This window comes from Stenella coeruleoalba (genome assembly GCF_951394435.1).
Source record: "Stenella coeruleoalba genome assembly, chromosome: 3".
In the NCBI taxonomy this organism is placed as follows: domain Eukaryota; kingdom Metazoa; phylum Chordata; class Mammalia; order Artiodactyla; family Delphinidae; genus Stenella; species Stenella coeruleoalba.
In genome coordinates, this window is record NC_137148.1 from 53,351,876 (window position 1) to 54,413,721 (window position 1,061,846).

General features: G+C 40.4%; 1 protein-coding gene across 26 annotated transcripts; it reads left to right on the forward strand.

Annotated features, from left to right (window-relative positions):
* Window positions 1-1,529: 1,529 nt before the first annotated feature.
* PIK3R1 (phosphoinositide-3-kinase regulatory subunit 1) lies at window positions 1,530-961,282 on the forward strand. Of its 26 annotated transcripts, none has more exons than XM_079916421.1 (30): window positions 438,925-439,087; window positions 454,393-454,510; window positions 463,177-463,301; window positions 469,375-469,513; window positions 519,295-519,405; window positions 535,906-536,120; window positions 537,873-538,121; window positions 541,630-541,896; window positions 549,981-550,045; window positions 554,364-554,456; window positions 555,328-555,478; window positions 630,068-630,197; window positions 793,089-793,189; window positions 870,325-870,398; window positions 872,826-872,954; window positions 885,617-886,336; window positions 932,494-932,586; window positions 933,024-933,098; window positions 939,174-939,305; window positions 940,086-940,287; window positions 940,495-940,574; window positions 952,035-952,137; window positions 952,693-952,791; window positions 952,910-953,090; window positions 953,341-953,466; window positions 954,188-954,330; window positions 954,538-954,714; window positions 954,813-954,881; window positions 955,576-955,746; window positions 956,853-961,282. In XM_079916421.1, the coding sequence occupies exons 16-30, from the start codon at window positions 886,003-886,005 to the stop codon at window positions 957,040-957,042; spliced, it is 2,175 nt and encodes a 724-aa protein (XP_079772547.1). In that variant the 5' UTR covers window positions 438,925-439,087; window positions 454,393-454,510; window positions 463,177-463,301; window positions 469,375-469,513; window positions 519,295-519,405; window positions 535,906-536,120; window positions 537,873-538,121; window positions 541,630-541,896; window positions 549,981-550,045; window positions 554,364-554,456; window positions 555,328-555,478; window positions 630,068-630,197; window positions 793,089-793,189; window positions 870,325-870,398; window positions 872,826-872,954; window positions 885,617-886,002; the 3' UTR covers window positions 957,043-961,282. The 26 variants fall into 26 exon arrangements, with proteins under 26 accessions (XP_079772550.1, XP_079772526.1, XP_079772530.1 ...); XM_079916422.1 differs by having other exon boundaries at window positions 870,330-870,398; XM_079916424.1 differs by lacking the exons at window positions 438,925-439,087; window positions 454,393-454,510; window positions 463,177-463,301; window positions 870,325-870,398; window positions 872,826-872,954 and adding exons at window positions 1,530-1,632; window positions 2,751-2,835; window positions 64,423-64,502; window positions 354,628-354,709.
* The last annotated feature ends 100,564 nt before the right edge of the window (window positions 961,283-1,061,846 follow it).

Below are 1,061,846 nucleotides of genomic sequence, written 5' to 3' on the forward strand. Positions count from 1 at the left end.
GCAGGGGAGCAAAGGTGGAAATAAGAACCCTGGAGAAGTTATTTCAGTAATTGAGGTGAGAGATGGTATAGATTGGACCAGGGTGATAGCAGCAGAGGTGTTGAGAACCGGGCGGAATTGAGATATATTTTGAAAATAGGGCCAATAGGATTCCTTGATCGACTGGACGTGGGGTGGGGGCGAGAGAGGGAGAGAGAGAGAGAGAGATGCCAAGAATGACGCCCAGGTTTTTGTCTGGAAACAACTGGAAGCTAGACTAAATTCATAGTTTTGTCTGAAACTCCTGCCCCAAACATCTTAATTCCATAAAGTCACTGGAACGGCTCTGCAGTCCTGAACTTTGCAGACAGCTGCTCAGAGTTGTCATCCGTCCTCCCCTGGAGAGTGTCTGATCCCTCCCCTAAACGTGCGCCCCGCTCTTCTCTCACACCCGTGCGCAGGGACTCTGTCACTTTGCCTTCAGCACAGTGCTCAGCCTGCAGCCCACATTCCATCCGTGACACAATCCCACTGCATCCCTGGATGTTCCTCTCGAGGTTGGTCTGAGCCTTGACACACTGCTTGGGGTACCCTTCTGACCCTAGCCTTTTGTTCACACCCAGGGCTCTAGGAGGTTGACCTGGTTATTTTTCTTGCTCACAGTAGTTTCTCCTTATTCGTTCTGGTCCAGAACACTTGAGGTCATTCAGTAGTCCCTGGATCTCTGTTGGCCGGGGTGGCCTGACCAAGTACCACTTTAAGTAACAGTGCCCTGTTTACTCAACTTCTTCCTGAATTTTTAATATTCTTGTTGACAGGGGCTTTGGGCTAGTCTCTATGACAGGTTCAGTGGAAAGGCCATTCCGTTAAGAAGCTGCAGCTGTTATGAAAGAAGGCTCACTCTCCCTGTGTGTGTGCAGTTATGCCGGTAGGGGTATCGGGTGCCACAGGGCTTTGGGAAATGTCTGCAAAGTCAGTGGCAAAACAGTTGTCTACAGCTGGCCTGTTTTGACCCCGTCTCTCACCCTACATAAGCCTCCAGCAAGTAACATGAAAGGGTCAAGCATCTCATGTTTCTTCCCCTAATGAGAATCAGGGTGCCACTGTGATGGCATTTCTCCCCACTTTCAGTTGCTGGGGGACCCCGTTTGTGCGTGCACATTGTGTCCTCCAGCCCATAAACCCGCGTGTACTTGGAAAGAAAAGTCTCTAGGGGGGATGGAATTTAAAAGGATTTTCGGGCTTCCCTGGTGGCGCAGTGGTTGAGAGTCCGCCTGCCGATGTAGTGTATACGGGTTTGTGCCCCGGTCCGGGAAGATCCCACGTGCCGCGGAGCGGCTGGGCCCGTGAGCCATGGCCGCTGAGCCTGCGCGGCCGGAGCCTGTGCTCCGCAACGGGAGAGGCCACGGCGGTGAGAGGCTGGCGTACCGCAAAAAAAAAAAAGGACTTTCAACTCGTTGTTCAGGAGCAGTGGTCACCAGCTTCTCACTAAATGCAAGCTCTCCCAAATTCTACAGACACCCCCAAAAACCTCAAGAGCCAAACGCTCCGGCCCTGCCCTTCCCCCACCCCAGGGGGAGTGGTGCCCGGTCTGCCGCGGTGCATGCTGGGTAGGCTGGCTGTAAGCAGCAGCGGAAGTGAGAGGCTCCTCAGGTGTGTGAACCGAACAACGGGAAGTCCTGCAGGCCTCCGCGCGGCGGGGGGAGGACTGAAAATGGCGAAAATGGCGAAAATGGCAGGGATGGGAGGGTGGGGAGAAGTTTTTCAGAGCTTTAAACTGAAAACTGCTTTCGAGGGGAGCAAAGACTTCTCTGGTGGTCTCCCAAGGGTGCTCCAACCCGCAGCTGTGCCCTGGTCTGGTTAACTTCTTAATTTACACCTCCTGGGAGCTCTCCTCTAATCAGACGGCTTGGTAGGAGAGGTTTGGGACAGGAGCCGAAGGCCGGAGACTCTCCATGTTACCGTGACGGGGTGCGGGGCTGAGCCAGCTTGGGCAAAACCGGGGGTGCTGATTTCACACAACGCATAGTATACGGGTGAATTTATCTTTCGTTGCCATGTAATCAAATTAAAGGGCAAGAAGCGGCTTTTTCTCAGTTTTCTGAAAGGGGTTGCAGCAAAACCCATTATGAGGCCTTTATCCTTGCATGGATTGTTTAGCTTGGTGGGAGCAGAGGAAGGGAGGTGTGTGTTGGTTGAGAGGATGAACTCCGGTGGCAGTGTGAGAGGTGACAGCCAGGTCTGCAGGAGCCTGTCTCTGGAATGTGAGTGGAAAGAAGCACCTCTGAGCTCTCGTGCAAGAGAACTGCAGTGTTTTTTTGTGTGCTCCTAGGGTCTCATAGGTATGAACTTTAGAATCTTGGAATGTCCTCTGCTAGGTTTCATGTGAAGGGTCATTGAGCATTGACTGTGGGCCAGGTATTCTTCCAAGGGCTTTCTGTGTATTAACTTAGATTTACAAGTTACTGAATATTTACAATTGCTGAATATTGTTAAGAACAAAAACCAAGTAGCACACTAGTGTGCGTTGTGTTCTTTTGTTCCTATACAAAAGTGATTATATGTTATATATATTTGCAGGTGAGGGAAAACTTCTGGAAGGGTAGCCAAAGAAATGGTTTAGCGGTTGTCCTTAGGAGACTGAGAGACTCCTCAACTGGGGAACTATGGTGTGGGAGGGAGATTTTTTCATATAGTACACTTTTGTTCTGTTTGAATTCTTTTAGCCATGTGGGATGTTTCAATAAAAAATGTTACATTTATTTTTTTAGGAGAATGAAATGAAAACCCTGTAGTCCAAGGCAACTTTGTGGATCAGGCGCTGTGGGCTGAATCCTGGAGAAGGACAAGTCCAAGGTAATACAGTGGATAGAGAACCAGGGGACAGGATGGAGGGGGGATCTTTGAGGAGATCTAGTTTGCCACAGAGGAGCTTGCTATCTTGGTGACTAAATACCAGCTCTAATCTCAAACTGGAAGGAAAATTGGAAATAGCAGTTAAAGTTCACTTGACAGGAACCAATGTCAAGCTAAAGTAAGAAATATGAGATTGCACCTGTAACTGGCCCACTATGCCACTATATATCATTCTAATCCCAAACTTGCCTCAGCCAGAAAGACAGGTGGTCCTCAACTCTCTCATACTGGTAGGCTCCACCCCAGCCTGTGAAAACCTATACTGTGATTATTATTACTGTTGCAGGCAGTCAGGAAACTGGCCCAGTCATCTGGTCCTCAAATATGGAGATGGAAGTCACTGCTAGCATTGTGAATGGTCCAAGACAAATGGGGTCCCAAACTTGCCACTCCAAGGAACGCATCATCTTACAGAGATAACACACGAATCATGAGCCCTTAATGGAGGCTTCACTGTGTTAAGTCCACCAGAGGAATAGATCCAGAGTTATGGGGTTTCAGAGAATAGGATTACATTAGTCAGGAGGCAGTCCAAACATTTATAAAAAGGACTTTGCTTGCCACTTAGGATTTTGGTAGAAGGAAGGGACGATATTTCATGCAGGAGAGTGGCTTAAGTAAAGAAGGTGAGGTGTGTTTGCAGAACAGGTGAGTGAGTTTGGTTGAAATGCACGGGGTTTGAAAGAAATGCAGGAGGAGCAGTCTGAAAATATCAGGTAGGGTGATGAGTTCCATTCTGGGTAAGCAACAGGGACCAGTTTAATTGTTCTGAGCACAGGAGTGCCAGGACTTGAGTCCTTCAGGAAGATGAATTTTGCAGCAGGGTGGAGGTGAAGAGATGAAGGACCTGGGCCGGGGAGGTGGATTTATAGGCTCTGGGATTAGTCCTCCAGCTGAGAGCTAATGAGAGTCAAGGAGGAAGAAAGAAAAGGTGGAGACAGTCATGACAGATTTTGCAAAGGGCGCAGAAGAGAAGTGATGACTGATTGGGTGTCAGGAGTGACGGAGCAGTTGGTGGAGTTTTGAGGCTGGCTGGCTAAAAGGAAAGGGATAGAATAAGTGGATTTGGTGGCAGCAGTGCTAAGGAAGAGAATTAGGGGGTATTTTGGGGGTTCTTGTACCCTATACACAGAAGTTTGAGACTGGAGCTTGGGGGAGAAGCTGGAGTTTTTCGGGGAGAGCGAGCTCTGTAGTGGGAATAGTTGAATCCCAGATATTAGATGATTTTGCAATTAGGGGTTTTGAAAGAGAAAAAAGAAAATTATCAAGCAAGACAAGCTAAGGAAAGAGGTGACGACAGAACAATAAGGAAGGAATGGAGTCACAGAATCTTGGCTACGGCAGTTTAACACAGGAGTTGGTGATAAAACGCCCCCCCCCCACCACACACGGAAAGGTGAGAAAAATGAGGTGAGAAAGGCTATTGGTTATGGCAGCTAAGTGGTCACTGATGACTTTTGAAACTGTTTTTAGATTTAAAGCATAGTTTGCAAATTTCAGGGCTGTAGGCTGAATCCAACCATAAGAAGGTAATTCATTTCATCCTCAGTGTTTAAAAAAATCAGATTAATAACTAATATTTAGAAATTGTTAGATTTCACATAAAAATCCCAAATTTCAAACCACCCCTAGCCCTCATTCCTCTTGGGTTGGATGTTGGCTGGAGGCCCTGTGTCGGCGGTGTAGTGGAGGGAGTGTGAGAGGTTGGGGGGGATTGACCCCTCCAGGTTGCCACAGCTGCCCCCAGCCTCCTTGTTGCAGTTCTGATGTCAGTGTGTTTGCACTTGGTTAAGGCATGTGGAACTGGTGAGGAAATAGAGGTCACTTACTCTTTCAAGTAGAATACTCCTTTGAAAGTTTGGAGATGACGTGCAGAAGAGAACGGATGGTTAGTCAGGGCAGCAGGGAGGAGAAGAATGAGTGTGTTAGGGTAACGGAGCCTCGTGCTCCCTTTGGTGTTACCCAAGAGGAAGGATTGAAGTAAAGAGGAGGAGACTAAAGAGGTGGGGGAGGAAGGGATTGATAAAACCAAAATTATGTGTGGGAACTGAGTAAGAAGCAAGATTGGAAAGAACAGGAACCTCTCTGCCTTTGAAATAGAAGCCACAGACAGAAATAACAAGGGGGATAACTTTGCGGGGGAGAAGAGGGATTGCAGGAGAAGAGCCGGGATTCATGTTATGTGTGGGTGGGCTAATAAAATGGGGCTGAGGTCAGGGCCAGACCAGCATGTTATGGGGCGGTGGGGTAATTCTCGGGGCAGGGCAATAGTTTGGCAGTCTTGAAGTGGTATTCCTTAAATATTTATCTAGTAGTCATTTTCTTATAACTAAGAGAAGCTGATTTTCTCTTTAAAAAGTGCATGCCTATGTTTATATTTAGAAATTGGGGTTTATTACAGACCCAGATGTAGCATAACATTTACACTTAGTTGAAATTGTCTCACACATCACATTTTCTGTAGTGATGAGTACTCCTATTTACTAAGTATAGGGGAAGTGTACTATTCATGTATTGAATACATGAATTGTTGAATAGTAGTAAAGTGTAGTTCAATATGTATTTAAAAGTTTCTTTTTCTGACTTACATGATAGCAAAACAGATCTCATTTTTCTTTAGTTCTCTCTCTCTCTGTCTTTTTTTTTTGAGTTTCTTTTTTTATTTCTGAACCAGACAACTTCATGGAAGTCTTAGGTCAGTGCTTCAAACTGAGATACTAATGTGAACCACTTGTTACTGATACATACTACAGTCTGCATCCTGCAGTTTCAGCATGTCATTGGTCCCTTGGTGCCGGCCTCAGCTGTTCTATCAGCTGATCTCAAGATCTGTGACTCTGTGGGCAAACCATCTAACTTGCTAAAGCACACCGTAGAGAAAAGGCTGTGCCTTGCAGGATGCTTTAATATATATGTTGGTGGGAGCCAGGAGTGGGCTTATGTCTGGCCAGTTATGTGAAAAGTTTCATGTGGACAGCTGAGTTCACTGGCAACAAGTTGCCGACATTCCTGTGTTGGCTCAGTGCACCTTCCTGATAAATTGGTATCTGTAATGGGTGCTTGGATGGCCCAATCCTTCTTGTGGATGTGGGTAGGATTTAGGCTGCAATATGGAATCAGTTTGCTGCTGGTATTATAGTGGATGTGAAAGTAGGTCTATTCAAGGCAAACAAAAGGACCACCAAGACTTAGGGAGGGACTTGCAGATTTGTGGCGGAGAGATAAAGGGAGAGACCAGAATGCTTTTCTCAGGAGGCCAGCAGGGTGTTGCAGTGATGGTTCTTGCAGGCTTATGTCAGGCAAGTGGGGTCAGAATCGAGGGTGGACTGATGGTGGCTTGGAGGGAGTGGGGAAGGAGAGGAAGTGAAGGAAACTGTGATTGGATTTCAGAATTTTAGTCATTTTAGTGACATATTCCTTTCAATGAAATATCTTTAAAGTTGCTTTTAAAAATACAGCCCTATAAAATTATGATTAAAAATGCATTTCTGCGATGTGTGAATTGCTTGGAGGACTGACTGCCACTATAAGCTTCACGTGACTAAGAACACTCCAAATTGTCTTTGGTCTGATATGAACATCCGAATTGCAGTGCATTTGTGGCAACCTTCAAAATAATAGATTTCTCATGTGACTGAACATGATACCTCACCTTAATTTTCATTTTAGTTTTTCTATCAGTCATAACTGAGTTACACTAGTCACTCATACATGCTGAGGACTGGCAACCTACGTGGATATAATAGTTAGGTGTCATTAAAATGATCTGGTTAGCATTCATGGAGGGATAAACACTAGCGTCATTATGATTGTGACTGTCCCTCAACCTCCCTGAGTCTTACTTCCCTTATTTTAAACTGTGGCGGGGTGAGAGTGGGGGTGAGGCGGGTGATCTCTTTTAAATGTCAGAGAACGTGACAATAAGCCAGGATGGTAGTTAGGACTGAGTTTCAATGTGCTGAAAGATAAACTGATGCATATTAAAATGTTTAAGCATTTCCCCGAGCAAATATGGATTCTAATCAGGCAGAGACAAACCAGAGGTAGTTAGGGGCTAGAGGCAGGACTCTCATAGAGAAGACTTAGAAGCAAAGCAAGGAGATTATATGATTGGCTGTAGCTTAAGCCGATGCCGCATTCAGGAAAGCCTAGTCGGCTGTCTGTGATTGGTTCTACTTAGGTTTCGATTTCTTAACCCTGAGGCATTTACAGGCTTAGATTTTGGTTGGCTTACGTAGGTGCCAAGCATTAGAGCTGCATTAGAGCATTTGAGTCACCTTGGTCTAATGCCCTCCTTGTTTAATTAATTTAACGCATGTGATGAGAATAAGAAGGCAGCAGCACAGACTTCTTGGGTTGGAGTTTGTACTTGTTTAGTTTTGTTAGGAGAGCTAGGCCATTTGTAGCATTGCCTCAAAGACTCTTCTGAATTCCAGGAAGACAGTTATTGTCAGTTACATGTTTAAAGCTCCTTGTAACTAAAATATACGTTTTTAGGCTACACAGTAGAGCTGTTTAGAGAACACAGGGAGACCTTGTATAATCAGTGCATACAATATATTTATTCTTATTTTATAGGATTTAGGATATGGTGTTACTACTTTAAATGATTCTGGAGCTTATGGTTTTTGCTTCTTTGTTTTCCTATGTGTTTTGGGATGCTTCTGCTGCTGTTCAGGATCTAGCATCCAGGACCCACAAGCAGGATGTGTCTTTCCTAAAATGATCCCACTCTTTGGCCCCTGCAGGAACTGAAATTTTGCAGGAAATTCTTAAGGAATGTTGTGGGTCCCCGTTGTTGTGATTTTACCTATTTCCCTTGTCTTTTTGGAGTGGTCAGCCTCTAAGCACTGTCCTTCTACTGTTGATCACTATTGTACTGTGAGCCATCGTTGGGGAACTCTGGGAGAAAGAAAACCTCCCTGACTCCACCTCCTCCTTCCAAGGGCCAGAATCCCACTTCCCAAATCAGCATGTTAATCTTCTCCACAGAAGGGGTATCATCCAGTGATATTGCATCAGGTACATACTGAATTTCTTGATCTGACGTCTGCAATTCTAGTTCGTTAGCCAGGCTTTCTTCCTTTCTGGTTCTACCTGGGCAACTCTGCACTGGAACATGGCTGCATTTACTGAAGGTGATAAGGTATAGCTGGTGAACTCTGGTTTCTTGATATTTAGCTACCAGGTCTTCTAAAACCTCATTCCTTATAGGCACATCAAAATATATTTTTTTCATACTATTATTATTCCTCTATTTTTTTTCTTGGTTGATCTTGCTAGTGCTACAAAAAGATTTTTTGTTTGTTGTCTGTTGTTCGTTTTCTAGCTCATCAGTATCTGCTCTTATTTTAGCTGGATAGTTGACTAGTTTTAGTTTGTTATGTTACGGATCTGCTTAGCACTGGCATTAGGCGATGACAATAGCAGATGATAACTAGGAGGTAATAATGAGTTACTAATTAGATGTCTCTGTGGACTAATTAGTAATGAGTTACTAATTAGATGTCTCTGTGGCATTGTGTCGTGCGTTCTATGTAGATCACCTCTAATCTTCCATGCCAGGTAGGGAATATCTTACGTGTTTTGCCACGATGAGGTGGAGGTTCAGAAAGGTCACATGCCTTGCCCAGGGTCACCCAGCTACCAGTGGCTGACCAGGAATTTGGAACCCGCTGATTGCCAAGCCTGTGAGCATTCCACTAGATCACGCTGTCACTCCACAGGGACTCCAGAGTTTCTATTTCCGTTGATGGATTTGATTTCTCTTGTCTCCAGCTTTTTTCTGTTCTTCCTTTCTCACTCATGTGCTCCTCATGCACGATCTCCTCTCCGTTCCTTTGGCAGAATGTATACCTTCTAATTGAGCCTCCATTAAACACACAACTCCGCCTATTGCTAAGTAAACCTTACCTGACTTTGATTAAACTGTCCACTTGCAGGGGTCCTGGTTATCACACATTTCCAGATAAGGCTTGAAAGCGTGATTTCATTATTGAAGATAATACAGTTAATTAATAAATGCTTATTAACGTATAAAAAGAGAGAGTTAAGTTATCATGGACTTTAATGATTTATACCTAATTCCCAAAGGTATACAAGGCAGCTTAAAACAGCATATTTAATACTGTGCTAGATACTTTATGTACATTAATCCTTTTCTCCCATAAAAAATCTTATGAGATAAGGATTATTCTTTTCCAAGTCCGTATAATGAGAAAGGAGCAGGTTAAATTCATGCTTTTCTCCAGTGCCTAAGCTCTTTCTACCACACTTATCTGTCTCTTTACTAAGTTGTTTGTAATATTAATTACCAGATATCTCAGTTATATTAGTGTTTGGAGATCAGCATTAAAATTTTCTCTACATTTTCTTGGTAGAAATGAGAAACATACACACACGCACACACACACACACACACACCACACACATGCATGTATATAGATAGATAATAGATAGCAATAGGGAGAGAAAGAGAAGAGAAAAGCCTGTGTTAATAAAATGTGTATATTTTTGCACATTTAAACATGAATTTGAAATGGTAAATTTGATGAGGATTTTTTCAGTAAATTTAAAAGACTGTAATTAAATGAAAAATATTTGAAGTCACTATAATTCAATTCCGTAGTGTTTTAAAATGTCTTAAAAGTAGATTATTTAAAGTACTGAATCATATCCCACCCCACCTCTGCCCCCTTCATGGACAGGTCTTAAATGACAATCTGAAGATGATCTCAGCCATTTGTAGAAAAACTTATTGATCAAAAGGCTCCATATATGTGTATACACTATAATAATTTAAAAAATATCTTTATTGGAGTATAACTGCTTTACAATGTTGTGTTAGTTTCTGCTGTACAACAAAGTGAGTCAGTGATATGTATACATATATCCCCATATCCCCTGCCTCTTGCATCTCTCTCCCACCCTCCCTATCCCACCCCTCTAGGTGGTCACAAAGCACCGAGCTGATCTCCCTGTGCTATGCGGCTGCTTCCCACTAGCTATCTATTTTACATTTGGTAGCTTATATATGTCAATACTACTCTCTCACTTTGTCCCAGCTTCCCCTTCCCCACCTGTGTCCTCACATCCTTTGTCTACATCTGCGTCTTTATTGCTGCCCTTTTCCTAGGTTCATCAGCGCCATTTTTTTAGATTCCATATATGAACGTTAGCATATGGTATTTGTTTTTCTCTTTCTGACTTACTTCACTCTGTATGACAGACTCTAGGTCCATACACTTCATTACAAATAACTCAGTTTTGTTCCTTTTAATGGCTGAGTAATATCCCATTGTATATATGTGCCACATCTTCTTTAACCATTCATCTGTCGATGGACACTTAGGTTGTTTCCATGTCCTGACTGTTGTTAATAGTGCTGCAATGAACATTGTGGTACATGACTCTTTTTGAATTACGGTTTTCTCAGGGTATATGCCCAGTAGTGGGATTGCTGGGTCATGTGGTAGCTTGATTTTTAGTTTTTTAAGGAACCTCCATACTGTTCTCCATGGTGGCTGTATCAATTTACATTCCCACCAACAGTGCAAGAGGGTTCCCTTTTCTCCACATCCTCTCCAGCATTTATTGTTTGTAGATTTTTTTATGATGGCCATTCTGACCGGTGTGAGGTGATATCTCATTTGTGGTTTCGATTTGCATTTCTCTAATGATTAGTGATGTTGAGCATCTTTTCATGTGCCTCTTGGCCATCTGTATGTCTTCTTTGGAGAAATGTCTGTTTAGGTCCATTTTTGGATTGGGTTGTTTGTTTTTTTGATATTGAGCTGCGTGAGCTGCTTGTATATTTTGGAGATTAATCCGTTGTCAGTTGCTTCATTTGCAAATATTTTCTCCCATTCTGAGGGTTGTCTTTTCGTCTTGTTTATGGTTTCCTTTGCTGTGCCAAAGCTTTTAAGTTTCATTAGGTCCCATTTGTTTATTTTTGTTTTTATTTCCATTTCTCTAGGAGGTGGGTCAAAAGTGATCTTGCTGTGATTTATGTTATAGAGTGTTCTGCCTATGTTTTCCTCTAAGAGTTTGATAGTGTCTGGCCTTACATTTAGGTCTTTAATCCATTTTGAATTTATTTTTGTGTATGGTCTTAGGAATTGTTCTGATTTCATTCTTTTACATGTAGCTGTCCAGTTTTCCCAGCACAACTTATTAAAGAGGCTGTCTTTTCTCCATTTTATATTCTTTTTTTAAATTAAATTTAATTTTTTATACAGCAGGTTCTTATTAGTCATCCTTTTTATACACATCACTGTATACATGTCAATCCCAATCTCCCAATTCATCACACCACCACAACCCGCCCTGCCACTTTCCCCCGTTGGTGTCCATACGTTTGTTATCTACATCTGTGTCTCTATTTCAGCCCTGCAAATCGGTTCATCTGTACCATTTTTCTAGGTTCCACATATATGTGTTTATATATGATATTTGTTTTTCTCTTTCTGACTTACTTCACTCTGTATGACAATCTCTAGATCCATCCACGTCTCTACAAATGACCGAATTTCGTTCCTTTTTATGGCTAAGTAATATTCTATTGTATGTATGTACCACATCTTCTTTATCCATTCGTCTGTCGATGGGCATATAGGTTGCTTCCATGTCCTGGCTATTTAAATAGTGCTGCAATGAACATTGGGGTGCATGTGTCTTTTTGAATTATGGTTTTCTCTGGGTATATGCCCAGTAGTGGGATTGCTGGGTCATATGGTAGTTCTATTTTTAGTTCTTTAAGGAACCTCCATACTGTTCTCCATGGTGGCTGTATCAATTTACATTCCCACCAACAGTGCAAGAGGGTTCCTTTTTCTCCACACCCTCTCCAGCATTTGTTGTTTGTAGATTTTCTGATGATGCTTATTCTAACTGGTGTGAGGTGATACCTCATTGTGGTTTTGATTTGCATTGCTTTAATAATTAGTGATGCTGAGCAGCTTTTCATTAATTTCTCTTCCAGATTTTTTGTCATTAGTGTATAGGAATGCAAGAGATTTCTGTGCATTACTTTTGTATCCTGCTACTTTACCAAATTCATTGGTTAGCTCTAGTAGTTTTCTGGTAGCGTCTTTAGGATTCTCTTTGTATAGTATCATGTCATCTGCAAACAGTGACAGTTTTACTTCTTCTTTTCTGATTTGGATTCCTTTTATTTCTTTTTCTTCTGTGATTGCTGTGACTAAAACTTCCAAAACTATGTTGAATAATAGTGGTGAGAGTGGGCAACCTTATCTTATCTATCTTATCTGATATGAGTACTGCTACTCCAGCTTTCTTTTGATTTCCATTGTCATGGAATATCATTTTCTATCCCCTTACTTTCAGTCTATATGTGTCCCTAGGTCTGAAGTGGGTCTCTTGTAGACAGCTTATATACGGGTCTTGTTTTTGTATGCATTCAGCAGTCTGTGTCTTTTGGTCGGGGCATTTAATCCATTTACATTTAAGGTAATTATCAATATGTATGTTCCTATTACCATTTTCTTAATTGTTTTGGGTTTGTTTTTGTAGGTGTTTTCCTTCTCTTGTGTTTACTGCCTAGAGAAGTTCCTTTAGCATTTGTTGTAAAGCTGGTATGGTGGTGCTGAATTCTGGTAGCTTTCACTTATCTGTAAAGCTTTTGGTTTCTCCATCTAATCTGAATGAGACCCTTGCTGGGTACAGTAATCTTGGTTGTAGGTTTTTCCTTTTCATCACTCTTAAGTATATCTTACCACTCCCTTCTGGCCTGTAGAGTTTCTGGTGAAAGATCAGCTTTTAACCTTATGGGGATTCCCTTATATGTTATTTGCTGCTTTTCCGTTGCTGCCTTTAATATGTTTTCTTTGTATTTAATTTTTGATAGTTTGGTTAATATGTGTCTTGGCATGTTTCTCCTTGGATTTATCCTGAATGGGACTCTCTGCGCTTCCTGGACTTGACTGACTATTTCCTTTCCCATATTAGGGAAGTTTTCAACTATAATCTCTTCAAATATTTTCTCAGTCCCTTTCTTTTTCTCTTCTTCTTCTGGGACCCCTATAATTTGAATGTTGGTGTGTTTACTGTTGTCCCAGAGGTCTCTGAGACTGTCCTCTCTTCTTTTCATTCTTTTTTCTTTATTCTGCTCTGCAGTAGTTATTTCCACTATTTTATATTCCAGGTCACTTATACGTTCTTCTGCCTCAGTTATTCTGCTATTGATTCCTTCTAGAGAATTTTTAATTTCATTTATTGTGTTGTTCATCACTGTTTGTTTGCTCTTTAGTTCTTCTAGGTCCTTGTTAAACGTTTCTTGTATTTTCTCCATTCTATTTCCAAGATTTGGGGTCATCTTTACTATCATTACTCTGAATTCTTTTTCAGGTAGACGGCCTATTTCCTGTTCATTTGTTTGGTCTGGTGGGTTTTTGCCTTGCTCCTTCATCTGCTGTGTGTTTTTCTGTCTTCTCATTTTGCTTATCTTACTGTGTCTGGAGTCTTCTTTTCGCAGGCTGCAGGTTCATAGTTCCCATTATTTTTGGTGTCTGCCTCCAGTGGGTGAGGTTGGTTCAGTGGGTTGCGTCGGCTTCCTGGTGGAGGGGACTGGTGCCTGTGTTATGGTGGATGAGGTTGGATGTTATCTTTCTCGTGGGAAGGACCATGTCCAGTGGTGTGTTTTGGGGTGTCTGTGGACTTGTTATGATTTTAGGCAGCCTCTCTGGTAATGGGTGGGGTTGTGTTCCTGTCTTGCTAGTTGTTTAGCATGGGATGTCCAGCACTGGAGCTTTCTGGTCATTGAGTGGAGCTAGGTCTTAGCGTTGAGTTGGAGATCTCTGGGAAAGCTCTGGCCGATTGATATTACGTGGGTCCGGGAGGTCTCTGGTGGTCCAATGTCCTGAACTTGGCTCTCCCACCTCTGAGACTCAGACCTGACATCCAGCCAGAGCACCAAGACCCTGTCACCCACACGGCTGCTAGTGTTGGAGCGTCTCCTGCAGAGGGAGGGGATGGCTGTGGCTCACCACAGGGACAAGAGCACCTGCAACAGAAGTTCCGGTTAGTACTCCTTGTTGTGACTCCTGGAGTCCATCATTAACCCCACCAAAGGGCCTGCAGGCTCCAGCTGGGTCATCTCAGGCCAAACAACCAACAGGGAGGGAACTCCCATATCCATTTTTAATGTTTTCATCTTTATCTCCATCTCTGGATTATAAGCTCCTTGTGAGTGGAGACCTCTTTTCTAGTTCTCTCCTATCTTTTCAGGGAACTGATCATGGTCAGGCCCTTTATATGCTTACTAAATAGTGGCGGACAATCAAAAGTGCTTTGAGGCCCTAAGAGGAGATGCCCATGAGTAAAGAGGGGAAAAAATGAAGACGACATAGATGCCTGGCAGGAGAGGCTGATTGTGCAAGATGGAAACTGGCCCTGAAGCCTCACTGTCTGCTCATAGGGCTTCTTATTCAGGCTTCAGTGTTAGACCTGCGCGGTCTCCTAGGAGTTTCGACTCGCCCAGGAAACAACAAGAGTCGGAAGTCGATGCAAAACGCAAGAGGTTTATTGAAGGCCGGTGCACCGGGGTTCCTTGGTCCTCACGCAGGAGGTCGAAGAAGGAACCCTTTTGGGCGCGAATATGTCAGTTTTATAGGTTCCCACTTCCCCGTATGTAAATTATAGATTTGGTTGTGTTCTCCTGCTGATTGGTCCCGGCTTAGGCTCGGACCAGAGAGGGAACTTGTCCCCAGCTGCCTGATTGGTCTTTGACAGACACCTTTTTTACATTTTGTTATCTCCCTCCTTCTCCCCAGCTGCCTGATTGGTCTTTGACTGACACCTTTTTTACATTTTGTTATCTCCCTCCTTCTCGGAAGGGGGCCGGACATCCTGGAAATTCACCCATTGTCTAAGAAGCCCCTATTGTCTGGAGAGTTCTTAATCATTAGCTGGAACAGTGTCCCTCGAGTCCCACATCAGTAACCTAAGATGTGGAGATTGCAGGATTTAATGTTGTTACCCTCCCCTCCACCATGAATAGGGACACTTGCTGGGGTCACAGGGCATCAGTGATCTGCTGTGACTCCAGGTTGGGGTGGCTATTCAGGCAGATATTCTTTTTTGAACAACCAGACAGGCTGTCTCCTGAGATCTGACCAAGACTGGAACTTGGAGGAGATTCAGCTGGCTTTGGTTCAAACCAGACAGACTAAAACAATGTCAACAGTCAGGGGAAGGATTCTAGACCCTGCAAGAGATGCTTCTTCACCTTCAGCCTGAAGACTGTAGACTCTTAGCATGAGCCTTCTAGCAGTCTAAGTGTCCTTCTGCACTGCCACCCTGTGCAGAACCATGGATGAAGGTCTTCAGTGGGAAAAGATAACGGTTGAAAAATTTTCAGTAATAACACTAAGTGATATTGCAGCCATGTCAACATATCATGGGTAGAAACAACAGAAGCTTATTCACAAAATAGAAGATTCTTAGTTGTAGAAAATTAGCCTAAACTTCTTGGAGAACTCTTAATGCTGCTGTTTACTGAGTGTTGACCATGACCAGAACATTAGACCCATATAATTGTCTGGACTCAGTTGGGTGAAAAAGATACTGTCTCTAAGAGGGAAGTAAAATGGAGTGGAGAATTGGCAAGGATGTTTTCCATGTTAACACATATATGTGGAATCTAGAAAAATTGTACAGATGAACCTATTTGCAGGGCAGGAATAGAGACACAGAAGTAGAGAATGGACATGTGGACATGGGGGAGCGGAGGAAGGGGAGGGTGGGACGAACTGGGAGATTAGGATTGACATATATACACTACCGTGTGTAAAACAGACAGCTAGTGGGAACCTTCTGTATAGCACAGGGAGCTCAGCTCAGTGCTCTGTGATGACCTAGATGGGTGGGATGGGGCTGGTGGGAGGGAGGTCCAAAAGGGAGGGGACATATGTATATATATAGCTGAGTCACTTCGTTGTACAGCAGAAACTAGCACAGCATTGTAAAACAATTACACTCTAATTAAAAAAAAATACTTTGGAAGCAGGTGGTCTGCTAAGGCTAGTGGCACCTCACCATGACCCTTTGGACCTGGTGTCCAGTCCCTTGTGCATTATGCAGTCCTCTTTTGGGTCAGGGCATTAGAGTTAGTTTGAAGCATAGCAGCCAGCCAATTCCATGGCTTCTTTATCTCTCTCTGTCTCTGTATCCCTCTATTTCTGTCCCTGTCTTACACACACACACACAGACAGACACACACACACACACACACACACACACACACACACACACACACACACTGACATTTGTATGAGGGGGCACAAGATGGAACATAGAATGTGGTTTAACTTTCAGAAGTTTAAATGAGAGGCTCTTTGTTAGTGAAAAGCAAACAAAACAAACTGGCCACGAGGTCAGCATGCTCTGGAATGTAGAATTGTTTGTCGCCAGTCAAACAGCCGCCTGATGTTGGGTTTACATAATGTTTCAGCAAACCGAAACAATGAGGACGTTTACCATTAACTCAAGGCCTGAGCCATAAAATCAGAATGGGGGAAGATGAGGGTCACTAATTCTGATCCTCAAGGCCCTCAACAAACAGCTCTGCCCAGGGCAAAATAGCTCCTTAGACCAAGTCGTCCAAATTTATTAAACACCTAGTATTTTGCCAAAGACTCTTTGGATAGGAAGATGAAAGACCCTTGCCCCTTCATAGGGCATGCCTCCCAGGACCATGCTGATGTCTAGCTGGTAGACAGAGAAACAAATAATGGTGAGGTGGCACTGTTAAAGTGAGTTTCATTTTAGACAAAATTCCCTGTGTAAGAATAACAGAAGGGAGAGGCCAAGTTCACCTACTAGTCAGAAAAGGTGCCCAGAGAGATAGCATTTGAGTTGAAACTGGCAGGAAGAGTAGAAGTTTCCCAGGACCACAAACTGGAGGTGATGGGGTAGGAGCCGAGGTGCATGCTGGAGAGAAGGTTAAATAAGTGCAAGGCGTGAGGAGCCTGGATTATTCCAGAAACTTCTAAAAATAATTCAGTGTTGTCAAGTGTGAAGTGAGGAGTGGCAGGAGAGGGAGTGGGGAAGGTGGCTGTCTGGTCAAGAAGGGTCTTATGCGTATGTGAGAGTAGGTGCTGATGTTTTTCCTACGTGGGGGAGGATGCCAGTGACATTTTGAGCTGCGGTAGTGGCTTGGCCACAGTTGCTTCTTAGAAAGGTCAGTGCGTTGGCTTTGAGGAGGACAGGTGGGAGGGGGTGACTGGAGGGATGATGTGGTCCTGAGGGAAGGGAAGGGCAACTTTGTAGTGGACACACTGAGGAGTTGTCAGGCCCAGGTGAATTGTCAGAGACCTGCACAGGCAACTGTGGGATTCATGAGGGGGACAGTGGGACAGCAGGAGTGAGCTGTATGGTCAGCTCTAGCTCCAAGCAAATGCCAAGGCTTGGGAATGGCCCTGGGCAGGTCCAGGGTCTCATCTGGCTTCTGAGAGCCATTCTTAATGCTGAGCAGTAGCGTCACTGCTGGCCTAGGGCATGTGTCAACTCTGAGGGGCACATCTGATGTCCTGCTGCTCTGCCAGTGTCTGGAGCATAGCAGAGGATCTTGATAAATATATGTTGATTGAACAGGGCCTGGTACTAATATAGGAGCTGGGGATACAGCCATGAGCACTATCACACGAAAACCCTGTTCTGGAGGAGCGTATATTCCAGGTGGTGAGAGAAGCAGTCAGCAAAAGAAACAAAATGCATAAAAAGCTAGATGGTGAAATATGCTGTGAGGACACAATAAGGTGGGGAGCGTGGTTTGCAATTTTAAATAGGATGAGTGAAGACCTGGAGGCGGTGGGGGGGGGTGGGATGGGGACACCCATTTGGCTATGGGGGAGAAGAGCCTTCCAAGGAAGGAAAAGAGAGCCAACGTGTTGAGCTGGGTGTGTTGTTAGCTTGTTGGGGAGCAGCAAGGAAGCCAGTGTGGCTGCAGTGAGGTCTGTGAGGTGGAGAAGTGGAGTGAGGGCAGGGGTGTGTCGGGCTGGGGAGCCATTGTCCTCTACTCTGAGTGAGATGCAAAGTCCAGTTTATTCTCCCTGCTACCCTGAGCTGTGCCCCGTTCTCCTCTCCTGCTTCTTCCGATCACGATTACAACCTACCAGTGCACATTTTATAGACAACTGGCCCAGACACATGCAGGAGTCAGTGCCATTGAAGTAAGAGGTAGGAGGACTGCTCTATTTTAAAGGGCCTGAAGAGCTATAGTAATCAAACACCATGTTTTAATTCTTAGGATAAGGAGGGTGATTGGAATGTGGGCTCATATTAGATGATATTAGTTCCCCTTAATTTGCTTAGGTGTGGTTATTCTACTAAGGTTACAAAGGAGAATGTCTTCATTCTGAGAAGACGAATGCTGAACTATTTAGGGGTGCAGTGTCCTGATACCAGCAGCTTACTTTCACATGGTTCAGCATACACACACATAGGCAGGATCAAATGGATACATACATACATACATGCATAATGCCAAATTATGAACAGCTGTTCCGTCTTGGTGGTGGGTGTGTAGATACTGGCTATACTAGCCTATCAACTTTCATCTTAGAAAATTTTCATGTTAAAATGTTGGGAAAAATTCCCTCGTTACGGTCCATTTCTTTTGGCTCTGCCTTTGGTTGCTGTTATTTATGCTCATGAGATTCTGCCTGGCGCCCTAGGCAGTTTATTTACTTTGGGTCAGAAATGTTTGTCTCTGGAGACTTAAAAGAGACACAGAGCATAGGGATTCAGGTGGGATGTCAGATGGGTGGCATCTGAACCCCGTTGGGCTGGCAGGCCCCAGTAGAACAGGACCATGAGTCAAAGCATGGTAGATAGATGCCTTATGATTTTAAGAGACACTTGTAGGACAAGAGGAAGGCAAAGAAGAAATGGAGAGGTTAATTAACCTTGGAGAGGTTAATTCCTCGCTGGAGTGTGTGCTTTTTCCCTGATGTCGAGAACCTAAATTATTCCACTATTTACCTGCTGTGTGACTTGACAAAAGGCTAATGTGATTTAGAAACTCAGTGGTCATCCAGAAAGTCTATTTTTTAGACTTTTAGGTTACCAGGCTCTGTCAGGGGACTGGGTTTTGGTGTATTAAATCTCAAATTTAATCCAGGGGCCAATATGTCTGTGAATATTAGAAAGTTCAACTCCCCTTTTCACGGATCACATCAATTCCATATGGTATTTTCCACGTGGAAGCAAGAAATAGCATATCCAGAAAGCTGGGCTTAGCACCTTTGGATCTCCTGATGAAATTTCAGCATACAGATAGGATGTGAGCATTTATATACAAACAACCTCTGCCAGGCACCCAAGACAAAAAATAAATAACCCTTTATTATTATTAAAAATAACTTAGAGCTCAGAGAAAAGATGAATGTAGGTGGTAATATATAAAGGACTTCCTAAAGAAAAAGTTGTTCACAGTCTTTTATTTGGTTTAAAAAAAAGTCTTTTGTTTTGCTGCAGGAATAACAATAAGAGATAAAAATCATTTGAAACTAAGGGAGGAAGTAGAAAAATGGTCACTATTTGTAGCTTGGTCTATTCTCAGTATAGTAATAATAATAATAGCAACTATAGCAACAGTTGATGATTTTTGAGCGCTTACTATGTGCCAGGCATAGTGAGCACTTTTAAAATTCAACTAATTTAATTCTTGTGACAAACCTATGTGGCAGCTACTATTATTATCTTTACTTTAGGGAGCTGAGGCCCAGAGAAATTAAATAACTTGTATGAAGTCAAATGACCAGCAATTAACATAGATGGTATTCAAGCTGTCTCTTGAGGCGAGCTAAATAAAACTCTATCCTATTTTCTAGAGGCATATTTTTATTTTCTCCTTTCTCTATGGTAAGCCTTGTTCTGGTCTCTCTGGAGGATATATTGAAAATGATGGCCCACTACATTCCTAGCAAGCCAGGTCTTTACAGGAGTGGTCCCCAATTTGTGACTGTAGACCTTGGGGTACCAGTGATTTCCTGTTGTCACTAACAATAGCTTGCTATGGGCCATGCCTTCTGCTATATACTTCACATGTTTTATTTCAGTATTTTTAAAAAATTTGACTCATAGTTAAAAACAATAGTGTTGTAAAGCAGGACTAAGTTATACGTATATATATTCAGAAAAAAAGTTTCACGAAACAACACTTATATTTACTATTTGTGATACACTTTGTTACTTTCCATTTTATTCTGTTTCCTTTAAAGAATGCTGGTTGTCTCATGTCTCATTTTATATCCTGCTAAATGGCTTATAACCCATTGTTTAGTAAAACACTAGCTCGGCTGGAGCTGGTGGGAAGGCATGGGTTGGTCTCAGAATTTGTTCCACGTCTTGTGGAGAGTGCTGTCAAAGGAAGTGAAGGAGAAGATAGGCACAGACCAGTTGGGGAACAAATACTACTATATCCCAGAGTACAAGAACTGGAGAGATTGGTTCAGGATGGCGGAGTAGAAGGATGTGTGCTCACTCCTTGCAAGAGCACCGGAATCACAACTAACTGCTGAACAGTCATCAACAGAAAGATATTGGAACTCACCAAAAAAGATAACCCACATCCTAAGACAAAGGAGAAGCCACAATGAGACAGTAGGAGGGGCGCAATCACAAAAAAATCAAATCCCATAACTGCCTGGTGGGTGACTCACAAACTGGAGAACACTTATACCACAGAAGTCCACCCACTGGAGTGAAGGTTCTGAGCCCCTCGTCAGGCTTCCCAACCTGGGGGTCTGGCAACGGGAGGAGGAATTCCTAGAGAGTCAGGCTTTGAAGGCTAGCCGGATTTGATTGCAGGACTTCGACAGGACTGGGGGAAACAGAGACTCCACTCTTGGAGGGCACACACAAAGTAGGGTGTGCATCAGGACCCAGGGGAAGGAGCAGTGACCCCATAGGAGACTGAACAAGACCTACCTGCTAGCGTTAGAGGGTCTCCTGCAGAGGTGGAGGGTAGCTGTGGCTCACCGTGAGGACAAGGACACTGGCAGCAGAAGTTCTGGGAAGTACTCCTTGGCATGAGCCCTCTCAGAGTCTGCCATTAGCCCCACTGAAGAGCCAGGTAGGCTCCAGTGTTGGGTTGCCTAAGGCCAAACAACCAACAGGGAGGGAACCCAGCCTCACCCATCAGCAGACAAGCGGATTAAAGTTTTACTGAGCTCTGCCCACCAGAGCAACACCCAGGTCTACCCACCACCAGTCCCTCCCATTAGGAAAATTGCCGAAGCCTCTTAGGTAGCCTCATCCACCAGAGGGCAGACAGCAGAAACAAGAAGAACTACAATCCTGCAGCCTGTGGAACAAAAACCACATTCACAGGAAGATAGACAAGATAAAAGGCAGAGGGCTATGTAACAGATGAAGGAACAAGATAAAACCCCAGAAAAACAACTAAACGAAGTGGAGATAGGCAACCTTTCAGAAAAGGAATTCAGAATAATGATAGTGAAGATAATCTAGGACCTCAGAAAAAGAATGGAAGCAAAGATCGAGAAGATCCAAGAAATGTTTAACAAAGACCTAGAAGAATTAAAGAACAAACAAACAGAGATGAACAATACAATAACTGAAATGAAAAATACACTAGAAGGAATCAATAGCAGAATAACTGAGGCAGAAGAACGGATAAGTGACCTGGAAGACAGAATGGTGGAATTCACTGTCACAGAACAGAATAAAGAAAAAAGAATGAAAAGAAATGAAGACAGCCCAAGAGACCTCTGGGACAACATTAAACATAGCAACATCCACTTTATAGGGTTGCCAGAAGGAGAAGAGAGAGAGAAAGGACCCAAGAAAATACTTGAAGAGATTATAGTCAAAAACTTCCCTAACATGGGAAAGGAAATAGCCACCTAAGTCCAGGAAGTGCAGAGAGTCCCAGGCACGATAAGCGCAAGGAGAAACACACCGAGACACAAAGTAATCAAACTGACAAAAATTAAAGCCAAAGAAAAATTATTGAAATCAACAAGGGAAAAACAACAAATAACATACAAGGGAACTCCCATAAGGTTAACATACAAGCCAGAAGGGAGTGGCATGATATATTTAAAGTTGTGAAAGGGAAGAACCTACAACCAAGATTACTCTACCCAGCAAGGATCTTGTTCAGATTCAATGGGGAAATCAAAAGCTTTATAGACAAGCAAAAGCTAAGAGAATGCAGCACCACCAAACCAGCTCTACAACAAATGCTAAAGGAACTTCTCTAAGTGGGAAACACAAGAGAAGAAAAGGACCTACAAAAACAAACCCAAAACAATTAAGAAAATGGTAATAGGAACATACATATCAATAATTACCTTAAATGTGAATGGATTAAATGCTCCAACCAAAAGACACAGGCTGGCTGAATGGATACAGAAATAAGACCCATATATATGCTGTTTACAAGAGACCCACTTCAGATCTAGGGACACATACAGACTGAAAGTGAGGGGATGGAAAAAGATATTCCATGCAAATGGAAATCAAAAGAAAGCTGGAGTAGCAATACTTATATCAGATAAAATAGACTTTAAAATAAAGAATGTTAAAAGAGACAAGGAAGGACACTACATAATGATCAAGGGATCAATCCAAGAAGAAGATGTAACAATTATATATGCACCCAACATAGGAGCACCTCAATACATAAGGCAACTGCTAACAGCTGTAAAAGAGGAAATCAACAGTAACACAATAATAGTGGGGGATTTTTAACACCTCACTTACACCAATGGACAGATCATCCAAACAGAAAATTAATAAGGAAACACAAGCTTTAAATGACACAATAGAGCAGATAGATTTAATTGATATTTATAGGACATTCCATCCAAAAAGAGCAGATTACACTTTCTTCTCAAGTGCACACGGAACATTTTCCAGGATCACATCTTGGGTCACAAAGCAAGCCTCAGTAAATTTAAGAAAATTGAAATCATATCAAGCATCTTTTCGGACCTCAACACTATGAGATTAGAAATCAGTTACAGGGAAAAAACGTAAAAAACACAAACACATGGAGGCTAAACAATACGTTACTAAATAACCACGAGACCACTGAAGAAATCAAAGGGAAATCAAAAAACACCTAGAGACAAATGACAATGAAAACACGACTATCCAGAATATATGGGATGCAGCAAAAGCAGTTCTAAGAAGGAAGGTTATAGCAATACAATCCTACCTCAAGAAACAAGAAAAATCTCAAATAAACAATCTAACCTTACACCTAAAGGAAGTAGAGAAAGTAGAACAAACAAAACCCAAAGTTAGTAGAAGGAAAGGAATCATAAAGGTCAGAGCAGAAATAAATGAAATAGAAACAAAGAAAACAATAGCAAAGGTCAATAAAACTAAAAGCTGGTTCTTTGAGAAGATAAACAAAATTGATAAACCATTAGCCAGACTCATCAAGAAAAAGAGGGAGAGGACTCAAATCAATAAAATTAGAAATGAAAAAGGAGAAGTTACAACAGACACCGCAGAAATACACAACATCCTTTGAGACTACTACAGGCAACTCTATGCCAATAAAATGGTCAACCTGGAAGAAATGCACAAATTCTTAGAAAGGTATAACCTTTCAAGACTGAACCAAGAAGAAATAGAAAATATGAACAGACCAACCACAAATAATGAAATTGAAACTGTGGTTAAAAATCTTCCAACAAACAAAAGTCTAGGACCAGATGGTTTCACAGGTAAATTCTATCAAACATTTAGGGAAGAGCTAACCCCCATCCTTCTCGAACACTTCCAAAAAATTGCAGAGGAAGGAACACTCCCAAACTCATTCTATGAGGCCACCATCACTGTGATATCAAAACCAGACAAAGATAGTACAAAAAGGAAAATTACAGACTGTTATCACTGATGAATATAGATGCAAAAATCCTCAACAAAATACTAGCAAACAGAATCCAACATATTAAAAGGATCATACACCATGATCAAGTGGGATGTTTCCCAGGGATGCAAGGATTCTTCAATATATGCAAATCAATCAATGTGATACACCATATTAACAAATTGAAGAATAAAAAGCATATGATCATCTCAATAGATGCAGAAAAAGCTTTTGACAAAATTCAACACCAATTTATGATAAAAACTCTCCAGAAAGTGGGCATAGAGGGAACCTACCTCAACATAATAAAGGCCATATACGACAAACCCACAGCAAACATCATCTTTAATGGTGAAAAACCGAAAGCATTTCCTCTAAGATCAGGAAAAAGACAAGGATGTCCACTCTCGCCACTATGATGCAACATAGTTTTGGAAGTCCTAGCCACAGCAATCAGAAGAAAAAGAAATAAAAGGAATACAAATTGGAAAAGAAGTAAAACTGTCACTGTTTGCAGATGACATGATACTATACATAGAGAATCCTGAAGGTGCCACCAGAAAGGTACTAGAGCTAATCAATGAATTTGGTAAAGTAGCAGGATACAAAATTAATGCACAGAAATCTCTCACATTACTATATGCTAATGATGAAAAATCTGAAAGAGAAATTAAGGACACACTCCCATTTACCATTGCAGCAAAAAGAATAAAATACCTAGGAATAAACCTACGTAGGGAGACAAAAGACCTGTATGCAGAAAACTATAAGACACAGATGAAAGAAATTAAAAATGATACAAACGGATGGAGAGATATACCATGTTCTTGGATTGGAAGAATCCACATTGTGAAAATGAGTATAATACCCAAAGCAATCTACAGATTCAATGCAATCCCTACCAAATTACCAATGGCATTTTTTACAGAACGAGAACAAAAAATTTTAAAATTTGTTTGGAGACACCAAAGACCCCGAATAGCCAAAGCGGTCTTGAGGGAAAAAAACGGCGCTGGAGGAATCAGACTCCCTGACTTCAGACTGTATTACAAAGCTACAGTAATCAAGATAATATGGTACTGGCACAAAAACAGAAATATAAATCAATGGAACAGGATAGAAAGCCCAGAGATAAACCCACGCACCTATGGTCAACTAATCTATGACAAAGGAGGCAGGGATATACAATGGAGAAAAGACAGTCTCTTCAATATGTGGTGCTGGGGAAACTGGACAGCTACATGTAAAGGAATAAAATTAGAACACTCCCTAACACCATACACAAAAATAAACTCAAAATGGATTAGAGACCTAAATGTAAGACCGGACACTATAAAACTCTTAGAGGAAAACATAGGAAGAACACTCTGACATAAATCACAGCAAGATCTTTTTTGATCCACCTCCTAGGATAATGGAAATAAAAACAAAACTAAACAAATGGGACCTAATGAAACTTAAAAGCTTTTTCACAGCAAAGGAAGCCATAAACAAGATGAAAAGATAACCCTCAGAATGGGAGAAGATATTTGCAAACGAATCAACGGACAAAGGATTAATCTCCAAAATATATAAACAGCTCATGCTGCTCAATATTAAAAGAGCAAAAAACCCAATCAAAGAATGGGCAGAAGACCTAAGTAGACATTTCTCCAAAGAAGACATACAGATGGCCAAGAAGCACATGAAAAGCTGCTCAGCATCACTAACTATTAGAGAAATGCATATCAAAACTACAGTGAGGTATCACCTCACACCATTTAGAATGGGCATCATCTGAAAATTTACAAAGAACAAATGCTGGAGCAGGTGTGGAGAAAAGGGAACCCTCTTGCACTGTTGGTGGGAATATAAATTGATACAGCCACTATTGATACAACAGTATGGAGGTTCCTTAAAAAACTAAAAATAGAATTACCATATGACCCCACTATCTCACTACTGGTATATACCCAGAGAAAACCATAATTCAGAAAGACACATGCACCCCAATGTTCATTGCAGCACTATTGACAATAGCCAGGTCATGGAATCAACCTAAATGCCCATCGACAGACGAATGGATAAAGAAGATGTGATACATATATACAATTGAATATTACTCAGCCATAAAAAGGAAAGAAATTGGGTCATTTGTAGAGACATGGATGGATCTAGAGACTGTCATACAGAGTAAGTCAGAAAGATACAAACAAATATTGTATATTAACGCATATATGTGGAACCTAGAATAATGGTACAGATGACGCAGTTTGCAAGGGAGAACTAGAGACACAGATGTAGATAACAAACATATGGACACCAAGGGCAAAAGTGACAGGTGGTGGTGGTGGTGGTGTGATGAATTGGGAGATTGGGATTGACATATATACAGTAATATGTATAAGATGGATAATTAATATGAATCTGCTGTGTAAAAAAATAAAATTCAAAAATAAAAAACACAAGCTCATTTCAGTTTTCACAGTAATTTTATGAGTAATATAATTTTTTAAAAAAATATTTATTTGGCTGCTCCAGGTCTTAGTTGTGGCACACGGGATCTTTAGTTGCAGCAGGTGCGATCTTTAGTTATGGCATGTGGGATCTATATCCATGACTAGGGATTGAAACCACGCCCCTGCATTGGGAGTGCAGAATCTTAGCCACCGGACCACCAGGAAAGTCCTGAAATCAACATAATTTTAATACCCATTTTACAGATGAGAAAATTGAGTTCATTTGTTCAAGATCAAGGTCACACAAACCAAGGTCTATGGCTTGCACTTGGGATTATATTCCGTTTTTATTTATATTTTGTTTAACATCTTTATTGGAGTAAAATTGCTTTACAATGGTGTGTTTCTGCTGTATAACAAAGTGAGTCAGCTATATATATACATATATCCCCATATCCCCTCCCTGTTGTGTCTCCCTCCCACCCTCCCTATCCCACCCCTGTAGGTGGTCACAAAGCAGTGAGCTGATCTCCCTGTGCTATGTGGCTGCTTCCCACTAGCTATCTTATTTTACATTTGGTAGTGTATACATGTCCATGCCACTCTCTCACTTTGTCCCAGCTTACCTTCCTTCCCCCTCCCCATGTCCTCAAGTCCATTTTCTATGTCTGCATCTTTATTCCTGTCCTGCCTCTAGGTTCTTCAGAACCTTTTTTTTTTTTTAGATTTCATATATATGTGTTAGCATACAGTATTTGTTTTTCTCTTTCTGACTTACTTCACTCTGTATGACAGTCTCTAGGTCCATCCACCTCACTACAAATAACTCAATTTTATTTCTCTTTATGGCTGAGTAATATTTCATTGTATGTATGTGCCACATCTTCTTTATCCAGTTATCTGTTGATGGACACTTATGTTGCTTCTTGGCTATTGGAAATAGTGTTGCAGTGAACATTGTGGTACATGACTGTTTTTGAATTGTTTCTCAGGGTATATGCCCAGTAGTGGGATTGCTGGGTCATATGGTATTTCTATTTTTGTTTTTTTAAGGAACCTCCATACTGTTCTCCATAGTGGCTGTATCAATTTACATTCCCACCAACAGTGAAATAGTGTTCCCTTTTCTCCATACACTCTCCAGCATTTATAGTTTGTATATGTTTTGATGATGGCCATTCTGACTGGTGTGAGGTGATACCTCATTGTAGTTATGATTTGCATTTCTCTAATGATTTGTGATGTTGAGCATCCTTTCATGTGTTTGTTGGCAGTCTGTATATCTTCTTTGGAGAAATGTCTATTTTGGTCTTCTGCCCATTTTTTCGATTGGGTTGTTTGTTTTTTGATTTAGAGCTGCATGAGCTACTTGTGTATTTTGGAGATTAATCCTTTGTCCGTTGCTTCATTTGCAAATATTGTCTCCCATTCTGAGGGTTGTCTTTTTGTCTTGTTTATGGTTTCCTTTGCTGTGCCAAAGCTTTTAAGTTTTAGTAGGTCCCATTTGTTTATTTTTGTTTTTACTTCCATTTCTGTAGGAGTTGGGTCAAAAAAGATCTTGCTGTGGTATATGTCATAGAGTGTTCTGCCGATGTTTTCCTCTAAGACTTTTATAGTGTCTGCCCTTACATTTAGGTCTTTAATCCATTTTGAGCTTATTTTTGTGTATGGTGTTAGGGAGTGTTCTAATTTCATTCTTTTACATGTAGCTGTCCAGTTTTCCCTGCACCACTTATTAAAGAGGCTGTCTTTTCTCCGTTGTATATTCTTCCCTCCTTTATCAAAGATAAGGTGACCATATGTGCATGGATTTATCTCTGGGCTTTCTATTTTGTTCCATTGATCTCTATTTCTGTTTTTGTGCCGGTACCATAGTGTCTTGATTACTGTAGCTTTGTAATACAGTCTGAAGTCAGGGAGCCTGATTCCTCCAGCTCCGTTCTTTCTCAAGATTGTTTTGGCTATTTGGGGTCTTTTGTGTTTCCATACAAATTTTGAAATTTTTTATTCTAGTTCTGTGAAAAATGCCATTGGTAGTTTGATAGGGATTGCACTGAATCTGTAGATTGCTTTGGGTAGTAGAGTCATTTTCACAATGTTGATTCTTCCAATCCAAGAACATGGTATATACCTCTCCATCTGTTTGTATCATCTTTAATTTCTTTCCTCAGTGTCATAGTTTTCTTCATACAGGTCTTTTGTCTCCCTACATAGGTTTATTCCTATGTGTTTTATTCTGTTTGTTGCAATGGTAAATGGGATTGTTTCCTTAATTTCTCTTTCAGGTTTTCATCATTAGTGTATAGGATTGTAAGAGATTTCTGTGCATTAATTTTTTATCCTGCTACTTCACCAGATTCCTTGGTTAGCTCTAGTAGTATTCTGGTAGCATCTTTAGGATTCTCTATGTATAGTATCATGTCATCTACAAACAGTGACAGTTTTACTTCTCTTCTAATTTGGATTCCTTTTATTTGTTTTTCTTCTCTGATTGCTATGGCTAGAACTTCCAAAACTATGTTGAATAATAGTGGTGAGAGTGGGCAACCTTGTCTTGCTCCTGATCTTAGTGGAAATGCTTTCAGTTTTTCACCATTGAGGATGATGTTGCCTGTGGGTTTGTCATATATGGCCTTTATTATGTTGAAGTAAGATCCCTCTGTGCCTACTTTCTGGAGAGTTTTTATCATTGATGCATGTTGAATTTTGTTAAAAGCTTTTTCTGCATCTATTGAGATGATCATATGCTTTTTATTCTTCAATTTGTTAATATGGTGTATCACATCGATTGATTTGCATATATTGAAGAATCTTTGCATGTCTGGGATAAACCCCACTTGATGATGGTGTATGATCCTTTTAATGTGCTGTTGGATTCTGTTTGCTAGTATTTTGTTGAGGATTTTTGCATCTGTGTTCATCAGTGATATTGGCCTGTAGTTTTCTTTCTTTGTGACATCTTTGTCTGGTTTCAGTATGATGGTGATGGTGGCCTGGTAGAATGAGTTTGGGAGTATTCCTCCCTCTGCTATATTTTGGAAGAGTTTGAGAAGGATAGGTGTTAGCTCTTCTCAAATGTTTGATCAAATTCGACTGTGAAGACATCTGGCCCTGGGCTTTTGTTTGTGGAAGATTTTTAATCACAGTCTCAGTTTTAGTGCTTGTGATTGGTCTGTTTATATTTTCTATTTCTTCCTGGTTCAGTCTCGGAAGGTTGTGCTTTCCTAAGAATTTGTCCATTTCTTCCAGGTTGTCCATTTTATTGTCATACAGTTGCTTGTAGTAATCTCTCATGATCCTTTGTATTTCTGCAGTGTCAGTTGTCACTTCCCCTTTTTCATTTCTAATTTTGTTGTTTTGAGTCTTCTCCCTTTTTCTCTTGACGAGTTTGGCTAATGGTTTATCAATTCTGTTTATCATCTCAGAAAACCAGCTTTTAGTTTTATTGATCTTTGCTATTGTTTTCTTTCTTTCTTTTTCATTTATTTCTGATTTGATCTGTATGATTTCTTTCCTTCTGCTAACTTTGGGGATTTTTTGTTTTCTTTCTCTAATTGCCTTAGGTGTAAGGTTAGCTTGTTTATTTGAGATGTTTCTTGTTTCTTGAAGTAGGATTGTATTACTATAAACTTTCCTCTTAGTACTGGTTTGCTGCATCCCAGAGGTTTTGAGTTGTCGTGTTTTCATTGTCGTTTGTTTCTAGTTATTTTTTGATTTCATCTTTGATTTCTTCACTGATACTGTGGTTATTTAGTAATGTATTGTTTAGCCTCCATGTGTTTGTAGGTTTTACAGTTTTTTTTCCTGTAATTGATATCTAGTCTTATAGCATTGTGGTTGGAAATGATACTTGATTTGATTTCAGTTTTCTTAAATTTACCAAGGCTTGATTTGTGACCCAAGATATGGTCTATCCTGGAGAATGTTCCATGAGCACTTGAGAAGAAAGTGTATTCTGTTGTTTTTGGATGCAATGTCCTGTAAATATCAATAAGTCCATCTTATTTAATGTGTCATTTAAAGCCTGTGTCTCCTTGTTTATTTTCATTTTGGATGATCTGTCCATTGGTGAAAATGGGGTGTTAAAGTCCCCTACTACTATTGTGTTACTGTCGGTTTCCCCTTTTATGGCTGTTAGCCTTTGCCTTATGTATTGAGGTGCTCCTGTGTCAGGTGCATAAATATTTGCAATTGTTAACGTCTTCTTCTTGGATTGATCCCTTGATCACTATGTAGTGTCCTTCTTTGACTCTTGTAATAGTCTTTATTTTAAGGTCTATTTTGTCTGATATGAGAATTGGCTACTCCAGGTTTCTTTTGATTTCCATTTGCATGGAATATTTTTTTCCATCCCCTCACTTTCAGTCTGTATATGTCCCTAGATCTGAAGTGGGTCTCTTGTAGACAGCATATATACAAGTCTTTTTTTGGTATCCATTCAGCCAGTCCTTGTCTTTTGGTTGGAGCATTTAATCCATTTACCTAAGGTAATTATCGATATGTATGTTCCTATTACCATTTTCTTGTTTTGGGTTTGGTTTTGTAGGTCTTTTCCTTCTCTTGTGTTTGCTGCCTAGAGAAGTTCCTTCAGTATCTGTTGTAGAGCTGGTTTGGTGGTGCTAACTTCTCTTAGCTTTTGCTTGTCTGTAACAGCTTTAATTTCTCTGTCGAGTCTGAATGAGATTCTTGCTGGGTAGAGTAATCTTGGTTGTAGGTTTTTCCCTTTCATCACTTTAAATATGTCCCCCACTCCCTTCTGGCTTGCAGAGTTTCAGCTGAAAGATCAGCTGTTAACCTTATGGGGATTCCCTTGTATGTTATTTGTTGCTTTTCCCTTGCTGCTTTTTTTTTTTTTTTTTTGCGGTACGCGGGCCTCTCACTGTTGTGGCCTCTCCCGTTGCGGAGCACAGGCTCCGGACGCGCAGGCTCAGCGGCCATGGTTCACGGGCCCAGCCGCTCCACGGCATGTGGAATCTTCCCGGACTGGGGCACGAACCTGTGTACCCTGCATCGGCAGGCGGACTCTCAACCACTGCACCACCAGGGAAGCCCCCCTTGCTGCTTTTTATATTTTTCTTTTTATTTAATTTTTGTTAGTTTGATTAATATGTGTCTTAGTGTGTTTCTCTTTAGATGTATCGTGTATGAGACTCTCTGTGCTTCCTGGACTTGATTGACTATTTCCTTTTTCATATTAGGGAAGTTTTCAACTGTAATCTCTTCAAATATTTTCTCAGTCCCTTTCTTTTTCTCTTCTTCTTCTGGGACCTCTATAGTTCGAATGTTGGTGTGTTTAATGTTGTCCCAGAGGTCTCTGCGACTGTCTTCAATTCTTTTCATTCTTTTTTCTTTATTCTGCTCTGCAGCAGTTATTTCCACGATTTTATCTTCCAGGTCACTTATCCGTTTTCTGTCTCAGTTATTCTGTTATTGATTCCTTCTAGAGAATTTTCAATTTCATTTATTGTGTTGTTCATTACTGATCATTGTTTGTTTGCTCTTTAGTTCTCGTCCTTGTTAAACATTTCTTATATTTTCTCCATTCTATTTCCAAGATTTTGGATCATCTTTGCTATCATTACTCTGAATTCTTTTTCAGGTAGACTGCCTATTTCCTCTTCATTTGTTTGGTCTGAGGGTTTTTACCTTGCTTCTTCATCTGCTGTGTATTTCTCTGTCTTCTCATTTTGCTTAACTTACTGTGTTGGAGTCTCCTTTTCACAGGCTGCAGGTTCATAGTTCCCATTGTTTTTGGTGACTTCCCCCAGTGGGTAAGGTTGGTTCAGTGGGTTGTGTAGGTTTCCTGGTGGAGGGGACTGGTGCCTGTGTTCTGGTGAATGAGGCTGGATCTTGTCTTTCTGGTGGGCAGGACCATGTCCGGTGGTGTGTTTTGGGGTGTCTGTAGCCTTATTATGATTTTAGGCAGCCTCTCTGCTGCTGGGTGGGGTTGTGTTCCTGTCCTGCTAGTTTTTTGGCATAGGGTGTCCAGCACTGTAGCTTCCTGGGCGTTGAGTGGAGCTGGGTCTTAGCGTTGAGGTGGAGATCTCTGGGAGAGCTCTCACTGATTGATAGTAGAAGGGGCTTGGAGGTCTCTGGTGGGCTAATGTCCTGAACTTGGCTCTCCCACCTCAGAGGCTCAGGCCTGACACATGGCTGGAGCACAAAGACCCTGTCAGCCACATGGCTCAGAAGAAAAGGGAGAAAAGAAAATAAATGAAAGAAAGAAAAAAAATAATAGAGTTATTAAAATAAAAAAATTATTAAAATTTAAAAATTAAAAAGTAATTTAAAAAAGCAACGAAACCAATAAACATATCCACCTATCATAAGAAGCACTAAAAACTGTACTAAAAAAACATGGACAGACAGTACCCTAGGACAAATGGTAAAAGCAAACCTTTAAAGACAAATTCACACAAAGAAGCATACACATACACAGTCACAAAAAGGAAGAAGGAAAAAAATATATATAAAAGGAAGACAGCAACCAAATCAATAAACAAATCTACCAGTGGTAATAAGCTCTAAATACTAATCTAAGATAAATATAAAACTGGAAACAAATTAGATGCAGAAAGCAAACCCCAGCTCTACAGTTGCTCCCAAAGTCCATCACCTCAGTTTTGGAATGATTTGTTGTCTGTTCAGGTATTCCACAGATTCAGGGTCCATCATGTTGTTTGTGGAGATTTAATCTGCTGCTCCTGAGGCTGTTGGGAGAAATTTCCCTTTCTCTTCTTTGTTCACACAGCACCTGGGGTTCAGCTTTGGGTTTGGCCCTGCCTCTGCATGTCAGTCGCCCTCTGGCATCTGTTCTTTGCCCAGACAGGAGAGCGTTAAAGGAATGGCTCATTTGGGGGCTCTGGCTCAATCAGGCCAGGGAGAGGGAGGGTACAGAATGCGGGGCGAGGCTGAGGCGGCAGAGGTCGTCGTGACTTTGGAACAGTCTGAGGTGCATCGTGTGTTTTCCTGGGGAAGTTGTCCCTTGATCACGGGACGCTTGCAGTGGTGGGCTGCACAGGCTTCTGGGAGTCGAGGTGTGGATAGTGACCTGTGCTTGCACATAAGATTGTTGGTGGCTGTAGCAGCAGCCTTAGCATTTCATGCCCATCTCTGGTGTCTGTGCTGATAACCATGGCTCACACCCATCTCTGGAGCTCATTTAGGCGGTGCCCTGAATCCCCTCTCCTCACGCACCCCGAAACAATGGTCTCTTGACTCTTAAGCAGTTCCATACTTTTTCCCGGACTCCCTCCCAGCCAGCTATAGTGCTCTAGCCCCCTTCAGGCTGTGTTCACGCAGTCAACGCCAGTCCTCTCCCTGGCGTCTAACCGCCGTAGCCCGAGCCTCGGCTCCCAGCCCCACCCGCCCTGGTGGGTGAGCAGACAAGCCTCTCAGGCTGGTGAGTGTTGGTTGGCACCAATCTTCTGTGCGGGAATCTCTCCTTTTTGCCCTCTGCACCCCTGTTACTGTGATCTCTTCCATGGCTCCAAAGCTTCCCCCCCACCCAACCCCTGTCTCTGCTAGTGAAGGGGCTTCCTAGTGTGTGGAAACTTTTCCTCCTTTATGGCTCCCTCCCAGAGGTGCAGGTCCCGTCCCTATTCTTTTGTCTCTGTTTTTTCTTTTGCCCTACCCTGGTATGTAGGGAATTTCTTGCCTTTTGGGAAGTGTGAGGTCTTTTGCCAGCGTTCAGTAGGTGTTCTGTAGGAGTTGTTCCACATGTAGATGTACTTCTGACGTATTTGTGGGGAGGAAGGTGATCTCCACGTCTTACTCCTCCACCATCATGAAAGTCCCCTTCCTATATTCCGTTTTTAAACAGATACCATTTCTGTTAAAAGCAGCTTTTCAAATTCTTATATGCTTAGTGCATTGTTTGTGGCCTGAATAAATACAAGGTCTTACACGTATGGCTGTATGGGCACTGTTCTAGGTCTAATCCATGTGGATGGGATTGTGATTTATGAAATTCAAATATTTCTAAGTAACTCTAAATTCATGGTAGCTTTTAGTTATTATTTATGTTTTTAATCAATTGATTTGAAAATTACCCCTTCCATTTTATGGAGATCTGAGGAATTCCTTGAAATTGGAGTTGCTTTTTCCCAGGAAGTGGATTGAAACTTGGAGGCCACACCTTCAGAAGTGTGGCTAGCAGGCTTAACCAGGGATTCGTGAATTAAATCTTTAGTTTCACTGACCTCTAATTGAACTTTAGCATATGTTTCAATTATTAGTAGGCAATAAACCATAGCAGTATTAGCAGCATATGCATTTGTCACCAATAGAAATTACTGATATTTTCATATCATCTCACAGTGTTGCAGATATTTCAAAATATCATTCATGCTCATAATGTCATTGAAATTATGCTAGTTATCAGAGTCACCATTAGATCTTGATGTGTAGTGTACTGATAAAGGAGCACATGCATTAGTATATCACAAAATTTGTTCTGTAATAGTTTGGTAATTATATTTCAATATAATTTTATTTTATACATTTAAATTCATTATTATTTAGAAAATAGAAATAGGAAAGGGGTCTCCAGGTCTCACCAGACTGCCAAAGTGGACGATGACTCCAAAATAGATGGCAGCCTTGGCTCCGTGACCGGGAGGGGCTTGAACACAAGCTGAGGGGCTCTGGATTGCCTCTCTAGAAATGGGTCATATGTCTAGCCACCCAGAATCAACATCAATTATTGTGGATGGTCTAGCAAAGGGAGAAATTGGGTACTCTCTCATTCTAGGTAATGTGGAAACAGGCATAGCAAGTTTGTTGCTCCTTTAAGTCTTTCTTTTGTCACTGTGTCTGTCCTTCCATGTTTAGTGTCACATCTTTGCCTTCTTCCTCCATTGACGTGACCCTGCCTCTGGTATGTGGCACAAAAATTCATGTAAGGAGCCTTAGAATTACTGTTTTGGCAAATTTAAGTTGAGAATAGCAACTTTGTTTATTGGATGCCCGTTGTTCATTATCTCAATAAAAAACCTAAATGACTGATTTTCTTCTCAATGTGGTGGGAATAATCTACACTTCTGGACTGAGTCCTGGCAATAGTCTTTCTGAATTATCACATTGCTTCACAGAGGTAAAGGGCTAGGGAAGTGACCAGTGGTTTCAGTTATTTGTAAGCCTGCATTGTAAAGTGCTGTGAACACTAAATAATAAATAACAGACCTGCGATCTCATAAAAGTCTCTGATGAAACCTTGCAATGGTTTTCATTTAGTCTTGTGTTAAATTTAGTTATAATGTTCTGTATATTTACAGAAAAATAGGTTATTGTGTATTCTGTGAATTGAAATGTTTGACAGACTTGAATTATTTTAATCTTGGGATCATTAGATATACACACTTTAATTTACTTCTGAAATTCCTTTGAGATGATATAAATTCCCTTCCATGATGTTATCGGAGTTGTTGTTCTTCAAAGTAAATTGAATAACTTCCTTCTTTATTTTATTTATTTATTGAAAAAATTTATTTATTTATTTAGTTTTGGCTGCGTTTGGTCTTCGTTGCTGTGTGCGGGCTTTCTCATTGCGAGCAGGGCTACTCTTCGTTCCAGTGTGCAGGCTTCTCATTGTGGTGGCTTCTCTTGTTGCAGAGCACGGGCTCTAGGAGCGCGGGCCTCAGTATTTGTGGCACGCAGGCTCAGTAGTTGTGGCTTGCAGGCTCTAGAGCGCAGGCTCAGTAGTTGTGGCGCACTAGCTTAGTTGCTCCACGGCATGTGGGATCTTCCCGCACCAGGGCTCGAACCTGTGTACCCTGCATTGGCAGGCAGATTCTTAACCACTGTGCCACCAGGGAAGCCCTTTATTTTTTTTAACAGTCTTTCCATGTTCCTTTATTGTCAATAGAAGGAGCTCAAGGTACTTAGGATGGGATCCAGTGTTTCATGGTTTGGACTCTGCTCCCTCTTTGTGGTTGACCATTTCCCCACACATTATCTCTATTTTAACCTTTCTGAAATCCTTGTATTTTCCTGCACACATTCTGACTTGTCCAACTTCCATGACTTTCATAGGTGATTTATTCTTCTATCCTGCTTTACTTCCTGGAAAACTGCTATTGGTCCTTTGAAACGTCTCAGGCATCACCCTCTTTCTGAAGACTTCTTTTACATTGACCTCCATTCATTGCTATCCTTCCAACAGAGTAGGATAATCTGTCTGTGTTCACATATTAACTGATAGTGTTGATCAGAATGCATTAACATGGTTTATTTACAGAATTGTGTCCTTTTTAAAAGTGGAGTTCTCCTTGAACACAAGGACAAGAGTCTTCATCTCTTTCTTCCATGGTTCTAGCATGAGGCAGATGCTCATCTGATGTTGGGTGAAGGAGTGCTGTCATCATGCTAATAACCTAATTGATGGTGTGTTGGGAGAATGGGGTAGTAAAACTTAAGCATTACACACTGTCTGGGACACTTCTTGTGCCCTTCCTTATATCCTCTTTGCCTGCCTTTTGACTCCAGCCATTGCTATGACAACTCTATGCAGTTGTGACCCATCAGGTCCTTGCCTCAATCGTACCACATAACTCTCGCTTTCTGACCTGGGGCTTCCCTGAGGCTATTGCTTGCAGAGACCAGGTTAGCCATTCTGCCCGAAGCACACACTGGAAGTGGGAGTGAACTAAAACCCCTTGGGGCAATGATGGGAGTTGGGGGATAAATATTCCCCCCCACCCCATAATATTCAGGAAGACATCAGGGCCTCATTCTACAAGGCAATTCAAAGCATCTCAGAGGTGTGGAGCTGCAATTGCCCATCCTAGTTACTAGTTCAATGGAGTGTCCTTGGCTCAGCTTCCCCTCCTTCCCTCTTTAAATCTGCCCAGTCCTCTACTCCTGTTCCTTAGAATCACTTCCCAAAATAAATGGTCTTGTCTCAGGCTCTGCTTTTGGGGAGAACCTAGACTAAGACAGAAGCCCTCATTATTTTTTTTATTTTTTATTTTTTTGTGGTACGCAGGCCTCTCACTGTTGTGGCCTCTCCCATTGCGGAGCACAGGCTCCGGACGCGCAGGCTCAGCGGCCATGGCTCATGGGCCCAGCCCCTCCATCGGCAGGCGGACTCTCAGCCCCGGCGCCACCAGGGAAGCCCAGAAGCCCTCATTTAAAACCAGCTTCACTATGCTGTATTTTTCTCGGATTGAGAGATGTTTGGAAACTGTTTGCAAGTCTCAAAAGTAACCACTAAACAAAGATGGTACAGAATACAAGTAAATAGGATAACATCCACTATATAAATGTACTACAGAATATGAAATGTTTTGTGAATTAGGCATTTTTATTCCCTCAGTCAGGAGACAGACTCAGACAATTGCTCAGTTTTGTAAGAATAGTTCTCCATAATTCTACAGCTGTGTCTTAGGTGAAACTGAATAGTGATGTTTTGATCATAGCTTTACAGATGGCGAGGCCCTAGACACAGCAGCTTTCACTGAGCAAGTGTTGAGGCCCTAGAAGACACATGTCTTTCCCATAGAGGGTCAGTGCAAGGGTCTTGGGTGTGAAACCCTATATGTATACCAGTGGGCTGGATGGCTTGCTCTGATTATGTGTGTGTGTGTGTGTGCATGTGTGCATGTATGTATATTTGTATGTTTCTTTTTAAAACACAATGTATGGAATCCAATCTGTTGATTTTAAATATCATAATCCTTGGATTACAAATAGAAAAATGACATTTTTTGAAAATGGAAAGTATTGGGCAGTAAAATTGGCATTTGAAACCTGTGCATTACCAAATACTTAAATCACAGATTTTTTTTTATCTTTTGCAGCTAGAAGAAACATTCACGGTCACTCAGAGCTGGAGACCCAGATGGTTAGTAACAGAACCAGGGCTAGAACCCAAGCCTTGGGAGCCCCCTTCTCATGGCCCTTCTGTTATACCACACTGCCTTCTCTTGATGATCCTTCTTTTAAATCAGAGGTTGACAATTTTTTTCTGTAAAGGGCCAGATAGTAAATAATTTAGGCTTTGCAGGCCAATGGTTGCTGTCACAGCTGCTCCACTCTGCCACTTTTAGGTGAAAGCAGCCATAGAGGATAGTTCCATAAATGAGCATGGCTGGGTTCCAGTGAAGCGTTATTTACAGACACCAGTGGTAGGCGTGATTTATCCCCTGTTTTACACCATTGGAGTCATGGCAATTTCTGCTTGATGGTCACCAAAAGGCTACTGAGTCCTAGAGAGTTAAAGCCGCCACCCAGTCTGCTGGTGAGCCAGGCTGTTGCATCACAACCCACACATGATTGGGCTTCCTTCCAGGTCTGTGTATAATCGGACTCTGAGCCAGCAGCCAAGAGAGAGCCTGGCACCCACAGCACTCCAGTTTCCAGAAGGAATCACAAATTCCCTTCCTGTGCTGATACAGAAACAATTGTACCACAGGAGAATTACTGGAAAGTAATGCAGGGTCATCAGGAAGGAAAAGGAATTCACTCCTTGGTCACAGTCTTCAGTCTGGCTGGGAGTCACTCAGACCTGGAAAGGTCAGCGAGGATGCATGTCTGGTTTTGGCAGGCCTGCAGGACTGTATACTCACAGGATGATACACTGGGCTTTGGTGATTTCTGTGGCCTCAGAGCTTCCTTTGGCTGCTCCAGTCATCCTTTTCTCCTCACAGCCAGGTATATCATTCCCCCCACTGTTTCATCCCTCACCCATTTATCATCTGCCTATGCTAAGCTTTTGTTCCTGTTAATCAAAATCTTCTATAGGCAAATACTGTCTTCTCTCAATTTCATCTTCCACAAAACTTGACAACTTGACTTTTGAGTCCCAGGTCTGAGGCCCTCTAAGACAAATACACAGAAAATAAGAAGGTCAGTGCAAAAAGCTTGGGTTCAATCCTATGCTTATGCCAATGAACTGGATGACTATTTCAGTATGTGTGTATTAATATGTGTGCACGTGTGTGTGTGTGTTCATGTGTGTGCCTTTGTGTACATATCTGTGTGTATCTGAGTTTGACCTTTAAATCAGGAGGTCACCTTCCCTTTGGGCCTCTCTGCACAGGGAAGGTCTTTTAGTAGCCTGGATGCTCTTGCTCTTAGACTCATGAGTAGTTGTTCTCCAGTCACCATTCTCAAGTCTTCACTCCTTCCCTCTCATTTTTCACCATGCAGATCCACGTAATGGTCTTTTTCAAAGTTGAAAGAGTCGAGGACTTTTAAAGGCTGGATGATGTTTCCAATGGATTTAATGATCTAATCCTCAAAAGAGTACATGCATTACCTGTTTTGATGACCAACTGGTCAGACCTGCTACTGGGCATAAGCTCCTAATGAATGTCTAAATCCTTGGAGCTGAAGCGATTTAGGAAAAAATGTACATTATTATTAGTTCCCCAAGTAGCACTCTGGCCCCTGGGGAAAGGGATGCTGGTAGTTAATGTGAGAGGAAGCAGAAATGAGGAGGAATGAAGAAAGGAAGGAATATTTGATTATTTCTTCATAAAGAACCAATTCCTTGAGCACCTGGCTATGGTTCCTGCTGCTGTGAGAAGAATATAAATGGCTTTGATATTCCATTGTTTGTTTCTGGGAAACATTTGCTTACTGTTCTGAACTGCCTGGCTCTCAGACTGGCAACAGGGAAGAAAATGTGGTGGAGATGAAAGGAAAACTCCAGCCCAAGTGCTTTCAGTCAGATTAGCTTTTCCTTTAAAACCCGCTTGCAAATTCTTCTTAATAAATCTCTGGTTGATTTTTAGTTACACTTCTTTCCCCTGAAGAGAGGCATATTCTTAAGTGTACGGGTTCTACTGTTCTGCTCACACCATTCCTTTTTTGTTAGTTTCTTTAATGACCTACTTTGTTTTGATGAAATCTTTATCATCCTCAGTAACACTAACGCTGAGGAATGAAATGAGTACAAATGAAAAAACAGCTCACAAAACAGAAGCGACAAAAGGTGGGGGAAGAGAAGTGATGGTGGGTGGATGAATTTGAAATGGCTCATCACCACAAGGTGGCGCTGTTAAAACACCTCATTTTAAAGTCCTAAAAAGGTTGCAAATAAAGAAGGAAAACACAAAATTAAAGAGCCTTTCACATAGAAAATACTTTGTATCAAAGGAGTGGTGTGTGTGTGTGTGTGTGTGTGTGTGTGTGTGTGTGTGTATTAAAGATAAAATCATTTTAGGAAGAGTAAATGTTATAGGAAGCAGTGATAGAATTGTGTTTGTTTTTGAGGGAGGTGTTTTATAGTTGATACTCCTATAGTTCAAATATTAAATATTTTTATTGGATATTAAGTATATTTAATCCCAGCCAGATATTTCTGGGAATCTTCTGAAGTGTGACATTGTAGACACCAGAATGATGGGTTATGCTTACCATTCCTTAATCCATTTTCATTCTACACGGAGAACTTGCACACTAAGGGCATTTATTTGAAAACAATTAGTGCCCCATTAGGGGAAACACGAAGCCTGCAGGGTCTCAAATGTTCTTGACTGCTTTGGGAACTTGGTGTGTGGAAAATTGGTAAATTAATACTCGGAAAATAATTCCTTACTTTAAAACATGTTGTCTGTTATGCAACTCCCTTGGTACTGGTACCATTGTCATTAAAAATGCACGTTTTCATGTTTGTGCATTCTGTGTGTGCATAGGGCATCCATTTACTGATGGACAGAGAGATGAAAAGCTGATATTTTGCAAGTTTGTACCCTGAAGGTGGGGTATTGATATAACGGTGCAGATAATCTTACTCCTGAAGAAAGGCAGGAGTGGCACATTATCTAATGTAAGTGAGTAGAAGCGCCCAGAAGTTTACATTGATGCTCCTTTATTTCATCACCATAGCAACTCTCTGACAGATGATGTTAATATCTTCATTTTCAAGGAGAGGCTCTAAGAAGTTAAGTAACCTGTCAACTGTCACAAAGCCACTGTGTGGCAGACTCAGGAGGTAAGCCCAGAAATTATTCATGGGAGAACAGTGCAAGCATGTGAAAGGGAAAAAGGTCTAGGTTGTCTTGCAATTTGTATTTGGATAAAACCTGGGAAAATGACATGGGTCTCTTTGAAAGAAAGAGACCTGCTCTGTACTAATGCCTGTTTCCTCTACAACCAGGTGAGGCATGTATATATCGTAATACACACACACACAGGCACACACATTTTTTTTTTTGCTTCTTTTATATAAATTTTCATCAACTTCTATCTCAGCGTAACTATAACATTTTCTACCATCCACAAAGCAGGAGGCCTGGAAAAACTGCTGGATTTTTGCCATAGCTGGGGAAAACAGTGCAAGTTGATCATGAAAATTGTAGCTGTGATATCTCCCAGATAATTCGTACTACAGAGGCATTGACCCAGATGGAAGTTCAGTTCATCGTATAGAAATCAACTGGTTCCTGCTTCGGGAAAAATATGTTAATGAGAATATATAACTCCAAGGACAGGGTGATATATAGTAGATACTCAATGTGCTGTTAGAATCTTAAGCCTATAGAAATATTTAAAAAATGCTTTTTATTGTTTTGAAGTATCTGAAAGAACTATATATCTCTTACTAGACTTTATGATTGAACTGTATTTAGGGTAGTAGTGTTTAGCCTGTCTTTTTCAGAGGTGCCTCTGTGTCCATCTGGGAAGTTGTGTGTAGGGAAATATTGTGTGTGAGGGTGGTGACGGTGTGTGTGGAGGGAGTGTAATGGGACAGGTGGGCTTTGGTCATCCACTCCAGCTTATTCTGGAGCAGCTGGGCTATTTCTGACACATATAGTGCTTTTGTACTTGTGGAATATTCGATTTTGTTGTTAAATCCCATAATACATCAAGGATCTAAGAGATTTATTTAGGACAGTTCATCACTCAGTCATACTTAAAATATTCAGATATTTTGATGTTTTTAAAAAAATGAGAGAATATCCGCTTTGTCCTATGGCTATCAAAATTGAATGTGACATAATATTTGAGAAGAAAAAATCATTATAGATTTTAAAAAGATGCACCACAAAGGAATTGAATTCCTAATTGTACATAAAAAAAGGAAAGAATCTCACTCTATGATGACAAATCTTGAACCAGCTGGAGGCTGATTAATATAGAAGTAAGAGCAACTAAGAAACATTTTGAGGGAAGCAGAAGACCTGGGGTTTATGTTGAAGTTTTTGGTGTGTCCTCTGGTGGTTCTGAAACATTGACAGGAGTGCCATTTATTTCTTTGTTTCTTTGCTCGGTTGTTCACTTCTACATATTATGAAGGGACCTCAAATGCCCACTGTATAGAAGTGAATCAGGAGACTTGGATCCACTGACAGCTGTAAGACTTCTTTGTTTCTGAGAAAGGTGTGCTGTTTACATTCTAGCCTATTAGTTGTGTTTTTAGGATAACATCTTTGGTAAAAGTGCCACCTGCTTGTTGTTGCAATTGCACTGTTGCCATTTGCCTGTTTTGCTAATGATTTGCTGCAGTTGAAACATGGTTTGACTTGGTCTGGTTCCCAGGTCCTGAGATCACAAGAAACACAGACAGGTACCTGCTTGATTCTCCAAGGCTGCAGACATTCCTCAGCATGCATCGTGCAGTACATGCTGAACTTCCTGTGCCGTCGCATATCCAGCCATCAGGCCCTCACCGGAGGGCTTGGGGGATACTTGGGAGAACATTGTTTATATGGGCTCAAGGTCAAGCAATCTGTTTTAGACCTTCGGAAACTTAGCTTAAGGAATATTAAAAGGTCTCATAAAGGAGGTTTGGAGTGTTGGCTAGCAGTTGGTTTGTTAATGAGACTTAAGAATCATATCTTGTCATGCTAGTTAATCAGTTAATAAATTATTTTCAATATGATATTTCCTTTTTTCTTAAAAAAAAGTTTGTCCCTGACAGTAAAGGGTTGCCAAGAATGTAGTCTTTGGTGATTTCCTGTGGAATATGCCTTTGCTTTTCTTTTTTTTATTATGCCCCACCCCTCCTCAGTATGGAGAAACAACAAAGGAGAAAGGGAAATTTAGGGTAAATAAGGAAACTCAGGGTCAGGAATCAAACTGAGATTTTTGGGTTCCAAGTTCAGTACACTGTTTTGACATTATTCCTAGTCAACCAAGTATTTAATAGCTCATCAACAAGAACTTGAGACTCTGGCCTCATTTTTGGATTCACATACACCAGAAACTAACTGTTAGGGAGCAATGCCCAAGGGCACAGTTATCACTAGTTGATTTATACACAACCTCATTCCATGAAAGGAATGAAGTGGTCTGCAGCAATGACACATACAATAAATGATGGTAAAAAGTAAATTGGAGGAGCTGGAAGATCCAGATCGGGACAAGAGGCTGATGTGAACTTAACCAAAGGACTTCAAGTGTGTTATGTGAGGGCTCATCAGCTGTGACAGTCCAGCCTCCTCTGTGGCAGCAAGCCAAGCTGAATCCAAGTGCAAAAGGACCACAGACACAAAGTAAGGAACTAAGAAGCCTTCCCTCATGAAAATATCCTCCCTGAGCGCTTAGAATATTAGTCACCACTCAGTTCACTGCACACTAGAAAGTGAACCAGTTTAATAGAGTTAATTTACCTGTATATGAAATCACCATTTATTGTTACAGAATCAGGCACGAAGCAGGCAGTCTTGTTGGTGAAAGCAGGTCAGGTTGGGAGGTTAGTGCCCTGAGGCTGAGGCCCAAGTGGGCAATGCAAGGACCTTGTACCTGGGGAGGGAGACAGCAGTGTGCAGGTGGGGAGCTCTGATGACAAATGTGATCTACATCACAGTTTGTTTTTTTTTTCCTAGCGTTGGTCCTAGTGTAATAAATTATAAAATAAAAGGAGGCAAAGGATTTCTAATTGCTTGGTAGAGAAATATGTACAGTTCTAAGAAAAGAAAGAAACCTGGCAAGGGATGCCCTCTTTTCACAGAATACTTTGTTGAGCATTAGTTAGAACAGGATCATTCTAATAAAGCCACATCAAGACACAGGGAAGCAAAGAATTTAGGTTAGCATGATTTCATGTCATAGTCTTTTGCAAACTTTCATGGGTCATATTGTGAGGTAAGGAATAGATATCTGCGGATGATCTTAGGTACCCTCTCTGTGTTGCCTTGACAGTGATACAGCTGGCCCTGGGGGTTTCCCCCTGACAGGGAGAGGTGGTGTGTCCAAGCTCAGCTTCTCACATGAAGGGTGGCTTTTCTCCCTAGCAGGATGGCCTGCAATCCCTCATGGGCCTCAAGATCTCTGGTTGCTGTGTGCGTGGCTTTCCTGGACGATTCTGATAAACAGCTGGCATCTAAAGCCAGCCCATTTAGCAGCAGGAGTCTATCTGCCCTTCCGATAACAAAGCCACCTTCTCCTGTATGTCCTTAACAAAGGCATAGAGAAAGGGGCTCGGGTTCCTCTACTGGGACATAAGCCACACTGCTTGTCCGGAAGGGTGCCCTGGCCCCCCTCTCTATGGATACAGTGGGTGGCCTCACCTCCTCTACTGTTGCCGAGCCTAGCTGTGCAGATCTCCACTTTCCTCAGCAAAACCCTTTCCTTAACCCATATTCTGTGACATTGCATTTCCCTCTAAGGTCCTTGCAGATAGGTTGCCATCCATGAGATCCAAATTTAGAACAATTGTTATGAAGGCCTCAGGAGTGATAGTCTCTTATAGCCCCGGTTTAAATGGTAGCTCAGAGATCCTTCCGATAACATAAAGCAAAATGGCATTTTCTTCATGATTGGATATCCTCTTGTGTTTAGGGTGAGTTCTCAACCTGCAGCTAATTGACTCGTTTTAGGCACCGTTATAGCCTTACATAGTAAAATGCTCCCTCTGCTTAAATTCTAATCTCATTCCTGTTAATCATGTTGCTCTCTCTAGGTGAGTACTAAGCAAGCCATAAAATGAAGTGTTTATAATCAGATTTCATACTAACTCCTGAACGATTGATGCAGAATGCTGTGGATAGTCTCGTCAACGCAGTCACCGTCACAAATGATTATTTATTCAGCTCAGACTGGGCTCTCTGCTCTGCTGGCTGCGTGCTGGGTGAATCCTAGCGTTGGTAACAAATATGGGTTCTAATGTCATGGAAACAGCAAAGCCTTATACAAGTGGAAAGTCATCGCTCAGTTGTTATTCTTTTTATTGTTGTTATTGTTGTTGGAACATTAATTAATTCAGTTCTGTCCTCTGAATTGAACTTTAACCAGGATTAGTTTTTATGACAGCAGAGGACACTGCTCATGAATGAGGGAAAATAAGGACTGAATTGGTTTTTCACAAGTCTTCCTTTTAAGCTTTGTGCCTGAATATAGCAGAACCTATTGTCTTTGTTTTCTTTCTTTTTATATTAACATAGTTTATTGTGTAGATTCAAATAGGTCATGAGTCCATAATGTCCCCTAAACAGAACATCTGCTTAAAATCAATCACTGTTCAGCTCACTTATGGATATTGAGTACTGTCTATCTACCATTTTCAGTATTAACAAAGGATTTTTTTGAGCTCTAGACAAAAATCTAAATCATTAAGTAAGATAGAGCACTGAGTACTAGTTAAGTTAAGAGCTATACAAAGACAAATAGTTATAATAAAAGATTGAGGATTATACATTACAGGAAGGTTTGCTCTTTTTAATTTTTTTAAACCCCTAGCTGTGTAGAATTTAATTGATCATTGATCACAATCTTGGGTTTAAGACCTGTGTGGTTCAATATTTTTAATAGGATAATGAATGCCTAGGAACCCACTGCCCATTTTCAGAACAAGAACATCACTGAAAATAACATCTACTCATACTGTTACTCTTTATGGTAAATTAACCTGTATTGCCCGTTATTGGTTTCATGTCATAGAAGATTAAGGTAATACAACCAATACTGGATACTTTTGGTTGATCAAAAATTATCGTGCTACTTTGGGGGTACTCTATTTGCAGTTGCAACCTCAACTTCATACTTAATGAGAGAATTGTACTCCTAGGAGGCGTGAACATCTTGTGTTCCTAGGCATCCTAACTGTTTAGTTGCAATCTTTAGTTGATTAAGTTTTTCATCCATTCATTTATTCAGAGAACATTACCCAAGAGCTGGGAACTAAGCTTGGCTCTAGGGTTTCACATGCCAAGTCAGGGAGACAGACTTGTAGAGAGATCACTGTAACAGGAAGTGATGCTTCTGAGAAAAGCTCTGTTTGGTCAGGAGGGCGAGGGCTGTGCTTTGTGTTCTCGGAGAGTTGGGGAAGGCCAGAGCAGCTCATTTTTCATATGGGGATTTCTGGATGAAGAAGAGGTGGAGGTTTACGGCAACAGTGAATGAAGTTACTCTAATGGAGAACAGGGAGGGAGACTTGAGACAAAATTTCAGGCACCTCTTGTTCCTCTGAAAGCCCACAGGCCTTGTCAAGTTGTTTACACCTGCTAGTAGCCAGATAAAGAAAAAGTATAAAAGTGTGCTGAGACCCCACCCCTTGGCTAGGGTTTATTCTGTGCAGATACAATTGGAGTTAAATTTTGTGGGCAAACGGGAAGATATACTTCTCCTGTCTCAGAATGTGCAATGGGCAGATATAATGAGCAGCGAGCACATAATTGTGAGAAGGCTTTGTGGTTCCAACATCTTTACTAACTCCACAAATAGAAAGTGTATTGTAATATCAGTAATATTACAGTGCTATCCCAGAAGTAATTGCCCTTCTGTCTTTTATGCACCACTCAATTGTGTCTTTTCAATGGAAATACATGCATTTGGAACCCCCCCAGAATACAGTGCCCCCTGAGGTTTCTCCTTCATCTGTTTGCTAGAGATAATGGGGGGAGAGACCAGTGAACAAAGATTAGAAAAGCATCGTTTGGGTGTGCAGTCTACATAATGATGTCTTAGCAACAATTCGTTGTTTCTTACAGTAATCAAGTCAAAGGCTTATCATAATATGATTCTGCAGTCGGAGCAGACAGCAGATTTCTGTGGACCTGAGTCTCTCAATTAGATTTCTATGGCTTCGCCACAGGAAGCCATCAGAGGTTAAAGACTTAATTTTTCTCAGTGGTGTGTCCTGAAGAAAAATGATCGGTATGCAGTTTTCCTAACTGCCTCTCTGTCTTGTAACATTTTATTTTCTCTGCTTTCTCCTGCCATTGTCATTATGGTTCTTCATTATTACAGTAATGATGAGTAGGGTGATGTTGTCTCTGTTCTCACTTTCTAGAATTATCCTCTGGTTAGGAGAGTCTGCCCTGGGTTCTGGAGATCCATAGCTCATCTGGACTGGCCCAAAATCCGTGAACAGCCCTCTCTGGTGGGTACCCAGGTTGGGTTCACAAATTACACTTCCTCTTCCCCCTCAGAAACTTTAGTTTTAAAACCATCCCCATCTCATGGTAAAGAAAGCTATTCAGAAGTTTCATTTAAATTTTCTCTTAGCAGATGGGCTGCTTTCATGGAGTGTACTGAAAATTATTTTCAGATTTCAAAGAGACCACCCAGTACTTAGTGGGCAAAGGTAAGACATAGCAAGGCAGTGAGCGATAAGGAACAGGGCACAGTCAGATTGACACTGAAGAATCTGAAGGGTTCTTTTCATGCTGAAGCATTATATTCTCAGGAGTATTAGAATGATGTTGTCTTATTTTACTTCTTTTGACTCCATGGTGGCCCTCAGAAGGTGGAGATTTTGACATTCTTACTTTGCCAATACTTATCTTCAGGATCTGTGCCCTGGGAAGAGATCACGATTTATAATGATGCCTGTAGAAGGTGACAGGGAGGCCTGGAAATCCAAGAACTAGGGTTCAATTGCTGAATCCTCCTTTGATTTTTAAGGTGAATGGGATTGGCTTTGTTATTCATTTCACTTCTGTCAGTTTTTCACTTAATAAAAGTGTGGCAACTCATGTTTACCTCTTCCACCTTCTGGGACAAGGGGGGAAAAGGTGAAGAGAGTCCCTGTTCATCACCCCACTAAAGGTGGGGTGGTTATCCCTACCCTTCCCACTGAGGACACACATTCACAGAACAAAAACACTGAAAATCTCCTTTGAGTTAGGATTGACTTACATAAAGGCTTTAACAAGCTTTATTGAGTTCCTTACAAATTCTCATTGTTTCCTCATTACAACCCTACAATGTAGATACTGTTATTATCATTATCATTCCATTTTACAGACAAGAACACTGAAGCACAGAAAGGTAAAGTAGCTTGCCTGAGGTCTCACAGCTAGTAAGATGTGGAATAGGGATTCAAACCCAGTAGTATGCTCCGAAGTCCATGTTCTGAGTCCCTGAGCTTCGCTTGTACTCTTGTCTGGTGCTGGCTGGCTCTTCTCTTGGGAAAACATATGCTGCATGTTTGTTTAAAAACAAAAAAGAAAACAAAATAAAAACTACAAAACAACAGGCTCATACAAATCTCTTTGTAATAGCAGATAACCTGTAATTTTGTGTCTACTACTTTCCAGGTAGTATTTCAAGTAGAGTGAACCCTGATCCTAAGTAGGGCTGCTCACGATTCGGAGGGTGCCACAAACTGGGATTGTTTTCCTTTCTGGTGACCCTTCCTGAGATTTAGGAAACTTGTATCCAAGTGCTTAAACCCCCAAAATATAAATAAAAGAGAAACAAAATGAAGTGGCTTCTCAGTTGTAAACTCCAAAGGAAAGTATAGAAAAATCAGTGGTGGTGTTTTGATAGTCAAGGTTAAAGAATTCATTTCCTTTTTCAGAATGAACCACTTTTACTGTGTCAGACTTTATAGGCTTGTATAATTTATGTACTCCCTTGATGTTGGGAGGCTCTTGGAAACTCAGTGAACTTGCTCTAGGAACCCGTAATCATCGATTTATTTGAATTTTGGATCCTCCATTGGGGATTATGTTTAATGCCTCCTTTTATAATTCCAATGGGCTATGTGACATCTGAGTAGTGAGTATTTTCCCCTAATGCGTCATTAAGATTAGAGTCCCAAATCATGTTGATTTGTAGCAAAATGAAGTTTTTTGTTGACTTGTTCAACTGTGCTTGTCTGTGACTCCATGTTCCAATTTAGGGCAGGGAATAATTTGCTGAACTCTGTATTCCTTCTGAATTTCAGAAAACTGATTGAAACAAAGACCCATGCCAGATGGTAGCACTTTCTTTCTTTCTTTGTTTTGTGTGTTTGTTTGTTTTACCGAATTTGAAAGTTTTGTTTAACATTGAGGCTCTCTGAGCACTAAATTCCATAGCTCCCCAGTTGTAACATAGGTAAAGGTACTAGTCGGTGAGTGAAAAAAGCTCAGGAGTAGGCAAAGAGCTAACATATCTTGAGTTTTGTGTACCAGAAATTATGCTAGTGCTTTATGCATGTTTTCTCATTTAATTCTCAAACCAGTCCTACGAGGTAGTAACTAATCACCCCATTTTTATGACTAAAGAAAGCAATATTCTAAGACTTTGAGTATTTTCCCCAAGGGCTCAAATTAAATAAGGACTGAGACTGAGAATCAAACATACGTCTGCCTGGTTCTAAAATGCCTGCTGTTTGCACCAAACTGTTCACCACGACTCACAAAGCCTGAGTTTGTTCATTTATTCATTCATTTCACAGATTTTTATTGAGCACCTGCTCTGTGTCAGGTACTCATCTAGTCCTTAGAGATTCAGTAATGTTCAAGACAGAAATTATGACTCTTCTGAAACTTTGCCTTCAAGGTGGGGATGTGGGGAGACAAATTGAGGGGCGAAGATACACACTACACAGATAAGTTAACATTTCATGATAATGTTTTTAGAAAAATAAAACAGGAGGGTGTGATAGGAGAGTGACGGAGTCTACTTTAAACTGAAAGGACAGGGAGGACCTTGTTGAGCACGTGATTTGTCAGAGTTAATGTTATTTCTTTATTTTTTACTGTTGATATTTTATCAGTAATGAAAACTACTCTTTCAAAATAGAAAAGATTGATTCTACAATTCAATGAGAATTGAAAAAATAAGCATCAGCTCCTCTTCTTGGAGGGTCAAAACCAATAAATTTTATTTCTTATTTTTCACCTGTCCCTGTCATCGTCTCTGTATTTTGCAATGCAGGTTGCCACCAGCCAGGGCAAGGCAGTCACCACTCCTTGCCAAGATTATAAAACCACCTGGACATGACTATTTCTGGGTATAATCCCTGAGAATTCCACGTACTCTACGGTTTCACCTGGTTAGCTGTGAAACTAGTTGATTTTGGAGGAGAAAAACAGACTAAGAATAGCACATGAAAACACCACTGAGTAGTCTTTATGCTTCCCTAAGTGATGGACAAGCAAGATAGAGCATATTCAAGCAGTAAGGAGAGCCTTGAAAAGTTTGGTTTGGTGCGAAGAGTTTGTGGTACAAACACAGTGCATGTAATTCCTTCTAAAATTTGTCAGGAAGAGGGTGAGGGTGCCAGTCTGTGGGTTCTTTATCACGAACGGTGTCTTTGTTCAGACCCCTGGTAACGTCATGCATGTTTCAAGAAACAATATTTTCGAAAGTGGTGCCTCTTTGGCTTTTGTTCGGTTACACATACAGTTATCTGGGGCTTACGATGAGGAGGGAGGATTAATTATGCCTCAGCTGAGTGTCTGTTGTTGAACTCCTGATTCCTCACTCTCCTTTTTCCCTCTGGCTCAGTTTCTTCTTCTTTCTCCTTAGCTGTGAAACACATTCATCAACTGCTGTCAGTTTTTCATCCAGGAATGGGTAGATCTCCCAGTTTTGAGTGCTTTGTCCACACTTGTTATATATTTTTGATACATTTAAACATATTCGTCCATCTGAAGATTGCAGAAAGTAGGATGGTGATGAGTTACAGCCCCTCTTTGCCTAGTTAAGGAATATCACCAGCATTTTTATTTATTTATTTAACATCTTTATTGGAGTATAATTGCTTTACAATGGTGTGTTAGTTTCTGCTTTATAGCAAAGTGAATCAGCTATACATGTACATATATCCTCATATCTCCTTCCTCTTGTGTCTCCCTCCCACCCTCCCTATTCCACCCCTCTAGGTGGTAACCAGCATTTTTAAAGGGACTTTCCATCTAGTCCTTTAAGCTGGAAGTTAAGAAAGTGAATAAATCCCTGGAACTGGCCGGTGCAATTTTTTTTCCCGTTAGGCATTCATTTAAGTCACAAAAGAAGAGCTGGATCCGATAAGATATATGCAGGCTGACAAGTGGCTTATTTAACTTAATATGGAAAAATATAAAATAATGGGAACTAGGTCAAAAATGGCAAAAAGGATTAGGGCTTAAATAGAGACAGGCTTGCAGACAGTGAAGGGAAGAGGATCTGGCAGTAATAGTGTCTATAAAGGCCGACCCATCAGCTTCATGTCTGGCAGCAATTAGGAGGCCAGAGGAAGACTGTGATGAATCGACTGAGGACAGGAGTGGAAAAGAGAGCGGGTTGATAGGCTCTGTGGAGCTGGGCGGCTTTACAGAGGAAGAGGAGGGCTTGCAGGAGAGAGTCCCCCAAGGTAGAAAGAGACAGCAGGGGAGCCTCCTCTCTGGCTCTTTGTGGGGGGCCAGGTGATTGACACAATGAGAGGAGACAGAGGAGTAGATGGAGGGAGTGGTGAAAGGTGCATGAGGTTTCCTCACGATGACCTGTTGGGATTCAGGCACCACCGTCCGTGACTTTTTCGGTTTCTCCAGTTTGCCCACTATGGGCCTTGTGGCCCACCTCTCACTGCTAATTTCTATCCATCTCCTTGAAACTAGACTCCAAGAAGGATTGAACTATTTAGTAGGGTCTCTCTTAGTTGGGACAGCTCCATCTCCCTTAGCATCTTGCTACTGAGTCTTTCTCCCCCTTGTCCTCCTGCCTCCCAGGGAGGCCAGGCACACACAGACATGACAACCTTCTGGACTTCAGCACTGGGTTCTCTGAGACTTGCCAGTCTGTTCCATTATTTAACCAGAACACATACCGGCTGGGTTTAGGAGTGCAGCTGGATGCCTTTCAAGGCTCATCTGAGCCTTAGCTGCAGTGTATTTTTTTTTGTGTTTGCCTACATCAGGGATGCCAGTTCATGCTGGGAAGCTGAGCAGGGATCCTTTTTCTTGCATTTGCTCTGCGGAACACCATGTGCGAGGCGGTGTCCAGTCATCACTCCAAGACCATTAGGATTACTACAGACAACAGGGGAATGAACTGTGCAAAGAGAACCATAGGCTCAAATAGACATGCTGAGCTCTGGAATTGGAATTCAAATGTGCCTCTCATGCTTGAGACAAACACAATATCCTAGGAAGATGGGAAAAGCACAGTCTGCATGGTGCCTCTGTTGAGTCAGTCCTCAGCAGGGGTGGGGTGAGGACCTGAGGCCTCTAGGGACGTAAGAGCTATCAAACAGTTGAGCTTAGCAAGGTCCATACTCAGGGAGGGAAATTAACTCTCACGGGTCACCTGAGATGCCTATAGTGTCCTCTACCAGGAATAACTCAGGCCTTGGCCTACACATGTCTTATTTTTAGGACAATCAGGTTTACATGGTCAGTGTCTCCTAATGGGCCTGCATGACCGTTTGATGCCCAGTTATTAGGACAATGGATATTGTGATTTGGAGATTTCTTCATATTTGTCTTTCAGGATATTTCCTAGCTACCAAGATATATTTATGCAAGCTCAGTCATCCCTTTGAAAACTAAAGTGAATTCACTCAATCAGAAATAAGCTTTGCTTGGAGCACGAGGTATAACCACGCACAAAACAGATCTAAATTCTTGCCCTCAAGGCTCATACAGTCTTGTGGGTAGTCAGGGAAAACACAAAATAAGGTATTCCTTATAGGGTATGATAGATAGTGATAAGTGCTATGAAAAAGGGAAGACAAGAGGAGCATAGGGAGTGAAGGGGCATAAGGCTGAATTAGATTTTCTTGAAATAGCCAGACATCTGGCAATACACAAACATAATTTTGGATATCTGGGTGATTATTTTCAGTTATCTCTTAGATATGCAGTTTGTATAAATAATATTCTTAAATTTATATAGTGCAGTATAATTTTCAAAGTATTTTCCTATCCACAGACTGTACCTCTGCCAATTTCACGTAGATAAGCAAATTTGCTCCGATTAGGCACATATTTGAAATATATTAAATTTGGACTTCACAATACATTTAGGTAACTTACTGGGAAAATGCCCTTTTCCATCTTATGGATGTCTTATAGTGAACTGCATCAATTGTTCCTTCAAGAAACGGAAGAGTGAGACATCTCCCCAGTGGCCTGGTGGACTCTTGAGAATCCCTGGAATGAGGATGAGTCATTGAACACATGAGCATGTTAGTGATCTGTCACACTGCCTCGGATATGTGTGAGGATAGTCCCATTCCTCTGTCATGTATGTAGGCCATGTAAGTGACTGAGGGCCCTTGCAAACCATTCCTGTCACGTATGTAGTGACACTCCACGATCACTGTCACGCCTAGGCCCTAGCACCCCACCTCCTACTTGGCTGTACATTTCTCCTTGGAGGGTCCTACTTTCGTATCAATGTCTTTTGGTCTAAATGAAGCTCGTCCTCCTCTGCCTGCCCCTTCTAATCTGGCCTCTCCTCTTGAGTCTTAAATCTTTGTGGATTTCTTAGATCACCTTCCCATCCTCCAACACTTTTAGAAATCTGCCTTTTCTTCTTGTCCTTTCTTCCAGTCGCCTCTGGGACAGTTCAGGACTTGTAAACCGAACAAATGTCTGAATGATGGCCGTACTCTTCTCTCTGATCACTTCCATTTCCATTTCCATTTCCACGTTCTCCTCCTTTTCGGCCTCTCATCCTCGGTGAGCACAAACCTCGGGCTCTAACAAGACCAATCTGAAAATTCCTTGCAGGTCCCATTCTCCGTGCACTTTGCTTATTGCCCCTCCCACCAGTCTCCAGTGAGAGAAACCAGTCCCCCTTCTCTTGCCCTCTCTGAATCTGACTCATCCATCAGGCTTTTGCTCAAGTGCAGCCTCCTCGGAGATAGGCTTGCCAGATAAAATGCAGGGTGCCCAGTTCAATATGCTCTTCGGATAAACGAATACTTGTTTACTATAAGTATTTCTCACATATTGCATGGGACACACTTATAATAAAAAAATCATTGCTTAGCTAAAATTCAAATTTTACTGGGCATCCTGTATTTTAATTTGCTAATTTTGGCAAATCTACTCCAAGAAGTCTTCTCTGGCTACTCTGACTTCAGTGCTTCCCAGAGCTCTGTGTCTGTGGAAGGGCTTATAGCACTCACTCACAACCTTGAATCTTTTTACAAGAGGGTAGGATGTAAGTAGTAAATCAAAAACCAGCACTGTTTGTTCTTTAATTCAGTGATTACTGAAAACCTACACATGTGCTAGGAGGTACGGCAGGCAGTGTGGATACAAAGATAAAAATGATGCCTGTTCTCAAAGGGGCCTGGCTACAGCAGCAGCCCTGCCATCACACGATTACAAGGCAGCATTTGGTGGCCGCTGTGCTTGCTAAGGGCTGACTGTCTGGTGGAGCTGGGTCTGGAAGGATGACTTGGTTGCGGGGGAGGCAGAAAGAAGGTCTTTCTGGGCAGAGAGAGAAAGATGTGCAGAGGCCCGGGTGAGGGAGAGATTCGGGCGTGGCCAGGAAGCTGGAAGAAGTTCATCGTTCACGGGGAGTGTGTTGTATAAGATGACACACTGTGTGTCTGGAGGCCTGGTCGTTAACATTTACCAGCGCACCACTGAAGATGAGGTTCGGAAAGTGGACAAAAGCCAGATGGTGAAGATTCTGTGTGTCATGCTTAGGAGGTTGAGCTTATCCTGAAAGCTGTGGAGAACCATTGAACCATTTAGAGCAATGACACACTCAGATTTACTTTTCAGGAAGATAACTCAGAGAATGGACTCAAGAGAGTCCATCAGGGAGACTGATTCAGAGGCTGCTGCAGCGATTCAGGCTAGAGATGCTGAGGGTGACAGACATTCAATAGATGCGAAGGCATAAGATCAACGGGACCTGTGGCCAAATTGGACATAAGTTGAGGGGGAGAAATGAATATTTCTCCTTGGGCAACCACAGAATGGCAGAGACACCCATTAAGGTAGAGGGGGCAGGAAGTTAAACAGGTTTTGGGGATGGGGATTATGAGGAGATCCATCTGAGCATGTTTTATCTCACACTTGACGTTTATTCCATTTGGCTGTATTTTGTTACTCATCTTTTCATGTGCTCTGTTCTCTCCCCAAGTGGACTCTGATCCTTCTGAGGTCCTGGGCCATATTAACCGGCCTGGGTGAGCCCCAGTGCCTTTAACTCAAGACACTCCCTGTGAGTTCACCTCCTGCACAGGCCACACGGAGCCCGAAGCCTAGCCTGCCAGCAGCTGCAGCCAATATGTCTACACGGTTGAGCATGGCAGGAACTTTGAGCCAGGACACAAGTTCACTCAAGATACGCTTCCCCTCAGAGGGAAGCTAAACACCCGAGCTGACCTTGCCCCCTTCTGGGAGGGACCCCATCTCACAGTGGCAGCAGAGGCTGCGGGTCAGTGGGGTGATGACCGGGCCCTCAGAGACCTTGCTCTCTCTCTTTGCAGAACCCCATAAATCCTTCCAAAGGGAGTAATTCCCTCAGGATCAAGAGGGCCCTCCGCATTCCTGAAATCAATGAAGGCAAAATGTACAGGGATTTCTGAGAAAAGTAACTGTGGTGTGAGCATGATCCCTGGGTGTTACTATGCAGCAGAGGAGGCCTTTTTTTTTTTCCCCTCCACTGAATGGTGTTCTTTGCTCTCAAGTTAACTCATGCACTGGATTTGGTCCAAGTACATTTTGTTTCTTGATTTCCAGCCAGCCTTCTCTCAGTTGTGGTGAATTCTCTGCTTCGCTCCTGTCCTTCCCCCATCCCGTTCTCTCTCTCTGTCAGCCTTTCAACTTTTCTACGTGACTGAACCGATACAGAGGCAAACCCACGGTTAGGTAGGGCTTCCCCTGGAGTGAGGCCGGAGGGAGTCTTTGAATGGCAGCCCCTCACTCAGCCACAGCCTGCGCAGCAAGGAAGGTCTGCGAGCGGCTGAAGCAGAAAATGTTTGAACTCTGCCCCCTGCCAAATGATTTCCAGATGTGTAAACTCCAGCCTCCCTCTGTTCTCTGAGTGTAGCCCTGCCAACATACATCTGCAGATTTCTAGTGCACAGGAAACATGAAAGAGTATCTTTTACAACATCTGCTCTCTTTCCCTAGTTCTCCCCCTCTGTCCTCTCAGACTGCCCAATATTTCATCTCCTCCCCTTAAACACATTCATTAAGGAATCATTGCATAGCTCACCTTGACTCACAGATGCCGGCTCATCAGTCCTCACCCACCCTCCCTGCCCCCACCAAGCCTTTTCTTGGCTCTCTGGACAGTTGACCATAGCACCACTAGACTCATTAAAGGAGCATATTGGACTTGCTGAGGGAGAAAAGAACCGAGTTTTCTCCATTGGGCTGGTGCCAGTCCACAAGCTGCAAGGGGAGAGTTTGGCCATAAGGAGGACAGGGCAGACCCTGAAGAGTTTGCCCGCCGCACATCCTTGGGAAGAGGTGAGGTCTTTCAGGGCAAACCATTTTCCACGGACGTTCAGTTTCCTGGAATAAACAAGGCAGGCTTCTGTAAAATTGGAAGTATTTATATGCAGAATGAGTTCCTTGCGTTTCATCTCCTGGGGGATGGTACCCATCAAACTAAGAGGAGAGAAGAAGACCTGTTCTTAACATAACTCAGAGGGGGAGAAAAGAATCAGAGATCCCTTCAGCAAAATAGAACAGAAGATTGCTACTGAGGCATCCACTCGCTAGGAAAACAGTTTGATCACTGTGGAAATGAACACTTGACCTTCATTCTTCCCTTCATCCATGTGGACCCTAAACTCTCTTCAGCTCCATCCCAGGGGACGTGGAATGGAGCCAAATGACAAAATCTAGGAGAGGGAAAGAGGGTGCCCTATGGAAGGGAGCAGAGAGTTGAAGGGGCCTAAGGGCTCAGGGCCCTGAGAGAGGAAAGCTTTTAGGTGAGGGGTCCCTGCCAACCCAGGACCTGTGTTGAAGGCCTGCAGGCTTACCTGGGAGGCAGTATAGCTTTCCGGGGCTCAGGAGAGCTGCTTCTGAGTAACCCCCTAGGGCGAGCCTCATAGGTAGCTAATAGGGGACTTTCTGGACCCTGGGTAAGACTGTCCTGCCTGATCTGAAGGGTGCAGTGGAGGAGAGTGGGCGGCATTTACGTTCTGCTTTTATTATTTTTATTTTTTAAAAACTTTAACCATATTTAACTGTACAGTTCGGTGGCACTAAGTACATTCACATTGTTGTGCAACTCTCACCATCATCCATCTCCTGAATTTTCTGTTTGTAGGACATCTGTTAAGTTAACATTTTGCTTTAATAGTCCCAAGCACCTCAGTCTCTGTTGTCAGATGAAGCCCTAAGATTTGTCTGGGTTTTTGCCACCATAGCCTCCCTATTTGAAACAAACACGTCAGCCTCATACTTCAAGTAGGGCTTGTTTCAGAAAAACAAAGGGAGGAGATAAAGCTGGTTCAGGAATTCCCCTCCTTCCACCTGTGTCTTTCCGTTCAGCTCCCCAGAGATGCCAGAACACTCCTGCAGCTCTAGTAGCTCCTTCCTAAAGAAGAGCAGGATCTGTAGGCTCTGCTCTTTACCCAGGGTGGCTGAGGGTAAATAAGCCTTTCTCTTCTGCATGAGGACTTGACCTTTGGGTAACTGTAAAGCTCTGTTATTCTCGCAACCTCTTAAGGGTAAAATGCAAACTGTATTTCCAAGCAACATTGCTGGCAATAAAATAACCCCTGTCTGGTCAGTTGTATTCAGGCTGGGAGGAGCTATCAAGGACCATACATTCCTGCTAAGGACACCATTCTTTTTTTTTTTTCCGGTACGCGGGCCTCTCACTGCTGCAACCTCTCCTGTTGTGGAGCACAGGCTCCGGATGCGCAGGCTCAGCGGCTGTGGCTCACGGGCCTAGCCACTCTGCGGCATGTGGGATCTTCCCGGACCGGGGCACGAACCCGTGTCCCCTGCATCGGCAGGCGGACTCTCAACCACTGCGCCACCAGGGAAGCCCAGGACACCATTCTTTAGGCCTCCCTGGGTGTGGTGACTTTTATAACGGGCTGTCCCCTGGGAGGCATGAAAGCCTGTCTAGGAAGTTGTTATAGGAGTTACTGGCTCCTTTGGGGAGTGAGGATATTAAGCCAGGTTAGCTCTCACACCTGCCCAGTGTGGCTCTAATCCCTTGTATCTGAGCAGAAGCTAGTGCTGAATGGCTGTGCAGGTTGATATACAGACTTTCCCTGATGCAGATCCCTGGTGCTGACCTGCTGGTGACCTGTGGTCCTGCCCTACATTGTTCTGAGTAGATCAGTTGTGGCCTATGATTATCGTGTGAGTGTCTAGTTGGGGCTAAGAAGATCCTCTGATGGGTGATATAGAAGGTATAGCTGACTTCCTTTAATGTGTTACTTCCCTCAGGGGTAATTACCTTTTACAAAAGTAGACTGGTGGGTGGAGGGCATACTTAGGGTGCCCAGTGTGCCTTACATTACACCCATAGGGCACATTCTGGCTTCAGGGCTTTTAAACCCCCCTCAAACGATGCCCGAGAAGAATATGGGTGGTATCTAATTTTGCTTTGCATATACCTATCACCCAAGGCTGTTAGAACTATAAAAATCACACTGGGGGGGGCTTCCCTGGTGGCACAGTGGTTGAGAGTCCGCCTGCCGATGCAGGGGACATGGGTTCGTGCCCCGGTCTGGGAAGATCCCACATGCCGTGGAGCGGCTAGGCCCATGAGCCATGGCCGCTGAGACTGCGCGTCCGGATCCTGTGCTCTGCAATGGGAGAGGCTGCAGCGGTGAGAGGCCCGCGTACCGAAAAAAAAAAAAAAAAAAAAATCACACTGGCCTTCTACATGACAGTTCTTACTATAAAGGCTCTAACTTCAAAATTCAGGGAACTAATGTGAACACGGGTTTCCATTTTCTAAGTTTACCTATCCCAATTATAAACTCAATTACCGGAGAAATAACTAGTGGTTTCACTATGACATGGAGCAGGGTGAGAATTTCATTTATTACCTGTCCTCTGTACTTTCTCCTCTAACCAGAAAAATAGTAGCAAATGGCATTTATGATTTCTTGGTAGCAGTGTAAGGTCGAAACAACTCTGTATTTCCCTTTCTCCAGTACACAGTTATTCTGGTAAATGTCCCTAGGTCACTTTGGGGAAAGATTGAGGGAATGCTTATTGTTTATACTTGTAATGGACTTGCAGGGCTCTTCTTCGAGAAGACCCAGTCTCCCCTTCAATCAGTGGGCTCTGAGTCTATGAACAAACTTACCTGGGAACCCAGGTGGAGGGCCATGATTTTTCCATTGTAGCATCCAACTTAAGCTTTCTGCTCTGTAGCTCTCAAGTTTTTTTTTTCCTTCTTTTAAATAAAATTCAAGAAACACTGTACTTCTGTCCATCTATGTTACCCCTCAGAATACTATGATCTGTATCAGACATCAGCACAGGCTCGAAGCAAAGCACTGTCAGGTTGCACCTGTGTAAAGCTAATCAAGACTTGGGGCTTTGTTGCACTGGTAGCTCGAGTAACACGTGAGAGTTGAGAGGATTTGAAATAGAACACAGATGTGTTCTGATGTGTCTAGGCCGAGGGTCAGTCTTTGCTGGCCCCAGGTGAGTCCTATCTCCTGGCATTGTGTAAGCCACTCCCCTTGCATAACTTACCTCTAACCAAAGAAGACAGCAATATTGAACGGCCATCACTTCTGTGACTAGGTTACCAGAAATGTGACTTCTGCCTTGCTAGAAAATTCTCTCTTTTGGCTTTAATGAAGCAAGTTGCTATGTTGGAGAGGCCCACATGGCAAGGAACTAAGGGTGACCTCCTGTCCACAGCCACCAAATAACCGAAGCCTGCATTCCAACAGCCCAACGGAACTGAGTGCTGCCAACAATCATGTAAGTAAGCTTGGACACATCCTCCCATGGTTGAGCCTTCAGATGAGGCCCTAGCCCTCTTTGACGCTTGAACGCAGCCCTGTCAGAGGCTGTGAACACAAGTTCAGCTGAGCCTTGCCTGGATTCCTGACTCACAGAAGTTGTGAGATAAATAAAGTGTATTGTTTTAAGCTGCTAAATTTTAGTGCATTTTGTTACTAGGATGACAGTCAGTTCCGGTTTGCCTGGGACTGTTCTAGTTTTAGCATTTTAAATTCTGTTTTTTTAAACTTTTTTTTTTTTTCCTGGTATGCGGGCCTCTCACTGCTGTGGCCTCTCCCATTGCGGAGCACAGGCTCCGGACGAGCAGGCTCAGCGGCCATGGCCCACGGGCGCAGCCGCTCCGCGGCACGTGGGATCCTCCCAGACCGGGGCACGAACCCCCGTCCCCCCGCTTCGGCAGATGGACTCCCAACCACTGCGCCACCAGGGAAGCCCTAAACTTTTTCAGAATTGAAATATAATTCACATATAACGTTATATTAGTTTCAGGTGTACAACATATTGATTTGGTATTTGTATACATTGCCAAATAATAACCACAATAAGTCTAGTTAATATCCATCACCACACATAGTTACAATTTTTGTTCTTGTAACGAGAAGTATTCTCTTGGCAACTTTCAAATATGCAATACAGTATGTTGACTATAGTTACCATGCTGAACATTACATCCCCATCACAATTTTTTTTTTTTTTTGCGGTACGTGGACCTCTCAGTGCTGCGGCCTCTCCCGTTGCGGAGGACAGGCTCCGGATGCGCAGGCTCAGTGGCCGTGGCTCACGGGCCTAGCTGCTCCAAGGCATGTGGGTTCCTCCCTGACCGGGGCACAAACCCGTGTCCCCTGCATTGGCAGGCAGACTCTCAACCACTGCGCCACCAGGGAAGCCCCATCACATATTTTTATAACTGGAAGTTTGTATATTTTAGCCCCCTTCACCCATTTCTCCCCTCCCCCCAGTCTTCCACCTCTGGCAACCACCAAACGGTTTTCTGTAACTATGAGCTTGGTTTTTGTTTGTTTTTTAGATTCTATGTGTAAGTGAGATCATATAGTATTTGTCTTTCTCTGTCTGACTTATTTCAGATAGAAATAGTATAATGCCCTTGAGGTCCATCCATATTGTTGCAAATATCAAAAATTTATTCTTTTTTATGGCTGAATAATATTCCTGTGTGTGTGTGTGTGTGTGTGTGTGTGTGTGTGTGTGTGTGTATCACATTTTCTTTACCCATTCATCCACTGATGGACACTTAGGTTGTTTCCGGTATCTTGGCTATTTTAAATAATGCTGCAGTGAACATGGGGGTGCGTATATCTTTTCAAGTTAGTGCTTTTGGTTTCTTAGGATAAATACCCAGAAGTGGAATTGCTAGGTTAATTTTTTGAGGAATCTCCATACTGTTCTCCATAGTGACTGTACCAATTTATAATCCCACGAACAGTACAAAAGGTTTCCCTTTTTTCTACATCCTCCCTTTTTTCTACTTGTTATTTCTTGTCCTTTTGATAATAGCCATTTTAACAGGTGTGCGGTGATAGATATCTCATTGTGGTTTTGATTTGCATTTCCCTGATGATTAGTGATGCTGAGCATCTTTTCATGTACCTCTTGGACATCTGTATGTCTTCTTCAGAAGAGTATCTATTTGGATCTTCTGCCTATTTTAAAAATTGGATTGCTTGCTTTTTTTTTGCTGTTGTGTTGTATGAATTCCTTATATGTTCTGAATTTTAACTCCTTATCAGATATATAATTTGCAAATATTTTCTCCTATTCAGTATATTGTCTTTTCATTTTGTTGATTTCCTTTGCTGTGCAGAAGCTTTTTAGTTTGGTGTACTTCCACTTGTTTGTTTTTGCTTTTGGTGTCAGAAAAAAAAAAATCATTTCCAAGACCTCTGTCAAGCTTACTGAATATATTTTCTAAATTTTAGGACAATTTGTTATTAGAATGACCAACAGTCTGTGTTTGCCTGGGGCTGTTCTAGTTTGAGCACTGAAAGTTATGAGTTTCAGTAAAATCCACAATCCTAGACAAACCGAGACAATTGGTAAGTGTATTTGTGATGCAGCAATAGATAATTAATACACTTATGCATATGCTATTTCTCATGGATGCAGGTGTATTTTCAAGATATATTCCTAGAAGTGGATTTTTTCAGGTCTAAATGGTAAATTCATCTAGAATTCCAAATTCCCCTTTGTAGGGATTGTAACATTTCATACTCCCATCTGCAATATGAGAGTGCCTCTTCCTCCATGGTCTCTTAACAGTTTGTTCTAATTATCTTTTTTTGATAATTAAGTTAATTTAATATTTGATTACATGTGTAAGTGTAAGCTGACTCAAATTAGAATAAAGTTATACATTTAAACATTAATTAAAAGTTGTAGAATTAAAATGCATGATTTATACTTTGTTTATTGCCATAAACTCGTTTCACTGAATTCACAAAGGGGAACAAATGAATATAGTCAATCAATCATTGGTTACTCGACCCGTGTGTGTGTGTGTGTGTGTTGTGTGTGTGTGTGTGTGTGTCTGTTTGTCTGTTTGTATGTGTCTGTATGTGTCTTCTCAACCTCCCTCCCCCATAACTTGCTTTCATGTAAATTGTTGACTAAACTTTCAATTTCACTTTCAGTCTCTTGCTCCATCATGGTAGAATTAGCCAAAATGGCATGTTTAACTTCAGTATTGGAACGTGTGCTGTGGTAGACGGAAGAAAAGATGGTGGTTTGAGTGGACCCCTGTGTGATTGCTAGCAGATTTGGCAGATTCAGATGTCTATAATAATGTTCCCCAGCAGAAAATAAAGTGTAGGTGAAGTGACTCCCCATTCCTCTCAATTCTGTTACCCAGTGGCATAAGCTGAACAGACACATTTATGGTTACAGTTGTTTGGGAAGTGTCCTTAGGGTGGCTCCCTGGAGAGTGCTTCCTGGAGTGTCACCCTGTGTGTGTACAGTGGCTTCCTTTCAACAGGAAGTGCACCCAACAAGAACGTCTCAGTTTTGATTTCCCCTGAACTGGTTTAAACCTCCCTTTTAGGAAACATGGGGGTGAAGGAAACGCAAACGAGGGTAAAATTAGATTAGGAGCCCAGTGTAGACGAACTGTTTTGCCTTATGTCCTGTACCTGGCAGGACTTGTGATCTTGTTTATTATGCGTTCTGTTTATATTCCTTGCTTTCCCCAAACTGCTCCCCCAGGACAGCCTGTGAGGTGGTGTGAATGGAGGATTTGTAAGGTGGTGTGAATGGGGCTCTTGTAAACAGAAGTGAGGCTGAGAAGGTTCAGGCCCACAGGCAGTCAGTCCCACCGGCTGCTGGTCCTCTTATATTTTATAACCTCAGGAGGTTCTTTTATTCTTATTCTCATTTTTATCATTTATTCTAGGTATTCTTTTATAAATCTGCTTTTAAGCACTTCACTCAGCAGTTGTCCCTATTCATTCCCCTCATCTGAGAGTTCACTTTTTTTTTTTAAGATTTTAGAATTTGCATCTTTATACCTGTTTTGTAGATTTAATTGTGTTTTTAGTGATCAGGAGAAAATTGTCTGAATTCTTTAGAATCCAAATAAGTTAGCCAGCCCCTACAAAATGCAAAATTACATACTTTAGTAAGGAAGTGTTTTGATGCTCTTTGGGTACACTGGATACTAATATAAGAAGATGGGGGGAATTGGTAATTTGGCTGCTAAGGTATCTTTTTCCTGATTTGGAATAAGTAACAGGGCTGGGTACTCTTTTCATGCAGTTTTGAGGACATAGAGTGATGTGACTTATAACTAACTTGTACATTTCTATTCATTTTCAGTTTAACTGAAAAAGAAAAAAATCAAAGATTAGCATTAAAATAATAGGAATCTTCTATGAGATCAGCACATTTGTTCTCAAGAAAACTAAAGCAGAGGAGAAATCCAGATATTCACAACTTTTCATTTTTAACTTTCTAGTTTTTCAGTATTATTTAATGAAGTTAATTAGATCCTGAAATCAGTTAGGAATTGCTTTTGACTTCTATTAATAGAGACTCAAAATAACAATGGCTTTAACCAAATAAAGCCCTCTTGTGTTTCCTTTCATGTGAAACAGAAGCAAGCGGCTCAGAACTAGTACAGCAGCTCCATGGTCCTCAGGAACCCAGGCTCCTTCTGTCTTTCTTGCTACTCTATTCTTAGTGCATGCCTTCTCTGTTCAAGGTTACCTCACTGTCAAGAGATGGCTGCTGGAGCTCTACCCATCACTTTTGCCTTGTAGACAGCAGGAAGAAGGAAAGGAGGTGAGTAAAGTCAGTTGCATCCCATTTGAATCAACTTTTGGAGACCTTTCTCTGCAGCTTTCTCCAGTAACTTCTACTTAAATCTCATTGGCCGCCTGTATCTAAAAGGGATGTTTGGAAATGTAGCTTGTCTGCTGAGCGCATTGCAGAGTCTAACTGTGTAGGTGCCTGTTACTAAGGAAGAAGGGAGAGTGGCCACTGGGCCGGTAAGGAGCAGCCTCTACTGCAGTGGCTGTGGTTCTGCTGCTTCCTCTGGGCAGGCCCACCACCAGGTGTGATGTTGAGAGGTGGGGAAACAATCCAAGCAACATGATACCTTGGTCAGTACAATCCAAGAAAAATTCACACAGGGCCTACTTCCTGTGGTCGAATTAGGCATGTATACTCATGTCCTTATATTGCCATATCATTATAATGTACAAACATTATACCTATATATATATGTATACATATATACAAACATATACATATAATGTACAAACATTCATTTCCTATAGCTGCTGTAACAAATTTACCAGTAAACTTGGTGACTTGAAGCAACAGAAATTTATTCTCTTGTAATTCTGGAGGCCAGAGCCGAAGATCAGTTTCACTGAGTGAAATCAAGGTGACAGGGCTGTGCTCCTTCTAGGGGCTCTAGGGGAGAACCCCTTCCTTGCCTCTTCCAGCTTCTGGTGGTTGCCAGCAGTTTTGGGCTTGTGGCTGCATCACTCCAACCTCTGCTTCTATCTTCACATGGCCTTCTCCTCTGTGTGTCTCACAGTTCCCTCCTTATAAAGGTACATGGGATTGTGTTTAAGGCAGACCCAAATAATCCTCCTCTCAAGATCCTTAACTTAATGACCCCTTCTGCCATGTAAGGTAATATTCATACTTTTGCCATATAAGGTAACATTCATAGGTTCCGAGGATTAGGATGTGCACTTATCTTTTGGGGCCTCCATTCAGCCCACTATATATCCTAAATTGCCTTCTCTGGCATCTATATAAGTATTTTTCTTGTTGATAACCCAGTTAAGCACAGTTGGTTTTCTTCCAAATATATGAAAATTTATTATATAAATATGATTAAAATCATACAAATCATACATACCTTCCTTGTATCTTATAGACATCAACTAGTATTAAGCTGACTTGTCATCTCATATGACTTTGTATTTTGGGTTTCTTTTTTTTTTTTTTTTTTTTTTTGCTGTACGCGGACCTCTCACTGTTTTGGCCTCTCCCATTGCGGAGCACAGGCTCCAGACACACAGGCTCAGCGGCCATGGCTCACGGGCCCAGCCGCTCCGTGGCATGTGGGATCTTCCCGGACCGGGGCACGAACCTGTGTCCCCTGCATCAGCAGGCAGACTCTCAACCACTGCACCACCAGGGAAGCCCTTGGGTTTCTTTATATTTGTTTGTTTTTTTGGTGCAAGTCTATTTTCTTTCTCACTGTAAGCTTTCTTTCTCACTTTCTCACTTTCTCACTGTAAGGTTTATTGAGGTATCATCTACATACAATAAAATTCACCCATTTTAAGTGTATAGTTCTATAAGTTTTGAAAAACATGTACAGTCATGTAACTGCACCAAACTAAAGTTATAGAATATTTCCACCACCCCCAGAAAAAGTTCCCTCATGCCCCTTTATAATTAATTCTGTCCCTCCACCATACTCCCTGGAAACCACTGATCAGATTTCGCTCCTACAGATCTTTTTCTTCTCAACAGTGTCATAAAAGTGGAATCATACAGTATTTATCCTTTTGTATCTCACTTCTTTCACTTAAAATACTATTTTTGAGATTCATCCATGTTGTTGCATGTATCAGTAGTTTGTTCCTTTTCACTGCTGAGTAGTATTCCAATGTATAGATGTACTGCAATTTATCTATCTCCTACTTGGGTTGTTTCCAGTTTTTGACAATTATGACTGAAGATGCTATAAACATTTTTTACAGTTTTTTACGTGAACATAAATTTTAATTTCCTTGGATAGATACCTAGGAATGGGTATTGCTGGGTTGTGTGGGAAATGTATGTTTAACTTTCTAAGAAATTGCTGAAGAGTTTTCCTAAGTGGGTATACCACTTTTTATGCCTCCTGGCGGTGTGTGAGAGTTCCAGGTGCTCTGCATTCTCACCAACCCTAGGTAATGCCAGTTTCTTTTGTTTGTTTACATTCTAATTGGTGTATTGTGGTATCTCAGTGTGATTTTAATGTACATTTCCCTAATGACTAATGGTTTTGAGAGTCTTTTTAGGTGCCTATTTGCCATCCATATTTCTTTGAGGAAGTGTTTCTTCAAATCTTTTGCCCATTTTTAATTAAGGTTGTTTGTTTTCTCATTATTAACGTTTGAGAGTTTTTTATGTATTCTGGGTACCAGTCCATTATCAGATATGCATTTTGTGCATATTTTCTCACAGTATGCAGCTTTTCTTTTCATTTTTACAACTGTCTTTTATGCTGCAGAAACTTTTAATTTTGATATATTCGAGCTTATTATGTTCATTGCAGAGCTACGTGGGAATGCACAGCTAACCACATCAGCTAAGCCTTCAGTTCTATTCTTGTCTTTGCCAATTACACAGGTAATAAAGAGCAGTTCCTTGAATCAATCAGTTCATTAATCAATGAGTGTTTATGAGTCTCAGCTCTGCCATTTACTGTTTATATGACCTTTGGCATTTTTCCCCTTTGTCTATAAAAGCAGAATGGGGAATTTAATAGTACTTTCCTTTTTAAAAAATTTTTTTATTATAGTTGATTTACAACGTTGCATTAGTTTCTGCTGTACAGCAAAATGTATTAGTTATACATATACATATATCCACTCTTTTTAGATTCTTTTCCCATATAGGTCATTACAGAGTATTGAGAAGAGTTCCCTGTGCTTATATAGTAGGTCCTTATAATAGTACTTTCAATAAAATGGGTACAGTCATAATTGCTTCTTTGTTTCATGTCAAGGTATTTTTGATGATTAAATGAAATAAAAAAGGTAAAAGTATTTTATAAACCATAAAGTAGAGTCCAAGCATATTGAGCCCTGCTGCATGACCAGTAATCTTCTAGGCCCTTGGGAGAGGAGGGATGTAAGGAATGTATAGAATATAATTCTTATAACTGAAGAACTTTAAAAATTGGTGCTATTCTACATGTGGTGTCATTACAGCAACCATGTGTCTAGGATTTCCTGGAACTATCCTCTCTCCCCCTGCAAATTCTGTGTCGGACATTGTGTCTCAATTTTTGGTTCAGAAATATATTAATCACAGACATAAAGCCTGTTTTACAGGAAAGTTCACAGACCTCATTGAGGCTAACAGTATTCTTTAATAATTTTAATTGTTTTAGTTTTGAAAGAGGCAAAAGGCTAGTTGTGTGAATGTATTACTTCTTTTGCTTTTGGTAGGCCTGAAACATGGGGTGTGTGTGTGTGTGTGTGTGTGTGTGTGTGTGTGTGTTTAAATATATGTTTACCAATGCATTTTTAATTGGTAAAAAGATTCTCTCTCCTTTTAGAAATAGTATTCACATGATCAGTTTTATTTTTTCCTCATTCGATATAAAGTTGATTTTGAATCAACTAAACACAAAGGAATGCCTTGTCTGAATTGTTTTCTTTCTTTTTTCTTTTTAAAGTTTTTTTCACTTTCCAAAAACTTGATCCAGCCAAGTGAGAATCTTCAGTCTTAGCCAAAAGTTTGTTCCCGAATTGATATTATCCTATAGTCTAATTCCAACAGAAATAGTTCTTGCTGAAGATAAAGAACCTTTATCTTCAGCAAGAACTATTATCTTCTTTTTCTTTAGAAAAGAAAGCATCTTCATAAGGAAAACATGGAAATATTGCTTCTGCAATATTACTGAGTTGGGCAGCAAGTGCAGCCCATCGAGGTCCACACGAGCAGGGATACTGAGGGAGGAACAGACGCTCTTCTCAATGATGCCCGCTTCAGCTGAGGGCCTCGGCTGGCTCTGATGCAAAACCACAGGGTAAATTGATTTTGATAGGAACCGTGTGTACCATGTCTTCTCATACATAAGATTTTACATTAGTGCATCATTAAAAACATACTGCTTGTGTGTCAACTTCTTCTTGGTCATTTGTGAGGTAAACAACAAGCAGAAACCTCCTTAGTTGTGTTTCCAAGGGCCTGTTGATCTGTCTGTGCCTGACATAAACATAAAATCAAACACAGGAGTTTCTAGCCTCAAGGACTCCCACCTGGATTTTGAGGTCCCCTGGGTGAAGAGTCTGGAAATTGGATGGGGAAGCTGAAAGAAATCGGGCTCTTTCCCGTCCCTGCCCACCCTCCCCTTCCTTTATCCTCTTCCAGCACTGAGGGGCCCTCTGCACCCTTCCCTAGGGAACCTGAGCATCCCAGAATGGGCCAGTGTTGAAGGCCACAAAGCCCCCTTTCCCGCCATGCAAACCTGTACTCTCTTCTGACTCTGCCCTAAGGCCAGGTGGGAGTGGTGGCTAAATACAGGAAAAAAGTTTTCTTACTTGATGATTTACTGAGTAGAAAAGGAGTATGCAAACTAACAAAAAATGTGCTGATTGGGCCGAATCATTCCTGCTCTGGTGCTGGAAGTGGGGAGAACAGAGAAAAGCTTGTGTTGAATGTAGATCTGGTGGTGTGACTGCTCAGTCATTGCCAGGTTCTAGCATTCTCCCACCCGGATATACCTTTGGGTGAACATATTATCAATGGAAGAAAAGAACCCAAAATTCCCTTGCCCACCTCACAGAGGCTCTTGGCTGCAGAGATTCTCAGCCTGGGTATGGGAGGAGAGTAGCAGAACCTTCTGGAGGCTTTGTGAATGACACACTGGAGTATCTGCTGTAGTCCCCTACTAACCCCCTTATCGCAAATCGTGGCCCAACTGAGCCATGGTTTAGATATAAAACTGTCACATCCCTTAGGTGGGGGTGGAAGAGAATCGAGAACAACTTTGCTGGTGGACTTTATAACATCATGGGCCTGTGTCATGTCCTGATTTGCAAGGCTAGACTAACTTGTCCTCTGTATGAGTCAGGTTCGACCAGAGAAGCAGAACCAGTAGATATTACAAGGAATTGGCTTACATGATTGTAGAAGCTGGAATCCATGGGCAGACAGATCTAAGAGGGAAGATCAAGAGCAATCTGAACCCCATAGGCATAGGCTGAAGCTGTTGCAGGCAGGCAGGAATGGAAGTGCCTGTGAGGGGAGAGCGGAGCCGAACACCAAGATGCTATTGGTGTGTGGTGCAGGGAATGCCCACGCCCTCTTTAAAGGGCATCCACTGGTTAAGTTAGGCCTACCAACATAATTTTATTTTAAGTCGATTGATTAAGGACTTTAATTTGATCTGCAAAATCCCTTTATAGCAGTGCCTAGATTAGTGTTCGATTGAATAACTGGGAGAAGGTACGCGTTTGCTGCAAGATGGCTGCTGCCCTCCCTTCTGTCCTTATAGTTTACCCTAGCCAATTTGCCGTATCAAAACCCATCACACCCTTCCCTCCCTCCCTGCCTCCTTCCCTCTGTCTCTTGCTTCCTTCCTAAAGAGTTCCAGAACTCTTTTTCTTTAGGATTTGGAATTCAAGCAGATTTCCAAGGTGCAGATTGGATTTTTAGAATGCTTTTTGTTGGAAAAATTCATGCTATAAGTTCGAACTATGTCAGCATGTGTCCTCTGTGTCAGAATCCTTCTTTGGCCTTTTCCCTCCATCTCAAGATGCCTGTTCATCCTCAGACTCAAGGCACTGGCTGCCCTATATGCTACCACATCCCCAAATTATTCCAGGCTGGTCTGTCAAGTCCAGGAGCATGGTAGGCAAAGAACTGTGTAACTGGAGAACCAACCACCAAGTGCTCAGGAGAATGACTTTAATATGGAAATCTCTCCCCTCGCCAAATCTGTGCACATGAAGCAGCCACAACAAATGGGGCTGTAAACAGTGCCAACTGTGCTGACTCCACAGCACACACAGATGCAGCCGCTTTTTAGATTCATTTTCACAAAGGGATGAATCAAACTTGTTGTTGGCGAACAGTCCTACATTGTCTTCCCTTTCTCTCCCACAAGTAGGGCAACATTCTCCGAGCTCTGGGAAGCACTGCATGCTTGGGTGCAAAGCTCTGTGGGACACTCAATGGATAAATGCCAACTACCCCAAGATCCAGAATTGCTTGACACTCAGTCTGAGCATTGTAAGAACAGGACAGCATTAAAACCTTCAATCCAAGTGATTTTCATCTTGAGAACATCCTTTTATCAACAAGGCAAGTCCAGAGTTCTGCCCCTGGGTATGAGTTTGGAATGTCTGACAGGTTACACAGCCCAGTGCCACAAACTGGGGGCCCATTTGCCTCTTTTTCCCTCCTCAGTGTTTAGCTGATGTAATTACACATTTGTGTGATTACAGTCTATTATTTACCATAAGATAACAGGGGGCCCCAAGCAACTCGAGTGCAGGAGCTGAAAATGCATAGATCATTTACTTTAATGGCTGCACAGCCAGAGGGGTCAGAATCCCATGATAGGGTTGCTTATCTCAGGCCTCAGCATCCAAGAGCAACTTGGCCTCCAGGTTCTCCTCCATGGTGAAGGAATCTTTAATGGGGAAAACAACTCCCTTTCCTCCTGGTCCAATGCAGAAGCACACAGAATGTTCCCTGTTCTTTACTCTTTCCCTCTGTGATCTTAGAGAGAGATGGGCAACTTTTCTGTAAGGGGCCAGATAGTAAACATCTTAGACTCTGTGGGCCGTAAGGTCTCTGTTGCAACTACTCAACTCTGCTGTTGTAGTTAAAACTCAGCCACAGACAACATGTAAAGGAACAAGTGGGGCCATGTTCCAGTAAAACTTTATTTATGGACACAGAAACATTTTGATTTTCGTGTAATTTTTACGTGTGGTAAAATATTCTTCTTTTGATTTAAATATGTAAAAACCATTCTTAGCTTATAGGCCATACTAAAACAGGCAGCAGGCTGGATTTGGCCCAGGGCTGTAGCTGTTGAATCTTGTCTTAGAGCATCTCCAGATGCTACTTGGAATTTGGAAAAAGAGGCAGCTTTGGTGCTCCTTCCAGCCTTAAGGTCTGGCATTTGGTCAGGAGCCCTAGACCTGGCCTGCAGTACCTCAGCCTTGGTTTTCTCATCCGCTTTCTGGCACTGCCCTTAATCCCCTAGCAGCCTGATGTAGGAATGAATGAATGATAGAAAAGCCCTCAGTGCAACCTGAATTCAAGTTCAAACATCCTTTTTATTTTGACTTCCATTTTTCTCATGTTCATTGTGGTTTTTAAACATTTTCTTCCTTCTTAGCCACCTGTGCTGAGAATCTTTTGGTTTTGAGGATGGTAGTAGTTTCGATGAGATAAGCTTGTCACTTAGATTTTGAAGTGTGAAAAGTCACTGAATGTCAACATGCTGATGGGGCCATTGGAGGCTCTGCTGGTACTATTTCATCCAGGCTGAGTGCCCAGTGGAGCCCACTTAAAAGCTTTGTCTTGTCCATTTCTCTGAGTAGGAGAAAACCTTTCCTCAGATGTCTTTTCATTTTTACTGTGATATATTGCTTTTGTTAAGCTTTAAATGAAAGAAATACTTTTGAACATCTCTGTGTCAGGCTTGACTCCATCTTGAAAATATAATGAGCTCTTTGGATAACATTCCTTGTAAGAATTTAACCACAACTCGTACTTTTTGTTTTCTTTAGGTCTGAACAAACTTTACCGTACTTTTAATTTTACTACCTCTTCTCAGAGGATTTCAGACCCCCGACCTCAAATAAAAGGCCAATATATAGGGATAACAAAAGTGACAGTGGGTCACAAAGGGTCCCCTTTTCCCTTTGTCTGCATTGATTCTGTTCTTATAAAAGAGCTGGGAGATGAGCTTGCAACACTTTGTCATCCTTTTGGCAAAGAATAGGACTGCACCAGCACTGGCCCCTCCCTGATTTTCCTTGGCAAAGGAAGACAGAAGGCAATACTTTTATCCTTTTTAATGCACTAAGGTTTGGAAAGGATTTTGGAGTACAGTTTATAGTAAATTAGATTGAAAATCACAGTGTCATTCTTCATTCAAATGGCACATGGCCTCTAAAATGCTCAAAAGCTTTGCCAGCCACATACAAAACTTCAGCAAGCAACCAAGTCCTTATCCCTCAGCCTGTCAAGTTCAGACACGAAGCAGAGCCCAAGGTGGAGCAGAGCTGCCCGGCGGCCAGGGAGCAGTCAGCGGCCCCAAAGAGATTCCTGCCCTGAGCTATCCTTACTGTTAATGGTTGTAAAGATTGTTCTCAACACAAGGGAAGCAGCTTTTCTGTGCTCCACTCATAGGTGGAGCCCTCCCTGAGGGCTGGGAAACACTGTGCTGGAGGGCAACACAATTTTCCTGGGCCCGGAGGGAGGGAGTATTGATGGGGTTTGGGCTTTCATAGCAGTAAGTAAGAATTTGCTCTTCTTCAATTTCATTTTCACCTGCAAATGTGGCAGGATGCCTCCGGCAACATGGACTGCCGCAGAGGGACCTGGTGGCACAGGAACTGCAGCCCTAGGCCTGCACCCCTGGTCTTTCTCACCACCTGCTGTCCCTACCTGTGAGAGGCAGTCGTTATGTTTTGGCCTCTGCCCTATCTCTCCCCAACACATGCACACACACACAATTTCATAATTTCCCACACAAGACCAAGGGCAAGGCATGGGACTCATTCACAAGCTACACAAAAGCATGACCACATCTAGATGTGCAGGTGACAGGAAAGGTGACCTTCAATACTCAGAAGATTGACTACACCGTCAGATCCTTCAGCTCCAGGTTCCTGGTCCTCTTATCTGCTGGCCATAGGAATAATAATAAAGGTGGTTTGCATTTCTGTTCCCTGTCCCACCTCCCATCAAGAAACAGAATGATTGGTTCCATAGAAGATATGAAAAGCATTCACTTATTGTATCAGATATAGGTTGAATGGTAACTGTATGCCAGGCACTGAGCTAGAGATAAATGAGAGAGTGATGAGAAGAAAAACACTATGCTCCTAACTAGGTATGTCACTAACTAGCTGTGTGACCTTCGGCAAGTCACTAAACTTCTCTGGGACTGGACTGCATCTCTATTACTTGCTCTCTCTGATAGTCTAAGAAGTCAACAGAAATGGGGGAGGGGGAGGGATGGCTAGGTTAGGTGTCAGTGGCAGAAAGGACTTCGGAAAGGATGTTCTGTTTGGTGACAGTACTGTCCACAGGGAAGAATAAGAAAACTCCACCTGGATACGAGGTGGAAGCAGCCCATTGTCAGGGGAGTTCACTAGACGTCAAAGTCCCCTTCAAAAAGGGATCATTGCTCCCTTCCAAATAAGGAGCTCTCCTGCCACATGGGTCGTTTGTAGAAGGGGGAGGAGGAAGAAGTTCTGTTTGGCTGGTTGCCTTGGTCTTGTGTCCCTTCACTGAATAGACTGAGGGGTCTAAGTCCCTGTCAGTAAGTGGATGCCCCTTGAGTTTTGGGGATTTACATTGTGAGAGGAGTTGTGGAGGAAAAGCGAAGGTCTTTAAGTCACTAAAAGCTGCCTTGTGTCATACTCTTTGATGTCTTGGTGTGTCTCTGTTTCCTCATTTTTACAAAGGGGGCTGATAGAATTCTTCGTGTTTGGGTAATGAGTTATACTTTTCAATATAATACTTTTCAAATAAGCATATGCATGCTTATTTCATTCCGCCAGGGAGGTAGAGAGAAAGGAAGGCAGGTATTAATTTGCACAAATCCTTCGGTAATGGACTGTCCTGTGAATAGTCCATTTATGAGAAGCTTTTGGCCTAGGGCCCTAGTCTATCTAAGGTGTCTTTTGAATTGATGTTTTAGGAGACCTTCAACCTTGAGGTCCTTCAAACTTACAACAGTTATGAAGGTGGTCATTATAAATGTCATTAGTCATACTCAATGCAAGTTTTCAATTCTACACAAAAACATGAGCTGCACCTACCTCTGAGGAGCGTGTCATTCTGTTTCTCATTACTGGCACAACAAGCTCTTGGAAGCATTAAATATTACTGGGAGGTTTTAGATACATTGAGCTAGTACTTCCCAGGTGGTTGGCTTTGTAGGTAAAGCACCTAGTGAATAAGTGTTTGATTCTTCCATCAAGTTGTCTCTAACCCTTCAGGATGAACATAAGAATGAAACAGCAGATTTTTTGTTCTCCATCTCAATAGAATTTTGAAGGATTCTTGCTGTATTGTGCATCAAAAGCCTTCATTAGCAATGCAAGCACTTCAGAAGGCAGAGAGTGACTCATACACGGTCCAGAAATAGTACTGAGGAAAATTGCATTTATGTAATTCTTTCTCAGAATGTCACGCTGTGAATACTTATCATCTCAGCAGAAACACATGGGGACGATGGCATCTTCCAGGGCCTGCAGGGATGCTCTCTTTCCCAGAGCCATGTCACGCCTCCCAGGCCTCGCCCAAGAGCCACTGGCAACTTGAGGGCAGCTGCTGAGGCACAACAGAGGAGTGAAAACGTGAAGGGAAGCCCAGGAAGTGACTTCTCTCTTCAATTTCAATAGCAGAGCATTCAGCACGTATGCTCCAAAGAGGTGACACTTTGATTTATTTTTGTTAGTTTTATTTTGCTTCCAAATATAGACTCTTAATATTAAAAAAATAATTGTAGTGAAATATACATAACATAAAGTTTATCCTTTTAATCATTTTTAAGTGTATAATTCAAAGACATTAAGTACATTTACAATGTTCTGCAACCATCACCACCATCCATCTCCAGAACTTTTTCATCTTTCCAAACTGAAACTTCGTACCCATTATATTGTACAATAACTCCCCCTTCCCCATCCTCCCAGCCCCTGACGACCACCATTCTACTTTTTATCTCTATGACTTTTTATACTCTAGGTAACTCACATAAGTGGAAGCATACAATATTTGTCCTTTTCCGACTGGCTTATTTCACTTAGCATAATGTCTTCAGGGGTCGTCCATATCCATCCACATCCGTAGCATGTGTCAGGATCTCGTTCATTTTTATAACTAAATAATACTCCATTGTAGGTATATATCACATTTTGTTTATCCATTCATCTGTTGACAAACTGGGACTGCCTCTAGCTTTCGGCTCTTGTGAATAATGCTGCTATGAACATGGGTGTTCTAGTCCCTGCTTTCAGTTCTTTTGGGTATATATCCAGAAGTGGAATTGCCAGAAATGGACTCTTAAAAATGGAAAGGAAAGATCCTGAGGGGAGTAGGTCATACAATTTATACTATCAACACACTGGAAGAGAAGGGGCATAGATGATCCAGGACTTTGAGTCTAGTGGGATTGATGGATACAGTCACCCAGGCAGGCTGGAGAAACCGAGAGGGGTGGGCTTGGTCTTAAAGAAGGTTGAGCTATTGGCAAATTGAGGATTAGATCTTGAGATTCTCCCTGGTGAGGTTGCAGCCAGCTTAGAGGGAGCTCTGTAAAGCGAAGTCAGGGCCAGCACCTCTAGGAGCCATTCCAGTATACACCATTGGGAGTGCATGCAGGGGAACCAGGCCAGCTCTTCTCCGCTCGTGAGGCCCTGCCATGGGGCAGCTCTGCCCCATGCCCAGTGATGGTTCAGCACCAAGATGTCTGCCGGCTCTTCTATGTGAGAAATGGGATGAAGCCAGTGTTCTGGGCTTCAGGCTGCTCTGGGGTAGTAAGGATAGGTGCATTTCCTGCAGCTTCCTGCATTCAGATGACCCTTGGAAGCCAAATCAGACTTCGGGGTTTAACACATGGTTCTTAAGGAGCCCCCCAAAGGTGGCTTTGCTGTGTGTACCCTCTGGGCTGTGAAAAGCCTTTGGGGGGAGAGGACAGATGAAATAAACACATAGCTTGGAAGTCACAGCAAAGGCTTAGGATGGTCACCTTTGATGGCCTGGAATGATCTGACCTGGCATCAGGGCCTCCCCTCCTTGGGACGGGCCCAGCCAGTGCCCCAAGGACCTGCATTTTTGTTCCATGTTGCCTCTCCCATTAAGCAATGACTATATCACCCTCAGATAATGACCAATCTTGGAAAGATTAGCATTCTACATACTTGGTTAAAAATTTTTTTATGCAACCGGTGTTCTACTTTTTCCTAGAATCTTTGCCTCTCTAAGGACTAGTCCTTGCTCTTGCAGAGTGAAGGAAGAAAGGGATCCAAAAAATATTGGTCCAGAGTAATTTTCAATTAGCACCCCTAGCCAAGTGATAAGATATATTATTACGTGCTCTGAAGTTCTATGAGAGCCCACCCAAATCCCTGCTTCATTGTGTAAAGAGGCCCTTCACTATAAAATAGCTTACACTTCGGGCCTGGATTTCAAGAAGATTTATTAGTCGGGGCAAGCGGGGAGTTTGGCCCCATGACAACTTGGAACATTTGCCATTGATTTGGAAAGAACGACAGCCCATGTTCTGAATAGAGAGAGGGAAAAGGGGACAGAGTTCTCAGCTGAACACTTATGAGAATAAGATGAAACTGCTTCAAAAAGATGTCCAGCCAGTAGGGCATGTGGTGGATGGTTTGAGTATGGAAGGTCACACCCAAGAGGGGCCGGACAGGGATAAATGGGACACTCACTTTAAGAGTATCTAGGTAGCTCTAATCAGAACGTTCTTTTCCCAGAATCAAAAAAATTTAAAAAAATCAATCTGCATATAAAACAAGGATGCTCTTGTTTAATTGTCTATACCTTTTACATTTCCCGTGGCCCCTTTAGAGTTGAGTGGCAGCAGAAGACACTGATTTTTATGTATCTTGGAACTGAGATATAAATAAACAAAAAGGATAAAAAATTCTTAAAATGATTTACAAAGCAGTGGAAAAAATTTTGCTTTAAGAGTCGAGGGAAATGGAACTAGCTTTGGCTCGGCTGCAACTTCGGCTCTTCAAAACTAGAGATGTTATTTTACCCATTGGGCCCCCTGCTTTCTCATTTTATAATGGGGTAGGAAAGGCGAGAAGTGGCTGGGTTAGATGTTTTTTACTCATGATCCGGAGGGCCTTAGAGATCTTGTGAACCCTCCAAAATAGTTGGCAGTGTGTTATATCTTTGTGCAAATGGGCATTTTTCTGGGGAAGGCTCATTACTTTGGTCATATTCCCTAAAGTGGTCCATGGCTTCCCAAATGTTAAGACCTCCTGAACTGGATCCTTAAATATCCTAACAGTCTTTGAATATGCTGTTGCACATCTGTGATTCTAAGGTTGTTCTGGTGTATTCTGTGACGGGGCTGTGATTCCCTAAATCTATTATGTTTTCATTGTAATGTGAGAACAGTTGAAGGTACATGCTCCGGTCCACTCTTGTGTCCAGGTGTTGGTTGGGCTTTGTGGAGAAAAATAATTCAGAAGTAAGAAATATGAGTCTTTAGGTTCTCTAACCATCCCAGTTCCTGAGCGTGCCTATTCATCCCACCCCTGAGGGTCTTGGCCAGCCCCATTGCGAAGCCCAAGCAGGTTTCTACTCTACATCTTTGCAGCTGGGTCCCTTTCACCCTGGCCCCAGCCGTCCACCCAGATATACCCATTTGACATTCCATCCCTGTCTTCAAACAATTGATTCTAATTGAAAAGCTTGATGGGAAGTGATCTTTGGCAGGTGAATCTTTTCATACCCTCAGGATACCCTCTCCCTCTGGTGAAGGAACATCTGCTGCTGAATTATTAACCTCTGCACACGCAAAAGGAGGTAGAGATGGACAATGTGTTCTTTTTGAAGGGGAAGAGTTCCTGGGGTAGAATTTCATACTGGGTGAACTTGCTGGGAACACCCACAGAAGTGGCACATCAGACCATTCTGCCCACAAGCATTTTATAAAACAAAATGAAATCAAATGATCCTCTGTTTGACATACACAAAATTCACTGTTTCAAAACACTTTCAACGTGATTTTTGTTCCTTTAGATTTCCTGTTCCAAGGATTTTGCCTCCCCCAGCAGGGGATTACGGAATATTCTGAGAACTGTGTCTCCCGTCCTGAGTGTGACCTTCTCAGTGTGATGCCTGACAAAGGGACGGTCACAGACAGAGCGTTGGCTTCTTAATAGGAGTAGGGGGCATGGGGGTGTTGGGGTGAGGAGTTTATCAGACATCATTAGCAGCTTTATTTTCCTTCAATTGTGGGAAAACTCTTCCCTTGAAATGGCACCTGAGATTGTCCAATTCTAAGGCACAGGCTGAAGTAAGCTGACAAAGAAGTTGCTAGGGCACTGCTGTTAAAGGTTAGCTTGTATCTGTTCTGGACAAGTTGGGAAAGCATGAGTGAGACCTTCTTATGTCTCATATGAGCGCTCTGATTTTGTTTCCAGAGGATAAAAAGTTCAATCTAAGCCATTTAGTATTCTGAAAATCATGGAATTTCTTTTCTTTCTTTCTTCCTTTTTTAAACAAAAGCTCTTCTTCATTTAAGACGTATTAAATACGCAGTTTTTTAAAGGAACATTATTTTCTGGATATAAATTTATGGATTCAGTTTTACACTTGTTATCCTTAGTGTTTCAGGTGCATATCAGCACGAATGCACGTGACTCCACAGCTCAGCTCACTATGTGGGATGCATTTCAATGATTTTTGAAAGCTGGAACAGTTCATCATTCCCCCTTTCGCTAAGTGATTCTCTTTTACCAGCTTTGGTATTTTCCCTAGACCATTTTAAGAAAGAAATTGTATAGAAACTTTTCTGTTCACATCACATGTCATCAAAGCCCTGTTGTGGGATGGGATGAGGTTTAACTCTTCAACAGGAGCCCTTTGATAGCACAAAATTTGATGTTCAGCAATTACTGCTTTTTGAGAACTCCAAGTACACCCAGCATTGCAGTTTTTGAAACAATCGTCTCTTTTCTCTGGTTTCTCATCTTACTTGGCTCCCATAGAGACATGAGACAGGCCCTCTGTTTCTGTTTAAGTAGAACAACTGACATTTATGGCCCAGCTGGAAGGAGAGAGGTGGGTTGACTGATTCAGGCTCTCATTTTTTTTTTTTTCCAACTAAAAATGTGATATGGGTTTGTTATATGTTTATTTAATCTTAATTCAGGCTCCTCTATAAAAATCCTGGTGGGAGAAAGAAAGCAAAACTTCAACATGTGTTGAACTTGGAATGAGAAACTTTAATCCTTGGAAAAACAGTATTGTGTCAATTGCAGATTACAACTAATCACAGTATATTCAGACAGTGGCAGGAACATTTTATTTCCCATTTTAATATTCAGTTCACACAATCATGCATTAAAATGACCTTTTAAATGCATATTTTCCCTAAATTTTCTTCAGGCCTATATTTATTTTATTTGACTGAAACCCTAGTGGCCTATATGAAGTGAACCAGATGTTTTCCATTTACAGAAGGTGCACCTGATAGAGCCTTAGCAGGTTTGCTGGCTGCCAGCTGTTAGCTTGTATTCTCAGCATCAGTATATATTTTAACTGCAGAGAACAAATAAAAGGCTCCATTTATTGGGCACTTATGTGCTGGGCCCTGTGCTCCATGCTGCAGGTTCAATCAGTTGATTTATTACTTAGATGATCTTATGAGGTGGGTCTTCTTAGTAGCCCACTACTTTATTGAAGAGAAAATCGAAGGTCAGAGAAGATAAATAACTTTTCCAAGGTCACAGAGATAGAAGTTAGAAAGCAAAACTGGGGTGTCTGATTACAAAGCATTATTGCGTTATATCCCTTTGACCCAAACGTCTGTTGGGCCCCTCCTGCCACTTCAGATATGAATAAACAAGAAACTCACCACCATCCAAAAATGTGAGGAAAGTCCAACAGCATCTTGTGAGTTCTTGGGGACGATGTATCCTTTTTTGGGAGGGGCAGTTCAGCGTCTTGATTAGGAGCATGGGCTGTGGAGGACATAACATTTGTGCCTCACCTTCCTGAGCCGAACATAGATATAAGAACGGTTCCCGCTTCGCAGGGTGGTTGTGATGATTCGACTAGTTCACCTGTGCCAGACACAGTAAGCCTTGGGGCCTAATGATTACCGTGGATGTTACTTCTGGACTTGGGCTCCTACTTATGCCAAATAAATTCAGTCCATGGAGGGTCTCATCCTTGGCTGCCTGGGTTCTACTCCCATGTCAGCCCCAATGTAGAATGTAGTCCATCTGATGTACATAAAACTACCCCTGTTTCTCTGGGCCCCTGTGTATATGTTTAGTAAGTTTTACCAAGGGCTCTGAGGGATTCAGAGGGGAATTTGTGTCTTCACTTCTCAGAAAAACATATATTCTCAGTTCAACATTGGATGCGCTTTTTCTTAAAAGTCCACATTGTTCATGTCATAGCTGTTATAGCCTTGTCTCCTGCTAATTCCTGTTCTCACAGCCTTGTGCTCTACCTTATTAAGATGTTTTCATTACGAAACAGTTTCCTAAAGAGAATTCTGGAGCTGGCTGTTAAGGTAATTTCTTTTTTCACTCTGACACTGATTTTAAGGAAGAGAAGCCTTTTTTGTTGTTGGTGGTGGTGGTCTTTTTTTCTCCTTCCCTCCCTGCCTGCCTTCCTTCCTCCACGCCTGCCTTACTTCCCTGTTCCTAAACATAAGAAAAGGACTGAATTCACTGGTTAGGTATTTTCTAACATCAAGAACAATGTGTGTCTTGAACGTTATTTTGTCCCTTTCCAACGCTATTGAATTTTCAGAGAATCCTTCCTTTTTCTCCCTCTGAGCAGTAGTTCGTTGGTCACGCTCACTTCCTAGCTCTCTCACAGACCGAGTGAAGAGCCCCCGGGGAGCTGTTGTCTGAGAGCACATTGTCTCCTCTGCTGCTCCCAGGGTGCCATCTCCCGTCCTGGCTCTGTGGGCTGACCCAGTAGAAGTATGGTTAAGTATGGTTAATATAAAGTGTACATGTGTGAGTGTGCATACATACACACATAAATATGAAATCATTTTTCTAATTATATAATTAATACATATATAATAATTTTGGTTAGGGAATTTGGAAAATATGGAGCAAACCCAAAGAAGACAAATAAAATTATCCATCATTTCACCTTCCAGAGAAATCGCTGCAAAACATTGCTATGTTTCTTTCCAGTTGTCTTTGTATGACTACACACATGCTGCATGTATAACATATATTTTAGATTAGAAATGACCACATGTCTGCTCATTATTGATAACTCTATTTAGGCTAAATTAGAATAAGTATGTTTTTTGTCTGACACAGGGAACTTACTCCCTGGCCTTCTCTGATCTTCACAGTGTTCTCAGAGCTTGCGCTCCTTTCCAGTGAGCTAACCATTCAGTTTAATCTGTACAGCTCAGTCACATACATCTCAACATTTGCATTTCTCCTCACCCTTTTGCAGAATGCTTTCTTGACCCTTTTGTTAAATCTAAGTAGCTTCAATTCTCTGTGCCTCGGCTGGCCCCACCTGGAGCATCACAGACAGAAGTACCCGTTTGCAAAAGATTTTAGACATGGCTGAGCTGCAGGAGACATCTGTTCCTTCACAGGTGTCTATGAAATAGATCTTTTCAGCATTCAAGAGCAAAGCAGTGTAATATTAGGCTTGGAGGTATAAGCCTAGATTCAGGTCCATTTCTCTAGACATAGTTTTATCATCTGCAAAATGGGGTATTAAAAATGAGCACTTGACCCAGGATTATTCTAAGGATTCAATGAGATAACTCAGGAAATGCACTCAGCCCAATTACTCATGATATGGGGAGTACTCAATTTATGGGTATAATGGTTCACCAACTGCAAGACTATAGAACAAAGTAATATGTAGAATCCAAGTGACATTTTCCCAAGGTGAACCATACAAGGTGAAACTTTCCTGCAAAGAGTAACTGATATGGAAGGTGTGTTGAAATGGAAGTAATGGAGCAATACAGTAGTAGCAATAGCTACTTGAGTACTTCCTACATTCCAAGCACTTCACAGGTTTCATTTAATTTTCACTATAGTCCTAGGAAGTGGATACCACTACGTTGTCCATTACAATATTTGAAATCCCAAAGCAAGCCAGCTTAAACGATGAGAAAATTCATTCTCTCTCATGACAGGAAGTCCAGAATTAGAGCCGTCTGCAGAGTTGGTTGATTCAGTGATCGAAAATGTCAAGTGCAAGCTTATTCTTTCTCTCTCATCTGCCATCCCTACATTGGCCTCATTCTCAAGCTAGAAGCAAGATGGTGGCAGTAGTTTCAGACATCCCAGCCAAACACAGCAAAGTCCAGAGTGAGATAATCTCTTCACTTGGCTGTCTCTTAAAAGTGAGAACAATTTCCCCAAATGTCTGCTGCAGATTTCCTATTACACTTTAGTGTTCAGAATTTTGCCTGTTTCTGAATCAGTCATTGGAAAAGCGAATATAATTATTCTTGGATCAATCAAGTCCACTCCTGGAGTTAAGGGTGGGATTAGCTGCCCTAAAGCTCATGCCTGCAAGAGAAGAGGTGGACACCTGGCAAAATTGGGGTCTTGTTAAGAAGGAAGAATGGATATAGGGTTGGTACCCAATAGCATCCAATTAAAAGATCATCCCTATTTTTCAGATGAGGAAACTGGCAACCATAATGCTTAAGTAAAGTGTGTGATGTCCTGTGGCTAGCAAGGGGCAGAGATAAAATGATAATCCGTGTTCATTTGACTCCAGTGATCACACATCTCTAAAGCAGGTAAATATATAGCTGTCCTGCATCTCTTGCAAGTACTCAGACCATGAGGGTGCATTTGAAGTAAGATTCTTTTAGGAGATTGTAAGAGCTCGTGGAGCAACTGAAGCCTCATACTTAGCAATGGTGGAATGCTGAGAATGCTCTGTGGAGCCAGCGTGATCTGGCACAGAGCCAGAAGTGGGGTGGCGCCTCTCGAGAAACAGTAGAGGTGAAAAGGCTAATCCTTCAGCAGTGACAGGTCGTACAAAGAACGTGAGTAGTCTTGTGCCAGAGTCCACGCTGTCAAAAGGGTAGCGAGACAGAAAGTGGTATCCCCATCATACATCCGTGATGTTTCCAGTGCCAGCTCCCAGGCTCTGTATTCTTCACAGATGTTTACTTAGCTGTTCATCGTGAGATCAGAGGCAAACACCCTCCTAATCGATGTATGTGGTGAGAAAGAGAATCTTGGGGAGTCGAAATTTCACCGGAGGTCCCAAAGTTAAAACCTGAGTTCTTCCACGACCAGGGGCTCCAACCACATTCCTATCTCTCTGACTGCTCAGTCAGCTGCTCTTCCCTCTGTGTGCCCATGGACTCCGTCCTTGACCTTCCCCTCAATTTACATGCTCTCCTTGACTCTGTCTTTAAAGATAGTCTGAATGTCACTGATGTTTAGGTCTGTGTTTTGTCTTTTGCCTGAACTCCAGGACTTGATCTCAACTACCTATGGACACCTTCATTTAATCACCTAGAGGCTTCTCAAACTCAGTATGTCCCAATACCTTTGTATGTGCCCCATGCCCACCAAAGCCAAAATAAGGACATTTGTTTCTATTCTACAGTCTTTTGAATCGGACACCACCACCCAGCCAATAGTGCAAGATGGAGTCCCTGGGATTATTTTGACTTTTGACTCCTAACATCTCAGGATAACACGTCCTGCTATTTCTACTTCTCCTGTCCAGCTGTCTCCAGCTCTCCATCCTTAATGACTCTGTCCTGGTTCAGGCTTTCATCCTTTCATGCTTTGGCTGTTTCAGTAGTCTGCCTTTTCTTCCTCTGTCTCTCTCCTGCCTCAGACCCATCCTCCACACTGCCACTGGAGGTATCTTTCTGAAACACAGACACACGTCACACCACTTCACTGAGTAATCTCTTGATGAGTTTAGTACGGCATAAAATCCATTCTCTTCAGAATATCATATAAGGCTCTTCATAGTCTTGAACCAATTTGTCCCTAGAGGACTTTCTACCCCGTAAAGAACTAACGTATATCTTTCGAAACTCAGCACACATATTCCTCCTGAGTTCCCCAGAGAGAATCAATAATTTCGTCTTCTGTGCCCCTTTAGCCCTTTGTGCATGCCTTGACACAGTGCTGTAGCATTACATTGCAGTACAGCTTTTCTTTTTAGGCTGTGTGCCCCCAAACTGTGAGGATCATGGTTTTCTTTACATTTGCAGCTCTCATTTAGCTAGTAGGGCCTGCAAGGTAAGTTTTGTTGAAAATGAAATAACATCTTTCAGCTATATGTCTACATATGGTGAACATTTGTGGTTAAATACTAAACTAACCAATGCCTATGTTTCAGTTAACTTTTTTTTAAAACCTTCATACCATTTCCATAGGCAACACATACCCCTTGTCCTGACTCTTACTTTGGGTAGTGACCCTCACTCTTAAGCAACGGGGTAGATGATGGTGCCCCTTTGTCCTCTCTGTTCCTCAAAAACCACTGCTCTATCCCATTACAGGTATGTTCGACATCATGAAAGCTACAAGTTTCAAGTTTATACTTTGTGCCAGGCCTTGTTCCTCATTGCTGTACATGTATTAAGTAATTTCTTTGAATTATTTCAACAACTCAATGATCTTGGTACTGTTGTTTCCCCAATTTACAGACAAGAATGCTGAAGCACAGAGAGGTTAAGTAACTTGCCCAAGGTCACACCATTTAATCAGTGATCAAGCAGGAAGAGAACCCAGGCTGTCTTGTTCCGGAGCCAATGGTCTGGAGCACTAATGGGCTCTGGAACCACTAACAATGACCCGTTTCCATCTTACAGTCACAGTTAATCATTTGTTTTACCAAAGATATAACACTTCGATTAAAATCATGAATGGTCAGGAGCAAATATGAATATGTTTGGTTATCCTGCTTCTGGTGTCTCTAAGTTGGGACTCATTTCTAATCAACATATTCTTCTCCTGGTCCTTGGAATCAAGATGTTCATCTAATACTCGCCTAAGTTAACAGATGCTTATTCCTCACAAAAATGGGTAATAAGAGATCTGAGTTATTAATTTGCTAAAATGTTTCCCCCATTGTGCACTTTAGATCCTGTCCTCTTTTACCCTTGTGATATCACACCCATCTTTGTCCTACCAACCCTGATAAACAATAGAGAATCTTGGTACACACTGGAAATTGGTTGACTTGGACCTTGAAGAGGAAAGTGAAGAGCCCCCTCCCCACCTCCAAATCATCAACCATTGAAGGAGGAGGGCTCTAAGTATTCTGCTAAAATTTGAACCTGTGGTTCGAGGGAGTCTGAGCATTTCAAAGCCTCAGGCTGAAAATTACCAAACTTTCTGTTCTGTGTGTGTGTATGCAGGTGAGGGTGGGGGCAGGTAGTTAGTGTAAAGGAAAAGAATAAAATCCACTTTCAACTTCAGGCTTAGCCATCAAAGTGCTTATACTTTGGAGAGAAGAATAAGGATCCTGTCACTCGAAGTAAAGCATAAGCTGCCCTAGGGGTCTTTCTTACCCTTCCACTTTCTCTCTGTTCCCTTTCTCTCCTCTCTCTCCTCCCTCCCTCCCTCCCTCCTTCCCTCTGTTTATATGTAATTGGCCCACTGTTCTTTCCTAGTCAGTACTATTGAAGAATCAGTTTGCTGTTCCTTTGCATTTGTTCTGGATGATTGTGTGCTTTTGTGCAGTTTCTCCTCACCTAGAAGACCTGCCCTTCATCTTGTCCTCCTTGTTTTTCTCTCCACACTGCCCATTTAGGCTGCAGTGTTCCATCCGAAATGTGTGCTGAGCACTGGCTTGGGGACAGGCTTTCGCTGTGGATGAGGAAGTCCTGTTTTCCCAGGTCATCCCGCCAAGGTTCTTTCTCTATACAGGGGTGACCATGCCCTTTCCTGTTTTGTGGGTTTGCATTTTTGCCTGTAATTAAGTATCCCTGCTTAAAATCAGTGACACCAGGTGAGGGCTGCTTCTGAGAAGCAGAAGGCACTGGGAGGAAAGAAATCATGAATGTGTAGGGCTGGACCAACCCTGGGCCTTGTTCAGATTACATGAGATGAACCCCATGGAGCACTTAGAAGAGACTTCAGCGTATTTAGGTGCTAACCAATGATCTTTCCCTTCTTTTAATTGCTCCCTAATGTTTTTCTTCCCAAACATTTAAGACCTGCTCAGGCTTCCCTGGTGAAAGGGGTGCTTTGGGGTGCTGCAGGGAAAGAGACAGATTACAAAATGTGTTGACTCATACTCATTAGAATCCACTTTTAATATTGTAATGTTGTTTGCTGGATTTTAGGCTGGCAAGCTATCATTTTACTAGGCATCTTTATTGATGTTGGTATATTTAAGCTCATTCTGTCTGTGCAAGGCGGAGAGGGACGGGGGCAAACAGAAACCACACGTGCACAAATCTCTGATGGTTTACTGTTCTGTGGAGCATGACAAGGAAGGGACACTACATTTTTGAATTCCCAGCACAGTGGACATGTGTTCCTCATGTGCTGAGTTGTACCAACCTTCCCTATCTGGTCCAGGCCTGTTACGAAATTCTGAGTGTTAGGGGGCCTTTCCAGTGCTGCCCTGAGGAGAGAGAAAGCCTGCTGCAGGCTAACTCCCTAACATTGGAAAATGGAACCTCGCTGGCTTACTGAAGCAGGGAATGATTCATTTCCTGTCATTAACAGAGTGAGAAAGACGTAGTTCACAGAGTTCTTTAAGCTGGAGAAGCACATTATCCTAAATACTCAATTTCCTGGTGGATGGCATCAGCTCTCCTAATTTCCTTTCTGCAGCAGCATTGCTTTTGGATATTTCCAGATTCTGGAGGCTGTTGGAACACGTGCTAAGTGGTCCAGGTGCTCGATATGCTGTATGGAGAAAGAGAGGAGATTACGCTAACTCAGCCCTGGGTTTAAAATAGTGACGTCTGCTTTCTCTTAAATGATGTATTGATGTTTAATCCTCAATTTGCTATAAAACCTTTCTAAATATTTAGGTATTGGATCTCAGGTTAAAACTTTCATGTTCAGGCTCATGTGGGCAAATCAGTAAAAACAAAACAAGCAACCCAAAAAACAAAACCCAACCTCCAACTTCAATTCTCAGTGGGTATTATTTGTAGATGATCCCTTCTTGGGAGACAAATCTTTCATCTAGCAAAACAAATTTGCATCAAATAGTCTATTTAGTTCACTTACTGATATTGTAGGTTTATATAATCATAGGTTTGAATTTATAGAATACTCCTTTTCAAGGACCTCAAAGAATTTAATCCTCTTTCCTATTTATTTGCAGAATGCCCTCAGGAGAAACAAGATGGTAACTAAATTTCCCTTCTAACAGGTGGCGAAGGGCCTAGCTTTCCTTGCAGTTAGATTGGCTATGCGATTGGGTTTTGGCCAATGGAATATCATGGAAGTGATGTAATCCATGTCAAAGCTTGGGTCCTGACAGGTATACTGCCAGCCTGTATGTGACTGTGAGAACTAGATTTTGTTGTATTAAGTAATTGAGATTTGGAGGTTGTTTCTCAGAGCAGCTTCTATTAACTACTCTGATTAATACAGACCGTAAGCAAAAAGAGGGTAAGGACCAGTCTAATTTTTGCTCAGGATTATATCCAGGGGTGGTACTCAAAACGTTAATAGATGCCATGACCCTGGGACCAACCAATCTATAAGGACACTGACTGTAGTGCTGAGTAGGGTCCTGGAGGCCCTCTGCACTTCCAGGTGTTCACCCTTTAGCTGAGGGATTTGGGAGAACTCCAGGGTTTCCAGATGGGGACATTGGCTGGGGCAGTACAGAAGAACTTCAATAGTTTAACTGCCCACACAGTTGTAGTGGTGCAAGCCAATTCTATCACTAATGCTTAGAACAATCATGGCACAGTAGTTGTCCAATAAATACTTTTTTTGAGTTGTAACCAGATAATTTGCATATAACATAGTTAGGGTCCTGATTGAGCATCGAGGATGCAAATTGCAGACATCTGTTTCAAGTTCTTCCTGGTGTAAATAGTCCATAGAATCTAGAGACATCCATGTGGGCTCCATTTGATCTACTTCTTTGCCCTGAAAAATGGTTGAGGACCTCTTATTCAAATTGTGTCCTTGACCTTGGTTGAGTTTCAAAATCCTTTGGTGTTTAATGAAATTTACGAGTTTCCTTCCTAAAGGAGTGCACATACAAACATAAATGCAAGGATGTGGATACTGTTTTAGGGGGTTCATGTGTCCTTTGAGGTCCACTGCCAGGAATGAAGAGTAAAACATGAAGGAAAGCAATTCCTGGAAGTGGCTAGGTGGGGGCCAAGACCTATTTGCCTTTGAGCAAAGAATACATGTAACTCTTACAAACAGGACTTGGGAGGTTCCTAAAGCATCTGTAACTTTCATGATTTTTAAAAAAATTTTATTTTATTTATTTACTTTTGGCTGTGTTGGGTCTTCATTGCTGCACGCAGGCTTTCTCTGGTTGCAGCGAGTGGGGGCTACTCTTCGTTGTGGTGCGCGGGCTTCTCATTGCAGTGGCTTCTCTTGTGGAGTATGGGCTCTAGGTGTGTGGGCTTCAGTAGTTGTGGCACATGGGCTCAGTAGTTGTGGCCCACAGGCTTAGTTGCTCTGTGGCATGTGGGCTTTTCCCGGATCAGGGCTTGAACTTGTGTCCCCTGTGTCGGCAGATGGATTCTTAACCACTGCACCACCAGGGAAGCCCCTCATGATGTTTTATTTTTCTCAGTTCCTGTCCTCTTGCCTGTAGTGGTTAGCAGCATAAACTCTTAAAAAACAAAAAAGGGGTTTGTGGCTTTATATGGAAATGGATATTAGCATTTGTGTCATCATTTGTAAATTGAGTTTGACTTATACACTAGGGCAGTGTATAAAAACCTGCATGTCGTGTCCATGCACTTCCTCCTCTGTCTCAGATCCTTCTTAAGAAACAGGAGGTTCTTCACGCTGCCAGAGCCTGTATATTTTAACACCCACCATAGGGGGACCCGCTTTCCTGTTCCCCAACTGGATGTAAAAGCTGTTGGATGGTGAATCCTGCAGATTTAAAGAGAGGAATTTCTGGTGAGTGGGAGGTTGAATGATTCACTTCCTGATGTTAGTACAGTGAGAAAAATCTCATTCATAAATGTTCTCTCACTTGTAGCAACTTTAGCTTTCATAAGTTTTTATCGCTGCGTCATTCCGGATCCTGATGAGCCTTTGGCATGGTCTGGAGGGATGTGAGGACACTTGTTATTCCACACTGCAGGGGCTGCTCCAGGGACCAGAGATAGACAGTCATCCCGAAGCACAGGTCAAGGTGATGCTATATGAAATGAAGTGGCAGGTTTTTTTTAAAGGTACTGTGGACTCAAAAATAACTCCCGCCAAAGTTAAAAAAAATGTTGTGGCTGCCTGGCCCTGCTGCTGTCAAATGAGCCTTCATATTCTCATGTCTGAAAGCTGAGTATTTTAGGGAAAGGGATTTAGAGAGCCTCTGAAATTTGTAGTTGAACCTGACGTCCTGAGAGATGAAGGAACTTGCTGAAGGTCAGTGGCTGTACAGGGGCTGACAGTGCTTCTGCTTGGCGGGAGCAGGTCCTGTGGAGAGGTCTAATGAGAATAAAGCCAAAAACTGGCCAAAGGAAAGGATGGCAGTGAGTTTGGAGTAGCTCAGCAAGAATTTGTGCTCAGGTATGTGGGCCATAAAATAGTACTCAAAATCTGAGTCTGAGAGTGAAGGAACCAGCACCAGGATTTGTCCAGGAGATAAACCAGGAGTGGAACAGACCAGGCACATTTGGTGGGCGTGTTGAAACGGATCACCTACTTAGTAATTTTGCCTTGGACTTTCCATGTGTGGGCTCCTCAAATACTTGGTGGTCCTCACCCTTGTCTCCAGAGGAGCCCCATACCGACATGGGGGGCTGGCAAGGCTAAGCCAAGGGCAGGAGGCAATCAGGGAATGAGGACACAGTGCCAGGAATGAGAGAGGCAAAGTAGAGGTCAGGCAGGGGTGAGGTTATAAACAAAACTGGGAGCAGAGAGAAAGTCAGAGGTCACAGAATCAGGATCAGTCAGGAGTGGAGGAGCTTGTGGGATTTGGAGATCCTTAAGTGTAACTCACTAAAGCCCGGACGGGAGGGCAGACCACCGATCTCCAGAGAGAGAAGCAACATGTGCTGGGCCTGTGAAGCGAGCTCCACCCCTAGGCTCATTGCAGGCCTACAGCAGCCTCATTGCAATGGAACTGTCTCAGAGGGATCGGGTTACTAACACCAGATCACACATCTTCACTCTGCCAGTGTTGGAGCGAGGACTTGGTCTTGGATCCATTTAGTGGCCATCTGGGAATTGAGGTGGAGCTGGCCTCGGAGAGGAAACTTTGGTTTTCATCCTGGTCTAACCGGAACCGTTGGCTGGTCTTTCCTTCAGTTACATCCATTATATAGATGTAAATGGAGACCCTGCAGGTCCCAGAGGAGTCCAAGACTGTGAAAGCTGTGGCTGTGTCTGCCTCCTTTTCACATAGCCTGGCAGATGACCAGGCTGTGAGTGGAAGTGAGGCCTGTGCTGGGCACGAGGCTGGGCTGCCTACTCCGTCACCAAGATCTGTACGTTTCTGCAGGGTGGATGGGTTCTTTTGTTCCTCAGCAGGAAAGAAGGAGAGAGCAGAAAATTGGTAGGTCACAGGTGATGAGAGCATCCTTTTCTGGGGAACCTTTTGTGTTTTTCTGTGTATCACTTAGAAAGACTCCTGATAAGAGAATGAGTTCCAGAGTCAGAGTGTCCAAGATTTATCCTGGCTCTATCACTAAGTGGACACAAGGCCTTGAGCGAGTTATTTACTTTCCTTGAGACTCTAAAATGAACTAATGAGTTGCCCCCTCATGCATTTGATTTTAGGATTGAATGAGATGATATAGGAAGAGGAATAGGTTAGTGCCTGACATAGAGTAAGCCCTCAAAAATGTTAGCCGTGACCACAATGGTGATAATGTCCTCATAGTCATTACCAGTAACCCATTGCTGCCCACTTTCACATTTCTCAGCCTAACCTGGGAAGGTGACGCTGAATAGGGGTATTTTGGGGGCGGTTGACCTTATAAAGAGAGAGTGTTGGTTGGCTGTCTGCAGGAGGAAGGGTGTACCACCCCTGAAAAATTACTTCTCAGCTGGTGAAACCAATGCTCTTGGATGACTCAGTGGAGGAGGTGAGCTGCACAGTAGATGATGAGGGAGAATTTCCTCCCCAGCTGTGGAACTGGTGAAAGTTCAGACCAAGTACCAATGGTGAAGGTGATGATGAAGAGGCGAGGTGGAGGGAGGGAAAAGGAGAGGGGTGGTGGGAGAGATAACCACTGGCTACGAACCGAACCAGAACCTCAACTCAAACAGGAGACAGCTCATGAATCAGCATTAAAAGTCCCTCGTAAAGGCCATATGTGCGGCCCCATGAAAAAGTTTATCCCCCAGATGTGACATTTTAATATGTTTAAAACAAGCCTTGACAAAGTTGAGCCAGATGGGGCTGGGGGGTGGGGGGTGGGTGTCTGTGAACTCCTGAAGATTCATTGTGAGGTGAAGAATATGTATAGGAATTCTCTCAAAAGCCTCAGCAGACCAGTAATTGCAGATTTCATGTAGTTCTAATGAGAAAGCATTTTAGTTTGGCAAACACATCGGTGCTGTGTGTCCCCAAAGCCCAGTGGTATTTGTCTGCTTGGCTTTTGAACTCTGAGAAGTGGCACAGCAATCTCCAGTAATCACAGGAGATTTCAGATCGCCATTGGATTTATATCAGAAACATCTTAGCACAGGGCTTAAGGAAACCTCACACTCTAATTATGTGCTGAAAAAGGTCATTGGATGGAATTTCCTTAAGAAGGATTCCAGTGTTTCATACAGAGAGGTCGGCAGGCTGAGGCCATTTTGACATCCTGCTGTAAAGCCAGCTTTTTGCACAATTTCCATGGAAAAGTGGTGAAGAATTCTGTAGCCATTAAGTCTATGTGATTTTGGAATGCTTCTCCTTTTGGCACGGGGGCTTTGGTAAAGAGGATTCTAAAAGAGTGATGTATGTGGAAAAAGCAGGCAGATTTTGAAGATTTAAAAATAACAAACGCATTCTTGGGGTTCATGTGACTAGAGCTCTATTGTGTGGTTTCTTTGAAGTGCGGAGTCCTTTGACTGAATTTTCAGACTCATCTCTCACTGTGGCCTTTGGGAACAGAGCACTAAACCCCTGCCATGGTTTATGCTGGGGCAAAAGAGAACAGAAGATAATTCTGTTCCTCCGTGTTCACACTGTGTTTCGATTAGATAGGGTGAGCTCTCACTTGAGAGCGTGTGGGGGGGTGTGTATGTTGGTGGTGGTTTTCTGTGTCTTACGCCAGGTGCAGCAATAGTACAAGAGTCACCAGGATGCACGAGCTCACTAAGGCCCGGCGAGGCAGCAGATGAAAACTTTGGGTGGGCTGCAGATGCCTGAGGTCCAGGCAGGCAGTAAATCTGTATACACCTAGTTCGAAGGCAAGATCTAGTTGGTCTGAGCATGTGGATGGGTCTTATTTTGGTATTCACTGTCCTAGGGGATATGTAGGGCTGAGTTTACCTGTTTAGACGGCCTTAGAGAACAGCTCTACAAGGTTTGAAATGAGCAGATTCTGTGTCAGAGCCAAGACTCTTTCTGGAGCCAGTTCACCATTGAAGCTGTCTTCTGAAATAACATTAAAACTTCCGACTAACTAGGTATTAAGATATACTTTAGGGTTCCTATTCCTGATAGGATAGGACCTCTTAGATCCAGCGTCCAAAGCCCAGATTGCCCAGGGAGCTGACCGTCATCTTTCTTTCTTTTTTTTTTTTTAATAATAAATTTATTTATTTTATTTATTTTTGGCTGCGTTGGGTCTTCGTTGCTGCGCGTGGGCTTTCTCTAGTTGGGGCGAACAGGGGCTACTCTTCATTGCGGTGCGGTGACTTCTCTTGTGGAGCATGTGCTCTAGGTGCATGGGCTTCAATAGTTGTGGCATGTGGGCTTCAGTAGTTATGGCTCGTGGGCCCTAGAGCACAGGCTCAGTAGTTGTGGCGCACGGGCTTAGTTGTTCTGCGGCATGTGGGATCTTCCTGGGCCAAGGATTGAACCCGTGTCCCCTGCATTGGCAGGCGAATTCTTTAACCACTGTGCCACCAGGGAAGCCCAACTGTCAGCTTTCAGCATGCCATTCTTCCTCCTCAGCCAACCTTCCTCTCCCCTCTCTCCTACTGTTGATGGTAAGAATCAGTGATTACTTGTTGGGTATTTCTGTCTTCATCACATTCTCTGGTTACTTTATTCCTGGTAGTGCCTCAGCTTTTCTAGGATGGAAAATGAAAGACCTGTTGTTTGGTCCTGTGGAGGATTTTTCTTTTGCTGGTGCAGCCTGTAGAGTTTAGAGGAACAAGGTGTAGAGTCATAAAAGTACAATTTGCCAAATATATCTAGCTCTTCTCTCTCCTGGGTACATGTGTAGGCTGCATATCCTAGCCGCCTGTTGGTTGGGAGGGACCATTTGAGTAGACCTGGCAAATGAGTTGTGAGCAGAGTGACAGTCATCACCTCTGAGTTGGAATATCTCTTTGCCTATGCAACACCCTCCAGAACTCTCCCTTCCCTCTGGGGAATGCTCAGGATGTTGACTTGACTATGATGAAGAGACCCTTTCTGCTGACCCATGATAACAACTTGTGTTGCTTTTAAGTCACTAAGATTTTGGAGTTACTTGTTATGGCAACATCACCTGGCCTATCCTGATCGATTTTTAAGCAGGTCCGATGAGAATTCAGGGTCTTCTTTCCCTGTTGTGGAGTAGTCTGCTGTGATTTAGAGGTTCTAGAAAGGCTATTCTACCTTAGAATATCACCACCTCCTCATACCCCCTACCCTGACCCTGAGCTTGCAACACCTGAAGCCATGTGACTTAGGGCAAATCACTCTGTCTTTCTGAGCCCTTGTTCTCTAGCTTTAAAGTAAGGGGTTGGATGAGATGACCTCCAGGGCCACAGTTGGCTCTCTGCTGTGTATCTCAGTGGTAAATTGGTCTCCTCGGCCCCTATTCCGGTTAGGCTAACAGCCTGAGATGAGCTTGGAGTCCATGGATCTTTTTCTTAGGCCACAAATGCTTCTTCCCATTCTATCTCCAAGATCTTTGCATGTTCTATTCCTTCTGCCTTTGTCACTCAGCCACAAGGAGCTCAGTTGTCATCTCCCCAGAGAGGACTCCCTTGAAACCCAGAGTAACACAAGTCACTGTCATGTCACCCAATTTCATTTTCACCAAGATGCTAACAGTGCTTGCAATGGTCACATCTATTTATTATTAATATTCAAACAAATTATTGTTTATTCTCTGTTTCCCTTTCTAGAAAGGAAACTGCTCTGAGGCAAGGACCTTGTCTTTTTCGTTCATTCCTGTATCCCCCTGAGCCTAAAACAACCTCGTACACGAGGTCCTAAGTTACTACTGGTTGAATCATGACCTCCTATGCTAGGGACTGTGGAAGCAAAAGGGAATAGAGGACCAAGCCATATGTGAGCAGCCCCTGGTTTCACAGTAAGCAAGCTGCCCCCATGTACCTGCCCTTCTGGGCAGGGTTTGCAGGCAAGAGCTGGTTTGTTGGGAGCCTAATCAAAACAGAGGCATTTCCCCTACGACTGGAGAGTGAAACTCATGGAATGCATTACTGTCAAGGTAAAGTCTGGGGATTTGCCCGCAACAAATGCAGTCTGTCTGCCTCTGAGGAACAGGGCAGCAAATAGGAGACAGGAAGAGCTGGCCTAGGACCGAAGGAGCACTGGCAGCCTTCGTATTGATAGTTCTCTGTCTCTGGCTGCAAATGAATCCAGGAGTGAGTGCTGCTTTATTTATTTGCTTGGAATGATTACAACACTTTGAAGGAAAGGCTTTTTAAAGAGATGTCTCCATTCTTGAGACTCCCACTATATACACTTGGTAGTGAATTTCCAAGGGGTGCATGAACATTGGTTTTATAAAACCTTGGTTTTCTTTTTCATGATCCATCATCCCTTAAAAAATAAATATCTATTCAGCTTATACGAGGTACCTAGAATAGTCAAATTCATAGAGTCAGAAAGTACATTGGTAGATGCCAGGGGCCAGAGGTTGGGGGGATGGGGAGGGGGAATGGGGAGTTAATGTTTAAAGGGGACAGAGTTTCAGTTTAGGAAGGTGAAAAATTCAGGAGATGGACAATGGTGAGACTTGCACAACAATGTGAATGTACTTAGTGCCACTGAACTTTACAGTTAAACATGGTTAAAATAGTATGTTTTATTTTATGTGACTTTTACCACAATAAAAAAAATAAATAGATATACCTATTCAGTAATAGCCAGAAAGTGAAATAAAGCCCTGACAACAGAATCTCATGTGGTTTTATATGGGAGAAGAGACTAGCTCTTTAAGGAGCATCTGAATTGCCTTGCAATGAGGTGGAAAGAGCTTATTTATTTATTTATTTATTAGCTTTTGGCTGCATTGGTCTTCGTTGCTGCGTGCAGGCTTTCTCTAGTTATGGTGCATGGGCTTCTCGTTGTGGTGGCTTCTCTTGTTGCAGAGCACAGGCTCTAGGGCACACGGGCTTCAGTAGTTGTGGCACGTGGGCTCAGAAGTTGTGGTGTGCAGGCTCAGTAGTTGTGGTGCACGGGCTTAGTTGCTCCACGACATTTGGGATCTTCATGGATCAGGGCTCGAACCCATGTCCCCTACATTGGCAGGCGGGTTCTTAACCACTGCGCCGCTAGGGAAGTCTGAAAGGGCTAATTTAGAAGTAGACAAGTCTGCTTCTTCTGTCACTTCCAAGTGATACAAAATATAAAAGTCAGAACGTTGAAAAACTGGTATTTGGAGTCCCAGAGTTTTTCAGAAAATGCTTATTCATTGCCAAACATCTGGTCCATTGGGTACCAGCAATGTGGTTCTACAACCTACATGGATGTTGGGCAAAAAGCTGGTTAAGCAACTTGGCGCAGCGGTGGAGGGTCAGGGGAGAATCAATTAAATTGACCCAGTGTGTTGATACTGTCTTTAAACCTCTGGAGAGTCAATGAATCTGAATGTCTAACTCAGAAGTTAGGATTAATTTACCTTTTTAGAAAAAATTTGACTTTTATGCATTATGCACTTTTCATTTTCTTCTTGCAGAAAATGGAAGGAATGATTCCCTCTTTCATACCCAAACGAACTGTATCTGTACAAGAGGTCTTCCCATCACCCCAGGGATTTGGCCTGCAGATGATACAGCTGGGGAGCAAGCTGGGGCTGTTCTTGGCTTGGGGCAGAGAGCTGGGCTCAGCAGACTCTCAGCACAAAGCCAGTTTATTCAGGTCCCGCTATTGGCAAAGCAGCAAATTGCTCTTTTGTGGGCATTGGGATAATCACAATTGGTTGTCTGTTCCTTGATGGACACAATAAAGAGGCAGAGTGGCCTCTTTCCCCTAGCCCAGGACAAGAATTCAGGAGCTTTGCCTCTTGCCTCCAGCTCTCCCACTAATGGGGCCTGGTCCTCCTGGCCCTCCAAGTGAGTCAGCCAAATCCTCTGTGACTCAGCTCCTTTCCTCGTAAATTGGGGGTGGTCAGGTTAATTCGAGAGCTGTGAGGCATGTTGGAAAGGCCTTTGAAAATCTCAGCTCCTGTAGAATGATTGGCTATATCTATGGTTTGGGAACTGGCACAGACACTGGGGGAACGTCCCTTTCTTGGGTGGAGGTCTTTGGCTTTCTGTGTAGAAGGGAGGGCTGGCCTGGCATAGAATTCCCCTGATGCCATCTCCTAACTCTCAGGATCTGGGCCCCATGATTAGGACTCTACCCCTGGCAGTCAAAGCCCATAAGCCCGTCTTTGCCCCAATTCTCTAGAAACTCCTCCTGTTTCACATAAAAATTCACTTCTAAGTGTCAAAGAATTTGAACAGATGGTTTACATAGAAGAAAATAGAGTAAGTGAAACATCACGTAGAATAAAATACATAGCTTTGAAAATAACTGAGAAAATGAAAATGACAACAACTTGAGTTAGAAGAAATAACTGTAACTGATCCAGCCTAGTGGGCTAAGGGCACACAGGCACATTAATTGTTTGTTAGTGGCTCTCTATTGTTCTAGCCTTTCTGAGCAGTGACCTGGCATGGTATAATAAAAGTTACACACTTACTTTGAAGACTATACCCCCAAGGGAAAGAAAGAATGATTTATTAAAAAGTGTCCACAGCAGTGAAATGTACCAATTAATATATACGAAAGAGAACAGTCACTCAAATGATGATCAGTAGAGTAATGTTTAAGTAAACTCTGGTTCCTCAGCACCATGAAATGTTATATACATATTGGTGAGGATCAGAATAGGGGATAGGAGTGAGGGGTCTCCTTGGCCACTATTCTAACACGTCATTGTCACTGGGAAGAGGTTATCACCTTTATAAGGTATATTGGAACAGGAAGAAGAATAAAAATTACTGTCATATATACAGTTGTTGAAATGTTAACATTTAGGTTTATGCAGGGATATGTTATGTGTGACATAATATTTATTGAAAAATATTCTGTGAATAATGATTTTGTGTAAAAAAGCATTTATATGTCTATATGACTCTCCAAAATGCACTCGGAGTGATGGACGAAGATGTGGATTTTTTTCAGTATTTGTTTATTGTAAACCGTGAAGTTTTATAATAAAATTGATGATAACAAAGGAAACAAAACAAGTCCCAACCATTTTCCAGTGTGTCTCTTAGGGATGGAGATAGGGAGTTTTGCTTCTCTTTTCCCTTAGCACCTGACACAACGCCTGGCGTGTAGTAAGGGCTCTCTGTACACTGGCTACAAGTTGTTGAATGAATTCCAATTGCACTAGGACCAGACCTTCTACCACTTAATCTATGCAAGTATATTGACTAGCTAATATCAAACCATTCTCCTCTCTGCCTTGCCCCTTAACGGTTTTATCCAGGTGAGATTCACATGTATCCAGAGGGTTATTAAGAAAGAAATTCAATGCCAGGAATTAAAAACAACATGTCAGGAAGGGAAGAAGGGACTAACTGGTTTTGTGAGAAAGTCCTTTATTTGCCATTCAAACTATACAGTGAATGAAGGTAGCTGAATAAACATCTGCCTGTAGGCCTTGTCCTAGCTAAACAATAATGAGGGGAGAATGGATTCTTCTTGTCATGGTCAGCCTTGTGATGTCCTTTTGCGACCCACAGGGGAATAGAGAGCCACACAAGCGGTCTCACTGAAACAGCCTTCTGAATGATCATGATGTTCTCATAACCTCTTATAGTAAGCTGAAATTTTCTCTGAAAAAAAAAAATCCATTCTTTTAAAGCAAGAAATAAGGTGGCTTTCAAGACGAGAAGAGGGAGATATTTTCTCGTCTACTCTCAAAGGAGGCACCAACGTCATGGGGTTGGGGATGGAGGAGAATGGGTTCCTGGACACAGTATAGTTAAGGATTGAAGCCCCTTCTGTCCTAGCTACCCTGGCCCTGGGGTGGAGGTGTGATGTTTTCTTGGAGATAAAGTGAGAGAGAGAGAGTGTGTGTGTGTATGTGTGTGTAGTAAAAGTACACTGCTTCTAACTACAGCAGCATTAGGAGCCCAGGCTACAATGATGTCGAGTAAATAGAGCTGCACATAACATATATGGACACAGATTTTCTCCGTTTGCTGGGAACCTGAGATGTTTCAGTTTAATCAGCAGAGGTAGAGTCTTATCCCAGATTTACTAGAAAATAGCTTGAGGGAAAAGCTTATATGCTTCGCTGTGCTTTATGGAGAGGGTATCATTCCAGGGAAGCAAAAGGCAGGGGGTGGGGTGGAGGGGAAAGATGCGAGGCAGGGAGAGAGGGAGAGGAAATACAAGGGGGTGTGTTACAGAGCAGACCGCAGCTTCCTGCTCAGTCATGTGGGATGCCTTCAAAGAGGCCTTCTGAAGAGGCATCTCAGAACCCTCCCCCCAACCCCGCACTTCTGGGTTGAGCAGCTGGTCATTCTGGGAAACAGCCGGAACAGTCAGTTCCGCAGTGATTCCCTGCTGAACCAGCATTCTTGGGGTCTCGGACTTATCACAGGAAGGGAAGACGTAAGTGAGCTAGAAGTCATTTAATTAGAACATTCAAAGATAAGTGATCTAATTTTTATATCCCAACTTAGTGAAAAGGGATCTGTGCAAGGTCTATAATCATCCACACCACTTGATCAAATTCTTAGTTATGAATGAATTCCTTTGTCAAGGTAAAAAGAGAGAATGCTGAAGGTAGAAGAATAAAGGAAAGGAGACTTATTATTTAACACTTCCTTGATAGTATTTTGCTTAAGTCAGTACAAATGGATGTTTTAAGTTGGGAGGGCTCAGCATGTGTACTGAAACACATTCATTCCAATTATTCAGCTTTTAGCAGCACGTGAAATACACCTGTGTCAAGAGCACTGGGATCCATACCCTTCCATCTTAATGTCTTAGTTCATATGTGCCCCGCTATTCTGGGGAGTAAATAATAAATGGCTGTGGAAAAGCTGAATGATAAAATACCATACGATATGAATGGCAACTGTATTCTTTCAGTCAATCACCAATAAATATTTACTGAGTACTAAATTGAGTTTTAAATGCTCTTTGGTTTAGGCCCAAACTAGGGGTTTTGTCTTGATGTTATGTATTTTTAAACTTTGAGGTTAGATTCAATCAATGAACTTTCCATTTTGAGTGTTTGGCGTTTCTCCCAGAAGCACCATCTGTTTAAGATAGCAAGATTAAATTCTAATACATCAAACGCTTTCCATCTTGAGGACTTGGTTTGCCTTCTGGGTTTATGATGCCACCAGAACATCTCATTCATAATCTGTTTAACTGGCCTCATCATCTTGGTGAATTTAGAGCTGTGGCTACTTGAGAAAATAATAACATTAGGCCACAAAATGAATAATTGCTTTGACATGCGTATCGATTAGGACCTAATCAATGAAGGATAAAAAAATTATGTTTTTGTGTATGTAGAAGGAGTTTCACATTATTTGGAGTTGAAATAATAGTCCCCAGGTTTGGTTTGATTTCCTGTTTTTCTATGCCTGGACAAGATTACCATCTATTTTTCGTTGGTATCCAATGACATTTTTCACATCCTTCTTCATCTTAAAGCTATTCTTTTACATCATTCACTTTTTCACCTAGGTTATAAGCTCCTGGTGCTCACTGGATATATCTGAATTTCTATCACATAACTTATAGGGTATTTACTTATTTATTTTTTAACATCTCTATTGGAGTATAAGTGCTTTACACTGGTGTGTTAGTTTCTGCTTTATAACAAAGTGAATCAGCTATATATATACAGATATCCCCATATCTCCTCCCTCTTGCGTCTCCCTCCCAACCTCCATATCCCACCCCTCTAGGTGGTCACAAAACACCTAGCTGATCTCCCTGTGCTATGTGGCTGCTTCCCACTAGCTATCTATTTTACATTTGGTAGTGTATATATGTCCATGTCACTCTCTCACTTTGTCCCAGCTTACGCTTCCCCCTCCCCGTATCCTCAAGTCCATGCTGTAGTAGGTCTGTGTCTTTATTCCCGTCTTACCCCAAGGTTCTTCATAACATTTTCTTTTTTTCCTTAGATTCCATATATATGTATTAACATATGGTATTTGTTTTTCTCTTTCTGACTTACTTCACTGTGTATGACAGACTCTAGGTCTATCCACCTCACTACAAATAACTCAATTTCATTTCTTTTTATGGCTGAGTAATATTCCACTGTATATATGTGCCACATCTTCTTTATCCATTCATCTGTTGATGGACACGTAGGTTGCTTCCATGTCCTGGCTATTATAAATAGAGCTGCAATGAACATTTTGGTACATGACTCTTTTTGAATTATGGTTTTCTCAGGGTATATGCCCAGTAGTGGAATTGTGGGTCGTATGGTAGTTCTATTTTTAGTTTTTTAAGGAACCTCCATACTGTTCTCCATAGTGGCAGTATCAGTTTACATTCCCACCAACAGTGCAAGAGGGTTCCCTTTTCTCCACACCCTCTCCAGCATTTATTGTTTCCAGATTTTTTGATGATGGCCATTCTGATTGGTGTGAGGTGATACCTCATTGTAGTTTTGATTTGCATTTCTCTAATGATTAGTGATGTTGAGCATCCTTTCATGTGTTTGTTGGCAATCTGTATATATATATATTTTTTCGTTTGTTTTGTTTTGTTTTTGTTTTTTTTGCGGTACACGGACCTCTCACTGTTGTGGCTTCTCCCGTTGTGGAGCACAGGCTCTGGACGTGCAGGCTCAGTGGCCATAGCTCACAGGCCTAGCCACTCCGCGGCATGTGGGATCTTCCCGGACCGAGGCACGAACCCGTGTCCCCTGCATTGGCAGGCAGACTCTCAACCACTGCACCACCAGGGAAGCACAATCTGTATATATTCTGTGGAGAAATGTCTATTTAGGTCTTCTGCCCATTTTTGGATTTTTTTATTTTTTTTGATATTTAGCTGTATGAGCTGCTTGTAAATTTTGGAGATTAATCCTTTGTCAGTTGCTTCATTTACTAGTATTTTCTTCCATTCTGAGGGTTGTCTTTTCATCTTGTTTATGGTTTCCTTTGCTGTGCAAAAGCTTTTAAGTTTCATTAGGTCCCATTTGTTTATTTTGTTTTTATTTCCATTTCTCTAGGAGGTGGGTCAAAAAGGATCTTGCTGTGATTTATGTCATAGAGTGTTCTGCCTGTGTTTTCCTCTAAGAGTTTTATACTGTTCTGGCTTTACATTTAGGTTTTTAGTCCATTTTGAGCTTATTTTTGTGTATGGTATTAGGGAGTGTTCTAATTTCATTCTTTTACATGTACCTGTCCAGTTTTCCCAACACCACTTATTGAAGTGGCTGTCTTTTCTCCATTGTATATTCTTGCCTCCTTTGGCAAAAATAAAGTGACCATATGTGCGTGGGTTTATCTCTGGGCTTTCTATCCTGTCCCATTGATCTATATTTCTGTTTTTGTGCCAGTACCATATTGTCTGGATTACTGTAGCTTTGTAGTATAGTCTGAAGTCAGGGAGCCTGATTCCTCCAGCTCTGTTTTTCTTTCTCAAGATTGCTTTGGCTATTTGGGGTCTTTTGTGTCTCCAAACAAATTTTAAGATTCTTTGTTCTAATTCTGTGAAAAATGCCATTGGTAGTTTGATAGGGATTGCATTGAATCTGTAGATTGCTTTGGGTAGTAGAGTCATTTTCACAATGTTGATTCTTCCAATCCAAGAACATGGTATATCTCTCCATCTGTTTGTATCATCTTTCATTTCTTTCATCAGTGTCTTATAGTTTTCTGCATACACATCGTTTGTCTCCCTATGTAGGTTTATTCCTAGGTGTTTTATTCTTTTTGTTGCAGTGGTAAATGAGAGTGTGTCCTTAATTTCTCTTTCAGATTTTTCATCATTAGTGTATAGGAATGCAAGAGATTTCTGTGCCTTAATTTTGTATCCTGCTACTTTACCAAATTCATTGATTAGCTCTAGTAGTTTTCTGGTAGCATCTTTAGGATTCTCTATGTATAGTGTCATGTCATCTGCAAACAGTGACAGCTTTAATTCTTCTTTTCCGATTTGGATTCCTTTTATTTCTTTTTCTTCTCTGATTGCTGTGGCTAAAACTTCCAAAACTATGTTGTATAATAGTGGTGGGAGTGGACAGCCTTGTCTTGCTCCTGATCTTAAAGGGAATGGTTTCAGTTTTTGACCATTGAGAATGATGTTGGTTGTGGATTTGTCATATATGGCTTTTATTATGTTGAGGTTAGTTCCCTCTATGCCTACTTTCTGCAGGGTTTTTTATCATAAATGGGTGTTGAATTTTGTCAAAAGCTTTCTCTGCATCTATTGAGATGATCATGTGGTTTTTCTCCTTCAGTTTGTTGATATGGTTTATCACATTGATTGATTTGCATATATTGAAGAATCCTTGCATTCCTGGGATAAACCCCACTTGATGATGGTGTATGATCCTTTTAATGTGCTGTTGGATTCTGTTTGCTAGTATTTTGTTGAGGATTTTTGCATCTATGTTCATAAGTAATATTGGCCTGTAGTTTTCTTTTCTTGTGACATCTTTGTCTGATTTCGATATCAGGGTGATGATGGCCTCATAGAATTAGTTTGGGAGTTTTCCTCCCTCTGCTATATTTTGGAGAAGTTTGAGAAGGATAGGTGGTAGCTCTTCTCTAAATGTTTGGTAGAAATCACCTGTGAAGCCATCTTGTCCTGGGCTTTTGTTTGTTGGAAGATTTTTAATCACAGTCTCAATTTTAGTGCTTGTGATTGGTCTGTTTATATTTTCTATTTCTTTCTGGTTCAGTTTCAGAAAGTTGTACTTTTCTAAGAATTTGTCCATTTCTTCCAGGTTGTCCATTGTATTGGCATACAGTTGCTTGTAGTAATCTCTCATGATCCTTTGTATTTCTGCAGTGTCAGTTGTTACTTCTCCTTTTTCATTTCTATTTCTATTGATTTGAGTCTTCTCCCTTTTTTTCTTGTTGAGTCTGGCTAATGATTTATCAATTTTGTTTATCTTCTCAAACAACCAACTTTTAGTTTTATTGATTTTTGCTATTGTTTCCTTCTTTTGTTTTTCATTTATTTGCTGTGATCTTTATGATTTCTTTCCTTCTGCTAACTTTGGGGTTTTTTGTTCTTTCTCTAATTGCTTTATGTGTAAGGGTAGTTGTTTATTTGAGATTTTTTTCTTTCTTCAGGTTAGATTGTATTGCTATTCAGTCCCTAGTCGGGGAGCTACGGTCCCACATGCCTCATGGCCAAAAAACCAAAACATAAAACAGAAGCAATATTGTAACAAATTCCAAAGACCCTAAAGAATGGTCCACATCAAAAAATCTTAAAAAAAAAAAAAGACAAGAAGTAACAGGAGTTGGTGAGAATGTGGAGAGAGGTGAAAGATTGTGTGCAGTTAGGGGGAAGGTAAGTTGGTGCAGCTTCTATGGAAAACAGTATTGAGGTTCCTCAAAAATTAAAAATAGAAATGCTGTGTGATTTAGCACTTTCACTTTTGGGTATTTATCTGAAGGAAATGAAAACACTAACTTGAAAACATTTGTGTGAGCCAATGTTCATTGCAGAATTATTTACAATAGCCAAACAACGTAAGTCTTCATTGATGGATGAATGGATAAAGAAAATGTGATATGTACATATATCCAGCCACAAAAAAAGAAGAAAATCTTGCCATTTGCAGCACCATGAATGGACCTTGAGGGCATTAGGCTAAGTGAAGTAAATCAGACAAAAAAAAAATACCATACGATTTCATTTATATGTGGAATCTTAAATACAAAAAACAAGTTCAGAGATGCAGAGAACAGTTTTGTGGTTGCCAGAGGTGGGTTGGTGTGTGCAAAATGGGTGAAGGTAGTCAAAAGTTACAGACTTCCAGTTCTAAAGTGAGTGTCATGAGGATGTAATGTACAGCATGGTGACTACAGTTAATACTGGATTATATATTTGAATGTTGATAAGAAAATACATCTTAAAAGTCCTCATAAGAAAAAAATTGTAACTATATGTGGTGATGGATATACTACTAGACTTACTATCAAGATCATATCCCAATATGTACAAATATATAAGCATTATGTTGTACACCTGAAACTAACATAACGTTATGTGATTTATATGTCAATTAAAAATTATATAAAAAAAAAGAACTGCTTTTGCTGCACCCCATAGGTTTTGTGCCGTAGTATTTTCATTGTCATTAGTTTCTAGGTATTTTTTGATTTTCTCTTTGATTTCTTCAGTGATCTCTTGGTTATTTAGTAGTGTATTGTTTAGCCTCCACGTGTTTGTATTTTTTACAGATTTTTTCCTGTAATTGCTCTCTAGTCTCATAGCATTGTGGTCGGAAAAGATACTTGATACAATTTCAGTTTTCTTAAATTACCAAGGCTTGATTTGTGACCCAGATATGATCTATCCTGGGTAATGTTCCATGAGCACTTGAGACGAAAGTGTACTCTGTCGTTTTTGGATGGAATGTCCTATAAATATCAATTAAATCCGTCTTATTTAATGTATCATTTAAAGCTTGTGTCTCCTTATTTATTTTCATTTTGGATGATCTGTCCATTGGTGAAAGTGGGGTGTTAAAGTCCCCTACTATGAATGTGTTACTGTTGCTTTCCCCTTTTATGGCTCTTACCATTTGCATTATGTATTGAGGTGCTCCTATGTTGTTTTCATAAATATTTACAACTGTTCTGTCTTCTTCTTGGATTGATCCCTTGATCATTATGTAGTGTCCTTCTTTGTCTCTTGTAATAGTCTTTATTTTAAAGTCTATTTTATCTGATATGAGAATTGCTACTCCAGCTTTCTTTTGATGTCCATTTACATGGAATATTTTTTTCCATCCCCTCACTTTCAGTCTGTATGTGTCCCTAGGTCTGAAGTGGGTCTCTTGTAGACAGCATATATATGCATCTTGTTTTTGTATCCATTCAGCCAGTCTATGTCTTTTGGTGGGAGCATTTAATCCATTTACATTTAAGGTAATTATCGATATGTATGTTCCTGTTACCATTTTCTTAATTGTTTTGGGTTTGTTATTGTAGGTCTTTTCCTTCTCTTGTGTTTCCTGCCTAGAGAAGTTCCTTTAGCATTTGTTGTAAAGCTGGTTTGGTGGTACTGAATTCTCTTAGCTTTTGCTTGTCTGTAAAGGTTTTAATTTCTCCATGAAATCTGAATGAGATCCTTGCTGGGTAGAATAATCTTGGTTGTAGATTTTTCCCTTTCATCACTTTAAATATGTACTGCCACTCCCTTCTGGCTTGCAGAGATTCTGCTAAGGATCAGCTGTTAACCTTATGGGGGTTCCCTTGTGTGTTATTTGTTGTTTTTCCCTTGCTGCTTTTGATATTTTTTCTTTGTGTTTAATTTTTGATAGTTTATTATGTGCCTTGCCATTGTTTCTCCTTGGATTTATGCTATATGGGACTCTCTGTGCTTCCTGGACCTGATTGACTATTTCCTTTTCCATATTAGGGAAGTTTTCAACTATAATGTCTTCAAATATTTTCTTAGTCCCTTTCTTTTTCTCTTCTTCTTCTGGGACCCCTATAATTCGAATGTTGGTGCGTTTAATGTTGTCCCAGAGGTCTCTGAGACTGTCCTCAGTTCTTTTCATTCTTTTTTCTTTATTCTGCTCTGCAGTACTTATTTCTACTATTTTATCTTCCAGGTCACTTATATATGTTCTTCTGCCTCAGTTATTCTGCTACTGATTCCTTCTAGAGAATTTTTAATTTCATTTATTGTGTTGTTCATCATTGTTTGTTTGCTCTTTAGTTCTAGGTCCTTGTAAAACATTTCTTGTATTTTCTCCATTCTCTTTCCAAGATTTTGGATCAGCTTTACTATCATTACTCTGAATTCTTTTTCAGGTAGACTGCCTATTTCCTCTTCATTTGTTTGGTCTGTTGGGTTTTTGCCTTGCTCCTTCATCTGCTGTGTGTTTCTCTGTCTTCTCATTTTGCGTAACTTACTGTTTTGGGGATCTCCTTTTTGCAGGCTGCAGGTTAATTTTTCCCATTGTTTGTGGTGTCTATCCCCAGTGGCTAAGGTTGGTTCAGTGGGTTGTGTAGACTTCCTGGTGGAGGGGACTAGTCCCTGTGTTCTGGTGGATGAGGTTGGATCTTGTCTTTCTGGTGGGCAGGTCCACGTCTGGTGGTGTGTTTTGGGGTGTCTGTGGACTTGTTATGATTTTAGGCAGCCTCTCTGCTAATGGGTGGGGTTGTGTTCCTGTCTTGCTAGTTGTTTGGCATAGGGTGTCCAGCACTGTAGCTTGCTGGTCGTTGAGTGGAGCTGGGTCTTAGTATTGAGATGAGATCTCTGGGAGAGCTTTTGCCGTTTGATATTACGTGGAGCCAGGAGGTCTCTGGTGGACCCATGTGCTGAACTTGGCTCTCCCACTTCAGAGGGACCGGCCTGACAGCCAGGTGGAGCACCTAGACCCTGTCAGTGACACGGCTCAGAGTAAAAGGGAGAAAGAAAGAAGGAAAGAAAGACAAAAATAAAATAAAATGAAATAGTTATTAAAATAAAAAATTTTAAACTAATTAAAAAAAAGAAAGAAGAAAGAAAGAACAACCAAACCAAAAAACGAATCCACCAATGATAACAAGTGCTAAAAACTATACTAAAAAAAAAACAAAACCCAAAAAATGGACAGACAGAACCCTAGGACAAATGGTAAAAGCAAAGCTATATAGACAAAATCACACAAGGAAGCATACACACACACACTCACAAAAAGAGAAAAAGGAAAAAAAAAATCTATATATAAAAAAAGAAAGGAAGAGAGCAACCACATCAGTAAACAAATGTACCATTGATAATAAACTCTAAATCCTAAAGTAAGATTAACATAAAACCAGAAACCAGTCAGTTGCAAAGAGCAAACCCCAAGTCTACAGTTGCTCCCAAAGTCCACTGCCTCAGTTTTGGGATGATTCATTGTCTATTCAGGTATTCCACAGATACATCAAGTTGATTGTGGAGATTTAATCCACTGCTCCTGAGGCTGCTGGGAGAGATTTCCCTTTCTCTTCTTTGTTCACACAGCTCTTGGGGTTCAGCTTTGGATTTGGCCCCGCCTCTGCGTGTAGGTCGCCTGAGGGCGTCTGTTCTTCGCTCAGACAGGACGGGGTTAAAGGAGAAGCTGATTAGGGGACTCTTGCTCACGCAGGCCATGGGGAGGGAGGGGTACGGAATGCAGGGTGAGCCTGCGGCGGCAGAGGCCAGTGTGATGTTGCAACAGCCTGAGGCGCGCCTTGCGCTCTCCCAGGGAGGTTGTCCCTGGATCACGGGACCCTGGCAGTGGCGGGCTGCACAGGCTCCCAGGAGGGGAGGTGGGGATAGTGACCTGCGCTTGCACACAGGCTTCTTGGTGGCTGCAGCAGCAGCCTTAGTATTTCATGCCCGTCTCTGGGGTCCACACTGATAGCTGCGGCTCGTGCCCGTCTCTGGAGCTCGTTTAGGCGGTGCTCTGAATCCCCTCTCCTCGCGCACCCTGAAACAATGGTCTCTTGCCTCTTAGGCAGGTCCAGACTTTTTCCCAGGCTCTCTCCCGGCCAGCTGTGGCGCACTAGCCCCCTTCAGGCTGTGTTCACGCAGCCAAGCCCAGCCCTCTCCCTGGGATCCAACCTCCGAATCCGGAGCCTCAGCTCCTAGCCCCCACCTGTCCTGGCGGGTGAGCAGACAAGCCTCTCGGGCTGGTGAGGGCTGGTCAGCACTGATCCTCTGCTTGGGAATCTCTCCGCTTTGCCCTCTGCACCCCTGTTGCTGTGCTCACCTCTGTGGCTCCGATGCTTCCCCACCCACCCACCCCACAGGTCTGCACCAGTGAAGGGGCTTCCTAGTGTGTGGAAACTTTTCCTCCTTCACGGCTCCCTCCCACTGGTGCAGGTCCCGTCCCTATCCTTTTGTCCCTGTTTTTTCTTTTGCCCTACCCAGGTGCATGGGGAGTTTCTTGCCTTTTGGGAGGTCTGAGGTCTTCTGCCACTGTTCAGTAGGTGTTCTGTAGGTGTTGTTCCACATGCAGATGTATTTCTGATGTATTTGTGGAGAGGAAGGTGATCTCCATATCTTACCCCTCTGCAGTCTTGAAGGTCTCTGGTCCCTCATCAGGTTTTAATTTAATAATTCATGTGTCTTGATATATGGACCAAGATTTCTCATAAATTATCCTAAAATTAGCTAAAGTTGTTTCAATTTCTGCAGAACTCTGCAGCTTTTTAGAAGTATTGTGACACCTTGCCTTGAATCACATCTCAATAAAGATTCTTATAAATTATTTCCAAGCAGGCGAACTTTTTTGACTGTCATGCGCTAGGAACCATCTGGGAGTAAGTAGCATCAACTTATGACTTCTCAGTGACACTGAAAATATATTCCGAGGATACCTGATTACAGTGCACATTGATTATGTCTGCTAATGTCCTAGATCTTTGAGGAAATAATAAACACCTGCATACCTGCTTCCTTGGAGCAGACTCCTTTATTTGCTTGGCAAACATTGGTTTATGGGCTACCCTGAAAAGAAGGCTGAGCCCAGAAAACGGACAGAGAGGATGCAGAAGTGCTCCTGGATAGAAAACCAGGGTATCCAAATTCCCATGGAGCCAAATTTTAGATTGAGAAGTACTACTGTTCATTTGATCCTGCATATTCTGCACTGGAGTTTCTCTTGGCGGATCACAGTAAAGGTCCTAGGAACTGTTAATGCCCATGATCTTCCAATATCATGCCAAGAAACAAGGCTTAGAAGACAGACAGTGCTCTGGGATTCAGACTGAAGGCTTTTGGAGCAGTTTTTACGTATTCTTAGCAGTCATCTTTGTTTGGTTCTATTTTTCCTGGTTACTTTGAGTCATGAGCCCCCCAGGTGCTCAGCTGAGCCTTGAAGGTGGTGTGTGTTTGAACCAAGGTCAGACTGGACACCGATGGTCACCTCTCAGCCCACTGAAGTCTTGAACGTACAGGGGTGGGAGGCTGCATTATCCCCAACATACCCAACCTTTAGGCGGTGGGGTGGAGGGATACATGTGAACACAAGGTACTGCTTTTCTTCTTTTGAATTTGGAACCCCTCAAACCTTTGTGAAGGGCATCCCAGTGCGTCCAAGCTGCTGAATACCACTTCCCTGGACTCTCTCCGGGGTTTGAGAAGGGTGTCACAGGGAAACTGTGGACGTCCAGCACGGCGGAATGGAGGAGAGGAAAATGCGCCCTCTAGCCCTGCCAGTGGGTGTCAGTGAGCCCTCAGAACAGCAGTCTCTGCAGGGGTCTTATTTAGGACCCTCCTTTAGGGAAACCTGCCTATGCAGGTAGCCTCTCTACTCCTCCCCTCCCCAGCAAGAATATGCATGAATTTGGCTATAATTAGGTCACAGAGCAGATGCTATAAATCATGTCATTACCAGGGGAAATGATATGTGGTACCACGTAACCACAGGTACAGGCTTTTACCCCCATTTGGAGCTTCCTGCTTACATTTACCAAGAGATTGTATAAAGCTAATATAAAGCTGAAATACTTGCCTTCTTTTTTAAACAGGGCTCTCTCAGGAACAGACGTTATCTTGCATGGGACGACTGGCTTTTTGTGCAAATGATGATTAAACAACAGCAACTAGAAAATAGCCTTGGTACTCAATGCCTGTTGCCATTTCTCATTACTGTCAGAATGTCTCCGGTTGCCCAGGGGTGTATTTTTTTCCTTGTTGTTATTGGTTTAATTATGGTGATGCCATCCTATGGGAGAGAACTAATTAACCTTCTGTCAAGAAATCATCTGCTATATTGCATGTGACATTAATGGCTCTGTGTGTTGCAGGGCAAGTTCTTAAAGGTACTTTGCTGTTTTGTTATTGTTGTCGACACCTTGAGAGGAAACGGTTTTCTATCAAATATGGATGTATGCAACCCTCTGAGGCAGATACTGATATTGTATTGCTGTTAATAATTATTATAAATAAAATGATGGTAAACAGAGGGTTAGTGAACTACAAAAAATTTCTCACAGGACTGTTTACTACCTGGAGTAAGTGGAAAGGAGAGGTTGAAGTGGGGTGGGGGGAGAAGGTGCAGCGAGCTGACATATGCTGGCTGCCACCACACACAAGGCACTTCATAGCGCCACAACCCTGCAAAGTGTGATTTATTCTCCTCATTGTACAGATGAGAAAATTTGAGGTCCTAAAAGGCTGTAAAAGAAGCACACAGAGCCAGTGGTCACACTGAGACTGGCATGATATCAAAGCCTGGACTTTTCCCACAAAAACAAGTAACAATCACGTAGCACTTGAGACCTTCCTCGGCCCTCTTCTGTCCATGATGTCACTCACTGTCCACAGCTGTCCAATTTACGGCTTACTTGTAGCAAATATTTAGGTCTTTACGTAACGAACTATTTAAATTTTATTCCCAATTCCATTTTTTTTTTTTTTTTTTTTTTTTTTTTTTTGCGGGCCTCTCACTGTTGTGGCCTCTCCCGTTGCGGAGCACAGGCTCCGGACGCGCAGGCTCAGCGGCCATGGCTCACGGGCCCAGCTGCTCTGCGGCATGTGGGATCTTCCCGGACCGGGGCAGGAACCCGCGTCCCCTGCATCGGCAGGCGGACTCTCAACCACTGCGCCACCAGGGAAGCCCCCCAGTTCCATTTTATATCCCGTCTTGTTTTTACTTGTCTTAGTCCCATTTTGGGGGCCATCTTATATTTTTATATCAATATATTCATGGAGACTGTCTTAACTCTTTTCTGAAAGAGCATAAGGTATAAGTAAGTAAAAATGATTTTCACAATAATCCTGTAAGGTAAATGTAGTCATTCTCTTTATTTTATATTAGAGAAGTCACTTGCTTAGGTCACACACCTATGAAGAAGAAGAATTGAACCCTGAACTTGGTTCTTTTGATCTCATGCTTGTTTCACTTATACCACATGGCTTATTTTAAAAAGTACTAATAATGGCGAAAAAAGCACTAGAATCAAGGACATGTTCAATACTTAGCTTTTGCTGAGGAGTAGTAGAACAATATCCTCTTTGAGGAAAGAGAAAATTATTAAGAAGGAACATTTTCGCCTACATAGTAAGCTGAAAGCTAAGCTGGGCATAACATTATTAGAATATTTCTGTAGACTCAAATACATGAATTTTTGTAACCTACTTTTATTGTTTGGGCCTATTATTTCACACCAGTATAGGAATAGTTTACATACCTGAGTTGGTGACTGAAATCTTATTTCTTTACTGGACCCTTGAGTGAGAGCGACTTCACCCTCATTGGTACAGTTACTGAAAGTACCCGGGATCTTCTGAAAACGAGGCGCTGTATACATTTTTAAGGCACAGTGTCTTCTCTGTTGAGCTTAAAAAATGATAACAACCTTACATCTATTGTAAAACAAGATAGTATACAAATAAGTGTTACTTCTGAGCAAACAACACTAGAATCCACATTTATATATAAATACCTTTTTTTTTTTTTTCAATATTTGAGACTTCTGGAAGAACTCTGAAGGTTTAGCCAACCCCCGCCTTCTCCCAATGTGCAAATGAGGAAACTAAAGCAGAGGGAAGGAAAGTGATTTGCTTAGAGTTATCCAATAGGTGATAGTCTCTAAGTGCTGAAAAACCTGGGTGTGAGGACCAAGATAAGACCAATGTCTTATCTTGCAGACATTTTTCAACAAATTTCTGTACCACAAATCCATATGGAGTTTGTCACTTCACTTTGGAAAAGTCAAGTAGAGTTGACTGCTGCTTAATTTAAGGTCGCATTTTCCCAGGATGGTGATGCAAAGCAGTGTGCCCAGCTAGTCCTTGGATTGCTTTTCCTGTCCTAGCTGTATCATGGAAAACATCACTCATCCCACCTAAGAAGCTAGAAAGTTCCTTATAGGAAGAACTATCTTCTGAGCCTTGGAGGCAACCCCTAATAACAATGTATTTCCCTTTCTAAGAGGAAGTAATACTGCAATGACTTGGTCAGATTTCAGGACACACTGATGGAGCCACATTTTCTAGTGGGAGAAGCCCCACACATGGGCATGGCTGTGTGCTGCTTCCTCCATCTGAATAATGTTTCGAACAAGAAATCGGCCCTGGATTTGTTTTCTCTTCCACTTCCGTCACCATGCTCTCAGCTAGGTAGGATCTCTCTCTTCTTCGCAAAGAAACATTTAAGTATTGGGGCGTTCTCCTTACATTGAACTTGGTGACTTGGAAAAGAAAGACCATCCTGAAGTCTTAAAAAGCCTTCATCAAGGACTCTTGTCAAATTTACCAGGGAACTCTGCTTTGGGTAATGTGTACCTGGCAAGTGGTAAGGTGGGGTTTTATTTCCCAGTTCCCTTTGTCCTGTGTATACACATCCCACAGGAAACCACAAAGCTGGAGGTGAGGGACGGGGGCGGTGGTAAGGAGGATGGGGGGCAGTGCTTACTAAAGCCAAGGCGGAATTCGGGCCTTCCTGTATTATTCTGTGTTGCCATGTCACTCTCTTACCTCAATTTCTAACATGTCTCTCTTTGGATGCAAATGAGAAAGCAGTTCTCCTTGGGAGCTGTATTGGGGAAGGCCACTGTATGAATGGAGGTAATTCTGAGGTGTGGAAAAAGGAAGTGAGAGACCAAATAGGTCCCAGCCCCACTGTGAGAACCTAGGATAGAGACGATTTGAAACCTGCCCTGTTTCTGGATTTTCTAGTAATTGATCTAAAATTTTTCCTCTGCTCTTCAAGCCTTTTTGAGTTGGAATTTCTGTTGATTGCAACGGAAGTGATTGTAAACCTGCAAGGATGATTTCCAAGACAGGAAAATTCGGATGAGCAGAGGAAAGGAAGAAGGGAAAACAAGCAATCAGAGCATGGCCAGACGAAGAGAACCTTGCTTTACTTCAGAATTTGCCTACAGCAGATATTGATCCCAACTCTATCTCTTCTGTCTTCCAAAGTATTTCTAGGGTCAGTGTGGGCGTATGACAACATCTTTCACTTTGTTAGGAAACAATGCTAGCTTCACATCCATTTTCTAGCACTTCCAGGAGTGTGGCCTTACCTAGGACTTAAGCCCTCACACACCTGATTACCTTGTGTGTAAAAGAAGTATAATACCTGCTTCACAGAGATGGGGGAGGAATGAATGAAATAGCACATGTAATTCATAGCACACAGTCTGTGCTCAATACACACAAATCTCTTTCTCTTGCTGTGGTGATCTGACAAAGGAAGGCTTAACAATTAAGTCATAGATGGATGTTGAAACATCTATTCAAAAGTAACTAAATCTATGTAAATGCAAATGATGTTTCTAATGTAAATGATGTTGCTACTAAATTTTGTAAGGCCTAGAGTTTTGTATAATTAATTAATCACTTTGAAAACAACTTCTCAACAATAAGAATCCCAATGAGAGAGCGAAATGTGTCTTTTGAAAGAGGTACTGATGAATTTCCTGACATCCTCTTTTTAATTGGAACAGTTATGGTAGTTACATGATTTTGCTCCCCTAAAACCTGGTGGGGCTGATTGAAGGATAACTAAATTAATTAGGAAAGAAATTATTATTTTTGATGAGAAAATACAGAAAATACTTGAAGTTCTGTTTTTTCCACTATAAAATCCTACACATTTATGTATATGAAACAACAGGTTTTCTTCTGGACGTTTGAGTGAATGGGACCTGGCAAGATCTAGGTCCTGTGCTGTTTGCCCATGGAAAACCAAATGCTTTTCTTAAGCATTTTCTTGATACTTGATCTATCAAGTTTAATGCAAATTCCCAATGTCCCCTCCATAACCGGTAGGTGCAAGTGACGGCATATGTTTACAGTTCATTTCCGTTTGAGTTAAATCTGTGGACCGCCTATTGTGTGCTTGATAGAGGGAGGTTTTACAGCTTGAAGTTCTATCCCAGAGCATTATTGTCTCTGTGGTTGGTTTTAGGATTCCTCCTTAAGTTTATTACCAGAGTTTTATATATGTCATTCATTTCCTATTTTATGCTGTTCCAAATTGTAAACATGCCACAAGTAATTTCCCCTTTTCTTCTTCTTCCAAACCTTATTTATTTTCTTTGGAATGCTTACAGACACATCTTGATGTTCCGAGGAGCTGTCACTTACGTGCTCCTCTGGGATCAGACTGACTTTGACCGTGAGAATTGGCATCTTTGAGATCTCATGAGAAAGGGCTCCACATCAACATTCCAGACCTGGGAAATGCCATCCCATTGCCCCCATCGAGTGAATGTGGGCCACAATGAGACAGAATGTTGGATCTTCTGTGATTCTTTTTTCTTTTTTCTTTTTCTTTTTTTGCTGTACGCGGGCCTCTCACTGTTGTGGCCTCTCCCGTTGTGGAGCACAGGCTCCAGACGCGCAGGCTCAGCGGCCATGGCTCACGGGCCCAGCCGCCCCGCGGCATGTGGGATCTTCCCGGACTGGGGCAGGAACCCGTATCCCCTGCATCAGCAGGCGGACTCTCAACCAGTGCGCCACCAGGGAAGCCCTGATGTTTTTCTCATTGGTTAGACTGGGGTTATGGGATTTTGGAAAGAAAACCACAGAGAACATGCATTATTAACATGCATGTTATTGGGGGTACACGTTATTAACATGACCTTTCACTGATGAGGTTAACCCTGATCGTTTGGCTAAGGTAGCATTAGCCAGGTTGCTCCACTGTAAAGTTTTTATTTTTCCTTTTCTATACCCTAAACTCTATTCTTCAGATGCAAATCACTAAGTCCAGCCCATGCTCAAGGCAGGAGGGGTTGAAGCTCCAGTTTCTGGAGGGAGGATATCTACTTATAGTTGTTGGAATTCTTCTGTAATAAAGATCTGTCCCCTCTCTCCTGAATGATTTTTTGAGATGTCAGTATCATGGAAATCTTCGGAAGCAGTAAAATATCTAGTGCTGTTTGTTTGGGAGAAGTATAAATTTTGATTTTCCCACCTGTTTCCTTGGGCACCTCTGGAGACGTGAGAGATTTTCTGAGGCAGTTACTTCTGCATCACACAGACAATAGGACCACATGCTTTAGATCCTCTCTGGCATTTTCCCAAGCAGGTTTTCCCCATATCCACCCCACCCCCGCCCCCAGAACCTGCACTACTCCTTTAAGATCATGCCCCTGGTACCCAGGACCCTGGACTTTTCTGCTCAAATGGCCCTCCATAGTTCTCTTCTCCAGGTCTGTCTCCAGAAGGCATCCTGGGCCACTGATATGGAAACTTCTAGGTCTGAAGGATGGTCAAATGACTGCTGTGGATGGAGTCTGGATATGTAACCTGGGTGTCTACATATGTGTGGATAGAGATGCAGGATAGAGCTGGGTTTGGGAAGACAAGGGGGCAGTCCTCAAGTCAGAGGCTGGGGTTGGTTCTCCCCTAGATGCCATCCTCTGATGTCATGTTCTGGTACAAATTCTGAGTATTCTGCTTTGGAATCTGGCCATCCAGGTTGTTGAAAAGGAGTATCTGTTAAGTAGGAGACTAGAACATATTTAATAGTTTACCTCTGTGAGTGATAATTCAGATATATGGCATGTGGGCCTCCATTTATACTCTTGCCCTAGGCTCTGAAAATATTTGAAGCAGACCTGTTTATGCACGAAGTTGCATATGAGAAAATTTCGGGGCTCTTGGCCATAATCTGCTCCCCAACTCCAGCACTCTGGAATACCATGACCTCCAGACGACGTCTAGCCCTATGCCTCTGGGGACTTCCCTTGGGACACAGTTTTTTAAAAATTTATTTATTTTATTATTTATTTATTTTTATTTATTTTATTTTTGGCTGTGTTGGGTCTTCATTGCTGCGTGCGGGCTTCCTCTAGTTGCAGCGAGTGGGGACTACTCCTCATTGTGGTGCACAGGCTTCTATTGCGGTGGCTTCTCTTGTTGCGGAGCACAGGCTCTAGGTGTGTGGGCTTCAGTAGTTGTGGTGCGTGGGCTCAGTAGTTGTGGCTTGCAGTCTCTAGAGTGCAGGCTCGGTAGTTGTGATGCACAGCACAGCATGTGGGATCTTCCCAGACCAGGGCTTGAACCCGTGACCCCTGCATTGGCAGGTGGATTCTTAACCACTGCACCACCAGGGAAGTCCTGGGACACACAGTTTAAATTCCTTGGGAGGCATGAGTGGAGGGGCTTCTCTGCTGTCATCATAGAGGGCTTGTCTTTACTTTCATCTACCTAGAATCCCCTTTATCAACCAAAATCTCACTCTCACTCTTCTTCACCTATCCAACACTCTATTATCTGAAATTCTACTCTTTCCATGAAGTTTTCCTTGATTCCACAAATCCCTTCTTCAGAAATATGATATTGTTACTCCTTTGTAGCTGTGGGTTTCCACAGGTCACTGCCCTTTTCCTCTGGGTACTTTGAATGCAGTTGTAACATGAGGCCACCAGGTATAAATAGTGGCTCCTGGACTAGGGGTCTGCATGCCCCCAACTCTAGGATCAACCCAGCGCACAGTCAACAGAACTCAGCATGGTTTTACACTCAATGTGCTAAGTACATTCTATTTTAAAGTCTATTTAAATAAGATATATATTAGAGAAGGGCTGAGAGAAATGCTTACGAATAAGTACAAATAGATGGTTATTCACTAATCATTATTGATTCTTTAATCAAATCATGATTTTCTCCTAGGTTTATTAGAATATTTTCTGTAATTCATCTGCAATCACTTATCTGATTCAAAAGCCCTTTGAGGGAAAGATGAGAAGCTCTAGGATTTCCAGTAACCCTAGGAGGTGCCAGACCCTGTAGTTAGAGTCTAATCAAAGAGACTTATTGGCTCTCAATGGTCACTTTTCTTTTCCAACCATGCGTGGCACCTCAGCTCTCCTCTTTCTTATAATCTCTGTTTTTTTTTTTTTAAGTACCTATAAAAGGACTGCCTTTTCATTGTTGGGGTGAAGCCAAAATCCACAGAAGACAGGTTAACCAGAGAATGATGTCTAGTTTGGAAGGAACTTGTCCTCCTTTTTGGCCCCTCCTAACACTGTAAATTATTAAAGGTATATTATTCTTACTGAATTTTTTTTTACAGTTGTGCTTCTCTAAAGACCATATAGTCCTCTTCTGTGTTTACTAATCATTGCTTTGGAAAATAATAGAACATACCTAAAAGAGCATAAAAGGCATCAAGGTTTTAAAACAGAGACATGAAATGATTTCATCATAAACTTCTATAGCATATATTTTCAATTTTATATAGTTTAACACTTAGCTATATTCTGTCTTACACTATTCTTTGTTTCATTCATTCATTCAACAAAACTATATTAAGCATCTACTATGTTAGGCTGTGTTCTAGGTGCTAAGGGTAAAGCAGTGAACACACAGACAAAAATTATTGCTCTCACAAAGCTTCCATTTTGGGGAACTCAGACTATAAAAAGAAATAAGTGAAATACACGCTCTGTTAGATAGTGAAAAGTGTTACAGAGAAAAATAAAACGGGACACAGGGTTACAGAGTGTTGGAGCAGGGGATGGGGGTTTGTGGTTTAAATAGGATGATCAAAAAGCCCTTACAGCAAAGGTGATATTTGAGCAAAGATTGCTAGAGGTGAGGGAACAAGGCACTTGGATCTGAGAGAAGAGGCATAGGAAACAGCAAGTTCAAAGTCCCTGAGGGAGCAGACCTGGTGTGTTTGAGAAGCAGGGAGGAAGCTAGTGGTTACAGCATTGAGTGAGAGGGAGTCAGGGAAGAGGAGGCTGGGGTGCCAGGGGGGCCAGTTCATGTGGGGCCTGCTTTGGCTTTCTCTCTAGTGAGATGGGAGCTACCAGAAGGGTTTGAGAAGAAGAACGATAAGATCTGACTTATGCTTTCGAAGGGTCACTATGGTGCTTATGCAGAAGGGTCCAGGTAGAGCAGGAAGAGAAGCCAACAGCCAGTCAGGTCAGGAAGATGCTGCAGTAATCAGGTGAGGGGCGATGGGGACTCGGGACAGTGAGTTCATGATGCAGATGGTGAGAAGAGGGCGGATTCTAGAGAGAGATAATCATATCTGTGTGTATATGTATACTTCTTAATAACCAGTGTATTGAGATATACCATGCAGTTCACCCATTTAAAGTGTACAACTCAGTGGCTTTTAGTACAGTCACAGATTTATGCAACCATCACCACAATCCATTTTCGAACATTTTCATCATTCCCACAAGAAATCCTGCACCCCTTAGCCATCATTCCTCAATCTCCCCTCAGCCCTAAGCAACCCCAATCATGTTCTGTCTCTATAGATTTGCCTGTTCTGCACATTTCATATAAATGGAATCAAACAATATGTAGTCCTTTGTTATGGCTTCTTTCACTTAACAAAATGTTTTCAATCTGGATATATTTTAAAGGTAGCATTGAGAGAATTTGCTGACTAATTGTATATTTGGTGTGAGAAAGAGGGAATAAAGAATGATGCCAATGTTTTTATTTGAGCAACTGAGATGGGGAAAACTGTAAGAGGTACAGGTTTGGGGGATTATTAACAGTTTATTTTTAGACATGCTAATTTGAGATGTCTATTGGATATTTAAGGCGAGAAGGTGAATTGGCATTTGATACATGATTTAGGAGTCCAGGGGAGGAGGTCTGGCTAGAGATAAAAATTGGGGAGCCATCAGCATATATATGTAAATTTTATCTTAATGAGATTGTTAGCTCCTGGAGGTCAGAGACCATTTTATATACTGATGCCCTCCAAGTTTCAGGGATCTTCCTTACAGACATCTCATGTTCATAGTAGTGAACTGTTGTACAGAAGCTGGCCCAGTCTCTGCTTCTACCAACCCTGAGGCTCAGCCCAGGTGTCAGATTCCACAGGAGGGACTTTTTTGACTTGCCCAAGGCAACTCTTTTAAGCTATCCTGTCTACTTCCACAATATCAGGGGTGCTCAATCTGGAACTGTCCTCCTTGATCTGTTCTTTGCCCCTTGCTTTGCCCTACTCATAACTCTCCCAACGACTGGCTCTTTTTCTACTTTGTCTTACTCTTAGTATTTGATGGACAGTATCATCTTCTCAACTGCATTAAGCCTTGGGTTGTCAGATCAGCCATTCCAGTTCTCCACCTCACTACCTTGCTATAGAACAACCTGAAATGCTTCTCGCTAGTCAACCAGCCCGCGGCCATCTTACCTGTTGCTCCTTTCCTCCTAGGCAGTTTCTCAATCTCAGTACTCTCAACATTTGGGGCCGCATTTTGAGTTTCTGTCGTGAGGGGCTGCCTTGTGCATTGTAGGATGTTAAACACCATCCCTGGTCCTTACCCACTGGATGCCAGTAGTACTTCTCCCCCAGGTATGAAAACCAAAAATGTCTCCAGACATTGCCCGATGTCCCCCCATGGGGAAAATCACCCCCAAATCCCCCATTTTATAAAACACTGCCCTAAGGGAAAATGTGGTAATTCTGACTGTGGCCCCTTCCAGTTCTAAAATTCAGTGATTCAATTATTCAGTTATATCTACTTTACACAGTCATTCGTATACTGAGCCTTTTAAATTCCTTCTAGTATGCTAGGCTCGCTAAACTTGTGATCACTTTCATTTTTCTTTCTCTCTTTTATTTTTTCCTTTCTTTTTTCTCTCTTTTCTGAGTTCACCTGTGAGCCACAGAATGGTGATACATGTGGAAAATAAATGTAAAAATGAAGGCACACCTACATGTTTTGTAATAAAAAGGAGAATCAGAAGTTTTAATAAACTATTATGAAGAATTAATGCTATCCATCTTTAAAGGTCTTAGAAATATACAGAAGTCAGAATCTGTAATATTATCTGTTCCTACCTCCTAATTGTCTTCTGATGCAAACTATTCCTTAAGCACCAAACATCAAGTTGAATAAAAACCCATTTGGACTTAATTTAACATTGTTGCTGTTGATTAGTAGTATTGTAAGAGTAAGGCTTCCCACCCTTGAAGTCCAGCCTGGCAACAGTGGGAACTGAAGGAATTGTTTGGGAATAATACACTCGAAGTTCCAATAAATGACTTTGAAATGAACTCTCGGGAAGCAGCCTCTAAGCTGGTGACAGCATCTGCTTTTTATGACTGACAGCACAGAGTCAGTGAACAGAGGCAGGTGGTGAGTTTTGTCGAAGTGCAGGTGTTCCAAGGTGGCTTTAAAACAGTTTCTTTTCTGGCTCATGAGATGGAGAATTGAGAACAACAGTGTTAAGAATGGTTCCTGGCACCACCCAGCCGCATCCATTACATTTTTCAGTAAGTACTGCTTTGCTAGGTATTGTGAGGAGTTAAAAAAGCAATCATGGTCCTTAAGTAATATTCTATCTATTGCAAGCAAGAAAATAGGAAAATGTACAGAAAATGCAAATATATATAACTGCACCTATGTTGCCATCACCCTGAGAGCTAAATCATTGTTGCTGGTGGGAACAGAATGAATAAGGAGACCCAAGTGGGGCCAGTCAATAACCACCCAGAATAAATTGCTAATCAGAAGCGAAGCTAGCACAGGCTGATAAATAACAAGATTACTTGATCTGAAGAAAGAACCTGCTTCCCCTCATGTCAGTAATTATATCAATACAGAGAAAGAGACAACTTGGCTTTTGCTGGGTTACAGCCAGATGATGTTGTAAATCAATTACACGTTCGCAGGCACCCTCTCCTACAGTCACCTGACAGGGTACAAGCAGCAACTGACCCCCATTTGCAATGCCCGAGCAGCTTACTGACTGCCTTTGTACGTAGCATACGTCGGCGCAGGAAGCTTGGGCTCAAGTCTATGTAGAGCGGTGCTTTCAGACTTACCATGCCCACTGATTACCTGGGGATCTTCTTCTTTTTTTTTTTTTCCTCAGCAATGCATATATTTAATTATTTTAGTTTGAGGCTATCAGTTACATAATAAATTAATCATTTTTAAATCCTGCTGAGCGTTTCTTTTTTTTTTTTTTACATCTTTATTGGAGTATAATTGCTTTACAATGGTGTGTTAGTTTCTGCTTTATAACAGAGTGAATCAGTTATACATATACATATGTTCCCATATCTCTTCCCTCTTGTGTCTCCCTCCCTCCCACCCTCCCTATCCCACCGCTCCAAGTGGTCACAAAGCACTGAGCTGATCTCCCTCTGCTATGCAGCTGCTTCCCACTAGCTATCACCTCACGTTTGGTAGTGTATACATGTCCATGTCTCTCTCTTGCTTTGTCACAGCTTACCCTTCCCCCTCCACATATCCTCAAGTCCATTCTCTAGTAAGTCTGTGTCTTTATTTCTGTCTTACCCCTAGGTTCTTCATGACATTTTTTTTTTCTTAAATTCCATATATATGTGTTAGCATACGGTATTTGTCTTTCTCTTTCTCACTTACTTCACTCTGTATGACAGACTCTAGGTCCATCCACCTCATTACAAATAGCTCAATTTTGTTTCTTTTTATGGCTGAGTAATATTCCATTGTATATATGTGCCACATCTTCTTTATCCATTCATCCGATGATGGACACTTAGGTTGTTTCCATCTCCTGGCTATTGTAAATAGAGCTGCAATGAACATTTTGGTACATGACTCTTTTTCAATTATGGTTTTCTCAGGGTATATGCCCAGTAGTGGGATTGCTGGGTCATATGGTAGTTCTATTTATAGTTTTTTAAGGAACCTCCATATTGTTCTCCACAATGGCTGTATCAATTTACATTCCCACCAACAGTGCAAGAGGGTTCCCTTTTCTCCACACCGTCTCCAGCATTTATTGTTTGTAGGTTTTTTGATGATGGCCATTCTGACTGGCGTGAGATGATATCTCATTGTAGTTTTGATTTGCATTTCTCTAATGATTGGTGATGTTGAGCATTCTTTCATGTGTTTGTTGGCAGTCTGTATATCTTCTTTGGAGAAATGTCTATTTAGCTCTTCTGCCCATTTTTGGTTTGGGTTGTTTGCTTTTTTGTTATTGAGCTGCATGAGCTGCTTGTATATTTTGGAGATTAATCCTTTGTCAGTTGCTTCATTTGCAAATATTCTCTCCCATTCTGAGGGTTGCCTTTGGTCTTATTTATGGTTTCCTTTGCTGTGCAAAAGCTTTGAAGTTTCATTAGGTCCCATTTGTTTATTTTTGTTTTTATTTCCATTTCTCTAGGAGGTGGGTCAAAAAGGATCTTGCTGTGATTTATGTCATAGAGTGTTCTGCCTAAGTTTTCCTCTAAGAGTTTGATAGTTTCTGGCCTTATATTTAGGTCTTTAATCCATTTTGAGCTTATTTTTGTGTATGGTGTTAGGGAGTGATCTAATCCCATACTTTTACATGTACCTGTCCAGTTTTCCCAGCACCACTTATTGAAGAGGCTGTCCTTTCTCCACTGTACATTCCTGCCTCCTTTATCAAAGATAGGGTGACCATATGTGCGTGGATTTACCTCTGGGCTTTCTATCCTGTTCCATTGATCTATCTTTCTGTTTTTGTGCCAGTACCATACTGTCTTGATTACTGTAGCTTTGTCGTATAGTCTGAACTCAGGGAGCCTGATTCATCCAGCTCCGTTTTTCATTCTCAAGATTGCTTTGGCTATTCGGGGTCTTTTGTGTTTCCATACAAGTTGTGAAATTTTTTGTTCTAGTTCCAAGAAAATGCCAGTGGGAGTTTGATAGGGATTGCATTGAATCTGTAGATTGCTTTGGGTAGTAGAGTCATTTTCACAATGTTGATTCTTCCAATCCAAGAACATGGTATATCTCTCCATCTATTTGTATCATCTTTCATTTCTTTCATCAGTGTCTTATAATTTTCTACATACAGGTCTTTTGTCTCCTTAGCTAGGTTTATTCCTAGATATTTTATTCTTTTTGTTGCAGTGGTAAATGGGAGTGTTTCTTGATTTCACTTTCAGAGTTTTCATCATTAGTGTATAGGAATGAAAGAGATTTCTGTGCATTAATTTTGTATCCTGCTACTTTACCAAATTCATTGATTAGCTCTAGCAGTTTTCTGGTAGCATCTCAGGATTCTCTATGTATAGTATCATGTCCTCTGCAAACAGTGACAGCTTTGGTTCTTCTTTTCTGATTTGGATTCCTTTTATTTCCTTTTCTTCTCTGATTGCTGTGGCTAAAACTTCCAAAACTATGTTGAATAAGAGTGGTGAGAGTGGGCAACCTTGTCTTGTTCCTGATCTTAGTGGAAATGCTTTCAGTTTTTCACCATTGAGGACGATGTTGGCTGTGGGTTTGTCATATATGCCCTTTATTATGTTGAGGTAAGTTCCCTGTATGCCTACTTTCTGCAAGGTTTTTATCATAAATGGGTGTTGAATTTTGTCAAAAGCTTTCTCTGCATCTATTGAGATGATCATATGGTTTTTCTCCTTCAGTTTGTTAATATGGTGTATCACATTGATTGATTTGCCTGTATGGAAGAATCCTTGCATTCCTGGAATAAACCCCACTTGATCATGGTGTATGATCCGTTTAATGTGCTGTTGGATTCTGTTTGCTAGTATTTTGTTGAGGATTTTTGCATCTATGTTCATCAGTGATACTGGCCTGTAGTTTTCTTTCTTTGTGACATCCTTGTCTGGTTTTGGTATCAGGGTGATGGTGGCCTCGTAGAATGAGTTTGGGAGTGTTCCTCCCTTTGCTATATTTTGGAAGAGTTTGAGAAGGATAGGTGTTAGCTCTTCTCTAAATGTTTGATAGAATTCGCCTGTGAAGCCATCGGGTCCTGGACTTTTGTTTGTTGGAAGATTTTTAATCACAGTTTCAATTTCAGTGCTTGTGATTGGTCTGTTCATATTTTCTGTTTCTTCCTGATTCAGTCTTGGCAGGTTGTGCATTTCTAAGAATTTGTCCATTTCTTCCAGGGTGTCCATTTTATTGGCATAGAGTTGCTTGTAGTAATCTCTCATGATCTTCTGTATTTCTGCAGTGTCAGTTCTTACTTCTCCTTTTTCATTTCTAATTCTATTGATTTGAGTCTTCTCCCTTTTTTTCTTGATGAGTCAGGCTAATGGTTTATCAATTTTTTTTATCTTCTCAAAGAACCAGCTTTTAGTTTTATTGATCTTTGCTGTCATTTCCTTCATTTCTTTTTCATTTATTTCTGATCTGATTTTTATGATTTCTTTCCTTCTGCTAACTTTGGGGTATTGTTGTTCTCCTTTCTCTAATTGCTTTACGTGCAAGGTTAGGTTGTTTATTCGAGATGTTTCCTGTTCTTAAGGTAGGATTGTATTGCTATAAACTTTCCTCTTAGAACTGCTTTTGCTGCTTCCCATAGATTTTGGGTCGTCGTGTCTCCATTGTCATTTGTTTCTAGGTATTTTTTGATTTCCTCTTTGATTTCTTCAGTGATCACTTCGTTATTAAGTAGTGTATTGTTTAGCCTCCATGTGTTTGTATTTTTTACAGATCTTTTCCTGTAATTGATATCTAGTCTCATATCGTTGTGGTTGGAAAAGATACTTGATATAATTTCAATTTTCTTAAATTTACCAAGGCTTGATTTGTGACCCAAGATATGATCTATCCTGGAGAATGTTCCATGAGCACTTGAGAACAATGTGTATTCTGTTGTTTTTGGATGGAATGTCCTCTAAATATCAATTAAGTCCATCTTGTTTAATGTATCATTTAAAGCTTGAGTTTCCTTATTTATTTTCATTTTGGATGATCTATCCATTGGTGAAAGTGGGGTGTTAAAGTCCCCTACTATGAATGTGTTACTGTCGATTTCCCCTTTTATGGCTGTTAGTATTTGCCTTATGTATTGAGGTGCTCCTATGTTGGGTGCATAAATATTTACAATTGTTATATCTTCTTCTTGGGTCAATCCCTTGATCATTATGTAGTGTCCTTCTTTGTCTCTTCTAATAGTCTTTATTTTGAAGTCTGTTTTGTCTGATAATGATAATTGCTACTCCAGCTTTCTTTTGGTTTCCATTTGCATGAAATATCTTTTTCCATCCCCTTACTCTCAGTCTGTATGTGTCTCTAGGTCTGAAGTGGGTCTCTTGTAGACAGCATATATATGGGTCTTGTTTTAGTATCCATTCAGCCAATCTGTGTCTTTTGGTGGGAGCATTTAGTCCATTTACATTTAAGGTAATTATCGATATGTATGTTCCTATTCCCATTTTCTTAATTGTTTTGGGTTCGTTATTGTAGGTCTTTTCCTTCTCTTGTGTTTCTTGCCTAGAGAAGTTCCTTTAGCATTTGTTGTAAAGCTGGTTTGGTGGTGCTGAACTCTCTCAGCTTTTGCTTGTCTGTAAAGGTTTTAATTTCTCCATGAAATCTGAATGAGATCCTTGCTGGGTAGAGTAATCTTGGTTGTAGGTTTTTCTCCTTCATCACTTTAAATATGTCCTACCAGTCCCTTCTGGCTTGCAGAGATTCTGCTGAAAGATCAGCTGTTAACCTTATGGGGATTCCCTTGTGTGTTATTTGTTGTTTTTCCCTTGCTGCTTTTAATATGTTTTCTTTGTATTTAATTTTTGACAGTTTGATTAATGTGTGTCTTGGCGTGTTTCTCCTTGGATTTATCCTGTATGGGACTCTCTGTGCTTCCTGGACTTAACTATTTCCTTTCCCATATTAGGGAAGTTTTCAACTATAATCTCTTCAAATATTTTCTCAGTCCCTTTCTTTTTCTCTTCTTCTTCTGGGACCCCTATAATTTGAATGTTGGTGTGTTTACTGTTGTCCCAGAGGTCTCTGAGACTGTCCTCTCTTCTTTTCATTCTTTTTTCTTTATTCTGCTCTGCAGTAGTTATTTCCACTATTTTATATTCCAGGTCACTTATACGTTCTTCTGCCTCAGTTATTCTGCTATTGATTCCTTCTAGAGAATTTTTAATTTCATTTATTGTGTTGTTCATCGTTGTTTGTTTCATGTTTAGTTCTTCTAGGCCCTTGTTAAACGTTTCTTGCATTTTGTCTATTCTGTTTCCAAGAGTTTGGATCATCTTTACTATCATTATTCTGAATTCTTTTTCAGGTAGACTCCCTATTTCCTCTTCGTTTGTTAGGTCTGGTGGGTTTTTATCTTGCTCCTTCATCTGCTGTGTGTTTTTCTGTCTTCTCATTTTGCATATCTTACTGTGTTTGGGGTCTCCTTTTTGCAGGCTGCAGGTTCTTAGTTCCTGTTGTTTTTGGTGTCTGTCCCCAGTGGCTAAGGTTGGTTCAGTGGGTTGTGTAGGCTTCCTGGTGGAGGGTACTAGTGCCTGTGTTCTGGTGGATGAGGCTGGATCTTGTCTTTCTGGTGGGCAGGTCCACATCTGGTGGTGTGTTTTGGGGTGTCTATGTACTTGTTATGATTTTAGGCAACCTCTCTGCTAATGGGTGGGGTTGTGTTCCTGTCTTGCTAGTTGTTTGGCATAGGGTGTCCAGCACTGTAGCTTGCTGGTTGTTGAGTGAAGCTGGGTGCTGGTGTTGAGATGGAGATCTCTGGGAGATTTTTGCCATTTGATATTATGTGGAGTTGGGAGGTCTCTTGTGGACCAGTGTCCTGAAGTTGGCTCTCCCACCTCAGAGGCACAGTCCTGACTCCTGGCTGCAGCACCAATAGCTTTTCATCCACATGGCTCAGAATGAAAGGGAGAAAAAGTAGAAAGAAAGAATTAGTAGAAGAAAGAAAGAGAGAGACAGAGAAAGAGAGAGGGAGAGAGAAAAGAAAGAAAGAAAGAAAAAGAAAGAAAGAAAGGAGGGAGGGAGGGAGGAAGGAAGGAAGGAGGGAAGGAAGGAAAAAAGAAAGAAAAAGATAAAGTAAAATAAAATAAAGTTATTAAAATAAAAATAATTATTAAGAAAAAAATTAACAAAAAACAAAACGGACAGATAGAACCCTAGGACAAATGGTAGAAGCAAAGCTATACAGACAAAATCTCACAAGAAGCATACACATACACACTCACAAAAAGAGGAAGAGGGGAAAAAATCATAAATCTTGCTCTGAAAGTCCACCTCCTTAATTTGGGATGATTTGTTGTCTATTCATGTATTCCAAAGATGCAGAGTACATCAAGTTGATTGTGGAGCTTTAATCTGCTGCTTCTGAGGCTGCTGGGAGAGGTTTCCCTTTCTCTTCTTTGTTCTCACAGCTCCCAGGGGCTTAGCTTTGGATTTGGCCCCGCCTCTGCATGTAGGTCACAGGAGGGCGTCTGTTCTTCACTCAGATAGGACGGGGTTAAAGGAGCCGCTGATTCAGGGGCTCTGGCTCACTCAGGCCGGGGGTGAGGGAGAGGCATGGAGTGTGGGGCGGGCCTGCGGCGGCAGAGGCCTGCGTAACGTTGCACCAGCCTGAGGCTCGCCGTGCGTTCTCCCGGGGAAGTTGTCCCTGGATCCCAGGACCCTGGCAGTGGCGGGCTGCACAGGCTCCCCGGAAGCGGGGTGTGGATAGTGACCTGTGCTCGCGCACGTGCTTCTTGGTGGCGGCAGCAGCAGCCTTAGCGTCTCATGCCCGTCTCTGGGGTCTGCGCTTTTAGCCACGGCTCGCGCCCGTCTCTGGAACTCCTTTAAGCAGCGCTCTTAATCCTCTCTCCTCGCGCACCAGGAAACAAAGAGGGAAGAAATCGTGTCTTGCCTCTTTGGCAGGTCCAGACTTTTCCCGGACTCCCTCCCGGCTAACTGTGGTGCACTAGCCCCTTCAGGCTGTGTTCACGCCGCCAACCCCAGTCCTCTCCCTGCCTCCGCCCGAAACCCAAGCCTCAACTCCAGCCCCTGCCCGCCCCGGTGGGTGAGCAGACAAGCCTCTCGGACTGGTGAGTGCCGGTCAGCCCTGATCCTCTGTGATGGAATCTCCCCGCTTTGCCCTCCGCACCCCTGTGGCTGTGCTCTCCTTCGCGGCTCCAAAGCATCCCCCTCCGCCACCAGCAGTCTCCGCCCGTGAAGGGGCTTCCTAGTGTGTGGAAACCTTTCCTCCTTCACAGCTCCCTCCCATTGGTGCGGGTCCCGTCCCTATTCTTTTGTCTCTGTTGTTTCTTTTTTCTTTTGCCCTACCCAGGTACATAGGGAGTTTCTTGCCTTTTGGGAGGTCTGAGTTCTTCTGCCAGCATTCAGTAGGTGTTCTGTAGGAGTTGTTCCATGTGTAGATGTATTTCTGGTGTATCTGTGGGGAGGAAGGGGATCTCCGCATCTTACTCTTCCGCCATCTTCCCGGAAGCCTCCCTGCTGAGCGTTTCTTATCGAAATCATTGTGGTGTCCCATGTCTGGGGCACATTCTAACATATGGGCAGACAACTCAGGATATGTGAGGCCTTTTAATAACCCTAGTCTGCATCCCCAGAGTTAGCACCCTGAAGCTGTAGTTCTGATTCATCCTGGGGATCTTCTTAAAATACAGATTCTGATTCAGTAGGTTTGGGGAGGGGCTTAGGATTCTGTTTCTAATAAGCTCCCAGCTGATGCTGATACTGCTGATCTGTGGAACATTCTTTGATTAGAAGACTGCTGGGGAGAGAGAAGTGAAATTGAAAGAAGTGGGAATAGAAGTAAGAAATGTGTGGATTTAATCTTTGTCTCCAGTCCCTCTTGTCTTGGATTCTTCTCTTTTCTCCCTTCAGGGCTCTTTACCTCTTCCTTCCCTCCCCTCATCTGCCTGTATACACACTAGGGCAAGAGATCCTGATTCAGTTGCCTTGGATTGGAGCCTGGGTACTGGTATTTTTAACCAGAGGGTTGGCTCCCCAGATGACTATAACATGCAGATGGATTTGAAAGACGCTGATTTATCGTCTTTTAAAAACTACTTATTGAAATTGTCTTAATTCAACACATGGAATTACTGTATGCAATTAAATTAATCAATGATTTTTGTTGATGATAAACTGCATCTATTATGTAACAGAGTTTGTCTTTGCCTAAATTTGGATGAGAAGCAGAGCAGCATTGCTTGTTACCTGGACTCCTGGGGCCTCACAACAGCCTCCTAAGAGGACTCCCTCCCCAGTCCATCCTCACGCTGCAGCTGCTTCCCTAGGTTCTAGACAGCCTGTTGGAATCACTGGGAGCTTGTTCTGGTTGCAGAATTCTAGGCCCTTGTTCCAGACCTACGGAACCAGAACCTGCATTTTAACAGGATCCCTACTTGCACACTTGAGCACAGCCCTCTCTTAGTACCGCCTTTGTCTGCTCCTCTCTGTGAGCCGCGAGGCTTCAGCTCAGGGCTCCCATGTGTCACTGGGGAGAATGGAGGCGTCTGCTTTCCTTTCTCTGGCTCTTCCCCTCTGTGCCCATTGTGTATTTTTCAGTCTTTCAGATGGTGGTGCAGCTTCTCGTGGGGTGGAAATCTTAAGAAGTCAAGTTCTGGTTAAATGAGTTTCCTTTTGGGTCTTCGCTGATTCCCAAATGCCAGGCTCGCTTTGGTGGGGATGGGGGGGGGATGGGGCGGGTAGCACTGAAACTACCCTCAGGTGGGTAGGTTCTCCGTGTCTGACTGATTCTGGTTCCCGTGGAGCAGCTTGCATTCTAGTCACAGGGCTTCTGCTCAGAGATGGCCTCATAATTACAACACTTTGGATCTCTGTTGCTCCTTTCTAGAATATCATCTTAGCCCAGATTTCATAAATGTCCCCACTGATGAATGGAAGTATCTGTACTCGGAAATGAACACGCCAAAGTCAGCTCAGACTATTTTTCTCCCTGCAGCTTCCTGTCATTTGTGGTGTTCTCTTCATAAACCACAGGGCTCGGCAGTAACTCGTGGCTGTTTACAGAGCTCCAGCAGTAATTAAGTCAAATTGGATCTGCTCTCTTAGTATGGTGAGGAAATATACTGACATCCATTATGTACAGGCTGGATGCAGGGAACAAAAACAATTCTTGTCAGTTATGTACATGTTCAAGCTCAGGAGCATGTGAAGGAAGAAAAATTTCTGTGGAATGAAAACAGAAGGCTATGTCAGAAGCAGAACTGCTGATGGAACTCCGAGGCGTTGGGTTCAGAAGAGAGGAGAGGAGAGGCCAGATCTCTGTGGTCAGGCTGAGAGGAGCATGCAGAAGTGGAAGGGAGCACACTCCCCGGAGTGTCCTGGCTGGACTGGAGAGTGAGTCCACCCTGGGTGGATGTCCCAGAGATAGCCCGCTCTAAAAGGCAATATTGCCCTGCCTTCCACCCTGGTCCTGCTCTATCACATAACTCGGGTTTGTTTTTTCATGAAATTGATCCATTCTGAAAGAACCCTATTTATTTATTTGGTTGCTTCCTATTTGTCTTCTCCACTAGGATTTTCGCCACGTGAGAACAGGGATCTTAGTTGTCATGCTCATTGCTAAACCCTTAGTGCTTGGCACTGTGAGGAGAAACTATTACGAGCTATATGTTTCCTGTGGCTGCTCTAAGTTACCACAGCCTGGGTGGTTTCAAATAGCAGAAACATACTCTCTCCCAGTTCAGGAGGCCAGAAGCTGGAAATCAAGGTGTTAGCAGTGTTGGTTCCTTCTGGAGGCTCTAAGTAAGGCACAGCTTGTTCCCTGCCTGTCTTCTGGCCTCTGGTGGTTGCTGGCAGTCCTTGGAGTTAGCTCCTTGGCTCGTAGCTGCATCACTCCAAAGCCTACCTCCATCATCACGTGGCCTCCCTCCCCAGCTGGATCTCTCTGGGTCCTCTCCCCTTCTTATAAGGGCATCGGTCATTGGCTTTAGGGTCTCTCATACTCCAATATGACTGCATCCTCACTAATTACATTCGCAAAGACCCTCTTTCCAAATACATTCTGAGGTTCTGTGTAGACATGAATTTTTGAGGGACACTATTCAGCCCTCTACAGGTGCTCAACAAACATTGGTGAATAAATGAGTCATTGGAGGTTTCCTTTGACCTTCAGGTTTCAGCCCCAGTGGAAAGAGAGGAGAAAAAGAAAGGGAGGGGATACCTTTGATTCTAAATAATCTAGAGGACAGCTCAACCTTATGTGCTGAGTACAAAAGCCCATTGTTCTCAGGAACACTCCAGTAGAAAGACAATGGAGAGGAAACACCGTTTTTTTTTACTATAGAAGGTTGGTGGATATCTCGGCAGGGGCTCTTGTGACATTAGCGGGGCTCTGAGACTAAGCTCTACACGTGTAATTGGGGGTTCTGACACTGGACCCAGTGCTGCGCTTCCCAGGAGGCTGAATGGCCTTGGGGCACCAGCAGGGAAATATTCCAAAGAAAATGAGAGCATCTCGAGGAAGTATTTGAATTTAAAAAAATGTTTTGAAAAAGTACCAGAATCATCATGATGAGAAAAATGAGAATGTGGTGGGATTTCGTTATACTTAGATGATGGTGTAGGTTTCAATTTGTATTTCATACTGGCGGGGGGCACTAGAATGTTCTCAGTGCTCTCCAATGGTTTCATCCAACCCTTCTGGAACCCCAATATTTCTGAAACCTCAATCAGAATAAAGTGAGGGGCAGGAGTGATAGCTGCTCTTTCTAAGCTGTTGGCAGTTCCCGTTGAGTTAGAGGCGTAAGTAGATTCCTCACGTCCGTAACTTGGTTCATGCAAGCTAAAGCCCAAATCAGGTTCAGGACACTGAGGAATCAAGAGGCCCTGCCTGATGATACGGAAGCCACCTTTCTTGAGCCAGAATCGCATCTCTGAGGGATGCTGACCTTTCTAGGTCAACCAGTGACCAAGGGCAAAGAGGAAGATATGTTCCAGTGGAGATGCCAGTGGTGCTGAACTACTTGAAGTCTAGTCAGAGTAGAGTATAATCTCCTTCCCTTCTCCCATAACACCTTGGCAGGCTTGGGAGCACTGAGGCGCAAGCTGGCCACCACGTAAGCAGTGCCCTGGTCTGTGGATCCTTGTGTGGGTGATGTCCACTAGCCTGTTTAAGATTTTCTTTCTGCGTGGTTATTCCCTTGAGTATCCCCAAGCCTGTCTATTGTTAGATATTATATCCTGGTCTCAGCCATTCCTGAGGGCATTAACACTCAGCTCAGAGAGTAGTTGTTCAGAGAAAAAGACAACAGCCCGGACAGCTGGTTGTGAGCTGGTGAGTAATGATCCATGCAAGTGATAAGTTGAGTCACTGAGAGTCAGGAGGCAGATTGAGGTGGTGGGTGACGAAAAGGACGAACTTGTGTGATGTGCAGGTATCTCCAGAAAGGTTCAGAAATAGTTGAGGAAGGAAAATTTCCCCCAAACTGGGCTTCTTGAAGTTCTGCAGAATGGGTTCTCAGGCTACTGGGTGTTAAACGCAAGACTGACTCGTGACAGTTAAAGAGATGGGAAACCTGGATTGCACATCCTAATTCATATTTGTCCAGGGTTGCTGGCTTTTGACTTTTGATATAGCCTGATTCAAACTGTCTGCTGTTGTTGCATTTCTTCTCACTTATTGTTGTTTAGTGACCGTGGCAAGTTTGCTTCTCCAGTTGATCTGCGTGTTGCTTATAAAGTGCCACATCACAACCACTGCCCTGGCGAAGTGTGGTTGAGCTGCTGAGGCCTGGCAGCCACTCTGAGCAACGCTGTGTGTGGGGCCCATGTGGGATGGGGGCTTGGCCGAGTCCCGAAAGGCAGGCAGTGAGGTTCACTCACAAAACTGCCGGCTGCGACAAGGCTTGCATGGGAGAATAATTAGCATGTGATTTTTAAAGTGTCCCTTAATTCAGAGTAGCTGTGTTTGCTTTTGTGTCAGTAACTGACAGTGTCCTATTGGGTGGACTCTGGAAATAAGTGTTTCAAAGCATGTGTCCTCTTAGAAGATGACTGGACATTTGCACACATTTGCATTGCATGATTAGCATACTTGTGAGTTAAGTAAAAACCTGGTGACTGACCTGTACCCCCTACCCCTTCACGTGAGAAGGTTTGCTCTGTTACAGGGTGGGAGACCCAGAGTGTCTTGAGGTCTCTGCCCGTGCAAAGGCCCCTGTGGACACCTAGTTAATCTCGAGAACCCCCTGTGCTTCGGAGTGGATGACATCTTCTGCTCCTCAGCAGAGGGTTGAGTTTGAACTTCAGATGGGCCCTGCTAACAGCTGGGGACTCCTCTCCCCCTCTGTTTTCCTGCCACCCGCAGTCTCCGAGAGGCAGGATGAAAGAGAATGTCGTTGCTTTTCCTTTCTTCTCTGGCTTTGATTTTCTCTTCCTCCTTTATGTTTTGGAAAATGGTAAAACAAGCAAACAAATAAAATACAGCTCAGCCCCCTCTGAGCCTTGCTCTCCTTCCTGGTCTTCCCTCCCTCAGCACCTATCCCCACAGTCCTACACCATTTTCCTGCTGACTTTCTTCTCCGTTTTTCCTTCTCTTTTCTCTCTTTGTATTAGTTAGAATTTGGGTTTGGCTGCTTCAGAGCAGAACAAATAACAGTGGCTCAAACTAGTAAGAGTTTGTCTCTCCCATGGCGGTATGTGCTGGTCAGTGATCAGAGGGACCCAGGCTCCTTCTAGCTTGTCCTGCCACCTTGTAGGCGTGGTGCCCTGGTCGGTGTCGACCCTCCGTTACCCTGACATCTGCATTCACTCCCAAATGGAGGGAGAAGGAAGATGTGGCAGTACAGCACCACTTGGTAGGTCCTGGAACTTGTCCTCAGCACTTTCACTCACATCCTTTTGGCTACCTCTTTTGGCATCATAGCTGCAAGACACACTGGGGGAGGAAGTCTCTAGATGGTAGCCAGGTGTTCAGTTAAAACTAAAGGGTTCTATTATCAAATGGAGAAAGTGGAGAATGATGCGAGGGGACCAATATCACTCATGCTGTTAAATTACATGTTGAAAAATGATTGAGGATTATGGTAAAGCAGACTAGACTGTAAGTTGCTCATGGGAAAGAAGAAGGAAAAAGTGTTAAACTGTACCAGTAAGTCCAAATATGTTAGTCACCCAATCATACCCTATAAATATACAGACTCCAGAACTGCCCCTCAGCAGGTCTTCCAGGGAGCAAAAGGAGTTAAACTTCATGGTCATTGATGCTAAACCGACATGCGTTCCAACCCAGCTCTCCGGCTCACTTGCTGTTAGACTTTGGCAAGTGAGTTAACTTCCCTGAACTTGGATTTCCACATCTATTAAGTGGGGATAATAATACCGTCTTTATTGTGATGGTTAGAGATAGTAAATGAGAATTGATTCTTATGATGGTTGGTACAAGTTGAGCTCTCAAGAAACGCTGGCTGGTGTAGTTTCCCACAGGGTGAAAGCTGTTTTGGGAGCTGTATTGGATGTCCCTAAATTAGAAATCCACAAACAGAAATGGCAATTGCTATAATGCCCGTGATAGAATGGGGGTGGGGATGGGAACTCTGTGATGAGGAACTGCAGGGAGCCTAAAGGAAGGACTCTTTTGGGTGTGTTAGGTTGGATGTTTCTAGAAGGAGACCTTGAAGAAAAGGAAATGGGAGGTGGTCCAGGAAACACTGGTAGGAAAGTGGAGAAGTGAGAGAAGGGAAGGAAACCGACCTCATTGAACAGGTTACTGCTGTGTGCAACCGGGACTCAATCTGCTGGGGAGTTCTGGAGACAGTGTAGAAATGTCTCAGGTTATCCCACCCGAGGAGCCAGTGATCCGCCAGCTTCCACCAGTTATTGGTAGAGGTTGGCTCCAGGAGATATTAACTCCCTGGTACTCTGCCCACTGCCCCTTCCAGCTCAGTGGGCCAAAGAAAACCACCAGCAAAGAGCCATAGGTGCATGCAGGTGGAAGCCATTGGGTTGGCTAGTGCTGAGGGGATAGAGGTGAGGCACTCACGGGATGGCTTCTGCTACACTGGGTGGCCTCACCCAGGGCACAGGCCTTCCCCCTGTGCTCTGGGGGTGAAGCCTGTAAAGGGGGCAGAGGATGCCCACTCTCATTTTATAGCTGTGCTTCCACTCTGTGCATTTGAGGGTAATTCAGTCATTTGCCATGTTTAATAACAGCAAGATCCCTTTGGTAACTGCTGTGAATCAATGCCCAAGGATTTTATCTTTCCGAAAATGAAGGTTGATGTGGTGAGTGGCCTCGTACTTCACGGGTCAGTATAATCTGGCAGAAGGTGCTTCCAGATGGTGACATAGGAGGATCCTTTAGTCACCTTCTCCCGTGGACACCTCGGATCTACAGCTACATATGGAACCATTTCCTCTGAAAAAGATCTGAAAACTAGCTGAGCAACCCCTTCACATCCACCGGGAAGAAAAAGGAAGGAGAGGCTGAGACACAATCTTTCCATATACCCCACACCTGGCATGGCAACACACTGGCAGGGAACTCACAACCTGGAACTCCTCCCTAAGGAGTTAAGGGCTCGTACCCCACATCAGGTGCCCCAGCTTTTAAGACCTCACCTGGGAGAAAGCCCCCAAAACACCTGGCTTTGAAAACCAACGGGGCTTGTGTCCTCCGGACCCAAAGTGTTGTAATGAACTGGGGAAGGGCTGGTGCTCAGACTCACCGGCCAAGGGCATGTTCAGAAGCAGCTGTTTGAAAATCACCGGGACTTTCTGTCAAAGAGCTTCACCTGCTGATCCTAAAGCCTCATGTGGACGCCATTTTCATGCTCGCTAAAGCGGTAGGTTCCATTTTTTTTTTTTTTTTTTTTTTTTTTGCGGTACGCGGGCCTCTCACTGCCGCGGCCTCTCCCGTTGCGGAGCACAGGCTCCGGACGCGCAGGCCCAGCGGCCATGGCTCACGGGCCCAGCTGCTCCGCGGCGGCATGTGGGATCCTCCAGGACCGGGGCACGAACCCGTGCCCCCTGCAACGGCAGGCGGACTCTCAACCACTGCGCCACCAGGGAAGCCCGGTAGGCTCCATTTTTTAAAAAAATTCTAGACTTTTTTTTTTTTTAAAGACACTTGGTGGGCACCATCTTCACATTCTCTCACTACCACGCTCCACAAAGCCGCAGCTCCCACGGGGGAGCATTCGCGCCTGGTTTCTGCAGCTGCTGCCCAGGGGATGCCCCTTGATGATCTGACTCTGGAGGCAGGGGACTTACGTTCCTGGGTTCCCCGGGATGGTAACATACCACCCCCAGGGCACTGCACAGATGGCAGACTGAGTCGCCCACAGTCTTTCCAAGAAAGAGGTCTATTGCTTGTTCTGGAGCTTCGGCTGGAAGGCAGGCTTCTGGGCTGGCACACCCCTAGGGGCCCACAGAGGGGCTCTCGGAAGTGGAGGCAGGGGGATGCCATCTTTGCGCCCTCCCTCTGCCTGGCTCCAGCTCACTGGTATCACCCAGAAAGGAGCTCATACACTTGTCTGGAGCCCTGAGTTTTGTGCCTTTCACCCTGGGGACACCTCCAGATCACCTGGCCAGAGGGACTTACGCATGCATTCCCACAGGATGGTATATATTCGCACATTTTAAACCCAGCTTCCTGAGGGTCTGGCTTCCAATCAGCCTGAATCTAGGTGCTGTCTGAGATCCCCCTCCCTGCCTTGGGCCAGCAACAGGTCTTGGCACACCGTCAACCACTGGGAGAGATTAAAAATGAAATAGGCTGCTTGGACACTCACAAAGGTTTGAGAGACAACCAACAGCTAGGGCAGGACTGAACGATAAGTTTCACTTCCTATACAAGCTCTCCTTCAAGACTGGGAGAGTGGATTGTTTCATCTAATATATAGAAACCAACACAGAGAGTGAAGCAAAATGAGGAAACAGGAATATGTTCCAAACAAAAGAACAAGATACAACCTCAGAAAGAAACAAGGAAACAGGGATCATTTGGCAGTTTATCTTGTCATCCAAAGGTAAGATTCTTGCTCTGCTTAATCATAATTATGGTCATAATGGATTGAGTGCTTTCAAAGTACTCAATCTGTTCTAGGCACATTGCTATGTAATCTCTTTAATCCTCACGACTTCCCTGAGATATATGCATTATTCCCATTTAGCAGCTGAAGAGGTTGAGGCGTAAAGGTTGGGACAGATTATCAGATGGTTACTTCTTTGCTTTTATAAGGTGATGAATGCTTATGCCGTGAATATACTCTGCAGTCTTCCCTTGAGTTTGTGTGATTTCGCCTTAAACTGCTCAGAAGAAGGCTGTCAGATACACCCACATGGAGACCTCCATCTTCTGCTTGTCCTTTAATCTTGCATCGTTGTCCCACTCTCTTCCTTCTCTCTCTCTCTCTTTTTTTTGCCTCTCAAATCTTTTGAGCCTGGCAGAAGAAAGAAACTTGCTGGAGGTTAGCTTGTCAAAGTTCTAGCTTATGTAGTGAGAATGAGAGCAGAAAGAAGCAAGGTATATCAGAAGGGAGGCCTCAGTCAAACATCGCTCATCTTAGTGTGTGATGAGCAGTCTCTACAGTTTGTACGGGGAGTGCTCTGTGTAGAAGGCCAGCCTTTCAATTTACTTTAAAAAATAAATTTAGTACTTCTGAAAGGGCTTCCTATTGAGTAAAATCAGAGTGCAGATTGCTAATGGCTTTCTGGTCAGTCTGCCTTAACCCTGTTGGAGCAGACTCACCTAGGGATGTGGCTAAGTAGATGTGATGTGTTTTACATTCTTGGCCCTTTTTCTAGGCTTCCATTATGAGTGCCAGTGGGAAGAGCAAATCGTGTTACGAGGACGTATTTCCAATCTGTTAGCTCAACATTTAACTCCTTTTATATAGCCTGGTAAATAGCCCTCAGATGGTAATGAATTCTAATTGTAGCCAAGGAGGAGAAAAAAATAATGCAAAGCTCCACTCCCTGCAATCCCTTGGAACGATCTGGTCCTTCAGAAGAGTCTGCCATTGGAATCGTAATTTCTAAATGAAAGGTCTGATTGAATTTGTGCTGGGCAGTTTGGGTGAGTGGATGTGTTCGTGAAAATCCTCGGATGTTCTGGAGGACGCTTGTTAGCAGCTGGTTACTCCCTGTGGTTTCTCTCTTATAATTGTGCACAGCAGGCTGGCATGAAGAGTGTAACCTTTCTTTGAGGTGTGAAAAATGCATTAACTCGTGCTATCATTTTGAAGTCATGACCAAAGCTGGAGTGAGCAATATGGAATAAATATACACAGGCGAGCCTGCACTGTTAAGAGCTTTTGTAACACTTTCTCTCCTCTCCGTTCCTGAGAGCACCCTTGCAATTGCTAAAAAAAAAAAAAAAAAAAAAAGCACCTTTTTAGGCTGTAAAGAATAAAATCTATATGGCCCTTTTATATAGGTACATATATACATTAAAATTTTTTGTTGGTGATATCAGTCAGAATAAAGCAGCAACTTTTTTCCCAGAATTACACTTATTTATTCATTAAACATTAATTGAGCAGTGACTCTGTGCTGGGCCCTGGCTAAACACAAGGGCATAAAGACAAGACATAAACTCTGCCCTCAAGAAACTCACAACATCACTCATAAAATAAATTAATGTTCCCATGTTCATTGCGTGACTTCTTGGGTGTAAATAAAGAATGATTAGACAACTTATAATTCATACAACTTATTCAGATATAAATAATGATAATCCTTCAAAACCACTAATTGTACATAAGATCTTTTATTAACATGTGCTTGCTTTGCATGGTGAAGATATTAAAGAGATAATATGTTTTTATCATACATATCAATATTCAAACTCTAAATTACCCTGCTATAGGCCTGCAGCATGGAATTTGATTACATTTTTATTGCACTGAGGGAAATTTCAAAAGCCTGAGATACTGGTGAGTGTTACTGCTAGCAACCCTACAGACTTATCTGCATTGCCTTTACTCTTTCCTTCTCACTTTTTCTTTTTGTAGCAGTGAGAGCGGTATCTCTCTTCCTGTCCAAGGTTAATTCCTAAACCTTTTCTCCAAGTCCCATCCCTTCCTAGCCCTCTGAGATGACTATCTCAAGTCCCCGCCCCCCTTAATAATGAGGTGAGTCCTATCAAGATGTCGAAGTATTCTAAACTCAACATATTAAACAAATCCCCTTCCTGAACTCTATGCCCCCTCCTGTAATTGCCCTATCTTTTCCTTTCTCTTTATAACCAATCTTCCAGAGTGAGTTATCTATACAGATTTTCTCCTGTTTATCTCCCATTTCAAAACAACCATCCACAAATGCAGCCCCATCACTCCCCTGAAAAGCCTTCCATCAACTCACTAATGACCTCCTTGTTGCAAAGCTAATGAATATTTTTCATTTTGATTTTACTTTATTTCTCTGCACCATTGATACTGTTGATCACTCTCATCTTTTTAAATTAACTGAAAAAATATAAAATATAATACACACTCAAGGTAAAATATTCCCTCAATACTGGAGGTACTAAATGTTAATTTACAGTCGCCTTTTCTTTTCTATGACTCTCCAGCCTTACTTTCTTAAGGACCTTTTTTGACAGTCTCTTGTATGTCCTTCCAGAAATATTTAATTCAGATTCAATATGAAAAAAATACAAGGAGGTCATGCCACACATATTGTTCTTCAACGTGCTCTTTTCATGTAATGTGTTTTGAACATCTTCACTTAGCAGCGCATTGTTCTTCTGAGAAGATCCTGCTTGCCAGGCCACAACAGTGCTCCTCCTTCCCTCTGTAGGCATCTTCTAGTCTCCTCTACAAGGACCAGTTCCTGTGTCCTGTTCAAGAGTCTCAGAGTCTTAGCTCCCACCCTCTCCGTGGCAGATACCATCTATTTCCATTCACTATTATATGCTCTTGACTCTAAGTTTTACCTCCTGTCCAGATCACTTTTCTAACCTCCATACTTAATTGCCTACTGCATACTTGAATACACTGCAAAAATGTGGAATGTATCAGGAACCCAGCTTATGCTTCTTCTCTGTTCCCATTCCCCAAACCTGCTTCTCTCTAGTTTCTGGTCATAGTGAATGCTGTTCCCACCCAACAAATTGCCGGTGTCAGACACCTGGAGTCGTTCTTCATTTCTGTATCCTCTACCTTCACATATAACCATCAAGTCTTATTGATTCTAACTCCTAAATATTTTTTTAACACAATCACTTATTTACATCCCATTGCTAGTCTTCTTGTATAAACCACCATAATTTCTCATCTGAATTATTACAATAAGCTTCTTAATAAATAACCTTTCCTGTAGTTTTCTCCCACTGTAATCTATTCTCTCCACCAAACAGTGATATTTCTAAGACACAAAACATGACAAAGTCTAAATTTCTTCATGTAGCTAGTAAGAGACTATCCCCATCACACTCATTACAGTTCTAATAACACTGCTTTATAAGTGCTTGTTTCCTTGTTTTCATCTCCCTCTATACTGTAGACTTGCTGAAACAACAGTCATGGTCTTCTTATTTGCAGCTCTGTCTGTCCCTGCTGCCTAGCCAGAGGGACAATACCATGAAATGATGCCTTAACTTCATGACAATTGACAGTCCTTTCCTGATTTTCTTTCTGTTGATTGGGATGAAGATGTCCCTGTGCTGTGTCCTTCCTTTCTCCCAACCTCTGCTTATCTCCAAATTGTTTACCTTTTTATTTCTCAAGTAGGAACTGTACTCCTAGAGTCTTCGTAGAATTAGAAAATGTCTAATAACTTTTTCCAGCATTTGCCCTAGTTTTATGCATATGTCGTCTGTGATGGTGTCCTCCCAGGGCTCAGAGAGCCCAAGGCTGTGTCTGCTCTTGGCATTGGGAACCTCTACATTGCAACTTATGATAGTCATGAGGCTGCAGCTAACAGATGATGATGTTATTGGCCTGAATTCTGGAATTCTTAAGAGTTGATTACATGACAAAAGATAAACTGGGAGGGTTAGAAGAATATAAAATGCCAAAGAAAATTAAAAATGCCCAGGACTTTACTATAGGAGTAAAAACTAATTACTGGAAGGAGAAAATGTATGTGGCTAGAAGGGTGATGAGTCTCTTGAGCGCTCCTTACAAGACACCTATGTATTCTGGATTTAATCACTAGGGCTAGCCTGGGGCCAGATCAGGGCAGCTTCTAGAACTCCTTGAGGCCTTGACTTAACAGTGGAGACGTGTGATGGAGCCACAAAACATTTGGAATGTGAATTTATAAGGTTTCTGATTGGATTTGGGGAATGGGAGTGAGAGAGATTGGAAATAGGTTTCTGCCTTGGATAACTAGATGGATGGTGGTCCCACAAAAAGTCTAGAAAACGGAATGAGAAATAGGTTTGAAGGTAGAAGATGAATATTGTGATTTTAGACATTTTTAGTTTGAGTTCCCTGTGAGATATCCAGGTAGAGGTATAAGGCTATGAAGCTTGTGAGAGGTATTATGCTAGAGATATAGATTTGGAGAATTCCTCAGCATATAAATAGTAACTGAAATCAGTGCAACAAAAAGAATTAGCTCTTAATTTTCTCTGCACTTACAGTTCAGGCAAGGTTCCCCCATTCAAGTCTTCTACCCTTTACTATCAATACAAATTTCCACAACAGGTCTTCCCCTTTTTTGGGTCCAGCACCATTTCCTGAAACCCCAGCAACCCGAGAGAAACCCAGGTGACTCTGTCTGGGAGGGGGAACCTGAGAGTAAGAATGTGAAGCATGGGAAAAGTGGAGGCGTCTCCACATTTCAGAGGTAGGTGGAGACAGAGGACCTCACTGGGGACTCACTTGCCTGTCAGAAAAGCGGGAGGGACTGCAGGAGAACACTAGTCACAGAAATTAAGTCAGGAGAGGTTCAAGAAAGAGAGGAGTTGAGAAACAACTTGTCTGAATTTTCTTTAGTGCTGGTAGAATCCAGGTTGCCTTGGATACATTCTCCCAGAAGATAGTGACTGTAATTGCCTTATTTCTTGTTGCTTGCTATGATATTTTTTCATTTTTAACAAAGTTTCTAGAAGGATCCAGAATGAAGTAAGATGAAAGGTTTCCCTTGGGGAAGTCTAATATATGGGAGAAATAACTACTTTGAGAAACTGCATTTAAAGTGATTCACATACCAAGTCCTACCTGTGGTGGGGAGGCTCAGCCAGCCCTTACTCAGACCCTCAGCCCTGAGGAGGCCATCCCATGGCTTTCTACCTTGAGCAAGGCTGTTTATATAAACTCGACTCAGTATTTGAGAACTATTTCCTTGGATATCACTGAGCCTCCCTATTGACCACAAAGGTGGGTATGTGCTACTTCAGGATGACTTTTTAAAAATTTGTTTATTAAATATAATTTAGTTTTGCTTTAAAATTTTTAAAATAGATTTTATTTTTTCAAGCAGTTTTGGGTTCTCAACAAAATTAAGAGGAAGCTACAGAGGTCCCCCATATTCCCCATACATGCATAGTCTCGCCCATCATCAACCTCCCCCACCAGAGTGGTACATTTGTTACAGTTGATGAACACCGGCACATCATTTATCACCCAAATTCACGGTTTACATTAGTGTTCACTCTTGGTGTTATACATCTTATAGGTTTGGATAAATGTGTAATGATATTAGCATGTGTCCATAGCAAGATGCCTTTTGACCCATATGTTTTGAGTAGGTTACAAAAATAAGCACTAAATTTTTAGTTCAGAAAGACTCAATGTGGGAAATAGACATCCCTAACCTCTCTCTTGAAGACGGGCTTCAGTTAAGTCGAAGGCCATGGTCAGAGTAGATCAGTGATATCTGTTTTGCACATCACTGTAATTTTTTAAAAAGCCATTTCACATTTTGTTCACAGTTGCTTTGATGAGGCTGTGTCCTGATATTCTGTACAAATAAACTGAACAAAGTCAGAGTGCCCATCTTTGGCAAAACGATCCCAAGTACATCTTGTATTGCTGTAGAGATTGGAGAGGGACTCTGAGGTAGGTATGGGATAGACAGACAGCAGCAGCAGTTTTTTCAATATGGAATGATTGTTCCAGCTACATGTGTCATGTTTGTTTTAAGGCCAGTGGAAAGGGAGTTACTGAGTATCAGGCATTGTGTTGGTTGCTTCCCACGCATATATTATTGTATAGGTACTACTATCCCCATTTTACCCAGGAGGGAACTAATAATGTTCAGAGAGATGAACTTGTCCAAGGGTACATCATGTAGGTTGTAAACATTCATGGTTCCTGAAATCCCCAGTGCAGGAAGATTTCTTAAGAAAAAGATGAGGTGTACACTTGATTTGGGGAACACAATGGCCTTATCATAGCGTTATTTTTGTTTCAGTGCCAATAACCACAATATTTTTCCAGCAAGATACTGATGTTTTGTCTTTTTCCCCCACTTGCTCAAATGAGTCAGAGACTTTTAAAAGCTTGAAAAGGTAATTGAATAAACTGTCCTTGTAAAAGCGCTCTGGGCTTAAGGAGGTTTGACTGTTCCAGCTTATGTTAAAGATGGAAAATTATATTTTTAAGATAATTACATGTTCCTTTTGATAAAGCAAAAACGTTCACAAACACAGATGTAGTTTCAGACTGGTCTTGCTGATCCTATTGCCAGCTGTGATTAGCTTGTGATAACGACTCTTCTCCTCCCTAGGGAGAAGCCAGCCCAATCAATGGTAGGGGGTGAAGAAAGAGCAGACTGGCTTAGTAGGGTCACCCTTCACGTGTAGCTCACACTGCCTTCAGAGTCCAGTGTCTTAAGTTAGGAGGCCATGGATGAAGACTATGTTACACCAGCTAAAGTTGTATAGCTACTTGCAATGTATTCTTTCAACTCTCTGAGTGCTTCCATAACTTGTGTAGCACTAATATTCATTGATGGCCCCTTCCCTGTGTCCTTTGCCTCTTCCAGACCTCTACAGCTTCCACGGCCAGGTCCTACTTTTCTCTTAAGTGCGTTCACTATATTATCCCAACTCATCAAATAGCACCTGGAAGGTGATGACTTCCAAAGTTAAATCCTCAGCCCAACCTCTTCCCCAAACTCCAGATTTATGGCTAATGATCTCCTTGACACTTACTCTTGATGTCTAATAGACTTCCTAAACTCAGCCTTCTATCTTCCATCAGCCCAGCTTTTCTGTATCTTAGTGAAAATCCATCTTCCCAGTTGATCAGGCTAAAGAACTTTTGAGTCTTCCTTGACTCCTCTCTCTCACTCTCTACATCTAAACCATCAACAACAAATGCCCTTGGCTCTATCTCCAAAATATATCTGGAAGCCAGCCACTTCTTACCTCATGTATCTCTGTTCCCCTGGTTCAAGCCACTGTCTTCTCTTACCACCCTTTTCCCCACCATTTATTCCTAACACAGCAGTCAGAGGAATCCTTCTAAATGAGATTTAAGGACATTATGTTCTTCTGCTCAAACCCCTCCAGTGGTTTCCTTATCCCTTTCAACACACGTCAAAATGCTTATGGTGGTCTGTAATGCTCCCTGCAAGTTGCTTCCCACCACCCCCCATACCCTCTTGTTACTCTCCCTCCGGCTCACTTCCTCCAGCCACACTGATTTATTTCCCTGCTAGTCACTGAACATGCCAGGCACAACTCTCACTAAGAAAATTAAATATGGATTTCTGAGCCCCGCCCCCAGAATTTGTGATTCATCAGGGCTGGGATGTGATTGGTTAATTTGCATTTTTAAGAGGTTCCAGGTGACCTCCTTGCTGGTGTTGCAGGACTGGCACCTGGAGAACCACTGGTGGTGTGCTGATAAATCAGATCTCTGGGTCGGTGGGTGGAAGGCCTGATTAAAGTGTCTGCTGATCTTTCTGATGTGACTACTCCCACCATGGCCAATTTCAAGCTCTTGGCATGATATCAACTGGCTCACCAAACTCCTAAAAATTTAACAATCAGCTCTCACGAGCACACCATGGGAATGGAACTGCTGGTCTAGAACAGCTCTCCAGGGCCTGCTTGGGGAAGAGGATTAAGGAAGGGAGTGATCACTTATTTTATAATTACTGTGTGCCAGTCACTGTTTTGATCCTTGGCATAAAATGTTTCATTTGGTCCTCATAACAAATCTACGAGATTATATCTTGCTATTTTTTTGAAGGTAAGGAAATTGAGAAGTGAGTGTTTCCTTTTCTGAGTCACAGAACTGAGATTTGAATGCAGGATTGAGTGAACACAAGTTCCTCTCTCTCAAGAAATAAAAAAAAAATAGTACCTGAATCTCTGTGGATGGCATTGTATCACTGGAGTCATCATTGTAGGGCTAGGAAATGAAAAGGTGATAAGCTGAAAGTAACCTACAGCATAGGTATAGATGTAAGCTGACCTTAGAGGTGACTGAATTCTGTTCAACTGGGTGTTTGGAAAAGAAACCTGATGAGTAAATCTATATACAAAGTAGGCTAACCATGTGGGAGCTGCAGCCTTCAGAGCTGATCACAGCCCATAGGCCAAGTGCAGCTGGAGAACATGTTTATTCCCTTGGTTACTGCCTGATAATCCAGGAACTAGTAAGTGCAGATCAAAAGAGACTGCATAGCTCATATGTTGAGAATTCTGGTGCCAGGTGCTGAAATAACCTTCCTTTGAGGGCAAGTAAATTCTCTCAATTGATGGAACAGAAGTTGCTCCAGGCAAAGGCCCCACTTGCTCCCCTGCTTAATTGCCTCACTAACCCCCATTCTGGATTGAGCTTCAATCACTTTACTTTCTAAGCTTGGAACCCCTGGGACAGGCTTCCACTGGCATGCTTTGCAGGCAATGGGGGCGATTATCCAGGCATCAAAATTGCTTTTCTCAGGTCTTTTCTAGCCAAGCTCAGTCTCTGTTCTTCCAAATTGCCTGGAACACTGCCCTCTGCCTCACCATCCCGTGTTGGTGGAGACCTGGTCTCAGGCTGGGCGGTCCGGCTCTCTGGCCCAAATGAAAAGACTTCAAGCCTAAGTGTTACAGACCCCAAAGTGTTATGCTGACCCCAAAGTCTAAGGCAATGCAAAGTGAAGTCCAGTGCGATGCAAATCAAGTTGCTGATCTCTGAGCTGCTTTGATCTTCACGCTATTTATTAAGCTATTGGATGAAGAGCTTTTGAGCTTCTGTTGTCCCCAAGACATTTCAATGTGGCAGAGAAAAAGTAACCCTAAAGGAGATCAGGGAAGGTTCCATCTCTCTTAATACAGATGGACAAGCAAGGGATATTCCATTTTTAAAAAACCATTACCCTTCATTCATTCAAATGTGATTAGAGCAAGCACAGTGGAAAATTAGAAGAGAGAGACTAGAGAACACTTCTTAGAAAGTTTTAGGAGGGATTTTTGTAGATGTAGCTATGAGAACATGGTAGGTAGGAGGAAGGGAGAGACCTAAGGCAGTTATGTGCCCAGAATATGTGAATGTCAGAATGTTTTTTTTACCTACCCTAAAGGACAAGAATCAAGTTAAAGCCATCAAAAAGTAGTTTTCCTAACTTGTTCTGCCCTATCTCAGGGCTTTCTTATAGCCCTCAAGATGGACTGAGAAATCTGTTGCCATTTCCCTTTCTCCTAGTGAGCCCTCCTCTACCTCCAAGCCGAGGAACAGAAAGCAACATAATGCTTTTGTCCATTAAAAATCTACTCAGAGTGAAGTCTGTCTTCTTAGAATTCATATCACTGTTTCTCACCTGCAGAAGGTCTCCTAGAGGACCTAAAAACAGATAAAGAACCAAAATGTCACCTTTACTATGATAAAACTTTAGTTTGGACAGTGGTTGTATGACTCTAGGCAAGACAGCCTACTGATACTGAGCCCCAACCAAGCAGACTCACCCACCTAAGCCCCAGCATGGAGGAACAGTGGTGACTTGGCCCCCAACTTGGAAGATTTGGGGAGAAGCAGGCTCAGTTTATTTTTCCCTTTACCACTTCACTTTCCTGGGGTAGAATGAAAAAAGTTGGGGACATAGACTAGGATTGTTATTCTGGTGGAGCCCCTTCCATGTGAGACATTAGAAGTTAGGAAGAAACGGTTATTCCTAATGTTATGCACTGATCAGAGAAAGACAAGGTGGCCAGGGCTCTGGTTGTGGGGAATGTCCTCAGTAGAGACAAGGTGAACTTCTTCCCCAGAGCAGAACCATTAGAAAACATTTCCAGTGGGGCATTTCTTTTTTTCCCCTTCCATGAGGTGTTGAGATGGAAGAAACCTACCTCACAGAAACTTTAGTCCCTGGCAGGCCGACCCTGAGTGGGTTCCATTGACAGTCGTTTCTGGCAGTCATGAATAAGAAGAGGTAAAAGAGAAAAGCCCTGGCTGAGGGAGAGACAGGATTCTGGGGCCTCTGAGGCTTTGGGAATAAAGCGGATTTAACTTGACTCCATCTCTCCAGGACCTTATTAAAAGAAGAAAGGATAATGGGGATTTTGTGTGGCAAGAGCAGAATAAGACTGAGTTTGTGCTCTCTTATGTATTCAAAAAAGGAAGAAGGAAAGAAGGACCAAATATGGAGTTGGACTTCATTTCCAAGCATGAACCTTCATCACTTTCATCAGTAGCCATCTGGCACGGAGTGTTCTGTGGCATTTCTCTAAAATGACTGGCAACCTCCAACAGTTTCCTTGACACTGCCACTGAGAAGGCTTCGTTCTTAGCAATGTGCTAGAAATAGTCAGAGCTCAACACAGGCAGGTAATGGTACTTATATAATCGGCACCTTATTCAATCCCAGTACAATGAAGCCCTCAGCCCTGTGTGATGCTTCCAGATGCATATTCAGAACTTCTTTGTTTGGCTGCCGACTCGTGAGGCTTCGTGAAAGAGATGCCAGTGATGGGGAAAAATAACCACACACACACACACAAATCCTCCCCTCCTTTGGGTTTCACATTACTGTATTCACATATCCTTATAGCACTTAGTCTAATTATCTGTTTATGTATCTGTCTCTTCCAGTAGATCTTAGCAGTTAGAGGAGAGAAAAGATATCCATTTCATCTGTTTATCCTCATCACTTAGCACAGATGCTCAAGGAAGATTTGGATGGACAAATGCTTTAGCTTTATGCTTTGTACCCTTAGTACCCTTAGTACAGGTAAACCAATCAGTCATTTTCAGAATATAAGTATAACGCCTAACTCTTACAAGAATAGATGGTTTTGAAGAGGATTTTTTCCCCTAAGAAGTATGGACCTTTCTCAAGGTGCTATGGGAGGAACCAAGCCAACACCCAAAGCAGGTCTGACCAGTAACCCCCAGGACACTTTCCACAAGCACAGATGTGTTTGTTCTCGTGCTGTAGCCAGCACTTGGACCTGGCAATTTGATGTGACTTAATCCAAGAACTTATTCAGGCTTTCAAGAGAGCAAACTGAATCTCTTAGCATTTTGGAAGAAAGAAAATGTACACATGAACAAAATCACACGCACACAAAAATTTGAGAGGCCCAGAAAAGTTTGTGATGATTCTGTGGTAAGTTTGCTCTATGCTGGAGAGAAGAGGAAACACACAGAACCAAGATTTGGACAGAGCTGAATTCTTTCAGGAAAGAACCTCATAGAGTGGCAAGCTCCTGTAACATTCTATGAAAAAAAAATTCCAGTTGAGTGAATAACCTTTATTGATTCAATTTGCATATCCAAATAGAGCTCTATATACTTGTTTTATGTCACACCTGGTTTCTAAACCTGTAGATCCATGTATATATCTGTGGCGACACATGCATACAGTTTACTCACTAATACCTGATGATGTCTGATGCCATGCTAAACAAAATAAATGCACCTCTCAACCCTAGGTAATGGCTAAATTATGTGTATCAGTGTTTGATACAGCAAAATTCCTGGGCAAATGAAGAACGTGGACCATATCTTGGAGCTTGTCCTTCTGGTTTTTGACTTGTAATATAATTGACTTGTAAGAGTTTTTAGACTGTTAATGCCCTGGTGTGGAGTAACTTCTTTTGTAGGCAATGCTTCCTAAAACTGTGTAGGCTTTGAAAAGAGTTGTTTATGTTGGCATTTGGATATCCTCCTCCTTCTATCCTTGCAAAAGTTTCATTATTAGAATGTACATGTAAATACCAGGAAAATTTGGAATATCTGCACAGAGCATGCATTTTCCACTTTATTGCCCCCCAACACACCAAGGACATTTATTTTGCTAGATATCACCTTTAAAAAACAGTGTTTCTGTTTAGGCCATATAGGTTCGTTTTAGAAGCAAAAGAAAATTCCTCAGTATTCCCTTGGAGGTCCTTGGAACCCAGTTTGATTGGCATTGACTTGAGAAAGTAGAGTTTTAATTTATGAATATATCTTTTGAAAGGAAATATCAATGACCTATGCTTCCTCTGATAATCAATTAAGGAAACATATATCAATCATCTGGTAGAATTTTAAAATCATAGTTATGAAGGAAGTTGAGACAAAGGGTGTACCTATAAATGAGTTCTGTAGAACTCTAACCTCCAGAAGTCTAGGTGTTTCGAATCTCAATTAAGCAAATGATGGAAGAGAACTAATGGTTTCTCACCTTAAAGACTTAAAGATTAAAGAGAAGCAAGTAAGCTTTTGAATTGAATAGAGATAGTTATTTTAAACCTTGCTTTAGAAATATTTTATGATGTGTTATACAGGCATTTCTCTTAAAGCCTGAGTTTCTATAATGCCAGTTATTAAACTGAAATCAAATATAATGTCAAATAATTACAGAACACAAAGTGAATGATGTGAACCGTTATTTGGAATGTGTTTGGAATTTGTAATTAGCACCCCAAAAGTAAATCAAAGCTCTACAGAATAAGTTGAAGGGCTTTGTTTGAATAGCTGGCCTTTGGCCTTTCTACTTCTTATTGGTGTTTGTGATGGAATTGTCAGCAATATTGTTTAGGGCAAAGATGACAGAGGAGATGAGGAGTCCTCTGAGCGTGAGGACTGAAGGGCTAATAAGAAAGGATTTGCCTTTGTTCAACCAACTTATTTTTAGCTTACAATAAAAAAATACCTACACAATAAAACTGCTTTCATTATTAGAACCCTAAAAGAAAAAAAACCACTTTAATTTGTGAATGTAAATTTCTCTTGTTTTTGATAGATTTTCCTACATTGAAACAGGTATTATTTTAAACATTTTATGATAGCCTGATGTTTTTAAAATTAGAAGTACCATGTTACTAATGAAAAAAGGTTGATTTTAATGTTATTATATTTTTTAAGATTAAGAGCTTTCTATTCCCTTGTAAATACTGTTTGAATGGGAAAAAAGGTTAATAGCTCAGTTGAATATTAACTACAGTTGAATTCCTGCTGTTTGTATTATGATGTTATGACAGGATAGCCATCCACATGGTGATAGCAAACTCTGAATTTAAAACACCCCATACCTACAAGGAAAAGTTAGTATTTAAGACTTTATACATCCTGAGCCTCATCTCTGAAATTTTATTTTAATTTTTTTGTGGTACGCGGGCCTCTCACTGCTCTGGCCTCTCCCGTTGCGGAGCACAGGCCCCGGACGCGCAGACTCAGTGGCCATAGCTCACGGGCCCAGCCGCCCCGCGGCATGTGGGATCTTCCCGGACCGGGGCACAAACCCGCGTCCCCTGCATCGGCAGGCGGACTCTCAACCACTGCGCCACCAGGGAAGCCCTGAATTTTTATTTTTTATATCCCTACATTCTGCTATAACAGGCTACCCCTTGATACTTAAATATAGGCACTTTTATTTTTTTTTTTTATTTTTTATTTTTTTTGCGGTACGCGGGCCTCTCACTGTTGTGGCCTCTCCCGTTGCGCAGCACAGGCTCCGGACGCGCAGGCTCAGCGGCCATGGCGCACGGGCCCAGCCGCTCCGCGGCACGTGGGATCATCCCAGACCGGGGCACGAACCTGTGTCCCCTGCATCGGCAGGCGGACTCTCAACCACTGCGCCACCAGGGAAGCCCTAGGCACTTTTATTTTACCATGCTATTTTTGTGTGTGTGTGGTGATGCGTTTATTTAGACTACCCTTTCTTATCATTTCAGTGTGGCAAAATTTTGCTCACTTAGGCCAGTTTGAGTGTCATGTTCTCCAAATCAGTCATTCTTGTGTTTCTTTCTTCATGCCATGGTGACTATGGCACGACAATTATTGGGCGTCTGTTGTGAGATAATTCTATAGCAGAGTGAGGTTGTGGATTATGGAGTCAGAAATATGCAGTAATGGACTTATAGCTCAGTCTCTTAGAAACTGGCTATGAGATTAGACAAGTTATTTAACCACTCAGACTCAGTTTTCTCAAAGTGGGATTAACTACACTTCAGCAAGTTTGTGAGGTCTAAAAAAATATATACAGCATGGTTCCTATCATATAGTAGACCCTTAGTAAATGGTTATGACTATTTTTGCTGTATGTATGTTTGTTTCTCATTGTATTTTGACCTACTTGAGGTTAGAGACTGTCTTACCTACATTAACATGCCCAGCACATCAAAACCCTAGATCAGGGTAGTAGCTTAACAAAGGTTAAGTGATTGAATGAATAAATGGTGAAATATCAGAGAAAGTAAAACTGCCTCCTGAATCCTGAGCTTACAGCCTACACATTTAAAGTAATGAGAAAACCTCACACCCGTTTCTAAACCCTGTCTTTTTTTTAATAATCAGGTTATGCAATTGGTTAGAGCCTGATACTAAAGAAGTTGAGGCCTTTGATTCCTAAATGGAGAAGTTCCCAAAGTCACTGACAGTATTCTTAGACACAAAGAATTATTTAGAAATCTTTGCTGTCACTCTCCTGGTGAGAGAGAGCAGGTGAGGGAAGGAGGAGGAGTATGATCAGCCCCAAAACCATTACAGTCAATAGGTATGCTTGCCTGTTAAAGGTGGGACTTCTATGTTAGAAGTTATGTCCTAGAGATGGCACTAAAGCTGGAAAATGGATGAATCTTATAATCAGAGGGTTATAGGATTATAACCCATGACTCCCAAATCTCAACCCCTTGTACTGGATTCCCTGTGATGTTTAATTTTGTATTAACTTGGCTGGACCTCAGTGCCCAGATATTTGGCCAAACATTATTCTGGATGTTTCTCTGAGAATGTTTATGGATGAAATTTGGCATTTAAATTGGTGGACTTTGAGTCAACCAGATTGCCCTCCCTAATGTGGATGGGCCTCATCAGATCAGCTGAAGGGTTGAATAGAACAAAAGGATGACCTTTCCTGAGCAAGAGTGAGTTCTCTAGCAGGCTGCCTTTAGCCTTCATCTGTAACATCAGCTCTTCCTGGTTCTAGAGCAGACTATTGTGGACTTGAACTGCAACTCTTTCTTGAGTCTCCGTCCTACTAGAATCCCCCAACAGATTTTGGAAACGACAAGCTTCCACAACCTCTTGAGGCAATTCCTTAAATTAAATCTCTTTATATATATAAATAGGCAAGACTACACACACACACACACACACACACACACACACACACACACACACACATATGAAATATGAATGGTCTGTTTCTCTGGAGAACCCTGATGGATATACTGACCTGTAAGACCTGTAATTTTATGAATTATTAGTATATTACTTTTCTCTTGTGGCATCATTAAGCAAACTCAGACCAACTTTTACCCAATGATTTTCAGAACATTTCCCAAAGAGTGCTAACCTGTTAAACTAGGTACCTGTCCAATGAACCATTTATATCAGAGTCACTTGGGAAGCTTGCTTTCCAGGCTCCACCTCAGACATATTGAATCAGAATCTCTGTGGGTGAGACTTGGTGATCTGTATTTTTAACTAGTTCTTCTGATTCTCTTGCACATAAAAGTTTGAGAACCACTGATTTCTATGGTATTCATTTTTGATTTTGCCTGGACAGTGAAATTGCTGAAGAGGAGACTATTATAACTGAGACCAAAACTAGCAACTGAAGAAGGATTCACCAGTGGGGAAAATGATAGATGATAAATGCTATATGGATTATACATTTTCTTTTAAATATGAATTATGGATGGGTTATATATTTCTTTTAAATAGGATCTAGTTATTGTCATTGGATGGAATTATATGATAGATTCAAGTTTAAAACATCACAGAAAAAGCCCCATAGTGTAATTATTTTATTTAAAGGGAAATGAGGAAAATACTAAGGAGATGTACGTAGATGCAAAAGAGGATGGAAGGTGACACTGAGGCCCATGAAGAAGAAACGTGGTTATATAGAGCAGGCGGAGACCGACTGGGGCTTGGTTTAGAAACGCTCCCACAGGAATTGATAGAGCACATGCAGTGTCCAGCTTCTGGCTGTAGCCAGTCCCTAATTCCCCAAAGGAAGGTTGGGGAAAGTTGGAGAAGGATGGACCCTGTCTCTATCGTGTAGATGCCAATCTCGTAATGCATAACATATGGAATATGTTTTTTGTCAACATTATGCCAAAAAGATTTTGACCCACCTGGTTGTAGAGATGAGTGGGCTTGGGAAACAATTAGCATATGGAATAGATTATGAAGAGGGTCACCTTAGCATCTGGCTTACTGAAACTCCACATTTCCTATAACTCTAGGTCATAAGAAGAGCAATTCCCATAACAGATTAAGGCCAATAACATTTGAAGAATGATTTATTTTCACCCGGGGTGACCCTTATATTTATTAACATGGTATTGATTTCCTGGTTGCTTTTTCTGAGTCAACATGGCAAATGATCTTTAACCCCTTAAAAAGTTATGAGGACTAAATAGTCAGACAAGTGAATGTTGATGAAAGAACTTAATTCCTTATATTCATTTTGACTTCTTTGTGTGCTATTCATATGGGTTGATGGATTTTTCAGAGACTCTGAAATGCACTGGTTAAGTTCAAAGTGCTGACAAGTAGTAAAGTTTAGCCCAATAAGCTCAGAAGTCCCATTTTCTCCTCCTTTTATATCCAGGAATTTTTAGAAATAAAAGACACCATGCAAAATCCTTGCAAGTTTAGACTACATAAGATATTTTTAAATCAAAGGGTTTAGACTGACATTTTTTTACTCTTCATAGAAATATAGTCAAATTATCTAGCTCTTTTTGGCAGAAAAATCACTTAGTTTAGAGACCTATAAATTCTAAATTTAATTTTAAAACCTTTGGGAGCAGAATTAACCATGAAAAAAGAATCAAAAGTCCTACAATTGCTGTTGAACAAACAAATGCACACTACTGTCTCCCCCAAACAAAAACAAAAACTGGTGTAAAACTTGAAAGCATTTAAAATTTTATCTGGTTCATGGGACAGGGTGTAAAATAAAAAGCAAATAATACGTCAATAAAATTGTTCTAGTACAGAGGTTGACAAACTATGGCCTGTAGGCCAAATCAGTTCACCACCTGTTTTAATATAGCATGTGAACTAAGATTTTTACATTCTTAAAGGGTTGTAAAAATATAACAAAGAAGAATATGCAACATAAGCCAAATGTGGCCCACAAAGCCTGAAAAATTTACTATCTTTCTCTTTTTAGTAAGAGTTTGCTGACTCCAATATAGTCTAAGTAAGAAAGGATTTAGAGCTATTCCATCACCTCTGTGATCCCTGGCAAATGGCATGTCTTCTCTGAGCCTGCTCCCTTGTCTGTGTCTTTGGGATGATTAAACCTGACAGCCTCACAAATAAAAGAGAATGGGGGGAAAGTTTGAAAACCATCGCCTGCAACTAGACACTAGTAAACAGAATTATCCAAAACTTGTGGCCTCTTTCCATTGAAAAATGAGTGCTTTTAAATTGGGAGAGGGAAAATGATGGACTTATTTTGTGGTGACTTTGTTTGGGGGACAATACATTTCATCAAATTATTTGCTTTGAGCACATGTTGCACATTGCTCCCAAATCAGACCTTGGTACTTTGGACCAAGTCTGAGCTCTAGCATATCTTTGTTGAGTACATGAAATCTTCCTTCCCAGATTGTGCCAGTTATTATGAACAAAAAGATGACTGTGTTTCTGAGTGTAGGAAGGGGAAACTATTTAAAATATTTGAAATCAGACTCCTTTTAAGCTCCCACATTTTGAAAGTTTCAAGGTGACACAGGGTCCTGAGTGTTGTAAAATTATTAAGGCTGAGACACATGTGAAACGACAGTGTCTGGGACAGGGGAACAGGGGAAATTTAAATTAACTTCCTTCTGAGAACTGAGAAAGATGAGGGGAGACCCAAACCCTACCAGATAGTGCAGAGGTTATCAATTGGCAAGGGGAGTGCGGGGTGAGAGCAGACTGGGGCAAGTACATTATCAAGTCATAATAATGAAAATGATCATGTATGCAACCACAGTCCAGATCTTGGCTAACCACTTTATGTACATTATCTCATTGAATCTTCACAACTGCATTGTGAGGTAGATGGAATGATCTCCATTTTATGGGTGAAGAAACTGAGTAAGCTCACAGAGAAGTTAAGTAACTTGTATAAGGTCAGCCTGGATGAGAGTAACCAGGAACTTCTCAGGAAGAGAAGAAGCAGGGACAAAATAGGCAGGAAAACAGATAACTGGCTGAAGCCCTGAAACCTCAGTCTTGATAATACATCTGGATTTTTACTGCTGTGGTTACATCTGTCACCCTGGTGATACCCTAATCCTAAGTGGTTTAAATGACGGGCCCTGCTGGTGGTGATTACAGACCTGATGGAGTAGTGAATTTGAGGAATGAGGAGGAGACAGGGTTGGGTTTTTATTTTGCTTTTTTTTTGTTTTTAACAATCCACTCACGTGCGAATTAGTGAAATGAAAATAAAAACCACGTGGTGTTTTCTTTTCATTAAAGTAAGGTCTTTACTAAGCATTAGCCTAGTGTACTTGAAAGTAACAAAACCTCAAATATTTTACAATTGAGATTGTTGTGAATTTCTGCCAATATATTTCTCTACAGAAAATAGTAATTCAACTGTTGATGGACACTTAGGTTGCTTCCATGTCCTGGCTATTGTAAATAGAGCTGCAATGAACATTTTGGTACATGACTCTTTTTGAATTTTGGTTTTCTCAGGGTATATGCCCAGTAGTGGGATTGCTGGGTCATATGGTAGTTCTATTTGTAGTTTTTTAAGGCACCTCCATACCGTTCTCCATAGTGGCTGTATCAATTTACATTCCCACCAACAGTGCAAGAGGGTTCCCTTTTCTCCACACCCGCTCCACCATTTACTGTTTCTAGATTTTTTGATGATGGCCATTCTGACCGGTGTGAGATGATATCTCATTGTAGTTTTGATTTGCATTTCTCTAATGATTAATGATGTTGAGCATCCTTTCATGTGTTTGTTGGCAATCTGTATATCTTCTTTGGAGAAATGTCTGTTTAGGTCTTCTGCCCATTTTTGGACTGGGTTGTTTGTTTTTTTGTTATTGAGCTGCATGAGCTGCTTATAAATTTTGGAGATTAATCCTTTGTCAGTTGCTTCATTTGCAAATATTTTCTCCCATTCTGAGGGTCGTCTTTTGGTCTTGTTTATGGTTTCCTTTGCTGTGCAAAAGCTTTGAAGTTTCATTAGGTCCCATTTGTTTATTTTTGTTTTTATTTCCATTTCTCTAGGAGGTGTGTCAAAAAGGACCTTGCTGTGATATATGTCATAGAGTGTTCTGCCTATGTTTTCCTCTAAGAGTTTGATAGTGTCTGGCCTTACATTTAGTTCTTTAATCCTTTTTGAGTTTATTTTTGTGTATGGTGTTAGGGAGTGTTCTTATTTCATACTTTTACATGTAGCTGTCCAGTTTTCCCACAACCACTTATTGAAGAGGCTATCTTTTCTCCACTGTATATTCTTGCCTCCTTTATCAAAGATAAGGTGACCATATGTGTGTGGGTTTACCTCTGGGCTTTCTATCCTGTTCCATTGATCTGTCTTTCTGTTTTTGTGCCAGTACCATACTGTCTTGATTACTGTAGCTTTGTCGTATAGTCTGAAGTCAGGGAGCCTGATTCCTCCAGCTCCATTTTTCTTTCTCACGATTGCTTTGGCTATTTGGGGTCTTTTGTGTTTCCATACAAATTGTGAAATTTTTTGTTCTAGTTCTGTGAAAAATACTAAGTGTCCACAAACAGATGAATGGATAAAGAAGATGTGGCACATGTATACAATGGAATATTACTCAGCCATAAAAAGAAACGAAATTGAGTTATTTGTAGTGAGGTGGATGGACCTAGAGTCTGTCATACAGAGTGAAGTAAGTCAGAAAGAGAAAAACAAATACTGTATGCTAACACATATATATGGAATCTAAGAATAAAAAATGGTCATGAAGAACCTAGGGGCAAGACAGGAATAAAGACACAGACCTACTAGAGAATGGACTTGAGGATATGGGGAGGGGGAGGGGTAAGCTGTGACAAAGTGAGAGAGTGGCACGGACATATATATACACTACCAAATGTAAAATAGATAGCTAGTGGGAAGCAGCCGCATAGCACAGGGAGATCAGCTCAGTGCTTTGTGACCGCCTAGAGTGGTTGGATAGGGAGGGTGGGAGGGAAGGAGATGCAAGAGGGAAGAGATATGGGAACATATGTGTATGTATAACTGATTCACTTTGTTATAAAGCAGAAACTAACACACCATTGTAAAGCAATTATACTCCAATAAAGATGTTTAAAAAAAATAGTAATTCAGGCAATTCAAGGAAGGGCTTACTGTGTATGGATTTAGGGATTAGAGGGACATCCCCATCCCAGTTCATTAATATCTTATCTTCATATCATAGTATTTCATAGTGTTGGTCATGGAAGAAATTTCAGGGAACATTTAGCCCAACCTCCCTTACTATTCATAAAAGGAAACTAAGGTGCAGAGAGGCCATGTGATTTGCTCAAGGTTGCCCAGTACCTCGGGCAGTGTAGATACAGTGGTGGCCATGAACTGTGCCCCACTCAGATGTATTCCCCGCTGCCTCACAATGCCCTACCTGTCTGCAAGAGAGCCAGATCTGAGCCCCTGATATAGCATATTCCTTGAGGAGTCCAACTGCCCACTTGGTGCTATAGTGGCTACACTGGGCCTGTCCCAGAAGGTCGAGTGGTTCATCCTCACAGAGATAGATACCTCCTCTGGATATGTGCTTGCCTTTTCTGTCTGCAGAATCTCAGCACTACCACTATCCAGGGACTCACAGAATGCCTGATCCACAGACATGCATCCAACCAGGGATCCGGCTTTGCAGCACAGGAGTGGGACATGACCATGGATCCACCGATCTTACCACATACTGCACTGCCCACCGTCCAGAAGGAACTGACCTCGGAAAGCCCTGGAATGACCATCTGAAGGCAAGCCTGAAACACTAGCTTAGAGGCAAGTTTATGAAAGAATGGAGTGCCATCCTTCAAGATGCAGTATATGCATTACATCAGAGACGTCTCTATGACACAGTGTTCCCAATAGGAAAAATCTACAAGTCTGGGAAATAAGAGATGGAATCAGGAGTGGCTCCATTTACCTTCACTCCCAGTGACCTACTCGAGATTTTCCTCTCCCTGAAATTCTGTGCTCACAGGGTTGAAGAGGACACAGTTAGGTCCTATTGAAGTCCAAGTTACCCCTACTGCCAAAGCACTTTGGACAACTCATGTCCAGAGCCCAGCAGGCAAGAAGAAAAGTTACCATCCTGTCAGGGGTAACTCATCCCGACTAGCAGGGGCAATAGGGCTGCGTTTGCACAATGGGGTGTGGAGGAATGTGTGTGGAAACTTTCTGATCCACTTTGCCATCTGCCGGCACTCCCTACCCCTATGGAGCTGAGAATGAATATGTGTAGCAACCTCAGGTGCAGAAAGGTGTGATTTCCCAAAAGGAATGGAAGTGTGGGTCCTACTACCAGATAAGCCACCAAGATCTGCTGAGGTGATAGCAGGGCGTGAGGGAATTTGGAATGGACAGTGGAGTAGGGAAAGGATAAGAAGCAGTGGTCCTAAGACCCACTAACCACCTTCAGTAAGAGAGGCCAACCAGGAGCCATGGAGGAACTGCTCCGAACTCTGCTTACAGAAAAAACGTGCGCAGCACAAGTAGTGTGTGGTGGCCATGAAGTGCACGCTCAGATCTTCTCCTGCAGGAGCATAATTGGCCTATGGCCCTAGCTACTGTCCTGGATCCACCACCATTTCCCACTGGAGCCTCACTTCCCACAGGCTTCTCTTGGCCAATGACTGGGCACAGAGGGGGACTAAAGCAGGTCCTTCCTTGTCTCTGATGGACGACTTCGGCTTGAGGACATCCCACTGGGCTGGCCAAGACTTTGGTGGAACTGCACTGCAGTTTGGGACTCTTCCTGCCCAACCTCCTTCCTTGCCCCTCTACTTCACAGAACTCAGACCTGCATCACAGTCTCCAGGTTCTCCCTGCCCTTCTCTGGCTCCCTTCCCTGTTCCCTTCCCAGGCATTTCCTCCAGTAAATCCCTACCCATCTAATCATGTCTTGGTTTCTGCTTCTCAGAAGCCCTGACCTAACACAGTGGTGATCCTTACCTTCTCTCCGAGTTCCTGGTCACTTACGCTGGGTGAGGGCTACCTTCTGGCCTTCATCTTCCTCCTTCCCTCCCAACAACTTTTGTCAGTTCTCCCAACCTTAAGTTTCTTCCCCAGGGAGTGGACACATCACAAAGGCCCTTTTGTTTCTCCTTATTTTCTACCACCACCTGCTCCATTTGCTCAGATTTTTATGTCCCAAACCTTGAGTTTAAGTCTATAAATGCTCCTCAGAAGACTACATGCTACCTCGTCTCCTTACGTGAAGTGTCCACTGTAGAACTCTGCTTCTCAGTGACTCCACGTCACTCAGGGACATCCTCACAAGTGTAGCGGTCACTCTTGTCTTGCAGATGCGTGCAAACCCAGACTTGCCGTGGTCTCGTAGCATCGTCATAAGTTTAGGACTCTTTCCAGGTATTCAGTCAATCCCTACAACAGTTCAACGAGGTATGGAGCCTTAGTATCCTCTTTTTACAGATGAGGAAATAAGGTGCAGGTCATTTAAATAACCTGGTCATGAACCTGCAGCCAGAAGCAAGATTTGAACAAAGCCAATATGAGACAGAGAGCAGGGAAATAATAATTAGAGGAGGAGATTGGGTCAGAGGAAGGCCTGCTTTGATTTTTGTTTTTTATTTAATCAAACAGACTTGAGTTCCTCCCTTCCCATTTTTGGACTTTTTTTTTTTAAATCAGCAAAAAGCATGTGTTGGACCCAGTGATTTCCTGTTTATTTCTTGCTTATTATTTTCTTGATTGTTTGTGTGATGATAGCAAAAGACCTACTGAGTTGCAGAATTCTCTTGACTCTTAGTTTTTCTCATCTTGTCTACTCTCGGACCTTTTTGGGTTGGCACCTAGAGCACCACAGCTCCTGGACATTCTCAGTTTGCAGATGTACCAGCCCCAACCTATAACCCCTGATACTGCAAAAATCTGATTGTTTTCTCTTTCTTGCTCTTGTTTTTAAACAAAAATAAGGAATATATAGACTCTTGTAAGACCATACATGATACAAAGCTGGGACAGACGTGATTTTCTCATCTGAGTTTCTGAACACCATGTATGAGTCCTTTGGCAGTGGCACGTGTGTGCAGGGTGGAGATGGTGGTGGAACGTTCTCAGTAAATTCCCTTTATGTCACCAGCTTGGGGCCCTCCTGACACCCAGCACGTTGGAGCAGAGTTAGATAAAGCCTTGAGGATTTGTGCAGGTGGGGTAGAACAAAAGGACAGAAACAGATGATCAGCTTTTAATGTCTAGGCGGCTAAATCAGGATTAACCTTTTTTGGCTTTTGTGTTGATGCGATTTAGTGAGCCCTGCACTCGCCCAGCTTAGAAGCAGTCTTTTTGCTAAATAAGATTTGTACTGTTTCATAAATATTAGCCTAGATGTATACCACCAGTTAAAAAGTAACAATGCCCCTGAATTGAAATCTGTATGTTAATTTCAAATTCTGTTTGAATTAATTGGATTGATATTAGGAGGGTAATAAGCTTTGTCAATTTATGATTCAAGCCATACATTAATGGGAAAGGTAAAGCACCACAGGCATTTTCTCCAACTCTGTTTTTCAATATAAGTATGGATGATGTCATCTTTCTTTCAACAAGATCATTTAGACCTTGATGGCCCTTGTTTGTTCATTGTCTAACATGCAGCAAGAGCTTTAAAATATATGTCAAGGATAAGTAGCTACAGTGCTTCTGAATAGCCAAGGATGAAGATCACTTTGAGGGACTTATTATTTGTCAAGTTTTACTATACACCAGGCACTCTATTTTCTTTGTAAACCTATTTAATTCTTAAAACAGCCTATGTTAAAATGAGGATCCTGCCACTCAGTGATATTAAGTAATTTGCCTGCAGCAGGTGGCAGAGCCAGCTTTTAGACTTACATATTGTAACTCCAAATCCAGTGCTTTATTCCCCCCATATGTTAATGTATTTATCTATTGATAAGTGTAAAAGACCATGGGCTCTGGCAGCGGAAAAACCAGCAATCGAAAGGCATCTCTGTGGCTACTATAGTTGTGTGACCCTTGGAAGCTATTTAATCTCTCTAAGTCTCTATTTCCTTATCTGTAACATGGTGATAATTTTCAACATACTGAGTTGTTTTAGTGATTCCGTGAGGTAAAACATTCAGCATGTTGCCTGGTACATAGCTGGCTCTTGTTCAGTAGTACTGATTTCTAGCTGTGTGTGTGTGTTTCCTGTTTGAAGTCAGGCCTTTGGATGTTCTTGGGAGCGTAACTCATGGGGAATAATTTTTTTAAATACTACCCTTTTTGAAATATGTTTCAAACCTCCTTATGTTTTACTGCATCTTCTCCTGTAATAGAGTTCTATTATACACAAGGAAGGTTTCACAAGAGAAATAAAGCTGATTCTTGTTTCTTGATTCTTGATATCCAGGCTGCTTGGACCCTGATGAGTATCCACTAACTGCAGGGCTTTGGGACTTGGTTAATGGTCTTGTATTATATTACCATTTGAGCTTACCTAATCATTGTTCATTAACTTAAGGATTTTTTTTGTTCCACTTTTTTTTGCAGACACGACCAGAAGGCTTGGGTCAAAGGTGAAAACTCTGTAGTATTAGGATTTGGATATTTGGAGAACTAAGCTATGGAATGAGATCTCAAGTGTAACTTAAAAAGACTGACTCCCCTGCTGATGATAGACTCTTGCCCTATGCCAGGGGTTGTGTCATCAGAGAGAGCTGCTCCATCAGGAAGGGCTTTTGACCCTTCATTGACCCACCCCTTGGTGGGGCCCTAGATGGACCCTTCAAACTTCCATCTGTAGAAAAAGGTACAACCAATTTTCAGGCCACGGACAAACGCTATATGAGCTAATTTGGGTGTCTAGTGTAACAACTGTATGTTAGTGGCTCTAGAGTTAGACTTGTCCCACACTAAGGAAGAAATCTATCAGTAGAGTTGGTGAGTTCATAATTTGATTCATACCCTGCCTTTCATTAATGTTAACATTATTCTTCATTTTTCTTCAGCTTTATCTTATTTTGATGATTTCAGCTACCGGTTGTCCTAGGATAATCTATAACTTTATTTCATGCACAATATCTGGCAATAGTGATTCCTTTTTACTTATATAGTCTACCTGATAAATGCCTAAGTAATCTGTGCTGTTTTCATAGAAAAAACTTGTGAATATATAACAGAGCCATTTTCTGGCTTTGTAACATTGCCATTTGACTTTAGGGGCAAATTTTTTTTGTGCTTACCAATGTCTTTTGTCCTCTGAATCAAGCCATATAATTTTCACCACTGTCACTGCTGCCCAACTGTAAATGGAGAAAGAAAATACCACACTGTGCTGACTTGATAACATAAACATTTTTTTCTGTCGACATGATGTGCATGCCATCATATGAAGTATATCGTATACAAAGACTTAGGCCTTCATAACCTGAGGATTTATTCTGTTTGTTCACTTTATTCATCTTTGTTTTACTGCTTGGAGATTGGCAATTGTGCATAGATTACTGTGAAAATGCCCATTAGCACCTAGGGAATCTGAGAGATGGCTTCGGCAGATGTAGTCAGCTGTTGTTGATTTGGGTTAACAGCCTCTTTGTGTTAATGTCTACATTCTGGAGCTAATTGGAAATAAGATTGTTCCATCACTCAGAACTTAACTCTTGGGACTTCTTGGTGGTCCAGTGGTTAAGACTCCACTCTTCCAATGCAGGGGGCACGGGTTTGATCCCTTGTCAGGTAACTAAGATCCTGCGTGCTGTGCGATGCAGCCCAAAAATTTAAAAAAACCTTATCTCTTATGTGCACATGTATTTTTTGTTTGAGTATATATGAACGTAGACTAAGATGTAGGATACACAATCAACATTTAACATTGATTATCACAGGTAGCTAGGATGGGAGTATTTATTAACTTTTTACACATACAATTTTATGTTTAACTTGTTACATCAGGTACATAATAGTTTTAAAAATTCAATCAGATGAAACAAAAGACAAAATATAGTGTTATAAAGAAAAAGTTATAAACCAAATCAGTGCTTAAGATTTAATGTGCTTATAATTCACCTGTGGATCTTGTTAAACCGCACGTTTTGATTCACTAGGTCTGGAGTGGAGCTTCTGTTGCTGCAGTTTTTAGAAGGTCCAAGGTGATGTCAGTGCCATGGACCAATCCACGGAACACACTTTCAATAGCAAGGATTTAAGCCTGGAAATAGATAACAGGACTTGGTCCTCATCATGAAAAACAAGAAGGAAATAGTGTTGTTTTTTAGTTCTGTATCAGTTCTTCCTATTAAAAAAAGAGAGAGAGAAGATTTTAGTAATTTCTCAATTCTAGATTAAATTTAACACACTTTTTCAAACCAGACTAGAGAAATGCCTTAACAGGTAGTTGATTTCTGCAGCACGGTGCTAGCTCAGAGTAAATACCCCACATAAACAATTACAGTTGACCTTTGAGCGACGTGGGTTTGAACTGCGTGGGTCCACTTATACAGTTTTTTTTCAGTAGTAAATACTACAGTACTGCATGATCCACATGGTTAGAACCATGGATATGGAAGAATTGCGTATTCGGAGGGCTGACTGTGAGTTATCTGTAGATTTTCAAATGTGCAAAGGGTCAGCATCCCTAACTCCCACGTTGTTCAAGGGTCAACTGTATATGTAAGTCAATCAAGGACGCATTTGCTCTAAAATTTACAAGAATTAAATGCAGCCAATGTTCTCAAAGAATGTATGCTCTTGTTGTAGAAATAAGACTTAAAAATCATTGGTGCCTGTTAGAAAGTAGTGTTGTTTGTAGGAATGTGGGAGATAGGCTGCTTGAAGGTAAATATAGGGTAAGTACTGGAGCATTGCAAAGAGGGCTGGGATCACAGGATGGGAAGCCAAACTTGGGCTAAACTTACATACCCAGAAGGGGTGGAAGGTGCGAAAGAGCCTAGATTGCCTCTTAGCTGAAGTCGTTATTTCTAGAAGGTGACTCTTGGGTGCTTGAAAGAAGCTTAGAGTTTTTCCTAGCTTCAGGTTTCATGCAGCCGAAGTGGGATTAGCTACTGATTAGCTAGGAATTGCTGACTGGGATCAGCTCTGTTCAGCAAAATCTCATTCTCCTCATCACATCCTCCTATTCAATTACTCTGACTAAAATAAGTATTTGGGTTGTGTCTGCCAGATGGTCAGCTTTCTTTTCTCTAGAAGAGCTGTTCATTAAAGTAGATTAGGGAGAAAAATACTTGGTAGGAAATGTATAAATAAATGAATTATTTATTATATCTTTTTACTATTATATGAAGATTCCATAAGGGAAATAGAAAAGGACAGAAACACTGCTTAACTCAAATTCCTGCTGTTCGCAAAGCAGATTAGGCAGACAGTGGGCCAGACAGCCTGCATCTTAAGATGCTGCACTGCCAGCATGGTTTACTCATGTTACGACTTATTTGGAGGATGGACTTGTCCAATTGTCCCTTGTCTAATTGAAATAGGTAGCTTTTTATAAATATTATCATTCTCATGTGATTTTACAACATGTATTTTGTTTGCACATGACATTATTTCATTTAGAAACCCATTTTTTTCCCCCAGTAGAAGACAAAATGTAATTTGTATAAAATCCAATAAGAAGAAAGAACTTCTGTGATGGAAATTGGGTTTAAAGTTTTTCAGAGTTGTGTTCATGGTATTAGGTTGAGACTACTCGCTTTACCATATGCAATTAAAACATAGCTGGTTGTCTGATATGGAAGAAATGGATTTTTCTCACTTCCAGTTGAACTGGTGACAGTTCCATTCAATGATCCAGTCAGGTCTGTGACCAGCGACAGTGAGTATGAAAAGTGTCAATATATGAGCATTTGAAATTAATGTTCACCTTACAAAATCAGTGCATTCAGAAGTATTTGAATTTTCTTTGAGTAAGTAATTTTGATCAACAGTATTTACTGATTATATTATTCAGACTTAGCCTTTTAAGTTATATACAGGTGCAGGTTTTGGAACATAAAGGAATGAGATTAGGGATGGAGGCACAGAGCCAGGGGGAGACAGAATTGTCCAGACTAAGGGCTCAGTTCTGAGGATAGAATTTATTTCTAGATTCAGATCCCAGTTCTACCACTTACCATCTCTGTGATTTGGAGGATGGCTGTTTAACTGAATTTCCTCATCTTTAAAATGATAATCTAAGTAACATCTAACAGTTTTAGAGCAATTACTAGGTGTGAGATATGGCTGTAAGTCCCTTTCACAGATTGCTTCATTTAATTATTACCAATAGGAGCAACTTCATAGGAATAGATTGTTGGGAAGGGGGGGAAATGCTAGTAGCTGCCAATTATGGGTGTGATTTTTGTAGTTCCTAGCACTGTCATCACCACTATCTCAGCTGAGGTCTACATCTAAAGGTGGGTGACTCTCTGCTTCTTACTGAGCAGAGCCTGTCACTGGCTGTGTTTATTAAAGTTGGCAATTTATAAAGCACTGATTGAGAGGTTTTATGTCTACATTGGGTATATTTGGAAGATGTAAGTTATGCCTTTTATTCTTCTGCAGGGAACTTAGAATCAGATGCCTCCTGAGCTTATTTCTATAATCACTTTGTCCAAAACCCTCCCCAAAATACCTACAGTTTTATTATACATTTTGAATCTTGACATAATTGTATACGTGTTTGGCAATTTTTTATTTAGCAAGAAAGCATGGATCTTCAAACTAACAAGCAGTTAGTTGGTAAGAAAAAAGAAGACCGTGGTTTCTTTCAGCTCATAGAATATTCATTTATGGCCATCAACTAAATATACACATCTAGTTATCTAAAATAATACATTCATTTAACAAATATCTACTAGTGCCTCTATATGACAGACACGGTTGTAGGTTTTGGGGGTGTAGCAGTAAACAACATGGACAAAATACCTGTACTCACAGAAAGAACTCACATTCTAGTTGAGGCACTAGGCACACCCACACAGAAGCTAGTAAATACATACATATGTGTGTTGTGTAGATAGGTAGATAGATAGAGGGAGAGAGAGAAAGAAGGGGAGAAGGGGAGAGCACAGCTAGAGTAGAGCAATCAGGACTGAAATTTTAAATGGGGTCCCAGAGAGGGCTACTTTGAGGGATGACATTTGCACACTGATAAGCTCACCACATGAGTTGTTAAGAGATACAGCTTTTGCTCTGTGTTAAGATAAACGACACCCACAGTATATTTTGGGTGCTCTGAAATACTCACCGTCAGCTCTGTTTCCCCTATATTTATACCATGTGAATGTGAGTTAGCTGGGATGAATGACCAACAAGGGGGAGATGACAGAATACCTCCTGAGGTTACATATCTATAACTCCCAGCAGTGGCAGGCAGCCGGAACTGGACAGCGCTAGAGAGTGGGATTGAGTGTGTCACGGCTCAGCCAGCAAATGCTGAAAATTTCAACCACCTAGAAAGAATTCTTTTTCTTTTTTTTTAATCTGCATTTCTTCCTTCCAAACAGTTTGAGTTTCCTTTCTCCCAGCTCGCTGGACTTGCCTGCCCCAGAAGGCCCTGGCACATCTGTTTGGATGGGGCACTTGAACATTTTGCATTTAGATAGATGATGGGAGAGAAATAGCCTATAAACTCTTATCTGGCATTGTGAGCATATATCCTACCTCCTTGAAGAAGTAATCCAAGGTTGCCAGCTGTAGTTAAGTTTACTCATTCTACTTTTTTTATATCTCATTTTAGTAAACATTCTACCTTTGTTTTGCTGCATCACATTTTTTTTATTTTTGAAATCAGAAGAAGAAATGCTAACAACTGGTGAATTTTCTGTCTTCACTTTGCAAAAGGAAAACAATATATTTATTCAATTTTAGTTCTTTTAATTATAGATAGTCTTGAGGATAAAGTAAACCTAGTTTAGGTTAGGGAAAGTGGTGGGAGGAGGGCTGCGGCTTTTACCCTTACTGCTTCTCCCACTGTGAGCTACATGGGAAATTACCCCATGAATGATTCTCAGTCTTTCCTGTGGCTGACCTAACAGTCTCAAGGGGTTAAAGTACTTTACACACACACACACACACACACACACACACACACACACACACACACACACACACCCCACACACACATCCAGGCCATACTGCTTAGTAAGCCTTTTAAAATACGGAATTAATTTTAGAATCTCTTAAATGTTTTCTTAAATGGGAAAACTAATATTTCTAGAAAGAGAAAATGGTCAGCATAGAGAGTGTCATATTCAGATTCAACAAATTGTATTCTGGATAATAGAAAGCAAAAGACAGTGAGAACTCTTTAAAAAAGATCCCTGTTTTCCCCACTTATTTCAAAACTTTAAGTTTTTATAAAAATTAATTTTTTATTTACTGACATTACTTTCAAATTTTATTTTGCAATTAAATAAAATTTGTCTCAGTTATTTTCATTTTTTCTACTTTATTTTTAAAGTTCTAGTAGAATCTGCTTGTAGCTGCTTTGTAATATAGTGTTATAAGATTTAAATTTTTTTTTACATCTTTATTTGAGTATAATTGCTTTACAATGGTGTCTTAGTTTCTGCTTTATAACAAAGTGAATCAGTTATACATATGTTCCCATATCTCCTCCCTCTTGGTTCTCCCTCCCTCCCACCCTCCCTATCCCACCCCTCCAGGTGGTCACAAAGCACCGAGCTGATCTCCCTGTGCTATGTGGCTGCTTCCCACTAGCTATCTATTTTACGTTTGGTAGTGTATATATGTCCATGCCACTCTCTCACTTTGTTGCAGCTTACCCTCCCCTCTCCCCATATTCTCAAGTCCATTCTCTAGTAAGTCTGTGTCTTTATTCCTGTCTTATCCCTAGGTACTTCATGACATTTTTTTCCTTAAATTCCACATATATGTGTTAACATAAGGTATTTGTTTTTCTCTTTCTGACTTACTTCACTCTGTATGACAGACTCTAGGTCCATCCACCTCATTACAAATAGCTCAATTTCGTTTCTTTTTATGGCTGAGTAATATTCCATTGTATACATGTGCCACATCTTCTTTATCCATTCATCCGATGATGGACACTTAGGTTGTTTCCATCTCCTGGCTATTGTAAATAGAGCTGCAATGAACATTTTGGTACATGACTCTTTTGAATTATGGTTTTCTCAGGGTATATGCCCAGTAGAGGGATTGCTGGGTCATATGGTAGTTCTATTTGTAGTTTTTTAAGGAACCTCCATACTGTTCTCCATAGTGGCTGTACCAGTTCACATTCCCACCAGCAGTGCAAGAGTGTTCCCTTTTCTCCATAGTCTCTCCAGCATTTATTGTTTCTAGATTTTCTGATGATGGCCATTCTGACTGGTGTGAGATGATATCTCATTGTAGTTTTGATTTGCATTTCTCTAATGATTAATGATGTTGAGCATTCTTTCATGTGTTTGTTGGCAGTCTGTATATCTTCTTTGAAGAAATGTCTATTTAGTTCTTCTGCCCATTTTGTGATTGGGTTGCTTGTTTTTTTGTTATTGAGCTGCATGAGCTGCTTGTAAATTTTAGATATTAATCCTTTGTCAGTTGCTTCATTTGCAAATATTCTCTCCCATTCTGAGGGTTGTCTTTTGGTCTTGTTTATGGTTTCCTTTGCTGTACAAAAGCTTTGAAGTTTCATTAGGTCCCATTTGTTTATTTTTGTTTTTATTTCCATTTCTCTAGGAGGTGGGTCAAAAAGGATCTTGCTGTGATTTATGTCATAGAGTGTTCTGCCTATGTTTTCCTCTAAGAGTTTGATAGTTTCTGGCCTTACATTTAGCTCTTTAATCCATTTTAAGCTTATTTTTGTGTATGGTGTCAGGGAGTATTCTAATCTCATACTTTTACATGTACCTGTCCAGTTTTCCCAGCACCACTTATTGAAGAGGCTGTCCTTTCTCCACTGTACATTCCTGCCTCCTTTATCAAAGATAAGGTGACCATATGTGCCTGGGTTTATCTCTGGGCTTTCTATCCTGTTCCATTGATCTATCTTTCTGTTTTTGTGCCAGTACCATACTGTCTTGATTACTGTAGCTTTGTAGTATAGTCTGAAGTCAGGGAACATGATTCCTCCAGCTCCATTTTTCGTTCTCAAGATTGCTTTGGCTATTCAGGGTCTTTTGTGTTTCCATACAAATTGTGAAAGTTTTTGTTCTAGTTCTGTGAAAAAGGCCAATGGTAGTTTGATAGGGATTGCATTGAATCTGTAGATTGCTTTGGGTAGTAGAGTCATTTTCACAATCTAAGAACATGGTATATCTCTCCATCTATTTGTATCATCTTTCATTTCTTTCATCAGTGTCTTATAATTTTCTTCATACAGGTCTTCTGTCTCCTTACGTAGGTTTATTCCTAGATATTTTATTCTTTTTGTTGCAATGGTAATGGGAGTGTTTTCTTAATTTCACTTTCAGATTTTTCATCACTAGTGTATAAGGATGTCAGAGATTTCTGTACATTAATTTTGTATCCTGCTACTTTACCAAATTCATTGATTAGCTCTAGTAGTTTTCTGGTAACATCTTTAGGATTCTCTATGTATAGTATCATGTCATCTGCAAACAGTGACAGCTTTACTTCTTCTTTTCCAATTTGGATTCCTTTTATTTCCTTTTCTTCTCTGATTGCTGTGGCTAAAACTTCCAAAACTATGTTGAATAAGAGTGATGAGAGTGGGCAACCTTGTCTGTTCCTGATCTTAGTGGAAATGCTTTCAGTTATTCACCATTGAGTATGATGTTGGCTGTGGGTTTGTCATATATGGCCTTTATTATGTTGAGGAAAGTTCCCTCTATGCCTACTTTCCGTAGGGTTTTTATCATAAATGAGTGTTGAATTTTGTCGAAAGCTTTCTCTGCATCTATTGAGATGATCATATGGTTTTTCTCCTTCAGTTTGTTAATATGGTGTATCATGTTGATTGATTTGCGTATATTGAAGAATCCTTGCATTCCTGGGATAAACCCCACTTGATCATGGTGTATGATCCGTTTAATGTGCTGTTGGATTCTGTTTGCTAGTATTTTGTTGAGGATTTTTGCATCTATGTTCATCAGTGATACTGGCCTGTAGTTTTCTTTCTTTGTGACATCCTTGTCTGGTTTTGGTATCAAGGTGATGGTGGCCTTGTAGAATGAGTTTGGGAGTGTTCCTCCCTCTGCTATATTTTGGAAGAGTTTGAGAAGGATAGGTGTTAGCTCTTCTCTAAATGTTTGATAGAATTCGCCTGTGAAGCCACCTGGTCCTGGGCTTTTGTTTGTTGGAAGATTTTTAATCACAGTTTCAATTTCAGTGCTTGTGATTGGTCTGTTCATATTTTCTGTTTCTTCCTGATTCAGTCTTGGCAGGTTGTGCATTTCTAAGAATTTGTCCATTTCTTCCAGGTTGTCCATTTTATTGGCATAGAGTTGCTTGTAGTAATCTCTCATGATCTTTTGTATTTCTGCAGTGTCAGTTGTTACTTCTCCTTTTTCATTTCTAATTCTATTAATGTGAGTCTTCTCCCTTTTTTACTTGATGAGTCTAGCTAATGGTTTATCATTTTTGTTTATCTTCTCAAAGAACCAACTTTTAATTTTATTTATCTTTGCTATCATTTCCTTCATTTCTTTTTCATTTATTTCAGATTGATCTTTATGATTTCATTCCCTCTGCTAACTTTGGTGATTTTTGTTCTTCTTTCTCTAATTGCTTTTGGTGCAAGGTTAGGTTATTTATTCGAGATGTTTCCTGTTTCTTAAGGTAGGATTGTATTGCTATAAACTTCCCTTTTAGTACTGCTTTTGCTGCATCCCATAGATTTTGGGTCGTCAGTCTTCATTTGTTTCTAGGTATTTTTAAATTTCCTCTTTGATTTCTTCAGTGATCACTTCGTTATTAAGTAGTGTATTGTTTAGCCTCCGTGTGTTTGTATTTTTTACAGATCTTTTCCTGTAATTGATATCTAGTCTCATAGTGTTGTGGTCGGAAAAGATACTTGATACAATTTCAATTTTCTTAAATTTACCAAGGCTTGATTTGTGACCCAAGATATGATCTATCCTGGAGAATGTTCCATGAGCACTTGAGAGCAATGTGTATTCTGTTGTTTTTGGATGGAATGTCCTAAATATCAATTAAGTCCCTCTAGTTTAATGTATCATTTAAAGCTTGTGTTTCCTTATTTGTTTTCATTTTGGATGATCTGTCCATTGTTGAAAGTGAGGTGTTAAAGTCCCCTACTATGAATGTGTTACTGTCGATTTCCCCTTTTATGGCTGTTAGTATTTGCCTTATGTATTGAGGTGCTCCTATGTTGGGTGCATAAATATTTACAATTGTTATATCTTCTTCCTGGATCGATCCCTTGATCATTATGTTGTGTCCCTCTTTGTCTCTTCTAATAATCTTTATTTTAAAGTCTATTTTGTCTGATATGAGAATTGCTACTCCAGCTTTCTTTTGCTTTCCATTTGTATGGAATATCTTTTTCCATCCCCTTACTTTCAGTCTCTATGTGTCTCTAGGTCAGAAGTGGGTCCCTTGTAGACAACATATATATGGGTCTTGTTTTAGTATCCATTAAGCCAGTCTGTGTCTTTTGGTGGGAGCATTTAATCCTTTTACATTTAAGGTAATTATCGATATATATGTTCCTTTTCCCATTTTCTTAATTGTTTTGGGTTTGTTATTGTAGGTCTTTTCCTTCTCTTGTGTTTCTTGCCTAGAGAAGTTCCTTTAGCAGTTGTTGTAAAGCTGGTTTGGTGGTGCTGAACTCTCAGCTTTTGCTTGTCTATAAAGGTTTTAATTTCTCCATGAAATCTGAATGAGATCCTTGCTGGGTAGAGTAATCTTGGTTGTAGGTTTTTCTCCTTCATCACTTTAAATATGTCCTACCAGTCCCTTCTGGCTTGCAGAGTGTCTGCTGAAAGATCAGCTGTTAACCTTATGGGGATTTCCTTGTGTGTTATTTGTTGTTTTTCCCTTGCTGCTTTTAATATGTTTTCTTTGTATTTAATTTTTGACAGTTTGATTAATATGTGTCTTGGCGTGTTTCTCCTTGGATTTATCCTGTATGGGGCTCTCTGTTTTTCCTGGACTTGATTAACTATTTCCTTTCTCATATTAGGGAAGTTTTCAACTATAAGCTCTTCAAATATCTTCTCAGTCCCTTTCTTTTTCTCTTCTCTTGGAGCCCCTATAATTCAAATGTTGGTGCATTTAATGTTGTCCCAGAGGTCTCTGTGACTGTCCTCAGTTCTTTTCATTCTTTTTTTCTTTATTCTGCTCTGTGGTAGTTATTTCCACTATTTTATCTTGCAGGTCACTTATCCGTTCTTCTGCCTCAGTTATTCTGCTATTGATTCCTTCTAGAGTATTTTTAATTTCATTTATTGTGTTGTTCATCATTGCTTGTTTCATCTCTAGTTGTTCTAGGTCCTTGTTAAATGTTTCTTGCATTTTGTCTCTTCTATTTTCAAGATTTTGGATCATCTTTACTATCATTGTTCTGAATTCTTTTTCAGGTAGACTGCCTATTTCCTCTTCATTTGTTAGGTCCGGTGGGTTTTTATCTTGCTCCTTCATCTGCTGTGTGTTTTTCTTTCTTCTCATTTTGTGTATCTTACTGTGTTTGTGGTCTCCTTTTTGCAGGCTGCAGGTTCGTAGTTCCCATTGTTTTTGATGTCTGTCCCCAGTGGCTAAGGTTGGTTCAGTGGGTTGTGTAGGCTTCCTGGTGGAGGGGACTAGTGCCTGTGTTCTGGTGGATGAGGCTGGATCTTGTCTTTCTGGTGGGTAGGTCCACATCTGGTGGTGTGTTTTGGGGTGTCTGTGGACTTGTTATGATTTTAGGCAGCCTGTCTGGTAATGGGTGGGGTTGTGTTCCTGTCTTGCTAGTTGTTCGGCATAGGGTGTCCAGCACTGTAGCTTGCTGGTCGTTGAGTGAAGCTGGGTGCTGGTGTTGAGATGGAGATCTCTGGGAGATTTTTGCCGTTTGATATTATGTGGAGTTGGGAGGCCTCTTGTGGACCAGTGTCCTGAAGTTGGCTCTCCTACCTCAGAGGCACAGCACTGACTCCAGGCTGCAGCACCAACAGCCTTTCATCCACACAGCTCAGAATAAAAGGGAGAAAAAGTAGAAAGATAGAAAAAAGAAAGATGGTAAAATAAAATAAAATAAAGTAAGATAAAATAAAATAAAGTCATTAAAATGAAAAGTAATTATTAAGAAAAAAAATTTTTTAATATTAAAAAAATAAAAAAGAAAAAACGGACGGTTAGAACTCTAGGACAAATGGTGAAAGGAAAGCTATACAGACAAAATCTCACACAGAAGCATACACATATACACTGACAAAAAGAGGAAAAGGGGAATAAATAATAAATCTTGCTCTCAAAGTGCACCTCTTCAATTTGGGATGATTCGTTGTCTTTTCATGTGTTCCACCGATGCGGGGTACATCAAGTTGATTGTGGAGATTTAATCCAGTGCTCCTGAGGCTGCTGGGAGAGATTTCCCTTTCTCTTCTTTGTTCGCACAGTTCTCGGGGTTCAGCTTTGGATTTGGCCCTGCCTCCGTGTGTAGGTCGCTGGAGGGTGTCTTCTTCACTCCGACAGGACGGGGTTAAAGGAGCAGCTGACTCGGGGGTCTGGCTCACTCAGGCCGGGGGGAGGGAGGGGTGTGGGTGCGGGGCGAGCCTGCGGCGGCAGAGGCCAGCATGACGTTGCACCAGCCTGAGGCACGCCGTGCGTTCTCCCGGGGAATTTGTCCCTGGATCCCGGGACCCTGGCAGTGGCGGGCTGCACAGGCTCCCCGGAAGGGGGGTGTGGATAGTGACCTGTGCTCGCACACAGGCTTCTTGGTGGCGGCAGCAGTAGCCTTAGCATCTCGTGCCCGTCTGTGGGGTCCGCGCTGTTAGCCGTGGCTTGCACCCATCTCTGGAGCTCCTTTAGGCAGCACTCTTAATCCCCTCTTCTCGCGCACCAGGAAACAAAGAGGGAAGAAAAAGTCTCTTGCCTCTTGGGCTGGTCCAGATTTTTCCCCAGTCTCCCTCCTGGCTAACCGTGGTGCACTAACCTCTTCAGGCTGTGTTCATGCCGCCAACCCCAGTCCTCTCCCGGTGCTCCGACCGAAGCCCGAGGCTCAGCTCCCAGCCCCGCCCGCCCCGGTGGGTGAGCAGACAAGCCTCGCGGGCTGGTGAGTGCCGGTCGGCACCGATCCTCTGTGCGGGAATCTCTCCGCTTTGCCCTCCGCACCCCTGTTGCTGTGCTCTCCTCCGCGGCCCCGAAGCTCCCCGCTACGCCACCCACAGTCTCCGCCCGTGAAGGGGCTTCTAGTGTGTGGAAACCTTTCCTCCTTCACAGCTCCCTCCCACTGGTGCAGGCCCCGTCCCTATCCTTTTGTCTCTGTTTATTCTTTTTTCTTTTGCCCTACCCAGGTACGTGGGGGGTTTCTTGCCTTTTGGGAGGTCTGAGGTCTTCTGCCAGCGTTCAGTAGGTGTTCTGTAGGAGCTGTTCCATGTGTAGATGTATTTCTGGTGTATCTGTGGGGAGGAAGGTGATCTCCGCGTCTTACTCTTCTGCCATCTTCCCAGGAGTCTCGAGATTTAAATATTTTAATCTGTATTGAAAAGAGTAAGTGAAACTATACTCCTTTGACAAGGGGTACATATGTCCAACTGACTTCCGCTTGCTGCCCATTAAATTAGGGTTTCCTCAGGAGCATCAGGGGGACACCTTTGCTCTCCTTCCTCTTTATTCCTGCCCTCACACTGCTCAACTATTTCTGATGCGACCATCTCGTTTACGTAGATGACTTACAAATCTGCTTCTGTGAGTGTGACTTCTCTCCTGAGGTCGAGTCCCATTTCTCTCTCTTCCTGATAGTGTGGTGGTCCTACCGTTACTTCAGTCAGTACCTCTAAAACTGAGCTCTGCTTAAGAGAAAGCTCTACTTTCTCTTAAGTCCCACTCTAGGTTTCCATATTTCTTTCAATGCACCCCTATTCTCACTGCAGCTGAAAACTTCAGTGTGCCTTTATGTCTTCCTTTCCCTCCCATCCCTAACATATGTAGCAGTCACCTGGGACTATCCCATTGGCTCTTTCACTCTACATCCTTCCCCGCTTCTCATTTGTTATTTCCCACCACCAGTACCCCAGAACTTAACCCTACTCCCCTCATGCCTGGATTGTAGCAAAGATTGCTTGACTTATCTTCCCTTTTGCCACCACTCACTTATCTATTCTCTTTTCACATCTGGTTAATATGTACATTAAAGATGGGACTATACCTTAGAACTGTTGTATTCCCAGAAGAGAAATTTCCACAATGCAACATTCAAATTCTGTTTTTTTTCCAAAATGACAAAAGGTCATTTCTCATATTTGTCATATGTGACTGGTTAGAAATATGAAATTCAACATTGTGTAGATTTCATTAAAAAATGTTATGCAGATATGTTCATCTTCTGTGATTATTAGTTGACTAAGAGGGACTCTAAGTTTTTTCTCAACTTCTAAATTTCAACTCTAAATTTCCCTGATAATGGTAGTATAAGTAGGTTCTACATGTACTTCACAATGTGAAAAAATGTATCCTTTGGGCTGCTAATACAAATTTTTATTTGAAAAGGATTCATTTAAATCTAGTAAGAGAATCTTTTATCTTCCTAGTTGCTTAAAGATTTTTAATTTACAGTTGTACATTCAGCTGTAAAGAGAATAGACTTATGAAATATCTATTTTAAGCAAATATTTAAACTCAAGAAGAAATAGTTCAGTCTGCCAAATGGTCTTTTAAAGAAACCAGAGCAGGAATGCCTGAAGTTGACCAATCGTGGTTCTTAGTCATGGTAGAATTCAAATCATTTACTCTGAGGAAAGAATCACAATTTATTTAACTTTTCTCTTTTCAATGTGAAGAATTTGGGAATATAGCACATGTCTCTTTTAAAATGTTTGCCTAGAAATTTGACACTTATGCTTTGAAATGAAAACAGTACATTTTTCTATGCCACAGTTATAGATGGACTTAGTTTCAAACATCATTTTATTTAATAGCAAATAATGAGAATAATAACAAAACATCAAAACCCATCATCACCACCCCCAAACTAGCAAACAAGAAACCCTGTATCTTTCTTACACTAATTTAGATCCAGTGTTTTCTAGCACTGCTGCACTTGACAGGGAAGTCAATGCCATCTTATTTTTTAGCTGACTTCTTTCCTCCATCGAACTCTTACATGCACATATCTCCCATTGTGAAAGGAGCCCTGAGAAGGCTACAGGACATGTTTTCAAAAATCATTCATTATTTACTTTTGCACTCTGTGGAAATTTTTAGTTGCTTCTTCTCTGCAGAATTTGTGAAATTTTCAGCTTGCTTCAAGAAGGTGAATTCCTATGTCTTCATAATGCATATCATACTTGGGCCTTTGAATCATGTAACTGAGTAAATCCTTAAGCAATCCAGACCAACGTAGTGGCATGAATTTACATTCAAAATCAGAGGAATCATGTGGTAGAATCATTTTCTGCCTGAGCCACTGATGCCTGGATTTTACTTTAGTCCCTCCCCAGAAATAATTTTCATTAACATTACCAATGACTTCCCAAATTGCTAAATCCAGTGGACTCATATTTTACTCATCTTATATGACCTCTTAGTGGTTAACTGCTCCCTCTCTTTGAAAAATTTTCTCTCTTGGTTTTCATGACACCTGATGTTCTTTTGAATTTTTCCTTCTCCTCTGGTGGCTCTTTCTCAGGTTCCTTTGAAGATGTCTCTTTCCCTTACCAGCCAGTAATTGTCCTGGGCTCTTTCCTGGTCTTACTCTACCCTCTTCTTCTAGGCATCTTCATCTGTGGGTTTAAATTCCAGCTATATACAGACAAAGCCAAAATTTCAATCTCAAACTCACATGAAGACCAGAATCACATATTCGAAAGGATATTCTACAATTCACTCTGATGTACCATTGAGGTCTCAAACAGTCTTTTTCCCAAACGTGCTCTTCCTCAGTTTTTCTCCTCTCAGTGTTTGGTGCTTCTATCAACCCACTAGTATGAGCTAGAAACTAGAAGTCATCTTTGACTTCTGCGTCTGTTTCACTACTCGCACATCTTTATGACTCCTTCTTCCAGCGTGTTTTGAATCTCTAACTCTCCATCTTTGCCTTCCCTATCCTGTATCAACTCAAAGTCACATTTCTCCTGCAAGTACTTTCACAGCTTCCTGCGTTGAGCTTCCTATTTTTCTTCATCTTCCTAATAGCTCTTCAACTTTCATACTTTTGTCCTCTTACAATTCTTTTTCTGTACTGCATTCAGATTGATGTTTTACACTTTAAATTGCATTTTACTCCCTTATTTGAAGCTTGCAATGACTTTTTGTTAAACTTAGAATAAAACACCAACTCTTCAACATGACTGGTGCACAGGGAAGTGTGTGATCTGACCCCTGCCCACTTCTCTGGCCTCATGTTGTGCTGCTTCTTTGTTCAGAATAAGTTCTTTTTCTTTTGTTGTTAAAGTTTCCCCCCAGCTTACTTGAGATATAATTGACATATAATGTGTACATTTAAGGTGTACAGTGTGATGATTTGGTAATTATATATATTGTGAAATGTTTACCACAATAAGGTTAGTTAACACATCCTTCACATCACGTAATTATTATTATTTTTTTTGGTGGTTGTTATAGTTAGAACACTTAAGATCTTCCCTCACAACAGCTTTGAAGTATACGATACAGTATTGTTAACTATAGTCACCATGCTATACATTAAATAAATCCCTGGGATTTATTCATCTTATAACTGAAAGTCTGTACCCTATGACTAACATCTCCCCATATACCCCGCCCCCCGCCCCAGGGTAACTCTCAACCTACTTTCTGTTTCCATGAGTTTAATGATTTAAGATTCCACATTTAAATGAGATCGTGCAGTATTTGTTTTCCTCTGTTTGACTTACTTTACTTAGCATAATGCCTTCAAGGTCCATTCATGTTGATACAAATGGTAGGATTTCCTTTTTTTATGGCTGAATAATATGTATTGTATATATACAAACATAAAAGTGAGATATATATCTTTCACATTTTCTTTATCCATTCTTCTGTCTATGGATACTTAAGTTTGCCTTGGCTGTTGTAAATAATGCTGCAATGAACACTGGAGAGCAGATATCTTTTTGAGATAATGATTTAATTTCCATTGGTTATATACCCAGAAATGGGTTTGCTGTTTTATGATAGTCCTATTTTTAACTGAGAAACCTACATACTGTTTTCCATAGTGGCTGTACAAATTTACATTCCCACCAGCAGTGCATTAGGTTTCTCTTTTCTCCACATGCTCACCAGCATTTGTGAATATTTAAAAGATAATTTTATTTAATGGCAAATAATGACAATAGTCATTTGTCTTGTATTTTTGAGGATGGCCATTCTTACAGCTGTGAGGTGATACATCATTGTGGTTTTGTGCATTTCTCTAATCATTAGTGATGTTGAGTACCTTTCCATGTACTTGTTGACCATCTCTATGTCTTCTCTGGAAAAATGTCCTTTGTCCATTTTTAATCAGATTATTTTTTTTTCCTATTGAGTTGTATGAGTTCTTTATATATTTTGGATATTAACACCTTATCAGCTGTATGGTTTTCAGATATTTACTACCATTTCCTAAGTTGCTTTTTCATTTTGTTGATTGTTTCTTTTGCTGAGCAGAGCATATTGATTTTTGTTGATTTTTGGTTTTGCTGCTTGTGCTTTTGGTATCATAACCAAAAAATCATTGTCAATACCAACGTCTAGGAGCTTTCCCTGTATGTTTTCTTCTAGGAGCTTTATGGTTTCAGGTCTTATGTGTAGGTCCATAATCCGTTTTGAGATTATTTTTGTGAATGATGTAAGATAGTGGTTCAATTTCATTCTTTTGCATGTTGAATATCCATTTTCTCATCACCATTTATTGAAGAGACTATCTTTTCCCCATTGAGTATTCTTGGCTCCCTTGTCAAATATTAGTTGATCATATATGCATGGGTTTATTTCTGGGCTCTCAGTTCTGTTCCATTGATCTATGTGTCTGTTTTTATGCCAGTGCCATACTATATCTTCATAATACAGTTTGAGACCAGGAAATGTGATGCCTCCAGTTTTGTTCTTCTTTTTCAAGATTGCTTTGACTATTTGGGGTCTTTTGTGGTCCATACAAATTTTACGATTGTTTTTTGTATTTCTGCAAAAAATGTCAATGGAATTTTAATAGAGACTGCATTGATGGCTTTGGGTAATGTGGCAATTTTAACAATACTAACTCCTGTCCGTTAACACTGAATAACTTTCCATTTATTTGTGTCTTCTTTAGTTTCTTTCATCAATATCTTATAGATTTGTTGTATATATCATTCCTTTTCTTGGTTAAATTTATTCCTAATTATTTTATTGTTTTTGATGCTGTTGTAAATAGTATTGGTTTTTAAATTTCTTTTTCAGATAGTTCATTGTTAGTGTATAGAAACAACTGATTTTTGTATGTTAATTTTGTATCCTGAAACGTCACTGAATTTATTATTTCTAACATTTTGGGGGGATCTTTATAATTTTCTATATGCAACATCATCAGCAAACAGACACAATTTTACATCTTCCTTTCCAATTTGGAAGCCTTTTATTCTGTTTTTGATTGCTCTGGCTAGGACTTCCAGTACTATATTGAAAAGGAGTGTTGAGATTGGGCTGTCTTCTCCTGTTCCTGATCTTAGAGGGAAAGCAGGTGCCTGAGTAGTGGCAGGGGCCAGCTGCAGATATACATATGGTGGCGAGGGCCAGGGCCAGCAGCAAGGGCTGGGGCCAACTCCAGGTGGACTTGCAGCTGCAGGAGCCCTAGTTGTCAGTGTGCACTTCTGTGGCTGTAGGTCTCACCACTGTTGTTTGCACAACAATGAAGGCTGGTGAGGAGAGTTAGGCCAGCCAGGTGCAGGTGCACAGCTGGAGGAGCTAGCTGCAGTTAAGCTCAGCAGGTCAGGCCAGTGACAGGAGTCAAGGCCAGATCCAGGGCCCATAAACAGCTGAAAAGGCTCTGGCTGTCAGCATTCACCTATGTGGTTCCGGGATCTCGACTGGATTCCCACAGTGAATATCACAGGAAAATCCCTTCCTAGTTCTTGAAACAGGCTTTCCCCATCTCATTGACCTTGAATTCCATTTCCTGGAGCACCATCCCCCAACTTTGCCTGGCAATACCTACTAATTCTTTAGTAATCAGCCTAAAAGTCACCACTTCAAAAATTTTCTTTAACCAGGTCTCCCTGTTACAGTCTCTCGTTAATCCCTTTATTTTTCACTCGTAGGACTTATCCTACATTTATTTGAGAGGTTATCTCTCTCATACCACACTTCTTAGGAAACTTGAAGCCCTGACATTTTTTCTTTCACTCACTCTAGTTTTTGTTTTCTCTTTTCCTAATGTCCACATAAACACAATGGTGCTCTGTTTGTGCCCATCTCTTCCAAGCTCCCTGGTTAGTGAAATCATGTTGGTAGCTTGAAATCAGCTGTGATGAGAGAGTATGTACACCATGGAAATGAGTACATGTTACAAATCAGGCGGCCCTCTCCCCAGCTAGTTGTTAAACGTTTATCACCAACCTACTGCATGCATGTATACATACATGTAATTTTTACTGACCACTTGTGTTAGTCACCTTCCTCTTTTAAGATTTTTCTCACTTAATATAATAATTACTTTGTAGATAGTATTTTATCCTCATTTTAGTGATTTTCCAAATAACTTTGGAATTGCCAGATTCTCATCACATGCAGTGTATATGCAGCACGTTTGGCACTTAATAAATATTAAATATTTTTATACAGTTGAAAGAATAACTTGGTAAAGATAGGCCTGCAGAAGAAACATTGCTTATCATTTGCACAATCTCTGCTCTCTCCATTAATGAAAAACATTGGTGAGGCATCCCAGGTTATGTTCCTGGGAAACAAATGATATGATTTCCCCACTTAGCTACCTTTGACTAATTATGCTAATTATAAAACAAGCTGTAGGGAGCCAGCAAGCATGACGACTTGAATTTTACTCTAAGAATTAGGTTTGAGTTGCTAAACAGAGGCACAGGATGGACTATTAAAACCATTTCTGTAACTGTAATAGGTATCTATGCAAAGAGAAGAGAAAAATTATTTGGATGGTTATAGGGCTGGATCCTAAGTTTTAGAGAAATTCCTTTTAACAAAAGATTTTAGAAATAAGACCAGTGTAAACTCGAGTATTTATACTTGAATATTTTAAGTGGTGTACCGATACTTTGAAAAATATTGTCCTCACTGATTGGTGGATTGTATGATGTTCTGAATCTTGCTCCATTCCCCACCATGCCATCTTTCCCTTTCTCCAATGCAGCCGGCATGTGAAGTTTTTTTTTTTTTTTTTTTGGTGGCAAATGAATCAAACAAAATGAAAATATTGTTTATCTAAACTGGTATCACTGTATCACTGTTTTTTAGAAAACTGCTGGTGTGTTGGTGTAATTTTTTAGCATGTGCTGACACACAAAAAACCAGGTAAAGAAGTTTTTGGACACTAGTGACTGTGAAATGGGGTGGCATTTTGGGCTGGGGTCAATGTTTTCTAGTTGTAATGCTTTTAATTGTGGAGGTACTCCCTGCCATGATGACTACTGAATACTTTTACTTTTCAAGGGCACTCTTTATGATTGGAAATCATGATCTCCTAAAGCAATCATTGCAGCCTTCTGTTAGTGTGGTTTTCTACTGCTTTTCATTATAAAGCTAAACAGTATTAGCTGCATTACTTGTTAAATAATCTTTCATGGACTATTCTAGATACCTAACTACTATTTTTCACATTTCTTTTAAGGGGAAAAAGTTGACTCGACTTTCAAGTTCAAGTTTACAAATGAAATTTTTGAATGCAAATATTTTAAAAACTGTGGATTACTAAAAAAGTAGAGTGCTTTATGCTGAGCACCTATTATTGGCAAGGTTTATCAGGAGGAAATAAAATAGCTATCCTGGGCAAGGGGCGGTGAGGCAATACATTTTGTAATGAAACATGTAATTTAGTGAAACCATTTATAAGATATAGCAATGTATGTTTGAGTGCTCAGTGGGGCGTATGAAGTGTACATGTTATTGAAAGTCAGAACCCATAAAATTGTTCAGCTGAAAGAATATACTGCAGTCTGTTCCTACTTGCCTTTACTTAAACCAGGAGTCCCCAATCCCTGGGCCAGGGACTGGTACCGGTCCGTGACCTGTTAGGAGCCGGGCCGCACAGCCCGAGGTAAGTGGTAGGTGAGCGAGTGAAGCTTCATCTGTATTTATAGCTGCTCCCTATCGCTCACATTACCGCCTGAGCTCCGCTTCCTGTCAGCATTATGGCGAGTTGTATAATTATTTCATTATCTATTACAATGTAATAATAATAGAAAGAAATGCACAATAAATGTAATGCATTTGACTCATCCGGTAACCAACCCCCCACCCCACTCCTGGTCCGTGGAAAAATTGTCTTGCATGAAACCAGTCCCTGGTGCCAAAAAGGTTGGGGACCGCTGACTTAAACCACTTGTCTTATACTCTCACGTATCAGAGAGGAGCTATACATAGGAAATGTTTAAAAACTATTTTCCCATACTAAAATGATGAAAAGTCTTCCTGTGGAAGTGAAAGCATGAGCTACATATCTTAATTGTTTGTGCTGTTATAATTTCATGTTTTAATGTATGTAACAATTATTTGTTGATTAGTGGTGGTTGGGAAGCATATACCTTATGAATCTTTTTCTAACAGTAGTCTTCAGAAGTCATTTGGCTCTGCATTGATGACTGCATTAAATATGTGTCATGTAGTTATTAAGCACAAAGTGTCAGACTTACTCCAGACAGTTTTCCTCAGAAGAACTGCATTCTTGATTTTTTTCTTCTTTCCTTCTTCAACAAAATATATAACTTACTTTTGTTTTTTTAATAGTAGAGCCATCGAACAATAAGGCATTTATTGCTTTGGATATTGGCAGGGCTAGTTGTAGAAAACTCAAAACGGGTGGCATGTGTTCCCTCACTAGTTCCTCTCTGGAATCTTCTTCATGTGCTCCTATATCTTTCGTGTTAGTATTTTCCCCTGTGGATACCCAGATCAAGCTCAGTTCCTTTACTTTGCCTATTACTCATCCCCTTGGTAGTAGCCAACATTCATTCTCCTTGCCATCCTCTGTCCTAAATGAGTCCTGATTTAGTTTAGACATTCACCCTCTTCTCTATAGTCATACGCTGACCCATCCCCAGTCCCAGAGAGTGGATTCTCATTGGTCTAATCCAATGGTGGCAGTTCTAGTCTGCTTGCCAGTGATTGATTCAGATATTGGCTTGTGATATGTTTTAGGGCAATACCATATGAATAATAGTATTCTATGGACTTCCAGGAAAAGCTTCCTTGTTCATAATAAAGATATAAGAAAACTATGGCTTTCTTTCTGTCTGAGAATATTGTCAGACTTGGATATGATACCTGGAATATCTACCTTTTGACCCCCAGGTCAAAGAGTCAGGGTTTGAGCATGGAGTCAATACATGGAAGAGAGCAGAGCCTAGAGAGTTATAGGAAGACAAAGGTAGAGCAGGGTCAGAAACACTTTTTTATGTAAAGGGCCAGATGATAAATATTTTAGGATTTATGGCCATATGATCTTTGCCACAAGTACTCACCTCTACTGTTGCAGAACAGAAACAGCTATTGACAATACATACGTGAATGCCCAAAGCTATATTCCAATACGACTTTATTTAAAAGCAACAACAAAAAAAATGCCACAGAGCAGATTTGGCCTTTGGGCTGTAGTTGCCAAGCCCTGACGGAGAATCTAGCTTGGTGTGTATCATGATATGTTTCTACTCATAACACCGCTGATACCAAATGTGTGGGGGGTCTTTCCTGAAACCAAGGAATTCTCCAAAGCCCCAGATGCCAGCTGGGAGTCTTACAATTCAGCGCAATTCTGACACAAACTACTGGGATTTAGCACAGACGCCCCCCACAGGTTAAAGGCTCAGTACCACAGGACTGCCTCTACTTTAGGTGGCGAGGGCAAGCCTTTGACCAAATGGCTATAAATCGGGGTTCCCACAACCCTCTCCTCAGGTTCAATAATCTGCTAAAATGGCTAACAGAACTCTGGAAAGTGATTTACTTACTTTTATGGGTTGGTTATAAAGGGTACAATTCAGGAACAGACAAGTAGAAGAGAAACATAGGTCAAGGTATGGGAGGAGAGGTTCACAGAGCTTCCTTCCGCTTCTGGGCATACCACCCTTCCAGCCCGTTGCTGTATTCACCAACTCAGAAGTTCATCAAATCTCATCATTCAAGAGTTCTTATAGAGCTTGGTGTCCAGCCCCACATCCTGTTCTGGAGGTTGGTGACTAGGGCTGAAACTTCCAACCCTCTAGCCACTTGGTCTTTCTGGTGACCAGCCCCATCATGAGCTTATCTAGGGGCCCCACTATCAGTCACCTCATTAACTCAAGTGTGATAGGGGCTTCTTATGAACAGCAACCGATACTCCTATCAATCAGGAAATTCTCAGAGTTTTAGGGGCTCTGTGTCAGGAACTAGGGACAAAGACCACATATATTTCTTATTATATCACAATATGTGTCTAGATCTCCCCTATGTTTGTACTTCTTTATATGTGAGACCATAAATTTTCCAATTGATTAAGGCAGTTGTATCTGTGATTTTTTGTTACTTGTGGCCAAAAGCAGCCTCAGAATCTTGACCTTGGATTATAGGATAAGGCCCATCTCTGCTCCTAAGTAGTATCTGTACTGCAGAAGAAGCCTTCTGGAAACAGTATCATTGTCTTTGTTGTTTAATCTATTCTTGTTTCTAATGACTCAAATCTTAGGCTTGATCAGAGGTAAACAGAACTCTAAGTTGGTAGGAGGTTAGTTATTCTAGGGCAAATGAGGCCTTATGGAGAATCGTATATGTTATTATGTTAAAAGTTACCTGCCTTGCTCATGGAACCAGGTAGAGTGTGTTTTGCTGGATGTACACTTTGAATGGTATTGTGATGACTGCTGACCATTCTGAATGTGGCTGCTCCTATTACCTTTTCTCAGGAAAGATTTAAATATGACATCTTTACCATTCCCCGTCATATGACTTGTGAGCTTCACAGGGCATTTGAAAAAGTTTATGTAAATGCTATTCAGAAATGGTGAAAAAATGTTTCTATGAGAGAGGAGACCATTGGTAATCTGAGAGAAACATGACTAAGATGCTCTTGTTTCTAGCCTTGGTGTATATCTTCATAATGTAACTATGAGGTTTGTAATTAAGTTCTTCTGGCCACTTTGGAGTACACCAGGAATGTTCTATTTACTTTTTATGGGTTATTATCATTTATTTCCTCAAGGGGCTGTGTCTTTAGAGTATTTCCATTCTTTTGGATTACATGTTGAAATATATATACATGTAAATATACAAATAATATTTTATAAACATATATAAAATAGTAGTTATTCAGCAATTACATTTCTCCTCCTTCATATTGTATTTTTAACTAAACTGTGTGCAGAATCTCTTTGAGGATTATTGTGTAGGAGAACCAAGTACTTTTAGTTCTTTTGAAGTAGATAAAAGGCTAGAAGTAAGGAAAGACGACACATAAGAAAGAAAACTTGATGCTAGAGACAATGAAAGAAAAGCTATTGAAACTTTCAAAATTCAAAAAAGCCTGCTTGAATGGAAGGTCTGATGGACATATTAAGTTAAGAGCTTGACCAACAAATCTTTAAGAGACTTGAGGTTAACTCACTTATTCCTTCTGCACTCAGGGCTGGACCCGGGGCTTTAATTGTCCTTGTTCTGCTCTTTTCATCTACCTTTGTTACCAAGATAATCAGTTAAGTTGTTTTCCTCAGATACAGTGTATCTCAGATGATTAAAAACAAAGTAAATGCTATTGGTATCTGCTTGTGTTAGCAAGTAACATATCCTTTTCTGAGGATGATGATTTTACCATGCCATGTCTTCTGTCTGTGACCTGAACACTGTGACGGTCAACAGTTACTGTAAGACCAGCCACAGCAAACACAGGAGGAATTCCTTGAGAACCACTAGCTTATCTTCTGATGGAAGGAGGTCCTAGTGGGAGTCCTGTCTGTATCCATGCAGTGAAATTTGGATTTCTTTTTCTATTTTATTTATCTGAAGCTTTCTTCTTGTCAACTCTGCTTATATCCACTGTAGAAACACTTAGATTTCTAAGTTGACCTGATAGAGAGTATAATTTGCAGTCCAGGGTGTGAATCAAGAATACAAACACAAAAACAAAACTTCAAGTGTTATCCAATACCTGACTCCATATTTAAATCTACACAGGAGCCTGATGAGTTGAGAGTTTAATGAGTTCGAATTTGGCCTGCATATGGAAGGTAGAAAAAAAAAAAGAGGACCAAGTTAAATGTCAGAGAGCAAGAGACAGCCTTCTCTGCTTACAATCTTTTTTCTCTTTCAAAGTAAAATTACTGGCTAAATGTTCCCTTGCTTGTAAGGATATTCAAGAAAGGATGCTTCTGCTGTAGCTCCTTATGTTGTGTTCCAATTGTTTTTATTTGTTTGTTTGTTTTTTGCGGTACGTGGGCCTCTCACTGGTGTGGCCTCTCCCGTCGTGGAGCACAGCCTCCGGACGCACAGGCTCAGCAGCCATGGCTCACGGGCCCAGTCGCTCCGCGGCATGTGGGATCTTCCCGGACCGGGGCACGAACCCGCGTCCCCTGCATCGGCAGGCGGACTCTCAACCACTGTGCCACCAGGGAAGCCCCCAATTGTTTTTGTTTGTTTCTTTGTTGGCTTAAATAACAGAAATTTGTTGTCTCACAGTCCTGGAGACTGGGAGTCTGAGATCAAGGTGTCAGCAGTGTTGGTTTCGTCTGAGGGCTGTGAGAGGGATCTGTTCCAGGGCTCTCTCCTAGCTTCTGGTAGTAGGCTGGCAATCCTTGGTGTTCCCTGATCTCTGCCTTCATCTTCATATCTCATTCTTCTTGTGCGTGTGGCTCTGTGTCCAAATTTACTCTTAAAATAAATACTTTTTTTTACAATTTTTAAAGGTAATACTCCATTTACGGTTATTACAAAATATTGGCTATATTCCACATGTCATACAATACATCCTTGTAGCCTCTCTTATGCCTAGCAGTTTATACCTTCTACTCCCTCATACTTATTTGCTCCCACTCCCGCCATTGGTAACCACGAGGTTGTTCTCTATATCTGTAAGTCTACCTCTTTTTTTTGTTATATTCACTAGTTGTATTATTTATTTATTTATTTTTACATCTTTATTGGACTATAATTGCTTTACAATGGTGTGTTAGTTTCTGCTTTATAACAAAGTGAATCAGTTATACATATACATATATTACCATATCTCTTCCCTCTTGCATCTCCCTCCCTCCCACCCTCCCTATCCCATCCCTCTAGGTGGTCACGAAGCACCGAGCTGATCTCCCTGTGCTATGTGGCTGCTTCCCACTAGCTATCTATTTTACGTTTGGTAGTGTATATATGTCCATGCCACTCTCTCGCTTTGTCACAGCTTACCCTTCCCCCTCCCCATATCCTCAAGTCCATTCTCTAGTAGGTCTGTGTCTTTATTCCTGTCTTACCCCTAGGTTCTTCATGACATTTTTTTCCTTAAATTCCATATATATGTGTTAGCATATGGTATTTGTCTTTCTCTTTCTGACTTACTTCACTCTGTATGACAGATTCTAGGTCTATCCACCTCGTTACAAATAGCTCAATTTCATTTCTTTTTATGGTTGAGTAATATTCCATTGTATATATGTGCCACATCTTTATCCATTCATCCGTTGATGGACACTTAGGTTGCTTCCATTTCCGGGCTATTGTAAATAGAGCTGCAATGAACATTTTGGTACATGACTCTTTTTGAATTATGGTTTTCTCAGGGTATATGCCCAGTAGTGGGATTGCTGGGTCATATGGTAGTTCTATTTGTAGTTTTTTAAGGAACCTCCATACTGTTCTCCATAGTGGCTGTACCAGTTCACATTCCCACCAGCAGTGCAAGAATGTTCCCTTTTCTCCACACCCTCTCCAGCATTTATTGTTTCTAGATTTTTTGATGATGACCATTCTGACCAGTATGAGATGATATCCCATTGTAGTTTTGATTTACATTTCTCTAATGATTAATGATGTTGAGCATTCTTTCATGTGTTTGTTGGCAGTCTGTATATCTTCTTTGGAGAAATATCTATTTAGATCTTCTGCCCATTTTTGGATTGGGTTGTTTGTTTTTTTGTTATTGAGCTGCATGAGCTGCTTTTAAATTTTGGAGGTTAATCCTCTGTCAGTTGCTTCATTTGCAAATATTTTCTCCCATTCTGAGGGTTGTCTTTTGGTCTTGTTTATGGTTTCCTTTGCTGTGCAAAAGCTTTGAAGTTTCATTAGGTCCCATTTGTTTATTTTTGTTTTTATTTCCATTTCTCTAGGAGGTGGGTCAAAAAGAATCTTGCTGTGATTTATGTCATAGAGTGTTCTGCCTATGTTTTCCTCTAAGAGTTTGATAGTTTCTGGCCTTACATTTAGGTCTTTAATCCATTTTGAGCTTGTTTTTGTGTATGGTGTTAGGGAGTGATCTAATCCCATACTTTTACATGTACCTGTCCAGTTTTCCCAGCACCACTTATTGAAGGCTGTCTTTTCTCCACTGTACATTCCTGCCTCCGTTATCAAAGATAAGGTGACCATATGTGCCTGGGTTTATCTCTGGGCTTTCTATCCTGTTCCATTGATCTATCTTTCTGTTTTTGAGCCAGTACCATCCTGTCTTGATTACTGTAGCTTTGTACTATTGTCTGAAGTAAGGGAGCCTGATTCCTCCAGCTCCGTTTTTCTTTCTCAAGATTGCTTTGGCTATTCAGGGTCTTTTGTGTTTCCATACAAATTGTGAAATTTTTCGTTCTAGTTCTGTGAAAAATGCCAGTGGTAGTTTGATAGGGATTGCATTGAATCTGTAGATTGCTTTGGGTAGTAGAGTCATTTTCACAATGTTGATTCTTCCAATCCAAGAACATGGTATATCTCTCCATCTATTTGTATCATCTTTCATTTCTTTCATCAGTGTCTTATAATTTTCTTCATACAGGTCTTTTGTCTCCTTAGGAAGGTTTATTCCAAGATATTTTATTCTTTTTGTTGCAGTGGTAAATGGGAGTGTTTTCTTGATTTCACTTTCAGATTTTTCATCATTAGTGTATAGGAATGTAGAGATTTCTGTGCCTTAATTTTGTATCCTGCTACTTTACCAAATCCATTGATTAGCTCTAGTAGTTTTCTGGTAGCATCTTTAGGATTCTCTATGTATAGTATCATGTCATCTGCAAACAGTGACAGCTTTACTTCTTCTTTTCTGGTTTGGATTCCTTTTATTTTTTTTTCTTCTCTGATTGCTGTGGCTAAAACTTCCAAAACTATGTTGAATAAGAGTGGTGAGAGTGGGCAACCTTGTCTTGCTCCTGATCTTAGTGGAAATGCTTTCAGTTTTTCACCATTGAGGATGATGTTGGCTGTGGGTTTGTCATATATGACCTTTATTATGTTGAGGAAAGTTCCCTCTATGCCTACTTTCTGCAGGGTTTTTATCATAAATGGGTGTTGAATTTTGTCGAAAGCTTTCTCTGCATCTATTGAGATGACCATATGGTTTTTCTCCTTCAATTTGTTAATATGGTGTATCACGTTGATTGATTTGCGTATGTTGAAGAATCCTTGCATTCCTGGAATAAACCCCACTTGATCATGGTGTATGATCCTTTTAATGTGCTGTTGGATTCTGTTTGCTAGTATTTTGTTGAGGATTTTTGCATCTATGTTCATCAGTGATATTGGCCTGTAGTTTTCTTTCTTTTTGACATCCTTGTCTGGTTTTGGTATCAGGGTGATGGTGGCCTCGTAGAATGAGTTTGGGAGTGTTCCTCCCTCTGCTATATTTTGGAAGATTTTGAGAAGGATAGGTGTTAGCTCTTCTCTAAATGTTTGATAGAATTCACCTGTGAAGCCATCTGGTCCTGGGCTTTTGTGTGTTGGAAGATTTTTAATCACAGTTTCAATTTCAGTGCTTGTGATTGGTCTGTTCATATTTTCTATTTCTTCCTGATTCAGTCTTGGCAGGTTGTGCATTTCTAAGAATTTGTCCATTTCTTCCAGGGTGTCCATTTTATTGGCATAGAGTTGCTTGTAGTAATCTCTCATGATCTTTTGTATTTCTTCACTGTCAGTTGTTACTTCTCCTTTTTCATTTCTAATTCTATTGATGTGAGTCTTCTCTCTTTTTTTCTTGATGAGTCAGGCTAATGGTTTATCAATTTTGTTTACCTTCTCAAAGAACCAGCTTTTAGTTTTATTGATCTTTGCTATCGTTTCCTTCATTTCTTTCTCATTTATTTCTGATCTGATTTATATGATTTCTTTCCTTCTGCTAACTTAGGGGTTTTTTTTGTTCCTCTTTCTCTTATTGCTTTAGGTGCAAGGTTAGGTTGTTTATTCGAGATGTTTCCTGTTTTTTAAGGTACGATTGTATTGCTATAAACTTCCCTCTTAGAGCTGTTTTTGCTGCATCCCATAGGTTTTGGGTCGTTGTGTCTCCATTGTCATTTGTTTCTAGGTATTTTTTAATTTCCTCTTTGATTTCTTCAGTGATCACTTCGTTACTAAGTAGTGTATTGTTTAGCCTCCATGTGTTTGTATTTTTTACAGATCTTTTCCTGTAATTGATATCTAGTCTCATAGCATTGTGGCCAGAAAAGATACGTGATACAATTTCAATTTTCTTAAGTTTACCAAGGCTTGATTTGTGACCCAAGATATGATCTATCCTGGAGAATGTTCCATGAACACTTGAGAACAATGTGTATTCTGTTGTTTTTGGATGGAATGTCCTATAAATATCAATTAAGTCCATCTTGTTTAATGTATCATTTAAAGCTTGAGTTTCCTTATTTATTTTCATTTTGGATGATCTGTCCATTGTTGAAAGTGAGGTGTTAAAGTCCACTACTATGAATGTGTTACTGTCGATTTCCCCTTTTATGGCTGTTAGTATTCGCCTTATGTATTGAGGTGCTCCTATGTTGGGTGCATAAATATTCACAATTGTTATATCTTCTTCTTGGATCGATCCCTTGATCACTATGTAGTGTTCTTCTTTGTCTCTTCTAATAGTCTTTATTTTAAAGTCTATTTTGTCTGATATGAGAATTGCTACTCCAGCTTTCTTTTGGTTTCCATTTGCATGAAATATCTTCTTCCATCCCCTTACTCTCAGTCTGTATGTGTTTCTAGGTCTGAAGTGGGTCTCTTGTAGACAGCATATATATGGGTCTTGTTTTTGTATCCATTCAGCTGATCTGTGTCTTTTGGTGGGAGCATTTAGTCCATTTACATTTAAGGTAATTATCGATATGTATGTTCCTATTCCCATTTTCCTAATTGTTTTGGGTTCGTTATTGTAGGTCTTTTCCTTCTCTTGTGTTTCTTGCCTAGAGAAGTTCCTTTAGCAGTTGTTGTAAAGCTGGTTTGGTGGTGCTGAACTCTCTCAGCTTTTGCTTGCTGTAAATGTTTTAATTTCTCCATCAAATCTGAATGAGATCCTTGCTGGGTAGAGTAATCTTGGTTGTAGGTTTTTCTCCTTCATCACTTTAAATATGTCCTACCAGTCCCTTCTGGCTTGCAGAGGTTCTTCTGAAAGTTCAGCTGTTAACCTTATGGGGATTTCCTTGTGTGTTATTTGTTGTTTTTCCCTTGCTGCTTTTAATATGCTTTCTTTGTATTTAATATTTGACAGTTTGATTAATGTGTCTTGGCGTGTTTCTCCTTGGATTTATCCTGTATGGGACTCTCTGTGCTTCCTGGACTTGATTAACTATTTCCTTTCCCATATTAGGGAAGTTTTCAACTATAATCTCTTCAAATATTTTCTCAGTCCCTTTCTTTTTCTCTTCTTCTTCTGGAACCCCTGTAATTCGAATGTTGGTGCATTTAATGTTGTCCCAGAGGTCTCTGAGACTGTCCTCAGTTCTTTTCATTCTTTTTTCTTTATTCTGCTCTGTGGTAGTTATTTCCACTATTTTATCTTGCAGGTCACTTATCCGTTCTTCTGCCTCAGTTATTCTGCTATTGATCCCTTCTAGAGTATTTTTAATTTCATTTATTGTGTTGTTCATCTTTGCTTGTTTCATCTCTGGTTGTTCTAGGTCCTTGTTAAATGTTTCTTGCATTTTGTCTCTTCTATTTTCAAGATTTTGGATCATCTTTACTATCATTGTTCTGAATTCTTTTTCAGGTAGACTGCCTATTTCCTCTTCATTTGTTAGGTCCGGTGGGTTTTTATCTTGCTCCTTCATCTGCTGTGTGTTTTTCTTTATTCTCGTTTTGCGTATCTTACTGTGTTTGTGGTCTCCTTTTTGCAGGCTGCAGGTTCGTAGTTCCTGTTGTTTTTGGTGTCTGTCCCCAGTGGCTAAGGTTGGTTCAGTGGTTTGTGTAGGCTTCCTGGTGGAGGGGACTAGTGCCTGTGTTCTGGTGGATGAGGCTGGATCTTGTCTTTCTGGTGGGCAGGTCCACGTCTGTTGGTGTGTTTTGGGGTGTCTGTGGACTTATTATGATTTTAGGCAGCCTCTGTGCTAATTGGTGGGGTTATGTTCGTGTCTTGCTACTTGCTTGTCATAGTATGTCCAGCACTATAGCTTGCTGATAGTTGAGTGAAGCTGGGTGCTGGTGCTGAGATGGAGATCTCTGGGAGATTTTTGCCGTTTGATATTATGTGGTGCTGGGAGGTGTCTTGTGAACCCGTGTGCTGAAGTTGGGTCTCCCACCTCAGAGGCACAGCAGTCACTCCTGACTGCAGCAACAAGAGCCTTTCATCCACATGGCTCAGAATAAAAGGGAGAAAAAGAAGAAGGAAGGAAAGAAGAAAGAAAGAGAGAAAGAGAGAGAGAGAGAGAGGAAGAATGGAAGAAAGAAAGAGACAGAAAGAAAAGAAAGTAGATAAAATAAAGTAAGATAAAATAAAATAAAGTTATTAAAATAAAAAACAATTATGAAGAAAAAAAATTTTTTTAAAGAAAAAGAAACAGACAGAATCCTAGGACAAATGGTGGAAGCAAAGCTATACAGACAAAATCTCACAGAGAAGCATACACATACACACTCACAAAAAGAGGAAAAGGGGAAAAAACAATAAATCTTGTTCTCAAAGTCCACCTCCTCAATTTGGGATGATTCATTGTCTATTCATGTATTCCACAGATGCAGGCAGGGTACATCACGTTGATTGTGGAGCTTTAATATGCTGCTTCTGAGGCTGCTGGGAGAGATTTCCCTCTGTCTTCTTTGTCCGCACAGCTCCTGGGGCTCAGCTTTGGATTTGGCCCCGCCTCTGCCCGTGCGTTCTCCTGGGGAAGTTGTCCCTGGATCCCGGGACCTGGGCAGTGGCGGGCTGCACAGGCTCCCCGGAAGGGGGGTGTGGATAGTGACCTGTGCTTGCACACAGGCTTCTTGGTGGCGGCAGCAGCAGCCTTAGCGTCTCATGCCCGTCTTTGGGGTCTGCGCTTTTAGCCGCGGCTCGCACCCAGCTGTGGAGCTCCTTTAAGCAGCGCTCTTAATACCCTCTCCTCGAACACCGGGAAACAAAGAGGGAAGAAAAAGTCTCTTGCCTCTTCGGCAGGTCCAGACTTTTCCCCGGACTCCCTCCCGGCTAGCCATGGCACACTAACTCCCTGCAGGCTCTGTTAACGCTGCCTACCCCCGTCCTCTCCCGGAGCTCCGACCGAAGCCCGAGGCTCAGCTCCCATCCCCGCTCACCCCGGCAGGTGAGCAGACAAGCCTCTCAGGCTGGTGAGTGCTGGTCGGCACCGATCCTCTCGCGGGAATCTCTCCGCTTTGCCCTCCGCACCCCTGTTGTTGTGCTCTCCTCCGTGAATCCAAAACTTCCCCCTCCGCCACCTGCAGTCTCTGCCCATGAAGGGGCTTCCTAGTGTGTGGAAACCTTTCCTCCTTCACGGCTCCCTCCCACTGGTGCAGGTCCCGTCCCTATTCTTTTGTCTCTCTTTATTCTTTTGCCCTACCCAGGTACGTGAGGGGTTTCTTGTCTTTTGGGAGGTCTGAGGTCTTCTGCCAGCATTCAGTAGGTGTTCTGTAGTTGTTCCACGTGTAGATGTATTTCTGGTGTATCCGTGGGGAAGAAGGTGGTCTCCGCATCTTGCTCTTCTGCCATCTTCCCCTCGTCCCCCACTAGCTGTATTTTTTAGATTCTACATATAAGTGATATCATACAGTATTTGTCTTTCTCTGACTTATTTCACTTAGCATAATGCCCTCTAAGTCCATCTATATTGTGGCAAATGGCAAAATTTTGTTCGTTTTTATGACTGAGTAGTATTCCTTTTTGTGTGTGTGTGTGTGTGTGTGTGTGTGTGTGTGTGTGTGTGTGTGTGTGTGCGTGTGTGCGTGCCACATCTTTATCCATTCATCTGTTGGTGGACACTTAGGTTGCTTCCATATCTTGGCAGTTGTAAATAGTGCTGCTATGGACATTTCATTTTTGATGTGTAAAGGGCTGAGTGGTTTGTATTAATTGAACTGAGCAAAGAATAAAGAGGCTTTGGCTCTTTGAAAGTTTTTCTTGGAAATCAAAATATGAACTTTTGTCATTAGAGGTGGTGGGTATGTGAACAGTGTTGTCTTTCCTAAGCACATACAACAGCTGAGGTTGGGATGGGAAGGGGAAAGACGTGGTGGTAGTCCAAGGCTTGTATTTTATGTGAAGGGAGATAATCTCTATCTGCTTGGTCAATAAAGAGCACCTTTCAGTTCAACCCATTTTAGTTTTTTCCTGGTAATCACGGAGGAGTTTAGAGTGGAAATTTGTTTTTCTTTATCTTAAGGAGAATGAAGCGTAATATTTTTTTCCATATTTGTTGAAATCTTATTTCAGTACCTGAGATGGGAATTAGAAATATACTTGCCAGGATAAGGAAGCTTGTCTTCTAAGACTCTCGTCTTTCTTTCATTCCTGCATATCCCAGTTCTCTACTGTCTCTTACCAAGCATAGAAAAATATAGGTACAATGTGTACCCTGAGAAGAGTTAGGGATGTATTTTGTATGGCAATTGAAAACCTGAAGAAACAGTTTTTGATTTGACCTAAGATTGAGTTGAAATCGTAAGCAAACATCTTAGTTCCTGGAGAGAAATGCAGCTCTCATTGCTGAAGATGCTGTTTATTTTCATCTGACCTGATTAATAAATTCACACTAGAGTATAAGATAATACAAAGAGGACTGAGACTCTCAGAGAACAAAGCCTGTTGTTCTTCCCTTAATATTGGTATTCCCCAAGGCTCCACTTTGTCACTTCTTTCTTAACCTAAGGACTCTCCTTGGGCATTCTCACCCACTCCCATGGCTTCAATTTTCTACTCTATATGCTTATGATTCCCAAATCTATATCTCTAACCAAGACCTCTTTCCTGAAACCAAGTACTACTATATATGCAACTGTTTCTTCGGTTTGTAATTCGATCCCCCATAGGACATGTTTAGGACTCAAATCATTACCTTTTCCTTTAAACCAGATGCTCCTTCTGTCTTCCTTAATGCTGTTGATAGTTACACCATACACCAAGTTACTCAATTGTCCATTCAACCTCAGAAGGATACCTCATATTCATTTATTCTCTTCCCTCCCAAAGTCACCTCTCTAGCTCTGATCTTAGTCATTTCTCCAGTTGTCTTTATCATTATCTCCTAGTTAAATCCTTGCCTCTGTATCTCATTATTATGAATGTCATTATTTTTTAATCAGATTTACTGAGATATTATTGACAGACAATATATGCACATATTTAAAATACACAGGGCTTCCCTGGTGGTGCAGTGGTTGAGAGTCCACCAGCTGATGCAGGGGACATGGGTTCGTGCCCCGGTCAGGGAAGATCCCACATGCCGCGGAGCGGCTGGGCCCGTGAGCCATGGCCACTGAGCCTGCGCGTCCAGAGCCTGTGCTCCGCAACAGGAGAAGCCACAGTAGTGAGAGGCCTGCGTACCACAAAAAAAAAAAAAAAAAAAGTACAATTTGAGGACTCTTGAAACCACCACTGCTTAAAGATAATGAACATACATTCATCCTCAAAACATTCCATGTGTTTCCCTGTAATCTACCCATCCTTCCCCTCCCCACGTAAATATATTTCCAGTCAGTCATTGATCTCCTTTCTGTTATTATAGATGTTTACATTTCCTAGAGTTTGATATAAGTGGAATGTCCTCTCTTTTTCTAACTTCTTTCACTCTGCATAATTATTTCTTCCTTTTTAATTAGGATTCCTTTTGTTCCTTCTTTTCCCCCACCACAGATTTTTTTTTGAATTTTATTTATTTTTTTATACAGCAGGTTCTTATTAGTCATCCATTTTATACACATCAGTGTATACATGTCAATCCCAATCTCTCATCCCACCACCCCCCTACCACTTCCCCCCTTGGTGTCCATACGTTTGATCTCTGCATATGTGTCTCTATTTCTGCCCTGCAAACCGGTTCACCTGTACCATTTTTCTAGGTTCCACATATATGCGTTAATATACGATATTTTTTTTCTCTTTCTGACTTACTTCACTCTGTATGACAGTCTCTAGATTCATTCACGTCTCAACAAATGACCCAATTTCGTTCCTTTTTATGGCTGAGTAATATTCCATTGTATATATGTGCCACATCTTCTTTATCGATTCTTCTGTTGATGGACATTTAGGTTGCTTCCATGACCTGGCTATTGTAAATAGTGCTGCAATGAACATTGGGGTGCATGTGTCTTTTTGGATTATAGTTTTCTCTGGGTATATGCCCAGTAGTGGGCCTTTTGTTTCTTTATCTTGCTTTATTGCCTTTGCTAGAAGTTCCAGCACAGTGTTGAATACAAGGGGTGAGAAAGGACATCTTTGCCTTGTTCTTGATGCCAGTCTTTGATTATTAAATTCAATGTTAGCACACCATTGTAAAGCAATTATACTCCAATAAAGATGTTAAAAAAAATACAATGTTAGCTGTAGGTTTTGCATAGCTGTCTTTATTCAGGTCAAAGAATTCTCTATTTCTAATTTGCTATTGTTTTCATACATTTTATTTCTGTGTATGTTATAAAGCCTATAATACATTGTCATTGCTTTTGCCTTAGTCAATTTTCTTTTAAACACGGTGGTTTTTTTGTAAATTTATTTATTTTATTTTTGGCTGCATTGGGTCTCTGTTGGTGCATGCAGGCTTTCTCTGGTTGTGGCTAGCTGGGACTACTCTTCATTGCAGTGTGCTGGCTTCTCTCTGTGGTGGCTTCTCTTGTTGTGGAGCATGGGCTCTAGGCTCGTGGGCTTCCATAGTTGCAGCATGCAGGCTCAGTAGTTGTGGCTCATGGGCTCTAGAGTGTAGGCTCAGTAGTTGTGGTGCATGGGCTTAGTTGCTCCGTGGCATGTGGAATCTTCCCAGACCAGGGCTCGAACCCTTGTCCCCTGCATTGGCAGGAGAATTCTTACCCACTGCACCACCAGGGAAGTCCCTAAATACATTTTAAAAATTGAAAAAAATTATTTCTAGTGCTCTTCATTCTTTTGGTAGATCCAGATTTACATCTGGTATTACTTTTCTTCTGCCCAAAGGACCTCCTTTTAATTTTTTTTTTTTTTGTAGTACAGGTCTGTGAATCCTTCAGCTTTTCTATGTTATGAATAAGTCTGTATTTAATCTGGTTTTGAAAAGAAATTTTATCGGGGTATAAAATTCTAAGCTGACAGTTTGTCTTTTCTGTTATTCAACATAGTTTTGGACGTTTTAGCCACAGCAATCAGAGAAGAAAAAGAAATAAAAGGAATCCAAATTGGAAAAGAAGTAAAGCTGTCACTGTTTGCAGATGACACGATACTATACATAGAGAATCCTAAAGATGCTACCAGAAAACTATGAGAGCTAATCAATGAATTTGGTAAAGTAGCAGGATAGAAAATTAATGCACAGAAATCTCTTGCATTCCTATACACTAATGATGAAAAATCTGAAAGTGAAATTAACAAAACACTTCCATTTACCATTGCAACAAAAAGAATAAAATATCTAGGAATAAACCTACCCAAGGAGACAAAAGACTTGTATGCAGAAAATTATAAGACACTGATGAAAGAAATGAAAGATGATACAAATAGATGGAGAGATATACCATGTTCTTGGATTGGAAGAATCAACATTGTGAAAATGACTCTACTACCCAAAGCAACCTACAGATTCAATGCAATCCCTATCAAACTACCACTGGCATTTTTCACAGAACTAGAACGAAACATTTCACAATTTGTATGGAAACACAAAAGATCCCAAATAGCCAAAGCAATCTTGAGAATGAAAAATGGAGCTGGAGGAATCAGGCTCCCTGACTTCAGACTATACTACAAAGCTACAGTAATCTAGACAGTATGGTACTGGCACAAAAACAGAAAGATAGCTCAATGGAACAGGATAGAAAGCCCAGAGATAAACCCACACACATATGGGCACCTTATCTTTGATAAAGGAGGCAAGAATATACAGTGGTGAAAAGACAGCCTCTTCAATAAGTGGTTGTGGGAAAACTGGACAGGTACATGTGAAAGTATGAAATTAGAACACTCTCTTTTAGTGTTTTAAAGTTGTTTCTCAATGACTTCTGCCTTACATTACCTCCAATAAAAACCCTGCTGTTGTTGTTATCTTTATTTCTCTGTATGTAATGTCTCCCCTCAACCCCAACTTCATTTGTGATTTTCTGTTTATCACTGTTGTTTAACCAACCGGACTGTGGTGAACCTTGGTGTTATTACATGCATGTTTCTTATGCTTGGGGTTCATTTATCTCCTTGAATCTGTGAGTTTATAGTTTATATCCATTTTGGGGAATTTGGTCCATTATTTCTTCAAAAATTTTTTTCTGTACAACTTCTTTTTCTTTCCTTCAGGGACTCAATGCACGCATATTAGGAAGCTTGGAGTTCTCCACAGCTCACTAATACTCACTTAAGTTTGGGCATGGGGGTGCTTTTCTTCTCTCTGTTATTTTGGATAGTTTCTATTACTATGTTTCAGGTTCTTTGATACTTTTTCTGTAGTATCTAATCTTCTGTTAATCCTATCCAGTTTATTTTTCATCTTAATCTTGTTTTGTCTCTAGAGTTCAATTTCGATGTTTTAAAAATATCTTTTAAATCTCTACTTAACATGCTCAAACATTACTTTGACATTTGTACATTTGGAATATAATTATAAATTTTAATGTACTTGTGTGCCAATTCTTTAATCTTTGTCACTTCTCACTTTGTTTCTGTTGATTGTTTTTTGTACTCATTATGGACTATATTTTCCCCCTCCGATGCTGAAGCCAAAAACCTCTCTCCACACAGGAATCTGGGAAATCATAGGGCTCAGTTAATTTCTCCCCCTTCTCAAGAGTCAGTGTTTGGCACTACTTGTTGCCAATGTCTGAAAACCTTGTTTCATATATCTTGTCTAGTTTTTTCAGTTGTTTCAGGCAGAAGGTTAAATCTGGTTCCTGTTATTCCATCTGGGCCCAAAGCCAGAGTTTCTTTACAATTAATTTTGTAAACTATTGCATGAATTATTGTTCTGAATCTCTGGTCTAATTTTTGTCATTCTCCTGCTTAAAAACCTTTGGTGATAACTTTTTACCTTCAAGTCAAAGTTCTAACCTTTAGTAGAGCATCTAAGGCCCTTCACGTTATAACTCTTTCCGCAATCATTTTTTGCTGTTAATTCTTCCTTTCCCCACCCCACCTTCTACACATATAGACACCCTATAATTAACCACACTCAATTAGCCACAATTTCTGAATACACCATCCTAGTGTTTTGATCATGTTTTTGTGCATAATTCTTTCCCTTCTCAGGCTGATGAGATCTTACCTACTCTGCAAGTCCATACATCCTGGTTCATATATGATCTCTTCTGTAAAGCCGTCTGTGTTGTTCTCTCCACTATCCCTGGCAAGATTAATAGCCTGGTGTTTCCTCACCAGAACCTTTCTGTTCCTTGTAGGACTCTTACCATAGTATTCAGTAGAATAATATTCACCCTCATTAGACTGAGAACCTTCCAGAGCAGCACTTGGCAAATTTATTCTCTAAAGGGCCAGGTACTGAATAATTTAGAATTCAAGGGTCTTACAAGTCTTTGTTGCATATTATTATTTGTTTTTCTTTTTAACCCTTTGAAAATATAAAATTGATTCTTGGGTTGCAGGCCAAGCAAAAACATGCTGCTGCAGGCTGCAGGCTGCTGACGTCAGCCTTAGAGGAGGGAGGTTGTATTTCATTCTGTCAATCAGTAGAGTGCCTGACCCTGAGAAGGAGCTCAGTCAAAATATGCAGCTCTTTAATAATGAACATAAAATATCCTATAATATTTTAATGCTTTGTACATGACAGTAACTCTCCTAAGAATTTAACGTAGGTTCTATCATTTGGTTTGCACAAAACCAGATCATATTGTTAGATCATGCAGCTGCATGTCTTTAAGAAGTTAGAAAAGAAGTAGGACTGGGACAGAGGCAATTGTATATGTTCTTCCTCTGTTGGATTAGGCTCCAAAAGAAGACAGAGTGTCCCTGAGATTGACGTATTCAACATCCCTCTCTCTGATGGAAAACAAATGTAGGTTGACACATATTTACAGAAACTTGGCCTAAGGTTTGCATGAGTTTCAAGGATAAGTAACCACATTGGCTAACTTTTACGTTTATCATACAGTTTGGAGAAAATAACAAAATTGGGTTTCTAAGAAGATGGGTATTACTTTTTAAAACATGAAAAGTCTTAGATGCGTTGCCTTCATCATATGTGTTTCCTTAAAATCTAGAGAACTCCTGTTCCTCTTTAAATATAATAATGTCCTTCAAACAAAACACTTTATCTAAATTAGTTTTCTTCAAAGCATATCTAGTTGAGTTAGAAGCTAAAGAAACGTATTATTTTAAGCCACACACAAGTGTTTTATTTATTTTTTAAATTTCTTGACCAGGAAAAGATAATTGTCTTTGTGTTTTACAAAGAAAACACATTACCTCATGGCTGACAGTTTGTGACAGAGTGAACCAGTGTGAACTGGTATTTAGAATTTTGATGATGCCTTTCGGAAATCCAGCAGACTAGAGAAGGTATCATAGTGAAATTGGAGATCCATCAGTCAATCAAACCATCATCATGAAATACCCTCAAAGCAGCTGCCATTTACAATTGAGTGATAATGATCTTTATAGGAAAAATTACAGTGGCATGAAAAGCACCTGCTGTCAAAATTAGCTTTTCAAAAAGCAGAAGCTGTTTCACTGCCAGTAACTTTAAGCAATAATTACTATTAGGCCAATTTAAAGCAAATTCGTATATGGTTTGGTATTAAATATACAACATATTTACATCAAGAGCAGTGTGGTAAAGACCGTTAATTTTCCTCACTGGAAATTAAATATGTTTTGTCAAATGGTAACTATGCTCTTTCCTGCACTGAATTCTGCCAGCTAGGAGACCGTCACAAGAGGTCTGCAGGGGAATAGAAGCACTGAACGTGAAGTGGGCTGCCTCCAAAGCAAGGGCCCATTCTTTGGAATTATGTGACTGGCAGTTGTTTTGGCTTCTAAATATGAATCTCTTTGACTTTTAATCACTGGCATTTCTCCTTCCTTCCAGGATTTTATGTCACTTATGTCATTGTCTTCCTAAGCATTGTTATTGACACCCAAACAAAAAGCAATAAAATAAGCAGAAAAGAAAATGGTGTGGTAGCCGCATAAATACAGACTGCGGATAGGTTGTTATGGGGTGTCACTGCCTGTTCTAGCAAATATTAGGATTACCGCTGAGAATTAGGGAAAATTGGAGTTGTAAATATTGTTCTACATTCCTTTAAAATAGACTCCAGTCCTGCGTCCTTCTCTGAGGATACATCATTCCTAATCACTGGTTCAACTTGAGTCAGGTCTTGTGGCCGAAAGCTGAGAGGACTAGGGCTGAGTCAGCTTGACTGGTCAGGGAAACTGGGGAGGAGACCGTTATTGAGTCCACACCCTTGACTCACCTGGCACAAAGCCACACACCTTCCCGTGGCAAAATTAGTTGTCACACAATGGGGCTGGGGTTGGGAACTCTTTTCCCTTACTAAATTCAAAAATGAATTTCACACATATTTCAGCTGGGGAGCCAAGAGTGCATGCAGTGACAGGCAGGGCTGAGAGGTCCACAGCCTGTTTCAGTTAGTGAGGTCATGGGATTACCATTTGATGGTAGAGTTGATCATTCAGTAATGTACGTATTTTTGAAGAGTTGAGCAAATGCTATAGGTAAGTTGGGAATGTTTATTTTACTTATTACATATTTTATTTATCTACTTCTTTTTTATATGTACAAGCAGTGGCTCCCTGAAAGAATCAGAATCTAGGTAATGATTTGTGCATTTCCGCTTTTTAGAATGAGTTACATTCAATGACGAATCAGACTCTCTCCGTGTCCTTGATCGTAGGTTAAGTCCCTGTAGAAATGAGGTTGCCTTTTTGGGATCACTATGAAATATCAAACTCACTGGAAAGGGCTTTCCTAGGTGGCTTCACACATTGATCTGTTCTCCCTAATTGCATTGACATCTTCCTTTTTTCTTTCCTGGAGCCACTTTTTCTTTAGATTTCATAGCATGTGGTCTCCAGGCTTTTTCCCTTTGTCTATGGGCAATGTTGGTTTCTAACCCATTCTCGTGTTCAGTTCCTCTTCTTTTCCATTTAAATGTTCCATCAGGACCTGACCTATCACACTCCCCACTTGGGGAATGTCATGGCACCGACTTTCACCTCTGTGAGTCAGTGTCAGTGACCTCAACTCTCCCTCAAATTCCTTGCCTCTGTTTGTTTGTTATTACAAACAATACCTTACTTCATGGCTTCCATTTGAAAGTAACAAGCCCTAAACTCATACTCTTTCTTCCAGAACTGCCCTGCCTCTTTCTTCCTCCATCTTTTGACAGTTGCTTCTCCATCTTTCTGGCAACCAGGCTTGGAATCTCTCCATCAGCTCTGAGTTTTTCTTCTTCCTTGCCTCTCATCATCAATCAATGACCATGTTATTTCATTCTTATTCTTCAGGGAAGCAGTATACCAGATTGGTTATGAAACAGGGTTCTGGAACCAGAGGCTGAATCCCTTAATAAGTGACCATAGGCAAATTTGAACCTTTCTGTGCTTCAGTTTCTGCATCTATAAAAGTGAAAGAATAGAACTTACCTCATAGCCCTGCTATAGGATTAAATGAGTTATTTACTTATTCTCAGAACAGTGCAGGGTACACAGTAAATACCCAATAGATATGAGCTATTATAATTGTTACTAGTTTTTGCATGTGTCTCACCCTCTCCCTCTCCTCTTCCTGTAACAATGCTAATCCAGGCACTTTTGGTTCTTGGTTGGGCACTGAAGTAGTTCTTAATTGACCTCCTCCCCAGGATCTTCTCAGTCCAATTCACCTTACATTCTGCTTCTATTCACCAGATTAATCTGAGAGATGGCAAATATTTTTATTCTCCTGCTCAAAAAGATTTAATTTAGAAAATAAAGTCTTTAACTCCTTTGCTTGGCATTGCAGATTCCCTACTATTTTCCACTGTTAGTTACCACTACTCTCTTGTAGGGGCCTTTCAGCCCAGCCATGATGAAAGTTTTACTTTTCTCTGTTTATGTTTTGCACTTGCCCACCACCTTGCCTTTGCTCATGGTGGACCATCTGCTGGATCACCTTCCTCTTCACACTCTTCCGTATGTGGCCAAGTCTTCCTTATCTTTGAAGGCCTGCTTACAAGACTCTATCCATAAGACTTCTTTTACCACGTCCATGGTCCCACAGGAGGTAATATGCCCCCCTTTTACCTTCCATAGAAACTTATCTGTGTAACTCTGATAATTCTTTTTAACTTTCTGCTATATATTTTAGTTACTTACCTTTATTATTCATAAGTTCAGAGCAAATTTATACTTGAAACAACTTTAAATTCCTCTCACATCTACACAGTGCTTTGCTTATAGCCACTGGTTAGTACCCAGTCCCTGGGCCTGTGGGCTAGTAGATGCTCAATATATTTTAAAAATATCTTATGTGACTTGAAAAAGGAAAGAAAGAAAAGATTTATTTTTTTATTCCCAGTCAACATTATTTATTATTCATGGTAAAGGCTCTCTGACTCTTTCTAGCAAGAGTTGCATTTGAACTTATAGAAACCACAGCATGTGGGAGTCAACATTAAGCTTAGAGGGAGGGGTCCAACCCCCTATGGGAAAACTAAGGCCCAGAGGAAGACAGTGACTAATCCAAGATGCAGACCAAGTTGTAAGTAGCTAAGTATCTCTGTAGCTGAGACTGCTGTTAATTTCTGTACTCTTGGACTAGCATGTTTTCTTTTTGATCATTCTAAAATAATCTCTTTGTGGTCTAGGAGTAGTAATCAGAGAGTTCAAATAAAGTTTCTTTCAGACTCTAAAATAATTTCCAAATGGAAAAATTATTCATCATTTATGAAGAGGTTATAATTAGCATAACGGCACATCTTGAAGAATGAGACAATTCAGACTGCTGAATATTTGTGATACTTAAATATAAGAAGCATTGGAAACACTAGAAGGAATGGAATAGGAAGACATTAGTGTACATAGGTTCTTCCTGCTGACAATAGCTGGCTCATAAACTTTTTTGTAGGACTGGTCATTTGCACATTGCCTTTCCTTCCCTCTATTACAAAGTGATTGTTTTTTTCCCTCTTTCTTCAAATTTCACTCAGAGGATGATTTTCCTCATCTGTGAAATGTAGATTATAATGTTAACCTCATTGGATCCAGGAAAATTTACAGAATGTGTGTGAAGCACCTGATGCAAACCAAGTACTTAGTTACTATGAGTCCCCATCTCTTCTTTGTCCCCTATCCTAGAGATAGCAGATACATAGAATATATGTTGCCATTCCCTATTTTATGCCCAAATTAGACATGTCAAAATCTTCCTAATACGTTCTGGCTGAGCTCAAGGAGAGCCTTAGAATCCCTTTCAGCCCTCACTCCAGGCTGCTATTATCAATCAGATAGAATTCACACATGAGATAAGAGTTATTTGTCATCTTGTGGTGGATAAATGAGAGATGATTTTTTTTTCCATTTCTGTATATGGTTCAGCTACATCTGTCTGCTTAGTTCCCACTCCGTCTCAGTCTAGCACTTTGCCTTCTGACTTTGTTTTAGAACAGGCTCTATGCACGTTCTCCCTTGATTTCTGTTTCTTTTCCAGTATTCTAAAATGGTTCCAAGAAGCCAAAGGTATGGTTTACTAGGGCTTGGATATACAAAGTTATACTATCCTGAGTTGATTGTAATACTTTGTTACTTTGGTTATTATTATATTTTATCAAAAGAAAAATGTATTTCCCATTTATTTTAGCAAAAAATATGAAAGATTTTAGTCTAGAACATATTTTTTGAAAGTTTGAAGACCAGACTGAAAAAAAATCAGAATTGAATGTAATATTAGGCAGACACCTCTCTATAAATCAGAGAAACCCTAGTTTGAACATATTCTGTTTCTGGATTTTGGAAAATCGTTGAGTAATTTCTAGTCCTTAACTGTGTGATCTGTAAAACCAGAATAAACCTCTCTGCTTATTATGAGGACTTAAGATAATTAATGGAGAGTGCTCACTGCTCACTGAACAGAGACTGTCACTGAATAGGGATTCAATCAGAGAAATTATTAATTTATCCAAATGTATTTTCAGTGTAAAAAACAAGGAAAGTAATTCTGTAAATTTTCCACTGGGAAAATAGCATCTCATTTCCTTCTTCTGAAAGAATGCATGACCTTTGACAAAGATCTCAAACTTAAGCAAAAAATTGCTTAATGTGCTAGTTTGCCAGACTTAGTGAGAGATGTAATAAAAGTTCTTTTACATTTGGATTATCTTTTCTTTCTTTTTAATAAAATAATTACCTTCAAATATTCTAGAGAAACCTAAGATAATTTTTTGAAAAATAAGCTTAATCCAAGGAAACTATAATGGAACTGATTGTAAAAATTTAAGCTCAGCATTAGAGGTATACTTTAAATATAAATATATACTAAACTGTTAAAATAATGTATCTTGATGGTGTTGGGTATAGCATTAGAGACAGCAGTAGAGACTTTTCTATATGTATTTTTATATTACTTGAACCGCTGCAACAAGCATGTACTATTATTTTTGATAGTGAATTTTTAAAAGGAAATTACATTTTTAGTAAATTACTTTCAGTTTTGACCCTTGGTAAAATTACTGTGCAGTTAAAGTTTGTCGTCTGTAACTTCTGCCTCCTTATTCTGTAAGATTTGATTCCATTTCTTTCTCTCCTATTGCAGCACCCATGTTATTTTTCTATCAAAATTTACTGCCCAGAAGAGTATGAGAAATGCATATACTCTTAAATATAAATAATTTCTAAGAGCATACATTTTTGCCCTTGAATATATATTTGTTATTCAACAAAGATCAAAGTCATAAGGTCAGACATAAAGATCCCCTTGCTTGAATTTCTAATTTTCATCAGCAAGAGGAGGGTTTTTAAGTGAGGGAGACTTTCTGGCTCCATAAAGTCATATCATTAGATGTTGGAAGTGGTCTATTCTGCCTTGTACATAAATATGGACCTGGTTACTGGACCATATGGTAGCATTATTGACTGATTATTGCTGATGGTTCTGCACCAGTATGTGTAGACCACATAAAGACCTTTAGTGTTTTGTGGTTGTTGATGTTTGTTTGTTTTTCAGTGAAATGAGGAGCCATGTCAGAGTTCTGAGCAAATTACTGACAAGGTGTATCTTCGTTGTAAAATGATTGCTCTGGCTATTGGGTTGAAACTAGACTATAGGAAAGTGAGGATTGGAAACAGAAAGATCACTTAGGAGACTATTGCAGTAATATAGTTGAGAAATGGTGGTAGCTTGGGTAGGATAGGAACAGTGGTGGTAGTAAGAATTGTTCAGATTCTTCGTATATTTGAAGGTAGAGCAAACAGGATTTCCTGGTGGATTGGATATAAGATAAAAGAGTCAGTGATGATTCCATGGTTTTTGGCTCAGTCAATTAGAAGGATGACGTTGCCATGACCTGTGATGATAATTGGTATTTCATACCAATTCTCCACAACAAGGTACAGTTGAAAATTTATCTAGAAGGGGATAAGGCAGGTACTGATCCTAGTCTTGATTGTCTTTCCTCTTTCATCTCCTGGTTCTGAGCAGTCCTCAAGCTTCTTCTAAAGCAGTTTGTATCTGCTTTAGATCAAATGAATAAGCTTCTCATATCATGATTATTAGACTTACTGAAGAGAATTTTTTTATCACTTTTTAATTGCTGAAAGTTCAGATTTTACGTTCAGAATCTTCATAATCTGTCTTAATAAAGCTATGACGATTTATGTTTTGATTAGTATTCATGCATCCATATAGTACAGAATTTAAGGAAATGCAGCTGTCTAATATCTGCACTGCCAACAAATGTCTGCTGCAGAACTCTGGAAATTTTAGAGGCCTGCCTCTTCTTATCATCGCAGTGCATCAATGTTGCTCTATTAAATGCTTCCCTGCATCAGCAGTTTTTTTTTTTTTCCAATTTAAGTATCTCCTGCTCACTTATGCATGGATGACATCAGACCAATCAAGCCACTGTGAGAAATCTGCCAGTTATACATCGTCATTCACTTAGATTACCCATCCCAAGAATATTACCTATTTCACATCCGTTTAATCAAGAAGAAACAATAGAGAAGATGTTTGTTCATTTCTCTTTTAAAAATGCTTTCTATCTGGCCACGACTATAGGACACAGTTTTTATTTTTGTAGGAACATTTTTATACTTTCTTCTTAATACCCCAATGGCATGAGAACATTCTATGGTCATATTTTCTGAGCACAGTTAAAGAAATCAATGGAAACCAAGCTGTAAAATGTTCGGAACAACTGGTAAGTAGAATCAAGGGACTAAACAGAAGAGGGCTGAGAATGCTTTATACTGCAAAGCTTTTAAAAAAGGATATGGATAGAATATATTTTCACAGACCATGATAAAGCTGATCCCTTTAACAGACTATTTATTTTAGTCCCTGCATGATCTTTCCTTCCTTTTCTTCTTTGACTGATTGGTATTCCCAATAATCACAATGAGGTAAATAACCTTTGATACAGAAAGCAAAAATATAGGATAAAAACATCCATATTGTTAAAAATGTCAACTTTCCTCAAATTGGTGTGTAGATTCAATGCAATCCCAATAAAAATCCCAGCAGGTTTTTGTTGTTGTTGTTGTTGAAATTGACAAGCTAATTCTAATGTTTATAGGGGAAGTAGAGTATCTAGAATAGAACAAAGAACAAAGTTGAAGAACTTACATTACCGGATTTCAAAATGGACCATAAAGCTACAGTAAATAAGACAGTGTGGGCTGAAGTAGGGTTAGGCAAATGGACGAATGGTACAAAACAGAGTCCAGAGATAGACTCAGAGGTATACAATTGATTTTTGACAAATGTTCCAAAGCAATTCAGTGAAGAAAGGAAAGGTCTCAACAAATGGTGCTAGAACAATTAGATACCTCTATGGAAAAAAATAGAGAAACCAAACTCCTATCTCACATCATAAACAGAAGATATCAATAAAAAATAAATAGGCTGGCAGAACATAGGCACAACATAAATATGACAAGTTCTTGTATTAAGAATCTATAAAGGATTCCTATGACTTAATAAAAAAGACAAATATCCCAATTGAAAATTGGGCAAAAGACTTGAACAGACACTTCACAAAGGAAAATTTATTAATAGCCTACATAAATATGAAAAAGTGATCAATGCAATTAGAGGAATGCAGAGTAAAATCACAATGAGATACCACTACATACCTACTAAATTGGCTAAAATGAAAAAGACTGATTACAACAACTTTTACTGAGGTTGTGGAACAACAGTTCATTACTGGTGGGAGGGTGAAATATTACAAACTCCAAAGAAAAAAGGTTTTGCAGGTTAACAAAAATTGTTTTTTTACAAAGTTAAACATATACCTGATCTATGATCCTTTTTAGTATTTATCCAAGAAGAATGAAAGCAACTGTTCCCAAAAAGATTTCTTAAGGTATGTATATGGCAGATTTATTATTAACAACCTATTAATGAAAATAACCCAAATGTCCATCAATAGGATAATGGACAAATAATTGTGGTATGTTCATGTGATGTAATACTACTCAGCAGTGAAAAGGAACAAAGTACCGATACACCCAATAACATGTATGAATCTCAAAAACGTGCTGCGTGAAAGGAGCCAGACACAAAAAAGTTCATATTGGATAACATAACATTTTTATGAAATTTTAGTGCAGGCAAAACTATTCTATGGAGATAGAAATCAGTGCTGTTGTTGCCTCTATTGGGGATAGACAGGAATTGACTGGGAAAGGCATTAGGAAAAGTTCTTAGGTGATGAAAATGTTCTATATCTTGACAGGGGTAATGATCATACCAAATTATACATTTGTCAAAATTTATCAAGCTGTACAATTAAAATAAAAAATAAATTAATATGAGAAAGTAATGGGCACAAAGGAAGAGTTTACTCTCTCCCCAGAGAGTATAGCAGAAGGAAAGGGCACTTCCTATATTTTGAGGGATGAAAAGAGAGGGGAGGGGAAATTCTCTGCAGTTCCAAGCAGAAATTCACTGTTTCAGCATGAAAGATGAAAGATCTATGAGATTTCTTGGCCCTTGGTCACTCTAAGTTGGAGGGTGTGGTGACTCTGAATTGAGGTGTTTTGGATCAGTTATGAGGTGACTCAGAGTTCATTTCCTTTCTGATTTATAGCTCATTTTTGAAAGTGTTGTCCAGAATTATTTTGGAAGTAGAATGGTAGATTGAGCTCTGGGCCTGAAATCGAGCATCATCTCTGCTATCCTCAGTTAATGTATTTGTGTCAAATTCTTAACCCCTGTAGACTTCAGCTGTGGAATGATATAAATTCCATCAGATGATACTTGTCAGGAACGTTGGGAAGTAGGAATGAAAAACTGGTGAGGAAAATACTAGTCTTTATTTCATGGCTGTGAAAGTGTTCTCTCTCTCTCTCAGTGAAGCTGGGCTGTTAAAGTAACTGATTCATATTGTTTGCCCTCATGTAAATATCTGTTTTGTTGGCAATTCCTGGTGCATTTGCTCAAGTAACTATGTAACTGTTAAAGCACTCAATATACTCTGACTTTTGCTCCACATTTATTCTTAGGACTTAGTTTATCTTCCCTTCTGGAGAAGACATGCTTTTAATAAACAGCACTTTCATAAAACTTGAAGCTCAGATTGAAGATGGGACTTCTAGTAGGGTTTTATTTAGAGAGAAACACTTAAAGTCCATAGTCAATGTGTTTTCTAAGAATTTTAAATACTTCCAGGACTCTCTTGGGATAAAAATTAATATTTAAATATTAACTTAATATTTAATTAAACCAAGCTCTAAATATAAAAGTTTCTTCACTGCTCTCTCTTAAGCCTCTGGGCTTTTCCCCATCAACTGTTGTCTTGGCCTGGGATGCCCATGGCCACATTTTGTGAATAATGGCTGTGTTATTCTTTTAAGACCCACCTCCGTTAAAGCCCTGGTTAAGCTTTGAGTGTTGATCGCTCCCTCGTCTGCACTTTGATAACTGGACTGTGGGCACTTTGAGGGCAGGGGCTGTACTTTATTTGTCTTTAATTCCAAGTGTAGTGTCTAGTACACCATGCTAAGTGTGTGCTGAGTACACGAGCAAGTAAAATAATAAATCAGTAAATGAAATAAGCTTGTAACTTCTTAAAATTCATTTAGCTTTCAGAAAAAGATAAGAATTGTTTTGTTTTGTTTTTTAAGAAAATACACCATGAGCATTTTATAAAGGAACCTCCATTTTACACAGAGCCATAGTATATTTAGAACTATCCATTAATGAGTTTTTTATATCTGTAGTGAGTGAATTACCAAGGATGGATATGAGTACTTTTGCTTATGTGGCATAAAAGGAGTCACCTTCTTTTTTCACTTGCTGTCTTGCATCTGTGTCCCAGCTGAGTTGTCTCAGCTGCCTAACATAAGGTCATTTTCACCAGCAAGCTGAGGGATTTGGTATAAACACATAATATGCTTATCTGGCTTTTGTGAAGATTATCATGTCTAATTGAGGAACATTACCTAGTATTTAGTCAGGCTACATTCATGGTCAGCTCAATAGCCAACATATGTTTGACTGCCCTAATTTTATTTCTCAGCAGAAATGGGGTTCTTGGGAGATAAAACAGCAATACTGTCTGTTACTCATAAATGGATCTTTTGTACCATAGGTGGACATTTTCAATCCCATGACCACATTTTAGGGCTTCCTGACTGGGAAATGGAAAGCACAAGGATATATCTTATGGAGGGTGGGGAGGAGGAGGCAAGACTGCCTGGATATTGCCAAGTTATAAGACCCAGCACATTACTTTGGTGATTCTCAGTGTTATTGCAATTACATACACATATATATATTATATATATATTATATATACATATATATTATATATGCAATTACATATGTATATATTATTATTATATATATGTTATTGCAATTACATATACATATATATTATATATATATATACACACATGTATATAAAATGTGTGCTTTCCTTGTGCGACTCCGAGCTACATAGTTGTTGGGTCACTGTATCTTGTCACTCTGTATCCCCCCACACCCTTACACCTTGTGGGCAAGTGATAAGTAGTTGTTGAATGAATGAATTGGAATATGCAATACGGATCAAATACTACTTAAAAGGTAATCCCTCTATCCTGATATTAAAAAAGCTAAACATGTAGTATTTTATCTGGACAGTTCTTACATCACTTATTTTCCACTTATATTGTAGTTATTTAAATGCATATTTAGTCATACTACTAGATTGTCAATTTCTTGTCCAGAGGAACTATTTCCTACAGTGCCTACACATGGCCAGCAGTCAATTAGGTGACTTGTCGAATTACTGAGTTACAAGGAGCCCTGTAAAACTTAAAGTGATATTAACATTCAATGACTATTTTATTGGGACAGCAAGGAATTTTACCTCTATTTGTATCAGATCAATCAAGCTTTTAGTCAATGACCAGTGCTTTTTTCCCTGGGCATGTGACTGGTAGAGGCTCTGGAGGATTCCTTGTTTAAGTAGGAGACACTGTGGGCAAATGCATCCCTCTGTGAGTTCCTAATTCCATTATGCAGAACTTCTTTAATTACATTGCCCTTTTATTAGACAAATGTGCTGATTCTCACGGAGTGCTTACAGGCAAAAGATCCTTTTAATTATATATCATTTTAGCTTGCGACTGATCAGCAAAATTCTCGTTATTAGAGAATCAAATTAAGTGTGTAGCCCTTGTGCTATGAACTTTGAATCCTTGGCAGCTGGCCTATAATGATGGAGGTAAAAAGGTTCACTGTTTGCTACCAGCTTGGGCAAGACTTTGGCAGAGAGGTCTCTGACTCCTTAGATAACTTCATTCAGCATGAGATTATGAATGTCTCAACCCAAGGAAAATGCAGTGTCCCTTGCCTTCCTCCATAGTCTTTTCTAAGCTAAACTCTGAAAACACTTTATATTTGCAAGTAGGAACCAGTGCTATCAGATAGACTGAGAGGGTAACACATAGGTTTTGAATCCTTTTTATTGTGGGAATGGGAATGGGAAAAATAGCAAAACAGACCTGGGGACAGAGATTAGCAGGATGTTCTGTAGGTAGACCCAGAGAACACAAGAGAAAAGTAGCAAGTGGAGAAACAGGGAAGAACCTGAACCCTGGTATGCCCCAATGGCCAAAGGCATGGAGAGTTTCAAGAAGGGGAAGTTAATGTTACCGAACCAAGCTCGGGTTGTTTGCCCATGCACAGTAAAGCCAATCTACTGACACCTCGTTGCAGTGAAGGAAAGTGCAGCGTTTATTGTAAGGCACCCTGTAAGGAGTTCCGGACACCTAGTGCTCAAAAAGCCCAAACTCCCAGAAAGCATTTTTAAAGGCCAGGTGAGGGAGGGGAGTCTCAGGGTATGTTATCAGCTAATGCACAGTTCTTTGATTGGTTGATGGTGAGGTAACAGGGCAATGTCACAGGGGTTAACATTATCAATCCTCAGGCTCCAGAAGGACTGAGGGCTATGTGCATATGATCATCAAGTAGTTAACCTCTTCCATCGGTGGGGGTTTTGGCAACTGTAAAACAACTCAGGGAATGTGCATCAGACACTATTATATAGGTACTTCATAGAGGAGCTAAAGCAGAGGATATGGGGGAAGGGTGTGCCCCACAGGGAAGACCCCATAGGGCCCTGCTTGGTTTCATTAACAGAGTAAAGGGCCACCTAGAGAATGCAGAAAACAAGGAATGAATAAAGAAGGAATTTGACTTGTCACGAAGGGGCTGTTGGAGACTCTAAAGTGTGCCACTTCAGTAGAATGGTAAGGAGGGAAGCTGATTGCAAAGAGGTAACAAGATACAAGTGGTGAAAAAATGGAAGCAATGACTATAACCTGCTTATTCGAGAAATGTGGCCATGTTCTCTGGACATCATTTTCCATGTCTGTTACCTTTACTTTTCCATTCTATTGGCTCATTTTGAGTTATAAAATCTTTTCATTTGAGTCAGGAAGGGAGAAGAATTTCCTGTAGCTGGGGAATTTGGGCAAGGTCACCTCTTTGGCCATCTTCACATTCAACTTCTTTCTCTAGTTTAATAACATTGGATAACGATGAGTCGTTCTGTTTTGACGTTAGAACTACTTTCATGGTTTCCACATGCAATAAAATGAGATCTGAGTTCCTAAAAGGGCAAATTTGTTGAAATATCAAAGTGACAGTGGGGAGGGGTGGAGAGGAGGAAGCTAGTGGAAGACAGTTAAGAAGACTAATATTTGGGGGATGCGGTGTTGGAGCCTGAGGCCAAAGCATTTATTTCAGAGGCAGAGATTCAAGGGTTCAGTGTTTGGTGTTGGCCTTGGGTTAGATGGATGGGCTCGTTTGTGGATGCTCTCACAATGAAAGTCATGAGAGAAGATTATTGTGTTAGTGGTTTTGCTCCTTCTGAGTTCCTGTGGCTGTGTGTGACTCTCATTTAGCCTGGGATGGGCCCAGGGGCATTTTTTGTATTTAGAAACTAATGTTATTTTGTTGAGGAAGGTTGGCCTGTTTACCATTTGCTTCTTACACTTCTTCAAGGGATGGAATATTGGAAGCTCACTGGTGATCATTCTGTTATTTGCCTATGACCTTCACCAAACTATCCAACATCTCTAAATTTTAGTTTTTTGGGTCTTTAAAATGACTTTAATAACACCTGCCTAACTTCTAGGGTGGTTGAAGGGTCAGATGAAATATGATAAAAAGTACTTTAAAACCAGAGTGATTATAAATAAAATGCAGTATTATCAAACAAGGAAAGAAGTGACAGACAGTGAAGAATTGAGGCAGGGATAAACATGCCCCTTCTCTTTCCCATTACATTCATCCCTATGGGGGTAGCTGTGGACCAACTGCCTTTGTAGGCCCTCACAATTCAGCTGAACTGACTTCACACTGAGCCAGGAAGTGAAGGGCAGTCTCCAAAGCAGGAAATCAAAGCTCTGGAATCCTGTTGAAGCTTTACTTTATACAAAATACCTTTCATTGGGCCTAGGACATATTAAGCACTCAATAAATGCTATATATATCATTCCCTCTTCCTGGCTCCTCTCCTTCCAGCCATATACTGACCTTATTAATGCTACTCAGTGATACATCCAGGTTTGTGAGGCCAAAAACTTGCACAACATTGGACCACCTCTTTGTGTAGAAAAATGAAACAACATCTTCTTTTACAGATTTTATTAAAACATATGGTCAGTTGGTCAGATTACTAGGACAACTCAAGGTCTTAGAAGGGATCTACACAAGGGAAGCTTCTTGAAGCTTAAATGTTAGTAGGTCCATATAGAATCTGCCTCAGATGGTGATGAAATGCCCACTACTATGTTCAGCAACTCCTGTGTATGTGTGTGTGTGCACACATGCTCATACACCTGGGTGTGAATTGACACATAGTCTATTCACACATATGCAAACGCACAACCTCCTAAAAAAACCGCGTGGTGCATATATTTTTTGACATTAAAAACAAAGTGAGTTAAAAATGATTTTGGTTTGAGAGTTATATGACATGTATTGAAAACACTTGAGAACTTTGAACTTCCAAAATATCATGGGTGAGAATCTCTGTCACTGTACTTGAAGTCACTGTACTTGAAACTACCTGTGAAGCCCAACTGACAAAATGTGTCATTTAGGTTACAGGGGATTTTGCTATTTTTCCTGTCTATAGGGATAGAGCAGAAAATAACTTGAGTCCTTTGGTCCAGCCCCCTGCGTGCAGTAGACCACCTAGAAATCCTCGCTGACAGACAAGAAGCTGTCCCAGGGAGGAGCCCTTCTCACCTTGCTTTGAAAACTACCACCCCACTAGGACTTTTCATTTCTGACTAACCCACAATATCCAGGGTGTAATGACAAGGTTACTTGAGGAGCAATTCAGGATGCATCTGTTTTTTTAGGGCTAAGAAGATGTCATGTAAGTGTTTGCTCATGTTGTTACTGAATCCAAGCTTGTATTGCTTGCCTCATGACAGCCCAGTAAGTGGAGAGATGAGGTGGTGGAACATGGTGTAGTGACTTGATTCAGAAAGCCAGCAGACCAGGAAGACGGTGGACTAGTGTCCCAAAAAACCATCTTACCTGCGTTAGAATTCAGACTTCTTTTGTACTAAAAGGGAAGGGAGAGTAGTTGGTTGTTACAAACTTCTTGGTGCCAGCCAGACCCCAGGGGGTATGTGATAATCCTTGTCAGGCTGGTCATCAAGTTCCTGTAAACCTCCAACAAGACAAAATTTTCTGTTCTGCAACTTTTTATCTTTATATGAATGAAAAGTATTATACTTTTAAAGGTCAAACCTGGGAGCCAGAGCCTTAAGAAAGGGCTTTTATGTATATTTCAGGCTATAGACAACATTATTTTACCGATTGAGGAGACAAGGCACAGGTAAAGGAGCACAAATGTAGATCCAATATGGAGTCAGGTTTGTTCTTCTCTGGTACAGTTTCACTGACTGTTAAGAAAAACTCCTCCTCTGAATCTCTCTAGTATGCTTTCTCATTTTGTTTGTTTTGTTTTTAGTAAAACTGACAGAACCTTCCAGCCTATGTCACAGACCATTGCCAGTTTCTAGTTAGTGGAATCATTGTGTATCATCCACCACACACAGCCTTTGTGATGAAGATCCATAACAGAAAGCCCTACATGATCCTCAGTCCTCCTGGCTCTCTGACCTCATCCCCTGACACTCATTACCTCACTGGCTCTGCTCCAGGCACCCTGGTGTCTTCACAGTTTCTGCATCACATTCCTGCATCAGAGCCTTTGCACCTGCTATGACCTCTGCCAGAACGACTGTTCCATCGAATATCTGCATTACCAGCTGGGGGCAATTGCTAATCTCCTTATATAAAAATGGAACTATCTATAGCACTTACCACCAGGCAACTGTCTGTCTGTTTGTCTATCTGTCTATTTACTTGAACTCTGCCCCCGCATCACACACACACACACCATTGTCTGGTACAAGAGGGCGTGGATATTACCTGTTTTGTGCACTGCTGTGTCCCCAGTTCCTGGAAGAGTACCTGACACAGAGGTACTCTCAATAAATGTTTTGAAATGAATGAATGAAACTGTACAATAATCTGGGAAGGTAAATATTTTATTTTATGGATGAAGTCAACAGTGCTCAGAAAGATAAAGTAATTTGTGAACACTCACACAGCTGCTAAGAGGTGGAAACAAATACAGACCCCAGGAAGCTTTTCTAGTCAGGATAGAAAAGAGCCAGGACAGTATTTACAAAAAGCCCTTGTGGATAAATAATATATTAGTATATTATCCTTCCTAACATTAGGAATTTAATTTAAAAGAGGATTAATTTGTAAAGAGTTTATCTAGGAATAGGCAGTGTCTTAACCTGAGGGAATGTGTTTTTAATGGAATCTCAGGCACATTGGCAGGTTCCTCTGGTGGTGTCTTGGGCCCAGGGACCAGCTATGCTGCTAGTCCAATGATTAGGCCGTGTGCTGGCATCTGCCTGGAAACTCTGAAAGAATAGACTCTTGGCCAAGCTCGCTTTAATAGAAAATATGCTTCTGTGGCATTCTGGCCCTGGCTCAATGAGCCTTCTCTTTCTTTCATTCAACCTTGGAAAGAAGATTTGGTGTGAAAATTTAGTAGATACCCTCTTTGCTCGGTCTGATCTGCTACTTAAGCCATTTCCACATAGGAAAATGGGGGTATGGTGGGTTGTTTAATGTTTCTATCGGAAATGTAAGAATTGAAGGCTAGAGTCAATAAAGGCATAATTCCTTAGAAATAAGAAAACACTACAGATCCAAAGTAGAACAAGAGGCAAGCAAAGCTAAAGGGACATTTTGACTTTTTAATGTTTGTTTACTTGTATATAAGAAAATGTGTGTATATTCTTTCCCACATAGGTTTACTTATTTTCAAAAACCACTATATTCCTACTCTTTTTTTGGCTGATTTTTTATGCTCTTTTCCCATTTTATGTGGGTGGAAATACATCAGTACAGTCTGGTGCTTCACAAGCACCCAAGTCATGAAGTCTGTACCCTGACATATTTGGCCGTGATTGATCCCTCAACTAGATTCTGTTCTCTTTGTTCATTTTCAAAGAAGCCTTCCAGTGATATGTGACAGTACAGTTGCAGTTATTTCCTGACTGGAAGTATGTATCTATTTACATGTGCGTCCACACACAGGGTTGTATTGCAAAGACAGAACATCGATACTTAACTGTGTATGTGCTCTATCAGTATAATACTGGCATAGGTGCTTGTATGAGGGATAGGAAATGGTTAAAGATAGGCTAGAGGGAAGAGGTTTACTTGTTCTTCAAGCATCAGACTGCGCCATGAATGAACCTGTAAGGGTTCAGAAAAGGTGAGAGACCTGGCCCAAACCTAAATTAGGAATTCTGCGGAAGTTACTGGACACTTGTCCAGTTTAGAATAATTTATACTTTTCATACTAGTTCAGGATGGTGGGGTTACTCTTTGAAGCTGTGGAGTAGCCTGCTGCCAGGTGGAATGAGGGAGCCGAATGAGCTTACCTTTGCTTCTCATGGTATCTTGGGTAGCTCATTTACAAATAAAGGCAATCATATTAGAAATATATAGACTAAAAACATGGGCAATTATTTTATATAAATGATCTAATTATAAAAGTTCTTATAAATCTGTTAAAGTCACACTAGAAAACATAACTGAGGAACTGTTGTTTTAATAGTTGTAAATTACTAATCCCCTGTTTTTTGGTATCTTTTCTTGCATAGAGAAATATTTTAAATATAGAACTCTAAACTCAATAGTTATGTCCACAAACACCCATTGGAAAAGTAAACAAATTGTGTACTCCACCGTAGGAAAGATATCAAGGACAATAGTGCAAATCCTAACTGAATAAATTCTACTATGGCCAATCAGTTCTTTCCTTAATTCAAAACCTGTTTTATGGAAGAAGGTAAAAACATCGTTGTAAAAACTGAGGGATATGAAACCTCAGAAGCTTCTCTCAAATATATCTATAAATATGCCGTTGTTTCAACCATGGGCTCTCTCAGGTTTTTGTTCCAACTGCAGGAGAATGAGTAAGAGAAGTAAGTTATCACAGTTCTCCACCATTTGAGGGGTGCTGGGCAGAGGTCAAGTCATAAATCAAAAGGAAAATAACATGGAGAGCTAAGCTGAACATCCGGGGAAGAAAATTTATCACCAGATTCACCATGTGTTTTGGACAGTCATGTTATTATGAGTCTAGGTTACAGAAAAGCTGGTAGAAAAGAAGGGAATAGCAGTTTCTCTCTGTCAATCGCTTTTTTTTCTTTTCTATTTCTTAGTTTTTCTCTCTTTTTTCCCATTATTCTTTCTTCCATCTCCCACTTTGGATTTCACCAGCTTGGTCCCAGAGTCCTTGGAGGCTTTCTCTTTGAGACTTACTACTCACTGGTGGTCAGAGCCTCACCTTTAACTGTCTGCCCCTCCTTGGATCATCCTCTCAGAATCTCCTTTAGCAGAACATGAGAATGATACAGTCCTAAATGAAGAGTTTAGACCTGGGTGGACCTTGAGCAGGACACAATGAAGAGCTCATGAGGTCAGCCTCTCTTGCTAATTCCTCTTCTCTCCTCTGTTTACATGATGTATTCTGAGGCTCCAAAGCCTCAGAATTCCCTGGAATTTATGCAGAGCAGAGTAGGTGCTCCTGCAGGGAAAATGGAGGGGACAGGAAACTATACTGAACAATGATAGGAAAGATCATGTTCCAGTGGTGTGATATAGGTGAATTAAATAGTATTTAATAATTTAAACTAATATTAATTTTAATTGTTAAATTTAGTGAAAATAAATTTTATTTTTCTATTTTCCAGTTTTCCTCAGAGCATGCATTTTTAAAACAGAAAAAAATGTTTATGTTATACTAAGTGAAAATGAAAATTCAGTATTATGTATACAAGCTAGCTACAAATATATAAAAATCATGGCAGAGAAATAAAACTGGAAGGAAATATACCAACCAATTAAGAGTGATTGCATTTGGATGGTGGGTCTAAGGCTAATTTTGATATTGTTGTTGTTTCTAGGCTGGTGTCGTCTAATTTTGCTCAAATGCATGTGTTTCACTTTTAGAATAGAATATATACAACATACTTCACTAAAATGGTGTTCCTTCTTTTCCTTTTTATTAAGGACTTGGGTTGCAAAAAAAAATTAATATAAATCAAAAAGGGAGTTTATAAGCAACATTCCTTGCTTTTTAGTTACTTTAATTTGAAAAAAATATATATATTTAATTAAAATGCTAGATATAAAATGTAATTTCACCACTCTTTCTTTTGTATAAACCAGCACCATGGAGCACAGGATTAGACTAGAGTCAGGCAACTGAAAGCTCAGTTCCACACTTGCCCCCAGCCATCTAGGTGACCTTGAGTGACACAGGTTCCTCCCTCTGCTTCAGTTTGCCCACCCATGATACTGAAAAGTTTGGGCCAGCCGATGCAGTCTGGCCCTTTATGCCTCTAAAATACTCTTGCAGTATCTTTTCTGGCTGTGTACCTTCCCTGGTGTCTCTCTGCTTCTCTCCTCTGTAAAAGGATGTAGTGGCAATGGTTTTAGACACTGTATCCTCAGGGAGTTTAGCAGCACATGTGAAAAAAAAGTTTTAACATAAGCAACATTACACGTGAGAGTGAGATTTTGTGACATTTGTGACTCTGTAGTGTAACTGTATTTTTTTTCCCTGCATATAACACCACTCTACTTCTATTTGTCCAACTCTGAGAACCAAAGATATTTTAAAGTTCAGCAATGTGTTTTAAAATAAATCCGTTTTTAGTCCACCTACAAAATGATTGGCCATGAATGGAAACAGTGGTACTGCTGCTTCCAGGGTAACATTGGCTGGGATTACACAGGAAGAGTCTTGGTGCCGGAGGATGTGTTCTTAACTCATAATCCAAGCAAATAGTGACTTTTCCTAACGTGGTTGAAAGAACATCCTGGTACAACCTTGATGAAATCCTTTTAGACTTTTGAGGCTTACTCTCTTTGTTTTATTTGTTCAGTCAGTTTCATCACTGCTGATATAGATGGATTTTCACCTATTAAAAGTACAGAAGTTATTACAAACCATGAAGCAAAAGGATGAATGGAATTCAGAATGACTTGGTTTGTGTATCTGTAAGAAAGATAGTTCCCTGCAGTTTTTACTCCAGTCCAGGGAGTAGATAGCAGGACAAATAATAATGTTAATGATGATGATAATAGTGGCTGATACTTAGTGAGCACTTCCTATATTCTAGACATTTTTCTAAAAATTTTAAAGGTTTTAACTTATTTAATCCCCATAACAACCTTATGAGCCAAGGTGCCATTGTTGTCTCCATTTGAGGAGGAAACAGAGGATGAGTAACTTGCCCAAGGTCACGTGCCTGCTAAGTGGCAGAGTTAGAATTTGAACTCAGAAAAGTCTGACTCTAAAGCCCTGGTTCATAACCAGCTGACTATTGCCTCTCTGCTCGTCAATGTTCAGCCATCTGTGCAGGATCTAGACATGAGTCAAGAGACAGCCAGGCCTTCTGGATAATGTATGTTCCTCACTTTCTGTTCCCCGTACCAGAGGTCTCAGCCTGCTATCTCCATGCTTTCCTGCCACATAGACTCATCTTCTTCCTAATCAAATATTTGCTGGGACTGTGGGTAGAGATTTAGAAACAAGTCTAACTTTAGGCAGGTGTAATGGCTCCGAACTTTGGAGATGACCAGTAGAGCAACAATTTGTAAAAGAATGCCCATGTAGGAGCAGGGAAACCTTGGTTTGATTTGCAGTTCAGCTACAGATACCAGGCCACAAGGGAGGAGATTCTGATCCAGTGGGTCAGGTATGGAGCCTTGTAACTATATATTTAAAAATTTTCCCCAAGGAATTCTGACACTCTTCCCAGGTTTGATAATCCCTAAACTAGAGCATGGGGAAAGTAAAATATTCTAGGGAAAAAGGACAGTGAATCATCACCGAATGTTTATGTTCATTAGATAAGGCGATGGGGTTCTTTAACAGCTTAATCCTGGAGGGCAAAAGGGAAGAATCAGGATCTAGGGCAGGTTTACTCTTAAACCCCTATGCTTTAAGCAAAGTATATTGAATAGCTCCCCAGTGTTGCATGATTGGAGCCTTCTCAACACCTTCCATGTGTTAGTCATGCTGTTGTAGCATGATGAGCCCAGAGGGGAGGCAGCTAGCTAGGCCTGGGGAGTGAAGGAAGATTTCTCAGACCAGGTGACCTTTAGACAGAAGGCATTACATGTAAGGTCCTTATTTGGACCCAAATCTAAGTGGTGCATTATAGAGCCTGAACATAAAGAGGTTTATTTTGGAAGACATTACAACCATTCAGTGAACAGCTCATCAGCCCCCGTCTGACCAGGATTCCATGCCATGGACAGTGACAGCAACAGACTCCCTCACCTCACTCCACCTCATCCTGACCTGCCTCCTTACTTCTGCTTCTGTCTGTCTAGATCCAGTCCCTTCAAGTGAAAGTCAATAACTAGAAACTAAAACAGAAATTTTATCAGACACATTGGTGTATTTTTATTCATCTTCACTGCATGTTGAGTCTGCCCATTCTGGATTGTGTTTACATTTTTAAGTTATTAATTTAATTATCAAATATTTGAAACATACAGACAATTCAGGAAATGAATTGACACCCGTATTTCCATCTTCCATCTTTAATAAATGTTAATATTTTACCCTATTAGCTCCAGATCGTTCTCATTTGTGAAGAAATAAAATGTTACAGGGACTGTCAGTGCCTACCCCCATCTTGCCCCTGGCATCTTGATGTTTGCTAAGGAAAATATTTCAGTAATATTGATATTTGCCATGTCAAAAGTAGTGTTACATAAGAACTGCATGGGACCTCAGGGATCCTATACTCCAAATTCCTTTGAAGCTGAGTCCTAAAGGTTCTAGAAAGCAGGCAGGGTTCTGGGAACACGACAGAGTTAGTCACCCAAAAATATTTTTTTTTTTTTTATTATTGATTGAAGTATTTGCATGAGTGTGAGAAAGATAGTAACATTCCCATTTTGATTTTTAGATCCTATTTACCCATCTTTATCCCCACTGCAGCTGGGCTAATTCAAGCCCTCATTAGCTCTGGGTGATAGCAGTAGCCACTCTATAGGCCTCCCCTTCTCACAACGTAGCTATTACCATGCACAACGCACGTTTCGATGGCAGGATGTCATCACGTCTCTTCTGATGTGTGTCCGTTTCCATGTGAGTTTTGGTAAGAAGATACAAGAGAGGAGGAGATTCTGGTGTCTGATATAATAATAATCGTGATAATCATCCCAAACATTTATTGAAGTTTCACTCTCTGCCAAGAATTGTTCTATGAACTTTATATGAATTAATTTATTAAAGTCTCGTAGCTTCTCTATGACATAGATATTATAATTATCCCTACTTTAAGGATGAAGAAGCTTAGGCACTAAGACTAAGTGACTTGCTTAAGTTTTCCCAACTAGTATGTGGCAGAGGTAAGGTTTGGACCTGGGCCACCTGGCTCCAAAGCCCATGTTATTTACCACTATGCCACCCTGCCTTTCACTGTAGCTCTTGATGACAGTGAATGAAAGAGCAAGCCCATTTGGGGGCTTCTAGTTTTGCTAGTCCTTAATACATAGTGTAGTCTGTCAGATTCTTCAAAAGTCTGTATTTTGCATCTTTTGAATGGGTTCTGTTTGGCAATTATTTTGAAATTGAAGAATCCGGAATACTAACATATTTCTCCATAGGAACACTTTTATAAGGAGTAGTTAAATTTCCAGACAAATCTGTAATCTAGTTAAGCCATGAAATAGCTAAATATGCTCATTTGCAATAAAATAAGATAAAAAGAGCAATGCTGTTACAATATTAGTAAAAAGAGAAGGTCAAAGTTGTTATATTTTACTCTTAGATAGTTGTGCTTAAGGGGAAGGAGGATGAGGAAGTAGATAGAAACTTTGGGGATGATTTTAGATTTGTGAGTACTTTTAAGGGTTTTGGAGATAAATATTTATTATATCTAATTTCATTTAATATCTGAAGGCTTTCTTTTTATTTGATATAGTTGTCTAGTAGTTGTGTTTTTATACTCCTCAAACTCCAGAACAACAAGAACTTGTTGTTTGCATATATAACCAAGAGAAGATGAGAGATTTTGCTGAAGTAATTAGGCAAGAGTTAGAAAAGAGGAGGGAAAAGAGTTGTAGAGAATATACATACTAGTTTTGTAAATAGAGATCATTTGAGCTGCAGTTAGTTTAAAGAATAGACGTACAGTAGGCAGTGTATGTACATGCCTTCCAAGTGGGAAAATGATTGTGAGGAAAAGATTTTGAGTGATGTATTTCCTTCTGTCAGTCAACAGTAGCATCATTGACTCAAACCAACATAATAGATGGAAGGAGGAGGAAACTGCAACCAGCTAGGAGCTCATGTTACCAAAGAACATTTGTAATTTAACACATACTTTGTATTTCTCTGATGTAAAGTGTATTCTTTTAGGTTAAAAATGGATTAGGCATGCTTTCAAGAAAATGACTTTAGACATCTTGTGTTCTTAGAACACAAAAGTGAATGTACTGTGTATATATGTATATATATTCTCTAGTTTTCATGGCACTGTTAATGTACCTCTGCAGGGCCTCTTCTTTTATGTCTACTTATTCCCTCTTATGAGGGATGTAAGAAGCCTTGCAAGAATGGTTTCAAATAATCTGCTTATTGTGGCTGAGATAAGCTTGCCTAGTTATTCAGGCTCAGCCCTCTTCCTATGCCACCTTTCCTATATTTTGTTTCTTTGTTTCATGACATAGTCACTGAGGTGGACATACATTTTTTAGCTACCATAACAGAAAGCTTGTTTCCTTATTATCCATGGAGCTGGAGGTTAAGCTCAACCTTGGCTGCAGTGAGAAGGAAGTCCTGGACTTAACATTGCTAAGGGACTTAGAAACATTGCTGTTTTCAAAACATGTCACCAGGTCATTAATTAAACGCTAAAGTGAGTAACTTGAATGGACTCAGCTCAAGAGAACCCTTCCCCCGCACTGCTCCCATTTTGGCCCATGTAAAATACACACAATTTAAATCTTATTGAATGCTTCTGAGGGCTCCAATCTCAATAGTTAGAATCACAGTTAGTAATATAATTTTTTCCAGTTTGTGAAAGGAAGAATAACGGACCCGAAAAAACTGGATTATTTTCACTTTCATTGCCTAGCTAATGATATTGGTTGGAATAACTGATTTAAGATACCTACTGATTTGAAATGTTTTGGGTATAAAGCATTAAAAGCCCTGATTACATGATTCCCTTTGAAGTTAGTCCCGGAAACACTTTGTTCTTAGATGATATTGGAAGGAGGTCCAAAATGGACATTTGTTCCCCAGAGGGTATAAAATCTGACAGAGGGTCTAAAATTCTTGGAGAACGGATAAATACCATGGCATCTTATTTATTTTTCTGCAGCTCTTATTTATAGAACTGCAGCTCTGAAATATTCCAATGAAATTGTTTAATTGCACCAACCAACTCAAAACAGTGTAAGCAAAGCTTTTTCTCCTGATTTCTGAGTTTATAGCTCCCAAGTGGACTGAAACTAGGGATTTCTTTCTGCTGAGTAGCAATTTTAGAGAGGGTACTTTTGAAATTTTGTCAAAGTAAAATTTCAGAGAAGCTCCTTTAGATCTTTTTCCTGGAATAGGGTGATCAGAAGGGAAAAACATGGCTGGTTGCACAATCCCTTTGCCAGATAAATATCAAAACACCCTAATTCCACATTGATGTTCCTGAAAGTTTTTATATGAGGACCTTGAAAAACACTTTATATGCATACATTTCCTACCACCTTTTTCAGTTGGAGGCAGGGTGGAACATGACCACATTTTTAGTGGCTATAGGTGGAGAAGTGCAATTTTTAGTCACACAGAAGAAAGCTTATTTTAAAAAAGTCTCTTCATGAATATTCTCCGATACCTCTACCTCCAGCGTCCTTATCCCCATAGTGAGCCACAGCTGCTCCCTGCCTCCCCCGAGACCCTGCAAGACTAGCAGGTAGGTCTAGTCCAGGCTTCTATGAAGTCACTACTTTTTCCCTGGGTCCTGGTGCCCACGAGACCTTGTGTGCACTCTCCAAGAGGAGAGTTTCTGTTTTCCCCAGTCCTACGGAGTTGCTGAGATCAAGCCCCGTGGGGCTTCAAAGCCAAATGCTCTCTGTGACATGGTGCTAGTTCCTGGACTTCTCTGAGGCTCTTTCCCCCCCTCTTCTAGACAGTGTAATAATACCCATCTCACAGTTATTTTGTAGATTGGATAAGACCCCAGAGCGCCTAGCATATTAGTCCTTGACAGATAGAAGTAGGAATAACTCATACACACAGGACTTACTATATATCAGGCATGGTTCTAAACACCTTAAAGATGTTAACCCACTGCATTCTCACAATATCTCAATGGGTCAGTAATATGTTATTCCCATTTTACAGATGAGAAAACAGAGGCACAGGAGATCAAGTAACTTGCTCAGCATCAGACATCTACTCCGTGTTGGAACCAAGTTTTAAATTTAGGGCAGACTGATACCAAATTCTATGTGCTTAGCTATCACACCAGCCTGTCTCTCAACAGGAAGGGTCTTTTCTATTAAGGAATATAAGGCTTTAATTTGGATTTATGGAACATATATTCCTTTCTAACATGCAGGATACCTTGATTTCTGCAGAAACTTCTTGCAGAAACTTGTTTTTCCTAAAATAATGGCTTATTAATAACATAATTTTTGTGAAGTAATAAGATGCAGTAGGTTCACAGATTTTCAAATACTTACATACACAAACTGAGAGAAGCAAAATGTATTTGATCAGATTAATTTCCCATGCTGTGCTTGAATTAGCATACTCTTAATTATCCATTTTATTGGAAGTTTCTTAAGTACTATATAATTTAATGATTTGAAATAAAATTAGTAAATGCTTCTGTACATTTGCAGAAGTAAATTGGTGTTAGAAGACCTTATTAATTGTGTGATTTTAGGCAGATCACATAAATTCTTTGAGTCCTGCTGGTGTTTGAACCTGAAAAGTAGGAAATATAATCCCTCTTGTGTCTACAGTGAGAATCAGATGAGAACATTGATGAAAATGGTTTTTGGCAAACCTGCAAATGCTATATAAATGCAAAGGTCATCATTAGTGTCAAGAGAGTTTCAGGATTTCATGTGATTGCTCATTAACGTGCCAAGAGAGCTGGGATATGAAATCCACATTTCTCAATCCCAGACCTTGGCCAATCATTTGAGATATCACCCCATTGGAAATACATGGAGCTTAGACCACATTGCTTAACTGATTCCTATGGGAGGTGTTGGCTCATTGAGAGACATGGTTTCTATGAAGCCGATAAGAGCTGGCCTAGTTGACTTCCGTAGCCCCAACTTTAAGAATTTAGAATTCGAAAATTAAAACAGGGCAAGTTCTTCTGGAGCTTAACTGAGCCTACAAATTAAAACTTCAAGATGATTTAGTACTAGCATTTTATAGTAGAGCATTTGCCAAGAAAACCAGACACAATCACCCCCAGTGTTTTGAGCAGACTCCAGTTTTTCACAGGAAATGGAGAACTCTTTTTCATTTTAGCCATAGGAATTGGTATTGTTTATTTCCTCATCCATATGTTTTGTGTCTGGAAATGTCCCAAGATCCTCAAGCTCAGCGGGTCAACCTGACCCCTTCCCATTATACTCTTGAAGTTCATTCTCATCTGCCCCTTCTCTTTACAGTTCCTCCAGGCTCCCGACCATCTCTTTCTCTTATTCAGTATTCTTCCTCACATTCTCCCTGTCCCCATATCCCAAGTCCTCCCTCCTCTTCCTCATTTGCTGAGTTTTAATTATGCACATCCAAAAGCATTGAGAATGAAGGTCAGCAACTCTAATTCTACCTTCTTTTCTTCCAGCACCAAGCAAGCTTTATCTGGGGAAGATAGAGGTTGGGGGACATGGGGAGGGAGGGATGAACCTAATATCAGAGTTCTACCATTTTGATAGAATAAACAATTTCTCTTTTAAATAAGGGCAGGCTGTCTGCTCTTGACCTCTTTGGAAGAACTCCTTCTCATCATGCCTTGCCTTGCACTTTTCTCTCAGAGCAATTCTGGCTTCCCCTTCCCCCATAGGTTTCTGGCTGTCCTCTGGCCGTCCTTCAGCTTTCTCTGTTCCCTTCTCTTTGAGGTGTCTGTGCTGACTTCTCGGCTCTCCTTGTGCCTTTCCAAATTCTTCACACTTCTGCTGCCAGTTTGGGAATGATTCATGATTTCTGCGTCCAAAATATTAGTTCTAGAAGAAGATCTTCCTGGTTTCCCGGTCTCATTTGGCTGAGGTATTCACTATCCCAAGCCAGAGAATGGGCAGGAGAAAATTTGAGATTCTTGCAGGCCCTTGCCCTGGTTCCCTCGTGGGCTGTCATGTTAACTGAGGTTTCCAAGCCTGCAATGAAAGACATGATCTCAAATATACACGCTCCCTTTTGGTTATTCTGTTCCTTTCACATTCACGGTAAAGTAAACACGCTATTATTTATTTCACAGTGCTCTTGCTTTCTGCTGAAAATTGCATTAATGATGTTTGAGGAATTGAAATTCTTCATTTGGCCTCATCAAATCATTTTGTGTCATTGGTTTCCTTTACTTTTCTTTGGATAATATCATCTTAGTTTTTGGTGTAGTTAGAAAAGTTGTTTGCTCTGCTCAGATTAAAGGCTTTCTTCCCCTTAATTATGTTATTCCTAATTATGTCCTCTTCCCCCTTACCAAGACCATCTAGAATAATATCTCCCGCTCGAGTGTTTATAACCTTCAACATCTTGCACATCATAAATGGAAAATGGCCAAGTATTTGAACTTTGTAAGCACAAACCATTAATGGAGAGTCAATACGGCATATGGCTGTGATGAATGAAACTGTGTTTTTGACATGACTGTTCTGGTAAATTTAAGTGATTCTTGACCCACCAGTGCTACAGTCTGAACTATCAAAAATCCCCTAAATGTTTGATATGGTCCCATGTTGTTTTCTATCACATGCTCTGTAGAACTTCTGTAGTATTCATGACAGTAATGAGGTATTCAAATTTTTATTCAAATTCATGAATTTCTTCTCTGCTCACTTTTCAACAAGTGGAAGATACGTTTTTTACTCATGATATGTAAGTTAAACGGTAGGATTTGAAATTTCTCATTTAAGCAAAGACTTTGGCAAATATGTTTCACAGAACATCATAATTCATTCAGATGTAATAGGAAGAACTGGAGAAGATGTGACAGGTAGAGAGTAGTAAAACCCCGTATTTACATAACATGTAAATACATTTGTCTGAGTACCTTGGGATGGCCTTACCATTAGTTCTACCTGTAAGCATTCCAAATTTACTAGGCTTTAGAAACATTTCTTAGCCTTAGGGCTTTGTGTGGAAAATAATAATAAAGTAATAATGCTTTATAAATAATGCTTACTGCATGCCTGGTACCATATTAAACACCTACATGTGTTACCTCACTTTATTCTGCGGACAACTTAGTGCAATAGATATTACTATTATCATCCTCATTTACATATTTGGGGCTCTGGTTAGGGAAATAAGGTAACTTGCTTAAGTTATGCTCTAGATAAAGCCAGAATTTGAGTACATTTCTTTCAGACTATAGATCCTGCCCTCAAGCATATTGCTCACCTGGAGGAAAACTCACCTTTGAATAAGCTGAGAGCTTCCCACAGTGGGTGCGGTCTTAACCTGTGGGACATAGATTTCTCTTCCTTGCTTCCTTTCCTGGGAAAGCCATTAACTAAGCCCGGCTCTTTCCGGAAGGATGAAATGTTCTTTGTAAACCTGTCTTAAATACATTTCTTTTTCTTGAACAAGCTGGAGTTTACCACTCTCTTTTATTATAGATTCTTAAATGATTAAACTGTTTTTACTTTATATCCCAGTGAGACCCAATCAAATTCCCCCCCCTCACTAAGGTGAAAGTAGAAGACAGGGAGAAATCTCCAGTTTGGGATAGCAGTTAGTGTGAGATAGCTGAGAGTACCAAATGTGATGATATAAATGTAGAGTGGTGAAACAGCAGTGCTGTTTCAACATTCTGTTTATTTCAACACTTGGGGCTTAAGGAAAGCCAAGATTTTGGTTGATCACTCTGCTTATGTTGTCAGTGGGGTAGCTGCAGTCTATAATGTAATAACTCTAAAAAGCCAGATTTTTGTGCTATAAAATTTTGAAAATCATGTTTAATTCTCATACGGAGTTTTATGGGACTACTAGGATAGAGTCTGGTGGCCCTGGAGGAGAACAATGGGATCTTTAAGTGGGAAAGAAGGTGAGAGAATTATTGAGGCCACATCGACTAATGATTTCAGATTGATTCAGTTCAGGGCAAGTTATCCATTCGATTGATTATAGCAAAAACGTTCCACATTAGGAGAGTTTTTCTGATTAATTGCCTAATGTCATTTCATTCTATCCTTAGTAAATACCTACTGAGATTATTTACACACTAACAAAGAAAAGAGTTTTTCTTTGCAAAAATTCTGGTAATTTACACATATTCTGAACAGGCTCAGTAAATGACTTGTAAAACCATGGGAGAATAAGCCAGTGCTTTGTCACATTATCTATCATATGTAAAAAACATTGTATTACTTTGCATTCTTTTAATGTACCATGCCATCCTTTTCCCATGTAGAAACATTTGAAATCTATTTTGTTTCTCTGAATACTCCTAGAATAGAGGGCATTAACGTACCCACAAACCATAAGCACAAAGGGTTGAAAATTTCTTGCTGGTAAACGTCATGGCAAAAGGTTTGGGTGCTTAAAACTAACCACATGTTGATTAGACCATTTTTGGAAATGTGTAAATAAGGTGGAAGGATGTTCAGTGGGCGCCTCTGTATCACTAATCTATCCTACATGTGCTGTACAATTAGAAGTTTCTGTATTGATCCCCTTTGGAAATTTCATTAATAAATTTAGAAGGTTTAAGATTTTGAAGTCAAAAGTACCTGGTTTAAATTGTACCTTTGTCGTAAGTCATACGTCTTTAAGCAAATTGCTTAACTTACTTTTTCACTCATCTGTTTTCAGTTTTTCTTATCTGTGTAATGGACTGAATAGCAGAATTTCCCTCACAGGCTAGCTGTGGAGGTTACAAGCTAATGCACACAAGTTGCATATGTAGGAACCGGTACTTTTAAAAAAAAGATAGTGCAACTTCCGTGGCAGTCCAGTGGTTCAGACTCTGCGCTTCCAATGCCAGGGGCGCAGATCGGGGAACTAGGATCCCACGTGCTGCACGGTGCGGCCAAGAAAATATAAAAAATAAATAAATAAAATAAAATAAAGATAGCACATCTTCTTTTATCAGCATTGATACATTCTGTTGGAAGTTTAATTTTTATTATATAAATATTGGCCTAAGGTATGTTATACTTTCAGCTGTGTACAGAGAATTAGACCATTCTTTATGAAGGGAAGCAACACCAAACTGATAGAATCTGAACTGTGTAGGGTATGGTATAATGTCTCATCCAAAAGGTTATGATGGGATGCCAAAGTGAACTGATGTCCAAGGGGGAGGAGGGCTGGGAGTAGATAAAAAGAACCTGTGAGTAGGGCCAGCCTCTTCGGAATCTCTCCAGGCTGGCTCCTGTGTGCTTTGCTTTGCTGTGGTACTTCTTCTCAATGCCCTTCTCTCTGCTTCAGCTCCAGACTTTAGCTGGGGTTTTATTTCACTCTTGGAGGCCTAGCACTGGACTCACTCTCTGGGACTGAATGCCCTTCAGTTTTAAAAACTTGCAGCTGGAGTAAGAGGTTTTCTCCCCCCTGGACCACTGTAACCTTGAGGTACCTGCCTTGCCAGGTGACGGGAGATCACAATTATGGTCAGAAACAGCTAAAGCATTCAGAGTCTCTGGAACCATCTCCTCTTAAAGGATGCATTGCTTAATAATGATCTGGAAAAAGAATCTATCAGAGTAGGAAGCTTAAATAACTCAGCCCCTACATGTTATTTTTAGATACTTAACATAAATGTTCAGATTCAGGGTGGGCCCTTCTTTCGTTGGAAAAACCCTGCCATGTGGGTGGTCTTGGGGGTTCCACTCTAGGCTGGGAAATTGTCAGTCCATATTTCCATCAGAAATTTCCTTCTGTTTCCTTACTCTCATCTGCTTGGAACTGTGCCCTGCATTTTTCTCTCTGACATTTCAGTGAGAAGACAGGCCTGAGACCAAAGGGCCATCTGAGATGTGGACATGGGTTTACTAACGTTTACTGTCTAAAAAAAAAAAAAGGATAAATCTCCTTTTAAGAACTTTTTAAAAGCTTATCTACCAAAATGGCCATGATTATCATTCTCTGACAGCTCACATGGAACCGTGATCCAACACAAATGATTTCAATTCATATTTGGTCCACAGGGTACATGTGATATTTTTCATTGTGCATTTCAAATGCATGGGACTTGTTTTCACATTGAATAAGTGTAATCAAATGAAACAAATTTCAGTGGTACAGCGAAGGTAACAGGACTGCTGTCTAAATTCCATCACTCTCCCCCATTTCCATCCTCCTGGGCGTTTTCACCATGAGCATAATGGGCTAACCAGTTGTTTGACTGACTGGCTGGAAAGTTCCTACCCATCATGACTGATAGCTCTATAATCCTTTGTCAAAAGTCAGCAGAGCCCGGTGGCCACTCCAAATATCTCTGGAACTGAACAAACTCATATACAAAGCTGTTTTCTTGTAGAAAATGACTAGAGTAATATAACAAAATTAAGGATTTTCCTTAAAGAATGAGGGTAATTTTGAACTTAACTCCATATTTTATTTATTTTTAAATTTTTTATCCTTATATAAGTTTTATAGGTTCCTTTCCATTTACAGCTATTACAAAATATTGGTTCTATTCCTTGTGTTGTACAATACATCCTTGAGCTATCTTACACCCAGTCGTTTGGACCTTCTACTCCCCACTCCTATAGTGCCCCCCCACTGGTAACGACTAATTTTTTCTCTATATCTGTGAGTCAGCTTCTTTTATGTTATATTCACTAGTTTATTGTATTTTTTAGATTCCACGTATAAGCAATAACATACAGTATTTATCTTTCTCTGTCTGACTTATTTCACTTAGCATAATGCCCTCCAAGTCCATCCATGTTGCTGTAAATGGCAAAATTTCGTTTTTTTCTATGGCTAAGTAGTATTCCATTGTGTGTGTGTGTGTGTGTGTGTGTGTGTGTGTGTGTGTGTGTGTGTGTATATACACACACATACACACATACGTACCACATCTTCATGTCTCAGTATATACTTATTGTAATGGCAGAATTGTTAGTAGTGCTTTTTATGACTCTCAAAAGTGCCTGGGTTTGGACAGTAATTTTTCAGTCACTCTAATAGTGAGGCTCATGGGAATTAGGAGCCTGAGCTCTGCCTATGAAGTCTTAATATCAATATTAGAGTATATATACAAGATGTAAACCTGGGAACAAATGTGACTTGCAGAATCAATAATGTTCTTAAAAGTTCTGTGGTAATAAGTGTTCTCTCTCAGGTGTCTAATAGCTGAGTATTTAATTATGTCCTATGTGCAAAGCTTGAATTAATCACAGACTAAAATGCCTAGTATTTATACCCCTTCTCATTTTTAACAGAGTAGAGATGTCTTATAAAAATAGGCCTCACAAGAAAAAAATTAAGTGAGGAAAAGTAATAAGGTTAGTAAAAGTAGGATGAAACCTGGGATATAGTTATTACTCCAAATGTATGGGAGTGAGTTGCTCAAGTGGAGGCAGAGACGATTAGGAGGTTAAGAAATTTGGAGGCTAAGGAACTGAAGCAACTCGCTCCCATGGCCACATTTCAGAAGAATATATCTTTTGAATTCATAGCTGCCATATCATGCTTTGGAAAAAACCTCCTACTTATCCATCAATCTTATCTCTTTGCCTCCCCAAACCTTCCCTTTAAGCTCACTGAGACCTTCAGTGCTTTGACTTCTCTGTTGTATCCAGGTCTATTAGCATTTTAGGGGCTGTTTCCTCCTCTATTTAAATATCTCCCCATCTTACCAATACCTCACTCTCTAATTCTCCTACCAACACTCTCCCTTTTTCTCCCTGCTACACTCTCCTCACAGTCTCCAGCTCTGGATCCATGTGAGCATCTGCATTTTACTCCTATACTTAGACTTCTTGGCACTGCTAGAGAAAGTCTCATCCCATTTAAGTGTTCACATTGATGCTGTTAGCACTGCACAGTCTCCAGTCTGGTTGGGGTGATCCTTCCGTCTGTAACCAGCCAGCTCTTTCTTAGGTTGCTTCTGGTGACTGTTCTAGATTTTTCTCCTGCCATTCACTTGCGAGCAACTTGAATTCAGTATCTGGTCCTGACTGGCACATTAGTATGGAGTAAATGTTCATTGAATGAATGAAACCTTCATACTAGCCTAGCCTCCTTTTCCTCATCTCACCTCCTTCCTACTCACTGGCAACTGATAACCTTGCCTTTTTTTTCATGGGAGAAAATAGAAGCCATCCTAAGGATATATGTCTCAACCTTCTGTAACTCTCCTCTCCTTCATCACTAACTCAGTGAAAGAGGTATTCATTCCTTTGTTCAGGACCTACCTCTTCAACTGTGTTCTCAACCCCTTTGCTGACTATCCTCCCCAGCTCCCCCCAATGCACACTCATTCTGTGAACTCTATAAGTGGTCCCTTCTCTCTTTTAGATCTTCAGTTATTTCATTTCTAATGGTCTTCACTCTCAGTATATAAGTTTCTCCATGGCTTTCATAGTTTCAACCTAAACTGCCTCTTTTTGTTATCTTTTGAAATTACTCTTGCCAATATACCAAAGTTGTTGAATTTAATGGGAACTCTTCCATAGTGTTGCCTCCATCTTCTCTGTTGATTATTCCCTCCTTCTCAATGGTATCCTGCCTTGGGTTGTATGATACTTTGATCCTGTGTCTTGCTGCTTCTTCTCAGATGCCTTTATGGATACCTCCCCCCATTTATCCACTCTTCTAATGAATGTGTTTTGCAGAGTTAAATTGTCTTTCCTCTGCTTCCTCACACTATACCCTGTCCTTTGGTGATCTCAGCTTCACTCATAGCTTTGATCATGGACATTGTGATGATTCCAAGGCTGCATCTCTAATTAAGACTTCTTCATTGGAGTCCCTGATTGCTACAAATTATTCATTTTTGCACGATCCATGGATACCTCCCAATCAAACATGTCTTAAGCTAACTCATCACCCTCTAAATCCTTCTCGTATTTATTATTTGTGTTTGATGCCACTGTCCATCTTCTCATTAAGCCTGGGAACACCCAAGTCCCTCTTTTCTCTCTGCTCACTGCATCTAGTCCATCTCCAAGTTCTGTTGACTCTGCTTCCTCATTATCTGACAATTTCATGCTCTTTCTTCCATTTCTTTTGTCATTGTCTTAGTTCAGGCTCTCATCACTTCCCTGCAACAAGTTCTTAACTGGTCTCACTGGCACTTAAATTCATCCATCATATAATTGGCAGAATGATTTTTCTAAAAGGAATATCTGAACACATTATTCCCTTGCTTAAAATCCTTTCATGTCTCCTATAACTTTCAGGATCAAATTCATAATTCTTAATAGGGCACACAATGCCCATGTTGATGTGAACACTACCCATTTTGTAGCATCATCACTCAACCATAGCAATATTATGCACTGGCTGTTTCCCTCAGGGTGTCCCATGCTCTTTACTTTATGATCTGGTATAAACTGCTCCTCTGCCCAACCTACACTGTGACTCAGATCACTCTTTCCAGGCAGCTTTTCCTAAGCTTTGCCTAACATGTCAGGCCCCATAGCACCTTAAGCACATATCTTTAGATTCTGCTTATTTCTCTGTCCACTACGAAACTGTGGCGCCTCAAGTAGGAATTACTTCTCTCTTATTTGTTATCGCTCTGCCATCCCTACCTCCTGTCCCCACTTATCAGAGTTTTCACAAATAACATTTTCTACTCAGTAAATCAATTCCAGAGACCAGCCTAAATTGTATCCCAAAAAGGAAAAATAAACCCACCCCACAATTTTAAGACAATAGTGTGTCACTGCTACTATTCATAAGTGTATATAGGAAGCCCCAGAGTGTGAAAGGGCCACATCTGTGTAGCTTTTGCCACCAACGCACTATTAGAATACCTGTATGATTTATGACCCTTTGATGTATCTATTCACAACAGCAGATAGATTGAAGTTTGAGAATACTAAAAGTATGTAAATTAAAATTTTAGTTATACATTATATATAGAAATATAAAATGTATCAGTACATATAGAGAGATATAATATCGTACTTAACCACAAGTTTTTATTATTTTGGAAATTTTTCCCTATGGAAACTTAGCTTGACTTTCTGCACAATTACTGTACAAACTCTAGCAGTATCACAATTTACCATATCATTAAATTCTGTTCCATTTCTCACTTCCTAAATGCATTTTGGCTGGTGTCAGATGATACTTCCATTTCCCCAGCACTTCAGTATTTACAGGGCCTACCTATCATGGGAGGATGTGACCCAGGCAGATTGAAAGTTTGTTTCTAGTGTCTGCAACAGGGCACCTCCACCATGTTTAACTTTGGACTTATGAACTTCCTATCTGAGACTCTGAGGCACCTGATTTGCATCAACTATATACAATCTCAAGCTCTTTGGAAGTCCAGAAGCGTGTAATCTTGAGGGAAGGAAATTTAGCAATATGCTAATTTTTCATTGTGCATTGTACTTACAGTGCTTACTTTGCTCCAGCTTTCTCTTCCTTTTCTTCTCTGCTTGGAATTGTGTTTCCTGTTTATATGAGCTGGGGTGATCCAGAGGCCTCCACAGGCAATAAATCCTGCAGGGCAAAGGCAGACTGAGATAGGAAAACATTTTTTCCCCAGCTCAATGGACAAGGCAGTTCTGGAGCCTGCAGTATGGTTTTTATGTTTCTTTCAATTCCCTGTGTGGATTGTTCACAAGGAAGGACCGAGAGCAGCAGACCATTTCTCTTTATTCCAATTCTCACTCAGAACAAGCTCTAGGAAACAGATTGGAGACTGTGGACGGGAATAGAATCACACATGATCTGATGAGTACAGTTTAATTATGAACAGAACCAGGGAGAAAGTTATTTCTGAAATCCCTCCTTGCTCCCTGTACTTGAATTCTCTAAGATAAAATACAAGAAAATGTTTATTTTTGATCTACAAAATGAGCTACATGTGGAGAAGTGATGTTCTCTGCTTTTTGGATTATTTGCTTAATTTATTAGAGTGGTCCAAATAACAGAATATTATAGTATTGGGCTTTCTAGTCAAAACTCCCATTTTATAGATGAAGACACTGAGGCCAAGAGAAATAGATCTTCTTTTCTTAATATACAGGCTTTCTTCTTTCCCACTGATGCCTTATTCTTTTTAACACTCATTCACATCCCTTGCCTACTCCCTGTCCCCCAAACACTTCCATGTTACCAGCTCTGGTTTTGTTCAGGGTTCACTGGCAGTAGTAGGCTGAGTGTAAAGCTGGGGTTCCTGGAGTATTCTTAAGTAGTGATTAAGCAATTAAAACTCAAATCGGTTTCTCTGCAGTTATTTCAGAAGAGGGGGAACAGAGCAGGCATGTGTTCCTCAAGTTCCCGCGAGCATAGGAGGACAAATTTACAAGAAATTATGTCTCAAATCCCTGAGACCATCCATGGTGCTCAGTGAAGGCTGTCCAAGATCCAAATTCTGGGGAAAAATCCAGGAACTTCCAAGAAGAATTAGATTGTTTTTAGCAAGTAAAGAGGTGAGAGGAGATAGGAAGATGGTAGAGAAGAAAGAGCAAGTGTGTATAGAGAAGGGTTAAAAGAGAGGCAACTCCTCAAGTGACCAAATGGCTGAGGTCGGGGCAATAAATCTCTCGACAGTTTTTCAGAGTCTGAGAAATCTGTGTTTAGAAGTCAGCTAACACACCTGCTTGAATTTCACTTTTGGGTTGCTTATGTTCTGTAGAATTTAGCTTGAATTTTAACGGGTGATGAGTGATTAGTGAAGCTGACCCTGATCCCTATTGAATTTTTCAAATAAAATGAATTGTATTTTGCACAGATAATGTGTGTGTGGGTAAAGCGTCAGCCATCAGTATATTTGAAGAGGAATAAACAATGGGATGAGCTCTCAAACTTTCCATTAACTTTTTATTTTAAACTAGTTATAGATGCATAAGAAGTTGCAAAAAATAATGCAGAGAGGTCTCATGTGCTCTTCACTCAGCTACCCTCCACCTGCCACCTGCCTTACAGTAACATCTTACATAACTCTAGTCCATTATCAAAATCAGGACATTGATATTGGCATAATACAGTTAAGTAGACCTCAAATCTTATTCAAAATTTCACCAGTATTTAACAAGTACGCATTTTGTATGTGTGTACTTCTAAGAAATTTTATCCTATGTATAGATTCGTGTAACCACTACCACAACCAAGATACAGAACTGTTCTATCACTACAGTGGAACTCCTTCATACTGCTCCTCTGTAGTTACTTTCCATTAACTTTATATATGACTGAATGTGTCATGCAGCCCTTTTTCTTAATTGTTCTTCATTAGATGGGAAACATTTTTCTTCCGGGGAAAATTATAAGAATTCTTTTGTCTTTAATGAATGTTGTAAAAAACTGAGATGAAATGTTCTATAAAATTATATGACATAGGTGATATACATATATATATGTGTGTATATATAAAATATGGTTCAAATCCCTAATATAGTTCTTGAACAATGTCAAAGAAACTCTTTGACATGTATAAAGCCCCACTGTTTACAGATGTGAATGATATGTTTGTAATGGAATGAAAAGATACCTTGTCAAATTTAGTGGAAGCTGCTCTCTCTGGCCTTACTGAATGAGGATTTTGACCAAATCATGCAATCTTTTTCCTGTCTATAGAATTGGAATTGATGTTCTAACACTCTACCCTTCTTACTGTGTATTGATATCTTGGATAGACTGAAAAGTGTCTTAAAGGTGCATTCTTCTTTCAAGACAGAAGAAAAAGACATTTTTGGAAGTTTTTTACCTGAAGCTTAAAAGTTAAAAAGCAGATGGTCTTTAGAGCAGGGATTTAATAAAAACCTTTGTGTTGAGTTGCCATTAGAAATGCTTCTATAAACTCCCAAGATGTAAGAACAAATCACTGTATCCTAATAATTAAGTATATTAGCTTCCAGTTGGTGGGGTTTGGGTCTATCTGAGACCACACATTCTTGTTATGCTTCTTGTAGTCTGCACCTGGGGAAAGCCATTACAGGGATAGACTAGGAAGACACCCAAGCCTTGTTTCTTCAGGATTAGAGTTTGGTAGATGGGACCCTACTTGCCATCGTGGATGCCTCCCTACACTGTGCCACACTGCACTGCAGAGGGATGCTTGCCCTGGCTCTACCTAATATATTCAGAGGGAAAGTGTTGTATAACGCAGAGCTGGCCCCACTAAGGACCTCTCCCTCAGAGTTATTAGTTAAGAAAAGTGACAAAGCTTGAATCTCTTCTTTGAAGTCCCTGCATCCTGGAGGTCATCAATTGCTGATCTTAGAGCTGTGGCTCTCAAACTTTATCATGGATAACTGTGGCAAAGGTGTATATTAAAAATGTCTCAAACTAAATATTTCTATTTATTGAGGCCTGGGATGGTATCTACTTCATTCTCACTGAGCCCTCTAAGTTTTCTGTTGCAGATGGTCTTGCCCATAGGCCACATTTGGAGAAACGTGCCCCAAGATTGCATAGTCTGCCATCTTCATTTTGATGGTAATGGACACTGAACCCAGACCAGCGATTAAATGCCATCTAAAAATCACACGGTGTCTGGAAGTTGTCTCCTGACTTTCAAATTAACACTTAGTATTGAAATGACAACCAAGAACCTCACTTTTTTAAAAAGGAAAATAAATGCATGATTATGGGCATAGGAAAGTTTTCTCTTAAACCAAAAAAAAAAGGTGTGGGTGGAAATTGTGAAACCTTGCACTGGCATGTCCAAACATCAAACAGAAAAAGCAACCCATGTGGAAAGAATGCACAAGAACATGGCGCGGGGAGTCACATGATTCCAACAAGGACAAGGTCTCAGAATACAAATGATGAACTGTGTTTACACAGTTTCCCAGGAGCTCAAAGCACTTGGTAGACTATTTTTTTTCTTTATTGTGAATAATTCTTATGCTGAATTCATTATTATTGATTCTATCTTGCCGCCATGGAGACTACAACACAAAGAGAAGTGGCTGATTTGTGGTGATGAAAGAGGATAGTGCACACAGCTAAGCAGCTGAGTAACTGCCCCAACCTCTCTTTAAATGGATGCCAACCCATAAGTAGATGAGCCCAGTGCTGCTTCATGGTTCCACTTGGCATCAGAGAAAACATTTCCAGTATGATCTGAGAATACACCTTGCCAATATAGGCTAAAGATTATTTAGACGTTTTAAGATTAATCTAGATTGTTTTCAGGCATTGTTTTAAGGACAGATGTGAAACTGAATACTCAAGCAGATTGGCTATACCTTAGAATAGTAGTGCTCAGGGCTGGGAATAATGAAAATGTATGGAGAAGAAGAAGCAGGTTACTTCACATACTAGCTCTGCCGAAAATTGTTGGTGTGTGATATACAGGATGGTATATACAGTAACTACCTATAGGACCACGAAAAAAATAATCTTGGAACCCTTGGTCTCATTATATAAATTGTTTCCTCATTTTGTGAATTAAATTGAACCCTACAAAGGAAAGCCTTACTTTCCTGTTTTGGTTTTTGGTAGCTGGGGACAAAGAACATTACTATATATTAGGGCTAAAACCGTGATTATGTTGGAGTACCTGAAAATAACATTTTTACTAAGTTATATGTTTTGCCAATGTGGGTTACAAGTTTCTTGGATTTTCTTATTTTTCTATAACTAATCTTATAAGAATTTCCCACTACTGTGCATTTATTTATTCATCCACTATTTCTTGAGCACCTATTATATGCCACCACTGCATAGGAGGTCTATGGAAACAACGATGATATTGCTCAAAATAAAAACTAAAAGTAGTATGTAACATGTTAACTTTTCTTTGATATCCAATTAATAACTGCTTTACCTTATAACTATTAGGCAAATAGTCTCATTCGATGTATTGGCTTAACCGCTATGAAGAAATAAAGCCAAATAGTAGTTATTTGGTGAACTAAAAATGTGAAAAACATTTGTCCAAAATTTTTCTGGGTCCAAAGAATGAATCTTTCTTAAAATTTTGCAATAAATATCTTTCTTTAGCTGTGTGTTTTTATAATCCTGATCTTTAATATTAGACTCAATTATCTCACTAAGTACAGTTTCTCTACATAATTTTATTGCTATCTTATAAGCCATAAGATTTTATTTTGTTAGAGGAAAGGATAAAAGTGAGAATGATTGATGACTCCAATTTATCTTAAGCATTGAAATAATTTAATGCCATATTTACTTCTGTCTTCAGCCTTAATTTTTTGTTCTAGCATCCAAGGGGGAAATTTGTGCAACAATAATTCCATATTATATTATAACTTTTTAATGTAAATAGAATATTTTCTTTGTCAGAACAACTTTCTGTCCTTTCTTCATTCCACCAAGTAGTTTGGCAATTTAGCTAATTATTCAATTTAGAAATGGAGAAACTCAGGCATAGAGAGGTATAAAATGATATTCTCAAGCTAGGATATTCAATTCGTAACCCAGATGTGACCAGAATAGGTAGTGATTTTTTTCACCAAGTCACATAACCATCTGATATGTGAAATAAAGAGTATTCACAATGCTGAAATGTTCTCTCAATTATATAATGATGCATGAAATGTGTAGGGTCTTTGCAAATCATACCACATGGAGATTCTACTTTCAATAGATCATGAATATTTGTATAATATCTGTAATTAGTCATAAAATATTACTTGTTGTGATTACATTGGAAAGAATGAAGCACATTTTTTAGTGCTATCCTGAAAGTCTATTTGCGGATTTATTGCCTGGAACGTATTTACTTCTTCATTGCACATCTGCTAAGCCTGTTGGTGTCTTATTATTAAAATAGCAGATCTAAGTATAAAGTGGTATCATTGAACATCACCCTTGGGCTGGTCAGGAAAGTATAATTGGGTAAAGGTTATGTTGGAAACATGTGACACTCACTGCCTTTGAAGGTTGGATTCTCCTCGATTCCATAGCAGAGTTATTCTGATAACAGCTGTTGAGTATTTGGGGAGGAACACTACCGGACCTCCATCCCACATACACGGATTAATAATGATATTGATAACTATTTGTACTGTTGGTTTCAAAGGACTTTAACAGATATCTCATAAACTGGGTGGATATGTAATTCTTTTCTTTATTGGAGGCAGCTGGAAGACTTGAGAAGTTTTCTTCAGAAGCCTGTTTTCACTTTTATTCTCAATCCTATTACTCTTTCAGGGTTCAGTTCAAGCCTAACCATCTCTAAACAAATACCCCTGTTTTTTCCAGTCCATTCATTTCTCTCATTTTTGGTCTTCTAAAGCATTTGTAGTCAGTATCTCATTACTTTTACACTTACATTTATATTGCCAATATATATAATGCTTATAAAGTCATGATTCACATGGCCAGTTCCAGAGGGATATCACAGGCAAATGTGTAGTCCATAAAAGTCCTTTACTTGAAAGGGGCATATACTCATCAGCTCCTTCAAATTCTTTGTTTTCTTGCATCTACTGCCCTCACACACCACAGTTACTCCAATCTCTTTTCTCAATAACCCTCCATTACACATCCACACAGAGAAATATTCATCTAGGATAAGTGTGCTTCCAGTCATGGCACAGCAGCTAGCAATGAACTTTCCCTTCCACTGTAAACAACTAGGAACTTGGAAGAAATACACAGCAACAGGTTTCAGGCATCAGAATATAGACAGACAAGATTGTGTCCCATGAGAGAAGAGAAGCAAACAAGGTGAGCCCTAGACTGACCCAAATTTCTGCCTGTAGATGTTCAATGGACCCTGGCCCAGAGAGAGGAAACTTAAGGAAAGTATTGGTGGCTTCACCAAATTGAGGTGACAGATACCAGAGTTCATGGAAACAGAAGCAGCTAGAAGTGGTGGGGCAAAGTACCAGAAGAGGGGAAGCTTCTCAGAGAAAGAGCTTCAGGGCTTTTCATGGGTGGGTGGCGTTTGAGTTTTTGAAATAAAACCAAACTGTGTATACAGGGTGAAACTCTAGGAGGACAAAGAATGACCAAGGAGCTGTAAGCCAGACAAGGTCATATTGGGAAGAGCGACATTCTAGTTTTAATCAGCCAGAATGAAGAGACTCAGTGGACACCTAAGGCATTCAATAGAGACTCCTGAAAGGTCAAACTTCATAAATATGGCCAAATTAAACCTGGCCTAACAAAGCCTAGAAACAAACCTTAAAAGTATCAAATTGATCCTTTCAATTTAACTGCCTAACAAATTAAAGGCAACATTTTTTAAAGGAAGACAATGCAATTTAGATAAACAACAACATAGCATTCATAATGCAGCATTAATCAAAAAGTGCCAGAGATCAAAAGAAGCAAAAACATGTAACCAATAACCAAGAGAAAATTCAGGCATGATAAATAGACCCAGCAATGAGAGAGGTGATGGCATTAGAAGACAAAGACTTTAAAAGAAACTTTAAATAGTCCACAGTTTAAAATAAAACATAAACATAATGCAGAGAGGAATGGAAGATATATAAAGAACCGTGTGGAACTTTTGAATGAAGCACTTGCACCCAGAATATAGAAATAACTCATAATTCCCTAATAGTTAAGCGAACCAATTAAAAATGAGCAAAAATTTGAACAGACATTTCACAAAGGAAGATCTGCAAATGGCCAGTTAGACATGACAAGATACTATGGTTAGTCATCGGAAAAATGTAAATTAAAACCACAGTGAGATACCACTCTATATCATCAGAATGGCTAAAATAAACAAGCTGACAGTAACAAGTGTGTCTGAGAATGTGGAATAACTGGAGTTCTTATTCATCGCTGCTCGTTCTATAAAATGGAATAGCCACTTTGGAAAATAGTCTGGCAGTTTCTGAAAAGATTAAAATACACTTACCAGATGACTGAGAGAAGTAGATCTTAAACTTTTAAAAAAAGGTATTGAATATTAAGAAGAAAATATTCCTTCAGCCTTTGCTACTGTGTGTCCCTTGCTTAAAGGAGCCCCTATTCTCCCATTTCTTCCTGAATCTAAGTTGCAAAAGTCTGTTAAAATATAAAGTAAGGCATATTTAAAATTTTAAGAGTTTATTTGAGCGAAAATTGATTCAAATTGAACAGCGCCAAACTGAATGTGGTTAGAAGTACTTGTGGGGACAGGAGCTGGAGAAATACTTTATTTTATTTTATTTTTTCCCCCCGGTACGCGGGCCTCTCACTGTTGTGGCCTCTCCCGCTGCGGAGCACAGGCTCCAGACGCGCAGGCTCAGCGGCCATGGATCACGGGCCCAGCCGCTCCGCGGCATGTGGGATCTTCCCGGACCAGGGCACAAACCCGTGTCCCCTGCATCGGCAGGCGGACTCTCAACCACTGCGCCACCAGGGAAGCCCGGGAAAGACTTTTATAGAGAAAAGGTGGAAGAAAAATAAGGAAATTATTGATTGGCTATAACTTAAAGCCTAGTTGGCTCTTTGTGATTGGTTGTCCTTAGGTTTCAGTCTCTTAATCTTGAGACATTTACTGGCTTAGATTTTGATTTGCTTATGCAGGCAGCCATGGCAGTAGAGCCCCCTCAGTCTAATGGCCTCCTTGTTTAATTAAATAAGTCCAAGCACTTCCATGGTTAAGCAGAAGCTTCGTACATGCAAGGAGTGGGCAAGACACAGGGTAGACCAAGCTGGCATTATCTCTACCTGTAAGAGGTAAGAAGAAGGCCAGGAGAACTCATTTACCATCATTATTGTTGTGTCATAGTTGTATTATTCTTACTGATTATTCAGTTTATGAGTTAGACTCAGATTCTCTTTCAAGAGTAATCCAGTCTTATTAAGAAGGAAAAATCATATGGGAAGTGGCATCCTAACAGAAGTATAGGGTGCTACGTGAATTCATGTGTATTACTGACAGAAGTGTTGACACTTCACTGTGCTCGATGTCGGTCTAATTTCCTTAAAATTTTAGTAAGAGGCCAAGTATAACCTCTTGAATGTCTGCTATATTAATGGAAGCACTAACCCAATGTTAAGAACATGGAACTCTATCAACTTAGATGATTACTTGATCAGTTAGTTAGTATTAGGCTTTGCAGAATCCCCTAAATGGAAAACCCAGGAATCTGTGACATTAAAAAGACACAGGTTTTCTTTTCTCTCTTCTATAAGAGGTAGGAGGTCTGGGGCTGGCAGATCAGGGCCACAGTTATCAGGAACCCAGGTTGCTCTTCTTTCTGCTTCATCATCCTTTGTGCTTCATATTCATCTTTAAAATGGTCCAAAATGACTGCTAGAGTGCTGCTGTCCATCATGTTTGTGTTCCAGTCAGAAAGAAATGGTTCGTAGAGGTGGAGAGGGCTACATATGCACACCCCCTGGGGCATCAGCTCCCTTTAAAGAGCTTTCCCAGAAACCCCACCCAATTACTTCCACTTACGCTTCACTATTCATGACCAGTTATAGAAAGACTAGGAAATATAAACTTTCAGCTGGGCATATCACCTCCTTGAATAAGATCAGATTCTGTAGGTAAGGAAGAAGGGGAAAATGCAAACCAGCCGTCCTTGCCATGATCTATTTTTCAGTAATCTCAAGCTTGTGAAGGCTAATGTGGCTACTGCCAACTAGGTGGTTATATTTTTCTGTTTTTCTAATTCCAGTGGGGGAAATTGTTGATTCATCCTCATGGTTCTTGGGGTTGTGCGTGTACTTTTCTTTCGTAATGTTGAGGTATTTTTCTTGGCACGTAGCTTTCATGAAGAGCAAAGAAACATATGAAGACAGAGAAGCCTTCCTAATAAAGAGATGGCATGTGGGATATTATGGGTGATGCAAAGGTAAACTGATGACAAATTAGCCTTCCAGATCTTTATGCCAAATGGTCAGTGTTGAAGGAGAAACTTAGGGGTGCTTTGAAGTACCCAGGTGTCAGGTGAGCTAAACTTTTTTCTTTCAGAAAGTCAGAATGGGCTAATTCTCCTACAAAACAAAAATAGACAAATGCACTTTATTTTAATTTATAAGTACTAGTTTCACTGGTGCCCAATGGCTAGAGATAATAATTAATATTAGCGGCCCAAGTTCCCAGCAAAACCGAGAAAATTGAATTATTACTTTATTGGTCTCTCAAATAAGATGATAGGATATTTTTCTAAATCCTTTTGATCTGCAGCAGGAGGAATGTTGTTCCATTTGCAAGCACTGTCATTATCAACAATAATGGAAAAGACAGCAAATGGCACCCAGACCTAGGGCATCTCATCATGATACAATTTTCACTGCCTCAGCTGTGTGGCAGGTGCTATGCTGAATGAAGTTTAAGCATAGCTTCTGCCCCATGGCCCAGATCAATTTTGCAGCCATTATTCTGTTTCATTTAGTTTCAGGACTAAATGGTCCACTGTGTAGTTAGGTTCTTGCCGGTGCATTTGTCTGTAGCAGCAGCATCCACTTTAGTGATGAGTCAGAAGTATAAAATTGAACAGAAAGAGGAAAAATAAATGAATCACAAGGCCTGTTAGAGGCCCTTGAAAGTCCAGCCCCAAGTGCTAGTAAATGCTAAAGGGGAACATGTTTACTGTGGTAGAGATAGACTAAATGGATTAAATTGGTAGATAATTGGGAAAGGTATGTGGGAAAATTGAATGAGTATAATGGGTAAACAGCATAGAACAAATGGACAAGTTTCTGATGTCAAAATTGGGTACAGCCCAGGCCAGTGCTTATGTCACTCAGATGAGAAGACGGCAGTTTGCTCTGGCCAGAATGTTTCCGCATGCCACACACATCTGGTTTGAAGCATCTTTGACTTAGTCATGTCTTCTGGAAACAATACTTTAATTAGGCAGAGAAACGGGGTACAGTGCAAGATAATGGGTCTGTGAGAGGGCTTAGTGACCACAGACCCATCTATTCATCCCAGAAGAAAGGTGCAGGGTACACACCCTTAGTGCTGTGGCATGCTACCTGTGATTAGCATCTTCATTGGCATAACTGGATAGAATTGTTTTACTCCTTTTTTTCCCCCACAGTGCTTTGTTCTTGCATTCATTCCTTCATTAATTAATTCACTCAACAATTATTTAATAATTACTTTCTACACACAAAATGCTGGAAAATAAATCATATTTTAAAAAAGTCATAGTCACTGTCCAAAGGGTCAAGACAATTATATTTGGGAAGATAAAATATAAAGAATATTCATTATGTAGGACCTTCTAGGAAATGTGAATGATAAATAGTATTTAGGTCATTGGGAGCACTAGCTATTTGAGTCTTTTTTCCTAGAAGGTTTAAAAATATCCTTTGAGGAATGAAACTAAGTGTAGGACTTTCAGAGTTGCAACTATCAGCCTTACTTCTTTGTGGTTCATAAATACCAATTAAATATTTTTCAATCATGTGCTGAAAAGGTAATGATGACTTCATAGCCTATTCTTTATGGTCTAGAACTAGTGGACTTTGCTCATTTTGCAAAAGATTGTTTATTTTTAGTGGGTCTTACTTTCAGTTAGATGAATATTCTGATTAACTGAGCATTTTGATATATGAATTTGAATTTAATACAGTACGCTTAGCAGTAACACTATCCCCGAAATGATTTAATCTGATTTGTATCTGTAGATAGTTTAGGAATTTCCAAACTAAAACACAGAAACAAAAGCTGCTAGGATCAACCCAGAAATTATTATGCAGGACTACATATGTGGAAGCTCTGAGAAGTGGTGCTGAGCCTATACTAAGCCTAGGATACATCCCTAGGAGTTATTTAAAAATTAATCTCTATGTATAACTGATTCACTTTGTTATAAAGCAGAAACTATTGTAAAGCAATTATACTCCAATAAAGATGTAAAAAAAATTAATCTCTGATATTAGCTATTCACTTGTCTCTTTTTTTTATAGCAGTAGAATGCAGAATATATACAAAAGGAAAGAAAAGAACATAAGATGCAAAAACTAGAAGAACTCAGTTAGGATTGTGTGTATATAAGGTTTTATGAAGACGTGAGAACTAGGGAAGGTCCTGTTTCTTCCTTCTGTCTTAACTTACGCCATTAAGTTGGCCTAATAGCATGGAAAACCTGAACAAACTTTTTGGCCAATCCAATACCTTACAACCATGGACACCCTCCCCTAACTCTTGCCTTAAGCAATGTTATCATGGTCTATGCAATGGCATCTTCTCTCTTCTTCCAGTCTTGATAATGGCAATAGTAGCAGTCCTCTCTTCTGTTATCACTGGTGTAGCCAGTGTGACTGCTGGTGCAGGGGCTGCCCAAGAAGAGAATGAAGTAATACCAGAAAATATCTTGCACAGTAGCTGTAGCTAGAGTGACTGCTAACTGCCAGGGGCATGGTGCTGGAGAACTCCCCCCATTCTCTGAGGGTGTATAGTGGAACTGACTCCCTCCTGAGTTACAGATTAAAACTTAGATTTTGGATAATAGGGCACATTGTTAAATCCAGGCATTGCTGAAACATTTTCTGAGTTCGCAATGTCAAAAGCAGGGCTTTTCAATTTTATTTTTCAACTTATCGTACAGTAAAATTGACCTTTTTAGTGTACATTGTTGTGAATTTTAACACATGTATATATTTGCACTGTCACCACTACACGGAGGATACAGAATAGTTCCATCAACCGCCCCAGAATGCCCCCAATCCTATTTCTTTGTCATCACACCTACCTCCACCCATGATCTCTGGCAGCCACTAATTTCCATCAGTATAGTTTTGTTATTTTAGAATGTTATATAAATAAAATCAAACAGTATATAATCTTTTGAAACTGATTTCTTCACTCAGAATAATGTGTTGGAGATTCATCCATTTTATTGCATGTATCAGTAGTTCATTCCTTTTAATTGTGAGTAGTATTCTCTTGTACAGATGTACTACATTTTGTATCCATTCTCTTATACAAGGACATTTGAGTTATTTAGTTTGGGCTTTTACATATAAGGCTGCTATGAACAATCATGTGCAGGTTTTTGTGTGAACGTAGTTTTTATTTTTCTAGGTAAACATCCAGGAGTGGGAATGCTATGTAATACACTAAGTGTATGTTTTCAGTGACAAACTCTTTTTTAGAGTGGGTATACCAATATATATGAGCAATGTATGAGAGTTCCAGTTGTCCTGAATCCTTGCTAGCACTTGGTATTATCAGTACCTTTTATTTTAGCCATTCTAATAAATATGTAGTGTGTAGACACCTTGTAATTTTAATTTGCATCTCCTTATGTCCAATGATGTTGCATCCTTTTCTGTGTGCTTAATTGCCATCTTTATGTCTTCTTTGGTCATTTGCCATTTTTAAATTGGGTTGTTTGCTTTCTTAATGTTGGATTTTGAAAATTCTTTATATTCTGCATAAAAGTCCTTTGTCAATTACGTAATTTGCAAATATTTTATCCCAGTCTGTAGCTTGTCTCTTCATTCTCTCAACAGTATCTTTGGCAGAGTAACAGTTTTTAAATGTGATGAAGACCAATTTATCAACTTCCATTTTTATGGATTGTGCTTTGGGTGTCACTTTTAAGAAATCTTTGCCTGATCACAGGTCAGGAAGATTTTTTTCCTATTTTTTGTCTATGAGTGTTATGGTTTCACATTTAGATTTATGTGCATTTTGAGTTTGTCTATAATGTATAAAGTTTAGGTCTAGGTCCAATTTTTGCATACAGATAACCAGTTGTTCTAACATTTGTTGAAAAAATGATTATTTCTCCATTGAATTGTTTTATACCTTTGTCAAAATCAAATGGCCCTATTTATGTGGATCTAATCCTAGACTCTCTATTATTCTATTCTATTGATATGTGTCTATTCCTTCACCAAAACTACATTCCCTTGATTATTGTTGCTTTAAAATAAGCCTTACTATTGAATAGTGCAATTTCTACATCTTTGTTCTTATTTTTAAAAATTGGTTTAATTATTCTTGTTTCTTAGCTTTTCCATACACATTTTAGAATCAGCTTGTCTATATCTACATAAAATCCTGCTGAGATTTTGGTAGGAATTGCATTAAATCTATAGATCATTCTGGAAACAATTAATGTTTTACTGTGTTAAGATTTCTAGTCCTTAAACATGGTATGCCTTTCCATTTACTTAGGTCTTCTTTGATGATTTCTTTCCTCAACATTTTGTGGTTTTAAATATAGACCCTGTGCATGTTTTTAAGATTTATTCTTGTGTTTCATATTTGTTTTTATTGCAAATGATAATGTATATAAATTTTGGTTTCCAATTTTTTACCACTTCTATATGGAAATGCAGTTGATTTTTGTGTGTTGACCTCACATTCAGCAACCTTGTAAACTTACTTTTAGTCTACATGAGAGATTTTTAAAGGGATTTCATGAATCAGCCTAGAAAGATGTTCCCAGAAAAGAAGCAAAAAGGGAATTTGTTCAGAAGAGTTCAAGCCCTCAGTGAAGAAATCTCACTGAGTGTTCTTTAGAAACCAAAGATTGGAAATCTGATAGGAGGGTTTTCTAAGCAGTGAATGCTTTTTCCCCAATTTTCATGTCTTTCCTTCCTTTTTTTCCCTATTAAATGGCATTTAGTTATCAAAATAGCCATTTTTACATGCATTGGACTTGTGTAAAATTGTTTTTCCTTTTCCTTTGTCCAAAGTATGGGCTTGAACTTGATTCTTAGAGTAAATTTGCCATTCCATTAATAAAGGGAGTTTAGCTCAAGAAGAGTCCAGGTGGTCCCACCTTACCCTCCAGATCTCCATAGCTTCTTTTCCCAGGTCTTTATAATATGTTAACTGTTCTATTCTCTCTTTTTTTCCATAAAAGGATTTAATTTAATAATATTATACCTATTTTAGTATCTTATAGTACAGCATTAATTTGTATGAGAAAATAATTTATAAGGAACCAAAAAATGATCTTAGGGGGGCAAAAAGCAGATAATTGAGGCAGGTTGGATCACTCAGGTGACTGAGACTCTTTATATGTAGCATGTAAGTATATGTTTTTCATTTGGGAGACACAAAGGTTTGATAAAGATGGGTTGAATAGATAAATCTGGATGTAGTGATATTTCAGAATGGAGGAATTTATGTCTTTGAAAATTTTCCTCAGAAGAGGTGGATATAGATCTTTCCCTTCCACACATGCTCACACTATTAAAATCTTGGGGCAATTTTATAAGTGAAATAAATGCTTTTCTGAGAGATGTCATAATTGTTAAGAAGAGTTGAAAATCCAGTTGTCATGTGTAGCTCCTAAGCTAAAGATGTATCCTAGCCCCTCCCCCTTTCCAAAATATTCATTAGTTAATTCACTTGTTGAAGAGGTGTTTCCATAGGACACTGAGTACATTCTATACTTCTAACAAGAAATAATGAGTTATTTTCACCTCATGTAGCATAAAGAGTAAACAATAAAGAAGAAGCGTATACTGCTTACAAGGGGGAAAATGGGTCCACAACAGGCAGTCACTGAGAACTAAATTAAACAAACTGAGAACTGATACTGACACTACTGCATTTAAAAAGTCAGGATTCAGGAAGATAGAAAGAAGGCTTGGTAGGGTTGAAACTGATGCATATGAGATTCCTGGATACATTTGTATTGCATGGTGAGTGATGAATCCCCATTCTTGGGATGTGCTGTCATGGAAACTAATGCTATATTTAGTTTTTCATTTCAGGTCATCTGTCTCTGTGTGTGTGTGTGTGTGTGTGTGTGTGTGAGTGTTTGCGTGATTTTTACTTTTAATTCAAGCCATAACAATTTGAAAAATATTAAATCCAAGGGTTGGAAAGACATTGTCATTCCATTTAGTTTCTTACCCCAACTCCCAGTACGTCAGTACACCTGATTTTTACACTGAAATTGCCCTCCTGCCTTCCTCCCCTTCTCCTTCCCTCCCCTCTCCTTTTCCTTTTCCTTTCCTTTCCTTTCCTTTTAACAATCTCCAGAAGAAACTTTCATTTCTGAGTGATGCATTCTAGTCTTTGAAGATCTACTTAGTGAAAGAAGAAAAGAGATGTTCATTCTGCCCAAACAATAGCATTATGAAAAGTATGCCAGAGGTGTTTTCACTAGCAGCAAAGTAAATTAACCCCCAGTTATCTATTGTGGCCTTTTATTGGACTCAGCCAACCATATCTCACATTAAGTTATTATGAAATTTTATAAAAGGTAAGTGACTACAAGAAAAAAAAAAGCCCTGCAGAACATTACTAGATATAATTAATGGATTAAAAGAAAATAAATGTGCTGCAGTTGGGATGAAATTAGCATTTTAATTTTAACAAATTTTGTAGAAACAGTCGATTCTGGAAATTATAGAATTTAAATTTTTTTTCTGGAATACAAAAGATCTTACCTTGTTTTACATAAATGTATTTTTTCCTATATAATAACACATTTTATGTATTCTGTGCCCTTTACAGTTATACCCTTGTCTTTGTGTGTCTCATCTGTGAGTGGATGTTTTCCATCACCACCATATGTCTAAAATTAGAAAAACAAACCAGGCTCCAACTCCACCCTCACTCAATAAGAATATCTTCCTATTGAAGAGTTTTGATTCTTAATGAATATTTGAAAATGTCAGACTTGATGGAGCAAAACTGATTTAACTATTTCGAGTGTCAATACTCAATGAGGAGTGGTAATTAAATATAGAACAAACATAATTACAAATCACTAGCAATATCTTCATATTTATTGCTTTATTTTGCTAGATAATTTTGATATCTAACACCAAAGTAGCCTGGATAAGTTTAACTAAACTTCATTCATTAATACAACAAATATACTTAGAACCAACTGTGTAGTTGACACTAGTTTGTGCTCTTCATTGGTCAAAGATGAACAAAGCATATTTCTCTCTTCAAGGAGCATATAATCATGTAGGAGTGATGGAACAAGAAACCAAGTGTGTATTGTACATGTCAAAATACTAGTTCACAGTTATTGAACTCCTACTACTTGTTCAGTGTTATATTGTGTTGGCCAAAAGATTTGTTCGGGTTTTTCCATAACATATTATGGAAAAACCCGAACAAATCTTTTGGCCAACCCAATAATATGTTTCAGCTGTTTTAAGTCATTTAACATCATAAGGAATTTACATGGTAGATATTATTACTATGTACATTTTTGTTTGATGAAGAATCTGAGGCTTAAGATGCTAAAATCTTGCCATTAGTCAGTAAACTAGAAGAGCAGAAATTTAGCCCCATGCCATCTGACTTCTGTGTTCGTGAATGACTCCTTAAGCATAAACCTTGGAACCATCAAACCTGCTATGGTCTAAAAGTACAACACATAAATGCTTAATGAAACACCACAAAGTGGATGTAATAATGTCTGATAGGACATGGTGTAGGAGTTCAAAAGTTGTCATTAACAGTCTCCTTTTGTAAATAGTGTTGCTAAAACATTGGGGTGCATGTATCATTTTGAATTAGAGTTTTCTCTGGATGGGTATATGCTCAGGAGTGGGATTGCAGGATCATATGGTAACTCTATTTTTTAGTTTTTCTTAAGGAACTTCCATACTGTTCTCCATATGTCTACACCAATTTACATTCCTACCAACAGTTTAGGAGGGTTCCTTCTTTTTCACACCCTCTCTAGCATTTATTATTAGTAGACTTTTTATTGATGGGCAGCATAGCAGCACTATTTACCCTAGCCAAGACATGGAAGGAACCTAAATGTTCATCAGCTGATGAACGGATAAAGAATATTACTCAGCCATAAAAAGAATGAAATAAGGCCATTTGCAGCAACATGGATGGACTTAGAGATATCATATTAAGTGAAGTAAGTCAGATAGAGAAGGATGAATATCATATGATATCACTTATATGTAGAATCTAAAAAAAATGATACAAATGAACTTATTTACAAAACAGAAATAGACTCACGGATATAGAAAACAAACTTATGGTTACCAAAGGGGATAGTGAGGGGGGGATAAATTAGGAGTTTGGTATTAACATATACAAGCTGCTATATACAAAATAGAGAACCAACAAGAACCTACTGTGTAGCACAGGGAACTATATTCAATATATTGTAATGACCTATAATGGAAAAGAATCTGAAAAACAATATAGATATATATTATACATATACATATGTATAACTGAATCACTTTGCTGCACACCTGAAACTAACACAACATTGTAAATTACCTATACTTCAATTTTAAAAAATGGTTAAAACAAAAACTAGAATCGCCTAGAATCTGTGGATTTTTGTAATTCTTTTTTCATTGATTCTACCTCATGAAAGCCTTGTCCTTAGAAAGAAGTCTGTAATTTCTTTCTGTATACTACTTCAGCTGCCATGTTTAGTGAGATGTTTATTGTCATTCTCTTTCATTTTAGTTTCCTCTTTAACCGAAGAGTTATTTAGGAGTGTATTTTGGGTTTTCAAATATGCTTATAAATTATCTTTTAATTATTGATTTTCATTTAAATTGCATTGTGAAGTGTAGTCTTTATTATATAAATTATTTGACATTTTGGAGACTTGCTTTGTGGCCTAGTATGTGATCATTTTTTATAAAGTTTACACATGAACTGGAAAAAAATATTGTGTTTATTGTGTGTATTGTTCTAAAGATAAATACGTATATGTCTTCTTATTTTTATGTAGTTCAAGGTTTTGGATTTTTTTTTTCTGATAGAGGACTGTTAAAATATCCTATTCTGATATTGTAGATTGAGTAATTCCTCCTTATCATTCTATCAGTTTTTATTCAATTTATATTGAGATTCTGTTACTTGTAGCAAATACATTCATATTTGTTAGAACTCTTTGGTAGAATATCAGTTTTGCCTTAAATTCTACTTTATCTCCTATTATTTTTCCATAGCAGCTGTTTGCCCAATGGAACTTTTCTATACCTTTTCTTTCAGCATTTCTGAATGCCTTTTGTAAGCAGAATTCAGAGGCATTTTAATCTGCCTGTATCTTTCTTGGGGGTTTTTCTTCATATATTTCTCCTATTGTTGCTATATGTTAGCAGAAAGTTTGCATCAGGGGGCTGACTTTCTGCCCATCTTGGCTGGAAGTCCTCTCGTGGGCTTTAGATAGGAGCTGGAAGTAAAGGTCAGAGTGATGGTATTTCATTTTACTGTTCCCTGTGAGCCTAGGCCACTGTACAGTCTCGTGATATGGTTAAACAGAGTTTACCCTACATCTTCATGGCACTGGGTTAGTAGAGGGCTCTATAGGTAGAGCCAGGACTTTCCTGAAGATTCTTGGAGATTGATTTGTAAAGTGTGGCTGACAGAATGTAGCCAGTAAATTTTCTTCTTGAATAAAAATGGGGAAAACAAGTGACCTCAAGAAAAGGAAAAACTCTAGCTAACCGTGTCACAAAAAGTTTTTTTTTTTTTTTTCAAAAATCAAGGCTAATACAAACTGGAAACAAACACAGATTAGCTTATTTGAAGTAAGCAAATGTATCAATAGAGAAAACAAATTTATTATGACCAGGAGTAACTTACCTCAGAAGACAATGTGATATCATTTTAGGGACCTATGCCTTTTGAACTTTTCTCAGGAAGTATAGAAAGTAAATGGTTGTGGTCTTTCTAAAAGTCTGCTTCATGGTTTGGCATCTTGGGAATTTACCCTAATGCCTGCTTGATAGAAGCTGTTCAACCTTGATAGTCACTGCTCCTCAACCTGGTTCGCAGTGATTATGCTTTTAACATTTAAGAACATCTACCTTCTAATTATACCCTTTTGGCGTGATTGATGCAGGAGTTGCAGAAGTAAATCAAATCAGCATGATTACTCAATCTCAGTGTGTGCTTCACTGAAACTATCTTGTGAAGAATGCAGTGTTCTAACATGCAACAGGGTATGTGAAATTGGGGCAACTACTAACGAGCTGAAAAGCTTATTTACTAAATAAGAGTCTCATTTTAAACATGGAAACAGATCTGGGAGGGATTTAGTTTTCCAATATTAGTATCTTGTGTACATACTTTCATGAGAGTATTTCTGGGTCCAATTAGTACATGCAGGGTAAGATAGGCGCTCTGTTTGTGCTTGTTTTAAAGACCAGTGTAAATGCTGGTAAACAAAATAGCAGAAAAGACAAGGCACAGCTCTGTAATGATTCTCAATTGTCCAGGCCGGTTGATGTTTGTTTCTCATTCTAATATGTTTTTCATCAAAATCTTCAGGGAAATAGTATAGTTTACCCACACCAGTGTCTTCCTAGATATGTGCTTTTGTCCTCTACTGGTGAGGGAAGCCTTCTCACTTCAGTTTACACCAGTGAGTCTCAACATGAGTTAAATTTACTAACATAACAAATTAAGTAAATTAAAATGTAGGAAGTTTTGATAATTCTCAATTAACTTTTTCCTTGTTTGAATGTTCAAATTTATTCTTACTTTTGGGGGTTTAAAATATCATTTTGAAAAATAGTAAAATGGGGATAATAGTTGGAAAATTTTTAATGTGCTTACCTAGAAAAAGAAATCAATAATTTATGTAGCTTCCCTGATTATTTTTTCTAATTTTTACAGTATTGTGAAATTTAAAACCCTGGGAATCATTGACTCAAGTTATTCTTTGGTAGTAAACTTAGTTCCTTCAGAGAATAAGCGGATTAAGAGGTGTGTTTGAGACTAGAAAGAGAGTATTCCTAACATTCTTATGGAATGCATAGAGGGATCTAATTAAATAAAATATACTTGATTTGAATATACTGAAAGTGTTTTTTTGCCATTCCCTGATATACCTTCCAGTTGTGCTCAAAACCTAATAGAAGTGGATAAATGGGCCTGAGAGGAATTTAGGCCAAAGCAAGGCACCTGAGTCTTGAGCAAAAATCAGTACTATGCAATTTCCAAGGCAGTGTAAATGGAAAACCTGTGAAATGACTGTGTCCTTGACCATTTCTTCTGTGTATTTTTACCATGAGAAGGCGCAGAGATCGAAGGCGGAAGAAATGCTGTATTGCATGTTACCTCACGGACTGTTTTCTTGACTCTAAGGTCTTCGTGATCCCTCTGGGAACTGACATTTATTTGTCACTGTGATTTGAGAGAGGAAGGACTGTTGTAAAATGCTTCTAAAAAGACTTTTCTCTAGGAACAGCAGATCTACCTAGCATTGTGTTTGTGCTATTTCCTCTTTAACAGCATCTTTCCGAAATCTGCACAGCTGTTAGGCAAGAGCTGTAACTTATATTTTAATCCTGCTATCCCAGGAGAAAAGCTTTTTTCTACGTGTTTATTATTGTACTAAGTACAAGCTAAGCAGAAGAGATTATTGACGAGTAGGGAGGGGAGTGCTGACACACTGTAATTTTTTCCTGCAGATGATAATAAAAACATTGGTTGAACAGTTAGCATGTAAAAGAACTTTAGTGAATCATATACATAAATTTAAGGAACAGGCTCTAGAATGTTAGAATGTGCTTAAAGCATGTTTATACACTAAACTGAGCCTATAGTGCTTTATTCTCTTAATATTTACAGGACACCTTTGCTAGGTACTCTACTAACTTCTAGGGATATAATAGTGAATTAAATACAGTCTCTGACCCCAAAGGAGACTCGCCAAAGCTCCAAACCTTTGAGAAATAGCCACTGTTTAAACTCAGAACATAGATATGTTTAAACACAGGCAGTTGATATCTCATTGATAAGAGACATGAAAGGACCATTCAATATGGTCTCATTTACTTTCTGCCTGCCCACCTACGTGATAGCTATTTTTGACAGCTTAACAAAGCCAGTTTATGATTCTTGTATTTCATCTTAAAGCTACCCAAACTTGAACTCCTTGAACAAGGTTTCTTGCAGAGACACACATAGAAGAACCTCAGCACTATGAACTTCCTCACACTCATGTACTTTGCCTGGTTGACACCCCACGCTAAGCCAGGAAGAGTCATGGTGCCAGGGAAGAGGCTCAGCATCCCCGGCAACCTGTTGTTAAATCCATGGGCCAGCCCACGTGGCAGGGAGTGTTTGTTCGGCTTTGAATCCACCCAGCACAGAGCACGGGGTCAGGGGTACACAAGACAGGCCACACTAGCCATAGTAGCTTCCTGGATGCCTGTGGCCCAGCCCCAAAAGCCTTTTCCCCAGTTAACTTTTGTAAACTTTCATTTTGGGCTTTTAGACCAAATTAGATGTTCTGAATTTATATCTCTTCATTAATGCTAGGTAATGAGGAAGAGACCAGATATGGTCAACAGTCCCCAGAGCTACAGTCCTTTTGATTTGTGCAAATAGATGATTAAGCCTGTAGAATAGCCCACTAACACTCAGTCAGCTTCCTCAGTTGAAAGTACACTTAAAATGACCAATGTAGTAGGTGATTAACAGGTGCCTGCCTCACAGAATTTTGCACCTTTATTTTAAAAGCCTTGTTTTTGTGAAAAAGAGAGAGGGCCTCCTTTATAAATACAAATGATGGTTTGCTTTAATTTCACAAGATATTGAAAGGTAGCATTAGCTATTGTTATCAAATATCTATGCATATACAAATGCACATACAAGTCTACTCTGTATATTTGTGAGCAAATCAGAGATATATATCTTATGAACTTGGATATTCAGTGCACATACAGTAAGTCCCCTACATACGAATGAGTTCCATTCCAAGGGCGCGTTTGTAAGTCCAATTTGTTCGTAAGTCCAACAAAGTTAGCCTAGGTACCCAACTATCACAATCGGCTATATAGTACTGTACTGTAATAGGTTTATAATACTTTTCACACAAATAATACATAAAAAAAAAGAAAGAAAACATTTTTAATCTTACAGTGCAGTACCTTGAAAAGTACAGTAGTATAGTACAACAGCTGGTGAACAGGGGCTGGCAGCAAGTGAACAGGCAAGAAGAGTTACTGACTAGAGGAGGGAGAGGAGGTGGGAGATAGTAGAGCTGAAGGATCGTCAGCAATAGGAGGCAAGCTGCAATTTCACTCATGCCTGACGTTGATAGCACAGTTTCTGGTTCCTTGCTGGATTCAATTCTATCTACCCTCTTGAAAACAATGATCCAGTGATATCTGGGTAGGAGTTCTTTTTTTCTCGTCATACATGACACAGTAGCACTAGATTGCATTCTGAACGGCTGTTGCAACCTTCATGTACTGTTCTTCGTTCAGGTCCTGTGCCTCAGAAAACTAACAGTGCCTCCTCAAATAAAGAAATCCCCTTGCCATTTACTGTGTTGTGAACCTCTTCAGTTCGGTTACTTCTTCTTCCTCTTGTCTCTTTTCGTCCTTTCTCTGGGCCTCCAATTCCATCAGGCCTTCATTAGTAAGCTCCTCATGTTTCACAGCAAGGAGTTCAGTTAAGTTGTCCTCTTGCATATCTAGCTCCAGCTTCTCGCTGAGGGTCACTAAATTGCTGAAGACTTCTTTCGACTCCTCATTCACCTTCTCAAATCCACAAAAATTGTGAACAAACTGCGGGCAAAGGTTCTTGCAAACCCCATTCATGGTGACAGCTGTAACCTCATGCCAAGCAAAGTCTGTGTTTTTTATGGACTTGTAGATGTTATAGCCCTTCCAAAATTGTCACAAGGTTATTCCTGATTTGTTACATGCCTTTACTGCTTGACAAAAAGTGTGACATAAATAATATTTCTTGAAAGTTGCTATAATTCCCTGGTCCATAGGTTGGATGAGCGATGTAGTATTTGATGGCAGATACACTACTTTGACATTGGGATGAAAGTTGTGCATGAATGGGGGGGTGGCCTGGAGCACTGTCAAACAGCAAAAGAATGTTGAATGGGACGGCCTTCTACAAGAAATATTTCTCTACCTCCGGGATAAAGTGGTGGAAAAACCAGTCCTGTAGAGAGATGTTCAAGATGGCAGAGGAGTAAGACGTGGAGATCACCTTCCTCCCGACAAATACATCAGAAATACATCTACAAGTGGAACAACTCCTACAGAACACCTACTGAACACTGGCAGAAGACCTCAGACTTCCCAAAAGGCAAGAAACTCCCCACGTACCTAGGTAGGGCAAAAGAAAAAAGAAAAAACACGGACAAAAGAATAGGGACGGGACCTGCACCAGTGGGAGGGAGCTGTGAAGGAGGAAAAGTTTCCACACACTAGGAAGTCCCTTCAGGGACTTGTTTTGTGGTTTGGTTGCTCTCTTCTTTCTTTCTTTTCTTTATTACTTTTTATTTTTTTTAAGATTTATTTTAATAACTTAATATTGTTTTACTTTATTTTTTTCTTTCTTTCTTTTTTTCTCCCTTTTCGTCTGAGCCATGTGTCTGACAGGATCTTGGTGATCTGGCCAGGTGTCAGGCCTGTGCCTCTGAGGTGAGAAAGCCAAGTTCAGGACATTGGTCCACCAGAGACCTCCTGGCTCCATGTAATATTAAATGGCAAAAGCTCTCCACCTCAATGCTAAGACCCAACTCCACTCAACAACCAGCAAGCTACAGTACTGGACACCCTATGCCAAACAACTAGCAAGACAGGAACACAGCCCCACCCATTAGCACAGAGGCTGTGCAAAATCATAGTAAGATCACTGATACCCCAAAACACACCACCAGATGCAGCCCTGCCCACCAGAAAGACAAGATCCAGCCTCATGCACCAGAACACAGGCACTAATCCCCTCCACCAGGAAGCATGTACAACCCACTGAACAAACCTTAGCCACTGGGGGCAGACACCAAAAACAACAGGAACTATGAACCTGCAGCCTGTGAAAAGGAGACCCCAAACTCAGTAAGTTAAGCAAAATGAGAAGACAGAGAAACACACAGCAGATGAAGGAGCAAGGTGAAAACCCACCAGACCAAACAAATGAAGAGGAAATAGGCAGTCTATCTGAAAAACAATTCAGAGTAATGATAGCAAAGATGATCCAAAATCTTGGAAATAGAATGGAGAAAATACAAGAAACATTTAACAAGGACCTAGAAGAACCAAAGAGTGAAAAAACAATGATGAACAACACAATAAATGAAATTAAAAGTTCTCTAGAAGGAATCAATAGCAGAATAACTGAGGCAAAAGAACAGATAAGTGACCTGGAAGATAAAATAGTGGAAATAACTACCACAGAGCAGAATAAAGAAAATGAATGAAAACAATGAGGACAGTCTCAGAGACCTCTGGGACAACATTAAACACACCAACATTCGAATTATAGGGGTCCCAGAAGAAGAGAAAAAGAAACAGACTGAGAAAATATTTGAAGAGATTATAGTTGAAAACTTGGCTAATATGGGAAAGGAAATAGTGAATCAAGTCCAGGAAGCTCAGAGAGTCCCATACAGCATAAATCCAAGGAGAAAACCACAAAGACACATATTAATCAAACTATCAAAAATTAAATGCAAAGAAAAAATATTAAAAGCAGCAAGGGAAAAACAACAAATAACATACAAGGGAATCCCCATAAGGTTAACAGCTGATCTTTCAGCAGAAACTCTGCAAGCCAGAATGGAGTGGCACAACATATTTAAAGAGATGAAAAGGAAAACCCTACAACCAAGATTACGATACCCAGCAAGGATCTCATTCAGATTTGACGGAGAAATTAAAACATTTACAGACAAGCAAAAGCTAAGAGAATTCGGCACCACCAAACCAGCTTTACAACAAATGCTAAAGGAACTTCTCTAGGCAAGTAACACAAGAGAAGGAAAAGACCTACAATAACAAACCCAAAACAATTAAGAAAATGGTAATAGGAACATACATATCAATAACTACCTTCAATGTAAATGGATTAAATGCTCCCACCAAAACACATAGACTGGCTGAATGGATACAAAAACAAAACCCATATATATGCTGTCTACAAGAGACCCACTTCAGACCTAGGGACACATACAGACTGAAAGTGAGAGGATGGAAAAAGATATTACATGCCAATGGAAATCAAAAGACACCTGGAGTAGCAATACTCATATCAGACAAAATAGACTTTAAAATAAAGACTATTACAAGAGACAAAGAAGGACACTACATAATGATCAAGGGATCAATCCAAGAAGAAGATATAACAATTGTAAATATTTATGCAAACAACATAGGAGCACCTCAATACATAAAGCAAATGCTAACAGCTGTAAAAGGGGAAATCGACAGTAATGCAATCACAGTAGGGTACTTTAACACCCCACTTTGACTGATGGACAGATCATCCAAAATGAAAATAAATAAGGAAACACAAGCTTTAAATGAAACATTAAACAAGATGGAATTAATTGATATTTATAAGATATTCCTTCCAAAAACAACAGAATACACTTTCTTCTCAAGTGCTCATGGAACATACTCCAGGATACATCATATCTTGGGTCACAAATCAAGCCTGGGTAAATTTAAGAAAATTGAAATCGTATAAAGTATCTTTTCTGACCACAATGCTATGAGACTAGATATCAGTTACAGGAAAAAATATGTTAAGAATACAAACACTGGAGGCTAAACAATACACTACTAAATATCCAAGAGATCAGTGAAGAAATCAAAGAGGAAATCAAAAAAAAACCTAGAAACAAATGACAATGAAAACACGATGACCCGAAACCTATGGGATGCAGCAAAAGCAGTTCTAAGAGGGAAGTTTATAGCAATACAGTCCCACCTCAAGAAACAAGAAACATCTAAAATAAACAATCTAACCGTACAACTTAAGCAATGAGAGAAAAATGAACAAAAAACCCCCAAAGTTAGCAGAAGGAAATAATAAAGATCAGATCACAAATAAATGAAAAACAAATGAAGGAAACAATAGCAAAGATAATAAAACTAAAAGCTGGTTCTTTGAGAAGATAAATAAAATTGATAAACCATTAGCCAGACTCATCAAGAGAAAAAGGGAGAAGACTCAAATCAATTAAATTAGAAATGAAAAAGTAGAAGGAACTACTGACACTGCAGGAAAGCTAAGGATCATGAGAGATTACTACAAGCAACTATATGCCAATAAAATGGTTAACCTGGAAGAAATGAACAAATTCTTAGAAAAGTACAACGTTCCATCACTGAACCAGGACAAAATAGGAAATATAAACAGACCAATCAGAAGCCCTGAAATTGAGACTGTGATGAAAAATCTTCCAACAAACAAAAGCCCAGCACCAGATGGCTTCACAGTTGAATTCTATCAAACATTTAGTGAAGAGCTAACACCTATCCTTCTCAAAATCTTCTAAAATGTAGCAGAGGGAGCAATACTCCCAAACTCATTCTACAAGGCCACCATCAACCTGATATCAAAACCAGACCAAGATGTCAAAAAGAAAGAAAACTACAGGCCAATATCACCGATGAACATAGATGCAAAAATCCTCAACAAAATACTAGCAAAGAGAATCCAACAGCACATTACAAGGATCATACACCATGATCAAGTGGGGTTTATCCCAAAGATGCAAGGATTCTTCAATATACACAAATCAATCAATGTGATGCACTATATTAACAAATTGAAGGAGAAAAACCATATGATCATCTCAATAGATGCAGAAAAAGCTTTCGACAAAATTCAACACCCATTTATGATAAGAACCCTAGAGAAAGTAGGCATAGAGGGAACTTACCTCAACATAATAAAGGTCATATATGACAATTCCACAGGCAACATTGTTCTCAATGGTGAAAAACTGAAACCATTTCCTCTAAGATCAGGAACAAGAGAAGGTTGTCCATTCTCACCATTATTATTCAACATAGTTTTGGAAGTTTTAGCCACAGCAATCAGGAGAAAAAGAAATAAAAGGAATCCAAATTGGAAAAAGAAAAGTAAAGCTGTCATTGTTTTCAGATGACATGATAACTATACATAGAGAATTCTAAAGATGCTACCAGAAAACTACTAGAGTTAATCAATGAATTTGGTAAAGTAGCAGGATACAAAATTAATGCACAGAAATATCCTGAATTCCTATACACTAATTATGAGAAATCTGAAAGAGAAATTAAGGAAACACTCCCATTTAGCACTGCAACAAAAAGAATAAGATATCCAGGAATAAACCTACCTAAGAAGACAAAAGACCTGTATGCAGAAAAGTATACGACACTGATGAAAGAAACTAAAGATGATACAAACAAATGGAGAGATATACCATGTTCTTCGATTGGAAGACTCTATGTTGTGAAAATGACTATACTGCCCAAAGCAATCTACAGATTCAATGCAATCCCTATCAAACTACCAATGACATTTTTCACAGAACTAGAACAAAAAAATCTCACAATTTGTATGGAAATACAAAACACCTGAAAAGCCAAAGCAGTTTTGAGAAAGAATAATAGAGCTGGAGGAAACAGGTTCCTTGACTTCAGACTATACTACAAAGCTACAGTAATCAAGACAGTATGATACTGGCACAAAAACAGAAATATGCATCAATGGAACAGGATAGAAAGCCCAGAGATAAACCCATGCACATATGGTCACCTTATTTTTGATAAAGGAGGGAAGAATATACGATGGAGAAAAGACAGCCTTTTCAATAACTGGTATTGGGAAAACTGGAGAGCTACATGTAAAAGAATGAAATTAGAGCACTCCCTAACACCATACACAAAAATAAACTCAAAGTTGATTAAAGACCTAAATGTAAGGCCAGACACTATCAAACTCTTAGAGGAAAACACAGGCAGAACACTTTATGACATAAATCACAGCAAGATCCTTTTTGACCCACCTCCTAGAGAAATGGAAATAAAAACAAAAATAAACAAATGGGACCTAATGAAACTTAAAAGCTTTTGCACAGCAAAGGAAGCCATAGACAAGGCAAAAAGACAACCTTCAGAATGGGAGACAGTATTTGCAAATGAAGCAACTGACAGAGGATTAATCTCCAAAATTTATAAGCAGCTCATGCAGCTCAATATCAAAAAAACAGACAACCCAATCCAAAAATGGGCAGAAGACCTAAATAGACATTTTTCCAAAGAAGATATACAGATTGCCATCAAACACATGAAAGGATGCTCAACATCACTAATCATTTGAGAAATGCAAATCAAAACTACAGTGAGGTATCACTGCACACCAGTCAGAATGGCCATCATCAAAAATTCTACAAACTATAAATGATAGAGAGTGTATGGAGAAAAGGGAACACTCTTGCACTGTTGGTGGGAATGTAAATTGATACAGCTACTATGGAGAACAGTATGGAGGTTCCTTAAAGAAACAAAAATAGAAATACCATATGACCCAGCAATCCCACTACTGGGCATATACCCTGAGAAAATCATAATTCAAAAAGAGACATGTACCACAGTGTTCATTGCAGCTCTATTCACAATAGCCAGGACATGGAAGCAACCTAAATGTCCATCGACAGAAGAATGGATAAAGAAGACATGGCACATATATACAGTGGAATGTTACTCAGCCATAAAAAGAAACGAAATTGAGTTATTTGTAGTGAGTTGGATGGACCTAGGATGTGTCACACAGCATGAAGTAAGTCAGAAAGAGAAAAACTAATACCTTATGTTAACACATATATATGGAATCAAAAAAAAAAAAAACTTTCTGATGAACCCAGGGGCAGGACAGGAATAAAGATGCAGATGTAGAGAATGGACTTGAGGACACGGGGATGGGGAAGGGTAAACTGGGATGAAGTGAGAGAGTGGCATGGACATATCTACACTACCAGATGTAAAATAGATAGCTTTGGGGAAGTAGCCACATAGCACAGGGAGATCAGTTCGGTGCTTTGTGACCACCTAGAGGGATGGGATAGGGAGGCAGGGAGGGAAGGAGATGCAAGTGGAAGGAGATATGGTGATATATGTATATGTACAGCTGACTCAGTTTGTTATAAGGCAGAAACTAACACACCATTTAAAAGCAGTTATACTCTAATAAAGATGTTAAAATGGCCTGTGTAACCCAGGCTTTGGGGTTACTCTTCCACACAACCAGAAGAGAGCCCTTGACTATGTTTTTAAGGGCTCTTGAGTTCTTTGAATGATAAACTAAGAGAGGCTTCAGCTTCATAATGCCGGAAACATTGCCACCAGACAACAGAATTAGCCTATCCTTTGCTGCTTTATAGCCTGGCATCAAATATTTCTCCTTACTAATGTAACTTTGGTCTGGCATCCTCTTCCAGTACAGTCCTGTCTCATCCACATTAAAAACCTGCCCAGGTAAATACATGCTTTCATCAATAATTTCTTTTTCTTTTTTTTCCTCTTTCTTTTACCTTTTCCCTTCTATTTTTTTTTAAACATCTTTATTGGGGTATAATTGCTTTACAATGGTGTGTTAGTTTCTGCTTTATAACAAAGTGAATCAGTTATACATATACATATGTTCCCATATCTCTTCCCTCTTGCGTCTCCCTCCCCATCAATAATTTCTTGAAGCGTTTCAGGAAATCTCCGGGTTGCTACCGTATCTGCAGTTGCTGCCTCGCCACTTACTTTTACATTGTGAAGGTTGGCTCAGCCTTGAACGCATAAAATCAGCCATGGCTGGCACTAAAAGACACACCTTCTGATTCTTCACTGTGTTTCTTTTTCAAGTCTTCATAAAGGCTTTTTAGCTTTCTCTTGAATCAGCATTAAGCTGAGCAGGACTTGATGCTGATGCTGATCCTTCATTCACACACTGAGAAGTTTCTCCATCTCCATCACTTTTCCACGCTTCTTCAATATTATTGTCGGCATCATTGCCACAGCAGACTTCACGTGTTCCATGAACTTGTCCTTGTTCTTTAGAATAATGCCAGTGATTGAACGATTCATGTTATAAGAACGAGCGACGTCTTGCATCTTTTCACCTCACTCCACTCTTTCAATTATTTTTACTTTTGCTTCCATCGTTATCACTTGGCGCTTCTTAGCAGTACCAGCTATATCTCTGCTGCTTTTACGCTTGCTTCCGGACATCCTGGGCTTGAAATAAAGATACTGTACTACTGTACTCTATACAGTACTGTACAGTAAAGTACACAAAAGCACAACCACTTGTAGAGGATGCATGCATATGACAATGTACACCAGACACGTGAACTAACTTACGTGATTGGACATGTGAACACAACGTTCCCATCTTTGAAAGTCCTCAACCTGAAAGTTTGTATGTAGGGCACTTACTGTGTATCTTATGAACTTGGATATTCAGTGCTTCCAAGTTTATGGTGACTGATGAAAATAAAAGTCATCTCTAAGTGAAAGACTTCATAATTGATGGTTTTGGACTTCAGAGATAAGAATTGACCTTCTGATCTTTTGGGTTTGAGGATGGACAGGGAAATCAGGCTCTGCTTTTGTCCGTCATATGATAAGCCCTTTATTTATAGCCTAGCCCAGAGCACTGAGGACCCAGTGCTTTCCCATATGTGCAGTGATGTGCTCCTCGCAGGTGAAAACCAAGACCTTGGCTTCATTTTGAGCACTTGTTTTAATGTTTCAGATTTTCCACTTTATAGTAATTATAAACTATTTGGGGCTTTATTTTTAGACCAAGAAAAATTTTAATGATTGGTCTGAGAGCTTCAAGTCTGATAACAATGATCAAAACCCATGTGTCAATACCTGTTAGAAAACTCAACAAAATGCTTTGATTATGGGGATGACTTAATAGGCAATCAGTTAAAGTGTTTTAATGGAAGTGGTATGGTTAGGGCTCTTCTTCAAGGCGACTGGGCTGGATAGAAAGCAAGCTCGTCCATCAACAGAAACTTGGGCAAAGACGTTCTTCCCACAGTTTCCTTACATACTGCAATAAAGGAAGTATGAAATCCTGAGCAAGCAAATTAATTTTACAAAGCACTTAAAAGCTGAATTTAAAATGCCAGTGGAGACCATTGGAAAAATATGTTGAGTGCTTTTAGTGAAAATTCTACTTACTGCTCAGTTGTAACCAACAGATGTAGTGGTATAACTGCCAGGGAGTCAGATTGTTAAGTGGAGGACAGCTAACAGAGTGTAACATGATGAATCCATGGCAAACATGATTCCCACGTCTTGATTCCAGATCGGGACTATCCATTGGGATGTAAAGTACATTATCCAGATCCATTCCCTTAGAAATTGTTCCAAAGATTTGTCCAGAGACATCAGAAGACATCTCACAAAACTGCAAGTTGTTTTTGTAAATACTTGACTTACGAATAAAATGACCACATAAATTATTATTCAGAATTTTATTTGGGGAGAATGTGAAATCAGGTAGAATGTTGAGACTCTACTGGGCACAATGAGAATTGTGGTCACTGTACTTAAGAAGAACTCGCCCAATGACGGAGAGAGTGACCGATGGTTCCTTTACCATCTCTCAGTGTGAACAGAACAAATTGCTTATTGATACTGTTTTCATTTCTCATTCCATTTGTACATGCTCCTGTCTAGCCAGCAACAAGCTACCCTAGGCAAACCTTTCTGAAAGACAGACATAACTGAACTCAGGGTTTTTCATTCGTTAATTTTGGAGTTATTTGTTAAAATTTTTTGAAGAAATTTTTACCTCCACGAGTATCTAGGACAGTGGTTTTCAACCTGCATCTTGTAACACATCGGAGTGTAATCAGAGGTGTATCATAAATGATAGGTAAGGCACCAAAATTTGTAACATACTATTTATGTATAAATTCAGGTGAATTTAGCATTATCACTATAATGATATAACCCTCAGATATTCCAAAATGCTTTCTGGAGAAACAGAATGAGGGAGAGCTTGAGAGCCAGCCTATCTTATTTTTTACGTTTGGTTGAGTTGAACAGTGCCTCCTGTGCCATTGTGTCTCTTACCTGTGTTTAATGAGGGAAAAAAGTTGAGAATCTGTCTTACGCTTATCTATTGCTACATAACATTCCAATCCATAGATAAAGGCTTAAAACAAAACAATATTTTTTTTTTTTTGCTCATGAGTTTGCAACTTGGGCAGGCCTCAGTGGGAATAGCTTTCTTTTCCTCCACTCACAATCAGCTGGGTTGGTGCTAAGGCTAGAGGTTGGAATTATCTGCAGACTTGCTCACTCTCATGTCCAGAGAAGAAATGTGAATTGTTGTGGACAGTGGACTGTGGCTACATTGTATTTTGCAAAAGTGGTTATAGCTTTATTTCTGGTCCCACATGCTTTCCCAGGACCTTGGCACTTGCTCATCAAGAAGTGGGGTTTATATTCTTTCCCCTCGATCCTGGGAAGGATAGGGAATGCTCTGACTATTCGAGTATGGCAGAAGTCTTGCCAGCCTTGACTTTAGAGACTGGGATGGAAGAGGTAATATGGCTTTCCACCTGGCTCTCTCTCAGAATGCTTACCCTTAGAAGCCCAGTCCACATAAAGAAGACATGGGTAAGTGTTTGGTTGACAATCCCAGCAAAATCCTCAACTAGCAACTAGGATCACTCATCAGACATGTGAGTAAATGAGACTTCACTCACTCCAGCCCGCAGGTTTCAAGCCGTGCCAGCTGATGCCATGCAGAACAGAGACAAGCTATCCCCACAAGGTCTGGTAAAAATTGCAGATTTATAAGAAGAATAGATAACTTCAACAGATAACTGAAACATTATGCTTTAAAGATTAGAGAGAGGAAGTATTAAAATTTTTCTGAAGATCCCAGAGATTACTATGGAACAAAAATGGCTTTATTAATCGTCCCTGCTGAAATATTTTTCCTGTCTAGTTAGAAATGGGCATGAGGCTCTTGTCAAATTTCACTCCCTTCTACCAAAGTGTATACTGTGATTTTCTTTTCTAGAAAACATCCTTGCTGTAGAATGCAGACTCAACTGAGCTAAATTGGTAATTTGCAGATTTCTTTTATCTTTGGCAATGTGTACCCCCAAATTCTTTACCTCTATCCTCTTATTTCTGAGATGCTAAATGAGGTAATATGAAACTCTAATTTTTGAGCTGTATGGTAATGATAGCATAACATTCTTATTACATTAGCATTGGTGGATGCCAAAATTTTAGGGCTTTGGTGTTAGCATGAGTCCAACTTAATGAACACACATAGGGTACATAGAAAAATTACATGACAATGTGTAATGGAAGATAAACAAGACCAAGATTCTTTTAGTAGGATTTTGTCTTCCCCATGTTCCATGTTAAACAGAAACACATTGATGTATGGTTTTTCTTCTGAAATGTCACTATATTGTTTATTCATGACAAGAATTCTGATAAATGTGGAATATTTACCTTTCAGACATAAGAAATGATAAAAATGCTGTAAAATTTCCACAAATACATCATGGAAGAAAAAATTTCCTATAGATTTTAGCTATTGTGTTATTCTGTTCTCTTAAGTAGATCTTTAAGGATCTGTATCAAAGACCACCTGAAACAGTCATTCTTAAACTTTATATTCATTGGAATCATCTAGAGCGTTTGTTAAATAACTGATGGCAGTGCTCCAACCCCAGAGTTTCATATTTAGTAGTAGAGGGCAGCCCAAGAATTTACATTTCTAACAGTGCTGCTGCTCCAGGGACCACATTTTGAAAACTACTGATCTAGAGAAAGAAGTTAAAGGGCTATTGTGTGTGTAGAGCTTTCTCTAACCACTATTCTCTGAAATACTACTGTAAATTTGAGACAGCTTTCAAGTCATCACATGACAAAGTTGTTTTCATTTATCCATGGGTTAGATAAGCCATTTCTCTTAGGCACATTTCGTCACATATTGGGGTAATGTTAGAGAAGAAATAAATTGGTTCTTTCAGTCTGAATGTCATCAAGTTCCAAATGAGTTCTAAAATTGAGGATGTGTCATGAGAAAGTTATTGCAAACTTTTCTCACCAATGCACAACCAGAGAATTTGATTAGTTTTGCCAGTTTCATTATAAAATAGCCAGTGTTCTGTCTCAAATATTTCAGTAATAAATGATGCAGTAGAAAAATTCAGTTATTCCTGGGAGCTCAAACACCAAACTAGTTCTGGTCTAGATGCCTTGGACATATGAGTTTCAAGAGAATTTTATATTCTCACTCCTAAATACTATCACTCTTAAATATTTTAAAAATCTTTAGCATTTTAATAAGCTAAAATGGCATCTCATTATGTTTTGTGATGATTTCCTTTTTTTAATAAACAATTTTCATAGGTTGAGTGACTATTTGTATTTTTTAATTTTCTGAATTGTCTAGATATAGTTGATGTCTATTTTTTCTATTATTATGTTCATCTTTGTATTTATTTGTAGTAAATCATTATATATTAAAGATACGTTGCAGTTTTTAAAACTAGTGTATCATTTGCCATTTCAATTATTCAGAAAATTTTTTTATATAGAAGTTTAAGTTTTTATGAAATCAAATACAAATTTGTTTTTTAATTTATGGTCTCTGAAAACAGCCAGAAGATATTTGTTACTGTTTCTCACCAGTGAATAATACCTACTATCAATAATAAAAAATAATATTTTTTATTATTAATAGTCTTAATGAAACCATTTTGTTCCTTTTGTTCATGTATTTGCATAATCATCATCTGGGTCAAGACATATATCAGCCTCTCCCAGAATCATCTCTGTGCTACCACTCAGGCATCTCCTCACTCCCAAAGATAGCCAGACTCTGATTTTCTATAACAATAAACTACTTTTCTTGATTAAAAAATTTTATTGAGGTATAATTGACATATTCATTAGTTTCAGGTGTATAAAACAATGATTTGATACTTGTATGTATTGCAAAATGATCACAATAAGTCTAGTTAACATCTGTCACCATACATAGTCACAAAAATTTTTTTTCCTTGTGATGAGGACATTTACGATATACTGTCTTAGCAACTTTCAAACATGCAATACAGTATTACTAACTATAGTCACGCTGCTGTACCTTACCTTTTCATGACTTATTTATTTTATAAATGGAAGTTTAACTGATTGATTTTTGAATGTTAACTACCTTTGCATCCCTGGAGTCAACCCTTCTTGGTCATTATGTATTATCCTTTTTATATATGGTTAGATTCAGTTAGCTAAAATTTTCTTAAGAACTTTTCCATCTATGCTCATTAGGAATATTGGTCCATAGTTTTGTTTTCTTTGTTTTAAAATTTAATTTAATTTTTTTATATGAGGTTCTTATTAGTTATCCATTTTATACATATTAGTGTATATATGTCAATCCCAATCTCCCAATTCATCACACCACCACCAGCTGTCCGCTGCCACTTCCCCCCTTGGTGTCCATACATTTGTTCTCTACATCTGTGTCTCAATTTCTGCCCTGCAAACCAGTTCATCTGTACCATTTTTCTAGGTTCCACATATATACGTTATTATACGATATTTGTTTTTGTTTTTCTCTTTCTGACTTACTTTACTCTGTAGACAGTCTCTAGATCATCCACATCCCTACAAATGACCCTGCTTCGTTCCTTTATATGGCTGGGTAATATTTCATTGTATATATGTACCACATCTTCTTTATCCATTCGTCTATTAATGGGCATTTAGGTTGCTTCCATTACCCGGCTATTGTAAATAGTGCTGCAGTGAACATTGGGGTGCATGTGTCTTTTTGAATTATGCATTTCTCTGGGTATGTGCCCAGTAGTGGGATTGCTGGGTCATGTGATAATTCTATTTTTAGTTTTTTAAGGAACCTCCATACTGTTTTCCATAGTGGCTGTATCAGTTTATGTTCCCACCAACAGTGCAAGAGGGTTCCGTTTTCTCCACACCCTCACCAGCATTTGTTGCTTGTAGATTTTCTGATGATGCCCATTCTAACTGGTGAGAGGTGATACCTCATTGTACTTTTTTTTTTTTGCGGTATGCGGGCCTCTCACTGTTGTGGTCTCTCCCGTTGTGGAGCACAGGCTCCGGATGCACAGGCTCAGCGGCCATGGCTCACGGGCCTAGCCGCTCCGCGGCATGTGGGATCCTCCCGGACCGGGACACAAACCCATGTCCCCTGCATCGGCAGGCAGACACTCAACTACTGTGCCACCATGGAAGCCTCTCTCATTGTAGTTTTGATTTGCATTTCGCTAGTAATTAGTGATGTTGAGCAGCTTTTCGTGTGCTTCTTGGCCATCGGTATGTCTTCTTTGGAGAAATGTCTATTTAGGTCTTCTGACCATTTATTGATTGGGTTGTTTGTTTTTTTAATACTGAGCTTCATGAGCTGTTAATATGAGTTAATATAGATATATGTGATTTATATTTTACATATTATATTTATAATATATAAATACTATATATTTTGGAGATTAATCCTTTGTCAGGTGATTCTTTGGCAAATGTTTTCACCCATTCTGAGGGTTGTCTTTTCGTCTTGTTTGGAGTTTCCTTTGCTGTGCAAAAGCTTTTAAGTTTCATTAGGTCCCATTTGTTTATTTTTGTTTTTATTTCCATTACTCTAGGAGGTGGATCAAAAAAGATCTTGCTGTGATTTATGTCAAAGAGTGTTCTTCCTATGTTTTCCTCTAAGAGTTTGATAGTGCTCAGTCTTACATTTAGTTCTCTAGTCCATTTTTAGTTTATTGTTATGTATGGTGTTAGGGAGTGTTCTAATTTCATTCTTCTATATGTAGCTGTCCAGTTTTCCCAGCTCCACTTATTGAAGAGACTGTCTTTTCTCCATTGTATATCTTTGCCTCCTTTGTTATAGATTAGTTGACCGTAGGTGCGTGGGTTTATCTCTGGGCTTTCATCCTGTTCCATTGATCTATATTTCTGTTTCTGTGCCAGTACCATATTGTCTTGATTACTGTAGCTTTGTAGTATAGTTTGAAGTCAGGGAGTCTGATTCCTCCAGCTCCGTTTTCTCCCTCAAGACTGCTTTGGCTATTCGGGGTCTTTTGTGTCTTCATACAAGTTTTAAGATTTTTTGTACTAGTTCTGTAGAAAATGCCATTGGTAATTTGATAGGGATTGCATTGAATCTGTAGATTGCTTTGGGTAGTAGAGTCATTTTCACAATATTGATTCTTCCAATCGAAGAACATGGTATATCTCTCCATCTGTTGGTATCAGCTTTAATTTCTTTCACCAGTGTCTTATAATTTTCTGCATACAGGTCTTTTGTCTCCCTAGGTAGGTTTCTTCCTAGGTATTTTATTCTTTTTGTTGCAGTGGTAAATGGGAGTGTTTCCTTAATTTCTCTTTCATATTTTTCATCATTAGTATATGGGAATGCAAGAGATTTCTGTGCATGAATTTTATATCCTGCAACTTTACCAAATTCACTGATTAGCTTTAGTAGTTTTCTGGTGGCATGTTTAGGATTCTCTATGTACAGTATCATGTCATCTGCAAACAGTGACAGTTTTACTTCTTTTCCAATTTGTATTCCTTTTATTTCTTTTTCTTCTCTGATTGCCATGGCTAGGACTTCCAAAACTGTTGAATAATAGTGGTGAGAGTGGACATCCTTGTCTTTTTCCTGATCTTAGAGGAAATGCTTTCAGTTTTTCACCATTGAAAATGATGTTTGCTGTGGGTTTGTCATATATGGCCTTTATTATGTTGAGGTAGGTTCCCTCTATGCCCACTTTGTGGAGAGTTTTTATCATAAATGGGTGTTGAATTTTGTCAAAAGCTTTTTCTGCATCTATTGAGATGATCATATGGTTTTTCTTCTTCAATTTGTTAATATGGTGTATCACATTGATTGATTTGCGTATAGTGATGAATCCTTGCATCCCTGGGATAAATCCCACTTGATCATGGTGTATCATCCTTTTAATGTGTTGTCAGATTCTGTTTGCTAGGATTTTGTTGAGGATTTTTGCATCTATATTCATCAGTGATATTGGTCTGTAATTTTCTTTTTTTGTAGTGTCTTTGTCTGGTTTTGGTATCAGGGTGATGGTGGCCTCATAGAATGAGTTTGGGAGTGTTCCCTCCTCTGCAACTTTTTGGAAGAGTTGGAGAGGGATGGGTGTTAGAGCTTCTCTAAATGTTTGATATAATTCACCTGTGAAGTCATCTGGTCCTGGACTTTTGTTTGTTTGAAGATTTTTAATCAGTTTCAATTTCATTACTTGTGTTTGGTCTGTTCATATTTTCTCTTTCTTCCTGGTTCAGTCTTGGAAGGTTATACCTTTTTAAGAATTTGTCCGTGTCTTCCAGGTTGTCCATTTTATTGGCATAGAGTTGCTTGTAGTAGTTTCTTAGGATGCTTTGTATTTCTGCAGTGTCTGTTGTAACGTCTCCTTTTTCATTTCTACTTTTATTGATTTGAGTCTTCTCCCTCTTTTTCTTGATTAGTCTGGCTAATGGTTTTTCAATTTTATCTTCTCAAAGAACCAGCTTTTAGTTTTATTGATCTTTGCTATTGTTTACTTTGTTTCTATTTCATTTATTTCTGGTCTGATCTTTATGATTTCTTTCCTTCTACTAACTTTGGGTTTTGTTATTTCTTCTTTCTCCAGTTCCTTTAGGTGTAACGTTAGATTGTTTATTTGAGATGTCTCATGTTTCTTGAGGTATGCTTGAATTGCTATAAACTTCCCTCTTAGAACTGTTTTTGCTGCCTTCATAGGTTTTTGATTGTCGTGTTTTCATTGTCATTTGTCTCTAGGTATTTTTTGATTTCTTCTTTGATTTCTTCACTGATCTCTTGGTTATTTAGTAACGTATTGTTTAGCCTCCATGTGTTTGTGTTTTTTTATGTTTTTTTCCCTGTAATTGATTTCTAATCTCATCTTTGCTGTGGTCAGCAAAGATGCTTGATATGATTTCAATTTTCTTAGATTTACTGAGGCTTGATTTGTGACCCAAGATGTGATCTATACTGGAGAATCTTCAGTGCGCACTTGAGAAGAAAGTGTAATCTGCTGTTTTTGGATGAAATGTCCTATAAATATCAGTTATATCTATCTGGCCTATTGTGTCATTTAAAGCTTGTGTTGCCTTATTAATTTTCTGTTTGGATGATCTGTTCTTCGGTGTAAGTGAGGGGTTAAAGTCCCCCACTATTATTGTGTCGATTTCCACTTTTATAGCTGTTAGCATTTGCCTTATGTATTGAGATGCTCCTATGTTGGGTGAATATATATTTATAATTGTTAAATCTTCTTCTTGGATTGATCCCTTGATCATTATGTAGTGTCCTTTCTTGTCACTTGTAACATTCTTTATTTTAAAGTGTATCGTATATGAGAATTGCTACTCCAGCTTTCTTTTGATTTCCATTGGCATGGAATATCTTTTTCCATCCCTTCACTTTCAGTCTGTATGTGTCCCCAGGTCTGAAGTGGGTCTCTTGTAGACAGCATATATATGGGTCTTGTTTTAGTATCCATTCAGCGAGCCTGTTTTCTTTGGTTGGAGCATTTAATTCATTCACATTGAAGGAAATTATTGATATGTATGATCCTATGACCATTTTCTTAATTGTTTTGGGTTTGTTTTTGTAGGTCCTTTTCTTCTCTTGTGTTTCCCACTTAGAGAAGTTCCTTTAGCATTTGTTGTAAAGCTGGTTTGGTGGTGCTGAATTCTCTTAGCTTTTGCTTTTCTGTAAAACTTTTAATTTCTCTATTGAATCTGAATGAGATCCTTGCTGGGTAGAGTAATCTTGGTTGTACATTCTTCCCTTTCATCACTTTAAATATGTTATGCAACTCCCTTCTGGCTTGTAGAGTTTCTGCTGAGAAATCAGCTGTTAACCTTATGGGAGTTCCCTTCTATGTTATTTGTCATTTTTCCCTTGCTGCTTTCAATAATTTTTCTTTGTCTTTAATTTTTGCCAATTTGATTACTGTGTGTCTCGGCATGTTTCTCCTTGGTTTATCCTGTATGGGAGGGACATTCTGCACTTCCTGGACTTGGGTGGCTAATTCCTTTCCCATGTTAAGGAAGTTTTTGACTCTAATCTCCTCAAATATTTTCTCTGGTCCTTTCTCTCTCTCATCTGCTTTTGGGACCCCTGTAATGCGAATGTTGTTGTATTTAATATTGTCCCAGAGGTCTCTTAGGCTGTCTTCATTTCTTTTCATTCTTTTTTCTTTATACTGTTCCCCAGCAGTGAGTTCCACCATTCTGTCTTCCAGGTCCCTTATCTGTTCTTCTGCCTCAGTTATTCTGCTATTGATTCCTTCTAGTGTATTTTTCATTTCACTTATTGTATTGTTCATCTCTGTTTGTTTGTTCTTTAATTCTTCTAGGTCTTTGTTAAACATTTCTTGCATCTTCTCAATCTTTGCCTCCATTCTTTTTCCAAGGTCCTGGGTCATCTTCACTATCATTATTCTGAATTCTTTTCTTGGAAGGTTGCCTATCTCCACTTCATTTAGTTGTTTTTGTGGGCTTTTATCTTTTTCCTTTATCTGGTACATAGCCCTCTGCCTTTTCATCTTGTCTATCTTTCTGTGAATGTGGTTTTTGTTCCACAGGCTGCAGGATTGTAGTTCTTCTTGTTTCTGCTGTCTTCACTCTGGTGGATGAGGCTATCTAAGAGGCTTGTGCACGTTTCCTGATGGAAGGGACTGGTGGTGGGTAGAGCTGCCTGTTGCTATGGTTGGCAGAGCTCAGTCAAACTTTAATAATCTTGTCTGCTGATGGGTGGGGCTGGGTTCTCTCCCTGTTGGTTTTTTGGCCTGTGGCAACCCAGCACTGGAGCCTACCCGGGCTCTTTGGTGGGGCTAATGGCAGACTCTGGGAAGGCTCACGCCAAGGGGTACTTCCCAGAACTTTTGCAGCCATTGTCCTTGTCCTCACGGTGAGACACAGCCACCCCCCACCTCTGCAGGAGACCCTCCAACAGTGGCAGGTAGGTCTGGGTCCTGATGCACACACTACTTTGTGTGTGCCCTCCAAGAGTGGAGTCTCTGTTTCCCCCCAGTCGAAGTCCTGCAATCAAATCCTGCTAGCCTTCAAAGTCTGATTCTCTAGGAATTTCTCCTCCCGTTGCTGGACCCTCAGGTTGGGAAGCCTGACTTGGGGCTCAGAACCTTCACTCCAGTGGATGAACTTCTGTGGTATAAGTGTTCTTCAGTTTGTGAGTCACCCACCCAGCAGTTATGGGATTTGACTTTATTGTGATTGTGCCCCTCCTACCATCTCATTGTGGCTTCTCCTTTGTCTTTGTATGTGGGATATCCTTTTTGGTGGGTTCCAGCGTCTTCCTGTTGATGATTGTTCAGCAGTTAGTTGTGATTCCAAGGCTCTCGCAAGAGGTAGTGAGCACACGTCCTTCTACTCCGCCATCTTGAACTGATCTCTAGTTTTGTTTTCTTGTAATGTCTATCATGTTTTGATATCAGGCAATTCTGGCTTCATAGAATGTTTGGAATTATTTACTTCTCTTCACTTTTCTGGAAGAGTTGATGGAAATTGATGTTATTTATTCCTCAAGTGTTTGGTAGAATTCACTAATGAATCCATATAAGCCAGGAATTTTCTTTGTGGGAAAGTTGCTATGAAGTTTCTTTAGCTGATATGTAGCTATTGATATTCTTGATTTCTTTTTGAGTGTGCCTTGATATTTAGCATCTTTCAGGGAATTTGATCATTTCATATAGTTGTCAAATTTATTGGCATAAAGTATTTTTTATAATTGTCCCTTATTATTCTTTTAATATCTGCAGAATTTGTAATGATGTCACTTTCTCATTCCTGATATTAGCAGTTTGTATCTTTTCTCTTATTTTTTTTCTTGCTTAGTAGTCTAGAAGGTTAGCAATTTTATTGATTTTTCTTAAAGAATCAGCTTTTGAGTTCATCGATATGGTATTTTTCTTCCATTTCATTGATTTCTGCTCTGATCTATATTATGTCATTTTCTCTACTTTATTTGTGTTTAATATACTCCCTTATTTTCCATTCAAAATACTTTCTAGCTTCCCTTTTAATTTTTCATTTGACCCATGGGTTATTTAGAAATGTGTTATTTAGTTGGTACATATTTGGGTATTCTGGATAGCTTTCTGTTATTGATCTCTAATTCACTTCCTTTGTGGTCAAAGTACATATTATGTACATCTTGAATCCTTTTCAATTTATTTAGAGTTGTTTTGTGGCACAAAATAATGTATATAATGTTAAATGTGTTGTGTACACTTGAAAAGACTATATTTGCTCATGTTGAATGGAGTGTTCTATAAGTATTCATCAGGTTGATAGTGTTGCATCTTTTATAGTCTTACTGATTTTCTGTCTACTTGTGTTATTTACTGAGAAGGAGGCTATTGAAATATCTAATTTCATTTGTGGATTTTTCTGTTTATCTTAGCAATCTATCAGGTTTTGCTTTGTGTATTTTGAAACTATATTAACAAGAAAGGTAAAGTATCAGAAAGGATACATATGTGGGTGAACATAAAAGTCAGTTAAAAAAAGATATACAACAAAATAACAATGCTTTGTGATATTTATAACATGTAGAAGTAATATATATGACAACAATACCAAAAGGCAGAGCGGGTGGTAAAAACATTTGTGATACCATAAAATATCCAAGGTAAATTATAATCAGTTAGGTGTGCATATTCTAACCTCCAGTGTAATCATTAAAAATAATACAAAAGATATAGCTAAAAAGCTAATTGAAGAAATATAATGAATAATAGAAATATGTGCTTAATTTGAAGAAAGTAAGGAAGAGAAGAATAAAAGATCAAAGAACAGATTAGATAATTTGAAAACAGATAGAAAAATTGTAGAGCTAATCCCAACTTTATCAAAAATTACATTTGCTGTAAGTGGTCTAAACATTCCAATTAAACGAGATTATTAGAATACATTAAAACACACCTGTGTTCACACATGCATGACGCAAATATACTGATAACAAGAGACACACTTCAAATATAAAGACATAGGTTGTTTGAAAGCAAAAGAATGGGAAATGATATGTCATGCAAACTCTACAACCTCAGAGATTTTTTGACTACTTCCTTTTCAAAAGTGGGATTTTCTTGTAGGAAGAGAGGGAGAGGAGAGAACAAAAAATAGAGAAGATGGAAGAGAGAGAGAGAGAGGGTTTGCAAATTTAGAGGAGAAAATAATGGAGACAGGAGAAGGGAAAGGAAAAGGAGGTAGAAAAGAATAGTGAAGGACAGTGGAATATTACTCAGCCATAAAAAGAAACAAAATCGAGTTATTTGTAGTGAGGTGGATTTACCTAGAGTCTGTCATACAGAGTGAAGTAAGTCAGAAAGAGAAAAACAAATACCATATGCTAGCACACTGTATACATGGAATCTAAAAAAAAAAAATAAAGATTCTGAAGAACCTAGGGGCAGGACAGGAATAAAGATGCAGACGTAGAGAATGGACTTGACACGGGGAGGGGGAAGCATGAGCTGGGATGAAGTGAGAGAGTGGCATGGACATATATATACACTACCAAACGTAAAATACCTAGTGGGAGGCAGCCGCATAGCACAGGGAGATCAGCTCAGTGCTTTGTGACCACCTAGAGGGGTGGGATAGGGAGGGTAGGAGGGAGACGCAAGAGGGAGGAGATATGGGGATATATGTATGTATAGCTGATTCACTTTATTATAAAGCAGAAACTAACACACCATTGTAAAGCAATTATACTCCAATAAAGATGTTTAAAAAAAAAAAGGATAGTGAAGGATATAATCAGATGGAGAAAGTGAATGCTATAAATTTCACAAGTAATTTCTCTTTGGGCCTCAAGTGTCTGGAAGCCCCAGATCCCAATTCCTGACAGTTCTTCTAGTATCAAACACTCCCTAACTGTACCTTTACATTTTTCTATGTATTACATTTTCAAATGCCCAACTTTTTTTTTTCTTTTAAATCAGCAAGAGGGTCTCTCCTTGGTCAGGAAATGTAGTAAAATGCTTTCAAATGTGCAAGTGCCACTAATTACTTCAATTACCTGCCTTCTCCTTAGCTACTCCTTGCTAAGTACTGCATTCCAGACCACATGGCCAACACCCTATCTGTTGAGGGGGTGATTTAATAGGTGACTTCTCCACTACAAGGATTTTGAAACGAACTTCATGAGAAGGTTTTATATTTGAAATGAGTATGAGACTTCTATCACTGGCAGCACAAGGCCACAAAAACATGTGACAAGATTGGGAGCAGTTTATGCAAAAACAAGGCAGTCTCAATTTAAGGCCTTAGATGAGATTTTTTTTAAAAAATGATAAACATTTCTATGGAAAATGAGAAATTGTTTCACATTGTTGTTCCTGGATTGGCCTCAAAATAAAGAAGCATTTTGTAGAAATGCTTACAATGGAATTAGCTGCCTGAATTTTGCTTATAGAATGTTTGGCAGTAGTTAGTGGACTTAAAAGAAATTAGCATTTTTTATGATGATTGAACCATAATGTAGCTCATTATTTCCCCCCGCCCAACAAATACGTAAATATTGCCCATCGGTGTTGGAGTTGGGAATAGCATATAAATATAGCACACACCCCTGTATTTTCCCCCCATGCATGGCCAACATTGATAACTAAGGAGGCCCTCTTTCCCTAGCTCCTTCGAATCCTTCTTCATATATCACCAGGGCTGCACCACCAATCATGTAGGCTTGGTATGTGATTTCTTAGCTTTTGTGTGTCTGTGTGCCACCATCTCCTTCAGCAGTCTGGCAATGCCTGTGGACTCTCTCTCTCAGAATAATGCTAATTGGTTTTACTTTTCAGAAAAAAATTAAATGCATAAAGTAAAATGCTTAGGATTATTGTGACATGCAATTACCAAAATTTTAAAAAATCTGTAATACGGTGATAGATTTGCCCTTTTATAAATAAACTAAAAACAATAGCTACCAATGAGTTTTTATAAAAATTACCTGATTTGAACACAGCAATGAGCATAAATAATTCCTCTGTATGTACAGTTTTTACATGACATAAAAAGTCTGTAATTTATACTGTTAAAGTCACTGATACCACTACAATTTTTTTTTCTCCATCCAAGTTAAGAATCCTAGGAGGGTAATGTGACTGAAGGGTCATGAACTTTGGAAACTAGTGATTTTTTTTTTTTTTTTTTTGCTGTACATGGGCCTCTCACTGTTGTGGCCTCTCCTGTTGCGGAGCACAGGCTCCAGATGCGCAGGCTCAGCGGCCATGACTCACGGGCCCAGCCACTCCGCGGCATGTGGGATCTTCCCGGACCGGGGCACGAACCTGTGTCCCCTGCATCAGCAGGCGGACTCTCAACCACTGCACCACCAGGGAAGCCCCATGGAAACTACTGATTTTTAGCAAAAAAAAAAAAGCAATTAATATCCGAGGTAGAAGCAAAGAGAATTAAGTGATTGTTTATGGCATAAGAATTTCCCATAATAAAAAATAGGTGAAAAAATAATTGAAGCTCAATATTAAATATCAGTAGTAATGATTAGTAAGATCAGTATAAAGTATAAATAGATACATTTGAGGCCTCTATTCTTTCTCTCTGCTACTTCTATGAAAGGAGGCAGGCCTTTCTGTTCCAAAGTTGTGGTCTTAATAGCAGCCAAAATCTCAATATGGAACACACTTTGGGATTTGTGGGTATACGGAATATGACAATAAAAATGCCATATACCCTAAATGTTGGACAGATAGTTCTATATTAAAAACAAATAAAAAACTATTTCCCTTCCTGGCCCTGGAAGATGGTTTCTATATTTAAATTTCTGTGTAGACCAACAAGGAGTGGCATGCAACAACCATTGTTTCATGAAGTCCTTTCTGTCTGCTGGGCATAAACAATCACATCTCAGGAGGATGGACCGGTGGCCCTTGGGTTTGTATCTCATTTGACCCTTTTAAGAAAAACCAAGGGGATAAAAGCCTCCAACTAAAATGCAGAGCCTCGGTCAGACCTGCTCTGACATCAGATTCCTTCTCTCGTAAATTGTTATTAAGGCAACACCTTCTGATTGCGAAATTGTTCTTTACCATATACCATTCAGATGAAAATTAACCAGTGGGGATAGATGGAGCTGTGAAGTATATTGAGAACATCTGACTATTAAGAAAGCTGTGCAAAGCAAGGATAATATCCCTTTAAGCAAGGAAAAAAAACCTTTCAGAAGGAAGAAATTCAGAAGAGGATATAATTCAGTAACCAAACAAGTCTTGTCAAGTTTTAAAAAGTACAGTTTTGCAAATGAATGGTTAGAAATTCAGTGGGGCATGTTCATCAGCAAAATGCTATAACGTGCTATAACGTTTGATACAGTATCCGCTGTTGAAGCCAGGCAGGGGCCTATCATGACTGGTCTAGAAGGGCAGACTTTAACTATATTAGTTCTCTTAGAACAAAAATAATTTGTTTTCCACTTTTGCTTTTCTTTCCCCATTGAAACTGAAAAGATAGTAGATGGAAGATGAGTGGATTAAATTAATTTTCTTTATCTGGGAGAAAAGTTATTAGATGTTGTATAGTTAGAGCCATAATAAAAAGCATATATGATATGGGGGATTTTGTATGGTTATTGGTATACCTTATAGTCTTCCAAGAGACAGCTGACTCTTGAAATGCAAAATATTGAGCATGTACTGTTATAAACCATTTGGGAAATTATGCTGGAAGTATTTTTTGAATTGAGTCGAGTGACACTTATGTTGTTGATTCATATGCAAAGAAGGCTTGCCAAGTCGACCACAGTTTACCACACCACAGAAGTTTTCACGAGCCTGTTCCCTCTGCCAGCACAGTGTATCCCCAAGGAGGCCCATGTGCAGACCACAGAGGCTCCCTCAGCTCACAGATCCCAGGCTTCCCACAGACAACAGAATGCTGGAGGGAGTGGGCGCGATTCTGTGCAAGGCAGCACTAGCCGCTGACCCCGTGCATACTGACATGGACAGCTTGCTCTGGTCCACACACCCGGCAAAGCAGGAGGAGGAAGGGCCATCACTAGGACATGGGTTCTCCAACACAGCGGCAGCTCTCTCCACCTAAAGCACTTTCCCTCAAGCCAGCACCCGGACAGTGTTCCGGACACTCACTGCCAGTCTCCTGGTGGGGGGGGGGGGGGCATTCTCCTGACTGTCTCATTTTCTATAGAGCATCTGAAACCTTCTCTGTAACAGGAAAAGGAGAAACAGGGTTTTTGCTAGTCTGGGCTCCACTTTGCCTCCAGTGACACCCAGCACATAGATCTGGAAGTCCTACTGCAGAAGCCGTTCCCAGCTGGCATTGTTTTGGTCTCGCTGTCTGCAGTGGCAGGCCAGCTCTTAATCATTCACACCTGGGTTCAACACCTCGGCCTAGAGCCTGCCCAGCTGACAAGGTAACCTAGGAGGGGAATTCATTGTCATGTGTGGGACCTATAAGCAGAGAGGACAGGCCAAGCGTGTGAGCACAGTCTTTAATGAGTCATCCTTCTCTATTGTGCTGCTTGGACCTTGCCTCGCTAAGCGCCACTTAGAGCTTTTGCTGGGGAGCCCGGTTGCCTTCAGTTGATCCACTTGATGTGCTTAAGAATCGCTTATCCAAGCAACATGGCCGCTCTTCACTGAGGTCACAGAACCTCTTACATTTCAGTAACCCTTCCACCACTGAAACACGAGCCCTTCCGCAGGGCAAGTGTCCTTAGAGCGGAGAGCCTCACCACTCTGCGGGCTCTGCTGAGTCCATGGAGGGGACGAATAGGGTCCAGGCAGCATTGTCCCTATCCTTGGCACAGGCCTTGGGGTAATGTGATAACCCAGCAGGCCAGCCTGGGGAGGAGGCCCCCGCATACATTACTCAGAAATCAACTTCTGACCTCCTGGCTCCCAGCCCCCATCCCCCAAATGATTTTGTTTAAAACACTAGCAGCTGTGCCATAAATTACTCTTTAGTTAAGGGTTTTGGCTCCTGTGTGAGTTACTGTGGTTTAAGAAGAAAAAGGAAAAAAAAAATCAGAATATCTTCTTTAGCCAAGATTCAATGCCTAACCAAGGAGAAGTGGAAAGAGGTTGGAAACAGCAAATAGAGGGGTGGGGAGAAGAGGTTTATGCTCGTGCTCTTTCATGCTGCGCAGCTCATTACTTGTTGATGATAAAATTGTTTAGAAGTAATTTTTTCTGTACCTGAATTTCTCTGGGAGTGGGTTAAGAAGAATATACATTCTGATGGTAGTTAGCATTGTCTTCTTTGGGTTCTTCTTCAAACCCCTGAAGGTGGTTCTTAGTAAGCCCTGGAGCTGCTTCTCTGAAAATCCAGAAACAGGCCAGGGAGCCGAGCTGCCCAGGCAGAGGTTGAACCTGCACTGCCACGTGGTTTTGCAGTGAAAATTAACTACTTTCGTTTGTGATTTAGCTGGCATTTCCCTGTGCCCTCACTGGCTGTTTAGCAGGAAAACAAAAATTAACTGAGGGCCTAAAGCGGTTTAAAGTTTTACTTTTGTCCCAATCATTTACTTACTCTTTTCAGGTAGAACAAAGACTTTTAAACAAAAATGCTCAGTCTTTGGAAAGTCTCTTCCTCCCCAGGTTTCTCTCCTTTCAATGGCGTCTGGCTTTGTGGGTCATTGGGAGGAAATGGCCCTGGCCTCTGGCTCACCTGTGCAGTGGCTTGAGGCAGCCAGCTCCTTGGCACTGTCCTTTGGCCCCCTGGGTACTCTTTCCTTACTGGCTTCATATCTGTAGCTGGAAAGTGCATGGCTTCTTTTGGCTTAGAATGTCCCCACGGAGCCTGGGCCACCTTCTTCTTGCTGATTTGGCCTTCCCATAGCTCTCACGGGCTGTGAAACATCACCCTCCTGCCCTACCCTCCTTTGCCTTTGCAAGGTCACCTAGCCATGTCCCGTAAGGTCCCTGGCAGCCCACTCTCCCAGCTAAGTGTGTGGGCCACCTGGGGGCTGAGATCAGCCCAGGAGTAGAGCCCAGGGCTTCTCTGTTATATTACCTCGATGCCCTGTCCTTTTGGGGTCCAGCTCAGGTGGCTGTCTGGCAGCGTAAGAGGAGCAACCTGACTTCTGTGTTACCTCGCGTGCCTCCCACCCTTGGGAACAAAGCCTAGGGGGCCAGTCAGGAAACACGTGTTCCATTGCTACTTTCTCCCACCTAGGTTTCCCTTTGTCTTCCTCAGGAAGGAGATGAAGGAATAGGATTTTCCTTTACCCACTTCTTCCTCTTGACTCTAGCTAAGCCTTAAACAAGGGTACTGGGGATATCATCTCTATACTACAGAAGGCCAGCACCTGGGCCCTCCGGGATTGCTCTCGATACACTAAAGAAGGAGACAAAGGAATTTAGCAAAGCTTCTTTTTCCACAAAACCTGGTTTTAAGCCTAAAATCTCCCTAAGAAGTGAAATTTCACCCTCTCCTGCTATGGGGTAATATTTCTCATAGCTTGACCTCCAGGATGAAAAACTGCAGTGGAACATGCATTAAAGGAAAAGGTAAAAATCATCAGTTTAATATTTGCTGATTTTCATTTTCAGTATTTAAACCTCATGTGGCCAGGATTGCCACAATGCACACCTCTGGGGGATGAGATTGCTGCTCTCTGGAACATCTGGTTTAGAGCCATTGAAAAGAGAGGATTCCTGGAGGTAGAAAATCTTTCTAGAATGAGGTGTCAATCAAATTCTTAGCCATGGTCTTCTAATATTGTTTGCTCCTGCAATGGGGGAGTAATCAGGAAAAGGAGAGTTTCATTTAGGTTAAATGACAAGAAGCTCCAGGTGAAATATATTTTGACTATCCTGTTGTTTGACCTTCTTCACCAAGAATGTTTCTACATGGCACCAGTAACCACAGATGTTTAGTGTTTCAACTGTGCCTTTAAGGATAAACTTCTGATGCTTCTGTGTTTCTGTCCTCTGCTTGAGTAAACAGTCTTTCTGCACTCCAGGTTTCCTTTGGTAGTTTTCCATGAAAGTTTAAAATAAATATAAAAATAAATGGCTTGCTTAATTGTACGCTTTGAAAGGGTAACGTATGTTCAAGCTCCATTTATGAAATGAACTACCTCTTCCCACTTATTGAAATATCACCTTAGTTATATATTAAACTCCAGTTGATACTAGGATTTATTTCTCTTCACTGTTTTTTATTCCACTAACTTATCTGTCTATTCCAAGACCGTAGTCTTTTATTAGCAGTACCTTTCTAGAATATTTTTGTGTCTGATAAGGCAAGTCCTCCCTTCAATAGTTTCAATGACCAGGGAGAAATGTAGGGGAGAATACCTACTAGGTTGTCCATTTTAGTTCATGAGAAGCAAGATGAAGAGGCGCTGGAGAGGTAGTAAAGGATAAAGATGGAAAGGGCAGAGAGAAGGCAATGGGGGGGAAAAATGGGGACTGCGGGATAAGAGCTGTCCATGAAAAAAATTATATGTAAGATAAAATGCCACCCAACTCCTTTTCTTCCTCCTACTCCATAGAAGATGATGGTGTGAATATTAGCAGTGAAATACATTACCACCATCATGATCATGTCCAAAAGAGCATCATTGTGTTACTACCACCTGCTGTGGTTGGTAAGGCCCATGAGAAAGTGGCTGAGATCTCTGGCCTACTAGCTATAAAGTGAGTTTGAGCTCTGAATTCAGAGATGAATGTAATTGGTACAAAATGGCCCTCTAAAAGGAGAATCTTCTTTTCCCAGGAAATGGACCATACTAAATTATTAACTGTGGAGCTGGACACTGTTCTGGAAGGTTGAAAATCCTGATGGACCCAACTCATTGTTGCACATTTGTATTGCACTCTAAGTGCACAAAGAGAACACTGTTTCAGGGGAAAGATTGGAGTTTTCCCTTGAGTGAAAGGATCCTTTCTGCCTCAGGAGTTTTTATTTACACCAGCTCTCCCAAGGGTCTCTCCATCTGTCCTTCTTTCTCATGGCCTCAGTTAACGTTCTATGTTAAGACTACAGATTTACATAATTGGCTATTCTTGATTGGAATGGATGTATTTTAACCCACTTTGGGAAGCATATAGTAGAAGACCCACACTGTAGATTTTTGGTAGCTTCATTATTTATTTTTTTCTTTCATATCCTCTCTTTTTTTAAAAAAATTCTGATGTTTCTTCAGTCTTTATGATTTTTTTCCTTGTTTACTTAACTTGATTATATTCTCTATGAAACATTGTAGACACACCCTTTATCCTATATAATTAGAATCCTTCATTTAGTGTATAGATTTTGCGTTAAAGGAATTGCATGGGAAAATTTAATGAAGTCATTTTAGTGAAGCAATTAGCAGTCGTTTTGTATGTGAACCTTAATTTGAAGCTGGGAGATATTTGTAGAAATAAAATGATGTAGGAAAGTCCAAATGCTCATTTTGTTTTTTTCTTTTTTGCATCACCTGTTAATATAGAGTATTTACATTGCTCCTACTAGGGTATTTTATGTATAGTTTTCCTCGAACAAAAGTGGATATCATAGACTATATCTCTTTATATTGATTTTTTGAATGTTTCAATTAGAGTCATCAGATTTGCATGAACCAGAGTTCTGGATTGTTAATGCAAAAAAATGTTGAGAATGATGTATGGGACAAAGGTTTCAAATTGTATACCTTTAGTTTCTAAGTAGAGTTGCCACCACTCTCTGAAACTACATCAGAAGATATATTTCAAGCCCTCTTGTTCAGCTCTTCTGAGTTTTTACATAAAGGCTTCTTAACTGGCTATCAGTGAGTAACACCTAGGTCTCTTCCTAAGGTCTTCTCCTAGGTTTTTTACTGTAAGATGCGGGAGAAACAAAAGAAGCATATACTCCACAATGTAATTGTCTTATAGACACAGGCTTTGATTCCACATCTGTAGATTTGATACTAAGGAAAAAGATTCTCCTCCCCTTCCTTTCTCCATTTTTCTAAAGCTGGTTTCAATTCAAGATAAAAAGAAAGTTCTAAAATTTAAGATTATTTTATTATCAAAGGGACACAATAAAACTGCATTTTCATCAAAATTATAGGCTTATATTTTCTTTTTAAATTAAGCTTAAAAAGCCAACCCCCAAATTTTAGCACAGAAGCTCACAAAGGTTAGGGGCATTGTTTATATAGCCAGGAGGGTTAATAAGTGTTGTGTCGATCTGACCTTGTTCATATGTTTTTTTATTTCAAAATTAAATTTTTATTTATTTTTTAACATCTTTATTGGAGTATAATTGCTTTACAATGTTGTGTTAGTTTCTGCTGTATAACAAAGTGAATCAGCTATATGTATACATATATCCGCTTATCACCTCCCTCTTGCATCTCCCTCCCACCATCCCTATCCCATCCCTCTAGGTGGTCACAAATCACTGAGCTGATCTCCCTGTGCCATGCAGCTACATCCCACTAGCTATCTATTTTACATTTGGTAGTGTATATATGTCAATGCTACTCTCTCACTTCGTCCCAGCTTACCCTTCCCCCTCCCCGTGTCCTCAAGTCCATTCTCTATGTCTGAGTCCTTATTCCTGTCCTGCCCCTAGGTTCATGAGAACCTTTTTTTTCTTTAGATTCCATATATATGTGTTAGCATACAGCATTTGTTTTTCTCTTTCTGACTTACTTCACTCTGTATGACAGACTCTAGGTCCATCCACCTCTCTACAAATAACTCAATTTCATTTCTTTTTATGGCTGAGTAATATTCCATTGTATATATGTGCCACATCTTCTTTATCCATTCATCCGATGATGGATACTTAGGTTGTTTCCATGTCCTGGCTGTTGTAAATAGTGCTGCAATGAACATTGTGGTACATGGCTTTTTTTGAATTATGGTTTTCTCATGACCTTGTTCATATTTTAATGCAAAGAGAATATTATTTTAAATGAAAGGAAAAACATGTTTCTAAACACCTTAAAAATAAAAAAGCAAAAGCAAAACTAACCTTTTGAATTCAGTTGAAAAATTTTTGAGATGAGTAAGACATAGAAAAAGGACTACATGATAGAAATATATTTATTAATTTATTATCTACTATGTTTTCTCCAAATATTTCCCATTTTTCTATCCTACCTTTCAATTTGATAGCTGGCCAGGGCTCACTGTTTCCTAGATGCTTTTTAGATTGAAAATTCCAAAGCACCAAGATTTACGGGAAACAGGTGGTGTGGATTTGAAGAGAGTGGTGCTTTTCTTGGAAAACAGAAAATATTCCCTTGGTCTGAGGAGGAGAGAGACTCTGTGTCCAGAACAGAGGGCTCTGGACCCTGATTCCTGGACAGTCCTATGAATGTAATGAGAGCAGACCTAGGAGACACCAGAGGAGAGTTTGAAATCCATTACGGGTACATTCTAGTAAGATCCTAGATTGCCTCTTCTGCACTGAAGCACCAGAATTGTCCCCATGTCCTTCCCCGAGTAGAGATTCTTTGGAATTAGTGGAGAAGACCCAGTCCTAAAAAAACCAAGGAGACGGCAGAGAGGGCTGCCTAAAGTACTGTAGGGATCAACCTGCCTGCCCAACAGGATAATGAATAGTTCAATACATACCCTTGTAGACAAAAAGCTCCAAGAGTAAGAAGAATGTTGCATACTCCACCATGCCTTCATACTTGGTCAGCCCTCTAAAACTTAGTGTTAAAAATGAGAGGGGAAGAGGGCACAGCATACTGACAGAAATTAGCTTGTGTCATCTGACATAATGGGAACAAAATAGAAATTCAGTTGAGTTATAGACAATAAAGTTACAATTTCCCACTTGCCTCAGCATGTGGATTGAAATTTATACTCACTATATTTGAAAAAAAAATAGTGGAGGGCAGGGGAGATGAGGATGAGTACTACAGTATCAGGGGACTTGTACCATGTTATTACCTTTAGCTGAAGTCAGAGAAGGAGGGTTCCTCTTTCTCTAGAAAGAACCTAATTTTCTCTGCTAACTGTTTTAAAGCATAGTCAGTATCAGTAAACTGGCAAGAGTTAAAAAGAGCTCCTAAAGGATTTCTGTCTCGAAGTTCTGCTGTGAGATACCCTGCTGCAGAAAGCCTGCCTTCAATGAGGTGTCAGAATTTTTTCTTTTCTTTCACTTTCTCTGCTCTATTTGCTTATGCCTTAAGCCTGTCTTCTGTTTTATTGCTCAGAAACTAGTAATACTTTGCTAGAATTAGATATTTTATGTATCTTTGCCATGATATAGGCTGTGCAATACCTTAAAATTTCTACTTTACTTCAATTCCTTCTCTAATTTTGTTTCTTTTTATCCATTGTTTTATTCTCATTACATTAAAGCCCTATTGTCATGTAATTTTCCTTTTTTTTCTCTTTTAAATTTATTTATTTATTTTTATTATTATATATATACTTTTAGATCTTTTGGGAGCATTTACATCAAGTACTATTCTAAGAACTTGACATATATTACCTCATTCACTCTTCATGAGAAACTTATGAGGCAGTTATTATTATTATGCCCACCTTATAGATGATGAAAAGGTGGAACAAAGAGATCAAATAATTGGCCAGAGGTCACCCAACTGGCAAATGGCAGAGTCAGAATGTGCTCTTTTATTTTTTTAAATGTTTATTTATTTATTTTCTTATTAGTCATCCATTTTACACACATCAGTGTATACATGTCAACCCCAATTTCCCAATTCATTACACAACCCCCCCACCCCCCCGCCGCTTTCCCCCTTTGGTGTCCATACGTTTGTGCTCTGCATCTGTGTCTCAATTTCTGCTCTGCAAACCGGTTCATCTGCACCATTTTCTAGGTTCCACATATATGTGTTAATATACGATATTTGTTTTTCTCTTTCTGACTTAATTCACGCTGTATGACAGTTTCTAGATGCATCCACGTCTCTACAAATGACCCAATTTCGTTCCTTTTTATGGCTGAGTAATATTCCATTGTATATGTGTACCACATCTTCTTTATCCATTCATCTGTCGATGGGCATTTAGGTTGCTTCCATGACCTGACTATTGTAAATAGTGCAGCAATGAACATTGGGGTGCATATTTCTTTTTCTTTTCTTTCTTGTGGTACGCAGGCCTCACACTGTTGTGGCCTCTCCCGTTGCGGAGCACAGGCTCTGGACGCACAGGCTCAGCGGCCATGGCTCATGGGCCCAGCCGCTCCACGGCATATGGGATCTTCCCATACCGGGGCACGAACCTCTGTCCTCTGCATGGGGAGGCAGACTCTCAACCACTGCGCCACCAGGGAAGACCCCTATTTCTTTTTGAATTATGGTTTTCTCTGCATATATGCCCAGTAGTGGCATTGCTGGGTCATATGGTAATTTTACTTTTATTTCTTTAAGGAAACTCCATAGTGGCTCTATCAATTTACATTCCCACCAACAGTGCAAGAGGGTTCCCTTTTCTCCACACCCTCTCCAGCATTTGTTGTTCGTAGATTTTGTGGTGATGCCCATTCTAACTGGTGTAAGGTGATACCTCATTGTAGTTTTGATTTGCATTTCCCTAATAATTGGTGATGTTGAGCAGCTTTTCATATGCCTCTTGGCCATCTATATGTCTTCTTCGGAGAAATGTCTATATAGGTCTTCTGCCCATTTACTAATTGGGTTGTATTTTTTTTTTATAATATTAAGCTGCATGAGCTGTTTTTATATTTTGGAGATTAATCCTTTGTTCATTGATTCAACTGCAAATATTACGCCCATTCTGAGGGTTGTCTTTTTGTCTTGTTTATGGTTTCCTTTGCTGTGCAAAAGCTTTGAAGTTTCATTAGGTCCCATTTGCTTAGTTGTGTTTTTATTTCCATTTCTATAGGAGGTGGGTCAAAAAGGATCTTGCTGTGATTTATGTCATAGAGTGTTCTGCCTATGTTTTCCTCTAAGAGTTTGATAATGTCTGGCCTAACATTTAGGTCTTTAATCCATTTTGAGTTTATTTTTGTGTATGGTGTTAGGGAGTGTTCTAATTTCATTCTTTTACAGGTAGCTGTCCAGTTTTCCCAGCAGCACTTATTGAACAGACTGTCTTTTCTCCATTGTATACCCTTGCCTCCTTTGTTATAGATTAGTTGACGATAGGTGTATGGGGTTATCTCTGAGCTTTCTATCCTGATCCATTGATCTATATTTCTGTTTTTGTGCCAGTACCATATTGTCTGGATTACTGTAGCTTTGTAGTATAGTCTGAAGTCAGGGTGTCAGATTCCTGCAGCTCTGTTTTTTTTCCCACAAGAATGGTTTGGCTATTCGGGGTCTTTTGTATCTCTGTACAGATTTTAAGATTTTCTGTTCTAGTTCTGTAAAAAAATGCCATTGGTAATTTGGTAGGGATTGCATTGAATCTGTAGATTGCTTTGGGTAGTAGAGTCATTTTCAAAATATTGATTCTTCTAATCCAAGAACATGGTATATCTCTCCATCTGTTGGTATCATCCTTAATTTCTTTCACCAGTGTCTTATAGTTTTCTGCATACAGGTCTTTTGTCTCCACAGGTAGGTTTCTTCCTAGGTATTTTATTCTTTTTGTTGCAGTGGTAAATGGGAGTGTTTCCTTAATTTCTCTTTCAGATTATTCATCATTAGTGTATAGGAATGCAGGAGATTGCTGTGCATGAATTTTGTATCCTGCAACTTTACCAAATTCATCATTAGCTCTTGTACTTTTCTGGCGGCATCTTTAGGAGTCTGTGTGTATAGTATCATGTCATCTGCAAACAGTGACAATTTTACTTCTTCTTTTCCAATTTGTATTCCTTTTATTTCTTTTTCTTCTCTGAGTGCCGTGGCTAGGACTTCCAAAACTATGTTAAATAATAGTGGTAAGAGTGGACATCCTTGTCTTTTTCCTGATCTTAGAGGAAAAGCTTTCAGTTTTCCACCATTGAGAATGATGTTTGCTGTGGGTTTGTCATATATGGCCTTTATTATGCTTAAGTAGGTTCCCTCTATGCCCACTTTGTGGAGAATTTTTATCATAAATGGGTGTTGAATTTTGTCAGAAGCGTTTTCTGCATCTATTGAGATCGTATGGTTTTTCTTCTTCAACTTGTTAATATGGTGTATCACATTGATTGATTTGCCTATATTGATGAATCCTTGCATCTCTGGGATAAATCCCACTTGATCATGGTGTATGATGCTTTTAATGTGTTGTTGGATTCTGTTTGCTAGTACTTTGTTGAGGATTTTTGCATCTATATTCATCAGTGATATTGGTCTGTAATTTTCTTTTTTTATAGTATCTTTGTCTGGTTTTGGTATCAGGGTGATGGTGACCTCATAGAATGAGTTTAGGAGTTTTCCTTCCTTGGCAATATTTTGGAGGACTTTGAGAAGGATGGGTGCTCACTCTTCTCTAAATGTTTGATACAATTCACCTGTGAAGCCATCTGGTCCTGGACTTTTGTTTGTTGGAAGAGTTTTAATCACAGTTTCAATTTCGTTACTTGAGATTGGTCTGTTCGTATTTTCTATTTCTTCCTGCTTCAGTCTTGGAAGGTTATACCTTTGGAAGAATTTGTCCATTTCTTCCAGGTTGTCCATTTTATTGGCATAGAGTTGCTTGTAGTAGTCTCTTATGACGCTTTGTATTTCTGCAGTGTCTGTTATAACGTCTCCTTTTTCATTTCTAATTTTATTGATTTGAGTCCCCTCCCTCTTCTTCTTGATGAGTCTGGCTAATGATTTATCAATTTTGTTTATCTTCTCAAAGAACAGGTTTTAGATTTATTGATCTTTGCTATTGTTTTCTTTGTTTCTATTTCATTTATTTCTGCTCTGATCTTTATGATTTCTTTCCTTCTACTAACTTCGGGTTTTGTTTGTTCTTCTTTGTCTAGTTCCTTTAGGTGTAACGTTAGATTGTTTATTTGAGATTTTTCTTGTTTCTTGAGGTAGGCTTATACAGCTATAAACTTCCCTCTTAGAACTGCTTTTGCTGCATTCCGTGGGTTTTGGATCATCGTGTTTTCATTGTCATTTGTCTCTAGGTATTTTTTGACTTCCTCTTTGATTTCTTCAGTGATCTCTTAGTTATTTAGTAACATATTGTTCAGCCTCCATGTGTTTGTGTTTTTTACATTTTTTTTCTGTGTAATTGATTTCTACTCTCATAGCATTGTGGTCAGAAAAGATGCTTGATACGATTTCAATTTTCTTAGATTTACTGAGGCTTGATTTGTGACCCAGGATGTGATCTCTCCTGGAGAATGTTCCATGTACACTTGAGAAGAAAGTGTAATCTGCTGTTTTCGGATGGAATGTCCTATAAGTATCAATTAAATCTTTCTGGTCTATTATGTCATTTAAAACTTCTGTTCCTTATTAATTTTCTGTTTGGATGATCTGCTCATTGCTGTAAGTGAGGTGTTAAAGTCCCCCACTATTATTGTGTTGCTCTCGATTTCCTCTTTTAGAGCTGTTAGCCATTGCCTTATGTATTGAGCTGCCCCTATGTTGGGTGCATATATATTTATAATTGTTATTTCTTCTTCTTGGATTGATCCCTTGATCATTATATAGTGTCCTTCCTTGTCTCTTGTAACATTCTTTATTTTAAAGTCTATTTTATCTGATATGAGTATTGCTGCTCCAGCTTTCTTTTGATTTCCATTTGCATGGAATATCTTTTTCCATCCCCTCACTTTCAGTCTGAATGTGTCCCTAGGTCTGAAGTGGGTCTCTTGTAGACAACATATATATGGGTCTTGTTTTTGTATCCATTCAGCCAGCCTGTGTTTTTTGGTTGGAGCATTTAATCCATTCACGTTTAAGGTAATTATCAATATGTATGTTCCTGTTACCATTTTCTTAATTGTTTTGGGTTTGTTTTTGTAGGTCCTTTTCTTCTCTTGTGTTTCCCACTTAGAGAAGTTTCTTTAGCATTTGTTGTAGAGCTGGTTTGGTGGTGCTGAATTCTCTTAGCTTTTGCTTGTTTATTTAGCTTTTGATTTCTCCATCGAATGTGAATGAGGTCCTTGCTGGGTAGAGTAATCTCGGTTCTTCCCTTTCGTCACTTTAAATATGTTATGCCACTCCCTTCTGGCTTGTAGAGTTTCTGCTGAGAAATCAGCTCTTACCCTTATGGGAGTTCCCTTATATGTTGTTTTTCGTTTTTCCCTTGTTGCTTATAGTAATTTTTCTTTATCGTTAATTTTTGTCAATTTGATTACTATGTGTCTTGGCATGTTTCTCCTTGGGTTTAATCTGCCTGGGACTCTCTGCGCTTCCTGGACTTGGGTGGCCATTTCCTTTCCCATGTTAGGGAAGTTTTTGACTATAATCTCTTCAGATATTTTCTCGGGTCCTTTTTCTCTCTCTTCTCCTTCTGGGACCGCTCTAATGCAAATGTTGTTGCGTTTAATGTTGTCCCAGAGGTCTCTTAGGCTGTCTTCGTTTCTTTTCATTCTTTTTTCTTTATTCTGTTCCACAGCAGTGAATTCCACCATTCTGTCCTCCAGGTTTCTTATCCGTTCTTCTGCCTCATTTATTCTGCTATTGATTCCTTGTAGTCCATTTTTCATTTCAGTTATTGTATTGTTCATCTCTCTGTTTGTTCTTTAATTCTTGTAGATCTTTATTAAACATTTCTTGCATCTTCTCGATCTTTGTCTCCATTCTTTTTCCGAGGTCCTGGATCATCTTCACTGTCATTATTCTGAATTCTTTTTCTGGAAGGTTGCCTATCTCCACTTCATTTAATTGTTTCTCTGGGGTTTTATCTTGTTCCTTCATCTGGTTCATAGCCCTCTGCCTTTTCATCTTGTCTATCTTTCTGTGAATGTGGTTTTTGTTCCACATGCTGCAAGATTGTAATTCTTCTTGCTTCTGCTCTAAATTTATTTTTAATTTACTTGCTTTTATTAACTTCTCTTGTAATGCTTTTCTCCTCTCCGTTTTTGTGTTTTTGAATATATTGTGTTTTTATCCTATATCTTGAATACTGTTTTTGCTACCTTATATTATTTTTCTCTCTCAGATGTTTTATCCTGCTAGTTATTTGTAAGTTTTCTTCATCTTAAGATTTAATTCTCTTAGTCCTCTACCTTTTCTTTATATGTTGCTTTATCTTTACTGCCTTTGTCTTAAAGGAAATATTATGACTTCGTTTCTAAATTGCAAAGAGAAAACAGGGTTCTAAACATGGAGAAAACCTACATACAAAATAGAGAATACTGGAATGTTAAAGTTGAAAGGAGTTAATATTAATGTAATATTTTTTCAAGTTAAAATTATCGTAGCCATGGCTTGTGATTTCGGATTTTTCAAGTGACAGGTTGTCTGTCTGTGCTTGAATGGAGCAACCCTCCAACTGATTTTTGAGGAAAATCTGGGACCTGTTCATGGGTTGACCTTTGACTCACTTTCATTCTGCAACAGGGAGCACTATGTACTCCTTGGGCTTTCCAATTCTCAGAAAAGAGTAGCAGTGCTAGTATGAGTCTGAAAGAATTTAGATCTTTTTTATAGCCTCTTTGAAAAGCAATTTGAAAATTTATGCCAGAATTTGAAGTATGCACAGAACAATTCAACATTTAGGAATGAAAAAATATATTTTATGAAAATTCTCATAGAAGTATTCAAGGATGTCATTAAAACACTGTAAGTCATAGCCTTAATTGAAAACAATCTAAATGCTCACTTAGTGTGTTTCATTTTATTTAAGTACATACTTTGTGTACGTTAAAAAGGATAAATTGGTCCTCTGATTCCAGCAACATGAGAGACTGAGCTTCTGAGAGCCCCGCTCATTACAAATAGAAAACAATTTAGGATAAAATGTATATTTTAAAACAACTTCAATATATATCTGGGAAAAAATCTGGAGGAGTCAAAAACAAAGAAATAAAATAAAAAAGCCAAAGTGGTAAGTATGTGAGGTGATGACATGGTGACCTTGGGAGGATTTCAGTCCAAGACACAGGACTAAATAGTTGGAAATAATAATTTAAAAACACATTTAGAAACAAGAGTTGTAACCTGGTTCTATAAGGGTCACCTGATAGAAGTTTCTTTTTTTTAAAGAGGCAAAAGAAAGTGATACAGATTTAGCAATAATTTCTGGGGAAATAGGAGTATAAAAGCTCACAATTGCAAATATTGTTTGTCATGATAAATAAGCCATTAAAAGGTAGCTTTATAAAGTTAGATAACGATTTGGGGGAAATGGTAGAAGTGGTATACTTTTTGAATCTTCCTGAATCTCTTTTTCCTTTTTTTTTGGCTTCATTGGGTCTTTGTTGCGGCATATGGGCTTTCTCTAGTTGCAGCAAGCAGGAGCCACTCTTTGTTGTGGTGTGCGAGCTTCTCATGGTGGTGGACTCTCTTGTTGTGGAGCACTGGCTCTTGGCGTGCGGGCTCAGTAGTTGTGGTGCATGGCCTCAGTAGTTGCAGCGCATGGGCACTTGGGTGTGTGGGCCTCAGTAGTTGTGGCTTGGGGTCTCTAGAGCACAGGCTCAGTACTTGTGGCACACAGGCTTAATTGCTCCATGGTATGTGGGATCTTCCTGGACCAGGGATCAAACTCGTGTCCTCTGCATTGGCAGGCAGATTCTTAACCACTGGGCCACCAGGGAAATCCCCCAAATCTTTTTACAAATGCAGACAAGTAACTAGAATGTCACTTTGGAAAACAAGGGACACTATATGTAATACAACTAGGAGACAAGGTAGTCTTTTTTCTTTTTTTTTTCCAGAGGCAGTATTCTTTTTTTAACAACTTTATTGGAGTATAATCGCTTTACAAAGGTGGGTTAGTTTCTGCCTCATAACAAAGTGAATCAGCTATACATATACATATATCACCATATCTCCTCCCTCTTGCGTCTCCCTCCCGTCATCCCTATCCCACCCCTCTAGATGGTCACAGAGCACCGAGCTGATCTCCCTGTGCTATGTGGCTGCTTCCCACAAGCCATCTATTTGACATTTGTTAGAATAAATAAGCCCATGCCACTCTCTCAGTTCGTTCCAGCTTACCCGTCCCCCTCCCTGTGTCCTCAAGTCCATTCTCTGCATCTGCGTCTTTATTCCTGTGCTGGCCCTACGTTCTTCAGAACCTTTTTTTTTTTTTTAGATTCCATATATATGTGTTAGCATATGGTATTTATTTTTCTTTTTCTGACTTACTTCACTCTGTGTAACAGTCTCTAGGTCCATCCACCTCACTACAAATAACTCAATTTCATTTCTTTTTATGGCTGAGTAATATTCCATTGTATATATGTGCCACATCTTCTTTATCCATTCTCCTGTCGATGGACACTTAGGTCGCTTCCATGTCCTGGCTATTGTAAATAGAGCTGCAGTGAACATTGTGGTACGTGTCTCTTTTTGAATTATGGTTTCCTCAAGGTATATGTCCAGTAGTGGGATTGCTGGGTCATGTGATAGTTCTACTGTTAGTTTTTTAAGGAACCTCCATAATGTTCTCCATAGTAGCTGTATCAATTTACATTCCCACCAACAGTGCAATAGGGTTCCCTTGTCTCCACACCCTCTCCAGCATTTATAATTTGTAGATTTTTTGATGATGGCCATTCTAACTGGTGTGAGATGATACCTCACTGTAGTTTTGATTTGCATTTCTCTAATGATTACTGATGTTGAGCATCCTTTCATGTGTTTGTTGGCATTGTATATATCTTCTTTGGAGAAATGTCTATTTGGTCTTCTGCCCATTTTTGGATTGGCTTTTTTATTTTTTTGATATTGAGCTGCATGGTCTGCTTGTAAATTTGGGAGATAATCCTGTGTCAGTTGCTTCATTTGCAAATATTGTCTCTCATTCTGAGGGTTGTCTTTTTGTCTTGTTTATGGTTTCCTTTGCTGTGCAAAAGCTTTTAAGTTTCATTAGGTCCCATTTGCTTAGTTGTGTTTTTATTTCCATTTCTCTAGGAGGTGGGTCAAAAAGGATCTTGCTGTGATTTATGTCATAGAGTGTTCTGCCTATTTTTTCCTCTAAGAGTTTGATAGTGTCTGGCCTTACATTTAGGTCTTTAATCCATTTTGAGTTTATTTTTGTGTATGGTGTTAGGGAGTGTTCTAATTTCATTCTTTTACAGGTAGCTGTCCAGTTTTCCCAGCACCACTTATTGAAGGACTGTCTTTTCTCAATTGTATAATCTTGTGTTTTTTGAGAAATAAGGTGATCATATGTACGTGGGTTTATCTCTGGGCTTTCTATCCTGTTCCATTGATCTGTATTTCTATTTTGAGACAAGGTACTCTTAAACCACAGATGAGAAGAGGTAAGGACAAAATATGACATTGTGTTGTATGTGACTAGGCAAGCATTAAGAATCCAAACACAGGAGTATTTCAAAATAATAAAACAGGTTCTTACTGGTAATTATCATAGGCCAATTTTAGAACAGTGGCTGAAATGGGAAAACCTTTTTATACACACCAATCTGAGGATGAGTGCAAGGGATATAGTAAGGTCTGAAAAGGCCAGAGCAGCACTATTGACTTTAAAAGCTAAACACAAATCTTTGAGAAACTGACAGAAAGATAATCTAAATTAGTCAGAACAGTGATAGTAGGATCAGAAAGAAAAGGTTTTTATAAAAGTGGAGGAGAAGAGACTTCCCTGGTGGCACAGTGGTTAAGAATCTGCCTACCAATGCAGGGGACACGGGTTTGAGCCCTGTTCCAGGAAGATTCCACATGCCATAGAGCAACTAAGCCCATGAGCCACAACTACTGAGCCTTCACTCTAGATCCCATGAGCCACAACTACTGAGCCCACATGCCACAGCTACTGAAGCCCATGTGCTTAGTGCCCATGCTCTGCAGCAAGAGAAGCCACCACAATGGCAAACCTGAACACCACAATGAAGATTAGCCCTCACTCACCACAAGTAGAGAAAGCCCATGCACAGAAACGAAGACCCAACACAGCCAAAAATAAATAAATTTTTTAAAATGTTAAAATTTTTTTTTAAAAAGTGGAGGAGGGGAACAGAGTCAAGAGATTGTCAGAAAGTAAGGGGCTTTACCTTTTAATAGTTCATTAAAACTACAAGGCAGAGTTTTAGGTAAGTGATGCTAGAAAAGCTATAATGGTCCATCCAACCCTCCTATAAGTTAAGGAAAAATGAATTTGATTCAGTGTAAATTAGTGATAAAAAAAAAATCATAAGGAGTATAACAATGTCCCTACAGAAAACTGAAGCTAGAAAGACATGCCCACAAAATGAATTCAAAATATAACATGAGGGCTTCCCTGGTGGCCCAGTGGTTGAGAGTCCACCTGCCAATGCAGGGGACATGGTTTCGTGCCCCTGTTCAGGAAGATCCCACATGCCACGGAGCAGCTGGGCCCGTGAGCCATGGCCACTGAGCCTGCACATCCGGAGCCTGTGCTCCACAATGGGAGAGGCCACAACAATGAGAGGCCCATGTACCACAAAAAAAAAAAAATGATAATCTAGCATTTCAAAACAAGCTAGAAATTACTGTATTAAAGAGCAGCATCAATATAATAAAGTGAATGAAAAATGAAATAATAGAAGTCAGGAAAGAATCTGTAATCAAAGAAAATGAAAAAAAATTGTTTCAGAATTGAAGACTAAACTTGAGCAAACAGGAGAATAAGTGTATAAAACCGTTAATACCTGAAGGTAAAGAGTAAGCAAAAAGAAAAAGAAACACAGGAAGAGAAAAGAATTCAAGAAAAAGTGAAAGATGAGGATAGGCAAAGAAGGTCCAGCATGTCATGTATATAGTTAGGAATCCCTGAATAAGAAAACCAAAACAATGGAAAAGAGCAAATATTAAAAGCTATAACTCAAGAAAATGTTTCTGAAATTAAAAGTAAGATAATACAGGGCTTCCCTGGTGACGCAGTGGTTGGGAGTCCGCCTGCCGATGCCGGGGACACGGGTCCGTGCCCTGGTCCAGGAGGATCCCACTTGCTGCGGAGCGGCTGGGCCCGTGAGCTATGGCCGTTGGGCCTGCGTGTCCAGAGCCTGTCCTCCACGGCAGGAGAGGCCACAAGAGTGAGAGGCCCGCGTACCGCAAAAAAAAAACAAAACAAAACAAAAATAAAAATAAGATGATACAATACATTGAAAGAGCTTACCATATATCTGTTGAAATTTGGCATAGGATTATGTCATTTAAAATATGCATAGAGCAGCAAGTCATATTATAGTAAAATTACTGGGCTATAAAGAAAAAGAAAATAAAAACTAAGAAAAAAGACCAGTACATTTATCAGGAAAAGAAATTCTGATGTTATCAAACTGCTTGATAGTAATACTTTATGCCAGAAAACAATGGAGAAGCATGTTGAAGATACTCAATAAAATAAAGTGTGAGCCAATCATTTTCTTGCAGCCAAAATGTCTCTCTGATATAAAAGTTGCACGCAAACTGCTATGAATATGCAATATTTCAGGGAATATATTTTTTCCTGAGGTATTTACTAGAGAATGCACTTCAGGCAACAATAAAGAATGAAAGAAAATTGACAAAAGTGCTGGTGATTAATACTAAATATATATTTACGTGTAGAACTAATACCAAATGGTAGTTATATAAGAGAAAGTATAGTGTGCAGTTGCTACATAGTCTGAAAATTATGATATACCATTACGATCAAAATATAAGGAAAATAAGAAAAATATATGAAAAGTATAAAAAGCTTACTAATTACTTTATGGTTATTATTAGGACTCAATTAATATTGTTTCAAACCAGATGCTGGGGGAAATGCAAGGAAAAGAAAAGAGGTTATTATCTTGTAATATTGCTCATAGTGGGGACCAAATACAAAATAACCAAAAAGTGGAGGTTGTTAAGTATATCATATAACATAAAACAATATGGCAGTGATTGGGTAAAGATGGCAGAGTAGATGGATGTGTGTTCATTCCCTCTTGCAAGAGCTCTGGAATCACAGCTAACCACTGAACAATCATCGACAGGAAGACACTGGAACTCACCAAAAAAGATACCACACATCCAAAGACGAAGGAGAAGCCGGAATGAGATGGTAGGAGGGACGCAATCACAATAAAATCAAATCCCATAACCACTGGGTGGGTGACTCACAAACTGGAGAATAGTTATACCACAGAAGTCCACCCACTGGAATGAAGGTTCTGAGCCCCACGTCAGCCTTCCCAACCAGGGGGTCCGGCAATGGGAAGATGAATTCCCAGAGAATCAGCCTTTGAAGTATAGCGGGATTTGATTGCAGGACTTTGACAGGACTGGGGAAAACAGAGACTCCACTCTTGGAGTCTCCACTCACGAAGTAGTGTGTGCATCGGGACCCAGGGGAAGGAGCAGTGACCCCATAGGAGACTGAACTAGACCTAACTGCCAGTGCTGGAGGGTCTTCTGCAGAGCCGGGGGGTGGCTGTGGCTCACCATGAGGACATGGACGCTGGCAGCAGAAATTCTGGGAAGTACTCCTTGGCGTGAGCCCTCCCAGAGTCTGCCATTAGCCCCATCAAAGAGCCAGGTAGGCTCCAGTGTTGGGTTGCATCAGGCCCAGCAACCAACAGGGAGGGAACCCAGCCCCACCCATCAGCAGACAAGTGGAATAAAGTATGACTGAGCTCTGCCCACCAGAGCAACAGGCAGCTCTACCCACCACCAGTCCCTCCCATCAGGAAACTTGCACAAGCCTCTTAGATAGCCTCATCCACCAGAGGGCAGACAGCAGAAGCAAGAAGAACTACAATCCTGCAGCCTATGGAACAAAAACCACAGTCACATAAAGATAGACAAGATGAAAAGGCAGAGGGCTATGTACCAGATGAAGGAACAAGATGAAACCCCAGAAAACAACTAAATGAAGTGGAGATAGGCAACCTTCCACAAAAAAGAATTCAAAATAATGATAGTGAAGAAGATCCAGGACCTTGGAAAAAGAATGGAAGCAAAGATCGAGAAGGTGCAAAAAATATTTAACAAAGGCCTAGAAGAATTACAAATTACAATTTGTAGTTATTGTTTGTAATTATTGTTTATTGTTTACAAACAAATAAACAAATTGTTTGTAAAAGAATTACAAACAAACAGAGATGAACAGTAAAATAACTGAAATGAAAAATATACTAGAAGGAATCAATAGCAGAATAACTGAGGCAGAAGAATGGATAAGTGACCTGGAAGACAGAATGGTGGAATTCACTACTGCGGAACAGTGTAAAGAAAAAATAATGAAAAGAAATGAAAACAGCCTAAGAGATCTCTGGGACAACATTAAATGCACCAATATTCACATTAAAAGGGTCCCAGAAGGAGAAGAGAGAGAGAAAGGACCCGAGAAAATATTTGAAGTGATTATAGTCAAATCTTCCCTAACATGGGAAAGGAAATAGCTACCCAAGTCTAGGAAGCACAGAGAGTCCCATACAGGATAAACCCAAGGAGAAATATGGTGAGGCACATAGTAATCAAACTGGCAAAAATTAAAGGCAAAGAAAAATTATCTAATGCAGCAAGGGAAAAATGACAAATAATATACAAGGGAACTCCCATAAGATTAACAGCTGATTTCTCAGCAGAAACTGCACAATCCAGAAGGGAGTGGCATGACATATTTAAAGTGATGAAAGGGAAGAACCTACAACCAAGATTACCCGGCAAGGACCTCATTCACATTCGATGGAGAAATCAAAAGCTTTACAAACAAGCAAAAGCTAAGAAAATTCAGCACCATCAAACCAGCCCTACAACAAATGCTAAAGCATCTTCTCTAAGTGGTAAACACAAGAGAAGAAAAGGACCTACAAAAACAAACCCAAAACAATTAAGAAAATGGTAATATGAACATCCATATTTATAATTACCTTAAATGTGAATGGAATAAATCCTCCAACCAAAAACAGAGGCTCACTGAATGGATACAAAACAAGACCCATATATATGCTGTTCACAAGAGACCCACTTCAGACCTAGGGACACATTCAGACTGAAAGTGAGGGGATGGAAAAAGATATTCCATGCAAATGGAAATCAAAGGAAAGCTGGAGCAGCAATACTCATATCAGATAAAATAGACTTTAAAATAAAGAATGTTACAAGAGACAAGGAATGATCAAGGGATCAATTGAAGAAGAAGATATAACAATTATAAATATACATGCACCCAACATAGGAACAACTCAATACATAGGCAAATGCTAACAGCTTTAAAAAAGAAAAGTGACAGTAACACAATAATAGTGGGGGACTTTAATACCTCACTTATACGAATGGACAGATCATCAAAACAGAAAATTAATAAGGAAACAAAAGCTTTAAGTGATACAATAGACCAGATAGATTTAATTGATACTCGTAGGACATTCCATCTGAAAACCGCAGATTACACTTTCTTCACAAGTGCACACAGAACATTTTTCAGGACAGATCACATCGTGGTTCACAAATCAAGCCTCTTAAATTTAAGAAAATTGAAGTCATATCAAGCATCTTTTCCAAGCACAATGCTATGAGATTAGAAGTAAATTACAGGGCAAAAAACTTAAAAAAAACAAACACATGGAGGCTAAACAACACGTTGCTAAATAGCCAAGAGATCACTGAAGAAATCAAAAAGGAAATCAAAAAATACTTAGAGACAAATGACAATGAAAACATCCAAAACCTATGGGATACAGCAAAAGCAGTTCTAAGAGGGAAGTTTATAGCAATACATCCTACATCAAGAAACTAGAAAAATCTCAAATAAACAATCTAACCATACACCTAAAGGAACTAGACAAAGAAGAACAAACAAAACCCTAATTTAGTAGAAGGAAAGCAGTCATAAAAAGCAGAGCAGAAATAAATGAAATAGAAACAAAGAAAACAATAGCAGAGATCAAAAAAACTAAAAGCGGGTTCTTTGAGAAGATAAACAAAATTGATAAACCTTTAGCCAGACTCATCAAGAAAAATAAGGAGAGGACTCAAAACAATAAAATTAGAAATGAAAAAGGAGAAGTTACAATGGACACCGCAGAAATACAAAACATCATGAGAGACTACTGCAAGCAACCCTATGCCAATAAAATAGACAACCTGGAAGAAATGGACAAATTCTTAGAAAGGTATAACCTTGTAAGACTGAACCAGGAAGAAATAGAAAATATGAACAGACCAATCACAAGTAATGAAATTGAAACTGTGATTGAAACTCTTCCAACAAACAAAAGTCCAGGACCAGATGGCTTCACAGGTGAATTGTATCAAACATTTAGAGAAGAGCTAACACCTATCCTTCTAAAACTCTTCCAAAAAAACTGCAGAGGAAGGAACACTCCCAAACTCATTCTATGAGTCCACCATCATCCAGATACCAAAACCAGACAAAGATACTACAAAAAAAGAAAATTGCAGACCAATATCACTGATGATTATAGAAGCAAAAATTTTCAGCAAAATACTAGCAAACAGAATCCAACAACACATTAAAGTGATCATAAACCATGATCAATTGGAGTTTATCTCAGGGAAGCAAAGATTCATCAATATATGCAAATCAATCAGTGTGGTACACCATATTAAGAAATGGAAGAATAAAAACCATATGATCACCTCAATAGATGCAGAAAAAGCTTTTGACAAAACTCAACACCCATTTATGATAAAAACTCTCCACAAAGTGGGCATAGAGGGAAACTTAACATGTTAAAGGCCATATATGACAACCCCACAGCAAACATCATTCTCAATGGTGAAAAACTGAAAGCATTTCCTCTATGATCAGGAAAAAGACAAGGATGTCCACTCTCGCCATTATTATTCAACATAGTTTTAGAAGTTATAGCTGCAGCAATCAGAGAAGAAAAAGAAAGAAAAGTAATACAAATTGGAAAAGAAGAAGTAAAACTGTCACTGTTTGCAGAAGACATGAAACTATACATAGAGAATCCTAAAGATGCCACCAGAAAACTACTAGAACTAATAAATGAATATGGTACAGTTGCAGGATACAAAATTAATGCACAGAAATCTCTTGCATTCCTATACATTAACAACAAAAGATCAGAAAGCAAAAATAAGGAAAAATCCCATTCACCATTGCAAGAAAAATAATAAAATACCTAGGAATAGACCTACCTAAGGAGGTAAAATACCTGTGCTCAGAAAATTATAAGACACTGATGAAAGAAATCAAAGATGACACAAAAGATAGAGAGATGTACCATCTTCTTGGAGTGGAAGAATCAATGTTGTGAAAATGACTATACTACCCAAATCAATCTATAGATTCAATGCAATCCCTATCAAATTACCAATGGAATTTTTTACAGAACTAGAACTAAAAATCTTAAAATTTGTATGGAGACACAAAAGACCCCGAATAGCCAAAGTGGTCTTGAGGGAAAAAAACGGAGCTGGAGGAATTAGACTCCCTGACTTCAGACTATACTACAAAGCTACAGTAATCCAGACAATATGGTACTGGCACAGAAACAGAAATATAGATCAATGGAACAGGATAGAAAGCCCAGAGATAAACCCACGCACCTATGGTCAACTAATCTATGACAAAGGAGGCAAGGATATATAATGGAGAAAAGACAATCTCTTCAATAAGTGGTGCTGGGAAAACCGGACAGCTACATGTAAAAGAATGAAATTAGAACACTCCCTAACATCATACACAAGAAAACTCAAAATGGATTAAAGACCTAAATGTAAGACTGAACACTATAAAACTCTTAGAGGAAAAACATAGGAAGAACACTCTTTGTCATAAATCACAGCAGGATCTTTTTGACCCCCCCTCCTAGAGAAATGGAAATAAAAACAAAAATAAACAAATGGGACTTAATGAAACTTAAAAGCTGTTGCACAGGACTTCCCTGGTGTTGCTGTGGTTAAGAATCCGCCTGCTGATGCAAGGGACACGGGTTCGAGCCCTGGTCTGGGAAGATCCCACATGCTGCAGAGCAACTAAGCCCGTGTGCCTAGAGCCCGTGCTCCACAACAAGAGAAGCCACCGCAGTGAGAAGCCCGCGCACTGCAATGAAGAGTAGCCCCCGCTCGCTGCAACTAGAGAAAGCCTGCGTGCAGCAATGAAGACCCAATGCAGCCCAAACTAAATAAAATTTTAAAAAGCTTTTGCACAGCAAAGGAAACCATAAACAAGATGAAACGACAACCCTCAGAATGGGAGAAAATATTTGCAAATGAATCAATGGACAAAGAATCTCCAAAATATAAAAACAGCTCATGCCGCTCAATATTAAAAAAACAAACAACCCAATCAATCAATGGGCAGAAGACCTAAACAGACATTTCTCCGGTGAAGACATACAAATGGCCAAGAAGCACATGAAAAGCTGCTCAACATCACTAATTATTAGAGAAATGCAAATCAAAACTAGAATGAGGTATCACCTCACACCAGTTAGAATGGGCATCATCAGAAAATCTACAAACAACAAATGCTAGAGAGCGTGTAGAGAAAAGGGAACCCTCTTGCATTGTTGGTGGGAATGTAAATTGATACAGCCACTATGGAGAACAGTATGGAGGTTCTTTAAAAAATGAAACATAGAATTACCATATGACCCAGTAATCCCACTACTGGGTATATACCCAGAGAAAACCATAATTCAAAAAGACACATGCACCCCAATGTTCATTGCAGCAGTATTTACAATAGCCAGATCTTGGAAGCAACCTAAATGCCCATCGACAAATGAATGGATAAAGAAGGTGTGGTATATATATACAATGGAATATTATTCAGCCATAAAAAGGAATGAAACTGGGTTATTTGTAGAGATGCAATGGACTTAAAGACTGTCATACGGAGTGAAGTAAGTCAGAAAGAGAAAAACAAATATTGTATTTTAACACATATATGTGGAATCTAGAAAAATGGTACAGATGAACTGGTTTGCACGGCAGAAATAGAGACACAGGTGTAGAGAACAAACGTATGGACACCATGGGGGGAAAGTGGCAGGGGTGGTGTGTGGTGGTGGGATGAATTGGGAGATTGGGGTTGACCTAGTTACACTAATATATGTATAAAATAGATAACTAATAAGAACATGCTGTATTAAAAAACAACAACAACAAGATGGCAGAATTGAAACCAAAATATTGATCATATCAAAAAATATAAAAAGAGTTAATAGACATAATTTTTTTTTCTGATTGACAAATAACATCTAACGCTGTGTTATGTATGAGACACACCCAAAGCACAGAGATTCAGAATGGTTGAAAATAAAATAATTGTCAAAGATATATCAAGCACATACAAATAAAGCAATGGTCAAAATAATGATGTCTGACAAGGTAGAATTTAAACCAAAAATAATAAAAAAGAGATAAAGATACTTTATAAAGCTAAAGGGTAAAATTCACAATGTAAATATTAAAGTTACCTACATTTATATACTCACAGAAACATCTTTCATTCTACAGGAGATTGAATGGAAATAGTCCATTTAATAATATTTTTAAAATTTAACACTTCTAAAATGCAGAACAGATAAATTAGACTGGAAATTAATGATGATATAGGACAAAGCCAGCAAATATATTCTGGAAAGGGCCAGCTAGTAAATATCTTAGATTTTAGGGCCATAGTGTCCCGTTGCAAGTACTCAACTCTGACATTGTAGTGCCAAAGCAACCAAAGATAATACGTGAATAAATAGGTGTGGCTCTTTTCCAAGAAAACTTTATTTACAAAAGCAGCCTGGGCCAGACTGTAGTTTTTGCTAACTAGCCTCTGATATAGAAAACTAAAAAATATTATCAAATATATGTATATGCATATATCTTTCTATGTAATTAAATAGATTATATATAGCTATCTAATTACATATATATGTTTCTAGTGTGTGAGGAACATGCACAAAAATTGAGCCTCATGTAGACCATAGAAAAATTCATAAATTCCAAATATTAGATAAATTACAGGATCATTTTCTTACCATAATGCAATAAAACCAGGAATTAATGACCTAAAAAACTCACAAAATATTGTAATACATGGAAACTTATGCCATTAAATCCTACATCTGTAAGACTAAAAAAAATGGAAAATAAAGAATTAAAGAACTGAATTCAAAATGTTAAAAATTAAAGCAGAAAATAAACCAAAATAAGCAAAGAAAGGAATTAATAAAAAGCATATATTAACAAGTTAGCAAACAGACATACTATAAAACCAAAAGCTGTATTAAAAAAAAAAAAAGAAAGCCACTGATCTGATCAAGAAAGAAGGGGAGAAAGCATATTATACACAATTAGAAAAAATAAAAAATAAATAACCATGAAAAGAGGAAAATTTTAAATAATTTTAATACTCTTTGGAAACACTTTGGAACTCTATGGAAATACTTTGAAAGCCTAAACTAAGTAGATAATTTATTTTAATGAAAATTACCAAAATTGACCCTAGGAAAGATAGTCTACACAGACAAATTACCTTAAAAAAATAGGAAAAGTAGCTAAAGACACCTCCATGAAAGAGCACTGTCTCCCAGTAGCTTCATGGGAGAATTCAACTATGCCTTTAATGATGACATGATTATAACGCTACTTAAATTATTCCAGGAATATAAAAAAGAAGAAAAAAATTCAAGTTTATTTTTATGAAGTAGGTATTATATCCCCAAAGCTAACACAAGATTGCATCAGAAAAGAAACAATAGACTAATCTTGCTTATGAATACTGATATAAACATCTCAAATAAATTTAAATATTAGTGTGTTCAATAATAAACAGAGTCTATTGGTACATTTCTTTTTTTTAAGTATGAACAAGTGGGGTTCATTCTAGTAATGCAAGACTCTTTAATATTAGAAAAAACATTAAAAATCTATCACACCAATAGAACTACATTACAAAATCATATGATCATTTCCACAGATGCAGAAAAGGCCTACAGAAAAATACAGCAACTACATGTTCAAAGCACTCAGTAGAGTGTAATTGATGGATGCATCCTTAATAAGGATAAAATATATCTAAAGATAACCCTACCTTATAATGCAGGAATTTTCCTTTCAAGGAACTCTGGCACATAGACACCCAAAAGTCTATGATAGTGTTGTAGCAAAAAGCTGGAAATAAGCTAAATAAGCCTCAAAGTACTACAATATTCATTCAACACATTACTGCTCAGTAGTTAATATGAATTAACTAGCACTAAATAGATTGGCTGTGCTGCTATCTGCTAGTTTCTATCAATATGACTTTGCAAATCTACTTAATTTCCCTGGACTTTTGGTGTTCCTATCAGTAAAATGGAGATAATATCTACATTGCAGTCAGAATGAGAGTTAATATATGTGTAAAGCTCTTTGCACAGTGTGAAACATGGCAGGCACTCAGATGATGATTATCTCATAAGTGCACTAACGCTGCCAAGTTTACTTAACTAGGTTATAGCAACTGAAATAAATAGAGCTTTAATAATAAGACAGAAGTTACCAGATCCTTTTCATTATGTTGCCTTAGCTGAGGTTCACATCTCTTATTGCTTGAATTACCACAATAACCTCCTATCTGATCTTCCTGACTCCAGTCTGTTTCTTCTTATCAAGGCTTTTTCAAACCATGGCTCACATCCCATTAGAGGGTTATGAAATCAGTTGAATAGGCCGAGACCAGAATTTTAAACAATGAAACAGAATACAGAATATCAGTGCATCACATGCTGTGCAACTCTATTTTGCTTTATGAAACTATTCTTTAGTTCTATTTCTCTGTTTGAGTGTATTAGGTTGCTATGTAAGAGCATTTCCTCTGGGTGACAAAGTTTGATGTATCTCTATATATGGTCCATCCTCTCTAAGTCAGCTGGAGTGATCTGCAGTGCATATCTGGTTATGTCACTTCCCAACTTATTCTTTAAATCTCTCAGTAGCTTTCATGGAAAAAATTAAGTTCCTTACACACAAGGCCTTTGGAGATCTTAAACTATTTTCTAGCCTTGACTCTTGTCTGTGGCCTCCAGATTACCCCATTGGCACCATGGTGATCTATTTGAAGCTCACTGAACAAGTTATACTGTTGGCCTTCACACCTTTGCACATGTGGTTCCCCCACTCTGGTTACCCCTCTCTTTCTGTGACTAATATCTCCTGATTATGCTTTAAAATTTAGCTTATGCCACTTCTTTTAGGATGCTTTCCCCCCTCAGGGCTCCACAAGTGCCCCTATGGTTATAATACTTGTACCAAGTAGGACAATTTTAATTTATTAGCCTGTCTTATCTACTAGAACATAAGTTTCTTGAAAACAGGGACTGTGTTTCATTTAACTAAGAATCCTCAACAAACAGCAGAGAACCTGGCATCTCCCAGGACCTCAGTATGTGTTTGTTGATTGATGATTGAGTGCTTGAGCCTACTTGGGTGGCAAATGAGAGATCCTGGTACACATGATGAAAATCTTAGGAATATATATATGTTTTTAATGTCCAAAATTTAGTCTTTAATTGATATTCAGTTTATTCTTTTTCTGGTAAGGCAAAAAAAAAAAAAACCAAAAAACCCTTTGGAGTTACTGATAGAACTTTTGCAGGTATAAATGTGGTTACCCTTTGATATAGTCTTTTGTCTATTAGTTTTAACTAGAATACTATAGTTATGAGACCAATGCTTTAGCCTCTCTCTCTCTTTCTCTCTCTCTCTATATATATCAGCCAGTTTGCTGATGTCTGAAAGCAGCTAGTTAAATAAAGGTCATCTGCAGAGATGCTTTTGTGCCAGCTGTCCCCAGTAAACACATCCCTTGCACTATAGCGTGCTAAGTTTTTGAGCCAAAAGATATGTCAGACCATTAGTTATCAAAGAAGACATGACATGTGGGTAGCGAAAATTCCTTTGGCTAGATTGCATGTGGATCTGATATAAATAAAATATATCGTTACTCTTCAAAGATGGATTTTCTGGGTTTTAGGCCATTTTTATTTCACATTTTCCCTCTCATTTCCTGTCTTTTGATCATTTCTTTATGGCTAACAGCTTTGTAAGAGCACAAATACAGGGAGAATAGAGGGAAATCAAAAATGTGATGTTAAGTTCCTAATATTCATAAAAATGAGAGTTAAGTACTGTTCACCACTCACTATCTGTCAGACACTATAATCAGTGCTGTTACGTGCACTGTGTATTAGCCTACACCAACCCTATAAATCTTAGTTTGGGAAATTAAACTTTGGCAAGATAAAGTAAGCTGTCACAGTTACATAATTAGAGCTGGTTTCTCATTCTTTATATTTAAAAGTGGCAAAAATATGATTGGAGAGAAGATAGAAGTGAGGGGATAAATTGGGAATTTGAGTTTATAGTTGATTTCTTCAAAGAAACTTTTTCCTGTCCATGGATTACAGAGAATATTCTGGACAATGGATGTCCTACTGTACTTCACAGAGTTTTTACTTGTCTGGTGCATTTTGCTGTACCATTGAGAAATTAATAAAAATCAAGAAACAAATTTTATTCATTCATTCATTTTTTTATCCATATTTTAGAGTCTGGAGACAAGAAAAATAGGAAACACTAGAATCCGTGAATTAAGGATTTAGACATGTATATAAAACTTATAGCATTGTAATCATACATATAATTGATACGAACAATAAGAGAAAAATAGAATAACCTCTTAAGCCCTTAACTCTTCTGGGAGAAATTGGGGAAGGCCTTTTGAAGAGGTGACACTTGAACTGAGAATTGGAGGATGAGTAAGAGATTCCAGTCGATTCCTTACAAGCATGTTAAAAAATGTACAGAGCCTATGACAACAGTGGCCCAAAAAACTGCTGTAGAGAAGAAACATCCAGAAAGCTGATAAAAACAATAGTCTAGCTTCCAGGACATTTCCCGTTCCCCGGGCTTTCAAGTCTACTGAGACAACAAGCTCGAAATAAACCTGCTTCATGAATATATGATGGGAGTTTGATGGTGGGGAAGGAAGGAAGTATTGGGAATGCAGAAGTTTGACAGCTTCTGAAGTGCTGGTGCCTCACCATTTTCATTTTTTCAGATTCTGTTTCTTTCTATGTTGAATGAGGCACTGTCATAACAGTGCCATTAGCCTGAACACTACAGTTCATTCCCAGGTAATGTGATAAGGATTGGTCCTTCTGTCCTTCACCCCTCCTTAACTGCTTCTGAGTTCTTGACAATGGCATTCATCAGAAGACCAAAGAAATATTATCAACTACCCTTGAAATTCTTGGAAGTACTAATTTTAGGGAGAGCCCTGAAGCCTCTTTCAGCTCTTGCTTTTGCACATGTGAAATAATGGAAAAGAGCAAAATCAAGAATGGAACACATTTTGCTTTTCCAGATCCACTTGGTACAAGTGCAAAAGAAGCCACAGATGGAAGCACACAGATGGATGCCCACTGATCATACAGCTGTTTCTTTGTTGGTACAGAAAACCAATTGTGGGTGGGAGCAATGGAGGAAGAGACAATATTAGAATGCAGTGGCATTTTAATTATACCTACCATAATTCTAATGTTCTGTTCTGTGGTGAATTGTTTGGGGAGTTGTCTTGAAATTAGAATCCAGTCCTGCAAACTTGAATCAATTAAAGCAGTACTGTTTGGAAATACACAGAGAAGTGAGTTTGCAAAAGATTTTCCCGTAATCTTGCTTTGTGATGTTTAGACTTCCTCTGCTGACTCTTGGGTTGGAGAGAAGAGGAAAGGGAGAAGGCCAAGATTTAAAGTGCCCCATTTCTCTTCCCAAGGGACGTCCATCGGAGAACATCTTTAACTCCTTGAACTGTTTAAACTCTAAATACCCTTACCAGAGGCCAGGGCTGCTGGGGGTGAATCCAACTTGCCTGAAAGAGGTAACATGACTCTAAGCTAGTGCTGCCATCCCTATTTTCCAGGAATGGAAACTTGAGAGCCAACTAAGTAAGCTACTTACTAAGAGTCAGACTGAATTTCATTTCATAAGATATTAGGAGCATGCTATGTTCCAGGCACAGGGGTGAGTGAGAGGAGAGACATACTGTTCTTGCCTTCCTGGAGCTTGTGGTCTAGTGAGGAAAACATACTTTGGACTAATGAATTAATTATGTGATTATAAATGGAATAAATCCAAAGTAAAGGGTTATATGAGAGTATCTAAGAGTGGAGCTAGAAATAGACTTGGGGGGGGCAGCAAAGGCTCTCCTGGGCAACGCAAGGCTTGCTTACTGAACAGAGTTATGCATGTTAAGCAAGAGAGCAGAAGAGCTCCAAATAGAGGGAACAGCGTGTCTGAAGGCTCTGTGGCTGAAATGGGATTGGCTTGTTTGAGGAACTGAGAGAAGACCAATGTGACTGGAGGACAGAGGCTGACAGGAGGCCAGGGAAGTAGGCAGGGACTGGACTAAGAGAGCCTTGTAAGCCACACTAATGATTTGACACTGTATTCTATGGACAATGGGAAGCCAAAGATTTTAAGGAGGGGAGTGACACTCCAATGTGAGCATTTTTAAAAGGTCCATTTGGCAATCATGCATAGGTTGATTTGGAAGGTGGCAAGCATGAAAGCAGATTTAGTCGAGAGGTGCTGGTGGCAGTGATGATAGAAGGAATCTCACAGGTCCAAGAAAGATTTCAGAATCATGTCAGCAAGGTTTGGTGAATGATTAGGTATGAATTATGAAAGAAGAAGAGGGTATTAAGTTTTCTCAGAGAACAAATGTGTATTTGATTGAGTCATTTGCTGACATTAAGACCCAAGAGAAGGACCAGGCTTGGTGAGTGGGTACAGTGCAGGAAAATTATAAGTTTAAGGTCAGACTGTTGAATCTGGTGTGTCTCTGAGAAACACCCAGGAGAGGTGACAAAATAAGAGTAGAGGTGCTGAAGTGAGACGAAACTGAATTTGTAATACCTATTCTGCCACTTACGATCTTGGACAAGTTTTGAAATAATCTTATATATCAATTTCCCCATCTGTAAAATGGAGACAACTATAACAGTACCTCCACTGAGTTATTGTGAAGATTAAATGAGAACACACGTCAAACTAATGGTAGATACTTGAGGGTGGGCGGGAGATGACGTGTTGTAGAAAGGGGAACAGTAGGTCGGCTGATTTGACTCATCTTTTTTTATCATTTTAGTTTTTATAAGAATGTATATCTTATTAATGTATGTATACTTAGAAACGAAGAAAAGAATAAAATGTGATAATATATAAGAAACTAAATTAAAAACGTGCGCTACGGCACTTGGCAGAGCACTTGGCGAACAGTCAATAAATGTTAGCTTTCTGCAGACGTCGGGACCTGGAGCTCAGAGGGAGATGTCTGCTGGTATAGAGGTGTACCTTTTGTAGTCCTTGACATTCTGGCAGTAACAAAAGCCATGAGAGTTGATGAAATCATCTGGAGAGAGAATGCTGGGTAAAAGAGAACCAAGGGTTAAACTTTGAGGAAGTCCACTGTTAAAGATCAAGTAGAGGAGAGTGAAGCAAAGGAGCCTTAGGGGCAGCAGCCAGCAAAACAGGAGGAAAATTCTGCCCACGTGGGCAAGGTGAGCTTACCTTTGAAAGAAGACGTAAATCATACGGCATGTTGTTACAAGCTATAATGAGTGGAAAACTACAAAGTGTGCCTTGGATAAATTAAACTGGAGACTTGAGCAGACTTTTTGGATAATCAGGCAACAAGCTTTGTTGAGAAACTATCTGGTTCTTTATTTTAAATCGAATCTTGGCTTCTGTCCTGGAAACTGGGCCAACCAGTTGGTCATCTGGAAGTTGAATCTGTATTTCTTAGAGACTCTCCATCTATAGGGAGGTGCTACTTAAAACTGAGTCAATTTATACAAAATGAAAAAATATCACTGATGTCAGAGAGGAAAGCAAAAAGGTACAAAGAAAGGAAGTTTCATTCTGTTCCCTCATAGTTCTGGCCAATGTATAACCTTTAATTTTTTTCAACAAAAATTATTTTGTTTCCTTGACTTATAACTTAATAGACAGCCATCCCTTTTCCTGATTTTCCTTTTTGTAACATTTCCTCCTTATATTTAGGAAAAAATGATGATTGTCTGACCTTACAAAAAAGAGCTGAGTCTTCATTATACTATTTATACACACACACACACACACACACACACACACACACACTATTGTTTTATATATATACCACTTCATTTCAGATAAGTGGAAAATTTCCAAAGTGAGAGATAGGTTTACTTCTATGACCTGTTTTTCAATTGTATAGCATTTTACTTTAAGACACTAAAAATGCTAGTTTCATTGGGAAGTAATTAACCCTAATCACACCATAGAGAGAATGGGAACTGGAAGAAATAAATGGGTCACAATAAATTCGTGGTTTTAGGTAGCATTCTGAAGGCAAGAGTCCTAGCTCCAACTTCTGCTTGGATTCTGAGCCAAGGTAGTTGAGGGACTAAGAGGAGGATGCTTTAAATAGCCCCTCCCATTTTGCATCAGTTCTGCTTGTTCAGAATGCAGCAGAGCACTGAGGTTAACATCCTGTGTTCAGCACCTTTAACTTCCTTCTAGTGCAGTTTTGAATCCCAAGCAAGTCATTGCCTTCTATGAACATCACTCTCCTAATCTGTGAATTGGAGATAACGGTGCTGCTATCCTCATAAGGTTGTTAGGAAGGCTGGATAAGTTAACACAGGCAAAGCTCATGGCATACAGGAAACTCTCACATGTGGCATGACCAACATTCTTAAACATGAGAATTCCCTCAGTAGAATTATTAATCTGTTTATTTTCATCTGTCCCAAGTTCATTTATTAAATGTCTTCCTGCTCTCCTTAATCGCCTTCTCCCAAACTTCAAGATTGTCTTTATAAAGGTTACAGATATGGCCCCCAATCAGCAAACTCAGTTATACAAAATAAATGTTTTATTTTCCTCAAACTCAACCTGATTTTTATTTTGAGACTCTATTCTGCTAGGAAAGGTAAAAACACTCTCCATCAACTTGAGATCTCTCTCCCCGCTTTTCCCTCTCCTTCTCCTGGGATTATGTGTAAGTATGTGAAACATACATAATGCCCAAGCTTGGGAAGGAGGGGCATTTATCCTTACATGTGCAAGGAGTGGTCGCAGTGTTCATGCTCTGGCCTGGTCCTGATCATCCATCATCGCTAGTCTCACTGGGAGGGTGTGATTCTTATGTGCACGGTTCCATCTCGTCTGATGTCTCCTCTAGTTGCATGTGTGCTAGACCATAGGACTCCTTCCCTAAGTTAAGGAAGCTATGCCTTCTTCCCAGATTCTCCTAATTATTTGGTCTGTATCCTGAGCCACTAAGTTCTTCTATGATATTCAGTTTTTAAAATTGTATAAAAACCAAAGACTTGCACATTATTTCTACTCTCCCACCTGACACATCCCTCATTTGTAGCAATGAATGCAAAGCTAATTACCTACTTGATGAGGGAAAAAGGAAGGGACTACCAGAGAGGGAAGGACCAAAGGTCAGTATCACAAATCTATTGCCTGCGCCTCAAGTTTACAGACGTATTATGGAAGGTAATGCTTTCTACCATAGAGCACACTGAGGTGATATGTAGGAAATGAAATGTCATGCAGAGTTTATGACACATACCCAGCTCAGCAAAAAGACATTTTAAAAGTTCAGGTTTGGGCTTCCCTGGTGGCGCAGTGGTTGAGGGTCCTCCTGCCGATGCAGGGGAGGCGGGTTCGTGCCCTGGGGCTGGGAAGATCCCACGTGCCGCAGAGCGGCTGGGCCCGTGAGCCATGGCCGCTGAGCCTGCGCGTCCGGAGCCTGTGCTCCGCAGCGGGAGAGGCCACAACAGTGAGAGGCTCGCATACCGCAAAAAAAAAAAAAAAAAAGTTCGGGTTTTGTTTTTCTTAGAATGGACCATGACTGTATATACCGACTTAATGAATTTTAAAATCTTCCATAAGTAATACAAGAGGGCTTATTACACAACCCGTGAGGGGAACCTAAGTCAAAATCATCACACCTATTTCAAAGAGGCACACAAGGCCTGAAACATTAAACAAGCTTGGAAAAGTAAACTCATTTTCTCTGGTGTTTGAGCTTTGACTGAAGGTCCAACTCTGTGCTTTTTGGCATTGTAAGAATTTCTCTTGACTTCTTCTGGACCCGATGAATTCTGCAGAATTTAGCAAGAGTGAAAAAAAATGTTTGCCTTTACCCCTCTGGTCCACTCATAAATGTGGCTTTCTTGTTCCCCTTGGTTCCATCCTGTGTTAACAGTAATTGGAGGGAAAATAATTCAAAGTTTGGTTTTCAGAGGGGACAAAGGGATTGGGAAGCCTTATTTACCTACTAGACAGAAGCAGACCTTGGTGGCCATCTGGTGCGCCATGTTTTTGGGTAATTAACATGCATCCACACTTCTATTTTGTTTCCTTTTTGAAGTGGATCTGAAAATGTGTGCTAACAGACTGTAACACAAAGGAGCCAATGCTAAAAAATGATTATACTCATCCGCCTTCAAAAACAATGCAGAAAAACCACCCAAACTTTGTTTTGCCACCAAAGGCAGAAGCTGCCCTGAGGGCTGCCAAAGACTCTGGGTCCTGTACAGAATTGCTTGTTCGATTTAGTCACCACATTTGGTGAGCAATGTTGGAGGCCTGATATTCCCCCTTCCCTTTCATCAGCATTGTCATGCAGAGCCTTCAGGGGAACATTTACATGAGCGAATGTTCAACAGCCGCAGTGGTACAGCCCCATTCATGGACTGGATTTTGAATCTGGGATTAGTTCTCACTGGTTAACAGCTTGAGTTTGTTTTTCCAAATGACTTTATTATAACTATAAATTCAAGTGAGTCAACCTACTGGATGGTGGCTTAGTGTGTCTGTGTGCTGGCAATATATATTTGATTAAATCTACAGGGAGAAGAAATGATTCTGCCTGGCATAAAGCCTTGTGGGAGAATTCAACAAATAGGTCACACATATGCAAGTCTAAACAATTTCTTTTTGGAAGATTTTACTTTATAATGTCAATGCAATTGCTTCATCCACAAAATATCTGGATGTATTTTAAGTCAACCTGAATAAGTAGATGAGAAAACTCAGGCTGTCATGGTGAACATAACTGAAAACATATATAGATAAAAATGTGCAGCTGAAAAATGTAGCTCAAGGGTAAGGGTGAGAATTAAATGAAATTTCATTGTAGAACATTAATCTCACAGTGTGAACCTTTAAAACTAAATTGGTTTTAACACAAATTGATATTTAATATTTAGTTTTTAAAAATGTGAAAGGGTTAGCTTGTTTTGGGTGAACACAAATTGCTTACTGACTTAAGAGCAATTCTAAATTTATATTTCATGTAGAGTTATATGCACTAGAAAAGAAATATTCTAAATGCATTATATTGCCCTTTTACACTTGAGAAAATTGAGGTTTAGAAACAAATTACTTGACCAAGTTTACTTGTATAGGTATATCTTAAACTTAAATGGACCCTAGATTCATTTAGTCCCTCCCTCTCTTCCTTTCTCCTTGAATTATTTGATGTCTACTATGATTCTTCTGTTAAGATAGGCATTTGGGTACAATGATGCATAAGACAACAAGACCAGAATAATCACCCTAAAAGTGATTATGTTTCACATAGAAGAGAAAAAACACTATGAGTCATAGAGGTGTGGGTATGGGGAGCTTTGAGAGTAGAGTGCCCGAGGTGTGTGTGTGTGTGCGAGTGCATGTGTGGTGTGCTGGGGGACAGGAGTGTGAGGCGTTTCAAAGATCCACAGGAATAGAAAAAAGTTTAAGTATTTTATGCAAGCAAAATAAGATATAACTGTTGCATTGTTTTTCTGCATGGGCTCCCTTTTACCAATTCCTTTGGCACCAGGGAAAAAGCCGCAACTGGGGCTAATTCTCAGTTCAAGATATCTGCAAGTAGAACTAAGGGTAGCCATGGGTAAGTAGGTCATGAGCATTCAAATCCGCAGCTCCTAGGATCATAAACCTTAAAGCTTAAGGGTTTCCTATGCAAAGAAGTGAACAAGGAAGTTGAGACAGGCAAATGAGTGGGGCCCAAAATAGACTATTCATATTCAAGACAGAGTGGGATCCATGGAGCCAGAATTGGGTTATTGGAAGGAATAATTGACAAATGAGTAGTCTTTTGAATAACTGGCAAACAAATAGTCACTTACAGTGTTTTCTGTCTTCTGTGTGAAACATAATCATTTTTAGGGTGATTATTGGTGGGGTTTGAATTGGACCTTGTCAATTGAGATGATTTTTCAGTGCTCATCCTAACCTGATGATTGTCTAGGCAAGCACACAGAGGTGAATGACTATTCATTTGTCAAATTCTAACCTTAGAGGCTGCCTGTCAACATCATCCCACAGGCAGGGGTGTGTGGCACATATTAAAGCTACCAAAACAGTGGACCAGAAGGACAAGCACATTTCCAGGGATAGTGCAGAGGCAAGGAAACAGACAAGGAACCAGAAACATGCTTGTTAGGAGGAAGCTCTGCATAAGGTGCGTCTAACTAAGATGTAACCGTTGTCAAAGGCAGCATGAGGAGGAAGAGGAATGTGGTCCCATCCCTCAGAAAAAAAAAAACAAAAGTTGGGCTTCCCTGATGGTGCAGTGGTTGAGAGTCCGCCTGCCGGTGCGGGGGACACGGGTTCGTGCCCCGGTCCGGGAAGATCCCACATGCCGCGGAGTGGCTGGGCCCGTGAGCTGTGGCCGCTGAACCTGTGCGTCCCGAGCCTGTGCTCCACGACGGGAGAGGGCACAGCGGTGAGAGGCCCGCGTATCGCCAAAAAAAAAGCATCAATGAGTCTTGATTACCTCTGCAATGGGACTTCTCTGCTGTTTCTCTAGGGTAAAGGGTATCTCAGGAAGAAAAAATATGCTGATGGAATTGTACAGGTAGTGACAACTGGATACAATGGGAGTGCCAGGGCCAGGAGGCCAGCAGGAGCAAATCCAGAGGTCTTCAACACCCTTCCACAGGAGCCACTCCACTCCATCCCACCCTCTTGTTTCTTCTTCCCCAAATTCTCTGTTCTCCTTTCCTTCCTTCTTTTTTTCTCTAAATTTTATAAAGGGAAAGTATGGGTGGGGTGGGGTGGAAAGGAGCCCTTTTAAAAACTCTCTGGGAAGGAACCATTTTCTAGGCATAATTTCCTAGACTGGTATTAAAAATATATATATTTTCTAAGCCTCATATACGGTGATGAAGCAAAACAGCTTTCTTGTTTTCTGTGCCTGCATGTTACAGTGTCCTTAGGAAAGAAAAGAGTAGAGACTGAAGTAATCAAAGCTTCTCTGCTCCTCTATGTCACTTGAGTCCCCTGGGATAGAATTCAAAGTACAGAGATTTATTGGGGGTAATGCTCATGAAAGATAAAAGAAAGAAGGAGAAATATTAAGCAAGGAAAACCTTTAGATCATGGTGTAGGTCTGCTACCTATAAAAGGAGAAGGGAAGAGAAGGAGAGTTAGATAGGAGGAACTTCAGACTGCACTGCAGCTCTACGGAGTCTTGGCCAGTCCAGTGGGGACTGTGGCACGAAAAGTACCATGGAGCCATCCCACATTGTCGGAAATGGTGCCCTGGTACCTCTGCTGTGCTGAGACATTAGCTAGAGACTGCCCAGGAAGAGCATGTCTTTGGCTCCAATGTTACTGATCACAACTGACTGGCAAGTTCTTTCTTGAAGGCAGATATGGACAGTGCATTTCCTTGGCTGCCACACAAGGCTGGAAATAGGGTGCGGTTGGTTGGCCCTGTGGCCATATCCTCGTGACAGCCTGAATCTTGTATTGTTATGCATAAAATGCCACTGAAGAAAACGTTTAGCCTTTCCAGTTACTATGAAAGTCCCATAGAAAGCTCTCCTATTTTATATACTATCAGAAAAAAGAATTTTAGAATCTTCTCCATAAGAGAATTAATACATTTTACTTACACATTTAACACTCACAGTACAAGGAACTTCTTGTGATAATGTTTTAAATCTCTCATCCTGCTCTGTTCAACCCACTTCATCTTGGCTTGACTTAGTGGAGAAGAAACAGCTTATTTTCACCTACCCTGTAACAGATAATTCCCCTTGCTTGCTTTTCTCATTTAAGTTAAAGTGGCCCAACTGATTTTAACGTTGTACAGTGACCTTATTTTTTTAGAATATATATACATAGATATGCATTATAACATACATTTATTAGTACATATACGATATATAGTATAGATTTGTATTTATTAATATAACACACACACACACACATCCCCATAGAATTGTAGCCTGTGCTTTGGTTTATTGCTAATGCTTTGCTAATAGAAGTAGTTGCCGTAAGAAAAATTCTGAAAGACATAAGAAACTATAGATGAGTGATTCTTTTTTTTATAAGCAGATATTAATTTTAAATTAATTAATTAATTAATTATTTATTTTTGGCTCTGTTGGGTCTTCGTTTCTGTGCAAGGGCTTTCTCCAGTTGCGGCAAGCGGGGGCCACTCTTCATCGCGGTGCGCGGGCCTCTCACTATCACGGCCTCTCTTGTGGCGGAGCACAGGCTCCAGACGCGCAGGCTTAGTAGTTGTGGCTCACGGGCCTAGTTGCTCCACGGCATGTGGGATCTTCCCAGACCAGGGCTCGAACCCGTGTCCCCTGCATCAGCAGGCACATTCTCAACCACTGCACCACCAGGGAAGTCCCTAGATGAGTGATTCTTAATGTAACTTCATTGAAAAACTAAGTCGTGAAAATAAATACACTACTAAAAATCAAATCTGGGTTTTAAGCCAGTGCGGCCATTAACTAGCTGGATGCCCTTGGGCATGTCATAAAGCCTTCTCTGTAAAATGAGGAGCTTAAGTTAGATGACATCCAAGGTTTTTTCCTGCCCCAAGAGTCTTTAATAGTGGTTTCCAAACTGTTCATGCCCTGGAGATCTAGGATTTCATGAAGGAGTTACCGGGTTGAGGGAAGGGATGTCCAAGGGAGAGATTTGAGTGAACCATGATCCAGTCCTCCCATTCCCCACTTCAAATAGAACAGCCAGGTTTGATTTGTTTTCCATGTTGAGTTTCAGTGTAAGATTATCATTTTATAAAACTTTAGTTTGGGCTTCCCTAGTGGTGCAGTGGTTGAGAGTCCGCCTACCGATGCAGGGGACGCGGGTTCGTGCCCCGGTCCGGGAAGATCCCACATGCTGCGGAGCGGCTGGGCCCGTGAGCCATGGCCGCTGAGCCTGCGTGTCCGGAGCCTGTGCTCCGAAACGGGAGAGGCCACAACAGTGAGAGGCCCGCATACCGAAAAAAAAACAAACAAAAAAAACCTTTAGTTTTTGCAAACATCTATCTCTGATAAAAGGCAGGATTAGCTAATCAAGGAAAAGCAATGTGTTTATTTATTGGCTTAAACAGCTTTATTATAAAATATGATATGCAGAAGATTGTGTAAGTTTATAGGTACTTTATAAAACATTTTTTAACATTTGTCTATAAAACAAATAGCCATATAACTCCATCAAGTCAATTGCTGAAACCACAAAATTTCCCTTACATCCTTTACCACTCTGACTTCACTATGTCCTCATAAGGTGCCTTATGGCATCTTAAGGTAACTATGACCCTGGCCTCTGTAGTACTTTTTGTTTCTCTGCATTTTTTTTTTACCACCTGTGTATACATCCTTAAAAATTAGGTTAGTGCTGCCTGTTCTTGAACTATAAGTGAATAGAATAATACCATTATTACTATTTTATGACTTAAGTTTTCCTGCACATACATTGTAAATTTTGTGTACACATCTGTAGTGTATTCAAATCTGTTTTGATGTAGTATCCCATTGTGAGAACATAAACGTTTTATGTATCTACTCTGCTAATGGTGTCAGAAAGTTGGTAATTATAAGCAATATTATTATAAGCATATTTTTATTGAGGTATAGTTGCCATATATCATTAATTAGTTTCAGGTGTACAACATAATGATTCAATATTTGTATACATTTTGAAGTGATCATGGCAATTAAGTCCAGTTAATGTCCACAACCTTATACAGTTAGAAAATTTTTTTTCTTGTGATGGGAACTTTTAAGGTGTATAGTATTTGTCTTTCTCTGTCTGCCATTTTACTTAACATAATGCCCTCAAAGTCTATCCATGTTGTCCCAAATTGTGATTTCATTCTTTTAGTGTCTGAATAATATTCTATTGTATATATACCACATTTTCTTTATCCATTTATCCACTTAGGTTATTTCCATATCTTTGATCTTGTAATTAATGCTGCAGTGAACATGATGGGGGGGGCATATATCTTTTCAAATTGTTGTTTTTGTTTTCTTCAGATAAAATGAATACCCAGAAGTAGAAGTGCTGGAGCATATGGTAGCTGCATTTTTAATTTCTTAAGGAAACTCCATACTGTTTTCCATAGTGGCTGCTCCAGTTTACATTCTCACCTACAGTGCACTAGGGTTCCCTTTTCTTCACATCCTCACCAACACTTGTTATTTATTGTCTTTTTGATCATAGCTATTCTAACAGTTGTGAGGTGATAGCTTATTTTAGTTTTGATTTGCATTTCCCTGATGATTAGTGATGTTGAGCATCTTTTCATGTACTTGTTGGCCATTTGTATGTCTTCTTTGGAAAACTGTCTATTCTGATCTTCTGCCCATATTTTTAATCAGGTTGGGTTTTTTTGCTATTAAATTATATGATTTCTTTGTATTTTGAATATTAACCCCTTATCATATATATGATTTACAAATATTTTTCTTTCATTCTGTAGGTTGCCTTTTCATTTTGTGAATGGTTACCTTTGCTCTGCAGAATCTTTTTAGTTTTATGTAGTTTCACTTGTTTATTTTTGCTTTTGTTGCTTTTGTATCAAATTAAAAAATTATCACCAAGACCTATGTCAAGTAGTTTACCACCTATGTTTTCTTCTAGGAGTTTTATGGTTTTAGGTCTTATGTTCAAGTCCTTCCTCCATTTTGAGTTAACTTTTGTGTATGGTGTAAGATAGTAGTCCAGTTTCATTCTTTTGCATGTGGCTGTCAGTTTTTTCCAACACCATTTATTGAAGAGACTGTTTTTTCCGCATTGTATATTCTTAGTTTCTTTGTCAAATTAACTGACCATATATGGGTGTGTTTATTTTTGAGCTCTCTATTCTGTTTCATTGATTTATGTGTCTGTTTTTATGCCAATACCTTTCTGTTTTGATTACTATAGCTTTGTAATATAGTTCAAAATTAGGCAGCATGATGCCTCCAGCTTCTCTTTCTCAAGATTGCTTTGGCTAGTGTGGTCTTTTGGGGTTCCATACAAACTTTATTTCTGTGAAAAATATTATTGGAATTTTGATAGGGATTGCATTGAATCTGTAGATTGCTTTGGGTAGTATGGAAATTTTTAACAATATTAACTCTTTCAATCCGTGAACATGGAATATCTTTCCATTTATTTGTGTCTTCTTCAATTTCTTTCATTAATGTTTTAGAGTTTTCAGTGTACTCTATGGGCATTTTATAATGTGAATCCTGGTATACATAAGAAAATATATCTTTAAAATATATATGTATGAGTGAAATTGCTAAATCATAGTGTTTACATACATTCAGTTTCACCAGATAATGACAGTTTTCTAATGTTGCTGTAACAATTTACACTCCTACCAGTAGAATAATTCCTGATGCTTATATCATTGCCCATGTTAAGCACTGTCAGACTTTTACTTTTTCCCAATTTAATGGATGAGTAGGAATATCTTATCATGACTTAAATTTTTATTTTCCTAATGTTTGGCACCTTTTCATTGGGTTACTGGCTATTTGGACTTCTTCTTTAGTGAAGTGCCTTTTTAAGTCATTTAACCATTTTTCTATTGAGTTGTCTACACTTTTCTCATTGAATTATAGGTGTTCCTTATATATTCTGAAAAAAATAGCTATGTTTTAGTTAATATATGTTTCAGAGTTCTTCAACTCCATGATTCTTCTTCTCACTTTTTTTGTGATGTATTTCAATGAACAGAAGTTTTAATTTTAACTTGGCCAAATTGATCAATCTTCCACTCTACTAAAATTTGTGTCTACTTTAAAATTTTTTCCATAGATCCCAAGAAACTAAAGATAAAAGAATAATTCCTCGGGGCTTCCCTGGTGGCACAGTGGTTGAGAGTCCGCCTGCTGATGCAGGGGACACGGGTTCGTGACCGGGTTCGTGACCCGGTCCGGGAAGATCCCACATGCTGCGGAGCGGCTAGGCCTGTGAGCCATGGCCACTGAGCCTGCGCATCCGGAGCCTGTGCTCTGCAATGGGAGAGGCCACAACAGTGAGAGGCCTGCGTACTGCAAAAATAATAATAATAATAATAATTCCTCAAACTGATACAAGACACCTATAAAAACCCATAGCTAACATCATACTTAGTGTTTAAAGACTGAATGCTTTCTCCTTAAGACCAGGAATAAGACAAGGATGTCTCTTCTTGCCATTTCTATTCAACATTGGAGGTTCTAACTAGGGAAATTAGGGAAGAAAAAGAAGTGAAAACATCTAGATTGTAAAGAAAGAAGTAAAATTGTCTCTATTCACAAAGGATCTTATATATAGAAAATCCTAAAGAATACTCTGAAAACTAAAAGAACTAATAAATGAGTTCAGCAAGATTGCAGGATATGATCAATATATTAAAACAATTTTTTTCTAACACTACCAATGAAAAATCTGAACATGAAGTTAATAAAACAATTTTATGAGCAATACTACCAAAATATAAAAATAAAGTTCTTAAGAATAGATTTAACAAAAGAAGGACAAGATGCACACCTACAAAACTTTATTAAAAGAAATTAAAAAGACATAAATAAATGGAAAGATATTCCATGTTCATGGATTGAAAGACTTAATACTGTTAAGATGGCATTACTTTCTAAAGTAATGATTACTGATCTACACATTCAATGTAATCCCTATCAAAATTTAAGTTGCATTTGTTGCAGTAATTGACAAACTTATCCTAAAATTCATATGGAATTACAAGAAACCAAAAATTGCCAAACAATCTTGAAAAAGAAGAACACAGTTGGAGATATCAGTCTTCTCAATGTCAATACTTACTATAAAGCTATAATAATTGAGACAGGGTAGTATTGTCATAAGAATAGATATATAGATCACTGTAATAGAATTGAGTGCAGAAATAGATCCTTACATTTATGGTCAATTGAGTTTCAGCAAGGGTGTCAAGACCAGTTATTGGGGAAAGAACAGTCTTTTCAACAAACGGTGCCAGGAAACTGGATATCCACATTCAAAAGAATGAATTTGAGTCTCTATCTCACACCACACACAAAAATGAACTAAAAATAGATCACAGTTCAAAGTGAAAGAGCTAAAACTATAAAACTCTCAGAAGAAAGCCTTAGAGTACATCTTTATGACCTTTGGTTAGGCAATGGTTTCTTAGATACAACACCAGGAGCACAAATGACAAAAGAAAAAACGTATAAATTAAACTTCATCCAAATTAAAAACTTTCATGCTTCAAAGGAAGCCATCGTGAAAGTGGAAGACAAGCCACAGAATGGGAGCAAATATTTAAAAATCATACATTTGATAAAAAACTTATATCCAGGATGCATAAAGGACTCTTACAAGTCAATAATAAAGACAAGCCAATTAAAAATATGCACAAGGAATTTGAATAAGACATTTGTCCAAAGAAGATATAAAAATAGCCAATAAGCACATGAAAATATATTCAGCATCATTAGTCATTAGAAAAATGCAAATCAAAACCATAATGGGAAAGCACTCCACAATCACTAAGATGGCTAAAATAAAAAGATAGACAGTATCAAGTGTTGACAGATTTGTGGAGAAAATGAAACCCTCATATATTGTTGGTGGGGATGTAAAATGGTGTAGCCACCATGGAAAACAGTTGGGCAGTTCTTCCAAATTTTAAACATAGTAATATCATATAACACAACAATTATACTCCTAGGTAATGAACACACAAGAGAAATGAAAATATGTCCACAAAAAAATTTGCACATGAATGTTCATTGAAGTATTATTCATTATAGCCAAAAAATGGAAACAACCCAAATCTCCATGACCTGATGAATGAATAAACAAAATGTAGTATATCCAAACAATGGAATATTATTCATTCATAACAAGGCATTAATTACTGATACATGCTGACTGCAATGTGGATGAACCTTAAAAACATTAAGCTAAGTGAAAGAAGACAGTCACAAAAGACCAAATATTGTATAATTCCTTTTAAATGAGATGTTCAGAATAGTCAAATTCACAGAGACAGAAAGTAGACTATTGGCTACCAGGGGCTGGGAGGAAGAGTAATGGGTAAAGGGTGAAGGGGATTTTAGGGGTTAGGAGTTGAAAATATTCTAAAATTGGTTAGTGGTGGTGGTTGCACAACTCTGTGGATATACTAAAAGTCACTGACTTGTACACTTTAAAGGAATGATTTTTATGGTATGTTATTTATAACTTAATAAAGTTGTTGTGTAAAAAGAGAATCTTTTTAAACCTCAGGGTTGAAAGACAATTATCATATAGTTTCTTCTAATAGTTTTATATATTTGACTTTCATATTTAGCTTTTTTATCCAGCTGAAATTGATCTTTGTATATGGTATGAGGTAGGTGTTCATTTAAATACCTTTTCAAACAGATATTTGTCCTGGAACTATTTATTATGAAGTTCATCTTTTCCCACTGATCCTTGGTGCCAGTTCTCTCATAAATCTAGCATATATTTATTTCATGGGTCTTTTTCTGAGCTCTCTATTTTGTTCCATCATCTATTTGCCTATTACTCTGCCAATTATTGTTACAGCTTTATATTTTTCGACATCCCTTAAAACATGTTCCTCCACATTGTTCTTTTTTCTTAAAGGGTATCACTGTTATTCTTAGCGTTTTCATATTATATGCATTTCTAAATAAATTTAAGAAGTTGTCAAGTTAAAAAGCAAGCACATACACACACACACACACACACACGTAAGTGCACTAGGATTTTTACTACAATTGCAATGCGTTTATAAGTCAATTTGGGGAGAATTGACATCTTTTCAAAATCTTCCAAATTATTTACATGATAGGTCTCTTGTTTATTTAGGTCTTAATATTTCCAAAAAAAGTTTTATAATTTCTCATCTAGAGGTCTTACACACCTTTGATAAGATTTACTCCTTGTTTCCCAATTGACATTGTTGATGCTGTGGGTAAATTAATTCTTTTAAAAAATTTTGTTTTCTAATTGTTGCTGGTATATAAAAAAACAGTTGACTTTTGTATATTGAGTTTTATATCCAGTGACCTTGCTAAATTAGCCTATTATTTGAAGATTTACATAGGATGATTTTGGATTTTCTATATGCTTGATCCTATCAATGGCAAATAGTGACAGTTTTTCTTCCTTCAAATTCTTATGTTCTCTTAAAATGTCTTGATTCACTAGGTAGGATCAATGTTGCATAGAAATGAAGACAGCAGGATACCTTGTCATATTCCTAGTACTAAAAGAAAAACTTCCAATTTTTCACTATTAAATAGGACATTGTGTCATATCTAGGTCTTTACTGTAAACCTGAGGAAATAGGTTCTTGTGATCCATCTCCATGGAGAGAAGTTCTCTTACAAGTATCCCTACTCTGGACAGAGCTTGGACTTCTGAACTCTATCTCTCTGGCCCAGCTGGAAGCAGAGTTCAAAGGCTTGATTTCCAGACAAAAGTAGCATTTGAAACTTCAGCATTCTCCTTATCCTTTGATTATAGACTTTCAACCAAAAATTGGCCAAGAAGTTCCCCTGTATCTTTTTAGATTTGTATTGAGAGTCAGAGTAAAGTCAGAATAACACATAGAGATGATGATAAAATTTAAGATTATTCTAATCTTAATCTGTGGGTTTCTGATATTCTCTAATAATGATAAATGAAAGGCACTCTGGGCTTCTATTGGGTTGGCCAAAAAGTTCGTTAACATCGTACAGAAAAACCCAACTGAACTTTTTGGCCAATCCAATACTTTCTTTTTCTTCCTGTGAATGATATGCTCCATATTCCATTTTCTGGCCAACTATCAGCTAAAACATTGAATCTCTTCTTTCCAGGATATAAGTTCCTTTCAACTGGGATGAAACACAGGCAGTAAAAGAACCATCCCACCACCTACAATTCCCTATGGGAACTCATTAAACTTTTCTAGGATAACTCTACACGTTATAAAAGGATAGGAGGTCTAGGTACACACCTAGGTTTTTTTGTTTTTTTTTTTAAATTAAAGTTGCCGATAATGACAGCAGTCAGACCCTTCCAGAAAAAAGTGCTTAGGGCTGCTATGTAAGACAACACCGAGCTGGATAAATCTTTGGCCTATCTGAGGATGGTATTTCTTATTAGAATCTAGCCAGGTAATTACTTCCAGTGCTGTCGTATTTTTCTTCAAATAAAGACATCTCTTTCTGAGCACTGCTTGGCCTCCTGGCTGCATGGTTTGGCTTCTTAGTGTTAGCTGTCTATGTGTACTTTGCCTTTTCACAAAGGGCTCCTGTGTGTTTCTTCCCTCTACTTGATAGAGGATTTCCTCATGTCTATACAGAAGCAGCTGTGATGTTTGTAGTGCATGGTTTAACATTAAAAAAGAAGAAAGTAAGCTAGTTTAATGAGAAGAGACACTAATAGCTTTATAGTAGCTTGTTGTGATGCCAGGAGGCACCTCCAAATAACAATGATGATGACTGATGATATGGCAATGTCTTCCGGGGCCCATCTATCACATGCAAACTCAGTTCAGTGCTGCTTCACTAGTGCTAGATGTGGCCTCTGAGACAGGCATTTGGCTGTGCTCCAATGCCATTTTCTGGCTTCTGTCCTGGTGTTTTTATATATGATCTGCAGGTGTTACTGATATAATTTGTCCAGGAGTTATATATGATGTCATGCTTACTAACCTAATTTTCCTGTGGACAGTATAATATAAGAGAAAACCCTAAAAATGAAATGACTGATGATTACATAACTAAATAACATCCTAGAAATAGCTTTGTGCGCCTGTGTTTGAGATGAGAGCATATGGTTATCTCTGATTTAGGTTTGCTTCTGAGAGTTAATTTAATTTGGAATGAGAGATCCAGACTAACATTTAGAATCAAACATATGATTATAATTTTAGAATTAAAAAGAGACATGATTCAATCGCTTTTGTGGATTTTGGAGATAAGGTGTTTCAAAGGAGGTAGAGGAAGATCTTGACCTGAGATGTTTTGATACAAGCAGATGTGATGGATTAAAATTAAGGATGGGTTTTATTCACACTGAATGAGAGTGCATATTCCATGGCTGCTGTGTTGATTTGTGCAGTTTGTTCTAAGCACTTTGAAAATCTACTCTTTCGGCCTTTCTCTCCTAAAACCAATCTAGGTGGATGGAATATACCAAGCTACATATCAGTAAAGAAGAATGACTCTTGGAATATAATAAGACTATAAAATAGCTTCATTTGGGAATTTCACTATATCTAGGTTTATAATAAGAAAAATTCCAAAGCAAAATAACAAATGACCTCAGTGTAAATTTTAAGCCTACATCTTCTATGATTTGCATATAACGAAACAAGCTGGACGAGAAAAGGGTCTTTGGGCTCCTTGGAGTTAATAAAATTTGTGTCCTGCTTACATAACCTTGCTCTTTTCAATGAGCTATGAGGAGTCTGGTGAAAAATTCAGGAAAACTAAATTAAATGAAATGTTCTAGAAAATGAGCCAGGACATTAGACTGGATGCGGATGCTTTCTGTTCCTAAAATATCTCATCTTTATTTTTATTCCTCTCATTCTTCAACTAGTTTGTAGACAAAAAATATTTTCTTGTACAAATGGTTTTTCTCACTCAAAAAAATTGGATATTCCCAGTTGTGCAATAATAATTAAATCAATAATATATAATATGTATTGAGCATCTTCTATATACTAGATATTATTATTAAATGTTTCAAATACATGGTTATGAATCCTCACAACAAATATTAGGTTAGCTAGTATTTTCTCTATTTTATAGACTTGAGAAACAGAGGCTCAGAGAGGTTAAATATTTTGTTCAGGTTAATACAGCTGGTAAGTGGTAAAGTGGGGATTTGATTAGAGATCTGATTGATTCTCACTCTACAATGCTATACTGCCTCTCCTAATAATATATAATACTGTTTATCTGTTTACAGTAAACAAGTACATCACACGATCTTGGTTAATTCAATAATTACCTTGCAGAGGCTATTTCTGCTTTAAAGTTGAGGAATTAAGAAACAAAAATCCAGAGAACTGAGTGATGTGCCCGAGTTTACTCAGTTAGAAAGAGGTACAGTTTGGACTGAACTTAAGTCCTCTGCATTCTTATCCATGTCACTTTCACCATACAACCTCAGCTTGGCCACAAGTTTGCAAATCGGCAGGAAATATTGGATATGAATGCAATTTCCAAGTAGTAAATGTTGCTGTTCCATCAAAAATATTAAAAGGAGGAACCACTTAGCAAATAAGTACTACTGACCTGTTTCTTCACTTTGCAGTCAGTGGAATTTAAGTTTAGTTCAGTCTTTGGTTCTAGTCAAAGAAGCACAGCAAGTGTATGTTTAAGAAGACTTCCTTTTTTTTTTTTAACATCTTTATTGGAGTATAATTGCTTTACAGTGGTGTGTTAGTTTCTGCTTTATAACAAAGTGAATCAGTTATACATATACATATGTCCCCATATCTCTTCCCTCTTGCATCTCCCTCCCTCCCACCCTCCCTATCCCACCCCTCTAGCTTCCTTCAAAAGCTACGTTCCTGTAGCAAGGAAGCAAACAAAGAACAGAGAGGAGCCCATGGCTCTAAAAAAATTTTTGCAATCCTGGGATGCAGCGTATAAAACCTGAAATAAATACACCTGAGTTTGGAAAATCAACTCCTGAGAGTAGGTGGCACAACTACACAGGACTGTAACTCAGCGATTGATGTTTTCTGGTTGAAGGACAGTGGTGTGTGTGGTGAGTGCTGTTCTAGAGGATTAGCTTGGACGATCAGGAAAGCCATAGATGTCTTATTGAGAATGAATGTTGGTTGTATGACCAGGTTCCTCTTAATGCAACTGTTGGTAATTGTGTGTGTATAGGGAGAAGTTTGGGTAGAGGGAAAGAAAAAGGAAACAGAGTAGAACTATGAAGTGAGAGAGAGAGAGAAGAGAAGACTTCTTAAAGAAGACAATGTGCATTATTTGCCCTTGATTTTACCTCCCATTCTTTCCTCAACTTGCTGAAAATGGAAGGCTGCTGTTGCTGATGAGCTGTCAAAGTCAGTTATCACTTTGCTAGAGCTCTTTGTAGCTTTTTGAATCTGTTGACCATCTTTCATCTTTTGATCAAATACCTTTCCCTTGGTTTCTTCATATCCTATTTCTTCATTTGTAATCTCCTTTTCAGGCTATTTTCATCTATGTATTCCTTAAATGTTCTAGTTCTCCCCAAATAAATCAGTAATGTAACAAATCCTGTATACTTTATGACATAAGTTCAAATATCATTTGTAATAATAAATGTTAATGGACATACTCTGCTATTAAAAGACACAGTCTCTCAAGATAAAATATAATAAAAACATTAAAAATAAAAAGGACAGAGTTGTATTAGGCAAATGCTAACAAATCAGAATTAGGAATTGCCATGCTAGCATAAAAATAAAATTTAAGTAGAAATTACTACAAAAAACTAAGAGCATTATATTTTTGTATTGATTGAGGATAAAATTTATGATGAAAATATAGCACTTACCACTATCAAATACATTTTTGTGTATTTGCTTGCTTGTTTTACTGACAGACCGCTTTACTGGAATGTAAGCTTCACAAGAACAGGAAAATTGCTAGAGATTAAAGAGAAGTTGCCAAACACAATGGAACACAACTGTAGTGAAAGATGTTTTAACTAGTCTTTGATTACATCGCCAAAAATCAAACAAAATGAAAAGAGATAGAGGGACTGAATAATTAACAAAGTTGGTATATCAGATGTATCTTGAATGATGTCTCTCGCAGCAGAGAATTAACTAATTTATTTAACAAACACGTATTAAGCACCTGCTAGTACATATGTTTCCTAATATCATATAATTTGTGGTTTGTCTAATACAGTGCCTATAAAAACACTTACCTTTCTCATCACTGCCTCATACCCCACATACTTTTGAGGAGGAGATTGTCTTAGAGAAAATGTCTCCTGCATCCAATCATAATCATTCGCTGCCAGAAGTGAGTTCTGACCATAATATTCACTGATGACTTGCTTTTTATGTGAAAAATGGTAAAATGAATAAGCTTTAAAGTTTAGTGTCTACATGCAGAAAACATGGAAAACAAACTAGTCTGAGACTCTACAGAATCTTAGAAACGAGGGAGAGAAATGGAATGTTTTAAAATCAGACATTTAAAGGTTGTGGAAAAATGAGAAACCAGCATGAAAATTATAAACCATTCACGAGGGAATAGTTTCAGTAATCACCTCAGCACTAGGCCGATTTCATAACAACCCATTTTTAATAGAAATTTTAAGATTAGACATAATTCTCACTTATATATTCAAAAGTATGCCCAGAAGGAAACCTTTGGCATGCTTGACTTGCAATTTTTTTAAGATGACTAAAATAGTTTCTAAAATAATTTGATTCAATTTCACAATAAAAAGAAGAGATAAGACAAACATAAAGTAACAGTAAACATTTGGTATAGACCACTGTGATTCAAGGTAAACAACATTATGATAATAACTAAAGAATTTTAAATCACAGAATACCATATTTGTTGGCAATGTTAAGTACCAACACATTTGTTGGATGATAAATACAATAAGCATAGGTCACAAGAGGATTTCTGAAATTATGCAGATTCGTGACTCCAAAAAAATAACTTTACATGGAAGAAAACATAATTTTATAAGGACTTTTAAAAAATTCCCCCCCAAATTCAGGTATAATTCTATTATATTTCTCATCTAATAAAAAGCGAGTTCATAATTTTATGATTTGATACCCTGATCCCCAAACTGAGATGAAATTCAGTCCTTTTTTCAGTTATGCTGCAAAACTCTATGTATTGCTGTGCTTGGGCTAAGTTTAAGTACCATATGAATTATTGATGATTGCTTTACTGCATTGTATATCTAAGGGTTTTAAAAAATATGCCCCCCTTTGGTCAAAATTGTTATAGAAAAATTTTAAATTATTGGCTAGCCAAAAGAGTAAAATAAATTTTTTTCATTAATTAAAAAAAAAAAGCATATACCAGGGAAACTGACCTAGTCTGAAGGAGATCAGAATTTTTTTCTGAGGAAATAACTTGTAATCATGAGATCTGAAGGATGTCAGAGTTCAAGTGAATAGTGACAGAAGACTCTTTTGGGTATGGAAATAGTGTGTGCAAAGGACAGAAGTTTGCAGCTGATGTATTTCTAGAAGTAGCCATTTTCATCCCTATTGTTAAATTGCAATGACTTTTATGTGTTAGATATGTTTTACCTTTTTGATTTTTAGCCAAAACCTTGGGACTTAATTATTAGCTTTTTAGTGACCTGCCGTTTATTTGAAGATGTTGACATTTGCACAACAGTATTATAAAAAAGGTGATTGCGCATTTAACAACCCAGTATTACCTCTTTTGTCCTTGAAAAACCCAGCCAAAGGCGTCATCTCACTTTTCACTGTTCAAATCATGTGATCTTTTATCACTTAGCAGAGAAGCAGAGAAGATGTAAGATGTGATTCTTTGTGCCAGCAGTGTTCTATTTTACTCTCGTCTTTTCTAAATAGTATATTAGATAACTTAAACCTCTTTATCCCTCTTTTTTTCCCTTACAGGTAAACATAATTCACTTGTTACTCTCCAAATTTTATTCTTAGATAGATTTAAAACTCAATTTGTATTTTGAGCTTATGAACAAATGCTGTTAATTGATAGAAAAGACAAATTGGTTCCCTAGAAGAGTCTTGTAATTTAACAATAATCTAGCCCTAGGTAGCCCAGAAGATTTAAATCCATTTTTTCATTGCTCTAAATTTACTTCCAGGAAGGAACTTAGCCCTCAGTATAAAAATGACTCAATGACATATCAGTATAACAAAATATAAAATACCTCCCCCCATTGTCAGGGAAATTTGTTGAACCTTGTGATCATAGGTATTTTTTGTTTTTCAGCTTTGATAATAGTGAAGATGCATTCTTCTCCATAAGGATATTGTATAGAAAAGGGAAGAATAAAAATATTGTGCTCAGTTAGAACTCTGAGTGTTCTGAAATACTGTAATCAAAGTGTATATGGTCACAATAGCATAGAGTAATCATTAAGTAAAAACAGGCCTTTGTGGGTGGTCACTCCGGATGATTCATTCAGGCCTGGGATGGGAGGGAATGAGCATAATCAGTATTTACTGAGCTTTCTTCATCTCCAGTTATCACTATGCCAGATTACCTGAAATGACTTCTAACACTACCCTGAACTCACCTCTCCACATAACACAGGCATATTCAGAACTTCAATTTTCTTAACTTTATAAGTCCAAACAGAGAGGAATAACACATGATAATTGAAATCAGTTCAGGATTAAGGAACATAACATTATATGTTGTTTGCTATTGATCTACTCATGCCTATGACCATGTTTGAAATCATCAATTTATGATCTAGTGGACAGATTGACCATCCCCCAAATACCAAAACACCCACTGCAGGTACATAAATAGATAGATAGATAAGTAGATAAATACATACCTACAGTAGTCCCCCCCTTATGCAGGGTTTTACTTTCCATGAAAGTTCAAAAATATTAAACAGAAAATTCCAGAAATAAACAATTCTTAAGTTTTAAATTGTGTGATATTCTGAGTAGTGTGATGAAATCTTATGCTGTCCCCCTCTGTCCCACCCGGGATGTGAATCATTCCTTCGTCCAGCGTATCCCACCTATTAGTCACTTGGTAGCCAACTCAGTTATCAGATCCCCTGTCAAGGTATCACAGTGGTAGTGTTCAAGTAACCCTTATTTTACTTGATAATGGCCCCAGTGAAAGAGTAGAGATGCTGGCAATTTGGATATGCCAAAGAGAAGCTGTAAAGTGCTTCCTCTCAGTGAAAAGGTGAAAGTTCTCAATTTAATAAGGAAAGAAAAAAATCAGATACTGAGGTTGCTAAGATCTACAGTAAGAACAAGTCTTCTCTCTGTGAAATTTGTGAAGAAAGCAAAAGAAATTTGAGCTAGTTTTGCTGTAGAGCCTCAAACTGCAAAAGTTGCCACCGTAGTGTGTGATAAGTGGTTAGCTGAGATGGAAAATGGATTACATTTGTACAAGATATTTTGAGAGAGAGACCACATTCACATAATTTTTATTACAGAGTATTGCTGTAATTGTTCTATTTTATTATTAGTTATTGTTAATCTCTTGATATGTCTAATTTATAAATTAAAATTTGTCATAGCTATGTATGTATAGGAAAAAACATAGTGTATATAAGGTTGGGTACCATCTGTGGTTTTAGGCATGCACTGGGGGTTTGAATGTATCCCAGTGGATAAGGGATAACTACTGTATGTATATGTCCACTACTTCTAGTAACTCTCAAGACAAAAGGATAAGAAAATCAGCCTTTTGCAGTAAAACTTTACATTTCCAAAGACTGCATTTCCTAGACCTAGGACTGACTTTGTCTGCAAGAGTTCAAGGCTCAGAAATATATTCAATTCTGTAACAGGAACTGTGTATTCCTTAGGTTACACATTGCATAGGAAAAGTTTTTTCAAAGCCTATATATACTCATCAACCTTCTTTCATTTGGAAAATACTGGTAGAGGAAATGTGTTTTGAATTTTTTTTTTTTTTTGGATGTTCCCAGGAGGCAAAGACCCTTCGACATCTCATTTCCAATTCCTTGGAAAGAGAAATTGGAGTCAGTCTTTTCCAGGAACCAGGGATCTCTATTTTTAGCCTCTGCTGATTAAGACCACATTATCTAAATAGGAAGAATGTGAACTGAGTGTACCTTTTACTCCCGAACAGTGATTGTGGGGTTTCTATGATACCGATGGGGAATGTTTTTGAATAGACGTGTGGACAGTAAATCACCTTTATTTGCGTTCACTGAAGAACATTGTTGGGTCAAGCTGGGTCAACTTTTCTTTGATTTGTGCTTTTATTTTTTGCTTTTCAAGGGAAATTCAGTTAAAATAAAGTCTTGTGTCATAAAAATTTCATTTTACTCACATGGATCTTTGATATTTATTCAAGTAGTAATAGTGGGGTAGAGAAGAAAGTTAGTTAAGGCTAAAAAGAGAAAAACAGGAAATTAAAACCTAAGTTAGTAAAGCAGAAATCAGCATCCTGATGGAAGCAGATCAGATGCAGGGAGTGAAAAATAGTGAATATGGCAGGAGTATGTAGAAGAGTGAGCTGAAAGGAGAGTTATGGTTAGATTCAAATCAAGAGTTTTGTAGAGATGGGAACTGGAAGGGCATGGCAGCAGAGGGAGATCTTCTTATAGGGAAGGGATCAAAAGCCTAAATGTACCAGAAATGAAAAGCAGAGAAGTTACCATTAGGAAAATACTGATGTGCCAGAATTTGATAAAGAGACTTGGAAGAATAAAAATTATCTGGTTGCAGATTCAGAACTAGGTTTGGCAATGTATGCCCAGGACAGTAGGAGAAAAATGAAGGAGAAACAGCTATTGTGTAGATTTCAATGACAAGATAGAATGATAGAGAATGCGAAGACCCCAGGTCTTTCAGAGAAAAGGCAAAGCAGATTGCCACTCTCCCTGTGTTGAGGCAGGTGGTATTTATGGAGGAAGAACCACCTTAGGAGAGGATAGCTGAGTCAGCAGGAGGAAGGCAGATAATAGCCAAAGCACGTGGAGGGAACAGTACCTGATTTTCTACCACATCTGTTGGCTACCTTACATCTTATTTCTTCCTTTTCTCCTGAGAATCCAAATGCTCTCTCCCCTCTCTGCAGGTTCTTTAAACAATGGCAACTTTAAAAGACTCCAGATGGCTTTGAAAAAACTTGAAAGTCATCCAGCGTGCACTGCAGGCCTTTGTAGACACTCCATGTGGAGCCAGTCTGAAAACCTTATAGTTTTTCTGTTTGGATTATGTCTTGGGAATGAGCTGCAATTGCAAGCACGCACACACAAAAATTAAAAGTAAGCCAACCCCAGCCTATGTGTGCTCAGAAGCAAAAAGCAACATGAGTTTTTGCAGCCACATTGGCCTTGTTGTGCATCACTCTGTACCCTGCTTGGCCTCGCTGTGGGCAGAAGGCAGAGGATATAGTGATCGTGGAATAACTCATTCCCTGCTTCTCAGATATCAGTTTATAACCCACTCCTTCAATGGATTTATTGTGCTTGCATAGGAAGTTTAACCCAGTGTGGTTTCATTGGGAATGTGTTAGAAAGGTTCATAGACTCAACCAATTTTGCCAAGCTTTCATCTAGAACTATTTAAAATACCATTATTGATTATCTATAGAAAGCCAATTTCTGAAGCGAGTTTTGTTGAAATGACTTTAATAAAAACTAACAAGTGTAAGAAGCTACTTTCAGAGGATGGGAAGATTGCATAAAACTGAATTTTAAATTCTTTTTCTTGAGGAACAAACTGAAGAATAGGGTAAAGATTGTTGGGATTCACTGGCTTCTTGGAAGGAAATAACCCAAAGGTTTAATGTAATACTAAAATGCAAGAACTTTGAAGGATAAGATAAATTCACATGTGGACTCACATTCTAGAAAAAGCAAAGGGTGTGTGAGAGAGTGAGAGAGAAAGAAAGAGAGAAAGAGGGAGAGATAAAGAGGGCGGGGGAGAGAGAGAGAGGGAACAGAGGAGGAATAAAATGTTTGTTCTCTTGATATGCTGACTGATTTATAACAAGATGATTTGTGCTAAAAATATATTTTTCAGGCCATCCAGCCCCACTATCAGCAGCCAGGTTGGCAGGGAGGAACATGTCGGGTGGATAGAAAGGTCCAGGTGTTGCACGAGTGTTACTTTTGATCATGTTTAAGCTTATGGGGAGATATTTTATTTTTAACACCATTGCAACACCAGTACGTCTTGTGTCTCATCTATAAATATGAGACAGGAGGGCTGGATGGATACTTAGAGTGACTGGCTCAGTTGACACAATTGACCCAGTTGAAATATCCTTGCTTTGAGGTAAATTTTCAACTCCTTCCAGGATACTAATGACAGATGTCAGGATTTTTATAACAATTCTAATCATTTAGTCAAATGAAAAATTGCAGTAACATCTTCCAGTCACCATGGAGGCTCTTTGCACTCCAATTACAAGTGTCATCAGAAATCCTTGAAACAATTGTCAGGTCGCTGGGGAGATACAATGTGACATGATGGCTGCTTGTTTTTTTCCAAACGCACAAGCAAAAAGATTTTCAAAGGATTAAGGGCAGATTCAAAGAGGACTGAAATCACATATTGGTTATCGACAGGATACTATTATCATCAGGAAGGTATTTAGACACAGGCAGGAATTTCCATATGTAATACAGAGATAAAAATCACCAGTAACTATGGTTTTTTGAGCAACCCACTGTCTAGTGGTACATGAATCTAATAGCAAGAGGGAAATCAAGAAGTTTGCCATCGACTTTTGTGAAGCAAGGATAATGTTTTTCTAACTCCAGTCACTTGTTTTCCAACTATACAACTTCTGCAACATCTAAATTACTTGCACTGTTATTTATTAAGTATTTTCTTTAAATTGACTCACTTTTGCTTACATGAGTGAAAGAACTGGCCTTCAGGTAGGAGTTAGTTGGTGAAAAAGGGATTTCAATTTACCTATAAATATTGTTATCTGTAAGGATTAGTTGAATTATGTTTATTATGATATGTGATTCAATGTGAAAAATGTGTACTTGTTGCCTGAAAAAACAAAAACGTTGGCACGGAGTTCGTGGCAATTTTTTTTAAGGGGTGGGAATAAGGATCTGATGTTTTTATCCTGTCAAAGCCTGTGGAAGACACTTAACAGCACATCTTGTAACAAGCATCACTGACTTGTCATGGGTCACAGTAATCGATATTCTGGATCTGTACAAAGTGATGAAATGGACACACCCCCAGCAATGAAGCTCTGCTTACCTGTGTGCCTAAGTAGAACACAAGCCTTTTTTGGAAAGCTGAATCAAGGCAACAGGGTGGGCAGAAGACATTCCCTGGAGCAGGATTCATGAGGTGCATTACACAGGATGTAACTCTGTGGGTTAATAATAGGTAGAGAACAAATGTATGGACACCAAGGGGGGAAAGCGGTGGGGGTGGAGGCAGCGGGGGAGTGTGATGAGTTCGGAGATTGGGATTGACATGTATACAGTAATATGTATAAAATGGATAACTAATAAGAACCTGCTGTATAACAAAATAAACAAAATTAAATTTTAAAAAAAAGGTATATAAAAAGAAAAAATAAAGGAGAGAGGGAACAGTGGTCAAACTATTTGGAGATAGCCTAGATTCAACAAAGTCAGGCAGCCTATTGTAAAGTACTGATAGGCTAATATGCTAGTTTTTCCCTAGTGTATTTCATGACAGACTCTCCATCCGGCCTGCTCCCCACCCCAGGATCTGATGGGACTAATGATCAGGCACGCTTAATTTGCAAGCCTTGATGTACATCCCTGTGGGCTGCCGGGGAACTCTCCCAGATGGCTTTCCTGGGATGAAACACAGATCGTTGGCTCTTTCTGAGCAAAGGCATGGAGTTAAAGAGAAAAGTCAAAGGCTATGGATCTGCTCATGGGGAGACTCCGCCAGCCATGTCTCTGGGCAAGGGTAGGCATTTTGTACAAGAAGTGCCGTCTATATTGTTGCCCGCTAAAATGACTGATTTAGTAAAAAGAATAGTGAACTATATTCTGAGTCCCACCTCTCCATGACCTTCAACAGATACTGTTACTTTTCTGGGCCTCAGTTTCCTTCTTGTAAATGGAGGGGGTTAATTAATCAGTCTTTGAAGTCCCTTCCCACTCCAACACTCAACAATTAAATGGCCTTTGGATGTCTGTTCCAGTCCTATTGTTGTTTTAGTCTAAAGGACAAAAAGATAAGACCCAGATGAGGGAAGAATAGCTCATGATTTGAAGCTTGGAAGTTACCTGCTAAATAATGATTTTCGTACCTAGGAGGTAAAGCCTTTCAAAAGCCATCTTCCCTAATGAGTCTGTAAATAGACATCTGCAGACAACATGCAAACACCTCTGAGGTTTGTGCCCAGCATGTGAGAGTAGAGCCCCATGGTACTTGTTTATGATGCTTTAATTCTTTTCTTTTTTTTTAACATCTTTATTGGAGTATAATTGGTTTACAATGGTGTGTTAGTTTCTGCTTTATAACAAAGTGAATCAGTTATACATATACACATGTTCCCATGTCTCTTCCCTCCTGCGTCTCCCTCCCTCCCACCCACCCTATCCCACCCTTCTAGGCAGTCACAAACCACCTAGCTGATCTCCCTGTGCTACGCGGCTGCTTCCCACTAGGTATCGACTTTACGCTTGGTAGTGTATATCTGTCCATGCCACTCTCTCACCTCGTCACAGCCAACCCCTCCCCCTCCCCATATCCTGAAGTGCATGCTCTAATAGATCTGTGTCTTTATTCCCATCTTACCCCTAGGTTCTTCATGACGTTTTTTTTTTTCTTAGATTCCATATATATGTGTTAGCATACAGTACTTGTCTTTCTCTTTCTGACTTACTTCGTTCTGTATGACAGACTCTAGGTCCATCCACCTCACCACAAATAACTCAATTTCGTTTCTTTTCATGGCTGAGTAATATTCCACTGTATATATGTGCCACATCTTCTTTATCCATTCATCTGTTGATGGACACTTAGGTTGCTTCCATGCCCTGGCTACTGTAAATAGAGCTGCAATGAACATTTTGGTACATGACTCTTTTTGAATTATGGTTTTCTCAGGGTATATGCCCAGTAGTGGGATTGCTGGGTCGTATGGTAGTTCTATTTGTAGTTTTTTAAGGAACGTCCATAGTGTTCTCCATAGTGGCTGTATCAATTTACATTCCCACCAACAGTGCAAGAGGGTTCCCTTTTCTCCACACCCTCTCCAGCATTTATTGTTTCTAGATTTTTTGATGATGGCCTTTCTGACCGGTCTGAGATGATATCTCATTGTACTTTTGATTTGCCTTTCTCTAAAGATTAATGATGTTGAGCATTCTTTCATATGTTTGTTGGCAATCTGTATATCTTCTTTGGAGAAATGTCTGTCTAGGTCTTCTGCCAATTTTTGGGTTGGGTTGTTTGTTTTTTTGATATTGAGCTGCATGAGCTGCTTGTAAATTTTGGAGATTAATCCTTTGTCAGTCGCTTCATTTGCAAATATTTTCTCGCATTCTGAGAGTTGTCTTTTCGTCTTGTTTATGGTTTCCTTTGCTGTGCAAAAGCTTTGAAGTTTCATTAGGTCCCATTTGTTTATTTTTGTTTTTATTCCCATTTCTCTAGGAGGTGGGTCAAAAAGGATCTTGCAGTGATTTATGTCATAGAGTGTTCTGCCTATGTTTTCCTCTAAGAGTTTGATAGTGTCTGGCCTTACATTTAGGTCTTTAATCCATTTTGAGTTTATTTTTGTGTATGGTGTTAGGGAGTGTTCTAATTTCATACATTTACATGTCCTGTCCAGTTTTCCCAGCACCACTTATTGAAGAGGCTGTCTTTTCTCCACTGTATATTCTTGCCTCCTTTATCAAAGATAAGGTGACCATATGTGCGTGGGTTTATCTCTGGGCTTTCTATCCTGTTCCATTGATCTATATTTCTGTTTTTGTGCCAGTACCATACTGTCTTGATTACTGTAGCTTTGTAGTATAGTCTGAAGTCAGGGAGCCTGATTCCTCCAGCTCCATTTTTAGTTCTCAAGATTGCTTTGGCTATTCGGGGTCTTTTGTGTTTCCATACAAATTGTGAAATTTTTTGTTCTAGTTCTGTGAAAAATGCCAGTGGTAGTTTGATAGGGATTGCATTGAATGTGTAGATTGCTTTGGGTAGTAGTATAGTCATTTTCACAATGTTAATTCTTCCAATCCAAGAACATGGTATATCTCTCCATCTATTTGTATCATCATTAATTTCTTTCATCAGTGTCTTATAATTTTCTGCATACAGGTCTTTTGTCTCCTTAGGTAGGTTTATTCCTACATATTTTATTCTTTTTGTTGCAATGGTAAACGGGAATGTTTTCTTAATTTCACTTTCAGATTTTTCATCACTAGTGTATAAGGATGTCAGAGATTTCTGTACATTAATTTTGTATCCTGCTACTTTACCAAATTCATTGATTAGCTCTAGTAGTTTTCTGGTAGCATCTTTAGGATTCTCTATGTATAGTATCATGTCATCTGCAAACAGTGACAGCTTTACTTCTTCTTTTCCAATTTGGATTCCTTTTATTTCCTTTTCTTCTCTGATTGCTGTGGCTAAAACTTCCAAAACAGTGTTGAATAATAGTGGTGAGAGTGGGCAACCTTGTCTTGTCCCTGATCTTAGTGGGAATGGTTTCAGTTTTTCACCACTGAGGACGATGTTGGCTGTGGGTTTGTCATATATGGCCTTTATTATGTTGAGGAAAGTTCCCTCTATGCCTACTTTCTGCAAGGTTTTTATCATAAATGGGTGTTGAAATTTGTTGAAACCTTTCTCTGCATCTATTGAGATGATCATATGGTTTTTCTCCTTCAATTTGTTAATATGGTGTATCACGTTGACTGATTTGCGTATATTGAAGAATCCTTGCATTCCTGGAATAAACCCCATTTGATCATGGTGTATGATCCTTTTAATGTGCTGTTGGATTCTGTTTGCTAGTATTTTGTTGAGGATTTTTGCATCTATGTTCATCACTGATACTGGCCTGTAGTTTTCTTTCTTTGTGACATCCTTGTCTGGTTTTGGTATCAGGGTGATGGTGGCCTCATAGAATGAGTTTGGGAGTGTTCCTCCTTCTGCTATATTTTGGAAGATTTTGAGAAGGATAGGCGTTAGCTCTTCTCTAAATGTTTGACAGAATTCGCCTGTGAAGCCATCTGCTCCTGGGCTTTTGTTTGTTGGAAGATTTTTAATCACAGTTTCAATTTCAGTGCTTGTGTGATTGGTCTATTCATATTTTCTGTTTCCTCCTGGTTCAGTCTCGGCAGGTTGTGCATTTCTAAGAATTTTTCCATTTCTTCCACGTTGTCCATACTATTGGCATAGAGTTGCTTGTAGTAATCTCTCATGAGTCTTTGTATTTCCGCAGTGTCAGTTGTTAATTCTCCTTTTTCATTTCTAATTCTATTGATTTGAGTCTTCTCCCTTTTTTTCTTGATGAGTCTGGATAATGGTTTATCAATTTTGTTTATCTTCTCAAAGAACCAGATTTTAATTTTATTGATCTTTGCTATCATTTCCTTTATTTCTTTTTCATTTATTTCTGATCTGATCTTTATGATTTCTTTCCTTCTGCTAACTTTGGGGGTTTTTTTGTTCTTCTTTCTCTAATTGCTTTAGGTGCAAGGTTAGATTGGTTATTTGAGATGTTTCCTGTTTATTAAGGTAGGATTGTATTGCTATAAACTTCCCTCTTAGAACTGCTTTTGCTTGCATCCCATAGGTTTTGGGTCATCGTGTCTCCATTGTCATTTGTTTCTAGGTATTTTTTGATTTCCTCTTTGATTTCTTCAGTGATCACTTCGTTATTAGGAAGTGTGTTGTTTAGCCTCCATTTGTTTGTATTTTTTACAGATCTTTTCCTGTAATTGATATCTAGTCTCATAGCATTGTGGTCAGAAAAGATACTTGATACAATTTCAGTTTTCTTAAATTTACCAAGGCTTGATTTGTGACCCAAGATATGATCTGTCCTGGAGAATGTTGCATGAGCAGTTGAGGAAAATGTGTGTTCTGTTGTTTTTGGATGGAATGTCCTCTAAATATCAATTAAGTCCATCTTGTTTAATGTATCATTTAAAGCTTGTGTTTCCTTATTTATTTTCATTTTGGTTGATCTGTCCATTCGTGAAGGTGAGGTGTAAAGTCCCCTACTATGATTGTGTTATTGTCGATTTCCCCTTTATGGCTGTTAGTATTTGCCTTATGTATTGAGGTGCTCCTATGTTGGGTGCATAAATATTTACAATTGTTATATCTTCTTCTTGGATCGATCCCTTGACCATTATGTAGTGTCCTTCTTTGTCTCTTCTAATAGTCTTTGTTTTTAAGTCTATTTTTCTGATATGAGAATTGCTACTCCAGCTTTCTTCTGATTTCCATTTGCATGAAATATCTTTTTCCATCCCCTTACTTTCAGTCTGAATGTGTCTCTAGGTCTGAAGTGGGTCTCTTGTAGACAGCATATACACGGGTCTTGTTTTTGTATGCATTAAGCCAGTCTATGTCTTTTGGTGGGAGCATTTAATCCATTTACATTTAAGGTAATTATCGATATGTATATTCCTATTCCCATTTTCTTAATTGTTTTGGATTTGTTATTATAGGTCTTTTCCTTCTCTTGTGTTACTTGCCTAGAGAAGTTCCTTTAGCATTTGTTTTAAAGCTGGTTTGGTGGTGCTGAACTCTCTCAGCTTTTGCTTGTCTGTAAAGGTTTTAATTTCTCCATCAAATCTGAATGAGATCCTTGCTGTGTAGAGTAATTTTGGTTGTAGGTTTTTCTCCTTTATCACTTTAAATATGTCCTGCCAGTCCCTTCTGGCTTGCAGAGTTTCTGCTGAAAGATCAGCTGTTAACCTTATGGGGTTTCCCTTGTGTCTTATTTGTTGTTTTTCCCTTGCTGCTTTTAATATGTTTTCTTTTTATTTAATTTTTGACAGTTTGATTAATATGTGTCTTGGCGTGTTTCTCCTTGGATTTATCCTGTATGGGACTCTCTGTGCTTCCTGGACTTGATTAACTATTTCCTTTCCCATATTAGGGAAGTTTTCAACTACAATCTCTTCAAATATTTTCTCAGTCCCTTTCTTTTTCTCTTCTTCTTCTGGGACCCCTATAATTCGAATGTTGGTGCATTTAATGTTGTCCCAGAGGTCTCTGAGACTGTCCTCAGTTCTTTTCTTTCTTTTTTCTTTATTCTGCTCTGCAGTAGTTATTTCCACTATTTTATCTTGCAGGTCACTTATCCGTTCTTCTGCCTCAGTTATTCTGCTATTGATCCCTTCTGTAGTACTTTTAATTTCATTCATTGTGTTGTTCATCATTGCTTGTTTCCTCTTTAGTTCTTCTAGGTCCTTGTTAAATGTTTCTTGCATTTTTTCTATTCTATTGCCAAGATTTTGGATCATCTTTACTATCATTATTCTGAATTCTTTTTCAGGTAGACTGCCTATTTCCTCTTCATTTGTTAGGTCTGGTGGGTTTTTATCTTGCTTCTTCATCTGCTGAGTGTTATTCTGTCTTTTCATTTTGCTTATCTTACTGTGTTTGGGGTCTCCTTTTCACAGGCTGCAGGTTCGTAGTTCCCATTGTTTTTGGTGTCTGACCCCAGTGGCTAAGGTTGGTTCAGTGGTTTGTGTAGTTCTTCTGGTGGAGGGGACTAGTGCCTGTGTTCTGTTGGATGAGGCTGGATCTTGTCTTTCTGGTGGGCAGGTCCACGTCTGGTGGTGTGTTTTGGGCTGTCTGTGGCCTTATTATGATTTTAGGCAGCCTCTCTGCTAATGGTGGGGCTGTGTTGCTGTCTTGCTAGTTGTTCGGCATAGGGTGTCCAGCACTGTAACTTGCTGGTTGTTGAGTGGAGCTTGGTCTTGTTGTTGAGATGGAGATCTCTGGGAGATTTTCACCATTTGATATTACATGGATCTGGTAGGTATCTTGTGGACCAGTTTCCTGAAGTTGGCTCTCCCACCTCAGAGGCACAGCACTGACTCCTGGCTGGAGCAGCAGTAGCGTTTCATCCACATGGCTCAGAATAAAAGGGAGAAAAAGTAGAAAGAAAGAAAGATATCCTCTTTAAAATCCTTACTTTAAAATATCCTTACTTTAAAATAAAGTAAGATAAAATAAAATAAAGATATTAAAATAAAAAATAATTATTAAGAAAAAAAGTTTAGAAAGTAAAAAAGGATGGACGGAACCCTTGGACAAATGGTAAAAGCGAAGCTATACAGACAAAATCACACACAGAAGCATACACATACACACTCATAAAAAAGAGAAAAAGGGAAAAATATATATATATCATTGTTCCCAAAGTGCACCTCCTCAATTTGGGATGATACATTGGCTATTCAGGTATTCCACAGATGCAGGGTACATCAAGTTGATTGTGGAAATTTAATGCACTGCTCCTGAGGCTGCTGGGAGAGATTTCCCTTTCTCTTCTTTGTTCGCACAGCTCCCGGGATTCAGCTTTGGATTTGGCCCCGCCTCTGCGTGTATATCGCCTGAGGGCGTCTGTTCTTCGCTCAGACAGGGCGGGGTTAAAGGAGCAGCTGATTCGGGGGCTCTGGCTCACTCAGGCCGGGGGTATGGAGGGGTACAGTTGTGGAGCGACCCTGTGGCTGCAGAGGCCGGCATGACATTGCACCAGCCTGAGGCGTGCTGTGCGTTCTCTCGGGGGAGTTGTCCCTGGTTCACGGGACCCTGTCGGTGGCAGGCTGCACAGGCTCCCCGGAAGGCGGGTGTGGATAGTGACCTGTGCTCGCACACAGGCTTCTTGGTGGCAGCAGCAGCCTTAGCGTCTCATGCCCGTCTCTGGGGTCCGCGCTTTTAGCCGCGGCTCGCGCCCGTCTCTGGAGCTCCTTTAAGCAACGCTCTTAATCCCGTCTCCTCGCGCACCAGGAAACAAAGAGGGAAGAAAAAGTCTCTTGCCTCTTCGGCAGGTCCAGACTTTTTCCCGGCCTCCCTCTCAGTGAACTGTGGCATACTAGCCCCCTTCAGGCTGTGTTCACGCCCCCAACCTCGGTCCTCTCCCAGGGCCGCCAACCCCAGTCCTCTCCCTGGGATCCAACCGAAGCCCGAGCCTCAGCTCCCAGCCTCCGCCCGCCCTTGCGGGCGAGCAGAGAAGCCTCTCCGACTGGTGAGTGCTGGTCGGCACCGATCCTCTGTGCGGGAATCTCTGTGCTTTGCCCTCGGCACCCCGTGGCTGTGCTCTCCTCCGCGGCTCTGAAGCTTCCCCCCCTCCACCACCCGCAGTCTCCGCCCATGAAGGGGCTTCTAGTGTGTGGAAACCTTTCCTCCTTCACAGCTCCCTCCCTCTGGTGCAGGCCCCATCCCTATTCTTTTGTCTCTGTTTATTCTTTTTTCTTTTGCCCTATCCAGGTACGTGGGGTGTTTCTTGCCTTTTGGGAGGTCTGAGGTCTTCTGCCAGCTTTCAGTGGGTGTTCTATAGGAGCGGGTCCACGTGTAGATGTATTACTGGTGTATCTATGGGGAGGAAGGTGATCTCTGTATCCCGCTCTTCTGCCATCTTCTCCTGTTAGCTATGATGCTTTAATTCTTGCAGTAATTTTTTGGTTCTTTAGCAAGGACAAAAAATAAGTTTTAATTTTTATCATTTTAGTGTTCCTTGAAATGGTATCTTTGATCTATAGCCAACAGGATTCTTGAATTTTAAATGGAAGCTCCTAGTGACTCAGACTTTAATTGGACACACCTCTTGGCTGAGACAACTAATAATTAGTCCATTTCACATGAGGGAACTATACACCCTCAAGACCTCAAAAAAATATTAAAGCAGAGATGGAGAAGATGTAACTTATTATAATAACTCTCCTAAAGTTACACAAATACAAGGATAGCAATGCTGTTCTCACTATTATCTCCTTCTGGCTCTTTATCCTGAGCCTCCCTATGATTCAAACTAAAGAAGTTTCAAGGAAGTGAGGGTGTCATAAAGGGATGACTGCTTCGTGCAAGATGGGACAGTAACTCAACTAGAGGCAAAATCAGGCTTGGTTTTCTGACTCAAACTAGAATTGACATTTAGAGCTCTAGGTGCTAGTGCTAAATTTAGCACTAGTTAACAAGAGGATATTACTTGCCTGTGCTTCAGCTTTCTGGTGTAAAATAAAGGTGCTAGAATAGAAAATCTGGGACATCCCTTCCTGTTAAAAAAAAAGCAAAAAACAAAAAACATTTATTTTCATGTCCAGGGAGTGGGATTAAGATGGGAAGGAAAGGGCTTCCCTGGTGGCACAGTGGTTGGGAGTCCACTTGCTGATGCAGGGGGCACGGCTTCATGCCCCGGTCCGGGAGGATCCCACATGCCATGGAGCGGCTGGGCCCGTGAGCCATGGCCGCTGGGCCTGCGCATCCGGAGCCTGTTCTCCGCAATGGGAGAGACCACAACAGTGAGAGGCCCGCGTACCGCAAAAAAAAAAAAAAAAAAAAAAAAAGATGGGAAGGAAAGAGTCAATTAAATATCCATGTGGAGGCAGGGATGAAAGGAAAATGGCCTAGCCTGGGCTTAGCTCTTTAATGGTTATTTCTGAGCATGAAGGCAGGGCAAGGCCCTAGGAGGGGCTTTAGAGATGATAGTAACATTCCTTTGGTTAAAGCAGGTAAATGGGCCTTATTTCTATTATTATTTACACCTTACCTATGTTTTCCATGTCCTTGTTATATAGTCACTACTTACTACACATTAAATCCAAATTAAAAATAAATAATACAGACTCTTTAAAAAGAACAAAAGTGAAGAATGCTTTACCTTTATGACTGAACGGAAAACTTTTTACTTTTCTCTATGGCATATCCTACCATTATGACTTATCCTGATCACTCATGAGGTGGCTGCTGCTTACCTGTCAGGCTTCATCTCCCACCTGTCTCCCCTTAACCATTCTCTCAGCAATATTCGATTCTCTAGAGGTTCTCACATATGTTATACTTTCTAATGCATCTGTGTCTTTCTGTGCATGGTCATTCTGTCTGGAACGCCTTCCCCAAGTCTGTTCCAAGAATTCCTACCTGTTCTTTTAAGTTGATCTCAAATACTTCTGTGAAGCTTTTTCCCATCTTCCCCTGGCAGACTTGGGTGCTCCTTTGGCCCTACGTAAATGTGCATTGTGTATCTCTGCATTGAAGCTGTTGTGTATTATACTGATTTGCATACCTGGTTCCTGATGGATTGTAAACTCCTTGAGGGCAGAGATTGAATTTCCATGTGTTCACAATCAGCCTGGCTTTCTGTCTGTCCATATTCATCTGCCTGTTCTATTTATCTGTCCTCTCCTTCTCCATGCATACCTCAGGTGATTTCAAAATATGGTAACTGATATGTAGTAGTAAATACATATAGAATAAATCTTCTTGGTGCGAAGGAAAGAGATGCCCTGGAGGAGCTGAGCAGTGGATAGGGTGCTATATAAGCAAAGGTGAAAGTACTTTTTTTTTTTTTTTTAAATGTGACCTGGGCTGGATATTCTGAATGCTGAGGCTGGTGGAGGGTGTGGGTAGCCAGCTTGGTCACCATTATTATTTGGGGATAACTGAGGAGCATTCAGAAAGTATCTAGAAATTATGACTTGGGTACTTGAGCTCTAGCTATCACCCTCTTTTGATGGAGAAAATCCTATTTGTTGTTACTTCTCGTTATATTGAATCAAGTATAAAATTATTCACAAAACACATTTAAGTCTAGATTTATCAAGACTGTAGTTAACATTTAAAGCAATTTTACCTTTCAAGTTTCAGGAAAAATATCTCATACATACATACACACAAAAAACAAAATACACCTTTTTCTCTTTCTTTTCTCCCTCCCTCCCTCCCTCCCTCCAACCATCCCTTCCTTCCTTTCTTTCTTTCTTTTTCTTTTTCCAGAGGGACTCTATTTTCTTCCCAAGCCCTCTCCCACCTTCATCTTCCATTGCTTCTTTCTATGTCAAGTCCCTTGAATCTAAAACCGGGTTATTCCTGGTAACATTCTTTCATTCATATTGTGCTAAACTCCTAGAATTCCCTAACATCTCCTTACACAAATCCTATTTATCCTTCAAGGGTTAGTGCAGGTTCACTTCTCCTATCAAGTTCCCCCTGGTCACTGTGGTCCTTATTGAGTTTCTACCAGTGTTACTGGCATCTAGCCTCTACATGCTGACTTAGCTCTTTCTTCCCTTTCATCCTGTGCCATTTACTCCTGGTTCATTTTTTATGGGTGGTAACTTGTCAGCTGGAGAGCAAGTACCCTGAGGCCCAGCTCTTACATACACAGTTTCTGTATCCTTGTAGCCCAGTATAGTGTTAAGCACATACTCTTGACTTAATAAAATAGTTAATTGATGATTTGGTTAATGATAGGGAAATCACCCACTAAGATTCATTGCCAGCATGATAATTAAGTTCTGGTTCAAAGTCTGACTTCACAAAGTACATTTTGTGTCCCATTCTTTGAAACAGGCACAGAGAAGAAAACATGAAAATGACTCAACTTCTGAAATTTTCAGCTTGAGAAGTGTTCATTTTTAGAAGGAGGAAGAAGGTAAGAGGTGAACTCTAAGGGAATCCAGGCTTGCACTTTGAGGTCCAAGATTAAAATAGTTTCAACACTGTGCATTCTAAGAACTAGCCAGAGGTCAGAAGTTTCCTTGGCATTTGAGCCAAGCTGATCATAATTTTGCGTTTCTTCACGTAGAGTCACTACTCAGATTTATATAGTGTTCTTTTCTTTCCAATTTAGAAAAATATAATTTAATTTCTTATTAATTATAATCATTTAAAATATTAATATCACCTCAATATTATTCATTCTGCAATTTTTAAGATGTTTTGCTTATAAATCTCCATGCATGTCTTAAATCATTTCATAGGGTTAGATTCTAGAAGTGGGATTTCTGGGTCAGAGCACACAGACCGCTTAAAGTTCATGTTTTGAAAAACAGAAAGAAAATCATGATTTGGCATATGATATGGCGAGGATGAGGAATATTATGGCTTTATTTTTATAGATTTTTACCCCCAAATCCTTTCTCCTTGTTTTTTTTAACTTAATCTCCCAATTGCATCATTTTCCCTTAAGTGTAGTATGTGGACACAGCCTTGTCAAGATACTACTTTGTATAGGATGCTGTGTAACGCATTTTGACCACTCTGGGTAATATGCAGGGCAGTTCAACCCAAACCTCCTCTACATTTCCTAGAATGGTTCTTCAATCCAGAATTTTATGAAGATGGAAGTAGGATTAGTTGATGATAAATAAACCCACAATCTAATGAAAACTCTAGACCTGACTATAAATTTAAGCACAACTATTCAGGATAATTTGCAATTTACAAATATATATATATACACACACACACATACATACACACATACATACATATACACACGGACACACACACACAGAGCAAGGACTGCTATGAATATACATTCCATCCTCACTAAAGAATTGCTGAAAAACCCCAGTCTGGTGCGTCTTAAAATAAGTGATCTCAATTATATTCCCAGTCTGAGTGCCCTGAGGACCTCAAGGGAGAAAATTGTGTGAGGTTCACACAGGACCTATACAGCTCTCAAAGTTTACTTTAAGCAGGTTTAGGCACCATCAGTTCCATTGCTGGGGAGATTTTGCTGCTCTCAGTGAGCTCCTGAACTGCCTGTCTCTGTTTTTCAGTGAGGAGTGACTTGTCTCTGCTGGGGCACCCTACACTTCTCTGGCTCTGTACTCTGAGTACACTGTGTTCTCTGGCTGGGTTCTCCTGGGTTCTGCCTTCATGCATTCTGGATTAAATTTTGCTCTGGTTAATCAAGAACATAATTTTCCATTGTGGGTATAAGCTGAAAATGGATTTGTGCCATGATGTATAAACTTGGATACCATAACGTTACCCCTTCTTTGTGCTCCCATAGAACCGGGTGTCGTATCTTTTTAGTATCTGTCTCACCCACAAACTAAAGTGCAAAGGGCTTCTTTTTTGTTTTTACTTTGTTTTAAATCTATCTAGCACTTTGCTCAGAGGATACAAAATTTTGTTAAATTATTTGTTGTTAAGCTACTGTCAAACAGTTGAAATATTTACTTAGCTATTTCTGCTCAGCATTTTGCTGTTTAATTGCTTATCTCCCTCTTGTGGATTATAGTTATTCAAAAAATATTAAGTATTGACTCAGTGCCAGTAATAAATTTTAGTCTGCTTGTGTCTTAGCCCGTGGAATGCTGTTACTAATCTACATGTAGAAACTGTGTTTTCAAAACTCTAATTCAGGAACATGGTGTGACTGTAAGTTTTTTTCAATTAGCAAATTTATTTCTATATATAGATTTACAGGGATATCAAGATTAATTCAAATTTTGATTTTCATTTAATGAATTTTCACAACTAAATAAATACATGTAAAGCCACTGGGACTATATCCATAAGGATGGATGCAATTATTCAGTGATAAAAAACAAAAATCAAAAAAAAATTGAGTGGCTTAAAACAGCAGTGTTTATTTCTTATTCATGCTACATGTCCATTTGGGTTGCTAGGGCTCTGTTTCATATTGTTTTTCACTTAGTTCTGCAGACTGATGGAGTCTACCATCTGAACATTGCTAATCCATACAAGGAGGCAATGGTGAAGCACGTGAGTTCTTAAAACTTCAATGAAACAGAACATATTACTTTAGCTTATATTTTATTGTTCACAGCAAGTCACATGGTTTTCTAAACTTCAAAGAGTAGTGTAGAGTAGCACAGTTCATGTGCCCAGAAAGAGAAGTATTTGGTCTACAGAACTAACGATTCTCCCAGGCCGTAGTCTGTGATCAAAAATTCAGCTCACTTTCCTTCCCTCTGCCAAGTGACTTAATGGTACCATTTCCAGGGGAAAGAAAGACCAACCATGGAAGTACTCATAACTTTACAAAACGGTGTGGATGAACCAAGTGCAGAGTGGCCAGGGGAGACTGAAATTCAGTTTGAGAGAGTCTGATGGTTCAGTGGACAAGAGACTGAATTCCAAAGAGGCAGCCTGGTCTTAAATCACTGGGCTGGTTCTTTGGGTTTAGATAGGCCAGAGGTTTAATACAGGAATTCAGACAGAATAAGCATTGATCCCTCACAAACATAATAATGAATTAGAGCAGAATAAGTGTCATGAACCTATAAGTATCACCAAATAAAACTTTGGATCTCAGAGCATGCTCATTTGTTCTTTTATCTCTTCAGCTAAGGAGGATAAAAGAGGGCTCATGTACATTGTTTGGAGGCAAGAACATAAAACAGAGACTCACAGTGTGTTTGCTTTGCCTTAATAAAGTCTAGGAATTTTTACGGAGGCTCTTTTATGTAAAACAATTATTCTTAGACTTTTTGGGTCACATACTCCATTCAGAATCGGATAATAGAATTCAATAGAGGAAGGCTTGCCTTTTCAATAAATGAATCTTGATCTGAACCTCATACTTTGTACAAAAATTAACTCAAAATGGTTCATATGGTTAAAAGGAAAATAAAACTATAAAGCTTGTAGAAAAAAATGGGAGAAAAGTCTTTGGGATCTGGGGTTGCATGAAGAGTTCATAAACTTGACACCAAAAGCATGATCTATAAAAGGAAAAATGGATAAATTGGAGCTCATCAAAATTTTAAAAAATTTACTCTGCAGAAGATTCTGTTAAGAGAATGAGAAGATAAGTGACAAACAAGGAAACAATATTTGCAGATCACATCTCTGACAAAGGACCAGTGTCTAGAATATGTAAAGAACTCTCAATGCTTAACAGTGAAAAACAAACAAAAAAATCTAATTAGAAAATGGGCTTACACATAAAGAGATATTTTATGAAGAGGATATACAGATGAAAAATAAGTGCATGAAAATAGGTTTAACATAATTACTTATTTAAGAAATGCAAATTAAAACAGCAATGAGATATCACCACATCTGTCAGAATGGCTATAATAAAAAGTAAAGACAACACCAAATGCTGGAAGGGGTTCAGAGAATCTGATCACTCACTCATACATTGCTGGTGGGAGTGGTACAGCGGCTTTGGAAAACTGGCAGTTTCTTATAAAACTGGCCACATTTATTAGTTTGTTTGGGCTGCCATAACAAAATACCACAGACTAAGTGGCTTAGAAATAAACAGAAATTTATTTTCTAGTAGTTCTGGAGATTCGAAATCCAAGATCAAGGTGTTAGCAGCCCTTCTTTTGAGGCCTGTCTCCTTGGCTTGCAGATGGCCACCTTCTTGATGTGTCCTCAGATGATCGCTCTTCAGTCTCTGTGTTGTCTGTATACTAATCTCCTCTTATAAGGACATCAGTCATAATGGATTAAGGCCCATCCGTGTGACCTCATTTTACCTTAATTACCTCCTTAAATTCCCTGTTTCCAAATACAGTCACATTCTGAGGTACTGGGGGTTAGGGCTTCAACATATGAATTTTGGAAAGACACAAATCAGTCCATAGTACCATGCAACTACTATATAACCTTGCAATTGTACTCAACCATTTATCCCAGAAAAAGTAAGATCTGTGTTTTTAAAAATCTGTACATGAATGTTCATAGTAGGTATATTCCTGATAGCTAAAATCTAGAAACAGTCCAGATGTCCTTCAGTAGGTAAATGGTTAAACAAACTAGTACTTCCTATACCATGGAATATGACTCAGCAATAAAAAGGAATGAATCATTGACATACATACAATGTGGAAGAATCTCCAGGGAATTATGTTGAGAGAAAAAAAATCCAATACCAATTATACCATATGATTTTATGTATATAATATTCTTTAAAAGATAAAATCATAGAATGGAGACTAGTGATTTCCAGGGATTAGGAATTGGGGTGAGGGTGGGGAGAGGGAGGTGTTTGTGGCTATAAAAGGGCAACACGAGTGATTCTTGTGGTGTTGGAAGCGTGTATCTTGACTGTACCAATATCAAACAGTTTTTGCTGAGTGTTTATTTTGTTTTGCTCTTTTTTTCTTAATGAGTCTTGCTAGGTGTTTATTAATGTTTTTGATCTTTCAAAGAACCAATTTTTAGTTTTGCTGATTTTTCTCTTTTTTTTTTTTTTGGCCTATTTTCTTTTTCACTGATTTCTGCTTTCATTTTGATTATTCTGTTGAAAGTCTGTCTCTGAGGGAAAACTCTGTGATGGATTTTTGCATGCAGGGTATTTATTAGAGATTAGCTCCCATGGAAGGGAGGAGAGTGAAACCTCATTGGTCAGAGGGAGAAATCTAACCGTGATGGCGTCTGGAAAATGTCAGACAACCCTATGGAGATCTTGAGGCATATTTAGGCTTTCAGCGGTGTCCTGCCTTGGTCAGAAATGTCTGAATGTTATATACTTCCACTGCAATCAGTCACTGGATCTGGCTGCCCAAGAAGGGCATGCCCTTGGGTGAGGAGGTTCTCTGCAACTGAGGCAAATCCTGAAGGAGTTGACAGCCAGAGTCTATCTGCTGATAGCTGGGTCAATCTGTCTTCATTAATATTGATGGAGGATCTGAGTGGCATGCCTCTGGGTTCACCACAATTTCTTTCCTTCTTTATTTGATAATACTTTTTTCTTTTATTACAGTTGAGGTGATCACTTAGATCATTATTTTTAAGACTTTGTTCTTTTCTTTTTTTTTAATTGGCTTGCAGATGGCCAAGCCAATTTTATTGGAGTATAGTTGCTTTACAATGTTGTGTTAGTTTCTTCTGTACAGCAAAGTGAATCAGTTATACGTATATATATATCCATGCTTCTTTAGATTTCCTTCCCATTTAGGTCACCGCAGATCACTGAGGAGGGTTCCCTGTGCTAAACAGTAGATTCTCATTCATTATCTAGTTTATATATAGTAGTGTATATGTGTCAATCCCAATCTCTCGATTCGTCCCACCCCTCTTTCCCCCCCTTGGTAACCATAAGTTTGTTCTCTACATCTGTGACTCTATTTCTGCTTTGCCAATAGGTCATCTGTACCATTTTTCTAGATTCCACATATAAGCAATATTATATGATATTTGTTTTTCTCTTTCTGACTTACTGTATGACAATCTCTAGGTCCATCCACATCTCTGCAAATAAGCCTTTATTCTTTTCTAATATGAGCATTTAAAGCCAGTACATTTTTCCTTTAAGTACTGCTTTAGCATCATCTCACAATATTTGATATGTTGTATTTTCATCATTTTTAAAAAATTTAAGTCAGGTTTATTGAGATATAATTTACGTACAGTAGAATTCACCCTTTTAATGTATAGTCTTATGTATTATCATTATTTTTACTTCCTAGTATTTTCTAATTCTCATTGTGATTTCTTCTGTGACTCATGGGCTTTTTAAAATTATGTTGTTAATCTCCAAATGTTGAGGACTTTCTAGTTAACTTTTTGTTACTCAGTTCCAGTTAATTTTCATTGTGGTTAGGAAACATTCTGAATGAGTCAATCATTTGAAATGTACAAGAATTATCTAAAGGACACATATACAGTTTACACTGTTATTATTTTATGTATATTTGAAAGGTATGTGTATTCTCCATTTGCTAGCTGTTGTGTTATATGAATATTAATTATGTCAAGTTGGTTAATAGATTTTCAAATTATTATATATTGCTATTTTAAATAGCTTTCTTTATCTCTGATTGAGGGAGGTGTGTGAAAATCTCCAATTGTGATTGTGGATTAGTCTATTTTTCCTTTTAGATCTGTCAGTTTTGCATCATATGTTAAGCTATGGTATTTGCTGCATATACATTTAGGCTTGTCACATCTTCCTGAGATCCTGTTATCATTGTAAAATATCCCTCTTTAGTATTCATGCCTTTGTGCTGTAACTTTTTCCATCCTTTTACTTTCCTTCTATCTGTATCCTTGTATGAGAATGTGTCCTTTTTATGGCACATACCAAATCACGGATTTAAAAAATATGTATCCATTCCTATAACCTCCATCTCTTAATTAGAGTATTTAAGCTTGTTTGTTTGATATTTAATGTAATTACTGGGTATGTTTGGATTTAAGGCTACTGTTTTCTATTTTCCTCATCTTGTTTGATTGCATTGTTACTTCTTTCATGCCTTCTTTTGGATTATTCAAGTGTGTTTATTATTCTATTTTATATGTTTTGTTGGCTTTTTAACACAGCTTTGTATTTCATTTTAGTGTTTATGCTATATATATAAGTATGTGTCCTTAATTTAATAAAATCTTGAATTAAGATTTTACCACTTCACAAATAATGTGAGAAGCTTTCAGCCCCACCTGCTCTTTTTGCTATTGTTCTCATATAGTTTAATTTTATATATACTATAAATTCCACAAATCATTATTATTTTTGCTTTAAACACTCTTTTTTACAAAGTAAAACTTTTTATTTCATACTTACCTTTGCATTTACTCTTTCTAGTTCTGTTTGTCTCTTTCTGCAACTCCATGCTTCCATCTGGGATAATTTCCTTTTACCCTGAAGACATTCATTTAGTATTTCTTGTAGTATGGTTCTGTTGGCAACAATTATTCTCATTTTTTCTTATCTGAAAATGTCTTTCTTTAGCCATTAGTTAAAGAATATTTTTGCTAGATATATACTTCCTGTATGACGGGGTTTTTTCCCCTTTTAACACCCTAAAACTGCCGTTCCATTGCCTTCTGTCTCCCATTGTTTATGTTAAAACAGCGGCTCTAATCTTTCTTGTTGTCCTCCTGAAGATAATATTTCTTCATTTTTGGCTATCTGGTGGGGATGGTCATTGTGGTGATGGAGGGAAGAAGAAAAATTTATCAGTCAACATTTATTTCCTCTTGGGGGGCAAAAAAGCCACTGATTAGGTTCAGCAGTCTCAATTGTCTCAAGAGGGAAACCCCTGGGAAGGAAGGAAGAGCTGTGGATATGGGCGGGGGTAAGGCTGTGGTGGGAATTCTATGAGCAGCAAGAGAAACCTGAAGCAACAGCTGCACTGAGCCCTTTGGTCTGCAGAGATGGTGAAAACTCATATGACCTTAGGAGTAATATGAGCTTTTTCTAGGGCTTCCAGGAGGGAAGCGGATAACTATATGGATCTGCGTAAGAGTATAACTAATCTCGAACAATATATTAGGGAGATATTCCCTTTTTTCTGTGATATGAGTTTCAAATGTGTCCCTTAGTTTTACATGGTCTTACCCAGACAACAGCTGGGCACATACCTTAGGAGGGATCCACTGAAGGGCAACTAAACATAAACTGTGTGTAAAAAGAGTTGAAACTGAGTATGGAAAAAAGACTAATATTCAAATAGTTGTCACATGGGGTGAGGAATTATACTTATTCTATATAGAACCATAGATCAGAGCCAGGACATATGGATAGAACCTCTAATGAGAAAGGTTTTCATTTAAGAGAAGGAAGATATTTCCATGTTTCAAGATAATGAGTTCCCAGTAATGGAAGTAAATAAGCACAGGCTGGATGACCATCTATTTGGGATTTTGTTGGGGGGATGGTACCAGTATTTGATAGTCTCTATTGCCTTTTCCTGTTGTCAAGTTCTATGTTGGGCAGCTGTTGGGATTAGTCATGAAAGGCTACCTTTGAGGTAATATGGATACAAAAAAGATAACAGTAGGTATAGAAAGAGAAAAAAAATATTCCTTTAGGCAGTACACTAATGAAAGAAGAGAGGTCCAGTCACTTGAATTCCACCTATGTTGAATTGATCAAGATTGTATTCCTAGAAATAGGAAACACTTTAATTGAGTCATAAAATGTTAAGAGCTGACAATATCCCCAACTGTCATCTAATCCAGCTCTGTCATTTTACAGATGTGGAAACTGAAGCCCAGAGGAGTTGACTTGCCTAAGGCAGTGATTCTCACTGTGTAGTTAGAAGAATACTTGTCTCAATTCCTGGGGAACTTGCTTAATATGCAAATCTCTGGTCCCCAATCTAGAGCTACTAACAAAAAAAACCTTTAGAAATGGAGTCCCATAAGCTGCATTTTATCACCTATTACAAGTAATTCTGTGCATACTGAAAAAACATTGTTCTACATCAGAGTGTTGATTACTTACAGAGCTCTGAAGAAGACCCCGGACTCTAAACTTCTAATCCATTGTTCCTATTATTCTAAATTGCCTATCCTTGAAATAAATCTGTTACCATCCTCTACAAACTATTAATAACTTCTAATCTTAGAAACAGCCCTAGAAATTAAATTGTTACTAGTATAAAATTGTTACTATTTATAAAATGCAAAAGAATGGTTTGGAAAATATGAACAAAGTTAATAAAATCAGGATGAACCCCAGGATCAGAGCCCATGAACATTGTCTTGATGACAGACTTAGAGAATCTTGGAACAATCCTTTCCATCCTTGACCGTGGAACATAGGGAGCATGTCTCTTTGATCTGGTCTAGTCAAAGGCTGAAACCTCAGTCCAAAGTGGAAAAAGACATGCTTTGCATACATGTTCATGTTAGACATATTAGCATACTTCTCATCATTTTAGAGTGTACCTGATGCAACTGGACTAAAGGACTTTGGTTAGTATTTTGTTAATTAAGCCCAAATCTTTTTATATGTGCACAATTAAAAGTGTTCTTTACTAATTTTTAACAGCTTATATGGTCTGTGGAGATCATATCATGGAAACTGAAGGGAAAAATGAAGAAAAATTAGATTTTACACATATTATTGTACATTAGGAAGAAATAGGGGATTAAAACACAGAACTGAAAGTGGTGAAAGGTAAGTTGTACCTGAACGTGGGCTTTGAAACATCAATTTGGTTCAAATATATAGAGCTTGATTTAGCAGTTATGGTTCTGCCTAGGAAGGAAGGTTACTTGAATGTTTACTACTAAGATCAAGTCTGTTGATAACATACTTGCCAGAAATCAAGAAACCCTTTTTTTTAATAACTACATAAAGTTCAGAAAATCAAGTTTCACCTTTGTTACTCATGACTAACAGTCTAGTCACACTAGACTGTAATTAATTGCTGCTATCTCTTGCTTCTCTGAAGGTGTTGTACATGAAACACTTTACAATCTTAGGCCTCTGCTCTAAATGGGGTTCGAAGAGCTTCCTGTTGTGCCAGGTTTCAACTCCTTGAAAGCTGCTTTTGGATTCAGAAATCCAGCAGGAATTAGAAGCCATTTTAAATGTAATCTGTTGACAAGAATGCTTTAGCAATATGCTTCTAGTGGAGTATAGTTGTATATTCATTGGCGGGTGAGGGATTTGAAGGTTGGAGAGCTAAAGCTACTGAATTTTTATAACTGGAAGATGAAAAAGATCTAAAGTAGGGTGATAATGTCCACAAAAAGATTTGATCATAATTTATGAATGCTTTTAAATAAAGGATAGAAAAGGAATAATTGAAAGTGAATTTAAAATTTCAAATTTGGTGACTGGTACAATAGTAGTACCATCAATAGGTGTAGCAAAATAATGAAGGGGACCTGGATTGGAGCTAAGGATGAGTGGATTCTAGATATGTTGGCTAGACTAATGATTGTCTAGAATGCAATTGGAGATAAGACACTGAAAATTTATGAGAGATTAGGGGCTGGAGATATAGCTCTGGAAATTACCTGCATTTGTATAATGATTAAAACCATGAGGGATCAGTTTTTTACAGGAAAGGAGAAAGAGCTAGAATACCAGGAATGCAATGTTGGGTCATAGCCATAGCCAGAGAACAGGAGAATGTTATGTTCTTGACAACAGTGGAAAGCAGTTAAAGACATGGGGAGGATTCAGAATAACATATGTCATGAAAGTCAATGTTGAAAAGTTTTGGGTGAAAAGTTGCATATTGTAGGAGTCAAGGAGAATGAACATGGAGGAAAAAAATCAAATATGGCAAGTAAATATTGGGAGGTTTTATGAGGAATTAGAATAAGGGGAAGAAATAGAATATCACAGGGTGAGGAACAAGTTGATGGTGGTGGGGGGGAGATATAGAACAACAAGCACTGACCACTAATTTCAGGTGCCAAAGAGAAAATGATTAATTCTACCCAATGAGGAGTCAACTGAATTAAGAAGAGAGGAAACAGTAATAAAAACAATGGAAAGACAGTTGTTGGAAATACTAGAAGACACAAGTTCCTGGAGGAAATGAAAGAAAAGAGAGACACAGAGCCCAAATGGACACCTTTGCCTTAGTTTTTTAAAACAAAAGGAGGTATTTTCCCTCTAAGACTAGCGGCAAAGCTATGTACTAGAACATCATGACAGAGACTGAGAGGAGGCTGCATGAGGGAACTTATGCTAAATGACCTTTATCTTCCTAGTGGAGAAGAAAGCCCCAAGACCATAGTCTTCATTTGGCTGCACGTAATAGGAACTTGATGACCTGTGGCTTAAAACATAAATATGTTTCTTAATTAGTTAATATATAACCCAGAGTGAAGGGGTTTCAAGATTGATTTGGCAACTCAAAAATGGATCAGACCAAGCCCTATCTTTCTACTCTGCCATCCTCGGAGTGATTTTCTGTTTTTTTAGTTTTTTTTTCTGGTCCCCAAGCTATTGCCTCGTGGTGTCAGGTTGGCAGTTTTTGTTGTAGACATCACATCCTCATGCTTTCTTAAGACAGAAAGGAAGGCTCAAGACAAAAGGCTTTTAGTTTGTGAGACTTCTTCTTTCTAAGGGTGTTGCTCCACTATCTTCTGGTCTGCACTGTTTCTGATTAGAAGTCTGCTTTTATTCTTATTTTTGTTCTTCCATAGTGTTTCTTATTTTCCTTTGGTTGCTTTTAAGAATTTTTTCCTTTTCATTAGTTTTTCAGCAATTGATTATGATATGCCTAGGTGTGCTTTTCTTAATGTTTCTTCTGCTTGGAATTTGTTGCTTTTCTTGGATCTGTGGTGTACAGATTATAGTACATTTGGAAAATTAGCAACCATTATATTTTCAAATACTTTTTCTGCCCCTCCACCCTTCTCCTCTCTTTCTGGGGAGGTCACTTGATGTCACCCCACAGCTCATTGATGTTTGTTAACTTTTTTCCTCTCTGTATTATATTTTGGTAGTTTCTATTGTTCTGTCTTCACATTTAGTGATATTTCTTCTGGAAAATCTAATCTCTTGTTAATCCCAGTCAGTGAATTTTTATCTCAGATAGTGTATCTTCCACCTCTAGAAGTTTGATTTGGGTCTTTTTTATTTCTAACATTTCTCTTTTCATCATGCTCACACTTTCTTCTGCCTTCACTGACATGTGAAATATATTTATAATAGCTGTAATTTTACATTGTGAGGTACTATATTTTATCTTTCTCTCTTTTTAAAATTTTTGTGTTTTGTTAAATATTTAGGCACCGTGTTCTGAGATGAAATTAAGTTACTTGGAATCAGTTTGATTCTTGGTTTCGAGCTTTGTTAGGGTGGGTCCAGAACAGACTTTACTCTAAGACTGATTATCCTTCACTTCTGAGGTAATACCTATGTTAGGACACTGCTCAATGTCCTGTGTGTTAGAAGGTCCTTAGTCTCTGAGTGTTGGAAAAATAAACTGGTCTCAGCTTTGTGTCAGCTTTGGGGATTATTTCATCTACTTCTTTCTGGTGACTTCCCCTTAGTTTCCTCACATGCACGCACAAGTCAGTATTCAGGCACAGACTTGAACTTTACCCTCTGTAGGTCTCTGAGGCTCTTTTTTCCTCTGTGCACCTCTTTCCTCTCTGGTACTTTGCCTTGCATATTCTAGACACCTACTGAATTCCAAACTCTGTTTCCTCAACACAGGAAAACCTGGCTCTGATTGGGTTCTTCCTCCATGTTTTGCAGTCTGGAAATTTTCTTAAAATTGTGATGTGGGGTACTCCTAGAGCACACTTTCTTTGTTTCCTTCCTCCTAGGCATCATAGTCCTGTGAGGCCTGTTGTCCGATGTTGGAAAGCTTGTTCAGTGTTCTAGTTATTTAAGGCAGAAAGGTAAGCCTGTTAGTTCACATGACTGTAAAGAGAAGTACTCCCATACCTATGTTTTGCATGGAATGCAGTAAACCCCTCCCAGGGGTGATGACCCCCCCAAATCTCATGCAGTTACTGCATCTAGCTTGAAGTTCACTCTCTCTAGGTGGTAGACCATTCTCTCTATCATATCTTGATACAATTTCTCATGGTCTAACAACTAATAAGCTAAAAGAGAAAGTTTTACTCCCTTCTTATCTTCTGAGAATAGAGGCATAGCATCTATGCCTCTTGAGAAAACTAAAGAAGGTTTAGACCAGCTGCTATGGGGAGTGTTCTAGGAAATTAATAAGAAGTTAATAATGACCCACTTGTTATTATATAGCTGTCTTAGTCAACTTTAGAAAATCCTTTGATTAACATACTCTTAGCTGAGGGAAAAGAATTTATTTAGCCAGAGCACATTTTGTGTTATCATAGGGGTCTCTCCAAATTATGTTTTATATTTACGTATGCTTCAACAGAAAAACAGAACTTTAATTTTCAAGTTAGCCTTTCAATAGAATTAAATGTTGGCTTGGTTCTGAAAGACCATTATTTAATTCAAGCTGTCCCACCATGTATTGATTTACTGCAAAGCCCCTGCAAGTGTCCAAAGGCACACCATCTTTCCTTTTTAAAGGATGTAAATTAGAAATGGCATACAGTGGGTTCATAATAAATGCTGCGGACTGATAGCCTTAATCACCTTGATTCTATAAAACTCTGAAATAACCCAAAGTTTGATCCAAAGTACAAGTACATTGAAATGGCTGGCTGAAGAGTGAAGCAAGTCTTAGGTACACAGTTACTGTGGATGAGTCACATGGATGGAATTATAGAGAAATGCATATGTTTTTCCTGTCCATTTTACACCTGATCTGGAAAGCATAATGATGCCTTTTATTGCTCCATGGTTTTCAAGCCAGCATATTTTCAAATCACTCACACTTGCTCTTAAAGTAAATCGTTTTGAATTTTCAAGAGAAAAAAATATCTTCAGTCTAAACAGGCTTAGCTTAGTGAGGCTTAGTGAGTTAGGAGACTATTTCTACAGAATATGCTGTCCATACTAATCTAGAAAAGTTGGAGAACCTTAAGAGAGCTTAAGAAAATCTGAAACCTTGTGAAACTGGATTGGAAGTAAAATTCGTTGAATCAGAACCTTAGATCCACGTTTCTGTAATACAGTCATTGCTCACATTTATTTACCTACTATTAAAATTGCATGAACATCGTTTGATTGCAGCTGTTTAGATTTTGATAAATGACAAACAGCATTTTCTCCTTCCAAATAGTGCAAGACATCAAATTTATACTGTAGAGGAAAAAATATGAGATTGAGAGAGACTAACAGGAAGTAGGTTCATTCAGTTTGGAATTCTGTTTATAAACAGACCAAATCAGATGGACCCTAAGCCAGAGGGTGGTCATGTCTTGATCCCATAAACACACACATTCTAATCACCTTTAGACAACATCTTTTTGGCCTTTGTTTGGCTTTATACATAGTAAAGTGCATCAGCTATTTATATTCTTGCCAGTTGGAGATGATGGGCCAGGTTTGTGGGGCTTTTTATTTTTAACAAAAATGTTGAAGTCAACTTATCTCACCCTGATTCTGCTGTCAAAAAGCTATAACTACTGCAATGGCTAAGTGTATGAAGAAGCAACTGCCTTGGATTGTCAGTGAACCAGTGACTTTGTTGCCTAAAAATATAAAAAAGGAAGGAAAGTATTTTAATTCCTTCATTAAAAGCCATTTGTGAAAACATGAATGTTTTAATATGTGAAGGTAGAATAATACAGTATCCCAAAGGTGCTGACTTTTCATTTTCAAGCTATTTGATTTTTGTTAAGAGAAAAGGATACAATTATCTTCTTTTTTTTTTCATGTATTACTGGAGATGATGGATACCTGTTTTTTAGTCATCTCAGGATTGTCACTACTTCTAGAAAGGCCTCTTCTTCATACTCCAATTAGTGGTTCAGAAGGAGCTTCCATATTTTGACATGAATCCATATTTTGACATGAATCCATATTTTGACATGAATCCACCCCTCTGCTCTCAGAGCCTTGAGGCTTGTGAGGTTAAATTACCTGCCTTAGTGCATCTATCTGAAACTGGTAAACCAGAAACATCATCAGGATTTCTCCAACTTGAGAGTGAGCATGGGTCAGCTCCTGTCAGGGCATGGAGATTATAAACCATACAATTTGGGTGCAGTTGATGGCCATATCTCCTGCCCTTTGCTGAAAAATGGGCTCTGGTAAGAGATTGGAGCCAACATGTGATGACAGGCTGAGCCAGTACTTTGCATTGGGAGCACTATGTTTTGAATGGTGCATGGGCAAATCACATGATATCCAAATTTGGGGGCTAATATCTTACAGTTATGGAGTGTCAGATCCCATACATGTATTTTAAAATAACTTTCACTTACTACTGTTGTAAAACTATTGTGAGTCATATATAGAGTCATAAATATAGAAAACCTATAAAGGGTATGGTTCTTCTAGTAAGTACTTATTGACTAATTATTAGTATTTAGGCTTTGTAGGAACATCAAACAGCACATAGAACAGTGTCAAGGAACCAATAATTTAGTAGGGGAGATAAGTAAAAAAAAAAATTCACCCTAATCAAATATATGTATGTGGTAACTGCTAATCTCTGATGGATCAAAGGATATATTATAAAGACCAAAGCATTGGGACCTCTAAACCTTCAGTCATGATAGCATTATGAGTTTATAATATAAAACTATCTCTTCTATTTCATGAACATACACAGTGGTAATTGGAGGTAGTCCAGTAGACCCAGTAACTGCAATGAGGCAGAGGCAATTGGGAGATGATACGTCCAATCTTTACCTAGGTCTGTCTTATAGTAAGCCCACTGAATCCGTACATCCACCTGGTGGTTCTCCCATTTCCCAAATTCACAGTCAGGATGAACATTTTTAGCCTTCACCTTTATTGTTCAACCTATGGAAAGACCTTAGTCTTTGAGTACGCCTATATCTATGAAAGAAGTTGAATCAATAATTAATAACTTTCCAATACAGAAAGTAGCCAGATCAGATGGGTTCACTAGAATCAAAAATTTTAAGGAAGAAATTATGCCAGTTCTCTACAATATCTCCCAGAAAATAGAAGCAAAGAGAATAGTTCCTAACTCATTCTATGAGACCAGCATTAATCTGATATCAAACAGATATCATGAACATAAATGCCAAAATTCTCAATAAAATATTAGCAAAACAAAACAATGTATAAAAATAATTAAGCACCATGACCAAGTGGAATTTATTCCAGATATGCAAGGCTGTTAAACGTCCAAAAAGCATTTAATGTAATCTATCACATTAATAGGCTAAAGAAAAAAATTATATGATCATGTCAGTAGATGCAGAAAAACCATTTGACAAAATCCAACACCCATTCTTGGTAAACCAACAAACAAACACCTCTCAGCAAATTAGGAATAGAGGGTATTCCTAATAGAGGAAGCAAATTAGGCTTCCCACAGCTCTAAGTCCTAGGACCAGTACATTCAGAACTGGGACTTTGGTAAGATTCTTCATCTCTATGAGCTTGTTTCTTCATCTGCAAATCATGAGAGAAAGAGAAAGAGACAGGAGGAAGAAGAGTGATTAATGGTTATTTGGTACCCACTATATACTAGGGAGAAAGATAAACATTTTTTAATAATACCGTAATTTCTAAATAAATAAATAAAGGCAAAAAAGGCAGAACTTTAATGAAATGTATAAGTCTCAAAAATGCTAGAATAGTTAACAAATGTACTGTATCTGAGCTTTTGAAAGCATCATACAAAAACAGCTGTTTCAAAGGAGCCTTCTTGTGTGTGGAGATGGTGACAAGTGTGGTTCCCAGAGAAAAAAGTGTGGCTCCCTTTTCCTGATGGATAGATGACCGATGCTAGGTTGTACAGGGGCTGTGAATAGTTAAGTAGCCTGATATCTGCCTATTTTCTGTTTTGACCGAGAAAGGCGAATAAAACTTGTCAGTAAAGTTCGTGCCAGGTAGTTCTGATAGCAACTTAACACCAAATATCTAGTCAATTAATTAGAGCTGAGCTCAATTAGCAGCGGCCCAAGGGAGTCTGCAGTCGCAGCTGGCTTTTTGGGTTTGGACGCTGGCTAAAGCAGCCTGGGTCAGCTCCTCAAGTTCACACTCTGTAGGAAAGGACCCCGTAGTCCGGGCACTACGTGAAAGCAAGGTAATGTTTACTCCTTTGAGCAGAATTGGAGAGTGTCGGGGCGGTGCGGGGGGGGGGGGGGGGGGGAGGGGTGCGGGGGCGAAGGCCAGCATTTGTTTTTGGGTTTTTTTTTGCGGTACGCGGGCCTCTCACCGCTGCGGCCTCTCCCGTTGCGGAGCACAGGCTCCGGATGCGCAGGCCCAGCGGCCATGGCTCACCGGCCCAGCCGCTCCGCGGCATGCAGGATCCTCCTGGACCAGGGCACGAACCCGTGTCCCCTGCATCGGCAGGCGGACTCTCAACCACTCCACCACCAGGGAAGCCCAGGCCAGCATTTGATTAAGCAGCAACCAGTTGACTTTTGGTCTGAAAATTCTTTTGCCCTCTTCCCCCTTTGTTGAAATAACAAGGCGTTTTGCAGACCCATCTCAGTTCCCTCTTCCTGAAATTGAGGCCATTGCTCTGGCCGCCTTAACACGTTTTATCTGCAGCACAACTTTTCACTTCCTGAATATAGTGTCTTGTACCTATTGTATCTGACTCTGTTTGTCCCAGGCTAATCTTGGCTAGTAGGTGAAATGTATTGATATATTCCTGAGGGCAGGAGGATGACGTCATGTACTTGCTCTTTATCCCTCTCAGCACCTGGGACATTGGGGTTTCAAACTAACTTCCGATAAATTGATCAGATTTACTTGAATTCTTGAAATAAATAATCTAGTCTCATCCCTCAGATATGTGGGCCCAAGTTATGGCCTTTTTGGCATTTTTGTTGAGACAAAACCTCTTACAGAAAGAGAGGAGATCTTTGGCTAGTCACAATCTCTCTGAGCCTCAGCTCCCACTATCAAATGGGCTATAAATACACTTCTTTTCTGGACTGGTGTGAAAAAATATCAATAATGTAGCACAGCACTACATAGTAGATGCTTATGAAGGGTAGTGATGATTACCATTTCCTCTTCTAGAGACAGTTATTCACAAACAGCTATAACAAAAAGGGCATGGAGGCAGTAAGTGGAGAAGTGAGATTCCTCTTTGGTGAAAATGGAGCTGTGAAGACTTTGCAGGATGACTGTGGGGCATAAATTGGATGAGGCACCCTGCAGAAGCCCTATCAAAACAGTACTAGGCAAGAGGAGGCATGGATGCCTAGTCGGGGGTGGTGTCCATAGTGCAGTATTTGAGGAACATCAGTTGAGTGAGATACGGAAAGGAGAAAGATTCTCCTATTTGTGCACCTAAACCTCTCAATTTGTTTGGCATTTCTATGTAAGGAAATGAAGTGTTTCTTCTAAATAAATTACACCACTGCAGAAGCTACCGATTCAAGATTTCTGCTTGTGGAGTTACTTTAAAAGTACAATCAGTTTTCAGACTTCTCTTTGCCTCGTGTGTTACTTATTTGTTAGTTTCAAGTTGGTATGGCTCCACGAAGCAAAAACAGGTGCCTTTGAGAAGTGGTGAGAATTCAGCATTAAGGGCACGTGGAGATCTATTCTGTGTCTGAAAACAGGCTAGGTATCTAAAACCTTCCTCTGTGTTGGGGCCACTTAAGTGCTGGAATCATAAAACACAGGATGAGGGAGAAAATCCTGTGATTGTTTTTAACATCCTCAAAGAGGATTTCAGAGTACCATAAGCTGCTAATGAGTATCAGGAGGCAGGTGCAAGACACAATTACTTTTCCGTTTCCATCCCTTTTATCACTTGAGAGCACTTACAGATTATTCACTGATTTCTGTGGCAGAGGCTTTTTGTGAGAAAGAAATATTCTATCAGAAAACAGCTATTACACATTGTTCAAGATGTCTTTAATTGGAAAATAAGAAAGACAATGAAAAAAATGACAATTTCTTAAATTTAAAGAATTTCATGTAGTTCTCATCAGAAGTTTCAAATGATTACTTGACGTCATTTTACTAAGACACAGGGTTACTAGGATTCATGATTCAGATGCCATCTAGTCTTTTTCCAAGAAATCCATTGCTTTGCTCCTCCAAATCCATCACAGTAATCTTGGACATTAGTTGGCATTGCTTCACTTTTGTCTGCTCCCTATTCATTGCTCCTTCCACAGTCTTCCTGGATTGCAGCTCCCTGGTACAGTAAGTTTAGGCCTTTACGGCCAACAGTAGACTAGGTTGGAAGCACAGTCTGAGATGACCTTAGAACTTTAGAGACAGAATCTTCTTATTTCGTGTTGTTGCAGTAGAGGCCACTTTTATGAAGGTGAAGATGGCTGTTTGTCATGGGATCTCCTAACCCTGGATCCAACCACCTTCCCCTCTATCATCAATAATTACTTTAGCTTTTACATCTTGAAGAGCTGAAAAGGTCCCAGAATTGTGGCCAAGGCCAAAAGTGGATACCCAAATTATCAAGACTCCAGTTTGCAAAGTCAAGAGAGCTGCCAGTATGTAGAGCTGTCCTCTCAGCATAAAAGGGGGCCCCAGAATCAGCTCCATTGATCCAATCACCCATCCTTCTTCCCACCTGATCATTATAGCAAGAGTACTGGTGGAGAGAGCCTGGTCACTTGTAGGAAGCATAGTGTTCTTGGAGAGAAGCTCTCGTTTATTTTTGCATTGTAGGAGCAAGGTGGGGCTTCGGCTCCCCTGAAACCAACTCAGGAAAGGCTCCAGAGACTCACCAGTCAAACTGGAGGTGCTGCCATTTCATTACCCTGATAGGTAACTGTGTAACCAGCAGAAGTAGAGGAAGAACTGGAGAGTGACTATGGGGCCATGAGAAGAGGTAAAGGCCATGCAGCCTGAACTCCTACCGCTTAGCGTGGCAAGAACGTGTGAATAGTTTTCAGATCAAGTGGACCACCAAACGACAGTTTAGCAGCAGGTGTCCTACCAAGGAGAGCAGCCTAAGTGGCAGGAAGAGATCGCCTGTGGGTGGTGGACCAACAAGGTGAGAGCTGAAGGAGGGGTTGAGGAGAAAGGTTAAGTCACAACTGAATCTTCTCATCAGAAACCATGCACCGAGGAGACCCTAGCTGTTTCCCCTGAGGAACACGTAGGTTTGGCTTAGCAGACAGGCAGAAAGTGAACCACTGCCATGTGAGCACACTGGTGCTGGTGAGAGACACCGCAGCAGTCAACCTAGGAGGAGACTTCAGCCTTACTATAGCAGTCCCCCAGGGAAAATCGCCTCCCCCATTTCTTCTCCTGGCTCCTACACCTAAGGGAAAGAGCTGGAAAGAGCAAGAGGAAGTGTGGGAACAGCATACCTGCTCCCCTTCCCCCAGACAGTCCTGGCCAGTGCAGCAGAGAGGGAGAATGCACCTGCATTGAGTTTGACACTTTAGTTTTAAAATGCAGAGGACTCAATATTAAATACTGAAAGCCATTCATTCATTCCACAAATCTTTATTGATTACCTACTATATGCCAGTATTGCTCTAGCTGTATAAAATTATTAATGAACAAAGTAAAAGATTCAAAGGAGACTGACACGAGGTTAATACTGAAAATGATACGAAAATTATAAAACCTGGGAAAGATATCCTTAAAGGAACCACCACCAATGGGGAAAAAGATTCAACAAAGCCAATCTTGTGGGCAGTTGTTCTGGGAAAAAAAGTTGTCTCATGTTTATATCCCAAGGAGTTGGCTGTTCAAAAAACAGTTTGCCTACTTTTATCAGCACACACAGTTCAGTTGACACCTGCATTTAATGGGCGCAGGTGATTCCCATAAGGAAGGAGGTTCAGATAGGAAGAATTGCAGCAGCAATGGTAAAATAGAGAATGTGGCAATCAGGGAAGCAAGAAGGCAGTGGGATCACCTCACAGTGTTTTTGTTTAGGCTAATCTTGCTGTCGTTGCTAGGAAACTAATTAGTTCTTAGGGCTTGAAAAAGAGAATCCCCACCATTCATCCTCCATTCCACAGCAATGTAATGAACACCCCCTGCATGCAAGATGCTACTTGTGATGGAGGCAAACATGGAGGAGGTGTGGAAGTTGCCCTGGGAGAGTCTAGTGGGGAAAGAAAATCTGCACATAAGTTGCAATTGTATTATCTTGTATTTTCATGGGTGCTTTATAATATACAAGGCGTTTTCACAGATGTTTGATTTCAGAACATTACTCTCAGGTAGGCCATTCTTTTTTAGATGAGAAAATTCAAATTCAGCAAGGTTAAGTAAATTGACCAAGACTCATAGCTAGCAAGTAGAATCTTGAACCACATCTTCTAAATTCCAAGTGTTATTTCCAGGACATCTCACTGCATCCTAGTATTCATGAAAGCAGTATGTGATAGGTAGTGAATATACAATATTGTGTTAAAGAGTAGGGGTTGGCAAACATTTTTAGAAAGGTCCAGGTAGTATTTTAGGCTTTGCAGGCTGTAGGATCTCTGTTGCAGCTACTCTACTCTGTCACTGTAGTGTTGAAGAAGCTGTAGACAGCACATCAACAAATGGGTGTGACTGTGTGCCAGTAATATCTTATATATGTGCTGATAGTACTTTATATACAAAAACATGCAGCAGTCCAAATTTGTCCCATAGTTTGTCTGTCTTTGCTATTGGGGGACAGGCTCATTCCTTCTTGGCAGTGGTGTACTAGTAAATATTTAACAACTGGGTATCTGCAGGTGGGACGGGGGGAACCTGATTTGTAATGGTTGCCCATTTCTGTGGTGTAAATACTACCTCCATCTTTGATTTCAAACTACAGGCATGAAGTCACTAAATGAGGAGTTGGGAAGACGAATGTATAGACCAGCCCCAGTGTATTACTGCTTGAGAGTATCACTGAAGACTTCTGGGCTCAGTGTAGGAAATCAGTAGTTGAAGATAGAGTATATGGATGGAGGAGAAAGAGCAAGAGGCACATCATAAGAGTGGGCAAGTGCCAAGCATGTTCTGGGATTGATGGCCAGCTCAGTTAGGCTTGAGCATGGGGTGTAAGTAGGGGGTAAAGGCAGGTGGGTGAGCTGTCACATCAGGTCTAGAGTACAGACAGCCTTACTGCCAGCTAAGGAGCTTGGGATTTGTTAAGTAGGCCCCTGTGGCCTCTGAAGCTTTTTAACCTGAGGACCGTTCTGGGGCTGTATTTTAAGATGTCTCTAGCAGCCATCTGAAATTGGCTCAAGAGAAATTGAAAGAAGGGAGACCTGTTGAAAGGAAGAGCCATCTTTGAAATACAAAACAGACCAATGAGAGGTGATAAATCATTCCATTTTGGTCGACAAAGTAGGAGAAAGTAGAATAATTTCCCACCCAGAGCCGTGCAGATCTTGCATATTCTTTGTCCTACTTTCTTTCCTTTCTTCCAACCCTTTTTTATTCCTATTCATCATAGATTGGCTATAGTCCAGTGGGTCTCAAATTTGCGAGTTCATCAGAATCAACTGGAAGCCGTGTTAAAGGTGGGCCTTGTGACTTGAATCCGCATTTCTGGGTTCCAAGTGTTATTATATCCATGACATGTCACTGCATCCTAATATTCATAAAAAGCAGTTCTTGATAAATAGTGAATTTTAAGTAGAAAAATCAATGAGCTCTAGATCAGGGGCCCCAGAGGTTCTGCTTTAATAGATCTGGGCAGAGGGCTGAAAATGTGTATTATTATTTTTTTAATCTAACATCTTTATTGGAGTATAATTGCTTTACAATGTTGTGTTAGTTTCTGCTGTATAACAAAGTGAATCAGCTATACGTATACATATATCCCCATATGCCCTCCCTCTTGTGTCTCCCTCCCATCCTCCCTATCCCACCCCTCTAGGTGGTCACAAAGTACTGAGCTGATCTCCCTGTGCTATGCAGCTGCTTCCCACTAGCTAGCTATTTTACATTTGGTAGTGTATATATGTCCATGCCACTCTCTCACTTTGTCCCAGCTTACCCTTCCCCCTCCCCTTGTCCTCAAGTCCATTCTCTACGTCTGTGTCTTTATTCCTGTCCTGCTCCTAGGTTCATCAGAGGCATTTTTTTTTTTTAGATTCCATATATATGTGTTAGCATATTGTATTAGTTTTTCTCTTTCTGACTTACTTCACTCTGTATGACAGACTCTAGATCCATCCACCTCACTACAAATAACTCAATTTCGTTTCTTTTTATGGCTGAGTAATATTCCATCGTATATATGTGCCACATCTTCTTTATCCATTCATCTTTCAATGGACACCTAGGTTGCTTCCATGTCCTGGCTATTGTAAATAGAGCTGCAATAAACATTGTGGTACGTGACTCTTTTTGAATTATGGCTTTCTCAGGGTATACGCCCAGTAGTGAGATTGCTGGATCATATGGTAGCCCTATTGTTAGTTTTTTAAGGAACTTCCATACTGTTCTCCATAGTGGCTATATCAATTTACATTCCCACCAACAGTGCAAGAGGGTTCCCTTTTCTCCACACCCTCTCCAGCATTTATTGTTTGTAGATTTTTTGACAATGGCCACTCTGACCAGTGTGAGGTGATACCTCATTGTAGTTTTGATTTGCATTTCTCTAATGATTAGTGATGTTGAGCATCCTTTCATGTGTGTGTTGGCGATCTGTATATCTTCTTTGGAGAAATGTCTGTGTAGGTCTTCTGCCCATTTTTGGTTTGGGTTGTTTGTTTCTTTGATATTGAGCTGCATGAGCTGCTTGTATATTTTGGAGATTAATCCTCTGTCAGTTGCTTTGTTTGCAAATATTTTCTCCCATTCTGAGGGTTGTCTGTTGGTCTTGTTTATGGTTTCCTTTGCTGTGCCAAAGCTTTGAAGTTTCATTAGGTCCCATTTGTTTATTTTTGTTTTTATTTCCATTTCTCTAGGAGGTGGGTCAAAAAGGATCTTGCTGTGATTTATGTCAAAGAGTGTATTTCTAACAGGGTCCCAGGTGACGCTGAAACTGCTGGCTCTGCAACCACATTTTGAGAACCACCGTTCTGGCAAATATTGTGACTCTTCAATGTGGATATTTCTGATTCACCTCAAGCCCAAGTATGCAGTACTGAACTCATTACTCAGTCCCTACACCTGCCACACTCCCTATATTTCCCCATTTTAGGAACTGGTAGCATGTTTCACCTAGTTTTTCTAGTAAGAAGCCTCAAAGTCTTCCTTTTCACTTCTTTCACTCCTCCTGCCCTCACTAGTTAAATCCTCAAGCCCTGTTGCTTCTGCTTACTAAGTCTGTCTTCAGTCTACCTACCATTCTTCACTCCCACTGCTGCCCCTTTGGTTTAGGCACCCTCATCAAATGTTTCATAGGGACCTTCTGTGTGGAGTCCTACATTCCCACTTGTCCATCTTGAACATTCTTCACACTGTGTGCAAGGTGATCTTATAAAATACAAATCCAATCCTGTCATTCCTCAGCTTAAAGCATTTTTTTTCACTTGCTCTTGGGGTAAAGTTTCAAATCTGTAACATGGTCCACAAGGTTCCGGGTGGCATGAACCATCTGTTTCTCTACACTCACGTCAGAACACACCCCTCACTGTCTATGCTCCCATCACTCTGATATCCTGTCAGCTTTTTGAGCCCATCGTTCTATCTCTGGAAGCCAGACCTTTGGCATACAGCCTAGAACACTCCTTTTCTTCATACTTTGCTTGTTCAACCCCTAGTCATCTTTCAAATCTCAGCTAAGGTGTCCCTTCCTCAAGGAGGCATTAACTTTGCCACTAGATTAGATTAAATGGTCTCACTAAACTTGCCCATGGCAGCTATGCTTCTCTTCTTAATACCTTCTTCAGAATGAAATTACTTCAGTGTATGGATTCCCATCCAGAGGCTAAGATCTCTGAGGAGAGAACTTATGTCTGGTAAACCATCCTATCCCTAATTCTTAGCACTATGTCCAGGGCATAAGAGGGACACAGTATTGTTGAATTTCAGTCCTTTCTTCATTACTTCCTCCCTCTTCTTTATTTCCTCTCCTGAACACTACAGAAAACATGAGTAGTTTCTTACCCAATATTTATTTCCCAGTCTTCTTCTTTGCTAACAGAGCCCTGATTTTGTGAAAGTTTATGTATATAATGTGTCAAGAAATGGTGGAACCCTTTTGAGGAGATTCAATGAGGAGACAGTTACCTTATTTCCAGTGCAGATACAGAATTAAAAGCAAACAAAGCAAACTAAAACAAAAAAGTTAAAAGCAAGGAAACTCTTGATTCTGCAGTATGAAAGAAACTCATGCATTCATCCATCCACCCATCCAATAGGTACTACTATGTGTGAAACAGTGTACTAGGCACTGGGGACCAATGGTGAACAAAGCAGATATGATTTCTTCCCACATGAACAAGTAGGAGTTGCCCAGGTGTGTGTGTGTGTGTGTGTAAGTGGACAGTGGTGTTCCAGACAGAGGAAGTATCGTGTAAAAACCTGGAATTAAGAGTCTACATGACTTGGTGGAACTGAAAACAGCTTGGTCAGAGCAGAGAATGAGGTGGGAAACAGTGAGATACGTGGCTTACAATATACATAGAGGCAGATCATGAAGGGCCTTCTTAGGATAAATCCTTTAATGTGGCTAAGAACAATGGGCAATTTTGGAAGGAGTTGAACCAAGGCAGGGCTCCACCTGGATGTGTGTGGCGATTAAACTGGAGCGGGGAGAGAGGAAGCAGTGAAAGTAGAGGATGCTGTGGACAGTCACTAATCCTGTCATTCCTGATTTTTTTCCCATCATGGAACATGTGAAAAAAAGTTGATGTTTTTCTCTATCAATATTTCTATATTGGTTAAATTGAAAGGAATTTAAATCCTCTGATTTAGGTTTTCAGCTCTTGGAGGGGACAGGCCTGGGGACCAGTTCTCCCAGGCAAGTGGACTACTCCAAGGGCTGCAGAGAATCACTAATCTAGGCATTTCAGCACACCTGCAAGCCTTTTTCTGCACATCAGAGCTTCTGAAAGCTCTGATTCAGTCCTATCTCTGGTGCTTACATTCTCTCTTGTAAGAAATCAAGGTGAAATGCAAATGACCTCAGTGATAAGGAAGACCTTTGGCTAAACTGCCAGAGCCGTTCCTACTGCCCACCTCTCTCTGCCTGGTCTTCTCCTGTGGCTTCCAGAGACCTTTCTCTACCTCCTTTCAACTCCACACAGCCAGCCCTCTACGCACATTCATTCCCTCAGGGCTCTACTCCAAGAAGAGGACAGTGAGTACAGCATCCATAAAGCCAGTTAGTTCTGTCACACTTATGTTTAGGTCAACACAGTCTCACCCCACCAGAATAACAACACAAGGGTGTCAAGAAGGTCATTAATGTGAATGATACTAGTGGGATTTTCTGACCGGGAGCACACTGAAACAATTGAGGTGGAAAAGTAGAGAGGAATTGGGAGGAAGTAGCAAGGACACCCATAGAGCCCCTGACCTAAGCTTTCTGCTGGCTCAATAATTTGCCAGGTGGATGGAGATGGTGCTTAATTTGCATAAAAAAGCAGCTAGGCCTTGCTGGAGACTGCACTTTCTCCAGGCTGGACCTCCATATTAAACAACACTTTGTAGTTAGAAAGTTTGTTTCATCAAAAGGCTTCATGGAGAGCTTTAACAAGCATTTAGTAATTAAATTTCACAACATCCCTAGGTAGCACGGAGTGTATGACAGTGGATGTCTCGGGAAAGTTAGCCTCTTCGTTTCTGTGTTTCACGAAGCATCTGACATAAAGTGAAAGTTCAGTAAATGTCTCAGTGAAAGTAAGTAACTCCTCCTAAAAGGTTAAGGATATCCATAGGGTGAGCAGACTGATGCTTCACTGAACTCTGTAGACCAGTGGATCTCTGGTTTTGTGACATCCAATGTATCTCTTTCAAATTTTTTATATGTTGGGGCCCTAATACCTGGACATTCTCATTGGTGGGTTAAAACCAGGCCTGTGGATCTTTAAATAAGTGTTTCTGAGCGAGTCTTAATAGAGACTATATTAACTTGCTAGGTCTGCCATAACAAAATACTACAGACTGGGTGGCTTAAACTATAGAAATTTATTTTCCCACAGTTCTGGAGGCTAGAAATTTGAGATCAAGGTGTGGACAGGGTTGGTTCCTTTTGAGGCCTCTCTCCTTGGCTTGCAGATGGCCACCTTCTCCCTGTATCTTTAAATGGTCTTCTCTCTGTACTTGTGTGTTTCCAAATTCTTCTGAGGATGCCGGTCTTATTGGTATACAGTCTAACCTAATAACCTCATTTTACTTAATCACTTCTGTAAAACCCTATTTCCACATATTGTCACATTCTGATGTACTGAGGGATAGGACTTAAACATGAATTTTGGGGGGGGGTGGGGGAGGGCACAATTCAGTTCATAGCATGGACCAATTGTTTTGGTCCTCTGCTATAGACCAACTCACCAAATGTGAATGTTAAAATAGAATAGGCTTTGAGACTGAAGTTGTTGCCCTTTGTTTTATGGTTAAAAGAAGTCTAAAGACCAATAACTTCTTGAAGCAGAGTGATGCTTAGCACTACACCTTCCCTTCACAATCCAGGAGGGCAGGAACATTCCAGTTTTTATTCGTTATTTATCCACAGAGCTGAATACAGTCCCAGGGCTTAGTCAATATAGGTCAAATGAGTGAACAAATGAATGAATCCAGTGTTGTTTCCCCTGTAGCACTCTTCCCCATATCGTCAGAAGATGATGATGGCCATCTGTTGCTCTTTTCAAGTTGTGAAAAGGATAATGAAATGAGGATCCTGGAAATATAAATTCTTTTCCTAAGCTTGATGAAAGGCAAGAGCCATTTTTTTCTCTGGAATTCTATTTCATTTTCTTGGAGCTCTTTTTCTTCATACGAGTTGACAGGAAAACTCCCCTTGACCAGAATCATGAGGAAAGGAAAGCTTTCGTTCTTCTTCTCAACTTTCTCAATACATGTCCCCCATCTTGTGCCACTGGCTTGATGAGCACTGTGTAACCGTGTGTCTAACTAAACAGCAGCAAGTATGGCTTTGTCCAGGGCCAGGGAAAGGTTCCTAGTCTTATTTTATGTAATACTCAGGTGGGGGAACTACTTGTATTGTAGCTTTGCTACTGGAGATGCCTGATATGTGAAGAAATGAGTGCCTAGTTGTCACTGCCACCAATCACTTTGTGGCAGCATAGACCAGAGCTTAGGAGAGATTCGAGGGAGCTACCTCCTTGCCACAGAGTGGTTTGTATCCCTAAGCTTACACCTACAAATGGTAAGCTTATCCTTTCCAGTTTGATTCAGAAGCGAGGGGTTCTAAAATCTCTAGTTTATTTAATCTACCCATCTCTATCCCTCAGAACTTCCTTGAGAACACGGAGACTAGCCATACTTCCCCACTCGGCCTCGTGAACACACTTCCTCTCCCACGGCACATGGCAGGTGGCCTTGGGGTTTTGAAGAGGCTGTGAGGACCCACCGTGCAGCAGGGTGTGGCCTCCTCCACCCCTTCACAAGCCGTTTTGAAAGTCAGAGGCTGCAATAATTTGCTGTAAACATCCCACAAGGCTTTTGAACCTAAGAAATAGGTTACATAATTTTACAAAGGCGGAGATGTGTCAGCTATAAACCTCAGCTACTGCAGAATCTGTAACAGTGACAAGGACTTTGCAAGATTCATGGCTGCCTTTCGGGAGAGGTAGTGAATGGTTCTAACCAGGCCATGTGACCTTGCTGCTTTCAGAGAGCACTGAAGAGGGAGGGAAATCTTTCTAACGGGATTTAGCCCCTTCTCCATTGTTTATAAGCCCCACCTCAGGTTTAGACCAGGGTCCTGCACACACATTCCTCTTTCTCCCAGAAGGTCTCACCTCTTGGAGGTTCGAGGTCCTCTAATACGGGAGCAACCTTCTCGCCTTGGTGCCTCCCAGCAGTCTCTCTAACCCAGTGGCTCTCAACCAAGGGTGATTTTGCCCCTGCCTCCCCCAGGAGACATTTGGAAGTATCTGGCGACCTTCTGACTCTCACACCTGGAGGCTTGCTGTTGGCATCCAATGGGTCGAGGTCAGGGATGCTGCTAAACACCACACACAGAGTAGCCCCTGACAACAAAGAGTTATCTAGCCCAACGTGTTAACAGTGCTGAGGCTGAGAAACGATGCTGTAAGCAATGACCGCACCTCATCTTGTCCACAGCTCATGGTCTGGAATTCCATTGTGCTGTCCTCCACTTCTGCTGTTTCAGAAGAGGTGGTTCCCTCCACCCCCTACCCTTCCTTCTTCTTCCAAGTCTTTACTCCATCATCCATCCCCCTCCTTCTCTTTCATCCATCATTATTCCTCTTGTAATTCCTCTTTCCCCCTTGGTCTATAAATATAGACCAGATCTTTCTAACTTAGTAGGCATCCCCCAAATAGATATTAAATGATTGGTGACTCAAAAACTCTTCTCTCAACCATTTGAAATACACCCTTTCTTTTTTACTGCAACGTTTCTCATATACGAGTAAAAATGTCTTCTTCCCTCTGTCCTTCCCCACCCCCATTTTTCTAATTCTGGCTTCTTCTAATCTAACCCTTACAAGCCTTAGCTTAGAATTCAGGCTTCACTGGACATTCAGCATCATCGTTGACCACGCACTTTTTCATAAAGCTGTCTTCTTCCTTGCCTGCTATGTGTGCATTCACCTACCTCCGAAGCTGCTGTGTTATCTCAGTTTAATAATCATTAACTGATGAAGCACTGCTAAAATTCAGAAGTTTTTTTTTTAGCTGAATTTTTTTGCCACATGGTGTCGATAACACAGTTTCTAGCATCTGATGTGTGAATAGTGAATTGGCAGCAGGTTTTGGGTAGCGTTAGAAATCTCTTTCAATCACATTTTTATAAATCCCAAACTTCTGTCCCTGCCTTTGATCTTCACTTTCTACTACAAAATGGAGAGGTGAAAGTTTACTGTGGTTACCCCTGTGTCTTTGAGAGTCACACTCCTTCTTCCCATATGATTGGCACATGTTACACTGCCCCTCAGAGATTTCATTCATTAGCATGGCTTCAGTTGTTACTTTTATAGGGATGAACCCCTTATCTACATACCCAACTACATTTTCTCTTAGAATCATGGAATGCTCCCATTATTTTTTCTCTGAACTTATTGAAGTTATTTTCCTAATTAAACATGTGTGTGTGATCTTTGGATTTGGCGGGCCTTTGCAGTGAGAGGCCAGAATGATCTGCCCATTTGATGAGTTCCTGCTGAGGTATGACTGGTCCTGTCCGGCTCTTTGGAATATTCTTCCAACAATCAAGGTCCTGTTCACTTGCCGCCATCTTGAATTTCCTGCCCACAGTGACATCTTCCATCCCTCCCTGTGCCTCTGCCACTCAGCAGGTTCTCTCAGAACCTCTGCATTTCCTCATGAACCACCCCCGCCCCCGCCCCGCCACAAGGACTTCTCGGCTCCTTGACATCCTGTGCAAAGTGTGGTGAACTGAAATGCTCTTGCAACATCTTTGCTCCTTGCTGCCTTCTCCCACACAGCCATTTCTGTGTTACATTTATGTTAGTGTCAAATTGTAAGCTGGGGTTCCTCCAGGGGGATACAGGTTACTCTTCACTGTGACTAACAAGGCAGGCCAGTACCTCCCAATGTCACTCATCTAATGTTTCTAAAGTGTCTTTCTTCCTGTCTTCCTGTCACCTCTCTCCTCCCCCACCAAGGTTGGAGCACAGACTGAAAATGGGGATAATAAAATCCAGGCATGGGGTTTCATTCCTGATTTCACTCTGTCCTTTTCCCTACTGTCCCTCAGATCAGAAGAAGTGAGCTTCAAGGATTTTCTTTTTGTGTGTCTACGCCCAGCCTGGGACAGAGTAAGTACAATAACCTCCACACTCACCTTGGAGGTTGGGTTGGTCCAGGTTATCCTAGTCCTTGGTGATTGAATCCTCTCCTCTCTGAAGGCTTGTAATACTGTAGTGAGTCAGTAGTACTCAATGATGATACGTATTTTTCATTGTTCATTATACTATTATGTCCATGTCCTGCCTCCACAACTTGGTTACAAAACGTTCAAGGGCTGTTGACCCTGTATGTGGTATAATAGAAAGGTATTTGGTCTTTGTCCTCAGTTCCTGGTTCAGAACTCCTAAAACTTTTGGAATTTCTAAGTGATAAGGGTGATGGGAATGTGTTTTGTCCTAAGGAGGTGACTCTTGGCGGACCCCTAGTTTCAGTATGGGAGTTGGTTGCCAGAAATCCCAAGCCTTTAATTTTCAGTTGAAGTTTGGAAGATTTAGCCTCAGTCCCCAATCTACAGGAAGGAGAAAGGAGTTGGAGATTGAGTTAATCGCCAATGGCCGATAATTTAATCAGTTGTGTCTATGTAAGGGAACCTCCTTAAAAACCCCCCTAAATGATAAGAATCAGGGAGCTTCCAGCTGGTGAACACATTCATGTGCTGGAGGGTAGCACACCTGAAGAGAGCATGGAAGCCCCCCTCCCACATACACACCCAACACCTTGCCTATAAATCTCTTCCATTTTGTCGTTCCTGAGTTGTACCCTTTGTAATAAGCCGGTCAGTGTAAGTTGTGTGTTCCTGAGTTCTGTGAGCCATTCTAGCAATTATCAAACCTGAGGAGAGGGGGTCGTGGGAAATCCCAATGCAGAGTCATTCAGTCAGAAGAATGGAAGTCCTGGGACTTGAGACAGGCATCTGAAATGTGGGGGAGGGGTCTTGTGGGACTGAGCCCTTAACCTGTGGGACTGTGCTATTAACCTGTGGGACTGTGCTAATTCTGGGCAGTTAGTGTCAGCACTGAATTGAATTGCTGGACACCCAGTTAGTGTCTGGAATCAGAATTGGTTGCTATGAGGGAAACACACACACACACACACACACACACACACACACACACACACACACACACACACACACACACACACACACACACACACACACACACACACACACCCTTGTGTGGTGTCAGAAGTGTTATGAGTAAAAACAGCTCACTGTCGTATATGTCTTTGCATTCCCAAGCCCTGCATTTCTGTGGTTTTGATAGACGCTCTACTAGTGTCAGAGAAAATGCTTTGAAACAACTGGGGGCAAGTTAGGGGGCGATTTTGTGGACATTTCGAGTTGAAACTCAAGAAAAGAATCAGGGGCAACTAGTCAAACTTTCTTCTCACATGGGGTTCTTTCATCCTCTGTTAATGAAGGCTGTTGTTCAGGTGCTTAGCTATCTCAATTCCTCAATAAATGGAGGTCATGGAGCCTCAGATCATCATAGTATTCTCAGGTTCATTTGGCTTATGTTGTAACCATAAGTGAAATGTTGGCCTTCCATTTTGGGAGTCCAGTAACATGTGAATGTGAAGTAGAAGTGGTGAAAATGGGGAGGTAGGAGGTACCCTAATAAACTGTAAGTAATGATCCCAAACCATAATTTTGAGTGAAACTCTATCTGATACAGTAAATTACAATAAAGCATGTTGTTTGAAGACTGTTATTGCCTTATACCAATTTTATTTGCCTAGCTTACGATAAAACTCTTTTTAAAAGCTATTGGTTGATGCATTCAGGAAAATTTCCCCACGCAGTGCACTGCAGTGAAGATAAATACCCAACATCTGATGTGTGTCTAATGAACTAGCAGTAAGTTGGATGTCACTTGGAATTTCTTCCCATGGGAACCACATGGGCCACAGATAGATTACCTCGGACATCCATCTAACATTCAGATATTTTCCCTTGATTATCCAAAGAGTAAAATGTGGAGATAAACAGTCCTGTCTGTTTACTGAGATAGAAAACTAATATTCTCTTTCCTTTTCCTTGCTTCTGCCATCCAGCTATATGTTCCAGTGAGGTAGGTCTCCCCAGCTAACTCACCAGTAATTCCATGTATGGAAGGAAGATAGATAAAGGTAACTGGATTTGGCACAACTAATTGCACTTCACTTGCTCCTCTGAGTTCCTCTCTATCTGTTAGATCCAAGTGGAATATAAAATCTTCGAATTCATTAGAAACTCCACATGGTGGCCATCTGTTGCAGATAGAGCAGTTGGCTCGCTCAACATCATTCCAACCCCCTTGTAGCATGCTTTGCATCAGTGGTGCTGTGGTCTCCAGGACAGGCAGCTTCAGCATCACCTAAGAACATGTTGGAGATTCAAATTCTCAGGCCCTGCTCCAGACCTACTGAATCAAAAATTCTGGAAGTGGGCCTTAGCAATCTGTGTTTTAGCAAACCCTCCAGGTGACTCCGAGGCACACTAAAATTTGAGAAGCACTGCAGTGCATCTCTACTACTCAAAGTCTCCTCTGCCTCAGCTTTAGCATCACCTGAGAGCTTATTAGAAATGTAAAATCTTGGGCCCCAACTCAGACCAACTGAATCAGATTCTGCATTTTCACAAAATACCCAGCTTATTCATGTGTACAGTGAAGTTTGAGAAGCCATGCTTTGTGTCTCTGCTAGCTACACATTGCAATCACCTGTGATGCTTTTTATTAAATAACACATGAAGCCCCAGAGATTTAAATTGACTTGTTATGAGGTGTAGCCTGGGTATTTGGATTCTCAAAGCTTCCCAGGTAGTTCTATAAGCAGCAGAGTTTGAGAACCACCACCTTATGTCATGATAGTAACTGGGGAAACTAAATAATTTATTTTCAGCTGACCTATGTCTTCAAATGACCTGACTTCCTCCAAGTAAATGTATCTGAGCACTATTTGGGAGGCATACATATGGAGGCATACGTTGGTACACAGTCGTGGTTTTCCTGTAGAAGCAGTTCAGGGGCCCCAGTGTTTATCTCTAGTTTCCCGCACGTCAAAAGGTAAGGTAACCATTTTGCTGAGCCGGACCTCAGCAGAGGTGCAGTGGAACAAGAGCCTGCAGTTGGAACAGAAACTCCCTGATTTCCTGGGTACCTGATGATGATGGAGAACAGTGTCCCTGGTGAGCAGGTTCTGCAGTGTTGTTCTATAAGTCACTCATGCAGAAATCAGCCTAGAGCCCTTTGATCCATTTTGTAAGCATTTAATTCCTTTTAAATCCTCTTCCACTTAAAACACCTAAAGTGGTTTTGTTATCTGAATTCTGACTGATCCATTTGTGTGAGATATAAATTCATGTCCATGTCAATCATTGATTGACTGAATCAATGTGGCTGAATTGAGCCATGTTATGTTAATATGAGTGCCTTTCTTTCCATTTAAAAATTGGATTTTTGTCACCAGAAACAAAAATTAGTCATAGGAAAACAACTATGCAATACAAACTTACAATGCTAGGTAAGAATGACTCTTTTCCTAAATGTTATCCCCACCATTCCCTCCAGGATGCTTCCCTCCCAGGCTTGAGTGTCCAAGTCATATTTGTGGTGTTTATAAAATCTTCTGTACTGCCACTTGCCCCATCCAAGTTTTCACTCCTGGCTAAGAAATATAAAATGAATTTTTTGGACTTATTTCGGGAGTTCGAATCAAGCATGAGTTTTATCCTATAAATTCATATATCTGCTTTATATCTACCCAAAAGAACCAAATTTAGTTAAGAAACATAATTTTATTTTCAGATGATGTTTGTGATGACTATAGTTTTTTACATTAGGCAGCTCTGATTTTTCAAGAATTTTCTACACAAAAAGGGTGAAAGTGGCTTTTGGTGTCCGAAATGTTTGGTCCATTCAGGGGACAAATAGGAAGATGGAAAGCAGAAAAGGGGTGGGTGAAGGGGAGACTGAGGAAGAGGAAATTCCCAGCACAACAAAAGTAGCCACAGATACCCTGCACATGTGAGTTAAAAGTTGCCTATAGGCCCCCACCCTGCATTTTAAATACAATTTTTAATCTTCCATGTGTTTTTGGATGTCCTGTTGCACATTGGTGGTTGGAAGTTATTAAAGCATTCCCGAAAAGCTGTTTATATGGAATCTCCTGCATAGGGATGAGTGGACATTCTGTATAGACTTTTCACACAGTGACCATTATTCTCAAGAAGTAGAGTGGCCAGACTCAGTGGTCCATCCTTATTAAGACTATCCCAAGTGCTTTTTGTAGGTTATCTCATTGCCTTTCCCAAACTGAGCTCCGGTAAAGGAAGCAATGTAGGTAGTTGAAGATAATTTCTTGGGCTCTCCCAAGTAAGAAGGCTCCCTTTCCCATTGCCTTTGGTCTTTCTCTGAAAATTGCCTTAAAGAGTATTCCCCCATCGTACAACAGCTTCACTCCCAATGGTGCTGGGATATGTGCAGTTAGACTTGCGCTCTCAGGGAAGGTAAAAAGAGAAACCTGGCAGCCTAAATTGGACTTTCTGAAGTCAGGCTTTCTGGATATATCAATATAAGCATTAAAGATTTTCTTCATCTGCAGTGAGTGGAAGCTAAATCCCACATGGAGGTTGACATGTACTTAGAGACCCAAGATTTACTTACACTCTCCTATTATGTGGGTGTTTATCATATTTAATTTGTTGTAGGTTTTATGCATTTTTCTTTCATTGGTTGTGGAGGTTTGTGGCTTGCCTTTTAACTTTGCAAAACTTTGGTGCAAAGGAAATCTGAGAACACCAAAACATTTTCCAAATAATTTCAAAATAAACTGGATCCCCAACTAATTTGATTTGTAGGAAATAAAGAACAAAGGCTTGTTAACAGAGAGCTTTAAAATATAACTATTCACATGTGCAAACATGTTTAAGTGTGGGTTCTCAGCAAAGGCATATCATGCAATACTTTCATGCTCTAACTCTTGCCCATTAAAAAAAAAACTCCTATGCCATATGCAGGTGTGATAACACAGCCAACTGCCAATTCTGACTAGCTCAAAGATCCTTTTAAAAATGTCCAGATGGATATGAATGTCAGATTTGGCAGTTAAATTATAGAGCCCAATATATCCCTTTTAAGTACTAAGGCATTGATGCAGAATATTGATGTCCCCCCCACCCAAATGGATTTCAAAAGAACAGCTTGGTTTTTAAGCTGGGAATTATATTTCCCTATTTCTTTTGAATCTCAGGACAAACTTTGTTCTGACTTTTATCACTTTTCTTGAGTGCAAATATCTTATGAACAATGTTAAAAACATTTTTTTTTGGTGGATATGCAAAAAAATGAGTCAGAAATTGGCTTTTCAGGGGACGAGGTGCCTTTAAATGAGTGCACAGGGAAGGGGAAATAAAGCAATGGCATCATAGCTTCCCTGGGTAGTTCCCCAGAGCCTGCTATCTGCCCTCCAGAGACCTGGTTTACAGAAGGAGGACATTAAAAGAGAACAGAGAGACAGGAAGGCATTGCCTTGGTTCTTGATGTTATGAATCCTAAAGGTACACATCTGCAGCCCTCAGGAGAACAAGGCTCAGCAGTAACTGGCTATCAGCACTGCTGTGGGAAACACCATAAATGCCATTGTTACTGTTTCCCTTGCTCAGATTTCAAGACCTCAGTGGTAGTCAGGAAACTCCAGATGATTGGTCCTCTTTTCAAATAATCTGTGTGGCTGATAGAATATGGGGTTGTCCCATCTAATGTGCTTCTTGCAGATAGGAGCATGTGCTACACGTCCCTGGACCATTACCTAGGGTGGGCCTCTCCACAAGATTGCTGAAGTGGGATGCTGCCCCATGATAGACTCAGCAGAGCATATGTAGGTGCTTCAAGCATGAGGAGGGGGCAAAAGAAAGGAAATGGTCTTTTATACAGTGCCTGCTTCAGTCCCTATGGAAAGCAACCATGCTGTAGTATTTGTAGTGATGACTTGGGGGTGAGCTGTCAAGTGGTCCAAGACTCCCACTCTCTGCCACAGGACAGCCAAACCTCACTCTTGCACCTTTCACATTTGGAAATAAGGTCAGGATGAACATTTTAAATGAAATGTAACAGAAAAAGTGGAAAGAAAATCTGGAAGTCTTGGGGCTTCATATAACTAACTGTTTAAATACTTTGAAGTGTAAACAGTGACAGTGAAGAGAGGAAGCAGGTGATAGGCAATGGGATTGAAGCAGGGACCTCACATTTTCTGCCCTCAGCTGGATTCCCTGCAGGCACATGCTCCCTGAACAACCTACTCCATCTGCTTCCTCCTTACATAGGTACAGCTTAAGGATTCATCCAGATTACATACTTCAGTTCCTTTGAGCATCACGGAAATGAATAGACATGACTAAAAGACATCCCAAGCCTATCCTGCCTCAGATTGAACTCCTAAAGTCTGTATCCTGTCTCATTGATGGCAAGTCCAGCCTTCCCATTACTCAGGCCAAAGACCTCCATGTCATCATGATTCTTCACTTGCTCTTACATTCTACATCCAGTTCTTCCCAAAATTCCTCAGAAGTGTTACCCTCAAAATACTTTTCATGACTTCACTGTTACTACCCTGGATCTGAGCTAATGTTACCCACCCCACGCCCCACTCCTTATCACTGCAGTAGCCACAGTATTGACACCCATGTAACTCTAGAGTTTATTCTCAGCCAGAGGAGCTTTTCACACATAAATTGGATCAAGTTGCTTCTCTATGCCAAACCCTCCAATGGCTCCCCATTTCACGTAGAGTCGAAGCCCAGGTCGTCATCAGGGTCCGTAGAGCTCTAATGACCTGGCCCCTAACCTCTTCCCTTACAAGTCTCCCCTCCACTGGACTCCTTGTTCCTTAAACCCTCTGGGCATGCTGCTGCCTTAGTGCCTTGCGCTGCTGTTGCCTCTACCTGGAATGCTCTTCCCATGGAGCTGACTGCCTTTCTCACTTCACCATTTCTTAAATGTTACCTTCTCAATGAAGCCTGCCCTGACCATCCCATTTATTATAACTGAGCCACCATGATGCTCTTAATTCCCCTTGACACCTTACTTGCTCCATTTCTTTCCTTCTGAATACTTACTACTTTTTATCATGCTGTAGCATTTATTCAATTATTATGCTCCCTCTTCATCACCCCTAATAGACTGTAAGCACCAGGAAAGCAGAGATTTTCCTCTTTTGTTCTCTAATGTAACCTAAGTGCCTGGAACAGTGTTAGCACATGGTAGGTGCTCAGTAGGTATTCAGTGAATGAGGTCACCTCAGCTATAATGTTAGCAGATTTTACTTTCATAATCCAGACACATTTATAAGGCATTTGCACATTTGTGTGACACCACTTAAGCCACACAAAAACCCTATGTGGCAGGCATTATTATCACCCCAATTTAAGGAATGAGAAACAAAGGCAAGAGAGGTAAAAAGCCTAAGTTAACACGACCAGGAAGTGGTAGAGCCCGAATTGAAACCCATGTCTTTCCCACTGCAGAGCTCAAGTCCCTCACCCATTCTACCTCTCAGATCTCACTTATGTGAATCTTCTAAGTATTCATGACCCCTTCTGTCGTCATTCTCAGTCTCCTTCCCTTCCCCCTCTGACTCTGGGGATTTCAGTGTCCTTTCCACTGCTCAGGTGTGCCTCTCTGTATTTGTTCTGTGTTTTTTTGTTTTTTCTTTTTTATGAGTCTTATGAACTTAGAGTCCAAATCTTCTGATTCCTGGTTGAGTGCTCTTTTTGTGGCACCAGGTTTACTTGCCTACATGAACACGAATTGATGATGTTTGAGGTCACATGTCATAATGCAAAGAGATGCATACAGCAAAATCCCTGCAAAGAGCAGGAGATTTTGCCTGTGTTTTGATTGATGATTCAGTTCCAAGAAGAATTATTTTAACTTAAACTTAACGTGTTTTTCATAGGATACTATCATATAAAACACTGGGAAAAAAATCAATAATCAAGCTCTGCTGGGTAAGAAATAAGTTCATGCTGGATCTGGGGTGTGGATATATTTACTTCGTTTTGGGTTACTTTATCCATGTGTGCTTTTATTTCTCAGTAATGTCCAAAAGTTAGGTCAGGTCCCAGCAACCTAGAGATTGCAACTAAGGATTTGAGACATATTTTTAATCTCACTGGCTGGTAAATAAATTATTACTGTGAGTGTCAAAATGGAGTCTCCATCATTATGATGCAAGATTGTGTTGGAAAGACACATCCATGATCACTAGAGGGATCAGGTTGTGGGCATCTTTCTATAGCTCGTCTGCACTGGTGCCCAGCTATGGACATTACAAATACTGTTTACCTACATCACATTCCTCCAAGTGCTGGAACAATGCTTGAACTTTCCACAGAATTGATCTAAATCCTGCCCCTACCTTCTAGTTTTTCCCTTGCCCTAGTCCTTTTTTCCTCCTTTATTAAAACTTTTTACTTCAATGATATTGTCCTGCTTCTTGCATTTTTCTTCTTTCTACTTTAAAATCTACTTTTAAAATGATCCATAGGAATAAGATCAGGAAGACATCAAAGGTTCTGCTCTCACCATTCTATTAAACATTGTATCGGAGCTTCTAGACAGTACAATAAGAAGAAAAATAAATGAATGAATGAATAAAGAAAGCATCTAGATTGGAAAGGAATAAGTAAAACCTTTATTACAGAAACATGATCAACTATGTAGAAAATCTGACAGAATCCACAAAAAAACCCACAAGAACTAACAAGTAAGTTTAGAAAGTTTGCAGGATACAAGATCAATAAAAACATTCTATTGTATTTCTCTATACTAGCAAGGGACAACCAGAAGTAGAAATAAAAAGATCTCATATAGCATCAAAAAATTAAATATTTAGGGACAAATCTGATGAAAGATGAGAAAGATCTATATACTGAAAATTATAATACTGTGCTGGGAGAAATTAAAGAACACCTAGGTAAATGAAGAGATATATTCATGAGTAAGCTACTTAGTATTGTTATCAGTTCTTTCCAGATTGATCTATAGATTTAACAATCTCAGTCAAAACCTAAGCAGTTAGCAAGGTAATTCTAAAATTACATGCAAATGCAAAGGATATAATATAGACAAAACAACTTTCACAGAAAGAACAAAGTTGGAGAACTAACACAATCTAATTTCAAGATTCATTATAAAGCTACAGTAATCAAGGCTCTGTGCTGTTGATATAAAGATTGACAAATAGATCAATGGGCCAGAACAGAGAGGATGGGAGTATACCCATATATATATGGACAACTGACTTTTGATAAGATGTAACAGCAAGTCAGTGTAAAAAGAACAGCCTTTTAAACAATTGGATATTTATATGGAAACAAAAAAAATTAAATCCACAACTCACACTGTATACAATCATGAAAATAGATCATAGACCTAACTATAAATCTTCTAAAAGAAAACATAAGTAAAAACCTTTGTGACTTCGGGTTAGCCAAAGATTTGTTAGCTTTGAAACCAAAATGCAATCCACAAAAGAATAACTTGATAAGTTGGATTTCATTAAAATGAACACAAACAACGCAGCTAAACAATGGGCGAAAGACATGAACAGACACTTGACCAAAGAAGATTTACAGAGGGCAAATAAGCACATGAAAATATATCCAGTATCATTTGTCATTAGGAAATGTAATTTAAAAATACAAAGAAGGACTTCCCTGGTGGCTCAGTGGTTGAGAGTCCGCCTGCCGATGCAGGGGACACGGGTTCATGCCCCGGTCCGGGAAGATCCCACATGCCGCGGAGCGGCTGGGCCCGTGAGCCATGGCCACTGAGCCTGTGCGTCCGGAGCCTGTACTCTGCAATGGGAGAGGGCACAACAGTGAGAGGCCCGCGTACCGCAAAAAAAAAAAAACCAAAGAAATACCACTACACATCTATTAGGATGACTAAAATTAAAAAGACTAACCATACCAAATGTTGGTGAGGGTGGGGAGCCACTGGAATCCCCATACTGGTGGGAATGTAAAGTGGCACAACTACTTTGGAAAACTTTAATGGTTTCTTTAAAACTTAAACAAACATGCACCATGTGATCCAGCTACTTGATTCGTAGTTGTTTACCAAGAGAAATAAAAGCACATGTCCTACAAAGATTTGAGCATGAATGGTCATAACCCCAAACTGGATATGACTGAAATGTCCATTAATAGGTGAAAGGATAAACACACCTTCGTATATCCATACAATGAAACATGACTCAGCCAAAAAGAGGCATAAAGCTACATTATGAGCTATAATATAGGTGAATCTCAAAATAGTTGTGCTGAGGGAAAGAAAGCAGACAAAAACTGTGTTCCATTTATATAAATTTCAAGGAAACACAAACTAATTTATATGACAGATCAATGGTTGCCTGGGGGTAGAAGGGGTAGTATCAGGAGGAGGGAATTATAGAAGGGCATGAAGAAACTTTTGACAGTGATGGATATATTCATTACTTGATTACAGTGATGGTTTCAAGGATGTATACATATGTCAGGACTTCTCAAAAGGTATGCTTTAAATATGTAAAGTTTATTGTATGTCAGTTATACTTCAATGAAACTTTTTAAAAATAAATGACATTAAGGGGAAATTTCTTTCCATTTTCAGTGTCTTGCTAACTCTTCTTAATGTATTATTAGAGTGGCAACTGAGGCTCTTACTTTCCTTTTATGTTAGTAGCTTCCTCTGTGAGCTCTTTTTTGTTTTTTCTTTTTAATTTCTAAAATTTATTTATTTATTTATGGCTGCGTTGGGTCTTCATTGCTGTGCGCAGGCATGTCATTGAGGTGGCTTCTCTTGTTGCAGAGCACGGGCTCTAGGTGTGTGGGCTTCACTGGTTGTGGCATGCGGGCTCTAGAGCGCAGGCTCAGTAGTTGTGGTGCACGAGCTTAGTTGCTCCGCAGCATGTGGGATCTTCCCAGACCAGGGCTTGAATCCATGTCCCCTTCATTGGCAGGCGGATTCTTAACCACTGCACCACCAGGGAAGTCCCCCTCTGTGAACTCTTATTTAAGATTTCACAGACTTCAAATTATTTCACCGTTCTTAATTTCCACCACATTGGTTTCATCTCCCTCCTTTCTCTTTCCATGGTAGGGATATCACTTTAAAATGCTCTCTATATTCATTCTTCTTCTGCTGACTCCTTCCAGAAAAAATTGAATCTCCATGCCTTTTTGTAAACATTAGAGCAGTTGTCTTTCCACAGAGTCAGACATGTTTCTTGGGGATTCACAGGAAGAAACAATGAACCAGATCCTCCTTGCCACTGAGCATACCAAGGACAAATCCTCTAGGTTTTCCTTACTTTTCCTCCATAAAACTGCTGGGCTCTGTCTAGGAAAGAATGGGGTCTTGGGAAGATGCTGCCTTTGCTGTCCCTGGTGTGGCTTGAGCCAGCCTGCCACCCTGTTCTGGTCTCCATCTTTAACACCTCATACCTTCACGTCACCAATGGATGAGGTGGTGTGGGCAGTGAGAGCATTTCTTCCAGAGCAGTTTCTTCCAGTAGGCACCTATAAAACATCCCTTCGAAGCCCCCTGTCTCAGCTAATCCAGTGGTTAAGGAGTTAAGCAAAAGAGAATTTGAAAGAGAAACTGACATTTAAAACAAAAGTCATGCTAAAAATGAAGAATAGGTTAGGCTTTTATTTTAAGCACATGTTTTCTTTCCCCTCTCTCTAGGATGGGAGGAAGCTAGCAAGTTCAGAGAGGTGGTACCATATCACACATCAAATATTTTAGAATGTTTCAATGTGAAAGTTATACAGTGAAACCTAATGGCAATTTTGCATGTGAAGTTTCACAAGTTTTTTTTTTAATGATCTGTCTCATAATTTTTACTGTACAGTTGAACTATAAGTTTAAGGAAAAAGGTAACTTACAGTAGAATGTTCTTTAGTTTAAGGAATCCAATAGTTATGTCTCATAATGTGTCTTAAAAATAATAGCATAGCTTTTCATGTTTCATCTTTCTCACCTTGTAATGTGTTACACATATGATATACTTTGTTGGAGGTTGGGGTCTTACTCTTTGAGTTTTGATTTGGAGAAATGAAAAGAACATGGGCTAAAAGTAAGGTAGATACGTATTTGTATCTTGGTCCTGGCAGTAATTAGCTGAGTGACACTGAGATATTATTGAACTTCCTTGAGCCTCATTTTCCTCATAGGTATCATGTAGATCAGGGGTTGGCAAACATTTTCTGTTAAGGACCAAATAATAAATATTTTAGGCTTTGCAGGAAAAACGATCTCTGTTGTAAATACTCAATTCTGCAATTATAGTAGGAAAACAGTCATAGACAAAAAACAAATGGGAGTAGCTGTGTTCCAATACAATTTCATTTACAAAAACAAGCCATAGGCTCGATTTGGCCTATGCACTATAGTTAGCTGACCCCTGATATGGATAACAATACTTTCCTCCCAGTGTTGTAGGAAAGATGGGACGTGAGGGGATGGTCATGTCCCAGGTCTCAGGTGAGTCCCTGGTACAGGCTTCCAAGGGAGGGTCCTTGCCTTTGTGCAGGAAAGAATTCAAGAGTGAGCTATAGTAAAGTGAAAGCAAGTTTATTTAGAGAGATATACACTTTGTAGACAGAGCGTGGGCTGTCTCAGAAGGCGAGAGGCCCCGGAGTGCAGGGGTGGTTAGTTTTTATGGGCTGGGTAATTTCATAGGCTAATGAGTGGGAGGAATATTCTGTCTTAGAGAAGGGGCAGGGATTTCCAGGAATTGGGCCACCGCCCACTTTTTGGCCTTTTGTGGTCAGCGTTGGAACTGTCATGGCGCCTGTGGATGTGTCACTTTAGCTGATGTATTACAATGAGCGTATAATGAGGCTCAACTGGAAGTCGAATCTTCCTCCATCTTGGGCCTAGTAGGTTCTAATCAGTTTTTGTTGTACAGTAAGCCCCCTACATACGCACGAGTTCTGAGAGCACATTCCTAAGTCCAATTGGTTTGTAAGTCCAACAAAGTTAGCCTAGGTACCCAACTAACACAATCGGCTATACAGTACTGTACTGTAATAGGTTTATAGTACTTTACACACAAATAATGCATAAAAAACAAACACAAAAAATTATAAAAAACATTTAAATCTTACAGTACAGTACCTTGAAAAGTATAGTAGTACCAACTACATCACCGTTGCTTTTAAGCTTGCTTCCAGACATCCTGGGCTTGAAATAAAGATACCGTACTACCGTACTCTATACAGTATTGTACAGTAAAGTACACAATAGCAAAACCACTTGTAGGGGATGCAGGCATGTGACAATGTATGCCAGACACGTGACCTAACTTATATGATTGGACATGAGAACACATGTTCGCATCTTTGAAAGTTTGCAACTTGAAGGTTCGTATGTAGGGGACTTACTGTATCATGTTCTTCTTAATGGTAGTGTCATTCTTTTAATGGTTGTGCCCTGTCCCCTTCCTTCCAGTCTCACCAGTGAGGTGAGACTACATACTGTACGTCAAGTGATGAGAACAGTGCCTGGCCTAAAGTCAGCTCTATGACTTGGTAAGTTCCCCTATTCAGTGCCTCTGGGATCCCCTTCGCTGCCACTTGCAAACCAAGTTAGAATGTGCTTAGGTAAGGGGGTGTGTTTTTCACCAGGGCATCAGACTATTTTGGAGAATTTCTCTTTGCATTCTTTTTATTACTTGCGAAAGTACTTCTAAGGCTCTGAGTATGAATGCCAATTGTTATTTATTTCCATCCTGGTGTCAGGGCAAGGAGAGAGAAAAGCATTCTCAAAGGAAGTGACCCCTTGGACCAAGGCAGCCTCTTTATTAAATCTTCCTGTAGAACCTTTGAGAAAAAGCAGAGCTGATTAGGCAGTGTCTTTTCCCCCTTCTGGATAAGTTTTCTAAATTTGTGATAAAGAAGATGAGGGAACATGTAAGATTTTAGTTTGAGAAAAGTGTGGCATGGTCAAACTATTTCTGTTTAGGCCTCGTCTCAACATGGCAAAATGAAGGAGATTTATAGAAAAGTATCTGTTGCTATTGAATTGATATTAGGAAATAGAAGCTACCCTCTTTGGTTTAGAGAATAACCTTAAAAATAACATGTATTGGGAGTCTTTATTTTTTAGAAAGTAATATATTTCTATTCAAGAAACTTTGGAAAATGTAGGAAAGTATATAGACAAAAAAAAAACTTAGAAAAACAGAAAACCCAACTAACCTTTAATCTTCCCTTCTAATGTTGACATTAGGTCTTTTACTCCTTCTCATCTTTTACATCGTTTTAGTTTGCAAGATTGTAATCATACCCTATATTCATAGGGTTACATTTGTAAGCTGCTCTTTTCAGAATAATAGCATGAAGCAAACACATTCCCATGTCTTTGTTTACTTTTTTTAAACGTCTTTATTGGAGTATAATTGCTTTACAGTGTTGTGTTAGTTTCTGCTGTATAACAAAGTGAATCAGCTAGATGTATATATATATATCTCCATAATCCTCTCCCTCTTGTGTCTCCTTCCCACCCTCCCTATCCCACCCCTCTAAGTGAACACAAAGCACTGAGCTGATCTCCCTGTGCTATGGAGCTTCTTCCCACTAGCTATCTAGTTTACACTTGGTAAGGTGTATATGTCCATGCCACTCTCTCACTTTGTCCCAGCTTACACTTCCCCCTCCCCATGTCCTCAAGTCCATTCTCTATGTCTGCATGTTTATTCCTGTCTTGCCCCTAGGTTCATCAGAACCATTTTTTCTTTTTTTTTCTTAGATTCCATATATATGTGTTAGCATACGGTATTTGTTTTTTTCTTTCTGATTTCCTTCACTCTGTATGACAGACTCTAGGTCCATCCACCTCACAACAAATAACTCAATTTCATTTCTTTTCATGGCTGAGTAATATTCCATTGTATATATCTGTTCCACATCTTCTTTATCCATTCTTCTGTCGATGGACATCTAGGTTGCTTCCATGTCCTGGCTGTTGTAAATAGTGCTGAAATGAACATTGTGGTACATCACTCTTTTTGAATTATGGTTTTCTCAGGGTATATGCCCAGTAGTGGGATTGCTGGATCATATGGTAATTCTATTTTTAGTTTTTCAAGGAACCTCCATACTGTTCTCCATAGTGGCTGTATCAATTTACATTCGCACCAACAGTGACAGAGTGTTCCCTTTTCTCCATACCCTCTCCAGCATTTATTGTTTGTAGATATTTTGATGATGGACATTCTGACTTGTGTGAGGTGATACCTCATTGTAGTTTTGATTTGCATTTCTCTAATGATTAGTGATGTTGAGCATCCTTTCATGTGTTTGTTGGCAATCTGTATATCTTCTTTGGGGAAATGTCTGTTTAGGTCTTCTGCCCATTTTTGGGTTGGGTTGTTTGTTTTTTTGATATTGAGCTGCATGAGCTGCTTGTAAATTTTGGAGATTAATCCTTTGTCAGTCGCTTCATTTGCAAATATTTTCTCCCATTCTGAGGGTTGTCTTTTGGTCTTGTTTATGGTTTCCTTTGCTGTGCCAAAGCTTTGAAGTTTCATTAGGTCCCATTTGTTTATTTTTGTTTTTATTTCCATTTCTCTAGGAGGTGGGTCAAAAAGGATCTTGCAGTGATTTATGTCATAGAGTGTTCTGCCTATGTTTTCCTCTAAGAGTTTGATAGTGTCTGGCCTTACATTTAGGTCTTTAATCCATTTTGAGTTTATTTTTGTGTATGGTGTTAGGGAGTGTTCTAATTTCATACATTTACATGTCCTGTCCAGTTTTCCCAGCACCACTTATTGAAGAGGCTGTCTTTTCTCCACTGTATATTCTTGCCTCCTTTAACAAAGATAAGGTGACCATATGTGCGTGGGTTTATCTCTGGGCTTTCTATCCTGTTCCATTGATCTATCTTTCAGTTTTTGTGCCAGTACCATACTGTCTTGATTACTGTAGCTTTGTAGTATAGTCCAAAGTCCAGGAGCCTGATTCCTCCAGCTCCATTTTTCTTTCTCAAGATTGCTTTGGCTATTCGGGATCTTTTGTGTTTCCAAACAAATTGTGAAATTTTTTGTTCTAGTTCTGTGAAAAATGCCTTTGGTAGTTTGATTGGGATTGCATTGAATCTGTAGATTGCTTTGGGTAGTATAGGCATTTTCACAATGTTGATTCTTCCAATCCAAGAACATGGTATATCTCTCCACCTGTTTGGATCATCTTTAATTTCTTTCATCAGTGTCTTCTGCATATAGGTCTTTTGTCTCCTTAGGTAGGTTTATTCCTAGGTATTTTATTCTTTTTGTCGCAATAGTAAATGGGGGTGTTTCCTTAATTTCTCTTTCAGATTTTTCATCATTAGTGTTTAGGAATGCAAGAGATTTCTGAGCATTAATTTTGTATCCTGCTACTTTACCAAATTCATTGATTAGCTCTTGTAGTTTTCTGGTAGCATCTTCAAGATTCTCTACATATAGTTTCCTGTCATCTGTAAACAGTAACAGCTTTACTTCTTTTCCGATTTGGATTCCTTTTATTTCTTTTTCTACTCTGATTGCTGTGGCTAAAACTTCCAAAACTATGTTGAATAATAGTGGTGAGAGTGGACAACCTTGTCTTGTTCCTGATCCTAGAGGAAATGGTTTCAGTTTTTCACCATTGAGAATGATGTTGGCTGTGGGTTTCTCATATATGGCCCTTATTATGTTGAGGTAAGTTCTCTTTGTGCCTACTTTCTGGAAGGTTTTTTATCATACATGGGGGTTGAATCTTGTCAAAAGCTTTTTCTGCATCTATTGTGATGATCATATGGTTTTTATTCTTCAATTTGTTAATATGGTTTATCACATTGATTGGTTTGCATATATTGAAGAATCCTTGCATTCCTGGGATAAACCCCACTTGATCATGGTGTATGATCCTTTTAATGTGTTGTTGGATTCTGTTTGCTAGTATTTTGTTGAGGATTTTTACATCTATGTTCATCGATGATATTGGCCTGTAGTTTTCTTTCTTTGTGACATCTTTGTCTGGTTTCATTATCAGGGTGATGGTAACCTCATAGAATGAGTTTCGGAGTGTTCCCTCTGCTGTATTTTGGAAGAGTTTGAGAAGGATAGGTGTTAGCTCTTCTCTAAATGTTTGATAGAATTCACCTGTGAAGCCATCTGGTCCTGGGCTTTTGTTTGTTGGAAGATTTTTTTATCACAGTCTCAATTTCAGGGCTTGTGATTGGTCTGTTTATATTTACTGTTTCTTCCTGGTTCAGTCTCGGAAGGTTGTGTTTTTCTAAGAATTTGTCCATTTCTTCCAGGTTGTCAATTTTATTGGCATAGAGTTGCTTGTAGTAATCTCTCATGGTCCTCTGTATTTCTGCAGTGTCAGTTGTTACTTCTCCTTTTTCATTTCTAATTCTATTGATATGAGTCTTCTCCCTTTTTTTCTTGATGAGTCTGGCTAATGGTTTATCAATTTTGTTTATCTTCTCAAAGAACCAGCTTTTAGTTTTATTGATCTTTGCTATTGTTTCCTTCATTTCTTTTTCATTTGTTTTTGATCTGATCTTATGATTTCTTTCTTTCTGCTAACTTTGGGGGTGTTTTGTTCTTCTTTCTCTAATTGCTTTAAGTGCAAGTTTAGGTTGTTTATTTGAGATGTTTCTTGTTTCTTGAGGTAGGGTTTTATTGTTATAAATTTCCCTCTTAGAACTGCTTTTGCTGCATCCCATAGGTTTTGTGTCATTGTGTTTTCATTGTCATTTATTTCTAGGTATTTTTTGATTTCATCTTTGATTTCTTCAGTGATTTCTTGGTTATTTAGTGGTGTATTGTTTAGCCTCCATGTGTTTGTATTTTTTACAGATTTTTTCCTGTAATTGATATCTAGTCTCATAGCATTGTGGTGAGAAAAGATACTTGATACAATTTCAATTTTCTTAAATTTACCAAGGCTTGGTTTGTGACCCAAGATATAATCTATCCTGGAGAATGTTCCATGAGCACTTGAGAAGAAAGCATATTCTATTGTTTATGAATGGAATGTCCTCTAAATATCAATTAAGTCCATCTTGTTTAATGTATCATCTAAAGTTTGTGTTTCCTTATTTATTTTCATTTTGGATGGTTTGTCCATTGGTGAAAATGGGGTGTTAAAGTCCCCTATGATTGTGTTACTGTTGATTTCCCCTTTTATGGCTGTTAGCATTTGCCTTATATATTGAGGTGCTCCTATGTTGGGTGCATAGATATTTACAATTGTTATATTTTCTTCTTGGATTGTTCCCTTGATCATTATGTAGTGTCCTTCTTTGTCTCTTGTAATAGTCTTTATTTTAAAGCCTATTTTGTTTGATATGAGAATTGCTACTCCAGCTTTCTTCTGATTTCCATTTGCATGGCATATCTTTTTCCATCCCCTCACTTTCAGTCTGTATGTGTCCCTAGATCTGAAGTGGGTCTCTTGTAGACAGTGTATATACGGGTCTTGTTTTTGTATCCATTCAGCCAGTCTCTGTCTTTTGGTTGGAGCTCTTAATCCATTTACATTTAAGGTAATTATCAATATGTATGTTCCTATTACTATTTTCTTAATTATTTTAGGTTTGTTATTGTATGTCTTCTCCTTCTCTTGTGTTTCCTGCCTAGAGAAGTTCCTTTAACATTTGTTGTAAAGCTGGTCTTGTGGTGCTGAATTCTCTTAGCTTTTGCTTGTCTGTAAAGATTTTAACTTCTCCATCAAATCTAAATGAATCCTTGCTGGGTAGAGTAATCTTGGTTGTAGGTTTTTCCCTTTCATCACTTTAAGTATGTCCTGCCACACCCTTCTGACTTGCAGAGTTTCTGCCGAAAGATCAGAGGTTTACCTTATGGGGATTCCCTTGTACGTTATTTGTTGGTTTTCCCTTGCTACTTTTAATATTTCTTCTTTGTATTTAATTTTTGATACTTTGATTAATATGTGTCTTGGCATGCTTCTCCTTGGATTTATCCTGTATGAGACTCTGCACTTCCTGGACTTAATTGACTATATCCTTTCCCATGTTAGGGAAATTTTCAACTATAATCTCTTCACATATTTTATCAGATCCTTTCTTTTTGTCTTCTTCTGGAACCCCTATGATTCAAATGTTGGTGAGTTTAATGTTGTCCCAGAGGTCTCTGAGACTGTCCTCCATTCTTTTAGTTCTTTTTTCTTTATTCTGTTCTATGGTAGTTATCTCCTCTATTTTATCTTCCAGGTCACTTATCCTTTCTTCAGCCTCAGTTATTTGGTTGTTGATTTCTTCTAGAGAATTTTTAAGTTCATTTATTGTGCTGTTCATCATTATTTGCTTGCTCTTTATTTCTTCTAGGTCCTTGTTAAATATTTCTTGTATTTTCTCCTTTCTGTTTCCAAGATTTGGGGTCATCTTTACTATCATTACTCTGAATTCTTTTTCAGGTAGACTGCCTATTTCCACTTCATTTTTTTTGGTCTGGTAGGTTTTTACCTTGCTCCTTCATCTGCTGCATATTTCTCTGTCTTCCCATTTTGCTTAATTACTGTGTTTGGGGTCTCCTTTTCACAGGCTGCAGGTTTGTAGTTCCCATTGTGTTTGGAGTCTACCCCCAGTGGCTAAGGTTGGTTCAGTGGCTTGTCTAGGTTTCCTGGTGGAGGGGACTGGTGCCTGTGTTCTGGTGGGTGAGGCTTGATCTTTTTCTGGTGGGCAGGGCTACATTGGTGATGTGTTTTGGGGTGTCTGTGACCTTATTATGATTTTAGACAGCCTCTCTGCTAATGGGTGGGGTTGTGTTCCTGTCTTACTAGTTATTTGGCATGGAGCATCCAGCACTGGAGCTTGCTGGCCACTGGCTGGAGCTGGGTCTTAGGGTTGAGATGGCACTTTCTGGGAGAGCTCTCACCAATTGATATTACATGGGGCTGGGAGGTTTCTGGTGGTCCAATGTCCTGAACTCAGCTCTCCCACCTCAGAGGCTCAGGCCTGACACCAGGCTGGAGCACCAATACCCTGTCAGCCACCCAGCTCAGAATAAAAGGGAGGAAAAAAGAAAGAAAAAAATTAAAAATTAAATAAATAAAATAAAATAATTTTTTTAAGTTATTAAAATAAAAAATTAAAAAGTAATAAAAAAAAGAAGAGAGCAACAAAACCAATAAAGAAATTCACCAATGATAACAAGTGCTAAAAACTATACTAAGATAAACATAAAAATCAGAAACAAGTCAGTTGCAGACAGCAAACCCCAAGTCTACAGTTGCTCCCAAAGTCCACCGCCTCCATTTTGGGTTGATGCATCGTCTGTTCAGGTATTCCACAGATGCAGGGTACATCAAATTGATTGTGGAGATTTAATCCGCTGCTCCTGAGGCTGCTGGGAGAGATTTCCCTTTCTCTTCTTTGTTCACACAGCTCTTGGGATTCAGCTTTGGATTTGGCCTTGCCTCTGTATGTACATTGCCCTCAGGCTTCTGTTCCTGCCCAGACAAGATGAGGTTAAAGCAGTGGCTGATTAGGGGTCTCTGGCTCACTCAGGCCAGGAGGAGGGAGGTTTACAGTAGTTATACTTGGAATGCAGGATGAGCCTGCAGTGGCAGAGGCTGGTGTGACATTGCACCAGCCTGAGGTGTGCCGTGTGTTCTCCCGAGGAAGTTGTTCCTGGATCATGGGACCCTGGCAGTGGCGGGCTGCACAGGCTCCTGGGAGGGGAGGTGTGGATAGTGACCTGTGCTTGCACACACGCTTCTTGGTGGCTGCAGCTGCAGCCTTAGCATTTCATGCCTGTCTCTGGGGTCTGTGCTGATAGCCGCGGCTTGCGCCCTTCTCTGGAGCTCTTTCAGGTGGTGTTCTGCATCCCCTCTCCTCGTGTACCCTGAAACAATCATCTCCTGCCTCCTAGGCAGTTCCAGAGCTTTTCTTGGACTCCCTCCTGGCCAGCTGTGGTGCACTAGCCCCCTTCAGGCTTTGTTCACGCAGCCAACCCCAGTTCTCTCCCTGGGATCTGACCGAATCCCCAGCCTCAACTCCCTGCCCCGCCCACCCCAGCGGGTGAGCAGACTGGTGCTGCTCAGGCTGGTGAGTGCTGGTCGTCACCGATCCTCTGTGCAAGAATCTGTCCACTTTGCCCTCTGCACCCCTGTTTCTGTGCTCTCCTCCGTGGCTCCGAAGCCTTCCCCGCTCCGCCACTCGCAGTCTCCGCCCGTGAAGGGGCTTCCTAGTGTGTGGAAACCTTTCCTCCTTCACAGCTCCCTCCCACTGGTGCAGGTCCCGTCCCTATCCTTTTGTCTGTTTATTCTTTTTTCTTTTGCCCTACCCAGGTATGTGGGGAGTTTCTTGGCTTTTGGGAAGTCTGAGGTCTTCTGGCAGCATTCAATAGGTGTTCTGTAGGAGTTGTTCCACATGTAGATGTATTTTTGATGTATCTGTGGGGAGGAAAGTGATCTACGCGTCTTACTCCTCCACCATCTTGAAGGTCCCCCCCCAAAATAAATGTTTCAATTCTGCTTACAGAGGTATAATTTAGCAAATTACTGTAAGTCATAATTAGTTTGAGAGAAAGGTTTCCTTATACCTGGTCACACAGAAATCCAGAGATAAGTGAGGACAGGTAGAACTTGAAGTATTTTCAGGATAAACTTGAGCTCCAGAGATGCTCTCATTGTCAGGCGGGCTTCAGCCGGGAAATGCTAACAAAACAAAACCTGCTGCCTTAGAGCAAGACCCCAGGCCCCGGCCCACCCCCATGTCTTTAAGAACCTTTAGCAACATCATTTTTAATGGCTGCTGAGGATTCCAGACATTGAGATAACACATTTGGTTGGAGACTGATCTTTCAAGAACACCTTTAGGAATTTTCGCTTCCCCTTAATACCTTTGTCAGAATTGGAAAAAGAAGAAAGGAGAGAGATTAAAATTCAAATCAGTTTCTCTCCTTTTTGAAGTGGTGAAAGGTTTGGTGCGGGAGAATCATAAGACAACAGGATTGTCCTTTCCAGCTGGGTCAGAGCTGAAGTGAGGCAATTGAGCATAAGTCTGATGTGACAACAGACTATCAGGATCCCCACATCAGCGGCCAACCTGTTCTGGCTGGGGCCTTGCCTCAGCCACGAGGCTGCATAGTGACAATTCAGGAGCTGACAGCATCTGCTCGTACTGCAGATTCACCACATGCTTGCCCCATCTTGATTAATTGGCTTGTTTCATTTTAGACATTCTCCTGTCACAGAACATTCCATGATTGTACAAGTGATAATGAGTTACCCTAGGGATAACCTCTTCAGAACCAATGAATCTGTAACTCTTTGAATACTGAATACATCAGCCCTTCTCTAAAGTTACACAGCAAGGCATTAATACCATCTAATATTATAACATTTGTGCCAGGGTGGGTCTGAAACATTATATGTTAGCAATTAACCCTTTTGTTTGTGGCATTAATGAATGAGATTAGAATTGGATTTAAGGATTTGTTAAATGGCAAAGTCCAGTGACCTTAATTACTCTAATCTTATCTGACCTAAATGAATGAAATGCATTTCCACGTAAAATGGTAGGCATTGTTACCTTATAATGTGTAAGCTGCTGGTCTGATCTCTAATGTTAAAAACAAAAACGGAATGAGAGATAATGCAACATAGACTAATTTATGCATAAATCTCCAAAAACAATTAAAGGTATCTCAAGCCTGGACCACATAACATCTCCTAACAATCCTTTCCTACTTTTTACATAAAAATTGCTTTCTTGCCCTGATATAAAAGTTTTACCTACCCATTGTGAAAACAACAGATAATTAAAAAATACTTACAAAGAGAAAATAAAAACCACCTATGATTTGACCACACAGATATAACCATGTTATATCTGTTCGTTGTTGTTGTTGTTTTCCATAGAGATATTTTAATTTACAAATTGACTATACATATATATCTCTCTATGTATACATACACATATAAGCCAACATATACATACATATGGGCATGCATAAGATATTACTATAGTGTTATTTTGGCTTATATTCTTCCAGGGGATTTTCTTCTATGCATAAATACATAGAAATATATATTTACTTTCCTAATATTTGGGAATGGCATCATGTTATACATATTACTTAATAGTATTCTCTTTTTTCATGATAAACAGTATGCCCTGGGTTGGTATTGTCTCTCTTCCTCCCTTCAGGCCACAGGGACTTAATTGCTTTTTTTTTCCTTTTCAGAGCAGCCATCACCTCACCAATTTCTTGAGGTGTCTCCCTAATACATACTGCAGAAGACAATACAACATCCCCAGATTCTGCTTTCCTCAGTGTCCATGAAGCCCACCTCACAGACCATTGTTAAAGATTTCACTGGTAATTGAGTAGGAAAACAGATAATACAAAAATAGCCATTGTGGCACGTTCTGTAAGATTTGACAGACCTTCCTGGTTCCCTGGCCAGAGTGCCTGGGTGGCCTGAAAGGGTATTGTTTGTCATCTTTTAACCCTGGTAGAAAGTTTATCAAACTCCCCCTCACTTAGGCCTTTTCCTACCTTCAGCCTCTGAAATCCAGTGATTCTCAAGCTATCTGGAGGGGAGATGAAGTTGCTTTTTTAAGTATTCTTTTTCTGTGGTAAAATACACATAACATAAAGTTTACCATTTTGCCATTTGTAAGCATGCAGTTCAGCGGCATTAAGTACATTCATGTTGCTGTGCAACCACCAGTGCCCATCTCTAAAACTTTTCATTTTCCCAAACTGAAACTCTATACCCATTGAATAATAACTCCCCATTCCGATCTCTCCCCAGCCCCTGGCAACCACTCTTCTACTTTTTGACTCTATCAATTTGACTATTCCAGGTACCTCATGTAAGTGAAATCATACAGTATTTGTCCTTTGCTGTCTGGCTTATTTCACTTACAATGTCTTCAAGGTTCGTTCGTGTTGTAGAATATGGCATGATTTCCTTCATTTTTAGGGCTGAATAGTATTCTGTTGTATGGATATATCACATTTAAAAAATCTATTCATCCTATAAATACTTGAGTTGCTTTCACCTTTTGGCTATTGTGAATAAGACGGCTATGAATATGGTGTACATGTATCTGTTTGTGTCTCTGCTTTCAGTTCTTTTGAGTGTATATCCTGAAGTGAAATTGATAGATCATAGGGTAACTCTATTCTTAATCTTCTGAGGAACTGCCATATTGTTTGCTACAGAGGCTGCACCATTTTATATTTCCATTAGTGATGGACAAGCGTTTCAATTTCTCCCTCACCAAGACTTGTTATTTTCTGGAGCTTCTTGTTGTTGTTTAGAATAGCCATTCTAATGGATATAATGTGGTATCTTACTGTGGTTTTGATTTGCATTTCCCTAATGATTAGTGATTTTGAGTATCTTTTCATGTGCTTATTGGCCATTTATAAATCTTATTTGGTGAAATGTCTTTTCAAATTGTATGTTCATTTTTTAATTGAGTTGTTTGTTTTGTTTGTTCTTTTTTGCTTTATTTTATTTTTTTTTAAATTTTTATTTATTTATTTATTTTTGACTGTGTTGGGTCTTCATTGCTGCACACGGGCTTTCTCTAGTTGCCTTGAGCGGGGCTACTCTTACTCACGGTGTGCAGGCTTCTCATTGCAATGGCTTCTCTTGTTGCACAGCACAGGCTCTAGGCACGCAGGCTTCAGTAGCTGTGGCATGCGGGCTCAGTAGTTGTGGCTCGTGGGCTCCAGAGCGCAGGCTCAGTAGCTGTGGCACATGGGCCTAGCTGCTCCATGGCATGTGAGACCTTCCCAGACCAGGGCTCAAGCTGTGTCCCTTGCCCCGGCAGGCAGAGTCTCAACCACTGTGCCACCAGGGAAGTCCCTTTTTTGCTTTATTTTGTTGTTTAACTTCTCTTCCATTATAGATTGATACTTTTATAAAATACAGTAAAATTACCACCAGTGAATTACTGGATATCAAGATGAAGGATGTTAAGATGAAGTCCTAGTACATCTGTTTCTAGCCATAATGAAGTAAAAGGGATTGATTCACTCTTCTACCTTAAACAGTTAGGAAACCAGAATAATATATGAAACAATGGTTTTCAGATATTGAACAAAAGTCACATTAGGAGTGTGATCCCTTCAGAGGAAAGAAACAAACAAGGTGAGACCTGTCACCTCAGCTTATTGCTTAGAGGCAGCCTACAAGCACACTTGAGAGGATCAAACTGAGCCCTGGTAACGTAACTGCATGCCAGAACGAAGACCACAGCTACATAAAGGAATACAGCAAAATTCAGTACCCAGTAGTGAAAATTTACACAGTCCCCAATCCAATTAAAAAAAAAATTACCTGGTATGCAAAAAAGCAGGAAATATGATCCTTATGAACGGAAAAAACTCAACTGTTAGAAGATGAATTATATAAAAATGAAACCAAAAAATGACATAAAAATATAAGACCCATTTTTTAAAAATTATTAAATTTAATGGACATAAAGGAAATTATTCTGTCAAATTGCTATAAAAGTTTCTACATGCTTGCTCCCATGTTTTATACTTATTGTTCCATGAAATGGCCAGTAACAATCCACAGACCATCAGCTGGTCTGTAGACCACACTTGATGTAGCCCTGATTAGACCAGTATTTTTTTTAACCTCAAGCCGACTGACTTAAATATGATTACAGAAAAAAAAACAAAAGCAAAAACACATTTGAATGTATGGCCGGCCGTACAAGAGAAGAGCCTGTGTCCCAAAGTGAATTACATGTCTCTAGGGATTCCAATCTGAGCGGCTCCCACCTCAGGGTGTTCCCAGCACTATGCCAGACCCTGAGGGAAAACCTGAGGTGAAGACCCAAGTCCTCAGAGTGAAGCATGGCAGGGAAATTTATGAGAGGCTTAATTAGCACAGTCATTTTATATAAGTAGAGACACAAGGTTTTAAGTAAAACCCTTCTGAGCCTAATTATTTCCTCTGTTATCAGGGACTTCAGAGGAAACTGCACTAAATCATTCTGGAAATAGGTCCTCAGTTCACAGATGCTGAGAACTAATTACTTAACGCATTGAATTGAGTGCATGTTGTAACTGCAAAATATGAAGACTGGATTAGAAGAGCCACCACGAGCTCTTTACCAGCTACCTCTTGGAGGCAAATGTCCATGGACACATTGTTCCAGAGGAGAATGGAACATTGTCTTCCGGAAAGCTGCTAATTAAGAGCTTCTAATTAACAGCAGCTTTCCCTTACAGTCCTGAGGATGGTTGCTCAGCCTATCCAGGTTCAAAACTGTTTTGTGTGGGGAAGCTGGGAGAAAGGAAAAAAAAAAAAAAGACAAAATAAGTATGTATAAATTGGGGATATGCAAATGTCATTGTTGACATTCTACTTGTTACTTTCATTTTGGAATTCATTGTAACCCATCTATCAATGTCTTTTTCTATTCCTGTTGTTTCTCATCTATGAAAAGAATATAATGATAACAGTATCTTCCTCATAAGGTTTAAATGATTTAATATATGTAAACATATTGGCACATACTAAGTACCCAGTAAATATTAACTGTCTATACCTGTATCTATACATCTATAGATATTTACTTATTTTTTCATTCATTCAAATCCACTGAAGAAATACATGGTATCTGAGGGATCAACCTAAAAATTATACAATTGAGCTTTTTAAATTAAAAGCTCTGGTATAATTGTACAGAATGTAGCACTGTCAGTTTCAATTTAGACCTTATCATTATTGTCTGTGGCAAAAGCACATCACCCCAAGGGCAAGGAGTTGAGTCCTGAGGTGTGGGCAGTAGAATCAATCTGCAAGGGCAGGTTGTCTGACATCAACTTCATCATCTACAAAGGTTCAACATCCCCTTTGGTTTCCTCGCAGAATCATTAGTGCACATTTCTTATGACTGTGTCATTTTGGTCTATTGGCAAAAAAAAAAAACAATTATGTGACAGAGCACTGAGTGACACCTGCCTTGGCTGGGTATTGCCACTCGCACCCGGAGTGCTCAGAAGAGTGATAGAGGTGATGTGTTAACTATGCTCAGTCAAAAGTAAAAGATGGAGAATAGTGTTTTCATTTTTCAGTTTCAAATCTACATCCCTTTATCCTGCTGTACAAAATAGGATCTCATGGTGATCACAGTAAGATCTTGGAGGACACTGTGCCAAGACATGTGAAGAGGTGCCCCTGACCTGGGCATTCTGAAATTCTTGATGAGCACCTTGCCTGGTTACAGACAGCTGTAGCAGCTTCCTGCTCCTGTTTCCAGGGAGGAAACGGTGCTCTGTGTGTTCCTGAGTTTCTTTACAGATTTCAGGGGTGCTCCCTATATGAATGTGGAAACTTCTCATAAGATGACCAGTGGCCACTAGGAATGAATGCTCTAATTACTTTTGGTGACAGTAAATAAAATTATTTTGATATGGATCAGAGGTCTTGTCTATAGAGAAAGGGCTCTTTCAGTTATCCTTATGCTTGGCTAAATTGGTTTTCTGAAATGAGAATGTAATATTCCTGAGAGAATGAGTATTCATATTGAACTATTTTCATTTAAAAATAATCATTTGGGGGGTAGAGGTGAGCTCTCATACTAAACTAGAAGTAGCAAAAATTAGATAATAAGGAATTTATTTTGTTGTTTTTCTGCTTCCCAGTTTTCCTCCTTGACGTTCTACAGATTTCTGTTATTGGTCAATTTTTGTTGCTGTTGTTTCTGTGTCCTTTCTTGACACCCTCAGTCAGTCTCTTGGTTTCAAATATCATCATTGCTCTGGGAAAAACAACTGAATCTCTCTTTATAGTTACGGGACTTCTTATTATATGAGGTAATAAATCTCTATCATCCAAACCATCTTGGTTTGGTATTCTCTTACTTGCATCTGGAAGTATCTTGACTCTTTTTCCTCTAAACAGTAATAGGAGAGTGAATCATTCTAAAGCCAAGTCAAGATCATGTGGCTCCCATGTTCAGAAATCTTCAGTAGTTCCCCACTCCCTACCAAAGAAACCCTCCAAATTTATTATCTAGCATTTAAGACTTTCCTACAATCTGTGCCAACTAACCTTTCCAAGCTTATTTATTATATGCTTTCTTTACCTGGTCCTTCCAGTGGTTAAAACACTCTAAGAGCTGCAGTGGGGAGACAGAAGAGGGGAGGCTGCCACCCAGCTAAACAGTTGGCTGGGACCTGGACCCAAGCCCACTCCCCATTCCCTGCCACCACCCTGCCTCCAGGGACTAAATGTGGAACTAGCTGGTGTCAGCCCAGTTTTCACCTAGAAAGTCACTTCAGTTTAGGTGGCAGAGATCATCTTTGCAAAGTTCTTTTGTGTCCCAATGTAGATTAAAGAGCAAATTGAACTCCCGAAAGGTGGGGGTTGCCTTTGAGAACATGGCTCCTAGGCCCCAGAGCTCCAGGATCAGCACGGCAGCATGGTGGCCCTTGTGTATTGTGTGCCCTCAACATGCAAGGTTCTCCTCTGGCAGCAGGAAGCACACTCCGAGAATGCTGAAGCTGCAAAACCCACTTCCAGAGCACAGAAAAACAAAGAGGAGCAAGGTATACCAGCAGCCAACATGCAGGAACGCACCCAGCAAGCAGCAAGCCACTGTCACTGACTCAGCAATTGCTTCTGCTGTGGTCCAAGAAGAACTCAGAGAGCCTGTCCCTGTCTGTGACTGCAGGCTCAGTCATTCAACCAGTGCAGTCCAGTAACCCTAAAGGCAGGAACTCCACCACGAAAGAGTCAAAGTCCAACAAACAATGATGAACAACACAATAAATGAAATTAAAAATTCTCTAGAAGGAACCAATAGCAGAATAACTGAGGCAGAAGAACGGATAAGTGACCTGGAAGATAAAATAGTGGAAATAACTACCACTGAGAAGAGTAAAGAATAAAGAATGAAAACAATGGAGGACACTCTCAGAGACCTCTGGGACAACATTAAATGCACCAGCATTCAAATTATAGGGGTCCCAGAAGAAGAAGAGAAAAAGAAAGGGACTGAGAAAATATTTGAAGAGATTATAGTTGAAAACTTCCCTAATATGGGAAAGGAAATAGTTAAGTCCAGGAAGCACAGAGTCCCATACAGGATAAATCCAAGGAGAAACATGCCAAGACACATATTAATCAAACTATCAAAAATTAAATACAAAGAAAAAATATTAAAAGCAGCAAGGGAAAAACAACAAATAACATACAAGGGAATACCCATAAACTTAACAGCTGATCTTTCAGCAGAAACTCTACAAGCCAGAAGGGAGCGGCAGTACATATTTAAAGTGATGAAAGAGAAAAACCTGCAAGCAAGATTACACTACCCAGCAAGGATCTCATTCAGATTCGATGGAGAAATTAAAATCTTTACAGACAAGCAAAAGCTAAGAGAATTCAGCACCACCAAACCAGCTTTACAGCAAATGCTAAAGAAAATTCTCTAGGCAGGAAACAAAAGAGAAGGAAAAGACCTACAATAAGAAACCCAAAACAATTAAGAAAATAGTAATAGGAACATACATATTGATAATTACCTTAAATGTAAATGGATTAAGAGCTCCAACCAAAAGACAGAGACTGGCTGAATGGATACAAAAATAAGACCTGTATCTATGCTGTCTACAAGAGACCTACTTCAGACCTAGGGACACATACAGACTGAAAGTGAGGGGATGGAAAAAGATATTCCATGCAAATAGAAATCAAAAGAAAGCTGGAGTAGCAATTCTCATATCAGACAAAATAGACTTTAAAATAAAGACTATTAGAAGAGACAAAGAAGGACACTACATAATGATCAAGGGATCGATCCAAGCAGAAGATATTACATCTGTAAATATTTATGCACCCAACATAGGAGCACCTCAATACATAAGGGAAATGCTAACAACCATAAAAGGGGAAATCAACAGTAACACAATCATTGGGGACTTTAACAGCCCATTTTCACCAATGGACAAACCATCCAAAATGAAAATAAATAAGGAAACACAAACTTTAAATAATACATTAAACAAGACGGACTTAATTGATATTTAGAGGACATTCCATCCAAAAACAACAGAATACACATTCTTCTCAAGTGCTCATGGAACATTCTCCAGGATAGATCATATCTTGGGTCACAAATCAAGCCTTGGTAAATTTAAGAAAATTGAAATCGTATCGAGTATCTTTTCATTGCAGCTCTTTTTACAATAGCCAGGACATGGAACCAACCTATGCGTCCATCAACAGATGAATGGATAAAGAAGATGTGGCACATATATACAATGGAATATTCTCAGCCATAAGAAGAAACAAAATTGAGTTACTTGTAGTGAGGTGGATGGACCTAGAGTCTGTCATACAGAGTGAAGTAAATCAGAAAGAGAAAAACAAATACCATATGTTAACACATATATATGGAATCTAAAAAAACAAACAAAAAAATGGTTCTGAAGAACCTAGGGGCAGGACAGGAATAAAGACACAGACGTAGAGAATGGACTTGAGGGCACAGGGAGGGGGGGAAGGGTAAGCTGGGACAAAGTGAGAGAGTGGCATGGACATATCTACACTACCAAATGTAAAATAGATAGCTAGTGGGAAGCAGCTGCATAGCACAGGGAGATCAGCTCTGTGCTTTTGTCCATCTAGAGGGGTGGGCCAGTGAGGGTAGGAGGGAGACGTTAGAGGGACAAGATATGGGGATATATGTATACGTGTAGCTGATTCACTTTGTTATAGAGCAGAAACTAGCACACCATTGTGAAGCAATTGTACTCCGATAAAGATGTTAAAAAAAAAAAGAGTCAAAGTCCAAGTCAAAGCAGGAGATGATGGCCTTCCCTTACAGTGATGACCCCAGCTGGGAATCCCCACCTGCCTTTCAAATTCTCCAGGCAGAGAAAACAAGGGGACTGGCCAGTCAATCCTAGTCCCCCCTCTTAATGACTCCAAGAGTGGGAGCCATACACTGTAAGCACTCCTTTGGCCTGGTGGGAGCCTGGACCTGAAGAATGGGGCTGCAGATGGTGCCAAGGGAGCAAGGTATTCCCCATCCCCCGCCGCCTCACCGCTTTGGTCAGAGCTCCTGTGACTGAAGAATGGAATTCTGCTGACCACTAAAGTCCCAGGATTCCCAGTGCACAACGCACTGATGACCCCATCATATTACATGACCCACAGCTCTTCCAGACCTTTCCACAGCCAGACTATTATCCAAAGCCCACACCTGCTCTGAAGACATTAGACCAAATAGTGTGTATGTTTTCAAGCTGCAGATTCTGCACTAAGGGTCAAGTTGAAACTGCTGCCCCTTTTCACATCCATGACATCCCTAGCAGCAAGACAGAGAGAAGCATACCTCTGTGAACAGGCAGATATGTGCCTTTGGAATGACCTGAAACCTCTCCCAGCTCCAGCCAACCAGGGTTGGAATTCTTCCCCGAATACCACACCGCAGCCAACTCTGTGTGTTCTGGCACCAGCACCCACACCTGCTGCTCCCATATGTCCCCTGAGATAAGCCTGGGGTAGAAAACAAACTGATTCCTTCTGCAGGCAGCCCTGCCAGCTCTACTCCACTGCTCCGACACGGTAGTGCTCCAGGCCTGATGCCCCCAAACCAAGCAGTTACCTCTGTCTCCTACAGGGCCAATGGCTCTGGCAGATCCCAGTGTACTCCTTCCCCAACTCCCTCCACTAGTGTCCAGTGGAGATCCCCCCACCCTGGGAGAAACCCCAGATAGACTACGTCATGAGCAGCTTCAGCATCGGGAGCACTCCTTACACACTCTCAAATCTAGCGCATGCTTTCCCCTGATGAGAAGACATTCGTAGCAGCACAAGGGTTGCAGAATGCTGGAGTGTTAAATGAACCTCCAAAGAAACCAGAAGGGTTGATACAGGCCAGAGTGGCTTAGTAACAAAGCTTAGGTAAGGGACCTGGGTCCCAGACAGCTGTGGAGGCTCCACTTGTCCTTCCAGGATACAGAGATATGCCCTTTTGTCCAGATGAAGTGATTCCACCTTCCATGAACTCCCTGTCTGGGCCCCTAAGACCCAACCACCCAGATCATATGACTCCTGAGCAGTTAGTTTGGCTGAAATTATAGCAGGAGTTTTTAATAAACAGAAGAAGAGGTATCAGGGAAAAGTGGCTGTACCCTAGCACTCCCTCCAGGTTACAAAGGTTTATCTGCACGGACCTTAGAATTTCTCTAAGGGCCTCTCCCTAGATACCAGATGACCCCTAGTGAAGGCTGGGCACCTGGGCACGCAGAACCATCTTCTGATAGTATGACTGCACCATGTTCTCTGCTCTTAGGCACACGGCCCTCGACTGCAACATACCAGGGATCAGATATGCCTTCCTGGATTTGCAGGAATGATAATCTGAAATGGAAGGGCAAATGTCACCAACCCTGCATCCAGACCACGTCTTTCTGGAGTCAGTTGGCCAGACAACATGTCAAAAATTCCAAATAATTGAAACTTCTTTCCTGGCCAGGGGGTCTTTTTGATTGATGGGATTGCTTCCAAAACCCCCAAAGATTCTCTGCAGAGATGCTTCAACAGCAGCTTGCAGAGAAATTTCAAGGTGGTCTCCCTGGGATAAGCATAACAGGAATAAGGTCCAACATGGAGATGACTAGCATGATCCCAGGCTCTCAGTGAACATTCCCATTTTCCTGCAGTCCTGCCAGGATAACTTTCCAAAAACGATTCCCCACCAATGAGCCCTGGTTGGGAATTTGAGTTTGGGATGGTCCTTAATGTCATGAAAGGAAATGTCAACTTAAATATCAACAAGGGATCCAACTTTCAGATGACACCTCAAAAGATGAGAGGCTCAGTGTGCCCTGGGGAGATGATGACTTGCACTCAGGTGGCTCCGAGATGCTGCCTGCTGAGCAGAAGCTGGCTCCCCTGCCATCTGGTGAGCGTCCTCAGCAGGAGTATGTCCTGGGCTTTAGGCCATACTTTCAGTGTCTCAAGGTCCAGGAAGCAACGGTGGTTTGCAGAATCTCAGAGAAACAATCGGACTCACCAGAAGGACTAATGGCCAGCTCTGTCATAGCCACCAATACATCTCAACCCTCTAGAAACCCCATTAGCCTCAACACAGCTCCTCCAGTTTGAAATGGCCTGGGGCAAAAGCCCTGTGCATTCTCCTGGTCTGAACCCTCTGCAACTTCCCACCGTGTACTGTCCAGTCATCAATGCTGGGCTCACCCTGAGGAAACCTCAAGTGCCTCCAGATTCCATTGTACATGGTAGGCCTGATGGCAGGCCCAGACGCTGCTGCCTTCATTAAACAGCCTTCTTAGTGTTTGCTGCTGCTCTGTGGGTGATCTGCTTCTGTGAATAGCCAGATGTCTTCTCTCTAGTACAACTCGCCCCCAGAGCCTATCCTTCCCCAAGCCTGCTCTCCATTGTGGTGTCTTAAATGTTCAAGTTTGCAATGTCCAGTTCTACCTGATTATTCCATTATGCCATCAAGATGGCAATCGACTCAGATGACAAGCTCCCCTCCAGCTCCTTCACTCAACTTCTCATAGATGAATAACCTGCCAGAAATGGGCATTAATACATAAAAATCCTCGAATTTCACGTTCTGATGCCAACACTCAACCCCATGGGAATGACCCAACCACTCCTCACTATAACCACATGCCCTCTTTGGTTACCATGGGAACCAACATGCTTCCTCATGGTGTTTCAGTGGGGTCTGATTTGATGTCACACAATCCTATGATGGGTCTTGGGTCCCAGGAGCCTGAGATGGCATCTCAAGGACAGATGGGTTTTCGCAGGAGTTCCCTCCAAGATGAGTCTCTTCCGCAGCAGGTATCATTTTCTTGCCATGGCACCAATGGAGGCAGAGCAACTTCTTGGAGACGTGGATGTCCCAGGAGAAGGCACATTTGGCCATTCTAACACCCAATTTAGAATTCAGCACTTTAAAATCCTGGGGGCCCAAGGGGTCCTGACTCCATCACTGTGCTGGGGAATAGCCTGTCTTCAGTCTTTTCGGACCCAGATCTTCAGGAAGTCATACCTGAGTTGGACCTGTCCTCTACACTCCACCTGAGAAGCCCAGCCAGACACTGAAATGGTTCCATGAGGGGAAGTCCCAGGCCATAAACAGCCCTGGGGTCCTAGACCTGGGTTTTTGCACAGGGGATGATGGGCAAACCAGCCCCCTGAATGTACTAGCTTTGCCTGGCTTGGGAGGTCCCGGGTTTGTGGAAACTCTGGGCATCCTTCCGGGTACAGGTGTAACCATGCTGAGCCTCAACCCAATACGATCACTGGCCTCTCTCAGGCAAGAGCAAATTATTAATGAAACACACACACACAGACACACAATTAATTTTTAAAAAACTAACTGTTACTAAGTTCAGTGTAGGGTAGGAATGGTAAGAAAATCTATTTTTTGTTTAATATTGAAACTTAGGACATTGCTTTTCAGTTTAAGTGCACCTCATCACTGTCTCTCTCGATATACACATCCACTTCTTTCACCCTTCACCATCTCCTTCATTAAGTGTGCTTCTTTCCCTCATGCCCACCCCCAGCCTGCTCACGCCCTGCCTTCCCCCCTTCTTTTCCCTTGGGTGCTGCATACTCAGCATTATTTGGGGGAGATAGATCTAGTAAAGCCTCAGCATCCCTGCTGAGCATCCTCCTGGTTTTGGGAGGGAGAGTGAGGTCTGTCCCTGGAATGCTCTGTGGCTTTTTCCTCCCGGGTGACTTTTTCTTTGCCAATATGCCCTCTTTTGCCTCCACTCTTGTTTTCTGGTCTCCTTTTCTGCGGAATTTCCAGGTGAATTTTATTAATGTGGGATGGAACAGATGCTAATGGTTATCCAGGATTTTGTTTTTGTTTTTTGAAATTTTGTGGTTACTTCCCTTTCTTCCTGCTCCCACACACAAAGTGTTCTACGGAACTTCCATTAAATTCGGTACAAAACCACTTGCTGGGGCTGTGATGTCAGAAAAATTAAATATATTGCTTCATGTAAAATTAAAAGGAATATTTCAAGGCTCAGTCCAAAAATGACTTCCATGAGACTCTTCCTGATCTCCAGGGGAGACCAAATGTCATTTTCCTTGGAACTTGCTACTAACATCTAACAGCTTCTTCCGTCCTTTTCTTGTAACATACTTTTTTATGTTTTATCTTTCCTATAAATTGAAACTATGTGAGAGTTGGTTCTGACCCTGATTCAACTTTGGATGCTGCACAGTGTTTTGCATGTAGCTGTTCACTGAATGTTAGGCAGATGCATAATTTTTTTCTCTAACCACTGCAAATTATCCCTAACATGGGGAATGATGGAGGGAACAATTAAAACAAGCCTCACAAGTTGAAACATGACACTCAGTTTATGAAATGAGGAGAAAAAAAGAGGAGTCGGAGGAGGATATAACCTGAGCTATAAATAGCTTTAAAGAAACTAAGCAACATGTGACAGGGATTTGTATGGGCTTCCAAGGTGCTGCGGGTAAAATGCTGGAGTTTATAAGAAGGAAGGGGAAGTTTATAAAGTTTACTTCTTAGCAGTGCAGTCAGGCAGTATCAGGGCTTACTATGTGTCTTTGTGCAGGCTGCTATAACAAAAGGCTGTAATAGACTGGGGGGCTTAAACAACAGACATTTATTCCTCACAGTTATGGAGGCTGAAGTCCAACAGACATTTATTCCTCACAGTTATGGAGGCTGCAGGGCTCCAGCAGATTTGTTGTCTGGTTGGAGCCCGCTTCCTGGTTCATAGATGGCTGTCTTTTTGCTGTGTCCTCACATGGTAGAAGGGACAACAGAGCTCTCTGTGTCTCTTTCATAAAGGCACTAGTCCCACTCATGAGGGCTCTACCCTCATGAAATCACCTTGCGAAGGCTCCACCTCCTAATACCATCACATTGGGGGTTAGGTTTTCTAACATGTGAGTTCTGGGGGGACAAACATTCAGTCTCTAACATTATGGTTCTGCATAGGCTCAGAAAGCACCCCGCACATCCTATCAAGTGAAAAGTGATGCTGATGACAGCCCTACACTGCCAGTGGTGTCTCTTGAAGCCTTGGAAACTGGGGATTTTAATAAAAATCTTCCTCACAGTGTCCCTCAGGAAAACTTGGAGGTTAAAATTTTATCAGATCCAGTGCTATTATAAAATGACTCTTTTTTAGCCTCCCCAAATTAGTTTAATATTCAAAGCAGCTTATTTCAACCATTCCCTGCTTAGTTAAATGAAGGCTTGGAAATACAGAGTGCACATGGAGAAGAGAGAAAGGTCTCTGTCTACTTCAGAAAATATTCGGAGTACATGCCTGCATCTTAACATTTTGCAGCCATCCTCTTTTTGTGAATTGCTATTTTGACACTTTATTTTTACTTACATTCAAGAATGACTCTTGGGAAGACTTCATTTTAAAAGTATTTTCTATTTACCTTGCTTAGGTATCATGATGAAAGTACTCTGGAAGTAGTCATATACAGATGGGGGCAATAAATGTGTGCTTTTAAGAAATGTCACGTCCAAGATTCTTAGCTTCTAAATGCAATGACAGTGAGGAACCCTCATGGCCTTGCTGCCACAGGCTCCAAACACCAGCTCCAGCCCGTCCACCAGGAATTATGTCACTGTCCTGAGGCTAATGGTCTCTGTTTACTCACAGGTGTGCTCACTTTAAATAAATCCCACTTACAAAAATTTAGACTTGCCAAATAGAAAAGCTGGCAAAGTGACTGCTAAAGAAAAGGATCCTTTACCGTGTCAACACTTTAAATAAGAAGCTGTTTTAGTAGATTTTAAAGTTTGAAAACATTTATTTCCCAGGAACTCTGGATTTGCTGGAAATGCTGCACACCTGTGTTCTCTTCATTATTCTAGCACAGGCTTTGACACTTTCTGAAGCCAGCCAGAAGTAGGATAAACAGCTAATTGTCTGTGTCATGTGCCGTGTGGCTTGTGAATCCAGAATAAGAGGCCAAAGAAGAAAATGATTGTTCCAGCACTGATTTGCTGTGAATCAGTTTCCATCCTCAGAAAATTCATTTTATTTTACTCACAGGGAAATCATATTAAACTGCCTACTCCATGTCAAGTTGTTTGGATTTCTGTGAAGAAAGAAAATAAGGGATTGGCAGAACAGCGTGTTATATGGGGAAAATCAGATCACCAGAGAATATTGGAGCTTTAATGGTCCTTAGCACCCTCTTAATCAGGCAAAATCCTTCATACTGTAGGTGCAAAAAGTAGAATGGGCATCTTTGTTTTGCCTTCCAAGCATTTCTGTTTCTCTTCCCAAGCTAACCTTAAAAGATGGATCCACTTCCAATGAACAGTTCCGAAGGAGTGGCATTGTTGGCTTCAGAGATGGAGACCTTCTGAAGTGGCTCCTCTGAAGGTTCTTGGCTTAGGTCACAATTTTTTATGTGTAGTGGGTACCGGGGAAAGGCAGCTTTTCATGTGAATTTATTATTGGCATCAAACAAGGCAGGATTTTGTTTTGGTTTGTTTTGGCCCATGGTAGGGTAGAACAGAGAATGGAATTACATAATCAGGCATTCCCAGGCAAACAAATTTAAATGTTGCTTTGAGTTTGAATTAGTCTGCTTAATGTCTAAATCTCACAGTTCTTCCTTCTATCTGTAGTGCAACCTAAAACATAAAAGATAAAGCATTCTCTGGGTTGAGATCTAACCCTGTATTCTGTCTTACACTCTGATCTACAAGGATGTAGAATTTGCTGCAATGGCATGTTATAGAGACATGTTCTGTCTTGAAAATAAGTAAGATATTTCTGTTAAAAATAGATATGGAGATTAGTGGTGGATAAATCTCATTAAGTTTGGAATCTGGGTTGACTTTATATAAGGGTTCCAGGAATTCTGGGGCTTAGTGACAGATTACACAAGTATTTGGAGATTAAAGAGCTCATCAAATCCAGGAAAAAAATGCATGTCCTTTAAGGATGTCCCCCCAAATATATGTGTTTGTGTGTATACACACACACACACACACACACGCACACACACTTAGGGAAGAATTAATAACCAAAGCTTCAAGTTTTCAGAGGCTTATGTCTTTTCTACTTCTGTGGGAGAAGAGAACTCTATTCTAAACCATGCCCACCAGAGCAAGCAAACCAAATAGGACACACAGTGTTTTCTCAATGGCCATATTAAGAACTGAGCTCCCTTGTAGGTATAAAAAGAGACAGCCTGGCTTGAGTTCAAATCCTGTCTCTCTCAACTTAGTTGCTATGTGGCCTATTCAAATTATTCTACCTCACAGAGCCTCTATTCCTTCAACCTGAAAGCAGAGGGGGTAACAGTGTGAGGATAAATTTCCTATCACAAAATAAAAATTTAAAGCCATGTTTGATTAAAAAATAATATTCAAGAAAACCTGAAAATAGAAATCTACGTTTACATTGACTGTATGAAATGTTTTTACAATTCCTGTCTCCTCTGTACCTCTAAGGGACTACTGCTTCAGTATCCATTTATTCTTTCCTGGTTCAGTAGTTGCTTATGAGCCTAACACAGGGAGAGGCAGTGGCCCTTCAAAGAGAGAGTCCTAGACTTGTAGAGAAAAGAACTGGGCTTGAGATCTGACTTATCCATTATCTCCGACCTTGGAAAAATCATTACATTTCTCTGACTTATGGTTTTTCATCTGTAAGATGGTGTTTTAGACCAAATGTTGGTGTCCTCCCCAAATTCATATGTTGAAGCTCTAACCCCAATATGATGATATTTGGAGGTGGGGATTTGGTAGGTAAGTTTAGATGAGGTGATAAGGGTGGAGCCCTCATGAATGGGATTAGTGCCCTTATAAGAAGAAGAGACAAGGGCACTCTCTCTCTCTCTCTTTCTCTCTCTCTCTCTCTCCCTCCCTCTCTCCCTCCCTCCCCCCACCCCACCATGTAAGAACTCAGTGAGAAGGTGGCTGTCTGCAAGCCAGGAAAAGGGGTCTAAGCAGAAACCAAATCAGCTGCCATCTTATTCTTGGACTTCCCAGCCTCCAGAACTGTGAGATATAAATGTATATTTTTTAAGCCACCTAGTCTGTGGTATTTTGTTAAAGCAGGCCAAGCTGACTAAAACAGATGGGGATAAAAATACCAACCTATATTATAGAGTCCTTAGATCACAAATGAGACATATATAAAATCTCTGCAAATTTTCGATCACTAAACAAATTATGAGTACTGTGTTAGGAACTAGAGAGATGTAAAAATGAGCCAGGTACTGACCTTGACCTCAAAAAGTTCAGTTTCCTAGGTGAGGTAAGACTCATGTATTACCAACTATGATACAAAAGAGAAAGGGCCATATTCATTCATTCTTCAGTCATTCATTCATTTGTTTAACAGACATATATTCAGCATCTGCTATGTGCCAAGTGCTAGATTTGGGGCAGCAATAAACAAACAAAAAATTCCCTGTTCTTACAGAGCTTTTATGTGAGTCATGGAAGCAGTCAATAAACAAATACATAAATATTAAATAATATATTCAGTGGTAGGAAGTGCTTTGAAGAAAAATAAAGTAAGGCAATGGAAAAATTGTGGTGAGGGAGACTTGGCTATTTTGTACAATGTGATGAGAAAAGACCTAGTCAAGTCATGTGACTGGAGGGTCAGTCTCATTTGAACAGACACTTCCATGAAGTGAGGAGATGAGCTTAACAGGTTTCTTGGAGGATAATGTTGAAGGCAGGGAAAACAGCAAGCGCAGATGTCCAGAGGCAGGAATGTTAGTCATAAAAAATATTCTAACAGGCTCTGGGAATTCAGAGTTGATGAGATTATTTCTAGCTAAGAGAGTCGATAATGATATAAGACCCTCAAGATCAGTTCAGGGAAAATAGAGGTCCTGCTAAAGAAGAAGCTTGTATAAAAGCACCACATATTTACATAGTCTTTTATATTTTTCACCCATCTTTTGCTTAGATCATAACTCATAAATTTCTATCCACGGGTACATATTTATAATCATTATCCAACCCACAAAGATAGTCGTAAATGATCACATTTCAGTTTCCTATAAACATAATAAGTGGACATCGTTATTAGTCACCCCTTTCCCATTTCAGATTATTATTATCATCACTTCAGATATAGGATAGTTTAGAACCCATACTTTGGAGTTAGGCAGATAGAAATTCACATCCCAGTTCAATTGGTTCTAGATTTCTGACCTTAAGGATATTGCTTAGGCTTTTGAAACCATAGTTTCTTTATTTGTAAAATGGAAATGATGATATCCTGAGGAGTTTGTTGTGAGAATGAGAATGTTGTGGGATTTTACATACACATACACACACACAGTATTTAACACAATACCTGACATAAAGTAAATAATTCACAAATAATTGTTTAAAAATAAAATAGTGGGAGATGCCCTCTTTTTACCTATTGTCCTTCATGGAGGTGGTATTGAAAAATTGCTCACTGATGCTATTCTTTCCCACCTTTTCTTTATTGAAATATTCACAAACATCAAACTATAAAGCAAGAAACTTAGAATCTAAAAGTCATACGATACAAATGATTCCAAGATGAATGCAAGAGAAAGTATGAATGGAAGTAACAAGAACAAGTATTTACAAGTTTTTACTGCATAAGAAGGCTTTGAAAGACATTAATCTATTTACTCTCTGATAATAAACCTGTAGTCTGAATATTATTTATCTTCCCCATTTTACAGATAAAAATATATGACTCAGATAGGTTGAGTGATTTTGGCTAAAATCATACAGCTTGTGAGTGGTGAGACCGGAACTTATATTTAGGTCTTCTGATTCCAAGTCCCTGGGGGTAGTTATTGGGGCAACTGGTGCCCAAGAAATTCTCGCAAGACTGGAAAAACTTCCAAGTGATTAACTGAGTTGGTTGCATTATGGGCCTCCCTCCTACTTGTGAATTTTGATTTTTCACTGAGGATTATTAAAGAAAGTTACCTAAGCTTCTTCACAAAGCTCCAGAAATTTCTGGTTACAGACAGCTAATGAAGTATGTGTTTCTTTCTGAATGGATTTCAGAGAATCTAGATTTTAAATAGCCTTGCTTGAAAGCAAGGTCCCTGTGTTGTTTAGGCTCGTTTGATCACTTGTCTGAGCTCTGCAAGGACAGGGACTATGTCTTACCCATCTTTGCATCCCAAGGCCCAGCAAAGAGCCTGGCACCCAGGAAGCTCCCAGGCAGGGCTTGAGGGCCAGGCTGACAGGCCCTGTGATGGTTGATATCAGTTAGCATCTCCAGTTTAGCTCTGATTTTGGCTGCAGTGAATACTCTAGACATCAGCTGTCATGAGAAAACATATCACATGGTAATTTTTCAGCTTTTAGTTCTGAATCCAAGCCCCTGGCCTGGATGATGAGACAATAGAGCCCTCCAGCCTCTATACTTCCCACCATTTCTCCTCTCTTTCTGGTTCCTTTTCAGAAAGAGCTTCTCTTATAGGAGCCTGAGCCTGAGCCAGAGCTGCAGACCTTGTTTGCCTCAATAGAGAAAATAATTTTAAAACAAGGACGTTAAATCTGCCTTCAGCTTTGGGTCTTGAATATCAGTGTTGACTTAAGCCTTCCCCATGGAGAAGAGTGGCATTGGTCAGCAGAACTGGTGAGCAGGTGGCATTAGCACCAGCATGGAAGGGAGCTGCAGCGAGTTGAAATCTCTGCACTGTCATGTAACAAGGGCTGAATGTATTGACCAGCTTAGGTATTGATCACTTTACACACATTATTTAGTCCTCGATGGAGGATTCCTATTAGTATTCTCATTTTCCAGAGGAGAAAGTTGGAGAATAGAGGTGAAGTGACTTGCCCCAGGTCACAGAGAGTAAGTGGCAGGTCTGGAATAAAACAAAGCAATTGGACTTCACAGCCTGTGCTCTTAACTACGTGACCTTGGGCAAGGGAATGACCCTCTCAGTGCCTCCATTTCCTCATTGGTAAAATGAATAGAGGAACAACTACTTCCTTAGGTGGTTAGGAAAAGTCATTGAGATCATACATGCAAAGCCCTTGACACTTAGTAGGCACTTAAAATATGTCAGTTCCCTCTCTTCCCTCAAATAACCTGAGATTGAAGAGTGTCACCTCTTGAGCGATCCTTTAGAAACTTAAAGCTAAAATTAATCCAGGCCATGCCAGAGCCAATGACAATAAAGCTTTGTCCAGACTTATTATTTTGTTTCAATAGGAGACCTGCCTCCACTTTCCTGGGCAGGTCCACAGAGCCAGCCCAGACTGAAAACGCACGTGGCCATTGCAAACGCATTGTTGAAACATGACGGACACTTCAGGAACCAGGAGATTCTTTCTGGAAATGCCTTGCTTCTTAGCCAAAACAGAGATGGTTAAACAGTACAGCAGTGCAGCTGTGGCCTTCAGGGCGCACAGTGGGGCTTCACGCTCCTGGGGCAAATGGAAACCCAGGGACACACTTGCCAGCTGGCACTGTCCCTCGAGGGACAAGATATGCGTGGCCTCGCCTTCCAAGTTGAGAGCAATTGCTGGCAGGACACCATGAGCATGTCAAGTTAAGGGAATATTTTTTTTTAAAGGCCCATCACTGTTTTTCTTTCTTTAAATGGTAGCCACCAAAAAGTTATGCAAACACTTCAGCTGTGGAATATTTAATCTGACATTTGGCATAGCTCCCTTGTTGATCCAAGACATGAAGTATGCAGTATATGACTTGCAGTTGTTTCAGTGTTCACTTAAAAAAAAGATAAACCAGACACAACAATTTAATTTTCTATCCCCTCAACTTTAACTGGGTCACTACCAGGATCCATCCTTGATTCCCAAGTAATAGGATGACAATTATGAACCACAGTCCATAAGATGAATAGCTCATTTAATCAAGTTGGTGGATTTAGTCTTTTTCTTTTTTGGCCCTGCTGAAAGCTTTAGGAGTCCCTGTGCTTATGGTTTTTTCTAGGGTTTGGCAGTTCTTTTATTTGGGTCTGGTGTTTCGGGGTTTCACGTGCTCTTGTAGAAACATTGCCAGAACTGTCCTCCCATCATCCTTGTCATTGGGTTTTAAGTGAGAAAAGAAGCACCTTGCTGCAGTCTTCTGCCCATTCACATGGGACATGTGTCCTGGCTGCATGTGGTCATCCATTAGTGGATGTTACTCACCCTGTTCCTTCTTCTTTAACTATCTCACTGACAGTTGTGTTCTCCTAAAAGAGGAATTTCCTCTGGTTCTCTTTGAATATCAGTCACATGGTTTTAGATCCCTGACAGGTAAGAAGAACATTGCCACTCCTCAGAAAACACATGGATACTAAAAATCCTAGTTAGTGAGCAGTTCACATTTCGTACCATGTGGAGGGAAGGATGCAGGACTGGCCAACATTCCAAAGGAAAGGAGAACCTTTCCAAATGTTCCTCCGCTGATGAGTTAGAAAAGTTGCTTAATGTAAACAAGCATAATTCCTCAAGTTCCATCCTTCCTGCAGGTGGGCCAATAGGCTAAAAAGCACTAGAAAACGTAGTAAAGTGCAGTCTATTTCTTCATTCTCCTCCACTTCCATGCTCACTGTTATAACAACGCTGATTTAAACATCAGGTCACTGTCACTGGGCTCCAGGCAATGGCATAATTCTGCTTCAGAGAAATACTGAAACAGTGTTCATCCTATACAAAGCGATGGGTGGAGAAGGGAGAGAATCAGATGGCAATGCTTAAAAAGGAAACTGGAGACTGATGAATCTGGACGCTTCCTTAGTTCTGGTTCGAGTTTCTGGGTCCCATTCCCAATAAAAAATATATCTTTGTTTCTAATGGACAATTCAAAGGACACAAACCTGAGTGTTAAAAGCTGTGTCTCAGTTTTATGGTTTGAGGGATTCAGTTAGGTGAGAAAGAATCTTCTCTACCTCAAAAAACTTTAGCCAACACATGAAATGTGCTTGAGAGCAGAGAAATGCTAAGAAAAAATGGACCTTTTTAGCAGGTAGATGTTCCGATTATTGATTTGTTTAAAAAATACCTACATATCAATGCTTTTAATGGCAGTTTTTCAAAAATAGTGGGATAATAGGCAATTTTAACTTTCTCTTTAGACTTCTCTCTCTCTCCCTCCCTCCCTCCCTCCCTCCCTCTCTTAGTTTTTGACATTGAATATTTGTTTGTTATATAAATGGAAAATGGCAATTAAGAATGCACTCTTTCTCTAAGGATCTCGTAGTGTACTTTTGCTGGGAGTATGCTAGTGAGTCCTGAAATTAGGTCATTCTGTATGTTCTCACTGTAATGAGATGCTCCAGGTCAGGAAACCTCTGTAGAAAGTTTCTAGCGGCGCTTCTACCAGAGGGCAAGATTCTAAAGCTCTTTGCTCACTTTTTTCAAGCTTTATCCGCATGAGAAGGAATTAATATCATGTTCTTACAATGGATCAATTATAACTGAAACTAAAGTAGAGATAAATTAAATTCCATAAGCCAAGAATATTTCATAGAAATTTCTTCTCAAAGTTTTTCTCCAAGTATTTTCAGTTGTGAAGTTTCTTCAAGGAAGATGGCAGGGCATTTCTCAGTAAATAATTGGCAAGCAGTGTAGGGCACTGCAAGTTCCCTCAGGTTTCTGAAAATGGAACTTACTGTGGATATTGAGTAACTCTTTAGGGTTTAGGATGGCAGAGCAGTGACATCTTACATGCTGACCCTCACTGACAGGGGCAGTTTCTGGAATGCTCTGTTGAGAGGGGGAGTGGGAGGAACAGGCTCAGTGCCAATGCTCAGACATGATGAGTGATATCTGCCATGTGTCTGAGGCAGCAGTACTGCCGTCACAATTGATTTTAAATTGTCAAGCCTATTCTCGTATTTAACTAAATGAGTTTCTAGTGATTTGCATAGTGATCAAAGTGTTTTCCCACAATATTTAGTTGGGCAATATCTAAGCATATCCTAGCGGCTACTGAAACTATTTCTATCTCCCTGCCTGCTTGACTGCTCAGGAGCTTCAGCAGACCCCTCATTTGTAATTGCACACCTGAGGCTCTTTGTGTTTCAGAGTCTGAGAATAGGAAGGAAGCTTGGGGACCCCTAATGTTACCCCCTTATTTGACAGATTGAAGAGCAGATGCTTGGAGAAGTAAAGTGACTCACCCAAGGTCACACAACTGGCTTAGGGCAAGGGCAGTACTAGACCCATATCACCTGATTCCTAATCCAGTCTTGACTTACTACACCATAGATTCTTTTATAAGACCATATTCACAAACTTTTATAAGAGATTTAGTAATTCAAAGAGATGATACCCTTGCAGAAGGACATACTGTAGAGCAGCCCCACTGCTTCTGTATTCTTTTCTTTTCTTTATGATGCTGAGCACTGAGAGCCCTCAATTCATATCTGATCTTAAAAGAAAGTGGAAGGGGTGGAAACGAGAGGTTTATAGATCACAAATGCTATTTTTAATAACTTACTTCACCTGTGCATTTCCCCTAGCCCCATACCACTCTACCATGCAAAGGAATTTTTAAAACAAAGTGATTGTATGAAAGCACTGTTAAAGTAGCTCTCATCATCTTTTGCGATTGGATTTCAGAAGCTTTCTTATTCATATATAGATTACAGTGTATTCGATTTATGCAGTGGAAACCTTCAAGAAATGAACTAAAACTGAATTCTTATGGAAAAAACACTTTACTTCCTGCCATATTGCTGCAACAGAAATTTTATTGGCAAAGTAAGTCGCAATATTATTCCCAGCAGAAGAATTCTGCATATGTGAAAAAGAGTATAATTGCCTCATTAAAAATCAAAGAGGGAAAGAAAAAAGTGAGCAAATTGGGAAGTATGTTGCCATAACCACAGTTAAGCTCCATATGTATTAAACCTAATTTATGAAAAGCCACACTTATTAAACAGATAAAGAAAGTGGTGAATTGTCCCAAGATATTATACCCTATAAGGCTTAGGTCCATACAGGATTCATTAAGAAAAACAGAAAAGATATACAACATCTAATACTGAAAATACAAGGGTTTAGTAGAAGATGGAAGTGAAAGCAATTTTAACAGGCCTTCCCTTCTAATCATCAAAACTGACTCAAAGACTACGAAGAGGGAAATATAAAAAAATTATACCAGCATTTAATCTTTGTAATAGCATCAATCTGGTACTCTAAAATTTCTGACATTTCTAAGAGAAAAAAATGACCTTTGAAACATAGCAGAAAATGATTCAGTGAGCTACCACACAACTGAGAGAATGATGGGGGAGTATGAATTGCAACAAATAAGAATAGATCTTTCTGGAACATTCTTCTAAATATCCCTTAGTTTGAAAGGACAAAGACTGAAAGAGTTGGGAGAAACCACTGAAGTTGGAAACCATCTGTGTGCTGTGTTTAGAAGTCATAGATCCCTTGAGGAAAGCAAGGGATCTTTTCCCTGGGGCTTCTTTGACTCAGAAGTTTATTAGCAGTGGTAATCTGGAGAAGTAGTGTCTAGAATATGGATCATTGAAGAGATGGAACTCACCTCACTTGGAGCTATTTCTGCTGTACATATAAAGTGGATGATAGTATGTGAAGGGAGGAAACTGGTGATGAAGAAAAAAACATATGCCCTTTCACCAAACAAAAAGGACATAGTAGTGGGAATTTCTTGATGTTGAATTTGAACCAGTATGGCTAGTAACTAGAGCCTACTGAATAAACCAGAATATTCTCCCAAGTCAGTGGAACTGGAACTTGATGAACTAGTTTCAAACATATGTAGGAAAAGCTTGTAATTAAACATTTTTTTAATTGTAAGCATTCATAATCCCAACTATCTGCTCAACAGAAGACTTCTGAATGACTTAAATGGCTGAACAGATGACATTAGTTTGTCCAGTCAGGCATTCAGCCTAGATTCAAAGGAGAGACAGGAAATTCACCCAAGTACAATGAGAGGAAATACAAGACTCCATCTATACTATTTATTGTTTGTTTATTTAAAAATGACTGTTATAGATAGCCTTGTCTCTTTAACTCAAGCAAAGGGATAAACGAGACTTCTGAAAAACATCTGTAATAAAAAAGGAAAATAAATACTACATTCCGAGAAAGAACATCGTTTTAGAAAATATTTATTCTGGGAAACTGAAAAAAAAGTAGGTAATAAATATTTTCATTTTAAAGGAAATATAAAAAAAGAGAAAAACATGAACTAAGAAAAAAAGAGAAGAGATGAAATAAGAGACTGGAAATTAAAAAGTACCAGCTTTGTTATAAAAACAAATAAGTTATTTCAAATTTTTAATGGTAGTGTAAGTCAAAGAGACAGAGATCTAGATATAGAGAAGAGAATCAAAAATGCAGAAAGATAAATCCGTAGCCTGAAAGATGAATAAGAGGAAATTCTAAAGCATGCAGAGGGGAAGGGCAGAAAGCTGGAAATAATAAAAGAGAAAGTAATAGACATAAAATGCAAAAACAGAGATCCTGCATATGAATAATGAGTGTGAATGAAGTACTTAAAAATAAGTTAAAAATACAAAAGAAAAAACTGTAATTGAATTAAACTGTGCAGAGTAAAAATAATTACTAGGTGAAATTATTGGAATGCTGTCAACAATTTCTTATGACATTTTGAAATTCAAAGGCAAATAGTTCTAAAAGGATTGAGACAGAAGTCACAGATCACCTAAAATGGGAGAAAAAGTCATGCAGGCTTCAGACTTCTGTACATGTTCATGCAAAGGCAGCAGAAGTAGCCCAAGACTGGAAACTATTCAAATGCCTATTAACGGGAGAATGTATAAATAAGTTTTATATTCACACAACAAAATAGTATATAGCAGTAAGACTAAACTACTTACTATATGCAAAAATATAATCTCACAAAAATAATATTGAATGAAAGAAGCTAAAAATGAAAGAGTAAATGCTACAAAAACTCATTTACATAAAAGTACAAAATAAGGTAAAACAAATCTATACTGCTAAAAGTCAAGTAATGGTTATGCAGAAGGGGTTGGGGGAGGCTGTGATTCCAGGATGAGCGGATTAGTGAGGACTTCTGTGAGTACTGATAATATTCTGTTTCTTGATCTGCATGCATTTTATACAGTGTGTTTAATTGTCCATTTTAGGAAAATTAATCCAATTGTACACATGTTATATGTATACTCATAAGAAGTTTTTTAAATGTTGAAGTAAAATTAGAGCAGTTATTAGAGATGAAGAGGATTCAGTGTATAGATGCCATGGATAGATGCCTTGTATAGGAGGGGCCTAGGAATACTGAATAACATTGGACTTTGCTAGAAAAATGTTTAGATAAATACTTACAATAAAAATTTAATGGTCATAACTAAATACATAATACACTCTGCAGCTTCCAAGTCAGTGGAAGAAAAAACATAGAGAATAAAGTAAATTTCATCAAGTTAATAGAAGGTAGGACAGATGTAAAAAAATGAAAGAAAATGCATAGTAAACAGAAACTTATTTTTAAAAAGGTGATAGAAGTTACTCTAAATATGTCAGTCTCCATAACAAAATATAAATGAATTTAACTCACTTTCTAAAAGACAGATAATATAAAATAAGATTAAAATATCCATGCTCAGATCTTAGTTTCAAAATACCATTTCCAATAAAAGTAACCAAGGCTACTTGGAGAAGTGGTTGATTTCAGAATTAGGAAAGGATAATTAAATATCTGTAAGTTTGTGATGGTATAAATAAATAATTGAATGAATAAGGATGAAGAAAGGACTACTCTTCCTTGCCAAAGAAGTCCAATTAATAAATATAGAAGAAATGAGGAAAACAGAAAATCACCATAGAATACCATAGTAATTGTTACAGGTACGATCCACCAATGATTGCTAAAATTAGTGAGTAAAAGTTTAAGAGTAACAGGACATTGTATAACCTCAAAGTATCACCTCCCTCAAGATACAGTGGAGAAACCTGGCAAATAATACCTTAACCAAATGAGAACAGTTAACATCATCAATAGTAAGACTTACTGACATCATTTAAATCCTGATAGGATACCCTGTGAAGGGCAAATCTCTCGGGTGTTCTTCCCAATATGTTGGGTTGCCCAAAAAGGTCATTCGGGTTTTTCCATAACATCTTATGATAAACCCAAATGACCTTTTTGGCCAACCCAATACATAACCTTAATCCATTCTGAGAAAATGTCAGAGAAAGCCAAACTGAAGGCTATTCTATAAGATACCTGTCCAGTACTCTGCAAAAGTGTCAAGTTCATACAAGACAAGGAGAAACCAAGGAACTATCACAAACTGGAAGAAACATGACAATTAAGTACAATGAACAGGATCCTGAATTGGATCCTGGAACAGGATTAGTGAAAAAACTGGTGAACTCTGAATGAAGTCTATAGTTTAGTTAATAGTATTACAGCAATGTTAATTTCCTGGTTTTTGTAATGTTACTGTGGTTACATAGGATGTTAACACTAGAGAAAGATGGGAATTCTGTACTATTTTTGCAACTATTCTATAAGTCTAAAATTATTTCAAAATAAAAAGATTTTTTAAAAATCAGACTATTAAGTTGTGGAGACCTCAGTAGCCTTTGAATTTCTCTATTGTAATTAGTTAATCAGATTTTATTCATGTGTTTGCATCTATATTTATAAAATATTCTTCTAGAAAATATGAATTATCAAAATTGACTCAAGAATAAGTAGACAATCTCAGTTTGAAATTATAGCAAAAATAGTTTTCTCACAAAAAACACCCACCTACCCAGACAAATTTTCAGGCAACTTTTACAAAACGTAAAGAAATAGATAATCCAAATACTATAAAAGTTGTTAAGAGCATTAAAAAAAAAGGAAAACTGCCCAAATAATTTTGTAAGGGTAGTATAATCTTGCTTTCAAAATCAGATGAGACAAATTTAAGAAAAAAATACCTAGTCCCATTACTCTTATGAAGGTAGATAAAAAATACTAAAAACACTAGTCAATTGAATCCAGCGTGTGCATGTGAGTGTGTGAATGTGTGTGTTCGCGTGCATATGTATCATGCCTAGCTGGTATTTATCCCTGGGATACAATAGGAAATCTATCAGTATCAATGTATTCTAAGATGCTAAGTGAGAAAGCAAAAAAAAGAATAAAGAAAAGCTATTCAGAGAAGAAATACGGGTGACAAGTAAATCCATCTGATAAATTAATCTCACTGATAATCAGACGGAAACAAATTTAAAATACTGTATTTTTTTTGCCAATTAAATTGGGAAAAATAGGAAAAATTGTACCAAGCAATGATGTTGCACCCATGAGATGAGGGTGTAGATTATCACAATATTCTCAAGGGGGATTTAGCAAAACAGATTACAATTTTAAATAATTGTGGTCTTCATCTCAGAAAGTCCATTTCTAAGAGTATGTTTTAAGTAAATAATTGGACAAGGGTACAAATACCATCTGTAAAAATATTTATTTTTCAAATGGTCTTTTTAGGTGAGGAAATATTGGCTTTTATTTCCTGTCCCTCCCAACTCTGGATGTGATACCTGAGTTAGGTCATTAAATTGGACTTAAGGTGAGGATCTGACACAGCTCCATGAATCAGGAGACAACTCATAATGACAAAATCTTCTATTTTTGTGCATTTGGGTTAACATCAGTTATTTGCTTCCAAAATACTAATTGTTGACTATTAATTTTCAACAGATGGGAAACACTTAGGAGTAACCTGAGCTACTGGCTCTCAAATTAGCGTGTGCATCAGAATCACCTGGAGGGCTTGTTGAACCACAGATTGCTGGGACCCACCCCCAGAGTTTCTGATTTAGTAGACCTGAGAATTTGCAGTTCTGACAAACTTCCAGGTGTTGCTGATGTTGATAGACCAAGGACCACATTCTGTGAACCACTGCTGTAAGAGAAGCCTGCTGACTCTTTCTGTTTATTCATGGAGTAACTGACTAGAGACAAAATAGAAAGAGACTCGAGGGCATAAGCCATTCTTACCTCCTCCTCTCTTCTGACATTCTATCTTTATTTTACTTTGAGGGACCTTTACAGCATCAGTTCAACATACGTGCTCTGAAACCTCACTGTAACACCCTCCTCTTCCTGTATAAAAATAAAGATTAAAAAACAAAACAAACAAAACAACTTGGGCATGAGGCAAGTTCTTCCTGCAGCTCAGCTAATAGGATCTAATTACCAAAGTACCAGGATCTTTCTAAAATCCCCAAGAGCACGCTTAATGGTCTCTACTCTATTGACACTGGAGTCAATCTAAGCAAGGCTGTGTCTCTTCACAATCTTGGGCTACACTTTTCCAGCAGTCTCTCTACTCATGGCCTTCTTATCAAAAGGAAAAGAGAAATAATGATAAAAGGTAAAAATATAATTTGTCTATTTTAATTCTAACATAACCACCTTGAGAAAAGATGCAGAAAGAAGCATTTGGCGCTTTGGCCGAAGTATCATGATCTGATCACCTGCATCAGTGGGGAAGATTGGGAATCAGGTCTGTCCAGTTGATCCTTTGCCAGAGAACACATCAGCACTTTGAGCTGATGACTGCATTTCATGGTCTAACTTCACATTTTATTAAACTATAAAATGTAATTCAATATGACTGAGGTAATGAGGCTTAATGTGTTGGCTTGGTCCACGTTAAAAGACGCAAATCGCTGGCAACCACAATTCCATGTTTAACCCACCATCCCAGCCAGCGCTACCTGCCTTTGAAACCTTTTTGTTCTCTTTTAAATTTTGAGGTAGTAATTTTGTTTCTTTAGTCACATCATAAATTTCCAACTCTATATTTGCTAGAACAATTTATAATTAGAAAAAGAGCCAACTATTCTCCCATAGTCAGTCCTTTTTTCTCTTTTATCTTTGTCAAATATCTTGGTAGTTAAGAACAGAGTCTCAGGCACGCTGTCACCAGAGTTTAAATTCTGGCCTTGCCATTTGTAGTTGTGTGACCTTGGGCAAGTCAGTTATCTTTTGTGTGAGCCTCATTTTCCTCAACTGTTCTCATTGGATTAAATGAATTAAAATATGTAGAATACTTAGAACAACACTTGGAATTTAGTATGTGCTTAATAAATGTTAACTCTTATTAAATATTAATTTCTTAGATGTTTTGGTAGCAGTCTCTGGGACAATCCTGTTTAGGGGACCAGGCCCCTAAACAAATGCAACCTCATTTTTAAATAAGTGGAAACCTGTAGGCTTTAAATAAGCTGACTGACAAAAGTAAAGTATAATATAGGAGCTTAAATTTAGCTTCCAACATTGTTTTTTGTTAGAATGTAAAAATGGAAAATCTTTTCGCATTAGTTTTTAATTATTCATGGGTGACATGCTCAACAGATGAGCCTGTAGATAGCTGACCTGAATGGTTTCCCTGTGGTTGGGCTTGCTGAGACCTGCCTGCCCAAGGAATTGCTGCTCCTTCCTGGACTGGACACGATGGACACAATGGAGCCTTATTTCCTTGGGGCCCTGTAGGCTGTCAAAAGAGCTCCACCCACCGCTTCTGCAGGATCAGCAGCCTCAGGAGGCTCTGTGGGTGAAGACTCAGCCATGCACAAAAAAGAACTCTGGGAAAACTGTTTCATTAAACTGATATATCATTATGAATTCATTCAGATAAATATTAACTATTTAGTTGCCAGCCACTGTGTTAGATTTTTAAATTCAGTGACAGTAAGATGGATAGTTTTTCAATGATACATGAAAGAAAGTCCCTAATTAAAAAGTTTATTTATTCTCTAGCTTTATTGAGTTTATAATTGATATATAACACTGTGTAAGTTTAAGGTGTACACAGGTTGATTTGATACAGTTATATATTGCAAAATGATTACCACCATCACATCACAAAATTATCATTTCTTTTTTCTGATGGGAACATTTAAGATCTATTCTCTTAGCAACTTTCAAGTATGTAATATGGTATTATTAACTATAATCATCATGCCGTACATTACATCCCCAGAACATATTCTAAAAAGAATTTTTAATTTAGAAAAAGAGGTAAGAGCTTTTCATTCTTTATTTTCATACAAAGATCTTTTCTTTCAGCAAATTCATGGCCTGCTAATATACAAAATTTTATATTATGTCATATATTGTTACATTATATATAAAACTTCTACTGTTATAAAATATCTTCATTCCTTTGCTCAGGAAAAAGTATCTCATTTGTGATTTACTTTGCATTCCTTGGTTACTAGTGAGAGTTAATATTTTATTGTCCCTTTGTAATTCTTCTTTTTTGAATTTATTGGGTTTTTTGCCCTTTAATTTTTATTGCCATCTCTCTTTTTTTTTTTTTCTTTTGGCTCCGTTGGGTCTTTGTTGCTGCATGCGGGTTTTCTCTAGTTACGGCGAGCGGGGGCTACTCTTCATTGTGGTGCACGGGCTTCTCTCTGCAGTGGCTTCTCTTACTGTGGAGCACAGGCTCTAGATGCGCAGGCTTCAGTAGTTGTGGCACGCAGGCTCAGTAGTTGTGGCTCGTGGGCTTAGTTCCATGGCATGTAGGCTCTTCCTGGACCAGGGATCAAACCCGTGTCCCTGCATTGCCAGGCAGATTCTTAACCACTTTGCCACCAGGGAAGCCCGACATCTCATTTTTTAAGTAAAAAAATAACTTCATTGTATGTTACATGTTATAAATATGCCCTTTTTGTTTTCTTTTTGTCTTTCATTTATCCTAACGTCATTTCGCATGTACAGGCATACCTTGTTTTATTGGACTTTGTTTTCTCATGCTTCACAGATACTGCATTTTTTACAAATTGAAGGTTTGTGGCAACCCTGCATTGTCAGATGATGGTTAGCATTTGTTATAGCATGAAAGTCTTTTGTTTTTTTTTTTTTTTGCGGTACGCGGGCCTCTCACTGCTGTGTCCTCCTCCGTTGTGGAGCACAGGCTCTGGATGTGCAGGCTCAGCGGCCATGGCTCACGGATCCAGCCGCTCTGCGGCATGTGGGATCTTCCCGGACTGGGGCACCAACCCATGTCCCCTGCATCGGCAGGCGGACTCTCAACCACTGCACCACCAGGGAAGCCCCCAACGAAAGTATTTTTTAATTAAGGTATGTACAATTTAAAGACAGAATGCTATTGCACAGAATGGACTACAGCATACTGTAAACATAAATTATATATACACTATGAAACCAAAAAATTCCTGTGACTTTTTCCTGATATCTGCTTTACTGCAGTGGTTTGGAACTGAGTTTGCAGTATCTCTGAGGTATGCCTTTATGTACAAACATAATTTTTATGTTGGCCAATCTATTATTTTTCCTTCTTTGGCTTTGCCTTGAATGTGAGGCTTTTAAAAACTTCCCTCTTCCAGTATATACTAGTATATAATAAACAAGTGTTTGTGTTTTTTTTTTTTCTTACTGTAAGGGTTTTTTTTGACGTGTGCTTTTAATCTATCGTTAATATATTTTGAGGTATGGTATGATGAAGAGAAAATTATTATTTTTTTAATTAGCCAGTCAGCCTGATAGTATTTATTGAATAATATAACATTATAAGTTAATATTTTCAAAGATAATTTTGATGAGTTTAATTTTTGTTTCTTTGTTTAATTGTAGTCGATTTACAATGTTGTGTTAGTTTCAGGCATACAGCAAAGTGATTCAGTTATACATATTTATGTATATCTTTCAGATTCTTTTCCCTTATAGGTTATTACAAAATATTGATTATAGTTCCCTGTGCCATATAGTAGGTTCTCGTTGGTTATCTACGTTATATATAGTAATGTGTTTATGTTAATCCCAAACAACTCCTAATTTTTCCCTTCCACCCACCTCCTTTCCCCGTTGGTAACCGTAAGTTTTCTATGTCTGTGGGTCTGTTTTTTTCTGGTATATAAATTCATTTGTATTAATTTTTTTTAATGTTCCACATATAAGCAGTATCATATGATATTTGCCTTTCTCTGTCTAGTTTAATTCACTTAGTATGATAATCTCTAGGTCCATCCATGTTGCTGTAAATGGCATTATTTCATTCTTTTTTATGACTAATACTCCATTGTATAAATACACCACATCTTCTTTAACCATTCATCTGTTGATGGACATCTAGGTTGTCTCCATGTCTTGGCTATTGTAAATAGTCCTGCAGTGAACATTGGAGTGCATGTATCTTTTCAAATTGTAGCTTTCTCCAGATATATGCCTAGCAGTAGGATTGCAGGATCATATGGTAACTCTATTTTTAGTTTTTTTAAGGAACCTCCATACTGTTCTCTATAGTGGCTGTACCAGTTTACATTCCCACCAACAGTGTAAGAGGGTCGCTTTTTCTCCACACCCTCTCCAGCATTGCCTGTAGATTTTTTCAATGATGGCCGTTCTGACTGGTGTGAGGTGATACCTCATTGTAGTTTTGATTTGCATTGCTCTAATAATTAGCGATGTTGAGCATCTTTTTATGTGCCTTTTGACCATTTGTATGTCTTCTTTGGAGAAATGTCTATTTAGATCTTCTGCCCGTTTTTGGATTGGGTTGTTTGTTTTTTTGATATTGAGCTGTATTGGCTGTTTATATATTTGGAGATTAATCCCCTGTTGGTTGCATCATTTGCAAATATTTTCTCCCATTCTGTATGTTGTCTTTATGTTGATTTATGGTTTCCTTTGCTGTGCAAAAGCTTTTAAGTTTAATTAAGTCCCATTTGTTTATTTTTGTTTTTATTTCCATTACTCAAAAAGTATTGCTGCGATTTATGTCAAAGAATGTTCTGCCTTTGTTTTCCTCTAGTTTTATGATATCTGGTCTTACATTTAGGTCTTTAATACATTTTGAGTTTATTTTTGTGTATCGTGTTAGGGAATGTTCAAATTTCACTCTTTTACATGTAGCTGTCCAGTTTTCCCAGCACCACTTATTGAAGAGACTGTTTTTCCTCCATTGTATATTCTTGCCTGCTTTGTCATAGATTAATTGACCATAGTTGTGTGGGTTTATTTCTGGGCTTTCTATCCTGTTCCATTGATCTTTATTTCTGTTTTTGTGTCAGTACCGTACTCTTTTGATGACCATAGCTTTGTAATATAGTCTGAGGTCAGGGAGCCTGATTCCTCCAGCTCCGTTTTTCTTTCTCAAGATTGCTTTGGCTATTCAGGGTCTTTTGTGTTTCCATACAAATTGAAAAAAAAATTGTTCTAATACTGTGAAAAATGCCAGTGGTAGTTTGATAGGGATTGCATTGAATCTATAAATTGCCTTGGGTAGTATAGTCATTTTGTCAATACTGATTCTTCCAATATAAGAACATGGTATATCTCTCCATCTGTTTGTATCATCTTTGATTTCTTTCATCAGTGTCTTTCTTATAGTTTTTAGAGTACAGTTCTTTGGCCTCCTTAGGTACATTTATTCCTAGATATTTTATTCTTTTTGATGTGACGGTAAGTGGGATTGTTTCCTTAATTCTCTTCCTGATCTGTCATTGTTAGTGTGTAGAAATGTGACTGATTTCTGTGTATTAATTTTGTATCCTGAAACTTTACCAAGTTCATTAATGATCTCCAGTAGTTTCCTGGTAGCATCTTTAGGATTTTCTATGTATAGTATCATGTTATCTGCAAAAAGTGATAGTTTTACTTCTTCTTTTCCAATTTGGATCCCTTTAACTTTTATTTTTTCTTCTCTGATTGCTGTGGCTAGGACTTCCAAAACTATGTTGTATAGAAGTGGTAAAAGTGGACATCCTTGTCCTGTTCCTGACCTTAGAGGAAATGCTTTCAGCTTTTTTCACCATTGAGTATGTTAGCTGTAGGTTTGTCATATGTGGCCTTTATTATGTTGAGGTACGTCCCCTCTATGCCCACTTTCTAGAGAGTTCTTCCCATATATGGATGTTGAATTTTATCAAAAGCTTTTCCTGCATCTGTTGAGATGATCATATGGTTTTTATTCTCCAGTTTGTTAATGTGGTGTATCACACTGATTGATTTGTGGATATTTGAAAATTCCTTGCATCCCTGGGATAAATCCCACTTGATCATGGTGTATAATCCTTTCAATGTATTGTTGGATTTGGTTTGCTAATATTTTGTTGAGGACTTTTGCATCTATGTTCATCAGCAATATTGGCCTGTAATTTTCCTTTTTTGTGGTATCTTTGTCCAGTTTTGGTATCAGGGTGATGATGGTTTCATAGAATGAATTTGGAAGTGTTCCTTCCTCTGCAATTTTTTGTAATAGTTTTAGAAAGATAGGTGTTAAATCTTCTCTAAATGTTTGGTAGAATTCACCTATGAAGCCATCTGGTCCTGGACTTTTGTTTGTTGGGTGTTTTTAAATCACACATTCAATTTCAGTACTTGTAATTAGTCTGTTCATATTTCTAAAGGCAAGAAATCATCCACACACAAATATGACCTCTAAACCAATAATCATAAGAGGAGGAGAGTAAGGATATTTGAAATGTATTTGAAATTAAGTGATCATCAACTTAAAACAATTACCTGTCTATATAAACTGCCATATCAAAATGTCATGGTAACTGCAAACCAAATATCTATATAAATATTCACAAAAAAAGAAAAGAGAATCTAAACATAACACTAAAGATAGTCATCAAATTACTTGAGACGAGAACAAAAGAAAAAAAAAGGGAAAAAAAGACCTATAAAAACAAATCCAAAACAATTAACAAAATGGCAATAAGAACATATATATATCGATAATTACCCTAAATGTAAACAGATTAAATGCTGCAACCAAAATACAGAGACTGACTGAATGGATACCAAAACAAGACCTGTATATATGCTGTTTACAAGAGACCCACTTCCGATCTAGAGACACATACAGACTGAAAGTAAAGGGCTGCAACAAGGTATTCAATGCACATGGAAATCAAAAGAAAGCTGGAATAGCAATACTCATATCAGACAAAATAGACTTTAAAATAAAGACTATTATAAGAGACAAAGAAGGACACTATATAATGATCAAGGGATCAATCCAAGAATAAGATAGAACAATTGTAAATATATATGCACCCAACATAGGAGCACCTCAATACATAAGGCAAATGTTAACAGACATAAAGGAGAAATTGACAGTAACACAGTAATAGTGGGGGACTTTAACACTCCACTTACATCAACGGACGGATCATCCAGACAGAAAGTCATAGATCATAAGGAATCATAGAATCATATGGAAATGCAGGCCTTAAATGACACATTAGATCAGATGGACTTAATTGCTATTTATAGAGCATTCCATCTGAAAGCAGCAGAATACACATTCTTTTCAAGTGCACATGAAACATCTATCTATCCAGGATAGATCTCATGCTGTGCCACAAAGCAAGACTTGGTAAATTTAAAAAAATTGAAATTGGGGCTTCCCTGGGGGTCCAGTGGTTAAGACTTTGCCTTCCAATGCAGGTGGTGTGGGTTCAGTCCCTGTAGGGGAGCTAAGATCCCACATGCCTTGCGGCCAAAAAACCAAAACGTAAAACAGAAGCAATATTGTAACAAATTCAATAAAGACTTTAAAAAAAATTAAAATTTTTAAAAAAAGAAAAGAAAATTGAAATCATATCAAGCATCTTTTCCAACCACAACACTATGAGATTAGAAATCAACCCAAGAAAACAGCTGCAAAAAATACAAACAATATGGCTAAACAGTATGCTATTAAACAACCAATGGATCACTGAAGAAATCAAAGAGGAAATCAGAAAATACCTAGAGACAAATTAACAGGAAAACACAACAATCCAAAACCTATGGGACACAGCAAAAGCAGTTCTAAGAGGGAAGTTTATAGCGATACAAGCTTACCTCAGGAAACAAGGAAAATCTCAAATAAACAACATAATATTACACCTAAATCAACTAGAGAAAAAAGAACAAAGCCCACAGTTAGTAGAAGGAAAGAAATCATAAAGATCAGAGCAGAAATAAATAAAATAAAGACTAAGGAAACAATTGAAAAGATCAATGAAACTAAAAGCTTGTTCTTTGAAAAGATAAACAAAATTGATAAGCCTTTAGCCAAACTCATCAAGAATGAAAGGGAGAGGGTTCAAATCAACATAATTAGAAATGAAAAAGTTACACCCAACACCACAGAAATACAAAGGACCATAATAAGAGACTACTACAGGAAACTATATGCCAATAAAATGGACAACCTAGAAGAAATGGACAAATTCTTAGAAAGGTACAATCTCCCAAGATTGAACCAGGAAGAACTAGAACTAGAACTAGAACTAGAACTAGACAAGCTTAAATTTTTAAATAACACTTTTCTTATTTTAAAAGTAACATATGGCCATGTTAGAAAGACTTTGAAAAAACAAAAAAAGTAGAAAATTATAATTATTATAAATTACATAAGCTATAAGTAATTATTTCACTTTTTAAATAGGAATAATCTGGTAGTTATATTTGAATTACATAGAAAGAAAAGAAATTGAGTTGAAATTTTAAAAGCTGCTAAACTTCAGCCAAAAGTTCTCTGAAGCTAGAGCAAAACTAGAGCTGTTGGTTCCTAAAAATTCATTATAAATTAAAAAGAGGTTATGAAATCTTTAAGATATTGGGGTTATTTTTTTAAGCTACATGTTTCTTACATGGGAATAAGTTTAAATTTTCCAGAAGATAAAATTTAGTCAGTTGTTTCTAAAAAATATTCACAAGTAAAAATCCGAAAATATCCTTTATGTAAGCCCTTTTATTTTTATAAAAGAAAAACAAATTTTAAGATGCAAACATATTTTTGAATGATTTTCCATAAATGATTAAAAGGGAAAGAATGTTCTGTGAACAAATATGCTGTCAAAGTGACAACTCACTTTCAGGAAAAATACAAATTCATCACAACAAAATAATTCTAGCTGTTTTGCTATTGGCCCAAGTACATTACCTATGAATTCTGAGTGACATTGGTCATCTCCTCACTCCTGAATTACTCAGCCTGCGGGGTTGTAGCTTAGTGTTTCAGACAGTACTTTTCCTTGGACATCATTTGCTAAATCTCATGCTGTGTTTGGGTGATGATTTTTGTGTATGTATTTCTTCTAATTGCCTTTCTTTGTTCTTATTTATCAGAAGACATGTATGTCTTTACTTTATCAATACTCTATTGTACTTCTAAATTGTATAAGTGTGTAATGACACTTGTTTTCTTATTGAAGATATTCTTCCTGTAGCCTTGTTTGCTCTAATATGTATCAACTTCTGTGAGTCAGCTGCCTAGCTGTCATAGTAGGATTTCTTGCATTCACTTCTTCATTGCACTGTGTGCTATATCTTATGTTCTGAATGTCTGTCTTTCTTCTATCATGTTTTACAACAGTTTCATTGATATATAATTCACATATCATACAATTCACCCATTCAATGATGTTTATTATGGTCACATATATGGTCACATATTATGGTCATATGGTCACATGATACAACCATCACCACAATCAATTTTAGAAGATTTTCATCACCACAAAAGAAACTTCATACCCATTAGTAGTCATTCCCCATTTCTTCCCACCCACCCCCCACCCCAGCCCTAGGTAACCACTAATCTATATTTTGTCTCTATATATTTGCTTATTTTGCATATTTGATTTGAATAGAATCATACACTTTGTGACTTTTTGCATCTGGTATCTTTCACTTGACAATGTTTTCAAGGTTCATCCATGTTGTAGCATGTATCAATACTTCACAATTTTTTATTGCCAAATAATATCCTATTATATAGATATACCACATTTTATTTATCCGTTCATCGGTTGATAGAAATTTGAGTTGTTTCCACTTTTTTGCCTATTATGGATAATGTTACTATGAATATTCATGTACAAGCTTTTGTATGAACATATATTTTCATTTTTCTTGGGTATATACCTAGGAGTAGGATTGGTGGAGCATATGGTAAGTCTGGGTATATCTATGTTTAATCTTTAAGGAACTGTCACTGTTTTGCAAAGTGGCTATATTATGTAAAAATCCCACCAGCAGTGTATAAGATTTCCAGTTTCTCCACATCCTCATCAAAACCTATGATCTATCTTTTTTATTATAGCCATCCCAGTAGGTATACAGTGGTATTACATTGTTATTTTGATTTGCATTTTCCTGATGGCTAATCTTTTATTACTGTTTAATTTTGCTAAAGTGTATCCAGAAGTAATTTTTTTTAGAAAAATACTTTTATGGGCCGAAATGCCCTTTTATGGGGTGGGGTCATATTTTGCAGTTTATTCTAATCTAATTCATGTATTTAAGCCACTTGAGACGTCTTCTTAATTACTTAACACCCTCCCTATGGAATGAATATTTTCAAATTCACTTTTATTTGCTCTTTTTGTTTTTCTGTAGACTTGTAGTCACATAGGAAATGTTTCATGTGTTCACAGGAAAAGCATAGAGTGCATAAAAGTGGCATTAGAACATTATAAATTTCTTTTTTAAATTCCTATTTGTGTTTTTGGGGCAAGATGAAGACACACTTACTAAAAGGTGACTGGCAATTGAAAAACAAATGTGTGGGTCCTGGAGTATTCTAGAAGCTCAAGAAAAGAGACTCCCCCCCCCCAAAAAAAAAGCCTAGTGTTTGCCTCTTACATAACAATTTCTATTTCTAGAAGCTATATAAAAAAGGTAGAACTTCATAATTGAACAGTAATTTAAATACATTATTGACCAAGATTTCTCCTATTTGTAGTGGTTGAGGCATGGGCATTTCTAAAGTGGTCAGTTTATCGGGGCTGCTGCCTATGGTCAAAGTCTGAGTGTACGTGTCTAGGTATCACGTATGATCCTGGGTTGCACAAAGACACGTACATGCTAGAGCAGGAAAAATTAAAAAAGCTTCTGATCTAGGCTGCCCCCCCCCCTTATTTATAGATGCAGAAATCAAGGTCTAGAAAGATTCAAGTCTTAAAGCTTGTTTGTAGAAAGAGGAGGCTTGAGTGCAGGTCCTTTGACTCTTCAACCACTGCTCTTTGAACTAGCCAGTGTTTAAGGTAGTGAAACACTTCCCATTTAATATACCTACACACAAACATCCACTCAGCTTCACAAAAATCTCCCTGAAATGCTGAGGCCCATTCATTGACTCCAAGTTGAAACATCCTCTTCATCAGAACAATGTAAGATTTAAGTGTCACTTGATGTTGCTTTGTTATTCATTTTTTGCTTCTAGTTATTCATATTTAAAAACCTATCTCAACCGAGAATTTGTTGGGTTTTTGTTCCTCTGTATGATGCAAACATTTAGTTTTATCCATTGCATTCTCCTGGGGACAACTACCATTACCTGTTATTTCCCAGTTAATACATCTTTGTTGAGAACTTATTCTCTGCCTAGAACCCTGGCAAGCACTCTCCTGGGTGGATGCTCTCTGGGGAGTGTTGACAGGCAAAATAAAGGTCTTCACCCTTTGTGCCCATCACCACGTTTTGCCCTCTGTCTTCTTTATCTTTCAATATTATTCCTCGCGACCCCTGAACCACCAGTGAAACCATTCACTACTGCCCAAGTATCCATGTCTATTTTTCCCTCAGCCATTTCCCTTTCCACACAAAGTGGATGACCAGATGCATTGCCCCAAACTCTGCCCACTAGCAGGATTTTTCCTCACTGTCCTTTCCCTGGATCATCCCTGAGTAACACTGTACTACAATAACAGTCCATTTTCATGTGTGCCCACATTTGAACTGACTCATCTCTGAATAATCTCAGTCTTTTTCTTCCTCCTTCAGCTGGTCTGAAGGACTCCCATGTGGTCATAGATGTGAGCTGAGAGAGAGAAGCCAGTTAAATAGTGGTTGATGACATGGCAATCTTGACCAGTTGATTGTACAGCTTACTTGTGTCTGTGGCCTTGCTCATCTCTGATCCTAGATGTACCATTTCCATCTTACGATTGCTTTTGAGACTGCATGATCTATGGCTTGGTAAACAAAACCTATCTATAATGGACAGCTGTGGCTTCATAGTCACTTCATGGTCTGGTTAGAAGCTCAGTCTTTACCAGGGCCCGGTAGCATAGCAGGAGCTGTATTTTGAATGGTGTATGTGGTTCTAGACTTTAGATGGCAGGGCCTTGCTCCAGAACCGTAATGGTCTACATTGTGATTTCCCTGTAAGGGCTGGCGATGAGCTCCACAGAATATTTCTTTTTGATACCAGTGCCTCTAGTACCATAGCATCTGCTGGATTTTGTGGTCCAGGGTACAGGGATGATTATCCCATGGACTGCATTTGCTACTTTATTTTCCACTTAATGCTCTCAGTCTTAGTGTTACTTAGTAAATGGATTGGAGCAGTATTCCCAGGTGTGAAACATGCTGCCTCTAGAACCTGTGTTTCCTTCATAGTGACAGAAGAAGCAAGATGCAACAATCTGTCCCTTGGAGGAATGTCTAAGCATGCCCTGGACCTCCGGACACTTAAAAACCTCACTGATGTAGAGGAAATTCAAATCTTTATAGAGTTTACCTCGCACCCTCAGGAACAAAGGTATTTTGCAATAGCCTTCAAGTCCAATTAACATGCCATGTATTCTGTGAACCAACGTGATATTCTGTGGAATATCCAGATGGTTCTGGTCCCTTCATACCACACTATGACAGAGGGTTAGAGAATTGATGGAGCCCTGAGGCAAGATCTTAAATATTGTCGTTCCTGCATGAATGGGAATTGCTTCTGATCCTCCTTCTTTGATAAGATTGGAAAAGAAGTCATCTGCCCAATTATGTTCCTGAGGATATGTCGATCTGTTTGAGTAGAAATACCACAACTGACATAGCATCTACAGTTAGGGCTAATGCTTGGCTGAGTTAGTGGAAGTCCAGTATCATCAGTGGGGATCCATCTGCTTTTTGTAGGGGCCAGACTGGTAAATTCAATGGAGAAGCGAAGGTGACCATCCTCTAGGTCTTTAAGGGTAACACTAACCTCTGACAATCTACTCAGGATGCAAAACTCTTTTTGATTCACTCTCTTGGATAGAGGAAGGGGCAGTTTCATAAACTTCTACTTTGCCTTACCCACTATAATAGCTATTTCACCACAGGGGCCAATGTAGGGTTTCTGCCAACTTCTAAGCATGACCATCCATGCTGAAGGGTCCACCAACTGGACCCTCTGAGCCAAACATGGGACATGATCCCATTTATTACCTGGCAGTCAGATGCCAGCTCTCTAACAGGGACTATGATGATGCTTTAAGTCCTAGGCTAGCAACAGTAACACAGAACATTTCCCAAGGAGTTCTTAGAATGTCTGGTTATCCCCTTTCCTCAGTGTGTTGTTATCCAAGGTAGATGTTGTTCCATTCCAATTGGGAGACTCATTCCTGTACACTCTTGCTATTGATACTGCAGGGTCCTTTCTGATCAGAACATGGCTTCCCTTTCTGTCAGTGAGTTCAAATCTGAGATATAGGCCCAAGTTTAGAAATTGATGTTGGTGAAGCAGACTGATTGGGATTGAGTATTCAACCTTCTCTGAGCTCTACTATCCTGATAATTAAGTTCTGAGCCTGGTTCTCGGATTTTTCTGTCCTCAGTTATTAGAAATGAATCTCTTTCTATGCTGCCAGTAAGACCCTCTGACTTTCACATTTTGTCTTATGTTGGGGATTAATCTTCCTCAGCAATTTGCTGTCTTTATCCTAATACATAGCACAAGAGCAGCCATCCAATTTCATAATCTCCATGATTTCTACTTCCCCCATACTCCTCAAACTCTCCTCAGATCTTGCACCAACCAGTGCACTCTTTTTAGCTGGTATCTCATTCCAGTTTGCCACTTGGTAATAGCATTAATAACTGCACCAGTACTACCCACACACACTGGGGGCTCTGAGTCCTCAGCCTGTCACTAGTGATGGGGTTCTCATTGGCAGCTGGCTGGCAAATAATCTAGCTCAAAAATTCCAGTTTAGAGGCTGCTTCCTAGGACCACGTTTGGTATCAACTCTCTTTTGTCAATTCCCCAGAAAATAGACTCTGAGATAAAGATTTGTATGCAAGAAGTTTGCAGGGGAAATGAGAGAAGTAAGACTGTGAGAAGGAGAAATTGAACTCCAATGTAGTTGCAATAGAGGCCTTAGCAGGTCTCTCTGGGATCTATGGCACTGTGATGATATGTCAGGGACTTCCCAAATTCAGGCTAGGAGGTCGCCAGAACCAGTCACTGGATTCTGGCCGCCTCCAGGGAAGGTATGTTAACTTGGGTGAGTCAGGTCCCTTTGTCCACAAGCAAATACTGTATGGAGCTGAGACAGCTGCGAGCCATCAGCAGCCAACATTTCTGGCAACTGAGGGGATGAGTGCCTTGGTCCTGAAGAGGGCATCTGAATGGTACAGGACAGTATACACTACATTGTGATCCAACTATAAAGATCCCAATGAATGCTACTGCAATTTTAGTCTTCTGTTGCATTTTAAGATTGCAAAATTTATTTTAAAAATCAGCGAAAGACAGGGCTTCCCTGGTGGCGCAGTGGTTGAGAGTCCGCCTGCCGATGCAGGGGACACAGGTTTGTGCCCCGGTCCAGGAGGATCCCGCGTGCCGCAGAGTGGCTGGGCCCGTGAGCCATGGCCGCTGAGCCTGCGTGTCCAGAGCCTGTGCTCCACAACGGGAGAGGCCACAGCAGTGAGAGACCTGCATACCGCAAAAAAAAAAAAAAAAAAAAAAAAATCAGTGAAAGACAAAGAACCAGAAATCTAATGGAACAAGAAAATATCCTGCTGGGGCAATATAAGCAAAATCTTTGTTTAGGGATAAGTCACATTTCTTCTGTTTTATCTAAGAATTATCCCAGCTTTTGAAAAGGGAAGCATGTGTTTGAAATATTAAATAAACTATCTGCAGGCTGTGAGGGTAAAGGCTACTAGAAAGTGCTAGAGATTTTTGGGGGGTTAATTGTGCACTCCTCTAGTTATTCTTCAACAGAAGTTCCAGTTGTACTTGTCAAAGGTATAAAGTTTCTTTGAATGATGAAATCTTCTTTTCCCTTCGCTTCTGCTTTCCCCTTCAGTTCTCCCTGCTCCATCAGCATTTATCTCTGTGTGAGTCTATTAAGATGCTTTCTAGGGTGGACACAGAAAAATTAAGAGCCTATCAAGAAACTATAAGGAATAAATAATAAACTTTAAATTTATTTATTTAAATAAATAAATAAACTTTATTTATTTATTTACTTATTTAAACTTACTTTATTTATTTTTTAAAATTTTTGGCTGCATTGGGTCTTGGTTGCTGTGCGTGGGCTTTCTCTAGTTGCAGCGAGCGGGGGCTACTCTTTGTTGTGGTGCACAGCCTTCTCATTGCGGTGGCTTCTCTTGTTGTGGAGCACAGGCTCTAGGCATGCAGGCTTCAGTAGTTGTGGCGTGGGCTTTAAGTAGTTCCTTAAACAGATGATTAAGGAAGTTGAGAAATTAGATTTTACTAACATTTTCACACTCTGCGAAAGTCCAGGGAACATGATATGCCAACCATAGGAGAAAGCCCTATCGAACACTCAGCAACTCACCTCTGGGTCTATCAACCAAAATGTTGGTTAGATGCTTCTTTTGCCAAATTCTTGAAGATTTGAGAGAAAAATCTGAATTGTATCTCCATGACTTTACGGTGGGAGAAAACCCTCTGAGACATTATATGAATGTAGAAACAAAGTCCTACAGATACATGTACATTATGCTAATAAGAAAATACCTAGATGTAGAACTGAGGAGGGTCATTTCTTTTACACACACACACACAAACATACATACACATATTCTCCAGAATCAATTGAAAAGTTGACAGATCAACCACTGACAGCCAAAAACCTCTAAAATATGTTTTAAATCCTAAGAATAATTACTATTCTTAGCATAATGTAATGTCCTCAGCCTCTGACAGCATAGATCTCATTGTTAAGTACCTTGGCCTTTATTATGTGAAGAATACTCAAGGAAGCAAGAACCCAAGGATAGTAAATCAGGGGTTGTAAACTGCCATTCCATCAATGAAGTCTGATCCACTGATTTTTCTTTTGGTTTCTAGTATCTATTAATATTCTGAAAAATCAGAAACCTCAGCAACACTGAGCTTGCCTATATGAACCATGGCTTCCCCATTTCTTTCCAGCTCTCTCCCATGTGCCCTTTTCACTCTATTGAGAGACTTGAATGCAACCCTAAGAAAAAATATCAAAACAGCTAACAAGGCAATTAGTAAACACAGGTTGCAAGAAGTTAAGGATGAATTATGTTGTTGCTTACCGAAGCCTAAGGATGTGACCAAGAGAAATAACTAAATAAAAACCTTGTTGTACAAGGCCTCTTATGTAAAGTCACTAATTTGATCATTATCCATTACATGTGTTTGATAAATTAGACAATATGTTCACCTAAAGAAAGACAATGCCCTCTAGACACCCATGTTGTAGATGTTGTCATATAATGACATAAACACGCTTTAAAACAAGAAAAAAACAAAATTAGTATTTTGTTCTAAGTAAATAAAATAAAATAGAACATTCATGAACAATTACAAACAAGTTCTTTCAAGTTACGAGATTATTAGCTGGGGCGTATGAACCATCAATTCTAAGGGAGCAGTCACTTGGTAATTGTATTTAGAACACTCTTATTAACTTAGACCAATTCCAGGAATGAGTAGTAGGAACAAGCACAATTAGCATAAAACTAGAGAGCTGTACTTAGGAGGAGGAACTCAGAAAACGCAGCTCTGTAGGATGGTGGAGACTTCAGGGAATCCATGGGGTTAGAACATGCAAAGTAGTTGCTTTTGAAGGCCTTAGAACAGTTAAGCCACTGGTATCATGTGTTACAGGGGTAGCATCAGGTTCCTGGCAAGCTGGCCTGGAATGAAGGAAGCAATTACATCATGACATTTGCCACACCATATGGCAGGTGGAGATATCTCAGGATGCCATCCAACGGCTCCTCCGCACAGGAACTCTTCTAGTGAGCGTCACTTGATACACGAAGCTTGTGAAGGAGTTCAAATTCTCGTAGATGATTATATTATCCAGATAAAAAGGCAAGACTACAACCTGAGAACTTTGCAAGAGCCAAGCCAAGAAAGAAATGCTATGTATAGTGAGAATGAACTAGAAGTTAGAGGCCCAACCAAAGCCATAGAAACTATGGGCAATGGATCAATATTTACTGATCTCAGATTGAAGTAGCTAAGGATGGGGGACGAGGTCAGATTGGTGCTTAATATTACTTCTGTCTCTATCATTATTTTCATCACACTAAGCATAATTATTCTTTATCATGAACTTATTATATGCCAGGCGCTGTGCTTTCTGCTTTTCCTATTTTAGGATGTTTAATGAACATTTGCTGAATGAAAGGGCGAGTTAATTCTTCCAGCCATCCTGCAGGGATTACAGATGGGAAGTTAAGCATCTTGCTCAAGGTGCCACTGCAAATAGGCCAAAAAAAAAAAAAAAAAGCTAAAAATCAAATCCAGATATGCCTCATTACAAAATCCATGAATTCTATACTCATGGTTTGTGCTAGAAGCTGAAGAAAGATTGAAGTTATAAGTCAGCAGCAGCCACTCAAAGAGTAGTATTAATGTGCAATAAGAGAGAGAAAGAGAGTAGCTGAGCAGGCTCAACAAGGAGAGTCTAAACAAGGGCTAGAGACCTAGAAGTGTAGGAGAGGGGGAGGTGCAGCCAGGCAGAGGCTTAGTAAGATGGCTGTGCTGGACCTGGCATAGGTGCTCGCCCTCTGACTTTGGACATGAAGAATCTGCCTGTCAGTAGTCATGGTCTCTCATGGGTTCTGGCTTCACATCTCTAGCTACTGCTCTCTATAGGATGTTCTATTCTGTGGCTGAGAAGGTTGGGGGAATGAATGGGAGGTTTGTGAAGTACAGCTGTGGTCCTAGGTGCAGGTCATCCTTGACTCTGAATGTCCAGGTTGCTGAGGTTCTCAAAGTCTGGGGTTTACATAAGGTTTTCTCTCACTTTATGCATAGAATGAGCTCACAGGAAGGGGTGGTCCAAGCTGCCAGCACTTTTAATCTCTGCTTCTATCCCTATGGACTTTCATCTGTAGCCAATTGTGGGAATTATGAGCTGGGGAGGTGGGGACTCATTTGGCATTATGTCTGGAATTCATCACCACTCTCTACCCCTTGCTTTAAGAATTTTCAAACAGCTCTTCCAAGAATAACCCAGCAAATATGTTTATTTTCCAGGAATGGGGACCCTATCTGTCCCAGCCAGACAGCATTTTGTCTCACCCCATGCCAGTAGACATCACTGCAGAGTCATATATATTATTATGTCAAGCAGCTAAGCCATTAGGTACAAGATTGGGTACAAGAGTTGATCTGCTACCAACACTATTTTCCTAATGTCATCTAGTGTAGGACAAAAGCAAGAAGAATTTGAAGCTAAGCCAGTGGACTTTGTTTGACAAATCCAGCTGATTCTCAATTATCCTGACTAATGAGGCACAGAAATTGCCTGAGAACAATGATGGGTAAGTCTCAAGCTGTATTCAGCAAAGCACATCACCTATAGGAGGGTTACGACAAAGCCACAAAAAGGGTATGTGCCCCTGGATATAAGTGGGACAACTAGACTGGGTTTTGAACTTATATTTCCAAGTCATACTAATGCACTAAATTGCAGGAAAACAGATGGACTTAACTTCAGAAAACCAAGGAAAGCTTCCAGAGAGCCTAATTGAACAGATTGCTATAGCCATATAAATAGGTCAAGTAGGAACTCATGCATGTTCCAGGGAAAACTCTGAGATTGTGTGTGCGTGTGTGTGTGTATGTGTGTGTATAGTCAGCTAAGCAGAAACTGATAGAAACCATTTTTTCTGGAGGATGTATTGCTGTGCCATGGATGTGACTGTGTATCAAGATCCTTCTGATACTTGCAGTAACTGACTCTTTGGGAAAAGATCTAAGTTAGCCTCAACAATCCCGAATTCCATACAAGTATTGCTAGGGTTATAGAGAAGCTCTGTGTTTTGACTCTAGAATGCCAGCAAAGGAAAAGGCAACATGTTAAAACAATTCTCTACTAAATTCCAAGCATGGGAGCATTTCACCTACTTCATCATAGAAATCTGTTGCAATTATTACTAACAAAACCAAGTGTCTTCTATTAGTTAAGTCGTTCCAAAGGAGCACACATTTTTTCAAATTACCATGGCTTCCTCCCCTCTTGTAGCCTACTGTAATTTTTTCCACAAGGGTTATTAAGTAATTTTGTTTGTTTAAAGCGGCCCAGAAAGTGTCCCTTCCAAATATTGTTCTTTTAAATTTTTATTCAGAGTAGAGTATGTTGAATGATGCCTCATTGTTAGATCAACCTTCTTAATCCCATTAAATAATGCAATCATAGCGGGGTGGGTGGGGTGGCAGGAGAATGCAGGGGGGCAGATATATGAAAAAGGTGTCCACATCCTCATAGTGGAAGTCGATCATTATGGCCTCTCCCAAAGAGGGAATCACAGGCTGATTTTTGCCTTGGCATTGCCTGAAAGTAACCCTTGATGGACATCTGGGCCCTGTCGCCTCTCACAAAGTCTTTGTCTCTGGACTTTAGACCCACCTCACTCATGTCACTATCCATGCCTTTGCCTCTACTTCAGCTTCCAGGGAAGCTCAGGCTGGTCCTTTTAGAAGCTATAGAATGAACTCCTTTACTGGGCAGGGCCTGCTGGCCCAAAGCCCCAACCAAGTAGCTCATTGTATGGTTCCTCCCCTCCTGCCAAGCCTTCCATTTTCCTTATTTTACCTTCTTCTAAACTTGGTCTTGCAATACGAATGTGGGAGTGCTGGAAATCCAGTCAAAGGAGCCTTCAAAAAGGTTATGTGCAGTTGAGTAGTGTAATTTGTCTAGTCTCTGCTTATCATTTACTGTGGCTTTCTAGGGGTCAAAGTAGTCAAGCATTTGGGGACTTGGCTGTCGAGGACAATAATTATAGAAGGTATGACCTTGGAATTTGGGAGGTGGGGTGGGAAGAAAGATGTGTCTTTATTCTTAATGATGAGTAATTATTATTTAGTGCACAATGAACAACTGGCCTAGTTTAGCCTTTTCTCTGGGTTCTCAAACTATAAGTTATTTTTAAGTTATAGGTTATAGCCCATTATTATCTCATGAAATAAACTTATTGAATCATGACCAGAGTTTTTAAATAATAGAATGTATCAGTAGTAAGGGTGTGTTCTTTTACATACATATGTAGGAAATGAGTGTGTACTGGATCAAAATGTAAAATACATTTCCTACCATAGATTGAGTTAAAAAAAAATAAAAGCCAAGGTTCTACATCAATACTCACATATTCAGAGATCTGCAAGGACCAGGCAGATAACACACATTTTTGCTTAGGCCAATACCAGTTAGAATAAGGCTGTGAGCACAGTAGATTACTGGAGAGCTCATGCCCCATCTAAAGTTATGAATGATTCAGTATTTTAAAATGCAAAATCCACTATGCAGATCTAATTCAGTTGGGAAGAAGCCAATAAGCATGTTGTCCAATTATAAGATGCAGTTGACCTCCGGAATAGGAAAAAGGTAAAAGTAAAAATGGAAAATGTAAATTTGTGGCTGCTGAGAATAGTCAGAACATGACTCCTGATAGGTCTTAGGGTATTTCAGAAACAAGGAAAGATGAGGGAAAAGCATGATCTCTGTGTGATCATTTTTCCTTGGCCTTAGAAGAAGAGTATGATGGTAGAAATAAATTTGAGTCTTAATTCCAATACTTCTTCATTTTCTATGTGATTTTGGACAAGTTACTTAAATGATCTGGCACTCAGTTTCTTCATTTGTAATATGGGAATATTAATACCTATTTTATAGTGAAGATTACAGATAATGTATTTTAAATATGCAGCATTAGCGCGAACGATAGTGTTAAGTGGGCACTTTAATTATCATTCTGTTATCTCCTGAAGAGTAACATAATTTCAGCTAATTTTAGTGATTAACTAAATAAATTCAGAAAGGGAATTACAAAAGATTTTATTTTCACTCTGGTTTTTGACAAATCCTTTGAATATTTTAATCAATCACATAGTGGGAAGATATGTACTGGTTTGGGAGGACTATTTGACAATATCTATTAAAAATATTTCTAAAAATCTCATATAAAGCCTCAAAAAATTTAAAAGGATTGAAATTATACAAAGTATTCTCCCCAGCCACAATAGAATGAAAGTAGAAATCAAAACACAGAAAGGAATGTGAGAAATTCATGACCATGTGGAAATTAAACAACATATTCCTAAATAACAAATTAATCAATGAAGAAATCAGAAAAAGTAATAGAAAATAGACTGAAAAGAATGAAAATGAAGACACAAAACAAAAATTTATAAAATGCTGTTAAAAAAATACTTAAGAGGGGAATTTATAGCTGTAAATACCTATATTAAAAAATAAGAAATATCTCAAATCAATAACCTAAACACCTACCATAAGACAATGGAAAAAGAAGAACAAACTAAACCTAAAACAAGTGGAATGAAGGAAATAATAAAGAGTAGAGTGGAAATTATGAAATAGAGAATTACAAACAATAGAGAAAATCAACAAAATAAAAGTTTGATTCTTTGTAAAGATCAACAAAATTGACAAACCTATACCTAGACTGACCAAAAAAACAGCAGAGAGAAAACTCAAATTACTAAAGTCAGAAATAAATGAGATGATATTATTACCAACTTTACAGAAATAAAAAGGGTCCTAAAAGAATACTATGAAAATACCATAAATACTATACTATAAATTGGAAAACTTAAATGTAATGGATGAATTCCCAGAAAAACACAACCAGCTAAATAATCAAGAAGAAATAGACAATCTAAATAGATCATAACAAAAGAGATTGAATGAGTAATCAAAAAACTCCTCACAAGGAAAAACCCAGGCCAAAACAGCTTTACTGATGAATTCTACCAAATATTTAAAGAATTATTAGTAATTATTCACAGATTCTTCCAAAAAATGGAAGAGGAGGGAACACTTTCCAAATCATTCTCTGAATCCAGTATTACTCTGATGTCAAAACCAAAGACATCACCAAAAAAAACCCAACAAAAACCCAGGATTCTACAGCCCAGTATCTCTCATAAATATAAACACAAAATTCCCCACACACACAAAAAATAGTAGCAAACTGAATCTACCAACATATTAAAAGGATATACACCATGGCCAAGTGGGATTTATCTCAGGAATAGAAGGTCAGTTTAACACCTGAAATCAATTAATGTAATATACTATATCAATAGAATAAAGGACAAAAACAACGTGGTCTTCTCGATAGATGCAGAAGAGGCATTTGACAAAAATCCAACACCGCTTCATGTAAAAATATTCAAAAAACTAGGAATAGAAGGTCACTTCCTCATCCTGATAAATGCTATTTACAAAAATCCCTACAACTAACATTATACTTATTTATAGTTGACATGATCTTGTAGCTAGAAAATATAAAAGAATCCCCCAAAATACTTAGAGGTAATAAACAAGTTCAGCAATTTTTCAGGATACAAGATCAATATACAAAATCAATTGTTTTTCTATATACTTACAATCCAAAAATAAAATTAAGAAAACAACTTCATTTACAATAACATCAAAAAAGAATAATACTTATGAATAACTATAACAAAAGAAGTACAAGACTTGTACATTGAAAACATATTGTTGGAATAGAATTTAAAGGATGTAAGTAAATGAAAAGACATCCTATGTCCATGGATTAGAAGGCAGTATTATTAAGATAGCAATACTCTCCCCATTGATCTACATACTCAGTACAATCTCTGTCAAAATCCCAGCTGGCTTCTTTGCAGAAAATGACAAGCTGATCCTAAAATTTGTATGAATATACAAGGGACCCAAAATCCCAAACTGTATTGGAAAGGAACTAAGTTGAAGGATTTACACTTCCTGACTGCAAGACTTACTGCTAAGCAAATGTAAGCAATACCATGTCATAGTGATTAAGGATAGATCAGTGGACTAGAATATAGAATCCAGAAACAAATCCCCACATTTACAGTAAATTGATTTTTGAAGAGGGTGCCAAAACAATTGAATGGAGAATGAAGAGTCTTTTCAGCAAATGGTGCTAGGACAACTGGAAATTCATATGCAAAAGAATGAAGTTGGACCTCTACCTTACCCTATATACAAAAATTAACTCAAAATGGATCAGAAATCTAAATGTAAGTCAAAATTATAAAATGTTAGAGGAAAACATGGAGGTAAATTTTCATGACCTTGGCTTTGGCAATGGCTTCTTATATATAATATTAAAAGCAAAAGTGAAAGAGAAAATAGTTAAACTAGATTTCATCAAAATTAAAAACTTTTTTGCTTCAAGGTCACCACAGAGAAAGTAGAAAGACTGAATGGGAGAAGATATTTTAAATCATGTATCTAACAAGGAATTTATATCTAAAATATATAAAGAACTCTCACAAATCAATAATATAATGATTAAAAATAGGCAAAGGATCTGAATAGAAATTTACCCAAAGAATATATACAAATGTCTAACAAACACAGGAAAGGGTGCTTAACATCATTTTCTTTAGGGAAATGCAAATCATATTATGAGATGCCACTTGACACCCACTAGGATGACTCTAATCAAAAAGATAATAAAAAGTGTTGGTAAGGAGGTAGAAAGAATGGATACCTCAGACACTGCTGGTAGGATTTTTTTTTTTTTTTTTTTTTTTTTGCAGTATGCAGGCCTCTCACTGCTGTGCCCTCTCCCGCGCGGAGGACAGGCTCTGGACGTGCAGGCTCAGCGGCCATGGCCCACGGGCCCAGCCGCTCTGCGGCATGTGGGATCCTCCCGGGCCGGGGCACGAACCCATGTCCCCTGCATCGGCAGGCAGACTCTCAACCACTGCACCACCAGGGAAGCCCTGCTGGTAGGATTTTAAAATGGCACAGCCACTTTGGAAAACAGTCTGATAGTTTCTTAAAAGGTTAACCATGAAGTTACTATATGAACATATATCAAACTATTAACAGTAGTTTCTTCTGGGATGAGGAGGTCAGTAGGTGGATGGGTACTAGAACAGAGGAAGTGGGATGAGGGAACTGTCACATTTCACTGTATAAAGGTCTGTTTTGTTTCTATCTTTTCAATAATTTAGTATTTATGTATTCCCAGTATAAGACAAAAACAAATAGAAAGCTACATAAGATGGATGTAACACATGGACCAAGTCCCAAGGCACTTCATCAAATTGATGTAATAATCTTACTGATCAGAATACACTGTACTATGAATGCAGAATTCACATGCTGTTGGCTACCTTTGTTAGAGCAGAGTTACATTCTATGTGACATTTACTTTGGTAGGAAAAGGGATATGGCATGCTTTGACAAATGTTCTGTCTGGTGCATGTTCAGGCTTTTGTATTTGCTATTCTCTCTGCCTGGAATGCTCTTCCTACAAATATCCACATGTGGTCCTCCCACTTCTTCAGATCTTTGCTCAGATATTTTCTTCTCAGCCAAGTCTTGCCTGCCTTCCCTACTTTGAACTTGAGTATTCAACTCAATCCCCGTTAGTCCCCATTGCCCTTCCTTGCTTTATTTTCCTCCATAGCCTTTTCAGCCATCGGATACCCTACAGTTTCACTTACTTGTCTAATGTCCACTTCCTCCATCTCACTGAAGGTAGGAACATCTATCAGATATTTCATGGCTGTAACCCTGGATCTAGAATGATATCTGGCACATAGCATGTGCTCAATAAATTTTTGTTGAACCAATGAAAGAATGATTTAATAATTGCACTTAAATAAAGGAAACTATGCTTGTGGGAGCTACTGGCACAGCTGGGATGGAAAAGCATTGTCTCTCTGAACTCTCATCACCGAATCTTGCCCATTGAGTGAAATAATTTAAAAACTGGATATAGATGGCAGCAAGGTTTCCAAATTTTCTTCCATTGGTCAAAACCCCCAGTTGCTCTCATTCACCCACGATTCATCACTGACACTCACAAAGAGGGGAAAAATGAGAGCAGAAATGTCATTTCCCTTTCTCCCTACTTTTAGTCAAGCTGAAATAATCTGAAACTTATTGGGAACATGAGACTTCAGGCATTTCAAAGCTTAACTTCCAGATCATTAGAGCATTGTATCACCCATCTGAATTTGGACTTGAGATTAACATTATTTCTATACTAAGCTGATTTTTCCATCCATCCATTAACGTTTCCTTCTTAGTGAGCCTTTATTTAAATCCACATTTCTTTTTCCTTCACTATTCCCTGAGTATGTCTGAACATGAAAATACTTCCTTTAATTGACAAGTCCAACAAACCAAGATAAAGTATAGCAATGAGTGGGTTCTTAGATCCTTCTCTGTATGTGAGTATACTAAGCTTGAAGGCACAAAGCGTTAAACCGTTTTTGAGAGCACGTTGTATTTTTTATTTTAGTTCTTTTTCCGCAGGAGGACTCTCTGAATGTATAATGCAGGGCCAGTTTTGGAAGACCAAACATAGAGAAGAAAGAGGAGATTAAAGAGGATTAGCAGCAAAGACACCTAAAAGAAGAGCACCCGTGGGTGGAATGGGAGGTGTTCATTGATTAAGAGTTGGAAAAACTAATTTCTTTCCTATAGTTCCAAGGGATTTCATAGCAACAGAGGAGAACAGAGTCCTAGTCCTTTAAAACCATGAGGCACCACTTTGTCTGACATATTTCTTCGATATCTTCCAAGGTACATGGAATATAGGTATTCCAAAATGGGTGAAAGAGAAATCTTCCTTGTCATTGTTTAAAACCCCTCCAAGGAGACTCTGAATTCTGTTAGAAAGACAAACCATTCTTCTTCCTGTAGGAGCCTAAGCTCTTCAGATCTCATCTACATCTCTCTTGTTTCCATTTAAATTTAGTGCCTCCTCTGTAGTGCTTAGAGTAAAGAGAGAGGCTCCCCCTCCCTGGGAAAACTGAAGTTTCCCACTGGCCCCCAGCTCCACATGGGATGGGGCATGGCTTCACGCCACATGATTTACCCTGAGGTGCAAAAAACAGTGTTCTGTAAACAGTTCTAACAACTATTATAAAGTACTAAGGCTGCTCTCCCAATCAGGTCCCTGATAAGTTGAGCATTCCTTGCCCTATCATAACAGAGCACATGTTGCCTGCAGGTCTAGCTGTGAAAATGACAGAGCAATGCTCCCAAACAGGTTGGGTGGTGAACATGGGCCCCATGACTCACCCTTACCATAGTTCTAACAGACAGGCTTTGGAAAGCAGGCTGGTTAGGGTCTGCTAGGTGGATTCCATGTGCTGCTCCGTCCTGTCTGAATTGCTCAGAAGGAGTCTCGAGCCCTGTGTGTCTAGGCGGGATGGGAGTGGGGCAGATCAAGAGTGTGGCATCAGAATAGAAGCAGTGATTTCCCAAGTCCTTGGTCAGCTGTGCAAAGCCTAATGTCTCGTTTAGTGCAAGTTTCATGAAGTCAAACCACCAGATCAGGCTTGGGGAGGTTACCTGTTGTTCGGGCTGTTTTTTACCCTTTGGGTTTTGTATAAATTTGAAAACAACAAATAAGACGTGAGCATTTTTCTTGCATACGCTCTGTCATCCTAGTCTCGATTTCAGTAGATTCTACTGTGTCAGCTGAATGGAAGAAATATGCGGCTCATGTCCATGTTTCCATAAGCACATAATATTACTTATACTACAAAGTAGTAATTATTCCGATAAAACGATGAAATATTAATAAAGGTGGAATTATGAGTTTGACATTACCAATGGCAATATAAAGATTATCGATTTTTTTTTTCTATTACTGAAATGGTTTGAATTGTATTCCTTGTCCAAGGCCTCGGGAATTATTAAAATTCCTTGACTACACAAGCGTCTCATGAGATGTGTTAATGAGATTGTTTTCTGATATGCAAAAGTGTTCTGACACAGTTTTTAAATGCATGCTGCACATCCCCAACCAATTATCATACAAAATGCAACTATTTCTCTTTGTCAGTCACTAGCGCCTGAATAGACAGCATTAGACCCAGCTGCATAATTCTGGTTTATTTTTCATGTCTGATACTATAGTAATGTTGTGAGGCATTTACTTAGCAACAGGGGTAAATGTTTGTTTTAAATGTGATTTCCTTTCTTCAGCCTCTTTGGAAATATGCCTAAATTAAGAAACGTGCCTTCAGTTTCTTCAGAAGAGCAAGCACGTGTTTGCACACACACCTCGGCTTGGCTTGTTTTTTCTTCCTCCCTGTGGTGATCGTGATGAGGTGAGTGTTTGTGCTAGCAAAATTCTGGAGTGCGGACAAACTGTGCTGCACTTTTATTAATGCAAGATGGAAAATGTGACCAAAATATTGTAGAAAATCTAATTTATGTCTGCTCAAGCTTTGTATTAGTTTGCTGGGGTTGCCGTAACAAAGTACCTCAAACTGGGTGCCTTCAACAACAGAAGCTTATTGTCTCACAGTTCTGGAGGCTGGAAGTCTGAGATCAAGGTGTTGGCAAGGTTGGCTCCTTCTGAGGGCTCTGAAGGAGAATCTTTTCCATTCTTCTCTCCTGGCTTCAGGTGGTTTGCTGGCAATCTTTGGTGTTCCTTGGCTTGAAGATCTCCACCTTCATCTTCACATGACACCCTCTCTGTGTGTGTGTCCAAATTTCTCCTTTAAGGTACCAGTCATATTGGATTAGGAGCCCACCCTACTCCAGTATGACCTCATCTTAACTAATTACAACTGCAACAAACCTGTTTTCCCATTCTGAGATCCTGAGGGTTAGGATTTCAACATATGAATTTGTAGGGGATACAATTCAACCCATAACAAGCTTCAAATAAATAATAGACTATGTAATTCAATGAACAGATATTAAATTGTAAGTTGATTCTTCAAGATTAGTGTGACATTTGCTTTTCAACTTCTAGTAACTCCCTCAGGACTCTTGTGTCTCCCTTTACCAAGCAGCAGAAAGAAGAGTTATAATTTGCAGCAAAGCCCTTACTGTCCACCGAAGTTCGGTCCAGCCTTTCCCATTACAAGATATTAAAAAGACCTTATTACCAAGTGCTCCTCATTTCAGTCACTGTTGCCCTCAGTGTTTCTATTAATTTTGATAAACATATGAGAGTACATGCTTTGTAAAGGGAAGGGGCAGCCTTCACTGGGAGTCAAGCTTAATCACGGCATAGGTATTAAACTGAGCCCAGAGACCTTTTAAGGTTTGCAAATTCTTACGGCGTAATAAGTTAGGAACTTACAACTCAGCATCGTAAGCTATCTTCCAGACCCTAAAGAATACTGCAAAAGGATACTAAGTTGGAATAGTTATAGGAAATGTCACATTGAGAGACATGGCTGATCAGGACCTCATTCATTGTTGCAAGATGCACAGACTACCAAAATCAGGGATTAGGACTAGAGCCACACAAGAGTTGGTGGGAAGGGGACATGTATTAGTAGGTGTGAGAGAGAGGTTCAGTCTAGCAGGCAGAATAATGTAGAGTCTGAGAGGCCTGATAACAGATAGCAGGTGGCATGCCAGGCTGGCGCAGCCCTGGAGAGGCCCACCTTGGAGTCACAGAGATGGGTGGTAAATCTTGGCCTTGGGAAATTCGGGAGCAGATGGTGATCAGAAACACAGGCAAGCAGTTGAAATTTGAGAGGTCAGACCCAAGCCACAATGCTTCTGGTAGGAATCTTCTGTCAGATATGGTGGAGACCCTCCTCAACACTGGAATTTGTCACTCCTCAGTTTTTGGAGGCGTTGCTCTTTCTCTGTTGGCGTCCTGTCACTCTAATGCTCTCATTCTCCCCGGTTCTCCTGCTTGTTATTCATTCACTAAAACCCTTCTGCTGTGTGTTTCAGGGAGGGAAAGGTGATCGTCACGGGGGCAGATGCAGTAAAGCAGTGGGGAGAGATGTCCGAGTGGGCTGAGGAGGGGGTGGGAGGTAAGAACTAGAGAGTCTTTCTGTGACAGGAAGCGGTTGAACGAGTGGTCTCTGAAAGAGACCGGGCAGTCCTCAGGGTCCTGACTCTTCACCGCCCACACTCACTTTGAAGTCATTTCACTTATATCCTTCCCTTTCAATGCCATCCACACTGATTACTCCTCAACTTGTACCTTCAAACCTGACTTCTCTCCTAAGCCTCAGACTCATGCTTCCGACTGCTTACTTGAGCTCTGCATTTGTATGTCTCCAACAGAATCCATCCCCTGCAAAGTTGCCAGAGGGATCTTCTAAAACTGTAAAGTAGATCATGCCATTTTCTTACTTAAAGGCTTCCAATGGCTTTCTAAAATACTTAGAATAAAATCCAAATTCCTGGGCTTCCCTGGTGGCGCAGTGGCTGAGAATCTGCCTGCCGATGCAGGGGACATGGGTTCGAGCCCTGGTCTGGGAAGATCCCACATGCCGGGGAGCAACTAGGCCCATGAGTCACAACTACTGAACCTGAGCGTCTGGAGCCTGTGCTCCGCAACAAGAGAGGCCGCGATAGTGAGAGGCCCGCGCAACGCGATGAAGGGTGGCCCCCACTTGCTGCAACTGGAGAAAGCCCTCGCACAGAAACGAAGACCCAACACAGCCAGAAATAAATAAATTAATTAATTAATTAAAAAAATCCAAATTCCTTTTTATGGCCCTCAAGGTTCTACATAATTTTCCTCCCTAATCTCACTTCCTATCATTTTCCCGTTCTTTCACTGTGCTCCAGCCACACTACCAAATGTATGTCTGTTGGTTGAGCAAGCTCTCTGATTGTGAACTTGTAGTTCATTTTACCTGGGTGATCATCCTCCAGATCTTCACTTGATTTCCTCCTTCTCCTCACGCAGGTCCAAGTGGATAGGTCACTGCTTCCTCAGTGGCCTTTTCCGGACACACAATTCAAAGTAGCAAAGTCCGCCCAGCCACCCAGACACTCTTTCGCGTTATACTGGTTTACTTGTTTCACAGTATGTATTCTTGCTGATTTGTTTACATCTATATTGCCTGTTTTTACTCCCAACCTCCCATCACCAAATAGACCATAACTCAAGAGAATAGAGACCATGGTGGTTTGTGTTCGTTTTTGCTTGTTTGTTTGGCTCAGCATGGCATTTCCAGTACTCAGGATAGCACCAGGTATGTAAATGTTCCATAGCATTTATTGAATAAGTGACTGGAAATATGCCCAGAATCCAGCCATTTCCTACCACCTCAACTGCTTCTGCTCTGGTATAAGCCACTGTGTTCTCTTGCCTCAGTTACTGAAATAGCCTCCTAATTGATTTCCCTACTTCTGCTTTTGCCTCCCTCAGTCTATTCCCAACACAGCAGTCAGAGTGAACTCATTAAAAAGGAGATAAACACTTCTCTGCTCAAAATTCTCCAATAACGTCTCATCTCAGAGTAAAATCTAAAGTCCTCCCTTTATCCAGATCTTTTGCTACCTCTGATTTTATCACTCTTACTCTCTCCCTTCCTCACTGTACTTCATCTATAGTGACCTCCTTGATATCCCCTGAGGACACCAAGCATGTTTCTGCTTCAGAAAGTTTGTACTTGCTGTTCCCTCTGAGTGTATTTTTCTTCCCCAGACATCCAAATGGCTTGCTCTTCTCTTGGACTTCCTTCAAGTCTTAACTAAAATATCACGTTATCATCAAGACCCTAACAGTCTACCATAATATAAATATTATATATTATATATATAATTTGTATATATTATATATTTATATGTTATAATATAATTATAATAATATAGTCAACACCAGGCCTATCTTGAAAAAAAAAAGTATCAGTAGAGAGTCAAACATTTAGCTCAATTTGATCTGTATCAGAAATCCTGGTATCATTTACTTAGCCTTACAAATTATACTATTTCAGTTCACAAGTAATGAATTTCAGCTATTCAAGATATTGACTGTATTTTGAGATATTCCTCTTGAGAAAAACCCTTGAAATCATTGAAATGGTGTTTATTGACATCATTAGTGTCATGGAGAAATGATTGTTTTCACTTTCCTCATTTCAAAAACTCTTATGACAAATTTCCCCTTGGCTTCCTCATACTTTAATGGAAAAAAGCAAGGTTTTGATACAAGATGCCTATGTATTTGCTCATGAACCGAAAAGATATATGCTTATTGGCTAGAACATAGTAGTATTCAGTTTTCCTCATTTATTTCAATATTAGATCAAGATCAGGAAATATTCTGCCAACTGTTCTCTTTGCAAACAGTAGGGTTCTAATGCTCAAGTACTTTAGTCTCCTTTAATGTTCACAGCAGCATATATAAATGGTGTCCTTTAGTACTGATCCCATACACCTATCTCATGAATTGTATTTAACTCTTTTTTTTGTATTTAACTCTTTGCTAACTATTTTAAAATGTTCTTTCTATACCATGACGTTTCAATATTAACATAATAAAAATATGTTGATCATTTCTTCTTCATATATGCTCCACTTATGCTGAGAAATTATTCAAATTCTATACATCAGTGGTTTTAGCCAAATATGAAGCAAAATATATGCTATCAACTATATAAGCTCTTAAACGTTTTATGCTGTTATATTATTAGTATTTTATTATCAATGCTGTAGCTTCTGAAACTGTCAAATTGTCTCTACATTCCCTGGAATCACCAGAGGTTTATGGATCACACTTGAAGAAACACTGTTACCTCGATGGGGAGCCAATAAAATTGTATTAAAGATTATTTTTTTAAATATATTTAAAGGAAATATGAGTAGGGCAAATGAGGAAAGAAAGAGTAATGGTGGGAGGAGGGAAATAGAGAGCATGTTCTTTTATACACTCATTCTCCCAGTCAAATTTGCCAAGGCAGGAAGTGACATCAACAGCAACCAGAGTCCTATGACCAGGGGACCCTACTCCTCCCACCCTCTCCTCCAGAGGGAACATAAGAAATGGAGAACCAAGTCCACTCAGGTCTATGACCCCAATCTTTCCTTGTTTGAGATTCCTCTCAGAACACGGTACATTCCTCTTCTTTTCTATTGTTGGTAGTTCTCCCATATTGAAATTCTTGGGCAGTGATTTGCACATTTGGGAGGGCTAGAGATTGTCTCCCCCAAATTCATATGTTGAAATCCAATCCCCAATGTGATGGTGTTTGGAAATGGGGCCTTTTGGGTGATTAGGTCATGAGGGTAGAGTCCTCACGAATGGTATTAGTTACCTTATAAAAGAGACCCTAGAGAGCTCCCTGCCCCCTTCTACCATGTGAGGACACAGCAAGAAGATAGCCATCTATGAACCAGGAAGTGATTTCTCACCAGGCACCAAAACTGCTGGAGCCTTGATCTTAGACTTCCAGCCACCAGAACTGTGAGAAATAAATTTCTGTTGTTTATAAGCCATGCAATCTATGATATTTTTCTATGGCAGCCTGGACTAAGGGAGGGAGCAATTGGAGCAGAATGGATACTACCTTTTTGTGCTGCACTAGCTTTTGGCTGTGTGTCTACCCATGGCTGGCCATCCTCACCCCATATCCTAGTGCAGAGTATAACACTCGCCACGTTAATTCAGCTTGACAAGATACTTGACTTTCAACATGCTTTCACATTCATTATTTCATCTGGGTGTGGCTAAACTGCCCTGACCAAGCCAAGGAAACTTCCCCTCTGAGCTGGAAAGAGGTTTATTGAAGGTACAGTTCAGTCACAATACCTCCTCCCCTTGAAGAGAAACATTTACAGAGTTGATGAGGTCTCTGCAAGAGCAGGAAGGATACAAGAGCTTTCTACCATCCTATCCTGTCTATGAAATTTAGTTTTTGCTGAAAGAAAAGACATGGGAGTTTTTAAGAAATGGATCAGGATAAAAATGAAGTTTAGGTCATTAAGAAAGGAAGAAACAGTCCTCTCAAAACATGGGTGCAGCTCAGAAATATTTGACTCATCAGAGTGATAAGACTTGCTGACATGGGCTGCGTGCTCCTCAACTTCACAGAGACTTTCAAGTGCCATACGCCACTGAAAACACAAATTCCGGTTCAGGCATGTAGCCTAAGAGATTCTTGTGTAACCTGTGCTGCAAGGAGCTAAAATCTTTAATCATGTTGATGGAATATGTAAGATTTCACTGAACTGAGACATTTGAAGTAACACTTAAGGACATCTGCGTTTATGCCCCAGACACCCAGGTTCTAGAAGTGGGTTAGGTTTCCTCTTTCTTTATAGGTATCATAGTATCATGGTATAGGTATCATGGGCAAAAGCTGCCTCCTTCCTCCCTCCCTTCCTCCCTTCCTCCCTTTCTTCTTTTCTTCCTTACATCTTTTCCTCCTTTCCTGCCATCCTCACACTCTCTCTCCTCTCTTCTTTCCACAGCTATTTACCACCTATCATGTGGCAAGCTTGATGCTCTACTTCAGAGGTTCTAAGATAATTTGTACATCACTTTGCCTGCCTTAAAGATGCTCATAAACCAACAAAGAGAGGCATCTGATCCATGTGTTATCAACTCAAGGTGAGTCTTCTCTTGCCAATATATTCCTTTTTGTTTCATTAATACAATTCTGCTTCTTTAAAGGAGATTTAAACAGCTGTGAAACCCCATCTTGTTTCACATTCTCAGGGTAAAAAGCACGAATTCAAATTAATGTATGATACAGTTAGTGAACATAAAATATACTTAATTAATGTATTCCACATGTTAATTTGAGCCCTCATTTGGGATGTAGTTTCTTTATATGCATGAAAACTTGAGTTTTCAATGAAACATGAGAGTTTGTGCAGTGATTCAAGCTACTAACAGGGTTATTGAATATAGGAAAATACTTCCTACAAAATAGACTCTAGGGAAACATCAAGCCCTGACTCTGTGATCATTACAACACAGCAGAATAATAAGTAACTAAATGTATGTTACTTTTCCTTGAGTGTCATTTAGGTGGGCAAAATATAAAGTAACTTCAGATCTGGCATATAATTTTCATCAAACTTCAAAATTTGAGACATTTAAAGAAGCAAATTCAGGGCTTCTTTTTCCCTAAATAATGTGAATTTGTTTACCTGAACCCCTTCCCGCAAGTACACAAAGTATAACATTATTCAAAATGTGTAGTTGAGATAACAGGAAAAGTAAGAACAATTCTCAGGTGGCAGGTAATCTGAAAAGCAGAGCACAATCCCATGAGGCACAGCTGAGGTTTCCCTTGGCCGTTAACCCCAGGTGGAAGTGAGTGTGGGGGAAATAGGATGTTAGGACTTTGCTGGTTCAAGCGCCCTAAGAGCTTTTATTTTAAGATCCTCAGGGTTGCAGAATAAATCCTTAAGCCCATGAAGAGAGAACTAGAAACTTTAAAGGGCTGTTCCTGAGTAAAATACAGGACTGAAAATGCTGTGCGCAGTGACACAGGAAGACAACAGGAAAGTTTATCTGTCTCTGCCTGAGTTCCTGGGCAATTTGTATTTTGGGTCTGCTGCAGGCATAGATGTGGGGTTTGAGTTTACACTACCCTCAAGGTCCTCAAGGTTTAGGAATCCTCACAATGAGAAATGAACGCCCATGTGCCCCTGTACCAATGATAATTCTGGGGCACTTGCCAGACACAGAGACCCCACCACTCCAAAGCATACATGCGCCATGACTCCCACCGATGAAGTGCTTCTCAAGTTCAACTTTCACAAGTAAACAATCCAAGATGGGTAAGAAACTAAAGATGGAACAGGGAGCAGCATTAGAAGATCAATATTTTCACGTTACAGCATATTCTAATGGAGAATATAAAATTATTGAGTTCAAATAATTAAAGGTAATGAAAAGAATCAAAACTGTAAGAAATACACAAGAAACAAATATCAAGAAGATTAAAATAAATTAAATGGAACTTTTAAAATTAAGCAATAACCAACTGGCTTATGGAGCATATTAGAAACAGCTGAAGCAAAAATATTGAACTAGAAGATAGATCTAAGGACATTAAGTAAAGCTCAATTGAGGAAGATAAATTAAAAATATGAAAGTGAGATTCAGTGACATGAAGAGAGAATGAGAAGGTCTAATATATGTCTACTAAAAGTTCAAGAGGGAAAAGAAAAAGAATAATGAAGAGTCAAATAGTAACAAGAGGATGGCTGAGAATTTTATAAAATTGATGAAAAGCGTGAATATTTAGGTCCCAGAATAAAAAGTTTTAAGTAAGATAAATAAAGGAAAAACTACTGACAATAGACCCCCTTGTGGTAACAATAGAGCCAGAGTACAATTGGCTAATATCTTCATATTGCTGAAAAAAATAGCTGTCAACCTAGAATTATAAATCAGACAAACTATCAATCAAGAGTGAAAGCATAATAAAGGCAATTTTAAACAAAATGACATAGAGACTTTACCACCCACATACCCTTGCTAAAGCAATTACTAAAGTATTTACCTCAGATAAAAGAAAATTGGACCCAGAAGGAAGAGAGGTTTCCAAAAGCAATAGTGGGCAAAATAATTGGCAAACATAGGGTAAACCTAAACACATGTTAACAATATAAAAATGAAAATAATTATGAACAATGTGAGATTCATAAAAACAAAGTCAAAATAAAAATCTGAGAAAATGACATGTAAGAGAAGGGGGGCCATCAGAGTTAAAGTTTCTAAAGTCTTTATAATATTTGGAAATGTGGTAAAATTCTTGATCCACTTTGAACTTTGTTCAGAAGGCATGCATTTTTAAAATCAAACCATAAACCACAACATCATAAAGATTAAGTGTATAATTTCCTAACCGATGAAAGGAAAGAATGAATTAAGGAATATATCAGTCTAATACTTGTTTTGAAAAGGGGGAAAAAATATGTGATATAGAAAGCATAAAATAAAGTGATAGAAATGAAAACTGTCAGGGATAGAATAACTTTAAATGAATTAACCTCATCAATTAAAAGACAAGGATTACCAGATTGGATTAAGGAAATAGAATCCAGCTACTTGATATTTATAAAAGTTGTACTTTGTCTTATTCTTGTTGTATTAGTCTGTTCTGGCTGCCATAACAAAATAGCAGACTGGGTGGCTTAAACAACAGAAATACCTTTTCTCACAGTTCTGGAGGCTGAAACTCCAAGGTTAAAAAGCTGTCAGGTTTTGTTTCTTTTAAGACCTTTCTTCCTGGGTTGTAGATGGCTGCCTTCTTGCTATATCTTCACATGGACTTTTATTGGTGCATGCATGGAGAGGGAGAGAGAGAGAAGGCTCTGGTGTCTCTTCTCAAAAGGACACTAATCCTGTTGGATCAGGGTTCTACCCTCATGACCTCATTTAAACTTAATTACTTCCTTAGAGGCCTTATCTCCAAATACAGACACACTGGGGTTAGGGCTTCAATATATGACTTTTGTGGGGACAAAAACATTCAGTCCATAACATTGGTCTTCCATAAGTAGAACACAAGGCGAAGAGTCCGATACTAATTGGAATGTGGTAGGGGACGAACAGAGCAGGAGGGTGAGAGGAAAAAAAGGAAGTAAAGCATTGATGAAAAAGAACACAGGTGGAGGACCCACAATACCTGATTTCGAGATTTACTATAAAGCTACAGTAATCAAGGTAATGTGGTCTTGATAAAAGAATAGACAAACAGGCTAATGAACCAAAATAGAGAGCCCAGAAAGAGATCCACACAAATATATCCAATGGATCTTTGACCAAGGAGAAAAGGCAATTCAGTGGAGAAAGCATAGTCTTCTCAACAAATGGTGCTGTGTGTCAACAACTGGATATTGACATGCACGGTAAAAACCTGGGTAAGACCTTACACCTTCCTCAAAAGATAACTCAAGATGGGTCATAGAGATAAATGTAAAATGCAAAGCTATAAAGCTTCTAGAAGAAAACATGGAAGAAAAGTCTGTGAACTTTGTTTTAGAGATGAACTTTTAATTACAACACTAAAACCATGACTGATAAAAGAAAAAAAATTGATAAGCAGAATTTTATTATGATTAAAACACTTCTGCTGTAAGACATGGTTAAGAGAATGAAAAGACAAACCACGACAGATAGATAGGTAGGTAGGTAGGTAGGTAGATAGATAGATAGATAGATAGATAGATAGATAGATAGATAGACTTATTATAAGGAATTGGCTCATGGGGCTATGAAGACTGAGATGTCCCAGGATCTTCAGCTGGAGACCAGGAGAGCCAATGGTATAGCTCCAGTCTGAGTCTGAAGGGCAGACTCTGCTTAAATTGCTGAAGAAAAAAGGTGAGGTAGCACAAATTATAATGCTGAGAATAAAAGAAGGGACTGGAATTTAGATATAATAGATGTAAAAATTCATAAGTAGACACCTTTGATTCTGGCAGTAATGGAGTAATGAGGATCACAATCATCTTCCCACTGTAAATACATATAAAACAAAATATATGAAGAAGCTGTTCCCAGACATTGGATAACAAGCAGCACTGGGCTCTGATCCTCTAGTGAAGGGATGCTGTGAGGCCCAAATTCACCCAGCTCTCTGCCTGAGGGCACTTTCCAGACTAGGACACTTTCCATTCAAACAGGAAGTAGAAACCTGTTAGACAGCAATGATAGGCTTGGATGGAGAATGCAATATGGAGTTTGGGGCTGCTGAGAGAGCTGGAACTTATGGGAGTAGGGTACCAGGAGGATAGAGTTGTGCAGAGGAAGAACCCCCAAAATCTCTATAAGGGTCCTCTGGACTCTTAAGCCGAACAGTAAGCTGTGAATGCACAAAGCAAGACTCAAGGATGCCTGCAGAGAACAGTTTCTAGGAGACAGTGAAGAGATCAGGGATTCCAAGAGTGACACATTAAAACATTAGTGTTCTGACAAGCCAGAGTGGAGAGACCTCATGAACAACCCAGGCATTCAACTGAAGCTTCAAAAATACTTTGCCTTTAGCAGAGCTGCTCTGGCCCCACAGTAAGGGCTATCTAGACTCTTCCTAAAATGTCTAAAATCAAGCTTCAGTAGGATCAAGCTGATCCACCATAAAATTCTACACTCCTTAAAGAAAGACAATATAAGCCAAACTCTCACAATGGAGCCTCCATAAAGTTGACCATATGATAAAAATTTGTTAGACATATATATCAAGAAGCTAGAAAATGTGACCCAAACTTGGATAGAAAACAGTCAATAAAAGCAGCCATAGATGAGGCAGTTGTTGCAATTAGCACACAAAGGCATTAAAACAATGATTAGAAGTATGTTCAAGAACTTAAAGGAAAAGCTGGCCATAATGAGAGGGTGGGCAGGCAGGCTCAGCAGAAAAGCAAAGACTACAGAAAAGAGCCACACAGAAATTCTAAAACTAAAATAATAGTCTCTAAAGTGTTAAAAAATTCTTAGCTGGGCTTAAAAGTAGCTTGAGAACTACGGAAGAAAATATTAGTGAATCTGAAAATAGGTCAATAGAAACGATTCAAATTTAGACATACAGAGGGAAAAAAGTGAAAATAATAAACAAGGCCTTAGTGACCTATGGGACAAGAAGAAAATATATGTATCATTAGATACACAGAAAAAAAAAGGAGAGAGTGGGGTGGAAAAAAAATTTTTGAAGAAATAATAACGGGCGTTTCTCTGGTGGCACAGTGGTCAAGAATCCGCCTGCCAATGCAGGGCACAGAGGTGTGAGCCCTGGTCCGGGAAGATCCCACATGCTGCAGAGCAACTAAGCCTGTGTGCCACAACTACTGAGCCTGCGCTCTAGAGCCCATGAGCCACAACTGCTGAAGCCCCTGCACCTAGAGCCCGTGTTCCGCAATAAGAGAAGCCACCGCAATGAGAAGCCAGCACACCACAACAAAGAGTAGCCCCTGCTCACTGCAACTAGAGAAAGCTTGCACAGAACAACGAAGACCCAACACAGCCAAAAATAAATAAATAAATCTCTTTTTAAAAAAAGAAATAATAAAGAAAAAATTTCCAAATTCAATGAAAATTTTAAACTCACATTTCTGAAAGTCTTTAAAATTTCTAGCAGAATAAACACAAAGAAAACCACACCTAGGCACATCATAATCAAGTGGCTGAAAAGCAAAGATTAATAGAATATCTTAAAAGCAGGCAGAGGGAAAATGAAGAGAAAAATAATCTTAAAAAAAAAACCTGCTACCATCTCAAGAGAAATAATGTAGAGAAGATAAAAGAACAACATTTAAAAGTGCTGAAAGGAAAAACAAAAACATAAAACAAAATACCTATCAACCTAGAATTCTATATCCAGTGAAAATATCCTTTAAGAAAAAGGCAAATAAAGACATTTTAGTATAAAAAAGAGCGAAAGAATGTGTCAGTGGCACAGCTTCAGCTTCACTACATGAAACATTAAAGGAATTCCATAAAGCTGGTGAGAAATGATACCAGATGGACACTGAGACCTTCATTCAGGGATGAACACAGTGCGTATTCTAAAAAGACACACATACATATTTGAGATAGGCCTGTAACAGAGATGACATTTCAGTTAGCTGGGGAAAGGATGGAACTTCTGCTACTACTGTGATGTTCTATATATAATACTAAGTTACATACGTGCCTCATGTTATACATAAACAACTCCAGATGGATTGAAGACTCAAATTTGAAAAACAAAACTTTTAAATTATTAGAATAAAAACTAATGTCATTGGAATAAGTAGTTGTTTCTTAATTAAGATAGAAAAAAACACAAACAAAAATTTAAGAATGACAAATTTGAACTACATTGTCATTAATAATAAATAAAAACTTTTAATAATAATAAAAGCTTCATTGTGACAAAAAGATGTGTCACATATTGGGAGAAGATACTGGCAACTCATTTATCAGGCAAAGAATAAAGTTTCAGAATACATTTTATTTCATTTTTTTGGAAAACAAATATAATGTTTATTTTTATTTGCTTTTTACATATCTTTATTTTTAACATCTTTATTGGAGTATAATTGCTTTACAATGTTGTGTTAGTTTCTGCTGTACAACAAAGTGAATCAAATATATGTATACATATATCCCCATATCCCCTCCCACTTGCATCTCCCTCCCACCCTCCCTATCCCACCCCTCTAGGTGGTCACAGAGCACCGAGCTGATCTCTCTGTACTATGCAGCTGCTTCCCACTAGCTACCTATTTTACATTTGGTAGTGTATATATGTCAATGCCACTCTCTCACTTCTTCCCACAGAATACATTTTAAAATCTTCTAAAAATCAGTAAGAAAAATGCGATGAACCCAATAGAAAAAAATGGTCCATTTTTAGCATGCAATTCACAAAGAGAAAAAAATAATGGCCAGTGAACATAAGGAAAATGTGATCAACCTCAGTAGTCAGGAGCAGATAAAGTAAAACAACATTGAGATAGCATTTTAAACTCCCCAAAACATAACATAATAACTAGCCTGATAATACCAAGTACTGGCAAGAATGTGGGGAAACAGGAGGTCTTCCACGTTGCTCTTGGGAGTTTCATTATGATACCCTTCTGGAGAGCAATCTGACAATATGTGTTCAGGTTGAAGATATGTATGCCCTAGGACCCTGTCTTTTCCTTTCTAGATGTCACCTAAAGGGGAGCTCTCAAGCATGAGAACAAAGAGACATGTACGGTGATGTTCGTTGCAGCAATGTTTGTAATAGCAAATGTATAGGGGAATGAATAATAAATTGGCTTATCTATACACTAAAGTTATATATAGGTGTCTAAATGAATAAATTTGATCTATGCATTTCAACATGGATAAATCTCAAAAACAATATGGAGTGATAAGTCCAAATAGCAAAAGATAGTGATATTCCATACGAAACTTAAAACCCAAAGGATTAGACTAGATTCTTTATGTTTACTATATGTATAGAAAAAGTACAAATCCATGCATTAAGAATGGTGTACCAAATTCAGTATGGTGTTTCCTCTAAGGATGGGGGAAACACAGGTGGGGGTAGAGCTCTGGCTATATCCAAAATATTTACTATAAACATTTATTACAAATATAGAAAATAAAATTTTTAAAATGATAGAATCCTTTTAATCTTGGGCCTGTAGGTGTTTGTATATTATTTTCTATATAATTTCTTTGTTTTATTTCAAACATGCTTCCTTTTAAATTTTTTTAAGTATATCGCACATTGAAATTATACAAATTTTAATTTTATAGCTTGATGAATTATTATAAAGGGAACACACCTGTGCATCTGAGGAACACCCTGCTCAGGTTCTTTGCAGAATTCATAGAAGCCCTTAGGAGCAAAGTGAACCCAAATGCCTGACCTCTCAGCTTTGTTCTTCTCTTAGAATATAGCCCCAATATTTTCCACTGTCTGTTTCCTTTTTTTTTAATTTTTTTAAAAAAATTTATTTTATTTCTTTCTTTTAGACTGCGTTGGTCTTTGTTGCTGCATGGGCTTTCTCTAGTTGCGGTGAGCAGGGGCTATTCTATTCTTCGTTGCGGTGCACGAGCTTCTCATTGTGGTGGCTTCTCTTGTTGCGGAGCACGTGCTCTAGGTGCGCGCGGGCTTCAGTAGTTGTGGCACATGGGCTCAATAGTTATGGCTCATGGGTTTAGTTGCTCTGCGGCATGTGGGATCTTCCCAGACCAGGGCTCAAACCTGTGTCCCCTGCATTGGCAGGCGGATTCTTAACCACTGCGCCACCAGGGAAGACCCTCCACTGGCTGTTTTCTCTGAGATGTCTCCAAATATTTAAAAAATCTTGTCCAGATTTTCCAGTTGTTCTTTCAGATTACCAAGCTCACCCCTCAGCCCAACCAAGGCCATCCCCCACTCACCAATAAAACAAAACTTTTATTCACACACACGGACACACACACAACAAATCCAATAACTAAAGACACTAAAGGGCATTTTAGAGTCGAAATTTAGTGGGACTTGAGTACTATGATAAATATTATCACAAGCAAAAATAAATTAAAATTTTAGCATAACGTCAGAGGTATCCATCAGGGAGGAACTGGAAAGCATGAGCAAATAATATCATTAGTGTAAGGTGCTTGCTGTTTGTGATTGACAAATAAATAGATGGGAAGCACGCTGAATTCTTACCAAAGCACATAAAATGTGTCTGGAAGTAAGTGTCTCTAAAATAATAAGAATCCTGAAAGCCAGGTGAAATGCCAAAGGACCATTAGCAAATTGAGCATGAAAAATAAGAGACTCACTCAGTTTTACCAGGGACACATAATGTCCAGTTCAAAGACTACATTTCCAGTCACCCTTTCAGCCAAGATGTGGTCACATGACAACATGACAAAGCTCCAGCCAAATGAATGTGAATCAAAGTGATTATGCAAAGATTCTGAAACCTGCCCTTTAAGGAAAAGGCCCCTTCTCAGGTGAAGGCAGGAGGTGGAGTAGCTGATTTAGAGTCAAATGGAAGATGAGGGTTGAGGTTGGCAGAGCAAACAATTAGGAGTCAGAGTCCCTGACACCATCACCATTATATTCAGACTGTTAGCGAAAGAGAAATTCACTTCTTTCTGTTTAAGCCATTGTTATTTTGGGATCTTTGTTACAGAAGACAGGCTTGTAAGCTTGGATAGTAATACACTATTCAAATTGTCCACACTTATCTAATACGACACCAGATAAGCTGGTGAAAGAAATATGTGAAGGTGACTGTCAAACAAAAATAGAGATAAGGAACAGGACACAATTACCAAATATATTTTAGGTCAACACCCATTAGACCGACTCCTTAGTTTTCTCTCATTTTACACTGATGTTCTGAGGATCTTGTCCCTGTGGCCTGTCCCTGTTTAGTGCTTATTTTCATTGCCAATATAATTATTTCCATTTTTAACATTTGAATGATAAGGACATTGGAAATCTACTTTTAAGTGTTTTCCTTTTTTCTAGTCAATCTTAGATTTTTTTTTTTTTTTTTTTTTTTTGCCCAGGTATGATACAATGAAGAAACTAGAATCTATTTTTCCCAAGATACTGGATATTATGACTTGGCTTTGGTTGGTTTGGCAATATTTTTTCCCCAGATACATCCTTTTTACCAGAAAAAGCACTACAGTAACTTTTTTCCCTGTGAATGAAAACAAGGAATCCTTTCTACAGCATTTTTTCTGTAATTTTCTGTGAGATTCTAAGTCTGAAGAGGGGCTTCTTTAACTACAGTTTGCAAAATTCATGGTCTGTTATTGGCTCCTGTTTCTCATTTTTCACTTTATCCAGATTAATCAAAAGATAATGATTTTTTTTTTGCTAGCAGTCCTGGATTATTTTTGTCAGTTGACTGAGGAGTTGAGGATATGGAAAACACTATGCAATTAAGATCTGGCTAGAGTCCCCTGTAGGCAAAAGAATCAAAAGATCAGTCCCAAAGTGAAGAGCACATATTGTCATGGAAGATGCTTTCTATCTAGTCTAATGCACTCATCTAGAGTTCAGGCACCTAGAAATTGTCCAAATCTCAGGAGACTCAAAACCCTTGTAAAATTCATTTGGGTTGAGGTGACCCATTTACCACGTGCATGAAGTTTTTCATGCTAGAACATACCTACGAAATGATTTTTTCCTATAAATTATTATCAAACCAAGAACTAGATTACTTTTGTAAGCAAGTCAAAAGAAACCATCAATAAATTGAGAAAATTCTCATGCTTAAAAGCCACTGCCCCCATACCCTGAGAAAACCATAATTCAAAAAGAGTCATGTACCACAATGTTCATTGCAGCTCTATTTACAATAGCCAGGACATGGAAGCAACCTAAGTGTCCATCAACAGATGAGTGGATAAAGAAGATGTGGCACATATATACAATGGAATATTACTCAGCCATAAAGAGAAACGAAATTGAGTTATTTGTAGCGAGGTGGATGGACCTAGAGACTGTCATACAGAGTGAAGTAAGTCAGAAAGAGGAAAACAAATACCATATGCTAACACATCTATATGGAATCTAAAAAAAAAAAATCTGAAGAACCTAGGGGCGGGACAGGAATAAAGACGCAGACATAGAGAATGGACTTGAGGACACAGGGAAGGGGAAGAGTAAGCTGGGACGAAGTGAGAGAGTGGCACTGACATATATACACTACCAAATGTAAAATAGCTAGCTAGTGGGAAGCAGCCACATAGCACAGGGAGATCAGCTCAGTGTTTTGTGTCCACCTAGAGGGGTGGGATAGGGAGGGTGGCAGGGAGACGCAAGAGGGAGGGGATATGGGGATATATGTATATGTATAGCTGATTCACTTTGTTATACAGCAGAAACTAACACACCATTGTAAAGCAATTATACTCCAAGAAAGATGTTAAAAAAAAAAAAGCCAGTGCCCTGTAAATGTCTGTGATTCTTTTTTAATCTTTGTTGAAGTACATGTATAAACATCCTCAATTAGAATAGTGCTCCACAACTCTTATAATTATAGAGAAACCACTAACAACATACATGTGTTTGCTTTACCAGGGAAGAGCATTAGAGCTCAAGAATAGAAAATACTGAGATGAGGGATTTGTGGTAAAAGGAGACTGGGCTTGGGCTACTTATTATACAAACCCTTATCATTTCCTTCCCAACCAGCCCTGCTAGATCTTGGGGCAAAGAATCAAAGCCTTGTTCTCTCATTGGTCCAGGCTTCACTTTTAATGATGTCCTCTTTCATTTTTCTTTCTTTATCTTTTGCTTCTTTTCATTAAGAGATTCTTTAGTTTACTAGAGTTTAGTATGAAATCCCATCAATACTATTGCTTCTTTTTTTTTTGATGTTAATGATTGATGTGTAAGAAAAATCACCTCCTCGCATTTGAGTTGTGCAGCCAGTACCTTCTGGCCATTTGTTTTCATTGCTGAAACGGAGACAAATGCTGTGGCAAAAATTTTCCCTTCCCTTCAGTTGCTGGCCAAAACTTGCTAAGGCAGCTCTGAACTGAGACAAAGTTTTGAAAAGGAAAAGAACATTCAAGAGCCCAAGCATCCTAGAATTGTATTTTCTTTTAGTCATAGGCCACATTTCAGAATAAATAGAAACACCCCCTTAAGGTTTAATTAATCCTTTTCATGGACTTTAATTCTCATTTATATTCTGATGGAGGATGGGAGAGCACATGTGTTTACAGTCATACACATTTTCTTTTATTGTCCACAGAGCATTATAACCACGACACAAGACTAGGGAGGCCTTCCTGTGAATTAGGAAGGACACATTTTCCACAGCCATCCATGTGAAGAATCTCAGAGTCTGAAATAACCCTCCTGTCTTTAAAATCAATCAAGTAATCAGTAGGAATTTACTACGTGCCTTGAGCCACGCTCATCTCTGTAGGGGAAAACACACAATCCTTTGTTCATGAAGGAAGTGAGGAGGAAATATGACACATATTAAAAATAAAAGAAGAATGACAAGTCAAAGAGTCAAAGAGCTGTGTACCCAGAGAGCACTGTTTTGACCCAACTTAGTTTTCTTGAATTAGACTCTGGAATGTTGCCATCGGTCTGCTTTAAGGATTTCTAAGAAACAACTTGAATGAAATTCACTACAGTATTTATTGTAAATTTGTTGAAAACGTCATTTGCCTTCACTAAATAAATTAGCTAAAAGTTGTTGAAATAACAAACAAGGAGGTAGTGTGATATACAGATAAAAGTGCCAAAGGGGTTAGAGAAAAACAGGGATACACGGGGGAGGCTTCTTAGAAGAGGGAGACCTGAGCTGTGCCTTGAAACCCTGGATGAGTTATGGATAGAAAAAGGGCACTAGAGGAGTCAAGGCCGGAAATATGGTCATTCATGCATTGATTCCATGAGATTTATTAGCACGTGCCATAGTATATACCAAGGACTGAAGCTGTCACAACAAAAACGGGCAAAGTGTCTGCCCTCAGGGAGCTTATGTTCTAGTGAAGAAATACAAGATAAGAGTGAGAAGTATTTAACTTTGGCCTTTTCTTTCTTTCCTGGATTTCCTGATCATAAAGTCAGATAGAGCCAGAGATGTTCATATCGCCTAAAGAAAGACTTAGGACTGTTATGGCAGGAGGAGAAGAAAATAAACAGTAAATATTTGCTGGGTTTTTTTTTTTATTTCTTCCAAGCCAGGAAAATCAGAGGACAGACTGGAGGAGAGTGGAGTATAAAAGTCTGTGACATGTACACACACACATGCGCACGCAGAGGAAAGAAAATAGGGTATAGATGAGGTATATCTGTGCTGAAAAGAGAAAGAGAAGTGTGAGGTGGTACCTTGGAGGAGGTCAGTCAGGGAAGTGGGGAAAGTCAAGGAGAAAGGAAGCTGTTAACAAAAAGAGAATGCCAGTAACTGCCTGGGGTCAGAAACAGGGGCCACCGTGGAAGCTGCAGACCTCTGGCCTTTGGACTGGGAGCGCCTGCTGGCCCCGCAGAGGAGGTGATGAAAGGGCACTCCCTAGGCAGCTTCTCGCCTGCATCCTGCTGTGATCATACAACTGAAAGCTGTTTGCCTCTCACTTGAGAACTAGCTGAGACTCTGTGAACTACTCGGGACACTTTTTAACTCCCTGCCACACTCAAAAGAAGGTGTGAGTTCTGGATCCCTGGAGGAGGGGAGGTGATACAGAAGGGAAGATCCCATCACTAGTCTCTGTTGGGTTGGCTAACGGGTAGAAAAGCCCATCCGTCTTACCTATGCCTGCACATTTACACAGGTACGTGCACACACATGTGTGCAAGTACATACGGCTACAGAAAGGGCTGTTCAACTCAAATACAATTTAACTGTGAGAAATTTTTTGACTCCGCAAAACCTGGAAGTGCATATGGATGAAAAACATAGCTATCTCAATGTTTCCCAAACTTACCTAATCATAAGAATCACGTGCTAAAAATGCCACTTCCCAGGCACCTAGCCTGCAGGGTTAGTGGCTTTGCCCTGGACCTGGGAACCTGTGTTTTTGTCCAGAGTCCTCTGTGAGTCTTCACCAAGTGTAGCCAAAAAGTTGTACATTCTCCCCCATCTAGTGCCCAGCAAGGACCTCACCCATTGGTCTTGGTGCTCCCTCCTGCTGAGCCTGCATTCTCTGCAGCAGTGCTCCAGGCAGTCCCTACCAATCTCTCAGAGTCGCCATACGAGAGAGGACAAAACCAATCTATCGTCCCAGTGTAATTTATGGGTGACAGACTCATGATGTGAAATTCACATTTTTGAGCTGTTATGCTCAAAAGGCAGTGCGTGTGTTGTCTCCTAAGCCATGCCTTGTGCTGTGGTAAAAGGCACCTTCTTTTGCTGATCGTGACTCTAGTTGTCAAGATCTCGTGGCCATCAGGAACCTACTCTCAGGCATTGACCCTGTGCATCCCTTGATAAAAATGTTGGAACTAAAAGTCTAAGGTATGATGTGTTTGAGGCCACAGAGAAGGCTTCGCAGCATGCTCGCCTACAAGGAAACAGGGAATGTGACTGCTATGTGCACAGCTGACTCCTTTGTGGACACACGCTGTTTGAAAAGGGGCATATTAGCTAGCTAGCCAGTCTTCTAGCTAAAGTGGATAATTAGCTAGTACCCTTCTAGTTTTAACCTGCCACAGTTTCTACTTCTTTCTCCAGTGAGAGTTTTCACAAAAGTGGGTACTGCTTTCCTGGCCAGTCTAACAAACTGGTCATGGCTCAGCTTTGAAGTCAAACTTCCGTTTCAATCTAACTCAGTCGCTTTGCATCTGTGTGACCTTGGGCAAATTTCTTACCCTCTTCTCCTATTTTCCTTTCTGCAAAGTAGAGGTAAAGGGAGTACCTAACTCATGGTTCGTTGGTCAGGGCTTAACCAAATAATGAATAGAGCACCTAGCCTGGTGCCTGGCAGTCATGTTGTCTCACCATGGGAAATCCCTATCATTCATTATCCCTGGTCAGAAAATCATCCTTGCTGTCAAAACCTGACCATTGATTGTTTATGTGTGTGTAACTTCTTATTCAGGCTGTTTTTGGTTATGTTGTGTTGCCTATATAAAGTTTAGACTGTAGAATATTTCCTAGTTCATTCAATCTGAACACCCTCCTATTATCTCCTTTCCACTGACTCACTATTTCAAACCTTTTCACAGGGTTTATCCTGAATTTGGGAATTGCTTTAGGACATCTAGAAGTGTGCAAATTGTTTTTACCTAGCAAAACCACTAAAACACTAGTAACTACAATGTGGGTTTTCTTCATAGAGCCAAGAAACCAAATTGCTACATATTCAGTCGTTTCCTTGGAAAAGCATTTGTGGAGCCCAAGACTAAATCAGGTCCCTCTAAAAAAATGCTCTCATGACTTTTTTTCAAAGTACTGCACAGGTTGTAATGTTCCACTCATTTGTGTGGTTTTTGGCTTGAGTCATCCATTATTTTTCAATCCCACTTTAAACTTAGCTGGAATGGGCAACGGATCCACTTGCTACCAACTTGTCCCCAGCATCGAGTATAGTACCCAGCACAGAGCAAGTGCTCAGTGAATGTTTGCTAAGTGCCGCAACGCTGCTGGTGTTGACCATATCCCCTAGGATCTTTTTAGTGTTGGTGTGTGTCCCTCCCCTGACTTCTGTGTGCCTTCGCTTCTAGTGGCCTGCACCTTGACTTGCTTTGAGGGACTCCCCTCAGACATCTAGAGCCTCATTATCAGGATGTTCCAAGAGCTGGAAGGGCCTGGGGTTTTATATCTCCCAGACCCTTCCTTAGCCAGTGGCATAGCCCCTGACCTCAAAGGAGACAAACTTTGAGGTGTAAATCATACTCCCAAGTCTCTCTATGGGATGAACTTGAAGCCCCACAAGACTTTGCCTGATATCACCCACGGCTGGACTCCTTCTCCTTCCCCCCTCTGCTGCCTGCATTCCCTTGCACGTTTCTCTGCATATCTTCACTAAATCAGTTGCACACAAATCCTTGACAAAGGTCTGCTTCTGGGGAACCCAACCTAAGACATCATGTAAACTGTTTTTAGAAACAAACTGTCCCTGAAAATAGAGAATCTTTGTTCACTTACTATGTCCTTCCAAGGCTTATAAAGATTAAGTTTATGGGGTTCAGTTAGATACTACATAGGAGCCAGAGATTTATCAACAGAATAGAGATACATGCATAGCTCATCTGTGGGTAACAAATGACCGTGTGCAACAAGGGTAGAAGAAAATGGTAAGATGATAGGAGCTTTTTGAGGTAGAAAAGTGACTCTCTATCAAGAGCATCTTCGATTTGCTGATACACAGCACACTTGGGAACACTGCTTTCTTGGCAAATGGGGGTTAAAAAATTTTGACCTGTAGCCAGGTAATGAAAAGAAATGTATATTTTTCTTAGGTGTGTCTAAGCCATTTTTAAACACCATTTGAAAAGCTGAGCTCTATAAACATGAGAGAAATTGAGTTATTTGTAGTGAGGTGGATGGACCTAGAGTCTGTCATACAGAGTGAAGCAAGTCAGAAAGAGAAAAAATACCATATGCTAACACATATATATGGAATCTAAAAAAAAAAAAAAAAGGTTCTGATGAACCTAGGGGCAGGACAGGAATAAAGACACAGACATAGAGAATGGACTTGAGGATATGGGGAGGGGGAAGAGTAAGCTGGGACAAAGTGAGAGAGTGGCATGGACATATATACACTACCAAATGTAAAATAGATAGCTAGTGGGAAGCAGCCACATAGCACAGGGAGATCAGCTTGGTGCTTTGTGACCACCTAGAGGGGTGGGATAGGGAGGGTGGCAGGGAGACGCAAGAGGGAGGGGATATGGGGATATATGTATATGTATAGCTGATTCACTTTTTTATACAGCGGAAACTAACACACCACTGTAAAGCAATTATACTCCAATAAAGATGCTAAAAAACACAAAACAAACAAACAAAACAAAAAAAATAAAAACAATCTGAAAGGCTAAAAAAAAAAAAAAAGAGAGAGAGAAAGTGGCCAAAGAAATTTCAGTTTTATAACTGCGAAGGCTGCATGCAAAGGAGAATGGGGATATTTGCAAGCTGTCAGAAAAGACCCAGGATGTGCATGAATGTGATTATAAGTATGAATGTTTGCAGGGGATTATGTCCATGTTAAAGTAGTTTATTTTTGACAGCAAAAGGAAAATGTAGAATTTCTTCAATGTGAAGACATTTCAAATAACACCATGTAAGATTTCAGAGGGATAAGGCATGGAGTAAATCAGAATAGTGCTTATTCTCATTACCAGGACAAGAATAAGCAATAAGATCCTTATATATGTGTTTATATATGGATAGGTGTATATATATATATATATACTCATTTAAATGAAAATTCCAAATGTAGCCCACTCCCTCAGACATAGCTAAAATTACTCACTTTTATCTCTTGCACTAGAAAACAAATTTTCTTGGCTTAAAACACTTCTGGATATATCTTAAATAATTTGACACCACTACAAATTTTGGTCAACGTACAAAATATTCAGTGGGAATATAACTTTCTAGATGACCAATTATCCTTCGATCACATGTCAAGATTGGTTTTATTATAGCCCAGCTGTGGAACTAAGAAAGCTTGACTATAAAGATGACTTCCTGTGACTTTGAGGATTTGTATTTTTGCTGAGATTCTTTCCATATAGGTGTCATTGTAATTGAATAGACTAAACAGCAAATAAGCTTTTATTTAGTTATGTAATTTTGTTTTTCAATGCTATAAAATAGATAATTTTGAAACACTGGGGAGGGGTAGGGTAGAGGAGGGGAAAAAGCAAACATCCAGAAAACTTTTGGCTAAAGAACTCTTTTGGAGCTACCAAGAAACTAGAGAATTATACTCTGGGCTCACACCTTGAATTCTGTGCTTCAGAGGCCAGGAGTGCACTATTGGCTCCTTATTCCTTTTGGAGTGAAAGTCCTTTTCCAACCATATCTGATCTCTCTTACTCCATTGCAAGCACAGCTTCTCTACAATAGCCAATCAAATAATAACAGAAATTGATCAGACTCCATTATCCTTTTAATAAGATCCCCTGCCTCATTTTCTTTAGTCTTGTGTGCCTGTGTGAATAAGGGAATTAAAAACAATTCAGAGTAAAAGTAAATGTTTCTGCTTTATTGAGCAGATAAAGAAACTGAGGTCCAGAGAAATGAAGTTGTTTGAATGAGTTCACACAGCTTTTTAGTGGAAGAATCAGGGTTACAACTCTGGACTCCTGATTCCCAGGCCAGCTCTTTCTACAACCAACATTCCTCTTTCAGGGCTTTGATGCAGTGTTCTTTCCTAGCAGTATATCGCCATTTGTTTATCAATTACCTGTTGATAAACATTTGCTTTGTTTCCAGTTTGGAGCTATGAACATTTCTGTATGTCTTTGTATGACATATGTTTACATTTATCTTATAACTGCCGAGGAGCGGAATGATATATGTTTAATCTTTAAGAAATTGCCGAACTATGGTTGCACCATTTTACATTCCCAACGGCATGTATGTGAGTTCCCAGTTTCTTGAAATTCTCACCAACATGTGGTATGGTCAGATATTTTAATTTTAGCCATTCTAATATGTATGTAGTAGTATTTCATTGTAGTTTTGACTTGCATTGTTCTTATGACTAATGATGCTGAATATGTTTTCATGTGCTTATTTCCCATCTGTATATCTTCTTTGGTTAGTATCTGATTAAATTTGTTGCCAGTTTTTTAAAAAACTGGATTATCTGTTTTCTTATTATTGAGTTTTTAGAGTTCCTTATATAATCTAGATGCAAATCCTTTATCAAGTACATGATTTGCCATACTTTCTTTCAATCTTTCTTTTATTTTTATTTTCTTAAGAGTTTCTATCAAAAAGCTCAAATTTTTAAATTTCCTGAAGTCTAATTTATCAATTTTTAATATTATGATCACATTTTTGGTGTTATAGTTTAAAAAATCTTTGACCAAACCAAGGTCACAAAAATTTTCTATGTTTTTTTCTAAATGATGTCTTTTTTGTTATTTACTTTTACATTTAGTCTATGACTCATTTTTAGTCAATTTTTGTATGTGATACAAGGTATGATTCAAAATTTATTCACTGCATATGGATATGCAATTTTTCTAGCACCACTTATTTAAAGATATCCTTTCTCCATTGAATTATCTTTGTACTTTTGTTGAAAATTAGTGGTCAATATATATGTGGGTTTATTTCTGGATTCTATTCTGTTCCGTTGATATAATTATCGATCTTTTTTTTTTTTTTTTTTGCGGTACGCGGGCCTCTCACTGTTGTGGCCTCTCCCGTTGCAGACCACAGGCTCTGGACGCGCAGGCTCAGCGGCCATGGCTCACAGGCCCAGCCGCTCCGTGGCATGTGGGATCTTCCCGGACTGGGGCACGAACCCGTGTCCCCTGCATCGGCAGGCGGACTCTCAACCACTGCGCCACCAGTGTAGCCCTAATTATCGATCTTTGTCAGTGCCATCCTGTCTTGATTAATGAAGTTTTATAATAAATATTAAAATCAGGTAGTGTTATTCTCCAGCTTTGTTATTCTTATTCACAGTTGTTTTGGCTATTATAGATCCTTTACATTTTCATATGAATTTTAGAATCAGCTTGCCAATTTCTATTCAAAAAGCCTGAAAATATTGAATAGTTGGATCTTTCTTTTACGTCCCATCTAACAATTGTTGCCTTATAATTAGGGTGTTTATAGCATTCCCATTCAATGTGGTTAGGTATAATTCCATCATTGTGTTGTTTGTTTTATATTTATTCCATTCATTCTTTGTCCTCCTTTTCCTCTTTTTCCCCCTTTTTTGGATCAACTGAATTTTTTTTAATGATTCCATTTTATCTTGTTTGTTGGCTTATTAGCTCTCTTTGTTTCGTTCTTTTAGTGTTGCTTTAGGGTTTATAGTGTACATTGTTAACTTATCACAGTCTATCTTTAAGTGACATGTCACTTCATGTTTATTTTGAGAAATTTACAATAGTATACTTCAAATTCCTCCTACCTAACCTTGGTACTATTGGTGCATTTCAATATCCTTTATCTGTTATAAACCCTATACTACATTATTATTTTTGTTCAAATAGCCAATTTTCTATTGAAGTTATTTAAATCACAAGAAAACAATCTTGTATACTTACATTGTTTTCATTCCAGTGCTCTTCATTTATATGTGTAGATCCAGAATTCTAGGTGATGTCATTTTCCTTTTGCCTGGAGAAGTTCCTTCATGCTTCTTGTGGTGTGTTTCTGCTAGTGATAAAGTTTTCCAGGTCTTGTATGGTGGAAAAAGTCTTTTTTGCCTTTGTGTTTGAAAGGTATTTTCCTGGGGCATAGAATTTTAGGTTGACATTTTTTCTTCCGGATATTGGCCACTATCTTTTCTCATTGTTTCATATGTATATATATATAAATCTGCTGTTCCTTGGCTTTATTCCTCTGTATATAGCACATCTATTTTCTCTGGTTGCTTTTAAGATTTTCTCTTTATCACTATTTTTGAGCAATTTTATTATACTGTGCTTTAATGTAGTGTGTGTGTGTGTGTGTGTGTGTGTGTGTGTGTGCTGGGTTTTGCGTAGTTTCTTGGATCTGTGGGTTTACAGTTTTCATCAACTTTGGAAAAAATATTTTACCATTATTTCTTCAAATATTTTTTCTATCATCCCCTCTCTTTCAGGGACTCCAGTTACACATATATTAAGCCACTTGAAGTTGTGCCACAGCTCACTGGTATTCTTTTCACTTTTTTCAATTATTTTATCTCTGTGTGTTTAATTTTGAACAGTTTCCATTACTCTATAATCAGGTTCACTAGCTTTTCTTCTGCCATATCTAATCTGAAACTTATCCCATGTAGTTACGTTTTCATTTCAGACATTCTAGTTTTCATCTTTAAAACTTTGATCCACGCCTTTTTTATATTTCCATGTCTCAACTTTCTGAATATATGGAATATAGTTATAGCAACTGTTTGATTGTCCTTGGCTGCTAATTCTAACATCTGTGTCAGTTATGGGTTGGTTTTGATTGAGTTTTTTTCTCATTATGAGTCATATTTTTTCCTTCTTTTTCCATACCTGGTCATTTTTTTATTGGATGTTAGGGATTGTGAATTTTACCTTTCTAGGTGTTGGATATTTTTGTATTTCTATAAATATTCTTGTGTTGTATTCTGAGACATAGTTATTTGGAAACATTTTCATATCTTTCTATAAGACTTGTTATGTAGTACCAGAGCCATGTTTAGTTTAGAGCTAATTATTCTCTACTACTGAGGCCAAGGCTATTCTTAGTACTCTCCCAAGTCCATGTGACTTACAAAGTTTTCCACTCTAACTGTTGGGAATAGGTACTTCCTGACTCTGTGTGAGCAATGGGTACTGGTCCCTCTAATCCTGTTGGTGATTCTCTTCTCAGTCTCAATTACTTTCATCACATGTATGTGGTGATCAATACTCTGCTGAACTGAAGGATCGACTCTGTGCAGTTCTCTGGAGTTCTTTCTTTGTGACTCTTTCTTCTCTGAACTCTGCCTTATGAATTACAGCTGCCCTGATGTCCCTAGGTACCCAGCTCTGTCTCTTTAACTCTGATTCTGCTGGACTACACCTGGTTTTCCCTCTCTGCTCCATGACCAAGAAACTTTCTCAAGGTTGTAAGCTTGGGCAGCCAGAGTTCTCACCTCATTCATTTCTCATATCTCAGGGTCTATGTTCTTCATTGCCTAATATCCAGTGTCTTGGAAACCAATGCTTCATATATTGTGTCTACTTTATTATTATGTGTGAGGCAAAAGGGAAAATCCAGTTCCCAAAACTCCATATTGGCCAGAAGTGGAAGTCCTAGCGTGGTTTTTAATCCAGGTTTGTCTCCATTTTCCAGATATGAAAATTAAGGTTTAGAGAGGATAGATAACTTAATCAACATCACACCTCTGTCAAGGACTATAACTAGGATTGGAATCAGGTTATCTGAATTCAGAGCCTTTGTGTTTCTTCACTACTTTACATTACCCTAATTCCTGAATATTTAAAATCTAGGCATGATGAAGCAATTACAGTGGATACTTAACTGCAACATATTTTTAATCAGAGGACCTCATTCTCTAACCATGCCAGCTAACAGAGTATTTACTGTAGGTCTTTGGATGACTTTCAATACGAGTCCCCCTGCAGGAGTTCGTGACTTTAATTTTCATATGTATTACTCTACAAGCATGAAACCCTTTCCTAACTGACCTTTTAAAAATAAATAATCCACTATGCCTATATAAAAAGCATCGTCCCATCAAATCACTTCACACTTCTCTTTGCCTTCCCAGTGTATAACGAGTGAATGTGACCAGAGGAAATTGACCATCTGCAACATAACACAGAGCTTCTTTTTCTACAGTGACTGGGAGACCACAGCTCTTTCTCTAGATTTCAGATAAAGCGATGCTTCTATGCAGACATTCAGAATTATATGCAAAAGCATATTTGTGGCAAAATAGTCTTGGTCCCTTAGCCTCTGCCAGCAAAGGCCAAAGTAAAATTTCACTAAACAGTCTCACTTCTTCTTTCTAACCCTAGCTTTTATTGTTTTACTGAAATCTATGAAAGTTTATATTTTTCCTAAAAACCCTCGCATTGTATTTAACTCATGTTTATTCAAAAGTTTGAACACGTTTAGGAGTCCTTTTAATAGATATTTTGTATAAATTCTCTGTTAATCACATGGCTGGATTAAAATGAAGTAGCGACTAAACCAGTGGTCTTTCTCCTTTTGATTATTTACTTGGTAGCCTTTAATATCTGTGAGAAATGAGCAAGATTTAGGGAACCTAGGAGGGTAGAAGCTATACATAACTAATAGAGTTGTGAACTGTCAACATATTCATGAGGTTACCACAGATGTGACCTCTTTAGAAAGGCAGCATTAAAGGCATTCCTTTTTCATATGAAAAAAATTTAATATGCCTTGCACAGTACATGAGGAGGAACTGAAACCAGTTTGGGAAATGACTGAATTAGGCTCCTTCCTTGCTGTGTGACTTCTCAAATGCTGTAATTTATATCTGCAAGGGGTTTGGAGGCTTGCCACTTGGGGAATCTGCCTGTAAAGCTGTTTCATCTCATTGACAAGCTGAGAGATTTCTTCTTGGTTTGGCTTAATTGTGTGTTCTTTTATTTTGTACATTGTCATCATTTTGGAAGACACTGAGCTGCTCTTGGATGCATTGATCAGAAGGATTCACTTTAGTAATTTCCTAAAAGAGAAATACACGAACCTGCTAGACTTTCAAGTGCAGAGAAGATAAGTAACTCAATTTGGAACTCACTGGAGTAAAACCCAATGGCTCCATCAACACTAGGAATCATTTTTCAGAGCAGTGGCATGCTGCATAAGATGTGAGATAGTTCTGTGTGCTGAATTAATTCCAGGGACTTGAATACATAGGTCAGTGAACACATAGAAATATTTTTGGTTCTAAAAATAATCATGGCATCTTTCATTTACACGTGGTATTATAAATTTGAAAACGTCTAAGTTCACATTCCTAAAGGAGTTTACAATCCAGCTGGGGAAACAAAACAAAAATATAAAGAAAAATTAAATGCTGAACTGTATGGTACTGATTATATAGGCATACAAAATTAGGAGGAAAATCTGTATTATCTAGAGTAATTGAGGGAAGCTTTATGAAGGAGATGAAAATTGCTGGGTAGACGGGGTGAAGAGAGACATTCTTATAAATGATGAAAAACAGCATGGGCAAAGGCAAGGGGTTGGAAATAAGAGCAGCATACATGAAAGGAGGTGAGCTGTTAAAGAATCCTGAAGGGGAGGGCTGGGAAATAAAGTACTATCAGATGACGAGTGGCCTGGAAAGACAAACAGAAGAATTTGTAACTAATGCCAAAAATAACATTAAGCCACTGTAGATTTTTGAGCAAACGACAGCTTTAAGTACAGTTTTATGATTAGCCTGGCAGTGATGCGCAAGGTGGATGACAGAGAATATGAAGTGAGGGGGACCAGCTCGAGCCTAGTGGAGTCATTCAAGTTAGGAGGACTATGTCAGGGATTTGAGGAAAAAATAAAAGAGACAGAAAGGATCCATTAATATTCTGAAGGAAGAAATAGGAGGCTTGAATGCCCCACCTTTCACTGTTCTCCGTATCCCCAATGGCAGATTTCAGAAATGTGGACAAGTAGCGGAGGATGGAAGTGTGTATCTGCCCAGTTCTCTCTTATCATCTTATGTAGATGTTCAGCTACTCAACCTCTTTGGGTGCAATCTCTATAAGTAACTGAACTTTCCACAAGAAGGGATAGAGTGTGGCACGGTGTTTAATTGCATGAGGATCAGAACATTGGTACTTTTTTTCCCCTTCTGAAAATAGAATGAAAATTTTTAAAGTTAAAATTGAGAAACTAGAAACAATGATGACAAAATGAAGGAAAAGAGTTTTCCAGGAAGGAAAGGAAAGTAGTGGGAGTCAGAAAGGAAATATAATTGAAAAGAGAAAAGAATAGAGAGAGGACAAAAGCAGACTGCCAGCTCCTGAGGGTTTGAATTGCCTGGGCTAAGATTCAGTTCCTAAGTCTGGTCTTCCTGAAGAATGGTAGAATTCTAGAGTTTAGAAACCTTCCCCCTCCTTTTGATTCTTGAGAAAACTGATGTCCAAAGAAGTAAAGTGGCTTGCTCAAAATTAGATACTTAATGAGAACTGCAGACAGGGCAAGAACATAGGTTTGTTAACTCCTGCTTCAGGTCTCTATTCCAGCCCCACAGTTCCTTTCCTAGAAAGGAGTTAGAGATTTATTCCACACGGTGTTAAGGCCTGCCTACTTTAGACAACTACTTTTTGGTCACTCATTTAGGCTGTCTTGGTCCAGTTTTCTTCCAGATGTGAAAGATGCAGTAGTATAAACTATAAAAGAAAAGGTACCATAATCAGAGAAACAAATTTAAAGGAAGAAAGAGAAGAATGAGAAATAAGAAACTAAAAGAAAAAGCATTGCCAAAATAATCTTGAAAAAGAACGAAGTTGGAACTCTCAGACTTCCTGGCTTCAAAACTTATTACAAAGCTACAGTAATCAATATACTGTGATACAGGCATAAAGACAGACATTTAGACTAATGGAATAGAATAGAGGGCCCAGAAACAAATCCTCACATATGTGGCCAAGTGATCTTTAACAAGGGTGTGAGGACCATTCAGTGGAGGAAAGGACAGTCTCTTCAACAAATGGTGTTGGGAAAACTGGATATCCACATGCAAAATAATGAAGTGATATACCTTTATCTTACACCATATACAAAAATTAACTCAAAATTTAAAAAAAAAATTAACTCAAAATTAATCAAAAACCTAAACTATAAAACTCTTACAATAAAACATAGGGGAAAATCTTCATGACATTGGATTTGGCAAGGATTTCTTGGATATGACACAAAAAGCACAAGCAACAAAAGTAAAAAGACAAATTGGACTACATCAAAATTAAAAACTTCTATGCATCAAAGGACACGGTCAACAGAGCAAAAAGGCAACCTAGGAAATGGGAAAATATTTGCAAATCATTTAACTAATAAGGTGTTAATATCCAGAATATATAAAAACCTCCTACAATTCAACAATGATAATAAAACAATCTGATTAGAAAATGAGCAAAGGACCCGAATAGACGTTTCTGCAAAGAAGATATACAAATGGTCAATAAGCACATGAAAAGATGTTCATGACTAATCATTAGGGAAATGTAAATCAAAACCGCCATGAGATACTACCTCATACTCATTAGGATGGCTATTACATAAAGTAAACAAACAAACCAGAAAGTCACAAGTGTTGGTGAGAATGAGGAGATATTGGAACCCTTGTGCATTGCTAGTGGAATTGTAAACTGGTATAGCTGCTTTGGAAAACAGTATGGTGGTTCCTTAAAAAATTAAAAATGAATTATCATATGACTCAGCAATTCCAATTCTGGGTGTATATCCAAAGGGATTGAAAGCCAGACCTCAGAGAGATACCCGTATACCTGTGTTCATAGCAGCACTATTCACAATAGCCGAGAGGTAGAAGCCCTCCAAGTGCCTATGGACAGATAAATGGATAAATGAAATGTGGTATATATTTACAGTGGAATATGATTCATCATTAAAAGTAAGGAAATTTTGGCACATGCTCCAACATGGATGAATCTTGAGGACATTATGCTGTGATATAGGCCAGTTACAAAATGACAAATACTGTATAATTCCACTTGTACAAAGTCTTAGAGTAGTCAGATTCATAGAAAGAGAACATAGACTGGTGAGTGCCAGAAGCTGGAGGGAAGGGAAAATGAGATGTTGTTATTTAATGGGTATGGCACTTCAGTTTTACACGATGAAAAAATTCTGGAAATTGGTTGCACAACGATGTGAATATACTTACCACTACTGAACTGTACATTTAGAAATGGTTAAGATGGTAAACTGTGATGAGTTCTCCACACAATTAAAAATAAAATTAGGCCTTCCCTGGTGGCGCAGTGGTTGAGAGTCCGCCTGCCGATGCAGGGGACATGGGTTCGTGCCCTGGTCCGGGAAGATCCCACATGCCGTGGAGCGGCTGGGCCCGTGAGCCATGGCCGCTGAGCCTGCGCGTCCGGAGCCTGTGCTCCGCAACGGAAGAGGCCACAACAGTGAGAGGCCCACGTACCGCAAAAAAAAAGAAAAAAAAAGAAAAAAAATTAAATTAAATTAAAACAAAAGCATTCAATGCCATCATATATTCATATCTTTTATATCCTCTTCCCAGAAATGTTTATGTAATTAATGTACCTGAGAAAATTTAAATGAACACATTTGTTGATATATATTTGACCTATTCATGAATAGACAAAGATATGACTCTTTTGCATACAGATATAAATAGCTACCTCATTTTTATATTAATTTATTTTTCTAATTAGATTTTTAATTAAAACATTTATATTGGTTTTAAAGTAAAAACCTTAAATACATATATAGAAATAATGTGACTTCAATAATTATAAATAACATATATTATTTACATATCATAAATATTAAAAAAGCATATGTTTGAAAAACATATTCAAGATGGTGTAAAGAATACACATATTTTACAAAGTTGTGAACTGAAAAATAGAATTAAGATTATTTATAATCAGGAAAAATTTATTAGCAAGTTGAAATAATTTTCTACGTAAATAAAAAATCACTGTTATTGAAAAGGATTCTTTGGACTGAATAATCCATATTCATAGTCTACATTGATCAAATCCACTGGACAATTGTATAATTTATTCTTCACCTTAATTCTATAGCCAGAGACTGAATTTAAACCTCTCACATTAAGGAAATCAACTGGAGAATTCCATCTTTTGTTTACTATCCCCCTTGTTGCAGTGAGCAACTATCTGACCACAGTTAAATTACTGATCTCTCCATTTCTTTATATCCCTTCCTGGTGAACAAGAATTCTATCATGTACCAAGGGTGAAGACACTTTTCTTAAGATGTTGAGACATAATTCTTTTTTTTTTTTTTCTTTTTTTTGGAGTACGCGGGCCTCTCACTGTTGTGGCCTCACCCATTGCGGAGCACAGGTTCTGAACGCACAGGCTCAGCAGCCATGGCTCACGGGCCCAGCCGCTCAACGGCATGTGGGATCTTCCTGGACCGGGGCACGAACCCGTGTCCCCTGCATCGACAGGCGGACTCAACCACTGCGCCACCAGGGAAGCCTGAGATATAATTCTTAATTGGTGGAATCTGCTATCTTTGTGTGCATGAGACAAAAGATGTCCTACAACATTTCCCTTATACGCTACCCCCACCTCATCAGCAACATCCCTTCAAAGCAGGATATAAAGGAGAAAAGAAAAAATTAACATTCAGGTGTAATTATTTTCCAACTGCCTCTTGGAAAGAGTATGGGAGGCATTGCCTAACATGGTGCTAGCCTGTTGCCTCCATGTAAAAAGTGAACCTGGATTCATTTGCTCAAAATATGGAAGGTACTTGGCCAGGGCCAAGGTATTACAAAAGAAATAGGGTTTCTATTTTCTAGGAACTTGCAGTCTAGAGATGAGGAAAGCACAAAAAGTTGCATATATATATTATATATATATATATATATATATAGTGATATATATACATATTCTTTATATAAAGTCTTTTTGTATATTTATATTAATTAGGAGATAGATAGACATATTATAAAACATTAATTGGTATATATACATACATACATACACACACATAAACGCAGACACGCACCCTTTTTTCCAAGATATAATATTTTCAATCTTAACAAGTTAATATTTCATTTAAAATTCAGAGGCTGTTCTTTTTTAAATATAAGATTATTCTAACTTCACCTGAAAGTGAAACAAAACATTCAAGATTAACTAAAAAACTTTTTGAAAAGCATTAAAATTTAAGTGGAGACATATTCTATTAGCTGTTTCAGAACCACGCTTGTCGTAAATTGAAGATGGTGGAAGAGTAAGACACGGAGATCACCTTCCTCCCCACAAATACATCTATATGTGGAACAACTCCTACAGAACACCTACTGAACACTGGCAGAAGACCTCAGACCTCCCAAATGCAAGAAACTCCCCATGTACCTGGGTAGGGCAAAAGAAAAAAGAAAAAACAGAGACAAAAGAATAGGGATGAAACCTGCACCGGTGGGAGGGAGCTGTGAAGGAGGAAAGGTTTCCACACACCAGGAAGCGCCTTTGTGGGCGGAGACTGCGGGTGGCAGAGGGGGGAAAGCTTCGGAGCCGCGGAGGAGAGCACAGCCACAGGGGTGCGGAGGGCAAAAGGGAAAGATTCCCGCAGAGAGGATTGGTGCTGACCAGCATTCACTAACCCTAGAGGCTCGTCTGCTCACCCTCTGGGGCGGGCGGGGGCTGGGAGCTGAGACTCGGGCTTCAGAGGTCGGATTCCAGGGAGAGGGCTGGGGTTGGCGGCGTGAACACAGCCTGAAGAGAGCTAGTGCGCCACAGCTAGCCGGGAGGGAGTACGGGAAAAAGTCTGGAGCTGCCGAAGAGGCAAGAGACTTTTTCTTCCCTCTTTGTTTCCTGGTGCGCGAGGAGGAGGGTTTAAGAGCGCTGCTTAAAGGAGCTCCAGAGATGCGCGCGAGCCGCGGCTATCAGCACAGACCCCAGAGACAGGCATGAGATGCTAAGGCTGCTGCTGCTGCCACCAAGAAGCCTGTGTGTGAGCACAGGTCACTATCCACACCACCCCTCCCGGGAGCTTCTTCAGCCAAGGTCCCGTGATCCAGGGACTACTTCCCCAGGAGAACGCATGACGTGCCTCAGGCTGGTGCAACGTCATGCCAGCCTCTGCCGCTGCAGACTCGTCCCGCATGCGTACCCCTCCCTCCCCACCCCGGCCTGAGTGAGCCAGACCCCCGAATCAGCTGCTCCATTAACCCCATCCTGTCTGAGCGAAGAACAGACGCCCTCAGGTGACCTACAGGCAGAGGCGGGGCCAAATCCAAAGCTGAACCTCAGGAGCTGTGCGAACAAACAACGGAAAGGGAAATCTCTCCCAGCAGCCTCAGGAGCAGCGGATTAAATCTCCACAGTCAACTTGATGTATCCTACGTCTGTGGAATACCTGAATAGACAACGAATCATCCCAAATTGAGGAGGTGGACTTTAGGAGCAATGATATATATATATTTCTTCCCTTTTTCTCTTTTTGTGAGTGTGTATTTGTATGCTTCTGTGTGTGATTTTGTCTGTATAGCTTTGCTTTTACCATATGTCCTAGGGTACTGTCTGTCCGTTTTTTTTTTGTTTTGTTTTGTTTTGTTTTGTTTTAAGTATAGTTTTTAGCACTTGTTATCATTGGTGGATTTGTTTTTTGGTTTAGTTGCTCTCTTCTTTCTTTTTTTAAAAAATTACATAAAAAATTTTTTTTAATAATTATTTTTTATTTTAATAACTTTTTAATTTAATTTTATTTTATTTTATCTTCTTCTTTCTTTCTTTTCTCCCTTTTATTGTGAGCTGTGTGGATGACAGGCTCTTGGTGCTCCAGACAGGCGTCAGGGCTCTGCCTCTAAGGTGGGAGAGCCAAGTTCAGGACGTTGGTCCACAAGAGACCTCCCAGCTCCATGTAATATCAAACAGCAAAAATCTCCCAGAGGTCTCCATCTCAACGCCAAGACCCAGCTCCACTCAACGACCAGCAAGCTACAGTGCTGGACACACTATGCTAAACAACTAGCAAGACAGGAACACAACCCCACCCATTAGTAGAGAGGCGGCTAAAAATCATAATAAGGCCACAGACACCCCAAAACACACCACCATACATGGACCTGCCCACAAGAAAGACAAGATCCAGCCTCATCCACCGGAACACAGGCACCAGTCCCTCCACCAGAAAGCCTACACAACCCACTGAACCAACCTTAACCACTGTGGGCAGACACCAAAAACAATGGGAAATACGAACATGCAGCCTGTGAAAAGGAGACACCAAACACAGTGAGTTAAGCAAAATGAGAAGACAGAGAAGCACACAGCAGATGAAGGAGCAAGGTAAAGACCCACCAGACCTATCAAATGAAGAGGAAATAGGGAGTCGACCTGAAAAAAAAATCAGAATAATGATAGTAAAGATTATCCAAATTCATGGAAATAGAATGGAGAAAATACAAGAAACGTTTAACAAGGACCTAGAAGAACTAAAGAGGAAACAAGCAATGATGAACAACACAATGAATGAAATTAAAAGTACTATAGAAGGGATCAATAGCAGAATAACTGAGGCAGAAGAACGGATAAGTGACCTGGAAGATAAAATAGTGGAAATAACTACTGCAGAGCAGAATAAAGAAAAAAGAAAGAAAAGAACTGAGGACAGTCTCAGAGGCCTCTGGGACAACATTAAATGCACCAACATTCGAATTATAGGGGTCCCAGAAGAAGAAGAGAAAAAGAAAGGGACTGAGAAAATATTTGAAGAGATTGTAGTTGAAAACTTCCCTAATATGGGAAAGGAAATAGTTAATCAAGTCCAGGAAGCACAGAGAGTCCCATACAGGATAAATCCAAGGAGAAACACACCAAGACACATATTAATCAAACTGTCAAAAATTAAATAAAAAGAAAACATATTAAAAGCAGCAAGGGAAAAACAACAAATAAGACACAAGGGAAACCCCATAAGGTTAACAGCTGATCTTTCAGCAGAAACTCTGCAAGCCAGAAGGGACTGGCAGGACATATTTAAAGTGATGAAGGAGAAAAACCTACAACCAAGATTACACAGCAAGGATCTCATTCAGATTTGATGGAGAAATTAAAACCTTTACAGACAAGCAAAAGCTAAGAGAATTCAGCACCACCAAACCAGCTTTACAACAAATGCTAAAAGAACTTCTCTAGGCAGGAAACACAAGAGAAGGAAAAGACCTACAATAACAAACCCAAAACAATTAAGAAAATGGGAATAGGGACATACATATCGATAATCACCTTAAAGGTAAATGGATTAAATGCTCCAAGGAAAAGACATAGACTGGCTGAATGGATACAAAAATAAGACCCGTATATACGCTGTCTATAAGGGACCCACTTCAGACCTAGGGACACATACAGACTGAAAGTGAGGGGATGGAAAAAGATATTCCATGCAAATAGAAATCAAAAGAAAGCTGGAGTAGCAATTCTCATATCAGACAAAATAGGCTTTAAAACAAAGACTATTAGAAGAGACAAAGAAGGACACTACATAATGATCAAGGAATCTATCCAAGAAGAAGATAGAACAATTGTAAATATTTATGCACCCAACACAGGAGCACCTCAATACATAAGGCAAATGCTAACAGCCATAAAAGGGGAAGTCGACAGTAACAATCATAGTAGGGGACATTAACACCCCACTTTCACCAATGGACATATCATACAAAACGAAAATAAATAAACACAATAAACACAAGCTTTAAATGATGCATTAAACAAGATGTACTTAATTGATATTTATAGGACATTCCATCCAAAAACAACAGAATACACTTTCATTTCTTTTTTCACACACACACACACACACACACACACACACACTGTATTTTATTTTTACAAGAGACAAATAAACTGACACCAAGCATTGTAAATGGATGACCACAACAAAAGCAGCAATGATTGCAATTACCAAACACGAAACACACTCATACTATGTCATAATATTGACATTCAGTCCAGTAATCCTCCACTGTAATAGCTCCTTTATTTGCAGTGAAAATTGATTTGTATATTTTTTGCCCCGAGTCCTTGTGGGATTTTTTAAATTCAAACCGAAAGTCACAACAATTATAATCATCCTCATCAGTTCACTCAGTCCCATGTAATTAATTTTTTTCATCTTGATCTTTTGTTAGCACTTTTATGAATTCATCAGTTTTCCGTTAGAGTTCTGAAAATGCTATTCATTCAGTTCAGCAGTATAGTCAGTTACCAGAAACCTGTATTTGTCAGAGTCTTTTCCATGAAGTCTTTGAAGATGAAACACTTTTATAGGAACATTTTTGCGAAAGCATCAAAGTATACCCAGAACTGTGTGTAAATGACAAAAGACTTAAAAATGACCACGGTTAAAGATTTGATGAAAGTTCATAATAATGCAGTTGACAAGGAACTTTATTTCTGAGCTATACATTTTAAAGTAATAATTAGAATTATGACTTATAACATTATACCAGAACATATAACATTTTTAGAAATTTCATGTAATGTCTGAAACATTTATATTAACATATTTCCATACAAATAACCCAAAGAAAGTTTAGTATTAGTTGTTTCTTTGTTTGTTGGTTGTTTCTTTATACTGCAGGTTCTTATTAGTCATCAATTCATACACATCAGTGTATACATGGCAATCCCAATCGCCCAATTCAGCACACCACCATCCCCACCCAACTGCGTTTTCCCCCCCTTGGTGTCCACACATTTGTTCTCTACATCTGTGTCTCAACTTCTGCCCTGCAAACCGGTTCATCTGTATCATTTTTCTAGGTTCCACATACATGCGTTAATATACGACATTTATTTTTCTCTTTCTGACTTACTTCACTCTGTATGACAGTCTTTAGATCCATCCACGTCTCAAAAAATGACTCAATTTTGTTCCTTTTTATGGCTGAGTAATAATTCCATTGTATATATGTATCACAACTTCTTTATCCATTTGTCTGTCGATGGGCATTTAGGTTGCTTCCATGACCTGGCTATTGTAAATAGTGCTACAATGAACATTGGGAGCATACGTCTTTATGAATTATGGTTTTCTCTGGGTATATGCCCAGTAGTGGGATTGCTGGATCATATGGTAATTCTATTTTTAGTTTTTTAAGGAACCTCCATACTGTTCTCCATAGTGACGCTATCAATTTACATTCCCACCAACAGTGCAAGAGGGTTCCCTTTTATCCACACCCTCACCACCATGTGTTGTTTGTAGATTCCCTGATTATGCCCATTTTAACTGGTGTGAGGTAATACCTCATTGTAGTTCTGATTTGCATTTCTCTAATAATTAGTGATGTTGAGCAGCTTTTCATGTGCTTCCTGGCCATCTGTATGTCTTCTTTGGAGAAATGTCTATTTAGGTCTTCTGCCCATTTTTGGAATGGGTTGTCTGTTTCTTTAATATTGAGCTTCATGAGCTTTTTATATATTTTGGAGATTAATCCTTTGTCCGTTGATTTGTTTGCAAATGTTTTCTCCCATTCTGAGGGTTGTCTTTTCATCTTGTTGTTGGTTTCCTTTGCTGTGCAAAAGCTTTGAAGTTTCATTGGGTCTTATTTGTTTATTTTTGTTTTTATTTCCATTACTCTAGGAGGTGGGTCAAAAAAGATCGTGCTGTGATTTATGTCAAAGACTGTTCTTCCTATGTTTTCCTCTAAGAGTTTTATAGTGTCCAGTCTTACATTTAGGTCTCTAATCCATTTTGAGTTTATTTTTGTGTATGGTGTTAGGGACTGTTCTAATTTCATTCTTTTACATGTAGCTGTCCAGTTTTCCCAGCACCACTTATTGAAGAGACTGTCTTTTCTCCATTGTATATCCTTGCCTCCTTTGTCATAGATTAGTTGACCATAGGTGTGTGGGTTTATCTCTGGGCTTTCTATCTTGTTCCATTGATCAATGTTTTTGTTTTTGTGCCAGTGCCATATTGTCTTGATTACTGTAGCTTTGTACTATAGTCTGAAGTCAGGGAGTCTGATTCCTCCAGCTCCATTTTTTTCCTTCAAGACTGCTTTGTCTATTCAGGGTCTTTTGTGTCTCCATACAAATTCTAAGATGATTTGTTCTAGTTCCATAAAAAACGCCATTGGTAATTTGATAGGGATTGCATTAAGTCTGTTGATTGCTTTGGGTATTATAGTCATTTTCACAATATTGATTCTTCCAATCCAAGAACATGGTATATCTCTCCATCTGTTGGTATCATCTTTAATTTCTTTCATCAGTGTCTTTTAGTTTTCTGCATACAGGTCTTTTGTCTCCCTAGGTAGGTTTATTCCTAGGTATTTTATCTTTTTATTGCAATGGTAAATGGGAGTGTTTCCATAATTTCGCTTTCAGATTTTTGATCATTAGTGTATAAGAATGCAAGAGATTTCTGTGCATTAATTTTGTATCCTGCAACTTTACCAAATTCACTGATTAGCTCTAGTTGTTTTCTGGTGGCATTTTTAGGATTCTCTATGTATAGTATCATGTCATCAACAAACAGTGACAGTTTTACTTCTTCTTTTCCGCTTTGTATTCCTTTTATTTCTTTTTCTTCTCTGATTGCCATGGCTAGGACTTCCAAAACTATGTTGAAAAAGGGTGGTGAGAGTGGACATCCTTGTCTCGTTCCTGATCTTAGAGGAAATGCTCTCAGTTTTTCACCATTCACAATGATGTTTCCTGTGGGTTTCTTGTATATGGCCTTTATTATTGTGAGGTACGTTCCCTGTATGCCCACTTTCTGGATAGTTTTTATCATAAATGGGTGTTGAATTTTGTCAAAAGCTTTTTCTGCATCTATTGAGATGATCATATGCTTTTTATTCTTCAATTTGCTAATATGGTGTATCACATTGATTTATTTGTGTATATTGAAGAATCCTTGCATCCCTGGGAAACATCCCACTTGATCATGGTGTACGATCCTTTTAATATGTTGTTGGATTATGTTTGTTAGTATTTTGTTGAGGATTTTTGCATCTATATTCATCAGTGATATCACTCTGTAATTTTCTTTTTTGTACTATCTTTGTCTGGTTTTGATATCAGGGTGATGGTGGCCTCATAAAATGAGTTTGGGAGTGTTCCTTCCTCTGCAATAGTTTGGAAGAGTTTGAGAAGGATGGGTGTTAGCTCTTCTCTAAATGTTTGATAGAATTCACCTGTGAAGCCATCTGGTCCTGGACTTTCGTTTGTTGGAAGATTTTTAATCACAGTTTCGATTTCATTATTTGTGATTGTTCTGTTCATATTTTCTCTTTCTTCCTGGTTCAGTCTTGGAAGATTATACCTTTCTAAGAATGTGTCCATGTCTTCCAAGTTGTCCATTTTATTGGCATAGAGTTGCTTGTAGTAGTCTCTTAGGATGCTTTGTATTTCTGCGGTGTCTGTTGTAACTTCTCCTTTTTCATTTGTAATTTTATTCATTTGAGTCCTCTCCCTCTTTTTCTTGATGAGTCTGGCTAATGGTTTATCAATTTTGTTTATCTTCTCAAAGAACCAGCTTTTAGTTTTATTGATCTTTGCTATTGTTTACTTTGTTTCTATTTCATTTATTTCTGCTCTAGTCTTTATGATTTCTTTCCTTCTGATAACTTTGGGTTTTGTTTGTTCTCCTTTATTTAGTTCCTTCAGGTGTAAGGTTAGATTGTTTACTTGAGATTTTTCTTGTTTCTTGAGTTAGGCTTGTATAGCTATAAACTTCCCTCTTAGAACTGCTTTTGCTGCATCCCATAGGTTTTTGATCGTCGTGTTTTCATTGTCATTTGTCTCTAGGCATTTCTTGATTTCCTCTTTGATTTCTTCAGTGATCTCTTGCTTATTTAGTAATGTATTGTTTAGCCTCCATGTGTTTGTGTTTTTACGTTTTTTGCCCTGTAATTCATTTCTAACCTCATAGCATTGTAGTCAGAAAAGATGCTTGATATGATTTCAATTTTCTTAAATTTACTGAGGCTTGATTTGTGCCCCAGGATGTGATATGTCCTGGAGAATGTTCCGTGTATACTTGAAAAGAAAGTGTAATCTGCTGTTTTTGGATGGAATGTCCTATAAATATCAATTAAATCTATCTGGTCTATTGTGTCATTTAAAGCTTCTGTTTCCTTATTTATTTTCATTTTGGATGATCTGTCCATTGCTGTAAGTGAGGTGTTAAAGCCCCCCACTATTTTTGTGTTATTGTCAATTTCCTTTTTTTTTTTTTTTTTTTGTGGTACGCGGGCCTCTCACTGTTGTGGCCTCTCCCGTCACAGAGCACGGGCTCCAGACACGCAGGCTTAGCAGCCATGGCTCACGGGCCCAGCCGCTACGCGGCATGTGGGATCTTCCCGGACCGGGGCACGAACCCGCGTCCCCTGCATCGGCAGGCGGACTCTCAACCACTGCGCCACCAGGGAAGCCCCGAGTTCCTCTTTTATAGCTGTTAGCAGTTGCCTTATGTATTGAGGTTCTCGTATGTTGGGTGCATATATATTTATAGTTGTTATTTCTTCTTCTTGGATTGATCCCTTGATCATTATGTAGTGTCCTTCCTTGTCTCTTGTAACATTCTTTGTTTTAAAGTCTACTTTATCTGATACGAGTATTGCTACTCCAGCTTTCTTTTGATTTCCATTTGCGTGGAATATCTTTTTCCATCCCCTCACTTTCAGAATATATGTTTCCCTAGGTCTGAAGTGGGTCTCTTGTAGACAGCATATATATGGGTCTTGTTTTTGTATCCATTCAGCAAGCCTGTGTCTTTTGGTTAGAGCAGTTAATCCATTCACGTTTAAGGTAATTATCGATATGCATGTTCCTGTGACCATTTTCTTAATTGTTTTGTTTTTGTTTTTGTAGGTCCTTTTCTTCTCCTGTGTTTCCCACTTAGAGAAGTTCCTTGAGCATTTGTTGTAGAGCTGGTTTGGTGGTGCTGAATTCTCTTAGCTTTTGCTTGTCTGTAAAGTTTTTGATTTCTCCATCTAATCTGAATGAGATCATGTCAGGTAGAGTAATCTTGGTTGTAGGTTCTTCCCTTTCATCACTTTAACTGTATCATGCCACCCCCTTCTGGTTTGTAGAGTTTCTGCTGAGAAATCAGCTGTTAACTTTATGGGAGTCCACTTGTATGTTATTTTTCGTTTTTCTCTTGTTGATTTCAATAATTTTTCTTTGTCTTTAATTTTTGCCAATTTGATTACTATGTGTCTCAGTGTGTTTCTCCTTGGGTTTATCCTGTATGGGACTCGCTGTGCTTCCTGGACTTGGGTGGCTATTTCCTTTCCCATGTTAGGGAATTTTTCCACTATAATCTCTTCAAATATTTTCTCACGTCCTTTCTCTCTCTCTTCTCCTTCTGGGTCCCCTATAATGTGAATGTTGTTGCATTTAATGTTGTTCCAGAGGTCTCTTAAGATGTCTTCATTTCTTTTCATTCTTTTTTCTTTATTCTCTTTCGCAGCAGTGGATTCCTCCATTTTGTCTTCCAGGTCACTTATCCACTCTTCTGTCTCAGTTATTCTGCTATTGATTCCTTCTCATATAGTTTTCGTATCAGTTATTGTATTGTTCATCTCTGTTTGTTTGATCTTTAATTCTTCTAGGTCTTTGTTAAACATTTCTTGCATCTTCTTGATCTTTGCCTCCATTCTTTTTCTGGGGTCCTGGATCATCTTCACTATCATTATTCTGAATTGTTTTTCTGGAAGACTGCCTATCTCCACTTCATTTAGTTGTTTTTCTGGGGTTTTATCTTTTTCCTTCATCTGGTACATAGCCCTCTGCCTTTTCATCTTGTCTATCTTTCTGTGACTGTGGTTTTTGTTCCAGTCTGCAGGATTGTAGTTCTTCTTGTTTCTGCTGTCTGCCCTCTGGTGGATGAGGCTATCTAAGAGTCTTGATGGGAGGGACTGGTGTTGTGTAGAGTTGACTGTTTCTCTAGTGGGCAGAGCTCAGTAAAACTTTAATCCACTTGACTGTTGATGGTGGGGCTGGGTTCCCTCCCTGTTTGTTGTTTGGCCTGAGACCACCCAACTCTGGAATCTACCTGGGCTCTATGATGGGCTAATGACAGACTCTGGGAGGGCTCACGCCAAGGAGTACTTCCCAGAACTTTTGCTGCCAGTGTGCTTGTCCCCACAGTTAGCCACAGACCCCCCCACCCCACCTCTCCAGGAGACCCTCCAACACCAGCAGGTAGGTCTGGTTCAGTCTCCCCTGGGGTCACTGCTCCTTCCCCTGGGTCCTGATGTGCACACTATTTTGTGTGTGCCCTCCAAGAGTGGAGTCTCTGTTTCCCTCAGTCCTGTCCAAGTCCTGCAATCAATTCCAACTAGGCTTCAAAGTCTGATTCTCTAGGAGTTCCTCTTCCCATTGCCATACCCCCAGGTTGGGAAGCCAGATGTGGGGCTCAGAACCTTCATTCCAGTGGGTGGACTTCTGTGGTATAAGTGTTCTCCAGTCTGTGAGTCACCCACACACCAGTTATGGGATTTGATTTTACTGTGATTGCGCCCATCCTACCGTCTCATTGTGGCTTCTCCTTTGTCTTTGGATGTGGAGTATCTTTTTTGGTGAGTTCCAGTGTCCTGTCAGTGATTGTCCAGCAGCTAGTAGTGATTCTGGTATTCTCGCAAGAGGGAGTGAGAGCACATCATTCTACTCGGCCATCTTCAGAATAAACTTTCTTCTCAAGTGCTCATGGAACTTTCTCCAGGATAGATCATATCTTGTGTCACAAATCATGCCTTGGTAAATTTAAGAAAATTGAAATCGTATCAACTGTCTTTTCTGACCACAATGTTATGCGACTAGATACCAATTACAGGAAAAAATCTGTGATAAATACAAACACATGGAGGCTAAACAATACACTACTTAATAACCAAGAGATTGTTGAAGAAAACAAAGAGGAAGTAAAAAAATACCTAGAAACAAATGACAATGAAAACACCATGACCCAAAACCTATGCAGTGCAGCAAAAGCAGTTCCAAGAGGGTAGTTTACAGCAATACAAAGCTACTTTAAGAAAGAAGAAACATCTCAAATAAAAAATTTAAACTTACACCTAAAGCAATGAGCAAAAGAATAAAAAAACACCGTTAGCAGAAGGAAAAAAGTCATAAAGATCAGATCAGAAGTAAATGAAAAAGAAATGAAAGAAACGATAGCAAATATCAGTAAAACTAAAAGCTGGTACTTTGAGAAGGTAAAGAAAATTGATAAACCATTAGCCAGACTCATCAAGAAGAAAAGGGAGAAGACTTAAATCAATAGAAGTAGAAATGAAAAAGGAGAAGTAACAACTGACACTGCAGAAATACAAAGGATCATGAGAGATTACCACAAGCAACTATATGCCAATAAAAAGGACAACCTGGAAGAAATGGACAAATTCTTAGAAAGGCACAACCTTCTGAGACTGAACCAGGAAGAAATAGAAAATATGAACAGACCAAACACAAGCACTGAAATTGAGACTGTGATTAAAAATCTTCCAACAAACAAAAGTCCAGGACCAGATGGCTTCACAGGCGAATTCTATCAAACATTTAGAGAAGAGCTAACACCTATCCTTCTCAAACTCTTCCAAAATATAGCAGAGGGAGGAACACTCCCAAACTCATTCTATGTGGCCACCATCACCCTGATACCAAAACTAGACAAAGATGTCACAAAGAAAGAAAACTACAGGCCAATATCCCTGATGAACATAGATGCAAAACTCCTTAACAAAATACTAGCAAACAGAATCCAACAGCACATTAAAAGGATCATACACCATGATCAAGTGGGATTTATTCCAGGAATGCAAGGATTCTTCAATATACGCAAATCAATCAATGTGATACACCATATTAACAAATTGAAGGAGAAAAACCACATGATCATCTCAATAGATGCATAAAAAGCTTTTGACAAAATTCAACACCCATTTATGGTAAAAATCCTCCAGAGAGTAGGCATAGAGGGAGCTTATCTCAACATAATAAAGGACATATATGACAAACCCACAGCCAACTTCATCCTCAATGGTGAAAAACTGAAACCATTTCCACTAAGATCAGGAAAAGAAAAGGTTGCCCACTCTCACCACTCTTATTCAACATAGTTTGGAAGTTTTAGCCACAGCAATCAGAGAAGAAAAGGAATCCATATCGGAAAAGAAGTAAAGCTGTCACTGTTTGCAGATGACATGATACTATACATAGAGAATCCTAAAGATGCTACCAGAAAACTACTAGAGCTAATCAATTAATTTGGTAAAGTAGCAGGATACAAAGTTAATGCACAGAAATCTCTTGCATTCCTATACATTAATGATGAAGAATCTGAAAGTGAAATTAAGAAAACACTCCCATTTACCATTGCAACAAAAAGAATAAAATATCTAGGAATAAACCTACCTAAGGAGACAAAAGACCTGTATGCAGAAAATTATAAGACACTGATGAAAGAAATTAAAGATGATACAAATAGATGGAGAGATATACCATGTTCTTGGATTGGAAAAATGAACGTTGTGAAAATGACTATCCTACCCAAAGCAATCTACAGATTGAATACAACCCCTATCATACTACCACTGGCATTTTTCACAGAACTAGAACAAAAAATTTCACAATTTGTATGGAAACACAAAAGACCCCAAATAGCCAAAGTAATGTTTAGAAAGAAAAATGGAGCTGGAGGAATCAAGCTCCCTGAATTCAGACTATACTACAAAGCTTCAGTAATCAAGACAGTATGGTACTGGCACAAAAACAGAAATATTTATCAATGGAACAGGATAGAAAACCCAGAGATAAACCCACGCTCATATGGTCACCTTATCTTTTATAAAGGAGGCAAGAATATACAGTGCAGAAAAGACAGCCTCTTCAATAAGTGGTGCAGGAAAAACTGGACAGCTATATATAAAAGAATGAAATTAGAACACTTCCTAACTCCATACAGAAAAATAAACTCAAAGTGGATTAAATACCTAAATGTAAGGCCAGGCACTATCAAACTCTTAGAGGAAAACCTAGGCAGAACACTCTGTGACATAAATCACAGCAAGATCCTTTTTGACCCATCTCCTAGCGAAATGGAAATAAAAACAAAAATAAACAAATGGGATCTAATGAAACTTAAAAGCTTTTGCACACAAAGGAAACCATAAACAAGATGAAAAGACAACCCTCAGAATGGTAGAAAATATTTGCAAATGAAGCAACTGACAAACGATTAATCTCCAAAATTTATAAGCTGCTCGTGCAGCTCAATGTCAAAAAAACAAAGAACCCAGTCCAAAAATGGGCAGAAGACCTAAATAGACATTTCTCCAAAGAAGATATACAGATTGCCAAGGAACACATGAAAGAATGCTCAACATCATTAATTAGAGAAATGCAAATCAAAAGTACAATAAGATACCATCTTACACCAGTCAGAATGACCCTCATCAAAAAATCTAGAAACAGGGGCTTCCCTGGTGGCGCAGTGGTTGAGAGTCCGCCTGCCAATGCAGGGGACACAGGTTCGTGCCCCTGTCCGGGAGGATCCCACATGCCGCAGAGCGGCTGGGCCCGTGAGCCATGGCCTCTGAGCCTGCACGTCCGGAGCCTGTGCTCCACAACGGGAGAGGCCACAACAGTGAGAGGCCCGCGTACCGCAAAAAAATAAATAAATAAATAAATAAAATCTAGAAACAGTAAATACTGGAGAGGGTGTGGAGAAAAGGGAACCCTCTTGCACTCTTGGTGGGAATGTAAATTGATATAGCCACTATGGAGAACAGTATGGAGGTTCCTTAAAAAACTAAAAATAGAACTACCATACAACCCAGCAATCCCACTACTGGGCATATACCCTGAGAAAACCATAATTCAAGAAGAGTCATGTACCAAAATGTTCATTGCAGCTGTATTTACAATAGCCAGGACATGGAAGTAACCTAAGTGTCCATCGATAGATGAATGGATAAAGAAGATGTGGCACATATATACAATGGAATATTACTCAGCCATAAAAAGAAACGAAATTGAGTTATTTGTAGTGAGGTGGATGGACCTAGAGTCTGTCATACAGGGTGAAGTAAGAGAGAGAAAAACAAATACCGTATGCTAACACATATATATGGAATCTGAAAAAAAAAAAATGGTCATGAAGAACCTAGGGGGAAGACTGGAATAAAGACGCAGACCTACTAGAGAATGGACTTGAGGACACAGGGAGGGGCAAGGGTAAGCTGGGAGAAAGTGAGAGAGTGGCATGGACATATATACACTACCAAATGTAAAATAGATAACTAGCGGGAAGCAGCCACAGAGCACAGGTAGATCAGCTCGGTGCTTTGTGACCGCCTAGAGGGGTGGGATAGGGAGGGTGGGAGGGAGGGAGACGCAACAGGGAAGAGATATGTGGATATATGTATATGTATAACTGATTCAGTTTGTTGTAAAGCAGAAACTAACAAACAAACAAAAAAAAAAGAAAGGTAAATCAATCCAAATAATGGTCACTGCCAAATATACCCTCTAGTCTTATCAGTCCCAAAGCAAAAACAAATATCCTGCTTTTTAGAATACAAGAAATCCTCAAAAGTTCATTTGTAAATAACTTTGAAATCCTGTATACATCTTCCCTCTGAAAACTATTATAAATGGTGATTCAAGTAAAAAAATAAACATCCCAATTATCACGCACAGTAGCTGACCTCCTAGTTTTAGCTTGAATAACAGTCCAGGTGCACTGAGGGAAAGAAGTAAGGAAAGAAATTCTTCCCCCTCTTCCTGGGTGAATGAATCTTCCCAAATAACGTTCTGAATGAGATCGTAATTTTCAGTTACGAATGTAATACGAAGCACTTCTTGTAAAAACTTTTCCTCAAAGACAGAAAAGATTATATTTTCTTTTTATGCAAATAACAAGGTTTTACTTCTTTAAAGTTAATAAAATTTAAGTAAATAAATGTATTTTTTAAAATTTTATCTCTTAGTGAAAGGAAAATGGCGAGTGGGAGGATTATAACCTTGTAGAACTAGATGAAGTCAAGTGACAAAAAAGGAACTGCAGCCTAAGAGGCCAGCACTGGCAGAAACAAGAAGGAGCATGCCACATCTTAAGCAAGTGTCTAACAAATGGACATCTTCAACAGCATAAGAGAAAGTAAAAGGTCTGGACACACACATGAACCTGTCGACAGTGAAAGGTAATGAGACAAGTAGGAATATCCTGATCAAGAAACTGGAACCCACGCATTTCTGTGCTTTAAAAGATAACCACAGGAAGGGATGAGAAGATGAGAAAGGAGTCAGCACAGAACAGGCCCCTTCAGATTCTCTCTTCCCAATTTCAGCTACCTTGAGCAAAATGGAAGGAAACAGATCCATCCTCTCCCTAAAGTTGTATAAAAATTTCAGTAACTAGGCTTATATTTCAAATATCAGAAAAGCCTAGTAAGATCCTAATATAGTAAATCATTAGCATTCACAAATTTATTATCATTAATTTCCATAACTCAAGAAACCCTAAAAGCCTTACTGAGGTGAGACTATGTATGGGAGTATAAAGATAGTGTGTAAACCTAGCTATCACAGCATCTATAGTTCAGTGTAGGGTTATTATTTTCTACTTGCCAATTTGGTAGTGATTAAAAACAAAAAATAACCTGTTTTTTGTAATAAGATAGAAACGTCAGAAGCTAGAGTAGACTTTGCAAACCTGCATATAAAATCCCTATTTTTTCCTTTTCTTGAGAAGGAGAAAAATACAAATGCAAACTTTCTTTATAGTGGGAATACAATAAATGTTTGCTGAAAGAAAAAAAAAAAGCAACCACGCTTGTATCTTATTTTTTGAGAAGTTTTCCAAATTCATGTCAGACACCAAACCACAGATCCAGGAAGCTCATAGAAACTCAAATAGGATACAAGCAAAAAAAAAAAAAGGACATCTAGTCATCTCATATTCAAACTGCAAGAAACTAAAGATAGAAGAAAATATTGAAAGATGGAAGAAACTATTGAAAGAAGCCAGAGAAGGAAAAAACATGTTACCTGTAGAAGAGTGAAGATAAGAATTACATCTGCTTCTACCCAGAAACCCTGTAAGCATAGGAGAGTAGTGTAAAATACTTAAAGTGTTGAGAAAAAAAAAACCTACCAACGTAGAATTCTATATCCTGAGAAATTGTCCTTCCAAAGTGAAGGAGAAATAAAGACTTTCTCAGAAAAGTTAAAATTGAGCCATATTATAGGAGCAGCCCACTTAACTCCCCACAGCAGGGACCACAGCTCCCTGTGACAGCTTCTCTTCTGCTTATATGTCCACTAACCATGTAATAAAGCAAGTCCTCCTAGAAAACCCTCCCTGGAAGGAGGGGCAACCCACTGATAACCATTTGACTAAAGGGCTCTAAAGAGGGAAATAAAATGATAAATTAAAGCAATATTCAACAGATTATGGCGCCAAGTTTGGTGGACTGTTCAGAGTTGTGTCGTGGGAAGTACACACACACACAATCTCTTTGACATAGTAACTTATGTCACATCGTGGTGGAAAGTTCCCTTGTATAGAACCAGGAAGTTGTATTGGGGATGAGATACGACTGTCCTAAGCAGTGCCAGGCTTTCTTGCTATTCCCTGTTAGCCATTCTGTCCCTTTGCCTTAATCTTTACTGACTCCCCAACCCCCTACTTCTTTAAGCGTGCAGTGGACAACACTGTCTGTTCTTCCAACTTTCAGCCAAAATTTTAGATCAGCCGTGTACAACGTAGTGCAAATAATCAGACAAGGTATTCATTTATTCACAGCAAAAACTGACTGAGTGCCCCTCCAATGCTTGTACTGAAGGTGGAACAGCATGTTTTGTTTCCAGTTTGCAGATGGAAAACTTGGGGTAGAGGCAGAAGTCTTTCCGTGGGCCCCTGAAGTCACAGCTTGGCCTGGTCATGACAATCAGTGCTTTGGTGTCTGTAAGGCAATGAATGTCCTCTCTCTATCTGGAACAAATTTCCCAAAGTTCCAGGTTTCTGAAAAGGACCAGGCTGTAGCCCTCCAGTGCTGTTTGTTCTTTTTAGGATTGAATCACCTGTACAGTGTCCACGACAAACGGGTCCAAGCTCCAAATTCAGGTATAGACTCGGGGAATGACAGCATCCTGGAGCACCTTATTTCTGTGTATAAAGAATTGCAGGCTGAAAGCAGTCTCAAGACTGCCTCCCTAACAGCTTCCCTAAGGGAAACAACTTAATCCCACAGTGCCCCTCACAGCTGTGTTTTCAGTTGTGAAAGCTGGGCTCTGGCCTCAGGTAGAAGTGTGTCAGAATTTATTTGTTGTCAGTGGTGGTATCTTATTTGCCTTGCTTTGCTAATCTAGTGTCTTCTTTAAATGTAAAAAAACCAATAAGGAAAGGATGGGATACATAAAAGTGAAGATGGCGATGATGCTATTAATAATGATGACAATGATGGGGAAGAGGAGATAGCTAACCCCATCTAGCACTCACAATGTATCAGGCAGTGTTCTCTGTGCTTTACATGTTATGACTCAGAATAGTTCTCTAGCAAATGTATGAATTTGGTAATATTATCATCTTTAATTTACAAATGAGGAAGCTGAGTTAATGAGAGATATGTTCATAGTACATAATTCACAGTACATACATAGCTAGCAGGTTATATACTTAAAAATTAGTTTCTCACCCATATCATATACCAAAATAAATTCTAAGAGATTTAAACAGTTAAATGCACTAAGTGAAATGAAAAAAGCACCTAGAGGAGAATTTTTTTTTAAATATTCATGGCATGTCTGATTATGTGATGTTTTCTAGGCATAAATATAGTAGAAGAAATCACAAACATATCTAAATAGCTATTTTAAACTTCTAATTGTATAAAAACATATATTCAATTAAGAAGCAAAAATCTGAGAAAAAGAAGCCAGAAATATCCCTAATGGTTAATGCCCACAATATGTAAAGTATTTGTAAATCAATAAGAAAAAGAGTAATAACCTGAAAGATAAATGGTCAAAGAATAGGAATAGACAATTCAACAAAGGAGAAAACAAACATTACTAGTGCTATATAAAAAAAATAATAACAGCTATTATTTACTTATTACTCTGGGCTAGAAACTGTGCTAAATACTTTATCTTATTAAATCTTCAAAAAAAACTGTGTATGATATGCATGCCCAAGATCACATAGCTAGTACACAGACTGGGAACCCAAGCCTGACCACAACTCCAAACTCAGTATTTAAACATAAAGCCACACTCCAGTGATGTGCTGGTGCCAGCTCATTCCCGTTTGCTAGAGTCCACTGCATATACCTCTTCCCAACTACATGTTCAGTCATGTCGTGTTGGTAGCTTGAAATAAGCTATGAGGGGAGTATTTACACCACAGAAATCAGCATGTGCTCCAAATAACCCCCCCGCAAAGCTAATTATTAAATAGTTCTCAACCCACCATTTACTATCTCCCTAAAACAACTGGAATCGGATTTCAGAACCTGAACAAAGGAACTTTATCAAAGCACAAGTAATACTGCTGAACTGTTTTCCTAAATGTCAACTTCATTGCTCAAAGAAATGTGAACTAAAATGAGAGCTAGCTACCATGTTTGCCTACAAATTAGCAAATATTAGAAGAAAGCAATGGTAAACTAAATTGAGATACCAAAGCATGTAAGTTAGTTCAACCTTTCTAGAAAAGTATTTGGTACTATGTATCAAGATTTTTTGAGAATTTCATATATTTCAATCTCATAATTCCACTACTGAAAACCTAAGGGAAATAATCAGTGATGTGTACAATGATCTGTGCATTAGGATGTTCATTTCAACATTGCTTAGAGTAAAAACTTGGAATCTACCTAAATAGCCAATGGTAGGACAACAGTTAAATAGTGTATGTGACAATCACATGATGAAATGTAACAGAACTATGAAAAATTATTTTCAATTTCAAAAAACATTGTAAAACTATGTACACAATTATCCATACATTATTCAAAAATATATATATTTCTATACATATATAATAGATACGTTATTCAGATACATACTCAGGTCTTATTTATATACCTCAGTAAAGTTTGCATTTTTCTTCATATAAGTCCTGCATATATTTGATTAATTTTGGTGTGTGTATAATGCAGGTATATATAATACATATATTATATCTATAATGCATTTATATCTACTGAGATTATATTTTTAAAACTAAACAAATGGAAATATATGTCATGCTTACAGAATTGGACTGAATATTATAAAAATGCCAATTACTTGTGTTAATTTATGTTTCATGAAATATAAACATAAAAAAAAATCAAATACAATTCCAGCAGAATTTTTCTTCTTTGAGCTTGGCTAAATGATTCTGCAGTTCATCTGTAAAATTATGTGGGATTCTGAATGATTTTCTCATTTAGGAGTTTAATTTTCCAGATTTTATATGAGAGCATACGTCACTTCTATATCTGAAAAATACTTGATAATGATATAAATGCTTAATACATATTTAAGTACATAATAAGAATTTTAGAATATGTGTAGTCTTTTACATATGTGGATCTTACATGTGGTATCAGGCAAGTGCCACAGATCTCAAAGGGAGAGATTTTTCTGTCAGAGGACCTGGGGATTCAGGAAAGTTGCTATTACCCATATGTAAGGTGACCATTTGAGCAACACATTATAATCTGCAGTATAATCTGTTTACTTGAAATCAAGATGGCGACTCTTCTGCTCTCTGGGAGTCCTTTTGTATCACTCATTATTAGGAGCTAATTGAAAACAGCCCAAATTCATCGAGGCTTGTTAGCTCCCACTCTTCTAGAAACTATTGTCTTGGGTGTCTAGCTTTGCAATCTCTTAGGGAAAGTGCTGCTTTTAGTTTTAGGAGGGTTAAAAATGAAATGCCTGATAATAATTCATCAGAGTGTTTCTAAATCATGAGTGGTGACAGTGGCCTTAGGATTCCTGTCTAGATTAGTTTATTTTCCCCAGAATAAACATTGAAACCAAATGTAAGTTTTGCAATAGAGGCAACCTTGTGTACAGGAAATAGCATGGAATTCAAAATCCAAAGACCTGATTTGAGTCACAGCCCGCACTCTGCCTAATGGAGTGGTGGAGAACAAGCCAGTTAATGGTACATTCTCCTCGCATCATTCACTCATTCATTCAGTCTACCAGTATTTGTTGCCCCCCCTACTACGTATCAAGCGCTATCTTGGCACTAGAAATCAGTAAAGAAGAGAGCAAAAGCCCATGCCTCTATAGATCCTACATTTTAGTTGCATAGACAACAATATCAAAATGACGAAATAAAGGTTCATATAATTTTTAGTTAAAAGTGCCTGCAGAGAAATAGACAGGGTTAGGGTGGTAGAATGTGTAGAGATAGAGGGGAATGAATTGGAGGAGGAGGTTGATAAGATGGTCAGGGAAAGCCTTTCTAAGGTTGTGATGTTCAAGCAGAAACTGAACCCAAGGGAGTTAGCCCCAGGAGGAAAGGATGTGAAGTACGATTGCAAAGGCCCAGGGCTGAGGTGAGAACATCAAGGTCAGTGGTGCTAGAGTGGGTGAGCAAAGTGGGAAGCTGGCAGGAGATGAGGTCCAAGCAGTAACATCGACCTTACCACCGGAGACATCACAGAGATGAACAGTGTGTAGGACAGCCACAGGGTACCCGACGACTCACTCTACAAATGTTAGGAGATAGCAAATATTAGGAAATGGAGCTCTGGTGTCCTTGTCATGGTCCATATCCATGTGTCCTGACCACGCAGTAAGAGTTCTGTGTTTGGACAGAAGAGAATTTGGCCACTGACCTTTTCCTTGGGAGGACTTGACAGCACCAGTCCATCTGGGGCTCAGAAGAGGCCACATTGTGTTTCATACAAGGTATTCACTTCCTGTGCAGAACCCACCTGGGTTAGCAGCTGGTCAGGACCAACAGTTGGTCCCTTCATGCAGTAGGCATTTGACACGTGAGTGTGCACTTCTGCTATTCATGCTTGGGATGTCATGTACAAGAACAACTATCTGATAACACAAGAAACTGGGAGGGAAATTTTCATAATGCGTGGCATAGTATAAGGAAAGTTTTATTTCTAAATGTATGTAATGGTGCATGGGCAATACATCATTTTATCTTTACCATGCCCTTTCCATCTGGGCTCAACTGCAGGTCTTGCATACAACGTCGTCTCTCATCTGCTTAACATTTGGAGAGGTACGATCACTAGAGAATGATGTGGGAAACCAGGCTTAGTCATAATATCCCTTTCCCACAGTCGAAAAGGGAGCAAGACTGCTCGGTTTAGCCTTTGACAACATAATGCAGGGTTGTCAGACTGGCCGCTCTTCCCAGATCATCACCTCCCTCCTGCTACTCTGCTATTAGTGTTGACCTCGTTGCTCTTTCTGCTGTCATTGCTCCTCTGCCTACCTCTTCCTGCTGTTCCCAGCTCACACTATACTTTCCTGGGGCCAATTCTCTGCCCAGAAGTGTGGGAAAAGGAGGGAGAGGCGGCTGTGCTCATTTTCCAGGGCTACAGTTGTCTCAGTGTCTTGGTGTGGAAATACCTGCCTAGGTGCCGGCCTCCAGGCACCACGGTCCAAGAACACACCCTTTCATAAGCTTTGGGCTCACAGAGTGTATGTGAAACCTACGCAAGTTCAAATGGGCTTGAAAGCTTTTCAAATATGCTTTCCTGTTGTTAATCTGCACATTCATCTGCACATCTGGCTTGGAAAATCTCAAGCCACAAGATCAGCTCTTCTTAGGGTGACTGGTTTGCCGCTGTAATAAAGCCAAATGCAAACGTGGGAGAAGAGGCAGTGAGAGGCAACTCTCCTTTCCACTGGCTGCCCTCTGCACAGGAGTTCTTCATTATGGGGATCTGTTGAGTTTCCATCACTTAGATAACATATAAAGTGGTATCTCAGTAAAGTGGGAGTTGAAATGTTAGTCACCATCCCTCGACACTCCAAGCACACTCTGCCTAATACATTTAACTGAACATAAAAGAAAGCCAACCTCTCCATTAGTCACTCATCTAGGCAAAGCCTTGGTGCTGAGCCAGAAATTAAGAGTGCCAATTCAATCTTGCAGGTCCCAGTGATCTTCCCAGATTGGAAATGGATAGCTGTCGCACTGTGGACCACTAGGTATTGGTTGCCAATTGGGAAAGTCCTCAGAAAACTTTCTTGAAAAAGTGATTGGGTAAGTCATTTGGATATTGCTTTCAGCTCTGTTCTTCATACTGAGAGTTGATGTGTTCGTTTCCCAAGGGCTGGCTCTTAAATCCACTAGATCTTGTTTTAATCACAAACATAATCAGATTTGTGTGTACTTTGGAAAATTACACTCCCTGAATCCATAATTGTTTTATACAGGTGAAATCTGATTAAACAATTTGTAAAGGTAGAATTTAAGGTCCAGAGATGGGCAATATTCTAACAAGACCACATGCATCCTGGAGGACAGGTTCCAGATTTCAGGCTACCGATGAGGGCAGCCCCATGTGTTCACTGATTATATAAGTCCTTCCCTCTAGGATTATTTTTATGTCAACAGCTTGTGGTTACCTTCTTCTCTCACTCTCATTCTGCCACTATGTTATTACTTTCCTGCAATTTCAGTCCCTTGGTCAATGGTGAGACCACCAAGAGTACAAGCTCTGACTTCACAGGTGTAGAGTTTTCCACCTCAACCCCTTTAGACAATTCCCGCTGTTCAAGTCATTCCAACAATCAGTTGCGAAAAGTCAGCTGACATTAACAGCGGGACTGTAAAGATAACTAAGTTTTTGTCCCACTTTAGTAGGTCTTAGGGTCTGGAAGAAGAGACAGACACTTAGCAGATAATTTTAATGATTTCAATATAACATGTTAAATACTGAAGTAGAAATCTGCCTCCTGTGCCATGAGCATACAGAGAAGAGTACCCACAGCTCAGCTTGGGGTTCAGGGAAGACTTCCTGTGACAAATTATAACTGAATTGGGCCTGGAAGGATAAGCAACAGTAAAATAAGTGGAAAAGGTGTTCCAGATGGAGGGATAAGTATAAGCAAAGGCAGAAAGTCATAAAATAGCATAGGATCCACAGGGAATCATAAACAGTTGATATGATTTAAGCATTAATTATGAGTCAAGAAATAACAAATGATGAAGTTGTAGAGGTTGGTGAGTAGGTGCCAGGCACCAAGGGCCTGTGGGACAGGCAAAAGAACCTGAATTCTGTAGATGATGTGTAGTCTTCGAATGTATTTAAATGGGGAATGATGTTGTCAGATTTAAATTTTAGATAGATAATTTTTTAAAGGTTTTGAAGTGTGGATGTAAGGGGATAATACTGAACACTGGGAGATAACTTATGAGGCTTTGGGTCCACTAGAGAGTTGATGAGTGGGTATAGAGAGAGAGGATAAAGTTGAGAGATTCTGGACATGGTGATTGGTTGATTAGGTGTTGGGGAGGTAAGGAAGAAGAAGAAGTTGGGACAAACTCAGGTTTCTACATTGTGATGGTGTGGATAATGGAACTACCGATTGGATTAAGCTCTATAGATGTTTGGAGGTGCAATTACCATCTAAGAAGCAGTGGTGCAGAGAGAATCCAAGGTGCCAGAATCATGGATACTGTATCCAGTAGTGATTTGCAGGACTAGTATTAGAGATTTCAAGGGTAGGATTTTTAAGGTGCAGAAGCAGCTCAGCCTGGAGCTGGGATAAACCTTCTGGAGAGGAAAATGTAAAAATGTCCAAAGAAAATTCCTCTGATTTGGAAATGTCATGAATTTTCTTCCCTTGACGCCTACTCTCCCACCACCAGCCCTTGACATTTTGTAGTTACTGTATCATTAGAAATGTGTTTCCTGTAAGTCCAAAGTTCCGTTGACAATGCCACGAAAATTTATTCTTAAAGCACCCCTTTCCTATTCCCAATTTTTGTCCATATAGTGTCACGGAAAACTGGTCAGAATGAAATTTCCTTTCCACCTTCCACCTTGTTGTAACTTTCACTTCTTTAAACCTCTCTGTGATTCTATCAGTGACCATATATGTATACATAAAAGTGTACTTCATTTTATTGCACTTCACTTTATGTGCTTCAAAGATATTACATTTTTTTTTACAAACTGAATGTTTGTGGCAACCCTATATTGAGCAAGTCTATTGCCACAATTTTTCCAACAGCATTTGCTCACTTCATGTCTCTGTGTCACATTTTGGTAATTCTTGCAATATTTCAATTTTTTTCATTATTATTATATTTGTTATGGTGATCTGTGATCAGTGATCTTTGATGTTACTATTGCAAAAGGATTAAAACTCGCTGAAGGCTCAGATGATGGTTAGCAGTTTTTCGCATTAACATATTTTCTTTTTTCGCTGAGTTGGGTCTTCGTTGCTGCATGCGGGCTTTCTCTAGTTGTGGTGAGCGGGGGCTACTCTTCGTTGCGGGGAGTGGGCTTCTCATTGCAGTGGCTTCTCTTGTTGAGGAGCACGGGCTCTAGGTGCTTGGGCTTAAGTAGTTGTGGCGTGCAGGCTCAGTAGTTATGGCGCACTGGCTTAGTTGCTACGTGGCATCTTCCTGGACCAGGGTTCAACCCATGTCCCCTGCATTGGCAGGCAGATTCTTAACCACTGCGCCACCAGGGAAGTCCCCTAAAGTTTTTGGGTTTTTTTTTTGCGGTCCGCGGACCTCTCACTGTTGTGGCCTCTCCCATTGCGGAGCACAGGCTCCGGACGCGCAGGCTCAGCGGCCATGGCTTACGGGCCCAGCCGCTCCGCGGCATGTGGGATCTTCCTGGACCGGGGCACAAACCCGTGTCCCCTGCATCGGCAGGCGGACTCTCAACCACTGTGCCACCAGGGAAGCCCCCTAAAGTATTTTTAAATTAAGGTATGTACATTGTTTTTTTAGACATAATGCTACTGCACACTTAATAGACTGGAGTATAGTGTAAATATAACTTTTATATGCACTGGGAAACCAAAAAATTGCGTGAATAAAGCAATATTTACTTTATTGGGGTGTTCTGGAACTGAACCCACACTATCTCCAAGGTATGCCTGTATATATACATACATATACTTGTATAAGCATATATATATGTATGTATATACATACAAATATATGTTTGTATATATATATTTCACTCAAGAGTTAGACACTTACAAATTTTTGTGACTGTAATAAGAAGCAGTTGCATTTGCTTGTTCATGGAGAAGAAAGCTCATTGCCTGTAGCCTTTTGTCTCTTTTGGTTCTCTTCCTTCCTGACCTCAATTTCCCTTTGAAGATTTAAGTAATTCTATTTGAACACGAAAAGCATGTTTGACAAATAAATATTAAAGCTTACTGCCGGAGATATGATAAGGCAGGTGGATGAACTACAATAGTTATACTTAAGTCAAAACTGCCCTTTGGACCAGCACTAACAAATGAAAATAAAATGTGAGCCATATTCGTAATCTTAAATTTTCTAGTAATTACATTAAACAAGTAAAAAGAAAGAGGTAAAACAACTTTAATAATATCCTTTATTCAACCCAATATCTTCAGCATATTATCATTTTCACATTTAATCAATACAAAAATACATTAATGACTTTTTTCATAGGAAGTGTTCAGAATCTGGTGTGTATTTTTCACTTAGAGCACATCTCATTTCAGATACCAAGTTTTCACCTGAAACCCATGACGTGTACTTAGATTTCATAAACTTAATTTTTAAAAAGTATATACATGTATCCAAGTTGTACCAATCATACTTAAAATTTCCTTAGTTGCACTCTCTGCACGTGAAGTGCTCATGGCCACCTGTGGCTTTTGTGTTGGACAGAGCAGCTGTAGACCTTTACCCTTCCTCTCATCCAAATCTCCGAATGCTGTCAATGAACTTGAGGCAACTGAACATTTCTGAAAGATATTTCTGAAAGTTTTCCAAATCACCCAAGCCTTTGAGCTCTCATCTGTAAGTTCTAGTTGATGGAGTTTTCAAACTAGCTCAGTCAGGCTTCCGAAGGGCTTTAGAGGAGAGTAAAGGTCTTAAGATGGAGAAATAACAGAAAGCAAAAGCATTTGATCAAGAAGATATCTGGTACGTGTCCTGTAAAATAAATTTGTGTCCATTTTTAAACACTGATTATAACATTTTTTATAATATGAAAGTAGTCTTGAGAGTAAGTTTAAAACTTTAGGGTAGGTTTTGTTGTTGTTGTTGTGAGGTTTGCTGGCTGGCTGTTTGGTTGTTTTACCTTCTAATATATGATCTTAAAAAGTTCACAAATTTCCATTTGTACTATGAAAAACACTCCAATGTGAACCTAGTGACCCTCAGAAGTTAAAAATATTTATTAGTATGGTGAATCTAGCCTAAGGTTAAAGCTGATCCCCTCTGTACTAACACACACGCACACACACACACACACACAGAGGCACATACACACATACATGCACACACACATATACTAAAGGACATGTGTGGCTTTAGAGCAAAAAACTTCCCTAAGAAAGGCCAGCAGACATGTTTGGACCATATTGTATGCTACATCAGAGCTTAGCGGTCAGAGAGATTGTTTCTTTCCATCATATATGTTTAATTTTTGGCAGGGGTGGAGGAGTGAGAGGCAGAGAAGCAAGGAGTCATTCATTCCTTCTTCTCTCCCAGTGAACTCAAGTGAGATGAACCTGGCAAGAGTTGAGCCTGAACACCCCCTTCACTGCGAGCCAATGTACGGGGTCTGGAATGGGTGAGAAGGAAGAGGAGATGAGCAGGCAATTCCAGGATCCTACAGGCACCTCCTGTCCTACCCCTCTTCCTCCTCCATCTTCTGTGCTCAGAGTTCACTATTAGTGATTATTTAACAGACCTCTTGTCTTAAGAGTCTTAGGACACATTCCAAGAAACCCTGAGCTCTCATCTCTTTCACTTTTTGAAATGTGTCAGGCTAGCTCTCAGAGTCTGATGTCTGCTGTCCTATCTGCCCCTCCTCTAACTCATCACTTTCTAATTTCTTATTTTTCAAGTTTGAGCTCACGTTGTGTTTAACATTAGCATTTAGTGAAAGACAAACATTTCAGCTTCTTGACTCTGGTTTTCCTGGGTTTGAACACCAGTCAGTTAAACATAGTAATCATTTATGGAACACCTGCTCTGCACTAGGGGCCTTGCTAAGTACTTTGGTGTCAAACGTACTGTATAACTATATAGTATACACTCAGGCGGGGGCAGGGATAAACTAGAAAATGCTGGACTTTCTTCCATGCACAAACAGGGGTGATATGAATACTTAAATGGCCAGGTGTTTCCCAAAAGACAAATCAGTAACAGAGTATACGTAACTTATTCTTTGCTCTCAAAAGTTGTAGTAGTGGTCTGATTATTTGCATTCTGATCTTACTGATTGCACACCAACTGGATATTTTATGAGAACAAAGCGAAGAAAGAATGGAAATCACACACACACAAAATCTTGCTAGCTCTGCTTTGGATCTCTGCTTCATCTTACAGTGACAACTTGGGTCAAGGCTTCATTCATAGACATCTTACTAAATGAATCCACTAATTTATTTTTATCCCAATAGAAACATGGGCCCTGAGGTTTCATATATCTTACTCATAGAGAATATTTTTCCATGAACTACCCAGAAACAACCTAAATAGGGGAAATGGAACCCAATGAAAAGGCAACATGAGCACAGTTTCAAATCAGATCAGAGACTGTTTGGGGTGGGTAGGTTAGGAGGTGGGGAGGCTGGAGCCGAAGGAAGAAAAGGAGGGAAGAAGAAAGAGGAAGGCCCTCCTGACCAGAGAAAACAGCTCCAGGGAAGAAACAGCCTCTAGGAGGGCCACACAGCCATGTAACCAGCTTTTGCTCTTGTGATCTCTATCACTAATTTATAAATTCTCCTCTCCAAAACAGGGACACCCACTTCTGGTGTGAGACTTGTTTGAAGGTTATTTCTACCTTCTTATTTTTACCCTCTGTGAGAAGGTTATTTTACCTTGAGTGACTTACACAACAGCCGTCAGGGCTTTGAAAGGGGCAGAGACCTCTGTGACAATTTAAGTGGCCATCTCTGGACATCAAATCCACAGACCTTTCCTGACAAGAAAATATTACTGGTAGCTAACAAGGCCATCAGAGTAGGAGTAGAATAAAAGTAAGAAAGAATTGGAGACAGTTTTGGGGGGTGAGTGGGACTGACTTGTAAGATTTAAAGATATGAAGAGGGAGAGAATCTTTTGTGAGAGAGAATAGATATGGACTAGATTTCATCAGGACATGATTTGCTACTGAGAGAAACAAACAGCCAGTAAGGAATAAATGATTTACTAGAGAACCATGATGCTGTGAATCAGCCCTGAAAGGCAGGATCGATTGCAAAATAGGAAGCCTAGGTCCTAACGTGGCTCCTTTCCCAGCTGTGTGATTCTGGGAAAATCCCTCAGCCCTCTGAGCTTCAGTATCTTCATCCATAAAATAACAACCTGAGCTGAGATAATCTTTTACATTCCTTCACCCCTAGAATTTTTCTCTTCTTCTTACCTTTCATATTCTTAAAACCTTGAGAGGATGAGTTGGGAAATTATTCACTAAAATCTAAAATAAAAGGCTTGGATTTTCACCAGTGATCATTTATATTGGTAGGGGAGGGCAAAAGGGAGGTGAGTCTATAGTGAATTAGTTTTGCTGATATAATAAACAATGGGGGAAAATAACCCTACCTATCATGGTCTTTAAAAAAAATAATAACAATATTGCCCTAAAGTTCTATTCCATGTTATTTACAAAACAATTACAAATCCATTGCTTTGTTTGTTATTTATAATAGGAGAAATAAGCAGGAACTTACCAGTCTATTGCCTCGTTGGATATTTACAGCCATTAGGAGAAATAGGCAGGAAAATTACTATTTTTACCAGTGACATTAAATTCAGAAAGTTTAAATGATTTTTTTCAGAGCTAGTTAACGGGGGCTGCAAATGATGGGGCTGGAACTAGATTTCAGGTCTCCAGAACCCTGAGTTTGGACACTTGCCTGTGCTTTTGACATGGTCTTCCCAGAAGTGTCCAGAAACATGGGGAAGCTGCCTGAGTTGTCACATCCCCAAATGGTATCAGAAGGAGGATGCAGCTTCTCAGATTGGACTATACTTTCCTTTGGTCAACTCACAATTGTCTTTTAGTCAGGAGCCTCCAACATAGGGTGCAAACACCCTGGGAGGGCACAAACGACACATTAGGGGGAAAATATTAAGAAAAATTCTATTTATTTTGCATCACTCCTTTCCTTTGTTTCTGAGTGTTTTATGACATGTAATATATTAGCACAAAGTATCAACGTAAGTATTATAGTTCATGAATATAATTTATAAATGGGGCCATATTTTTTACTGATTAAATCCTTGATCAAAAATATTTGGAGAGTATGCTTTAGAGAACATTTGGAGGACAAAGCCAAGAGACTAAAACAATTCATAAAGCTATTTTTATTAATCCCTCTTTTTCTATCCCTTATGAGGACTGGGGGAAAGTGAGAAGGGCTGTGGAAAGGAGCAGGTTCAATCAGAATCTTGAAGAAAATCCAGAAAAGTAGACTAACAAATGGAATTGCTCTGGCCTAACTGGGGCAGCTGGTCACATGCTTCCCACCGCACAGAGGCCCCTTTGTTTCTCTCTCACACACTGCAGCTCTTTGTCAATCATAATCAACAATTCCATTCAGCTGTTCTTGCCGCCACTTTTCTGCTGTCTTTCAAGTCTATTAGGCAATAAATGTAAGGCAGAACTTCACAAGCCTTTCAAAGATAAGGTTAAAAGGAAGAAAAATATGTCCTGATCGATGAACCCATAGGTCCTTTCTAATGGAAAAAAAAAAGTCTAAGCTACCCAGAGAAAATAACTGGAGAATTTTTATATTATTCATACCTTATAAAGTAATTGCCAACTGATTTTTAGTGTTCTCCCCAAATCCTTATACTATACGTGGAAAGTGTATAAAATAGGGAAGGAATATGCTGAGAAGGAGGAAAATTATTGCCTTTCACCCTTGGGCTCCAGGAAGGTTGTGAACCCAGGATTATTGGATTATTAACACAGAAACTATAAAGGAAGGACATGTGATATTAAATAAATAAATGAATACTCATTATAAGGGCAAGTAGGAGGTCATCTCTTAGGGTCAATATTTGGGACTATTTCAAAGAAGGAGAGATCTGCAGAAGGGGTGAAATATTTCTTTTATATATAAAAATAATAGAGCACAAAAGGAGTCCACCTAAGATTATGGTTACAGTATGCATGTGCCTTTAAACTGCTTTCCTTACTTACAATTGTTGGTTATCATTAAAGGCACTGGATCATTGTTACGGTATTTTATAACCAGCAGAGACCATAGACATCGTCTCATGGGAGCCTAAGGAATCTGGAGGCCTTTGAGGATGAGCTCTCTGTATTTAGAGGGTATGACACTGACCCTGAGGGGTGGGAGGACAGCACGGTCTTTGGTTTCTTGTCCTCCTTCTGTCACTAAATTTCTTGGGCAGACTTCTTAATTTCATTTTATAGAGAAAATTTATTATGGAGAAAATTCATTTCTCATCTGTAGCATTTATTTATCTGGCAAACATTATTGTATTCCCTATGTGCCAGCACTACTTTAAGTGCTGGAGATACTTAGATTAATGAAACACTACCCCTTAAAAGGTGCACAGCCTGATTAAAGAGATAAGACACATACAGTTAAATTATCAGTATAAAGCAACCTATGAACGAAGACACAAATAAGTGGTCATTTCAATAAGTACTATTAAACTCTTCAGAGGCAAAGAGGAAGTTCTTTTGTCCTGCAAATAAAGTCATCATAGCTGCTCTCTGCTATCCTCTTCCATTTCCCTTTGTTCTGGCTGCCATCTTTGGCTCCATGGACTGGATCCCACTGGCATGGAAATGAGAACAGTGGAATAAAGGGCACAGCTTAAAAGCACAGAGCTGTGATGTCTGTGCCTCTTTTCCCCACCTTAGAGCATTTTTCAGGGTGTTTGTTAGTACGCCCTTTAGAATCACAGACCAGGGGTGGGTTGGGGGTGGGGACTGAGATGCAGAGAACAATGGTGAACACAAAACGTGGTAAGATGTGTTGGCAAATTGAACCAAATACTCACTGTCATGAATGATTACTATTTTTGTGTGTGCTGTTTAAATAAAAATAAGGTGGGAATAAAAATAGCTGAGGGAAAACTACTGCCATTTTCTTCCTTAATGAATCGGTTCTCTCATCCAGTGTGGTTTAGAATCAACTATTTAGGATGATTCTCTTCCATATTCTTCCAAGAGAGAGATTTGAGAAAGCTAATTTTAACAATCGCATGGTGACCATATATTCTAACTAAAATACCACAATACGTGGCCTAATAAAAACCACTTGGTTTCTGTTCTTTGACTCTGTCTATAGGCACTCTTTCAAAAGTATAGAGGTTTATACTGAAAATAACCGAAAAGACCAAAACTTTCTGAACTTTACACTATCTGAAAATCTGAGACACATGGGGCTTATTCCTACCACTCCTTGGGTTTTCATTTAATGTAGCCTAAATCAAGTAGAATTCTGAGAATTTGAAAAGCTATGTGAACCAGTCAATTGATTATTATTATGTTGTTGTTTGGCTCTGATTGTATACATTTATAAAATTTTCATTATTACCCATCCCACTTTTTCTCTTTGCTGAATTAGATTACATCTCTATTCTTTTTAATGTTTATCTTCAAATTTTTAGCACACAAACAACTGTAAAATGTTGTCAAAGCCTAAATTTATTATACATCTTTACCTTTCTCCCAAATCAAGCAAGAAATTTATCTCCTAAACAACTTCTATTTACTACCTTTTATTTTCCTTGTTTTTATTATTATTAGTTAGGAAAATCTTTTCAACAGTCAACAGTTAAATATACTTATTCTTCCATGTAGCTCTGTAACAAATTGCTCCAAAACTTAGTGGCATTAAAAAAAAAAAGAAAATCATTACTATGGTCATGAATTTGAGCAGGGCAAATTAAGGATGGCTTGTCATTTTTTCACACCATGTAAGGCCTTTATTGGAATCTGGCTGTTGGCTGGGGGCCTCAGTCTCTCTGCTTGTGTTCCCTTCCAGGTGGTCTCTTTGTGTAGGCTAGTTTGGGCTTCCTCAGAGTATGATGGCTGGGTTCCCAGGGGAAGTGTCCCAAGAAAGAAATGGCCAAGTAGAAGCCATATCACCTACCCTTGAAAGTCACACAGTGGCTCCCTCACTGTATCCTACTCATTATAAGGCAGCCACAAACCTACCTCAGGTTCAAGGGCAGGGAAAATAGACTCAATCTCTTGATGGTGGTGTGGCAGGGTTCTATAATAGGAAGGACTGAAAATGTTGCTGTGACCATTCTTGGAAAATGCAACCTGTCACATTAACATATTTTACCAATTTCCACAGTCACCCCCATTCTTTTTATCTCATGTCTTTCCTCTGGGTTTACTTTTCTTTGTGAAGTACATCAACTAGTGGTTTATTAGCAATAGTTATGAATATTTTAGATCTTATACCTTACTCTTTAATAATAGATTAGCTGATTGTGGAATTTATATTGGCAGTTATTTTTTATCAGCACTTTGAAAATATTATCCCATTGCTTTTTCTTTTTCTTTTTCATACATTTATTATGGTAAAATAGCCTTAATAAAATTTACTATCTTAATCATTTTTAAGTGTACAGTTTAGGGAATTAAGTGCATTAATATTATTATATAACCATAACCACCATCCACCTCTATAACTCTTCTCATGTTATAAATCTGAAACACTGTACCCGTTAAATAAAAACTTCCCATTTCTCTTCCCCTTCCCCTAGCCCTGGGCAACCACCGTTCTACTTTCTGTCTCTATGATTTTGACTCCTCTAAGTACCTCATATAAGTGGAATCATACAGTATTTTTCTTTTTTGTAACTGGCTTATTTCACTCAGTATAATGTTCTCAAGATCCATCCATTTCGTTACATAATATTGAACAGTGTTCCCATTTTTAATCAACTATATTCCAATATAAAATAAAAAGTTAAAAACAATAAAAACAAACAAAAAGATTGATCCATTTTGTAGCATGTTTCAAAATTTCCTTCCTTTTTAAACGAAATTGGGTCATTTGCAGAGACGTGGATGGACCTAGAGACTGTCACAGAAAGTGAAATAAGTGAGAAAGAGAAAAACAAATATCTAATATTAACACATATATGTGGAATCTAGAAAAATGGCATAGCTGATCTTATTTGCAAAGCCGAAATAGAGACACAGACATAGACAACAAACGCATGGATACCAAGAGGGAAAGGGGAGGGGGTGGGATGAATTGGGAGATTGGGATTGACATATATACACTATTAGTACTATGTATAAAATAGATAACTAATGAGAACATACTGTATAGTACAGGGAACTCTACTCAGTGCTCTGTGGTGACCTAAATGGGAAGGAAATCCAAAAAAGAGGGGATATAGGTATATGTATAGCTGATTCACTTTGCTGTACAGCAGAAACTAACACAACATTGTAAAGCAAATATACTCCAATAAAAATTAATTTAAAAAAATTAATTAAAAAAAATTTCTTCCTTTTTAAGACTTAATAATACTCCACTGTGTGTATACACCACATTTTATTTATCCATCAATGGACACGTGGGTTGCTTCCATGTTTTAGATATTGTAAATAATGCTGCTATGAACATGCAAGTACAGCTATCTCTTTGAGGCCTTGCTTTCAATTCCTTGAATATATACTCAGAAGTGGAATTGCTAGATCATATAGTAATTCTATTTTTAGTTTTTCAGGAACTGCCATAATGCTTTTTTCTGTCCATTTTATGTTCCCACCAAGAGCAGGAAGGCTTCCCCTGGAAGTTGCAAGCCTTCAACAGGCTCCAGAGCTCCAAAATAGTTGAATAGACAGATTCTGCCAGTGTAAATGTTGTCTAGGTGGGGAGACAGATTTATGCTGTGTGCAATCTTCCCAGAAATCTCCTATCCCATTGCTTTTTGACATCGATTGCTGTTGATATAAGCCCACTTTCCTTCTAATTGTCATCTATCTTCTATATCTATTAGCTTATACTTTGTTTTATCTTTATATTTGATATATAAAATATCAATTCAATTTCTAGGTCTAGACTGATTGATTTATTTTGCTCATTACTATATGTGCACTTTAAATCTGAAAAATCAAGTATTTTATTAATCCTAGACAATATTTTTTGCCATTCTTCCTTTGAATATTGCCTCTCTCTCATTCCCTCTATTCTCTTTTCCTGGGGCTCCTGTTGAATACATTATATCCTCCATGTCTCTCAACTGCTCCTTTATATTTTCAAATCACTTTTCTCTCTGTACTGTGTCCTGGATCAGTTCCTTAAAACTGTCTTTTAATTTACCAATTCTCTGTTTAACTGTTTTTGTTTAGTATTTTAGGGAGAAAGTGTTCTTCCTTTCTTATCACTTTGAGCATCCTTAATACACTACTTTTAAACTAATGTTCGGATTGTTGTATTGTTCTTGTCTTTAGGTAAACTCCCCTACTGATTGCTGATTTTGTTGGCATTTGCATCCCTCTTATGTGTGGGATTTCTAGTTGAAGGTTAATCTTGGGTAGCAGTATCGTTTTTCTTCTTCTTCTCTTCCAACCTCCAGTCTTACATCAGGCAATTTTAGTTCCCATTATCCCACAAGCATCAACATCCTTAGTATCCTCTGCTAGTTTCCAGACCTAGAGCCTGAAGGTTCTCCAGCCTAATGTCTCTCAACTTCAGTCCACCTTTTCACTCTATAATTTATATTCCTCTTCTGGTCCATGAAAATTTCTACTTTTTTTATCATATCTATTTTACAATTTTTTCTCTTTTTAAAATCTATTACTGTTATATGTCTGGAGCATTTGGAGTGTCTAAAAATTATGAATTTATAATGCTATCCTGACTAGAAATATAAACTTATCTTTAATTCTTTGTCTTAATTCATTAAGTAACACCAAAAATAACACAAGTAAATATTAAAGCAGAGAGAAAAGATAAAGGTCATGCAAGCATCATAAAGTCTAACATCAAAGTAATTTTTATTCTATCTCTACTCTCTCATAATAACTGAAGTAGAAAAGAACTGCATAGCATTCTTTATATTAATTATAGAATTATGTAATTTGTGTGTCATACTAAATGCCCAGGAGAACCCAGTGACGTAATGAGAGTCCATGTCTAACTGGTTCTTCCTCAGGGAAACATTCACTTTGGTACTAAGTACTTTCTTATATTGCAAATGCTTTTAATCCTTATACTGTGTTTAGGGATTTTCTATTTATAAGCTCTTCCTGTTACAAATTATATAAAGAAAGTAGGGAAAATGGCAAAGATTGAGTAAATTCTTTATGTACTGATAGACTTAGTTTTCTTAATGTGAGGTACTGAATATTCAGATTTCTTCTCTATTTTTTCTAAACTCAGTGGAAAACTAGTACTATATATATTTTGCTTAATATGAAAATGAGGTTCTGTTTTTTCTATATTTTAAGCAATTTATGAATGGGATTTAAAAAAATCAAAGAGTAAAAAAGCTTATAGACTGAAAAGTAGGCCTCATTCCCATCCTAGATAGCTAGTCCTCTCTTTGGAGGCCACCTTTCTTCCCCCACATAAATAAGTATATGGCATCCATATTTCTATACCTTGCTTTTCCACTTAATATATTTTGAGATTTGTTTTTAATATCAACATATGTAGGTTAACCTTCTTTTTAGTAGATACAGAGTATTCTGTTTTAAGGGTGTGCTGTAATTTACCTTGTCTGTCCCTTATGTATAGGAATTAGGTTATTTCTAGACTTTTGCTACTACAAACCATTATGCAATGAATATCCTTGTGGGTACAATTTTGCTCACAAATGCAAATTTATTGAGAAATGCTGAGCCAAACTGCCTTCTATTGTGGTTATATTGAAATAAATCTTTAAAAACAAGTGCACCATTCTCTTAAACTGAAAACACTTAAAATTAAGCAATGTTGCTTAAATCTACAAACAATCTATACCCATTTTCTTCAAATTTGTAGCCAACCATATTTTTGCATGTGGACAATTTATAATTGATACTTAAACATTCTTACAAACTATTTTATTTTAAAAAACAAAATATTGTCCAAACATAGACATTTTGATCACACATTTTAAGGAAATGGTCAGAAATTAATCCTAATCAGTTACGATTAATCCTCAGAATATATTTGCCCCCCATAATTTTGTGCTTAGCCAATCCCTGGCCTCATCCATTTTTATGTTTATATATTTTAGAACTTCCACTATTATTCTGCAGACTAGGAGAGTTACTTGACAAATGTTTTCCCATTTTGAGAAGGCTCAGAATGGCTATATTGCCAGCAACCCTCTTTGTGAGGGTGAGGTGGAGGGATTCCCTCCCCATACAACCGCTGTCATCTTGGCCTCAGCTGTTTTCATGGAGGATGAGCACCAACCTCACGCCTGGGTGAGGTGAGCCAGTGGCCTGTGAAGCCTTCTGAATCAGCACCTCCGCCAACAGTGGTGTCCTAATCAGGTCCTCACTCAGGAGTGGCTAGATCTCTCGAAACAAAGTGGGTGGATAAGCCTCTAGGCACTGGAGGCGAGAGCAACAGACACCTTCTCCTAAGGGAGAGTCCAGGTCATGGGGCTGCTAGGGCTGTGACATCTTCTGGGCGGTTCTTAGGCTGTGTCCTATTCTCCCTTGATGCCCTTAATAAGTAAAGTAACTTAAGCACAACTTATGTTCCTTGCAACCTGAAAGGAACTGACTCAACAGCCTTAGCAAATAGTAAAAGAGGAACACATTTAGTCAGTCAACAAATGGCACTTGGGTGCGAGGGATGTGCAAAGTATTAGGGACACATCAGTGACCAAATAGTCATGGAACTTACAGTCTCTTGAAAAAGGGCAGAAAAAAGTGATTAAGAAAGATAATAGATAATGCTAAGGGCTAGTTAGGTGGAGAAGCATTTGCAATCTGGGATATGCTTCACAGGGATAATCCTTAAGACCTCTTGGTGAATACTGTATGCTAACACATATATAGAGAAAGTAAAAAAAAACAGTACTGATGAACCTAGTGGCAGGACAGGAATAAAGACGCAGACGTAGAGAACAGACTTGAGGACACCGTGGGGGAAAGGTAAGCTGGGATGAAGTGAGAGAGTTGCATGGACATACATAGACTACCAAATGTAAAGTGCATGGCTAGTGGGAAGCTGCAGCATAGCACAGGGAGATTAACTCGATGCTTTGTGATGAGCTAGAGGGGTGGGATAGCGAGGGTGGGAGGGAGGCTCAAGAGGGAGGGGATATGGGGATATATGTATACATACAGCTGATTCACTGTGTTGTACAGCAGAAACTAACACAATATTGTTATACTCCAATAAAGATGTGGAAAAAAAAAAAAGACCTCTTAATGAATTAACTGAGAGTGGATGAGCATGAATGAAAAGAACAAGGGAAAATACACATTAAACTCTAAATTTTCCTGGGTACTTAAACCTAAGAACATCCCTTTTTCTTTTCATTGAATCACTAAGTCCTGTTGAGAAACAGGTAGCAAAAACATTGAGCCCACTGTTTAGCAGTACTCTCCTAGTCTTGGCTTTCTAAATCACCAAGGAAAGATTTGATTATGTTGAGTGTGTTTTAGTTTAGGAAACACTTTATCATATGCCAGGTATCTGGAAATTTCTATTGCATGTACCTTGTATCCCATTGAATCTAATATGGTAGAAATGAGAGTGATGAAGGCAGAGAGTTGGTTCCTGAAGGTCTAGGAGAAATCTAGGGCATTTCCATCACTCAGATGATACCAGTTCCTGTAACGGCCTCTACTTCCCCACATTGTACTGTACTGGCTTCATTGTGCGTGGCTTCTTCTCCCACGTCCTGTGAGAACTACATGAAGACAAGGCCCAAGTACCCTGTTCACCACTTTTGTGGTTTTGGTGCTTTTGAATGGGTGAGTGAAAGAATGAATGAATGACTGAGTCAATCAATCCTGAGGATCTGGCCCTTGGTTGACTCTTCCCTTGAAACACACAGTTTCTCTAACTTCAGCCTGTCTTCTAGGTTAGTCTCAGATTGGCTTTTGGCCCCAAATAATTTTTCAGGTTGTTGGTTCTACATCTGGGTTTCTGCATATTTCATCCCTAATCAGAGCGTCCTCTTTATTTCATTACTCTACTTTTTTTCTGCCTACATTGGGCATCCATATAAGATGAACATCCACATAGGATGTTTGTGAAAATCCTATTAAGATAGAAGAAGGTTTGCTTTCAGAAAGTTTTCAGAGTGGACACTCTAGGTTCTATCATCATTAATGTTTTGGGATGGGGGACTGTACCACACCACTTGTGATGCTGTACAAGACTTTACAGTGTCTCAGCTTCAGAGTGGATCTAAAACTATTACATTCTATCTATTTGGAGACCTAGATATCATATTTTACAATGCTTCCTGCAGAGCAATTCAGAGAAGAGTACAATGTATCACTTAAGTACAAAATATTGACTATTTCTATAACGAAAAAGTACAGAGAGTTCCATTTATGTTTATCCTTTCATTGCAAATTGCTGCAACCTGGTCAAAAAATTTTCTCTGTGGCAGCAGGATATCTGCCAGTAAATGAGTCTGTTGAAAGGGCCACACCAAATCCAGCATCATGGGCCAACCCTGACCACAGCTGAGTGGTGTGAAGAGGGCTGACAGCCGCGTGGTCACCACCCAGGCCAGAGAGGAAAGCAGCGTGAGGTGTTAACGGAAAAATCCAACTTCCCCCTCTTCCAAAGATGATGAGTAAAACCAAAATGGAGCACTCCCTGGTGAGTTTTAAAAGCAGCTTTCATTTTTTCAGAATGAAAGCATTTACTAAGCTTTTGCATCTTTATGTCTTTTTCCATATTTCTTTCTGTAGGATAAATGTCTTTTGAAAAGCTCATGCTTGCTTAGTAATAATTATGTGTTTCTGTTGTTTTATGTGAGAGGTTTAGTTAATTATTATAATAGTTTCCTAGGGCTGCCATAGCAATGTACCATGCACTGAGTGGCTTAAATAACAGAAATTTGTTCTGGAGGCTAGAAGTCCAAGAACAAGGTATCGGCAGGGTTGATTCCTTCTAAGGGCTGCGAGAGAGAATCTCTTCCATGCTCCTGCTCGGCTTCTGGGATTTGCTGACGACCTCTGGCATTGATTGGCTTATAGAAGCATCACCCTGAACTTCAGCTTCACATGGCATTTCCCCCTATGGGCTCGTCTCTGTGTCCAAATCTCCCCTATTGATAAGACACCACTTACATTGGATTAGTGCCCACCCTAATGATCTCATCGGAACTAATTACATCTGCAGTGATCCTATTTCCAAATAAGGTCACATTTAGAGGTACTGGGTGTTACCCAGTAACATAATTCTTATGTTACTGGTCAACATAAGAATTGGGGGGAGATACAATTCAAACCATAACAGTCACCAAATTCTGCACAGCAGCATTCTGAAGGGCAGGGTCTGTGTCTTATGAACCCTGGGGTCAGGCATAAGGACTTAAACTTAGTAAGCATTCAGTTAATCGTGAATGCCTTAGAATTGTGGTGCAGAATCACTTCAACAGATCCCTATGACCTAGAGCCAATAAATAGTGTGAGGAGCAGTATTATGAGGAGTGTCCTTGATAACAAAGTTTCCTTTTTTTTTTTTTTTTTTCCTTGCGGTACGCGGGCCTCTCACTGTTGTGGCCTCTCCCACTATGGAGCGCAGGCTCCGGACGCGCAGGCTCAGCGGCCATGGCTCACGAGCCCAGCCGCTCCGCGGCATGTGGGGTCTTCCCAGACCGGGTCACGAACCCGTGTTCCCTGCATCGGCAGACGGACTCTCAACCACTGCGCCACCAGGGAAGCCCCAAAGTTTCCTTTTTGAAGCTAAGGCCTTGTATTTGCACAACTCTCATTTCACTAAAGTCTTCAGATTCCAAATAAGTCTTTAGTATCTAATGGAAATAAAGTGGGACCAACTAACTCCAAGGGGAAATGTAGAAAAAGTTGGTCACGGTCAGCTGGGGAAATCTTTTAGAGATTATGGGGACCTAATCTATCTCTACTCCCTAGCAGCTTGAACTTGATGCAAAACAGACACAAGAAGTTGATAGTCAGATGAAATTAAAAAGAAAATTAAGACAAAAAAGAAAAGCTAAACAGTCAGCTTTGTTAATGGGCAAACACGCAATGACCAATAGGGATGTCTAAGAAGAATCGAGTGGAAACTATAGGTTGGGTTAAAGTCTCTTAATCTCCCTTCCCACGTGGGGGAGAGGTTGGCGCTGCTGAGCAGACTCTGTCAAGATGCGGGGCGCAGACTCCCTTCTGCCACGTCGGCCACAGCAAGAAGAGCGTGAGAGCTTGGCTGCTGGACCACACTGTGACTTTCACGAGCCTTAGGTATATTATGTAAGCGCCTTCCTCCAAAAGAAACAACAATAAAAAATTATATTTTTTGACAGTGTTGGTATAAAGATTAATATATTTATAGTATCTATTAAAACATTGCTTGTGATGTGTTCATTTTTTCTTTTGATTTTAACAGCAGTTAAAACATTTTTGTGGGTCCCTGCAAGTATTTTGAGCCAGAGGACCATGGCAACTGTACCTAATGAATAAGTCAGCCCTGCCTGGCCAGATCGGCTCTGCCTCTGAGAGGCAGGCCTTGGACCTGAACTCGGGTGTATGACTTTCACAATGGCAGGAAAGAGAAGAATGTCTATGGTCTCTCTTACCGTCTTCCAGGAGGCAGGCAGTGAAGGCACTGGGGTAGCCAAAGCAACCCGTCCAACTGGTGAGTGAGGCCCAGTGCAAGCTCTGCAGTCTACCCAGTTCCACCAGAGCAGGACAGAGGCTCTGTTCCCCTCCACCTCTGTCGGCTTCAGCCTTCCCCCTCCTTCCTTCCTCCTGTGCTGCTCTCTGTGTTCCTCCTCTCCCCACATACAAGTCAAGCAGGGAAGCAGCAAAAGCAGCCCAACCTGCACTGATAAGGAGGGTTTCCTTAGCAGGGGAGATGGGAATGGAAGGATTTAGAGGAAGATTCTCCTGGGGTCCTTCCAAAGCAAGTCCTGGCTGGAGGATAGAAAGTGAAAGGGAAGGGGAATCAGATCTGCGAAAGCAGTTGAATCTGTTCTAAACATTTTACTAAGCGTTTTACATTCTTCATCATGTCTAATTCTAGAAACAACAGTGCCTGGAGGCATCACCACTGTCACTCCTACAGAGGAAGGAAAGGGGTTGTTAAGTGGCAGAGTCTAGATTTGAGGTGAGGCTTTTCTAGCTCTCATGCCTATATGTAGGATTTTCCTCTGTCCAGATTTAGTTGCCAGTTCAGTTCAGGAAAATTTATAATGGAGGTAGAGTGCAAGGAGGAGAAGTTAAAAAAAAATTCCCATGCATAAGAGATTTGTCTTTGCAGATTGACTCTTTTTTTTTTTTGGTTTGATCATCTTTAATATTTATTTATTTATTTGGTTGAGCCAGGTCTTAGTTGTGGCAGGCGGGCTCCTCAGCTGAGGCAGGTGGGCTCCTCAGTTGTGGCACATGGGCTCCTTAGTTGTGGCATGCGAACTCTTAGTTGCTGCACGCATGTGGGAGCTAGTTCCCTGACCAGGGATCGAACCCACCAGGGAAGTCCCGCAGGGAACTGCGCCACCAGGGGAGTCCCACAGATGGACTCTTAGAAGGTTTAACTGTCGTTCCGTATCTCTCTGAAGGCTCATTTTACCCACAAGCCACTACCAGCATCTTTATGACATGCCACTGATAGCTAGTAGAAATTCAGAATCACCTGTCAGTCTGGTGATTATCATAACTTTTGCTGCACTAAATAGTGGATTAAGGAAAAGCCCTGGTTTTCAACCACTGGACCACAATCCTCTTTAAATTATATGTTTTTTATTTAAACACCTTTGCTTCAAAAATCTGCTCTGATACTTAACATAGCTTTATAGTAACAAACATTTCAACATATTGTCTGGCTCTGCGAATTCAATTAGGGACTTCTGAGTACATCAATGCCTTTCTTAAACAACAACAACAACAAAAACACCTGACAGGCCCTCTGTTCTCCAAGATTCTATTTGTCTGTTTTTAAGACCCCAGAAAACCAAGTGCTAGACAGGCTCCCCTGAATACCATGATTAATTGGTTACTAAGCACAGAGTTAGTGCATGTAATTTGGTCAGTTTTTTACTATTTGGTTTTCTTTGTAAGTGGCTTTACTCCTTTTAAAGAATTTCTTCCAAGCTCTTTTTCTTCCTTTTAAAAACATAAGTTCAATGACTCGTCCTTGTGTAAGGTGGGAGTTGCAGATGCCCTCTTTTGATTATAAAACACAATATACTTATTCTATTTTAGGGACCAAAGCACTCATAAGAGCTTTGTAAGTTTTTTTTTTATTTTTCTTAAAAATAGGACACTTCATGATGTGTAGGTACTTGCAAACATAAATCTCAATAGGAAAGAATTTTAAAATTAACCTATGAAATAGTCCCAGGATATGAAAAATAGCATACAATAGAGAGAGGACTGTCCCAACATTATACGAGTGTGCTCTCTTTATTCTGACCTTCGGGAACCATGGGGTGAGCTGCTGCTTCTCAGCAGGAACTCCCTGCCCAGGTCAGGCAGAGCTCGTTAGCCATTCCACAAGCCAGAGTGGATTCCCTGCCTCCCGAGATGTTCTGCCTCCCTCTTTCCCCAACATCCCTGGGATGCTTTTAGCTTATCAGCCCAATTCAGTTATACAGATATTTCTGCAAGTATGGTTAATAGATGCTTGATATCACTTTGGCTTAAAAGATTTTCTTTAGCATGAGTAATTGGTAGATCTAGCCTCTAAAATAGGTTATATATAATAAAATAAATTTATATGTTTGATTTTAATCCCATTTCTGGGAACTCCTAAAACTCTTGAAATTTCCTAAGTATAAGCAATGGGAGCATCGTTTGTTATACTATTTGGTATTTTGTCTTCAGTTCCTGAAATTACTTCAGAGCATAAAGGTGAGAGGAGTATCTTGTTATACCTAACAAGCCCCTTTCAACCACACCTGAGTTTATGTTGACTCAGTGACTTTTGGAGATCCTCTAGGCCTGAGGACTAGTTCCTGGGGGGGAAACAACCAGGAGTAGAGAGTTACAACTTAGCCCCACCCGGCGACCTTTAGGGAGGGGAGGGGAGTTGGAGGTTCAATCAATCAAACAATGGCCAATGATTTAATCAATTATGCCTATGTAATGAAGCCTCCCTAAAACCCCAGAAAGATGGGGTTTGGAGAGCTTCCAGGTTGGTGACTACATGGCAGTGCTGGGAGAGCAAAGTGCTCACAGAGGGCATGGAAGCTCTGTGTCTTTTCCAACACACCTTGCTCTATACATCTCTCCATCTGGCTGCTCCTGAGTTATAATCTTTTATAATAATGAACATATGATATGAATACGACTAGATACTCATCTGAATCTACAAATATTCTCAATTACTGCTTAAATCTAACTTTGGTTTTCATTTATTGACAAGCCCTAACTTGTCTGAGCAATCTTGGGACTGCAGGCCAGGTTGGACCAAAGCTGACTGACCAAGCCTCCACGGCCAGATATTCCCTTAAAACTGAAGTCATAGTTTTAAGGTTTTGAAAACATTATCAGTAGATCGAATATTGGCTAGTAATATTCACCGTATTCAAAGTCATTAGCTCAGTGTATCATTGTTTGACTTTTTGACAGTCTTGACTTCTCCCACTCACCCCATACAATACATGGTAGAACCTCTCTCAGTTAAAATGAATTAAAGTTGTGTCTTGAGAATTTCATAAATTCACGTTAATAATCCATTTAATTTCTCTAAATCTCAGAGTGTAAGTCAATGTCGAATTTGTATTTTTCCATGGTGACACCAGTGTCTGAAAACTTACATTAGCTCAAAGGATGAGTCATCAGCCCTTCCAAGTGGTTGCTTAGAGGTACCTGATAAGCAGAAAGTCAGGGAAGCTACTGGATTTGTACCCCTGCTCACTTGATTGAGTAACTTGCTTCCTCTCCGTGCCACCCTCCTCAGCTCAACCTCTGTCAGTCAGGCCTCCTAGCTCACATGAAAAGAAGGATGTGTTTTTCAAGGTTTTGAGTCTGGGAAATCATTTGGTCCCATTGTCCTAGTGGGTCACCTTCTTTAAACAATCCCTTCAAGCTCCCCATTTTGTTTGTTTGTTTGTTTGTTTGTTCCTCTTGTTTTTTGGAAGGAGTGCCTAATCAGCTAATCATTATTGTAGATTTCCTGAAAGTGTTTTATGTTTTGAATGTAGGTGAACAGTTACGGAGAAACTGTGATTTGAAGATCAGGCAAACCTGAAAGACCTGAGAGAAACCACCTGTGCTCCCTGAATTCCAATTTGAAAATGTTGACAAGAAAAGAGAATCATTTTCCTCCAGCAAAGGAAGGATTGAATTTTCCCAAAGACAACAAGTTTTATAAAAAGCAAACCTTGTGAAAAATGATGGGAGATGTAGGCACTTTTAAGATGTCTCTTGATTTCCATTTAGGCCTAATCTTTTTGTTTCATTTAGCCCAGGTATGTGGGTTTGAATTATCTTGGTGACTAAATTTATAGCTATTTAAACACTTTAAAATGATTATCTTCAGAGATTATTTACTCTAACTTAGCCCATTTGTATATTGTAACTCGTTATTTCGTTGTGTTCTTTAGTTTTGTTTTGTTTTTTGGACTAGGGATTTTTTTTTTTTTTAATCAAAGAAACAATAAAAGGCTTGGGCCTCTTTAGAAAAGAACAGCATAAGTGAGGGCTCCCTTCGTTAGGTTGTATGTGATGGTGTGAGTTTAAATGTTAGATTTTCTATCAACATCCAGGTTTGAGAACATGTTTCCTCTCTGGGCATCATGGTAGGATGGACCCCCATCTGTGATCTCCTCTACCCAGAGAGAATTGAAGTGTAGCTAAAGAGAATCAAACTAATGAAAAACAGGAGTTTGGTTGCTGGACTATGTAGAAAAAGGTGGAGTCTTAAAAAAAATAATTCTCCCGCCAAGACAGTATTGAGGGAAACTCGTTATTTTCCGTCTGCCTATTTCTTATTCTCAGTGTGAAGTGAAAGCAAAGTTTTAAAACTTTTCTCCACTGCAAAGAAAATAGATTTCAGAAAATCCCTATCTCGAAAATAAAGGAATTAAGAATTATCTGGCTGTGAGGATCTGGCCCCAGCAAATCCCTATCTCGAAAATAAAGGAATTAAGAATTATCTGGCTGTGAGGATCTGGCCCCAGCTTGACTTCAAGCAACAGCTTCATTGCTTTGCATCAAGATGTGCATGAGAATTAGGCTGCTCTGATCAGCCAACACGCTGAGTGACTTGACATTTTAATAAATAAATAAGTATTCAAACCGTCATAAAGTATCCTTTGAAATTATAAACATGGGAAACTTTATGAGATGCAAGTGGGTGTTAAATGGTCCAGCAAAGCAAGGGCTGAGCAGTTGGTGGGCTTTGAAATTGGAAGATTTGAAACTGGGAGATTTAATATTGGGAAAATTGGGGGAAGTTTTTGGGAAAATTAAATCTACCAAAAGACCATCTTTATTTATATCAAAGGCTTCTGTTTCTTAAAATTTCTAAATTTAGCCCCCTAGTTTGGAAATACAAAGAGATTTGAATTTATTTTTTTCAATTGACTCATGATTAACATACAATACTATATTTGTTTCAAGTATAAAATATAGTGATTCACTATTTTACACATTATGAGATAATTTCCTTTGTCCCCCTGCCTGCACCCCCCTGGCATCCACCCGTTTGTTCTCTGTATCTATGAGTCTATTTCTGTTGTGTTTTGTTTGTTTGCTTGTTCTGTGAATTTCATGTTTATACAACCAGCATGCGTAGGCTACCCTTTAATATTATGGTAACTTAAAAAACTCATTTAAGCGAAAACAACTATTTAGAAAGTTTAACTTTTACTTTAAAAAGATACGTAGGACTTCCCTGGTGGTACAGTGGTTGAGAATCCGCCTGCCAACGCAGGGAACACGGGTTCGATCCCTGGTCCAGGAAGATCCCTCATGCCACGGAGCAACTAAGCCCGTCAGCCACAACTACTGCGCCTAGAGCCTGTGTTCCGCAACAAGAGAACCCACCGCAATGAGAAGCCTGTGCACTGTAACGAAGGGTAGCCCCCAATTGCCGCAACTAGAGAAACCTCGCTTGCAGCAACAAAGACCCAACGCAGCCAAAAAAAAAAAAAAGATATGTAAAAGTTATTCTGTGTATGTTAATGTGTGATACCCAGGAAATTACTAATTGGTAGTTAGTTCAATTTAACTAATTAGATGTTTACTCAGTGGCTATATGTGCCTAGTCCAGGTTATGCGCTATTAGAAAAATTAACATTATGTGTGTTGTCCTATCTATGCTTCCTGGGAAGCAAGATATTGGAAATAATTTGGTGTGGAAACACTTTTCTCAAAGCACTGGATAGACAGCATGTATTAAAGTCCCATATTGATTTTGATCAAGTACTAATGTGTGGCAGAGACTAAGCAGTAGGGATAGTTGGGACCTGAGAAGTTTGTGTTATAAGAAAAGATAAAGGTCGACAGTAAAGATGACTTAAGAATATTTGGTAGAATAATTGTTAGAATTTTGGTTGGTAAAGATAGTTAAGGAAGAGTTAGCCAGGGCTTTCCTGGTGGCGCAGTGGTTGAGAGTCTGCCTGCTGATACAGGGGACACGGGATTGTGCCGCGGAGCGGCTAGGCCCGTAAGCCATGGCCGCTGAGCCTGCGCGTCCGGAGTCTGTGCTCCACAACGGGAGAGGTCACAACAGTAAGAGGCCCGAGTACTGCAAAAAAAAAAAAAAAGAGTTAGCCAGATCATGGCAGAGAAGAAGCACCAGTGAATTCATGAGTTATTTCCCTGATTATCATTTTTCAAAGCATACCTGTATCATGCATCTGCTACTAGTCAGGTTAATGGATCAGTTAATATGTCTTAATGACTTGTAAATAGTAGACTATTCCCGTCTCAATATGTATATTATCCTAGTGGTTGGCTTGCTTAATAAGCAGCTGCTTTTTCTCACCAAGGGCTGTTAGCATGTGTAGCTGGTATTTCTGTACAGTAGCTCTCTCTGTACTTTTGACAGGCTACATAATTTGTAGGGTCCAGTGCAAAATGAAAACGGGGTCCTTCTGTTCAAAAATGAAGAATTTCAAGATGGTTACAACAGAGCACGAAACCTAAGTATGGGGCCCTTCTAAGTAAGTGGTCCTGTACAACCATACAAGACACACACTCATGAAGCTAGTCCTGCTGATGGGGAAAGCCAAATCAGTGTAAATGAACTATGATTAAGGCAAAACCTCTACATCAAGGCACAGTCAACTAGTGTGCTGATCATAGATGAGCAACCAGTTAACGGTCATATATATATACACATATATACATACATGTATATATGTGTAAATACATATTTATAACATAAGTTAACATATTTTAACAAATATACATATATAAATATATATATATGATTAAAATATGTAAAATATAATTCTGAAAAACTCTGATGTGATAGCCTTGGGTGAATAAACTAGAAGAAGGTCACTTGTCACCATCCATAAATCATGTTATGCATCGTGTGAGATATCATTCAACAAATATTCTCTGAGTCTCTGTTCTGTGCCAGATACTTTTTTGCGGTGTGAGGATGTAACAGAGAACAGAATAAACAGAGTCCCTGCTCTCAGAGAGCTTTCATACTATTGAATTTTGGAAATTTTGACTGATTTGCTCAGTCTTTACTTTGTAGTTTTGCTTTCATGTTGAAACCCCTGGCTTTCCTGCCTCTATTCAGACCGGAAGCAAACGTATCAAAACTTGGTTATTCTTGTCACTGTTTAGAACTGAGTAGAACCAGGACTCTCTGGAAAAGAATGTGCTGAAAGTTTGTCTTTGAGTGGTTTCCAAGCTGATGACACTCCTAGGAGCACTTCCCCTGAGGCCAAAAGTCTCATTTACTATCAGCGATTCACAGGGAAAGAAGACAGCCCACTTATCTTTGGTGAGAGGACAGCTCTGATGATACTGAGTGACACAGGATTGCCCTTAGAGTCCACAGCATCTATCTTACAAAAATCAACAACCCTTGCTTTTCCCCTTTCCAAAGAATTTACTGGTCTGGTTTGGCCTCTATGTGCCACATTCCATTCCAGAAGCCCAGCTCAAATGTTCTCAAGGTCTGACCAGAGATTTCTCCTCCTCTCCCCGGGCTGGTACAACTTGACCGCTGCTTGACATCAAGGTCAACTGGAGACTGGGAACAGTTATGTAACTGCATTATAAATTGAATTAGAGCTGTACATGAGCCCAGACCAAGTAACCAGGGCAGCTCCAGGCAAGAGCAGCAACGTGTCCCCAGGAGACAGCATTGGAGGAATCACTTTATGAGGAAAGGAAATAATGTATCACAGGCAAAAAATAATCTCTCCCCAGTCCCTCCCAAGTCTGGGCAGGCTGCTGCTGCCCTGTCGAGTGAGGAACAAGAAAGAGGCACTGAGTGCAGAGAGAGCTGGTAGCAGTGTGGCAGTGGGTATTGAAGAAGCACCATGCATAATACACACACACAGAATGAGAGAAAGAAATCAGTTTTAATATCAGAACAGACGCCACCCATACAGGAGAACTAAGAAGGCTTACTCATGGGGAGGGGAAAAGCTTCTGGGTGTCATCTGTGCTCTGGAGGATGGGCAGGAGAGCTTACTGCAGGACAGTCCCCCTGCTACCAGGGACCAGTTGTTCTAGAGAGAATATGTGCACACAGGTCTTAAAGGCTGGGGCTGAAAACTCTTTTGATGCTTCTGATGACCCAGGACCTTCTCCCCCAAAGTAAGATGTCGTGCTAGAGAGAGGGGAAAATAGTAGCTGGGCTTTTTTTTTTTTTTTTTTCCACAGGCGAATGAATACAGAGGTAACTTTTGAAATGATAAAAGGTGCTGGGACCGTATTATGACCTTGGTCTATGCTACTAGCATGACCATCTTCAGAAACAAATGAGGAGAGGCAGAATACTGTAAAGCTGAAAGCTTGAACTGTGTAGTCCACTGATGGGACCTAACCCATACTCTCATCTCTTACTAAGTGCTTGACATGTGGCCAGGTTCTTAAATCCCTTCTAATCTCCAGTTTAGGTAATTATCGTACCTACCTCAAAGGGCTTTTGTGAGATTCAATGGAGTCAAATGCAATAGTGTTTGAAAATTACTCACATGGAGACTTGAAAATACTAACAAAAATAGCTAATAATTATTGAATGTTTTAAATGGCTTCTATGTATTAATCCATTTAATTCTCACAGTAATCCTGTGAAAGACACAGAGAGGTTTAGTAAATTACTCAAGTTTGCACATCTAGTAAGTGTCAGAGCCAGAAGTTGAACCCAGGCAGTAGCTTTCCCATTCATCTTCTAACCTAGGATGTGTTAACGAAGGGATTGGGGCTCATGAAGTTATATATGTATAAGAAGTAGTAGGTTTTTATACAGCGCCTCAGAGGTGTTTATTGCCCATGTATATTTTCCACTAGAATCAGTGTTCTGTAGACGTCCCCTCTGAATGTGTGCCGAGGTGGCCGTGTTTTCACATGTAAGTGTGAGCAGAGGATGTTGCTCTTTTGCTGTATCCCTGGAATAGGGCAAAATGACCATCAACGTATAGTAATTTAGGAGGCCATATGGCACAGTTGTTAAGTGCATGAACTCTGCTGTCAGATTGCCCAGGTTTTCTTCCCAATACCAGCAATTATTAGCTCTGTGCCTTGGACAAGTCACTACACGTACCCAGCCTCAATTTTCCTTACTACAGAAAGGGATAGCGTACTAGTACTTACCTCCTGGGCTTGTAGTTAAGATTAGATCCGTTCGTACATGTAAAAGGACTTAGCACAGTACTTGGCAAATCTTAACTGTTCCATCAGTGTTGACTGTTATTGTTGATTTTTCTGCCATTCACCCTGCCAGGCCCAGGGATACAGCAGTGACAGGTCAGGCCGCTGCTCTGATGGTTTTTCCGTGAAACCAAAAACCAAGTAAATAAACAACAAAAACGTAGATTGTGAAAAGTGTTATTGAGGGCAATATACTACAGACTAGCTGAGAAAATGGCTCTCTGAGGTGGTGACAGTTAAGCTGAGGCTTGAGGAATCAGTGGTGAGCAGGGGACAGAGTACCCAGAAGAGGAAAAGTAAGTGCAAAGTCCCTGAAGCAAGAAGGAACTCACCACATGCAAGAAACAAAACGAAAGCTGTGGTGGTTTGAGAACAGTAACAGGGGCATTGGCCAGGCTGGAGCCAGGGCTCACCTAGTTCTGGTGAGTAGAGGAAGGCAACGTCCCATCTCCCTCAATTCTGTTTTCATCCATTGATTGACATTGGGCCTGAGGAACATCCTGGAACTGAAACCTGTTTGCCTATTGGGATTCAGTCACCAAATGTGTCAGCTTATTGAAGCGACCCCAACGAAGGAAGAAAATCTTTAAAAAGTGGACCCAAACCAGTAGCGAGCCAGAGCACTGTAGGAGACTCACGGTTCCAGGTTAAATATGATAAAGGACCCCATAAGCCATCTTGACCCAGGTACCCTTGTGTTGTGTTTGCTCCCCTGGAAGAAAGGTGTGAGTGTCCACTGAAAGAAATGCAGCATTAAGTACAACTGTGGCTATTGGGACTCAGATATCCTTACTGGGAACCCCTCCCTAGCACCATGCTAGGCTTAAAACTGAAGTGCTCCCTTGTCACTTTGTGAGCCCTAAGGCACAACCATCATCCAGTTTCTCCACCATGGGCACCATGAATGGGAACCATGGATTTACAGCTCTGTGAAAGGGGCCGTCACAGTGTGAATACAGTTTTAAGAACAAGTTTTAACTTCAGAGACTCCAAAGCACTGGTTTGGCTAGCCAGCATTGGCAAGAGATAGCAGAGTCTGATTCGGGGGCACGTGCTCATCCCCATGAATTCCTGGAAATATTTAGACTGGCCTTCTCACACTTCAGCAGGTGGGAGTTTAGAACCACCATACACATTGGTATAGTAACATTAAAAAAGTGGTCACATTTCAGACAATTTTAAATACATCTGTATATTCATATTTGAACTGAGAATCGTTAGATAGGTGAACCCTATCAGGCCATCTCATTTCCCTTTGAAAACAAGTGATTTTCTAATCTCACCTTCAATTGGTTTCCTTATTGGACTTCCTAGAAAGCGATAACGAGAGAAGAAAAGCTGATGTTTAGAAAGTAGACCAGAAGCATGAGAGCCAAGGTCTCAGTCTCTCATCTGAGTTAGATGGAGATGGCCAGAGGGGGTACCACTTTGCTTCTGGTAGATGCCATCCCAACACTCCTCTCAACTCCTACACTTGGTTTGTGGCACCACATCTAAGATGAGTTTAACATACCTGACATGGTGTGGAGACACGTTTTATTGCTCTTTCTTCAAAAATTGCTTCTCTGGCATCATTTACCAGGTACTCCTGGTCCCTAGACTTCAATGGCTGTGCTTTCCCCCAGAGACCAGTACCTGATGATGAGATTACATTATTTGATTTTTGAGAGTTGAGACTGCTTAAACGATCTTGATCAAGTAATGTTTGCTTGATACACTTTACCCTGTACTTACAAGCCCCTTTCATTTCTTTTTTGACCTTCTCGAATACCATATGAGAAGGGAAGACAAGCAAGTATTATCCTTATCCAATGGATGAATAAAATTTACCTTCAAAAAGTTAAGGGACATGCTCAAAATCTTGCTACTAGGAAAAGGCAGAACCAGAACTTGGCTCTAGATTTTCTGTTCAAACTTCTCTATTTTTTGCATAGAGTTAAGACACTTTTCATCTACCCAATGCAAACGACCACCATCATTCCCCTAGGAACTGCCCGAGTTTCTCATGGCAAATGCCACTTAAAGATACTTACATTTTATTCTCAACCTCTCATCTTCCTCCTCCTTTCCAAAATGGAAAGGAGGTCACCTTGCTGACCACTAGACATGACATAATGCAGAAAGCTCAGAGCTGGAGATTTGGAAATTAGGAGATTCACCCTTTTCTACAGGGCCTTCACAAATGCCACAAATAAAGTACAGGACGTCTTATTTTTCTGAGAGGAACTTACAGTCTAATCTTCTCATTGTTTGGGGGCCTAATGAAGCAAACTCCCTCTGCAGTTGTCTGAAATGCTGGCCCGTGACGGGCTCTGCAGGGGTAAACAGCGTCCAGCAAGCCACACCACTCTCAGAGTATGTTTTCTCATCTGTGAATCATCAGGTCCTAAACTGAACTGAAGCAATGCATGTGAATCAGTTCTTACATTACTGCTCCCCTTTGCCCCAGGTTTGGTCTTTTTCCCAGTCTGTAGTCCCTTCCTGGCTCCAGACAGACAACTCCAGGAAACTCCAGGTACCCCCTCCCCCATCAATGCCCTGTCTAGGCCCTACAGATTTCAACCCTGAAACAAAGTAGGAAAAGCCATGGAGACATGTTAAATGTGGCACTGCCACCTGTGGCGTTTTCTTTTTTTTAAATTTTCAACGGGGCTTGAATATACAGTTAGAGCTTAATTGGACAATAACTTTTCTCTCTCTGTAGGATCCTGCCAGTGCTTTGAGCAACAAGAAGGCAGTTCATTGCCAAGTTTGTGTGGTGATTTAGGGGTAAGTGGGAGAAGGGGAAGAAAGGCCAAGTATCATAAGGTGTGATTTAATTTTTAAAATGCTTAGGCTGCTTTTTATAAGAATATCCATTTAACTGGATTTCTTTCTTGCTGACAAAAGAGGCAATTGCTGTATATAAAATAAATCTGATTAAAACTCCTTCTCTTTTCCTGTCAAGGTGAAGGATACAGACCCCAGGAACAACACACATTTGGGTTCCTAGTGTGTGCAAATGATTGTTTATGGGACATTGGACCCAATGTCAAGACCCACAGAAAGCTCTTGTGCTGCCCTGTAAAAGTAGAGAGAACAGGGCTTCCCTGGTGGCGCAGTGGTTGAGAGTCCGCCTGCCGATGCAGGGGACACGGGTTCGTGCCCCGGTCCGGGAAGATCTCACATGCCGCGGAGCAGCTGGGCCCGTGAGCCATGGCCGCCGAGCCTGCGCGTCCGGAGCCTGTGCTCCACAACGGGAGAGGCCACAACAGTTAGAGGCCTGTGTACCGCCAAAAAAAAAAAAAAAAGTACAGAGAACAGAAAGCTTTTCCTGAGGCATAAAAAGTTTATTTTCTTTCTTATTCTCTTTCACAGTGGTAGCTATTACTTTGTAATTTTCTTGGCATTTTGTTGGCAGCCAAAAATGACGGAAATAATATCCCTCGCTTACACTGTTTAGTTCCGATTCATTTTGTTTAGCTCAAGTTGCCTCGTACGGTAAAGGCAGCAGCTGCTAGACCTTGTGCAGAGTTCTAAACCAGAGCAAGTTCTCTGAGCAAGTCCTTAAACAGAAAGGCAGAGCAAGTTCAAACCCTTCCCTTTCCTTTATCCTTAGCAGGGTTTTTAGAAGGCAGAAAATGAATACAGCTTTAGTGATTATCATTGACGTCTTTTCTCCTCAGTGTCCAACTGAGTAAACAACCTCCGTAAAGCCAGTGAAGCACCGTTTCGTACAGTCGTATCTGCGCGATGCTATTTGGACAGCGGGTCATCATGAGTCACGGACACAGGTCAGGGTATGGGGCCTGAGATAACGAAGTGTCTGAGGATGGATGCAGTCTCCCAGATCTGGGGCAGGTGTGAGGAGTCGCCAGGAGCCAGGGACCATTAAGTCGATGGCTTAATCAAAACATGGAGTCAGAAACCCAGGCAGGGACACAGAGGTCTGGGCATGTGCCCAGTCATCAAGAGAAGTGGTGGCCTTTAAACCAGGAGGCACAAGTGCCAACAGACAAGACTGCTGAATCTGGGGACCCGGGGTAGCCAACAGATAGAAGCCAGCAAATGCAACATGAGAGAGGCTTAGCTTCTATGTGAGAAGCCACTTCTCTGCAGCCAGAGGACGTTCATATGCTGCTTCTGTTAAACAGAGAAGCATTAGCCTCGTGCAGCTTGCCTAGAGCCTTCAGGTGCAGACAAGCAAATGGGATCACTGATGTGGGTTATAGTATTGGGTGGAGAAATGCCTTCCTGAAAATGTAAAGCACCAATTCGTGCTCTCTTTGTTTAATGAACTTAGTAACTAAATTATGGAGAAATCTAAATACTAAAATATCCTGGCTTGCTTTGAATGCGGCCCTTTTTTCAGGTGAGAAAAGCTGAGACCAGATAAATGCACTGACTTACCCAAGGAGGCTGAGTCAGGAACAGAATATACGGCTTGGAATCCACTGATTACTCCATTATTTGGCACTACTTAAGGCTTGAGTCGCTAGGTTAATTCTGTGAACCCAGAATCCTTTAGGATCTGTGTCTAAAGAAGGGTTCTCCTCTGGTCGGAAGGTTTTCAGTTTATCTCTGAAGGGTTTATTTTTCACTTGGTGGGAAGCCAGGGTGGGAGATCCCCATCACCAACGCCCTCATTCCCATGGATCCAAGCACACTTTAGGGCGTTCCTAGGCCTATAGCAGGAAGGCTGGCATAGAGATCCTACGAGTTGTGCTCAAGACAGTTTGAGCTCCAGATGTCATGGGTGCTCCACTATTAGAGAAAGTGGTAGAAAGTGTCCCAGGCACAGCATGTGCCATCCGGACTACTGATAGGAATAACAGATAAACTTTCGTAGTTGTGAAAGTGATTATGATCTTTCAAGATAGTCAGTTATGTGCAGCTAAAGAGATCTAGAGGTAGTTGTGGGTGATATTGAGTGATGAAATAATATGAATGTAGTAGTTTTATGATATGAGAGTAGTAGTTTTTTTTCTTTTTTTTTGCGGTACGCGGGCCTCTCACTGTTGTGGCCTCTCCCGTTGTGGAGCACAGGCTCCGGACGCGCAGGCTCAGCGGCCATGGCTCACGGGCCCAGCCGCTCCGCGGCACGTGGGATCTTCCCAGACCAGGGCACGAACCCATGTCCCCTGCATCGGCAGGCGGACTCTCAACCACTGCACCACCAGGGAAGCCCAGAGTAGTAGTTTTGATTAGAAGAAGGAGGAGACATGCAGTGTCTAATTTATACATAATGGGTTAAAGAAGCTAAAATTTATTTTTGGCCTAGGAATGGATGACTCTGTGAGGGCAGAGACGGGGTGTGTCTTTTTCCTCACTTCATGCTCAGTGTCTTGCTCTGTACCTGGCCCTGCAGGGATGTGCTGTTATTAACATTATAGGATTGAATGCACTGATGGCCTTGACCCATGACCGTGCTGGGGAGGATGTGCGATTGAATTTTGTCCCACTGGGTGACAAAGTCTGGAGCACAGCCTTGAGATAAGCTGTGGTTTGGCACTCGTCCATTCCAACCTCATTTATTTTTTTGAGGCAGGCAGTTTTTGCCTCATTGATTTTCACTGCTCATCAAGTTCCATTAGCCTACTCATTAGTGACGGCTTCATTCCCTCCCCACATATTCAGTCTCCTGAGTGACACTTCTTTGTGTCATTAGCACTGACCACGATTGCTGGGTATCAGTGGAACGTGGCATTACCAGCAGGGCCTGCTGGCTGCAAGTAACACCCTCCTCTGTCACATTGATACCCACAGGAAACAGCAGTTTCGATGACAAAGGACTAAGAGCGTGGGCTTGTGACACTGACACTTAGAGTTCTAGTCTCTCTCTCTCTCACACACACACACACACACACTCTTTTTCCCTGGAATGGTACTTCTGCATTACCTCAGGTACTTCCAACTCACTTGCCTAAATATGAACACATTATCATAACCCCAAACCTTTTCTTGCTCCTGAATCCATTTTTCCACTAGAACCACTCTTGACCCATCAGCCAAACTAGAGGCACAGACTCATCTTTGACTCTTTGCTTTGCTCTTCCCCACATCTGATCAGGCACCAAGGTCTACCCCCCGTTCCAGAGAAGCAGCTCTTGGACCCTCCGCTTCTCTCCTTTGCCGTTGTTGTAGTATAACCTCTGTTGTCTTTCACCTGGACTTCACCCCAACTGCTTTTCTGGCCTCCAGATATTTTCGTCCTTCCAACCCCTCTTCTCCAGGGAACAGGGAGGGTGCAGAGTATCTGTGGGAAGGTTAAGGGAAGACAGACTCCTGGCATGGAAGAGAGAATGCTAAGAGCAAACATTTTTTGAGAACATTTATTGAGCACTTCCTATGTGCCAGGCACTGATTTATTAATATTTACATGACCTTACTTAATCCTCACAAAAACGTAAACGTAGGTAGTATAATTATCTTTATTTTACAGGTAGGAGAAATTGTATGTGATGTATAGATCCCATCACTAGGAAGTGGCAGAACTGGGGCTGGAAACCAGATTCACCTGACTCCAAAGTCCACACCATTTCCATGACAGCCTCCTACCTTTCTAGTTGCTCTAGACTAGCGGTTCAGAATCACCTCGAGGGCTTGTTGAAACACAGATTGCTGAGCCCCACCTCCAGAGTTTCGGAATTCCTAAATCTGCGGTGAGGTTGCAAATTTGAGAATTTGCATTTCTAACAGGATCCCAGGTGATGTTGATGCTGCTAATGCGGACCACGCTGGGAGTCGTCGCTCCAGGCGGCGTTCTTTGGAGCCCTTTCTCCATGGCCACAGCACACGCGGTTCAAAACTCAGATGTCAGACTGGTTTCATATCCTGGAAGTGTGCCTGTGTCTGTGGGCCGCCAGATTTAGCCTCCCCAAGCCTCCATCACCTCTTCTATAAAATGGGGATTTTTGAGGACTGCAAATCATGTATATAAAGCTCGGAGCTCTACACCTGGTCCAGAGAAAAACTCAGTAAATGCTAGCTGTTCATAAGTATTGTAAGTGAGCCCTTTTAGTCTGTTTCTGCCTTTTTGCTGTTTCTCTCTCACTGTCTTAGACACTTTGCACTTGATGTTCCTTAGATTTGAAATGCTGTTTTCCAGGTTTTTGCATGGCTCACGCCTCACCGTTCGGGTTTCATCTGAAATGGACCACCTCAGAGGCTTGGAGCCTAGATGAGGGAGCCTCCAAGCACAGTGAGCATTGTTTGTTTGGCAGTAGATTTTTAAGTAGTGATCTAATTTCTAGCATGATTACAGAACTGTTCAGGCTATTTTTTCGACAGTTTTAAGTTTTGGCTTTTAAGATAGTGATCCACCTTTCCTAAGTTTTCAAATTTATTGGCATAAACAAATTCATTATACGATGTTAATATATATATATATATATATATTTTTTTTTTTTTTTTTTTTTTTTTTTGCCGTACGCGGGCCTCTCACTGTTGTGGCCTCTCCCGTTGTGGAGCACAGGCTCCGGATGCGCAGGCTCAGCGTCCATGGCTCACGGGCCCAGCCGCTCCACGGCATGTGGGATCTTCCCAGACCGGAGCACGAACCTGTGTCCCCTGCATTGGCAGGCGGACTCTCAACCACTGCGCCACCAGGGAAGCCCACGATGTTAATATATTTTTAATCTCCACCCCTCAGTGTTGTACCCCTTTCACGTCTAAAATTTTTTGCACCCACCTTCTCTGCATTTTTGTTGATCATTCTTGCTGAGTTTTGTCTATTTAATTAGTCCTTTAAAAAAAGAAACTTTTTGGTATTATCTTTGTTTTCCATTTATTTCTATGTTTTTTTTTTCACCTTCATTGGATGCTTAGATCTTTATCAGTGCCTTTCCATTTCTTCTGTAAACATTTAAAGCTGTAAATGTCTCTTGAATTTCACATATCTCACTCTCATGGTGGTTGGCTTCCAACGCGTCTTTCAATATCTTTGAGCTCCTTGAGCAACTTAAATTTGTTGGAATTCACAAGGACCTCAGTTCACACTGAGCAGAGGGTTTTCTTTGGCTTTGGCCAGGTGCCCCGGGCAATCACCATCCTGTGTTAATTTCTCCATTTAGGGGTTTTCCAGATCACGCAGGTGGTACAAATTTAAACCTCAAACCCACGCAAGGGCAGGGCTATGTTGATAAATTCTCGCGAGAGACCATTATTTGCTTCCTCCCGGATTGAAAACCAAGGCAAGAGTTCTCTCCTCATCCCCTTCGGAAGGTAGGTGGAATGTTTTTCATCCCACCCTTTCACTGAGTGTCAGAGGCCTTGAATTTGCTGACTTTTCAGTTCTCATGCTCCGCTGTCTCCTCTAACCCCGAAGCCGTGAAAACGCCATATTGGTAGATGGCTTCGGAGATTCAGTGCGAAGTGTTATTTTAAATAATCGCTTACTTTTATATTTGGTCTCTAGGGAGTTTCCTTACTTTCTTGCTAGTTTGGCTATATGTTACAGACGAAAAAAAATTATATTCTTTCCAAACTGTGTTATGTATTGGGTTATTAAAAAAAAAAAAGGCTTTTCAGAGTAGTCAACCATATTACCAGAAAGTGAAGTAACCCTAGTCAGTCTTCAGCATATGATTGTCTTTTATCTTCTCTATAGTACTCATCAGTACCTGAATTTATTTTATTTATCTATGTGTTTATTTTCTGTTCCTCATCTCCTAGTTAAATGGGAGTAATTTGATGCCTGGGAGTCGGCTTTGTCCACTGGTGTGTGGTCAGTGTGAACAGTTGCTGGAGGTGTCAGGGTGGCCAACTGGTCTAAGGGGCCAGACACAAGCTCTGCTTCTTTGTATAGAGCAGTCACTGGCATTGAGTGAGACAATCAAAATTTGTTGATTGACCTACAAATAAATTATGTATTAAAGAATGTATAAATATAAGTATTCACACAGTAGACTGTATCCTATGCAAACTTTTGAAATAATTATATTCAGTCATTAATATGAAAAATAATATCATGAGATATTAAGGTAGAAAAGTAGATTTTAAAATAGCATGTGTAATATGACCCCCATTGTAAAATATATGTGGGCTTGAGTGTGTTCATTATATGCGTGTTCGTTTAAAACTATCTGGAAGGATATACGATAAAAGTTAACTGTTTATTGCTAGTTAGTAGGATTTTACAAAATTTTTCTTTTATCCTAATGTTTTATACTGAGCACAAATTTTTATAATCAGACGAGTGGAAAGAAACATCTTTTAAAATTCTAGGGTATTTGTTTCCTAAGGTTCAAGGTGCATATTACAGGTAAAGCTTCATTTTGTCTTTCTTCCTAAGGACTCAGCTTTATATTTGTTTCTACTTTTCTTGAAAGCAAAAATAGGCCATTTTCAGGCTCAGTATGTTTTCTTTAACAACATTAGTATCTCTTTTTCTACACACAAAGTTTGAGTAAGGTTATGCTGGAAGTCAGCTCAAGTCTGTTCTAGATTTGATACTTTATCAACTTAGTCTTGTTCCTTGTTTTGTGGGAAGAAAGGACACCATATGTACCACTCTGACCTGGTGCGAGGAAAAGGACATCATAGGGCCTTTTTCTCCTCCACCACGGCAGTTTTTGTCAGCATACATCTTGACTCTATTATATTCTGAAGCTGGGTATCGCCTATCTTTGTTTGAAGAATAGCCAGAAATACTATAATTAATCCCTTTCCATTTCGGCTGCTTACAATTTACATGAATGATAAAGTTGGGAGCTGGGGACACTGTGTAAGAGTCAGCTTCTGCCCTTCAAGCCCATAGACATGTTCAAAAAATACAGTAACAACATGGTGTCATAAGTGTTATGTGTGAAAGACTTTCAGAATTCAGAGAAGGTGCTTGATGGAAAAATGACGATGAGGCAATAATCTCCCTACTGTTTATTTTTCAGCCTTTTCCACCACTCTTAGCATTTTTGCTCTAGCCACATTCTATTTCTTATATTTTTCCACAAACATCAGGCCATGTATTATGTTCTTATTTATACTTGTACTCTCTACCAGGAATCTCCTTTTCCATTTTCCAGGCAAATTCCTACTTAACCTTTAGAGTTTGGATCAGGCATCAGCTCCTTCAGGAAACTCTTCCTAACAGCCCCTCCCCAGGCAGGCAGGTTCTATGCATTCACTCAACAAGCATTTATTGAGCACCTACGATGCACTAGTCTCTGTGCCAGATCTAGAAAGGCAGTGATGAAAAGAAAAGTTGCATCCTGTGCTGGGAGTTCTTACATCCTAACGAGGGAGACAGGCGATGAACAAAAACAAACAAGCCAACAAGTAAAAGAGAGACAGTCTGTTATCATTGGGATGAAGAAAATAGGCCTGGGGTTCTGAGAGAACTGCTGACTTGGAGATAGAGGAGGGTGTGGTCATGCACAGATCAGGAAAGAGTGTTCTTTGGGGGAGGGAGCAACGTGCACAAAGCCCTCTGCTTGCTCTTGCAGTTCCCAGTATTACTCTGTAGTTTTGCCTTTATCTGTTGTAACTCTCGGCTTATGGGTCTCTCCTGCGAAGCTGGACCTTGCCTTTCCTGGGGAGAATGCGTCGTTCATCTTGGAGTCTCCGCTGCTGGGAGCCTCTCACATTATCATGTTCAGTACATGCTTGAATGGCCAGGTGGATAAATGGATGGGTGAAGGGAGAGGTAAAGAAGGAGGGCAGAGCCATTTGAGTGGCTTCACAGATGAAGTGACACTTAAATTGTTTCTGGAGAGAGGAAAAGGATTTTTTTCTTTCAGAATGGGTAGGCAAGGCACCCCAGGCAGAGGCAAAAGAATTTACAAAGGTAGAGAATTTCAATACATATTGAGTTCAGGGAACAACACATCCTTGCCTAGTGAAGAGGAAGTGGTGGAGGAGGGAAAGTTAGAGATAGACAAGAAGGCTGGCCCCATCAGGAATGACCTTGTGTCATTTTATGGGAGGTAATGCTGGACTGCCCAGGTACTGAAAAACTATTACATATGTTACTCTGATGATTGTGTAAGTTAAGGTAACCTTACCTGCTAAATGCCCAACATCTTAGTAGCTTTTGAGATTTGAAGTGTTTTCCTCTGGCTGATAAATGAAGGTATTTAGCAGATAGTCTCTCAAGATGTGAGGCAGGGACCCAGCCGCCTTCCACCTTGCAGCTCCTTCAGTTCCGCAGTTCAGAGTCCTTTGCTTCCATCCAGCCAACTGGGAAAGGGAGAGAGGGGAAGAGAGGAGGTGTGATTGGGCCTGTCCCAAACTGAACAGATCTGTGTCAATTCTGCCCGCATTCTATAGGCAAGAATTCGTTCCCAAGGTCACACTTAGCTGCAAGGAAACCTGGAGTATATAGTCTAGCTATGTGCCCAGGAGAAAGAGGATGTGGGTTTGATGAATACTTTGCCAGTCCTTACCACATTTGTCAAATGCAAGACGTGGTTATCCTGGACCCTCATGTAAGAAGTAAAGTCAGTCTCTGAGCATGTGGGCAGCTCTCTAGCAGTGATTCCAAGTGACTAATTCCTCGACTTTCTCCTCCTCAGACTACTGCCTAAGGATAGTTAGGCCACTTTCAAGAAATCAACCCCTGTTTAACATATATTTCCTTGAAGAGAATTCAAATACTTAATATGATATTGTGACTCCTACATTGTGTTTTTTTTTTTTTTTTTAATGACCACACTATGGTTCCATTAATACCAACGAGGAGCTGGAAGAATGAACTCTGAAGTATTGGCAGTCACTATAGCAATGCCAATAATCCTGAAGTGTAGGAGCTTCTTTCTAACATGTTTTCCCACATCAACAGAAATAAATATATAAATAAGTTTTTCATCAAATAATTCTGGGAGACATATTTATTCTGGGTTATTAATTTTTAATTATTTTTAATTTAAACTCTTTAAGAAGTGTAACTTCTATTTCTAATCAGAGGGTCAACAGAAGAGAGAACAAGTGAAAAACAGAATACTAGATGGTGGTAATGTTCCCTGGACTCACGGTTTCTCTGTTGGAAACCAGATTTTTGCTACATGGTAATTTTGATCATCTGATGCTAAGGTGCATACCCATTTGTGTAGTGGAAATTCCTAGCAAGGTAGAGAATACTTCCATTGTGCCACGTTCACCCAACACCTCCGCACCCACACTGCCCCCCACCGCTACCATTCCTTCTGCTATAATCTCATCTTCTAGCTTCACCAGCAAATGAAAGCAATTAAGTACATGAGGGGAAAGAATAAATAAGAAAATCAATTTTGTTGTTAGCTTGTGGCTGTTGTGTCTCAAGTATACCTTCAACCCTCTTGTGAATATTCATCTCTGACTGTGAACGGTTTCTGGGCAGAAGTGTTCTTCTTACCTGTGCTCTGGGTGCTGAGTGTGGTTCTTGGCTGGAGCCCAGTGAGAGAAGGCGGCAGGAAAATGGCAAGCAGAAAAGGAAATATTGAAAGGCAAAAGGATGTCCAGTATGCTTAAATTGGCATTGAAATCTAGACCTTAGAAAGGTACATCGCTAAGAAAATTAACGAGTTCTCCAAGTTAGGATATTTTGTCTTTGAAATGGGAACTCCTTCTCCAGCATTATATATATAGTTTATATAATAATGTTATCATTCTGGAACTCTGAAAGAAGACTGGCTTTGATCAGGAGTGTTTGGGAGTGGACTCCGTAAGACCAGTTTATACATATTGAACTTGAAATGTCTCTAGGAATTCAAGAGAGTATTTCACGTAGGCAGATGGATATATGAGCTGAGGTATCTAGCTTGGAGATACAAATTGGTGCTTTGTTTGCAAACGGGGATAACTGAAGTTATTAGCTTAGATGATATCTGAGAAGAAGAAAGCATTGAAGAATAGAAGGGAGCCGAGTACACAACCTAAAGAAATTCCAACATTTCATGGCAGGTTAGCAGAGAATAAGCCTGCAAAGGCGACAGAGAAGAAGCATCCCATTAGTAAGAGAAAAGCCATGAGAATATTAGATCCCACAAGTCAAAGTAAGAAAATGTATAAAGGAGCATGTTGTCAAAAGTTCAGAAGCTGCTGAAAGGTCAGATAAGATAAGAAATAAAAAATATTCCTTGGCTCTAGAAACAAGTAGTCACTGGTAACCAGAGCAAAAGATGGAAAATACATACATATATAGGGCCAGAATTCATACTGGAGCAGATTAGAGAGTAAATGGGAGGTGAGAAAATGGAGCTAATGAAACTAGATGCCTTTTTCCAGTACTTTGGCTGTGAAAGGGGATGAGAAAGATAGGGAAGAGATGACCAGAGATGAGGAATCCAGTAAGAGAGCTTGTTTGGTTTGGTTTGAAGGTGAGAGACTCTAGCTGGTGTCTGCAGACTTTTTCAGTATTTGGAGAGGAAATTACTGGGGCTACTTTCAGTAGAATGCTAGGCTGCACTTTTTTACAATTTACAGTTCTGCAGTGGCAGAATATGGAGGTTTTTACCCAGCAGAGATGCACCTAATTTCTATCTGGAGCGAATGGCCTATCAGTTTGAAGCAGGTTTAAGGACCTTTTGGACGCCAATCAGTATTGCATCCAACCCAGAAAACCTATCCTAATATTTCTTTGTTAAACTGACAGTAAGGTAATATTTCAAGTGCTTTTTGGACTGGTTTTAACATCTTACTGGCTCCTCTTTAATTGATGAGTTAAATAGCATGCTTGTCTTGTGTGTGTTTTCCATGTGCCTGAGAATCGTGATTTTTACCTTTTTGAAGATTACACTTTAACAGTTGTCAAGCCAATTGAAAGAGGAAATTGAGAGAGCACATCAAGCACCTTGGAAGGAATATATTCGGAATAATATAGGCAGCAGAGCCATAAAGGAGAGAGGAGTATGCACCAGCAGGGCTGAGACAATCTTAGGAGATATATGAACTTCTCAAACACAGAACCATACTATTTGGGCTTTTAAGTTTGAAGCGTACCAAATTTGCATTATGAATTCATTTAAGGGAGGCTGGTCGATACTTATAGTAACTGAATAAAGTAGAAAATATAGAGACTTTCACCCAGAAAGAAAAGCTGAGTAAAGTAAGGGGACTTCAGGTACATTTGTGGATGGGAATCCAAGTGCAGTTGATTCACTGAACTAATAGTGTCTTTAAATTCCCAAATCAATAGCTCATTTCTAGGCAGAGCTCAGCAGCTTCATGGGAGCATGTCGCTAATTTGGGAGCCTCACCACGTGCTCATGGCTGCTCACCCAGCGCTAATGTAGGCCGTGTCCCACGCAGCCCAGGAATGAAGTGGCCATTGTGGAGACAGGTCAGCTGTGGTTAAAGGCGGCAACACACCATACCCGAAGCTCCCAAAATAAACTTGCTTACATAATAGGCCAAACTCCCCATCACTCCCTCAGGTTCTCTTGGCAGAACAAGCTGATTCCCACCAAGAGGAAATCTTCCATTATCCAAGATAACTCCTACATTAACTCTCTTTATGAACTTCCCTCGGAAAGGTCTTTTTTGACCCGTTTGGCTACACAGAATTGGTAGTTGTGGGAATCAAACTGCTCAGCAAAAACTAAAGGAGATGCGATAGTAATTCGCTGGCTTACCTGTTTTCCCACCAAGGGTCTGCTTACCTGGTGAACAAGTCCTCCTAAGAAGTCATTGTAACATTGTTTATTTGGACAGTTTTATTCAGAGTTGCCCACCTCTTGTTGTCACCTTAATACTGTAAATTCATTTCAGGCAGGGATCTGTTCACAGATTTTGCCTATTGAAGTGTTCTTTCAAACAGAAAGCAAAAGTAGGGTTTTTTTTGTTGTTTTTTTGTGTTTTTTTTTTGAAACAAGAATAAGAGTGATGATAAAAACAAGAAGGCTCAGAAGCACTTGGGGAGTGTTTCATGCAGCCCAGTCCTGATATAGCCCAGGGCAGGAAGCCTGCTTGTAGTCATGGCTGGTGACATGACACAGTTGTGGGAGCAGCAACGTATACAGTTGATGGATTCTGGCTCTGCTAATGTTGGAAGACAGGCTCTTCCTGACTCTTAATATCTACGCATTGCAAAAGACTGTTTAGCCTAGAAATGTGGTTACAGTGTCTAACTCGTTTAAAAGCAAAAGTATACTTTCCTCATTGGCTTTTCTCTTTCTCTGTGTTACATGTGCTGCTGTATGGTACTAAGGAGAAAACCCCTGGTGAACACATTTGCTGCAGCCAAAGCCACTTACCCATCACCAGGCACCTAAGAGTGGTGGGAGGGATGAAGAAATGCATTAGCGGGGATGGCTCTTTCTCCAAGGGTGTGCGAAACCACAGGCAAGAAATTGGGAGCCCAAACTTTGTACTGACTGCAGAGGAAATGGCACGTCATCAGCCCATCATCTTTTGCCAGGAGGAGCTCCAGTCACCTTCTATTCCTAGGACAGAGCAGGAGGGGCAGGGAACCTAGGGAGGGGAGGTGTGAGGAGATTGCTGGGGGACCCATTTCCACAGGTGCCAGAGCCCCCTTGGTTATCATGACGGTAACCACCATTCGTGAACCTGTGATGTGCACCCATCTGTGAGCTACGTGCTTTCTGTGCCCGATCTAATTTAATCCTTATGACACCCCTTATGAAGTAGGTCTAATTAACTTTTAAAAAATCATTTATTGGTTTATTTTTCTCTACAAAACACATTAGTCATTCATTTAAATATCTGACTTCATTAGAAATCATGTTAACACTTTTTCTCCCTCTTGCCACAAAAATACACTAATACCCTGGCTTTAAAAACAAACAGCTATGAAGGAGTATTCCAGTTTCCTTTCACTCGGCAAATGTGTACCTCAGTGACAGCAGTTTGTAAATCAGTAAGACAGGAGGCTGAAGACTGAGGTTCAAATGATCTTCCACTTAAAAGTGGTAAAAAGCTATGGAACCTTCTCTATTCCTCTCCTCTCTATAGCACACGTACAGCTTTTTATAGATTAGGAAACTGAGGCTTAGAGAAGTTAAGTAGCGTGCCTTAAATCACACAGCTGGAAGTTGTTGGAGTACAAATTCAAATCCCAGGCCTGTCTGACTCCGTAACCTCACCCTTCATCATTGCGTCATGTTAATCCCATGGAAAATTAGCAGTTATTTAGCCTCCTCTAATCCAGCCTTTTATTGAATGTACAAATCCCCTTGATAACACACCCAGTACAGGGTCATCTGTGACCGCAGCCTCCAGTAAGGGAGCGACACCGGGTAGCCCGGTGTTTCTCCAGCTGGACACCTGCACCTCCAAAGCGTGTATATTCTGAACAGCCATTTGTACCCAGGAGATAATCAACCATGGTCTAAACATGCCCTCTCTTCTGGACGGTTGATTGTACTTAAAGGCTTGATAGAGAAATTATATTTTTAAAGTAACTCTAGTAGGGGATTAATTGCAACATTGTCATTCTTTTTTAAGATAAAACATGAGACCTTAAAAATTAGCACCAGAAGCTGCAAATTCCATCCTCGCCCTCCACTGCCACCACTGCCAGGGTTCAAATTCTCTCTGTCCTTAGAAGGATTTCAAAGCAAAAGTGTGAGAAGAACTGGGTTAGTGGACTATTCATATTCTTTGGAACCTGAGTCCAAGGCTCATATCCCATCGCTACTGCTAATGTTATCAGCCTAGTCTCGGACAACTTACTTAGCCTCTCTGAACCTCCATTTTTCTTATCTGTAAAATGGGAATGACAATGCCAACCTCTCAGAGCAGTTAGGAGTTTTAAATAAAGTGACAAGTGCGAAGTGTCCAGCACATTCTGTCATAAGTAGTCAATAGAGTTTCCTTCCCACTGTTCCTAAAACCCACCCCCTTAAGGGGAATCAACTCTCCTGACATCACAGAGAGGCCCCCCCTTGGCTCTGGTGCTTCTTGAACCTGTACTTACCCCACCCTTCACAAGACTCAGTTCATGAACCTTGCTGGAGAACAGCTAAGATGACTTCAAGATGTTCCCTCTGCTCACCTCTGTCCTCACCTGGGATTTCTCACTGGAGGGCTGGCATTTCTCCCACATGTGAGACCTGCATACAAGGGGCATGTCTGCCTGCCTGTTCCCCTCTCACTGTCAGCAGGAATCCCAAATCAAAAGGCATCTTAGGTACCTGAGTAGGAGCTCAAGGAGACCTAAAGCTGCTAAGGGGTGGGTTTTTTTTCTATAAGGACTACCTTATCATCTTAGCAGTAATTTGTCATTGTGGACAGGTTGGGAGAAAGAAGTAGCACCTGGATCCTAGAAACATTACTGTTATTTGGGGCTATCGCACATCGTTCACTTTGCTTTGTAGAGGCCTCCAGATCCTGACTCAGGGTAGGGGGATCCATTGGTCACTGTCAGGGTTGTGGAAAGGGGGTTTGCAAACAAGGGCCCACACCTCATCCACAGGTGCCTCTAATGGAAATTGCATCCAGATGCTGTGAGCTCTCCTTACACTGACAGAAGTGGCAAAGGAAACAAAGGGTCCAGGTGGACCCCAGGCTGTGCCTCTGTCTCACAGCTGATATCTCATCTTTCTGAATCCCAGGGGATAGCTGGTTGGAGTGGGGTTACAGGGTTGGTGAGTTAAAAAAAACAAAACTGATTTTACTATGATAATTGATGTTAAAGGAAGGAGGTGAAGGGCAGGTGCCCCTTGGGAGTCATTTGACAGCATTGTTACATGTGATACTCAGAGAAAGCATTTCCGTTTCGCCCAAGAAATGGCCAGCTACCCAGGTGGTGCCTGGGTAAGGTTTCTCCTCCAGCACCTTTTTGACCTGATGAGGAAGCCAGTGACAATGTAGGTCTCTTGTTTCATCCAACAACCACCTAGCTCACACCCGATCTGACTGCCTCGCCTTTATCCTTTTCCCTAGAGCACAGGTCAGCACCCTTTGGACTCAGCTTCCCAGACTAGAAGGAAGGGACCCAGCCAGGCTGCCATGTGGCCATCTTGGCCTACTACAGGCTCGGATGACAGGAGCTTTTCCTCTGTCTCTTGGAAGGTGAGGCCAGAGAGAGAGAACTATGTGTGCCTGGGGAGGATCTGAGGAAAAGCTTAGCCTCAGTCAGTTAAGTCAGCTGTGCCCCTCTGCCTCTCTCAGATGAAGCAGAAGCGAAGCAGAAAGCCACTGTGCAAACCCAGGAGTTGAGGAGGTAATAAAACTCTTCTCTGTCTATGACAAGGCAGATGATTGCTTTAGCGGGTTGCTGGTTGGAAAACTGTATCCATGGTGAAAATCGAATGTCCTTGATGTAAACAGCTGGAGTTGACAGGCCTTTCAGAATTCTCTTAGCACATGGGTTTTTGCTTCCCCGAGTATTCTAAACCCAGTAGGATGAAGAGTTAAAAAGTTGTCCACAAGTTCATGAACCTTGGGAAATGGAGGAAAGGCTCTGCTGGGGGCCAAGGCTGCTATGGTGGGGTGTGTGCTCCCAGAGTGCCCTTCCCTGTTTAATGAGCTAAAGCTTCAGGACAACCCTGTGCTAAGGGTTAATGCCACAGTGGTCATTCTCTTCATTTTATCCATAAAGTGTCAAGGGAGGAAGTGGTATGCTAGGGTTCCTGAAGACTCTGCTTGGACTTGGGACTTGAACTCAGTCCTCCAAGCAAGAGGGCAGGCTTATCCTTCTCAGCTTCTACCCCTAAGCCGGTCACTGGCCCCCTGAAATGGGCTCCTCTTTCGACTCTATCTGCCCACATTAACCATATCTTATTTACACATCTGTTTATTACATCCTATTTTAGAAGCAATGTGAGGCTAAAGGAGAATTTAAGAGAAAATATTCATATGGTAAATCAGTATGTCCTCACCAGATGGAAGGAAAATAAAGAAATATTCAGAAGTTATTTTTTATATATATATATAATTGAAAGAATGTCCCTGTGTGGCTTGAATGGCAAGAAAAGGAAAATATTCCTCTTTCAATGGGTACTTCCTCTACTTTAAGCTGGCAAGAAATGCTTCAATAACAGGTTGTCCCAGAATGTTACTTCAAAGACCTGGAGTTGGCACACTAGATACTCTTGCCACAAACTGTATCCAAAAATGACTTAACTTCCCCAGTCAGTGATGTGTACAAATGGCACACACACCACTAACCACACATGCACGCAATGTATGAATTCCCTTTCCAGCCAGAGAATCTTTTTTTTCAGAGCTACAAAGAAATGAATCAAGTTTGTAAAAGGATATGTGTGGAAAATGCCAAAGGAAAAATGAAAATCAGATGCTTCTAAAGGCAGGGCCTGAAGTGCTTTGCTGAGATGTTCTGCGTCCTTCCATGCTCTCTCGTAGGAAGTGACCAAGGAAACAGCCATCGAATCCAGTAGACTCAGGGGGTATAGGGTGTGGCAGGAGGAGAGCCATGGGTAGTTCTTTAGAATGGTTATGAAATAGCTAGATCTTCTGAAGGAAAGGTATTTCAGGCAGGTTCTTACGGGCATAACATCTGTGCAACACAAAATATTTTTTCTGTATCATTGCTGCTCTGCTTTCAGCTGGTGGGATTCTTAAAAAAGAAAGAAGCCATTCCCAGCACGGTAAATCCCCTATTAGCATGAAGGGACCTAGGAATCAGAAAATATATATATTTTTTCAGGCTACTGCGTTCATAGACTCACAAAAAGAATTACTGGGGGACATAGAGGGCTTGGAAGGTAATATTTTGCATCACAGTTTTTATTTTGATAAATCCCTGATGTGAATTCCTCTGTTCTGAGCCAGCTTCTCATCAACAGAATTAACACAGTCTCTGCTGTTCCTGTCACAGCACAATATTGATCACAATGCAGGGGAAACTCAGCTGCCTTCTCTGGAAATTGCTACACGTGGGACAACATAGATTTACTAACAAGATAATTGCCAGCCTTAGGAATATTCTGTGGATGGTGACCTGGAATGTTGTATGTGTACCACTGCTTACGCGTCCTCATATTGAATGATATTTAGAAAGTCTATTAACCAGTGGAATGTCAAAACCCTGGACTAAGCATTCATCAGAAGCATAATTTATGAATGCCCTGTACATTATAGAGTCTTTACACTTTTCTTTAAATCTTCATTTGAATGCTAAATATTTAACTGGGAGCATGTATATACCATGTGGGCTATTGGCATTTTTTATTTGAATGGGGAATCATGATTACTCAAGGCAAAGACAGAGATTTGAGTAGTGCCATGGAATAGGAAGTGTGGTAAGAAGCTAGAGAAACATGTTAGCCATATAGGCACACAACACTCCCCATTTTTTTTATAAGGAATGCCTTGATACACATGGCAATAATCTCTGCTTGACTGAGATTAATTAAAGCAGACAGCATGACTTAGATACATGGGAACACAGAATTGGAAAGAACTGACAGCACACAAAAGACTCCATCTCTCCTTTCCTGGTGTCCCCAGAGTCACAGTACTACCAAATATTGACAAGTCTAGTTCTGATCAATTAAATACTGTTGTAGTGTGATTTCTGAGAGAAATATTGGGTTTGCAATACATCATCTCTTTAAGTTTCCTCAAACTGCTTTTGGAACTGCCTCTACCCACCATTATTCTTATGAATATTGAGGGAGTCGTAAAAGAACTACTATCCTTCCTGCTATTCAAACAATCCATTTTTCATTCTATCTGGCATTAGAGATCAGAATGTAGCACATTCTGAAGTCTGAAAATAGAAACAGTATTAGTAGACAGCTGAGAAGAAACATGAACCATCAACATTGGGCCAAATACTAAAATTTGATTTAAAAACAGAAGTATTAACAGTCAAAATTTTTGAGTATTGTCTATTTGCCATTGAGCTTGAGCTTAAAGAAATCACAAGAGGTCCCTTGTGATCTTCCAAGAGTTGCTTTAGAATGAGGGGAGAACTTGTCTCACGTACAGATGCATTTCTTAAAAGAGTCTTTGTGCTCCTATGTCTGTCCTTTTCTGAAATCTTTCCTGAGTTTACTTTGGCATGATCCCTTTGACTATCTGGAGAATTCTGACTATTTGAGTGGATGTTGGAAGGCAAGATGTCAAACATACATTTTTCTGTAGAATTTGGGTACACATACATACAAAATGTATACAATACGTACAAATGAGCAGAACTAAAAGTGCTTTACAGTATCATGTGATGTAAGGTATTATAATCACCACACGTCTTCATTTGCAAGATGCCATCAAATGTAGGACATATCACCAATTAAATAACTTTTCAGGGAAAAACTTAATTCTACATTAAATGCACACATCACTAAGGTGCATTCCACTGTAAAAAAAAATGTGAAAATATGAAACATACATATGTTATAATAAGAAATTACCATTATATCTCCCATACTAAAACATATATTCTTTTCAAGATACTCAAATTTGAGAGCAGACAATATATAATCTATAGCAGGCAATCTATAATCTTCTCTGTAACTAACATTATTGCATTTCTGAAAAAAACTTGGAAATAATAGGAATGAAATATGAGGTGATGTCTCTTATATGTAGAGCTCCTCAGAAGTGGTGCATTCCCTGCCTCTAAAATTAGGAAATCAAAATTTGGTTCATTGCCTTTCAGCATGTGGTTGGAGAGAAATTATAATTTCTTCCAACTCCAAACTTCTATTACTAAAATTATGAACAAAGTAAAAATGCTCCAGTTGACATAACTGATCAATAATAGTAACAATAAAGCTCTCACTGGTACCCTGACTCTTGTCCCAAGAAATGAAGAAATACACTAGACAATGATCAAATGGAGTGAGCATGGGAGAGAGTAGTTGACAGTAGTTGATAATAGTTGAGAGTAGTTGATATTTAACTAAAAATAATAGGTCCTCTTGACCTATTATTTTTAGTTAAATCATTACATATAACCATCAGGCTTTTTTGCTTAGTAACCCTTTAAGAAATTTAAGGGTTTGCCTAGAGTGGACAGAAGTCATCACTGGCCACCAGTGATCAGTTCTATGATAAGTTCATTTTAACCTTGAAAATATCAGAGTTTTATTAATGTAAATTGCCTGTAGTCTTGGTAAAATCACCTGCAAGCTTGACGAAGAGAATAATAATGAAGAAGAAGAAGCAATAAAAAGCCAACAAGTTGTGTAATGTTTGTCAACTGAAAAAAAATGCACAACCTGAAATTTGAGAATTCATGTTTTATTTGGCGGACTTTCGAGGACTTCAAGCCCAGTACGCAGCCTCTCAGAGTGCTCAGAGGGACTGCTCCGAAGAGGGAAGGGAGGAGCCAGGATATATAGGAGTTTTTGTAACAAAACAGGTAGTCAGAAGATTACTGTTAATTAAAGAAAACCAGATGTCTCAAGATAATGAATTTAGAGCTTTTCTGTGTATGGGAAGATGCAAGAGTCTAGACTCATTGAAATCATTCCTTTGATATGCACCTTAGCTACCTAGGGCCAGAATCCTCTTCTTTCCCATCCTGAGTCCCCTCAGGGTGCACCGTTGTGGGTGAATGCTTGGCAGTAGACAGCCCTTTTGTTTCCATCCTGAGTTCCCTCAGGGCTCACCACTGGGGCAGCTGTAGTGGCTGATGACTTGATGGCCTCAGCATCTGCATCCTCTGTTTGCTGATAGGGCATGCAACATTTTTCATCCACATGTTAGAGTAATCTGGAAGTGAACTTGGGGAAGAATCCAGCTACCCCTCACCTGAAAGCCTTAGGCTTGGTGATGAGGTGAGCAGGCTTGCTGCAAGCCTGGGATAGGGATTGTACACGTGCTCCCCTTCTCCCTCTGGGGGCCCAGTGCAGCTGAAATGACAAGTTCTTCACCGTCTATTGAGATGTTAACTCTGACCTCAGAATTACAAACCTGGGACCTTGGCTTATATTGGCCATGTTTCCCGGAAGAAAATGGAAGAGTCATTTACGTCTGGTTTGGAGCTTAATAGCATGCTGAAAACATTCAGATCATGTTCGCTATTGAGGAAGATTGTGGCAGAGACAGGGAGAGAAATGAAAAGAGAATGAAAGAAGACAGCTTTGCACCATCCTGATGCATATCTGGTCTGTAACTCTACGCCAGGGGCCCTCACACCAGGGTGCTGAAAGGATGTTCTAATTACCTGATGCAGAAGACCCTGCCGTTGTCCTCCGCCTCTGTATCTGAAAGTCCCAGGTGTGAGCCAGAGAACTGTCTTGGGAGCAAGAGTGGCTTGTGCATTAGCGGAAGGCGCTATGGAAATGAAGGTAACCCGGGCCTGTCAACTCAAGTTACAGGGAGCAGAAACAAAAGTCAAATCCCATGTCATTGTTTTCCTTGCCACTGCTGAATACAGCTGAACATATAGAAAGCTTGAATTCTTACTAGCCAAAAAAGAAAAAGAAGGAAAAATAGGATCCCATCAGAATAAACTCGATCTTCTCTTGGTAGAATATGGCATTTTTGTTTTGTTTGTAGGTTTTGAGCAAAATCTACTAAAGAGAGACCTTGGGCATCTTTGCTAAAAGTCCGACTAGCCAGAGAAATCTTGTTCAAGATAGATTGGTAGCTTTTGGCTTTAAATGTCTGGAAAAGTCCACGTTTTACTAAAACTTCAGAGCAAAAGAATGATTTAATGATACTGACAAGAACATGGAAGTTTGTCTTATACTGATGCCCTTTGGATGATTTTCTTAACCTTCTCGGGTCTGTATGTGTTATTTTTTTCCTGGCAAATGGTTTGCAGTAGCTCATAGAGGAGAAAGCAGAGGGTGAGGGGTTAGAAGTTCTGGGGTCTTTCCCCATTTCTTTCTTTTTTTTTTTTTTTTTCAGCTTTTTTTTTTTGTTTTGTTTTGTTTTTTGTTTTTTTGCGGTACGCGGGCCTCTCACCGTTGTGGCCTCTCCCGCTGCGGAGCACAGGCTCCGGACGCGCAGGCCCAGCGGCCATGCTCACCGGCCCAGCCGCTCCACGGCACGTGGGATCCTCCCGGACTGGGGCACGAACCCGCGTCCCCTGTGTCGGCAGGCGGACTCTCAACCACTGCGCCACCAGGGAAGCCCTTTCCCCATTTCTTGTCAGGACCTTTAGGCAAATCGGTGAGTGACATTTTCTGAGCCTCCATTTCATCATAAGTCAAACGAAAGATCTGAATGTGCAACATGAAGCTTCTTTGCTGTTGTAAAGAACTGATTCTTTGATTTATTAACCCTCACCTTCATTGCCTACGTACTGACATCTTTTACCCTCTTTTGTAGAGACTGTTCTGTTGTTTTCCTCCTCCAGAAATATGACGCAAATTCTCCTGCCTGTCTTCTCAAGGACTATTTCTCTATACTTTAGTAACTTCCACTGTTCTGATGACTGAAAAAATGCACAACCTCAAAGTTGAGAATTATGTTTTATTTGGCAGACAAAACTGAGGATTAAGCCCAGAATGCATCCTCTCAGATAGCTCTGAGGGATTGTTCTGAAGAGGGAAGGGAGGAGCCACAATACATGGGAGTTTTGTAAGAAAAACCAGGTAGTCAGGACATCAAAGGATTACTGTTAATTAAAGAAAACCAGACATCTCAAGTTAATGAATTTAGCACTTTTCTTTGTATGGCAAGATGCAAGAGTCTGGGTTCACTGAAAACATTCCTTTGATATACACCTCTGCTATCTGGGGCCAGTACCCTGAGTCCCCTCGGGGGGCAGTGCCTGCAGTTGGGGGGTGCCTGCAGTGGCTGATGGCTTGATGGGGGGCATCCTGCCTCCATCCCCAGTTCCCTCAGGGCTCACCTCCGGCAGCTGTAATGTGATGGTTTGATGGCTACAACATCCTTTGTTTATTGATATGGCAGGCAACATTTTTCATTCACAGTTCTCTGTACTTTTCCAGAGTTACAGCTCAGGGGTACAGAGCAACACTGAAGAGAGGGCTCTGATAAAAGCCTGACTAGTGCTGAGGTAGGAGGAGCACCCAGGGCATCCATCATCATGTTTGACAAATCTAAATATCTGACTCCCTGTGCATCTCTCTGGGGAGGGGAGGGAGCCCTGGGCTGTGAGAACAAACCTGACCCCAGCCTAACTTGGCCACCAGCCACTGCGGTCAGTGCCCTTACCCCAGAGACATGCCCTGTTTTCAGTTCAGCACCTTCTTCAACTAAAGAAAAGGATTGGGTCAACTGCCTGATCTCTTTTAGCTCCAGGAGAAATCTTCTGAGACCACCACATCTTTTAGGGCCGTGCTTGCTCCAAGCAACTCTGACTACATTTCATATTTGTGCAGTTTGTTTTAATTTTTTCCTTTAATACAGAACAAAGAAACCTCTCCTTTTGAAGTCCATCCTAGGGGTGTCCTGCTCCATTTAAAATGGTTCACTTTGTGTTTAAATCTCATTCTCCAGAGGAGAGCTACTACCATTCATTGGTTGTCAGGCTCCCCTCCCATTAGCAGATCATTAATAAACAAGTTAATGAGTAATACTGTACCAACACTATACTTTGTGGAATTCAGTATGAACAGCCAGGCTCATATTGACTCATTGGTAAGTGCAGATTTGATTCAGTTTGAGTAAAACAGATTTCTGAGGGAAAAAAGAATTAGTATTTTTAGGTGTTGAGAATTGGCCAGACTGAATCAGTGAAAAATCTGAATGAAAAAAGTTTTTTCAATATCAATTTTCATTTCCTAGAAATAGTTACTATTATTATTATTATTACCATCTGCTCTGTCAGACATCATTATAAGTGTTATTTATCTATAATACCTCATTTTATTTAACAATGGCTAAGTTAGGGCAGGTGGCTAAATTGCCAAGTAGAAGGATTCCCTGTAACTATATTCTAATAAATAGATGAATACGGAGCCTCCTGAAATACTTGGTCTTTGGCAGGGGTTAGAAAGCCTCCAGAATGTGGGCCCTTCACATACCTGAGTGAAAAGAGCTGAGTGTGAGACGATAGGGAATGACAGGGACTGTGGAGAACTGGAGAGTACATTCTCTAGCTGATTGTTGCCAGGCAACAGGACATGGATGTCTTTCCTGATCTTGTGATATTTTTTTCAATAAAATCCAGAAATCTCCACATGTATGTGGCACACCCTCTTGTTTTTAGAGCACTGGACAGGTCAAACAAGAAGCAGCTGAGAGACGGATTTGCCTTCCTGGTCTCCAGTTCATGACCTTTGCTCTCTACTGTTTATTCATACACATCACACACTACTGTTTTGTCACAGGTAATCACCTAGGATGTATACAGGGAGTCCCCAGCTTTAGAATGCCTGACATATGGATATCCCTTCTTTACAAGTGACCACTATGAATCCCCACTAGGGACTCATTTTCCTTCTATGTGACTCTTCCAGTGCCTCCAGAACCTTCTCTTATCAAGCAGTTCAGCTATTCCATCCTCCTTGAGATGGTTTTCCCTCTGGTATATTTTCCCCTTATTGATCCATGGCTAGTAATGGCATGGAGTCAACAGACGATCCTTGAAGCTTCAGATCCATCATCCCTGGATGTCTTCCTGCAGCTAAAGGCCTTAGCCATCACTGCCATTTGTCGAGGACCTGCTAAGTAACATGATCTTCCCCTTCTTCACCATTCTCCAAGACTTTGCTTTCCACCCTTACTTGCAGAAGACTTGAACTCCCTCCAAATCTTGCAAGACCTCTACCTCAGTCCATTTTCCTGCTACCTAAGATCCTCACTCAAGAACCATGAACTCCCATTTCCCCCTATTTGGGAGTCTCAATTTCGTTTTCTCCCCCACTGTTTGAGACAGACAAGTCAAAGTGTGTTACAGCCAGTGAAAGGGTAGTAGGGTAGGGATGGGATCTTCGTGTAACTAAAGTCCAAAGAAATATTGTCCCATAGCAACAATATTGAACTTAGAAGATTGGTTCTGAAGTACCATTGTGTACATACTGCCCTGAAGCTGGGTGAAAGATGACTAGATTTGTCCACCCAAGTGTCCATCAAAGGGCAGAGGCTGTGTAATCCCCTCATTTTCCCAAATCCTTCTCTCTCTGAAATGTTTTGAAGATGTATGACTTACCTTAAAAACTTATGAACATTTTGCATTTTACTCCTTGCTACATTTATTTAAATTTGAAAATCTCTTAGATGATGTATATGCATTAAAAATAGCCACTTCCAAAATATGAACCACATTTATTCTGGGTTTCCATAAATCCTATATGCTATTGCATATACTTGGCAATACATGAACCCCAGATTGAGAACCACAGAGCAATATTATGATTTAAACTAGACTTTACAGATAGACCTAAAAATCTATTAATTTTCATGTGTGATACTATTTCCATGGAGGGATTTTATTACAAATGGCCTACCTTCAATATTCATTCTTTCAGTGTACAATTTGTTGAAAAGGCAAAGGAAGTCAATCTTTATTGAGGGCCAAGAATGTGCTATGTACTTTAAATACTTTATCTCTTTCAAACTTCAAAGTAACATTCTAAGACATATATATACATACATATATATATATACACACACATATATATATATACATACATATATATATATCTCCATCATTTTACCAATGAGAACACTGAATGGAAAATGGCCAAATTGGTAATGGGGACAGTGGTCGCAAAGGCAGCAGAAAGGAGCAGTTGAAACAGATCCTAAGAAAAGATGTGAAAAGTGGCCATTGGAATTAATGTTTTCTGTAATGAAAGCAGGTATAATACAAGTCAATGGTCATGGTTCATTTTATGTGTCAACTTGACTGGGTCACAAGATGCCCAGGTATCTTGTTAGGCATTGTTTCTGGGTGTGCCTGTGAGGGTGTTTCTGGAAGAAATTGGCATTTGAACAGTAGACTGAGTAGAGTGCATTGCCCTACCCAGTGTATCTGGGCATCACTCAATACAATGGGGCCTGAAAAAAAACAAAACTGTAGAAAGGGAAGGTTCACCCCTTACTGTCTGCTTGGTTGAGCTGGGACTTTGGTCTTCTGCCCTTGGAGTGAGATTTATACCATCAACTCCCCTGTTCTCAGGCCTTCAAACTGAGACTAGAATTACACTACCCACTTTCCTGGGTTTCCAGCTTGTAGATGGCAGATCGTGGTCAGCCTCTATAATGATGTGAGCCAATTTCTCCTCATAATGCATATGTGTTTTATGCATTTTATATGCATGTATATATATATATATACACCCTCTTGGTCTGTTTCTTTGGAGAACCCTGACTAATACAATAGTAAAAATGTGTTCACAACAAAAACTAAGATTCAATAAAATGGAAGCAGAGAGTTCTGAAAAATCGGAGCTTAGAAAATAGAAACAGACATGTTTTTGGAATAAGTAAAGGACATATACATGGGAAGTGAAGTGAGAGAGAATGGACCCTTTTTCCAGCTTTTTATTACATCTGTAATCAAAAATAATGAAAAAAATCCTGAAGCATTTTTCTTTTATGATTCTTCATTCTTGACGTGTCCTAGGAAATCAAAATCATTTTAATTTCATTTTCAAAAAACTTTATCCAACAAGAAAAAGGAAACTTGGTTTATAAAAAGATCAAACTATTACTAAAAGGTATGAGTTGGTTTCCAATTGCATTTATTCCAATTGCATTTATTCCAATTGCATTTATTCCAATTGTCTTTCAGTATACCCACAAACACTTTGATTTATATCAGCCATTCTGCTCTATTTTTTAATATTTTCATATGTTTTTGTTCCTCTGTTCCTCCTTTTCTGCCCTCTTTTGTGTTAAATATTTTTTAGAGTACCATTTAAATTCCTGTGTTACAGTAAACTATAACAGTCTTGCTCCAGTATAGCACAGTTCTACCTCCCACTATGTATTATTATTATCATATGTATTACATCCATATATATAATAAACTCAAAAATACAGTGACATAATTACTTCTCTGTACAATTTTACATTCTTAAAAGAAAAATGTATCTGTAGTCTTTTACAGTTTACCACATAACTTACCATCCCCAGTGCTCTCCACTTTCTCCCTGTGAATTCAAGTTAGTCTCTCATATCATTTTCTTTCAGCTTGAAGAAATTTCTCTGGTATTTCTTGTAAAGCAAATTTGCTAGCAGTACATTACCTCAGTATTTGTTTATTTGAGAAATGTCTTTTTTTTTTTGGCCCTCATTTTTGGAGGATAGTTTTGTTGGATATAGAATTCATGGTTGACAGTTCTTTCCTTTCACCATTTTGAATATATCATTCCATAGACTTCTGGTGTAATGAGACAAAAGATATTAATCATACTGTTGTTTCTCTGTATGTTGTGTTGTTTTTCTCTTGTCATTTAAAATTTTCTCTTTGTCTTTCAGCATTTTGACTATGATATATCTAGGTGTTAATCTCTTCATGTTTATCCTACCTGGAGTTCATTGAACCTGGGTCAGTAGATTCGCACTTTTCATGAAATATTTTATCTAACTTTTTTTTCTTCTGCTGGGATTCCTTTTACACATATGTCAGTATGTTTCATGTCTCACAAGTCTCTGATGCTCTCTTCATTATTCCTCAATCTTTTTTCCCTTTTCTTCAGATTAAATAATTTCTGTTGCTCTATCTTGAAGTTCACAGATTCATTCTTCTACCATCTTAAATCTTCTATTGATCTCCCCTATACATTTTAATTTATTATACTTTTCAACTCTAGAATCTTCATTTTTTACAGTTTCTATATCTCTGTTAAGTTTCCTCATTTGATTTTTAATATCTTTATTTTAGAACAGTTTTAGATTTAACAAAGTTTCAAGAATCATAGAGTTCACATACACCTCACACCCAGTTTCCTCTATTGTTAATGTATTTGTCACAACTAATAAACCAATATTGGTACATAATTATTAACTAAAGTCCACACTTTATTCAGATTTCCTTCATTTTTTACCTGATGTCCTTTCTCTGTTCCAGGGTCTCATCCAGGATATCACATTATATTAAGTTCTTATGTCACCTTAGACTCTTCTAGACTATGACAAATTCTCAGCCTTTTTGTGTCTTTGATGACTTTGACTTTTTTTTTTTTTGTGGCACGCGGGACTCTCACTGTTGTGGCCTCTCCCGTTGCGGAGCACAGGCTCCGGACATGCAGGCTCAGCGGCCGTGGCTCACGGGCCCAGCCGCTCCGCCGCATGTGGGATCTTCCCGGACCGGGGCACGAACCCGTGTCCCCTTCATCGGCAGGCGGACTTTCAACCACTGCGCCATCAGGGAAGCCCTGACTCTGACATTTTTGAGAGTACTGCTTAGTAGTTTGTAAAGTGTCCTTCAATTCTAATTTGTTTGATGTTTTTCTCATGGTTAGACTGAAATTATGCATTTTTGGAGGAGGTTCATAAATTAGTTTTATCCTCATCACATCATGGGTACATAGAATAAACATGAGATGTCACTGATGATATTATCCTTGATCACCTCACTTTGGAAGTACGTGCAGTTTCTCTACTGGAAAGTTACTCTTTTCAAACTTTTCATACTGTACTTCTTAGAAGCCAGTAACTATGCACAATCCACACTTAAAGTGGATGAAATTAAATTCCACCTCTTTGAGATAGGAATATCTTCATAAATTATTGGAAATTCTTCTACATGGGAGATTTGTCTGTTTTTCCCATTTATTTAATAATTTGTACCCATATAGATATAATACATGAGATAATGTATTATCAGTAATACATTATTAAAATATATAAATACTTATATATTTGTAAAATATATTCATAAATGTATATTTGTATATTAAAAATACAGTTTATACTTAATGATATATTTATTAAATTTAATAAGCTATATTTAATATGTAATAATGTATAATAATAAAATACTATTTAATAAATGTATATTAAATATACAAATATAATTATCAAATAAAATGCATTTACCTGTATCTTTCTGGTTTTTCAATATGGCTGTCATTTGAAACATTATTTATGTAGGTTATTATTATTCAATCAGATAAAGAAAAATTTTGTCAAATGACCTTTTAAAAACAAACAAATAAGATTTCCTGTTTAGATTGATTATTTAGTTTTTGCTGTGAATTATCCATGTAATCCATGAAGATTTACTCCTATATTTTTACTCCTTTGTTTCTTCTAAGGAGGGATCCAGCTGTATTCTTTTGCATGCGAATATCTAGTTGTCACAGAATCATTTGTTGTGAAGACTATTCTTTCCTCCTTGAATTGTCTTAACCTCTCAAACAGATGAAATCCTCACATTTATTGATAAAAATCACTGATCTTGCTTTGTTGACATCTTTGCTCTTTAAAGGTGATGTGCAGGCCAAGTGGACCTGAGATCTGTTTCCATGGAGAAGCTGACACGGTCTTCTCCCTTAACAGGCATCTTCCTGTGTGTTTGGTCCAAAAGCCTGAGCCCTGCTGAATGGCAGCCATTGCTTCTATTCCATACTATCCTCCCTACTTCTACATTAGTACTGGACAATTCTAAGCAATACACCACCAATTAACATTACCCTGGGAGCAACTCTCACTTCACTTTTCAGTACAGCACATTTTGGGTGATGAGACCCTTGCAAAAGTGAGAGATTGCTATTAAGTGAGAGATTGCTATTAGACAGTGTGCATGGTCAAGAACCAAAGTGTGTGAAACCAACATTGTGCTATAGAAGGTCAGAAGGAAGCTGAAAGCAGCTCACCCCTGACAACACCCAGGGCACAAACCTCTTCCTTGTTTTACACAGATGCAACCACCAGAAGACTAAGGTGCACTGACCATAATTTCTTTACATTTATTTGTTTTCATAGAAAGGACATATTAATCACAATGATCCTCCCTCTGTCCCCTGCAAAGAGTGACAGTTACGCTGAAAAACCAATGTTCGCAGTGCCAAACCACCCTCCTATTACTGCAACCCTAAGATGCTTACTGATTCCAGGTCAAAAGTGTTTACTGGTGGCCCTGTTTGCACCATTTCTTTTACTAATCACCCCCCATCCCTAGTTTTTTGCATTATTACAAGTGATTCCATCTTCCAGTTGAGAGGTTGCACAGGAAAGGGAACAAACAGATGATTCCTGTGAGAGACCAGGGCTTTTTGTCATTCATTATCTGAATCTCCATTCAAAAAGTAGTGATTCAATACAAGCTATTGGTTAATGCTGTAGTGGCAACAGGGTATAGAGCCCCTCTCTCAGGGGCCATACCATCTGGTTGATAAGATGAAACATTCACATCCCAAACAGTTCAAATTTACCACAAAGTAGCATGTGGGCAAGGGCCAAAATGAACTAGAAAAGAAAGATTCAATGAGAACTATTTGGCACAAAGCCTAGAATATGACTGAGGTTAGTAAATGTTTCCATTATTAATGTTGATGAGAACAAGAAGGACAACAGTGTATCAAGTACGAGTCTGAGGGAAAGTGGTGTCTGAGACCACTCTGTTCTAAACTGGAAGAAGAAATTCTTTAGCTTCCTGGAAGAGCATTTGAGAGGGTTATTTCCCTCTTGAGGGCACTTAATTGATTCTGTAAAACTATAAAAGAGACAGAGCTGCAAAGTTTGATCTTGATTCCTAGAGTATCTAAAGGTTATTTTACATTTCACAAAGCAGCTGAGAGAGATTTGAAAAGCCCCAACGTTGAAGTTACCTGTTCTGGATTTGAATCCTTTTTCTTCCACAGAGTATCTTTTTTTTTTTTTTTAATTGAAGTATAGTTGATTTACAATGTTGTGTGAATTTCTGCTGTATAGCAAAGTGTTTTTTTAAATTCTTTTCCATTATGGTTTATCACAGGATATTGAATATAGTTCCCTGTGCTATACAGTAGGACCTTATTGTTTATCCATTCTATATATAATGGTTTGCATCTGCTAACCAAACTCCCAATCCATCCCTTCCCCAACCCCTTTGGCAACCACAAGTTTGTTCTCTATGTCATTGAGTCTGTTTCTGTTTCATAGATAGGTTCATTTGTGTCATATTTTAGATTCCACATATAAGTGACATCATACGGTATTTGTCTTTCTCTTTCTGACTTACTTCACTTAGTATGCCAATCTCTAAGTCCATCCATCTTGCTGCACATGGCATTATTTCATTCTTTTTGATGGCTGAGTACTATTCCATTTTATATATGTACCACATCTTCTTTATCCATTCATCTGTCAGTGGACATTTAGATTGTTTCCGTGTCTTGACTATTGTGAATAGTGCTGCTATGGACATAGGAGTGCATGTATCTTTTTGAATTATAGTTTTCTCCAGATATATGCCCAGAAGTAGGATTACTGGATCATATAGCAACTCTATTTTTAGTTCTTTGAGGAACCTCCATACTGTTTTTCATAGTGGCTGCACCAATTTACATTCCCACCAACAGTGTAGCAGGGTTCCCTTTTCTCCGCACCCTCTCCAGCATTTATTATTTGTAGACTTTTTAATGATGGCTATTCTGACTGGTGTGAGGTGATACCTCATTGTAGTTTTGATTTGCATTTCTCTAATAATTAGCAATGTTGAGCATCTTTTCATGTGCCTGGTGGCCATCTGTATGTCTTCTTTGGAGAAATGTCTATTTAGGTCTTCTGCCCATTTTTCAATTGGGTTGTTTGTTTCCACAAAATATCTATGTGCTCACCTTTTTAATCTCAGGGTTTTAGCTCTTTCATCTGTAAAATGGGAATAAAAATTCTTATCTCCCAGAATTGCTGTGAGATTTATTAACATAAGAGAATTATACTCATATTAACATAAGAGAAAGTGATTTACATCTATTAGATACTAAATTATCAATGAATGTGGAGTTAATAGGTTTTTTTTCCTTAGCCTGTGCTTCCTTTCATTGACTGCAGAGACTGTTAATCTACACTTAGACCAAGCAAATTAATAGTATCATTACCTTCTGCTTCAAATGATTTAAATTTGAACCTTGAATCTTAAGAAAAGTCAGCTGCATTGTAGACCTGTCTGAAGCTATGAATACAGTTAGATAATCATAAACAAAAGAATGTTCCCCATTTGTAACAGAGCCAGCAAAGTGCTTCATAGAAAAAAATTCCATGGTCTAATGACCTTTTCCCGAAAAGCTGTATTGGGGTCACTCCATAATAAAAATTCAATGGCCCACACTGCAGTGGACAATTGACACATTTGAACACATCCCATGTTTGGGGGGATTTCTTTGCTTTTGAGTACTTGTATTTATATGCCTAGAAGCAGTCATATGCCCTTGGACTCACCAGTAAGGCATGTTGAAATTTCTATCTGGAAGCCAGTAACAATGAAAAAGCAAGAGGCACAGAAAGCCACTTGGCAACTGTACTGGATCCAGTTTGTATCCTCTCCCCAGATTCACTCATCCATGCTGTAATATAAAGAAAACTCTATTTAGTCTTTGTCCCCAGTAGACTCATACCTACTCCAGGGGTTCAGATTCTTTTGGCATAGAGCTTCAAAAAACCTTCCTGAGTGATAGGAGGGTCTTTTTTTATTCATAGTAAGCCCCTTTAGACCACATTTGAGTTTACGCTAACAAAGCCCCTAGCTTTCTTCAGGATGGGGGCTAATTGCCAGAAAAACTAACAACATGATAAGGAGGTTGGAACTTCAGCCCTACCTCCTGATCCCCAGAGAGGGAAGTGTGGCTGGAGATTGAGTTCAAGCACATGGCCAATGGTTCAATCAATCACGCCTATAATGAAAGCTAGATTAAAAACCCTGAACAGTGAGGCTCAAAGAGCTTCTTGGATAGTGAATATATTAACATTCCAGGAGGGTGGCACACCCTATGCTGTGGGGACAAAACTCCCCTCCCCCCACCCCCCTGCCCTGATCTTGGACTGTGTCTCTAACATTTGGCTGATCCTGAGTTGTATCCTTTATAATAAACCTGTGATTGTAAAGTATACCACTTTCAGTGAGTTCTGTGAGCCTTTCTAGAGAACTATCAAACCTGACAGCAGATCATGGAAACACCCAATTTATAGCCAGCTTGTCAGAAGTATGGGTGGACCCCAGGACTTTCAGCTGTCTGAGGTGAGGACGGTCTTATAGGACTGAGTCCTTAACCTGTGAGATCTGTTACTAAATTCTGGTAGTTAGTGTTAGAATCAACATTTTGCCTTTAGCGTGTAGGATTTGTGCTAACTCTAGCTCACTGACATCAGACCTGAGTTGAATTGTAGCATGCCCAGGTAGAGTTGGAGAACTGCTGTTGGAAAGCTCATGCCTACTGCAGGTTCAGATTCTTGCTTATTTCGTGCTTGGAGAAACCCCAGTGATGGCTCACATTGTTCCTGCTTCATCTACTAGTACTCCATTTTCTCTGCCTTCCCCAGTGGTGCATGCTGGGCTCCAGCATGGCCTCCATTGCCCCCACCCTGGTGAGGGCTGCAGCAGCTCCAGGACTCAGGTCCAAACCTACCAGACTCATGAAAACTCTGGCTGCTCTAGCAGTTTCATGGAGGGTCCAGATAATACAACCCCAGTGTCTTGTGGGATGTCTTTCACCAGAAAAGGAATAAGCAGGTATATCACCCATATTCCCTGCCACCAAGGAATTTTGCAAGATACAGTGTTTGCTTATAACCTCTCTAGAGACATCCCACATATTTAAATAAACACTGAGTTTTTGTGTGAAGTTTTAGCCAGTTCAATAATGCACTGCTTTCCTGTTTTTATTCTCTAGTCTTGCTTTCCAGGATTGCACCCACCCTTAAAGCGTTAGAATGTAAGCTTTTCCTTAGACTTTATTTTCTAGGGAACCTGAAATAAGACAGAAGGGTAGCTAGTAAAATCCTGTATTAAAGGGATCTGTAGCTGATGGCCTGCTTGTAGCATCGCATGTCCAGGGTCTGCAATGTGAACTGCAATACCTGTGCCAACTTCGGAGGCAGGATGGGCTCTGATGGAATCATCTAGAAGTATATTTAGGCATTGTCCCTGGTTGTATAACACACAGACATGTTTTTATGCCCCTCCTGTAAATGCATTTACAGCTAAAAATCCTGTCTTATAGAAAAATAATTTAAAATTATAAGCATTATTAGCTAGCAAAACTTTCCTATTTTGGAGGTGATAGAATGTCTTTATTATGTAATAATAATGATGGTTGAAGGCCAGTGTATTTGTTTTTTAAAATATCTTTATTTGGCAAAGTAAAAATTACCCTGCTTTTCTAAAATAAAACCCCAAAGAAGCATTTATCAAATTCAAAAACTCTTGGAACCACTAGATTTCCCCATTAGAGGACAGGGTCCTAGCTATCCATTCTGTGGCTTTTCTTTGACCCAGATATAAGACCCACTGAGGCTGCCCTTTTCCACAACTATGAAAAGGAGTAATTAATTGGGGGTTTAGGGACTGTTGGTGAACCAGGGGAGGTGAATAGTTTCCTCTTGTTAGGTATTCATCAGGGATACAACAGGGAAATTACTCACTAGATTGAGACTATGAAAAAAAATTATAGAAGACATCTTTCTCACACAGCCACTATCTCTCTTCCTACATTTCCCATGTAGAAGTCAGTTACACTGTAAAATATCAGATAATTAGGTCACCTGTGTCTAGTGTTAGTAGGGCAGTGCATTTACTGAGTCCATTTCTTCCAGAGCTCTTCTGCTAAATGAGACTATAATTGTTTTCTTAAAAAAACAAACAAACCAAAAAAACACTTATGGGGAAACCAGAGGAGGCAGATTTCTGGTTATAGTGAAGTGAAAATGTAGGCTAATATTCTCCCCCACAAAAAGCATAAAACTGAACAAAATTGTCAAAAATGCAACCATTTCAGTGTTCTGGAAATTGACCAAAGCAAAGGCAAATGACAAATTGAAAAGTGTTTCTTTAGGAAAAACTGCTAGAACTTTAAGTGAGAACAGTGGGACTGTTCAACTGTCATGCCTGAAGCTGCACCCATCTACTCCCTGGCTCCAGCTCGCTTACTCGGTGCTAGAGTATGATCAGGGTGGGGCTAGCCATAAAAACCAGCAGCCTTGGTTGGTTGACATGATTTGGAGCAGATAAAGTCCATACCTAGCAATGTTGTCAGTGAAAGTAATAAACTTGGTAGACAGCAAAAGAGCTCTGCTTGCCTGAGGTTGCAATTTGAGTGAGAATGGTAGATCATCTGTAAGTTTAACAAAGAGATTTTAGTGAAAACCATAGAACAGTTGTATATGCTCTTCATACATCCTATCTTTATACATTTCTAACCACTGCCATGTGCAGGGGAGACCTGAGAGGTCCTGGCAGAGGGTAGGAGCTGAGGCAGACTTCACAAAGCCTGAACTTTGAATGCACTTCTCAACCCATAGACAGATCCACAAGGAGAGGGTAGATGCGTTAGGATGCACCATTTAAGCACAGCATCTGCTCCATCACTGGCTGACCAATCAGCAACAGAGACACTATGCAGACTCAGGAACAATTCTAACAAACCAAGTGAAAAAGTAAAAATAAGAATAAAAAATTTAAGTAGAAACATCAGTGACTGCACACTGTTGGAGAGACTAATTCCACAAACTGAATTAAGGTGAGTTAAAAAAAAAAAATCCCCACAAATCTGAATCCAGATTTGCTACAGTATTTTACCTAAAATATTCACTTTCAACAACAAAAAAATGAGACATTCAAAAGAAACAGGAAAGTGTAAGCGTTACTCAGAAAAAAAGCAGCTAAATGTTGACATCAGCAAAGATGTTAAACAACTATCTATATATAACAACTATTACGAATACATTCAAAGAGTTAAAGGAAAATATAATGACAATGTGAAAACAAATAAAAATACCCAGCGCTCAGATCTTGGTTTCTAATGGCATTCTTCAATAAAAGGATGCAGGAATCATTGAAGAAATGGTTGAGACTGGAAATATACAAGATGAGTCTGGAGTAACTTCTGGTGTAAGAAAATAAAGTACTCAAAAAACAAAAATAATCTTAGGGATTCTAAGCCCTCATACTCAGCCCACATTAAGCCTCCAAAAATTCATTAGAAGTTCAGCTGTTTTTCTTCTTATCCATAACTATGACTCTTTTCTCTTTCTCTCTGTTCTACCAAAGGTGAAAATAGCCATGGTTCCCATCTCTCTTAGGAGGAATTTGTCCACTTTTGGCCTTTAGTTTATCAAATTGCTTTGCATTCTCAGCTTTCTGACAGACTTAAAATGATAGTGATTTTGTAAATTATCTGGCTTTTTAGTGGGAGTAACATTTTCTTGTGACTTTTCACATCCTAAATAGAGATGAACTTTTTCTAAATATTTGAAATAGTTCTCAAACTCTTATCAAAGTGATCTCCTAAAGTTCTGTCATACAGGTTTTTCTGCTGGAATCTTCTCTCCACTCATTTGCTTGGAAATTTCCACTTATTCTTCAAAACTTCAGTTACCTTTTACTTCTAAAATGTATAATTCAGGGTTTCTCAGCTTCTATTGACATCTAGGGCCAGAAAATTATTTGTTGTGGAGTCTGTCCTGTGCATTGTAGGATGTTTAGCAGTATCCCTGGTCTCTACGTACTAGATGTTAGTTACACACCACACCCCTCTGATTGTGACAACCAAACTGTCACCAGACATCCCCGAATGTAGAGAACCACAGGTATACCTTCTTCTGGGATCAGTGCAAGGGGCAGCTCTTACTTGCTTTTGTTCTCATGTTATCTTGGATCTATTTATCATTCTGGCACTTATATTTTCTTCTATTTGCCTGTTCCCTCTCCTCTCTCTCTTCCTCCCCAACACACACACATTTATCTCAGGTGAAAAGTAATTTTTATTTAGAAACCTCTGATGCATTGAAGAAGGTAAGTGTTAAGAGGTAGAGAGGTGGGGAGAGAGTTGATGGGTGTGATGATGTAAATAATTTGGAGAAGCTTAGAAAAGCTAAAGGTCTGTGTATAAGAAAAGGGAAAGATCCAGGGGAAGAGATGTGTACGGATGTGTATTTGTGCATATGTGTATGTTGGCATGGAAATACGAAGGGGAGGGGATAGCCATCCATCCTGGAGAGGGGCTTTGGGTTGGAGGCAGAGAACTTAGAGAAAGTAATGGAAAAAAGGGTTGTGAGGAAAATAACGTTTGGCAATTAAAGTTGTGATTTGAAGAAGTTAAAGAGGTCTAGTCAGGATTCTTTTTGAGTTTTGCCATGTAGTATAAAATTGACATTCTCATTCTACCTAAAAAATCTTCATCATTGCAGAGTTGGATTTGCTTTTTAAGGTTGCAAAGGAAGTTCCAGGTCCTGCTTTGAGGTAGACAAGATGTTGATAACAGTCCCTGGGGTAGGGGGTGTATAGTTCTTATTTGTTTTTTGTGTTGTCTTCATGCTGTTCTTATTTGCTTTTTATGTTGTCTTCATGCTCTGTTTGCCACTTGAAGGCTTGGTGTATCCCTAGTATAGAGCAGAGTTTACGGCACATAGTAGACTCTCAATACCTGTTGTATAGGCCCATGGATGAGAATTACCTTCTCTCTGAAAAGTGATAAAATGAGCAGTGAATATTATTCTCCCAACTTCTGGGGAGAAGTAATAGCTTGACCATGCAACCTGGGAAAAGGACCTTCTGTGTATTTCTCATCCTCAGATGCCAGGTGAGAACTGGAACTCTTGGGATATAAAATAGGAGTGGGAGGAAGAGAAAGAGGGGGAGGAATAACATTTATTGAGAATTTACAAACACTTCATCAATTTAAGATTGAAAGATGCACCAAAAAAGTCAATTATAATTTTAATGTCAATCATCATTTCTAAGACAGATGCAAATTGCACAGATATTTAAATATGAAATAAAAGTTACTATTAGAATTGGAAGTATAGTTAATGTCATGCACTCTTGAGTCATTTGAATAGTTAACTCAATTTTACCACTACCCTATGAGGACTCTTATTATTAGATGGAAAAATGATCTCTAAGTTTGGGGCCTTGATTTATCCCAGGCTATGAAGTCCTTGGAAAGCCAAATCCCCCGTATATGATGAAAGATCCTTTGGTAATTCTGGTGGAAAACTGTTCCTGAAAGATATAAGGACAGAAGCTGATCAAAAGTATCTAAGAAAGGATGAGTGGTGGTGAACCTAAAGACCATGTTCCAGAAATCTAAATGGGGAAGAATAAATAAGTGGATATCTCATTCAAAAGTATTCCATGATGTTAACATAACCCACAGATTGTGGGGCATGAAACAGTTAAAACATTTTTAAGTGATGAAAAGGGCTTCTGTACCAGGACAGCAGTTTGAAAGGGTGTCATAGCATTTGAATACCAAGCAAGACCACTTTCCTTTTGCTCTACAGCTGTGGACAGAGAGGGACATGGGGAGGGTACTGGGGGAGGGGGGTCTAGAGAAAGAGTTTGTTGTTCCTGAGAGGACAGATATCTCAGCGTGCTAAAAGTCTTTCCTTCTCTCCCAACCTCCATCCCAACTCCACAAAAGCTTGGGAACATCACGCTGAGAGGAGAATCAACAAAGACAAAGAAAACTAAGGAGATGCAAGAGGGAAAGCAGACAGGGGAGATGGGGCCATCTGACGGAGAAAATTAAACCAGGGTGGTTAGAAGTGTGGCTTCTGGAACATGAGCGCTTGCCTCTGAGACCTGGCTCCCTCTGTTCAGCAGCTGTGACGGGTGCAGCCGCTTAGCTTCTCCAAACCTCAGTTTTCTCGTCTGCGAAACACAGATGATAATAGTATCTACCTCATTGGGATGGTTGTAAGATTGTTAACCTAGTGACTGGCACAAAGTTAAGTACAAGATAAGCATTAGCTGTGGTTATTCTTAAAAAAATTAGCATGCCTCTCAGATAGATATATAGATATGGATAGAGATATTAGTACATACAGTAACCCTGTGTGCATGGCTGAGCAATGTCTGTACAATCAAAGAAGGAAGGAAAGTAACCAGGCGCAGATGACATGACTGGCAAGTTTGTTGACATGTGACCAAAAAGCCAAGGCAAAGTCCCCTAGAACAAAGTTCTCACCCTCTTTCACAGGACACGGTGGCATGTCATGATAGCGAGGGGCAGAATTACAACTGGCTTCCCCAGCAATTTCTTGTAAACTGTAGCAAGTGACTCTTACTGATAGGAGTGCATTGCAAATAGACATTATCCTTCAGTGGTGTACCCACAAACATCACTGTTTTAGAGCAGTGGCTTTCGACTTGGGCTGCACAACAGAATCATCTGGGGAGCTTTGAAAAATGTTCGGATTTCTAGACCCCCCTCCAGACCAATTGAATTGGCATCTCTGGGAGATTCAGTCATCTGTATTCTAATGGGCAGCCAGCACTGAGAACCATTGCCTTAGAGCAGTGGATCTCAAGCTGGAGTGTGTATCATAACCACGTGGAGAGCCCACCCCCAGAGTTTCTGATTCATTAGATCTAGGGTGGGAGCCAAGTATCAATGTCCTTCAGCCAAAGACCACCAGGAACACACCTGTAGTTAAATAAGTTGGACTTATTACTTGCTGCAGGGAGGGGAAACACACACCTTGGGGAACCATGGATGTGTTAGGAAGATCCTATTATAAAATATGGGCTTTAGCTGTGTGATCTGAGGGATACAGGTGGGAGTTTGCTCTAGATTGGATGCTGTCAGAAAACAGGGATGATTCTATGAGTGGATATCTCAATAAGTTTTATCTTTAGGGAGGGGAGACTCACAAGAGGATAAGCTATAATTGGTAGAGAAATAGCGGCCACTCATTTTGGCCGAGAGAGGGGATGTTTGGTAACTTGTGGGCTGCACAATGACCTTGGTTTTGTCTGTATTTAGATAAAATTATGAAGTGGCCTTGTTTTGTCTTATTTTATCCTGGTCTCAGAGTAACCTTGCATGGGGTTAGTGTTTTGTGAGATTGTGTTTCTGTTCAGTAGGGGAATAACATGGCCCACGGTGAGTGCGAGGCCAGCTTTCAAGTGTCAGGTACCACCCCCTCCTCTTTTTCTCCTTTCTCACAAGTTCCAGGTGATGTGATACTACGGGTCCAGAGACCACCAGCCTTTGAGAACCACTGTCTGAGAGGGTAAAAAACCTGAGACCTGTGTTTGGAACAGGCACATAATAAAAATACATGAACACAGCCTTAAAAAGCCAGGGCACACCGTGAGCCATGGCCGCTGAGCCTGGGCATCTGGAGCCTGTGCTCCGCAACGGGAGAGGCCACAACAGTGAGAGGCCCGCGTACCGCAAAAATAAATAAATAAAAATAAAAATGCTATTCGATATGTACTTAGTAGCAAATCAAAAAAATCAAATGATTCCAGTGTCAAGGATGCCCCCTTTAAAAAAAAAAAAAAAAAGCCAGGGCACAGAGTTTCAGGGGAACAACAAAACAAAATAAGAATAACATAGCCTGGCAAATAACGTAGCTTGGGGAAACTGAGTCCGGCACAGATGAATGCAATACACCACCTTCAAAGAAGGTGAGGCTAGCGTGTCTGGTTGTGCTCTTCCTCTCCAGCTCCCAGCTGCCGTCTTGACCAACTTCCAGCTCAGGGCCTTTGTGCCTGTTTCCTTTGCCTGGTAGTTGGCCCATTTTTTACCTCATTCTCGCTCATTCTTCATGTATCCTTTTCAAATGTTCCTTCTTCAGAGAGGCCTGCCCAGACCCACCCCTCACACTAAATTAGGTTCCCTCTTCATTACCCTAATTTCTTTTCCTTCAATGCACCAATCATGATTTAAAATCAGATATTTACTTTTATGATGGTTGATTTAACGTCTGTCTCCCCCACTAAACTGTGAGCTCCCTGTGGGTTGAGACCATGCTTCATTTGCTGACCACTGTCTCTTTCCCTTCCGCCACTTTTCTGAAAGACCCCCTTCTTTCCATGGCATGCACTGAATCACAGATGGGGCCTTATTTCCCTCTATCCAGCCCAATCCATACTGCGCCTTTAAAAAATTATTTATTGCTTTGGCTTGTCAATGACACTCTTCTCTGTTTTTCATTGCTTATATAGAGCCTATCAAACACTTTATATTTTTCTCTGATTACTTCCATGAAAAATGTAAAGTGCTTGCGGAAATCTACATGAGCAAAGAAACGTTGAGTTTCACATCTAACAAATCACGATTTGTTGTCAAGCTCACCCTGTCTTGATTCAATCTCATGGTGGCTCTTTTAGATGCAATTTTATGAGAGCTAGTAGGGACTATCTTTAAAATAAAAATTTTCCTTCAGGCATTTCATTTGTTTGAAACATTGCTTGGGTTTGTCGTTTCAATTAAGTGTTCTGACACACTTCCCTTAACCCTTCTTCTGGGGCTGGGCTTGCTGAAGCAGCCTTCTTGGCTACGGATCTGGGATGAGAGAAGAGATGTTGCCAAGAATGAGATCCAACGGAGCCTCAAGAGTTTTCAATTTCAAGCCAAACTGGGTCCTGTTCAGATCTGGTTTAGCTGGCTCCTGGATTCTGAATGCAAATGCTTCAAAATGCTCATAAAATGGTAACAGAAGACTCTGTGGACATCAAATAGCACTCACAGAACATCACTTTAATGAGTTAAGCGAAATGAAACAGGAACATATGGATTCCATTGTCCTAAAAATACACAGGGGGTTAAAATAAAGGCAAATAAATAAGTTCCTTGGTGACATGTGTTTTGGGGTTTGCTGAACCAAACACACTGGAAAGTTCTCCAAGACGTTTATCAAGTCTGAAATGCAGCTGGCTTCACCCACTCTCTCATGTGTGGTCAATGACTTGGTATGCCTACTCTTCCCTTGCACTCTCAGAGCCGTTTGCTCTTTGCCTAAGATGGGGCCAAGCTCACTGTCATTAGTATATACAGATGTGGACAAAGCGCCATCTTCCCGGAGCCTCAGGGAACACGTGTTCCCCAAGCAGAGAGAAGAAATGCTTTCTTTTCTCTCTGCGCCAGCCCATCCTCCCTTTACTTGGCTTACATTCTCTTCCAAAGCCTTGCCTCTTCCCTGTACAGGACCAGAGGGGTGATCCATGGACATCCTAGGTGGAGCTGGCCTCCAATACAGGCCTGCGAGCCTCAAAAACGTGAACTGGGTTGATTGTGCTGATTCCTACAAGCCCCTGAGCATTCTTTAACTGTAGACCCTTGCAGGGGTCTTCTGTTGCCGTAACAGCCTCCCCTTGTCTGTTCTTGCCTCGCAAGTACCCATCCTTGCAAATGTGAGAAGGGCTTCCTTCCACAATTAACCCATTAGCTCAGAGGCTTCTTGAGTGGGAGAAGTAGGTAAACTATCATTTTGCCTCCAACTGTGCTCTTCTTTTAGCCTCTTTCTATGAGCATGGGCTTTATTTTCCTGTGGTATGTAAGTAATATACTTTACCACAGCAATAAAAAATGCTTCTGCTGCCTTTGTCTCAGACACCCATCCGTCAGAGAGAGCCTTTTGGCCATGTTCTGTAGGCCGTCAAAATCACTGGCCCCAAAAAGCTTCAGAAAAATCATTGCCACCTCCTTTGAAAAGGTAAAATGGACATTTGGGGCTCCCTAAAGGCTTCTTGTTTCCTTATGACTCTTTACTGCCTCATGACTCCAGCAAGTAACTATCCCAGGCTGGAGCCAAGAATCAGGAGCTTCTGTGCACAATGGGATCCCCAGAAAAGGCTTTGAGCAGAGGGTCCCCTGCTTGGTTTTCTTCCAGGTGAACAACCCAGAACACACAGGGGGCCATCCCTTCCCTGAACAAAGTGAGTACGGAGAGGCAGTCAGTACACACTGGAGTGTCACGTACAATTTGTTTGGCTTGTGGGGATGTGTCACTCACCTGATGGGAAAGAAGTGGCTTAGATTCCTATGCTGAGTTTTGGTTTGGTTTTTCCTGCTCTTTTCTCCTTCTGCTCAACTATGTCTTGTTTCCTAATGCTTTGTGGCTTGTTTTTAAAATATATATCAGGGTTTTTCTTGGGTCAAGAGAGTGAGGGCATGGGGAAAAGGGTGTCAGAATGTTGGATAAGGAATAAAATGTTAGTTCAGATGGACAAGAGCCCAATTATCACTAAGGGGAAAGTCAAGAATGACTTTTTGGTCCTGGAGTCCTGAGCAGCTAGTAGAATGGTAGTCATGTCCATTCTTGTCAAAAACAGCTAAAAAAGTGATCAAGAATATATTAAAAGGAGAATAAGTTTCCATCACTGTGTTCCCTGGAGCCTCTTTGTTCCAGCTTCAGTCCTTGTTCAGCAAATAAAAGAGGGATTTGAATGCTGAGGGTTAAAGGGAAGCCTGTTCTTCTCTATTTAATATATGGAAGAAAGAGCTGAGAACATTTTTCCTTGACATAACATGATCCCTGTCAGGCTCCTAGTCAATAAGGCAGGGTGAGATCTCCTGGTGTGCAGGCCCATCACACACAAAAATGTGTCTAGAGACTCCTACCTCTATCTCCATGCACTGTCAAGCTTTCCAAGATCTCTCAAGATTTTCAGAGGAACGTCTGCATAACCTACACTTCCTCACTGTTTTCTGTCATTTGCTGTTGTGTAGGACTGCAGCAACTCCCTTCCCCCTCACCCTCATTTTCCAGTTGTACATTATGCTCACAGCCAATGCCAAACTCAATTTCTGTAAAAAAAAAAAAAAAAAATGAAAAATGAGATTCAATTTAACCAAGCAAGTGGTTGAATTTAAGACTACAAAAACAGACAACCTTGTGCATCTCCTGTATACAATCTGAGAAAGCCTTAAAATGTTCTTTTTATTCTTATTCAAAGAATGACTAGACAAGATTCATCAGGGACCATTTTGGGGAACGTTCTTTCCTGGATGGCAGAGGGAAGGGGAGGATGACCTCATACATTTCTTCCATCACTAATTTTTACGACTCTTTATGAGAACATTGGCTTTGTAGGCTTTTGCCCAGGGTAAGCTGGCATTCTTTGTGGGGAAGCCATTTACATAGCCACATAGCCGTGTGCGATACTTGATTCAGCCAGATTGCATACATGGTGAGTGAAAAAGCAGACTCATTTTCTCAGTAAACACATCTGCCTTCACAATTGCTTTCCTTTGCCTGAGCTCTGGCGACATTTTGAGAAATGACTCTGCAGTCAGCGAAAATAGGGGTGAAAGGATAGTCTTCATCCGTTTGTTTTTTACCACCTCTTCCCCTTCCCTAAATAAGATGAACTAACCAGGGTTTACCTGCTGAAACGTATGAAAACATTGAGTCTGTCTCTGACATCCTGCTACGACATTGATTATCTTGCTCTGTGTTTTTGGTTCATAACATGAGCATGAATGTGGCAAGAACATAAGCTCCCAACTCAAATGATGATGTTCTGAAACTGTTTGCCTTGATGCACCTGCCGCAAAAATCTTATCAAGCCCTTTCTGGAATTTTCTTTACATAGTTTCTCCATAGATGGACATCATTTTTTCCTGTTTAGCCTACTTTATCTGTCCTAAGTCCTCTTATCTATCTCATTTCTTTGCAGTACATGCCTAGGTTTTGTCTGACCAACCTAACTCACTCTGGCCCTGTTTTCTGGGAGCTGCTACTTCTTCTCCAACACCACATTCACATTCTTACAAGGGGCGCAGCTGAATCATGACCTCACTGCAACCTCACCCCATCCCCAACACCAACCCTCAGGCACTGTCGATTGGGCAAGAGTGGGTACCTGGTTCAACCTGAACCAATTAGAAACTCTCCTTTGAGAATTTAGATTCAAACCTGTCAGGCTGGTCTCCTAGACAAAGGAGATATAGCATTGTAAACTTTTGGCTATTGAGTTTTATAGGAAGGAATAGAATTCTCTACCACATTGGGAAAGAGAGAAAGCTGGCCTGCAGGTACAAAACAAGCAGATAGATTGGGAGAAACATAAATGAGATAAAAGTTGGAGAGAGGATGCCCCTGGGATTCCCAAGGTCTCCCTTTTAAAGCCTGGCTATATGCTTACCTTTGGGTCCAATGAGTTAGTCTTGTATAATAATAATAATAATGTTTCCTTGTATGATTAAATTTGCTAGAATTGGCACCTGTTCTTTACAACCCAAAGAATGGGTAACTAATCTATCTTCCAGATATCCTCTTATAGCATATGTGAAGCTACTTGACATAATTTGACATTGATCTGCCTACAATGACCACCTGGTCTTCTCTGACTAGATAGAGATCATTATCCTTCATGATGCAGTGCTCATATAATGAACCCAGTAGCTCCTTGAATGTGGTCAAGGTTTCTCATCACTGAGACCTGGCACAATAGGAGTGCGACGCGAAAGCACCGTAAAATGTTGATCGGGTCGAATTATTCTTTGGTTGACTCTGCTACTTAATTTTCAACACTGCTGATCCATCATTTTGTGATCCATTCTCTTGTGTCTCTTCTTCCTGTTCAAGACCAACCACGTCCTCAAAGTTAAGAAAAATCTGTATAAAGAAACCTGTGGCTTTCCTTACCTGTCATACTTTCTTCTGTCCTCTTTTTTAAACATCAGTTCAGGTCAATCCAAGGCCTTTCCTAGACTGCCTGTTTACACCAGTCATTCATTTCTGGTCCTCTGAGCAATCCTCTGCTAATCCTTTCACTACATTGAGGTGCTCCTGTCCTTGCAGTTTCCTCAGTCTCTACAGCTCCGGGGGAAAGAACACATAAACTACTTGTAGACAGCCTAAACACACATGGGGGTGCAGGACACAGATAAATGTCCCTGCACACAAAGCAAGTTATTTTCAGCCCTGAGACTCAGTGAGAGTTCATTGAAAGTAGCTTTCATTGAGTGTGAGTCACAGGTCGTCAGTCTTTGTGATATAACCTGTGAGTTAATGAATTCTTACAAGTCTTGATGAAAACCCTTCTTTGTCCGTGTGGTTATTAATGGGTTTGTAAAATTGCATGATAAGGTGAAATGAAGCCTTAAAACCTCACTTCTCCTTGCTAGTGCAAAAACAAAACGAACAAACAAATAATAAAAACCCTGTCCCATAGCATTGTCTCATGGCTGGACCTGTCGTTTTGAGATCTGTACACTTTAGGTTAGCAAGAAACGGGCTTTTAAGGAGCCACCTTCTTCATCAGAGGACCGACCACTTGGCATAAAAATTGAAAGCCTCAGTGATTTTAAAAAAGACAAAAAAATGCAGGATATATTCATATTTCTGAGGTTATATGAGTCTGTGAGAATGTGATTTCTAAACACAGGTTCTAATTTGCTCTGGCTACAAAGTGACATTCCGTGTGTGCGAGTTCCATTTCAGCGGTGAGTTCATCTTTTACTACCTTTTATCAGAGCAAATTATAGTGTACCAGATACTTACTTGTCTGCACCAGGAGGGGTCAAGTAGTTAATTAATGAGAATTAATCTGTAAAAAGGAATAAAATCTCCAATTTGAATCCTGGTTTATGACTTGGTTTATGACGCAAGTGTGAAACTTCAAAGGGAGCTAACTCAACGTGGCACTTTAATTGCATTTTATTACATTTAAGAGCTTTATGGAAATTTTGCTGACTGCCAAGAAATGGCTCTCGAGAATACTTTCCTCCTCAGCAGGCTGCTGGGGCCCCTGTTCCCAGAGCAACTACAGAGAAGAGCCGCTTGCACCTTCCTTGAATCTGAGAAAAAAGGTGCAAACGGCTGCTAGGTGGAACATTGGCTTAGGAAGCGGCCAAGGATCCTTTCTCTGACGGAGGGTAAAGGTACAGAACCCAACAATCTCCCCTTTGAAGGCTCCGAATTCAAACATTCCCAAGGGCAAACTGGAAGGTTTATGTTTAGGGCCAGGCTTTTAGACGATCAAAACCGTGAGGTGTCAATTCTGCGGGGAAAGCAAAAACAAAAGCAAAACACCAAAAGTGGGGCACACGCATCTGTTTTCTTTGTAGCTTGACTAGAGAGAACTTTCTTAATTGTGTTGGCTTTGGCAAAAAGGAAAGAGACCCTTTCTTTAATAGCTGTATTGTTTCCCCACCCTCTTATCTTCCGTAGAGCATGACACTGAGGAAAAAGGATTCCTAGGTTAACATGACCTCGAGTCTGAATCCAGGGCTGAGGGCCAGTGTTCCAGCTTCCAGCTCTGGTACTGACTTGTCCTGTGGCCTTGGGCAAAGCTGCTTAGTCTCTGTGCTGGGTCTGTCCACTCCTAAAGTGACAAAGATGATGCCATCCACCCCTACCTCACTGGGACATTGTGCAGACTAGTGGTTTCTGATGATGGCAGGCTAAAGGAATGCTTAGAAAGGGGAAAAGTTGGAGAATAGGTTGATTTATTGGGCAGGGTATGGGATAGAGCAGTATGTTCAAAGGTGTTTCTGTAAAAAGTAAATCAAGTAATGATATTTAAAAGTGACTTTGTTGTGAGAGGAAATTGCCCTCGGGCTTGAATAGTTTGACTTTTCCTTTTACCCCTACTCATGGATTAGCACTATCTTTTCATTAATGGTCAAATCTAGGGATCTTTGGAGTAAGTTTACCTCACTTGGAATGAAGGAAAGAAAAAAAATACACCATTTCCTCAAAAGTAAGATGAATGCTGTAGAAACAAATGAAATGTGGAGATTGGGATAACATTGGCAGTTGGAGGGAGAATTGCAATGGGATAACATTGGCAATTGGAGGGAGTATTGCAATTTTCCAAGTGCTATTAAAACTTTTATTTATAGCTTTGGAAGTTGAGAGGGGAGATTCAACCTCATATCTAGTGCTGTGAGATGATGGTCGACATTTATCATTCATTTAGTTATTTAGTAAACATGCATGGAACACGTTTATTGGGACATAGTTCTTACCCTCCAAGAACTTAGAGTTTATGAAAAAAGGTGCATACACACAAAATTGTTGCAAGGTCCTATGCTGAGTGCCATAGTAGAAACACAGAATGGTACCATACTAGTAGGGATAAATGAGAGGGACATCTTGAAAAGCTCTTTGGAAGTCAAAATCAAACCTACCTAGTAAGATGATGAAAGGATCGTGGAATGCTTCTCAGGTATAGTGATGTAGAAGAAGAGTTTCCTGGAAATCGGAGGAGATTTGGAGAGAAAGCAGAGGGACCCATATGTACAAAGGTAGAGAGGCATGAAACAATATGATAAATGCTGAAGACAGGGCCACGAAGATGGAGTTTCTGATGAAACAAAGAAGATGGCAGAAGATGAAGCCAGAAAAGTTAGCAAGGGGTCATCAGGGAGGGAGAATAACTCTGCAATCAGCCTGCTTTTTTATTCTTTTTTTTTCTTTTGTATCGAAGTCTAGTTGATTTACAATGCTGTGCCAATCACTGCTGTACAGCAAAGTGACTCAGTTATACACATACAGACATTCTTTTTTAAATATCCTTTTCCATTATGGATTATCCCAGGAGATTGGGTATAGTTCCCTGTGCTATACAGTAGGACCTTGTTGTTGCTTTCTTATTCTTGTTCCATTGCTTACTCACCGTGGCACCTAGGGCAAGTTCCTCAGTTCCCCCATAAGTAAGATGGGGATAATAATGGTACATATATCATAACGTTGTTGTGAAAACTAAATGAAATCACATATGATAATACACGTGAAGATTAAAACAGTGGCTGGCACAAAATAACTTCTCAACTAATGTAAACTTATTGTTATTCATATATTAGTTGAAGAAATTTGGTCTTTAGTCTGCAGTCAGAGGAAAGCCACACAAGTATCTTAAGAAAAGCAATGTCTTGTCAAGATTTGCGTGGAGAATGAAAAGGAAATAGACTAAGAAAGGGGGTGTGTTGGAGGGGAGGGAAGATTGAGATTAAGGAGAGGAATTTATGGAACTGAATGACAGTGGGATGAAGGATTTCAGCTGTCTCCCAGGTCTGGGACTTGGGTGACTAGAACAGTTGGTGATAATAGTAACCCAAGTAAGAAGATATATAAGAAGCAAGAAGTGTAGTGGAAAAATAATCAATTCAGTTTATTTACATGTGAATTTTGAGGTACCCAGGGACATTCAGACAGGGCATTGTGCAGGCAAGTAGGGTCAGGTCTGGATCTCTGAAAAGAAGTCTGGACTAGAAGTACAATATTGGGACTTTCTAGATTGGTGAGATTATTCAGGGAGAAGGGCTAGTATGTTAGTCGGAGAAAGACTAGAAAGAAAAGCATGGGGGAACCAAGAGAGAATGAGGCTGCAGAAATCAAGGGAGAAGAGTTTGATTAAATTTGGAGTGGTGTTTTGACTGTTAGCCCCACCCTTCTTTCCTATTTTGCCATCCCTTCTATAGGCAACCTCTGGGTCTTCCCACAAGCATCTGGAATTATTGATATCATCTGCTGTGGGACACAACCCTCTCCTGTGATTTACCCTTCCAAGCGTTTGTTTAACACATGATATTCTTTTAAATCACCACATAAAATGTGGAGCAATATTGATAAGAAAGGTCCAGGCAAAAATTAAACATGAAACAACTTTCTTCCCTCAAATTTTATTAACACATAAAAATTGGAATTGGAATCAAGTATGTTTATGTGGCTAACTAGAAATCCAGAATCACTTAAAAAGAGAGAGAGAAAGAGACTGTAAATTTACCCATGTAAGTTTTTTTTTTTTTTTTTTAATTCAGCATGAAAACAAGCGCCATAAGCAAAGACAAAGCTTGGAAAAGTATTTGCAATTCATATCACAGATGAAGGGGTAATCTCTCTCATGACACAAAGAGCATCTAGAAACCAAGGTGAAATTTTTCAGTGGTAATAAATATAAATGGGCATAAACAGTTCACACACACTGAAGAAGAGATATGAATGGCCCTAAACAAATGAAAAGATGCTTACTCGTAATAAGAGAAATGCGAATTAACACTGCAATCACATTTTACGCTTACAAGTTTAGGGGGAAATACCCCCAAAAAAGCATGTTGTATTGGTGAGACTGTTGGGAAATAGGCACTCTGATACACTGCAGATGGAGTTGTAAAATTGAAGTAACCTGAATAACCTTGAAGGAAGGAGATATAGTGAGATTTATCAAAATTACGGATGCCTTTACTCTTTGCTTCAGAAATCTCACTGCTAAGAATCTTGGCCACAGATACCCCCATATAAGTGCAAAATGATATATAGAGAAGATTATTCATTGTGACACTGTTTATAATAGCAAAAGGTTGCTATTACAAACCCAAATGACAGCAATAAGGTATTTGGTTGAGTAAAGTATTATACATTCTTAGAATGTAGTAACATGCAGCCATTGGGGGAAAAAAAAAGAAAGAATGACAGATTAGACTGCTGTGTACTAAGATGCAGAGATCTCTATGACACTGTATATTAAAAATACAAGGAATATAACATTTATTTGCTACTATTTGTATGAGAAAGTGGGATGATAACATATATATGTATTTGCTTATAATTACAAAATAATTGGGGAACACAGCTTTTTCTGGTGAATCCTTTATTCTTTGGTAGTACAAATATCTAATAAAAATGATTACCACTGCGGGTGGAGGAAAATGGGTCAGAAGGTACATTTTTAGTGGGATATGTTCTGTACACAAAACCCACAAATAAATTTTAAAAAAACATTCAGTAGCTTTATTAATGTTGTTAGAATTAAAATGTTCTAGTATGAAAGAAAATTTTAGTTATAAAATCAAAGAAGTTAAGTAACAACAATATAAAATTAAAGATAAATTAGAAATATCAACATGAATTAGTAGTTTAAAAAAAACATGTTATTTATCATCTAGCACTGAAGTTGCCTAGAAAGAAGGTCACCTTGGGATCATCCACACCCCTCAGGCCAAGAGTTTGGTTTTTAATATCATTGCCCCCTAAAGGGAGCCAAGATCTTTTAAGAAATACCTTAGGGCAGGGAGGCCACAAATGATAAGGAAAAAAGTTTCCACAGATTAATGAGATCCTATTAAATGGTATAGAATCTAGTTGTTGAGGCTCCAACTGGCCAAAGATATGACAATTTGCGCATCAGAAAGAATACTATTTGTAACTGATATTGAATCTATGAAAATCCATGAGTCTGCAAGAATGCTCAAAGAGAAAGATGGAAAAAATACATTGGTCACTATTTGAGGGGACTGTTAAACCAAATCAACTTTAACAATTTGTCATTTAAAAGGAGAAAATTGAGCATTTATCCTGTCTTTCTCAAAGAAATCGTTCTCTGAGTTTACCAAACAGCTCCAGTTGGTAAGGGGGAGGTTTACAGAAGAATAGCAATTGATACATATGAAAAGAATAATAAATTTAGAAAAACCATCGTGCAACCACAAATGAAATTTTTGATTCAGGCAGATTACTCACTGCTAATCAGTAGGGATGGGTTTTCTCCATCTGCCACCATGTCCCAAAGATCTTGAGTTTGAAATCATCAGGTGGATGGTTGATGAGGAACTAGACATTGGAATGGTGCCCAAAATTCCACTATATTTCTCAAAGGGAAGAACTTAGCAATGGAAGGATCTTACTGTTACTGGTGCTCAGTCTAGCATCATTAATGGTGGGGCAGTCCATTTGGAGTGCAATATGAAGTAAATGATGTCACAGGGAATATACTCTGCCTCTAAATGTTTAACTCAAATCTAATAAAGTCCTTTCTGTTTATAAGAAATATGGCAATAATTTCCTATTTATAGGAAATATGGGGAGAATAGGGATAAAGTAAATGATGTCTTCAGAAAGCAGTCACACAAATAATGGGAAAGAGTGACAACTAAACAAACGGGAGCAGAGATTGAATGGAGAGTTTTCCCTCTATCTTTTCATAGAGCCATACGATTTATTACCTACTAAAAATGGAATAAATAAATACTTAGTAGTGATTAGATATTTTATCATACCTTGTTAAACATGAACTCTAGGATATTGAAATAAGAGAAAAATAATTCTAACTATAGCCAGCTATTCTGCCATTTGTGAAGAGAGGGTTGCCAATCAGTAAGAACGTGGTTTTTTCACCTTCCATTCTGTCTCAAAGTCATGTTTATATAATTCAGCTCTAGCTCTGGAGCACTAAGTGAAGAATGGCCTTTTGTGTAAATATGGTAGTCATGCTGCTTCTGCTCCCCCTACCCACTTACCCACTGTGTAAGAACCTAAGCCTGCCAGATAGTCAGGCAAAAAGGAAGGAGCACGAGAAATTCCATTCTTGATGCCTAAGGAGAATATCAGAGGGCATAGGGTTTGGATACTGATGTTTCGGGTTCAGTCTCTCGTAAGGACCCATAGCTGTTCCCACAGCAGTTTAGGTTTGCCGGACCTACTCTTGCAGCAGCAAAGACCTGGTAGACCTACTTTCCCCTTGCTGCTTACTGACATTAGATAGCAATCATGTAGAAGACCCTTAGAAAGGTAGATTTTCCAAGTGTAGAACTTAGGGAAAGTTGCAAAGGGAAGATGCACCTATGGATCAGAGGTACCCCTCCTTCTCCCCTGGGGGCCTGGGCTCTGACTGGCAATTCTCAGTGCCTCTGCTTCTGTGCACACATCAGGGGAATTCGATGGACCCAAACTTTGGATTTTCTACTTCCTGCACGTGGCACAGATGTAATTTTTGAGTCATTAGATAGACGTGATGCTTTCTTATTTCAGTGCCTGGTAAGGGCCCTTCAAGTCCCTGGGGAAAAGGCAGTGAGTGATCTTCTTTGTAGTGATTCTTATAAACCAAATAAAGGATAATAATGACCTCAGGAGCAACATACAAAAAATGGAAGGCTTTAAAACTAGCTTCTCTGGGAGGAGGATTCTTCTTGAACCATCACTGGCGTCTCAGACTGGAGGGCAGGTGGGCAAGGGGACAGATATTGCGGGTATTTGCCGGGCTCCGAATTGAAGGGGAATTAAATTCAAAGTCTGACTGATATTTGACCTGGCCAGTCACCACTAGCCGCAAACACCATTCCCTTGAGCAAAGGAGAAATTATGCTCGTGGCAGACAAAAGGAACTCAGAAAGCAAGATAACACTTAAGCAAAGAGTTTTGAAGAAACCCCAAGTGAAGGGTCTACAGAAGTGGAACAGTTGCAGAGAAGAGAAGTGGAGATTGGAGACAACATCTGGGAAGGTTCTCAAGGGCATCAAGGCAACATGGGGGTAGATAGGTTTATGGGGAGCCTGATTAAGCCATTTATTCAATAAGTATTTGAATATCTTCAAAGTGTTAGGCACCATCTTCTAGGTGCTAGGTGCTAGGTGAGGAAAAGCAGACGATTCTAGCCTTGATGGAGCTACTGGCGGAAAAGGGCAGACATCAACTAATAGCTCAAACATCAAGGTCACAACTGTGCTAAGTGCTCCAGAGGATAGGTGCTCAATGCTATGAGATTGCACTGTATAGTGAGGAGATTTCTCTTAATTGAGAAGGTCACAGATGGTTTCTTGAAGAAGTGATGCTCAAGCTGAATCTTGAAGTGAAGGTAGGATACAATTCAAGACAGCAGGAATAGCATATGCAAAATCCAGAGGCGAGAAGAGCGTGGCTATTCGAGGGACAGAAGGAAGGCCAGAGTGCAGGAGAGCCTGGTGCAAGATCAGAGTGGTCTTTCTCCTGATGAAAATGATGGTTCTTTATTTGGCGATGAAGCTGGCTGTTTTCTAAACATTCCCTCCCTATTTTGCTAGTCCAGGGACTGCATTACAATGACTGTGTACTACGTCAGGATGTCCATTATCCATAGCGAACAGATTCAAGAGTGTGCTTGTCAACCACTCAACAAAGATTAATTGAACATTATTATTATTATTATTTTTGCCATACGCGGGCCTCTCACTGTTGTGGCCTCTCCCGTTGCGGAGCACAGGCTCTGGACGCGCAGACCCAGCGGCCATGGCTCACGGGCCCAGCCGCTCCGCGGCATGTGGGATCTTCCCGGACCGGGGCACGAACCCGTGTCCCCTGCATCGGCAGGCGGACTCTCAACCAGTGCGCCACCAGGGAAGCCCTAATTGAACATTATTTTATGCTGGGTTCTGAACTAGGAGCTGGTGCTTTAAGATGCTTTAAGACATTCACACTTCTCCGGGTCTTAGAGGTTTCGATGGGTCCATATTAGTGAAATGTTTCACCTGCTTGGATATTCTGACCAATCACTTAATTTTGACACAGGATCCACCAGAAAAAGGAAGCGCTCTTGAAACCAGAACTAGCATATGTTATAATGAATTGTAGAGTACAGTCTTGCCAAGGTATTTTCCCTAGTTTCTTGAGATTCCTCAACACAGATCCATAGTAAAGAACAACCCAACTGAAAAAGAGAACCCAGCTATTTCTTCCTTATATACTTATCCATTAATCTGCGGGACATTGCGTCAACTCTCAAGTCTGCCTTATTTTTCCACAAATAGTACTACTGGACCTTTAAACCCACAGTAGGAACAAACAGATTTTTAAACCAAAATGTTTCTCTATCGATGGGGATGTTTCATCCTACTGAAGGTATTGTTAAGAACAAGATCCTCCTAAGGTTCTGTTGCTCTCTAGGCAGCCTTTTACTCCAAGGCAGAAAGAGTCTGGACTCCGAATGTTCCGTCTTGGGAGAAATTCCAACTTGGTAATGGTTTATCAGTATCATAAGCAGGGTCAGAATGAGCACAACAGGTGTATGACAGATGTAATTCTGAATACAAAGTAATAAACCATGATTGCGCCCTGTTTCTATTTGACTTATAAGTGATTGATTTCATAAACAAATTGGTTTGGTACTGCTGCCTGCCTTAGCAAATAAGAAAACAAACATCCTTTAGGTAGTTTGGCTTTGTTATGCAGTTATCACACTGCTGTCTGCCAGGTCCCCTATTTGCCTGCAGCCATGGAACACTGGCATAGAGTTTTTAGAAAATCCTAGAGTCCTTAGAAACTCCACATGAATCATTTAAAGGTGACCTGTGTGCCTGGCAAAATGAGTGTACTTTTCCCCTCTCCTTTATCTTGAGTTATACCTTGTCAAATTGTTGTCCGGCATTAGATTATAGACTCTATATGTTAATGGTTCCCTGTTAGTTTGTCTCCATAAATCTGGCTTATAATACTGCTAACTCTTTTGTTTTTTTTTCTTTTTGCGTTACGTGGGCCTCTCACTGTTGTGGCCTCTCCCGTTGTGGAGCACAGGCTCCGGACACACAGGCTCAGCAGCCATGGCTCACGGGCCCAGCTGCTCCGCGGCATGTGGGATCTTCCTGGACCGGGGCACGAACCCGTGTCCCCTGCATCGGCAGGCGGACTCCCAACCATTGCGCCACCAGGGAAGCCCTACTGCTAACTCTTGATTTCTAATTGCCCATTATAATTCAACAAGGACTAGGGGCACCACGTTGTGCTAAGTCTCTACAAGGGACAGAATAAGATTTATATATATAGCTCTGTCCTAGCATCTTAAAGTCTCTTGAGGGAGAAAAATTAATGTACACAAACCAACTAGAGGGTCTACTTTTGTTTCTTAGGAACTCCCTGTTCTTAAAGATTTTTCACTGCACTTGCCTCGAGCCTCCCAAATGAAGATTATTTCCTTATTTTCTCTGCCTCTGTATTCCTGTGGTTTCAGTTCTGTCCCTGTACCATCACCAGACATCAAGCTCTGCCCCTTCAAAGTCAGAAAGTGACTCACATCGAAACATTTTAGCTTCACCGAAGATTTCCGGAGTCCTGGAGGGGACATTGCATCGCGAAGTCCTCCGTGGTTTGACTTCCTACTGCTGTAGCCTCCTGACTCCCATGTTTTTCTGTCTCTGTACTTGAGCCTCTAATGTAGCCAGCACATTCTTTCCCCTTTTCTCACAAAATGGTTGCAGAGAAGTGTAGGTATTCCAGGAGAAAAGGTCAGGGAGGTAATGGGTCTGCTACTTCAGGAATATGCAGGGAGTAGGACTGACTTGTTGTCTTGGGTTCCCCCCTGAAGCAGACCCTGAGTTAAAGAAACTTTTTCTTTAAGAGGTAATCCCAGGAGACAGAGATAAAGAATGAGGAAGTGAGACAGGAAAAAGAAGGAATCCAAGGAGAGTTCAGTGCTGCCAGGGAGCTCTGGAAGGGCATATCGAGGGGAATTTTTCAAAAGGCAAAATCATACCTCTCATGCAAACATTAACATGTATCAAAGATTTTGTTCAACTCCTCACTTGTTAAGGAAACTAGTAAGATGTTACAACAAGTTCAAATGAACATTTTACTTATTCTCTGCTGGATAAAATCCACTGACTTTGTCATGAGGGGAAAACATTGGCTTTACCATCAATGCTCTACAAGTTAACGTGTGTCTCTGCAGACTGGTGGAATATCTAGTCAAAGAAAATCCAAGTTGCATACCCTTAGAAAACAGACAAAGCCCTAAGGGTTGCCAGACCACACTTCAAATTCCATGGAAAGAACATCCAATCCTCTCTTTTACCCGTTTCGAAACCTTTCATAATTTTTGCTGACAGCAGTGTAAAACATACCTCAGAGTTGTCCCACCTGAATGGCAAGGAAGCTGGAGTATTTATGTATTGAGTCCAGTCTGCCATTGATTGAGGAGTTTTAACATTCTGGCTTTTCCAGCTTGCTCTATTCATGGGCCAAGCGTAGTACCCTGACCATTAAAAAAAAAAAAAAAAAAAAAGCCCTCAGGCAGAGTCGCAAGTACTGGCAGGAAACAGCCTTCTGTGTGTAGAGGTGAATGCCAAGGGGAATTGAGGAGAATAGGAGAAAAGGAGGGCATCCATAGTGCCGGCTTTATTTGTCTTATCTATTTATTGGCTGATTTATCGTTTTGTCTGTTTCACATTTCCCACCAGAATTTAAGCTCCCTGAGGGCCAGAAAGTTTCTGTCTTATTTTTCACTATCTCCCCGACACTTAGCCTCCTATCAGGCACATGGTAGGTAATCCAGAAATATTTGATGACTGTTGTTGAATAAATATGGGCCTCAAGCTGGGCCTTGAAGACAGACCGTAGTTCCAATTAGAGGAAGGGATTTTGCAGGAACTTCTAAGAGGCCCATACAGTCAGGCTTTGTGTAGCATCCTTGGAACCAGTTACTTGCTCCACAGCCAACCTCCACCACAAGCCAAGCCTTGTTCGTATGAAAGCAGACGAACACAAAAGTACAGACTCTGCTTTCAACGTACTTGAAAAGGACCAAGAACACAATATTACACCTTCTTCCCACTGTTAATGGCTATGCATTCGATATTTTTATGCTCATACACGCTAAGGCCCTTGTATATACTTTCCAGGACTCCAAGCAAAGAAAGTAGAAAAGAGCCGAGGGACATTTTCTGGGGAGCACACGGTATGCTTGTCAGGACTGATATGGAAAAGTCTATGAAAAAGCTAACTTGCATGTAGGCCTCACTGAACAGACCCGAGAGATGTACTGGTTTTATTAAGTAGCCAGATGGCCTTCAAGAGTAGCTAGAAGAGCAGACAGGCCCCAGATGACAAATGATGAGGGACCCTCCCTATGGGCATTTTTTTTTGAGACAATGTGTTGACATTAGGTATGGAATAAATCCATAACTGTGCTGTTCATGCAAATTCTTAAGACGAGCAGGTGCTATTCACCGACCTTACCCAAATGAAATTTTGCCAGGGAAAATAACCCAACTCTCTTTTAAATTCAGTTTTGGCAGGCTCCTTCCCCCACCCCCAACCTTCCAAAAAATTCAAAACAAAATTCCCAGCAAGAAACAAAGTGGAGAAAAAATAACTTGATAATTGCCCTTCATTTGAAATGGTTGACAGATGCCTTGCAGAAATTTGGAATATTGTCCAGCTGCTTAGAATCTACTCATTTCAAATGGAGTGCTCACGAAAGCATCACCATTGTGAGATTATAAGGGAGTCTTAAAAAAGCACTGTTAAATGGATACATGCATTTTTATTGATGTCAGTACTATGTACCAGTGACATTAAATGGTTTAGAAATTCATAGAACGTTGTAGACTGCACATAGGTTTTAGTCCTCAGAAGAAACTCTAGGGTTTGTCCCTGGTAATGTAAATGTCCTTTATGTTTATGTATGTGTATGTGTTTGTTGTTGAATCCGTATCTGGATTCTCTAGGGAGAGAGGGCTCTTAAGAACCTGACCACCCTTTCTCTAGCTGAGTAACCCACTGAAGGCCACCAGATACCCAGAAAAAAAAAAATAGTAGTGGATAGGCTATCCCACCTCCTCTTATAGGTCACGAGTTTACACTTTAGGATGACTTAGAAATTATCCGATCATTCATTCAAAAGAATGTTTTGAATTACTACTGTGTGACGCACACTGGTTTTTTGGTGTTAGAAAAGAGATTGTTTTCCTTCCTGGAGCTTTTGTATTGTTATGGAGAATAGCAGCAGATAGATCAAAGACACACTTTACAAAACGCTAAGCAATGAATGTACAAAATTGCAGAGAAACATTTTAGTAGAGCACATATGCTAAGAAAATAGAGAAATATATGCAGTAACTATAAAAATAGAATAGGGGAACTTGGTGAAGGGAACTGAGAAAATTATGGGAATTTCAAGGAAGCCAGCAATCCATCACTTGTCAGCTAGAACTTCTAGAGCCTCTGCCACATGCCCAGGACTATGCAAGAGGCACATAAAGAAATTTTAAGTGTAATTTTTGCCCCATGGGGCCTCAGGTCGCAGTGAGGATGCAACTCTGCACAGATAACAAAATTAGTGAATAACTCCTGTATGTAATTAAGAAGAAAAAAGTCATCAGCATAGAGAAGGAAAGTTACCTAGAGAAAGCATGTCTGGGGGAGTCTTGATTAGGAAACAAGGAGCTAGGTTTTACTCTGGCCACTTCTAGCCAAGAGATTATTCAGATGCAGAACCAGATCAAAGTGCCTCAGATTCTTGCCTGTTCTAAAAATCCAGCTTCTTTACCATTAAGAGAGTGATCATGATGGGAGTAGTATATAGCAGCGTCCAGCATTTAGCGTGACAAGCAGGAAAGCACGTGGCAACCGTAAAATGCTGTCAGAACGTTCAACAGTGATCACCATTCCAGGAGGAGAAGCAGGAAATTGAGATTCTATCCCCACACCCTCCTTCTGAATTACTACTGCCTGTCAGCAGATATGAGAAATCTCTTCCTTAAAGCCCTACTTCGCAGACAGTTTCATCCTCTGCTCTTTACACCTGACCTAATGGAGCGTGCAGCAGCAGCATCTATTCAGGACCCAAATATCCGGGAGATGGATATTTTCTTTCTCTTCAGGTCTAGGTCAGCAAAAGCCTATCTGACAATTTGAGAACAAGTTCTGTTTTACAATTATTCTGATTGCAGGAGCATAAATATTGACCCAAAAAATGCCCCTGGAATGGTGATAAATGCAAAGCACATGCAGGATTTGTATAACACGCACTGGGCGGGCTCCATGAGACAGACGGAAAGCTCGCCAGTATCCAAAGGAATCGAATACAGCAGAATCCATGCGTGTTAACATGCAGCTTCCAGACACAATGTTTGCAGAATCATGAGGAGCCCATGGGAAGGACTGACTCTGTGTCATCTATGAGTACACAGAAGACAGCACTAAAATGAGGGGCCAGCACCTGGCTTCTATTTCTGACTCTGCCAAAGATACCCTGGCAGCGTCTCCAGAAACTGTAAAGCTGTGGGTTTTAAATTGTTGGGAAAAGTTAGCCTGTGGCTTTCTTTGCCCATGGGAACAGAGAGATAATTTTGCTACTTTTTTTTTTTTTCTTCCTTCTGCAATTGTCATCACTGTCCTCCCTTCTTGTTTGGAATTTGACCAAGTGCTTTCGGGACAATCTGGGGCTTAAAGTGAGGACTAGCGCTTTGACTTGGCGACCCCAAACTCTTTCCTCCATGCTCAGAATAGGGCTAGACCAATGGTTGTAAAGCATCATGTTATGACTAAAAATCACATGAGTAGTTTCTGCTTGGAGTGTGGACATGTGTCTAATAGAAAATACGCCCTTTCAGAACAAACATCCTCTCAACTGATAATAGCTTATTAAGAACTAGGCTAATTTAATTCTATTGGAAATTAATAAGGTTCTAGAAATGTAGATGTTTCATAGTTAATGTACCAAGTATCAGTCATTCAAAATATGTGAATACTTACTTTGCAGCATAAGTAAAAATATTAAAGTATAGAGTTCTTCCTTTCAGGAAGGCCAAAAAGAGGAACTCTGTTCAACATACATATTTTTTAAAAATGCTATAGTTGGAGCAAACCCTAGCAATCTCTTAAAGTCCGTTACCAATGTAAATGAGCTGGCCGGATTTACAATAGACTCCATGAGACTTCAGAGGATCTCTGGCGTGGAAGAGCTCATCCAGATGAACTGCCTGGAGAAGAATGAGAGTAGACAGAGGAACTGGCTTGCAGAAATTAACCCCTTCTGGGCTCATCCCTGATGTTTTCAGAGGGAGTCATCTGGGTAACCTTTGGAGGGTGACTCAGTAGAGAGGAAGGAGCAGGAGACCAGGAGTAAGAAGTCCAGGCTCCAATTTACTTGAAACCTCAGAGACTTATTTTCCGCATCTGTAAAATGGGGCTAATAATACTGCTGTTTGCACATCTCACAGGGTTGCTGCATGGAATAAGTAAACCCAAGAACTTTAATACTTTGAAAGATGTTAAGTTCTGTCCAAATCTGTATTATTCTTTCTGAGGTAAAAGAGCAAAACTGTGGAAGCATTGGTTATTAGCGTTGAGGAAAAGCTTGAAGACCCGGGGAAAGGACACCAGGACTGGGACACTGTACTGGGACCAAGTCCAGCCGGGGACATTTCCGCATAAGACCCCAGGATCGGCCCTGGGTATTCGACAACCTTGTGTGAGTGTTCAGTGGTGACACTTCAGCATTCTTGGCACTGCGCACCATGATGAAGGTCTAGCAGGTGCCGGTTCTCCTTGTCAGCTGTGTCTGACAATCCTATTTCCAGTGATTCACCATATACACTGTTCTCTCCTCTCCTCTCCTCGCCTCTCCTGCCACTCCTGGGCTCAAGACTGCCTACGGGACTAAAATGTCACAGTTGCCATCCCCTGCAGGTAGTGAGGCCAGCAAAGCCGCCGCCTGCCACTGCTGAGCCCACGCCTAAGTCTGCTCCAGTGACAGCTTCTCTGTGGTCCCCTGCATCTTCACAGGCACAAGGAGGAGCCACTCACAAGAGGACCTTGACCCAGGCCTCTGCTGCTTCTTCAGCTTCGTGTCTCAGCCTCAGACCCACCCTCCTCTTCCCTGCTTCGTGAGCCTGCAGCTCTGTGAACCACAGACCATCCTCCTTTATCTCCTGGCTCCAGTTAGGCTCTGCTGTTAAGGGTCTAGGGGAGGCTGTGAGGCTGGGGGAGGGAGAAGGAACCTGCTGTTTTCTTCGCTGCTCCTTGTTCTGGTCTGTGTCTTTGTAGCGTCATTTCTTTACTCAGAGCAGCAGCAGTTGAATTAACCTCAAGGCTGCCCTTCAGTTTCCGTGGGCTCCTCCTCCAAGTCTCTAAACTTTAAAAATACCAAAATTTCCCTTTATTCCTCATCTGTGGGTATAACAGCTGCTCCTGCAGTTACTGCCTATACAGTGTCTCACTATGCAATTCTTGCCTCTTTGCTTCTCTAGCACAGGGAGTCCTTGCTTTGCACAGTTACAATAGGTATGAGTTTCAGCTACTGCAGTTTCGTTAAATAACACCAGTTTCCCAACAACACAGTCAAATTTTAGTTACCGTGGTATATTAACTGGGAGTAATTGCATAACATACAGAATTTGTTGCCAGCTCTTTAGTCCACAAACCACTCTGTAAATAACAGACGGGCACCATGATTGGTGACGGATCACATTATTTCTTTCCAAATCCATTTGAATTGTCACTCCATGTCTCTTGTTGCTCCCTTCACACACACAAATAGCAAAGCATGTGGTTGTGTTGTCTCTCGGACGCCCAGTGATAGAGCCTCGTGACATTTGATGAAAACAGGTAACCGAAAGAGGGAATTGGCCAATAAAGATGAAAATGCAGCAAAAGGTGAAAAGTGATACCGTTAGAAGGGGAATCTAAATGGAACAGAAATGGAGTTATAGGAGAAACAGCTGACCATCGGGAGGGAACGCTGATATTGCTGTCCTTTGAGAGACTGGCTGTGTAGGTAGAGGAAGTTAATGAGGGCAGACTTACCAACATAAATGAGAAAAGTGGATTTGGCTTAAAGGACGAAGATGTCCCAGAGGAAAGGGCACTGGCAAGACACCTCACAGTAAAGAAACTCCAGGAGATATTTTATGACATCGAAAGCATGAAAGGTAAGATGTTGAGAACGGATCCAAACTTAGAAATGAGTTTGACAGTTTGCCAAGGCACAGAAAAGATGCTTGATCAGCATGGTACGTTATAAGACTGGAAGACAAGCACTGTTCAAATTCTTCTTCTTTTTCTTTTTTAAAAATGAAAGCGATTTATTAGAAAGAGTAGGTCTTACTCAATTGTGGGAGATGATGGAGTTGTCTATCTTGGCCGTGGTCTTTGTGTCTAGTTCTGAGCCTGAAGTTATCCTAGATCAACCAGGCTGGTGATCGGAAGCCAGCTGGAGGTGGACAGGAGCAAGGACACAATGGAAGCTCTAAGGATGAACTAGAATCCACAAGGACAAGTTGGAACCCATGTCTGTCTCTCACCACCTCTAATTTCAACTGTGGCCATGGAGTTGTCCACTCATGGCTCAGGAAATGAAGAAGCTGAAGTAAGAGATCTGGTAGGAGCCTGAGGAACAGTAGATCTAGGTGCTGCCCCACACCAGTGAGGTGAGCTAGTGGATCTAAGATAGCATCATGATCCACCACAGCCCATGAAGCCCTGCACCAACCCTCAGTGCATGAAAAGTATGTCTGGTGCTTCCCTTCTGCCTTCCAAGTCTCCCACAAAATCTCTCTTGTGGCCTAAATAACCCAGAACCATACAAGGAAGGGATTTCTGGGAAACATGGTTCAGCTTAGTTAAGTGGACACAGTTCAAAGCCTCCACATGTGCCCCGTAAGACCTGGCATGATCTGACCCCTGCCTATTTCTCCAGCCTTGTCTGAGTGAACTCTCCTTTTCTATTCTTTTTTCATTTAATTTTATTGACGTATAGTTGATATACAATGTTGTATTAATTTCTGCTGTACAGCAAAGTGGCTCAGTTATAGACATACATATTCTTTTTCATATTCTTTTCCATTATGATTTATCACAGGATATTGAATACAGTTCCCTGTGCTATACAAATTGTTCTTGAAAAAATTTTACAAAGATATAAAACACTTTAAATCCCCATGTTTCTAATGCTTTAAATTATAGTGTACTAAGTAAATATCAGTTTTTGTATGTTTTTCATTTCCTTGTACATTTACAACTGACGATAGAGACTTTTTAATGTTTTGACAAAAATTTCAAATGTTTGTAGAACAATCGTAATTTTTCCCATTGATTATTAAGATCGCTTTCTGTAGCTGCAGCTTGTACAGTTTTTACAGTGCCATATTACCAGGAAAAGCAAAGGCTGCCTATGTCTGGTTAATTTTTTAGAGTAAATTCTCTCTGTTTAGGGTGTGGATTCTGTTCCCTGACTTGACCTGGATCGATATGCCAGCCTATTGGAAATCCCCACCTCTCATGGCATTTTTCTGCCGTTCACTGTGAGTTAGTAGGAGGGAGCAGTGAATGAAGAGCCAGAAGACTTGGGTTGGAATCTAAGTTCCGTTAGTTTCCTGAACATAAGTCACTTAACTCTCTGAGTTCCTATTTCCTCACCTAAAAATGAAGTTGATAACAAAATCTGCTACAGTAACAGTTGTTATGAGAACCCAGTGACACACACATGTGAAGTACATATAGTAGTAAGGTACTGGGGTAGGCTGGTTAATGGTGCCCAAAGATATCCACATCCTAATCCCCAGAACCTGTGAATATTACCTTACATGGCAAAGGGGGCTTTGCAGATGTGATTAAGTTCAGGGTATTGGGTTGGGAGGATTATCTTGGATTATCTGGGTGGGCCCTAAATGTAATCACAAATGTCTTTAGAAGAGGGAGGTAGAGAGAGATTTGACTACAGAAGAGATGACATGATGAAGGAAGCTGACACTGGAGGGATGCACGGTAAGATGGGGGAAGTGGCCCCAAGCCAAGGAATACAAGTGGCCACTAGAGACTGAAAAAGGCAAGGAAATAGATTCTGCCCTCACAGGCTCCAAAATGAACCAGCCCTGCCGACCTTAGCTTTAGCTCAATGAAACTGATTTTGGAATTCTGACCTCCAGAGAATAAATTTATCTTGTTGTAAGTAACTGAATATGTGATAAAATGTTACAGCAGCAATAGGAAACTAATACAGCTACAAAGTGCAGATATTATTGCTAGTCTCAGTGAAACTGCTAATGCAGCCCCCTTCTCCCTTAAGTCTTTTCCTTGGATTCATCCTACTTAGAATTAAGTCCTTTAGAAAGCACCAGGAACGTTAAGTTGGAGGAAGACAGACAGCTGTGCCCGTTCACCGTCTGTCAAGTAGAACCAAGGAGGGCACAACCCCGTCTTCTACTGTGCTCATTCACATGACCTGAAGATCACACTTTGTCCAAGTGTATTCTGATGAATTCTCTCCAGTGGAGTGAAATGTTCTGTTCTTCTTATACATCTTTTTTTCAGAAAGATGGAAGTAAACCAGTTGCATCTTTCTTCTTGGCTTCCATTTCAGTGTGTTATGCATAGTGAGATAAACTCTCTGGGCCTGCCCTCCTGAGCAACTTTAAGGGAACTGTCTCCAGAGAAAAGAGTGTTCTAGCAAAGTTGTATGCAGCTTTAGGACCCATAAAATGACAAGCTTCTGTAACTCCCAGATAGAAGTTGGAATGACATGTTTACATCACTGGCAGTAAAGAGGTTACACGTTTGCCTCGGTGACCCACAGAATGTTGACTCCCATCTTTGTAGTTTTGTTTTCTTTCTTGTTTTTTTTTTTTGGTCTCTGCCTTTCAGTCATCTGGGTACTTATATTGTTGATCGGCATATATTTTTAAAAGAACAAAACTCAGTGGTAATAATGCTTCAGTGGGTTTATCACTGCCCACCCGGTCGTGCCCAGAAATGGGAACCAGCCAGTACATGGCCTGCCATCTTTACTGGAAGAATCTAGTATTATGGGGATAAGTCTTAACATGTGCCTTTCTTGGTCAAATGCCAGCCAAGCTTTCTCTTGAATGGATTGGCTTAGCCTGTCATTAGTCAAACTGGTGGCTCCAAAAGGAAGTTTCCCCTGCAGTACCCTTACTGGTCGTGCCTGGATGGCCTTACCTAGTCCCCAGCATTGTCAGCTGGGGTATGTCTCGGTGGGGAGCTGTGGAAGGGCAGCATGCTGAGGGAAGTGGCTAGAAGGCTTGGTGCCAGTGCTCTTTAGAGTTTTCTCTAAGATAGCGCAGCAAAATCCAATCTTAAAGTTATCACAGTTGCAAGTGAAGGGACAACATGACGTTTTGTGCCCCTCATCTGAAATAGAAAAACATACGCAATATCACCTTATGTATGTATGTAGTATTTTTGCCAAAAATGTTTAAAAGTAGTGTAGTTATGAGAATTCAATCAAATAAATACAGAGTGTGGAACGTTCTGTAAGACAGCTCCTGGACTCTTCAAAAAAAGGTCAATGTCATGAAAAACAAAAAAGGCAGGAGTAGATGAGAATTTTCTAAGTTAAAAGAGACTAAAGGAACATAGCCAAATACAGCGTGGTAACTTGATTGGATTCTGGGTTTTTAAAACTGCTATAAAATATACCATGGGGTTAATTGGGCGTATTTAAATATGGACAGTACATTGGATATTTCACAATAAATGTTCATTTCTCTGGGTGAGATAATACTTCTTAGCTAGAAAAATGTCATATTCTTAGAAAATATAAGCTGAAATATTTAGAAGTGAGATATCATGTTATAAGCTATTTACTTTCATATCTTTTAAATAATTATAAATAAAAAGAGACAGAGAGGGCTTCCCTGGTGGCTCAGTGGTTGAGAGTCCGCCTGCCGATGCAGGGGACGTGGGTTCGTGCCCCGGTCCGGGAAGATCCCACATGCCGCGGAGCGGCTGGGCCCGTGAGCCGTGGTCGCTGAGCCTGCACGTCCGGAGCCTGTGCTCTGCAACGGGAGAGGCCACAACAGTGAGAGGCCCGCGTACCACAAAAAAAAAGAGACTGAGAGAGAGCACATATGTGGTAAAATGTTAACAACTGGGGGGAATCTTGGTGAAGAGTAAATGAGTGTTCATTGAATTGCTTTTCAACTTTTCTACAGATGTGATATTTTATTATTTTCAAAATAATTGGGAGATTTGAAATATATTTCAATTATCAAAAACATTCAGAGCACTATAGAAATTTACTTCATTCTGAGAGCATCTAGACACAACTTTTAAATCATATTGTGAGTTCTCTTGTCTATCAGTTTTCAATAAAGTAATAAAATCAACAGTAAATATAGTGTTGATAGTCCCTTAAAATACACAGCGTTTTAGTGTGCAGAGTATATTAATGCCTGCATCCTATTTGATATGACTTGGCCGCTGAACACAGAGGTCTTCATTATAGATGAAAACCAGTTGCCCGGCAAGTCCAGTCCTCTTTCCATCTCTTCACTTTGTATTGGTGATGTCTACTTTTCTTACACAAATGGCCTTCCAGTATGGGAGCTGGACTCTGGCTCAATATATATATCCTGACCCCCTGATTTTGCTCTGCTCCCCAGATCCTGAGAGTTCTTATTCACAGACAAATAATGGATTATATCTGATGGGGAGGGGGAGTATTTTAGCTGCTCAAACAAGACTGCTGGCCCAAACTAATTAATAGCGAGTGTGCTTACCATCAGGAAAAGTAGGTAGAGTGAGTACTACACTAATTATAAAACTGTTGATTATTGGAGACCTGAAAAGGCAGGAGAAGAATAGAATTTTGAAAAGTAATAAGTACTTGTTAGGACCTTTTTCTTTTGATTATTGGAGAAATTGAAGATTTAAGTTCCAGGATGTAAGGTCAGAATTCCACCTGATTTTTCTTAATATTTACACAGCTTAAAGAGACATAGTTGGAGGTTAGTACAAAGGAATGTCTTATGGATTTGAACAGTGAGTAGAGGCATGGCTTGCTGAGAGCAGCCTTCACGCAAGACATGCACAGTAGAGGGATTGTTTTAACAAAGAACCGAAAAGGTTAAATAAATAAATAAATAAATAAATAAATAAGACACTCCATCCTCAAGCTTGCCATCAAAAAGCTTAACTGAATTTATGTGGAGAAATGCTTTACTGCGTACATACTAACTCAAAAAAAAAATCACTAAATTTTTAAATAGATAATAATTATCCAAGAGAAGATGAGAGATCCATACAGTACTCCAGAGGCGTAAATTGTAGACTCCGACCCAAGATCTATAACAGCAACATGGCATGTGGTCCAGTATCAGAACAATGACATTAAACACGACAACACTTCTGCAGGAGCTTGTTACCATCATGGGAATTTCCTAGTCTCAACCCTTAACCTTCCCATTAAAGTTAACAGACACACCCACACTTAGAGAAAGCCTTGTCTGGGTAACAGAGGCTCAGGCCTCAGGAAAAGCCCTGTAATTTTACTCACATCAAAAACCTTACTAAGGAGTTTGGGCAAATATTAACCAGTAACATTTATTGAGCACTTACTATGCATCAGGCCCTGTGCTAAGAGACTTATACGCAAACCTCCTCTAACCCTTAACAACAACCCAGTGGGGCAGGAGCTATATTTTATTTATTGTGCAGGAAGAGGCTGAAGATCAATAGATCAGGCCATTTGCTCAAGTTCACACAGAAAGCAAGTAGCAAAGCTGGGATTGGAACCTACTTAATCTGCTTCCAGAGCTGTGCGCTTTCTTTTTAATCTATCTATCTATCTATCTATCTATTTATTTATTTATTATTTTTGGCTGCCTTGGGTCTTCGTTGCTGTGCGTGGGCTTTTTCCGGTTGCAACAAGCAGGGGTCACTCTTCGTTGCGGTGCACGGGCCTCTCACTGCAGCGGCTTCTCTTGTTGCGGAGCATGGGCTCTAGAGCACAGGCTCAGTAGTTGTGCCTTGTGGGCTCTAGAGCGCAGGCTCAGTAGTTGCGGCTCACGGGCCTAGTTGCTCTAAGGCATGTGGGATCTTCCCAGACCAGGGCTCAAACCCGTGTTCCCTGCATTGTCAGGCGGGATTCCTAACCACTGCACCACCAGGGAAGCCTGATCTGTGTACTTTTAACATTCATGCTTACTCTTCAAGCAGGAGATGGAAGCACAGTAATTCTGTAACCGATAATAACCTCCTTCATATAGCTCTTTGGAATTTAGAAAATGCTTTGAAAATAGTATTTCAAATGACCATTACACGCATGCAGTGGAATCAGCCATGTCTGTAAAAAGAGGAGCCTCACCGTGGGCAGGACTCTGAGCCCGTGAGCGGGTCTGGGCTCTCCATGGCCCCCGTCTCCCATGGACCCCACCCTGCGGTTGGCGCCAGCTCCTTTTGCACAATTCTTGGCAAGTTCTCCGTTTTCTCCTTGGTCTGGTTCCTCAGGATGCAAGTAAAAATGCAGCATTGGCTGTCTCCCTTGAGGTTGCCTCATTTGCCATCTGTCTCAGACTTGGGCCCACCCAGAAGCTCTGGCACACTCAGTTTTTTTGATCATTTTCCTTCTTTCTATTGATCCTCATGGAGATTTCGGTCCGGCAGGGACATTGGCTCTCTGGTTTCAGGAACTTTCTCTCCACTTTAGCAGTTATCAGCCCCATCCTCTAATGAGAAGAGAGTAGGCGATGAAACATCCACAAAGCCTGGAGTGCAATACAAATTCTCTGCAGCTTTCGGATGTTTATTTTACTAATTATCTGCCAAAAATGTGATTTCTTTTGCTGCCTGGCAGAAGGTTTTTGACTCTCCTTTTGCAGACAGAATTGCTCGATAAGGTTGATAGATGTCAGCAGAACCAGGGAGACTGGCCTTTTCCAAAACTGCATGGCTTTCGAGCAGCTGTGTCGGAAATCAAGCGACGGACCCAAGGGGAGTGGACCCAATGAGATCACACACATTAAAAAAGAGAGTGAGATTTTATGACAGTGCTTAGTAGCTATAGACGTTTGGAAAGATGTCAGAATTTACTCAGAATTACCTAGCACAAACAGGGTGATAATTGAAGAGTGTTTATAGGTTACAGGTGGATAGCAATGAATGACCAGGTGAGTGAACAAATGCAGGGACAAACATTAGCTAAGCATTAACAGGGATGGGTGCTTTCATGTGTACAAATCCTCCCCATGGCTCTGTGAGGTAAAGACTGTTATTTCAGTTTTTATAGAAGAAGAAACTGAGGCTCTAAATGGTTGAGATACAAGTGCCCAAAATGATCCAGCCAGAAACCGGAGACTTCTGAATACAGATTTCTCTCCCTTTGGGTTGTTTAAAAATGCACCCGGGATTTTGTTGTTATTCAGGTTTGGTGAGGCCAACCGATCAGGAGACAATTGCCATTGAAAAGATAAGAGTTTGTTACAGCTCTCCAGAGGAAGGGGCACGGCACACCACACACGGCTACATGGGGAAGCACCAGGGTTGGTCAGGAGGCAAAGGAGTGAGAGAAAAGGATGGGCACAAAACTTCATTGTGCTTGTTGCAGGGAGGAATGGGTGAGGCAGGATAAGCAGCTGAGCAGGTGTAGGACTGGGTAGTTTGAGTAATTTCAGCAGACTCTGGGATACTGGGAGTCTCTAGCTGTCTGGTAACTGCCCCTGGAGTGATTTAGAGCAGAGGGATAGTATCCTCAACATCAGGGCCTGGTAAAAGGAAGCAGGTGGAGGTATGGATTCAGGATTGGTTGGTTTGCATATGAAAGGCATGCCCACAGACAAGTTGTTAGCTATCTCTAGGAACTGGCTAACCCTGAGAGGGGCAGTCCTTCCCCAGGTCTGCAAGGCCCCAAGATAGCAGAGTATCATAAAATACAGAAAATTTAAAACATGATTAATACTACATGGGGTAGAAGGTATAGTTTTTATATCTGAGATTCGAAATGCCTAATGACAAATTCTGGAAGCTTACGATGTGATCTTCCAAAATACAGCTGAAAGCTAATCTAAAATATTTGACAGTCATTTTTAAATATCTCAAAGTTCCTTGACTTCTGTGTTTTGGGTTCATCCCAAAGCAAAACCTTTATCCCTAGCTCTAGTCTTGCTGCCTCTCCATTTTTAAGGAAGTATCTTCCCTGGCTAGGAGGCAACCCCCTTGCGTGTTCTGCAGCTATCTGTTGATGTGGTCACTCTAGAACCTGCATGTCAATTGAGTTCCCAATTTTTCTCTCAAACTTCAGAGACTACGATTATTTAAGAATATAACCTGTGTTACCTTTGCCTTCTCCATTTTTGGATGAGTTGAAGTCCACAGGCAGAAATCTCCTCTTTTGTGTTCATGCATACCTATTATTAAATAATTATGATGATAACACTTATAAAAATATCTGATTTGTCTTGAGCATTTACTCTGTGTCTGGCATTGTGCTAATTGTTTTATGTTCATTTTGTGATTTTTATCCTTGCAACAACTCTATGAGATAAATATTGTTAGTCCAATTTTTGAAATGAGGAAACTAGAGCAGGGGAAAGTAACTAAATCGCTAGGACTAGTAAGGCTGTGACTAATTCAGCCCCAGGTCTGTCTGATATCAGTGCTAATGCTTTTCACCATTAGCTGCCTTTCAGTCTTCAGTGTACATTTCTCTGCTACAGTAAGGTACCACTTATTTGTGTCCGCCAGTTTCATGGTCTCACTGACAATTGATGATGCAACAAATCCCCAAACCAGCTGTGCGCTCTTTATTGGAGGGACAGAAGTCGGGGACAGAACCTTAGGTCCTGAGAGAACAGGAAGTGGGAAAGCCTGTCTCAGGAGGAAGGGAAATTCAGTGATAGCTTTGGAGGAACTAGAATATCAAGCAGGGAGGATCTGAGGTCATCATGGAGCCACCAAACAGGGACTCAGTTACTGAAAGTGAGAAGCAAGGCAGAACTTAGTAACAGAAGAAGAAAGGAAAAGGCCAGCCCTGGAACTGTCATAACAGCCAGAACAGGGCCAGTTGCTGGGTCAGAAGGGTGCAGAGCCTGAGAGCTCGACAAGGGAAGTGTCCTCTACTAGCTTTGTTAGAAATCATGAGTGTTGCTGGGTCCTGGGCGGGACTGAACCTCTAGGTGAGACCTAAGTATCCCAGCTTCAAGAGTGTAGGGTAAGCAGAGGCCTTGGGTCAGGGAGACCTCGAGAATATGCATTGCAAACACTTGGTCACTAGTCTTATCAATCTACTGTTAGGTTACCAGCACCAAGGCTCAGCCCTGTGGATTGAAGCAGAAGGGAAGCACTTGTGTATGTACTCTGAAGGGTGAATGCTGAAAAATGACCCCATACACACGTATTCTTAAATTAACTCCCTGCTTTGCCCGAATTTCTTCCCATCATAGGCATTCCTTTGGATTCAGACATTATTTTTCTGAAGGTTCTAGATAAAATATTACACTTAGTTGGGAGGAGTAAGAGGTTAACCCATTGGCACCCATTTCAATGATCCATGAGCTGTATGTAAGGATATCACAGTGGTGAGCCTACCTGGCAGAGACAGGGACCTGAGGACACAATTAAAGGACAGTGCAGGTAAATTTTAATGGGGGATGCCACCCTAAAATACAGCTAAGTAAGACCCAGGAGGGCTGCCATGAGTGGAGATCTCAGTACTGGGGAGGTGGGGGAGGGGAGCAAGGGAAAGAATGAGCACCCACTGTGTACCTTTCACATGCTAATACCGTTCCATGCCCTGTATCTTACTGAACACAAAGATTGAAAAGTAGGTATCGTAATTCCGCTAGCTATGTGGAAATCGACTATATCTTAACCCCTTCAGGGGGTTACAATAAGTGTCCAAGGTCTCTCAGCTAGTTATTGGTGAAACTAGAATGAAAATCCAGATCTGACTCTAAAGCCCATGTTCTTTTCCACTGTGTCAACAGTGCGGGAAATGCCAAAGATAAATTTGTCTTTCCTAATTTTCCCCAGAGTCCACCCCAACGATAACCAGAATTAATGCACATCTGCGAAGTGGGTCCTTTAACATAAGCCATGTTCACAGGCTCTGACTCTTCAGTCCTGTGGACCAAGTTTCTTTGGTAGCGCTCCAGGGAAGCCAGCACTCAGGGTCACTATTTTGGAATGCTAAATGCTTTCCTTCATTTTCAAATTGCTTCCCTGTTTAAAAGGCAACATGACAAGCTTTTTAAGTTTTAAAAATGCCCCGCAGGGAGACGTGTACATGTCATTTTGAACTGTGATTGTTGAGAAATGTCTTTTTTTATTTTTAAATGTTCCTTCAACTCATGAAGACATTTAAGAAACAAAAATGAGTCTTTTAAAACATCCTACTTATCCCCGGAGTGATTTGTTCTTTGCAGAGCAAAAGCCAAATGGTAGTCAAAAAGGACTGCTTAGACTGGGTTCCCCAGCCCAATGGGTGCTCTCAGGATTTTGAGGGACTCCTTAGGGTCTTCCATTACCCTGAGTCCACTGACACCCTCAAATGAAGTATGTTGACCTCAGTACTAGCCCAAGTAGTCCACATCTATAGCCATTTATTGAGAGCTTACAAGACAGTACACTCTGTCTCCACTGTTCCACACACCAACATATAGGAATTAGGAAGTAGACCTGATTAATTATGTCTAGACTTTGAGACTATATTCTGTTCATTTTCCATCTGTATTATATGGAAGTCACTGGAAGAAATGTGGCCCAGGACAAGCCTTGGTGACAAATGAATCTAGGAGATGGTGTGAGACACAAACCAGGGCCGTAGAGTAGAAGATGACCAAACACTGTGTGAGGGTTGAATAAGAAAACTCTTCATCATCTGAACACTAAGTCAGGAAGAATTCCAAATGAAGATTTTAAGCCGGTTGCTAACAAATACCTGGTAAACCCCGTGGGATAGCTGTTTTTGTTTTGTTTCATAGCGTAAGTGAAATACTTTCAGCCACGTATGAGCCTGAAAGATTGGAGGGATAACACTTTCTTTGTTTACCATTAGGGCAAATAAGAACTCCTGTTTTCTTCCCAGTGTAACTCAGAGAAAATGAAACTTCAACCCTGAAATATTTTTTAAAACATACATTCCTTGATCATAAGGTTAAAGGATACAAGAAAAGTTGACTACTTCAAAAAATTACATATAGGTTAAAATGCAAGAATTCATGTTTATAACCTCAGATTCATCAAGGGTGCCAAACTCAAGCTGTCTGCCACTTTCATTTATGTCTCATGGGGTGGCCTTGAACAGAGCAGTGCCTCTGTTTTTCTTTCTACAAATACTTGTATTAACAGCTAACCTTCAGGTTGAGGGACTTGACTATTTCAGTGAATATAGGCATACCTCAGAGATATTGTGTGTTTGATTTCAGACCAATGTAACAAAGCAAATATCGCAATAAAGCAAGACACAAATTTGTTTGTTTCCCAGTGCAAAAATTATGTTTACACTATACTGTAGTCTGTTAAGGATTCTCAATAGCCTTATGTTAAAAACAAACAAAAACGATGTGCATACCTCAATTTAAGAGATTTTTTTATTGCTAAAAAATGCTAACCATATGATCTGAGCCTTCACTGAGTTGTAATCTTTTTGCTGGTAGTGGGTCTTGCCCCAGTGTTGATGGCTGCTGGCTGATCAGGGTGGTAGGTGATGAAAGCTGGGGTGGCTGTGACCATTTCTTAAAATAGACAACAGTGAAGTTTGCCTCAGAGATCGACTCTTCCTTTCATGGCAGATTTCTCTGTAGCATGGAATGCTCTTTGATACCATTTTACCCACAGCAGAACTTCTTTCATTATTGGAGTCAGTCCTCACAAACCCTGCCTCTGCTTTGTCAGCTAAGTTTGTGTAATATTCTAAATCCTTTGTTGTCCTTTCAACAATCTTCACAGCATCTTCACCAGGAGTAGATTCCATCTCACGAAAAACCACTTTCTTTGCTCACTCACAAGAAGCAACTCCTCAACCATTAATGTCTTATCATGAGACACAGCAGTGCAGTCATATCTTCAAGCTCCATTTCTAATACTAGTTCTCTTGCTATTTCCACCTCTGCAGTGACTTACTCCACTGAATTTTTTTTAATATTTTGATTTTGAGTATAGTTGATTTATAATGTTGTGTTAGTGTCAGGTGTACAGCAAAGTGATTCAATTATACATATACATATATTCATTCTTTTTTAGATTATTTTCTCATATAGGTTATCACAGAATATTGAGTAGAGTTCCCTGTGCTATACAGTAGGTCCTTGTTCGTTATCTATCTTACATGTAGTAGTGTGTGTATGTTTATCCCAAGCTCCTGATTTATGCTTCCCCCCTCCCCACATTTCCCCTTTGGTAACCATAAGTTTGTTTTCAATATCTGTAAGTCTTGAACCCCTCAAAGTCATCCATGAGGGTTGGAATCCACTTCTTCCAAACTCCTGTTAATCTTGATATCTTGATCTCTTCTCATGTATCATGAGTGTTCTCACTGGCATCTAGAATGGTGAATCCTTTCCAGAAAGTTTCAGTTGACTTTGTCCAGATACATCAGAGGAATCACTATCTATGGCAGCTACAGCCTTACAAAATGTATTTCTGAATAAGACTTAAAAGTCAAAATTACTCCTTGATCCTTGGGCTGCAAAATGGATGTTGTGTTGGCAGACATGAAAACATTACTCTCATTGTATATCTCCGTCAGAGCTCTTGGGTGACCAGGTACTTTGTCAATGAGCAGTCATATTTTGAAAGGAATCTTTTCTCTGCGCACTAGGCCTCAACGGTGGCATTAAAATATTCAGTAAACCATGTTGTCAACAGAGGTGCTGTCATCCAGGCTTTGTTTTTCCATTTATAGAGCACAGGCAGAGTAGATTGAGCATAATTCTTAAGGGTCCTAGAATTTTCAGAATGGTGAATGAATGTTGGATCCAACTTCAAGTCACCAGCCGCATTAGCCCCTAACAAGGGTCGGCCTGTTTTTTGAAGCATTGAAGCCAGACATTGACTTCTCCTCTCTAGCTATGAAAGCCCTAGATGGCATCTTTTTCCAATAGAAGGCTGTTTCATCTACATTGAAAATCTGTTGTTTAGTGTAGGCATCTTTAAGAATTATCTTAGCTAGAGCTTCTGGATAACTTGCTGCAGCTTCTACAACAGCACTTGCTACTTCACCTTGCAAGGTGAAGTATCTTATGTTATGGAGATGGCTTCTTTCCTTCAACCTCATGAACCAACCTCTGCTAGCCTCAAATTTTTCTTCTGCAGCTTCCTCAACTCTCTCAGCCTTCATAGAATTAAAGAGTTAGGGCCTTGCTCTGGATTAGGCTTTGGCTTAAGGGAATATTGTGGCTGGTTTGATCTTCTATCCAGACAGCTAAAACTTTCTCCATATCAGCAATAAGGCTGTTTCACTTTCTTATCTTTTATGTGTTCACTGGAGTAGCACTTTTAATTCCCTTCAAGATTTTTTCCTTTGCATTCACAACTTGGCTAACTGCCTGGTGGAAGAGACTTAGCTTTTGGCGTGTCTCAGCTTTTGACATGCCTTCCTCACTAAGCTTAATCATTTCTATCTTTCGATTTAAATGAGAGACATGTGACTCTCCTTTCACTTGAATACGTAGAGGCTATTGGAAAGTTATTAATTGGCCTAATTTCAAGATCTTTGTGTCTCAGGGATTAGGCAGGCCTGAAGAGAGGGTGAGAGATGAGGAAACAGCCAGTCAGCGTAGCAGTCAGAACACCCACAACATTTATTAAGTTTTCCAGCCTATATGGGTGTGGTTTGTGGTGCCCCCAAACAATTATAACATCAGAGATCACTGATCACAGATGACCATAACAAATATAATAATAATGAAAAGCTTAAAGTATTGAAAGAATTACCAAAATGTGACTCACAGACATAAAGTGAGCAAATACTGTTGGAAAAATGGCACCAATAGACTTGCTCAACACAGGGTTGCCACAAACCTTCAATTTTTGTTAAAACACACACACACACACACACACACACACACACACACACACACAATATCTGTGAAGCGCAGTAAAACAAGGTATACCTGTACTGTTACCAGACAAATCTCTAATGAAAAATGTCAATAGAACCAGAAAAATTAGAAAAAAATAGCAAAGACCCAAGTTGGTCTGGGTATTCTTTTCCTATCCCATGCTCTTCCTCCATTTAACTATTTAACTTCTCCTCCTCTGTTTGCCTCTTGCAGACTCAATGATAGTGTCACAGGCGGGTGGGAATAGATTAGCTTAGTATCAACAGAGGGGAGGAAGGAGGACGAGGGAGTCCTAAGCAAATGGACCCAGCTATAAAATGTCTTGGATTTTCATGTAAGCTGATAAAGAACATTCCTGCGGGACAGCTAGAGGGCCAACACAAAAAGCAGTGAGTGCAGCTCTGAGGACCAGGGTGACAAAGAAGCACCACCTCTACCGCCTACCCTGTTCAGTTGGTATAGCTGCCTGCCCTGCTAGCTTGCGAAGGGTTCTGAGGTTGCCCCACGCTTCGTGTGAAAATGTGCTGTGATTGATTAGTGATATCTGACGTGGACGTGGCTGGGAGAAATGTAACAGAATAACTCCCTTTATTAAAAATGTATTCTCAAAACAATGCTGTGAGATAGATATTAATCTCATTTTGCAGGAGATGAAACCGAGACTTAAAATACTTAAGGAGATTTTCCAAGGTAACAACTGTAGAGTGCCAGAGCTGGGGTTTGAACCTGGCTCTGTCTCTCTCCAAAGCTCACGCATCTTCTACAAATACACATTGCCCATCTTCTCTGGTGATACAAGCTATGTGAACTAGGGGAAGATACTACTCTAGGCCTCGGGGTCTGCTTCCCCCAAATGGAGGTGACTGTCTCAGCAATGCCTACTTCATAGGGTCATAATAAGAAGGATTTTGTTGCATAACTATATGATAAAGTTCACAAAATCTTACAACTACAGATGGTACTTATATGGTACCAGCATATAATGTCAGCCATGATCATCTTCCTACTTCTTGTCTCCTGATAATACTGCTGTCTGCTGATGACTTATTTTAGGACACTAAGGCCAAGTTCCTATAAATCAACCAATTCTGCATATTTGATTGCCTTCAAAGAGTACTGTAGTCACTTTCTAAAATTCCTCCTATTAAATGCTTCCCTCAGTTAAGTCTGTGAGAGAGAAACCCTTCTCCATTGGCAGCTCTCAAAAGTGCTGGAGCTCCCTGCTGTAACTAATGCTCCTCTAGAGGCCTTAATAGATTGCTGAAATTGTGAACTTTAATATTGCAATAACATTGGTTTTGCCTTAATGTGCTGTAAAAAATTTTTATAAAAACAAGCAACCTTTTCTATGCATATTTTCACATCCACAGCATTTGCGTATGTGTGGTTTTCTGTTAAGCTTTTTTCCATTCTTGAAATCATAAAAATGCTCAAACTAATGCAAAACTATGGAACAAGTTCACGGGAGATTATTACTAGATTATCACTATTATTACTATCCTGCTTCATACATTTGTCAATTAAATATGTTTTCAGAAGTGCCTATGGAGTGCACTGTGAAGGTTATTAACTCAGGAAATCGCTGAATGACAGGTCACGAGAATATTATCATTTTCCCTCCTACTTTTTACTTCCATATTTTATATATATATATATATATCATCTCTACTTTTTTGCAAAACTATACCTAAACTGGGGGAAAGGGTTTTATAAATAACAGTGAATTTCTAATTTTTCACAATTTAAGCATAACAATTTATCACTCAAATTTCATTCTCAAAATTGAACATATTAACATAGCAAAAACCTACATTTTCATGCCTTCAACATGTCACTGATTCACACCCCTTAGAATGGCCATTATTAAAAATGGAGAATAACAAGTGGTGTTGAGGACTCCCAGAAACTGGAGCCCTTGTGCATGGCTGATGGGAATGTAAATCCTGTAGCCAGTGTGGGAAACAGTTTGGCAGTTCCTCAAAAAGTTAAACCGGTTAAAATTACCTTATGATCCATCAATTCCACTCCTGTGTATATGTCCCAAAGCATTGAAAGCAGGGACTCCAACAGATACTTGTATAGCAATCTCTATACCAGTACTATTCACAATAGCCAAAAGGTGGAAACAACCCAGATACGTATCAATAGATGAATTAGATAAGCCAAGTGTGGTATAGCCGTACAATGGATTATAATTCAGCCTTAAAAAGGAATGAAATTCTGATATGTGTTACCACATACATGAACCTTAAAACCATTTTGCTAGGTGAGTAAGCCAGACACAAAAGAACAAATACTGTATAATTCCACTTAGATGAGGTACCTAGAGTAGTCAAGTTCATTGAGACAGAAAGCAGAGTAGAGGTTGTCAGAGGCTCGGGACAGGAGGAAACGGGGAGTTATTGTTTAATTGGTATAGCGTTTCTGTTTGGGATGATAGGAAAGTTCTGGAAATGAGTAATGGTGATGGTTGCACAGAATTGTGAACGTACTTACTGCCACTGCGTTGTACACTTAAAAATGGTTGAACAGGTAAATTTCATCTTATGTATATTTTACCATAATAAAAAAAAGAAAACTAATTACTTGTGAAGATAGACTGTGTGTCGTGTAGTACTTAATAGATGAAACTTGCAGTGATCATCAATATAATTTTAAAATAACATTGATTTACAAGCCAAAATAAACATTTGACTAAAAACATGTTTTAAATGTCACTAATTCCACAGTGTTTTCAGTGTTCCTATTCCCAAATAGTTATCAAGTGCTGATTTTGCGGCAAACACACTATCTGTCACTGGGGATGCAAAAAATGACTAAGCCACAGTACCTAACCTAGAGGTAATTATAGAGAACACAGTAGTAGAAAACACAAACATACGAGCCCATCATCCAGTATATTATAAACATGTCGATAGAAGCATTTATGTAGCTTTATGTGCCAAAGTAAATAACCCAGATTTAGGGTTAGTCTAAGAAGACTTCCCAGAAGGAGTGACATTCATTCTGAATCTTGAAGGACAAATAAGAGTTTGCTAAGAGAAGAAGGAAGTTGGAGAGGGAGTGTCCTAGGCAGAGAGAATGCATCAGCCAGGCCAACCACAGTCCCGGTGCAGGAGGCACAAAGGCCTTGGCAGGTGAATTTGGAGAAATAAACTGTTTCCAGAATACAGAGGCCCTTGAATAGCTTACTTTTTTTCCTTAATTTTTTAATTGAAGTGTAGTTGATTTACAGTATTGTGTTGGTTTCAGGTGTACAGCAAAGTACCTTGAATAGCTTATTAAAGAATAAAGGGGGCTTCCCTGGTGGCGCAGTGGTTGAGAGTCTGCCTGCCGATGCAGGGGACACGGATTCGTGCCCCGGTCCAGGAGGATCCCACATGCTGCGGAGCGGCTGGGCCCGTGAGCCATGGCCGCTGAGCCTGCGCGTCCGGAGCCTGTGCTCTGCAACGGAAGAGGCCACAACAGTGAGAGGCCCGCGTACCGCAAAAAAAAAAAAAAACAAAAAAAGAAGAATAAAGGTTTTCTCCTAAACCATGTACGTCCTTTGAAAAGTTTGAGAAAGAAGAGTAGTGTCATCAAGGTTCATGTTTTATAAAGATTGTCTTCAGAGACAATATATTGTGTAAGTGTAAGGGGCAAGGAGAGTGATTAGATGATATTGCAAGTCTAATTATTTCAATATTTATTGAATGTCTAAATGTCTATTAAGTGTCAGGTACTATTTCTAGACTCTGGGAATAGTGGTAAACAAAACAGAACAAAAAAAAAGTCTTCCCTCTTAGAGCTCGTGAAGCAAGACAGAAAATAAACCTAATGAGGCTATGAGACTTTTCTCTCACTTAAAGCCTTCACTTAACTAGAAAGATAAGCAGGGAACCAGGTGAAAATATGACTGTAGAAAACACTGATGCTAATTTTTTCCTTCTTAGTAATAGAAAGATTATCTCAAAGACACGATTGTAACTGCTTTTCTTGAATTACTATTGCCTAAATCTATGTGGGTTCAATCTGTATTGGGAAGGATTTGAGATCATAATACAAAAGGCTTTCTTAATAATGTTAATTGTCTTCCAGTGAAATGAATCCCTTAGACTGTCTGTGGTTTTACCCTTCCTGGGTATCTTTATAAAAATTAAGGTCATTTCTTCTCTTTAGTTTGGGCACTCCAGGTCTGGTTCACTTGAAGGCTGAAGAATGTTCTTCATCAATGATGGTCCATAGGTTCTTCTTGTCAGGATTCTGTGATAGTGGGTCCAGCCTGGGCCTTCTGTTTACCTCTTTCTGTGCCTGTGTAGACCATCTAGCTGGTCTACACAATTCCAGAAAGACAGAAAAGATTCTGGTCTGCAGGTCCACGTTGTATGCAGTCCTGATTTTTACAGCCTTCTCTTTTTTTATTCTGAGTAGACTCGCACTCAGTAACCCCCTTGACTCACTTGGTGTTATATCCATAGCCTCTTCATTATTATTGTTACCAAACCCCAGTTCACGTGCGCAACGCACAGGGAGGCCAAACAAACCTAAATGTGGGAGTTTGGAGCACAGAAAATTTTATCACGAGGGCCAAGCAAGGAAAATGGGCAGGTCATGCTCAGAAAGCCTGGACTCCCCAGTGGTTTTCAGGGAAGAGCTTTTCTAGAAAAAAATTGGGGGGGAGGGCTGCAGGATGTGTGACTTTCTTGTGAGTGGTTGGTGGTGAGGTAATGGGGTGGTGTTCCAGGAATCTCAGTCATCAGCCTTCTGGTTCCAACCAGTCTGGGGTCCCTGTGCTTGTGCTCAGACTGAAGTTACCATCCTCCACCTGGGTAGGGGCCAGAGAATTCAGAGATATGTATCACATTGCGATGTATATCCCCAGAGGGGGACCCTGTCCCATCCTGCACTATTGTTTCTTTTGCATTTCCTCCCTTCCCTAATTAGTAACTGTTTGAATCTGCCCTTTGCTATTCAGGGAAAGCCCAAGAGGCTGACGACGCCTTTTTCCTACAAGCAAGAAACCAGGGTGCACAGAAAGGCCTTTGTACCCAGGAGGGCCCCCCAGGGTGCTGACTGGTTTCCTGACGATCGCTGCACATCTATCGGTAAGCCCTCACAGGTCTGTGGCCTTGCTCTGGGGACTTTAATTCTCACTCTGCAAAATCATTACCCCTCCTTCTCGGCATTGAGGTTTTCCATTATATTTCAGGATTTGTATTTTAAAATGTACATGTTTGAAGTGATCCTATAAGTACAAAGAACTACTAAGAAGGTATGGAGGGAGGCTTAACAGGAGCTGCAAATTCTCCTTGATTATTCTACTTCCTCTGGCTTTTTCTGCTCTTTAACTAAATGCATTAAAGAGAAACAGCTCTTAATTGGGGTGGGAGTGGGGGATTGTAGGAGCAAATCGTGGAGCTGGCCCGAGGGGAAGCTGGCTTTCAGCGCCACCACACCCGCTCTGCATGCTTCTGTTCCTCTTCCTCCTGGAAGCCCAATGCTTCCCACAGACGCAGACCAGCACGCTAACTGGACACTGAGGTGATCTGCTACGGATTGCCCTTCTCCGGAGCTCCTCCTACACTGTCTTTCTCTCACCTCTCTCCCAACAAACCCTGTGGATATCGGTTCACATTTCTTAAAACCTTCCTCTTATCTTGCAAACTATTTCCGGTTAAGTTTTTGAATTGTTGACGATGGACTACTGAGTTCCCACTCCTAGAAAAGCTTTCTGTTGTCTGGGTACGTAGCATCATAATCAAAAGGGTTAAGCTATAGCCACATCTGATCAGTCGTTCTGGAAGAGAAAACTACCAAAGAGATTTTTTGGTCAGGTTGGCCTTTTTGTTTCTTACTGTCAAACATCTGGGAGCCCCTTTGTCTGCCTCTAGAAAAGGCCAGCACGAGCCAGGACACAGAAAAGAATGGCACCATCATTTGTTTTGTTCCGTTCGTGTTTTCCTGCCCGGGTTCAAGAGGAAGACTTCTGGACAGGCTGAGTTCATTTATTTAAATAGGAGATCCAAAGCAGATGGAAAAAATAATTACGGAGACGTCAGGAAGATCATGGATCAGTGGCATAAAATACAAGCCCTATGGGAACCACAATGCAGAGTCTAGATCGAAAGGTCAAGGGTGGGTGAACTCACAGGCATTGACAGCCACATGTGACAGAGTGCACAAGCTTTGGTGTCAGATAGATTTGGTTCTGCGGGGGGCTGAAGAGGCAGACCTGTTCCTTCCTGTATCATGGCCCTTAGGCAGTGGGGCCTTAGCTCTTTCTCCACAGAACACAGGTCTGGGGGAGGACGGATTGTGGTGAAAACCAGCCCAAGATTCTAGTACACAGTGGGGAAATGGCTGATGTCACCTCTGAGGTGCTGCCTTGGGTCTAGGCACAATCGCTGGAATTCTTTGGAGCCTGGTTAAATGCACACATCTTGTGAAAGCTACAGGGCTTCATCTCTTTGTATCCAGCTGCATCCAGGCCTGAGGCTGCTGACGTTTGACACCAGGAGCTATTTATTTAGTGCAGAGTGCCTATTTGTATCTTGAGCAAAGAAGCAAGGCCTGGGGGTTAGGGTGGAGGGAAGGGGTGGGAGCCAGTACCAGTGCCTGCAGCATCTACTGTGTCTTCACTATTCAGAACTTGTAACTAAAATATTTAAAGAAACTGATTTAAATGGAAATTAAAGGGCAAATGTTCCCCTTCCCCTTAAAAAGAAAAGAAAGAAAAAGAGCAATTTCCTGCTCTTTCTCTTCTGGCTATCTATGTGGCCTTGGGTAAATTTCTTAATCTCATGTCTTCTCCTCTATAAGATGGACATCACAATACTTACTTTTCAGTGTAGTTTAAGGATATAGGTGCTATTTGTAAAGTAGTTAGCCCAGAACCTAGACTATACATAGGGCTGAGAAAATGATAGCTATTATGATAATAAGTATTGAACTTTTTACCAGATATGAAATAGGCTGTAAATAGTTACGTTACTTGGATTTCACTGAAACTATAAACTTCCTTGAAGAGCAACCCTGCACCTGTACTTACTATGTTCCGCAAATGTTTTTGTAGTTATAACGTGCAGACCCTGGGCATCTGGGAGTGGATAAATCGAGTGGAGTTCAAGCTGGTCTCATTTATTCTAAAGCACACTGCTCCTCCAAGTTCCATTTTTGCTGTGGGTGATGCCACCATTTTGCACTTATTTCTAAGAAAAAAACCTGATTAAGGTTCCCTCTTTTTCCTTTCCTCCTCAAATCTAAGCATTACAGAATTCTGAAGCTTTCTCCCCACATCGTCTCCTGCCCCTCAGAAACCATACCGATTCAATTCAATTCAGTCTCATGTTCAGTTTCTTTACTAAGCCCACATTGCCACCAATGTGGCTCTGAGCCTCCTTCAGACCATCACCTGCGTGCAGGGAGTCTGCAATGCTCATGTTTGCCCTGATTCCTTTGTCCTCTGCCCCTACCTCAGTCCTCCTAACAAGAATGCATTGGGTGCCTGTCAGATCTAGAAACCACCAAGATCACACAACCCTAGCATAAATTTTTTTAATGGTGAAATAACAATAAAGAAAACATAAATTTAGGCACATCAAAATCATCTCTACCCTCTTGGAAATGCTGCTGTGAATTTCAGCCTCCAGTGCAAAGCCCCGAGTAACATTGGCCAGGACAGACCTTTCCTCCCTCCCTGCCAACCTTCCCTCTGCCCAGAAAGCTGCCATGTATCCTTCACTGACCCTTTATCATGGCACAGTCCCTGGGCTAAGAACACTGCACATGTAATCCTCATGTAGCCCTCACAGCAACCCCAGGAAGAGATGTCATTATCTCCGTTTCACAGAAGAAGCAACTGAGGAGTAAAGAGAATAGGTAACTCCAGTGAGCGATAGAAGAGGGATTTGAACTTACATTCTTTCTGCCTCCAAAGTTCTTACTCTTAAGTGGGCTGTGTGACCTCCCACATGGTCACATTCATCCCTTCTTTTATCTGAATTTCCACTTCCTTGTGCATGCTTTTCTCACACAGGCAGCCGACATACTCTTTTCCTGTTCTTAGATTTTATGCCATCTGCTTTTCTTCAGGGCTTTTGGAAAATCCTACTTTCTACCAGAAGTTGTCGTGACTCAAGGGAACTGAGCAAACGACCCTTCATCCACATTCCAAACAAACCTAGTGCCCTCTCTCCTCAGAATTCACGTGTTCAGTAATTAAATGCTTATAAAACTCTCATTTCTGTAAATCAACCAGTTGATCTGATCGATACCACAACAAATGCATGGTCGTCAACCTTGCTCATCCCTTTACCTGTCTTTGGCCAGCATCCTCTCTGACTCACCTCCGTGATTCCTTTCCTCAAGTCCCCCACCCACTCCCTCACTCCCAGAATCTTGGCTTTTACTTTATTGAATAATTTAGGAAGATCTGTTCTTCCATTCAATAGTTGCTTAAGGAACAGGTACACAACCATATAGATATTTCAATGGTATCTCTGAATATCTCAAACGGAGTGTATCAAGTTCTCTCTCAACTTGCTCATTTTTCTTTATTCCCATTCTCACTATCTATAGTTACTCAAACTGAAACCTTGAAAACATCCTAAACTCTTCCTTCTACATCAAACTTGACGTCTAAACAATTATTGGGTACTGCTAGTTTTGCTTTTAAAATATATTCAAAGTTCTACTTCATCCATTTTACCACTCCTTGATTGTAACAACCCAATCTCTTGCTTGCCAATCTCTTGATTGTAACAACCCAATCTCTTGCTTGCCTTCTGTTTCCTTCTGAATCATCCTATACCCTATAACTAAGGCAGCTATCAGAAACTCAAATATGACTGTACCACTTTCATACTTAAAATCCTTTGAAGACTCCCATTGCCTATAGAATAGATTTCAAACTCTCTAAAATGCACATACGGTCCTTTGAAGCCTGGTCAATTTCTTCATATCCTTCCCCAACCTGCCTGAAACTTTAATCTCTACTTGTACCAAATTACTTTTGGTGCCCTACCCATACCCTATGTGTAAGTTGTTTCACACCTCTATCCATAAGTCTATGTTATTTCCTCTGTCGAGACTACACTTCTCATATCCCTTTTTAACCAACACTTATTCATCATTTAAGACTGTCATTTGGCTGAGTTGGGCTAAGCCTCCTCATCAGCATACTCTCATACAAATGATCTAACTGTTCACCATATGACATTGAAATTATGTCTTTATGTGTCATTGTCTCCTATAAGACCGCAAGCCTATTAATTTTCACACATCTTATATCTAGCACAGTTCATATAACACAGTAGGTACTCAATAGATGTTTATTTGTTGACTTCTGGACTGGGTACAGTGAGGGCAAAATCTAGTATAAAACATGATCCCTGGCCCCAGGAGTTGAAAGGTTCTCAGGGTATGGGCCATGACTAGTTAAATTGAATGCATATTGAGTGGAGTACCACTTGCATGGAAGTATTGACTAATAATAAGTTCTAATAAATGCACTAATATCTATCTAGGGGGTCTAGTAGTAGATACTAGTTAATTGCATTTTACACTTGTTGAAAACCAAGAAATAACGTCATGTGCATTTGTGTTGACTTCCACTGGACACCCAATGATACCTTAAGGCAGTGGTTCGCAGTAGCATCAGCACCAGCTGGGAACTTGTTAGGAATGTGAATTCTTAGATGCCACGCCCCAGACCTACTGAATTACAAACTCTGGGGGGAGGGGCCCAGCAATCTGTGTTTTAATAAGTCTTCCAGATGATTCTAATGCACCCTAAAGTCTGAGAACCGCTGCTCTCAAGAAATAGTCTGGGTGTGATAAGCTCCCTTAATTTGAAATTGAATTCCAGGAAGGTGAATGTGACCCAGTAGATACCAGCACTTAATTCTAATAAAGGTGATGCTAGCTATTGAATAATCTCATTCACACACAAGTTACATTTGAGCATGAAGATTGCATTTTTTATTAAATGAAATTAACCTTTTGGAATCATTCCTATCAAAGGTGTAATTGAAGTTAGGTCAAGGACTGGGAATATGTGAATTTTGGCTCCATATATTTCTTGGTTTTTTATTCTGTTCTGTTGGTTTATTTTTCTATCTCTCTGTCAATGTAACATTGATTTAATTATTATTGCCTTATAATAAATTTTAGTAACTGAAAGGGCAAATTCTTCTTTTCCCTTGTTCATTTTCTCAATTGCCTAGGCTATCCTCCCATATTAGTTAAATTGTTAATTTCATGAAAAATTATTTTGTGATTTTAATTGAAATTTAATTGAAAATTATTTTGTGATTTTAATTAAAATTTTAACTGAAATTACAAATGAATTTAGGAAGAGGTGACATCTGTATGATATTGGGTCTTTCCAAACCTCAATATGGTGTATCCCTTTAATAATGCAAGTTTTTCTTTTATCTTTGAATAAAGTTTTATAGTTTTCTCTATAACGATCTTACAGAAACTTTTTAAATGTTTATTTCTTGATGCTGTACACTTTTTTTTTTTTTGCTATTATGACTAGTTTCTTCCTTTCTATTGCATTTTCTATCTGGTTCTTTTAGGTGTACCAAAAAGCTATGTATGTTAATATCATATCCTACAAACTTTTCAAGGTCTCTTTTCAGTTATAATAATTTTTCACTTTTTTGTACACATATTTCTTGAAGTAGGTTGATTTACAAAGTTGTTTCAGTTTCTGGTGTACAGCAAAGTCATTCAGATGACTTTGATAGATATATATACATACATACATACATATATATACATATATATATATGCTTTTTCATATTCTTTTCCATTATGGTTTATTACAGGATATTGAATATAGTTCCCTGTGCTATAAGTAGGACGTCGTTATTTATCTATTTTATATATAGTAGTTTGTGTCTGCTAGTCTCAAACACCTAATTTATCCCCCATCCCCTTTCCCCTTTGGTAACCATAAGTTTATTTTCTATTTCTTTGAGTCTGTTCCTGTTTTGTAAATAAGTTCATTTGTGTCATATTTTAGATTCCACATGTAAATGCTATCATATGATATTTGCCTTTCTCTTTCTGAATTACTTCACTTAATATGATAGTCTCTAGGTCCAGCCATGTTGCTACAAATGGCATTTATTTCATTCTTTTTTATGGCTGAGTAGTATTCCATTGTCTCTCTCTCTCTCTGTGTGTGTGTGTGTGTGTGTGTGTGTGTGTGTGTGTGTGTATCTCACATCTTCTTTATCCATTTATCTGTCAATACACCTTTAGGTTGCTGCCAAGTCTTGCCTATTGTAAATAGTATAAGCATCATTGTCCTGTTTATACTTTAAAGAGAATGCTTCTGAAGTTTTGCCATAAAGAATATTAACCATAGGATTATGATTTAGTATAAAGATATTCTCTTCTTTTTCTAATATTTTATTGTAAATGTACACTGAATTTTATTAAAAACTTTTCAGTAGCAGTTGAGCTGATTAAGATTTTTGTATTAATATTTTAATGTGGTGAATTAGAATTTTAAATATTGAAATATTTTTTCTTTCCCAAGATATATACTAATTGGTCGTGATGAAACATTTCTTAAAACAATTAATTTTACTATTATATCGTATGGAATTTTGATCTTTGTCCCTAAGTGAGATTTATCTATAAATTTTTTTCATGTTCTACTATTTGAGATAATAGAAGTCATGTAAAATGAGCTTTCTCTATTTTTCTGTCCTCTGAAAAAAGTAATTAAAGACAATAATGATCTATACCTTAAAGTTCTGGCAAAAGTAGTTGTCCTTAAAACAATCTGGGCCTGGATCCTTTTCAGCTGGAGATGAAAATGTTTTTAGTTAGTAACTCCATGTATTTATCAATTATTGATCTACTGAAGTATTCTATTACTTTTGAATAAATTTTATATTTTTTCTACAAAGCTACCTATTTCATGTGCTTTCAAATATATTATAAAATTGTTGATTTTATTCACTTACCACTTAAATTTCTAATATTTCCCATCATTATACATATTATTTTTTGTTCTAGCATATTGTGTGTTTCTCTTTTTTTCATGACCAGTTTGTCAGAGGTTCATCTATTTTATTATTATTTTCAGATCTTTAATCAATTTTTGATGGCATAGTATTTTTTTTAATTGAGGTATATAATTGACCTATAATAAAACATTAAATAAATGTTTTAAATAAACATTTAAAATATACAATTTGATAAATTTTATCTCATGTACACACAGACACACACAGAGGAAATCATCACCACAATGAAGATAATGAGAATATCTATTACCTCCAGAGTTTTCACATGACTAGGAAATGCTTGGAGGTAATAGATATTCATAGATACCTTTGTGATTTTCCCCTTTCACTCTTCCTCACCTCCTGCTTCCACTCCCAAGTAACCACGTTTCTGCTTTCTGTCACTGTGAATTAGTTCTCATTTTCTGGAATTTTATGTAAGTTGACTCATTTAGTATATAAGCATTTCTGTGTGGCTTCTTTAAATCACACAAAATTATTTTGAGATTTATCTAACATATATCAATTAATTGTTCATTCTTTGTTGCTGAGGAGTATTCCATTGTTTGGATATACCCCAGTCTTTTATCCATTCACTTGTTGATTGACATTTAGATTGTTTCTTGTTTGGAGTTATTACAAATAATGTTGCTATAAATATTCATGCACAAGTCTTTTTATGGACATGTGCTTTCATTTCTCTTGGGTAAATACCTAGGAGTGAAATAGCTGGATCATATGGTAGATGTATTTTTAGTTTTTTAGGAAACTGCCAGACTGTATTACAGATTGATTGTACAATTTAACTTTCTCACTAGCATCATAATAGAGTTCCAGTTCTTCCACACTCTAACCAACATGTGATATGGTCAGTCATTTGAATTTTGACCATTCTAATACATATGTAATAGTATCTCATTGTGGTTTTAATTTGCATTTCCCTCATTACTGATCATTGTTTCATGTGCTTATCTTCTGTGTATCTTCTTTAGTATATTTTTAAATCGTTGTCCTTTGTTTAATTGGGTTGTTTGTTTTTCTATTTCTGAGTTTTAAGCTTTTTTTTTTTTAATATTCTAGATAAATCTAAATCTTTTACAAGCATTTGCAAATACTTCTTCCCAAACTGGGGCTTGTCTTTTTATTCCCTTAACAGTGTATTTTGGAGAGTAGAAGTATTTAACTTTGGTGAAGTCCAGTCTAACAATTTGTTCTTTTATGAATTGCTGTGTTGATGGTGTATCTAAGAGTTATTTACTTAACGTAAGGTCACAAAGATTTTCTTCTAATGTATTCTGGTAGAAATTTTATAGAAGTCTTACATTTAGGTCCATGATCCATTTGAGTTAGTTTTTATGTAAGATGTGTAAGAGATATATATATATATATGTATGTGTGTATATATATATATATATATATATATATATATATCTCACATGGATATCCAATTGTTTCAGCATCTTTGTTGAAAAGACTATTTTTTCTCTACTGAATTATCTTGGTACCTTTGTAGATCATCAGTTTTTCACATATGTGTGGGTTTACTACTGCACACTACATTTAATCCTATTAATCTATTTGTCTATCATTACTCTAATACCACACTGTCTTGATTAGTATAGTTTTACTATAAGTCTTGAAGTCAGGTAGTGCTGGCCCTCCTATTTTTTTCTCTCTCAAAGTTGTTTTGGCTATATTTGGTCTTCTGCATCTCCATATGGATTTTAGAATTAGCTTGCCAATTTTTAGCCTACCTTCCCTTAAAAAATCCCAGCAGACTTTTTTTTTTTAATTGGAATTGCTTTGAATCTATAGCTCAACTTCAGGAGAATTGATTTCTTGAAAATATTGAGTCTTTCAGTTCAGGAACACAGAATGTCTCTCTATTTAATTAGGTCTCATTTCATTTTTCTTGGGTCTTTTTCATAGCTTTTAGTGTACAAATCTTTCACATCTTTTGTTAGATTTATCCCTACATGTTTCATATTTTGGATGCTATTATAAATGGGGTTTTTGAAAATCTCTGTTTCTGATTGTTTGTTGCTAATATGTAGAAATATAATCTATGTTCTGTATATTGATCTTATATTCTCAACCTTGCTGAACTTACTTATTGCTTCTAGTAGTCTTTTGGTAGATTCTATCAGATTTTCTACATAGTTTTCTGAGAAAAAAAGACAGCTTTACTGTTTCCTTTTCAATCAGTTTTTTTCCCTTTTTTTTTGCCTTTTGTACTAAGATACCAATGCAATGTTGAATCAAAGTGGAGAGGGTATTTGGGGGGGAAAAAACCAAAAGCAAAACAAACATTAAGTGGAAATTTTTGTCATGTTTCTGATCTTAAGATAGATTTCAGATATGGGGTAGGTGAGAAACCATTCTGGGATCTAAATTAAAATGGATCTGCAGTTTAAATTATTTTAATCAGATAGACATTCAAGCATAAATCCTATTTTCAGTAAAGTGCTACATGAAATATTGGGGCTTATTTTAGATTTCTCTGTATTTGATTTAGTAGAGTATCTAGGGAATTCCCCCGATTAGGGCTTGTACATGTGAGATATTTGATGAGAAGAAACCGGTATGGATTTTCGAACCATCACATCTGTCCATTAAAAATCACTAAACCAAAAGGTAGGAGGGGAGGTCAATGGGGACAAGCATTGTGCTGCAGCACCTTCCAACTTCCATATCTTTTGCATCAGAGCACTGCCAGGCACTATGATGAGAAATGCAATTTTGGAGATACTGAGTTACTTAGCTCTGGGCACCAAGAAGTTACACACACACACACACACGCACACGCGCACACACACACACACACACACACACACAACCTGCCATCCCTGGCTTCTGGTTAAGGGTACCCTATGAAAATTACTCAAACTGAGAGTGGGAATTTGAGATTCACAATAATATTGCTATTGTGATGGCTCAAAATACCTTTATCAGGGGCCACCTAGAAGGAACCTGACCCAGACATTCTAATAGGCTCCTATAATTTTTCATCACCTCAGATTATAAGACTAGATAGGTTTAAAACAGGTCTTGGTAGTGCCAACTCTGCCTGGAGCACAGTCAGATTCAGATACATGACTGAAGCCTGTGCTGGAGGGGAGCACCTAAGACCAGCACAGAACAGGACATATGGCATGAAGCATGCTCAGCCACAATGATCTCCGCTCAAGGGAAGTTGGCAGCCCTCTGGGGACTGTCAACAAGAGTCCTCAGCCAGTCTGGGCCAGGATCATCAAGTTATAGAATATTGGAGTGAGGAAGGACTTTAGAGATTCATTGAATCCAGCCATCTCATTTCACGGATGAAGGGACTGAGGTTTGAAGTAAAGTGACTTACCCAAGAAGTAAAGTGACTTCTCCCAGCCATCAGCACTGGATACAAGGCAAGACAAGACCTCAGTCAAATGCTCTTCCTACAAACCATATTCTTTCCTATAATAATTCAGTATCTGCCACCAGCTGCCAAAACAGTGTCTTATCAAATATTAAAGTGAGGAAAAAACATGAGTTGACCTAATTGCCTAAATAATTGTAACTCTTCTTATCCAGGCACGGTCATATACGACATCTGACAGTCCATAGAGTAACATTTTCAAAAGATTTTCTGATCATAAATCCCTGTGGAAGTGAATAAAGTGAATAGCAAACAAAATAACTCCCCCCTCAGGGAAGCCCGCATGACTCCAGACCGTTTCTTCCAGACATTCAACCCCCCGGGGCTCAGCTGAGCATGCCATAGCAAGCGCATTCAGTACTTGGGAAAGAAAATCAGTGCATGCATTAGTGACCGCGGATCCAGTTTCTTGGGTCCAGACTTGAAAATAACCAATAACCAGCTCTATAAACACAGAAGCACCAATCTGGGCTATTCTCAGAGAACACCATTTTCGTTTCTCTGTGACTTAGAGCCAGTTACACAATCTCAACTTCCTTGCTCAGAGAAGGAAAATACTAACATCTTCCTCATAGGTCTCTTTAAATAAGCTAACATGTATAATGTGCCTGTACTTTTAAGATATTTAGTGAATGCAGGTTAATTTCTTTCTCCTACTCCTCCACACAAAGATTTTAGCATTTTCTCAAGATTATTTATTTATTTATTTATTTTTTGCGGTACACGGGCCTCTCACTGTCGTGGCCTCTCCCATTGCGGAGCACAGGCTCTGGACGCGCAGGCTCAGCGGCCATGGCTCACGGGCCCAGCCGCTCCGCGGCATGTGGGATCTTCCCGGACCGGGGCACGAACCCGTGTCCCCTGCATCGGCAGGCGGACTCTCAACCACTGCGCCACCAGGGAAGCCCTCAAGATTATTCTTAAGGTAAAATACTATTTACTCTGGCCAATCAGTTAGCAAAGAGCTTGCCTTTATCAGAACTGTTTTCTAACTTCAGCTCAGTATCCAGCAGCTGATGGTTTTTGTTGTCAGCCTCAGGAGAAGTTTCATCTATTTAAGAACATGAGACAAATCTGAGATGTGTGGCCAAGGTAGAAGACTTTCAAACAAGAAACAGCCGTCTGTTCCCAATTGTGGGAGTGTTTATTGTCCCAAGACAACAAGGCTGAATAAACCATGCCATCTCTGTGGGTGCCCTATGGCTCTGGAGTTCTTCGATCATCACCATTATATTCAGTGAGCAATCCAAGATGCACTAGGTATTGGGAAACCAAAGTTACTTTCTTCAGCCCTGCTTCCTGTGACGTTAAGTTGCGTTAGCCTGGGTCCTCTGAGAAGCAGATATCAGGATAGAAGTAGACATGCAAATATTTTCTTAAAGCAAACACTTGTGTGACAAAATCAGAAGAGAACCAGGAGAGGCTAGGAGACCTGTCAGATCATTACGTAGGTCTGACCCTTGTGAAGGGGAGCGGGAAGGAAAGCAGCTTGAGTGGGAGAATTTTAGACTCCAGGGTAGGTCTAAAGGAGGTTCAGCAAGGCCAGTGGGAGGGATCTTCCAGCCAGAGTTGCCCATCAAAGGACCCCTTCCTTACCCAGGTACGAAGCTGCTTTAGTCTCTCCGATGTGCTCAGGCTTGGCTGGGAGCAGCCCGTGGGACGTATGGCCTCAGCACTAACTCCTGGATGGATTTCACAGCCCAGCATCAGGGACTTCAGTCAGTGACACTCCTGCAGTGGGAGATCTGAGAGGTGTATTCTCACGGCTACCTTACATACTATAAGTGGCACACATGTCGCTAAACATATAAAGCACACATCGGTAGCATTAAAAAGTTAATTGACACAAGTCAGGGCGCAAATCATCATCGTTTTACCCTCTCAAGTAAACTTAGAATCAATAACCATAGGTACAGCGGCAGCCTAAAGTGTCTGCCTTCCTCCTGTGACTTCTCAGTTCATGCTACAGTATTATTCACGATTGCTGGTGAGCATTTAACATGGCAAGGTGCTGTGCAAAACATTGCCTATGCAATATCTCACTACTTCTTCATATAAATTCTATTGAGGAAATATTATCTCCAGTTAACGCAAGAGGAGACTGAGGCTCAGCCAGGTTGAGTACCTTGTCCAAAGTTACACAACTAGCAAGTGACAAAGCTGAGATTCAAAAATAGACTGATTACAAGTGCACTCATGAAAACACTCCACTCTACCCTCCCTTCCTTTGTGAAAGTTTGAAAGACCAGAAAACAACAACAATCTAAGTGTCCGTTTAAAACTCAGTGGGGTCACCTTGATCCTAGCTCAGACACAGCCAGCATTAATTGCTATATTAATTCACCGACTCTGTTCTCATGTGTTTATTTTCTCTGCCGTGGGTGAGAAATTATGAGCACTTATCCTCATTTTTCCTAACGTGTACAAAGCATGCTAGTGACCTATTTTCCAAGCACTCTGAAAGCTGGAGATTTTTCTAAATTAGGAAACTGGTGGACCTGTGCAGCTGTTTATCAAAACCATGTCTCCAAGTTACACAGCAGAAAATGTTGTCTGATAGATTAGAAACCTTACCTTTGTCCAATGTGGCCAAGCCCCAAAGTTTTCCCAAATCTCCATATATCTTAGGTTCCATTTGCTGTCAGTCAGTTGGTTGATAAATATTGTAACTTCCTGAACACTTACTGAATAGGGTACAAAGAAAATAGAGGTTTCAGCTCCCATTCTCAAGAACACTACAATCGGTTTTGGGAAATAGAAGGAGGATATTCAAGATGGAAATGTAAGGTCACTTTAAACAATGTATAAACATATTCAAAATGCATTTGGGTCAATGTGACCACAAAGGAAGAAAAGTTGTGTACCTTTTTGCCCTGGAAAAACATAGTTGCCCAGGGAAGGGGCTATGTAGGGGTTTGGCCTGGACCAGGAGTTCTAGCCTTGGTTTTGCTCTAACAGTGTGAGCTTGAACTTACCACTGAATATTTCTGAATTCCAGTTTCTTCTCTGTAAAATAAAGCAGTTGGTCAAGACCAGTGATTTTCAAACTTTGCAAAGCCAAGAATCACTTTTTCCCCTCCTCCCACTGAAACGCAATATAAGCTTGAGTTGAATTCAAGCTGGAGGTGAAGGGAGGTGAAGGGTCCTTGTCCCCTCAGAAGTCTGTTAGCTGTGCACGGGATCATGAGGTTCCCAAGGACACAACTTGAACACCCCTGGTCTAGACATTATCTAAGGTAACCTTGGATTAAAGTGTGGTGATTCTGTGGATCCCAGAGCATGAACAATTTAATATGAGAAACATATTTTAGTTCTTTTGAGATCTGAGTGCAACTTGATTTATAAATCAATAGAACTACAGTAGAAGGAGAGACCTTGTATCTCTCTGCTGTACGAGATGTGAGATCAGTAGCCCATTAGGCAAGCAATCTGGGTCATGATTTCATTCGTAAACATTCATCGAGCATCTTCTGCATGCCAAGCTCTATAGACATAGGTGCTAGTATTGAAATCCCTTGAGGAATACTCAGTCTAATAGGTTCTTGGATCAGAAAATGTTCTTCATTTTGAGAAGCCCTCAAAAAGGCAAGGTAAGAACAACATGGAGTGTTCTCAGTTAGAGCTTTTAATAATAGGTTATTTATTTTATCTAATTGGAACTACTCTGGATAGATTTAACATGCACAGTGCAGCCTGAGGGGTCTATGCAATAAGGCCCAGGGTAGACAGCATGGTGGCATCCTGACTCCCAGCCGGGGGCACAGTGAAATCAAGTGCACTTTATCAATTAGAGATCAGAAAGCACATGGAAAATGCTCTACATGAATGATCTTCACTGGTCATTTTATCCTGAGACAGGGCATAAAAAGGAAAGTACCCATCCCCATCACCCTTACCCACTCCCAAATCCACTCCTGAATTGAAAGGTTAGAAAAATGGGCCCCAAATATCAGTCTAGCAGAACACAACTAGTTCAGACATGTTTTATTAGAGTACTTGCCTATAGAACCCAAGCATCTCTTATTTCTTAATGGTTAAATTAAATCTTGCTCTGTCTCAAGGCTATTTCAATGTGGCCATTGACTCACTGAAAAGCTTATAAGATAGAACATCAGATTCTAACACTTTTATAACAGGGAGAGAAAATGAGTGTATACATTTTAGAAGCATTTTAACGCAAATGATTTGGAGAGAAGAGTAGAAAACAAGGCATAGTTTAAAAGGAAGCTCCTTTTACACTTATAGGTTTATAAATAATATATTTATAAGTAAAAAATAAATATATCATTTATTTAAACATATTTTATACAGTTAATTTTATATATAAACAAATAATAAGTATAGAGATTAATATATAAATATATTTTCCATAAATGTATTTATGAATATATTATTTACGTTCTATGTTTATAATATAAAAAGAGCTACCTTTCTTTGAATGATACCAAGATCATTTTGGAATTGAATACACATTAATTCCCTTCACGTGACTTAGTCATGTTAACTTCTCCAGGCAAAGAGGACTCCTAGTATTTTGTGCACATCTACTACAATAAAACTGTATCAAATGTCATCCCTTCTTGTCAAGAAGCTGAGAAGAAATTATTATATATATATCATCAGTTGCACACAGAGCCTGTAGGTCAGCGCCTTGCCATCACTAGACATTAAGGTTTTCTTCTTTTGGTAAATTATTTTTTATCATAGAAAATTCAAAAACATACAAAAGTAGAGACAATAGGATAATAAACTCCCAGCTACCATTACCTAAGTTTACCAGTTATCAACTAAAAGCCAGTTTTATTTCATTTATATGCCTACCCACTTTGTCCCTACCTCATGCATGGGTTACTTTGAAACAAACACAGGACATCATGTCATTTCACTCATAAATATTTTGGTATATATCTCTAAAAGATAAGGGCTTTAAAAAACAAAAACAGAAACAAAACCATAATGTTAAGACTTTTCTCACGCCTAAAAAATATTTAACAATAATTCCTTATGTCAGATATCCAGGCAGTTTTAAAATTTTTCTCGTCTCATAATTTTTACATAATTATTCTATCGAAGTATAGTTGATTTGCAATATTATATTAGTTTCATTTTGTACTAATTTTGTATTGTGATTCAGTATTTTTACAGATTATATTCCATTTAAAGTTATTATAAAATATTGGCTATATTCCCTGTGCTGTGCAGTATATCCTTGTAGCTTATTTATTTTATACACAGTAGTTTGTACCTCTTAATTCCCTACCCCTGTCCTCCCCTCCCCTCTTCCCTCTCCCTACTGGTAGCTACTAGTTTGTGCTCTATATCTGAGTCCGTTCCTGTTTTGTTATAGTCATTTGTTTGTTTTAGTTTTTAGATTCCACATATAAGTGATAAAATACAGTATTTGTCTTTCTCTGTCTGACTTATCTCAGACATAATTTTTGTTTTAATTAGCTTCAAGCAGAGTCAGTGCATTGCAGTTGACTCGTCTCTTCAGTCTCCCTTCATCTGTAGTAGAAGTGTCCAATAAGAAGATAATGTGAGCCACACATGAAATATTAAATTATCTAATAGCCACATTTAAGATGTAAAAAAAGCAACATTAGTTTTAATAATATACATGATTAGACAATATATGTAAAATATTATCATTTCAGCATATACTGTATATAAAAATGATGGCTTTTTTTATACTAACGCTCCAAAATTTGGTATGTGTTTTGCATTTATACCACATCTCAGTGTGGCCTAGCCACATTTAGGTGCCCAATATCCACATGTACCTAGTACCTACTGATTGGACAGTGTCGATATATAGATTCCCTCTCTAAGGCATACGTTTTTGGTAATCAAAACAAACAAACAAAGGAACATGGAAAGGATTTTTATGTAACTCTTCCTTACCAAAGGATAAGAAGAGGATTCCCATGAGTGTGACACATGCATATTAGAGCCTGTGTCTCCCCAAAGCTTGAGACGGACACTCGTGTGCCCATGATTTCTTTGGGAATGGGATCCTTTAGAACAGAGGTGCATGACGGGAGGAAAATATTGAAGGAGGGAAAACCTGTGCAAAAATATGTTGTGGAGGTGGCTTCTACTACAGGAAACGGGTGGTGCATTCTGCGGGGACCTTCTGAGGAATCTTATAAAATACGTCACAGAGCTAATCACATGGGACAAACAGGAAAGCATTTCTGCTCCCATCCCCCAATACTAAAGGGGACTCAGGAATTATCACTCTCAGGCTTCTGGTTGTGAATGTATAAGTGAGCAACTCCAGTTTTGCAGAGTAGATAAGTCCAGGAGAGGAAGCAAGCAGTATCTGATGGGGGCAGAGTCAAACTGTTGGGTGCTTCTGACCCCTGAAAGCTGTGCTGATCTGATCAAAGCCTGCAGGGCATAGATTGGCCAATGCAGAAGTGGCCAGAATGAGGAATACGACCAAGAGGATTCTGGAGAGGGACATCACAGGTGTCCAGTAGGATGCACCTGTGACTTGAAAGTGAACATGTGTTAAATGAAAACCGTTTAGTACAGAGATAGGATGACCGTGACAAGAGCATGGGGGAACACAATTCAAAAGGGATTGGAATGGTCAGGGAGAGAAAAATATTAGTAATATCAATCCCACTAAGCTCCACATCTACTACTATTTTTTAAATAATTTCTGTTTATTGAATGCTTTTCTTTTTTCTTTTTGGCCACGCCGCACAGCATGTGGGATCTTAGTTCCCCAACCAGGGCTCAGACCTGTGCCCCCTGCAGTGGAAGCGTGGAGTCTTAACCACTGGCCCACCAGGGAAGTCCCTGTACTACCATTTTTTAAAGCCTCAGAGTTCTTCAAGCATAATCAACAATATCTGAAATTCCATCCAGAATATATAATATTCTGGTTTTCATTCTAACATGTGTTTACCTTTATCGCATTAGTGTGTTTTTCCAAAATTAATCCGATTTTCACAATGTGGGCGATAGCCAGTCAGTGCCTAGACCTCATGTCTACTTAATAAACAACACGTCTTCAACACTTATAGTTGAGATGATTTTGTAAAGACATTTTTTCAGAGCTAGACACGACCTTAGAAAGGGACATGTTGAACCAGTGCCACTAAGTGATACAAGAATTTCCTCAAGAGCCTTCTCTAGAAATAGTCACACAACATGTGTTGCCACCAGAGGATAAATGGGAAATACCTGGCTTAGTTTTGGACATCCTGTTTTGCCTGAATACTCACGGTTGTCGTAAAGCTAAGTGGCCAATCCACCCTCCACCAGTAAGTACTGCTATCTAAAGCGAGACACGTATTAGGCTAAAAATTAAGTTCAAGGGTGCCAGGTTCTGTACAACACCTTCTGCCAAATCTGTGCTATAAAAATGGTATGATCCTACCTACCTGCCTTGCTACCATACTATAGCAGATAAATCATCTGCCAGGGTGAGCTTTACTATGCCTTAGAATGTCTGTGATGGCTGTAAAAGAAACTGTGTTTATAAATACTGCACACATGATGGGATCTCATTCTCTTTACACATCGACTGCTGATTCCTGTTAAGTGACTGACTAAAAATTACTGCACTGGGACAAAAGTGATTAATCTGAAAATATGTACAGACTTTGACACTCATCCAGCTTGCCAAAGACAATTTTATAGTTTTTTAAACCCAATTTCCCTTCTCTATACTTTCCCTAAAGGGACCAAATTATTGGTACTTGGAAAGAAGTTAAGTTTACCTACACAATGAAGGGCTGAAAGAAATACTGTGAAGGAGGGGAAGGAGGGGAAAAGGCCCTGTGGGGTAGGGGAGGAAGAATAGTATTGTCTTGGGAGTTAGAGTGAAGGAGATTGAGGAGAGTATGAATGGCTGGGATGAATGAAGAAAATGAAGAGAAGGGACAGGTTTCAACATTGCTGTGGATTAGAAAGTAAGCTCCTTTTAAATATTCTTTGCAGCAAATGATAAAGAAAGCCATTCCTTTTTAATTAATGTTGCCCTTTGAACTGTTATTTGTTGCTCTAGGAGTCTTTGTGTTTATAGGGGGTACACTCCTCCAAATGTAACCCAAGTTCAGTGAGATGCTAACCAGGTACGTCAATGGAGCCCCATTACTGATTTATTGATACTTGGCTTTATGTCTTGGTTCTCATATTTGTTTTAGCTCCTTTCTTACAAGCTGCATTTTTAAAACTCTTTCTTGGCTTAGCTTTGGAAATATTTCTACCGAGTGTAACAGCTATTGTGGTTAAGTTACCACTGCATTGTTAGTCATTTCATTTCATTCACCAGACACATATTAAGTGCCAACCATATGGCAGGCTTGACACAGAGAACCAGGAGCTGGAGATGATCAACAATCGGACCTTGCACTGAAAGTTCCGTAGCTGCCAGTAATGGCATTGGAATGTGTCAGGATTCAAGTACACTAATACTAACAGTCACAGTCCTGCAAGCCATGATCTTAGGAAGCTTATAATGTCTATTATTGCCAAGTCAGGGCACCCACCACGATAACTTCCATTTTGGATAGTTATACACAGGGATGGATGAAAGGTGAAAAATGGAGTCATTCATCCAGATATATTGCCAATACTTAGACATTTCTGGGCAACGGTCTGATTCCCTTCACTTTCATCTTGAAGTTTGGCCTTGTGTAACCATATGTTGAATGTAAGCACTCTTAGGCTTACATTCTCAGTTTCTGCACATCCTCAGTTTCAAGGGCATTTTCATCTGACTGGAAGTGATAACACAACTGGAACCGAGTCGTGGCATTCGATGTAACCCTCCCATTCCAGTAAAGATGGCTGGAGGATGTTCAGCACCTGAAATTAGCCAGAACTTCAAGTTGTAGATCTCATCACTAAATTTATCTTTTCTGAACCTGAATTTTCTTGATATGTAAAGCTTTTTTAAAATAAATGCTTAGGACTGGGAAGATGCCCAGCACATTAAGCCTTGACCCATACAGAGGGAATCATTTTGTAAAAGGAAATAAGTCCTTTAATATAAACTGGGCGACCATTCAACCACTAAGCCTAGCTTCGAAGGATCGTATTTAATCCACTGAGTGTTCTGTTCTTTTCCACTCATCTAACTTGAGCCACAAATATGTTGCTTCTCGGTTTGCTCTCTGAGGATATTCTTTTCTTCCTTATCATGACTTAGAGGTAGCCAGAGAATAGTATTCATGCCTGGAAATGAATTATGAATCATTCAGTAGCTTCAGAATCCGAAAGGATAAGAAAAGCAATAGTTCCTAAAATTCTAGTCATTCTTTTGTATTCTATTCTATTGCAATAAAAATGCTATAATTTGAAAACTTGCTGCAGATGTTCTCGTTGAAGTCAGAGGAACAGATATGCTGGAGAGAATAGGCAAGGATAAAAAAGTGAGACAGAGAGCAAGAAAAAGTGTTTAAGGGCATCTTTATCAGATGTAGTTTTCATGGTCAGTGTATGGGGCCAGGATGTGCAGACAGGCAAGTATGGATATCGTGGCTTTATCTTCAAGGTGTAGCTTACTGCTTCCCGCCAAATGGAATGTAAATAGAAAGGCAAAGTGTTCCTTTTTGCTGTGAGTCAGATCCAGCCTGGGTGTCTGAAAGCGCATTCAGGAATGAAAGCTACTCCATTCAGAGATGACCTTATGATCTGACAGAAAAGTGTTTCTGTATTTAGGAAGTTCAGCCTGTGCCGAAAATAAAACTGGTGGTCCCTGGGAGCTCCCCTCATATTCCAAGGTAAACTAAATGCGTTAAATAAATAGAAAGTCTGAGTTAACATTCAAAACCAATGACAAGTAAAAAGGGATCATTCAGAAGGGAACATGGTCATACTTTGCACCAGACTCAAAGAGAGGAATCTGACCCAGTGTAAGAGTGTGTCTTTTCACCTACAGAACTATAAATGCAATTTTCAAAGATTTTTTTGTTATGGTCAGTATCTTTCTAGTGTATGCATAGAAAATCACATAAAGTACCCACAGTCTCACTAACAAGTACTAGACTTGAGAGGTCAAGAACTTTATGTGGTGGTCCCAAGCACTGACTTTACTAGTAAAGATTTGTTAGTCTAGGTCTGTTTTCAAAGATAGCAAAGATGATCTCAGAAATGTTCCTATCCCCTATCTTAGTGTCCATCTTTTGATTCCATAGCTGGAAAACATTTAATCGCATTAGGTCCTTTCAAGGAGCTGTGACGGAGAACAGTGCTTACCTATTTCAGTATCCATTTGCTTCTTCCTTTTGGTAGAGAAACCCTAATTTCTACCTAGGGTTGCCAGATTTAGCGAATAAAAATACAGATTACCAAGATAAACTTAACTTTCAGAAAAGAAACAAATAAAATTTTAGTGTAATATGTCTCAAATATTGTACTCATATCCAAAAAAGGTTTATCTGAAAATCAAATTTAATTGGCCATTTTTTATCTTATCACGTATCCCTACTAATCACTTATGTTTCTACCCAGCTAAGACTACATTTCTAAGGCTCAAATTATGACGTGACCAAGTTCCAACCAATGAGGTGGAAGCTTGTGTTGAGTGATGTTCCTAGAAAATCTCCTTAAAAGAAAATGGCATACGCTTTCCCCTCTCCCTCATCCTCTACGCTGCTACCTGAGAAGGATATTATGGAAGAAGAGCAATTTTGAGCCATGAGAAACAAGATCCCATAGCTCTGGGAGAGAAAGCAGGAGCCCAGTCCCTGGTACTATCATGCTACTGAATACCAGCCCTGAGCTGCCTTTCTTCAAATTTTCCTTGGGTGAGGGAGTGAGGAAGTGAGGGAGAGGGAGAGAGAGAGGGAGAGAGAGAGGGAGAAACTTCTTATATAAACCACCATTATTTGGGACTTTCTCTTGTATTCAGTTGAATCCAATCCTAAGTGATATAAAACCTTATATCCCTAGAGATTTGTGGGTACAACGAAACTAAAATTTGTGGAACAGGACAGTTTGTGTAGAGCAGAGTATTCCAGAGACTCTGTGAATGCTCAGTCACTTAGGTTCTCATTGTCTCTTTGTCTCTCACACACAGATTCACTTACTTTCCTAAAGCTTCTGCTTCCTGCCTTATCTTCTCCATAGTGCTCAGAAGTTAACTCTAGCAATTCAGGGGAAAAAAAGGCCATGCCTAGAGGACCAGAGCATAAAGGTGAATTGTGGTCAGCAATTTTCTCTAAGAGGTTGCTTGATCATTTCAACAGACCCTGGGGGAAGGAAGTCAGTTGTGAGCATGAACTCTGCGCACCGTGGGTTCCCCGATTCGATTCCTGTCCTCTGACAAACTCTTGGGGAGAAGATGGGTTTCCCCTCAGGCTCTGGCCTCAGCAGAAGATTGTGTGCCTGGTGGGCTGTGATGCTGCCTTGGTCCTGAGCTGACTGCACTTGGGGTGGGGGAGAAGCTCTGTTCTCTCTTGCTCTGTGGAGTGGTGAGCACACAGCCACTAAGTGACACACTTGCTAAAGTCTGTGTTGGCAGCCCTGACTTGTCCTCACCCTGCCACGCCCCAGGCTGGGGAGCTTTCTAGGCGGGTTGCACCTGTTGACAGGGGACTGTGACCTTGGGCCTCACTGGCACTGTGTCCCTCCGGGCAGGAGAGAGTGAGCACCATTAAACTCCTCCTCAGGAAAGGCAGAGGGGCTTCTAGAAAAATGTGAATGTCTGCTGTGAATGACCATCTCGCCAGTTAAGGCTTCCCACGGCGGAGGCAAAGAACTGTAAAGACTTCCTTCCTCTCTCAGAATGTATAACCCACTACCCTGAAATGTGTTTAGCCAGGCAGCTGGTCAGGGAAACAGGTGTCAGGCTTAGAGCAAAACCTCCAATTCTGTGTCATGGTCTTCCCCTCTCTTCCCTTAGGGAGACTGTCTCTATACCAAGCTTGTATTTTGAATATTCATTCCCTCCTTGAAAAAGAAAGTAGACACTTGTTATCCAGAGGTATACGTACAGTATTACCTAGATATATGCCCTGTACAATTACAATACAATCTAGATATCTGCCTCCTATAATTTTACATTTCAGATTTTAGTTCATAATGATTCCAGCTTTCAAAACCTTCTAGTTAGTGCTATACATTAAAATGGCCCAGGGTTTTGACTTCCTTAGTCAACAACTGAATTCCACAACAAACAAATTTATTCATTCATTTGACAAATACTGTTGAGCATTTACTGTTGCCAGGCACTGGGCCAGGTGTGAGGTATCCAAGAGTGGAAACACCAGACAAGATCCTTGTGCATATAGAGTTTATATTTTAATTGGAGAGACAGAGCAAAGCCACTATGTAAATAAAATAAGTACAATCTAGACTGGGTACCATGAAAGAAACGTACAAGGGGCTGAGCCCGGAGACTAAGCTGACTCTAGTATACTTCTCATCCCAGTATATTGTAATTATCTGTTCTGTCTCCTCATTGGATGCAAGAGCCAGGGCCCACTAATACTTTTTTCATCTTGGTCTTCCTTGTGCTTAGGATAGTGCCTGACACATAATGGTGCTGAAAAAATTGTCTGCTGAGTGAGCGTGTGAATGTTTGTGTTGAACAGTGAATTAATAAAGGATTGGGACTTCATTAAGAAATCGCTGTGCCTTGCACAAAATACAAAAAATACCAAGTAGAGCTTACATTTCACATTCTGTTTTCTTAATAACATTTGATATGTAATATTCAAGTTCCGTGTTTTCATCCTATATAGATTCAACCCGTAAGCAAATGGAGGTTTCATGGGTGAACAGAGAATCCAGTTTACCTAATTCTCTTCCAGTCCAACACAAATAAGGCACATAATACCTACCGGGGCTGTAAGTGTCAGGTACGGAATCAAAGCTAGAAGAAAACACGAGGTTTGAGGTGTCACTGGAAGCTTTAGCGGTAATTAAGTTCCCTGTTCTCAGGCTTCCTGTCACCTTCCTCTTAGCTGCCAGAACAGCATGTTTCAGTCTCGCTGCTGAAGGACTAAATGAGCAGCTGTGTTTTGTTCCTGTCTCTTCCCCCCAGGCCTCCCCCGCCCACCCCCCTTTCAGTTGCTTCCTTGAATTTCCTGTCATTCGGCAACTTCCCAGGGGGTACTGGGCTGAACCAGTGCTGGTATCTCTAAGCACAGACCACGATCTCCATTGTCTTTCATGGCTGCCTGGCTCCTGATGACAGAAAGGTGGATAAGCTGGATGAGAGAATGAAGCTGCCTAAGACGATATTGTGCTGTTTGGGCGGAATTACATTTGGGGATCTTAAAGTGAGAGTAGTTATCACCTCTAACCACCCAGCTTTACAAATGAAGAAGCCGAGGCTGGAGGTCAATACCTGAGGGAGGTGGAAACACAGGCCCTGGACTAGAAACAGGCATCCCAGCTCTGGCCAGCGCCCTGCTGCCTCCTCATGCATGCTTACACACCTTTTATCCAAGCTATCTTGCAGCACCGAATGTACAAAACCTTTAAATTGTGAGCCAGGAGTTCATTTTTAGTTGGTCATAATCAAGATCATACGGATGGTTATGGAGCACCTGTCAAATGCATGAATACTATTGTAAAAATCAAAAGCCCTCAAAAACCTCACAGTGTAGTTGGGGAAACAACTGTAAAACTCTAAAGCTAGAATCCCATTATTTAACAAAGGAGGGAAGAATTATATGGAAGGGAACATGATTTACTGCTGGTTGAATAGCTAATTGGAGGAAGAGTTGAGATTCAGACCTGGGTCTCCTGGCTCCCAGGTCAATATGTATCCCACGGGCACTGTGTACCTACAATGTGCAAGGAGAGAACAGCTGAGGGAAACATACGTATGGGCTCTGCAGTGCAGCATAGTCACTAACCGGACCCAGAAGAAGAAAGGATACTAAACATGGCAACCATCCGTGTAGCTCCCTGGAGGAGATGAGTCCCGAGCAAGGATTTATAGCATCACTCCAGACTGAAGCATGAAGCAGCAGGAGTAAGAATAAGCCAGGTACCTTCAGCGGCTATTAAGGAGACTCACATGCCAGGAGTGGAAAAGCTTCAGAAGAGCAGAGGAGAAATTGCCAAGAATTGTTGGGATCAGCTCAGAAGTTCATCCTACACCACTGAACACCCACTGTATGCCAGGCGCTGTGCTGGGCGCTGAATGAATGGGAAGCCGTGCCATACTGCATTGGGCTTCCCACTCTGGCCACTAGGATCTTGATTCCAAAAACCAGGTGGATTTGCCAAATGCATCCATAGAAAATTAAACCCATGGGGAACTCTAACTCAGAATTTTATGAAGATGACAGGAGGGTGTGATAAAAACAGCTGAAACCATGCTTGGTGGAAAAATCAGTTAGTTCTTGGTCCATACCCGGGAATGACAACCTCTAAAAGATGTGCCCTGTTGCTGATGGCAGGTGGCAGTTCCTCCTAACCTAAGAGCAGACAGCCATCCTCAGCCAGTGTAATTCAGGGACTATCTTCTGAGCTAGCCAGGTCCTGCCTCTGCTCTGGGTCCCCTGTGCTCTGATCAGATCTGAGTGAGGATATTTGTTCCTTGCTTCAGAAACCTTATTTCTAAGAGTTGTTTTCCCCTTTAAAAAATGCATGTAATTGTTCATCCGTCGATTTCCTTCTCCCTGGATAGTCTGCAAACTCTGGTGGCGAGTGTGTGATACTGTAGTCCAAAAGCATGTCTGTGTTCCCTCCACAAGCTGCTTCTTTTGTTCTGGCTGCCAGGTACTTTACGGATGATTCTCATGATTCTGTGTGCTTGGTGGTGGGAGGAGTTTTTTGGATTGTTGTTCTTTTTTAAATTCACTTCCAATCAGAGGATGACATGAAAGTAAATGCCATAATAGCCCTTTTGCAACACCATTTAGGATCCACCTGTACCCAGTAATATGTGGTTGACATTAGAAAACTCAGTTGGCTCTGATGCTTTGTTGGGTTATGAGTCAGGAAGGAGAAGGGGTTGAAATGATGGAAGAGCTCAAGGTGTATCTCCTGCTAGGTCCGCGTAGCATGGATACACAGATGAGAATGACTTTCCTCTCTTCTTGTAAGCTTCACTCTCAGAGGCATTGAACATGGGCTAATCTGGAAGCTGCCTGCCCCTTGCAAAGTGAAGGGAGTCAAAGAAGATGTCTTGGTGATTAATTGAATTCTGTACTTTCAAGTTAGAAAAACAAAGAGATACCACAAGACAGTTCATAAGGATTAGAAACAGAAAATGCTTCCTTTTATTATTTTTCTTCTCATTTTCTTTTTATTGTGGGAACATTTAAACATACAAAAAAGTAACAGGCTGGTAAAATAAGCCTCATGTATGCAAATATGTATATTTAATTTTTATTTTACCCTTCTCATTCTATTTCATGCATTTTTATAATATAACTAATACATTGAGTAGTCCATTATATAATTTAAATATAAATAATATATATTTTGGGGAAGTATGCTTTAAAATGTTTTACAAATAGGAGTAGTACATCAGAAATGTTTGGACATACTTGTGTTAACAGCAGTCACAAGACACTCTTAGGAATAATAAGAAGAATGATGATTAATATTTGTTGATGCTGATCTGCTCCCGGCACAGTGCTAATGGCTATACTATAGGAGGTGTCCGTGGGGCCCAGATTACACACTTTTCCTGTAACATCCGTAACTGGGGTAGAAAATCTAAACTGATGGACCTCAGATCAATTTAGATTTTGGATCCTGCCTCCCAAAAAAAAAATATATATATATATATATATATATATATATATATGTATATCTTTCTAAAAACAAGTACTAACCTTCCCAATATATTTTTAAAATTTATGTTTATATAACATTCATATTAAAGAAGTACCTGTGACATTGGGGAAGTCATTATATTTTTTTAGAACCTCTTTTATCATCTATAGATGAGGGAGTTAGAGTATCTAGGGTCTCTAATATTCCTCCTAGCCCTCACATTTTACAAGCCATTTCTATGAGGTTATAACTTGCTAAAGCCAAACACCCTATCCAATACATTATTTACATTGTCTCTGGTTTTATAGAAGAGGCAACACACGTGAGGCCCACTGTTATGTAAATCTTTATCGCAATCATCAACAATTTATTGAGGATCTCTGGTCTGCGGCAGATGTCATCAAGCATTACAAGGAATGAATGTGAAGGAGGCCACATTCTGTGGGTTCCATTTATAACTACATGACCATCTCAGATCTCACGCAGACTGTGCCTGGTCATGCCGTTGTCCTTCTGTCACCCTCTCCCTTGGTAGGCATTGGTGTCTGGGGGCCTGGCAGCCAGGTCAGCTGGCTGCAGGGGTTCTTGTAGCACTTACAGGGATAGGCATGTGGGATTCCTTTCAGTAAAGTGATAGGCATATCACACGCTGGTGTTCAGGCTCTGACATGCCACAGATTAGCAGGCGTGCCTCTTTTAAAAGGCATGTGATGGGCCTCTCAGTCTATGTCCTGAAATACTCAAATCCTCTCTCACATCCTGTATAAGCCATTTCCACCCAATTAGAGCCTTTCTCGCTATTGTTTTCAACGGTTCAATTGCAAGAAACGAAAAGGCAGAGCTGTGGCTCTGGCTCACTCACTTCTGAATGCTATATTTCCATTTTTCTGTTAGGTCCAGCTTGGGGAAGACAAGCAGCAGAGACTAGGAGTCCTAAAGCAAATGAAGGGGTTCAACGTGCTCGCAACAGAAGACGCTAGTCTATAGTGGTTTTTAAAAATTGGCTTTGACATCGTTAGTCTTAGTAATATTCTTTTGGATCTGTCTCTTCAAGCAAGGGCAATAAAAGCAAAAATAAAGAAATAGAACTACATCAAACTCGAAAGCTCTTGCACAGTGAAGGAAGCCATCAACAAAGTGAAAAGGCCGCCTACTGAATGGGAGAAGATACTTGCCAATGATATGTTTGATAAGGAGTTAATATTCAAAATATATAAAGAATGCATACAACTCAATATCATAAAAACAATCAGATTGAAAACTGGTCAGAGGACCCGAATAGACATTTTTTCAAAGAAGACATACAGATGGCCAACAGACTCGTGAAAAGATGCTCTACGTCACTAGTCGTCAGGGGAATGCAAATCAAAACCACAATGAAATATCACCTTATACCTGTCAGAATGGCCATCATCAAAAAGATAACAAATAACAAGTGTTGGTGAGGACTTGGAGAAAAGGGAACCCTGTGCACTGTTGATGAGAATGTATATTGGTGCAGCCACTATGGAAAACAGTATGGAGATTCCTCAAGAAATTAAAAATAGAACTATTATATGATAAAGCAATTTCACTTTTGTGTATTTACCTGAAGAAAACAAAACACCAATTCTCTACCAGGTTCATCTCTTGAGAGTTGTTTTTGGTAACTGGAGTTTCTCATGGAATGATGTGCTGTCTACCTTACCAGAGTATTGAAAATGTTTTGTGGAAAAAGAAAGAGAAGTAAAGAAACAAGGCAGTTACTGGTTTTTACTCACTTTAGACCCAAACCAAGAAATAAAAGCACAGTGTTAGTTACCCTTCATATTTTGACTGGGTTTTCCTGTTTCGTGACTTTTGGTTCTAAACTCTGATGCACGTGCCAGTCTTAGTTGGCAAAGGTAGATCAGGTTTGTAGTCCAGCTACATCCAGAAGGCTAGTTCCAGAGCCAGGGCCAAAGAGATAATCTGGTTTGAGGTTCTCAAACCTTCATCAGAAAGCTGTGCCAACAGGGCACCCCCCTCTGCTATTTTAAATGCTTGATGACTCTCGGTGTGTTTGGATCCATGCTTGTTCAGACTCTCAAAGGCAAACGTTCTGCTCCTGTTTGTTTGGAAGGTGCAGAAGCCTTTTGCAGTCTGCAGCTCTGTGGCAACGTCCAATTGCGTAGTCCTTGGTCGCCCAAGTCCAGCCCTGAGTGAGAAGTGGGCAAAGGTTCCATAGACCTCCCGTTCCCTTTATTCATAAGGTGGTTTACTGTTTCTTGAGCACTAGACCTTGTTCTTTGGAACCATATAGCAGTTTCCCCTCAGTTTCTTTCAGTTGGCATGTGGCTTCTGTAACAACACATCAGTACATCTTTCTTACAGCTCTGTTTCTAGTTTCGTTGAATATCGCCTTTATGCAAAAAAATTCTCTCTCTCAGCTGGCATGAGACTGTGTGTCATGGGACAGCCCTAGTCTTCTCCCATCTTGTGAGCCCTCTCACCGCTTATTTATCAGAAAGGAGATTTAGTTAGTAGGAAAGACATTGTAGCAGATTTGACACAAGTTGGAAAACTCAGGTGGGCAGGAAATGCTACGTTTGGTTAAACTTCTCTAAATCAAATTAAATCTTACTCTTCACTTTCATCCAGGCTGGGGGATAAGTCAAAGGCAGTCACTCTTCCTACCCTGCCCCCCACCTTCCCCACATCCGCCAACTCAAGGGGCCTTATATTCAGAGAAATTGCTCTGGCCTTTAACCCATTCCAGAAACTGCAGAGATCAAATCCACTCAGCCTAAATGTTTCTGTGAAGTCCAATGACCTTGGTGCTTCCAGGTGGTCTCTGTTGCCAAGGTTGGTGGGGTCAGGTGTCTCAGGCCGAGCATCCCTTCTGTGCCCGCATTCTCTTTCCACCCTTGGGCAAAGCTTGGGAGCAGAGCACATGACCAACAACACACAGGACCCACAGAGCCCTGTCTCCTCTCTGCAGACCTCCTCCATTGTTCTTTCTGTCTCACTTTCCCTCTCCCTGGCTTAACCACTTGAAAATGAACTCATTTTCCAAAAAAACCCAAAAAACAAAAGCCAAGGAAGACCTTCTTGGGTGGCAACTTCTTCCTGCTGTACGACACACACCTCCCCTGAGGCAAAGAAGCCTGCCCATTTTCTTGAATAGAGGTAACGTACAGGGGAGACAGAGCAGAATATCTGGATCAATGACCCCGCTGCAACATGTAAGACATTTAGGCTGCCTCCAGTGTTTTGGGTTACTACAAATAAGGAGTAATAAACACTCTAGTGCATATATTTGTTTACATATTTATGATTAGTTCCTGAGGGTAAATTCCTAAAAGGGAGATTACTGAGCCAGAGGGTATGCATAAATAACATTTTAAATAAATATTATTAAACTGAACTTTTCCCCAAAGTTTACATTCCCACTAACAAGGCATGATTGTTTATTTCCCCATGTCTCTATCAAACTGAGTTTTGTCAATTTTTTAAACTTTGCCAAATCGATGGACATTTTAAAAATCTTGCTTTTGTTTGCAATTTTTGATTGTTACTGAGGCCAAGTCCGTTTTCCCCATATGTTATTTAGCCATTTTAATTGCCTGTTGACATTGTGTTTATTTATCTGATGGGGTATTCTTTTTCTCACTGATTTCTAAGACTTTTGGTATATATTAACGCTCTTAGCCCATGATTCAGTGCCAGTCTCTAAGGGATAAGAGATGGCCATAAGGACCCATAAAGTTAGACATTTTCATCCTCAGCTGAAACAGGGAGACACCTTCAGCAGAGCAGTCACTGCTCTGACACCACAGAAGAGCATGAGCTGTGGGACCTGACCTCCCCAGCTGCAAGGAGACTGGCTACTGTCATCTGGGAGCCCTAGCCCACCAGGCATTCTCTCCACCTGCTGGGCTCACTTCTGGAGGGTCAGACACACTGTGCTATGTGTGCTGTTAACACCTTCTACACCCACCTAGTGAGTGGGGCTTCGCGTGGGGACGCTGGCCATGAAGAATGTATATATGTGTGACAACTGTCTTTCTGTATAAATCATTACCTTAAGGCAGAGTTCTTAAACTTTTCTATAACAGACTCCCGGGACAGTGTTTGGAAGCCCATGGACCCCTTTTCAGATTAGATTTTTTTTTTCCTTTTGGCCATGCTGCATTGCTTGTGGGATCTTAGTTCCCCGACCAGGGATTGAACCCAAGCCCTCGGCAGTGAGAGTGCGGAGTCCTAACCACTGGACCACCAGGGAATTCCCTAGATTTTAAATATGTAAAATAAAATACACAGGATTACAAAAGAAACTAATTATGTTAAATTGTACTTGTCAAAATAGCTTTTAAAAACAAATGTGTGATACAGAAATATACATATATACATAATTTTTATTACCTCATCAAATAAGGAGATCTAGCAGTGAGTCTAATAACTACCATAAATTTGGAATTTAGTGCTGAGGGTAAATTATATCTGTGACAACTATAACATAATATAAAAATATCTGATTTCTACTAGTGCTGGAGTCACAGGTGACACTAATACTAATATAGGTTATTCACTATATTCATAATTGAAAGACATGCTAAGTTTTAGTCAGATCTGCTAGAGGTTGGAGAAAATAAGATAACATTTTTTCCCATCCAAGTTCATGGACAGTCTGAGTTCAGGGGATTGTTAAGAGCCTTTTCATAAGGGGCAGAACAACCAGTGCTAATTCAAAGGAGAATTACGCTGCAGTACTTTCCTTTAGAGGACCCTAAAACATTTGCCTATCATAAATTTTGTTGTACAGAAATTTTACGTTTTTATAGAGTCCAATTTTAACTTTGTAGTTTCCGAATTTTCTACATGCTTTATTGGTAGGCAGGGGTTTTAATCAAAAGGAAGCAAGAGTGAAGCTATGACAGAGCTCAGTGAAGTCATACCCCCCTCTCTGGGGCTACAGGAGTGGCGTTGGTACAAGGCAACCTTCCTGGAGAGTTGTCTGTAACTTCCAGCAGAACTCAACAGCCCAGCCAATCTGGAAAAGGCTATAAACTGGGCCCGATATGCGGATAAAGGCCTTTCCCAACCAAAGATCATAAAAATATTCCCCCATGTTTTCTTCTAGTATTTTTAATAGCATAAAATATATTCAAGTTCTTCTATCTGGAGTTTACTTTGATGTAAGGAGTGAATTTGGAATCTGGCTTTGTTTTTAACCAAACGAATAGTTAGTTGCCGCAGTCTCATCTTTTTTCCACTGATTCGAAATGCCATCCTTAGGATATATGGTATTCCTGTGCATATTTGAGTGTACGACTTGAGTTCCTATCCATTCTGTTAATCTATATATTCCACAATGTTTAATTAATTGGCTTTATAATTCATTTAATATTGGATTCTTATGGATTACTTGGGAACACAATAATCATACTTTATAGCTCTTAGCCAGGGGAGAAAAGGAAAAATCAGTTACCCTTTTAATGTGAGGACATCTTTTGCCTTTGTCCAGTTCACCATCTTCTCTCTGTGTGTCTTTTCCCACTGGGCACGGTCACTTCTGGTTTCCTTGGAGTTTCTCTTCCGAATCATTCCAATGGCATTTCGTACTTTATGTGCTTCTGTCATCATAAGGCATCCTGTTCACCACCTCATGACTAGTTAGAATATGATCTAGTCATGACCATTTGTATATATTAAAAAATCAAATTTCATTCTATACTTTAAAGGAAGTATCAATGCAAAATTGTGCATCACATGTGGTCACTCTATATTCACTTGGACAATGGAAATCCCCAGCCTTTCTCTTTGACAAATGTTCCCTCCTTCTGACCCTTTTCCCATCTCCCCCCTTCATCTTGCCATCTCATTACTATTTCAGATCTCACATTAAATGTCACTTATTCAGAGAGCTAATGGGTCCCCTGTTATATGCTCTCATGTATAATAGTTTTCAATTATATATTTAATTATTAACTTAATATTGATCTCTTTTGATAGATTCTAAATTCCATGATGACTGTGACCATATTTGCTTTGCTGCTTCAGTATTCTCAGTGCCTAATTCAGAACCTGGCACATAGCAAGAGCTCCATAAATCTTTGTTGATTAAACCACAGTTATTCTTATCTCCATAAAAGGAGGCAGCATAAAATCAAGATACGAGCTTGGTTTAAAGTCAGCATGCCTGGGTCTAAATTTCATATACCATTTATTACCTGTATGATCACAGGCACATTATTAAACTTGTCAGTGACTCAGTTTACTTGTCTCTAAATTGGGCAGTTCACTTGTCTATAAAATGGGCATCTGTAGCATAACGTTTTATGAGGATTAAGTATACAATGTGGCCACAAGAACTCAATGAACGTCAACTATTATCATCATGATCATCATTGAAGTTGTTTGAAGGAAAATAAAGATGGCATGGAAAACATTAAAAATCTCACTTCACATCAAGTTCTTTCTTGAATTCTTTCACATGAGGACAAAAAAAAAATAGTTCGGCAAAGATTCCTAAAAGCATCAACTTTCCAGCAGATGAGAAGAAATAGACACACACCCCTTCCTCTGCAAACACATGAGCCCTTTATTCCTTTAACCAAAAATGCTTCCACTGAGGAAAAATGGCATGGTCACAGGTGAACTTCTAACAGTGCCAGCAAACTTTCTGATGCAGCAACTTATATCTAGCAGAGTCATAGCTAGATTGCATACGAGAGTCATAAGGGACAGTGGCTAGCAGAAGCCTTACATTTGCCGGCAAACTGCTGGCCAGTGATGACAATTTATCAGCTCCCAATTCCACACCAAATGCCATGATGTGATAAGTACCATCATCTATGTCAGCAGCAGCAGCATCATTACTATAGTAATTGAGCACTTGCCAGTTTAAGCCTCATGGAACGCTTATTTCCTTATTTGTGAGCTATTTCTCTACCCCAAGGCATGCCTGATTGATATACCTGTGCTTGGCACTGTAACATTTCTGTGGAAAGAAAAAAATAGCAAAAAGCGGTTCATTCTTCGACCATTAAAGAAATGAGCAGTTTATGACCACCATGATAAGCAACATATTCATCGTTTAAGTTAAAGAAAAGAGAAAGAAAGCAGCCTCATATCCCACTTATCCTTTTATTACATCAAAATTCTTCAAAAATTAAAGATAAAAAACCTCGTGCTGTACTCCTGAGAGATCATACTTCTTCCTTCCTGAAAATCCTTTCAAGATGCTTCAGAAGCCTGGCCTGATCCTGGAAGGATATGGGAGTGATTCACAGTACTGGGAAGACTCTCCTGCCTTAGGCATTTCTTATAACCTGCAGCTTCCACGTTCTGCAGTAGATGGAAGCCAGGCCTCAAAGCACCATCCTGCAAGCAGGAAGAGTGGTTACAGCAGGCACAAATACGCACTCAGTACCGCAGAAGGAAGAACAAAGATGGGCAGGCACTGAAAGGCACAGCAGGAAAAACTGAAAGCTTCTTCAGAATAATAAGAACCCTGACGTGGCTTAAAAACAGAAGGGAAGCAGTTTGAATCATGGCACAGCAAAAGAATGCGAAACAAGACCTCACTCCTGTGGATTTAGCCCTTTCCCTTTTTTTATTTCTGTTTCAGCAGAATTCAGAATGGCTAGTGGCAAGGGTGAGGAGGCCTCTAGGTCAAGACAAAGATGGCTTCTGCTTCAGGGAGCCACGTTGGGGTTCCCATATGAAGTGCTTGCTGACCCCTGAGAAACAGGGAATGGGGGCATGGCTGTCTCTCTATTCAGCGTAGCCATCCTGGAGGACCTCAGGGCAGAGGCTCTTGAACCGGCAGCAACTGCATCTAAGTATAACAAGGTGGCGAGTGTCACGTTCCACCCCTGCCACCTGCCATTCCTGGAGATACAGGTTTGGAGTCTCTCTTAAGGCAACAGTTGCTGCTCATGGTATAATTTCACACATTCACAGTTCTCTGATGGGGAAGAAAGGATAACAGGAAGAACTTAGGTGCCTGAGTTTCTTGTTTCCTCAGAACTCTAGACATTTGAATGATTTTCCAGTAACAGTGATTCCCGTAGCTTGTTTCACTCTGAAAAACACAATTTTGCCTTTCTTTAATTTTATTTCATCAAGTTAGATGTGTGATGACCTTTCTAGAAACCAGTTTCTGCATTTGGTTTTAACTGTATTTAGGCGTTAATGCAGTTTAAAGAAGTTATTAGTCCCGAAGTAGTGGGTTTGAACTGAGTTGACTCTTTTTCATTGTGATGCAGAAGTTGCAGCAACAAACGTGGTTTTGTACAGATTTATTTCCACTTTAGGGAACAGCAAGTTCATATTCAAAACTTAAAAAAGAAGATGGAGGAAGAGGAAGGGGAGGGGGAAGGGGAGAAGGAGAAGAAGGGACAAAGGAGGAGGAAGAAGAAGTAGGTAGAAGAGAGGTAGGGAGCCCAGGAAGAAAGGGGGGATATCTGAGAACGAGATAGCAGGGGATCCTTTCAGCAGGTAGTTGAAGGAAGTGATATTGTTGAGAAGCCAGTGAGCACCATGAGGCTGCTGGAAGAGGAGTGGGTGGATTGATATCAATCCACTCCTGGCTGCCCCAAACTTTCGAGCGGGCATTCCTTTGGTCATCTGTGGGCAGACGAATTGCCACAGACCAGAGCTCAACAATGAAAAGAAGGGTAAGAAAGTGGCCCATTCTCCTGGGCCAGCCCAGCTGATAGCAGTCCCAGTCAAGACTCCTTCTGGACAAGGAACTTGGCCTAATGCACGCCAACATCACCAGCACTCACTGAATGTTAAAGAACACAAATACTGGAATCGCTTTTCAAATATCTAGCCGTTTCTCTTCAAGCTGTGGGTTGGATTTCCTTTCGCAATATGAACGATGTTCCTGCCAATTTTCAAGTTTACAACTCCAGCTGTTAGGGAGTTATGTAAGAGTGATCAAAGGGCCTCAAGAGTGGAAAATGCGTTTTTCCCCTTGGTTGCATAACTCCCTCAATGGAATAGGCGATGTAATCGAAGCATCGTCTGCCCACTCCCCCTGCCCTTCACCGCTACCTCTAAAAGCAAAAAAAAAAGACAAAGCAAAAAAGTTCACCTTGGAGGGAAAAAAAAATGTTATAAAAAACATTGCTGGACTCAAATTTAGAATGCCCCAGCATTTCTCAAAAGAAAGTTGCAGATAACTAAAATAGATTAGAAATAGTTATAAAAACAGTAATGAAATAAATTCCCCTCAACTCTAGGGGGCTTTCCCTAAAAAATATGAACTCAGTACATTAAAAATACGGTTCATTATAGCCAGCACAATATTCTAATGTCACTATTTTCTGAATGTCACTCTTCTTATACATCTTTTAGTCCTTTCAGAACAGGGAAATTATCTTTGTGTCATGGCCTCCCCAGCCCCTGACATACAGTAAGATCCAATAAATATCAAAAGCCCAAATAAGGATTATAGAGAACGTGACTTTAGCCATATATCTGCAGAAGCCTAGACATGATGCAATGACAGCTTTTTGAAGTAAGAGTCAGAGGCTTGGTAAAGGCCAAACAGGTGTTATTTGCCCATATTTCCCTTTTTCCTTATGGATCTAGTTTCAAAAAGAATAATGAGAGCTGAGGAAAGTCAGGTGACAAAAAGTGGGCAAAGGTTGCAGTCTCTGTAAGCCCTTAGCAATAACTCCAGAATTTCTTTGGGGTTTCAGACACCAATGTCCTGTCCTTTCCATTTCTGGAAATGTCAGCTACCAGACTGTGTTGACCCCTGCCCAGAGTCCCAGTGGGTAATGATTATGAAAAGCCTGGGCCCAACTGACACCATGTTCCGCTATGAGTGGCCCAGTTGCCACTTGGCAAATTATAGTCCCAGATCCAGGATATACTCAGTCAATGGACAGTATAATTTAGATTTATAAGCCCTACTTCAAAAATCTAAGGAGGGGGGGCTTCCCTGGTGGCGCAGTGGTTAAGAATCCATCTGCCAATGCAGGGGACACAGGTTTGAGCCCTGGTCCGGGAAGATCCCACATGCCGCAGAGCAACCAAGGCCGTGCACCACAACTACTGAGCCTGCGCTCTAGATCCCGCAAGCCACAACTACTGAGCTCGTGTGCTACAACTACTGAAGCCTGTGAGCCTAGAGTTTGTGCTCTGCAACAAGAGAAGCCACCGCAATGAGAAACCCTTGCACCGCAACAAAGAGTAGCCCCCGCTCACCGCAACTAGGGGAAGCCCGCGCACAGCAACAAAGACCCAATGCAGCCAAAAATAAATAAATAAAATAAGTAAATTTTTTAAAGGTTATTTAAAAAAAAAAAAAAACTAGGGAGATCCATCCTCAGTGAATAGGTTCTACTCCAGCAGGAGGAAGGGGAAGCTAGAGAGGAATTCCAAAGGGCTAGTGAAGAAGACTGGGAAGACAGCAGGATGAGCGGACAGGATGGTCCTTGTTAACTTTAAAGACACATTTGCTGCTTCTTTGTGGGAAGACTGGCACTCATTGCCTTCCCGGTGTTTCCACTCCACCATCTCTATTTGGCCCTTCCACTTTTCTGGTCTTTATCACCTATTGAATGCAATGGAAAAATGTTCAGTTAGAGGAGACTGAGACCCTTCTAGCTCTCAGGTTCTCCCATCTGTATGTATTTTAATAACCTTTTCACGGGTCTGTATTCACCCTTTATCTCTTAGTATCCTTCCCTGCTATATAGAAGCATCAGATTACTTTCATTGTTTCACTCTCCTACTCAAAGGCTGAAGATGTCCTCCCACCTTCCCCTAGCCTACTGAATGAAGGTCTGCACCGCTTACCCTGGCTTTCATCAGCCTTTCCAACTGTGGTCTAAACCATTCTCTTCGGCCTTATCTGTTCTCTTGCCTGGAAATACTGCCGCCTTCTGCATCATGCCCATCTTTGGACATCTCGTCTAAGTACATTTAGCCTCATTTCCCCAGGCCCTTGTAGTATCTCAGGCCTTTGAATTCCTGCAGAATGTATGGACGTTCATGTACTGTCAGCTTTCCATGTCTTGCTGGACCCATGGGTTAACTCTCTGTGCAGGCCATGGTGCCTCCTAAATGTCATGGACCTTAAAGGGAGCTCCAGTAGTGAGACCAGCGCTGAGATAGAGTCAGAGGCTTAAGTCTCAGAGCTAACCTGGCCATTTGGTGTCTCTGTCATCTTGCTTAAATGATTTCCAACCTGGTCTGAGAAGGGACAGGTACACAACTCAGTTAAGACTTGCCAGAAATCTGGGATCGCAGATTGTTTTAACCTTATATTCAATAGTATAACTTTATGTCTTGGAACAAAAATTATTTTTGTACCAAAAATTATAGAAAGGAAAGTTTAACCAAATCTTGGCTGCAGAGTGCCTGTAGAAAATGACTATTTTGTAAATATTGTTGATTCTTAATCAGAGGTTAAAGGCTTGCCCCCCTTAAGGGATAGGGTAGATCAGAATTTCTGGGAAACATGAGATTTTTGTTGTTATTAAAAAGGTAAAAGGTTAAGAAAACTAGCAACTTACTCTATCTTAAATATTACTTTATGTAATGTGGAGAAAACAATAAATTGACCATGGGGTTCTTGTGAAAATTAAATAAGACAAAATATGTGAAAGTATTTGCAAACAGTAAGTTTCTATTTAAAATGTAACATGTACGTATATATAAAAGGTTCTCATTATCTGAGGTTAATTAGTACCATAAAAAGCTTCCACTGAATCCATTGAAAACAGGGCCAAAGTGGACATAGAAAATGGTGGGAGATAAAAAGTTCAATTTAAACTTGGCTTTAAAATTTATTTATTATTATATTTTTTACATCTTTATTGGAGTATAATTGCTTTACAATGGTGTGTTAGTTTCTGCTTTATAACAAAGTGAATCAATTATACATATACATATGTTCCCATATCTCTTCCCTCTTGCGTCTCCCTCCCTCCCACCCTCCCTATCCCACCCCTCTAGGTGGTCACAAAGCACTGAGCTGATCTCCCTGTGCTATGCGGCTGCTTCCCACTAGCTATCTGTTTTACATTTGGTAGTGTATATATGTCCATGCCACTCTCTCACTTTGTCACAGCTTACCCTTCCCCCTCCCCATATCCTCAAGTCCATTCTCTACTAGCTCTGTGTCTTTATTCCTGTCTTACCCCTAGATTCTTCATGACAGTTTTTTTTCTTAGATTCCATATATATGTGTTAGCATATGGTATTTGTTTTTCTCTCTCTGACTTACTTCACTCTGTATGACAGACTCTAGGTCCATCCACCTCACTACGAATAACTCAATTTCGTTTCTTTTTATGGCTGAGTAATATTCCATTGTATATATGTGCCACATCTTCTTTATCCATTCATCTGATGATGGACACTTAGGTTGTTTCCATCTCCTGGCTATTGTAAATAGAGCTGCAGTGAGCATTTTGGTACGTGACTCTTTTTGAATTATGGTTTTCTCAGGGTGTATGCCCAGTAGTGGGATTGCTGGGTCATATGGTACTTCTATTTGTAGTTTTTTAAGGAACCTCCATACTGTCCTCCATAGTGGCTGTACCAATTCACATTCCCACCAGCAGTGCAAGAGTGTTCCCTTTTCTCCACACCCTCTCCAGCATTTATTGTTTCTAGATTTTCTGATGATGGCCATTCTGACCGGTGTGAGATGATATCTCATTGTAGTTTTGATTTGCATTTCTCTAGTGATTAATGATGTTGAGCATTCTTTCATGTGTTTGTTGGCAATCTGTATATCTTCTTTGGAGACATGTCTGTTTAGGTCTTCTGCCCATTTTTGGATTGGGTTGTTTGTTTTTTTTGTTATTGAGCTGCATGAGCTGCTTGTAAATTTTGGAGGTTAATCCTTTGTCAGTTGCTTCATTTGCAAATATTTTCTCCCATTCTGAGGGTTGTCTTTTGGTCTTGTTTATGAAATTTAAAACTAAAAATTATTAAGACAACTTATTTACCTTACATCTAATAAACTTTATTATTGTGGCTATGTGCTAAATCTTAGGACAGAGAATTAAAATATTGGGGATTTTTGGCATAATTTATCTAATGAAATTGTATCATAGCACAATACAATTAATTCTACTTCCTGTTTGGGTTTCTCCTTTTTTTTCTTTGTAAAAGCTTTGAAAGATTTGTCAGTTTTCTGAAGGACTGGTTTCTCTTTGGAAGTCCCATCATGTCATCATCATTGTCAGTTTTTCTCTTCTTAAATAATTTACTAATAAAACCCTACTAGAATGTCATTTGTCAAGAGCTTTCTTTCTGATTGACTATACTTCCAACTTCAATTTCATCGATGTTAGAAAAGTCTGAATATTTTCTAAATTTGAAAATTTGCTTCTTTTTTCCCATTGTTTTCCCAATGTATTTTCAGCTGCCTACAATATCAGCTAGCTATCAAAAAACTATTAGACAAAAACATTGCTATTATGAGTGAAGGTAGATTTTAGAGTTAAAGAGGAATGTTGTTGGAATGGGTCAATTCATGTTATAAACGGTCAATTTATTAGTTTTTTGTGTTACGATGACTTGTTTCCCACTGCAACTTTGCATCTGTAAGTCTTTGGAAAATGCATTCTTAGGTTATGGGGACTCCATCTCATTTTTTGTATTTCTAATACAGTCACATACCTAACGCCTTACTGAAATAAGTGCTTGGTTACTTTTGACTGAATACGTAATTGATTGATCAAGTGAGTGAATGAATGGAGAAACTGGAGGAAGAAATGAACAACGAGCAGCTCTAGATTCCCACTGCAGAATTTACATTTTTAGTAAGAAAGCCACACACAAGAATAGCTAATCTCAGTGAAATAGGTAAACACAACACCAGAGAGGAAAAGGGTTTGAGACTTAGACCCAATTTTTCCATTTACAAAATGGAATCAATTCTTCCAGAGTTCATGATGAAAATCTGTGGGTTCTCACTAGGTCTGTCCCTTGGCAGAGTTGTAAAGGGATAATATTTATAAAAATAAAAATATAATAAAAACTGGCACCTACACGGTGTTGAGGAACAACTTTGTTTCTTATACACATTATGTTAGAGATTCTCATATCAGGGAGTTCAAGGGGTCTACAAAGCTACAGGATAAACATAGTCATCTCAGGGAAACATTTTACTTAAAGATGTGGAGAGTTGGAAAGAAGAATTATATTTTTGGATAGAATACAAACTAGCTATACATTTTTAGAATAAAACTTGTTTTCTAAGAAATTTTACTTTTGCAGAAGGTCTTGGGGCTATGTCTGAAGGAAGCACCCCACAACCCACCCTTTAAGTGCCCTCCCCTACTTCAGTGGAAAATTTCCGAAAGCTCTCCATCTGTCGTGTCATCCTCTCAACAACTCTACCACACATCTTTGGTTTGCATATGAAGAAACTGAGCTACAGAGAATGAGAGTTTTCAAACTTGTTAGTGATGGAATCCTGCTTTCCCTAACTGCATTGTCTAGTAGGTAAGATGACCCTTCCTGTTCCCATGACTCTACGTTTTTCTTTCCCTTTGACTGTGTCTCCTCTCCAGATGTCCAGTTTCTACAATGACTCATTCCCTAGATTCCTAGAGAAAACAATCTGAGGATTTGTGTTACATTTCAGGGTTCCACAATGGTTAGGTAGTTCAGACTAGTTGCATTTAAAAAGAGGACTGCTGGGACAGGGTAATGGAATTGCTCTTAGTGGAATTTCTCCACAGACCAACTGGGGCAATACATTAGGTTTTGGTGCCCTTTCCTCAAATGATACTGAATGAAAAATTGTAGACATGTCAGACCAGTTCCTTTTCAAAGGGATGGCCAAAAAGATTTCCAAGAAGTATCGTCACAACCCACCTTCCCAACTTTCCATGTAGACGTGGTGCGTGGGGAGCCAGGCAAGTAAGGGGTCTGCTAGTAGCAGAGAGCAGAAGTTTGCCCATTGCCTCATTCAGTCAACAAATCTTGAGGCCCATTTGACAATAGACACTCTTTCATCAGAGGGAAAAAAGGGTGAATATGCAAAAAGATGAACAATATCTTTCAATAGCTCCAGGGAAAATCTTTTCCCTGAGGGGGAACCGAGATCCATTTCAGGAGCCTGCAGAGATCTGTTGTCTCAGCATCCTACAAGACTGAAATAATAGCCCTGCTCCCACCTTTCTGCATAACAGAAAGTAGAGCCATTACCTGCAGATGTTTGGTCCATTTGCAACATTTTAGAAAGTCATTTGGCTCTTCTAAAACAGGAATTTATGAGTTGAAAACAGGCTTAGAATCTCCAGGATTGGCCCAGCACTCCAACTTGTGGATAAACCACAACAGGACATAATATTCTTTCTTGCTAAGTTCCTATATAATTCTGGTTTGAATATGCCCGTACTTGTGGTTTCTATTTCTGCCCTGGTTTTGCTTCCCAAACTTCAGAATGTTTGGGTATCAGTCTCTCAATCTGTGTCTCTTGCTCTCTCTCCTGTGCACACGGGTGCGCACGCACACACACACACACACACACACACACACACACACACACACACACACACACTTTATTTCTTACATTGGGATTTCTTTCCACATGACAGTTAGAGGATTGCAGAAACCAGAGGCCAGAGGCCCTATCTGACCAGTTAACCAGGGTTTTCTAAGGAAAATATGATAGAAATTGTTTATCTGAAGGTTTGTCCAAAGAGCAAACATGCGGGAGCCTACACTGAGGCTATTAGGTGAAGAGTAAATTATTGTTTATATGAGGAATTGTGAGGAGAGGCCAAATTGATAAATAGCAAGCATTCGTGTGGTTCACACTGTATGACAGGTACCTTCCTATATATTTTAAATAATACTCCTAACAAGCTCATTATATGCAGAACTGTTACTATCCCCACCATACAAATGAGAAAGGAGGTGCAGAGAAGTTACGTCACTTGCTTAACACACAGCTAACTAATGATAGAAGCAGATTTTGAACCCAGGCATTTAGGCTGCCAAGTTTATGCTTTTTACTACTCTCCAGGGCTGCTTTCCTAGGAAATGGTGAGACTTTATTTATTCATCCATTATAACCTAAGCCCTCTATTCTCATTTTTTCTTCCTTTCCCCCCATTCTTTTCTTTTTCTCTCTATCCCACCATTTATCCCAACATGAAACCAGTCCTTTTTTAAGCATTGGCTATACTTAACCTAGCAAGTTGTTCCTCATTTCATCCAGCAAGTAAGAGGACATTTCTGTTGAAGATACTTAAAGATAGAAGTAAGATCTTATTTAAAGCATACATAGAAAATAAACAATTTCTTTTCTTTATGAGTCTTAGAAGAATCTATCTTCTGAGGGTTAGTAAAAACTTTCCTACTTTGCTCTTACTTTCTGGATTGCAAAACAACCTTAAGATTTTTGTCTTTATCAGTCTTCCTTAACATTTTAAGTGCTTGAGTCCAGTCCTTATTGGTTGGTTTATGGTTGGACTCAATTCAGCCGAAATTCTGTAACCCACATATTATCCACTGAACTGAAGCCCTTGCTGGTTCCTTATTCTGTCCTCTGAATTGTAGTCATTTCCATGGTAATTTTCTTATTTCTGTGGTATGTTTTTTTGAGATTCTGTTTTTGAGTTTCCCATCAAACCAAAAACAGATTTCTCTTTTCCATTCCAGCCCATTCTGTTCTTTTAAGGTGGAGGTCAGCTGTGAGGCAGAGCTGGTTTCTACTGCCTACCAGTCTGTCAGCCGCTGGAAGGCTAGATAGCATCTTTGCTTCCTGATGCCTGGCAATGCCTAGCATGTAACAGTTGCTTAGTAATTGCAGGTTAAATGAATGAAAGACTGAATATGGGAATCTTTTCTTCTATGTTGGCCATCTTCCTATTTCAGACTTTGGAGATAATATCCCCCTCCAATTTACTCAAGAATTCTTCCCCACTATATATGCCATTATTAAATTTGTAGAATCCTAAACTGAGAATGGGTAGATGATGTAAGCCAGCCAGCTTCCTTATAGTTCAGATATCCTCTGCCAAACTATTGAATCAAAACCCCGTCCCAAAATGTTGCTAATTGCTGAAGATTGGTGATGGGTACATGAAAGTTTATTACATTATTTTCTCTACTTTTGTGTATGTTGAAAAATTTGCATAACTTGTTAAAATCTGCCTACATGGAAAGTTACAGTTAAATTAGGAAAATAGTGATTTTAAAGGAAGTGGTTAGTATAAAGGAGTCCACTCAAATCTTCCAGGTATCATTGCGAAAGGAGCTATTTATATTTCTTTTACCCATAGTAGAGTACTGATTTAAAAGTTAAGTTAGAGCTGGCAAAAGCATTTTAATTTAAAACCAGATAACTTCTTTGGAAATAATATTTATTCTTTATATTCCTTATGGAATACAGTGTCTGGGGGACTGTCTTACCACAAAGTGGTCAATCAGTTCCAAAATGCTGAAGGAATCTAGGTTGTAATGCTGACATTTTCTAAGGACTTAAAACATAAAATGGTACCAGTGAGAAAATTAACTGGAACTTTAGCATATATGATAATTCTGTATGTATGCATGTGTGTGGCTATATGTTAGACAAATATTTACAGCAAGAGATCTTTCCACTTAAGGGAAATGGGAAGATGTTAGCTGTAGCCATTAAAATTGCAAACACTGATGGTTCAGAAGTGTTCAAACAGCAGGTTCCTGTTTCTAGCCCTGCAATTAGACTCTTCTATACAGTTGTGTTAACTGAATAACAGGCATTATGATATCTTTATCTATGTTAAGATATCTACTTCAAACAGACTGGACAGTGGCTTTTTACTGTAGTAATGACCTTTAGCTTATTGGAATATTTTTAAAAATTGAAATAACTTACACAAAGAAAGGAGGTAAACATAAGCTAGAATTCCTTGGTGTTCAGGATTTTTAGAAGAAAGTGGGATCCAGGCTGCATAGACCTGTGATTCAGTATCCACTGCTTGCTCTCAGCATACATGTTTCTGAAGTTCTCTGGTGTCTCAATTTCCCACTTTGTTTAACATGCAGAGATCATTCACTTCACAATTAAAATGAACAATTTACAAATACATACAAGGATTATTCTTACATTTCCCACTGGGGTTTTTTCTCAAACATGCAATATCTGAAGAAATTGGTCCAAACCCCTTGAGAAAAACAACACTTATTCCTACTTGAAATTTAGTCCCTTCTTTTTTGTGAGGAGGGCTGGTTTGTGTTTGATAGCTTTCTGTCACCATATGTATTCCTTAGTAGTGTGAAGATTTAAGAAGCTTCTGAAATTGAGTGTTAGCAGAGATACATGTCCACCTACATAGATGTGAGGACAGGGGCATCAGAGGAGGTGTGAATACATCTGCAAATGACAGGTGTCTCAGTAAGGTGATGGCTGGCGGGAATGCTGGTGAGATTGGCTACCCCTGCACATAGGACCCGAGGCCCCAACAGAGTACACATGGGGAGGCTACAGCCATCTTTCAAGGACAAAAAACTTGAATTCTCTCCAAAATCAGAGATTGGCATGGTCTTGGACCAGGTATTCGGCAATATGAATAGCTCATTTTAAGACGCTGTGCACATCTTATCTGATTTGAATTGATTCAGTATGACTTTTCCAGAAGACTTTAAAAACCGAGTAAATATTAAGCTGTTCTCACTGTGTTAGCCAAATGCAATTAATTTTGGTCAATATAATCCTAACAAACTAAGATGCTACAAATGGAACGTTCTGAGTTCCGCTGACCCACTTCAAATGAAAGTATGTGCAACTGAAGCCAATTGCATAACTAGCTGGGCATAGTCAATTATCTGTTTTAACAATTACTTTACTGCATGTCTCCATGTTAAACATATGCCCGACTATCAACCCGTCTGAAGCTCTAATACGCTAAAGTACAGCATTCAACTCCTAGTCCTTGCGGGAGGACAACCTTTGATCACAAATCCCTTTGGCCATCCACTCTCTGTTACCAGATCAAAAATAAGGGTATTTATTTCATTTGGCATAGATTGGAAAATTAAATCAACACATCACCAAACACAAGCTCCAGAAGATGTGGCTCAGGCAAGGATCATAGTGCAGTCCCAGAGAAACAGTTTTATGGCACATAAAGTTTTTATTATGCATAAACTCTAAATTTATTCTTAATTTTTTTCAAGGCTGTCAGTGGGAGGATTGCTGGCCTATAGCAAATTACAGATTGTAAAAATCGTTTCACAATGAAGCAACATCTTTTTCCACAGTGACTATGGTCCAAGTTCTCACAGCAGTGTTCTTACCACACTGGGTCATGGCCAGGTATCTTGGAGGTTAGATAAATACAGCCAGCTAAGGAAATCCTAAATGATAGTTCTGTCACAATATTCTTACCCACCTTCCTCCCAGACCCCAAACCACTGGCTTCCCTGACAGCGGGCCAGGATATATCCTTCGCTTCTGCCCCATTTTTTCACACAATGGCCAGCATTCTGTGCTGCTCTTGGCCCATGGCTTGTCTTATGCTCCTGGGACCTTGGAATTCATCTAGCAGTGAGGCTCTCATAACCCAAACTTCCTGTGCTGACTTCAAACACACACACAAACACCAGGACCGGCACTCATGGAGCAAGAAAATAACACAAAATACACAAACTCTCTCCTCAAATCGGCCAGCAACATCCTAATAAATCCTCCCCTGTTGCCTTGGGTGGAAGAAACACTTCTGGGATCACTTCTTCTCTACTTGTGGAATGAAGCATCCTCCAAACCCCAAAAATGTAGCCTAGATTCTTCGTAGGCAGCCTCTTTACTAAGCTAAAAAGATAGTTTCTTTAATAAAAAGTTACTCTCTGAAGATTTTAACACAATCCCCTTTTTGAGCACCCAAATTTACTTCCCCCCAAATCTGTTTGCTTTCTGCAAAAGCTTACACTCCTGTAGAGGAAATATAGATACACATGCAAATAATCGTAATATGGGACTTCTATGCATCAGAACCTGAATACATAGAACTCAGATTTCTTCTAGCAAACACTTTAAACAATCGCAATTAGATTTTCTGCTCAAGGGATGGAAAACCCTCCTGAGAAAAGTGAGATTTGAATTCAACCCTGAAAGGATATGTTCAACCAATATAGCCTCAGGAAAAGCTCTTCCTCTCCCCTATCATACTTTCCAAGGAAGAAGTATGAACTTTGTAGAAATAGTAGGGATCTGTAGCTGAAAGTTACTACTTAGAGGAGGAGGGGAACTGAGATTCAGCTGGTCCATACTTTGCAAAGCCAGTGCTTGAATGCCCAAGGCCTGACTGTGCCCAATCATCTCCCTTCTGCCCCATGTACTTTTTACCAGCAACTCTGAGTTCCTTAGGCAGAAGTTTCATTGAGTAGATCTGGTCCCAGCTTTAGACAAGGGAGTCTAAACAGCAGCCTTCATTTTTATTTGTCCTATTCATGGCATCTGTCCAAAGTCACTGGAATGGCAAGTCAAGGTAAATGTTATGATTTCCCTCTGGCCCACCAGAGTCAAAAGATCCCCTCCTTTTGCTGTGGGCAGTGGGGGCCAAAGTGGGGATAGAGGCTGTCATCAAAGACACTCAAAGACTCCTCCAATTCTGGACCTGTCTTCTGGCTATCATGCAATTCTTTCTTTCTCTAGAACTGAAACTCATGCCTTAAAAATATATATCTCTGGCAAAAGTAAACACACTTTCTATTTATGGACCAATAGCAGAAAAAAAGCCATTTAGAACCCAAGTACTCCTAAGAAAATTAAGATCTTTGGGTAACAGGACCTCAAAACAGCACAGTATGCAGCAAGCCACCGTGAGTCATATTTTCCATCAATAAAAAGTTCTTAAAACTTGTGTGAACATTAATTGGACAAAGATCATAGAGCTCCAGATAATTAGAAGAGCATTGGCTCCCAGACTGTGATAAAATGAATACGTTTGAGCAAGTTTCTTAAAAGTCTGCTGAACCAAACATGGTTAGGATCTGGGTGGTGCCTTTAAGGATACAGAGCACATGTGTGTCTTGCTCAGGACCAGAGGCCTCGAATGAGTCTTCTTATGTAGTATGATTTGGGAAGACCGGATAAAAAGCCGTTTAGTGCGTCTTTCAGGAGAGGTAAAATTTATGCCATCAGAGAGTCATTATTTGGGGTTAGGATTTTGGTTATTAATTTTTTAATGAAATGCACATACTCCTGGGTAGCAGTATGACATTAGCATTAACAACCAGTTGAAATGGCAAATCAGTAATTTCTCTAGAGAGTGAGAGAATGAGTCAGAGGGTGTGAATTTTGGTGGAAAGATTATTTCACACTGTGTCAGAGAGGGGCTCGGCAGAGTGAGAACGGTGAGCATATAAATCCTATTAAGAGGAATCCTGGATAGGCAAAAATTTAACACAAAGTAATAAATCTCTACTGGCATGGGTTCCTCTATCCCTCAAATTACAATACCCAGGACTCAAGTTTCCCCCAGCAAAGACTTTAGATAAATGCAGTTAGATTGTTTCAATTACATTATAGACATATATTATCAATATGTAGCATGTATAGGTAAATATTCAGTTTCATGACATGCAAGCCTGTGGTCTTCTCCCTTAGTCGGGATGTTTCTATCCTACTCGATCCCAGACAAAGGATAAGATAAACAACCAACCAACTCTGCTGGAGGCATCGCAGGCATTACCAGCCTGTTCATAACAATTGCCCAAACTTTCTTATTTTCTTGCCAGTTTTGCTCCTGTTTCTTGCTCCTGCTTTCTTCCAGTTCTGCTCATCCCTAACTGGGTGTCTAGCTGTGTGTCTGGTTGTGGCTGATGCATTTTGCAAGTGAGTTTTGTTTCTCTGGTTAGGTTTTATACCTGACTTAAGCTCACTACAACAATTCTGCTTCCTGAGCACTGAGTAAAATCTCTACAAAACACAGTTTGGCTCTAACGTTGCTTGGAGGGGTTCTGGGAGGGCAAGGTCCTGGGAGTCCTGACTGAGACACCTCTGCTGCTGTGGTCAGTAGGTGTGCCATATTGTATTCCTATGATGGCTTTTTCCCATAGAGGAGAATGATGGAGATCTTGGCTCCCAGGTAATGTCAGCCCAAAGAAGCTTGGAGAATTTATAGCAGAGAAGGTTATAGTAATATTTTAATGGCATTCGTTTGTCTGTCTTGACACTAATTACAAAAGTAGCATGTTATTGTAGAAAATCTGGAAAATAAAAAACAGTAAAAAAAAAAAAAGATAATCTAAAATTATCCATAATGCTATCTCCCAGACATAATATTTGTTCACATTTTAGTTTATAATTTTCCAATATTATTTCTTATATGTAAGTACATGTTTATGTAGCTAAATTAGTCACACTAATCATTCTGTTTTGTTTTCACTTAATTTCATTTAATATATGCAATGACTATTTCCTATGTTGTTAACTGATTATATTAAATTTGAAAGTCTTTTATAAAAACTCCATGAGTTCAATATAATGAGAATCTGGCTATGAATAAATATGACAGACATAATTAAACAAATAAGTAGGTCTACTAGAGATAACTATAAAGCACAATCTAAACACAACTTTGTGACCTAGACTCTTTCTGAGGCAGCATCACTTAGGGGTGGTGTTCCTCAGTGGTAAACCCAGATCATAAGGCAAAGACAGAACTTCACTCTAGAGCATTGGACTTGAAGTCAAATACCCTACTACACAAGTTGAAACGAGGGGTACATTCTTCAACAAATTCCTTGGACTTTCTCTTTATTTTTATTTTACATTGGAGTATAGTTGAGTAACAATGTAGTGTTAGATTCAGGTATACAGCAGAGTGATTCACTTATACATACAAATGTATCTATCTTTTTCAAATTCTTTTCCAATTTAGGTTATTACAGAGTATTGAGCTGAGTTCCCTGTGTTATACAGTAGGTCCTTGTTGGTTATCTGTTTTAAATATAGCAGTGTGTGCATGTCAATCCCAAACTCCCAATCTATCCCTCCCCCCAACCCTTTCCTCCCGGTAACCATAAGTTCATTCTCTGAGTCTGTGCATCTGTTTCTGTTTTGTACATGAGATCATTTGTATCATTTAATTTTAATTCCAAGTTTAAGCGATATCATATGATATTTATCTTTCTCTGTCTGACTTACATCACTTAGTATGATAATCGCCAGGTCCATCCATGTTGCTGCAAATGGCATTATTTCATTCTTTCTTATGGCTGAGTAATATTCCATTGTATATATGTACCACATCTTCTTTGTCCATTCATCTGTTGATGGACATTTAGGTTGCTTCAGTGTCTTGCCTATTGTAAACAGTGCTGCAATGAAAACTGGGGTGCATGTATCCTTTCGAACCATGGTTTTCTCTGGATATGTGTCCAGGAGTAGTATTGCTGGATCATATGGTAGCTCTATTTTTAGTTTCTTAAGGAACCTCCATACTGTTGTCCATTCTGGCTGTACCAATTTACATTCCCACCAACAGTGTAGGAGGGTTCCCTTTTCTCCACACCTTCTCCGGCATTTATTGTTTGTAGATTTTTTGATGATGGCCATTCTGACCAGAGTGAGGTGATATCTCATTGTAGTTTTGATTTGCATTTCTCTAATGATTAATGATGTTGAGCATTCTTTCATGTGTTTGTTGGCAATCTGTATATCTTCTTTGGAGAAATGACTATTTACGTCTTCTGACCATATTTTGACTGGGTTGTTGTTTTTTTGATATTGAGCCACATGAGCTGTTTGTAAATTTTGGAGATGAATCCCTTCTTGGTTGCATCATTTGCAAATATTTTCTCCCATTCTGTGGGTTGTCTTTTCATTTTGTTTATAGTTTCCTTTGCTGTGCAAAAGCTTTTGAGTTTAATTAGGTCCCACTGGATTATTTCTGTTTTTATTTCCATTACTCTAGGAGATGGATCGAAAAAGATATTGCTGTGATTTATATCACAGTGTTCTGCCCATGTTTTCCTCTAAGATTTTTATAGTATCTGGTCTTACATTTAGGTCTTTAATCCAGTTTGAGTTTATTTTTGTGTATGGTGTTAAATAATGTTCTGATATCATTTTTTTACATGTAGCTGTCCAGTTTTCCCAACATCATTTATTGAAGAGACTGTCTTTCCTCCATTGCATAATCTTGCCTCCTTTTTTGTAGATTAATTGACCATAGGTGTGTGGGTTTATTTCTGGGCTTTCTATTCTATTCCACTAATCTGTTGGGTTGGCCGAAAAGTTCGTTCAGGTCTTTCTGTAAGATGGTTTGGAAAAAACTGAACGAACTTTTTGGCCAACTCAATATATTTCTGTTTTTGTGCCTGTAGCTTACTATTTTGATGACTGTAGCTTTGTAGTATAGTCTGACGTCAGGAAGCCTGATTCCTCCAGCTCCATTTTTCTTTCTCAAGATTGCTTTGGCTATTCAGGGTGTTTTGCGTTTCCATAAAAATTTTAAGATTACTGTGTTCTACTTCTGTGAAAAATGCCATTGGTAATTTGATAGAGATTGCATTGAATCCATAGATTACCTTGGGTAGTATAGTCATTTTGACAATATGGATTCTTCCCATCCAAGAACATGGTATATCTTTCCATCTGTTTGTGTCATCTTCAATTTCTTTTATCAGCATCTTATAGTTTTTGAAGAACAGATCTTCTGCCTTCTTAGGTAGGTTTATTCCTAGGTATTTTATTCTTTTTGATGCGATGGTAAATGGGGTTGTTTCTTTTTTTAGAATTTCCTTTTCTTTATTTTTTCAGCTGCCTTGGGTCTTAATTGCGGCATGTGGGGTCTTTGTTGAGGCATGTAGGATCTTCCGTTGTGGTGTGGGCTCTTTGTTGTGGCATGTGCGTTTCTCTGGTTGTGGAGTGCGGGCTCCAGGGCGTGTGGGCTCTGTAGTTGTGAAACATGGGGTCCAGAACACATAGACTCTGTAGTTTGTGGTACATGAGCTCTCCCATTGAGGGATACAAGCTCAGTTGCTGTGGTGTGGGGGCTTAGTTGCCCCACAACATGTGGGATCTTAGTTCCCTGACCAGGGATTGAACCTGCGTCCCCTGCACTGGAAGGCAGATTCTTTACCACTGGACCACCAGGGAAGTCCCCTGGGATTGTTTCTTTAATTTTTCTTTCTGATTTTTATTGTTAGTGTATAGAAATGCAACAGGTTTCTGTGTATTTATTTTGTATCCTGCAACTTTACAGAATTCATTGGTGAGCTCTAGTAGTTTTTTAGTAGCATCTTGAACGTTTTCTATGTATAGTATCACATAATCTGCAAACAGTGACATTTTTACTTGTTCTTTTCCAATTTGGATTCCCTTTATTTCTTTTTCTTCTCTGATTGTCATGGCTAGGACTTCCAAAACTCTGTTGAATAAAAGCAGCAAGGGTGGACATCCTTGTCTTGTTCCTGATTTTAGAGGAAATGCTTTCAACTTTTCAATGTAGAGTATGATGTTAGCAGTGGGCTTGTCACATGGCTGTTATTAGGTTGAGGTGTGTTCCTCTATGTCCACTTTCTGGAGAGAGTGGCCTGTAATTTTCTTTTTTTGTGGTATCTTTGTCTGGTTTTGGTATCAGGGTGATGATGGCCTCATAGAATGAGTTTGGGCGTATTTCTTCCTCTGGAATTTTTTGGAATAGTTTCAAAAGGATAGGTGTTAGCTCTTCTCTAAATGTTTGATAGAATTCACCTGTGAAGCCATCTGGTCCTGGACTTTTGTTTGTTGGGAGTTTTTTAATCACAGTTTCAATTTCAGTACTTGTGATTGGTCTGTTCGTATTTTCTATTTCTTCCAGGTTCAGTCTTGGGAGATTGTACCTTTCTAAGAATTTGTCCATTTCTTCTAGGTTGTCAATTTTACTGGAATATAGTTGCTTGTAGTAGTCTCTTATGATGCTTTGTATTTCTGTGGTGTCCATTATAACTTCTTTTTCATTTTTAATTTTATTGATTTGAGCCCTCTCCCTTTTTCTTGATGAGTCTGGCTAAAGTTTTATCAATTTTGTTTATCTTTTCAAGGAACCATCTTTTAGTTTCATTGATCTTTTATATTGTTTTCTTTGTCTCTATTTTATTTATTTCTGCTCTGATCTTTATGATTTATTTCCATCTCCTAACTTTGTGTTTTGTTCGTTTTTCTTGCTCTAGTTCCTTTAGGTGTAAGGTTAGGTTGTTTATTTGAGATTTTTCTTGCTTCCTGAGGAAAGATGGTATTGCTATAAACTTCCCTCTTAGAACTGCTTTTGCTGCATCCCATAGATTTTGGATCATCGTGCTTTCTTTTTCATTTGTCTCTAGGTATTTTTTATTTCCTCTTTGATTTCTTCGGTGATCCATTTGTTGTTTAGTAGCATATTGTTTAGCCTCCACGTGTTTGTGTTTCTTAGAGTTTTTTTCTTGCCTATGATTTCTAATCTCATAGCACTGTGGTTGGAAAAGATGCTTGATATGATTTCAATTTTCTTAAATTTACCAAGGCTCACTTTATGGCCCAGCATGTGATCAATCCTGGAGAATATTCTATGTGCACTTGAGAAGAATGTATATTCTGCTGCTTTTGGATGGAATGCTCTATAAATATCAATTAAGTCCATATGGTCTAATGTGTCATTTAAGGCCTGTGTTTCCATACTGATTTTCTGTCTGGATAATCTGTCCATTGATGAGAGTGGGGTGTTAAAATCCCCTACTGTTATTGTATTACTGTCGATTTCTCCTTTTATGGCTGTTAGTATTTGCCTTATATATTGAGGTCCTCCTATGTTGGGTGCATAGATATTTACAATTGTTATATCTTCTTCTTGGATTGATCCCTTGATCATTATGTAGTGTCCTTTCTTGTCTCTTGCAACAGTCTTTATTTTAAAGTCTATTTTGTCTAATATGAATATTGCTACTCCATCTTTCTTTTGATTCCCATTTGCATGGGATGCCTTTTTCCATCCCCTCACTTTGTCTGTATGTGTCCCTAGATCTGAAGTGTGTCTGTTGTAGACAGCATATATACAAGTCTTATATTTGTATCCATTCAGCCAGTCTATGGCTTTTGGATGGAGCATTTAATTCAGTTATGTTTAAGGTAATTATCAATATGTATGTTTTTACTGCCATTTTATTAATTGTTTTGGATTTGTTTTTGTAGGTGTTTTTTCCTCTCATCCTGTTTTGTTCTCTTCTCTTGTGATTTGATGACTAATTTTCGTGTTGCGTTTGGATTCCTTTTTCCTTTTTTGTGTGTGTATCTACTGTAGATTTTCTGTTTGCATTTACCATGAGGTTTTGATATAGAAGTCTATATATGAACAAGATTGTTTTAAGTTGCTGGTCTTTTAATTTCAAATGCATTTCCAATATCCTGCATTTGTGCCCTCCTCACAATTGCTGGTTTTGATATCATATTTGTGTGCAAATGATTTACAACCTTTACTGTATTTGTGCCTTTACCAGTGACCTTTTTCATTTGAAATTTTCTTGTTTCTAGTTGTGGTTTTTTCTTTTCTGCCTAGAGAATTTCCTTTAGCATTTGTTGCAAAGCTGGTCTGGTGGTGCTGAATTTTCTCAGCTTTTTCTTGTCTGTAAAACTTTTGATTTCTCCGTGGAATCTGAATGAGAGCCTTTCTGGGTAGAGTATTCTTGGTTGTAACTTCTTCCTTTTCATCACTTTAAATATATTGTGCTACTCCCCTGGCCTGCAGAGTTTCTGCTAAGAAATCAGCTGATAACCTTATGGGAGTTCCCTTGTATGTTATTTGCTGCTTTTCCTTTGTTGCTTTTAATATATTTTCTTATCTTTAATTTTTATCAGTTTGATTACTATGTGTCTCGGTGTGGTCCTCCTTGGGTTCATCCTGTGTGGGACTCTCTGCACTTCCTGGACTTGGGTGACTGGTTCCTTTCCCATATTAGGGAAGTTTTCCGCTATTATCTCTTCAAATGTTTTCTCAGGTCCTTTCTCTTTCTCCTCTCCTTCTGGGACCCCCTATACTGTGAATGTTTATGCATTTAATGTTGTCCCAGAGGTCTCTTAGACTAGCCTCATTTTTTTTCATTCTTTTTTCTTCATTCTGTTCCACGGCAGTGAATTCCACCATTCTGTCTTCCAGGTCACTTATCCGTTCTTCTGCCTTACTCAGTTATTCTGCTATTGATTCCTTCTAATGTGTTTTTCATTTCAGTTATTGTATTGTTTATCTCTGCCTGTCTGTTCTTTAGTTCTTTTAGGTCTTTATTAAACATTTCTTGTATATTCGTGAATCTGTGCCTCCATTCTTTTACCAAGATCTTGGATCATCTTTACTATCATTACTCTGAATTCTTTTTCAGTTAGATTGCTATCTCCACTTCAGTTAGTTGTTCTTCTGGGGTTTTATCTTGTTCTTTCATCTGGGACATACTCCTCTGCAGTCTCATTTTGTCTAACTTTCTGTCATTGTGGTTTCCATTATGCAGGCTGCAAGGTTGTAGTTCTTCTTGCTTCTGCTGTCTGCCCCATGGTGAATGAGGCTGTCTAAGAGGCTTGTGCAGGCTTCCTGGTGGGAGAGACTGGTTCCTGCCCACTGGTGGGCGGAGCTGGGTCTTGTCCCTCTGGTGGGCAGGGCCATGTCAGGGGGTGTGTTTCTTGGGCACCTGTTTATTCAAGGAGACTTTGAGCAGCCTGTCTGTTGATGAGTGGTGTTGTGTTCCTGCCCTTTTGGTTGTTTGGCCTGAGGCGTCCCAGCACTGGAGCCTACAGGCTGTTGGGTGGGGCCAGGTCTTGGTGAGAGAATGGTTGCCTTCAGGAGGGCTCATGCCAATGAGTACTTGCCAGAACTGCTGCTGTCAGTGTCCCTGTCCCTGCAGTGAGCCACAGCCACTCCCTGCCTCCACAGGAAACCCTCCCATACTAGCAGGTAAGTCTGGCCTAGTCTCTTATGAGGTCATGACATTTTCCCCTGGGTCCTGGTGCACACAAGACCATGTGTGCACCCTCCAATAATGGAGTTCCTCTTTCCCACAATCCTGTGGAATTCCTATGATCAAACCCTGCTGGCCTTCAAAGTCAGATTCTCTGGGGGCTCCTCCTCCCCTTGCCAGATCCCCAGGTTTGGGAGCCTGACATGGGGCTCAGCACTTTCACTCCTGTGGGAGAAATTCTGCAGTATAATTTTTTTCCAGTTTGTGAGTTACCCACCTGGCATATATGGGATTTGATTTTCGCAATTGCACCCCTCCTACCATCTCTTTGTGACTTCTTCTTTGTCTTTGGATGTAGGGTATCTTTTCTGGTAGGTTTGAGCGGTTGTTTTGTCAGTGGCCGTTCAGCAGTTAGCTGTGATTTTGGTGTTTCCGTAGGAAGGGGTGAGTTCACATCCTTCTACTTCACCATTTTGTCCAAAATATCTTCCTTGGACTTCCTTAGACTGTTTTCCCATCTATAAAACTAAACTTATAGTCACTGCTATGTAGGGTGAGGATAAATGAGATAATGCTTTGTGAACTGGGAAGTGCTAAGCAAATGCAATGATTCATTGTTATTGTAATAGAAGGTTGGTTAAGAGTGCTGCCTTTTAGTTTCCATTAAGTTTACCTTATTGCCTTTTTGGGGCAGGAGAGAAAGTTTTCCAAGAAATCTCCAGGTCTGTGAATTTCCTCTTTCCTAATAACAGCATGGTAGACATTCCTGATTTTTTTCCCTTTTAAGATCATCAGGGTGGATGTTTCCTAGGCTTGTTTATTTTTCAAGGTCATCTTTCTAAAAACAAACAAACAGAAAACAAAAATAAGTACAAAGTAAAACAAAACAAACAAAAACATTCACTAATTCAAAAATCTTATATGTTTTCACTGACTTAACCCAGGATATTAAATATAAGACTCTCTATCTAGAAGCCTAAAATAGACTTTTATTATAGGACATATTTAGAAAATGACCTAAAACTGGGTGTTCCTCCACCAGTAACATCAAACACTAACTTCTTAATTGCCCATGTACATGTGTGGAATGGAAGAAAGGGATCTAGAAAATGATGAAATATGCAAAAATGAGAAACCTGTGGCACTCCACTATACTTAAAAGGCTATAAAACAGATCTAAGTAGATTTCATGTTGTATCTTGCAGACTAAAATTAATGCATTTATGGTGACAGTTACCTATTGTCTTGTGCCCTTCTCTGCTTGATGTGTGTTAATTTTGGTGCTGATTCTCAACTAGATCATGAGCTCAGTGAGGGCAGGATTTACTTAGTAAACTCTGAGGCTCCCATGAGTCTTGTCACAGAAGAAGGAGCTCATTAAAATTTACTGATCCAAGATATACAAAGGTCTCTTAAAGTCAACAATAAGAAAACAAACAACCCAGTTAAAAAATGGGCACAAGATCTGAGTAGATACCTCACCAAAAATATATACAAGTGGCAAAAAAAGTATATGAAAAGATGCTCAACATCATGTATCCTAGGGAACTGCAAATTAAAACTGCAATGAGATACCACTATACTCCTGTGAGAATGGCCCAAATCCAGAACACCCACAACACCAAATGCTGGTGAGGATGTGGAGCAACAGGAACTCACTCACTGCTGGTGGAAATGCAAAATGGCACAGCCACTTTGGAAGACAGATTGACAGGTTCTTACAAAGCTAAGTATATTCCTACCATATGATCCAGCAATTATATTCCTTGATATTTACCCAAATGAGTTGAAGACTTATGTCTACGTAAAAACCAGCACACTAATGTTTATAGTAGCTTTATTCACAATTGCCAAAACTTGAAGACAGTCAAGATATCCTTCAGTAGGTGAACGGATAAACAAACTGTGGTATATTCATGCAAAGGAATATTATTCAGGTATTAAAAGAAATGAGTTACCAAGCCACAAAAGACCTGGAGGATGCTTAAATGCATACAGTTAAGTGAAAGAAGCCAGTTTAAAAAGGCTACATACTGTACAACTCCCACTATAGAACATTCTGGAAAAGGCTAATCTTAGAGTAAAAAGTTGTCAGGACCCAGGGTAGGGAGGAAGGGAGAGGGGATGAAGAGATGGAGCACGGGGGATTCTGTACAGCAGTGGAACGACTCTGTATGATTCTGTAATGATAGGCACATGTCATTATATATTTGTCAAAATCTGTAGAACAGTACAACACAAAGAGTGAACCCTAATGTAAGTTATAGACTTTGTTTAACGTTATGTATTAATATCGTTCATCAACTTTAACAAATATGTTAATAGGGAAAACTGGGGTCCAGGAAAGGGGGGGATATGAGCACACTCTGTATATTCTCTGCACTTTTTCTGTAAAGGCAAAACTGCTCTAAGAAATAAAGTCTATTAGTTAATCAGTTTTTTATTCCTATTGATTGACTGGTTTCTTTAATGGCGAAAAATTGATCCTCTGAAGAGCTAGTTACTTTGTCCTAACAGGCGCTGCTACTGACAATTAGAACCGTGAAGAGTCTTCCCTCTGAATACCAAGTGCACAGACAGTATGAAACATGAATTTATGGGGCCGTCTGCCAGTCAAGCCTCTTTCTTCTTCTGAGCCTTGATCTTTTCTAAAATAAAATCTGCCGGAAATTTCACACGCCATGGAAGCAAAATGGCTCCTCCCCACCATCTCACGGGGGAAGTGCCCTTGTGGCCTTGAGCGTAGACACAGACAGGGAGAGGCTGATTAAATGGTTCCCTTGCTCTCCTCCTGGGAGTCTCAGAGTTGCACAGAATCATAAATTCCCAGCCAGCTGAAAACCCCTCTCTACTAAGCTAGGGGCATTTTAATGTATTTGCCTTATTAATCTCTGAACCCTCACTAAATGGCATATGCATTAAAAGGACCTGAGATGTGGGAGCTGAGAGGAGAATATTCTGGGCTGTATGGAGTCACCCTGGGAAAAAATAAATGAGGTAGAGGAAGGTGGGAGGGGAGAGAGAGACAGAGGGACAGAGAGAGACAGAGAGAGACAGAGAGAGAGAGAGAGAGAATCTTTTCCAAAATCGGAAAGCATAGGTGTTCAAATACACCCATACCCACCATGACTTGAACTCCAAATTTACACGTGGGAGTGTAGGGTCACCTGCATATGTGGAAAAAGATAGTTTGTGGGAAGAACTGATGTGTTATCCCTTTGTTTTCACACTCACTCTCTTATTTTTGTTCTTTTTCTCACCCATCTCCCCTATGCTAGTATATTTTTCTAATATTTTTCCCTGTGATCAACATAAAATTCTAATTAATTAGAAAGCACCTTCCCCTTCTCTAAACCCTTTCTCAGAGCTCACATTTTCTATTAAAACTTTCCATAGGACAAATTCCTATTTGATTCATTGTGCTATTTAAGGTGTCCTGATACTGTAGGTAATTGGCACCAGGCATCAAAAGGAGACTTAGAGCATCAAAACCAAATATAAACATTAAGGCAGGAAAGAAATTTAAAGGTCCTGGAGACTAGTTTTTTTTTTTTTTTTTAAGCATATGAAGAAACTGGGACTTGAAAGTAGTTTCCTTGATGTCACACACATAGCAGCAGATCTAGGACTAGAACCCAAGTTCCTCAGAATCTTTTTTCTCTTATCTTTATAGTAGTATCCTTTAAGTTGAATACAAATTTTGTTTCAATCCTTTTTTAGTTTCACAAAACATTATTTTTAATTACAAAGCAACATTTATTTATTTATTCATTCATTCACTCTACAAAAATGGTTGAAGGCACACTCTGTTGTAGCAGCACTGGCCCTGGCAATACAGAAATCAGTGGAAAGACAACATCTTCAGCATCTTTATTATAAATAGATAAATAAATAAATAAATAAAAGGAGGGGGCTGGGCAGTGGATAAAAACATAAATTGCACTCAGATCCTGCCCTCATGGAATTTAGGATCGGTCAGAGGGTACATGAAGGGGTACAGAGGAACTAAAGGGAAATTAAAATTAAAAATGGAAGGAAATAAATAAATAAACTTTAAAAAGTTAAGGGGATCCTAGGAGTCAGGGCAAGAAATGATAAGAGCTTGGACCAGGGCATCAGCCACCCTGCCTTACACCAGCTATCCTCCTGTCCACATCCTTCACCAGTCTGGCCCTCACATCACAGCAGCATGTAGCTAGGCAGTTACTTCAAGAAAGACGTAAGGCCCCTGTTCCAAAAGCTCTCTAACCTAAAATGTCCACCACTGATATCATTCCGGAAAAGAGGTGTTTGTTGAGTAGGGTCATTTAAAACTCCGGGGCCCCCTGAAATGTCAATGTGAGTCAGATTTGAAGATCCATTGGCCACACCCATGAAAAGTAGTGTCAGGACACGGTCCTTGCTGAGTCCTCCAGTTGAAGGGAGCTTTCCAAACTCTTCTGCAAGTAGAACACTTACATAAAGAACAGAGCTCTGTGAATACTAATTAAGACAAGCCAGTTTGATTTCCTATAGCAGGGGTTGGGAAACTTTTCTGTAAAGGGCGAGAGAATAAACATTCTAGGCTTCATGAGTGATACAGTCTCTATGGCAACTACTCAACTCTCCTGCTGTAGACAAAAATCTAAATGAATGAGCTTGGCCGTGTTTCAATAAAATTTCAGTTGTAAGTCAGAGTGGCAGCTGCCCAGGTCCAAGCCCTTACCATTTCTTCTCCTGACTCCCAGGATCCCTTTCAAACTAGTCTGTCTTTCCTATCAAATCAACCCTCTTCGTTGAACTACAAGAAATTCTCTAAAACACAGAACTTAGTCCATGATTTCTCTGTTTAAAACAGGCAGTGGGCCAGATTTAAAGTTCAGGCATGGTATGCCCTCACTCCAACCCCACTCATCCATTTCCCATCCTGTAAGAATCACTGTCTCTATAATTTTCCTACAAGGACACATATTCCATACATGATCCCATTCACTCTTAACACAAAAAAATCTGATATTTCAGTAGAGTTGCTGTTCTTGTTTTCTCATTCCTTTCTTTTTGTGAAGCCGATAAATACTACATTTCTTAGAAAATAAATGTAGAATTCTGTTTGATTTTAAGCATCTGTAAGCAGTAGTAAGTAATATATATTCATAGTATTTGAAACTGGAAGGGGATTTAGGGATCTACTAACCCAACCCCCTTTCTTGGCATGAGGATCTGAAGCTACAGAGGCAAAGGGACTTGGCCAAGGTCACAGACCGTGCTCAATTGTGCAAGTTGTGTACAAGTTGTGCATGGTGAGGGGCACCCTGTTAGGGGTTTGTCCCTCTATGCAAGCACTCATATACGCATGCTCTGACTCTCTTTCCCTTGATATATTTAACTTCATCTTGAAAAATAAAATAATACAAAACAAAAATAGTCTCCCACAAAGCCACAAAGAAGCACATCCTCATGGCAGCCCAAACCAGTTAGCAAATCATCCTGTTTGAGGGCCACGGTCAAAGAGGTTCCAGTTGCCAAGGAGACACACACAGATATTAGCTGGAGCCTGAGAGCATCACTGAAGTTCCTGTCCTGACAAGAGATCGACCATCTGTGATGTGCAGAAATACAGATTTACGTCAATTTCTCCAGGAGCATCCATTCTTCTCTCCTAGAACCATCAGAAATAATTTGTCTATTATCTTAAAATTGTATTCTTCAGAAAAGACTTCCAGTACCATCCAAGCTAACTGAGCTTTGTAGTGGAGATGCCTATAAATTGCCCAAGAATCTGTGAACAATGTTAACATCTGTTGGAATGGAGTGAATACCAAATTGGAGAAGAAATGCCAGGAAGAGGAATATTTCCAATGACACCATTTCCATTCTTCTACATCCATCTTTTCTCCAGGATTCCCATTTTGCAGGAAGGCCCAGGCAGGCATGGATAGGAATGCCATATGCTAGTTTTGAATTTAGATATTCAAGATGGAATATTTAGGCCTGCACTGAGCATTTTCCTTGAATGCAAGTCATAAAAATGAATTACACAATGTCCATGACTGACTCATTCAGTAGTGGTTCCCAGAGAGAGGTCAGATTAACTGTATTCATATTCTTGATGTCCATCCACTTAGCATTATGTCTACTTGGCATCTTTGCATTTTAATATTCTGAAATCTTTTTTATGCACATTCTGTTTCATCACACAAAAAGGTCACAAATTCTTTATCAGCTGATGTTGTCTTTTATTTCTGTTTTAGTTTGTATTTTCCTTTCCCTTCTTCTACCAGCATTAATTCAGCCCCACAGCCAATCCAGAGTAGCATCGACTGATCCAGAGGACTGGGGCAATTCAAAAGAGTAAGCTCTCTTCTGGGCTAGAGTAAGATGGTTCCAAAGTCTTACAAACTCAGGAAGATCCCTGAGTTTCCACCACCTAACTTTGCTTACTAGATGCCAGGCACTACACAGGTGCTTTGTGTGAATTATGTCATTTAATCCTCCAACAACTCTATGAGATAAGCATGTAATTATTTCCATTTTACAGAGAAGGGTATTAAGGCTTTGTGTGGTTAAATAAATTGCCCAAGTTGACAAAACTAATAAAGGGGGAGACCAAGGAATCCAACCCATTTGTCAGCCAACAGAGCACAGATTCTTAAACACTACGCAAACCCTTCTAGTTTCCAAATGCCAGAATAATTTTTTTTTCCAAAATGCAAATCAGATTACATTACTCTTCTGCTTTGAACCCTTCAATAGCTTTTTATGTGTACAGGACTTTATTCAAAATGCATTTTCCATAGAATAGCATTTAAAGGCCTCTACCCTCCCCCCTTTCCTACCTTACATTTTTCCACCCATTCTCCTGGCTTGCACCTTAGGTACCAAGTTGCTTGCTTCTAAATAGGATGAGCTACTTCACTCTTACTGCTTTGCTCATACAGCTCTCCCTGCTTGGAGAGCTCACTCTCACTGTTTGCCTGGGAGATACCTACTCATTAGCATTTGATTCACCATCATCTCCTCTTAAAGATTTTTATGAACTTCCTCCCAGTTTCCAGTTTGCATATGTGTGTTAATCATATGTCTGTATGTATGTCTGTGCATAGGTATATGTATGTTCATGGTAGGTATTGTTACTCCCCGACAGGTAAGGAAGCTACTGTAGCTTGATTGTAGCTTGCAGAGGTTATGTAAATGACAGAGCTGGAATTTGAACCTAAGTTTGACTGACTTCAAAGAGGAAAGGAAGGAAGGAGGAAAAGTAGAAGGAAGAGATACATAATTTCAAACAAAGGAATAGAAATACTCTATATGAGACAGAATGGCAAAATTGCCCCCATCAGAATATGAGCAGCGGGCTTCCCTGGTGGCGCAGTGGTTAAGAGTCCGCCTGCCGATGCAGGGGACACGGGTTGGTGCCCCGGTCCGGGAAGATCCCACTCCGCGGCTAGGACTGTATTTTGCAAATGAAGATAGAAGGAATAGGGGATCTTTCTTGGATGCTCAACTGATGGTACACTTTTTTTGGGGGGAAAATTGAAAGCAAACATTCCTGCTGCCCCAGAACCATTTGCACAATCCCACTGCCAGGAATAAAGTAGAAAGGGAAAAAAAGGAGACGTTTAAAATCACAGTTCTTCCTTTGGAACAGACTGTCATTCTCTCTCAACAAATAAAAAATAAAAACCTTTACAGCAAACTACAACTAGTAAAGAAGTTCCTTAACCATAAAAAAAAAAACCCTTGCCCTCAACTTTGTGAACAATCCCCTTAAGTTATTCTAATTTCAGCGTGCCATCTGTTTTCTGCTGGGATTCTGATTGATACAAATAGGAGCATATAATTCCCAGGAAAAGAACTCTAAATGGACAAAAAAAAAAATGAATATGCAAATGCACAGTACAACAACAATGGGACAACATGTCCTACCTATCAGATTGGGAGCAATTTCCAAGTTTGATAGTACCAAGTTTAACAAGAATTTGGGGAGAAGTCGGCAAGTCTTGCTGGGAGGATTATTTGGTACACCTGCTTTGAAGAAAAATTTGGCAATGCACCGTGAAGTTGAAGCTTTTCCTTCACTTTACCCTAGAAATTTCACCCCTGAATATATGCTTTAGGGGAATTCTTGCAGAGGTGCACAAGGAGACATGCACGAAATGTTCATAACAGCATCATTTGTCATAATTTAAAAATGGAAATAGCCTACATGGCCATCCAACAGGTGAATAAATAAATTATAGGATATCTATACTATGAAATTCTATATGACAGTTGAAGTGAATGAATTAGAACTACATCATGGATCCTGGAGTATTCATATGCATGAGTCTCAAAATCATCAGTTTAAGAGCAAGAAGCAAGATGCAGACTGGTATAAACAGTTTGACATTATTTATGTAAATTTTCTAAATGCAAGAAACAACACTCTATTTTGCTAATGGATATATCTTCAGGGAGTTAGTGCATTATAATATGGGCAGAATTAATACCAGCCTCAAGGTAGGAGTTACCTCTAAAGAGGGGTGGAAAACTACGATAATTTTTAATTTTTAAATATCTGAAACAACTATTACAAAATGTTAATAATTGTTCATCTTGAGTGATAAGTACCTGGAATTTTGCTATGTTAATATCTGTTTTGTTCAATATGTTTGAACATTTTCAAAATTAAAAAAAAATTCTTAAAAAAATCTAACACATGAATTCAGCCTTCTATCTAGATCTGTCCCATCAAATGTGTGTGTGTTAATAGCTGCACAATGGAGTAGGGTGTATTATGAATGCATGCTAGAGGAGTTCAGGGTACAGTGCCATCCCACACTCACTGAATGGGAACATTAGAATCAGCCCTCAGAATGTGTCTAACCACACATTCTCTCAATGAGCAAATTGAGGTCACCAGGAGTGATGGGCTGCTAGTTAATGACAAGGTGTGGACCTGGGTCAAGTTAAATTAATTAAACAAGGAGGCCATTAGACTGCGTGGGGGGACTCTAATGCCTTGGTGGCCAACTTAAGCAAACCAAAATCTAAGCCTGTAATGCCTCAAGGTTAGGAAATCCACACCTAAGGACAACCAATCTCAAACAGCCAACTAGGCTTTAAGCTACAACCAATCAATATTTTCCTTGCTTTGTTTCGGCCTTTTCTCTGGAAAAGTGCCTTCCCAAGCTCCTGTTGGTAGAACTCCTAACTGCTTCCGGTTTGGCATAGCCCAACTAGAATCAACTTTTGCTCAAACAGACTTAAAATTTTTAATATGACTCATATTTTAACAGGCATGTGAAACCTATGTCAATGTTCTTCCAAGATCTTGTGCCCCTTCTCAAAATCAAAATCAGGAGAAGAAGAAACACTTAGTGGTTGCCCAGTAAAAGCTCCTAGTATGTTCTTCTTTTCTCTTTATTAACGTTATATAAGTTATTATTTATTACTTTGTAATATTTATAGCAAAAAAATGAGAAGAAACAACTTGAAATGATTCCATCATTCCTGTCATCTGAAGGGGGAAAAAGGAAATTGTTATTTTGTAGAAAGCATTTCTGAACTGAACAACAAATCCCAGTTCCAAAATCGCCTTACCCTTTGTGTTTCTTCCTAGATGATTGTGGGGAGGAAATAGTTTGTCGTGCAATTGGGTAGCTAAGACATTTTCCACAACTTCTCTCCAGTTTAATTTCACACACGAAAAGATAAGGGCTGCTGTTGCAGGCCAACGTTCACAGTTTCTCCCCACCACACACCCAGACTAACCACACCTAAGATTGCCCCAGGGTTACAGCAAGAGCCGTGACTGGCTTCCCTTCCTTTTCCATCATCTGTTCTGTAATCCCCTCTCTCCACATTGCTCTTACCTGCTAGTGTTTGGTTTTCTCCCAGCCCCCTTCTGTGCCCCTTCTGTCTGATGTCTTAATCACCATCACAAAATGACATTCTGTCTCAACATGTAAGCGGAATAGGGGTTCACAAAGCCAGACGTTGGTGGTCATTGCCCCATCTGGGAGTGACCCAAAAGGGCACCTAGAAAGATATCACATTTCTGCCATGGGAGGGAACCCATACTGTGAGTCATGCCGAATCTTGGGAGAAAGCCACAAAGGGGTGGGGCCATCTAGGTGATGTCAGTGTCCGAAGGGGAATGTCAAACTCTGACATCATCAGAGCTAGTGACACCTGGGGAGTTGGACAGAGATGGAGGTGACAGTGCCTTGTGTCTACATGGCCTATCCATTTTGAAGCAGGACGCTAGCCAATGGCTGGAATATCCAGGACAGGCCCAGTCTATCAAACGATGAAAGAATGAAGAGCTCATCAGGTGCTCATTAGATTCACAGCACAGCTAAACGTCAAGAAGGAAAATAGAGTGTAACTCAGGAAACCAAAGCAGAAGATGCCGAGCTGTGTAGACTGGAACACAGCTTGGGTCAAGGAGGTGGATTACAGAGTGATGGCTGTGGGATGTCCAGGGCTGCCTTAGAGTCACAGCACAGCTAAACGTCAAGAAGGAAAATAGAGTGTAACTCAGGAAACCAAGGCAGAAGATGCCGGGCTGTGTAGACCGGAACACAGCTTGGGTCAAGGAGGTGGATTACAGAGTGATGGCTGTGGGATGTCCAGGGCTCATCCCCGACACGTGGACTGTAGGCTCAGGGAAGCCAGAGTAATTCTGAACTCCACCCGTGGAGATACTGGGCTGACTGATAATCTCCCTATCTGGGTCAGGAGTTGTTCAACCATTGGGAAAGGCTGTGCCTGCAGGGAAGATTCTCAGGGCTGCTGCCTGAGAGGCTGGGGAGTCAAGTATTGACCCTCACGATTCTTCCAAGCATGGGAGACTGGACTTCCTTCCTGGAATTGCAAAATAAATCTATTCTACAATGGAGAGAGAACCAAGTATGCCTATTCTAGATAAATATATTAATGGCCTCAAACACCTTACACTATATAAAGTAGAAAGAACAGTTTGCTTCACTGATTGTTTGAGTTGGATCTATGAAACCGCCCTTTTTGTGTGTAAAAAAATGTGTCATATATCTGCAGTTTCATAGGATTCAGCCTTAGTAAATGTCCTACAGGCCTTGCACAATGTGACCTCTTTTAATGGGAACACATGGTGGCCATTTCAGTGGTCAGTAAGTGAACTTTCCTAGCTGACTCATTTCCTCGCCCGTAAAATGGAGATAGTGATCCACACTGCCCAGCCTTAAGCAGAAGTGCTTTGAAGCATACTGGTAATAGTAATCATCAATCTCTGGAAGAGACTATGAGATCAAGTTACTATCATGTTAATATTATACAGTGAATGTTATAATAACATCTGTGGGTATTATCATAATTAATATTTGTGTTAACGGAGGCAAGCCATCCAAGTCGTGTCACTCCAGCCCCACAGTCTGTTATCGTAGTGTGAATTCCTATTTTTACTGTGACGTCTTCCATTTCTTAACTCATAGCAAAACTGCCCATATCATTTCTCTGGTAATTAATGCTCTGCTTTATTTTTGTTTATGGTTCCATTGTATTGTTATTTAACATTTCTAGGTATCTACATGGTCTCACTAAATGAACTCTACAAGATCCATGAAGATGGAGACCTCATTTAAATTTTTGTGTTTAAAACCTATTCGGGGGAGCATGATGAAAATAGAAATATGTAGCAAGATAACTAGGATGGAGGATGCACCATTCCTTATTTTACTATCCAAGGCCTAACCCGGAGTTTCTCAACCTCCACACGATTGATATTTTGGGCCTGATAACTCTGTACTGAGGGAGGTTTTCTTGTACATTATTATCGGATGTTTAGCAGCATCCCCGGCCTCTACCTATTAGACATGAGAGGCACTGCTGTCCCCGTTGTGACAACCAAAAATGTCTCCAAACATTACCATTTGTCCCCCCGGGGGTTAAGGGTGAGAGAGTGGGGGCAAAACTGAGCCACTGGCTAAGCAAATCTCTAAAACATCTTGAACTTGCTTTTGTGTTTTTATGTCATTAAATTCATACATAGGTACATTTCATTCCTGTCCTGCCCTTCGGTTCTTCAGAACCATTTTTTTTTTTTTTTAGGTTCCATATATATGTGTTAGCATACGGTATTTGTTTTTCTCTTTCTGACTGACTTCACTCTGTATGACGTTAAAACAGATACAAATCTTATTTCACGTGGGACATATTTTCCTAAGACACCAAAAAGTGATTGAGTAAAAGCTCAGTCCCCAGGGCCTACGAGTGAGGCAGGCAGACCCCAAAGAGCAGAACTGGCTCCCAATGTCTATTTTGTGTCTTTTGAGAATTTCTCTAATATTCCGACAGCTGTACGTTAGTAAAGCCCTCCAGACAATCTCCTGAGGGAGTTGGTGCCTACTTATCTAAGTAGAGCTAGCTGGAATTCACGATCAAATTCCCAGCATCCACATTCTCCTCGCAGTTCATAGTTCCAACTCTCCATCCCCATGTGACTACAACTGTGCAGCCTCTTTCCCACGTAACCTTTGAGTAGACTAGTACCAAGAAGTCAGAGGAATTTCACCTTTTCCTTTCTTGTGGGTGTACCCCAGAGGCAAAGTCTCAGATCAGGCTGAGATTGAATAATCCGCCTCTGAATGATGGCATGTGGAATGTGCCTTAGGAGTCATCCTTAAATAAGATCTAAAATTATAGGCTATCTCTGTCCCTGGCATCTACCATTTAATAGAAATAATGACTTCCTTCTGGATTTAAAAAAAGTAAGGATGAAGTAACAGTTAACTTGGCTCTAGAAACATACTTAACAATTTTACTGGGAAGCTCCAGGGTTCCCGAGAAAGCATGGATGCAGGCTTGTTTCCTGTGAGGTCCACGTGATTGTAAGCTCCCTGAAGGCACGAAGCCACCAGATCCTGCCCTTCGAAGTACCTCCAGCACTTAGCATGGTTGTTGGCATGTGGATGTAATATACAGTAAACAGCTACAATACAATATTTTTCCTTAATTTTTGGTTCTACTTTTGAGATGTGATTTAATAAAAATAAATTTGTACATTATAATATGCTTTAGATATAAAATGATATAGAGTTATATAAGAATTTATTAAAATTTTATATAAATTTATATTTAATTATATAATTTAGTAGAAAGGGAAAAAGAATTAGCATTGAGCACTATGAAATGCCAAGCACTCAACTAAGTTCTTTCACATATTTCATTTAATTTACACTTGTGTATATGTTCCCTCTTACATCCTGAAGATGCACAAGAATAGCTACTGTTTATCCCAAAAAGGGCAGCACAATGAGTCAGAGTCAGTGATTATTTATTAAGCATCTTTTCTTTATTCATTTTTTATCCGTTTAACAATCAAATGCTTATCAAACGCCTACTCTCTGTAAGCCCATTATTAAGACCTGGGGATACAAGAAAGAATAAGATACAAGCCCCTACCCTCAAGAAGCTTACAGTCAGTCTAGTGGAAAAGACAGAAACCTAAGCAGATAATTATAATGCAGTGTGATAAGCAATATGGATATATCCAAGGCATGATGGACAGCCAGAGCAAGGCACCTAAATGAGCCAGAAATAGGAGTGAGGATGGCAGGACATGTCGCTGGTGGGAAAGGCAACTGAGTTGAGCCATTCAGGTGCAAAGGAAATTAACCAAATAAAGAAAGGGAGTGAGGAGAATATATGGGTTTCAGGCTGATGTGACTGCTAAAAATAATGGCATGGACTCAAAAAATATGTGCAGGAAATTGCACAGAGTCTGGAACTTCTGGGGCATTAGGTATCAGTCAGGATATAATGAAAGGTAAGGATGGAGAAGCAGAGATAAGGCTCAGACTGTGGGGACATCTGGGCTTTTTTCTGTGACTGGAGGAAAACCCTGGAAGGGATGGAAGCAGAGGCACAACGGGCTTAGGTGTGTGTGTTTGCTAGTTGACTTTGGCTGCAGAGAGGGTGAGAGGGATCAGACCTACCCAGGGCAGAGGATCAGTGAGGAGGCTGTGGTAAGAGCCAAGCAGAAGGTGAGGATGGCTGTGAAGGGACAGTTTCGCCAGGGATGGAGAGGAGGGAGGAGAGTCAAGGACACGTTCGACATCAGGGTTATTCATCTAGTCAGTGAAGGACCGTGAAATCGCTCCCAGGAACCCGTGGATCCCCAACATGGAAGCACGTGTGTGTTTTTGGTAAAAGGAAACCATCACTTCAATAGATTCTCAAGATTTTGACTTATAAGCAGATTCCGGGACATGATTTTACCTCCTATACAGAGTTTCCGATTCTAGTCATCAAAAAAGGATCTTCATTCTGACTAGCCGTAGGTGTCTGCTGGTGGGGAGTAGTTAAGATCCAGCTAATGGCAAAAAATTGATTTTAATTTAGCTAAGGAAAATAACCCTCTTCAATAATACAGCAGAGTCTAACAACTGAGGTTAGGACTAGTGAACTGAATAATGATACTGCTTTTGGGCTCATTTCTTCTGCCTTTATAATGGAGATGCATGATTTTCATCAGAGAAGAAGAGCTGGTCCTGTTTGCCATTAACTTCATCTACGTCCTCAGACCCAAATTAGAAATGTTACTTGTTCTTTGTTCTCGTCTTTCATACGGACATCCCATTTCCAATGGGAAATTGTCATCTGTCTAATTTTGAATTATCTCAGTGAGTTCTAATCCACTAATGGAGTTAGTTGTGTGGCTCAGTCCATTAGCTTTACCTGTTATGATGTGCGTCGCGGTAGATACTCATGGACAGACAAGGGCCATGAGGAATTACAAGGAGTTTTGGGGGAGAAAGATGAGGGTGTAACTTTTAATCTAATCTGGCAAGAATAGTCTAATGATTCTGATTTCCACTCTAAGAAGAAAGCATATTTTTTTCTACCCCTGTTTTCCCATGAAAGTGTTCTATACCCAGTTATACTAATGAATACCAAACTGTGATAATGCACCCCTACCGATAAAGACAGCTGAATGGAATCAGGTCATTCTAATGGAGATAGCCCACCCGCTCTTGAAAAAGCCCTCTGCTGACTGAGGCAGAGCACTCTTCTGTAGGTCTTTTTGGGGGGAGGTGGGGGTGGTGGCAGGGGTCAAAAGGCAAATAAGGCTCCAATACAACATGTGCATGAACAAGATGATACAGCAGTATGTTCCTTTGATCTGTTTTTAGTCAGAAATATATTCTAGGGAAGTCTAACTGTACAAAAATCAAGGGCTAGAAAATACAGACTAAAGGCTTTTGCTAACTCTCCCATATGTAGTCTTCAGTAGACTGTTCAACGTCACAGAAAGGAAATAGGGGCCAGCGCTAAAGCCAAGGGCTACAGTTTGTTATTGCTGGTCACGTCATGCTGCTTGACCTTTGGCAGGGGGTATGATGAGGATGGAAATACTTGTTTAAAAAGTTACTTTGTGGTCATACCTTCTTTATACCCGGTATCTGCATTATGTTGTACTCAGTCTTACCCTAAATGTTTGCTCTGGTTTTTCCATACTCGGCTTCCCCTGTGAACATCATCTGCAAAAATAAGGGAAATGATGAAGTCCAACCTGATGTTTTCTACACAAGATAACAAATGTCTTATAAATCCTGAGTGTCATGCAAATCCCATGTCTTACGAATCCCGAGTTTTTGAGACAGTTTTTGTGGGCAATTTTCAAGCTGTTGTAGAATCATCTTTAATTTCCCACAGCATTCATAATGCCCACCTCTAGGTTAGGAGTGTTGTAAAAATATTTTTTACTATGCTTATTATATGTAGTTATTGTTAGAAAGTAGGAAATTTTTGTAATACTGAGAATGGGGTGTGTGTGTACATATAGCGTAAGTTCCTCTCTGCTAAATGCCTAAGAAGGCAGAGTAAAGCATTAATTAAAACTGTTTAAACATATGTTGGCTGAGATGGTGCCCGGAGGATACACACACACATACATAATATATAATACTATGTATTGTATACCATATATACTGTACATAAATTATGTATGTGTGTGTGTGTTTGGTATATATGTGTATTATTCAGGCACCATCTCAGCCCCCAACTTATGTTTATATTAATATTATATAATATCTAAATATAATTACGTAAGTATTAATATATAAATAATATGGGTATAGAATAGTAATATATTAATATTATATGATTTGTATGTATACATATGATATATAATTTACATAATACATATGTTTATGTACACATATATTATCTCATATACGTATATATTGTGTATATTATATATGTAGTTATATACAGTATATCTATACATATACTATATATGTATGTGTGTATATGTATATATAGTATATATACACACACATATATACAATGATGTATGTACACATACATATGTATCAATAATATATGTGTATGTATATACATATATATGTGTGTATATATACATATACGTATATATGTGTGTGTGTATATATATAGTTCTCCACTGCACACATTATCTCTTTTAGAAGTTGCACTATTGCAGTTCACTGAAATACCTCTCTGACTCCAACCCAGAGCTGATCCACAGAGAAAGCTTTGGTTCTCTTCTCTGTGCTTAAGGGCTTCCTTGAGAGCAAATTAGGAACTTAGTTGCTTTATGTTTTCAGGAAGTAATAAGCTAGATGTGACCCCAGTGACTTAAAAGAGCATAGATTCTCAAGCATCATTTCACTCTCTGTATCATATATATACAAGATGGAAAACCAAATGCATGTACCCAAGTATCCCCAAATTACAACAAAATTCCTTTGGAATTTGTGATCATTGGGCTGAACCATGGTTTACCCTTGCATATTCTAGCAAAATAGGACATGTTTAACCAATTAATAATATAATTTATCATATTATTATATATATTATATAATACATTATTAGTATACCTTAATATAAATTAAAGTTTAGGGGTGTGATGATCAACAAGGTTTATAGTCCCCAGACCTGGTTTGAATCCTGGCTTTTCTGCTTGTTGTCAATGGAGGAACTTCTAACTCACTTCAGAGAGTGATTTTGATGGTGAAATAAGTTGATGTAGAAATCCCTACTGTTATGGGCTGAATTGTGTCCCCTCTCCCCCACCTCAAAATGTGACTGTATTTGGAGATTTGGTGTTTACAGTGGTAATTACAGTAACATGAGGTCATATAAGTGGGCCTTAATTCCAATATGACTGGTGTTCTTATAAGAAGAGGAGATTATAACACAGACACATGCAAAGGGAAAACCATGTAAAGATACAGGGAGAAGATTACCATCTACAAGCCAAGGAGAATGGCCTCAGAAGAAATTAACCCTGCCAACACCTTGACCTCAGGCTTCTAGCTCCCAGAATGTGAAAAAATAACCTTCTGTTGTTTAAGACAGCCATTCTATGGTACTCTGTTATGGCAACCCTAGCAAACTAATATACCTCCTAAACCGTAAAACTCCATAAAAGCTGGGTATTTATTATCCTACCTCTGGTAACACATTGTTGTGGAGTACTTTGCTCCTATATAAATATATAGGTCCAAAATTTCCAGTTATAAGTAATTCATATTTCTTCATGTAAAAAAGGAACTCTGATCAGTCCCTCTGACTTAAAACATTTTAGGTATTACTTAATTTTCTTTGAGCTTCAACATAATGACACCTCATTTAATTTAAATCTTTCGGTGATTAACTCCAGCATTATTTTCATTTTCTATGTCTTGCATGTTTGAGACAGTGGGAATTGTGCACTTATGAAAATGCCTTGTAAATATCCAAAGTTGTGGTTGGTGTGAACCCTTGAATTCTTGCTCATTTGTTTATTGCATTCCTCTCTGGGTATTTGGAGCCCTTTATTTTTTAAATTTGATGCACAAAGCCCATTTTGCTGTATGTAAAATTTTAAAAATTTGAGGTACCCGATATACTGACAATATATGACATAATTAAAGAATGAGTCATGAGGGCAAAAATAAATTATACACAGTTAGTCACTGATGTTTGGGGACAAACAAAATGCAGGTTCTGACCCCAACAAAGGGAATATGTAGAAAGCGGTTTGGAAAGAGTGAAGAGAATGTCATTTTTTTTTTAAACATCTTTATTGCAGTATAATTGCTTTACAATGGTGTGTTAGTTTCTGCTTTATAACAAAGTGAATCAGCTATACATATACATATATCCCCATATCTCTTCCCGAAGAGAGGGTCATTGATGTCAAGAATAGAGGGTAGCAGTGAACAAAGGAAGGAGACAAAAGTCAGAATGGATCTGTGTTAGTCTGCTCATGCTACCATAGCAAAATACCACAGACTTGGTGGCTTAAACAACAGAAATCTATTGTGTCACAGTCCTGGCGACCCAAAGTCCAAGATCAAAGTGCCATCACAGCTGGTGTCTGGTGAGGCCTCTCTTCCCGCCTTGCAGAGGGCCACCTTCTCACTGTGTCCTCACATGGCCTTTCCTCTGTGTGAGTGTAGAGAGAGCTCCCTGCTGTCTCCTCCTCTTCTCATAAGGACACAAGCTCTCTTTGATTAAAGCCTCCCTTATGATGTCGCTTAACCTTTATACCTCCTTATAGGCCCTGTCTCCAAATACAATCACACTAGGGGTTAGGGCTTCAACATACAAATTTGGGGGGAGGGGCACAATTCAGTCTATAACACTTGTCCCTCTAGCTCTCCAAAATCTGTGTTCTTCTCATATGCAAACTGCATTCACCCCATCTCAACATCTCCAGAAGTCTTAACCCATTTCAGCATCAATTCCAAGTTGAAAGTGCCACTAAATGTCCTCTAAATCAGGTATAGGTGAAACTTGAGTTATAATTCATACTAAGGCAAAATCCTCTCCAGCTGTGACCCTGTGAAAACAGACTAGTTATGTGCTCCCAAAATACAATGGACAGGCATAAGACAAGCATTTTCATTCCAAAAGAGAAAAATCAGAAGAAAGGGGCCACAGGTCCCAAGCAAGTCCAAAACTTTAGCAAGGCAAAATCCATTAGCTCTTAAAGCATGAGAATAATCCTCTTTGGTTCCATGCACTGCTTTCTGGGCCCACTGGGGTAGCAGCAGCAACCCCACAGCCCTAGATGGCAGCCCCACCCCCAGAGGTCTTTGTGATACCCCACCCCTGTGGCACTGGGAGGGGGTAGCCTGGCTCTGCTGAAAGGGAGAAGGTGGCCCCGCCCTTTGAAACCAAGGAGGAAACAGCCTCCCCTCCTCAGCCCCCAAGTGTAAGCTCCAGGCCTGTGGTAGGAGTGGCAGCTCTACTGATCTCTGAATTGCCTTTGGGGTCCTTCTTCCCTTTTCTTGAGGGATAAAGCATGTTCACAGGTGGATAGCTCTATCGTCTTGCCCTGTAGAACCCTGGAAATCTGAAAGCTTTCCTTCACTTCACACTGTCTCAGACTCCTTTTGTTCAAACTGGCAGTGTCTTTGCTGGTATTATCCCATCTCTATTCCACACTTCTGATGAGATAATTGATTAAGATCATGGGCCATCTCATTTTTTTTTTTTTTGGTAAGAAGTGGATTTATTTAGAGAGAAACACACTCCACAGACAGAGTGTGGGCCATCTCAGAAGGTGAGAAAGGCACCAGGCTATGGGGTTGTCCGTTTTTATAGGGGTGGGTAATTTCATAGGCTAATGAGTGGGAGGAATATTCCAGCTATTTCAGGAAGGGGAGGGGATTTCCAGGGACTGGGCCACTGCCCACTTTTTGATCCTTATGGTGGGTCTTGGAACTGTCATGACACCTGTGGGTGTGTCATTTAGCTTGCTGATGTGTTACAGTGAGCGTATATTGAGGCTCAAGGTCTAGTGGAAGTCAACTTCTCCGCCATCTTGGACCCATTGGTTCTAATCAGTTTATGTCACGTCCTTGGGCTGTGTCATTCTTTCAGAGGCTATGCTCTGCCTCCTTCCCCCCTGTTTCATTCCCCCCTCAAAGATTTTACTCCCATATTCTTAGGGGAAGCAGAAGGGAGACGGTCCATCTTCTGTAACTGCTTCAAGACTGAGCAGGTGTGTCGAAGATCATGGGCCTTATCTTTATGGAGTGATTGTCTAGCTACATGTTTTCTCATTTTTTGAAATATAAATAGGCTAAGAATGTTCCAAATCTTCAAGTTCTTGTTTCTTTGTGCTTAACAGTCTCTTCAACTTATCTCTCTCCTCTCTCATTTTACCATAAGCAGTAAAGAGAACCAGGCCACACCTTCAAAACTTTGCTTAGAAGTTTCCTCAGCTAAATAGCCAGTTCCATCACTGGCAACTCCCACCTTCCACAAGGCAACTCCTACCTTCTTTTTCCACAAGAACACACTTCAGCCAAGTTCTTTGCCACTTTTTTACAAGGATCGCCTTTCCTCCAGTGACCAATAACATATACCTCACTTCCACTGAGACTTCACCAGAATCACCTTTAATGTTCATATTTCTACCAACATTCTGTTCATGATGATATGTGTGTATCTCTAAGATAGATGATAGAAGCTTTCTGTACAGCTCCCTTCTTTTCTTTCTGAGCCCTCACCAGAATTGCTAATGTCCATATTTCTGCCAACAATCTCTTCACAATAATGCTCAGCTTCCTCTAGCAAGCACCTCAAAACTCTTCCAGCCTCTACACATTACGCAGTCCCAAAACCGCTTCCACACTTTTAGGTATTTGTTACAGCAGCACTCCACTTCACCGTACCAAAATCTATATCAGTTTGCTAGGGATGCTAACACAATACCACAGATTAGGTGGCTTAAACAGAAATTAATTTTCTCACAATTCTGTAGGCTCTAAGCCCAAGATCAAGGTATCACTAGGTTTGATTTCTGGTGGGGCTTCTCTTTCTGATGCTGCCTTTTCTCTGTGTCCTCATTTGGTCTCTTCTCTCTGCATGCACAGACATTTCTGGTGTCTCTTCCTTTTCTTATAAGGACACCAGTCATATCTAATTAATTCCTTACCATTATGACCTCATTTAACCTTAATTACCTTCTTAAAGGCCCTGTCTCCAAACAGTCACAGTAGAAGTTAAGGTCTCCACATATGAATTTGGAGGAGACACAATTCAGTCCATAACAGGACCAAAGGGGTGCATGTGAGAGCTTTACTTGGGTCTGGAGAGAAATGAAGGGTGGGCCAGAAGTAAGACTAGACTTGCAACCTCCTGGATCTGGAGAGAATCTCAAGAAATCATATATGAGCATTTGCTTCAGGAATGTCCAGCTAAGCCAGGAGAGATGACTTTCTATTCTCTTTTCAAGTGTAGAGCGTAGGGACTCTATACCCACATTAGATAGCATAAGTCAAGGACTTTTTGATGTTGAACAAAATATTTCATCTTTTCATCCTCCACAATCATCAAGAATGATTTGCACATACATACTCAACAGGAATTCAAATCACATCGATCACATAGTGGAGGATGACAGAAGGGAAAGCCACGTCTCCTACTCTAAAGAAACCAAGGCGGTAGTTAAGGGAATAGGAATAGTCATATAGGTCTATTCATCCAGAGACCTCTGTCATCAAGTCACCTCTTTTGCCTTTGTGGAAACTGCATTAGATCAGAAGTCAGGGTACCTGAGCTCTGGTCCCAGTTCGACCCCCACTTAGTCAAGCAGACCTGATGAATTCATGATGTATCTCTATTTCCTTATATGCAAAGTGGTGGTGGTAGGAATAAGTGGTGGCAGTTGTACTCAAACATCTCTAAATACCCTTCGGCTCTTTCTGATAGTCCACATCTATTTAGTATATGTTTAAAAATTTCTCTGACATAGTCTTATAAGTTCAGTCGTCCAACACTTGAATTATTTTTGTGTTTCAAGTTACCATAAAGTGCAGTGGCCCAAAACTGGAAACTGCATTTTAATGAAACTTTGACTAATTCTGAATATAGCAAAAGAATTATTTCTGGGCCTTGAATATCATTCTTCTTTTCTGATTCCTCCATATCGTGTCTCTCCTTTTCCCACAATGGAAGTTTGGCTGAGAATTGTGAACCTAAAATAGAGTTGAATATGATATGCCATAAAAGCATGAAAAAATCGGGGGAGGACTCAGTGACATTTACAGCCAGTCCAAAAGTAAAAATTATTTGTTTCTATAAGAAGCAAATTAACTGAATAATTGACAACACCACTCTTCCTTAGTTTCTATGGAGGCAGTGTTTCACTTACAAAGAATTAGAAACTTTATTGCATTGGGAAAAGAAATGAAACACAGTGTGAATTATGACCGTGACAATGATAATCTTTTCTTCCTTTGACTCTGCATGTCAAACCCAGCTCAAGTGGGAGGCCTGTCATTTAGTGTGTAACTTTTCAGAGTGACTTTTGCAATCCTGCATGTCTGAGGTTAAACCTGTTTGACATGGTACCTGGACCTAGAGTGCCTTGAAATTTGATTCCAAAGTTTGCATACTAAAAAATACTAATTTTTGAGGTAGGGGTTGTCCATGTTTAAAAACAATTGTTCCCTATTAGAAAGATCCTCAGATGATGTAATTGCCATATATTGCATTGCAATTTGAGAAGATCAGATTCAAGTCTCAAATTCTCAGACACTGGGTAAGGAGAGGCTAAGAATGTGACAGAAATGATAAGCTTGGTCTCCTGGAAAGAGAATTTGCCCTTCTTACTTTTCAGCACCTTTTGTTGCTGGATTTTATCCCCTTAATATGAGAATCAAAAAAGCTCTTAAAGGCTGACTGTGGTAAATGAAAAGGAAACCCAGAGTATTTGGAAATGGTAATTAGCTGACACAAAATACGACTGAGCAATTCACTTTGAGGAGTAAATAGGCATTTATTCTGTTTGCATAAGAAACACACAGGGGAGACCCGCATGAAATGGTGAGAGGATTCAGAGGCTGAATACTCAAAGTCTTGGTACAATGAACGTGGTCTTAAGCACAATATTTCATAACTCAAATTAGACTCTAAGAAAACAAAGTGGTCCAGAGAGGTGAGAGATTCAAGAGCACTTCAGAAAGCTTGACAGGAGAAGCTCCCTATTTCTTTATTTTTATCCTCATGATGCAGAATTCCTCACCGGAGCTCCGCATTCCTCAGGCTCAGACATGATTAAACACCATACCTTTTAAAATGTTTTACTATTCCAAGCTGAGGAATATATAAATAACCACTTTCCAGCTACCACTCCTTGGCCTGGAATTTAAGCCGAGTGCCTTCTGGGCTACAGTCTGCTTTGACCAGGCTCTGCATCAGAACAACTAAAAAAGCTGTCTCGCTGAGCAGCCTGGAAGTCTACATAGGAGAAACGAAGCAGACGTTGAACGGCCCAGGAAGGTGGTGGGGAGGGGTAGGCAACCAAATGCAGCTCATGAGTTTCTTGCTTCGGCATGTTTTAAGAAGCACTGATGACGTTGTACTCATGTGAGGGACTGAAGGAAATTTGAACCAGCCTAGAGGTAGGACAAAAGTTCTGAAACCCCTCAGGGTGGCTGAGGTTGATAAGGACGCAGGGCTTTCATGACCAGGCAGATAGGAAGACTTGGGTGTCTGCTGGCGTCAGAGCGCTTCAGAATGCACATCTAAGGTGATACTACACCAGCACGGCTCTGATCTGTACCGAGAAGTTCATATGTCAAGGGGCCCTGACTGGGGAGGCTGAAGCCTGCCCTACCTGATCCCGCGCTGACCTGCCTCCCGCTGTCACCCTGGGAACCAGCCAAACTGAATACTCTTTTTAACCCCCCCCCAAAAAAAAGGTGGTTAGATTCCTTCTCCTCTGCTTTTTCTCACACCACGAAGGCCCTGTACCCGCCCTCCTCTCTTTTGTCTTTTCTTTTCTCTCTCTTCTCTCTCCCCCTCTCCCTCATTTAAGTATTGTTTTGCCCTCAAATCCCAGTTCAAGTGTCAAAGCGTTAATCCCTTCCAAAACAACTTCCCTGTAAATCATGGACCATATGTGCCTCAGAATATGAAATGCCAGTTTCTGAGCCCTCACCCCAGACCCGGAGAATAAGAATTTCTAGTAGTAAAGCCAGGAACCTGAATTTTGATGAAGTCCCCAGGTGATTCCAATGCTCACTGAAGTTTGAGAACCTCTTCCCCAGCCTCATGGCACACCCCTGTAGCAGGTACTGTCACTATCCTGACAGTATCGTACAGAAATGGGTCCTTCTCAGTGGGTCTCCAACTTTAGTGTGCATCAGAATCTCATGGAAAGCTAATAGAAAATGCAGAGGCCCCGTCTTGGTGAATAGGGCCTTTGTAGTGTCCCCAAGTTCCCCCAGGTGATCCTCATTTACACTAAGACTGAGATGGGAGGTTTCTGTGGAGGTGGGCGGAGTGAAGGGAGGACCTGAATGCAACCACATGTTTCCTTTTAAGAGGGAGTCAGAAGGAGATTTGAGCACACACACAAAGGAGGTGATGTGAAGACAGAGCAAAGAGAGATGGGAAGCTGCTGCACTAGAAGATCCCAGTGATCAAGCCACAGAAGGCCAGTAACCCCCAGGAGCTGGAAGACACAAGGGACAGATTCTCCCCCAGAACCTCCACAAGGAGTGTGGCCCTGGTGACACCTTGATTTTATCCGTTGATACCGATTTCAGACCTCTGGCCTCCAGAAATGTGAAAGAATAAATTTCTGTTGTCTTAAGCCACTAAGTTTGTGGCAATTTGTTATAGCAGCCACAGAAAATTAATATACCTTTTAATTAATTTAATGTGATGCAAATGTTGCTTAGGATAATTAACCTAGAATTAATGAGAATAACACGAGGAGAATAGCCACTAGGGTGACCGGGTTATGGGAACAGGGATGCCAGTTAGGATGTTTGCGGCAAAGGCCTCAGGTAAAGGGGCCAAAGTCAAGAATTGTGCTTGTGAAAATAAAGAAGAAAAGAAAATATCCAAGAGCCACTTTGAATAAAAAAATTGGAGGATTATGCAACAGAAGGCTTTCAGGTTTCTAAAAGACACAGATGAAGAAAGATGGTCTTCTTAATGAATGGTGCTAGACATCCGTTCAGAAAAAACAACAACTTTGACTTCTACTTCATACCATAGATCAAAATTAATTCCAGATAGGTTGCAAATTTTAACATGAGAGGTAAAACAATAACCTTGGAAGAAAATAGAGGAGAAAATCTTTGTGAACTGGAAATAGACAAGAAGCCTTCTAAAACAGGTCACCCAAAGTGATAATCATAAAGGAAAAAAAAAAAGATTAAAAAAGCACCAGAAAGAGTGAAAAAGAGACACATAGTAGGAGATGATATTCACAATACACATATCTGACAAAGGAATCATACCCTGAATATATAAAGAATTCTATTAATCAATAAGAAATGGGCAAAAGACTTAGATTCTTCACCAAAGAAGATAGATGTCCAAATGGCCAAAATACAAATGAAAAGGTGTTCATCTTCATTAGTCATCATGAAATGTAAATTTAAACCCACAATGGGATAATTCTACACAACAACAGAATGGCTAAAAAGCAAGATGAGAAGTTTTCAAGTGTTTCTGAGAATGTGGAGGAACTGGAACGTTTATATACTCCTGGTTCAAATATACATCGGGAAAACCCCTTTAGAAACTTAGGATTTGCCAGTATCTACTAAAGCTGAATATATGCATCATCTATGACCTAGCATTCCTTTCTCAAGACCCAACAAAAGTAATACCCATGTTTATCAGGAGAAGTATACTGAAAAGTCCATAGTTCTATTCATAATAGTCCCAAACTGGAAATTATCCAAATGCCCATCAGTAGTAGAAAGGATAAATACGTTGAGGTACATCCCCACAGTGGAATACTGTACACCAACGAGAATGAACCATCTACCACTAAACCTCACACATACCTACTTATTTTTATTCTGTATCTTTTGGCATTGTTTGAATTTTGTTTTTTGACTTTACCATGTGTACTACTTTTCCAATCACAGCGTTAACTAAAGTTTTACCATGTGTGAGGGCTTGATTGTTCTCAGAAACATGAAAGAAGCCAGACATAAAAAATATACCCTGAGTGATTCCATTCACATAAAAGGGGAAATAAAGGGCAAATCTGTATGCTGTCAGAATACTAGATAGTGGTTACCTAGAGGGGAGAGTGTAGCTTGAGGGAACATGGGGAGGATCCTGGGAAGATGATAATGAATTCTTCCTTTATCTGGTTACTGATTACATAGGTGTGTGCAAATTGTAAAAATTCAAGCTGTACACTTTGATGTGCAATTCTCTGTACAGATTAAAGTTTTTGCAAGACCCAGTCTAATAAAAGACACAGATACATGCATGTAAGAATGTCTTATGAGTTCCTACATACCACACATGCACGGAACACTGCCTTTTTGGAGGACTTAATAATCTTAGCACAAACATTTTAAAGCTGAGCCCTGAAATTCCTTGTGTCCCTTGTGCTGACTTGCCCTTTCTCCTAATTTTATTTGAAGTCACGCAAAGTTCGGTATTTAGGCATTTCAGCACATTGCGCTTCTCCCAGTGGAGGGAGAAAAGGAAATGTCACATGAAGACTTCTATACCTCAGAGACAGTTCTGCAAAATGTTCTTAATCATCTTATTTTCATCTCTCAGCCAGTCTTGTTGGCTTAGAGGACTTATTTTTAGGTAGCTGCACAGTTGATAGTTTAGAATCCAGCCACTCCACACACCTCCTCTCTTTTCCCTGCCAGACCCCATTCAGTTGGGAATTTACATTTCCAGTGGTCCCAGAAGGATTATGATGACATTGGGATTGAACCGATGAGGAAAGGGCAACCACAGAACAGGACAAGAACCGATGTTTATAATGGAACGTTTAAAAACTAAAGTAATGATCATTTACTTTAAAACTGGGGCTTCATGAATTAGAAATGAGCTATGAAAATTTCACGTCCGGGTCACTGGGTCAAATTACAATTTATGTAACCAAATTAAATAACCCATAAGACAATTAATATCAGTTTTAAAAAATAAAGCACTCGACCATACACCATAACTCAGTGGCATTCCACATGGGGTGCCCAGGCCTGCAGCATCTGTATTCCCTGGCACTGGTTACAAATGCACAGTGCACATTCTCAGGCCTTCCCTAGACCCACTGCATCGGAGATTCTGGAAATAAGGCCCTGTGTCCTGTGGTTTAACAGGCCCTCCAGGTGATTATAATGCACACTCAAGTTTGAGAACCACTGACATACAAGTGTTCTATAAGGAATTCAAAGGTAACCATTGTGCTGCACAAGCAGAAATATTTGTCACATGTTAGAATGAGTGTAGTAGAAAACTACACTAGCATTGTGTAGCATTGTTTACTCGCTAGCATTGTTTTCTTAATGGCCCCATAGGCCAGAAATAGCAAAGGAATATCAGGCAACGCAAATTATCTTTATTTACAGAAACATGGATGTGAGTCGGTATGTGTAAGTCTTTGCATGCAAAGGCCTGCCCTGTCTTGGGTCAGTGGTGCCCCAGCGGCCAGCCTCCATGCATGTTGCTGTCCCCTGTGACCTGCTATTATCACATTTGCTTGGGTTTGAAAAATTCTTTCATTTTCAAAACTCTGCTCCCCACCAAGAGATTGTGGAAACACTCAAAAACAGGCCTACCAGCACATCAGTACAGTTCAGTTAAATTTAAGGCAAAGTTTAAATTCTCTTTCAGGAGAAATTATGCATGCCAGAAAAATCTCCCAGATAGGGTTTTGGAAATCACTTGGCGTATGTCACCAAGGAAAACCAACTTGAGCTGAAAGAAGAGGATCTTTGGATTCAAGTCCCCATGGAAAAAGCTCCGTCATTTACGTTTGGAAATGTTTATTTAAGTTTAATAAACATTTATCAAGCATCCATCATGTATAGAGACCAGCGGTCATCTTCGATTTGACATGAAGATCAGAGTCCCCTGACGGAGGGCACAGCCCCACTGCCCTCTAAGTGTAACCCCCACTCCCTTTATAACAGGCCTATTACGGCAAGTCACAGAAAGCCAGCTCAAATTACTCAAGAAAAAAGGAAAGGGAAGGATGGCAAAGGAGGCCTGGAGATTTTATTGACTCAACAGATCAAGTTTGAGGAAGCCCAAGGATTGAATATGCAGAATAAAATTCTAGGGTCAATGACGCGGGCACTATCTGAATACTCTCTGTCCATCTACTGTCTCTGCTTCTCTTTCTGTTAGCAGCATTCTCTCTCTCTCTTTGAAATGCTTTGTTGAGATATCATTGACGTGACATACCAGTGACCCATTTTTTTAAAGTGTACAATTCAGTGGCTTTTAGCATTTTCAGAAAGTCGTATGTCCATCACCATAACCAATTTTATTTTATTGAAGTATAGTCGATTTATAATGTGTTAGTTTCAAGTGTACAGCACAGTGATTCAGTTATACATGTATATATATATTTTCAGATTCTTTTCCCTTATAGGTTATTACAAAATATTGAGTATAGTTCCCTGTGCTATACAGTGGGTCCCTGTTGGTTATCTCCTTTCTATATAGTGGTGTATATATGATAATCCTAACCTCCTAATTTATCCCTCTTCCTCTTTTCTCCTTTGGTAACTATAAGTTTCTTTCCTATGTCTGTGGTCTATTTCTGCTTTGTAAATAAGTTCATGTGCATCATTTTTTTAGATGTCACATATAAGTGATATCATATGATATTTGTCTTTCTCTGTTTGGCTTACTTCACTTAGTGTGATAATCTCTCGATCCATCCATGATGCTATAAATGGTATTATTTCATTCTTTTTTATGGCTGAGTAATATTCCCTTGTAAATATTATATATACCACATTTTCTTTATCCATTTGTCCATGGACATTTAGGTTGCTTCCATATCTTGGCTATTGTAAATAGTGCTGCAGTGAACATTGGGGTGCATGTATCTTTCTGAATTATAGTTTTCTCCAGATACATGCCCAGGAGTAGGATTGCAGGATCATATGGTAACCCTATTTTTAGCTTCCTAGGGAAACTTTGTACTGTTCTTCATAGTGGCTGTACCAATTTACATTCCCACCAATAGTGTAGGAGGGTTCCTTTTTCTCCACACCTTCTCCAACACTTATTATTTGTAGACTGTCTGATGATGGCCTTTCTGGCCAGAGTGAGCTGATACCTCATTGTAGGTTTGATTTGCAGTCCTCTAATAATTAGCAATGTTGAGCATGTTTTCATGTGCCTCTTGGCCACCTGTATGTCTTATCTGGAGAAATATCTATTCAAATCTTCTGCCCATTTTTTGATTGGGTTGTTTGTTTGATATTGAGCTGTATAAGCTGTTGTTTGTATATTTTGGAGATTAATCCTTTGATTAATCCAATGTCAGTTGCATTTGCAAATATTTTCTCCCATTTTGTAGCTTGTCTTTTTGTTTTGTTTATGGTTTCCTTTGCTGTGCAAAAGCTTTGAAGTTTAATTAAACCCCATATGTCTATTTTTATTTTTATTTCCATTACTCTAGGAGACGAATCAAAAAAGATATTGCTGCAATTTATATCACAGAGTGTTCTGCTTATGTTTTCCTCTAGGAGTTTTGTAGTATAAGGTTTTACATTTAGTCTTTAGTTCACTTTGAGTTTATTTTTGTGTATGACGTTAGAGAATGTTCTAATTTCATTCTTTTACATGTACCTGTCCAGCTTTCCTGGCACCACTTATTGAAGAGGTTCTGTTTTCTCCATTGGATACTCTTGCCTTCTTTGTCATAGATTAACTGACTATAGGTGCATAGGTTTATTTCTGGGCTTTTTATCCTGTTCCATTGATCTATAAGTCTGTTTTTGTGCCAGTACCATACTGTTTTGATGACTGTAGCTTTGTAGTATAGTCTGACATCAGGGAGCCTGATTCCTCCAGCTCCGTTTTTCTTTCTCAAGATTGCTTTGGCTATTCAGCATCTTTTGTGTTTCCATACAAATTTAAAAATTTTTTGTTCTAGTTCTGCAAAAAGTGCCATTGGTAATTTGATAGGGATTGCATTGAATCTGTAGATTGCCTTGGGTAGTATAGTCATTTTAACAATATTGATTCTTCCAATCCAAGAACACACTATATCTTTCCATCTGTTTGTGTCACCTTCAATTTCTTTCATCAGCATCTTATAATGTTCAGAGTACAGGTTTTTTACCTCTTTAGGTAGGTTTATTCCTAGGTATTTTAATCTTATTGATGCAGTGGTAAATACGATTGTTTCCTTAATTTCTCTTTCTGACCTTTTGTTGTTAGTGTATAGAAATGCAAGAGATTTCTGTATTAATTTTGTATCCTGCAACTTTACCAAATTCATTGATGAGCTTTTGTAGTTTTCTGGTAACATCTTTAGGATTTTCTACGTATAATATCATGTCATCTGCAAACAGTGACAGTTTTACTTCTTTTCCAAATTGGCTTCCTTTTATTTCTTTTTCTTCTCTGCTTGCTGTGGCTAGGAGTTCCAAAACTATGTTGAACAAAAGTGGCAAAGTGGGCATCCTTGTCTTGTTCCTGATCTTAGAGGAAATGCTTTCAGCTTTTCACTGTTGAGTATGATGTTAGCTGTGGATTTGTCATATGTGGTCTTTATTATGTTGAAGTAGGTCCCCTATATGCCCACTTTCTGGAGAGTTTTTGTCATAAATGGATGTTGAATTTTATCAAAAGCTTTTTCTGCATCTAGTGAGATGATCATATGGTTTTTATTCTTCAATTTTTTAATGTGGTGTATCACACTGATTGATTTGCAAATATTGAAAAATCCTTGCATCCTTGGGATAAATCCCACTTGATCATGGAGTATGATTCTTTTAATGTATTGTTGGATTTGGTTTGCTAGTATTTTGTTGAGGATTTTTTCGTGTATGTTCATCAGTGATGTTGGCCTGTGGTTTTCTTTTTTTGTGGTATCTTTGTCTGGTTTTGGTATCAGGGTGATGGTGGCCTCATAGAATGAGTTCAGAAGTGTTCCTTCCTCTGCAGTTTTCTGATATAGTTTCAGAAGGATAGGTGTTAACTCTTCTCTGTTTGGTAGAATTTGCTCATGAAGCCATCTGGTCCTGGACTTCTGTTTGTTGGGAGTATTTTAGTCACAGATTCAAATTCAGTACTTGTAATTGGTCTGTTTATATTTTCTATTTCTTCCTGGTTCAGTCTTGGGAGATTGTACCTTTCTAAGAATTTGTCCATTTCTTCTAGGTTGTCGATTTCATTGGAGTACAGTTGCTTGTAGTAGTCTCTTATGGTCCTTTGTATTTCTGTGATGTTGGTTGTAACTTCTCCTTTTTCATTTCTAATTTTGTTGATTTGGTCCCTCTCACTTTTTTCTTGATGAGTCTGGCTAAAGATTTATCAGGTTTGTTTATCTTTTCAAAGATCCAGCTTTTAGTTTCATTGATCTTTTCTATTGTTTTCTTAGTCCCTATTTCATTTATTTCTGCTCTGATCTTTATGATTCCTTCCTTCTACTAACTTTGGATTTTGTTTTTTCTTCTTTCTTTAGTTGCTTTAGGTGTAAGGTTAGGTTGTTTATTTGAGATTTTTCTTGTTTCCTGTGGTGAGTTTGTATCACTATAAACTTCCCTCTTAGAACTGCTTTTACAGCATCCCATAGGTTTGGGATCATTGTGTTTTTGTTGTCACTTGTCTCTAGGTATTTTTTGATTTCCTCTTTGATTTCTTCAGTGATCCATTGGTTGTCTAGTAGCATATTGTTTAGCCTCCACATGTTTGTGGTTTTTGCAGTGTTTTTCTTCTAGTTGATTTCTAATCTCATAGCGTTCTGGTCAGAAAAGATGCTTGATGTGATTTCAATTTTCTTAAATTTACCAATGCTTGCTTTGTGGCCCAGTGTGTGATCTATCCTGGAGAATGTTCCATGGGGTGAGTCTAGATTGAAAAGCAAGGATAGTAGACAATATGAGGGGAATTCATCCAGTTAGTCAACCATCAGATACTTGAAAAGAATGTGTTCTGCTGGTTTCATATGGAATACTCTATAAATATCAATTAAGTCCTTCTGGTTTAACGTGTCATTTAAGGCCTATGTTTCCTTATTGATTTTCTGTCTTGATGATCTGTCCATTGATGTAAGTAGGATGTTAAAGTCCCCCACTATCATTGTGTTACTGTCAATTTCTTCTTTTATGACTGTTAACATTTGCCTTATATATTGAGGTGCTCCTATGGTGGGTGCATATATATTTACAATTGTTATATCTTCTTCTTGGATTGATCTCTTGATCGTTATCAAGTATCCTTCTTTGTCTCTTGTAACAGTCTTTATTTTATGGTCATTTTGTCTGATATGAGTATTGCTACTCCAGCTTTCTTTTGATTTCATTTTCATGGAATACAGTTTTCCATCCCCTTCATCACAATAATCAATTTTAGAATATTTCTATGATCTCAAAAAGAAACCTTGCATTCCTTAGCTATCACCTCCCCCCAACCTCCCCTTCACTCCCAACACTAAATGACCACTAATCTACTTCCTGCCACACTAGAGTTGCCCTTTCTGGATTTTTCATGTAAATAAAATCATACAATATGTAGTCCTTTGTAACTGACTTCTTTCACTTAGTGTAATGTCGTCAAGGCTTTTCCATATAATAACATGAATGAGTACTTCATTACTTTTTGTGGCTGACTAATATTCCATTGTATGGAGGTACCACATTTTATTTATCCATTCATCAGTTGACAGACATTTGGGTTGTTTTCAATTTGGGGCTATTATGAATAATTCTTACAGCATTCTCTTAAGCCAGTTTCTCTGGATGACAGGAACTCAGCCATCACCAGCACTGTATTCACTGCTAGTCCCTAGTCACAGCCAGAGAGAAGTGGAATCTTCCCTACAGGTTTTAGTTATAAAGAAACAGGGGAGGAGTATGATCGTCCTGACTCAATGCAACTTTCAACCAATCTAAAGGACCAGAGAGATGGAGGCATCTCACAAAGATGGCCACTCAATCACTTGTCTAGAGAGCAGGTGAAATGTTTCCCAAAGGAAGTAGGCTGACATAGACATGGGTACTGGAGGGACTTTTAGCTGGGCAGCCTCTCCCATTTTTGTGTATGTTAACTCTTTTCTACAACTTCAGTGAACCTCAGACATATAGTCAGGAGACTTGACATCTTTAGATGTGAAACCATAAAGCTACCAGCTCTACAGTCCTTCATAAGGTCCCAGAGATTACATGGGGTGAATCCAGATTGAAAAGCAAGGATAGTAGGCAATATGAGGGGAATTCATCCAGTTAGTCAACCATCAGATACTGATTACATACCTACTGTGAATTATACATCATGCTAGTAGCAAAGCTAAAAAGACACACAAAGTGATTTGGGGACTGCAGTGAACTTTCTCCAAGCCTTTCTTTCCTTTCTTACTCTTTATTCTGCTTCTCTTTTTAACTCATGGTGGCCAGTGTGTATAAAGGCTTGGCACGGTGTGCCCCAGGGTTTCAGATTTGTAGATTTGTCCCACTGTCAGTCACCCAAGTTTGCTCTGTTCTATGGCACCAAAATGCAATAAGCTCTTGAAGTTTAGACTTTGGACCAGGATAGAGATAGAGGATAGAGAACAATGGATGCTCAAATGTAGACCAAATACATGCTGAAAAACCAAGCAAAGTTTACCAGGTGCTAGGGTGTTTGTTTTGTTTTGTTTTTAGCAAAGATAAGAATTGAGCCTAGTAAAGAGGAATACCAAGAAGGATGAGACCCTTGGGTTACATGGTCCTGACTCCATTCTGTTGCGTTTCACCTTTCCATTGGGTCTCTATCACCCCCACTGTCATTGTCCTAAGAAGTAGTACCCTTTAAATGTCTGGTTAAGTTCAGACAAAACCCTTAACAAAACTGAGACAGGCTAGAGCTGCCAAATACTATTTGGGAACAAAATTATAATAAGTAAACGTAGCAGAAATAACATTGGCTCTGAAGCTTGTCAAAAGCATTCTATAACTTCCTATCTGTGGGATCTTGGAAAGGCCACTTATGCTCTTTTAGCCTCTTTTCCTCTTCTGGAAAATGAGATTAATAATACCTATCTTGTAGGTTTATACTGAGTACTAAATAAGATTTATTCCCTCGACAAATACATACTGAGTGCCCATTAGGTGTCAGACACTGATTTAGATAAAACAATGACACACAGCCCCCCAAATCACAACCATATGTGACTTACATTCTTGTTAAGGGAGGGTAGACAATAAGCAAATCAATAAGTTAAAGGTATGAACTATATGTATTTCATGCAATGGGATAATCTATGAGTAGCAATGTCTAAAAAGAAAAAGTACATATAAAGTTCCATCTGAAAGCCACCTATTTATACCTATTGCTCAAGAATGTACTTTTAGAGGAAGTTGGCTTCTTTGCCTGAGAACAGCATTTCAAGGGGGAATTTAGCTATCCAAAGGAAAAGACCAGATTCCATTTTATAACCAAGACATTCCGGAGAATGAGAAACAAGGCTTCTATGCATAGTAATGCAAAAGGCTGGTCTGGGACATTAAGACAAGTTGAGAAAAACTTGGCCTAAGGTAAGTAAGTACAGAGTCGAGGGAGTTGGGCTGGCCCCTGACCAGTGTTGTAGGCTGGGATATCATGAGGGAGCAGCCAACAGCTGGTCCCTATGAAGTGTCTTAGTTCATGATTTCCAGGAGTAGGGTATCTGGTATATGGTCTGAATTTTCCATCTTGGCATGGTAATCGTCTTATATTATTCTCAAGTCATTTGTAAAGTTTTGTCACACACTAAAGCCAGGTGGTAGTTGTGCTTTCTGGGAAAAGAGAAAGACCTTTGTTCACACCTGGAGTGCCTCTGGGTGGAGAGAAGACAGCAGGGTTGATGACAGAAGGCAAGGAGTGTAGAGAGATGGCTGGAGGAGAAGTCCAGGGTGAGAGGGGACAGAGGTCAGAATAGAGGGCATGTGGGCACATTTTCTGGCAAGACTTAGAGTTATTAAGAAAGAAGAGATTCTTGAAGATGAGATCATGTGGGATGGAGTCTCCATCTACATTCGTTGATCATTCAAGGGAAACTCCAAAGGCAGGAGAATTTGGGACCTTTTTGAGCACATATGGAACTTTCTGGACACACAGTAGACAATAAATGCTCATTCCCTTCTTCCTCCTCCTTTATTTCTATAATAAAATGATAGGAAAAAAAATATCAAAGTTGTGAGAAGCTGTTCACCCAATCAGGAATATTTTGTAGAGCAAGGCAATATTGATAGAAAATGTGTACACAAGTTTTCAAGGCTCCTTGCTTCCCAGTTTCTGGCCTGTTGCCACAGAAAGATCCCATTTTTATTTATTTATTTTGCTACATAAGAGTTGGTGTCCAAATGGCCTTGTCTTCATCCCTATTGAGGCCTAAGAGAATCCTCAGTGGACAGCCAACTCAAGACCCCAGCTCAGTCCTGGATTCAGGTTGTAAATGTCTTCCCCCCACATCAATGAGGGAAGTGTTGTATTTGATGACATGTATGGCCTCATTTCCAAGACCAGTCTTGTTCCCTAAATACAAGGTGGCTTCACCATATGACTTCCATGCAAAGAATACTTCAGTAGACACAACCATATCGCTAACATGGGAAAAACACTATTATCTGGATGATTCTGACACAGTGTAGCGATCAATATATTTTCTTTTCTGGTGCCTTTCTTTGCTCATTATTCTGCATTTAAATGTTTCTCATCAAAGCAGCATGTGGTTTGTTTTTCTCTCCTCTCCGCTTATTTCTTCGTCTCATCCCTTTGCTTGAGAGTTACTATTTACAGGTAAGCTTGGAGATGAGGTTTGGTTGTAGCTACACAATTTCATCTATTTTGTCTCATTGCGAGGCATGCTGGAAAGATCTTGAAGCTGGTGAGCATTTTTTTAAGAGCAGTAAATATCTTGTGGGCATTTTAATTTACTTGATAGCTTTTTTCCAAAGCTGGAGCATGTCTGCATTGGAAGAATCAGCTCTTCCTTTAAGTGACAGAAGGAAGCCATTTTCAAGTGGAAGGAACACATTTTAAAATTTACGATAGCTCAGCTTGGCTCGAGCAGCCACATTCTTGTCTACTTTGAGCTTGGCGGGCCACTCTAATATTTCTTCTGGGTCTGTAGATGAAACATCTCTTTTATTTTCCTTTGTTGGGATCTTAAAAAGCTCGAGAATAGAGTTTTTATTTGAGATTTTAATAAAATATACAACCATTATGTGAACAGTTGAGCTTTGCCTAGCCTGACAAGCCAGTTAATAGAATATATTCACAGCACGTTTATGTTTCACTGCCATGATACTGCAATGTCTGCCCAACCACTTGCTTCATCCAGAGGTGGATTTACAGTCAGATCCCGAGAGCACGTTATTCTACTCTAAACGACCTGTTCAGTAGATTCAACATGAAAGTAGGGTTTTAACAGAAATAATATTTTTGGAAACATATAGGCCCACAGTGCAAATGGGCTACTTTAAAATGGAGAGTTATCCCATTGATGTGGCTCAAACCCATGCCGTGAATCCTAGGGCAGCGCAGTGGCTGACACCAATCTTTCCTTCCATCCACCTCCAGGTACAAACATACAAGTAGATCACAACATATCAGAAGGAAATTTTGCTATAAGCAATGCACACTTCTCAGTATTTCACAATATCCCAAGAGAGCACCATTTTTCAGACTTTAATTCATTTAACAAGTAATTATTGAACACCTGTACGTGCCAGATTCTGCAAATGCATATAACAATAAATCAAAAGACAAACTTCTGTAGTCATGGAGTGTTCTAAAGCGGGGGAGGGGTGTGTGCTGGGTAGAAGACAATAATCAGATAACTACCTAATATAAGGTTAGCCAGTGATAAATGTTAAGAAGAAAAGTTAGTTTCCATAGGAATCAAACGAGGTGCTTGTTGGAAATGCAGGTTCCTGGGTCCAACCACGCTGAACTAGGATATTCTAAACCTCCCATTGTACCCAAAGAAGGCTCTCCAATGTCTGTGGAGGAAGTCTGGCTCATCTAGAGGTCTGCCATGCTCCCTCCAGCCCTGTCAGGGGAACATAGATATGGAGAGCAAAGCATTCTCCATTGCCCTCTGCATGGCCACCTAGGCCTGGAGAGTAATGATTAGTCAAAAGTAGTAGACTTTCTACCAGACCCAGGTCACTGCAGCTTTGGCTGGGACAGCGAATGTCTCTGAAGTCCACTGTGCTCTGAGTTCTTTCACAAGACTGCTATAGGCAAGGATACTGTAAGGAGAAGAAAGAAGGTGTTAGAGAGAAGCAGTTATTATTCAAGGGAAGGATCAGTTAGATTCTCTTCCTAATAACGCATGACCCAGACATCCCAGATAGCAGACCTTTCCCACTCAAATGACAGGGTTTTCTGAAAGGAAGACTAAATAGCCCATCCCATTATGAGAGCCTCAGATGGGGTGTGTCTGTGTGTATCTGTGTGTTTGTGTGTATGTGGCGGGGGGAGTGGAGAGACACACACATACACACAAAGAGGCACAGAGAGGAGCAGGGGGAGAGTCAACTACAGAGCTCCTTTGAGAGAGGGCAGCTTGTTTCTCTATAAGGATGAGAGGAAAGGTTAGTAGCTTAAGCTGAATGTATGCTTTTATAATTTATAGATGAAAATGGTATCTATAATTTCATAGGTTATTAGTCCTGGAGCAAACCTTAACCAACACCTATCCAGCTTAAGTGAGGAAGGCAAGGACTAGCGAGGTAACCACATCCCCAAAGGCTCAGGGCAAGTGGAAGAAAGTGCCAGTGTAGTGCATGGCTCCTGGAACCAGCCCATCGTCACCTGTTGAAGATAAATCCTATACGGACACTCACACAGGCGTACTCACTGTAACCCTTTTATGAAATCCAAGGTTTATTTGATCAGAAATAACCAAATCCAGATGAACTGCACTGACCATTTACCATTGTACATGGACACCTAGAAGGACCCTGGAGTGAAGTTAACTCAGGTGTACCTGGGGAGTAGAGCGAGGCAGCTCCTGACACAGGTTGAAGTTCTGGGCCACTTCCCCCTGTCTACCTGTAATTTGGTGAGGAAAAACCTTTGGAGAAATGGGGGTGAAGGTTTAAGTTTGGAATGTCTGGTCTTTGTTAGCACAGTTGGAAGGACCATAAAGCATGGGGAAGCCTCACAGAGCCTCTCTCTGAAAAAACTCAGGGACACCGGTGACCAGGAAGGGGGCAGCACCACATCTGAGGATGCACAGACTGTCATGGGGGCCCTGGATTGGGCACAGCCATCGTGAAGTATGGAAACCCTCCTCAGGAGAGGCCACTTAGAGAGGCAAAGGCCCAGTTCTGGCAACTTGGGTTAAAAGGAAGGAGATTTTGCTGAAAAAGAGGCCTCATTGGGGAAAATAAATAAATATCTCAAACAAGAACACCAAGGCTGTCCCTGCCTCCTGCCCACCCCACCCCACCCCCAGTAATTCTGAGCTGTGCCTATAGGCCCAGCTTCACACTCCAGAGGCTCATGGGACCAAGCTAAGACAATACCAGCAGAGGAATTCAATCAACTAATGCCCTTTGACAATAGTGATAAGAGCTGGAACCTACAGACAGTACTTGGAGTCATAAAGACCAAAAGAGGCTGGAACTAGGCCAGTGGGGCAAAGGGCAGGCATGTTCAGATCTCAGCCCTGCAGCCCTCTTCCCCTCCCCCATCAAAGCCCTAACTGCTTGTCCACACCCAGCCCGGACAGCAGTGCTCCAAGATCAGACTGATCTCCCAGACCCAGGACTGCTGCCCGTAGTCCTCTGTTATGTTCCCGAACTTCACCACCTCTGGTTAGGATTCTCTTCCCGTGGGTCTCCTCACAAGTTTCTGAGCAGGGCCTCATCTTCCTCACCTTGTTATATGACCCCAGAGTGTGGCCGTTTGCTTTGCCCTTGTGGGAGTGCAAAAAATTATTTGCTGAGTTGGATATAGAAGTACCCTTAAAGGCTTAAACTGTTAAGGCAAAGAATTTCAGCTGTCACTAACTGGGATTGCAGGAAAGTATTTCTAAATTCAAAATCTCACGTCCTGAGCACTGAATGCAAAAGCCCTCTCTTTTCTACAGGCCCTATTCCATGCTCACCTCCTTCCTGAGCACATTGCTCTGGTGCACGTAGCCCTCCCTGCCGTTGCTCCTCGGGCTCAGATTCTCTTCCTCTGCCATCTCTTCTACTTTGATCCTTTATTGCTTTCCAGTTCTCACATATTTTGATTACTATATGTCACAGAGATTAAGAACAAAGACTTTGCTGTCAAATAAATCTGAGTCCAAATCCTCAACTTCCACTTATTAATCACATGCTCTTGGACTTAGCAACTTCTCAAAGTCTCAGTTTTCATATCTGACAAATGGAAAAATAATAATCCCTGCCCCTGGATAGCCTCATCTGCCAGAGGACAGATAGCAGAAGCAAGAAGAACTACAATCCTGCAACCTGTGGAACAAAAACCACATTCACAGAAAGATAGACAAGATGAAAAGGCAGAGGGCTATGTACCAGATGAAGGAACAAGATAAAACCCCAGAAAAACAACTAAATGAAGTGGAGATAGGCAACCTTCCAGAAAAAGAATTCAGAATAATGATAGTGAAGATGATCCAGGACCTCGGAAAAAGAATGGAGGCAAAGATCGAGAAGATGCAAGAAATGTTTAACAAAGACCTAGAAGAATTAAAGAACAAAGAAACAGAGATGAACAATGTAATAACTGAAATGAAAACTACACTAGAAGGAATCAATAGCAGAATAACTGAGGCAGAAGAATGGATAAGTGACCTGGAAGACAGAATGGTGGAATTCACTGCCATGGAACAGACTAAAGAAAAAAGAATGAAAAGAATTGAAGACAGCCTAAGAGGCCTCTGGGACAACATTAAACACAACAACATTTGCATTATAGGGGTCCCAGAAGGAGAAGAGAGAGAGAAAGGACCCGAGAAAATATTGGAAGAGATTATAGTCGAAAACTTCCCTAACATGGGAAAGGAAATAGCCACCCAAGTCCAGGAAGCGCAGCGAGTCCCATACAGGATAAACCCAAGGAGAAACATGCCGAGACACATAGTAATCAAACTGGCAAAAATTAAAGACAAAGAAAAATTACTGAAAGCAGCAAGGGAAAAATGACAAATAACACACAAGGGAACTCCCAGAAGGTTAACAGCTGATTTCTCAGCAGAAACTCTACAAGCCAGAAGGGAGTGGCATGATATACTTACAGTGATGACAGGGAAGAACCTACAACCAAGATTACTCTACCCAGCAAGGATCTCATTAAGATTTGATGGAGAAATCAAAGCTTTACAGACAAGCAAAAGCTAAGAGAATTCAGCACCGCCAAACCAGCTCTACAACAAATGGTGAAGGAACTTCTCTAAGTGGGAAACACAAGAGAAGAAAAGGACCTACAGAGAGTTAAGTTGATCTGTTTAGGATTACACAGTTTGTGTTAGAACCAGAAGTGTAGTTTACTGATTTAAATTTAAATGCTTTTTCTGTTCAGTCCTTCTGTATTGCCAAAACTGGCACATTCTTCATTATGTCAATATAGCTTATCTTTACCCATTTAAAAACCAGCACATTTATCTATATGTAGATATAGATATATAGATACATGGATATAGATATCATTCCTTGTCCAAATATATATTAAAAACCTTTTCATCTTAAAAGAATGAAACACCTACAAAATTGTGGTTTCATTACAGATGCATGAAATGCAGGATATTAAAATTCTTTTCATGTAGGATAACTTTTAACCACTCATTTTTTCTCTTCTTTCTCTATAATTGTTTATTTCCCTTACTATGTATACTTAAGCATTGCTTTTGAATAATCCTAAGAGATTATGGGAAACTAAGATAGGCTGTAACTTTCAATGTTATCAGTTTGAGCCCTTCCAATCCCAAAGGTCATTTTAAGCCTATTTACTATTTAATATAAAATTACTTGGCTTTCTCAATGCAAAGTGATTGTTGGGTTTAATTATAATATATAAGCAATTTAGGCCATTTCATCTTGGTAATATATCTTGAGAACAAAAAGCCAGGATGCATTCATGGAGTAAGAGTGTAGAGTTACAGCCTTGTTGTTGCAGTCTGCAATCACTATGTTTAGAATAACCTCTGTGTGCAAAAATTAAAAAATCTCTAAGTCACAGGTCCCGAGTTGGGGTTGCGTATAGTGGTGGTAGGATGAAATGGAAAGAGTCCATATGGTTTCTGCTCTCATAGAACTTTCTAAGTGATTTCACAGTTGGTCTAGTGCTCTTTAGTATCTTTCCTTAATAAGTAAATGCCTATAAATGAAATGGATAATCATAAAAATAATAATAATCCCTACCCCCTAGGGTTAGTAAAGTGCCTAAAATAAATCCTAGCACCTAGTAACACAATAATAAGTGTTAGTTCTCATTTTTACTACAAATAAATAATGAGTAGATCCCCCGTTGTTGGATATTTTTAAGGAAATGAGTCCCTTTGAATATCTGATGTAAAACCCTTGACATTCTCTCCTGAAAAAATACACGTACACAAAAGTTTTGCATATAATTTCAGGGGAAACATGGAAACCCTGAAGCCATCCTTTGATCTCATTTTACGATGCCCCATTATAGAGTGTACCTCACCTTCCAAAAAGAGTATATGATTTTTGAGGGCTTAAATCATGTCTTCCAATTTTCCTACTCCCCATAGCACCTGTAATGATGCCCTGTACTTGGGAAGGCACTCCATGAATATTTGATGATTTGCTGATGCTAAATTTCAGTTCTCCGTTGGATGTTGGAATTAAGCATTAACAGTTTGGACTTAATTTTCTCTATTCAGGGAGGAAAAAATGAGTTTTGCTTTCATACTCTTTAGAAGACTTGATGTTGGGACTACTTTTGCCCAGAGCATGAGTTGTCAGTTCCAAATGGGACTCTCAGGTTCCAAAGCTCTGTGGCCAGTTCCAAGGAAGGACATTCAGGCCCCAAGCCAAGTCACACTCAGTGGGGAGAGAGCATGTTCTCAGCCAGCCCCTGAACCAAGGGCTCCTCCGTCTGTGCTGACAACCAGATGTCACGGTGACCTGTGGCAGTGGCTTACATTAGGTCAAGTTTGCTACATGTCAATTTTTTTTTTTTTTTAAAGAAGATGTTGGGGGTAGGAGTTTATTAATTAATTTATTTTTGCTGTGTTGGGTCTTCGTTTCTGTGCGAGGGCTTTCTCTAGTTGTGGCAAGCGGGGGCCACTCTTCATCGCGGTGTGCGGGCCTCTCACTATCACGGCCTCTTTTGTTGCGGAGCACAGGCTCCAGACGCGCAGGCTCAGTAGTTGTGGCTCACGGGCCTAGTTGCTCTGCGGCATGTGGGATCCTCCCAGACCAGGGCTCGAACCCGTGTCCCCTGCATTAGCAGGCAGATTCTCAACCACTGCGCCACCAGGGAAGCCCGATACATGTCAATTTAGAGCAAGCCTAACTTATGCTAAATGGGCTAGACATTGAGGCAAAAATTCAATAAGAACTCTGACAATAATTAACTCATATCTCTGAATACCTTTGTAAATGTAGACACACTGTAAACACATGTTCCTTTGTCCAAAAGAATTGATAAAACAGATGTTTGTCAAGATGCAAATGTAGTCACGTGACAGGACCTACATACACTTTATGTTCCTCCCTCTCTCCCATCCTTTCAGGGTTTGGTTATTCCTTTCTGCTCACCTCCTCTTAGTAGTCGTGGCACATTTAGGGGGAAGCAGAGACTGACTGCGAATAGCTGATCTTTTTTTGCTCTGTTATTGAAATTGGTTTCTACCTTTCTTGAAGTGATGTATCCATTAATCGTGCACTCTAAGACTTAATAACAATGCACACTGAAAATGCAGTAATCATAGTTAAAGAGAAGAAAAGAAACAGTAAATGTTCTTTTTACAGATCTTGGCAGAATGAAAGCTCAGACTTCAGCATTCCTGTTCCTCTTTCTTTTCCCAACGCAGGCGTGATAGAGTCTAAGCAGATTCTTTTTCCTGAGCCTTGGTGCTCTTCAAACTAAATGACTCTGGCACCCTGTGCACAAGAATGCAAAGCGGGCTGGTGAGCAAGCGTTGACTTGTTTAAAACACAGCTGAGAGTCTTGGGAGTGGAGACACGAGGAAGTGTGAGCAGCTTTTGCTAATTCTGACCTTCTGTTCTGCACCATCTTCTAGCTTCGGGGGAAAGAGATCCAAAGTCATGTTTTGTGGGCTTTCAGTGCAAGAGAGGAAATAAACTAATAAGAGATTTTCAGCACAGACTTCTTACATTGACCTTAAGACACAGAAACAAATGCAAGGTGACCTCCAGTCCCCCACAGGGCACCACGTGCCCATGCACCACCATGCACACATATGCACATACACACACGCACATACGCACATCTGCTCCACTACCTAAAATAAAACTCTACATATACTGTGTTCATGAAAACATACTTTTATTTTTTAAAAAAAGAAAAATTCCTGAACCCCAGTACTTGGTCCCTCCACTCTCACCCAGATGCTAATTCCCACCATCTCTCTTGACTGGGAGCGGAAATCCGAGGAGCCCCTCAGGATCCAGCTCCCGACACAGGCTCCCAGGCTCCTGGGAGATACTGGACTGGACTGTCTCTTTCTTCCTGTGCACCCCAGCAAGAAAACCAGAGCTTTCTCCAATGTGTTCCTTTCCTCCTGCCTGGTAGTAGCCCCAGAGGCCCACTGTAGTCACTCGTGAGTTAAACTTTCTGCCTTCCGACCTGACCCCACCTGTTAATAATCTTGCTTACATATAACTTATCTTTGGAGACAGAAAGAAGTAGACCCAGTCAATAAAAAACCTGTGTTGATGTGTTGAGAACAGAGCTTTGACGTAATCTCTAGAACTAGGAGCGAGTCAGACGAAATGGGGAATTTCGCTTAGGTGGAACCCTGGAGCCCCGGCTGGGGCAGAGTGAGTGGGTTACTGGGGCTGGATTCAGGGTGTGTGAGCTGAGGAAATCAGCCTTGCTTCTGACTCCCATCAGGAGAGCTGGACTCTCCACTTTGCATTCCTTGAATAGCTCTGACCAGCAACCTGAAGCTTGGCCAGAAGCCAACAGGACCTGGTGCACCCAGCCAATCAAGATGCCATTTTTTTCCTGGTTCATGGTATCTCCAGGTTTCTAAATATGAACTTCCCTTCTTTCAAACCAGGAGGATTACATTTTCTAAGCAACAAATCATTGCAGAGAGCAGGGTGGACAAAGCAGACTCTGCAGTCTGCTTCTGTGCGTCTTGATACTAGCTCCGCTTGCCTCCATGCCATGGCCAGCCTGAAGTAGGCTCAGACACAGCAGCACAGAGGAACTGGACTCAAGAACCCCGATCTCTGCTGCCTGCCTGGGGGCTCAAATGACCAAACCAAATGACTATAGGGAATCACTCTCTTTCCTGCCCATTTCAAGGACTCCAGAAGTCCAAGGGAGTTAGATTCACACAAGGAATCTATTTTCACTTTGGAAAACAGAATATTTTTATTTTTGCTAATTACCAACATGCAAAAAGCCTAGTCGTGAAAGCAAAAATGTGATGCGGATGGAACTGATGGAGCTCACAGTCATCAGACCTTATAGACCCAAAAGAGTGTTGTCCTCTTGGACATAAAATCTTCATTTCATCAGATATTTAACACTTTAAGAGGCCATGACAGTTTTGTCTTTTAATATCTTCAGTGGTGGTACATCTTTACCCTTTGAGGATGGATTTGGTTTTTGAAGGCACCAAAAGTCATTTGGACTTAAATCTGAAGACTACAATTGGTCATCAAGTTGGTTATCTGTGGTAGGCCGCGAAAATGGCCCCAGTAATCCTTTCCTCCTGGTATTCACACCTTTATATAATCCCTGACGCTTGCCTTGGGCTGGACCCACTTCTAAGGAATGGGATGCAGTTCACTTACAAGAACGGGTTACAAAACATCTGTGGCTTCCGTCTTGTTCACACTGTCTTCCTATCTATGGCTCTCCCCCGTGTTTGCTCTCTGAGGGAAGCCCGGGCCCTATGACAGGCAAGGAACTGATGTCTTCAGCCAGCAGCCAGAGAGGACCCAAGGTCTGCTGACAGCCACTACAGTGAGCTTGGAGCAGACCTTCCCCATTCAGGCCTTGAGGCTCTGCAGCCCCAGCGGCACCATGACCGCAACCTGGGAGACCCTGTGCCAGAGGACCTGCATAAACTACACACAGATTCCTGACTCACAGAAATTATGAGATGATAAGCGTTTGTTGGAGGTTTTGAGGGCAATCCGTTACATAGCAATAGATAACAAACAGATTTGTTAGGATTAAACAAGGATGTGTCCATTGAGCAAGGAGAATGCTTTCTTTGGCACCTTGGAACTGACCACCCCTAATTAGCTGTCTTCCCATCTTCACAAGCATGTTGTCTCTGGGGGCACCTATCCTCAGGGATGCAGGTCTAACACCTCCCCATCCCTGCCTGCCTCAGCCTCACAGGTGGATTCCTGGCCTTTTCACCGCTCATGTCTCTGACCGTGTATTTAGGGCATGGACCAATGTAACAAGCTGTTCCCAAGGCGGATCTGAGTAGAAGGTTACCTAGTAGGATACTTAAGGAATGCCTCTTGGGCCTTCTATTCCTATCCTTCCTGTCCTCCTGCCTCAGTGAGGATGGGGAGAGAATGTTTCAGCACACCTTCAGGTACCAGAAGGGTACTTCTGTCAAAGGCATGAGCAGACCAGCTCTGGCTGAATGATGGGGAACTGTGTTCTGGTGATGGTGAGGCTGAAGGGGAGCAGCTGTGTCCCCCAATATTTAAACTCACACCTCCATCTACCCTGCCCTTATCATCTCCACTCCTTAAAGCCAAACTGTTCTCCAGTCGGCCTTCTCCGTAACTAAATCAGAGAAAACAGGTCATTCTACTTGTTCACCAGGAGCATCTTCACACATTTAGGCTTCTTTTCCTTCCCTCTTGGGAGATGCTGTGAGGTCCATGGCGTGCTCTGCTGGCTAAAGGGAGAGGGAAAATGGAAAGCAAGGTAGAGAAAAAAAACAGAAAGTGATGGTGAAGAGATGAAAGAGATGGATGAGTGGGGAAGAGCCACTCACCTGCCCTGCGCCTGGTTACCACAGTTTCTCAAGAGTCCTGATAATGGACTAACAGATGCATGCTTGGTTTGCTCGTCCCTCCATTTGAGATTACACGTGACATCACTTAGTCCAGAGAGTTGAAACTGCTCAGAAATGTGGTCACAGTATATCTCCATTTCTATTTCTGTCATCAAGCTTCCCTACAGAACTCTGACTGACCTACTTTTAAGTGTCCCTGCTTTTCTTTGAGTGGGAAAAATAAATACTTCTTTAAAATCTGGAATCATTGTTCTATCGACTCAACAAAACACTGCTTTAAAAAAAACCAGACTATAATTTCCATGGTAACCCCCTGGCCATGGGGCTGATTCTAGCTGTCTATCTTAGGTGCCGAATTTATAGTGCTGATTTTCTAATGATAATATAAATGGTTTCTGGGCTCAAGATTTCATGGGAATAAATTGGGGTTTGTGTCCTTTTTTTATGATAGTTGAATAGCTCTAGAAAAAAGTGCATAAAAATCTTTTAATGTGAATTTTTTCTAGCCTAATTTTAAGACTACTTGCTGTTCAACTTTCTCTTCCTTTTGATACCACCAGCGTACCTCTCATCTAGAACCTTCCTTTTGCATACTGGTATCAGGGCTCTGAAAACGTCTGCTAAGCTGCCATGCAGAACAAACAAGCCATTCTCCCAGAGCTGAGGAAGGTACTTCTCTAAGAAGTCACAAAAGGCACCTGTGAGGCAGAGGCTCTTCTTCCTGGCCCCAGGGAATGCACGGTTATTTCCAGTGGGAATCGGGAAAGTGATGTGTGCCTGTTCCCCTCCCGATGGTGATGACTAAATTCTGAACCGAGAAGGATTTTCTCTGATTTTAGCCTTCTCTTTCATCATCATTCTTCTGAATCAGCAATCTCACGTCTATAACAAGAAATCATGTATTTCAGGTTTGTTTGGGACGTGGGAATTTATAAAGAGGTAGATTTTGAGAACTCAGTGTATGTATTTGAGGGTCACTCAGTTGTCTGCCTGGGGGACACCTATCAGCCTACTGGAAAGGAACCATAGCAGCATTTGAGACCCCAGCTTCAGGCCCATAGAGAGATTGAATGGCAGAGATCCTTCAAGTCCCATGACCCTCCTACTGCTAACACCTTTGGCAGAACTTCCCATCTGGCTCTCTGCTGGCTGCATGGGCCCGGTGACACTTGCACAAGCTCCTGCCATGGGTACCCGGAGGGCACATACAAGGGAGGGGTCTAAGCTCTAATTCCCCTCATTAAGAAAGCAGTGCTGCTGAGTTACGATGATATTACTAGAAGGCTGACGATATTGAATCTGCCATCACTTGTATTTTTAAAAAATATTTAAATATTTTATTTACTTCAAAAATCAAATAAATAAAGCATTCACATGTGTCAGTATTTCCAAACAGTACTAGCAGCCTGTTGCCTGCCACCCAGCCCACCAGATGATGGAATGTAGCTCATTCTATCCCTGCAGGCTCTGGATCTCAGGTCTTCACTGTGTAACTTGATCACATTGCTTATCCTCTGAAACTTGGTTTCTTTTGCAAAATGAGGATGAAAATAATCCATAGTCCACGAGGCTGTTGGGATTATAAAATGCTGTAATACACATTAAGCTTTTTGCAGAATATTAACTATTAGGAAAGCAATAGTATGAATAGTTCAATTATGGCAAAAATTGTGAAAGTGTTCCATGCCTAAGGGTCATAGAATATTGCCCACCCCACCTATCTATCCCTTTGACAATCTCTTGGTAGCCTAAGATCAAGCACCCAGGTTGACAGACTACAGCCCATGTGCCAAATTCAGTCCACCTCTTTTTGTAACAAAGTTTACAAAACTCACTAGCATGCATACCGTCTATAGCTGCTTTCAAGCTACAACAGCAGAGTTGAGTATAACTGAAAAACCCAAGATACTTACCTCATGGTTCTTTACAGAAAATGTGCCAGCCATTGGTTTAGCCTGTTGTGGGGCACTGATGATATCTCAACAGAGCCTGTACTGATACAGCTTTTCTGCAGAACCAACTACATAATTTGTAGGGCCCACTGCAAAATGAAAATGCAGTGCACCTTCTTCCAACATTATTAGCAATTTCAAGACAACAACAGCAAGTCATTCAATCAAGCACAGAGACCTGTGTGACTGCAGAGGTGACACACCATGGAGCCAGTGCTGCCTCTATGTTGTCTAGACTTCACTCCCTAGTATAAACTCCATTTTTATTTCATCCCCAAAGGACTCTTGAAGCAAAGTCTAGAACAAAAAAGGAAACGTTAACCAAAGTTATGCCATAAAATAATTCCAGACAAATGGAGTTGGGAATTACTATTAAAGGGATAACTGTTCATTTGAACCACACTTCCTTCACATTGCACAAGGTTTTTCCTCTTTGTTCTTTGTATTAAATTATTGTCCTAGATTTGCTCTAGTTTTTATTATTTGACTAAACATAATACTCACTGTATTGATATTGTTTAGCTGACCCAAGGAGAGTTGTCATATTTGGTGTTCAGAGTCTGAAAACTATTAATGCATTTTTCCTTGAGCAAAACAGAATGTATTTCGTATTTTTAACCTTATGAAACTTAGAAGTATCCTAAAGGCCAGAATAGCTTGTTAGTTACAAAAATTCAAAACAAAGTGAAAACAGTCAAGTTGTCTTTTTCTCGTCTTTTCTATAAAACATCACCTCCCATCCAGGTTCTTAATTTACAGCCTTTTTTAAAATAAAAATAATAGAAATTGTATAGGTCTTTTCAAAGGTTTGAACTTTTAAAGCATTTAAAGATTTCTGTCCCATCAATGTCAGGATTTTAAAAAGGCTTAGAGTTTCAAGATCAGCTAGAAAATCATTTTGCTGGTTATATCGATACGTGTGAAGCCAGTCAGAGAATGTCCCTCCTCTTTGTGTCATTTATGCTAAAATAACATGTGAGATTAAGACACAAGAGAATTAAAAAGAGAGTAAAGTGGAGCAGACCCTCATTAGATCAGCATCCTTCCCAGACTCATGTTTTGTCTCTGGCAGAAGCAGGGATGATGAAGCCAAGGGTGGAGCAGAGAACAAACTTCTGTTGTAGGCAATCCTTCTCAGTCCCCTCTTCCCCACCAGCTTCGAGGGCCAAGAACAAGAGCAAGGCTTTCTGGATAGTAACCAAGAGTCAAGACACTCAGCTCCTCCTCTGTTTCGCACCTCTCTAGGCCTGCTCGCCCACTCTCATACTTCCTGTTATTTGTTTTCAGCTCCCTTTTTTTGAAAAACTGAAAGCTTTTAAAAAACATTTATTACTGAAGTATAGTTGATTTACAACGTTGTGTCAATTTCTGCTGTACAGCAAAGTGATTCAGCCATGCCTATATATGCATTCTTTTTCATGTTCTTTTCCATTATGGTTTATCATAGGATATGTTTTTTGTACAGTAGTAGGACCTTGTTGTTTATCCGTTCTATATATAACAGCTTGTATCTGCTAATCCCAAACACCCAATCCACTCCTCCCCCCACTCCTCCCCTTGGCAACCACAAATCTGTACTCTATGTCTGTGAATCTGTTTCTGTTTCGTAAATAAGTTCATTTGTGTCGTATTTTAGATTCCACGTATAAGTGATATCATATGGTATTTGTCTTTCTCTTTCTGACTCATTTCACTTAGTATGATAATCTCTGGGTCCATCCGTGTTGCTGCAAATGCCATTATTTCATTCTTTTTATGGCTGAGTAATATTCCATTGTACATATGTATCACATCTTCTTTATCCATTCCTCTGTCAATGGACATTTAGGTTGCTTCCATGTCTTGGCTATCGTAAATAGAGCTGCTATGAACGCAGGGGTGCATGTATCTTTTCCAATTAGAGTTTTGTCTGGATATATGCCCAGGTGTGGCATTGTTGTTTTCAGCCCCTTGAAGTCAGGGAATTTTATGTGAATTTATCGAGAGTCAGTCAAGCTTTTATATTCTTGTCTCCACAACTCATCTTGACCCTCCAGCTTCCACAGACAAATGGCCTACTGTCATGCAGTTAGACGAGTGACCCTAAGATGCAGGAAGAGCTAGAGATTATCTGAGAGAGAGGTGCGCTTAAGAGCTCACAGCATCCTGGTGGTGCCTGGCCAGGGTGGCCTCCTCACGACATTCTCCCTGCAGCGCGGTCCTGAGTGCTTTTCTGCTCGTGGACTCTGGCTTATTTTCTCCTTTTTTTCTCTAGCCTTCCCATCCACTTTGTGAGCCCCCTGGTATCCTTTTGATCCGTAACTTTGCTGCTTTAAGTCACCAGAACTAGCTTCTGTGGTTTGTAACCAAGAGCCCTAATGGATACAGCTGGTCTTTGAGAAGTTGGGCAGTAAAAGAAAGGACAGAGATAGCCCAGCAGTTTAGAGTGGGGGTCACACCCACTAAGGGAGTGAGGGCATCTGTGCTGACTTGGCATGCCATCAAATTACCTGCTTCTCTGGCCAACAGAGTCCTGGGTTCAGTGCTCTGTGGCAAGCAGGCCTGTAGCTCAGGCCCAATGGTCAGGACTCAGCTATCCTAAACTAGAGATCAGAGAGAGGAAACGTTTAAGATGGAAAAGATTTGTTTGATCATAGCCTACCGAGCCTTCACACGCCTCCTTCCCTCCTTCCCATGATGGTCACTACCACACACAAAATGAATTAGAATCAGAAAAAAAAAAGTTATCAGTGGAAAAAAGTAGTCATTCATGTTCATCTTTTCATCTGTTCACCTTTTCTTCTTCAGAGTAGGAACACCCGGCAGTTATAAGCAATGATTTTGAAGACAGATGACCTGGGTTCAGACTCCAGCTCTGTTTTTCACTAGACCCGTGATTCTCTCTAAGTTCTCTGGGCCTCACTTTTCTCACCAGTAAAATGAAGATTAAAAATGGCATCCGCCTCATGAGTGTTATGAGAAATAAAAGAGCTGCGTGTAGAGCATTTAGAATAGTGACTGGTGCATACCAAGGGCTCATCAAACGTTTGTTGTTGTTGTTATTACTATATGATTTCAATCTACACAGTGTTTGGTGGTACCCAGCGTTTTCTCTGTAAGGGGTGGGTTACATGAGTGGGAAAATTATCAGGTGATTCTTTTCACATGCAGAGGAAATGCATATTTTCAATGCAACAATAGGATTTCATTCTACTCAGAAGCCCCACGTAGAACATAACCAACTGTTCTGGGAAGTGGTGCGGGTAATTATAACTCAGTCTCACTGACAATGTGAAGCAAGGCCTCTGTTTCAATGGGCTCTCTTGGCATTTCCCATGGCTGCCTGCTGCCTCTTTGTTCCAAATGTAGTTTAATCTGCCATTTTGGAACCAAATAGAGATCACTGACATGTTCAGATAGACCCACCTCTTTGTTTTTAACAGATTTTAGTGCATTTTGATACAATCAAGAAAAGTTTCAGAGATATGTAATTTCTGGGAGTGAGGTGGACCATATCTAGAATTCCCAGTTTGGGGGACTGAACTCTGCTGGGTAATCACATGACCTAAGGTGGGAGAACTGTTTTGACCATGTAAGGAGAAGTGACCCTGAAATCAAACTTTCATTCCAGAAAGAAACGTAGAGTACCTGGCTCTGTTTGTCATCTGAACAATCCCGTATCACGTGACGACCCCACCATTCTGGGAATGAGGCTTTTCTTTCTGGGAAATACAGAGCTGGGGTCACAGCCCTATGGTTGGGGAAGCATGTGGCCATGTGGGCGCCATGGGAAATGCACACGGGTTCCCCGGCAGATTTCCCCTGTGAACAAAAGCAGAAATCCACCAAGAGGACAGGGAAGTTAGATTCATGGCCCTCAAAGGGGAAGAGGGAGCATGAGACGTGTGTGTGAGCAGGGTGACGCCAGGTAAGTGGAAAGAAAGGTCAGGTGCCAGGAAGGCCAGAGTCAAGGGCAGGATGAGGTCACAGGGATAGACTGCCAGGATTTGAATCCTGGCTTCAATGTTTACAAGCTGTATGACTTCAAGCAAATAAATTTAATTATCCGTGCTTTATTTTCCTCATCTGTAAAATGGGAATGAAAATAATACTCTATCTCATAAGGTTGAGGTGTTGCTTAAATTGATTAATACATGAAAAGTGCTCAGAGCAATGCCTAGCGCATAGTAGCTCTAAGTGTTAGCTGTGATGATCAGTGCTTGCTATTCTTACCATGTTGAAATGCTTTGCTATGTATAAAGCAATATACAAATGTAAGGCATGGTGCTGTATGGATCAGTGTATTAGTTTGCTAAGGCTACCATGACAAAGTATCAATACCACAGACTGGGTGGATTAAATGACAGAAATTTATTTTCTCACAGTTCTTGAGGCTGGAAGTCTGAGAGCAAAGTGTTGGCAAGGTTGATTTCTGCTGAGGCCCCTCTCCTTTGCTGTAGATACTTGTCTTTTCCTCTCTGTGTCTTCACATGGTCTTTCTGCTGTGTTTGTGTCCTGATCTCCTCTTCTTATGAGAACACCAGTCGTATTGGCTTGAACCCACCATAATGACCTCATTTAACTTCATTCTTTTTTGAAGACCCTGTCTCCAAATGCAGTCACATTCTGAGGTTCTGAGGGTTAGGACTTCAACATATGCATCTGGGAGGTGGCAAGGGAGACGGATACACAATTCAGTCCATAACAACCAGTTGTCCATTTGGTTAAGTTGGAACTGGGTTTCCCTTATCCAAGTGATCCCTGGCTAGAGTTGACCAAAAGAGGTACTTCTACAGAAGAAAAACAGTAGCCACTGCTCTCTGGACACCATGACAGTTAGAAGAAGTGACAGATGGATGCAGAGATGCCAGCAAGATCCAGCTTACCCTGGCTCTCCTCTGCTCCCCAGCCCTTCTTCCAGATTGCTGACCCTAGTGACTGACAGTGGCCCTGACCCATCACTAGGCATGAGGCTGAGGACCCAGACTTTCCCATCCTCCTCCTGACCCCACTTCAGTAGCTGGACATGCTTGGCTTCTAGTCTGACTAGCGGGTGAATCCTCTGGTCTTCCACTTCCCCTCACTTCCCACAATTGTGTAAAATCTGGTTACAAAGTAAATCTCCTATCCCATTACACTCACAGTCAACCTGCTTGCATGACTGAACCCTGACTGCTACAGGAATAATAATGATAATAATAATAATTTTCTGGACATACTATCACTAAACCTGAAAAGAACCTAGGACTCACTCAGAAGCGTGCATTTGAAGTTGTAATTACCTCAAGCCTGAGGTCACCCCAAAGTCCTCTAAATTTTTCTTTTCACTTTCATCTCTCCTGACTCCAATATGTCCCACCAACGGCTGCCAGATAAAATTTCTTGACCTCATTTATATCTTCAAGTGACAATCAAGGGAAGTCCCCAGATGACAGCTGAGTAGCAGGCCTAGAGAACAACAGGTTCAGATGAGAGCAGAAGCATGGAGGGTTCCCAGAGGAACGTCTCCAGCGGGAGAAAAATGGAATGGCTGCAAAGTATGGGAAATATTAAGAGGGTGGTTTACAATGCCATTGGGTCATAGGGATGAACATAATAATGGGACATAGAAAACTGAGAATTTTTTTAAAGTAATTATTCCGGGACATACAAAAAAATCATACAAGAAAAAATATATGCAAATTACACTACTGTACTCAAAAGTGGAGCATTTTTCGGCATAATATGTAATAGAAGCACATCTAATATCATGACTATGTATATAACATTAGGTTGCAAAGTAAGCATATGGGGAGAACGAGAAAGGGGATGAAAGGGCAGGGCAGGAGCCACACTGGTGTCTGAAGGCTTTGCCGAGACAAGTCTTCAAAGAAATCAGACTGTGATGGGAAGCTGAGAAATGGGGCAGCAGCTAGAGGGGCATATGGGACAAGAGAAGAATCTGGGGAGATACAGGCGCATATTTGTAGACTTCGGGACTGATCCAAGAGAAGAGAGCTGATAGCAGGAGAGGAGATAACATGGAAGAACCCTTGAGAGGGGAAGGGGGATGGATTCATAGCCCAGATGCAGGATCTGGGCTTTGCTAGGAGACAGAGGCACCCTCCATTATATCAGGAGGAAAGAAGCGGCTGGATCCAGATACAGGAGGGTTTGTATATCTGGGTCAGAAGATGAGGGTGTCTTCCTTTTTCCCCCCTCATCTCCACCTTCACTGCCTTAGGTGTGAAGTCTCAAAGCACTTCCCTAGAGCTGCCTCTTTTCCCTACATGTTTGCAGAGGTCAAAGCAGAGGAGAGAAAGCTGGGCTGAGAGGAGGCTGTAAACCAAGACGGAGATGAATGAACTTGTTGGAGTCACACAGCTAATTAGTGACAAAGCCAAGACTGGAACCAAACTGGCTCCTAGCCTAGTACTCTTTCACTACCAAATTACCATGTAATATTGAACAGATGGGAGCAATTAAGGTTTAGGACCATTAGAAAGACTAACACAACCTGAGTTACATGAAATAAGGAACCGAGTAGAAATCGAGTGGAGAGATTTAAGCTCCACATCGCAGGAAGGGGTAATTTTACCCACTGTGAGCCCCTGATTAGATTAGGGTGAGTTGAACTAAACTGTCAACTTTAAAAATGCACTGCCTTCAGTGTTCCCTAACCCAGCTGGCCTGGGAAAAGCCCTGGCTGCAGGAGGTGGCACTCAAGGCAGAGGACTGAGATAAAAGTTAGCCGAGAACACTTCTCAGCATGAACCCAAATTAACTCTTTAAATTAGAGACCCTCCGGCAATCCTTGCCCCACTCCATTCAGAAGTACTTACTAAAAATGCTGAAAAGTACAAAGTGCTGAAAAATAGCAGGTCCTTCTCTACCTCCCTACCCATGCGGGCCCTGCCTGGCAGGTGTCACATTAATTAGAAGAGGCTCTTTCTCAAAAATATTCTTTCCTTAGACTTGCCCTTCACGAAAGAGTCATGCGGCTCTTGTTCCGTCTGCAACGAATGTCTTCCGTTGTTCCGTATCTGAATTTCCAAACAGTCTTCCGCCCTGGTGTTTATTTTGATTGACATGTGGTTATCCGTCGTGCCACTGTGATTTTCCCCTCAGTATCACTTAATGTGATGGATAATGAATTCTGAAGGCTGGTATTGGTCGGGCAAGTTGGTCTCCCTTTCACGTGACTTTGTGGGGTGGGTAGGGAGGCAGGTGTGTTAATGTCCACTTTGACAGGTCATCATCAGGTTATGCTACCTCACAGTCCTCTCTGACTTAAAATCCTTCTGATTCGATTCTCAGTGTTCATAATGAATAGTGATTTCTAAATATCCAACTACTGTTCCCTTTTTCCACTAATTCTGAACCACCCTGGTGCCCTGACCCCCAGCCCAGTGCTCTTTTATTCCCCAGTCTCAGGGCGGAGCTCCTGGACCAGGGAGACCGGGAAGAATCCCAGGAGTTGCCAGATTGCCCCAGTCGTTAGAGGAATGCACCCCACCAGCCAATATCCATTCCTATTAGATTAAGACTCTTGCTAAAGTATCATAATCTTGCCTCAGACTAGAGGAATACAGTTGTATATCCGGGTCTCACTCTCACCTCACAGGCAGGCTCTGGAGCATCTAGGGGCAAATAATACAATGGACACCATATGGAGTTTCATTCCCACCCATCTCCCCAGGAAAAGGGTGTAACTTCTGGTGAGGGATAGTGAAAGGATTATGAAGGCAGAAGCCTTCCCTGACCACCCCATCTAAAGAAAATACTCTCCTTCCTTTGTGTGCTATGTTACGTCACAACATCTTGTGCATTTTCCTCATTGCATTTATCACAGTAATTTGGATTTCAGTTTTACTTATTATCTGTTTCCTATACTAGAAGACTTCTAAGGAAAGGACCCATGTCTGTCTTGTTCCCTATTGAATCCCCAAGTGCCAGAAACAATGCTTGGCACAGAGTAGGTGCTAGATAAATATTAATTGGATGGATGGATGGATGGATGGAAGGAAGTAATATGCTCTCTTGTCCCACAGGGAGCCACCTGTTTACGAGGCATCCCAACTCTGTATAACTAGATGGGTTTCAGGTGACATATATATAGCAGGGAGGATGATGAGGTGATAACTGTTTAGGTCCCACTGAGACTTACACTTGAAAGAAGAAATAAAAGCAGATGAGGAATTGGGGAAGAAACAAACACCAGCAGGAATAAAGAGAACTTTTAAACTGGAAAACCACCTTTTGTCGTGTGTCTTAGGAGACTTAGACACAACGGTGAATTGGACAAGTGGGGGGAATTAGATTGAGGTTAGGAGATATTTAACAAATACATTTTGATTGACTAGCTGAAAAAGCAACGACAACCAGAAATGAGTGGAAACACAAATTCAATATAAGACCTGTTAGGGTGGACTTTCACCTGATCGCTGTGCTCTTACTGAGGATCTCGCATCATGATGAAGTAGGGAGAGTTGTGTTTGGGATCCACCCCCAATTCCTGCCATACACAATCCTGTCCACACCAGTAGGCTCATGCTGACATCCTGTGAACCCAGCTTCCCAAAGGCTGCTTTCTCCATCACAGCCTGCCCACTTGGTAGAATATTCCAAGAATCAGACTTTCTTCCTCCTGTCAAAAATATTGTCCTGGGTCTCAAGATTCTGAAGATAAATAGTTAAACTGAAAAGCCCTCACTACCAGATCATTTCCATCCAGGGAAAAAAGGGCTATAATTTTCTCGTCTTAAAAATAATAATTTTTGACCTCACTTCCCCCTCTAGCTACAGTTCCATTTGCTATTTCTATGCTCTTTTCACAGAAAAAAGCTCATTGAAAGTTTTGTCCATGTGTGCCATTTCCAGCTTCTTTCCTTTCATTCTCCCTGAGTCTATTCCAATCAGGCTTTTGTCTCAACCATTTCACGGAAACTGCTCTTATCAAGGTCACCAGCGACGTCCAAGTTCCTAAATCTAGTAGTTATTTCCAGCCCTCAATTTGTTTAGCCCATCAGGAGTATTTGACACCGAGGACTGTTCCCTCTCCCTGGATACACTTTCTTCTCTGGACTTCCAGAACACCACCCTGTCATGACTTCCTTTCTATTCACTGGTCACTTTTTGGACACTTTTGCTCCTCTCCTCATTAATCTGACCTTGTAGTTAGGACTCAGTCCTTTGTCTTCCCATCTTACCTGTACTCACTCCCTTGATCTCACCCAGCCTCAGGGCTTTAATGGCTATTTATATGCTGAAGAATTTATATGTCTCCAGACTAGATTGCTCTCCTGAACTCCAGACTAATAGCTTCTACTGCCTACTTGGTAATTTCACTCAGATGTCTAAAACTCCAGATTTTCCCGCACATTTCTGCTGGTTTCTGTCTTCCCCACATCAATAAGGGCAACTCCGCTCTTCCAGATGTTCAGACTCAAAAGCCTCAGTGTCATCCTTGATTGCTTTCTTTCTCTCATACCCTATATCTGAACATCCACATATTCTTTAGACTCTATTTTTCAAAATATATCCAGATTTAGACCATTTTTTTTACCACCTCCTTAATTACCATCCTGGTCCAAGCCACCAAAATCTCTCTGCTGGATTAGATTAAGAACCTTCTAATGAATTGTCCTGCTTCTGTCCTTGCCCGCCTGGAGTCTATTCTCAGCACAACAGCTAGAGGAGGGATCCTTTGAAAAGGAAGTCAGGGGATGTCACCCCTCTGCTCAAAACCTTCCTGTGGTCTCACATCTCACCTAGAATGAAAGCCTGAGTCCTTACAATAGCCTACACAGCCTACGCAACCTAACCCCATTCTCTCTCTACTCATTTCTTACTATTTTTCCCATCATTCACTTCTCTAGCTGCTCTGCTCTTCCTATTGTTCCTCAGTCTTGCTAAGCATGCTCCCACAACTTTATACCTGCTGCGCCGCTGCCTTCGTGCTTCCCCCGCACCCCACCCCTAATCTCCACATGGCTTCCTGCCTCATCTCCTTCCATCTTCTAAGTGAGGCCTTTTCTGAGTTTTAATCACAACCATCTCCTCTCCTGCCACTTCCCCTTCCTCTCCTCTGCTCTATTTTTTCTCCAAAGCATTAATTACCGTCTATTTTTTTTAACATCTTTACTGGAGTATAATTGCTTTACAATGGTGTGTTAGTTTCTGCTTTATAACAAAGTGAATCAATTATACATATACATATGTTCCCATATCTCTTCCCTCTTGCGTCGCCCTCCCTCCCACCCTCCCTATCCCACCCCTCTAGGTGGTCACAAAGCACCGACCTGATCTCCCTGTGCTATGCGGCTGCTTCCCACTAGCTATCTATTTTACGTTAGGTAGTGTATATATGTCCATGCCACTCTCTGACTTTGTCACAGCTTACCCTTCCCCCTCCCTGTATCCTCAAGTCCATTCTCTACTAGGTCTGTGTTTTTATTCCTGTCTTATCCCTAGGTTCTTCATGACATTTTTTTTCCCTTAGATTCCATATATATGTGTTAACATATGGTATTTGTCTTTCTCTTTCTGACTTACTTCACTCTGTATGACAGACTCTAGGTCCATCCACCTCACTACAAATAACTCAATTTCATTTCTTTTTATGGCTGAGTAATATTCCATTGTATATATGTGCCACATCTTCTTTATCCATTCATCCGATGATGGACACTTAGGTTGTTTCCATCTCCTGGCTATTGTAAATAGAGATGCAATGAACATTTTGGTACTTGACTCTTTTTGAATTATGGTTTTCTCAGGGTATATGCCCAGTAGTGGGATTGCTGGGTCATATGGTAGTTCTATTTGTAGTTTTTTAAGGAACCTCCATACTGTTCTCCATAGTGGCTGTACCATTTCACATTCCCACAGGCAGCGCAAGAGTGTTCCCACAGGCAGCGCAAGAGTGTTCCCTTTTCTCCACACCCTCTCCAACATTTATTGTTTCTAGATTTTTTGATGATGGCCATTCTGACTGGTGTGAAATGATATCTCATTGTAGTTTTGATTTGCATTTCTCTAATGATTAATGATGTTGAGCATTCTTTCATGTGTTTGTTGGCAGTCTGTATATCTTCTTTGGAGACATGTCTATTTAGGTCTTCTGCCCATTTTTGGATTGGGTTGTTTGTTTTTTTTGTTATTGAGCTGCATGAGCTGCTTGTAAATTTTGGAGATTAATCCTTTGTCAGTTGCTTCATTTGCAAATATTTTCTCCCATTCTGAGGGTTGTCTTTTCGTCTTGTTTATGGTTTCATTTGCACTGCAAAAGATTTGAAGTTTCATTAGGTCCCATTTGTTTCTTTTTATTTCCATTTCTCTAGGAGGTGGGTCAAAAAGGATCTTGCTGTGATTTATGTCATAGAGTGTTCTGCCTATGTTTTCCTCTAAGAGTTTGATAGTTTCTGGCCTTACATTTAGGTCTTTAATCCATTTTGAGCTTATTTTTGTGTATGGTGTTAGGGAGTGTTCTAATCTCATACTTTTACATGTACCTGTCCAGTTTTCCCAGCACCACTTAGTGAAGAGGCTGTCCTTTCTCCACTGTACATTCCTGCCTCCTTTATCAAAGGTATGATGACCATATGTGTGTGGGCTTATCTCTGGGTTTTCTATCCTGTTCCATTAATCTATATTTCTGTTTTTGTGCCAGAACCATACTGTCTTGATTACTGTAGCTTTGTAGTATAGTCTGAAGTCAGGGAATCTGTTCCTCCAGCTCCGTTTTTCTTTCTCAAGATTGTTTTGGCTATTCAGCGTCTTTTGTGTTTCCATACAAATTGTGAAATTTTTTGTTCTAGTTCTGTGAAAAATGCCGGTAGTAGTTTGATAGGGATTGCATTGAATCTGTAGATTGCTTTGGGTAGTAGAGTCATTTTCACAATGTTGCTTCTTCCGATCCAAGAACATGGTATAAGTCTCCATCTATTGGTATCATCTTTAATTTCTTTCGTCAGTGTCTTATAACTTTCTGCATATAGGTCTTTTGTCTCCTTAGGTAGGTTTATTCCTAAATATTTTATTCTTTTTGTTGCAATGGTAAATGGGAGTGTTTTCTTGATTTCACTTTCAGATTTTTCATCATCAGTGTATAGGAATGCCAGAGATTACTGTGCATTAATTTTGTATCCTGCTACTTTACCAAATTCATTGATTAGCTCTAGTAGTTTTCTGGTAGCATCTTTAGGATTCTCTATGTATAGTATCATGTCATCTGCAAACAGTGACAGCTTTACTTCTTCTTTTCTGATTTGGATTCCTTTTATTTCCTTTTCTTCTCTGATTGCTGTGGCTAAAACTTCCAAAACTACGTTGAATAAGAGTGGTGAGAGTGGGCAACCTTGTCTTGTTCCTGATCTTAGTGGAAATGCTTTCAGTTTTTCACCATTGAGGACGATGTTGGCTGTGGGTTTGTCATACATGGCCTTTATTATGTTGAGGAAAGTTCCCTCTATGCCTACTTTCTGCAGGGTTTTTATCATAAATGGGTGTTGAATTTTGTCGAAAGCTTTCTCTGCATCTATTGAGATGACCATATGGTTTTTCTCCTTCAATTTGTTAATATGGTGTATCACATTGATAGATTTGCATATATTGAAGAATCCTTGCATTCCTGGAATAAACCCCACTTGATCATGGTGTATGATCCTCTTAATGTGCTGTTGGATTCTGTTTGCTAGTATTTTGTTGAGGATTTTTGCATCTATGTTCATCAGTGATATTGGCCTGTAGCTTTCTCTCTTTGTGACATCCTTGTCTGGTTTTGGTATCAGGGTGATGGTGGCCTCGTAGAATGAGTTTGGGAGTGTTCTTCCCTCTGCTATATTTTGGAAGAGTTTGAGAAGGATAGGTGTTAGCTCTTCTCTAAATGTTTGATAGAATTCGCCTGTGAAACCATCTTTTGTTTGTTGGAAGCTTTTGTTTGTTGGAAACCATCTTTTGTTTGTTGGAAGCTTTTGTTTGTTCGAAGATTTTTAATCACAGTTTCAATTTCAGTGCTTGTGATTGGTCTGTTCATATTTTCTATTTCTTCCTGATTCAGTCTTGGCAGGTTGTGCATTTCTAAGAATTTGTCCATTTCTTCCAGGTTGTCCATTGTATTGGCATAGAGTTGCTTGTAGTAATCTCTCATGATCTTTTGTATTTCTGCAGTGTCAGTTGTTACTTCTCCTTTTTCATTTCTAATTCTATTGATGTGAGTCTTCTGCCTTTTTTTCTTGATGAGTCTGGCTAATGGTTTATCAATTTTGTTTATCTTCTCAAAGAACCAGCTTTTTTATTGATCTTTGCTATCGTTTCCTTCATTTCTTTTTCATTTATTTCTGATCTGATCTTTATGATTTCTTTCCTTCTTCTAACTTTGGGGTTTTTTTATTCTTCTTTCTCTAATTGCTTTAGGTGCAAGGTTAGGTTCTTTATTCGAGATGTTTCCTGTTTCTTAAGGTACGATTCTATTGCTATAAACTTCCCTCTTAGAACTGCTTTTGGGGCATCCCATAGGTTTCGGGTTGTCCTGTCTCCATTGTCATTTGTTTCTAGGTATTTTTTTATTTCCTCTTTGATTTCTTCAGTGATCAGTTCGTTACTAAGTAGTGTATCGTTTAGCCTCCATGTGTTTGTATTTTTTACAGATCTTTTCCTGTAATTGATATCTAGTCTCATAGCATTGTGGTCGGAAAAGATACTTGATACAATTTCAATTTTCTTAAATTTACCAAGGCTTGGTTTGTGACCCAAGATATGATCTATCCTGGAGAATGTTCCATGAGCAGTTGAGAACAATGTGTATTCTGTTGTTTTTGGATGGAATGACCTATAAAGATCATTTAAGTCCATCTTGTTTAATGTATCATTTAAATCTTGTGTTTCCTTATTTATTTTCATTTTGGATGATCTGTCCATTGGTGAAAGTGGGGTGTTAAAGTCCCCTACTATGAATGTGTTACTGTCGATTTCCCCTTTTATGGCTGTTAGTATTTGCCTTATGTATTGAGGTGCTCCAATGTTGGGTGCATAAATATTTACAATTGTTATGTCTTCTTCTTGGATTGATCCCTTGATCATTATGTAGTGTCCTTCTTTGTGTCTTCTAATAGTCTTTATTTTAAAGTCTATTTTGTCTGATATGAGAATTGCTACTCCAGCTTTCTTTTGGTTTCCATTTGCATGGAATATCTTTTCCATCCCCTTACTTTCAGTCTCTATGTGTCTCTAGGTCTGAAGTGGGTCTCTTGTAGACAGCATATATATGGGTCTTGTTTTTGTATCCATTCAGCCAGTCTGTGTCTTTTGGTGGGAGCATTTAATCCATTTACATTTAAGGTAATTACTGATATGTATATTCCTATTCCCATTTTCTTAATTGTTTTGGGTCTGTTATTGTAGGTCTTTTCCTTCTTTTGTGTTTCTTGCCTAGAGGAAATCCTTTAGCATTTGTTGTAAAGCTGGTTTGGTGGTGCTGAAGCCTCTCAGCTTTTGCTTCTCCGTAAAGGTTTTAATTTCTCCATCAAATCTGAATGAGATCCTTGCTGTGTAGAGTAATCTTGGTTGTAGGATTTTCTCCTTCATCACTTTAAATATGTCCTGCCAGTCCCTTCTGGCTACCAGAGTTTCTGCAGAAAGGTCAGCTGTTAACCTTATGAGGATTCCCTTGTGTGTTATTTGTTGTTTTTCCCTAGCTGCTTTTAATATGTTTTCTTTGTATTTAATTTTTGACAGTTTGATTAATATGTGTCTTGGCGTGTTTCTCCTTGGTTTTATCCTGTATGGGACTCTCTGTGCTTCCTGGACTTGATTAACTATTTCCTTTCCCATATTAGGGAAGTTTTCAACTATAATCTCTTTAAATATTTTCTCAGTCCCTTTCTTTTTCTCTTCTTCTTTTGGAACCCTATAATTCGAATGTTGGTGCGTTTAATGTTGTCCCAGAGGTCTCTGAGACTGTCCTCGGTTCTTTTCATTCTTTTTTCTTTATTCTGCTCTGCAGTAGTTATTTCTGCTATTTTATCTTCCAGGTCACTTATCCGTTCTTCTGCTTCAGTTATTCTGCTATTGATCCCTTCTAGAGTATTGTTAATTTCATTTATTGTGTTATTCATCATTGCTTGTTTCATCTTTAGTTCTTCTAGGTCCTTGTTAAATGTTTCTTGCATTTTGTCTATTCTATTTCCAAGATTTTGGATCATCTTTACTATCATTATGCTGAATTCTTTTTCAAGTAGACTGCCTATTTCCTCTTCATTTGTTAGGTCTGGTGGGTTTTTATCTTGCTCCTTCATCTGCTGTGTGTTTTTCTGTCTTCTCATTTTGCTTATCTTACTGTGTTTGGGGTCTCCTTTTTGCAGTCTGCAGGTTCGTAGTTCCCGTTGTTTTTGGTGTCTGTCCCCAGTGGGGAAAGTTGGTTCAGTGGGTTGTGTAGGCTTCCTGGTGGAGGGGACTAGTGCCTGTGTTCTGGTGGATGAGGCTGGATCTTGTCTTTCTGGTGGGCAGGTCCACGTCTGGTTGTGTGTTTTTGGGTGTCTGGACTTATTATGATTTTAGGCAGCCTCTCTGCTAATGGGTGGGGTTGTGTTCCTGTCTTGCTAGTTGTTTCACATAGGGTGTCCAGCACTGTAACTTGCTGGTCGTTAAGTGAAGCTGGGTGTTGGTGTTGAGGTGGAGATCTCAGGGAGAATTTTGCCGTTTGATATTACGTGGAGCTTGGGGGTCTGTTGTGGACCAGTGTCCTAAAGTTCGGTTTCCCACCTCAGAGGCACAGCACTGACTCCAGGCTGCAGCACCAAGAGCCTTTCATCCACATGGCTCAGAATAAAAGGGAGAAAAAGCAGAAAGAAAGAGGATAAAAGAAAGTAAAATAAAGTAAGATAAAGTAAAATAAAGTTATTAAAATAAAAAATAATTATTAAGAAAAAAATGTTTTTAAGTAAAAAAACAAAACAAACAAAAAAAAAAACGACGTATAGAACCCTAGGACAAATGGTGAAAGCAAAGCTATACAGAGAAAATCTCACACAGAAGCATACACATACACACTCACAAAAAGAGGAAAAGGGGAAAAAATAATAAATCTTGCTCTGAAAGTCCACCCCGTCAATTTGGGATGATTCGTTGTCTATTCAGGTATTCCACAGATGCAGGGTACATCAAGTTGATTGTGGAGGTTTAATCCGCTGCTCCTGAGGCTGCTGGGAGAGATTTCCCTTTCTCTTCTTTGTTCACAGCTCCCCGGGCTCAGCTTTGGATTTGGCCCCGCCTCTGCGTGTAGGTCACCAAGTGCGTCTGTTCTTCACTCAGACAGGACGGGGTTAAAGGAGCAGCTGATTCAGGGGCTCTGGCTCACTCAGGCCGGAGGGAGGGAGGGTTACAGAGTGCGGGGCGATCCTGCGGCAACAGAGGCCAGCATGACACTGCACCAGCCTGAGGCGCGCTGTGCGTTCTCCCGGGGAAGTTGTCCCTGGATCCTGGGACCCTGGCAGTGGTGGTCTGCACAGGCTCCCCGGAAGGGAGGTGTGGATAGTGACCTGTGCTCGCACACAGGCTTCTTGGTGGCGGCAGCAGTACCCTTAGCGTCTCATGCCCGTCTCTGGGGTCCACGCTTTTAGCAGTGGCTCGCGCCCGTCTCTGGAACTCCTTTAAGCAGCGCTCTTAATCCCCTCTCGTCGAGCACCAGGAAACAAAGAGGGAAGAAAAAGTCTCTTGCCTCTTCGGCAGGTCCAGACATTTCCCCGGACTCCCTCCCGGCTAGCCGTGGTGCACTAACCCCCTGCAGGCTGTGATCACGTCGCCAACCCCAGTCCTCTCCCTGCGCTCCGACCAAAGCCTGAGCCTCAGCTCCCAGCCCCGCCTGCCCCGGCGGGTGAGCCGACAAGCCTCTCGGGCTGGTGAGTGCTGGTCGGCACCGATCCTCTGTGCGGGAATCTCTCCGCTTTGCCCTCCGCACCCCTGTTGCTGTGCTCTGCTCTGCAGCTCTGAAGCTTCCACCCCTCCTCCACCCGCAGTCTCCGCCCGCGAAGGGGCTTCCTAGTGTGTGGAGACCTTTCCTCCTTCACGGCTCCCTCCCACTGGTGCAGGTCCCATCCCTATTCTTTTGTCTCTGTTTATTCTCTTTTCTTTTGCCCTACCCAGGTACGTGGGGAGTTTCTTGCCTTTTGGGAGGTCTGAGGTCTTCTGCCAGCGTTCAGTAGGTGTTCTGTAGGAGTTGTTCCACATGTAGATGTATTTCTGATGTATCTGTGGGGAGGAAGGTGATCTCCACGTCTTACTCTTCCGCCATCTTCCCCCTCTTCTCCTACCATCTATTTTTATTATTTTTATTATATTGTTATAACAATTTTTATTGGTTATAATGCCTGTCTGCCCACATTATTGTGCAAGCTCCATTAGGACAGGAAGTTTTGTTTCTTTTGTTCATCGCCTCATCCCCAGAGCCTAAGACAATGCCTACCACGTGGCAGGCAATCAATGAATATTCATTGAATCAATGAAAAAGCCATTCTGCTTTTACATTTACACCAATGTGTAAATGATTCCTAAAAGGAGCAGCCCAGGCTCGACTCACTCTCCCAACCACAATTGTCTAACCCAAAGAAGGACCTCTAATGGAGGGATGTCAGACCACATAGACTGAGACTATAGCACCAGACCATCTAATGGAGAGATATTTTGGGGTGGTTGGGGACTTGTGGTACCCCTCAGATTACACTGCATTGTTGACTGCTATGTGAAAATGACCTAGAGGTGATAGTAGGCCACATCCTCCGTATGAGTCACACAAAGAGACCCAGTGTTGACTGCACTGATGGTAATGTGTTTTAATGGAGATCATAGTCCCATTGTTTTCTGATCTAACGAGACCACATTGGGAGGAGTATTATGTTCACCTTTGGGAGGTTTTTTTTTTTTTGGTACGCGGGCCTCTCACTGTTGTGGCCTCTCCCGTTGTGGAGCACAGGCTCCGGACGCGCAGGCTCAGCGGCCATGGCTCACGGGCCCAGCCGCTCCGCGGCATGTGGGAGCTTCCCGGACCGCGGCACGAACCCGTGTCCCCTGCATCGGCAGGCAGACTCTCAACCACTGCGCCACCAGGGAAGCCCTGGGAGTTATTTTTTAACAGGAATATTGTTCAGAGAAAGTCAGCCAGGAGAGTGAAGGCTCTAACCATGATATATGAAAAACAGCTGAGGGAATCAAGGGTGCCCAATGATTCCATTACACTTAAGGACAAAGTCTGAAAACATGCACTACCTGTGCAACCACTCTCACCTCCTTTGTCCATGGCAGACATTATTAATCAATCATGATTCTCTTTCCTGCTGCATTTGCCCAGCTCGTAGCCCTCCAGGCAGCCACAATCCAATCTACTGGAGTTGGCAACCGAGACAAAACTTGTTAGTTGTTCTGGCTGGGAGGGAGGTATGATTATTTTTTCCTCACGAACTATTTATGATATGAAAAAACTAACTAAACTAGTCCTATCTAGTTTCAGAGGATAAAACTATGAGGAATAAAATCCAGGATAGCATTCTAATGGTAATAACTGTCCAAATGTGAGGTCTTGGAAGGTAGGGAATCTGGAGGACCACCTGCCAAGGATTAGTGGAGGAAATCTCCTTGTTAGGTGGTAGACTGGACTGGATAATGGTGCAACTTCATCTGTCCCTAAAGTTCAATGGATCTTTTCCTACTTGGCTCTGCTAGGCAGTGCCAGGGTGGCGGACTGGTAAAGAAAGTCTGCAGAGCAAACGTTCACCTTTCAATTGCAGTTATTTCGCTGAGAAATGTACCAGAAAACCAGAACAAAAAAAGACAATGGGTTAAGCACAAAGGGATAAAACGATTATTTCTAAGCTTAATAACAAGAGCAACAAAAAACATTTTTTAGCGTCTGGAAACTCTTCGACTTTCCTTTATTTTAGTTCTTTCCTATTCCCACATACCTTAACCCCCTATTTTTGGTCAGAAGCCAATTAACTTCATTAAAAACAGTGGATGCCAGAAGTGGCTCTTAGTGTGTTCCAAGACTTGGAAATTCCTTCCCTAATGACATAGTAGAAACTGTTGCCACAGTTAAGAGCAGGCTAGAGACAATTATTATATTTAAGTCGTGCTTTGCAGGTTATCATACCCACATCTGCAAGCTATTCCCTTTGTAAAGCATTTGGGGTTATTTGCCACAGAAAACTCATTGGAAAGTGCCAGCAACTGCGTGAGGACCCATGACTGAGAATCTTCCACGTGGCTCCGGAAGGCAAACAGAGAACTGTCGTCTCAGCAACTCCACACCCACTTCTTGGAGCCAGGCTCCTCTTATCGAGACAGGAAGTCTAAGCTTGGGGTGGAATGAAGGGGTGGTAAAGAACAAATCCTCCAGCAGTCACCCACCCAGGCCTGTGAAAGGAGAGAGGCCCATCCAGAGAGCTGGTCAGCTTGAGAGCTACCCTCTGAGTAATCTGTTTGACATCTATAAAAGGAAGACAACGAAAGGACAGGGCCTCTGCACAGGATGGCATTTTCTAACAGAAATCAGAGAATATGCTTCATCCGTCTGCACACTGGACTGCTGGCAGCTATGGCCTTGAGCACGTGACAGCTGCTCTGGGCCTTGGCTCCCTCATCCGTAAAATGGGGATAACACCGCCTAACCTTCATGCCCTGGGGGCACTGGAAAGATTAAAGTAAACAGATGAGAAAGCACTTGGAAAAGAGTTTTAGGCATTATACAAATGTTAGGATTATTATGATTATGAGTGTTCTTTTGAGCCTGTTAGGTTTTATATGGTGACGACTACCCTAAAACCAAGATGAAATCAAGACCAGTGTCACTCTAATGCCCTTGCTTGGGACCTTTGATTGAGTCCATTCTTTCTGAATTCGTCCCTTTCTGAGTTTATCTAGAATGTGCAGCTCTAGAGTTGAGTCCTTGAGTTCCTCACTTAAAAACTGAGGGTCAGTTACTGTTGGAAGGAATGTGTCAGCCAATTGGGATATGCAGTCACGCACAGACCTCTTAGAAAAACCACACTTCTGTCCGTTGACCAATGGGACACCCACTTTGAATTCCACCCCACCCTGCGCCTTGTCTCATCCCACCTACTCCCATCCTCCCTCCCTAGTAAGTTAGACTTAATTGGATCTACCCACATTCTGTCACTGCTACCAAATATGCATTTGCAAGACATGCAGACACCTCAATTTTTCCTGGACTGATTATTCTGGTAGTTTATTTTTTTCTTATAATCTCGGTCCTTTACATCTCCATTTGCTTCTCATCTGCCTGAATTTTAATTTTACCCCCAAGACAGCTAGAACCAGAAGAGAGAAGAAATTAGACTTCTGAAAAACTATTTAACAAGGACATAGAAAAAATAGGGAGCTGGTACGTAGGGAAGGGAAAAGGAGTAAGAAGTTAGGATTGCAACACTATTTAAAAAGAGGTTCATAGATACCATTTAGTCTGGTATTGGTGTCACCAGTTACCATCTATGTGCTGCCTAAATCTGTGGCAAAGCAACTGTTCTCAGAGATTTTCCAAGACTTCCCAATAAGATGAATGAACTGTTCTAGAACATGGTTGGTTTTATGCCCATAAGATAGAGTCCTGCAATATTAGTTAGACATCAGGCTCTTTCAATATTATGATTCACTGTAGTCATGGAAATCTACAAAATACCAAATAAAACTAAACACCAACACATTTTTCTAAACTAGTTCAACAACTAACAAATGACACAGTGCAGCGTTATCTTCAGTCACTTAAGCTAACTCGACCTCTACCAAATTTAGAACCAAATTTAGAACCAAATTTAATATATACTTCTAATCTGGTTGCATTGAATGTGTCATAAGAACATGATGAAGAACATGTGTGCTAATATATTTTATTACAGTAAGTCAGAAGAGAAAAATATTGAATCAGGCCCAGCCAGTTGACAAATAAATTCACCACATCTAATCTAAGTGTCACTTTAAACCTACTTGTCTTACTTCCTATTGTAAATATGGCTGGCGTGTAATTTGATATGACAGTGTGAGCTTATGACAAATGTATCTTTGTGCTCTCACATTGATTACTTTAGCTAGCAAAGAAATCACAAAGCATTAACCCAGAAAGGACGAAACCTTAGAAGACATAGAATGAGATGTATATATATTGAAGGACTCTGACTCCAGCAATCACTCAATAAATATTCATTGTTTCTTTGTCATGTTCTTTGCCTACCTCTTCTGATCCCTTATTCAAGATGTCAAGACTTAAAGGAATCCTGTAAATAGCTAGTCTCCAGGTCCACAGAAGTCCATAAAGGTGATACTAGAGAGACATAAACTATTTTCAATATCTGAAAAATCCTAATAGATGTCATCCATTTCTTGTGATAAATGAAATGTCAGTTTCATTAGCTTAATTTAGTTAGCCTATGTTGATTATATCTGAGTGGCAGTTATATATGTCTTTTTTGAATAAAATATGTGAAACAAGCAATTACTTCTCAGTAAATGCAGTTAGATAAGTATGTGAAAAGGTAGGGTCTGTGTACATGGAAATGCAATAACAAAGGGGAATAATCCTACATCAGTCTTGGCTTGGTGGTAAAAATTTTGGACAGTCCTCAAGTAGTAACTTCTTGGGAGTACATTGTGGAGCAGATAAGAAACAAGAATTATTTCAGGCTGATATGTCCCCTTGGTACAAGGGATTCCTATTTTCCTGGTAAGATTATTAATTTACTTCCTTAATTCTTTCTTATTCTCATCCAGGAGCAAACTCAATGGTAGTAACTATATAAATAAAATGATAATCTGCACAGACACACACGTACAGACACAAACACGCAAGCTCTAAATATCAGAGGAAATCTAAATAATGTGGAAATGAAAGTGATCATATCTTGCCTGGTATGAAACATGAGCCTTTGGTATGTTGAATATAGAACAGACTGGAAATCTTAGAAATAAACCACTACTGAACTGATGCTTCCTTAAGAACACGTCCTTTAAGAGAATCCGTTAAAAGTTATGCATCCCTTATCATGTTTGAAGAATCCAGGATCTTCTTTGCAAAGGAAAAGATAGCATGCCAAGGTAGCTGAGGGAAAAGTAAGAGCCAGGCCCTAAAAACAAATCAGTTCAGACTCCTAACTGAGGCCCAAGCAAGTTCACTTGGTCAACAATGATATACATTTGCAGTGTTAATAGCCTATCCCTATTTTGTTCATTCATTTACTTACTCTTTGATTGATTTACTTATTTTTCTTTTTTAATATAATATGCAGCAGCTATTTCTGAGTACCTATTATGTTCTCATACTAGTTGTAGAACTATAATGATGAATATATTACAGTCCATACTGCCTAAGAGCTTATAGTATAACAGAGGATTTGGTGAAACAAATGCCTATTGAACACTTGCAATGCACTAGGCACTGTTCTAGGTGCTGGGACACAGCAGATTAAAGCAGATGCAAATCCCAGCTCTGGTACAGCTTGTCTTGTGAAGACTGCTATGGTAAAGATATGAACCAATCCACATGTGGAGTCTGGTGATGGAGTAGACTGGATTCTGTGATATTCTTGGCTCCTAAAGAACAACAGCCACCCCAAAACAAAGCCTCAACCTGTCAAGATATCAGAGAGACTTTTAGAAAAGTAAGTTGTGGTGAATAAAAAGGTGTGTTGTGAATTTTACAGCATGTTTGAAGTAAATGATAGCGTTAGGTCCAAAAATGATTGTTTACCGTTGTTATCTCAGCAGATACTATTTAATCCACCCAATCAAATGTGATCTTTCCACAAGTCTTTAGAAAACCAAGATATGAAAATGCATTAAATCTCACCAGTGTCATCTTCCTGGAGAACAGAGCTGACCTCATTATAAGCTTAGTTCCCTATAAAACAAGGGTTATCGAAAAGATGGTGGCTGTGATTCTTTGAAGATTTGTGCAAAATCTAACAATCTGTTTATGTGTCCAAAAACTTACATGTACCTTTTTATATACATACGTATGTATATTAATTAAACACAGTTCAAGAGATACACATACCACATCATTAGCAGTGGTTGGCTTTGGAGTATGGAACTAAGAGTGGAAGATTGAAGGGAGAGACATTCTATAGTGTTTGAATTTTTAAATGATTACATAGTTATATGTTATTCATATAATTGTCAAAACATGTAGTATGCATATGAAGGGAATTGTCTATGTAAAAATAGCGAGCAGTTAATGTATCTAAATCTCTAAATTTCATTTTAATCATCTAATGGCCTTTTTACTTTCTACTAAGTAAAATGTGCTCGTCTATCATCATTTACCCAGAGATTTTCCTGATGAGAAAATACAGAAGCATTAGCAGGAGCTCAGGGAGCTGTGAGTTTTATTAGGGGTAGTAAAGGAGGGAGGGATAAGGATTAATGACAGGATCTCTTTCTCACCCACTCAGGTTTCTTCTGCATCTTCTCATTGGAATAGTAACATGCAAAGGAAGTCAGGAAAATATTTTTTAATTGAAATTGTAGAGCTAGAAGATAAAATTATTATTACTTCATAGGTAATTTTTTATCTCTAAGGAGAATGAGTCCCCTTAAAGGTTAAGTGACTTGCCCAATGTCAGGTGTTGACCAAGTGATAGGGTGACACTGGGAGCCAGGTCTGTGTCACACCCTTTCTACTGAAACTCTCTGCCTTTTAGTCTCCAAGTCTTATAAAGTCTAATTGAAACAGCTTTAAAATGCAAGCTTTACCAAACACAACTGCAGTTTCTTATGATTTGGACACCAAATCAGGAGATGCTCTGCCCCATCGTAACATTTCACCCCAAATTCCCCCCAAAAAAGCCTCTTTAAAGTGTCTCTGGAGGTCCAGGTTATCACTTCAACTTCAAATCTCTTAACTGTTGGGTATTTCTCTACTTCTGGAGAGCCCATGTCAGTGTCCCTGCAGGTGTCTTTCAGTCCTATTCAACTGGAGGGCATCCAGGTCTGCACCTGCACATGCCTTCATGCCCTGGTGACCTTGGTCTGGAAGTTTCAGTGTCTTCACCTCCCTTCCTTCTACCTTCTCTCTAAAATGCAATAGGAGAAAATACATGTAAATTCCATGTCTTAGAGAACTGCTTTACATGACTTAGACTCCCAACCCAACTCTTTAAGGGTTAAAGTTCATAATTGCACTCCAAAAATGAAGTCTAGAGGCAAAAACACCCAGTAAATCAAATTCAGAAGTGACAGTAGAAAGGAGACCAAATATTTTTATAGAAAAGTTTTGTCAGCTTGGGGAGTGGTAAGAGAGAGTAGGATTGCTCAAGCTCTTTTTCAACAGGCCCAGTTGGGGGAACAGAAATTTAATACTACATTTGGTGTTACAAGGAGCAGTAAAGAGGCACACAGTTGCATCAGGTGTTCGGACTCAAGCACTACATGTATTTCATGTCATTTGTCAGAGTTTTTTAAGCTGCTGTTGTTAACAACAGCGGAAGAGCCTATGAGTCACAGCCCGAGCCTGCAGCAGAATGCCACACACGAGCAACTTTGACCTAATTGGACCGAAATTCAGAAGCTACACGTTGACCACTGAAGCAGATACATTGGTTGTCCTTCTGGAGTTGGCCCTCAGTTAACAAAGATATGAATTTGGACTCATTCACATGCCCCTCATTTTTTCAAGTTCACTCAAGCAAAGACATTTTTTTAAATGGTTGAGAACAATGCCCATTGAGCAGCATCCTGAGATCAGCTGGGCAACCGGAGAGGCTATTTTTTGAAGTCCTCTTCTGTGTCACTCATTCTTTCTCTCCAGTCAACCAAACATCATTTTCCTGGACCCTGTGGGGATCTTGGGTTGATACCTAATAGTTTGCCATATTTACACCCAGCAGATGCTTGCAAGATGGAAGATGGGGATACGTCTATTCCCAAAATGGAATTTCTTTTAATACTGGGTGAAAAACATTTGAAAACCGAAGAAGGCTGCAGAAAAATGACATGTTGGGTGATACCATGCTCCAAGGGGTATTTTATACTTACAGCTTTTTTCTAAGCATCCGTAATGAGATGAGTACTATTCTCTGGGAAAAGCTAAAACTTGTCACCATCCAAATCTTCATCTACTTAAAAAAGAAGAGAGTCTACCCATAAGGAACTCATTTACAGTACACTTGTCATGATGGTACATTTATTTTTCTACTTGATTCTCTCTCTCTAACAATTTTATAAACCTATATAAATGGTAAGATACACAAATTTCAGGTTAAGATATGTTTATGCGTAAAATGCCTTTTTCCCCACATAGTATCGTGTTCAAAAGACCTGCTGTCAAAACTAGCCTACATTATTTCTAGTTGCATTAAATTTGCTTAGGAGCTTTAAACTAAGAGAGATTCAAAGTAACCGAGATTAGAGGGATTGTTACGTTTGTTAAACCGAGGTTTTATAGTACAATAGAACCAGCTAAATCTGGATGCAGGCCAGCAACTTTTTATCCCTGTTTTATTGAGATGTAATTGACAAACATCACTGTGTAGTTTAAGGTGTGCAGCATAATGACTTTACTTACATATATTGTGAAATGATTACCCCAATAAGTTTAGTCAACATCCATCCTACAGATACAAAAAAATAAAGAAAAAGAAAGGTTTTTTTCTGTGCCATGAGAACTCCTAGGATCTACTCTTTAATACCCAGCAACTATTTTTTTTAATTAATTTATTTTATTTTTATTTATTTTTGGCTGTATTGGGTCTTTTCCGGATGCGCAGGCTCAGCGGCCATGGCCCATGGGCCCAGCTGCTCCATGGCATGTGGGACCTTCCTGGACCGGGGCACGAACCCGTGTCCCCTGCATCGGCAAGCAGACTCTCAACCACTGTGCCACCAGGGAAGCCCTGTATTGGGTCTTTGTTGCTGTGCACAAGTGTTCTCTAGCTGTGGCTAGTGGAGGCTACTCTTCGATGCGGTGCGCGGGCTTCTCATTGCAGTGGCTTCTCTTGTGGAGCACGGGCTCTAGAGCGCAGGCTCAGTAGTTGTGGCGCTTGGGCTCCGTGGGATCTTCCCGGACCAGGGCTCGAACCCGTGTCCCTTGCATTGGCAGGTGGATTCTTAACCACTGCACCACCAGGGAAGTCCAACTATTTTTAACCTAGAAATGTTTGGGTCCATGTGCTCAGAGTATCTGTGTCCTGGCTATTATCTGGACAGTTGGGAACATGCTGTATTCCCATTCCCAGAATTCAGAAATACACTTGAAGTTATTAAAATATCATTGTCCCTATCAGATGCAGAGAGATGAAAATATCTTTTAAGAGGGTGTAAATTTTATCTGGCTTCCAACACGTTCCCCCACTAGACACAGAAGTAATTAGAATGATGAGCCGCCAGTAGAGCTTCTCCGTTCTTCCCAAGAACGCTGACATCCTCCTCCAGTTGCTTCGTCAGCTTAGTCTCCACATCCTAGTTTTATTTTCATTTTACTTTTCCATTTTACTGTACTCTCCACAGATACTACTTATTTTCAATTCATGATCATGGTAAAGCTACAAATCAAGTTCTATATTTTCTTTCTCCACATTTTGTAAGAGGTGGATCAAAATGGAACAGTTTTAAAGTTCTAAAATTCTGATTTTTATTGTATCCAGGAGTGCATCAGGCACATGTCTTTGAAATCTTCACATGGCAGGGACAAATTCCCCTTGAGGCTTTCTGAGCTAGCTGCCCCTCAACTTGGCTTCACGGGCTCAAATGGCCAGTATTCTGAGGTTAATACAAAGCACCAATTGCACAATAGCAATAGAAGCCAGGGTGGGGTGAGCGAGCACGTGTTTATCTGCACACACTCCTCTCTGGAGATCTTCCCTTCAGATCTCCAGAGTTGGACCAAGAAGTTTCCAGATTCGATTTAATGGAACCAGATATTTGGAATTGTTTTTTAAATGAATACTAAAATTCTAACTCCATATGGTACCACAAACCAAGATGACAAAAGGTGACTAGTGTGACTACAACCCAAGCTATGGACAAGTGAATGAAATTTCTTTTCACAAAAGAAGATTCAAAATGTGGTCCACAGGCACTATTTAGAAACATCTTCATTAATTAAGGAGTGAAACTGTAGTCTTTAATATGGTCACAGATCCATGCAGTCGTTTAATCTCCAGAAATTTTAGTTAACTACACAGATGGATTTCTAACAATCTCTAACGGGTGTAACTTAAGATGGAGCAGATAACTCTACCAGCGGATTAATCAACCTCTTCCAAACTGCAAATTAAAAAAGAAACAAATCAAACACTACGTTTTCCTCGCAGATGTAGAGCAACACATAGTCTTACTCCTGTAATTACAGCATTAGGAGAGATTTGCCAATATGAAAGAACCTAGGGGAAGACAGGAATAAAGATGCAGACGTGGGCTTCCCTGGTGGCGCAGTGGTTGAGAGTCCGCCTGCCGATGCAGGGGACACGGGCTCATGCCCCGGTCCGGGAAGATCCCACGTGCCGTGGAGCGGCTGGGCCCGTGAGCCATGGCTGCTGAGCCTGCACGTTTGGAGCCTGTGCTCCGCAACGGGAGAGGCTACAACAGTGAGAGGCCCGCGTACAGAAAAAAGAAAAAGATGCAGACGTAAAGAAGAGACTTGAGGACACGGGGAGGGGGAAGGGTAAGCTGGGGCGAAGTGAGAGAGTGGCATGGACATATATACACTACCAAATGTAAAATAGCTAGCTAGTGGGAAGCAGTCGCATAGCACAGGGAGATAAGCTCAGTACTTTGTGTCCACTTAGAGGGGTGGGATAGAGAGTGTGGGAGGGAGACATAAGAGGGAGGGGATATGGGGATGTATGTATACATTTAGCTGATTCACTTTATTATGCAGCAGAAACTAACACACTGCTGTAAAGCAATTATACTCCAATAAAGATGTCAAAAAAAATTACCAAATGAAAGCTGATGAAAAACTAACAAGAGATTGAATAATAATATTTTTAAAATCTCACAGCCATAGAACCTCTTATTGATTTCAATTATATATTCATTACTTTCAAATAGAGAGGCCTGGAGTGAGAGTTAAATGCAACTCCTGTGGGGACCTCAGCTCTGTTCTAACTACACAGTATCTGACTAAATTCATCTCCAGCATCTGCAGTTGACTTTTTTTTAAAAAATCAAAAATTTTTTCTTTGTTTGTTTGGCCAACCTTCATTTGAGCTTTTTCTACACCAGAAAAAAAAAAAAAAAAATCAGTAGGGATGCCCTGAATCTGGGATATTCAAAGCAAATGTTATAAATTGGCCTTCACAAGTGTTTTGAACACAAACAGCAGATTTTCACAAGGGATTTCCTATCAGTGACACTCCTGCAGGACTTCCTGGAAACAAATGAGGGTCAGAGAGGGCTAATCTCTCAACAGATTTATTAGCAAACGTCCCATTCCTTCATCTCCTAATGCCCATGTGACTTTACCACACTAAGTCCTGGTAGTATTCCCTAGTATTGTCCAAGGTTAGACATCACTTGTGCTGTCTCAGTCTTTAAGTGGCAGCCAATCAGCGTTCCTTGGTATCACTGCTGAGAACTCTCAGTAGGATGGGATGGTAGAGCAATGGTAAATCAAAACTATAACTACTCCAGTTCCCGCCAGTCTGTCTCCACTCAAAGCGTCCATTTAGCCAGGAAGCACAGCAAGATTTATAGCCTGGACTTTTATTGTGTGGCACTTTAACACTGCGAGGAACCCTATACTCAGGCCTGAAATCCTTTAAGAAGGGCAGACCCTCAATTTGTTTTAACCTATAGGCGAGTTCCGTAGTTGATGCTGCCGTAGGCCTGAAATTCATCAGTTTGGCATTCACAAGTCCCTTCAACTATCACTTTGCATTTTACTTCGGAAGATGCCACCAGTTAAAAAAGTTACTGTCTACAGCAACAGTTCAGTTTTTTATTCATTTCTTTTCTGCACGACATATTTGTCAAAAATTCGAGATGAGGGATGTTGTCTGGGAAACACTTTTAGAATGCCAATATGTAATGTTCAGGTCTCTCCCTTCTCTCTCTTTAATTTTTGAGTGTTTTGTCAATGAGGTCGATGAGGTGACCCATGTAAAAACTCTAACTTCTCTTTACTCACATTCTCAGGAGCCCTTCCCTGCGCACCATATAAAATGTCAATACTTCCACAACCCCCAAGTACACAGATACATCTTTCCCTGCTTTATTTTTTCTCCCTAGCAGTTATCACCATCCAACAGACTACCTGTGTACACAGTATATCCACATTTCCCTTCTTGATTTGGTTTATGATCCGTCTTACTCAGTGGAATGTAAGCTGCATGAGGACTGGGGTTTTTTCTGTTTCATTCAGTGCTGCATCTCCAGCACCTAGAGCAGGGCTTGGCACATAGCATGTACTCGATAAATACTTACCGAGTGTAAATTATGTTGACATCATAAACGATTGATGTCAGACAATGATTATTTCATTTCTTCACTCCCAATTGGTCTCCATCCCAGACTCCCAGGGCCCTCTCCTGAAACATCAAACCCAGCCTAGACCTTTGCTCAGCGACCCCACCCCCATCCCATCCACCAAATTCCACCTAATCTAGTCCTGGCAGGTAAGCTGATCAACTAAACCCTGCAGAATAATAGTAGTTGGATGCATTACTCAGTCACAATAATAAACAATCGCTTTGTGCTTTGAAGCCTTAGCCTCAAGCAGTAACTATTGTAACAGATCAAGTCCCAAGTGCCCTACTCTTATCCCTATCTCTTCCCACCATTGGGACAATGTAGATCAGTCAGTCTAGAAGAAGTTTTCAGAGGCTCCTAATTCAATCTGCGGAGGTCATCAGGCAGAGAGGAGGGCCAGTCTCACAGAGGGGAAAGTCAGAGGGCAGTATTGCTAGTGCAATACCAGGGGTCAGAAAACTTTTTCCTTAAAGGGCCAGAAAGTAAATATGTTAGGCCTTGTGGACCGTACTCAGTTCTGCTGTTGTCATGTGAAGGTAGCCATGTCCAATAGAATCCTGGCTGTGCTCCAGTAACACTTGATTCACAAAAACAGACTGTGGGTCAGATTTGATCCATGGGCCATAGTCTGCTGACGCCTGCTCTAGATCCAGGGGAAATGTAAACTAATCCCGAACCCTATTCTCTAGGATCTTAAAATCTAAAGGGGTTCTGTTGCTTATTTAGTGCATTTTAATGTAACCAGTAATCACATGTCTCTGCATATCTACTGGTTATTTTTAACAAAAGAAAATAGATGAACCCTATTTCTTGATAAAATAAATTGTCATTCCTTCTCTTTTTATGTGCTCACCCACAATTCTCCAGCCCCCAGGACAGCATGCCCGCACACTGCTCAGACCTCCCTTCAGGAAGGAACTTGCCACTAAGCTTCAAGGAGGAGCCCTGCTAGGTGACAGCCTCCAGGGCCAGTGCCTTCAGGATCTGCCAGCCTCACTCTGAGACCGTGGTCTTCCCGGGCAGCCCTCAGCCAATGACTGAGCCTAGTGCGGACTAGGATGTGACCATTCCCACCAGGGGAGGACTCCTCCCACAACCACCTTGGCTCTAGAAACCCCCATTGTGTTGACCAAGCTTTATCAGGTCTGAGTTGCAGCCTGTGATCTCCTTGCCCAATTCTGCTTTCTCCTCCCTTTTCTCTTTTTTTTTTTTTTTTTTTTTTTTGCGGTACGTGGGCCTCTCACTGCTGTGGCCTCTCCCGTTGCGGAGCACAGGCTCCAGATGCGCAGGCTCAGCGGCCATGGCTCACGGGCCCAGCCGCTCCGTGGCATGTGGGATCTTCCTGGACCAGGGCACGAACCCGTGTCCCCTGCATCGGCAGGCGGACTCTCAACCACTGCACCACCAGGGAAGCCCCCCTCCTCCCTTTTCTTTTCAAGGTGTCAGATCTGAATCTCCATCAAGAGGTTTTCCCTGCCCAACTCTGTTTCCTCTCTCTTTATTTTTCACAGACTTACCTCCGACCAAAAACAACCCCCACTGTACTCCTAATTCCTGCCACTGTCTGCCTTCCATCCTCACCTACCCCTCACCATACTTAATTGAACTTGACTGAGATCCTTCATACATGCATGTTACAAAGAAAACTCCAGTGTGTGTCTACAAATATTGTGATGAAAACGAGGAAAAGAAAATGTTTCCTGCTTCTGAAGGATACCTTCATATAGTTTTGGATATTTAAACGTACTCTTCCCAAATTATTCTCAAATTATTTTTAGGAATCAGGGGCGTGATTACAGCACCTGTTCACCCCATCCAAAGGGTACGGAAGGTCAGGACCATTTTAAGAGGCACCACTCCTGAAGCAGCAGTTTCTAGCCAGAGACCTCAAGTTTCAGTACTGGGCCGTGAATCATACAACTAGGACCTCCCAGTGTCCGGAAGAGATGTGACATTCAGGTCTTGAACCTGTTGAAATGAGGTCTGTTTAAAAATTTCCCTTATAGGGAAATTCAGCTACAACCACTTTGGAAGCCACTTGGAAGCACAGGTATCAGAAGCACTGGCTGCCTTGGAGCCCAGAGCAGGGCCAGCCAACTGGGAACCCAGAAAAGGCCAAGGCTCCCTTCTCTCTCCCCTGCAGGCAGAGTGCTTTCCTTGGAGAGGAGGGCTTGAAGCCTGCTTTTCGGGGCTCTGCTCAGCCTCCAGAAGGGCTGCAGCAAAGCCCGTAGTGCTTTTGCAGAGATGCTGATCCCAGCTGGTCCCAGGGGAGGTTTCTTAGTATGTATGTCATTGTGACTTATAATTTGCCCTCTCACCATGTATTTGACGATATGAAAATATGAGGAAATAGGACTAGGGGATGATGAAGGAGGGGCGGGGTAGGGGAGAAGAATGGGGGAGAGAAGAAGGCGGAGGATGAAGAGAAGGAGAAGGAAACAATTTAAAGTAAGGTAGAAAAGCAGCTAAAAGGTTAGACTGGTGTTCAAGGTACTTGTCGTTAATTAATCATTGCAATTGATCATTAACTTCTGTTCTGAGCTTCCTGACCACCTGAGGCTTAGAAAAGAGCCAACAATTCTTCCGATGAGTCAAACTCCTTGTGGGCCTAGAGCTCGGGAATGTATATTCAAGAGAAGTACAGCCAAGGCATTTTATCTCCCCAGGCCTCAGTCTCCTTATCCTAATAAGAGTGGGGCTTGTATTCCGTGGACACCATGGTCCCCATCACAGCTACCATTCTGTGATTAAGTAGGGCCCAGAGACGCCAGCCAGTGCCCCAGAGTTTATCAACTCACTCTGCCTCCTCGCATTCCTATAAACCTATGCGAGGTTTTAGGAGCCAAGCCCGGAAGTGGAATGTCTATTTTGTCCCATGTACTATTGCCCAGAATTCAGTAATTCCTCCCCTCATCTGCATGGAAGTCTGGGAAATAGAGTCCACGTGTGCACTCGAGAAGAGAGAAACAATTCGGGGAACACGCAGCCAGTCTCCACTAGCTTATCATTTTAAGACTCTGCTTCAGCATTCACCAGGAAGAAGTAGCTACTCTGTCCTTTGAGCCTCTCTTCTGCTTCATTGATGTTTCCATCATAACTGTCTCCACCAAGAGAGGCCACAGATTTGTCTCCCTGTCTCCTCTTATTGACTATACGAACCTTGAATAAAATTCAGATCTTATCTACCTCTGAGCCCAGAGCCTAGGGCACAGTAATTATTCACTTATTTTAAAATAAGTAAATAAATAAATATAAAGAATGTTCTGAATAACAGCAGAGTGCACCTCTTTATTTAAAAAATACCTTCAAGAGCTCCCAATTGCCCAGAAGGTTAAATCCAAATTCCTCATTATGACATTTAAGGTAATCCTTTCTTACCTCCCCAGTCTTAAATCTCGTTACTTAATTTCACCAAACTGCTCACCAGTCATTTTTTTCTTTCCTCCCCTCCTTCCCTCCTTTCTTTTCTTGTTTCTCTCTCTCCTTCCCTTTCTTTCCCCTCTTCTCCTTTCCCTCATTTTTTTCTTTTACTTGCACGCATTGAAGTAACATTTGAGCATCTACTGTGTGTCAGGGACCAGGTCAGGTACAGGAGATACACAGGTGAATTGTCCTCCAAGTCTACTGGAGAAGATAGATGGGTAAACAGACACTTGAAAAGTGCTATGAAAGTCAAGGTGGCTTAGTAGCTCAGAGGAGGGGACTCAGACTGAGGACAAAGGGGCAGGATGCGTGGAGAGCTGAGAAGGTTCAGAAGAGATGATAATCCCTGAATGTTAGAGATGGAATGGGGTTGTTCAGGCACAGGAAGGTGGGAAGGAAAATGCTGGCAGGGAGAAGTGTGTGCCCAGGTAGAGAGCCATGAGAAAGCGCAGCTCATGTGAGAACACGTCTTTCCCTTCTCTGCAGAACGAAAGCAGACTTTGAGAGATGGGGCTGGTCAGGAGCTAGATCATGAAGGTAATGTTATGCTGAGAATTTTGGAGTGTAGCCCAAAGGTGCAAGCAGATTTCCGCTTTAGAAGCAGCCCTCTGATGGCAGGGAGAAGGCCAGTTGATGAGAGACGAGGAGATGGTCTGGAGGGTAGAACGCAGCACAGGGAAGATACAGGCCTGCCCTGAGGCAGGAGCTTTGGGAAGGGAGCTTCAGAGAAGGGGAAAGAGTCAACAGATATTTAGGAGGAAAAAGTGGCCAGATTTTGTGACAACCTGAATGAGAGAGGGAGACAGATTATGGAAGGAAGAAAGGAAGGGAGGGAGGCAGGAGGGTGGTCTAGTTCCGGGGCTTTGTTCTTGGATGGGCAGGTGGACCATGGCTCCATTGCTGTGGCCAAGGATGCAGGAAGAAGACTAAGTTGCAGAGGCAAGATGATGAGGTCAGTACTGGATCTTCTGGGACTGAGCCCCATGGAGGACATCTAGGCAGTGATGGCAGGTAGATTCTTAGAGGCGCTCTTTTTTCATATGGGAAAAGCCATGCACAGGGAGGTTACGTGAACAAGCCAAGGAGGAGTCGAGGGCCAGGTGTGCTAACGCCTAGTCTTGAGCTCTTTCCACTACATCTTTTACCTTCATACTTTGCAGCAACGGCACAAGATAAGGTCTCTCCCATCACCCACTAGCAAATCACTCATTCATCTCTGTGGTTACACATTCAAATGTGTGGGGAAGATAAGCCTCTGGAAACCTCACCAGAAAGTCCAAAATCATTTTAGATTGTGGGCACTTAAACTAATATTTAATTGATTGACTCATTTTATAATCTGATAGACAGATTTGTTCCATTTTTGATTCCAAGTATGCAGACCCAGTTTACACAGAATCTATTTCTAATTTCTCAACCTCTGAGTTGATTGAAAATATCCTCAGTGTGACTCAAAATACCAACTTCAAGAAGATGTGGTCATAAAATGTTATTACAGCTTGTCCTTAATCTCCCCCCTTTCCCCGTCTCAAGTTCAATTCCAAGTATAAAACACAGGCAAACAGAAAATCTACTCCCAGAGGGAGGTCCTCGCTTACTCCTATCTCAAGAAAGTTGACATTTGGGGTGACGTGGGTTTCACTTTATCGGAATTCGTTGATCCTCAGATTTTCCTCATGGTAAAGGCAAGGACAGCAAACGTCATAAGAAAGTCACGTTTTCCAGTGTTTTCTCAGTATGCTTCACAGAGTAACCATCCTCATAAAACAGATTTCTCTTTCAACTCCTCAGAGATGTGCCCAGTATATGAACTTGAGAGCAGTCGCCTAAGAACTGAAAGCATCACCAGAGTGTGATTTACTTCTCCAGTTAGCATTTTCCAGGTCTGGCGGTGAGCTCATCACTCATTAAATGGTTAAATAACAGCTAAAACCATAGAGGTACACTGGCAAGAATTTCTCAACCTAGCTTGCAAAAGGCCAAATTTTCAGTACATTTACCCCATCCTTTATTTTAAGTGCTCTTTCTGGGGAGCTCTCTAGTGACACAGAAGCATTTTGACCTTCAACAAGAATTAAAAACTTGGGAGAGGAAAAAAAAAAAAAATACCTTCCAACCCTTTGATGAGAAGAACGTGAAGAAGCTGCTGGAGGAGTTTACACAGAGTAGAAGGTATTAGCAAATACTGAAAGTAATTTGCTGTACGTGAGCCTTAATAATAATAATTTAAAAAAATACAGCCTAATATTTAAATAGCTCCTTCCACCCAGAGCTCTCCAAATATGACCTCCCTTGTTCAGCAGGTGACCTGAGGGTCACTGACTCATCCCTTTCCTATGGGGGAAGGTCTCACCAAGTCACACTCTGGAGGCTCCCTCCGCCACATCCCCAAATGGAGTCCTGTTTCCACCCTTGTTGAGATTCAGTCATTTCTCATCTGCTGACTTCTCTATTTTCCCTCTCGCCAGCGCACAGAAATGGCCAACAGGTTGTAAGTTCATTCTGGCAAAACCAGGCTTCCATCAGCTGTTTTACAAGCGCTCCTAGAGACGATATTCAACCCCTTCTGTCAAGAACCCAGTGAGTTCCCCACAAGCTCCCTTCAAGGTCATTTCTCTTAAATGTGTCCAATCTAAATCCCTAGAGTTTGAATTGTGTCCTACTTTTATTTTTTTCTATTTCCTGAGGTGGAGAACAGCTGGTCACCAACTTCATGTGATCCCCTTTTGCAGACTAGCCAATAGAAATGTTTATATTCTTTCATTTTACCTCCCCAATCAAAGTAATTTGGGTCTCTTTCATCCCTTTCCATATTCTTTGTACCACATTCTTTCATTTTATACCATCTTCATCAGGCTTCGTTTTCCCTCCTCACTTGACTCGTGAGTTGCTAACTGAGTACCGTCCTCTCTGCAGGGCCTGACCGTTACTAATGTGTTAGGAGATGTCCTCTTGGCTGCTTCACTGATGTACGCTCCAGCCTTGAATTGGCCTTTGGCAAACCACGTCTGGTTTTCTGACTCGTGTTTAACTTTTGATACCCAATTCCTTGAACATATGTGAAACCAGTACTGCATCTGTGCAGTCACTTTTTCTCCTTGCTCTGTAGCCACCTCATCTGCCCCCATTCATTTGGTGTCCTCCAAACAGTTCGGCAAGTTGGTTTTGAGTTCTAATGCTACCTTTCGCTGTGTTTGAGGACATGAATTTGGCTGTGGGGTCCCCATAATTATCAAGCTTTTTTTCTGTGTCATCCGTATCCCTTAGCCACCAATACTGTCTCCTTCCCCACACTTTGCTCAAGGGAATTTACAGAAATATATAGAGCTATATATAATCAAGACCAGGTTTTCAAAGTTTAGGTATAGATATCTTTTGAAGGGAAAAAAATGTATAAGGTAAACATGTGAAGCTATATTATTTAATAGAAGTGTTACTTAAATATCTATAAGCATAAATCCAGGTTCAGACTCCTTATATCTATAGCTGTTATACAACCACCAAGCCAAAATAAAATTATAAATTGGGTATAAACCAAAAATGCATAAAATTCAAATAAAGTCATTTAATGGAGACAGTGAAGTTGCTTTGCTGGAATGAAATCCTCTCACTCAGTGTGAAAAGAGTAGTACTTCCAATAACAAAGATTCTTTTGAGCTCTGCACACCTGTAGTATTGTTTCTGATTGGGTGATTCCATTTTAGCAAGATGTTTCTCCATCCAAACTTCTGCAAAGCCTTTGTCCTTGTGATGTCTTTGCACCTTCACTTGGCTGGAACACATCATTTAGGGTTAAATTTCTCTTCCTTTCCATCAGACTTCTGGGTTACTCTGCTGCAATATATCATTTCCATAGTGTCCCATCATATTATCAGTGCATTAAATCACTTACAAAATTGAAGTCTTACTTTATGAAAATGTCTTTTAATTGAAAGTGTTTGATATAAAAGTGAAGTTTTGTCATTCAGATGAAAAAATTCAACACGAGTGTAGTGGTAGACATAGGACATGGGTTATGGATTTGAAAATAGAACAAACCATCATAGGTAGCTAGAGAAGTTTCCCAACATTTTTAAAGTTACTTGAAACTCCTTTAGGGATCAAAAATACAACCACCAAGTGGAGGCTACCAAGTGTAGATGTACGCTTGCAAATAGAAAAATAAATGCAGGTGCTGAAATCTGCAGACATGGTTTTATCATCCAAATGATCAAAACTTTGCTTCTTTTTTGTCATCAAAATGAAAATTTAAAATTTAGAGTTTTTCATTGGGAACTCGCAGACCCAGGAGACTATGTCCATAGACCTTGGAATCAAAGAAATTCAGTGTGAAAAACAACCAGGATTTTTGGTGTAGAAAGGAATCCTTGATAATGCGTATGGAGACTAAATCATCTTGGTTAGTCCCTTCAACTTGCAATGAGAGAATAGGGAACTAAGGAGGTTAAATTGTTGTTTGGTGATCAACCTACTTCTCTGGATTCCAAATTCACGTGCTTTCTACTCCATCAACGTGTACCCAGTAGTTTTACATTTAGGATGCCACCTCACATAGATAATTTATACACAAAAAGCCTCCTGACTCTCACAACATATTCTTATAAGCCAACACATCATATTCTTGACAAGAAATCCTATAAAATGCTAGCACTTCGAGCCACTTAAATGATTCTCTAATGAATATCTAGCTGTGGAGACTATATTTATTAAAAACCTTTGTATAAACTGACACTTCATTTCATTTGTCATAAGGTTACTTCTTACTAGTTTCAAAGATTGTCTGGAGCTTTTTTTTTTTCTTTTTTTGTGGTACGCGTGCCTCTCACTGTTGTGGCCTCTCCCGTTGAGGAGCACAGGCTCCGGACGCGCAGGCTCAGCGGCCATGGCTCATGGGCCCACGTGGGATCTTCCCGGACCAGGGCACAAACCTGTGTCCCCTGCATCGGCAGGCGGACTCTCAACCACTGCGCCACCAGGGAAGCCCTTGCCTGGAGCTTTTAAGTATGTTCAAATCTCTGCCATCCTAAAGGACCTCTGGGTTCCTTCTCAAATTATTCTCTTCTCTCCTCTTATTTCAAGTCCAAGTTTCTTGAAAATGGAGTATAAACTGTATGTCTCCATTTCTTCTAGTAACCCACATATGTGGGCCTCTGTTTTCATTGCTCTATTGAAATTATCTCCTCAAAGGCCACAGTGAACTCTTGCTCCATCTAGTAGACTCTCTATACCATTCTGTTTGACCTTCCTTCAGGTCATAGGCCATTTCCCTCCTAAAACTCTTCCCTGGCTTTTCCAGTTCTTCTCTGTGTGCTCTCTGGATTGCACATTCTTTGTCTTCCTTGGTTTCTTTTCCCAACTTCATAAATATTGATATTCCTTAGGATTTGTCATTATTCTTGTTCTTACCTTTCTATACATAATCTCTATGGTGACTTTATATAGATCCATGTACTAATGATGCCCAAATATGTCCCTGTAATCTATCTCTTTTCTGAGGTCCAGATAAGTATTTCTGGGAAACCTGAATATTTGAGAGACAAGCATAGGATTCTAAGCCTCAAAAAGCTAAAGATATAATAAAGATTTTCTATATGGAAGGAAAAATGAAGAGGAAATGAAGGAAGAGTTTCAAGAAAGGAACAACCAGCTGGTTCAAATGCAATGGCAATGTCAAAGAAGATGAGAATGAAGGTATTCTCTTGACTTAGCTAATTGAAGGTCACTGTAACCTTGGCAAGAGCAATTTGGGATCAAATGCAGATTGAATGAGTTGACAAGTGAGTTAGAAGAGAAGAAATGCAGACTGTGAATGTGGGGAGGCTATAGAAACTTAACTATGGAAGAAGGGGAGATATAGAAATGGAAGACAGAGAGGAATCTAGGGTCTGAAGAAGGACACATTTTATTGGCTAAGGAGAAGAAGTCAGGACAGAGAAGGGGCAAAAGATACAAAAGAGAGGATGCCTGACCAATATTATGGACTAGTGAGCCTTAGGCAGGAAAAGAACTACCTCTTCCATTGACTAGGAGTGATGGAGGTGAGCATAGTCGTGATATAGTTTTTGTTTTTCTCTTTGAAATAGGAAAGTAAGAGGCAAGGTCATCTTCTGCAGTTCATAGGGAAACTGGTGAGGGTTTTGAGGAGAGTTGGGATTTTAAAAGGACCTGACAAGGGTCCACAATTTGTACCTTGTTCTAAAATATAGATCCAATCATGATACTCTGGGACTCCCAGGTTCCTACAGACTTAAATCTTACCCCACAGCACGTTCCATAGAGCCATCCATGACGGAACTCCCACCTGCATCTCCAGACCATCAACCTCTTCACTTCATCACCCCCTCCTGCCCCAGGTCCTAGCATCATGGTTCTCCAAACATGCCACATACCAGAACTCTCAGCCTAGAATTCTTTCAGCCTTGCTTCTCTTCCTAGAAAACCTTCATCCACTTTCCAAAATCCAGTTTAAATGTGTCTAATTATTCTCGGATATCCCTGACTTTTACTAACCTGTTTTCCCTTTGCCCCAATTTCACCCCTTCTTTGCTTCTGCATTTATTTTGTTTTACACTGTGACTTTTAGGTATTTCTGTATGGTGTCTCAAATCCCCTTGGGGCATATAGTTTCATTCAATTATTTAATTAGCCAATTAATATGTATTAAGCAAAATACAATCCATAATTTCAAGAAGGCCCCAGGACAACAGCCCACCATACTGCACTGTGACTTGAGCTGTAACTAAGGACTAACCGAGGAAGGGGGGAGAGAGGCGACTGATGAGGAGGGTAGAGGAGGCCACCAAAGGCTTCAAGTGTACACGTGCCTCTTAATGCCCCTCTTACAAAGGGGTTCCATGGTAAGCTCCATGAAGGCCAAAGCACAGCCTTGTCCAGTAGGGTGTGCCCACGTGGACCATCACACGGCAGTTACTCTGTAAATGTAAACTGTCCTTGTATCAAAGGAGTCACTGCGTAGCTCTTACTTTCAGGAGTTTACAGACTCCTAATGAAATCCTTTTCAACTAGAAAATTAATGATCCTTTCTTATGTTTTGTCCCTTCCTAAAATATCTGTTCATGGCCCCTGACAGCAAAAAAAAGTCCTTTCTGATGCCACCCTGAAAGTCAAGTCATTACTACCCTCCCCACAGCCTTTGTTTCTCACCCTGTTCCCCCTTTTCCCTGAATCCCAGCTTCAACTTTCCTCATCACAAGGGCCCAGCCAGGTTCCTCCTCTGTGCTCAGCACCATAGATTTGGCTTCTTTTTTTCTTCACTTCTTTTCTCTATACTAATAATTTTTGTTGTTGTTGTTAAGTTGCCTAAAAAGGTCTGTGATCAATGTGCAGGACTTCTTTAAAAAGAAAGAAGGAAAAGGAAAAAGTCCTGCTTTCGCCTTTCAGGGTAGCCCCTTCCCATGCCAGGTTGGGGTCGCTCAATAGGAGAATCACTGTTATCTGTTTAATTTGAAATCATGATTTTCCTGTGAACTGTTCTAATCTCGGCTTTACCAACAGATGGTCTTACACCTAAAATAAGACTAGTTTCACACTTACTTGTTTTCTGTTTAAATTCTGTTTTACAGGAAGATGAAAGGCTGCAGGTTAAAATGTTCTCTTTTGCTGTGATCACTTGTTGCAGAAGTTTCCACTCTTGAAAGATGCAGCGGTAGAATATACAATTGCAAAGTCTGTATCACCCAGTCTCACTGCTGCCCATCCACGTCTCCCCAGGCCCTGGCGATGTTTGCATAGAGTCTAGTGGACCCAGTCACCCAGTACCTGTCTTAGCACACCGGCCCATGAAGATTCTAGACACTAATTTTTTCTTAAGGTGGGAGTCAACTTCCTGCAATACAGTCCTCTCTTTCTGACCATCCAACTCTTTCAGGTTGCATGTACAGTCTGATTTCCTCCTAAGATTAATTTTCAGCAACAAGGCAACTGTAGAGTAGAATTCCCTTCTTAACAAATAGGAGTACATTTGGAAGACCAATGTTTCTTGGAGTGAGGAGATGAGAGTCCAAGACTCGTGTTAGAGCAGCGAGTAGTAGACAGTCATAGAGAAGGTGGGTTTGGTCAACTGCAGAGTTCTTGTCTGGTTTGCTGATGTGGCCATGCAACTTTGGGGTAGAACTGAATTTCTCACAACAGAAAAGAGGTTGAGAGCTGCCACCTTCTCAGCTCTTCCCCCAGGGGCAGCCCTTGGCCTTCGTTCTAAGTAAATGTTGATCAAATATTTTAACAGCACTGTTTGAAGAGGTGCCAAATTACTAGCCTATCACAGAACCCAGTGTCTTCATTCCTTGCTTGGTGGTAACAGATAGATCAGAGCTCATCACCTCCTAGCTTGTGTTGCTTTTTCTTTAACGCATTCTCTTAGATCATTGCCAGCGTTCAGACTCATCAGTCACTTCTTTGATGACCTGTATCCTACCAAGGTCTTCTAGAGTTTTCCCTCTTTGGACTTGGCATTCCACTTCTGAAAAAATTTCATTTTAAACTCTTTCTTCCACAATATGCTGAATAAAACTAGCTGTGGCCCATTTTGGGTCCCCCCATACCAACCCCCCATTCAGAGAAGGTCCATTTTCTTTGGGCAGGAGGTTGTAAACATATGGAATTTGTTACTGGAAGAGTTGTTGGTTCAGGCTGTTTCCGATCCCTAAGCCAGTTTCCTAGCCATGACAAAACATTCCCCACAATCTCATCATGACTCATTTTTATTTTTAAATAACCCCTAGTGTGGAACTTTGTAAGGCTTTTCAAAAGGTTAAAGAAATTATGTCCGCATGCTTTTGACCCCCTCAGAGAATTTTAGTAGATTAAGCACATTCTCTCCTCCCAGAAATAACTGGATATATTTGCTGAATATCCCATGACTGCCCTGTAACTCATGGACGTGAATTTCTCTAAACTGTAATGTGTGCTCATCATTCTACCCCCTATGAGGGGATATAAAGGCATAAAGATACACAGGCATAGTCTTTGGTATTAAACTGCTTGAAATCAAGTTAGAGAGGCTAAAAGAAGTCACAAAATCATGAGTGAACAACAACATACATAAGTGTGGCGGTGACTAAGATTATAAAAGGAGTTCAGAAAATCAACAAGTGTGTTCGGAGAAGGATGGAAAAATGGCACCCTTAAAAAGAAAGTGAGCTAAAAATGGGGAAATGGAATACCGTGTTGGATCATATTGCCTTGTACGTATTAAAAATTCAAAAAATAGCTGTTGAATAAATGAGTGGAGGAGAGAGCCCTCGAGTTTGGTCTTGAAAGCTGAGTAAGATTGATAGAGGCAGCGAGAAGGGAAGAAAGGGGCTGCAGGGGGCTTGCAGACATTTGAGAAACCAAAGTCAGGGAAACAGCATGAACAAAGACTTCGAGGTAGAATCATCTGGAGTGGAGTGGAGGAAAACATGTGAAGGAGTCTGGTAAGTGGAGAGAAACCAAATTAAGAAAGGCCTGGAACAATCAGCCGCAAGAGTTAGAACCTGACAAGAGAGGTGGTAGTTATGAAGGGCTATATTTAAGCATTTAATGTTTCAAAGAAAAGAAGTGGTTGACTGGTGGGAAACAGAGATGGTTTATTGAAAAGCCATCAAGGCAAGCCACAATTGAGAATTTTAAATTTGTTTAGATCAGAATAGGATAAGCATGAATGAAAACAGAAATGAAAGAGCTCAAGAAGGAGAATGGAAGAAGCGAGGGATGGTAATAATGGATGTGAAATTCTGAAGGAATTAACTCCTGGTACCAAAATCTGTATGTTTCCTGGGGCTGTTACAGCAGAGCACCACAAACGAGGTGGCTTAGAATAAGAGAAATGTATTTTCTCAGTGTTCTGGAGGCTAGACGTCCCAAATCAAGGTGTTGGCAGGGCCATACTCCCTTGAATGGCTGTGAGGAAGAATCCTTCCTCACCTCTTCTAGCTTCTGGTGGTTGCTGGCAATCCTTGGTGTTCCTTGTTTCATAACTGCTAACTCCAATCTCTGCGTCCATCTTCACACTGGCTTCTTCCCTGCATGGCTGTGTCTCTGTAAGTCCTCTTCTCTCCTCATAAAGACAACAGTCATTGTATTTAGTGTTCACCCTAATCTAGTATGACCTCGTCTTAATTCATTATATCTGCAAAGGCCTTAGTTCCAAATAAGGTCACATTCTGGGGTTCTAGGTGGACATGAATTTGGAGGGAACGCTATTCAACCCAGTGGACAGGGGGATATCCAGAAAGCACATGGAGGGGTTAGTCTTACAGGACTTCAAGGGGAGGAAAGTGTAGGAAAAGAAACTTCTTTCTACCTTCTTAGATTTGAGCAGAAGAATTAAACTGACGTAAGACAGGGTAACGGAAGAAAAGCATACGGACTTTATTTAATATTTTTTCACGTACACAGGAGTCTTCTAAAGGAAAATGAAGACACGAAGAAGCCATTAGTCCCCAAAGCTTACTTAAGCATTTACTATGTTTCATTTAAATTACTCTCGCCTCTTTCAGAGGTTCTGATAACTTGGGGCAGAGGGAAGTAAAAAGGAAACTCCTCATTCCCTCCAACTCCTCTTTGAAACCACTGATCCTGCCCAATCCCTTTGTTTTGAGAGTGAGGACATGGGGACAGAGTCCTTGCTCGAGAACACATTTTGTTAAAGCAGAGGCCAGGCGAGACCCAAGGCCATTCGCTTCCCAGACAGTGACCTCCCCTCTCTGTGCAGTAGCAGGCTTCGTTTGGTATCCGTGTCACCTCAGTAAATCAGGGCCATTTTCCACAGCTATTTTCACAACACTTGGGGGAACAGTCAGGCAGCTGTCGTCGGTATTTTAAAGCCTCCCACAGCAGTGGGGGACACCAGGTCTCCCAGGGGTGTTGTATAAATTCACTAGAACAGCTGGCTCACCCACCTTTTCCTTGTGATACTTTTGAATATGAACTGGCTGGAACGCATTGGCCCTGCTGCTGGTTCCTGTTCTTGGGACACAAGTGTCGAGCCACACCACACGATTAGGTCATGTCAGATTCCCTCTGTCATCAGAGTGTCAAAAACCTTTCCCAGGACCCAAATTCAGTTGCCCTGAAAGTTGTCTGATTAAACTTTTAAAAACCTCAGGGGTTGTGCTCTTTATGGCATGTGTGTTATTCGTCAATAAGAAGTTTGTTGTTTTTTATAAATCTGCAGATTAACTGCCTATGTCACGTGTAAGCACTGAGAACAAATCGAAATCCGCATGACATTCTGCTGGGGAAACTAGATTTCTTGCACCAGACTAAGAGCAGACATTTAGTCCAGCTTTAAGAAGACGTCACTTCTACTGCCTTTGACCTCAAGTTCTTACTTTTGACTTTCCTGATGTTTGTTAGGTTTTATCCACGTGGTTGTTTTTTACATTAACAGGCTATAGTAAAAATATTTCTTTCCTGTTTATTCAGTTGGTCCTGGACTCAAAGGAAAACTATGAACAAAAGAAAAATGTATGGCTAATGTTGAAATAATTGCTAAACATAATTTTGTACATGTTTATTGGAAGGGGGTATCAATAAGGCTGCCTTGGAGATAATTAATATTGTTTTTATTATTCAGTTTTTAGAAACTTGCTTATTCCAGTGTTTTATTCCAATTTATAGGGAATGGACCTCATGCTTAGAGGTTAGAGCAAAAACTTTTGTGGATCATTTGGGTTTGAAATCCTGCTGTTCCGTTTACTAACTTTGACCTGGTCAAGTTAATCAACCTTTTTGTGCTTCTGATTTCTCCTCTGTAGATATGGTGATAACATCTAAATCATAGAATGTTGCCAAGGATTAAATTAAATGAGATAATTTAGGTAAATCATTTAGCACAGTCATGCCTGGTACACTGTAATCACTTCAGTACTCTTACTATCATCATTATTGATATATTTTTTTATTATTCCCTGAGCTGCTTCTCCTACCTTCAACTTATCTAAAAACTTGGATTTTCCCCAAAAGTAATTTTTAGTACAGTTCCAGCAGTAAATAACCTGGTACTAGTCAAAAAGCAGGCTCCACATATACTTGTTCCATGAATAGGACATTCCATGCCACTCATTTATTCAACAGCTATTTTTTGAATTTTTAATATGTACAAGGCAATATGATCCAACACGGTATTCCATTTCCCCATTTTTAGCTCACTTTCTTTTTAAGGATGCCATGTATCTAAATAACCTCTTCCAAAGGAACACCGTAATATTGGCTTAGTTAATATATGACTGTCACACACGTTTGGCCTTAAAGGTCTCTCTCAGGATAAAGTGCAGTAACAGTGCTGATGATTTAGAATGGGCACCAGGAGTCCAGGAATCTAATCTCTGCTGTACAACAAAAAATTAGTCTGTGGTTTCAGGGAAGTCATTTCACCCCCATGGACATCAGTTTCCTTGATTGTGAAAAGATGGTCTTTGAATAGCCTGGTAGTTTTTAATCATTTCGTCGAACTGTATCCACGAGTGGATCTAATGATATTATTAGTTCCTCTACGGAAACATGAACATACCAAGTCATAATTAATATTCAATTTCAAAAGTTCCTGGCCATCCCTAAAGCCCACCTGTGAACTGTGGAGGTCCATGGACCACAGCTAAAGAATCTCTGGGCTAGAATAACGCTCTCTGATTCACTATTTTGAAATTCTAAACCACACCGCCAACAGTCTGTCACCCGAAATTAACAGGATCGAAGGCTCTTCCTAGATAAAATGTCATTCCACACCTCCAGATAACTCATCTTCCACCACTTTCTCTAATGGCAGTTACTGCCCCAAGTATGCTGATAGGAGTACAAGATCTCAGGGAAAACATTTGCAGTCAAAACCCTTGTGTGGGTCTTGAGTAATTAGTTACCTTTAATTCCATGGAAACTAATTAAGAAACCTCCCGTAGGCACTGCAGCTTCCTAGTGATTACCAAGGCAGCAGCTGTGCTCATGTTCTTGGCCCTCCAATCATGAGACCCAGCTATTTCCACCAGAAGAAGCAGGTGACATGTCTTCTTCTATGAAGGCAGCATCCAAGGGAAAAGTGAAAGCCTTGCTGACCAGTGAGTATGTTAAAGTAGGAAAGAAAGGGTAATGGGTAAAGAAGAAGGGAAGCTGTCCAAGAGCACAGACAACGGAGTATATTCATATTTTAAAATGATGTTATTGCAGATGATACCGGTTTCGTGGACCAGTCCAACTGACCTCAGACGTCAGAATAATCCAACCTCTCACACGCCACATATGCTCTCTCTCTCACACACAGCACACACACACACACACACACACACACAATGGACAGTACCTGAGCTCAAGCCAAAGCCCTGGAATAAGGAAATGGCATAGACAAAATTCTAAGATGATCCCCAATGATCTTTGCCCTTGAATACTTTCCTCCTCTCGAGTGTGAGCTGAATCTGAATATAGTAAAATATACCCCATGATTACATTAATTTGGCCAAAGGGATTTTGCAGATGTAATTAAGTTCCTAAATCAGTTGACCTTAAGAGAGGCAAATTACGCAGGTGGGCCTGACCTTATCCCATAAACCCTTTAAATCTGGGTTTTTGGATCAGAGAGAGAAGAAGCCAGAAATTTGAAGTGGGCCAGAAGGATTCAACTTGCCGTTGAAGATGGAGGGCCTGTGTGGCAGGCAATGCGGGCGGCCTCAAGAAGCTGAGAGCAGCCCCCAGCTGACCGTAAGCAAAACTACGGAGACCTGGATGCTACAACTGCAAGAAACTGAATTCTGCCAACGACAAGAATGAGCTTGGAAGTGGATTTTTCCTGGGTCTCCAGATGAGAACTCAGTCCAGAAAATACTTTGATTTCAGTCTTGTGATACCCTGAGCAGAGGATTCAGTCATGCTGTGAAGGACTGCTGACCTACAGAACTATGAGTGAATGAATGGGTATATTGTTTTAAGCTGCTAAACTTGTTATTATTTGTTACACAGCAACAGAAAAGTAATGCAGGAAAGAAAGTGCAAAGTTGGCTGTCTTGATCCCTGGTGGCTCAGCACACGGAAAAGAATATCTCTTCTATCCATCAAAGAGCCAAATGCCTACAGCCTCAGACTGTGCTTGATTTGCCTAAACAGTCAAGTAAAACTGTTATGTTTGCAACAAATATTTATTGAGCTTCAGGGATATTTTAGGATCTATGTATAGAGATATGGGTAAAATTAATAAGATTTGACTTTTTAATATTTTAAGCCAGTCGACCATTAGAGAAGTAAAAGTGACGCATTTCAAGTGACTTGGTTTAACACATTAGTAGTGTCATCCCATACATCTGCCTACATTTTAATATACACCCACATGTATGTCATTTATTTTTATAGGAATTTTTATAATTTATTGGCAGTGTATGCATTTGATAACTTTCATCTGATAACATATAGTATCTCACAAACAATATCATGATTTTTAAAGTGGTTCTCTATGACATCAATGGAACATACATTGAATTTTATAATGAATTTGAGGTTGTGTGGGGTGAATGTGTTCATTCATTCACCGAATATTTATTGAACATCTACTGTGTATCAGCTACTCTCTTAGGCCCTAAGTATAGGATTGACTTAAGGAGCTTATAGTCTATGGAGACACCAATATACAATAAACAATTTTACATTTATTATTAATATACATGTATATATTCATATGTATGCATGTATATATGACCAATTTCCCTCATATATATGAATCTTTTTCCCTTTAAGACCAAACTCTGTGCCCTCTGCAATAGTTTGTATTAATATTAAAAAATCAAATCCTAATTATTTGTGATGCTCTTGCATCACAAATATTTAAAGAGTGTGACCAGAGTTTGGAGTGACTAGAGTACCTCTTACTTGAACCTCAACACTCTAATCGCAGTACTAGGCCCACAGGGCTCATCAGGGTACCACTGGCACCAGCCAATCCCAGCTGGTCACCTGCCTGTGTTCTAGCCAGTAGCTGACTTCCCTGCCAGCTCCTTGCTGGCTACCCATTGGAGGAGCATTTGTATCATGTGGGTGGAAACTAAGACTATTTGCCAATGAAACGCGCAGGAAGCTCTGGGGTTGCGGAATAAAGCTCCAGGTGTGGCAGCTGCAGCATCAGAGCCCCAGCCTATGAGGGCCTGTCTGGGCTGGCGCCGGGAGCCAGGCTGCAGACCACCAAGACTACAGGCCTAGCAGACGGGGTCTGGGAGATGTGAACAGCCTGTTTGAGACCACCACAAGCTGGAATCCTCCACTGCTTGACATGTATGATATTTGTTTACTGAATATCTTTTTAGTTTAAAAAAAAAAAGTTATTTTCTTGTTTCAAGTCCAGACGGTTGGGATTACTATGTTCACCCTCAGCAACCCCATAAGGAGGAAAAGTGAACACACTTGTCCTGGAGGGTAGGGGATGTGATGCTCCTGGCAACTGGGAGGGGATCGGGGGAAGAGACCCACGGTCTGTAGACTTCAGTGGAGAGAAATTTATGTGTGGAGGTCAGGAAGGAGACTGGAGATGGTTTTTCTTTTTTTTACCAAAAAATATCAGCATGACTGTGGCACAGAGAATGTAATTTGGGGAATTTGCCAAAATTCCATTCTCAGTTATCACCAATGTACTAGTGACCAATTTGCCAATTTTTCAGTTCAGCAAAAGCTTAGTTAACTTTGTCCAAATATTATAGCCCACCATTTTCCATAAAGGGTTGCAACAGCCTTTAAGGATGTTTCTCACCATTTAATTAGTTTCAGTTGAGGCAATTTGAAATTCACAAGAAATGCTCATTCCCCAAATCATAAATCCAAAGGCCTTAAAGTACAGAAACTTTGGCTGGGCCCTGAAAACGAAGTTAAATTACTTCCGTGAGATTAGACTAACAGGAAACTAATGGAAAACAGTGTTTATATATGATTTTACATTGTTTAAACTTTTTATCCCCCCAGTACCCTCCCACGTGTTACCAATGGTATTTATCATTCTTTCTGGCAACCCACATCTGAATCCCCTTTCAGTGGGGTTGTTCCCTAATGAGGCTGGAATGCTAAAAATACCAGCTACTCAGTTCCCTAGCTGGCAGCTACATGACTTGCTATAAAACGTATAAAATGCTGTAAACATTACTTTAAAAAAAAAAAAAAACTTAAATATCGTTATCAAAGAGTTTGGAATGCTCTTCCCCTAGATCTTTCCATGGCTGCCTCCTCCGACACCCCCTCCCCACCTGCAATATAAAGTTGCTTCTGTCCATACTCTGTGCCATAGTGTTAAATGAATGGATTGATTAGTCATAGATGTTAATTAGAAGCATTTTAAGAAATGATATTCAATGAAATGAGAACCAGTCAACTAAAGCATGGCAGAAATCATCAGAAGCTGTTTAAAAATCTCATTCAACGTAAACTGCCACAAACTATACTTAAAAAAAACCACACACACATTTGGGGGGAATGTTAATATTTTGGATATCTTTAAGATTTTGGTTTTCTAGTTAAATTTGTTTCCAATGAATCAATTTTTGGCAACTTGACCTAGAACTAAACAAGGGCAAGAGATGGTAGGTGGAGCAGTGTGAAGGGACCAGATCTCATGCGCCCTTTCCCGGCCGTGCTCAGGAGTCTGGACTTGATCCTGAGAATATCTGGGAATCCTTGAAGGAAACTGACTTGGTCTGATTGCATTTTCGAAGCGCTTGTGTAGCCAGATAACCTTAACAGCAGTTACATGGAGCAGGGAACAGGAAAAATATTGGAAGGTTATAAATTCTTTTATCTTTTGGTTTATTTGACTTCTCTAGTAAAACAGCAAATCATGCATTGATTGGAGGAGAAAACGGGGAAGAAAAATAAATTCTCACATTTTCCTTGGGTTCTGTATACATAAAAGTGACAATTGCTAGATGGCTCTTTGTACCTTTTTATACTTATTTCTTCATACTATTGCTCTATCTTCAGTAATGAAAGCTAAAACTAATATCCCACTATCAGAAAGAGAGCTTTGTGCATGATTCTTCCAGTAATTTTGAATATTACTCACTTTGAATATTATACACTCAACTCCCCTGTAATAACTGGCACTCAGCAGATGATACTTAGTAATTCGCTGTGTCTCTGCTAGATTCCGGTTAACTGCTACACCCGTGTATCTCAAAACGTGTTTCTTTGGCCTACCAGCAGCAGTTTCACCTGAGATGCTCATTAACAATGCAAATTCCTGGGCCCCAAGCCAGCCCTACTGAACCTGCATCTGTGGGGTTGGAGCTTCACGGTCTGCATTTTAATGACAGCTCCCTCTGTCGCTCTTTACCACAGTGATGTTGGGGAACCACTGCTGGAGTTAGTGCTTTCCCTATCAAGTTGGGTTGGAATCACCTGGGGAATTCATTAGACATCCACCCTGGGTGACTCCCAAAGAGTCTGATTGCGTAAGTCTGGGCTGGGCTCAGTCTTTGAAGTGCCCAGGTAAATCCAGTGGGATTGATGGCTTCACCTTGTACACTTGATACCCCTCACGTGGGCACTCTAAAAGAAATGACGGCATTTTTCACAGAGTCCCTCTTCTCTCTAGACACACGGTTGAGTGAACCTAAGGGTATCTTACCCTTTGATATTCACAGTACAGGGAAGTTCGGTGTGAATCCACACAAAGTCTTGGCCTGAATTTCAGTTGAATCTTTCAGTGTATGTGATAAACATTGAAAGTAGCAATAGAGAAGCTAGAATAAGTTCTAGCAACTAGAGTTTGCCAAGATCTGGTGGGATTTCCCCCTTTACACAGATAGCCTGAAGTGTATTTTAATATCCTTGAGGGCTGCAACCTAAATGTCATCTTCACATGACCAAAGAAAACTATTTTCTATATACGTATATACGCCTTTTTTCCTAAATGATAGCAGAAGTAAGTTACAACTAATAGAGAACTGAAATATGGTTTTTCTGGTGTGTCAAGGCCCTAAAGGCATTTCAGAGGTAGAAGCTGTCATCTTCACAGCATTAAAGTGGAATTTCAGGCAAATTACTGTTGCCTGGCATGAAAAATAGATGAAATCCTGGATGGCAGATGAGAACAAAAGCTTGAGAGGGCCCGTAAATCATGGAGAGCTTGGTAGCTGCTAAAGATAATTAATTCGCTTAGAGACTAATAAATAAAGATAACAATATGTTGCATTATGCTTAGCAGGTCTGGTACCTCAAAACTGAGAATCAAAGAAAAACTGAAATTGGAGTCAGCAATCCTAGCTGGAAAAGTCGCCCCAAAAGGTGACTGATTCTCAACTGCTTTTTTCATGAAATCAAGCACTGCGCTAGACATAATCACTGGCCTTCAGCTCGGGTCAACGTGGTCCTCGCCGGTGGGGAAAGGTGGATTATGAGCTTTCAGGCAGCTGAAGAGTCAGGTGGCACCAACATTGTGAAGTGGGTCAATATTTGGACAATCGATTTTCTCTCTCTCCCTCAGTCTTCACATGTTAAAGGGCCAGGGACAAGGGCAGAAGGCTCTTGAAAGTGAAGAACAACAGAAAAGACCAAGAGCACAAGTATGAGTTACTCTTATTAAGTTGTCATAAAGAGACCAAATTTTAGTTACTAAAATCAGAATTTCTGGATTGGCTAGGCAAACTAAAATTGACTTAGGGCACCTTATTTGCTTTCTAAGCATAGGATCAGCGGGAGTGAAAATGTCATTAAATGAATGTAGTACTTGTTTCTTAAGTATGGGTTCTACTGTAGCTACCCCACTGACTACTTTCAGGGTTTCTTTGACTGAGATCTCATCTTTATATAAAAATTCAACTAAGTTGTTTTTCCCAAAAATATGCTGTTTTACTTTAGTCTTTTTTTTTTTTTAGTGAAAAAGTGTTGCTATATCAGAAACAAGTGTAGAAATTAAAATGATTTGTCAAACTCCTAAACCCTGTAAAATTCTCGTGAACACTTTCTATGTGCCAGGCCCTGGGTCCGTTACCTGGAGTAAAGGAACTGACAGCCCAGTGAAGGAGAACAGACACCTGAACAAATATTTAACAAATCATTTTAATAAAATGTGGTGTTCGGATATAGGTACATAAATAATGTGAATAAATTGGAAGTAAAACATCTTGAAAGAATAGAAATCAATATGATCTGGAAGGTTTAGAGCCCACATTTCTGAAGAACGGTGTTAATAAGTCACCTTCACTGCATTTATCCAAGTCAAGAAGACAAAATAGGTGGTGAAAAGCAGGAGAGATAAAAATTGGGGAAATTTCCATTTCACAGACTATAATTTCTAGATTGTATTATGAAACAGAAAGTACCTCATAGTAGAAGAAAATAAGAACCTCATAACATCTAATATGGATCAGCAGGAATGATGCAGGCTGCTGGAGTTACGGAGCTAATAAGCTTGGTCCTTGAGTCGCTCTGTCTTGAGGGAGAAAGAACAGGCAGATAGCAAACTGTAATATTGTATAAGTGTTACAATCCTTAAAGCACGGAGAGCTGGGTTTTGGTTGTTTGGTTTGTTTCTTTTTCTTGAATTTGTATTGGCTAGCAGAGAGAAATCTCCTTGGAGAATACCAAACAAAAGTACAACCATCGGGCTTCCCTGGTGGCGCAGTGGTTGAGAGTCCGCCTGCCGATGCAGGGGACACGGGTTCATGCCCCGGTCTGGGAAGATCCCACATGCCGCGGAGCACCTAGGCCCGTGAGCCACGGCCGTTGAGCCTGCGCGTCCGGAACCTGTGCTCCGCAACGGGAGAGGCCACAACAGTGAGAGGCCCGCGTACCGCAAAAAAAAAAAAAAAAAAAAAAAAGTACAACCATAATTAGGAGCAGAAGCCCAAACCCTGGAAGTAGGAACATTCTTTTGCCTCCTCTGAGTTGGTACAGATCTGGCAGGTGTGAATTTGCATATAAGTCACCACTTCAGGTAGACACAGGTCAGCACCTGCATTCACAAACACAGGTGGTTGGGCAGCATTTTTTAAAATTTAGCTACTAAATTACAGTCTCCTTTTCCTACACTGTGTTAATCTGTCTGATTTTCTAGGCTCCTTATAGAGAACCTGGAATTTAAAACCATTCAAGGGGCAAAGAAACCCAAACACAGTTAATTCCCTGCTCTAGTAGTTCTCCAACTCTGATCATGAATTTGTTAAAAATGCAAATTCCTGGGACCATCCCATATATATTGAATTAAATCCACGGGGTGTGGGGCCTGGGGGATCTGTTGGTGTGGTCCCCCAAGCAAAGCATGTTGAGGGGCTCTGATAAACATAGCTTATAAACCTCACTTTGATTATACAAACATGTATAAAATCAAGTATTTTGGCCTGAGAGTGAGATAATGAATGACTCAGCCATGGTTTTTTTTTAAATAACTAAAATTATAGTTTTAAGTTTCATAATTAATATGGCTGTTCATTCTCATTATACAAATTCAAACAGGGAATTACATAGAGTAAAAAGTGCCAAGCTCCCCTTCATCCCCCTCCCCCATGACACTCCCCATCCTACACTCCTAATCATTGGGTGCAGACCCTTCCAAATCTGTCTATACCATTTCTGTAAGTATGATACAATTAAGTTTTACTTTGTTTTCATTTTACAGAAATGACAACCTTTCTTCACTTAACAATGTGTAGAGATGTTCCTAGTTAGAATTTATAAACACATTTCATTCTTTTCATCTGTTCTTTAATATTCTTGTATAGATACAATATAATTTGCTTAATTATTTCCAACAGATGTACATTTAGGTTATCCTGCCCCCTTTTTTGCCACCACAGAAAGTGTTTCAGTGAAACATCTTTGTGAATGTCTCTTTGTGCAAATGTGCAAGAATTTCTTAGCATAGCCACCTAGTAGAATTTCTGATTCAAAGGCATATGCGTTTTTTGTTGTTGTTTTTTAATTAATTAATTTGTTTATTTTTGGCTGTGTTGGGTCTTGGTTGCTGCGTGCGGGCTTTCTCTAGCTGCGGCGAGCGGGGGCTGTTCTTCCTTGCGGTGTGCGGGCTTCTCATTGCGGTGGCTTCTCCTGTTGTGGAGCACGGGCTCTAGGCGCGCGGGCTCAGTAGTTGTGGCTCGTGGGCTCTAGAGCGCAGGCTCGGTAGCTGTGGTGCACGGACTTAGTTGCTCCGCGGCATGTAGGATCTTCCCGGACCAGGGCTCGAACCCGTGTTCCCTGCATCTGCAGGCGGATTCTTAACCACTGCGCCACCAGGGAAGCCCCAGGCATATGCGTTTTAAGTAGTGTTTGTCTTCAGACGCTACCCTTTACCACCAGCTGGTCAAAACTAATCATCCTCTTTTCTTTCTTAACCAATCTGATAGGTGGAAATTATTTCATCATTTTAGTCTGCATTTCCCTAATCATTACTAGATTGAGATCCTTTTGAGAAGGATGTGGATCTGTTATTTCTGTGGCTTGCCTGCTCATTTTCTTTGCATACTCCTCGATGTATGTCTGCTTTTTCTTGTTGATTTATGGGCCATTTTAAATAGTCTGGGTGGTAATTCTACCTGAGAAATAATGGTAAAAGTAAGAAGAATATCAGTCATAGTATTAATACGATTGGGGCTATAAATATGAAATCAATATTATTATAAACAATATCTTATGTGGTAAATTATCTTTTTTATTTATGATGTGTGCTGTCATACAGTGCCGTTTTCTATTTTTATCTTGTCACATCTGACCATCATCCTCTCTATGATTGTAGATGTGCTTACTCTCTGTCTTGCTTCCGATGTGTCTGGGGAGGGGCCGGGATTTGCCGGGGTGAAGGAGGGAGAGCACGGTACAAACTGATCGGGTTTTTAGCTTCAGTGACTTGGTGGTCAGTAACTGACATCCAGGATTGAGGAAAAGAAGCAGCTTTGAGAAGGAAGGGAATGGTTGAGTTCTGTGTGGGACACGTTGAGTTTTAGATTCCGGCAGGATATCTTGGTTATGTCCAGTAGAAAGTAGGAAATACACCAGTCACTCACCAAACAAGCAATCTCACTGTGGGCGTTTGCAGCCCAGTGGTCTGGTTTTGCTGCGTGAATCCACTTTCTTTGCTTATATGAGATGGGAGCCTGGCCATCAGATCAAAGCACATGATGTCAAGTTCCTAGAACGAGACTGACTAGATCTTTGGTGAGTGAACACTCTGAGTCCTTTTTCTTTTGTTGCAGTATAATATTGCATATTTTTTAAAATAACAACTTTCGGGCAAAAATTAGTCCCAAGCTCTTTGCAAAGGTTACTGCTTATTTGTCCTAATGTGCACAATTTCCAAACCACTGGTAAGGAGCCAGCACTCATAATGTAGCAGCTACCAAGTCTTCCTGCTTTGGGACTTCTTACCTTTTATGAAGGTGGACGGTTTATAGCTGTTGATAGGGTATATTATCAACATCCATGATTACTTACCAGCTTGATACTTGCACAAACTTTCGCATAGCCTTGCACATTTTACACTGACACTGAAGCTCAGAGACAGTGAATGTCTTGCCCAACATCACACAGCTGGTGAGTGAAAGCATCAGGAGTAAAACAAAATCTACCTGGAGCAAGAGGGAGTGATGTTCATACAGAATAGTGTTTAAGCCTAGAGCACAGAACAGGGGTCTGGGCTGGAAACACAGACCTAGGAGACACTGTGCACTGGAAGTTCTACAGTTGAACACAGGGCCGGCTTCATGAACATGCAACTCGTGCAGTTGCCAAGGACCCATGCTTGAAACCCATGCTCTGCTCATGTCATCTTGAAATTTGTAATCATTGTTGAGCAAAGGACCCTGCATTTTTCATTTTGCCCTAAGCCTCACAAATTATGTAGCCAGTCCTGGGTAAATGAGATTGCTCGAGGGATGTGGATAAACGAGGAACAACAGCAAGGCAGTGGGCAGAGTCTGGGCAAACTCCACCTGGGAGTACTGGCAGAGGTTAAGTTGGCCATGAAGAAGACTCTGGAATAATAATGAGAAAAATAGGAAGAAAACCAAAGGGAAGGGATGTGATGGAGGGTGAGGGAGGAGTTCCAAGAGAGAAGAGTGGGTCTGCAGTGTCACCAGCTGTATAGGGGTCCAGGCAACCGAAAACCAAAACAAAACCTTTGTCTTTTGAGGGGTCAGAAAGTGGGAAATGGTGCTGGCGGAGGCCAGATGCAGCTCTGTGATAAGATGGTCAAGGAACCGAGTTGGTGTGTGTAGACTCTTTGTGGAAGAATTTTGGTCATGACAGGGAGGGGAGCAGTTTGAAGGAGCTTCAGGGTCGAGGACAACAATTATATAATGAGAGAAATAAGAAAATAGCTGCGCCTGAGGAAAGAAAAGAAGGGCAGTAAGTAGAAAGAAAGGAATTTATGATTCAAGGGAGTTTAATATTGTCCTGAGGTCTGAGGTCCCACATAAAAGAATGAGGTGATGGGCAGAGTCAGCCACGCAGAGAGGAAAGGAGACCAGTGAGGATGGATGCAGACGAACGAGGGAAGGTGGAAGGTAGGGAAACCGAGGAAGTGTGTGCTGGATGACCTCAGTTTTTTCCAATGACATAGGAGCAGGGTTCCAAGTGTGGAGATAGGAGAAGGGCTGAAAGTCCTTTCCCATTGGAAAGGGAACCAATCAGGCATGAGTAACAGAAGAGTCAGGCTTTGGGGCCACTGGCTCCCTGAAGTTCATGTCAAACCCCATCTGGCATTTTCTTCCACAGCTCTTATGAATTTGAAGGTGAGAGTCATGTTCACATTCCTGTCCAATTGTTTCCAGTTGTTCAGAACTGTGTAGAAAGTAATGTGTTCCCTGACTGCTTTTTCTGGGGTCTGGATCTGAAAATTATCAGCAAGGCTAAGCAGAAAGTACTGGATCCTCTGCTTTGGGCAGAATGGGAATTCCAGGAAGTCTTGACATCTTAAGTTCTCTAATCATACTAACCTTTGGATCTGTGTCATTTTTATGCAAAAATACTAGGCTCAGTGCATATGAAAATGCCTGGTCTCATTTAATCCTTTCAAGGCATTTGTAACATTAGCCTAATTATACAGATGAGGAAACTGAAACTCCAAGAATTAAGCAAGCTGTTCAGGGTCACAGCTGTTACCAGAGTCGAGATTGAAACCAAGCCTGACACTTTTGTGACCCTCCCTGACCATATGCATTAAAAGAAACTCATGGCTTAGAGTAATTCTGCCCACAACATCCCACCCAATCTTCATAAACAACCCTGAGAAATAGATATTATTATCCTCATTTCGCAGACTAGGAAACAGGTTCAATGTAACTTGCCTAGAGTTACCCAGTTAGTAAATGAATTCAGCCTTTTTTGCTTAAAAGCCTGTCCTTTCCATAAACTAAGTTTAGGGCCGTACTTTTCCCAGTGAACTTTGTTAGTTTATGTATAACCACTGAGCTCATGACAGTGATGCTATCTGAGGTGGCACAGCCTAGAGGTGGTTTTCTGAAAGGAGGGAAGTGTATTGGTTAACGGGAGTTGGGGGTTTCTCCAAAGAGGGTAGAGTTTGGAATTAAAAAGAACCAGAGAATTGGGGAAAACATGGCAGCTGTTATCTGTGAAGAGTGTAAGATGCTCTGGGGTCCCCAGAATGGAGAAGGGGAGAGTAAGGCACAGTCCCCCCTTTGTTTAAGGGATCTGGTTGAGGTCAGTGCAAGAAGAGCCTTTCACCCTGAAACTGCAGGGAGCCCAAGAGTCAGTAAGGAAAAGACCATGATCCCTTAAAGTGGACCTGCCTTGGTTTGGGCTGAGAATTGAATAAGCCTCAGAGGTCAAGCCTAGAGGAAGAACCAGAGCCTGGAGGGAAGCGAAAGAGGGAGGGCCTGGCCCAAAACAAAAGTTAATCGTTGAAGCCTGTGCTGAGCTATAACTTACAAATCTCTGTGTAGCCCGAATGCCCTGAAGTGTCTTGCATCAGAGTTCGGATGCATTGTGCTTTTTAATTCATTATACAGTGCAGGGGACAGGAATGCAGCAGAACTAAATGGAGAAGGCCAGTAACTCGCCAAAGTGCCATCTCTAAGGAGACTTTCTTTTTAGTTTGGTTGAGTGGTGATGCAGCAGAAAGTTTGGGACTAACCATCAGCAGTACCCAGGAGAGCGCCTCCTACGTGCAGTCGGCCACCCTGACACCATTTGTACTTAATCATGATCTGTCCCACCGCCACCTCCAGTGGCCACAGCGTGACCCCTTATCTCTCCCCCCAGTTTCAGGCTGGAGTTTATCCAGCTTCTCTCACCAGTCCACACTGACCTTCTGCTTATCCTAGCCCTGGCTTGGGAAGCTTGCTAAGTCAACGCCCCAGGTTTCCCACTCAGTTTAGTAACTCAGAAGTGAAAAGATGCTCAGATGGTCATAACACAGATTGCGTCACAACTATGACCTTCAGTCTTGGTGGAGCAAGAGAAGATATCTAGGCTTCTATATGTAATTCTGTGTACGAACATGTGTGTGTACGTACACAGTGCCATCAGCGGCTTGTTTAAAATAGATTTCCCACGGGGGTAACGAAAACTGGAAGCTTCATCAAAATAAGGACGACATAAGTAGCACATGTTGCCAAAACCATTAAACCGAGTGAGAGAGTTAGGCTCCTGGAACAAGGCCACCCTGCTTAGCCTCCAGTGCTGCCGAAGCCCTGCCGGTTCATCAGCCACCCTTCCAAGAACAGCTGCTATTTGCTCGGTGAATGCATTTCTGTTTGACACATGTGCTCAGGTTGTTGAATACTCGAAGCGTGTTGTTCCTCAAAGCAGACGCGGAGGATCATATTCCTAGGACTTGACCAAAAACATAGCTGACTAGACGTGATTTTTCTTTAGAAACCTTATCTTATACTAGTCACACTATTTAATTCCGCATATTTTCCATTCATATAATTTACCCCCCCAAAAAATGGATGTTGGAAATGTTTAAAATGTTCGGAGAGGTACACCACTTTGGAAAACAGTTTGTCCTTTGCTTAAAAAAAAGTTAAACAGACTCCTACCATACGAACTCAGCCATTCCTCACATACATATTTACCCAAGGAAAATGACAGTGTAGGTCCATAAGTGACTTGTATAAAAGTGTTCCTTAGCAGCTATTTATAATAGAACACTTCCAAAAGAAACCCAAGTGCCCAACAGGTGAACAGATAAAAACAATTATGTTCCATCCTTATGATGGAATACTACTCAGCAATAAAAAGGAATGAGCTATGTATATAAAAAAACTTATGAATCTCAAAATAATTAGTCTGAGTGAAAAAATCCAGATAAAAAAAGGACCTATTGTATTATTCCATTTATATAAAATTATAGAAAAGATGAACTCATCTAAAGTGATAGCAAATCAGCAGTTGTCTGGGGGCACAAGAAACCAAGTTATTATTATTTTTTATTGAAGTTTATTTTGTGTTATGGATATGTCTCTCCACCCCCTTTACCTCTTCCCACCTCCAGCCTCCAACCCTATGATTGATTAAATAGTGTTATTTATTCACCTTTGGATTGGAGATATTTTGGTTCGTTATGAGGAATTTCAGCTTCTGTTAATATTTTTCTTCCTCTTGATTTAGTGTGGGAACTCTGATACCATGCAGATAAAAAAAATTGGAGGAAAATTTGAACATGAAGTTGAGAGAGGGTAATTAATGGAGCAGCTAATAGTGGACAGAAATGAGAACTTGGATTGAGAAGTTCACCTTGGAAAGAAAGAAGAAACTTTTTTTTAGGAAAGCAAAACCAAATAGGGGAAGGAATAGGGGGTTAGAAAGGAAGTTGGAGCACCACTTCCCAAATGATCTTCTCTGAGTTAGTGGGTAGTCTTGAGATCAAGATAGAGGATAGGATGGAACGCTTGGGAATGGAGAGTTCGGAAGCCGTCCAAAAGGAAATCAATAGGGAATTGACAAGAGGTGAGGAAAAACAAACAAACAAGCAAAAACCAAAAACAAACAAAAAAAGCTCTTCAGCCCCTAAAGTCACCTAGCATGAATTTTTGTAGAGCCCACCCAGCATGGTTTTGTGAAATTTTCAATACTAGTGATATTCAATTAGAAGTACAGTCAGCCTTTATTATCTTTTCTATGGTGAAACATTTATATGTAGAATTAGTCAGCTGAACTCAGTTTAGGTGATCCCAATTTTGTGGGCAACACCAAAGCATCATGGTTGGGAACCAGTGGAACATAAGCCTTTTTCTCTCCATCAGGCCTGATCAGGACGTTGACCTCAGCCACGTCAGAGTCATAGAGCTTCCTCACAGCCTGTCTGAGCTGGTGCTCGTTGGCCTTCCATCTACAGTGAACACAGGTATGTTGTGCTGTCTCTATCTTCGTCGATTCGGTGGTCAGGCAGGACGTGATGACAGTGTAGTGGTCAAGCGTGTCTCTCCTGCGAGCGCTCTTCCGAGGATGTTTGGGCAGCCTTCGGCGCAGCAGTATCTTGGCCTGCCATGGGTGGGTGACGTGTGCCTCTTCTTTTTCTTGTGCTTGTGGGTGGTGTTCAGTGCTGCCACCTTGGCCGTCAAAGCCTTTGCTTTGGTTTCAGCATTGGGAGGGGCAGGGGCGTCACATAGCCAACCTTCCTTCTTCGCTTTCGCTGCCGTCTTCGTGAAAAGGTTCAGCCTTCAATTTAGAAGGAAAAAAAAACTGTGTTCTCGGACTTCCCTGGTAGCACAGTGGTTAGGAATCTGCCTGTCAATGCCAGGGACGCGTATTCGAGCCCTGGTCCAGGAAGATCCCACATGCCGCGGAGCAGCTAAGCCCGAGCGCCACAACTACTGAGCCTGCGCTCTAGAGCCCGCGAGCCACAACTGCTGAAGCCCAAAAGCAGCAACGAAGACCCAACACAGCCAAAAATAAATAAAAAATTTTAAAACTCCCTGACACTTTAAAAAAAAAAAAAAAACCACTGTGTTCTCATCTTAAAAAAAAAACAAAGACTTGAAGTCTGTCCTCAGACAGATAAGCCATTACACTGAAAATAATTGAGTTGCACTGTTTAAACTGTTTCCAAATTTTCAAATACCTTCAGTAAGTGTATTGTGTCTCTCACACATGAACTTTATGTAGTAATTGAGTATTTTTACAATTAACTATAAACACAGTTATTTTAATCATCTTTGCTAACATTTGATGCCTGCTTACAACATGGCAGGCACTGTTTGAGGGACTTTAAACATATTAACTTATTTAATGCTCATAACAGCACAGTGTCATACTTTACAAAGGAGGAAACTGAAGCAGAGAAAGGTTAAACATTCAGTAAAGACAAAGCTAGGATTCAAAAATCTGGCTCCAGAGCGCCCAGTATCTAACCTCTACAATATATATAGAGGTTAGATACAATATAGTACCTCTCATAGATCATGTCACGATTACACCAAACAAGCAGGACTCAGGGGATGTAATCAGAAAACAACTTTCTTTTTGTTTCCCTCTGCCCTTTTACATTTATTCTAGTTGTTTCCCTATCCTTGAATGAAATTTAGGGCCATCTCATCCCCTGTAGAGTCACTCTGAATAACATAAGGTGATCTTAGTTTCCTCTAGTTTTGGGGTTAAGGCTATCTCTCAGAGGCATATTTTTGGTTTTTAGCAATCCCTCCCCCATTATCAGGGGTTTCTCACCTGTAGTTCCCTGGAGTGGCGAGTCCAACTGATCATTAGCTCCTTCCTCTACTCCCTGGATATCTGACAGTTTCCTTCTCTTGTGGTCCTTTACCCATCGAGGCAGTTCTCTCGAACAAGACTTGTAAAGGCCCTACACAAGCACGTTCTCCATTGAACTATATCTCATGCATAAGAAACATTCCAGCATCATTTGCCCTGACCAATTCTAATGGTCCAAGCCACTAGTACAGCCACCTTTCCTTTGCTCAGCCATCCCCTTTGCATTTCCCACAGGAAGTCAGGAGCCCTAGTTCACCTAGAACCATAGGCTGTAGAGGACACATTTCTTTAGTTTCTTTAAATCCCGAATATCTTGCTGGAGATGAAGGAGAAAGTAGCTCCCACCCATCTCTTTCCATTTGGTGGGAACGACTCATGGCGCATCCCTAGTTGTCTCCAAAAAATCCTCCTGTGATCTTCAACTCCAACTCGTTCATTCATTTTATTTTTTTTCCAGTGAGGATTAAGAGTTGGGAACCTAGATTTCTAATAAGAAAATTCAGTAAGGTTCCTAGGTATAAAATAAAATTACTGCCCCAAACTCAAGAGTGTTCCTACATGATATCAATAACAAAATAGAAAAAAATCTCATTCGCAAAAGCAAATAAAAAGCAAAAAAAATAATAAGGTATTCAGAAATCTAACAATCTATAAGACAGTTATGGAGAAAGTTAAAACATTGAAGAAGGGCCCAATAAATGGAGAATTATGCCATCTTTATAGATAGGATGGTACCATGTCATAGTTATTTCCTCCAAAATTATCTATAAATGCAATAATATTCCAATAAAAAAGAAACTACCTTAAAATATTTTTCATTTGACAACCATATTCAAAATATATGTGAAAGATTAAATAGTTGAGAATGCCAAATAATTTCAAAGAAAAAAGAATGGAAACCATTACCTACAAGTTGATAAGACTTACTTTAAACTTATGGTAAAGTTAAAGGGATGTATTGGTGCAGGAATAGACAGATAATTTAAGGAACAGTACAGAGAATAAAAAATAGATCCAAGCATATAAGAGAACTTGTTATAAAATGTAGCATTAAAAATCAGTTGGAAAAGGATAAATCATTCATTAAATTGGAGCAAGTAGATAAAAATAGATCCGAGTCTCAAAACAGTCACAAACATAAATTCCATAAAGATTAAAACCTAAGTGTTAAAAGCAAAACTTTTGGAACAGAATATCAGAACTATCAGGATATTTGGGAAGGTGGAAAATTTTTATCTGAGATACAAAAAGCACAAAACAAAAAAGATGGGAAGTTGTGACTATGTTAAAATGCAAAATATACCAGTCAAAAGACATACTAAACAAAGCAAGCTACAAAGTGAGGAAAGAGATTTGCATGCATATTACAAACAAGGGCTTATCTCCAGATTATGCAAAAGCTTCTATAAAGTATAAGAACAGTATAAAGAATGAAAAACCTGGATGGCCAATAAGCCTATTAAAAGATGTTCAACCTCACTAGTCTTTGAGGTGATGGGAATTGAAACAAACTACATTCTTTTTTTTTTTTTAACATCTTGATTGGAGTATAATTGCTTTACAATGGTGTGTTAGTTTCTGCTTTACAACAAAATGAATCAGTTATATATATACATATGTTCCCATATCTCTTCCCTCTTGCGTCTCCCTCCCTCCCACCCTCCCTATCCCACCCCTCTAGGTGGTCACAAACCACCGAGCTGATCTCCCTGTGCTATGCGGCTGCTTCCCACTAGCTACCTACCTTACATTTGGTAGTGTATATATGTCCATGCGTTTCTCTCGCTTTGTCACAGCTTACCCTTCCCCCTCCCCATATCCTCAAGTCCATTCTCTAGTAGGTCTGTGTCTTTATTCCTGTCTTACCCCTAGGTTCTTCATGACATTTTTTTTTCTTAATTCCATATATATGTTAGCATACGGTATTTGCCTCTCTCTTTCTGACTTACTTCACTCTGTATGACAGACTCTAGGTCTATCCACTTCATTACAAATAGTTCAATTTCATTTCTTTTTATGGCTGAGTAATATTCCATTGTATATATGTGCCACATCTTCTTTATCCATTCATCCGATGATGGACACTTAGGTTGCTTCCATCTCCTGGCTATTGTAAATAGAGCTGCAGTGAACATTTTGGTACATTCTTGACATATTGTAGTGGAGATAACTAGAAAGTCTAACAGTACTAAGCACTTCCACTCACTGCTAGTGGAAGAACAAAGTGATATAAAAGCAGAGTGTCTCTTTAAAGCTTTGCCTTAAAAAAAAAATGAGGCAAATAAGGCAGAATGTTGACATTCATGGTAAATACACTAATTTTTATCATATTATACCTAAATTTTAAATTACTCATTTTTTAACTTTTAATTTTTGAAACAGTTTTAGACACACAAGAATTTTTTTGAATAGCACAAAGAATTTCTATATACCCTTCACCCATATTCCATAAATGTTAGCAATCTTGCATAACCACAGTACAAGGGTTAAAATCAGGAAATTATTACTGATACACCACTATTGTCTACTGACCTTCAAATATAAATATTTTTTAATTTAAAAAATCCTGCCATCCTACAATTCATGTCATTTAAAACTGAACACTGGGAGTTAACTTACAGAGTGGCACAGCCCAGTTGCTATCAGTGAGGAGAAAATGTATTATTCCTGGGCATGAACGCTACCTATTTAGATATTCTGTACAAGTGATGGAAAAAATGTCTCCTTTTCCTGAAGATATGCAGGAGAGATGAGGGTCATATAATTGATACAGCTCAAGAGAACGGTTTTATTCTGTAGATCTTCATATCCCTAAATGCACCAAACAGAAAAATATTATGAGAAAAGTCATTTATAGATAATACACCTTGTATTTTTTACTATGAAAATTTTAGAACATACATAAGGATAATACTTTTTTCTTCAAGTAACAATGGAATTTTAAATCTAAAAGTAAAGAATTTTAAATCTAAAGGTTTATGAGTCTTCAGAAGTGAGGCCTGAGCAGGCTTAGTAAATTTTCAAAGTACAGCTATCGCATTTATTCATTCTGTTTTTCTCAACAAATACTTAATTTTCCCTCTCTCCCTAGCCAGGTTCTAGAAAGTTTTCACTACTGATGCAAAATTGTCTAGATGCTTAATAAAGAGAGCAGCTGGAACTTGGAATTTTCCTTTTTTATAGACTTTTAGGTGAGGATTAAAGAACTTTACATCTCAAAGTTTACATGCCTGGAAACTAGATTGGGCATTAGATGCTTCTTCAAAAACTTCCAGGCCTCTGACTCTGTGGTCAGAACTGTGGTTTGACATCAGGGAAGGTCACACACACACAAGCACGCACACACCCCTCTTACATGCGAGGATCCAATGTCAGGCTGCGATGGGTGCCCCATGAAGGCTACATCAGTGTTTCCCAGATTTGCCAGATCATAAGGATCACGTGGGCTGTATGAAAAAGACACTTCGACTCTACCACAGAACCACGAAATCAGAATCTGCATTTTTTGCAGGTGTCCCAGTTAAGGCTTAGAAGCAGGAAAGTTTGGGAAGCAGGAAAGGAGGCCTCATCTGGCAGGTTTGCTGGCACCTGACTTGAGCTGGCGAGGCAACCCCAGTCAGTATGTCTACCGAGCAGTGTTGTAATCTTGGCAGAATCCTGTCGAGGGCCCATAGGTCCCCGGGAAGGAGGGGTGGGCAGTAGGGAGAGGATGCCTATGCAAGAAGGGGCTAAAATAGTTCAAAGAGATCGGGAGGTGCCAGGAAGGTCACAAAACCACCCTCCTGTTCATCTAGGTGCCCCCATTTCACTTCAAGTTCACTGCTTCCAGGTTCCTACAAAGTTCCACCCCACCCCCCAGGGCTCAAACTACCCACCTGGCTGAACCCACCAGGGTCGTGGGGGAAGACATGAGAGGGAGTGCCTAGCTGGGCAAGATGTCTGGTGGTGTTAAAGGATTCTTCACATAGCAACCGAAGCCAGTTACTAGCCTCTGGGGACAGTGATTTGTGCCAGAAGGATGCCATAAGTTCGGAAAATTGCTCATATCATGGGTCTTCAAATCTCAGGAAAAAGAAACAGCAAAGACACACACACACACACACGCACACACACACGCACGCAGACAAGCTGAGAGGTTGTTAATTTATCAATCTGCAAACCTGGGGCCAGGCCAAACTCTGTAGCTGTCAAATCACGTATGCACCCGAATTAAAAAGCTTTATTTGTCTAGTAATGTTGCATAAGAAGGCCCTTCTAGGAGTTTAACATATAAAAATTCATGGCGACAAGAAGCATAAAAGGGTTCAAAAAGGCATTTTAGGCTACAATGGAGGAAACAAAGTCAACATGTGTAATTATATTTCATGACACTTATCTACAGTATGTATCATAAATTACTTTAGAAATTGAGGAAATTGGAAATAGTTCCAATTTTGGAACTATTGTTAAAACTGGGGAGAATATAATTAGGAACATAATAATTGCCAGGGTGGCACAGACACCAGGCCAGTCACGCTAATCACGCTCTGTTTGCTGTCTCATTCAGTCTTCAGAACAACCCTGTGAGATAGTGACTATTATTATGCCCATTTTACATACGATGAAACTGGTGGATGGAGATGTTCAATTACTTCCCCAGGGGGACTGCTTTGCAGAGGCCATACACTCTGTCACTATGCTGTTCATCAAATCCAGCTGTTTTATAGCTAAATTTCTTGGACCTGTATCCCACTTCCTTAAGATGCCTTCTCCATTTCTGTGCATTATACTGGCATTTCACACCCCACCCACCCCAGCTTATCCTGACATTCATTGTTTGTGACGGTCCTTCTGCTCTGTCGTCTCTCTAATATTGCTATTTAAACGCTTCTCTTGGTGCATGTCACCGCCTTCAGTGGATCCCAAGCTACCTGGGGCTGAGATCATGTCCTATTAGTTTGTCCTCTTTTCCCTGAGCTCTCTACGGTAGCAGGTATTCATTAGATAATTTTTACATACTTACTATATCAATGATGATCTTAGTACTGAAGTTATTGTAGCTTAAAGAATGACAAAAAGTTACTAACAAAGACATTTAGAAAACCAACTACACGGATGTAGAGAACAAATGTATGGACACCAAGGGGGGAAAGCGGCGGGGGGTGTGGGTGGTGGTGTGATGATTTGGGAGATTGGGGTTGACATGTATATACTGATGTGTATAAAATGGATGACTAATAAGAAAATAAATAAATAAACATTAAAAAAAAGAAAACCAACTAACTTATTTGGAGGTTAAAGTCTTGTGTTCTTGGGGAGGACAATTTTCGAACACAAGAGCTAATGGCTCAAGATTATTTTGTTACTAGGGAAAACGAATGAAAAAGTAACTACAAGCTTTGCGGCCCATGTGCAATGGAATACACGTTTTGTAAATCATTTCATTGTCAATCTCTGCTTAGTCAGGCTTGCCTTGCCAGCGTTAATGGCCATGCCTATTTTCTCTATAAAGAAGCAACAATTTGAAAAATGAAGATGGATTGAACTGCAGTATCCTCACGTATAGCTATTTATCATCACTAATTACACTTCTGACTCTATAACTATTGCAAAGTAATACATAAGAACGGAATTCATTATTCAGAGAAACCAGTGACAGATGTCAAGGATGGGGAAGTTACAGCCTGCATGTCTTGCTAATCAGCATTCCTCTTCTTGGGCCTGCCGCATTGCTCAATTCACACCATGATCTTCAATAAGCATCATTCACAGAGAAAAATCTGGTGGCCGTCCCTGAGAGTCAGCGACCACCCTCTACCATGCGGCTCCTTCACATTTCAAGCAAAAGATCAGAAGTAAGTTTGTCTTACTTCCATTAGACAGAAGAATTTCTTCCAAAATATTTTCAGTGAAACGGGTAGAATTGCTCTGTTGGATTACCTAAGTGGGCAGCTAAGCTTCTTATTGCGTCATTCATGAGGTACACAGTGAGATGTTTCTCTTAAGACATGCTATTTAATCATTCTTAAAGTGAAGGTCTCTTTCTGTGTCATATACTAAAAAGAACTTCTCTTCATTGGCACACTAAAGCGGGTGGCTTGTTAATAGATTATAATCCAGTCTGTTGCTATTCACATCTCTACTTCTGTGGAATCTACTTTGGTGGGATTTTTTAAAAGTGATGGCTTTATGTATACCCTGAGTGCTCGATTTGCCACTTAGTAAGTCACTTAACCTAGACTGGCTCTGCTAAATTAAATCAATTTGGTATTCATTGCTAATGAATAAAGATGTCACAGGTCTGACCCACTAGAAAGCATGTATGTGATTTTAAAAAAAATAATCCTGAATTAATTATATTGGAATATATTTAAAGAAGGAAGAAATGTATAAAGGAAATTTGATTTTGTTCATGAGAATAGTACACATGAAAATATATCTCCCTGCTACAGACAGAAATCATGCCTATTATTATTATTATTATTATTGAGAATGGCATGGGGAAATCTGGGCAAGAACAGTTAATTTCAGAGAAAATACCTCTGTAGGAACACTAGCAAGGTCAGTGTTTGCTTAATTATTCACCGCCAACTGTCATTCTAATTGCAAATAATAGATGAGTCTTGCATGTTGAAAGTCTCTATATCTCTGTATTTCAAGGCTATTCCCAACTCTTTATGATCTGGACTCAGGAGTCGAAGCAAAAGCAGTAGATATCTGTTAAAACCACTCCTGCTGAAAAGAGAGTTTCCTTTTTACTTTTTGTCTTGTGTGTCCTCAGAGAAAGGTTTTGGGTAATGAGATGCTAGGAGATTTAGCTCACGTAAGCTCTTTGTATATAAGTTCAACAAACAAATTTTACCAGGAGCAGGAAAATATTCATCATATTATATGAAGGGTGTTATAAAACAGATAAAACCTTTGGTCCATACACAAAGCAACAAGCAAGTCTTCTGGAGTTAAGTTGGTCCTGCAAAATTCAAGATTATAAATCATGTTTACACGAGGCTGGGCCTGAAAGTAGTTAGACTATTAAAATGTAGGCTCTATATCATAGTAACAGGCTGTACATCTTTGGATTATGAGTCTTGGCTGCCAGTGGAAGCACAGGGTGAATCTAAAATGGCTCATTATCTTTGTCTGCACAAACTCTTTGACAACAATTTGCAGTTTAGCTCCATGGTTAGAGCAAATCAGGGTCATTGCTTGAGTTTCCGCCAGAGTGCTCAGCTGTCCTTGATAACATGCCCATGGGCAAGGATTGCCAACTCAAAAACTCAGGAACAAAACAACTAATTCCCATGAGTAAAGTGGCCCTGGGGTAAATAACAGGGAGTGGTGAGGACTGTGGCAACGTGGAGAATTCAGACCCCATCTAAAGGGGCAGCTCCTATCCCGATTCCAGCCTGGTTACTGAGAGGAGATATGAGCCCAGTGTTGTTAGATCTGACTTATAAGAAAAGCCAGAAACCTGGGACTTTTATGTAAAAATATTCCAATTTTTATGTAAAAATATTCCAATTTTTCATATACTCAACTAATTCAAAAATGTTAAAGCACCATGGAGGGCAATCAGAACACATCTCTTGACTAGAGCTGACATTTGGTTCACCAGTTTGCAATCCCTGCTTCAACCTCTAAGTTAGGCTAGTTGGTGTGCATTCATTTTACATTCAGGGTGAAGGAGGCAAAAGCTTATATGTATACCTGTATAAATCCATCACCACTACTGAGAAAGCAACTTTGTTACCTTCAGGACTTCTTGACTCTGGGTCCTGTGGTGAGTCAGTAGTGGCACCCAAAAGGATATGTCCATGTTCTATCCCCCCAGAACCTGTGAACGTCATCTTATTTTGAAAAAAAAAAAAAAAAAAAAGGTTTTCGCAGATGTAATTAAGTTAGGGATCTTAAGATGAGATCACTGAATTATCCAGGTGGGTTCTAAATCCAATGACAAGGTCCTTACAAGAGAAGATAGGACAGATTTGAAGAAGAGAAGACGAGGTAAAGATGGAGGCAGAGATTGGAGTCATGCAGGCACAAGCCATGGAAAATCTAAAGCCACCAGAAGCTAGAAGAGGCAACGAACAGAATCTCCCCTGGAGTCCTCAGGTGGAGCACGGCCCTGCTGACACCTTCCTTTTTTACTTCTAGTCTCCAGAACTGTGAGAATAACTTTCAGCTGTTTTAAGCCAGCAAATTTGTGATAGTTTGTTACCACAGCACTAGGAAATTAATACAGGGTCAGTAACGTCATCTTTCTAAACAGGGCTTCTATAAGCATCACCCCCATCATCTGATATCCAAAGGTACCTCTGAGGATGTCTGCTGCATCAAGAATGTGTGCCGAAAGTTAAAAATCACCTCCGCCATTGAAACTCTAGATTTCATGACATCAGCCCTAAAATAAGAATGCTCATATATCCCACAGAGAAAATTAAACTTCAGAGAAAAATATCATTCAGGAGAGAGATACATTGAAAACCAGACACTGGGGCCGCTCATGGTCTATACCTCAGAAGACAGTACAGGAATGAGTGTCATCACATCTGAATTCTGCCTAATGATAACTGTTCTTGATTCTTTGCCTCTAAGTTAAAAATGAGAGCTATAACCAAGACATTTTGATGGATCTGAAGACTACTGAGGCAATAGTCATTTTCTAAATTCTAGATACTTAACTAAATGTGAGTTTAAAAACCAAACCTGACATAGAAAATTACCCAAGGGAAAAAAATTAAAAAGACATCTATTAGAGGCCACTGAGTATTGGGATTATTCAACCCATTTATCACCCTTTCTTAAGTAAGCAAGCACTTGGAATCCCCTGTGCTGTTCCCAACGTGGTTTCCCCTAAAGCCCACTAGATCATCAGGTATATTTTATTTTTTCATAGTGTTTCTTTCTATCCAGAAGGAGAAAGGGCAAGGCTGTCAGACAGGTACATGTGTCATGTTTCTGGAATCCATATCTTCCCAAACGCCTGATTTATGATGTACTTTCATACAAACCATGTGGAACCAGAAGCCACTTCTCCCTTAGATTTCTATGGTCCTTTGTACCTTTTTAAAGGCTTTGTTTTGTTCGTTCACTCCACATCTTTTGTGCATTTCCATTCACTAGTCAGTGGGCTAGACCTTCTCTCAGGGAGTTTACCATCTAATAGAAGAGACAGGCAGGGAACAAATCATCACAGAACAGGAGGTGAGGATCATGATAGAGATGTGCTGTGGAAGGGCTATGGAAGCAAAGAAGAAAGAGTGTCGACCGATCTGGAGGTAGTTTCTTAGAGGAGATTCCCCTGGAGCTGGGTCTTGCAGCATCATTAAACGTGAAAGAGTCAGAGCATCATGTACAAAGATACAGAGACACAAGAGGGAGTGGGCACGTGGCCTATTCAGGGGCAGGTGGGAAACTTGAGATGGCTTCAGATGCTGGTGCTGGGAGTGGGGAGGGGAAGCGAGTGGCTGTCCTCCTCCTGGTGGTTTTGGCATCCATCTCCTGCACCTCATTCCTGACTTGGATGAGACCGTCATAATTCCCTGCCTGCCCCTCCACGTGAGCCCCACCAAGCCTCGAGTCTTACTCTTCACAGAGCCATCAGAGCGAGCTTTATAAAACGCTAGTCAGATCGTATGACTCAGCTGGATAATATGATTGAACACTCACCAGTCCATTCCTAGTGCCTCTAGGATCTGGCCCTACCTACTCCTAAGGGCTTGTATTAGTTTTCAGGGCTCCTATAACAAAGTACCACAAAGTGAGAGCCTAAAACAACAGAAGTTTATTGTCTCACAGTTCTGGAGGCTACAAGTCTAAGAGGTCAAGGTATCTCCAGAAGTGGTTTCCTCTGAGGGCCTAAAGGGAGGGATCTGTTCCAGGCCTGCTCCTTAGCTTGTAGATGGCCATCTTCTCCCTGTGTCCTAATCTCTTTTTATAAGGATACGAGTCCTATTGGATTAGGGCGCACCCTGATGACCTCATTGAATTGAATCACCTCTTTAATGAGCCTAACTCCAAATACAGTTACATTCCTAGGTACTGAGGATTAAGATTTCAATATATGAATTTTTAGGGGGACACAATTCAACCCAAAACAGGGCTCATCTCCTATCATTGCCCCCACTCACCCCACACCATATGTCATACCTTTACACTATTTTCTCTGCTTGAAATGTCCTCACTACACTTGGTAGAAAGGCAGTAGAGTGTAATGGTTGACAGAACTGACTCTGGAACAAAAATGTGGTTTTGAATCCCAGCTCTGCCATTCATTTATTGTGTGACTTTGAACTCAAATTGGGAAGGTTAAGCGATAAGTTTTCTCATTTGTACAATAGGGACCGTGCCTCTTACCCTAAAAGATTAAAATTAGTCAATACGTGCAAAGCACCTAAAGCAGTGCCTAGGATGCAGTAAGTGCTGATTAAGAGTCAGCTATGGTACTTACTGTGCCCTGGTGAACTATTCATCGTGGAAGGCTTGGGTCAAACATCATGTCTTCTGAGAAGCCTCCTCTGACCTCACATTCTGCTTCATGTTCCCACAGGACCATGTACCAGTTAATACTTATATGTTTGATTATTGGTTGCCTTTGCCACTAGTCTGTGACCCTTACGGCCAGAGACCTCTCTTCTTAGAGATCAAAAACTCAGTCTCTGAAGTCAGACTGGGCTCCCACCCCAGCACCAACAGTTACTAGCTGTGTGTCCTTCAGCAATTTAATCTAAACTCTGTAATCCTAGGCTTACTTATCTGTAGAACAGATATAACAGTAGTACCTACTATTGTAGTAGGTATTGTGAGGATTAAACTGTATTAGACACATAAAGGATACATCTGCTACAGAGTAAGGAGTAATGATTATTAGCTATTATCTATTTTTATAAGCTTTGTATACTCAGCATCTAGCACTTGCTGAGTACTGATTAGGTGTGCAGTGATGTTTAGTTTGAATGTGATTGAAAAGACTTGAGTAGAATTAAAACAGATTGAAGCCAGATTGGTCAGGCCTAGAAGTGGTCTGAAAAAAAAAATAATGAGGACATGGGCTTCCCTGGTGGCGCAGTGGTTGGGAATCTGCCTGCTAATGCAGGGGACACGGGTTCGAGCCCTGGTCTGGGAGGATCCCACATGCCACGGAGCAACTAGGCCCGTGAGCCACAACTACTGAGCCTGCGCATCTGGAGCCTGTGCTCCGCAACAAGAGAGGCTGTGATAGTGAGAGGCCCGCGCACCGCAATGAAGAGTGGCCCCCGCTTGCCACAACTAGAGAAAGCCCTCACATAGAAACAAAGACCCAACACAGCAAAAATAAATTAATTAATTAATAAACTCCTGCCCCCAACATCTAAAAAAAAAATGATTAAAAGAACAGGATTTGGTTTAAAAAAAAAAAAATGATGAGGACGTGAGCCAAGGCAGTAGAGGCAAGAATAGAGAGATAGGAGAAAAGTGTAGTGAAATTTACAAGCTTGAATGTACTATTGGTTGATGATACTGTTGGTTGTACTATTGGAAAATGAAAGACGGGGGACTCAAACATGATTCCAGTGATCCTGATGACTGGGTGGATCCTGATGACTGAATGCCATTGTCCCAAGACAAGAAACATGGGAGAGGAAACAGATCCATACCGAAAGATAAATAACTCAGTTTCAGTTGTCTTGAATTTGAGATACCAGTGAGATACAAAGTGTCGGTGTCCACTGAGGGTAAAGGTTTGGATGTGGAAGGCAAAGCCAAGCTGTGGTAGGGAGATTTGTGTTGGCACCAGAGGATGATTGAAGGACAGCCCTCAGATAAACACCCAAGGACGAGAAGTACAGTGAAACCCTTGGCTTCCTTCTCTTTTCATCATACCTGTTGGTCCCATCTCCAGTGAGAGCCTAGAACCTCTCTTCATTCTGAGTCAAGGGTCCACAGCCCACACAGGCATGAAAATCTCATTTCTCTCCATATCTTCACCTCTTACTCCTCCTTCCTGTAATAGGTTTTCTGTGGCTTCCAAGAACCGAATCTCTGCTGAAATATTAACCCAGGAGATACAAGAGACAAGGCCTACAATTCACTACTGGGATAATAGTGACCTTAACCGTGTACATTGGAAAATTTAAGTTTCTTAGGTGTCTGAATCTAGTCTCTTTTTAAGAGACATCATCTAAAAGCCACTATCTCTAATCCTCCGGCTTTAGGGAAACATGTGAACAGAGGACTTTACGATGGGAAGAGTCAAGAGGTGAACAAGGAGGCCAGACCAAAATACTTTTGGTTTTACTTTAATACAAAAACAGATAAAATTCCATGGACAAAAGCTAAGTAGGGAAAACATGAGCAGATTCAAGGGATTTTCCTTAAACCTTCTGTCCACAGTCTGTCCCAATCTGACTTCTCCTCGTCGGCAGGATTTTCCCTCAGTCCACGTCTCCAACGTCATCTCCTTTCACAGAAGGTGAGGAGAAGTTGATGCCCTCTGATATCTTTTTTTAAAATTAATATTCTGTGATTGTCTTGTTACAGATGCAGCATATGCTCATCAGAAAACACAGCAAAAAAATATATATATATAACATTTCTTAACATCAGTAATCCTGCACATCCAGAGATAACTGATGTAAACACTTTGGTGAATAGCCTTTGTATTCTATATAGCTATAGACAGAGATATAGACTCTAGATCTAGATCTAGCTAATAGATTATAGCTATAGATAGGTTTATAAGTACAGACATAGCTCTGTGCACATCACTATCTGTCTGTAGTAGCACTACCACATACAACTGTAGAGGATGTTCAGGCTGACGGCACTTTATTGGGTGGAGGGGCATATTTCGACTCATAATCTGCCTTTTTCATTTAAATTAACACAACAGCTTGTTTAATCCCAAATCCTTTCCCTCCTAAAGCTTTATATTGGGTTGTTCTACACTCGTCCAAGTCTAGCTTTGCTCTCTCCAGCTATAATTTTTTCAGCTGTAGCCTTTCCTGTGAGCCCAGCTCCTCTGTGGGTAACCAGGTCCAGGGAGTCTTCAGATTTTCCTACCACAAAGAACTGGCTGCTCATGTTCTGTCTTGGCTGAAGTGACTTGGCCTGAGAATTTCAAATCAAATGTATTCAGCTAGCAGCTACAGTTTCTTTTTATTCCCTCAGACTCAGGTGTGACCCTTGAACACGTTTCCCAATGGCAAAGATTCTTTCTAAAATTGGGGCTGATGGAGTCTTAGATGTAATGACAAAAATAATCATTATAAATTATAGATAACACTTTCTTTTATCTGCAAAGCTAAGGGCTTCGTGATTCACCCTTGGAACCACTCTTTAAGTAGATACTGTTATTGTCCCCAGTTTACAAATGAGAAAACCAAGATTTAAAGAAGTATCTTATCTAAAGTTTGATTCAAACTCAGGATTACCTGTCTCCTTAGCCTGGATCATGCTACACTGCTTCTATCTGTGAGAGTTTCTCATAAAAGATTTAGCAAAAATCCAGGGCATGGATTCTAAGTATTAAAGTCCTCTTTCTCAAGGTTTCAGTTCTTTCTGGATGAGGAAGAGCTATATCAGCAGATTTGCAGGAGGATCTTAGTCAAGGGAGGTAGGTCATCTCCCAGGGATGCCTCAATGGTTTAGAAGGATGATGTAGCTTGATAAAATTTTAAACTGAATAGATTTTATGTATCTGATGACTGGGGGAATCCTCTACAGAGTGCTGAAGGCCAGGCTCAGCAATGGTCAGGCTGGGGTTTTACCTAAAAACTTATTTGACTTGGAGTGCTATTTCTCCAAAGACCATTCCTCTGGGGAAGACTTAGTAATTACACTGCACAACTCCTGCCCAGACCCATTTATAAATATAGTTTACTACTGTTGAAATCAATTGATTTGGCATGAAGGACTTCCTAGGGATAGGTTTCTCCTGTTGAGGATCTTCTGAAGTTCCTTTATTACTAACTTCCATGAGTGCTTTTCCTTCCCCTTTCCTATCAACTTACTCTTGACAGAGCTGAAACTGGTCCTGATGTTCCCATGTGTGGATAAAAGTGGACCTTGCTCTCAAGTCCTGGTTTGATAATGACTAACAGGAAACAAACCAAAAAATTACAAAAAAAAGGTATAAATCTTGGGTAGGTTAGCAATGAAGTATCCAAACTAGAATCTGGAATAGCGTATTCAAGAACTTAGCGTATTTGTATTTCATCACAGACTTTCTTATCACTTGCCTTCTAATTTGCTGATAATAAGTATGAAGAGCCTAGATGTAGTTGTGAGATCCAATTATGAAAATAATGTTGGGACATAGTTCTTTAAGCAGTGGTCTTAGAGATGTTGCAGAAGCATAGATTGTAGCTGACACTTGGAAAATGTATTTCTCCTCAACTCTCCTCCTGTGAAAGCTGCTCCAGCAGCGCAGAGGCATCAACTTTGTTCAGAGAGGGACACCTCTTCTACTGCAGCTGAAGGTAAGGAAGTGGGGGCAGTGAGGAGGTAGATAGTTCATTAAAATGAGCCCTTGGGTTTTAGGGCTGTCATACATGATGGTTTTAATTTTTTCTATGAAATAAGGAGACAGAAGAGATGAGGAAGATACCTGGAAGAGAGTAGTGAAATTCTGGTCCTAGTGGAGATGAGAAGAGGGCTCAGAGAAGGGAAATTTTTTTAAAGGATACAGAGGACACCAAGGAGCAGTGAGTTTGGAGACCCTGTATGTATAGGGGCAGCAATAAGCAGTTGAGTGACAGATAAAAATAGGAGATAGCAGATAATTTGGTTGATCCAGTTTTGGGGATGGGGCAGACACATACAGCAGAAAGTGGTGAAAGTGATGCGTTTGTGTGTCTGGTTTGGATTAGGAAGGAAGCAAAGCCACATGTGGGGATAATCAATGGGGAGAGAAAGGAATATTGAAGAACTAGTGTGTTGAAAGTAAGGGGATGAGATTGAATGTAAGCAAAAGGGGAATATGGGACGAAGAGAGCAAAAAGGTTAGAAGTTGGTTCATGATTGATAAGTTTGAGCTTAAGGAGAGTTCTAGGTGGTAAGATCCAGGGTATATCTGTCAATGGGAATAGGTGGCTGATATGGAAAGAACATGAAGTATTAAGGACACAAGACTCTCAAGGCCAGTTTGTGGAAAGAGTGGACCAGCAGCATTTGAAGACATTTATGACGATGGCCATGCTTTTTTTTTCCCCCTAGTAATAGTGTCTCACTATTTTCTTGTATGCCTTCCTGTTATGGGCTGCTTCTAAGACTTGTGAAACAGGAAAATAACAAAATAGGTAGAAAGCCAGTGAGAAGGACAAAATATAAGTCGTCATGGGATATAAGAAGTGGCCTACACCATCACTCTGATACCAAAACCAGACAAAGATGTCACAAAGAAAGAAAACTACAGGCCAATATCACTGAAGAAGATAGATGCAAAAATCCTCAACAAAATACTAACAAACAGACTCCAACAGCACATTAAAAGGATCATACACCATGATCAAGTGGGATTTATCCCAGAGATGCAAAGATTCTTCAATATACACAAATCAATCAACGTGATACACCATATTAACAAATTGAAGGAAAAAAACCATATGATCAGCTCAATAGATGCAGAAAAAGCTTTTGACAAAATTCAACACTGGTTTATGATAAAAACCCTCCAGAAAGTAGGCATAGAGGGAACTTACCTCAACATAATAAAGGCCATATATAACAAACCGACAGCCAACATCATTCTCAGTGGTGCAAAACTGAAACCATTTCCACTAAGATCAAGAACAAGACAAGGTTGCCCACTCTTATCACTCTTATTCAACATGGTTTTGGAAGTTTTAACCACAGCAATCAGAGAAGAAAAAGAAAGAAAAGGAATCCAAATCAGAAAAGAAGTAAAGCTGTCACTGTTTGCAGATGACATGATACTATACATAGAGAATCCTAAAGATGCTACCAGAAAACTACTTGAGCTAACCAATGAATTTGGTAAAGTTGCAGGATACAAAATTAATGCACAGAAATCTGTTGCATTCCTATACACTAATGATGAAAAATATGAAAGAGAAATTAAGGAAACACTCCCATTTACCATTGCAACAAAAAGAATAAAATACCTAGGATAAACCTACCTAGGGAGACAAAAGACCTGTATGCAGAAAACTATAAGACACTGATGAAAGAAATTAAAGATGATACAAATAGATGGAGAGACATGCCATGTCTTTGGATTGAAAGAATCAAGATTGTGAAAATGACTCTCCTACCCAAAGCAATCTACAGATTCAATGCAATCCCTATCAAACTACCAAAGGCATTTTTCACAGAACCAGAACAAAAAATTTCACAATTTGTGTGGAAACACAAAAGACCCCGAATAGCCAAAACAATCTTGAGAAAGAAACACGGAGATGGAGGAATGAGGCTCCCTGACTTCAGACTATACTACAAAGCTACAGTAATCAAGACAGTATGGTACTGGCACAAAAACAAAAATATAGATCAATGGAACAGGATAGAAAGCCCAGAGATAAACCCACACACATATGGTGGTCACCTTATTTTTGATAAAGGAGTCAAGAATATACAATGGAGAAAAGACACCCTCTTCAATAAGTGGAGCTGGGAAAACTAGACAGCTACGTGTAAAAGAATGAAATTAGAACACTCCCTAACACCATACACAAAAATAAACTCAAAATGGATTAAAGACCTAAATGTAAGGCCAGACACTATCAAACTCTTAGAGGAAAACATAGGCAGAACACTCTATGACATAAATCACAGCAAGATTCTTTTTGACCCACCTCCTAGAGAAATGGAAATAAAAACAAAAATAAACACATGGGACCTAATGAAACTTCAAAGCTTTTGCACCGTAAAGGAAACCATAAACAAGACAAAAAGACAGCCCTCAGAATGGGAGAAAATATTTGCAAATTAAGCAACTGACAAAGGATTAATCTGCAAAATTTACCAGCAGCTCAGGCAGCTCAATATCAAAAAAACAACCCAGTCCAAAAATGGGCAGAAGACCTGAATAGACATGTCTCCAAAGAAGACATACAGATTGCCAACAAACACATGAAAGGATGCTCAACATCACTAATCATTAGAGAAATGCAAATCAAAATTACAATGTGGTATCACCTCACACCAGTCAGAATGGCCATCATCAAAAAATCCAGAAACAATAAATGCTAGCGAGGGTGTGGAGAAAAGGGAACCCTCTTGCACTGTTGATGGGAATGTAAATTGATACAGCCACTATGAAGAACAATATGGAGGTTCCTTAAAAATCTAAAATTAGAACTACCATATGACCCAGCAATCCCACTACTGGGCATATACCCTGAGAAAACCATAATTTAAAAACCATAATTCATTGTGGTCATGTACCACAATGTTCATTGCAGCTCTATTTACAATAGCCAGGACATGGAAGCAACCTAAGTGTCCATCGACAGAAGAATGGGTAAAGAAGATGTGACACATATATACAATGGAATATTACTCAGCCATAAAAAGAAATGAAATTGAGTTATTTGTAGTGAGGTGGATGGATCTAGAGTCTGTCATACAGAGTGAAGTAAGTCAGAAAGAGAAAAACAAATACTGTATGCTAACACATATATATGGAATCTAAAAAAAAAAAATGGTTATGAAGAACCTAGGGGCAGGACAGGAATAAAGACTCAGACGTAGAGAATGGACTTGAGGACACGGGGAAGGGGAAGCTGGGAAGAAGTGAGAGAGTGGCATGGACTTATAAATACTACCAAATATAAAATAGCTAGTGAGAAGCAGCCACATAGCATAGGGAGATCAGCTCGGTGCTCTGTGACCACCTAGAGGGGTGGGATAGGGAGGGTGGGAGGGAGACACAAGAGGGAGGAGATATGGGTATACATGTATATGTATAGCTGATTCACTTTGTTATAGAGCAGAAACTAACACACCATTGTAAACAATTATATTCCAATAAAGATGTTAAATAAATAAATAAAAGATAAGAAAAAGAAAGAAAAAAGAAGTGGCCTAAATGATGGGGATTACCTAGTTCAGGGACCTTAATCACTTCCTCATGTTATGGGGCTGTGTACATTTCTTATTTGCTCTCCTCTACTATTGGTTCCTTGGAAGGAGGTCTGTGGCTCATCATCTGAGCATCCTCTTCCAGTTCTGAGCATATATAGCCCTTCTTCAAAAAAAGTTCATTGAGTTAATAGCTTGCCAGTGGTTCTGATAAATCTTTAGATGTCTGTACATGGCTTTTACAAATGCTTGTATTAATGCTCAAATATTCACATAATGCTTTCTGTATGTGTAGCTTTGGCCCACTTGCATAAGTTGGGAGATTCAGCGTGACCACAAGAGTAGGTCTAGACACCGCTGAGGGAAGGGGAAGTTCCCAGAGGACACGGGCAAGCTTTCTCCTAAAGCTTCTAGATTCCCAGCCTCTAGTACAGGCCCCTGTACTTAATAAATGCCAAAGAATTCCAGATTAGAATGATGATGCCCCACCTTCTAAGGAATCTACTTCTGACTAACTAGACACTGAGAGGTAACAAGTGTCAGTATTACCAGAAGCACAAGGCCATCTGACCACCCACGGACTTACGTTCATAAAATGCTTTTTGATCTTCAGATTAACATACCGTATGTATTTTTTATATAAATTTATTTATTTTTGGCTGCACTGGGTCTTCGTGGCTGCGCATGGTCTTTCTCTAGTTGCAGCAAGTAGGGGCTACTCTTCATTGCAGGTGCAAGTGCTTCTCAATGCGGTGGCTTCTCTTGCTGCAGAGCAAGGGCTCCAGGCATGCAGGCTTCAGTAGTCATGGCACATGGGCTCTGTAGTTGTGGCTCGTGGGCTCTAGAACACAGGCTCAATAGTTGTGGCGGCAAGTGGGATCTTCCCCGACCAGGGCTTGAACCCATGTCCCCTGCATTGGCAGGCAGCTTCTTAACCACTGTGCCACCAGGGAAGTCCCCAGTTTTTTAATGAAGGCAAGTACTTGAATTATTTTACAAATATAAATTAAATAAGTAAGATTCCAGCTGGGCAGTATTTACTATATTGTAGGATAATGTGTTCTGAATGCTGCCGATTTCAAGTCCAGAAATGAGGAGTAGCATGGTTTTGATCCCATTCTGCTGACAGTTCTTAGCCAGTCTTTGAAATTGTTGGAGGCTCGTGGATGCTTCAGCTCAGTGAAGGGACATCATGACAAAAAGGCAAACTTCTTGTAAACACTGGTGGTACAGGCCTGGGCTGGGCTGGGCATCTTTCCCCTTGATGAGCTCTCTGTTTAGAACCAGAACCAGGGAAATTGGAGTAACAGTGTAGGGGTGAGCCCTGAAGTGGTGTGTCAAGATCTGTGATTTGACAATACATATTTTTTGGTGACCATCTGGGGATTAAATTAACATATTTAAAGTTCAAAAGGGAATAGAAATTCATTACTAGAATGGGAGAGGTCATTTTTTTCCTGGATCCCTCCCAAAGAGAAAATTGAGAACAGGATTTGTTACAGGAAAAACCCAAAGGGATTTTTTTTTTCCTTCAAAGAAGCCAGCAGATGTTTTCATTCTTTTGTAGAGCCAACTCTTGGTTAATCAGCATTTGGATATTCAGTTTTTCAGTTATTCAGTTTTGCTTTTCTCGTTCATGTCACCAGACCTGACAAGAGCTTCTCCTACTATTTGAGAGATTCTATTGTTTGTTAGAAAATCTACCACCAGTTAGATAGAGCAAAAAGAACAGAAAACAAGGCTTATTTTCCAGTTTATCAACATTTTGCCTTCTTTTATTCTTACCTTCTCCTTTTTCCTCTCTACATGAAACTCCCTCACCGTATCCTTCATGCCAGCAGGTGGACAGGTCCTCAGAGTTTCATCATCCGCCCCAATCCTCTCCCCAAGACACATAGCCACTTCCTCACAGCCACTCCCCCTTCACGTGATTACACAGTTAGAAATTTAGCACAGGTCTCAGAATTTTTAAATGCTGAATAACCTTGCAATGAGTTAACCTCTAGAGGTCTCATTCACTGACGTACTTTTTTCCCAATTAAAAAAAACTTTTTTGAGTAGCATCAAAGATAGTGTTGCTGTTCAGTTGTAGCACTAGATCAAAAACTCAAGGTCCAAGATCATGGTTCACTGGGATACAGATATCTTGTAAATCTCATCTTCCCGTACAAAAGAGAAAGAAGGAACATATAGAGTACCATTACATCATTATTTAATTTTCTCAACAGTATGCTGGGCTATCACTAGTCCCATTATACAGATGAAGAAATTAAAGTTTAGAGAGTAAGTAACTATTCTGAGGTCACACAGCTGGTAGAGGGCAACCAGCCTTCAAATTCAGGTCTGTCCGGCATCAAAGCTTTGTTTGTACATGACTTTCCTTCCTAATTCAAGAAAGGACATATAATGACTTTAAATATCATCTACCCTGACTTATTTGCAAGTGTATGTTATCCTTTTTTTCAGTGGTTGTGGATTTTAGGGGTCAACTGGGTGCCCATTTAGGGCACCTGTCTAATGACAGCAGTGGTATCAAGTCAAAAGGAAACTTGGAATAAATACAGGTGATTGAAAGTGTTTGCATATGTTTCTGTTTGACTATCTGAGCAGTGTGGATATTGCACTATATCTAAGAGTGGACTGGCGGTGGGTTTTTTGATGGCCTGGAGGATGAATAATTAGGAGAAAAATATATATGACTGAGCCCAGGGTCACAGTTGTTGACGGTAACAACTACAATGATCTCATGGAAGGTCGGAGATGGAAGGGATTTAAAAACCATCTAGTTGACCCTATCATTGAGCCAGTGCAGAAACTGAGGACCAGATGTGTTGTGACTTGGGTGCCTATCAGAACACCTTTGAATAATAGTTTAATGGGGAAGCAGAAGACAAGAGCAGTTAAAGAACTACCCACAAGTACAAAGCTAAGCCCTGCTCAGGCTGGACTAGAGCTCTTTGTGGTCTTGTTCATTTATTCCTTCATTTGCCTCTTTGCTTGTTTCAGACACCAGTTGTTGGGGACTTACTCTGTATCAGGCACACTGATAAACAACTATTCTGGATTATCTCAATCGTCACAACTCTTTGAAGCAGACAACATTTTATTATCATTTAACGCTGGAGGAATCCAATTCTTAAACGGATTAGGTACCTTGTCCAAGGTCAAATTAAATGATGGCATCAGAGGCAAACCCAGGTGCTTTGACCCTATCCAGAGCTCTTAACCCTTGCAATACTCTGGAAGGAGAAAGAGGGTGAGTTGCTATTTTTTCCCAGAAGAACTGAGACCTAGTAGTGTCAGTAATTTCCTCCAGATCCCACAGAAAGTGGGAAAACCAAAACTAGATTCAGAGTCTTGTAGCCCTCCAACAGTGTCCTTTTTTTCATGACTTGATGAGGGGTCCGTATATTTTACATCAAGGCCTTAAAAGTATAACCCAGGTACAGTAGCCTGTGGCTGACAACCTCTGCTTTTCCCCTTATGCAACTTGAAATCCATTCAGCCATTCAATAATTCCCTCCAAAAGATACAACCTCATACTACAATGATGAAAAACAGATCTTTTACTAAAAGTTTTGAGGGGAGGCAGGAATTGTTCACCACAGAGTAGAACTCTTAGCACAACCATCAGTACATATCTTGGTTCTCCCCTGAAGGGTTTCTCTTCTTGCAGCTGCTACTTCTAGTTCTCTTTCCTCACAACATCTCTACAAATTTCTTCTCATGGAGCTATTCAGCTCTAGCCCTCTGCCCTAATACCCCACTTGATAACATGAAAGCCCAGTAATTAGCTAAACAGTACTAAGCCTGTCTCTTATGAGGCTTGGTTCCTGCCATGCAAAAGCCTTACCTGGTCGGCCTCTAAATCCACAGTTGCTGCAGCATCACCTTCCGCGAGTCCCCCCTTTATACCTCCCTTCCCTCTTGACATTTTCCTCAGGGGGTGGGGAAGGGAGCTCAGGAAGGGATTCTGGACAAGGAGTTGATGCTGCCTCCCTTCCCCCCCAACATTACCCACTTCCACCCCACACACACACCCTTTTCTTTCTTTTTCCAGGGGTGTATTGGCTTAGGAGAAATATAAACGAGTTTCTCCACCTTTTTTTTTAAGTTACCTTATCAAAATACATTAACGTTTTTTTAAAATGGAAGTGTAGTTGACTTACAATGTTGTGCTAGGTTCAGGTGTCCAGCAAAAAATAAAACTAACTTTTAATGTTAAAAACTAGGGAATAAAACAAAACAAAAAAGCCTGTGTCTTAAAATTGAAAAATCCTTTTGTAAACGACCCTTGGAATGCAAAGGAAATCAAAAATTGGAAAATGACTAAGAAATGCTGATAATAGAACTACATAGCAGCATCGCTGGTGGGAGAGAATGCCAGTCAGCCGGTTTCGGAACAATGTGATACATAGCTACGTATTTTAGAAAAACAAGAATTACAACAGCCAACCTATGTTGCCCTCAGTTACATTAATAGCCAGCTAAGATCCAGCCCCACTCACCAGCAGGCCAGCATTAGCTTTGGAACACCTAGGAACCCACAGCCAGCCATGTCAGGATCTAGCTCCACCCACCAGCAGGCTGACACTAGGCACAAAAACCCTGGCCCTGCAAACACCCACCCCAGAACCCAGCTCTGCCCACCAGTGAGCCAGGACTAGCCCTGGGACCCGTTGGCTTTCCGCAGCCAGCCGCATCTTGACCCAGCCCTGCCAACCAGTGGCCAACAGCCTCCACACGAGGCAGGTAACCCGCTAACCAACCAGGCCAGCGGCCAGCCACGCCTACAAGACAACCCCCAGTAGTCAGCCCACACAACAGAAGGACCTTGCAGCCCACATAGGCGGCACCCCTAGAGCATATAATTCTGGTGACCGTAGGTGAGTGTGCTGCTGGGATGCATAGGGCATCTCCTATAAAATGCCACTTTTCCAAGGCTGGGAAACATAACTAACCTACCAGATACATCGAAACAAAATCAGCAAGTTAGGTAAAATGAGGCAACAGAGGAATATGTTCCAAATGAAGGAACAAGATAAAGCCCCAGGTGAAGAACTAAGTAGAGATAGGCAATCTCCCCAAGAAAGAGTTCAGTTCAAGTTCATGATTGTAAAGATGATCAAAGGACTCAGGAGAAGAATGGATGAATGGAGCAAAAAGTTATTAACGAAGAGTTAGAAAATATCAGGAAGAACCAAACAGATGAAGAATGCAGCAACTGAAATGAAAAATACACTAGAAGGAACCAATAGTAGATTAAATGATACAGAGAAACAGGTCAGCAAGCTGGAAGACAGAGTAGTGGAAATCACTGAAGCTGAACAGAAAAAAGAATAAAAAGAAATGAGGACAGTTTGAGACCTCTGGGAAAACATCAAGGATACTAACATTTGCATTATAGGGGTCCCAAAAGGAGAGAGAGAAAGAGGCAGAGAACATATTTATTTGAAGACATACTATTGAAAATTCCCTAACCTGGGCAGCAAAGGAAACAAACATCCAGGTACAGGAAACACAGCGAGTACCAAACAGGATCCACCCAAGGAGAACCTCCAACAGGACACATTGTAATTAAGATGGCAAAAATTAAAGATAAAGAGAGAATATTAAAAACAGCAAGGGAAAAGCAACACTCTGGGCATACATCCGAAGAAAACAAAAACACTAATTCAAAAAGATACATGCACCCCAATGTTCATAGCAGAGTTTTATTTACAATAGCCAAGATATGGAAGCAACCTAAGTGTCCATCAATGGATGAATGGATAAAGATGTGGTACACACACACACACACACACACACACACACACACACACAATGGAACACTACTCAGCCATAAAAAAGAATGAAAATTTGCCATTTGCAACAACATGGATGGACCTGGAGGATATTATGCTTAGTGAAATAAGCCAGACAGAGAAAGACAAATACTGTATGATATCACTTATGTGTGGAATCAATCTAAAAATTAAAACACACGAATGAATGTAAGAAAATAGAAACTGACTCACTGATATAGAGAACAAACTGGTGGTTACCACTGGGGAGAAGGAAGGGGAAAGGGGCAAGACAGGGATAGGAGATTAAGAGGTACAACTACTATGTATAAAATAAATAAGCTACAAGGATATATTGCACAGCACAGGGAATATAGTCAATATTTTATAATAATTTTAAATGGAGTATAATCTATAAAAATTGTGAATCACTATGTTGTATACCTGAAACTAATACAATATTGTAAATCAAATATACCTCAATTAAAAAAAAAAAACTATGGGGCTTCCCTGGTGGTGCAGTGGTTAAGAATCTGCCTGCCAATGAAGGGGACACGGGTTCGATCCCTGACCCGAGAAGATCCCACATGCTGCAGAGCAACTAAGCCCATGCACCACAACTACTGAGCCTGCGCTCTAGAGTCCGCAAGCCACAGCTACTGAAGCCCATGCCCCTAGGGCCCGTGCTCCGCAACAAGAGAAGCCACGACAATGAGAAGCCCGCGCACCGCAACGAAGGGTAGCCCCTGCTCGCCACAACTAGAGAAAGCCCATGCGTAGCAAGGAAGACCCAACACAGCCAAAAATAAAAACAAATAAATTAAAAATAAATAAATAATTTAAAAAAAATATTTAAAAAACTATGTAGCAGAATCTATGGAACATAGCTAAAGCAATGCTGAAAGGAAATTTTGTATTTATATTAATGAGAAAGAAGTACTTAATTAAAAAATTTAGAAAATGAACTAGAAAAGAAACTCAAGGAAAAAGTAAAAATAATAGCACAAATTAATCAATTATAAAGCAAAACAATGTGGTAAAACCAATAAATTAATCTAAGAACAAGGAACCCAATAAAAGAGATAGACTATTAGCTAATCTTTTTTTTTAAGTTGGGGTACAGTTGCTTTACAGTGTTGTGTTAGTTTCTGCTATACAACGAAGTGAATCAGCTCTACATATACATATATCCCCTCCGTCTTGGACCTGCCTCCCACCTCCCTTCCACCCCCCCATCCCCCCATCCCACCCATCTAGGTCACCACAGAGCACTGAGCTGAACTCTCTGCGCTATACAGCAGGTTCCCACTAGCTATCTGTTTCACACATGGCAGTGCACATACGTCAATCCCAGTCTCCAAATTCATCCCGCCCCCCTCCCCCCACCGTGTCCACACGTCCATTCTCTACGTCTGCATCTCTATTCCTGCCTTACAAATAGGTGCATCTGTACCATTTTTGTAGATTCCACATATATGCGTTAATCTTAACAAGAACAAAATAAAGCAAAAACATGTTCAAAGGAAGGAAGAATGGGTAAATAATTGCAGCTAGAAAGGAATACAAACAATGATAAACTGAACTCTAGACAAGTGAAATTGAAAATCTGGATGAAATGTATGGTTTTCCAGAACTGACTCCAGAAAAAAGAAAAAAAGTAGATCAATTTCCAAAGAAGAAATAGGAAAACATGTCAAAGAGCTACGCTCTAAAAACATTCATTTATTTGTAGGAAGCTTTCTTTTTTTCCTATTCAGATGAGTTTATATAACAGTGGAGTTAGTTCCATAACAGTTTGGTAAAATTCAACTATGAAACCTAATTTGGGCCTGGTGATTTTTTAGGGAGTAATTCTGCAATAAAAATGACATTTTCGGGGCTTCCCTGGTGGTGCAGTGGTTGAGAGTCCGCCTGCCGATGCAGGGGATGCGGGTTTGTGCCCCAGTCCGGGAAGATCCCACATGCCGCGGAGCGGCTGGGCCCGTGAGCCATGGCCGCTGAGCCTGCGCGTCCGGAGCCTGTGCTCTGCAACGGGAGAGGCCACAACAGTGAGAGGCCCGTGTACAGCAAAAAAAAAAAAAAAAAAAAAAGACATTTTCTCAGTGGGAGAAAATGGAGACTATTTGAATAAAGGCATTGGGACAACTTAGAAAAAATTTTTCCACCATCTTGTTACATTAAAAATGTATGTGTGATCGAAGATTTAAATGTTAAAAAAATCATTAAAATATGAAATAATGTTTCTATAATATCAGAGTATGAAGTATCTCCTAAGTATGATACAAAACCCAGAAACCACTGTTAAAAATTGAAAAATTAGAATATGTAAAAGTCAGATTTTACATGTAAAAATATACCATAAATAAGATGAATAGAAAAATTAAGTGCGTGAAAATATTTGTAAAACACGTAAAAGACAAATGGCTAATTTCCTTAATTCTTTTTTTTAATTTATTTATTTGTTTATTTTAGGCTGCATTGGGTCATTGTTGCTGTGCGCGGGCTTTCTCTTGTTGCGGTGAGCGGGGGCTACTCTTTGTGGAGCATGGGCTCTAGGTGCGTGGATTTCAGTAGTTGTGGCACGTGGGCTCAGTGGTTGTGGCTCACGGGCTCTAGAGCGCAGGCTCAGTAGTTGTGGCGCACAGGCTTAGTTGCTCCGCGGCATGTGGGATCTTCCCGGGCCAGTGATCGAACCCGTGTCCCCTGCATTGGCAGGCGGATTCTTAACCACTGCGCCACGAGGGAAGTCCCAAATTACCTTAATTCTTAAGTAATTCCTAAAAATTCAAATACACATTAGAAAAATAAGCAAAGCTGGTTCTAAAGAGATGATACCTAAAGTGATGCTCAGTCTCACTCATAATAAGAGAAATACAAATTCAAGTTATCATACGCTATTCTCCACGTATCAGATCGGCTTGATGCACATATATTGGTGAGTGGCGGGGAGGAGGGGTAGGCATTCTGTCATATAGTTTTGAGTGGAATGTAAATTAGTGCCACCTTTTCGGATGGCAGTTCATTAGTAACCAGCAAAAATTTAAATGATTATCTTTCAACCCAGCAGTTCCACTTCCAGATTGTATTCAAACATGGGGAATTGATATTAACGGTTGATTGTAATAGGGAAATACTGGGAACAACCTAGATAGACGTCATTAGAGAACTACTGAATAGTAAATAAAACATGATCATCCAACTATGGAAATACCACGTAACATGAACAAAGAATGAGGCAGCTCTATCCATAGGATAAGCGCCAAAGTGCATTGTTACGTGAAACAAGTAAAGCAGAGCAGGATGTGTAACCTACTGCACAAATATAAAGCTAGCATATTGAAACAGCGTGACTCATGGAGTGAAATCACAAAGCGACTTTATTTTGTGTCCCACTGACCCATTAAAATGTATTCAATGGGGAAGGTCTCCTGCCCCTAGATGACAATTCAGTTCCATGATGTTTCTGATCACTTGTGAATTATACAAAGTTTTGTATCACATTAGATCACCAATCTCAATTTAGATTTCTCAGCCTCAATTAAGAAATTCGAATGCCCAGACCCATATCAGAGTCAAAATTGCGAACTCATGTTAAGTTACTGCTGCACCCCTCTCCCAAGTGAGGCTTGCTCTCTTTAGCTCGCTGCTACTTATTACTAATTATTTCTGACTACTCTAGGGTAGTCAGAAAGGGGAACAGGAAAGACTCTGCATTCTAAGGATGGCTTTACACGCTCTATGTCTCACAGGTGATTGAAACAGATGAGTTTTCCTCAGGCGTAGTGTGACCAACTTGTCCCAGGTTGCCAGGGTCTTCCCAGTTTTAAAATGAAGCCATGTCTCTGAAATTCCCTCAATCCGCGTCCATTGGGATGGCTGTCATCCTACTCAGAGGATACTGCTGTGGCTTTTTAGGGCAACCCTCCCACTATTGGAGGTATCTCACCTGCATTCCTTTGGTGCATGTGATGCGCTCTCCTTAGGAGCATTGCCTGCTCTTCCTCCTATTTACAGTCCACCTCCAGCTTCTAAATCCTGAGATCTCTTTCCCATCTAGATAGACTATTGTGTGTGACTTAATGTAATTTTCTCCCTTGCCGTCCCCATCTCTCTGTCTCTGTCTCCTGTGTGGCCCATACCTGGTCCATGAAAATCACACATCCTTTGTGTTGACACACTGTGAGCTTCCGGACCCAACCCACGTGACCCAAACTCCCATGGCTCCACCCATCTGTTGTCTCTGGCTCTCAGGTGAGAGGGAGACACCACCACTTGTCTGTCACTGGCAGGGCCGCGTGTCAAAGGGAGTCCCATGGAAGGTTCGCTCTACACCTGAGGTGGGTGGGCAATAGGATGCCCTGCACTGCTCTCTCCAAAGAAATCATCTTCACAATCACAAATCCATCTCACTTTTCCCTTCCATCAGCAACCCACCATTTTATACCCACAAAGTGGGTACAAAGTTTGTCATTAAACTGGCTTCTATTTCCACTGAAGATTTATATTTTGGTATGACATTCAAATTGGAATCTGGCAATCTAATATCTGTCATTTCAGAGTCATAGCTGAAAGCGCCATTTTAACGTCTTATTTCTATATTTATATATGCGTAGAATAGCACCGGAAGGATGTGTAAGAGATAGTGGTTGACTCCAGGATGGGGAAGTAGCTGACAGAAGAGGAAAGGGAAGGAGACTTATTTATCACTATTTACATTTTTGTATCATTTATGACATTTAAATGTACATACTGTGTGTATATCACAAAAACAAATTAGTATTTCTTAAAAGGTAATGGTAGAATGCCTATGATTACACTTAAGCATAGGCCTTGTATAAATTGCCAAATTTTGCTAAAAATACTAAGTTGATAATAATTAGTAGATGTGGTTCTCTGCAGGAATAGATGAATCAAAACAACAGAATGGAAAGTTCAGAAACAAACCTTAGGCTATATGTGAACTTACCATACGCTAAAAGTACCACAAATCAACAAGGGGGATCGATTATTTTAAAAGTTGTACCTGAGCAACAGGTCAGCCATTTGGAGAAACATAAAGTTAGGTCTCTTGCTCACTCCTAAACCAAACCAATTTCAAATAGACTAAAAAGGTGAATAAAAGAAAGTAAATCATTATAGCAATAGCTAAAAACAAAACTGAACAGTGTTATAATCTTGACATGGGGAAGGATATCAAGTATGACACAAATAGAGAAGCTATGAAGGAGAGGTTGAATAATTAACTACATAAAAATTAAAGCCTTCAAAATTTCCCCAAATGTAAATAATGACAAAAATACATTTGTACACACACAGAAAAATAATCCACAAAGCCATGTACCATAGCATTCACAGTAGCTTGATTTTGTGGCAGTATTATGCAGGTGATTTTAATTGTCCTTTTTTCTTATTTCCTGGGTGTTTTTTTCTTGAAATTAATATGCAGTACTTAGTAATAGATTTATTTTAGATTGCATCAGAAATAATTTGTGATATGTTACAATAATGACTCCCTATTGAAACACCATTTTCCAGTAAACCATAGACTAAATATGTTTGCTCAGGCAAAGGAAATGTTTTCATAGCAGGTATTTTACCCCCATGGTCCTGTTCCTAGAGTTACTGATCCTCATCAAGAAAAGGGCTGAAACTCGAATCCTTCCGTGCACTTACTTACTTTGAGCTGACATTAATAGTCCACTGTCCACAATGACATTTGAGACAGGTTCTATTGAGGAACCTGAAACTGGAGAACTTGGTTATAAGCAGCTCCTAACAGAATGCTATTGTGAAGGGTGTACATGCCCTAATTGATTTATTCTTTCACACCCAGGTTAAATTTTTCTAATTCCAGCTTTAGAGAAGAGGGCAAGGCAGATACTTTTAGCCAGAAATTTCAGAGAAGGGGAAATTATGGTTATACTGCTTCAAAAAGTCAACATTTGCCATGTTCAGAAGTTGTAAAAAAAAAAAAAAAAAAAAACTTATACTCCACAAAAGAAAAGCTCTTTTCTAAAAAAAACTATGGGATAAAGTACTAATAAGAGCCACAAAACAGAAATGAAGATGTTCCATTAGTAGTAGTGATGGTGACCTTTATTGAATGCCTACCATGTGCCAGGCACTGTGCTGTATGCTCTATTCCATTTTCTCTAGCCAGAAGTAACTTCTTTAAAAACAAGCTCCTTTACTGATTACTTTTCAAACAGATAATTTCATAAAAATGAGATTTCTTTTGAGACTTCTCTAGCTCATCACTTAGTTTAGAAAATTGTTGCTGAGTACAGACATAAATAATAAGAAAGGTCCTAATACCTACTAAAATTTCTCTAGGAAGTTTTGAAATATAAATGAAGATCTTTGGACTCTTTCATTTTTCCGTGGTGAAAAACAGAGTTTATAGCAGAGTCAGACACTTAAATTCCTGCAAGGAGCTGGAAGACGATGATGACGGTGATAGCTAGTACTTAATGAGCCTTACTCTAGGTCAGGCACTATTCCAAGTGCTTTCCACATGTGAATTAATTTAATCTATCCAGCAACTCTATGAGGACTTACAAGTATTATCTCTGTTTTAGGAGAATGAAACTGAAGCATAAAGAAATTTTCAAACTTCTCCAAGATCATGCAGCTAGTGAGTAATGAGCCTGGTAATTGGATCCAGATAGTCTGGTTCTAGGGCTCTTACACAACACCACACCTTGGAGACCGGCCTCCCTAGCCCAGATCCCTTTGGGACGGGGTGGGATGGGGTGGGGTCGGATGGGGTATCAAGTTATCAGACTTGTAGAAATAGGTCTGCATCCTTTAACTAGCTTTTCGAAATGAATAGCTGAAACAACCATTTGGGCAAAATCAGTCCCACATTCTAGTATGGAATTAAACAAAAATCAAGCTGCCTAAGTTGCCGAGATAATTGTCTCAGGGTTTTCTTATCCTCTGCTGCAAGACACCTACGTAGAAGAGCACATTTCTTTGGATACCCACTTCCTCTGTGAATCTGAAAGACCAGACTTTCACTCGGTGTCATTGTTCTTCCCTGGGAAAGTTAGTTTGCCTTTTATCTGAATCAGTGAGATATTGACTGGAATAGTAACACTGTTATAGGATATACATACTTACTATACATAGCAGAAGTCAGAATTCCTACTATGCAAAACCATCCGATGTCTCTGGAAACAGCTGAGTCTAAGTAATGTAGTGACTTTGCAAGTCAGAACGGATTTCAATGCTGAGCCCCCAACTTACTAGCTCTGAGACCTTGGGAAGGTAGCTTAACTTCCCTCAGCCTCAGTGTTTTCATCTTCAAGATGGGGACAAAACATACCTACTTTACCGAGTTGTTGAGAGGGTCAAATGAGATACCATGTCTGGTACAGTGACTGGTAAGCAGTCCATAATTGTTAGCTGTTACCGTTTTCATCATCTTTATCTTCAACATCTCATCATAATTAGCCAACACCTGCTCTCTTGTCACCATTCTTCAGCATTAAAAATGATTTTCAGTGTGGCTCTCACCTTGCTTTTAATTTTTAAGTGTGGACAATGAGATATGGAGACAGGAGGCTATCAAATTTTCCATCTGAAGCATCTTGTAAACTTAAACCAACAGGAAGGAAGGACAAGACAAGATGGTAATGAGGAAAGCCCGTGCCACAGAGCATCCTTGTGGCCAAAGCTCTTGCAGTAAATGCAGAGCACATAAGACGGAATGTCCCCTTATGTCACAGCTGAAAACTGTCACATAAATATTTTTGTCAGTTGGCTTTATTTTACAGATGTTTTCGAGAATTTGTTGTTGAAACAGCCAATCCACTCCTGAATAAAAAAACCTTTGGCAGTACTCAAAGTGTCAACTAATTAGATCCAAATTGCAGCTGAACATTTTGAAATGTATGCATCGCCCACGTGAATACTGAGTGAATTTATTATAAATAGAATTTCAATTGCATGAAAGGACCCTCAATGGCACGGGAGTAAACTAATTGGTGAGCATTTATTAAAAACCTTATTAAGATCTCAGCTCACAAGGGATGGTGCGCAATGTATTAAATGATGGGTATTCCAGCCGTGTACTCGGGGAAGGCATTCTGCGTGGGAGTCAGAAAACCGCTAGAAGTTTTGTGTAACAAACTGGATTGTAATCCCATTTCTGCTACTAATTTTGTGAAGGTTAAAAAGTCACTTATCCTTTTTGTGTAAACTGGACCCCTACCTATCCTGTTGGCCTAATTCCCCCTGCAAACTTTTTTATAAGTGAATTTGAGTGGCTTGAGGTGATGCCACCCATTCTCATTCGCAAGACCTGTAGCTTCTTACAAACTCAGTGGGCAACTTCACACATTTATGCTACCACCTGCTCTGAAGATAAAGAGTTGATGTAAACTTTGGGGATCTCAGCTTCTGCCTTTGGATAAGGTGCACTTTGACCCATTTACCAAAGTACATCATGATATGTGATATAGATGACAGAATTCTAGATGGGGTGGTTGATAAAAATATTGTAAAATAAGTTAAACAACCAAGCAGAAAAGTCTATTTGCTCATTATATAAAGAACTCTATAGCTTTTAGAACCATCCAGAAATGAAGCTGTCTGTTTTGTAGGTAGTGAGTGATTTGTCACTGGACCTTTGACGGTCAATGCCCGAAAATAATCTGCAAGAGGTTTGAAGAAGAGACTTTGGTATAGATATAGGTAGGTGTATTAGTTTCCTTAGGCTGCCGTAACAAAGTACCGCAAACTGGGTGGTTTAAAACAGCAGAAATTTATTGTCTCGTTGTTCTAGAAGTCCAAAATCAAGGAAGCAGTAGAGCTCTGAAAGCTCTAAGGAAGGATCTTTTCTTGCCTCTTCCTAGTTTCTAGTGGTTGCCAGAAATCCTTGCTGCTCCTTGGCACGTAGCTGCATCAATCCAGGCTCTACTCCTGTCTTCATAGGGACTTCTTCCCTCTGTGAGTGTCTCCACATCTCTCTCTCTCCTTCTAAGGGTACCAGTCATCGTGATTAGGGCCCACCCTAACCCAGCATGACCTCATCTTAACTTGACTACATCTGTGAAGACCCTATTTCCAAATAAGATCACATTCACAGGTATAGAGTATTAAGAATTCAACCCAGGGTTAGGGGGTAGGGAGAGCACATAGTTCAACTGACAACAGTAGGTATGACTAATTGACTGATTCTAGGAGTTTATAATTCCTTTCTACCAAAATGATGTCATTAGTTAACCCAACAGTTGTTAACTAGCTCCCTTAGTACTAGACAGAATAAAGAGAATAGAAAGGACTTTTCTTGGTTTTTTGTTGTTTTTGTTGTTGTGAGGTCTTGCTAATTCTTTAGGTCTTGTGTTTTATGAATGATTAGGGAAACTTCGGATGCTGTCTTGAGTCAGAGCACAAGATGTTATTTACTGTGTTTTTTGGTTGCTTTTTTTTTTTTAAATTGGGATATAGTTGCTTTACAATGTTGTGTTAGTTTCTGCTGTATAGAATCAGCTATATGTATACGTATATCCCCTCCCTCTTGGACCTCCCTCCCACCCACCTAGGTCACCACAGAGCACCGAGCTGAGCTCTCTGTGCTATACAGCAGGTTCCCACTAGCAATCTGTTTTACACGTGGCAGTGCATATCCGTCAATCCCAATCTCCCAGTTCATCCGCACCTCCCCACCCTGCGTCCACACGTCTGTTCTCTATGTCTGCATCTCAGTTCCTGCCCTGCAAATAGGTTCATCTGTACCATTTTTCTAGATTCCACGTACATGCCTTAATATACGATATTTTTTTTTCTCTTTCTGACTTACTTCACTCTGTATGTTTTTAATTCGTATTTGAGCTTCCCGGCCTCACATTTGCTTGTATTCAGAAATACAGATGCACAGTACCAGACTTATATGTTGAACATGAGAAAGAATAAACTTCTAAAAATTTATTAGAGTTTTAATAATAAACCAGCCCACAAATATTAGGCCTTTATTTGCCTTTAGAAAATGACCGACTGGTCTCACTGGTGGATCAGAAAACAGCTTCATGGCTTACACCTGCTATCCTATACTGATTTGTATGTATCTTGTTTGCAAACTGTGGTGTTTTAGATGCATACATTTAAGCGATTTAGCATCCCTGTTTTGTTTTGACAGGCAGTTTTTATACCTGGAGGGTTAACTGGAGGGTTTCTCAACCTCAGCACCACTGACATTTTGTGTTGGATAATAATTTGTTGCGGGAAGGCTGTCCTGTGCATTTTAAGATGTTTAGCAGCATCCTTGGCCTCTACACACTAGATGCCAATAGCACCTTTCCCCACAACCTCCATCCACCCAGTGTGACAACCAAAAATGTCTGCAGACATCTCAAGTGTCCCCAGAGGGGAGAGTGGTCAATATCACCCCTAATTGGGAACCATTGCTTTGCCAACATTTTTTAAATTGATATTCTTGGTTATTCCTTCCAAATGTGTCTCCTCAAGCCACTCAAATCTGTAACTCAATTTAAGATGAAGCCATGAACAGAGAGACTAATTAAGGTTAGTTTAATTCTCATGCTTCTGAGTCTCAGGACTCCTTAACATTTAAAAACTGAGGACCTCAAAGAGCTTTTGTTTATGTTGGGTATAATCCAGCCATATATACTGCATGAGAAAAAATTTAATATTTATGTGTTCATTTAAAAACAATAATAAACCCATTACATGTTTATATAAATAGCATATTTTATGAAAATGAACTATATTTTTCAGAAAAATTAGAAGCGTAGCATTGTTACATTGTTACAAATATCTTTAATGTCCAGCTTAATAGAAGACAGCTGGATTCTCATCTACTTTCATCTTGTTGATAAATGTTGCTTTGGTTGAAGTATGTAAAGAAAATTCCACACAGATACATAGTTGGAAAACAGAGGAGTATTTCAATTGCCTTTTCAAGTAGTTTTGGATATATTTCTTTAATACTTCGCCAAACTCTCCATATATATAGTCATTTCTTAAGGGTTACTTTGTCATATTAAAATTATTTTCTCTGACATCACTAATTATTAGAGAAATGCAAATCAAAACTACAATGAGGTATCACCTCACACCGGTTAGAATGAGCATCAGCAGAAAATCTACAAACAACAAACGCTGGAGAGGGTGTGGAGAAAAGGGAACCCTCTTGCATTGTTGGTGGGAATGTAAATTGATACAGCCACTATGGAGAACAGTATGGAGGTTCCTCAAAAAGCTAAAAATAGAATTACCATATGACCCAGCAATCCCACTGCTGGGCATATACCCTGAGAAAACCATAATTCAGAAAGACATATGCACCCCAGTGTTCATTGCAGCACTATTTACAATAACCAGGTCATGGAAGCAACCTAAATGCCCATCAACAGATGAATGGATAAAGAAGATGTGGTACATATATACAATGGAATATTGCTCAGCCATAAAAAGGAACGAAACTGGGTAATTTGTAGAGACGTGGATGAATCTAGAGACTCATACAGAATGAAGTAAGTCAGGAAGAGAAAAACAAATCGTATATTAACGCATATATGTGGAATCTAGAAAAATGGTACAGATGAACCGGTTTGCAAGGCAGAAATAGAGACACAGATGTAGAGAACAAACATATGGACACCAAGGGGGGAAGTGGCAGGGGGGTGGCGATGATGGGATGAACTGGGAGATTGGGATTGACATATATACACTAACATGTATAAAATAGATAACTAATAAGAACCTGCTGTATAAAAAGTAAATTCTTTTGTCTGTCTTTCACTTTGAATGGCTCTTTTATCCATGCATTGGTCAGGTGAAAAATACTGGTTCACTGAGTTACGTGCTGCTTCTAAAATTTTTGACACATTAATAAAGTTTATTGTTCTAATATCGAACACTCATGATCGTTAGCATCACCACCAATCTCATCAGCAAGTATTAGGTTTTGTCAAGCTCACAGTGGTAGATATGAGTTTTCCAAGGTTCTAATTTTCACCTGACAAATTCGATTTTTTTTTTTCTTTTGGTACGCGGGCCTCTCACCACTGTGGCCTCTCACGTTGCGGAGCACAGGTTCCGGACGCGCAGGCTCAGCGGCCATGGCTCACGGGCCCAGGCGCTCTGCGGCATGTGGGATCTTCCCAGACAGGGGCACAAATCCATGTCCGCTGCATCGGCAGGCGGACTCTCAACCACTGCGCCACCAGGGAGACCCCAAACAGCTTCGATTTTATCATTGGCAAAAATACTGCTGGGTGTTTCCCTTGAAGTGACAGAGTCACTTCATTAATTTTTGAGAAAATATTTGACAAATACTCAAGTATGAATAACCATAATGTGTTAGTCGTTCTTTGTGTCAGTCGACTGTGTTCTGTGAAAAATAGCTAGTTAGCTTGCAACCCATACAATTAAATGTGCACTTTTCCTCAAGATGAGCATCTTGTTTCAGTGGGCAGTAGAGGTGTCTTATGTGCCCCTCCCATTTTGTCTAATGGAATACTTTTTAAAGTGTACTTAATCGTTGAGATTTAATAAGATTAATCATTTTTATGTTCGATCAAAGACGTTCTTAAGTGAAACTCGTTCTTTTTTCACTGCAAGTGCCTGATATTGAAGAAATCAGTGTCTGCTCCCGTGGTTTGATGCCACTGTCGTGGTTTGTGCTCAAGCACCAGCAGGAATTACACCGTTGGCGCAAATATCAACACAGTGGAAAGGGCAAATGATGTCTTAGAATTATTATAAAAAATGTTGCTTACCTTTGGGACCTCCAGAGGCCCACAGAGACTAACTCTGAGAACTGCTGGTCTGTTAAAATCATTCTACTCCATACTTCATTTGAATAATATAGAAAATAATATAGAAATATATAGAAATACATCTTCTGATAGACTTACACAGTAGCAGATATACTTCCTCAAACTAAAACTCAGTATATCCCAAGAACTGGACGTGGCACTCCAGGAGCATACCTCCCACCGCCACCAAAATTTTGGGAAGATATGGTTGTTCTCCTTGACAAGAGTCTCGGAGGTTAGAAATGTGTCTACTTCATTTTAGTTTTTCTTGATGGAGCTGATATTTGTGAACTTACCTATATCTTTTTTGAAATTATTTCCACATTTAGCCTAGACACTCTTGGACTAGTAAGTTTTGAAACCTTGTATGTCAGCACTACTTTCTTGCCCTTTTTCCCCTTAAAGAATAGGTTCCGGGACTTCCCTGGTGGCGCAGTGGTTAGGAATCCGCCTGCCAATGCAGGGGACATGGGTTCGAGCCCTGGTTCGGGAAGATCCCACATGCCAAGGAGCATCTAAGCCCGTGCGCCACAACTACTGAGCCTGTGCTTTAGAGCCTGCGAGCCACAACTACTGAGCCCGTGTGCCTACAGCCCGTGCTCTGAAACAAGAGAAGCCACGGCAATAAGTCCGCGCACCGCAACGAAGAGTGACCCCTGCTCGCTACAACTAGAGAAAGCCTGCGCGCAGCAACGAATACCCAACGCAGCCAAAAATAAATAAATTAAAAAAAAAAAAGAATAGGTTCCAGTTCCAAGGAATCTGGTAAAGAAGTATGCATTAACTCATTTTCCAACACAGTGCTGTGCTCAAATTAGGCACTCAATAAATATTTGTTGACTATAGAATTAATTTGTTTACCCTTTATAATCTTGATAGTTTTATGGTCTGATGATGACTTTCAACCTCCATCCAACTAGACAGAAGAGGACTATTTTTAGACCTCTGTAACATTTGAAGGCAAATTAAGGCTCTATACTAAAAACAGAATGACTAAGGAAATTTCGACATACTAAAAAGTAAACCTGCTACCTTACCCAAGGCCTTTCCAAGGCATGGCCATGGCAACCAAGACCCTGGCTGCCAGTCTTATCCACACACTCCTATCATCAGGCAAATGAATGATTCTGTCTGAGAAAACTGATAAGCCCAAGAGATAAGACTTAAAGATAACTGGCGGGCTTCCCTGGTGGCGCAGTGGTTGAGAGTCCGCCTGCCGATGCAGGGGACGCGGGTTCGTGTCCCGGTCCGGGAAGATCCCACATGCCGCGGAGCGGCTGGGCCCGTGAGCCATGGCCGCTGGGCCTGCGCGTCCGGAGCCTGTGCTCCGCTACGGGAGAGGCCGCAGCGGTGAAAGGCCTGCGTACCGAAAAAAAAAAAAAAAAAGATAACTGGCATTTGGAGTTTTCCCCAAAGAACCAGATGGTGGACTTTTCTGGTGGCACAGTGGTTAAGAATCTGCCTGCCAATGCAGGGGACATGGGTTGGATCACTGGTCTGGGAAGATCCCACATGCGGCAGAGCAACTAAGCCCGTGCGCCACAACTACTGAGCCTGCGTGCCACAACTACTGAAGCGCACGTGCCCTAGAGCCCATGCTCTGCGACAAGAGAAGCCACTGCAATGAGAAGCCTGCAGACCGCAACAGAGTAGCCCCTGCTCGCCACAACTAGAGAAAGCCTGCACGCAGCAGCAAAGACCCAACACAGCCCAAAAAAAAAAAAAGAACCAGATGGGTCTTATGTACAGAAAGGTCTACCATTTGAGAAGCCCCACTTCATACAGAAGAAAGAGGAAGATGGTATCCAGCAGAAGAAAGGTGATAAGAATTTCTAGAATGTTACTGAATGAAGTCCTGGGATAACAAGTAAGTCAGATTGATACAAACTGGAGCAGTCCAAGAGGGATGTCTCCAAGGGGGGTAAAATGGAACACAGAAATTACCCATTGAATTTGACCATATTGAGGGAAATTTTAGAGACCTAAATGGAGAGTTTAGGGATAAATTAATAGGTAAATAGAAAACTATGCAAATATAAAAAACACAACTCCTGGAAAATTTTAAAGTTATGCGAGAAATGTGTTCCATGTACCACATGGCTCAGCTGAGAACAATGTTTATATGGGCCTAATAATGTAAACACTGTACATTGATTTAGCCAAAAATCATGAAAGATTTATGCTGGGAGGAGAGTGGTGGTAAAGTATATGTGTGTACTAGAGTCTAGAGGTGGTAGTTATAAAAGAGCCAGATCCTGATCTAGCAGAGAAAATCATGTCTAATCAAAAAGTAGCAGTATAGGTATGGTACTTCAAAAAATGGAAGTTAAACCCAGAAGAGCATAGAAAGTTGAAAGTAGTTCCTTTAGGTTGTGGAACTCAAGAATGGCAGAGTTAGGGAAGGTAACTATTATTGTTCATTATAAACCTTATAGAGTTATTGATTTTAACCTTCCTACATAGGTTTTCAGTTACCTTGATAAATATAAAAAATGGAAGTTAGCAAGTCAAGGGCATTTCACTTTCCATGTAGATGGGTCTGACTGCATAACTAGACTTGTGCCTAAGAATCTCTTTTAAATGACTCTGTTTTGATTTTCTCCATGTAGAGACCACTAGCAGCCACATTCCTGAATTTCCCTGACATCCTTCCATCAAAATGTATCTGCTGTGCATCCTATTTCCTCAAAATTCTGACTTTATATAATTAGTTAAATTGCAAATTTGATCTAACTTCCCTTTCCAACCTGATCCCGCTGTATCCCATGTGAACCATTCTCTCTGGCCAGGCTGCTCTGCTTCTTACCACTTGATTATGTCATTCTCATTTGGCCAAGGTTAAAATATCCCCCACCCCTCCAAGTCTTTGCCTACCAAGCTTTCGGTGGTAGCCCAAATCCTAATTCCTTGTGGAATCTACTCTTTTTGTTTAATCGTAGTTGATTTGCAATGTTGCGTTAGTTTCAGGTGTGCAGCAAAGTGATTCAGTTATACATGTATTTTTTTTTTAGATTCTTTTCCCTTATAGGTTATCACAAAATAGTTCCCTGTGCTATATAGTAGCTCCTTGTTTGTTACCTCTTTTATATGTAATAGTGTGTATACGTTAATCCCCAAATCCTAATTTATCCCTCCCTGCCTCTTTCCCCTTTGGTAACCATAAGTTTGTTTTCTATGTCCGTGGGTCTCTTTCTGTTTTGTAAATAAGTTCATTTCTATCATTTTTTTAGATTCCACATATAAGTGATATCCTGTAATATTTGTCTTTCTCTGACTTACTTCACTTGGCATGATAATCTCTAGGTCCATCCATGTTGTTGCAAGTGGCAAAATTTCATTCTTTTTTGTGGCTGAGTAGTATTCCATCATATATATATACCACATCTTCTTTATCCATTACTCTATTGATGGGCATTTAGGAATCTAATCTTTTTTTTTTTTTTTTGGCTGCGTTGGGTCTTTGTTGCTACGTGTGGGCTTTCTCTAGTTGCGGCAAGCAGGGGCTACTCTTCATTGCGGTGCATGGGCTTCTCATTGCGGTAGCTTTTCTTGTTGCGGAACACAGGCTCTAGGCATGCAGGCTTCAGTAGTTGTGGCTCGTGGGCTCTAGAGTGCAGGCTCAGTAGTTGTGGTGCACGGGCTTAGTTGCTCCGCGGCATGTGGGATCTTCCCAGACCAGGGCTCGAACCCATGTCCCCTGCATTGGCAGGCGGATTCTTAACCACTGCACCACCAGGGAAGTCCTGGGAATCTAATCTTGACCACTTCAGTTGGAAGTGATTTGCTCCTTCTCATATACTATCTGGTTTCATTAACTTCTAACTTTTTATTGTAAAATGTACCTTCGATATAAAAAGTATGCATTATGTATCTGTACAGCTTAGAATAAAATAAGCATCACATAATTCACCTCCCAGTTTAAGAAACAGGACATTACTCTTCAGAATTGCATCTCCCCACCCCCACCTCATAGGAGGAACTGCTATCCCTATTGGGTTATTCATTGTCTTGCTTTTCTTTATGGCTTTATCATAACTAGGTGTATCCCTACATAATCTCTTAAAATGTTTTGCCTTGAACTTTATATAAATGGAATCCCACTTTATGTATTTTTCCTTAGACTTTCTTCTTTTGCTCAAACATTGTTTTTGAGAATTAACTATGTTGGTGCATATAAGCTACAGTTCCTTCTTTGTCATCATTCTACAGTGTTCAATTGTCTGAATATACTGTGAGCTATTTATAGTATCTGTTGTTCATTGACTAACAGGTTGGTGTCAGAACTTTTCAATAATGACCAATGTTGTCGTAAACGTCCATAAACGTGTCTCTTGGTGCATACTTCTCTAGAGCAGTGGTTCTCATAGTGTGGGCCCTGGACCAGTAGCATCAGCTTGCTAGAAATACAAGTTCTTGGGCCCCATCTCAGACCTACTGAATCAGAAACTATAAGGGCAGGCCCAGCAACCTGTGTTTTAACCAGCCCTGACGGTGATTCTGATGCTCACTCAGGTTTGAGAACCACAGATCTAGTGTGATCATGGCTTTGTCAGTTTCCTCTTGTAGTTCTGTCCATATTTAGTTTATATATTTTGAAGTTACATTATTGGGATATATGAATTAGAATTGATGTATTTTCCTGGTGAATTGAAACGTTTATGAAAATATAGTGATTCACTTTATTTCTAGCGATGCTTCCAGCTTAAAATCTATTTTGTCTGATATTAGAACAGCCTTGCTTTCTTTTGCTCTCTGCTTATTGTTTAGTTTTCCATCCTTTGACTTTTACTCTTTTTCTGTACTTAAGTTTTGGTTGAATGTGGACCTTGTAAAACAATATATTACCTTTTCAAAATCCAGTCTAATAGTCTTGTAGTTCAGTTTAGTCCACCTATACTGATTACTGGTCTATTTTAATTCCTTTCTACCATCTTATTTTCACATTGTTTGCTCTCATTTTTCCTTTTTTCTTTTTCCCTTTTTGCTTCTTTGGATTATTTGAGATTTACTTTTTCCTCATTCTGTTGTTTCCTCTGCTTGTTTTATGCTTTTAGTGTTTTTCCTAGAAATAATTTTTAAATGCATGTTTAACTTTTAAAGTCTGAATTTAATCAGCATTTCTACTCTGAACAATATAAGAAGCATATGACATTCTAATGTTGAATGGAACTCCTCCTGAAATGTGTTTTCTTAATCAAGGATTTTAATTTTTAAACTTCTGTCTTAACTCCATAAACTAGATTTTATTGTTTTATTCCATTGTTCATGTTTATAAACCACGCATTGCTATTTTTGATGCTTACTGTTATTCCTTGTAAATTAAGTCTTCTGGGATCCTTTTCTTCGCGAAATCTGTCATGAAGGTCCTCTTTTAGGGAAGCTCTGGTGGTGGCAAATTCTCTCAGTTTTTGTAATGAAAGGTTCTCTATTTTATCCTACGTTTAAATGAAAGTTTCACTGGGTAAACAATTCTACCATGAGAGTTGTTTTACCTTCAGCAGTTTAAAAATAGTATTCTAATATCTTCCCATTTCTGTGTTGTTGAAAAGTCAACTGCCTAATTGTTCTTTAGTAGTGAACCTGCCGTTTCCTCAAACTGATACTCTTTTTTTACTTTTTTGTTATACTTCAAGTTTCTCTACAGTGTGTCTCAATGAAGATTTCTATTTAATTTTCCTAGGATTTGTTGGGATATCTGAATCTAAGACCTGGTCTTTTTGAGGAGACAACAATTCATTTATACAATTTTCATGTAACTTAAATTCTGTTACGTTTTCCTATGATCTTTTCTAGCAGTCTGATTACACTGGATCGTCTCACCCCTTGCTCAGTACCTCTAGGCCTCTCTTTTATATATTTTCACTCCCTTTCAAATCCTTCTATTTTCTTTTAACTTTATTTATTTATGATAATTCCAATGTCTCCTGCCTTTGTGGATCTGTTTCTGTAGTTTGTTGTTTTGCTGATTCTTCCTCATGGTGGCTTGTTTCTCCATCTTACTATGATTTGGGAAGTGGAGGTGGAGAGAATGATGATGGCTGATGTTCCTTGGAACTTGACCCGTAAGAATTCATTTGAAGCCTGGATTTAAGGAGAATTTGTGTTGCTTCTGCTAGGTGTCTGGGGACAATACCAATTTGGGATCTTTTTAAACTCTGTATAGGTATTGGCAATTAGGGGTAACATTTAAAAATATTTAAACATTTAAAAATATTTTCCTATCCTTGTTTTTTATTTGTATTACACTACATTAGTTGATAGTGTCTTTTACTACAAACCTTCTTATATCCTCTTCGAGAACACTTTTCAATCATCCCTACAAAATGAAAGGGATAAAGAACATCTAAAGGCTGGTTAATTATAACATTGGATTATTTTAAAATAAAACTTTGTTAGGATCTCAGGCAACACAATCCAACGTATCATGCTTTTAAAGTAAGTTTAGTGCATTGCCTAAGGCAATGATAGAATGAATTGATTTTAAAGAGCGCTTAGGCAGGCTCAAAATATGAATGAGGAAAACGTGGAAGTTCCAAGTCAACATTAAATATTTACATGGAAGTTAAGACTTAGAGACTTAGAGATTCAGACCTGGTTTGCTTCCCAATGTGAATAGGCAGGATGGAGCAGTATGGGCCCTGTGTAAAAGAGAATAATAAAGCTTCAAAATATGCTAGGGAAAACCCATAAGGGTAGAACAGTGTGTATAGTGTGCTGCCTTCCATGTAAAAATAGGAGGGGACGGGTATGCATTCGCTTGTGTGTGTGCATGACATACCAAGGGAAGGATACCCAGGAAGTCCAAAATATTGCTTGCCTCTGGAGATAGGAACTGGATAGTGGCGGGGAGAGGTGGGGGACAGAGGTGATACAGATTTTTCCACGTGTACCATTTTGAACCTCTTGAGTTTTGAGCCATGAAAATATATTATCTATTCAAATAAATGGATATACAGATGCATAGATAGATATAGACAGGAAGTCAGTGAGTAAATGACTGAGAGAGTGAGTGAATGTATCCCCTCATTGGATGCACCAGATACTGGCTGTTGTCTGAGCCCTCTGTGCCTTCACTTCCTCATCTGTAAAATGCAGAGAATGGCACCTACCTCACTGGGTGGTTCTGAGAATTAAATAAGACAAGTTGTCAAAACAAAGTTTCGCACATAGTAAATACACACAAAAAAATGCTAGTGTCATTATTTGTTTTGCTATAATCCTTGTGATCTTGAGAACATGGGCTTGTGTTCATCTATACCTCAACCTCTAAGTAGGTTCTCCTACTTCTGTGAGGATTTTTAACTTCTCTTGCCCTCAGTTTCTATAACTGTAAAATGTGAATAATAATAATATAACAAAAACAATAATAATTAACTCAAGAAGACATCTCACTGATATTTGTTGATATTAGAAAATAATTGTTAATGTTTTTTCAATGTGGTAATGGTATTGTGTTTATTTTGGGTCCTTATATTTTATAAATACATACGAAAATATTCATGGATAAAAATCTTTTCTTCAAAAAAAATACAGAAAGGAATATATGGTAGCATAGATCAAAAAGAGTGACCATGAATGAATGATTGCCATAACTGAGTCATGGGCACATGGGGATCATCAGACAACTCTCTCTGATTTTGTGTATGCTTGGATTTTTCCTAAGAAAAAGCTTTTTCCTAAGAGGCTGTCATTAAGTGAGAAAATACATCCTCCAGTAGCAGGAATGCAGTCATGACTCAGTGAATGGCTCTGGAAGCTGGGTGTAGAGCTGGTGGCTAACAGGAGTTGTAGCATCCTATCTATTTTTATTAGCCTCAGTTAGATGGTCAGGAACAAAAGCTTGCAGCAAACAATGGATTAACTGATACAGGTGAGGAAAACTGTCATATTTTTTAATTCTCCTGTTGAAGATCCCAGCTTTCTGACATTTGGGGAAACACCAACCCACCCTCCCACCCCCGTTACAGAAATCTGCGGCATCCTGACGCTTAACAGTCATAGCTCTCAGCCAAAAACCAGACCCTGGAAAACGGTAGGATTCTCTTTCCATTGTTAACTGGCAGTAACCATTTTACCTTCATTTTGAGCTCCAATTTTGAGCTTAAATTAAACAGTACCAAACGGGGTGGGTATTTTTGTCTTTTCATGCAAACATACCTTTACAATCAAATACCTTATTTTCAGCCCTTTAACCCTGAAGAACAAAGTATATTTCAGTGTGTGGTCAGTTTTAACGTGGACACTCATTAGTATTGGAGGAGTGGGGATTTGGAAATACTGCCTTCAAAAAAAAAAGTTTCCCCTTTAACTTATTTTTACCCTTCCCACCTCTGTCTCCATGGAAATGGGGTCAGAGGCCACAGGGAGCTCTCAGGGAGCCAGCAGCTGAGAATGAGAATTCTCACTTAGAGATTTCAGCTGAAAGCTATAAACTCCTTTACAAAGACCAGCTGAGTCTTGGCCACTATGGTCTCTGGTTTTTTACACTGATAAAGAAGGTGGGTTTTTTTTTTTTTCTATGTGGAGGAGGAAGAGATGCTATTAAGTAAAAACCATTTTTGCATTTAAACTTGACTTCTTCTGTGCAGTAAATCAAAGATAGAGACATTCCTTAAGAAATTATTTTCAACTTCAAGGTTTTAAATGATAGTGTACATTTGGAATTAAGCAATTATCACTAGTTTTATCTCTTTCCTTCTTTCAAGCTTATGATAGTACCAGATATTTGAAGAAAAACATATGTGAACTTATTCATTGCATGCTATCAATTGTAAATGATTCCGTCTAATGGAATATCACCATAGCACAATTCAAAATCACTTGAGTGAAAATAAAAATCTCAAGGTTATGGGCGGCCAGTACCATTCCACAGAATGTTTTATGAATTAAAGTATAAACTGCTATTGGCTCCTTATTTTTCCTGAACTGTTAACACTATTTCTTTCCTTCTTTCTTTCTATTTTTGTGTACTTTAAGCATTCAGTTTACTTTCTTATAAACCATTTGAAAATATCTGAGAAGGCTGGACACTCAACTATGCCAACTCCTTTAAATTATTTTTATATATTACACATTATTCTGTTATTCAGTAGCAGCCAAGTAACTATTGCAACAATAGGAAATGTAAATCTGATTTTGAAAAAGCAGGTCCTGATTAAGTTTGGAGCTAAAAAGTCTGTGTTTCAGGCTATTCATTTTTTTTTTATTCATTTTTTTTTAATATTCTTTTTCTCTTCATGCCACACATCTTGATGGTTCAAAGTTTATAGATTCAGCATTATTCCCAAGCACTTCTGCAAAATTTCATCCTTACTCTGACATAGAACATTCAGTTATTACTTTTAATCATTAATCACTCAACTGCTCAGAATTTTCCAGAATTTAGTTTCAGTAAACATCAGAACCACAGCACCTCTCTCGGGGGCTCTCATCAATCTCTCTCTCTCCTCTCCCTCCCCCCGACACACACACACTTTCATGTGGCCAGCAGTCTAAGGATGTCGTCTTTATTCCCTAGCATTTCCTTTGTCTCTCAGCCCTCTTGCATGTCTGTGCTGAGCCCTCTGTCTGTCCTGGGTTGCGCCCTTATTCCACTTTCCTTTGCTCGCAGAGTGAACCAGAACACTGTGTTCTGAAGCTGCCCCGGCACACATGCTTCACGATGCTGCCAAGTTTGCAGCTGACCAATTGGCCTACTTTAGAGGGCTTGATTTATAAAATTTACAACCCTTAATTTCCACCACCCCATTCCTCCCTCCCACCCCTGAAAAGAGTGTGCCAAATGTACTGATAAATCAAGAGTCCTTTGGTTTCGTTGCAACAAAATGGGCAGTCGTTTCTCTTCCCTTCATTGGCTCTCGGCCTTGCCATTCCCTCCTGAATAGATGGAAAATAGCGGTTGATGTGTTGCAGGAAGACATTTGATAGCCGCTGCCTCTGTATTAATAACTCATTTTAAAAGAAATGTACTAACAAAATGATACACTCTTCAGTTTCTGGAACTCTGCACTTCTAAAGTAATTCCCATTCCAAAAACCAATTCAGGCAAGTTTGTCTTCTTCCAAATTAGGAAGACGGAGTTGGGTCCTTGACTTTTCAGTGAGGTTGGGTCAGGCAGGTCTTTTGTATTTAGATATTTTGAATACTCCTTCATTGGACCCTTCTAGGCTTTTTAAATAGATGCAAGACCAAACAGGAGAAGGTGAGGATTTAATGGAGTAAAGAAAAGCTGTGTGAATTGGTTTCTCTTGATTTTAGTGATTTCTTAGGTTCTTTCTCCTGCCCACTTCTTCAGGAAAAAGAGCTCTGTCAGAGTAGATCCAGAAATTTACAAGGCCTGAAACTTCTCAAATATGGAGCCCTCTTTATGAAAGAGAATATGAAACTAGGTTCAAGGTATAGATCTATTTTGAATTAAAAAAAGAAACCATAACAAATTACAAATTCTAAAAAGCATGCAGGAAAATACCATTATTATCACTATTATTAATTAACAATTATTGTTACTGTTGCAACTTAACTGCTTGACCCGCCTATATAATACATCTTTTCCCTATATTTTTGGCTTTATACTCTCTGATCTTTCTTCACATGGTAAAAATTTTATAGTACCATTTTGTGCAGAGAGAATAGAAAGATAATTTTGCCTTTCTTCTGGCATAGTAGATAGAAATATTTTTTTTGTTATTGATGGTTTAGAAAAGTTTCCTTAAGCTTCAGAACTTCTTGGCCATGCCACAGCTCAAACAATTTCTTGCCGTGGAGGTGCCTTGCGTCCTAGGAAAAGCCCTCAGAGGCTGCAGGCCTTTGATATCACTGGAGTGGGCTTCAGCTGGCCCTTTGGCCATTGCCTCAGTGGCTGGTCCAACTCAGCCAGTTCCGGCGTCTGGTCCTGGGCAGGGGGAAGGGGACTGCAGGTGCAATGGTGCTCATGATGGAGCCTCAGTCTGGCAGGCCCTCGGTAGAGAGGGGAGCAGCATCTTATTCAGAATCTTCCTGATGCCAGAGTTGGGTTCAGGATATTGGGGAGGTCCCACATAATGTAGAACGTCATTGGGGGCCAACCAAAATGAAGGGGTTACTGGCAGCCCACTGACCTCACCTGCAGATCAGGATATAGAGGCAACCCCCTTGCTGGGGAAGGGTCTGTGTATCCATGAGTCCCAAATCCCTGAGGAGGACACACAGAACCTTAGAAGGGGCCCATGAAAGCACGCAGCCATGAAGCTTAAAGTTCATTAGTTTTACTGAGAATCTAACTCTGTAGCTCTGTAGTATACAGTGGGCGTTCATGTAACTGAAAATAACACTGAATTCCCTGGCCAAAGTGACCTCTAACTTAATATACTTAAAATTGTAGGGTCCACAGGCAGGTTCACAGCTGTATCCTTATCATTTAGAACAGTACCTAGCACATAGTTGGAGCTCAGTAAATATTTGCAAAATGAATGAGAAGTCTTTTTTTCTGAATATTTTTCCGTTTACAGAGAGGACCAAAATTAGTTACAAATGCCTTTTATTTTCCTGGATTAAAACAGGCCAGCCAACTGGAAGCCACTGGGTATTGCTCACTTTTAATGTCTTCATCCACCCTTGAGATACTCTTTCTTACATCACCCAAGCTCCTCCCACCAAATGGGTGGCAGGGGGGAACTTTAATGCATAGTTTAAGCAACATGTCATTTTCTTTTCATTTTGAGTACGTGCTCTGTTGCTGCCCAGATAGTCAAATGTCAAGCCTTTTTGACTGGGATTCTTCCAGTTATGCTATAATGCCCTGAACTTTTTCAGAGTGAAAAAGCTGTTTACTCTTTTAAAAAAAAAAAAATTTAGTTAAAATATCGAGAGATTTTTTAAAAATATGAACATGTTTTCGTCTTGTTTCTTGAGGATTCTGGGGTGCTCCTTTTGACCTGTGGGGAGAAAATAACAGAGTCATCATGTTTAACGTGGGGATTTTTGTGACCTTTTCATTTCTGAAGCCTGCAAGTCACAATGTAGCCATATCATTATCCAGATAGTGAGTAGTGACAAAAAGAACGCATGAAGCTCGTAGAAGACATAGAGTCTCATGGTGACGAGTGACCTCATATATTCTACCTCTTTATTAGTGAAGAAACTGCTGCTCAGAAATGTTAAATGAATTGCCCAAAGTTATAGTCATGACTGGCATTAATCAGAAGTTCTATAATGGCAGCATAATAAAGCTATTCCTCAATATAAGTTTTGGAACTTTTCTTATCTTTTATATTCATTTCCCTGTCAGCTCTTATCTCTAATACCATAACCCCAGTTAACTGTCTCTGCATCAGTAATGTTTGAAAACCCCATGTTTTATAAGGCGCACTGGGAAACCAAGTGCATCAGAGATGCTGCCTTGGAGGAAATTGACATTGGCATGGTGCCGAGCACCTAGTGGGCATTTGAAAAACACTTACTGAAATAAGTTGAATACACTGAATTCTTGTTTCTAATTGCCTATACGATACTGTGAAAATGTATTCAGCAAACACCTGTTAGACCACTACTCTAAGTCATGCACTTTGCTCACGGGCCTGTGTTGATAATTAAGACATGAACCCTGCCTTCCAGGAGATCACTGTTCAGTGAAGACAGTTGCATCATGTATTAGTTTCTATGGCTGTGTAAGAAATTACAAATTTAGCAGCTTAAAACAACACCCATTTATTAGCTCACAGTTCTATAGGTCAGAAATCTGGGTAGAGCACAAGTGGGTTCCCTGCTCAGGGTCTCACAGGGCTAAAATCAAGGTGTCAGGTAGGCTACATTCTCATCTGGAGCTGGGATCCTACTCCAGGCTCATGTGCTTGTGACAGAAGTCAGTTTCTTGAGGTTGTAGGATTGAAGTTCTTTGCTGGCTATCAGCCAGGGGCTGTCCTCAGATCCTAGAGGCTGCCTGCATTCCTTGCCCTGTGGCCCCCTCCATTTCCAAGCGATACTGGATTATCTCCCTGGTATCAAATCCCTCTCACATTTTAAGTCTCTTTTGAACAGCCTCATCTCTTTTCAAAGCTGACCTGATCAGGTAGATCAGTCCCACAAAGGGTAATCTTACTATCTTAAGGTCAACCGATTTGGCACATCGATAAAATCCCTTTTGCCATATAGTGTTACATAATCATGGGAGTAACACCTCACATTCACAGGTCCTCCTCACATGCAATGGGAGGGAATTATACAGGGAGCTCATTGGGGGATCATCTTAGAATTCTGCCTACTGAACATAACAAAAGGTTACAATCCACCAAGGTGAATGATATGTTGAAACTAGCTACAAAGAGCTATGAGAACCCAGAGGAGTGAACAAATAGCTCTGCCTAGTGAAATGGATAGAGTTAAGGTAAGAGAAAAGGTAAAGTTTAAGCTGATCATGGAGAATGAATAGGAGTGCAACAGATAGATAAAGGGCAGTCTCGTGTGTGTGTGTATGTGTGTGTGTGTGTGTGTGTGTGTGTTTTATTTCTTCCTTGAGTTCACAGAGCATGCCACCTCTGGGGACTCCCTCCCCTCACCCTCAACATACCAAGTCTGCTCATGGGTTCATAAATAAGGTTTAAGAAATATTTTGATTGATAGACTATCAAATTTATGAGCATTGTATAATCTGGAACCTCTCACCTACCTTTTTCTTACCCATCAGAGATTTTAAAAATATAAAATTTAAAGTTATTTATTAAACAGTTGGGGAAATCGGAATGCTGATGTGATATTAAATGATATTAAAGAATTATTTTTAAGTGTCATAATGGTATCATGGATTTTTAAAAAGAATCTTTATATCAGAAATACATATGGACACATTTATAAATAAAATGATACAATGTCTTAAAAAAATAAAAATAGTAGTAAACTTTTATTTTGCAAAAGGTTTTAAGATTTTTGGAGATAGGCATGTGTGCATACACACACAGGCACACACAGAGAAATATACACCTGATTCTTGGTGACTGACTTCTATTAACTTCTCCCATATTTTTCTCTTTTGCTTATCCTACCGTTTTATACTAGGAATGTTCAGGCACTTATTAATTAAAGAGATTTGGGGTTTAAGCAACAGAATCTGACTCTACTTAATTCAAGGGAATTAAAAGGGGAAATTACTAGAAGAAGACTGGTTGTCCAATTGCAGTAGCTAGTCTCTAAAGATGGCCCACAATGAACCACACTTCCCAGAGTTTGTGACCTTACATAGGTCCACACTGAATCTGGGCTGGTGCTGTCACTCTTTTTGTTGTTGTTGTTTGTTTGTATTGTTTTGTCTAGTTTTATTAAGATATAATTGACATTTAATATTGTATAAGTTTAAGGTATAAAAAATAATGATGTATGTGTAGATTGTAAAATGATTACTACAATAAGAGTAGTTAAACGCCATCACCTTATGTAGTTACAATTTTTCCTTGTGATGAAAACTTTTAAGATCTACTCTTTTAACAACTTTCAAATACACAATACAATATTATTAAATATACTCACCATGCTATACATTACACCCCCAGAACTTATTTATCCTATAACTGGAAGTTTGTACATTTTGACCACTTTCAACTAAAGTCCCTGAACCCCCAACCCTGCCTCTGGCAACCAGCAATCTGTTCTCTGTTTCTATGAGTTTGGTTTTTGTTAGAATCCACATATAAGTGAGATCATACAGTATTTATCTTTCTCTGTCAAACTTGTTTCACTTAGCATAATGCCCTCGAGTTTCATCCATGGCGTCAAAAATGGCAGGTTGTCCTTTTTATGGCTGAATAGTATTCCATTGTGTATACATACCACAATTTCTATTTTTCCTTTTTAAAAAAATTGAGATATAATTGACATTTAACATTATATTGGTTTAGGGTGTACAATATAAAGATTTCATGTATGTATGTTATTGTAATATGATCACGAAAATAACTCTAGTTAACATCCATCAATACACACAGTTACAAACTATTTTCTTATGATGAAAACTTTTAAGATTTGCTCTCATAGCAACTTTCAAATATGCAATACAGTGCTATTAACTATAGTCACCATACATTACATCCCCAGGATTTATTTCTTTTATGATTGGAAGCTTGTATCTTTTGACCACCTTTATCCATTCTGCCTGCCCCAGTCACCCATCTCTGGCAACCACCAATCTATTCTCTGTATCTATGATTTTGGGGTTTTTTTGCTTGTTTTTAGATTCCACACATAAGTGGGTCAAACATATGGCATTTGTTTCTCTCTGTCTGACTTATTTCACTTAGCATAATGCCCTCAGTGTCTACCCATGTTGTCACAAATGAGAGGATTTCCTTTTTTATAGCTGAAATACATACTATATATATATATATATATATCCTGTTTTCGTTATCCATTCATTCTTCAATGGACACAAATTGTTTCTACATCTTGGCTATTGTAAATAATGCTTCAATGAACATGGGGATGCATATACTTTTTGAGTTAGTATTTTCATTTTCTTTGGCTATAATTATTCCCAGAAGTGAAATTGCGGTATTAAATGGTAGTTTTATTTTTAATTTTTTGAGAACCCTCCATAATGTTTTCCATAGTAGCTACACCAAGTTACATTCCCACCAACAGTGCACATGTGTTCCCTTTGCTCCACATTCTTACCAACTCTTGTTATTTCTTGTCTTTTGTATAATAGCCACTCTAATAGGTGTGAGATGTTATCTCATTGTGGTTTTGATTTACGTTTCCCTGATGATTAGTGATGTTGAGCATCTTTTCATGTACCTGTTGGCCATCTGTATGTCTTCTTTAGAGAAATGTCTATTTAGATTCTCTGCCCTTTTTTTTTAAAATCAGATTGCTTGTTTTTGTTTTTTCTCTATTGAGTTGTGTGCATTTCTTATATATTTTGGATATTAACCTCTTATCAGATACATGATTTGCAACTATTTTTTCCCATTCTGTTTTCATTTTGTTGGTGGTTTCCTTTGCTGTGCAGAAGCTGTTTAGTTTGGTGTAGTCATATTTGTTTACTTTTGCTTTTATTGCCTTTGCTTTTAGTGTCAAATCCAAAAAAAAAAAAAAACATTGCCAAGACCAATGTCATGGAACCTATGTTTTCTTCTAGGAATTTTATGATTTCAGGTCTTATGTTCAAATCTTAAATCCATTTTGAGTTGTTTTTTTTTTTTTTTGGCAGTACGTGGGCCTCTCACTGTGTGGCCTCTCCCGTTGTGGAGCACAGGCTCTGGATGCACAGGCCCAGTGGCCATGGCTCATGGGCCCAGCCGCTCCACAGCATGTGGGATCTTCCCAGACCGGGGCATGAACCCGTGTCCCCTGCATCGGCAGGCGGACTCTCAACCACTGCGCCACCAGGGAGGCCCTTGAGTTGAATTTTAAATATGGTGTTGAATGGCTGTCAACACCATATTGACATCTACCATGTGGATGTCATCCACCATGTGGACCATGGTGGTCCACTTTTATTCTTTTGCATGTGGCTGTCCAGTTTTCCCAACACCATTTGTTGAAGAGACTGTCCTTTCCCAATTATGTATTCTTGGTTCCTTCATTGTAAATTAATAGACTATATATGTGGGGGTTTATTTCTGGGCTCTCCAGTCTGTTCCATTCATCTATGTGTCTGTTTTTATGTCAGTACTATACTGTTTTGACTACTGTAGCTTTTAAACATAGTTTGAAATCAGGAAGTGTGATGCCTCCAGCTTTGTTCTTTTTTCTCAAGATTGCTTTGGCTATTCAGGGTCTTGTCTGGTTCTATACAAATTTTAGGATTGTTTATTCTAGTTCTGTGAAAATGCCATGTGAATTTGAATAAGGATTGTACTGACTCTGTAGATCGCTTAGGGTAGTATGGACATTTTAAAAATATTAATTCTTCCAACCCATGAGCATGGAAGATCTTTTCATTTATTTGTGCCTTCTTCGATTTCTTTCATCAGTGTCTTAAAGGTTTCAATGTACAGGTCTTTTACCTCCTTGGTTAAATTTATACCTAAGTATTTTATTCTTTTTGATGCAATTGTAAATGGGATTGTTTTCTTAATTTCTCTTTCTCATAGTTCGTTATTAGTATATAGAAATGCAACTGATTTTGTATATTGATTTTGTATCTTGGAACTTAATTGAATTTGTTTATTAGTTCCAACAGTTTTTTGGTGGAGTCTTTAGGGCTTTCAATATATGGTAGGATGTCATCTGCAAATAGTGACAGTTTTACTTCTTTGTGATTTAGGCTTAGTTTGTTTTTTCTTTTTCTATTTCCTGAGGTGTAAAGTTAGGTTGTTTATTTGAGAACTTTCTTGTTTCTTAGTGTGTTTACCATTATGAACTTTCCTCTTAGACTGTTCTTTCTACAATCCATAAGTTTTGGTATGTTGTATTTCCATCTTCATTTGTTTCAAGATATTTTCTGATTTTTCTTTTGATTTCTTTGCTGACCCATTGGTCATTTAGAAGCATGTTGTTTATCTCCACATATTTGTGAATTTTCCAGTTTTCTTCTTTGAATTGATATCTAGTTTCATATCATTGTGTTTAGAAAAGATGTGTGATATGATTTCAAACTCATTAAATTTATTAAGATTTGTTTTGTGGCCTAACATATGACCTATCCTGGAGTATGTTTTGTGTGAGCTTGAGAAGAATGTATATTCTATTGTTTTGGATTGAATGTTCTATATATGTCTGTTAAGTCCATCTGATCTAATGTTATTTAAGGCCAGTGTTTCCTTATAGAATTTCTGTCTGGATGCTGTATCCATTGACCAAAGTGGGCTATTAAAGTCCCCTAGTACTACTGTATTGTTATGTATTTCTCCCTTTAGGTCTTTCCATATTTGCTTTAAATATTTTGGTGCTCCTAGTTGGGTGCACAAATATTTACAAATATTATATACTCTTGTTGGATTGACCCCTTTTATAATGACTTCTGTATCTCTTATTATAGTTTTTGTTTTAAAGCCTATTTTGTCTGATACAAGTATAGCTACCCTACTTTTCTTTTGGTTCCCATTTGTGTGAAGTATCTTTTTCATTCCTTTACTTTCAGTCTGTGTGTATTCTTACAGATGAAGTGCATCTCTTTTAGGCAGCATATAGATGGGTCGTGTTTTTTATTTAATCCATTCAGCAACTCTGTGTCTTTTGATTGAAGAATTTGGTCCTTTTACATTTAAAGTAATTACTGATAGGTATGGACTTACTGCCATTTTGTTCATTGTTTTCTGGCAGTTTTGTAATGCCTTTGTTCCTTCTTTTTCTCTTGTTCTCTTCCTTTGTGATTCAATGATTTTCTGTAGACTCTTTTTTCTGTGACTGTTTTCAATTAACAGAATTCAACAGACAGGATATTGTAATAGTTTGGGCCCTAAACCTTAAGAAGGTATTTTTATATGGGGAGCCCTGACCACCATGCACTCAGTACTATCACTCAGCTGTTGGAGTAAGCCTCACCTGAAGCTTACATCCTATTGAACCAGATGGACTTAACAGACATATACAGATAGTAAATTTCTTTTATTACTTAAACCTTTATAAGTTGTGTTTTCTGTTATGTCTGAAATGATCTTTGTATCAGGGCCATTACCAAACAAGAGAGAATTTCTATGAGCTAGACAAATACCTCAAGAGGTATCTACAAAAAGGAATGTGACTCCCTTTCACTTAGATCAAGAGCTATCTCATAAGCATAGAAATTTGGGACAATAGAGGAGGATATGAGGTCACATGGTATCCCTATTTCCATCACAACTCTGGCTTCTGCGTGTCACCTGTTAGGAAGGGAGAATGATAGAAAAAGTAATTAAAACTAAAACTTACTGAGCCCCTACTATGTGCCAGACACTTGCCTTGGTTCTTTACATATCTTACTGAATCTTCACAAAAACCTTTTGAGTAGCTACTCTTAACACTGCAGATGTAGAAGGGGCAGCTCAGAGAAGGTAACTAACTTGGCAAACATCGTGCTCACATCGCTAAGTATCAGGCAGGTCTTCCATCTGGCTCCAAAGCTCTTTCTCTTCCCCTCTCCTTTGATCAATCCCAGAGTCACCCTTTCCTATCAGTTCTGTTATCACCACCATTATGCATAATTATCAGTGAGGATAAGGAAAGGAAGGCATAAAAGCAACTCTGGGCACATAAAGCCCTGAGGGTGGGATTGGGGGCATAAGACTTACCCTCAGCTTCACTCTGTTGGTTGTACAGGCTGGCAAGTCTCATGGCCATATGCGTTCAGTGCAGAATCACTGAATGTTGGAGCAGTAAGAGAAACTTGTGTCATCTACTCTGATCTTTTCCTTTTACAGTTGATGAAGCTGAATCCAGGGAGATGAAATGACTCGCCCTAAAGTCACACAGCTAGAGGCAGTGCTTGAACTAGAAACGGAGTGTGCTTTTAGCTCCACCTCTCTGGTCCATAGCATAGTGTTATTTCAGATTTCCAATATTGGAGCCATACTGCCTGGATTCAGTGCTTGGCCCTGCCACTTACTGAGTGGGTTGGGCAAGTTATTCCCTCACCTGTTAAATGGGGCAAAATAACAGCACCTCTCTCTTGGATATAAATAACATAAAACAGTGTCAAGAACATAGTGAGTGCTCTGTGTTTCTTATCATTGACCAGCTCACAGCACACGGTCTCAGTGGCACTGATTCTTTTTGCATCCTGGCCTCATCTTGAGCACCTCTCAGGAGCCTTGTTATACTCTGGTTACCTTCACTGTGAACTGACTTACAGTCTTTCAGTCATCTGCCTATATCTGCTTTAGAAAAGAACTTTTGATCACTGCATTATGAGGCAAGGGGGACAGTAGGACAAGACCCGTAATTTTGGTCTTAATCCATCTAACCTTTAGTTTTCCCTTTTCCTGAATGTTGGTGGAAATAGAAAGAGGAAGGCTCGGTGTTCTCCTCTTCCCACCCTCTCACTTTTGAAATCTGCCACCAGGAAAGGATCTGATAAGCTTATTCTTTAGTAACATGCTGATAAGGCTTAACCAGTAACCTCTGCTTTTAGGGACATTTTGCAGTTTTACAACAGGTTAAAGCCTAAACCAAAGGATCTCTAATGCTAGGGTTTTGGTATCAGTCAGGAGTGGGACAGGTTTACACTTTGGTTTTGTGTTGCCGGTATGGGATTGGGGAGAAACAAAGGGGGGAAACCCATGTCTTTCCCATAAATCCGGGTTCCACCTTCCAGACTGGGAGTGAGCTAACCAGGTGGGCAGATGGGGAAGAAGTATTGCATTTTTTCTAGGACTTTCTGAGGTAGCCCAGCTAGGGTAGAAAATCAGAATTGCCTTCAGGGGAACCAAAGAGTGGTGGTGGAGGGTGGCTTCACCAAGAAACAGGGCCTTTACTGAGAACAAAAAGCATGCATCATATCTAAGAAGCCAGAATAGGACAGAGTGACCCACAAATAACCTCAGAAATGAGTCTGAGCCCAGAGGTCACACCCTTTTTTAATCTGAGTTGGCTCTGTGTCTTGGGGCAGGAACAGATTCAAGACCCCAAGACGCAGACACTCACTGCTGCCCACTCTTGCTGCTCTCAGGGTTGGTACACTGTCCAAAGAGTTGTGGATGAAGGAAGCCATTGACCAATGTGACCAAGAGTTACTTGGTCTCTGGAAAAGCACCAGAATTCCAGCCAGGTCAATCTATCAGCCCATGTGGCATTCCCTTCTGCACTTCCTTCTCACAAAGTTCTCTGGAGATGAGAGGAGGAAGTGGATCCATAGAAACTGGAAGTCCAGGTGGACCTGTTCATCTACTAGAAGAGAAGAACTAGGTCAGGTACCTAGTGATGGGCATGGGAGTGGGCGGGGTGGGGGGCTGGGGGGGTGGGGTGGGGAACAGCAGAAGTGCATGCTTTCCTGATTAGGGGTCCCAGGGGTTATTACAAGGCCTTATGCAGCAAGCACTAACTACAGACTTAGCAGATAACATGTTTTCACATATGTTTGCCATTGGTTTTTCAAATGCATATGGAAGCTATAGTGTGGTAATGTGATTAATATCATCCCTAATTTATAATTATTTACTTTGCAATGAATAGATAGTAAAATACAACTACTCTCCTATGGGGGCCCATGAAATTATTTTGACTTTCAAAAGAGATTCTTGTTCTTGAAAAGATTGGAAACACTGGGTTACATCATTGCCTTTTCATTGCCACTGCCGTGTGCTTCAATCATAGGTTTATGAATATGATACCTTTGCCCACCACCTTTACCACCAGAGAGTGTGTATTTGGTGTCCTCTTCTGAATACTGTATAAAGTGAATCAAACCAATATGTCTGTTAAAAACTTCCTTTAAAATATCACTCAGTGTCTTTTCATCGAGGATTGTCATTTCTGTTCTTTTTTAGGGTGAATTTGCTTAATCCATCCTGCCTACAAGCTCCTTATATAGATTTGGGGGCAGATTCTTCTAGAGAAAATTGAACTCTGCTTTCTGAATCTTCCTGCTCACACACACACACACACACACACACACACACACACACACACACACACAATGTAGGCAAATGTGACCTACAGGCAAGATATACCAAAGTAATCTGGGACCTTGATAACATGTTAAAAAGCTTGCTACTAAGATTACTAGTCAAATGACAGTTCAAGGTGAAAGGCATCCCCGCTAACTTTGTTCAGTTTCCTTTCTACTAAAGTAAGTTGACTTTCAGACAATTTTTAGTTATATTTCTAACATAAAGTTTAACTGTTTCAAAGTTGTTTAATTTACAAAAATATACTGTAAAACATTTAAACAAGACAGAAGTATACAAAGAAAGAGTGTTCTCATTAGTCCAGACAGAGGTGATTAAAATTTGAAATGCTTAGGAAGATAATGATTGTGCTTACATCTGAGGTTATTTTATGGTTGTTTATATTTTCTTTTCTTTTATATATACTGTTGACATCCAAACAAATGCTTGAGTATATAACATTGAAGAAGTGATGTTTCCTCCATCTCAAACTTCTATCCTCCTTCATCACCTTTGTCCTCCTCAGCAGCATCAAAGAATCAGCTGCCCTTTGTGTTTTGTTGGGAAATCCATGTTTAGAGTAGCTATCTGTTCCTACGTGCAGCGAGCAGACTTTGTTTCCTTGAGTTGAAACATCACCCTGAGACCCGGTAAAATGTGCTTCACCTCACTAACTCCTCTGTGAAAGATGGGGGCGGGGGGCTGTGGCGCTTAGGACATTGATCCTGAAAACACTCTGCCATATTTATGTTATTCAAAATAAAAACAACATTGGTCCCTAAAATAAATGTCAGGACACCCAACAAATTTCTGAATATCCCATGATGACTAGCTTCCTTGCTTTCAGGAAATATTAAATCTGAAATTCTTTCAAGATGTGTATGTACTTCTGCTTCCTCTGGCTATCTGATAACTCAATCACAAAAGAGCTAGTGCACTTTATTATACTCTCTGAGCTCTGAAAGTCTATGATTTGATAGTTAAAATTTGGAGAGTGGGAGCAGAGGTGAAGAGATTAATTAACATAAATGGTAACAAATCAGGCTAAACAAGAAGAAATCACTTTGAGCAATGGGGGAAAATGAATAAGACTGTTTTAAAAGTCAACGAGCACCCCACTTAGGTGTGGGCTGTGCATAGTGACTTTGAAGGAACACACTATGGAAGGGGGGAAAAGAGGTAACTTTCCAGTGAGGAAATCTGACAAGCACTACCTCAGCCAGGTGATCAAGGTCAGCATCAACAGTCATAGGTCATGTTGTTAGTATATACCCTTGATATGGTGTGATGAAAATGGTACCTTACATCTGAGCTCCTCTACCCCAAAACCCATTAATTAGTCTAATCATAAGAAAAACATCAGACCTATCCCCAAAGAGGGGCATTCTCTTACCTCTTATTGGTACACCTCAAAACTGGCAAGGTCATCAAAACCAACAAAAGCCTGAGAAACTCTCACAGCCAAGAGGCGCTTTAGGAGACATGACAACTAAATGTGATATGGTGTCCTGGATGGATCCTGACATTGGAAGAGGACGTTAGGTAAAAACCAAGGAAATCTGAATAAACTATGGACTTCAGCTAATAATGTTTCGATATTAGCTCATTGATTATAACAAAGGTGCATTAATTATTAGATGTTAATAATAGTGAAAACTGGGTGCAGAGTATAGGGGAACTCTCTCTGTACTATCTTCTCAATTTCTTCTGCAAATCTTAAATTGTTCTAAAAACTGGTATCTATTTTTTTATTAAAAAATTCAGGAGCAATTATTTAAAATAAGGCCAATGACATTACATTTTTTCTTTACTGGCTCACCAAGCCCATAGTGGGGTGGGGCGAGGAGAGGAGGGTCTTATTCTTTCAGTATTGAGAAGGGATCCTTCTGCCATTCTGCCTAATGATTTCTACCTCATCTGAATTTTCCTGAAATTCTCTGTGATGAAAAGAGTATATAAATTATTGACTTACCCTGTATTCCCATGGCCAACTTGCCTTTCCTAGGTCACAGCCACCTGGCACCTTGAATTTAAAATTTACAAGGCAGAAGCTATATATTTCCCCCAGAAAGAGTAAAAGTTACTTTATAGTCATACCAAGTTTGGATTCCTGGCCGTACCATTTATAAGCTATGTAAGAATATTGAACAAATCACTTAACCTTTCTGAAACTCAGTTTTCTCCTTTGTTAAAAAAAAAAAACCAGCAAGACCTTGCAGGATTATGGCGAGCAAAACAACATGCAGTACTTAATTCAGTACCCAGCACATAGAAGTTCTCAGTAAACGACAGTTAATAATAAACAGGGTCATCAGTCCACATCAAGAGGCGAGCATCGCCTTTGGTTGTACGGAACTATAACGCAGAGGTTTTCCCTTCCAATCCTCCTTCACACCCCAGCAGGTCGCTCTGCATTGAGCATCTAGAAGGCTCTCTGGCAGCAGCTGCAAGTGGTTTGTTATCTAAGTGAGTCTTGGTCACTTAGCAAAGTCAGGGCCTTTGTTATTGTTTTCATCACCGCTACCGAGCAGAGAAAGACCAAGCCACAGGGTACATCTCTGCCTGCCAAGGTCCTGTGTTCCCGAAACAAAAACGCAATAAAAATGGCAGCTAGTGGCAGACACTGAGCCCAGACTTGGGAGCCGGTGAGGAGGGGCCCCTCCTTCTCCTCTTCCTCAGCACCTGTCAGTGAGACAGGGTGGCCCAGCCCCGGCGGCAGCTCCAGCCCCTCGGCTCCCAGCAACGCCGCCCAGCTCACTCAGCGACTAGAAAGCACCCATTGAGGGCTTGCAGCTGCCGGTGCCGGTTGCCCAAATACTACATAAAGCCTCAACTTCAGCTCCGGCGAAGAAGTCACTACTGTGTTCTTCCTGAGCCCCAGTCACGGCTATCAAACATTCAAAGCAAACTGGCGATGGTTAAACACGGCATGTGTTTACACCCCGAATCTTGAATCACAATGGGACGGCTTGAGCTGCCAAGGCCCGGCGAGGCCCGGCTTTATCCTGGACACTGGAGTCTGCTCTCTGACCCACCCGACAGCAGTAGAGTTGAGTAAATACCAGATCGCTTTGCTTTTCATAGATGTTTGCTCTCAAGGACTTCAATGGGATTCGTCTCCAGGCGGGGTTGAAGGGCACATACTTGCGGAATCAAGATGCTGTCTCACGTGAGTGGGCGTTCAGAAGCTTTGAGGCTTTGGAAACCATCCCCAAAGAGAAGACCCAAGCTATATAAAATAAAATATATCCAAACAAATGAAAGGATAACTGGGATCCTTTGAAAGACTGCTTTGAAAAAAAAGTGGGGAGGGGAAATGAGAGGAAAGAAGGATGGCAGTGTGGTTAATGGGGTGAGCTGCAGGATGGAAGTTTTAGGACCTCATAACACTGTTCTCTGCTCTCGAGAAGTTAGACATTTTATTCATTAAAAAAATGCTACGATAAAAAAAACCCTTTGCCTCTCTCCTTTATCCAGGCTACAGTACAAAACATAGATTTTCTTTTAAATGTCCCAGTTTATTCTGTGTTTTTAACTTTTTCAGGTTTTTTTTTTCTTTAAATAACATGTCAGGATTTTGTTTTTTTCTGGCTATAAAAAAGTACATTATCATTGTGGTAAATTGAGAAATGCAGAAAAGAAGTATAAAGAAGAAAATATAAGCCCCATATCTTTGAATTAGAACTTGTTAGTATTTCCTTTCAATCTTTATACACGCAGAGAGAGAGAGAAAGAGAGAAAGAGAAAAAGGTAATTTTTAACACACTTTAATGGAATCCAATTCTATTTAGCTTTATACTGTGCCTTTTTTTTTTTAATGACCGTTCTCCATACCATTAGTTATTTTTAAAAGAATGACTCGTAATTACTTTGGAATGTTTTCACCCTATGTTTCTCAATGCCAGAAAATGTTCAAAACAGAGTTTTATTTATACCATGCCATACTTTAAAAAAATAGAACAGGATTTTTATAGCTAGAGGTTATAAGGAAATTTATTTTGCACTAGATATATACCACTTTCTCCAGAATAATTTAAGAATAGCAGCTGGATTCAGCATAGTATTTGGCAAGTACAAATATAATAGTAAGATGAAGTGTTCTCACCTTCAGATGTGCTCCAAAAGGGAAATGAGAAAAAGGAATGGAAATAGAGCACAAGAGCGGGTTGTGGATGTGAGAAGTGAAGCCAGAAATGGGAGACGGTGACTCAGCTCACACACACACACACACACACACACACACACACGCACACGACTTCTGCAGACCGTGCACCAGCTGATGAGACGTCTGTCTCTTATGAACTTTGGAATCAAAACTCAAAAGGATCCAGTGAAAATAACAAAGATTAAGAGAAAAAGACATATTACTTATTAGAAATGCAGAGTAAATGAAGTGATGGCAGGCAGATCCAGGGACTGGCTTTCCAGCATTGTCTGAGCACCTGCTACACATAGAGCCATACATTGGATACGAATATGAAAGAATAAGCCACAGTCTTTGGCCCCATGGAGCTCCCACCCTAATGGGGAAGACAGGATATAAGCAAGTCATTTCAGCTCCACGTGAGAATTGCATGGACGGAAAATTAAGGCAGCCCAGGGGGAGCCCAGGAGCAGACGGATGAGGATGCACGTGCGATCAGAAGGTCTCAGAGAAGATGCAACCTTGGAGCCAAGCTGAGAAGAATGAGACCTTACAAACCTAGGAGGAAAGGAAAAATCATAGGGGAACAGTCGAGTTAGCAAAGAAAAAAACTCTATTTTAAAATGTCTTTTTGTCACAGGCTTGGGACCCAGTGTTATTTGATAAAGACTTGCCCTTTTTTTCTGTAACATATGTACAGAATAAATAAATGATAAATATTCTGAAGTATTCCTGAAAAGTTTTGCACAGGACAAGCTTTTAAGCATATTCCAAATAAACAAAGGGACAGCCATTTAAAGAAACCCTACTAAATTTGTTTATCTAGATAACCCCTTATTCGTCTGGGTTTTTTTTAATATGGGGGTCTTACATACCACCTGCAGTTAGTACAATCGTGAAGATAGATGTCTCCCCACTTGTTTCATTCATTAGTTCCAAACCCAAAAGGACCTTGAATGAATTTTATGTTTATTTTCTGACGCCCCTTCTCCCACATATACATACCCATTTTCTTACTCAACTTATATGGTGCATATTAAAATTCAGATGACAAGAGGCAGGTAACAGCACAGGCAAACGTGGCCAGGGTGAATGCAAGTTTTAAAGATGAACCTCTTCTGAAAAAACAAATTGAGTTGATTTTGAAAACTACCGCATTTGCAAAGCTGATGTGGTATTTTTAATTCTCAGGCTTTTTTTTTTTTTTTTTTTTCAGTCAGTTTGCCACCTCCCCCAACCTACGCAGTGACAGTTAAGGTAGGTCAGGACTAGAATTACAATGTGGCAAGTAGAGAAACCAAAATGAAGAGGCCAGGTTAGCTGTTAGCTGCTCTCCCAGGTAGGCCTTTAGATTGTCACCCGTTAGATAGAGGTATTTTCTGCAGTGACGGGAGGATGCAGCCTCAGATAAGCTCTAGGTCCGCTGAGTTATGACGCAGTCATTTTTAGGAGATGGATCATGCCCTGTACGTTAATCATAGCCCTCAAATCTTGATGGTACTGAAAATAGCTATGAGTTTCTGGTGGGATGGTCAGTTGCCCCACGAACTAGCTGAAGCGAGAGGAGATAGGAGTCTGTTCCTGTCTGCGTGTGTTTTTCCTCTGACCCCCAGGCCAGAGTGTGTTTCACTGCAGTTAGAGTAAATAAAGACTCAGGAGGTGACTTTTTTTTTCCCACACACACAAAAAATTATTTCTCCTGAAGAAGAGCCCTGATAATATAAAAGAGAACAACTGTGGTTGTTATTTAAGGTATCATCTGTCTCATTTTTCTTAAATTGAATTTTTGTTGTTCACAATATAATGTTCCATGGATACGTTTCTAGTTTGAGGAAACAAACTACTTTTCAAGGCTATACTTTAAAAAAATAAGGCATTGTAGAACATTGCATGATTGTTTTATGTGGGTTTTAGGTCACTTGTACCACGCTTATCTTTCTCTCCTTGAGTATGCACTATATACTTATTGGAAAAATTCTTAGAATATAAATGTTTCTATGTTAACTGATTCTGGAGGAATTAAGAATAATTTTGGTGATGATGTTGTTGTGGTTGTTATTGCTGCATTAACACATTACCCTAAAACCAGTAGCTTAAAACCACCATTTTATTTTGGTCACAGTTTTGTGAGTTGGGAATTCAGAAAGAGCTCAGCCTAGGCACGTCTTGCTGTGGATTTTTCATTCTGTTGCAGTCAGGTGTTGGCTGGGGCTCCTACCATCAAAGGCTCCACTGTGCTCTCTCCTGAGTCCGTGGTTGCAGCATCCCCCTGGGAGCTCAGCATGGTTAGTTAACAGAGCACCTACACCAGCATGGCAATCCTGGGGTACTCAGACCTCCTAGATGGTGCACAACTTTCCCCACAGCCAGCGTCCCAAGAGAACCAGGCAGTAGCCTTTGCCAACCTAACCTCCGACATCACACAGCATCACTGTCACAAGACTCAGCTGGTTACAAGAGAGACACTAAGCTTGGGCCCCTCCTGTTGGGAGGAATATCAAAGACACCTTCTTAAACCGCCAGATGTGTGTTTTTGTGTTTTTCTTTAAAAATAACAACTTAGAGTGTATTATCTTAAACTAGCAACCTGGATCCTCCTGAAGACCCCACAAGTCTGTGAGTTCATTTTGTACTTCTGGATCCTAGCTCAGGCACTGTGTTGTAGTGAAGGCTCCAAAGTACATGTCAAACTAAACATAAGGCTGACAAGCTAAAGACCCTCCAATCCAAACCAAGGACTTCATGGCTGCCGAATTTTTACCTTTGGTAAGCTGCAAGGCTTATCATGCTGATAAAACCACTCTATATGGAGATAACAGAAAAGCTGGGGGGTTTAAAGGTAAAGGAGTCTCAGAGATCCTGTGGTCCCATCCTCCTCCCTCCCAGCCCTCCTAACCCCACCCCAGTTTTTTCCAGCTGAAGCCCAGAGAAGTTAAGTGACGTAACTGAGAGAGATTGAGTCTCTAGCCATAAATTCTAGTCATTGCTTCTTTTCCATTGTAATACTTTTTGTCAGTCACTGTTGGGGGTTATGACTTTATCAGACTGTAGGGTCCCTGAGGTTTAGATCTTTTTTGCATATGAAGGTGAATGAGACTGAGACTCTGCGCACCTGTTGACCTCAGCCTGAGTCCCTTTCCTTCTGAACCTTTCTATCCATTCCATCGGGCAGATAAAGAAAAGTCCCAGAAAGATTTCACCGGGAGGCCCCAGGACTCCAAGTGACTCTCTTCAGACGTAGGCCAGAAAACCTAACTTCCTGACACTTTCCTCCTGTCTTGCAATAAAATCTTGTAGTTTCTATATCTGGGGAAGTGCTGAGTCTGGAAGGCTTCCTACAATTTACAAAAAGCTGTGAGGTAACTGAGATGTCCCCGAGACTGCCTAAAGCCTGTCACAGGGACTGGCTGTATTTCTAGGTAGTGACCACACAGCGTACTGTGATCGTGTGCGACACCATCCTAGCTGTTTGGGGTCTTTGGAGGTAAAAAGTCAAGCCACTTATTTTGGATCACAAAGATGCAGTTTTGTCAGGAAGAACAGTATTTTTAGAATGACCACCCAGTTAATTCACACAAGTAAGGAAATCACATCTTCTCCTTTGAAGCGTCTACAGCTCCCCTTAGCAGGAGAAGGCTCCTGCCTTAGCCTCTGTCAGGGCCATGTTCGAGGCTTGTTCAATTTAATAAATTCCATAGTTATAGGGAAAGGCAAGCAATACAACTGGTGTCTCAGACTTGTTCCTAAACTAATTTCATGGGTCAGTCAATATTCCTTTAATTCATTACATTGATCTTTGTGAAAGAGACTGACTCATAGCAAGCACTCAGCACATGTTAACTCCCCTTTTCCACCCCCTCAGGACCGAACAGTGACTGACTCATGTTCACAGTGTTTCTCTAAAATCTTCTGAATCTTTGTTAGCAATGAAATGTCAATAATATTTGGCCTTCTGACCTTACTAAGGCAGAAAAATCTTCTGAGTTCCTTGTATTCGGGTTCCCCAGAGAACCAATAGAAAAAAAAAAAATATATATATATGTACATAGGGAAAGAATTGGTGATTATGGAGGCTGACAAGTCCCAAGATCTGCAGTCAACAAGCTGGAGACCCAGGAAAGCCGATGGTTTAGTTCCAATCTGAATCCAAAAGCCTAAGAGCAGGAGAACCAATAGGGTAGTTCCAGTCTAAAGGCCAGCGAGCTTTCGACTCAGGAAGAGCTAATGTTTTAGTCTGAGTCCCAAGGGAGGAGAAAAAGTCCCAGCTCAAGGAGGAAATACCCTCTCATCTGTGGGTGAGTCAGCCTTTTTATTCTATTCAGGTCCTCAGATGATTGTATGAGGTTCACCCACATTAAGGAGGGCAATCTGCTTTACTCAGTCTACCTACACACATGTTAATCTCATCTAGAAACACCCTCACTGACACATCCAAAATAATGTTTGACCAAATGTCTGGGTACCCCATGGCCCAGTCCAGTTGACACATGAAATGAACCATTACATTCCTCTTCCAAGGAGTGCTGGCCAAACTGAACTTAGAGATGAAATTTGTATGGTTGTAACACAAATGACTTTCCAGTTAAAATGGATGTGTTGCCAAGGATGTGTATTGTATCCAATTCTCTGTGCCGTCAGGTGTTACTGTGTGCTCAGAACATTTCATTCTAGGGCATGTGAATAAATGGGATGCCCCCCATCCCTGTCCCTGCGAACATATTTACAGGGATGATGCAAGGCCAGATGGAGGAGGATGTCCTATGCAAAGGGTCGCCTCTATCACTATCCCAGGAAGGGATGCCGATGCAAGCTCTCCATCTTCCCTTCAGAAGGTGAGAGACTTGCCTTTACAGGTGTTACAGGACATGGAGATTATAGCACACTTCACGGACATTCGTGGACAGAAATGACATTTTAGTGCACGCAGTTGGAAGGCAAATCATCTGCACAATTATGAGTGATCTAAGATTCAGACGTTGTAAATGTGCTTCACTTTGGTCTTATTCAGAAACCAGAAGGCTTTTCTCATTGGATAGCAGAAAGTTTGCACTGTAGCATCTGGGGGTGTGGGTTGCAGTGGTTCAGAGCATGCATCTACCGGGACACCTACTGCAGATCCACCAACACAGAAGCAAAAATGGGGAACCTTGCAGAGTTTTAGAGTAGGAATAAAATTATAAAAACAATAGCTGAAGAAGGCTTGTGTTAGCTAGAATTTGTGCTCGTGTTAGCTAGAATCTGTTGTCTTTGTAATGAATCTCTACAGAGATTATATCTATATAATGTTATATACCCGTTGTGAGGGACACACTCTCATCCTTCCCATGGTACAGTCTGAAAACAGAAACGTAGAGAACATAAGTAACTTGTCCTAAGGTCCCATAGCAAGTAAGTAGCAGAGCTCCCTGTAGGGGTTTGAAAAGAAAGAGTCTGGCTCCAAGTCTAATCACCAAACTAGATGTCCTGTGGTTGGATGGGTCCTCTCCTTGTAAGTCAAACAAACCCACAGTCTGCCCTAGTGACCCCACATGGTTGCTGCCTTGTCCTGCCAAGCCCACAGGGATTATTGGGCACACGTTCTCCTTTTTTGCTTTCAGGCCATGCCACTTAAGCCACAGGCAGAAGTTTATGGGGATGAAATGGAAGACCAGACCCGGTGGGGTCAGAGACCTTTCCTCCAGACCCTTCACCTGTCCTGAGTCTTTTACACCCCACTCCCTCCATCTGCCATCAACCACATGCCCCTTAAAGTTTTGTACTGCCCATTCCACTCAAGACTTGGGTTTCCCTCTGAAGTTTTTGTTAGTTTTGTAACAAAAATCTTGGTGCTGAATTTTAACTTCTGTAGCAGTAGGGCTGCCCTCAGGAAATATCACCCTCTCCTCCCTTGGTCCTCATAACAAAGAAGGAGGGAGTTCTATTCCAGAGGTAGACTGGGGACTGGAGATGCAGTGGTGAGCAAAGCAAACATGGCCCCTGCTCACAGAGTTTATAGCCTAATGGGGAACACAAACATGATTCAAACAATTACACATAAAGGTAAAGCCTACTGTGACGAGTGCCGTCAAGGAAGGGTTCAGAGTTCGATGGGCCCAGAATGGGAAGTTGACCTACTTGGGGAGGTCAAGCAAGTCTTCCCTAAGAAGGTGATACAAAGTGCAGATCTGGAGAAAAAGGAGAGTGTGTCACAGGTAGAAGCTGCTCAGAGGCCCTAGACCCAGGCAGGAAGGAGTGTGGGGACTTTGAGGAACCAAGAAAAGACCAGCATGGCCGGAGAACTGAGGATGGGGATGTGGCAGGTGATGAGGGCAGAGAAGGAAGCAGAGACAAGAGCATGGCCGGCCCATGTGAAGGATTTTGGCTTATATACCTTGACCAGCTCTGGCTTTTCATTAGACTCACCTGGGGAGCATTTTAGAAATGCTGATTCGGATCCCACTCCAGAACAATTAAATCCGGATTTCTGGAAGTGAGATCCAGGCATAAGTTTGTTCATTTGTTTGTATGTTGGTTTGTTGTAAAGCTTCCAGGTGATTTTACTGTGAAGCCAGGAAGGAGAATCATTGCCTAACAGCAATGAGGAAATCATAAAATGTTTAAAAGAGGATATGTGTATTGTGCGTGTTTGGGGGGAGATGGATGTCATCATCAAATTCACATTTCAAAAAGCATCCTTTGTCTAGAACTGTGGAGTTAGGGATGCTAGGAGTTAAGAGGTTTCAGAAAGGAGACCAATTAAGTGACAACTAAATGATGCAACTTTGGATTAGGGTAGCAGCAATGGAAATGAAATGGATAAAGATGAGAGATTTCTACTTGGTTAAACCACTGGGACTGGTGGAATGGTGAAATGATGGACTTGGTACAGGAGAAAAGAGAGAGGGTGATTACCTGGGTTTGGCTTACACAACAGACTGGATAATTGGCTATTTGTTGAGACAAGGTTAGAGTGAGGGTGGGGCTTCAATTTTAGCCTGTGGAGTATGCTTTCCTTCATCGCATGCTTTATTTCTCTTTTCTCCACGTCAGCAATATGTCACTCACTAGTCCTTCCTCTTTATTATTCATTAAAACAAACAGCAGAAACAACAACAACAAAACTGTTGAGCGCTAACAAAGTTCAAGTCATTGGTCTGATTAATCTGCTTTCAAGTGTAACTCGAAGAAGCTTACTAATGAGTAAATAAGCTTTCCTAGTAAATACACATATTTTCCTAGCAAAATTCGATTTCATCTTCTTAAAAATTTTTAATGCTGTGTATTTCTTGAGATGTTTAGTGCCTGCCAAGTGACAGAAGCCCCACTCCAATAAGCTTAAGCAGAAAGAACATCTCATTATAAGGATATAAAGGTATCTCATGGATACAAAGGTGAATGTGCAGGAAAAGCTGAAATCAGGAACTCAGGACTTCATGGTAGCTCTCCTCAGTTCCTCTCTCTGCACATCTGCTTTGTTCTTCTTTCTCTCTCCTCATGACCTTTCTTGTCAATATAAAAGGAAACATGGCAACTGACAGCTTCTGAAGTTTAAGTGTTAGAGCTCAGACTAACTCTTTCAACAGAAAAATACAAAATCCTGAGGAAGGAACTCATTGGCTCAGCTGAGCCACATGTCCTCCTTTGGACCAATCATCCATGGCCAGAAAGTAAGACTTGAGGAAAAAGGGATGGTCATCCCACATTGATTCATATACCCCACTGAACTGTGGCCGAAATGGATGCTTCTGTGATAACCCTTGGGAATTGCGTTGGGACCGGGTTGCAAATCCTGGAGAAGCAGGGACTAGGCAAATAGTGCAAGTTTACCAATACATCCCAATGAGTAAATTAACATGTGTGAGCCATCAGCTCTAACTGAAAACAGTCCCAAGAAGGTTGATAATTTTACAAAAGATTTCCTCTCTGGCCTGGTGTATATACTATGGCATCTGAAGTTTCCAAAATTTCTAGAATTTCATATTAGATAGTGATGTACGCCAATAAATTTGCATTTGTATATGATTTGGACTATGAAGTTTTGAACGGATTCAACAAAGCAACACACTAGTCGTGAAATTATGCTGATTTTAAATGTCATTTGCATTTCTGTAGATAGAAAATTATATAACGATTTCTAGCTCTTTTGATTCTCATTAGTATTTGATTAACACTGACTCCCCAAAGCCCTAAAAGAAGGAGCAGGGGTTGTGATTTCAATTGCTTTTGGGAAAATATGTACTTTGTTCCCTTGGAAATGAAGGAGAACATGTTAAGTGACAAGTCATGAAGAAGCTGGTTTTGACAGTATTCTTTTGAAGCTCTAAGATAAAATGAGGGCTTTGCAAATGACTGGTGATGAAAATGAACAGAAATAGAGATCTCAGCTGAACTTTCTTATGGGTGGGCCTTGAAAAATACTAGGAAATAATCAGGTCGATATTTCCATTCTGACTTCTCAGGGTGGGGCCCCCTTTGCAGACTCTATACCTCACGTATTCATGACCTTTGGAATTTCCCTCAAGCCATTTACAATCCAGTTAGGACTAAATGAATACATGGTTAATAATGTTTATAAAATCATCTATTTTTGAGTGTCCGGTAGACAGTCTACACTAGTTTAGAGAGAAGTCAAGGGCTGGGAGCCCAGGCAGGCTTGAGTGGCCCTGCCCTGGCTGGCCCTCAACAGAATTGTGAAGAAGTAGCTGCCTGTGTACACCTTTATCGGCACAGACTGGGTTTTCTCCCTGTTGGCCTCTCTGTACTTACCTTTAACTTCCTTCTGCATCTGCTGGATGGTCCCTCTGATTTGTTCCAGTCTTGTTCTCAACTCATCTTCAACTAATTCCTGCTAAGGCGCTAACTGAAAATTGAGGGGCAGGACAGTGGGTTGGGGATTTATGTTCTGGACCTGCATCTGCTGTTATCAGTGTCATCTAGGGATCATTTTTCTCATGTCCCCAGACCTCAGTTCCCTCTCCTTGAAGACAAACGAGAAAGAATTTGATAGATGCTAAACTATCTCCCAGATATTAAATTGTTAGTGTACATAACCACAGCCTTCAGGTGTGTTTGTACTTCTAAAAGGTGAGAGAGGGACGGTCTCGCTCCTTCCCCAGTATAGTTCAGAGCAAGGGTCAGCAAACTCTTTCTGTAAAGAGCCAGTAAGTATTTTAGGCTCTGTGGGCCATGCTGTCCCTGTTGCAACTGCTAACTCTGCCAAGCGAGTGTGAAAGCCACACAGATAATGGGAGTTATTTATGAAAATAGGTAATGGGCTGGAGTTGGCCTCTAAGATAGAGTTTGTAAGCCCCTGGTTTAGGAGATGCTGTCTGGGACCAGGTTGCTTCAGTTCAAAGCTCAGCTCTACCAGCTACCTAGCCTTTTGGTGCCAGTTTCCTTATCTGTAAAGTGGGAGGAATGGCACTATGGAGACTAAATGAATTCATATATGTGCAGCACTTGGACCAGTGCTTGATTATGTAATTAGTGTGGTTAACTATCATTCTTCTCCCTCTTTTCAACTTCATGTTGTGTTTCTGCACGCTTTTTTTCTGTTCACGAGTACGGCACAACAACTTTTTCTGCAGGGAGATGGTACTAAGGCAAGAGGCACTCGCCTGCCGGGTGAGGACCTGTCCCCGTAGAGAAACTTCTGTCTTCTGAACTTTCTACTGGTGAACAGTCGTCAGTCTCTCCAAAGCTTCTTTTACTAGAGCAAAAGCATAGGAACTTGGCCTGCCTCAAACTAATGGCTCTTGTGCTCCTTTGTCGGATGCTACTTTGACTCTAAAACAAATGGTCTTGTAGCCTCCTGCAGGGTAGCTCTTGGTAAGCCAAGAAGTTTCTGAACCCCCTTCCAAGAAAGGATGAATAAGGAAAAGCTTGGCAAAGCCACCTCTGTCAAAGTACTGAGCCTCATGATGGGTAGAATACTAGGTTTTTAGTATCACACAGGGATTGGTGAGGGAACGTTCCCCACGTGAGGGGACTATCAGGGCATGCTTTTAATGCGGTCCCACATGGCTTGCAGAAAGGAGGTGGTGTTGGTGGTGGTAGGGCGGGGTTGTGTGCCGACATTCATGGCCAGGTAAATGGTTTGGGAAACAGGTACATATTCTTTTTTCCCCTCGAATTCAGTGACTGAGGAAATAGCAGGAATTGCCATCTCTTTGCCATGGAACTGGGTGTTAAGAGTCTTTTATAGCATTTCAGGTGTAAAGAGGTTTTGTCCTTAGAGCGCATCATCAGCCTGCATGGTTCCTCCCGTTTTTCATGCGGCACAGTGCCTAAGTTACGTACAAGATTATTAATCTTTTACAAGGCCGTTGTTGACAGACCCAGACCCATAATCATGTATACACGTCATGAATCTTGTCTTCCATAAGTCAGCAGTACCTGTTATATTTGGCAAGGGCTCACCGGGCACTAGCTAAACCAGAATCGTACTGTGATGCCACGGGCTAGCCCAGTGAGGCCTACGGCCAGAGTTAGGAGACATAGGTTCTTTTCATGATTCTGTCACTAACTGGCTGTGTGACTTAGAGCATCACCTAAGTCTGTGTCATAGAGACAGTTATCTAACTTCTCTGAGACTCCGTTTCCTTCTCTGAAAAAGAGAGAGTTAAGCTAGATGAGGCAGGCCCTTGCCAACTCTGTGATTTAGGGTTACCCAAGTGGGGAGAGGAGGTGGTCTCACAGGTCTGAAGTTCTCTGTTGATCAGCCTAGATCCTTTTGGGCCCTTTCGCAGTTTCTCCTGGATTGGTAGTGATGCTAGATTAGCTGATAATTGCAATAGTTAGACGGAAAGTTGCCTAGAAGTGGCTGATCACGGATTCAGGGTAAGGAGCGCATCAACCGGAAGGGAGGTGTCACTGAACAATGAGGCAGCACATGCTGCAGTCCTAGAGTCGGAAAGCCCCAGCAGAGATGTTATTCCACTGCTCTCAGTCTATGAAACCCGGGTCAAATCACATAGTCTTCCCGAGTCTGTTGCTTCATCTGTAAAATGGAAATCAGGATGCAGGCTCTGCCTATGACCCAGGGATGATGCATCAGATAAAAGAATTCATGTTCAAGTCCTCTTGAAGCATTAAAATCTGATACAAAAGCCATCATCATAAGCACGGCTCCCTTCTCACAACAGAAAACCTAAGATGTATTTTTCAGACATATTCATGGTTAAAGAAACTCATGCCCTACAAAATATCGTAAGTGAGGAGTAGTCATTCCTTCACAATGCATTTTGTTCATAACTGAAGAAAGGAAATCCTTGTTAACATTGTGATACAGTCACCCAACAAAAGATTCTAAGAATCTTAGAAAATTGGTACTGTCAGAAGATAACCTTACCTGATCTAAAGCGTTTTCTTTGCATACACAGCTTGGCAAGCCCCAGAGAAAAGGCAGTGTGGTAGGGGCTAGTCTGGAGAGGTTGATGGTAATGGGTTTCCTTTATTCTGCGAGGCTGTCTGAATACTCGGGGCTCAGTTCTGTCAGAAACACTGACAGTTCTGGATCCCCTCCAGTGGAGGGAACAAAGGCTGGGGTTTCTTTTGAAAAATTCTTTCTGAGCAGTGAGATTGTCCAACACAGTTTCCTTGATAAAGGGCTCATTATCTATCGGTGTGACTTTGCCCTTAATTTTTATGTTGGCAGTGCCAACACGAGCATATTTAAGCCAATCCTTTTACCCAGACAGCTGTAACAGCACCCTAACAATTTGTGCCAGTGCTCAAAGCTGGGGTGTAGAATATAATCAACTACGGGCGAAATTTCCAATTAGTTGAATCACCAAGAAATATAATGTATCAGCTTGCTTTTCGTCATATTTACACTTTTTGTCATTTTTTAAATGCGAGCCCATTTTAAATTTAAAAAAAAGTAGTCGAATGTTTCAGAATCGCTTCCTTAGCTTAACGGATACATGCTTATGGATCTAAGTGGGTTGATTTTGTTGGAGAAAGGTGGCTCCAGAACTCTGGGAAAAGGTGACCCTCTGAAAGAGAAATCCACATTAACAATGAACATGTGATAAACCAGTCTGAGAGGGAGAGTCTGTCAATGGTGATGGAGAAAATCTTGTATCACCCAAGTCTAAATGAGGTGATTAAATTTTAGCCTCTAAAACTGGAAGGACTGGAATATGATGTTAGCTCAGGAAGCTGAGAGCTAACTAAGCGTATACTATAAGCTTTGTAAAAGATTTTTAATCAAAATGAGGAAGCTTCACGGAGCCTACACAAAGGGGAGTCAGAGAGTAAGAGTGAAATAGAACCAGGTGCAACGTTTGTGATGTGGGACTTGTAAACACTGTGCTCACTAGGGAGGGGCACATTCCAGCGGGTGCCTGGGACACTTCAGTAAGGTTTTCCAAAGCCAGGATGAAACATCCCTCAAGCCTCCCCACCACCATGTACTCTGGATGTTTCTGAGGTTAGAACTCCATGTGTCAGAACTCCATTCCTTTTTAAGGCCAAATAATATTCCATTGCATGTCGGTACCACATTTTGTTCATCCATTCATCTGTTCATGAATACTTGTGTAGTTTCCTCCTTTTGGCTATTGTGAACAATGCTGTTCTGAACATTGCATACAAGTATCTATTTGAATTCCTTCTTACTGCGGTTTTAATTTGCATTTCCCTAATAACTAAAGTTGTTGAGCTTCTTCTATACATGAGCTTATTTGCCATCCGTTTATTTTCTTGGGTAAAGTGTTCAAATCTTTTGTCTATTTTTAAAAACTGTTTTTGCTTTTTAAGAAAATATTGTGTTGTGAGGGTTCCTGACGTATTCTAAATACAGGTCCTTTGTTGGATATATATTTTGCAAATATTCTCTCTAAGATGTGGCTTTTTATTTTCATAACAGTGGCTTTTAAGGAGCAAACATTTCTGATTTTGATGAAATTCAATTTACTGGTTTTCTTCCTTTTATAGTTCATGTTTTTGTGTCCTAATATCTAAGAAATCTTTTCTAAACCTATATTCTCTTTTAGAAGTTTTATAGTTTCGGCTTTTAAATGTAGGTCTATGATCCATTTCCAGTCAAATTTTTTATATGGTAGGATACCAGGATGAAGGTTCATTTTTCCTTGCACATAGCTTTCCAGTTGCTCCCAGCCTGGTGATGTTTTAGCAGCACTCGTAGACTGGCAGCATTTGTGACCCTGTTGCTCCGTCCTCAAGTCTGGCTCTGACTTAGGCCCTCAGAGGTTCTATCTGAACAACACTTGCATTCTATTCCTTTAACAGTTGCACATATAAGAATTTCATGTTGAGTTTCCTTTAAACCTCCAGACCATTCTCCTTTACTGAGTGCCCACTGTGTACCAGGAAGTCTATTATTTGCCGGAGTTATACAAAAATAAAGGTGGCCCTGGCATTCAGGAAAATAACTGCACAAAATTTTGTTTGTGTGTCTCATAGTTTATCAACTGAGATTACTGTGTTGTAATTTTTTTTTTAATCCAGCTTCTTATTACAGGGGATTTTGAGAGCAGATACAGAGTAGAATTAACTGAAACTATCACTAAGTTGGTTCATTTACTTCCATTGCTTGCTGGTTGATTTATTTAGTTTTATTCCCAAAGTATAGAGGACTGAAGAGCTGAAAGAGACAAGAATGCCCAGACCACAGATTATGACCAGGGAACTCTGAGTACAGGTGATTATGATCTTACGTGTTCTCTGGGGGTACAGTCAGGAAGTTGCCTCTCCTTCTAATACCTCAACGTGGTTAACAGCAGGTACAAGCTCAGAAATAACAGAATGAGAATTCTAAAACTGTTGGCCTTCTGAATTCTCCCTCTGCTAGGAAGCACTATTCCAGCCAATAATTTTTTTTCATGCTTCTCTTAATATGTGTTTAACCTGGTTAGCTCACAAAGAGGGGAACATTTTCAGCTAAGTAATACAAAGATTGATTTTTCTCCCATTTCAGTTATCAGGGCAGGAGATAGGGAAAATAAAAATACTGGACAAAATTCCAGAGTGTTTTGCCCCAGGGCTGCTAGCACTGGTATCTCACCCATTACCAGTTCTCAGCCATTGAAGGCCTGCAATGTTTGGTGTTGTAGAGAACAGAAGACTCAAAATACATGATCCTTGAGAGCAACAGTTTGACCTTCCAACAAGCCCGTTCTCTTCTTGGGTGTGCTTCCTTTTTTTTTTTTTTTTTTGGCCCACTTAATTTTGTGATGTACAGCGTCCTAAAACTATAAACTACTGGTTGTCATAACGCTTATGTGGCCTAACCCAGGTTTCAAAAATTGTTGAGTGAATTGCCATCATTTAATAATTGGGAAACTGCCCAGTAAAAATCTGGATTTCCAGCTTCTCTCTGAGAATTGGGAGGCCTGGCAAATCTGGGCTCACATTCCTGCGTGGCCACAGTCAGCTAAACTCTAGTACCAGCTGCTCCCTTTAAGACCAGCCATTTGGGCTCCAGTCTCTCCACTGCTGGCTTTCCTGATGGTACCTTTCCTACCTGGATTCTTCAAGATGGTGGTTCTTGAACCTGGCTCCAAACTGTCAGGAATCACGTGAGGAACTTTAAAAGCTACTGATGCCTGTGTTGCAACCCCCAAAGATTTTGATATAATCCATCTGTTGTGTAATCCAGGCACTGGGATTTTTATAAGCTCCCCAGGCAATTCCAAAATTGAGGGCCCCTGTGTAAGAGCATCTCGAAGTTTAGCTTGCATATGAATCACCTGGGGACCTTATTAAACTGCAGATTGTGATTCAGCATGCATGTCTGGGATTCTGCATATCTAGCAAGCTCCTAGATGGCGTCAGTGCTGCTGGTCTATGAGAAGTAAGGCTCGAAGGCATTTGTCTTTGTTGTTTTGTTTTGTTTTGTTTGCGGTACGCGGGCCTCTCACTGTTGTGGCCTCTCCCGTTGCGGAGCACAGGCTCCGGACGCGCAGTCTCAGCTGCCATGGCTCACGGGCCCAGCCGCTCCGTGGCATGTGGGATCTTCCCGGACCGGGGCACGAACTTGTGTCCCCTGCATCGGCAGGCGGACTCTCAACCACTGCGCCACCAGGAAAGCCCTTTGTTTTATTTTGATTTTGAACCCTAAACTACAGACTTAGGTTTCAAGTCTAATGGACGCTTATTCTAGCACTCACATTATTGAAGTAGCTGGAGTGATGGTGGCAAATGAGAATGTACTACTGGTCCTCTTTGGGAGGGTACATCTCAGCTTGCTGTGGCCACTGAAAACCTTTTGGTGTTAGGGGTCCTTAACTCCCATAGGTCTGCCTTCCAAACCACCTTTGCTGTCACCAGTGATGCATGACAGCCCTCTCTCCCTCTGGCAAACTGTACCTCCTTTGACATTTTGAGCTCTTTGATGGTGGGACCGCTCTCATCCACCAGTTCCGCCGTTACTGATTGCATGGTAGTGTTTGTGCGTTTATTTGAGCATTTTATTGCAGTGGTTTCAGTTTGTGTTCCCAGATGCCTTAGGCCTGGAGCAATGGTTCTCAAACCCTAGCGTGCCACTTGGAAGGTGTATTAAAACAGACCCATAGGCTCCGTCCCCAGTATGTCTGATTCACTGAGGAGAGAATTTGCATTTCCAGCAAATTCCCAAGAGGTAATGCCATAGCTGGTCCAAAGACTTAGAGGCGCCCTTGGTCTCACCACATGGCTTCTCATAACAGTTACGTTTTTGGAGTCCAGATAAGATTTGATTAAAGGAAAAGGTTATTTTTAAAAATTTTGAATACTGCTGTTTTGGTGACTTTTGCTTTAATTATTTCATAGAAATTAATAGAAAATAAAAATAGATAAAAATTTGAATATTAGTGATATGGCGGGGAGGTATCAATTTAATAAAGATGAAACAAAGACTAAACTTATTCAATTATGGAAAGAGAGCCATACTGTCCTATCATGGAACACTCTTTGGACTTACACTATGTGTTCAAATATGACAGAAACACATTAAAGAAAAAAACAACATATACTGGAAATAAGTTGTTGAAGTCTATCTAGAAAAGGAAGCTTGATTAAGGATTTCATGCTATTTTTAGGTTTGGGGGGAATAGAACCCCATTATAGCAGTATATAAATGTCTTTCCAGGAATTCATCGTGTATAAAAGGAGACAGCTGGTGAGGTTTCTTCAGACGCAAGCCTAAAGGAAATACAGCAAACGTCACAGCAGTTACATCTCAGCTTATTGGACCGGATCAAAGTAACTATCTCACAGGGTGAGACACCTCATTTCATTTATAAAGCTCAGGCAAACAATATATGAGGTCCTTCATTTCACAGGATGGGTGGGAACCATGTAGCTTAGTAAACTTCATATTTACTTTTAGATGAAGTGGATTCTTAAACAAGACAAGTATCTGTCTGCTTTTGTATCTCCACTTCAAGAAATATGCTGTAATAACAAAAATGCAAGGGCCTGAAGACTCTAAAGTAGAACTAACTTGTCCGTTAGAATGTGAGTCACCTTTAAGAATGATTATATTTCCTTAGGACAGTCAATAAATTTCAGGATATTCTTTACTTCCAACGCCCAGAGGAATAAAGCACCAAATTCAAAGTTTGACAAAAGTCTAAGTGCTTGGTTTAAAAAAAAAAAAAGTAATATTCTTGCAAGGAAATTGGGAAAAGGGCTCTAGGGCAAGTAGGCTGGGCGGGTGCAGGTCTCAAAACCACAGAAGAGGAATCTGGGAAGAGCTTTTTAAAAAGCGGACTCAACATGTTTTCACGGGCGAAAGAGGAACAGAGGGTGCTGGCATCCCATCCTACTGTCAGAGGAAGGTTCGAATCAACGTCAGATTTTTCTTGAGCAACTAAAATAATGACGACTAGCTGAAGAGTGTGCATTTGAAAATTAACAAATTTAAGGAACCGTACAAGTCACATGAGTTTCCTCCACCGACCCCATGAGCAACCAAGGGGCCACGGTCTGCCTGAGCGACCTACATTTGCTCTGTCATCTCAGGACTGCGAGGGATCAGCCAGCGTGCGCCCTCCTCATAAAACTCTGCCCTGCTGGCGGGCCGGGCCGGCTCCCGGTGGCGGCAGTGCCAGCCAGGCTCCTGGAGTTCTAGGCAGGCTGCGGGCGCTCGTCCCTCCGCTTCACCCTTTCACCCCTCCTTCACCCCCAGGCGCTACGCGGGGTGGCGAGGATTTTCCGCCCACTCCCGCGGCCGCGCTGGCGAGGCCATGAATTGCAGGGCCTCCCGGCTTTGGCGAGCCTGGAATCCGAGTCCTCCCCGTCCCGGCCACTCCGCTGGCGCGCTGGGGGCTCGAAAGAGGCTGGGGTTTGTTTCAAGACACTGCGTTTAGAGACGCAGCTTCTAAGTCTGAATTTGTCCTCGATCTTCCCCAGACACGCCGCCTCTGGTCTCGAAGACGCCCGGCAGCCGGCTCGGCCGCAGGCAGGCAGTAGCCTGGCCGGCCCGGAGGGCGCAAAGCCAGAGCGCTCGGCCCGGCAGCCCAGGGCATCCCCGCGGCTGGGGGCGGAAGGCGAGCCCGGCAGCAGGAAAGGTTCGCAGGGCCGGAGCTCCACCCGGCTGGCCGCCGGGCTCGGGGGCCCGCAAAGTGAACGGCGGCGGCGGAGGGCGCGGGGCCAGCGGAGAGGGGCGGAGACGCGGGCGCCGGTTGGCGCGGGCTCGGGGGCGGGGCGGGAGGGGCGGGGCCGGCCGCCGGGCGCTGGAGCTGCCGGCGCACGGAAAGGAGTCGCGAGCAGCTGGAGCGGAGTTGGAGGAAGCGGCGGCCGCGGCCGGGGCGGCGGGGAGCGGGTCGGGAGACGGCGAGCTTGGGTCGGGAACGGCTGGCGGGTCGGAGCCTGGTCAGGGGCGCATCGGAGCCGTGCGCGCAAGAGGCTGCCGCTGCAGCCTGGGCCCCGCAGAGGAAGGAAGCCGGCCGGCGGGGGAGGTAGGCGGCCGCAGCGAGTCCGGGTGTGTGCTCGGGAGGGGGAGGCGGTGCGTGCGCGCGCGGCTACCGCCGCTCTCTTCCTGTCACCAGCAGCCGCTTCTTCTTCTGCAGAGCCGAGCCGGGGGAAGCGAGCCGGCCGCCGTCCTCCCTGCCGCCGGCATCTCCCGCCCGCCGTGCAACCGCGGGCCCTACTCGCGGCCAGCGTCCTGCGTGCTCCCGGCCACCTCGCGGCTCCCGTTTCCCTAGTCCTCTTCCGAGCGGGTTGTGCGTGCCGCCGGGCGCATTCGTCCCTGGAGTTGCAGGCGAAGTCGGGCTTCCGCCACCCCTCCGTCACCTCACGCTTCTGTGGGTCCCCACTGTCGCCTTGCTGCAGTTTTCCGGCGCCTTTCAGCAGAGGAGAGCGCCCTGATCGCTGCCTTTGCGTTAGCGGGAAGGAGCTATGCCTTCTACCGCGCCCTCCGGCTGCACCCGCGTTGCTGCCCGGGCCCTTCCCCGGGGCGAGCGGGGCGGCGGGGGTCCCCGGAGCTAGCCCCCAGCCCCCGCCCTCCGAAGTTCGCCTCCCTCCTCTTCCGGGGTGGAGGAAGTGCGCCTCGGGGCGGCCGGTCGCTGGGACCCTAACTCGGCGTGTGGTGCCGACCGGGCCTGGGCAGGTTGTTGGAGGCAGACTTAATGGGGTCTTGGAACAGCCCGGAAATCCAGGTTTTTTGTAACGCGGGGCGAGGCTGGAGGGACCGGCCCAGCAATATGGAGCCGGCTAGAGAGAGCGAGAGAGCGTGCAAACCCGAGCTGAAAGATCGTGGGGAATTGTCTGGAATCCACAGTTCTCACACTCACTTCCCAAGGACAGAAACTGCCCCGCAGATCACAAGACAAAGAGAACAGGAAAGCTCAGGCCAACCGCTCCAGTGCAGAAATGTACTTTGGTAACCAGAATTCGATCATGAAATGTAAGGGTGTGAGCGGAATGGCTGTTACATGTTGAATGCAGAATGTGTGTGGACTGGATTTGGGGAAATTCTTCTGCTTCTCTGGGCGCAATTAAGATCAGAAAGGTCTCACTTACACCGTTAATCCCTGGTTGGAGCTGCAGCACTGTTGGTATCTGAGTATGAGTTACTCTGTTTGGGGGTTTTGTGACTTTAGAAGTGATAGGGGTTTGGGGGGCTTTTTTTTTTTTTCAGTTCTTTTCCTCTTTGTCAGTGCGAAGTACGAATGGATAAAGCAGTTCCGGGTTTTGAATGCAGCATAAGATTGTCATTTCAGTGTGATGGGGCTGGAGTTTTAGTTGTTAGGCGGGACATTCACAAAGTAAGTGACCCAGGGGTTGTGTGGAATGGTTTTTGTTTGTTTGTTTTTTAATATTTCATTATCTTGTCTTGCGTTTGGCAGCTTTAAAGATGGTTAGGTATTAGCTAGAAAAGGTCAGAGTAGGAAGACAAGTTTATTTCTGAGACAGGCTATCAGTAATGGGGCAGATCATCAGGAATTTGATGACTTCTGCACAGAAGGCCGCAAACATCTTTTATCGTTGGAAGAGAAAAAAAGCACCCTCATAGCCATAATTTTTTGATAGATTACACTGCCTTGAAATAAACAGCTTTCAAAAAGCATAGATGATAGTCTTCTTAGAAACAAAAGTTCTTAAACTTTGGGAATGTTTTGGTCATGACAAAGAAAATACCCTGAGTGATTTTGGGGGGGATCCCTCTTCAGTTTGGGAAGGTGTGTTTGGTTCAGAATCAGGCTTAAACTGGAAAGGCTGGTGGAGGAGGCTCCCTGCCTTGCAGAAGTGTTGGGTTATGTCACTGCTGGCCTCTTGAGCTTTTATATGACAATTGCAACTAGAGAGTTGTACTTTTTCCATAGAAGTGTATAGATTGTTGTGGTTGGAAGAAAGTTTTATATATCTGATACTGGCTTTCAAAGTGTGATGTGCATTTGCTTTATAACTTTCATCTTGATTTGGGACCTGTTCTTGTCAGTTGCATAGCAGATAATTTGCATTGTACACACTACTATCTGCTGTTTTATCTGTTTTTATAAAATGACGGTATCACTGTGTCTTTTCACCTCTGTGATGCTGATAGCCAGTGTGAAAAAGCATTTCACTTCTCATTGATTAATTATATTGTCTTTCCATAGCTGTTTCTTTAAATTTCACTTCATTAAGAACAGTAAATCCCCGCAACATTAAGTTGGTTTTGGGAAACAGAAGTGGTACAATAAGTCATAGGTGATACGTATCTTGGTTACTGACAGTGATGATGGTAGTACGCATTTATTTGCTGGAAATGTTAAGTGCGTCTAAGCTGGTTTTTGAAGGGTTTTGGTATCTTCAGTGCAAGCCTGCTCCACTTACTCAAATTTTGTGTTATGAAGAGTGTTGCCCATATATTTAATTAAAATTTTCCATGAATGCCCCGTAATTCTTAGGCTAATATGTTCGTCAGAATCTCCTTTTTTTTTCTTAGGTAGTTCAAGGGAGTATTCTAAAAAGGCATCCACTCTGAAAGGTTGTCCACACACTCATTAAAACAGAAACAATTCTAGTTCAGCTCTCATTGTGTTTGCATTTTGTCATATGCAAAATGAGTTTTAATGAATAAAGAGATGGTCAGTGAGCACATTGAAAATAAAATGATTTCATGGTCAGGTAGAATATAGAAAGCTGAGATCATGTTTGCATTTGGTGTTTTGCTTTTAATTCTCCCACAACTGGGGTATACACAATGCAGAAGAAAAAGGGAAGTGCCTTTTTCAGTATATTATACATTTAGGTGGGCTCCCCACAGCTCTTCTGTCTTTTGGAGGATACAGGGATTTGCCAGTGAAGGCAAGAGAATGGAGCATCTTACTGAAGCCCTCAGAAAACAAGAAGTTACTTATCAATGGAAGGAAGAGATTATCACTTCGTTTTTACCTTAGAAGGCATAATATCAATTATATAACAGCTTTTAATAAAAAACTTATGTTGTAATTGATTTTAAAAATATTCATCCTATTTATTGTTTTTTTCCCCGTCTCCTCCACCTACACCCTAATGTGATTACCTGCCATGGTTCTGCCAACCCTCTTATTGGAGTTACTTGCTTAAGAGAGTGGCAATTAAAGGCCATTTCATGTACGTTATGCCAAAGCAGCTGAAAATAGACTATGTAATTACTCCTAAACTTGTCTGTTTGGGTGATATTAGGGGTTTTGTCTGTTTATTTATTTGAAAGGATAGAATGAGTGTAGTGTACCTTTTGCTTTAAAAAAAAAAAATCTACTATAAAAACATCTTTGGAGATTGTATCCTCCCAACATTGTTTTCCTTAAAATGAATCCAATAGGTACCCCCAGGCACCTGTAATCAAAATAGTTTTCATGTTAAGGATCACCCAGAGAGTACTGCGAGTGCCGCGATCACAGGAGTCTAGCAAAAGTGAGGAGACTCCAGCAGTGGGTGGAGAGAGTGAAGAAAGCAAGGTGCCTGGGCCGGGCTGGACTGCTTTGCCCCTCTCCTTTTTGGCTGGACCCCCAGTGGTCTAGCCCCGGCGCTCAGCCCCAGGATCCAGGGCTGTAACAGGAGGATGCTGCTGCCTTCAGTCCCTGGAGAACCGCACGAGTGCTGTCACCTTTCCTCTTTGAGGGCAGCTAGGGAGCAGCCACCAAACCCTGCTGGAGAGGAGTGTTGTCCCCTAACTCCACCCCCTGCCTCATACCACCCTCTCACACAGCCCTGGCCCCTCCCAGGTCTCCTTTGCCCTGACCTCTATAGAGCCACCCTCTGCCTCAGGACTAGATGGGCAAAGTCCACAAGCAGCCCTTATCTGTCTATCTATTTACTCTGAAAAGAAGTTAAAGAAACAGTGGAGAGGTTGATTTTGGCTAGCTTGAGGATTCTTTCAGTAGACTCTGCAGCATTTAGAGGCAGGGCCAAAGAAAATTCTTGGCAGATGTTCCGGTTTTAAAATGAATTGTATAAGTGGTAGGAAGTGGCAATCAATATTAATAGTAATGACAGTAGTAACAATACTAGTACTATAGCTGTGGTTTACTAGCCATGTGACTTAAAGCAAATTATTTTACTTCTCTGTGCTTACTTTCCCATCTGTAAAATGGAGATGGTAATCATACCCACGATGGTTGTAATTAAATGAATTGACATATGCAAAACCGGAAGAAGCGTGCCTGGCCCCTAAGAAGCACTGTGTTGGTGTTAAGCAAGCTCTAATTATCAAGCATGGAGTGCAGTCTTTGTATAAATAATTTCCTTTACTCTTCATAATAAATAGGGGCACGGAGAGGTTTAAGTAACTTGCCCAAGTTTAAAAATTTAGGCACCAATGGGGACAAGCATCTTTGAGGGTGAAACCCAGTGCTTGTACTCGCCTTCTTGCTCAGGATTTTACACAGTAGCATTGTATTTTCACAAGAGGGGGGACCCTAGATTGTCTGCTGTAGTCCTCCCATTCCATGGCCATCTCCTCAGGGCTTCTTCCCCGGGATGACGCAGAGAGCTAGAGTGGTCCATCGCATGGCCTTTTCTGGGTGATGGGATATGTTTCTCAGGCTCTGGAAGCCACAGCCTCCCTGTGGTGACCACTGAGCCTGAGAACTGCCTCCAGCTGGACCTGTGTCTCTGTCGCTCGGCAGTGCTCCGCTATCCCATCACTTTGCTTTCTGCAGAGCCCTGTGTCCTTGTTGTTTGACCGGGGCTTGTCCTGTCCCCCCACCCCCATACCCCCAACCCCCAGAGGGCTGGCGGGCAGGAGTTGTGCCCTAGGTGCCTTGCTTCCCCCCACAGTGCAGACCCAGCCCTGAGCGCGGCAGCCTGGGACACATTCTGGTTGGTTTGAAAAATGAATGGAGATACTTGAGGACTGTGGCTTGGGGCTTCCTCCGAGCCCATCATTTTATTTTGTTTTAATTGAGGTAAAATTTACATGCCATAAAATGTTGCCCTGAGCTCATCATTTTAGCTTGAAATTCATTTTGTTAGTAGGAAATTTTAACTGTTCAGTTTGATTTTCATGATTTCCAGGACACTCTTTGAAAGGTAAAAAGAGTTTTAAATAATGAATTGTGCCTTTTGTTTTTTAAAAAGGCTGTGTGGATTTAGTTAGGGAGCTTGCCCTACTCAGAGCTACCACACTGAAGATGGAGAGGTGAATGATAGGTCTGGGGCCCCAGGAACCTCTCTGTAGTTTTGCAGCTGGATTGAAAGTCCATTCTGTGCTGGGACCCAGGGCCGAAGTGCTGATTTCAGGGCAGGATAGAATCACACGATCAGGCTATATTCTTGATTTATTTAAAGTGATTTGAAAATATCCTTTATTCCTGCCTCCCCACCAAGTTTGCTAAATCCCCGTCCTTTGTGAAAGGGGAATGAGTAAGTCAACAAAGTCAGAGGACTTTTCAAAGAATTTTGTTTGGTTCTTTGCCCAAATGCCTGCGGGTTAGAGGGTTTAAATTGAAAATTTACTTTCAAGCAGTTGTACATTAAAAAGTCATGGATTGCTCCTTGTCGGGCATCAGAAACAACTTTATTCTGAGGAACAGAATGAGAATTGGTTGGTGTTTTAGCAGAGAGAGAAAAATCTGTCTTCCGAGTAATGGTATTGCAGGCAGTCTGTAAAAGGCTTGAAAAACAGGAGCAACATTTTTCCCGTGAAGGACCTTTTGAACTGCTGCATATGATGTTCTGTATGAGTAAGTTAATTTGTTATTTGTTCCTAGGACTCCTTTATACCTTTTGTTACAGTAACTTAGGTTATGCACTGTCTTGGAGCACATGTCATAAAACTGCCTTGGTTATTTGAAAACATTAGATTATCCACATATAAAAATCTTAACTGGGGAAATAATTCTGTTGAAGCTGGCTGGAAACATTTCAATGAACAGGTGTATGTAGCCAAAGAGGTTGGAGGGGTAAGCTTGTGGATCTGGGCACCATATAGTTTCAGCTCCACACTGATCACAGGACAGTGATCTAGGCACTACCAGTGCCCCAGTCTGCTGAGTCTTCTGCTCTGTGGGTGAGAGAGAAATTTGAGGGTGAGAGAAAAGAGAACTTACCAGTCCTCTAAATGTGATAGCCCTGGTGACTGTGGACGATGCGTCACATACCCCCCCCAAGGAGGAGCTGAGCTGTTAGAAATTGTGCAGTGAGGGGCCTGGGGTAGCAGCGGGGGGCATAGATGCCAAGAAGCATGTAGGTGACAGAAGCTGAAGCTTGTAGAGCAGAAATGGGCAGGATTCCAGAAGAGGGCAGCCTTCCAGAAGTGATGTGCCCAGTACTTTGATTCACTAGTTCATGGACTTCTTTGGCAAGGATGCATCTTAATGAAGTCTCTTTGGAAGAAAATCTGTGTGGTCCAAGTTGCTGAGTCTCAGACTGAGGGCACTCCTGCTGAGTTATAATGCTTCTTTTTGTGCAGGTGTTTTTGTGAAAGAGTCACAAACACTATCGGTAAGGCCACCGTCACAGAGAGCAACAAGCAGACCTTCAAGATAAACCTGAGAGGTCAGAGCGTGCAAGCGAGGAATCCGCACCATTGACCCCATGTATATATCTGGGCCGTCCTGGGGCATCCGAGCAAGCTAGCTGAGTTTGGGCAGTAGGTTTTTGTTGTTGTTGTTGTTTTTGCGGTACGCGGGCCTCTCACTGCTGTGGCCTCTCCCATTGCGGAGCTCAGGCTCCGGACGCGCAGGCTCAGCGGCCGTGGCTCACGGGCCCAGCCGCTCTGCGGCACGTGGGATCCTCCCGGACCGGGGCACGAACCCGCGTCCCCTGCAACGGCAGGCAGACTCCCAACCACTACGCCACCAGGGAAGCCCTGGGCAGTAGGTTTTAAGGTGTTAAAAGTGGTGGCTCTGGAGCCAGCCTGCCTGGATTTGAACTCTAGTTACACCTCGCCCTTGGTGAGTGTTATCATGGCCAAGATATCACAGCCAAGACACTAAACTCTCCGCACCTCGTTTTCCTCCTATGTAAAGTGAGAATGTTGATAGTACCCATCTCATGGTTACCTTGAGTATTGAACATGTTAATACACCTATAGCTCCCACTGAATATTCGATGGTGATGATTGAATGGGTTAATACACCTATAGCTTCCAGTATTTAGTGACGACGACAGTGGCAGCCATTAAAATGGGCATGGCCGTCAGGAGAAAGTGTACACTGTGTAGCAGGGGAGGGCCGCCCCCCTCTAGCCAAGGCCTCTCTGCACCTCCCCATGGGATGCGCTCCACTCACCACCCCATGGCTAGTCAGTGCTCCCTCTTTTTTTTTTTTTTTGCGGTACACGGGCCTCTCACTGCTGTGGCCTCTCCCGTTGCGGAGCACAGCCTCCGGACGCGCAGGCTCAGCGGCCATGGCTCACGGGCCCAGCCGCTCCACGGCATGTGGGATCCTCCCGGACCGGGGCACGAACCCGTGTCCCCTGCATCGGCAGGTGGACTCTCAACCACTGTGCCACCAGGGAAGCCCAGCGCTCCCTCTTAATTGGCACTGCATCATGGATGACCTTGGACTGTTTGGATTGGTCTTCCTGGCCTTGACGGTGGAGTCCCTGAAGATGAGTGGTGTGTGCTGCCTATGGTCCAAGAGTCATAGAAGATCTGGGCTTCTCTTGGTCAGTTGAGGGCCCAGAGTTCTGCATAGGATTCTTCTGCACAGAAAGTAAGGCGGTTCTTACAAACGGTGGGGGAGGGGGACTTTGTAGAGACAGGTAGATCTCTGGCATCTATGGCGGGAATTGTTACTCTAAAGTCTGGTCTTACTGAAGTCTTTGGGTTCCTCAGGGTTCTTTATCTCCTTGCAGGGATTTAGCCTCAGGCCAATGTAAACACAGTTTTTAGGTTTGTAAAACCTTGAGCAGACCTGGATCTTTTCTTACTGCAGTGTCCCCTGGTGAGGGACATGCATAGCTACCTACATAGGTGCGCCGTGAGCAGGGCTTGGCGATTGCTGAGAGCCGTGTAGCGGGGAGAGGAGGAATTGAGGTGGACAGAGTAGGAGGGAGAGGGGAATTATTATACTCCCCATTCTGTTAAGAATCTCACCAAACTGGCCTCCTGGGCTGTTGAAATAGAGGAAGACATAGGCAGCAGCTGGCGGAAAGATCTACCCAGCTTACTAGTTGAGGATTTTTTTTTTTTTTCAAAAAAACATACATTGCCAGGAAAAGCTAACAAAAATTTCAAGGCAGATTTGGAGGAATTAAATTATTCTCAGGCATATTGCCTGGTTTCCAGGCATTTAGGGATATGTAAATTTTCATGTTCTGTGTCTCATTTGTAAGAGTACATTAGTACTAAAAATGGGATTTGCTAGTTCTACATTTTCTTGTGAATTTATGCAGCGAATATTTAATTTGATTCTGGATCTAGCAAAAGGAGAGGCTGTCTTCAAACATAACATAGTTTATTTTTCTCATATGCTCTGCTGGCTGCTTTAATTTTTTTTCTCTGCCAACTGAAATACGAAGTAGAATACTACTGCAAATTAATATTCTTGCTACACAAAGATCTCCAGTGTTTGTTTTTCCTTCTTTTAATATGTAACTCTCCTAAGAGCGTTATTGTATTACAGCTAAGAGGCTTTAGCCATGTAAAGTTGAATACTTTACACTTCTGAATGCCAGCATAACAATTAATCTGTGATTAGATTTGCTTCTTAAGATGCCTACACCGCAGAGTGCCTATAATAATAAACTTCTAAAGGGCTCCATTCTTGAAAACTTATAAAAGCTCTCTTTGACACAGCGTACCGAAATTGTGAGGCTATTGTTTTTATTGCTTTATTGTTCAGCCAGCTTAACTGAAAGCTGGCTGAGTTTGCTTTTCCTCTTTCTAACAAAGATAACGTGGAGAAATGAACGGAGCACGTAGTGTGTCCGTGTGCACATTGTTCTCTACTGTTCTAGCAGCTATCCAAGCTGCCTTACTGCCTCTCTAACTTAAAGAGCCTCTGACTCTCTAAGCCCTCTGCCTCTACTAGTTTAAGAAAAAAAAAAACTTGCATTTCCGTTTCCCCCTCCACTGAGCTTATCTTCATAGTGTGATCTGCAGCCATCTCTACTTTCTTTTTATTCCTTAACTCCTTAAACTCTGGTTACTCTTCTCAATACTATTAGACTAGAGTGGGCTTTCTCAAGTCCGTGATGATTCCACTATGGACAAAAGCCCCAGATGACCTAGCCCTGCCTGTTTCCCACTTCCAGAGGCCCCTGCAGGATTTAGTCTTAGAGATCACCTTTTCCTACCTGAACCCTCTTACCCCTTGTTTCCAGGACATTGCATTGTCTTCAGACCTTGACTTTCCCTCCTCAGTGGCATTCATTGAACCTTGATGTTGGGTCCTTGGATCTTTTTTTTTTTTTTTTTTTACTTTTAATATTTTCCCTCTGAGTTCCTTCATTCCATTGAGCTTGGCCTTGCCTTATATGCGGCTGATTACCAAGCCTCAGGTGTGTTTCCTCTCCTGAATCACAGACCAGGTTTTCCACGATCCACGCTTGCATTTGGGTGCCCAGCATCACCGTTAGCCCATCAGGCCTCCTGGCTTCCCTTTGCCTGATATTGGTAGCTCCATTCTTCTTGTGAACTCAGGATCAGGCACCTTTTGCTTCTTTCTTTTTCTTCTTCTTTTTTAAAAAAATATATATCATTTTCATTGCTTTTTAAGAAAGGAATCAACGTAAAATTAAAACAGTAATCAATGTTGGGATAAAAGAGAAAGTGCGAGAGAGAGAAGTTTTTCCTTTTTATTTTGTTTTTCCTTTTTATTTTGTGCTTGTATTTTCTGTACAATTTATACTTTCTATTTTACTTTTTTGCTAGGAAGGTACCAACAAAATGACCTATGCTCTGCTATTATGTACTAAGTTTTGTGTCTTTATTTCTTTGGCTTAAAAATACTAATATGTTGCTAAACAGACATACAGGTCAGTGTATCTCTCTGATTATCTCATGTCATGCAGAAATGAACTCTAAAATAGCTGGCAGAGTGGATCCTCTTTAAGGTCCAGCAGTCAGCTAGTACCTTGAACCTTGGCTCAGCCCTCCAGCCTGGGAAGAGCCCCTTCCTCTTGGCTTCTCTGCCATCCTGTTTCTCATATGCTGCAGTCTGTCCGTTTCCCCAACCAGGATCCAGTACCCAGTACCGTGTGCTTCTCTCTTTCTTGATCCATTTTTCAGCATTGCCACGTACCACACATGCTTCTTTCTCCCTTACTTCAGTCCTCCCCTTTCCGTACCTTCTGCTGCCACTTTGGTTCATGCCTTCATGGCCACTTGCCCAGATGGCTGCAAAACACCTTTCATGGCTCTCCTCTTCTGTCCCTACGCCAGTCCCTTCCACGCACCAGGATTAGACTGAGGTTCTTCAAGTGCTGCTCTGGTCTTGTTGTTCCCCTCTCTCCAAGCCTTTTCCCAGCTCCCCAGTGTAGATTGCATCACTCATAAACTCGACACGGGTGTGTGTGATGTTTGTTATACAACCCCTGCTTATCTTTCTAACCCGGACGTGATGTTCCCTCTTCGGCTTCACACATACCGGTCTGCCTGTTCTAGCTCTTCCCAGAATATGACAAGTGCTTCATCACATCTGTACCTAAGATCATGCCACACGTTCTCGTCTGTCTTCAGATGCCTGCAGTGAGATGTGGTCTCTCCCTTGTTTGAACTCCCTAGCATTCAGTCTCTGCTCTCTTATGACATTTACCTAGTGTTATAGATCCTTGTGTCCTGTCTTATCTCTGAGATGTTGCCACATTCCAGCATCCCTCCCACGCTGCCGAGTGTTCTTAGAAGGCTGGGACTGCCTGCCTCACTAATCTTTGTTGTGTATACCATGTCAAGCAAAAGCATACTGGCCTGTGTACGTCTGCCAGGTTGATTAAGTACTTGTTGAATGGAAGTCGAAATTCAGATTCACACAGATGGCCAAGTGTGCCGTTGATTCATAAGTCTTGTTTTCCCTTTGCTAGGTGCAGCTCGCATGTGGTGTGCGCCACAGTCAAATCAGATGACAGATGGACAGTGTGACAAGAGTGTCAGAAAGGATCGGGCCTCGAAGGGAGAGTCAGCCCTGAGTCAATGTGTTGACGAGTTGCTGAAAAGGAAGCCGGTGGGAAGACTGCGGCCACAGAGGAAGTGAGCCCTGACTTCAGTCACACCCTTGATGGAGGACAGATGGACGGCCGGATGGCCAATCACCTCTCCTCTTAAACCTTTGGAGAGTTATCCTTTATCCCCTGCTGGACGTGTATTAGGAATCTTAACACACTCTCTGAATTCACTTTCCATAGAAACGTCAGGTTAGACTGCAGTGTGCAGCCAGCCTCAGCTGTCGCATGGTCGCAGGTCGGCAGCCATGAGCGCCGAGGGGTACCAGTACAGGGCGCTGTACGACTATAAAAAGGAGCGGGAAGAAGACATTGACTTGCACTTGGGGGACGTACTGACTGTGAATAAAGGGTCCTTAGTAGCTCTTGGATTCAGTGATGGACAAGAAGCCAGGCCTGAAGAAATCGGCTGGTTAAATGGCTATAACGAGACCACTGGGGAGAGGGGGGACTTTCCGGGAACTTATGTAGAATACATTGGAAGGAAAAAGATCTCACCGCCCACACCAAAGCCCCGGCCACCTCGACCCCTTCCTGTTGCACCAGGTTCTTCAAAAACTGAAGCAGACAGTGAGCAGCAAGGTCAGTATTGATGAGTGATTGCTTCATGACTGCTTTTTTTTTTTTTTTTTTTTTTAAAGGAAAAGTCTCACGTTGGTTGAGCTGGGCTGAAACGGTCTGGGCAGAAGTTGTTTTGGCAACTTTACCTGAATTTATGTATGGTGCATAAAAGTTTGGTCGATCATTACATGGCTAGAAATTTGTGTTTGTGGGGTGGAGGGTTGTTATAAAACTAGGGTGGTGATATCTGAGGACCTTTTCAGTTAGTGTCTCAAAACACTATTATTAGAGTTGCCATGGAATTAAACACCTTTTGCATTCTTATTCTTGTAACTGGTATTATATACCTAAATAATCATTTTGGGAAAGTAGAGGGTAAGTCTAATGTACGTATATTTAACATTAATTTGATCTGCATGGAAAATGGAGAGAGTAATAAAATGACCACAGAACTCAACAGAGAAGAAACCATTGCTTTTGTAACCTAGTGTCTACCTCTTGGTTTCCTCTCCAGGAATACTTGCTGAAGCTGAAACTCTATCCTGTAGTTAGTGTAGGCGCACAGGGAGTCCTCTTCCTGCCTGGGTAGTGTCATCCGTAGCATTAATGCCAATAGTGTGCTTGGCCTTCATGAGAAAAAAAAAAAAAAATCACTGAATATTTTTCTCAAGTGGAACACACCTTGATCCAAAGCCCACTCATTGTTCATTGGAGATGGTCCCCACTTCAGCTCTGAGCACAGCTGTTCCTTAAGGTATTTCTTCTGTTCAGTTTCACACAGAGACGAGCCTTTTACTCCGCTTTGCTGTTAACAGCCTTGTCAAATCATTCATTTCTTCACTGGTAAATCTCAAGCATTGTTCCCCCTGTATAATCTTTTTCCCAGAGAATGAGAAAGGCGTGGAAAGATGTGTTTCAGATGGGTGGACTCAACTGCGGTGGTTATGTGTCAAGTAAAACTGACTGTGGGCATCACGGTGTATTTCTGGAAGAGATCCTGTTCCTATTGTGTCTTCTTTAATGTTGGCTTATTTTAGCACAAATGAATGAGGTACCGGGAGTGAAGAAGCAGAATGCAAGGGTAAATGGAATTGGGAATATTTCATAAATGTCGAAGAACTCACTAAGGACACTTGAAGGGAAGAGCTTTCCTCTTCCCATCCCAACCCAAAAGGGATACTTGTTTTATAAACATTATACTGTACTTTAGAAATAATATTCAAATGATACGTTTTACTTGACAGTTCAAAAGCAAAAGTTAGGTTTTTTTCTAGATGAATCAAAAAAACTTGACTCTGAAAGTTTTTTGTATATATGTAATATATATACGATTTTGTCATTTTATATATATATATATAATTATATATAATTTTGTCAACCATTGTGTTTCTTGCATAGTTTCACTTAGCTGAGGGGAGGTATATACATAATTGTTTTTTCCTACCAAACTACATATTTTTAATTTGACTTTTGATTTTTTACGTTAGATACACTTCCTAATATGTAGTCTAATTCAAAAGGAAAAATGATATAATTTCTCCTGGCATACAAAAGATTACAGACTTATAAAAATATCTGAGTCAGGTCAGAAAAGATCATTTAAAAGGGGTACCTTGTCAAGATTAGGGACCAAAAGATTTTGTAAAAATAGCTTCTAAACAAAAATTGCATTTGATATTTTCATTTGGATATAGTATACGGAAAAGCAAGTCTTTCCTTAAAAATGATTTTCTCTTTGTAGGATCTAAACTATTTTATAACGCTTTCGTTCTCACGTAATGTGGTAACAACTGAGATTTTTAACAGCTTTTTCTTTTTTTTTTTTTTAATACATAGATAGAGTAACATGAAATATTTTAGCAGAGTTTAAGAAAGAGACCCACGGTAATGGGCATTAAAGTATTAGAGCAGGCCTGAATATAAATGAGAAATTAGGAGCAATTGAAAGGTTGAAAAGACAGTATGGGGAGTTGGGTGGGGAGTTGAGGTACTAAATATTAGATTTTCTACAAATGTTACTCTTGCATTTTCATTTAAGTATGATTCCTATGAAATGAGGATTCCACAGCTCCTGCTAGTTGCATGTCAAATTGATATGGAAAGTAGTTGTAAGGACAGACTTATTTGTTGGAACCTGTGGGGCTTTAATTTCTTTTGCCTGAGGGTGTGTTTATTTGAAAAGTGTTTGCAGGGACAAATTATATGAAGGTGAGAAAGGATAGTACTTTTCTCTTCTTACTGTAATTGAATTCTTTCGCCTTTTTTTCCTTTTTACTCCCTCACCTTACTTAGCCTGTTTTTCATGTTTGACTGTATTTTATTGAGAAGGTGACATGCAGGTCTCTTTTGCGGAGGGAGTGTTATGGGGACAGTGGGCACGCCCCCGAGATGAGCGTGGGATAAACCTACCTTTATGCCCCTCTCACCAGCTTCCCTCTTTGTATTTAAAAGAACGTTGTCTTTAAATTCTGCCCACAAGTAGCATCTGTGTGAGGAGTTCCCCCTGATGACAGAACCCACTTTTTGCTTTTCTTCCATGTTCCTGGAAAGAAGGCTGTGATGTCTCACGTTTTGGGGAAAAGAGAGTCAAAAACCCATTTGAAGATCTGATCCCCAGCTCCTCTCAGGAGAATGTACCTTCCACCCATCCAGTTTGCATACAGTTTTCTTATGAAGCCCTGGCCTAGTTTGGATTGAATTTGTATATTGGATAATCTTGTATTTCTTGGAGTTTAAATCATTCAGTAAATAGAACTGAGCCCCTATCTTGTGCTAGAAAGCAGGGATGAGAGATGAAGTCGGACCCGAGAGAGACGGCGTGCCCTCTGATGCCCTTTCCGGTTCTTCTCCCACCTCCTCGGGGCCTTTGCTTGGACAGCTCTTCCTCAGCCGTCCTCTTAGCTGACCCACTCTCCACTCTTTGTTTAAAGCTTTCTTCTCAAGGAGGCTGGCTCTGCTCATCTCGTTTCACATACAATCTGCCCTTCTGCTTTTGCAAAGCATTTATCATCTAACCTACTCTAGAATTTACTTACCACATTGTTCGTTTATTATCTGTTCACTCTGGTAGATTGTTAAGCCCTGTGAGGGCAGGGGTCTTGGATGTCTCTCCATTATCCCAGTTACCTAGAACAGCATCGTAGGTGATTAGCAAGTGGACAGATGCTTGCTGTGGAAGCGCATCATCCAGCTGTTTCACATCCCACGTGACTCTGGAAGTGAGCCACGTGCTTGGTATGTCTCGTGCAGGCACACGGCTGAAACAGCCCATTCTGTTTTTAAACATCACGGTTTATTGTTAGTCACATCATTCACATCTGAGGAATCTTGACCTGGCCTTGACCATTGCATGCTGTGTCTCCAAAGCTGTTATTTTTTACCCCATTTCCTAGGACGGGTAGTTCTGCGGGTGGGAAAGCATGTTGAGCTGAGAGTGTACTCTGTCAGCCACTTAAGCAAAGTTAATAGAGCACATGTCAAGATCAGCAAGTGTCCTCGGGCACAGTTTTTATGCTGTCCCTCCCCCTCTTTTATCTCCTCTTTGCATGGAAGCTAAAATCACAGATATCAGCATCACATTTCATTTTCCCACAGCCCAGTAAAGCCCTGTTTTACCTTCTTTGGAGAGAACCTCTTCCCCGTCTGGTGCAGGTGAACGGTGTGATGGGGGTGCACAATGGGTGGTACATGCTCCTTAGGGGAGCTCTTGAAAGACCATCTTCCTGCTCTTTCTGCATTCAGCGGTGCTTCCATATTTCCCCTGACACAAGGAAATGAGTTGATGGAAGTGGGGATTTAGGAATAAGAGAATCAAACTGTATTCCTTTCATAAGTAAGCTGTCCAGTGGGACTATTTCTTGAGACAGTATTTTGAGAGCCTTTGATTAAAGTCACACTAATCCAGAATATTTAGACTAGTGAGATTCCATGACCACATCAGTTTGTATAGGATGTTGAAATCTGCTAGCTTGAGAGATCACTTAGGAATCTGAGTTCATCCCCACTTCCATCCCCCATCTGCACACCCCTCCCCCAGCTCCCACTCTGGACTCTGACAGTGGGTCCCAGCTGGTCCTACATATAAAACATAAAGCACACATTTGGTGTGGGCTGTTTTAAACTTTGATCAAAATTCCTTCTAAACAGAAGAAGAGAAAAGCCTGCAGCTTGTGTTTGCTTTCATGGTCTCCCCAACCATGTGATTTTTCCATTTTTCACACTCAGCATTTGAGTGTCCCTCCACGGTTGTCGCCCCCTGTCTAGAAAGCAAGGCTGTAATACATCACATAGATTGACTACACTGTACAGAGGTCGCAGAGGTTGGTGACCCGATCCCAAATTATACACCTTTGCTGAGCCCCCTGGTCGGAACGTACTGCTGTTACTCACAGAAATAGTCCCTGTGAAAGTAGTTTGCTTTGCTTCACGAATTCCTGCCTTTATGAATTCTGTTTTAGTTCAGAAGCTGCCTTGTCATAACTTTCCTCACCTTTTCTCCTGCTTAAGTGAGACTTTGCTGTGAAGCGGGAGGACTGTGGTTAACCGCCCCCAGTGATGGGGTGAGACCTCTGGCTTTGGTGCTGACTCCCTGTTTTTCATTGATCACTGTGTTTTGGGAAGCAAGCAGGCCTGGTTGCAGGATATTTGAAGATCAGGGCCTTGGAGTCCTGTCTTTAATTTCTGACCCACCAGAAAAATTAATCAGAACAGTAGAGATTTTTACCCAGATGTAAACATATACCTGTTTTTTGTTTGTTTCTTTGGGGATTTGTTTGTTTGTTTGTTTTTCTTTTTGGCCACACAGCAAGGCTTTCAGGGTCTTAGTTCCCCGACCAGGGATTGAACCCGGGCCCCGGCAGTGAAAGAGCTGAGTCCTAACCACTGGACCGCCAGGAAATTCCCGACATGTAAGTGTTTGCCCTTCGTGTTTTAGTAGGAAGTGACATCTGAAAGATGTCATCAATATAATTGATTAAAGAGCAGGCCTGAAAAAAACAAATGTGGTGATCATTTTTGATAAAATCAGATGAGCCTAACCAGTTCTCTTATGACAGACTGTATCACTCAGGCATTTAGTTACATATGATAACAGTTCTCCCTCTCAGGAGCACCAGCGTTTCTATTCTTCTTACTAAATTCTTGATTTTTAAGACGTTTTCCCTGTTAATTTTAAATTTAATTCTTTTGTTTCCCCAGAAATGTGAAGGAGAAAGTAACCCTAATAAACAATTTCCATATCCACAGTTATTTGAAAAGGAAATTGAGAAGAAGAGAAAGTGTTCTCGCCTTTGCTGCTTTTTAGCAGAAAGGTTCTGCCCCGAGCTGGCCCAGCCATGTTAGAAATTAACAGGGCTCCCAGAGGTGGGATGGGCAGGAAGGTCCCCTTGTCTCCCAGAGAGGAGAGGACTCCTCCCTCCCTCCTCCTCTCTGTCATTAGACAGGAAGGATTTGATTCTCGCTTTCCTGGAGCTGCGGTGACAGCTAAGTTCAGGGTTACAGATAAGACATTATTTGAGGAAAAGCTTTTCTGCCAGGCTACCATGGCATGTGTCATTTAGAATCACAGCTGTAGTATGCAAATTATATATATTTTTTTACTTAAGTGAGATATATGTTCAGAGGCTTTCATCAAGGCTGCTGGCTCTAGAGATTTCACTCTGTGTTCTTTTTTCCAAAATGGGTAAAGGGTCCAATGTCCATGTCTGTATAACCAAATAAAGCCCTCACACTTCTGATTCGAGCAGGAGCTGTGTAAGTGGAGTGATCCTATTTTGTTTACTAGCCACCAAGGTAATGTTGATGTTCTAATACAGTTTTCTTTGTCATGAAAGTAGAATTCTGTATGTTAAAAGTGTTTCTATTTTTAAATTTTTAGCTTAGTTGTCAATAGATCCTTTGATAACTTTGAAGTCGGTCTTCCCTTGTTTGTAGGTGAATGCATCTTTGTCCAAAACAGGCAAAATTCTGATTAACAAACACTTCTCCACTAAGTCAGAGTTTGAGAAAATAAATGTTCAAAATTCTGAAATCCAACAACAAATGGCACCTTATATGCTAAGTAGCTTCCAAAAAGGGGAGAATCTGGTACCTCTGGCAAATAAGAATACCAAGTATTAGATGCCATTTACATATCCATGTTTTTCTCAGTAAAAGAAAGCAGATGTTAGCAGTACAGCTGGCTGTTGCATATTTGTGTCTTTGTTGCTAACAAATTTCCATGAGGAAGGACGTAAAATTGGTTTGAAGGCTAAAATAGGAGAAAATAACTTGGTATTTTAACTAGAAATGAGAAGGATAATTGCATGATGGATTATATCTTAATTTTTGAGGTCTTGATTGAGTTTATAGCATTCAGTATCAAAACAGTGTTTTCAGTTTCAATAAAATAATCTAAATAGAGAAGGTCAAAGCGAATTAGAAATTGACTGTATTTTAATTACTTGGGTACAGTTTCCCTAAAATATCAAGTTTAATGAAATGTTGTCAGAATACTTTATAAACGCATCATTCCTACTTACTAGTTGATGTAAAAGACCGTGATATTTTGCTTCTGCTACAATAATTCCATACACTGTACATTTAAAAAATGTTCTGATGAAATATAACTTTGCAATTAAAAACAAAACAAACAAGCAGCAGATCTTTCTGTTTAATTTTGCATGGAGAACTTTGTCCTAGTGGCTTTATGCCACCTAAAGTATGGCTGTCATTTTCAGGAATACCTTCTCTGTTCTGTTTCTTGCTTGGGGGTGTTTGTATTCATCTATTTATCTCTTCTCAGTTGGTAGCTTGTTTTGTGCAATGCTTATAGATTCTCCTGTCCTATCACAATTTGATGCGTATTGACGTTCCCACTGTGAGTTTATACACTGTATTGTAGAAGACTATTTGTAATTTGATGATCAAATCTGATATCCAAGATGGTAAAGATGTAGCCATAAGTGAAATATAAATCCCTGTGGTATATTATTTGAATCAGAAATTCCACTCTGCTTTGCTTTCTGTAAATTCCATAACCCTTCTAATCCCAGTGTTCTCTACTTTTAAAACAAGAAGTAGACGCTATGTCTTCTGAATTCTGGCTGTATTTTTATTTTAACCTCTTACTGACACTTGATCAGTAAAAGTTTCTCCATTCCTACTCATAAGAATTGTTGGAGAAACAAAACGCAGGTGTAAGTTCTCACTAGTACTGTTTCCCCAGTAGTGCAGCCCAGAAGCTAGAAGGGAAAATAATGAAGGAACTCAGAGAAATAAGCAAAGATGGTTGGGCAGATGCACTCACATGACCTCACTGTAAGATCTGATTGGAGGTTGGTCCTTGGGATGATATAGGATTGTTGCTAATGAAAGCACCAAATTGGTACCAAGTTTTTGCAAATCTACATACTGTATGATTTTAAGATCTGTTTCACCAAGTGTGAGAATTTATGCTCTAACTCTGTTGGTGGGCACTCAGCAGTTGCTGACATCAAAATTGATTTGAGATTCTTCCCGTTTTACACATTGTAGTTTATCAGCGAATTCAAAGACATTGATGGAATGCCTCCCTTGGACTGTGTCTGTGTGGCATAGCTACACTTGTTGACATGATATGTGCTCAGAGTTCCTAGGGATTTTTCTAGTGGGTTTTTCGTTAAATTTTCCAAGGCAGATAGAAGGTGATGCTTTTAACATTTGCCTATTCAGGTTATAAAGATTTGTTTATTCAGACCTCTTCAAATTTATGTGATAGCAGTGTCAAAATATGTACGCAAGAGATAACACATTAGCATAGGCATTATGTGAGTCTTCATTGTAAAGCCAGAGGGACTGTTGGGTGGTCAGTGTTATATTCCAAATTTTACCATAAGGAGCAAAACTGCCATAGTGCCTTCATACTGCACGAGGTACCACCGTCACAGCGAGAGACAGTCAGCGTTGGTTCCAACTTGCTACTGGGTTTTGGAAAATGCAATTTTCAAAATGACTTGAGGTTGTTCATAAGATAATCTATTGTGAATCCGCATTAAACACTGCTGGCTTTATTTTTTATCCTGTTTAAAAATTTTCTAATGTTTAAGAATGTTGCTCCTTTATCAGTAAATAGTTCACTTGAAATATCTTTCTATTCCTGTTCTTAACTATAGAAACGTAGTTGAATATTTATATCATTATTAATTTATAATTTCCGAGTATTTTACAACATTGCTTACTTAGGTCTTACCATGTTTTTTCAGGGAGCAAAAAGTAAATTTTCCATTTTCAAAGGAGACAGGTGCAAAGAAATTTGAGCAAGATGTGACTTTATTGCTAAATAATCGTGATTATCGACAAAGTACCAAGGAACGAGATGTAATGAATTTGGTTAGAACATATCAAAGTATATATTAGAGTCATTGTCCCATGTTTCCCCATGGGTCTATTTAAATATTGAAAATGGCTTTTTCCAAATAGTCCCTAAAAATTTGCTGACTTACTATTTGCCAAGCATTCTGCTCAGCATTTTAAAGACATTTTTCATTTGATCCCTACAGCCACCCTGCAAATATGGCGTTAGAACCATTTTCCAGATTAAGGAACTAAAGCTCAAATGATTGTGTAAATATTTAAAAAGGAGGGGGCTCCCTAGGAGGAGCATTCAGAGGGTTCAGGAACACTCCAGAAGGCAGTCGTGTGGGTCTTGTTCAGCAGTCCTTTGTGAAGTTATCAGTAACTGAAGGAACCGGCTCTTTTCTGCTTTTTGGGTGGTCTGTAATTATGTCTGTTTTATCTGTTAAGTTTCATTGGCTGTTACATGTGTACCATCACACAAATTATCTTGTTTTACCTACAACTTATAGCATTTTCTTACGTCTGCTAAATATATGAAAGAGTTGAGTTACAAAGAGACTGATAAGGCCATGAACCTGAGACAAAGTTTGGGGTTGTATGTGTGTATGTGCAGTTTTTCTCAAATACACCTTGATCAGATACCCAAAAGTTGTGTACCGTTGATAAGTGATTTTCCTTCCATTTCTGTTATTTTTGAAGAAGTTAAATGTCTGCTTCACATGTTTCCCTGAGCTTCACATTTTCTTACTTCTGATTCATAATTAAATCATTTTGGTTAAAATTGAGCAGGTTATTACCTGCTTCTTAAAAGCCAAAAGCTGAGGATATCCAGCATAAAAATTATGTGTTTTGGCATGTGGACAGCAGCTGCTTAAAGTCCCTAAGTATAAGAAATCTGAAGTGGACTCACATGAATCTGAAGTCTTGTACCTGAGTTCTGTCAAAATTAGCAGTAAACGCCATTTTTAAAGTTTGGCTAAATGACTAAATTCCTTTGAATGTCAAACTTTATTTCTCAGGAAAGTTAGTCACTGCCAAGTTTATAACATAAACATCATGTTTCTGTTACCTGAATTCCAAGGACAAGAGGGTAGATGAGGGCAAGTGAAAGGCACAGGTGAATTTAATCCTAGGTGTTTAACTTAAAAGGACACTGTGACATTGCACAGAGAGAGTCTCTCCAAGGACACGAGCGCCCGTAAAAATTCTTGGATGCTTTTATTGTTTTATTTTTTCCCCCCCAGTTAAAAAAGAAACTTATTTAAAAGTTTCCTGATTTAAAAAGGTCTTTGCCTGGTAGCTCTGACACACTTCTCACTAGAGTCTCTAAGAAGGTAGAGAAAAGTCCTTATATTCTAAACAGTTATAAAAACTAGAACTAGCAGGAGAAGTGTCTACTGTAAACCAAATGGAACTGGGTTTAAAAACACAGGCAGAATAAGTTTTGACCACCTAAAAATAGGTAGGCAGAGACATGTCCTCCCCAACTCTGCCTGTAATTCAGAAAGAGCCTAGCAGCTGTCCCCAGAATGCTCTTCCTTTCCTCTTTCTAATCTCCCCAACAGTGCCTTTTTATTCAGTGGAAGGTCATAACTCAGAAAATAACCAGGCAGAGCTGGGAGGGTGGGGTAGGGGCATTGTTAATACTGTTATCTCTTGAGAATCTTACTCCACAAAAGTAAAGTGTTGGAGGTGGGGTAGAGTTAGACCCGTGTTTCCTGAGGCTTTCAATATTGTTAGAGTCCTCCATCCTTCAGAGCCTCAGAAAGCCTGGCAGTAAAGGTAGGAGAAGGTTTGCTTTCAGCAAAACTGTATTGAAATGAAAATCACATTGGAAATTGGCCTGGGAACTGTTCATCTCAACCTGCCTAACTCTTGGTCTGAAGCCAGCACCCACGTGGATCAAGAGTAGCTCAGAGCAGGGCTTCCCTGGTGGCACAGTGGTTGAGAGTCCGCCTGCCGATGCAGACGACGCGGGTTCGTGCCCCGGTCCGGGAGGATCCCACATGCCGCGGAGCGGCTGGGCCCGTGAGCCATGGCCGCTGAGCCTGCACGTCCGGAGCCTGTGCTCCGCAATGGGAGAGGCCATAACAGTGAGAGGCCCGCGTACAGCAAAAAAAAAAAAAAAAAAGAGTAGCTCAGAGCAAACACCAGGTCCAGGCAGATATCTCCCTGTATGGTGATCAATAAACAGGTGGAAAAAAAATAGCTGAGCCTACTGAAAAACATTGCTCTGTAAAGGAAAGGAGAGATTGTATCAAAGATTTGAAGGAAGAATAGACCTCCAGCAATGGCCCAAATGAAAGAGGGGCAGAAAGTAGATGATTATGAGCTGAAAAGAACTGGATGGGATGAAATGGGAGTGAAACCATTTAAAAAAAAAAATTGTAAAGAAATTAAGAATGCAGTATAGCACATTAAAATCCATAGGAGAGGCAATAGAGAGTAGAATTAACACAGCTGAAAATAAAATTAATGTTGTAGAGAAGAAACTCAGAGCTCTTCCAGAATCGAAAGAGAAAAGAGATGAAAATGAAAGAGAAGATTGTAGATGCATAGTAAGAAGGTATAACATGGGGATTTTCAGTGTTGATGAATGAGTAATAAGTCATATCAAATGAAAAAGAACAAACATTATAAAAATAAGCATGCATGCATTTCGTGCAGATTTGGAAGCGTGGTCCACATTGTTTAGATGAAATCAATGACAGGCCACCTCTAGATATGTTTTGGCAATTTTTTTTTTAATTATAAGAATGCTGTTAAACGTCTTTCCAAAATATCTGGTTAACTATCAAGGAGCAGAATTCAGGCTTCCTTGTCTTTTGTAGTAGTAAATGCCAAAAGATGGTGGATGCAGAGTTTTGAGGAAGAAAGAAGGTGACTCAAGACCTTAATGTGTTGCTTCCTTATATATCATGTGGAAGGAATTGAGAGGCGTTCTCTGATAAGCAAGAGCTCAGTGAGATATATTCAACTTCTCATGTCACAAGGGCGAACTTCAAAATTGCCATTTCATTGTTAAGCTTTATAATTAGAAAGGCATAGTTTAAAAATGAATTCATTTTGATTAACTTAAAGAATAATTGCCAGAAGAATAAAACTGTAAGTTATATATTTTCCAAATACCTAGAAATACAAGGCGTATTCCAAAAAACAGACAACAAAGCATAAAATTATTATTGACGTGGGGAATGTCAGTACTATTACTATGTATGAAAATTTACAGAAATACATGTATTAACATATATCTACATACATAAATATAAAGTTGAATTTATACCTACCTATATTTGTGCGTTCAACAAATACTAGTTTTGTGTCAGATGCTATGCTAACATTTTGCTACATTAACTTGTTACTTTTCATTAGAACTGTATGACATTGGCCTTACTATTATTATACCTGTTGTAAAGATAAAGAGATTAAAGCTTAATTAGATGATGGCCCATGGTCACACAGCTCAGGCAGGAGTTGGGGTTTGACCTCCAACCATGTGACTTTTGACCCAGAATTCTTAAGCAGCAGTGTGATACAGTGGAAGGGCCCTTGGGTGGTCATGTTCGTGCTGTGCGACACTACTGTATTTCTGGCCACAGTCTGTTAGCCAGGAGGGCAAGTCATCCCCTGGCTTGCCAGTGACCTGTGAAGCAGACTGATAATGCAAAAAAATGAGTTAAACAACCAGATTTTCTCACTCTCAGGCAATAGACCCAAGAAAATCTAAAGAGAATGAACAGATGCATGAGTTACTCTTGCTTCCAGCAAAAGAACCTCATCAGAACAGGCTGGGAAGAGGTGATTAGTTTTAAGGGACAGTTCCTTCCCTCAGCAGGTTGGAAGCTATGGGGCTTATTAAGTGGTTAAAATATTAACCTTCGAGTTAGCCCTCACTTGGCTAGTGCTTTCATATATATATGCAAACATGACTTTATAACATGGTAAGACATTAATATAAAATCATTTATATAAGTTATATAAATGATTATATATTAAATATATATATTATATACATATAATATATACATTAAAATATATATTAAACACATTATTATATAAAGTTATATAATTTATATAAATATGTTTATGTATAATAACATTTATATAGATAATGTTTATGTAAACATCTATCTGCTAGTACAGTATATAAGGCAATATAGAAAAGTCATCATTGAGTAATGGTGGAAAATGTAATTGATTTGCTACTTCACTAAAGGAGGCTTGAAAGGATTGAAAGCTAGCTCTAACTTGCTCCTTTACTAGCCATCATTGTTTGTAGTTACATGCACAGTTACATGGTAACTGTCATTTGTGGTCTGATCTTCCCCTGAAGGGAAACTTGAGAAACCTGGTTGGCTTTAACATTTAGAGGAAGTTTAAACATATTGGAACATAAAATTTATAGTTGTTTAGGTTAAAACTCTGTTTCTTGTCAGACCACATCTATCCAGCTCTTCTGTGATTAGAATCATCTAACTTTGGCCTGAATTAAGGAAGAGTTTCACAAGATGCACAAAATATTTACTCGTGTTTTCTTTACCAGCTTCCTGAGCCTGTGCAGCGGACTGAGACCTCTTCTTATCTAAAGGCAGTGTGGTCACATAAGCCAATTGTCACCAGTTAACTATTTTCATCCCCTGAACTGCTTTTGGTGAATTCCAACCTAGTTATTACGTCCCTTTAATATTTTCAGTAATTTATATTCTTTAACTATAAGAGTAAAAATATTTGTGAGTTTATTTTGCAGGGGGTGGGGGGTGATTAGTTATAGTCTAGCTGTGAGGCTAGTTGCCTTTCATATACTCTAGAAGAGAAGGATGGGGTCAGTTTCACAATGATCTTTTTCCAAAATACAAGACCACTGTCACTCCCACCTCTCAGGCAACCCCTGCTCCATCTATTTTCTAGAACAATTTAAAATATAGCCAACGCTTTTGCTTCGGCGTCTCTTGATTCACTGGATCTCTAAGGGACCATCTTTTGCCAGTGTCAGATGCTGTGTTTATTTCGCATTTTGAAATATTCTAAATTTTATATCCTAGCAAATATAGTAGTCTTCAGATTATGTTGTCTCACATTCATGTATAATTTCCTAAGAAAAGGAAATGGACAGGGTGGGGGTTAATAGGGTAATTAAACCTTTTTAAAATGAAGGGGAAAAAAATCTTTTGTTTATAGGAGGTGAAGAGACCATTACTGATTGATGTTAGCCTTTTCCCAGAAATCCGTCTCACGGAGTTGATATTGAGTGTTTTAGGCAAAGGTGATGTAGGCTCTGATGAACTTTGTTACCTTATTCTGGACCTTTTATTTATGGGCATGTAACTGAATGATTACATGAATTTTTGATTGCTATGAAAAGGTTGTATTTGCAGTTTTTAAAATATAACTGTTTCTAGTTCATGGCATCTGAACGCTGCCTTTTTCTTTTCTTAAATACGTGTCAGATGAAATGTTTTACCTCTGAGATGAAAATTTTGAAGTTTATTCTTTATTGATATGTTTGCTGGCACGCATGAGCATTTGCTCTGTGCTTTACCTCCATTATCTTATTTAGTGCTATTTATAGGTTGAGGCTTAGAAAAAGCAACCTGCCCAGGGGCAAATACTAGTAGATGGTGGACAGCTGAGACTTGCATGCAGACTCTCTGACTTGAGGACGTGTGCTTGCCAACACCACACTGTACCACCCTCAAAGTGAAATGGGGGAGGACGGAACCTCTAGTTAGGATTAACTTCTCCAGAGGTCATGTCATATTAAAGCTACCACAGGTTCTGAAAGCAATTAAATAAATATTAGGAAATAGTGGCCTATAAATTGTAGGCTTTTTAAATACAGTCTCACATCTTTGTAATTTTTGCCCCATAATTCAGTTACCCTCGAACTAATTGAAAAATCTTAGAGATATTAAAAATGCTTGATTGACCAATATTTTGTTTCTGTTAAGATCACGTGCTTGAACCATATGTCAAACCAGAGACTTATGTTAGACAATTTGTATGAAATCATCAACCTCTCTAACAGTTTTCTTGCAATAAAGAGGGAAGAATATGTCATGTATGAGTTAAAACAGTGACCTCATACCATTCATGCAAAAGTATTGTGCTAGCAGAGCAGTATCAGCGTTTGAACCTGGAGTTGGACTCCTCGACAGCAGGGCCAGTCCAGAAGAATGTGTGTGTTTTAATGGATCATTTAAATGCAAGTTTAATCTTTACTCAGAGAAGAGAGCAGCTCTGACTGAGAGCATCTGAAGCTAGAACATGGATCAGGGGGTGAACGTTTCCATTTGGCCTCTGGTTGAGCCTTGCTCAGGGAACACAGCAGTCAAACTTCAGTTCGTGTCAGTCACGGTGTAGGAAGCCAAAGGAAAAGTCCTCGGTTCTAGTGGTTTTCTCAAGTCATCAGGATGGATTTAATGATTTTATTTGAATAATTACTTCCAGTGAACCACAGCTGGGGACTCAGAAAGAGAGGTCTTCCAATGGTAGACAGGCCCTCAGATGCTTTCCCAGTGTCCACTACTGCAATATGGCTTAGCCCTAAGGCAGAAAAATCCTCCCCTCTTAGAAGTGAGGGTATGCTCTGTAGCTGTGATGGGGGAAAATTCACTCCCATGAAATGGGAGGTATGCTGGGTTGACCAGATAGCCCAAAGCTGAGCCATAGCTAAGGATTTCTCAAATTCGCAAGGCCTCTTTCTTGAGCTTGTCTTCTTTCAGACTTAACCCTCAGTTTCTGGGTAAGTTGCAATACATCTGTAGGGAAAGCCCCTGGTTTGGGTTTAGTCAAGCTTGCCAGAGAAAACTGGATCTAAGCGGGAATAAAATTTACTGACCCCTGTTCTCAGAGGTTAACATTTTCATTTATGTTTTACATGACTCATTTTAAATTACAGTGCTCTACAGATATAGAAAGAAGCCTTCCTCTTCCCACCCTCCTCCAGACACCACATAATGGAAAAAGCAAGAATTTTCTGCATGAGCAAGGCTTTTTTTTTTTTTTTAAACAAAAACCCAGTCTCTGATGGGACTTTTTTTCCTGCCAGAATTCCCACTGGTCCACTGTCGCAATATTTACAAAAGGCCACGATGAAAGAGGAAGGCCCATTTGAGCCCTTTGCCTCTGTGTTATGTGAAACGTAACTTTTATTTCTGTTCTTGGTATCAGAAGAATTGTTATTTTTGAACTTCTCTGATAGGCTTGTAAACCTACTAGGTCCTTTTAACTCATAAAGTATAATTTTGATTAAGAAAAGATTTGTCCCTCTGCTCTAACTAGACACATAAAACTTTGAAAGGTTTTGATGTTCTGTTTCCTGTTTTTTTTTTTTTTAAAATGTATCCTCTCTTATGAACTGCAACTAGATGAGAGGATTTTCCTTAGAGAAAATTCAGCTCTGGGAACACCATCCACGAAGGTCGTAACCTAGAACATTTTTGAAGGGAAGTTTCAGTGAATTAAAAGAGGGCGGGGTTAGGAAGCAGAAAGTTCTGTTCTACCATAGCTGTAGCTAAATAAATCATTTCACTCTGGAGCCTGGGCAGTTCTGTAATTTATAGCTAATTGTCAACAGAGGTCACTGATTACAGTTCATCGTGGAGGAGAGAGGTGGTCTGGGGCCCCACTAGGAATTCATATTAATAGTTGTACCTTTCCTTCTTCCCCAGAATGTTCACTGGAGAACATTCTGTTAACCACTGATCCTCAGTGATCTTTTATTTCTACATAAAAACCTTTTAAAATGGAAATAGGTCGACTTGATTTTTTCTTTTAGTCAGGTAGAAGATAAATGAATCAGCTCAAAGCACAATTAAAAAGTGTGTATTTGCTTGGGTGCAGGACTGAGGGATGGAAAATTCTGTTCTTTTATTCAGTGGGACTCTACAACCAACTGTGGTAAACACATGTATCCCATTGTGCAGCCTTTCTTTTGCTTTAGGGGCAGTTTGATCTACTGACCAAAAAGAAGCGACATTAAGACTAGCTCCCAGCCCAGGGCTTTAGCAAGTGCTCAATTAATTTCGGTGGCTCAGGGAGAGAAGCAAGTTAGTTTGGGGATCCAGATTCTAAACAGTCTGCCATTGAACCACCTCACAGACCGGTGACAAGAGACTGTTTAATTGAAGCTTCGTAAAATGGTTCCTTAAACTTCATGGACAATTGAGTAACTTCAGTTTCCTCTCTTTACTCTTGTTTACTTCCTGCTCTTCTAGAAGGTATTCTGATCTCTTACAATGAGAAGATTAAACAGCTGTAGCTTAACTTCAAGCATTGATTTGGAGTGTTCTGTGGCTGCATTCATTATATCTTTACTAAGATTGCATTCCTGTGGATTGGGCAGAAGCGTATAAGCAGCGGTGTGGCTTATCCAGGGCAAACCCAGATCCTGTTAACCACTGAGCCTTGATGGTCTTTTATTTCTACATAAAAACCTGTAACACTGGAATAATTCGCCTAGATTTTTTTTCCTTCTAGTTAGGTAGAAAAACAAAAGAATCGGCACGGAACACAGTTGTGAGGAGTGTTTGTATGGGTGCGGGACTGAGAGAGGAAAATTCTGTTCTTCAGGCAATGGGACTCAGCAGGAAGCATGTGTTGAAAAGTTTCTCACCTAAACGGGTCATAATTACAGACTTTAGGATTTATTTTTTTGAATTAGAACGTGAAGCTCACTCAGCGGTCCTTATGAAAACTTTCCTTCTAACTGCATATTTTATGTCAAATCATAAGTTAAATTTCTGTGGTACAAAGAAGAGTTTTTTGCTGTAACCGTATTGTAGCCCACGCTGAATATATCAATGCTACTTTTCACTGAGTAGTTGAGTGGTCGGATCCATTGTTAATTTTAAGTTTTCTTTCTTGTTTTCTAAGAATAGTCTTAAGACTGTATGTTTTAGAAAAATGCGCTTGTTCAGAACTTCTCAGATCTAACCTGGCAATCAGTGGGACTAGAGGTAAGAAATAATAGCTTTAACTGAACATCATCTAAAATGCTGTAATATTCCATTGCATGACACATCCCATGTGTCTTACAATTTCTAAGAATTCCAAGTAGTGTGCAGTTTTATTAACCACCCTGCATCCCTGTAGCACAAGGAATTATTTTTGTTATTGAGCGGACAAAACAGGGGTGAAGTGACTCACAGTTAATTGCCGGATTAAATCAGGCATCCAAGTCACTCTGCTTCGGGTAGATTCTCAGAGACTCAGCTGCTGTCTTCAAAAGGAAGAAATATATCGCAGTATGCGGAAAGAACATAGCGTGCAATATGTGACGGGTCTTGTTGACTATCTCTTGTTTTCTGATCAAAGTAGCCTCTGGGTTGGAGGAAAATGTTGTAGTGCAAATCCTTATTATATTTCATCATTATTTATTGCGTTGTAAATGAATGTATTTAACAGTGCTAGTTTAGGAATTCTTGGTAAGTTTGGGAATTCTAATCATTTTTCTTTTTTTTTTAATTTTAAGATGGTTGAATTTTGCATATGCTCAGTGTTGGCCTTTGTGGGTGTGTGTAAGATGCACAGGAGAATGAGTTAGTGATGTTACAGGAGCACCAAAGCGACCATCACACTTTCGTTCAGTGTCCTTTTTCATTGTTCTTGCTTACGTGGAGCCCTTGTGCACAGGCTGGGCATCTCGGGGCTTTGAACAATGCCCTTGGCCAACCGTTAGTCCTAATTGCTGTGACTAATTTGCTGTGTGACCTAAAGACAGTAACATACTTAACTTTGGTTTTATCATCTGTAAAACAGAATTAATGACACTCTACCAAGCCAAGGCTTTCAGTGAGGCATCATCATCACAAGCAAGCCCCTAAAATACTAATTAGAGTATTAAAAAGGAAATCTTCTCGGTGAAAACCAAATACTCATTGATGCCAGTCAAAAACCTAAAAAACACATTTGCCACACACACATACAAAATTGTTTCTTAGACTTAAGTGATATGTTTAGACCTGAAGGAAATGAAAGGAATTGAGATTGTTTAGCTGCGGGAAATAAAGACCTGGGGCCGATTTAAACAGTTGAAAATTATTTGAAGAAGTGTTTTGTCTCCATAGTAATGAACTTTTTTTAGCTTCTCTGAGGCTATTCAAAGAAGAAATGAGGTTCAATTACAGCAGAGTTACATAAGTTAGATAGCAACAGTAGTGCTACCAATTCTTTGTAAGACATAAACTTGAACTCACTTCAGTTTCAATGAAAAGGGCAGTGAATTTGCCAAAGAGCTGTGTACGTGTTGCCTCAAAACGCAAAAAAAAAAAAAAAAAAAAAAACCCACAAAAACACTGGAATAGTGCTTTGAAGATGTTTTCTAGTTAACTCCTGCATTCTTTCTACATTTGTGTGTCTTCATTACCTGTACCATTTGGTTGAGAGCTGTTTCAGAGTCTCTAATATGCCATCTGGGTATACTGTGTACTTTCTCTTTGCTGTACTTGGAGGTAATAATACTGCCAAAACCATGCTGGGTCAAAAAAAAAAAAAAGGAAAAAGTCGTGTTTTTGGTGTATTTCTTTGTGAGGAGGTTTTCAGGTCGTCTTTTTCTCTTACGAGGCCAAAATTACAGTACCTTAGTAAATTACAACTCTTTCACTTTTATAATTGCTCATCATTTAACAAATAGCTCATTAGTTAAAAAAAAAAACAAAAAAAATTCTGAGCCTTGACAGAAGGAAGGGAAAACAATCTTCCTCAGCTGAATCTTGCCTAAGTAGTCTTAGCAATAAAGATTGCCACCTATTGGTTAAAGAAAAGAACTAAAACTAAAAAACGGTTTGCCACTCTTACAGGTAATGAGTGTGATCAAAACAGAATTATTTCGATGGTGCTCTGGGTTGAGGTACTTGAAAATGTGTGATTTGATGAGAATCTTTATTCTGTGCTTTGAACTTCGCATCACCAATAGCATTAAATTATAGCAGGTATTTCAGGAGAGGAGGTATGCTGCTCTCAGGATCCCTTTTGAAAGCATATTTTTTGAGACTGTCAGAATTCCATTGTAATAGAATATTAAGTGGATAAGTGCATTTTTATTTTTTTTTATTTTTTTAAGTGCATTTTTAATTGGACAAATGTTGGAAGCTTGATTTTGAAAACATTTTTCTAACTCTATTGTTAGTTTGGACTTCCCTTCAGTCCAGGCTTTGAAATCCAGCATTTCCTGTCCAACCAAAATGGGATGGGCTTGGTGACATGGGCCTTTCGTGCCTCTTGGTGCCAGGATCTGTTTTTCCCAGATGATGAGCGCTATATAGACGATGCTCTCTCCAGTGTCATCAAACATCCTTTTAAGGTACATTTGATAATAATAAAAAAAAAGTTCATATTTTGATGTTGAAAAGTCTCAAGTGGTTGTACACTGGGAAAATGTTCGTTTTAATAATTTTTTCCCAATATTATGTGTATATAAATTCAAGTTTTAGGAATACTTGTATTTAATTATAAAACAGCGGTGCAGCAATTTTTTATTGTTAATAGTATTATGCCATCTTAAATCCACCTTCCCTCTGTGTGTCCTCAATATCTACAGATCCTTCACATCTTGAGATTACTAAAATTTACATAGGTAAGTGTTCCATCAGTGCTTGTGTGTGTACACATATGTATATGTAGGCATATATCCTAACAAATTCAGGATTAAGGCCATCACTGCTCCTGTGTTCTCTCTTTATTTTTTGCTCATGTGTCTGTTTGTATTTGAAATTTTAAGCATTTTTATCTTAGGTACTTCCCAAATAATCATTCGATGCCCTTTGTTGGCATTGTATATTTGGTTAATTAATTTGACAAAGCCTGTTTACCACCAACACCGCCCTCCCGCCTCCCCCCAACACGCCTGGGAACTAAGTACTCTAACAGCTAAAGAAGAGGTGGTACAAGGAAAATTGGAAGAACCATATGTTATTTGCTTTAATTTGTACATAGTACACCTATATATGTGTGAAATATATATATATAAACTGTTATAAAGCAACATATTGATGAATTTAAATGAGTTACGCACAATAAAAAGAAAAAGCAAACAGAAGAGTGGTTGGAGTGAGGCCATAATAAATCAAAGAATGTTTTTTGAAGGAGGTAAAACCTATTTATATTTTCCAGCTGATTCCTGTGGACATCAATAGTAGGCTTATACCTGGTGTATAATTTGAAAAGCTGAGATAGAGGAGAAAAAGGTAGCTTTGTGAACATTGTCAAAGAATTTAAGACCTGAGTGTTTTTATGTAGGAAAGTTGAAATGCATTGTTACAGTCAGTTTGTGTAATTTCCTTCTGTAAAGACCTGCCCATTTACCAGTAATGATACCTTCTTTCTCTTCTATTTTTGTCCCTTCCTTTAGGAAAAGGAATATATGCTTACTCATTATTTAAAATTCAGAGTCATTTTCCTGTTCCAGTTGGTGGGGTTCCTACCATTAAAGAAGAGTGGAATTAGGCACACGTGAAACTCTTCCCTCCTTAACTTGTGCTCTTTCCAACTATCCAACTTTTATCCCTTTTAAAATTCTACTCTTTCAACCATCAATTCTGTATAGTGGTTACCTCTCCTTGGTCTTTTTTGTAGTTTATTCCCATGAAAGCAGATGTACTGGGCTTTTTCAATGCTGCCCAAATGATCTGCCTTGGCAGTAAGAGGTCCTGTCACAGAATCCAGTACTTAAGCACACACAATCAAACTAATTAAATTCAAATTCATTTATAAAGAATATTGTATTAGGCAGTTGGACTTCATGACTAAAGTTTATTTCTCCAAAGGACATGTTAGTCCAACAGGCCATTCTAGGAATTCTGCTTCCCCTATAGCTCCTGTTACTGCACTACTATGATAATGATTTAACCTCCCATAAAGCTACATTTTAATAGGTGTTTATAGGCATCACTTACCAAGCGTTTCAAGTATTCTTTGAATAGAAACTGCTGGGGAAAAAAAGTTAACACAGATACTTTCTCAATCAGGCCACCATTTGAACATTCTGCATAGAAGGCAGTTGGTAGATGATCTGGTGAGTAAATGAATATAGTCATTTATATTCAGATGGTATTTGTTTACCAATTAATAATATTTATTATTCAGATGGGTAAATGAATACCCAGCTCAGGCCAGTGACTTTCAGTTGTTCCCTCAGAGAACTGGAGGGGATTCCCTGGGTGCCTCTGTTCACAGTCATTTATTATGCGCTTATTTTTATGCCGAGTACTGGGCTGAATGCTGTGGTCGCCATAATGAATAAAGCAACCTCACCGCCTGCAGTGAAGCTCCAAAACCTAGTAGAGGGAAGCAAAGAGCATGAGCTTAGTGCCACCCCCGCTGTGTGAACAGTGAACCTCAGAAATGGAAGGAAGTGCCTTCCCTCACCTCTGCCACAAGCTCCTCTCCTGCATCGCTGCCCTTCTCTCTGGGATATAGGTTGCTTGGGCTGCAGTGCCCTCTCCTCAGATTGTACAAGCAAGAGAAGTGAGTGGGTAGCCTCTCACAGAGTCTTGGGTCTCAGTGACAGTCCCCACTTGTTCCTTCCTGGCATTGCCAGGTCTCCTCTGACCCTTGCTTTCCACCCGTTGTAATTCCCCCAGCTCCGTCGCCGCCTGCGCCTCTAACAACATTGACAAAGAGGGGAGGACTGGATTATTCCTATTGCTCTTGAAATACTTAGATACAGAAATTATTATAAGTGGGTTAGGTTTCCATGTCTATTTACTAAAATTTCAGTTACCCATGATGCCACTGAACCATGCTCATTTGTAGTTATCACCAATGTAGCTATTGAAAATAACTTGTGAAGTAGACTTTGGTGGTCTAATCTGGGGACCTAACCACCTTTTATAACATTTCTGGGGGAAAATGTGTTCCAAGTTTTGCACAACCAACTTACAAACGAGCTTGGGAAACTCAATCCATATGTAAGTCGGAGACTTCCTGTATTGACATTCAGCTGCGCTGGGAGAGTTTGGTTTTGCTAGCGCTTGTGTGTCCCCAGCCTTCTGTTCCTAAAAGCAGTGCTGCTGGGGATTTTGAATTGACTCTCTGGGCTTCTTGAGGTTACACAATTCAAAACCTGCTTACCAGCGCCACCGAGCTAAAGGAAACTAATTCATATCCGAAAAGGTCCTTTAAATCAGAAGTGTGTGTGTTTGCCTTTTATGTATATACCTGCCGCTCCATCCGCTTGTTGCCCTGTGACTCTCCAAGGGACTAGGGAAGCAAGGGGAATGATTAATTTCCTGACACAGTAATCACCTCTTGGGTATTAAAGATTTATCTTCAGAACCTCTCGGCATACAATGGGCTACTACTATTGCTTTCAGATAAGGATCCCATTTAAACTATCCTAGGGTTTGTATTGTTTGTTTGGTTAGGTTTTCTGCCAGGGAGGTTCTTTAAGGTAGGTGATTCTTTAAGGTAGGTTAAAATTCCTGGATTCTAGATTTGATTTTAAAATAGCTATTTCATAATGTATGGTGGAAAAGTATTCTTGCTAAAACCTTTTTGGTAGCCCTGCTGTGCATGAGATGACCCAGAGGTTCTTGGTTCAGCAGATGAAAGGCATAAACAGTGTTTCTGAGTTGATTTTTCAATGTCCCCTGCTATGTTTAAAAAAACTTTTTTTATAATGAGTATGTCTTTCTGAGCCCTACTGGTCCTCAAGGTTTTTACTTACTTGACTGAACTTAGCGGGCTGGATATTTGTGAGCCGTTGACTGACACTCACAGGAAGTGCATCAGAGTCAGTCTGTAGGTTGAGATTGGGGTGTGTGGAAAGGCAAGTTCCAGGAGCCCTGGATTCATCCGTTCGCCGATTTTGGATGGGAGAACCAGCTGCCAAAAGTAGGAGGCCTTTCTTATGGGCTAGAACAATTTTCTTTCAAATCTTCCAGCCTTTTCATTCGTCCATTTTTCAGACTTTGCAAGTTTGAAAATCAAGTCTTTTCTATCCAGAGAAAGGCACGAAGTTGACAGCGTTGATAGAGAGAGGAGGAAAACTCGGTGTCCTCCAACGAGAGCCTGAGACCCGGAGGTCTGCAGGGGCCCACCCTGCTGGGGGTTTGGTGGAGCCTTGGCTGTGCGCAGAAGGAATGGCTGACCATGGAGATGTTCCGGTTGGATCGTGCATTTGGGCTTGGAAAGCCCTGCCTCAAGTTCACCGGCAGGAATGAGGCAGAATTCACAATGTGGTGTCTTAAGACCTTAAAGTTTGCCAAGTGTTTGAGCAATGCCTCACATCTCCCGTGGATGGGAAGAGCTGTGCCTTGTCCCACAGTAAATCCAGCAGAGATGAAAAAGGTCAGCCTCTTGCATCTCTCATGTGTTGTTTAGACTAAGACCTAGACCTTGTTAGACCCCTCTTGGCACACTGTCCTGAACCTGAGGATCCTCAGAATTACAGGCCCAATTTCAGGCCGACTTGAGGAGTTGGTGTCTGATGACAGGCAAGTACCTACATGTGTCTTTCATTATTCCGTTGCCTTAGGAGATGGTGTTTAAGTTGGCAGATAGACTTACTGAAAGCAAAGCTTGTCGCTGGTGAGATTACTGACTTCACCAAAAAAAAAAAAAAAAAAAAAAAAAAAGGATCAAATGCCAAGGGAGAGGGAGGGGAGTGTGTAGTATTTAAAAGTGTGGTGAAGCCATCAAGTTAACAAGAAAAAGTAGAATAAAATGTGGTTTCAATTTGTTGTACTGGGCTTGGGATGATAATGTTTCAATAGTAAACTGTAGGGGGAGAGAGAGAGAGAGAGTGTTTTCTGAATTTCAGAATCCTAGAAGTTATTTCGAAGGCTTAATTTGTTTCAGTCCCCAATTCTATACTGTAGTAAATCAGTATTTTTTGCAGGACTTGCTGATGACGAGAACAAAGGTTAGCAGTTCCTAGGACGGAGGTCCCCAGCCTTTTTGTGGAGAGGAGCTACTTTTTATTTCCTGAAGCCTTGGGTTATGGGGCAGAGCGTCTTAGGAGTGTTGAATGACCCATCGTAACTCTTAGCAGTTCTTACCTATGTGACATCCCGCTGCCATCCAGTGGCAGCTGCCAGACAGCATGGTAGCTGTAAAATCTACCTCGTTTTGCTCTCCCTTCCTGAGCGTCCATCTTTCTGCTGCTTCTGGTTTGGGGTCTTTCCCCCAGATAGTACCCGACACAGTATTTGATGGGAAAACTTGACTAATATGTCTCGCTTCAGTAATTCAGGGTGAATGTGCATTTACTTACCTTGTCCCTTCTTCCTAGCAATACTAATTATTTGTCTGCATTGCTGTTTTTCCTCCCCAAATTACTGATAACGTGCATACTTTTTTTTTCTGTTTAAATTTTTTTAATTCCATCAAAGCAGTATAACATATACTTCCCATAAAACACTTTTTTAAAGAAGATCAACAAGGATTCTCTTACTGTTGAGAATTTATCTTCAATATACTCTTCCTTTAGAGGCACAAAATTGTGATCAATCGTGAATTTTCTTTCTGAAATGCAATCTAGCAAATATATTTTGAGACATGGTAGAAATGCTGATAGATCCACTCAGTTCTAACACTGTGTGCATACTTTTTCCTTGAATGTTTTTGTTTCCTTGGCTAAAGAATTATGGCTGGTGGTATTTCTGCTATAACTGTTATAGTTTTAATTCAAAGTGGGTCTTCACTTATATCTTTGTGTTTATGCTTTGAGCTGTGGTGTCCCAGTTCCCAAGTATGTTTCATGACACTTATCCTACATTTCAGACAAAGTTTTATGTGTCCCATAGGATTCGAGCTGGACTCGGAGAAAGAGCCAACTAGCAAATGGAATTATTCTGTCTTGTGAAAGCTTCCAGCCCTTTTAAAACGCGACTCAGAGAGAAAACAAATATTCTTGGGAAGAAACTGGGTTTGTTAGTACTTGGAGAGAAATTTTCGGAAAGGAAAGAACATTTCCCCTGGCCTCAGGAGCACATTCAATGTGAAATATTACTGTTTTTAAAAGAGTTAAATTTATCTTTGGGTCATTTATCTGACTTGAAAATAAATGGATCTAGTCCTTACTAAAAAAAAAAAAAAGATACAGAATCCTGTCTTAAATAAAATGATAGTTCAGTAAATTAGGTGAGATGTTCTCAACATCAGCTCTTCACTGAAAACAGCTGGGACTTACGGAGGTGTTTTCAGAGATCTTCAGGAGTTGGGGAGTGGACGAAACGTGGCAGAAGTTAGTTCCAACTGCACGCATTTGCCTTGTCTGAGCTCTTTATGGTGAATGAAGCGCGTGCTTCCTACTTCCTTGTAGTCAGATTCTGTCAGCAGTTGACTAAGCAGGTGGAAGGTTTATTTAGTCAGAGGAATGACTGAAAACAATGAAGTATAAACCCATCGATAGCCATTCCAAGAAAGAGCTATTAATGTCTTCTTTTTATTTTCCCACAAATCCCTTTTTTGGTTTGTTTTCGTAACCTTTCTAGAATCTTGAGTGATTTTGAAACGTTTGCCATTTGGTCATAAATGTGGCGAGTGAATGGGAGCCTGTACACTTGGACGTGATATAAAGCAGTTGACCCACCAGTGTTGGGGCGAATTTCTGAGGATGGTTCTATGAATGCCCGCCCTTCTGGCACCGTCAGCAAGTAGGAAGTGGACCAGGAGAGATTTGCTCTCGACAAAAGAATGATCTGCGTCCTAACTCTAAACGTACACTGTTTAGATGTTGCAGTGTTTGGTATGGTCAGTTCCCTTCTCTTGTCCCCTCCCCTTTTAATTAGGGTGGAAAATGGAAAGTTTACTCAACAGAATTTTGAGTGGAATTTTAGATTTGAAAAGGACTATAGGGATCATCTAGTCCAAATTGGAAAAAAAAAAAGAAAATCCAAAGAGGATGAAAGATGTCGTGTTGGGATACTGGAATCTCTTCATAAAGTAGGAATCATCGTAAGGTATTTTCATCTTAGACCTGTATCCAAAAGGGTATCTTTACAAAGACTTTGCTTTAGTGAAGTCTTCAGTTAAAAAAATGGCCCTGGGTCAGGAATTCTAAGGACAGGGTTATGGGTATGTTTCCTGAACATGAGTTTAATATTTAAGTCATTCTTACCTTGGTGCTGGTCTGAATAGACTGATAATTGTTTGTCGCCAACTTACTGTAACTTACTTTGTACAATTTTAATGTGATTTAAGGGAAGACACCCTTGGAAGTACTTAGCTATGGTTCATACCTATAATCAATCATGTTTCTTTTTTGGTCTTAAAACTTCATGTAATACAGAAAAGTAGATTGCATAAGTACAGTCTTTGTTTTTCAACGAGGCAAATGAAGCAGTATCTTAAATTAAATCAGGGTTTCCTGAGGTTCCGGAATCTTACTCCTAAATTTTCCACTGGGTAACCTCCAAATCCTTCTCTTGCCTCTGTCCCTAGTTGACATGAGTCAGGCCACGATTTGTACCACGAATGAATACGATGCTGCTCTGAGGCTGTACTTGCTGGGGAGAGAAATCCTTCAAGGGAAATAAACCTAGAATGGAATGTTAGTCTCTGGGTGGCTCCAGAAGCATTTTAGAGCTTAACTTCTGAGCTTCTAAAGGGGGTTGAAATTTAACAGCATCTAATTTTCTAAAATTACCAAAGGAGAATGGTATCGGCCTGTGATTTGCAAAGTACTCACTTTACAGTACTCTCAAAATTTTTGTCGGCTAAAAGCTTTTTCCGTGCCACAGATGTGGAAGGAATAGCCCACTCTTGCTGATAAAGGGAAGCTAGTGTTGAACGGGAACAAACAGTGAATTCAGGGCTTTTCCAGAGTCTTTGGAGGTATTCATTCTTGACCCAGCTATGTGCGAATAGCATCTTTATCCGGGTCAGCCTCTGATTCAGCCTCATCATCTACTTCAGCAATAGAGTAAACAAGTGTCACTTGTTAGCTACTTCTTCCTGACCCTGACGGATCAAGCATTAATCTGAAGCCATGCTCCATGAAACAGTCCTTGGGGGAAATGGGTTAGTGATTTTATAAATGATAGTAGGGTTTGGGGAAAACACCTAAGCTTGCTTATAATGATTGTATGTATCTCCATTTTGATTCTCAGCCTCACTACTTTCATAGTATTCTTTTAGGATCCCAGCCTGACTTGTCCACACCGCGCTGCTTCTTATAACTTGGAAACTGAGGGCAAGAGAGAAACATGCCGGCTGTCGGTGTGAAGCAGCTACTCCCCTTCTAGCATTGGTGTCTGTGGTCTTTAATCACTCTTATAATGGAGAGATTATAATACACATGTTCATCAGAGTTCTTATGTCGACTGGAACATTATTTATGCTTTGCACAATTCCCAAGAGTGGTGCTTGGGACTTTGGTCTACAAGACATTTCACATTAAAATGCAGATAACATCTTCAAAATCCACAAAGACATGGGCTTTGCAGGCTTGGTAACTGAGTGCCTTTGTGGTGTGGTTTTATTCTTTTTTCTGAAGTACCTGGTTGCAAGTAGTGGGACACTGAACTCATAGGGACGTATTCACTAAATCTTTAAAACCAAGTAGCTGTTTATTCCATACAGCACATCATTCAAAACAACTTTGATGACCCCAGCTGGATGTTTTTCTGGTCTCAAATGATAACACCCTGAACTTATTTATTAACCCGGTCTTTCTCTGCCTCCCTTGACCATCCCCCTCTGCTTTTCTCTTTATCTAGTTTCTCTCTCGAGAATCAAAAAAAAAAAAAAAAAAAAGAAAAAACGTGTAAGATCATTTTGTAATCTTTTAAGGGGTCTAGAAATTGAAGGCATTATCGTCACCTTTCTTTTACTGTTGTGGTGTGAAGTGGATTGTTGTTGAAGCGCTAACAGCCAGCATGGTTGGGCGTCTTAAATGATCATCTGGTCTCAGCTTTGCAAAATCCACCGTGAACTGGAGCATTTTAATGATCTTAATTAGACCCATTCTCATGATCCACTTCAGAGCAGAGTACTAAAGGACCATATATGTGGGTGTATGTTTTCAGAGAAGATTATGCCTGGAATTCTATAGAAGAATTCTGCAAGCAGACCTTACTAAAATCAGCCGTGTCCCTCTGATGTGATACACGAAGCTTTGTCTGTCATTTCCATTTCAGTGTGATTGTTTATCAGACCCTTCCCTTATAAGAGACTGGTTTTTGAGCGGGGATGGGAGGGGCGGGGGGGGGGAGTGGGGGAGTGAAGCGGGGTTGAAGTGGGTGGACGACAAGAGAGACCACGGGGCACTGAGTGGTCTCATGGCTTGGGGAGGAGGCTTAACGAGAGTGGGATAATGGAGGAAGGAAAATATTGCCAAGTTGGGAAGAAGGTTTAGGAAGGGAAGATGGAGGCATTCAGGACAAGCCTCCTGGTTTTCAACTGTGTCGAGGGCTTGCCCTGTTGAAGAAGGTCAGTGCATCCACCAGGCCACTTGTAGCTTGATGCCCGCCAGGTTGGGGTTGCACTTGTCCTGTGGTAGAGAGCGGCCTCCTCAGGGCGTGGCTGCACCAGGGAGAAGCAGATGTGGTACGTAGGCCACTGCATAGTTCACAGTCTGAGCTGGGAGCCCCAGAAAGAGATGAGGGCTGCAGGGCCCAGCCAAGCCCGGCTCACCTCCACATCCTGTCTCATCTTTCTCCTCTTCGGTATTTTGAATTATAAGAGCAAGTAAAGGGGTTCATAACTCAAGGAAATGTGATAGATGACAGTAGAAGCTGTCCCCAAAGTTCCGTCTACCTGCACATTTCACCCCCTCTCATCTACCATGCAGCCATTACCATGACGGAGTAACCCAACAATACAGGCCTGACCTTTAGTAATTTAATGTTGGTCCTTTCATGCCTTTGGCTTACTGTCTGTGAAAGACCCTAAAAGGGAGCAATGTAGTCTTGACAGTTGGGTAGGACGGGGAAGGGGGCTTTCACTGCTCTGTGAAGTTATGACACTTACTTGCATCCTGCAAAACAGTTTTCTCCTTCCTTTGTTAGACTGTTTTTGCAGAACAGGTTAATTGACATTTGCAAACATTCACTGTATATGGTGTTACTTAGGGTTTTGCTTGTTTGTTTGGTTTGTTTTTTATTTTTTCTAACACCATAACATCTTTTTATTGTTCATCAGTAATCTCTGAGTTATTTATACACCATCTTCAGGTGCTGGGTAAGGAAAGATCTATTACTTATGGTTGCTAAAATCGTGGTGATACGTTACTTTAGGGTTTATATTCAGTATTGTTAACAGAAATAGATAACACAGTTGCTCAATTATTTTCAAACAGCAAGTTCGGTTCGTAACATTGTTCAGAGAGCACTTGAAAAGATCTTAGAAATGATCTTAGAAAAGATCTTAAGCCACTCCGTATAGTTTATGTCTAAGAGAACTGAGGTCCAGAAAGAGTCAACTTAGAAGAGTCCAACATTCATTCATCAAAAGGTTTTTTGTGTCAGGCACTTGACAAATCACAGGGTCCAGTGATTGACATCCTTGCTCTAGATCCCTGCCTAGAGACACCACCCAGTGGAAAAGAGGCAGAGGTGTCATTTGAACCTGAGTCAAGCTAATTCTAAAGTGATGCTCTTTCATGACATTAAGTAAACTGCCTCTTAATTAAGCACCTCAAATGGATCGTAATCTGTCCTAAGTTTCGTCTTCCAGTTGTCCTCTTAGAACAAAAATTCTTGAACATTTGGGGTGAAATGGACCTCTTTATAAATGCACTCAGTCAGTTGATCACATCCTCTGTGTCCTGGTACAGTGAGTTTGGGGCACATTCCAGGAGTGACCTCCCAAAGCCTATTCTCTTGGTGATCTTTAGCCACTTCCTTGAAATATGGGTTTACATCTGAAGTGAAGCTCCCCTGGCTGTATGGACCCAGTTTTACAAACCGCACACTTCCTCCTGAGAGCCAGTTTCCTAGGTATCACCATAAAGTAGCACATTCTACCAGAGTTTCACCTGCAGAGTCAAACCCTAAAACCATTCACATTGACACCTCAAAAGCCATGCTACCCTGATAAACTCTCTGTGTCAACTGCCTTACAAAGGGCAAACTCTTGCGAACCTCTGCTTAGCAGTTCAGGCATCGTGCCCCTCACTGCCTTCAGGCCTGGAGGCCTTATCCCAGAAGGAGCCCAGAGGTCTCAGCAGGACGCTCACTGCAAATTTCTCTTCTTTTCTCGTCCCCTTTCCTGAATCAGAAGTTTTGATTCAGTGCCTTTTAGCTCTTTCTGATGTTATCACGTCATCTGAGGTAGAAGCTGCTTGCCACTTCCAGCCTCTGCCACCCATAAAACATTTCACATTTGGAGAAAACAATAGCAGCTTGAGTTTTTAAAGGAAACAGCTTCTCTTCTGGGATCAAACTGAAAGCAGATATCTGAACTGTGAAACTTTTTTTTGTTGTTTTTAAGAAGTATCTGGAGCTGGATTGAAGCGTCGTGTTCCATATACTTGGACAAAGTCAAGTTTTAGGACTAGAAGCAGGCAGCATGGGCACCTGCTTCAGGAGAGACAGCCTTTGACAGCACAGGCTTCCTCTTACGTTTCTCCACCCTTGTCCACAGCCCTGTGTTTTAGCAGAAGTTTGGAGTCCAGAACACACTTACTGTTAAAGCCCACACAGTCGACAAATAGTCTCCAAGGTTTCATAAGAATGGATACATTAAATTATATGTTCTGGAAAGAGTGGTTGTATTAGAAACTTTGAACATAAAGATGCTGGGCTGTAAAAAATACCCACATTGGACCATCTTATCAGAAAGAACACTCCCTAAGGTGCCTGCCTGTGCCTGTGAGAGTAGGTAGACATTTTGACCGCCGCCCTTTCATTCTGACTTCTGTTCATTTATCCTGTAGCAAATATCAGGCATGTTAACGATCCCAAATTTTATAAATGAAATTATTGCAGCTCACGCTGTCAGGATGTGAACCTAAGCAGACCTCATATTTTCTGACTTAATAGCCAGACTGTAGCAGCCTTCCCTTGATAATGGAAGCTTCTGTCAGCTGCAGTCAGCAGCCTGTCTCTAACAGGAGGTACCCAGACACATTGAATGCAAATTTCAAGGGTAACTAGTAACAGATGGAGAGCCACCAGGTGAAGCAGTTTTACTAATCATGGCATTTCTGAAGAACCAACTTACAGGTCTGCCTAATGTCCTGACCCTAGGCCAGGCACTGTGACGGACACCAGGCCTCTGCTGCCTAGTCTTCCAGAAGGTCCTTAGTGCATAATGAACCCTGCAGGTGCCCCAGCTCCCAGTCAGCCTGGACTCAGTGCCTTCACAGTATGGTTAAAGCTGGTTGTACTCATTACACACTGAAAGTAAAGAACTCAGAACTCTTAATTGATCTTTTGGGATATAAGGAATATGGTTCTTTTTTGTATATCTTTTTAGTATTGATCCCAAAGCTAGCATCTTCTGCAGATAACCAAATTCACACTGAGACAAACTGAAGGCTGTCCTTCTAGGGCTGTGCTGCCCAGTACAGGGTCCACCAGCCACATGTCACAGTCACGTGTGGGAAATGCGGCTAGTCTAAATTGAGATGTGCTGTGAGTGTAAAAAAAGAAATGAAAAATGTCAAATAGCTCATTAATAACTTTTATACTGATCATATTTTGAAGTGATAGTACTTTGGATATATATTATTAAATAAAAGATTAAACTTTCCTCTGTTTCTTTTTGCTGGTAACGTGGCTGTTAGAAAATTTTAATGTATATGGCTTACATTTGGACCCCACCATCAAAGGTACTGAAAGCCATCTTTCTCTGAATTTCTGGTATAAACTCAACTATTTTGCATATTCTGTTGGATTTCTTTTCATGTATATCTGTGTCTTTTCTTCCAAAATGAACTGTTACCTGGTCAAAGACAGGACCTTGGAAATGGTCCATCTCATACTGTGATTTTCAGCGATGGAGAGGGTGAGTGTTCGCCGTGCCTGGGGAGTTCTCTCCTTTGTGGGACAGAGCACATATGCTCAACATCCTGTAGAATATCATAGAATTCAAACAATGTGGTTAATAGGGACATGGGCCAGTCAGGGAGTGCTGTTCTCTCTCTCTCTCTTTTTTTAATATTTATTTAATATTTATTTATTTAAAAATATTTTTTAATATTTATTTAATATTATTAATATTTATGCTGGGTCTTCGTTGTGGCATGCGGGATCTAATTCTCTCACTAGGAATTGAACCTGGGTCCCCTGCATTGGGAGTGCAGAGTCTTAACCACTGGACCGCCAGGAAAGTCCTTAGGGAGTGCTGTTCTCTCTCTCTCTTTTTTTAGTATTTATTTAATATTTATTTTAAAATATTTTTTAATATTTATTTAATATCAATTATGAATATTTATGCTGGGTCTTCGTTGTGGCATGCGGGATCTAATTCTCTCACTAGGGATTGAACCTGGGTCCCCTGCATGGGGAGCACAGAGTCTTAACCACGGGACCACCAGGAAAGTCCTTAGGGAGTGCTGTTGAACTCTCTGCCTTCCAGGTCTGTCCTTTGACTGGAGAACTCTCGTCAGCTTTGTTTTTTCCCTAACTCTATGGTCTGGCTCTTGGCCATCCCAGTTTCCAGAGTAGTGCACTGGGCTGCACCAAGGAAAGGTGCAGTCTTTAAAGAAAACATGTGCCCTATGGCACTCAGAGGGAATGACACACAATTAGTACAGAAGGATCCCTTGCAAGGAAGGTGCCGTCTTGTTCTCTAAACCCCTCTCAGTTAAGTCCTGGCTCTGACTGGAGCAGCTGTGTGAGCCTGGACAAAGCACTTAACCTCTCTGAGCCTCAGTTTTCTCCTGTGTAAAATGGGGATGCTGATAGAACCTTCCTCATAATCTAATAATTTCAGTAAAGCAATTTAGCACAGTACCTGACACATCACAAATGTTACCCGTTTTTATTATTACTATGGTGGTAATGAGAGCCTCAGCTACTAAGGGCAGTCTTGAATGTTTTATTCCTGGTCTTGTGTGATTTGGGATTATTCCTACTGCCACATTTTTGAGAATGAATTATTTTTCAAATGACTGAATGGCCAGTCCCAAGTCCAGAGGTTGTACTGGACTTGGGACTGCTCTGTTCCCCAAACCCAAAGATCTAGGGTTTGGGGAACAGAGCAGTTTCCTCTGAGTATCTAATTCACCCCTTTACCTCTTTTATCACTGATATTTGTACTCACTGACTGCATAGCATAGATCACCAGCTCGTTTTGCATGGACCCGCCCATCTCTTAGAACCCAGCCGGTCACTGGGCGGAAATCTCAAGATGTTGAAAGGAACTGCATTGACAAGCAACTTGATTCAGAAACTCAGAAGACGGTGAACAGGAGAAAACTCCCTGTAGGAGAAATCACAGGTGAAGTAGAAAGAGCAGGGCCCTTGGATTCAGACAGATGTGGGTCGTGGTATGTGCCCTGGCAAACACTAGTCAAGCGATCTTGCCGTAGCCATCTAACCTCTCCCGAGTCTTCCCCACGTACCCAGTGAGACCGATGGACTTTGCAAGGCTGTTACCATGACTCAAGGAAATGGCCTAAGGGACTAGAGCAGTATCTAGGCCAGTGACTGCTCAGCCCTCCCGCCTTCCTCACTTGGCCTGACCCTCACCCTCCATTTCCTGATCTGCCCTCCCCCCACCCCCCTAAACCATGGTATATAGAAGCCAGTTAGTGTTACATTCCCTGACTTGTAGCAGCCATGGCTTTGGAGTACATTTAAGAACATGTGGTTACTTGTCTTCCATTAGATCCATGTACAGAAATGTGAGAAAGGTTTTAGTTCTTTTGAATTTACTGTTCATTCTGGCAAAGTGAAAGTTTATATCTCACTTAAAAACACTTTCAAAAATGTTTCCCCTTCCCTGTTAGAAATTGTAAACTATCTTAATGAAATATAACTAAATTTTGCCGTTTTCCCACTTAATTTATTGAATTTATCCCCCCCCATATTTGAAGTAAGTTGTTGCTTGATGCCAACACCAGCCATCCCCAGGTGCCTGTGATTTTTGCCAGCTTTGCAACAATATGATGGCTAAAGGGAATATAGAATTATTTTTAGAGTAATTTATGATTAAATGCAATTTAGTATTTTATATTGGCCATGTGATCTCCTTGACGTTAATCTTCAAATCATGGAATTTTAAGAACTAGAAATTATTTTAGAACTTCTTATCTAAACTTTACCACTTCAAGACCCAGAGATATTAAATGTTTTCCCCAAAGTTCCCCAATCTGATAGAATAATAATCCTGCATAGGTATGGCATTTAATAGAGCTTTTTTTTTTTTTTTTTTTTTTGCGGTACGCGGGCCTCTCACTGTTGTGGCCTCTCCCGTTGTGGGGCACAGGCTCCGGACGCGCAGGCTCAGCGGCCATGGCTCACGGGCCCAGCCGCTCCGCGGCATGTGGGATCCTCCCGGACCGGGGCAGGAACCCGTGTCCCCTGCATCGGCAGGCGGACTCTCAAACTGCGCCACCAGGGAAGCCCAGTGCTTTTTTTTTTAAACAGAAGTCACAGAAAGGATGCAGTGTGTTAAAAGACCCTGATTTTTAGTTTCTCCAATAGATTACGTTCAAGTAATAGCCAAAAAGTATTTTACAGACTAAAATTAAAGTCTTTAGTCTTTAAAAGGCTAATGCAAAAAGTGACCAATGGGGGGAAGCTAATACAGCCTTTTGGATTAATTAGCTTTACTTCGCCTAGCCCCTTTTAAAGAATTACCCAAGCTCCTGTTGAAGCCAGCAAAAAACATCTGTTGACTTATTTATAGCCACAATTTCTAAGAAGCATATTCTATAGCAGATGAAAAAGTAGTTGACAGCTCGTAATTCATAAAGTTACTGAGGCCTAATCTAACAGAACAAAATGTACAAAACTCGCTCCCGTGGTTCAGGCCCTATCACTTCCCTTTTAACTGAAGACAGAAGTGGTGCAACAAAGTGAACCATAGGTTGCTCTGGTGGTTAAGAAAGAGGTGACTGGGTCCTTTTTTTCATTAACAACATCACAGGTATTGCAATATCTCCATTGTAGGAAACCAGCATTTTTCTGACCATTCCCACTTTTCACTGGAAGTTTGAACAGGGTGCGACCTACAGATTGTTACCAACGTATTTTCTATCAAGAATCTGAAGGGTTGATGAAAATGACTGATTGAATACTTCTGTATCTGGGGCAAGCTTAACTTTTTTCTTCATTTCCTTTTCTTTGACCACTTGTTATATTTGACATAGCCACTATGATATAGTCAGCCCTGCTGAATTTTAAGCAATTATAAAAATACACCCACTCCTCAGATGTCACCTATCTATATTTTTTAGCTCACTTCTGATCATCTTTTTGGGAACATAGTCAGCTATCTTTCTAAAATCAATATGTTTTATATTTTGCTTCTGGTCTAGACAGGAAATCCTGTCTATCACAGTTTTTTTTTTTAAAAAGGTAGATTAGTCTGGTACAAATAAGTCTTATAGCATAGTAGTATTTATTACCCTGTGTTTTTTTTGAGAATGTAATGATATGATCCAACTGCTGCCCAAATTGACCCATCTAAAATTGTTACCTTTAGAAAGAAAATCATATCCAGAACAAGTCCATGGATTTCTTTAGCTGAGAGGTGAATAGCCTCTTGTTCATTTCACTGTTGATTTTTGTACATTGTGAGATGAGAGAATTTATTAGCCCACAAGAATTACTCACATTTGTCTGAGGTAGTGAAAGTATTGCTCTGTTTTTTAAAAACTCTGATCCCTCACACGATTGTTAATGGTTGTTTTTACCTTTGTCTCACAATTGCTACCCTTTATTGTATATGTGTTTAAAAAACATTTAATCAAAAAGTAGGATTAAATACTATCTTCCCTTCTTAGTTTTCTGTGCTAGCTGATAGGGAATTTTCTATTCAGTTATTTTCAGGCCCCTTGTCTTTCTCGCCTTTATTTTCTTTTTCTTTCCAATCCTATAGACACGTCATCTTTTTCCTTTTCTCTGCCTCTTTGATCATGAGCATTTTAACTCCCTTCATATACTTATTAAGCATATTGTATTAATATTTCATTTTGGAGTCTTTGAAATATAAGTTACTATATATATATATAATTTTTTTTGGTAAATTTTTTGCTGGGCCCTTTCTGCATCTGATGATTAACGAAAATAAGTCCATTTGTACCTTGCTGAAAGTGATGTTAGCCAGCTATATTTAGCTTAACAAAACCCATTACATCCTTGGGGAAGAATGTGCTTAGTTTAGCCTTATGAGAAAATATTTAATAAATGCTGTCCTGAAAATATTTAGCCTGGCTGAGTGGACTGGCAGGAGTTTAATCCTGATAAAGCCGAGGTGATGGCGAGAAGCCGGCCCTCCAGGCCAAGCTCAGGTTGAACAAACGCACCTCTTGTCACTAAGGGTTGTAGCTGTAGGTGTCTCCTGTTGCCAAGTGCTTCACCATCAGTATCCTGCAAAGATTTTCCACCCCCTTCTCATGGCTCCAGAATGGCATCATGCAGCAGGTCCGCCTAAGGAGGAAATGAGGTTCACGGAGCGGTTTTATGGCCAGCTTGGAAGCTGATCTGTTCTTTAAAATCCTAGCTTTACCACGGACTGCTGGCATGTCTTTGACCAACTTGCTGAACTTAGCCTCAGTTTCCTCCTCTGTAAAATGGGGACAATTACAATACCACACAAGGTTCTGCACACGAAATGAGATAAAGCACACAAAGCCTTGAGCAGTTTTCAACACTTATTGTTCAATACTATCAGTAGTATTGGGAACTAATACTGCTAGTAGATGGGAACTATCAGTAGTAGTAGTACTAGTAATAATGTGTTAGGTCAGTCTTTCTAATACATCCTTGCCTTCCCGCCACCATCCGCCTACCCACTAAATTTAAAGAGCTGAGTTTTCTTGAACGTGGCAAGGTAGGAAAAGCTCTGATGTGGACATCAGAACTGAGTTCTAGCCCTTGGCCTGAACTTCTGTGGGACCTTGGGCAAGTTGTGACCCACGCAATCTCACCCCACACCGTGGTCCACAGATGCACAGAGCAGTAGTAATAAGGTCACACTACTTGGCCTGCGTTTTGCTGGTGATCTTTAACTGAAGCCTTCCATCAGCCAGAACCTTGGAAGAGAAGAAAAATGCTAATCTCTCTCTTTTGGTATCTAATTGGGTATAATAGCAGATCTAATTAGGGTTGATAGCCAGACCCTCTGAGTTAGGCAGCCTCACTTGCCTGACACATGTTTAGATGTTGGGCCACGGGATCTGGTATAAGATCAGCCCATGAAGCCAGGACATTTAGACAGCAAGTTATCAGTGTGGAGGTTAATCGTTGGGAGTCTGTCTCCCACAGAGATCTGGATTTCCTCTCTCTGATTGGTGGATTCACTCTTAATCCTTGCTACTCAAAGTGTGGTCTGAGGACCAGCAGCCTGGGCATCACCTGGGAGCTTGCTGCAAATGCAAAATCCTGAACCTCACCCTGATCTACTGAATCAGGTTATTAATCCACATTAAAGTTTAGGAAGCACTGCCCTAAACATCTGCTCTTGGGAGTATTCTGTCTGGCACAGAGGATGTTTACTAAATACTGGTAGAATTTGTATTTGGCATTAATTTTTTTCTAGATTTACAGCTTCTTTCCTCTCTTTGGGTATAACATGTTGATGTGTTAGGTAACTCGGATTGCCGTGACAAAATACCATATCCTGGGTGGCTTAAACAACAAAAATTGGTTTCTCAGTTCCGTTCATGTGGCGGAAGGTCTGAGATCCAGGTGCCAGCATGGTTGAGTTCTGGTGGGGGCCCTTACCTGGCTTGCAGACAGTGCCTCATTTTGTGTTCTCATGTGGCAGAGAGAAAAAGAGGAAGCTCTCTGGTGTCTCTTCTTATAAGGGCACTAATCCCATCGTGATGGCCCCCACCCTCATGATGTCTACTTAATTACCTCCCAAAGGTCGCATCTCCAAATACACTCACATTGGGAGTTAAGGCTTCAACATGTGAATTTGGAGGGATGCAGTTCAGTCCACGGCACCTGATTTCTACACCTTACTTTGAGATGCATCCAAAAAAGTAAGATGGGCTGATGGAAAAATATGTAATAAATATAGTAAATATTTAAATATAGTAAATGTTAATTATAGAGTCTAGGATGAGGATGTATGGACATTCACTGTACAGTTCTTTCTGGTATGTTCACAATTGTCAGAGAAAAAGCCCTGCTCTTTCTTTAGTTACTAGAACAGAATCTGGTGGTTCTTTTCTCTGATTTCCATCCGGGCTTTCTTAAAACTGCCTCACTGGACAGCTTTGCCTCTTCGGCAGTGCCCCCCTCTGCCCGCTCTCCTTGGTCTGCCAATGTCCTGCTTCTTCGCTGTTAGTTAGTGAGGTTCCAGCCTCCACTGAAATGCTTCTTTCTGGTCTCTGGTTTCCCCAGTAGTGTCCTTCTGTCCAGTTTCTCTCTTACCTCCGCCCTCTCCTGATCAGAGGATCCTTCAAGTTAACTTTGGAAGAGCCTGCTGTATTGTTTTTAAGCATTTCTACCATTTTCTGCCTTTGACGGTGAAATCTGCTGTCAGATAAAAGTGGGAGAGAAGTGAGTGCCATGCTCTGCCCCTAGGGAGAGAGCATGGCTCACCTGGGGCCCCAACCTCCCTCTTGTTGCTCATGGGGCTCCCATTGTTTTCTCTTTATGACCTTAATTATCTGCAGTTCAAGATGTTTTCTAGTGACGGGTGATGTACTGACTTGTATATTTGGGGGGAAGCTCAAAAGCTCGTGTCATTAGGATCATTTTACTTGAACACACCAGAAAGTACTATGGCTGCCCACTTGTAAGATGGGGCATCCAGTATCTGTGTGTCATGTGACACCCTTGCCACAGTTACCCTTAGATTAGCCTTGGTGTGAAATTCGGGGAAGCTTATCACAGGTTTCTCTCCTTGACTGGGACTTGTAGACTCTGGTGGAGAGAAACAGGTCCAAGCTGAACTCAGGGACACTATTCATGAGCTTTGTGACCAAATGACTTAATTTCTCTCTGTCTCCTCACCTTTAAATTGAGGGTGATAAGGAACTGCTATGAAAAATAAGCGAAAGCATGTCCGTAAAATACTGAGTGTGGAGGTGTGAGTCCTCATTGATGTTCAGTAATAGTCATGCACCCAAGAAACTCAGGGCCCATTGGGTATGTGTCACATGATTTTCCCTTCTTTCCTTCCTTTTTGGGGCCTCTCAGTCACACTTCATACAAAATCTTTCTATGCCAACAGACCAAAGGATCAACTTCCCTTATAAACCATTAGCCTCCGAAATCCCGGGGACTCAACTATAAATTATTTTCCTGGTGGGGAGAGGTGGGTGTTCCCTTCTCTTCCGCATTTATCTCCTGCCCAGAATCTTAATTTGCTGTATGCTGTAAATTGTAATCTTTAAATCAGACTCCAATTTAGGTGATAAGCATCACAATTAGGCTAGCCTGTCAAAAGATTAAGTGTAATCTTGCATTTCAATCTCCAGCAGAGGCTTTAGCGAGGGCATCAGAAGCGAAGCTGTAATGTCTGCTTATGTTTAATAAAGTCTTTGCCTGCTGTTTGTTTCCTGTATAGTCTCTTGTCTAGAAATAAATGGGCAGAGGATCTCAGATCCCTTTCATTTGTTTTTAAGCTGTGAAGCAGAAGAGATAAACGGGAGAAGATAAACTTAAAGATATTAAAGACTAATTAGTTTAGGGTGTCTGAAAAGATCTGCAAACTTCTTGTTTAAATCTGTTGACAACTCTTATTAATTCCCTCTGACTAGTTATCCCTGAAAATAGTGTAGTTATGGCTGAAGATTTACTTTCACATCTACTCTTTCTACTCCCATTTTCAGTTGCCCCTATTTTTTTTCCTTCCTTCTCCTGCAAAAGAAAAATCCTTGTTTCCACCAAGTTCAATATCCTTCCAACTTCATCTTTCCTTTACATTCAGAAAACTGGAGTATAATAACTCAAATAGATAGTCCTTATAGGAGAAAGTGCAATGTATTGAAAATCATGTGATAATTTAGATATGAGTTCTGAAAAGATATTAAGTGTTTTTATATGTAGAAAGGCAAAATGCAGATGTCTACCCTAATTAAGTGTTTCCTGTTTGCCACCTTAAAAAAGTATTGAGAATTCTTTCTGTCTTATAATAATTTCTGGTGTTAAAATTTGCCATTGCAATTGGGTATTTTAAAAATCTGTAAATAATAATGAAAAAGAGTACATGAATAAGTCTCAATTAATAATAGCTACCCATTAGTTTGTGCTTGCTACATTCTAGGCACTGTGCTTACCCATGTTTGTTGATACAGTATTCATTTAATCCTTGTTACACTTAAAATTATTCCCATTTTACAGATGAAACTGGGATTCAAGTTAATTAGCATACCCAAGATTACACTCAGTAAATGGCAAAACTAAGATTAAAACCCAGGTCTCTTTGGCTTTAAACCTGTGTTTTTAATAATTTCTCTACTGCTGATTAAACAGGTGTGTTCCAAAATTAAGGAACTCATAATTGGTGGTGGGGGGGTGTTTTTTTGGGAGGGGCTTTGTTTCAGTTTTTAAGTGCATTATCTTAGCCAGCATTGGTTATGGCTTTGCCCATAGAACTTAAGAAGTTTAAACCTTCAGAGTATTAACCGTTATAAGCATAAAGTATGAACATGCTTATAAGGTTTATTTAAGAAAAGTACAGGGATTTGCTAGATTTTTGCCCACCAGAATGTCCATTTTTCATTTGAAAGAATGAGAGAGACTGTGTTAGGCAGGACTGAAGTTTTGATTCAGCTACTATTTAACAGACAAGCATCTTGATTTAATATTGATCCACACTTTGCACATACTTTCTTTTCTGTGTATTTGTATTACATTTTAAAAGGTAAGTGGCAGCTTTTCATGTACGTCCAAGCTGCTTCCATCAGTAATGGAATACTTGGCTTGGGCAGTCTCTGGAGTCCCAGAATTTCAGCTTAAACTTTCCATTCGTCCCTTCCAGGCACTAACTCTAAAATATCCTTTTTTATGGAGAAGGCCTCCAAAAGGTGTAGCTGTGTGCTGGTTTCATCTTGCACTTTGTAGCGCGTTGGCACCATTTAACGTGAGGCATGCCACCATCTCCCACACACCACTGGTGCCCAGGGACTGTTCAGGCCTGTCCATGTTAGTGATTTGGGAAGGGCCTAAGTCGGGAGAGAAGTCTCTCTTCTGTGTGACTCGTTGTCACCAGGGCAAAGGGGGGAAATAGAACTAGTGGAAAATGCAGCACTTAGGATGTGTCATCAAAAATTCTTTCTACAACCTGGGACACCTACTTCATTGGTGTTCCTGTTAAAGGCTGATTCCTCTCTTTTTTTGAAACAATACACGTCTTGGCTTCACCACTGCTTTTAGACCCTTTTGCTGTTCTTTCTTATCTTCTTTCTCCTTAAGTAATACTGATTTCTTTTGCTGAAAAGTGATTCAGCTAAGTGAAAAACTGGTGTTGGCTTGTCGTAGAGGAATCTAAAGTTCACCCAGTTTTAAGAGTGGACTTGGCTCTCCAGACATGTACACTGGCTACAGCAGGATTCAAAACCAAAAAGCATTCTTCATTTACATATAAAAATCTGTCTGAAGGGTGAAATCAAATGAGAATTTACATGTAAACTTGGTGAGGATCATGCTCTGCTAATTTGTGTTTTGTTTAATAGCCACCATGTACGATCTCCACATTTTGTGTGTGTGTGTCTCTCTCTCTCCCTCTCTCTCTCTCCCTCTCTCTCTCTCTCTCCCCCCCTCTCTCTCTCTCCCTCTCTCTCTCTCTCTATATATATATCTATATATTTAGTTCCATTATGTTTTAGTTTATTGAACTGTATGATGTGGTACTTTATCATGGACTTTTCAAAGAACAACTTGCCAAATTTGGTGCTTCCTAGCAATTGTCATTTCCTGTTGGAATTTTTTAACATGGGATCTAACGGAAGCGTAAATATTGACCTTGTGTATTTAATAACAGTAAAGGAATCGTTGATTTTAGGATTATTGAAATAATTAATATTTTGCTTTAGAATGCTTTTTAGACTTTCACTGTTAATGGATCCTATTGCCCGAAATAGAAAATGTGAACTTTAAAAGCTTACTGGGTGAAGCTTCCACATCCCATATGTTTAAATATTTTAAAGGGGAAATGGATTGAATCATAGATATTGTACTAGAGAATAGGAAATCCTTGAATTGTTATTTTAAAAAACCTTGTCTCTTTGTAAAATTTACCTTTTAAAACTCCCATTGAAAAACTGTGATCAGTTATGATGCTTTATACATTGGGGTAATAGGCTTTTTTCAATATTAACAAAATTCAGTGGTGAATTCACTCGATGTGTTACAAAGGAGTACCTGTACTTCCTAATGTATATGTCTAGTTTTTATCTTTTTAAAGTATTCTGGGGCGTACTTTGAGAAGAATGTCGTTATAGATACCTGATAGCCATCACAATGCTTTTTAGAAACTTCATGTAGTACTTGTATGAGTGAAAGAAATGATATTTTGCAGCTCAGGATATGCTGCATGGAAAGTAAACTGCCATGTTTTGCCAAAGAAACATTGAAAGGACTAAGGAAAGGCTTTTTTTCCCCCTCCTTCTTCAAGCTGAAGTGAAGAAATAAGAGTGGCAGAAACAATTTTGTATGTAGTATTTGCCAACCCAGTAATATAACAACTCTTGGGTGCATATTTCAGTCACAATTAGGTGAAATCTTTAATTATCACTTAATTTAACTTTCATATTTGCCTGCAGAAATGACTGTGTTGATAAGATTCTGAAAGGAGATAAACCTTTATTAAGTAATTCCATTTTTAGTTGCCAACTTTAAGGGGTTCGTTTTCATTTTTTAATTCAAAAAAATGCCTGTGTCATTTATGAGGGAAGGAAAAGAAGAACGAGGCATGTTAGTTGGATGTGTGTCGTGTGCATATGTGGGTTCATGCAGTTACTGTTTAATCTTTAGCTTTTTGCATTTGGCTGTGCTGAGATCTGTAAGTTTGAGAGGGCTAAGAAGAGAAGCTACAGTGAGTCCCAATTAATAATATTTCTCTACAATATATCTCTACCTTTATGTTTTCCTTCTGTTACATGTGCTGATAGGATGATATTTCATTTTGCTCACTGTAGAAGGCATCTATGAGGGAGGCTATTTTTGTGAGCTGATAATCTAAGGCAAAGGGAAGTAGTTTATAACGTATCAGAGGAATGAGATGCTATGCTCTTTCATTTTATAGTATTCCTTTTTTTATTTTACAGTGCTTTTAACTAAAAAACACTATGAAACTTTCAAGATATTTTTTATTAAAGTATAGTTGATTTACAATATTGTGTTTCAGGTATACAGCACAGTGATTCAGTTTCATATATATATTCTTCAGATTCTCTTCCCTTATAGGTTATTACAAAATATTGAGTCTAGCTCCCTGTGCTGTGCAGTAGGTCCTTGTTGGTTATCTATTTTATATATAGTAGTGTGTATATGTTAATCCCAACCTCCTAATTTATCCCTCCCCCCACCCCAAGATATTTGTATTTTTAAGTGCTTTTTGGGTATACTCATATTTTAACAGATTTGGGCGACGTCATTGCTGGATTTTTTCAGGCAGGGGGTGGGGGTCACCCGCATGGATTTGCTTATCATATACAGTATGTTCTAAAACTTACTACTAACCCAAAACAGATGAGTAGCTCCATTCCTGGATATTCTGATTCTGGGGGTTTGTAGTCATACCCAGCATTCTGTCTTCCTGGCAAGTTCTCCAGATGACCCGTAGGCATAGGCCAGTGGGGAAAGCACCAGTGAGATGAAGTGTCCATTCAGCCCTCTGCATCGTGACTGTCTGGCAAGTCAGTGGCATATCTGTCCTGCTTTCATGAAGTGCGAAATGTGTTCAAGTGCTGTTGCAGTAGGACAAAGTGGCCCAGGAAACTCAGTGATAAGTTTTGTGTGCCCTGCGTTCAGATGTTGATAAGCCCCGTGTCCAGAAGCCATGTCCTCCGGGACAGCTTTTAGTGGGGTCTTTGCAGCACGAAGTCAACTCAGGAATCTTTCATCTGTTGCTGACAAAACTTGCCCTTGCTCAGGCTATAGGACTGCGCTCTTCGCTAGTGTGGTCACTAGCTACATACAGCTATCTCATTTTAAATGATGACAATTAAAAATTCACTTCCTCCATTGCAATAGCTACATTTCAAGGACTCAGGAGCACTTGCTGGGTAGCACAGCTAATAGAACATTTCCATCATCACAGAAAGTGCTTCTGGAGGTGCTGCTGTAGGATTTTCTTCCATAACTTAGCTCTTCTCCTTTTATCCTGGGTACTTGGAATGGCTAATAGCGTTAGGTGGCAAGATCACGTTACTGTCTATCTCGGGAAATAGTGCCACCTAAAAGGGTCTTCTGCTACAGGGTCTGGGTTTCCGAAATGACGTAAATCATACTTAATTCTCTAAGGTCCAGATTTAACACAATCTTACTTGACTATTGTCTTGTGAATCTGTTGTTCTTCTGTTCTGACTCACTGTTAGAAAGATGGGCTTCGTTAGAAATGTGCTTATTTAACATGATATATGGCTTATAAGAAAAATCACACCACTAAAATCTCATTGAAACAAAATTGTCAGTATTTAGTCTTTCTTATTAGATTATATTAACTATTCCTAGGTGAGAGTATATACACAGCACTTGTATATACACAGTATATACAAATTATTTATTGATGGCTGATAAACAGACGGCACATGTAGGTATTGTCATGAAGGCTGTCATTTTACCTATATTTTGCACTTTGAGATGAGTATATTTAGCTCCCTCTTCTGGTATATTATGAGAAAAATATTTGTACTTTCGTATATTTTTGGAGTGAAAATACAGTTATCAGTGTTATGTTGAAGGGCATTATTTGTGTCATCCAATTAGACTTTTGTTTTCCTTTGTATCATTTGGTAAAACATGTGAATAAAAGCATGGAAACAAGTTCATGAAAGCATCACATTTCTGAAGATATTAACTGACCCAAACATATGTAAGCAAATAAAGGCTTTTCAGGAGCAGGTCCATGGGGATTTAATTTGAGTCTCACGTGGCCAGGGAGCATTTGTACTGGCTTCGGATCTCATATTAAGCCCACCCCGCCATTTGTGGGGCGTGGGGCAAAAAGACACAAGGAAGGCCAAGCCTGTATCTACATATTTTAAAGTTATAAATCGTATATTGATTGTTACCAGACTGTTCAGTAAGATACGTTCCATTCTCGTACCTGGGAAGTTACTTCTGCACAGTGACCAGCAAGCTGGATTTGTATTTAGAGTTCTTGGGTTCTCAGTTCTGCCTGAGAGTGTGGTGATATGGGGAGCGCTGGTTCCCAGCCCACCCCTGGCTTGGCCCTGCGCTGCCAGGACCTTTGCACGTCCAGACTCCGTTCCATCCTGACCCCCACTCCCCACAGCCCTCGCCCACTCCCCAGGTCCAAAGGGGCACGCCTGCAGGGAGGTCTGCCCTGGGGAGGATGGACCTGGGGAAGAGGCCCGCGAGGCCACTGGGGCAAGGGGTTCCAAGCTTCTCGAAGTGTTCTGAGTGTGTCCTAGGAGAGAAGCAGTGGGCGTGTCCCCTTGGCCCCCCAAACTCATCACACTGTGGGAAGAGGCACAGCTGGGGGGCGGCCGGCAAGGAGCCTCCTCAACACAGGGCCCAGCACGGGCTCCCTCTCGTTCCGGCCTGAGGTTGCTGCCATCCCAGTAGGACTACGTGACTTTGTGTTCTAGTCATCTTCACTGATGTTTACTGCGTTGGATTACCCCCGATTAAACGTAACCGCACAATTGTGTTTATTTGCAGCTTCGACTCTTCCAGACCTTGCAGAGCAGTTCGCCCCTCCTGACGTTGCTCCACCGCTTCTTATCAAGCTAGTGGAAGCCATTGAAAAGAAAGGTAATCCAGCTGGTAGAGGGAGGCGGTTAACGGGCTATGGCCTGATTTCGTGGGTGTTATCACTTGTATTTGTCTCATGGACGTTCATTAAATACACTCCTTGCCACCTGTGCTGGACCCACAAGCTGTTCGTTGCAGTGACCTGGGGAGATAATCTTGGTCTGACTTCTGACTCTCCACTAACATGTAGTTATTGCATGGAAACTGTTAACTTCTCCCTATTTTAGTAAAGAGAATTAACTTGCTCCTCAGTGGCCAGGTGATGTTGCCAAAATTATTGACATGCCATAAGATGAACAGTAGGAGTTGACTTCCAGGAATATTTGGTACACATCTAGAATAGACACTGGATGGAAACTGGAATGTCTCTCTGGCCGCAGGCTCTCACATTCTCCAGAGAGCTGTGTTTTGCATACTCAGTCTGTTTTGTGTCCTAGGTCTGGAATGTTCAACTCTATACAGAACACAGAGCTCCAGCAACCCAGCAGAATTACGACAGCTTCTTGATTGTGGTGAGTGTCACAGAGCTAGAAATACACATGGGAAAGGCGATTCTTACCTTCCTGTTTCAGGTAAAGCACAAAACATGTGAGCTGAACTGTGCAACATTCTCAGTTTGAAGGGAGCTCAGAAATATGCACACTTCCCTCTGCCCTGTTATGGTAAGAGGGCAGACCTCTGATGTTCGTCTCCTGAGTTGGGGTGTGTGTGCCTGCCTGCCTGCAGGTACTTGGCTGTCATCACAGCCATGAGCCCCTGGGTGCTGTAGAAACTGCAGAGGAGAGAAGCATCTTGGGATTTCTCTGCCTCTGCTTATCTGCCATCTTTCTCTGACCCTGCCATTGGCTACATCTAATTCATCTGGACCAGTTAAAAAATTATTTATAAGTCTATGGCATTTAACAGAGGTCTCTTCTGACCTTTCCCCTTTTCCCTTTCTCTCTCTTTTTCCTTTTCTTTTCCCTTTCTTTCTGTCTTCCTTCCTTGCTTGCTTGCCTTTTCATGCCATATTTACATCAAGTAACATCATGATATTGTTACCTACTGTAATGTGCTGGTAAACCAACTCTCTGGGGGGGGAAAAAAAGCCCTGGTTTGTAGCATTTACCTACTTCTGTGGTGTAAATCTTCTCACCGTGGCTAATTTCAAGCTACCAATGTGTCATCACTGAACTCTTGGGAAGAATTGTGAGCCAGTACAAGTCGGCTGAAGCACACCATTGGTTAAATGACGTCAGTTAATTTAACCAAGTGGTGGCTTTATTATTTGTCCCTGCCCTCCTTTGCCATACAGAATAAAACTGTACAAATGTAAATTTACTGGCCATCATTCTAGCAAGTCATCTTCTACATCAACTTCTAGAATCTCTCAGACCCTTCATTCTCTCCCGGTACTTTTCTTTTTATTAATAATTTTTTGCCTCACACTATTTTAACTAAATTTGGGTGTTTGAAACAAAAGGAGTGAAACCCAGTTTTGGAAGAAGCACCTTCAGGCGTGCAGTTATGCAAAGAATGCCCACATGACATTTAATAAACGAAAACGTTTGAAGTGTGAGGCAGCTTCAAAACGAGGCAGCTTATGAAAATTTCTAGAAAAGATGTTTCTGGGAAAAAAGAAGGAGATTAGATCTTTATCTGTCGATAGTTTTACTTGAAATGCACCGCCCAAATGTTTGAAGCTTAAAAAAAAAACTTTTTTTTAACTTTCATTTTTCCTTTGTACATGGAAGTCAGTCTTACACACACACAGGGTACATCCTCCTACATACATCCAGAGTAGGTCATTAGAAGTTGACTGGCAGAAGAATCAAGGTGAAAAGACTTGTTTTTCTTTATCTCTAACAGCTTTACCAGGGTGTTAAGGAAACACCAAGTTTTGTCCTAGCCAATTGAAATAGACGTACATGTTTTGGTCAGAAAATTGGTCAAATCGAACATGTTAAAAGTCACAGGAAGTGTTTAGACTTCAGAGACTGATGAAATGGAAGTTATTTGTGAAAGAGCGGTTACGTTTTTTAATGTGACCAAAAACAAAATGATGCAGTTTGGCTTTAAAAAAATCTTCACACCACCTGTAAGATGGAATAAATAACCCAAATTCACTTCAACAAGATATTTTGACAGACAGCTTTCTTTGCGCATTTGAGTTCAAAACACACATAGAAAACTGGTTTCCCTTGGATTCTGTGCTATAAAAGTGAATTTTGTGGCAAAACAAAAAGAGTAAACATTATCTCAATTTAGGAGTGAGGATCCTCCAGGACTGTTTCCAGCTTGAGGAGTTTTCAGTCTATAAAAAAATCGTAATATCCTAGAGGAAGCTCAAAGATAAGTCACTTACACTAAAAGCAAAAAGTATGGCTTTTACCCAAACCCATGAATTACCAATGTCTGAAAAGGACAGACGTGGGTGGAGGACAACAGCCTACATTTATTAGCACCTACTGAGTTATTTTATTTCATCCACACATCAGTCTTGTGATATAAATATTAGTAACTGCTGATGGTAACGCCATGACTTGCATCCAAATGGTTCTGACTCTCAAAGCCCTTATTCTCGTTTTTCCCCCACTATATTGCCCTAAAATAAAATGTTTCTTTCTTGGTTTTTTTTCATTTTAATGGTGTGAATTATTTTCTTTCTCTCTTTCTCTCTCTCTTTTGGTTTCTCTTAACCTGAATTAGGCTTTTCCTTTAAAAGTTCTCATTACCAGAAAAACCTATGTGTGTGACACCGTGTGGTGATGGATATTAACTAGACTTACTGTGATGATGGTTTAACAATGGTATATACAAATATCAAATCATTATGTGGTACACCTGAAACTGATATAATGCTATATGTCAAGATACCTCAATTTTAATTAATTTATTTATTTTTTTAAAGAAACGGTAGAGATTTTTTTTTTTTTGGCTGTGCCACACGGCATGTGGGATCTTAGTTTCCCGACCAGGGATCGATCCCACACCCCTCTGCACCGGAAGCACAGAGTCTTAACCACTGGACCTCCAGGGAAGTCCCAAGATACCTCAATTTTAAAAATCAGCCTTCTGCAGCCTCAGCACTGTGGGCATTTTAGGATGGATAATTCTTTGTCGTGAGGGGGCTGTTGTGTGCGTAGGGTTTCAGCAGCACTCCTGGCCTCCACCCACTAGATGCCAGTGGGATTTTCCCCTGGTTGTGACAATTGGAGATGTCTCCAGGTGTTGAGAGATGTCTCCTAAGGGTGGAGGTGGGGCAGCAAAATTGAGGACCCCAGTTGAGAACCCTTTACTTAGATAGAGATCAGTCGGGGAGGGGACTCCATTCCAGTGGGAGAAGGAGTGAAGTGTTGGAGAGTCTGCTCGTTGCCCGTCAGGAGTAGACTCAGAAAAGCAGGGTAGAAGAGGGTGTAAACGCCCCAACCCAGACCTAAAGATTGGGTGGCTCTCTCTGAACTGACTTCCACTGTCATCACATGACAGATGTGTCTAGCCCTTGGAAGAGCACATTAGCATAGCTTTAATGCAGAAAAGGAGACTGCTAGCATAGAAATCAGAAACCCCAAGGAGCTTTAGAAGTTGTCTATAAATAAATAGAACATACTACATCGGCTCTAGTGGAATTTGACATAAGGTGAGCTGATCCAAAGACTTGAAATAAGGTTATTTCATTCAAAGGTTATAAAGGCTCTTTGGAATACACCTCATGTGTTGGAGAAGGGCTTCAGTGAATGAACATCACTCTCAGGACTTTGTGTAGCTCAGCTCACAAACATTCAACAAGCACATTCTCTGCTGAGCACTGAGGGATATGAGAAGAGCAGGTGAGAGCCACAGTCCGTGCCTTGGAGGGACTGTCAGTCTAGGAGAGAGACTCGCAATTACCATAGTGGGAAGTGTCAGGTGTCATAGAGAGATGACTCCTGCCGGGGGGACGTGTGGAACCTTTCGCATCTTAATGTTTATACCTCATCGCCAAATGGTGTTTTAGGATGAGCAGATTAAGTAATAAGAATTGGCTGGGCAAAGTGATATTAAATGAAGTATACAGGGGGCAGATTTGGGGGGAGGGGCAGCCGCTTGCTGTGGAGTGGGTGGCTATGGAATGCTCCAACAGAGATGCACACACAGTTTTGTGTGACAGTCACACTAGTAGTTGCATTACTTTCCACATGGACCCTTTATGCAGAGACCCAGTCTTGCCCTTCCCCACACTTACTAGAGATGTCATATGCCTCTGGTTTGTTCTTTGTGGGACACTTAAGTGATTTAAGCCCTTGCTTCTCCACCTTTTCATTCTTTTCCTCAAACTAACCTATCCACATTTGCTACCAGCTCAGGACTTTCCTGAGCTCTATGGTATTGTACGATTATCTTTCATAAGTTCTGCTTAGTTAGTGGGACAGGTTTGGCTGATGATGATGCGTCCAAGAAGCTTTGTTAACTCAGCCTAAGTGCTTTATAATATCACACCTGGTTCATGGGCATCCAGGATGCCACTTCTCCTTCTCATGCTGAATACCTGCGAGTAAACTTTGATTCTCTCTCATCCTCTCCTAGGCCACAACCCAGTCCTGTCAATCTCCTAGTTAGGTTACTTTTTTTTTTTTTTACCGGATATTCATTTTTAATTATTATTTATTCATTTATTTATGCTGTGTTGGGTCTTCGTTGCTGCGCGCGGGCTTTCTCCAGTTGCAGCAAGCGGGGGCCACTCTTCATCGCGGTGCGCGGGCCTCTCACTATCGCAGCCTCTCTTGTGGCGGAGCACAGGCTCCAGACGTGCAGGCTCAGTAGTTGTGGTTCCCGGGCCTAGTTGCTCTGCGGCATGTGGGATCTTCCCAGACCAGGGCTCGAACCTGTGTCCCCTGCATCGGCAGGCGGACTCTCAACCACTGCGCCACCAGGGAAGCCCTAGGTTACTTCCTGATAATGTCTCACACGTTTCTAACGGTCCTGAAATCCAGATTACCCCGAGTGGTATCAGCACTTCCAGCAGCGCTCCTTTCCGACTTATTTTGAATGCCACGATTAATAAAGCTGTTTAGAAATGTAGCATTCTGCTCGTCAGGGCCCCTGTTCTCCACTGAGTACATGCACAAGTCCCCAGATAATTTCCCTCAAGTCATCTTTCCTGTCAGTAGTGTGCATCCTTCTGTGGTCCTTCCTGCCTGCAGCACCCCTTCCTTCCACCAGGCAGTGTGCCTCATTCTACCCCAAGTACTCAGAGAGCGGCTGTGATTCATACTACCCCAGTGTTGAATTGCCTGACCTGTTTTCCAGATGAAAGATTTACTGGACAGACTTCATGTCTTATCTTTCTTCTGAGATAGTTCAGTGCCCACCAGTTATATTAGTGATACCTTAATCAGAAATACCCTGTCAGAACTAGGGAGAAACATGCTAAAGATGTTCACATCATTTTTATGGCCGTTCTTGAGACTGACTGCTAAAATTCTGTAATAGCTTACTGTTTAATCAATCAGTCTGTACTTTATTGGATTAAATTTCTATTAGTTCTGATATGCAGTATTGAGCAATTCAAATTTTAGGAAATCTGTGGATTTGCACGTCATGTTTTCTTGTTGCAATTTTAGGAAGTATTTACTGTGTGATTCACCATCCCTAGAACAGAACCCTTCTCAATCAGGGCAGAACCACCGTCCAGAACGTACTTGCAAACATTGTGGGGGGCTGCATTTGTTTGCTGTGGCTGCCATAACAACATTCCACGGACTGGGTGGCTTAAAAAACAGAAATCTGGGCTTCCCTGGTGGTGCAGTGGTTGAGAGTCCGCCTGCCGATGCAGGGGACATGGGTTCGTGCCCCGGTCCGGGAAGATCCCACATGCCGCGGAGCGGCTGGGCCCATGAGCCATGGCCGCTGAGCCTGCGCGTCCGGAGCCTGTGCTCCGCAACGGGAGAGGCCACAGCAGTGAGAGGCCCGCGTACCGCAAAAAACAAAAAAAAACAGAAATCTATTTTCTCACAGTTCTGGAGGCTAGAAGTCCCAGATCAAGGCAGGTTTTGTTTCTTCTGAGGCCTCTCTCCTTGGCTTACAGATGGCCGCTTCCTTGCTGTGTCCTCATATGGCCTGTCCTCTGTACGTGTACCCTCGGTGTCTCTTTGTCCAAATTTCCTCCTCTTATAATACCAGTCAAATTGATTAGGGTCCACTCTAATGGGCCCATTTTAATTTAAACACCGCTTTAAAGGCCCTGTCTCCAAATATATTCATATTCCGAGGTGCTGGGAGTTGGGGCTTCAGCATATGAATTGTAGGGGAAACATTTCAGCCCACAGCAGGAGCCCTGTTTTTTGTTGCCCCCGAAGTCTGGGAATGTGTTCCTGGCATTGTGGGCAGGGGCCTTCATGCTAAATGCTTACAGGGTGGGGGACAGACCTTCACAAGGGAAAAATGTTCTATTCGAAATGCCAGGAGCAACCCCTGCAAGAAACACTGCTCATAAATACGCAAGCATCTTACATATGTCCTCATACTGCTTCCTTTCATGTGTCACACTGAAGTCGCACATTCAGAAAATCGGCCCAACCAGTGCATAAAATGTCTGAAAAAATTTTTTTTGCATATTTCTACCATAGATGCTGCCTCCGTGGACTTGGAAATGATCGATGTGCACGTTTTAGCAGACGCTTTCAAACGCTATCTCCTGGACTTACCAAATCCTGTCATTCCAGTTGCCATTTACAATGAAATGGTTTCTTTAGCCCCAGGTGTGTTGTGTCTTCTGAGAACCTCCCTGAACGTGTATTGAGATGTGGATGTACTTGTCAACTCAAGGGCTGCAGATAAAGAGAGATTTCTTAGAAAATGTTAGGAGGGGTCTGCCCCCACCCCCATCAGCACAAATTCCCTCCCTTACCAGGGCATCCGATAGAAGAACCAGATTCTAGTTTGCTTAGGAAGGCCGTCCACATGTTGAAATGGCTAATTGTTAACCTTTTAGCAGTATTTTAAGGTTCACTACGTCAGCGAATGCCTCAGCGTGCCAAGTGCCATCCCTGGATTCAGGGAACCGGACTAGGACCCAGGGACTGGGGATGTTCCCATCAGCTTCCTCCAGTGGCCATTAGAAAATGAGTTGAGGGAAGAGGACTCTCCGTTTTAGGAGCTAATGCTCAGTTAAAGTGCTTTGGGGACAGGAAACTGGTTCGTAACCTTCAAAGTTAAAACCTGTGATACTTATCTGATGCTCCTCCGAATTAGCCAATCACACTCAAAGCCGCTCCGTGGACGGCAGCACACCGAGAACTTCTTGTGGTTTTGTACACCAAGAGTTTCTTGCATTTCCATTTGACTTGAGATTTTGACTTTCTCGTAATGCCTTTTCTAATGAGAAGAGCAAATGTATTGTCTGCTGTTTCTGATGCCTTGGTTTTAAATGATCCCTCGGTAGCTAGAACAGAAATTTTCTAGGTGTTTATTCACTAACAGCTAGAAACAGTCTCTTATTCCTTTTGCTTTCTTTCTTTCTTTCTTTTTCTAACCTGTAGAAGTGCAAAGCTCTGAAGAATACATCCAGCTGTTGAAGAAGCTCATTAGGTCGCCCAGCATACCTCATCAGTACTGGCTCACGCTGCAGTATTTGCTAAAACATTTCTTCAAGCTCTCTCAAACGTCCAGCAAAAATCTTTTGAATGCAAGAGTACTCTCTGAACTCTTCAGCCCCCTGCTTTTCAGATTCCCAGCAGCCAGGTAAGTGATAGAAGAGCAACCTGGATTTTGGGGTGATGAGGGTGGTCCTAAGTTTATGGGTCATTAAGCTCCTTCTGAAGATACCAGCTCACAAATGCTTGTACATAGTTCCATCAGACACATTCATTTGAATATGCAGAAATGAAAATAAGTTTGTTGTTTGGGGAAAAAGGTATCTAATGGATCTTTTTTTTTTTTTTTTGGTAGTTCTGAGAATCCTGAACACCTCATAAAAGTTATAGAAATTTTAATCTCCACCGAATGGAATGAACGCCAGCCTGCACCAGGTAATGCCTTCGGAACATTTAAAATTCCCTCACTGTTCGTTTTTTAGAGCCTGAAAAATGGTGGTTTTTAGTCTCCTCTGAAGTGCTGTAAGTTTCTCGTGGAATTGAGATCCATAATAACATGTTACCTCATGACTTAAGGGGAAAATAGCTGGGCAGCAGCGCTATGGGTCAGTATTATCCAGCTTTTGATATTTGTGGCTTTTACATGGTCTTGGTTTCAGGTGAGGGTTGCTGGGAGAGCTCCCCGACCCCCTTAACTTGATGCTTCTGGTTGTTGCATAAATTATGGCGTTGATTTTCGTTGCTGACATTTTTGTTTTTCTTTCTCATACTTACAAAGTAGGGGATTTATAATTACTATATAATTTAAAGTATTTTGGAATGTGTTTTTTGGAAGCAGGTAGGCTGAGAAATGTCTTGTCAAAATAAACATTTATAATAATGCAAGTAGTATGAAACTAGGGGTCTACTGCAACAAGTTCGAGCAAGCCAGACACTTCTGTGAAAGCAGGCTGGCATTCAATTAGCCGTTTAACAAAGCGGGAAATGTAGACCGAGTTAGCAGTGGATTTCATTTACACTGATGTATTTTTCCTCTACTGTGGAAAGTCTAAACAACCCTACTTTGCTGTATACTGGTTAAAAGTGAGCTGGTCATTTAGAAAGTGATGAGGGCACTAGAAGTGAAGTGGAGTTTCAGGACCAGTAGAAGGTGTTGCTTGTAGTCTGAATTTATGTCTGGAATTTAATTAAAACATCATGAATTTATTATTTATTATGAGTAACTCATGCAAATTACCAAACTTATCTCTGTATGAGCAAACGTGGGGACCCAGATATCAGTCATGCAATGGCGGACCATGTTGTGCTTTTTATTAAGGTGTTCCGTAGCTAGGCTCAGTTGTTTGCATCTGGAAGGGGCAGACAGAGAGGTGAGGGCCTAGACTTAAAACCCACCTGTAGGGATGGGATAAAGGATGGGATGGGTAACCACTCATGAAACAGGTATTGGGAAGGGCTTCTGTCGACAGATCCAAAATACGGGATCCACAGGTAAGAGTGGCAGCATAAATACCACGTAAGGCAAGCCTGGTCCATTCCAAGTGTTCCAAATCCCAGCAAGCAGGATATGTAACAGGGATACCCTGGATTGTAAACCGCATCAGAGAAATCTGTCAACAGGTACGGCCCAGGACTGGAGTTCCAGAGGGTGACCAAAAGGTGTCATATCGTGTGACTGCTTGGGTCACTCGATAATGGATTTGGGAGCTCTGTGTTGGTGTTCAAAGGCTGCCTTTGGGCTCAGTAGGAAACGATGCAGTGATAGATTAGAAGTACCCTGTGGGGAGGGGACAGGGGCAGGTGTGAACGTGGCACTGGAGCCGTTTATTGACTACCCACTCCTAGACTGATCACATGGGTGGGAAGAAAGAGGACCAGCAAGAACAGAACAGGACCCCCGGCCAAAGGATCGAGCTACGATCTTTCACTTCCTCCTGACCCGTGTGGAGGTCCACCTCAGAGAGAGGGAGAGCTGGGCCCTGCTTGCAGGGAAGGCGGGGGAGGTGCCCAGTCTTCTCAGTGGCCAGCTCTCTGGAGAGGGGGGAGACATGGAAGCTAAAAGCCAGACAGGGCTTGACACATACCCACAAGCGAATTTATCGCATGGAGTTTTCGAGAATTTCTGCTACACGGGGTGTAGTAGAATCAGTGGTGGAGTTTAATGCTTCTGCTTCTGGTGTAAACTGGTTAAACGTCTTTCTCAGTTTCAGCCTAATTCCACCCAAGAAAAACTTCATCTGCATCTGTTTTGATAATGCACACTTAAGACTGCTTGCTATGTCATAGACCCTACCTACATCCTTCTACTAAGAAATTGGTGTATCAGTTTCAAAGGCAGATGGATTAGTTCCATCAGCTCTGTTCAAGAACGATCCATAAAGCCTTGAACGTTGCTAGACTATCCCAGAACACATGCAGCCTCTTCCAAAAAATTGCATCCAAGTAATTTTTAAGTCCTAGTTGGAGGCATTTCCCCCTTTGTGTGATCTCTGTCAACTATTCTGCAAATCGTATGGGACTTAGGGATTTAAAAGGTTGCTTCAGCGTCTCTCACTGGTGAAAACAGACTACCCACCCCAGGACAGCGTCCTCATTAACACCTTTGTATTCAGGAATGGCTCCAGTGCAGATGATTGGCAGGGCACCCTGGGTTAGAGAAATGACTTCTTTGGCCTGGTAGGAATGGGATGTTTTCATGGAGTCTTTCATCGTTACCCCTGCATGTGCTCATCCCAGTGGGCTGGGAAGCACCGGCGCATCTCCAGGGAACACTCGTAAGTCATCCATTTGCAGTAACTTTGTCATGAATAGAAATGAGTGCTTGAATGATATTTGGGGGGTGGAGGACAAGCAAGACTATTATGGGGCAAATAGACACCTTTTCTAGTTGTTATCAGTTAGAACTTGAGATGATAGGCAGGGCTAATGATGTGTGAGGCAGCATGTCAGTTGCAATAAGACCCATTAGCACACAGCGTCTCATTAAATTCTGGGCAGGAGGGTGTGTACTGTAAGTATAAAAAGAATTTGAGAGATGTGGTTGGTGACTTTTTTAGTAGACAGGAAAAGCTCATAGGAAAAAAAAGAACTTGAAATGGGCTTCGAAGAATAGGTACAATTTGAAAAGGGGAAGGAGAAACAGCATCTCAGTTCAAGGAGTTTCAAAGATTTCTTCAAAATAGATTGGAAAGGACAAAAATAACAGCTTGATATTTTTACCGGATTTGAAAAAGCAGTAAATATTTTAGGTGACAACGTCATAAAAAGCATCACTTGAGAGCTGAATGCATTGTCCAGCTCTCCGTTTGCACGTGAAGAAACTGAAGACCACGGAGCTTGACGGTTTCACCTGGTGCCACCCCAACCAGTGTGAGCCAGAATGGGTCTGCCGGGGGTGGGGCACCCGGCCCAGACACCAGGCTGCTGCTTTGTCTGCTACCCGGGCTTTTGGAACCTTCGTGGGCAGCGGGACTGCCCGTAGTGTCCAGTCAAAAAGTCCTCCGAAGTTTCCAGCAAGCGATAGACCAAGAATAGGTGATATTTGTACCTATAGGTCACATACAGTGAAGAGCCCCAGAGCGACTGTTGGTAGCTTTGGGGATCAGGCTCAAAGTCGCTCCGTCGTGTGTCACGCAGTGGAAAGAACAGTGCAAGTCACGTCTGGGTTTGAATCCCAACTCTTGTTGCTTACTTACCGAGTTCATCACCGGGCCGTTCAGCCTTTCCAGACGGTGTTCCAGTCTGTGAAATGGGAATAACGCCTCTCTCCTGGGATGGTTATGAGCGTTAAATGAGGTGAGGAGTACTGAAGCTTAGGACCCTGTAGTATGTCCTTGGTGTCGTTGTGTCAGCTCTGGCGTTTAAGGCCCTGCCGGAGCTGGCCTCGTTCAGGGCTCCATGTCCTCAAGCCGCCTTCCTGGTTAGTGCCGTCTGAATCCTACCAGGCCGTTCTCCCCACTGGTCCCACATTCCCATGTTCCCGACCAGCGGAGCCTGGCCTCAGGATGCCTGGAGGGGACTTAAACGCAGATCTGAAAAGGACACTCAGTGGGCAGTTGCTGCCCCGTGGGCGCATTGCTTGGAGGGAGGAGGATGCCTTCCTCTGACGCCCTTTGCTCCGTGTGCGACTCAGGGAGTGGAGGCGCCTGGATCTCAGCACTAGCCCCAGCGCCGCCGCCCCCCCCCCACCGCACCTTGCCCAGTTGCCTTTACGCAGTGCACACAGTGCACAGCCGTCCCCAGTGGCCCCGAATAGTGCCATCCTCTTCATCTGCACCCAGGGAGCTCCTCCCCTGCTTGATGTGCAGGGTTTTGACCCATTCACTACATTTATGTCCTTAAGCCCCTTGTCCTCTTATACTGTAACTGTTCTGTAGTTGTTCTGGTAGTTTCATCGGCTTAGCTACATTTCTCAAGGACAAAGGCTTCTCCTTTTCAGCTCTTCTTAGCGTAGAACTGGACACAGCGTAATAATCATCCAAATGAAATCTCAAAGAACTCTAACACACCAGCTCATTTAATGCATCCAGCATACCTGTGAAGGAAGGCTTCTCCCCCCGTAGGGAGGGAAACTAAGGTTTGAAAGGCTAAGCACAGAGTAAGTTCTCCGAACTTGGTTGACAGTTTGCTGTTCTCTGTTACTAAAAGTCTTAAAAAGGGTTAAAGCTGAACAGCGGGTTTTCTTGAATCACTTCGTGTTACGTTTACCCTACTGATCCTTAGGTCGCTAAAGTAGATTTCTATAGGGCAACTAAGGTAAAAACGGACCATTTAACACTGAGTGCCTTTGAATGAAACCCATTATAAGTGTATTTACATATTTCAGATTTCATGGATATATTCAGAAATATTAATGTAGCATAATTGAAGTTTAATATTGCACCCTCAAGCCCAGAGGGAAAATAAATGACTCTTTCTCCCCCCTGCCCTTCTACACCTGTCAGAGTTAATTTTTAACCGCTGGTGCATTTGCAAAACATTCATCCTGAAGAGCCCGATTCATGAATCTTGTTTTAAATGCTCTGGGCTTGGTTTGCAACCAAGACTAAAGCAAGCACTAAGGTAGAAGGAAATGACTTTCAAAGAGTTTTACTTTTCTCTGATTTATTTTTTATTGGGTTTAAAATGTGGTCTGACATTAGAAGGTTGTTTCAAAGGTGAGAAGTGAAAGTTTGAAAAAGCTGCACGTGTTTTGAGGGGCAGGAGTAAGCAGGCAAGGCGTGTACTAGGTTTTGTCAAAAAATAGGAAGTTTTATTCGTGCTCTGAACAGGAGATGTATTGGAGGGTATAGTTCAGTTTTACTTTTGTTTTCACGGTGCAGCCTTCTCTTTCTCTCAAGGGACATCTGAGAGGGCAATTGTGGAGAAGGGGTCCTTTTTTCTACTAAGCAATGGGCGCACCTTTTCAGATACTTTGTAGAATGTATCACTTTTATGCATCTGTAAACCTGAGTTTATTTATAAATTCAAATGGACATTTTTCTTAGTGCAGGGTCGTTCAGAGCCCTGGATGTGGACTAAAGAATTGACATCATCCTGAAGGGCCCTTCTGGCCTAAGTTGTCTTAAGTTAAAATTATGAAAGGAGGCATTGATTTAACCCCTAAAAGAAGATTTTGGCTCATTTATTTTTTTCTCAAACGGGTTTTTTTTCAAATGGGCTTTTGTTCATAAATCGTGGCCCTTGACAAAAAACCATTTAAGAAGCTGTGCAGGATGAAAGCTGCTCGTGGAGCATTTGCTGCTTGATGGTGATTGGCACGTATGAGATACAGTGTTCAGTCTGTAACTTCCGCACTATTTTAATGATTAAGGGACATTTTCCTGACTAGATCACACCTGCTGAGAAGTGACACATGGCCTCATTTTGCTTCTGAAATGAGTTTTGCAAAACTTTGAGAGAGAGGAAAGTAGTAAGACTTAGTGTTTTGAAGAATCTAGAAGGTAAAGATAGTTTTTCAATTATGTAAGGTTTCCAGTGTGGTAGACTAGGCTTTGGGTTTCAGAAATTACAAGTTTTCTTACAAGAGCTTATTAGCAGGCATGTGAAAAATATTTCCAAGGTTATGACATCTGTGCATTTGATTTATTAGTGATTTCTTAGTGAATCATATAGATTTAAGTGACAGTTGGGCAATTATATTTATTTTGTGTGAACTTCTGGACATAGTGGGAGATGAATGAAATACACAGAAAGTTGACCGTTTTCTCTGGAGCAGAAGTTACTGATTCTGTTCTACCAGCAGAGGGCTCCCTTTTTAAGCTAATGAAGAGCATGTTTTTTGCAGATCACTAAATTGACTAAAATTGGGAAAAGACTCAGCTCACACTTTGAGTAATATAATAGAACTTCTAGGGTAAATGATTGTACATATTGTGAGAAATTTGAAGCAAAGTTTTCAAATCTATTTTAAGACTTTCTCTAAGTAGAGAGTGTGCCACTTCCCAGTAGATAATTTTCTTCTGAAACGGGAAATAGACTGTCAGACTAGAGAACACTTTAATCTTAGAAGGTTTTGACATGACATATCCTGTGAATCCAGACAGGTATGCTTATGTGACTGATGTTTCCAAGGTTCCCAGCTTCAGAAAGACTATTTTTTAAAGTAGGGCAAGATTATGCAGCTCAGGAGGCAAGGGTATTCTGTGAACTAACCCTATGTCTGTGATCAGCTGGCAGGAACTGTGTCTACTCACTTATAGACTAATTTTTTCCCAATTGGAAAAATAGGTGTTTCGTATGACCTCAATTGCACCAAAGGAGAGCTTGTAAAATCACTTTCATTGTGAGTGTAGCAGCACTTCCCAGATATTGCGAGTAATTCTGAAGCTGGTTCCTGCCTGTGTGGACTCTTGTGTCAGCCCCTAGATCTTCCTTTGTCACTGCATGTGACCTTTGGGTCACCTTGTCATACAGAGTCTGAGGGTATTATAGACAGAACCCGTGTTTCTTCAAAGATAATTAGAAAGCAGCTTTTTTTTTTTAATTAAACTAAAAATAGAAAACAAAAGTTTTGTTGTAGGTGTGAAAGTTTTTGCATGGGGCTTAAAAGAAATTAACTTCAGTTTCACTTGTTAATTTTTACTTTCTCTGGCAGAGGGAAGTAAAGAGCAGGGCAAGTGAGTGGAGAAAAAGGAGTTTAGGACCAAACATCGGAAGTCTGGGTTCTGGTCCTAGTGCTATAATGTTATTGCAAACCACTTCATTCTGGGTGAGAAGCGTACACGTGTGTGTGTGTGTGTGTGTGTGTGTGTGTGTGTGTGTGTAGCATGAGGGAATTGAAGTGATCTCTAAATTTTTTTTCTGGTTTTAAAGCTAGTGATTTTGGGATTTTACATTGGGTTAAGGTTCTTGGGATAACAGTAAAGCCGTCTATGCTGATGTGAGTGGAAATTTTCTTTGGCCAAATTTTAGTTCTTTAAGTAGTAGCCAACAGTCCTAAGTTTGGTTCCTTACAACTTTTTCGAATAAAGGGAAGAAAAAAAAATCCTCTAGAAAGGTGTGCCATTCTCCTTGCCCTCCCGTCCTTTGCTCCGTGTAGCATCTGCACCAACCTCATGCAGGCAGACCTTTTATGGCCATTTTAACAGGAGTTGAAATTGACTTCATACAAACAGCTGCAGAGTAGAGTTTTTATCTTGGAGTGTATTTTTAATACAACGGAGCTTAGTGTACCCATGCCGAGGCGCAATACTCTTCCCGAGGAGCCTCCTCCTGGGAAACGTTTGGAAACCTGTTCCCTGCAGGGTGGCTCCGCCGGGCTCTCCTGTGACACCTGCGGGGCTGTCTGTGCTGGTATGTGGGAGGAGGTGGACGCGAGCAAGGCACGGTGTTCTGGGCAGCTCTGAGAGGTTCAGGCCTTTACAAGCAAGGCTTTGATTCTATTTTTTGCTGAACTAGCTCAGCCACTTCCTGTGTTTGGCAGCGCCTAGTGCCTCGCTGTACTGTGGCCACTTGAGCCCCGCGAGCCTGCGAGCCGCGCGCCGCCGCAGCCGGTTCGAGAGCCTATTTTAGGTCCCCTGACAATGGCCTTCTCACTTCCTCGGCGAGGAGGAGGAGGAGGACCTGGGCTGGCACTGGCCACTTGTTAACGATGATGACAACTTCGACTTGGACTTGGGCTCCCCTCCCCCACCCGAAATCCCTAGCTCAGCAAATATTTGAACCTGCCCAAGTTAATCATGAAGCCGCGATCGTTATCTGAGAGGGACGTGCGAGCGCCCGGGCTCCTTCCCTCCCCGGCGCAGCCTCGGCCCCGGCGCGCAGCCGGCTTCGGCTTCTGCACGGGCGGCGGGCACTGAGCTGCGCTGCTGCCGGCGGCGCGTGCGAGCCTCGGGGTCCTGCGCCGCACAGGCTGGAGGAATCGCTTTTCGGATTTTTTTTTTTTTTTTCCGTTGTCGGATACAGGCATTTCTAAGGGAAACCGTTGAAATGCATAACCTGCAAAGTAAGTTGCCTTTCGTTTGGGTACAGCTCTGCCCCTTGGCTGTTTCACTGTTTTGGGGGACTTCTCTGAAAGGTTCATTTCTGCAGTTTGTCTTCGTGTGTGTGTGTGTGTGTGTGTGTGTGTGTGTGTGAGAGAGAGAGAGAGAGAGAGAGAGAGAGAGAGAGAGAGAGAGGGAGAGCGGGAGAGATAGTAAGCGCTGCCTGGGGAGGGCAGATGAGAGATTAGGGGAGACACTCCCCCATTTCCTCGAGGGGCACAATGTGAGAGAGAGATGGGGCTTCGGTTGGAAATGGGGAAGGAGGAAATTACCAAGTGCTGGTCTGGAAGTTGGGGCCTGGCCAGGCCTGGGAGAGACGTGGAAAGTCACCTGTCTCCCTGCCCTCCTCCCGGGGTCTACCACATGGGTTCCAGCAGCAGGACCGGTTTGCACCAAGTGCTCCCAAAGGCATGGGGGACAGGTCCCCTCCGGGCTGTCGCGCTGCCCTCCACAGCTGCTGGGAGGACTTGGGTCAACATTTTTATTAAATTAAGATTTTTTTTTCTGAGGACATATCCCCACCACCACCACTTTTCTTTGCATTTAGGGTTACTTCAACCTTTAGGCAAAGAGAGCCTGTGAGTGGGAGACGGTGGGAGGGTATAGGTTGAATCTGCCTGCCTCCTTAGTGGGAAACTGAATTAAACTGGAGGAGAGACACGTGAACAGTGCTCAGAGGCTGTCTTGCCTTTGCTCTATTTCTATATATTTTATGATTCCAAATTTGACAGAACGTCTAAGAATAAATTTCCAGGGCTTCTGTGTTCTTTAAATTGTCACAGAAATATGTGACATGCACATGTACGTAGATCACACAGCCCACTCTAGTTTTTTAAATTAACTACATTTATATGGGTGGGGGGAACCTTTTCTCCCTTCCTCCCCTCTCACTGTAGGAGAACTAACATTAATTTAGATTTATAGGGGAATTGGTTTCCTCACATTAAATACTGCTAAGAAGGAATAATAACATTTCTTCCCAAAGTGAGGCATTTGAGATGGAGGGGACAAAAGCCCCCCCACTCCGCACACACACACAAGTGATTACATCACCCACCCCCCCTCAAGCAGTATTTAGCCCAGTAAATCTGAAGATGGGCTCATCAGTGAGAAATACTTAGCAAAGATAGCTCTGCCTGTACTCTACATTCTGATATGTGGCCCCTCTTTTTTTTGGATTTTCACTCCATATTCTATAGTTTTAACTGCAGTGTTTAATAGAGATTTTTGCCTCTACCTTTTTTTCATTGTGCTGCCTGTAATGTAGCCCGTTTGTGACAGTGTATAAGTTGAGTTTGCAGTGAATTACGGAGGACTGAAATCAAATATCCAGAGTTCTTGATCCTTCCTGCTTTTAATATATATCAGAGGCATTTTAGGACTTTAAAATATATCTTGAGTATACTATTTGGATGCCTTTGTAAGATTTTTAAACCAAGAAATGACCGGGCTATCTATAAACCCAGATGCACTGGGGGTGCGGCGGGGGGGGGGCGGGGGGGAAGCTACGTGCCGCAGCGTATCAGCTTTTGTCAACCTGCCAAGAGCGGAGCGTACCATGCTGCACGGAGCAATAAAAAAGGAATTAGAAAACTCACGGCTAGAGAAGAACAGTCAGATTAAACACCTTTTTGAAACGAAGAGCGTGTATACATTGCAGTTCTGTTAAATGTAGGATCTTCGTGAGATTTGGGGCTGTGTTAAGGCTAGTAGAGAAGAGAAATGATGAAGCAGGAGTGGTCTGGTGACATTTTTCTGACTTGATTGGCTGGGGTGTGTGATGTCATAGGTTACAGTGCAGCCCCTTATAGGTTTTGAAATGAATTCCAAGACACCATTACAAAGAAAGCCGGACTCTTTTCTTATAACTGAGCTCAGCCCAGGAAACTCTCGCACAAATGTACAACACTGTTTGGAATATGGAAGACCTGGATTTAGAATATGCTAAGCCAGATATAAATTGTGGCACAGACTTGATGTTTTATATAGAAATGGATCCACCAGGTAATACTGCAGTATTCTTGTAGAAAGCTGGTTAATGTTGTGGCATTTAATCTTTCTGACAACTACGGTTAACAGCTCCTCTTTGGATGTCTGTTTTTATTCATTTGTTCTAATTTAATGAGTTTGCTCATAGCTTGAAAATGAAACAAATGGTTTGACTGCCTGTGGGAGCAAGTCAGGCTGTGTGGGGTAAATGCTTATTCTTAGTTGAATGGCTATAAATTGGATTCCAGTTTTTCACTGGTGTCTTTTGTTGCTGTTTGGGTTATATTGTTGTATGTCGTTCCTTTAATTAAAAGGATGCAACCTCGGTGCCGCTTTCTCTGTTGACAGTGGATGAGGACAGTGTGGCCCTTGGCAGTGATAACACTCGGTACTTTAGAAAGCATGTACCAGTGCTGCTATCAAATGTAGCAGTGATTGCAACTCAGTTCTAGGTGCCCTGAAACTATTCTGAATCAAATGTTGAGACTTTGTCTGCTCTCTCTTCTGTTGAGATACTGCAGTGAGAGAAGTTGGCTTCTTCCCATTACTGAGTCTCGGTCTTTATAAAATATACCTGCTAGACTCCTGACATTTTTTGCTTAAAATAATAACAGTGCTTTAAAACTTATGACTTAGAATTTAGCTAGACATCCTAGACTTATTTTGCTTTCTCAATTATTTATTTTCGCCTTCCTCCCAATTAAGAAACACTGCAGTCTTTCTTTATTTGTCACCAGTTGGTACATGAATACTGATTTGACATTGAGGAAGAGGGATATGGTTTTTAATCACTCTTGGCATAATATAGAGCACAGTTATCCAATAGAATATTATCATGAATACTAAAGAGATTGAGGTCACAGAGGAGTTTCTTAAAGTGGCTTTTGGCAGAACAGTGCCTGAAATACTAAGATTAGAGAAACCCAATTCCGCCTCTTAAAACATATTCCTGTAGATGAGCTTTCTTATTACCACAGCAGCATTTGTGGAGGACAGAAACCAAATTTGTCTCTTATAATTAAATAAGAGGAGGAAATTAAAACCAAGCCATGTGATTCCTTCTGCTGTTCTCTTTGTGGTCTCTTACTTTAGATAGATTTGACCAGATATGAAACTTTAATTCAACTCAAACCTGAAAGTAGAAAATGTCGTGACTGAGTCTGGGTTTACTTTGAAATTCATTCACACGGCCAGCCCATTTTATTTGTTGGTCTCTAAGCTCTTCTCTTTTTTTCCATTATGGTCTATAGTCAAGAAGATTTCTGATTTTTTTTTTTTTTTTTTTTAAGAAAAGGTTCATGGACTCGTGCATTATTGCTGTGTTTCACAGTTGAAAATGTTACTTAAAGGAACTTGGGTCGACTTTTAAACGTTTATTTGTAGCTGGGACTGCAAAAACTTTTTCTTTCTCCTTCATCTACAGCACTGCCTCCTAAACCACCAAAACCCACTACTGTAGCGAACAACGGTATGAATAACAATATGTCCTTACAAGATGCTGAATGGTACTGGGGAGATATTTCGAGGTAAGGCTACAGAGACTCTTTGAGTTTCTCACCAGAGCTAGGGAGTTTTAGATGAAGAGAAAGAAAAGCAAAACGCACCAGCTTGCTAAGTTCCATTTTTAGGCTATCATCCAACATAAGCACGAAGCTGGTTCCCTTCCAAAGACGACCACAGAAGTCACTGAGCTCTGGGGAATTGTGGGTGCTGGATGCCACAGGAAATTAAATACCCGAGAAGTTCCATTACTGACAGAGCTGTCAGGGGGGCAGCAGGGTGAAGTGGCACTGCCTCAAGGCAGAGTGTAAAGTCACTCTCTTTATTAGACCAAAACTCTAAGAATTAATGTTATCAGCTTCAAGTGGCATTTCTCGTCTCAGCTTTTTTTTTTTTTTTTTTTTTTTTGAGGGGAATGAAGAGTTGGGAGGAAACCTTTTGGGGATCACGACTTTCTGTGCTGATTTGTCAGAATGACTTGTGTGTTAATTCTTAAGCTCTGAAAATACAGTTAAGAACATGTAACACGAGAATCACCAAATCCACTAGGTGAGCATTGTCTCATGTTCTTTTCACTTCAGGGAAGAAGTGAATGAAAAACTTCGAGATACAGCTGATGGGACCTTTTTGGTACGAGACGCATCTACTAAAATGCACGGTGATTATACTCTTACACTAAGGTGAGTTAGGGCATGTGGCTAAAATTCTAAAATTGGCGTGTTAAAGGGGATGGGAGAACACGCTTTTTTTTTTTTTAAAGAGAATTCTAATGCCATTATTTATATATTGCATTTGCAGGAAAGGAGGAAATAACAAATTAATCAAAATATTTCACCGAGATGGGAAATATGGCTTCTCTGACCCATTAACCTTCAACTCTGTGGTTGAACTGATAAACCACTACCGGAATGAATCTCTAGCTCAGTATAATCCCAAACTGGATGTGAAATTACTTTATCCAGTGTCCAAATACCAACAGGTAATCACATACTCATGTTAATATTTTAAAAAGCTACTTTTAATGTTTAGAAAATATTTTGAAGCAGATGAATTGCATGTAATCAAGCTTGAAAAACGTTCAGACTGTAATTTTGTGATCACAAGTGTCTAGTGGCTCAATAAAATACTTTCACAAAATAAATGACCATTGTTTGAGGATTTTTCCCATGTCAGATAAGTACCTTATCAACTGAATTTATATTTTGTCCATTTTCTTCTAATCCTTCCAGGATCAGGTTGTCAAAGAAGATAATATTGAAGCTGTAGGGAAAAAATTACATGAATATAACACTCAATTTCAAGAAAAAAGTCGGGAATATGATAGATTATATGAAGATTATACCCGTACTTCCCAGGTGAGTTTTCTGTGAAAATCACATTAAAATTGTAGAGCTCTTAGTTACTAGAAGCTAATGCATGTTATATTCAGCTTCAGAAAAAGAATTTAAAAGGTTGAGTTTTTGCCAGTAAGAAAGTGGAGAGATAGATCATTTATTTGTGAATCGTTGATTATTCTAATAATTACTTACTATAAACCTTTTAAATCAAGCCTGTAAGTATCAGAATAATAAATTAAGTTGGATTGGCATAACGGCAGATTGAAGAATTCTCTTTAGAGTGAAAGCTAATAATACTGGAAGTGCCACAGACTTGTCTAACCTCCGAAATGGGGATTTAACCCTGCGATGCCCTTACTGTGAAAGGGTTGAGGCTACATGTGCTGCCTTGTTTTCCTAGAGGCTTTAATCTCCTCTAGACCATCACGTATCTGGGACCGCCAGAGGGAGCAAAAGGATGGCATAAGCTGCTGATAAAGTGGAATGGTTTTTAAAGAAGATGAAAACTGTAGAAAACTGTCAAGCAGTCATCTTCCAGAGACTGGGAAAAGTCTCCAAAGGAAATGTGTGCTTCTGTGATACTATTTTAAGGGCTTTTATGACTTTGAGTCCCACCTTGCTAACAAAATACTTGCGTGCCGCATAGTAGCGCCGGTCAAATGTCCTGGTAGTGTCTTGCCGTAAGAAATGGTCTTTTCTGTGAAAGGAATGACCTTGTCTTATTAAAATTGGGTTGCAGGAAATCCAAATGAAAAGAACAGCTATTGAAGCATTTAATGAAACCATAAAAATATTTGAAGAACAGTGCCAAACCCAGGAGCGGTACAGCAAAGAATACATAGAAAAGTTTAAGCGCGAAGGCAATGAGAAAGAAATCCAAAGGTTGGTGACCCAGGAGGGTTCCCACTGCCCATGTGCTAGAGCACCACAACTCTCTTAAACTGTTTAAAGGTGACCTCGCTTTCTGTGAAACGACAGGGAGAGAAAGCATTCTTTACCTGAGGAAAACTGCTGGGAATCAATACTGCAACCTTGGGGGAACTTTCCTGATGCTCCAGGTAATTATGGATGCATTGCTCTTGCCTACAGGATTATGCATAACTATGAAAAGTTAAAGTCTCGCATCAGTGAAATTGTCGACAGCAGAAGGAGATTGGAGGAGGACTTGAAGAAGCAGGCTGCCGAGTATCGTGAGATTGACAAACGGATGAACAGCATTAAACCAGACCTCATTCAGCTGAGAAAGACAAGAGACCAATACTTGATGTATGTACTGGAAATGGAACCCTGCACGTGCATGACTGGTCATTGCAAAAATCAAGGATCGGTTCTTAATGCATTTTCCTTTTAAACCTCTTTTCCAGGTGGTTGACTCAGAAAGGTGTGCGGCAGAAGAAGCTGAACGAGTGGCTGGGCAATGAAAACACCGAAGAGTAAGTAGTTAGCACAGATGGGAGGTAGCAAGGGTGTTTTTTCATTTAAGGAAAATGCACAACTTGCTTCGTTTGCAGAGCAAGTGAGGAATGGAACGTCTCGTAGGAGAAAATATTATCAGGCTCATTACCCAGAATTTTAAAAAAGGAAAGTTTAGCAAAGGAGAATGCAGATTTCCTTTTCCCCCATGGGGCTTTGAAGTGACATTGTGTCCGTGATGATGTCCTGGAACCGTCTAGAAAATCCGAACATATTTTGGGACCAGTGTGGGTGGGGGTGGGGGTGGTGTTGGGGGGAGACAACCCTGTTTAGCATATTTTTAAAGCTTAAGTATATGTTTTGTTTCAATTATTTGAAAACTGGTGTTCCTCCTAGTCAATCAATTTCCTGATCTAAACTGGACAAACGGGATGGTTTAATACCTTGCTGTCTGCCGCAGGTAGCTACTGACTGACTTGAAAACAGGAAGAGTATCACTTAGTGCTACTAAAACTCTTTGTTCGGGGGTGGGGGTGGGGGTTGAAGGCTAAACTCAATGAGGAAACTCAGGCCAGAGAGGCTGGTCGAGTCAGACCCGCAATCGCTGGCCTGACTTGCTTGAAGGAGGGGCAGGAACTAGATCGAAGCGAGGAGAGGGGCAGGCTGCTGGCTGCCATGTACTTCATTTAGAAACCTTCTCTTCTACCTTTGTAGCCAATATTCGCTGGTGGAAGATGACGAGGATTTGCCCCACCACGACGAGAAGACGTGGAATGTTGGCAGCAGCAACCGAAACAAAGCCGAAAACCTGTTGCGAGGGAAACGAGATGGCACTTTTCTGGTCCGGGAGAGCAGTAAACAGGGCTGCTACGCGTGCTCCGTAGTGTACGTACCCCCAGCCAATTATTTGTCTCGTCAGACAGCTCAAGGAGGTGTTTCATTCATTCAGCCAGCCAACCACGCGGGCAAGGATTTGGAAAAGTTCTAAGCTTTAAGAGTGTTACGGTAGTACAACGGTGGAGAAGAGGAAATGAGACCTACTGTTTTCAAGTCTAGGCAGGAATGGCTGTCGAGTAGAAAGAAACCTGCTGTTTAGGTGGGAGACTAGGGCTTGGGAGAAGTCCTGTTTTCCTTTTTCGTCTTTCAAGTGGAAATAGCCACACTTGCTGCTTTTTGGGGGGGCTTCCGTATAGTTAGAATCTGAGGCGATCCACATGGAAGCACCACCCACAGGTAAAGTCCCCATCAGCGACAGGTTAAAACAGTAAGAGAAAGGACCCTGCTCACTGTCCCTGAGATGAGTACACCCAAGAGAAGACATTTCCGTCCTATGGCCTATTTTCCTTTGTTTATGTAATAGTTCGGGGGTACTTTGAAGAGTGAGGTTGGTTCACTGACATTATTTCAGAGACATGAATGTCCTCTAGGAGAGAAAGGGTCTCTGCGTATTTTATAGCCCATCACCTCCCTCCATTTAAGCAGAGAAATATTGCTACAGGAAAGAAATGAGACCTTTGAGTGAGGACAAGGGAATAGGAGACTAGATGGAGAGGTATGTGGACAATTCCAGGCCTGCCTGAAAGGAGGAATCCTGTTAATAATTGTAATGGTACCACTCTGGTTGGGCGGCAGCGCTCATAGGAACGGCTAAAGTCACCACCCGTTGCCTGCTCACCGCGCTCTAGGCATCCAGCAAGCCCCTTCCGTACACCGCCTCATTTCTCAAAGCTCCCCTCTTACAGACAGATGACTACTGTCTCCCTCTTAATCCATGCTAAAGATGACAATCCAGTGGCTCAGTGAAGCTGGGTTACCTCCCGAAGTTACTCAGCCAGTAAGCGACAAGGGACAACTCCACGAGTCTAGGGCTCCCCCAGGACTGGTCCCCAGGTGGAGGCTGCCTGCATCGGGGCTTTTCACGATGCTTTTACCCAAAACGCCTCATCCTGGCCCAGCTCACCCAGGCCCTTGTGCTCTCTCTCCATGTGCAGGGTGGACGGTGAGGTCAAGCACTGCGTCATCAACAAGACGGCCACGGGCTACGGCTTCGCCGAGCCCTACAACCTGTACAGCTCCCTGAAGGAACTGGTGCTCCACTACCAACACACGTCCCTCGTGCAGCACAACGACTCCCTCAACGTCACGCTAGCCTACCCGGTGTACGCGCAGCAGCGGCGATGAAGGGCCGCCCTCCCGCCTGCTTCTCACCTTCAGCTCCCCGAGGCCTCCAGCAAGCACAGGGCTCCCCTGCAGCCCGACCTGGGAACTGAGCGGAGGACACCCAGCCGCCCGTCTTCAGAGGTGACTCGAGCTTTCGATCACACGGCAGTAGGGGAAGACACATAACGCGGCGGGCTCGCACTGGGCGACGACCACCGTTCCTCGTCTGGAGTGCTTAATTAGCCTTCCTTCCTTTCCTCTTCCTTTCTTTTTGGTTTTGTTTTTTGGATTAATTTAAAGTCACAACCACACACGACACCAAGAGAAGAAATGCAAAAATCTCTGCGTGCAGGGACAAAGAGGCCTTTAACCATGGTGCTTGTTCGTGCTTTCAGAAGCTTTACCAGCTCAAGAGTTGGGACCTTGGAGACCGGAGCGGGGACGGGCTGACGAGCCCTGGCCTGGGGTCGCTCAGTCCAGCCTGGGTGTTGCCGTGCACGGTGGCCCCAGACACATCGCACTGTGGATTATTTCATTTTCTAACGAAATGAACCGATATGTAGCAGAAAGGCACTTCCGCTCACAGGGGACACTTTGGGGAACGTCCGCTCACGTACGTTCAGAGGAAATTCTGTTGTAGCAAAGTGCCAGAAAGTGTTTCATTAAAACTCTACAAACCAAGAAAACCCACCAACAGAAAAATGGAGCTTGGAAAATAGGACTTCAAAATGACATTTAGTATATAAAATATGTACATAATATTGAATGACTAACTAACTATCAAATAGATGGATTTGTATCAATACCAAATAGCTTCTGTTTTGTTGTGCTGAAGGCTAAATTCACAGTGCTATGCAATTCTTAATTTTCATCGTTGTTACCTGTTTTAAACGTACCTTCAGAATAAGCTTCCCCTGCCCCAGTTTTTGTTGCTTGAAAACACTGTCCCTGATTTTTTTTTTGTTAATATTCATTTTGTTACTCGTTACCTTTTTTTTAAAAAAGAAGAAATGTACAGGATGCCAGTTTAAAAAAAAATGGCTTCAGATTTAAAACTATGAAATATTTTACAGTTTTTCTTGTACAGAGTACTTGGCTGTTGTTAGCCCAAGGTTAAAAAGTTCATAACAGATTTTTTTGGACTAAATGTTTTGTTGGGCAGTGCCTGATAAGCTTCAAAGCTGCTTTATTCAATAAAAAAAGAGAAAGATATATGAATATGACAAAGTATGGCTGAGTTCAACAATGTTGTTTCAAGACTTACTTAAGATACGGTACCTGGCAATGTTTGTTTCATAAAGAATTGTGAACTTCTTGAATCTAGGGAGGGGAATGTAGCAAAGGGATGTACAGGTGGGGGGGAGGGTGGCAGGATGGCATGCACTTTCTCTTTCTTGTGATTACAGAGAAGTGGATCACTGCAAAGTGAAGTCTTTTCCCACTTTGATCTGCTACTTACTATACCCTCATGACAAATACAAACCTATGGGAATGCTAGGTCTTAGGAAGGCAGGCAGGCAGGGTCCTGGAGCAGTGTTCACCCTTGTTGCAAACACCCATTTTAAAGTATCATTGCTGCATTTAGAAAACCTGTCTCTCTTTCACATTAGACTACCCGTTAACAACCAGCCAACATCCACTGTAGAAAAAGCATGATCTGAAAAGATATTTTTATCTGGATATCTGCTATTTTCCTAGCTTTCCACTCAACTTAGATCAGAAAGCAAATAGACGTGGTCATAATCGTTCCTGCCCCGATTGTGGGGAGCTTGTTCAAGTCATGGCCATTGTAGGAATCATAGTAACAGTCCTCACTCACCCAAATAATTGTATGTGTTACACTTCACCGTGGGGAAAAGGAAGGGCTTGTTAGAGTATTCTTGCCAACTGAAGGCGACAGCAAGAGATCTCTCTCCCCAATTTACATATGCAAAAGCCTTTGGGTTCAGTGGGAACTGTACCTGTGTTGGGAGGAATAATGGGGAGATTAAAATGGAATCTTAACAACTTCAGTTTTCCTTTCCTATTTAGATTCACCACAGCTTTATTTCTCTTTCCTTCAACTACTGGGGGGAAGGCGGTTTTGTTTTGTTCTCTAATGTTGTTCCTTTTAAAATTCTTTTGAAAGAATCAGTCTAGTGGCTGACTCAGTCAACTGTAGAATGTATTTTTTTTTTTCCTTTTTACATGAAGCTACTCATATCAATAGCAATAGTCAGTCTTACAGCCAGACTGTCAGCCCTCAAACTTGACTGTACTGACCTGACCATCTCCCTCACATCTCCAGACAATTGACGATTCCCCTGGTTTTATCCTCTGAGTGTCTCCTTTACAACTATCCTTCCACGTCATACAGAAGCCCAACCATTAGTTAACAGTAGTTTATCAACTAGGCTTGGTGGTTTTTTTAGTAGCACATCTGTGTATGCTATTAAGGAACTTTAATTTCTAAAATATAAGATCCGAGATGGAATATTGTGTTAAAAAGCTACCATTCTGTCCACGTTTTTGCTTCACCACTTCACAAGATGGCATGGTATTTAGGCACTTGCCTTATTTCTGCCTCTCACGAGCAGAAATGCAACAGGTTTTTCTTTGACCAGCAAAGGCAGGATTCATCGTTTCCTGTCACCGTGAGTCACAACTTAACCTATGATGCTACGCCTGTGCCCAGTACCCTTCTGACAGCGTGTGGCATGCCATCACGTCTGTCCTTGTAGATGTTTGACCAGCAGGGCTCTGAGTCCAATCATTCATCTCCTAACCACACGGAGCAGCTTATGATTAGGGATGGAGACAGCAGAGGCCCTCCTGATACATGCTTACATCCACGCATTGATTTTCCCCACCCAGCGCAGCATCCTGAAGATACGAACCAGAAGCTAAGCTGAAGAGAGAGGCTGTGATGGGGCTTTAGAATTGGGAGCATTGGGATCTGATATAATACATGAGGGAAAAATCATAACCACGTTGAAAAGGCAGAAAGCCTGCGTCTGCAACACCGGACGACTTCACGGCCCTCGATATATGTATATATGTATATGTGCATGGACTGTGTTTCCAGTACACCTTTCAGCCAAAACAGATCCACAGTCGTTGAGTTCAAGTACATAACAAGCCAGTGTCTAGTACAATTCTTGTATGTGTGTATGGGGTTTTTTTTTTCCTTTGAAGTTGCTTTGTTTTGTCTTACAAAGGTGAAAAGTGTTTGCAAGTGAAGTGAGAAGAAGTTCATAATTCTTTGGCTTGTTTCTGTTGTTTAAAAGTTACTCCTCTCGGGTAGCTGGTCTACGTGACTCGCTGAACTCGGAAATCCTCGTTTTCGGTGTGTCAAGCCAAAATGTGTTCATGTGAGCCGTCACTGTGGGGAACCAATTGCTTTGTCATATAGCTGGTTATGAGCTAGTAACGTGTTTGGGAAGTCCTACTGATGTTCCTTTTTGGGAGAAAAATTCTGCTGGTTCTAACAACTGTGCTTTTGCTATGCATGGTATCCAAGTCAGTTGGAGAGCAGACCCTGAAATTGGAGTTCAGGGTCATTTAAGAAAGGGGCAGTTTATAGCATAATGCCTCACATGGGACAAAGTTCTGAAATGCCAAATTCTTATTTTTTAGAAATCTAGGTATATAAGTTACTAGTATAAATTACTAGTATTATGAACAAAATTGGGTTCATTGGAAACACTAACCGACCTCACCTGGAACTTGTCACCGTGAGATAGCGTGAGCTGCCCAGGGTGCTGCTATTTAAAAACAGAAGAAAAAAAGGCAAAACAAACAAAAAAATCTCATTTATATGTGTGTATTTTTTAAAGCTACGATCTCTTCGATGTTTTTACAAATCTGTTTCTATGACATTGTTAAAGTAAAGTTGGTCTTTTGACGAGAGGGAGGATGTCATGGTCAGTTGTAATTTTGCCTTTACAAGGCACCTGGGGCGGGGGGCGGGGGGACTGTGCCTCCTTGACATTTGTTCAAGCTATAGATTCAATGGAGCTATGTCTTGTTGTTTTAAGTTGCTTTAATGCATTGTATTAGGTCTTCAAACAGAATAAAGTTTGTTTTGAAACTTAGGTTATGGTTTGAGATTTCAGTGATCACCGAAGACATATGTTCTCTTGCTCTTTCGGTTAATAATGTTGCTTCTCCTGGAGTCTCCCACCCACCCCCTTTCACTGTCATTACATTATCTCATTTTTGTCAAGCGAGAAGAACACATGAATGATGGCTCAGTGTCATTTACATCGGTTCACTATATCCTTAATGATGAAAAGAAGTAGCTCTAGGTGATGTCATTGCAAGGCATGTTCTTGGTCCAAAAAAAATGTGATCTCTACTGTCGCTCAATCCCTCCCCTTCACCATCCAACCCCAAACCTTCAGAATGGTTCTCTACAAACTATCGTTAGTGAAGGTATCTGGCTTTGTCTCTCTGTTCTACAGGCTGCGTCTCTGAAACAGGCACAGTGCAGGGACACTGTGAGGCACTGTGCAGCAGGCAGAGGTGTGACATGGGGTTCTAGACAGGGAACAAAGATGCACTACAGATGCTGGTTTCACACTCTAGTATCTAGTCAATATATGCAAACCATTCTTAATCTAAAATAACTTTCCCCACTTGTTTTGATTGCTGAATGAATTTATAATGAGGCCACTTTGCACGTACACGGCACTCAACACCTAAGCACAGTGAGGGTCCTAGACATGGAGGCATGGTCTAGTGATGGCGATGAGAGGGGCACATAAGTAATTACAGTCATGGCAACAATGACTAATATACTGTGTAGAGGAGTAACTCTTGAGATTCATTTCCTGCTTTTCCCCTGCTCTGTTCTGTATCCCAGAGAACTATATACTCAGGGTCTCTTGCCCTCTGGCTCCTAGGCAGTGAATCTCCCCTGTGGCGCCAGTTCCTGCCAGAAAGACTCTTTGGAATCTGAGCAGCCCTACTATGCTCCTCTCTCCCTCTCTGTTCCTCTGGCAACAGTGCCTCCTCCCATTTTTATTCTAAGCCAAGGGGTAGTTGCAGCTTTCTGTTGTTGCTAAACCTCTGGTTTCTCTCACCACCCCCAGTTTGGTTTCTGAGTCCTTCCATCACCTGAGTAACCAATCCTCTTTATTCAGGTCTTTCTTTAAGAGCGGGAGTCATTTCTTTTTTCCTGACTGGTCTCTGATTGCTAGACCAAGTGATTATTGTTCATTTAAACTCTTTGTATGTGTCATCTGATTTAATCCTTCCACAATTATGAGTTAGAAGACAATATCTCCATTCTACAAATGGGGAAACTGAAGCACTGAGGCTAAGCGACTTATCCAAGATCATGCAGCCATTAGAACACAGAAGAGAGCACCTAGGCCGTCTGACTCAAGCCAGAGCTCTCCACCCCTAAGCAAGTGCTGAAAAAGGCACTAGGAAGGTCAGAGAAAAGTTCACTAGTTGCTCTTCCTGCTGGGGGATCTAACCATGTGGCTCTCAATTGGTGGACAGTATACAAGTGGCACATAACAAATAGCAGGAAATGGCATGGGTTTGCTTTAGACCACCTAGGTTCCCGAAGTGTGGTCTCTAGGCTAACAGCATTACCATCAGGACCACTTCGAAACCTGTTATAAAGGCCTACTTGAGGGCCCCATCTACTAACTCAGAGTGAGACCATCTGTTGCAGCAAGTTCTCTGGGCAGTTTTAAATGTATACTAAAATTTGAGAATCACTAGAATCACCAGATTGTTGAAATAGTACTTCCAGTATTTTAATTAAAAGCCACTACTATTTTTTTTTTTTTTTTTTTTTTTTGCGGTACGCGGGCCTCTCACTGTTGTGGCCTCTCCCGCTGCGGAGCACAGGCTCCGGACGCGCAGGCTCAGCGGCCATGGCTCACGGGCCCAGCCGCTCCGCGGCATGTGGGATCTTCCCGGACCAGGGCACGAACCCGCGTCCCCTGCATTGGCAGGCGGACTCTCAACCACTGCGCCACCAGGGAAGCCCCCAAAAGCCACTACTATTAATGAGTGATATATATTTTACTCTATGGTATAATTTGTGCTCACAGTATAGATTCTATACAGGAAAGATAATAGACCCATTTACAGCTTAGGAAGGCCTAGCTGGGTCTTAGCTCTTTCTTTAACCAGCGATGGGAATTTGACCAACTCCATTTACCTATCTAGACCTCCAACTCCATACCTGTGAAGTAAGGTTATGAGTCCAGAAAGTCTTCAGGACTCCTAGAGCATATACTGTGGTCTGGTGTACTGAATGAAACAACTCAATCCCCCCAGTTCTCCACTTCTAATTTGACCAAAATGATAACCCACAACCTGACTTGTAACTACAGACTACTGAAGTTGTAGTACCGGCCCTTTATCAGTGACAACGGTCAAGAAGCATTAGCCAAATTAGAGTCCCCTTATCTTGCTGATGTCTTAAAGGTACACTCCAGGCGAATCAAAATGGTAAGCCAAGTTCTCGATAATGTGATGAGGAGTACGTTGGAAATGACACTTTGTCCACCTATCTAAAGCACAAGGCACGGAGTCAGAGAACTTGGCCTTCCAAATCTTCTGGGACATGGTGGGAGTGAGGTAAGTATGGTACATTAAGACTTTAGGGACTTCCCTGGTGGTGCAGTGGTTAAGAATCTTCCTGCCAATGCAGGGGACACGGGTTTCAGCCCTGGTCCAGGAAGATCCCACATGCCACAGAGAAACTAAGCCTGTGCGCCACAACTACTGAGCCTACACTCTAGAGCCTACGAGCCACAGCTACTGAGCCCATGTGCCACAGCTACTGAAGCCCGCATGCATAGAGCCCGTGCTCCGCAACAAGAGAAACCACCGCAACGAGACGTCTACACACCACAACAAAGAGTAGCCCCGCTCACTGCAACTAGAGAAAGCCCGTGTGCAGGAACAAAGACCCAACGCAGCCAAAAATAAATTAATTAATTTAAAAAAGACGTGATACTTCTTGATACTGTGTCAACTCAAAAATTTTTTTCTGAACTTGTCCCTTAAAAAAATATATCTAAAAATAAGAATCCTGTAAAGACTTAAATGTAAGAACTGAAACCATGAAACTCCTAGAAGAAAACATAGGGAAAAAGCTCCTTATATAGGTCTTGGCTATGATTTTTTGGATATGACACCTGAAGCACAAGCAACAAAATCAAAAATAAACAGGAGGGACCGAATCAAACTAAACAGCTTCTGCACAGCAAAAGAAACAATCTACAAAATGAAAATACAATGAACAGAATGGGAAAAAAAATATTTGTAAACCACATATTTGATAAGGAGTTAATATCCAAAATATATAAAACACTAATGAAACTCAATAGCAAAAAACACACAAATAATCCAAAATGAGCAAAGGACCTGAATAGGCTTTCTTTTTAAAGATACTGAAAAGGCCAACAGGTACATGAAAAAGATGCTCAACATCACTAATTATCAGGGAAACGCAAAATGAGCTAACACTCACTCCCCCTCACAAGGGAAACAGTTAACAACAATTCATGGACAAGACACAACTAAGAGAATCCTAGAACAAGGGAGTGAGGCGAAAGCACCCCCCCGTGCTTCAGTAGTAGTCCCAACCAGCGGCTTTGCTCATCTGTAGAACCAAGTCGATGGCCCAGTCTGACTAGGGTACTTGGCAGGGTACAGGTCTATCTGATTCAAGTCCCCAGTGGAGGAGTTTTGCAGGCCCTGGAGCCTGGTCTGACCACTCCCAGGCAGAAAAGCTGAGTCACAGCCCTACCAGCTGCAGAACATGGCTCCCATCCCCATCTCACAGGAAGGGCTGGTTAGAACATCTGGAAGCTGTGTAACCCAGCAACACTTGAGCTGAGAGGCAGGTGGACAGAGCTGATCGCACCCAGAGTAAAGCGAGTGGCCCTGTTCAGCCAGGGAACTTGGGGCATGGGTCTACTTGAGTCAGGATCACAAACAAAGAGCCTTAGTGGTTTTGGAGCTGCTTTTCTTACTGTGCTCAGGCAGGGAAATGAATTCATAGCCCCGCTCATTGCTGAATACAGCCTTCAGCCTGCCTGACCAGGGAACCTAACCAGAGCACACAGGAAGCTGCACAGCCCATCCAACAGTCCTTCCTACATTGGAACTTCAACAGACCATAGCCCATGCTTTCCCTGTCTGCAGAGCAAACCTGGTGGCCTCACCTGACCAGAATATTCAGTGCACACTGTTGCCTGATTCAGGTCCCCAAACAATGAGTTGTGCAGGCTCTGGGTTCCATCCTGCTGTCCTAACAGGGCAGGGAAGCTAATTCATAGCCCCACCTACTCTTGAGTGTATTACCCAGTCCCTGCCATCTAGTAAGCCTGACCAGAGAATCAAGGCAACTGTGGAGCCCATCCTATAGCCTCACATGGGCAAGGAACCAAGCCAGCAGTCCTTTCCAGCTGTTCTCAGCTAGTGGCATACACCCCCACCCCTGACCTCAGCTTGAACAGCTGCCTCACCCCAAAATAAACCCTAATAGCAGGCTCAACCTGCCCAAGGACATTACTAGGAGACATGTCCAGAAACCCAAACTGAACTAACTGGTGAAGAACTGTCTCTGCCAAAGTAAACATGCAAAGTCTGGAAGAGGAGACCACATACTCAAATGCACAGATACCAATTTAAGGAATCAAGGATCACAAAAACATCAGGTAAATATCATACCACCAAAGGAAACTAATAAAGGGCTAATAGCTAACCCTAAAGAAATGGAAATCTATGAACTGTCAAAAATTTCAGAATAATCCTCTTGAAGAAGTTTAGTGAAATACAAGAACACAAAGCCAAACAACTAAATGAAATTAGGACATCTGCATGACCAAAACATGAAGTTCAATAAAGAAACAGAGACCATAAAAAAAAAAAAAAAGACATCCTAGAGCTGAAAAATAAAATAACTGAACTGAGAGTTCAACAGAGAGCTTCAAAAATAAACTCAACCCCACAGAAGAAAAAATCAGTGACCTAGAAGATAAGATGTTTGAAATTAACCAGTCAGAGCAGCAAAAAGACAAAAAAACAATGACAGAGAAGAAAGCCTACAGGACTTATGGGACACAATAAAAAGAAACAATATTCATATTGTGGGAATTCCAGAAGGAGAAGAGAAAGTGAAAGGGACAAAGTAAAACTAAAGCAATAATGACTGAAAAGTTCCCAAAACAGAAATAGATATCCAGATCCAAAAGGTCCAAAGGACCCCAAATACATTGAACCTGCACAGGACTGCACAGAGACACATTATAATTAAATTATCAAAAGACAAAGAATTTTATGAGCAGCAAGAGAAAAGAGAGGAATTACGTAAAAGGGAATCCCCATAAGACTATCAACAGTGTTATCAACAGAAACTTTTCAGGCCAGGAGAAAATGGGATAACATATCCAAAACACTGAAAGAAAATAACTGTCAACCAAGAATTCTACACCTGGTGAAGCCATCCTTTAGAAACAAAGGAGGAATAAAGACTTTCCCAAACAGACAAAAGTTAAGGGAGTTCATTACCACCAGACCTGACTTCCAAGAAATGATAAAGGGAGTTCTTTGAGTGGATAGAAGAATGCTAATTAACATCATAAAAACAGGATTGGGAGACAACATGGCAGAGTACAAAGATGTGAGCTCACTTCCTTGCATGAAAACACCAAAATCACAACTAACTGCTGAACAAACATTGACCAAAAAACACTGGAACCTACTAAAAAAGATATCCTACATCCAAAGACAAAGAGGAAGCCACAACAAGATGGTAGGAGGGATGCAATTGCAATAAAATCAAATCCCATACCCACCAGGTAGGCAACCCACAAACTGGAAAATAATTATATCACAGAGGTTCTCCCACAGGAGTGAAAGTTCTGAGCCCCACATCAGGCTCCCCAGCATAGGGGTCTGCCATCAGGAGAAGGAGACCCCAGAGCATGGCTCTGCCCACCAGAGGGACAAGACCCAGCTCCACCCACCAGTGGGCAGAAACTAGTCCCTCCCACCAGGAAGCCTGCACAAGTCCTTAGACCAGCCTCATCCATCAGGGGGTAGAAAGAAGAAGCAAGAACTACAACCCAGCTACTTGCGGAATGAAAACCACAATCACAGAAAGTTAGACAAAATGAGATGGCAGAGGAACATGCCTCGGATGAAGGAACAAGATAAAACCACAGAAGAACTACTAAATGGAGTGGAGATAGGCAATCTGCCCAAAAAAGATTTCAGAATAATGAGAATAAAGATGATCCAAGAGCTCAGAAAAAGAATGGAGGCACAGACCAAGAAGAAACAAGAAATATTTAACAAAGAGCTAGAAGGTCTAAAGAACAAACAAACAGAGATGAACAATAAATAACTGAAATGAAAAACAAGCTAGAAGGAATCAATAGCAGACTAACTGAGGCAGAAGAATAGATAAGCGAGTTGGAAGACAGAATGTTAGAAATCACTGCTGAGGAACAGAATAAAGAAAAAAGAATGACAAAGAAATGAGGACAGTCTAAGAGACCCCTGGGACAACATTAAATACACCAACATTCACATTATAGGGGTCCCAGAAGGAGAAGAGAAAGAGAAAGGACCTGAGAAAATATTTGAAGAGACAATAACTGAAAAATTTCCTAACATGGGAAAGAAAACAGTCACCCAATTCCAGGAAGCACAAAGAGTCCCAGGAAGGACAAACCCAAGGAGGAACACACCTAGACACCCAGTAGTTAAACTGACAAAAATTAAAGACAAAGAGAAGATATTAAAAGCAACAAGGAAGGGACTTCCCTGGTGGTGCAGTGGTTAAGAATCCACCTGCCAAGGCAGGGGACACAGATTTGAGCCCTGGTCCGGGAAGATCCCACATGCCACAGAGCAACTAAGCCCATATGCCACAACTACCTAGAGCCCATGTGCCACAACTACTGAAGCCCTCACGCCTAGAGCCCATGCTCCACAACAAGAGAAGCCACTGCAATAAGAAGCCCATGCACCGTGACGAAGAGCAGCTAGCCCCCGCTCACCACAACTAGAGAAAGCCTGCATGCAGCAATGAAGACCCAATGCAGCCATAAAAATTAATTAATTAATTAATTTTAAAAAAGCAACAAGGAAAAAGCAACAAAAACATACAAGGGAGCTCCCATAAGGTTATCACCTGATTTCTCAGCAGAAACTCTGCAAGCCAGAAGGCAGTGGCACAATATATTTAAAGTGATGAAAGGGAAGAAGCTACAACCAACAATACTCTATCCAGCAAGTCTCTCATTCAGATTTGACAGGGAAATCAAAAGCTTTACAGACAAGCAAAAGCTAAGAGAATTCAGCACCACCAGACCAGCTTTGCAAGAAATGCTAAAGGAACTTCTCTAGGGAAAGAAAAGTCCACAACTAGAAACAAGAAAATTACAAATGGAAATGTTCACCAGTAAAGGCAAACATACAATAAACACAGGAAATCATCCACACACAAATATGATATGAAAATGAGAAATTATGAGAAGACAGTACAAATTCGGGATATTGGAAATGCATTTGAAATTTAAAAACCAGCCACTTAAAACAATCTTGTATATATACAGACTGCTATATCAAAACCTCATGGTAACTGCAAACAGAAAATCCACAGTAGATACACACACAAAAAAGAAAAAGGAATTCAAACACCAACATTAAATTTAGTTGTCAAGTCACAAGAGAACAAAAGAGGAAGGGGAGAAAAAAGACGTACAAAAACAAACCTGAAACAATTAACAAAATGGCAATCAGAACATACATATCGATAATTACATTAAATATAACTGGACTAAATGCTCCAACCAAAAGACATAGATGGGCTGAATGGATACAAAAACAAGACCCATATATATGCTGTCTACAAGAGACCCACTTCAGATCTAGAAACACATACAGACTGAAAGTGAGGGGATGGAAAAAGGCATTCCATGCAAATGGAAATCAAAAGAAAGCTGGAGTAGCAATATTTATATCAGACACAATAGACTTTAAAATAGAGACTGTTAGATGCGACAAAGAAGGACACTACATAATGATCAAGGGATCAATCCAAGAAGAAGATATGACAGTTGTAAATATATATGCACCCAACATAGGAGCACCTCAATACATAAGGTAAATACTAACAGCCATAAAAGGAGAAATTAACAGTAACACAATAATAGTGGGGGACTTTAACACCCTACTTTCATCAATAAACAGACCATACAGACAGAAAATTAATACAAGCAGTTCTAAGAGGGAAGTTTATAGCAATACAATCTTACCTCAGGAAACAAGAAAAATCTCAAATAAACAACCTAACATTACACCTAAAGCAATCAGAGAAAGAACAAACAAAACCCAAAGTGAGCAGAAGGAAAGAAAGCGTAAAGATCAGAGCAGAAATAAATGAAATAGAGATGAAAACAATAAAAAGATCAATAAAACTAAAAGCTGTTTCTTTGAAAAGATAAGCAAAATTGATAAACCTTTGGTCAGACACATCAAGAAAAAAAGGGAGAGGAGCCAAATCAATAAAATGAGAAATGAAAAAGAAGAAGTTACAACTGACACTGTAGAAATACAGAGGATCATAAGAGACTACTACAAGCAACTATATGCCAATAAAATGGACAACCTAGAAGAAATGGACAAATTCTTAGATAGGTACAATCTCCCAAGACTGAACCAGGAAGAAATAGAAAATATGAACAGACCAATCACAAGTACTGAAATTGAAACTGTGATTTAAAAACTCCCAACAAACAAAATCCAGGACCAGATGGCTTCCTAAGCAAATTCTATCAAACATTTAGAGAAGAGTTAACGCCTATCCTTCTGAAACTATTCCAAAACATTGCAGAGAAAGGAACACTCCTACTCATTCTATGAGGCCACCATCACCCTGGTACCAAAACCAGACAAAGATACCGCAAAAAAAGAAAATTACAGGCCAATATCACTGATGAACATAGATGCAAAAATCCTCAACAAAATATTAGCAAGGGATGCAAAGATTTTTCAATATCTGCAAATCTATCAGTGTGATACACCACATTAACAAATTGAAGAATAAAAACCATATGATCACCTCAATAGATGCAGAAAAATCTTTGACAAAATTCAACACCCATTTATGATAAGAACTCTCCAGAAAGTGGGCCTAGAGGGAACATAACTCAACATAATAAACACCATATATGACAAACCTACAGCTAACATCATACTCAATGGTGAAAAGCTGAAAGCATTTCCTCTAAGTTCAGGAACAAGACAAGGATGTCCACTCTCACCACTTTTATTCAATGTAGTTTTGAAAGTCCATAGTTTTGAAGTGACCAACAAGGGACTAATCTCCAAAATATACAAACAGCTCATGCAGCTCAATGTCAGAGACAAACACCCCAAACAAAATATGGGCAAAAGATCTATATAGACATTTCTGCGAGGAAGACATACAGATGGCCAAAAAGCATACGAAAATATGTTCAACATCACTAATTATTAGAGAAATGCAAATCAAATCTACAATGAGGTATCACCTCACACCAGTCAGGACGGCCATCATCAAAAAGTCTACAAACAATAAATGCTGCAGAGGCTGTGGAGAAAAGAGAACCCTCCTACAATGTTGGCGGGAATGTAAATTGGTACAACCATTGTGAAGAACAGTACGGAGGTTCCTTAAAAAGTAAAAATAGAGCTATCATATGATCCAACAATCCCACTCCTGGGCATATATCTGGAGAAAACGAGGGTTCGAAAGGATACACGCACCTCAATGTTCATTGCAGCACTATTTACAATAGCCAAAACATGGAAGCAACCTAGATGTTCATCAACAGAGGAATGGATAAAGAAGATTTGGTACATATACACTATGAAATATTTTCAGCCATTAAAAAGAATGAAATAATGCCATTTGTAGCAACATGGATGGACCTACTGATTACCATACTAAGTGAAGTAAGCCAGACAGGAAAAGAAAATATCATATGATATTGCTTATATGTGGAATCTAAAAAAATTATACAAATGAACTTATCTACAAAACAGAAATCGACCCACAGACATAGAAAAAAAACTTATTGCTACCAAAGAGGAAAGGGGGGGGGGCTAAATTAGGAGTTTGGGATTAACACATACACACTACTATATACAAAATAGATAACCAACAAGGACCTACCATATAGCACAGGGAACTCTACTCAATATTTTTTAATAACTTAAGGGAAAGGAATCTGAAAAAAATGGATATATATGTATGTATAATTGAATCACTTTGCTGTATACCTGAAACTAACACAGCATTGTAAATCAACTATACTTCCACAGGAAATTGAAAAAACACAAATGAGATATCACTTCGTACCTATTAGAACAGCCATCCTCACAAAGAAAAGTGAGAACAAATGCTGTCAAGAACGTGCACTGTTGGTGGGATTATAAACTGGTGCAGCCACTATGGAAAACAGGATGTAGGATCCTCAAAAAATTAAAACTAGAACTACCATATGATCCAGCAATTCCAGTTCTGGGAATATATCCAAACTAAATGAAAACACGAACTCAAAAAGATATCTGCACCCACACGTCATAGCAGCATTATTCACAATAGCCAAGACAGAGAAACCACCTGTGTCCATTGATGGCATTGACGGATGAATGGATAAAGAAGTTGCACACACACACACACACACACACACGCACACACACACACAATGGAATATTTTCATCCACTAAAAAAAAAAAAAGAAAAAGGAAATCCTGGCATTTGTGACAACAGGGGTGGACCTGGAGGGCATTATACTAAGTGAAGCAAGTCAGACAGAGAGAGACAAATCCTGTATGATCTCACTTATATGTGGAATCTAATAGTAAAAAAAGAAAAAAATAAACTCACAGAAAAAGATCAGATTTGTGGTTACCAGAGGTGAAGGGTAGGGGGAGGCAGAATTGGAGGAAGGTGGTCAAAACGTACAAACTTCCAGTAATAGATGAATAAGATGATTAATGTACAACATGATGACTATAGTTAACACTGCTGTAAGATATGTATGAAAGTTAACAGCATAAATCCCAAGAGTTCTCATCACCTGGGAAAAAATTTTTTTTCATTTCCTTTTTATTTTATCTATATGTGATGATGGATACTAACTAAACTTATTGCAGTAATCATTTCACATTATATGTAAGTCAGGCCATTATGCTGTACACTTTAAACTTATACAGTGAGGTATGTCTGTTACATCTTCATAAAACTGGGGGAAAAAAGAATGGCCATCACTGAGCTTCCCTGGTGGTACAGTGGTTAAGAATCCGCCTGCCAATTCAGGGGACATGGGTTCGAGCCCTGGTCTGGGAAGATCCCACATGCCACGGTGCGCCACAACTACTGAGCCTGCGCTCTAGAGCCCGCAAGCCACAACTACTGAGCCCACGTGCCACAACTACTGAAGCCCGTGCGCCTACAGCCCATGCTCCACAACAAGAGAAGCAACCGGAATGAGAAGCCCACACACCACAATGAGGAGTAGCCCCCGCTCACTGCAACTAGAGAAAGCCCGCACGCAGCAACAAAGACCCAACACAGCCAAAAGTGAAATAAATAAATAAATTTATAGGGAAAAAATTGGCCATTATCAAAAAGGTAAGAAATAACAAAAGCTGGGGAGGATGAGGAGAAAAGGGAAGCCTGGTGCATTGTTGGTGGGAATGAAAACTGGTGCAGCCACTACAGAGAGCAGTATGGAAGTTCCTCAAAAAATTCAAAATAGAACTACCATATGGTCTAGCAGTCGTACTTCTGGGAATACATCCAGAGGAAACAAAAACACTGTGTCAAAGAGATATCTGCAACCCCATCGTCACAGTACACACATACACACACACACTGGAATATTATTCAGCCATAAAAAAAGAAGGAAATCCTGCCATCTGTCATAACATTATGGACTTTGAGGGCATGATGCTAAGTGAAATAAGTCAGAGAGAGATAAACCCTGTATAAGCTCATGTATATACGGAATCTAAACAAACAGTAAACAAAAATGAAAGAAAAAGCAAAACTCATAGAACAAGAGATCATATTTGTGGTTACAAGAAACGGGGTGGTGGGGATTAAAGGCGGTCAAAGGTACAAGTTTCCAGTTATAAGGTAAGTAAGGATGAGGGATGTCATGTACAACATGATGGCTATAGCTAACACTGTGTGGTATATCTGAATGCTGTTAACAGAGTAAACCCTAAGCACTGTCATCACAAAAACCATATTTTTCTTTTTCTTTTCGTATCTATATGAGATGATGGATGTTAACTTACTGTGGTAATTATTTTACAATCTATATAAGTCAAATTATTATGCTGTAAACTTATACACTGCTGTATATCAATTATATCTCAGTAAAATTAGAAAAAAATAGCAAGAATCCTGTTGTGCTATTCTAAATAGATATATAATTGATTGTTAACCACCCAAGCTTCAGATAATCTTCTCAAAAGATAGCAGTTTTTCTACCTCCAGCTTGGTCCTGATGTCGTAAATCAGCTCAACAGAAAACTGCTGAGATGCATTTGGGAGAAAGTAAAAGGGAGGGGCAGGGGATAAACCAGTAACCACCAACATGCTTATCTGCATTTACTTTCCAGAAGGAAATTCAGAAATTCCCTGCTCTGTGTAGCACTCAATCACAGCTGTCTGAAGCATGACCTCAGGTTTAACCTTCTCTTAAATAAAAATTTCTAAAGCTGTACCTGGCTTGACATGTGTAAAGGTTTGGTCTGTCGGACAAGACTAGGACAGTCAACCTCCAACCACCACCATTTATCACATTAAGAGCAAAGTTACAGGATAGGTCCATTCATCACCAAGACTGCACATTAGAATTATGGTTTTGACTGGGAAATACACCATACGTTCTATGACTAACCTACTGGAATCAATTTATTTATGGAGCTCTCATTTCAGAGCTCAATGATTTATAGTCCAAGCCCTCACAAACCAAAAAATGTGGATAACTTCACCATGATGGAGAAAACGTGCTGGTCACTTTAATTCATCGTTTACTGTCATCTTAAGAGAGGCCCTGTGCCACATGACCTGGGACTTTAAATAGTTTCCTTGACAGAGGTGATGCTCCGTTTCCCCCAGACCAGTGAGGATGAGCTGTCTATAATGGCTTATTGATTCATTCGACGAAGCCTTATTAAGCACCTATTAGGTGCACAATACTACGCGTCCCTCAGGCAGTCCAATGATAAAGAAGACAGGTGGCTGTCTCCAAAGACCTCGGTCTGCTGGGTAAGGCAAACTCTTAAACAACAGCCATCTATCGTGATAAGAGATAGAGCAGAGAGGAATGAACAGTAAGCCTCCGGAGGCCAGAGGGAGAACGAGTTAAGTAAAGCTTCAGAGAGCAGATATCTTAAAATGTTACCTAGTTTAGGAAAACCAACCCTCCTCCTGGCTGCTCCCTGTCTTAGCTTGGACTACCATCACAAAAATACCATTGCTTATAGACAAGAAAAACATTTTCTCACCATTCTAGAGGCTGGGAAGTCGAGGAGCGAGGCGCTGGTAAGGCAGGCTTCACTCTAAGCCTTCTTCTTTTGGCATATAGGCTGCAGCTGTCTGCTCACGTGCCCTCTTGCGTGCGTGCAGCGCATGCGTGCATGGGGGCAGGGCAGGCACTCAGGTGTGTCTTCTTATTCCCATCATGAGAGTCCCACACTCTTTACTTCATCTAACCTTAATTACCTCCCAAAAGCCTCACCTCCAAATACCATCACACTGGGGGATAGGCCTTCAGCATGTGAATTTGGAGGAAAAGAAAACATTACTCTGATAACTCTTCTCCACAGCCTTCATGAGAGCTACTACTGTCAAGGCTAGGCCACTGCACCGCTTGAATACAATCACTTTTCAGACGTAGTTTGTTTTCGCTTTTTTTTTTTTTTTTTTTGCGGTACGCGGGCCTCCCACTGTTGTGGCCTCTCCCGTTGCGGAGCACAGGCTCCAGACGCACAGGCTCAGCGGCCATGGCTCACGGGCTTAGCCGCTCCGCGGCATGTGGGATCTTCCCGGAACAGGGCACGAACCTGTGTCCCCTGCATCGGCAGGCGGACTCTCAACCACTGTGCCACCAGGGAAGCCCTGTTTTCACTTTTTTTTCTTTTTTTTTAAGTACTGTCATAGGCATTACCTCCATTGCAAGTTCTCCAGAACTGAACGTCTGCATCTGTGGTTCCTGTGCTGCAGGTGGTTTCAACAGCTGACATCACACCCTCTGCTCCAGGCAGGCTGCTGTGTCCTCCCCATGCATGACCAGATGCCAGGGTGTCATTTGGCTCTGCCTTGGCATTGGATGTGAACTGCCAGCAGTCACACCTATTCCTTTTATTCTGAATTAGGAATTCTCAGCCCAAGCTGCATGTTAGAATCAGCTGGGTAGCAATTTAATAGGAAACCTGACCCACTGAACTGGTGTCCAGGGGGTGAGGATTAAATAAGATAATATACAGAATGCACCTGTAACATGGCTGCATCTGATAAATGGAAGCAGTAATTATGGTTATTGGAAAGATTTCCCTATCCAATAAGATTAGGTTCTCAAGAAACTATATTTATAACTTTTGATTTTCTGTAGTTTTTAGCATAAGGACTGAACATTTGGTAGACCACTCGAAATGTATTTACTTAACTTCTAAAATATTTATACCTTTACCAACTTCAGAAAATATTTCATCGTTATACTGGATCATCGGTAGACAGCATTGGATTACTCATAACCTAACACACTAAAGTCACTGATCCACATATGGTTGGCTGTTCTATTTAGGTATTTATTCTGATAAAAATATGGTATAACATTTTATTAATTATGAGTATGACAAGAGGAAAATAAAAAAGGACCAGCATAAAATAGATACAAAACAAGTAGTGGGGCTTCCCTGGTGGCGCAGTGGTTGGGAGTCCGCCTGCCGATGCAGGGGACACGGGCTCGTGCCCCGGACCGGGAGGATCCCACGTGCCACGGAGTGGCTGGGCCTGTGGGCCGTGGCCGCTGGGCCTGCGCATCCAGATCTGTGCTCCACAGCAGGAGAGGCCACAGCGGTGAGGCCCACATACCGCAAAAAAAAAAAAAAAAAAGTAGTGAAGGGCAAGGGGAAGGGTGAAGTTATTGAAAATAAAATTAAGTCTAAGGAAATTTCCAATAATTGAAGGAAAATGGAGCTTCCTATTAGTCAGGCAAAAAAAGGACCACACAATGGTTTCATAAACCTAATTCTCCAATAGGAGGAACTTGTTAGTTCACTGTGAGATAAACATTTCCCTTACCCTGATACTTGAGAGGAATCTGTCAGAGTGGACTTTGTAAATGATAGTGCCTCTTACACAATGTTCTTGATGTTAAAAAACTGTTTCATAGATATTCCCTGTATAGTACTTTCTTATTCACCCTGTGGCAGAAGCTAAATATTGTTCTCGAAAGGGGGTTCTGTGGCTTAGCTCTAAAGCCATGGTGCAACGTGTCCATTTCTTAGCCTTCCATGGGCTGCACTCGCTTCAGCATGCCTGATAAAGCTGATCTGCAAGTTCTTCAGAGGAAAGGCCAACAAAATTGCAGACCACAACTTATATGCTAGACTGTTCCAGGCCAGAAGCTCAGTAGTGCATCTCTCTTGCCACTTAATGTTCATTTTGGCACATGGATAATAAAAGTTAATGCAAGATGAAAGCTAATGCAACTTTTCCAGAAGTCCTTATGACATCTCTGGCAGTGCCAGATCTCAAAGGTGTGGAGAACCAGACGCTACCGTCTCTTATCTGCACATCAGCTTGATCTGGTGTGGAGCCCCACTTCATGTGGCACTCCAACCTGTTCATCATTCTCTCACAGGATATACTAATTCAGTTCATTTTTACTGTTCATTTTCTTTTTAACGTCATCTCTCAACGATCAATTTAAATGACACATTTCAGCTAAAATAACACCCACGCATCTTTGCGAGTCCAAGTTTTCTGGACTTTTCCTGAGGGAAGGAGTTTTCGTCAACACATAGAACTTTTGAAAAAGTTCTGCAAACATTTGTGAGCACAGGACAAGATGGAAGGAAGTTCTCATCGGCCTATGATTAAAGGCATTAGAAGGATAGGCATCTCTGGGAAGGAAGGAGCTGTAAATCTTCAGCAGAACTCCACGGCACACCTCCCTCTCCCCTTAGTTCAGAGAAGTTGATGCTAGAGGTAAGGGTGGACCAGCAGGCGTGTGGTAGGACATGGTCAACCATCAGCTCTCCCTCATGTCACTGAATGTGGAGTTGGGACGTGATACAGAGGAGCACACGGATACATAGCATTGCCACCATATGGATGAAAAATGCCCTCAAGATAATAAAATGTTGTAAAACGCTTAGGAAGTGATGAGTTTTGAATATATATTTGATTGTAAGTTTATATCATTTAACTTTTAATGGTACCTGTACTTATCATTTGTATGATTTTCAGATAGTATCATTTACTTTTTAATAATAGCTATATATAACAACCACATGGTAAAATACCAGAAAACATAGCCAGTGGATTTTTGTGTCATCCAGCACACCCCTAGCAGTAGGAAGGGACTGATCTTAAATTGAAGGGCACTTTGGGCGATGCATCAGGTGCCTACATACACCAATTGGCTGTGGACCTCAGGTTCAGCTTCTGCTTGGAAGGATGGTTGCTAAGAAAAGCAGAAGGATCCCCATAGCAGGTTCCTAACAATATCAATTAGGTAGACTGAACTGTGTCCTGGCTAAGTTAGGGCTACAATACAGTACGTTTACAGTAACATGGAAAACAAATTGGAGCAATGACTATTTTTATTCAGGAGTTCTGCCTTATTTCATCACAAAACAATGATCCCCTAGTCTAGAAAAATAGAAATTTTTAGATGATTAAAATTTTAATAATTACTTTTTTAAAATTAAAAGCTTTAAAATGTTCAAAAACATGTAGGTAACTCCCTCTATCCCCCACAATTTCAGGCAGAATCCATATGTGTTCTCAGTGATAAGCCACCCAGTCTTCCTGCTGCAGAAATTTCACAGCCAATCTCTGGGCCCATGAAAAGTTTTAGTAATTAAAACAAAGGGGATATTTCCGGAGGGTTACAGCAAACATCTTCCATGTACAACAAATTGACTGTAGGAAACAAAACAAAAAAATCAAAGTATTTTCTCAGTGAAATTTGATAAAACATTGCATTATGTGAAAAGGAAATAATTTGAGATCAGGTCTAACTGCTGTCAGATGAAAAACACTATTAGCAAAGTATAAAATGGAGGGCTGACAGTAGAAAACACATTGGATGCAACGGAAACTTATACTAGTGAATTAGAGGAATAATTCAAGGTATCCTCTCAGAATACAGAGAAAGAGAGAAAAGAGATGACCAAGGTAAGTGAAAAGAGAGAAGACCTAGTGAATAGACTGAGGAAATCTAATACATTTACACAGTTGACCCTTGAACAGCATGGGTTTGAACTGTGTGGGTTCACTTATAAGTGGATTTTTTTTTCAATAGTAAATACTACAGTACTACACAGACCATGGTTGGTTGAATTCGAGGATGTGGAATCATGCATACTGGAAGAATCCCCTATATAGAGGGCTGACTATAGGTTATATGAGGATGTTCCACTGCATGGAGGGTTGGCACTCCTAACCCCCACCTTGTTCAAGGGTCAACTGTACTAGGAACTTCAGGAGAGCAGGGCAGGCAGAGAAGTATGAATGAAAGAATTGCTAGAAGGAAATTTCCTTGAGTTGAATAAGGATTGAGCCTACACATATAAAGGACCCACTGAGTAGCATAAAATAATTAAGAGCCTCAAACTGCTGGTAATTCTTTTTAAGACTCAAGAGAAGAAAAAAAAAAATTTTACAAGTAGCCAAACAAAAACAACAGACTATGCTAATAAAATACTTTTGAAAATAAGGTTAATAATGACTTTCCTTCTACCGCTTAATGACAGAAATCAGTGGAAGAATATCTACAGTGTTTGAGGAAAAAGGATTGTGACATAATAGTCATATGACCACCAAATGATTGTTCATGTTTGAAGGCAAGAGAAATTCAAGACAAATAATGCCCAAGAGTGACCACTGTTTACCTTTTCTGAAAAAAAATTACTCAAAAACTCCTCTAGCCAAATGAAAAGAAAATCAAGAGAAAGAACACTACATGGAAAATTGTCTTTAAAAAATGGTAGACAGCAGTGACAGCAATAAAAACACTATTATTCAAATTGTTAACACATCTATGAAAAATAATGAAAATGACAAGGTAATTATTGAATAAGGAACATATGTAATGTAAAGGTAAATTAAGATGAAAAAGAACAATATGGATGTAAAAGTTGAAATTGTTCCAATAATCCTGAGAGCTGGGGGAGGGAATGGATAACTGAACAAGTATGTATTTATATATGAGTAAGGATGCTTATTGATGTATTCCTTTTAATGGTAAATATTGTCATTCATCTGAATGAACAATAATTTGTTGAATAAAAGTATAGTATAAATCAGAAGGAAACCATCAGCAATTAAAAAGTTATATAGGGCTTCCCTGTTGGCGCAGTGGTTGAGAGTCTGCCTGCCAATGCATGGGACACGGGTTTGCGCCCCTGTCCGGGAAGATCCCACATGCTGCGGAGCAGCTGGGCCCGTGAGCCATGGCCGCTGAGCCTGCGCGTCCGGAGCCTGTGCTCCGCAGCAGGAGAGGCCACAGCGGTGAGGCCCACGTACCGCAAAAAAAAAAAAAAAAAAGTTATATAATCTGATATCACTTATATGTGGAATCTACCCAAACTCATATAAATGGAAAGCAGATTGTAAGTTTCCAGGGATGAGCAGTTGGGGGAAATGGGTGAAGGTGGTCAAAGGGTACAAATTCCCAATTATAAGATGAGTAAGTTCTGGGGATATAATGTACAGCATGGTGACTATAGTTAACGATACCATATTGTATAATAAGAAAGTAGATCTTACAAGTTCTTACCACAAGGGGAAAAAATAGGTAAGTGTGTGAGGTAATGGGTATGTTAATTAACCTAATTGTGGTAATGGTTTTGCTATACATACATCAAACTATCACGTTGTACACCTTAAATGTATACAACGTGTCAATTATATCTCAATAAAGCTGGAGAAAAATCTTTAAAACTGAAGTATATCCTTCTGAATTGCTTAATGTTCCATTTAAAATTAAAAATAAGTCAAGAAATAATATATCAGCAGTTTGATTTAGCAGTTACTTCAGGTATCTTTTGTAGATGTTTCAGTTTTATTAAAGTCAATTATTAGTCTCAGCCAGTTTACTCCAGACTATGGCAACTCTGAAACCATCACAGAATCTAAAGGTCACTGTTGAAAGTTTTGATCTTCTTGCCTTACATATTTCTTGTATCTTCTGCTGGGGAAAAAAATCACATGGTGGGGCTTCCCTGATGGTGCAGTGGTTAAGAATCTGCCTGCCAACACAGGAGACACGGGTTCGAGCCCTGGTCCGGGAAGATCCCACATACCGCGGAGCAACTAAGCCCGTGCGCCACAACTACTGAGCCTGCGCTCTAGAGCCCACGAGCCACAACTACTGAGCCCGCGCGCCACAACTACTGAAGCCTGCGTGCCTAGAGCACATGCTCCACAACAAAAGAAGCCACCGCAATGAGAAGCCTGCACACTACAACGAAGAGTAGCCCCCGCTCGCCACATCTAGAGAAAGCCCACGTGCAGCAAGGAAGACCCAACGCAGCCAATACATATATACATAAACAAATAAAAATTAAAAAAAAAATCACATGGTGAATTTTAGCTTAAAAGTCTATTTAAAGGGCTTAAAAATAATAAAATGCAATATGTTATTTATATACTCAAGGCAAATTTGCTTCAAAGAAAAATGATTTCATAAGGACCTTCATTAACGTTTAAAACACCTTTGAGAAATGACGTTCCCATATGATAGATGGAACAATTGGGTTCTAGGGGGTTAAGCAAGCATCCCTATGGTGGCTGGTAGAGATGTACAAAATAATATCTGATCACAATAATGATGATAATAATAACTACCACTCACGTTATTGAGTGTTTACTAGGTACTGAGTACTATCTATGTGCTTTACATACATTATTTGGTTAATTTTTACTGCTCTGAGTGTACAGATGAGGAAGCCGAACAAAGTTATGTAAAGTGCTGAGTCATGCAGCTAATTTGAGGTGGAGCTGGGAATCAAACCCAGGTCTGCCTAATGCCAGAACCCTTGCTTAGACACATACACTGTACTGCCTCCAATGACACAAGATGTCCCTAGCCTTGTCACATCTTAGGGAACAGGGACCAACACAATCTTGGCTTTAGAGATACAGATTCAGTGACAACCACAAGTGGAGATTCTTGGTGATCCCCTGTAGAATGCCATTCTTCCTTTCATCTGCTGCATTCCATCTACCCAAGCATGCCCCAGTGACCCTGATTCCTCCAACCAGCCCTCTCTTACCTCCCAGCTCTCACTGAATTCACCTCTCACTAATCTTTCAGTGCATTTACTTTCTAACACTCTCATTTGGACTTCTCTCTTTCACATCACTTAGAAAGAATCTGAAAACAAGAGAAAAGCCACCCACAAGTGGCTTTAATGAATATTACTAGAAGTCTGGAGGTAGGGGGTTGGTGGAAGTTTGGAAAGACAACAGTGCCATCCATGACCAAGTTTCCCTTCATGCTTTACTCTGCATATGGGTTTTCTGGCCTCATGTTTGTTGCTTCATGGTCACAAGATAACTGCCCTACTGTAGTCATCACATTCACATTCAAGGCAAGAAGGAGATGAAGGGGCAGTGCTAATGAGACCTCTCCTCACACCTGTCTCTTTTATAAGGAAAGAAAAATTTCCCAAATGCCTCCAGCAGACCTTATGCCTCTTTGGCCAGAACTGGGCTATGTGGCCACTCCTAGCTTCCAGGAAAGCAAGTACCTCACTCCTCCATCTACTGTGCAAGGGGGGCAAGGAGACGGTACTGAAATGGCTGCTGGGTGAGCCAGTCAATGGTGTCTGCCACTGTGGCTTTGTAGTTTCTTTCAGCTCTTTTTTTTAATGCTTTGTCACCCCAGAAGGACCATAAGATTCTTGAGGGCAGAGTTTTTAAAATTAGTTCTTTTTTCACTGTGTCCCCTCCCCCCTCTCACCATTATCTTGCAAAGTTCTGGGGCACACTGTTGGTATTATATACATACCTGTAAAACTGAATTCATTAAGTATAAAATGCATACCTAGAAATACAAGGAGTATTCTTTTTTAAATTTCATAGAATCTAGATCAAGAAGCAAAAAAGAGAAAGAAAACCTTTGAGCAATTCTGTGAAGATTTGATTGTATTTCATCGTTGTGAGAAGAAAAAAATGCAATGCTCAGAGCAGAAGGGAGGTAGCTGAACCTAGTGCTTTCGTTTTGGCCCCTTTTCTGACCATTTCTGTGCAGGCCAACCCCCTTACAGAGGCTGAGCAGGAAACAGCACAGGAAGTCAAGCTTCTATTTGCTTTTTGTTGGCAGGATGGATGAAAGTTCTGCTGGGGTGGAAATTTGAAACTATTGGTTAAAGTTGACTCTCTTACCCTTCTGTCCTGCAACAGGCACCACAGGAGCCGAGCAAGACAAGGCTCCGTGTTCCTGAAGCTTTTCTGCTCTTTTTATGTATCCATGTCACTTCCTTGCCTTCTCTTTCCGATCATCTGCGCTACCTGCCTACCCAGCCTGCTCTCCCAAATGGTCTTTGGGAAGAAAAAGTGCATTTTGGAGTCTAAAGTTCAGAGAACAGAAGGAGGTGCTGGGCTGAGAGGAAGGCTGAATTTCAGCCAAGGTCATCACTCAAGCTAGAAGTAGTTCCAACTTACAGCAATATTCTCAGATAGAACAATACATCTGATGACATCTGCAGTATCTAGCTTATCAAATGGCTTCTAGGATGGCTCCAGTGAGTCTTGACCCCTGGTATTCGTGTTTCTATGTAGTCCCTTCCACATTGAATAGAGCTGACTTACGTAACCAAGAGAAAGCCTGTGCTGAGGGAAGCCCGCTGGATGTCATGAGAACACTCAAGCAGTCCTACCAAGAGGTCCACGTGGTAAAGAACTAAAGGCCTCCCGCCAAAAGTCACCATCAACTTGCCAGCCATGTGAACGTATCATCTGAGACACAGAGCCTCAAGCCCCCGTCCCACCTTCAGCTGACGCAGTCCTGGCAGCTATGCTGACTGCAACTTCATGGGCGTCCTCAAACCTGAGCCACTCTGCTGAACTGCCCCCAGATTTCTGACCTACTGCAACTGTGCGACATAATAATGTGTATCGTTTTTGGAAGCCACTAATTTTAAGACAAATATATTCATTCTCTCAGTATGTAACTCTCATTTGATTCACGTAACCACCCTATAGAAGAGAAGGAAGAACAGGTATAACAATCTCCATGTCACAGATGAGAGGGCCCAGGCTCAGCAAGATGGAGCAGTGTGGCCAGTCTCACGTCGCTAATACACGTTGGGGCCTGGCCAAGGACGCTGATCGTCCGGTTTCTAGTGTGGGATATTTTCTACCTCAGCCCTCTGCTATACCAGTGGGATTTCAGGAAAGTGACAACAGAGTCCTCATTTCATTCCCTGTCCCAGAGGAATGGATCATAGCAGAACTACTAGCCTGAGTTGTAATCAAGCTGACACCAGCTTAGATCTCCAGTCTCTCACTGGGATCAAAAATAGTCACCTTCCTGCCATGGGCTTCCCAAGCTCAGGAGCCTTGCTACCTGTGCTGGGTGAGGTACATGGGGAAATGCACATGGTCTCTCCAAACTTAATTTCTTTTCCTCCTCCCTTTTTAAGCCTCAATCTTCCTCTGGTCCTCTTTGTTTCTCTCAAAAGAGGGTTTTGAAGTTATGATGGGAAGATCTTGACTCTAGATGCTTGGTCTCAGCTCAGAGTTATATCAGTGGCATGTCATTCTCACAAGAGTCAAGAGCTTCCCAACTATTTGGAGTAAAGTTTTGGGTAGAGAAGTAACCCCCGTGCCTTCCATGACTTCTCCTTCCATATTCTCCCCATCATAGCTTCTTTCCAATACCACCTCCATTTCCAGAAGATCCCTGGTTCCAGGATGCAGGAAATAGCACTTGGCCACTGAGTCAGGCCCACGATTTAGAAATCCCTGGTTAGAGGGCAGCTCTCAAGGCTTCAGAGGTAGAACATGTTAGCCCAACACAGACCACAGCAAAGAGAGAAGGAGCATGGAAATATGAGCTTTAAGCAATCCCTGTCTGCAGGACAATAAAACAGACATGTATTCGGGCATATGTGTGTGAGCAAACCATTTCAGCTAAAATTTTCCTTCCTGAAGTTGAGTTCTCCCATCATGACCGGAAAGGTCCAGCCAAAGCCTCTGGGCTACCCCAGATCACATCCCCTATGGGTCCACTTGTCCAACGGGAAGGCTTGGCTCCGTGTTTACAAACACAGACAGGGAGCAGATGTCTACGGTCATATGGGGCTTCTGTTTTCTAAAACACATTGCTTTTGTATAATTATAGGTTCTCATGGTTGGAAATGTTCTTGGAAGTAATATAGCTCAACCATTGCATTTTATAGGCTAAGAGATGAAGGGCGAAAGGATAATGAGAGGCACCTGGGGTTAACCATGGTCAGGACTGTAGCTCTATGTCTTGCACTCCTTCTTCACACATTGCTCAACCTCACCCATAACCTACTCACCTTGCTAAGAGATAATTCAGAATAGTTCTTCTTTTGCCATCCCTGTACCTGAAGCTCACAGTTTAGGAATTGACTATATCACGGGTTTGGGAGTAACCTACCCTTGGGACCTCCTCAATGGGAATCAGCTCTGGCCTTCACGTAACACATATACGACAAACTTTCACTTAACCTCTCTGTGACTCAGTTTCTTCATCTACAAAATGGGTACAAGAATAATATTTGTTTCGTCGGATGTTGGGAGAATTAAATGAGGGGAAAAACTACGTAAAGAACTTCGCTCAGTGCCTGGCATGCATAAAACTCCCAATAAATGTTAGCCATCAGAAAGAAACAATCGCAGAAACAAGACATCTCTACGGAGTAGTAAAGACTCATCATGGAGGAAGCGGGTTCCTTCAGTCAGAAGTGGAGCACTTATCAAAAGTTGTTCTGGTCACACTTACAAAAAGGCCAGATCAGGCCAAGGGGGGAATAGAGGTCACCGTAAGGGGAGGATCTGGGGAAGCAGCCAGCATATGGGAGAATGGATGTAGACACAATGAAAGGGCGGGGGTGGGGGGGAGAAAAGGAGAGCCAGGTCCAGTTATCTCTCCTGTGCAGCTGAGAAAAGCCTTTATCCTCCTAACCATTCTGAGAAGGTGGCGCTAGGTCAGCTCTCCGAGAAACCAGGAAGGGATGAAGGAAACACACAAGAGTGATGGCAGTGAAATCTGGGCTTCCCGCCTCTTACCAGGCTCTCGGTAAAGCAGGCCTAGGGCTGAGTACACCCTCAGGTGCTCAGGCCCTGGGATTCCCCACTCACTTCTCCCTGGGCCTTAGCATTCACCACACCCCCTTCCACAAGGCTGCTGGCTGACCCCCAGGTACATCCAGGCCTGCCCACTTCCACTCACTTCAGTAGCATCTTCTTCCAGGAGGACAGAGGAGCAAGCAAGCCTGAATGTACGGCTTATTTGTTGAAAAGCCCTAGGGGTATTTGTGGGTAGTGACCAGGTCTTAGCACCAACTTGCTAAGAAACTTTGGGTAGGTAACTTAGCCTCAGATGCCACATCCATAAAATGAAGTCAGTTGGAATCTCCCCTGCTGTTATATCCCAGGGAGGGGGCATGGATCAGTGAACTGTTAAAAGAAATGGCCTCAGGATGACAGGTGTCAGCTAACTGCAAGCCATCCTGATTCATCTGATGAATCTCTCTGATGGACAAAACAAGAAAAAGAGAGGAGAAAGAGACAAAGAGGTGGATGGGAGGAGAAAGGGGAGAGAGAAAGAGGGAGAGAGAGAGAGAGACAGAGGGAAATTTTTTAAAGGCTAAGGTAATTCCACATATAAGCAGGCTTCCTTCCCACTCTCCAGCCTCAGGAGAAAGAAGACATTGGCTTTCTCTTCCCAAGAAAGCTTTCCTAACAGTGAGGGGCTCCTGAGGGACTATAGAGGGAAAGGTGATTTGATTCTGCCCAAGGTGAATTCTGCACATTCTTGCTCTCAAGATAATTCCCCTGTCTGGCTTTGCAACTATTTTTAAGGTTGCCCTGAAGAGTTTCGGGTATGTGAGTCTATTTATTTGCTTGGAGGACCAATCAGCTCAGTGGAATAGGTAAGCCTGTAGGATGGTGTGGTTGGCCTGAAAGAAATGATGCTTCCTTAGAATCTCCTTACGCTCTCCAATGTTCTATACAAGTGGTTCTCAAAGTGTGATTCCCTGGGAACTTGTAAGAAGTAAAATTCTTGCACCCTACTGAGACCTACCAAATCAGGAACTCAGCAATTTATAACAAGCCACCTGCGTGATCCTGATGCTTGGCAAAATTTGAGAATCACTGCTCCACACCAGGACTCCTTAAATGTTAATGTATACACAAAGCACTTAAGATTGCGTTAATCTTCAGGATTTGACTTAGCAAGTCTTGGTACTCCACACATCTCCTGAGCTCCACGTGTTGCTTATGCTCTTGTCTCCAGACCACACTTTGAGTGGCAAAGCTCCATATCAGTGATTCACATAAGAATTCACATGAGAACCAACTGAGGGGATTTTTTAGACTATCAATGCTTGAGCCCCATCCCCAGAAATGCTAATTCAAATGGTTTAAGGTTGTATCCCAGCCTCTGCATTTTTTATAAACCTCCCCAGGTTCCTCTCACCAGGGTGAAAACTGCTGCCTACACTTTCAACTTTATTGCATTCAGTTAACAATACTTTGATCTCTGTTTGTGTAATACTCACTGAGTAGCACAGGCAGACCTCCGAGATATTGTGGGTTCAGTTCCAGACCACTACAATAAAGCAAATAATGAAATAAAGTGAGTCACACGAATTTTTTGGTTTTCCAGTGCATGTAAAGGTTATGTTTATATGATACTGTAGTCTATTAAGTGTAAAATAGCATCATGTCTAAGAAAACAACTTACAATCATTAATTTAAAAACACTCTATTGCTCAAAGGAAACCATCAACAAAACAAAAAGACAACCTACAGAATGGGAGAAAATAAATGATATGACTGATAAGGGGTTAAGATCCAAAATATATAAACAGCTCATACCTGTCAACATCAAAAAAACAAACAACCCAATTAAAAAATGGGCAGAAGAACTAAATAGACATTTTTCTAAAGAAGACATACAGATGGCCAAGTACATGAAAAGATGCCCAACATCATTAATCATCAGAGAAATGCAAATTAAACTACAATGAGATATCACCTCACACCCGTCAGAATGGCTATCATCAAAAAGACCAGAAATAACAAATGTTGGTGAGGATGTAGAGAAAAGGGAACCCTCATACACCATTGATGGGAATGTAAATTGGTACAGCCACTGTGGAAAACAATATGGAGGTTTCTCAAAAAGCTAAAAATAGGACTTACGTATTATCCAGCAATTTCACTGCTGGGTATTTACCAAAAAAACACTAATTTGAAAAGATACCTGAACCCCAATGTTCATAGCAGCATTATTTACAATTGCCAAGATTTGGAAACAACCTAAGCCTTCATCACCAGATGAATGGATAAAGAAGATGTGGTGTGTGTGTATACACACACACACACACACACACACACACACACAATGGAATACTACTCAGTCATAAAAAAGAATGAAATTTTGCCATTTGCAACAACACTTGGAGGGTATTATGCTAAGTGAAATAAGTCAGAGAAAAACGAATACTGTATGATATCATGTATATGTGGAATCTAAACAAATAAAACCAACTAGTGAATATAACAAAAGATAAACAGGCTCACAGATGTAGAGAACAAACTGGTGCCTCAGTGGGGAAAGGGGGGGGAGGAGCAACATAGGGGTAGGAAATCAAGAGGTACAATCTACTGTATATTAAATAAATAAGCTACAAGGACAGCACAGGGAATATAGCCAATATTTTATAATAACTATAAACGGAATATAACCTTTAAAAATTGTAAATCACTATACTGTATACCTAAAACTTATATAACATTGCAAATCAACTATACCTCAACAACAAAAAAACTTTATTGCTAAAAAATGCTAACCATCACCTGGGCCTTCAGCAAGTTGTTATCTTTTTGCAGTAATATCAAGGATCACAAATATAATAATAATGAAAAAGTATGAACTATTGTGAGAATTACCAAAATGTTACACAGACACATGAAGTGAGCAAATGCTGTTGGAAAAATGGTGCCGATAGACTTGCTCAACGCAAGGTTGCCACAAACCTTCAATTTGTAAAAAATACAATATTTTCAAAGGGCAATAAAACTTAAACGCAATAAAACAGGGTATGAGTGTATATGCATCTTAAGCACCCGATCACTGTAAATGCATATCAATGAGGTCGTTGGTCTAGTGATATAACGGCAGAGAGAACTTGAGGCATTAAGAGGGGAGGAAAGACTTTAGAAGAACTAGAGTCAGGAAGCTGGAAGTGCTGATGCCTGACTGTGTTTGTTACAAGACTTTGGAGTTGCCTAGTGTTTCTTTGATGATCAAAGGGAATTTTTCAATTGTAAGAGGTGTCAGGAAACACTGTGAAAGACTGAAATGGGCAACAAAGGTTATTGGGTTCCTAGGATAGCCCCTTGGGTTATCTTTGTCTTTCAAATGAAACCACAACTCCATAAGTTGTAGAATATTGATAGAATGTAATAGAAACCAGTTTTTCATAGAAATGCAAATTATGTGGAGATGTACTCAAGTTTCGTCCTATAGACATGGACCAATTTTATATCCATCTATAAATTCATTTCAGCATTCCCAATGGCCTATGTATGTATGTGGGTTTTTAATTAACCTTTGAAACAGTTGTGCCATTTTACCAGTTCCTTAATTAATTGGTGTGTTAAATAAAATCTTTGACGTGTTGATTTTATTTTGTATCTGTAGAGGGTTATGGCTTTACCACTGGGGAAAAAATAGCCTTTAGCAAAGGGAATGAACTTCACTGCATAGTTGTGATAGGTTGAATAACGGCTCCCAGAGATGTCCACTCCCTAATCCTGAAGACCTCTGAATCCCTGGTAAAAGGGATTTTACAGATGTGATTAAATTAAGAATCTTGAGATGGAAAGATTATCCTGGATTATTTGGTGGGGAGGGCAATGTAGTCACAATAGTCCTTATAAGAGAGAGACAGAAGGATCACGTCAGAGAGGAGATATGAGGACAAAAACAGAGTTTCAAGTGATGAGCAATAGGGACCACAAGCCGAAGATGCAGGGTGTCTCTAGAGACTGGAAAAGGCAAGGAAATGGATTCTTCCCCAGAGCTTCTTGAAGGATTGCAGCCCTTACAACATGTTTTGGACTTTTGACCTCTAGATCTGTAAGCTAATACATTTGTATTGTTATAATTTGTTACAGCAGCAATGGGAAAGTAATACAGTAGTGATCAGAAGGCTGCTTCCAGTTCCCTTTAAAGGCCATGAGTCACATGGGAGTGTTTGCTGTTTGCTTTGACAAGCAAAGATGACTCATGCCGTGCTCCTGCCTCTGGCTCTCCATGGCTGAAAGGAGAAGGTTTGACTTACACTCCTTCTAACCTTCTCTCCAATTTGGTGTTCCAGCTTCCCTGCCTGAACCAGTAAATGCCACCCCACTTCTAATGACCTTTGAGTCAATGACCTCTTCTTTCCCCTCTCACTCAGACTTACAAAAAAGGATACTACTGAAGTTTAAATCCTCAGTTCTTGGGGGCTCTTGGAAGCATTCCTCAGCCTCATCTCACCCCTCTGTAACTTACTCTTATTCTTGTCAATCTGCACTGAGGATACCGAGGACCATGGCATGGGTGACTCACTGAGGGCCAGCAAGTAAGTGGCTGGGCCTCCCTCATCCTCCCAAGGGGTTCAGCAGCTCTGGCCTGACTCCTTCTCTAACGAGGTACTCTCAACATGCCCTTCACACTGCAAAGGGATGAGCTGCAAAAATGCCTCCTGATCCCTGAACTTGGTCTTCTTGTTCTCTTATCCCAAATCCTGGTCTTTCTCTTCCTCTTCTAAACATGCTTTGAACTTTAGAATTCTTCCTCACTTACAAAAGCAGCTATGGAAGCCCCTACCTGCTGTATCAAATGCTGAACCGAGAGAACAGCAAAGAGACACAGTCCTTGACCCTTGGGTGTTCACAAGTTAAGACATGGACAAGATAGCCACTTAACCTAAACATGAGATGGTGAATAGACAAGGAAGAATTTACCCATTTAGGTCAAGGGTAAGCGCACAAAGGGGGAGAAGTGACTGGGGTGGGGAGGGAGGTGGGGAGGGCCCATGAGGTCCAAGCCCAGGCAGAAGTGAGAAGCCACTACATTCCAGCGGTCAGTGCTGGGAAGAGCTTTCATGGGTTTCATGGACGTCAATGAACCTTTTTGCAGGGGGTAATGAGTAAGAGAAGCTGTTCTCCAGATACCTGCAGTTCAATAGGTCCCCAGGGAGAACAGCCTTTAGGGGGGCACTGGCCTGAAAAACTTCAGAGTAGTGAGTCAGCAGACACTATTCACTCCTAATAAGAGCCCTGCAGACAGACCTCTCCAGGAGAAACAAAATCAAGTTCCAGCCCCATCAGCTATTATGGTTGATTTTCAGCCAATTGCACCTAGAGTGAGCTGGAAAAGGTACCAGTTAACTGTTGTGATGTAGCAGCACTCAGGAAAGCAACCCGGAGCTCCCATCTTAACTTGTCACTTTCCCCTGCCCGGCAAGTGGAGAGGCAGGGCTGCACGAATCCCCACCGTCCCAAGCCTGTGAATTAGGCACCCCCATCACAAGGAAATAGCAGGGCTGTGCCAGGTCCTGAGCTATTTCGTCAGGAGAAATCTCCAGACTCTTCTCTTTCCTATGTTCTAAGAAACAGACCTAGGAGGGGGGCTATTTCTACGCCTTGAACACTTAGAGAGGAAGGCTAATGACAAAATATTTGTAGAAAACACCTAATTTTAATAGATACATTAACCAGGAAGCATCATATTCTCTCTCTCCCTCTCTCTCTCTCTCTCTTTCTCCTTTTAGGGGAATGAGGAACTAGGATGTGGTTCCTGGTTGGTGTGGATAGAAAGCCTCTCAAAATCTCCTTTGATAGGGATTGGTTTGTCCTACCTGCTTTTTTAAAAGTATTATTATTTTCTTATCAAAGTAATACATGAATATAAGTTTTAAAATGAAATGATAATAGACGAGATTTATTGAAGACTTCCCATAGGCCAGACACCATATTAGGTCTTTTACAAGGATTATCTCATTTAATTCTCAACACACCCCATGACTATGTCATCCCCATTGTACTGATGTTAAAACTGAGGTTGGTGTATCATCGGTAACTTTCCCAAGGTCGTGATGTTACTAAGTAGTGGCATTAAAATTTGAACTCGGACGGTTTTTCTCTAGAGTCAACACATTTAACATTATGGTATTCTGCTTCAAGAAAGTTTATAATAAAAGTTTAGAGTCTTCAAAACTAAAAGCACCAGATTCCTAAAACACACACACACACACACACACACACACACACACACACACACACGCGCGCCCAACTCTCACTGTCCCACTCCTGAGAGGCATCTACTTTTAACTCTTTGCGGTGTATCTTTGGGTGTCTACCACTATAGTTCTAAATAATATTCATATACTTACATCTCTTGGTTTATAATTTTGCTATAATCTATTTAATTCTTATTATGGCAGATGAGCATTTGAGCTCTTTTATTTTTTCAATATAATTATAATTATAGCTTTGGTTAAATCCATATTCAGTGTTTTATTTTTGACTACTGTTCACTTCTAAGCCAAGTAATGTACACTATTTACATTCTTTATGTTGTATAACTTTTTGTTTTTCCTGTAGTTAATTATTACCTAATTTTTTATTTGCTTAGGGTTTTTTTTTTTAATCAATGGCAAAAATCTTTCCATATCTTCCTATAGCTATGTACCATGGCTTTTCTGGGGTTTTTTTTTGCAGTTCGCGGGCCTCTCACTGTTGTGGCCTCTCCCGTTGTGGAGCACAGGCTCCGGACGCGCAGGCTCAGCGGCCATGGCTCACGGGCCCAGATGCTCCGCGGCATGTGGGATCTTCCCGGACCGGGGCACGAACCCGCGTCCCATGCATCGGCAGGCGGACTCTCAACCACTGCGCCACCAGGGAAGCCCCTGTACCATGGCTTTTAATACAATTTTTCTCATCTTCAAGCCCATCAGATGACTAAGTTTCAACATCTCTCTGGAGGCATTTTTCCCAGCATCCTCTTTTCTCCTGTTCCCCTTTGGGCTGGTGTTCTGTATTCCTGCCACACAGCTGTGGTTCGGGAACTTCCCTTTGCCATCATCCAGGGAATTCCCTTTCCCTCTTTCCTGCATGGATCTCCTGTTTCCTAAAACCCCCGTCTTCCTCTTTATTAGTTTATACCCTGTTTTGGTCAGTATATCCTTCTATAGTTTCCTGAGAAAGTGGCAGCATAGTCCAAATAACTTTTATGTCGCTTTTACTCACCCCCTTCATCTTTTTCAGTCTCCCCCACCCAACCTCTTCCCATATTTTGCAATATTTGGTGTCTCCAATTTTGATGCCTTTCCAGAGTCCTGCAGGTAAATTGGCTAAATTTAGTTCTTCCTTTATAGACCCTGAGTTTTGACCTTGAACTGTTTTGCTAAGTCATTTACCAAACTTCCATCTGATTTTATCTCCATAGCTCATGTTTCAGGGTTTCATTTGGCTTCTAGTATCATGGAAGGCAGTGTTGCTGTTTCCTGTGATTCTTGTTACTAAGGGGATGGGTTTTAAGAAGAGAATGGGCTATTGTTATCCTGCTCTTGTTAAGCCCCACGTCTCTTCATCACTGGCTGTCTTACAGAGTTGGTATCGGGCAAGGTTGGATCATAAGATGATCAATGCTCTTTACTCAATAAATGTCCCACAAAGCCAGTTCGTTATTACCTCTGTGGTCAATTGATGTCTTGAAGGCCTGGGAATTGGAATAATTTTGTCAAGCCTAAAGGCTCAGGCTAGCTTTTGTCCACCTGCAAGTCCACTTTGATCCTGGTGGGATGCTGTTTTTCTTCCTTTCTTATTGGAGTATAATTGCTTTACAATGTGGTGTTAGTTTTTGTTGTAGAACAAAGTGAATCAGCCGTATGTATACATATATCTCCTCCCTCTTGAGGGGATGCTGTTTTTCAGTCCTTGGATGGGTGGAAAACTAAGTGCCTAACAATCACTAGAGAAAGAAAGAGGCTTTCCAAGCTTCCCTTTCCCCATTTATAAAGTCATGATAATAACAGTGTTATATTTAATAAAGTTAGTAAGGATTTAATGAGCTAATATATAAATGGTGTAGCATAGTACCTGACGCAAAGTAACTATTCAATAAACATTAACTCTTATTATTAAATCCTTTTGCTCAAGTTTCTGACCCAGATGGAATTTTGCATCAAAGCAAAAGGATGGATAACACTGTCAAGTTTTAATTTTTTCTCATTGGGTCTCCACTTTAACCAACTACAGGCTTGTTTTTTCCTCTGTGAAAACAGAAATATCTTGATTTATAAACAAATAATCAAATCAGACTTCTATAACTATTGCAGCCTGTGGGAACCTCCTGACCTTCTGTAGCATCTTTATCCACATTACGCACTTGGTACTTAATCGAACAACCAGAGGCCACTGAGGCCATGTGATGGACTTCGGAACAAATTCTTCTCTCCAAACACCTCCTCTCCCTTCCTGCTTGTGAGATCCTTAGGGTTCTTAGAGAACTGGTTCTGTGTTTTTTTCTGAAAGTCTCCAGCACAAGTAGGTATCAAATTGTTGTTTTATGATGAATAAGACTTGTCATGCTGAGTATATTCTTATCCAATACAGAAAAGAAAGTACGAGCACCAGTCAGTTTATTAAGACCTCTTCTTTCTAGCAACACAGGCTGGACATTGGCTTTTGTCCTGCCCTGAGCACCAGAAGCCCCTTGGGGTCAGTTAGCACAAGTTGAGCAGAGGCCTCTCATATCTGACGGAATCTACGGAGAGTTACTTTTTCGGCTGCTTTACCCTACTTCAGACCCTCACACTTGACCACTGTTGTACCGCAAAACCTCAGGTTAGTGGATCCCCCATCCTCCATGCCAGCAAGCCTGCCCCCGTCCCATGATGTTTCTAACAGCACCACTTGCACCAAGGCAATAAAAGCCTTTATTGGCCCCAGTCTAAGCTTCTTCTAAACTAACCCTGAACCACCTCTACCACTTTTCCTCCCATGTCTCCCCTGCATGAACCCCCTGCTCCAGCCAGAATGGCCTATTTATTGCATCCTCTTCTCCCCTGAATATGGGACACTTGTATCTTGGTCTTGCCGAGATACACCCCATGACCTCCTCTCCTACGTATGTGTCAAGACTCCAGTAAAACCTTATGTCCTCCAGGAGGAATACCTCCACTCTAATTCACAGAGGTCTTCCCTCTCTCAATTTGCTGTAGTTACCATTCTATATTATATGCTGCCTTCTATTAGCAGTTGTATTTTTATGTGCAGATATGTTATTTCCCCTTAACATTTGGGTGTTTGCTTTGTGCCACTTACTTTATAAATGTCTAATTCACTTAATTGATGTCTAAAATTAATTGCTAATTTTTATAGCAAACATATGAGGCAGGTCCTATTATTAGCCCCACACTAGATTAGGAAACTGGGACAGAAAGAGGTAAAGGAGGTTAGTAAGTGGTGGAGCCGGTAGACCCAATACCCTATGTACTTAGCCACTACGCTATGCCCTGCACACAAGAGTCACTCAATAAATATTTGCTCATCAATTAATTGTTGATTTTCCCACCCATTCTCTGACCCAGTCCTGCCTACACTACCTTCTCAAAGAGAGCCCAGCTTGGGAAGATGACCAAAGGTCTTCATTACGCTGACCTCCTTGGGATAAAAGTATACCCAAAATAGCTGGAACCGTGTTATTTTGATTCCGTGTTTCATCACTGTGGTCTGAGATTCCACTCTGAAATTCTTTGTTACCAGAACCCCCAGATATAGGGCCTGTCGTAAAGTTGTTATTTTTGATATCAGAAAGTTTCTATTTGAAACATTGTCTATTTACATTCCTTAGCCCAAAATAGTATGAAGTGTCAGTATAATGTCTTCATGTTTCTAATAGAATGTGATAATGTTACATCAAGAGTCACAAGGCCCAGTGAGGTATTTTTGCCCTCTCTCTAGCTTTTGGGAAAGCGTATTATGCTAATGAGTAAGGTCACATTTATGAAGTGATGCCAGTATATCTTTCCCCAATATGAGAAAGAAGATAGAATACGTATGGAATTCAGTTGTTGGCAATGCACAGGAATAAGTTGCCCTCATTAGAGCAAAAGTTCTCACAACTCCCTCATTACAGTGTCATGAATTGGCCCACTCCTGGTTTTATCCTGGCCCCCAAAAGAAAATCATGTGTCCAAGGCCACTCCTGTGGGACTGCAGGACCCATTATATCACATGAATGCCTTCATCTTCTCCTATTGTTATTATTGAGATAAATTCCAGGTACAGTGAATAACATCAAGGACCATCTGCAGGAGGAAAAGCCGTACAAATTCATCCTGCTGGTGTGTGACAGGGGACGAAGGAGGTTTGCTGCCAATCATTGTCACATCACAACCTATTCGTCTGCTTTTTGCATGCTCGTCATTTTACCAAAAAGCCAAGAAAAATGTAGAGGGTGGTGTATTTGTTACTGTCTGGTTTTAAAGCAAACGTATCAGAACTTGGTCATTTATATCAACGTGTTCTTAAAAGTAGTCACTTTAGGAAGTTGGGCCCTCAATCTCCAAATTCTGCCACTGCTTACACATTTGCTTCTTCCTTTTTGGAATTGTCTTCAGGACAGGATATCATAATTTATCACCCAAAGTGGGGCACTTTGAGAGTGACAGTGGGCACTATTAATAATTAAGTTAACCGGGGAAAACTCAGTCTTGGGCAACGAGAATGGGTGATTACTTTGCTCTAGGGCCACATCAGAAAATCAGTTTTCATCATTTTTTGACCAAAATGTTCTTACTCGGCTGATATACTAGAATATTATTTATAGTTTGTACAATTACATAAATTAAAAACCATAAAACAATGGTTTAGGTTATTTAGAAATATTCATGTAGTAAAAGTGTATAAATAGACTGGACTGACCCCAGATCATGACAAAGGTTGATCCTAGGGAGAAGGGAGGGAAATGGGACCAGGGAGGACAAAGGGAACTTCAACTTTGTTGGGGACACTTTTTTTAAATCTACAATGAACATGGTAAAGTTATTAACATTTACAAATTGTTCATAAATTTTGGCAATATTATCTCTTGAAGCTTTCTGTTATTTTTTCAAAATTAAGGGGAAAAAAATTGAGGTTTTACTGAACGTCTCTTGAGGAAGCTTAAAAGAAGGGATGAAACACACATCACAGGTACAACTTTCCAGAGGTGCTCCATATACACCTTCATCTGAAGTCTCACCTGTCAGCCTCCTCTCCCCTCTCCCTCTCTGTCCTGCTGCCTTCTAATATGCCAATTCTGTCCTTTTCCCTCCTTCTCACATGAAAAAGCCACCTGATCTATTCTCATTATAATTTCTGCCTCCGTCTTTCTGGGGCAGAATGTGTGAAGATGTGGGTATTCATCCCAATCAGAATAACTTGGGAGCTGGTAACTGGCTTCCTTAGACACAGAGCTTCTCAAACTTTAATGCACTAGGAGGCACTTGGGGATCTTGCTGAAAGGCAAATTCTGATTCAGTAAGACTAGGTGGGGCCTGAGGTTCCTTTGGTCTACAGAGCTCCCTGGTGTCTTGGTGCTACTGGCCCCTGGACCATACTTGGAGGAAAGAGGCCTTGGAAACTGAGTGAAGGAGGAGTAGAGGAAAGGACTGGTGGGAGCCTGCAATTACAGTTTAGTATTTTTCCCTGTGTTCCTTGTCACGCGCGTGCACACACACACACACACACACACACACACACACACAATTTACCACTCTGACCCCAGCAACACCCATTGTGGCCTCTCAATCTCTGATTTTTATCGCTTCCTTGAAACTTATTTTCTATACTTGCAAAGTAAATCTAAACATAATGTTGGGCTCTGTATCAAAGCGGGGGTGGGTGTTATCAGCAGAAGAACATTTACAGTAATAAACTCAGGTTGTCGGAGGCTAGATACTGTGTGTTGATATTTATGACCCCGCTTCTAAAAAGAAAAGGTAAAAATAATCTGCTAAGTAGCATTTCCATTAGTATTTTTGTAACAATTAACTACCATTCATTTATAGACCTGTTAAAATAGTCTATAGCATTTGCCTCATCACTGTAGAATTTCTTGGTTTTAATGGCCTTAGTGCCTAGGATAAAGCCAGACCCAGAGACGTGATTTACCAAGTGATTTAGGAATCCCCAGTAAACTTAATTCCTTCCCCATTCTCCTCATTTCCAACCCACTGAGCTGCTGTGACCCGAAACTTTTGGCCGTTTTTGTCTACAGGATGAAATTTAGAGGATGACAGACTTCACCTCACCCGAGAAAAGCTCTTAAACAATGACCGTTCTTTTACGTATGCATGAAACTATATATATGCAAAGAATGCTTATACAGCCCTTAACGTGGGATGGACACTCTGTGAAGTCCTTTAAAAATATTTAATACTCCTAACAATCCTAGAATATAGGTAATATTATGATCCCCATTTTACAGATGACAAAAACTAAGGCACAGAAACTCACCCAGTGTCACATAGCTAGTGTCAGGCGTTGTTATATCTAAAGCCCATATTCTTACCCACTTCAATGGAATAAATTGTATTTTAGTTTGGGTTCCCTCAAAATTAGAGCCTGAGGCAAGGGCTTGAATGCAGGCCATTTATTTGGGAGGTGATTCCAGGTCACACAAAAAAGAGAAGGAGGTGGGGGGTAGTGAGATTGGAAAGGAAGAGGAGCCAATATCAATGAGCATCTTCCAAAGACCTCTGAGAATCTTGGCGAAAGGTCCCAGGATCACCCACCTAAAGGAGGGTAGGCTGCAGCACAGACCCAGGGCCACTCCCTCCCCCATTGATTGAAGGTCACCCCGAGGGCTACCACTCTACTTCTGGGCTGCACTTGAGCAGTAAGTGGCCGGGAGCAGGTCGTGAGCAGATGTGGAAATATGCGGGGGCACCAATCAGCTCAAAGCGAGTCTGGTTTGGGCCGCGGCTTAAATCAGAGGTGGGCCGAGCTGATGTGACGGGGCTCCAGTGTTATTTCCAAGACTGCCTCTAGAAGCAGTGACATTCGGCGGTGAAGGACTCTGCCTGGGGAATGTTGCAGAGCATGTAGGCTAGATAATCCCTTCATATATGAAACTCTATAATTCTCTAAGTAAAAGTTCGTAGGAGCCATCACACTTTGGCAATAATAAAAATGCTATATCTTTAACATTATAATTATCAAGAGTGATGAGAAGTATAATTTAAGGGAATACTGTCAGTTGCAGCCAACTTCTTTTCATTCACATCGAGTACTATTTAGACACGACCCCCAAGTAGTAATAATTCCAATGGAGAAATAAATCCTTTTGAAATATGTGTTAATGTACTCTGGCTTTGGTCAGTTGGAGGGGTAAATTTCCTGTAGACTCTCGTCCAGAGGCTGTCATGACTAAGAACACGAGATTTCCAATCTTCTAATGATAATTCCAAGTCGGGAATATGTTTCACACGGGAATGTGCATATATGTTCTCTTGCTAAACCAACACTCTCAGTTAACAATGGGGTTTTTGAAAACTGGAAGGTGACTTCCTGTGCTCAGTGCAATGCCATCCATCCTATCCATTTTGCTGAATTCCCGAGTAAGTACCAGAAGGACCCTTGGTGAAGACTCAGTTTTATCCACTGACTCACAGTTGTGGTTAAGGTTGAAGAAATTCTGAGTCTTCTGCCTCCAGGCCACTGGCCATTTCTAAGTTTGGAGGTTCTATTTGGTCAATTCAGGATGCTTTCTGAGGAATCATGTGTTAGGATTGTGGGGAGTAAGGGGTCAGCTCAGGTCACATCAAAGTGCAGCTCAGCCCAGCCCAGCCTAGGCAGCTGGTGAGGATTTGGCACCACTGGTGAAAGGATGGGATGGAGGTCAGCTTTGTTGGTTTGACCCCTCAGTGGACCTGTCATCTTGGTACAGTTCCACGGCCACAGAGTGTAACCTCATTCCAAGCTGTGGTCTCCTTCACGCTTCCCTCCTGGCTCATCCAGGGAACAAAAGAGAGGCTGTGGATGAGTCTGTGCGCACTCAGCATTTCTACTGGTGTAAAACCTCAAAACTTTTGGATATTTTCCCAAAGGCCCACATGAACAGTCGGGAAACACATGAAGGCAATCAATGCCTAGAGAGAGTATTATTGTAGAATAAGGGCAACACCATTTTCTCTGTATTGTTTTCCTCTATAAGTTTCCTCTGTAATATTGAGATCCTCAATATTCACTTGCCCTTTGTTTTATTTTTTGATCACTGGTGAGTTCTTCCCTTTGGTGATTTGATGATTATATTGTCTCCCTGCTCCTGACTGTCAACACAGCCTTCCTTCTCAGGAAATGGAAAAGGAGAATGTAATTAGACTTTAACAGGGGACACGCAGAGAGAATATAGAAGAATTATAGTCTCTTGGGGCAGCAAATTGTGTTGAAGCCCCCACTCTGATACGTTGGAGTCTTGCTTCCTGTGGGAAGGGTCACTGAGAAGAAAAAAGATAATTCTAGATTGCCACATGAGTCAGTCAAAAGAAAGGGCTGTGATTGTACGGACTCTAGCCATTGCAAAGGACAGAAACACAATTCAAATTAGCTTTGGCAAAAATGGGAATGTCTTTCTCACATCACTGAGAGATTCAAAGGGTCAAGCAACTTTTGTGTTCAAATGTATTCAAGGATTCAAAAGAGGTTGACAAAGAGTTTTTTCTTCTCTGCTTGCTTCTGATCGCCTTCCTTTTCAGATAGGCTCTCGCTCATGTAGCAAGATGGCTGTAGGAAGTTCCAAGCTCAGAACGCGCTTGTGGAGCCAGAGAAAGTGAGAGGCCAAGTCTTTCCTGAGAGCTCTGGGAAGTCTCAGGAAGTCCTCTTATTCGTCTGTGTATCAGTCAGCATAGGCTGGTTATGCTGCGGTAATAATCAAACCCAAATCTGAGGCTCAACACCCAAGTTTATTTCTTGTTCACATTACATGTCCCATGTAAGTCATTGGTCATCAGGGACCCAGGATGATGGATACTCCACCATTTTGTAGCTGTACAACCTGGGGTTTGAGATTTCCTTTGCTGTGGCATAAGAAGGGAAGGAACTAGAGAATCAGACATGAGTTTTCTGCTGCTTCAGCCCACAAGTAACCAACATCATGTCCTCTTCCTTCCTTTGGCCAGAACCAGCCGCACGGTCCTGCCTAACTTGCAAGGTGACAAGGAATGTGAGAGAGGATTTAGAATGTTCAACAAGCATCACTGTCCTTACTACATATGGCTTGGGTTATATGCCCATCTTTAGGTCAGGGCTGTGGCCAGAGGACTAAATGCTTCCATTGCTGGACCTAAGCCACATGCCATCCCAGGGAATGGTGAGGAAGCTCAACGCAAACCTCCAGAGATCCAGTAGCTCCAGGCCTAGTCAAGGGCTGACACTCCACCTGGAGCAGCTCTTAGCAATCAGATGTTGCTTGGAAGCATGTTTCAAGCCTTGGGAAGCATATTTCAAGCCATGTTTCCCCAAAGTGAAATTCCCATCCAAGATGAAGTCTGGTGAACTGGTCACAGGGTGATGACTGAGAACACAGAGCTTGTGTCATCCGGAAGGGAGAGGACACTGGGATCCCTGGAAGTTGATTCAGACCACACGCCTGGGAAGACTGCCAAGGGAGCCAGATCATGAACGTCTACCAATGGCCAGAAGGAGGCAGTTGAGTGGGTGAGGCTGCTGGAAGGCCAGCACCTGACCAGGCCTGCTTTTAGCAACAGTCCTGTGCATCCTCTGCCTTGTGGAAAAGGGGAATGGAGTGTGGTCAGTAGAAAAATGCCTCCAAAGCCCTCTACAATCTAATCCCCAGGTCCTGGCAATATGTGACGTTATGTGGCAAAGGGGAATTAAGGTTGCTAATCAGCTGACCATGAGATGGGAAGATTATCCTGGACCATCCAGGTGGGCCCAAAGTAATCAGAAGCGTCTTTATAAATGGAAGAGGGGGGCAGGAGAGAGAGAACCAGAGAGATGGCAGCACGGCCAGAGACTCAGCCAGACCTTGCTGGCTCTGAAGATGGAAGATGGGGACCATGAACCGAGGAATGTGGGTGGCATCTAAAAGCTGGAAAAAGCCATGAAACAGATTCTTCCCTAGCACCTCCAGAAGGAAGGCAGCTTTGCCAAACCTTGATTTTAGCCCAGTGAGACTTCTGATCTCCAGAATTGGAAAATAATACATGTGTGTTGTTCTGAGCCACTAAGTTCATTTGAATTTGTCACAGCAACAATAGTGACACCGTGGCTCAGACGTTTAGCAGCCTCCCCCCGAAAGTGCATAAGGGAGAGGGGTTTAGGCATGACCGAGACCCTCAGGATCAAGACAGAGCTGTGGACACCTCCTAGGCTGGTCTCAGGAGGTGAAAGGAGCCACAGGCTGATAAGGAGGGCAGATGCTACGGCTCCTGTGATGGGGAAGTAGACCAAATCCAAAGAAGGTACCAGGGAACACGGTTCTTCTTGGCCCACTGTGTCCTTCCTGGATTTAAGGCAGTTCCGACTTTAGCCATCATATGACTACCACTTTTACCCAAGATATGAATATCGAATTGGAACATATGAAAATCAAACACAAACACAAACAACTGGATATTTATCGTTCAGGATCAGGTAGATGGAGCATCGCAAGAACTCAAACTTTATAAGTCAAAAAGCTACAGCCAAACCCACAGACCTAGCAGTAAATGAGTCCAAGTTGAGAGTCACGGACAGCCTGGCCTTTGCTAATAATCCTCACATAAGTGATCCTCGCGGTGTGCTCTCTATCATGGTCATATAGAAGGAGATGATAATGAAAGCAACATTCTTTTACGGTTAGCCGGTGAGTTTGCACACGTAGCCATGCACGCATAGACACACAGAGACAGCTAAAACTTTTTCGTCTCTTCAATCAGCTTGTCTGCCAAGAAGAAGTAAACACTAGCAGGAAAGACTTGCCTCCTTCGAGTCAAATGGATTTTCCCCCTCCCACCTTTGAGAATTGCTCCCGTGTGCAGGTAGACTACAAATAGGGCCAGAGGAATGAGGCTTCAACGGTGGGTAATGAAACTCAGGACTCATTGCTGCCCTGAGGGGAATAGCAAGTGAGTGCTGTGATCATTTCAGAGGCTCGGGAGCCTGCATGCTGTGAGCTAATGGCCCCAGTCTTGTTCTTATGCAAGCACATGTTCACATTAAGCTTGAACTTGAATGCTCGTCTATCTATTAGTTATCAGCATCCGAGTCATCCAGAGCAGACAAACCACTCTAACATTTGGATCTCATTAGCACCCTTCCTGGCAATTATCCTTACACGGCAAAGGCAGGGAATCAACCTACTTTCCGAAGCCAAAGTATTTTCAGAGCTCTTCCAGGAATGGTTCTGCTTCAGGACAGCTGAGGCTGAGAACCGCTGAGGTGCTTGGCCACCCGTAACGAGTACCCACTGTACCCGGTTTGTGGGCATGAGAAGGCTTCTCAACTCCAGGCTTTAGTTACCAGATTTCATCAGGTAGACATTTGTCAATCTAACACATGAGGGAGAGGAAACCCACATCTATAGACCATCTGTTTGCCAGGCACACATCTATAATCTATTTTAATCACCATGCAACACCATGAAGTTGAGACTCTTATTCTCAGGTCTGAACTTGGGAAACTATTAAGGTTAAGTAACTTGCCCAAGTAGCAGAGCCCAAGCCTTCTCATGAGCTCCCTGGGCCATCCTTGCTGTGCACTAAAGTCTCCTTTTAAAAAAATCCTACTCTTCTTGCTGATTTTCTGTATTATCTGAATAAACGTTCTTTTCATCTCAGGGATACAATTTTCTAATAAGTGATCATGAAAGAGGAGACAGCATATATTTTCACTGAGCATTTCAAAGATGAACACATAAATTTTAGAGTGGTCGGGTGGCATAAGTTCTGAATTTCATTTCAGAAGACAGGTCTGTGAGTCTGAGGATAAACCATTTAATCTCACTAATCCTTATCGTAGCCGTTTGTAAAATGAAGAAAATAATACCTATCTTCCATCACAGGACTATTATGAGGATCAAATGAAATAAGTGACGCAAAATTCCTATCTACTTGTAGGATGTTTTGAGCTCACAGAAGCAAGAATATACCCATTAAAACTCTGTATTGTTACTTTCGAAATCAGGATGACCAGACTACACCTTTCATAAGATTTGGTTCATCTTCAGACACGCCATTAACTTGGGAAATGAGTTCTAGAGTAGTTATCACAAAACTAGCTACCATTTATTGAGAGCCTCCCCTGCATACATTATTACCCATCCTCACAGCTCACTCCTTCGAGCAGATATTATTGTCCACAATTAAAATCTGAGAAACTAAGACTCAGAGGCTAAGTAACTTGCTCAAACAAGTGGCAGAAGCGGGATGGGAATCCACGTATGTCTAATCCAAACTCAATGTTCTGTGCCTTGAATTTTGTAGGAAAAGAAGTCCCATGATGTTATTACTTTATAATATAATTTGCTTATTTATAAATTTACTAATTTATATAGAATCAATATACAGCCTGTGGGTCTGTCCTAAAGAGTCTGCACCATTTCCTAATTCCTGTTGTCTTTTCTGCCGATCCTTCATTTCTGCTTCCTCCCTTTTTGGACTTGGAGATGTGGACAAATGTTACATACAGGATAAAACAGGTCAGATCCTGCCAAAACCAACATAGCCAACAAAACCAATAAACCAACATGAGGTGGTCTGAGCTTGTGTTGTCGCTGACCCTTGCCCTGGTTGGCCGTGGAAAGGGGCTGCCTGTGTTCCCTGAGGTCAGCTTGGTGTGCAAGGCAAAGGGCAAACTTCATGGCAGGCAGGCGGGCTCATCCAGCTCTGCATGCAACTGCTCCAGCTCCCCTGCATCCTGCTGGACTTCCTACTTCGCTTCTATTTTAGTTCTTTGAATAAATGTGCAAAGAAGGGAAAGACTCCAGCTAGATCACAGGATGGAAATGCAGTGACAGTGCGGGATGGAATGTCTTCAAGAAGACAGAAGTCCCATTGAGCTGCCTTGCTTCCCAATCCCAGATCTGTTCAATTTAGGAGGAGGATGGATGGTGTGTGGAACTAGGTTGCTTAGATGAATACCTCAACCCAGCCACTTTCACGTTGTATATAGACAAATGTCTTAACCTCTTTGGACCTGTTTTATCATCTTTAATGGGTGAATAACCCATAGAGTTCTTGTGAGGATTAACTTATCCATGTGAAAGACCCAACACAGTGACTGACACGTAGAAAACAACACATTGGTTGGGTGGGGAAGGAAGTGAGTACATACTCATGTAAACTGGAGAAGACCTGGTGTGTTCCAACCATGCACTGTGACTCTGGGTTGGACCAGAAGCATCATCTTCCCACAGAGCAGTCCTGGTATGACCCAGAAATGCCTTTCTGGATTGCTGGCTGAGCTGTGACCAGATTCCCTCAGGAATGGTACCAAATCTCTGTTTATACAACGTTTTCTCAAACTGTGGAGTGGGGACCACTTGAGTCACAGTCATCTTGAGTGCCTTTCAAAATGCACATAGGTGGGCTCTACCCAGATCTATAGAACCAATACCTCTTGGATGGGAATGGAGTGGAAATTTTCACCCTTGGTTCTCTCTTGCTCTAGAGCCAGACAGAATTAGCCAAGCTGAGGCTGGGCAAGAGGAGTGAGGGAATGAGACTCCAGGGAGGGGATGGAGCTGAACATGTTTCTGAGAACCCCTCCACCTCCCAGCTCAGGAAACCACTGCCACTGGATTCCCAAGGGCAGAGTAGAGTCTGTGCTCTGCAACTTTTCTTCTGCCCACTGAAGAGAATCCTGCAGGACACTTTATGACAGAGAGGAGTTTTCCAGGCTTTTTCCTAATACTTCTGGGTTATTCTAGTAGTCATAATCAAACACTCTACAGGAAGCTCTACTAGGAGCTGGAGCAATAGGGAAGAATAAGACACAATTCATATCTGGAATTCTGTGGACAGGTGATTCATGGGCAAGACAAGGCAGCCCTTGATAAAGTAATTTAGGAGAGTATAGATTGTGACAAAAGGAAGGATTGTGGAAGGGAGAGGAAAGAACGTGGGGAAGCCTCCCCATCAACCAGATGCACACACTGAGGACTCGACTAGGACAGGGGTAAATGCTCTGAGAAGAGGCATCTCCCTTTCCTCCCTAACTCCGCAGGGGCTGAAGTGGCGCTGGGCACTATGGTGATGGACAAGACCCTGACGTTTGAGTTTAATCCCAAATCTACTTCCAGACACCTACTTAATTTTGAAAAATGATTTCAGCCCTTCTGAGGTTCATTTTTCTCATCTACAAAATGCAGAAGATAATTTTTTACTACAGGTTGGTTGTAACACATAAAAGTTACATGACAATGCTCGATAAACTCTAACGTGCCAGAGATTTATTTTAATTATTTTTTAGAATGCACAACTCCTATTCCACATCATATAGTAAACACATGAGGTGTCACTTTTGTTATTTCTCACAGCTAACAGGATGCCTTACCCATAGCAGATCCTCAGAATATGTTACCAGCCAACACTGATAATCCTTATGTGTTAACCTTCAACAATGCAAAGAAACATCTCTGCTAAGTTCTAGGCTAGGAGCTTGGGGGTTAGGAATACTTTGCAGAGAAGTAAACATTTCAGAAGACCCGAAATCATTAAAAACCAGCCTTAATTGTCTAATTTTTTCAGGCAACAGGAGGCCTATCTTGGAAGAAGTAGGTCTGTAGGCGGAATGGTCAGAGAAGGGCAAAGATGTGTGAATGTAGAGAGGGGTATTTTCCTGCGAGTGGCGCTTTCAGCTAAAAAATCTTTCAAGGCCTCTGCTCCCAACAGAGAAACCCAATCTGGGACCCTGGTGCATGGGGCCAGCCCTATGGTGCTTGGTGTCTGCAATTCTGCTGACTGGGGGTCGTCACCCACTTGGCCAAACAGTCAAGCATCCCAGAGAAGTGGGTCTCGACCTGGCTTTACAGAACCCCATACCCACCATTCATACTCCTCAATGCATGGGACTTAGGATGGAAGGCATGGGGGCCCGTGATAACTTGGTCTAGTTCTTGTGACCTCAGAAAGGCCATTCCAGAGGGGATGGCACAGTCCACTGTGTCACCTGATTGGGGGGTGCAAGCTGCTCCTCGCTCCTCTCTCAGATCCAGAACATCCTGGAGAAAAAGGTTGCAGAGATGTTTCCCTCTGCTAGGTGGTGACTGGCTGCCCAGCTAGAGCTAGGGATAACTCCTGGCAACCGTGGAGGTTGATGAGTCACCAGAGAGGTTTCCAACCTATTCTTGTACCAAGAACAGTACGGTTACCGATTCGCATCAGCACACCTCTATTTTGGGCAGGTCTTTCTCAGAGTTGGTGTTTCCTGCAGTGCGTGTCAAGTACTCAGTCTGTCTTGAGGCCCCTCCTCCCGCATCTGGCATCTCCAGCCTGTGGAGTCACCTTGGCAACACAGGCTATTCATAATGTCAGAGAGATGTGGGACTCACACACCAAGGTTTCCTTAATCACTTTCTTATTCAATTTGCTCAGATTCTCATCTACTGAGATAATATAATTAGATGCTGGCAGCTTGGTTTCATGCCTGGGGCGTGATAGAGGACACAGCGGTGGCAGTTCCATTTCCTTGCCCCTTTATGGAGGTGAGGAGGTTGGAAAATCCAAAGGCATGTGTGTTTCTGTTCTCTTATCTATTGGTGGAAGCAGGCTGCTCTAAGATGGCGTGATGAGCTCTGATGAGCAAAGCTCTTGCTATTCGAGGCGTGGTCCACGGAACAGCAGCATCTCTTAGATGTGCAGGTTCCTCAACCCACCCCAGACCTACTGAATCTGAATCTGCCTTTTCATAAGATCCTGGGTGATGTGTATGCATGTTAATGTTTGGGAAGCACCAAGTTAAACCACTGCATGGGGTCTTGGGTGAGACTGACCACACAGCTCCAAAAGGAGTGACCCGGGGTTAGAGGGTAGGAGTTATACTAGGTAAATTGGTCAACACTGTCTCTCCAGGGTCCCACGGGATAGGAAAGCAGGGCCTCCTCAGGCCACACTGCCTCATTCATTAGGGCCCTCGGACACGTATTAATAATTTGATGCTCCATCAATTGACTGACAGCCTCTGCAAGTCTGTGGAATAAAATAATGACCGCCAAGCACCCCAGACTTCTACAAGCTCTGGGCAGCCAGAGGAGGCGGATCGGTTGCTCCAATTCAGTGCACAGAACTTGTCCTAAGTCGTCACATGCCTAGCAGCCATCATCGTTTTAACACCTATGGAAACCACACAGTTGTTGGAAGCAGTATCCACTCAGCTCAGAAAATCTGAATGGGGGCGCAAGGAAAGATAAAGTGGGAGCATGGACCAGGAAGAAGGAAAACAAAAGAGGGTCAGAGTGTTGGTAAGCAAGAGTGCCTCCCTGTTTATTGTTTTGTTTGATTTTGTTTTTGTTTTTTTACTACTTTTTAAAATAGATCTTTATTGGAGTATAATTGCTTCACAATACTGTGTTAGTTTCTGTTGCACAACATAGCGACTCAGCCATATGCCTACACAAGTCCCCATATCCCTCCTCTTGAGTCTCCCTCCCACCCTCCCTATCCCATCCCTCTAACTCATCGCAAAGCACCAAGCCGATCTCCCTGTGCTGTGCTGCTGCTTCCCACCAGCCAACTATTTTACATTCGGTAGTGTATATATGTCCATGCTACTCTCACTCTGCCCCAGATTCGCCTTCCCACCCCATGTCATCAAGTTCCATTCTCTATGTCTACCTCTTTATTCCTGCCCTGCAACTAGGTTCATCAGTACCATTTTTTTTTGATTCCACATATATGCATTAACATATGGTATTTGTTTCTCTTTCTGACTTACTTCATTCTTTATGACAGACTCTAGGTCCATCCACCTCACTACAAATAACTCAATTTCGTTCCTTTTTATGGCTGAGTAATACTCCACTGTATATATGTGCCACATCTTCTCTTGTGTTTCCCGCTTAGAGAAGTTTCTTTAGCATTTGTTGTAAAGCTGGTTTGGTGTTGCTGAATTCTCTCAGCTTTTGCTTGTCTGAAAAGCTTTTGACTTCATTGAATCTGAATGAGATCCTTGCTGGGTAGAGTAATCTTGGTTGTAGTTTTTTCTCTTTCATCACTTTAAGTATATCCTGCCACGCCCTTCTGGTCTACAGAGTTTCCACTGAAAAATCAGCTGATAACCTTATGGGGATTCCTTTGTATGTTATTTTTTGTTTTTCTCTTGCTGATTTTAATCTTTTTTCTTTGAATTTAATTTTTGTTGGTTTGATTAATGTGTCTTGGCGTGTTTTTCCTAGGGTTTATCCTGTATGGGACTCTGTGCTTCCCAGACTTGGGTGAATATTTCCTTTCCCATGTTAGGGAAGTTTTCCACTACACTCTCTTCAAATATTTTCTCAGACCCTTTCTTTTTCTCTTCTTCTTCTGCGACCCCTATAATTCGAATGTTGCTGCATTTAGTGTTTTCCCAGAGGTCTCTGAGATTGTCTTCAATTCTTTTCACTCTTTTCTCTTTATTCTGCTCCTTGTCAGTTATTTCCACCATTTTGTCTTCCAGCTCACTTATTCATTCTCCTGCCTCAGTTATTCTGTTATTGATTCCTTCTAATGTAGTTTTCATTTCAGTTATTGTGTTGTTCATCTCTGTTTGTTCTTTAGTTCTTCTAGATCTTTGTTAAACATTTCTTATATTTTCTCAATCCATGCTTCCATTCTATTTCTGAGATTCTGGATCATCTTTACTACCATTACTCTGAATTCTTTTTCAGGTAGATTGCTTATTTCCTCTTCATTTATTTGGTCTTGTAGGTTTTTGCCTTGCTCCTTCATCTGTGACATATTTTTTTGCCATCTCATTTTTTTTTTTTTTAATGAGTGGGATTGTGTTCCTGTTTTGCTGGTTGTTTGGCCTGAGGCTTCCAACACTGGAGTTCGTAGGCTATTGGGTAGAGCTGGGTCTTGGTGCTGAGATGAGGAACCCCATGAGACCTCACTCTGATGAATATTCCCTGGGGCCTGAGGTTCTCTGTTAGTCCAGTGGTTTGGACTCGGAGCTCCCACTGCAGGAGCTTTGGCTAGACCCTGGGCTCGCAAACCAAGGTCCCACAAGCCACGTGGGGTGACAAAAATAATAATAATAATAAAAAATAACAAAGTAAAAAATAAATTTAGACTAGGAAATTAACAGAGATGTTAGAAAGAATGTAAAAATAAAAATACAGATTAATCAACAACTAGAAGGTACATCAGTACCACAATAGTAAAAAAGAGGAGGGAAAAGAAAAAAAAAAAAAAAGTGTGTGTAGGGGTAAAGGCCCTGGCTGTGGAGAGCGGGGCCTAAGCAAAGGCGAGGTTTGGGTGGTGGGCGGGGCCTATGCTTAGGACCCACAGGGCTGGAAAAGGCCCTGGGGCTGTGGGGGGTGGGGCTTAGGCTCAAGGAACAGAAGGAGCCCAGGTGTGCCCCCCACCCCTGGTCTCAGAAGGCAGGGGACCTCACCTGGGAGCCCAGCAGGCTCCCTGGGCTTGAGTGGGTGGGGCAAATGCCCTCTGCCCCTCTCCTGCTCCTCCTGCAGGGCCCCTCCCGCCTGCCTCTCCTGATCTTCCCGGCCTCTCTCCTATGCCCCCAGGACCCGCGTGGCCTGGAGGGGAGTTTGGAGGGGGGTACCAGGGCCCCGATCCTGTATAGCCTCCACTTCTTCTCACCCCTCAGTCTCCCTACGTCCTACCGGTTCACTCTGGGGTTCCTCCCGCCTCCTTGGGCGTCAGAGTCCCCCACCAGCGGCCGGCAGGTGCCCTAGTTGTGGGGAGACGCTAACTCCACGTCGTCCCACACCGCCATCTTGATTCCGCCTTCCTGCCTCCCTGTTTTAAAAAGTGAAGATTCAATTTCCTTTTACATTTCAACTTCCTTTCATTTGCAAGATATTTCTAGCATTTTCTCAATGGTTTTCCTAATTACCATTCAACTCATAAGACGCTCTCTCCCCCATGCACAGGAGCTCCCTGGCATTGCATGGGGGAGGGCTGGACAGGCAGCACTGTGGAGAAGGATGTGCTATTGTTCAGATGTGCTAAGATTTCCCATTTCTCCTACCTGTCTACCTCACAGGATGCCCGAGAGCAGAGACTGTGTATTGGGAGCACTCTCATCCCTCAGAAGAGAAGGGCGAAATATTAAGGAGCATAACGATGTCATTGTAGTAAGAACAGGTTTGTGTACCATCCTTCCTGGTAACCTAACTGTTGCCACGAGCGTCCACCTGAGGCATGCAGGTAAGCCTCGGACTTCTGGCGCACATAGTGAACTATAGCTCACACTCACAGAGCAACGGCTTGGAGGGGGATGGACAGACAACCCCCAACTCATCCTCATGACCTCTATGAAAAGACAAAGGGGGGAAATGTTCCTTTACAGGTGATTAGACTGGTATAAGATTTACTGAATAACCGCCTCCTCTGTCATGGACAACGACACGTTTTTTGAGGGCTAACTGGGCAGATAGAATTTGCATCCTCATTGAGTTTATGTTACAGAGATCTGAATTAAAATCTTTCCTTTATTATTAGATCAGATTGGGCAAAATCCCCAAGGAAACAAATTATGGCCTTTAAAGAATAGCAAAATCTCTTCTCTGATAACAATTCTTGGCTGGGCCATTTTTGTTAATAAAATTACAGATCTATTTCTATTCAGAGAGACCAAATATTTATTTCGAGTCAAACTAGCCCAACTTGAGTGATATGTCTTCTCCTGGAGCAATCCAACTAGAGCCAGGAGGATGGAATCACGTAAAGAATGAGCTAGACAGAGGCCAGCTCCCCCAAAAGAGCCATGTGGTGGGGGAAGGGTGTGATTCCCAAGATGTGGGAACTAAGAATACAACCTAACTGCTACACCTAGATGTCCAAGGGAAATGTTGCTGAGGGCTAGACAGGATTGCCCTGTTCTTTTCTTTTCCTTCATGTTCAAACAATGGAACATCACTCTTCCCTACCCTCCACCTCCAATTCTTTCTTTTCTTTTTTATCATAGACTTTATTTTTAGGGCAGTTTTAGGCTTATAGGAAAATTATGCAGAAAGTAGAGAGTTCCCATACATTTCTTACCCCCAGACACATTTCCCCTATCATTAACATCTTGCATTGGTGGGGTACACTTATTATAACTGATGAACCAATATTGATACATTATTAACTAAAGTCCATAGTTTATATTAGGGTGCACTCTTTGTGCTTTATTGTTCTATAGGTTTTGACCATTGTTCGCCATGCCTCTGTCATTACAGTATCATACTAAATAGTTCCACTTTCCTAAAAATCCCTTATGTTCCACCTATTCATCCCCCCTTCCCTCCAAATCCCTGGTAACAAGTAATCTTTTTACTGTCTCTGCAATTTTGCCTTTCCCAGAATGTAACAGAACTAGAAACATATGGTATGTAGCCTTTTCAGACTGGCTTCCTTCACTTAGCAATATGCACTTAATGTTCTTCCATGTCTTTTCATAGCATGATAGCTCATTACTTTTAATTGCTGACTAATATTCCATTATATTGATATACCAAACTTTGCTGATCCATTCACCTATGGAAGGACACCACCATTTCCTTTTTACTTCTCTGTCCTTAGATTTCCACTTCATGTCTTTAATGGGCCACTGTGAACTTCTTGCCCCTTGATATTAACTTATGCAATTATTATACACTATGCCTATATGAAAATGACAGGGCTTAGAGTGTCATTTTGGTTGGCAACTTGGGTACTAGTGGTATATCACCTGTTTACTTGACAAGTGGTACTTGAATATGTACCTAAAGCCAGTGGAGTACGTGTTTAAGGTAGAATGCCCACATTAACACAGTGAATTGGCTACTCAGGCTGAGAGTGACTTACTGGATATTCCAAGAAGTAGTGAGACTTCAACCACTAGAATTTGAAGTTAGGTATCTTCAGGAATGGAGCGGAAGCCTTGTCACCATCTGTGAAATGGAAATAGATCAAATAGTAACTAAAGAGGATTTCGCCCACCCACAAGCCAGTGGTATTGGCCACACTGAGTTAGTACCAAGAAAGGTTGAATAGGGTCAGAGATGTCAGATTTAGGCAATGTTGGAGACAAATACACAGTTTCATTGATTTATCCTTAAAATGTATAAAAATGGTTTTATCGAGGAATGTCATGAATATTATTTTGTTCCCTCATCCACATGGCTGTTTCATGGGCGTGGACCTCTATCAGGCACAGTCTTTAGGTGACCCATCCCCCTGGCTGCAGTTGGATCGGTCCAGGAGAGGACATGGACTCAAGTTGGGCCAGCCAGATACAAAGGAAAAATTCCATTTCTTTGAGTATGGCTAGATTTGGAACAATTGAACTTTCATGCTATTAGAGGTCATATTTTATGCCTTGGACACTAAATTCTCTTTAGAATGAGACCAGTGATATAGATGTGTATGAGAAAGAAACACAGACTCATCTTTTTTTTTTTGCTCCTGTTTCCAAGCATTTTATTGAAGAAAACATAGTTGTCTCCTCAACATCGGTTCTTCCTTCTTTTGGCAACTGCCTCAGTCTTCATTTTGATATGCACGGCTACCCCAAGCATACCTTGGAAATAGCTCAAGTCCATAGTTAAATGACTATGGCCTAAATTCATCATAATCCTCGTGCGTGGGCACAGGTGTTGATCCAGAGGTAGATTGGGGCCACCAAGTGGAGCCAATGAGACAGAGGAAGGTAACTGTTGGAGGATCTGAGGAAAGAGGCTTCGTTACTCTTCAGGAGCCACTTCTGGAAGAGATCCCCACCCCAGATGGGGGTGATGTACTGGACTCAGTTTATGTGCCATCCCAGATCCATGCACTTGCCTTGCTTATAGAGCAGCAAGGCCTTAGCGACAGTCTGCTGTTCCCGCGATTATGGACCCAGGTCATTGCTAGAGGTGGAGAAGCCACATGCTCAGGGGCACCTAGCGAAGAGAGATTGGCTGAGTCTGTGCTCCGGCCCTAGTGTTCCTGTGGGGGCCTCGGCTTTATCAGTAGCCACCTAGAGAAGACTCGGGACAGAACTAGGAAGGGAGGGGGAGTTAGGTCCCGTGAGAATGACTGGTGAAGATAGGGGCCAGGAAGTTGCTGATAAATTCTTCTCTCTTCCTGCACCCACATAGCTGGTCCTGAGATACAGTAGCCGGTGCATCCTTTCTGAAGGCTCCCCTTTGAACTTGCTCTCTCCCCTCTCCCATCTCACTCCCTCTTTCCTTCTCCTGCTTCCCCAAATCGCACTCCAGTCTCAAATAAAGTGCCAACACATCAGTCTTTCTGGGAACCCAGGCTAAGGCAGGAGGATATGACCTCATGGACTGCTGGCATCTCTCTTATGGGAACTAGCAAAAGGATTGAGGCCAGTAGTGTGAAAGACACGTGGAGAGCTGACAGGAACATGATAACATCAATGACCAACCTGGGAGCCCTTCTTACCTCTGGACCTCCAGTTACCCGAGTCAAGAAGAAGTCCATTCTATCTAGTTTTCTGTGAAGGGCAGCTGAATACATTGTAACTGATAACCTTCTCTAGTTTCACCTATATTTGCAGATTCTGGGAGGGTCTCCCTTGTATCATAGCCTTATAATAAATTCCCCTTTTGATTTCAGTTAACGTAAGTTGATTCTGGTACCTGCCAGCAAAAAGATCCTAACTGATATACCCACCTCCATTTTGATTCTGTTGAAAAACCATTAGAGCCCCTTGTTGGGATTCTGGTCCTTTTCACCAAAGAAATAAAAATCAGTTAAAATGTATAAAGTGTATGTATAGCCATGCATAAATCACAGGTTATTTCTGTTTTAATTAAAAAACAGCCACGCACATATCAAACAATTTTTTTAAACAATTCTGGAAGTTTTCCCAAATAAAAAGAAAACAATACCCCCAAATAAGAATAGTTTAAGAATTAATCTCTGCCACGCCAGCTTTCCCCCAGATGATGGATTTGTTAGTTAATCATTCTGAAGCCAGGATTAGAGCACAGTGAACAGTTTAATAAACCATTCATTTCCTACAGTGCTGAGCAGTTTCATGGGCTTTTTACTCGCATGCCATAAACAGGACTATAAATTGTATTAGTAATTGTTTTTGAAAAGGATGTCGAGACTTCTGTTCCAAGATGGCGATTTGAGCCTGCACGTTTAACTACTCCCTTTCTTCCCCAGTTCCTATGGAAATGACCACAAACATATTTTAGAATATGGTTAAAACAAACAAACAGAAAAAAAAAAAACCTTTATTCTGAGAAACAGTGAAAACTGCTATCCACAGGCTACCAACTGGGAGGAATTCGGCAAAATAGCAGAGATAGAAATAGATAGCAGAAGACCAACTAGCCCAAGACTTGATGAGTGCAAGGAAAAGCCTCCCTGCACTTGAGCAATGTAGCAGAACCACCTAGATTCTGATCCTCCTGGAGCAGCAGGGCCTGGGGGGCGAGGCTGGGCAGTGGAGTATTTGGTGCCTGTACTGCAAGGTCTTTGCTAAAATTGGCTCCCATTGGGGGTCATCCTGTCCCTTAGAAAGGAGAGCTGGACCAGCTAACCTCAGGTCACTACAACAAACACAGGAAAAATAACAATAATAAAAGAGGAAAAAGAAGAAAAGAACATCAGGGACCTATAGAGATGCTGAGACCCTGGCCTCCTCCAGCTGTATTCACTTCTTGAGGTCATTGTCAGAAAGTGGAAAACACTTTCCAATCATGTGCCAGAGGCTGATGGGCAATTTTCTTCAATCAGGAAGTAGTTGGAGCTTTGTCGATTATATGAAAATAGCAAAGCCATACTAGACCTGAAGGTCTCCGGAATAGAAAGGGCCCTTCTGCCATCCAAAGGTTAAGGTACTAGGAGCTAGGGAATGGATTGAAGTTTATTGACTTTCAATTGATGAAACATTGACAACAGCATCAGATAGTGAAATTACACCTCTCGGCTCAGAGAATATTGTTTCTTGTCCCAGACTCATTGTTGAAGTTGACAAGTAAATGGCTTTCTGGTAAACATTTATTCCATTTTTCAATCTGGACACCAAATTGATGTGTAGCAATAATGTGAGGGTAATTACAGGAGTCTGAAGGACCTGAAGTCTTGCAAAAGCCTAAATGTTTTCGAAAGCAGGCTGTTTCTTTTACTTTCCAGTCGGCATTGGATTGCTTAAGAGGACAATGCATGCGGAAGAACTGGATTCAATTCAAAAACTACGTATGTGGGTTTTCTGGGAGGGGAGATACAGAGCTTAAGGTGGCACTGATGATGTTTTCTTTCTCATCATCTCCCTATCCTCTCCTTTAAATACCTTCTCATTAATTCTGCAAAATCCACCAGACAATTCTCCACTCCCAGGGGCTTTCTCACCTCAGTTGAAAACAGCTCTTCCTTCACAACAGATGATTCAATTTTATTTTCCCCTTGCTAAAGGGGTGGAGGTGAGGAGGAAAGGAATTATTCCTCTAAACTAAGATTTCTCAACATTTCACATTGTCTTCCTCCTTCACATTCATGAGCCGCCCTCCTCCCCCTTCATTTCTCATTAAGAATGCTCGACAGCAAAACTCTAATTAACGTGTACCTTACAAGGGAGAGTGAGCCTTAAACCTCTGAGGCTCAGTGTGCCTATCTGTAGAATGGGGCTATTAAGGGATCCCTTGTGGGGTTATGTGAAGTATTAAGGAGAGAATTTATATGAAAGCATGCTTTAAAACAAAAGCGCCCTAGGGGATACAGGGGTAGAGTGAAATTACAGAGTGATGGAGAGCCAGGAACCTGGCAGCCCCATTTAATGTGCGACTCTGGGTGAATTATTTAACCTCTCTGTTCCTCGGCTTACCTATCTGTAAATGGGGATATGCGTGCCCACTTCAGATAGTCTTTGTGAGAATCAATGAGTTCTTAATGAATATAGGCTAACATAAAAATAAAAGACATCGTTCTTACAATTTCAGAATAATCCTGTCATAAGTAAGAGGTTTCCTATCTCCTCCACAAAGTGATAACTTTTAATATAGATATTCAATGGCCTGTCTGGGGATGTGTGGTGTTTGGAAGAAAACGCAGATCCAGATACAGAGTCAACTCTCTGTATTCAGTAGAGGTCTGAATTTTATATGGAGGTCAAGGGAGAACGCTCTGGTATATTTCACGGAAGTAAGGGGAAGATATTTAAACCGGAGGATGGAAGTGAGTAAGTACACAGGCCTAACTCTACACAATGAACAGGTGTATGCTGCTTACCTCCTCGTTTTAGGACCGTTCCCATCCTGAGCTCCTAGTGGCCCAGATCCTCATCTCGTAGGTTGTAAATTCTGGTGTCTACCATCATCCCCTAAACTGGGGATTAACCACTGAGTTAACTACCGAGAGACTATTATCATCCTAGAGGTACTGGCAAAAGTTCTTAACCTTCCAAAGAGGGATCTGTATTTGTGGAGTTTTAGGCCCAACGATAGTCCAAGGAGGGGTTTTGCAAGAGCTAGACAGTGATAGGCTAGGAAGAGTTGCAAGACATTCAGGGCCAGATCAACTGTTGGAGGCCCTGAACACTAATAACATTTTGGTACTCATTAAATCCCATATAGTTCATAGTAAACATTATATAAAATCATAAAACATAAATACCATACCCACGTGTACGCTGAAAAAGAAATACATTCATTTTAGATTTACTGATTTCAAAAGTCTGGGTAAGTTCATCAAAGCTGAATCCGTACCATCTCTCTCCTCTCTCTCTGGCCCTGCTTTCTGGTGACCTCGCCACATCCTCAGGCTGCCTGTCAAGTGTCCGCTCCCTCCCATCTCCACTTCCTTCTGCTGCGGTCACCAGCCAAGCCATCTGCTCCAGCTCTCCGAGGAGGTGCCTCAGGAACTCTTGCCAGGCTCTGCCGCCAGGGCCATCCTATCTCCTCCCCCGCCACCACCACAGAGCTTCCAGCTCTTTGTACCATTGACAGTTCTCCAACTTGGCTCATAAAGCCCAGCTCCTTGAACTCCCACTTCAGAGACAAGGTGACAGCTAACACCTTGTCTTGTTTGAAGTGTATGCTGTATTGGGGAAAAAAACCAAGAGAGTGGGTTCCCAGGAATTGCTTTCCTGCTTCTTTGGGGACGGAGCTGGGGCCTCTTCCCAGTGTGTGGGGTTTAATCCCAGGCTCTCCAACAAAGATGGCAGACAGAACTGTGTGGTAGAGACACCTGCGGCATTAGAGGCAGAAACGCCTGAGTTTGTATCTTACTTTAGGCACTCGCTACCTGTGTAAGGCTACTTCACCTTGCTGAGCCTCAGTTTCCCCCTGGGAAAATGAATATGATGAGAGTGTTTGTCAAGAGCACCTACAGTGAGGTAGGTGGGTGCCACACCTGGCTCGGAGCAAGGGCGTAATACACGGGAGATTTTATTTATAAAAAGGCCGGGTCCTGTGACTCGGAGACTGGCAACACATCCCTTGCATGTACCTGAGATTCTCCTGTTCCTCGGGGTGAATCCCCTAGAGAAGCAGACTGGAGACTGACTTGCACCATCAGAAAGGGTACCTCACACTCCACTTTATCGACCTTTTATCCACGACTTGTCACCAAGCCAAGGCTACATCAGAAGACACGCCTGATCTATGGATTAGGAGGAAAAGCAGCCCTGTCTTCCCCAAGCTCCTAGAGACCACCTAGCTCTTAGGGCCAGGTAGTGGAGGAAAGAAGTATATCCTCAAGTCTTTCGAGCAGGATTTTCAAAGTGAATCCATTGTATATGAAGAATTTCCTGAAAGCTGAGAAAGGCTAATTTGATGGACTGATAGTGAAAATAGTGCCTCTGACAGTTTTGGGTCTGTGGCCTTTAACAATTTTTTTTCAGTATAGAACTCAGGTAACTCCCATCAGCATGTAGATTTCCTTGCTTATAAAATGTCAACTCCACAGTCAAGTGACTGCTTAAGGAATCTGCAAAAATGGATTCTAGAACATTTTGCATCCCACCTAGCGACTAGTCTGGGTCTCATTTATTTTCTCCCTTGGAGTCAGGGACATCAAAACCTTACAGGCCCCAGTCAGAACCTGCTTCCTATGCTCATGACCTGTGCAGTCACATGGGGCCCAGTGTCTAGAATGGTCCTATAATTGGTTTGATGTTCTGCTGTCAGAACATTAAATTCTTAACAAGTATTATTCAATTATTAATAATTTTTGAACAAGGAACCCTGCATTTTCATTTTGCACTGGGCTTTGCAAATTATGTAGCTGGCTCTGGCCCCAGTACCCAGCCCGTTGTCTGTTGTATAATAGATGCTTATTTACTATTTGAAGAAAATTAATGATCAACAGTGTAATGCCCTCTCTGTTTCTTCATTAGAGTATATTCGAGCTATGGTCCATAAAGCATTTGAAACCCTCCTATGTGTTATAACCTGAACAAAGGCCATGTTAAGTCTAAAAATTATACTTGAAACTTAGAAACCTAATGTGATACGTGAAATACCAGCTACCAGTGGATTCCCCCCCAAACAGGAACAATTTACAAATCTTCCATTTGCCTGATAGTAACAGCTTCTGCTACTGAACATCTCAAAGGAATAACAGGTCAAAGTGCTGAGTAGAGAATTCTGCCAACTCAATATGCTAAAGCTATCGAGGTGATGCTATTAAGTCCCAAGAAGCGAATATTCAGATCTCATTCAAATGAAGTTCTTAGGGGGAATTGCCCTTTATATAACAATTGATTTTTCTAAAGTGAATTACCAGTTATAGGATGTTTACTCTGGTTTGTTGTTTAGGGACTCGGGGATGTGTATGAACCACACTTCAGGAAAGAGAGCTGAAAAGCAGGGCAACGTGCAGAATTGTAATCAGAAAGTGGATGATAAAATCATTCAAAGAAATAAAGCAGAAGCCAGCCAGAAAAACACAATTAAAAAACTGAGAAGTGAGTGAAATCCCCAAAGGGTGACCATGGTGGGATCCGACACTGAGGTGATGTAATACGTTGAACTTCATCTTCCATTCCAAAGGATTCAATTTGCAAGGGCACCATCAGTGTAGGTTAAATAAAACACTCTTGTTTAGAAACAGGGTGGTGGTGAGCGGGGGTGACTATATCTTATAACAAAGGATAATGGGGAAAATATGGGACATTCCTTCTCCACACCTCTTCTTGCTTCTCTCTACAGACCTTTATCACTGACAGTTCTCAGCATTCTCTCTCAGAGAATGGGCAGCTGCTGAAAAGTTTCAGAGCAAGGGCAACAACGTGGGGAATACTGCAGCAGAAATACAACCAGCCGCAGAGAAGGCCAAATAGGGAAGGAAATGAGATCAGTAAGACTCTAGATTTTTTTTTTTTTTTTGCGGTACGCGGGCCCCTCACTGTTGTAGCCTCTCGCGTTGCGGAGCACAGGCTCCGGACGCGCAGGCTCAGCGGCCATGGCTCACCGGCCCAGCCGCTCCACGGCATGTGGGATCTTCCCGGACCAGGGCACGAACCCGTGCCCCCTGCATCGGCAGGCGGACTCTCAACCACTACGCCACCAGGGAAGCCCAAGACTCTAGATTTTAATAGCGAATTCAGGAATCAATCAATCTAAATCTTTTTGGATTACAATGTGCCCTGTGCTCACGAGACCTACATGAAGGGTGGCAGCCAGGAGAATATTTGTGCTTCACCGGAAGTACAGAGTAGATAACTCCTGAACGAGTCTTTTCCGCGTGGATTTAACCTGGAGGCGGTTCTCAGCCTCCCAAGCCAAAAGCCAAAGCACAGGATATAATTCCTCTCAGATGGAGAACGAACACCAGTAGGAGAAAAGAGCAAGAGGTGATTTTATACACAGGCAACATACTGCAATTTATGGAACTTGAACGATTGAGGATGGAAAGACAGAGTTCTCTGTAATTGGTGTTAAAGCCTTACAACAAGGAAATGCCATGTGGCCAGAAAGAATAAAAACGGGACAGAAAAGAAGAGGATCGGGTAATGAGAAAGAAGAGAGGAAAGGATGCAGGCCAGACGAGGGCTGAGACAGCTTCTGAACCCACAGCCTGCTTGAGGTTCTCACCAATTCCAAGGTGAAGACAGCGTGAGAGTTAACATCAGAAGCACGTTATTTTATTTGTAGTTTTTTGGTGATACTTCGGTTAACAGTTGAATAAACTGTGTGTGATTCTCAGTTTGGCATAGAAAACAACATAAAATTTAACATTTGACTTTCGTGTCCTAAAGTTCCTTGGCCACCGGTACCAGAGGAAAGTTTACACTGCCGACTGCTTCCCTGGGCCGCACCTGCTCGCATGTAGCTCCCTCTCCCCCAGCCCTCCCCAATCCACCCACTCTTCCTGTATTCATCTGAACGCCCTCCTACTGCTGCGGGAGCTGCCAAAAGCCCACTGCCACATTCCTTTGCTTGTTTTTTGTTTTTGTTTTAACATCTTTACTGGAGTATAATTGCTTTACAATGGTGTGTTAGTTTCTGCTTTATAACAAAGTGAATTAGTTATACATATACATATGTTCCCATATCTCTTCCCTCTTGCATCTCCCTCCCTCCCACCCTCCCTATCCCACCCCTCTAGGTGGTCACAAAGCACCGAGCTGATCTCCCTGTGCTATGCGGCTGCTTCCCACTAGCTATCTATTTTACGTTTGGTAGTGTATATGTGTCCATGCCACTCTGTCACTTTGTCTCAGCTTACCCTTCCCGGGGGGGGGGGGGGGGGGGAAGGTCATGAAGAACCTAGGGGTAAGACGGGAATAAAGACACAGACCTACTAGAGAATGGACTTGAGCATTACTTTGCTTTTTAAAGCAGTGGGACAGAACACGTCTTTGTGTAAATGTCTTCTATCTAGGTGATGCCCGGGGAAGGCCACAACTTTCAAAGGGAAACAAGCCCTTTTGAGCACTTTTCTAAACCAATAGTGAAGTCTCACTCTAAGAGGCATCCTACTTTGCTCTCGGACCAACAGTTCAAACACCAGGTGGTTCTTTAAAAATAATTTCTCTTCTTTTTTCTTTATAAATTTCTATGTTACTAAATAGTCCTCTAAAATATTATTTTTAAATGGTGGCATATCATTCAGTCCCATGGATGTGACACTTTTAAAATACAATGCCCTGCTGTTGGATGTTTTAATTTATTTAAGTTGTTTAATATTGTGGCCAATATTTTGCTATTATAAATAGGGCTAATATATATACTATGTGTATATTTTCATGCATGTACGATTATTTCCTTATAAATACATTGAAGTAGAATCATTATAAAATACTATAACTTTGAAGCAAATTATTCTGCAGCTTCTTGTATGTATTTTAAATGATGTGCTGAAAGCTTTACAAATGTATAAAAGGCCTATGTTATTGCACCCTTAGCCACTCAGTGAATAAGTTAAAAAAGAAGTTTATAGCATTAGAATTATGAACGATTATCACAAAAATAAGTACATTGCCAGACAGTCAATAGTCATAAATAGTGCGTACTGCTTGAGGTTTAAAGAAACAAGAAAAATTAAAACTTGACCAAAGGAGTTTCATAAGGCTTTTATGAATAATAAATCACTCCAAATTCACTTCTTGCTGTTGATAACTATGACTGACATCCACCTCAAGGTAACTGTGATTTGACATATTTTATAAGAGTTGGGTACAATAATTAAAAAGCTTTAAGAAACAAAGGCTTTGAAAGAGTTTTAGTATCAAAAACTTTGGTTGAGCAGACAGTTCCATTCATTTGCATTAAGGCAAGACTATTTTGAAGAATTATGAGTCAACATTGCAAATATATATTGGTATATGCCATATTTAAAAACATACTTTCCCTACTACTTCCCTATACTTCCCTTCTGCTCCAATCGAGGTGGTCAGATCATGCTAACAAAATGTTTTCTTAATTTTCCAAGAAATATATGACTACTTTCTTTTAGAGACATTAAATGTTACAGATAGGAGATTTTCATTTCCAGCAATTATAAAGTAGCATGTATCAGATTAATCCTACAGTTATGATCAATCTTAGTACATTTCAAGTATACAATATAGAATATTTACTAAAATTGATGATTTGCTCGGGCATAATGCAAGTCTCAACAAATTTCAAAGAATTGAAAAAAAAAAATACACTATTCTCTGACCTCAGCGGAGTTAAGATAGAAACCGGTCAGCCAAAAATCACTAAAAATGTTTTCAGTGTTTGAAAATTAAGCAATAAACTGCTAAATATTTCATTGATCTAAATAAGAAATCACAGTGGAAATTAGAAAATGTTTTAAACTAAATGATGATGGGAACATACTTCATATCAATACTCCTGGGTCAGGTTAGAGCTTATTTTAGCGAGCTTTTGCTGTGTAAAAAACCATCCCAAATTTTAATGGCTTAAAAACAACCACCATTTTATTAATATCAAGATTCTATGGTTTGCTTGGGTGGTTCTTCTATTCTGGCTTGGCTGACATTGTTGGACTCTCTTGTATCTATGGTCAGATAAAGGTCGGGGAAGATGGAAGACCTAGAATGGCCTTATTCACATGTCTGGCAGTTAGCAGACTTTCAGCCAGGATACCTTAGTTCTTCTCCATGTGACCTCCTCCCCTCCAGCAAGCTAGCTTGCTCTCATTCATGGGGTGTTCTCAAGTTTTCAAGCACAATAAGAAAAGACAAACTTCAATGCTTAAAAGTTTTCCAAATCTCTGCTTGTTTTATGTTTGCTAACATCCATTGATTAAAGCAAGTCACGTAGCCAAACCTAGACTCAAGGACAGAAACAACTTTTGATGGAAAAATCTGCAAAATTATATTACAATAGGTCATGCAGACAGAGATAGAAAAAAATTGTGGTCACTTTTACCATCTACACACAGCTTAAACAGTGCTCAGAGGGAAATTTATATCTTTAAATACATATAGTAGCAAGTGAGGAGGATTTGAGTTTTTAATCTCACGAAGTTCGAAAAGGAAAAACTAAGCCCAAAGAAGGCAGTAATAAAGAATAAAAATTAATGATAAAGGAAATAAACATACAATAGAGAAATTCAACAAAGCCAAAAGTGTGTTCTTTAAAAATATTGATAAAATTGATCAACAAGAAAAGTAAGAGAGAAGAGACAAATTATCAATAAAAAGAATAAATCAGTAGCCATTACGACAAGTCGGGCAGGTGTTACAAAGATGAGAATTTATAAACAACTGTTTGCCAATATCTTTGAACGTAAGATAAAATGGAAAAATTCATTGGAAAATACAAGTTGCTAAAATGGACAACAGAAGAAATAAAATCCTATATTTATGAAAGTAATTGTCATTTTATCGAAAACCCTTTCCACAAAGAAAATTCAGACCCATGTCTTCACCAATGAATTCTTCCAAATATCTAAGAAATAATACCAATCCTTCACAAACATCTCCAAAGAATAGAAAAATAGGTGACACTTCTGAACTAGTTTTACAAGCCTACCAAACCCTCATGCCAAAACTTTAGGAGGACACTACAAGGAAGGAAAATTATAACAAAAATGCTAAATAAAATATTAGCAAATTGAATCCATAAACCAGTTAGGCTTATTTAAGTTTAGAAAAATTAGGAAATCAATCAATAAAATTAACCATATTAATAAAATAAAGGAGAAAAATCATGTGCTCATTATTTTGCCAGATGCAGAAAAAATATTTTGATAGAATTTAATACCCATTCATGACTTCTTTTAACTTTTTTTTTTTTTTTTTTTTTTGGCAAACCAAGAATAGAAGAGACTTCCTTAATTTCCATAAAGGGTGTATGTATATATATATATTTTTTGCGGTACACGGGCCTCTCACTGCTGTGGCCTCTCCCATTGCGGAGCACAGGCTGCGGACGCGCAGGCCCAGCGGCCATGGCTCACGGGCCCAGCCGCTCCGCGGCACGTGGGATCCTCCCGGACCGGGGCACAAATCCGTGTCCCCTGCATCGGCAGGCAGACTTTCAACCACTGCGCCACCAGGGAAGCCCAAGGGTGTATTTTTTAAAACCTACATAAAACTTCATATATAATGATAAAATTATTTAAAAGGCCTTCCCAAGATTAGGAATAAGGCAAAAATGATCATTTTTACTACTTATATTCAATGTTGTACCTGAGGTTTCAGCCAGTGCAATAATGTTTAAAAAAAGAAAAATTGATAGATATAAGTACTGGAAAGGAAGAAATAAAACTGTCATTATTCACAATGACATAATTGTGTATGTAGAAAATTCAAAGGGTAAAATTTCAGAATAAATAATTGAATTTAGCAAGGTCCCTGGATACAAGATCAATATAGAAAAGTCAATTATAAATATTTCTATATCTTAACAATATACAATTAGAAGATAAAAGTTTTAAATTACATAATATAAAACAGCATAAAAACTTTAAATATCTAGGAATAAATCAGATTAAAATGTGTAAAACATCACCAAAGAAAACTACAAAATATTACTGAAAGAAATAAAAGAAGATATGAATAAATGAAAAGATACACCCGTTTTCAGATTGAACTACTGAATATTGTAAAATTGTCAATTTTTCCTAAATTAATCTTTAGATTCAACAAAATCCTAGTCAAAAACTTCAGAAGCCTTTTTTTGTGTGTGTGGAAATTGCTAAGTGGATTCTAAAATTTTAAATGGAAATACAAACGGCCAAGAATAGCAAAAGACAAACTTGAAAAATAGTAGGGTGGAGGATTTATGCTATCAAATATCAAATTATTACAAACCTACAGTTATTAAAACAAGAACAAAACAAACAAAACAGTGTGGTATTGGTAAAAGGACAGAAAAGTGAATGAACAAAGGAACAGAGTCCCAAAATGGACCTATACGTACACAGCAACCATTTTTAAAATAAAGATGTCACAACACTGTAATGAGGGGAAGGGGAACTTTTTCCCATAAATGATCCTTGACCCATTACATACCTATACAGAAAGAGATGAACCTTGAACTCTACCACACACAAAAAGCAATTCCAGAAAGATTATAGATCTAAATATGCAAGGTAAAATAATAAAGCGTCTAGAAGGTAACATAGCACTGTATCTTCATGACCTTGGCAGTAGAAAATGGAACACCACCTTTATTGAAATATCTGGCTCAGATGTAGTTGACATATCCAGTCTGCTCTACCCAGCCTTCTCCATTCTTCCTAGCTCACTCCAATTATCCTCTTTTCTGAGCTTCTATTTCTCTCTCTTACAGTTACTACCGCATATGTTAGCACTCACATTGTAAATCATGCCCAATTTTTGTCCTGTGTGTTGGTCTTGCAAGCTTTATGATGGCAGAGCTCATCATTCTCTGCTGTTTTCAATAGTGCCTGAGTTAGTGCCAGGCCCTCAATTAGTAACTCGGAAGTCCAGGTGGTCCTAAATCTCTCTGAACCTCTGCTCTGTTCTCTGTCCTTTCTAGGACACAATGCTTGAGTCCCTTCATTCATCTAAACACTGCAGAAGTCTGACCTAAGTGTTTCCTGAAAGCAAAACATTCTACCAGGCATCACACAGGCTGCAAAGTTGTGTAGGTATCATTTTATGCTCTCAACAAGTTTATCATCTCTTAAGGGAGATATGGGGCAGAATCATTATTTTGTACTTCAGAGAAGTGTGGGATGAGTATCTGAAGAAGAAGAACAGAAGAGAAGAAGGAATTATTTTGCCCCGGCTAATCAGGAAGGGCATTTTGAATAAGTGGCATCTGAGATGGGTCCTAAAGGTTATAAAAGACTATTCCAGGCAGAGCAAAAACTTAATGAATATTTTTTTGAATTGATGAACTACAATTCTTGGATAACTGTTTGAATAGATTTCTCCTGGAATAATTAAATTGACCTCCTATAACCACAGAAGAGCACTTGTTCAGCCTATGAAGCAAGTGCTCCTGGAAGGACAGAAAAGATGAAGTGGTTGCTTTCGTCTGAAGTCTATGGCTTTTAAATCTGAGCTGTCAGAGGCCTGTGTCAGCAGAAGCTCTTATCTTTCATATACATAGATGGCTGTTTTCTGCTGCTTCCTTCCAGCTCAGGGGAAGAAGTTATTGCAACAAGTCTGCTTTGGAACTTTTTAGTAAGTCTTCCACTGCCTTTGTGAAATTGAATGAAGAGATTGCATTACGTTTTTAAAAGAGTTGAAAGAATAAGTCAGAACAATAGAAGTCCAGATTAGCTTCAAGATTCATGTCAGAGATTAGTGGGAATGTAGGAACAGATGGGAGGGCCCTGAATTCCTTGGTGTTAGAATAACACAGTGCCTGTGTTGCAAACTCAAATGCCTACAGGGAGCATGGAGGTAAAAGAAGTGGGTGGGTGGATGGGCTGAATATAAAAATAGTAACAGCAGAAATGTGATGAGAAATGGCAACTCACACTTGGGCTGTAGTAAGGCAAATTCTCAGGCCCTACCCAGACCTACTGAATCAGAAACTCCAGGGTGGGACCCAGCAATCTCCAAATGGTTCTGATGGATAGTTAACATCTGAGAAATACTGCAATAAGGAAAGTGAAAACAGGCAAACTGGTATGCTCACACCCCATGTAAAGGCCAAACATTTCTCTGCCCTATGTGATTTTTGCCTTGTAGGACATAGACCCTATGTTGCCAGACTTTCCACTTTTGTAAAGAGAGGTCATACGTCTGAATTTTTACGTGATAGCTCTTGATTTTTTTATGTATAGTAATAGCCATGATTAAAAAACAAACAAACAAAAAAACCTCTGGTGGCCAAATATAATCGCGGTCAACATTTCACCACTGAAAATTGGCTTGCGATCTCTAGCATAGTGATTAAAAGCATAAGCTCCAGAGTCAGACAGCTGTTAAATTCAAATTCCAGCTCTTCTTACTTTGTGGGTACTTGTAAAAGCAAATTGTTTAATATCCCCAAGCCTCGATTTCCTCCTGTGTGAAATGGGCATAATAATAGTACCTGCTTCAGAGGGTCCTTGTGAAGGTAGGGTGAGGTAATGCTTATTCAAGGGGCTGGCACATTGTAAGTGCTCAGTAAATGATACCTTTATAATTACTCTGCTCAAGCACAGAACATGCTGGGTCTGTAGGGAAAAGGCAGGCAACTGAGATAGGGGAGTAGGGAACTCATTGATTTCTCTGGGCTGAGCTGGGTGGTCCTACACAGTGTCCAGAGTAAGTGGCAGCCTCACGCAGGGACCAGGCTGTGCTCAAGCAGGAAGGAGATGCATTTGATGGGTGGGACCCAGTAGTAGAAGATTCCCATAGTCCCACATGTCATTTTGGGCAATCTGCTCGTATATGGCCAGGACTCAGCCTGGGCTGGGAGTAAGGACCCTGGCAAGTCTTAAATTCCTGGGATCCCAAAAGCAGGTTATGTTCAAAGTTTAAATGTAAGAACAGCCAGGTAGCCTGTACATTAGCTCAGACCCACCCATGGGTCAGTACATCTGAGGGTGTCGGGGAAGGGGAAGAAGAAAAAAGATAAAAAGCGGTGTGCCCATCGAGAGCATATGCTAGGTAGAGTAGATACCAGGTCTGTGGGCTGCCACGATTACCTCCAGTCCCCACATCTGGAGGGGCTGAGGCAGCTGATATACTTCCTGTCTTAATCTAGACCAGCTCAGCTCCAAGGCATGAATGAGCCTGGAGGTGGAAGGCTTTGGAGACACTTCCTGTGAGTGGCTAGGAAAGGTGAAGCTTGACAGATACAGATGCTGGCTTAGGCAATGGGGTATCACTCATTTTTCTAGAAGGCAAGAAATTATAGTACTAATTAAAAGGGTCAACTTTCAGTCAGTATATAGGATGCACTGGGTGAGGAGTCAGGGAAAAAGGGAGACCATGGCATTTACCCTGGCCAGTAATCTCAGCATTTGGACCACTCTCCTCTCAGTATTATTCAGGACAGACATCTTTAACTGATTAAAATGTCCTCTCCTGGGCTTCCCTGGTGGCGCAGTGGCTGAGAGTCCGCCTGCCGATGCAGGGGACACGGGTTCGTGCCCCGGTCCGGGAAGATCCCACATGCCGCAGAGTGGCTGGGCCCATGAGCCATGGCCACTGAGCCTGAGCATCTGGAGCCTGTGCTCCACAGCGAGAGAGGCCACAACAGTGAGAGGCCCGCGTACTGCAAAAAAAAAAAAAATCCTCTCCTGCTAATATCCCTGAAAAGACATCAACATCTTTCCAAAACTCTGCTCTATACAGAGTTACCATATGATCCTGCAATCCCACTCTTGGCCATATATCCGGAGAAAACTCTAATTCGAAAAGATACATACACCCTCATGTTCATAGCAGCACTATTTACAACGACAAAGGTATGGAAGCAACCTAAATGTCCCTTGACAGATGAATGGATAAAGAAAATGTGGTGTATATATACAATAAAATATTACTCAGTCATCAAAAAGAATGAAATAATGCTGTTTGCAGTTACATGGATGGATCTAGAGATTATCATATTAAGTGAAGTAAATCAGACAGGGAACGACAAATACCATATGATATCATTTATTTGTGGAATCTAAAAATATGATACAAATGTACTTATCTACAAAACAGAAACAGACTCACAGACATAGAAAACAAACTTACTGTTACCAAAGGGGAAGTGGGGGAGGGGTAAATTAGGACCTTGGGATTAGCAGATACTCACGACTATATAAAAAATAGGTGAACAACAAGGACCTACTGCATAGCACAGGGAACTACACTCACCTATACCTTGTAATAACCTAAACGGAAAAGAATCTGAAAAAGAACATATATATGAATAAGTGAATCACTTTGCTGTACACTTGAAACTAACACAGGATTGTAAATTAACTATACTTCAATAAAACAAAACAAAACAAAAAAACTTTGCTCTATCTAGACAGCTACTCCAACAGACGGAAATTAGCACTTAAAGTTCCTGGTTTGGGTGTCCATTGCTACAGGGTGATGACAATGGGGGTGAAAGAAAGGGGTTATTCAAAAAATGTTGTGAAATATCATCGACAGGAGTCAGTGCCTAAATTTTTGATGGGGGTTGGGGGGTAAGATGGGGCCAGCCTGAAGAAACCCAGGTGAAAGATCACAGTAAGTTTTCAAGTCTAAGAGTGGGAGACTGTTTGATGCTGTTAAGAAAAGGACCTTCCCTCCAAAAAACAAAAAAACATATAAACCACCGAGGAATTCAGAAAAATGAGCAGGTTGGTGGAGAAAAGATGATGAGTTCACCTTCTGAGGTCGGGCAGAATAAGGAGCTGGAGGTGTCCATGGAACAGTTTGACATGCTGGACTCTTCTCAAATCCTATCAGCTTTTAAACTTGGTGTGTGAGGCTTTGGGAAGATGTCAAGAATGTGTTGGATACTTTGTCCTTGAGAAGTTCAGGAGATAATGGAGGCATAGGGACACCCACACATGACTAACAAGGACTTGTATAACCAAAAGGAATCAAACAGAAACCACACATATTTAGAAAGGGGGATGAGTGGGGAAACAAGGCAAGTCATGGAAGCTGAGGGTGGATCTCAAATAAATTCTGAGCATGAATAGAACACTGGGGCCAGAAGATGATCCAAATTCTTCCTTAGACATGGGTAATTATTCAAAAAGGACATCTTCTTGTCCTGAGAATCCAAAAACCATCACTGATGCCATCATCATAGGATATTTATTTACCAAGCATCAGCATATTGTCAGCATTATGCTAGTGGTCAAAAACCCTTTGCCCTATGAGGAACTCACAGACTTGTAGGTGGAAGATATGTACCAAGTTACTGCAATACAGCAGGAGAAGTTCTGAGATACCTGTATACACAGAGAGATACGGGAGCATGTAGCATGTCTAATGAAGCCTGAGAGGAGCAGGGCAGGTGTCCTGCAGAGGATGAAGTTGGAGATGCACTGAAAGGAAACTAGAAAGATTGGGATGAGCAAATACACACTACTATATACCCATCCTTATCCATCTGCGTGCCAAGTTGCCCAGGCTTTCTAGGCAGCACCCAGCAGGAGCAGCAGAGAAGTGTGCAGGTGTGGAGTACGACTCAGGGTGGGCTCTTTAATGCAGTTCCTCAAGCTTGCTCTTGGAAAAAGGCCAGAGAGTTTTAAATCGCCTTTTATTTATTTTGTCTTTTTTTTTTTGAGGGAAGCATAGCAGAGCATTTGTAGCTAAACTATTGTAATTCTTCTCTGCTGGCTGACTTCCAGAATAAAGCTGATTAAATAGACTCACCGCCTTTTGGGGCAGACGCCCCAGGGCATCCTTCTTATATACTGATCTTCCCCAAAGTCTTTTCTACCAGGGAAATGAGAGGGAAGTTGATCTGAGAAAGTTGTTAAGATGAGAGGTTTTTTGGTTCTTATTGCTTGTTTGTTGTATCACTGCTAGGTCTCCCATCTTTTAAAAATTAAATTTTATTTTTCTATCACTTTTGTAATGCTTAATTTTGGAAAAAAGAAAAAAAAAAACCTAACAAAGTTTACCACCTCAACCATTTTTAAGGGTATGCTTCAGCAGTGTTAAATACAATCACATTGTTGAGTAACCGATCTCCAGAAATGTTTTACGTTGCAAAACGAAAACTCTATACCCATTAAATAACAATTCCCCATTTCCTCTTCCCCCAGTCCCTGGTACCCACCATTCTACTTTTTGTCCCTATAAATTTGACTCCTTTAGATAATCTCACATAAGTGCAATCACACAGTGTTTGTCTTTTTGTGAGTGGCTTATTTCACGTAGCATAATGTCCTCAGGGTTCATCCATGTTGTAGCATGTGTTATAATATCCTTGCTGTTCAGGGCTGAATGCTATCCCACTGGGTGTATATATCACATATTATTTACCCATTCACTAGCGGCTGAACATGTGGCTTGCCTTACATCTTGGCTATTGCGAACGATGCTGCTATGAACATGAATGTACAAATATATCTTCAAGACCGTGTTTTCAATTATTTCAGATATATTCCTGGAAGTGGGATTACTGGATGATATGGTAATTCTATTTTTAATTTTGTGAGGAACCACCGTAGTGTTTCCCATAGCAGATGGACCATTTCACATTTAGGTCTCCCACTTTTTAAGGAGGAATTTATAACCTCTGATATCAGGAGGACCCCCAGGCCTCCCGGACCCCCTTTACCTCGTGACCAGGTGAAGGCCCTATCCTTCCACCAGTCCTTTGTGGAGAAGGAGGCAGCTGTCCTCAAATATGGACAGAGAAGTTAGGACACCATCAACAGGTGAGGTAGCAATTCTGCAGAGCAACTGGATCACAATGTGAGGCCCAAATAGAAGATGAAGTCACCCACCCAGCACCATCACCTGCTGAACTGCCAACTGATCTCTGCTACTGTCAGAGAACAGTCCACCCATGTATCTGGGAACCCTGCTGCATTTGAGAGCCTGCTGCAGCTGATGTGATACCTTTAGCATTTGATGACACCATGACCCTTGATTTCCAGGGAAAAGCAATATTGTGATTTATAAGAAATATATATTTGGATATTGAGATAACCAAAATATCTTTCTCATATGTGGTTCCTGGCACACAGCTACTAAAACCCTTGGAATTTCCTAAGTGAGGAGAGCAATAAAGGTGACTTTTGTTATGTTAATGAGGTGACTTTTCAAAAGCACCTAAGGATGGGGGTTCCAGGGAAGGGCGCCATACACAATAACTTACAGTCTGAAATTCCTCCCCATGTGGCCTTCTGCTCAGGGAAGCTGGGGCCCTTCCATGGCTCTGAGCAGGGGATGCCCACCTAACCAGTTCTGCTTCAGTTTTGTTTCCCAAGTGCTTCTGACAGTGGGCATGTACCTGTACCAAGTGTGGTTTTCAGATTTAACTGGAGTTTTCATTGAACCTGGTTCCTGGACTGCACTGACGAAAGAGTCACCTATTCTAGTGCTGGAGGGAAAGCTATTTGTGCTGGATTTTTCAAGGCATCTCACGTCCGTCTCTGGCATGGAGCCCTCCTAAGGGAGGCTTGTGTAATTTTCACATGACTTTTGCCTGCTGATGAGACTTTAGAACTTATGCCCAATGTTTGATGCAATTCTGCTGAAATCAGCTGGGTGACTCTGAGGACTGTTGTTGTCTTTCTGAAGCTCAGTTTTCTCAAGTGTGTATGGAGAGTTAGACCAGATCTCAAATATTCCTTTAACCTTCAGTCATTCCACCAGAGGAGGAGAAGCTGTAGAAAATACCTGTCATGGGGAAACTGCAGAAGAACTTCTGCCCTTTCTTGCTTTAACTCCCTCCTTGCATGTACCTGCTAGACAAGCAAGAGCTGGGAGTCCCAAAGGAGAACACACACTAGATAGCTTCACGTGGTGGTGTCGAGTGGTCCTCCAGCATCTGCTTGACAGTTCCTGAGGCAGGATCTCATGGTCAGATCGCTCATGCTTCTTCCTGATGAAATGGAGCAGGACCCTTTGGGGTCCTCCCGGGTACAAATCCTTTCCGTGCCCAAACCCCCCCCTCCCCGCCCCAGTTTGTTGTTAGTAGGAAATAGGCTTCATTCAGCCTCCTTGACCTTTCCTGAGTTCCAAAGGGCAGATTCAAACAGTGGCTTATCAGGGAAGGGAGGAAAGGCAGAAACAAAGGAGGAACAATCAAGACACAGTAGTGCAACGTTCAAGCACCTTCCTGGTTCCTCTTCAAGGAATATATATAACAATATCTGACTTCTCCTGCAGGAACTAAGGCCTCACCCAGGTAGAGGATGGTAACTTCAGGCTGACCACAAGATTCCTGGAACACTGCCTTGTTACCTCACCACCAACCAATCAGAAGAAAGTCTGTACACAGTGGAAGATAATAAAGACTCTGACCCCCTCCGCAAATGATTCTCCTTTTAAAAACTTTCATGGTTGAGAAGAATCTTCAGAGTTGGATCTTGGACACGAGTCTGCCGTCTCCCCAGGTTGCCAGCCTCCTGAATAAAGCAACATTTCCATTCCTACCAACACTTGTCTTTGGAGTATTGGCTTTGGAATAGCGAGCAGCCAAACCCGAGTTCAGTCACTTAGAAAAAGTCTTCTTGATGTTAATCTTGACTTGCCTCCCTGTACCTTTCACCTATTAATTCGAATCCTCGCCACTAGGATTATATAGAAAAAAGCTACTTGCGCAATTTGCGTCTTGGTGCGGTGAGTGTTTCGGTGAGGTGTGTGTATGTGTGTGTGTGTGTGTGTGTGTGCACACATTAACACCTTCATGGTGGGTCCCTAGAGTTGTGTGTGGTCCATCGTGGGGTGGGTCTTGATGCCCTGGTATGTCTTATGATACCAGAAAGACCAGTACTCTGAGTTAGGCTGATGTAATTTAGTGAACTATACTTTATGGAAACAATTTACAGGTTAAATGGGGGAATAAAGAAGATGGTAAATAAAGGCAAATTGTCCACTGACACATTCCTCTTGTTAAATTGACTTGTAATCAACAGTGCATTTATTGCAAAAGTCCATTTCCTTTACTGAAGAAAATTTTTCCCTCAACTTACTTTCTCTCTTCTCTCTTCCCCATGTCTCTCTTCCTGTTTCCAGATCAGGTGTAGGCTCAAAGCTAGTCTTGGCTCTACTACCAAGTAGTTTTGTGACCCTACACTAGTTTCTGAACCTCTCTACTCCTTGGTGTTTCTATCTGTGAAGGCAGACTAACGGCTCCCCAGCAATGTCCGCATCCTAAATCCTGGAAACTGTGACTATGTTAGGTTACGTGGTGAAGAAAAGTTAAGTTTGCAGATGGAACTAAGGTTGTTAATCAGTTGACCTTGAGATGGGAAGATTATCCTGGATTCTCCATACAGGCTCAATGTAATCACATAGGAAGAGGAAGGCAGAGAAGGTCAGAGTGACATGATGTGATAAAAACTCAACCCAGAGCTTCCCTGGTGGCGCAGTGGTTGAGAGTCCACCTGCCGATGCATGGGACGTGGGTTCGTGCCCCGGTCCGGGAAGATCCCACTTGCCGCGGAGCGGCTGGGCCCGTGAGCCATGGCCGCTGAGCCTGCACATCCGGAGCCTGTGCTCCATAACGGGAGAGGCCACAACAGTGAGAGGCCCGCGAACCGCAAAAAAAAAAAACCAAAAAAACTCAACCCAGTCTTTGCTGGCTTTGAAGATGGAGGAAGGGAGCCAGGAGCGAAGAAATGTGAGTGGCCTTTAGAAGCTGGAACGGCAAAAAAAAAAAAAAACCCCGATTCTTCCCTACAGCCTCCAGAAAAGATTATTGTCCTTCTGACACCATGATTTTAGGCCAGTGAAACCGCTGTCAGACTCCTACAGAACTATAAGATAATAAATTCGTGTAGTATTAAGCCACTAGGTTTGTGGTAATTTGCTACAGCAGCAATAGAAAACTAATACACTATCTATAAAATCCAGTTAATAATGGTATTTGTCTTAAAGTGATTACTGAGAAAAAAATTACAAGACCAAAAACAAAACACTCACTGTCTGATACGTATCGAGTACTCAGTGTACAGATGCTATTACTTTTAATCCTCCTCCCAACTTTCCCCCTTCTTCTTCCAAAGCTCACGGTCGGTCATGGTACATTCTTCATTGGTGGCTCCACTGCGCCTATGAATGGGCCTGCCAGCAGCAACTCTCCCAGAGGCCAGTTGACAGCAGGAGAAATCACAACACTTTCAAATCCATTTGACCAGGGCTGAATGTCTGCCAGAATCCTAAAGGAATTTTCATTTTTACATTGAAGCGACAGATCTTTATGACTGTGGGAGCAGCTGTTGGCCAGAGAACCACCTTTGCTTCTTCCACATAGTCATTCCTATTTCATTTTACTTTATATGTTATAAGAAGAAGCCATGGATATCTCAGCTTTAAAGCAATGCCCTGTCTGTAAGCTTTTAAATCCTTACTTGGGGAGAACAACAGCTCGTATCATGGACGAATTCAACAAAGAGAGACGGTATTTCCGGCTAGGTGGAGAATAGGTCCAACAGTTTCTGGGAAACTTCTCTCTTGGCTCTTTGCCTAACCACCAGACTCTCCACTGCCCCCACTTTTACAGTCACCCCAATATTCCAAGAAATTGCCCAATTCTTTCAAAACCTTAAATCAAAGTCTGGCTCCATATGTCTTTGGTATAGGCAACAAAACTCCTTAGAGGACAACTTGTCTCCCATGGGTTATGCAAAAAAATGTTAATGTAACATTTATGGTGGAGACTTTACATGCATAAAAGTCAGAAAATCTTTATTTATGGCCTGCACAGCTGCTGTAAGGTACTTGCCTCCTTCCGATTGCTTGGGGATTATCACACAGGCCGTTAACCTTAATGCTACGTTAGCCCTTATTTGGACTCTTCTCATCCCAGTTCTATCTCGCCATTTGCATTTGTTGTCTTTGGCAGAGGAAAGAAAAAGAAAAAGAGAACCATTGTTGATTGCGCATTCAAATAAAAACAGCGCTCACACACACAGGGGTGTGGTGGCAGAGGCATATGAAGAAGTCTGGTTTGGTGATGGGTCCGGGGTAGCCAGGGGAGGTCTGCTGCCTGACCTGAGTAGGGGTTTTCTTTCTTTCTTTCTTTTTTTTTTTTTGGATGGGTCAAATGTTTCAATTCCTTTCGTGCTGTTGGTACATGCACGTGCTTGTTCATGCAAGACCAGCATTTCAAAGAATGGTATGATTTTCCTACTTTATTTCTCTTTTTTTCAATAAGGAGAAGCAATGAAAAAGTCTCTTGAGATCATTTGATTCTTCCCCCCGCACCAGCAGCCTACTTAGAGTGCTGTGAGCATCACAGGGACTCCTCACCTCTAGACCCAGGCAGGCCACCCTTTATCTACTTACGCTGCTCCACAGAGCCCCCCAGAGACGGTGGGACAGAGCCAACTAGGATGAACCAGGGAAGCAGATAGCAAAAGTGAGGAAAGGTTTTGGAAGTGAGCCATACCTGGAAGGAATATGGGAATGGAATGTAATTGTATGGAAAAGAGAAGGGCTTTGTGAAGAGGGCCTAATTATGGAGTGGAGGGGGAAGAGAGCGTTCAGTGTGCATTGTCTGAATGACAGAGCTCGCCCATGCCCTCCTCCAGAGGACATAGCCGGAAGGAGAAGACTTGTAGCAGGAGGATGGATGGAGTTGAGACATAAAGAATCTTCTGACCATAAGGATGGGAAGGGATGGTTTTATTTTTTTTTCCAGATAACTCAGCTATATGTCAGAGGGGCAACTTTCTTTCTGTCCCGTCACAATGCACTTCAAACTAGATAGGAGGAATGAATTAGGATCTCTCAAGAACTCTTCCAAACCTTTTAGCCAGAAGCTGAATTCCATATGAAGTTCCATCTTTAATAATATTTATGTATATTTTTTTTTAACTCAAGGAAAGTAAGACATCTTACCAACACAGCATGCTGGAAGAGTTTATTACCTTCATTTTTGAAAAAAGGGAAACTGACACCCAAAAAGCATTAGTATTCTTTTCTTTTCCTTCCTATATAAACAGAATAAAACCATTTTTTTCCCCAAAGGTTTTCTAGGCATACGATTTCCTATCGTTGACTCTGGATTTGGCCTCTGAATGTGGAGAAAACATAAAATATAACTTATGTTTTAAAATCGCCTTACCTGCACCTTTCTTGGTTATACTCGCCTCTATTTACTTTCACTAGGAATGATTAATATTCCGGGCAGTCTTACAGATAACAATTTTCTCTTTACCAAGGCGAACCGCAATACCTGAGTGACACAATATTGTTTATTTCAATCATGTTACTGACTACGGAGGGATGAAGGATGGAGGGGCGAATTCTGAGATGATGGAAAGGCCGGTAAAAGTTGGAGTGGTCAGAAAAATGCTGTACTTATTGTAAGATTATGGAAAGGGTTTGTTGGCAAAAGTGGCTGCACTTATAGTCAAGGCTTCAACATCAGGGCTTCAAAATCAAGTTCCATTTACTTATTAAGTCACTATTGTTTATCTTCAGAAGGAAACCAATATAGCTGCTATCAGGAAGCTCAGCCTGTGAAACAACTGGAGGGCAAAACAAGACAGGATTCCATCCTCCCTCCTTCTCTTGCACTCCAACTGCAGTGTTACAACACTATAGATTTGCCCCCCTGCCAAGAAAATTGGAATGCAGTGGCCCTTTGCTTCCAAAATAAATAGGAGTTTAGTTTCCCAGCATTTCCCATCTTTTCCAGGTTCATTCCAGGAGCTTGGTTTTAAACAAGATTAAACATGCACACAGCTGAAATCAAACTGGGTCCTATAGAAATGTTGAAAGAGTGGACTTAAATCTTAGCTCCTCAAGACAGTCTAGATTCATCCCACAGCAAATGTTCCTCGCAGCTGCTGCTCTTCTGGTAAACAGAAGAGAGAAGAAAAAAAATAAGTTATTTTCTGCCTGTTGAAACTGTCTCAAACTTAGGTAGTATAGTCGTCATGCAGCATAAATTTATTTTATTTTATTTTATTTTTTAGTTTTAGTCGACCAGAACTGCTGCCTGTTGGAGAACTCCATGTTCTAAATGAAGAGAAACATAATTTCACTTACTAAAAACTTGATTTTGTTTCTTCTTGGACATCTCTACAGCAGATTTCAGACTGGATTCAGTGTCTTTCCCAAATCTGAACTCACCATTTACTAAGGTTCTCTGTATTGTTGGCAACTGTGATACAGGAGAACCATTTTTATATCTAGCAAGAGCTCTTTGTCTTATCTTTTAAGGATAAGATTGATTTAGGATAGAAGAGAACCAGGCAATGTACATTTGGGAAATTATCATTACCCTCTAAGTCCTGGGTATCTAAGCCCATGGACGATAACTGATGATCTGATCTCAACTTAAAACACACAGACACATCAGGTGGAAGACACCTCAGAGACTGGCCACCTCTAGCCTCTTCATTCATTACAAATGAGGAAGCTGAATCCTAGAGGGGACATCGTGTCCTTCCAGCATTTTCCTAGGGGGACGTCACTTTGACTTCACTCCTTGTGACTTAAATAAATCAAGAAATCCTGCAAAGAGCCGTGCCCAGGTAAGAATTCCGTGAATACCATGGCTGCCTGGTATTTATGGCCACACTGGGCACCAAGCCATACTGAGTGTGTCTGGATGGGTGGTGGCCCAGATTGCCTCAGGAAGGTGACATAGACTCAAAATCAGAATTTCCTGCTCCCTCATGGACTATTTTTAAGGGCCAATGATTTAGAAAGGAGCACAGACTGAGAAGTGCTCCCATTTTAAGATGTTCCCAGGCATTGGTGGTGGTTTATTCCTGATATGCAAACCCTGGGTTCTAGATGAATCTCCTAAGCAAAGAAATCTAGTTTGCTTGTGTGTGTGAACCACTCTCTTTCTCTGCCACTGGTTACATCTATCGCTACTGTGGCACCTGGGATTCAAGCCCAGTTAGGGTCTAGGCTGACCAAGGAGGAGTGGAAGAAGTAGTCAAGAGATAGTCCTGGCTGATTTGGGATTAACAGCTACACACTGCTATGTACAAAACAGATAACCAACAAGGACCTGCTGGACAGCCCAGGGCACTATATTCAATATCTTGTAATAACCTATAATGGAAACAAAACTGAAAAAGAATATATATATATATATATATATATGTATATGTTCAGTTTCATATATATAAATGAATCACTTTGCTGTACACCTGAAATATTGCAAATCAACTCTACATCAATATAAATAAATTAATAGACAGGAAGGAAGAGAGAGAGAGAGAGAGAGAGAGAGAGAGAGAGAGAGAGAGAGAGAGAGATAGTTAGTCCTGGCCAAGTTGGAAGAAAGCCACAAGGCAGTGAGTGAGGTCTGATTTGGCCTTGCTACTCAAAGTGTCCCCTACAGACTAGCAGCATCAGCCTCTTCTGGGAGCTTGTTAGAAGAGCAGAATCTGCAGGGTCACAAGATCTTCACGTGACGCCCATATGCATTAAGCTTTGAGGCAGTGCCCGGTCCTACTTCCAGAGATGATGATTGAATTGGTCGAGTCTGTGGTCTGGTCATGGAGAATTTGACAGGCTTCCCCAGGTGATTCTAAAGGGCAGCCACAGCTGACAACCACTGCCCTAGAGGGCTGAGCTGTGGCCACATGCCCTGGACAAGAAGAGGGCACTGGGCAAGTGCTCTTGATCCAAGGAAATTCAGCTTATTTTTGCTGTTGTTACCTTTCCAGGCAGAAATCTCCATGGCAGTTTAGAGAAAGGACTTTTTAAGAAGAAAATAATGGGGAGAAGGCAAACCAAAAGACAGTTGGGGAAAGAGGAAAGGAAAGATGGCTAGAGCATAATAATTGGGATGACATGAATTAATGTAAGCAAATCACTTAGAACAGCAGCTTAAACATAATCGGGGCTTTAGAAATGTGTGTTATTTTTATTCATAGAGAATGTGGACTTGAATAAAGAGGATACTACAATAGCTACCTTTCATTTAGTATCTCCTAAGTGCCCAGACTCTCATATTCATTATCTCATGTAATCCTCATAACAATACTTTCAAGAAGGTATTATTACCCCATTTGGCAGGTGAAGAAACTGAGGCTTAGGGAGATGTCTTAGTCTGCTTGGCTGATGTAACAAAATACTATAGACCAGGTGGCTTAAACAAACAATACTATTTCTCACAGTATTGAAGGCTGGGAAGTCCAAGATCAAGGTTCCTGCCAAGAGCCGTCTTTCTGGTTTGCAGACAGCGGCATTCTTGCTGTGTCCTCCCATGGTGCAGAGAGAGGATGCTGGTTTTTTCTTCTTCTTGTAAGGGCGCTAATCCCATCACAGGAGCCCCACCCTCATGAGTTCAAACCCAGATATACTTGACCCTAAAGCACCACTCCATTTCAACCAGGATGAGGATTATCATTGTATGCTCTGGGAATGTAGAGGATGGAGGTAGGTGAGTAGAGGCTGAGAAAACTGGGAGGAGAAACAGAGATGATCTTGATAAATTCCAAATGTTATCAATTTACTAGGCCCTGCCTCCTCTCAATTCCCAGACCCTCACTCAGCCTGCTGCCCAAAGAGCAGTTATGAGTTTTTGCCTTTGGAATAATGCAAAACTTGGTCATTCTAGGGAAGCTCATCTCCATATTCAAGAGAGACATCTTGCCTCTGGCTTAGCACACCTGGGCTGGGTTCCAGCTAACGAACCTCCCCAGCCAATTACAAAGGAGGGTTTAAAGGCTAAGAATTAGAAAGGCGAGAGTGCCAAGCCCAACACATTTTATTACTGAACTGTTAGAATTAGAAGAGGGCCGTCTATCAGATTGGCTAAGAAAACACTAGCAACCACTTGGACCGTGGAATTGCAGAAGGATTTGCAGTAACAGAGTCTGATAAGATGTAGCCAGTGTGGATTTGTGAGGGCAGGCCTAGCTTGAAAGAACTCGTTGGGTTTGTTTTGGTTTTATTTTTTTAAAAGGAATTACTGTTATAGGAGACAAAAGAAAAAAGAAAGTCTAGGATTCTGTTTACCTAAAATTTCAAAAAGCATTTGATAAGGTTGCACATTAAAGCCAATTGCCCTAGGTGAGAAATCGTGGTAGGGGGTAAAACAGCTCCCCATGAAGACAAGATGCTGCCCGAACAGGAAACCAAAACCAAGGAATAAAAGGTAATATATCTAGCTGGAAAGGGGTTACTTGTGGGGCTGGTTTGATCTTTTCTCATTTACACAATTTAATCAGGAGACAAAGACTCTGGTGGCTTTTCATTATTTTTGGGGGGGTGGAAAAGAAATTGAACAAGGATATTGACTGCCTAGCACCATCAAAATCTACCCTCGAGTCCTCTTCTCCCCAATTCTTCCTTCAATAACAATTTATGGGATGCTTCTGCAGTGCCAGGCACTGACGTAGGCCCTTGGGATAATCAGTGAACCAAAAAGACAGAAATCCCTGCCCTCCTGGAGTTTGCAGTTGTAGTGAACAGACACTAAACTGTATACGCAATGCTGTTTAGTTTGGGCTTAAACACCTATGTCATAAATGTAATTGAATCCCAGGAATGTTGCCATGGTTCAGCTCAGAAGAGTCAAAAGGAAATGACTGGAAAAATTGAGTGATTTGTTAGAACTGTCACATATCCCACCAGAGGCTACATGGCAAGGCTCATGGAATCCTTTCATTTCCAGGTTAGGATTAAGCGGTACTTAAAAGTCTTCAGTTCTTGATGGGAGTGTATTCGTGCACCTTTTCCCCAGCACAACTTGGAGGTCCTTGAGGGCAAGAATCATGGTACCTCTTCTGTTTCCCATATCTCTGGGCTCACGGGAAGCAATGAATTCTCAACCCTGCAAATGTCAATGACTTCCGACTTCATTACCAGTTTTCATAAAGTAGAGACGGAGACCACAGAAACAGTTACAGTAGCATCTCTAAGCCCAGAAAAGATTATTAGTGTTAAGACTACAGCAAGCAGTTCTCCATCTCCACAGAGGCCAGGAAAAAAAAAAAAAAAAAAAAAAAGCAGAGGAAGTGAAAGTTGCTCAGTGCCAGAACAGGTTGATAAAGACATCAGTAGAACGTTTTCCCTCTAGGGATGCTTAAAATGGAAAGGATTCTCATGGGCCTAATGAGATTTGGGGATGGAATTTTCTAAAAACAGACAGTGGTAATAATTATGTCAATTCTAACTTGTGATAACAACCTGAAAAGCATGAGGCTAGCACTGGGGAGTTGAGTTCACAGCAGGACATCTAAGGATTGAGTCTCCCAAAAAGGATCCTTGTCGGTGGGGAAGACACAAGGTCTCTCTAGGAGCTAGAGCCTTGGCATATTATAAACCCAATGTTTGAGCCAGACTGTTCGGTGGATTGAATGAGCTTTGATCAAGTGTGGCGACTCTGAAGCCTTAACTGGCCAACGCAGGATAGCAACGATAATGGGAGACTAACACGCTATCCTCAAGGTCAGTCCTGGAAGAAGCCTTCACCTTGGAAGACAAATGTTCAAAAGAATGTGGTTGTGATCCGCCATTGTTCTAGCAAAGTAGCCAACAATCATGGCTTGTCAGCTTAAAGCAACAAGATGAGTGTACCCGAGGACAGGGAGGGTTTCCACCCATTGTTTTTGTGGGTTGTGATGGCAGAAGACACGCAAGACTTCAAATGATGGGCTGCCTGGGCTGGTGAGGCCCTCAGAGATCACCATTTTAAATGCCCACATTTTACAGGGGTAGAAATTAAGTGCAAGGGAGCCCTCAGTTATACTGGGCTCCTGACTCACAACCTACGTCCTTTCTACTTTACCAAGCCATCCTTAACAAGCCCAGCTTCAAATCAGAATTGTCCAGAGCACTTTCTCTGTGCTCCCTATTCTCTGCTGATTATGACAGAAGTACTCAGGAAAATTCTAACTGGTGCACTTTTGCAGCAATAGATTGTCATTCTGAGGTGACAGTGTCTTAACCCAGTTAACTATGCTATTTTACAGATGAATGTTGTGATATGAAATGAATGGTGGGAATTCTGGGTCCTGAGGCAGGCGGGAGAGAGACTATGGGTTGAGTCGTTCTGTCGGACCCTTGGATCATACCTTCAGAACTTGTGGAGGGTTGAGAGAGGCTCCCTAAACCAAAGGTTCCCATGCTGTTTCTTTCTAAGTGTAGATGTCCTGAGACATGATGTCCTGAGAAAGGGCAGTGAGCCAAGGAACCCCAGCTTCTCCTTTGCCACAGATTTTCTATGAATTTTAGTCACATTTCAATCTGTCTGGGACTAGTTTCCTGGACTAGTTCATCCTAGGGACTCCCCCAGTTTTAAAATGTTACATTTTATGATGATAGTAGAGTAACCTCTAGGTTAGGATTTGCAAACTCAAATATCTAGTAGGCCAGCGAGTTAACATAAGGAAGTAGCATGTTTGTATGTCAAGCATTTTATTTACTATTAAACGTGTAGGGCAGCTCTTCTTCCCTATACAATAGACTATGCTGGTCCAGTGTTGCTAGATCCTCTGACTTTTATCAAGAAAAGCCCCAGGGACTTCCCTGGTGGTCCAGTGGGTAAAATGCAGGGGGCCCGGGTTTGATCCCTGGTTGGGAAACTAGATCCCACAAGCATGCCAATTCCCATATGCCGCAACTAAGACCCGGCACAGCCAAAATAAATAAGTAAATAAATATTAAAAAGAAGAAAAGGCCCAAATCCAAACTTACATATGGAAGTCTTAATTTTTAATGTTGGGAATTCAAATTTTCACAACAAAAGAACCTGTGGGGACAGAAAACATCTCAGCAGCCTCAGGCTGTGAGCAGCGCTGATTAGCCACTGGGAGACCACTAGGTAACTAGGGCAATCTGGAGTCCTATGTCCAAGGGATGCTGACGGGTACTTGGAAGTGTTCTAAAGAAAGTTCCGTGCACCTTGGAAGTACATTTCTGTGCAGGAACAAAGAATTACTAGGCCATGATTTCTCCTGCAGGGGCTGGGCACTGGTGGGAGGGCTCAGAGATCTGGAATTCCCTACCTGGGTGGTCCAAAGAGCTCAGACCGGTTGGGCTCTGCTGCATGCCCCAAGGCTCTGAGCGTTCACAGTTCAGGGAGCGCCTATTGTTAGATTACTGCTCTGCTCAGAGGAATGTGAAAGTGCCTAGAGGTTATCACTTTACAACCCAGAGAAAGGAAGAGGATGCCATTCCCTCACTGCTTTTTGGGGGAGAAGCTGGCCACAGCCTCATCGTGAAACCTGGGCACAGAGAGAAGGCTGTCTAGAGAGGCAGAAAAACGTTCATGGAGTGGGGCCCACAGACGATTAAGGCACCGGGGACCAAGCTCGATAATAATGATACTAATCCCAAATACTATGCATTGACCTCTGGCTCTGAGCGAGAAGCACGTTAAGCAAGATCGCACTTAATTCCTATAGCAACGCGACAAAGACTAAGTAAGTGGCCCAAAGTCACCCAGGAAGTGAGAGAGCCCAGATGCAAAATGAAGCTCAGGCAAAGTTTCCGAGCTGGCTATTAACTTACGGAATGAAAACACTGCTTAGAGGGTTCAAGGGAAATTCAGTATGGTTTGCTGTCCCTTCATCTGTTTGCCCTGACCCTCCTGGAACTGTTACAACTAGTTTTGATTTTCTGGGTGTCACCAACTTCTCCTTGATTTTATCAGAAGTTAGCTTTTCCCCCTGCGATTTTGTCATATTTTATCCAAGTACTTCTCTCTGGAAATATTTGTAAAGGAACAGAATGTTCGTGAATAGTTTTTTATCTTGTCCCAATCCAATAAAAGCTCGGGTAAAGAGCTGGTGGCCAGTGTAGTTCTGAGGGACAGTGATGGGTCATGTACAGTGGCTGGTCTCTCAGTGAGGAGAGCAAGCTGCGTGTTTCCATGAGAAAATTCATGTTTCTTTTTTCCACAGAGACCCCAATAGCTTCAGCTTTCTGCCTGGTCAAGCTGAGGCTGCTCTCTTCCTAAAGCTCCCCCATTTCTCTTTGTCTCTAGAAAATATACTTTAATGAAACTTTTCAAAACCCAACTTGCTTGCCTGTCTCCCCAGACCTACAAGGAGGCATCTTCTTATGTGTGTAGCTCATCACATGATTCCAATCATAATGAAAGAGCCATGGACCATAGAATGACCTGATTTTCCTGAAAAGCTTTTGCTGATACAGTAAATGATTTTATTTTCCTATTAACAATGAAATTGGAAGGCTGATTTTAGCAGCTTGCCGCACGGGTGACCATCACCTCGGTCCCAACCAACGGCCATATTGTTCAGAGGAAAGAGTACCGGCGAGGACTGCAAATGAACCCAGTGGACAGGCCTGGCACCTCACGGCATATTATTTGACATTGTTGAGGTCACCACTCCCTGCCATGAAATCAATCTTTCTCTTAATCAGAGAAGGCATCAAGGGTCACAAGTTCCATGTGAGACAATGGTTAAGGGGGCAAAGGAGGGAAAGGGCCCGATGATTTATCCTTATGTGCATTTATTTGATGGACATTTCCATGCATCTTGCTATTATCAATCCACAAAGCAGACAGAGGGAGGGGAGGACTTCAAGGGGAAGAAGGGGATGAGGCGAAGAGGGATTCACCTGGGAGAGACAGCTTAGCCACAGAGGGCAGTGAAATAATATGGTGAATTCAGGAATCAGTCCCACAGTTAATCTCCAGTGTTTTGGCTTTGATTGCTTAAATATGGACCCTGGAATCTTAGAACTTATCCACAGTCAGGGCACCTTCATCTTGAGCTTGGATGGGTGTGTGCTAAGAGCCCTTGACTTGGCTGTTAGAAGGAACATCCTCACCATAGTCGATGCGGCAAAAGCAGTTCAGGTGCTTAGTGACCACTCAGGGTGGGTCTAGGCCCTGCTTGGCACTAGAGTTGAGAGGAAGAGGAGTTATAAAAGCATTATATCTGATCCCTGCTCATAAGTCTATGCTCAGGGAAGAAATAATGACACAAGAAGCATCCAGAGGAGGCCTGAGGAAATGGACCAAAGAATATTCTTTAAGCAGAAAATGCTGCCAGTAGAGGAAGAAGAATGAGATGTGTGTGGGCCCGAGTAGCTTTACAGCATTATTGGCTCAAGAACTTAATGTTTAGTGAAAAGTTCCTAATTCCAATTATCTTGCTTATTTCCCCCAGCCTATGATGAGCCATTATAGTACATGTCGAAGGAGCTTAAAATGGAAGAGGCTATAAAAATAAAATATTTGAAATTTTTCTATTGTGAATGAAGAAGCCAGCAGTTAGTTACTGACCTGTTGCTGTTTGTATTTTCACTGGGTATTTGCAGAGAAGAATAAAAATGTGGGATCTAGACAATACAGAATTATTTGGAGCTTCCAGCTTCCATCATCCTAAAAAGACTTCATTGGCACAGCCACTATGGAGAACGGTATGGACTTTCCTTAAAAAACTAAACATACAGCTACCATATGATCCTGCAATCCCACTCCCGGATATATATCCAGAGAAAACCGTAATTTAAAAAGATACATGCGGGCTTCCCTGGTGGCGCAGTGGTTGAGAATCTGCCAGCTAATGCAGGGGACACGGGTTCGCGCCCTGGTCTCGGAGGATCCCACATGCTGTGGAGCAACTAGGCCCGTGAGCCACAACTACTGAGTCTGCGTGTCTGGAGCCTGTGCTCTGCAACAAAAGAGGCCACCATAGTGAGAGGCCCGCGCACCGCAATGAAGAGTGGCCCCCGCTTGCCACAACTAGAGAAAGCCCCCCCACAGAAACGAAGACCCAACACAGCAAAAATAAATTAATTAATTAATAAACTCCCACCCCCAACATCTTAAAAAAAAAAAAGATACATGCACCTCAATGTTCATTGCAGCACTATTTACAATAGCCAAGACTTGGTAGCCACCTAAATGTCTATCTACAGATGAATGGATAAAGAAGATGTGGCATATATATATATATATATATATATATATATATAATGGAATATTACTCAGCCATAAAAATAGAATAAAATAATGCCATTTGCAGCAACATGGATGGACCTAGAGATGATCATACTAAGTTGGACAGAGAAAGACAAATATCACATGATATCACCTATATGTGGAATCTAAAAAAAAAACACAAAAAAGATACAAATGAACTTAAACACAAAACAGAAACAGATCCACAGACACAGAAAACAAACTTATGGTTCCAAAAGGTAAAGGAGGGGGAGGGATAAATTAGGAGTTTGGAATTAGCATCAACACACTACTATATATAAGACAGACAACCAACAAGGATCTACTCTATAGCACAGGGAACTCTACTCAATATTTTGTCAGAACTCATAAGGGGAAAAAAAAAAAATATATATATATATATATATAAACTCAATCACTTTGCTGTATACCTGAAACTAACACAACACTGTAAATCAACTATATTCAATTAAAAAAATTAAAAAGTCTTTTAATATGAGTTCTGCTTTATCAGACAGGAGTTAAATACCACCCTTTATGTAGATCATATAACACAGGAATTGTGCCTCTAGGAGTCAGATAATTAATGTGAATGCGTCATAGGGTAGAGACAAGTAGGACAATAGGTGGGGATCCTAGGGCCCTGTAGAGGAGGGCAGGTTCTGTCAAAAGCAGTATTCATTACTCAGCAAAACCATTATTGCCGTGTGGGGATATGCCGCCAATGTCTGCAGTTTTTCAGAAGCAGAAGATGAAATGGTAGTTTGTATGTGAAATTTAGTGATGTCCAAGTCATTATTTAGCTCACACACACACACACTCCAAGGCTAAACAAAACAGAACTCACATCTGGATCTGGTCCATGGATTTCTGGTGCAGAATGCCTGATTTAGAGCAACCTGTTCATTTTATAGATGAAGAAATAAGATCCATAAAAGTGAAATGATTTGCTCAAGGTCACACAACTAACTCAGGAGCCAACCAAGACTCCGTTTTCCTGAATCTTAAATCTCAGTTGCTTTCATCATACCTTACTGTCTTACAAGAAATAAGTCTTAGAGGTTATAGAAAGATTCAAACTATAGAAGGCCTGAGAAGGACTTTCACTCTCCCCTACCCCTCATCCTCCGTTTGAATGATTAACCACAAACATTGGTTGGTGGAAGTTCTGGGACCTCCACGTGGCTGCATCTCAAGTCCTTCTCAGCTGAGTGTCCCTTTAAGATTTGTCTTGACAAAGGGAATATGTGAATGATGGAGCCATCGACAAAGAAAGGCAAAGTACTGGGCCTTGACAGCTCACTGAGGAGTTTCAAAAGAAAATTCCCCAGTGCTTACAGTTTGCAGGACGCAACCTAGGACCAGCAAACTCTTCCCCGTTTACAAGTGGGAATCAGCGATGGACAGCAAGTCCTGGTTTCATTTCCCACCAGGAATAGACAAAGTCTCCCCAAGAAAATCATCCCTTTATGACTGATAAAAATAGAATCGCAATTTATGCTTCCATCTACTCCCTCTGTCTTCAGGCTCTTAAGGTGTATTTTCCGTTGTAATGGCTGATTTAGATGGATTCCCGGGGTGCTGCATCACTGTTGGTGACATTAATGGTCTTGGGCTCCTGAATTTTGATTGACTGGTATGATCTGTGAAACTATTTCAGGACCTAGATTTATCACTATTAAGCCTATAAAATGGTGTCAGGGTCAAACAAGCCCATGATGTGTGTTGTGATGCAAATATGGGCAAGGGGTGGATGCCGCCATTTAATAGACGTGAGTAGCTGGAGCAAACTGTGCTTCATCCTCTACTCATGACCTGCCTCTAGGCCCTCTCCCAAAGGCACAGTGGATTTAGGTCCCGATTGTATGGGGGCGGAGGGTTGGGGGGTGGGGAAGAAGGAAGATAAAATGGGTATTACTAATTATTCTCCTAAATTGTTTAATTCCTTAAAGAGGTTTTGAAGATTTTATTTTATTTTTCAGCTCACTTGGTAAGGACTAAAGATTTCCTGTTGTTTTTCTCTGACTTGCAAATATTATCTAGCTTTCCTAGCTCAAACCTGTTGTTTTTGGAGTCTGAGAGAAATATCGATGCTATCTCATTCAACCTCTATCAACGAGAGAAGAAAAGACTAAACAGGGAATTATATGACTAGCCATTTATCCTTTCTTCCTTCCCTCCAGAAAGCTTGGCTCCAGTATTAAGAGCAAGGAAATGGACCTTATATTAGGCTGGGTTCCAGATATTCTCAAGAACACCATTGCGAACTCCCTTTTGGAAAGGAAGGGGTACTCCATGAAATAATAACCCATACTTTCCATTTATATATGGGATATAGAAAGGTGAAAAGAGCTCCACTCTTACAACAACAAAAAGCCAGACTTGCACATTCACAACTTTCTGTAAATTTATCAGAGAGCTGACGTTACTAGTCAACCAACTAGCTAACCAACTAAAACTAACTAAATCTAGGGAAGACAGATGATTGCAAGCAGAGATGGGATGTGAGTACTTTCTTACCTTGGGCTGATGCAGCTGGACACCAAAGAATAATGGGGATTCAGCTCAAATTATTAACAAATTGATTGGTAGTGGCCACGTATGAGCTAATGGGACAGTATAGAATCCTGGGGCCACAGATATAACGGGAATTCACTCTGACTCTTCTCCACTGACCTCAGAGGGCACTCACAGAAAAGACTGGTGAGAGTAACGGGAAAATGTCCCTGCAGGTCCAGACTGGGAGAGAGGAAGGGCAGCCACCGTGAGAAAGCTTTGAAGCCATGCCCAGATTCTTCCCCTGCATCTCCTCTGTAGAACAAAAGTCTTAAAACTGCTGTAGGGAGAAGGCAACAGCCAACTGCAACTAGGGTGAGAAAAAAACCCTCTGACCTCTGGGATAAAGAGGAACACTGCATACTGATAAAGGGATTAGTCATCCAAAAGACAACATCCTAAGCGCACCTAACACCAGAGCATCAAAATACTTGAATCAGAAATAGACAGAAGTGAAAGGAGAAATTGATCATTACACCTAAGGCCTCAACATTCTTCTCTCTGTCATTAATGCAAAAATAGGTAGAAAATCAGTAAGAATAAAGAAGACATGAAACTTGAACTAATTGCACGGAACTTGAACTAATCTAACGAATCTATATTCTATTTAACAACGGCAGAATACACATTATTTTCAAGTGCACATGGATCATTCACCAGGATAGGCCATATTCTGGGCATAAACTAAATGTTAACAAATTAAAAACACTAGAAAATCATACTAAAAAACATTCTCTGACCATAACAGAATTAAAATAGAAATAACAGAAAGATATCTGCGAATACTTAGAAATAAAGCTATGCCTTTCTAAATTTCCCAGGGCTCCGAGAGATATTCTCAAGGGAAGTTAGAAATACGTAAACAAAATAGAAATAAAAACAAAACAGATCAAAATATATGGGGTACAGTTAAGGCAGTAGTTATAGGGAAATGTATAGCACTAATTGCTTATATTAGAAAACGGGAAAGTTTTCAAATTAGTTATCAAAGCTTCTACTTTAAGAAACTAGAAAAGAAAGAGCAAATAAAACCAAAGGAAGATGATGACAGGAAATAACAAAGAGCAGAAATCAATGAAATTTGAAATAGAAAAACAATAGGAGAGTGCTACCCCCTTTTTAACACTTATTGTGCTAAATAGATTCTATTATCCTAAAACACCTTGAAGAATTCAAAGTTATCATTTCCTTAGAGTGGCCAGCAGATCCCTATGAGACTGATCTTCCCCAGAAGTCAGCCAGGAATGATGAGTGTGGAGGTCAGTGTCTGCTTTTAGCCAGCAGTGCAGGACAGCTGCAAGGAATTTCTTTAACAATCCTAAACAAAACGTCCCCTGTCTTCAGAGAGCCTCCAGGCAATCACGGGAGACATATAAGCAACGCCTGTCTCTGGTGCAACTGAGATGCTCCCCGGCTCCTTCAGAGGCTGTGCTGACAGCCATCATAGCACATTGTAGCATCATTACGGCATTGTTGACCTGTCTCCCATGACTGAGAAAGCATCAGCATGAAAAAGAAGTAGAAGGAGGATCCACACAAAACAACTGGAATTATCTTCCTGTTTAACATAATAAGTGCAGTTTAATGGAACAAAACACGCTAAACTGAAAAATCTTTTCGTTTGTATGACACTCCTCCCAATTCTGTAAGTAGGGTATTTCATTCTTCACTTAAGCCACTGCTAGAGTCCTGAGTCATAGAATTTTGTGAATGCTGGCTTTTCAGCAATTCATTTAAATCTGTTTTTCTATTCTTGTTTTGGAAATTATGTAATAGACATGTACAAACAACTAAAAAAAATTAGCCCTTTTGGGGGCTTATGAGGACAAGAGGACTCAGAAGACAAGTTAAGCTGTTAATTCACCATGTTTCAGTACATTGCTGAATGGATACTTGCATAATGACATACGCATATCAGTAAACAAAGAAGTTGCACATCTCCACTAAAATTCAGTGCAACAAGATACATAAAAGTCCTGAAAAGTATGTTTTTAGGCGCTATATATATAATAAACCAGCTCCTAACACACTGAGTTCAGGTGTCTGTATATCCAATATTCTTGATATGAGATGCAGTTATGTTTAGACTGAAGTCTTATTAAAAGCGTTCTGTAGAAATCAAAGTCAGCTTTTAGAATAACCCCACGTAAGCGGAAATTCTATGGCTGTGTGTGTGTGTGTGTGTGTGTGTGTGTGTGTGTGTTTGTGTGTGTGTGTCTGGAAAGGCTTCCCTGGAAAGGCTTCCCCAGGCAGATAGATGGTTTGCCCCCAATTAAAATGAGGGGCAGTGATGAGAGGTGAGACTCAGGGAGTCCACAAACCTATCTGGGGCTGGAACAGGCATTTGTTCTGTCTCAGAAAAAAACAGGAACTGAAACTGTGAGAGTCAAGGAGCTCTAGGGAGGAAGAGAACCGTTAGAGCTGAATTAAGGTTGGGGCCCAGGCTATGGTTCCCAAAAGGAAGTTAAATGCCTTCTGAAAATGTCACCTACTCCATATCTATTATACCAACATATTCTAGGAGTTTAGCTTTTTGTCCTAAATAAGCGCTCTTCTTGTCTCTTGAAAAGTTTGTTGCCCTCTGGTAAGCACATAGCTTTTCTCCTGAGGCCTCTTAGGGGCCCAGCCTAGGCCCAGACTTGCTGGTCTTGATAGACAAAGTAGCGAACTCAACCAAGGAATCTAATCCAAAGGGTGATTGTGGGTGTGTGTTTCCGGAGGAGTCTGGGGCACTGTCTCAACCCTCAGCTTTGTCTATAAAGCGCTATCTCCCAGTCTTGTTCTGGTCTTTCCCGTGGTTTGGACCAGACACCTGTATTTTTCAAAACTTCCATGATTTTGCTCTTCAGTTCCATGAGAACCATTATATTAGGCGGGGATTTCTTAAAGGACAAAGACTGTATTTTTCTCTATTTATTCAACTACTATTTGTTGAGCATCTCCAGTGGGCCAGGAACTGTTAGTGGATGGCTATAGGATAGTGAGTAAGAGGGGCATCGTCCCTGATCTCCTGGAATTTTCACTGGGGGAGTTAGACACTAAACAAATAATTATAGTTAATTAAATATTTACAACTGATTCAAGAACAACAGAAGAAAGACAAACTTCTATATCCCAGGACGTGGCCTAGCACAGTACATACGCATAATAAGTATTTGTCGAATGTCTGCTACTCTGTGGGTTACCTGCATTGACATTAAATGCCCGAGTATATTCTGGTAAGAGTTACTAGGCAAGAAGAACTCTCAGAGAATGTTGGGGAAGCCTGGTTTAGGCAAAGTCCAACAGGCTTCCTTAATGTAGGATTTCTTCAGACTTTCACCTGCTGATGTGTACTGAGACTCTATAGCAGCCCCCTGGTGTGCATGGGGTGTCACAGTCACTTGTACTCTGCAGTGTCTCCAGGAGCCTAATCATCTGGGGACGCTCTCTTGGAAACACTTTTCCGAGTGTTTTCAGGTGGAACTTCAATGCTTCCTTTCCAGTGCTGGCAGTTGGGCCCTAGAGAGTCTGCTGCTGACCTGGGTTTTTTTTTCTGGTAACACCATCCTGCCCCTTGTGGCACCCAGATACAAGGGGAACATTGCTTCCACTTAGGGTTGCATGGAACATACTTATACCAAAAAATTATATGTGTTTATCTGAAATTCAATTTAATTGGGCACCCTGTATTTTTCGTTTGCTAAATCTGCCAGCCCCACTTTGGTGCCAGCCTGCTCTGTCTACCACGAGTTCTGCCCATGGGGTGCTGGACTGTGAATACAAGGGGCTGGGGAGGCTGCCCTGCAGGTGTCATCCTGGCCGAGCCAATAGAAGCCCAGTCCAGCTGCTGTGCAGATGTGCAGGACAGACCTTGCCGGGAGGCACTCCTGCTGCTGCCCTACTTGGCCAGGGTCCACTGCTGGGGAGCAGGTCAATTTCACACTTCTCATTTCAAAACCAGGAAAATGATGAGTTCTGTCAGCAAGTTTCTGTGGCGTGGAATAGACTCCAGCAGTGATTTTTAACCAGGGGCAATCTGGCAATGTCTGGAAATAGTTTTGGTTATCACAACTGGGAGTAGGGGACAGTGTTACTGGCATCTAGTGGGCCAAGTCCAGGATAAACATCCTACAATACACAGAGTAGCCCTTGCACCCAAGAATGATCCAGTCCAAGACGGAAACAGTGCCAAGGTTCAGAAACGCTGGACGAGAGGAAGCATTACCACGTTTCAGAAGCAAGGCCAACCCTAAGGAAGTTTGCGAGGAGGAGAAAGTTTTAGTCCTCTATCCCTGACCTTCTTCTTTCAATAACACCCGCTCTACAAAGAGTCCAGTGTCCCTATGTTGCCTTGGGTTCCTTTAGTTGAGGAAAACCATATCTGCATACCGTGCCCCAATTTTTATGACAGTATTAATGACACAACATGCTAATTTTCCAAAACATGTTCCTGTTCAAAACACCATTCAAGAGATGGTGTGGCAGACATTGCTAATTCCTTACTTCAGAGCCAACCTCCCCTTTCTCCTTCCTAAGAGAATATCCAGCTTTGTCCAACGAAGCAAGGTGCCCAGTTGAAAATATGGAGCCCGTCAAACTTCGACTCAGCTAGAGGTGGATATGAGACAGGATAGGAAATTTGCTGGGTGGAGGTTTCAGAAGAAGATTGCTTGTCTAATAAAAGCGGACAGACTTAGCTGGCACTGAGCATTGTTCCTTTTGTTCTTTCTCCTCTTCTCACCTAGACTGAGGGTGTGATGCGAAACAGAGAAGCAGCTGCTATCTTACGAGTGTGAAGACACAAGCCACACCCAGAAGGTGCTTGAGCAAAAGAGCTCGAATCCTGGGTGGTTTCCTCCAGCTGGGGCATCATCCTGCACTAGCTATCTCCCGACTCCTTGCTGCAAGAGAAAAACAAGCAACTTGCTTCAAATGCTCAAGTTGGGTTTCTGTTCCATGTAACCCAACTCAGTCTTAATGGAGACAAAGGCCTGGAGGGGAAAATGTTTAACCCAAGCATGGAATCTAGTGGTGAGATGCTGGGAGCCATGAAGTTCCTCAGGAATGATGAAGTATTGTACTTAGGAACGGGAAACTCTCCGACCCCTCCATCACTCACACAGTGTAGGTTCCTCTGCACAAAGGTAGCTGCTCTAGTTCTGACCCAAGAAACAGATTATTTTATTTATTTTTTTGTTGAAGTAGAGTTGATTTACAATGCTGTGGCAATCTTTGCTGTACAGCCGTGACTCAGTTATACACGTATATATTCTTTTCCATTATGATTTATCACAGGATATTGACTATAGTTCCCTGTGCTGTACAGTAGGACCTTGTTGTTTATCCATTCTAAATGTAATAGTTTGCATCTACCAACCCCAAACTCCCAGTCCATCCTCCTCCCTCCCTGCCTCCCCCTTGGCAACCACAAGTCTGTTCTCTATGTCCGTGAGTCTGTTTCTGTTTCGTAGATAGGTTCATTTGTACCATATTTTAGATTCCACACGTAAGTGATATCATATGGTATTTGCCTTTCTCTGACTTACTTCACTTAGTATGATCGTCTCTAGTTGCATCCATGTTGCTGCAAATGCATTATTTCATCCAAGGAACAGATTCGATAAACACTTGGCTGGCTATTAATGGTGGCAGTCATTGCTACAAAGAGTGGATACAATTCCAAGGAGATAAAGGGTTACAGGAACGGCACTTGGGAGTCCACCAGGGGGCCCAGTGCAAATAATAACTGACCACCCTTCATTAGGCCCCTATCTCCTCACATTCACAACCAGGAAGATGCTTTTGATGGTACTGACTTTTGAGAGAACAAGGCCAGCATGGTGCCAAAAAGAGAGGGTCTGGGATCCTCCTTAAAATTGACACAAGGTATTCACTCTCTTTTCATATCCACTTTAGGTGTGTTTGGGGGGGGAAGGATTATGATAAAGAAAAGGCCTTCCTCAGTATTAATGGGCTGTTTGCAAAGATCAGTGTTCACACCTACCTTTGGCAGAACTTGCCCAGCTGTCTAACCTCATGGGGACGGAGCCTGTGATGAGGTATTACATCATCCTGACATTATGGACGTAATCAGAGAAATGGCCCCTCACCCCCAATTCACACCCCTCTTTGTCCCCTTCCCCTCCAGGCCCTTGTCAGTGTGTCCCGAACAGGACTATGCTGGGCCAAGGAGAAGAATGGCTAGGTCTGAAGCCGCTCCTTATTAGGATATGACCTTGGCCTTGTTTCTTGATCTCTCTGTTCCTGAAGCCTCCGCATCGGCATAAATGGTGTCAATGGCAGTGCCTATCTCCTAGGGTCCTCATGAGGATTAAGAGGAATAATTCGGAAAAGGGCGAGGCACACAGCAGGGAATCCTGGCTTGCGTTCTATTAGTATAAGCCTTACTGGAGTTTCATGACGCTGCAAAGAGGCGAGAGAATGTCTCCTCCCTCCGTGTAGGAAGGTGCGTTGCTGCATCCTCCTTGGGGAAGCAGACACCATGTTGTTTGATTATCAGATCGCTCTATTCACTGATCTGTAGAGAACACAGGGCAATCCAGCCCAGCTCTCAGAGAGGAAGAAACTCACACCCAACAGGCACTAAAGCAGTTACTTCCTTCGGGAGCGGGTGCTGCTCTGTCCTGTCAGGCCTGAGGTGCCCACTGCCCCGCCTCTCACAGGCCTCGTGATGCCGGCTGGACCCGAGCCCCAGGGCCCTGAGGGCTTTGGAGTCACATGCGAAGCCATGTGGCTCCAGCAGGAGGGGGCAGACAGTGGTTGACTGAGGAGAGTGACAGGGAGGGGAAGGGAGGCTTTGCACCCCAGGTTTTAGGGGTGCAAAGCCTCCCTTAAATGAGGTCGGTCTGCACAGATGGTCAAGGAGTCCTCGGGTTGCTCCTGCCAAATGTGAAGTATGTATTTAAATTGGAGGACAGGACATGTGTAAACCATTAACAGGCCTCCCAACAAAGCGACAGTGATACAATATGGCCTTGTGGGAAGGCCTACCTGAATTCTGCCTTTGTGTAACATAATCTGGGCAAACTGCCTCTGGGCTGGGAGCTGGGTCTCACCTCAGCTTTTTATCTAAAAGCTTTACCTAAGAAACACAATAGCCCAAGTTGACCTGACGTGATTTCTTTTCAAGGTGTGTGTGTGTGTGTGTGTGTGTTGAGGGGGAAGGGAAGCAGGTAAAGGAACCAAACTGGAACTCATATGTCAACTTCTCACTTGTAAAATTTGCGGGGGAATAAAGATAGGGGCGTAAAATGCAGCGCTTAACATTCCACGGGGAGGGGGATTCAACCAAATGCGGACACACTGTTGCAGGCTGTGTGGTATTTGGACAGGACATTTGTCTCACTGGCAAGCCCTCAGTTAAAGAGTAAATAGGTTCTAGGACTTTGGCTTTTCCCAGAAGAGAAGAGGCTGTTCCTGAGCTGGGCAGAGCTGGGCAGAGCTGGTCACCCGCCCAGCTTTCTCCGGGGATCCTCAAGCAGTTTGTGAACATGGCCTCACTGCTGAAGGAAGCAAACTGCCCGCTGACATCTTAAACACCGCCTGCTGTTTAAGAGGGCCGGGAAAGCACCAACAAGGGCTCTAGCCTATTCCCTCCTCAGTTACCTTGGGTCCCCTCACAAGCCTGAAGAGAACACGGCTGAAACATTTCAGCTGGATTTCAGCGGCTCTAGCACTGAGAGAGAATCTCCAGGTCAACAGCAACGGGCAACCCTGACGTCCTCTCTTAGGCTCCTTTGCTTGCTTCTACCCTCAGCAGAATCCCACACACCCTCCTTTTTCTCAAGGTTTATGCTTGTATGAAATTTTGTAGGTCATTTCAAAATATTTTGACTACTAATTTTAAGGAAAAGCTACAAATAGAACAAACTTATTGTTCATCAATAGGACAGCCATTTAAGCATAATCTTACCATGACATACTACATAGCGGCTTTTAAGAATAAGGCTATGCTACATTGGTTGATATGGAATGATTTCTGTAGGAAGTTGAATGGTGGCCCCCCAAAAGGTATGTCCATGTCCTAAACCCCAGAACCAGTGAATATGACCTTATCTGGAAAAAGGGCCTTTGCAGATGTAATTAAGGATCTAAGATGAGATCACCCTAGATTATCTGGGTAGGCCCTAATTCCAATGACAAGTATCTTTTTTTTTTTTTTTTTTTTTTTTTTTTTTTGCGGTACGCGGGCCTCTCACTGTTGTGGCCTCTCCCGTTGTGGAGCACAGGCTCCAGATGCGCAGGCTCAGCGGCCACGGCTCACGGGCCCAGGCGCTCCGCAGCATGTGGGATCTTCCCGGACCAGGGCACGAACCTGTGTCCCCTGCATCGGCAGGCGGACTCTCAACCACTGCACCACCAGGGAAGCCCGCAATGACAAGTATCCTTAATGAGAGACAGAAAAGGCAAAGACACCGACACAGAAAAGGAGAAGGACAGAAGGACATGTAAAGATGAAGGCACAGATTGGAGTGAAACAGCACAGCCAAGGAATGTCTGAAGTTACCAAAAGCTGGGAAACCCAAGGAACAGATTCTCCCCTAGAGGCCCTGGAAGGAGCATAGCCCTGTCGCCACCTTGATTTTTTTTTTTTTTAATTTCTGTTTTTTTTTTTTTTGCCACCTTGATTTTCGACATCTGCCCTTCAGAACTGTAGAGAATACACTACTGCTGTTTTAAGTCAGCCAGTTTGTGGTAACTTGTTACAGCAGCCCTAGGAAACTAATATAATCTCCAAGATAGATTTAAGACTAGAAAACCAAAAACAGGAAACAAGGTGAAAGACAGTATATACAGTAGGTAGTGTATTGTATTTTCTACTATTGGTATTTTTAAGAAATATGTTTTTAGAAACACGTTTGCATATGCATAGAATATGACTTAAGGATATAAAAGACACTGGTAACAGTGCTGCCTCTGGGGAGAGAGGCACTTTTGTTCTGCTCTAAGTAGCATCCCCTGTGGAATTCCCTGGCAGTCCAGTGGTTAGGACTCCATGCTTTCACTGCCAAGGGCCTGGGTTCAATCCCTGGTCAGGGAACTAAGATTCCACAAGTTGAAAAAAAAAAAAAGCATTCCCTGGAGCTGGGCACTCTGACTGGCATAATAATGGCCCCCCATTAAGACATCCACACCGCAATTAAGATTGCAGACGGAACTAAGGATGCTAAACGTTGACCTTAAAATAGGAAGATTATCCTGGACTGTCCAAGTGGGCCTAGGAATCACAAGAGTCTTTAAAAGTGGAAAAGGGATACAATGGAATATTATTTGGCAATAAAACGAAATGAAGGGCTGATAGATACTACAACACGGACGAATTACAAAAGCATCATGCTAAGTGAAAGAATCCAGTCACTAAGGATCGCATATTATGGTTCCATTCATATGAAAAGTCCAGAATAGGCAAATCTATAGTCAGAAAATAGATTAGTGGTTGCCAAGGGCTGGGAAGGAAGAAGAGATTACAGGGGAGGTGATGGGTACAGTGTTTCTTTTGGGGGTGCTGAATACGTTCTAAAATTGATGGTGGTTATGAATTTACACCTCTGTGAATATACTCAAAGCCATTTAAGTGAGTCAGTTGTATAGTATGCATATTATGTCTCAGTAAACTGGCTGAAAAAAAAATGTAGAAAAGGGAGACAGAAAGGAGTCAGAGTAGGAGAAGTGACCTATCATTGATGGCCTTGAAGATGGCAGGGGCCCACGAACCAAGGAATGCCGGCAACATCTAGAAGCTGGAAAAGGCAAGCAAGCCTCCAAAAGGGACGCAGCCCTGAGACACCTTAATCTTAGCCCAGTGAGACCCATTTCAGACTTCTGACTTCCAGAACTCTAAAAGAATAAATTAGCGTTGTTTAAGCCACTAATTTTGTGGTAATTTGTTACAGCAGCAATAGAAGACTATTATAAGTACTTCTTATACCCTTTTTTCCTTTCAGATTTTGTGCGGTGCACATTACCTACTCAAAACGTAAATCAAAACAAAGCAAAACGCTTATTCAGGGCAATCATTTGATGTCATTTCGGAAAATTTTTTAAGTATCTGTAACACTCCTCTTCAGTAGAAATACAATGCAGCCACAAATGTGACCCACATGTGTCGTTTTAAATTTTCTGGTAACCACATTTAAAAACCAAAGAAACAGGTGTAATTAATTTTAGTAATCAATTTTGTTCAGGCTATTATATCTGATACATATCATTTCCACATATTTATAAAATTATTAGAGATATTAAAAATTTTTTCTCATGTTAAGTCCTTGAAATTGGGTGTGTATTTTAGTCTTAGCACATTTTCATTCAGGTGAGCCACATTTCAGGTACTCAACAGCCACGTGTGTCTAATGCAGGACACGGATCTACAACATCCATCTGGGGTACAGGGTAGGTTTTTTACCTTTTGAGCATGCTACATCATGCCTAAGAACGTGACTACAAAAGTATTTCTTGGAGCATGGATCAAAGGGTAAAAAAAATGAAAAGAGTCAAAACACCCTCCACCGCAGTACAGGCACACTGTGGATATTATGTGGGTATTAAAAAGAAGTAGTTAAAGCTCCATGAATTGACCACAGAATATTGACCATGATCGTGGCATATTACTAAATGAGAACAACCAGGTGAGCAGTGCTTTTTGGGTAAATTTTTGTTAAGAAAACCAACCAACATATAAATACGATATTATTTACACGAAACTGTTAAAGTTGGTTACTCTGCGAAACAGTACTGAGGTATTACAGATACTATTGTTAATTTTCTCCTTGTACATGTTTTGTTCTGTATTGCTTTGTATTTTTTTTAAAAATTCATGGATGGATAGAGAGAAATATAGATAGATAGATAGATAGATAGATGATTAGATAGATAGATAGATAGAGTTGCTAATCAGATCCTTAGGAGGTTCCCCAGGGGTCATACCATTGCCAAAGCATAAGCAACCACATCAGAGACGCTTTCCCCACCATAACCCTACATAGGACTCACCTTCCTTTTACCAGGTACTTTTTTCTTATCAGAGGGAGCATCTCAAAATATGCTCTATGTAACAATACTCCTAAACATACACACAAAGTTACTCTGCCTGTAGAGCCTACCCATCTGCAATAGAACCAATATCTATTCTGCCATTCAGAGAAGCAGTTTTCATTTTCCCAAGCTCACACTTCCCCAAACCCATCCAATACCCAGATAATAATGAGTGTTTTAAGAGCTTGAGTTTGCAGGGGAAAAAATATGGGGGAGGGAGCCGTCATGGACTGCATACCAAATAGAAAGCAAGAGGTTCCGCGCATGGATTAAAAGAAAACTCCAGAAGGTTTCAGACTTTGGGGTCTCTTCCACGCTCTGCCTTGATCAGTATTATTCGTTACATGGCACCTTCAGTCTGGTACAAGGTCTATTGTCCTGTATTAGCGGCATGCAACAGGCAACTCAGGCCCTACAGTACCCCTGTGCAGCCCCGAAAGTCCATGGAATGAGACCCTTCTAACTTGGGTAATTCAAACACAAGTTTATTCCTACAGCACAGTGCCCCTGTGAAGTGAGCCATCACCTGCTGCCTTGAGAGTCTGTCACTCTAAGAGTCCAATTCAGGAAGAAGCATACATGTGTTCCTTGGACTGGTCTGTGTGACCGAGTCCCTGAGAGTATTCCCTCCAGGCAATGGATGACCTGGTAGAGAGTTTGGCCAAGACCCAAAAGGTTGTCATAATATTTTTGCTTTATGTCCTTTTTTTTCCTATGGCAAGTATCATTCAAAATGTTAGACTTTCTTTTGTTTTCTTCCTCTTCCTGCATTTTAAATATTTGTACAGGGGTATGTGTGGGAAGGACGGCTGGGGAGAGGGGAACCCTCTGATGCACTCAAAAGTGGGTGCTGGTACTTACTGACCTTCTTCCCTTGGCCCTACAGACTAATTACAAAATGGCAGAGAGTATCCAGGAGCTAACAAATCTAACTTCAAACTTCATTGGGGGCTGTGTATGTCTCAGGCACTGAGACACAAAGATGATGATGTTAGTTGAAACACAGATTTCATGGCTCTTAAGCTATTTGGAGTACTTGAAATCATTCAACAAATAAACATTGTCAAGAAGAGAAAAGTAACCCAATTAACTAAATATAAGAGTATTTCAGAAATTCTTTGAATATTGTTTTAAAAAATACTTTGAAAATATAAACCATATATTGAAACATGAGGCAAATATTTATATAGAGATAGAGTCAGATGTTTATTAATATTAATTTTGTACCATCTCTAT

Coding starts and splice junctions, on each gene's coding strand:
- PIK3R1 (XM_079916424.1), top strand. CDS start 886,003: ATGAGCGCCGAGGGGTACCAGTACAGGGCGCTGTACGACTATAAAAAG. Junction 952,138..952,692: donor TACTGGGGAGATATTTCGAG/GTAAGGCTACAG, acceptor TTTTCACTTCAG/GGAAGAAGTGAATGAAAAAC. Junction 954,715..954,812: donor ACAAGAGACCAATACTTGAT/GTATGTACTGGA, acceptor CCTCTTTTCCAG/GTGGTTGACTCAGAAAGGTG.